The sequence below is a fragment of the Pipistrellus hanaki genome (genome assembly GCF_964339955.1).
Source record: "Pipistrellus hanaki genome assembly, chromosome: 1".
Taxonomy (NCBI): domain Eukaryota; kingdom Metazoa; phylum Chordata; class Mammalia; order Chiroptera; family Vespertilionidae; genus Pipistrellus; species Pipistrellus hanaki.
Genome location: NC_140503.1, coordinates 181,200,219 through 182,299,350, shown reverse-complemented (window position 1 = coordinate 182,299,350; position 1,099,132 = coordinate 181,200,219). Strand labels below are relative to the sequence as shown.

Below are 1,099,132 nucleotides of genomic sequence, written 5' to 3'. Positions count from 1 at the left end.
AGATCTGCTCAGGGCTCTCTGGGAGGCAGGCCCATCCTAAGCTCTTTACAGATAACTCACTCAGTCTTCCCTATAACCTCACTGTTCTCATCACACAGGCGAAAATAGCAGAGGCACAGACTGGTTACACATTTCTCTCAAGGCCGCGCAGTTCAAAAGTGAAGAGGCAAGATCTGAACCCAGGCCATCTGGCCACAGAGTCCGTACTCTCCCCACACTCCCCCGCCTCACCCCTTTTTTTAAAAAAAACAGAAAATCAAGTTTTAATCCGTGCTCACAGGGAAGTCACAGGCAGGACATTTCCCAGCTTCTTCCCTTCTACCCACCCAGCTCCGAGGCTCATGAGCGGCTCTCCAAACGGCCCTGGTCCCTATGGCTCCGTGACGGCACAGAAAATGCTATTCTTTATGCTCGGCAGGAACGCTCGTCCCACCCAAAGAAAACACACATGTTCGGGCTCCGCCGGCTGTGGTTAGAAACACTCTGGATGCGAAAGGCCTTGCTTTGGCAGCTTTGCAAAAACAGAACTGCTCCTAGTCCCCGGGGCAGTTTGGCGGGAGGGAGGGCTGCTGAACAAGGAGAAGATGCTTCTGAGCTTTGGGGGGGCTTGGTGAAGACAGTGAGGAGCTCCCCATTTTCGGAAGCAGGAGTCCTCTCTCTGCTCAACACCCTGCCGGGTCCCAGCACGAGCTCCCCAGGAAGAAGGGAGACTATAGACTGCGTATCACACTGTCATACCAAGTCCTTCTCTCTGGGACCCCATTCAGTATTGGGGTGGGTGGGGGGGGGGTGTCAGAGCTGCTTGGTTTTTATTTATCTGTTGATTTGAAAGTACATGAACTTGCCAGGACCGGTTTGGCTCAGTGGATAGAGCTTCGGCCTGCGGACTGAAAGGTCTCGGGTTCGATTCCGGGCAAGGGCATGGACCTTGGTTGCGGGCACATCCCCAGTAGGGGGGTGTGCAGGAGGCAGCTGATGGATGATTCTCTCTCATCGATGTTTCTAACTCTCTATCCCTCTCTCTTCCTCTCTGTGAAAAATCAATAAAATATATTTAAAAAAAAAAAAAGAAAGAAAGAAAGTACATGAACTTATTGTTTCTCTGATGAGCAACTGGGCCACGTGGGAACCAGCCGCCCAGATTTGGACACTTCCCTCTCCCTCCCCTAAGCTGTGGAGAACACACACTTTCCATTTCTGCTTGACCCGCTTTCACCTCATAGTTAGCGGAAGCCTCTTCGCACTGGGTTCTGAGCCACGAAATGGAAGGGGCCCAAGGAATTCACTGGCAGCTAAAACGTGACACATCATTTCCCATGACTCATTTCCTGTCCACGGACGTGGTTCTGGAAATCCTTGGTTGAAGCGAGAACTTCAGCGGAAGGCAAGGAGGAGAACCCCGACTTGGCTCCGCTTGTGTCGGGGTGCCAGGCTGTCTGGGAAGGCGGTGGGTGTGGGCTGCTGGCCGCGGGCTGGCTCTCTGGAATGAAGCTCGCCTGAAGCCACGCTGAAGGGCAGCCGCTGCAGTGTCTCGGCTTGTCCGGGCGGCGACCTCAGCCCGTGAGCCTGCTCTGCCCGGCTCCTCAGTGCAGCGGACGATCTGATACTAATCTTAAGGACACTTGAGGTTGCTGACTTGGTGCTACAAGCAACGCAATTTTTTTTCCCCCCCGTCAGAAGCAGGAAAGACAAGTCGTAGAAATGCCAACGTTACCATGAGCCAGGGCTCCCCGAACTTTAATTCTGTTTCTTGGAGAGGAGCTGATTGACATCCCCTCAGCGGGACAGATTGGGTTCTGTGTTTTTATTTATTTTTTTATTTTTTTATTTTATTGTTTTTTTACGGAGAGGAAGACAGAGGGACAGAGAGTTAGAAACATCGATGAGAGAGAAACATCGATCAGCTGCCTCTTGCACACCCCCCACCGGGGATGTGCCCGCAACCAAGGTACATGCCCTTGACCAGAATCGAACCCGGGACCTTTCAGTCCACAGGCAGACGCTCTATCCCCTGAGCCAAACCGGTTTTGGCAGTTCTGTGGTTTTGATGTGTCCCCACACTGGTGCAACAACCAACACAGTTGGGATGCTTCGCTTACTGCTCAGGACTTAGCGGTCAATAGGATTGTGTAGCTTTGAAGTCATTTTTCTCAGAGCCGCACATGGCCGTGGCTGGGAACTGCTTCCCTCGGAGAGGATTCTGATGATGCTCGGCAGTCACCTGCTGTGCTCTGACCCCCGCTCAGGTCACGCCTTCTCCTGTTTTTAATGTCCAAGAGTTTTCTCTTGTTATTGGGTGATTCTCCAGTTTATCCATTTACTGCTGAGTCATTGTTAGCTCCGTGGTTGGCAAACTGCGGCTCTCGAGCCACATGCGGCTCTTTGGCCCCTTGAGTGTGGCTCTTCCACAAAATACCACAGCCTGGGTGAGTCTGTTTGGAAGAAGTGGCGTTAGGAGAAGCTTAAGTTCAAAAAATGTGGCTCTCCAAAGAAATTTCAATCGTCGTGCTATTGATATGTGGCTCTGTTGACTAATGAGTTTGCCGACCACTGAGTTGGTTCGGCATTTTACCGCTCCATCAAATAAGTGATAATCTGCCCAAAGAGCTGCAAATTGCCAACTGTTCTGGAACCTGTCAGAGAGCTGAGACCCAAAGTCCAAGGAAGCCAGAAACATCCAAAAAGGAACGGCCGTGAGTGAGTGCTCACTCGCTTGACCAGGGAGGCTGCCTCTGCATGCCCTCCAGGGGCTGTGTGGATAGAAGTGAAGAAGCTCCTGATTTCCAGAATCACATTGACGGAAAAGAAGAATTCAACCAAGGTTTTTAATGAATTGCCGAAGGCTGAGTGTGACAAACAGAAGAGTACAAGACCCCATGGAGCCCCACAATTTGCCCCCTTTGTGGGTTCTTCCCTGGGCTCCGGGCCCTCACAGGACACACCCGGGAAGGTGAGAAGGCTGAGTCACGGCCCAGGGCACTGCGTTCAGGGACTCGCCTCTTGTACAGCAAGCCTGCTCTTGGGCTGGGGAAGGTGCTCCCTCACCCCTCAGGCTGCTCCCCACAGACACAGCCCCGACAAGTGGCCCGGAAAAGGGCCCAGAGCCTTCAGGGCGGGAACCCCAGTAGGAACTTGCAGGGACCCACATCCCCTCTCCAACAAGCTCTGAGGACCCAGCCCAGGGGTTCCTCCCTGAACAGGGGAGACCCCCTTTCTGCCCATGGACTTGAGGGCTGGAGGCTGGAACCGGTGGAAGGGGAAGGTAGGAGCCTGCCCTCCTGGTCTTGAGGGAGTGTAGGAGGGGACAGGAGGGAGCAGGGAGGGAGGCGTGTACTTGAGGTCCATGTGACAGGAGAATGCTGAGCGCATCAGGGCCTCTGGGAGGGGGTCCCCTGAGATGGTCCCTCTGCACTGCCCTGGGGCCCCCGGAGCCAGGCAGACTCCGTGGTGTGGCCCAGGTAGGAGGTGGAGCTTTCCAGAGCTGCTCTTTGCACCATGTGGAGTGGCTCAGCCCCAGGCAGCCCTGCAGTGACCCAGAAGGGGGTGAACTGGCCCCCAATTACTGCCTCTGCAGATTCCTCTGGCCACGTGCTCCTGGGCCTGCTGATGGGGCTGGTGCCAGCCACCCTGGACCTTCCCTCCTCTGCTGCTCTTGGCTCACTGCTCGTGGCACCTTGGACAATAACTGTGACGACCTGGCCGGCCTGAAGAATGCCCCCTGCCCAGGCGGTGCTGGTGGCCTCACCCCCTCACTGTCCCAGTGTGGCCCTAAGGGGACCATTGCCAGAGCCCCAGGATTTTCAAGCTCAGACGCAGGGCTCGGGATGGATTGGGCTTCTCCCAGGGTCGCCGGGAGGGACAGGGAACACGGCCCAGAAGTTCAGGAGAGGTGGTTGGCGGGGTGATGTTTGAGCAGAGACAGGAACTAGGAAGAAGTGAGCAGAAACATTTCTTATCCCCTCCCCCCCCCCCCCCCCCGCCTTCCCTCGGCCCCACCTCCCGTCTCCTGACTCTTCTGAGACTCAGTGATCCTACACAGCCTCTCAGGGTGTCCCTGTGCCCAGACACCCATCATCCCTGTGCGTCCTCGTGTATCTGCCTTCCCTCGTCCCCGGCTGCAGTTTCCTTTACCTCGGACTCCCCTGGAATCGCTCCTTCCCATCCCCCTACCCATCCTACACTGGCTTTTACATTTCACTGCAGATGGTCTTCCCAGGGGCCCAGAATCAGGCAGCAGGTATGGAGGTTAGTGGAAGGCTTGCCTGGGGGCCTTGTCAAAGAGGATCACAGAGCGGGGACAGGGCGGCCCTCGGCAGGGCTGTGGGGATGGGTGTGCAGGGGCCTCAGTCAGACCCCGGTGCTTGTGAGCCCAGGGAGGATGGGTCAGCTCGGGCGGGTCATCAAGACAAGTGACAGCCAATGGCGATGACAGTGAGCAGCCCCTGGGCAGACCGGGAGCACCTCCTGCAAAGCCCGATTTCAGGACTCCTTTCTCCCAAAGCCTCAGAGGCAGCGTGTGGCCCTCGTACACCCAGACACGCACCCGAGGAAAGGATTGGAGCTGAGACCAGAATCAGAGATGTGGAGTCATCCCAAGAAAACTCCTTAAACCAGTCCTGGTAGAATCCAGTTAATTTTCAACAGAAGAAAACCCCAACGGCAAGAAGAGCCCAGACTGGAAGAGATATAAACATTTTTCTGCTCTCCTGGGAAGAAGACCAGTTATAGTTTAAAGAAATCCCATTTGCTCTGCAAGGCTGCGTGCCTTGTGAGTGAGGGATTCTTACTGGAGGGAGAGGGGAGAGCCTTTGCCAAGATTCTAGGGACAGTCCAAGGAGCGATAGAAATAGCCCCAGATGGACGGACAGACAGCGGGAAGCACCACAGTGGCTCAGGTGGGAGCTGTGTTAAACGGGAGAATGTTTGCCCCACATCTGGGCGCCCACGGCTCCGCTGCTGCAGAGGAGAGGGCGCCATGTTCCCAGATGAGACAAATCGCTTACTCCATTCCAGGCTCACAGTAACCTGTGCTGGAGGGGCTGTCACTACCCCTGTGTTTCAGAGGAGGAAAATGACTTGAGTTGCTCAGAGTGCTAAGGCCCTGAGGTCAGTAAATTGAAGGTCGAACGAGAAAGTGGCTGAGTGGAGTTCAGACTCAGGCAATCGGACCGCGGAGCATGCCCGAGAATGACAGCACAATTCTGCTGATTGCTCATGATTGGTCAGAAGTTGAGGTTTAAAAGTATTTAAATCTCCCAATGTAAATAGTCAGGATAATTTTTGTTGTTGTCAATCCTCACCTGAGGATATATTTTCCATTGATTTTTAGAGAGAGTGAAAGGGAGAGAGGGAGGGAGAGAGAGAGATAGAGAGAGAGAGAGAGAGAGAGAGAGAGAGAGAGAGAGAGAAACATCAATGTGAAAGAGAGAGAAGCATCAATCGACTGGTTGACTCTCATACATACCCCAACTGGGGCAAGGGATCAAACCTGCAACCCAGGTATGTGCCCAGACAGGGAATGGTTTGCAGGCCGAAACTCTAACCACTGAGCCACACCTGCCAGGGCAATACCCAGAGTATTAAAGGGGAAAAAAAAGACTCTGCGAGGTGGAGAAAACCAGTGTGGTCCAAGACATGGCCTACGAGTGACTAGCTTGTGCTGGGCATTCCAAGAGAATGAGGTGACCTTGGAAAGTAGTGTTTCTGCCTCTTGTTTTATTTCCCCCAAAATATTCGTAGCAGAATTCAAACTCTCAGGTTTTCCTTCAGAAGAGTCAAGTTGGACACCTACACACTTTTACCATTGCTCAACATATTTTCGGAATTCCTCTTTTGGAATCGCCTTCAGATGGTTTGCACATCGGCTCTGTTATTTTGAGGCCACATCTCTTTTTGTTGATGACGCCAGCATTTCCCCTCGTGACGGCAGTCATCTTCACCAGATGTGGCTCTGCATCACTGCTAGTTATTTCCGGGAATCACCTCCGTTCTGAATGCATGGCGATTACTGCCTGGGGAATCATTCAAAAGAATGGGTCCAAAAATCATTAAAATACGTATATGGCCTTCAAGGTAATGGCACTTAAAAGGACACACCAATTCATCTTTTCACATTTAATATATTAGCTAAAAAGCCAGCCTCTAATATAAGGCTTCATATTATTTTACCTGAGTTGGATATTTTGATCCATGCTGGGATATAATCCCTTATAAATTCTGCCATATAAAACCAGTCCCTCCCCTCCCCCTACCCAGAATGGGGGGTTACTCTGTGCTACTCTGTGGCTTCTGATATCCATCTGCTGTCCCACTTAGATTAGGGCTTGTGGCATTGGCTTTGAGCTAGGTGATGTTATTCTGTCTGTATTGCACATGTAATAAGATCAATTTATATATATATATATATATATATATATATATATATTTTTTTTTTTTTCTTTATTAAGTTATTATTTTTGTACATATACCAATGCCCCCCCTCCCGTACATACCCTCCCTCCCCAGAGTTTTGTGTCCATTGGTTGTACTTATATGCATGTATACAAGTCCTTCAGTTGAAGATCAATTTATTTTTTTTTTCTTTTTGTTTTTTAAACACATTCTCTTCTTATCCCGAGCAGGAATTGGTGCTTTTATTGCTCTTTCCTTGTCATCCGTGCAGCATTATCCCCCTCCCCCGCCACCAGTCGCCTCCCTCTGAGTGCGACGGGCAGGCGTGGTGCCATTGCTTGGCTGTCTGGGCCTCCCTCTGCAGGGTGGTCGCTTGCTGGCCCCATACACCTGCCACAGCACTGCCAGCCAGGTAGCCTGGTCCTCCCCCTTTGGAGCCCCACAATCGATGGCCCGAGTGAGGCTCCACCCATCTGGCCAGGGCTCTGAGATCAATCACCATGCAAAGGGTGGCCAGGAGCGGGGAGGGATCACGAGAGGTTGGTTGGCCATGGGAGGGGCAATGGCAGAGTCCCCCCACCAATCACATCACACCCGCCTTGGCTGGCCTGGCCCCAGTGCGTGTCATAGCGTGGTCATCCAGAAGGTCGTCCTGATGGTCATTCTGCTGTTCGGTCGTTCAGCCGATTTGCATATTACTCTTTTATTATTATAGGTAATCCACAACATATACAGGTGGGGCAAAAGTGTGCTTACAGTTGTGAGTACACGAAACACAAAGTTTATTCTTGGGTTACTTGTTATGATTGCATTATTTTCCAAATGAACAACTGTTAACCTACTTTCCCCTACCCTGCACATATTAAAAAGGAATGAACAACATAAATGAACCTTGAGGGCACTATGCTAAGTAAGATAGGCCAGTCACAAAAAGACAAATCTGTCCAGTTCACTTATATGAGATGCTGAGAGTAGTGCATATCATAGAAACAGGTGGAGTGGAGCCTACCAGGACCTGGGGAAGAGGCGGGAAGGGAGTTGTTGAACTGGTACAGAGTTTCAGTTTTGCATGAGACAGTTCTGGGGATGTGTTACACAGCTATCTATCTATCTATCTATCTATCTATCTATCTATCTATCTATCTATCTATCTATCTAAGAGCCCAGCAACCAGAATGGCAGGATGACCAGAATGACCCATGGCTATGATGCACACTGTGGCAGCCAACCAGCCTGACCCAGGCCCCTATTGCCCCCTCCTGCCTCAGCTGTCCAGCTCCCCGATTGGCCCCCAATACCGCAATCGGGGGGCAGAGCTGACCAGCCAACCTCCTGCAGCCCTCCCCCCACTGGCCTGGCCCCGATGGGCTCCACTGGGGGCGGGCTAGCCAGACCCCACCTGTGCATGAATTCATGAACTGGGCCTCTAGTATGAATATATTAAACACTACTGAACTGCATGCTTAAAGATAAAGATGGTTAAGATGAAAAATTTTGTTATCTACTCATCTGTTGATGAACACTTGGGAATACTTCTTGTCCATAAAAAGAATGTAATCTTACCTTTTGCAACAGCATGGATGGACCTAGAGGGTATTCTTCTAAGTGACATAAGTCAGAGAAAGACAAATACCCTATGATTTCACTTACATGTGGAATCTAAAGAATGAAATAAACAAAATAGAAATAGACTCATAAATACAGAGAACAGACTGATGGTTACCAGAGGGGAAAGGGGTTGATGAGCTGGGTGTAAAAGGTAAAGGGATTAAGGAGTACAAATTGGTAGTTACAGAACAGTCATAGGAATGTAAAATACAGCATAGGGATTATAGTCAATAATATTGTAATAACTATGGGCCAGGGGGTACTTGAAATATCAGGGGGACCACTCTGTAAAGAATATGATTGTCTAACCACTATGTTGTACACTTGAAACTGATACAGAATAATACTGAATGTAAACTATAATTGAAAAAAATATGGAAAATTTTGTTACATGTTTTTCATCACAACCTATATATATAAAAGCCTAAGTGACCGTTCTAACCAAATGACTGGAACGACTGGAATGACCAGTCAACCACTCACTAAGACATGCACTGACCACCAGGGGGCAGATGCTCAACACAGGAGCTGCCTCCTGGTGGTCAGTGTGCTCCCACAGCCAACATCCCATGGCCGGCCAATCTCTCTCTGTCCCGCCCCTTCCAGCTGGCCAGCCCCCTGATAGACCTCGATTGCCGGCCAGGCTGAGGGACTCACCCGTGTAGGAATTTGTAAAAAAGTAAAATAAGAGAAGCCTTCATTCTCCTCCCCAGTGTTTCCCAACCTTCTCTCATGATGAGAATCACCTGGTGGAGTTGTTAAAACACGGATTCCTGAATCCCAACTAAGAAGTGCTAAACTAGAATTTTTGAGAACATATAGGTAAAATTGCATACCTAACTTAGTGCTCTGTATATAACATCTGTGTTAGAGCACTAGTTAAGTATACAATTTTACCTATATGTTCCCAAAAATTCTAGTTTAGCACTTCTTAGTTGGGATTCAGGAATCTGTGTTTTAACAACTCCACCAGGCGATTCTCATCATGAGAGAAGGTTGGGAAACACTGCTCCTCCCCATCAGATGGGCACTAATCCTCAGTGGCCATTTGAGAATCACTGGGCCAGGAGGCCTCATAAAGCCAGGAGGGAGGCCAGGTTGGGCTAGAACACATGTCTGTTTTTATGCCAGTGCCATAATGCTATACCTTTATAGTATATTTTGAAATCAGGAAGGGTGTGCCTCCACCTTCATTTCTTTTGCTCAAGATTGATTTGGCTATTTGGGGGTCTTCTGGTTCTGTATGGACTTTAGGACTGTTTATCTATTTCTGTGAAAAATGCCATTGGAATTTTGGTAGAAATTGCTTTGAATCTGTAGATCACTTTGGGCAGTATGGACATTTTAACAATATTAAAATACCAATTCCTAAACACAGGGTATATTTCCATTTACCTGTGTCATCTTCCATTTCTTTCATCAGTGTTCTAAGGTTTTCAGTGTACTGATATTTCACCTCCTTGACTAAATTTATTCCTAAGTATTTTATTATTGTTGATGCTGTTATAAATGGAATTGTTGTCTTAATTTCTTTTTTAAATGGTTTGTTAATTAAGAAATGCTTTTGATTTTTGTATATTGATTTTATTTATTGGTTGAGTGAGTGAGTAGTGATGGGTTAGAATGGAAGTAGCTTGGAGCTGCTACACTAGGGGATGGTAACAGGGAAGACACTGGGCACTCCGTGCCTGAGGCTTTCTGGGCATTTACATGCTTTGTCTTATTTAACTCTCACAACAACCCTCTGGTGTAGGACTGTTGTCATCCCTGTTACCTGGATGAGGAGGCAGTGATGTGCTGGTGAGTGGGTAGCCTGCAGTCTGGGGAGGGAGAGGGTTGACCATTTGTAGTGTTGGCCCATTTCCATGGTTTAAAACATCGCCATGGCTGATCTCACACTATCAACCTGGCGTTACTGAACACCCATTTGGGAAGAGGTGTGAACAATTCACTCCAGTGTGGAGCCAGCTCTTTCACGTCCCAGCTTAGAGGCGTCAAGTAACTCCCCCTCCCCCCCCCAGCACCTCCCTGCACATTAATGCAACTAGTCCTCACCCCAAAACTATCCTCTTCGCCAAACTATCCTCTTCACCTGGGTGTTATGTCACCCAGCAAGGAAAAGGGAAAGAATGAATGCTTTTCTTTTCTTTTCTTTTCTTTTCTTTTCTTTTCTTTTCTTTTCTTTTCTTTTCTTTTCTTTTCTTTTTTCTTTTTTCTTTTCTTTTCTTTTCTTTTCTTTCCTTTTCTTTCCTTTCCTTTCCTTTCCTTTCCTTTCCTTTTCTTTTCTTTTCTTTTCTTTTCTTTTCTTTTCTTTTCTTTTCTTTTCTTTTCTTTTCTTTTCTTTTCTTTTCTTTTCTTTTCTTTTCTCTTCTCTTCTCTTCCCTTCCTTTCCCTTCCCTTCCCTTCCCTTCCCTTTCCTTTCTTCTTTCTCTTTTTTTTTTTTTTCAACCCAGCAGTCTGAAAGCCAGAGCTCAAAAACCAATGACCCATTAATGTCCAGCTACTAAACGAGCACAGCACTTTGGCCTTGGCACAGTGACACACACTCTCTGTGGACGACAGACTTCCTAGGGAGCATTCAGAGGTGTCAGAGGCAGAGCTCGCCGGGAAAGAACAGAAAGAACTTTCCTGCTGAGTTGCTGGAACTCCAGGCAGGGCCGGGGCGGGACACACAGAGGTCGGGCTGCTCTGGAGGGAGTGGGCCTGAGTCAGGTTCCTAGAGGCGCGCCAAAGCCACACACGGTGGGATCGTGGTGGAGCTGAGGTCATTTCCAAATCAGTCCATATGCTTCTGTGCTGCCCGTGTAACTGCAGCTGGCTGGCTCGAGGCATGGGCTCTGGGTAGGAATTTGACGAGCACTGAGCATGGTGTGAGGGGTCGCCAGGAGAGCTGCAGGGGCTGCCAGGCCCAGCCCTGCCCCGTGGGTCTGCTGCTTGGAGCCGGTTCTTGTCACTTACAACACACAAGGCTTGGGCTTCATTCTCAGAAATCCACTCCAGTCGTAAAAGGCTGCAATTCTGTGACCCTTAGATATTTTTATTTCCTAAGTGTGATGCTTCACAAAGAAAGTTTGATGAAGCAAATCGAACTTGGGCATTGAATAACAAACATTTATACGGGACTTCTTAGTGCCAGCGGCTGTTTGAAGCGCTTTACATGTGTTAAATCATGTGACCCTTACAGCAGTCATTTGAAATCCTATCTAATAGATATACAATCCCAGGGTGTGGTGTGCAGCAGGCAGAGGATCAATGATTCTCATCATAAATTTTTTTTTTTTTTTTTTTTTTTTTTTTTTTTTTTTTTTTTTTACCTCTCTCTCTCCCTTCCTCTCTGAAATCAATAAAAACATAGTTTAAAAAATATACTTAGAGCCGAAACCAGTTTAGCTCAGCAGTAGAGCGTCGGTCTGCGGACTGAAAGGTCCCAGGTTCGATTCCGGTCAAGGGCATGTACATTGGTTGTGGGCACATCCCCGGTGGGGGGTGTGCAAGAGGCAGCTGGTCGATGTTTCTCTCTCATCGACGTTTCTAGCTCTCTATCTCTCTCCCTTCCTCTCTGTTAAAAATCAATAAAATATATTTTTAAAAAAATATACTTAGAGATGGGCTTCCTTTCACCGAAGCATTAAAAAACTGGGTCAAAGCAGCCATCTTCCAATGGTGAAAATTGTCAGAGCCAGAACCTGGTAGCTCTGTCTATTGAAATGCTGTGAAAATGTTTTACGTTTTATGGGGATGCTTTCCAGGAAACCACATGTGGCCATTATTAGAAGAGATTAAATGATTTTTTAAATTAATAATTTCTGAAAAGTGCACAGTCTGGGGCTTCTTTCCCATCACTAACAGGTGTGTCCTTTCTAATATAAGCATGTTAGAAAGGGCTGCTGCGGGTTTGTCTGGAGTGGAAATGTATTTGTCCATCAACAGATGCTGATTGAGCACCTGCTCTGTGCCAGGCACTGTCTCTGGCCCAGGGGTCTCTGCTGACCAAGACACATGAAATGTTTTCCCCCTGTTGGAAAGACAGACAATAACACAAGGAAACGTTTAAATAAACAATAATTTTATAGTTAATTTAAGAAGGTATGAAGACAGCACCAAAATGTGATAAAGAATGCTTTGGTTGGGGTGCTTGCCACTTTAAATTTTATTTTATTGTTATTATTATTATTTATAAATATATTTTATCGATTTTTTTACAGAGAAGAAGGGAGAGGAATAGAGAGCTAGAAACATTAATGAGAGAGAAACATCAACCAGCTGCCTCCTGCACACCCCTACTAGGGATGTGCCCGCAACCAAGGTACATGCCCTTGACCGGAATGGAACCTGGGACCCTTGAGTCCACAGTCCGACTCTCTATCCACTGAGCCAAACTTGAGGACATGCTGAGAGAGAGAGAGAGAGAGAGAGAGAGGGAGGGAGAGGGAGAGGGATAGAGATAGAGATAGAGATATCAGTTGGTTGCCTTCTGTATGTGCCACACCCAGGAATTGAACTTCCAACCCAGGTATGTATCCTGACCAGGAATGGAATTGGCCACCTTTCAGCATACAGGACAACACTCAGCCAACCGAGCTAGTCTGGCCGGGTGTCCTTTAGCAGGAGGAGATGAGAAGGCCCATCTGCAGAGGTGAGAGCTGAGTGGAGGTCTTGATTCCAGAGGCACAGTCACGCAGAGGAAGCAGCATTAAGAAAGGCTTGGTGGCAGGTCACGCGTGGCCTGCTCTGGTGCTGAGACAAGCCAATCAGCAGACGGGCGGGTGCGGAGGTTGAGGGGAGGGAGGTGGCGTGGGTGACACCGGGTGGCATGGGCCGAGGATGAAGCTGATTTAGGAGGTTTGCCACAGGACAGCGACGTGATCTGGCTACCAGGCAGGAACTGTGCATGTCCCCGCTATGTTGCCATGAAGAACAACAGAAGAGCAAACTATGCATTCACTATTGGTCAGGGTTCACATTTTGTTTAAAAAAGAAACAAATCATGGTTTAACGGTCATGGTATTCATTAGCATTTAGCATTGTTAGCATTTCTTTCAGGGTGTGGAATTTCGCTTACATACTGCAGTTGGTAGCATTATGGACTCAAAGACAAAATGTCCACGTACTTCCGGATTTAGACCATCCACAATGGCTGGGCCTTCATCATAAAATGTAAACTGAATCTTGCTCATGCATTTATAAATTGTATTTTTTCTCTACTGACCCACATAGGGGCTCTAGCCCATTACATTTTAGTACTTTTGGATTCAATGTAACATCCATTATTTAGATATGTGGTCTAAATAATACATTGACATTCCCTCTGGACTCCTCCATAATTACTTTATGATATGGACATTTGCATATTTGATAGGATATGCATATTTCCTGCCTCCCTAGCTTCTCACTCGTACACTCTTGCCTGCACCGTTCTCTTCCCAACCATGGAGCTGATTCCTCTGGACCCGTGGTCGACAAACTGTGGCTCTCGAGCCACATGCGGCTCTTTAGCCCCTTGAGTGTGGCTCTTCCACAAAACACCATGGCATGGGCGAGTCTATTTTGCAGAAGTGGCGTTAGAAGAAGTTTAAGTTTAAAAAATTTGGCTCTCCAAAGAAATTTCAATCGTTGTACTGTTGGTATTTGGCTCTGTTGACTAATGAGTTTGCCGACCACTGCTCTAGACAGTTTGTAGGTACCTCTGGTGTCAGAAGCTTCTCCTTGTGAGTCTTTCTCTCTGGAGTCTAAGCGCTCTGAGGGCAGGACTGTGTGCTCCCTCACACCCCACATCCCACCCTCACCCCGTAGCTGCACAGCAGTTTGGTCATGAGGCATTCAGTTCAATTCAGTGGTAAATACAAGAATGTTTCTGGGCACATACGTGTACAATCTAGCTAGCGAAAGGGGTACTTACAGTATTTTTTAAAAAGATTGTGTATTAGTTTTTTTGAGAGCGAAGCATTGCTATGAGAGCAAAACATCAATCAGCAGCCTCCTGCGAGCCCCCAGCTGGGGATCGAGCCTGAAACCCAGGCATGTGCCCTGACCAGGAATTGAACCAGCAACCTTTCAGTGCCCAGGGCCTCCAGCCAGGAGTACTTACAGGATTTTAAATGTACTACCGAGCTAACTGGAATAACTCACTCCAGGCTGCGGAGTCAGCCAACGAAAAGCTGGTGCATGCTGGAGCCGGGAGGTGGGGCCTGGGTGGGGAGTGCCTGTGAGTGGGGTGGTCACTTACAGAGCAGAAGGTTCTCAGGACCCTCTCCTTGTAACAACTCGGCTTTAGGCCATCCTCTCTCCCTACGAGGAACTCTGAGGAGCTCTGCTTCCCTGCAAAACCACTCTCGCGGCTATTTGGTCTGTCACCGTTTATTTTGCTTCTTCCTTGGCAACTGCAGGCAGGACTTGCTGTTCTGGGTGTTCTTGCCCCTGGATTTGGGTGTGAGTGAATTTCCACGTTTACTGCTTTGTAAATCATTGCCCAGGCTCTGCGGGAGGCGCGTTTGCAGGCAGGGATGGCACGTGCTGGATGCCGAATGCAGACCATGCCAGGCAGCTCGTCACTCCTCTGCCGCTGCAATTGGAGCTCAGCCATGTTTGCTCCAACGGGCCTCTCAGTCCCTGGCGTGAAGACTTTCCAGGTCATCTTAGTATTTGAACGCTAACAAGGGGCTACCAGGTGCCACACGGGTCACCAAGTTGAATCTGAATTTCAGATAAACAACAAGTAGCATTTTACTATAAATAAACGCCCAATATTGCCTGGGGCATACTTAAATATTAAGAAAGTATCTGTCGGGGGAAAAAAAAAAAGAAAAGAAAGAAAGAAAGAATTTGTTGTTTACCTGCAAGGCACACTCAGCTGGGCGCCCTGTGGTTTTATTGGCTGAATCTGGCAGCCCTGACTGAACGCACAGTGCCAGCCGGCCCCACCAGCGGGCACTCTCCCTCTGTAAACGGGGAGACGCTGAGTGGAACATTCTCTTTTCTTTAAGGTCTTGGGCTGCCCTGTTGTCCACCCCACCCCCTCACCCCAAATTCCCCTTCTGTATGGTGCTGGGAGGAGGCTGGTCTTAGAGTGAACTGGGGCCTTGCCCGCTGGGCCAGGGCTGTCCACAGCAGAACAGGTCCAGAATGAATGACACCCCAGCTGCTGAAATGTGGAAAATAATAATAATAATAATAATAATAATAATAATAATAATAATAATAAAGTAATAAATGAGGTAGGAGAAGGAATCGAGGTCGCTGGTGGTCATAGATGGCCCAGCAGCCTGGCAGCAGGCACCGAGGTGACCTGGGGGGACGGGCAGGCTTTGGGGGGGTTTGAGAGAGGGAGATGGCAGGGCGCCCCTTGGCCGGAGGGAGCGAGGGAAAGCGAGAGCGTGGAAACCCTGCCCCTCAAAGCTGGCGCCCGGAGCCCTTCGCAGATGGCAGGAAGGGGAAGTTCAGGCTGGGACGGTGGGAAGCGCGGGGCTCCAGGCAGCCAGCAGTGCCGCCCGGTCCGGAGCAGCGAGGACCACGGCTCCGCACAGGGCAGGGCGGCAAGGCATTGGCTCAGGCGGCCCGTTCTCTTGGAAAGGAGTGTCTGAAGCTGCTGTGACATCCTGGAAAGAATGTTTGCTAAATCTCCCGGGTGGCAGGGCCTCCTCATCAGACCAGCCAGCCATCCAGCCAGCCAGAGGGAGGCCAGCTGCAGGCTCTTCCTCGCTGAGCGGGCTGTGTCATGGATGTCCCAGCCTCCTGGCGGGGCATGCTGGTCCGGAACCAGGAGCTGGGTGACCCGGCCCGCCAGTGCATTAATCTGTGCTTCAGCTGCCCGTTTACAGGTCAAGGCTGGACTAGAAGGCGGGCCTTCCAGCTCGGATCTCACTGCTCTGGAAACGGCTCCCGACTGCAACATGCCTCCTCGAAGTCACTCCCGCTGTCTGTATCGTCCACGAGAGAGAGCAGAATGTCAAGTTGCGGGGAGGGAAGGAGACAGATTTGTTATGCTCTGCGTATTTGTCAGCATCATTTATCAGCATCCCGCCTCCGATGGGCGTTCTTCTCACTGATGGGTGTGTGGATGGCGTTCAGGGAATGCTATAAACATTAGTAAACTGATGCTGAAGGAAAACATAGACATATCTATAGTGATATCCACAAGGTGCGCATAAGGTCTGAAAACAGGTCACACTTTTTCTTTAAAGACCTACTTTTTCTTGGGTTGAAGATGTTGGTAACAACATTATGTATATTCACCTATGTTTCTGGATGTTATGGACACCTTGTATAGTTACCTAATTTTTTACATATAAAATTAGTACACATCAGATAAAACATTATTTACACTGTATACACACACACACACACACACACACACACATATATATATATATATATATATATATATATATAGTATATACGCATACAGGGGTGGGCAAAAGTAGTTTTACAGCTGTTCGAATGGAACGTAATAAATATAATACAAGAATAAACTGTGTTTTTTGTACTTGCAACTGTAAATCTACCACTTTTGCACACCAATGTAGCTACACATACATACACAAATGTATATATGTTTACATAGAGGGAGTGCCAAAAAGCAAACATGGCAATAATGTTAGTCAGTGACTAAAAATAGTCAAAGAAAGTGTATGTAACTCTCGGAGTTATCTAAGTCTTGGTAACTGCTATGTAAGTGGCCGAAGCATGGCATTTGAATGGGAAATGAGCTATTAAGTCACTGAGATATGAGAAATGACTGCAATATTTATACCAGTTATTAAGGACATTAGGTATTGAGAAAGACTTGATTTTTGCACAAATGCCGCTGAGGGAAGATTTTCAGTTTTGTTCATTTTAGAACTTTACATTTAATTTGGGTGGCTCAGTTGATTGGAGCATTGTCCCATCTACCAAAGACTGCAGGTTCAATCCCTGGTTAGGGTGCCTACAGGAGGCAGCCAATTGATGTTTCTCTCCCTCCCTCTCTCTCTCTAAAATCTGTAAATACATATCCTCAGGCGAGGATTAAAAAACATTTTATAATAATTTCTACAGCAGATTCTAGGTAACACTTGCAGGAGTGGGCCCCTCCTTGCAGCTACACCTATACAGAATGATTACAAAGCTCCCATGCAGAATTGGCTCTGCCAGTTCTCCTGGTTTGTTAGCTACTTGCAGCTACTTTTTAAATTAAAGCTGAGGAGTCAACTCTGTTTATTTTATTTTGATAAAATAATTCTCCACATCTGGATTATTTGAAATGTGGAGTAAGTAAGTTCTGTTCAATATTTGGAACATGAATACAGGGGTGGGAGGTATGTCAAAACATGATTCTGGCTCTCAATGAGTTTACAGATTGCATTAGTCTAAGGACAGCCTTTCTGGTTCTGAGGATAAAATGAGAAGCAGGGTTTTTTTTGTTTTGTTATTTTTTTCTGTGAAGTGCAGATCTTTATGCTCCTCCCCGAGGTATGAGCAACGTGAGCTCTGATGCCTCTCCAGCTCCTCTGGGTGGCACACATGGTGTGTCCAATGGGAGAGGGGAGAGTTGTTCTGACAGCCAGAAGTCTCCTATGGTACCCAGTGCTCGCCCCCTTGCCTGGCTCCCCTGTGGAGAAAGTCAAAAGGCCCTCCTTGTATATAGGGTTGCCACATGCTGGGTGACATTTAATGCCAGTGGTCTTGATCTGGCATCTAGAAGGGTTCAGCAATCTGGAGAAAGGGCTGTGCATAGATTAAATAAGAGTTCAGAGACAAACGATAATTTTGAAAGGCATATTGGGGGAAGCAGAGGAGCCTGGCTAAAGAAACCAAGTTCTCCTTGTCTCAGGACCCCTTGTTTTTTATTAACACAAATTGTCCTAAAGCAAGGTGGAGATATATACACTTCAAAGGGTAGGGTTTCTACAGAATCCATTGTCTGATTGGGGAATAGCCTACGGCTGTTCAGGTGTTTGGCCAATAGGAGGCAATAACAGGTAGATTAAGATGCCCTGAGCTGTCTAGCAGCAAACAATCAATTTAATGCATCCTTTTCAGGTTTGGGGAAATGCCTTTAGCCATTCCAGCAGGCGATAACATATGTGACTCAGCCCTTATTGAGTCTCCAATTTCCATCAACCTTTCTATGAAACTCTTGCAATTATGATATGCTGGAACTGGCTTCCGGCACAGGGTCAGTGGTGTAGTCCTGACCCATATCAAGAAAGGCCAGCTTTGCCAAAACTGGTTTGGCTCAGTGGATAGAGTGTTGGCCTGCGAACTGAAGGGCCCCAGGTTTGATGCCAGTCAAGGGCATGTACCTAGGTTGCGGGCACGTCCCCAGTAGGGGGTGTGCAGGAGGCAGCTGATCAATGTTTCTCTCTCATCGATGTTTCTAACTCTCTATCCCTCTCCCTTCCTCTCTGTAAAAAATCAATAATATATAAACCAGCTTCAAGGGCCAGGGCTGCCCTGGTACAATGGCCAGCCCCCACCCCTCCTCCTTCACCATCCTATTCAAAAGCTATGGCAAAAAGTCAGCCCCAGGTGTACATTTCATACATAATTTGGGGGCCTAAATTTAAGCTTCTAGCTAATAACCAGGTTTCACCAGCCAGCTCTTTGTCTCAAGACGTTTGAGGACATCCGATGCCTAAAGAAAGCAAGCGTGAAGTCTTGGTGTTTAAGGCGAAGAGCAGGCTCCCAAAGGAAACTATCCGGGACCTCTGCCAAGACACAGACAACGATGTGGTTCAAACCAGAATGAGGTAAAGGCCAAATAGAAGTCCAAGGTGAAGAGAGAGCATAGAGAGAGGAGGTGGTGGCAGCTTCTGAGCCTGGGCCTGAAGGAGGATGGATATCCCCAGGCACGTATTAGGGAGACACGGTTCCTGGACACAGAACAGCACAGCTTCCAAATACTAGATGGAATACAGATGACACCGGGAGGAAGCAAGCTGCCAGGCCCAGGATGCAGGCTACTCTGCAGGACAAGTACCCTGTCCCTTTAGCAAATCGATGGCTGGGAAAGAGGTGCTGGTGGAGGGAGGACTAGCTGGATATAAATACCCCAGTGCACCTCACGGTAACAGTTCTCTCCCTTCTCTCCCTCTCCCTCCCTTCGTTCCTTCCTTCGTGTACTTGACAAGCACTCCCTCTGTGACTGGCACTGGGTTCGCCAATCAGCATGGTGGGTCCTAACCTTGCACTGTCTCTCTGGTTGGTCCTTTCCTTTCTGTGTCCGCTCTCCCTTTTCTGGCAAAGGCCCACTTTACAGCAGCGGTCTCTGCGGGGACCTCACTCTCTCTGCTCTCAGACCTTTTCCACAAGCTGTGAAACTGATGTAGAAGTTGATCTGGAGTCAATAAAGCTCAATGAAGAGCCTGGTCAGAGGCCACCCGGTCACCGCCCCGGGTAGGAGGCCCGCTCGGTTGAGGGCATGCACACATGGGACCTGACAGACAAGGGCTCTGGGGAAGACAGCCCACCGACAAAAACGACGAGCTATGTGGTGAGGGCTCTGGGGTGACAAGGCACTTTTTATTTTGTCCTCATGGTGCTTAGCGTATAAAAAGGGGACAGAATTTAACAAAACTTCACACACATGGTTATTTAGTTTTACCCGTGAAAGCTCTCCTCTGTGAAGGAGAGAGCTTGTGTCCTGAGAGGGTTTATAATGGGGAGAGCTAACCCAGTCTGGAGTCCAGGCGACCTTCCTCTGCACAAGACAGCCACCAGCCAACCGAGCCATACCCGCCATGGCTAAATGGCCCAACTTTTAACACAACTTATTAAAAATGTTTGGAAATTCTCTGAATCCCTCCTGAAAGCTGTGCTGTTCTTTGTGCAGAATTCGGTAAAATCCGGTCAGCCGTCCCACCTGAGTGCTCCAGTCTGTCCTAAGAAGGCTACGGGCATAGCCTTCGACTTTCAAGGTGAACATCCGTCTTTGTCATCGGAGAGCCGGGCCTCACCTGGACGGCCCTCTCCCATCCGGCTGCTGTGGGTCTGCATCGGAGTACGGAAGTCAGAATCATCTTGTCCTCGTTGCAATGGATTCTCCTCTGATCCTGTGCTCCAGTCCTCGCCCTTGAAGGGCTCCTGTGTCCTTCACAAACCGGTTTTATTTGGAAGCGCTTGTGATCACGGCTCCCGGCCCCGGGAACCCTCTTCAGCGTGTTCCCCTCCGCCTCTGGCACCCTGAAGAGCTGGTTCGCCACCAGGGAACTGTAACCGTTGTGTTGGGCTCATCGCCTCCCTGGAGTCATGGCCCCTGCGGGTGCCTGTGCCCATCGGGCTGGCATGCGTGCTGCCCCCTTCAGAATCGTATTGTGGGGGACTATTGTTTTCATCCGTGTCTGATCCCGGAGTACAAGGTTCATATGCACAAACGTCTGCATCCCTCTCACCACGGGCCGTCTTACCAGGGTCCGAGGGAGCTTCAGCAGAACACGGGGGTGTTTCCACGTTGAAAATCTCGAGGTCTCTGAGCGAGCGATGCCACCCTGCTGCCTCAGACTGAGGAGCCGGGATGCAGTCAGATGTGGACGTGCCCGGGGTCGTGTCACGGGCAGCACTCTCACCCGGTGACCCGGGCCAGGTCTCCGGGTTCTCGCATTTGTGGGTGTCAGAGGCACTTTCCCGATGACTCTTGTCCACACCGGAGTCTGAACGGGAAACGAGAGGTTGTCCGAAGCGATCCTCCTCCTGGTTCTCACATTTCCCCTGAGCCTTCTGGGAGGCGGTGTCCCCAAGACTCTCGGAGGATGCAACGTTGTCCTTCCTCCCCTCTGGGTCCCCGTCCTTCGGAGGCTCACTGGTGCCAGAACTCTCCTCCCCATCCGCCTCTCCGTCACTCCCGTTCCTCGCACCCTCCGAACCCCCTGAGCTTAGAGTGAACAACGAGCCTTCATCGGAATCGGTGTCCAGCTCATCCTGTGTGTCCTCCCGCCCTCCCGTCCCCGGCGCTTCTGTGCACATTTGCATTTTAGAGAGAGCGGCTGTTATCTCTCTTGACAGTGGATGGCCTGATGCATTCGAGTCCTGATGGATGGAGCCGGAGCCAGTTGGTAAGCTGCCGGCAATCCCAGGGATGCCCATCGAGTGCCCACTGGGCACATCTTCCTGGGCCTCCGTCTCAGAATCCACTTCTCCACGGACCCCACTCCTGCAGGCGCGGTCCCGTTCTGCGAGGGGATGACCGTCAGCACCCGGCCGGCCGCGGGGAACAGAGCAGGCCGCACGGCCATTGGGGAGCACGTTGTCCGTCCTCCTTCCTGCCCCAGGCTCGGCCCCGCACTGCCCCCTGCCCTGCCGGCCGCCAGGCTCCTCTCTGCTCGGGCCCCGAGTCCTGCCGGCAGTGACAGCAGCCTGCGGGCTGGCCCGCGTCCCTGAGAAAGGGTGTCGGGGCTCCCAGAGGCTCAGGCCACGGGGAGCTTGTTGCAAATCCACTCTGGGGTGCTGGCCGTCCCCGGCAGAGTCCGTCTCATCGCAGTAGCCCTCGTTGGAATACCCGAGGTCAGACCCAGGGCTTTTCTTTCTGCACCGCTGTTGCCGCAGCCTGTCGATGTAAGGCCTCGTCCACGCCCCCAGGCAGAAGGCCACGAAGAAGGTGATGAATACGGCCAAGCAGACGGCCAGGGCGAGGTGCTGGGACGCGGCTTCGGTCCCGCCCGCAGCTTGCCTATCCTGGGTGCTCCTCACCCGCCTGGGCGGCCGTCGGTGCTGCTCAGGGGCCTCGGAGCCGGCGTGGTCCTGCTGCCCCGGCGTGGCTGAACCCACATGCATGCCTTCCTGGGGCCTCTCAGCTTTGCTCCCGATGAGGCTTCTCGTGTGACTCAGATTCGTGTGAGGAAGTTGGGCCTCCCTGGGAATCCTGCTTCTGGGTGTCCACCAGTGTGCCTCCTCAGGCCCTGAAAGGGGGGGGGGGGTAAAACACACTGACATTAGAGTCCGTGGGTTTATATTTAAAGTGCAGATTGCGCCAAAACCGGTTTGGCTCAATGGATAGAATGTTGGCCTGCGGACTGAAGGGTCCCGAGTTTGGTTCTGGTCAGGGGCATGTACCTTGGTTGCGGGCACATCCCCAGAGGCAGCTGATCAATGATTCTCTCTCATCGATGTTTCTAACTCTCTATCCCTCTCTCTTCCTCTCTGTAAAAAAAAAAAAAAAAAAAAAAAAAAATCAATAAAATATATATTTAAAAAAATAAAGTGCAGATTGCATGACGATCAGCAGCTCTCCTGACTGGCTGAGGGTTGCCTAAGGCCAGTAGTAGGCTCTGTGTGCATGCACACGCGGCTGCGGGCTCAGGAGGCTGCTCACCAGCCAGGAGTGGCGTGTTTCTTAGGCTTCTTGCCCGAGGGCTCCCTGTGGGAGGGAAAGAAGCCAGGCTGGAGGGGTAACCTCATGACTTCGCCTTCTTCCATACCCTTACCTACTGCACATCCTTGAGGACATTCCATCCGCCCCACCCATGCTCTCAGCAGCCTTTCCTCGGCGCGCCCCATGCTGGCGAGCACAGAAGCTCCCAGGGCTCTCCAGTGGCTCCTGGCATCCTGCCCTCCACACTCAGATGCCAGGGCGGCTTTGAGAGGAGACGGGACACGTGTGGCTGACAACACTGGCCTCCCTCTGACCTTCATGGTTTTCTTCTAGTCCTGGGAACCAGGGCCATGTTCCTATTTTATTTAAAAAATATATATTGTATTGAGTTTTTACAGAGAGGAAGGGAGAGAGATAGAGAGCTAGAAACATCGATGAGAGAGAAACATCGATCAGCTGCCTCTTGCACACCCTCCTACTGGGGATGTGCCCGCAACAAAGGTACATGCCCTTGACTGGAATGGGCAGGCCAACACTCTATCCACTGAGCCAAATCGGTTTCGGCCCATGTTCCTATTTTAATGTCAGTCCTGAACAGAACAGAATCCAGGACCACTAAAAAAAAATTAAAAATCTGACTTTCTTCCCTACTCCCCAGTTAGAAGTTTAAGCCATCACAATAGTGGAAAACACTTTCCAGAATGTTCAACTCCAATCACATGTTCTAGCATGCTGGGAGAGTGGCAGGGATCAAATAAAAAAAATATCTGCTTTTGAAATATGTGTGTTTGGTGTCTGTGTAGGATTATAGTTTTAGAATGGTGGCAAACATTTAAAATAATCAGGTTTCAAGTTTAAAATGTACTTTCTTTGATTATTTGTTAAGAATTGGGACTTAAAAAATATATGACACTTGTGGGGTCTTCAGGGAAAAATTCTCTCTTTATGAAATTTCTGCTTTTGACCAAATCCAGCATTTTCTGAGATGGTGAAACTAGGTTTCTTTGTCCCATGTAAAGAAAGTCATTCATGACTGAGGAAAACAGTTAGAAACCAATGACTGCTCTAAGACACAGCCCAAGGCTGCCCAAGGCCACGGGTCACCACTCTTGGCGTCATTGTTTCAAACAGGACTAAATTGGTCCTGTTTTTTTGTTCACTTGTTATATATATATTATTTTCTTTCCTTTCCTTTCCTTTCCTTTCCTTTCCTTTCCTTTCCTTTCCTTTCCTTTCCTTTCCTTTCCTTTCCTTTCCTTTCCTTTCCTTTTCTGTTCAACTGGAACCCTTTCGGAGAGAAGAGGGACTACTGACATACTTATAGACTTGTTGCAAATTACATCCCACTTTCTCCTCCAGGATTCAGAAATGACATTTTGGAAGACGGTCACACTGTCATCACACCGCCATTGGTTATGGGCCAAGTCAGCCTCCAGGTGGGGGAGTTCCAGAGCGATGGTCATCATGGGCAGGATGGTGGTCAGGGCATTGCTGCTGAGGTCCACAACCTGCTCGAGGAGAAGCAAATGGGGGGCAGTCTGTGAACAAAGACATTTAGAGACAATAAACGCGTTCCAGACATTGTTTGTGTCTATATGGAGGCCATAAGAAGTTAACACTGATTTGAGAGTCAGAGGAACCTGGGATTAAATCTCTGCTCTGTCAACAACAGTTCTGTGAGCCAAGGTTGTTGTTAGGATGAAATGCATGCAAAAGCCTTAAATATGGTGCCTACATTAGATGATCAATCATTTCCCCGTCTTTCCTATGAGCTGTGATTTGTACTATTCGATAAAACCTGGACTCCCCATTGTTATCAAGGTCTAGAATTAGTTACCAGATCTAAAATGTCTAGAAGCACAGTGTTCTCTTGAAAGTGGCAGAAGATACTGAATGATGAGGCCATACAACACAGATCTGCAGCTGACCAGAAGTAGTGAAGAGAGATCTTTTGCTTCAAGGGTAGTAGTGCATGTCACTGCATCCACACTACTTAGTATGCACAAGATGACCACAATTTTTCTAGTCTAATCAGAAATGAAGGGGAAACCAGGGAACAAAAAGGACTCAGTGACACCAGAAACTCAGAAAAGAATGAATGAATGAAATGGCAGAGTTGAAATCTGATCTGGCTTCCCTGTGTGCCTTCTATTCCACAATACACCCCCCTGGGGCCTGAGCTCCCATCAAACTGGAGTGAAGGCCCGGATGGAGGAGGCCTGCAGCATGAGGCACCGGAGTGGGATCTCGGGGCCTGGGGAGGGGCAGGTGGTTATCAGAAGAAGGAAAAACAGTGAGTCTTGCTGAAGAATAAGAAGAGGGCTATGGCTGAAAACTAGAGAGGCTGGATGCTATCTAGGTCAAATGTCTTATAAACATCACTGGAAAAGCAGCGTTGGTATCCTGGATTAAATAAATCCTTAAGAGCTGATTCAAACAGCCAATCCAGCGGCACCATCACTAAGACCACTACATGCTTAATCAGAGTTCTCCTGGGCATGAGCAATGAGGCTGACCTTTCCCATGTTGAGTAATCAAGCAGTCTTGACTCCCCAAGGAAGGTTGCCAAAAAACAGGAAGTAGGAGACTGGGATTGGGAAGGAAAAACAAAACAAAACTTTTCTTTGGCCTGGTCTTGCCAAGGATCAATAATTTTCTTTTGTAACCCTCCTCAATAACTGAGTGAAATATTCTACTGTTTCTCAGGTAGTTATTTTCTTTTTAGTGCACGTCTAGCTTTTTTTTTTTTTTTTCTAGTCTAGCAACTGTTATGACAAATCACTGACCTGAAAGCAAAACTGGAGAGAGGCCAGAAAACTAATAAGATGATGCAAGAGAAATAATTCCTGAGGAAATATTAAAACAGAATAGTTCAATGTGGCTAACAAAACAGCCAGCTACCTTCAGTGGCAGGAGTGTACATTACTGAAAGCCTGGGAGAAGCATATGTTGCTACACAAATCACTGAATCTAAGAAGAATGGAGTAAGAGTAAGAAAAAGGATGCTACTTTGAAATGCTAATGAAAACGTATTCTATCTAAACATGCTGATGAATTCATGATATGAAAACTCTATCTGGCTTCTGAGAAGATTCCAACATGGGAAGACATATTGCACTGTGTAAATGTTAAATGCATCTCCTGAAGAAAAAAACACACAAAAAACCCCCAACACAACAACCCACATACCATCTACTTTAATATGCATCTTTCTGGTACGAAATATGTTCATCCTGCTCCAAACCAGTTTTTAAGTTATTACCAAGCATGTAGAAGGAATATTAGAGAAGGAGAGATTGTATAATTCTGGGCAGTTCAGGTGAATCAAGAATTACAGATGATTTAAATCATTCTTGGGATTGTTTTTTTAGTTTGCCTGCAGCATCTATAACCTGTGAGCTGCAGAAGACTTATAAAGCACAATAAAAGTGCATAGGAAATAAAACAGACACAGGGCAATCACACACACAAATATACATATAATTAGCAGACAATACTAACTGAGGTCCCCAGGCAACCTGACTACATATTTGTGGTGAATTGGGGAGCACTGTCAAGTTATGTGGGCTTTCTCATCTGCCTTTATAATTCAGCAGATTCAGAAAGAGTCCCCAATAGTTCTGCCTCCTAGTATTCATGCCCTTGAGAAATCTCTTCCCCTTGAGTGTAGGTGGGGCCCATGACTTGGTTCTAACCATCAATCAGAGTATGGAAGAAGCAATGGGCATCCCTTTGTTGATCTCATATTCTTCTTACTAGCAGGCTCTCTCCTTTGGGCTGTGGTGCAAGCTGCCATGCCATGAGCTGCCCTTGGAGAGGCTGGCATGGCACAGAATGGAGGGCAGGCTCAGGCTGACAGCCAGCAAGGAACTGAGCCCTCGGTCAACGCCCACAAGGAACTGAATGAAGGTTTCCCCTTCCCGTCCCCGTGACCTTCACCTAGGCCTTCAGGTGAGAATCCAGTCTTGGCCAACACCTTGATTGAAGCCAGCAGCAAGTAGAGACTTGGAGTTGGGTTTAATTTCATTTAGAAAAATAATGTGCCACTTGTTGCTGCTGAGTATTATGTTTGAGCAAAATTTATTACTCAGACCACTGATTTTTAAGGCAAGAGAGAGACTTCAGCAATTTTAGAGGAACCTTAAAATAGACTTACATTTTTTTGATTAATAGTCAGTACTACTGGACACGAAGAAACTCCTAAAATATTCTTCTAATGTAATTGCCCACATGTCTATGTATTTGAAATATTATAAAAATTATCTTATAACCTGTAACTTTTTGAGGTCCTTGAAGGCTTCCGGATGAATTCTGAATATCTTGTTGCTCCTTAAATAGAGGTTCTCCAATTGCAGGCAGTGATGAAAATCAAACACACCAATTTTCAATATTCCATTGAACGATAGATCCAAACTCTGTAATGACTTCAGTTTCCACAATCCTATTAAAATTAAAAAGCAAATTAAAATATTGCCCTGGCTAGTTGTGGCTCAGTTGGTTGGATATCATCCTGTGCACAGAAAGGTTGCTGGTTCAATTCCTGGTCGGGACACATGCACCGTCTGGGTTTTGGGCTTGGTCCCAGTACGGGGCATGCAGGAGGCAGCCGATGTCACATTGACGTTTCTCTTTCTCTCTTTCCCTTCCTCTAGTTCTAAAAATATCAATGGAAATGTAGAAAAAAATCAAATGAAAATATAAGCTGGTGATATTGACTGAAGCATTGTTTGTAAGGGCGAAAGATTAGAAACAACTCAAGTGGTTTCCAATAGAGAGGTGGTTAAACAGAGCATGGTATGTCAATACTAGAAAGTACTATAAAACAGTCTTAAAAGAGAATGGAGTAGAGCAACAAGACTGCATGAGAAGGAAGATGTTAAGTTGCTGAACAATATTAAGTATAATTCCAGTGTTCTTGAAAAAAAAAAAGAGCCATTTGTACCCATATACATATATTTTGAGTGGGTAGGAAAAAAAGGTTTGGAAGAGGTGACCTAAGCTATTAGTAGTACTTACACTTAGGAGGAGAGGTGGGGTTAGAGAAGGAAGGAAACTTTATTTTAGACATCTTTGAATTCTTTCTTTCTATGAGCTAATCCTGTATAATAAAAGCCTAATATGCTAAGTATTCAGACATCTGTCTAACCAACCAAAGCATAATATGCTAATGACATACTTAAGGCTGCTCAACTGCTTGCTATGATGTGCACTGACCACCAGAGGGCAGACACTCCAACTGGTAGGTTAGCTTGCTGCTGGGGTCTGGCCAATTGGTATTGAGTGAGATGGGCTGGACACACCCTAAAGCTCTTCAGAGGTCCCTCCCTGGGTGGTCAACCTGTGTTCTCCCCCTCCCCCAGGCCCCACTTGGGTTCCTTGGCCTGGCCTGTGCCTCTCAAAATCCAGGACCCCTCGGTGGATGTCAGAGAGCTGGTTTCGGCCCCATCCCGCAGGCCTGGCTGAGGGACATCACTGGTGCATGGGCCTCTAGTTTTATGATAAAAGCATCAATTAAAAAATCTAACTTTGAAGAATAAGTAAATATTTATTTGATTGAACTATGGGTAAAACTGAATAGTTGTTTTGATGAATTATTTATATGGGTGAACTCAGAGTTTTCAAACGTTAATGACTGTTTTGTAGCTAGTTATATCCTTTCTTTTATTTAATTATTGTTGATATTACAACTATTATCTAGGCATTCTTGTATGTTTTAAAGGAAGTAAATTCTAGCTAGATTTTGTGTTCTGGCAAAATAATCTAATTGCCTTTGTATTTCACCTGATGCCAGAATCACCAGGAGGCGAATTTGGCATTGAAAAGAAAGCTGGAGAAGGAGGTGTCAGTCACAGCGTCTCCCAGATTTGATTTACCATCTGAGTCCCACAAGGGAGCCCTGCATTTTTACATTTCCTTCTGCTCTGCTCTCATGTGTAGTCTGTGTCTTTAACCAACTACCACATAAGATCAAGTTGGTTCAACTCCAGAATGATTTATTCTTTGACTACTGTCTTTGGTGCTGAGGACAAATATAGCATAGAATCCTTGTGTCTGGTTGAATGATAAAACCTAGAAAAAGTTACTAGTTATACAAAGCACTTATACCCCTCCATCCAATTATCCATAAGATGATTCAGGTCAGAGTGCATGTCTTTGTGAACTCCTCCAATGCCTGGAATATAACATGCATTCAATAAGTTAGAGGTCACAGTGTTTGGCCTGCACATAGATTTAAAAATTAATTAGCTGACAATAAAGATTCAATACAAAAATGTTGTGTATCTAGCTTCTCTTGAATTATTGGAAGTTTCAAGTTTGGCTGGAGCTAAATGAGGGCGCCTGTCTTAGATGGGCATGCACTTACCGACAAATGTGATTTTTTTCTACTCATGTCTCTATCAAAAGTAGGAAAACAAAGGATAGGCCAAGAAACCTGCATGTTTTTTAAAATGGGAGAGAACTAGAGCTGATGTTCAGCTGGCATATGCTGGTGGGAAAGACTTCGATATTGGTGGGTAAATTTGCTATTCCTGACTAAGTGCCCCAGCGTCTGTGAGCTGCTCTGCTGTCCTAGGCACTTCAACATTTCCCCTCCTGCCCCCGGAGAAAATGTTTCTTTGTGGAGCAAAGAATATTCCTACACATTTTAACATGCAAACGTATGGGTTTGTGAGGGGGAAAGGTGAAACAGAAGACACCAATCTGAAAGGAGCTATAGTTTTCTTGACATTTTTGTGATGCCTGCCTGCCCTATGCAGGGGTGAGAACTTATGGTTCCTGCAATTTCTCAGAGCTTGATTGAATTGAATATGTACACCCGGAGATCAGTGGAAGGAAGATCATGCCTAGCTTTGAGTGGAAGGAAAAAACTTATTTTTTAAGCCTCTGTTTAATTGTGTACTCTTTCTGTGCTCTGAGAATTTCACAAACAACCCATTTTAATCCTCACAAAGCCCTGGGGGTTATTACCATTTTACAAATTGCAAAACTTAGGTGCAGCAAGTTAAGAACTTGCTCCAAGTCATGGTGGGTGGAGCTGGGATTGAAATTCAGATCTTTCAACCATTCATTACCATTTAGTCATACATACACAAACACACACACACACACACACACACCAGATACACACAAACACACACACACACACACACACACACACGGTCAAGGTTTTGAAAGATAATTTGAGTTTAGAAAAGGAAAAAGAAGGCGGGGAGTAGGGCTGAGCTGTCTATGAAAGAGAATGGTATGGGCCACGGTATACATAAAATACCAAATGTACTGGGATTGTTTAGTGATTCTACTTGTATCATATAGCGAATAGGGCACTTAAGATGTTCGGTTTATCCAGCTCTGTTTATAACTTTTGATGTGAGTCAGAAAGACCACTTAAGGTCTCCATGCCTCAGTTTCCTCCCTTAAAAATTGTTTCTTGCAGGTAAAATTGAATCTAGCTTTGATCACTATGGCCAAGTATTCTGAGCTCAGTGGAAGCCAGATGTAACAGTTTAGATCATTGTTCCGCAAGCATTCTCTTTACTTCTTCACCCCATTGAGGTGCGGTTGGTCATGTGACTTGCTTTGGGCAGTGAGATGTTAGCAGACATGATGTGAGCCAAGATTTGAAATGTGATTGGGATTGCTCCCTTGGATTTTGCCAAAGGACAGTTATGAAAATAACATGCCCTGATTAGCCTGCTGACCCAAAGATAATGACCTTTTTCATTTAAAGTCTCTCAAAATGGACTTGGGGAATTTGAGAACTCTTCCCTGATACTTGGCTGACACTCTCAAGGGGGGAAAATATGTTCTTTTAAAAATTTGACATGGTGAATCGATGTTGAGGGGGTGTGTGTTCAAGTGACTAAAAGAGATTAGGAAGTGCATTAGCTGAGCTTGGACGTCAGAGGGGTAGATTCTATATTTCAAGAGAGGAGAGTCAAATGCTGGGAAGAAAAGAGGGAGGCACTTTTTTTTTGAACTGCTTTCTGATGATCTGATAAGCTGGGGAAGGCAGGAATTTGATTAACCTTTGCATTTAAGAGGCCAGAGGCAGTTTTATTACTTCTAAGAAATTATCTCAGTGTTTATTGGAAAAAAGGCCACAGAAGGTAGGTCCAGACATTACACCACCTTAAAAATATCCCTTTGGATATGAACTTCCTGAATGTTCTCCCAAGAATGATACCTAATAACACAGAACAATAATGTTCAGGGGTCATGGCTTCAGGTTCAAAGAGTACTAAGAATTAGAATAGAGTCTGGAATGGTTCTAGATAAGAGTTATTGATAAAGCCAGCCATTAATGTAGTCAAATTTATAGAGGTGAGCCAAAGACCTTGCCCTCTTAGCTTAATGACATAAATTTGTTACTACTTTGCAACCTGAACTTAATATATATATATATATATATATATATATATATATATATATATATATATATATATATATTGATTCAGAGAGGGAGGGAGAGGGAGAGAAAGATAGAAATGTCAATGATAACAGAGAATCATTGATTGGCTGCCTCCTACATGCCCCCTACTGGGGACTGAGCCTGCAACTCGGGCATGTGCCCTTGGCCAGAATTGAACCCGGGACCCTTCAGTCTGTAGGCCGGCGCTCTAGCCACTGAGCCAAATCAGCTAAAGCCAACCTGAACTTTTTGAAACCATTGGCTATTGGTATTCCCATAATCATAGCAATCAAGGTGAAATGCTTAATTTCCTACAAGTGAAAAGAATACAATATACTTTCGTTTTTACAATACATGATTTTGTGGTTGTACTTTTTTTTTTTTTTTTTTAAATTCTTCCAGTTTCAAAGTCAGGTATTATTTCATCTAATTTCTAAAACATTTATCTCTTGGGTTCTGAAACTTAGTTGTTAAATGATGTGAGGCCATCACATCTGGACTGTCAACCTAACTGGAATCCCAGGAACACGTTGGTTCTGGGAGATTTCTCGGCGCTCTATGGGCATTCCGGAAACACTGCTTGATGAAGGTGGGATAGTGTCACTGGAGACCTGTCCCCTTGCTTTAAAATTTTAAAACTGATTTTCCATGATTAACACTGTACTCCAAGAATGTGGGAGAAAGGTAGAATGGCCATGAAGGCTGAATTCATGGCTGGCTTCTGTCTTGTAAATACACTGCCTGGCACCTCCTCTGGGTATCGTCCCAACATGAAGCTTTTTATTTTTATTTTTATATATTTTATTGATTTTTTACAGAGAGGAAGGGAGAGAGATAGAGAGCTAGAAACGTCGATGAGAGAGAAACATCGACCAGCTGCCTCTTGCACACCCCCTGCTGGGGATGTGCCCGCAACCAACATACATGTCCCTGACCGGAATCGAACCTGGGACCTTTCAGTCTGCAGACCAACGCTCTACCACTGAGCCAAACCGGTTTCGGCCCAACATGAAGCTTTTTGCTGACATCACAGCTGCCTCTGAAGACAGGCGGGGCTGACAGTGGGTGAGTCACTGTGAGAGTTCACCCTCACAGAAGTGGGGTATCCTGGGTGAAAGCAACTCTTCGTTGACTTTATAAACTCAGTGCTTTAAGACCCCCGGGACATGAGTTATAGAGATACAATGTGTGCTGGAAGGCCAGTTGTTGATCGCTGCTTTCCAAGATACGTATCTCTAAGTTATTATTTCAGATAAGACCAAACACCTATATATTATATATTGTTAGACACCAATGATTCTTGGCTTATGAATTACAGTGGACTAGGAGTCCCATCTACTGCAATAGTTACTAAACTTTTTTGTTGTTGTTGTTGTTAATCCTCACCGAGGATATTTTTCCATTGGTTTTTAGAGAAGGGAGGGAGAGAGGGGTAGAGAGAGATATAGGAGAAAGAGACAGAGAGAGAAACGTCCATGTGAGAGAGACGCATTGATTGGTTACCTCCTGCATATTCCCTGATGGGAGGCAGGGGATGGCCCATGACTAGGAATTGAACCTGAGACCCTTTGGTGTGAGGGCTGAGGCTCTAACCACTGAGAAACACTGGCTAAGGCTATTTAGCATTCTAAAAGATAACTTGAGATTCTGGCAAAAACAGATTTATTATTTGTTTCTGAATAGACTGTTATTCTCATTTTGTGCCAAGAGAGTAATAATAACTAATATTTGCATACTGCTTTACAAGGTTGCAATGTACTTTTCACATATTTTAATAACATCATTTAATAACATAGTATTTGCCAAGTACTATGTTAAATTAGGTTCTTGAAAGACATTTTTATCTTTACACCTCACAGCAATTCTATGAGTAAATTCCACATTATCCAGATATTACCTTTAAAAAGGCTTAGAATAAAGGAATCGAAAAAGCACAAAGGAAATGTCAAAAATAGCATGGCAGGCAGCACCTCTCTTATCAGCTTTTCCCTCCAAAGTGGGATTTTAAAGCCAGATTCATCCAGCCATAGCCACAGAATCATAAAATGGGAAGGGATGTCAGAGCAAACTCCATCTAATAAAAACTGAAAATGCATGTGGATTTTGGAAAAATAATTCATATCACAAAATGCTATGGTTAAACAAACTCTGAATTATATCCAATTAGATTCTGGGCTTACACTAGACTTCTATCGCCCATCTGTTTCATTCATCTCTCTATGGTTTCATTTGCCACAATTCTAATATAAGACACAGGATTTGTCATTTCCCTTCTTTTTCTCCTTTGGAAGGCCAAGATTAACTCCGAAAAGGGAGATGGGCTGCATCTGCATTTTACAGGGTTATTTGGTCCTTAAATGGGATTGTGTTTGCCCTCACCTCCGAGGAGCTCCGGAAACTCCTCTGCCTTCAGGAGACACATTCGGCATTTCTCTATCTCCTCTCGTGGGGGGATAATATTTGACACATTATTTTTTTAGCTCTCTCTGTTTTCCCCTTTTCCTTTCTCTCCTCCATTCAATCAGAAAGCTGTCTGTCTGTGTTAATTGCCCCAGGGGAGGCACATTGTGAGGCACAAAGCAAAGGAGTCCACAATCTTTCTGGCTTTTGTTTTCCACAGGCCTAAAGTTTTAAAGGAAAGAAACTTCTAGAACTAGACGGAAGGATTTAAAGAAACAAAAAGGGGGAAGAATTTTTTCCAAAGTGAAAAGACTGAAAAGAAATGTTCTTTGGTTAATGGGGTTAAGGGACAGATGGACACACACACACACACACACACACACACACACACTTTGATGCCTTGTCAGGGTATAAGATTCTAGAGCTGTGGTACAAGTCTGGGAAAAGGCAGAGGAAATCTCACAAAAGACTGAGGTTAAGTACAAGTACCCTGTGCCCCCACCCACAACCTATCTTAGTAGAATTCGGGCTCAGAATCAGAAACTATGCTGAATTATCCTATATAATAAAAGGGTAATATGCAAATTGACCATCACTCCAACACACAAGATGGCTGCCCTATGTGGACACAAGATGGGCACCACAAGATGGCCAGGAGGGAGGGCAATTGTGGGCTATCAGGCCTACAATGGAGGGCAGTTGGGGGCAACCAGGCTTAGAGGGGAGGGCAGTTGGGGGCGACCAGGCCAGGGGAGGGCAATCAGGGGTGATTGGGTCAGCAGTGTAGGGAAGTTAGGGGTGACTGAACCAATAGGGGAGGACTGTTGGGAGCGACCAGGCTGGCAGGAGAGGGCAGTTAAGGGTGACCAGGCTGACAGGGGAGAGCAGTGGGGGCAACCAGGCCTTCAGGGGAGGGCAGTTGGGGTGACCAGGCCAGCAGGGGAGGGCAGTTAGGGGCAATCGGGCCAGCAGGGTAGCAGTTAGGCATCAATCAGGCTGGCAGGGGAGTGGTTAGGGAGTGACCAGGCTGGCAGTCAGAAGTGGTTAGGGGAATAAGGCAGGCAGGTAGGTGAGCAGTTGGGAGCCAACCATCCTGGATTGTGAGAGGGATATGCGACTGCCCATCAACGGGCAGTTGGACATCCCTTGAGGCGTTCCAGATTGGGGAAGGTGCAGGCTGAGCTGAGGGAAATCTCCCCCTCCCCCCATGCATGAATTTTGTGCACCAGGCCTCTAGTAGACAATAAAAGGTTATATCTCCAGTACACTTGAATTTGTGGGTTGAGATTCATATCTACCATACTAGTTAAAAAATATTATAGCATTACACTATTACATATGTTATACCATTATATCTAATTGCTTAATTATGTAAAAATATTCAAACTATTTGGTGATATGAAGATACAAGTTTTGAAATATTATAGAAAGTATATTCCAATTTGAAATAAAAATAGGTGCATAGACCTAAAGAATAAACTTAAATACTATACACTGCTTGAAGGACTTCAATTTTTCCCTTAAATTTTTTCTTCAAACCTTAATGTCCCACAAATAACAGGTATTCCTTTTATAATAAGTACAAGAAAATAAACATTGTAAAATAAGATGAGATTAGTTTACACTTTACTCTGAAAATACTGCACACTGCTTTTATGGAAAAGGTCAGGGAGAGAAGACTCCTGCCGTTCTCACACACTTCTGCTGATACGATGGCTGGAATAGTAATTCCTTCACCCCTTCAGGCTATTATTGTCAAAATGGTGCTTAAAAACCAGGCCAGATGTGGAGAAAGAGCAAAAAATAAATAAATGAAAGAAGTGAAAAATGAGAAAAACCAAATATACATCATTTGGGATGGAGAAAAATGACAACATCCTCATACTTTCCTTTTTCGTATAATGTCTTATGTAAAGTAAGGACTTAGCAAATAATGCCCAGAAACAAACAGGGAAAGGAAACGGGCTAGCATTCCTGACTATAAAAAGGACAAATGTCCCACAAATAACAGGTATTCCTTTTATAATAAGTACAAGAAAATAAACATTGTAAAATAAGATGAGATTAGTTTACACTTTACTCTGAAAATACTGCACACTGCTTTTATGGAAAAGGTCAGGGAGAGAAGACTCCTGCCGTTCTCACACACTTCTGCTGATACGATGGCTGGAATAGTAATTCCTTCACCCCTTCAGGCTATTATTGTCAAAATGGTGCTTAAAAACCAGGCCAGATGTGGAGAAAGAGCAAAAAATAAATAAATGAAAGAAGTGAAAAATGAGAAAAACCAAATATACATCATTTGGGATGGAGAAAAATGACAACATCCTCATACTTTCCTTTTTCGTATAATGTCTTATGTAAAGTAAGGACTTAGCAAATAATGCCCAGAAACAAACAGGGAAAGGAAACGGGCTAGCATTCCTGACTATAAAAAGGACAAAGGAAGCTCTGGCTAATGAACATGATACATTTTCTAAATAAAACAGTGAGGGATTAGCTGACGAACTCCAACAGGTAGATTATGTCAGAATGGATTAGAATCTATTATCATAGGAGGATATGTAGAGTATCCCTTCAGAAACCAGGATAAGCAATTTTGATTTTGACTTAGTACGACAGTTTACATTTTAATATATAAAATGAGCGTTTTTCTAGTCTACACTCAGAGGGCAACTGGATAAGTAGAATGCAAAGGTATTCCAAGAAAAAATTATAAATATGGCAGTAAATTCGAATTGTGCTACATATTAAAAGTATCTGAACTAGTTACTTCTCAGGTAATTTAAAATCATGCATTATTATTTAGCACTTAATACTTCCTATGTCTCTTAACAAATCTACATAACATTAATATAAATTATAGTGATGGAAGATTAAAAAGCATTGAGTATAATTTCCACATTTTAACTTCCTATTCCACGAAGAAACTCCTTTTATTATATTTTCTCGGATCAAATTGCTTTACTTTCAGCCATTTCCTCAAAACTGAAAGCAAGCATGGAATTCTCATTGGCATAAACCATGAATTCTCCACATACTTATGATTTCTCGGTCCAGTCCGCCTCCTAAGATTGTACTTACCCTTGGGAATGTCACTGAGTTTATTTCTCTGAAGAACTAGCAGCTTTAGATATGGGAGCCCACTTCCCAAGCTGCTTCTGTGGCGTTTCCCCCAGGAGCACCCAGGCCTGGGGAGATCCAGGGAGATGGAGCGGATGGCATTGTTGCTGAGGTTTAAGGTTTCCAAACCAGGGAAATGTGCGAGGGGGCTTAAGGTTATTTCCAACATGAGGTTGTTACTGAGGTCCAGGTGTTTGATGTTCCGTTTTCCTTCGTTTGTGGGAGGTTGGAAGAAACCCTTAAATAAAATGGAACTTGCACCCACTGTGGCTGCCGTCTGTGATATGTCCACAGGCATATCCTGCTTTCCAATAAAGGAACAATTTGTCAGACTGTATCCATTCCACTGGCACTCAGAACTGAAAAAAATACTGCTTCTCCTTGCCGGGTTTGTCATTGTTCCGGTAAAATAAAGACCCAGAACCATGGCAATGGCTCTGAAACAAAGGTTTTTCATAATGCCTGGAGAAAGGAAAATGAATTGATGTATTCATTATAACACATAAAAACTAACAGCAAATAAGCAGAAAATTTACTTTTTAAGATCAGGGCAAATTATCTTGCCTTGATGGCCAATTTAAGTGAATGTTTGCTTTCTTAGAAATTTCTTAGAAATAACAGCATTAAAGTGTAGCTACCAAAAAATGGTACAATTATAGTTTAAAACTACATTTATGTCACATTCTACTAAAAGAACTCCCCCAATTTTTCAGAAAAATACGTATTCACCTGGGCCTCACCTCTGTGCCTGCTTTTCCAGGACCATTCACGCTGCAGTCTGCTTTGGAATGAGGGAAACCTACCAAGATCAAAGGCTTCTCTGCTTCCTTGCTGGTCATTTGAACAGAGCAAAGTCTAGTATCTACAACACTAGTATCTACATAATCAGCCACGTGACTTCCTGTGTGAGTGGCAGGCCATCCAGTTACACCGAACTGTGGATCTGTTTGGGTGGAAGGTTCAACTCACAGATTTGACTGACTTCAAATCCTTTTGAAATCATTTTAGATATATATTCAACAGAAATAAATGGTTATACACATAAATTTCAACATAAATTTATGGTTATAAAAATTCAACATAAATTTATGGTTATAAAAAAGGGTGCTCTGCCTCTGAACCATGAAGATGTATCTATATATAAAAATCTGATATGCAAATAGACCGAATGGCAGAACAACTGATCAACCAACCAACCAGTCGCTATGATGTGCCCTGACCACCAAGGGGCATGCGCTAACCATGGCGGGTGTCAGCAGGTGGAAGAGTGTGGAATATGGCAGGCATTGGCTGTGGCGGGATGGTGGAGCAGGTGAGCAGAGATGCTAGACCAAGGTGGGGTGCCAGTTGCTGTTATTGGGGTGAGCCTCTGGTGGTTGCTAAATATTCTTTGCTCCCGTCTACTGTGGTCCTGCTGGGCACTCGTACCTACTGCTGGTGCTGGCCCTGCTTTCACCCACTGCCAGTGCCTGGCACCAGCCCCAATTGCTTGGCACAGGCAACGTGTGTGAGTAGCAGCTGCCACCTCTGAGTGCCCCTGAGGGGCAATCGGGGCACATCAGTGTGTGCAGGCGGGGCTGGCACCATCAGCACATGGGAGCAGCATCAGCAGGAGTGGGGCTGCCAGCAGAAAGGGGATGGGGAGCTGTGGTGGGAGGGCCTGGGAGAGGGCACGGAGGATAAGCTGAGACCTGCCCCTGTGCCTACTGCAGGCTTGTGGCCCACAGTTTCTTTTAAGGTACACGAATTTGTGCACTGGGCCCCTAGTTAAGATATAAACATCAAGGATCTTTTTCACCAAAGATTTCTAAGAAGCAATGAAAAGTTTTAAAACAAACATTTACACATCTCAATGGCTAAATATATACACAAATATTTTTAAAAGTTTTTTTATTTAATGATACTAAATTCCATGAAGCACTACATTATTCAGCATGTAGGCTTGCACAAATTGTCCCTTTCTGCTCTAATGGCACCATTTAGTTCATTACTGGTCTGAAATACTAGAATGGCTTAACTATTTCTCCTGCCACAGCCTCTTGATTTTCCTTCTGCTTGGCCCATTCAAAGGGGTATTGCCCTGTAACACTGCTTTCCTCATATCATTCCTTCATTAAAATGCTTCAAGGAGCTCCTTAGTCCCTCAGGTTGGCTTGCAGGGCTAGCTAACCTACGGACCACTCAGATGGAGCCGTTACAAGACGTGGCTGTGCTCAGCACTATATATGGACATCTCATGCTGCAATGAGCTTTCATACATTCCTAAATCCAAGCTCCATGCCTTTTCCTCTCCTCACTCCAAATCCTACGTATGGCCTGAAGACCCCTTTCCCAGCTTTAGCCTACTTTATCTTTTCAGAAATCTTTCAGTAAATACTAATGAATGGATGCATTAGTAACATTCAGTTTGACAGAATATCAATATTATCCTGCATTCCTATTTCTTTGTTTTGGGTCTGTTTTAAACTCCCTGGAAGACAGTCAGTTCCTTAAGGGCCATGTTTTCCACGTGGTTTGCTGCATATGTAAATGGCTCCCTCATGTTTTACATTTTTAATAGTCTGCAGTCTGTTGTGGGGCTATGCAGTCTGTTCGGATGAATGCATGCGTCGAATGAAATGTACCAGGCAACTTTTAAACTTTGTTTCACATAAGGTCAATTCTCCACGTTTTGAAGGGCATCTAAATTGAGAGGCAAAGGTGCCCTGCAGCATGGAGAGGTGAGTTATTTTTATGTGGCTCTTGTGCAATACCAGACATCGAATTAATTTCTAGTTGGAAAGGTATTTGTTTCTACAACGAAAGCTGCAATCGTTATATTATATGTACAACTGTATACCAAACTAATGCAATATCAGCAATAAAAAAATATAGTAATTCACAGGCATGCTACTTTCCAATATTGAGCAGAAACATTTGGTTAAAAAATACTTAAGGGGAGATAAATTAAAGATTTTCATGGATCTGGTTCTTTCTAAGTTAAAGAGGTCTATACATTGACTAATAGATTGGAGTTCAAAACAGCTAGGTAATGGTAATCTTATGTCCTAAAGTGAAAGTTATTAATATGTAAAGAAAAATGATATGTACTACACATATACTAGTAAGCTTATACATATTCGGTAAAGAACCCCTGAGAACTCTAGAAAAATTTTCTGAAGAAATGATAAGTAACTTGACAAAATATAAATCATTAAATGGACATATTCAAGCTAAAGTATGAGGAAGCAGAACTACTGGGTGTGTATGGGTGTCAGAGATCGAGAGAGATAAGGGAGGGCAGTAAAAAAAAAAAAAAAAAACAAAGTAGAAAGGAAAGAGTTCATTCTTATACAAAAGGAAGAGAAGTTAAAAACACACAACAGCAGCACTGTTTCTGGGCCATACCTTCTGATCTTCAGGTAGTTTCCAGATGGGTCTCTACCTGGATCAAGCCAGGTGGGAATTTTAGACCTGAGCCTCTGAGGCTCCACCCATCTGCCCATGGAGCCTGCCCCGTGGCAAACCTTCACCCTTTCGTCACAAGGCCTGGCCCCTTGCCACAGCACAGCACATGCCCCTGGGACACTGAGGGAATGCGCAGAGGGGGGTAGACTATCCAAGCTGCACAGCTTCTACTCTGAGCTCGAGGATCAGAGATTACACAGATACTGACAGAGCTCCACTCTCAAGCTGTATTTAAACCCATCATGTGTGTACAGTCATATGGAAACCTGATAATATTTTAACCATTAAAAAATAAACAGCCAACAGTTGACAGAATCTTTATTGTAAACAGAGGTCATTAATAGTTGTTACAAACTGAACTGAAATTCCAAGTTAGCAATCTGAATCAGATGGATAGGTTTATTTTTGTTTGGCATAACTTGTCATCTTTGCGCCCGTGGCACTTTAAAAAAGATTGCTAAAGTTATCAGCATATCAATGGTCTCCTTTATGTCACGTTTAGCACCAGAACATCCTTACCCACTTAAGAAAACTCATTCAAAACAAGGTAGAACTGCCGAAGTTATTTTATCATCAAAGTTATTACACAAGTATTGTTTTACAATGAAAAGAATACAAATAAGTATATTTTAAGTATTACAGAACATACATGGGCAGTCCCCACCTTTGTCCTTTTGTATTTTCCTACCTGCTCTAAAGTATCTTGCTTTTATGCCATGTGTCCCCCTGACCCCTGCAATCCACCTCTGAAGAACTGCACTAGCCACCTCCCCCAGCCTGCTGCTAGCGCTCAGCGTGGGGGAGGAACAGCTGGTAGGAGGAGGAACGTTAACATTTCAGTTTATAGAAAAATACCATCTGGTGGTGAGAATGGGTAGCTGAAGCTTTACTGTTATGCAAAGTAGGTCACAGGTAAAAAGGATGGTTTGTTCTTGATCTGCTCTCTGTGAACCTTCCACTCTACACTTTAGTGAAAAGGCAAGGACGACCTTCAAAGTGTCCTCAAACACTATACCTGTTACCTTAAGGATCAGTTCTGTAAAATATCAAAATATCCTCTAGTGTCAAAAGCACTCAATGGAGATGTATCAAAAACAGAAGTATTTCTCAAAGAGGAGCAAAAATAGATTTCATGAATTATATTCAATAAATAAAACATTGTTAAGTGTTTTGTAGTTTTTGTAAAAAATATTTAAAGAAATATTCAAAACAAATCTAAATAGAGCAGACAAGTGATGAATGTAAAACTTAAAAATATACTAAGCATCTAAATGAAAATTTCAATGATTTTTTTTCTTGAATATCATTCAGATGTTAATAATAGTTGCAGTGATATTCAGATACTATTTGAATATATTAAAGTAGTGTCTGAATATCACTGCAACTATTATACCCAGAGGTCAAAAATTTCATTCTCTTTCTTCTTCATCTAAAAACTGCACTCAGTATTGTATAGCAAGTCAGTTTCTATTTTCGTATACGTTAGTACACTACTCATAATCTCTAAGGCATTTGGTTGTTCTGTCAAGAACTGTAACACACTGAATGCAAATTGTTTTTGTATTGATTCTCCTATCTGCACAGCTCAAAGTGCCCATGCCAGAATGCAGGCCGGGGCCAACAATTTATCACTACTGCCTCCTTACAGCACACTACCTCAAAGTCTCTGTCCCTGATACTGTGCATGTCTTAATAATACCAGAGAGTGCCTTTCAAGTTGAATAGAAAATACATTAAAAATCACTGACTTGAGGGTTGAAAATCGTTACAGTGGGATGGTGATGTTAGAACAGAGATCAATTCTCATACTTAAAACTGACATGTATTATTTTCTGCACTGCACCCTTAGCCCAGTGCCTCCCACTGTTCTCCAAGGCGTGGCACACATGAAAAGGGGTAGTAATCATACGGTGCACACTGGGTGAGCCTACCGGCCACTGCAGGACAGCAGGACTTGCACTTCTTGCTGCACTGCACCAGGGGCTGAGGGTGGAAGTGTTTAGCGGACATGTTCAGGTGCTCCGGTGCGCATGCCCACCAGTCCGGAAACTGGGTAACCCATAACCAGCCAATTTGGCATTTGGAACTAGCTTAGGAGAGTTTAAAATCTGAAAGGATTGGCCTTTTTTTAAAAAACAAAACAAAACACTAGGCTGACTGTTTTTTTTTAACCAGATTAAGTATACCTGCTTGATTTATTTTTTTAAAGTTTACTGTCTAAAGTTGATTTGATTTTTATCTGTAAGTCTGAATTTGTCCTTGTTCATCTTTGTAGAGTTTTAAATAATTAAAACCAATGCAGTAAGTGAAAATAACAAGGTATTTGGATGCAAGTGTATCTAGGTTTGAATCCCAACTCTGCTATTTTCTTACCAATCAGTGACTGTGAGATCAGGCAAGTTTCTTCACCTTCTGATCCTCAGTTTCCTAATGGTAAAAACTGGGACAATAATGTCCATTGATGGAGCTCGCGTGAGAATTAGAGGGAGCACACACGCAACGCCTAGACAATGCTTAGGGTGTATAAGAAGCTTAGTGAATGACAACTGTCATCTAAAATTAAAGCTAGGATGGTATTTCAATTTCTACCACATGGTGAACAGTTAATATTTATTAATATTTAACAAGTAAACATCCTATTACAGAGTATTTTCTTTCTAGTGCAAACTAAGGGACCATGGTCTCTTACTGCCTCACATATGTGCAGTGAGAATGTGGCTGAAAGTTAATGCACGAAAAACCTGTCCTGCCTCTCAGAAGCCAGAAGAGAGCATGTAACCTTTACTGACAGTGCACCTTTTAAACATCTCAAGGGGGTCTCTGCCCACTAGTTACCAAAAGCTTACTTACATTGAATCTAACAGTTCTTCAGCCCTTCATCTTTTAGACAAGGAATAGTGAAGTTTTAAAAACACTTTTAAAAATTGTGGATTTTATTCACTTCTGATAATTATTTTAGAAAACGTTAACTTGAAGATCAGTGCAACTTAATGAAAGGTGTATTAAATTTAGGCTCTCTGAGACTGTTTTAAATGTGGAGATTGCATAATAGATACAGTAGTGCTCTGCAGATAAAATAATTACCAGTATCACAAACTCTGTAAAAACATAATTGCATGCATACTCTTAAAAAAAAGTCAGGCCAAGATCTGAACATGGTGAGGACCTCGCGGGCTCTTCTAGTGAGTGCTCCCACAGGGGTGGTCTGAGACCTGGCAGCCCATGTTGGGGCCCGTCACTTGCACTCTGAAGAGAGTCCCGTCGGCGCACATGCACAGCTTGTAGCGCACCCACTCCCCGGCACCGAACTGGTCCCCGCTGGAGGACGCAGGCAGGCGCGTGGTGCTGACCATCACGGACCCATTGAGGATGATGCTGTTTTCCTAGGAGGAGAACAATAACAAGACCCGTTTACCTACTTACCTTCACACAACAAGTTTAATAAACAAAACTTAACTGGAACGTTAACAAGTAAAGAAGGCAGCAAGAAAGAGGGAAGTCATGACCAAAACGACAACAAAGAAACCAAAACTAAAGTCAAGATTCAACCAGTGACCTCTTACTAATCGTTTACAACGTATACCAACACACCTGTTACACAATTTACTTCTCAACTACTAGTTAAAATCACATCAGAATTCCTAAGTGCATGACGAGGCTGATGTTGATAAGGTCTCGGACCATTTTGTTTACTTCCTGAGAGAGTTTTCCGTTACTGCTTGGTAAGTTTCTGAGGATGATAAGAATTTTCTCCTGGAGAAAATTAACTTTAATTTCCACTGTTTTTGCATCACACGGATGAAGATTCAAGCCGTGTACTCTTGAACACCAGGGCACTCCAAGGAACTGCCTGGAGGGCTCTTCCTCAGTTCCAGGAACTTTCTTGTATCATAGGCCCTTTCTGTCTCCCTTCTTTGCTCTCTGTTTCCTTTTCTTCTTTTCATTCATTCAAGTAATTACTAAATGTCTACTCTGTGTTAGACACTATTCTAGGTGCTGGGGATACAGCAGCCAACAGGCAAAGTCCAAGTTTTCCTGCAGCATTTAAATGGGGAGGGATGGACAATAAGCACATGAAGAGGGAAAGCTAATAGGACAGCATCTGAGGAAAGTCAGCCAGGGTGCGCAGAGACAGAGTGACCAGGCAGGGTTCCACTCTGCACAGGTGGTTGGGGAAGGCCTCTCTGATGAGGCCAAAGTCCAAAGGGAACTGGGTCGTGTGAAGGAGTGAGCCCGTGTTAATGGGGAAGGGCGCTCCAGGCAGAGGATGTGATACACCGAAGGAGCCCAGGAGATGTGCCTGGGGCTCAGGAACAAGTAGGCGGCCAGTGTGGCTGAAGCGGAGACTGAGGGCCACATCGGTAAGAGATGAGTCAAAGAAATAACCAGGGGCCACACTGTAAGGCCGAGGGATGGACTTTGGATCTAATTCTGAACTAGATGGGAAGCCATTGGTAGGGTTCTGAAAAGGGCAGTGGTGTGATCTTTTGAAAAGGATCACTCTGGCTGCTGTACAGAGAACTGACTCCAGGGCGAAAGAGGAGGCAGGGTCCCGTAGGAGGCTGTGAAACTGGTGGTGGTGGTGGCGCAGCCTGAAGGCTTTGCTGATGGACTGACAGGTACCACTTGGGAACCCTGAAAGAAATACATGTTTGGGGAGGGAGGGAAGATATCAAGACTTTAGTCTTGCTGTGTTTGAAATGCCAAGTAGAGAAAGTAGTTGGATATGTGAATCTTAGTTCAAAGGAAAGATTAAAGCAGGAATTTGAAAATCATCCACTTATAGAAGGTATTTAAAGCAATGAGAGAAAGTTGGATATGAAGTAATGAAAATGGCTCATTGATCAGGAAGTGATAGTATATGGACTAAAGATAGCCCAATTTTGTTCCAATGCTGCCATCGTGTGGTCATTTAATTTTATTTCCTTTAAATTGCTAGTGCAGTTATTTTTTAAAAGCCGTTTTATAAAATTCTAATTATTAGCTATACACTTAAAACTTACCACTAATATTAACTAAATTATAAAGCTAATTATCTTTTCAATATTGGCCTTTATTTCTTTAACTGTGGAAAAACAGATATGTGTGCATGTATGTTACAAATTATTTTAATAACTGTCATATTAAAAACAGGGAGAATTTCAAGGTAGAAAAAAATAAAAGACTTAAGTCACTTGCGAATGGTTAGGTACAAATCTATCACACCTATTGCTTCTTTGAGTTTTTAGTGCAGAGAACAATGGCCCCACTGTGACCATTCTTCAATACTATTTGTTTAGAGGGATGTAAAAAATACCCTGTATTGCTATTGAATTTTTGGCAAGAATCACATTTTATGTCCATCTTTTTTATTAAGAGATTGTAATAAAAAAGCTGTTTATGAAGGTGAAAGAACTTAATTTTTTAAAGTTTATTTTTTCTAAGAACTATGAGATTAAATTTAAATAAAACAAAGAATTATTTTATAAGTCCTTAGGTTTAAGTTCACTTTTGTCATTTAGTGCTTGATTAAAAAAAAAAGTTAATTAGCTTGAATTAATTATCATATAGCGGGTGCCCAAAGACATCCTATATAATAAAAGCCTAATATGCTAAGTGTCGGGTCATTCATTCAACCAATCAAAGCATAATATGCTAATGATGTGCTAAGGCCACTCAACCACTCATTATTACATGCACTGACCACCAGGAGGCAGACGCCTGACTGGTAGGTTGGCTTGCTGCTGGGGTCTGGCCGGACACACCCTGGAGCTCTCCCCTGGTCCCTCCCCGCTGGCCAACCTTCCGCAACCCTCCTAGCCCCAATTGATAGTGCACTGGTGGGGTCCCTCAGCCTGGCCTGTGCCCTCTCGCAATCCAGGACCCCTCAGGGGTTGTCAGAGAGCTGGTTTCGGCTCGATCCTGCAGGCCAGGCTGAGGGACCCCACTGGTGCATGAATTCTTGCACCAGGCCTCTAGTTTTGAATAAATATGCTTTAAGCAGAATTGTGAGCAGGTAAAATATTTTCAGACTTATTGCTCCCTTATAAAATATTTACCTATTAAAATTCAGATATAATCTGTAAAGCACAAAGAAAATCTCATATTTCCACAGCTAGAATAAAGGGAAACCTTTTCCCCTTAGAATAATGGATCCTATCTAATAAAAAAGTAATATGCAAGTTGACCATCACTCCAAGACACAAGATGGCCGCCACAAGATGGCATGCAGGGGAGGGCAGTTGTGGGCAGTTAGGGGTGACCAGGTTAGTAAGGGAGGGTAGTTGGGGGCGATCAGGGTGGCAGAGGAGGGCAGCTGGGGCAGACCAGACCAGTAAAGAAGGGCAGTTGTGGGGGCCAGGCCTGCAGGAGAGGGCAGTTATGGGTGATCAGGCCAGCAGGGAGGGCAGTTAGGAATGACTGGGCCAGCAGAGGAAGGCAGTTGGGGGAGACCAAGCCAGCAGGGAGGGCAGTTGGGGGGAGCAGGCCTGCAAGGGAGGGCAGTTGGGGGGGACCAGGCCTGCAGGGAAGGGCAGTTAGGGATGGATGACAAGGCCAGCATGGGAGGGCAATTAAGGGTGACTGCGCCAGCAGGGGAGGGCAGTTGGGGGCAACCTGGGCCTGTGTGTGGGGGGGGGGCAGTTAGGGGCAATTGAGTCAGCCAGGGAGCAGTTAGGTGTAGATCAGGCTTGCAGGGGAGTGGTTAGGGGGTGATCAGGCTGGTAGGCAGAAGTGATTAGGGGCAATCAGGCAGAGGTAGGTGAGCGGTTGGGAACCAGCAGTCCTGGATTGTGAGAGGGATGTCCAAACGCCCACTGGGATTGAGCCTAAATGGGCAGTTGGACATCCTTCAAGGGGTCCCAGATTGGAAAGGGTGCAGACTGAGCTGAGGGACAAACCCCTCCCCCCACACACAAATTTCGTGCACTGGGCCTCTAGTGTATAAATAAAAAAAAACATTATATATGTTTGCTAATTAATTTTCATGACACTGGATATAAAACACAGAAAGGGATATGAAAAATCTTTAAAAGAAACCCAACTTCAGAGAATAAATATTTAATTTGATCTTTCAGAATTCTCTTTTGTAAGTTTTTGTTGTTGGTGTTGTTTGGTTTTTGTTTTTATCTTTTAAAATAATATAGGTATCATCATATACATTTTTTAAAAAGAAAATGACAGGCAAGCAGAAATAAAATAAAAATAAAAGTCATCTGTTATCCTGCTACCCATAGCTAACTATAGTGACATTTGGCATCCCCTTGCAGATTTTATAATTATACATGTTTTGAAATGTAAAAATGAGGCATTTCACAAATTACCTTATAACTTTCACTTCATAATCCATTTTGAACATCTTTCCATGTCAAAAAATATACAACTACATTACCATTTTTAATAATTGTACACTATTCCACATGTGTATTTATATATACCCAAGAATCTTATAATTCTCTTAAATTCTTAAAAAATACTCACTGCTTTTAGCTCCATGTCACCGCCCGTGTGAAATTCAATGGTCTTGCCCATGATGAACACTCCTTCGTTTCCACGCACTATAGCACGTCCGTCAACTTTTATATTCAAATCACTAGTGGCATTGCTTGTAATCTGAAAATTTAAAAAAGCAGTGAAAACAGCTACTAAGTTAAAGTGAATATTATCAGAGACAGAGGAAAAGAGTTAACCATGAAATATGAAAGGCAAGTGTTTTCATTCATGTTTTACAGATGTTGAGGTAAAGCGGTGACTTGATAATGATCACATAAGCTAGGTAACAACAAATCTAGAATTTACCCTTTTCATTGTTCTGGAATTTCTTTCATGCCACATAAAACAGTAAAACTCCCCTCACAATTTATACCTTTAGACCAGCGATTTTCAACCAGTGTGTCACATGAATCTTTAAAACAATACCCAACTATTTAGCTAGGGGAACTAACCTCTTTTCTCTTATATTGTAAAATAAAAAAATGACTATAGCCAACACAATTAATAGCTGTCTGATGGGAATGAATCAAAATTATACCTATTTTTTGGTCAAATCGGCAGAAAACGTATTTTTTGGTGTGCTCCAGAATTTTAGTAATTAGTTTGGGTGTCATGAGATGAAAAAGGTTGAAAATCGCTGCTTTGGACAGTAACTCCCTTCCATTAATAAAACAAAGAAAATAAATCGTACCCTTTCAGTAGATGCTTTTTGAACATTCAAACTTTTCACTCCACTTGGCAAATGAAACTCATGAGTTTCATAGTCTGTGCTGAATAAAATATTTTGAGTCCTTGGATCGAAAAACTGCATACCAATGTCACTTGTAATAGAAGTTTTGTTCTTTTCCACACTAAGCTTTGTTGTTCCTTGCTGAAAAACAATCTTCAGAAAAACATCCAAAATTCATCATGAACATTATAAAGAAACTCTATAATGACAGACTAATTTCAAATATTTTAACTGTGTCTGTCGGTCCCCCCTCCCCCCACTTGGGATACTTTTGGGGTGGTGAACACACCATACAATGTACATATGACACGTTGTGGAACTGCCCACCTGAAACCTGCATAATTTTGTTAACCAGTCACCCCAATAAATTCAATTAAAAGAAAAAAAATAAACAGAAATAATTTAGAAAAAGTATAATCTCACCCCCCCAAACACACACACACACACACACACACCAAAAACAAACACAAAAACAAGGGCTTATGCATTTATTTGCTTATACTGCGCTGCACAAATACTTGGGTCTAAGCCTGTGATGGGCACAGGAGGAGGTAAGAGTACATTGAGGTTCTATGCGGTTAAAGAACCTTTGCTATAGCAGCCCCTTGGCATGGCTACCACTGACTAGATTGGCATAGTCTCGTCTAAACTCCCAGAAAGTAGAGAGTATCCTAACCAAGAAAGGTACTTAAAAAAAAAAACACACCACAAGTTCTTTCATTGATTTCAGAGAGAGGAAGGAAGAGGGAGAGAGGGATAGAAACATCAGTGGTGAGAAAGAATCATTGACTGGCTGCCTCCTGCATGCCCCCTACTGGGGATTGAGCCCACAACCTGGGCATGTGCCCTGCCAGGGAATCGATCAGTTACCTACTAGTTCATGGGTTGATACTCAATCACTGAGCAACACTAGCTGAGCAGGAAAGGTGCATTTTTTAAAGAATGGTTTTCTTGTATGGAGAAGACAGGAGTAAACTATGTATTCTTATAGTAATTATATCTATCACAGAATTTGCTACAACAGAACAAAATCTAGAACATTAAGAAAGCATTTAACATTAATAGGTTAAAGACCAACAATAGTATTAAATATATTTATGAATTTTCCTCTCATGTCCCTCAATTAAGTCTGATAACTTACAGGCTGGTTGTTGCCAGTGATGACCAGATTTTCATTTCGCCTTCCTCCTACTGTGCTCTTGTAAAGAGGGTGGATGACGCCCATGTCGGAGACTTGCTTAAATCGAAGCAGGCCACTTTCATGAAACTCCATGCTGTCACAGCCATTCGGTCCAATGCGAATCACAGACCAGATAACAAGGGTTATCTAAAACAGAAAGCAAGCCGGCTTCTAACAGGAAGCAAACACCTAACATACTTGGAAAACAAATAGAAAAGTTCATTGCCAAAGGATAAAACATCTTAAATAGAGTTTCATCAGTGAGATGAACATATCAGTTGGTTTTTCACTTATAAAAAAATCATTTAATTTCTATCAGGATATTATATGCAAATAGCTGATGGTCAAAAAGTACTAAAAGGTCTATGATAGACACAGAGCAGTTTATTTCTTCTACCCCTCCCATATCTCATCCATGGGACAACCACTTTCAACAATTTTGTCTAGAATTTATCTTCACATTTAAACATAATATTTGTGCCTTATTTCTTCTCTCATCAAGTTTAGGTTTTATCTATTGATATTCTATTTCAATAGGTGAGAATGTTAGCACATTTATATTTCTTCTCCTCCAACTTCAATCTCAAGTTCTGGTTAAATCCATGTTTAGCAGTTTCAGTATTATGATCATATAAATATTTCTCACTGCTAAGTCAAATACTATATATGGCTGCAATTCCTTTCTCGTACTTTGTGTCGCTCAGAGTTTAATACTTGTCTTCCCTTCTTTTGCTTAGTTTCTTTGAAAATCTGACTAAATCTTTCCAAACCCTCCAATATTTCTGTCAAATGTCTCTCAATAGAATGTTCTAGGAGTCCAAGCCTCCCAGAGAATTTACAAGTTCTTTTTTCCCCTCTCTCAGGAAATCTATCTGGAACCCCTATCTTCTTGCTCCAGTCTGGACTGTCACCTCTGGGCCTGCTGCACAGCTGTAAGCATGAACTTGCCCTTCATTTCATTCTGGAACTCCCTTTTGTCTTTCTCCCGTGGATACCCAGTTTCCTGGTTTTCTTCAGTTTCAAAGTGATGGCTTTGGTGTGAGTCTTTTCTATGTGTTATGCTGGACCCAGAATGGTACTTTTCAATCCATTCTAGAAACTTTTCTGGGTTAATTTATTTGAGAACATTCTCCCCAGTGTGTTTCCTCTTCTCTTTCTGAAGATATTAACTCCTATTAACAGAATAATACATATCCTGGATTAATTCTTCAATTTTGTTGAAATTTCTGGAAGAGTTCCTTTTCTTTATCTTCCAGTCTCTCTCTCTCTCTCTCTCTCTCTCTCTCTCTATCTCTATCTCTATCTCTATCTCTATCTCTATCTCTATCTCTATCACTATCTACCTACCTACCCACTCACCCATATCTATGAGTTGTCCTTATTCTTTAATTGCTCCTTTTTAATGGCATGTTATTCTTGTTCCATGGATGCAATATCTTCTCATTTCTCTGAAGATATTTTAGTTTTTTTTATTTAAGTTTTTGTCATTCATTGCACTTTCTCCATCTCCTTGAATTCCTCATTTTCCCATGGTTTGAATAGTTTTGGTCTCTAACACTTTTCAATTATAAAATTAAAAAAAAAAATACTGATCCCTGGAGGTTCAGTGTTCATATTTAACAGTGAGGCTGCAAAAAGTCCATAAAAAGTTCTGGAAGGACGTCTGGTCTAATTAGCATATTACTCTTTCATTATTACAGATATATTCATTAAAACTCAATAAGAGATAAAATACGTGTAGGGGAATAGAAAGTAAGGGGATCCTGAAAGAACTTACGGAAACAAAGTCCATTATTTCACTGAAAAACAGAGCAGAATCCCCACGGAAAAGAAAAAAAGAATGCTCACAATTAAGTTGATGACGGCCAGGATGAACAAGAGGATAATCACACAGATGGCCAGGTTGCCCTTTCTCCCTCTCAGGCCCGTCTTATGGAGCCGATCTTCATCAATCGGGATATATCCGGCTTTGAAGTTACTGTTGTGCTCTTTATTGACATTCCTCCTCTCAACGGCCTTCTCACGCATGGACTTCTTCACGGGACCATTGGAACTTTGCTAAAACAAAGCACAGCACGTTGGAACAGCTCTTGATGTATTTATTTATTAAGTGCATATTCATAACCAAAGAAAGCTAACTTGGTCAGTGATATGTTTCCCCTAATAAACTTCAAATCACACTGAGTTCCGGAGTCCAAGAAAGGACATTATTATGCTGAGAGGGGTGGCAGGTGTGACTATCTGACAACACATTTCCACTCTCTGCTTTGAATAGTCCTACTTCTAGTGAAGCTCATTTGGAGGAAGAGTTGACATATATACATTCTACAGTGGGTAATCTTTTAATTAATGATTCATAATTACTTTAAATTATATATGTTTTCGTTTATATGAAAAGAATTTGGAAAGGTTGACGACTTTGTTATTTATCAAAGCCAAAACTGGGCTAACGCTAACATTACCCTAGACCAGCAGTCTTCAAAGAAGGAGCTGGGGAGTCCTGGAGGGGTCTGGAGGCTGAAAACCATTTTTAAAATAACACTAAGATGTTGTTTTTCCTTTTTTATTCACCTCTCGTGAATGCACAGAGGAATTTTCCATAGGCTCCGTGATTATATGGGATGACATCATTGGTCCAAAAGCTAATGAAATTGTGCATTGTGTATTCCTGTGTTGAAATTTCCCCCCAGTTTTCCTAATACGGTAAATATCAATGGATATAACACACGTAGACAAAAAGCTCTCTGAGACCTTCAGTGATTTTTAAGAATATCAAGAGTACCCGAGACCAAAAGTGGAGTGGAATGGGAGGAGGCGATGGCTTGGAGTTGTCAGGGAAACCAGATGGAGTGGGTGGGTCAGATCTGGCAATTCAGGGAGAATAAAGTGGGAAAAGTAGGGCAGGCGGTGAAAGTTGTTGGACTGCTGGGTACACACTCTAGTCTTTATGCTGTTTAACTGGGAGTTATTAGAAGTTTTTGAGCATGAATGACATGTTTCAGGATGCTAAATGCGATGGTGTTTGTAGGAGAGTTAGTAAATACCACTACCAGGAAGCAGGCTGTTGGGAGATGTTGAGGAATAGAGGTTTGTGGTAATGAAGGCCTAAAGTGGAATGAAAAAAGATAGGTAAAAATATACTTTGAGAGAAAAGTTAACTGAATTTGTAGTCAGGTTAAAAAAAAAGAATCTCATGCTTACTAAATGGTGACTAGTTAAATGTGTGGAATGAAGGAGGGAGGCGATTCCACAGATGTTGCATTTGAATTCAATGAAAAATAACCACATGCCTCAAATGCAATGTTAGGACTAGAGATACAGATTTGAGAGTTCTCGGCCTCGAGGTAAGTTAAATCTATGAGACACATCAGTTCATTGTGGAAAAAATAGTATACAGAGAAGAGAACAAAGAGCTGGGAGACTTTAAGCGTGCAGGAACAATGGAAAGTAAGAAATACAGAAAATGTCAAGAAAACCCAGGATGTACAGTTGCTGAATTTGCTTTGTCAGGAAGTCCCTCCACAACCTTCAAAGATGAACTCTGTATAGCAAACGGGTAAGGAGTGAATAGTCTCGAAAAGCCAGTATGTTTACATCCATTTTCAAACCCAGAAGAAGAGAGGAAAGAAAAATTATACCTAAAGAATTATGTGCTGTCCGAGGAAAATTGTGTTTCTCCTGTTGTTCTTGTTAATACCTTTCCCCTCCCCAATCTGGGGGAGCACTTGTCTATTTGACGGCAGAGGGGAAGATGTCAAGAGAGGCAGACGTCTGAGAAGAGCAGGGTAACGTGGGAAACAAGACCCCGTGGAGGCAGGGAAGGAAGTGATACCGAGTACGGGAGAAAAGAACAGTCTTAAGGGTGGACTCGACTTCACTGAAATGCTTCACATCACTAAAGGAAATCATTCTTTTCCCCATTGATGTTCCAGGCAAGGCCATCTGGAATCTTATCATGTGTCAGGAGTAGTAGCAGGCTGGTTGGGGGCTGATGCAATAAGACAGGAATAATCACTGAGAGTAATGTGATTAAACTCCACAAAGCAGTAAGGAAGGCTCAAAAGAATATAATTCAATCTACTGAACAGATTTTTTATCACAAAACAGAATGCTGATACAGCTGTGTAGGTTGTATATCTGCATGTGGTGCAACATCTATGAGTGTGCACTGACACAGCAGACATCTTGGCCTTGAACATGCATGTTGGTAGTTTTTTCCTGAAGGTGGTTAACTACCTTAAGGGAGTGTGTGCTTTCTTCTAATTTTCAGACACCTGTGACAGTGCTGACAGGTGGGCAATTTCAGTCCTCGTCAGCGTTTGAATGATGGTCTACATAAAAGAGAGGCAGGGCAAAATGTATCCCTGCTGGGATGCATTATTTAGCCTTCTCTGCTAATTCATGTACATGATTACATTCACCGCATGCATTTAACATTTACTGAAGAGTGACTATCTGCCAGATGCTCAGACCAGCAAGATGAGCAAGACATAGCACCTACCCTCCATGAACTTACAGTCAAGTAGAGTAGATAGTCAAGGTCACTAACAATTGCAGTTCAACAAGGCAAGTGGAGCAATGCGCAGGGCACTACAGGGGTACACAAGAAGGATGAAATTCTACTCAGCAAGCAGGGGGTCAGTTGAAGGTTTTTAAGACACTTGAGGTTTCAGTTGAATCTTTTAAAAAATATGTTTTATTAGTTTTTTTTGTTTGTTTTTGTTGTTTTTTTTTTACAGAGAAGAAGGGAGAGGGATAGTTATAACATCAATGAGAGAGAAACATCGATCAGCTGCCTCCTGCATACCCCCTACTGGGGATGTGCCCCCAACCAAAGTAATGTCCTTGATTGTAATCAAACCTGGAACTCTTGAGTCCACAGGCCAATGCTCTATCCACTGAGCCAAACCGGTCAGGGTTCAGTTGAATCTTGAAGGACATACAGGAGTTCGCCAGGGAAAAGTGCAGAGAAAGGTGTTCTAGGCAGAAGGAGCAGGATGGAGATTGTGAGTTCAGATCATCTCTGGGCAGACTAGTTTTGGTAGCTTTAAGTGGGTGATGAAGAGGATAAGTACAGAAATGTGGCAAAAAAAAAAAAAAAAAAAGAGGTGAGCGATGTGGTTAGAGGCCAGTAAATCAATGGGCATAAAGTACCATGCCAAGAACGATGCACTTTATCCATAAGGTGACGGGGAACTACCAAAAATTTAAAACAAGTTAATGATAAATCAGATTTGCATTAAAGCAAAATCAACCCAGCAAGTGCTGAACTGGACTGGAAGAGCTTAGAGTTGCAGATACCCACAGCAGGTTTCTCAAACAGCCCAAATGAGGGCTCACTGAGCTGTGGCACTGGAGGTGACAGAGACTGGGCCGAGGTGTTCGAAGGTAGAACTGACAGGACCTGGCGAGTGACTGGATGTGAATGGGACAAGGTGGGGTCTACGACGACGACTCCCGGGTAGGACCTGCTACATGGTTAGAGGGACCTGCCTATTGCCTTTGGCTGGCTGTTCTGCACCTACTAGGCCAGTGGTTGGCAAACTCATTAGTCAACAGAGCCAAATATCAGCAGTACAACGATTGAAATTTCTTCTGAGAGCCAAATTTTTTAAACTTAAGCTTCTTCTAATGCCACTTCTTCAAAACAGACTCGCCCAGGCGGTGGTATTTTGTGGAAGAGCCACACTCAAGGGGCCAAAGAGCCGCATGTGGCTCGAGAGCCGCAGTTTGCCGACCACAGTACTAAGCAATTTGACTTTAAGCTCCTAGAAGCAGATTTCATGTCTTCAGTATTTTATATTCCTCAGAACGCCTCTTCTGGTGACTTATATTTATTAGGTCCCTAGAAGCAGTTAATTACCTACAAAAATCTTTCCAGAAAAAGAAAAAAAAAAAAAAAGAAAAGAAAAAAGGTTTTCTGGAAACAGAATGTTGATTACTTGATTCGTATTTATTTTTTAAACACCGTTTAAGAATGGGACTTAAAAAACACCTTATCACATCATAGTTTTTTTTTTTTTTTCTTTCCCTAAAAGGAAATAGTTAACGAAAAGAAAAAGTGACCATGAAAATGATTTTTGTTGTAAGAAATCACCCTATATACCGGTTGTCCCCAAAAAATGTATACACACTTAACAGCTGACAGCTCAATTAATGTTTCTCTCTTTTAAACTTTGTAATTAATAATTATTAATTACATTTAATATTGTAATTAATAATTATTAATTACATTTAACATTGTAATTAATAATTATTCAAAACGTGTATACATATATTTTTGGACACCCTGTATAATACAATTTACACACACCGTTTCATATGTATATCTTGCTTTTGGGGAGAAATAGCCTTCGGAGCTATTCTAAGTTCCCAGTTTACCATGCAGATCAAGAAATACTAGATAAAGCATTAGAAAAAGAAAAGAAACACCGGTCAGGAGGCAGTTCTACGCGGGTGACTAAAGCTCCAAGACCCGAAGCGGGAGGCGCAGCCGGCGCCCGCAGGTCCTATGGGGCAGCAGCTGCCGCCCTCCGGCCGCCGTCGGGCGGCAGGCGCGGCGCTGGGGCTATTTTTACCGCATCTTCGCCGGCCCTGAGCCGCCCGTCCTGGCCGGGCTCCCGGCGGCCGCGGCCTCCGGCCTCTCCCGCCGCCGAGGGCAGCCCCGCGGGCCGCGGGCAGCCTGCTCGCCCCCGGGGCTCGGGAGCCCCCGGGTCCCGCTGCCTCCGCCAGCAGCCGGCAGCGGACAGCTCCTCCCGGCCCGCCCCTCCCCGCCCCGCCCGCCGGCCCCGCCTTCCCGCCCGCGCCGGCCCCCGCCCCCCAGCCCTACGGCGGCCCCGCCGCCGGGATCCGGGCGCCCCGGCCCCTCCGGCCCTCTGGCCGCGGCGGGGGTCTCAGACCTGCTCGGCCGCCGCCGCCGCCGCTGCCGCCATCTTCCCGCCGCCGCCGCCTCCCCCGCACCCCCGCGCCCCGGAGCTGCGCATGCGCCCTGGGGACGGGGGGGGGGGTGTTAGGGGGGCGCCCGCGGGGCGGTCAGCGCGCTCCGCCGCCCCGGCCCCCGCCGCGCGTGGGGATTCCCCGCGCCCTGGGGCCTCTGGATGGTCCCCAAAGGCACGCCGCCGCCGCTCCCCGCCCCTCCGGGCCCAGCGCGCCGGGCCGGTGCCGTCCCCGGGGGACCTGCTCCTTGCGCTTCGCCGCCGGGTCTCCCCTCGGGCTGGGCTGGAAAGGGGCGCTTTCCAAAGGACACGCGGGCGGAGATGGAGTGGGGACCGGAGGTCACAAATCGCCACTAAAATCATGGAAACTTTAGCAGAGTCCTTAGGGAAGGCGATCACTTCAGGGATGCTGCCAAACTGTGGAGGCCTGCAAAGTCGGATGCTTTCCCCCCTGTGGCATTGCAAAAGCTGTTCCTCAGGTGGCTGAAACCACTTCTCCTAAGCAACTTTGGGCGCTAGGGCTGCCCGACGCAGCAGGAAGCACCAGACACTAACTGGCAAAACCTTTATTTCTCTTGGAACTAGTCAGTTTTGCTTCCTGATGTCTGGAGCCGTTATTTCACTGTTTTGCCTACTTCACATCATAGGATGGCTGGGAAGTTTAAATAGATAACCTGTTGCCCAGGGAACCTCTAATAAGCTCTTCCCTCTCTCCCCCAACTTTGGATCATGTGGTCATTTCGTAATGGATTGCCTTCAAGCTTAAAAAAAACCGCATATATTTAGAGATGACTTTGTACCTGGCAATTCCTCTTTATTTCTCCCAACAGTCTATTGAGACAGGTCATAATTCCCGCATTTTACTCTTAGAGGTTTTACTCTTTAGAAATCAAGACTCTTAGAGGTTAAACAGCTAACCAGGTGTTCAAAGAATAAAGAGCCAGGGTTGAACCTGGGTCCACCTGACTAAAGTCTTGGCTCTCTCTACCATATAAGAGTCTTTCCCTCTGCATTTCTCTTTGCCTGTGGCATATTATCAGCATTTAGAAGTGCAAACCAAGGTGACAGTACTAATCAGGTTATGAAGACAGTTAGCCCCTCATTCACTTTGTAGTGGGTTAGAATAGTAACTCCCCAAAGATATAGACAAGTCAGAATTCATGGAACAGGTAAATGGGATGATATTTGGTAACAGGGTCTTTGCATATGTAATTAAGTCAGGGATCTCAAGATAAGATCACTCTGGATTTTGGTGGGCTCTAAACTAATGACGGGTGCCCTTAAAACCGGAGGGGAGGACAGAGACACACACACAGGCGAGGATGAGGTGGAGAGAGGCAGAGGTTGGGGTGATGTGTCTACAGGGCCAGGGACGGGAAGACTGTCACCGGGAGCTGGGAGGGAGGCACAGAGCAGATTCTCCCTCAGAGCTTCCAGAGGAACTTACTCTGCTGGTTTCTAGCTTCCAGATCTGTGAGAGACTGTCTCTCTGTTGTCTGAAGCCTTCGAGTTGGTGGTCACTTGTTACAAGCAGCCCTTAAGAAATGAATGCACACTTCCAGCTCAACACGTCTACAAATTGGACTCAGAATCTCTCCCCCGCACCCTCCCCCCCCCCCTCCACATCTGCTCTTTGTGAATTCCCTTAGTGAATGGCACCACCATCCAGCCAGACTCCTCAGACTCACCCTATACTATTTCTGCTGTGCTCTTCCTAAAATACAAAGCAGATCACGTCACTCCTCACCCTGACGCTTTAAAACCCTCCAGGACCATTTGTGATAAAAATGACTCCCCTTAGATTAGCCCATAAGGTCCTTTACCCTGGTTTCCATATACTTCATTCTGGCCTCCTTTCCTGCCCCTTCTACAACTCATTTTTTTTTTTTTTAAACACACATATTTTATTGATTTTTTTACAGAGAGGAAGGGAGAGGGATACAGAGTCAGAAACATTGATGAGAGAGAAACATCTATCAGCTGCCTCCTGCACACCCCCTGTTGGGGATGTGCCCGCAACCAAGGTACATGCCCTTGACCTGAATAGAACCCGGGACCTTTCAGTCCACAGGCCGATGCTCCATCCACTGAGCCAAACAGGTTTCGGCCACAACTTATTCTTTACTCCAGCCGCATGCAGCGATTGCCATTCCCATTTATTTGCCTGGACACGTCAAGTCGTTAATGTCTCTGTGCCTTTGCAAACGTGGGTATTTCTCTTTTTCATCTAGCTATCCTCTTATTTGTCCACTAAAACAGCTCCTGGAACACGTCTTCTGGAAAGCCTTCCTGCATCTGTCTCGTCATCACACATTTCTGATTCCTGTGCCCCTGCCTGGGATCCCCAAGCATGTCTGTGTTGTCACACGTATGCTACTACACTGACAATTACGTACTTGCCCGTCTGTCTTGTCTTGGATTTATCCTTTCCCAAATTTCATTCATCTTTAAGGACTAACCTCATCTGTTCCACCTCCTCCTGACAGTAACAGCCAGTCATTGTTGCTCTCTCTTTTCACCTGCTTGTGACCTCCATTTGATACTTAATAAAACACAATCTGATATTATTTTACCTTTCACACATGCACGTATGGTTTGCTCCCAAGGGAACTGTAAACTCATTACAAAGCAGAGGCAATGTGTTCCTATTTTGGTTGCTCCAAATCCTGAACACATTTGGAGACACGCAGATAATACATACTTAGTAACTTTGATGGATGAATATTGGGCTGATTTTCTGCTATTGTGTAAAAAAAATATTACTAATACCTGAGTGTTTCCGACATGTGTCCACTCTAATGCTCACCAGGCATCACCCCAGAGAAGAACCCCATTCACTCTCATCTCTGTGTCTCCTGTGTGCTTCTGGGCCAGTCCCGGCCCCTCCAGAGTTAGCCCCTAGGACCTCCAACAGGATATGATAGAGGTACCAGAACATACTGTTTATCTATTTACAGTCCTTTGCTGCTTCCCCTACTGCCTAAAAAATAAATCTCTTTTTTTAAAAAAAATATTGACTTTAGAGAGGAAGGGAAAGGGAGAGAGAACATCAGTGATGAGAGGAAATCATTGACTGGCTGTCTTCTGCACACCCCACCCTGGGGGTTGAGCCTGCAATCTGACCAGGACGTTCATAGGTTGACACTTAACCCTGAGCCACACCAGCCAGTGAGCCTGATATATGACTCATTGTAGCTGAACTCAGAACTGTCTTTCCAGTCTTTTCTCTGACTCTGTGATCCCACAGAGCTAGCATTCACCATTCCCTGCTTCCCCGTGCGATTTCATGTCTCTTTGCTGCTGCCCATCCAGTTCCATGTTCTCTTCTTTTCCTGGGGAACCCATCTCCATCCTTCCAGAGCTGGCTTCTGTAGCTTTCCCTGATCTTCAGGGGGATGGAGGAGGAGGTAAGGGGAGAGTCAGTGTTGCCATGGGATTTTATATTTACCTCACATAATTTGTCACATTCAACTATGGTTGTGTATCTCTCACACAACCATAGTTGAATGTGACAAATTACATGCCTATAGGGTTTTCATGACTTCACATAACACTTTAATCACTCTGAGCTTCATTTTTCTGTATTTGCATAATTTTAAAAATGGACTAAATGAGTTCTAAGGTCTCTTGTAGTTGTGACATTTCTTCAATGCCAGGGTTTGTAGTTTCTAAACATACTGGTTAAGGTTCAGATTGAGCAAATCTTGCCCTTTGTTTCAGTTTTTGGTTCACGGTTCAGTTCGAGTCAAGCCTTGATTTTGAGAGCATTAGCTAATCATCAAAAGTTGAGCATCTTTCTTGAGTACAATTTATTCTCTGGAATAACCTAACCTCTAAGAAACAAACAAGGTATTTTTCCATAGCTGCACTTTAAATCAATTTACACCCAGCTCAAACTGACAAAAATCTTCCTAACTCCCCAACCCCTCAGAGCTCATCACTCTCATCTTTGCGGGTTTCCTGTCCTTATCTTTCAGAAATGTTAATACTGTTGCAGTTATCGCAGGATACTGTACTCATTTCTCTGCCTCCGATATCAGCTTGTGAGCTTCTTGATGAAAAGGAAGAGGCTTAGTTAGCTTTATTACCTTCAGCAGAGCAGCTGATATGTTCTAGAGACCCTCTACATAGTTTGATACACTAAATTTAAAAAAGGGGAGAGGGAGGGAGGAAGGAAAGAAGAAAGGAGGGAGATGATTGGCTCTTTTGTATCTGACGTCACAATCCCTTTGAGTTTGAAGAAAACAAATGTAATAGCCAGTTGGTGTTCTATGGCATCATAATTCTCTCACCCAGCCAGAAACCGTTTGTTCTAGAGAATGCAATAATGCATGGAACATCTGGATGGAATAAGCTTCTGAATGTCCTTAATTTCCATCCACTCTGAATTTTACCTTTCATTGGTCAGCAGGAGACATTTTTAATTTGGGATTTTAAGAAGCCAATGAAAGATTAACAGAATCACTCGGTGATGTGAGAGCTATGTATGTAGTTTCATGCTATACCGATCATGAATATAGGCAATAAGCCACAGAGATCGATGATGGGATTCTTATCAGATGTCCCGTTCTTTCCACTCAGGACGGTGTAGCTAAAGAATAACCTGTTCTGCTCTGGCCCGGATGCTTTTCCAGGCGCCCCCGATTCTCTTCTGTGTGTGCCGTGCCACCCGTGGCCCTCAGCTGCCTGCGTTAGGAGCTTGTTCCTTTGGGTCAGGGCCCTGCCTGCATGAAGTTTCCTTTAGAGTCAGTGTTTCCTGGTGGTATGCTAAGGCATAGCGTCTCCTTGTAGGTGGCAAAGCACTAATGTGCCCACTCAGTGTTCTGTCACCTGACAGTTCGAGGTCCTCAGTTTACCAGCTTCCTTTGGTCCTTGTTCTCTGTCACACTGGAAGGGAAACATGTTTTTAAAAACCCACCCACTGGAGAAAGAACTACAGTTGACCCTTGAGCAAAATGGGGATTAGGGGTGCTGATGCCAAGAACCAATTCCAGCATGTAGTAATTACAAGAGTTCCATCAAAAGGTTGATGGGACTTGGGTGGCTCAACAAGGCCACATAGTAGTTTACCTGTTGGAACTGGCTAAACGGCACTTCCCCAAAACCTGAATAGGATCATTGTCTGCTGCCAGACAGCTCAGGGCATTTTATTGCCTCCTGTGGGCCAAACACCTGAACAGCTGTAGGCTGTTCCCCAAACTGGTAATGCTTCTGTACCCTTTGTTACCTCACCCTTTGAAGTGCATATTTCCACCTTGCCTTAGGATAAATTGTGTTGAATAAAAGCACGGGTCCTTGGCCAAGGAGGAGTCTTCAGTTCCTTTTAGCTGAAGCTCCTATGACCCCCAATGCCTTTCAAAAATATCTTTCATCTTTGGATTCCTTTTTAATTATCTACGCACAGCCCATTTCTCCAGAATGATGACATATGTCCCAGTATTACCCCTTTGGCATCGATGGAAGGTGACTGCAAGAAACAATCACATGAGGACTGTTCCTATATTTTCTTTTAAGGTAGGGGGTTGTTAAAGAGACCTTCATCTTTGTTGTTCTAGACTCTTTGAAAAAGAATAAACATACTTTAGAAAATGAATTTACATTCAAAGAACTGATATCTATATTTTAAAAGTCACCATTCATAACTCTCATTTTCTTTTCTGCTTTGGCTTCCACAGAGCTCAGAAATAAATGTAAAATACAGCTCAATCTTACCATATAGGCTTATATTTGAGGCATATTTGCTTTTTAAAAAATATATTTTTATTGATTTCAGAGAGGAAGGGAGAGGGAGAGATAGAAACATCAGTAATGAGAGAAAATCATTAATCAGCTGCCTCCTGCGTGCTTGAGCCAGCAACCCTGGCATGTGCCCCTGACCTGGACTCAAACCATGGCATCCTGGTTGTTTGAGTTCAATCGATGTTCCATTTTGCTTTTCCATTAAAAAATAACAATGATATTTTCTACAAGTTTTTTACTGTAAACCATTTCAGATCCTTTTTTGGAAGTAGTGGGGGTAAATTATGAATATTAATTAAAACATTTTCTTTGTTTTGACTCACTGAGTGCTATGCTTCTTTGTTATTTTTTTAAAGAGTTAATTTTTAAAGATATATTTTTATTGATTTCAGAGGGGAAGGGAGAGGAAGAGATAGAAGCTTCCATGATGAGAGAGAGCAATTGATCCACTGCCTCCTGCACGTCCCACAATGGGGATCAAGCACACAACCTGGGCTTGTGCCCTGACCAGGAATTGAACTGTGACTTCCTGGTTCATAGGTTGAACATCAACCACTGAGCCACACGGGCCAGGTTATGCTTCTTAGTTATTAATAAAAAGTTTCTACTATGCACCACCACACTCCAGAGTTCTAAGGAAATCAAGAAGTACAAAATTGCTACAGACCTTAAGCGGGTTGAAACTAGTGTGGCTAGAGCACTGTAGAGATAAGTAATATCAGGTAGCATATTCTTTTTTTAAAAATATATATATTTTTTTATTGATTTTTTACAGAGAGGAAAAAAGAGGGATAAAGAGTTAGAAACATCGATGAGAGAGAATCACTGATCAGCTGCCTCTTGCACACCCCCTACTGGGGATATGCCCACAACCAAGGTACATGCCCTTGACCGGAATCGAATCTGGGACCTTTCAGTCCGCAGACCGATGCTCTATCCACTGAGCCAAACCGGTTTCAGCAGGTAGCATATTCTTAAGTGATTTCAAAGATGCATTCTATCCTAGGACTCTATAAGTTTAGTTATTAACTTAGTAATATGGACATTTGCTCAAAGCATATTCTGTTTTGATTCAGATTAAATATTCATATTTCAGCTAACATTTTTCTGAGAGTGGTTAAAATTCTTGGGTAACTTTGTTTCTGATTAAGTTTCATAAAAGCAATTTGTATTCCTGGTAGAAATTTGGAAAACGAGAAAGGTATAAAGGAGCAAATTAAAGTCACCATAGTTATACCTGGCGTTCACATTGCATAATATTACACAATATAAGTGACATTTGATATCCTGCTATTTCTACTTTGCATTATATTGTAAGAACTTTTAGATGCTAGATATTCTTTGATCATAGATTTTTATTTTGCAACATTTCATTGAATGATTGTTGAAGACAATCACTCAATGGTTGTTGCAAAATAATCATTGTTGAATCCTATTGTTGAAGATTTAGATGTTTCCCAACCTAACTATCCCCATTAAATATAATACTGTGGCCCTAGCTGGTTTGGCTCAGTGGAGAGAGCATCAGCCTGTGGACTAAAGGGTCCCAAGCTGAGACCCTCTTGTCAAGGACATATGCCCAAGTTGTGGGCTCGATCCTCAGTAGGGGCATGCAGGAGGCAGCCAATCAATGATTCCCTCTCATCATTGATGTTTCCATCTCTTGCTCCCTTCCTATCTGAAATCAATAAAAAAATAAAAATATATATAATACTGTGATCTACATTTGTAGTGGTAGTGACAGCATTTATGAAGCACTGACAGTATATGCCAAGCACTGTGCTCTAAGTAATTGACATGAATTATTTAGTATCATATAATTAAGTGAAGTAAGAACTATCATCCCTCCTTAAAGATGATGAAACCAAGAATTAGCAGTTAAAGGAAGATGATTTAATCCCTAATCTGACATAAAATATTTCAACTTGTTTTTTATGAATATGTAAATAGGACTATTGAAGATTCCAGTTGCCTACTAAAATATAAAATTGGTTCCAAATTAAGAAACTTGTAATTTTTTTCTCCATTCTTTGTCCTCCTTTATATTCTTTTCAAGGAAGAGAGTGTCTAATAAATATTTAACAGGATGTTTATGATTTTTTTATTTAGTAATTATTCTACAGCGATGAAATAATATGTGCTATATACCCTCAGAGCCTTTATTTTCGTGTTCTACAGAAAATAGTAGGAACTCTGGTCCCAGAAATGAGCCTCTCATTTTTTATTAGAGAACAATAAAACCACTGTAATGAAGAGAAATAAAAACAAGAGGTGATCAAAATTCTGAATTTTATGGTATTTGGACACATACATTTAATTTCAAGTACTTGAGGAAATGCAACTGAATTGAAGTATATAGCAAGCTGAGGCCCTGCCCTGCTCCCACTGTTTCAGTGAGTAAATGAGGATGATTTGCAGTTGATATGTCACTTGATGACATGCAAAATAAGGGCTTCTAAAGTGCTTAAGGAAGGTTGAAATGGTTCCATTTCGTAAGTAGTTCAACCTACCCACTATGGCTCACTACCTCCTTCTGAATCAGTGTCAAACCAGGTCTGAACTTCCACCAAGTCTCCATTAGAGAATTAAGAATTCAGTGAAACCTGAAAATGCCCAAGGAGTCTAAAAATACACTACCAAAGCTGAAATCGGTTTGGCTCAGTGGATATGCGGACTGAAAGGTCCCGGGTTCGATTCTGGTCAAGGGCATGTACCTTGGTTGCGGGCACATCCCCAGTAGGGGGTCTGTGAGAGGCAGCTGATCCATGATTCTCTCTCATCGATGTTTCTAACTCTCTATCCCTCTCTCTTCCTCTCTGTAAAATATCAATAAAAAATATATTTAAAAAAATACACTACCAAAATCTGGCCCAACCCTGAGGGATTAAACTGTGAACATCCTCGAACTAAAAAAATCGAATGCCTTGGGCACCCGCACCCAGGGGGCCATGGAACATTGCAAAAGACTGAAGAGGGAAGCATTGACATTTTAGTTCTTTCCAGGTAAGCCCTAGGTGTTACAGACGAAGAATGAAAAGCCTGGGAAGTGGAAGGAACACTTCGACGGGAAAGGAACCTTTGCTCTTTTCAGACAAGGGGCCTTCCTCGGGCCCCCAGCCCCCCAACCCGCACGGCGGGCCGGTCCCGCGCAGCAGCTGCCATCCAGATGTGGTCTTGGCATCCTCCAGCCCCAGCCCCAACCTGCCTGGAGGCTCAGCAGCTCAGGGCCCACTCGCCTTCCGCCAGCAGCAACAGCAGCAGCAGCAGCAGGAGGAGGAGCAGCAGGATCAGCCACATGGCTCGCCTTCGGAGGGTGTCCCGGACCCCGGGGGACAGCAGGAGGGCTGCGGGGCGGAGGGCAAGCGGGGAGGGAAGGGGGTGCAGGGGGCGCTGGGCGGCGGCCCCGGCGTTGCCTGGGCGCCCGGGGCGCGCGTCCCTAGCAACCGCCCGCCCACGTCAGGGTTTGTCCAACAATCGCCCGGGTATTTAGGGCCGCGGCTCGCGGCGGGCGGCGGGGGAGCCAGGACACCGCGCCGGGCAGCGGGTGAGGCGCGCGGAGGCTGCGGCCCAGGGCACCTCCCCCCGGCTTCCCAAACCCGGCCCGGTCACACCCGAGCGGGGGGAGATGGAAACAACATCGGCCCAACTCTGAGCCCCTCAGGAACACCACCAACACCTTCCCGCCTCGTCCCCCGATCCGTGCCCTCCAAGTCTCCATCTCCCGGAGCCGGGCCGGGCGGAAAAAAAACAACAACCAGCGATGGCGGAAAACCTGAGGAAACTGGTCTCCAACGACTTTTTACGCACCATGTACGAGAACCTGGAGCGCTGGCAGAGGGATTACAACGTGAGTGGGCGGCGAGGGAGAGCCTGGGCTGGCTGCGCCTCGGGCGCCTTACACAGCCCGCCGCCGCCGCCGCCGGGGGTTGGTGAGGCCTGACGTCAGGGGGCCGTTTTTTTGCAAAGCCCCGGTGATGGGGGTCCCTACCAGCCACGCACCCGGGACGCGGGGAAGGAAGGACCGACAGGTGTCTGCTGGCGGCGCCCTTTTCTTCCCGCGACGCGAGGTGGCGCTGCGGCTGCGCTCCGGCGTGGAGCTCTAGGGAGCGCAGTCCCGGAGTGGTAACCAAGGACGCTGGCAGCCCTAGCAACGGGGAAGGCCGGCGATCTGTCAGGGGTCTGAAGGTCAAGCCCTTCACGCTCTCTCCCGTCCCTTCCGCCAGCAATCCACCTCCCTATGGGCATCTCACCAGCAATCCACCTCCTTATCATCTCGAAAGTTTTTTTTTTAAATTTTATTATTATTATTATTATTATTATTATTATTATTTTTTACTACATTTCAACCCTGCTTCTCCGAAAGTTTCCCACTAGAAGGATACCCAGGAGTTACATCAGAATAGATTTTTCTTAAAGAACACACCCAGTATTTATTACCCAGAAGTGAGTGAAACGGTCACTTCTCAACATTGCGGTTTCACTGGTGTGTAGGTAGGCATGGCCTGTAGTCGTAGCTTCAACACCAAGGCAGACTTCAGAAGGCCTGTTGCCAGGGCAACTGTCAGAGGCCAATATCTGTCAGCAAACCCAGAGCGATCTCCAAGTCTTTACCCTCCTCTCCCCTCAATCCCCACGCGGGCTCCCATTGCCCCCTGCAGAAGGTAGAACTCCATTGCTGAATTTACTTTACATTTGGTCCGTCCGTCTTCACTAAGATTCCACTCTTAATAGCAAGTAGAACTAACTGGGAGGCAGACAGAGCTGGGGACCCGGACTCAGCACCCCTAGGTTCTAGGTCTGGTTCTGCTTGGTACTAGCTGAATGACCCGGCCGTTTATGTAACCGCCCTGGGTGCCAGTTAAAGGGGAGAGACTGGACTAGATCACACATAAAGTTCTCAGTTTGTTGAGTCTACATCCACTTGTTTATAAAATCCCACAGGAAAATGCAACTGGCTGCCATCCTGCATCCCTGGCGTTCCCACTCACGCTTTAACCAGAGCTCCCAGGGTGCGTGGGTAATCCAAGAACTACCACAGCGTTCTCCTGGGCCTGCCTTCCTAGTGTTAGCGTTTATCCCCTTTGTCCTCTTTTAAAGAACCCACACTGACGATTCCTTCTCCAAGATTGCAGGAAATGAAGATTTACCTCTTTATCACAAAGGCCTTAGCCCCCCTCTCCCTGTTCCCCCTTTAAAAGTGCCTCCTTGCTACAAAGTCTCAGAATAATTGTTAGGCCCTATGACTGGACATCTCCCTCTGAAGGTTCTGCAGACCCCCTAACCTGTCCCCACACAGCATCATCCCTATACCTCTATCTTGTTTCCAAACCTCCCAATGTCCTCCTCGGGTAATGACAGCATCAGCGGGATCTTAGTAGACCCAGGTGTGACATGAGGCTCAGAAGGACCTTTAGTGGACCTTGGCATCTCCACAGCCCTCAACATTCATCAGCCAGATGTTAGAACTGCCAGCAGACTCTCTAATCCAAACTCTAAGGAGTCTGCTTCTGCCAGGTTGATTTTTGTGAAATGCAAAGCAAATCTGACCATGTCATACCCATGCTTCTTTATTACCCTGCTAAATCTTTCAGGGATGGAATGAAGCCCAGAGGCCATGTGACAAATAGAGTCCTTTGCTATTTGGTCCCCGGACCCTGAATTCCACTTTCCCCTGTCATATACCTCGTTTCTTGCCCTGCTACCTGCTGTTTCTCCCCTTGAAATGCCCTAACCCAGTGGTCGGCAAACTCAACAGTCCACAGAGCCAAATATCAACAGTACAACGATTGACATTTCTTTGGAGAGCCAAATTTTTAAAATTTAAACTTCTTCTAATGCCACTTCTTCAAAATAGACTCGCCCATGCTGTGATATTTTGTGGAAAAGCCACCCTCAAGGGGCCAAAGAGCCACCTGTGGCTCAAGAGCTGCAGTTTGCCGACCACTGCCCTAACCTCTTACCCTTCACCCATCATCAGTGTGCGTTTTGCCTCATTCAGCAGTTCACTATCCACCCGGAACCCTTAATCAACTTGTAAGGTAATTATTTAACCCAGGTATGTTTCCCACCCTCCCTCCCGCTTCTCCAGCCCGTGAGCTCATTAACGGCAGGCATCATTTCTGAATTTTTAGTTATTTTTAATATGGTGTTGTGTCCTGAGCTGCCAGCCCAAGTCCTTCCATCCAATAGAAACTCAATGATTTCTGAAGGAAGGAATTTTGAGAGTCGGTGCTTTGGAATTAGGAGACGGAATAATTAGGTAATACATGTATTTTATTTACCTGTGTGAGTACATGTTTGGTAATGCGATCCTATTGGAACTTGAGTATCTTGGGCAATGCTTTGTGTTAGAAGTTGCGGCGAGTTGTGACAGGTCTTGAGAACAGGAACTGATGGTATGTTCTCTTCTGTTATTTAAGTTGTGCAGACAAACATTTGGCAAACATTGGGCAAGGCAAAGGAGCATCTATAATAATAAGAATGTAATATGCTAATTAGACTGGACGTCCTTCCTGACGATCTTCTGGATGAAGCTGGGGCTGTGAGGGAAGCCGGGGTCCCGGTGATGGAGGGAAGCCCGTTCCGGCAGCTGGGGGAAGGAAGGCCTACTCTTGCATGAATTCCGTGCATTGGGCCTCTAGTATAGTAATAATACCATAATAATTATTTTAATTATTGTGCATCTCCTCTATTCTGCACCTAAGTTAGCTCGTGAGGTCAACCACCTCCTAAATGCAAACAACGGCGGCTCATATTTGAAATTTATTTTCTAAGGCAGTGATCGGCAAACTCATTAGTCAACAAAGCCAAATATCAACAGTACAGCGATTGAAATTTCTTTTGAGAGCCAAAAACTGACTTCTGCTCATGGGCCACGAAGTTTCCATCGCACTGTATGTGCCCGCCCGCACGTGGTATTTTGTGGAAGAGCCACACTCAAGGTGCCAAAGAGCTGCATGTGGCTCGCTGACCACTGTTTGCCGACCACTGTTCTGAGGGGAGGTGACTAGTAAGTGGAGAACCAGATTTGAACCAATGTCTGCCTTGTTCCTAAATCCACTGCTCCTTTCAATACCACATGCCACTTCAAGGCACCAACTGTTGAACACTTCTATCTCAGGTGCTGAATATGCATTATTTTGATTTAATTCTCTTAACATTCTGCAAGGCACTACCTATCCTTATCTCTGGAGAGAAAATGGGCTCAGAGAGGGAACAGCATCACATAGAACCTGTGACAAGTGGCAAAGCTGAGATGCTCCTTCAGGTCGGCATGACCCGAGCACGTGGCATGGTCTAGCCAGGGGACTGAGAGGGGAATTGAAGGTCAGTGTTACAAGTGCAGGAGTTAAACAGCAAGAGCAGGGAGCTGCTGGTTCAACAAGGAAGGAATGGCGCTAGCTGTGTAAGCTGTGCGCTCCAAATGTTCAAATCCACTCAGTGTTAGGCTAAGTCACTCATTCATTTATTCACCCAACCATCAAATAGTGTTGGGCCCTTGGATTTGCTATGGATACTAGTGGCAAGTGATACAAACATGAGAAAGGCAAAATCATTTTTTTTTAAAAAACACATAGTCTTCTTAGGAGAAAGGGAGAGAGGATGAGACAGAGAAGCAAATGGCTAAAACAGAAATCAATGCTACAACAGAGCTCGTCACCAGCTATTATTTACCAGGCATGGAAAAGCAACCGGCAGACCCCCTAAGCCAGGGGTCCTCAAACTTTTTAAAGTGGGGGCCAGATCACGGTCCCTCAGAGAGCTGGAGGGCCGGACTATATGAACTACTAATTCCTACTGTAACACCTCGGCTGCGCTCACTGCCCAAAAAACCTGGCGGGCCGATCAGACTCCTCTGCGGGCCGCATGTGGCCCGCGGGCCGTAGTTTGAAGACCCCTGCTAAGCAATGATGAGTCCATCCTATCCAAACTCCTTGGGAGGCCCTCCAACCTCTCTGGCCTCCTGTGGTAACCTTGAGAACCAAAAAAGTTACCAAACTCCTTTTTGTTATATGGCCTTTGCCCCTGCTGTTCCCACAACCCTACACGTTCCCTCTCTAACCTCTGCATTTAGGACTTAGCTTAGGGTCTCCTCATCAGAGAGGCCTCCCCTAACCACCCTTCTCATTCCCTCTCCCTCACATCATCTAGTCCTCCCTCTACTCCCTCTAATCACCATCTAAAGGTCAATATCTGGGTGGGGGTGGGTGGAGGGGGTTGGTGGTGAGGGCATGAGTGGGGGGTGGGGAGCAATAGGAGGATAAGGACACATATATAATACCTTAATCAATAAAGAAAAAAAGAAAAAAACAATAAAAAAGGAGAAATAAAACAAAATAAAAGTATTGTTTAGTGGTTAAGAGCATAGGATCTGGAACTAGGCAGCTAAGGTACTGATCTCAGTTTTGACATTTTGTTAGCTAAATAGTCTTGGGCAAGTTATTTAACTAATATACACCTCAGTTTTCTGAAGATGTAAATAAAACAATGGTACTTCTATCTTATAGTGTACTATCATGGGGCTTAACTGAGCTTATAAATACAAGCATGAATAGTGCCTGGCACTTAGGAGGGATGTAATAAATCCAAAATGAGTGAATTGTCTTATGTTCATGCACCCATCTAATACTTACTGTGCTTGAATAAAATAGAGACTAGAGTGCAGGGCTGGAAATACAACAGTGAATGATCAGGGCAGGCACAGCCTCTGTCCACAGGGCACTTCCCTTGTGCTACCGATACATGTTTTTCTTGTCAACTTTTGGCTAGAGGTCATCTCAACTTTTCTTATTTATTCCAGTTTCTATCCTCCTCGTAACACACTTCCTGTCTCGGGGTTTATAGTGCGATTACTAGTGGCTTGAGATGACATATCAATACACCCACATGATTGGTTGGTTGCTTACAGTTGTGTCCCTTCCTTTAGTATTAGACTCACTTAGAGGTTTAGCTAGAAATAATAGCAGCTCACCAAGGCGATGACAAAGGCAGGATAATAGCGAAAAGACCTACCTCTTGGCTTCTTCGTGTTCTGCTCTTACTGCTTCGATGTTCCACAGCTACTGAACTAACCCTTTCCCCTAGTCTGCCTATTTTCTTCTCACCTAGATTATACTTCCTCTTGGAAAGTAGTCTTCTCTGACTTTTCAAGAAAATGGGCTCTTGAGTAGACCTGTGTTCACCCCCATGGTAAGACTTACTATTCCACCTCAGGATAACTGTCTATCTCACCTCAGGATAACTGTCTATCTCAGTGGTCATCGGCAAACTGCGGCTCGCGAGCCACATGTGGTTCTTTGGCCCTTTGAGTTTTTAGCAAAGGCCAGCTTAGGAGTACCCTAATTAAGTTAATAACAATGTACCTACCTATATAGTTTAAGTTTAAAAAATTTGGCTCTCTAAAGAAATTTCAATCATTGTGCTGTTGATATTTGGCTCTGATGACTAATGAGTTTGCCGACCACTGGTCTATCTCTTGTCTCCCCCACTCATCTGCAAGTGCTATATGGCCTGGCTCATCTTTTTTTGTCTTATTCTCCATTATCCTCAACCCAGCAATACCTGTTTACTGTTAACAAGTAGTGTTCTTTATGTACATACCGAACTTAGGTAGAGGACAAGAACCAATAAAACACGAGTTAGGGAGCAATGATTTGTACAGTTATAAAAGGCTTATTCACTTTATGAAAGGACTTGTTGCAGGATTCTGTTGAGTAATGAATGAGTCAGGGTTAACGATGTTAAAATAACTCTTAAACCTCAGTGGTTCAACACCCACAAATACACTTTCTCAATTATGTAACAGTCATTGTCAGTGTTCAATTAGCAGCTTCCCAAATCCTGTGGCTTTACCACCCGCTATGCTTTTGGGGTCCTCTGCAATTGGCTGGCAGATGGGGCAAGCAAAAAAGGAGAGAATGCTTCAAGAGGTTTTCTTCGGGGTCACACCCCAAAGTGGCACACATCACTTTCCTTCCCATGGACCTGAACTCACACGGTTACAGGGCCCCACAAACTAGCTGGGGGAAGCACTCTAGCCGTGTGCCCTGGAGGCATGGCAACCGTGTTTTGGTGAATGCACAGCCATGTTTGCCTCTGGGAGCATCCCAGAGCCAGGCAGCCCTGGTATGAAGTGAGACCCTTATCTACCTGCCGGGGGAGTGAGGAATTAGACTGATGCCTACTCTTTTGGCTTTGCAGACAAACTCATGTGATCAGAATCTAAGTTATTGCCTGGAATTCATCGAACAAGTTGCCAAGATGCAGGGACAACTCTTTGGAATCCTCACTACAACAGCTCAAGAAGGTGAGAACGGCCTCGGCTTTCCCATCCAGCCCCCACCCCTTTACTCTGTGTGCTCTGAGTTGGCGTGCTTGGGTTTCTCTCGCTGACCTGGTCTGTGGATTCTAGGAGGACGTTATGATGGTGTGGAAGTAATCAAATCACGCCTTTTGCCTTGGCTGGAGGCCTCCTTTACCGCTGCTTCCCTGGGAAAGCCTATTGACAGCAAGGTCCCCTCTCTACAGGTAAGGATGCTAAAGGATTCCCCTTGCTTTTCAGCACCATGGTCAGGCTCCGTGAACTCAAACATTCACAAGATACACTGTTGGGACTCAACTCTACTTAGGGAGTTGGGACGGGTATAAAAGGCGAGTTCCTGTTTATAGTAGTATGGGGCACATTAGGTTGAATTTTCTCTTAAGACAAACCTGGATTTAAATCTCAGCTTGGCCTACTTACTAGTGGTATGGCTAGGCAAATCAATGAGCCTCAGCCTCCTCAGGTATAAAAAGGGCCTGGGGATGATCTACATCTGAGACATTGCTTGGCCCACACTAGTCATTAAATAGTAACTTTTAAATGACCAATTGGTCCTCCAGACAGGGTACCAAGGGGTTCAGGAGAGAAAGAGATTATTAGATGGGGAAAGCTCAGCATTCTATTCTGAAAGAGTGAAATACAATTAATTGGAAAATTCCAAGATAAGAAGGAAGCTCAGTTCTGGTAGACTGACAAAGGGTCTCATAATTGGTGGTTGATCTTGGTGGTTTCCATGAACAGTGTCAGTGTCTTTAATGGGGGAAGATCAGACTGGAAACAGAACACATACCTTGCTTAAGGCATTGGCATTATTATATGTGGGTAAGCAAGACATTAGTGACCTTGATTTTAAATGCTTACATGGATCTCCATAAATTTCTTTCCAAAATTAAAGCATGTTGAGCAGGCTGTTCTAAGCAACAGGGCCTTATGAGGCAGTGGCTGAAGGATTCTTCTTTGGAGATCACTGGACAGAATTCTTGTCCCTCTTCTATAGTCCTGCGGAGGTTGTCTAACCTTTATTTTTTAGTGTCCACATTTGCTAAATGGGGACAATGCTTTTGCTGGCCTAATAGAGTCATTATGAGAATTAAACATGATAAGCCCGAGAAGCAATGTATATGTGGTAAGTACAATAGTCATCCTTTGTCTTTAAGCAATTCCTCCTTTTTCCCCCCACTAAGGATTTTCAAATGCTTTTGAAATTTTTACCCCATATGCATGTTATTCTGGGTATAGACATATAGGATGATATTTAAATGTCTGTTTTTAAAATCGAGGTATAACTTAACTACAGTGACATCCATAGGTTGATGAATAGTGACAAATGCATGTATCCAGGTAACTCACACTCCTATCAAGATATAAAACATTTCCATCGCTCCAGAGCATTCCTGTGCCACTTCCCAAGCTTGCCCCTCTGTGCCCCCAGGGCAACCACGCTTCTGATTTTTATCACTCCAGGTTAATTTGCCTGCAAGGGAATGGGGCATACATTATACGCTCTTTCGTGCTTGACTTCCTTTGTTCAGCATAATCCTTGTGCAATCTGTCTCTGCTGTTTCATGTATTCTGACTATTTTTTTTTTTTTGATGTGTGTATCTTTCTAGGACACATTTGAGAAGGAGAGACTGAAAGAGGTTGGTAGTCGGGAACGGGAGATGAAACAATTACAAGTGGAGCTGAGCTCAACTCATAATCAAATCAACCAGATTCAAGACGAGTAAGAGGAATGCAAGTTGTCTTTTTCTAAAAAGAATTGCTTATTCTTCATTTAATTTTTAGGTTTGAAAGGAGGATCATATAAAATGTAGACATCTGCTAATGAGTAATAAGTAATATGGTGTGTGTGTGTGTGTGTGTGTGTGTGTGTGTGTGTGTGTGTGTTGGGAGTCAGTGCCTTTGAACTTGGGGCCAGGATTTCCATATGATCCCCAAGGCCCTGGTCCCTTTGGCTCCATTCCCGAAGCCCCTTCTTTTCCATAGGCCTATTGTCAGCCCATATTTGTAAACAGAGAAAGATTGTTATATGAAAGTCTGTTTTCAGGGAGGGAAATGAGAAAAGATATGGAGGGAAACGGCTAAGGAGGGTAAATAGGAAAATTAAGAGAAGGAGAGCAAAAGCAAGATGAAGCAGGCTGCACTTATTTGTTTGTTGTACTCACTTGGGGGTGGAACTGAGAGATCAGACTTTTTAAATGATGAGTAATTCAAGATTCTGGAATAACTATTCGATACAAAAAAGTATTTTAAAAAGTTAAGCAGGGTCAGGCAGCATACCAGATGCTTGGCATGTACAAAACCAGGGCAGCAAACTCAAGGAATCACTGCAAAGAAAATTGCGAACTTTGGGTCATACTTGAGGAAGAGATAGCCATGATGTGTATGAAGCTGCATTCAACACACCTCACATGAACCCACCCATCACTAAGGTATTCCTCCTCCCACAGCATCGTTCCATTGTTAGCATACTATCTGGGACAGCAGGGGATTCTGTTTTTAACTAGTTCAGGCTTGTGATGGGATAGGAGATGGCATTCTGCCTTGTTCTCTGATGAGCTTTCCGCTAATGGAAAACATCTCTACTGATTTAGAAAATTGCCTGATTAGAAAAATACAAGTTTCTTTTTCTCAAAATGCATACAATGAATAAGAGTATAAAGATGAAAAAAAAAAAAGAGAGATGAAAATCACTTGTTATCCATCCTGGTTAATAATTTGGTATATTTTACTCCAGATCTTTTTCTGCGTGTGTGCTTGCATGCATCTCCACATCCCTTCTCCCCACATCCATTTTTCTAATTGGAGCCATCATCCATGAGCAGTTTTATAGCTGCAACAAAGTTTACAACTGTGAGGTACAAAAGGCATAATTCCTCTGAATTAAAAAAAAAAAAAAAACAACCCACCAACATTTTATTGATTTTTCACAGAGAGGAAGAGAGAGGATAGAGAGTTAGAAACATCGATGAGAGAGAATCATCACTCAGCTGCCTCTTGCACACCCCCTACCGGGGATGTGCCCGCAACCAAGGTACATGCCCTTGACCAGAATCGAACCCAGGACCCTTCAGTCCACAGACCGACGCTCTACCACTGAGCCAAACCTGTTTCGGCTCCTCTGAATTTCTGTAACTCTTTTCAACTAATGTCAGCTGATCTGGAGTGGGGTGAGGAGGATCCTTAAATGTGCCACTTCCTTTCTGGTTTATTGTAGTTCTTTTTGTGTAAATATTCAGTTAATTCCAAGTTCAGACTTTCCTTAGGGGCAGTGTTTGCTCTCTCATGGGTCTACTTTCCCTCCTCCCTCCTTAGAATGACATCTAGGGGTGAGGGATGCTTGCCTGCCCTCCTCGCACCGGAGAAGAGGGGATTTGGTCTTGCTCTGCCTGCTGGGTTCTTGTTTGCTTCTGTTCCTCCTAGACACTAGTGTCTTTTGCTGCTGGAGGCTGAGTTGTGGCTTGTCTGGTTAGGTCACCTAGGGGCATTTACTGGCCTCTGCTGCTGACGACCAGGTCTCTCCATTTGCCTATCGATGCTTGGGAGTTTGCTGATTCTCTCTTTTATCAGTAGCAATAGGAGCCAGGTTCCTACCCCTCTCTCTTGTCACTATGGCTCTGTAGTTAGCTATAAGGGGCACCACGAACTGAGAAGAAAAGGACAGTATGCATTTTTAAAACTTTTTATTTGGAAGTAATTTCAAGTACAGAACATTTGAAAGAATAGCACTAGGAACACCCATATCCCCTTTCCTATGCCCTTTCCCCTATTAGCTTGATGATGTGTGTGTTTCTCTTTATCTATAATATGTTCATGGCCCCATCCCCCACCCTTCAATTGGAGGCTGCACACTGGAGGGTGCTTGTTGCTTTTCTCTGAATTTCTTAGTTTCGTTTTTGTTATGAACTCATATGTGGCTCATATTCTACTTTTATTGAAGGCATTACATATGATGGGGGCTGTTCTCCCCTTTTGTGGGAGTCATCTTCCCCCTCCCCCACACCTTCTCTCACTCTGCCTATCTCTGTCTCTAAAGCCAGGGTGCTACCTGTGGTGGAATGAGTAGGTCTGTCCCAAGGAGGTTCCCAGGCCTGTCCTTGAGGAGACCAGTTTGGTTGTGACTCAGTTCCCAAGGTGTCGATTCCAATACAGTGCTGAGTGCAGACAGGCCTGCCCAGGTGTGATGAACTCTGGACATGGAAAGACTGCCACATGCTAATGGATTTTATGCCTGGACTCTGGTTAGGAGTCTCGCTCTCCTGCATTTCCGACACCCAGTCTATGAGAACAGAGTTGAATCTGCCTCCTAAGCATCCTACACACGTGTCCCTTTCTTTCTGTTGTACTGCCCTTGCCCTGGTTCAAGCTGCTGACCTCAATTCATTGCCTTCCAACGGGGTTCCCTGTTCCCATTCTTAATCTACTACTACAAGCCATTTCTCACATGGACAATACAGATGCATTTTTACTTTATGAAGTCATCACTCTGCTTAAAAGCTGTGAGCAGCCTTCCCAGGGCTCTCACGGCCCTGCACGGTCTGACCCTTTCTCTCGCTTCACCCTCATCTCATGCCAGACTCCCCTCACCTAGTCTACTGTCCATTTCTTCTTCACTCTGAGGCCTTTGCCCGTGCTCCTTCAGAACAATGGAAGTCTTCCGTGGGCTCTTGGTAAGGCTGGCTCTTGGTTATCTTCCGGCCTCAATTTAAATGTGACTTCCTGAGTCTGTCTGTGACCACGATACAGCAAAAGGTCTTTCTTCTTACCTTCCTTAAGTTCTTTTTCACAATGACCTAAACATAGCACTTTCCACAATTTGGAACATTTAAACACTTGTTTGCCTATTTGTGATCTGATGAGCTGCGTATTTGTATTGATGTTTTGACACTGTTGTATCTTTAGCACCCAGCATTGTGCCTGGCGCATAGTAAATTCTCAGTAATTTGATCAATGAATGAATAAGCCCATAATACAAAATTTAAAAAGCTGCTCATCAGCTTAAAAACAATTCTTGGCACATGAATATTCCTCTTTTCTCTCTGTATGTCAGCCAAGGGTACCAAATTAACATGTATCTTTGCTTATTTGTACATGTACTCACACATATATACCATGTTTTGAGAGGAAAAAAACCTACTTTAATCCTGTCCATACTCTTTCATTTCTTAGTCTATCTTGTCCTTTTAATTTTTTACAGTTTTCTCTTAATAAAATGTTCATTTTCCCATATATACTTTAAAAAAAAAACCTGTAACATATTCACATTTGAATTAGATCGCAACATTTTCCTTTCAACTTCAGTAGGCCTGGAGTTATTGCTACTATGGCTTTGTTTTAGACTTTAGACATTTTGTTCATTAATTCTCAGGGTGTTATTTTTTTGGGGTGTGTATGTGTGTGTGTATGTGTGTGTGTTTGTTTTGTTTTATTTTTAATCTACATTGTGACAGGCACTGTTTTAGGTGCTTGGGATAAAGACATGAATAAAATAAAATCTTTGCCCTCAAGTAGTTCACAATGTGTTTGTCATTAGGTTGTAAGTGTGAGCTGAGTGTGGGAGGGGCCCAGAGAAGGGGTGACAAACTTCACTTGGGAGAGTTAAGGGTGGTAGAGAGTAGCACGTGAAGGATGAGGACAACTACGAGTTTAGTTAGCAGTTGCTCTCTCTTAGCCGCAGGACTTCTGTGGTGAAAGCGATGTTCCCGGGAGGTAGGGTCAGCTAAGTCAAGAAACCTTTGTCAACCCATGATCTCTCCCTGCACTGGGGCGACTTAACTGAGGACCATTGGTCTTCATCCATCGTCATCCAGCACATTCACACTTCCTTTTAAATTTAGACAGACTTAAAGAAATAGTATAATTTACTATGACATCTACAATGGAGAGAGTCATTAAAACTAGCAGTGACTGAGCTATGCAGAAAATGCAGGAAACTTGTGCTTAGTAGGTGATGGAAGTCAGAGGCAGGAAGATATGAAATAGTTGGTAGTCATTGGTAGTCAAGTCATTGAAATAGTCATGGTAGTCAAGTATAATTGTGGAGGGCTTTATAGGTGGGCAAATAATCTTTTTTTTTAATTTAAGAAGTCTGGAAAAATTAAGTCAAATTCAGCTTTATAGTGCAAAGTAATCAGAATAGGTATTAGTATATTGCATAAAAGTGAAGATTTTATTTAGTAAGGCAACCTAGGGACTTGGTATAATTAGAACAAATGAATTAGGAGGGTGAGAAGGAGGAATTGAACAAGTATTTTTGTCCTTTACATTTTAATGTTAATAATTATTACATAGTCTTTTAGAGCATACTAGATTTATAATTTCTTTGTGTTGGACACTGAGGAAGGGTATTAGCATGCTTTTGCATATAAGCATATTACAATATTTGTAATGTCATCTGATTGAATGCAGATGTCTTATAATTTGATCTTGTTTATGTCAAATTTATATCATATGCTAAAAATTCCCAAGAGAGAAAGAACCTATGCCTTGATTTAAAAAGTCTGCCAATTTTGGAAATCTGTCTTTAGTTACTGATTTCTCTTACAGTCTGGCTGACACTCCAAAGATTACTGAAGCAACCAAGAACAGATCGGCCATATCCCTTTTGGCTGCAGAGGAGGAAATAAATCAGCTAAAAAAGCAGTAAGAAAAAAAAAAAAAAAAAAAAAAAAAAAAAAAAAAAAAAGACAGGAGCATTGCAGCCTGCTGATTAATCTTTGCATTTAGCTTTTTTGGTGTCCCATTACAGTATGAAAGAATCTGTTCACAATCAAAGAGGAAAGGGAACAATATTTTTATTAGTGTTTTAGATGTTTTTCTTACTACAAAAACATTACCTATCTAGAGAATTTCCAAAGCACAGTGTAGTATAAAGGAAACTAAAGACCCTCTCATAATTCCAGAGCCAGTTTCTGTTACCATCTGACATTTCTTCCAATTCATACATTAGAAATAGAGGTAAGACTGCAAAATAAGTGAAAGTTTACAATTTTGGACCCCATTTGTTCAGTTAATATTGTTTCCCTCCCTCTTACTAAACAAACAAACAAACAAACAAACAAACCTTCTGCATCCATGTTCAATCATTTGATGTGCTTCCTTAATATCAACTATTTACTTTGATACCAATTTTCAGCATTGGAAATAACATTGTGATGATTTCTGTGGCAAATCTTAGTTAAAATTTCTGGGTATTCTCTAAAGATAAATTTTTAGAAGGGGAAAACAAACACTGATCATTTAAGTTATATACCTTCCTTGATTTTCATTTTGATATTCCCTCCATCCCCAAAGAGCAAGTGGACATTGTATTAAAAATATTATATACATATATATGAATATATACATATTAATATACACACACACACACACACACACACATATGAATACTGTTCTGTTGCATCACACATGTTCCAATTGTTCTTATTTCTTCAGGAATCCCCCCTAAATTTTAGCTTGGAGTACTCTTCTATTTTTCACTTCAATCTCCCTTTTCATCACTTTGATCTCTTATTCCTATTTGATATACCTTCTCAAATGCATTGATCAGACCACTCAGTGACTCTGTTCTTTACTTTGAATACTGCTGTTGCATTTTTAGCTTCTCTACATCCTTCTCAATCTTACCCCTTACGCTTCCGTCTGACACCATTGTCATCTCCACCCCAGCATGTCCTCTTCTCGTGGCTTGTGCTCCCGTTTTACGATGGCCATGCCTCTTTGTATCTTTATGAGGATGCCAGTATGATTTCTGAAGCTCCGTTTGTTTCTGTAATACATTATTTTCGTAGGTCCCAACTTCCACCTAGTCTTGCAGATGTTGTTCAGTTTCCATTGTAGTCTCTCCCCATAGCTCATAATGTCTTTGCCCAGCTTCTGGACTAGGTTTTGGAGGTCAAATGCTTCTAGAATTCTGTGTGGTTCATATCAGCCCAGTCTAGAATGATATGACTATAGGCCCACCCTGCTTTTGCTGGAGGGTCTGCACAGCTATCTTTTCTTCAGAAGTATTTTCCAATGATATGATTATATCATATGCTAAAGAGGTGGAGTGGCCCCCTGACCCTGCAATCGACTCTTTGCTAATCTCTGTGTGTTCCTATGTATTTCCTTTAGGCGTGTCCAATGCAATAATGGCACACAAACTAGAGTAGCCTGTTTTAAGTATGCCAACTGTTGCTTTTTACCTTCCCTCCCTCCTTCTTTCCCTCCCTCCTTCTTTCCCTCCCTCCTTCCCTCCCTTCCCTCCCTCCCCTCCCTCCCTTCCCTCCCTCCCTTCTCTCCCTTCCCTCCCTCCCTTCTTTCTTGACTTAAAAAAATATATATATTTTTTCTCTTCAGGCTTAAATCACTTCAAGCCCTGGAAGAGTCCCGCCACTCATTGCATAGAGCCTCTGGGCGGCGTAAGAGCACAGATCGAGGTTCAGAGCGAGGTTCAGAGCGACGTTTAGAGCGAGGTTTAGAGCGAAGTTCAGAGCGAGGTTTAGAGCGAAGCTCAGAGCGAGGTTTAGAGCGAGGTGCAGAGCGAGGTGCAGAGCGAGGTGCAGAGCTGAGGACCTCGGATTTGAGGCGATCGGAGCATCGCAGCATCGACAAGCGCAGCGGCTTGGACAAGCGCGTCTCTGGCTTGGACAAGCGTGAGCGGTGCGACCCCGAAGTGATATCCGATTATGAGAAACAGGTCCGCTCGCTGAAGGACGAGATCGCAGCTCTGACGGCCGAAAACTCTGCCCTCCAAGGAAGGTCCGACACCTCCTCACAGATCTTCTCCCCTAAGCGCTTGTGTTAGTGAAACAACCAAGTAACCAATACTGTGGTTGAGAAACCAAGGAAAGTGATACCCTTGAACCCAGGCCCCAACAATATGGGAAGCTTTGCATGGTAAATTGTTCTTTTGGGCCCTTCGGAGAGAAATGACCTCCTGGATTGCCAAATCCGGGCACTCATAGATGTGGGGCTGGCGTTGTAAGGCAGGAGACTGAGCAATATGGGAAAGGGAAGCTCTTTTGGCTTGAAACCAGAGCTGAGAGGGCCCGGAAGGCAAGAGGTGGTACCCACACTGCCAGGATGTTCCATGATATGAGGCCCCTTCTCTCTCTCTCTCTGTCTCTCTCTCTTTTAAAAATATATTTTATTGTTTTTTTACAGAGAGAAAGGGAGAGAGATAGAGAGCTAGAAATGTCGATGAGAGAGAAACATTGACCAGCTGCCTCTTGCACACTCCCTACTGGGGATGTGCCTGCAACCAAGGTACATGCCCCTGACCGGAATCGAACCTGGGACCCTTCAGTCCACAGACCAATGCTCTACCACTGAGCCAAACCGGGTTTCAGCATAGGGCCCCTTCTCTTAAGGCCCAAGAGTGCTCTGTCCCTGGAGGGACCAGCTGTTGTCTTGCTGGAGGGTAGTTCCTTCTGACAATTGTTTGATGCAGATAACAGCTTCTGTGGCATCCCTTTCTGCTGATGGACAGACCTCAAGGCAGGCCTTGAATTCAAACAGTGTTGAGTGAGGACCAAGCAGGATGTTTCTCTCTGCAGTCGCTGCATGTTCCTCGTGCTTTCCACCCGCCTCCCATGCCAGCCTGATAACACGCCCTGATTCAAGTTATTCAAGCCACCCCCTGCCCGGTCCCCATGTCCCTAAATGCCACCTTAGTCTTTCACTTTGGGGAATTACTCCTTCAGAGTTGTGCTGCTGCTGGCTCATGTTGGCTCCTAAGAACATACTCTGCATTTCTTTCTTAAAAAAAAAAAAATATATATATATATATATATATATATATATATATATATATATATAATCTTTTACAGAGATAAAGGGAGAGGGATAGAGAGTTAGAAACATCGACGAGAGAGAGAAACATTGACCAGCTGCCTCTTGCCCACCCCCCACCGGGGATGTGCCCTTGACCAGGATAGAACCCAGGACCCGTCAGTCCGCAGGCCAAGGCTCTATCCACTGAGCCAAACCGGTTTCGGCCTACTCTGCATTTCTGCCTCACTCGGAGTTTAGTGACATCACACACTTTGCCCTATAGTGTCTTCCACAGCAACCTCCTTTTGGGTGGGGGCCCATTGTCGTTGGGCTAGCTAGTCTGGGAATTTCCCTTGGACTCGGTGGCCATTTACTGATATGGCGCTTTCCAATTGGCCAAGTACTTCCACAGGCATTAGCTCACCTGCTCTTCCCACCCCCCACCTCTACCCCCATCCCCAACAGAGCAAAAATGCGGTGGGTGGGAGCCTGGGCCTAAGCTTCGCAGGGGAGAGAGGATTTCAGCCGCTCCAGCTGCTGTGACGAGGTGGGAGCTACAGCACAGATCTTCCTCATTGCTCAGTGTGCATCTCATTTTACACCGCATGCTCCCCAAGGCTGGGGCACGCGGCAAAGACCATCTGGCTTCCCCTTGACCTCTGGCTTCCCAGCTGGGTTACTCCAGGCCAGCCCTCTACTTCCTTTTCTGAGCCCCCAGCTCCTCATCTGTAACGTGGCCAGCATCAGTGCTGGCCTCACGGGCTGCAGCAGGCAGGCTGCACTGAGAGTGCTTTATTTACCGAGCCTCATGCACCGTGCAAACGAGTCTCATGTCAATGCTGTGCTCACATTTGAGGCCCCGTGGAGACGCTGCCCCTTGTCAGGCCCAGGGGGAAGGGCGGCCCCGGAGGCAGCGGCTCCTGAGCATCCTTTGCAGCGGATGCGGGGAGAAGCAGAGCCCAGGAGGGACGGCATCCGAGTGTGTCCCCGCTGATCCTTGCTTCCCCGCAGGTCCACCCGGAGCCAGACTCCCAGCCCGGGCCCCCGCAGCCGCAGCCCGCCGGCCCGCAGCCGCAGCCGCAGCCGTAGCCGCAGCCGCAGCCGCAGCCGCAGCCTCAGCCACGGCCACAGCCGTCCAGGCAGCCGCAGCGGCAGCCGCAGCCGCAGCCGCAGCCGCAGCCGCAGCCGGTCGGGCAGCCCCACCAACGCGACGGTGAAGATCCGGACGCCCTCCCCGAACCGCTCCAAGCTGTCGAACGGGGCGCGCAAGGCGGCGCTCATGTCCCGGTTCAGCGACGCCTACTCGCAGGCGCGCCTGGACGCGCAGTGCCTGCTGCGCCAGTGCATCGACAGCGCCGAGAGCGTGCAGCGCATCATCTACATCGCCACCGTGGTGCGTGGCCCGGGGACGGCGGCTTGGGCAACTGAGCAGCACAGCCCCAAAGGACTTAGATCCTGAGGCCCCCGCAAGAGCCTGGGGCTTCCATGCGTCCCCATCTGGGAGGAGGCCAGATGTCAAGCTACTTTTCTCCCTCCCTCTCCCTTCTCTCCCTTCTCTCCCTTCTCTCCCTCCCTCCCTCCCTCCCTCCCTTCCTTCCTCCCTTCCTTCCTTCCTTCCCTCTTTCCTTCCTTCCCTCCTTCCTTCCCTCCTTCCCTCCTTCCCTCCTTCCTTCCCTTTCCCTCCTTCCTTTTTCCTTTTTCTTTCTTCCTTCCCTCCTTCTGTCCTTCCCTCCCTCCTTCCCTCCCTCCCTCCCACCCTCCCTCCTTTCCTCCCTTCCTTCCTTCCTCCCTTCCTTCATTTATTCCCTCCCTCCCTCCCTCCCTCCCTCCCTCCCTCCCTCCCTCCCTCCCTCCCTCCCTTCCTTCCTTCCTTCCTTCCTTCCTTCCTTCCTTCCTTCCTTCCTTCCTTCCTTTCTTTCCTCCTTCCTTTCTTCCCTCCTTCCCTCCCTCCCTCCCTCCCTCCCTCCCTCCCTCCCTCCCTCCCTCCCTCCCTCCCTCCTTCCTTCCTTCCTTCCTTCCTTCCTTCCTTCCTTCCTTCCTTCCTCCCTTCCTTCCTTCCTTCCTTCCCTGCTTCCATTGCAAGTATTTGGGATGAATCATTTTTTCTTCACAATCAGTAACTATTCATATGTATCAATATATTGATAGTGACCAGACATTTGTTGAAGGGGTTATAATAATAAGATAATCTGGAATGGGTATATACCTTAGTCCATGTGCATGGAATCTTCAAAATGGGCATAGATATACCAGTGTATATAAGCTTGCTATAATGGCTATCATTTGATTGATTGCCTTCTGTTCTTTGAAAAATCAGAAGAGTAGTTACTCACACTGGGAATATAGTTACTTGAACATGGCAGATTGCAAAGTGCTCATCTGTAATCCTTAGTTCCCAAAGCAGTTAAGGGTTGTTCCTTGGGTACTGTCTTGAGATACTGAGTTCATCGTGAGAACAATTAAATTGTAAACGAAAAAGGGCATTGGTATGAGAGCAGAAGGATCAGAATCTACTGAACTTTATCCTGTATTTATGAATTTACATCAGGAGTCAGCTAACCAGGACCTGTGGGCCATATCTGACTGTGACCTATATTTCTAAGAAAAATACCACCCGAGCTAAGATTAAAAGAATGATTTTTTTTTAAAGGGTTGTTAAAAAAAAAAGTGACAGCCTCAGTATGTGACCAGCAAAGCCTAAAATAGGTACTGTCTGGCTCTTTCCAGAAACAAGTTTGCCAGTGCCTGGTTTGAGAATTACTTACTGGGTTGGTTAAAGTTCTGTGAGCATAGAAGCCATGTCTTGCATGTATAAGTAGATTTTCTCAGGGCTGACTATATCACAGGCATTTAATAAATGTTTGTTGAATTAGTGTATGTCAGGAAACATGCCCAACACCTGATACATGTCTATGTATAATAAACACTAAATTGATCATTTTCTCTTATTTCTTGACAAGTAATATGGTGTTACTGTGGGGTCATAGATAGCATCAGCTAGCATCTGCCAAGCATTTATGTAACCACAGGTGATTTATTTCCTGCACTGTACTGTCCTGCTCTCCATGTCACCAAAACAATGGTCCGCTATCTTAAAATGAGTGAATGTGAATAGTCTTATTTGTATTTATATCCTTTTCAAAATTGAGAGATATAATTTTCTCCCAGATTAAAAATAGTTTTGACCCACTGTGTTTAGTTGTCAGAAAACCTATATGATGTTGAATTTTTGATGAATTTCTTCATTCCTTGCTTTGGACCTCTTTGCCCCCCCTGGTCTCACCAAATAAATTTGCTGCAATTTTTATGTGCAGGAGGCATTCCATGTAGCTAAAATGGCATTCAGACACTTCAAGATCCGTGTAAGGAAATCTTTGACACCGTCTTATATAGGGGCGAACGACTTTGAGGATGCCGTCATGGATTATATAATCTGTCACCTTGATCTATACGATTCCCAAAGCAGTGTCAATGTAAGTGTTGGGTCTCTTATTGGGGCTAGTTTGCTGCTAATGATATTTACACCGAATTCCAGTAACTCAGAAACCCATTCAGTGCTTCTTCGAGGTAATGGAAAAGCAGAAACGAGCAGCCTGCAAGTTACTTTGTAGAACCAGCCAATAATGGCAGTTTCTTTCTCAGACATTGTATGAAGAAAATATTTTGAGCTTGTTGGTTCTATTCTTTAAATCAGTGATTTTCAACCAGCATGCCTCGACACACTGATCGCTGCATGAGTTTTTAAAACATGAAATACCTGACTAGTTTAGTTAGGGGCACTGACCTCTTTTCCCTTAGATTGTCAGTAAAAAAAATGACAACAGTCAACACAACAATATAGCTGTCCACTGTGAATGAATCAAAATTATATCTATAGTTTTTGGTCAGGTCGGTAAAAAAATAAATTTTTTGAGTGCCACAGAATTTTAGTAATTTGTTTGTGTGCCATGAGATGAAAAAAGATGAAAAAAGAAGATGAAAATTACTTCTTTAGTTGGGCCCTTAAGATTGGAAGATAGAACATAGTTGTTCCTAAGATTTTGGGAAAGATAGGTATGGATTTGCATCCTGGCTCTGGCCACTTACTGGCTGTGTGACCTTGCACATTTACTTAACCTCTCTGTTCTGTAGTTTTCTAATCTTTAAATGGGAACAGCAAAAGTCATGACCCCATAGAGTTCTTGAGAGGCTTAAGTGAAAGAAAGCAGGTCATTTGCTTAGCACAAGACCAGGCATATAGTGAACTCTCAATAAATGCAGGCTATTATAATTATTATTATTATAGATTATGAACAAGTCAGAGTTCTGTGCAGGCATATCATATAACTTGCCCAGAATTTAAAAAAGGGGAAAGAATAAATAAAAGATACTAAGGGTTTTTTCTTTCTTTTTAAAAAAATATATTTTATTGATTTTTTTACAGAGAGGAAGGGAGAGGGATAGAGAGTCAAACATCGATGAGAGAGAAACATCGATCAGCTGCCTCCTGCACACCTCCCACTGGGCTTGTGCCCGCAACCAAGGTACATGCCCTTGACCAGAACCAAACCTGGGACCCTTCAGTCTGCAGGCCGACGCTCCATCCACTGAGCCAAACTAGTTAGGGCAGGGTTTTTCCTTTAGTTTTTTTTTCTTTCTTTTTCTTTTTTTTTTTGTTGAGACTCCTGGTTGTCAGTATGTCATTCATATTCTGCCATCTTTCCCCTCCTCCTATTCACGAGGCTTCCTCCTTTTAACACATGTACTCCTTCTCTCGTTTTTAGCTTGCTTCCCTCACACTTCCTTTCCCCACCTCCATCGGTCACAATGTCCTTGGGGTTGTCAGAGGGTCGGGCCACAGGATGGTAACAAGGGGATGCCATCTTTTTTGTTTTTCAGGACGTGATTCGAGCCATGAATGTCAATCCCAAGATTTCATTCCCTCCGGAAGTTGACTTCTGCCTCCTCAGTAACTTCATCCAGGAGATATGTTGCATTGCCTTTGCGATGCAGACGTTAGAGCCACCCCTGGATATTGCATTTGGGGCTGATGGGGAAATGTTTAATGACTTCAAGTAAGAGACATAGGAGCGGAAGCTAAGGAATAGAAATAAGGGACCTTGTCTCTATTTCCTGGGAATGACTTAAAGAACGCTGGGTGGGGAAATCAACAGCGGCTACCTGATTTCCAGGCCCTGCCACGGACTTCTCTGTTACTATAGGGCAGGGCCCTCTCCCTGGTCACTTCCCTTCTCAGTCTAATGGGCTTCAAAAAAGACTATATGATTTTCATTGATCATACTGATCTTGGGGAGAATTAGTAAGTACCTGGAGCCTGTCTGTAACATTTTAAAAGAAAGGCGCTATGTAAATACAAGCATATACTACTTTTTATTGTTTAACACTTTTTATTGAGGTATAATTAGCATATAACTCTATATTGGTTTCAGGTGTACAACATAATGATGTGATATTTTTATGAACTGCAACATCTGTCACCATACATGGTTGCATAATTTTTTCCTTGTGCTGAAAACATTTAAGATTTGCTCTTTTAGCAACTTTCAAATATGCAATACAGTATTATTAACTATAGTCACCACAGTGTACATTACATCTCCTGACTTACTTATTTTATAAATGTAGGTTTGTATCTTTTGACCCCCTTAGCTCATTTTGCCTCGGGCAACCACTAATCAATTTTTTGTATTTATGAGCTAGGTTTTTGTTTGTTTGTTTTTTAGATTCCTTGTTTGAGATCATATGGTATTTGTCTTTCTCTTCTGTCTTATATCTCTTAGCATAATGCCCTTAAGGTCCATTCATGTTGTTGCTAATGGCAAGCTTTCATTCTTTTTATGGCTGAATAATATTCCACTGTTTATGTGTATCACATCTTCTTCATCCATTCATCCATCAATGGACACTTATATTGTTTCCATATCTTTGCTATTGTAAATAATGCTGCAGTGAACATGGGGGTGCATATATCTTTTCGAATTTGTGTTTTTGTTTTCTTCAGAAGTGGAATTGCTGGATTCTACGGTAGTCCTATTTGAATTTTTTGAGGAACCTCCACACTGTTTTCCATAGTGGCTGCACAATTTATGTTCCTGCCCACACTGCACAAGAGTTCCTTTTTCTCCACATCCTTGCCAACATTTATTTCTTTCTTTTTTTTTTCTTTTTTCTTTTTTATAATAGCCATTCTAACAGGTGTGAGGTGATATCTCCTTGTGGTTTTGATTTACATTTTACTGATGATTAATGCTGTTGAGCACGTTTTCATGTACCTGATGGCCATTTGTATGCCTTCTTTGGAAAAACATTCAGATTATTGGCCTGTTTTTAAATCAGAATGTTGTTTTCTTTTATTGGTTTTTACTGCATTATTTAGACCAGGTTTCTCAAAGTATGGTGCATAGATCACCTATATTAGAATTGCTCAAGATATTTGTTAAAAATGCAGGTTCCTGGATCGCACGCCGTGATATTTTATGCAGTGGGTCTGGAGTGGGGCTTGGGGATCTGTAATTGAGCAGGCACCCAGGTATTCTCTCTGCACACTAGCATGTGACAGTGATGCTCTTGACTCTTTCATCTAGGACCATTAGGTTTCTACCAGGGGTTTCATGGTAAATATTTCCTTTATAAATGAGAAGAAATTAAGTTAATTTGGAACATTTTACTGGGATTTTATGAGGTCTTATGATATAGCTGGAGATGATCTGGGAGGAGACCAGATGTCAAGCTACCTGGGCTCCAGTCCCAGCTCCACCACTAACGAGCTATACTATATCTGTCTTTTCCGATGGTCTTTCCTGTGGGTCATGACCCACAGGTTGAGAATTGCTAACAGGGTCGCCTAAGACCATTAGAAAAGACAGATATTTACATTACGACTCATAACAGTAGCAAAATTACAGTTATGAAGTAGCAACAAAAATAATTTTATGGTCGGGGGTCACCACAACATGAGGAGCTGTATTAAAGGGTAGAGGCATTAGAAAGGTTGAGAAACACTGCTTTAGAGGATGCCTGTTCCCACTTAGAAATATTCATCTACTTGCCTGGCCAAGTGGCTCAGTTGGTTCAAGCCTCTTTCCGTATACCAAAAGGTTGTGGGTTCGATTCCTGGGTAGAGAGCAGGTATAGGACTCAGCTGATAAATGTTTCTCTCTCATCGATATTTCTCTCTCTCTCTCTCTCCCTTTTAATCTGCATGGTGGTTAAAATAAGAAACAAAAGAAAGAAGGAAGTATTCATCTATTTTGGTTTATGAGGTCTGCACATTTCCTAAACCTCTGACAGGCCTCCTGCGCAGGCAGATCTTGGAGCATCCTGTGGACTGTACTCTTGGTTGGCTGTGGGGTGGAAACTGGAGTTCCTAGTAATTGGATTTGGTTCTCCCTCTAGGACTTCACAGAACAAGCATAATTCTTAAATTAAAAAAAAAAAACCTCAAAAAACAAAAAACTCTGGCAGCCTTTCACACATTTAAAAGCAATTACTCAAATTCTCCTCCTTCTGGCCTCATGCCTTCAGGTTTTTTCCATATGTAGGGGCTGGGGGTTGAGACTTCTTGACAAAACATCTGTTTCCTTGGCCTGTGCTTCATGCTCTGCTGAGCATCCCTTGTTAAGAGAGTGTGCACACTGAATGCAGTCCCCTGGTTTGGACTGGTCAGTCTGGAGGGACCGACACACTTTCTATTCTTATTCTCTATTAATTTAGCTAATTTTAAAAGTTATTTTCTTCTTCTTTCCCCCAGACCCCCAGCCATATAACACTGTTTACTCATTTTGAGTTCAACTGAAATCTGTTATTATATTTTTACTTGGACTGTGTAAGTCATTTGTTACTTCTAACTTTGTAGTTAAATTTTTTAAAAGATTCAATTGCAGGACCCCATAGGTATCCAAACTACATGCTGTGTTCTTCAGCTTATTTTTCCCAGCCAATCAAGCAATTTCATTAAAAAAATACTATTTTATTGATTTCAGAGAGGAAGGGAGACGGAGAGAGAGATAGAAACATCAGTGATTAGAGAGAACCATTGATCAGTTGCTTCCTGCACACCCCACACTGGGGATCAAGTCTGCAACCTGGGCAGGTGCCCGGACCAGGAACTGAACCATGATCTCTTATGTTCATAGGTCAACGCTCAACCACTGAGCCAAGCTAGCCAGGGGAGCTATTTTTTGATATTGTGATCTGTGTTTTTTTTTGTTTGTTTGTTTGTTTTGTTTTTTGACCCACTCCCCACCTTTGAATGATTTTTCTATATTTTATGCAAATCATTGATGACAATGTTGATTTATCATGGGATTGAGAGAGCCCTTTGCACCTTCACTCATGTTCTTATGGGTTCATTAATTACCTCTCCTTGGATCTGATTCTTGAACCAGTTTCCAACCCATTTACTTGAGTTAATCACCCAATTACATTTCTCCTGTTTTGCCCACAAAGGTAGCATGAGAAATCTTGCAGGAAGCTTATGGGACTTCCCATGGTCTCTAGCATTTCCTTGATGTTGTTGTTTTTTTAAAATATTTTATTGATTTTTTTTACAGAGAGGAAGAGAGAGGAATAGAGAGTTAGAAACATCAATGAGAGAGAATCATCAATCAGCTGCCTCTTGCACACCCCCTACTGGGGATGTGCCCACAACCAAGGTACATACCCTTCACCGGAATCAAACCCGGGACCTTTCAGTCTGCAGGCCGACCCTCTATCCACTGAGCCAAACCGGTTTTGGCTCTAGCATTTCCTTGAGTTGCAACTCTTATACCATATTTTCTGGTGTATAAGATGGAAAATACGGTATAAGACCCCCTAATTTTACAGTTAAAACATAGGTTTAGGCCTATATTCACTGTATAAAACTACCCCCCACTTCAAAGATCTGCAGGTAATTTTTGTGCAATTTTGGTCTTTTGCCCCCGATTTTCGGTTGACTTTTTTTTCGTTTCAAAAGTCGTCTTATATGCCTGAAAATACGGGTAATCTGGAGAAAGAGAAGGGCACAATTAGCCGGATGTGACTTGTGACTAGTCCATGGGGATCCTCTAATGACTGGTTCCTATTCTAAGGGCCCGAAAGCATCTCTTCAATAACAGAAACAGAATCCGTGTTTATCTACATCTGAGCATAATCAAAATGGAAGTTTACACTGCTGTTCCCTCTCCCAGGTGTGCTACCTAATTGCTTCACTTCTCTTTCTCCTTCTTCTGTGTGTTTAAAACAGGTACCGTCGCAGCTATGACTCGGATTTCACGGCACCCTTGATCTTCTATCACGTGTGGCCTGCCCTCATGGAGAATGACCTCGTCATTATGAAGGGGGAAGCTGTCACCAAGAGAGGGGCTTTTGTACGGTGGCCTTGCATTGTGACAATTCGTCCCAAGTGTTTGATTCACAAGTTCGAGAACATTTATACACCCAGAGATTCTATAAAAGGAAGCTCATAAAGAGTTGCTTGATAAGATTTCATACAAAGGAGAGTAAAGGGATTGGCTGGGAGAGAACAGATTCTTTTCTTCTGTTCTTCCACAATTCTTCATAGCTTCTTGGCAGCAATTTCTTTGCCTGCTGCTTTATTTATAAAATAGGCAGCTAATCCTATCTGCCTCCCCTATCTTAGCAATATTAAGCCATTATAAAGGCAAAACCTTTTGAGCTCACCTTACGGGAGGCCCTTTGTAACTCTAAGCATTTAAAAGGGATACATTTTCAGGATACAGTTTGCCAAATTTTTACTGATGAGCAGCCATTTTGGGAAACAATGAATGTACCATTTATCTCTCCTTGGTATGATGTGTGGAGAGGGGAGGGACGGAGAAAGAGGGGGCAGAGGGGATGGGGAGAGAGGGACCAATCGGTTTTGGAAGATTGCTTCCTGTGTACATGTCTGTAGAATGTTTTGAGCATGTTAAATAACTGGAAAGCTTTCAGAATAGAGTCCTATTGTGACTTGGTATTGGAACTAGTGCCCACAAGTGCTGGACATGATGTGAACACGATGGAGTTTTGACCCTGCCCTTCCTAGAAAGAGTTAAGTAAAATTTGAAGTGAAGCTCCTCATCCCAGATCAAAGCCACCATCCGGGTGACTTCTGTTCTGCACCCTTTGAGCGGGAGAACAGAGAATGTGCTTCCCCCCACATAGGGGAGAAGGGGAGGAGTGCATTGTAACAGAACTCAAGACAAGGGTTTTTGCAGCGGAAGCAGCCCACTTTAGCTCACTGTATCTCAATAAAACACTTGTGCAGTGGAAGCTGAGCCCACAGGCGTTGGGTTGTGTTCTGACAACCACATATGCTATGCAATGAAAGAGCTCACAAACCATGCTTCTTGCCCCTACAATAATCACCCCCTGTTAAAAGACTCTCACTGTAGACTGTCTGCAGTACAATTTAGAAGGAAAGGAGAAGAAATAGCCACTATTAGCAGTTGCCTTTTAATTTCCTTTGCTCACATCAAGCATGGCACCAACATTTGCCCAAGCTTAAAAACTCCTCATACAAAATGAGAATACCCTAAAAGGAAGAACTTTGAGAAGAAAAGTGTTGAGTGAAGGGAAATTTTTAAGAAGGCTTTTTATTCGTAAGATCTCGCTATAGTGAATATATGTATTTTTTCTTACTGATTAATTGAATTGAAGAGTAGGGGACAACAATGGTGGTTTACTTAGTCACTCAATTCATTCCATTCAACAATAGTCGCTCTGTAGACATTTATAACACAGGTGCTGGGGTTCAGCAGTGAACAAATCAGACTCAGACCCCTCCCTCAGGGAGCTTACATTCTCCAACACGTACGTCCAAACTTAATGTACTTTGCAACTTACTCATCAAAACAGAATCCTACTAGCACAAAGGGTTTGAATATCCTAAAGTTCGGCCGTGATCGTATAGTGGTTAGTACTCTGCGTTGTGAATATCCTAAAGTTCATTGTAATGGGATTTTATTTGAGAAATACCCTAAAGTTTTTGTCAAATATTGGGCAGCTATAGTAAATGTAAGGAGTATAGGTACCTAATACAGATGATAAGTAATGGGCAAATGTAATCATATCAGCAAAAGCTCTCTACCGGTGAGATGTGCATTTTGTCATAAGCCATGAGAACGTTTATGAACCATTGACTGTTTTTCTTTCTCTTTTTAGTGGAACTCTGTGCGACCCGTAACCCAAAGTCGAAGCAGGAGTTTAAGCCCCATCTGCCCCCGTAGCCATATTGGGATAAGCTTGGTTTGTATCTAATCATTTTGCACAAAGTCATCCTATGATTGACATTTTAAAATTCAACAGCAGCCTATCAAAGGGGTGATTGTAAGTCTGTAGGTAGAAAGAGAACCTGTTGCAATAACCCCAAACTAATTTTTATTAGTTTTATATATTCCTTAATCCCTGGACTAAGGAATCGACCACCTAGAAAGAAGCAGAGGTGGTTTGTTTGTTTTAAAGAAAACGGGCTATTGGTTATCAGTTATAGAGAATGGGACACCTTAGTCAATTGATCTCAGCACAGGTCCCTGCTTCCTCTGGAACTTACTCTGTGATTTGGAGAAACTGATCAAATGGTCTGGATTTCAGTACCGTATAGAGGGCACTGCAGGCGTTCATTTTCCTCCCAGTTTCAAAGAAGGAAAAATAAGATTAGTTTCCTTTTACATGAGTTCTTGAGAGAATTACTAATACTACTGTCAAAGGAAAAAAATAGCAACAACACTTCTGAAGACGAAAAGCATTAGTATGATTCATAAATGTGTTTGTTTATTCAACAAATAATATGTAGTCTATGCCTTTTGAATACCGGGCTGGACCAAGACATGTGGACACCAGGCAGGCTAACAACATCCTGTCCCTTTAAATAATAATAAAAAAAAATGAACATGTTTGCCTCACCCTTGTTTCAGAGAGGGTGGAGGGGAAGGAGACCCACATCTACTTCCCTAAAATGATCTCTAGCAATGCAGCTCTAGCCCCAAACTTCGAACACCCTGCCCCCAGCAAAACAGAAACAAACCCTCACAGTGACAACACCCCCGAGTAACTGAGCTTGGTGAGCATCTATTGCTACTCCACCACTCCATTATGTCTGACTCCGTCTTCACGAAGCAGCCCTTCATTCCTTCGGTGTCGGGTGGATGCTAGATTTCGGGATGGGAGAATGGGACACAAAAATAACGGAAACATGGTCTTTCCCCTGGATGGGCTTCCATCTTTTATAAACAACGGAATTGAATGCGGTATACGATTTGGTTCATAAAGAGGCAGGAAGTGCTAGCGTTATTAGATGAGGTAAGATGCCTTCTGGGTTTGGTGGTGAGGAAGGGGTGCCCAGGGGAGTTTATAGTGGATTTGGCAGAATTTCACAAGCTGGGAAATTGGGGAGAAAAAATCCCGATGAAAGAAATGGCCTGAGAAGGGAAAAGGCATGATTCTGACACAGTTCTTTTGCTCTCGGAGATTTTAATATCACTTAATGGTCCTCATCCAGGAATAAGTCATACAGTAAGTAAAAGCAAAAGGATAATGCATTTAGTAAACTGACACATGAAAAGCAAATCTTGAGAGTTTTATATTGGAAGATCGCAATTCTCCCCAATCTAAGAGGAAATGACATTTCAGAAGAGAGCAAATCCGACGCCTATGTGCTGACATCCATGGCACAGGTTCCCCCTGGGCACGCACAGGAGGGCTGTCATGGACAACGATCCTCTGTAGTAAGCCCCTCCATGGTTCGACCTGCCTCCTCCTCCCGCTGTGTGCCCAGGGAGAACAAAGTCATTTAAACTTTAGGCGAGAGTAAACGATGTTCTCAAAGGTGAAACTGCTGCCAACATTCCGTCCCTGTCCAGCATCCTCTGCTTAAGCCAGCTGGGTACACCTGCAAAATAAGATGCAAATGTCTTTTTTTTAAAAAAATATATATATATATATTTATTGATTTTTTACAGAGAGGAAGAGAGAGGGATAGAGAGTTAGAAACATCGATGAGACGCTCTATCCACTGAGCCAAACTGGTTTCGGCTAGGATGCAAATGTCTTTGGTTGATCTGGTCGTGGGTTGTTTGAGGTCTTGTGTGCAGAACAGCTTTCATCTTTGGGAGTGCCTCTCTGGAGTGTTTGAAAGCTCAGAGCAAGAGGGATGCTTGTAGGCGGTTATTTCTGGGACAAAGCAGGTTTGCAAGTACGGGAGGTGGCTTTTGCTTAGTGAAAGCAAAGGTAAGATTTGAAAAACAAAAATTTTTTTTTTTCTGGCTTGCCTAGTGACTTCCCTTAATAGGGCAGTGCTTGGGACACAGGGGGCAATTCATAGGAAGGATCTGCAGACAGTATCTGACTGTTGGAGCTTTAATTCATCGATAGTCATGTTCTGGAAAGCTTTGAATTCAATATGGCCACTGAGCATTCAATCTCAAAGTACTTAGCAATCATTAAGCAGCAATAACAAAAAACAACAAGAAACGAAGACACTGAGCCCAGCTGTTAATGAATAGTATCATTTAAACTAAACTGAGTGCCCCTTTATTTTAGGAAGTGAAAAAAGGAAAGGGGGCCCTAACCGGTTTGGCTCAGTGGATAGAGAGTTGGCCTGTGGACTCAAGGGTCCCAGGTTCGAATCCGGTCAAGGGCATGTACCTTGGTTGTGGGCACATCCCCAGTGGAAGGTATGTAGGAGACAGCTGATCAATGTTTCTCTCTCATTGATATTTATAATTCTCTATTCCTCTTCCTTCCTTCCTCTATGTAAAAAAATCAATAAAATATATTAAAAAAAAAAAAAAAAAAGGAAACTGGGTGCTCAACCTGAGTGGGGAGATCATAGTTCTGCAGTGTCTCAGAGCAACTAGTTAGCTGACATTTTAGGGGGAGAAAAAAGTCAAAGGGACTCATTCATCAGGCTCCATCTACTGTGTAACTCACATTCCACTTGTCTGTTTTCCAGCTCTCTCGAAGCCGGAGTCCTTCTCCAATAAGATGTGCATTGCCAAGTACGTGGGCTTGTGTAGATGGATAGAACAATCTTCTGGCTTTTAATGCTCCTTTTAATACTCAGCCTTGTGCACAAAAGGAATGTTTTGCTTCCCAGGGAACTTCTTTTATGGCCACCCGACGCCTCTTATTTCTGGGCGGGCCTTCCCTGAGCGGGTCCCATGGTGGGGGGCGGGGGGAAGAGGAGACATAGACGGAGCCTCCAGTTGAGAGGCTTCATGGACATAGACGTAGATCAAGCACCCTGCCTCATTTAGGTCCTACCTGAAGGACACCTTCAGGAAGGGGCCACAATGAACTTCTTTCCCTCCCCAGGGTATTAAACCACCAGACGTGTTCCTCTGCCACAGCACACCACCTGCACCAGCACATCTGCACCAGCCAGCCTCCGCACCAGCACATCTGCACCAGCCAGCCTCCGCACCAGCACACCTGCAGCCAGCCAGCCTCCGCACCAGCACATCTGCAACCAGCCAGCCTCCGCACCAACACACCTGCACCGGCGCCCCCGTCAGCCCGCTGTGCCTGCCGCATCCCTCACTTAGATAATGTGAAAGGGCAACTCTGTGTATCACTGTACACAGAGAGTTAAATGTTTTGGCTTGACACATTTGTAACTTCAGATATATTGCATTTTATTTTACTTGATAGGCACCAGCCCCATGACTTTGATAAAAACGATTGCATGGGTGTTTAGGATCACATTCATTCGAAGCAGTCCACTGCCCAGGTTCAGGATTCTCACGGCAGCTGGGTGAGCACGCACAGAAAACCTTTACCGTGCTGAGTCCGAAAGACGGAGGAGGAGTCCTAGTTTGCAATTTGATCAGAAGCACGGTCACGAATAGCGTTAGCTTTAGCTTGAAAACAAAATTGGGTGTTTTACTTTGCTTCTGAGGTTTGGAAGACAGCCCTCATCTCAGATTGGGGAACCTGTGGCCGGAATGGTGACTTTAGGCTAAATACAGATGACGGTGAGTGACCAGGCTGTAGGTCACTCAGTGGCTTGCTTCTGTTTTCTTACTGTGGGTGCCCAGTTTGGCTGAGCTGAGTACTGTAGGTTGAAGCTACTGAGTTGAGAGAGTTTTCTTGCTTCATAAGTGCAGAGCAGTGATCTGGACAGAAGACAGCATTGAGATAAAAGTTTATTACATTATGCTTATCTCCTGGGAATGTTTCCTGCAGCTTTAATGTAGGTGTTAAATATAAAAGCTACCTGGGCCATGCCTTTTCCTTATTCCACCTACTTGGCTACAAATTCAGGCCTCCTATGAACTCTGTCTGACCCCAAGTACCTAAACTCAAGGCCTAAAACTTAGGAACACCATTTACGGGTTTTAAATTAAGTGTATATTCCTCAATTTCTTCACTGTGAGGTACTGTTGCAAGTTCAAGATAAAAATGGAATGTGGCTTTTCAAGATAAGTAATAGTCGTTTTAGGCTTTTTGTTTATTTTATTTTTTACTTTGACACCGGCCTTGAACACAAACCTGACAAATGATTGCTTTCGCCAAGTGTCTTTTAGACAGAAACTCTGAATTGGCCACAGCTCAGCTTGCGTCAGCTCAGGGCCAAATCCAGCACCTGATTCAAGGGAGACTGCTCAGTGCTGCCCCTGGGTCTACTGCCACCAACCCGTCCTGCAGGGTGAGCTGCCTCCCCCACGCTGAGTATTGGTGTGGTTAGCGCCTCGGGGCCATGCCGGGTGCTAGAAGGAGAACCCAGTGCTGGGCAACTTCAGTTCCGCTTGGTCATTAGCTGGCTTTGTGGCCTTGAGCAAGTTACTTCACCTCTCTGAGCCTTTGCTCCCTGTAGAGGGAGAAGGCTGGATGAGATTAGTGGTTCCCTCCACCCTCCCAGAGTCAGTGCCCCCCCCCCCCCCCGCCCTTTTTAAACAAATATGTTTTTTCCTGGCAATTCTGAAATGAAATTCAAAGTTAATAGGATCAACGTCACACACACACACACACACACACACACACACACACACACACACACATATATATATATATATATATATATATATATATATGAATAAAATACCCTAACTGTAATAGGACGCAGGTAAAAGGAAAGGCACTCTTTAATAGAATAAAATGTATTTAATAGCAAAGCTTGGGTGTGACCATCTGGAAGATAGAGTGAAGTCATCAGATGCTCTCACCCTGTGTGGAATCGCAAGCTCCCAGGGCAGATCAGTGTGTTGTTCTGGCAACATTCCACGCAGTGATGTCACTGGATGTGATTCTTTGAAGTGGTGGACGGCTCTGGGAAAGTTTTGAACACAAAATCTCACAGTTGTGCCTCGATTTACACAGTACACGCATCCCTGGAATAGTCGCTGGATAGTAAGACCATGCCAACAGTTACCTTTAGCTACACGTCGAAAGGTCCTTTCTAACATCTCACTAAGTAAAGAGGATGCTTACATACCAGGATTTTCTTTTTGGAGTTGAATGTGGAAGTTCATGCCCTGATCTGGAGAAAGGCCACCTGTATTCAGTGTGTTTGCTCCGTCCCCTGTCTGGCCACGTACCATTTCTCAGGTCTCTGATTTGAATAAAACCACAACAGGGAATGGTGAGTGGTCTAGAATAATTTTTGGAAAAAATCCACAAAACCAAAGGAGGCTGATCTATGCTCCTTTCACCTGGGTATGCTCCTTAACCTTGGTGACTTTGAAAAATGAAAAGCTCTTACTTCATAATCTGGATAAATATTAGCTTCTGTATTATTGGTTTAATAGCGAATAATAAAACTAAGGAAAAAAAAGTACTTCTGTGTCTGTAGGTTCTTTGCTAGAAAATGCTTTCCTTCCAGATTCCAAGGTCAGCCATGACTTTCACCCACCTCCATTCTGTGGGGCCCGGAGCAGGGCGGAGTTCGTTCAGTGGATAATACCTGTGTTTCCCCGAAAATAAGACATCCTCCGAAAATAAGACCTAGCGCATGGAAAGATAAGACATCCCTGAAAATAAGACCTAGTGCAACTTTGGGAGAAAAATTAATATAAGACACTGTCTTATTTTGAGGGAAACGGTATCAACTGCGCCCTGTCTGGGTTAAGGCTGTGACTGCTGCAATATTCCATGCTGTAGCTCAATTGCTGGGTTTAGTTCATGTTGCTCACAATTCATTGTTGTCATATTCAAGACACTCTCTCTGAGTAGTACTTTACCATTCTCATGCAGCTTTCACTTAGTTATTTCAGTTGCTGCTTCAAAAGAATCCAGATATCTTCAGTCTTATAAATAAGGAACCTGTTTAAGGTACCACACAAGTCTTCTTCCAAAGCCTTTTATTTTGGAATAATATTCTTACCTGTTTTCTTTTGTTCCTCCACAGCCCGTAGCATCAATTCTTTTATTTACTGATTCATTCATTCATTCATTCATTCACTCATTCATTCATTCATTCATTCATTCATATATTCACCAATACTCATTTGGTGGTACTTCCTGTGTGTCAGATACAACACATACTCTAGGGATATGGTTGTGGACAGGATTCCAGCTCCAGTGGAGCGTAATGTCATGTCCAGTTGCATTCCTTGGTGATTTCCCTGTCATAGAGAGCAGATAGGATGGAGGAAAGAAAAATGGAGTCCTACAGTAAATTTAAAAGAGAAAATGCGACATATTAACTGAAGAGATTAAATATGCTAATTTTTTGGGGGGAGTATAACTGCAATATAGAGAGCTATGCCAGGCCATGATAGAAGTGTGGTGAGCTGCACAAGAGAATGCAACTCAGTCATGTCATCCACCGTGAGTTACTCAGTCTTTTCACAAATACCTACTGAACCTATGACCCTAGGATCATCCTATATAAAAGAGGCTGATATGCAAATAGACCAAATTTCAGAATGATGGGTCACTATGACACGCACTGACTACCAGAGATGACTCGCACTGAACACCAGAGGGCAGATGCTCAATGCAGGGGCTGCCCCCTGGTGGTTGGTGTGCTCCCACAGAGGGAGCACTGCTCAGCCAGAAGCCCTGAGCCTGGCTCATGGCTGGCAAGTGCAGCCGCAGTGGCAGGAACCTCTCCTGTCTCCATGGCAACACTAAGGAAGACCAACTGCCGGCTTAGCCTGCTCCCTGCATCAGACATCCCCCGAGGGCTCCCGGACTGCGAGAAGGCATAGGCTGGGCTGAGGGGACCTCCCCACCCTCCACCCCCAAGTGCATTAATTTCATGCACCGGGCCTCTAGTCAATAATAAAATGAGTCTGGGGAGGAGAAACTCCTAAGATCAATTCCAACACTTCTCATCACCACAGCTGCCATATTCCTAAGTGACAGGACAATTTGCAGACCATTACAGTTCACTGCGAGGCACCCCACAAACCTTTCATGGGGCAGATTGCTGCCAATAACGTTCTATAAAGTTTTGATTGGAAGATTTCTTAGTAGTATGACTTTGAATAGTATCATATCTATAATGAAGGGTAAAGTGAGACAGAGTGTTTAAGAAGCTAGAATTACAAACTGCATTAGGTCACTGAAATATGAGCCCGGGAACCAACCATATGGGTGACATTTTAATACAATATTTGCCATTTAAATACCAAAGCAATGAATTTTGTTGGCCTTAGTACAGTCAGTGAACAGGCGCCTTGAAAATGAAGCTGGAACTATTTTTTTTTTTTTAAATTTAACGATAGGACAATTTCACACTTAAAAAAGAAACACTGCCCACTGGGTGCCAGCATGAGTATCATACTTTCCATAGTATCACTGGCAATAATATATCAAAACTGGGCAGCTAGCTCTCTTTTCTATTGGGTGAAAAACAAAAGAATATGATACATGGGTATGTTATAGCTTTATTTCAATATAGGTTAAGCCATAATTTTAGTGATACAACCGAAATAATGTCTTGAAATGTTCATGGGAAATATGTTCCAGAAAAGGTGTTTAGTCACTGGACAATTATCAGAAGACCTTGGGCACCATTGATGAATGGGACACATTTGTAATCGATTTCTAGCATTGCAGTGCTGGGGATGAGACACTACACTTTCTCTCTGTCGTCTTAGACCAGAGAACAAGTTTCAGAGCCACAGCTTCAGAGCATCAGACTTCAGGATTGGCCTAGCTCTGTGGGCCACAGGTTGGAGTGAGAATGGAAACATTATCTGTTCATTCACCATTTACTCATTTAAGGAGCACTTGCTTCCCAGTCGGCGTGGCTCAGTGGATGAGCATCAACCTATGAACCAGGAGGTCAGGGTTCAATTCTGGTCTGGGCACATGCCCGGATTGCAAGCTCCTTCCTGAGTAAAGGGCATATAGGAGGCAGCTGATCAATGATTCTCATTATTGATGTTTCCACCTATCTTTTCCTCTCCCTTCTTTTCTGAAATCAATAAAAAATAAAAATAAATTTTAAAAAAGAAGCATTTGCTGATGCTTGTTAACAGAGGTTCCAGGCACTGTGCTAGGCCCTGGGGATACATCAGTGAACAAGATTTTCCGTTGTGGAGAGAAGGTGCTCACACTTGGGGGCAGTGTGTGCCAAAGGGCAGTCTGTGCTCCCTCTGAAAGACAGGCGATGACTGGCAATGAGCTCCTGTTTGGGAGATAAGCTGATGTTAATTACAATATATGTGGATGGTGGCACTGTCTTCTGGAAGCCCAGACTTAGCACCAGATGATATCTGGTTCAGGGAGGTTACCCAGCTTAATGTAATATGTGGTGAGAATGGTCAGAGAAAAACATGGATGCAGCTTAAATAATGGGCAAGAAATGACAAGGAGGGGGTGGGTATAAAGGACTTGTACTGACCCTTGGATGCATTAATACAGCAAGAGGAGACACATGGCTGAGCTCAGAGAATCTACTTCCCACAGGAGTAAATTTAGGAGCCTTCCCAGGAAGGACTCTGCATTCACAGTTTCTTAGTAAGCTCTTGACATTCCACTTTTCGAGCTATGCTCAGACGTAAGATTTTGAAGAATGTTAGAGTGCAAATGTAAATGACTTGGAGCAGTAACCCGTAGTACGAATTAGATTTCAGAATATTTTCCTGAAAGTCTCATGGATAAAGGGAGAGATAAGGAGCTAGCAGTGTCCTTAGGACATGATTAGATCTGGCAAGGTATGTAATGGAAAGGTTTTTCCTTTGAATGAGATGGTCCAGGGCATGAAAACTGGGTCTCACCCGTCCTGCTGTAGTATTTGGTGTGAGCTCAGTCTTACTGGCCAGAGAAAGTTCTGTCTCCCCAAAGGCAGCTTCATTTTGTAAATGGTTGCTATGGCCCAGCTATTTGTGTCCCCCGCACATTTATATGTTGCAACTGAATCCCATTGTGATGGTACTGGGAGGTGGAGCTTTTGGGAGGTGACTAGGTCCTGAGGGTGGAGCCCCTGTGAATGAGATTAGTGCCCTTATAAAAGGGCCTCTAGAGAGCTCCCTCACCTCTTCTGCCAGGTAAGGAGACAGCAGAAGACAGTTTTCTATGAAGGAGGAAGTGGGTCCTCACTAGATACCAAATCTGCTGGCATTTGATCTTGGACTTCCCAGCCTCCAGAACTGCGAGGAATACATGTCCATTGCCTAAGCCACCCAGTCTATGGCATTCTTGTTACAGCAGCTCGAACAGACTAAGACAATGGTTATCTTTGATCCAAGACCCATTTGTATTCTTGTATATCCAGTTGCTGATGTGACACTTATTCGCTGGCCTTGACATGATGTGACTGTCTTCTAACCTTTCTTGGTTTGATTTGAAATGGTTTCACTGAAAAGAAGAGGGTAGGCATTTTTTTTTTAATTAGAAAAATATTTTTTTTCTGGGTGTTATAAATGATTTGGCATAATTTAAATTACATATACTTAATATTAATAATCTGATGGAAACTTTAAGTTTCCCAGGATATCGTCTGTAGAATACTAATAACTACCGGTAGTACTCAACATTTACTGCATGCCAGATGTTGTGGTAAGCACTTTATATTATTAAACCTATTTTATAGATGGAGGAACCAAGGCTCAAGGTCATTATTAAGGAAGCTATCCTAGTAAATGCTGGAGCAAAAGTTCAAGGCCAGGTTTTCTTATGTTGAGCTCATACTCTTTTTACTGATTCTATAGGATAATAAGATGTGGAGTGAAAAAAAAACACATTATGTGGTTATGTAGGTTTGAAAAATAAATTTAAAAAGGCTTGCCCAGGGTGGCAATGGCAGTGGGGTCGGAGTCAATTGGGGAAAAAGAAGACATATGAAAAACTTTAGACAATAAAAAAAAGTGAGTTGAACAAATCTTCTCTGCAGGACTCTGCAGAGCCTCACTGTTCTTCTGTTCGTCAATGTCATGTGCAGCATTCTAAATGTATTGCACCATGGAACCCTTTTCTTTGCATGCAGCTCTTGTAGCGGTACTGTCCTAGAAGACCTGTTTCAGGAAGTGCTTCCTTAGGACCTACTTAATTTTTGAGAATTGCAGATGCTGCTGACCATTGGGAGTTAGGTTTTATCAATTTTTACAAGTGAATGAAGAATCCTGACTCTTATCCCCTGATAAGACTTTCATGAAATAAATTAGTTAATGAAAGGCCAAAGCAAGAAATGTCTTATTTATCCCTATTCCTTATTCTTCTGCTGACCTTTTCCTTTTGTCTTATTTTCTTCAGCCTTCTACCATTTGTATCATGAAACAAAATTCCCTTTAGCCCAATAGTTGTCATTGTTGTTTTTCCAGCATTCGTGTTTTTCCTTATAAATCCCTTACCTTTGCATCTTTACTTCTGATTTATACAATGCATCAATTTTATGAAAACTTCAAATAATTATTTTTTACATTTTTGAATGGGTGGGTGATTAAAATGACAGTCGAATCTTAAATGATAAACATCCAATAAGTTAGAGCTATGCTTTTATTTACATCTTATGTCGCTTCAATGTACATGTTGACTTGTATTTCCAAATTTGTTTGGTGATGAAACTCACGTGGCATGCTTATCAGAGATACATTACCGAATTCCACTCAAATACACTGCATCAGAATCCCCAGAGGCATCTGTTAATATCAGCGGATAGTTTATGAAGCACTCGTCTAGATCTGGCTTTAATGACCCACAAACAAAATATTGAGTAAGTACTTTATTGCATATGTTTTATGTTATTTAAAATCCTCTGAGAATATTATTTGCTACACTCCAGTAACAGGCAAATTTCTAAATATTTAATACATGTATTCTTTATGCACATACATACATATAAAAATATGGTCAATCATGGGCTATGCAATTAGATTTTTAATAAATGAAAGAGATGAAAAAGAATAGCAATTTTAATTTTCTTCCCCAAAGGTTAGAATTTTCCTCTCATGTTTTGCATTTGGACAGCTTCTTTGTTGAGCTGTCACAAAATATATTTCATACTGAATTCATAAGTCATTCCCTTCCACCTTGTAGACCTGTGTTCACTGTGTATAGAGTTAGTCATGGCTGGAATAATGAGGTCTGATAGGCCATGCTTTGCCTAGTCGTGGTTGTCTGCCAGATGGAGCTAGTCACCTGGATGACTCAGAGTTAGGAACATCCTTATGAATATTCAAATGAGTCTCTAGAGAAAAATCATAAATAGAGTGAAACTGACATCCAAGTATTAGACCTCACAGGTGGCCCATCTCAACTGGAATTTTCCCAAACATTGAATGGAGGAGAGAAATTTGGCCTTTTCTGTTTACTTTGCAAAGTACTAAATGTCCCAAAGAGAAAATTGGAAATGAACATGTTTTAATATCTATTCATGAAAACTGAAGCACTTCTTTTCTTTTTAGACCCCAATAGAATCTCTCATCACTACAGTGTCTAAGTTGAAAAGCAGGTTTGGGAAAATTCCAGGAAAGAAATATTGATACAGAGAGCCACATGAATCATCAGTTCTAAATATCTAGAATTTGAAATACATGGGCTAATAGTTCTAATAGAGATGTTGGGTAGAAATAATGATAGACTTTTTTCTTAATATTTTCCTTGTCTGAATTCAACGTTTTTTCATTGAATAGCCAAAGGTGGAAATATAAAACAAAACATTTAGTATTGGAAACTAAAGTTGTAATATGTGTTAGTATGACCTCTCGTTTTCTAACTAAGATCCACAATTGCAGGAAATTCTAGGGACATGAATAAATTTCAGTCTTTAATGGTGTGGGGTTCTCTTTAAGTCAGTTTCCCTGGGAAATGTATGAACTTAGCCACCAGATGGCAATGTTGCTTAAGAAATGAGAGAATGCTAGTAGTAACAAGACAAACAGAAATAAATAGTAATGCCTCAGATAGGATCTCTAACTTAATTTTAGTTTTATTGCTCTCCAGAAATTTGGAGAATAATTTAAACTAATGGAGGCTGTACAGGCATAAAATACAGAGTATGGTAGAAAACGTAGTGTTAAATAACTATATTATTAAACCTAATAAGGGGTTTATGCATTTGATCTCCAAGGTTCAGAAAGCAATTCCTCTGCTAGAACAAAAAAAAATAATTTTTTTTTCTTTAATCCTCAACCAAAGATATGTTTATATTAGAGAGGAAGGAAGAGAGAGAGTGAGAAACATTATTGTATGAGGACCAAACCCACAACCTAGGTATGTGCCCTGACAGGGAATCAAACTTGTAACCTTTTAGTGTGTGGGGCGATGTTCCAACCAACTGAGCCACACTGGCCATGGCAAACAAAGATTTTATGTGTGTGTTAATTTTAAAATCCGTTTATGAAACCTAACACCACCACCTTGTTAACTTAGGGTTCTTATTGAGACACAATTCAGTTTGTTAGTAAATGTTTTGAACATGGCTCTTTGCTTTTAAACATAGAAGAGGAGAAACGGTGGTTTCTTTAATGGTCCTCTAAGATTTCCAAGATTTTTCAAACTGTTAGTGTTTCATGCAGCCCAAACTCCCCAGTTCCTGGTCAGGGAGCTCAGTTTCAGAAACCCATGGGCTCATTTCAAGCAAATATTTCAGTTTTTGTCTAGAAGATGGGATAACATTTCTAAGAAACTCTCTAAGAAATTGCAGGAATTCAGTAGAATAATATTGTAGGAGTGTTTGAAAAAGCCACAATTCTGTATGAAAGGGGAAAAAAAGGTTTCTGGCATTAACAAAACTATTTTCTTTAAAAAATTGTTTCCACAGATACAGAGATTTTTTCCTGTTGAACATGTAGATTTCTATTTGGTTTCCCTAAGCTTGCTCCTCCCCCTTCCATTTTATTTTTTAACAAGGTAATTTTTCAGAGAACAGCTATCTTAAAATTGACGTCTTTACAATGAATTGATCAGTTACCTATGCCTCCTGACAATGACTACGTACCTAAGTTTAAGTTAAACTCTCTGAGCAAAACTTTATAAAGGTCTTTCTATTTCCCCCATCCCTCACCGAGCCTCCAACCCCAGCTCTCCAGGCTCCGCGCCATCTAGGTCAGACTTCGTGGAAGGGGCTCAGCCTCGCGGGCATTCTTAGAGGTACTGAGGTTCTAGGATACTGCCGCTGATGGCCGAAGGCAGGGAAAGCTCTTTGGTATGAACAACAAGGAAGCTGCTGACTGATACCATAGGCACTCAGCATGCTGGAACAGCGCTAATTGGTATTGAATTTTAATAAATAGATGTTAATAAATAAGCATAGGGGTCCAGAAGTCATCCTGGGTCAGGTCTCTTGTAGCCAGAATATTGTGCTAGAACCTTTGCCTCAGAATAGTGTAGCCAGAACCCAGTGTGCTAGAACCCAGGAAACAGAAAGGAAAAGTTTCAAATGTTAAAAATGCAAACAAAAAAAAACCCCTCAAACTGCACCCAGCATGCTTAGGGACACAGTGGATATAAATTCTGATACAAGCTCCTTTTTATTTTATTTTATTATTTTTAAAAAAATATATTTTATTGATTTTTTACAGAGAGGAAGAGAGAGGGATAGAGAGTTAGAAACATCAATGAGAGAGAATCATCGATCAGCTGCCTCTTGCACACCCCCTGCTGGGGATGTGCCTGCAACCAAGGTACAAGCCCTTGACTGGAATTGAACCTGGGACCTTTCAGTCTATCCACTGAGCCAAACCGGTTTTGGCCAAGCTCCTTTTTAATGGTGGCCCTATAGCCAACAGCTGGTGGACTGGCAGTAGCGTGGAGGAGCTCTGAATAGACAGAGACGAGAACAGCATTGCTCCATCATAAGCAAGGGACCTGCGGCAGAGGAGGAGGCTTTAGTATCAGTTTGATGGCATCTTCAAAGTTCTTAGAAAGCCTCATGTAAGAAGAGATGACATTTTGGCTATTTGCCTGATGAGGGATAGAAATCATAATCTTCAAACAAAGCCTCTTCTGCCTTTCTTCTGAGGTTCTTTAGGAAGAGTATGGCCCAGAATCTGGACGAGGGTGAAGCAAGCAATGCAATTGCATTGGGTACAAAACAGTAATAAATAATATTTTAATGCAATACATATTTTAAAAAAATCAAAATTAATGATAAAATCCTTGGTGACCAAAGTGTCAGCATTTTAAATGAAGACGGAATGATACTGACAACACATTTCCCCGGATTGTCTGCAGAGTAGCGCAGTATCGCTAGTATCATGGGCTCCGACGAGAGAGCTGCCTTGTGCTCTGTATCTTTTCAGTAAATCAGATCGGAAACAGAAACAGCCCCAAGGTAGCAGTTTCTGGCATCAGTGGAATTGCATTGACCAGCAACTTTTCTCGGAAGCAAAGTGCTAGATCTAAGAAATAACGAGAACTTGCCCAATTCCAGTTTCTGTTCCAGTGACCTGTATTACACTGACCTGATTTACACACTTCCTTTTTATTTCTAGGGGTGCTTCAGGCCAGTTGGAGATAGGATGGAATGGTCAGGACATTAGTTCTGGTGGACCTAACGGCCATTCCTAATTAAGGGTGCAGTGAATAAAAATGTAAAGAGACCCAACAACACAGGAACTGTTTTATTTGGGCAAAATACACTCTCTGACATTCACGCTGAAGGAGACCGTCTCGTGTCAGTAAGGCAGGCGTTTCCCTGGGAAGCCGAAGATAATGGGAGTTTTTGTTTGTTCATTACTGGATGCAGTTCCGTCGTGCTGTCCTTGAGGGAGCTTTCTGAAAAATTTGTCTCCTGTGGTGCTAGTCTCTGTGCATTGGATAGTTGCTTAGAAAGAGTTAATTTAGTCATTTCACTATGCAGTGACTGATCTTGGCACTGAAGAACAACGAGAACTTTATAAAGCAACTTCGGAAAGATAGTCCGTTGGAGACAACCGATGTCCCACTCACTAAGCCTCCTCTCATTGAATAGCCCCTTTCCAAGAGCTGTCGATATATTTAGATGGTGTTTTGAATTTCTAAATATTCTTGATTGTGAAAACAGAATTCTGAAAACAAAATAAAGCTCGTTTACCTTTTCCTCAGGAACCTGCAGATCTGATTTCCAACCAGCAGTGACGCTCTGTTTTGACCTTTAAAGTTGGAAAAAGAGGACCAGGACCAGTCCTAGCTGCGGCTAGTCAGACTTAGCATGAACTAGGGGATCCATCACCTCCAAAATAAAACAACGTAGTGTCTGTTATTTAAACAAAAGTACTGCAAGTAGCTCTACCAAAAAATCAGGATTTTGTTGGACCTCCTTAAACTTTGGATTTAGACTGTAAAAAAACAGAATGTGGGGGTGGTGCACCATAATTTCTTCAAGGCTCAAGGTCATTGAAGGCAAAATAACACCCACAAGGGACAAAACATGAAGCCAGTCTGTCTACGGAAGGCTTTAGAGCAGTGGTTTTCAACCTTCCTAATGCCACGACCCTTTAATACAGTTGCTCGTGTTGTGGTGACCACCAACCATAAAATTATTTTTGCTACTACTTCATAACTGTAATTTTGTTACTGTTAATGAATCGTAATGTAAATATCTGTATTTTCCGATGGTCTTAGGCTCTACAACAGCAGTAATTTTGCTACTATTAATGAATTGTAATGTATATATCTGTGTTTTCCAATGGTCTTAGACTCTACATGAGCGGTTCACGACGCACTAAGAACTGAATAGCATGCTGTTTTTAACAGGAAAGGAAGCAGACATCTTAAAACACACCCTGCTTGCAATGCTATTGTTCTATTTTGAAATATTCTACACCAGTGATTTTCAACCACAGAGCCACAAGAAATTTTAAAACAGGCAATACCTATTTAGTCAGGGGCACTGACCTCTTTTGATCCCTTAGCTTGTCAGATAAAGAAATGACAACAGCCAACATAACAATAGCCATCTGGTGTGAATGCCCTGTCTTAAACCATAAATACATAGGCCAAACAATAAAGTGGCATTTTATTGGTCCTGTAGCATAATAAGGTTGCGTCTGATTGGTTAATTTTTGGTCCTAGAAATCCTTATATATAAGTGCAGGCACCTGATGTTTTAAAAAGTCACTTTGGAGCAAAAAAGGGAGGTAATTATTATTATTATTATTATTATTATTATTATTATTATTATTATTATTATTTTTGCTAACCAATCAAGATCATACCTATTTTTTTTTCTTTGCCAGATTAGCAAAAAATGTATTTTTTGGGGGGTGCCACAGAATGTTGTTCTGTCTTAGTGTATGTGTGCCATGTGGTGTAAAAGGCTGAACATCGCTGTTCCCCACGGTTCTATTAAAAAAGAGCCATTTATGAGGCCGGGGAACTTAACTGCCTCTAAAGCTCTTTGCCTAGGGCACACAGAACTGCTGAGCGCTGAAGACCAAACCCATCGCCCAAACCCATCGCCGAGTCCTTCTGCAGGGAGACCTCTGTGCAGGGCGCTCCCCTGCGTGTTGTGGTGAGGTTTCTGCCCGGCCTGGCCTGGGCTTTGATGACAGGAAGAGAGCCTCCCTTTCCTCCGGGTATGGCCAGTTCTTGCAGCCTATGGAAGCGTTTCCTAGGAGAAGTGTTTTGTCTCGTCCTAACGGAATTAAAAAAAGCTACAGGCATTATCTCTTCCTCTCTGCAGATGCAAAAGCTTAGTAGAATGTGCATGGTCTCCGCTTCAGCCCTGCTTTTCCAGGACAATATACGACAGCCAAGCGCCTCCACACGCAGTGTGTTCGGAGGGGGCTTTGGAGAACGTTGGAGAACGATGTGTTATTTTAATACTCAGTTCACTAAATCCCTTGCCTGGGCTCTCCTCGCTTTTCATAATTAAAATCTCAATTAACTCAAATACGTAAACACGGGGAAGGTGCAAGCTCGTGTTTCATTTGGAGCCCGACTTCAATGGATGGCAGACAGTTTACGGGCTCTTACTTTCTTCAGCGTGAGCCTGCAGGGGCTTATTACCCAGCCTGGGCCTCGCTGGCGGCCATATGCTTCCCTGACTGCAGCGTTAATCAAGACCAGACTCAGCTTGATGTGAAATGAGATCCAAAGGCCCCGAGAAGTCATCCTCATGAAATCCGAGCAGCTGGAACCCACAGATGGAGAGAATCTGATTTAGAAACAGTTCATCTTAAAGGGAACACAGCTCAGATCCCTGGATCCTGAAAATGTTGCATGGGATCTTGGGGCTTCTTGGGAATTTGAGCCTGGGTATGTATAGTTTAAGAAGTGAGGAATAGATATTTGGTCATCCTAAAGTTGAGTCTATGTATGGTTTTCCAGTAAACTAGGAAAGAAGGACAATGAACATTGTAAGTCCTGTATGTGAGTTTTTTTCAAGACTTGATTCTAATTAAATCAGATCCATAGGACTTGTGGGAGTTGACAAAGCTGTAAATAAATGATCCCTGGAATAAAATGAAATGAGAAAGGGGGATCTGGAGCTTTCACAGATTTCGTGGCTGCTTGGGGAGAACAGAACAGAGGCCGAGGGCAGCCAGGTAGCGTCTCTCAGACTTTGATGTGGGGGGCCTTCTCTGTGCAAAGCTGGAGAGAGAAATGTCAGTGTGTCTAGAGAGCAGTCCATTGTCCGGGAAAAGCTGGGCTTCCAGTCTTTGGTGGCGAATCTGGAGCCCTTCACATTCATCTGCTCTGGGGAAAGAACTAGCTGGAGAAACCGGAGCCTTTCCTCCAGCCCTGCCTCTTCCTAGTTTATGACCCACATCCTTTATCTCTGGCTATTTGTGCAGTGAAGGTAGTCGTGTTTCCAGAGCCACCTCAAGTGAGACTCACATGGGACAGCAGTTAAGGAATGAAGCAGAACATTTCGACCCTTGGGTTATTGAAAAGTTTAGCAGTTCTGTTGAAGTCACACATGGCCTTTCCCTAGTCTGATATGCAAAGAAAACTTCTGTGGTTATACATGACTGAGTAGCTCTGCTTCAAGAACTCCTCTCATCCTCAGGTCCTTTGGGAAGTGGGAAGGGGGTGGGTGGGAACTAATTTAGCCAACCCAATTTAAAACTGGGTCTGATTTTATGATGTAAAGCTATTCATGTGTTAGTCCAGTGTCCCAGGGAATAATTTCTTAGTGCTTCAGATCTCTTCCTTCTCTCCCCTACTCTTCCCAAGATGGTACCCATGGGCTTCCACAACCTCATGGTCTTGTAGGGCAGGGAACTTTGACCTTGTATTGGACTTGTGGTGTGCAGAACTTGTGCCCCTGAGGTATGGAATGTCCTTCTGGCATCACTGCATCTTTGTGGGTTTTATGTGGTCTAGTTTTTCTCAGACAGGTCAGAGTCTGCAAGCCCTTTGCTGCTCTCCGCCATCCTTTCTTTTGGAGTCCCTTGCATGTGTCCATCTGATTTCTGGTCTAGGCTGTCCAGCCTGCAGTAGGGGTTGTGGGTGTACTTGTTTCTCCCAAGAAGGTGGGCACATGCAGACAAGCTCGTTTCAAGCCAGCATTCATGAAACTGAATCCTCTTTGTTGCCTTTCAGGTAGCAAAAAGATTAATTTATTGGATTATCTTGTACAGTGATCTCCAGCTAGTCTCAAAAGCCCACAAGGCAAGAGGTCCTCCTGACTTAGCCACTGCACATTCTCCCCAATCAGGAGTAGGGACATGGGGCACATTTCTGACCTTCTCTCTCCCCAACCACTATCTCACTTGTCTCCCCTCAAAATCCTTGGAGGCAGATGGAGCATGTTTTTCTTTAGTTTGCCCTTCTGTCTACTTGGGCTTCCTGGTGTTAAACTGGTTTTGTGGGTTTCTCCTGCAGTCTTCTCCTCTATGCTTTTCTAAGGTTCTCTTTGATCAAATTATTCTCTATTTTCCCCTGGACTAGCTAAGAAATAAATATATCAGACATTAAGCTTTTTATGGAAGGACACTCAAGAAATGTCTAATAGTAGTAACCTCTGAGGAAAGCAATAGAGGTGAGAATGTTAATTTTCATTTTATATACACTGGGCTGTTTGAATTCCCAAGCCATGAGAAATATTCTTTTTACCTTTTCTGAAATATTAATTGGGGTAGAATAAAAGTTTTTGAGATAATTAAAAAGTGCAATATTAATCAAAGAACTGATGTGGTGCAGTTAGATTTAAAGTCGCCCTCTTTCCCAATTTTCTTAGTGGAACCTCGGTCAAAACATCCTAGTGAAAACTACATTTCCCAGTGTTCCTTGCTTTTAAGGGTAACCAAATGTCTGTGATCTGGCCAACGAGGTGTCAGTACAGGTAATGGGGAGGATTTCTGAAGCAAGCTCTTTATCTTCCTTCCTTTTCCTCCTGTCATTGCTGAGTTTCCAGCAGCCTCAGACAAAAATGGGTCTTTAAAGGCAGAAGCCACAGGCTGAGGATGGAGCAGAAGGATGATAGGTGAGGCAAGGATCCTGATGACCACATAGAATCACAATAACATTCCTGGATCACCCATCTTCAGACTTCTTTTACATGAGAGAATAAACTCTACTGTGATCAATATACTGTTTTTTGTTTTTGTTTTTTCATGTCTCAGTTTATTCAGAGATGAATATCATTCCTAACTGGTATACTGGCTTAATTAAGTTTGTACTGAAAAATGATATATGTAATTTATCAGTACTGATATCGTACTGATTAAAATGTATAGTGAAATAGTTCTTAGTGTCAAGAACTTGAGATCAAACTTACCACTAGGTCAAAAATGGCAAAATGTCCTATACTCTGAAGACATACTTTTAAAAGTAAAAATTTCAATGCAAGTTAAAGATTTAGGTATCCATACCTCATCTAGAAACCTCAAACAGATTCCATTTTCTCTTAAACAACTACTTATGCCAATCTTGAACGACAACTTCTTTAATTGCAGAGGCTGCTGGGAAAATGCACACATCACAGCCCACATATTCATTCTGTCTGGATACTCTGTCCCCTCACTGAGGTTGAATACCTGTGGTTTGCATTTGCCTGGAGCAGGAAGAATGGAACCAGATGGGAGACTTCAATGAGAAATTCTTGATGAAACACAATGGTTGTGTAACTTGGGCATCTTTGGGGTTTCCTGAATCCTTTTGATCTAGATAAGTGTGGCCTAGGCCCCCAAATAAAGTTAAATTTTATTTAATTAAATTAACTTCAATGTCTACCCAAGATTCTGAAATTCATTGTCACCTTGGGGTCTGAGTTCCTGTGTCCTCGGAAATCTTGTTTTTTACTTCGTATCTTAGAGCTGTTTCTATTTTCTCTGCTCCATAGTGCTCCAGAATTAGGCTCTTCTTCTTGGTCTTTCTCCCCAAACAATGGTAAATACACAGCTGTGGATGCTGAAGGTCTGTGGATTAGTGTGAAGGAGCTTCACACCATTACACCGCACAGCAATCAGTATAAAATTATATATTAAAAGTTTTATTCTTTAAAAGGTTTTATTGAGGTATAATTGATATATAAAAATTGCACACATTTAATAATCTGAATGGATTTGGACATATGCAATACACCTATGATATCATCACCATTACCAAAGTACTAAACATACATATGAGTCGTCTCCAAGACTTTCCTTATGTTCTTTCATGGATTTTTGATTTTCTTTTCTTTTCTTTTCTTTTTTTTTTTTTTGTAAACACTTAACATGAGATCTGTCTCAAAGTGTATAATACCATATTGTTAACTATAGGTACTGTGTTGTACAGCAAATCTCTAGAACTTATTGATCTCGCATAACGGAAACTTTGTACCCATTGAAAAATGTCTTCATTTCTCCCTTTCCTAACCCCTTCTAACTACAATTCTATTTGATGATTCTATGAGTCTGACTATTTTTTAGATACCTCATCTAAGTCATATCACACAGTATTTGTTCTTCTGTGACTGCTTATTTCACTTAGCTCCAGGTTCACCCATCTTGCTGCAAATATGGGATTTCCTCCCTACCCCACATATGCACAGCCTACCCATTATCAATATCACTCACCAGAATGGTACATTAATTTTTTTTTTTTTTTTTTTTTTTTTTTTTTTTTTTTTTTTTTTTTTTTTTTTTTACCAAGGATGAAACCCCAGTGACACATCATAAACCCCTATAGTCCATAGTCTACTTTAGGGCTCACTCTTGATTTATATTCTATAAGTTTGGACAACCATCTGTAGATATATGGTCATTATCATAATATTATACAGAGTATTTTCACTGTCATCTCCCCCCCTCTCACCCTTGGTAACCACTGATATTTTTACTGTCTCCTTAATTTTGTCTTTTCCAGAAAGTCATATAGGTGGAATCATTCAGTAGGTAGCCTTTTCAGATTTGCTCCTTTTACTTAGTAATATGCATTTAAAGTTCCTCCATGTATTTTCATAACTTGATAGCTCACTTATTTTTTTAAAATATATTTTTATTGATTTCAGAAATGGAGAGAAAGAAAGAGAGCTAGAAGGATCATTGATGAGAGAGAATCATTGATCGGCTGGCTCCTACACACCCCACATGGGGATTGAGCCCACAACCCAGGCATGTACCCTAACTGGGAATCGAACCAGGACCCCCTGGTTCATAGGTCAATGCTCAACCAGTGAGCCATGTCAGCTGGGCTTAAAGTTTTCTTCTTATCCACCCTGTTAGCTCATCCCTCATCTGTGCCTCTAGGCCTTTTTTATTAGATTTGTTTAACAATCTTGCTAGCACATTAAAAAAAAAAGCACACAACTAGCTGGAGGTTTCCATTGGAAAGTTGAACTTGACAAGAGACTTGTATTTTAATCCAGAGAGACCATTAGAATAAAAAGTTGGCTTGGCCGGTGTGGCTCAGTGGTTGAACATCCGCCTATGAAACAGGAGGTAGGTCTTAGTTCAATTCCTGGTCAGAGCACATGCCTGGGTTGTGGGTTTGATCCCTGGTTTGGGGCGTGCCGGAGACAGCCGATCTATGATTCTCTCTCATCATTGATGTTTCTATCTCTCCCTCCCTTTCCCTTCCTCTCTGAAATCAATAAAAATATTTCAAAACAAAAGAAAAAAGAATGAAAAATCACTTAAGCCGACACTCAAGTCTGCACTGGACAAACTTGGACCTTAAATGGGAAATCTTATGAAAGGACCTATAAACCTGTCATATGCCCAGTGAGCCCATGTCAGCAACTCTGATTGTGTATTATCAAGGGCAATGGTTTTTGTTGCCCAGTTACATTGGAAAAAAGAATATGGACTCCATTTACCACAGTTTACGAAGCTGCGAGACACCCGACCATGATGCGTAACCTTTGCTGGTGGAAATTAGAATAAGCGTTGCCCTGGGAACAAACATGGCACACCACACTCTGTGCTTAACTTGGCTGCAGAAGCTCAGTGACATTTCAGGGAGAAATGTTCTCACAGTTCATGCTCTGAGGGCCCTGATTTCCACCTTCTGCCCTTGGGCTGCTGTTTACTTCTGTGGACAAGCCGTGTGTAATTTCCTGGAACAGTATTTTGAAAAGCCCCAAACACCCACATTTTGGAGAAATAGGGTTGAACATTTCCCAGTTTTCTAGTTGAGTTTAGTCTTAGCCCTAAGAAAATACTTAGTCATCTTCGTTGACTCAGTACTTTAAATGCTCCCTAAACACCATTAGCAGCTGAAGGCAAGTGTTGAGTGGGCCCAGCCGCTGTGTGCAGCTGACGTCACGTGTTGTGTGTCCTCTCTTAGCCCCAGACTCTGGGAGACCCTCCGAGTGAGGCAAAGCTCTTTCTATCTCCTAGGGAAGCATTTTTCAACCGGTGTACTGCAAGAATTTTAAAACATGCAATACCTGACTATTAAAAAAAAAATGACAATAGTCGACTGGTGTGAATGCTATCTTAAACCATAAATATATAGGCCATATAATAGAGTTACATCTTTTTTTTCTTAAGGGCAGCATTGGTCCAGCTGTGTGGGATAAGACTCCAGACTTTAAAATATATATATTGATATCAGAGAGAAAGGGAGAGGGAGAGAGAGATAGAAACATCAATGATGGGAGAGAATCCTGCATGCCTCCTATTAGGGATTAAGCCTGCAACCAGGGCACATGTCCTGACCCAGAATGGAACCACGACCTCCTGGTTCATAGTTCTATGCTCAACCACTGAGCCACATCGCCCAGGCTGAGTTGCATCTTTTTGGTCACATCGCATAATATGGTTGCATCTGATTGGTTAATTCTTGGTACCAGAAATCCTTATATACAAGTATAGGCACCTGATATTTAAAAAAGACACATTGGAGAAAAAGGATAGGTAATTATTATTGTTATTTCTTTTTTTTGGGGGGGGGAGGGTGCGATATATTGAGTCTCAATAGCTCTGTCTCATGGAGATTGAGCATTCTCTTTTCCTTCGCAAAAGTGCTTTCGGAGGGCAATGCCTCATTTCAGGCAAGAGTCTCCAGGGCCAATGATTATTTGCTATGAATGATGGTAACATGCCTGGGTTAAACACACACACACACACACACACACACTCACCGTTGAAACTGATTCTCTCAAGGGTACATGTTCTCATTAAGCACCTGGGACTTCAGCACAGGAGCTTACATCATCTTAGCCAGAAAAAAACCAATGCACCATAGCCCCTATTAATTTTTGTATATCTAACACTTAGTGCAGTGTCTGCCAGGGCAAGGACTCAGTGACTGTTTGTTGAATGACTGAATTAGATCAGTGTTTTCCAAAAAAAGGTACATGACATGGTTTGGCATAGATGCAAAATTTTTCACTTAATAATTTTGTATATAAGGTGTATCAGTAAAAAAACATATGTCCTCATGATTTAATGGATATGATTGCTTAGGGCCCGGCTGACATTAAAACTTGATCTGGTATAAAGAGTAACATTAAGTAAACGAAAGAGCAATTGGTATGTGGGTATAATGAAAATCATAAAAATGGCCTCTGAATGACTGGAGTCTCAGGAAACACTCGGTTTATCATCCTTTCTGAGTCCCGGCTCTGAAGGGGGGTGGAGCAGGGAGAGGGCAGGAAGGGGCTGGTGGCTCCCTGCAGGAAAGAAGGGCCAGATTAGAGGCGCTGGGGGTTTTGTGCCATAGTTTCTGAGTGTTCTCTTCCGAAAGGATCACATCTACTGTCCCCTGATACTGGAAAGTTACACTAAGGTGACCAGACCCTGGACAAATTGTTAAAAACCGGGACTGTCCCGCCAAAAGAGGGATGTCTGGTCACCTTAGGTTACACACCACTTGAAACAAATGATCAGAAAGCAGTACCCCCTTAAATTCACTCGGTTAGCTAATGAACCATAATGCTTGGTCAAAGAACCCTGGTGCCCAGCCGCTGGAGATGCCTGCCAGCCTCTGGAGCAGGGCGGGCTCTGGGTCCCTGTGTAGGTGCTTGCTGCTGGCTTCAGGTCAGGGTAGGCGGGACTGAGTTGGGGCATGATGTCATTTTGGTAATAGTCAACAAAATAAGAGAGTTGGATCACATTGGCTACTTCCAAATTTCTTTTAAAAACCTTTTCCTTAACTGAAATCTTACTTGGAAATGCTGGGCAAATAGAAAAAAGAAAAAGAAAAAAAGATTAATGTGGATCCTATTGATGTGGTTGATGAGGGAAATGGGAATGTCGGTGGCAGAGGCAATGATATGGGGGAGTCAGAGCTGTCCCCCCTTGGCCTGATCTCACCCCTGCCTTGACCCCTGAGACCCCCAGGTGAGGGGGTTCCTGTAGATTGAAAATTCTAGTATTTAACCTCTTTGGTGCTGTGAGAATCAGTAACACCCAGAGTGCACAGGTATCACCTGGATCAGTGTTTTCCTCATATTGTTCATGGAAACATCCAATAATAGGAGAGAATCAACATGGGGCCCTACTGTGTGATGCCTGCTCGGCCTGGAGAGGTAGCCAAAAATTCACTTTTACAAGCAAGGAACTTTGAGAGCTCCCGTTTTATCCTCAAAGCCCCCAAAACAAGTCCTGCTTGTTCTTCTGGTCACTGGATAAAATAAATTATATAAATGTGGGGAACTGGGTTCAAGGGCAGAGAACCAACACTGCACATTAGGTAGGCATTGGGTCCTTTATCTACTCTCTTTTTTAAAAAAACTTTGTTTTATTGCTGACACTATTATAGATGTACTGATGTCCCCACCTTTGCCCACCTCCACCCAGCTCCCACCCCAACTTCCCTCTGGCCATCACCACACTGTTGTCTGTGACTATTTGAAGAGGGACAGAGAGTCAGAAACACAAATATATGTTCTTTAGCTAATCCCTTCATCTTCTTTCATCCGGTATTCCTCTACACCCTCCCCCTTCCCAGCTATCAGTCTGTTTCATTTTTTCTACTGCTTTGATACCAGATTTTGAAAATCCAGATTCATATGAATTAGAATATAAAAAGGCCAAATATATGTTCTCCTCTCAGATCTTTGAGTGAATTGATGCTTCAGGGAGATTTCTTATTGATACTTTATGTGCTCATGATACTTTAGGTTCTTGGGAAGTATGCATGCATTTACCTGATATTAGGTAGCATCTGTACAGTTGCTAAGGGTCACTGCATACATGGGATATTTTGTGGCATTGATCAAAGGGATGCATGTTTTCACAATGTGGCATAATTTTTAGCTTGGATTCTCAGTGGAGAGTGACTCTTGCCAACAAAGAAATTTAAATGCACCTTCCTGTTTCTATACGTTGCTGGAGGTACTCTCTTGCAGAGGGAACCCAGAGATGATGACACAGGTCAGAAGCACACTGAGTTGCAGAATCATAAAGCCATAATTGCCTTTGCTGGTTTGGCTCAGTGGATAGAGCGTCAGCCTGCAGATCAAGGGGTCCTGGGTTTGATTCTGGTCAAGGGTTCATATCTCGGTTGCAGGCCCTGATTGGGGCATGTGTGGGAGGCAACCAATTAATGTGTTTCTCTCACATCAATATTTCTCTCTGTCTTTCCTTCTCTCTTCTACTCTCTCTAAAAATCAATGGAAAAACCGTCCTCAGGTGAGGATTACAAAATAAATAAGTATATCCTATATAATAAAAGCCTAATATACTATGTCCAGTCGTCCAGATGTCTGTTCAACCAATTAAAGCATAATATGCTAAGGATGTGTTAAGGCCGCTCAACCACTCATTATGATGTGCACTGACCGCCAGGGGGCAGACAGTTGACTGGTAGTTTAACTTGCTGCTGGGCTCTGGCCTATCAGGACTGAGCAAGATGAGCCAGACATGTCCTGGAGCCCTCCCCCCAGCTAGCTCCACCCCCGATGGAACACCCATTGGGGCTGGCCAGACCCCACCTGTGCACAAATTTATGCACTGGGCCTGTAGTTTGTGTGTGTGTGGTCAATACTGTACACAGCCCAGTGGAAAGAAGCAAAGACTTTCTTCCTGAGGAGCACTAAGCAGAGAATGGACTCTGTTTGTCACTGCAAGTAAGAACTCAGAAGCCAGGCACTCATGGCCCAGTACCGATGGTTTTGTTAGCCCTTAGTTAAGAATTATAATCAGCCCTGACCAGTCTGGCTCAGTGGATAGAGCATCAACCTATGGACTCAGGAGTCCCAGGTTCGATTCCAGTCAGGGGCATGTACCTTGGTTGCGGGCACATACCCACTAGGGAGGGTGCAGGATACAGATGATCAATGTTTCTCTCTCAATGTTTCTGATTCTCTGTCCCTCTGCCTCCCTCTCTGTAGAAAATCAATAAAATATATTGATATTTTATTTTATTTTATTTAAAATACCAAATATATTGGTATTTTATTTTATTTTATTTTTTGCATTTTCAAGATGTGTCTTTAATAGGCTATGCATTTCTTTCTTTCTTTCTTTCTTTCTTTCTTTCTTTCTTTCTTTCTTTCTTTCTTTCTTCCTTCCTTCCTTCCTTCCTTCCTTCCTTCCTTCCTTCCTTCCTTTCTTTCTTTCTTTCTTTCTTTCTTTCTTTCTTTCTTTCTTTCTTTCTTTTTTTCTTTCTTTCTTTCTTTCTTCTTTCTTTCATCCTCACCTGAGGATGTTTCCATTGACTTTTAGAGAATGTAGAAGAGAAAGGGAAAGGCAGAGAGAAACATCAAAGTGAGAGGAACACTTTGATTGGTTGCCTCCTGGGCCCCAGCCAGGGAGGAGCCTGCAACCTAGGTAAATGCCCTTGATCAGAATCGAACCCAGAACCTGCTGTCTGCAGGCTAAGGCATTACCAGTGAACCAAACCGCCTAGAGCAGGATGTGACATTTCTTAGCCCTTCAGCAGCAGATCTTTGTGTTTTTTTTGTGTGTTTTTTCCCTCCAGAAGTGTGGTAGAAAAACTCTAGATCACTTTTTTGGATTCTTTTTTTTTTTTTTAATAATATATATTTTTTAATTAAATTATTATTTTTGTACATATACCAATGCCCCCCCCTTCCTGTATATACCCTCCCTCCCCAGAGTTTTGTGTCCATTGGTTGTACTTATATGCATGTATACAAGTCCTTCGGTTGATCTCTTATCTCCCCCAGATCTCCCCAACCTCCCCGCTGTAATTTGACAGTCTGCTTGTTGCTTCACTGTCTCTATATCTATCTTTTGGTTCTTCAGTTTATAATGTTCTTTATCATCCATAAATAGGTGAGGTCATGTGGTGTCTCTCTTTCATTGACTGGCTTGTTTCACTCAGCATGATGTTCTCCAATTCCATCCAGGTTGCTGTAAACGATGAGAATTTTTTCTTTTTTATGGCAGCATAATATTCCATTGTGTAAATGTATCATAGTTTTTGGATCCAATCATCTGCTGATGGGCACCTAGGCTGTTTCCAAATCCTAGCTATTGTAAATTGTGCTGCTATGAACATAGGGGTGCATATATCCTTTTCTGATTGATGTTTCTAGCTTCTTGGGATATATTCCTAGGAGTGGGATTACTGGGTCAAATGGGAGTTCCATTTTCAGTTTTTTGAGGAAGCTCCATACTGTTCTCCACAGTGGTTGCACCAAGTCTGCATTCCCACCAGCAGTGCACGAGGGTTTCTTTCTCTAAAAAAGAATTATAATCAGTTCCTCAGAGAAGGGGAATATAGAGTGCTGTGGGAACTCACTGTATGTCTTCTACAATGTTCTATATATGTGTAACTCTACTATCTCACTAGACCACAAGTGCCTCAAAGGTGGACACCCTGTTGGCTGTTTATCAGACCCTTCTCTGTATCCAGAATTTAGCAAAAAATGCTTGGCACATAGTAGGTGTTCATTTTCCATATGAGAGACCTTTGCCTAAAATGTCAGTAAATGGTAAAGTCAGGATTTAGAGCCAGGCCTTTGAGCAATAGAGCTCATAGCCACCAGGCTAAACACTTCTCCCTGTCCTTACCGGGCATATGTTGGCAAGCCTTTCTAGCACCTTCAGCCATGTTTCCTCCAAAGAGGTATTTATGCTACACCTTCTTTTATATGTTTAAGATACTTTTAAACAAATCACTTACCACATAGACATTTTGGCCTTGAGTTATTACCATGTCTCACAAAATGGGAATTCCTTTCTGCTTTCTTTGTTTTTATTCATACATGCTGACTGCCAGATTTTACTGCTTTCCCTGCCTGAAAAATATTAGTGTCCAGAAGCTGGTTTCCCCATTGCTGACAGAAGGCAAACTAATTAGAAGTCTGCAGGAGCGACTTTTATGGGGCAAAATGCATTTTTAGTTCAGCCAAGGAACTGAGCCACCTTAAATTAGAAGGAAAAAGGAAGAGTCTCCTAAATTAGCAAATAAATGAATTAGGAAATAAATCTTAACCTGCACCCCCTCCCCCTCCTTGATGTATTGAAGCAATGTGGATGCTCCCAGAAGAATTAAAATGTGATCTTTTGGTCCATAGATATACATTATGGAGCAAAGAAATGGGGGCATTCTATAAACTCTGCTAAATAAAATACTCCAGTTACCCCGACAATATCTGAAAGTGGGTGGGGGGATGGGGGAAATAGAGGTACACAACAAGATTGGATGTATGAGTTTCTGGGGGGTGGAGACTGTTATGGAAGCCATGTGATTCTGAAGGTTTCTTTAACTGCTCTCATGACTTTTAACATAGCAGGGCTGGAGTCAGGCTGTCTGGGATCTAATTCTGGCCCCTCCATTAACTGAGTGATTAATTTCATTAACCTCCCTGTTTCAATTTTCCCATCTGTAAAACGAGGCAAATAATAACACTTACCTTGTAATTTTCTCAAGGCTCAAATGAGTTAATACCAATGAAGTCCTCAGAACAGCACATAATGCCTAACAAATGTTCTCTATTATTGTTATACCCCAAAGGCCCATTATAATCTTTCACTTGAACTTTGATGGTCAATTACATAAACCGAGCAGGACCTGCTACATAATTTTGGGAGGGGGGGGGGCTGTATAAATTAAAAATGTGGGGTTCCTTGTTTAATAATTATTAAGAATTTCAAATGGTGACAACAGAGTGTTAAACCTAGCATGGGGCCCTTCCTACGGGAGAGATCTGGTGAGACGGCATGGATCACACACCCACGAAGCCAGCTTTTGAAGGAATCTACATACACTGAGTGGCCAGATTAATATCATCTCTGAATGCATAATAATCTGGCCACTCAGTGTATATCCTATATAGTAAAAGGCAAATATGCAAATTATCCCCTCGGGAGTTTGACTGGGAGACCAGAAGTTTTATTGCTTCCTATGACATGCTCTGATCACCAGGGGGTGGTGCAGAATGAAGGAAGGCCCTGGTCGGCAGCCATTGAAGGAAGGCCCCAGCTGGCAGCCAGGAGGCAGGAAAAGGGACCCCAGGTGGCAGCCAGAAGGCCCCGATTGGCCTTGATCGCCCAACCAGGCCTAGGGATCCTACCTATGCATGAATTTCATACACTGGGCCTCTAGTTAAGTTATAAAACCAGAAGGTTTTAGGAAAAATTCATGTAGAAGACAAATTGCTACTTTTTTTTTACATTTGAAAAAAAAAACAATGAATTTTTTTTTTTAAGAAAAAGGGGGAATATTTATGAAGAATTAATCCATGTAAGAAAATAAACTCAGAATTGTCCTTTTATATTTGTCATCTCAGCAGAAATGTAGCAGAATTTTTACTCACTAGATTCGCAGAGAAAATAAAAATGTAAGTGTCAATGGGAGATGATTCATCCAGGGTCCACTTTAAAATTTTCTATTACAAATGAAATGAGACTGAAAAAATGCTCTTTCTCTCAAATGCTCTTTAAGACACCAACAACCGACAAATTTAGTAATCACATTTGGTCGCTGATTGCCAGGAGATAATCCTGCCTTAAATTTTTCTGCATCATGCATGTCTTTTTAGTAAAACAGATTATGAGCCAGAGGAATAAAGAACCAAACAAACAGCACACAATAACCTTGATGAGTGGATCAAGAGAAAATCAGTGTCCTATTCATTTCTTGCCAAATCCATTCAGTGTGGGGATATGGTGAAGGACACAATTACTTGAAACTTACTAGACAGATCAAGGCAATCAAGAGGAAATTGAACCCCAGATTTAAAAAAAAAAAAAAGGATCTATGCCACTTGACTATTGGAAAACCATACATATATGTGTGTGTATCCTATATAATAAAGAGGTAATATGCTAATTGACATCACGCCCTCACAAAGATGGCAGTGCCCACAGTCAATAAGGAGTAAATATACTAATTTACAGTCACTCCCTCCAAGATGGTGGCACCCACAGCCATAAAATGGTGGCACCCAGTCCCCTCAGCCCCGCTGGGGTTATAGACATGCTTGCCTTCGGAGTCCCCCAGTCCCCTCAGCCCTCCAGTTTACCAGGACCAGCCTGAGGCACAGGCAAGCCTTGGATGGTGGCTGCCCAGCTGCCCAGGGCCACTCAAGGCTCAGGTAACCAGGGATGGCCGAGGCTTGTGCTGCCAGCAGTGGCAGCAGCAGAGGTATGATGGGGGCGTAGCCTTCCCCAGATCGCCGGGTCGCCACCCACCCTTAAGGACTCCTGGACTGTGAGAGGGGGCAGGCCTAGCTGAGGGACACCCCCCCCCCCAATTCCAGTGCATGAATTTCTAAAAAAAAAAAAAAAAAAAAAAATATATATATATATATATATATATATATATATATGTATATATATATATATATATATATATATATATATATATATATTTTTTTTTTTTTTTTTTTTTTTTTTAGAAAGCTCTACACTCACTGTTGGTCTAAAATTTGTTAAAGGCAACAACATCTGCTAACAGTGAAGTAGTCATCCATAGCAAATGTTTTTCAGTTGCATTGTGTAGATTTCATTGTACTATAAATGAAATTTAATAATTCTTTTGTGTGCATGTGTGGTGCTTTCAATATCCTTTCTTTTTTCACTTAATAAGATCAAGCCCAGTTAACCACTTATTTTCATATGAATTCTTGAAACAAGCAATTGCTGTTTGAAAAAGTAGCAATTTTTATTTCTTTATTGCCTCCCAGTGACTTTTGACATACACTGTTCAGTATCTGGCCTAAAGAAAAGGATATGAGTTGGGAATAGGGAGAGAAGAAGAGAAAGAGAAGAATATATAAACATCTTGAATAGTTTATCATTATCTGTTAGGAACACACCAATAAAAAACATTTTAATACACACTATAAACTTATTAAGTTTTAACCTATTTTACCTGACTAAAAATTCATCAGTATGTATATATATTGGAAAACTGGAACTGAAAAAAGCTTTGTGTAATTTAGCAAGAGGTCTAACAAACTAGAAGGAAAAGTCTCCAAAACAAGAATCTTTGAAGTTTAGTTACTTTACTTACTTTTCTGTTCTTGGTTAAGGGAGCTTGAGATCTTTTTCCAGATTCTTAAATACCTCTTAGAGATATCAGCAGTAATATTCCTTGTCCCCAGCACCTAGGCAGATTTTTCGCTAAAGATAAATTTTTACTTTTCTTTATCTTTTTGAGTATATTTCATAGCGATAATCATAATCATGTTATCTATAAATGAAAACAATTTTCTGTCTTCATTTTTCTATCTGGATCTTGTTTATTTCTTTTTCTTACTTAATTGCTTTGGCTCAAACCTCCAGTATAACTGTTGAATAAAAGTTGTAAGAGTGGACTTCTTTATCTTGTTCCTGATGAATAAAGGTTGTGAGAATGGACATCTTTACCTTGTTCTTGATCTTGGAGGGAAAGCAACGGTATTTTATCATTACATATGATATTAGCCATAGGTTTTTATAAATGTATTTTTTTTTCAGGTTGAGAAAATTCCCTTGCATTTCTAGTTTGCTGAAAGTTTTTATTTTTTAAATCAAGAATGTATGTTGGATTTCACCAAATGCTTTTTCTTCATTATTGAAATAGTTATATGCCTTTTCATTTTTAGTTTGTAAAAACAGTGAATTATATATCTACAGCAATATAAATGATTGGTGGTTGATTTTGAATGTCAAAACAATCTTTACTCCTGGAATAAATCCCACTTGGTTTTTATATATTATTCTTTTTTACATATATTTAGTTTAGAATTCTTAAAATAGTATATCTTTGTTCTTGAAGGACATTTGTCTGTGGTTTTATTGTTTTCTTATCCTATCTTTAGTTTTGGTAATAAAATGCTGGCCTTATAAAATGAGTTGGGGAGTATTCTCTCCCATTCTAATTTTGGAAAGAGTTTGTGTATAATTGGAATTATTTACTCCTTAAATGTTTGGTAGAGTCCTTCAGTGAAAGCCATCTGGCCCTAGATTTCTCTTCATGAAAAAAATATTTTTTAATTAAAAATTCCATTTAAAAAATAGGTACAAGGGTTTTCAGGTTGTTTCTTTTTGGAGAGCATTAGTAGTTTGTTTCAGGGAATTTGTCCATTACATCTATGTTGTTCAATTTGTTGGCACAGTGTTGTTTATAACATCCCCTTATTATTTTCTGAATAGCTATAGAACCTTTAGTGATGTCACCTCTCTCATTTTTCATAATGGAAATCTGTCTTCTCTTTTATATTCCTGGTCAGTCTGCCTATAAGTTTATCATGTCATTAGGTGCCTCAAGCCAGCTTATGGAGAGGTTGATGAGGTGAGGAACTGAATCTTCTTTCTAACTGTCAGCAAGGAATTGAGGCCTCTAACCAGCAGGCATGGAAGTGGGTCATCTTGGAGGCAGACCCTCCAGGTCTGGTCAGGCCTTCTGCTTCTGCAGCCCCAGCTGTCAGCTTGAGTACCAACTCTTGAGCAACCCTGAGCCAGAATCACCCAGCACAGCTGCTCCTGGACTCCTAACTTACAGAAACTGTGCCAGGGAGTAATAATAGCTTGTGTTTTAAGCCACTAAGTTTTGGGGGTAGTTTTTAATGCAGCAGTAGAAAGCTAATAAATTAATTAACTTACTTGGTAAACACTTTGATCCTCCTGGGGCTTGCTTTTAAGCTTGCTTTGGTGACACCAAAGCGGCATTTGGTGAAGGGCTGATTTCTCACATTCTTGAGGCAAACAAAACCCTTCAAGGTACTCTGTTTAATGCCCGTGAATTATGAGGTTTTTCCATTCTGGCTGGTAGGAACAAGAGTTATTCCTGGCCGGGTGTGATTTTTGGGGTCTGTTCATTCTCATCGTTCCAAGGTGGTTCTTTTCCTGGCTTTGGGCAGCTTCCTTACATCCAAGTCCCTGAAACTCCCCGAGGCTCAGCCTTCCCACCTGCAAGATGGGGGTTGTTGGGAGGTGGAGTGCTGAAGGTACCTGGGTCTCTGGACCAAGATGGCCGAGGCCTGGGGCGGTGGTAGAACTCAGGGATTATAGCTGCCATCATTATGAATGATGAGAGGCCAAAAGAAGGGATGAGAGGGGGGAAAAGGCCCAGAGAGGCTTTGAAGTTTTTGTATCACCTGGGCTGCCTCAGCCTAATCCTGGAGTCCTGAACCTGACAGGTGGGTAAGGGAGCTGTCTGATCCCAGGGGCCAAACTCCCAAACAGGTGAGGTTTCCTCTGACCCAGCATCCAGGAGGCCGGGCTGTCTGTGCCTTCCCCAGGCAGACAGGCCTGGCTGGACTCAGGGCTGAGGGAGGAGGGGGCTGGGGCCGGGACTCCTGGGGCCCCCGTGAGGATGGGCCAAGAGACTGATTCCTGGGTTCTCTGGGAAAGAGGAGGCTGGGGCCCAGATTCCTGGGTCCTTGCACCAAAATATATATTCACCCTAACCATCTACAGACAGACCTCTAGGGCTCTCACTTTGTATCGTTCTCTCTTCTTTAGTCCTTTGCCCTGAAACCTTACACTCTTGGGCCTTCCCAGACTCTCAACTCTGTCTTTTCAACACAGAGTGATTGCCAGGTTGTACCGGGGTTCCCAGTCCTTGCTCTGTGGTCTGGAAACTCTTCTTGGGTAGTCAGTTAGGAAAACTAAAGGGCTCAGCTCATTTGTTTCTCATCAATTAGGGAACACAGTCCTTCATTGCCTGATGTCCAATACCTTGAAAATTTTGCTTCTTATACTCTGTCTGTTTTTTTAAATTGTCCAGGCAAGAGGGTAAATCTGTTTTCTGTTAGTTCATGTTGGCTGGAAGTATTCCCCAATGGACAGCATTTATTGAGAACGATGTTCCGGACATGATGCTTGGTACTTTACATGTTCTATCCTAGTTAATCCTCCAAAATAAAACAGAATAACAATGTAAAAGCAAACAAAAAAAGAACTATGAAATAGTTATGATAAGAATTTCCTTTTTATAGATGAGAAAGTCAGGACATAGAGAGACTAAGTAGTTTCTTCAAGATTATAAGGCTAATACATGGTGCGATTGTGGTCTGCATCCAAATATGTTTGATTGCCAAAGGCAAGCTCTTAACCAGTCTCTTCCTATACCTCCTATTTCTAACTCTTGCTGCTTAAACAAAACTGTGAAAAGACTTGCCTTGTCTGATGCCCACCTCCTGCAGATACTTATTCTTCTGGATTTTTCACTTTCCCTCTAAGGAGTACCACATGGAAAACTCAAGAGGCTCCATAATATTAGAAAGTGATTTGAGATGTTCCTTTTGTACAGAATACCAGTTTATTGGGGATCCTGAGTTTTTTGTCCTTGCATACAACGGGGCAAATTTAGGTTGAGAATTTATAAATAATACATTTTTATTATAAACATAAGAGCTTTGGCCAAAGATTACAGTCTTTGAATTAAGAAGGAAAAAAAAAGAAAAGAAAAAAGAGCTCTCATTGTGAAGATATCCCTAAAATTTGAATGGAAGAAAAAGAGAGATCCAAATTTCAAGGCAGCTTCCAACCTTTCTTTATATGAGAAATGCAAGAAGACTTCTCCATTGGAAGATGTACTGATGTGTGTTTATAGTGGTTCCAGGAATTCTCAATGAAACTCCACAGAATGGAAAGACACTCAGGCCAACACAATTCACAAGAAAATAGAGACAAGTTTATTAAATATCCTTTTGGAAGGACTACTAACACATCATTAAGGGGGTGATTTCAGGGCAACTTTGAGTCTGTTGTAATTCTGAAGTGCTCAACAAATAAAACTAATAAGATTTTGGCTGAGTTTATCAGTAGTGGAGACTCATGAGCCTTGATCTTGTACTTAGTATAAACTCTCAGTTTTAGGATTTGAACTGTTTACCCCAGTTTATCTATTTTTTTTTCATGCTTGTTGAATTTTAATTACACAATGTAATCTGCTTATATTGTTGAAATATAAATAAATAGAAAAAAATCATCTGTAATCTTACCACCAATCAATAATCATAATAAACATATGGGCGACTATCTTGATGGTTTTTGCATTATGCTATAAAATCTCTCTATATAAAAGCCTACATGACCATTGCAACTGAACAGAGGATCAAACAGACTGCGTGGGGTGACCAGGCCGGCAGGGGGGTTAGTGAGGGGCGACCAAATGACTGAACAGCAGGCTGCATGGGGTGACCCAGGCCTATAGGGGGGAGCAATTGGGGGCAACCAGGCCAGCATGGGGGGCAGTTAGGGGCGACCAGGCCAAATGAGGGGCAGTTGGGGGTGACCAGGCTAGCAGGATGGTCAGTTAGGGGCGATTAGGCAGGCAGGTAGGTGAGCAGTTAGGAGCCAGTGGTCTCAGATTGTGAGAGGGATCCCAGATTGGACAGGGTGCAGGCTGGGCTAAGGGGACCTTTCCCATGCACAAAGTTTGTGCACCGGGCCTCTAGTGTGTATATATGTTTGTGTGTACATGATGTGGGGTGTGAGTGTGCAATGTATAATTATAGAGTAGTTTATAATGCCACAAGACAGAGATCCCTAATGCATTTGGGATCATGGTACAAGATGTGGAACGCCTAATATTTTAGTTTAAATCTAGGTTGGAGGTGCCCTTGCCAAGATATGGTATGCTATTTTTTTTTCTTTCAAACCTAAGTTTTTCCAACTTTTCATCTTTGAGACATCCTCAGAGATGATATGCCTGGACTGGTGATTGGAGAGTGATTCTTTGCATAATAGTCCAAAGGTGACTCAGGAATATGGCCTGGGTAGGAAACAGTCAGAACAATATTTCCCAGACCCATAGCTGTATGGCTCACAGTCCCCAGAGGCCCTTTAACTACGGCTGTGATTATAGAGAACAGCTCACTCTTCCCGGATGACATGAGTGCTAGAAAGGCTCGAGTGTTTATAAATGAGAATAAGGATGCTAGATCCAGGCAGCTAGCAGCAGAGAACGGTTTTCTTTAGACGATTCTATGCTTTTCAGTAAATTCACAGGCTCTTGAAGATTCCCCCCCCCCATTTGATATACTTAGTTGCATTCAAGAGAAATTGACTATAGCTTATTTTGAAAAAATAAAATAAAAGAACATTACTAAAAGGCAATTACTGCCATGGAGAGAGACGGGCTTAGCAGGTAGGCAGGAGAGGAATTTGATAGGCAGCGAGTGGAGGAAAGCCATGCCCCAGGAACCATCTGGTGAGCACTCGCCTGCCAATTGACTCTGGCAACAAAGACCAAGCCTTTTATTACCAATTGCAGGACCAGTGGCTAGAGTGGAGGCTCAGTACCATATGTCTAAATATTTAGAAATTAAAAGTAAGTTATAAATCAAATGAACAGTCTGTAAAATAAAATATGTTAAACCCTCCTTCCTTTACAAATATACTTTTATAATTAGCTGAAAGATCAAATTCAAATTTAGAAATTTTGACTCCTTAGAATTTCATGGGGTGAAATCCAGCCCTTGGCTCCTCTCTTCCAACCCCCCAGTGCATCCCTCTCTCTGTCCTACTTCAGTCTGAACATATAAGCACCACCCACATCTTCCGTAGAAATCCTTCCAGAATACCCTTTGGGTCCCAAAGTGTGGATAGTCTCATCTCAGGGGATGGATGCAGGGAAGAAGACTGCAGAGGTTCTGGAAATGACCTTGGAGTCATTTGGGTGGAGAATTCTGGGGACCTGGGGACTTGGAGTGCTGTGTAAAACCAAGGAAAGAGTCCAGGCTCTGAATGAGCATGCTCCATCAGAGGTGGTGATTCCTTGGTTAATGCGGAGGGGCACAGAAAAAGAAGGGTCAGTACAGGGTCCCCTAAACTGAGGCCTAGGATAGAGGTCCATTTGCCTGAATATAAGGAAAGTGCTGCCCAATGCCGTGTATACTGTGGCTGCTCTATGACCTGGACTTGGCTGCCCCACCAAGAGAACAAGCTCACCTCTATCTATGAGTGTATTGGTGGCTGAGCCAAGGTTATACACCCAGCCTTAGCCCCTGGGGGTGAGGTGGAAGTGAGGAGCAGTGGAAAACAGAATCTATTCAAAAGTGACAAATGTCCACTACCTCCAGATTCAACGAGCCACTTCTAAACATGTTCTATTGCAAGCTCTCAAACCAGAATCTGTACAATTATTTGTGAAGAAATATGAATGGGATTATCAGTGTTGAAATTAGTCAAAAAAAGAAAGCTTGGAATTATCTTCCACTGGAAACCAATGAGGAAGTTTTTGCTCCTTTTGATGTTATTTTTATTTCTAGGCCTGAGCTACCTTCCCACAGGCTGAAAAGAGAGAGAGACTTCATGTATCTTAGTCACCAGTCAGTGTAGTAGACCTTGTTGCTTTTGTCCATCCAACATCCATTGCTCTTCCTTTGTTCCACAACTTCTGTTCTTCTGGTAACAGCTTCCAGTTGGTTTGGGTGTCATTGGCCAACCCCAGGTCTCAGGGGGTAGGCATGTGAACCATTAGTCTGACCCATCAGAAGATCACACACTCCCAGCCACAGTAATTGTTTTCCAGATGGATCTTCTGGAGCACAGCTACAGATATTCCTAACCTGTAGATATTTAAGAAGGAAATATTCATGATGGGGGAACTTTTGGATGAAGGTGGGTCATTAAAAGGTCCTCCCCAGAGCACAGAACCTGCATGGGGGTCCCCTCAGCCACACCACTAAGTCAGAGCCGCAGTGCCTGGGTTCTACCTTCTAAGGACCAGAGTGCTATTGCTTCTGTGTGCTCAGATCTGTTTGGATGGTCTTCTCAGGCCATTGGACATGATTTTTCCAAGATCCTCTAGTAGCAGAGACAACTTTTGGGTAGTCAGTGTAATCCTGTGATGCAAAACACTTGAGCCTGACTCCTAGTTTCATCAGAAGCTGCATCCCTCAGTTTCCTCATTTATAAAATAGGATGATCTTTAGCCTGGATTTTCAAATGAAGTCCAAGTAGTTAAGGAGGACTCTTGATGCTCTTGGGAATTTTGTCTTTAAATGAGGTTCCCCAACTTTTTATTTTTTATTTTATTTTATTCTTTTGAGAGTCAAATTTATTTTATTTTATTTTTTAAAATTTAATAAATCTTTATTGTTCAGATTATTACAATTTTCCCGCCCCCCCATAGCTCCCCTCCAACCAGTTCTTACCCCACCCTCTGCCCTTACCACCCCACTGTCCTCATCCATAGGTGCACACTTTTTGTCCAGTCTCTTCCTGTACCCACCACACTCCTTTCCCCCCAAGAATTATCCGTCCACTCCCTTTCTATGCCCCTGATTCTATTATATTCACCAGTTTATTCTGTTCATCATATTTTTTATTCCTTTGATTTTTAGATTAACTTATTGATAGATACGTATTTGTTGTTCATAATTTTTATCTTTTTCTTCTTCTTCCTCTTCTTAAAGAATACCTTTCAGCATGTCATATACTATATTTTCCGGCATATAAGATGACCCCCTAATTTTACAGTTAAAACATAGGTTTAGGCCTATATTCGCTGTATGAGACTACCCCCCACTCCCGAGGCAACACCAGTTCTTTTTTTAATAGACCACCTCTCTGACTCTGGCCAATCTGAGCAGGCTTTTTACTTAGAACACAGTGTAGCTTCAGGTACAGAACATGTATAATTTGCATGCATAAAAAGCCTGCTCAGATTGGCCAGAGTCAGAGAGGTGGTCTATTAAAAAAAGAACTGGTGTTGCCTCGGAAGTGGGGGGTAGTCTTATACAGCGAATATAGGCCTAAACCTATGTTTTAACTGTAAAATTAGGGGTCGTCTTATACACTGGAAAATACGGGTAAATTCTGGTTTGGCAGTGATGAACTCCTTTAGCTTTTTCTTATCTGTAAAGCTCTTCATCTGACCTTTTCTGCATGCACGGGTCTCCACACCTCCACAGTTCCTCTGAGTCTGTGTCCTTTTCTCTTTCCTTCTAGTTGTAGAATTTCCACTCAGTCAGTTTTTTGGTGGTTCTGGATGATGCTCACTCTGTCTTCCAGTTGCAGTTTTAAAATTGTTGTGTGAGGCAGCAGTATAGGTGTTTACATGCCTCCATCTTGGTTTCTCCCAACTCTTTATTTAAAAAACAACAACAACACGTTTTTATTGGATTCAGAGAGGAAGGGAGAGGGAGAGGGAGGAGGGAAAGAGAGAGAGAGAGAGAGAGAGAGAGAGAGAGAGAGAGAGAGAGAGAGAGAGAGAGAGAGAGAAACATCAATGATGAGAATCATTGATCAGCTGCTTCCTGCATGCTCCTGACTGGGGATTGAGCCTGCATCCTGAGCATACCCTGACCAGGAATGAACCATGATTTCCTGGTTCATAGTTCGGTGCTCAAACCACTGAGCACAGCAGCCTGGGTTGGTCAATGACCAGGTGGTCCCCAACTCTTGCAACAAACATGGACTTGATATGAATAAAGCATGAAAAGACACTGAAAAGTAACTGGTCTGCTCCCACAGCTACACATGGAAGTCTTCCTCTGCTTTATAGTTGCACCCTGTAGGCACCTTGCAGAGTTTATTGTGCATGGTGTGTGCTCAGAAAGTAGTTAATGTTCATTAATTTTTTTTTTATTCAATTAAATTCACACAACAAATATGAGCTCTTGTGCTTGGTGCAGCAAGGCATATGTGATGACACCCTTTGCCCTGTAAAATGTGCTAGAATGAGGGCAGCCATCCTGAGTGAACCAAGGCAACACTGCTACACCACCTTCTCATTAGGGAAAATACTTGTGTGGATTTATTTTAATGGAAGTCTATAATCCTCCCTGTTTTCCCCTTGGCCAGGACCCAGATTGCTTCTGATGACAGCTCCACTGAGAATTTTTCTTTGATTTGTGAGTGAGCATCGCTCTTGGTTTGATCCATTTTATTTCCCAGCTGGGATCTGCCTGGGGTTCATGTTCCCCTATGCTCCTAAATCTCTTCCCGTGCAGTCTCAGGCGGCTCTCCTGGACCCTCGGGGGCCCTCACATTTGCCCCTGGGCAGGCAACGAGGCTCCTAAGGGACACCAAGTTAAGTCTCAAAGCCCACCGGCTGCGTGTAGCCCTATTTCTTCCTTCCTTTGATTTCTTTCCACATAGGAAAGTCAGACCTTCTACAAGGACGGAGATTTTATGGGCTAAATAAAAGAAAAGCAGATTCATTTTAAAGGATGCAGGGCTGGTACCAATATCCTCCAATCTGAGGAAAAGCCAATGTGAAGGAAAAGAAAGAGCCACAGAAGGCCCAGAGGAGCATCTATCAGACCGTCAAAACTCAGAGGGAAGGCAGGGAAGGGTGGGGGTAAAGGGGAGAGATCAATCAAAGGACTTGCATGGATGCATATAAGCCTAACCAATGGACACAGACTCCAGGGGGGTGAGAGCATGAGTGGGGAGGTTGGGGAGGGGGGCAATGGGGGAATAAGGACACATATGTAATACCATAATCAATAAAGAAAAAAGAAAGAAACTAGAGTGAAACAGAGGACAGCAAATGAAAAAGCATCATGCTCAATAACTCACTGTTGAGGCTCAAAATGTACCAACAACTGCTTGGGAGGTAAAGTTAATTAGACTTTTTTGTACTTGCATTTGAATTAAAACATCAATATTAATAAAAAATAAATAAATAAAAAGCAACCAAAGCATTCATATTCCTTAGTACAATCCAGGATCTAGTATTATGACAACCTAAGGTCAGCCCACACCAAAGACTTGCTATTTATTGAGCATGTATCCATCAATGCTTATGCAGAATGACCTGCACAGGATGCTCTGCTCAGAGTGTTTAGTTTACTTAAAGGTCTCTCAGCAGCTTGGCTAATGTCATTCATGCTCTCTGGTTCCTGTCACATGTGGGACACAAGAAGAATCACCCTTAGGAGGATCAGGTCTGCATTTAAGTACTTTATTATGATGCATCTTAGTAGAGTTTGTTTTCCCCTTGTGCTTGAGGTTCATCGAGCTTTGGAGTGATGGTTTAATAGTTTTAATTTTGGATAGTGTCTTTATGGTTACTAATATTCTCTTCTGCAATGTCTAATCTGCCATTAATCCTATCCAGTGTATTTTCCATCTCAGACATTTTCGTTGTCATCTCTACAATTTTGATTTTCTAAAATTATTTTCCATGTCTCCATATAACATATTTTGTTCTTCCTGTTGATTTATTTATTTATTTATTTATTTATTATTTTTTTCTTCCTCTGGATTTTTAAACATATGGAATACAGTTATAACTATGTTAATGTTTTTGTGTGCCAATTCATTTGTCTTAGTCTCTTCTGAGTCAGTTTTGATGGATTTTTTTTTCTCACCGTGAGTTATATTTTTCTGCCATTTTTTGCATACCAAGTAATTATATTAAATGCCAGACATTTTTAATATTAACTTGCTGGGTGCTGAATATTTTTATATTTTTATGAATATTATTGAGCTTTGTTTTGAGATTCAGTTAACTAAAAACAGTTTGATCTCTTAGGTCTTGCTTTAAGATTTGTCAGGAGGGACCAGACTATCACTTACTCCAAGGCTCATTATTTCTCACCAGTTAGGCAAGACCTTTCAGAGAACTCTACTCAGTGGTCCACGAAGGATGATGTTTTTCAATCTATATAGCTGCCAAGAAAGGGCATGACTATCACTGTTCCCTCCAATCTTTTGGGTGGTTCTTTCTCCAGCCTCAGGTAATTTCTTCAAACACATACACTAATTTGTGCTCTGCTGAATACATGATGGCGTAATCTATACATCTCTGGACTTCTCTGTGTATCTCCACCTCCCTTTTCTCGGGCCCTCTGCCCTGTCAACTCCAGCTTCCTTGGTCTCCCTGTTCTCTCACTGTTGTCTCCTTAACGCAGGTATCTCCTCTGTTCCACTTGATCCTCCCACTCTGCCCTGAAACTCTATCAAGGGAGTAATCTGGGGCAATTTGAAGGCTAACCTTCTTTGTTTCTGGTCTCTAGGGGCCACAGTCCTTTGTTACATGATGTCTTGAAAGCAATTGTTTCGAATATCTGCCTAGGTTTTTGGTTGTTTCATGTAGGAGAGTAAATGTAACACTTGTTACTCTTTTAGCTAAAAGTGGAGGTGTCACCATCAGTTTTTAAGGGCTATTTAAATATTACAAGTAGTAACCCTTTTTTCCAACCTATATGTTATATTTTTCCTCTGAATTTTAATTTTGTTTTATTTTATGATATTTTGTGTAGAGAAATTTTGCAATAAAAATTTTATATTACTAAATCCAACAATATTCATTGCTTGTCATCGATATCATACTTAAAGGTATTTCTCCAACCCAAGATTATAATTTCAGCTGCCTTTTTTTATTTTTATCATATAACTAAACTCTTGTATACTCTTTAGCTTTATATTTTGAACTGTTTATCTGTTATTTTATTCTAGAGTAGGTCTGAGCATATTTTAATTAATTGTAGTTGTTTACTATATGGAAGACAAAGGATATGATAGGCATTGCTAGTAGTCCTTCAAAACCCTTCTTACCCTCTTTCGTGTTAATAAGCCCTCAGTTTTAGGTGAACACCTTCTACCATGAATGATGACTTTCAAATACAGTTCCACATCTCCCTGGAAGTTCAGTATGATTATATGATTGTTATCTGGCCAATGGATTTTAAGTAGAAGGGGTGTGTTCAACTTCTGGAAAGAGTTCTTTAAGGACAAAAGCATGTCCTTTTCCCCTCCTCTTCCCTTTCTCCCTGCAGACACCATTGTTGGAACTTGAGCAGCCATCAGAGGTGGAGGCCAAGTGCTGGGAATGGCACAGGGACAAGAGGGAAGGAGGCACGTTCCCAGACACAAGAAGGAAAATTCCAACCCCCTACCACTCATCTCTGGGTTAGGTGTACTTAAGAGAAATGGGCTTTTACCCACTGTTATTTTGGATTTCCTATTGCTAAAACTCAACTTAATTCTGACTGATACAAACTTTAGAATTAAAAAACAAAACAAAATCCTATTGACATTTAAATGGAAAGCACATTAAATTTACATATTAATTTAACAAGAATTAACTGTGTAACACTATTGTCCCCCTGTCCAGGAACATGCACCATGCTTGCATTTATTCATTCCCTCTTTAACATTATCAGAAGCATTAAAATAAACCCAACGCCTATTTTCTTTGCTTTCCATGTCTTGTGTTTCAAGCATGTGTGACTCTTTGAATTATAAAATAAGAAATAAAGCCAAATAAATTGAAGTATTACATAATTATGCAGAAATGTAAATACAGGGTACACCTAACTAAGGGAAAAGTATCTCTGTTTAAGTTTAAGGTTTTTGTTTATTTGAAAATGTCATGGATTTCCCCCCTCTACCTGTGATTTCCAGAAAGCAAGGTGGTGGCAGCTGAACACTCCAGCGTTCCTCAAAGCAGCCCCTTTAATCACAGCTGCTTACCAGAATTACTTAGAAATTTATTTATACTGCATGCTTCTATTTGGGTGTCCTATTTCTTAATAGGATCTCCTCTGGTTACCTAAGAGTGGTGTGTGATTTTTCTGAGCTGTGTGGGCTTGTGTGGCTGTGGATGGAATGCATACGTTTTCTTCAGATGTCAGGTTTCACTGCTAAGAAGCCACCTTGGTATTTGTGATCTGAGAAGCTGGGTTGGAGATATGGGGTGAGTTACTAATAGATGGAAGACTATGGACAGGTCACTTACCATCATGGAGTCCCGGTTTCCTCATACATAACTTGGGAATAATAGATTTATTAGTTTAAACATAGTTACAACTTTGATATGAAAGCAATGATCAATGAATGTAAAAATGCTTTAAAAATGACAAAACCTAAATAAATATTAACCATAGATTGGTATCTGTAATCATAAGATATCTTATTTCTTATTGTCTGTAGCTACACTTTTTAATTCTTTTAAGAACAACAATCCCTTTTTAAGATAAAAAGATGTTCATGAATTCTCTACCTTGGTGATATTTTTATCTTTTGATTAAGGATATAAATGGGATACTCTAATACTTTAGTAACAGTTGTGAATGAATATTTTTCAATCACAACAGGACTAGAAATAATAGAAATTATATGAGTAATTAATATTACCTATCCAGTCTAAAGATAATACTGTTAAGGATGCTTTTGGCTGCAAGTAGCAGCAAAACTAAAAACATACTGGTCTAAATGTAAGGGAATTCAGTGTCTTATTAATAGCATCCACAGAAGTAAGGGATTTAGGCTTGGTTGATTGCTGTGCTTAGTGATGTCAGGACACAGTCTTTACATCTCTCCTCGACGCTGGCTTGGTCCTCCAGCAGCAAAACAATTCCAGCAGCTCCACCATTCACGTCCAGACATGGCGATTTTGCAGGAAAAGGGGAGACAATATATTTTTATTCATCTGTTTTAGGAGAAAAAAAAATCTTTTCCCATAATCACCCTTCTGTCCTGATGACCTCTGATCCAACCCTATCGGCTGGATTTAAGTTTCATGTCCATTTCTGAAATCACTGTGCCTGTACATGCAATTATTTTGTATCCATGTACCTACCTCATCCTTAAGGATGAAGGTGACTCATTCCTTGAACAATAGTTTGGGGAAGAGTGGATGTCTGGACAAAATCGGAGTTGTTTAGTGTAGCAGAGATTATTGGTACCCACCCTCACCTTCTTGTTAGGCATTATTTCTGATGCATGTTGATAGCTTCCTAGTGCAAGTCTGTTTCTCTCTCTGAGGGATTTCTCTGGGATATCCTTCTTCTGGGGGATTTCACAGGGATTTCCTTGGCTTGCCTATGGGGCAGACTGAAAAGTGCTAAGGAATTGATACGCTTCAAAGCAGCTCCTCCTCAATGATGGATAAAAATTGAGGCTGCCTCTGGGTGGGAAAACTGCAAGGAATGCCCCCTCCCCCCTCACTTAGGTCCCCAGTGGTATTGAACTTCAGTTGCCCACAGCGGTAATCAGCTCATTAATACAGTCTGTGTAGACTTTCTTCTCTTCCTGTGCCACTTCTTCCTTCGAGGGTTTCTTGGTATTCAAACAAACTACTTGCCCTCACATCCTTGCCTTGGCATCTGCTACTGGAGGAGCTCAACCTAAGTTAGTAGGAAGGAAGGAGGAGGAAAGGGTTCTGTGTAGGAAATGAAGTGTCCACTAATGGCATCCAGCAGAGAGACCAGAACCACTGTAAAGCCCTCAAAGTCTGTATTTATTGGTCTTCCAGTTTGGTCTCCCCAAAAACACTCCCAAACTAAAACCAAGTCTCAGTATGCTCAAGAATACATCTGAGCCAAAATTGGTTTGGCTCAGTGGATAGAGCATCAGCCTGTGGACTGAAAGCTCCCCAGTTCGATTCTGGTCAAGGGCATGTACCTTGGTTGCACATCCCCAGTAGGAGTTGTGCAGGAGGCAGCTGATTGATGTTTCTCTCTCATGGATGTTTCTGACTATCTCTCCCCTTCCTCTCTGTAAAAAATCAATAAAATATATTTAAAAAGAAAGAATACATCTGAAACTAAAAACTTTCAGACAAAATGCAAAATTGTAGACTTTCTGGAAACGTGACGGCTCCAATATATATAAAGATATAAAGTCTCCTGAATAAATTTCTTAGCCTTTATTAAGCTAGAAAGCTTTCAGATTGAACATTTTTGAATGTAGATTTTCTTTCTGAATGTCTGTCTTTCCCCACCTGGAAAAAAAAGGTGTTTATTTCTTGAGACATTGGGCTATTTGAGATTTGAATTATTTTACCTAAAACTGCTTCATAGTGATTTGAGGGATTGGTATTATGCGTGAAATATTTTTAAAAATAAGCTTTGTGGTTTTTTTTCAAATAGTCTTGGCTCATTGGTTTATAATATTCTTTGAGTTGTTACTTTAAAAATGAAGTTCAAAAGGCATCGATCATTCGATGAAAAATGGAAAAATTGGTTTTCCTCAACTAAAGTTGGAAGGCAAACTTTATCACTCCTGTTCTCTCAGATGTCCTGTGGCTGAAACCTTGGACACTGAGGATGTGGGTGGCTCAGCCTTTCTAAGCTTCTTACTGGAAACTGAGGAGTTTTCCTGACAGCAGTAATAAATCAAACTTCCACAGGAAGCAAGAGATCGTTGAAATGAAACATAATCTGTGCCATGTCCTCCCTGAGACTATGACGGCCCTTTCCTCAGTGGTTTCTCTCTTAGCATCTGCTAACGACATGAGTCTTCAGGAGGATGCATGAATTGGTGAGGTCAAAGTTACTTGCTTTTCTGAAAAGTTTAACTTTTCAACAGCGTACTCAGTTGAAATTAACTTAAAGAGCACACTCAACAAACTCTAGATAGCCTAATTTGTCTTAGGCTATTATAACTCTCTGGCATTTTTGACTTTCTGAATTTAAATTTTTGACCTGCTTTAATGGAAATGTCATCCAACAGGTAAAGTATGCCTTTTAAAGAAATCTACTGCAGTGCTTAAGGCATAAATGAGTATTCTGAGAATTTTTTTCCTGACAAGCTGAATGACGTATTGAAAGTTAAATATTGCTCTTGAACCAGAATTAAAGGATTCTGAGATTGCTATTTTCAGTGGCATTGCATTCATAACCAATTTCTGTTTGGTTGAAGGCTTCTGATGTATTTTAATCTGATTTTGTTGCTAACAGTAAAGCACTGATTGAGTTGGCCACATTTGGAGTGAAATATGATGAAATCATATTTTAAAATAAAGTTAATTTAGAAATATCTTATGACTTTCCACCCAATTTAGAAGCACTATTTCATTAAAAGGGAAAATTGTCTATAGTCACATAAGATTCTTTAGTTTTCTTCAAGGAAAAATTTAAAAAATGGTTTATCTTCCTTTTCCAAGACAAAAGGAGTAGCCATTGTTTCTTCATTCCTTGTTCTCAGAGCAGTCTCAAGCAGAATGAATTGAAGAGGTTGGTATCTTCATAAAATGGTAGTTGCATAGCCAATAAAAACAAAATATTTAAAAAATCAAATGGGTAGAACGATTCTCTTACTTGTGGCACATTTAAGCATGATCTAATGAGAAAATAGATTAGAATGTAGTTTTGAAAAACTATAGGTTCATTTTTGTTCACACAATTCATATATTCAAAATACATTATTGTTACTATCATTGTGCCCCTCCATATTGAGTTAAACTAAATATTGTTTCTCGAGTTTGAGGCATAAACATTATTCCACTTGTTTTGGATTCAGTGGTTTGGAGGTCGTTTTAATTTAGAGATTCCTGAATATTTTTTTACGTAATTCATTGCTATTGTTAAATAAAATCTCCTTTGATTGCACAGCTGTATGTTCCCACACTATTTCAGGACTTATTCTAGCCAAGAGGAGTATCTTATTATTTATACACTCCTGCCCCACTTGTAGAGATCTCAGCATAAAATCTAGGGGATGCTGCTGGTTGCTTATCTAGTATCCATCCTATTCTTTTCTCTCCAGTGGACCTGTGATTTTTATTAGGCATCTCTCTTTTCCTTGCACAGTTCAGAAAGCTGACCACATTCCTCACTTCAATTCTATAGCCTGATTATTTTAAGACAACTCTAGTAATCCCATTTCAATGATTCTCTCTCATCATTGGTGTTTCTATTTCTCTCTCCCTCTCCTTTTCTCTCTGAAATCAATGAAAACATGTTTTTAAAAATGATTCAATGGTGAATTTTACTTATGTATAGGTTAATACCACACACACATACACAAAGAATATGACCATGATAATGGAAATCTTGGAATTTGGAAGCTTCTGTGAGAGTTTTCTGCAGTTAAAAAAAAAAAAAAAAAAAAAAAAAAGGTGATCCTTTGTTTAGCAGAACATACTAGATTCAGGGGGTATTTGGAAATGCAAAGTTAGACCGAGAGCATAGTGTGTGTGTGTGTGTGTGTGTGCTGGGAGCAAGAGTTGAGAGAATGGTTTCAGGGGCCAGAGGGAGCCAAGAAATTGGTGACAAGCTGCAATCTAAGGGAGAGAACATGACCAGAGAAAAAGAATTCCCTATACTAGGGAATGACTAAGGGATGTGTCATACACACTTTTAACTGTTGCCTCTTAAAATGCTGTGTAGTAAATCTTCCCTTTCATTTCCCCAACTTTTAGCCAAACCCTAGGTTAGTGATTTTTTGGGGAGGGTGGGGGGAAGGGGATTTGGAGGTGTTCAACATGGTATAAATCGAGGCCATTAGAGAGGGTGACATCTGTGGAGCTGAATGTGAAGGTCAAAAAGAAGGCTGCAGCCTGGACTGGTCAAGAAAAGGAGACTCTTCCCGGCTCCCTCGTAATCCATGGCAGGGACTGTGGGGAGACTTCCCACAGCTCACAGGATGGGCTTCTAGCCATTTCATTTAGGTGTTAAAGCGTAACGCCAGAAACCTAGGGAATCTGGGGACATCAGGGTTACAAATGGAACCAGGTTCATTATAGTACGTAAATCCAAACCTATTTTTGTGGCTGTGCTGGAGTAATCCTTGTTTTTGTCTCAGTCCTTTGACCTTTTCTTCCCCAGAAAATAAACGTTTGTGGAAAAGATATGCAAATTGATAATTTGCTGCAGTCACCAGCTGAGGCTGCTGCCATATGTTGCTTATCATAGAAGCACAAAGGATCAAAGTCAAACAGAGCATTTTTGTATTTAACATGTTCCACAGAGCTGTCTTGCTGCAACTATTTTTTCCTCATTAACAATGGAGAGGAAAATAAACGGACGTCAGCCGTGGACATTGCCAAAGTAGACATTTGCTTTTTGTTAGCTGCGGCCCTCGTCTCCTGGGCTTACCCCATCTCCCGACGGGCTTCCGGGGCTACCTCTGCTTTATGTAAGGCTCCCAGAGATAAGGATGGGGGCTGCTCCTGTTCCCAGCTCAGCTGGCCCATCAGAGATCTCTCTCCTCTTCTTGTGGAACATCTGAACATCTCCAGCTGAGGTCCTTGAGCCTGTCCCCTCTTGAGATACACATTTCAGGCATGGCCGTGTGGCTCACATTTACAATACCAGCAGGGCTTGGCTTACAGCATCTTCATTTTGGAAGAAGCAATGGTTGTGTTCATCTCCAGACATGGCCGATCGGTGCTCCTGAAGGGAAGCCATGCCCCTCAGAGAAGACAAGTGGAGAAGGGATGTGCAGCTTACGGGACTGTTCGCATTCATGGAGCTGTGCATGGTCTAAGGCAGTGGCTGGCAAACTCATTAGTCAACAGAACCAACCATCAACAATACAACAATTGAATTTCTTTTGAGAGCCAAATTTTTTAAATTTAAACTTCTTTTAACGCCACTTCTTCAAGATAGACTCGCCCAGGCCGTGGTATTTTGTGGACAAGCCACACTCAAGGGGCCAAAGATCCGGATGTGGCTCACGAGCCGCAATTTGCCGACCACGAGTCTAAGGAGACCTTCTGGGGTCATCTTGAGACAGTGTCATAAATGTCTGATCAAAGTGGGATCCTGGCAGTTCCTTGAATGCAGACTTTGAGGAGAGAAGAAAGGAATTTAGTATGGGTAGGGAGAAAGAGAAGGTCTTAAGATGGTTACAATATTTTTAAGGTTCCGAGAGATCAATAGCCCTCTGGAACAGAAAGGAGTAGCTGTAGAATAAAGGGAAAACTCTTGCTTCCAAGGCCAAACATGATGTGAGCCAAATCAAACTTTTATTTTATTTTTTAATTGATTTTTTTAAAAGAGAGGAAGGGAGGTGATAGAGAGATAGAAACATCGATGAGAGAGAAACATCGATGAGAGAGAAACATCCTGCATGTGCCCTATTGGGGACAGAGCCTACAACCTAGGCATGTGCCCTGACTAGGAATGGAACCGGTTTCCTCCTAGTTCATAGATCAACCACTGAGCTACACTAGTCAGGCTAAGTCAAACTTTTACAACCTTCTAGTCGAAAGTCTAGAATGTTTTCTTTCCCAATTTTTTTCATTGTCTTTTTTTATTTGGATAAGCCTCATATGGGAGTCACCAAAGACCAAGACAAACAGCAAGAAGTATTTCTCAATCTTCCCATAATTCTGAAAACACCTCTGAGCAATTATAGTGGACATGTTTTTGAAGGTAACATCTTAGGATTGGTTAAAAATTTTCACTGTCTTAGATAAATGAGTGGTTGAGATTAGATGGTTAGATATTATAAAAAGCATCTCAACCCTAGCTATGGAGAGTTATGTGCAACTTGTTAGAAGTTCAAGGGCTTAAGGGTTTGCTTTTTGATTAAAGAGTGAAAAGGCACTGTACATAAGATGCTGGTGTGTGTCTGTGGCATTTCCTTTGATGAGCCTGCTAAAGAATAGGTACAGAATCCCACCCTTTTTCATGGCTGCAAATGCCATTGGGTTTGTAAATCCATGGAAATAGCACCAAAAGGCCTGGCTCAGGATCCTGGCTCTGCCACTTGCAACCGAATGACCCTGGAAAACACTTACACATCCCAGGTCTCTGTCCCTCATCTGTAAGAAGGGCTTCTGTGCACTTGGTTTAGGCCAGGCTTTGGTATATCTACAGACAACAACTGGCTTAGAGACCCGGTTTATCAACACCATCTGCATAATTTATCGCTTTCTTGGGTCCTATTTTTTCTCAGATGCTCAATCCTCTGTGGAATCCACAGTGCTTCCCAGAAGAATGGGTAGGCAGAGGAGGAAAGGCGTCTCATCTGGTTAAAATACTGAAAGTGAGAACTGGTGGAATGAGACATCTATACTGACTTTGGAAAGTTTCCTCTATGCTTGGCCACAGAGGAGACTACTCTCCTGCCTTTCTGCTGGCCCGTCTTTTAGACACATTGATCCAGAGTGAAGCCATAAGAAGAACACGTGGCTATTCTTGGTTTCACACCGGCTGAGGGGGGTGAAGAGCAGCTCTTTCACAACATTATTTCCTTTCACCTTTCAGCTACCGAAAAGGAGACCACAAACCAAAAGGCCATCTCAGAAACTAGAGTTGGAAATCCAGAACCTCGAAAGGAAATCCAAAGGGAAGTCAACGTGGAGGATGGCAAAGGTCCATCCCTGAGCCGGAGTCATCACGGGGACCAGGAGCATCTGTGATAACACCAGGCACAAAAGAAACAATTGTTGGAGATCGCTGAGGTCACGGACACGTGGCTCCCTCCCCAGAAGTCCGGCCCTTCCTTCAGGAGAGGCTAGGCAGAGAGAACGCTTGCTAAGTGATGGCTGCCTTCCCAGCAAAACAGCGCAGCTCTGTAGAGGGGAGAGATGTTTTTCTTTTCTGAATACCTGCTGGGGTCATCTGTGGTCCATCCAAGCCCGTGGAATCCCTTTGCCCTTCCTGTGTTGCCTGGATGGCCTGTATCGTTCTTCCTGCATCCTCCCTCAGACTGGCTCTGGGACAGCACTTGACTTTTACAACTGGACAGCAGAATCACTCCATTTCCTCCCATCTCAGGGGACAACACTCACTGAGGTGCCTTTGTGAAGTCAAAGGCCACACAAGGCGGAATGCTCTGGTTTCTGGAGGTGGCCTTTCCTATGCTTTCTCAGTGGAAGCTTCTCTGGACAGTCTGTCCGAAGGGTGTGTCTGGGAGGGCATAGCTTTGTGAAATGTTTGAGACTAGCTTGATATTTACAGAGAGGAGGATTTTTGTTTGTTTGTTTTGTTTCCTGTGAGTTGTTAGTGTGCCTTATAGCATGTGGCTCTCCATAGTTAATTTTTTACTCTAATAAGATTTTTATTGTTTCTAAATTAATATCATTTTCTTATTCAATGCTTAGTAGAGACATCTTAAGAACATTGACATTTGAAGTTGAAATATTTAATTGAACTTAATGTTTAATAAGGGTTTTGTGTGTGTCCCAAATTAGACATTTCTTATTAATATTTCCATACTTATTTCTGGAATCCCTCAAGCTTTTCCTAGGATGTATACATTGTTGGAGAACTTTGTCTAATCATGAGTTTATGCTTAGGTCAAATGTAAGCAATGTTTTATTAACTTGATATTATTTTCAGAGTTTTAGTCCAAGTTTTCATGAATAAGCTTTTGAGCACTCAGGAAGCTTTGATAAATCAACATTTTTTAGGAGTAAAATCTATAATGATAAAAGCATAATATGCTAATTAGACTGGACACCTGAACGACCTTCCGAAAGTCCTCCCGGATGACCTTCTGGACGAAGCTGGGGCTGTGAGGGCCAAGGCAAGCCACTATGGCTGCAAGGCCAGAGCCCCTTGTATGAATATCATGCATCAGGCCTCTAGTAGAATATAAGTATACAGCTTGTTTGAAAAAAGTCTTCATGGCAGATTCACCATAAACAAAGCCAGAAGAGCAAAGACGAATTTCATTTATACAACTGACTATTATGCAGCCATTAAAACGAACAAGGGAGGCATGTTTGTACTGAAATGGGGATGTTTCAAAATATACTGTGAAGTATAGAACAAAGAACAGAATAATATAAAGAGCATATATATAAAAATTGTATATATAAAATACATCCTATATAATAAAACCCTAATATGCAAATTGACTGAACAGCTCAATGCAAGTTTTCCCCTGGTGGTCAGTGCCTCATAGGGGGCGTGCCACTCAGCCAGAAGCCAAGCTCATGGTTGGCGAGCACAGAGGTGGTGGTGGGAGCCTCTCCTGACTCTGCTGCAGGTGGGTGGTAAGAAGCAAGGAGTCCCAGACTGCAAGAGCACTGGACTGAGAGAAGGATGTCTGACTGCCAGCTTAGGCCTGCACCCCCAGGCCTAAGCCTGGGGGAATCTAGATGTCAGGTGTAAACTCAGGGGAGCCATAAAAGGCAGAGGTCTGGAGGTGCGCGTGCAAGTATGTGCAGAGAGGACTGACTGCTGAGTGTGCTGCTGGTTTTCTCTAGCTTGAGGGAACCGGAAGCTTCTGACTGCACTGGACTCCAGTTCTGGGCGAGAATCTGGGAATCTAGATTCATTGTGGGGAGAAACTGGACTGTCTGGCAGCAGGTGAAACTTGAGGGCAGCTTTCTCTCAGAGATGCTTGGAGCGATTACTGAAGGACACTGAGACCCAGGGGCCTCCTAGGGCAGGGTTGACGGAAAGCCAAGACTGTCTGCTCAGCCCTGAGACTCTGCCCCATCCAAGCTGAGCACAGAGGCTTTTGTAATTTTGCAAGTCTTGTCTAATAAGGCTGTCTACAGCACAGTTCTTCCTGGCATCCTCACAGCCAACTGGCTTGGACGACAATTCCTCCCAGTGATACCAACAACAATTAAGACTTAACTACAGCAAGGCTGTACACACAGTCCACAAAGGGGTGCACCAAGAGTGTCCACCTCAGGTAACTGGGGAGGCTGACCCACTGGGCCATATAGGACACCTAGCACACAAAGCTGCCCAACCAACTTAGGGAAGCAGCGAATATACAGAAATAAAGAAACAGATTGCAAATGAAAGAAATGGAGTAAAACAAATGACTGGATATAAAGTTCAAAACCACAATTATAAGGTTTTTCAAGAATTTACTAGAAAAGGTCGATAAATTTAATGAGACCCTTGAGGATATGAAAAAGGATAAACTAGAAATTAAACATATGTTGACTGATATAAAAAATATTATACAGAGACCCAACAGCAGACTAGAGGATCGCAAGAATCAAGTCAAAGATTTGAAATACAAAGAAGCAAAAAACACTCAAAAAGAATCCAAAAAGTTGAAGATAATGTAAGAAGCCTCTGGTACAACTTTAAGTGTACCAACATCAGAATTATGGGGGTGCCAGAAGAGGAGAGAAAACAAGATACTGAAAACCTATTTGAAGAAATAATGACAGAGAACTTCCCCCACCTGATGAAAGAAATAGACTTACAAGTCTAGGAAGCACACAGAACTCCAAACGAAAGGAATCCAAAGAGGACCACATCAAGACACATCATAATTAAAATGCCAAGAGCAAAAGACAAAGAGAGAATATTAAAAGCAACAAGAGAAAAACTGTTAGTTACCTACAAGAGAGCACCCATATGATTGTCAGCTAATTTCTCAACAGAAACTATGCAGGCCAGACAGGAGTGGCAAGAATATTCAAAGTGATAAATAGCAAGAATCTACAACCAAGATTCCTCTACCCAGCAAAGTTATTCAAAATTGAAGGTCAGAGATAAGAAAAAGCTAAAGGAGTTCATCAACACCAAACCAGAATTATATGAAATGCTGAAAGGTATTCTTTAAGAAGTGGAGGAAGAAGAAAAAAGTAAAGATAAAAATTACGAACAACAAATAATTATCTATCAACAAGTGAACCTAAAAATCAAGTGAATTAAAAATCTGAGGAACAGAATAAACTTGTGAATATAATAGAATCAGGGGCATAAAAAGGGAGTGGATTGATAATTCTCAGGGAGAAAGGGGTGTGGGGTGTGTGGGAAGAGACTGGATAAAAATCGTATACCTATGGATGAGGACAGTGCGGGGGGAGGTAAGGGCAGAGTGTGGGGTGGGAACCGAGTGGAGGGGAGCTATTGGTGGGGAGGGGAGGAGAAACAATTGTAATAATCTGAACAATAAAGATTTATTAAATAAAAAAAACATAAGTCAATAAACACACCTAGCTGGTTTGGCTCAGTGGATAGAGCGTCAGGCCACAGACTGAAGGGTCCCATGTTCAATTTCAACCAAGGGCACGTATCTTGGTTGTAGGTTCCCTGGACCCTATTTTTTGGTACCTTTATGGGAGCTAAGTGAGTGAGATCAAGAAATTTAGTAAGAAATGATTTGAGAGTCTTTTGAAACACACTGTAATGCACTGTGACTGCTGCATTATAGATTCTCACCTTCAGCAATGATAAAGCAGAAAGAGGTAGGAGTAGGTGCAAAGAACTGGGAAAGAGGCTGCAGTATCATGTGTTGGGATACTTGCTGCCTTTGGCTTTTTGTAAATGTGCCCACTAATTTTTCTGTGCTAGTTGGTGGTTGTTTCCATTCTTCGGTGCCTTCATCAGTTGATGAGTACCTCTTTTGTGCAATATACCTTTCAACATTGAAAGGAATGCCACAGGGCCCTGGCCATTGTGGCACAGTTGGTTGAGCATTGTACCATGCACCGAGAGGTCACTGGTTCAATTTCCCATCAGGGTATATGCCCAGGCTGTGGGTTTGATACCCAGTAGGGGGTGTGTAGGAGGCAGCTGATCAATGTTTTGCTCTCACATTGATGTTTCTCTCTCTTTCTCTCCCTTTCTCTCTCTCTAAAAATCAATAAACATTAAAAAAAATTAAAAAATAAAGGACTGTCATAGGAAGTCCTACTGAATTCTCCAGGGTTTCTTTTTCCCTCCTAAATAAAAATAATTGATCTGAGCCTAATAGTAGTTGCATAAACATGCTGGGAATATAGGCATCAATAACTTTTCGTTTATGATTTTTACCCTTTTAAGTATACACTGACTACGGGGAGGGGACATGGGCGGTTGGTTGGCTTGCCTGCTGGTTGAACTCCTGGTCGAGAGGACAATTTGCATATTAGCCTTTTATTATATAAGATATACACTGAGTGGCCAGATTATTATTCGTTCAGAGATCACAATAATCTGGATGCTCAGAGTATATAGATGGTATATATTTTCCAACCTTCTTTCTCTCAAGATTCTAACACCTTTTTACAGTTGAATTTTCCTGAAAAGACATTAGTTCTAAACAAAATATCAGATGAGGCCCTTTAATTTGAAGTCCCAGAGAGGTCCTTTAATTTGAAGTCCCTGCACACAGGTCAATTCTGCAGCAGTTTAACCGCTTTACAAAGAGCTGTTGGCTGCTGAAGATTTTTACAGTTTTCTTTCACTGCCTGATTCCTTTAACTTTTGAAGGTACCAGCTCCAGGAACATCTTGTAAAAATACTTTTAAGATATGGGAGGTCACTGTCTGCAGATCTTGTGCTTAAGTGTTTGAATCTCAGAAACAGGACATCACTTTGTGTTGCTATGACTCTCATTCTCATCAAATTAGAATGATCATATCCTTCACATAGAAATACTGTATTCTTTGCTCTTTTATAAGAAGCTGTAAAGCTTTATCTTATCCTCAACTTCCTGCTTGCTAGCTGTGAATATTTTCAGCATTTGGGTGGCGGAGTCACGAAACAGCAAATGTTTAAGAGATAAGATATGGTGGAGAATCTATTCTGAACCCAAATCCTTCAAAGTTTTGTAAATAAGTGTTTGGGAAAATGAACATTCTCCATTGTGAGTCATTGTGATAGTGGACATTACCTAGATTTCACTAAGTAGTGAGATTGTTAGCTCACATCTATTTAGAAACATCTAGAGAATAATGTTCCTTGGGGGGGGAGGGGGATGGATTACAATGTAATTTGGTAGTTGACCTGTTTTATTCATTTTGTAAAAATTATTGGCCATTCTCTGAGTCCCATGTACTTTCCAGACTATTTTTATTCTTTTATGTTTTTGCATTAAACTGCTGCTTCTCTTCATTGCCTTTCTAACGCCTGCTCATTCTGCAAATTGAGGTTAATTACTACTTCCTGAAGGATGCTTCCCTGACTCATCGCAGGCGAGTTGCATGGCCTTTCCTAGGCTTCCACTGAGCTCCATGCAACCCTCTAACATAGTCCTGTATCATATTTTCTGGTTTCTTTGTAGCGACGTCCACAATTCCTGATAGAAAGGTACGATCTTGGAGACAGGATCTGTATTATATTCAGGTTTGTAACCCCGGCGCTTGGCAGAGTGTCTGGCACATGGCAGAAGACCAATGAATGGTTGCTGAATGAGTGGAAGCATGCATCCTGCCTTCCCTACCCGTGGCTAAGTCTGAAGAAAGATGAACTAGATTTGAGATTTTATTGCATAATTAAATTACACTGTCAAAACAATGTTTAAAGCTGAAAGGAAATTCAGGGATCAGCTCCAGGAAATTGAGGACTAAGAGAGGTGAAGAGAGTTGGCCAAGGTCATGCAGCTGTTTTGTGGCAAACTGGGACCAAAGCCCAGTCTCCTTCTGGCCAGCACTAGCCCAAATATGGGGAAGCTTAGTTATTTCCTCTGAAAAATTACCCTGGAATACAGGCAAGAAAACTTAGCAATCTAAAAACATTAAAAAGAAGATGACAAATTAAAATTACTTAGAGGAATGAATCTAACAGTAATTATTCAAGACTCTCTGGGAATGCCAAGAGGAGGTGGCTGAGATGGGCTCAAAGCTGGTTTCTTCTGACAGAGCCATTGGCCTTGAAGCCTGTGTTTGCTGGTCAAACTATGACAAGGGTGGGTAACTGAACAGGGCACATTTAGCGACCATCTCTGCCCCAGATTTGGGTTGAAAGACAAATGCCAAGTTCAAAAAAACTAGTCAATGTGTTTATATCCCTAAGTTTATTAAACAGGGGATCTGAAATGCTTCTCACTTTTAATGTTTAACAATGATGGATGTAAATAATAATAATAATAATAATAATAATAATAATAATAATTTGCTTCCTACCCTGCCAATTCAGAAAACAAGAAATTGAGGCTATTTCCAAACAAACTCCATACAGAAACAAAAATCTGATATTTGGATCCATGTTGAAATTAAGCATTGGGAAGGCTTTGTGAATATTTAGCAGGAAGAGGGCAAACTGATACTATTTATTAATTATTGTATTATTTTCCATACAAACAATTGTAAACCTACTTTTGCCACACTGCATATATAGAAAAAAGAGAGAGAGAAAGAATAAAACTAATGTATTTTTTTATGTGTATGTGTATAGAAAATCAAGGCACCATAGAACTAAAAATGACTATATTTGTATAATCAGTGACTATTTTCTTGTTTTTATTTTTGGTTACCTTTATAAATTTTAACTATAAAATATAATATTGCTACAATCAAAAGTCAAGTTACCTTAAATTTTTAGAATAATCCACCTTTTGAATTTTAGATACAAACATTGGAAGCTGTTATTCTTAGTTTGCCCAATATTTTCAGTTGCTTGAAAAGGGGGGGATCTATTGCCATAAAGTAGAGCTTTTCAAGTAGACATGATAAATGGATGAGTACACAGTCATGCCAGAAGACAGTCACTAGGTCACATTAATCTTCACAGTCTGATACAAAGTTGTTTTCTTAAGAGTGGATTTAAGAACAAAAAGAGATTCACAGAAGTTGCATGTATTTGGAGTATTTGCTATGGATAAATCTGGGAGATCTTATGAGTTAGAAATGTGATTACTCAAAAGTTTTTGCAGGAAAAGATTGCCATTCCAAGTGAACTACAAAGGAAACCATCAACAATATGAAAAGACAATCCACTGAAATAGGAGAACATATTTGCCAATAATAGATCTGATAAGGAGTTAATATCCAAAACTTACAAAGAACTTACAAAACTCAACACCAAAAACACAAACAATTCCATTTAAAAATGGGCAATGCCCCTAGCAGGTTTGACTCAGTGGATAGAACATCAGCCTGTGGACTGAAGGGTCCTGATCAATTCCAAGGGCACATATCCTGGTTGCAGGTTCCCTGGCCCTGGTCAGGGTGCATGTAGGAGGCAACTAACTGATGTTTCTCTCTCACATCAATGTTTCCCTCTGTCTCCCCCTCTCCCTTCCATTCTTTGTAAGGATTAATGGAAAATTATCCTTGGGTGAGGCTTAACAACAACAGAAAAAGGGCAATGGACCTTAATAGATACTTCTCCAAAGAGAACACACAGATGGCCAATGGACATATTAAAATATGCTCAACATCACTAATCATCAGAGAAATGCAAACTAAAACACAGATATCATCAATAAATTAACAAACAACAGGTTTTGGTGAGGATGTGGAGAAAAAGGAACCCTCATGCACTGTTGGCGGAAATGCAGATTTGTGCAGGCACTGTGGAGAACTGTATGGAATTACCTCAAAAAATTAAAAATGTAACTGCCTTATGACTTAGTGATTCCACTTCTGGGAATATACCCAAAGAAACCAGAAACACCAATTTAAAAAAAATATATGCACCCTTATGTTCATTGCAGTATTATTTACAATAGCCAAGATCTGGAAGCAGCCTAAGTGCCCAACAGTAGATGAGTGGATAAAAAAGCAGTGGTATATTAACACATGGAATATTATTTGGCCATATAAAGGAAGAAAATCTTACCCTTTGCAACCTGTAGAGCATTATACTAAGTGAAATAAGCCAGTCAGAGAAAAATAAGACTTACATGTGGAATCTAATTACCATATTTTTCTGTGTATAAGATGTTATTTTTTTCTCCCCCCAAAATTGTTACACTGAAAATCAAGAGTCAACTTATACATGGAAGTCAGCTGAGGAGAGAGCCAGCAGGGGCTTAGCTGCCCATGCCTTGTCAAACAGGCTTCTTCCAATCACAAGCCTTATTGTTCCTGACATCAGCTAATGTCATAATTGGAGGTAGAGGCGTAGAGTGCACAGATGCAACAGAGACCAGAGCATTCTGAGCCCATAAAGATGTCAAAAAATAAAAAGATAAATACCAGTAAGTGATTGTCTTACTCTGAAAAATTCAAACTGAATGTAATCAGCTTTGCAAAAGAGCATGGAAAGAGAGCTGCAGAGAGACAATTTGGACCTCCTTCCACTGAGTGTATGATCAGACAGTGGAGAAAACAGGATGAACAACTCCTTAAGATGCCAAAAAAGAAAAAGAAGAGAGAGAGAGAGAGAGAGAGAGAGAGAGAGAGAGAGAGAGAGAGAGAGAGAGAGGGAGAGAGAGAGGGCCTTAAAAGAAAAACCAGCAAAATGTTTAAAATATTGATTTCTTAATTTTGGGTTGGAAAAGTGGGGGTGTCATATACATGGAAAAATATAGTAACAAAATAAACAGACTCATAGATACAGAGAACAGATTGACAGTAGTCAGAGAGAAGAGGGGTTGGGGACTGGGTGAAAAAGGTGAAAGGATATAGAAAAAAAAAGACACCTCAATAGACATATGGTTATTACCAGTGGGAAAGGGGGTGGGCGAAGGTAGAAGAGGATAAAGGGGAAATAAATAGTGATGAAAGGAGACTTGACTTGGGGTGGTGAACACAATACAATATACAGATGATGTATTATGGAACTGTACATGTGAAACCTACATAACTTTATTAACCAATGTACCCCAATACATTCAATTTAAAAAAATATATATATTTTATTGATTTTTTGCAGAGAGGAAGGGAGAGGGATAGAGTTAGAAACATCGATGAGAGAGAGTCATCAGCTGCCTCTTGCACACCTCCTACTGGGGATGTGCCCGCAACCAAGGTACATGCCCTTGACCAGAATCGAACCTGGGACCCTTCCGTACACAGGCTGATGCTTTATCCACTGAGCCAAACCGGTTTTGGCCATTCAATTTTTTTTTTAAAGAAAAAGAGCTGGCTCAAGTGGTTGAGCACCAATCTATGAACCAGGAGATCATGGTTTGATTCCTGGTCAGGACACATGCCCAGATTATGGACTCAATCCCCAGTGTGGGGTGTGCAGGAGGCAAGTGATCAATGATTCTCTCTCATCATTGATGCTTCTCTCTCTCTCTCCCTGTCCCTTTCTCTCTGAAATCAATACAAATATATTTATAAAGAAGAAAAAGAAATGGACACCACCCCCATTAGCATGTCCCAGCAGTATCTGAACAAATGAATTTAGAAGTTGATATTTGGGCTGAGAGTAAGCTTGAAGAGATGCCAAAGTGCTTGGTCCAGTTAAAATCATGGCATCAGCAAGAAGTGAGTTTCCTATGGACTTCAGACTTGATTGACAAAGTTTCTAGACTTAAAAGGGAGATTTTTTTTGTCGTAGGAAATGGTCAGGTGATGATGAACCAACATGAGACTTGCATGATTAAGGGAACTTAAAGAAAAGTTTTAAGTTTTCCTCTCCCCACTCCCCCATCTTGGCAAATTACATAGAAATTAAATGGGGTCTAGTAAGCATTACACACTTTATAAGGGAAACAATTTTTTTTTTCAAGCTGAAGAGAAGACAATCTACTATTTTATAAAAATGTATCATTGGAATCCTACTATTTGCCTTAGTCCAAAAAAAGTTTCAGAATGTCTCAATAGATTTAAACAGAATGATACTTGTAGAACATGAAATACTGACTTTTTTTGGAGTGGGTTCTTGTAAATATCTACTGGGTCTTTTGAAAAGGAAAAGGAATGTAATATCCTATAATCACACACATTAAGGGGATGAATAAACAATGGAAAGGAGCCATCGGAGTCAAAGATTCTAAAATGCTAGGAACAACCCTACATACTGATCACCACTGTGGCATTGCACACTTGCTGGAGAACAGAATAATGTCAGAGCCAAAGCCTCCATAAGTTTGAAGCTGAACTCCTATGTGGGCAAATGACCTTAGAAATTCACCTTCCGGGACAGCTTTTTGGCAAGCTCATCAATTTTTGGGAGAAAAGCCTTTTTCTTTTTTTTCTTTTTTTCTACTTTGAGCTATCAGTCTTATTGCCGAATATGATATGTCTTGTTTAACTTGGGGGATAATGGTTTACAGACTTCTAGTAATATTTCAAGAAAGTTTTCAACATTAAACACAGACTTTTGCTGGGACCTCAAAATGTGACCCAAGGAAGAACAGTCAACACGATGAGCATTTGTGTGTGTGTGTGTGGTGTGTGTGTGTGTATGTGTGTTGTTAATGTTTATATGGGAACACGTTTCATGACACGTGTTAATGATGATGGTGATCTATGCATAAAGCGTTTTAGAATTTACAAAGAATTTGTACAGACATGATTTTACTTTTTCACACAACCAGCCTGTGAGGTGTTCAGGGCAAATTTTTAAGATCTTCAAGTTGCACCTAAGACAACTGAAGCTCAGAGGAATTGAACTCTCTGCTTGTCATAAGCAGGTGAAGGCCTGGCTCCAGGTCTCTTGACTCCACTTTCAGAACGTTTTGCACAACCGTGTTCTTAGTCTGGGACACACATCAGAATCATCTGGATAGTGTTTATATAAAAATCCTCAGGCCCTGGCTGAACCCCAGACCAACGAATTCAGGATATCTTGGCATGAGACCCAGGTAACAGCATTTCACACGGCTCCTCAGATAACACTGTTCACAGCCAGGTCTGAGAATCATGTTCTACAGCAACCTATTTCCTCCTTAAGTGGAAAGTGGCATTTAGAAGCTATCCTATATAATAAAAGAGTAATATGCAAATTGACAGTCACTCCAACACAAAGATGGCTGCCCCCATGTAGACACAAAATTGCTGCCACAAGATGGCCAGCAGGTGAGGGCAGTTGGGGGTGGGGGAGGGGACCAGGCCTGCAGGGGAGGACAATTGGGGGAAACCAGGCCTGCAGGGGAGGACAGTTGGGGGTGACCAGGCTGCAGGAGAGGGCACTTAGGGGAAATTGGACCAGCAGGGGAGCAGATCAGGCTGACAGGGGAGTTGTTAGGTGGTGATAAGGATGGCAGGCAGAAGGGGTTAGGGGCAATCAGATAGGCAGTCAGGTGAGCAGTTGGGAGCCAGCAGTCCTGGATTGTGAGAGGGATCCTAGATTGGAGAGGGATCCACCACCTCCCTGCCCCACCCCCTGCATGAATTTCATGCACCGGGCCTCTAGTAATGTATAAGAAGCTACAATGCGGCACAATAAAGATTTTAAGATATCCATTGTTTGATTCAACAGCTACTCATTGAGCATCGTCTCTGTGCCTAGTGGCACTATTTTAGAAGACACCGCAGTACAAAAGACCAAGTCCCTGGCAGTCTGGTTATATCACTGGCATGATGATCGGCTTGGCTAGGCAGGGTGCTCTTCCTTCACAGCGCGGACTCTTCCTCACTCTGGCACCATTGCTTAGTTTGGCTCTGAGCTGATCACTTTCTTCCTGCACGAGGATTTCAGGCACCACGATAGCAGGGGGAGGCATGCGCACGAAGACATCTTCCGTTACGTAAAGATGCACGTGAAAAACTCTACTCAGAGCTGGGTGTAAAGAAATAAAACCTGCTGCTGCCTGGTCTACTTGCTTTTGTTAGAGACTGCAGCCATGTATCATGGGGAGGCTTGGAACTGAGCTTTGTGTACAAGTCTGGTTGGTTTCCTCCACTGCATCTCCTCGGGCATGTTCTCCTCTGTATCTGTCAGGGTCTTGGCCCTCTTTACACTTGAGCAAGGTCATGGTGGAGAGATTAATGATGATCAGTGGAGGGCCGAGGGAAGCCAAGTTTGGGGGGCATGTCCCAGGGCTAGCTGCAGCTAGAAGCAAGCCACTCCAGCCTGGGCCTGGAGGAGAGCCGAGAGGCAGCAGCTGCTGGAACGTGGAAGGAGCTTGGAGCTATGGAGAGGGCTGCATGGCTGCAGCTGTGGGCGTGAGAGGACCACAGCCACTGCCAGTCCAATGCCCTGCAGAGAAGGAGCCTGGAGCAAACACCCACTGTCCTTCTCTTTATGCTCTTCAGTTCATCGTTAGGGATGGCCGTGGACCAAACCAGACAGAAGCCAGAGGGCAAAGGAGCCCAATGGTAAACTCATGGAAGCCAGTGTCTCAAGAAACAGCAGGTGAAGGGTGGATCCAGAGGGCGAATGGAGACTCTCCAGCACCCATCTTCCCTAGGCAATGAGCCTCACACTTGAAGTGGCTTTTAGTACAACCTTGCCTTTTATTATTTGCTCCTTCTTGTCTCATGTTTTTACATTTAAGATTAGGCTGCGTATGAAAAATAAATAGGTAAAAGTTTAGGAAAGGCAGCAAAACCCTCACATGCATCGTTTAGTGCGGTTGACAACACATAGGGAAATAAAAGCCCATCACCAGCTTCCTTCGTGTCCAGGTTCAGATTTTAGCAATTCTCGAGGGAAGTAAGCCCACACTCCCGTCTGAAGCTTGAATCCTCTCTCCTGTATCTCTCACAGTTGTCTGCTCCAGCCATATATCTTAGAACAACCAGAGGGCTGAGTTTTTTGCTGTTGTTTTTTTCTTTTTTTCTGACGGAGCTATCCATGGCTCTTTAGGGGTTTGGCTGGAATATATTACCTGTCACGTTTTTAAAACTCAGCCACAGAAGTCCAGAACTCCATGTGTGAAAACACAGAAAGGGGAGTAGAGACAGAATACCAAGAGTAAAGTTGAAATCTCTAAAAAAAACACTGAGAGTCTAAGGGAACCCACCCCTTCAGGAAGTCATTCCATTATTTATTCAGACGTGAGCTGAAGGAGTGCTTGTTCCCAAGTATGACCTGGCTTTTCCCTGGGGGAATTGTTTCCAAAAGGCTACAAAGCACAGACAAATACTCAAGGCTCCAAGTTCTATTCCGTTAACCTGAAAAACTTCTGGGAAGATGCAAATGAAACACCTGCATCAGACATGTATTTTATACTGGTAACAACACATCATAGAGCCATAAAATCATGTTTTACGTTGTTAAAAGGCCCTTACAATATACATGAGACTTTTCCAAATTAATAAAAGGCTTTTGGTAAACATTATTTTAATAGATGCATAGCGTGTGATTATATGTATTTCCTGTACCATTTCCCTCTGGAGATTTCGCTCCCACAAATAATAGTATAATGAATATCTGTGCATATAAATTTTTGCCCACATTTCTAGGTATTCTAGAATAGTTGAAGTGGAATCGCTGAGTCAAAATAAACATTTCTGATGTGCTTGAAACGTATTTCCCCTTCGTCATTTCCAATTAGGTATTTAAATGTGAATAGTATTGCAAGGACAGTGTGACTTTGGCTTTCCTCTTTGCTGTTTGAATAAGACTAAGCCTTCTTGTTCTCAAAAACAAGAAAAGCATGTGATTCATCTTGAAGGAAAAGAAATTTCACATCAAAGTCTTGAAAGAAAATTTATGAAAGTCTCTTTGAAGAGACTGCAAATGGAAAACTCTGCCACACCAATACACACAGCAAAATTTCCTAAACATCATCTCTAAACATTTCTCTTTCCCGAGAGATGCATCTTTATAGCAGCTGCTTCCCTCCCCCAAATCTCTGTCTCTTTCTTTCCAACTGCAGCTGATCTCTCCCACCTTGTGCTTCTTCCTTCCAGCCCGAGGTACACACCCATCTCATGTAATAAATGTAAACGTTCCAGTTTCTTTTCAAAAAAGTTAATTTCCAGCCCTAACTTTGATCAGTGCAACCGAAGTGCAGAAATTGCTTGAGCGAAGAATTCTCTTTGAAGGGCTTTGGAGGGGAAGCCCTGGGATCCTGGCAGAAATGCATTGCGGTTGACTTCGGCCAAAAGCTGCCACTTAGCTTTGGCTTTGGCCTCACTGTTGAAAGGCCAAATAGCCAAATGCTTCTTCAGTACCATTTCTGGCCCTCCTGAACTTGTGTAGCCTCAATGATTGCATATTGGATAATTTCCAATCACATCCCTCATATCTAATCATGTAGCAAAGTCAACAATATGAACAAAGCATGCCAGTCAACTTATTAACTTTTCAATATTCATTTCTAAATGTAGATAAACCTTGTCCATGTAACTTGGAGTAAAAAAAATTTCTATGGGTTTTATGAGTTGAAATCCTATTATTTATTTGACATATGTGCACACTTACTAATTTTAAGGATGTGATATTGCATAATTATTAATTATTGTAAAAGCCGTTTATGTACAAAAACAGTAACAATGTTTGAAGAATTAAAAAGGATAATGGATTGACTGTTAGTATGAACACTAAGAGAGTGTGTTAGCTAAACAACTTGAGAAAGGACTTCATATCCTTTTCTAGCTACAAGTGCCTATAAAATTAAAATAATATAAAGTCAAACCATAGAGATCAGTTTTATTCACAACTAGAGCCCCAGTGCACAAAGATTTGTGCAAGAGTGGGCCTTCCTTACCCCAGCTGCCAGCACTGCCTTCACTCCTGCTGGAGCCTCCTTTTTGCTCTGGCCCAGAGCCACCTTTCTGGCTTCCCACGCTGCCCAGAGGCCCGGAGTGGCCATGGCAATGATGCAAGCATCTTGCCCCCAGCCACTTGGCGCCTGCATTTGTAAATTAACCCAACATCTTTATTGGGTTAATTTGCATACTCATTCTTGATTGGCTGGTGGGCGTCACAGAGGTATAGTCAATTTGCATCTTACCCTTTTATTAGTGTAGATTAGAATATGATAACAGTGATGCTGGGGGAACTGCTTGGAGAATCCACAGATCTATTGGTCGGTCACCTTTGTGAGGCCAGAATAGCATATGCTGCATGCATTTCCTGCAGGAGGTTCAGGTGAGTCAGGTCACAGGAGTGATGTCAATGGAGCTCTGAAATAATTGTCCATCACACTGCCGAGGACTTCCTATTCCTTCCAGGAAACCCCAACTTACCACAAGTTTTAGCTCCATAAGTCAATTCTCCCAGGACCTGAGAGAGCCGGGATCAATCATACTTGGAGGTGTTTTTATTTTTATTTTTACTTAAAAAATTTTTGCCTTTTATCTCTTTTTACCCATCATGTTAGAATCTTTGTGGAATCATATTAGCATTCCTAACATTAAATTAAATAACCTTCAAGAAAGCATTTAATGTTTAGTGATTTAATCTCATTTAGGCTAGATTCATTCAAGGAAAAAACTTTTTAGACAGTGCCTGTGAATGAATGAAAAGTAAACTGCCAACTTCTCCATTTCAAAATTTTGCAAAAAACAAAACCTTCATAAACAAGTAAAACAGCATCCATAGTGAATAGTCATTGATCCAGAGAGAAGAAAAAATATATGCTATGATGAAAACAAGAACGTTCTAGAGAAAAATGAAGGATCCACACAACTTCTTCCTCCTCTTCTGCCATCAGTTTAAAGTGAGTGACTGTTTAGCAAAGCAAATGTGAAGGCGAATAATCCCAGGAGCAATCTAACAACTGACAATGCTCAGAAATTATTGCTTCACATCTTAATGTTAGATTTATAAAACTGAACTATTAAAAGGTTAAGCAATAGTTATAATAACAATAATTTAGATTTATTGTGGTTATCCCAGGAGTACGTTCTCTGATTAGGATATTTCGCTGTGGATGAATATTGATTTCTTTCTCATCCAGACATTTGCAATTGAGTCAAAACGTGTATTTGGCACATCTCTGATTCAATTTGATATTCCTCATCCTGTCAGAGCTCATTAGCAAAACCTGCTGTGGACCGCAGCAGCCAGGTTTCGGGCTGAAACCGTCTCATTAAAACATTCCCGTCTGGTGGTGAGCTTTTCATCTCTTCTCAATGAGGTGTTCCATTGGCAAAAGCAGAGCTGTTCTATTGTCTGGAAAGTTTTCTCTCCTTGAACATTCTTCCCTTCCAAATCTTCAAATACTTCAATTATTGTTGCTAATATAAAGATGGTGTTTGCTTACTAGACACCAAGGGAATTCAAGCCCCTATTTTTTTGTTGAAAAAAAAAAACAACACATAGCCGAAACCGGTTTGGCTCAATGGATAGAGCGTCGGCTTGGGGACTGAAAGGTCCCGGGTTCGATTCCGGTCAAGGGCATGTACCTTGGTTGCGGGCATATCCCCAGTAGGGGGTGTGCAAGAGGCAGCTGATTGATGACTCTCATCGATGTTTCTAACTCTCTATCTCTCTCCCTTCCTCTCTGTACAAAATCAATAAAATATATTTAAAAAAACAACACAAAAAAACCCCCCACAAAACACCTATTGATGTTCAGAAGGACAAGGGAGCTTCAAGAACCCTCACTGTGCAGATGAGGAAACAGGTTGAAGAGGTGAAGGAGGTCCAGCAGCTGATGGGGGGTCGGGGGGGGGACGTGGGGAAACTGGTGCGGAACCCAGTCGTCCCCAGTGCAGTCCTGCCATGGGTCCCGAGAAGGTTGTTGTCACCTTTTCAACCTCTTTTTTCCTCTTTCTTAGTGCCATGCACCTGACCAGAGCTAAGAAACATCTTCTTGTTTTCTTCCCAAATCAATTCTTATTTCAACCTTCAAGCACCGATGGGACAGAGCTTCTTTGATCTCTTTCTAAGTATTTCCTGAGTGTTTCAACCTGCTGCCTTGTGGGCCTAATGAGCATCACAGATGATCCACTGATGTTTCCGGCTCAGTGAACCACTCGTTATTACAGTGATTATTGCGAAATGCGTTTTGGCAAGTGCTCCTTCCCTTAATTTTGAAACCCATGTGTATTCAACAGGAAATCTAGTGCATGTGTTTTTGACTCATTTGCACCCAGGCCATTAGAATGTGGTTGGCCAGAGCTAACTAGACCCTAAGTAGTGCTCTGGGCCTTTTCATCACACATCGATGAGCTTAGCTTCTGCAAGACATAACCCACCAGATTGTGTGCAGCTAGTGTTCCGACACCAGCTCTACTACGTTGACTCTGTGACATACATACTCCCATGCACCTTTTCTTAATTGACTCCATATTTGTGATTTTTTTGTTGTTGTTGTTTTGTTTGGGTGATATCTGAGACTGACACAAATTTGAGCATATTATCTTCTAGAAAGGACACAGAAATATAACTGAGTCATTACTATGTGCCAGGCACTGTTCTAAGCACCTTATTTATATTTAATTTTCACAATCACCCAATGAAGTGTCTAGGATTATTATTTCCATTTTAAAGATTGAAAAACAGATGCCAAAGGTCACAGATAATGGGCACTGAAACCACAGATGGAACACAGTCAGTCTAGCTCCAGAGCCAGTGCTTTTGACCATTATGTAGTCAATAGAGGCCCGGTGCATGAAATTCATGCAGGGAGAGGGGGACTCCCTCAGCCTGGCCTGCACCCTCTCCAATATGGGACCTTTTTAGGCCTGATCCCTGTGGGACATCACTCTCACAATCCAGGACCGCTGGCTCCTAACCACTCACCTGCCTGCCTGCCTGATCACCCTCAACTGCCCTCCCCTGCTGCAACCTGCCTCCTCTGCCAGGACCTGCCTCTTCTATGTGAGGTGGCGGAGAAGCCAGGACCAGTTTCCATCACACTTGTGTGGAGCCGCGGGACCCCCAGGCCTCACCACATGGAGCAGCTGCTGGGCCTCACCTCCGTTATATATGCAGCCATCTTGTGATGGCCATCTTGTGACAGACATCTTGTGACGTGAGGGCATGCTGACTAATAATCTATTATTAGTATAGATTGTAGAGATTGTGACTCTGTGTCTATGATAAACTATATTTACTTATATTGCATTTGAGATACATTGGCTTCCTTAGACAGATACCTTGGGACTTATATAGGTTAAGATGTATAACAATTAAATATTATAAAATGCACATACAGATTCCTTGGCCAAGAAGAGAGGAGTTGAATTTGGATCCCTATGCTCACGGTGGATTCTTGCTGTGTAATGTGATCCCAGAGGACACTGCTCTTGTCCAGAAAACTTGACTCTACACTATTTATGTGGCCAAATGTCACCAGTGAAGCAGTCCCATGCACCTAGGAAACACACTGAATTGACTGTTGAAAACCAGAGAATAATTGGGAGATATAGGGTAAACAAGATTGCACCTTTATAGGCAATCTAGGATAAGGGCCAGTTTACCTTCAAGTTAGGACAAAGTCTTGTCCTTACAGCACCTGCCCAAAGTCTTGTCCTCATTTGCACCTTGAATTACTTTATGGAAATCTTGGTGGTGGAGACTGTTACATTTGTCATGCATAAGCTCAGCCACATCTCTGGCCTTTCTCTGAATATTCATCAAATCAAAACAGGTGTGGGGAAGAGGGACCCAGGGAACCAAGGGACAGCCACTTTCTTTGAATCCTATAGAGCCATTATTAATTCTTGATCCCATGCCTGAGGTTACGGTTTACTCTCTGCTCACATTTTAGCCACACAACCATAGGTCCCAATCTCATAATTAAAAGCCATAAAGAAATGCTTCATTAGGTTTCCCAATCAAGGGCTTAGTTAATCTACATATCCTCTTGGGTAATCTCATCCTATCATGGACCATCCATATTCTGACTCTCAAATCTCAGCCTGTAGCCCACATCTCTTTACTGCATTTAACTGCATATCCACTGATGCTAGACATCTCTATTTGGAGGTCCCACAGGACCTCATATTCAATGTCTCCAATTGAACTTTCCTTCTTCCCAGCTCCCACAATACTCTAAGTTTCTTCTCCTACCTTCTTTCCTTTTTTACCCAGTCTATCAAGTTTTCTCAACTCTACCTCTTTAAAATGTGTTGCCCTGGCCAGTGGTGCTAAGTGGTTAGAGCATTGGCACACACAAAAAGGGTCTTGTGTTCTATTCCTGGTCAAGAATACGTATCTGGGTTGCAGGTTTGATACACAGCCCTAGTCAGGGCACATAGGGGAGGCAACCAATCAATATCTTTCTCACATCTTTCTCTTTCTCTTTCTCTCTCTCTCTCTCTCTCTCCTCCTTCCTCTCTCCCTTCCATTTTCTCAAAAAATCAATAGAAAACATATGCTTGGCCCAGCTGGCATGGCTAAGGGTTGATCGTCGACCCATGAACAGTTCGATTCTCAATCAGGGCATATGCCCAGGTTTCAGGTCGATCCCTAGTGCTGGGTGTGCTGGAGGTAGCCAACCAATGATTCTCTCTCATCATTGATGTTTCTATCTCTCTCTCCCTCTCCTTTCCTCTCTGAAATCAACAAAAATTTATTAAAAAATAAAATAAAATGTTGTTAAAAAAAGAAAAGAAAAAATATCCTTGGGTGAGGATTAACAACAAAGATGTGTTAAATTAGCACACCTGATCTAACTGCTCTGTTTTCACAACTCCTCCACTGCAACCCCTTCTTCCATCAGTCTACAAATATCACTCACCTCCATTGCCACCTGTCTCAGCCTCCAATCCAGTCTCCACACTGTACTAGTACACACTGTTATGGTCTCTTCAATGACTTTCTGTTACCCCTAGGATAACATCTTAACTCCTTACTGATCTATCTTTCTCTCTAGAATGTGAGTTTTTTGGGAGAAGGGACTACAATCCAATTCATAATTAAATATTTGTTGAATAATATTTGTTGAATGAGTGAAATTGCATATACTGGTTTTATTCAATGGCAAACAAACAAAAAAACAAATCTCCTCCCTACCCCCCCTTTCCCCGATCTCTGAAAGGTGATGGGAATGAGAACTATCAGGGATGATGATCTTCGATTCTCCTGATCAAAGTCTTTCAAATGGGAAAGAAGGAGATTAACACTCAGCTACCTTGCTAAGTTCCAGTTATGTGCCACTAGGTGTTTCAAAGAGATAAATTCATTCCATCCTTGGGAGTACCCTGTGAATATTACGTCTTCATTTTACAGATGATAAAACTGGGGTCCAAAAAAGAAGATGCCTGAGCTCACAAGCTTAATAATTGACCAGGCTTAGTAATGGGCAAAATCTGGCTAACTCCAGAGCTGGGACTCCTTAGGTTCATCAACCATTTAAAATTTGGTCCAAAACTAAGTCTAATAACCTTGTACATGAATCCCATATGATCTAGGATTTCTGCCCACTATCCCCCAAATGTCCTTTGTCAACCAACTCAGTCCTCCATTCCACCCACCCACAGCCCCCCAACTAAATCCACAGGCTCCCACCGAGCTCAGAGGTTGCCAATCTGACTTAGAGACAAGCAGTATCTTACAGAACCTGTCTGATCCAATAACAGCCACTTGTTTTCCTGGAGCAGATAGGGAGCTTTACTTAAATTTTTACCTGTAATTGCTTAGCTATAAGATATTTCCCCTTTTCACAGGTTCTGCTATAAAAACACAGTGCAAAGACTACATTTCCTGGCATCGAGTTTGAAGCAATTGAACTTTGGGACCGCGTTATTCAGGCAAATGGGGCTACAGGGACACTGTAAGATTTAACACAATTTTTTGAAGAGCATACCCCTGTGAAGGAGGAAAACAATAACATGGATCCTAAGTCCAGGGAAAACCATAGAAGATTGGAGCTATTGTCCACCCCATTCATTTCAATATGACCACATTCATAAGCGTTCACCATGTACCTTGCCCTGAGTAAGAAATAAACAAGACATGGTTTCTGCTGGTGAGCTCACAGTCTAGTCTGGGAGACAGACGTCAAGACAAATAAATAGCAATTCATTGTGACAATTGTGCTCAGTACCTTCACACAACGGGAGAAAAAGCAACGAATTGTCTCAGGAGTCCTAGGGGATTTAGAATTTAGGATTCTCAGAGGAGGTGACATCTATGTGGAGTTGGAAGCACACCCAGGAGCCATCAGACTAAAAGGTGGAGGAAAGTGTTTCGGGCAGGGGGTGAAGTGCGTGCAAAATCACGGGAGCAAAAACGAACGAACAAAGCCCGTGGAGTGAGAAGGGTCTGGCGAGGGCGGCTTACAGACCGGCTGAATGCGCCTGGGGTGTGTGCACATCTGTGAATCATCAGTGTCTTCCTCCATCTTAGAATGACAGAGAGATGTTCAGGGTTAATTACCAGCAATGTTCTCCCTCTTGCATTCTTGATTTATTTCCCAAAGAACGAGTCAAGCCCGACTACGCTCTCTGTGCTGTGTATGTATGAGTATATACGGAGGAAATAATAACACGGGAGGGAAAGGGTTTTATAAATGTTACAGCACTGTCCGTTTTTATTTGATGAATGAAATATAAATTCACTGCCCCCATCGATTCCCAGAGACATTTAGCGTTAGGACCTATTTACAAGGGTGATCTGACTTTGCGCATAAAGCATTCTTATTTGCTCTGGGGGCCTTGCGATAACTGAATTATTAGGTTCGTATGGAATGGATTTGGTGGTCTAAGTCCTTGGCGGGTTGGGATATACAGCAGAACTTCAAAGCCAGCTGTGTGATTTGCCCGGGACATCAGTCAGTGTTGTCTCTGGCGGCCGCTGGCGAACGTTGGCATCCCCTCCCTGCACAGCTCATTGCTAACCAGCCAGCGCTCCTGCTTTAGGTCTCCTACGAGCCTCAGGACGGCAGGGAGATGACGGTGGATCCTGCGAAATGTTGCCACCTTTTCCTGAGGTTAAAAGGACGCCACGTTCGCCGAAAGCGGTTTGGCTCAGTGGGTAGAGGGTCGGACTGCGGACTGAAAGGTCCAGGGTTCGATTCTGTTCAAGGGCATGTACCTTGGTTGCGGGCACATCCCCAGTCTGGGGTGAACAGTGGGCAGCTGGTTGATGTTTCTCTCTCATCGACGTTTCCAACTCTCTATCCCTCTCAATTCATCTCTGTGTAAAATCAATAAAAATATACTTTTTTTTTCTTTTTTTAAAAAAAGGATGCCACGTTCCACACTGGCTGCTGTGTTTAGGAGCTGAGCTCATTTGTGATGACAGATTCCCTGGGGTGGAGTTCAGAAGCCTGGGGTCATGTCTACATTTTGCAACTGTGAGCTGGTGAGTTGGACACAAGGAAGCTTGATCGTTACTGTCCTCTTAAAACACAGTCTGCATTTGTGGAAGAGGCTGAGAGCCACTACTCATTCCCTGCTCCTTCCTTAGGAGTACTACCTGGGAGACAGTAATTCTTCCTTTCAGTCCAGAGTGGCCGGAGAGATAGAAGCCAACATTGTAGGGTGAGGCTGCAAGAGTTGGTTCTGTTGATAAAATCACCATTTTCCCCCCTTTCCCTACTCTTCCCACTTCCTGCCTGGAATCATCACGGGATGGCTGGCCCTGCAGCAGCCATCTTGGACAATGAAGCAACCCTGAGGATGGGAACCATGTGCTAAGGATGGAGGAGGAGAGAGATAGAGAGAACCTGCCTCCCTGAAAACACTGAAAGCCTGCATTCTAGCCATGGACTGCCTGCTTCTGCACTTCACATCATGTCAAAGAAAAATAAACCCCTACGTCTGGCTAAGCCTATCTTATTTGAGTTTTCTCTTACGTGCAGCTGAAGACAATTCCTAATGGGAAACAGTTGATCCTCTTCTGTCATATGTCAGTGCTCCCCAAACAGCAGGGGATGCCTCTGCCAGCAATTCCAGAGAAAATAGACAATGATTCAGAGCTGGGGCTCAGGAGGCAGACTGCCTCAGGCAGCATCCTGGCTCTTCCCCTTATGAGGTCATGACCTTGAGCAAGTTTCTTGACTGTCTTAAGGCACAGGTTCCGCTTTTTATAAACTGAACCAGAGGCCTGGTGCATGAAATCGTGCATGGGTGGGGTATGGCTGGCCCACTCTGATGGGGACCTATTGGGCCAGGCTGGTGAGGGGGAGGGGCCATGGACAGTTGGCCAGCCAGCCCCGCCCCTAATCAGGGTGTTGGGGCCAATAGGGGATCAGGGGCTGGGCTGGCTGGGGGCGGGGAGGAGGGGTGCGATTGGGGCCTGGATCAGGCCACAGTACGCATCATAGCCACCAGTTCTGCTGTTCTGGTCGCTGGACTTTTGTATATATAAATAATAATACCGCATTTTCTGGCATATAAGATAACTTTTGAAACGAAAAAAGTCAACCGAAAATCGGGGGTCGTCTTATACGCCGAGTATATCCCGAAAAACGTCTCGATATGCCACTAAACGAGTTTTCCAACTTGATCCCGAAAATCGTCTGGATATGCCGCTAAATGAATTTTCCAACTCCATTCCACACCAATCACTGCAAGGCTGCTTGGACCGCCTCTCTAACTCAGCCAATCCGAGCAGGCTTTTTATGCATACAAATTATAAATGTTCTGTACCCGAAGCTACACTGTGTTCTAGTAAAAAGCCTGCTCAGGTTGGCCAGTCAGAGAAGCAGTCTATTAAAAAAAGAACTGGTGTTGCCTCGGAAGTGGGGGGTAGTCTTATACAGCGAATATAGGCCTAAACCTATGTTTTAACTGTAAAATTAGGGGGTCGTCTTATACGCCGGAAAATATGGTAGTGCTTACCTTATAGGATGGATGTGAAGGTCAAAGTAAAAGAGATAGCCTATGTAAAGTGCTTTGAATATGCCTCACACCTAATGATCACTCAGCACATATTAGTTGCTGTTGCTGTATTATTGTTGTTGTTGTTATAATTATTATTTTCTAGCTCTGTGAACCTAGAAGGCACCTGCAGGTTGTTCCAGCTTGGGTGCAAGTTCATGTTCAGGAAGATGAAGCAGTAAACTGGCCCAGCCTGGGTCACACCCCCTCCGTGGTGGTGGTGGTGGTGGTGGTGGTGGTGGTGATGGTGGTGGGTGAGGGAGTGTGATGAGTGCTGGGAAACAAAGACCAAAGCTCCAGATGCCTCTTATTTGCCTGTTGGGGATATTGAGAAAATATGTGTCTGCAAGATTCCCTGAAACTTTTTGTACCAAATGAATAAGGAATTATCGTCAGCTCTCTTATCAGTTTGGGAGGCCTTTTTCTTACTTATCAGACTTACACCAAATGGAGGCCTCACGATTCTCTCAGTGCCCAGGCAGCTCCTGGAGGCCCTGCAAAGCTTAGACCTCCTCCCACCCATCGCCCGCTCCCACCATCGCCCGCTCCCACCACCGTGCTAGTGAGAAAACCAGTATGTGATGCTGAGACAAGGCAGCAACATCCACTGCGGTGCCAGTCACTTTCAGGGGAAAAACACATCTATGTCTAACCTGCCAAGGAAGGGTCTGTAGAAGAAGCACAAAACAATCTCAAAACTAAACAGTGGCCTGGTGTGTGGTATTGTGCTGTGACATTGCCCAGCTCTCTGCGTGTATTAATCACGCCCTTTTATTTTCTGCTCTCCAGTGATCTGACATCTTAGGGCCTTGCTGACTCTGTGGGGACTGCCCCTCCCAGCGTTAGCTACTCCTAGAGGCAGCACCATCTGGCCCAGGATCTGGTGATCCAACCACCCAGAGCCCTCACCCCCAACTGCAGTCTCTATTGGATTCCCACTCTCTGAGCCTCTATCCACCTGCCCTCACCAACGGAGACCAGGTACTTAGCCCCAGACCTGCTGAGTGTATTCAGACTAGCCGACCCTAAGCCTGCCTCACCTGTTCCTTCCCCAAAAAAACCACAATAAAGGCTCTTGCCCGCCTTGCCCGTGCGTTTTCCTCACTCCCTCTGCCTCCTGACTCACCCTGGTGCTTCCCCGTGCGGCCCTGTGTGGTGTGCCATGCCTCCTGTTTCTAGGAAACTGTGAGTACAAGACACTTCTTCCTAAATTTATGTCCCCCATGTCTTACTAGGTCTACACCCTTTGAAAACAGTGTGTTGTGCCAAAACTGGCTTGGCTCAGTGGATAGAGCGTTGGCCTGCGGACTGAAAGGTCCTGGGTTCGATTCCGGTCAAGGGCATGTACCTTGGTTGCGGGCACATTCCCAGTAGGGGATGTGCAGGAGGCAGCTGACCAATAATTCTCTCTCATTTATTTTTCTAACTCTCTATCCCTCTCTCTTCCTCTCTGTAAAAAATCAATAAAATATATTAAAAAAACATACAAACAAAAAAACTGTGTGTGTGTATGTGTGTGTGTGTGTGTGTGTGTGTGTGTAAACATATACAAGTTTGTGTAGGAAACAGAGATTTGGATTTTTTTTTTTTTTTAAGCTCCAAATTCCTTCCAGAAGGGTTATCTTTTCAATGAATCATGACATTGGTCTCTCATTTTATTTTATTGAGCTCACTCTCCTCGGAATATATTTCATGCCCCAAAGAGATAATATTTATTTAAAATATTCAATCAGCCATTTTTGTTGTTAGATCTTAATAACTAAAAATGTTTCTCAGAGTCCACGCCTCTTTCTGGTGATTTTAGCTTCTTAAACAGAAATCTACAAGGTGTGTCCACAAGTGAAGGGGGTTACCTCCACCTGGAGGACTAGGCGGCTGGCAGAGGGATGGGGAGAAGGAAGCTGACCTTTCACCAAATCCAAAAGGGGCTGGCGCTGTACCTGAGTGAAAGAGGAACGTTTGGAGTGAGATAATGCTCGTCCTTTAAAGAAGAAAAACACTGATACAATCATCGACGCGCTCATTTTTCAAGCTCTTTGTTCAGTGTTCACAAACCACCCGGATTTTTGAAGCCACAAATGCTCTTAAGGCTCTGTGCCCAGCATTGCTACCAGGAGACTTTCCAGGAGAACAGAGCTGATGGCCTTAACACGGCTCTCCTAAGGTTTCTGGGAGGCCTTATCCTGATCATGTAACGGAGAGTTTTTATGCGGAAGATTTTGTAAACCATTGTCTGCTAATGAAAGGCTTGTTGAGGGCAAGGGTCCAAGTTCCACGCAGCCAATGTGCCGAAAGGATAAGCCTGTTTATTTCTACCATAGCCCCAGCTTAGAGTTCCAGATCTAACTTAGAACAGTCCCTGACTCAAGCCTGGAGCTCAGAGCCCACGGCAGCCATCCAAAAAGCATTTCTCCTGAACTTCACCCTCTGGCCAATGGTGAGGAAAGGAAACCAGAGTTCACTAAGGGCCTGCCTTTTGCTGGGTGCTTTGCCTGTAATATCTCACAACCACCCGTGAGATAGAAATTGCTACCATTTTCAATGAAAGAGGCTAAGAAGCTGCTGAAGGTCGCACAGCTTGGTGAGTGACAGAGCCATACGCAAAGCCAGATCTGACTACAGTGCTGTACTGAATGCACTATGCCACAGGCTCTTAAAGCAAGAGCAACATTACCTGGAGCTTGTTAGAAATGCAAATGCTGGGCCCCACCCCAGATGCATAGAATCAGACGCACCTGGATTTTTAAAAAGCACTCAAGGTGATTCTGATGCTCACTAAAGTTCCAAGCATGTCAAACTCGAGGCCGTTGGGCCACATGCGTGCCTTGATTTAACAGCCTCGAGTTTGACATGCTTGCGGGCCAGCCACATTTTGTCTTCTTGTCTTTCCCTTCCAAAGCACAGGCTTTGAAGACTGGTATTCCACTTTCTGAGTAGGTGACTCTAGTCAAATTGATGTTTTGGAGTTTCCATGTACAGTTTGGCCCTTGAACAACATGGGTTTGAACTGCATGGGTCCATTTACACATGGATTTTTTTTTTCTAAAAAAATATATACAGTACTGCAAATGTTTTTTCTCTTCCTTATGATTTTCCTAATAACATTTCCTTTTCTCTTAGCTTACCTTATTTTAAGAATACAGTATATAAAAAACATAACATACAAAATATGTGTTAATCAACTGTTAAAGCTTCTGGTCAATAGTAGGCTATTAGTAATTAAGTTTTTGAGGAGTAAAAAGTTACACCCAGATTTTTTGACTGTGCAGTGCCCCTAACTACCCCTTTATTCAAGGGTCAACCATATTTACTAGTGAAGTGGGAATAATAACTATATCTCAGAGTTGTTGCTGGGATTAGTAACTAAATCTTAGTACTATACCTGGTAAAGAGAAAACAATAAAGAGTTGCTATTACTATTATTGCTATTATCTTTTTCTGCCTATTTTTTCTTTTTTGCCACACCAATGTCAAATCCAGCCACCAGAAGAAGGGAGAGCAAGAGTATTTTCTAGGTCTGTGAGCTTGGGCAAGTTATGTAAACTCTAAGCCTCAGTTTTCTTCTCCACCAGATAGGGAAAACAATACTTACCTCATTGGACTATTGTGAGAGTTAAATGAATTAACATAACTAAAGTATCTTAGACCAGAATGTGGCATGCAGTAAGTGCTCAATTAACATTAGCGGTGATGAGGATGATACTCACATTAGCCCATTTGCTCACTTTTTTTTTTTTTTTTTTTTGTAGCTTTGACGTAATTGCCAGGCAAGTGGTAGAAACAGGAGAGATTCTTGTATGAACAGTATCATCAGCATCAGGACTGCTCTGCCACACCCAAGCCGAGTAAGCCATTTCTTCCCCTTCCCACAGACCTCTGTCATGCCCGGCCGGCATGGTGCGGTGGTTGAGCATTGACCTATGAATCAGGAGATCATGGTTCAATTTCCTGTCAGAACACATGCCCAGGTTGTGGGCTCAGTCCCCAGTGTGTGGCATGCAGGAGGCCTCTGGCCAGTGATTTTCTCTCATCATTGATGTTTCTATCTCTGTCTCCCTCTCCCTTCCTCTCTGAAATAAATTTAAATATATATATATATATATATATATATATATATATATATATATATATATATATTTTTTTTTTTTTTTTTTAAAAAGATCTCCTTGGTCAGGGCCAGTGGCTCAATGGTTAGAGCATTACTGGTCAGTTCCTGGTCAAGGGCATATACCTGGGTTGCAGGTTCAATACTGGTTGGGGCTACTGTGGGTGGCAATTACTTAATGTGTCTCTCACATTGACATTTATCTCTCTCTCTCTCTCTCTCTCTCTCTCTCTCTCTCTCTCTCTCCCCACCTCTCTTGCACTCCCTAAAACTTCTCTTCAGAGAGAAGGCGGAAATGGGTGGTTGGTTGGAGAGAGATTAACCAAAGCACTTATGTGCATATATGCATAACCCTGGACACAGACAATAGTGTGGTGAAGGCTGAGAGGGAGGTGTGAGGCAGGGAGGAATGGGTGTTGGGTGGAGGGGGTTAATGGGGAAGAAAGGGGACATTTATAATACTTTCAACAATAAAGATAAAATTTAAAAAATAAATGGAAAAAAATACATTCAGGTAAGAATTGACCAAAAAACAAAACACCATGGTCTCCAATTGTAATTATATATACCTTCTATGGTAGGTGGAATAATGGCTTCCCAAAGCTGTCTACCTTTTAAGACCTGAGACCTATGAATATGTTAGGTAATAATTAACCTATGAATGTGTTAAGGTTGCAGATGGAATTAAGGTTGCTAATCAGCTGACTTTAAAATAGGGAGGTTAGCTAGGGTAATCTGGGTGCAGCCAGTGTAATCACAAGAAGACAAAATCAGGGAGATGCTGTAGGAGAAGGACCTGCCTCACTCTTGCTGGCTTTGAAGATGGGGGAAGGGGTCACAAGCCAAGGAATATGGGCAGAGTCTAGAAACTGGGAAAGGCAAGGAAACATTCTCCGCAGGACCACAACCCTGATGACACCTTGATTTTAGTCCAGTGAGACCCATTTTGGACTTCTGACCTCCAGAACTGTAAGACAATAATTTGTGTTGCTTTTAGCCACTAAGCTTGTGGTAATTTGTGACAGCTGCAATTGGAAACTATGACATCATCCTTGGCTCCATTCTTACAGCTAGGTTAGAAATGTCTACTCTTCACGATTTAGCCTGACCACCTGCCCTCTGCCCTTCCTATCAGCAGTGACACCTCTACCCAGGGAGCAGGGGCATTGCAAAAAATTTTCCACTACGATTGTTGTCTGAGAATGAATCCACAGACACATGTTGAAAAGTCTTCAACTCAAAGCCAAGGCATGTCCAGCTTCTCAGAGCCGGCACCTGAGCGCTCACCAGTGGGACTCGGGCCCTGCCTGTGCATCCTTTGAACTCAGGCTCTGGTTGCTCACCAGGGAAGGTGTGAAACAGCCCATGAGCAGAGTTAGTCCCGCAGTTGCCTCTGCAGGGGGCACCTCCTCCCCCAGCAGGCCCATCTGTCTGCATTCTGTCGGGCAGGAACCGCTCAAAAGGGGATCTGCTCTCTGCTTCATGCCAGCTCCAGGGAGAGCCAAATGTGGCTCTGTCAGCAAGTGGGAGATCAAAGAGCTACCACCCCCACCCTCAGCTGAGCTGCTGCAGCGAAGAGGCCACATTGCATACTTCTCTCCCCCTCCCTGGGGGTTCTAGCTGACCATCTCCGCACACACACCTGCTACCATGGCCTTTCAGGACTTGAGAGAGACCTTGACCACTCCATGCTTTAAAAAATTGTAGTATATACTAAACGTTTACAGCTACTATATTAACACTTTAATGAAGGAACAATGCCATGCAGTGTTGTTATTCAAAAGAAAGTCAGGGTTTCTAAAAATATTAATTCATAACATGCTACAGGCACCATAGATGGCGAATGGGGTAGACATTAAACTGACATAATAAGCATCTTCTTTGACTCTGCCCATCCATTTTTGTGGCTGTACCGCTTCCGTAGCTGTGAGATAAGGCTAAGAGTATGTGTTCGAGGCCCACTGTGGGTGTGAGGCCTCAGCCAAGTGGACCCTCAGCCCCACACCCCCTCGGCATCTGCCCCCCACCCCCCATCTACCTCCCCTCACTGTTTGAAATGGCCTCAAGCATTCCTGTCTCCACTGGGAATGACAGCGAGTAATTTAGTGGCGATCTTTCAGGATGAGATATTAGAGGCTGTGAGAAGCATACCACTCCCAGGAAAAAGGGGATCGAGGCTGGCGATGGATATATGGCCCACATGTATGCAGACTCCAAACGTAAATTCTCTCCAAGTCATTAATTTCAGGAAACAGTTTGTATTAGGAATCTGGGCTTAGAAAAACATAACTCTCAGGCAAACATGATGAAGGTTTACAGGGTAGTTTTAGTTCGGGCAGAGAGTCCCGGAGAACTCTGCAGGACTGAGGAGGAAGGAAGATCATCCCACCTATTCATGTCTCGTTGTTTTAAGAAAGTGTGAGCTTAGGGAGGTGGGTGGCATCTCTTGGCTTTTAATGACCAAGAGACACCAAGGATTCGGACAGAGCTGCGCTCTTTTTAAAGCTGACAGGAAGGTGTAGAAGTCGTCGGTGCTTCCCTAAATTGACTGACATGAAATTGAGAAATCTCTCCCTGTCCCTACCACCATGCAATTGCCTGTCAGGGAATCTTTTTATAAACGTGGGTGAGGGGGTAGTAATACCAGAAAATGATCTATCTCAGCATCGGCAGCACTGTCTGGCCTGAAATGTTTATGACTTTCTTTCCCAGTTGCATAACTTGCAGGAAACCACCTTGACACTGCTGCACAGGAGGACTGAACACATTTTTTTGTTTGTTTGTTTGTTCATAAAGAGGAAATTACACATAAAGGAAACCTAAAATTCCAAGTGTAATGAACCTATGTAATGGTCTGAAGTGGGTTTCCTTCCTTCCTCCTTCCCTCCCTCCATTCCTCTCTCCCTCCCTTCTCTCCAGCCTCTGCCATTGCTGGTTAGGCTCAGGCCATGCTCGGTCTAAGCCTCCTGAAGTCATTTGTGATAACCAGATAATAAACTATGGACATGTAGGCAAGCGCACCTTGGACTTGCCAGGAGAGCTTTAAAAATACTGCCTCATGGATCTCACCTCCAGAGAGGCTCACATAATTCATCTAGGGCAGTGTTTCCCAAAGTGTGGTACGGGTACCCCCAGGGGTACGGGAAGAGTTTGGTGGGGGTACGCGTTGCACCAGAGTTTGGTGGGGATATGCACTGCACCGTGCTTAGCTGCGCCTAATTCTACGTTCTCATGAGTACGAGGGGTACTCAGCGTTACGAAAATTATATAAGGGGTACACATATGTCAAAAGTTTGGGAAACACTGATCTAGGGAGCGGTCTGGGCACCAGGATTTACAAAGCTCCACAGCGATTCAAATGCAAAATCAAGATTAAGTAAAACCAATTTGAATTTAGCCAATCTGTTGTTTTGACTTGTTTCCCTGTTGACAAAACTGAATAAGTAAAATGATTGTGTTGGAGTTTCTGAATAGACATGGCCTAAAAGCGATAATGTTTGACTATTCACGGAGTAGCTATTGTGGCAGGATTTTATACGTTCACAATGAGGCAGGAAGGCAGAAGAAGAATCTACTGGTTTGAAATAGCAGTTTCTCTCCTGCTCCGCTCTTCAGTCTGCCAGCCTGCTTCAAGCTGGCGAAAGCAATGCAGGCAGCGCGTCATCGTGGGCCGATGAAGGTCTGGACTGAGAGAGCTGGCTGTGCAGCACAAATTCAACAATACCCCTCACACGACCACTGGCCGGCTCTCAGCCCACTGCGCAGGGTGTGAAGTCAACCCCCTGGAGAGCTTCCAGAAAATAATTTTGGCTCGGTTCTGGGATCAGCAACAGGATTCTGCCCTTGACATCTGGAACACCCATCTGAGATGCAAGCAAATAGTTTGGAAATGAAGTTAGGTCTCTTGACCAATTAAAGATGTGTGTTTGAGAGAGAAACCCTGTGCTATTCATTAACTATCCAGCTAGTTTCCAGCAGGTATGCCTTCCTAGAGACCCTGACTTACTGATGGTTGGGTGGCCAGCCTGGAAGCTGGAAGGGAATGGGGCATGAGTCTGGCTGGGGATGGTCTGATTAGGAGGAAAGTGTGGGTGACCAACCACCTGTGAGCAATCACTAGTGCTGCCTTTGGATGAAACAGAACCCAGGCCTGGCCCTACCCTTTAGTTCAACCTGAAGATGACATTTGGCTCCCTGTGTGGAGCTATAGTAGAGTGCTATTGGTTAGCACAGGACCATGGAGTTCTCCCTATAACGGGGAGAGTTCTGGACCTTCTGGATCATTCTTTGTTGTGAGGGGCTGCCCTGTGTGTTGTAGGATGGCTAGGAGCACCCTGGCTCCTACTCCCCAGAGGTCAGGAGCACTCCTCTAGTTGTGACAAAGATGTCTCCAGATATTGTCCAGTGATCCACGGAGGATAGGGTTTGGAGAGTAAAATTGCCCTGGTTGAGAACCAGTGAAAGGTTCCCCAGATTTCATAATATAAGTAACATAATTCCTACACAGATGCAGAATGATAGTTATAAGCCACCTCCTCTATGCCATTCAGTACAAATGAGCTTTCCTTGTCTTTAGTTGTCATATATAAGAACTTTGTTGTTGTTGTTGTTTTTGGGGGGCGGGGGGGGGGGGCTGGTCAGCTTTGTATGCTTAGTGGTGCTCAGTAAATTGCTCTATTCACATAGTAGGTCCTTAATAATGAGTAAGAAAAAATCCAGTCTTCCCCCACTTCCATCCACATAATCCAGGTGGGACTACTGGGAATTTAACATGTAGCCTGATCCAGACAAACCTCATTTTTCTGGACGTAGTTATAAGGTCCAGGCACATACATAACTGAAGCCAGTTTTATCAAAGCGAATCACAGGACTCACTGGAGATGTTGGGACAAACACACTCAGCTCAGCTTCTCCCCTGCCTCCCCACCTTGCTGGTTTTAAACCTGGAAGGATGTAGTCCCCCAGAAATTCTGGCAACCATCTTACTATTATAAGACCTTATAAGAGAGCCTGTTTGAGAGTCACCCGAGAGGTGGAGCAGAACTGAGAGATGAAAAGAAGAAAATCGGACTCTGAGACTATCATTTGTGCCCCTAGATGCAGTGGTATTTCTAGCCACGTCCACAAGACTTACCAATTGCTTAAGGCAATATGTTCTCACTGGCTTATTTATTTCCATTTTTATTATCTTTTGCTCAGGCCAGTTTGGGTTGGCTCTTCTATCATTTATGATCAGAAGCATCCTCATTTAGATACTGCCCTACACAAGATCTGCCCTGTGGTGTGTGTGTATCAGTGATAACACACATTGCAAATGCTGATTCATGGCGGCATATTCTTGGTACTGACAGGATCTTAGATGTAATGGTCTGGCCACCACCTAACTTGAGGGTTTCTGTATCACATCCTTTTCAGAAGAAACCCAGGCCACTGCTTGAATGTGTTGGGATGTCCAGAACTTGCCTAAATCTGTCCATTTCTCTGAGTCAGCTCTGGTTGTTAAAGAATTCATACTTAGCCGAAACCGGTTTGGCTCAGTGGATAGAGCGTCTGCCTTCGGACTGAAAGGTCCCGGGTTCGATTCCGGTCAAGGGCATGTACCTTAGTTGTGGGCACATCTCCAGTAGGGGGTGTGCAAGAGGCAGCTGATCAATGATTCTCTCTCATTGATGTTTCTAAGTATATCCCTCTCTCTTCCTCTTTGTGAAAAATCAATAAAATATATTTTAAAATAAATAAAATAAAAACAAAGAATTCATACTTATATTAAGTGAAATCTGTTTCCAAGAAATGTCCATCCTACAATAGAGGTGTGTGACTAAATAGAACAAAAATGATTTTCTGACAATGAAAACAAATGCCATGTCTTGTTTTGGTCAGCTTTCCTCTACCTCAACCATTCTTGAATGCTTCCAGCCTCTCTGAAAAGTCATTTACAAATATCTTTGAAGAGGAGAGACTTTGGCGTGAAACAGACCCAAGGTTGTAACCCAGGTTTATAGCTCTTTAGCTGGGACTTTAGGAAAGTATTTGTATTTTCATCTGTCACATGAGTCTGTGATGAACATTCCATGGGATGAGGCTTCCATAGTGTTTTTCTCCCGCTCTTTATTTAGTCCCAGACACATCTACGTGCTGTGTTCCTTCCATCATCATTATCTTTTTCATCTTGTTGCTGTCCTTGGGTTAGAACTCTAGGGTATTCATTTAAAATATGGCCTCCAAATTCAACACAGTGTTCCAGATGGGATCTGACCATCCTACTATTTTGTCATCTCAGCTTATTTTATTTAAAGCTTCTTCTCATTGCTTTAGACATCCAAATTGGCGTGGTGGCCCTAGCAATCACATTGTCAGGGTCATAAAGAGTGCAGATTACATGCAGTCATCTTTCTTGCCATGCTATGGTTAGAAATTCATGTCATTGGAAATGTGATCTTGTCCGGAGACCATCAACACAGAGGTTCAGCCTCTCAGCTCCTGGCTGCCCTGAATCATGATTGTATCTACTTAGGTCAAGAGGCCTGTTTTCCTTTCCACGGCGTAGCTTGCTGGCCTGAGGGAAGAGGATGCCGATGTTTCCATTGGCAGGTTGCAACTTCCAAAGAATAAAGCAAACCCGATTGTATGATAAGGATACATCCAGGAAAATAAGCGCAGGACAGTGCTCCATGGCCATATGGAGAATGTCAAGGGTAAAGAGAGTTCTTTAATGTCCAGCCAATGTTTGAAGTATGTGAAAGAAGCTGTTCAAAGTCTGCTGATTGGTTGTACTTTGTTCTACAAGGAAAACTTCCTTGGTCATGCATATACAGCACATGTAGCCCTTCTACAGTCAACAACAAAATCTAGCACCTGCCACATGTTAGGTGCTATTTTAACAGTAACCTCGTAGTAGAAAAAAATAATAAGAGCTACCACTTGTTGGACAACAACAACTGTAGGTTCATATTTTTCTCCCCATTTTGCAGATCAGATAATGGGGCTCAGAGAAGGACAGTCACTTGCCCCAAGGTCATATAGCTTAAGAAACAGGGTCAGGATTCAAATCTTGGTTATCCAAATCGAGAGCCCCACAGTTAATCTCCACACTCTACCATCATTTTGCTATGGTAGTTATGTGACAGACTAGGGGTGTTAGAGTTATAGGGATAATCATTTTGCAATAAAAAATACCTCGAGCCGAAACCAGTTTGGCTCAGTGGATAGAGCATCGGCCTGGGGACTGAAGGGTCCCAGGTTCGATTCCGGTCAAGGGCATATACCTTGGTTGCAGGCACATCTCCAGTGGGGGTGTGCAGGAGGCAGCTGCTTGATGTTTCTCTCTCATCGATGTTTCTAACTCTCTATTCCTCTCGCTTTCTCTCTGGAAAACTCAATAAAATATATTTTTTTAAAAAGTACATTGAACCAAAAAATTGTATACCTTACAGTCACATACCAATTAGATCTCAATAAAGCCAGGGGGAGAAGGTTGTCTGAACAGGCAACAGCTCCTCGATAGAAATTCCTCCTTCCAGACTTAGCCTGCGACAGCTCTCTCCTTTATGTTCTTGGGTCTTGGAATTCTTCTAAAGTCTATTTTCTAACCAACCTCCCTACCTGTACCTTCCCCATTCTCCGTTGAGGGCCTTCTCTTTGGGTTCCAGCCTTGGTCTCTGCCCACTCCCAGTGGTTTCGTTATTTATATCTTCCCTTGCCATTGGCTCTTCTCCCACGTAGGATAGGGATAGTGGTTCCCTTTTGCTCTGCCAGCCCTTCTTTTCCCACCTTGACCTTGCCTGCCCCCTACAAACATGCAGGCACCCTCCAAGGCCAGCTCCACCTCCTGCAACTCCAGGCAGGGAAAGCTTAGGGGAGAAGTCACCAAGGCTTTGGTCATTATGTGGCATCTGACCATTTTATTATTTTGCATCCTGAGAAGGGGAGTTAGTAGGAGAAATGAGTGTAAGGGCTACAGGACAGAAAGGAGAAGGGAGGGGAGGAAGATGAGAAAGAGGGGAAAACGGGAGATGGCAAGAGAGAAATTGAGACTGGTTCAGGTGATCTCAGTGGCATGTTAAAACAATTTGGTGGTATTTGTGAATAATTAACAATTTGTTATGGTAGGAACAAGAGAACAGGTCTGCAGGTGCTGCCTGGTTCCCTGCTGCAGAGGGAATATTGAAATATCAGTTACCGTGAGCCGAAGAGAAACAGCATGTGGAGAGAAATCCCCAGTTTGTAACGAAGCATGGGGTTTTTCCAGCCCTCCAGCTTGAATTTCTCCCCAGGGGAACTCCAATTCCCCCCAAAACTTGTAATAATAACGTGCTTGGAAGATATATTTGAATTTCCTGTCAATTAAAACATTTGTTAGTTTAAAGTAGTAAGAATTGAGGCTAAAGGAGCTATATTTTCTTGCTGAGCATTGTGGTGGTGGTGCTAGTGCTTAAAACATATTCTATTCTTTTTCAAGTGCAAGAGCGGTTGACTTGCGTACTACAATGCCCTTGACATGGCTGAGGCAGGATGGGGGATACAGAAGGAGGAAGGATGACTTGTGTCTCAGCATTTTCAGGGGAAATTTGGAAAACAAGACCAGATTCCCTCCCCCTTAATAAACAGAAAATACATGCAGCACAATCTATATTAAATGAGACAGTTCTATTTGCAGTTCCATGTGCAAACTTCCTTCATTTCTTTCTTTCTTTTTAAATATATTTTATTGATTTTTTTTTTTTTTACAGAGAGGAAAGGAGAGGGATAGAGAGCTAGAAACATTGATGAGAGAAACATCGACCAGCTGCCTCCTGCACATCCCCCACTGGGGACGTGCCCACAACCAATGTACATGCCCTTGACCAGAATCGAGCCTGGGACCCTTCAGTCTGTAGACCAACGCTCGATCCACTGAGCCAAACCCGTTTCAGCTGTCTTCATTTCTTTAGGGATGCCTTCTCTGACCCCTTAGGGTTGATCAAGCCACTGGTTTTCATAGTACCTCATAGTTTTCCTTGATAGCACTGGTCATAGCTTGTAATAATATCTATTTGTATATTGTATTATAGATAGGCATTATAATTATAGATGTTTATTTACATGGTTTTTGAAAAATTCACCCCTCTCTGGCTCAGCAAACTATAAACTCCTTAGGAAGATTGGGTTCATTGTGTTCAACCACTGTATTCGCAGCATGAGACACAAACGCCAGGTACTCAATAACTATTTTGGGATGAAAGACAAATGAACATGCGAAGAGTTTGGAAAAGGGAAAGAGATGTGTCCTGGGATGTTGAGGAAGATTCTATGGTGAAAACGGAATTTTACCAGACATCCTTTATGAGAGATATGGAAGAAGGTCTTTTCAGGTCTTAATACCAAGAGACTGGGTTTCCACCGAAACTGGTTTGGCTCAGTGGTAGAGCGTCGGTCTGCGGATTGAAGGGTCCCCGGTTCAATTCCGGTCAGGGGCATGTACATTGGTTGCAGGCACATCCCCAGTAGGGGGTGTGCAAGAGGCAGCTGGTCGATGATTCTCTCTCATCGATGTTTCTAGCTCTCTATCTCTCTCCCTTCCTCTCTGTAAAAAAATCAATAAAATATTTTTTTTTTAAAAGAGAGACTGGGTTTCCATTGAAAAAGTGGCCTGTTTTTATGTTTGTGGAATCGATGAATTTTATATATCACTATGTTATATTTTTTTTCTTTGGTTTGGCATCTAGAAGGCTTAGAGGCAAATTTCTAAACTATTTCTGGCAACTGTATATTATATTTTAATGTACCAACCTTTCCTCTGATTTCAAATATTTTCTTACCCTTAATTTTCTCTTATTAATTTTCTACATTTATTTGTTTTAATAATGTAAATTGCATTCCTTATTTTATTTTTTTAAAAATTTATCTTTATTGTTGAAAGTATTATAGATATCCCCCTCCTTTTATTTTCTTCTCATTGACCCCCTCCACCTCACACCGACCCCTCCCAGGCCTTCACCACACTATTTTCTGTGTCCATGGGATGATACATTCTTTTTTTTTTTTTTTAATAAAATTTGATGTTAAATAATGTTTAAATAATTATTAATGATCATTAATGATGGCAAAATTAATGTATGGCAAGCTTTATATAATACTGATTCTTTAAAAGGTGTATTGGCATTTTCACATTAATCTTTTATTGAAGAACCCCTCCAAAAATTGCTTCAGCTAGATGCCTAAGATAGAGCAGACCATATCTGACTGATAAAGATTCCAGGCAGGGGCAGAACTTTATATAAGATGATACTCTCTATCAGCTTGATGTGAATCCTGGGACAGTATCATAAGAAATATTTAAAACTTGCAAAAATTTTAGCCAAGAGAATTTTATTTGAGAACATTCTGCCTCCATCATGCTTTGATTTCATGCCACCAGTTCATATGCTTCCAATGGCTCTCTCATGTGTGATCCAGTTGTGGGAACGATATTGATATTATGTCTTAGTTACAATGGAATAAAATTGTTGTACTATTTCCCCAATGGAAAATTTTAAAGGAATTAATGTTAAACTATTTTCTGTTACCTCTCTTTGGGTTCAAATTAAAATAGTAATGCAAAAGCTTATGTTCACCCTAATCAAAGAACCACAATCTGTTCCCACTCTATGGTTCTATAATTTAATTAATTTGAAGGAATACAATAACATGTATTCTATAGTATTGCTTTTGTAATTTTGCTTTATTTATTAAGCCATTCCAGATGGTGGCAGAATAACATATTTTTGAAGTCTTTCATTTATTTTCTTCAGTTTAAGAGTTACATTGCACAGTCTTTAGAACATTTTTTATTGTTGTAGATTTTTAGCACTTTATCCAGTAATTGTTTACTGGAGATACTCCTAGTAATTCTATGCTGGTTAAAAGATTCAGAAAATATTAAGGTGGTACTAAGGAAGACATTAAAGATCACTTAAGTAATTACTTTGAAAATTAATTGGGGGAGAATTATGACAAGGATTGGCAATTTTCTAAATATTCACAACCATAGCCAAATTTAGTTACTTTGAAGGTAAATAAAATTTGGACTGGTCCTCTAAATAGGAAATACCCACCAATATGATAATAATGGAAGAGTTACTTATAACCTTCAAAGTCTTTGAGTTAAATACACACACACACACACACACACACACACACACACACACATATATATATATATATATATATATATATATATATATATATATATGTTCAAGTGTAGTAAGCCATAAAATTATATCCCAATGTTCACATCTCTCATGGGGTCTTTGGGACATCAGTAGGCCATCAGGGTCCTATTTGAATGAGGACCCCTTAGGCATCCTGGAAAAATATTGAAGAGATGGCATTGGCAATTTGAAAGTGATACTCTAGAGAAAATCCCCACTCCAACCAGAGACCCTTCCTGAGGTTGCTTTCCTGGTGCATGAGGAAAAAGATTTAGTGAACCATAAAATCACCTTCTGCAGCATTCCCTAGAAACATATCTCAAGGTGGGAGCTATACAAAGAAATTATTACCATTTTAAGAGCCAATTATAGACATGTTCACTGGTTTGGCTGTTCATGAGCAGATCGGCATATAATTATAGCCTAATCCTTCACAAAGAGGTCACCTACCTTCCCTCTAGTGTTATTTCCTATGATTTCCCTGACTGCACCTTCCAAGCAATCCATCTTCTCACCAATCACAGAATATTTCTTGTCCCGTTCTGTCTAGAGAAAGACACACAGAAATTCAGAAATGAGACTCACTTGGAGTCGGCGTTTGGGAGATGATGGTACAGGTTAATGCTGGTGACGGCTGACATTGATTGAGAGGCGGTGTTAGTATTTGTCAGTAAATCTTGACAGTGTGTGTCCAGACCCTGGAGACAGACTGCTGTGGCTCCGAGTCCCGACTCTGACACTTACTAGCTTTATAACCTTGGGCAAGTTATTTATCTCTTGGTTTCCTTACCTATAAAATTGGGGCAATAGCAGCGCCCACATCAGAAGTTTGTACATATCTGTAAAGCAGCACCTACACCAGAAGTTTGTACATGTCTGTAGTCCCGGGCACATAGACAGCACTACATACTTTCATGTTAAGTAACTGGAAGAATTTAGACGTGCTTTTTGGCTGTGGAGAGAAATCATGAGAAGTGTTGAAGAGCAGTCTACCAGCTACATTGACAATGACTTGAAGACAGAAGAGGTAAGAAGATATGAGAACAAATCAACCCAGGGGATCCCTACATGTGACATATTAGGGCTTATATTAAGTACAGAGGCAGCTTCAAAAAAGAAAAAATCTGCTGGACCTTGTGGGAAAAAAAACCACACACACAAAAAAATAAGCAAAACGTGATGATAGATTGGTTTGGGAGAGGTGACGTTAGAAATGAAATAGCCTAAGCTTTTAATCTTGAGGGATTATAATAGAACGATGATGGCACTGCTGACAACAGTGGAGAAATTTGGAAAGAGATGCCTGTTTCTGCAGGAAAGACAGGAAGCTTAGGCCGTGTCAATGTAGAAGAAACAAATGGACCATGGGGGTTAAGCTTATTATAGCCTGTTCCTTTGACAGATGGGCTGCAGCTGAATCAATTGTGATGCCTCATTAGAATGTATGAGGTGTATGAGATGTCCCCTGCCTCGGTCTGGTGGTTTTGCCACCCATAAACACACCCACCATTTTTGTAGCCTAGGTTGTGTTTGTTATTCTTATTTGTTCCTCCTCCCAGAGGCATGCCATGTAGTCATGTGGTCTTGAAGAACAAAAAAGATCCATTGAGCTCTAATAGATATATCTCCAAAGTACACACCAGTGGGTGCTTCCATCAGAAAGCAGAACTTTGCTGAAAGACACGATGGATTCATTTGTAAATGCGTTCTCTTAACATTATGAAAGAAGAGTTTTAGCCAACACACATAGTAATTGCCAGAGACTGTTAGTTTATACATGCTAACTCATTGAACCATCACAACCACAGTTTAGCTAGGTAATAGTATTGTCCTCCTATTAAGGAAATTAAGACACAGTGAAAGTTGGTGGTGTTTGCTTGAATTTGGTAGGATCCTGAGAAGAGGATTTATGTGCAACTGATTTATTAGGGGAGTGTTTGCTTCCCAGGGGGCACCAATAGGAAGGAGGGGAGCAGAAATGGGGAGAGGAAGAAGCCAAACAAGAGTCCAATGGAGACAGAGTCCCAAAGAAGAGAGTGTTAGCCTAATCCTGCAGGAGAACTCGGGGGTGTTACGTTATAGCCCAACATTTTCTTGATCCAAGGCAGGGGGGCTGGGCTTTCATACTCCCATGGCTGAAAGTGAAGGGCTTCCTGCTTTATGGGCTGTACCTCTTACTCTCTGCTTCTGTCACAAAGTGGCTCCAACTGGTCTAAGAAGTCCTGCGAAGAAGAGCTGCAGATACTGCCAGCAGGACACAAAATCACAGCAAAGGTGGAAGATGAGAGAGGTGCCAGGAAGTATAGGGAGGGCAGGGCATCAGATGGAGGGTGACTCTGTTGGCTTCACCAGTGCTTTGGGGGCCTGACAGTGGCCATCACACAGCTGAAGGGGCTACATCCAGCAGAATGTTGTGTTTTTAATTTGTCAATCTGACTCATCCTTGGCTATGTAGATAGATATAAGCTATGTAAATCCATGCCTGTATGCTCACAGGTACATAAGCACACGCATTTATATACACTGAGAAAATGCAAAACTGATGCAGCCCAGATGATACTAACTGTCATGTATCATAAACTGGTGACTCGCGAGTTGAAAGCCGCCTGTAGATATTTTTAGTTTGGCCCATTCTGAGTTTTTAGGCTGCATTAATAGTCAATATTTTAAAAGTTGGGAGATTTCAATGAAAACTCACGATTCCTGATATATGCTTAGATCGTCACCTCTCCTAATTAACCAGAGGCAGGTAGTAGATGGTGCTGTGCAACTTGTCAGTCTTTACCACCCTTCCATGTCATCTGTCTGGCTTTTAAAGATAGTTAAATCAGCCACTCCTGTTATATGCAATTTCTTGACCTCTACAGCTTTCATTTGTTTCTTAAGACTGACAACTCATGCCAGGTTTTCATAACTTCTTTTCTGCTTCTATTTCTAGGTTTTTTTTACTATTGTACACTCTCTCAGAGGAAGCACCGGATTAGGCCAGTTTATTCCGTGTAGACAACAACCAAACCAAGTGGTTGTTTAAGCTAGAATGACCTGGGTCGACCACTTCATTGTTGAAACTAACACAGCAATAAACAGACCCTCCCTTTGTGTATTGTGCTACCATGTTTACCCGAAAATAAGACATCCTCCGAAAATAAGACCTAGCGCATGGAAAGATAAGACATCCCCTGAAAATAAGATCTAGCGCAACTTTGGGAGAAAAAAATTAATGTAACACACTGTCTTATTTTCGGGGAAATGGGGTAAAACTTCTATGGACGCAAAAACATAAATTCTAAAAATACACTAAATTGGTAGATAATCAATTTCTAATAGTTTCTTACTCAGATAAAGATGCTGTAATAAATCTCTCAGCAGCTTCCAATATGTTCATTTTTACTGTTTTTTTAAAAATCAACTTTTTTATTGAATTTATTGGAGTTACATTGGTTAATAAAATTATATAGATTTCAGGTGTACAATTCTATAAGACATCATCTGTATATTGTATTGTGTGTTCACCATCCCAAGTCAAGTTTCCTTCCATCACCATTTATCCCCCCTTTTACCCTCTTTTTCCTCCCCCATACCCTTTTCCCTCTGGTAATCACTGTCCTGTTGTCTCTGTCTATAAATTGTTTGTTGGTTTGTTTTTGCTTAATCCCTTCACCTTTTCCACCCAGTCTTACACACTCCCCCCCTCCCCTGTGACAGCTGTCAGTATGTTCATTTTCTACATCAAAGGAAATAGATACGAAAATGAAATTCTGCACTGACTGGGGCTTCAGTAAATTATAGTAATTTTCTGACTGAGCAAATAATTATATTGTTTCTACAAATAACCATCATTTTACCTAATTTTAAAGTCGTTTCTTGTTTTTAGGATTCCAGTGAAAATATATCTTAATGGGTCAAATCTTAAAATGAAATGCCTGGAAAATATTTAAGTTCTGAATACCACCCACTCTTACCCCCTCACCTCCCCTTCCCCCACCTCTTCCCTTCAAGCCACTGACATCTTATTTTAAATTTTCTGGGGGTGTTCTTTTGGACAGTTTTTTTTTTTTTTAACCAACTTCACACAAAATGGTCAGATTTCATCATGAGCTATTTAAAAATTTTTAAATTTTTCTTCAGAGAAATTAATGTTGATTATAGGTCAGATGGAGAGCAAATGTCTGCTCTCTTTGCTTGCTCTCTAAATGACAGTCAAATGAGTTGAAATTATGTTTTGTAAAAATATATAAGGACATAGGTAATGGTCTTTCAACACTAAGAATGTTCATGCAAAGTTCATGAAGCAAATCATTATTCCCCTAGATAAACAAAGTTCTATATTCCCTCAAGTATTTTGGGCTACTTATATAAATTCACTTTTAAATGGGTTGCTATTATTAAATTTTATTCAAAGCTAGAGGCCTAGTGTACAAAATTTGTGCACAGGGTGTGTGTGTGTGTGTGGGGGGGTGTCTCCCAGCCTAGATTGCACCCTCTCCAATCTGGGACCCCTCAGGGGATGTCCAACTGCCTGTTTAGGCCCAAACCCTCTCACAATCTAGGCCCACTGGCTCTTAACTGCTCACCGGTTTGCCTGCCTGATCACCCCTAACTGCCCCCTCCATGGCCTGGTTGTCCCTCACTGCCCCCCGCCCCCATCCAGAGCCAGCCTGGTCACCCCTAACTGTCCTCCCTGCCGCCTGGTTGCCCATCATTGTCCCCCCTCCCACTGCAGCCTGGTCACCCCTAACTGCCCCCCCTCCCCCGCCAGCCTGGTCACCCTACACAGCCTGTTGTTCAATCATTTGGTCATCCCTCACTAACCCCCCTGCCGGCCTGATCACCCCACACAGCCTGTTAAGTCATCTGTTAGGTTGTTTTGGTTGTGATGGTTGCTTAGGCTTTCATATATATAGATAAGTTGACTTTATAGTACTTTAACTATGAGACCTTAAAGTTTTAAGAAGCTTTGGGAAAGGTTGAAGTCAATTCAGAAATCTGATCTTTGAAGTCAATTCAGAAATCTGATCTGGGGCTTTTGTTATCCCCAAATAAATCTGCGTGAAACCCAGAAGAAAACAGATGTCCTTTCCCATCGTTATCTTTGCTCCTTAGATGTAAAGATGGCTGTCCCCGGACAGTCATTCTTCTTGTTATTTCTTTGCTATTTTTTTCTATTTATGTGTTCTCCTGAGTCTTGTTTTTGTTTTTGTTTGTTTCCTGCTCTTGTGATTAAATGGACAAACTTAAAATGAGATGCTTGGTACCTGCCAGTAGTGTCAACTACACGGAGGAAAACCCTAAGAATCTTTTGGAATTTCTGTCTGTATAATCTTCTCTTTGTTTGAACGGGGCAGGGAGGATATTGGGTGCTTTGCAGTTCCTCCTTGGTTTTGGGCCTCCCCATTTAGGTAATTCACTCCCAACTGCCATTTGTGCTGTGGAGTTGGATTTTTCTAATCTGTGGTTTGAGAGGCGAGGGTAGCATAAACCTAGAAAGGATCCTCAACCCTGATTTACATGGGACTGAAGTGTTCCCTTCACTCATCCCCTTTCTCCAAACAAGGAGTGGCCTGCTTATCTACCTCTGAGGCTGTCCTTCAGTCCCTCTGGAGCTGGGAAGGCAGGCTGTTGATGCACAGAGGAGGTTGACAGAAGGTCTAGGATGAAAGGAGTCTTGTTTTTCTCCTGGTTCCATCTCTCACCAGAAGTATCATCCTGGGGCAATCACTCACCCTCTCTCCAGGCCTCCGTTTCCCCATTTGAGAAGTGAGATTGATAATCATTTCTCTTCTTTGCCCACGGGGTGATTGTAGAAAGAATTGAAGGAGATGTTAATTAAAAAATCCTTCAGTGAGGATGTTTAATTGCTATGGTTTCCTCGACCTCTATTGAGACATAAATATTTTACTTTTTAGTGTGCAGATAGAACAAAGGAGTGCTGCATTTTGCAGAAAATGCCGTTATGGGGCACTAGATGTCACTAGAGCACTACGGTTCAGCTGGTGCCGCTACCTGGTTGGGGTGATCTGATCTTGGAAATATTTCCAAAGCATTGTCCTGTTTTTGCTTAGTTTGCATTTCTTACCAAATGGACATAAATTCATGTGTCCTCACCCCACAGCCCCTCTCATATCCATTCCACTAAAATTCTGCTTTCCATACAATTTTCTGCTTTCTCTCTCTTCATTTTCTGGAGGAATTCGTACAGACTAATTTCCAAAAGTTTCCTTAGAAAATGTGAAAACCGAGAGAAAACATGTTTTAGAATAGACTCACAAAACGGCTTAGACTAGTTATTAAAGAAATATTCAGCGCTTTTAAAATTAAATGTCACTGCCCTAACGGGTTTGGCTCAATGGATAGAGCGTTGGTCTGTGAACTCAAGGGTCCCAGGTTCAATTCCGGGCAAGGGCATGTACCTTGGTTGTGAGCACATCCCCAGTGGGGGGTGTGCAGGAGGCAGCTGATCGATGTCTCTAACTCTTTATCCCTCTCCCTTCCTCTCTGTAAAAAAAATCAATAAAATATATTTTAAAAATTAAATGTCACTTTAAAAATCTTGTCTGCATTCCTTTTTTTCCTCACCGTCCTATTACCACGGCCACATTTCAGCATTTTAGCATTCATTCTAAAGCAGAAACTTCAGTGCGGCATTTTGCCTACCCCAGGAATGCTTAGCAGGCAAACTCTCTGTTTTTAAAAAATGCTGACTGTCTCGACAGAGAAGAAAAAAAAAATCTCTTGGAACCGTAGCTGTGCTTGCTTTCTGGAAATACCTAAAAAGCTAAAGCTAAAACATTTGGGCTTCAGAGCCATGTCCAATCTTTGGGGAGACTTGTGTCCTTTCCAATTGTGAGGCAGGCCCATGTTTTACCTGGCCTTCTCACTCACAGCGCAATTCACTAATGTAATTGCTCTCTTGACTTTCAACTGGAACATCTTTTACCAGCCCCCAAAATTAAGGAAGTGTATGATGTTTTCAGGATTGGCTTTTCATCTAGAAATGAAGGGAACTCAACGTACCCAGTGTCTGAAATTTCCCCAGATGATTTCTGTGTGACATTCAAACATAAGGGCTTGAAAAGCTAAGTTGCGTCGAAGTGAGACATGCTATTCATTTTCAAAAACCGCTTTAAAGAGGGCCAGTCCGACAGTGTTGCATTCCCTTCTGCCCCAGTTGCTGTTGCTTGGAAGGAGAATTATTCAGTGATTTTTACTATGCTTCTGTTATGAGACCGGCACTCTCCCACATAAATGTGAGCACACCCCGCCCTCTTGAAACTTACAATCGAGAGGGAAATACGCATAATAGTAAATAACCAGACAAACAAATGAGGAACCCCTTCCCTGCTTTAGTTTTCGAGTCCTCATTACCCTGTGACATTGATATTTGTCTACTGTCTGTCTCCCATCCTCGAATGGCAGCTCCATAAGAAAGACTTTGCCTGTTCTGCTCAAGGACGCATCCCTACTAACTAGAGTAGAGTCTGAGGCATGGCAGGTGCTCAGCAGATATTTGTTGAGTGAACACATTAACAGAGTAGTAGTGGGAGAGCCCGGTGTTATGAGATCATTTACGAAGTCAACCATTTTCGGGAGATCAAGAAAGACTTCCTTGCAGAAGTGATGTTGGAGTTGAGAGGAAAAGTAGGCATTGATTAGATTGAGAAGGGGTGGAAGATAAAGCAGTAAGTGCAAAGGCCCTGGGTACCTAACTCATGAAAAAGATAAATACAAAGTGAAGGCCTAAAGGACAGAGGAGGAGAGACCAAGGGAAACTGGGTTGTGAGATGAAACAGGAAAGGAAGGGAGGGCCCAGCCTTGTAGCCTGAATTCAGAAGTCAACAAGTCACTTTTATTCTAAAAATACAAAAGGCATTTGTGTATTTTAAGCAGTGACTTGATCAGACTTGAAACGGTTACTCCAACTTCAGTGCAGAGAACAGATTGGAGGAGTGTCCAGAGTGGATCCGGGAAACCCAGCTACAAGGGAAGCAGTGGTACACGAACAATGTGAATAGTTTGAACTTGAGTGCTGGTAGTGAGGATTGGGATGAATGGATGCAGAAGTAGAAGCTTCCATAACAATTTAAGAGGTAAGATCAATAATATTTGATGAAGAGTTGAATAAAAGGTGGGGGACAATGAGATGTCAAGGTTGAGCTGAAATTTATGGCGTGGGCGGGGAGATCGTGGTGCCATTTAATGAAGCAGGAACTCCTGGGAGAGGATTCGATTTGAGAGGAAAGGTGATGAGTTCAGTTTTATGTACCTCGATTTTGAGGCTCCTTTGGGCATCCAAGAGTCCATGCTAAGCTGGAGAGTCTGGAGCTGGGAAAGTCGGGGCTGGAGCTGTAAATACGTGAGTATCCCAGAGATGGTAATTAAAATCGTGGACTAGACACCAGAGTGAGAAGAGGAGAGATTTACTGTTTCACGTAAAGATGCCTGGTTTTATGTATGAGTAAAGGATGGAAATGCAGACAGAACCTGGATGTCAGCTGGTAGGCCTGGGCCATCCATGCCCATAGCTGGCATTCGATGCTCACTTGGTAGAGTGTTTAATGAGCCAGAGAGTAACCGTGTAGACCTTTCTAGATTCAAGCTAGCTGAGAATCAGCTTCCTCTTCCTCCCGATCAAGGGACAGAAGACAGAATCTCATGGTGTTTTTACCTTGATAAAGTACTATTGCCGAAGTTTTACTTTAAAACATTATTTCTTTATATGTCTACATATATTTAAAAAAAAAAGCACCAAAAATGCTATAATTTTTGAGCATATATTAATTTTGCAATTAAAATATGTTTTAACAATATACAATTTCTTGAGCACTTAAATATAGATATGCTTGTGATTTTAAATAGGCAGTTGGCCAGACATTTGAAAATTACTGTATTCTTTATAGCTCACATTCTCTGAGGCATTCCAATGAGCCACGAGCTACCAACAATGGCTTCCGTTATTCCTTCCAGAACCCAGGAGGTTGTTACTCTTGTTCCCATTTAACAGCTGAGGAAACCAGCATAGCAAGGTCAGGCCATTGGCTCAAGGTCATACAGATCATAAATGGCGGAGCCAGGATCTAAACCCGGCAATTCTTCTTCAGAGGTAATACGTGTAATTACTGTGTCAGACTACAGTAAAAGTCCACCGTGCACATTTTTAATGTTTTGTATTTTTGGTTACACTAAAAACCTTTAGTAAGACTTTTTAAGCTACCTCAGTGGTTTGCAGATTCTGATGAACATTAGAAACCAGGGCACCTAACTCCAACTCCCTTTAGGCCCTGGGATGAAACAGCCCCCAAAGCCTTCTAACCCCTGGGTCCGTTCTGGCTTGTGGAATCATGTGATGCCCTGATTGAATTTTAATATAATGTTCTGGGGCCTCTTAGTCATCGTAGAGAGATCATTTTCTTGACTCAAAACAGAGGTGTGTCCAGATGTGAGGGCACGGGGAAAATATTATATTTAGCAAAATTCCCCATAAAAAACAAAGGTGGAAGATTTGGCAGTTTGTGTCATCCGGCAGAACTTTGGGGCAATGTCACAGCCAGGGTTGAAATAATGCCCCAAATCCTAGCAACCAAAAATGAGGGCAAGCACAGCTCTATCACGCCCTCACTCTGGCTGTTCACCTGAGTCCCCCTCCATCTCCCCTCCCCCAAACCCACCATCCTCCTCTCCCTCATTCTGTCCTCGGTGCCTGCTCCCCACCGCACTCCCTCCCCTAATTAGGGCTCCCAAATCCTGCAACATCTGCCAGTCCCTCCAGCCGCAGCAGTTGGCTAGGAAACTGAAGGGGAAATTAATTTTAGTTTAGATCCAGAGCAGACTTCGTTTCTGATTTCCAGCCACCCATTGTCTGACGAATGGCAGGGGGAAATGGCTGGAGAAAGAGGAGAGGGGAGTTTCTGTGTAGTTGCTAAATTTTAAAATCAACAAAGACTCAATATGGCCCAACGATTCTGAGGCTCATTCCCAAATTTCTTGAAGTTTCCTCCCAATTCTTTCATAATAATAACTTTAAAAACGATAATGAAGGTTAATGTACATTTGGCCTGGTGCCATGTCTTGTCTGCTCCCATGATGCAGGCAGGTTTGGATGGCTCTTCCTTTGTCATTAATGGAATGTTGCTGGCACATAGTAATAAACTCCTAATGTGTGTGTCTGAATGCATGTGTGTGCGTGTGTGTGCGTGTGTGTGTGTGTGTGTGCATGGGTGTGTGTGTATGTGTGTGTGTAAGCAGATGAATGTGTATGTGTGTGTAAGCATATGTATGTGTGTGCATGTGTATGTGTGTATGCATGCATGCACGTGCGTGTGTGTGTCTAAGCAGATGAGTGTGTGTGTGTGTGTGTGTGTAAGCAGTGTGTGTGTGTATGTGTGTGTTTAAACTCATCACGCACCCCTAACCTGGCCCCAGGACATTCATTTATCAGGTGCTGACCATCTCCATTCCTGGGGCATGAGTGCACCCAGAACTTCATGGTAACAGGATCATGGCCTGGAGCCCTCCGACGTTCCATCCCTCCAACACGGCCACAGCGGCAAAGTCCACCTTCCTGCACCCAAGGTCAGCCCTTGCGGACCCTCCTCACGCTCACGCTGGGCGCTGGAGAAATGCACCTGTTTCAGAGCAGCCCGCCCGGCCTGCACCCTTTGCCCTTGCTTGGGTAGCCCGTTCCCCAGTGGAACGTGAAGCGTCTCACCCGGCGGGCGGAGCCCCGAGCACACCCACTGAGATTATAAACATCCAGAAAATTGCAGGCCTCCACCACCTAATTGGCAGTGCGTCCCCGAGTAAAAATACATCTACCCCCATGCCACGTTCGCTCCAGTTGGCACCGAATGCGAGGGGGGAGACACTCCCAGCAGCGGCCACAGCTCTGCTCCTCCCCGCGGAGGAGAAATGCGCTTCTCTGTGGCCTTGTGGCCCCCCATCCCCTCAGTAGCACCCAGGCTGCTGGGACCCACGAGGCCGTGAGTCAGAAGGGCCGGGGTCAGGCTGTGGAGTTGAAGTGCAGCCTCCAGCGTCGGGTGCCAGGAAGAGGAAAGGCCAAGTTGGACTTTGCGCTTGGCAGGAGCTCCCTGGCCCTGCGCTCGGCTTCCCGGCTTAACCTACATTTTCTCCCAGACCCTCTCTTCTCACACATCCTGCAGCTCAGATTTCAGCATCTCCCTCTTAGTTGCTACCCAGTAAAAAAATGTACCCGTGCCCTGACTGGCTTGGCTCAGTGGATAGAGCGTCGGTCTGTGGGCTGAAGGGCCCCAGGTTCGATTTCAGTCAAGGGCATGTACCTTGGTTGCGGGCACATCCCTTGTAGGGGGTGTGCAGGAGGTGGCTAATCAATGTTTCTCTCTCATCGATGTTTCTGACTCTCTATTCCCTCTCCCTTCTTCTCTGTAAAAAACCAATAAAAATATATTTTTAAAAAATGTACCCGTGCATTGACTGACAAGTGGACAGGGAAAAATGATATTCGTGATAAATTGTCAAATGAGAAAAGCAGGTTGCAGACCTTCTACAATGTATGAGCCTCGCTTTGTAAAACAACAACAGAAATACGCTGTTCCTAGCGACTGTCTCCACAGGGTGGCATGATCAGGTTTTTATTCCATCTTTTTTCCTGTATTGATTCTGGCTACATATATTTACTTCTTTGCTTTCCCTCCCTAAATGTCAAGTTCTTGGTCAGACTTTGTTTTTAAAAACACTTTAAAACAAGTCCTTGGAACCCTCCAAATTATTCGTGGTGACCTTGCAATCCCTCTGGCCATAATGTTGGGACCAGTAGGACATATAAAGACTCACCTTTGGAAGGAGAATCCAAGATGGCTGCTCGGGTAGGCACTTAGCCGCAGCCGCACGCAACAATTTCAATAAAATACAACTAAAATATAAAATGGACATTACCCAGAACTACAGGAAAGTCGACTGACTGGAAATTCTACAACGAGAAGCAAGGAGAAAACCAGAAGGAAGCGCGGAGGAGCTGTAAAAGCCTAAGGTATGGAGACACGCGGCGCGCGCAGAGAGGACGGAGCCGGAGAGGAGGGAGGCCGAGTGCCTGGCTGGCGTTCCCTAGCGGGAAGGAGATAAACACTCCGACTGTGCTGGGCCCCCAACTGCTCTGAACCCCCGTTCTAGGCCAGACCCTGGGAACCCAGGCTCACCCATAGGGAGCTGGGCTGTAAGGCGGTACCCGGGGAAGCGGCAAAAGGAGGTCCCAGAGGCGCGCACACTGCGCGCAGAGAAGGGCCGGCTGGCTGTGCCGCAGGACTGCCCTGGCGGGAAGGAGACAGGGGCTCCAGACTGCTCTGAACGCCATCTCCAACTCCACTTCCAACTGAACTGAACCCCAGTTTCGGGCCCATTGCAGGAGAGCCTACACTGTTTGGTAGCAGGCGAAAATCGAGGGCACCTTTCTCTCAGAGGTGCTTGCAACAAGTACTGAAGGACCCTGAGACTCAGGAGTCGCATAGGGCGGGGCTGACGGAAGCCAAGGCTGTAGGCTCCACCCTGAAACCCCGCCCCATCAGAAAAGCTGCCTGCGAAAATGCCTAAACCAAATAGATCACAAACAAAAGAAATGGAGGACAAAAAGCGACTGGATATAGAGTTCAAAACCACACTTACAAGGTTTTTCAAGAGTTTCCTAGAAAAGGCCGATAAAATAAATGAGACCTATGAGGATATGAAAAGGGATCAACAAGAAATAAAGAATACATTGTCTGAAATAAAAAATATTATACAGAGTCCTAAAAACAGAATAGAAGATCGCAAGAATCAAGTCAAAGATTTGAAACATAAAGAGCCAGAAGACACTCCTCTGCAGAAGCTAGAAGGCAAGAGAATCCAGAAAATTGAAGATAATGTAAGAAACCTCTGGGACAACTTCAAACGATCCAACATCAGAATCATGGGGGTCCCAGAAGATGAGAGAGAGCAAGATATCGAAAACATACTGAAAGAAATAGTGACAGAAAACTTCCCCCACCTGGGGAAAGAATTGGACTTACAAGTCCAGGAAGCACACAGAACTCCAAATAAGAGGAATCCAAAGAGGACCACACCAAGACAAATCATAATTAAGATTCCAAGAGCAAAGGACAAAGAGAGAATATTAAAAGCAGCAAGAGCTAAGCAGGTGGTTACCTATAAAGGAGCACCTATACGATTGTCAGCTGATTTCTCAACAGAAACCATGCAGGCCAGACGGGAATGGCAAGAAATATTCAAGGTGATGAATAGCAAGAACCTACAGCCAAAAATACTCTACCCAGAATAGCTATCACTCAGAATCGAAGGTCAGATAAAGAGTTTCACTAATAAAAAAAAAGCTAAAGGAGTTCATCACCACCAAACCAGAATTATATGAATTGCTGAAGGGGGTTCTTTCAGAAGAGAAAGTAAATAAAGATAAAAATTATGAACAACAAATATGTAACTATCAACAAGTGAATCTAAAAACCGAGGAAATTAAAAAAAAAAATCTGAGGAACAATATTAACTGTTGAATATAATAGAATCAGAGGTATGGAAGGGGAGTGAACTAATGATTCTTGGGGAAAAGAGGAGAGGGGAATGTGGGAAGAGACTGAACATAAACTGTGCACCTATGGATGAGGACAATGGGGAGTGGGGAAAGGGCAGAGGGTGGGTTGGGAAGGGGGGGGAAAGGAACACTTGTAATAATATGAACAATAAAAATTTATTAAAAAAAAAAAGACTCACCTTTGTTTCTGTATCTTAAATAAATGAATGGGCAAAAGAAAGAAAACTTACCACCCCTCCTGGCTAGTTTAGAATCCTACGTCTTTCCAGAAACCTTTAAGATGGCACTAGCTGCAAGGAAACTTTCCTTTATCTAAACATATAAAGTCCGGCTGGTGTGGCTCAGTGGCTTAGCGTCAATCTGTGAACCAGGAGGTCACGTTTGATTCCTGGGTCAAGGCACATGCTGGATTGCGGGCTCAATCACCAGTGTAGGGTGTGAAGGAGGAAGCTGATCAATGCTTCTTTCTCATCATTGATGTTTCTATCTCTCCCTCCCTTCTTCTCTGAAATCAATAAAATATATGTATATTTAAAATTAAAGAAATAAAAACAAGCATATATAGAAGACACACCAAACATATGTAGGATACATAGACTTGCACCTTTATAACGACCCTTATAGCCTTGCTCCTTGAATCATAGTTGTTAGTGTGGACTTGCCTTGCCCCCATAGTGGACTGCAAGCACTTTAAGAGCGGGGACTGTGTTTGAGTCCTCTGCCTCCGACAGCACCTAACACCCCACTCCACATCCTTGCCTGTGGTAGCAGCCAGCGAGTCCTTTCTGAATGGATGAGTGTGCACATCCTTGGGCTCATTCTGTGTTTCTGAGAGGTCTCATCAAAACGTAGGCTCTCAAAATGAACTATCCCAAGTCTACTTAGTGAAAAAGAAATAACTTTGTGAGATTTAAAAACTTCATACACAGCTTTTTTGCCATGGCTAACACATGCAAAAATAACACAATCAATGTCACCAAATAGAAGACGTAATGGCACACCAAAAAACAGTCAGGCTGAGAACTCAGACGTATGCAGTTTCTTGTGGTTTATTTCTGGATTTTCTTAAACCATAGATGTTGCTTTTTATTTCCCCCAGACTCCTAATTTATCCTGAGATGCTAAGAAATGTATCAAAATTCCAAAGATAAGCCAAGAAAAGGGGAACTGAAATTCAGCATGTAATCATTTTAAAAAGGAATTATGACGAGCGACTTCTTTCGTGTGTTGGCTTCAATCTAGCAAAATCCCTAGAAATAACCCCTGTTTTATGTACCATGTGCAAAATAGGATGCAGAAATCAGCCAAGGCATTTGTGTGCAGACTTAGCAGGTGGAGAGATGGGAGTAGGTCTTTGTTTTTCCTGACGGAGGAAAAGACCCCTGGACCAAATTTTGGGCAACTCAACATTCACGTGAATCTTCACTCAGCTTCATTCAGCTCCTCAGGGCCTGCTGAACCTGCAGTATCTGAAGTATCCACATCACTCCTAACCCAGCCCACCTCTTTTACTCCCACTCCAGCAGTGCCTGAAACATCTTTCTAAACACCAGGAGATTCTTGAGAAAAGCAAGGTCTGATTATTTATGTTTATTCATACACTCGGCAAAAATGAATGGAGCCCCTACTATATGCCAGGCTAGTAGCTGTGGATAAGGGGGGGTCAACAAAAGAGGCACCATGCCGGCCTTTAGAGAACTTCCTGTCCAGCAAAAGGGAAAGCAGACATGATGAAAATAAATACCCAAATAGTTGGTTCATTTTGTTTTCATGAGTTCTATAAAGGAAAATCACAGCGAAAAATGACAATGAATCATCAACATTTCTGAACCCATTGGAGGAATCAGGGCAGATCTCTCTGGGGAAGCCAGGCCCTTAGCATGAGCTCAGAGTATCCTGGGTGGAGAAGACAACACGTGTAAAGGCACTGGGGCCAGGAGTGTGGAGCATCCTGGGAACTGGAGGCTGGTGAAGTCATGCAGAGCTTTGTAGGTCTCACCAGAGCAGTTTATCTGCAAGAACAGTAGGAAGCCATGGAAGGTTCTGGAGCAGGGGAGGTCCACATTAGGCTGCATCTTTTAAAGCTCTCTCTGGCTGCCTTCTGGCAAATTCAAGAGGCAGGTTAGAAGGCAGCAGTGTGACCATGTAGGAGGTTATGATGGTTGCCTAGGTGACAGGTGATAACTGTAAGCAGCATGTGGCATAGTGGAAATAAGGTTGAAGAGGCATAAAGTGTTCAAGATATGCTTTAGAAGATGTATGCAAAACCAGAAACAACACAAACACAGACTCTGTGTGGCCATCTGTACGATGTACTGAAGTTAGCACTGGGCATAGTAAAAGATTTCAATCCAGTTCCTGTTCATTTTAATTTCATAGGTTTATGAGACCATAGACTTCATTAGACAATAAAATTATATATATATATATATATATATATATATATATATATATATATATATATATATATATATTTCCATAAGTAGTTGGTTGTTTTTCTTAAATTTCTTCTCTAAATACTCTAGGGGAACACTGTAGACCACCACTGCTAGAAGTCCTGTGTGATCAAGTTCAATCAGGGAGGCGTGGTGAGCTCCAATTATTGCAAGGCCTTCTGTAACATTATGTATATGTAGTCCTTGTCCTCAAAGGGCTTGCAGTCATTGGGAGTAAATAAGCTCTCCTTGAGATGGAAGAAAATGAATGTCAGAATCAGAATCTCCATTTCATGCCATAATTAACAAATGGGATTGGAAAGAGGAACTTGAAGAGGATCCTCAAACAGGCATTTGAAGAACCAGATATCACCATGGAAAGTGAGGAGGACAGAGCTTGAAGAAGAGATGGCTACTAGGGCTGTGGGGTGAGAAAGTTATTAGGAAGAATCTGGTGGCTTATGACAAACCCATGACAAGAGAAGAGGGAAGGCAGAAGCCAGTGCAGTGTGCTGAGACAGAGGAAAAGATGGAGAAATATGACCACAATTGTAGACTATTCTTTGATCGATTGATTAATATGTATTTTGCCTTGTTCCCAGAAAGGGTTTAAGGAGGCTTAGAGGGATTCAAATATTCAGCAGGAAAATGTAAGTTAAGAGAAGGATGAAAGAAGAAAGAAAAACATGGGTGGTGTTCTAAAATGAAGCCAGGAATGTGGCTAACTATGCATCCAGCTTTGGCCTCACCCAAATTAGGGAATTAGATGAAACAGAATGAACTCAACAGCTGCAGACGACTACACAACCCCTTTATGTAGCTCTTACTCTCTTTTCTCCATTATCTTGGGTTTTTTCCATGTCCACGTCCACACTGTACTCCAAACTGGATCAATTTGTCAATATTTATGGAGTTTCTGCTATTTGAAAGGAATCCTTAGGAATAAGAGGAACAGATTCAATGTCAACATCATTATGCAAACTCATCACTACCACTAGAAGGACCACTCAAAGCTCATGTCCCTCAGGCAGGTCATTACTATCTCCCGTGAGAATGCAGGGTGGCACATTTGGGGGCAATATGCAGTCCCTTGGTAACCAGACCTGGATGGGAAAATGGGGTTATTCCAAGTCTATGCAACAATGTGAACTTAGCCGAGGCCGGTTTGGCTCAGTGGATAGAGCGTCAGTCTGCTGACTGAAAGGTCCCAGAATTGATTCCAGTCGGGGGCATGTGCCTTAGTTGCGGGCACATCCCGAGTAGGGGGTGTGCAGGAGGCAGATGATTGATGATTCTCTCTCATCGATGTTTCTAGCTCTCTATCCCTCTCTCATTCTCTCTGTAAAAAATCAATAAAATATATTAAAAACCAAAAAACCAAAAAACAAAACAATGTGAACTTAGAGCAAAGAAGAAAGGAAGTTATGATAAGAGAAGCAGCAGCTGCAGAACACAACAATGCTTGTCGCCTGGCTCCTGGTCATTGCCCACCGCAATCAAAGCCACTCAAAAGCTTGGCCTCTCTCCACTTCCCCATGGACCTGCCTCGAGCTGGGTTCAGGGAAGGTGCTCAGTGAGTGTTTGCGGATCCATTACCCATTAGAAAGAAAAGCAGGACTTTTGGCTCCAATTGGTGTTCAAATAGTTGTGAATATTGAAACCATCATGTAACATCTCTGAGTCTCTCCTTTTCCTCATTCTTTTGCTAAATGGAGGAGCATCTTGTTCAGTGCTTTGTGGAAATCAATAGACTAATTTCAAAGACAGGGAAAAGGGCTTCTCAAGTTTTCTTCTCTGTGAAAGTAGAGCAGAGATTGGTGGTGACCATCCAACAACCTCCATCCTTCTTTGTCACAGGTGTTTCTAAAAGGAATGCTCCTCCACTCACACTTCTCTCGGGGGGTGTGACAGTCTGGTTCATTAAGCGAACTCGGGTTTAGACTCTGAAGAAGTCCCATTTAGTCCTAGAGTTGGGAAGGAGATAACCCTTGTGGCATCTCACCTGAAGGTCAGCCATGCGACCACAGCTTAACTACATACAAGTAACTAATTGCTGGCTTGGGATGGGACACTGAAGTTTGCAATCTTGTTTTCAATGACCTTGTAATGGGAGACACCTACAGAAGAGGTGGTTGTGCTTACAACATATCAAGGACTTGACATGTTCATGCAGAGACTTTGAGAAATATGTGAAAAAGTGTCGCTATTATTTTTACATCACTGCTTTAAAAGCTGTCCTTTCATACCTTTTAATGTACTTTGAAAAAATTGCAACATGTAGTGTACCCTTAACAAGTCATAAGAAAAATATATTATTTTGAAACAACATCAAAGGACTTTATAAATAACACTGATGAGTTCTGATTTTTATGAATAAGATTACCAACTATTATAGCAGAATATGTCTTTTGTCCGAGGAATGTAAGTGCTTATTCTTCCAGATCCACCAGACCAAAGGATTCACATAGCAGCCTTTAAATAACATATTGCCCTAGTGTTTATAAAATATGACTCAATATACAGAAATGAGAATTCAAGTACATATGTACCTATCACAATGTCCAACAATGAATGAATAATTCAATGTATTGTCCTAAATAACATAAGAAAACTATTTATATGCTCTATGGAAAACAATTCAGGCATATGAGAGAATTTGATCTCACATGTCTAGCTATTCAATATCAAAAACATCACCACCAATAGCATTTTCAGAACCAAGCCTTACCCCAGATTATTATATGCCCTATATAAGTCCCAAATTTCTCCTGCCAAAGTAAAAAGAATTTTCACAGTTCCAAAGGGGGAACATATCTCAAGTTCCTTACTCAAGTGGTTATCCCTCAACACAAATACACACACACTCATACACACACAACACACCCTCAACACTAGGGAACGACCAAAATCAACTTATTGTCAAAGCTAGACTGGACTCCCAGCCAGCCATTTAGGAGCTAGATAAAAGTTATCAGGCATCTGTTACATGAAACCGGGTCAGATGCCTGCAAACTGACAAGTCCCCTTAATGCTTATTCAAGACACTGTTCACTTATAGGAAAATTATTCCGTTCTGGGTAGGCTGCCGTTTTTAATGCACGCAAACAGACTCTTCAGTTTTTCCTGTTCACACCAATTTAGCACTAGCTGGTGGCGCTGCTCTGTGTAATATTCTGCTCGCCGGCCAGAGATGAAGTCATGGGACTGGCTTTATGAGCTCTTGCAGCTGCACAACCTCCCGCGAGACTCTCCCTGCCTCCTGGAGAAAGAAAATGTGTCTAGAGAGCTTTGAGGGATAGTAGCCTGTTCTTAAGGTGCCAGGGAGCAGTTTTCCTTTCCAGGGTTTCATCTCTGGGCCTCCGAGCCAGGGGGGTGGTCCAACGCCACCCCAGAGCTCTCCCTAAGGCCCCTCCCTCACTGTTGTGGAGGCAAGGTTAGAGCTTGTTCCATCTGGGTGCTATTATTTCCGTTAAGCCGGAGCCTCAGGGAGCCAAGTTCTCACTGAATAGAGCATTCGGATGAAAGTTCACATAGGTTTTAAGTTTTTGATTTCTCCTGGTCCATTATGTGCCCTCTGTTGGGAGGCAATAAAGAAGCTTATTTTCCTCTGTCTTTGAAATTAGTCAATTAAGTTCCATAAAGCACAGAACAAAATGCTCCCCTGTTACAGAAAACTGAAGAAGAACAAAGCAATACTTAGAGAGATGGAGTTACATTTATTCCGCACATGCGGGTCCAGAGGAAAATGTATCTCAAATTCTGGGCCCCAACATGCAGGAATTCTCCCAATTTATATGATTTTACCTTCTTTGTCTCCCAAATATGGCATGTTTCTGGCCCCCCTTTTGCAAGTTCTTAAAGAGCCCGTATGTACTGAGGTCTTGAGACCTCAACCAGAGGCCTGGCCTGGCACCAGCACTGATAACCTTGTCTGGGAAAGGTTTAATTTACAGAAGCCAAATAGCAGGGTTAAAAATTCAAACAGCAGTTTTCATACGAGATGGATGCTTCACCCCCATTTGGCAAAAATGAGGAAAAGAATTTATTCAACAAAAGAATAGATGAGAGGAGGGAGATGAGATGAAGATAATGGAAGAGAATGACAAAAGTCATCTTCATAACATGATGTGAAATATTATAAAATGCTTGATGGAGCAGCCACCAGTATCAGGCACCTATTAATATGCATGTATAAGTATGCCACTACTAACACTTAATTGATTATAACATACTAAGTAATTAAAATTAAATGAAGAGATTGAAATGGAATTTTAAAATATACTAACAGGATGTTGACTTTAAATATGTTGACTCATCTACATTTTATTGCCCATAATATATTAAAAGGACTGTATATTTAAAGGAATCCTTAGACGTCTTTCTGAATTCAGTGGGTTCCCTCCCTCATGCTTCTGCAGCGCCTAATTGTATGGGGCAAATCTCTGCCATCGACAACCTTCCCAGGGAGATGTGAGGCGGAGGCAGACTGGGAGGCGGTGAGCCCAGCATAAACTGGTTTGGGATTCGCTGAGTGATGTGTTGAATGGACAGGTATAGCTAATGCCCCATCACCTCCCACTTCTCATGAGTGTGGGGTACAAGGCAATGTATGAAGGAACCAACCAAGATTCATAGGAGAGCTTGCATGACCATTCCATCTCGTCCTCTAAATGATCAGTAAAATACAAAGAGGGGTGCATTTGGGAGTATTTTTTTTTTTTATCCCAAAACTCCACAAACAAGGACTTATTGTCAAACAGAGGAGTGATGCTCTGTGGTAGGTGGCAGGAACGGTTTCACTGGGGACATTGGGCTCTGGGTGAAATGGTTTCATTTTTATTTTTTTTCTCTATTGATTAAGAAGTTACATGTGTGTCCTTATTCCTTCATTATTCCCCCAGCCCCCACTCATGCCCTCACCGCCCTGGTGTCTGCCTCCATTTGGTTAGGCTTACATGCATGCATACAAGTCCTATGGTTGATCTCTCCCTCTAACCACCACCCTCCCCTACCTTCCCTCTGAGGTTTGATGGTCTCATCGATGTTTCTCTGTCTCGGGATCAGTTTTTGTTCATCAGTTTATGTTGTTCATTATATTCCATAAATGAGTGAGATCATGTGGTATTTATCGTTCTCTGACTGGCTTATTTCACTTAGCAAATTGTGTAAGTTGCTCTCTGGCGCTGGCCTCAGGGCTCAGCTGACTGCCTCTAAAGCGGCCATGAGTTTGAGGTGTAGCCCATGCTATCCCCATGTTCTTCCCGAGCTACCGGGGGACACGTGAGGAGCTTACCTCCTACAAGAGGGCAACGGGCAGCAGATGCCAGCATGGGTTTTCATCTGAACTAGAACCCGGAGCCACCAAAACATTGACCGAGGGCAGGCGGCGAGGTGGCCTGTGAATCGGCAAAGATGCAGAACAGACATCACCTTCAATGGGAGACGGGAAGTTTGTTCTCTGATGGACCGGAAGTTGTGTTAGCAGCAAACAATCTTTTTACAAGAAAAATAAACCACTTGGAGCAGTTAACTCATGCTCAGGCTGACGCGGATGAGGTAAAGTGGTAAAGGCATCTAGCTGCAATAACATGTTACGCTGGAATAATAGAAATGACACTTCAAAAACACTTAACTCCAGGCAAAACACAGGCACCCCGGCCTCACTGCTGCGGACTGTAAATTGGATGAGCCTTCCAGAGGACAGGTTGCCAATACGTGTCACACATGTTAAATGTGTGTATAACTCTTGCTCTGATGACCCCACCACGGGGAATGGCTACTACAGGAATAAACGGATGTGCCCACAAGGACATATGGGCATTGATGCACCTTGTAGTGTTATTTTTTAATTTTTAAGAAAGGCAAAACTATCCAAAAGTTTCAATAATGAAGGATGGCTTAAAAATTATGGTATACATGTACATTAACTTATTAGGCTGCTATCTTTCAAATGAATTCAATATAATCATGAAATGATTGAAATAAAAACCATTTTTAAATTATTGAAGGTAATGTAGTAGAAAAAGATGTTAGATGACATAATTCCCTTGATATTGTGCTACATTGGTAAAAGGAAGATAATGAAACAGTACATACAGTATGAACCCACTTTAAAAACCCTACATATTCATTCATTTATTGGGCACCTGAGCAGGAAGGGTAGAGAACTGAACAAGACCTACATAGGAAGTTCAATGTGATGATACCAGGTAGGAGGAAATATTTAAAGTATTAATAGTAGTCATTTCTGTGGCAGGGTATTGTTAGTGTCTTTAATTTTCTTCATTATCCTTTTTGTATTTTCCAAAATTTCCAAAAATGAACATATAGTATTTTAAAATCAGAAAACAAACCCAAGTGACAAATATTGTTTTACATTCTTTCAAGACTTCAATACACGAGAAAAGCACTACTTTAGGTTGCAGAGTCAGTTGCTCATTGACATGGGGAGACTAGTGGGGATGGGTCAGAGGGAGGAGAGAAGCCCAAGAAAATAGTATCTGTGCAGTCGGCTCCTGGTGGCTTCTGAGGAAGTCACTGGGCCAGGATTGAAGGACTCCTTGGACCTAGGTTTGAAATTTGAAGGCCTAAGAGCTTCTCCCATTCCCAATTCTGTAGCTCACATCCTCTCCCGTTTATTGGACCCCAGTTCCCTTTTTGTAATAAGGATTGGCTGATAGTCCCTCTGATCCATAAACTGAAGAGTTGCTCTCTCTAAAATACTTTGAGATGTGTCAGTAAACAGTTCAGAAGTGTATACAAGTTAGCTTGGACCTCTGGGAACAGATATCTGGGGAAAGGAGTGAGCGAGAGAACGAATTCATAGATATGCCTATCAAGAGCAGTCACTGGTAAAAGTAGAAAATGCTGAAAATACATTTAGTTTCAGAAAATCATATTTCTTCTCAGAAGGTGACAAAACACCTTAAACTTAAAACTAAAACAAAGGTTTGTGAAAGGGCAATTGCAAATAAAAAAAAAGTAAGTTCTGTAGTTCTATCAGTCTTTTATTCATCCACCCATCCATCTATTGAATTCATTCTGAGTACTTTCTCTGTGCCTGGAGCCATGCTGGAGCAATATTACCAGGGGAGATGAGGTCCTGTCCTCATACAGATGATTGTGGTCAGAGCTGTGAGCTGTCGTGGAAACTGGTAGTTTCGTGTGTTCAATCCTCATTAATCCAGAAGATTGATCTGTTGCCATATGAGCCAGGACTGTGATCAGTACAAAGGATACATACACAGTCCTTTCTCTTAATGATCCACTAGTCTGGGGATGGGGAGAGATATGAGAAAATCAATATCCACCATAAACCATGGTACCATAATAGGAAGCTCCGCTGAGCTGGGAGCGGTCCCGAAAAGCTTCTGCAATGAGGTGATGCTTGTGCTGGGCTGTGTAGGAGTCACTTGTGTGTTCATTCTTTTATTCAACAAACATGAAAGCAGCTTTACTTTGGGTCGGGCATTATACTGGGTGCTGAGGATAGAATGATGATGTGGTAAAACAGATGTGGTCCTTGACTTGCAGTCCAGTGGGAGAGAGAAATAACAAATATGTGGTGGAGAGTAACAGCAGTGGCAGCCAAGGAGAGCAGCCCACTCAAATTTCAAATGAGCGGAAGGAGGGTCAACCAAAGGCTTTCTGAGGAGGCTTTGCTTAAGCCATTTAAAGAACTAGGGAAAGAGATTCAAGGCAAAGGACCGCAAATGCAAAGGCCCTGAGGTGATGACCAGAGACAGAAAAGAGGCCAGAGTAGATGGAGCACTTGTCCTTAAGGGGAAGGGTGGACAGGTGAGCTGGGCCAGCTCATGCTGGGCCTTGTGAACCATGGTAAGGCCATTGAGGGGCAAAAGAGTGAGAGATCTGGCTTATACTTGAACAACACCCATTGGCTCCTCTCAGAACAGAGTCCTGTGAGGTGACCCCTCTTAGTTTGGTTAGACTATCATGGCATTGAGATGAAAACACATTAACAAGGAGGATTTGGGGGAAGGGCAGTGGGGAGTCTTCTGGGTAGAGGGAATAATTCATGCCAAGTGGAGAGTCAGAGTGAACAGATATCTTAGATCTTTGTAGCTTGGCTATGAAAGTAGATGGAGAAAGGTCATATTGGATAATATCTAACCTCCTTATTGTACAATTTCAATTGTACACCAGAATAAGGAGGTGAGAAATTACCCTGGGGACAATAGGAAACCAATGAAAAAATTTTATCAGGAAGGTTTTATGAAGGGTTGAGCATTAGAAAGATGCATTGAGAATGGCTTCAAGGCTTAGTGTAGGGGGCACTGGAGGTAAGCAAGACCAGGGGAGCTAAGACCAGCTAGGGGGCTATTGCCCTTAAGGATGAGACAGAGAAACCTGGCACTGGCTCTGCAGCTTACTAGACAAATTATTTAACTTCTCTGAGCTTTAGTTTGCTCAACTATACAAATGGCAATACTTACTTTGCAATTTTTTATGAGGATTACATTAAATAGGGTAAATGATAAATGCAATGAGGATTACATTAAATGTTATTGGAGAAAGTGTGGCCCATAGCAGACCCCAGGTCTTAATCTTTTTTCCTTCACAATCCCCACCCTGAGTACACAGTTCCAAAGTGCATCCTCAGATATGGAGTATTGCAGAATGATCAGCTACAGAGCCACTGTGTGATGATATCGCTATTCTATATCATTTCAATAAAGCATGCAAAGGAAAATAAATAAAAACTGTGGGGAAATGGCACTTTCTGCTTCCTCATAAACTGTAAATAAGAAGTTGACTATATTTTTATTTACCCATTAAATCATATAGAGAAAATAAATGTCAGTGGCATCTCTATAATCCCCTTGAAAGTGCTAGAAAAAATCTAGGGCCAGGAACTGCAAAGAAAATTTTACCTGGGTAAGGATGATTCTGAAATACAGGTTATGAATCCTTTGCCAGATGTGTTTCAAATTCAGAATTTTTCAGATTTAAGAAAAGGTACTGCTGTGAATATGCCATATATCACATAACACCCCTGGTCTGGGGTTATACTATTTCTGCAATGAAATATAAGACTGCTCAGACTGAGTGGGATGCATGGAAACCCATAAAGAGTTTTAACTTAGTTTAGGTAAGGTTTTTCTAATAAATGAGTTTGTGTCCAACTTAGGAAAAAAGCTTGCTTCTTCAGACTTGGGGATTTTTTAACTGTTTTTAACGGGTTGGGTTTAATGCATGTCCCCTGGATTTTGTGTCCCTTTACCACATCCCTCTCCTCCCCAGGGCTCACAGAAGGACCAGGGCTGTGGGGGGTTCAGACCCAGCTTCTTATTCCACCCAGACCCCCTGCTCCCTCTGACCTCAGGCCCTGGGGTTAAACTCAGACCAAGCACTGGAGCGGTTTGGTTGTTGTCATTTTAAAATTTTTGCCTCCACTTTAAATAACACAGCATGTGAAAGGGTTTTAACTTAATGCTTAGCATGTGCTGGATGAGAGTTCCCCCCCCATCTTCCTTCGCTGGTGTGTGGCAGGTCTTAATCTTTTTTGTTAAACTAGCAAGAATGAGAGCCTCGTCATTGTCCTGGAATTTCTTTTCTCACCATATTCGAGTTTAACATGCAATACCAAGCTCTGTTGGCTTCCAAATGTACAAGTTTACACTTCCACCAGCAAAAGCTACAAACATTACGTTTTGATGTGGAGGCTTCTTTTCACAGGATGTCCTGGAGTTGCTCCTTGAAATCCAACCTTGACTTTGACCCTGTCCCCGCCCCGTCTACCACTCCTGTCTGAACTTCAGTTCTGTGTAGCTCAAGTGGCCTCCCTCAGGACTCCCCTCGGCCAGGTAAGTATTCTGCGATGGCTAAGTGATTTTTGATCTGCCCAGCGAACCTCTGCGATGGGGTTGAGAAGTAGCTTACATCATCCGCCTACATTTTCTAATGGCAACTCCAGCGCTTCCAAGACATTTTTCCATGTAAGCTCTGGGGTGGCAAGATTTATTCAAACTACACTCAGATGTGCAAGAAAGGAAAATAGTTTCTTTATTAACTGGTGACGTGATCTGAGTTCCCTCATAAGCTCCCTCACCTGCTGGCTAGAAATGTGGGTGGAATAAATTCAGTCCAATTTGATCAACTCTTCCCATATTCTGGAAAGTCTGTTTAAGAAAAATGTTCCCTTGTGGACCTCTGTACTCAGTGTTTCAGACCTTGGCCTCATCTACTCCTTGTGTCTGAGAGAGCAATCAGAGGGTGAAGGATGCTCACTGTGGGCTTAAGACAGTGGGGTGGTGGGTCCTCAGAGCCAGGACCTGTCTGCCCTCTTGCTCCTCTGGTTTCTGCGGTGTCCTTTCTCAGCCTTTACGGTTGACATTGGTATATGTGACCTGTGGTTAGTCTCCCTCAGCTCGGTCAGGAAGAATGGGGTGTGTTGGCTGGGCTTCCTCATCTCACCTCTCTCTGAATCTGTAGACCTCTCTGGGTCAAGGGATCCAGTCCTATCCTGTGCTGTGAAAGTCACTTTACCCCTTCCCGGTGGTGCCTGATGGCACACCCATGGCCCTCCAATCACTGCCTTTAAAGACCCCTTAGAGGTTCAGGACTGTGTCTACAATACAACGTGCTGTGGACACTGCTGGTGAGTAACCAACATCTCTCTCCCACTGTTCCATAATAGTGGTAGGATTGTAGCAGGCACTTCTATTGTTATAAATGCAATTGTAACTGGTTGCCTGGGTTAAACTACATTTCCCAGCACACCTTGAGGTTAGGCTTGGTCACGTGACCAAGTTCTGGCTCTTGAAGTGGGATCGGAGGTGATGCCTGCCACTTTGGGGCATACCTACTCTACCTTCTCTTTTCCCTTCCTACCAAATGGAACCTAGACACCACAGTTGCATTCACTTATGGTCAGTGTTCTGGGCCCCAGAGCCGAGCAACACTAAGAAAAGGATCTGAGACCCTGAATGAAGTCACACCAGCCTGGGAACTCACCTAAGATTATTCTAGGAGAAAACTTTTCCATCAAATGAAAACTGCACAGTTGGTCCCCTCGTTACAGCAGTCGTGTTCTAACAGCAGCTCCAAGGCCCTCACTGCAGTTGGAGAAAGCCACGCTCAGCCTTGCACAGCTGAGACGTATTGTCTAGGGAACAGTCCTCTATCCTTGGGTTCCCCTCATCCTTTCTGAGCTCTGACCCTTCAGTAGCAAAGCTGATATTCTAGTCCAGTGGTCAGCAAACCGCGGCTCGTGAGCCACATGCGACCGACACCCCCACTTCTTCTAAAGCCACTTCTTCAAAATAGACTCGCCCAGGCGAAAGCCGACTTCCGCACATGGGCCACGAAGTTTCAATCGCACTGTACGTGCACGCCCACACGTGGTATTTTGTGGAAGAGCCACACTCAAGGGGCCAAAAAGCCTCATGTGGCTCACGAGCCGCGGTTTGCCCACCCCTGGTCTAGTCCCCCCAGGTAGAAGGAATAGCTTTTTCCCTTAGGGAAGGGGCTCTCGGATCTGAGCTGTTCAGGGTTGGCTCTTAACAGCTACAACTTTTTAAAAATCTCTCCTCTTGATAAAACTCAAGTTCACTTCCTGCAAAATCCTACTGTGTCTCCTGCACATGGAAATGTGAAGAGAAGCGCTCCTTAATAGTTCTTGAACTATTGCTTCTCATTATATATACAAAAAAGTGGGAACAAGATGGTTATAGTGTTATAACCATGACAAGATAATGTAATTTTTTAATCGTTGATTTTCTGTATTTTTCTGACTTTTCTGCAATGAACAAGACTACTTGGTTAGTTTTTGGTTTTTTTTTTAATAATGTAAGTTATTTTAAACATATGACCGTAGCATTATCAGCTGGGAAAAGGCAAATTACAGCCTCTGTGGGAACTAATTTAAAGTTGTCAGAGCAGCGAAATTAATTAGGTCTTACTGACATTTAACAGCCAGGGTGACAGGCCTGATATAACTTAGCCAGGCCTTGGAAAATTAGGGATAATAGCCTGCAGATTGTATTCCTGCAAGGCACGCTCCGTTAGGGGGGAGATAGGGCATCCAACGGGATTCCTGAAAATGCCTCTGCATTTCACTTTGCCCTTTTCCTGGAGAGAGAGGTACGGGTGAGTGATCTCAGATGGAACACAAAGCCATTTCTGTTGGCATTCCTCCTTGGTGTATGACGACAGTGAATTACTGCAGGCTGTGCTGGACTGTTTCAAGTACAGATCATTGTAAATAAATCCCGGGGCACTTTCTTCCCATAACAAAGGGGGACACAGCTGTCTTCCTCGGTAAGTAAGACTGCCTTGAAGAAATAGAAAACAGAGCTCGCTTTATAGTGTCCAGGAGGAAAGACCAACGTGAGAGGTTCCAGGAAGGTGTGAAACAAACTCCCAATCTAGAGCGAAGAGAGGGGCTTAGTTGCCTCTCAGGGGCCCTGCCTGGCCTGGCTGGGAGGGGACACAGGAGAGGGAGCCACACGCCTTGGAGAGTCGCCTGAAGAAACGTGCGACTGAACTGTCCCAAGCAAGAAACTTGGGCCTCAGCCTTCAGGGCGAAAAGAGAAGGCAATTTGCGGGAAACGCGGGACGCTGTATTTTTGTTTCACGTGGGTCTGCAGGGAGCACCTTGTCCCCTGCACACGGGAAACAGACAGAAGTGGCCCCAGGTCCAGGGCGCAAAGGAACTCACGGAGCCGTTTCCATTTTTCATGGGGGAAACCTCCACGGCCATGTCAGACACCGAATCAAAACAGAACAGAGGGGCTGCCAAACACCTCGGGGGCAGGGGTTCCTTTCTGCAGCTCCGCGCTCCCAGACTATTACCTGTCTGCTGCCTTCCAGGCCTGGCCCTAATCGCTTCCAGCTGTGCTGGCTCCCGCAGTCCCTCCAGCCCCTCCTTGTCTGGCCTCCCTGCCCTCTGCCTCTGGTGCAAGAAAAATTAAGTATCGCACTTAAATCCCCCCCTCAGGACTTGGGGATCCTGAGCAGGAGCCTCACCACAGCATCCATCTCCAGCAGCAGGGCTGGCTTGCCTCACAGAGGGGAGGCGGGAACAGGGAGGGGGAAGCGGGGCCCTCCATTCCGCCCTGCTGGCTGACCTCTTCTCCCCGCCCCCAACCACACAAAGGAGGTAAGTAGGGGCAGCCTAGCTCTCTGACAGAGAACCCTTCCATTCAAAAGCCCACCCTTCTCAGGGATTGGCTCCTTAGAGCTACACAAGCCCTCCCCAGGCTGTCATCTTTTGCCCTCATCTTTCTGCCAGGGTGGCTGATATCTCCATCACACTAATTCAACACAAAGCCTCGGTGGTTTGGGGGCTGGAAAATCTGTGGCTAGAGTGAGACTGGACAGTTGCTGACATTGTGCCACCATTACCCCTTTCCTTATGCAGGGAGATGTCACTAAGCAGACTCCCCTGCCTGATCAGCTAAGACCGAGGCTTCATCGCCCTCAGTGCAGCATGCAGGGCACACCCTGAAGCCTGCAAGGAACCCACCTCTGGTGAAATCTCGTTGCCATCTTTGGTGAGCAATGAGTCTGGGTCAATGGGCAGGGATTGCCTGGCAATGGTTCTCAAACTTGACCTTACATAAAAGTAGCCTGGAGAACTTGCAAAAATGCACATTGCTAGACCCCACTGCCAGGTTCTGGTTCCATAGGTCAAGGATAGAGGCCCAGCTCTAACCGGTTTGGCTCAGTGGAAAGAGCATCAGCCTGTGGACTGAAAGGTCCCAGGTTTGATTCCGGTCAAGGACATGTACCTTGGTTGTGGGCACATCCCCCCAGTAGGGGGTGTGCAGGAGGCAGCTGATTGATGTTTCTCTATCGCTAATGTTTCTCACTCTCTATCCCTCTCCCTTCTTCTCTGTAAAAAAATCAATTTAAAAAAAAAGGATAGAGGCCCAGGTGGGTGTAGCTGCTCCTAGTCTGGGGACCACACTTGAGAAACACCAGGTTACGTCATACCACGGGATGAAACCTATTCATCAGGCAGTGTATGGTACTTGAAGGACGTTCCTCTAGGTGGGTGGGGGTGTGAGATTGGGTTTATGCTTTTCAAGGCTCAGACTGCCCTAGCGTGCAGGAGTGCCTAGAAGGGATTGCAGCCGGGAGCAGGAAGGCTAACAGAGGCCAATGGCATAGTTTTCACTATGAGGTGTTTTGTATAATCTTACAGAATGAGATCCTGGCAGCAGGACCTGAGAGAGGCAGGAAGGTGGGAAGGATGGTTTAGAGCAGTGTTTCCCAAAGTGTGGTACGTGTACCCCCAGGGGTACGGGAAGAGTTTGGTGTGGGTACGCTTTGCACCAGAGTTTGGTGGGGATAGGCACTGCACCGTGCTTAGCTGCGCCCAATTCTACGTTCTCATGAGTACGAGGGGTACTCAGCGTTAAGAAAATTATAGAAGGGGTACACATATGTCAAAAGTTTGGGAAACACTGGTTTAGAGGAAAGCACGAAAAGGAGGTACGAAGGCCTCCAAGACAAATGTTGGCCATTCCCCAATCCTGCCAAGGTCCAGTCTGTTCCCAGGACAAGAGGCCGATCCGGAGGGGCCGGCAGAAGCCACTCCCAGGCAGGCCTGCCAAGTACACAGGGCGGCCTCGCTCCCGGCCTGCCCCCTCCCTCCCCGCGGGGAGACGGCACTGGGGGAGCCCGCTCGGAGCACAGGTGGTGATCATTACCGGGAGACCCGCAGTTTCCCTGCCTCCTCTGTCAGAGTGTCAGGAAGACTGACTTATGAGATGGTGGAGCGCGCGGAGCTTTCCTGATTTATCCAGCTCAATACTACTTGGCGGAGCCTCGTCATTCTAATTTAGTGTCTGATGTGTAATTTTGGAAGGATGTTTAAAAAATATCTGAAGTCTACGAATAGTGCTTTGCCAAGGAAGCTAGGTCTAGGGTTACTAGCATACACAGTGAGAGAGAATTCAGCATTTTACCACACATCCCAGATGTGTTCGGGAAGCTACACGAGAATCTGGACAAATGGCATAGTGATACCTACACACGGCATCGTGTCAGACCCGCCCATCAACTGTCCGTGGATCCACGTGGCTGTTGATGCCTTTGGACGCACAGGCCACAGTGTTGGTCAGACTGGCCTACTCTGATTCTGCTTTGTGAATTTTTATCGCTGGCTCTACCTAGATATTTCTCCAGCTACGAGATTCCCAACTCTCTCCTCTCTGCCTTAAGGTCTCTCTCAAATTTACCTCTTTATACCTATTCTTTGAACACACCAGCCCATCGCCATCCCTTTCCCCTCCGAAACCCTTTGGCACTTCCTGGCTGAGCACATCATTTGGTCCTTTGTATTGGCTCTCTGGTAAACGGGCATCCTGGCTCCCCAGATCAATAATAAGCTACAGTAGTCGGTCTCAGCTGAGGGGAAGTGAGCCACTCACCCAGGTTAAACTTGCATGGGCGACATGGGGATGTGCAGGCTCCATTCCTACATCTCTGGGAGAGGAGCCTGAGGGCGCCTCAGGCACACCTGGAACCAAGGGCATCTCTCTCTTGCTCTTCATGCCTTGTTTCTGAGACTTGCTCCATTTTCCCCAAATGGGATCCTCACAGTGGTGAGAACTTGGCCGTTGGCTGCTCTCAGGCTCATATTTGACAGTTAAGCCACCAGTGAGGGGATGCCTCTTTTTCAAGTTCAAAAATTCAGATTGGCTGAAACCGGTTTGGCTCAGTGGATAGAGCGTCGGCCTGCGGACTGAAGGGTCCCGGGTTCGATTCCGGTCAAGGGCATGTACCTTGGTTGCGGGCACATTCCCAGTGGGGGTGGTGCAGAAGGCAGCTGATTGATGATTCTCTCTCATTGATGTTTCTAGCTCTCTGTCCCTCTCTCTTCCTCTCTGTAAAAAAAAATCAATAATATATATATATATATATATATATATATATATATATATATAGATATAGATATAGATATAGATATATAGATATATAGATATATAGATATATAGATATATAGATATATAGATATATAGATATATAGATAGATATATAGATATATAGATATATAGATATATAGATATTTAAATTTAGATTGGCCTGGCTTATGGGCATCCCTACACTTGGACAAAGTAATTAATTGTGGTGGGGGGGAGGGCGCGGGTAAGTCCATCTCATTGTGGCGTCCTTTTTGCCAAAGAAGCCCAATTTTCTCATCTCCTCACTGAGTGGCTATGTGGTTGGGTGGGGACTTGCCCCGCTCCAGCCTTGAGGGTGGGTCCTGAATGGTCTAAGCTAGAGTTTATCAAACTTTTTCTGTAAAAGGCCAATGAGTAAGTAGTTTAAATGCTGCTGGACATATCTCTGTTGCAAACACACAACCCTGCATTATAGTGTAAAAGAGGCCATAAACGGTGTTGAATGCATGGTAGCCTGGCTGTGTTCTGATTAAACCTTAGTTATGGACATTGAAATGTAAATTTCATATCCTTTTTAAGTATCATGAAATATTCTTCTTCTTTTGATTTTCCCCCCAACCATTTAAAAACCATTCTGACACCTGATCTGTCCAATGGATGGTTTAGACTAGAACATGTGATATCATGTGGGCTAATGGGATGTGAGATGAAGTTGGCTGGGACTCTTCTGGGAAAGATTTCCACACACTTGAAAAGAGGCAGGATCTCTCTTCTGTTTCTGGACCGTGTCTAGCATGGATGTGGCTGTTGGAAATCCTAGGGCCATGTTGTTCCCCGCAGGGAGCTGGGCTGAGGGCAAAGAGACCTCATGCCAACGCTGGTCAAGCTGAAAGATGGAAAGAGCTTCGGTCCTTGGTGAAGTCTTTGAGCCATTGTACTGACCACCTTGGCGTGGCTCTCCCTACAACCAAGATATTTGATGTTCTATAATTTTGCAAATATTTCCATTGTTTCAGCAGTGGAGTTGGCGTTTCCTGTTACATTGTAGCTGAAAGCCTCATTTGAGAATCCACAATTCCTATAGTACCTCACGATTGGAGGGAGGGGGAAGCAGGACAAAGAGCAATCTAGAGCAGTGGTTCTCAACCTTTCTAATGCTGTGGCCCTGTAATACAGTTCCTCATGTTGTGGTGATTCCCCAACCATAAAATTATTTACCTGTGTTTTCCGATGGTCTTAGGTGACCCACAGGTTGAGAACTGCTGCTGTAGAGCATAAGACCATCTGAAAACACAGATATTTACAATACGATTCATTAACAGTAGCAAAATTACAGTTATGAAATAGTAAAAAATAATAATTTTATGGTTGGGGATCACCACAACATGAGAAACTGTATTAAAGGGCCACAGCATTGGAAAGGTTGAGAACCACTGATCTAGAGCCTCATTATATATTTCCTCTTACCTTGTTATACCATTTTATATTTCCTCAATATACCACTTAATTGAGTGCTCATCACTCTCCCCTTCAACCCCCAGCCCTTTGACATTCTTCTCATTGTCTAGGCCCTGCAACACCTACATTTTTTTTCCCCCTGCTGTTAACAGAAACATTCTCTGAGATTGCTCCAAACGTACATCTGAAGAACCACCAGACAGGCGCTCAGCATGACCTGGAGTCTCTCCTCAGCTCATTCACCACAGTACAGCCCAGAGCTCCCCTCTGGTGACCCAGGGCTTCCATCATCTGTCCTTCTGCCCCTCCTGATTCCAGCCTCACCGCCACAATCCATTCATTTCTTGAGAAAAACTTCTCAGGGTCCCAGTCCCCTCCACCTCACTCCTCAGGGCCACTCTCCCTAGCTTCTCCCCCGTGCACCCAGGAGCTTGAGTGTAAAGATGCTGCCCAGTGCCTGAGCACAAGAGATGGCACAGGCTCACAGGCCCAAAAAACAGCCCTCGAGTTGACCTTGGACGGCCGCCTGTGCAGGTAGGTTCAGGGCTTCTCCATCTGCATTTCAGGCAGCTATCCAGCGGGCTGCCCACATCTTCCCGCCAGCAGCTGCAAATCCCCACTTCTTCTCTTACTGGCTGCCTTTGTCTCTCTCGCTCTCCTCTTTATTTATTTTCTTTGCCTGCACACCTTGTTTTTCTTTTAGAGGACCCTTCCCCAGCCCTGCCATATGGTTCTCCTTCAAACGAAGTGTGGCGTGTGCAGAGGCGGCTGGCGGGGCCCCTGACATGCTCGCTACACATGGGCCCCTCGGAGCTGGAGCTGCTGTCTGGCAGAGAGCGGCTGAGCCCCAGCTGGGGCGGGGAGAAGGGGGAGTCCAGGAAAAGCCCAAGGCAGGCCACACACCTCATTAGTTCACTTGGATTCGTTCCTTCTATTCAGTTGTTAGAAACAGTGAACGGTGATGGATGGGGCAAGCCTGCGTGTTTTACCCCCTGAGTTATATACAGCTTGGCAAAATGAGATAAGCCACGGGGAGAGCAGACAGAGGTGATTTGTATAGAACCAGGCTGACTTGTTGGATGACATAAGATTGCCTGAAATCCACAGGCCTTTCCTCATTTTCCCTGAAAATGCTTAAGGGCTTTGACTTTGCTAGCCTTTGTTATCTTTTGGCTTCTTGTCCGTCTGTGCAATTTGTCCTTCTGTTAACCCGGGCCAAGAACTGGGGCAGCTATACACAGGCACGTGGAGCCAGGGGGACCCTGCACACAGGTGCCCCGTCCAGGGGCAGGTGGCAACTCAATGTGGCTCCAGCTCAGCTCTCCAAGGCAAGCCCAGAGGGCGGGTGTGTGGGTAATTCCTCCACCCAGAAAGCACCGTTTTGTAATTTGTTTCAGCCGAGGGGGTTGCCTTTTCTAATTAGTACAAAGGTGTCACATAGCTGAAACCGGTTTGGCTCAGTGGATAGAGCGTCGGCCTGCGGACTGAAAGGTCCAGGTTCTGGTCAAGGGCATGTACCTTGGTTGCGGGCACATCCCCAGTAGGGGGTGCACAAGAGGCAGCTGATCGATGATTCTCTCTCATTGATGTTTCTAGCTTCTCTATCCCTCTCTCTTCCTCTCTGTAAAAAATCAATAATATATATATTATTTTATTTTATTTTATTTTATTTTTAAAGGAGTCACATAGAGTAGCGGAGGATCCTGCATGGACCCTGACTCTTGGTGGATTCTCAGAGGGAACCTCCCTCACATTAGACAGAGATGCCCTCGTAAATAAACTAAAGAGCGAGGAGGTCACTTTGCACATCACACCCTTTGTCACTCTTTTGTGCAGTCTTCTTTGTCCCCATCTGCTTTCCCTGGCCAGGGGCTTAGGGTCATCCTTGATGCTTGGCTATGTCGTGGGGTCTCACCCTCCACCTTCAGGGAGTTATCCAAGTATTACTTTCAAGTAAATGCAGCGCTGCCCCTACAGTGATTAGAGGTGACGGATATTTTCTCCATCTCGATGTGTTGGTGGTGAGCCAAACCAGACAGTTCATCTTTGCTACGAGGGATGACACTGCAGGCACCACTTGGCTAACCGGCATTGGTTGTGGAAGTCAAAGCAGAAAACCACCCAACCCAGCTCCCCTCCACTAGCCCGCTCACTATTGAAACTTTCCCTGTGGAATTATATCTCTGTTTATTTTCCATATAAGAATAGTAATACTTCTGTGAGTATACTGTCCGGTTACATGTAACAGTGAAAACTTGGATTTTTCCTTTGAAGTGAAGGCTCCCTCCAATTCCTCAGGTCTGCTTGATGAGGTTCACCTGTCAGGGCACCCTCATTCTCTGCCTTCCCCCAACGAGGTGGCCGAGATTGATGCAGAGGAAGCAGGAGAGTCAGGGGCTGGGGAGATGTGTTTGCCTGGCACCCAGTAAACCGGTGTTGGTTTCTTCTGGTCCTCGCAGAAATCTAAAGCTGAGTTTTTTGACCCTGGTAGGCATTCAAATCTTTTTTTAAAATATGTTTTTATTGATTTCAGAGAAGAAGGGAGCCATAGATAGAAACATCAATGATGAGAGAATCATTGATCGACTGCCTCCTGCATGCTCCCCACTAAGGATCAAGCCTGCAACCCAGGCATGGGTCCTGACAAGGAATCAAACTGTGACTTCCTGGTTCATAGGTCAACATTCAACCACTGAGCCACACTGGCTGGGATGGGCTCTTTTTTTAAAATACATTTTTTATCAGAATCTGTTTCCATTTTGTGAGATTACTTTTTTGGAAATTACTTTTTATGTATTGCATCATATCATGTCTGGTAGTCTTTCTTTTTATGAGGTTAAGATTGGCCAGTGGGTTCAGATGTTATCAGTCTGATTCAGGCACCTGCCTTTGCCATAACAATTTTAGCAGTATATTAATGATCATTACCTAGACCCATTGTTTCATTAGAATATCACCTTTTTATGTCTACTAATGAAAAAGAATTAGTACATTCTAATTCTAATATCTATTCATCGGTCTAATTTCCTCTATCAGGGAACTTTCCCTCCTAAATTATTTGGCTACCCTGGAATACAATCTATAGAAGAAATGTAGGAAAATACTTAATTTGGCCTTTTTTTTTTTTTTTACCAGTTTCTAGAATAATGAGTTGATTCCCTATCAATCTCCAAAGATTACCAATTAAAGGATTTTTTAAGGGTTATCATTATAAACTCATAGATTTTAATATACTTGATGTCTCTCAATCCACTACATTTATTATTTTTATTGCTGTTTATAATGTCCCATCTTTGGTCTCTGGGCACCGCTTCAGGTTGGCTCAGGGGTCATTGTGATGTAATCCCAGTGGTCTTTGATACCTCCCTTTGTTTCTGATAGACAATTCTTTTGGGCCCATTTTAAAATATTTTCTGCCCCAGATCTGAACTATTTTTTCCAAAGAGCCCTGGTTAGTGGGAAACAGTATTTAGAGAACACATTTGGATACTAGGGATACTTATTATTTATTGTTTTAGTCATAATTTATATACCTTTTCATTGGTCAAGGTCAGCAGATGTGTATTTATGAAAATATTTATTTTAACTGGAAGGAAACCAGAACAATTTTTTTTTTCAGTAAAAGAATACAATGGGAAGTACCAGTGCATATCACATGTAGAAAGGGTAAATATTCTTTCATGAAACTCTATTTAGTATTTCACGTGTGTGTGAGTGAGAGAGAGAGAGAGAGAGAGAGAGAGAGAGAGAGAGAGAGAGAGAACTCATGGGTCACATCCAAGAAAAGGTTTGAAAGTGCTGGAATAGATCAGTTTGAGCCACAATAAAGAAGAACCTCATACACTGGAAGACTGCTCATCCTCTCAATTAAATGGTCATTTAGTGATGAGACTTGAAAATCAAAAAGCCTGTGTTTTTATTTTATGTTTTTATTCTATTACCAAGCATCATATTTGTAATGAGAAAAATAATAAGAGGAAAACTTTACAGAAATAAAAGAATGAGTTTAGAGCCACATCAATGTATTCTGAATGCCCCCCCTCCTCCCCCCAACCAGGCTTTTAATTTGGTCATAAAGGTGATTCACCCCATTTCTTTTTGGGGGACATTAAGAACCAACATTTCAAATGTTCTGAAAAGGTAAGAATAAGAAGGGTCCCTAGAGAGGAGGGAGGGATAAAGGGGGAGGTACCAAGCCTGCTCAGTAAGCCAACAACCAGTGACTTGGCTGTCCTGGCTACTTTATTTGCCTTCCACATTGGAAATAGTTTGCCTGTTAACCCACTTTTAACTTGATTGAAGTTTTAAAAAAGAGAATTACACGGAATGCAGTGAAAAGTAGAGTGCCCTTTGCTACTACCAAGGAGAGGAAAGATAGGAGAGTGTGGGGTCAGCTTGAAACAGGGAAGTAATTCAATGGGGCTTGCTGTTCCCGTTTGCTGACAGTGTGGACAGCAAGCAGTGGGCCCAGGGCTGTTTCCTCTTAGTGCTAATGTGTATCGCAGGTGCACGGATCAGAAGATAATGAAACTCTAAAAGCCACACCGGATTGGCTGCCTAACAGAATTCAAAATTGGGGTAAGAACTATAAAACTGACGGGCATCGTTTTTAGACAGAAAGTTTAAGAGAAACACGACTGCTATCCATTTCAGAAGCAGTGTGTGAGACGTCACAGACAGCTTTCAGTAAGGCACCGCAGGAAATGTGCTATAAAACTCAAACTGCACAGGAGTGTGCACCGACCACCCCTTCTCCCCTTACTCTACACCAGTCCTCCAGCCACCTGCACTCTAAAATAGCCCCGGGGATGCTGCTCACCAGACAGGGGAAGTGCATTTAAGAACGGGGTCTCTATCTCTCTGGTGTTCACTTACATACACGTCACTTCAGCCTTCCACTCCTGCGCCCTCACTTGCTCTCTCTGCTCCCCTGGGCAGACACGGGGGGCGGGGGAGGAGGAAGAACTCAGCACCTCTTTGAGTGCCACCCCCCACCCCCCCCCCCCAAAGAATCCACTCACATGAGAGCTCCAGTGAGTAAGGCAGCCTTGGCTAAATGCTTTGAATGGGAGAGGGAGGAGAGGGAGTTTCTGCTGTCATCCTACAACAAGCAACTTAAAACATTCCTTTGAGATGTTTATGTTCTACAAAGCCCCATCCCATGTCACCCCACCCTGAGTGATCTCCTCCCCCTCTGCTTCTTCTACCCGAAGTGCCAGCCTACTCATCCTCTTTTCTCCCACCCCTGTCCCTCCAGGACTGCCCCAGGAAGCTCAGATTCCTCCCCTCTCTAGTAGGCAGGTCAATTTAGCTGCCTCTGTCTCTGCCCCTAAACTGGGGGATGTTATTGCAAGGACTCAGCGAAATAAAAGATTCTCCAGGTAAGAGAACCTGTACTCCTTAGAAAGCAGATTCCATAATTTAAATTCACCCATTCAACAAATAATTGGTATATGGGTGTCTGCCATGTACCAAAAATTGTTCTAGGAGGTGAGAAGGGGTATTATCTAAACAATGCATAACCTTGAAGCACAAGTTTTTCCCTATAAATAACTTGTCCTAAATCTGTGCAAATTAAAATACTGATAGAAACTTCACTCATTAAATAAAAACAATATATACATAAGTATAGGTATATATGTATATGTGTGTATGTATTGTGTAGGTTTCTTTTTAAAATATTTCTATTGATTTCAGAGAGAAAGAGCGATGGAGAGATAGAAACATCAATGATGAGAGAGAGTCATTGATTGGTTGCCTCCTGCACCCCCCCCCCCCCCCCCCCCCGGGAATTGAGCCCACAACCTGGGCATGTGCCCTCACCTGGAATCAAATCCTGACCTCCTGGTTCATAGGTCGACGCTTAAGCACTGAACCATGCTGGATGGGTGATAGGCTTCTTTATTCTACCTTTCTGTTTTGTTTTGTTTTTCAAAATTTCCATAATGAACTTGCATTATTTTCATAAGAAAATAATTCAGCAATCTTAGTTCATGAAAGAAATCCTGTCTCTAACGCTCCTTCTTGCACAAAATGTTTGTTGGTAATTTCATCCTTTTACTTTTATGGTTTTCTGCTAATTCCATAACTCTCCCTGCACTTTCACATTGATTTTCATTTGTTTGTGAATATTCACTGTGTGTGTTTAAAAACTGTCCTCCCTCTTAGAGTGAAAGCTCTTCAAGAGGAAGAGTCAGTCTCCAGTTTCCTCTGCATTTTGTTGTCTCCCTACATAACTGCTACTTGTGAGTAACTGCTCTGATTGCATCTCATTAAGTCAGCATTTCTCAAATTGTGTGCCCTGGGTCTCTACTTCCTGGAGAAGCTCTACAAGTGAAGTTTCTAAACAAATAACGTTAGGAAAACGGAATGCTTTATGTCCCCTTGACTATTCATAATGCATATTAGTATTGGGTCGGCAGCTAAGTAATTGCGGGTTTCACACATATATGGCTTCAGTTGAATTTTTAGGTTTGCAGACGTAGTACAAATGTAAAACACATTTTGTTATTTGATAGTTGGCTATTCAGCTGTTAATCAGTAAAAAAAGTTTTTTGATCTGTTTTGTAGTTTTCGTTTGGCGTTCGTTGAAAAATGGAAAATCAAAAGGAACATTTTCGTCATAATTTGCTTTTTTATTTCCTCAAAGGGAAAAACGCATCGCAAGCTCATAAAAAGTTATGTGCTGTTTATGGTGACGAAGCCTTAAAAGAACAGCAGTGTCAAAATTGGTTTGCCAAATTTCGTTCTGGTGATTTTTCACTCAAAGATGAAAAATGCTCTGGTAGTCCAGTTGAAGTTGATGACACCCTAATCAAAGCAATAATCAATTTGGACTGTCACAGTACAACACGTGAGATTGCAGAGAAGCTTCATGTATCACATACATGCATTGAAAATCACTTAAAACAACTTGGCTATGTTCAAAAACTCGATACATGGGTTCCTCACGAACTGAAAGAATCACAGTTAACGCAACGCATTAGCAGCTGCGATTTGCTAAAGAAACGTAATGAAAATGATCCATTTTTAAAATGACTGATAACTGGCGATGAAAAATGGGTTGTTTACAACAATATCAAGCGGAAAAGATCGTGGAGCAGGCCAGGTGAACCAACTCAAACAACATCAAAAGCTGATATTCATCAAAAGAAGGTTTTGTTATCAGTTTGGTGGGATTACAAAGGAATTGTCTACTTTGAACTCTTACCACCCAACCAAAGGATCAATTCTGATGTCTACATTGAACAACTAATGAAATTAAACAATGCAGTTGAAGAAAAGCGGCCCGAATTGACAAATCGAAAAGGTGTTGTATTCCATCATGACAATGCAAGGCCACACACATTTTAGGTCACTCGGCAAAAATTAATGGAGCTTGGTTGGGATGTTTTGCCACATCCACCATATAGTCCTGACCTTGCACCATCTGATTACTTTTTGTTTCGATCTTTACAAAACTCCTTGAATGGTAAAAATTTCAATAATGATGATGATGTCAAATCGTACCTGATTCAGTTTTTTGCTAATAAAAACCAGAAGTTTTTTGAACGTGGGATTATGATGCTGCCTGAAAGATGGCAAAAGGTCATTGATAAAAATGGGCAATACATTACAGAATAAAGTTATTTAGTTCCATGAAAAAATTGTCTTTGATTTTCTTTTAAAAATCCGCAATTACTTAGTTGCCGACCCAATATATTTAAGGCTCTGAAAAGCCCTGTAGTCTATGTACCTGCTTAACTTACTGTAACTCAGCACTTCCCAAACATATTTAATTTGAGTACCTTAAAAAATGATACCTATTGACATTGGGTGTTTCCCAGGACACTTTAGGGAAAATAAATTATTAAACCCTATAAGACAGGGATAGCCAAAACCAGTTTGGCTCAGTGGATAGAGCGTTGGTCTGCAGACTGAAAGGTCCCAGGTTCGATTCCAGTCACCAGCATGTACATTGGTTTTGGGCACATCCCCAGTAGGGGTGTGCAAGAGGCAGCTGGTTGATGTTTCTCTCTCATCTATGTTTCTAGCTCTCTATCCCTCTCCCTTCCTCTCTGTAAAAAAAAATCAATAATATATATATATATATATATATATTTTAAAGACAGGGATAGAAATTATATCTTATTTGTCTATGTACTTAACACATTATAATGTTGTCTGAGGTAATAGTGTTGGACACAATAGATGTTTTTGTGTGAATGATGAAGCACCTGAAGGTGAGCTTTTGTGCACAAACCTGTGTGATGTCTAGTTAAATAACTGTAGGCTAAGGGGGAGATTGATCAGGCTTTATAAATACATTCCAGAAGTTTTTAAACCTGAATTCATATGAAATTGATCACAAGAATAATATATGAAAATGCCCAAATCCCAGGACAAAGACTAAATTATTGACCTGGAAGATTTGCTAAGGCTCTCATGGCTTGTATGCCATGAACCTTGTAGACTCAGAACATCCGGTGTGCTTGATGGTTAGAGTGTCAGCCTACACACTGAAGGGTTTCAGATTCAATCCCTGGCCCCAGTCAGGGTGCATGCAGGAGGCAACCAACTGATGTATCTCTCTCACATCAATGTTTTCTTTCTCCCCTTCCTCTCTTCCCCCCTTCCCTACCATTCTCTCTAAGAATCAATGGAAAAATATTCATGGGTAAGGATTAACAAAGCAATAACAATAACAACAAATCATCTAGTTTAATTCTTCTCAAGCTTTTTCATGGACACACCCCCATTGGCCAAGGAGGGTGAGCTCACACTTTGAGGGAGGTCTGTGGGAGAAGTATAACTGGCCAAAGGCAAGCAAAATTTTTTTTTGAGGTTTTATAGTTTATCTTAAAAGGAAAATGTCAGTTCCACAGTTGCTTTACAATATTCCTGAGTTTATTCTAATACAAGAGTAATGCTTTGCCTTTTTTAGGTATAGTTCTTCCACCTGAGAGGCAAGGACCTATTCCAACTCTCCCATTTGACCGTGAGAAAACTCACATACAGAGAGAGAAAGTGATTTGTTCGAGACCACACAGCAAATCTCTGGCAAACCTGAGTTTGGAAATGGCCCAAGATGGCCAGGCCCATGCTCTTTCCTGACCAGAGGTAGCCCTCAACCTCACACTACACCCATAAAGTGCCCTTGGCTCCAGTAACCCCACTTTGAAGAATCAATCCTAAAGAAATAATTAGAGATACAAAGATGTTATTTATATTAGCATTAAACTAGAAACAATCCAAATCTTTAAAAATGGGAAAATGGCTAAATGAAGCCCATATGACAGACTATTTTGTAGCCATTAAAAATGGTACTTATGAGGAATTATATAATATTAAATAATAAAACAAAATCAGGGTTATCTACTCTGTCAAAATAACATACAGATTATCTATAATATATTTTCCTATCTCAAATGCAATACACCAAAATATCAAGTGTGGTTGTCCCCAGTGCCTTAAGGGGCCTATGCAAGCAAGGGCCCCAAGGCCTCACCTCAGAGAGCTTCACAGTGAATGTACCTTAGCTCAATTGTTCCTCACAATCCCTGTGTTAGAGTTCCCTGACTGCAAGCAACAGAAACAACTCCGAGTATTTTTATTAGCAGCATATTCAGTCCTCCCAGAACTGAAGGAAAAGCTGAACAATCATTTCATGGAAAGCAGCTCTGGGATCCAGAAAACAGAAATAGATAATTTTTTCAGAGCCTCCCTGTTAGTATAAATGGAATTCAAATGTTTTTCAGCCTTTGCTTTAATAGCTCAAAAATGTAATAACAGAGACATAATGACTGATTGGATTATCAGGGCCCACCTATTAGCCAGGGGAGAGCTATGCATCTTGATTGACATTTCCACCAAGACTGGGTCCAATGAGAGGCCGAGTTACCCAAGGCTGAATTGGATGCTGCTATCAGAATAAGGGGGAAATGGCACTGGGCAAATGCTCTCTACATTCTCTCCTATGGGCTCCTATCAGACTTTGTGTACACTTAGCACATTATATTGTAAATGTGTGTGTGTATGTGTGTGTGTGTGTGTGTGTGTGTGTGTGTGTGTGTGTTTCTAATTCTCACAAATTCCTATATCACACTGTACATAGCAGGTATATTAAATATACATGTGTATTAAATGAATGAGTATTGTGATTGAAGCAGTGGGCAGGTATTACTACTCCAATGTTACTTCTTACTCAGTTGTGGTCTAGAGAAGGCTCACTAACCTTCCCAGAGCTCATGGTTAGAGAACATGCCAGGGATAGGACCAGAGAACAGATCTGGTATGCCGAAGGAGTTGCCTATATTCTCTTCCTGTTGGGGTTTGAACCTGGACCCATTAGAAAATGTCTGGAAACAGAATGCTCTCATGAAAGGAAAGTCACAGGCTCAGCAAACTTCCAAACCTCTCTACTCGGTTTCTGCTTGAACTGCATCCCCTGAGGACCTTCCAGGTAGAGAGAGTACACCATGTGGCAGGGCCAGGGAACCTGACACCAGCCTCTCACCAGGGAGAGCTGAGCCCACCTGCTGCTTGGCTGCGAGAAGCCCATCATCCCAATGCTTAATCAAAACTGAATGTGTGCCATCTGGTGGCATTGCTACTCCCTCCCCTCCCCTCCCCCGGTGCTTCTCAGAGAGGCGTCTTATAACAGGAGGTCTAGGTCTTAATGACATTTGCTTTCTGCAGCTAGAGGTTGCCTCAACTCCTCAAAGCATGGAAGATTTAGCAGGGTAATTCTTGGGATGAAAGTATTGCCAAGAGCCCCCACAGCTAGGGCCAACCTATGCTTACTCCAAGTGCAGTGTGACAAGATCTGAATTGTGACTATTGTTTAGTCAGCAGTTCTCAACATACCGCATGGGTTTGAGTCAAATGCACACATTGCTGGGTCCCACAAATTTAACAGGTCTGGAGTGGGGCCCTAGTCTTTGTATTTCTAACAAGTTCCCAGGGGATGCTGATGCTGTTGGTCTGAAAACCACGCATTGACAACTACAGGAGTCTCCCTCTATCCAAGGGACATACATCCCAAGACCCCTAAAGGATGCCTAAAACTTTGGATAGTACCAACCCTATATATTATGTTTTTCCCTATGCATACATACCTTTTCACTGAAAGGAAGTACTTTATGGCTTCTCTTTGGCAAGTCCAAATTGCCAGCATCAGTACCTACACTTGAGCTTTGGGCCATTATTAAGTGAAATAAGAGTTATTTGAACACAAGTAACATGATACAGTGACAAGTTTATCCTAGAGAGTATTTAATGCCAAAGCCTATATGAAGACAAAACAAAAACAGACTCACAGAAACAAAGATCAAACTAATGGTTGCTAGAGCAGAGGAGGTGGGGATAGGTGAAAAAGATGAAGGGGAATACAGTTAACTAGAGACCCAGTGCACAAAATTCATGCAGTGGTGGCAGGGGTTCCCTTTAGCCCAGCCTGCACCCTCTCCAATCTGGGACTCCTTGGAGGATGTCCAACTGCCAGTTTAGGCTTGATCCTATCAGGCCTAAACCAGCAGTCAGACATCCCTCTCACAATCTGGGACCACTGGCTCCTAACTGCTCACCTGCCTGTCTGCCTGATTATACCTAATGCTCCCCCTGCAACTGGCCTGGTCACTTCCAACTGCCCCCCCTTGTAGGCCTAGTCACCCCCAACTGCTTCCCCCCCCACAACGTGGATGCCCCTCACTGCCCCCCCCCTGCTGGTCTGGTCACCCCCAACTGCCCCCTCCCCCCCCATGGGCCTGGTTGCCCCACCCAGCCTGTTTGGTCATCAGTTTGATTGTTTGGGATGTGATGGTCACTTAGCCATATATATATATATATATTGATACAAGTTTGCAATGACAGATGATTATTGGACTTAGTGAGGTGATCATATTGGAAGGTATACAAATGTTGAGTCACTTTATTGTACACCTGAAACTAACATAATATTGTATACTTAAATAAAATTAGAATTCCTCCTGGCAGAGAGTCCAGTGGGTAGCAGAAATTGAGGATCCAGGTGTCTCTATGTGTAGACAATACATTGCTACTTCCCACCATAATTACCAACTTGCACTCCACTGCAATTTGTCCTTCTGGGTAGTTTGAGGCGAGTCCTTAGGCAAAGACCAAGCCTTGGGAGCTACAGCTATCTGTGGGAAGTATCACCTTAGTTTAGTCTTCCTGCCTATCTGACTTCCTTGTCAGACAGCAATATGCACTTGAGTTTGAGCAAATAACATGCAAAGAAACTTTAAATAAGGACCAAACCAGGAAATTAAGAAGGAAGCCTTGTAAAATACACATATGGAAACCAATCATAGCCTTTGCATTTTTATATGATCACTAGTGGCCTGGAAATGGGTTCATGCACATTGAAAGAAAATTAATTAGGAGAAATATTTTAATATTGCTATTCGCCTTTTCTCTATAACGTAAGTGTCAACCAAATTCACAATCAACAATGACAGATTAAAACACATGCGTGTGATTGGTGCCAGAAAGAGCTTTATATGTATCACACACGCACTAGTCAAGTTAGCCTTTTTTAGATATAGAATAAACTTGCTTAATTAGACCTGATTTCTGATTTAGTTAAACTTTTTCTAGCCCAGTGAAGCACCCCAAATTTTCCTTTCAGGTAATTGTCAGAAACACAGCAGTAAATATCAACACAAAGCAGATTATTATTATTGACCATACAGGGAGAACAAAGGGTAAAATATTTAACTGCAGCAGTATTTGATTATATTCTGTTCAGTGAGAAAACCTGAAGTCATTTTCAAGGTTAACCATTTCTTAGTTATTTTCACTCAGGTCAAGTTTCTAAACTTTTTAAATCTCTGTTTTCCAACTAAGAAAAAGAAGATAGACTGAGTCTCGTATCTACCTACTCCAGGACTTCTGTGAGAATCAAATGAGATGAGGCACGGGAAAACCTTTACAGACATTTGGTTAAAGTGTAAAATGTTTGCACCTGGTTATAAAGCAAATCGTGTTTCTGGGCTGGGCTGGGCTGGGCTGAGGGCCACATTTTGCACCATGGGGTCACAGCAGCGTGGGCTTTGATTTGGTGGGCTGTTGCTCTGGGAAAGTAGCAGGGCCTGTGTCCTACTTGCAGGAAGCCGAGTGTTGCTTTTTTGGCACCAGGTTTGCACTGCTGTTTCTCTGCAAATGGCAAGTGTGTGTCATGGCAGTCCTGCTTTGAGCATCTGCCCCTTGGTGGTCAGTGCACATCATAGCGACTGGTCAGACAGTGGGAGAAACACTTAGCATATTAGCCATATATATATATATATATATATATATATATATATATATATATATATATATATATATATATATATATATAGACTGGAGGCCCAGTGCACAGTTCATGCACTGGTGGGGTCTGTTGACCTGGCCTGCTGGGATAGGGCCGAAACTGGCTTTGTGCCATCCCCTGAGGGGTCCTGGATTGCAAGAGAGTGGTGCTCAGGTGACACACTCCAGAATTGGGCTCCCTCCTCTCTTCTCCCAATATTGTGTCACTTTTCTCTCTGTATCTGTATCACTTCTTTCATCTCACTTTACCCTAAGTTTGGCAGTAACTGACAACTTGTGGGCATTTAGCTGCAAAATGCCAATTATTTAGCAAACAGATTTACTTAGCCTGGAATCTAGTTGGCCTAGGACAGGACCCTGCTCAATGTCAGGCTCCCACCCAGGCCCTTCCGCCCAGGTGGAGTCCCTTGGTGGAGGGAACCTCCTTCTTCCCACCTGAGCTGCTCCTTCACCTCCTTTCCTCCCCAGAGGTTTCCCATGGGTGTTACTTTCCACCCAGAAGGAGGAAATCCACGGCCAGTCTCCCAGACGAGAGTGGTAGCAGGGAAATTAGGCAGATGGGCCAGTGTGAGTGCCAGACATCGGGGCTGTAGCCAGTAGGTCCTGTACATCTCATCGTTTAGATAATCAAGTTGAAAATTTCTGTAAGGGACAGACCCATGACTTCTGCAATGAGCTAGAGGTCCAGTGGGAAACCAGACCGAAGTGGGGAGCCAATGGGCTAGAGGCCCAGTGCATGGATTCATGCACCAGTGGGGTTCCTTGGCCTGGCCTGCGGGGATTGCGCTGAAACTGGCTCTCTGACATCCCCCAAGGGGTCCTGGATTGTGAGAGGATGGTTCTTGGTGATGCACCCCAGAATCGGGCTCCCTCCTCTCTGGTTCTGGGTGTGTCATCTGAGAACTGCAGCTGCCAAGTCACCACAGCTCAGCAGCTCCTGCATTGAGCATCTGCTCCCTGGTGGTCATTGCAGGTCATAGCTACCGGTTGGATGGTTGCTTAGGCTTTTATATATAAAGATTTTGAAAGTGTCCCTGTTAAAAGAATTGTGTGTATGTGTGTGGTTTGTGTATATGTGTGTGTATGTGTGTGTGTGTGTGTGTGCATTTGTGTGTTGAAGGATTATTACAAAGGTGGAGTGAGACTTACTGGTGAGACTGATGAATGAGATTTGTGCACAATTTTCAAAGCTGGTTGCTGTTTATGTCTCTTGACTGTTGGGCTCAAGAAAAGCTTTCAATATGAAGCTAAAATGGGAGGGTTTCTGAATAAGCTGAGAGAGAGAGAGAGAGAGAGAGAGAGAGAGAGAGAGAGAGAGAGAGAGAGAGAGAGAGAAAGAGAGAGAGAGAGAGAGAGAGAGAGAGAGAGAGAGAGAGAGAGAGAAAGGGAGGGAGGGAGAGAGAGAGAGAATGATATCAAAACAGAACTCTCAGCTGGAAAGATCCCCATAAGCCTAGAGTAACCCAGTAATGAAAGAGCTTGGATTCTCCCCTGAGGTGACTCTGTCTCAATGTTCCAGCTTGCTGTCGCAGGCGCCGGTGAGGCCCGGCAGATGGAATTACAAAAATAATCACCGGGACAGGATGTGGCAGTGAGTTCATGTTGTGACTGTACTTGCCAGAGTGATTTTACCATCCAAACACCATGAAGTGACTCGAATGGCTCCCGCTCAGCTCTGTATGGCCCCTCGATGTTCATATTCCCCAAGGTGGGCTTCTCTTTGGTTATCCTTCTTTCTGTGAAATTTATTAAGGGGAAGAAAGGAAGAGATGATGAAAGCAAACCCTTACTTACCTGTGTCCGGCTTAGGTTTTTCACTAGCACATCTTTGACCATACCATCTATAAAATAAGAGCTTCTTGAACTAACATTGTATGATGTATTTTCTTCTAGATATCTTGTGTTTCTATTAATACATTTGAAAAAAGTTGTGTAATATGTATAAATACCTCAAGTCATTAACAATATCATTGGAAATGTTCAAATAATTGAGGCAAGAGGTTAAGGGTATTGGGTTACCAATTTTAGCAGTTTCTAGCTGTAAGATCTAGCCCCAGTTAACCAAACTAATAATGCCTTCATTCATTCATGTACTCTTTCATTTATTCATTCAACAAACATTTATTGGATTCCTACTATGTGCTGGAGACATAGTGATAAAAAAAAGAAAGACGAATTCTTTCATGCATTTGACATTTCAGATGTGCTATAGAGATAATTAAAATATAAAAAATAATACCAGTTACTGAATGATTCTAATATCTCTTTGTTGTTATTCAGACCACGGTTGAAATGTCACCCCCATAGGAAACCTGCCTATTCATTTAATATGTCCCTTAGTATTTGATCTAAACACAGTTGATCTAAATACAAATGGAAGGACTGAATGACAAGCCAGAGCCAGGCATGCACATATTGGCAGTCGAGCACTTGAAATCGATGGAATGGAAAATATGAAAATATGAAGTCACTTAGGTGAGAGAGAGCCTGGTGAGTTCAAGGATGAAAGAATGCAGCAGGGCTAGAGCTCAGAGATGTGAGAGGAGGGCGGTCCATGGTAAAGAATTAGATGGTATTCTGAATGTGATGGGAAGTATGTTCTCTCTGCTGTGTAGCAAATTATGGAGTGCTGCAATAGATTTGTTTGATGTTCACCTCAAACTATTTCTTAATCTTATTCTTTGCCATAAGAAAGCTGAGAATTTTCAATATGTATCCTTAGGTCCAGGCTTCTTTTGTTTAGCAATCCTTCATGATCATATCTCTTTCCTCTTGTATTTAAATAGAAGTGAGAAGAAGAAACCAGGAGGCACCCGAAACTCTGCCTGGAAAGCTCCTTACCTAGGCCCCCCAGTTCACTGGTCATCTTTTCTATTTCCCACTTTATCAGTTTACCGATGCTAAACTTTCTGCCACGTGTGACAAGGATCCACTTCTTCTGGTTTCCAATGCTGTTTTCTTTCTTCCCTTTATGTTTCCCTTTATGTTATGGCCTCCGCCCCCCCCCCACACACACACGCACACACATACACAGGGAAAGTCAATGGGGAGAAATAGATTTCCATTTTTTTGCTGACTGCATCCCTGCATCTTGAATGCTCCCCATTTTAATGATGAAGCTTTTCACTGGAGATTCTTCAAGGCACTCAAGACAATGGCCATACAATTTCTCCTCCTAGAAATGGAGTTCCACCCAACATGTAAGATGAACTCAAGAAGAAACCAAAGTTTTCCTTAGGATTGCCAGGTGCAAGTTCTAACAGTAGGCGCCAATACAAAAAATCTGACGTGTCAGGAGAATAATTGCAACTGCAATTATCCTTACAAAAATATTAGCACAGGCACTCCTCTCTGCACGCCAAGTGTTTCTAATTACCTCACTCATTCAGACCGTGCATAATTCTTTGTTACAAAGACAATAGTAATAACACCCACAATATATAATAACACCCACACCTAATGCTTTGGATTGGCCACTTTCTTCTACTAATTACTGAATTGTTCACTAAGCCCTGAAATCTTAACAGGAGACTGGGACATTTATTGAGTGTTTACTGTATGCAGACAGGGTGCTGGGTTAAGCACAGAAGAAGGAAATCTCAAAGAATTTAAACATCTCAACAGTAAATGTAGTGTTTTGGGGAGATGGTACGCTGGAGGGTGAACTGGACACATACCTTCCTCACACTACAAAAAGGAAAAAGTTTTGCAACACAGAAGTGCAATAAAACATCCGAAGCACATTAAATCTTCTGTATGTGCTGGCATAGACGGGTTTTATTTGTTTTTTCAACTGTGTAAAAGTAAAAATTACTCTGTGGAGATAGAAAGAGAAAGCAAGGAAAACATAGTTGCGCTTTGCTAGGACCACAGATAATGAAACTTCTACTGAGACATGTAGTTTAGATAACTATCATCTCAACTTTCAACATGTATGTGTATGACCCCCAGTTCTCTTGTCTCCTTCCCCAGTTCCCACACATTCCGATCTCTCTTGCCTAGGATGGCATCTGAGGAGGATACACAGGCCTGGGAGAAGCTATTCACAGGGCAGATCCTTGCTCCACATCAGTGACATGGCATGGATGCCAGGTTCTGCATTTTGAAGCATTAACATGTTGATGCCAGTGGTCCCAGGACCTCACGTTGAGTAACATGGACTCACAGAGGCCCTGCTCTGTGCAAGGCATAATATTTGTGCTGCAGGAGCTTAACATGTATCTGGACCATCAAAACACAGAGGCAAAACAAACTCCAAAAACAGAGATAGCAACACTTATTCACTCAACAGAATGCATTGAGTGTCTGCAAGCCTGTCGATTTACCAGAGAAATAGCACAGTGTTAAAATCGGATTCTTATTGGGTCTCAGAAGAACTGGTGGCCCAGAAAGAAACTCACTACAGGCTGATTCATATGCCTTTCAGCATAACGATTATTGCTTGTCTCATTTTTTTATTCTTATATTTCCAGTAGGACATGATCTCACTCATCTAGGAGAAATGGTGAACAACACAGACTGATGAACAAGAACAGACCCAGAGATAAGGAGCCATGGGTCAGACTGTTGGACTTCAAAGGGAGGGTGGGGATAAAAGGGAGAGATCAACCAAAGGACTTATGTGCACATATATGAGCCTAACCAGTGGTCAAGGACAATAGGGGTTGGGGGCATGAGTGGGAGGTGGGAGTTGTGGATTGGAATGGGGGGTTGAGGACAAATATGTGATACCTTAATCAATAAAGACATTAATTTAAAAGAAATCGGATTCTTCTTGCCTCGGTTTCCCTGAGGTGTCAAGCTAGAGATGCCACATTCCAACGTGAGAGGCGAGACCGCGAGGCAGGACTTGCAGCAGGAGGTTGTGGAAAATGGATTTTGTCTTAACTGACCACCGCTCTCCAGCCTTTGAGGCCGAGGGAAGCTGGAGGTATGAGAAGGACTGTCAGAGAGAATTGCTACGGTGCAGGGAGTCCTGCCCACCCTCACTTCCAGGAAGGGGTGGTGCTTCCCCCGTTACCTGAAGTCAGAAGAGAGGGGCTCTGAGGCAAGTGGGTGTGGGACACTGCAGCTGGGAGTGGGGTGCGGGTGGGAGTGGGGGTGGGTGTGGGTAACGAGGCAGATAAGGCAGCCTGGGTTCTGGTGAAGTCCCAGGAAGGGAAAGGCTGGTTTGCTGGTGGGCTTTCCCTGCCACATGGCTCTTCCTTTTCTGCCAAAGGGGGTTCTCTCTCCTGCCTGGGTCTCGGGCACTTTCCAACCAAGGGCCGCAAAGTGATTAATTGTTGAATTCCTCAATGCCCTGGTGAGGTCCTTAAGTATCATTACCCCGATGTCCAGCTGAACAAACAGAGGAGGTTTGGCTGCATTGGCCTGACTCCCAGGGGGAGCAGGTTTGGGAAGAGAGATGGGCTGGAACCCCCAACAGTCAGAGTGGGAGCTTTGGTCCCGCCTCGGGGAGAAGAGGCCTGGGGACCGGGCCAAGCCCTGGAGCAGGCCTCCTTCAAGTGCAATGGCTCACAGGGTGGTTCGTCATGGTCGTGGTGTGTGAGCTGTGAGCAGCTGTGTGATGAAATCAGAGGGAGGGAACTTTCTAAAGTATCCTGTTTCCAATTTGCACCTGGTTGGCAGTCAGAGATGAAGAAAATTGTGCTTCCTTAATTAGCGAGGGAGCTGTGCACACAAGAGACGGAGGTTTTCTGGCTGTGTTTTCATTTTTCAATGAGCAAGATAAATATATGTTAGAAGGATGCTTATACACCTTCGCTTGCACACCTCTGACAGCAGCAAACTGTCCCCAGAGCGATCTAAAAACGCTTCCCTGTGCAATGGCGTGCTTAATAACTACAGAACAATTCAGCAAACTTGTGTCTCCTAATGACAGTGATCGGCAAACTCTTTAGTCAACAGAGCCGCAGTTTGCCTACCACTGTCTTAAATGATGAGATACACACTTTCGTCCTTTACTGCTTGAACAGTAGAGCTGAACAGACAGAGGTCAGGAGCCAATTGCAAAAATCTTACATTCAAATTGCACATTGCATGATTTTATGTATTTCTCATAAGTGATCATTTGCTTGAATTACTACATATGGTTTCTTACAAAAATCCTTTTCCTAGTACAAGTATGACTAATTGGGGTTGAGCTCATTAAAATTTTCAAGTAGTTATCCCATTTATAACTAGTGGCCCAGTGCATGAAATTTGTGCACATTAAAAGGGGTTTAATTAGAGGAAATATTTTAATGTTGCTATTTGCCCTTTCTCTGTAATAGAAGTGTCAGAGATGAAAGAAAATTAGTAAAATGTATATGAAAATCTTCCTCCTGTCAGAGTCTGGGGTGTGCTGCAGGACCAGAATCAAGTCCCCACCCATCCACAGCACCTCAAAATCATGTGAGACCCAGACCCAGCTGGACCCACCCCCATTAGGCGAGATCGAGACCTGGCTGGCCCCACCCTTGTCAAGCCCTGCCAGGCAGGGGGCTCAGCCTCAGGTTCCCCAGCACATCCTCAAATTTCCTGGCCAGGCACTGGGGCGGGGGGTGTGGCCTGAGGTCCTCTGGCCTGGCACTGGGGTGGGGGTACACCTTGAGGTCCCCCATCAAACCCTGCCAGATGGGGGACACGGCCTGAGGTCCCTGTCAAGCACCACCAGGCAGGGGGTGCAGGCTCAGGTCCCTGCTGATTGCTCCTTACAGGAACTTGGCCTCCTCTGTGGGTGCTGCCATCTTTGTGACAGTGTGATGGTCAATTTGCATACTCCCTCTTTATTAGATAGGGTAGGTATTCTTCTCTGTTGGAAGCCGCCTATTGCCTTCACTAGCAGAGAGGTGTGGACAAGGAACCTGGAAGGCTGGTCAACCTTGAAGCTCTGAAAGGTCAGAGCCAACCACCCACTGTTTAGTTGAGACAATGGTAGCTAAAGCAACTTCCTTTTCGTTTTATGTAAATTCTTGCTGATTGGCTATTATTGGAATTGCTGGCCTACAGGCTATGAGTGTATTCCATAGTCTTAATAAAAGGGATAGCAAGGCCAGAGCAGGGCGAAGTCCTTCCCCTTGAGTTGGGCTCCTGCCTGGCTCCCAATATTTCCAAATCAATATTTTCTAATCTCTTTTATTTGTGTGCGGCCTCCTCCAGAGCCCAAAGCCTGAACCTGAACCCTGAACCACGCGGGACGTGGGGGGCGCCCTCTCAACTGGCAGCCCAACGTGGGGCACTCACACTTCTCCATCAGGTTAGCCTGCGAGGGATACAAAAATAAATATAATAGCATCCCTACCCTCCTGAAGCTTACAACCTAGGTCATGGTAAATATAACAGAGTTTCACCTTAACTGGGGCTAGGTTCTATAATCAGTGAGTAAATAGAAAATCTCATTTAATCAAAATTACCTTTGAAACATGATTTATTGGGTCGGCAGCTAAGTAATTGCGGGTTTCACACATATATGGCTTCAGTTGAATTTTTAGTTTGCAGACGTAGTACAAATGTAAAACACATTTTGTTATTTGATAGTTGGCTATTCAGCTGTTAATCAGTAAAAAAAGTTTTTTGATCTGTTTTGTAGTTTTCGTTTGGCGTTCGTTGAAAAATGGAAAATCAAAAGGAACATTTTCGTCATATTTTGCTTTTTTATTTCCGCAAAGGGAAAACGCATCGCAAGCTCATAAAAAGTTATGTGCTGTTTATGGTGACGAAGCCTTAAAAGAACGGCAGTGTCAAAATTGGTTTGCCAAATTTCGTTCTGGTGATTTTTCACTCAAAGATGAAAAACGCTCTGGTCGTCCAGTTGAAGTTGATGACGCCCTAATCAAAGCAATAATCAATTCGGACTGTCACAGTACAACACGTGAGATTGCAGAGAAGCTTCATGTATCACATACATGCATTGAAAATCACTTAAAACAACTTAGCTATGTTCAAAAACTCGATACATGGGTTCCTCACGAACTGAAAGAATCACAGTTAGCGCAACGCATTAGCAGCTGCAATTTGCTAAAGAAACGTAATGAAAATGATCCATTTTTAAAACGACTGATAACTGGCGATGAAAAATGGGTTGTTTACAACAATATCAAGCGGAAAAGATCGTGGAGCAGGCCAGGTGAACCAACTCAAACAACATCAAAAGCTGATATTCATCAAAAGGTTTTGTTATCAGTTTGGTGGGATTACAAAGGAATTGTCTACTTTGAACTCTTACCACCCAACCGAATGATCAATTCTGATGTCTACATTGAACAACTAACGAAATTAAACAATGCAGTTGAAGAAAAGCGGCCCGAATTAACAAATCGAAAAGGTGTTGTATTCCATCATGACAATGCAAGGCCACACACATCTTTGGTCACTCGGCAAAAATTAATGGAGCTTGGTTGGGATGTTTTGCCACATCCACCATATAGTCCTGACCTTGCACCATCTGATTACTTTTTGTTTCGATCTTTACAAAACTCCTTGAATGGTAAAAATTTCAATAATGATGATGATGTCAAATCGTACCTGATTCAGTTTTTTGCTAATAAAAACCAGAAGTTTTTTGAACGTGGGATTATGATGCTGCCTGAAAGATGGCAAAAGGTCATTGATCAAAATGGGCAATACATTACAGAATAAAGTTATTTAGTTCCATGAAAAAATTGTCTTTGATTTTCTTTAAAAAATCCGCAATTACTTAGCTGCCGACCCAATAACTTGTCCATAAACCATTGCCTACATGAGTTTTTTGTTTGTTTGTTTGTTTGTTTGTTTTGTTTTTTTGTGTTTTTTTAAAATATATTTTATTGATTTTGTACAGAGAGGAAGGGAGAGAGATAGAGAGTTAGAAACATCGATGAGAGAGAAACATCAATCAGCTGCCTCTTGCACACCCCCCGCTGGGGATGTGCCCACAACCAAGGTACATGCCCTTGACCGGAATCGAACCCGGAACCCTTCAGTCCGCAGGCCGACGCTCTATCCACTGAGCCAGACTGGTTTCGGCGCCTACATGAGTTTCATATTCAAATCTGTGTAATGATTCTAATGCCCTTCAAAGTTTAAGAAACCATGGGAGTGGTGATGTGAGGAACAAAAGAAAGGTCATGGTTTGTCAGTACATTCAAACTTGCCTACCCCCAGGACCACTCTCAAAGACCTAGCTGTGAGTGGGGGATGGAGTGTAACATCATCTGCTGAGATTTGCTGCATAACAAACCACCCCAAAACTCAGTGGCTTAAAATAGCCCTCATTTATTCTCAGGAGCTGCTGGTCAGTTGCGCGTCAGTTCTCTTGCCAGTGCTTGGCCAGCACAGCTCAGCTTCATCCCAGTTCCTCCTTCTTTCCTTGATACTAGTGAGCTCGTCTAGATATGTTTTCTCCAAGGCAGGGACAGAGGCTCAAAATCACAGACGGTAGACTCATAGGAATAGATCAGACAGAAGTACCAGGAAAAAAAAAATGCCTTTAGTTAGAATGAAAATAGGTGAGCTTGCCTCTAGTCTGCAATTGCCTGGAAGTCAAGAAACTTATGTCCGCCAGCATTGGAGTCTTACCCTTTCCCACCTTGCTCTTGGTAGGTGCCCATAAATAGCTGTTGACTGATGAAGGTTCATTAGCCTCTTTGGACCTCTCAGACACAATTCATGTTGTTCATGAGGGCGGGATGGAATAACACACTGGTGCCATCTGCTCAAGCTGGGTGGGAGCAGGCCCGACCGGCAGGAAGCTTAGATCTCAAAGGATCTTGTAGTTCCTGTGACATTTTTTGAGACAAATTATTGTCAGATTCTTCATTATTGTAAGACTTTTCCAGAGACTAGAACAAACCTTACAGGGGACCTAGACATTTACTTCTATAACTAGGTGCCTGGTGCACGAATTCATGCATGGGTGGGGTCTGGCTGGCCTGCCCCAGTAGCTAATTGGGGCCCAGCCAGCCAGGGTGGGGGCTGCAGGAGGTCGGCCAGCATCACCCCTAAGGTGAGGGCAGATCAGGGGCGGGGCTGGTCAGGGGGAGGGGCCGCAGGCAGTTGGCTGGCTGACCCCACCCCAATCGTGGGCCGAGTCAGCTGTGGGAGGGGCCATGGGAAGTTGGCAGGGCTGATCAGGACCTTCATTGGGCTGGTTGGCCACCGCAGTGTGCATCATAGCAACCAGTCATTCCAGTCATTTCGGTTGTTCCAGTTGTTCAGCCATTCTTGTAGCTTGGCTTTTATATATGTGGATTATCCGTAACCCTGAGTGACTGGGGTCAAAGTTGCATGAAGAACAGAATGCTCAAGGAGCAAGAGCATTCAGGCTCATCTTCCCTAAAGACTTCAGTACAGAGTGGAATTACTTGGAGAGGTTTTGGAGAGAGTGCAGGCTTCCTCTTCTTGTCGAACAGCAAGTCTTTGTTCTCTGCAAAAATATCTGCAGCTCGCTCTCAGTTACTTCCATAGATAGAAAGTGATCGCTTTAAAAACCCTCGGCAAGGAAACAGAGAGGACTGCCTGCCTGTGGATCAAGTCTCATTGGACCTGCAAGTGGGCAGAGCTCCACGCCACCGAGGCCTCCTCTCGCAAGCACAGTCCCCGGGCCCCGGGCAGCCTCTCCTGCTGGGACTGGGCAAGTGGAGCTGACGTCACTGCACTTCCCTCGCACTGCGGGGACACAGCCTGGCTTCCAGGGTTTCCTCTTCTGTCACAGATTGTCAAGAGCCACGGGCTTGACCATAGTTTCTGGGGAGACACTTGACATCTCTTCCTTCAGATCAGGAAGCAGCTTCAGGATTGTAAGTTGCTTTCCAATTCACAGTATTTTATAGAGAAACTAGAGTTTAAACCTTGAAGTCTGTCGCATCTATTTATTTGTTTACCTATCTATTTTGAAGTCCATGGAATTTAAAGATAGAATTTAAACAACAACAAAAGAGAGGAGAGACTGGCTCCGAAGGATGAAATAGCCAGAACAAAAGGATTCAAATGGACAAGTGGTGAAAATGAGTAGGTAGGGGAGGGGCATGCTGAGGAGCAAGGACTTAGCATGGGATCTGTTCAAGGTTTTTGTAAAGGGAGACTGTAAATTCTGTGGAGGTTTAAACTGTGTTTGTTTTGGTCATTGTTGTTTCCTTAATACTTTATACATTATAACAGAAGAATGAAGATAGGTAGATAGATAATAAATATAAATATAGACATATACATACATTCATATTCAAAGTGCAAAATCTTGTGGGAGGATCCAGGCATTAAAGACATTAATCTAAGGTCCATGTTCCAGATCAGTGAGCCCAAATCGACTTTCCCAAACCTGCCAGGAAGGGGAACCCTACTATTTTGGAAATCTCTTGTGCTTTGTAATTAAAACTAATTATTATTTTCTGTTTCTATTTAAAAAAAAATTTTATTGACTTGAGAGGAGGGGGGAGGAGAGAAAAAGGAGGGGGAATTGTCGACTTATGTATGCATGCATTGGTTGCTTCTTCTATGTGCCCTGACCAAAGATTTAACCCACAGACTGGTGTATTGAGATGATGCTCTAACCAACTGAGCTACCTGGCCAGCCTCCAGTGTTTTTAAATCCTAGTGAGTATAGCATGTGGGAGCATGCTCACATATGTGTTTACCACATATGCTTTATTTTGGTTTGAGATTTCCCCCCCCCCCCCCCAGACTATATGGTATATCACATGAATCAAGAACACTGCTGCTTGAACTAGAAAAGAAAACTTCTCTATTTCTAGCTAGGATTTTAATCCTGAAATGTCTATACAGACTTATCAGAATTAATTACTATGCTAATAGGAGAATTAAAATTGAGTTGAAATGTTCTCTTTTTCTCTTTCAAATACTTCAAACTTAAGTAGTCTTTCATCAGTGTTAAATGGATTCTGCCTAAATATGAACACAGAGTTAAAGAAAACTAATAACTGTGAAAGAATTAAATAAAAAACCCATAAAATTTCTAAGCATCTAAGTCAATCCAAATAAAAACAATAAACACAATTAGAGAGTTTTTCAGAGAAGTATAATTTAGAAATATAGGAAATGGAATAAAAATAAAACAACCTTTTTCTGTCTCACTTTTGGAAAAGATTTCTAATTGTTAAAATAATTCCTCTTTAAAAGGCATTAGAACCAGTTGGTTCTACAGATGACATTTAAAAAAATAGCTCCAAGAATGCGTAATTCCCACATTACAAAAATTGTCTTAGAATATGAAAGAGAAAGAGAACATTTCAACTTAATTTTAAAGCTAGCCTAATTCTGATTCCAAACCCAGACTCTAATGCCATTGTTTCTCTTCAGATAAAATAAATCTTTTGCCTTTTACCAAAACTAGACACAGAAAGAAAGTAGCAAATTACTAACATTCTCTAAGTCACATTTTCTTGGCCTGCCAAGTAATGATAATAAGGCCCGTCGTTTAGGATGTGGTGGATGTTAAGTGAGAAGATATATGCATTTCCAGGATCGGGCTGAGACTGCTCAGTCCCTAATTCAAGGTGGCCACATGGCTACTCTGTGACGTCCCCAAGTGTGTCTATGGGGCACTGTCACTGCAAGGCGTGCCCGAGTCAGGGACTCCAAGGTCAAAACTCTTTGGGAAACTCTTCACATTACATTTCCTTCTTGGGGACTCAGGACAACATTAGGGTGTAAATGGCACTGAGAACTTCAGTTAACATTTTTGTTTTGTTTGTCTTAATTTTTATGTAAATCAGTGTTTTCCAGCCCTAGCCAGTTTGGCTCAGGGGAAAGAGCATTGGCCTTAGGACTGAAGGATCCCAGGTTTGATTCTGGACAAGGGCACATATTTAGGTTGCAGGCTGGATCCCCTTGGTGGGGGCATGTGTGAAGGCAACCAACTACTGTGTCTCTCTCATATCATTGTTTCTCTCTCCCACTTACACACACTCTCTCTCTCTCTCTCAAAAAAAAAAAAAAAAAAAAAAAAGAAAAGAAAAGAAAAAAGAAAAAAAAAGAAAGAAAGAAAAAAAAAGAAAGAAAGAAAAAAGAAAAATAGCCTCAGGTAAGAATTAAAAATAGAATGAATGAATGAATGAATGAATGAATGAATCCTTGTTTTCCAGATTTGGAGTGTGAGACACTGGCCTGCAGCGTCCCAGCATCCTGGCCCGGGGGCGGGGGCGGAGAGTGAGGCTGCACAGGGAGTGCCTGAACCTTGTGGGAAGGGCCACTCCTCTTGTCCTTAGCTTCTCGGTATGTGAGGAGGGTGAGGTGTGACAGCAGCACCTTCTCCTCGCTGGGCCTTATGGCAAACCGTTGGGGGGTGGGGAGCTCGGGGCGGGAGATGATGCAAAGCTGCACCTGATGTGAGGCCACCCAGCAAAGCTTTGCACTCTACCGAGGGGGACCCACTGAATGGTTGAAAAGCTAATCCTGGGATACTTACAGCTGGAAAACCCTGGGAATTTTTGAAGACCCCCTACAAAACAAACCAATTTTTTTGATAACTATATATATATATTTTCTAGCTACTGCTAATGACCCAACAGTTTCAGCCAAAGCGACATGCTCTGTGCCCTGTTTGGCCGGGAAGACACTGCTAACAAGAGCCCCACCACTAGTCCCATTGGCCGGTAGGCACTCGGCATCCAAAGGCTAAATATAGATGGTGTCATGCCTGGAACTTGTTTTTATGACCTGTTTGCACACTTAAAGAGCTTTACCAGGAAGGGGACACGCCCTCCCTGCTCTGGGTTACGGATCTGGGAAGAAGACATGGGCCAGACAGGCTGAGCAGAGGCTAAGAGGAGCCTGAATTATCCCTGGCAGTGGGGCCCCTGGCCCGTCCGCTGGGTGTGACCTCAAAGGAGGCAGACAGACCTTCCAACTCGAAGACAGCACGTCTCCAGGCAGGAAGGAGAGCAACAGGCCCGCCGCCCAGAGCTGGCAGCGATGCCGGCAAGCGTAGCTCCTTCCCAGAAAGGAGGGCTCCCCCAGCCCCATGTTTCTTCTCCACGTGTTAGTCTTTCCTAAGCACGGCCGAGAGGGAGAGTGTGGAACGGGTGGATGGGGACCTGTGCCAGGTATGGAAACTGGAGTAGGTGGCTATCCTCTCTAAGGGCGGTAAGGGTATCCCCTTCTGAGGTTGTCAGACCAGATAAGATTAAATCTAGAATCTTAGCCTGGTACCTGGCGTAGGGGAGGGGCAACGCTAATGTTGCACACCATTGCGATTGGAGAGTAGGACATGTAACGGTTGGTCCCAGGTCATATGCTGATCACGTTTAGCCTGCTTTTCCCAGGAGGACCGGGGTCCCGGCAGGCACTGGGCTGAAGCATGAAAGTGAATCTAAGGTCTGGTCGTGCTGTGTGAGGAATAATTGATATGCAGGGACTGAACCAGGCTTTGGGAATCAAACATCTGGTTTGGAAGGCGGCCTTGTAGGCCAGCCCCCTGTAGACCCGAGCAGGAGAGGAAAACAGGAAGTTGGATTCATCTTACTTTCTTGATTTTTTCAAGTGACAGTCTCCAGCTGTTTACATCAACTTTGTTTTTCCTGAAGAAAAGAAAGGAGAGGGAGAGAGAGAGCCACACTAAATCTCCACCGGGCAGAAGCTCTCCCTGAAGTGGCCCTTTGTGGGAAATCAGAGTGCTCTTTTACTCAGCTCGCTCATCTTTCACTTTTCTTTTCTTCTCCCAAAGCAACTATATCCTCCCTGGTTTGTTTTCAGGCCTACATAAGTTGTGGAGAACAGGAGAGAAAGGGACTTGAAGGAGGAGAAGGGGAGGAGGAGGCAGGAATAGGAGGAAAGCCCTGGAGAGGAGGGAAGGAGGAAAGGGGTCATGCCTCTGAAACTGAAGATGTGTCCGAAGTCAAAGGACAGCCCCCAGGTGACCCTGAGGGCAGCGGGGCCCACAGGTGCGGGCCATAGTCCTCGGGGCTGAAGAGGAACAAGGGGAAAGTAACCCTCAAGGCAAAAGCAGAGTAAGGACTTAAAAATAAATGATACTTAAGTTATTGCCCCAAAGTTAGACAAACATCCTTGGGAACATTGAAAGCAGCATTTCCTGATCTGCCTGACGCTCTCACCCTTCTAGAGCGGGGGCACATCCAATGGTTTCTGGCCCTCAACTGCGGGGGCTGAAACCCCAGCGGGGCTACTTGCAAGCTAGGTGACCTTGGATGAGCCGCTTAACTCTCTGGGTCTCTGTTTCCCCATTTGTAAAATGGGGGCGATGATGATGATGTACATCTCTTCCATTTGGCTGTCCCTCTGTTGTAGCTTTATAATAAACAGATACTAGTAAGTACAGCACTGTCCTGAGCTCTGTACACTGTTCTAACAAGTGATCAAACCCCAGGAGGAGGCTGGGGGAACCCCCAATTTATAGCCAGTCGGTCAGAAGTCTAGGAGACAACCTAGACTTGTTGACATCTAAAGTGGGAGGCAGTCTATGGGACTGAGCCCTTGACCTGTGCGGGTCTGCACTAACTCCTAGCGGTGAGTGTCATAACTGAACTGCAGGTCACCCATTGGTGTCCGGAGAGTTGGAGAATGGGCTCAGGTGGCAAACACCCACACATTTGGTGTTGGAAGTGTGGAGAGGAAGAGGCACAGGGGTTTTTCTTCTATATATATAGTTGGCATTCTATGATGAACCTTTGGAGCCCATATTAACATTGGCCTTTTAGGGACTTGCAACGTAGTAAGCAAGACTAGATACATAGACATGTTGCTGATGAAAATATGAAAATGACTGGTGCCACGTTAGAGCGGCTGGTCTAGTTTGGCCAGTGCTCTTCAAAGATGTAGTCGGGGATGACATCAGTGCTCGAACAGCTCATTTTTGAAAAGGTGGAGCCCGGAGTTTGAAAGAGCAAAGGTTTATTTTCCATGGGAGGCGTTCACTTTTGCTTTGACTCCCCCATGGGAGCTGACTCAGTATTTTTCTTGTATCCCTCCCTCCTTGTATATAACGTTTCAGTAAAGGGTCAAACTCTGGCCCCACTTCCCCCGCCCCCCGACGCCAATGAAGGAAAGAACAAGGGAAAAACTTGGGCCCGGAGGAGTCCAGGGAGAGCCCATGTAACAATGTGCCATTTGCGTTTATTTATTTTACGGTTGGTTTTGAATTCTTCAAGATCCTCAAGGACTTGGGTTTGGCAGACTCGGGCGCATGGAGAGGACGTTGACATGGTCCGGCGTTCGGTCGTCGACCCCTCCTGGATCTCCGCTTTGCTCCCCTTCCTGAGACGGGCTTCGTGTTGTAGACAGACACAAGTGGACATTCGGGAATGGGGCGTTAGGATGGATTCCAGGAACTAGGTGAAAGTTAAAAATGGACAAAACATTTTGAAAAGATGAGCTATTAGTCTTGATGGCAGGCACACGCCTCATTAAAGAAGAAAATATTTAACATATAAAACTTCGCCAATAGGAAGGAAGGTACAGTGCCTAAAGATGAAATTAAATAAACGCAAAGCACAATTACTTAAAATGGTTTTTATAAAAATGAGAAAGTTGTTGGAAGTGTTTTCTAAGTGAAGGACATGCTGCGATGGTTAGCATCAGCCATGGAACCAGAGGATTTGTTGTGTCTACAGACGCTTCTCTCCTCCTCCCGACCATTTGCACGCTGTCACTATGTGAATCTTCTGGAAAGTTTACTTCCACCTTGAAGTGCCAGAAAATATTTGCTCCAATGATCTCGTTTTGGGCTTGAGAAACCACAACGAAGAAAGGTGATTTGGCCAAGGCACACCACTTCTTCGTGAACTGGAGCCCAGATCAGCTCATTTCCAAGTGAAACAATACACTTCCTGAAGACAGAGACATCGAGAGGGAGCGAGGAGAGGAGAATGGCGGTGGAGAGCAGCTCGGAACCAAGAGTCCTGAGTTACCACCCAGGTCCTGCCATTCCTTAGCTGCATCTTGAGGAAAGTCTACCATCCTTAGCCTGGCAATCCATTCCCACCCGCCTCCCAGTCAGCTCTGAAGTCAAGGGGGTCTAATCTCAACCCCCTTTCCCCACCCGCCTCCCAGTCAGCTCTGAAGTCAAGCAAGGCCTAGCTATTGATTGTCCCACAGGTCCTCTCTCTTGTCCCTCTCCGTGATTTTGCTTGTTCAGTTCTCCCTACATTTTGCCTTTTCCATCTTCCCGGTCCCTCATCCCCTGAGACCCAACTCAAGTGCTCCATGTCTAGTTTGTGCTCTCCCCCACCCCACCCCCACCCCCCTGCCACCAGGGCACCCAAAGCTCTAACTGCCACCGCATGTTAGTAGAGGACAGAATGGACGCCATGCCAATTTCTCACCTGGTCTGCATCGATCTCCTGGCCTTCAGCAACCTTGGAGGAAGCTTATTGCTGCCGAACGTCTGGGAGGGTGTTCGTTGTTCTCTGTTCACTCTATGCAGAGGGACAAGCAGGATTATTCAAGAAATAGTGTGCAGTGGAAGTGTGTTCTTTACGTGTGCAACTTGTCAGAAAGCGGTGGGAAGGTTCTAGCCCGCCTCAGGTGGGCTGGCTCCTGGCCTTGGCTAGAGAGAGTTATCTCTTTTTCTAGGGCGCATCAGCTTACTCCATGTTCCAAATATGGCTAGTCATGAACTCTTCTTGCTGGGTTTTTGTTTGTTTGATTCCAAAGCCCATTTTTTAAAATTATGTAATATCAACTTTTCCCCTAATGTTCAGAGTTAATAACATTTAAACTCACACTCAATATGTATCCCTCAGCAATATAGCGTTCACCATGTTTGTGCTTAAAGATTACATAAAATGCAGAGGTTGCAGGAAAGATGATATGCAATGTAAACTATACAGGACTAGGGCTTTAAATTGTCCATAAGGGAAATCACAAGAGCTGTGTTCTCACTGGATGCGGCTTAAATAGCCTGTAAAGTACGGCATGGAAATGTGACCCTCAAACATAGTAACCACAGATACAGCACAGGGGAAGGGACATCCTGGCTGTAAATGCCTAAGGGGGTGCAGTCATACGTTTGTGTGCCTGTGCACCTCTGCATGGTGCAGGGTCACAGGGCACATGGGTGGCTCTCCATTGAGAAGAAGCCCTCCTCCCCCAAGGAACACCGGGCAAAGTTGTTGTATTGTCACCACTGGGGGGTAGGGCTGCCACTAGCATCTAACGGGTAGAACCCACAGATACTGCTAAGCACCCTACAATGCACAGAACCCCCTTCAACAAAGAATCACCTGGTCCAGAATATCAGTAGTGCTGTGGTTGAGAGCCCCCTGGTATATATGGTAGTGATGTTATTGCATAAATGTGCCATGTTTACAATCTGTAATAATAACAGCATAATATGCAAATCAACTGAATGGCCGGACAGTGAAACAACCGTCCGGATGACCACGCTATGACACCCACTGGCACCAGGCCAGCCAAGGCAGGTGCAATGCGTTTGGTTAGGGGCCCAGCCATTGCCCCATGATCGCCCCATAGAGTGAGGTCCAGGCCACTCATTGGCGGGGCAATCAATCGGGGGCTCCCAGACTGTGAGAGGGTACAGGCTGGGCTGAGGGACCCCTTCCATGAGTGCACAAATTTCATGTAACAGGCCTCTAGCAATATACAATTGAAAAACTCTTTAAACACATAGCCAGATGCACAAGCTCTGTGCAAGGTCTTTGAGGATATACATAAAAAACCTCAATGGTTGTTTTTGTTTTTTTTTTAACATTTGCTCATGAAGCTGTTTGCACTCCCAGACTTTCCCAGGTGTGTGCTTACTCTTACAGGTTCTTTGTTCAGCCACAGAGGAAAAGGTTCTTAAATCATAAGCCCTTAATGACGGAAATTTTGAATGAATTGACAACGGTAAAATGAACTTCTCCCAAAAAAAAAAAACCTTTAATAATCACAGTAATATATCATAATTATGGCAAACTTGGATAATAGAGAAAAATCGAAAACAAACAAAACAAAAAGCAGCCCATAATGCCATCCCCCAGGGAGTATAGCAGTTAGTTTCCCCTCTCTATGCTTTTGTTTTGTTTCCAGCTTTGGTGAGACGTAGTTGACAAATAACACTGTGTAAGTTTAAGTGTATAACATGATTTGAAACTCATATGCCCTGTATATGGTAGAATGATTCCCACAACCAAGTTAGCTAACCCACTCATCCCCTCACATAGTTACGTTTATTGTGTGGTGAGAACATTCAGAATTTACTGTCTTAGAAACTTTCAAGTGTGCAATACAGTATTATAAACTACACTCACCGTGCTGTATCCCTTTAAGGCAGTGGTTCTCAATCTTTCTAATGCCGCGACCTTTTAATACAGTTCCTCATGTTGTGGTGACCCCCCGACCATAAAATTACTTTCGTTGCTACATCGTAACTGTCATTTTGCTACTGTTAATGAATCGTAATGTAAATATCTGTGTTTCCCCGATGGTCTTAGGCTCTACAGCAGCAGTTCTCAACCTGTGGGTCACGACATAGGGGAAATGCATGGATATTTTCCTCGGCCTGAGATCAGATTATAGTTTGACTTTTGCCTCTTAACTTTATGAACTGCTAATGACTGTACCATTAAATCATGTGGGTTATAACTTACTTTACTTATTTCTTTTGTGTGGAAAAATTGTGCTGTATAAATTTATATGAATTGTACTATAGTCAAGATTTTTGGGCATGACCTTTTTTCTACATTTTTTTAAAATAGATTTCCAGAAATTTACTTATTGGAACAAAGATTACGCACCTATTTAAAACTATGAATATATATGTCAAAAGTCCTTTTGTGAAAAGATATATTCCGTTTATACTCACGAAAGTAGTATAAAAGAGCCACCACCTCATCCTTCTCTCCAGTGTCAATAGTATCCATTGATGTTTGAAAGCTTTGCCACTTGGGTGTTGAAAAATGGATTGTTGTTGTCGTCTTAATTTGCATTTTTTAAAATCTCCAGTGAGGTCCTCATTTTTAAATATGTGTATTGGGCCATTGTTTTTGTTTTCAATGTTCCCTGAATGGTTTCCCCCTGTCCTTTAGGGTTGGTTTGTCAGGCTTTTTATCTGATGTTTGTACTTCATGATTCTGAAAAACTAAACATTTCTTAAGTCTGCAAGAAATTAGTCCACCGTTTTTTTAGAAATAAGTTTAATCATCTTGAAGAGTGGCCGGGGAGAAGGATGGCAGCTTTTCCTTTTGTCTGTACACTGACCTGGGACTATGCGTTAGGGGTTCCAAACTTGTCCTCGGACAGGAAACACCTGAAGGTCATGTGATATTTATGGAACAACATAAAACATTGATATATTCATCTTAAAAATAAAATAAGTTAGTGCTTGATCAGTTGCCCTCTTTCTTTATAATCTAGTATTGAAGCTTTAAGAAAAATTTGGGTAGCCAAAACCGGTTTGGCTCAGTGGACAGAGCGTCTACCTGTGGACCAAAAGGTCCCAGGTTCGATTCCGGTCAAGGGCATGTATCTTGATTGCGGGCACATTCCCAGTAGGGGTTGTGCAAGAGGCAGCTGATCAATGAATCTCTCTCGTTGATGTTTCTAACTCTCTATCCCTCTCTCTTCCTCTCTGTAAAAAATCAATAAAATATATATTTTTTAAATTGGGTAAAATCTTTGACATTGAGAAAGCACATCCTATTAATTCACTTTATCCATGAACTAGGCCAAAACCTCGCTTAAGCACTTGTTTTTAATGAGAGAAAAAAAACTGTTCTAAAATACAAACATCCAAAAACAAAACAAAACTAATTTCCAGTAAATATTTATTGGACAATTAAATTCTGCCTCCTTCCGGAGAAATGTGCTGTTTTGGAAAGAGCAGGGTCTTGGAGGGTATGCATAACCTTTGTAGAAATCAGGTCGGTGCCCTGAGCCCTCACCGACTCTGATAGTCACAGGGACAACTGCTAAGTACCCAGGACTCCATACCTGCTTTTCCTCAGTCTCCGAGCTAAGAAGGACCAGGGCTCCCTCGGGTTTCTGAGAAAGGTTGCTTGCTCTCTGCATCAGCAGTCTTTCATGAAGAAGAAAATGTTTGCCATGTAAAACATGGGGTATTTTGTTTTCCTCCCAATTTGAGTACAGTCCCTTGCAAATTCTCAAACTGTTTGTATTGGACCAAAGTTTTTTGGCTTTTACTTTTTTTTTAAATATATTTTATTGATTTTTTTACAGAGAGGAAGGGAGAGAGATAAAGAGCTAGAAACATCTATGAGAGAGAATCATCGACCAGCTGCCTCCTGCACACCCCCTACCGGGGATGTGCCCGCAACCAAAGTACATGCCGCTGACCGAAATCGAACCCGGGACCTTTCAATCCGCAGACCGGTGCTCTACCACTGAGCCAAACTGGTTTCAGTAGGTTTTTACTTTTTATCATCACAGACCAATACTTTTTTCAAAATACAATGAACATGAATTGCTAGCAAGATTAAATTAGAAAACAAAATATATGGCCAAATTTTTTATTATTAGAGTCAACAGAGATAAAATTTCAATTCAATAACTGTAGTCAGAACAAACAATGTAGGGGGAAATCACAAAAACTGTGTATGTTGTTTATTGAAAGAGTAGGTATCGGTAATTAAACAGAATTGCAAAATCATTTGTAAATTTCTGTTTTCTGTGATCATAATAGAGAATCCATGGTGTAATAACTCATATTAGACATCTATATAATCACTTAGAACAAACCCCAAGTGTGTCAATTATTAAAGTTTTAAAGAGAGCAAATGAGCTTTCCTGTTGCTGAATAATGTATGTCATCTAGGCAGCATTGATGGCAAACGATCCTCATAGAACTATGTCTATCTAAATAGTTCATATATTTTGTTTTCATAACACCTATACTGGGGAAAGTAATCTCACAGAGGCATGTTAAAATGGAAAAGGAGATTTTAAAAACAATTTCAGCAAGCTCAAAATATTTTCTTTTATATTTAATCAAAATTAAGCAAGTAGGACTATAATTTTAAAACTTTCATCAGTAACCAGTTCCTCTCTCTCTCTCTCTCTCTCTCTCTCTCTCTCTCTCTCACACACACACACACACACACACACACACACAAACACACACACACACACACACACATATCTTGGCTGTCTGCTTCAGACCTCTCCCACCCCTCAGTCTAGCAGAACAAATACTCGGATTCATAAAGGATCCTGAGTTGTGGAAAATGTACAGAGTTATATTTCTTTTACGCTGGAGTTTATGAAACAAGATTCATACCCATTTACTACTTCATATATCAAAAAAGTGACTCAACGGTATATTGAGAAACAAAATCCACCAAAGACTATCAGTGAGCACAACCCCTCTGAAATGTAGCATCTTCAAAGACAGTCGGCGTGGGTCCAATGCCTTCCTTTAATTGGACCTCCTTTTTGTCTATTTAATGTAAAGAAGAAACATATGTTCCAGAGAAAGATAGATTTTATAAGGCGTTAGGCTGGGTGCACAGCCAAAGGGAGCAGGGCGAGACACAGCACGTGTGGCGGCGAACGGGAAGGGGCCTGCCGGTCTGCCCGGTCACTCAGAGCGCCTTCCGCCGGCTCTGTGCAAAGCCCAGATGAAACCCAAGTGCCCAGCGTTGGGGGGAAAAGGGAAACACCATCCCGTGTTTCCATCCTCTTTGGCTACAACGGTGCTCACTGAGCTGAGCACGGAAAAGGAAAGTGGATGAGGTTTGCTCTTTTGTAGAGCTGGCATGGCTATTGCGATCTCTCCTCAGACAATCGCAGAGGCAATCGGGCCCATCGTGGATTTGATTCTGTTCAGTGACATTTTCTTGAAGGAGCCCCAAGTTTAATAAAGTGAAGAAACAATTCTTCCAGTCGACATAACGCTTTGCGCCTGTAAGTCATAAGCTCTAGAGGAAAACACCTCTAATACCGAGTCCAAAGTTGCTGTTTTCCCCCAAGGCGGTTGCTTACCAAACACACGGAGCTAACAATACAAGTCAACGGCAGGCCCACCAACAAGAGAAAACTTGTGGCTGCATCTGCCGTGAAGAGTCATTAGCAGCGACACTGTGGGACCGGGAGGGGAACAACGCACTAACGTTCTCTGGGTTTGCTTCAAGGAATGTGCACGTTCAAGTGCATTTCACTGGAGAGTCTGCGCCCTCCGCATCTGTTTCATGATCCGCTAGGAACCCGCGCAGATACCTTGGCTAACCTCTCCCTTGTCTGCCGGGGTAATCGTGCCAAAATCGGGGTGGGTTTGGCTAAGAATGAAGCATTCTCCACTCCATCATGCTTTTTTTTCTTTCTTTCTTTCTTTGTCATGGGGGAGCACTCAACCGGTATTCCAAAGGCACACGTGCAGAACGGAATGGCCTCTGCCTGGTCCTGGGGACGCTCCCTGCCTCCCAGCCCTTTCACAGAGCCCGTCTCTCCCTGCGGGACGTGGGTGATGTATGACTCTGGAGAGAAGCTCACACTTCATCTCACTGGGTGGTCGACAGTTGGGCTCGATGTTGAAATTTTTTTTTTTCTTTCTTGCTGTCCTTGTAAACGGAACAAGTGTAGTTGATTTGGATGTACGTGGGCTTTAATTTTTATCCATCTATATACCTTGCAGCTTAAATGCAAAAGCAATGTGGCCAGAAGAAGACGCTTACTGTCTTGATTCTTGTAAGCTCCTTAAGGGCATGATCTCATTTCATTAAACTTTGTACCTCCCGTGCAGAGACACATGCATGCACACAATTCCACGAGGTGCAATAGGAAATGAAGTGAATACTGCCGGCCCTGGTACCCCTCCTGGAAATAGGGGGCGGGAAGAAGTTGGTGGCTGTCCAGAGAGGCCAGCCTGAGATACTGCGCTGCTTGGCGTGAGGTGAGGGAAGGTTACCCGGTGATCTCTTCCGGGTCACAGATTAGATTTCCCTTCCAAGCCAGCTTCTGCCACTTACCAGCAGCGAAACAAGAACAACAGTTTTGACCCATGAGTAACAAGTGCCATCAATAAGTGGCTTCATGGCTGTGAATTTTATTATTGCTCTCGTCATCCTCATCATGGCCGCGGGCGGCTGGAGTGCTTCCAAACAATCACCCACTCGAGACTCGCAAGCCCAGAGAAGCAGCTCCTCCTCAGACCTGTTTTTCTCTCCAATCCCGAAAAGAGAGCCTTCGGGGAAGCCGGAAAGACTCGAGAGATTGGACAAATGTTGATCACAAGGCCCGCTCCCCAGCCTCCAAAACAAAACAGAGCATCCGGGTTCCAGGAAATCACATAAGAAAGTGAGCAGTTGCAGAAACTGGTTTGGCTCAGTGGATAGGGCGTCGGCCTGTGGACTGAAGGGTCCCAGGTTCGATTCCGGTTGGGGGCATGTATCTTGGTTGCGGGCACATCCCCAGTGGGGGGTGTGCAGGAGGCAGCTGATCAATGTTTCTCTCTCATCGATATTTCTAGCTCTCTATCCCTCTCCCTTCCTCTCTTTGAAAAATCAATAAAATATATATTTTTTTTAAAAAAAAAAGAAAAAAGAAAGTGAGCAGTTGATTTAAGAATGCTGTTCGATACCTGCCCTCTACATACTGTGCTCATCCTAGCTGTTTTTAAGATAGCACAGTGGTGAGATTATGATCTAATAACACAAACACTCCTCCGTGAAGGGTCTCTTACAGACCAGCAGGAAAAAGAGGGGAGATGTTTATCCCATGTCTTGTGCAGAGGAAGCTGTAGCAGCTTAGAAATGAAGGGAGCAGGACACCCGGGGTCTCAGAAGCAATGGCTAGCAATCACAGCCAACACGAGTTACACAACTTAATGCAAATGAAGCGTTCACCCTCAGGCTCTGCCTCATTTTACCCAGGTCCAGTCAGGAGCCCCACGTTACAGAGGGAAACTGGGGCACAGAGAGCTTAAATAAAAAGTCGCACAACGGGCAGATGTCTAGATTTGAACCTAAGTTTGCCACACTTGACCTCCAAAGAGTAAACGGTGACTACCTCCCCCCCCCCCCCCGTGCCCTCCCCGCCCCTCCCATTAAGACCTCTGGAATCCTGCCCACCGCTGCTCCAAAGACACCATCGTCTTTATTGCCTAGTGATGTGACAAGTCATGTCTTGTTTGGGTGGATATAATGTGGGTAAGGAAGGCATGGACCCATCCTCGAGTGGGCACTCGGAAAAGTAATTACCGGAAGCTCTGATCTGTGTCATTCTGGGGCTTTGTACCGGGAGTCCCAGCTGCTGAGACCAGAAGGAGGTTCTGCTGACCGCTGAGTGGGAAGAGGATCCCACACAGGAGCAGCCTGGCCCAGGGCCTGGCGTCTGGAAAGCACGGGCCTTTAGCAAGATGTCAGAGGTCCATGGGGCTGGAATGCAGGTCCAGGCCCTTATTAGTTTCCTTAGAGACTTTTGACTTGACCCTGACAGCTCATTGATGGGTCTTAAAAAGGGAAGGATCTGGCCTGGCCGGCATGGCTCAGTGGTTGAGCTTTGACCTATGAACCGGGAGGTCACAGTTCTATTCCTGGTCAGGGCCTGATCCCCAGTAGGGGGCTGCAGGAGGCAGCCGACCAATGAGTCTCTCTTATTGTTGATGTTTCTATCTCTCTCCCCTCTCCCATGCTCTCTGAAATCAATAATATATATATATATATATATATATATATATATATATATATATATATATTTTTTTTTTTTTTTTTCCCTAAAAAGGGAAAGGGTCTGGATGAGATTTGAGTTTTTTAGATTGTTCTGACTGCAGCATAAAAAAATGTGCTGGGTTCAGGTCGTTGCATTGATACCATCAACATATGTTTTTTTGCATGCTTCTTCTGTGCCAATCACCGTGGACCATTGGGTTTTGTGACACAGGAGACCGCCAGCACCGCACCCTCCTTGAACGCACATCCGGATGTCGGGAGGAAATGGATAAGAGCATATCTCCACACACACAGAGGCCAGGGTAACCTCCCTCCGGGCGAGAGGCAGCGGTCATCACCCCAATGCTCCTCTACGTACCTGGAGTGAAGGATTGAATTTCCCTTCCCAATTCTCTTCCCAGACTGATACGTGATCCTAATGGCAGATTAGTGCACCTTCACACCACATGGGACCCAACACTCCAGCCCTTATTCCACTGCAGGAGACAAGCCCATTGATTCTGCACGGAGATGTGTGGGCCATGTGAAATTGCCATGAAGGTTTTTAAAGCCTCACTCTTAATCACTCACACTGGTTGTGGGGGAAGGTGGGGAGGGGGGTGGTTTATGAGATAGAAGCCGTTCCTTGTTAGAGATATTGATTATAGGAGTACCTGGTACAATACAAGAGATGACTGGGCAAATAGGAATGTGAGCTTGAAATTATTTTAATACTCACCTGAGGATGTGTTTTCATTGATTTTGAGAAATGGAAGGGAGAGAGAAACAGCCAGGACATCGATGTGAGAGAGGTACATCGATCGGTTGCCTCTCCTACACACCCGACCGGGGAATGAACCCACCGCCTAGGTACGTGCCCTGACCGGGAATCGGACCTGCAACATTTGATGTATGGCTCCAACCCACCGAGCACCCTGGCTGGGGCTCTGGGCTTGAATTTTAATCCACAAACTCAGGTGGCAGGACTAAATGTGGTGTTGTTTCCATGAATTCCTTAAAAGTCACTTAAATCTGCATCTGACTCACTGTCCCAGCATCCTGGATCCTCTGGCTCACGGACAAAAAGAAACATAGTGTTGTTCACGGAATTGCGTGTGGGAGCCTGCTGAGGGAGCCTGTGGCAGGGAAGGGAAACCAGGGTGGAACCGACGGAGAAGCAGCAAGATCCTGAGTGCATGCAGCCTGGCGAGCCAGCCCCCCGCTGGGAGGAAATGCATTTTCCCAAGAGGGCGAGGTTCATGGTCTGAAACCTGAACAGAAAACCCTCGTCTCTCAGCTGCGAGGAGCAGAGTCCGGCCCCAGCTTTCTCATGCCGGGCACCAGCACTGGACACTTGTCTCAGTGGCCTTCCTTCTGCTCTTACAGCCAAGTGCTGGGGTCAGGGCTTGGCTTCAGGGTCTTCTGAAGGCCTTCAGCCCTGGGGCAGCACCTGGGGGTAATGGTCATCCCAGCGAAGCTCTAAACGGGCACTTCAGAGGCCTTCCTGCCCCAAGAGAACTCTCCGAACAAAGATGGTGCCCGAGGGGACATGCACACACCGGTCGCCATGGGTGGTGGAGGCGCTGGGAAGAGTGGCCAGGCCAAATCACCAGCAGTGTACTTTGAACTGGTACATGCCCAGATAGAATTATTCGGTGGAAGCACATTTGCAGTACGTTATATTTGCGTGTGTTTAAACATACCAGTCAGCTAAACATAAACGTGTGTTCAATATCACCATTTCCATTTCTTTTACTTAAAAAAAAATGAACAGAGCTTCAAATAATGGAAATTGTTTGGTCCTCTTTGTCTAAGACACGGCTTCTCCGTCACCCATCCACACCATAGGAACCTGTCCATTAGTTTAAAAAAAGCGAAAGGAAAGGGGGAAAAAAAAAAAAAAAGCAATGATTTGCCCAGCAGGGGGCAGCAAGAGACAAAGAATATGATGTTCCATTGGCTTCCCCAGCCCCCAACTTGGTCTGAAATCCTGTGTTAGAAACGTTTAAAGTGGGAGGAGGGGTGCGGGCGGGAGGCACAGGGATGGAATCCAAACCACAGAACCCTGATTCATAAAGTTAAGTGGATGCAGAACTCGCTGGAACAAGGTTTACCGAGCAGGACAGCCAGACTGCCATTTTTTGGAGCTCTGTTGAAGAAGGCCCCCGTGGCCTGTTTAAAGAACTCGGGCTCTCGGTGGTGACGCCCGCGGACTTGGTGATATGAGTAAAATCCCACAACCTGTATTCACACAGCGACCTGGACACGGGTCTGGCGGGTCGGGAGAACCTGGACCACTGGGACGGGTGGCACCTACACTGGGCATCTTCGGCAGGACTCGCCTGGTCAGCTGAGAAGAACAGCGGGCTTCTGGACAGGGGGTGGGCGGTAGGCTTGCTAGTCTCTCCATGACCCTTGAAGTGTGTAAAAGTGTGAACTCTGATAACACAAACAAACAAAGCACCGGACCTGAAGGAAGCGTGTGACGGGCCACAGAGGAGGACGTGGTGGTGGTGGGAGGGTCCTGTTTGGCCAGTGTTTGTTCAGGGCGCTAGGCTGTACATGGCGCTATGAAAGGTCAGGCAACAAGAGCGTGGGGCACATGGGCTTGTGTCCCTTTCAGGGGATTGATACTAGTGTCCTAGAGCTGCCATGACAAAGGGCCACCAATGGAGTGCTCCAGCAAGTATAAATTTATCCCTGCCAAAACCGGTTTGGCTCAGTGGATAGAGCGTCGGCCTGTGGACTGAGAGGTCCCAGGTTCGATTCTGGGTCAAGGGCATGTACCTTGTACAAGAGGCAGCTGATTGATGATTCTCTCTCATCATTGTTTCTAGCTCTCTATCCCTCTCTCTTCCTCTCTGTAAAAAATCAATAAAATATATTTAATTTAAAAAATTAATTTATCCTCTCCTGGTTCCTGAGCCTCCATGTCCTAAATCAGATGCTGGCAGGGCTGCCTTCGCCCAGGTCTCTAGGGAGGAACCCTTTCTCTCCTCTCCCTCCTGCAGGCGGCTCCCACCCACCTGGGAGAGCCTGGGTCTACAGCAGCATGCTCCAAACCTACTCCTTCTCCCTGCGGGCTGTGAGCTGTCTGAAGCTCCCTCTTTGCTCTCCAGTCACTAAATTGCGAGCCACTCTCATCCAGTAGCACCTCATTTTAACAGAATTATATCTGTAAGACCCTATTCCCAAATATAGCCACATTCTGAGTTTTCTGGGCAGACTTGAATTTTGGGGGTGCACACAATAGCAGTACACACCTTAAATAATAGTCATGTTGAGGCAATAAAGCTAGACAATGCTGCTCTCAGTCCTGGCTCGGCCGCCTCCTCCTGTGCCTCAGTCTCCCTAACCCTTGGCTTTCTCATCTGTAAAATGGCAAAAGAATTCCTAATCAGACTGTGGTCCTGTCCCAGGTGATGTGCCTCCTACAGCTGGTGCAGGTGGAGGGAGGGAGAGGCTGGCAGAGCTGGGAGCAGCTCCTCCCCTTCACAGGCAACCCCGGGGGACCGCATCTCCCCAACTTCTCTGTCCCCAAACTTCCCCCTCAGAAGTCTGGCTTATGAGATTTCAGCTTGGCATCTGATATATTGATCCTAATTTAGGAGTTGGTGTATATCTCCTCCCAGGTGAGATACATTTAAAGGGCTATCTCCTACACAATCTAGATAACTGTAGCTTATAAATCAAGTAGACTGATTTCTCCCTCTTTGTTCTTTTATTAAAAAATAGTTTTAGTGCCCTGGCGGTTCAGTTGGTTGAGCATCGTCTAGTAGTGCAGCAAAGCGGAGTGCAGGAGGCAGCTGATTGATGTTTTGTTCTCACATTTCTCTCCCTCTCTCTCTCTCTCTCTCTCTCTCTCTCTCTCTCTCTTTCTCTCAATAATCTTCCACTTTTCTATACCCAGAAATAACAATTCTTAACATTTTATTATATATTTTTATATACATGTAAATTTTTGCAACAAAGGGGTTATGCTACACAGATTATTTATTAAATCTTTTTTATATATCATGAATATTTTTCCATAACAAGAAATATATTCTATACTAATATTTAATGAGTAGATAGTATTCTATTGCAAACCATAATTTAACTAGTCATTTCTCTAATGATGGCATTTAGGCTTATTTTATTTCTTTATTTTTTTGTGAAAACATTTCCAGAGTACCATTCTGAAAAGTTTTACTATTTGTACTATTAACCTTGTAAAAAAAAAAACAAAAACACAAACAAACAAAAAAAAAGTACAACAACAACAAAAACAACTTCCCCATGTACTACAGAAATTTGGAAAATATAAAATCTTTTCCTGATATACCTTTAAACAGAAATTTCATAAACTTATGTTGAATTTCAAAGAAAGTCAATGAAAACATTTTTTAAATGGTTTTAGCTATTGCAGATTTCTTGCTTTTCCCTATAAATTTTAGAATACTGTTGCTGGCATTTTGATAGGAAGTGCATTAAATCTGTACATCAATTGAGGAGGATTGACATATTTGAGTCTTACAATCTATGATAGTGCAGCTCTCCATTTATCTTTGATTTCTTTCATCAGCATTCTGTAATTTTCAGCATACAAGTCATGAACATGTTTTGTTTGATTTATAGCTATTTCTCCCTTTCTATCTCTTTCTCTCTAATTATAGATGGTGGTGTATTTTTAATTTTAGTGTACATATTCTATGTTCTATGAATTTTATTTTCTAATATTTTGCTGAGAATTATTCAAATCTATTGATATATGTTAATGAGAAATAGTGGCCCATATTTTTCTTTTTATACATTTGTGAGGTTTTGTTATCAGAGTAATACTAGCTTCAGGAAATGAATTGGAAGTATTCCTTCCTCTTCTATTCACTAGAGGAGCTTGTGTAGAATTGGTGTTAAATTTTTTTTTTAATGGTTGATAGAATTCTTGAGTGAAACCATTTGTGCCTGGATATTTCTTTGGGGGGAATTTTAAAATCACAAGTTACATTTCCTTAACAGTTATAGAGCTATTCAAATTTTCCATTTTTATATTGGGTGAGTTATGATGGTTTGTGTTTTTTAAGAAATTGGTCAATTTCATCTAAGTTTATCAACTTAATATCAACATAGCATCAAGTTTGTTATCAACAAACATCAGATTTTTATGTAGAGATATCAAGAGTATTCCCTTTCTATCCTTTTGATGTTGGCAGAGTCAGTAGTGAGCATCTGTTTCATTCCTCCTTTTGGGAATTTGTGCCTCTGTGTCTTTTTTCTTGGTCCACCTTGCTAAAGATTTGTCCATTTTATTTATCTTTTTAAGATTCAGCTTTCTCATTGATTTTTTCTATTGTTTTCCACTTTCATTGAGTATTGCTCTTACCTTTATTATTTTCTCCTGCTAACTATGGGTTTAGTTTGCCCTCCTCTTCCTAGGATCTTGAAGTGACACTTGTATTATTTTATTCGACTCTTTCTTCTTCTCTAATGTATGCATTTAGTGCTAAACATTTCCCTCTGAGCACTGCTTATCTGTGTTCCACAATTTTTTTCCAGTTTTACTGAGGTGCAATTGACAAATGTTGATGGTATTTATCTAATGTGCACAACTTGATGTTTTGATGTATGCATACATTGTGGCATTGTGGAATAATCACCACCATCAAGATACTTAGCATATCTGCATCACCTCCCATCATTACCATTTCTATTCTTTCTTTCTTTCTTTCTTTCTTTTTTTTTTTTTTTTTGACATATAGTTTGATTTCTTTGTGGTCAGAGAACACACTCTATATAGTTTCAATTCTTTAAACTTATACAGGTCTATTTCCCAGAAGATGGTCTATTTTGGTATATATTCTATGGGCACTTGAAAAGAATGGACACTGCTGTTCTTGGGTGGAGTTTTCTATAAAATTCAATTAGATCATGTTGGTTGTTGTTGAGTTCTATATCTTTGCTGATTTTATTCTATTCTGTCAATTTTTGAGAGGGCATCTAATTCATTATCATTGTGAGTTTGTCTATTTCTCATTTTAGTTCATCAGTTTGCTTTATATATTTGGTACCTCTGTTGCATGTACATTTAGGATAACTGTGTATTCTTGGTGGATTGGCCCTTTTATCATTCTAGATGTTCCTCTCTGTCTCTGGTAATTTTCTTTGCTCTTAAGTCTACTTATCTAACATTAAAGCATCCACACCCACTTTCCTTCGATTAATGTTTTCATGATGTAACTTTTTCCATTCTGTTGTTTTCCACTGGCCTATCTCATTATATTTGAAGCAAATTTCTTACAGCGAGCATGTAGCTGAGTACTGTTATTTAACCCACTCTGCCAATCTCTGCCTTCTAATTAGTGTGTTTGGATGATTTCCATTTAATGTCATTGACCTTAGTGCATAAAAGAGCCATTTAATTTTTGATTCGTCATCTCTGTTTTTCATTTCTCTCTTTTCATTTTCATTCTTCTCTATGAATTATTTAAACATTTTGTAGCATTAATTTTTATTTACTTACAATATTTTTAGTGTATCTTAATTAATGTTTTTTAGTGATAGCTCTATCATTTTATATATACTTATAACAACACAATCTACTGGTGGTTGCCATTTTATCTGTTTAAATAAAACATAGGAAACTTGCCTTCCTTGTGTTCCCTTCCCCTTTCCCATTTATAATGTGACTAGAGGCCCGATGCATGAAATTCGTGCACAGGGGGGCGGGTCCCCTCAGTCCAGCCTGCACCCTCTCCAATCTGGGACTCTCAGGGGATGTCTGACTGCTGGTTTGGGCCTAAACCAGCAGTTTAACATCCCTCTAACAATCCTTGACTCCTGGCTCACCTATCTGCCTACCTGGTTGCCCCTAACTGCCCCCTCCCAGCCTGATCTCCCCTAATTGCCCCCACCTGCTGTCCTGGTTGCTTCATGCAGTCTGCTTGATCAGTTGTTCGGTCATGCCTCACTAACCCCCCTGCCAGCCTGGTCACCCCACACAGCCTGTTTGTTCAGTTGTTTGGTCATCCCTCACTAACGCCCCTGCCAGCCTGGTCATAGGCAGCCATCTTGTGAGGGTGTGAGGGTCAATTTGCATATTATATAGGATGATTATAAACATTCTCTCTGTTTCCATTTAGGACCACAGCAAACAGGGTCTTTTGTGGTTCTACCATCAAAGCCCTTTAAGTCCTTTTCCAGCCCCATCCTCTTTTTTCTGTCTTCCTAGGACTCTGCTGCCATGAATGCTACATCCATTATTACATCTGGACCATCTTTAGTCTGAGAGACATCATTCTGATGAATTGCAGGGATGCAGTTTACCATTTTCCTTCCAGGCAGCACTAGGCACTGCCTCTGGCATGTACATAAACAAAATTCATGCCATTGTGCATCGCTCCCCTCACCCTGCAGCCACCTTCCCGACTGGCCCACCTCTCTCCCTTTGTTAGAGGCAGGTTGGGACTGGAGAGCATTTAATGGCCTTTATATCTCTTACAGAAAATTTTATAAAGGCGATGTAAACAAGACAAGAATAGTGGAAATATTTGCTAGAGGAAAAGATACAAGTGGGAAAAATATTGAACTATAATGCTTTTTTTAAAAGGCTGGCTCTAACCCTAGCCAATTTGGCTCGGTGGATAGAGCATCGGGCTGCAGACTGAAGGGTCCTGGGTTCAATTCCAATCAAGGGCACATGCCTGGGTTATGGGCTTGATGCCCAGTAGGGTGTGTGCAGGGAGCAGCCAATCAATGCTTCTTTTTTTTCATTGATGTTTCTCTTTCTCCCTTCCTCTCTGAATTCAATAAAAATATATTTCTTTAAAAAAGGCTGGCTCTAAACAGAATGCCCCCTCAAAGAGGTTTGAAGAGAAAGAAATGGTTCTCAGAAGTCTGATAGCAGCCTTCAAAACAGAGATTTCCACCTGATTCACCGCTAGGGAAGTAGTTTCAGTCTCCACTATTGAAGGCCGGTGCTTGCAGCTAAACGGTTTATCCATGTTTATAAAGATGACCAAGCCCATCGCTGGTGTACTGTCTGGTCCCCTCATCTGTGGTCTCACCCCTTGGCTGCCCAGCCAGCCTAAGTTCTGCCTGACTGACAGATGCAGTCTAATGTTAGAACAGCCTCCCTGTTCCCGACCAGGTCGGCGAGTCACATGAGGACTTACACCTGCTATTTTCTGGCAATAAACCACGATGATAGGGCTGAGGGAGAGGGCAGTGGATCAGTGGCTGAGCAAATAATGCCTGCTGCCCAAGGCAAGGCAAGAAGTGTTAAGATTCCTAAACAACCTTTCATGAGCTTCCGGGAAGAAATGGTGTGATTCCAACAGAGGCGGGAACATAGTGATGGAGACTGGGCATCATCTGGAAAGTCTGTCTATGGCTTGGGCTCACCAGCTCAGCCCCTTGGTGGGGAGGAGGTGACAATAGCAGTGACTCCTCCGGACCCATGACCCCAGTATCCCTGCCTGAGTGCTGGGCTCTGAACCCCTGCCCTTCCCAACCCTCGGGACCTGAACTGCTGCCTTTATTTCAGGAGACCTCCCACCATCCAGCACCCCTGTTAGGAGGTTTTTCTCACCTCACCTTCTGACAAGTACTCAAATAGACTGGGATTTCAACACCAGCCACTACCCGCTCTATGGCAGTGCACTTCTCTTATGCTCTCAAGCCTCCATTTCCTGATCTATAAAATGGGCATTAGTAGCACCTCCCTCTCAGCATCACTTATGTGCATTCAATGAGACTTAGCACTGAACTTGTCACATGGTGAGTGCTCCTGGGATGGCAGAGATGAAGAAGAAGAAGAAGAAGAAGAAGAAGAAGAAGAAGAAGAAGAAGAAGGAGGAGGAGGAGGAGGAGGAGGAGGAGGAGGAGGAGGAGGAGGAGGAGGAGGAGGAGGAGGAAGGGAAATTGATTTGCCCACCATCTTATATTTCATCCTGCTTGGTCATCAAGCTGGCTATTGTCTCTTGCGGTCTACAAAAAGATAAAATGAGACTCAATTTGCTTTTGTAGTTTAGAAATTGGATACGAATGCAATTCCTTAAGGGTTTCCTATGTTTGGCAATGACATAGGACGTTCCTATGGGAAGATGGCCCTTCTCTGCATGTAAGAATTCCAGTGTTTATTAAACGCCAGCCTCTGGTTTTCTAGTCACACTGGGATGTGTGAGATGCAACACTCAGGAGGAGGGAAACGAAAACCCTCTATTCCAATATGAGAGTTCACAGTCCCAGAGCAAAATGGTTTTGCTTCAGAAAATCTAATCAAGGCAACCTCGGTGTTAATGTCTCCCACGCATGCCCCCCACAGGGCTACCTCTAACAAGTGCCTTTTCATTCTTTTCAGGAGATGCTGCACCCACCCATTGTCTAGCGTCTCCCCCTGAGGACCTGTCTGCAGGGTTCATAGCCCGGCATCCTCCACAGGCTCCGCTCCGGTTCTCCAAATTAGCAGAAGGGCTTCTGCAACTGGCCATGTGTTATTTACCAGAGGCCACAAACGTCAGAAGTGCTGCTCCTGAGAATGTATCCTGAGGAAAGATTCATCAGAAAGCAAAAATGCAGCCGAAACCAGTTTGGCTCAGTGGTAGAGCGTCGATCTGTGGACTGAAAGGTCCCGGGTTCGATTCCAGTCAAGGGCATGTACCTTGGTTGCGGGCACATCCCGGGTAGGGGGTGTGCAAGAGGCAGCTGGTCGATGTTTCTCTCTCATCGACGTTGCTAGCTCTCTATCCCTCTCTCCTCCTCTCTGTAAAAAATCAATAAAATATATTTTAAAAAAAAAAAGAAAGCAAAAATGCAGATGCAAGAAGACAGTAAAAATATGAGTGGTGAACTCATTGTGCACTAATGTAGGCATCGTTTAATGATTTAGAAAATATCGTACAGGCATTAAAATTTTAAATATGAAGCCTCCGGGAACAGAGAACACGTTTTTGATGTAATGTTAGGCGAAATGGCAGAATAGAAAATAGAAATTTCTTTGAGGTTGCAGGGGTAGGAAATGCATGCGTGGATGAGCCTGGGTAGACACGTAACGGGCAAAATGAGACATGACTTGAAGGTGCCAGAAATAGAATTCGTCTTCTCACATGTTAGTTGATGCTGTTGCTATGACAACTTTTTAGAGAGAAAAGGAAAAAAGAAAAAAGAAAAAAAGACGTTTAAAATAATTAAGTCAACCAAAGGCACCAGAGACTTGGACTCCCTAAGGCAGAACGAGATGATACGCTGCTCACAGGAGAAAATTCCTGTTCTGTTGCTTAGGCACTGGCCACAGCTCACCTGCTGCTGGTAAAGCTTCCACATGCGACTCTCAGACATCAAAGCCCCCAAACCTTCCCAGTCAGAGCAAGACACACCCGGAGCTTTACAATGACTGGTTTCCCATCCAGAGGGAGAAGAGGCTTGACTCATATGCCTTTCCCTATAGGAACCGTACGGCCCATGCTTTTGAATAGATAGTCCTTTAAGCCAGGCGAGGCTTGTGAATACATTCGTGTTTCCTGCCCTATAGGAATCCATTCATTCGTTTGTTCACTCACCAGGCCTTTATGCAACAGCTTTCATGTGCCCAGCCTTTGCTCGGCATCAAGGATGAAAATGCCTAAGAAACTCATCAAGGAGCTCATCATCTAAGTGGGAAAGCCAGGCCCATCTTCAGTGTTCTGCAGGGAGGGAGGAATTCCCGCCTCACACAGTGGAGACAGGATGTGGGGAGGTGCCTCAGGAAGAAGCGTCCAGGAAATAAGTGACTAGAGGCCCGGTGCATGAAATTCGTGCACAGGGGGGCGAATTATAATGTGAGAATAAAAGAAAATGTTCATTTCCTTCCTATTGACATTGCGGGTTGGACTGTCGTTGTCACCATGAAGACAGAAGAGAGTTCCTGGGGTTTGGTGATGAGAGGCTGCGGGGGGTGGGGGAGATGTCTCCAGGAAGAAGGGAAGGTGAAAGGGGGCAGGACCGGTCCAGGGGAAAAGAGCTGGGGGCACAGGCATGGAGGGCTGGGACCGTGCCACGCGTGCCCCTCCCAAGTATTCCCTTGTACACTTGACTCGTTTTTATTTTTTAATTAGGTTACATGACTTTCAACATACTGTGGCAACGAACGGAGACCAACTGAGAGCGAGCAAAGGCCTTGCAGTGGGAGCTCGTGATAGGAAGGGCGTCAGCACTTCCTTCTGGCGGAGACGCAGCAGGCAGAGGAGTGGGAGGATGGGGTGCTCCAGGGGCGCCCCGATTCGAGGCTGCAGGTGTGGGGAGCTGCAGGCGGGCTGACTTGAAGTGGGGCGTCCTATGGGATTGCGTGGGGGAGCACATGGCTTTCTCTGCTTGGTCCTCAGTTGGAAGTGGGGACAAAAATGAGGGAAGCTGTCAGTTGTTAAGTCCTGGCCATTTGGGGCCGATCGTTACAGAGGTTCTGCTTCCTGGACGGTCACTAAGAGATAACCCTCTGACTCCCTCCAAGTCTGACTCAGAGCGGGCTGCTCCCTGGGCTGGTTATTCTACATAAGGAGGGCAGCTTGCTGCAGGCTGCGGGTCTGATTTCTATGTCATTATCTGCTCTGATGTTGCTTATCTGTATATTCGGTCTCTTATTTGAAATAAAATGTCCTAAGTTCCCCATGTCTCTCTCGCCCTCTCCCCTCTGGGATTCACCCAAGGGTGGGCTTGTGTCCAAAGGATTAATTCTGAAGACATGGACAATGCCCCACCCCACCCCAGACCCCAAGCACACAGTGTCCCGGGAATCCTGACGGTCTCAGAAGCCCGGGCCCTCCCCTCTGACCATGCCTGGCCCTGGCCCGGGCACCTGCCCATGTTCTGACCGCAGGCACATTCAGGCTTTTTCTGCCTCACTCCCGGAGCCAGAACTCAGTTCACTCTCAGGAAACAGGATTAGAATTGGCAGCAACTCTAACTATGATTCTGTAAAAGACAGATTTTCCACACAGATGGATATTTCTTATATTTCCCTCTATCAAAAAAAAGAAAAAAAAGAAAAGAAAAGCAAAATTACAACTTTTCCCCCAACCAAAAGCCCTCCTGTGAAAAGCTTGAATAATAGAGCTCAGACCTGCCATTACTCTACTGATCTGACTTTGACCATGGAGAGAAGTTAGAAAACGAGGAGCGATGGAAAGTTCATATGCCATTTCTCTCTCTCTCTCTCTCTCTCTCTCTCTCTCTCTCTCTCTCTCTCTCTCTCTCTGAAAATCAGATGTCTCCATCACACTCTTGGCAAATGCTGAACTGCAATCAGTTCTTGGATGAGTTCTCTGACAGGTGCTCACAGGGATGATATTCCGGCTGCTGATTAAAGAAGGATCCATACATTTTAGGTGCCAGATGTGTAGGCAGCAAAGTCAAAAGTTAGTTGAGAGAATGTAGAAGGAGCCTGACTGATATTTTCCCAGATGGACTGCAAGTGAGTGAAGTGTTATTTTTTTAGGGGTTTGCCCGAAAAGCATGAAAGAGGTCATTCTGGTTAAAAGAAAGAGAAGAAGGAGGAGAAGGGGGAGGAGGAGGAGAAGGGGGAGAGAAAGAAAGAAAGAAAGAAAGAAAGAAAGAAAGAAAGAAAGAAAGAAAGAAAGAAAGAAAGAAAGAAAGAGAAAGAAAGAGAAGAAAGAAAAGGAAGAAAAAAAGAAAGAAAAGGAAAGAAGGGAGGAAGGAAGGAAGGAAGGAAGGAAGGAAGGAAGGAAGGAAGGAAGGAAGGAAGGAAGGAAGGAAGGAAAGAAAGAAGGAAAGAAGGAAGGAAGGAAGGAAGGAAGGAAGGAAGGAAGGAGGAAAGGAGGGAAGGAAGGAAGGAAGGAAGGAAGGAAGGAAGGAAGGAAGGAAGAAGGAAGGAAGGAGAAGAAGAAAATAAAGAAGAAAAAGGGGCATTCAAAAATCATTTTTAATCTGCTTGGAGCTCAATCATTTTATTTTTAAAAGGTAACTTCTCTTTAAGAAAATGATTGTAATTGAATACTTGCTAGGCTAGCTTTCAATTTACTGTGAGAGACGACATTTCAAAGGTGAGCGCAGGATAAAGGAGAGTGTAACTATGTGTGTTGATGCTCCTCATGACACTACTGTTAGCCGAGGCGGGCGGGTGGCTAAGAAAATAAGGCACTTTGGCTCAAAAGGGATCTGTCCTCAAATTACCCATTGCCCTGCTATAAGCAAAACACTGTCCTTAATTCTATGGTAGATGATAAAAGAATCTGACGTCTATCCAAAGCAGTTCTCAACCAGTCCATTCTGCCTCCCAGGGGACATGTGGCAATGTCTAAGGAGACATCTTCACTAATTACAATCTAGTGGGTTGAGGTCCGGGGTGCTGCTAAATATCCTCCAGTAGGACGGTCTCCCCACCAAAGAAGGAGGTGGCCCCAAAGTCAGTAGCCCTGGTCTTGGGCTAGCTGTCTGCTCCGTTCACTGAGGAAGCTCTGGGATGTATTGGCTAGAAGGGGGAGGCAAAGTTCTAGGAAAAAGTGGGTTATGGGCAAACAATTGCTCCCATCCTCTTCCTCACTGTCACCTCGCCTTTCCAGCTTGGCCTCCTGGGGTGCCTCATGTAGCAGCCAGTCACTTTCTAGGCAACGCATGCCTCCTGTTCCTTTCCCCCTGGAGACTTCTTAACTATCCTTCAGGATCTTATTCAAATGCTGGACACCTGCTTTGTGACACCTCTGACCCCTCCTCCTAGCCCACTCTGCCCTCTAGGCAGAGAAAGTCTCCCCCACCCCCCAACCCCAGGCTCCCCCTGTGGCACTCATCATTTGTACTGCGATTGTTTCTTCTCATTCTAGAGAACACTGAGTTCCTGGGAATCAGTCCCTGAAACCTGGCAGCATGTCTGCCACTTAGTAGGTGAGCAATAATTATCTGCCACCTTATTCCTTTAGAAAAGATCCCCAAGTGTTATGTCTTTCCTACAGGCAAATTCAAATTTCACAAAAAGAAACAGCTTTTGTTGTGTCTCAGGGAGAACACAGGTTGTCTGGGTTGTGTGGAAATCGCCCAGCACAATGCCTGACACATAGATTTTATTGAATAAGTGTGTGCAGGTGTGAAGGCATCACACCCCAAAGCTATTATAAAGACCAATGATTGCCATTGAGCAAAGTGTAATTCTGCCTAATTCTCATCATTGCCTCTCACTTCCATTCACGCCCTGCCCATGTGTAGCCAGGAGACCAGAGGTACCAGCAGATCCATGCTTTTCTTTATCATAAAGGGGTGCAACTGTGAAGGGAGTGCCTACTTAAGGACTGCCTTATCCAATCTCCTTGAAGCTAACTGGGTACAGAACTAGCTCCCCAATGGAATGGGTGCAGATATGGCCTGTGAGTGCTGGAGGCTTGAAGCTTTTAAGATACAGGCATGCCTGGGGGGAAGGTGAAATGGTACAGCCACTAGGGAAAATAGTGGGTCCTCAAAAATTTCAAACTAGAGCTACCATAAAACCTAGCAATCTCTCTTCTGGGTATCTACCTGAACATTTTGAAAACACTGAATAGTAAAGATATATGCACCTCTATGCTCATTACAGCATTATTCACCGTGGCCAAGACATGGAAGCAACTGAAGTGTCCCTTCAATAGAGGACTGGAAGAAAAAGAGGTGGTACATGTATACAAGGAAATACTGCTCAGCCCTAAGAAGGGATGAAACGCTGCCATTGTGACAACATGGATGGATTTGGAGAACATTACGCTAAGTGAAAGAAGTCAGACAGAAAAAGCTAAGATCCATATGATTTCACTCCTGTGTGGGATATAAAACATAAAGCAGCAAACAAGAAAACAAAGGAGCTCATAGACCCAGGCAACAGTGTGGTGGTTACCAGGGGGACGGGGGAGAGGTAGTAAAGGGTAAAGGGGGTCAAATATTGTATATGATGATGGATGGAGACTAGACTTTGGGTGGTAAGCACACAATACAATATACAGATGGTATATTATATAATAGTTAACTAGAGGCCTGGTGCACAAATTCATGCACCAGTGGGGTTCCTCAGCCTGGCCTGTGGGATCAGACCCAAACCAGCTCTCTGACATCCCCCGAGGGGCCCTGGATTGCAAGAGAGATGCAGGAGGTTGGCCAGCTGGGGAGTTACTGTGGGAGGGCTCCAGGGCATGTCTGGCCCATCTCGCTCAGTCCCGATCAATCAGACCCCAGCAGCAAGCTATCCTACCGGTTGGAGCATCTGCCCCCTAGTGGTCAGTGCATGTTATAGTGATTAATCAACAGGTTGACTATCTGCCCCTAATGGTCAGTGCACATCCTAGTGAGCAGTTGAGTGGCCTTAGCATATCATTAGCATATTATGGTTTGATTGGTTGAATAGACAACCAAACACAGCATATTAGACTTGTATCGTATAAGATTGTATACTTGAAACTTATGTAATGTTGTTAACCACTGTGACCTCGATAATTTTAATTTTTGAAATAAAAGCAGCAGCAGCATCAGTCATGCCTCCTCCACACTGCTTTCCTCTTCTCTGGCCAGGCACAGACGCCAGGGAAGCCCCAGGGACGGCAAAACCGCAGGAAAGAAAGCCTGGGTCCCCACATCACTGCAGTAAGGAGAGCCGCCACCAGGAACCTCGGACTCCGATACCAGTGAGACGTGCACTCCGATTACATAGAACATGCTTTAGGATCAATTTGTCACAGCAGTTTAGCCTAACATAATAACACATCATGTTTTTATAATTAAAACAAATGAAGCTGAAAGACAGAACATAATGGTTACCTCCTCTCTCTCCCATGATCGAATTAAAACAACACTAGGGAGCCCTGGCTATACATTTCAGTGGTTAGAGCGCTGGCCCAAAGATCAAAGGATTGCAGATTCAATTCCTGGTCAAGGTCACGTACCTCGGTTTCAGGTTTGATCCCCAGCCCCAGTCAGGGCACAAGTGGAAAGGAGCAAGTCTCTCTCTCTCTCTCTCTCTCTCTCTCTCTCTCTCTCTCTCTCTCTCTTCCAATTCCCCCTCCCTTCCACTCTCTCCATAAATCCATGGAAAATATATCCTCAGGTGAGGATAAAATAAATAAATAAAATGCCACAGGGGATAACAGCCAGGACAGGAGGGGGGTGACCAGCGTAGTGGACATTAGCAAGTCCCCAGGGGACAGGACGCAGATGGAAGAATGTGACGGATGAAGCAGAGGAGACAGCTCAGCATCGAGCCCAGGCGGGTCATGCCGCTGGGGCGTCCTCAGGATGCATTCTGCCTGCTACAGTCCCAAGGACACCTCAGCCTGGGAAACTGCTACCTGCAGGAGGGAGAGGGGAGGTCGAAAATAAAAGTATCATTTAATGGTCAGACTGTGGAACAAAATGCCCAGTGACACTCCCTTCCCTGCCCACCCATCCCCCCCCCCCCCCCAATTCTGTGCTCAGAACTGCCAGCAGCCGGCATGTAGCTCCCAACCCCGACAAATGTAAAGAGGGTTCTCTTCTTCTCCAACAAGGCCCATAGGCCAGCTAGGAATACGCAGGGCAGCCGCTGGGAGTGCCGGTGTCTCAGATGAATCCCTCCGCATCCTGGTGTTGCGGGGTGAGGGGGTGGGGGGGGGGGGCTGGGTGAGAGACAGCTCACTCCTCACACTGAAGTGAAACCTGTTCGCCAACCAGCTCTGCTCCCATAGGCACAGCGCTGAGCCCTCCTGTGTGTCACCTTTATCTGAATGTAAACAAATAACCAAAGAGCTCCAGAAAGGAAAAGAAACTGAAATGGCAGAGACAGACGAAAAGAAGCAAACTCCCCAGGAAACAGAGAAATTCAGAGAACTAATGAGGCCCTTCCTGCCAATACTTGTAATGCTGTGGTCAGAAACACTAGAGAAGACACAGCACACGTGCCCCAGCCAGGCAGCTGAGTTGGCCATGCACCAGAAGGTTGTGGGTTCGGTTCCTGGTCAAGACACATACCCAGGTTTTGGATTAGATTCCCAGATCGGGAGTGCACGGGAGGCAACCGATCCACGTTTCCCTCTCACATAGATATTTCTCTCTCTAAAATCAATAAAAACATATCCTCAGGAAAGGATTTTAAAAAGAAGATATAGCGCACACATAAATGGGATGCTGTGAGAAAAGGACAATATGAGAGCATGAGTGGGGTTGGGGAAATTAACCATGTGGTGACTGGGGAGCAGAGACGTATCTCCTCCAGGGGTCCTCAAACTTTTTAAAGTGGGGGCCAGATCATGGTCCCTCAGAGAGCTGGAGGGCCGGACTATATGAACTACTAATTCCTACTGTAACACCTTCGCTGCGCTCACTGCCCAAAAAACCTGGCGGGCAGGATCAGACTCCCCTGGGGGCTGCATGTGGCCCGCGGGCCGTAGTTTGAAGACCCCTGTGACTACACAAAAGGTTTCCACATGATTCATGTAGATACTCCACGTTCCAGGCGGGGGGCGGTGCATGGTGACTTCCTTCCTAAGAGCAGAGTGTGGAGAGGGGAGAGGGGGGCAAGTGGAGGAACGTGACAGGCTCTACTGCATCCCGGCGAGCAAGGCCAACACCAACAGTCATGTGTCACATTGAGAGAATGTGCCCTTGGTAGTGACGTGATGAAAGTGACACGCTACCTCTGCCGTCTTCCGCCCAGTAATCACTAACCCGGTTTTATCATGAGGAAAGTATGAGACAAATTCCAGTGGTGGGAAAGGAGCCAAAAGAGACAGGACAGTGAAATGTATGTGGTGTTCTAGATGGGACACAGGGATCTAAGAAGGACATTAGATAAAGAGCTAAGGGAACCTAAATAAACTAGGAACATTAGTTAACAGTAATGTATGAGTTCATTTAGTGTAACCGATGCACCACATTAATATAAGGTCTTAGCTGAAACCAGTTTGGCTCAGTGGATAGAGCTATGGCCTGCGGACTGAAAGGTCCCAGGTTTGATTCCGGTCAAGGGCATGTACATTGATTGCGGGCACATCCCCAGTAGGGGGTGTGCTGCAGGAGGCAGCTGGTCGATGTTTCTCTCTCATCGATGTTTTTAACTGTCTATCCCTCTCCCTTCCTCTCTGTAAAAAATTAATAAAATATTTATATATATATATATATATATATATATATATATATATATGATCTTAATAGAGGGGAAACTGGGTGTGGGGTATATGAGAACTCTCTATACTGTCTCTCTAACGTTCCTGTAAATCTGACACTGCTGAAGAAACAAAGTCTGTTTTTGAATTGTAGCTACAGAATTTAAAAAGCCAATAGACAAGTTGATAGGGAAAGCTGAAAAGTGTTTTCAAACTGTGAAACAAAACTACAAAAAAAAAATGGGAGATAGTTGTAACAAGGTAAGAGATTGAAATGATTCAGTTCTATTCTAGATAGAGAAAATAAGGAAAAATGGAGGAAAGAATTATCAAAGAAAGAATACAAGAACATTTATAAAATAAAACATGAGTCTTTAAAATAAAGTACCTACAAAACTCTAGCTGAATAAAAAAATGAAAAAAAGACTGTTGACTACAATGTTCAGTTGCTACATTATTCAAAAATACGCAATTTGCTACAGGAGAAAATAAGTGGGGTGGATGAACTCAGCTCACATATCTTAAGTACTTATAAGCAGTAGAGGAAAATGTGTGTGTTAAACATAGAAGAAATGGAAGAACCAAAAGATGATTAATATTCACAAGCTGCTAGTATATATAAAGCACCTGGATACTAAATATTTATGATATAGTGAATAGAATAGGCACTAAAAACTTAGAATTCACTGAATATACATTAGACATGAACACTCGTATGCAGATGTCTAATCCACTCACCCGTTAGTGATGTCCTTTCTGGCTCCGTGGGTTCTCTGCTCAAGAAACAATAAAACCCATGGCCCCTGAGCAGGGTCATTGGTGGCTGTGGCGTGTCCTGCATCTCTCCAACAGAACAAGTCTGTGCCATTGGCCTAGGGCAGCTTCCATCTGTGAGCCCCTCTGTTTGAACAGCAGCCCACTCTGCTCCTACTAACCTACCATCAATACCACCCAACTCTGGTCCTACTAACCTACCATCAATACCACCCAACTCTGGTCCTACTAACCTACCATCAATACCACCCATCTGGTCCTACTAACCTACCATCAATGCCACCAACTCTGCTCCTACTAACCTACCATCAGCACCACCCAACTCTGCTCCTACTAACCTACCATCCACACCACCCAACTCTGCTCCTACTAACCTACCATCAATACCACCAACTCTGGTCCTACTAACCTGCCATCAATACCACCCAACTCTGCTCCTGCTAACCTGCCATCAACACCACCCAACTCTTGTCCTACTAACCTACCATCAGCACCACCCAACTCTGCTCCTACTAACCTACCATCAACACCACCCAACTCTGCTCCTACTAACCTACCATCAACACCACCCAACTCTGCTCCTACTAACCTACCATCAGCACCACCCAACTCTTGTCCTACTAACCTACCATCAATGCCACCAACTCTGGTCCTACTAACCTACCATCAGCACCACCCAACTCTGGTTCTACTAACCTACCATCAGCACCACCCAGCTCTGGTTCTACTAACCTACCATCAGCACCACCCAACTCTGGTTCTACTAACCTGCCATCAATGCCACCAACTCTGGTTCTATTAACCTGCCATCAGCACCACCCAACTCTGGTCCTACTAACCTACCCTCAGCACCACCCAACTCTGGTCCTACTAACCTGCCATCAACACCACCCAACTCTGGTCCTACTAACCTGCCATCAGCACCACCCAATTCTGGTCCTACTAACTTACCCTCAGCGGGGAAGTTGAAGGGTGGCTTGGCAGAGAGGAAGAGAGAGAGAAAGAGAAGACACCTGTGCATTCTGTCCCCAAGGACCAGCAGTGGCTCCCCATTAGCTGTTCCTTACCTTCGGGCCTCATGTTTTAACTGGAGTTAATGAACTGTGCACTTGAACATTTTAATTTCTTCTGTGACCTCTGGAGTAGTATGCTAGTACTACCTCTGCCCGAAAGTGTATATGGAAGCTACATGGCATTTAGATGGTTTTCTATATAACAATATCCAGACACATCATCGTGAAATTTCAGAACATTAAGGATGAAGAAAATGTAAATGTTTTCAGAATGACAAAAGAGTTCACTTACAAAGAAACAAGAATGACGCAAAGGACTTCTCATTGACAAAAACTGAGACTAGAAGACAAATGACTTAATTCTCTAATGAACTGAAAGAAAGTTATTTTTTTAAGTAAAGTCTATACACTACCAAAATATCAGTAAAGTGTAGAGACATAATAACATTATTGTCAGCTAGGCAAGGGAACTAAAAGCTTACTTTCCCCACACCCTTTGAAGATACTTGAGGTTGTGACCCGGCGAAATGAAGGAGTAAAACAAAAATCAGGAAGACGTGGGATATAGAAAACTGGCATGAGGCTTAACATGCAATAAAGACAAAAGCAAGAAAAAAAAATAAAGATATTTGGAAACAACAGGGGGGAAAAATAAATCTATGTAAGACAGAAAATGTGATCAAAGCAAACCATTTGACCCCGCATGAACAATCTTTATGTTATTATACTGTAACTACCATTAGCCAACTTTATAGAGTTATAATTAATCTGTGGATACACCTTAATTACACTTCCAGAAAAGAAGCTAAAAATTTCAACCACAATGATGTAAAGGTGAAGCTACAAATGGCAAAAGTTGGGATAAAATGAGAGATAAAAACTGCAATAAAGGGCAAGGAGACTAATATTTCCATCTGATAAAGAGGAAAGTTGAGAGATAACCTTTGTATTTGATAATACAAGAAATAATGGTGTAAATATTCTGTTTGAATTTTCAGAAGTAAATATATAAGAGCTAGGAGGAGTATTGAAACTATTTGGAAATGAATAGCAGAGGAACTGTTTTAGCTGGGCCAGTTCCTTATCTCTAAGAATTTAATAGATGATTTCTAAACCTGGCAACAATATAATCGTATACCATTGACACAGAAGAAACATCAGAAGAATTAAAAACAGAAATATTAAACAAATTGCAAATAATCATCTCTGGAGAAATGATCTTGGGCAGATGTTGGCCAGAGACCATGGCTTTAGGTTCTAAGTCCTTCCTATCATTTTTATAAAACCACACACTCCCATTGCATTAGTAAATGTGTGTATGGCCCTCACTCTAGACTGGCACCAGGCAGCTGGCTCAGCATCTTCCCTTTGAAACCTGCCACAAGGACTGGAGCTGAGCTACTGAGCAAGCCTTGGTTAAATTTGAAGGCACAACACAGAGTAATTTTACAGCAATCAGTGTCATTTGCAGTTATGAGTTCAGTCCACACATTGTAAAACATTGGTTTCTGCTGTGGCAAGATGTCAAAAGAATAAAAAATAAAATAAAATAAAATAGAAAACTTTGATCTTTCTTACCAACCTCTACCATCTCCGCTGCCACACACACACACACACACACACACACACACACTCTTGATGAGTGTGCTCACCCCTTTGAGGTTTTCCATATTGTCTCCCCACTCCTGAATGGCTTTTTATTCCCACACTCACCACCTCCTCTCTCTCTCTCTCTCCACACACACACACACACACACACACACACACCTGAAAAACTCCTAGTCATCTTTCAATCATTCTTATGGCACCTGGCCCATGGTAGGGTCTCAAAAAAAAATATTTATTGATTAATGAACGTGTCAGAGTATGTGAGTGTCAATTCCCTGCTATGATTGATCTTCTTCTAAGCAGGGACCACACCTTTTCAGCCATGACTCCACAGCAGTGATTTAAGGCTTAATAAGCAATGAATGGAATTTCAAAAGTACATTTATTAAATTGAAAAATAGTCAATATTAAAGTCAATTATGTAAATCAAATTTTTATAGTTCAACGGAAAGTCTATAGATGTCACCTTTTTGATGAAATGAAATAGTGCATATGTTAGTCTCTTAGGCTGCCATGCAGAGCACCACAGAATGGACAACTTGAACAAGAGAAATGATTTTCCCACAGTTCTAGAGACTGGAAGACACAAACATTCTCTGTGGAGACACAAACACTCAGTTCACGACAGTACATACAAGGCAGTTAGCAGACTACCTGGCGTACATGGGCAATCCTGTTAATTTTTGTGAACCACTTTCTGTTTTGACAAGAAGAATCACACTGGACCTCTCAGGTTTCAATCCAAAAATGTTGTATGTCTCATTCGTTGCTGGCTTAAATCAAGATGTCAGCAGAGCTGGTGTCCAGTGAGAACTCTCCCCTGGAGTTTCAGATGGCCGCCTCCTTACAACGTGCTTGTATGACCTTTCCTCAATGCATGTGTTTGGCAGGAGAGTGTGAGGGTGTATGAGCTTCTAGTGTCTTTTTTTATAAGGACACTAATTCTATTGGATCAGGGCCCCGCCCTTGTGACCTAATTCGACCTTCATTACTCCTGAGAAGCTCCATTTTCAAATATAGCCACATTGGAAGTCAAGACTCCAACTTATGAATCTTGGGGAGATTCAAACATTCAGTTCATAACAGTGCAAGCAAAACAGTTAGCAGACTACCTGGTATACATACGCAATCATAGTAACTGTTTTGTAAGCCACTTTCTGTTTACAAGAATTACGCTGGACCTCCCACAAATATTTACCTTATGCCTCATCCTGTTGCTGAGTTAAATTTGACTCAGAGTCTGGACAAAAATATTAGAAGTTAAAGCAAAGAGGTGAGTATAAACCTGGCAAGATGTTAATGGTGAGAGAAAACCAGGAGCCAGGGACCACAATGAGGCAGCAGGTCAGAGCAAAGAAGAGAATTTGAAAATAGAGAGAGAAGGAAAAGAAAGAGAAGGAGGTAGATTGATGACTATCTGTTGACTCAGTAAAGCTCTAAGAGCACCCTTATAGGGGGTCTTTCCATTATTCATCGGCTTGGCTCAGCTGTACAGACTCAGAATTTTGAATTTTGTGTTCACAAACGAATGGGCCACCTTTTTGGAAATCAACTCCTAATAAATTAGTCCATCAAAATAAAAAGTTTAGTTTTATAATCCACATGTTTATTTTTAATAATAGATGTTTCTTCCCAAAGTCATAAATGCCAGACACTGCTCCCTGGTACCTATTATTGATAAACTTGAGAAATAAAATTAGCAATCAGAGACTTGCTCTTGGTAAGCAAAGCATCAGCTCAAAGAATGGTCTAGAAGTGTATTTCACAAGGAATAGACTAATCCTCCCTTGCTTCCAGCATATCCAAAATGCTCATCCAGGCAAAAGAACTAAAGCTGAGAGAACTGATGGCATTGAAAATCTGCTCCATCTCCTGAAGGTAGGACCAGACAGGCATCTAGAATAACCAAACTCCAAGCTACAGGTTTGGAAGAGAACAGAAGGAATCAACATAGATGTGCATACATACCCCTGTTTCCCCGAAAATAAGACAGTGTCTTATATTAATTTTTTCTCCCAAAGTTGCGCTAGGTCTTATTTTCAGGGGATGTCTTATCTTTCCATGCGTCAGGTCTTATTTTTGGAGGATGTCTTATTTTTGGGGAAACACGGTACTACCCTCAGAGTGGGCATTTGAAATAGTTCGTGATATTTAATCCTGGAGATAACATCTTACCATCCTCTAATTTTCAGATAAGAACACGCAGGCAAGGGACGTCGCTAATGACCTAGGTAAGATCACACTCCTGGTTAGACTTTGAAAGCTGGCCCATGAAACATAATTGTTGGAGATTCCTGGACACCAAGATTGCAAATATGAAGAGTCCACTGCCATCATGAGGAGAGCTCAGTGGTTGGAGATAGTATAAATGGAATAAAACTGTCCACATGCTAACACATTTGAGCAATCAATGGTAATCAACAAGTACTTAGCGTGGCCCTGAGGTTTCTTATACTTAGGCTCTGACATGGAATGATAACCTTATGATTTGTCATAAGGCAAAGGGCAGTTATGATCTAAAGCTTATGAATAATGTGGGCTGTGTCCCTAGGCTGAGGCCGAAAAGAGCCCAGCTGATTCAAAATAGATGTCTTCTAATGAAAAGCAAATGCAACTCTGACAAACATGATTAGTACAAGCTACACTCGATAGAGGGAAAGATACCCTGAGAGTGTGTGATGGCAAACATCTGGATTTGGGGGGGATGGGTGACGACTGAATTGAACTGCACGTGTTTGGACAGCTGGATTATATCATATTTAGGGCAGTGTCTTCTCACCACCCTTGCCCCAGCTTCCCACCCAAGGAAAATAAGTTACTTCGCCAAACCAGTCCCAGGTCTTGTTTCTAATCTCCACTGGGGCGCCGCCGATGGTTGGGGCTGGCGGCCTTCACTTCATCAAGCGGCTGACCTGCAGCCCGAGGCTCAGGGGTCATGCAGGAAGCTGAGAGCCTTCCAAGCATAATCTTAGCACTCGGGAGGCTTAGGGAATGAATCTCTCTCTTGTTTCTGAAAGGGCAAAGCCGTGTCATCTTGTTGCTGTTCCGTTTCTTTGCTCTCTGCTCAGAAAAGGAAACAAGGTCAGCAGATCCAAAGGCTTTTTTTTTTTTTTTTTTTTTTTCCTTCCCCAGCAGTTCAAGGTCCCTGTTCAAAGTGACATTTTAGAATGTCCTTGTTTTCCCATAGGTTTCACGTGATCAGGGACTGTTTGTTTAGCTTCCTGCAAACGAAGGAAGTAAGGAAGAGATCAAAGGTGTGAGTCCGGCTTCTGAACGGGAATTTTCATTGAGGCGGTGCTCCCTGGAATGAAACAATGCAACAGCCATGCTGGCCAACACAAAGGGGCTGGCTGAGTAGATGGTGGGACATTCATGGCTGCACACTCCGGAGCTATTAAAATCCTGCTTTTACACCAACACGTTATGGCGCAGAGCAGAGGTTTTCAGCCTTTTCCATCACAGGGCACACAGAGACTAATTACTAGAATTCTGTGGCACACCAAAAATATATATATATTTTTGCCAATCTGACAAAAAAAAAAAAAAAAAATAGGTACAATTTTGATTCATTCACACCAGGTGGCTATTGTTGTGTTGGCTGTTTTTGTTTTGATTGTTTGTTTGTTTGTAAAAATCTAAGGGAAAAGAGGTCAGTGTCCCTAACTAAATAATCAGGTATTGTATGTTTTAAAAATTCTTGCGGCACACCAGTTGAAAATCACTGGCATAAAAAATGTTTACAATAAAACATATTAACAGTTAAAAGAAAAAAAGTCATCCTCAGTTTTGTTTAAGAAACATTATTAAAGATAATAATGAAAGGATCTGTCCCCAAACTGTTAACAGGAATGTGGGTGGTGTCCATATAATTTATCATCCAACAGAAACATTCTTTAAAATAAAGTAAAAATGAAAAGAGGTACTAAAAAGAATTAAAATTATATGATATTTGAAATAGTTACTTATTAACTGACCCATGTTTTTATTATATTGGTAAATCTAAAAGTATACCTATTAAAAATCATCTTCAAAATGTTAAGAAATTGCTTAAAAACTAAAAATAATATCTCTGTATATTAAAACCACAAAAGGAAATTCTTTATATTGATTATTTGATCATTAAAATATACCATCAACAGCCCGGCTGGTGTGAATCAGTAGTTGAGATTCAACCTATGAACCAGGAGTTCATGGTTCTATTCCCAGTTAGGACTATGCCCAGGTTGTGGCTCAATTCCTAGTGTGGGGCGTGCAGGAGGCAACCAATCAATGATTCTCTCTCATCATTGATGTTTCTATCTCTCTCACTCCCTCTTCCTTCCTCTCTGAAATCAATAAAATATATGTATATGTGTGTGTGTGTGTGTGTGTGTGTGTGTGTGTGTATATATATATATATACACATATACACACATATATATAAGTACCATAAACAATTATTATTTGGGCAATATTCACATCGTTTAGTACATATTGATGTACTTTAATCCATCTCTTAGTGAATCTGACTAATACCATATCACTGAATGTATTTATTCCAATATGGCATTGAATTTTTCAAACATTGCCTGAAATCTTTTTCAAATATAAACGCATTTTAAGGTTGTGATAGATTGCAAAACAGCTCCAGTTTGCCACCCTCCCTGTATCCACACCCTCTCCCAGGTAACTTTGCTGTTCCCCCCATACCCCCTGCCCCACTCTGACCCTAGGCCTAGCCATGTGACTTGCTTATGTGATACAAATGTGATAACAAGTGTGATACAAGCAAAGTCTGGAACAGCTATTCTCATGAGATCGTACCCCAGCTGCCTGCTGAGAATAAGGACAGGGAGCAGAGTGGAGGCTCCCCTGAGCCAGCCTAGGCCAGTGAACAGCCAGCTCATACCCCCATAAGGAAGCAAGCCCAGCCAGGGTCAGCAGGGCCCCTCCCGGCCCAGCCCAGAAATGTGGGCACAGCAAAGGCACGGAAAGATGGGGCCAGGTGGCTGATACATACATATACCTTTGGCTCAGTGGATAGAGCGTCGGCCTGCGGACTGAAAGGTCCCGGGTTCGATTCCGGTCAAAGGCATGTACCTTGGTTGTGGGCACATCCCCGGTAGGGGGTGTGCAAGAGGCAGCTGATCGATGATTCTCTCTCATCGATGTTTCTAATTCGCTCTCCTTCTCTCTTCCTCTCTGTGAAAATCAATAAAATATATATATAAAAAAAATTAAAAAAATTAAAAATAAAAACATCATTAGCAAGAAAGAAACCATAAATAATCCAGCAATAACTTCATGGTCAAGAAGGCGAGGAACTGAGAGAAAGAAATTTGTAAAATGCCTACGAACAAACGAGTTGAGGCAGGCAAGCTCCCCAAACACCATGTGGGTAGTAATGGCAGGGCTGAGGAGTCACCGTCTGATGGCTGAGGAGTCACCGTCTGAGGAAGCATGAGTGTGCATTTCTTTTCTATTTGGAGTGGGGGAAAAGCAGACCTTGACATATGTATGTCTTGCAATTTATGCAGCTGATTTTTTACACTTCCAAGGGTCTCGCCGTGTCCCCACAGTAAGAAAACTCTTTCTTTGGGAAGGTGATGGAGGAGGTGGCACAGACCTCTGTGTCTTCCGGACACGCCACAGATGTTTACATAAATATTACTATTTTATCCTCACAATAGCCCTGATGGTAGAGATCTGAAGCTCATAGTGTAAGGTGACCAGACGTCCCGCTTTTGGAGGGACAGTTCTGATTTTTAACAATTTGTCCCGCGTCCCGCAGCATTTTTAAAAAGTCCCGATTTTTGGAAAGAATGCACGACAAGCTAAGGAACAGCGGGAGAACGGGAAGGGAATATACGGTTTTCGGCGGCCATGTGGCTATTTAGCCAGGATATGAGTTTCATATTATTTTTGTTAATTTTATAATGCTAAATTTAATAATAAATAATTGTTGAGAAATTATTATGGAGAACTGCTTATCAAAGTTCGCATTGTTGATCAGTTGTTAGAATTCGACCACCATTGTTTGGACTTAATGAACAATGGCGTTTTAGGGGGATTGGCAACAACGAAAACATTTTGTAACTGTCTCTCAGACAATGCACATCGTACTGCGTGCTAGTAAGCTAGATATAGACCAAATTTTTAATCAAGAATCCCTCCTCCCCCATCAATGGTGTCCCGCTTTACCAATGTTAAAATCTGGTCACCTTATCATACTGGCAAAGTAAGTAACACAGAGGGTGAGAGGCAGATCTGAAATTTATCCCAAATCTATGCCTTTGCCACCACCCCCGCTGCTCCCAGGCAAAGTGAGCGAACTTCGGTGATTTTTTTTTTTTTAATTTTCCCCTTCGTTGGTGCTCACAGGACTTCTATTCTTTGCTCAGCATTCCCATTCGATGACAAAGAGCAGCCCTCAGCAAGTGGGTGGTTATTCCGAAGCCAGTTATTAAGCTGCCTTAGACTCTGGTCAGCACACAGACATCTCAAATAAGTGGGCGGAAAGCACAAGCCCAGCACTGGCTCCGAGTTATATCCAGAAAGCCCCGAGTCGTTGGACCCTTAAGACGGGGGTGTTCACAGTCAGCATCTATACTTTTCTTTAAAGGGGGTTGTTATTCAGGAACTGGGGAACGTCTTTCCGTTTGAAGAGCAGGTATTCGCATCCGCCTGTAACATTTAGCAAATGCCCACACAAGCATGTGGAGACCGGAATTCCACTTGGTATGCGTCTGTATTAATTTGTGTTTAAATGTTAATAGCAAGTATCTGAGGAGCACCTCAGAAAGGATTGCCAAGTAAGCGTCTGAAGCCAGCTGGATGAGAAGTCCTGTGATTATAATCAGCTCTGAGGCGCGGAGCTGCTTCCTGTGTTCTGGGATCATTTTTCACTCTCCCACAGGCACTCTGTAACACACCCCGCAAGCCCGTGGAAGGCCACAGAGTGGAGCGCCTTCTGTCTATCCAGAGGCCCCAACGAGGAGGCTTCTCTTCCCGCCTCTGAAGGCACCACACAGCCTGAGGGCACATCAGGGATGGCCCGGTCGGTCGGTCGGTGAGACCGTGTGTAGGGGCTGTTCGTGTGCCCAGATCTGCTTTCACAGAGCTCCCCGTTTTTGCTGAACCAGTAGATGATCACAGGAAATTGGTTATTCAGGGTGGTATGTGGATGGGGATCAAGACGATGGACTTCTTTTTCCGTTTTTGCTCATTACTGAGGCTTGCGAATTGTGTCATAATCACCTCTTAAGATGAGAAACGGATAGGAGTCTCTCTAGTTCCGAAACAAAGAATAAATACGCCACATCCCGGAGTTTGAATGTTGAAATAGAGAATCTGTAAAGTACCGTGTTTCTCAGTGTGTGCTGCCATAGCAAAGCAGAAATGGTAAGGAGGCTTTGTGATTCATTGGATCTACGAGTGCTGGAGGAATGTCACCCTCCCCATATGGTCATTCCTGTGTGACTAGGGGATTCAGAAAAAGAGGAAGAAGTAAGTTGCAGGCTCCTCCCAGGAACCTGGCCCCGCCCCCTGCACCCTTGTCTCCCCTTGGCTGTCTTTTATGAGCTGATTTGTGCACTGAGTTTACAAGTGACCCATGGGAACACGGGTTCTTTTGTAAATTGATGCTGCCTCCTGTCCAAGCAGAATTTGAAAATGTGGAAACGTGTTTTCTCGGATGAGCCTATGCCTCAGCCCACAGTGTCCACCGCCACGGTTACCTTGGACACCAAGATTAGCTCTACCTCCATGTCAAATATGTGAGGAAGGAACGGTGTTTGTTAGAATTAGGTTTGGCTGAATGGAACAGTAAATCCAGAAAAATATCGGCTATAACAAGTTGAAAGTTGACTTCTCTTTCAGGTAAATGTAGACTATTCGTGTGCAGAAAAGTTAACATAGCACGCTCCTTAGAAAGGTCTGCTTGCAGGGTCCGCCGTTAGCTAGCATCTGAACTTGGTTCTCATGGTGCTGAGTCAACAATGAGCCATCTAATTTTGCTTACTGGTATAAACGACCAGCAATCCCTGCCACAGAATGAGAGAAAATAGTGGGGATCACGTTTAGAAATTGAGATCAAGGATCTTATCCCACTAAGCACTGTACCTAGTGAGGATTTTAGCAGAGAGTGCCTAACATGGGGGCTCCAAACTGGGCGCTGAGCTCTCATGGGCTTCCCCGTGTAGAAACATCACTCAGGCTGCTGCATTTTCATTGCTGGGGGAAGAGTGCGTTCGGTGTGACTCCTCCCAGGAGGCAGAGCGCACAAGGAAGTCTGCACCTGGATTCCTCCAGGCTCCACCCTGGAGGAATAGAGAACTCTAAAATGCTGGCTAGACACGTGACTGCCTAGAATAAAGACATTTCCCAGCAGCCTTTGCAGCTGGGTGTGCCCTTTTCTCCTCTGACCCGGTTGTGTGTCCTCACTGCATGCCCGTAACAAATCTTAGCCGTGAGCACAGCCATCCGCTGAGTCCTCTGTGTCCTTCTCACAAGTCTCCGAACGTGGGGGTGGTCTTGGGGAACATGAAACAGTTCAGGGCCAGGGGGCCAGCTCCACAGTGATAGGGGCCTGGGTTCCCGCTGCCTTTGGTTTGCCTTCCTCAACTGCATCTGGACCTTGTGGTCCCGGGTGGCTCTTCCTTATGTCTGCATTTCAACCTTCAGGAAAAAGGAAAGGAACAAGAGAAGACCAGCGGCCCCCTCCCCCCCATCCTCCCTCCGCCCAGTAATTAATTACAGTTCTAACTATTATACAAATCAATTACATTCCATTGCCCAGAATTTAGTCAGAGAGCCACACCCCGCTGCAAAGGCTGCTGGGAAATGTCTTTATTCTAGGCAGTCATGTGTCTAGCCAGCATTTTAGAGTTCTCTATTGAGGAAGAGAGAATGGATATTGGGAAGCAAGTCTCTGCTACAGAAAGCATGAAAACAGTGGGATATTTTTTTTTAATTGAAATCAAGTTAAGAATCTTTATACCAATAAGCAAAATTAGACAGCTCAAAGTATTATCTCAATTTTAGGCTGGATCTTCTAAACAGTGAAAAAGAGGCAGGCTTCCTGCCTATAGAAAGATTTATTCTGGGACCAGTGAACAGATGCTAAGCCATTTACAAGCTATTAAATGATTTACATATGGAAAGAACTGAGAATTCCTGGACATTGACTCCCTACCACTTTCCTCACTCTTAATCTCTCACTTCATTAAATATATATATATATATATATATATATATATATATATATATATATATATTTCTAAAAATAATGTATTTCGACTGGAAATCTTTAAACCAAATGGAAAAAAATCAAGCCCATGGTATTTGGTTCTCTATACCCGTACATCTCATAAAACACCTACTCCAGAGGACTTCACAAAGCCAATATATTTTAACTCTTGTCCTCAAGGGATTTCCAGTACAACGCCTGGTAATATTGAACAAAGTGCTATATTTTCATGCCAATATTCTACCACCAACCTACCACAGATGCATGGCTTATGACCCTAGACATTTATGGATGGTCTCCATGGAGGTCTATGGACAGCCCTGATATGTGCCAAGTTATGTATGGAAATGTGCACTTTTCTGTCCATTTCACCAGCTGATCAAAGGAGTCTAATGCCCCATGATTACAAAATTCCGTTCATGGTTTAATTTCTCCTTACATAGATGATAGATATGCTGTGACCCACTCAGGGCTACTTTCCTGGCGGCCTGGAGACAAGAAGCAGAGCAATGTAGCAGGTCGTAGGGGTTTAGAACTTAGAAGTTGGGTTGCAACTAGAGAATAACTCCACCAAACACCTTTCCTCACTCCTAAATGATATGTCTGCCTGTCATTCAGGATAGCTTTGTGTCTCCTGGAGCACCAGTTAGTGCCAATCCAGGCACCTCCATTTTCCATGTCAGTCCCATGCCAGGAAGCTGTGTGCTCTGAGGACTCTGTTGAGGGGTGGAAGGAGTCAGTTCTATTGCTAGCAGGAAGAGAAGGGAATGAATTGTGGGTTAAGGATCTGTCTCTATCACAGTGTGGACTCTCTTTTACAGAAACACTCAGAGGCAGGAGAGTGTGATAAAAAGAGTAGGACTTTTGAGTGAAACGCACACCTTGGAATCCTGTGTCTCTCACTTTACATCTGTGTGATTTTGACCATGTCAATTTACTTCCATGAACCTCAGTTCCCTTCACTATAAAATTGAAATCATAATGCCAATTGAAATCATAATCATCACAGACATAGGAAGATTGAAGATTATATGTTTATAGTGCTTGGTACATAGAAAAGGTGTGTGTGTGTTGGGGGCGGGGGGGGGGGGTGTGCTGTGTATATCTATGTGTATATCCATATCTGTATATATTTTACCAAGTTCCGCAAGAAGGAAGATACAGCAAATGTAAGTTATCAGGTTGCATTGACCTTGCAAACAGAAATGAGATGCGTTTCCCTTGCAAAAGTTCCATTTATTCTGTGCCCTTGACTAGAGGGCACACTCATTTTTGAGAAGGGAAAGAGGCAAAATTCTTCCCTTATGTTAATGGACCAGCAGAGTTAGAGTCTAAGACGCTGTCAAATAATGGATTGAGAGCATCCACATTGGGTTATCTTCACCAGGAACATTACCAGTTTGAACTGAATATTTTATCCTTCCCTGTGATATACTTATCTTCTCTGGTTTTCAGAATACTGTTTTTTCAAGACTGTTTACCTGCTAACCCTACCTCAAACCTTTCCCCAGTTTCTCACGGGCAGGACAAACTGCTTCCTTCACTCTAGTTCCAAAACTAGGACTTCTGCCCCATTCATGCCTGGGTGGTTGCTGGGGTCACATGTCTGCATAAAATAAAAGACCACAAGCAACTCGAGGGCAAAGACCGAATTTTATAGTTTATTTATCACTGTCTCCCTCCCTCTCTGGCCTTTAGTCCAAAACTTCACACATAACACATGCAAAATGATCAATGGTGGCTAAATGAATAAAGAAATCCCTCCTTGGCCACTCCAGCTCAAACATTCCAGTGACTCTATATTCTGACTCTATATTCTAAAAAATGAACCGGTTTGGCTCAGTGGATAGAGCGTCAGCCTTTGGACTGAAAGGTCCCAGGTTCTATTCCGGTCAAGGGTATGTACCTTGGTTGCGGACACATTCCCAGTAGGGGGTGTGCAGGAGGCAGCTGTTCGATGTTTCTAGCTCTCTATTCTCTTCCCTTCCTCTCTGTAAAAAAAAAAAAAAAAAAAAAAAAAAAAAAAAAAATTAATAAAATATATTTTTTTTAAATGAAGACTTCTTATCTGATAAAGGAACATATTGGGGATAAAGAACAGATTGTTTTACATGTTAAACATATTCTGAGGAAGATCTGAAACATTTCACTATGTTCAAAAGTCATGCATCTCTCAGTAACTAAATATAGCTCTCAGTGTTGTTTATCTTAAGTCGCTTAACCTCTCCAACTTCTCCTTCCTCTTGGCCCGATGCTGGTAATAATACTTGACCAGCCTACCACACAAGACTACTGTGATGAGAAGCAAATGAAATCAGGATGTGGGTGAAATCTCTTTGGGAAACTCTAAATCACTGGAAGATCTGAGGTCACGGTTCCAGAAGTGGCTTCCCATTTTATGGAACATGAAAGTTAAGCCCCCCATTTTGACCTTCTGGCCCAAGAGCTCCATAATCTTCCACGGCATCGGTTGCTTTTTCTTCTTGGTTTGAGCAGTGACCTCTCATCTCCCATAGCTACCCCATTTCAAGACGTGGGGGTCACTTGATAGAGAGTTCCGAGTGAATCCTGCGAATCAACACACTCCATGATCTGATCCAACCTTTCATTTTACCCCATAAGAGCTCAAACCTGCTATTTCCTCTTCCTACCAGCGATGGACTTCCTCTCGCTTTCTGCCCCGGAATGGACAATAATCTACCATCTTGAAAGGAAATTTTGCAAAAACAAATTTTCACTGAAGTGATGGATGAAGGCCACCCTCACTGTAAAGATGCTGAGCTTTCACAAAAAAAAAAACAGAGCAGACTGTAAATTTGTACCTTAGCATCCATCTAAGATTATGGTCTGGTTTCCTAAGGCTACAATCTACTACAGTTACAAAGAGAGTTTGATTATGGACTCAGTGATATGGTTTTAGAATTATGCTGGAGAGGAGGGGAAAAGAGTGCAAAATCTTCCAGGAAACAGGAAAAGGCCTGGAAGATCAAAAGGCTCTTGTCCCCAAAGTAAGCTCTCATTATTCATACAATCCTTTTTAAACGCCGAGCAGGGCCCAGAGGAAGCACAGCAGATAAGTGATATCCAGAGTGCAAGAGGCCTCCTCTTGGGTCTGAGCAATACAGAATATAAAAGAGTAATTCAGCAGAAGGGGATAGGATTGCTGCTGGGGGGCAGGGGGGTGCTACCATGCTATGGATGCCTTGGATGTGAAGCATTTTTAATAGTTTTATTTTTTTAGAGGAGGGTTTCTCAACTTTGGCATGACTGATACTTTAGACCAGATAATTCTTTGTTGTAGGGGCTGTCCTGCACATTGTAGGGTGTTAGTAGTCTCCCAGCCTCTATCCACTAGATGCCAGTAGCATCCCCCAGTTGTAACAACCGAAAAGGCTCCCTAGGGGGCAAAACAGCCAACCTCTTTTGAATGTTTAAGAACTTTCCGTTGAAAACCATTGTTCTGGAGCCCGTAAGTATTGGGAGGTATAGGCGTCAGCTCCTAGCTCCCCACTCTCATGCTCATTTCAAAGCATGAAATAGGTTCAAAGTGTGGTTTAAGAATGTAATACTGCCCTCTGGTTTTACTCAGACAGAAACAAAGTAGGCGAAGCTGGTGTGAAGGCATGGACGTGGGAGGAGGGCAGGACTGTTCTGAAAGGAACTGAAGGTATGGTAGGTTAAGGAATATAATTCTGGGGCAAGGAGGTCCAACTGGTAATACTGCAAGGAAGTTCTATACAGGGGAGATTGCTTAGGCCCATTCACTCAGGTAGGAAGAATCTGATCTATACCACAGGCCAAGGAGAGCAAGATTCAAGAGTCCAGAGGGTGAGAGACCCAACACCAGTACCAGCAACAGCCAGTGAAACTGATTTCTGGCCGGAATTGGCACTAGAACTGGGTCTCCGGCCTGTAAGACGGATGCACTTTTCACTGACTCAGCTTCAAAATTGTACCTTCACTATGTACAAAAGGTTCTATGTTGTGGTGTTGCCTTGGGATGCTCTGAGCTAAATTTATTCAGAACCCAATTTAAATGGGCTTAAACAGCAAGAGCATTTACTATCTCAGATTATAAGAAGACCAGAGGTGAAATATCTTTGGGTTTGGATTATTTCGTGGCTAAACAATGTCATTGAGTACCCAGATTCTTCTCGCCTTTCTACTCAGTGGGTTAGCTTGTCCTTAGCCAATTCCCTTCATGGCTTCCAACATCATAACCTAGAGGCAATGGCAGAAGAAATCATTTCCTGGATATCTCTGGGAAAAGGGAGAGACTTCACTTTAATTGGCCTCCTTGGGCCTGGAGATGGAGCTCAACTACCTTGAGCCAATGGTGCTGCAGATCCAGACAATATGGTGATTCATCAGCAAGGGAGAAATAGAGAGCTGCTACTGAGCAGACATCCAAGGGCATCTACTACACATGGATGACATAACTTAAATAAACTTCACTGCAATTCTGTGAGGGAGATACTGCTATTAATTTGGTTTTACAGATGAGGAATTTAGTAAAGTGGAAGCTTTGCCCAAATGATGGGTTAAGGTTTCAAACAGGTGGTCAGAGTCATTCCATGCTGCACTAATGTGTCCCGACCACACACACACACACACACACACACACACACACACAAAACCTTATATGGACTGAACTGGATTACTGCTAGTACCCTGCTCCATTAGTTTCCAGAAGTAGATCACACTTGCAAGATCTTATCTGAAGAATTAGTAGGCTTTTTCGAGTGTGTGTGTGTGTGTGTGTGTGTGTGTGTGTGTGTGTACAGAACAGCTAATTAGAGAGTTTTCCTTTTTTTTCTCTTTCATTCTTCCCTCTTTCCCTGCATCTCTCCTGACTTACTCTTTCACTCTCTTTATACACCTAAGTCAATAAACATAGACTTTTTGAAGCTACCACCCCCATTGCCACCACTGCTTTCAGAAGTAAGCTTCATCTAAAAACTTCAGGGGGCGCCTGTAAAATTGCCTTGGATCAGGCAACTTGAAGTGTCCCATTTTGGCCAAGATCTGGCTACATCTCTGCCCACCAGGTGAGGACTCTGTGGGTCAAGAGGATGTGTTCCAGGAGCCTGTGCCCCCAAGGACAGACCTCATCCAGAGTGTTTGCACCTCTAGACCTGAGTAACAACCACGGAGCAGTAGTGTGTGTGGCTGGAGTGAGGATAGAAAGGGCAGGGTGTATGGAGGGTGACTGGGGGCGGGAGGGAGAGGCACAGCCTGCAGCCTGATACAGGAAATCGATCTTCCATGCTGCCGAGTTCAAGCTCAGATCTTTGAGGAGTCCAGGAGGTCTGGACCAAACCTGGCCTCCCAGGTCTCTATAAAGGTATCATTGTCAAGGCAGAGAATAAAGCATCTTATCTAACATTCTGTTAAGTTGATTATAACTTCTAAATGTCTAGATGTAAGGCATATAGAACTTCCATTTGTACCATGACCTGGGCCCTGCAAACCTTCAGGGCCTCTAGCAAGAGACGGAAACTTTCTGGATGCCCTTTCTGTCTCTCCACCATTGTTTCAGCTGCTCCTCCTTAGATCCCCTGCCTATGGAGACAGTGGTTAGCAATGGCCCCAAGACCTCCCTTTCTTTCTTTCTTTCTTTCTTTCTTTCTTTCTTTCTTTCTTTCTTTCTTTCTTTCTTCCTTCCTTTTTTTCTTTCTTTCTTTCTTTCTTTCTTTCTTTCTTTCTTTCTTTCTTCATTCATTTATTCATTCATTTATTCATTCATTTATTCATTTATTTTATTTCAGAGAGAAAGGGAGAGGAAGAGAGAGAATAGAAACTTCAATGATGAGAGAGAATCATTGATTGGCTGCATCCTACAGGCCCCACACTGGGGAGCGAGCCCACAACCCGGGCATGTGCCCTGACCAATAGGAATCAAACCATGACCTCCTGGTTCATAGGTCATGCTCAACCACTGAGCCACGCTGGCCAGGCAGACCTCACGTTGTGGACACTATTTCAGATACAAAGAGTCCCTCTCTCAGGTCCCTCAGAGCTACAGCAAGCCCCTATCCCTCCTTAACCCTGTCTTCATCGGTAGCTACAATCCTCATCTCGGCAGTGGGACTAACTAGGAGAGATGGGAGGCGGTGGGAGGCCACTTCAATGAAACCCCGGAGGCAGAGACCACTGTTTTGAATCCTCAGCTTCTAGGAGAGCTCCTGGCGAAGTTCAGGGGCCAAATGGAGACCTTCTGTCTTACCTGGACACAAGCCAGGAAAAGGTAAGATCTTATTTTTAGAAATCAAACACCAATTGGGAAGGGAAAATTTTATGAAACTATCTTCAACAGTAAACAGAGATGGTCACAGCTCACAGCTAAATTTCATTTAGAAATGAAAATTGTATTTCCGTGAAATTCATTCAATGTTAAATCCACTGAGAAAATTCTATGCATGCAGTTAGGTCAGACTCCAGATTAGCAAAACTGACAGCAAGATGATTTGCCTTTTGGCATCCTCAAAGCTTATTAAATATTTTCTCACAAACGCAGACTGGTCCTGATGTGTTTAGAATACAGAGAGCAGATCAACAAATTCCTTATCATGTGGCCACTTCTCCATAACAGTTTGGTAGTGCAAAGATGAAGAACTCTAATTTCTCTGGCACTGGATCTCTAGAAATTACCAGAAGTAGGAGTCTGCAGCAGCCTCTCACTTGGGAATTAATTGGCTGATTAGTAGACTATCCAGAAATCTGAAACAACAGGCAGGCCAGCTGATGATATTCTGATTTTGCACACAGAAAATTCTATTTGTCCACTTTTATCAGGGTTTGGCTGAACTTGAGAGAGAGAGAGAGAGAGAGAGAGAGAGAGAGAGAGAGAGAGAGAGAAAACACACCTGTCTTGCGGGATGAATGACTTTAGAAGCCCACTTTCTACTAGAATAAGTTTAAGGGTTTAGATTTTATTTTACCATCATCATAAGCTATGTCACCAATTTTTCTCTGTTTTCCCGAGTTTTAGCTGAGAAATTCATTCATGTCCAAATTGTAACATTATCATTTTTTAAAATATATTTTATTGATTTTTTTACTGAGAGGAAGTGAGAGGGATAGAGAGTTAGAAACATCGAAGAGAGAGAAACATCAATCAGCCACCTACTGGGGATGTGCCCTCAACCAAGGTACATGCCCTTGACCAGAATGGAACCCGGGACCTTTCAGTCTGCAGGCTGACGCTCTATCCACTGAGTCAAACTGATTTCAGCACATTATCATTTTTTTTCAAGGATCCAAGGATTTTATTTTCCTCTCCAGACAATGTGATTTTTAACTCTTTTGCTATTAAAGGATTCCCCCAGCCGAAACCGGTTTGGCTCAGTGGTAGAGTGTCAGTCTGCAGACTGAAAGGTCCCAGGTTCGATTCCGGTCAAGGGCATGTACCTTGGTTGCAGGCACATCCCCGGTAGGGGGTGTGCAGGAGGCAGCTGGTCGATGTTTCTCTCTCATCGACGTTTCTAGCTCTCTATCCCTCTCCCTTCCTCTCTGTAAAATATCAATAAAATTATATTTAAAAAAAAAAAAGGATTCCCCCAGTTCTAGTTAATGTTATACATGCGGGCGTACTTGAGGGTAGAATACTAATGTCTGCAACTAATGAAATGCATCAAAAAAGCAAGATGGATTAATGAATGGATAGGGGATTGACTAGATGAATAGAAATATGGTTAATATCATATAGTTAAATGTTAATTGTAGAATCTAAGTGGTAAATAAGCTGAAACAGTGGGGAATTGCTATTAAAATTCTTTCACGTTTCTGTACTTTTAAAACTTTCATAACAAAGTGTTAAGTGAAATAAAAATGACTTTCACAAACTCCCTGCTTATGAATAGTCTAATCATTCCCTCAGTCAAATCATTTGAGCTATTATCAAATCCAGGTTCCATTGTACAAGTAACAAGAAAAAAAAAATCCCAAAAGATGTGCACATTTGTGTCTGGGTTAAGAAAATAAAGAGAAGACATTTTCATTAGTTGTTTTTTTTTTTTTAAGTGACATTAGAACACTCATTTTATAAAGCCAGAGTGGATGATAATTTCACACCCTTGAATGATATCCTCAAAGTTATAGTATCATGTAATATCTTTAAAAAGCAAGAATTACTGTAGCAGAAAGGGTTCATATTCTATGCATAATTGTCTGGTATTAAATAAACAGTATATATTTCCAAGATGATAGTTTCAATAATACAAACCCAGAGAAGTAGATTCATTACTTCATTAATTTCTTTTTTATATTTGGCTGGCTTTTAATATTTTAAGCTTACTTATAAATTAGTCTTTGTGGTCCTTTTTAATTTCCTTTATTCAAATTTAAACATTACATTTCCATAAAATGAAAGATGAAGATGTTTTATTCAATCAATCTAGCCACTATGTATTTTTTATCTCATTAGAATTATTTTATCACCTCTCTCAACCTTAACTGTTCATAAAAACCTCATTTCACTGAGACATATAAAAGAAAATTATTTTCAGTTTGCCACACACTTTCCAAGTAAAGCATAGACACATAAAACTAGATAACATACCTCCCAAAATAAATTTCTATTTTGTTAAATATACAATTACTTGATAATTTTCCCCTTAAGATGGTCTTACACAAATATAATTGTCTAAAGTTTGATTTAAATAAAACGCACAAGAAAACAGGCTCTTAAAAATATAAAAGAATACATTTACTTTAACTTGAGATCCTCAAGATATAATTGATGTATTTTTTTTAAATAGCAAAAGACATTTTTGTCCTCCATTTTTTACAAGTTTCTGTTGCTCATTGAAAGACAGATTCAGATTTGACAATTTTGTCTGGTGGAGAGAAAAACACACTTGTTTAAATATCTAATTCAATTAATTTATCCAAGAAAAATTAATCAACTAAAACAACACAATCTTGCTCAGAGCAACTGTACCTTTCATTAAGTGAGCAGCTTTATAACACTGAGCGGTTTGAAAACACTTCATCTGAGGATGGAATCAAATCCAGCAATATTCACATACGTAATTCCATGTGTATCCCCGGTTGCCACATGCATCCTGAGAAAGGGAGACACACAGTGCAAAGGAGTTATGGTACTAATAATATTAACCTGTTGTGATGATACAACCTCTGATTACATAAAAATGTATAAAAATCATACAGCAAGGATATTTTTTGCATAATGCTCACTATTTTGATAGCATGAAAGCTATTTAATCCACTATTTATTTTGCAGTAATTCTCATCAATGATTTAGAATTGCAATAAAAATTACCTGCATTTGTTTTCATCATTCAATTGGTTCCAACAGATATTCTGCATGAATTCGGTTTCTATGTCTATATATATATATATATATATATATATATATATATATATATATATATATATTGATTTCAGAGAGGAAGGGAGAGGGAGAGAAAAAGACATCAATGATGAGAGAGAGTCATTGATCAGTTGCTTCCTGCATGTCCCCTACTGGGGATCGAACCTGCAACCAGAAATCGAACCATGACCTCTTGGTTCATGGGTCAATGCTCAACCACTGAGCAACACTGGCTGGGCCGGTCTCTCTGTCTTTGCCATTCACTACACAGTGCAGATCTCATTTGCTTTTCACATTGGCCTTGTATTTTACTCAAAAAGAATAGATGAAGCTGAAATTGATTTGGTTCAGTGGATAGAGCATCAGCCTATGGACTGAAAGGTTCCAGGTTCGATTCCGGTCAAGGGCATGTACCTTGGTTGTGGGCATATCCTCAGTAGGGAGTGTACAGGAGGCAGCTGGTCTATGTTTCTCTCTCATCGATATTTCTAACTCTTTATCCCTCTCTCTTCCTCTCTGTAAAAAAATCAATAAAATATATTTAAAAAAAGAATAGATGAGGACCTTGAGGAACATAGCTAGTCTTCTGTTGATCGGAAACAGGTCTTCAAATGGAAGGGGCATTTGGAGAGAGAATGATCTGAGAGTCATGCCCCCCAAGATGACACTTGGGTAGTTCCTCCAAGTAAAAGGCCAAGAACGGTTGACCTCCGGGGTTCAGGCACTGTGCACGTGGCCCCTCCAGATCAGATGAGGCTAAACCCACCCCAGTGACTTCCGTGAAGCCTCAAGAAAGCAGACCACACTGGTCCTTACATGTGCGGAACCTTCTCAGGAGAGTGTGGATAATGCTGCAGGCCTGGGCTGCAGCTGGAGGCGGCTCCTTACCTCTGCACCGGCTGGAATGGGGGTCGTGCTGGCGGGAGTGATTCTGTGTGTGAGGAATTTCAAGTTCAGCTGCTCTGGCCCCACAGTGACTGCAGCCATTTTCTTCCCGTTTCATTGCTATGCGCAGTCACATCCCCAGTAGCTTTTTCTTAAAAATTGCATCCTGGGTTCATTTATGTCTTTGTTCCCTGAAATATCCCAAGACCAATTTTTTCCCCCTTCTATTCATCAGTCCTCATTGTAAGTTCAAAAGCTTGTCACTGCCTCGAATTTCTTTGTTGCAACTGAACCAAGTTTCAGCCTTTTTTTTTTTTTTTTTTTTTTTGTTTTGTTAATATTTCAGCCATTTGGGAGCCTCCATTTGCTAATTAATGATCATAACTGTTCTTTTCCTTTTCTTTCTGATTCTCCACAGCCTTCCTCCTCTCTGGCAGGTAATAGCTTGTCTCGGCATTTGCTTCTTGATGTGGTTTTCTTCTTGTGAGTTCTTTTGTTTGTGAGCGTCTAATGCTTGCCTGGGACGTTTTAATTGCACTTTATTTGAACACAAAGGTCCTCTGCGCTTTGAATTCTCCACATTTCTGCAACAATAGGTAACAATAAAGCCAAATTTAAGGAAAGAAGAAGAATATCGAAAGTTCCCTGGAGCAGAACACGGCATTTCATTAGTTTTCAATAATGCAGCATTTCATTAGTTTTTCAACACCCACACTGTGAATCTCGCTTGCTGATCATTCTTTGCCATTCCGTAGCAGTTTCTCCTGCATCCGCAATTATTTCAGAAGTGCCAAAAACAAAGCAATGGTTCTTTCCACAGGGAAATGTAGGGCTGAAAATGAGCTGACTGCTAATAAAGGAAAAGTTACCAGTTATGCAGAATATTGAGATCCCACATCAACCAAGAACCAAGTGTCTATTGTCTGTATACATATGCATTATATACCTAGCAATATACAAAAATAAAAATTTGGCCCTGCCCATGTGGCTCAGTGGTTGAGTGTCAACCTATGAACCAGCAGGTCACGGTTTGGTTCCAGATCAGGGACACATGCCTGGGTTGTGAGTTCGATCCCCAGTGGGGGTATGCAAGAGGTATCCAATCAGTGATTCTTATCATTGGCATTTCTGTCTTTCTTTCTCTCTCCCTTCCTTTCTGAGATCAGTAAAAATAAATTTAAAAATAAAAATAAAACTTTGTCTAAAGCTCCTCTCTTCTCTACATCATCTCCTGCTTCCTTTCACTCGAACCAATCAATTTTCATCCCAAATATTCTTTCTTGAAAAGATATGAATCTTAAAAGCTTCCCAGGATTGACTTCCCAGCCCACCGAAATGTGGAGGTAGAAAATACCCTAGGCCCCAGCAGGTTTGGTTCAGTGGTTAGAGCGCGGCCTGTGGACTACAGGGTCTGGGCTTCCATTCCAATCAAGGGCACACACCTCCGTTGCAGGCTCCTCCCCGGGCAGGGCCCTGGGCAGGGCACATGCAGGGCAGGCAATCAATCATTGTGTTCCTCTCACATTGATGCTTCTCTCTGTCTTTCCCTCTCTCTTTCATTCTCTCTAAAAACCAATGGAAAAATATCCTCAGGCAAGGATGAACAACAACAACAAAAAAAAGCCCACAAAAAAGAAAATACCCAGATAGCCCGAGGAGTGGCCACCAGAGCCCCCCATGGCCACTTGGAGTGCCACGCAGGCATGTGGGGGTTCTCACTGAGACAGCCCAGGAGCAGAACTGGGTTGTGAAGACAATGTCAGGGAGCCCTTCAGTTTGGGCTGAGGAGTCTGGAAATCTGCCATAAAACTTGTTTATGTGGCTCATTTTATTTTTATAAAAAGAAGGATATTATCGTGATGGTAGGGGGAGGAGTGGACATCTAAAAAGAGACCTTCATTAGCAGGACATTCTGAGCTGTCATCTGGCCTTATTGCTGCCTTTTGTATTTCCAAGATCTTTAAGCTTTTGTAGTCAGCTAAGGAAAAAAACACCTTAAAGTGACAATGCTGTGTCAAAAATAAATCCCCAGAAAAAACAATGAAAATGATGTCTATGAAACTGGCTGCCAAAGGCCAAACGAGATTCCTTTTCTTCCCAACGTGATGGGGTGATTGGTCTCAAACCAGCTCTTCTGTCAAAAACAACAATAAAACTGGAAAAGCATAATTGCTTGGACTAGTGGAAGAGCAGAACTGGGATCCTTGAGTGAAGGGAAGCGAATAAGATGAGCCTACAACCAGCCCCACATTTTTTGGACTATGGTGAGGGGCAGGGCACTAATGGAGACTGGCCATCTCAGAGAAATGCAGTCCTTGGTTAGAATTGAGATATCAAGTTGGCTAGCATTGATGGGCCTACCTGGGTTGCAGAGTACTGCCCCACTCATTGTCATGGCCTTCTTGAAGCAACTTGCAAGGCCAGGTCTACAGGCCAGCCCTGAAACTCCCATGAGTAATCCTGCTCCAGAGCTCCCTGCCTGCCCGATTAGACAAGGCTTGTTGGGCCCTCATTGAAATTTAACTTCTGCCTTTAACACATTACATATGTGCTTTATGTAAAAAACATAAAGCACATATGTACATTTCTCTCTCCCAATGAAGATGTTGAGAACTATTAGACATTGTTCAACCTCAGACTCCATCTCAGCATTTGCTTATAGAGAATCCACCTGCTACACTGGTGGATTCTAACCTTTAACAAGGAAATAATAACACACTCAGAAAATAGAAAATACTCATAATCTATATTATATAACCAGCATAACCTGAAGTCAAAATCTTATAGTTATTATAAGAAAAGTAAGGTCTATATCACTCATAAACATATATGTAAAAATTCTTACCAAAATATTATCAAACAATCTGTGGGGGGAAAATACTTCATAATAAGTTGGGTTTATAAAGGGAATGCAAGATAGAATTAACACCTGAAATCAAATTTAATTTACTATATTAACAAAAGAATTCAATCATATGACCATCACAATAGATGCAGAAAAAAACTTTTGACAAAAATCAACATGATTTCATTGTTTAAAATGCTCAAGAAAACAAAAATAGAAAGGAATATCCTCAATCCAATAAAGAACATCTATGAAAAATTGACAGGTAATATGATATTTAATGGTGAAAGAATGAATTACTTCCTTCTAAGTTCAGAAACAAAGCATGGATGCCTAACCCAATTGCCTCTATTTGACATCATACTAGAAATTCTAGCCAGTGCAAAAAGGCAACAAAAGGAAATAAAGGGGAAAAATCTAGAAAGTAAGAAGTGTAACTATATTTATAGACAACATGATTGAGTATGTACAAAAATTATAATAAACGTACATAATGTTAAAACAATTAAGTAAATTTAATAAGATTATATGATACAAGGTCAATATACTAAAATTAGATACAGTAGGTCCTCAGGTTATGTCAGAAATCCCTTTCTACAGTGCGATTTTTGTCTTAAGTTAGAACCCACCTACATGAGTACCTACGTCACTCACATGAAACACATACACAGCAGTAATGAAGTGAAACAGTAAAAAAAAAAAAAAAAAAAATTAAAAGAAAGATAACAATTCCTGACCTTTACTTCTGGTAAATAAATAATCTTGCCTAATAAAAGAGAAACATGCAAATTAACCATCACTCTGCTACACCCACTGCTAATCAGAGTGAGTATGCAAATTAACCCAACAAAGATGGTTAGCATATGCACTCGCAGAGCCATGTGAAGCCTGCTATGAGGAGAAAGAGGGAGGTGGAGGGAGCTACTAGAGTAGTGCCCCAAACAAAAGCGAGGACTTGCCAGCTCTGGGAGGCCCAGGAGCGGGGATGTGTCAGCTCCCAGGAGGCTGGGGAGTGGGGATTTGCTGGCTCCCAGAGGCTGGGAGTGAAGCCAGGGGCCTATTGCATGAATATCGGGCAACAGGCCTCTAGTAAAAAACATAAAGCACATATGTACATACGTTGAAATGATGGAACTTTTTTTAATATATAAATAAATGGGAGATGGCAATGTAACCACAAAACGATGTATGTTGAGTCCAACATAACCTGAGCACTGCCTGTGTTTATACTAGCAACAAAAAAAAATGGAAAATACGTTTTAAAACTGTACCATTTATAATAATAAAAATACTAAAGTAGCTGAAGATAAATGTAATGAAAAACACACATTATCTCAGTATTGGAATCTGAGAAATAAAAAATGAAATTACTAAAGAGTAATTCTATATTCATGGATTGGAAGACTTGATTTTATTAAGACCTCATTTCTACCCAATTTAATCTATAGATCAAAAGCAATCCAATCAGAATCCCAACAGGCATTTTTGTAGAATTTAATAAACTTATTCTAAAATTTATATAGAAATGCTAAGGCATAGAATATATTGCAAATATTATCAAAGTTTGATAGCTTATTCTACTTGAAGTCACAAGTGTAAAGTGTAAAGCTATAGAAACAAAACAGTATGGCATTGGTGAAAGGCTAGACACATAGTCAGTGAAGATCAATTAGTATAGAGTCCAGAAATAGAAATATGTGACAATTGATTTTGAGTAGGCAGCCAAAGAAATTCAGTGAGGAAATGATAACAGATAGTGTTGTAATGAGATATCATAGAGAGGAGATGGGAAAGATCTCAACTTTTAATCCATATCTTATAGAAAAATTAACTTGAAATGCATTATAAATCTATACATAAAAGCTAAAAGTCTAAAACTTCTGAAAAAAGTATGTAAGAAAGTTTTTACAACCTTGGAATAGAAAAAGTTTTATAGACAGGACACCAAAAACACAAACCATAACAGAAAAAATTTCTGATTAATTAGACTTGCATCAAAACTAAATTTCTCTCCTCTTTGAAAGACAACATTAATTTAAAAAAAAAAAAAAAAAAAAAGAAGAAGAAGAAGAAGAAGAAGTTACACACTGGGAAAAATAAGTGCAATACATATACCTGACAAATAACTTATTTCAATAACTCAGTTATTAAAAAGACAATGAAATATTTTAAAAGGGAAAAATACTTGAGCATAAAGATAGAAAATGGCCAGAAAGCAAATGAAAAAAAATGCTCAACATCATTCAATTGTTAGGAAAGTGCAATCAAACCATGAGATACCACTTCACACATATAAGAATCCTAAATAATATAGAGGTAATATGCAAATTAACCATCACATCCTCACACAAGATGGCTACCCCCATGAGGTCACAAGATGGCTGCCACAGGATGGCTGGCAGGGGAAAGCAGTTGTGGGTGACCAGGTTAGCAGGGGAGGGCAGTTGGGGGCAACCAGGCCTGCAGGAAAGGGAGAGAAGTTGTGGGGGACCAGGCCTGCAGGGGATGGCAGTTGGGAGCAACTGGGCTTGTAGGGGAAGGCAGTTGGGGGGACCATGCCTGCAGGGGAGGGCAGTTGGGGGTGACCATGCCTGCAGGGGAGAGCAGTTAGGGGCATCAAGCATGCAGGCAGAGTGATTAAAGGTGATCAGGCAAGCAGGGAGAGTGGTTAGGGGAGATCAGGCAGGCAGGCAGGTGAGGGATTAGGAGCTAGCAGTCCCAAATTGTGAGAGTGATATTCAACTGCCTGGTCACCCCTAACTTCCCTCCCCTGCAGGCCTGGTGCCCCCAAACTGTCCTCCCCTGCCGGCCCGGTCACCCTCTCCCAAAGGGTCCCAGATTAGAGAGGGTGCAGGCTGGGTGAAGGACCCCCACCTGTTTCTTCACCCCCTCCTCCCCAAGTGCATGAATTTCATGTACCAAGCCTCTAATTTCACTATAAAAAGGATTGAAATTCTGATACATGCTACAATGTGGATGAACCTTGAAAGCATTACCCTATATTAAGTGATAGAAGCCAGACACAAAAGGCCACATATTGTAAGATTTAATTTCTATGAAATATTCAGAATAGGCAAATCCATATAGACAGAAAGTAGATTGGTGATTTTCAGGGCATAGAGAAGGAAGTGGGAAGTCACTTCTAATAGGTAAGGTGATGAAGGTGCTCTGGAATTAGTGGTAATGCTAAACACATGTGAATATACTAAAACCACTGAATTATACACTTAGGTAAAGTTTATGCGATACATGTCTCCAAAAAAATCCGGACCTTTTAATAGTATCCTATGTAATAAAAGAGTAATATGTAAATTAGCCATCATTCCGCGACAAAAATGGCGGCACCCATAGCAGACACTGGTGGCATCTGCTCCTTGGCTGCAGAGGGAGAGGAGGGGTCTCTGGCCAGAGGACTGGGAGCATCCGAGCCATGGCCATGTGGTGGGAGGGAAGGGGCCTGTGGGGCTCGAGCCCAGAGTCCACACCATGGCTGTGCGGGAGAGGGAAGGGGCCTCTGGGGTCCTGAGCTCAGTGTCCCCTAGGCAGGGAGGAACCAGAAAAATGGATCTTTCCAGTTCCTGATGCTGACAGAGGCCTATGCGTGCTGGGGTCCTCCACCTGCAGCCCTCAGTGGCAGACCGGAAGCCCCCTGCCAGCAGTCCAGACAGACCAGCATGGCGCCGAGGGTTGGGGGGAGAGGAGGACAGGAGAGTTGTCCGGTGGGCATGTTACAGACATCAAATCACTACCATCAAGGCCACCCCCACCACACACACTCGCAAGTAGTATGGTCCAAGAGGGCGACTCCTAAGGCAAGGCTCCATGGCAGCTGATGCTTACCATGCCAGGTGAGGAAGCCAGACCTGAAAGCCCACGCCCCTGAGTACCTGAGCTGCAGGGTGTCGTGGGCCAGGCCCTGAAGAGGCCCCAGGACAAGAATCTTCCCAGAGGCTGTGCGGAAGGAGGGGATGAACCTCTGGCTAGAGGCCAGGGTGATGGTTGCTGGTGTCTTTGCAGGCCAAGACCAGGCTGAGGGACACCCCCTCCCCCAACCCCTGTGCACAAATTTCATGCACAGGGCCTCTAGTCTATATATATAAAAGCCTAAGCGACCGGTATGATGGAATGACCAGAATGACTGGAACAATTGGTTGACTAGACACTATGATGTGCACTGACCACCAGGGGACGGACAGTCAAGGGGGGAGCTGCCCCCTGGTGGTCAGTGTGCTCCCACAGGGGGAGTGCCACTCAGCCAGAAGCCGAGCTCACTGCTGCAAGCACAGCTGCAGCGGCGGGAGCCTCTCCTGACTCCACGGCAGCACTACCGAGCAGCGGCAGCCCGTGCAATGGGCTGGGATGAGCAGGAGTGGCATGGCGTTCAGCCCCAGTTCTGGCTCCTCCCTGGCCACCTGCCACTTGGCACACTGCTACTGGATGTGCCCGCAACCAAGATACATGCCCTTGGGGATGTCCAAGTGCCTGTTTAGGCCTGATCCCCGTAGGTCAGGCTGGGATCCGGCCTAACCTGGCAGTGGGACATCCCCCAAGGGGTCCCAGATTGCAAGAGGGCACAGGCTGGGCTGAGGGACAACCCCCTCCCCCCAGTACACAAATTTCATGTACTGGACCTCTAGTAGAAATATAATAATGGACACAAATTTCCAGAATACCTCAGGCATTATCAAATTAGAGTTTCCATTAAGTCCTTCCTGAAAGCCATTGCTGACATGACCTAGTTTTGGGTACAGAAAATATTGCCATTGTTTGCATAGAAATTATGATCCTCCCCAGTGTCTGTTCTGGAGAGACTAACAGTTTTCTCTTTTCAGCCACACACAAAAGGAGAATGGGGCATGGTGTTATTTATATAAACTGCCCAGCCAGCAGTTAATTATTTCTGAGCTTTGACAAGTCAAGCCTGAACTCTAGTCTCCTTAATGAAGAGCGTATCTCTAATACTCGTGTTTTCACGCTGGTGATGTTGGCCTTTGCTTGTGGAATTCAATCACCAATTCAGCTCCCAGACAGATTTGAAAGGATGTTCTGTTCCAGGGATGACCATTAAAATAGCTAAAGAGTGTTTGTTTCCCACATCATTTTAGCCTCAGAAAACCTTCATTTAAAAAGTGAATTTTTACTTTACAGTTTCTATGGAGATTGTTCAAATAATAGGGAACACAACATCAACTGTACTTGGGAAGCAGTATGTGAATATGCCTTTTAGTAAGACACAGTGTATTTTCTTTTTTAAAAAATGTTTTTACTAATTTGAGAGCGAGGGGAAGGCGGAGGCAGGGAGAAACATTGATGTGAGAGAGAAACTTAAATCGGTTGTCTCCCAAATGCATCCTGACTAGGGACCAAACCTGCAACCAGGGCATGAGCCCTGACCAGGAATCAAATCGGGAACCTTGCAAGACACGAACGACACTCAATCGACTGAGCCACACCGGCCAGGGCAAAAACAGTGTACTTTCATCTGCAATGTGACCTGATAGACAAGAAAACACTCTGTGGAAGCCCAACGAGAGTGTCGACCTGTGGACTGAAAGGTTCCAGGTTCAACTCCGGTCAAGGGCATGTATCTTGGTTACGGGCACATCCCCAGTGAGGTGTGTGCAGGAGGCAGATGATTGAAGTTTCTCTCTCATCGATGTTTCTAACTCTCTGTCCCTCTCCCTTCCTCTCTGTTAAAAATCAATAAAATATATTTTTAAAAATGGCTGATTCCAGGTATTTTTTAAAAAAAGAAAAAGAAAACACTCTGGAGAAAAAATGTGGCAGATTGTTAGAAGACTAGATCTAGTCCTGGATTTGTGACCCTGTACATGTGTGTGAGAAACAAACACTATTTCATATATGCCGCTGCTATTTTGTGTCTCTGTTACATGGAGTTGAATTTATATCCCATCAGAAAGAATGAATCTATCAGAACTTCTCTACGGGGGGAATAACATATTGTGTTTCGAAGGAATAATTTAAGTAGAGAAGTGAGGTCCTTAATAAAGAGCATGCTTGCTGGACACATTTTATGTCTGCGAGGTGGGAACATCGGGTCAGTGCAAGACTGCTTGGTTCCAAAGAGAAAAGCTTGATGATGACTATTAGTCATCCACCTTCCCACACACTGGATGGGGCTTGGTTTCTTCTCTAAATAAATTTAAACAAATTTTTAAAAATATCAATGTGGAAAGGAACTGCTTGTGTGTCCAAAGTGACTATGTGAACCCATCCAATCCTGTCCTCAGGGACAGCTCTATGGATTCTGTCAGAACTCTTAAAAGTAACTAGAGGAGCCCAGCTGGTGTGGCTCAGTGGTTGAGCATCGACCTATGACCCAGGAGGTCATAGTTCCATTCCCGGTCAAAGCACATGCTCAGGTTGCGAGCTCAATCCCTGTTGCGGGGTTTGCAGGAGGCAGCCAATCAATGATTCTCTCTATCTCGCTCTCCCTCTCACTTCCTCTCTGAAATCAATATTTTATATATATGTGTACACACACACACACACACACACACACACACACACTCAAATTTGGGTCTTTTTTTCCGGGGGGTTGGGGGGAGGTTGTTAATATTATGGCCACATTAGCCTCATGACTATTCCTTGACTAAGCCAAGCTCTTTAATTGCCTTTGCTCACACTCTTTAGTGCAAATGTCACTTCTTCAAGGACTCCTTCCTGGCAGTCCTGTCACTCCTCGACCTTTATTCCGCATTATTTTTGCATAAGATTTTTCACCACTTAACATTATATTATACACTTATTGTTTGTTTTCTGTTGTCTTTCTCACTAAAATTCAAACTCCATAAAAAAGGACTTTATCTCGTGCATCTTTATGTCATCCATAACAATGCCCGACAAGCTGTAAGCATTCGACAAACATCAGTGGCCTGTTGTTTAATACCGCAAAACAAACCAGCTCTCTCAGTGATCTAGCATATATGATGGTTTCCTCCTAAATCAGGTTCCTGGGGAGATAAATTTCTGTGTGATGCAAATTCCCAGGGGCTCTCCATGGTGAAAGATGGAAACATCTTTGTAATACTGATGGCTTCTTTGACTGTGATCTTTAAAACTTTTCTATTACCTTGGAAAAGAAAATTTGCCAGTGATAAGAAAGCTAGGAAAGTCTACTCAGAAAAAAAAATTGTATAGGTGATATATTCATGCCTGCCCCCATTAATACACTCAGGAGTCTATGAGCCAATCAAGTAGAGAGAGAAAAAATAGTTCCAGGAGATTATGCATCCATGTTCAGGGCCTGGTTGGCTTGCAACTTCTATTCTATCACAGAGACAGCCATGATGAAATGGGTTTCAAGAATGAAGGTGCCGCTGAAACCGGTTTGGCTCAATGGATAGAGCGTTGGTCTGCGGACTGAAGGTCCCAGGTTCGGTTCCGGTCAAGGGCATGTACGTTGGTTGGGGGCACATCCTCTGTGGGGGGTGTGCAGGAGGCAGCTGGTCGATGTTTCTCTCTCATTGACATTTCTAGCTCTCTATCCCTCTTCCTTCCTCTCTGTGGAAAATCAATAAAATATATTTAAAAAGAAAGAAAAAAGAAAGAAAAAGAAAAAGAATGAAGGTGCCACTGTTTGAGAAATAAGGCCATGAATTCCCCCATTCTCTCCTCCAGAGAAAAAGAGGGAACTTTTGGATAACTGAAATCAGTTCAACTCAATGCAATGCAAAAAATGAAACAAACAAACAAACAAAACAGCACTCCTTGAGCAGCCACTATGTAATGTGTGCCATGAAAGAGGAAGGAAAAACATGAACGTCTATTTCATGGACCCCAACTAGAGTAGTGTCACCGTCGTCTCGACTACCCTACTGTAAGCTAGCCGGGTGTAAATAGGAAGCACATTTCTTTTCAACTCTCCTGAGCTCCTCATTATGTTGAATGGAGAACAGACTCTTTCCCCTATATGGTGATGTTTTGCTACTTTCAAAACAAGCTTAAATGAAATGCATTTCTTTTCACGTTGGCAGAATAGATCACAACAGCTCTTCTGGCGTTATTAGAGTCTATTATCCGCTTGTGATTGCTCTGTACAAACATGCTTTGCTTCTCTTGGGGACATGCAGGAAAAGCCTACGGAATTTCAGCCGCATTGATCTATGCGTAATGTGGCTGTCGACTTCAATAGAGTTTGTTTGTTGTCTTGGTCACGGTAATTATGGGAAAATAGCTCTCCACAATCCTAGTAGAGGTGGTGTCTTGCTTTGACCTTCTTGTTTCTGCCTGCTTCTTCACTGATAACAAAGACAAATTGGGTTTACAGTTGAGCCAGGGCTCTGCTTCATTTGGAAACATTACATACCCCAATCCAACTAAGGGCCTGGTGTTCAATTGCAGAGCTAAGAAGCCAAAGTGCCTGCCATTCTAGTTTCCAACCTTCCTTTTCTCTTACCCTGCCGCCGCCCCTCCTCCCACAATAAGCCAAGATCATCAAAACCCTGAAACCTTGACCTCTCTCTAAAAATGGTCAGTTGACAGAAGCAAGCATGGGTTTCCTTTCAAATTTGACAACTGGTTGTAAACATTCCATGCACCAAAGTGGTAATGGTAGTCCATCGAACTGAAAAATGCTTCACTATTTATTCCGAAGAAGTAAAAGCCAAAAGAGGAGAAGAAGGGCTAGAGAGAGGTAGAAGAAAAAGGAAAAGAAAGAGGAGAAACAGGTGCCCATCCCACACCATTAGTAGTGTGCCCAACACCCGTGGATGCCTGGTGTGAGGGCACAAAGAGGCAGCACTGGTGGCAGTTTCTGTCCAGAATATAGAGGAGTCCAGAAGAACCTAGTCCCCTCATATGTGATGGAAATCCCTGGGAGACTTTCGGACCTCCACATGCCATGGAGTGGTTGTGTTCAAGTAAATCTCATGTAGGTCTCAAGGAATGGGGAGTTCTTATATGCCATCTGAGATGAGGCTGGTGAATAAATGGAATGAATGAGGGAATAAATAAATAAGAGAGTAAGTGTTAAGAGTTGGAAGTATCAAGTCATGCAGAGCTATACGGGGGGGGGGGGGGGGGGGGCGGGGATTTTAGCATTTGATGGACTTTGACATCATACAGTAGTGTAGAGAGTGATGTCTGATTATTAAATATTCCAAAGTCTATCCATTTGACTAGAAATACCTCCTGATAATACTTCTAGTTACTTTAGTCCTAAATTTCTAGTTATTATGAGCCTGGAACTTTAAGGTCGACCTTGTCTTCTCTCTTCCTCTCATCATCCACACCCAAGCTGTCAGTAGATCCTAATGAGTTTACCTTCAACATATATCTTGAATCCAACCACTTCTCAACAATCCAGTGTTACTTTCCCAGTCCTGGCCACCGTTATCTCCTGCCTGGATTGTTGCAGTAGCCTCTTCACTGGTCTCCCTGCTTCCACGCTTGTCTCCCTTGGAATTGTTCTCAACTTCTTGCAGCGTTGTTAGGTCATGCCACTCCTGCGCAAAACCCTCACCAGTGGTTACCTTGGCTGTTGTGAATAATGCTACAATGAACATGGGAGTCTAGATATCTTTTTGAGATAAGGATTTTGTTTCCTTTGGGCATATACTGTATGTAGAAGTGGGATTGCTGGATCATGCTAGTGCTACTTGTAATTTCTTGAGGAATCTCCAGATTGCTTTGTATAATGGCTTGTATCAGTTAACGTTGATGGATGAGTTCACTAACTCCATGGGGGGGAAAGTATATGTATATCAAATCATCACGTTGTACCTTCAAATATCTTATGGTTTTATTTGTCATTTATGCCTCAATAAACCTAGAGGGGGGAAAGCCCCTCCCCAGCTTCTCATTTGTCTCAAGGTCAAAGTGACTGTCCTTTCTGGCCTGCAAAGCCCTGCCAGCTCACCTTGTCGTCCACTCTCGTCCTGCTGCTTTCTCCTTGTCAGCCCCCTGACTCCCTTGCTTTTCCTACATGCATCTCAGGGCTCTGCACTCACCATTCCCTCCGCCCGGAACATTCTTCAGCCAAATAACTGCATGGCTTGCTCCCTCACTTTCTTTTTTAAAAATTAAAAATTTTTAATGTTGACACTATTGTAAATGTCTCCTGTGCCCCCTCTCTTTACCCACCACCTCCCATCCCACTCCCTTCGCCATCATCACACTATTGTTCATGTCCATGGGTTATGCATGTATATGTTCTTTAGCTAATTCCTTCATCTCTTTATCCTTCGGACACCTACCATGTATCCATGCTTCGGCTCCCTCAGCTTCTTTATTTTATTTATTTATTTTTAAAATATATTTTATTGATTTTTTTTACAGAGAGGAAGAGAGAGGGATAGAGAGTTAGAAACATCGATGATGAGAGAGAATCATCGATCAGCTGCCTCCTGCACACCGCCTACCGGGGATGTGCCCACAACCAAGGTACATGCCCTTGACCGGAATCGAACCTGGGACCTTTCAGTCCACAGGCTGATGCTCTATCCATTGAGCCAAACCAGTTACAGCTCTCTGCTTCTTTAAGACTCTGCTCAAATGTCATTCTCTCCATGAGGCCTTCTCTGGCCACTCTTTTCACTGCAACACTGCTCACCACCTAGGACACTTCCCTTCCTGCTTCATTTTTCTCTAAATGTCTGTCACCATCTGACACAAGATGTGTTTCATGTAAGTACTTCTATTTATTGTCTGTCTCTGCCCCTTAGAGTAAAAGGCCCTTGGGAGCAGGGATTTTTGATTATTTGCCAGAAGTGTGTCCCTTCCTCCACTAACAATAACTGACACTGTAGTAGGTGCTCAGTAAATAAATGGACACATTTCTATCTCTGAATGGAGGCCATTGCTCCTTGCAAAGTTCAGTTTATTTACAACTCTCCTAGCACCCACTCTCTGCTGGAAGCTGAGAGTGACAGGCAAAGTAAATAGCGCCGAGCAAAACAGTCCATCATCAGAAGCCCTGGAGGCACTGCTAGGACAGCAGAGATTATGTTTGAGCCGGTTTGCACTCAACTGTTTCCTCTCGTCATTCATAAATCTGGGGCAGAGATTGGCAGAGAACACGTTGGCTCGGGCTGCACAGCAGTTAGAAGGAAACCTTTGACAGTTCCCCCTCAAGAAGTCCAGTGACCCTGTCCGAGAACCAGCTGGACGCTGGCACAATCCCCAGAATTCTGGGAAGCGATGCCTCAGCACAGGAAGTTAATCATCCTCTCCTGGTCTTGCTGGCTGGCCATTCCGCACAGAAAAGTTTTTCTCCATAAAACAACCACCGTTACGCCAACGCCAACAACCGGGCCAATGCCCCCTCACTGCTTTGGTTATTCATGTGCCTCACCTACCCGCTGGTTTTGAGATTAAAGCCATGGTATCTTGGATTGGCTGTGCCTCTGTCCAGAAGACATTATAATTATAAGTGGCTTTTTCATAAAACTTTAAGAATGGTCTCTGTGAGGGGACACTCTACCTCGCCTGCCCAGTCTGGGGTGCTCACGTTGGGTGGGCCAATCCAATACCTGGCAACTCTTCTTCACCAAAACAGCAGGAAGATTAGCCAAGAACACTTGCAGCCTTATCCAGACAGATTTACCACCTAGCATGGGCTGAATTGTAGCACCTCAGAACTCATATGTTTAAGTCCCCACCCCAGTATCTCAGAGTGTAACTGTGTTTGGACACAGAGTCTTTAAAGAGTGATTAAGCTAAAAGGAGGCCATTCGGGGGGCTCCCTAATCCAACATGACTGATATCCTCGTAAGAAGGGACTGCACTGCCCAAGCCCCTGGTGGAAAGGGACAGAAGCCCCATTTGGACTGACCTCTAGAGTCTACCTCTCCTGGCTTAGCAGGCACCTTCTCGCAGCCCGTGGTCTCCGTGAGCCTGGAGCCCTGAGGGGGCAGCTCCTGCGTTTACATCCTGGCAGCTTCACCAGCTCAGACCGCAGACACCCTTAGAGTGAGCGTGGTAACCAGACGGGGGCCGTCAGTTCCTGTTTGCATCAAACAGTAGACCCCTGGCAAGGGGTGTGGGGCAGACTGGACGAGCCCACCAGACGAACTGCCGGGACACACACACACACACACACACACACACACACACACACACGCGCGCGCGCGCTGTGTCTGCTGCCTGGGCTGCTGGCCTCACTCTCAGCTGGGACCAGCACCGCCTGCCTGTGCAGACACTGAGGGCCTGTGGCTCCCCTCCAGCCCAGTAGGAGGCAGCATTGCCCCTCTCTGCCTGCCCTCTCCACAGGCTGACTCCAGGCTTTCATCTCTGCAGGACTAGAATTGAAAAAAAGATTTTATCTTTGGAAAACTCCCATCACGCTTCAAATGTCAAGATGCTGTAAGATTAATCTAGATTTTTCTCCTCCTTTCTAAAAGCCAAAACTTTAAAACAGAATCATAAAATTCTAAAGCCAGAAGGAGGCTCTGGGATTAGATCATTCCCAACACTCCGGTTTAAGATATAGAAATAGCCCTCACTGGTATGACTCAGTGGATGGAGCATCATCCCCAGGCACTGAAGGGTCTCAGGTTCAATCTCCAGTCAAGGACATGAACCTGGGTTGCAGGTTCAATCCTCAGCCCTGGGGTGCATGCAGAAGGCAACCAATCAATGTGTCTCTTTCATTCTCTCTCTCTCTCTCTCTCTCTCTCTCTCTCTCTCTCTCTCTCTCTCTTTCTCTCCCCCCCCCCCATCAATTCCTTCCTCCCTCTCTTCCACTCTCTCTCTAAAAAAAAAAAAAGAAAAGAAAACAATGGAGAAATATCTTTAGGTGAAGATTAACAAAGCAAAACAAAAATAATTAGACTAAAATATATATTTCAATATTTGGTAGCAAATTACTAAATCAAGCATAAAAAGCAGTCAAGGAGAGACAATGCATCTGAGTGAGGTGTTGGTTATCACTTGTTGGTTATCACTTTTAATAGGCAAATAACTTATCAGAATACCCAGTAACCTTTGTAAGAAACAGTGTAGAGATGATTTGAACAAGCACTGAGCAATCCTATCTAATAAAAGGGTAGTATGCAAATTAACCATCTCTCCATCACAAAGATGGCAGCGCCCATAGCCATAAGATGGCGGCACCCAGTCCTCTCAGCCCCTCCGGAGTCCCCCAGGCCTAGGGGCAGGGGGCAGCCACTGAGAGTGGGCAGTGTGAGTGGCCTGGTGGAATGGTTGCCTCATTGCCATGGCGATGAGGCAACCATTCCACACTTAGCTACGGATGGGCCTCTAAGCAGGGGGCACAGACAGCCAGGCCCCACAGAGAGCTATTGGTGCACAGATTCGTGCACAGGGCTGCTAGTAGAATACATAATGTGAGCCCCAAAAGTATAATGTAAAAATGGCTACAGAAATTTCTCAAAAGGTGAAAAGCAGCAGGTGAAATCTATTTAAATAGTACTTTCATATTTCACCCATGTATCAAAAATATCATTTCACTGTGCAATCACCTCACTGATGGGCACGTTGGATGGCGCAGAGCTGAACAAGGGGTTCATCTGGACCTTGCAAAGTCAAGTCTGCAGGGCACCCTGCGCAGACACCCCACCCACACTCACCCCGAGTCCACTGAAGATTTGTCCTGTAGAACTAATACGGGCTGAGACAATTGGATCAAAAAGAGCTTCCTGTTTCAAAATAGCCTGTTTTTAACTTTACCTTCCCTCCTCAGGTAAACTCCAAAAGAACCCATAATAATCATATTGTTATGATTCTTTTTTTTTAAATATATTTTATTGATTTTTTTTTTTTTTTAGAGAGACGAAGGGAGAGGGAGAGAGAGCCAGAAATGTCGATGAGAGAGAAACATCGACCAGCCGCCTCTTGCACACCCCCCACCTGGGATGTGCCTGCAACCAATGTACATGCTCCTGACCAGAATTGAACCCGGGACCCCTCAGTCTGCAGACCAACGCTCTACCACTGAGCCAAAACGGTTTTGGCGTCATTGTTATGATTCTTAAATAAGAAGCTAACGTGGACACGGTCAGCCAATGCCCACGGAAGTTTGGTGGGAAAGGCTGCCCTGCTCCCTCCCACAGGGGCTTGCAGTCCATGACCAGGTGGATTTCTTCAGCTGTCAGCCCGCCTGCAGAGAAAAATGGGCATTCTCCCCCTGCCCCCTCAGTGCTGAAACACTGTGGACAGTGTTCGCACCCCCCCTTCTCTGTGAGAGGAGCCGGTGGGGAAGCAGGCTGGCATCACAGCGTGCTGAGGACACGGCGCTCAGGACAATGGCTCCCTCTGAACAACAACGGCCAAGAAGAGCAAAATCGCACCCAGGATTTCGAGTCACTTGTAAACAATCTGGAAAAGCCCGGCCCTGAGCGTTAGCCTATGAACCAGGAGGTCATGGTTCAATTCCCAGTCAGGGCACATCCCTAGCATGGGGCTTGATCCCCAGTGTGGGGTGTGCAGGAAGCAGCCCATCAATGGTTCTCTCTCATCATTGATGTTAGTTACTATCTCCCTCTCCCTTCCCCTTCCTCTCTGAAATCAATAAAAATATACATATTTTTAAATGATCTGGTGAAGACAGCGTTTTCGAACTTGGCATCACAGTGGCTGGCAGTCCAGGCCAAGCCCACACAGCAAGGAGTGGGGGCGTGCCCAGTCCCTGCTTCCAGCGAAGGTGGAGGCGCACCTCCGTGGCCCACTGGGGAGGGGTGTTTTCCCCCTGCTCTCCCAGCAGCCTTTGAGATTTGTCACTGTTGCCTGGCACATAGTCACAGGGCCAACACCCGTGCTACACCCAGTGGCTACTGCCCCTCTATCTTCTTTTCAGCCCCACGGTCTGAGGTTGAGGGTTTCTCACCAACAGTGAGCAGAGCTGCGGACAAACTTTGACCCAGTCTCCTGGCGACTGCATGAAAGGTCGAATAAGCCACCACCCTACCCCAAGGCAAGTCTCCCCTTTATTTATGGATGTGTCATTGTAGGGAAGAATCTGGAACCAGGATATTTATCATGCGGAGCCTCCGAGTCATTTGTCCTAAAAATAATGTCTGGCATTCACGGACCACTTCCTCGATTCCCCCCCTAGTTCCCTATAGTCACTCATTTAATGTCCTTTCTAATAATAGTCATTCCAACTCCCCTTCTAAATGCTTTACTCACTGGAACGGTTTCCTAGGGCAGCTGGGACAAAAACCGCAGACGGGGTGGATTGCACAACCCACAGTATTTTCTCACAGTTCTGGAGGCCAGACGGATGTCTGAGATCAAGGACAAGTCTGCTATACCACCCTGAGAGGCAACTGAACTTACCCATCTGAACTTACACCTGAAGAAATGAAAACATACAGGGCCACAAAACCCTAGGGCTGCACAGCTAGTCATTGGTAGAACTCAAAGTTGAATTCACTGCTATTTGGCTCCAGTACCCAAACCATCCAACTTCTCTAAAATAAAATCATTCTTACCCAAATTCAGGGAAGGCTAGTTTGCCATTCCATGCTTCCCAGGCCTGCATAATTGTCTGGTGCTGTTGATTAAGTATCTATCATCTTAGCCCTTGGAAGGCAGTGGTTCTGACCATTTGCACCAGTGGAGCCAGGTGAGCACCAGGAATGGGCAAAGGGACCTAGGAGGTTAGCAGGCACCTGAGCCCCTGCCCAGCACTGCCCTTAACCACCATGGGCTCTGCAGGGAGCCAGGAAGAGATGGACAGGGCCATTCTGCACAGCTTTTGTTAAAAAAGGACAGGGAGCCGAAACCGGTTTGGCTCAGTGGATAGAGCATTGGCCTGTGGACTGAAGGGTCCCAGGTTCGATTCTGATCAAGGGCATGTACCAATGGGGAATGTGCAGGAGGCAGCTGGTCGATGATTCTCTCTCATCGATGTTTCTAACTCTCTATCCCTCTCTCTTCCTCTCTGTAAAAAATCAATAAAATATATTATAAAAAAAAAAAAAAAAAAAAAAAAAAAAAAAAAGGACAGGGAGTGAAAGGATTAGGATTGTTGAAAGGAGGCCAGCAGATCCCACCTTATCCCTTCTTCATGATTGGAAGAAAAGTGGGTGTCACCTTACTCTCTCTTGAGGAACTGGGAGAGCCAGCTCCTAAGCACTCAGGCCAGTCTTGCTTTGACTCATAGTGGAATGATCTTTCTCTAAAAAATGCAAATGGAGAGACACAAAGACTGGGAGTTGGGAGTTGAATCTAGTTATTAATGCCACAGCTGGCCCACAGGGTCCTCAGGGTTGGCTGTTCAGCTCCCCCAGTTCTGAGAAAATCCCACTGAATCCCCCTCTCCCACCCAGTTGTTACTCGCTAATATTGTTGGTGAGAGAGCTTGCGTTCTTTTTCCCACTTAGTTTGAGTCCTGCACATTCATACAAGTAGCATTGCTATTTTTAATTCATTAATTCTAAAAGATCTTCTCCCCCTATTTGCCCAATTTAGTGAGGTTTCCTTTACTTCGTTGTCAAAAAGTAGGCACCATACTCTATAAGATGTGTCTATAAGATGTAAATCAGTTTCATTTACACTGATAGGGTAAAGGTAGCCACTTCTTCTGTTTTGTTCACTCCTGTATTCTGAACACCTAGAAAAATGCCCATTACACAGCAGTACTCACCAATGGAATGAACAAACAGCCATGTACTAGTATGAATGTTTTCTCCCATGTTATACACATGCTGACTTGCTATACATGACACTGTCTGTTTTTAACCTCTTCATGTGCTTTGGAGACTGTCAATAGTTAGCGGGGCAATGGGCAGTACTCTCGGTTATGTAAAGAGTTCCCAGCAGAAGAAAGCCACTTTCGGCCCATGTGTTCACGTACTGATCCCAGGAAGCAGCGGTCACCAGCACGAATTAAACTGCTGTGCAGGGCCCCTGTGCCATGGAGCCCTCTCTTTGTTCTGTCAACTCTTTAAAAGTCTAAAACTTAGTCTTCCCAATAGGCCTCTGAGACAGGCTCTTTGATCATTTATCCTATTTGCAGGGGAGGGCACCTGAGGCACAGAGAGAAGAAAATTTTAATCTTCCAGCTGAATTTTTAAGTTGATTTTGCCCCATAGACTCCTTTTATCTCCTATCAAGCGAAGCGTGAGTACTTACATGTTAAAGGCATTTAAATGGGGGTGAGTTAAAAGTTAAGGTGTACTAAAAGTAAGTTATATTAATTTTTTTAAGTCAAGGTGATTAAAATATTGAGATACCATGACACCTCTAATAGAATGGCCAAAATCCAGAACACGGACACCAGCACATGACATGCCGGAGAAGGTATGGAGAAATCACTCGCTGCTTATGGGGATGCAGACGCTTGGGAACATGGTTTGGCAGTTTCTTATAAAACTAAAGATACTCTTACCGTACAATCCAGCAATCATGCTCCTTGGTACTTACCCCCCAAAACTGAAAATATATGTCCTTACGAAAACCTGCACACTGTATGATACAATAATGGTGGGTACAAGTTTTATTCATAATTGCCAAAGCTTAGAAACAACCAAGCTGTCCTTCAGTGGGTGAATAGAAATATAAACCATGGTGCATCCAGACCATGGAATATTATTCAGTGCTAAAAAATAAATGAGCTATCAAACCACGAAAAGGCATTGAGGAACCTTAAATGCATATGCCTAAGTGAAAGAAGCCAGTTTACAAAGACTATATGCTGTTTGATTCCAACTATATGACATTCTGGAAAAGGCAAAGCTATGGAGACAGTAAAAGGATCAGTGGTTGTCAGGGGTTTCGGGGAAGGGGTGGGTGGGAGGACGAATAGGCAGAGCACAGAGGAATTTTAGGGCAGTAAAACTACTCTGCATGATACTATAATGGTGGGTACGTGTCATTATACATTTGTGCAAATCCATAGAATGTACAACTATGGATTTAGAGTGCTAGTATGTGTCTGTATAGGTTCACCCAGTATAACAAATGTGCCACTCCGGTGAGGGGTGTTGATAATGGGGGAGGGTGTGTATGTGTGGGGACAGATGGTACTTGGGAAATCTCTACACCTTCCACTCACTTTTACTATGAACATACGGTAAGTTGCTGTAAAAAAAAAGAAAATTTTTAATAGATATATTTTAATTTTTTAAATAACCTTGGGGTTAACATAATTGGCTACATGTAAAATCATTAGGTGCCTTGTCTCTGGTGCCTCTCCATTCATCCCCTTCATGACCTAGGGCCAAGTTTTTCCATCTGCTTTTGGGTGTGTGCCACTTCTGTAAGAATCAGCTAAGTCAAGAGTTTCATTCCCAGTTTTGCATGGTTAAAGTTTTTATGGCCAAGGACATTTTAGTTGCTTCCAAGTTTGGGCAATTACGGCACTGTAAGATAAAAGGTGAGATATAGGCAGAAGACTTAGAATCTAGACATTGTCACCGTGTGAAATGAATGGGTCGTCAGAGATCAAAGAGAACTACTATTATTATAGACTTTATTCTTCAAAACGCATCATCCCTGGAAATTATCATAAGAACGTTAGTTTGTTTACTTATTTATTCTCCCTCTCCGCCCATGGAATGTATGTTTCATGAGAGCGGGGCCTTACCGGTCTCGGTCACATCTCTATCTCCAGTGCCTGAAGGAGTTTCTGGCACGTGGCAGATGCTCAATAATTATTTGTTGAACACATAATGAACAAAAGAGAAGGAGGAAGGTGACTTATGGCTTCATACCATTCCTGGTGCTTAGGATTCATTCTTTTGGAAAGCCTTCTGGAAATTCGCTAAGGAAGCTTTTATCCAATCAAACATGGGGGCCATGGAGAAAGGAGCAGCATCTGGAGTTAAGCAGAAATTTTTCTTTTAAAATGTAAGGTTACAACCCAGTGTCAGCGAGGCTTGACTTCAGGTGTCTCCAATATTATTTAGTTGTTCACTAACACTGTTCTCAAAGTCCTTCTGTCCACTACCCCATTTCAAAAGCACACCCCGTTATCAGGATTTTCTCATGGTGGCTCTCCCCTCTTCCAGGTAACAACATCTGGATTGGTTATTGGTTATCAATTACTGAGTAAAACACTACCTCAGAGTTTGTTTTGGCTTGAAACAATTGTGATGTAATAGGAAACACATATGTTTAGTCTTTGTCCCCAGTTTCTGGCACACAGCTCCTAAAACCCTTGGAATCTCCAGAGGGATCAGAATGTCTTTTATATGCTGACTAGAGGCCCAGTGCACAAAATTCATGTACTGGGGGGGGGGGGGGGGGGCGTTCCTCAGCCTGGCCTGTGCCCTCTCTCAGACTGGGAGCCCTCAGGGGATGTCGGACATCCTTAGCACTGCTGTGGAGGCAGGAGAGGCTCCTGCCACCACAGCTGCACTTTCCACCAGGGGGCAGCTCCTGCATTGAGTGTCTGCGCTCTGGTGGTCAGTGCATGTCATAGCGACCAGTCATTTCACCATTCAGGCCGAAACCAGCTCTCTGACCTCCCCCGAGGGGTCCCAGATTGCGAGAGGGTGTAAGCCTGGCTGAGGGACCCCACCAGTGCATAATCTGGGCCAGGGAGGACACCAGAGGTTAACCAACTGGGGAGGGACTGCAGGAGGGCTCCGGGGTAAATCTGGCCCACCTCACTAAGTCCTGATTGGCCGGACCCCAGCAGCAAGCTAACCTACTGGTCAGAGCATCTGTCCCTGGTGGTCAATACATGTCATAGCAAGCAGTTGAGCAGCCTTAGCATATTATTAGCATATTACACTTTGATTGGTAGAACAGCTGGCTGGATGACTGGACACTTATCATATTAGGCTTTTATTATATAGGATGAGATGGCTGGTGGCTGGGGACCCCTAGCTGGCTTCAGGATGGGGACTGGTCACCAGAAAGACCAAAGCATATTTAGAGGGTTGGAAATTTCAAACTCTCCCACCTACAGCCCTCATTCAATCCTTACCTCATACCATTCTCCCAAATGATCCAACCTGAGGAGGGTGGGTGGGAATCTCCCATTTCTGGCCGATGGGTCAGAACCTGTGACTGGCATTTGAAATGCAGGCAGTCTTGTGGGGCTCACCTGTGGGTCTACCCTAACGCCAGGTAGCTGGTGCCAGAATGGAATCAAATTGTTCAACACCAAGATGGTACCCAGAGGATCAGAACATTGGCGGTTGGTCTTGGAAGTGTGGTGAGTAAAAGCAAGTCAACTGTAAACATGTATCTCATAGTTTTGGTGGGTAAGGAATTAGAAAGCAGCTTCCCTGGGTGGCTCTGGATTGGAGTCTTCCTGTGAGGTCGCAATCAAGGCGTCGGTCCAGGCATCAGCCCAGGTGTTGGCATAGCATCGGCCCCGGCATCGGCCCAGGTGTCCACCCAGGCTGCAGCCGCCTGAAGGCTTGCCTGGGCCTGGAAGATTCACTTCCAAAATGGCCCACTGCCCGGGTGGCCAAGCTGGTGCTGGCTGTTGGCGAGTGGCCCCAGTTCCCGCCACTCTGACCTCTCCAGGGGGCTGCTTAGGACAGGGTGGCTTCTCCCATGGCTAGTGCTGCAGGAAAGCAAGATGGCAGTTACAGTGTGCTTTATTTTTTTTAATTATTTTTTAAATATATTTTATTTATTTTTTTACAGAGAGGAAGAGAGAGGGATAGAGAGTTAGAAACATGGATGAAAGAGAAACACTGATCAGCTGCCTCCTGCACACCCTCCACTGGGGATGTGCCTGCAACTCAATGTACATGCCCTTGACCAGAATCAAACCCAGGACCCTTCAGTCTAAAAGCTGACGCTCTATCCACTGAGCCAAACCAGTTTCGGCTAGTGTGCTTTATGTCCTAGCCCAGTGGTCGGCAAACTCATTAGTCAACAGAGCCAAATATCAACAGTACAATGATTGAAATTTCTTTTGAGAGCCAACTTTTTTAAACTTAAACTATATAGGTAGGTACATTGTTATTAACTTAATCAGGGTACTCCTAAGCTGGCCTTTGCTAAAAACATCCTCAATCTGATTGAGGCATGTGGCTCGCGAGCCGCAGTTTGCCGGCAACTGTCCTAGCCTCGGGGGTCCCATCCTGTTACCCCCACAGCGTCCTGCTGGTGAGCCAGGCAGCCCGGTGACTGCAGAGGGGAGCTGCCACACGACAACATAAGTAGCAGGAGGCAAGGATCTCCGGCAGCCGCCTGGGAAGCTCCAACGCAGCACTCAAATATATTTTTCAAAGAAATGAATGAACCATTTAATCAAGTCCAAGTCCGCTCTGCTCAGTCCATTTGGATCCGGCGTTAAGCATGAGAGCACAGGCCTCTGGCGGCGTGAGAATGCTTATTGGCTTCCGTGTTCTCACTCCGGAGGAGCCAGACAAATGATCTGCTCTCCTTGTGCCTCCAGTCTCGAAACGCGAGGTGTGAGCTCACCATGAAATTAAATCATTTCTGAGCCAGAAAGAATGTGGATTACGCCTTCCCTCCCACAGGACCAGCCCCGGGCCAAACCAGCAACTGGGGGACCTTGGCTTCTCGATCCCAGTTCTGCAAGTCCCCACAGTCCTTCCCCCGCCGCGTCCCCTCACATAGGCCGCATGCAGCTTGACAGGCAGACATGTGTGTTGCAGGGTTGGCTTCCTCATACCTTGAAAAGGTACCAGTTAGACATAATGATACCGTTTTTATAAATGCACATCTCAGGACGTTCAGTGAGGCAGATGTTTCCTCTGGCTTTGAAACACATCACTAAGTCTGCATGGAGCACCGGATGACATTGCTGGCTTGCCACGAGGAGCGGAGGCGCATGGGGATTTCTAACTGGGAATGTGTGCTGTGGAGAGAGAATCGAACATCACAGTCTCCCTGGGGGATAGCAGAATCCCACACCCCACCTCACGGCCGCCTGAAGAATACAGGATTGGACGGAAGGAGAGACAGCGCTTACTTACTGATTTGTTCAACAGCTCTTTCTGAGCCAGGCATTGTTCTAGGTGCCCATCTACCCACACTTCAGTGTGGGTAGATGGGCACATGTCGCTCACATAGCACTGACATGTCACCTAGCCTGGCCTCTGTGTTTAAAATTGCCATGTAAGCTGAAAACGGTTTGGCTCAGTGGATAGAGCGTTGGACTGCGGACTGAAGGGTCCAGGGTTCGATTCCGGTCAAGGACATGTACCTTGGTTGTGGGCACATCCCCAGTAGGGGACATGCAGGAGGCAGCTGATCGATGATTCTCTCTCATCAGTGTTTCTAACTCTCTATCCCTCTCCCTTCCTCTCTGTAAAAAAATCAATAAAATATATTTTAATAAATTTTTAAAATAAAATTGCCATTTAAATTGCAATCTTCCCATCTCCCTCATCTGCTCATAGCTTGCTTGTTTCATAGCCTGTCTACTAACATACTATAATTAATTCACTTTTTTTTCATCTTTATTGTTGAAAGTATTACATTATGTCCCCTTTCTCCACCACCACCACCACCACCACCACCCCCCCCCCCCCCCCCCGCCCCCGCCGACACACACCTCCCATTAATCTCTATCCCACCCCTGCCTCAGGCCTTCACCACTCTACTGTCTGTGTTCATGCTTATAAGTTCTTTGGTTAATCTCTTCCCACCCACTCTCCCCCCTTCCCTCTATAATTTACTTCTTTATTGCTTTTTATTTTTGTCTTTCTCCCTCACTCCCACTTCATGCCAGAAGGTCATCACCATGGTAGGAATTTTGCTCTGTTTTGTTGGTTAATTAACTGAATGAGTGCCGGTGGTACAAAAATGAATAAAAGTCTTCTCTCTCTCTCTCTCTCTCTCTCTCTCTCTCTCTCTCTCTCTCCCTCCCTCCCTCCCTCCCTCTCTCTCGCTCTGTCTCTTTCTCCCTCCCCCCTCCCTCTCTTTCCATCCATGCTTACAGTTACCATTGACTGGGTTGAGTCAGCTATAATGCTATTAGCTCACCATCCTGATTTCCAATTGTTTCCTGAGATGCTCCAGACAATCTGTGGCTTCTCCTTTCCAGAGCAGCTGTAACCAAACCTGGATCCCAGGGCACTCCACAGTCCAATTATACACTTGTTCTTATGAAAATTAAGTTTGGCCCTGACCAGTCTGGCTCAGTGGTTGGAGTGTTGGCCTACACACTGGAAGGTCATTGGTTTGATTCCAGGTCAAGGGCACATAACTGGGTTGCAGGTTCAACCCGAGCCCCTGGTCAAGGTGCATGTAGGTAGCAACTAATCAATGTGTCTCTCTCACATCAATGTTCCCCTCTCTCTCTCTCTCTCTCTCTCTCTCTCTCTCTCTCTCTCTCTCTCCCTCTCACTTTCTCTCTCCCTCTCTCCCCTCCCTTCCACTCTCTCTAAAAATCAATGAAGAAAAAAATATATTCTCACTCCTTGGGTGAAGATTTTAAAAAATAAGAAGAAGAAAGAGAATAAAGTTTGCCCTTCAAATGCAAATACTCCAGAGCCACAGTCATGCTCCCTAAACTCTCTGTGTGGCAGAACCTCTGGGCTTAGGGAAGAAAACATGTTTGTTTTTATTCTCAAATTGTTCAAAAGCTATACACTTTTTTTAATCCTCACCTGAGGACATGTTTTTATTTATTTTAGAGAGAGAAAGAGAGAAACATTGACTAGTTACCTCCCATATGCACCCTGACTGGAGATCGAACCCAAAACCTTTTTGGTGCACAGGACATTCCAACCAACTGAGCCACACGGCCTGCCCCAAAGCTACACACTTTGGTCCATAAATGTAAGATGACTACCTTCCTCTTCCAAACCAAAAGACAGTGCTCGTTACCCTGAAAAAGCCGCATTAAAAAGCAAAAACACTGCAATGACAGTTTAATAGAAAACAGGACATGCCAAAAGGAAGCACATAGAGAATGACAACTCGAATTAAACAAGGCCTGGAAAGACCAGATTAAAGGTTCTCAGTGAGCACAATCCAAAACAAGAATGTTTAAAGGCGGGTTCAATTAAAGTGCATGGAAGTGGTAACTGGCTTAGGTAACATCAACAACCCTTCAGCGCGGATAATTACGTTAGTGTGTGTGCTATGGATTAGACATGAGGAAGTATTTTTCCAGGTTGAAAACAAAATGGGGACAAAAAGCATTTATAATGTTGAGGCTAACAGGGCAAATGATGGGAAAAGTAAAGAGAAAATTTGACTAAAGGGAAAAGTTGCTGAAATCGGCAACCAAGAGTTGTCTCGGGAATTTAAAAGGAGTGTTTGTTGGGAGGGATTGTGGGGGGGGGATGTGGGGGGAGGACATGAAAAACCTTTGTGGCCTTTGTTTCTGTGGCTGAGGAAAGAATGGCCAGTGGTGTTTTCAATAGTGAAAATATGCAATCAACCCTCTGTGTCCATTGAAGGATGAATGGATCAAGAAAATGTGATATAAGAGTGTTTGTATGTGTGTGTGTGTGTTTACACATACATACACAATAGAATATCATTTGTCCATAAAAAAAAATCATGCCGTTTGCGACAACATGGATATACCTTAAGGGTATTACGCTAAGTTAAATAAATTAGACAGAAAAAGAAAATATCATATAATCTTTCTATTTAAAGAATTAATCCCTGTCATCACTTTAACCTTCTTTAGAGACCTAAGGGATTGGTGCGTTAGTGCCAAAAGCCATGACAAAATCATCCCAAGAGGTATCTTCCTCGGCTGCTACGAGAACGGAAATGTGTGTGCTAGGCGCAGAGTGACAGGCCCATCCGGGTGACTTCAGTTCAGACAAAGCCAATTGGATTCTGCTGAGACACCCCCAGGACAGACACGACATCTACAAAAGTGGAGTCCAGATGAAGATTCCATGGAAACCATCACCAGGGGGCAAGGGGATATAGTGAGAGAGAAGAGAATGGAGAGCAAATGCTTGGCTTTCACCTTGTGGATATGGCAAAGTGGGACTGCCCGTCTCCTTTTCGGAGTTGGCTCTTGAGAGAGTGAGCCAACTTAATGGCCCGTCCTTAGCAAGTGTGAGTTTTGTTTTAGGCATAGTCTCTTTGCTGACACCATTTATGTCTCAACTTCATAGGTTCTCATAAATTAGGAACAAAGTGATAAACACACACACACAAAAAAAAAAACAAAAAAAACACACACTATGTGCAGAGGACTGTTGACTATGTGCACTGGTGGGATATTGGGCTAGAGGTCACTAATTCTTTGCATGATCAGGCTAAATATTATTATTCTTTTCTCTTGGGCTGATTTTCCCAGAGAGGACTCCTGCTAGGATGGAGAGAGAGATAGAGCTTCATGTCCTGTCTGCATGCGTTTTCAGAACCCAGCAGGGAAAGGAGACTGGGGAGGTGGGATGCATTGTTCAGTTGGTGTCCTACTGTGATCTTGCCTTTAGCTGTCCCTGTACTAGAGATTGGTGATGGTGGGGGGTGGGGGGTGGACTGAGGTAAGCCTGTGTTTCCAACCTGCCTGGATTAATTGCACAGGAGGAGTGGCCCCTGGTAAGGGCCTGCATGATTGGGAATGTCATGTGGCCACACGATCTGGGAACGCTCAACTGAACGTTCCCTATGGAAAACGAAGCCATTATTCGTCGGCTTCCCTATGGGTCCTTGGATGTATTAGCCTAGTGTTTCCTTAGAGGATTTAAAGGATTCATCACTGAGAATTCCAGAAAGGGCCGTACACTGTGCCTGACATTTAAGGTCTAAGCCCCTCCCAATCCCTAGGGGCTCCCCAGTCTTTGGTACCACTGCTGCAGGAGGAATGGGTACATGCCAGGACAGGCCTGGTCCACTTCCTCAAAGGGGCTGCTTCAGATTAGATGGCAGGTTAGGGGCTCCTCGGGGGGATTTGTCTCTGTGATTATTGTCTCCGGAGAACCCTTCCAGTGTGCTCAGAGAGCGACAGTCCTCCAGGTGACCACAAGCAGATTCAAACCCAGGAAGGCGTGGGATCTTGGGGGTTGGGGAAGGCTGCCCATTTTGTGCCAGGCACCATTCTCACATACCACGGATACAATAAGATTAAAAACAAAATAAGGATCTCTGCCTTCATGGAGTTTATAGTTCGGTGGGAATTCAATGGAGCTTACATGTAAAGGCAGCAAGACCAATTTTAGGAAAAAACCTACCCAGGCATTCTAATTTGGTAAGAAAAATAAGCATGCGGCCTATGCAGGCTCCTAAACCTTCAGAAATGAGAGATCTTGATAAACTCTAAAGAGTGGAGGCGAGCTGTGGGTCAGTCAAGAGTCAGCAGCTCCCAGCCCCAGTAAGGTCTGGACTGCAGGTCCCTGCCCCACCCCTGGGAGGCTGCTAGCCTAACTTTCTGGTTTTTAATGAAGCGTTTTCTTTATTTGACACAAATGCATGTATAGTGCTGAGCACAGTGCTCAGCAGGGAGGTGCTAATGTTACAGCTGCTAAAGTAAGCAGTCCGCCTTCTTCCCCTTGTTGTCAAGCTGGCAGTGTACCCGCATGTGCCCAGACATCCCTCTTGTCTAAAACTTTGTTGGGGGGGGGGGGGGAGGAACAGAGACAATTATAATAATCTGAAAATAAAGATTTATTAAATTAAAAAAATAGCCAAACCGGTTTGGCTCAGTGGATAGAGCATCGGCCTGTGGACTGAAGGGTCCAAGGGCATGTGCCTTGGTTGCAGGCACATCCCCAGTGGGGGGTGTGCAGAAGGCAGCTGATCGATGTTTCTCTCTCATCGATGTTTCTGGCTTTATATCCCTCTCCCTTCCTCTCTGTAAAAAATCAATAAAATATATATTTTTAAATAATAAAACTTTGTTCCCTCAAAGATGAGATTGACACTCTAGATAAAATTTCTCATGCAGCCCTGAGAAAAACAACAATGTATCCTCAATGGGTCTTCTTTCACTATTTAGGGAATTAAAGATTTTTTTTTTCCTTCCTATCTTAATGTAGGGCCTAGATGTGAGCAGGCCTGGTGATGGAGATTTGTTGATTTGGGGTCATCCAGCATCCATTCTCCATACTACTCCCAGTAACAGGCCCTGTTCTCATTTCGTTTAGAATCCACCTCCTGTGTTCTTACACCACATGACTCCGCTAGCACCCCTCCCTTTCTCCCCTCCCCATCACACCCCAGAGCACAGAGGAGGAAGCATGGGCCTCGGCCAGGCAGCTCATTAATCTCCCCACCCGTGGTGACTGGCCTGAGGTATCAACATGTTCTCATCAGAGCCAGGAAAACGCAGCGAGGCCATCTGTGGAAATGCTAGGATAGAAGCAAGCACTCTTTCCTGGTGACCTTGAACCTCAGATACTGGGCCAGGTGAGCACTGAGAAGAGAGCTAAACTTGAGGGGATAGAGCTGGAAGGGTGAGAGCAAAAAGGAGGGACAACGGATATAGGAGGGATGTGGGAAGAGAGACTGGATCCTGAATCAGACTCCGCTTGAAGCTGGAGGTAGACCCTAGTCTTTGCAATTATTGAAGCAATAATGTCCTACTTCCACTGAGGCCAGATTGCATTACGTTTATCACTGCTTGCAAAGAAAGCTTAGTTCCATGGCATGCGGACGACTACCTGCTTGCTGTGTCCTCACATGGCAGAGAAAGGAAGCTCTGGTGTCCCCCTCCTCTTCTCTTCTGGATCCCGATCCCCCTCAAGACCTCATCTAAGCCTAATTACCTCCCTCGGGCTCTGTCTCCTAATTATCAACCCACTGAGCGTTAGGGCTTCAACCTATGAACTTGAGAGTGTCGGGGAGGGTCAGGGGCCACACCCATTCAGCCCATCAGCACCACAGACATGCAGAGACCTCTGACATGTTGCAGCAAACGCCTTCTGGCTTTTCAGAGACTGCTGTGGCAATTTAAATATATATATTATTGAATTCAGAGAAGAAGGGAGAGGGAGCAAGACAGAAAAACATCAATGATGAGAGAGAATCATTGACTGGCTAGTTCCTGCATGCCTCCTATTAGGGATCAAGCCTGCAACTTGGGCATGTGCCCTGATCAGGAATGGAACCAGGACCTCCTCCTGGTTCATAGGTCGATGCTCAACCACTGAGCCACAGCAGCTTGGCTGCTGTGCCTTTTCGATAGTTGAAATTCCGGACCCTCCGTTCTGGCCGAGCACCCAACCCCGTGTGGAGGGGCCGGTCTCACCCTTCCCCTTCCCGTTCAGGCCTGGCTCCTTGGGCTGCGGATCGTGGTGGCCGAGAGGGGCTGAGCCACGAGAGTAATCTCCGTTCCTATGAAAGACTCCCGCTGCAGAAGCTCCTCTGAAACCACATTCCACACACCATGGCCCCGGGAGCGACCTCTGTTCAAAGGAGATGATTGCACTTTCCAGCTTTTAAGTGGAGCTCAAGCTCCTGTAAGCTTCATCGGGGATTCTTCACGGATAATGAGATTTGGGGGAAGGATTAATACCAGGGAATGTATCCCCAAGGTTTCAAAGAACTACTATTCTTTAAATCCTGTTTTTCAATTTTTTAGAAAATGAAGTTAAAGGAAGGGACAGTAAATTCCTCGTTGGCTTGTTTGCCAACTTAAACAATATGGAAGAGAATGCCATCTTGGGTCAGCTTCAGCAACGTATTCTCTACCCACTGATGTACTCTCAGATCCCAGGGTGTAGTTTCCATGTGGTCTGAACAAAAAAGTAAAATAAAACTAAAGAGAAGAAAGTTAAGCAAATATTCTCATCTTCTCTATGAGGGTACATTCACTATTGCAACAAATAGCCCCAATCTCAGTGACCTTGCGTGAGACAGTTTTATTTCTCACTCGTGCAAAGCTCAGACGGCCCTTGGGCAGGCTGTCTGGTGGGTCACTGTCTTCCGGCAGAGCCCTGGGATGGGCTGTCACGTGGCCCTTGCAGCTGGCCAGCAGATGAGGCAGGGAGGGAGAGCCAAGAGCATGCATGACGATCTAGGTTAGTTGTCGCAAACTGTGGCTTACAAGCCAAAAGGACTGGTCATTGGATCCAGGGCCCGCTCTACCTATAGGACAATCTCATCTTGAGAGCCTTAGTTCTATCTGCTCAGACCCAATAAATTCACATTCCCAGGGACCAGAAGGTTAGAATTTGGACCTATCTTTTTGGGAGACACAATTCAACCCACTACATAGGACTAACTGTTCATATCAGAAAATATAATTGCAGAAAACAGATTTAATGAGATTTTTGTGTTTTAAGAATTTATATAGAAACACCCGTTTTTGTCTTTGTTGCTAACAGTGAATTGCTGTAGCCTTTTTTCTTCACTAAATGCCTGGAGGAGGGCAGAAGTTTTAGTAGTTACATCCCACAGTTTATGTATCAACAGAGAAAACAAAGCATGCGTTTCACTGTGCCTGTCTTTGGAGATATATACAAATCCTTTCAAGCTGGGACTAATTGTTTAGTTTAAAGGTTAATAATTTATTTGCCAGAGAGTCAGGAAATAACTAGAGATTAGAGAACAGCTGTGGATGAATTAATTTTGTCCCCAATCACGTGAATGAGAGTTGGAAATGTACCAGGAGGAAAAGCAAACAAACGAATAAAAATCCTAGCCATGTATATCCAACTTAAGCTGATGATGTTCAACCTATTCCCCACTGCAGAGATAATAACAGCTTAAAATACTACTTTGTGCTTGCCAACCACTATCCAAAACTGTCTACATGTATTATGTCACGTGAGCCCCACAACAACCCTCTAACGATTATTACCCCCATATTGCAGAAGAGCAATTTTATTTTATTTATTTTTTTGTTAATCCTTGCCTGGGGATATTTTTTCCATCGATTTTTAGAAAGAGTGGAAGGGAGGGAAGGAGGGAGTGGGGGGGGGGAGAAGGGGAGGGAGAGGGAGGAGGGAGTGGGGGGGGGAGAAGGGGAGGGAAAGGGAGGAGGGAGTGGGGGGGGGAGAAGGGGAGGGAGAGGGAGGAGGGAGGAGAGAGAGAGAGAGAGAGAGAGAGAGAGAGAGAGAGAGAGAGAGAAACATTGATGTGAAAGAGACACATTGATTTGTTATGTCCTACATGTACCCCAACCAGGGTTTTAGATTGACCTGCAACCCAGGTATGTGCATGCCTTTGACTGGGAATAGAACACGAGATTCTTAGGTGCTTGGGATGACGCTCTACCACTGAGCCACACCAGCCAGGGCACAGAAGAGCGTATTGATGCACCAAGAAGGTAAGGTCACAAAACCACGAAGCAGCAGTGGGTCAGGATTTGAACTCAGGCACACATCAGAGCACTTCCTTTCACTCAATATGCAATTTCTAAAGCCTTCTTTATTTCAAAAATTTATTTCAAAACCATATATTAAATCATGGTTATTTTTCTGCTAAAGGTAAAATACTGGTAGTCTCTACCAAGCACCCACACTTCTATTTGCCCTTCATCTTCCTACCTTCCAAAATAATCATTTGACTGTATTCAAAGTTTTTCTTTAAAAAAAAAAAAAAAATGACAGGGGTGAGAAAGATTTGAGGCAGGCAGTCTCTATTTGTATATCTAGCCAGTATATAAGGAACTCTCAGCTTTGAGCAAGCTAACAGCCTGCAAGATTAAACCCAATAAAATCCAGGTTGTAGATTTTGTAAGGAAAGAAAAAAAAGATGAGAAGAAACCCGTAGGTTAAAAAAGTCTTAAAACACATACTCTTGCCGAAACTGGTTTGGCTCAGTGGATAAAGCGTCGGTCTGCGGACTGAAAGTTCCCAGGTTTGATTCCGGTCAAGGGCATGTACATTGGTTGCCGGCACATCCCCGGTAGGGGGTGTGCAGGAGGCAGCTGGTTGATGTTTCTCTCTCATCGACATTTCTAGCTCCCTATCCCCTCTCCCTTCCTTTCTGTAAAAAATCAATAAAATATATTTTTTTAAAAACAAACACATACTCTTATTTATTTTATTTTTTTTCATGATCAAGACTAAACAAACCATAGTGCCCAAGAATGCACACCGGGTAATGAAACTATTTTTAAAACACAAGAGAGTGACAGCAGGGAGGCTCAGCGGAGCGGTAGCACCTGGGGAAGGAGGGTGGAGGGCAGGACAGGGCGTCAGGGTTCGCACAAAGTCCTCCTTCTTGCCTTGGGTGCTGGCAACAAGGTGTTCGGCTCACAATTTCCCCCTAAACCATTCTCTGGCTTTGTGTGGTGCTCTGTGAGTGCTTTATTTTACCTTAAACACATTTTTAAATTTAAGAATAATTTAAGCATATAATTTGCAAACACCAGAAATGGCTACAACTGGCGAGGGGGACTACCTCTGGGGGATCACATGGCTTAAGGGGAATGAACACTGATATGTCCCTGCAGATCTTTTGATGCAGAGTTTTTCTGATAGAAATAAACTAATTTTTAAAATAAAATGGCACAGGGACGGTGAAAAAATTCCTTGCATGAGGACAGCCAAGAGGATTTAACGATAAATACAGAGCACTTAGCTCATCACAGGCACCCAGCAAGCGATTAGATTCATTCTCCCACTCCAAGCTGCAGGGTGGAGAAATACGTCCTTGGAGCCCGCACTGCTGGGCACGCAGGACCCACTCAGTAACTATCTACTGATGTTTACATGAATGTCAGGGATTCTTCATGAATTTCAAAATCTTTTCAATGTAATACTTCCTAGCAACTCCCTGCTCTTCTGGCTGTGAACCAGCTAGGAAACGCCACGTCATATCAAAGCCTTTGCAGTCTGTGTTAGAGACAGATGGGAACAAGGTCTGATTGAGACATTTTAATATATATATATTTATTTTTTACAGAGAGGAAGAGAGAGAAAGAGGGACAGAGAGTTAGAAACATCGATGAGAGAGAAATATCGACCAGCTGCTTCCTGCACACCCCCTACTGGGGATGTACCCACAACCAATGTACATGCCCTTGACCGGAATCGAACCTGGGACCCTTCAGTCCACAGACCGACTCTATCCACTGAGCCAAACCGGTTTCGGCTGATTGAGACATCTTAAAGAAATATAGCCTCTCTACCCCAGAAGCAGCTGAAAAGAAAAACAATATTAAACTCTAAATCTCAAAACTAATATATTTACTAAATTTCTTAAAGCAGGCTCTTGCCCCCAGCTGTGGGCTGGACTTAGTGACTTCTTTCCCAAGGACAAACTGCGGCGTGGGAAACGCAGTAATGTTACCGTGGCCGAGTCTGCAGATGCCGCCGTAGCCGAGGGACCAGCAGCCACAAGGCCTGCGGACAGTGTGCACCTGCCGGCGGGACGCAGGAGAAGGCACCTCGCCGCTGTGGGGTTCTTTCCAAAAACTCATATGCGCAAGCCAATCACGAGCAAATCATGAGGCAAACTGACAGGGAAGGAATTCTATAAGAGAGCTGACCAGTAGCCGAAACTAGTTTGGCTCAGTGGATAGAGTGTCAGCCTGCAGACTGAAAGGTCCCAGGTTCGATTCCGGTCAAGGGCACATCTCTGGTAGTGGGTGTGCAGGAGGCAGCTGGTAGATGTTTCTCTCTCATCGATGCTTCTATCTCTCTATCCCTCTCTGTAAAAAATCAATAAAATATATTTTAAAAGATAATAAATAAATAAATAAATAGATAAATACGAGCTGACCAGTATTCCTCAAAACTGGCAAGATCTTGAAAAACAGGGCAATTCATTTAATTGTGGTAATCATTTCACAATGCATATATATAGTAAGCTACCATATTTGACATCTTTTTTAAAAAAATACATTTGTCAATGAAAAACAAGAATGCAAAACTGTCCCAGATCCCAGAGCAGAATAGACTATGGAGACGTGACAACTAACCGTGACATAGCATCCTGCACTGGATCCTGGGGCAGAAAGGGAGCAGTAGTGGAAAAACTAGGAAAATCTGAATAGAGCCTCAAGTTCACTTAAGAATGTACCAATCTGCCCTGACCGGTCTGGCTCAGTGGATAGATTGTCAGCCTCAGACTGAAGGATCCCAGGTTCGATTCCGATCAAGGGCATATACCTTGGTTGTGGGCACATCCCCAGTAGGGGGTGTGCAGGAGGCAGTTGAATTGATGTTTCTAACTCTCTATCCTTTTCCCTTCCTCTCTGTAAAAAAATCAATGAAATACATATTTTTTAAAATGTACCAATCTGGGTGTCTCAGTTTGACAACTCTTGCAAGGTCAAGGAAGAAGTGAGGGGTTACATAGGAACTCTGTCATATTTTTGTAACTTTCCTGTATATCTAAGTTATTCTAAAATCAGAAGTTTACTTTTTAAATGCTAACTTTTAAAATTCCTTACAGCAAAAATCTTTAAAGGATAAAAACAAGCCCTAACCTGTCACGTGGTGGAGGGGTTGTGTCAAGCGCCAGAGGTGGCTTACCTTGACTTCTGAATGGTCCAGCATTAAAAGGAATAAATACAGTGAAGAACACACAAGGGAGGTAACATGTTTTTAATAAAAATCGCCTTGTCGTGATTCCATTTCAAGCTGACGGCAATTCCTTATTCTATCTCTCCTCCATAGCTGAACTCCTGGAATGTACAGATCAACCAACTGCAAGAGGAACCCGAATGGAATGTTAGCCCTGAAAATGAGTGAACTCTGCCCTGGCTGGGCAACTCCGTTTGTGGGAGCTTTGTCCCGTAAGGCAAAAAGTTGGGAGTTGGATTCCCGATCAGGGCACATACCTAGGTTGCAGGTTTGATCCCCGTCAGGGCACATGCAGGAGGCAACCAATCAATGTTTCTCTCACATCGATATCTTCCCCCATCTCTCTCCTTTTTCTCTCCCTCTCTCTAAAAAATAAAAATAAAAATAAAAATAAAAATAAAAATATATCCTGTGAATTTCTACAAAATGATTAAAATCTTACCATTTGCAACAACGTAGATGGACCTGGAGGATATAATACTTAGTTCGCTATGTGAACTAAGTCAGACAGACAAAGACAAATACCATATGATTTCACTTATGTGTGGAATCTATAAAACAAAACACACACAAAACAAATGAATAATCAAAACAGAAACAGACTCAAGGATACAAAGAACAAACTGTGGTTGCCAGAGGGGAGAGTGGGAGGGTAAATAAGTGAAAACCAGTGAAGGGGATTAAGAGGTTCAAATTTCCAGTTATAAAACGACGAAGCTGCCGAAACCGGTTTGGCTCAGTGGATAGAGCGTCGGTCTGCAGACTGAAGGGTCCCGTGTTCGATTCCGGTCAAGGGCATGTACCTTGGTTGCTGGCACATCCCCAGTATGGGGTGTGCAGGAGGCGGCTGATCGATGTCTCTCTCTCTTCGATGTTTCTAACTCTCTATCCCTCTACCTTCCTCTCTGTAAAAAAAAATCAATAAAATATATATATTTTTTAAAAGATAAGCAGTCTTAAAAAAAAAAAACACGACGATGCTTCAGGAATACAATGCCCAGCACGGGGAACATGGTCAGTAACAGCACAGCAACTCTGTACAGTGACAGATGATTAGGAGACTTGCCATGGTGATCACTTCCTGAGGTACATAAATGGTGAGTAACTGCGTTGCACCGCTGAAACTAATATACTATTATATGTCAAGTGTGCTTGGAGGAGGATGAGAAAGAGAAGGAGGGGAGAGGCAGTGGGAGAGACAGCTTCCGGAGAGATGATTTGACTGGCTGGAGGGAAGAGCAGAGAAGGGGGCAGGAGACACACAGGAGAGAAGCAGGGCCCCACTGCGCGGCCTGTTGGCTGGTGCGGAGCCATCGGCTCCCGGAGAGCCGGGAACACTGACACAGCCAGCGGAAGCGCGGCCTGATCCCGGGGTTAGAAATGCCCCCCACCCGGACGGATGCTCTGAGAAGGACCCTACAAAAGTGAGTCACCTGTGCTTCCGCGTGAGGAAAGCTCAGATGAATTCAAAGGGAGTGGGGGGAGTGCTACAGATGACAGCTCTGCGCTCCCAAAACCCTCATGTTATGTTAGCAAAGACAAAGGAAGTCTGCAAGGCAACTAGATGTCTGTTAGGGACGGGCTCCTGGAAGAAAAAAATAATAATTTATAAAGGACGTTTTGGGAGTGATAGATCCTCCCTTTCCCCAGCTGATCTGATGGACGGAGAATGACGTAAACTCCACCTGCAGTCCGAACATTCCTGAGCACCTAACCAGGCACCTTATATGGACTGTACACATTGAACCGCCAATCATCATCTGCCAAATACTCTAAGCCCCCGATTCCTAAGTCCCTAATCATGTGCCTTACATGAAACCACCAATCAGTGTGTGCCGAGTGCCCTAAGCCCCGTCCCTTCCCTTTCCTCCCCTCAAAAGGTGCCCTCATCCCTGCACGTGTACTCTCTCCCCTCTGGAAGGCAGCCCGGCAGGGCCTTCTCCACCAATAGAGCCTGTGTCCTGGCCGCCTGCTCTCCTCCCCTCTGTTTCATCTTTCAGGGAGCAATGGGCAGAATGCAACTATGGACTGCATATTAAATAATAGTATTGAATCCATGTCTCGATCCTTGTAGGGTGGCTGCTGTGTAAAAGAATGCTGTTGTTTTTAGAAGACACGGACTGAAATATTTTGACGTGAAGGGCCGCGATGTCTCCAGTATTCCTATAAGTGGGTCAGCCAAAGCAGTTACAACAGCCGTGCTCATGACGTACCCACATATATATACAGAGAAATAACGCAGGTGTAGCAAAATATCACAACCGGTAACTCGAGGTCAAGGTTGTACAGGTGCCTGTTCTGTTCTGGCGAAGTGTCTGCAGGTTTGAAACTTTTCAGAATCAAAAGGCAAAAGAAACCCCTCAGGTTGCTGGGCACGAAGGGGTTGGAGGGAGCAGTAAAGAAGGCCGGTCCAAGCAAGGTGGAGAAGTGGCTTGGACAAGGCAGTTGGCCATGAACATGAAGAGATGCTGGAGGGTTGACACCGGTCCTGCAGATGAAGGAAGGGAAAGCAGGGTGCTGAGACCCAGGAAACCATTGCTGAAAGCTTCCCTCAGTTCTGCCGCTTGGCTGGGGTTGGCAAACCACCGCTCTGGGCTGTGTGGGGTCTGGGTTCCAGTCTCCGCCCCCGAGGCAGCATTTGGCCTCTCTCAGCATCTCAGAGCAAACCTACCCCCAGGTAGAGTGGGTTTGGGAACCACTGTCCCAGGGACTGTCTGACCGACACACAAGATCATTTCCGAGAACTTGGGGGCGAGGGGGTGTGACGGCATCGTTTTCATCAAGGACTTTGTTTGAAATGGCAGCTTCTCAAGGGCTCCTTCCAAGTCCCCCCCTTCAGCTTTCAGGCTTCTGAATTTTATCTCAAGAACAACAGAACCAGAGTGCCTTTTGGGGCATTTACAATTTAAATCATGCGCCTTTGGCAACGATTACAAAATGACCCTAAATCAAGGGGAAACCTTTCAGTGAGAAGTTTCACAATTGGAAACGCTAGGCCCGGCCGAAAGGGCAGCAGTGGAAAAACACACACAGCAACTTCCAAGCCTCTCATGGCGCCAGGACGCTCACCCCAAAGACCAGATGAGGACAGCAACCTTAAAATCAGGCCTCCAGCAATTGCCCTGGGTGAGGGTCCTGGGGTCCTTATACATTAAGTAACTATGGACTTTTGGCATCCATGACGCCAAACAGCTCTGCGGGCAGGGTTACCTCTTGTCTGGAAGATGTAGCGAGCCCCTCTGATTCCCCCAAGTACTTTCCCTGGACTAAGCCCACACTTGCATGCAGATATGGCTAAGCCTTTTGAACCTTAGTGTAAAACCCTTCCTGCCTAAGGCGTAGCATTTTAAATTTTAAAATGCTCTATGCACAGAACTATCTGTACAAGGGTACACAGTGCAAAGTTGCTTGTAATAGAAAAAAAAAAAAAAGAACAACAACAACAACAAAAAAGAACCTAAATGTTTTTTTAAATAAGTTATGGGAAAGCCCAGCCAGTGTGACTCAGTGGCTGAGCATGGACCTATGGACCAGGAGGTCACAGTTGGATTCCTGGTCAGGGCACACGCCTGGGTTGTGGGCTTGATCCAAGATTCTCTCTCATCATTGATGTTTCTAATTTTTCTTCCCTCTCCCTTCCCCTCTGAAATCAATAAAAATATATTTTTAAAAAGTAAGTAAGATATGGTACATACAGAATTGCATACATTTTTTTTGTTTTTTGTTTTTAAATATATTTTATTGATTTTGTACAGAGAGGAAGAGAGAGAGATAGAGAGCTAGAAACGTCGATGAGAGAGAAACATCAACCAGCCGCCTCCTGCACACCCCCCACCGGGGATATGCCCGCAACCAAGGTACATGCCCTTGACCAGAATCGAACCCGGGTCCCCTCAGTCCCCAAGCCGACGCTCTATCCATTGAGCCAAACCGGTCTCGGCTTTTTTTGTTTTTTTAATGAAGGCGCTTTAGGGTAGAAAGAGCTTCAAGACTATAAAGTTGGGAATAAAAAGCAAGTTACATCATAATATTTAATAACATTTTTTAAAATCAAAACTAAGTGTGTGTGTATGTGTGTTTAGATAATGGGTGTGTGTGTGTGTGTGTGTGTGTGCGTGTGTGTGTGTGCGTGTTTGCAAAAATAGGTCTGGAGGTGCCTCCTACAAACTTTCACTAGTTGTTACTTTTGGGGAAGGAAGTGGAGTTGGGAGAAAGCAAAGGAGAACTTTCCATTGTTACTCCATTTAACTGGATATTTTGGGATTTTTAACAATAATCATGATGTGTGCATTACCTTTAATTTAGTAAACATATGTGTGGAAGTCCAATGTACCCCCCGCCTCCCAGCACCGCCCCCCCGCCCCCCAATAAAATGGCAAAAAAGCATTCTGAAGATTCTTCTTTTCCTACTATGTTTTCCTAACATGGACAATGACCATTTACTCCTCTTATTTTTACGGTCATACAGGGTGTTTTTAAAAAGAAAAGATGAATGTGTTGTCTTACTCCTAGGGTAGTGGTAGGCAAACTGAGGCTCCCGAGCCACATTCGGCTCTCTGGCCCCTTGAGTGTGGCTCTTCCACAAAATACCATGGCCTGGGCGAGCCTATTTGAAGAAGTGGCTTTAGAAGAAGTTTTAAAAATTTCAATCGTCGTACTGTTGATATTTGGCTCTGGTGACTAATGAGTTTGCCGACCACTGTCCTCGGGAAATTAAGAGCATTTCTGAATGAAAGAGCCCAGTTGGCATTCCCTAACGGCTCAGGAAAGGGCTTGTGGAATGGCTGTGAAGTTGGCGCAGTTGGTATGCTGAGCCAGCCTTCACCAGAGCCCTCAGCTGCCCCTTCGGGCCCCGGAGACACTGAGCCTCTGTGAGTGGGGCCCCGCCAGCACAGGTGGCCCTTGCTGAGCCCCACAGTGTGCGTCCCAGGAAGGCCTGCAAGCAGCAGCCGCGTCCTTGAGCAAGTGCAGAAAATGCTGACAGACACCAGCGGCCGGCACAGCTCTGCGGGCAACACTTCTCGCAAAGCTACTTCTAGAAGCTGCTCAAAGGGCAAGACTGACGACTTGCTGCCAGCTTCCTGCTCTCTCCCCCACCGGCCACAATAGCATCCGCGATGCCCGAGACCCCAGTCTGCGGATGCTTTGCCCTAAAGGAGAAGAAGACATAAAAAGCCAACTTCAGAACGAGGCCACGGCGGAGACTGAGCATGAGCTGGTGTCTCGTGGACAGGCAGTCAGACCTCCAAAGTATAAAAAAAAAATAAGCTAAATGGTGTTTGCACGGTCTCACCTCTTTTCTCAAATTAACCCAGGCAACTTCACTTAGTCCTATTTTAAATATGTACTTAAGGAGATTTGCTTGGGACCGCTGTGTTCAGCCAGTCCAGGTCTCTTAATGAATGAATAATGGCAAAATAGCGGCTAATCCATTCTGAACACTTACATTCCAACAGCAAAAGCACTGAGTGCACTGAACACAGTGGCAAGCGTTGTGTGATGCGCCTGACATTTAATCCTCAGGACAGCACTTAGACAGGGGTACTTTTATTTTCATCTCCATTTCACAGGTGAGCAAACTGAGACGGACCCAGAATACACAGCTAGGAGGTGGCAGCGTCTACATTCTCGTTTACGTTCCTTCCATTTCAAAGTCTGTGCTCTTATGTCTGTGTACACGGGGAAAGACCAAATGAACAAAAGTTTCGTATTTCAGTGTCCATGATACAGATTACATCTATCCCAACCATTAAACCTCTGCACTACAAAAACGTTTCTGATGTTTATGAGGAAACCTTTCAAGTCAGAGGAATGGCACACGATTTCAAGTAAATGACAGAACAAGTGGAGAGTCCCTTAGAGCTGGTTGTTAATCTAAAGTGTGCCAACACCTCACGCCTTTACCCTTTGGGTGTTTCCGCCCCTGAAGGTGACTATCTGAAAAGTCTCTCCGTCTAAAACAAGGCTGGCCACCGTGAGCTGTGGAAGCAGAGTCGTGGGTGGATGGAGGTTCAGTATTCTCTATTCTACTTTTGTGCGTGCTTACCATTTCCCATAATAAAGTTTTTAAAATATATTTTATTGACATTTTACAGAGAAGAAGGGAGAACCACAGAGAGTTAGAAACATTGATGAGAAACATCAATCAGCTGCCTCCTGCACAGCCCCCCACTGGGGATGTGCCCACAACCAAGGTACATGCCCTTGCCTGGAATCAAACCTGGGACCTTTCGGTCCGCAGGCTGACGCTCTATCCACTGAGCCAAACCGGTTAGGGCCATAATAAAGTTTTTAAAAATAAAATATACCTGCCTTCCATGAAATCCATTTTAAAAGAGAAGCTTTCAGTCAGCTTCACCTAAAGCTGAGGGTGACAGAAATCACACACCAGCCAGCCATGCCTAAGAACAACGCGGCATTTCCCCCATTCCCTCCAGCTAGCCTGGGCCATTTTTCTTTATTGAATGTTCATCTTACCCGTCCATCCCTCGCTTATTGTGGGATGTTACAACAGACTTCCTGCCCCACACTTCACCCCCCCCCCCCCCTGCCATGTACAAATGGAGCAGAGAAAAAGAGCCACACTCAAGGGGCCAGGGTAATTGAAGTTCTGTTGTATATCCTAAAGTTTGAGGTCAACAGACAAAATTACAAATAAAGGACTGCAGAAAAAAATAATGTAAAACTGCTCCAAAATGCAAGATATTGTACTTTTCCAGTAATTCTAAACCAATGAGTCTCTAAACTGTATCACTTTTGGGGAGCTCTTAATCTTTGTGCCCCCCAAAATCAATAGCTTACTAAGAATTTTCACCAAAACACGAGTAACAGAAACAAAACAGCGTATTTGCCCTTGGGTGGGACTATGGGGAATAAAATGCGGCCCTGCCACCTCAGCTGGCTCGCTGCCTGGCACTGACCCTAACCCTCCCCCAATGAGAAAGTGGCTCTCAGACCTTTGACTTAAACCCTTCCGTCCGCTTCTCAAAGGTGCTGTGTTTCCTCCCTTCCTCCCTGCCCTTTCTTCCTTTCCTCTTTGTAGCAGGAAAAAGAGGAGCAGGAACAGGGACCAGCTGTCCTCAACTGACCGAGGGCCCTCCATCCAGCCGGCCTGACAGCAGGCCCTGGGCTTCACTCAGCCCCCCCTTCCAAGCAAAACCTTCAGAGTGTTGTCAGGGAGGCGTATTCTTCTCTCCTGCGACTCTGGGATCCTGTGTTCACTGCATCTTCCCTGTTTAATTTAGGCCGTGGTTTGACTTCAAGATAACTGTAAGGTATTGGATTTTTTAGCAAAACCCATGGGCAGATTACACACACACACACACACACACACACACACACACACACGAGGCCTGGTGCACACAATTCATGCACTGGGGTGGGGGCATGTCCCTCAGCCCAGCCTGCACCCTCTCCAATCTGGGACCCCATAGGGATCAGGCCTATATCAGCAGTCGGACATCCCTCTGACAATCCAGGACTGCTGGCTCCCAACCGCTCGCATGCCTGCCTTCCTGATTGCCCCTAACCACTCCTGCCTGCCAGCCTGATCACCCCCTAACCACTCCCCTGCCAGCCTGATTGATGCCTAATTGCTCTCCTGCTGGCCCAATTGCCCCCAAGTGCCCTTCCCTGCAGGTCTGGTCGCCGGCAACTGCCCTCCCCTATAGGCCCAGTCACTCACAACTGCCCTCCCCTGCAGGCCATCTTGTGGTAGCCATCATGTGACCACATGCGGGTGGCCATCTTGTGTGAGGGTGTGATGATCAATTTGCATATTATCTCTTTATTATATAGAATATTATCTAGGCTATATAGAGGGAAATGTGTGCAGCAATTGAGAAAAATTGGGGGCTATTTTTAAGCTATTCCCACTAGAGGGCACTAGACTCTGCACCATGTCCCCAATCATCCCTCTGACCCTCCGCCTTCACCCCTCTCCCACCCTCCCTCCACCCCCAGCCCTATGATTCTAAAAAATCTCACATGTTACCAGACCCAGAGAGAACTGGAACCCTCTCTGTGGGAGAACACTGGAATTCTCAAAGCAGACTCTGTACCCTCGCGACAGGTGGAGCTCAGGCCCCATCCCCGACTACGGTCCCTGCCTCGAGGTGTGACCCCCCCGAGAACTCCCGGGCTCCAGAGACAGGCACACCTGGGCCTGAGAGAATCCAAGGGCAGGTGCAGAGGTGCCAGGGATCCACACATAAAGAACACAGCTTGTTGGTCTCACCACATCCCGCTCACCATCACCTCGTTCTATACCTGTCAAGCTTTCCAGGAGTTTCTATACATCACAACTGCACTCACACTGCATCTGACAGATCAGGGACAACTGAGGTCCAGATGTGTCAAGTGACCTGTAAGATGCTTCTCTTGGCATCCAGACCGAACACCGGTCTGGGCAGGAGTTACTGAGAATCAACCAGACGACGGCGGGGCAGCAGCCCAGGCTGACGGCGGGAAGTGGCGTCTCTGTCGGGTTAGCACACTCCTCTGTCCATCCTCTCCCGCCAGACCCCCAGGCACACAACTGTGGCTGAATGCACCCTGTAACCCTCACAGCAGTGAGGCCACACACCGTGGGGAAGCTGAGGAAGAGAAAGAACTCATGGGATTGGGATTCTAGTTTGCTTCTTTAGGGGAAGGCTCAAGAAAAAGGGGGTCCCATCTGGACTGGGTGTGGTCAAGCAGTGGGGATAATGGACTGTGTGTCTGAAACCTCATCTAGGACCGATGAGAGCGAACACTGCCCTGGGTGAAGCCGACTCCGATTTGGGGGGAGGAGACGTTTGTTTTGTGGTTTGCAGTGGCCTTGTTTTTGTCTCTGCTTAGAATTATGAAGTTGTCCTATTCCTTTTTGTTTCACTTCATCATGGCCTCAGCATGCCCTTGTCTGAGGCTGGTGTCTGTGAGATCACGTCCAGCCAGAAAAGACCTCGACCCAGCAGCTGTGGGTGCCGGGCAGCCCCTACCAACATCCAAGGCGCAGCTGTTTCAGGCCGCTGCCTGGCTGTCAGGGGCTGCTGCCTCTCTCACCTCTCTTCAGACTCGCCTTTGTGCCTGGAGAACGTTGTGGGGATTAGATGAAATGGAACAGGAGAGCATAGTACTAGCCCAGAACGCTGTTCACATAACTAGCTGGTCTATGCTTTCCATTGTTTTGACAGTTGTCTCTTTGAGAACCCAGAGAAGAGCCCCACTTCCAAACACCATGCATTAGCACCGTAACCCCAACAAATTAGGTCGCACAAACCTCGAACTTCATGGAACCAGGAAGCCACAGTCAGGACTTGAACTCTTATGCCTCATTTGGGATCCTCTATTCCCCCAAATGCTGACGATGGCACCAGCTGGCGACCAGCCCACAACAGAACCTGGATGAAATCCAGTAGAGCTTTTTCAGGCTACTATTGAATCGGATCTAAAAATCCTCCCATCAGAGATCAAGGTCGGAGCAACAGCAAAGAGCACAGAATCTGTAGGTTGGATATCCATCAGCTAAAGGCATTTGTGGGGAGCCCTGGAGTTCCATCTAACCCTGCAGGGCCAAGTGCACAGAGTGGGGCAGTGGGAGGGACCAAGGCTGGACGCTAAGAAGTAATGCTAGAAGAATCTTAACTTCATTCCCCTGCTCTTGCTCCTGAGATCCACACCCCTCATTTTTCTACATCCCATACAAATTCCCACCTAAGGACAGAGTCTGCAGTGAGGGTGTTCCTCATAAATCTTCACAACTCCTCAGATGACAAAGTTTAAAGACCCCGGGGCTATCAATGAACATCTGGGAGAGAGGGCTTCTCTCCATTCCACAACCTTCACCCCAACTTCTAACAAAGCCTTCTAAGTCCAAGGGGGACATATAACATACCTAGGCTAGCGATTTATTTGTATTCTCTAGGTTTGGGGGTTGCAGAAATAGAATATGCAGAAGTAACTTCTTTTCAAAGACTTTTCAAACAGTTTTCCTACGTCCTTACAAAAAAAAAGTCTTTCTATCCTTTCGCTTGGGAAACGGGCGAATAAAACTCAGCTTGGAGATGAGCTTTAGAGTGAAGAGGCTTTGCTTGCTCAGGAGGTGTGATGGCTCACTTTTAAAATGTCTCGTGTTTATTTTCAGTTGTCTCAGCACAGAATGTTCTGTCAGGCAAGGTCAATTAAGAGAGACGCCAAAATAAAATTACAGCTGAATTGGAGCAAAGGACTTGGTTAAATATCGAGAGATGGTGGCTTCAACCATCAAATTATTTTGCTTCCAGCCAAGTCAAATCTGTAAGTCTCAGTTTTGTTCTGAAAACTCAGGACTTTGCTGAGGAGGTAAGAAAAAAATATAATTTCAACCCGCAACGTAAGTGCCCAACCTCCCCACGAAGGGTTTTGTGGGATTCCACACCACCCTGATGCAGCCTGCGCCCTCACGCAAACATGGTCTGTGCAACTGAGGTGAATACAATACCCAAGGCTGTTAATAAATACTTTATTATGAATGGCCGTGTGGGAAATGAGGACAAAGTTAGGAATACTTATTAGAAAATCTCATATCATTTCTGATTGTGGTACCTCATAACCAACATGAAGTTATCTTTCATTTTTTTGTAAATTCCTAAGGTGGTTTGTTCCAAGCACTGTTGCATCATAAGGGAACTATAAAAAAGGAAACACTGGTTAATAAACCAATAAAATGGTCACACAGCTTAAAAACTCTCATACCCTGAATGACTGTTTTCTAATTACTTGGTAACTAGAGGCCAGGTGAACAAAAATTTGGGTTCCCTCAGCCCAGCCTACACCCCCTTGCAGTCCGGGACCCCTCAGGGGATATCTACCTGCCTGCTTAGGCCTGCTCCCTAGGGGGACTGGGCCTAAGCTGGCAGTCAGACATTCCCTCTGCCAGCCCAGAAGCCCTCAGGGGATGTCCGACTGACAGCTTAGGCCCATTCCCCCGGGCCTAAGCAGCAGCTGGACATCCTTAGCGCTGCCCAGGAGGCGGGAGACTTGCTTACAGCTGTCAGCCTGGCTTGTGGCTGAGCAGAGCTCCCCATGTGGGAGCACAATGACCACCAGGGGGCAGCTCTTATGTTGAGCGTCTGGCCCCTGGTGATCAGTACACGTTATAGGGACTAGTTGTTCCTTGGTAGTTCTGCCCTTAGGGTCAATTTGCATATCACCTTTTTATTATATAGGATAATGTTAAAAAAAAAAAAAAAAGTGTTTAGATATTTGATTCATAAAATCCAGTGTTAAAGACTTTCAACACGCTGGCTCTTTTTAACATGAGAATGAAAAGGCAAGATGCCCAAGTCCTTTGATGCAATGTAGTGGTTTTATGTTTTTGAAAAACTGTGTGCTTCCCAGAAGGAGCTGACAGGCAAGCTCAGGCAACACTGAGAGCAAGCAGGGAGAAGCCAGATACTGATGGGATCTCAGAGCTGCAGCCACTTCCTTTTGGGGAAATAAATCTTTTATTTCGCAACTAGTAGATTTAATATGAAAAGTCCCTAGCTAAGCCATTCTTGGTGATGCGTAATTACCAATCCTTAATTTTTTCCCCCCACCGATATGCTCAATTTGCCGTTCTCCAGATACAGATTTTAGGATTAATTCTGTTGGCCTGTTCATTAAAAAATAGTAAGTTACCTCCAGAATGTGACTTTATCAACCTTGACAGCAGCATTGCCTCCATCTATTACAATGACCAGAATGTTCTTTACATTTCCACTGCTAAGAAATTAAGTCCAGAATAACTACCTAGATATGAGACTTAACAATGACCCACATTTTTATAACATAATGTATATAACATTACCCAGATATAATTCTCTAGGAAGAGAATTCCTATTTTTTTAAATTTATTTATTTTCTGCAAACAATTTTAGAGGCAGGGTGTTAAACTGATTAAAATTTCACAAGATTGACATTATTGCTTAAAGTGCTTGAATTTGTTACATTTTAAAAAATTAAGGTACAGATTATTTTAAATGAAAACTAATTGTTTTTCGTTTTGTTTGTTTTTAGCAACAAAGTCATATGAATGCCACACACACAGAGTAACTATTTTGGTTACACAGTAATGGAAGCCAAAAATAAATTAATGTAATACTGGAAAACAGAAACTTACTTAGGCAGAAAAGTAGGAAACCCTTCTCCCTGACCCATGCCATCTACAGAGTGAATCATAACAGTGCTGATAAAGGCCTGACCACAGGAGAACAAAACATTTAGTGCACAATATTTTAATACACGGGACTATACAAAGTTGATCAAAATGCAATGTTTAAAGATAAAATCCATCTGTAATAAAGCTACACTCCAATATCGAAAATAAGCCCTCGGCTCCAGGGAGAGCATGGTTCATTGTTAGGCATGAACATGAAATTAGGGGCTCCCAGGAAAATAAACGCCGAGGGCCATTTCTGTCATTTCTTTCCCCATTTCATCTGAAATCCAAAATATACCAGGCTATACAACCAGCCGGCTTCCTACTCCAGCCAGCACCCTCCTGTGCTGCTCCCTGGCTGCCTCGGACCAGGCTGCTTCGTGAAGCCTCGGAACAGAAAACGCACCGACGTGTGGGACTAATGTCAGCATTTTACCAAAATTCACCTTTTCGGCACATTGCACCACTAGATGCTAAACTAGTCAGTAGCCAATAAAGCAAATATTTCTTCTTGTGTCAAGTGTAAAACACTGTAATTCATTTTAAAACACCCAGCAGTTAAAAAAAAAAAAAAAAAGAAAAGAAAAAGAAAGAGCCGAAGCCGGTTTGGCTCAGTGGTAGAGCGTCGGTCTGCAGACTGAAAGGTCCCAGGTTCGATTCCAGTCAAGGGCATGTACATTGGTTGCGGGCACATCCACAGTAGGGGGTATGCAAGAAGCAGCTGGTCGATGTTTCTCTCATCGACGTTTCTAGCTCTCTATCTCTCTCCCTTCCTCTCTGTAAAAAATCAATAAAATATATTTAAAAAAAAAAAAAAGAAAAAAAAAGAAAAGAAATACAGCAGGCCTTCCTCCTGCCGAAAACGACACGTAAAGACCCTGGCCGCGCCAGGGGCACTGCTGGGTTTTGTGCTAACCTTGGCCTTCGAATGGTCCAGCGTTTCCCCCACAATCTCTGCTCTGGGGGATGAATGAGGGATGAAAAAGAAAAGTGTGTGCATGCTGCTGTCTTTATCGGACGTGGAGTGACCCGGGGGAATGTAGCTGCCTAGTGCATGTTTCATTAATTGGAGAGAAGGGAGAAATTACCAGAGAGCTCTAAAGTTTAAAAACCTGATGGTGTATTGGAGGATAAATGCATTTTCCCAATCTTTTCCTGCATCACACGACCATTTCCATATCTTTGCATTATTCCCCATTCTTGTTTTTTTATCCCCAAAATCTATCCATGAGTACTGAATTTTAACTGATCCTTTCTATGATAAGGAATTATTTCAGTTAAGTCAATGGAAAAAAATCTCTTTATACATTTAAGAAAAAAAAAAAAAAAAGAAAAAAAAGCCACCAAAAAGCATCCTGAATCTATGATTTTTCATTTAGATATTACTTATACAGGCTTCCAAATGAAACTTTTTTTTTCTAATAAATTAGCTTCAAGAGTCATTTCAAAGACAATTTTAATAGTTTTCCTTATGAATCAGTTCCAAATATATTAGATATCAACCATCATTTTCTTAAACTTTGCAACCTGCAGTCAAATATATGGGTTATATATAGTACAAACAGTTCCCTACAGCAATCACCTTCAATTGGAAAGTGTCTCTCCTTAATAACAGAATAAAAACTCACCTTCCCGGTAAGTGATCACTGCATATGTTTCATGGAGGAAAAAACAGACAAAATACTCATAAATATGAATTTGCCTTTAAACAAGGCAAGGTATACTTCTGTCACTCGTATAAAACAATAACGTGAAGATCACCCTGTTTTGTCTTCTCCAGTGAAAAGTAAAACATTTCACTTCAAGCATGAACAAATGAAGTGTCGGCATGCTTATTTAAGTTCTGAGCAATAAACAGTTCACGATATTTCAAAGATAAGAAATCCAGTTTTCATCTAGATAAAGTGCTATGCTCTTACTTGTTGCAAAATGGCCACTAACATCTTCAATTTCAATTTTAGCTCACATTATGCCAAACGCTTGCATGTTCGTTTGCTGATTTATTAGGTAACAAGATCATGTGTTCACAGTATATTATAGTGTATGGAGGTCAACCGACTTCCCAAAGGAAGGTCTGTGACTCATAGCATTTGTAGGAAACCAAAAACCAGCTCATCGGCAAAACACCACATCAACCCTTTTAATAAAAGGTACCAATACTCAAATGATCTAATAAATACATATATAACAAAAGTGAAAAAAAAAAGAAAAAAAAAACTAGGGTGAGATGAGGTTCTTCCCAAAAACTCTGTCTTGTCACGCATTCTAGGAGCCTGAGTCAAAGAAACGCTGCTGTTTGGCTCCTCCCTCCACCCACCCCCTGACACTTTCCTCGACCCACCTTCACGCCACTAGCTCCAGTCTTCCCTCCAGGGAAGGTTCCGTGTTGTTCTGGGCTGCCACTGCCTCAGCACGCGGGCCGAGCTGCCTCGGAGAGGGCAGGGCCCAGCGCGCGGACGGTCCTAACGGGCAGCGCCCGCATTCTCCCGGGCACAGAATGCCGTGGGTCTGGCTGCTCGGGAGAGCTGCGCTGGAGGCAGCCACCGGGTCCCAGCCCTGCAGCCACGGACTGCGAAAGGCCAGCGCCGGGGCTGGAAGGGCGCCCTGGAAGCTTAGCAGTGCCAGAGGAGAGAGAGAGCACACGGGACCTTACAGAAGAAAGTGGCACTGGAAACACACAGCAGGGAGTTATTTTCCTGAAATGCGGTTTGGGAGAAAGATAAGAAAAGCAACTTTTCTCTCCCCATGAAAGCTTCCTCCTCCTGGCTTTGCCTGCTCTGACCTTCCCACCCTCTTTGCCTGGGGAATTCTAGCTCGAGGTGAGCGCAGTCTGGGCACACGCTGGCACCTCGGACAGCTCTTCACCCTGTCCCACCTGGAGGATGGTGTCAGCATCTGAGGTTACTCACTTTTAAACAACTTCACCTGCACACACTTAAAGCTATAGCTGCAGCCCTAAAGGTGAACATCTACCCAATTCTGTCCTTTGAGGCAAAGAAGCTAAACATGGGTAGCAACGTTTCCAGGGACCCGTTAAAGGAATGCATTGAAAGGAGACCCTGGAACCACTTAGGAAGCTCAGCAAAGACCCCCAAACAGACTGAAGACATTCTAGGACATGTCATTCTAATCCAGTCAGAAACAGCCAGTGGCATAATGTTTACCCAACCCTAAAATTAGCAACTGTTATTCATATAAATCTTACTACAATCTGATTGCAGTTAACTTCTACCTCAGACTAAAATAAGACCACGAATAGTGCTGCATGTAAAAAAAAAACAGAGAGAGAGAGAGTCTAACACAGCCAGATCATTGAGACTCGGAGTAATACATTGGTGGGCTGCAGGGAGAAGCAAGTCCCCAGAGAACCCAGGTAACAGTGCTTTGAACACTCCCCCTCTTGAGTTAGTCCCAGTCCTTTTTACATTATTCTCGTGACTGATAGAATAAAATATATCCAGATTCCGAATTTTTTGATATATCTGATGTCAGGCCATAGAATTCTTCAATAGCTTGGGCATCAATTTTCTGCAATAAAAGAGAAATAAAACAATATATTTGTATAACATGACGACTGGGAGAAGGACCGGAGAACTAATGAAACACACGAGGAAAATGTCAGAAACAATGTTGGCTATAAAATCACAACTGGGAACGTCCGATAGCAGACGGTAATTCCACAGACTTGGCAGAGGACACGACTGCATGAACTGCACATCTCTGGGGAGAAAGCCACCCTCTAATCCATCAGCAGCCACATGTGGGCATGCTGAAGGAGCCAGGCCTTCTGTCTATCAAATGGCAAACTGAGGCATCCAGCTACTATGCCTCTACAACAAAATCAACATTTGGAATACTTTGGTGTAATATAAAGATTTTCCAGGTCCAACAGACTGAAAAATAAAGTTTTTAAAACCAATACAAGAAAAATTTGGTATAATGAGAGAATTTTAATAGAATTTTGAAGTGCATGATTTGGTCTTTTCATGAGGCAGCAGAACTCATCCTAATATATAAAAACCCTGGGTCTGTCACAACTGGAGGCTTGACCAACCGGAAGTCAGTCCTGCAGTCAGTGCTAGGTTGCCATGGTGACCCAGCACTGACTGCTGAGGGGGCTGTGAATCAGGCCCAGAGAGAGGCCTGAAGAGAGAAATAGGGTCTGATATGTAGCCTGTGTGGCAGCTGTTGATCAGCACTTGCCTCTCTCTTTCTCTCCGGGCCAAGCCAGCAGCTGCACCTCCATTTCTCTCCAGGCTTCCACCAGGGCTGCTGAGCACCCCTGCCTTTCTGATCAGGTCCTGTTGATAGGCCCAGAAACACTGACTGGCACAGAAACCGCCCAATCAGAACCAAATCTGGGTGAAATGTAAGGACCCAATGGCTGCCTAGGAGGCAGACCTTTTGACACTGACTGACATAGAAACTGGCCAATCAGAACCAAATTAGCCAGCAGAGGAGGGCAGTTGGAGGCGAGATCAGGCCAGTATGGGAGAGCAGTTAGGGGCGATTAGACAGGCAGGCAGATCAGGAGGCAGGCAGGCAGGTGAGTGGTTAGGAGCCAGCAATCCCAGATTGCAAGAGGGATGTCCAACTGCTGGTTTAGGACAGGGATTAGGCCTAAACCAGCAGCCAGACATCCCACAAGGGGTCCCCGATTGGAGAGGGTGCAGGCTGGGCTGAGGAAAACCCCACTCTCTGCACAAATTTCGTGCACTGGGCCACTAGTGTATAAATATGACTGATGGTGGCATAAAGCTCCCATGTCCATGGCTGATCAGTTAACAAGAACATAGTATTAAGTAGGCCATGAACACACCCCTTCTCCTTCTCCACAGAGAATGGGAAGCAGCAGGGTTTCATTTTGAGAGAAATGTATGTTGTTTTAAGGTCAGATGGTAGGAAAACAGGCCTCTTCTAAAAAACATCCACACCTAAACATTCCCAAAAATGCGACCCCCACCCCACCCCTGCCGCAGAGCACTCTGCATACCCACCTCTACGATGTCGTCATCAAACAAAAGCCAGAAGCCGTGACTTTTCACAATAGTGATATAATGCCCACGATTAGGACCGCTGGAAAGGCAGAAAAAGACAGTAGCCCTGTTAACATTTACGTCTTTATAAGCAGCGACTCACTAGAGAAAGCTAGCGTCAGGGCAGAGCGTGGCCTGACCGGTTCACAAAGGAGCACCAGGTGCTGGTGCTCTGCTCGGCACAGAGAGTGCAGAGAGGAGTAGACATCTAGCGCCTAAGGACTCACAATCCAGGGGAAAACAGACATTCAGATTCGACACATATAGCGAATAACCACTGTATGCATACCTACTATGTGCCAGATCCTATTGTGGCTGTTGGGGGAAAACGCAGTGAACAAAACCAAGTCCCACTTTTGGGGGGACAGGGGCTGAATGGGGAATAAACAAACTAGAATGTAGATGTCTCTGCAGTGGTGGTAAAGAGGAATAGAGCCGATGGGTGGCATAAGGAGTGGAGAGGGACGGATATAAAGGAAGGGAAGGGCCTGATAATATGAGATGTGAGCAGAAGAAATTCCCTGAAGGTAAGGCCTGAGGGACACGCCATGGAGCATTAGATGGAAGCGTGGGGAACAGGGAGTAGCAAGTGCAGAGGTGTTGGGGGACCCGGAAGAGCAGGGAGGCCGGAGCTGAGAGAGGCAGGGGCAGCCAGAGCCGGAGGGGGAGGGCTTTCCTGGCTAAGGTTCTGGACTTTGCTGTGAGTGAGCCGTGAAGGTCCTGGGAAATTCTGAGGAGCTGATTTAAGTTTCAGAAAGATGTTACTAAACCACAATGTATACTACACCAAGCATGAAAACAAAAAGATATATTACACAACAAGGAAACAAGTAGAAAGAACTATTAAACAGCTATCATTCTATAGTTAGATTTGCACAAATGAGATTGCAATCCTAAATTTAGAGTTTTGTTTTGTGCAGTGCACCACTAGAACTGAAAAGCTATATTTCCCTGTGGTTCCTTTCTTCAAATACAAGATGACCCACCCGAACTGGTCCAGCCTCTCTCCAACCTCCGCCGCCTCCCTGAGCCCCAGGCCCCTGCTCTCCTCAGCTTCCACCGATCGCCCCTCACACGCCGGCCTTCCGCCCGCTGCAGCTGCCCAAAACGGCCCTCCCCCGTGTTTGCACTCTTGGCCTGTGTTATCCTGAGGTCTCAGCTACAAGGTCGCCTGGGCAGATAAATCTCTGCCATCACCTCCCCTCGCTCTCACCGCACGGTTGGCTCATTCCTCATAGTATGAATCAAAACCATAAAGTGTTCTGCCATGGTCCGTTCATTTGGGCGGTGGCAGGCTGCAGTGTTTCCTTGTTAGCTACCTTTCCCACTAGATCCTTGGCTTCCTGAGGGCAGGGCCCGTGTGTCTTGCTCACTGCTGTTCCTTCAGATCCTGCCTGGAGACCCAGGAAACAAGGGTTCAAAAGTGCTTGCAGCAGATATCGGTGAGCGAGGCTATAAACCCACTGCCACCGCGAGCCAGGAGGCCCTGGCGCAGAGAAGGCTCAGCTCCCCAACCTCAGAGCTCCCGGTGCTCTGCGTGTCAGAACGTGCTCTCGTGGGAAGAATGTAAAGAATCCCAGTGAGCAGCATGCGTGACGCAGCACCCACTCACCCTTGCTGCCAAGGCTGCTCTGACCTCCTGCACCCCTCACAGAGGCCGACTGTCCCAGTCTCCCGCTCGTCCTGTCTCCTCAATGGTCTCTGCTGTGCCCTCCCCAGGGCTCCCAGGATCAGAGCTGGCACTCACAGAGACCCAGACTGAACACCCAGGCGTACCCTACAAATCTGAGTGCTTCCATTTCCCCATCACACCGCCCGCCTCGGCCACAATGCCCTCCAGGTACCAGGCTCTGCATCCCCAAACCTCCACTTCCCAACCCCAGCCGGGGGCCCACCCAGTGTTCCTGGCTGGCTTCCAGATCACTGGGCCCTGGGTTCTTCAAAGGGGCCCGTTAGAACTATTCCTCAGGGAAAACACAAAGCCGGCTGGTAACTGCCTGGTCAATATAACCAAGAACAGAAAATACCCAGTGACTTGAAGTTGTTTAATGTGTGCAGGACAAAACGGTGCTTCAGATGTGACATTACAGCTCGGGATACCATCCACCCAACACAGGGTTAAACACTCATCAATCCACTCCTTCTCGTGGAGCTGCGCACCTCCTGTGCACGCCCCGGGCAGATGCAGAGGAAAAGACACCTGCACTGCGGCTTGTCACCATCTAGAACCCGAATCTAGAACCCGCAAGGCAGGAAAAGCCGTGCCCACCCGGGGAGAGGGCACACACCGACCGTGAGTAAAGGAAAAAAAGAGGTGAAGTCTCAATGCTCAGACATGCTCAGACATCTCCAAAATATGAAAAATATTTAATTATCAGAAATATTTAATCAAAGGACTTTCAGCAAAACAATGCTCTTCTGTATCTAAGGGCCTTCTCTCTCTTCTTCCTGATTATGTGCTTTTTTAAAGAAGACTTTGCTCTGTTATGTGTTTTTTTTTTAAATAATTTATTTTTTTTTTTTGAGGGAGAAGACAGGAGAATGAGAAAGAGAGAGAGAGAGAGAGAGAGAGAGAGAGAGCGCGCACGCGCGAGAGGAACATCGATGTGAAAGTGCAACCCTGCTGGGCTGCCTCCTGCACGCCTCTTACTGGGGACCGGAAACCTCTTGGTTTACAAGTGAAAGCCTAACCCAACTAAGTCACACCAGCCAGGGCCTGATTATGTACTTCTCATGGAATGTTGGGCAAAGACTGAGAAATACATAAATAATATTTTTAAGAGTACATTTTCAATCATTCAAAAAGCCAGAACACTAAACTCTGACCTACTGCTTCCAGTCTTTATTCATACATCTTAAAACACTTTCAAAATCCCATAACCTGTAACCTGGCTTTTAAAAATTAAAATCCTAGCATAAGCATTTATGCATTCATGTTATTTCAAACTCTTTCCAAGCATCATGTATAACCAAAGGAGATTTATTATTTCCCTTGTGATAAAACATTTAGATTATCTTATCATAATGCAGTTTATTTTACTTTATGTGTGTATGCAGACACGTTTGTATTTGTTTTAGATGATACATAAACAAGAGCTTGGAAGAGATTCCACAAACAACTCCATTATTACTGAGACTCACAGCCCAGGAAAGGCCCAGCTGGAGCTGCTTCGGCACAGGGATCACCCACAGGTCCCCCGTGCCCCCCGGGCCCTGCCACCGCCCGTACCTGCCACAGTGCACCACCACGGCCACCAGGTCGTACATGCGGTCCAGGTTCACGGCGTCGCTGGAGGTGTTGAAGAGCCGCAGCTCCAGCGGGAAGACCACGCGGTAGGAGAGCTTGGTGTACCTGTGCAGCTGCTCCATGTACTTGAACCGCTTCAGGTGCAGGGCCAAGATCATGGGCAGCTTCTTTACTCTCATCCTACGGAACCGAGAAACAGAACATCAGTGAATCCGACCCGTTCGGGCAACAGACTCCACTGCTGCCCGCACAGATGGAGAGCAGCTCTGACCAACTGCAAACGACCCACCACTCATAAAGTCTGCTCGCTCGTGTAGAGCTGACTTCTCCCACATCCTCAGCTAACTGAGCACAGAGAAAAGCGCAGCCTAGGTCTCTGTTTGGTCAGAGGAGACATTCCAGAACATCTGTGCCAATAAAAACAGGGAGTGCGATCGCTCTGTCACTGCCCTCGCCTGCCAGGGAGGAGAGCACTCGGGCAATCCTCCAGCCCCTTCCTGAGATCCTGGGCAGGAGGGTGACAGCTCCAGGGCAAGGACAAGCATGAGGGTGTGGTCTGGACTTCCAGGTCCCGAGGACCAGCGGGGATGTGCCGACACCGCCGGCCGCTGGCATCAGGAAACCAAACATGCCAAGCTCACTCCCACTCCCTTTGTGCTCTTGGGCACGTCACTTCCCTTCTCTGGCTCTGTTTCCTCATTCGGGGGTTGGCTCAGGGCTCCATTTCCCAAACTGACCTCCTCGGCGCCCTGGGGACACTAACAGGGGGTGGGGTTTCTGCGGTGTTTGGACAATGCCACTGTTTGAAGCTCCTCCCTGCACCTTAGCCAGTGGTTTTGAGAAAACCACACTCAAGGAACGGTTTCCTATTGTTTGATGCAGCATTCCCCAAACTTACATAAACACAGAAAGCTTTTTCACCCGAGGGCCATTAATATTCCTTGGCAGAAAGTCACAAAGACAACAGCCTCAGTAGTGAGCACTGCTGGGAGAGAGAGTCCTCCCGGCACCTTGCAGGGCCCCGCCTACGAATGTCCTGAATTCGTGTACATTCTGCTCGGCTTGTGTACACAGTGATGCATATTCTTTGAAAGGGACAAATTTTAAGAGAATACTATTTAGGAATGTATTAAGGTAAAACCCTGTTCATAAAAAATTACTAAGCAAAATAACATCAGCAGAAACATATGAATTATGGGGAACCCCCTGTTTTATAGAAGCACGTGACATTTTAATGTGTGAGACCTCTGGAAATCACCTATTGAAAACCTGGGCTGGCCTAGGCTGACTTAGAGCATACGGATGGGAGCAGAGGCGAGCTTCCCTGACCACTAAGGAGGGCGAAGTGCCTCCCGCCCACGCTCCGCCTGCCACGGTGACTAACCTTCTCTCTGTAAGTTTAGATCAGCAGGGAAAGATGAGAGGGCCGGGAGGCTGGGCAGAGGAATTATTTCATCCTCGGCTTCAGGCCCCGGAGGGTTTGGATGGCGGTAATGAGCATCTATGAGTTACCGAGAACATTCCACAACCAGGGGCCGGGTAAGTTTAACTCACAGAGAGGCTTCACAGGATAATTAAATTGTCAAGTTTCTTGGCTTCTGGGGGAAAATATCACTGAAGCACTGGTTCTCTCACATTGCCCAAGAGCTGTGACTGGTGACTGGTGGTGGGAAAGGGACGGGCAATCTGGGTCCTACATCAATTCAGAATGTGACAACTCTCTTAGCAGCTACCATGCAGTTGATGTGCTACTGATTTCCTCATCATTCCTTATGACCTCATATCTTCTAAATAAGCAGCTCTGCCCTCGCTGGGTGGCTCAGTTGGTTGGAGCGTCATCTGTACACCAAGAGGTTGTGGTTTCAATTCCTGGTCAGCGCACGTACTTAGGTTGCAGGTTCGATCCCTAGTCAGGGCGTGTACAGGAGGCAGGATGAATGTTTCTCTCTCTCACAGATATTTCTACCTCTCTCTCTCCCTCCCCTCCACTCTCTCTGAAATCAATAAACGTATCCTCGGGTGAGAATTAAAATAAAAAGAAGTTCCAATGTTTGGGCAATGCTAACCATGTTACTGGGTGACAACTATATGTCACGTGCTCTACTGGGTCCTTTTAATAGTTTGCCTTTAACCCCAAGACAACAGTGACTGTATCTGATGACCGTTTATTAGCCAGGGCGCATAGGAACACTCAATCAATATTTGTGGAAGCAATGCATGAAAGACCAAATGAACAAACAATCACACGAATGGACAACTCTCTAAGGCAGGCATTCTTACCCTACTTACCCTACTTTACCCGGGACAAAGGTAAATGACTTCTCCAAAGCTCCTTGGCTATAAGCCCATGGAACTGGGACTCAAAATCAGATCTGGCCAGCTTCCCAGGCTGGGTCCCCCTCCAGACACAAAGCCACCCTCTTGAGCTAAATCCTTTACGCACCTTTTCTGGGCCTCCTGTTTGCTGCAGCACGTTTCACAATAATATTTCTGTTCACTACACAGAGTTTCTGTGTTGCTGAAGTCTCTGCAGAGAAAAATATTTACAGCTTAAGAAGAAGACCAAACTGTGCTTGGTGTGCCGCATTTTTAACCCTCTGTCACCCACAGGGTGATCTGTGAACGTAGGGAGTGAAGTGATGAGAAAAGACCCTTCTTACAGGTATGATGCCATTAGAGTGTGTCTACTGGGCTGGACTGTGATTCCACCAGGAGAGATGTTCAACTACAGCTTTATTAATTGGACACAGACAGATGTTTCCAACCAATTCGGGGGGAAAAGTGTTTAACAAAGAATATCTGTAAATTAGAGATACAAATTATAATATAAAAATATTAACTATAGCAAAGTTGAGTCCAAAAACATCAATCCCATAAAAATTACTGGGATTATTGTACTGTAATGATAAACGGCACATCTCAGGTGGTCTGTATTTCCTAAGAGCTTGAAAATGAAGACAAGGACATGTAAACCATATTCAACTGCCCTTATATTTTTAATCGAAATATAAATAAAAATATATTTTTAATTAAAATGCTATTATTCACATGTGAAAGACTCAACCACTTAAACAAGAAAGTCCCAATGATCAGCAGATGACAGCTTCCTTCCAACCCCTGCTCCTCGTCTCCCACCCCCTGGATGACAGGAACGTTAGCCTCCCTCCCTTTGAGGACAAATGCCATTGTGGTGCTATGTCACTATTTGACTTATAGCCTACTGATAGATTCATTTTTAAATGTCATGGCTTTTCATTCTGTCTGGTCCCTGAGATTCTACTTAACATTCCTGTGATACTACTTCAAAGGCGGAAAGAACATCCAGAATATAATAACACCCCACAGTCTTAAAAAGGTCCGTGACATTTCCTTATGCACGGGGAGTGTCCCAGAACCAGAACGCTCACGTTTTACTAAATTGAAAATGTTAGCTGAGCCAGCGTGGTTGAACATTGACCTATGAACAAGGAGGTCACAGTTCAATTCCCATTCCGGGCACATGCCCGGGTTGCAGGCTCGATCCCCAGTAGGGGGCGTGCAGGAGGCAGCAGATTGATGATCCTCATCATTGATGATTCTATCTCTTACTCCCTCGCCTATCCTGTCTGAAATCTGTAAAAATATATATTTGTAGAATCAAAAATGCTATTATTCACATGTGAAAGACTCAACAATTAAACAAAGCTTATCAAGAGAAAACAGGGATTGTTCATTAAATTCCCAAATGTTTACCAACAGTACTTGGGACAGAGATTCGCAGAGTCCCTGCCCTCACACAGCTCAGCCTAGAGAGAGATGCACAGTGAGTCACAAACATTTAGTGCTCAGTGTAGATCCACCAATCACTTCACACGGCTGATTCCCCTAAAACTCGCCAACAGCTTATCAGTGCAGCTGTGAATAAAATCCAAGCTCCCTGCCATGGGGCAGGCCAGCAGTCTTCAGATCTGACTGCTCTTCTGACCTCATCTCCCACCTTGCCCTTGCCCTTCACTCTGCTCCAGCCACACGGGCCAGCCTTCTCCTGTAGCGCAAGTTCAATGCTCTCCCTGCCTCCGGGCACTTGCAGGTGCTCCTTTCCAGATGCTTCCATGCTGGCTTCACCCAATCGGAGCTCAGTGTAAATGTCACCTCCTGCCAGGAGACTTCCCTGTCCACTTGCTCCAAACCCACCCCTCCCAGGCCTAATTCACTGCTGTCTGGTTTTCTCTGGAGCACTCGGCGCTCTCTGAAACCATCCTCTCATTCATTAGTACGTGTCTCCCCTCTTTGTGGGCACTGATCCCGTCTGTCTCGCTGCGATAGCCTAGCACGGAGAACAGGCCCAGTGCTCACGGCACTCCATAATGCGGCCCACTGAACGAATGCAGAGGAGTGTGCACAGAGTCCAGGGAAAGCACGGGAGGAGACATGAACTTGAACTGGGGTAATTCAGGACATTTCCCCGGGGGCGATGCCCGAGTCGGGCTGTCGGAGGGAAAAAGTGCTGGGGGGACAGGAGTCCAGCACTGCAGACAGAGGGAACGCCAACAGAGGCGCGGGGACATGGCGAGCATGCTGCTTAGAAGCTGGCGTGGACCCTGCGGCTCGGGAGCCCCACGAACCAGTCTCAGCAAGGAGAAGACATGATCAGACAGTGCTTCCTACAAATACCACTGCTGGCAGCACCACGGAGGAAGAACCGGAGGGGGTCAAAGGCAAGGAAACAATTTCGAAGGCAATTACACTCCATCCCGGATTTCAAGTGCGTGGTGCATAATACAGTCTCAAAGGCAGCTGAATGAATACAGGCGACTCTTCAGAGAAGGAATGGGTGGGAAAGCAGTTTTTGGCCTGCACAGGTCTATCGGGTGTAGGAGGTGGGGCTGGGAGAGGGAGAGGTGTGAATGGCTGGCAGTGGAGATGCACACCCCGGATAAATCTATTATACCACAGAAAAACCTCTGTATCCAGCTCAAGAACAGTAAAACCAAGGCAAGCAGAGCAATGGACAGGGATTTCTACTTACTGTATTTCTCAAAGGCACTTTCCTGAAGTATTTTAGACCCAGATAGTAGAAATACAGCAGAAGTTAGTACCTAGTTTAAGGGCCCACTTTACAAATAACCACCAGCCTACCCGGCCCAAACTGGCTGGAAGCTTGTTGCCACGAAGACAGGGTAATGCTTTTAGGGGGCCTGTGAGTTGAGAAGTGGGAAGTGAGGTGAGGAAAGGGGGTGAACAGCAAGAAACCCTGAGGCAGACCAGGCCTGCCAGCTGCTATTGTATAACTGCTGGAACAAAAGCGGGCAACAGAGGTGAGGAAACTGTGCAACAAGGAAGTCAGAGGGGAAGGAAAGAGCAGACCTTTTCCAAGAGCAGATTAATTACTAAGCAGAGATGAGGTTAGAAAAAAAGCACAAAACTCTTTGTATTTCTTTCAAAAGAGTCAATGAAAGTAAAACATTATTTAAATATGTACTTTGAGCCAAAACCAGTGTGGCACAGTGGATAGAGCAGTGATTCCCAAAGTGGTCTATATCGATCCCCAGGGGTCTATGACAACCTGCAAGGGGTCTACGTCAGCGGAAAAAAAATTTGGGGGTCCATGAAATGAAAATGGGGGTCCACGATAGTGGATCTCAACATACACTGATAGTACCTATTTACTTACATCATATTATCTTATAATATAAAAACATATAAATTATTTATAAAAGTACCTATGAAGTAAAAAATTTATTATATATGTTTATAAAATTGTGTAAGCTGTAGGATAAAAACCTGCACATAATGATATACCAGTATCATCTTGTTACAAGCATACGCGCAGTAAACATTCTTGCCAATTTTTGTCTCAAAGCTTCGCGAACTTGCACTGACTTGTTCAATTCGTCACTCTATAAATATGAATGTGAGAAAAATACGTTCATTCGTTTCCTGAATCTTGAATAGGAAAGTGCTGAGAAAATATTTAAAAAAATATAAACTGGTAGTTTATCATACAAATTATAGTGAATCAGTGTTATTTTGTTTGAGAATGCCAGAGAAAAGTAGGTACATTATTTTTTATTAAATTTTAACACTAAACTTCACTACAGTTAGAAATTTACAAAAAAATCAATATCAGGTAAGTAGGGGGTCTACCCAAAACCGAAAAACATGGCAAGGGGTCTACAGCACAAACAAGTTTGGGAACCTCTGGGATAGAGCGTCGTTCTGTGGACTGAAAGGATTCCGGTCAGGGACATGTACATTGGTTGCCGGCACATCCCTGCTAGGGGGTGAGCAGGAGGCATCTGGTCGATGTTTCTCCCTCATCAATGTTTCTAGCTCTCTGTCCCTCTACTTTCCTCTCTGTAAAAAAAATCAATAAAATATATTTAATAAAAAAAAAAAAGCCAAGACCGGTTTGGCTCAATGGATAGAGCGTCGGCTTGGGGACTGAAGGATCCCGGGTTCGATTCCGGTCAAGGGCATGTACCTTGGTTGCGGGCATATCCCCAGTAGGGGTTGTGCAAGAGGCAGCTGATCGATGACTCTCTCTCGTCGATGTTTCTAACTATCTCTCTCCCTTCTTCTCTGTACTAAATTAATAAAATATATTTAAAAAAATAAAAATAAAAATATATATATATATATACACACACACACACACACACACACACACATATATATACACACACACACACACACACACACACATACAGACTTTGGGGCCCGACCAGTGTGGCCCAGTGGTTGAGCGTTGACCTACAAACCAGGAGGTCAGTTTGATTCCTGGCCAGGGCACATGCCCAGGTTGCAAGCTCGATTCCCCAGTAGAGGGCCTGCAGGAGGTAGACAATCAATGCTTCTCTCTCATCATTGATGTTTCTCCCTCCCTCTCTGAAGTCAATAAAAATATATTTATATACACACACACACACACACACACACACACACAATTTGGGAACAAATCTAATATAAAATGCACACCTTTGTAAATAAAAAAAAAAACTATATAATCTATGGAAATGTATACAGAAAAAGAAGAGGAAAAAAGGAGAAAGACTATGTTCATGGATGGGAATGTTATATAGTGTAAAGATAGCTATCATGTCCAAGGTAATGTCTACATTTGATATTTTTTCATTAAAATCTTAACTTTCCCACTCAACACAATAGCTCAAAAATGGTTTTTAAAAAATTCTCAAGCAATGCTTCCAGATAGCACTCATGGCATGGTGCACACAGAACATAATACTACACAGCAAGAAGCTGTGGTAACCTGATGCGGCTGCTCCTGTGGCTCTGCTCAGCCTCTAAGGAGCGGAGGGCATGACACACACCTGCGACCCATTTACCATGGCACACCAACTGGGAAGCTTTATTCTGGAACCTACAGCAGTGTTTCTCCTGGCTGTTCCTTAGAATCACCTGGGGAACTTTAAAAACAATCTCAATCTCCATTTCAGCCCTCTCACCTGCCCCCCATTAATTACATCAGAATCTCTCCTGGTAGAACCCAGGCATTGTTCTTAAAGTGACCCAGGTGGCTCCAACGAACTGCTCTGCAAACATTCACATATGTTTGAATCTCTTGGAGATTTTGTCCAAATGCAGGTTCTGATTCCTTCGCTCTCTTGGGGGAGACCTGAGATGCTGTGGTTTTAATGTGATGTCAGGTGACAACAATGGTACTAGTCCACGAATCCGTATGAGGGGCAAAGATCTAGAGCAGTGGTTCTTAAACTTCGGTGGTATCAGAATCACCAGGAAATTAATTAAAAATAGAGGTGTAGGCTCGCCAAAGTTGAATATGGCCTGGGCCTCAATTTTTACCAACCTTCCCAGGTGAATCTGACACAACGAAGTTCGAAAACCACTGACTAGAACTTTTAAAAAAGATTAAAGCCGAAACTGGTTTGGCTCAGTGGATAGAGCGTCGGTCTGCAGACTGGGGGGTCCCAGGTTCGATTCTGGTCAAAGGCATGTGCATTGGTTGTGGGAACATCCCCGGTGGGGGTGTGCAGGAGGCAGTTGGTCAATGTTTCTAACTCTCTATCCCTCTCCTTTCCTCTCTGTAAAAAATCAATAAAATATATATTTTTTTAAAAGATTAAAAATAGAGCCGAAGCCGGTTTGGCTTAGTGGACAGAGCGTCGGCCTGCGGACTGGAGGGTCCCGGGTTCGATTCCGGTCAAGGGCATGTACCTTGGTTGCGGGCATACCCCCAATGGGGGGTGTGCAAGAGGCAGCTAATCGATGACTCTCTCTCATCGATGTTTCTAACTCTATCCCTCTCTCTTCCTCTCTGTAAAAAAATCAATAAAAATATATATTTTTTTTAAAAATAGAAAGCTATGAGAAAAAGTTATGTGTCAGATATTAGAAAACACCATATAACAACAATCAAAACTGAAACACAGGACAGTGAAACTGAGAGAGAGATAAGTGTGTGGCTGGCAAAGGAAGTGAGGTGGGGCTTATATGAACTTAGTACATGAAAGAAATTTCTCAAAATAAGTAGAAAAGGAATTTTTAAAAATTAAGATTAACTTTTAAAATAGGGTTTTTGTAGTGTTAAAAGGCTCCTTTCCTTCTGGCTGACCTCCCTGGAGAAGGGGAATTTAAATGAGAGGAAGACGGAGGGAGAGGAAGGTAATCTCAGAACCGGGAGCACTGAGGACCAAGGTACATTTCTGTGAAGGAGGAGCCACAGGGAGGGACTAAGGCACAGAAGGAGAAAAGGCCACGTAAGGGTAACTGAAATGAACTTCACGCACTTTAAGGTTTTGCCTGAGGCCATCCCTTAACTTTTCAAAAGGATAAAAAATTTCCTTGGTATCCTCCTAGGGTAAAGAGGGCTCACCTCGCCTAAGACACAACTGAGGTTTGAAATATCAGAATTATAGCTCAGCGACAATATGGATCTGTATTCTGAACTTAACTCCATTTTATATCAGCATTTCTCTGGGGCAAAAGTTCACTGACATGATGTTAAAGGAAAAAAAAACTTCAGGATTCTAATTTTAAAAACAAGTCTTCAAGAATGTAAACCAGCCAAAATTGGTTTGGCTCAGTGGATAGAGCGTCGCCTGCAGACTGAAGGGTCCCGGGTTCGATTCTGGTCAAGGGCATGTACCATGGTTGCGGGAACATCCCCAGTGGGGGGTGTGCAGGAGGCAGCTGATCGATGTTTCTCTCTATCCCTCTCTCTTCCTCTGTGAAAAAAATCAATAAAATATATGTTTTTAAAATGCAAACCAAATGAAACCATGTAAAGGGCCAAAAGTAGGTCAAAATCATTCCTCATCGTTTGTCTCAGATGGAAAAAGCTGGCCTTCCTCCTGCACATCCATCTCAGAGCTCTCGGTGATGAATGACAACACCTGGCAGGTGTTGGGAGGTGAGGTGTTAGGTGTAGATGAGGGCAGGTATAGCTAAGTCAGTCAAGGTCTAGTTTAAGAAGGATGTACAATGAGGATGGGCAGGCATTTCAGGAATATCAGCCTGCACAGTCCCATCAAATGAGAATCTCATGTTGGATGAAAGTTTTTCCTAGGCTATTTTGTACACACCCATCCCAGCTTTATCATCTCCAAATGCCTCTAGCCTGCCCTCCTCGGATATGCATGGCCAATATTCTGTATACATTTTTCTAGGAAAAAAACTAAACACATAAATCTGGATTCCCAAAGGTTAAATTTTCTTTTAAGATTTTTATTGATTTCAAAGAGAGAGAGAAGGAGGGAGGGAGGGAGGGAGAGAGAGAGAGAAAGAGAGGGAGGAACATCAATGATGAGAATCATTGATTAGCTGCCTCCTGCACACCCCCTACTGAGGGGTAGGGGGCTGGGGATCGAGCCCGCAACCCAGGAATGCGCTTTTGGCCCGAATCAAACCGGGGACCGTTTAGTCCACAGGCCAATGCGCTATCCACTGAGCCAAACTGGCTAGGGCCAAAGGTTGAAATTTTAACTAACCATTGGCCCTTTACCTGGTTGGCCTCAAAGCTAAGGCCACTGCCGTCTGCCTTTTGGAACAGTCCAGATCATGCTAAAAAGGGGAGCAGTCAACCCCCCTAACTCCCCTTCTCAAAGGAGGGACATGGACAATACCCTTCCTCCCATCCCCTCATCTGTGACTAATGTCAGCACAACCTCCATTGCTTCTATATTCCCTGAGATCGTAACACCTTGGGAAAATAAAAAAATGGCTTATTTTCACAGGAAGATTACGAACCCATGTCATAAATGGAACCATTCGGAAGAAAAAGAGGCCATCCTTCTCTTTGCAAAGAGGTAAACGTTTCCTAGACCCCAGACCTAAGGCATTTGGAGACAAGCTGACATGCCAAACCAACAGGAAGCGCTCAGTTGTGGGGGGTGGGGCATGCAGCGGCATCAGGCTCCTGGGAGATGGGAGAGCAACCCCCCCCACCCAGCTCACACAATACCTATCCTCCAGACGAACCAAGCTCTTCCACATCAGATGACTTTCTTACAGTCAACCGCCACAGCAGCCCCTTTAATCCGCATCTTCTAAAATGTTCCAAGTCACCCACATCCTGAAAGAACAAGCCCGCCACCCAATTCCTACTGCCGTGTGACACCTTAAAGCGCTCTGAGCTGCAGCACCTGAGCAATGGCCACACAGTCCACACAGCTCCCTCACTCCTCAGACCTGTTTCATTTCCTTCAAAGCACCTACCACCGTCTTTAGATCCCGCTGCATATAAGTGCTGTGAGAGGCGTATCTGGCGCTCATTCCTCTATTTCCAGTGTCCAGACAGGGCCTGGCTCACTGTGAGCACTCACCACCTCTTGTTGGAAAGAGGAGAGTGAGGAGGGGGAAAGGAAGAGCTATGTCTATGGCAACTCGGAGCACAGTTTAAGTGTGCAATCCCGATGGTGATCTTGCGCACGTACTGTTCTTACACTCCGGCTCCTTACCTCCACTCAACCCTAATGAGGAGCCACTTCCCCCATGAATGATCTCCGTACAATGCTGGAAGCTGGAGGAAAAGGCAATTTCCACATTGGTTCTCAGCTCGAAAGTGCATGATTTTTAAAATAAGAGAATAGATTAGCTTTGAAAAATAAAGGAGAGAGAGAGGGGAGGGGGGAAAGCCCTTTAATATATATCTATATTAAAGATTAAAGGCTTAATGACTAACAGCTTCCACTTGACCCTCTCTCTTCTCAGTAGGACTCTTCTCCAGACCACATACACTTGTTTTTAATCTCTCTTGGAAAAGAAGAAATAGAAAATAGTATTGTATGGGTTTAACAGAAAGGAAGATTATTTCCTAAAGAAATACAGAATGTTTCCCCCACTAATTCACTAGCCTGATCAAAAGCTCAGACCACACTCAGAATTCATGAGGTTACCTCAGGCAGTGGGTAATGGATGTATTCTGCTCCACATCGACAGAAAGATCAAGAAAATCTTCATCTTTGCTACTAACCTGAAGCAAAAAGGAAAAAAAAGAAAAAGAAAAAAAAAGTCTTAGGCACAAAATACACAGCAGACATAGTATCTTGAACACTTTCAGTGGTAACTGAAAACCATAACTGCAGTAAAAGTGGTGTGTGGCTTTGTATATTCACTGACAAGCATGTACCTTGAAACCCCAATCTGCAGAAAATCCCACATTTTCAATTTAATCATACCTCTATCCCAGCTTTGATTCAGAAGTTTTTATTTTTTAATGTTTTTATTAAGAGAGAGGGAGAGAGATAGAAACATAGATGAGAGAGAAAATCAATTGGCTGCCTCCTACACACCAACCTCAATTGCTCCATCATCTCAACTGGAGATGGAGCCAACAACACAGGCACGTGTCCTGACCGGGAATGAAACCAGCAACCGCTTGCTGTGTAGGACAACACTCGATCCACTGAGCCACATGGGGCTGGCTAGAATTCTTAGGTAATGAAATTACCTAAATCTACCAAATTTCTCTTCCTCTCCATTCATTTCCTCCACTGTTCCAAAGTAGGAAGTATCAGACAGGTGGCCATGTAGCTCAAACTGGCAGAATGATTAAAACGAAAATGAAAAAAGGACAAGAGACGTAGAAGACCTACTAATTGGGGGTCAGCCCTGCATTAAGTTGTCTGCACTTCCTGCCAGTCCCTTGAAATCACCCTCTTCTTCCCGTCTGGTCATTCCAACCGCATGAGGGGCCACGGAGCCTAATGCGCGAGAGGCTGGAGAGTCACACCAGCTCCAGCAGTTGTCCTTTGATACAGGACATGGCCATCATTTGCAGAGCCTGCGTTGTCCGTGATGACAACTGGACCCGGAGCTGGCTCGGAGCTGCCTGAGGCCGGGTCTCGCACAGGCCTGCCCGCCACTCTGGCCGGCTCTCAGGCGGACTTGGCTCATTGGCCCGGGCTAGTTCTCAGCCCTTCACAGATCCAATTCTGGGCCTGCTTACTGAAGCTCACAGAGGAAGTGTGTATATATTCCGGCAGTTCACCAGCATTTTACCACCTTGGAGTGGGAGGGACCAATTATTCCTGCAACAGCCCTGAGGTGCTCAGTCAAGTGGCAACAAAATGAAAATACTCCTTTACATGTGACCACTACCTTGTGACCCAATACCCCACTGCTAGGACATCACCTAAAGAATTATTCAGAGATCTGAACACATCTTTTATACTTGTGTAAGTCTACAGAAGTCGGTGTGTTGAGACAGACTGCCCAGCGCCATACCCTATCTCTGCCCCTGATTAAAGTGGAGGACTTATGACCAGGTTCTTAGCCTCTCTGCACCTCAGTTCCTCATCTGTAAAGTGGGGACAGTAAGAGCATCTATTTCATAAGGCTGTTCTAAAGATGACATAAATAATGCATGTTAAGTGCTTTAAGAAGTAAACATTCAACAAATTATGAGAAGTAGAAAATGTTAAAAGGCCTAAAATGGTCAAGAAGTTGGAAACAGTTTACATACATTATGGGTATCATCATAGTAAGTGAAAAAGTTGGCTATCTAATTATGTGAATTAATTCCAATTTTATATTTAAAAGGCCTATATCTAGTGGTGGACAAAAGTAGGTTTTTAATTTTGAATACAAAAAAAACACAGGGTTAATTCTTGTATTATTATTTATTAATTATTGTATTATTTTCCATATGAACAATTGTAAACCTACTTTCACCCCCCTGTATATTTACACACACACACACACACACACACGTCTCTATCATCCTAATTTAATTTTTTATGGCACTTATTACTGCCATGGTAGAATGCATGAAAGGCCCCAGATCCTCACCATTGCCTATACTAGCCTCTTTGCCACATGACTTTACAGATCTCTCATCAAGGGGTATATTCCCCAACCCTTGATTCTGCGTTCAGCCATGTGACATGCTTTGACCAGTGGAATGTTAGAAGACACGGTACAAGAAGGGGCTTAAATAAGCACTTGTGAAACTGCTCTCTCGCCCTCATCAACACGAGGGCCGGCCCACTGTGCCCAGGAGACGAGACCCATGAAGCAGAGCTGTTCTCACATGGGTGCCCAGCCAAGCCCAGCCTCGAGTCAAGCCCCAAGCTGGCCTGCAGACACACGGGTGAGCCAGATGAAATACAAACACACAAGTTCAGCCAAGTCCACAGCTGCATGAATTATACTAATAAATCATAGTTGCTTTAGATCAGACTTTTAAGGTGGTTCATAACAAAGCAACAGATAGCCAGTACAACTACAGCAGGTCCTTGAATAATGTGGTTTTATTCAAGGTCATTTTGTTATGACACTGATGAGATGCCATAGGAACTTAACTCTTATTTATATCCATTAGCCAATGGTAAAATTGGTTTCCTTATACACGAGAGGCCCAGTGCAGGGATTCGTGCACTGGTGGGGTCCCTGGGCCTGGCCTGCAGGAATTGGGCCGAAACCGGCCGGGTGCACGGATTCATCCAGGGTATGTTGGGCCAGTCTCACCCAGTCCCTATCAGCCAGACCCCAGCAGCATATTAACCTTTTATTAAATAAGATGTCCAACAACTGCAAAATATACATTCTTTTCAACTCAGCAAGGGAAACAGCCTTCCAGGGGTCTTCAGGCAATGCTGGGAGACACTGTTGTCTCACCTTGGGGGATGCTACTGGCCTCCAGCAGGTAGAAGCCAGAGATGCTGCTAAACAACCTATAATGCACAGGGCAGCACCTCACAACAAAGAATCGTCTCATCTTAAATGTTAAGTTCCAAGGTTGAGAGAACCTGTTTTCAAGTACATTTAAGAAGTCAGACCATGTGTTAGGATTCGAAATATGTCAAAATAAAATTAGAAAGACTGAAACCATACTGAAGATATTCCCTAACCAAAATGGAATTAAATTCTAAAACAATAATATTAAAATATCTAGAAAAATCCCAAACGTTTGAAAATTAAACAGCATACTGCTAGGTAATGTATGAATCAAAGAAAAAAATCACAAGAGAAAATTAGAAAATATTTTGAACGAATGACAACACAAAAAGTTGTGGGATGTAGCTAAAGCAGCGCTTAAAGTTTATAGTTTTAAAATGCATATATTAATAAACAGTAGAGCAGGGCCTATCTTTTCTGTATGGTCTAATTACTATAGCCCTAATTCCTAAAATAATTTTCAGCATTTAGTAGGTACCCAATAAATATTTACTAAATGAATGAATAAATAACAAAAGAATGAACAAGTAAAAATGTATCTAAATTCCAACAGAGACATCTGGGTGACAGAATTATGAATGATTTTCTTTTTATACATTCTGTTTTCTTTCTTTTTCTTTTTCTTTTAATCCTCATCTGAGGATATTGTTTTTTATTGATTCTAGAGAGTAAAGGAGACAGACATCAATCTGCTGCCTCCTGTACACACTCCAACCAGGGATCAAATCCACAACCTAGGTATGTGCCCTGAATGGGAATCAAACCAGTAACCTTTTTGGTATACAGCATGATGCTCCACCAACTGACCAACCCGGGCAGGCTATATTCTGTTTTCTTAAAATAATCCACAGGTGTTATTTTTTTTAATTAACAAAACTTTTTCTAGAACCAAATGGCCCTTCTCGTGGGGCTGGGGGGAGGGAGAGGTTTATAGCCAACTGAAATCACACATAATTTAGATAGCTAGGATCAGGTTTAACTAAAAATCTTACAGCTGGAAGGGAGCAAAAACAAAGAAACATTTGCTCCTGTTAGGCAAAAATCTTTTTCTCTACTCAGTTGTTTTAGGAGCTGGGGGGGGGGGGGGGGGGTGTAAAAATCTAATTAACTAACTGGGTAAAGTTACTGCAACTTTCTCAATTCCCAGTGCAAACTGCTCCCAGGATTAAGACTGTGAGAAAGCACTGCTGAGGTGGATCAGCCCGCTGGGAATATCAAAATATGGCATAAGCCCTCCCACTTGGATTTCTCTCTCTCCCTGCCCAGATTGACACAGTCAAAAGCACCAAGTAATCAAGCAATCTTTTCTCCTTTTTCTCTTCCCAGAAAGCTACCAGAAAAGAAAACCATTTTCTTCCCACACACAAGGATCTCATTCTGGTCTAAATGAAAATACAGCTTGTCTCCACGGAAACATATATATCACTAAGACTCGAACACTCTCAGCAAGTACAGGCTACATCTAATGCTCCTTTCTTCCCCCCAACTGGGTTCTCCAAAAACTCTAGCTTAAGAAGGGTGGAAGAGACTTGCTCTTCTTTAAACTAATTATTACAAATTAATAGAACAAATTAATTTATAGGGTATAAATATAAATCATGAGCTTTGCTACGTTTCTGAGCCATAAAAATCATATTCAATGTGCTTCTAAATTCAGAGACTCCTTTCCTGGGCTTATTAGAAAAGGTGACCAGGCAGGAGCCCCAGGCTGTCCAGCCAGGACCTGAAAATGCGCTGCCTTGGAGCGGTGCCAAGACAGTGGACTTGGGACAGGTGGCAACTACAGCCCACCTGGTCCCAGGGACTCAATCACACCTGGCCACACCACCCACCCCACTCCTCTTCGGGGAAGGGCTCAGAAGCTCCACTGGGTCAATTTTTTAAAAATATGTTTTTATTGATTTCAGAGAGAGAGGAAGGGAAAGGGGAAGAGAGAGAAACATCAACGATGAGAAAGAATCACTGATAGGCTGCCTCCTGCATGCCCCCAACTGGGGATCAAGCTCTGACAGAGAAGCAAATGGTGACCTCCTGGTTCTTGGGTCGATGCTCAACCACTGAGCAACACCAACCAGGCTCCGGATCCATTTTAATCCCTGCAAACAAAGCAAGAAGGAGCTGCACTGTCGGTAGTTAATAAAGCGATTCTGTAGACAATCTTTGAGTCCAGTAACAGACAGAAATGTGTCTTAGAGCCACTGAGAAGCACTGAAAGCCACCAGTTTGCAGAGCAAAGACTCTGTGTTAAGGGAAAGGAAGAAAATTAACAACAATAAAATTGAGCTCCAATGGGCCCTGCAAATGTTGTGAACCAAGCACAGAACCGCCACGGAGCGCTGAGGCTGCTCGGTAAACCCCCACGCCTCCATCCGGAAGAGCCGAGCTCCAGGTTACCCAGGGAAGCCAGCACTGAATTACCCCCTTAAAATAGTCTCTCCAGGACCGCTGCAGAATGAAACTGTCTCCATAAATCGGCAGTTGACATTTGTACAGCAATCACAAGCAACATTTACAAAGGGCGAGACCCAGAAAAAAAATATATTGTTTTCTGAAAGCACGGAGGCTCCCACAAAGGGTTTTCCACAATTGGAGGAACCCGCAGCCGGGCAGCTACCATGGCAGGCTTCCCCGGGGGCTAATTTGCTGCATGCGAGATTTCACTCGCGAGGGGCCTGGCGATTCTGACTGAAGCGCCGTCTGCAGGCTGCCTGCCCTGAGCAGAGGACCTTGCTCAGAGGGGGCCTGCGTTTCTCCTCCAGGGCAGGAAAGCTTCAACGCTAAGTGTGCTTTTACTCCAAGTCCTCAACATTTCACAGTGCAAAAAAAAAAAAAAAAAAAAAAAAAAAAGCCTGCCTGCAGGTTATGTATTTTCTTAGAAAGTACAGAGCTTTCTAACAATTAGAGCTTTCTAAAAATTGAATGCATCTCCTCAGGAGATTGAGTTCCCTGTCTCTGGACAGGGTCCAGGGGATGACCAACTGGCTAGGACGACACAGGAGGGACTGGGGCCCAGGGCGAGGAAGGATTAGATGACTCCTGGGATCCTGTTCTGTGAAAGCACCTAAGAAAATGGGAGTGATTATCCCAGGAAATCCAGGGAGAAACCACTTTCACCTCAAATCATCTAGTACTCATTTCAGGTCGGAATAAATGTAAGAATCCATCTGAATGCCCCAGAAAGTCATCCCCACACACTCTCCTTCACTCCCACAAACCAACTATAAATGACCGGGATCCCACTATCACAAACTCGACAGGATCATCCAAAATCTTTGGAGAAATCTTTGGGCTCAGGTTTCTCCTCTATGGTAGCCCTGCAGAAATAACAGACCTGTTCAAAGACAATAAAGAAACTACAAGTAAAACTGAGCCTCCCAGCTGAGCCTTCCTGAAAATCCAGGCACTGGAAGATGAATTTAATAATGTGTTTATTTCAAAGATTAAAAAAAAAAAATTAAACCATTTCATTGATCCAAAAGCAGGCAAGAGAGAAAACGAAATATAAAATAGGTGTGTTAAATAAAAACAAAGAGTAGGATAATAAAAACATACTGCCACTTACTAAGCATTTTAAACACCACCATAGGTGTTTCCAGAATGTGGGAAATTCTACGGGACAAATAACCTGATTTCTTCAACAAATAAACCGAAAGGAAAAAAAATGGTGGGTGGGGTACCTATAGATTAAGACAGAGACTGACCAAGTGCAATGTGTGGACGATGTATGAATCCTGATTTGAATTAAGCAACTGCTAAAAAATATACATGAAATAAAAAAGTTCTAGAGCAACTGAGTGAATAATGGTTTAAAGAAATTATTTTTAAAAGTAATTGTACTTACGTTTAAAATAAAAAGATTTCTTTCCTTTTGGAGATACAGAACAAAGTAATGAAGAAACTACAAGTAAAATGATATGTTATTTGAAATTTGCTTAAAAATAGACCAGTTAGATGACGAGGGAGGGTAAATGGAATTAGAGATGAACAAGATAAATTGGGCCAATGTGTTAGCAATCACTGATCCCAAGTGATACACACATGGGATTATTATACTATTCTAATGCTGTATCCATATGAGTTTTACTGGAATGTAAAATACAAAGGAACGAAAGGAGAAAGGGAAGAAACATAGATATCTAGATAGATAAGTATGTGTAGAAAATGTTCTGGCAGGATATATTTCAAAATGTTCCATTGTTACCTCTGGCTAATGTGGGCATCTCTGAGTGGGGAGATTACTTTAGTCTCTTTTTGCTTAGCTATGTTTTCTTTCTTTCTTTCTTTCTTTTTTTTTTTACAATGAACAAATCAGAATGTTAATTCCAAAATTGTTTAAAAGGACAGAAGGACTGTCAGAAAAAACAAAGAGTATTCCTTTTAAATCCACATTCTTGACTACTTCTGTGTAGAAATGTTTTGGCAGGGGTTGCAGCCCCTTTACAAAATCTGATAAAAGCTGCTATCTCTCAGAGAAAATGCACAATCCTACAAAATTTTTTCATGCAAAGTCAAGAAACTCGAAGGTCCCTAAGGAACCCATAGACTTCCTACACTATTAGTAATTATTATAAGTAATAATATCTAACATTTTTTGCATACTTCCTATGTGCCAAGCATGGTTCCAAGTGTTTTACAAATGTTAACTCACTTAATCCTCCAGCAACCCTATGAGATAGGCACTGTCATCATCCCCAATTTACAGATGAGGAGAGAAGCCAGAGAGGTGGAATAATTTGCACAGGGCCTCACAGCTACCGAGTCTGTGCCAATATTCAACTTGGATGCCTGGCTGTAGAGCTGGGTTCAACCTACCATATTTTGCTCCACATACAGACTTAAATCAAGTATACCAAGCAAACGTAACATCCTGAATCATATTCTGGAGATCACAGCTTCAGATCCAACTAACACCAAGTGCCTACATACCACGTGCCAAGCTCATCCAAGCACTAAGCTCACCCAGCCCTCACAACTGCAATGTAAGGGACTTGGAGAAGTCTCCTGACCTCAAGTTCACCATATCACACAGCTGATTTCCTTCAAGTCAGAGAGATTGTCTAAGTCACACATGACCTCCTTGCAACCAAAATCCTTTCAAGATAACCAGTACAACAGTTTAATCTGTGGGCCCCAAAATTTACCCAGGATGCAAAGCAACCCAGTTGTTAAGAGTGCCCTAGTCACTCTACTTTAGCCAGTTCAGACATCTTAGATGGAGACGTGCTTGCAAAAGTTTGCATCTGAGGTTCATATACATAAGTAGAAGTGTCTGCATGTACTAAAGACAAATGTTGATACTATGATACCACACTGCACTCACACGCAACCTGGCCTCTACAAATACAAGCATTATTACATGCGAAACCAACCAATGCTTACAGTTTCACAGTTCAAGCATCGAGTTTCATTGGTGAGCGTTCCCTGAAAAATCTCATGGACCCAAGTGAGTTCTGGTTTATTGTTCTCTGCAGGCTCATTCATGTTGCCATTTTTTAATTTCCCATTTTGTTTCTCCTGTTTCTTCTCTTCCTGCAGGATGTCGGCAATAGTGTTTAGCAAATAGTTTAAAAATTCGTGAGCATCCTGCTGCATGTAGTTATCAAAGAGATCTGGAAAAGAGAGGGCCATTATTTTAGTCTCTGGTCCTTAAAAAGCAAACAAAAATGCTCAATTTTACAGGCGACACTTCAGTTTTTATAGTGAAAGGGGGAACAAGTATGCAATGTATTCATCTCTATTTGGCAACTTCATTAGGTTAAGTTTGAAAAGAATTTTTGGTCATGTTCGGTTTTTACTGCCTACCAAGAACTGAATTTCATATATGTCCTTAAAGTCATCAGGTAAGTAAAAACCTAGCAAAATTTCTTTACAAAAAAATAGTAGAAATTACTTGATAAGTTCCCTGATAAAATATCAATATTTAGCCGGAACTGGTTTGGCTCAGTGGATAGAGCATCAGCCTGCGGACCGAAGGGTCCCAGGTTCGATTCCGGTCAAGGGCATATACCTTGGTTGCAGGCACATCCTCAGTAGGGGGTGTGCAGGAGGCAGATGATGGATGATTCTCTCTTATCGATGTTTCTAACTCTCTATCCCTGTCTCTTCCTCTCTGTAAAAAAATCAATAAAATATATTTTAAAAATATATATATCAATATTTAATATGATGTGACCACCAATGATCAATTATTCATTCTGTAATTTATTCAGAGCAACCGGAGTCTCTCCCCAAAGATTACACTGAACCCTGGACCAGCCTGGAAGCAGCTTCATCGAGCCCATCCGGGAGACGAGAGATGCATGTGAGAATGTGTCTACCTGATATTGTCTGAAACCAAACACAAATGCTTCCAGCAGCCGATTGCTGGTTCCTGCCGTACGGACAAACAATCTAGAGATGAGTGCAGCTGTGAGACTTCATTATTAATCATGTTCACAACGAGACTCAGGCAGGCTCTACTTCCTTCTCAGGCTACTTTTATTCTGGTGCATATAAACTGCAACACCTTTAAGAGGCAGCAATCAAATTGAACGAGACTTTATAAAACAAACATCTGATTAACTCTGCAAATCTGTTGGAGTAAGGCTGAAATCTAGGATAAACACAAGTTGCCATATCAAATATTTCCACAGTCATAAAAATTACCAACGCAAAACTTCTGGAATAAACTAGTGTCTACCACCACTCGCCCGTCTTCCCAAAATGATAGAAAAAGCAGAAAAAGATCAGGCGACAGCAGGACATTTTTATCATATAAAGATACCAATTTAATACCCTTTGTCTCAGGTAAATAAAAATGACAGGTATTATTTTTTAAATAGGAGAGGCCCTGATTAGGTAATATGCATTTACTTTAATCACTTATAACAAGTTTATAAGATAGTACTAGATATTTCCTTCAATTATTGCATCAATCTATTTCTTCCAATCAGTGTCCTGCTTAGAAGGATGTCTTGGGCAAATTTTCCTCTTACAATGATCAGACCTTACAAATATGAAACAAAAAGACCATTCCAAAGTGAAATGACAAATCTGAATTTTTTAAGCATATTTTTAATCTAGTTTTATTTTATGTATACTAGGTAGGAAAGAAGAAATATATCTTCTTTAAAAAACAGTATTTTTAAATACTATTTCCCCCTGGGGAGACTGAAGGATCCGTTCTGAGGATGCACAGAACTGTCCATTCTCCTTACTTCAGACCCGACACACATTCATGTCCTCACTACTCACCATTCTCTTTTCTCAGCCTCGAAATGAACTTCTTTGGTGGGATCACGCCAACCTTCTTCTTCTGCGTGGCAATGCTGTGGAAAAGGTCTGCCAAGCACGTCAGCAAGTTTTCCTTCTTTTTTTGCTGGGCCTTGTATGCCAGCACATTCTCACGGAACGGCCGGCAGAAGTACAAGGCCTGGAGCACAGAGTTACAGTAGCACGTGTTCCCGAACTGCCAAAGGACAACAGGTCTGGTTCAGATCACGGCCCGGGACACGCCACCTCTGGGAGGGGTCGGGAGAGGGAGAAGGCCACCCTCCAGGAACCAACCGGCGGCAGTCCCTGAGTCAGAGTGCTGCTCGCCATGTCAGAAAACCAGTCACCACCGGTGACCAGCTGGCCAGCAGGGAATGAACAGTCTACACAGCCTGCTGCCTCTCTAGCCCATCAGCATCTCTAAAAAGGCAAGAAGCACTCTGCCTGGATTAAAAAAAAAAAAAAACTCTAATGAGACCTTCTGGTGCTTAAAAAAAAAAACAAACAGAAAATAATAACACTTGACATAATACAGAGACCCAGAAAGGCAGCTGGCTAAATAAGAGATACTAAAAAAATAAATAAATAAAAAATAAATTTTAAAAAAGGGAAAATAAAATTAAAATTGATGTTTTTAAATAATTAAATACATACCTACATACATACATACATACATACATACGAGATACTACACGGCAGCACATCAAAACTCCTCTGACAGCAAAAATAAAACCCCGAACACAAAGAAACCCGGGCACTAGGAACCCCTTGCTCAGATGAAACAGCCTTAACTGAATGGAACTGACTTCAATGTTTCTCTCTCAAGATTTTAGCAGCCTGCCCACTGGCTTCAGACCACATTTCCTCGCTTCCTACAGAGCCCAGGAGGCAAGGAGGTGCCTCCTCCTTCATCCCACAGCCTCCTCCCTCGTAACTCCCGAGTTACCCTCGTAACTCCCGAGTTACCCTCGCTCTCGTTTCTGCCGAGATGGCGATACCACAGCCCTCAGCTCCTGTCTCCTGCATCAGATCGGGGCCTGCAGGAGGATGTGGTGCCTCTCAAATCCACAGACACTCAGACGATGACTAAAGAGGGAAAAAGTCCTCATCTCGCTGGCTTTACAGACTGGAAAACCAACTCTGTAAGCGCACAGCAAAGACATCACTTCAGACTTTTTCCTACACTTACAATGAAAAGGGGGAAAACTAAGGAAATAAGATTAAAACCACTGAGAGCAAAACGCTGTGTAAGACTGAAATAGAACACGAGCATCTTCCCAGGACTGGCTGTTGGCTTGTGTGCCGTTTACCCAGCAGCCAGACAGATGCCCCGCCATGCTTACGGTGACATTTCTACGTATGCTAAGATAGAACAGCTCCTATTTTTACATATTTTAATCCACTTGGACACAATTATGGAATAGGAGGCAAACCTCCCTCTCTCTCTCTCTCTCTCTCTCTCTCTCTCTGTCTCCCTTTCTCCTTCCCTCTCTCTGTCTCCCTCTCTCCTTCCCTCTCTCTCTCTCTCTCTTTTTGTTATTGTTAATCCTCTCAAGGAAATTTTATCCATTGAGTTTTAGAGAGTGGAAAAGAGTGGAGAGGAGGGATATGAGAGGGGGAGAGAGAGAGGATGGAGAATGAAATATCACCGTGAGAAAGACACACCAATTGGTTGCCTCCCACATGCACCCCAACCAGGCCAGGGAGGGAACCTGCAAACCCAGGTGCATGCCCTTAATCGGAATCAAACCTGTGACCCTCTGGTGCACAGGCCGATGCTCTAACCACTGAGAACACCAGCCAGAGTGAGACAAACCCCTTTTTAACGAAATGCTGGACTCTCCATGAATTACCTTTCAAAGTGAACAGATAGCTATTAATGAATTTAGGTCTCACAGTGCTCCCACAACCTAAGCCTTACTTCTTTCTTCCCCATAGCCTGCACTTGTATTTTCCTTAGCCAGGCAGAATTCCCACAACTCGGATATCTTCAGAGAGCATGTGCACAATGGCTAAACAATAAATTGTATTAAAATGAGAAGTCAGCATTTCATCAACACAATGCCCTCTATCCCAGTACTTCCTCCTTCCATTCTTTTCTCTTTACACAATGGGTTGTCTTTACCCAAATACCCTTATCACACTTGGTCTCGATCCAATGGACAAGTCCTAGAGAAGAAAAGGAGCTGAGTTCACCAGGTGTCCACAATGCAACGCAGCCTCCAGTCAAGCCTTCAATAGGAGCTCTGACGGGCCCTTCCACTATAAACCAAGGGGTAGAAACGACTGGTTTCCACCATACAGATGGGGAAGGAGGCTCAGAGAGGTCACATGACTTGCCCAAGATCAGACAACTAGCGAAAGGCATAGGCAGAGCTCAGACTTGGGCCTGTATTACGTTGAAGCCAATATCCATTCTTTCTATTATAATCATAGGCAGCATTCACTTCCAGAGAATACGTCCAGCCTCCTCCATGGGAATTACTACCTATCCCACCTGGTACTGACTGTGCTCGAAGCAGTTGTTCCAGAAAACCGGGTGCTTGTGAATTAACACCGGATGTCACATAAAGCCCCACCGCAGAGGGAAGCGCACGAGGAGGGTGGTGGGTGATGCTGCCTTACCACTTGGTCATAATCAGCTCATCCAGGAAGCAGAGCCTGTAAGTCTGGCCACAAACAAGGGAGCAGTGCTGAGCACAGACGAAATGAAGACAAGGAATTCTGAGATAAACTGGCCCCCCACTCCCCGCCCGTGCTTTGGGTACCACCACCAAGTTATTCTGTTAAACACTTACTGGTGATGAGTTGGACTTTTTTTTTTTATTTTTTATTTCATTTTATTGTTTAAAGTATTACAAATAGTAGTACATATGTTTCCTTTTTTCCCCCCATTGGCCTTCCCTCACCTCTCCAACCCCCCAGCACATGCCCTCAACGCCCCACCCTCCACCCCCGGTGTTTTGTGTTCATTGCAGAGAAAAAGGAACCCTCATGCACTGCTGGTGGGAATTCAGACTGGTGCAGCCACTGTGGAAAACAGTGTAGAATTTCCTCAAAAACCTAAAAATGGGACTCCCATTTGACCCACATTTAAGACTATATCCCAAGAAACTAGAAACACCAATCAGAAAGAATATATGCACCCCTATGTTCATAGCAGCACGATTTACCATAGCTAAGATTTGGAAACAGCCTAAGTGCCCATCAGCAGATGAGTGGATTAAAATACTGTGGTACATCTACACAATGGAATACTATGCTGTGGTAAAAAAAAAAGATGGCAACACTTTTAAACTCTGTACTGATGTATCTGAAACAAAGACTACCTGAGGAGTCTAAACGTCCAGAGGATAAAGGGGAAGCATGTGAAAACACATTTCGGGACAGGAGATAATAAAATCCCCTCTCAAAGGTATGGGTACAATGGAAATCCTTTAAAACAGCGGTCACCAACCAATGGTGATCCACGAGGTCCAAAAGGTTGGCGCCCCTTCTTTAAAATACAGGTAGGAAAAATGAGAACCTGACACATAGTGTGGTAGTTAAACCCTTCTTTCTGAGATAACTCACATTTTCAAAAATTTCTCCCTCCCCAACATTTGCCACTTCTGGTAACTAAAGAGCATGAACAACTGTCTAAAAATTTTTTATGAAAATGGCAGTGGAGCCCTGGCTGGTTTGCTCAGTGGTTAGAGTGTCTTCCCTCAGACGAAAAGGACTAAAGTTCAATTCTTGAGTCCTTTTAAATTATTTTTAAAAAAAGAAAAAGGCAGCCAAAACCGGTTTGGCTCAGCGGTAGAGCGTCGGTCTGCGGACTGGAAGGTCCCACGTTCGATTCCGGTCAAGGGCATGTACATTGGTTGCGGGCACATCCCCAGTAGAGGGTGTGCAAGAGGCAGCTGGTTGATGTTTCTCTCTCATCGACGTTTCTGGCTCTCTTTCTCTCTCCCTTCCTCTCTGTAAAAAATCAATAAAATATATTTAAAAAAGAAAATGGCAGTGAAATTGCTTCAAAAAATCCATACCTCTCTTCCACACATCTCCCCCAGGTCCCACCCTTTCTCTCACCTCTCCTTCATAGCTATCTGTTCTCAAACACTGACAACTGAATCAGATGGTATCTAAAGTTTGCTTCAAATGATCCAATGGCAAAGCGGGAGGTCAGGGATGGTATATTGTGCTCAAGTATTATCGCCCCGTAATTGCCTACACCTCTGCTGGCCTGATCTCCCCTAACTGCTTGCTCCCCTGCCAGCCTGGTCGCTCCTAACTTCTTGCTCTCTTGCCAAGGTCAAGGGCAACCAACATACCTTGGTTGCAGGTTCAACATACCTGGCCCCAACTAGGCATGAGCAGGAAGCAACTAATCCATATGTCAATCCATGTGTATCTCTCACATCAATGCGTTTCTCTACCTTTCCCTCTCCTTCTCTCTCTCTCTCTTTTTCTCTCCATTCCACTCTCTCTAAAAAATATCCACACTCCTGGGGTGAGGATTTAAAAAAAAAAAGAATCAGAGAAAACAAGTATCACATGATCGCACTCATATGTGAAATCTAAGTAACAAAATAAACTGATGAACAAAGTGGATCCAGAGACACAGACACATAGAACAGAGTGCAGACTCTCAGAGGGAATTCAGGGGCGGTTGGGTGGGTGGGAGATTATCAACCAGAGGCCTTGTATGCATATATGTGTAACCCAGGGACACAGACAATAGGGTGCTGAAGGCTTGGGGCAAGGGGCTGGGCTGTGCGGGAGAGCTGGAGGGGGTCAATGAGGGTGAAAGAATTATTTTTAAAAAAGAAAAGGGCAGTGAAATTGCTTCAAGTATTCTAAAATATTTGATAAAAATAATACATTTTAATAGTTTCAACAATAAAGATAAATTAAAAATTAAGTAATAATGCATTTTTAAATACTTACATTGACCAATCCGAAGTAGTGCTCATTGATGGGAAACTGCTCTGGGCCGATGTCTTTTTCCAGAGCAGAGGCATTGGTGCCCTACAAGAGAGAAAGAACGAGAGCTCTGTTCCATGTACAAGAACAAGAAGGTAAAATGATACTTGAGAGGCCACTTGAGACAAGAATCTCCCCTGGTTGCCCCGGTGTTCAATGCTCATGCTGAAAGAAAAGGGGTCAGAAGTAAAGCAGCCGTAAATCCTCTCCTCGTCTAACTTAATCGTCCCTCAGATCTGTTCCTCCCGACTTCAATTATCTTCTACTCAGAAAGGAGGTTCACAACAAGCAAATGAGCAAACTGTCGCTAGGAGCTTCTGAACAGCCTGGCTGGTGTGGCTCAGTGGTTGAGCGTCAACCCATGAACCAGAACACGGTTCGATTCCCAGTCAGGGCACATGCCCCAGTTGTGGCTCAACCCTCAGTGGAGGGCGTGCAGGAGACAGCCGAATGATGATTCTCTCTTATCATTGATATTTCTAACTTCCCCTCCCTTCCTCTGAATCCATAAAAACATTTTTTTAAAGGGCTGCTGAGTAGAACATTCTAAGCTCAGATAGCGTCAGCCGCTTTAATAATCTTTAGTGGTGTACAGAATCACACCATCACTTTCAGAGTCAATTTCTTCATTCTGCTAGATGTACCACATACCCACAGATCGGCACCATTCTAGGCTCTCACAACGGAACAGTGAGCAAAGTGGACATGGGTGCACGCTCTCATGCAGCTCATTTCAGTGGGTGAAGACAGAAGAAGCAAATACACTGGTCAGAGGTGGTAAGCACAGTGGAGATAAACCTAGGAAACAAGGGTAGGGGGCCAGGGAGGATGGGGTGAAGGAGAGGCATGGTGGAGTGGGCGGTAGAAGGCGGACTGCTGCAGCTTTAAATAGGGGGGCCAGGGAAGGCCTTACCAAGAAAGTGAAATGTCCAAGGGATATTGTGGATAATGGAGGAATACAATTTAAAAACTAACAATTCCCAAATACATCCAATTGGTAAGTCACACAATGACAGTAATAGTTCCTGGGAACTCCCACCATGTGCCAGGGATTGCGCTACTTATTCTCACAACAATCCTATACGTACTACCATAATCTGCATTTAACAGACGGAGACACATAGCTCAGAAGGGTTAAAAACCTATCGGAGGACCACAGTGGCAGAGCTGGGACTTGAACTGGAAGTCAGATTTAGGAGCCCGAGATCTTAACCAAATGCTATGCAGAGCAATCCTATTACTAAACACCACCATTTACTGAGCCCCACTAAGCGCCAGGGGGCACCAGCATCACCACTTAGTTCTCATTCCTCCCGGGCCTGGGTGAGTGCTGGGATTCCGGAACGTGAGCAAAGCTCAGTGCCACGAGCTGAGGAGTGTGAGGGTGGTGGGCAGGTCAGCTCCCTGAGCACGGCGGCTCCATCCTACAGCCGTCTCACGTTCTCAGGCTGTCATGAGGCCCCGGGTTCACAGAATCTCAGACTGAGGAGGTAGGTATTTTAAAAAGGAAAAGAAAAAGAGACTTATGTTTTATTTAAAAAGTAAATCTGCTGCTGCTACTTATTCTGGACTAATATAATTATCACTTCCTGTCATAGGAAGAAGTGGTCAAAAAGTGGGCTGAACACCAGTCAAAATGGTCACATGTCAATAAACACCATTAGCCCTAACTGGTTTGGCTCAGTAGATAGAGTGTCGGCCTGTGGACTGAAGGGTCCTGGGTTCAGTTCAGTCAAGGGCATGTACATTGGTTGCGGGCACATCCCCAAATGGGGGGTGTGCAGGAGGCAGCTGATTGATGTTTCTCTCTCATCAGTGTTTCTAACTCTATCCCTCTCCCTTCTTCTCTGTAAAAAAAATCAATAAAATATATTTAAAAATAAATGAACACCATTAAATGCAAAATAACCCAATTCTAGGCAAAGAGAAGAGCAGCAGAAATAGCACATTCCAACCCCTTGTCATAACGTTCTGTTTTCAGGGTCACATGCTGCTCCACGATCCACATTCCCGTCCCTTCAACTGAGACGGAATTCTCTGGTCATCTGTGTGCACGGCAGTTTCACTACTGCCGTGTGTGCATGCGCATGAGCACACGTGGGGTTTTTGCTGCCTTCCCAATAATGCAACCCCAAATACAAGGCTAGATTTTTTAAATAATACTTATAAAATAACTAGAGGCCCTCTTACAGTCTGGGAACCCTCAGGGGATGTCGGAGAGCTGGTTTCGGCCTGATCCCCACAGACCAGGCAGGCCAGGCAGGCCAGGCGTAGGGACCCCACTGGTTCAGGAATGCACCGGGCCCCTAGGATGCATATAAGATCTTTGGTTAATCTCTCCAGCCCTCCTCCCTCCCCTCTTCCCTCAGAGATTCATCAGTCTGTCCCATGTTTCCATGCCTGTGGTTTCTGATCCTGCATTGAGTGTCTGCCCACTACTGGTGGTCAGTGCATGTCATAGCTACTGGCCATAGAGGTCCGGTGCATGAAATTCGTGCATGGGGAAGGGAGGTGTCCCTCAGCCCAGCCTGCACCCTCTCCAATCTGGGACATCCTTCTCAAAATTCGGGACCGCTGGCTCCTAACCGCTGGCCTGCCTGCATGATTGCCCCCTAACTGTTCCCCTGCTAGCCTGATCACCCCCAACTGCCCTCCCTGCTGGCCTGATCACCCCCAACTGCCCTCCCTCGCCAGCCTCATCTCCCCTAACTGCTTGCTCCCCTGCCAGCCTGATTGCTCCTAACTCCTTGCTCCCTTGCCAGCCTGATTACCCCTAACAGCCTCTGCCTCGGCCCCCACCACTGTGGCTTTGTGGCTGGGAACTTCTAGAAGGTTCGACGTCCGGAAGATGTCCAGTCGACCAGGTCTAATTAGCATATTACCCTTTTATTAGTATAGATACTTATATTACAGCAAGATTTTATAGAATAGACAAAAATCACTAAAATTTTTAATAAAGCTACATCTCAATCATAAATCAATGTAAATAATGTATTTTAAATACATCCACAGCTGCTTTGAAGCAACATGAGTAGACGTGGCTTAGAGCCCAGAAGGAATGTCAGATATACATGTATAGCACATGGAGACAGATCTCATTAAATCTTTCTTTAGGAGCTAGCCATATATTATTCGAGTTAACCCTTGAGTCTGCTTTTTTCTACCTATCTTAACACATTGCACACCAGTAGTTTTATTGCTAGCTTTACCCAGTGGCCAGATAAGTTTCTACTGAATGAGTACAAAAAACGTTTTACAAAGTACCACACTTCAAAAAGATATTAGCTTATAAGAACATATAATAAATAACTTCAAAATGCAATGGCTATTGAATTTTAAGGCGTACCTTTAACATTTATGTAAAACACTGTGTAATATGAAAACATAAAAATGCTCCTGATCCACCCGCAGTGTGTTAATACTCTCCCATCGGAGAGGGACGAGGAGGAGGGAGGGTGAAGGCGCACACTAAGGACAGTGATCAGGGCGGTGTTTAAGAGAAACATCAGGTCAAAACATCTGCCCTCCTGCTGCCTGTGCTTACCAGCACTGGGCAAACTCCTTCCTTTCTCCTCTTCTTGGTTCAACATTCACAGAAGGCTTACCTTTGCACCCCATCTCCTGCCAGCATCCTGGGAGGTCCCCATACCCATGTGGAGGAGTCTCCCACACCCTGCTCTCTCACCAACTGGATGTCCGCTTTCCTGCTCTCTTCCATTCCACTCCCCTTCAGCTCCCACTCCCACAGACTGCCTGGATCCGGGGACCCCTAAAGCCCCCCCAGCTCAGCTCCACCGCTGACTTCCTAAAGCCCTCCCCTCCCCAGCTACTAATACACACGTCACACCAGAACCACTTACTCCTCTACTTTCTCACTCAGCTGAGCGTCCATGATCATGATTTCAACTGTCTTATAAACAGCCTTTACCCTGTGCTGTGGCCACACCACCTGGCAAAAAAACCCACAGTAAGAACCAAATTATCCACCTTGTCTAATATACATCCAGATGATATACAAAGTCACACACTCAGCTCACTGGATTCACCAAATTCAAGTGGCCCTGAACACACCCCACCTCCCAGCAACGGTCTCCAGTGCACACAGTCTCCACTCCACAATGACAGTTTCCAACTTCCTTCAAGCCCCTGAGACCATCAACATCCCCTCTGCCCTTCTCACTGGCCTCCCACTAAACAGAAAAGAAATTTTTTTAAACCAGCGGAGAGCTCCTTTAATTCTGCATTCCCAAACCTTCAAACCTGTGTGCCTCCCCTGTTAATGACAGAGATCTCCCTCTGTCCAAGACCAATCTCTCCTCTACTATTAAATCCTTCCTATCAGAACTGAACATGCTTAAGTGTCTCTCCTATTAAAAATCCATACCTTCTCTTCCACACATCTCCCCCAGGTCCCACCCTTTCTCTCACCTCTCCTTCATAGCTATCTGTTCTCAAACACTGACAACTCAATCAGATGGTTTCTAAGGTTTGCTTCAAACGATCCAATGGCGAAGCGGGAGGTCAGGGATGGAGGTAAAACTGTGTCGTTGAAGCTGAGTGATAAGCAGCTGGGACTCAATATACTGTTCTGTTTATACTTTTACATAGATGTATACAGGCAGAATAATGCTCTCCCCAAGAGGTCCATGTCCTAATCCCCAGAACTTGTGCAGATATGACCCTCCAAGGCAAAGGGAAATTTAGGTTATTGATGGGCTCCATTTGCTAATCAACTGACGTTGAAATAGGGGAGAAGTCCTGGGTTATCTGTGTCCTCCCAAGCATCCTTAAAAGTGGGGGGACAGTAACAGAACAATACATCGGAGTGGTGCAGTGTGTGAAGGGCTAACCGCCTTTGCTAATTCTGAAGCTGGAGGAAGGGGGCCAGGAGCCTGCAGGAGCTACGGCACGCAGGCAGTCCCGGGAAGCACACGGCCATGCACCTCCTTCATTTTGCTCAGGGAGACCCACTCAGATTTCTAACCTCTAGAACTGTGGGATAATAAATTTGTAGTTTATGGGATGAAGCTAATGGTATTTGTTACAGCAGCAATAGGAAATTAATACTACCCTGTTTCCCTGAAAATAAGACAGTGTCTTATATTAATTTTTTCTCCCAAAGATGCGCTAGGTCTTATTTTCAGGGGATGTCTTATTTTTCCATGAAGAAGAATACGGTACACATTTATTGTTAAATGAAAATAAAGGAAATTTATTACCTGTATACAGTACCTTAGTACGGTAGTTGTCAACACAAACCAAACAAGCTGTGAATCCTACAGTATCAAGAATTTACTCATTTATTCAGTGACAATCATGTCATCATCTTCTGGAATATCATCATAACAATCCATTTCCTGGTGAATTTCTTGTGACTCCATTTCTTTCAGAATCAGTGGACCAAATCTCTCATGTTTAGCAATAGCATTCTGAGACAGAGCGGGTGTGTGTGTGTGTGTGTGTGTGTGTGTGGCCTTATTTTCGGGGGGGGATGCCTTATATTTCACTCAGAAGGAAACTTGTAAGTAGAAACACGGGGAAACACGGTATATATTTGAAGTTGTCCATACTATACTTTAGGACTTGTCTCTATTTCCTCACCTCCACATCTCCATTCAAAACAGCCCCTTCTGGATTCTATCCTGACTCCATGCCTGATGAACTCCACACAGTGTCCCTCCAGGGGGTGCCTGTAGCTGTTGGCTTTCTCCAAGCTTGTCCAAGGCACTCCTCCCTCTCCCCACGCCTCCCGGTGGGGTCCAGGCATTAACCATCTCCATAGTTTCACTCAGCGGCCAAGTGCCAACCATTTCCAACTCTGTACCTCCATTCCAGAAACCTCACTTCTAAGCTCATTCCGACTGGATGAATACTGACATTTCCACTTGCTTGTCTCATAAGCAGTCAAAATCAATCTATCCAAAACGAGAGCTTGCATTTTTCCTTCCCCCTAATTCCAATCTTTTCCTGGTGTTTTCCCACTTAGTAAATGACAATGCCACCCTCCTCCTGGCTAGAAACCTTGGGGTCCCTTGGGGTCGTGCCTGACATCCCCCTCTGCACTCTGCACCCATCCATCACACTGTCATTGATTCACTCCCCTTAAGTCTCCCAAGTCCACTTGCTTCCTTTTGTTCTCCAGGCTTCCAGCATCTCTCCTCTGAATTACAACAGCTTCCTAAGTGGCCTCCAGCATCCACTTTACTCACCTCTAACCTCGCTGTCAACACAGCAGCAAAAGTGCTTTTAAATACAAATCTGCCTTTAAATCCTCCAGTGACTTTCACCACCGGCCATCACTGGCTCCTACACTGGGCCTGTCACAATGGCCGTCATTCTGTCCCTCAAATATCTCCAGTTCCCTCCCACCCATCAGCGGCGGCTCTTCCCTGCTTCCTCAGCCTATCATCCTCTGGAGTTCTTCCCTGATCAATCCTAGATTTGGGTCGCCTAACCTGTAACAGACAGAATCATGGCCCCTCAAAAATATCCACACCCTAATCTCTGGAACCTGTGATTATGTTACCTTGCATGGCAAAGGGGTCTTTGCAGGTATGATTAACATAAGGATCTTGAGATGGGGAGATTGCCCTGGTTCATGTGGGTGGCATTGTGAGAGGTAGGACAAAGGTCCTTGTAAGAGGTAGGCAAGAGCATCAGTCAGTGAGATGTGACATCTGAGGCAGAGTTCAGAGAAAGAGATGAAGATATTACACTGCTGGCCCTGAAGATGGAGGAAGGGGCCATGAGCCAAAGAATGCAGGGAGCCCCTAGAACCGGAAGACAAGGAAACACATTCTCTCCTGGAGCCTGGGGAAGGTGTGCAACCCTGCTGACCTCCAGAGCTAAGAAAACCAATCTGTTTTATTTTAAGCTGCAAAGTTTGTGGTAATTTTTTACAGCAGCAATAGGAAACTAATGCACCCTCCACACACACACACACACACACACACACACACACACTATTACCTACTGGTAGCATCTTTCATGTCTTCCTTATAGTATTTATTCCAATTGTTATTTATATAATTATTTTTTAAATAAGTTTTTATTGATTTCAAAGAGGAAGGGAGAGAAAGATAGAAACATCAATGATGAGAGAGAACCGTTAATCAGCTGCCTTCCTGCCCAAATCAAGCCCACAACCCGGGCATGTACCCTGATTGGAAATTGAACTGTGACCTCTTGATTTATAGGTCAACACTCAACCACTGAGCCACACTGGCGGGGCAAAGGCCTTTTTCTTTTCTCAACTGTTTGCATTTTTACTATGAGGATACTTTATTTTTGTCATGAAAATTTTAATAAAAAGTTAGCAAAGTAATATCCTACAGACCAGTTATCTAAGGCCCACCGCAAACACCTCAGAGCTGGCCTGGCCTTTTCTTTTTTCTCCCCAGTATGAATTTGCCTTTGATTTCCGTCACTTTCTCTCTTGTCCTTCGTTTCTTAGCTGAGGCCTGTTGCTGATATCCAGCCTGCCTACCTGTCGGGGTGGCAGAGAGAATCAAGAAAAACAGGGATGATGTAAATTGTAAGATGCATTATAAATCCAAGAGCTGACCTTCCACTGCTAGCACCCAGCACCATGACACAAAAGGCAAATGAGAGACATTGAAAATAACTGTTACATGACCAGATGCTGAACAAAAGACCATCTATGGCAGTAAATCACAGGGTGTGCGGGTCTAAGTAACAGAATTCTTATTTCCATCAATAAAAAATCTGGTAACCTTTGAAAAACAATGCACCACACTTTATTAAAAATAGAATCTGGGCTGGGACAAGTTCCAACAAGAAGACGGTAATGCTGGCTCTTCAAAGCACTTCTGAAAGCAATTCTGCGGCTGCCTGGGGGTGCTACAAAAACACAAACAAACAACAACTCGGGAAGGATGAATCATAAATGCATGAGATGGGTATAGAAAGGCATTTCTTTGCAAAGCAATGTTTTTATCCTCACCCGAGGATAAGTTTTTGTTGATTTTAGAAAGGAGGAGAGAAAGAAAGAAAGAGACAGAGAAACATCCATGTGAGAAACATTGATTAGTTGCCTCCTGCACATGCCCTGAAACCTAGGTTATCAAACCCGCAACCTTTTTGAGTATGGGACGACACTCCAACCAACTGAGCCACCTGGCCAGGATAAAGCAATTTTAAAAGCAATTTATGAGAAAAAGACGTTAGAATGTCTTCCTTGGGGGTGAAAAAGTGAGACAGACCCTTCCCCAGCGGGAGGATATGACACTGCAAGGTCTACAAAAACTGGGGACAACACTGTCATCATATGGGGAGCCCAAACCAAACCCAGAGACCAGGCAGGGTCCCTGGAGATCATTTCACAGATGAAAGAAAACCCTGTGGTTGAACATGGACCTATGAACCAGGAGGTCACTCCTCAATTCCTGGTCAGGGCATATGTCCTGGATGCGGGCTTAGTCCTCAATATGAGGTATGCAGGAAGGGGCCCATCAATGATTCTTTTTCATCATTGATGTTTCTCTCTCTTTCTCCCTTCCTCTCTGAAATCAATGAAAATATATATATATATATATATATATATATATATATATATATATATATATATATATATATTTTGTTTTATTTTTTTTTTAAAGACTAGTTTTCAAAAGGAATAGTATTCTCAGACTTCTGGTAACAAAAGTTCATTCCTGCAGCCTTACAGAGAAAGTAAAGCAAAGATGAACTGATGGAGGCCACAAACTCAGGATGAGTCAGAAGTTACTGGACTGAATTCAGGATGGTTACGAAGAAATTATGGACACTGATTTCCCAGATGTAATTAGCAATAATCATAATAGATAATCCATAAATAGCATTATTGTGTACAGCCACTGCTCTAAGACTTGATGTGTGTTTCATTCATGTGCATCCTCAGAATCATCCTATGAGGTGGGAGTCATTCTTCTCCTCACTTTAAAAATAAGAAAACTGCCCTAGCTGGTTTGGCTCAGTGGGTAGAGCATTGGCCTGCGGACTGAAGCGTCTCAGGTTCAATTCCGGTCAAGGGCACATGCCCAGGTTGTGAGCTTGATCCCTGGTAGGGAGCATGCAGGAGGCAGCCGATCAGTGATTCTCATCACTGATGTTTCCCTTTCTCTCACCTTCTCTCTTCCTTTCTGAAATCAATAAAAAATATATATTTAAAAAATAAAATAAAGATAAGAAAACTGAGACACAAGGAGGGCAAGTAACTATCCAAGCTCACACACAGCTCTCAGGTAGCAGGAGTGGGTTTGCATTCACAGTGTGCCTCCAACGTGTGTGCTCCCAACCACTACCTGACACTGACTGCCAGGGAGGCAGGACCGGAACCACAGAACTGCAGGACCGAAGAATTGACGTACTCGCCGAAACCGGTTTGGCTCAATGGATAGAGCGTCGGCTTGGGGACTGAAGGACCCGGGTTCGATTCCGGTCAAGGGCATGTACCTTGGTTGCGGGCACGTCCCCAGTAGGGGGTGTGCAAGAGGCAGCTGATCGATGATTCTCTCTCATCGATGTTTCTAACTCTCTATCCCTCTCTCTTCCTCTCTGTGAAAAATCAATAAAATATATTTAAAAAAAAAAAAAAAAAAAAAAAGAATTGACGTACTCAAAGGGCTCACAACTTTACAGGTGACCCACAACCACTGAGGCATGCCTCAAAACATTCTAGAATGAGGAACACACAAGTCCTCTTCTGTAAAATCCCCACAAAATACTACAACCTGGTGAAATAAATCATAAAACTGAGGTTGAAAGTCAGGAGAAACACAACATATCAAGGGGAAAACAAATATTTATTTCAAAATGGTTTCAAGAACTGCAGATCTTTGTCCTGTGAGCCAAATAGAAAAAGAAAATAATATAAAGTTAAAAAAAACAGAAAGAGAAAACTGTATCAAGTAGAAATGAGCTCTAAAAAGTAAATCATTTTATACCTAACTAGAGACCCAGTGCACGAAATTGTGCATGGGTGGGGTCCCTAGGCCTGGCTGGAGATCAGGGTCGATCTGTGGGGCAACTGGTGAGGTGATCGGGGACCCCTGCTCACACTCAACTTGGCCAGCCTGGCACCGCCTGCTCACTGGCCGCCCACTGCCGTTGGTCACCTCCCTCTGCGGGGTGACCAGCAGAGCCTCTCGCATTGCCTTGGCTGGCCTGGGGCTTGTGGGCTGGGGGCCACTCCTGCATTGAATGTCTGCCCCCTGGTGGTCATTGCTCATCACAGTGACTGGTCATTCAGCAGGTCATTCCACAGTTTGGTCGATTTGCATATTATTATATAGAATAATGGAATAATGAACATGCATTCTTGCTGCCCTAACTTCTGACATGTAATATAGATCGTGGTAACAAACACAATGAGCAGAGAGAAAAGGAGCCTATCGTCGGTATGCTGAACAAAATATGTTAATATATTAACACAGCTCATCTCAGTGCTGGGAGTATGGGGGGAGTAGAGGACTGGCATGAATTATATATCAGAGAAAAAATTACTATGTTTTCATTTGTTTGTTTGGTTTTTTGTGTTTTGGGGTTGTTTTGGTTTTTTTTTAATCCTCATCTTAGGATGTGTTTTTACTAATTTCAGAAAGAGGAAGGGAGAGAGAGAAACATCGATCCATTGTTTCTGCATACACTCTGACCCGGAATTGAACCCACAACCTTTTGATGTACAAGACAACACTCCAACCAAGCCACCTGGCCAGAGCACCATTATGTTTTTATCCAAAGAAAGCTGTAAAATACCTACAGTGTCTTTAAAAGACAGAAATGCAGGTTGCCATTCTGAGCCTCTTGGCTCAGACCTAGTGTGGCCAGTTCTCTGGCCCTTCACAGGGCTCCCCCTCTCCTCTCCTCCTCCTGCCCCACCTCATCATTTGGCTTCAATATCACTTCTTCAAAGCTATCTTCCCTGACCCTTCCCTCTCACAGAATACTATGAGTTTCATGGCACTTACCATAATTTGTACTTAGGTATTTGTGATTATTCAACATCTGTCTTCCCACTGGACCATGGGTTTGCAGATGAGTTCATGGGACAAATCTGGCCCACCGACTGTTTCTGTAAATAAAGACTTATTGGAGCATGGCCACTATCATTCATTTAGTTACTGTAGCCACTTTCACAACAGCAGAAGTGAGAATTGATGGCTCAGAAAGCCTAATGCTAGCCAACCCTACACTAGAGCAAACATGAGGGCAGGGATTCCCTCTGGCTGGCTTGCCAGGACCTAGCAGACCACATGGCACGGAAAAGGCATTTAATAAGTTTGGTGATTAAGAAACCTGGGAAATGGGAAGGGTAAGTAGTATGTGCTACTGGTTCAAGAGATCTCCACATCTAGGCATTCATTTAATCCCGTCCACCAACCCAAGGTCAATCACACTTGTTATCCCCGTTCTACTCATCAACCGGAGGGAGCCTGCCAAGGCTCACTCGGCCCGTAAAGGCCGGGCCAGGTCTCAATGCTAGGCCACTCCGTTCCGGAGCCTGAGCTCCCGACCACAGCCAGGCACGATGATCTTCTCATTCATATTTTAGCAATTCCTCAGCTGCAGATGTACGACTGGGCAGAGAGCCAGCTGTTTCTCAGCATGTCCTCCTGGGCTGCCGGCAGGCACACGCTAGCCAACCGCCAGGCGCGCCACCTCGGAGCGGCTGCGAATGCCCGTCCTGCTTAGGCAGCAGACAAGTCTCCCAGGCCCACTCTCCCTCCCGATAAGTCACCAACTAGCCCCACCTCACAGGTGAGAGGAAGAAGGTTAACAGGTGAAGTAACCCGCCAAGGTCAAGTGTTAGTCTGAAGCAGAGGTCAGTGGTGAGCCCGCAACCTTAATACCATGATGCTACAAGCCCCATTTCCTGCTTCCACCGTGCTCATCGCCTCCCCTTCCTTTCCCGGCGTCCACGGGAGCCAGACATCCACAGGAAGGCAGTAACGAGCATTCTCATTCTGCGCGTGGAACCGTGTCATCTCCATGCCATCTAGAGAGTGGGTGGGGAGAAATAACTCTGCACAAGACCTCGACATGACTTCATTAAATGATCATAACCCAGATGCAAAAACATCTGTTAATGAAGACAGATGACCCTGGGACACACAGTGATCCCAAGTCATAAGGAAGGGACAGTACAGAGCAGCTGGGCTCTGGCTTGTAAAACAACTCTCCACGTGTCTAGAGGCAGCGTAACCGAGTTCTCATGCAAAGATCAAATTTCAGCTCAAAAGCAGGACAATCAGCACTGGGTCTGTCTCTGTCTTCCAGCTGAAGGTGGAGGAGGAGGAAACAGTGACGCCCGGTCACTGACCTCGGTGAGCTACAAACACAAACCTCATTCCCAACCCAATGTTCTGCGAAGCCACCGGTGAGGCCGCCTTGATGACAGGTCTCGTAAGCACCTACGTTACCCTCCCCACCACTTCCCGGAAAAGCAGCATGGGTGGCATGGGATCCTGGCAAAGCCCAAGCCAGAGGCCAACTCTGCAAGCAAAGTTGACTAATGGGGTATTTCGAGCATTCCTCCCTCAACCCTTTCTCTCTAGTTCAAGCTCAAGGTCTTCATCGTGAAAAACCAGGACACCAGTGTCCCCGCCGCCTCACGGCATGGGAGAACTGCCCGACGTGTTTATGGGACATCCCTCCCCCTGGGAACCCAGCCTTCTGCACCATCAGAGATCTTCTACTTTAACGCAACAAAAACATCCTGTCATGTACTGACTGCGAAACACAAAACATAAATTCTGGGCTCTCTGCTCCCATCCCCAAGCGGGGTGGAATCCAGGGAAAAGAGATGGAGCAGGTTCTGCAGAGCAGTCTCACTCTGTGTTACCAGGTTCGGAAACTGAAAACATGTATAATGAATGAGTAATTTTGTATCTGGTGAGATTAGTAATAAAAAATTGGGGCTTGTGTTTTATGTATCGTTGGGGTTTTTATTCCACTTTGCTCATAATGCTTTTTTATTGTAGTTTACAGAAGTATCAGTCTACAACAGATTGAAAATAAAAATAAAGCACGTCCTTCCCTACAGACTTTGAAAATAATTGCCAACAGCAAAGCAGTTAAATGAAATTGAGCTTGTTTCTCACACGTGTGAATAAGCTGCTCAAACTCACGCCTAGGAAGAGAAACGCAAACTAAAAATACACTGAGACACCATTTCCCCCAGCCTGGCAGAGAGGAAGGGGATCCTGCAGAGCTCGCTGCTTGGCGAGGCTGTGGGCAACAAGTCACACGTGCAACGGAGAGAGGGCAACGGGCAAAACCCACCAGTTCCAAATGGAAACCCATGTCTAGGGAGTCAGCTGACAGGCATCCCCCACTTCCGTGAAATGATGGATGGACCAGGTTGTTCCCTGCAGCCTTGTTTGTAAACACCAAGGACTGGAAAACTACCGTGGCGCCCATTACTGGGGGGCTGGTTAAGTGAATTCAATACAGTGAAGCAACTGAATACTCTGCAGCCATAAAAAAAGAATGAGAAGGCTCTTCACATGCTAGTACAGATCCGCCTCTAAGATACAAAACGCAAGGGATAGATATGGATGGATCAGTATATGCTGTAAGTATTGTGTTTTCAAAAACTGGCCAGTGTGCTAAGTGGTTAGCATGTCAGCCTACTCATTAAAGGGTCTTGGGTTCAATTCCCAGTCGGAGGCACATACCTGAGTTGCAGGTTCAATCCGCAGCCCTGATCAGGGAGCATGCGGGAGACAACCAATCAATGCGTCTCTCTCAAAAAAAAGGGGGGGGGAGGGGAGAAATATAAACAAATATGCTGGTACATGCATACAACGCCATTGAGTGGAAACAGAAGACACTGCAAATATTGACTGATGCCAGAGACAAGAACTGGATGGTGGGCATATTTTCAACATATATCCTTTTATACAATCTTAAATTCTACCATGTGAACTCATATGACATTTTCAAAAACTTTAAATTTTTTATTCACAAAAATAAAACTGATTTGCAACAGCATGAATAGACCTAGAGGGCATTATGCTAAGTAAAATAAGTCAGTTAGAGAAAGACAAATATCATATGAGTTCACTTATTCGTGGAATCTAAAAAACAATATGAATGAACAAACTAAATTGAAACGGACTCATAAAGATTGATAGTTGCCAAAAGGGAGGGGAGTTGGGGAACTGGGTGAAAATGTGAGGGATTAAGAAGTACAAATTATAGTTGCAACAGTCACATGGATGGTAACATACAGCATAAGAAATATAGTCAGTAATATGTAATAACTATGTGTGGTGCCAGGTAGATACTGAAAATATCAGGGGACCACTCTGTAAAGTATACAATTGTCTAACCACTATGCTGCACACCTGAAACTGATACAAAACAATCCCATATAATAAAGATGTAATATGCAAATGGTCGTTACACAGTGACCAACCGGATCACAGATCAGCAGGAGGGTGGGGAGAGCTACAGCGGGCAGTGGAGAGCTACAGGAGGGGGCAGGGCAGCAAGTTGGGGGAAGGGGGGGAGGTTACAGGAGGGTGGGGCAGTGGGAGGAGAGCTACAGGAGGGCAGCAGGGAGTTACTGGTGGATTCATGCTCAGGGCTACTAGTATTGAATATAAACTGTAATTGAAAAAAAAATAAAAGATAGAAACTGAGCTTAGCTACTGTGTGTATTTCTCAATAGAAATACCTGTGTTTACCAAATTTTAAAAAGGGTATGTTATTCGCTTATTAGATGACTAAAAATCTTTTACTAAACGATGTGCCCTCATTATCAGGAAAAGGAAAAACATTGAACCCTGAGTGATGAATATTAAGGCTTTGCCACACACCACCAGCTCCCCGCCTTCCACCAGCACCCCACCTTCCAGCACCGCCTCCCACCAGCTCCCCGCCCTCCACCTGCACCCGCCCTCCACTGGCACCCCGCCCTCCACCTGCACCGCCTTCCACCTGGACCCGCCCTCCACCAGCACCTCCTTCCACCAGCTCCCCGCCTTCCACCAGCACTGTGTCTTCAGAGACCTCTCAGGAGGAAATCACAGCTTCTTCCCCCTGGTGTCCACTCCCAGCACTTTCCCTCGGGTCTGCTCTTTGATTGGAAGCTAGATTACAAGGTGCCCCTGCACCCCATCTCCTTCTCAGCACTGCTCACCAGCAGGAACGGTTCTTAACGTCCTACAGACCCAGAGAGGCCTCAGTCACCTGCCCAGGGTCCCAAACGCCACAAAGTACCAGGGTCAAGATGGAACTGGGTCCCCAGTTCAGGGCTTTTCCAGTGACATCATTCGGACTCCTTTGCTGGTGGGAAGAGAGGAGCTCTGGATAAAACAGTAATAAAATGGCCGGGCTCTGGGCTGAGCACTAGACATAACTGACTCCATTTAAGTCTTGCAACCCCTCGGGAGGTAGTTCTCCCATCACCTACAGGCTATGGATGAGAAACCAGGTCTCTGAGCGGGTAAACAATAGCAATTAGCACTGAGGCGTTATTCTGAGCACCCGTTCCCTCACTTAGACAGGGCCTCTCTTGGAGAATAAATCCAGCGTCTCCCTCCTATCCTACCCTGACCTGCTCCGGTGCAGAGCTGACCAGGAGACAGCTGTGGGCCTCTCTCTAACCCCAGTCCTCCCACCCCCCCATACCACAGAAACAGGGAGAAGGGACCCCCCATTTCACCAGCACCAGTCAGACCAATCCATCTGGTGCTTTTTGGCTCTGCTCCTGCCCAACGCCCTTCCCCCATCCCACTCCTCCCCAAATGCCCACTGAATGTGGACAGCAGGTCAAAATAAAAGCAGGATTCCACTGGACCCTACGACACCAACAGCTCTGAGCTTTGGAACATTAACTCACAGGCAGAATGAGAATAACTGTGAAAAGCAACATGCTCCGGGCATCACGGCTCACAGAATGCTACCCGGCAGGACCTCCTTGGATTCTCCATAAACAGCTGTGAGTGAGGAAGGTATTTCTGCCTCTGCCTCTCTGTGGTAAAGAGATGAGGAAACATACCCGAGATTCACCAAGCCCTGAGACCCCAAACCCCAAACCCCAAACCCCAAACTCCTCCTCTCGAGAGCCGCAGGGAAGAGGGCACTGTTTTCCTCTTATTCCCGAGGCCAGCCGAGGGCTGTGCTGCTGTGCATGTGGCCACCAGAGAGGTGGTTAGAAATGCCAATTTCACTGCAGACCCACTGAATCCAAATCTGCATTTTAACAAGTTCCCAAGTGGTTCCTGGGCCCTGCTTTCCTGAAATTTTGGCGATTCTCCCACTCTACGAGCTACCCCTCCCCAGTCATTACCCAAGAATTATTTACTGAGTGTGCCAGGCTCTCTGCTGAATGCTGGAAACCCATCGATCCATCCTGCCTGTAGAGTTAGCTGCCAGTCTAACACAGGTTTCTCAACCTTGTCTACTCATCAGAACAAACTGTGGCAATTTACACACAAAAAAAAAGGGGGGGGGCAGGTGCCTGAAAAATCCACCCAGACAGACCTACACCCACGTACACTCAGAAACTCCGAGAGTGGGGCCCTAGGAGCTTCATATCAAAAAGCGGAGTGGTGCGACCGCTCTGGGGAGCAGCCTGGCAATGCCTAAGAGAAACGCCAACGGGCACAGCACTTCCACTCCCAGGACTGTGTCCTGGAGGAATGAAGGCAGAAACAGGAGCATTCACTGTGGCACTGTTTTCAGAGAGAATATTATGGAAACTGCCCAACTGTCCCTAAATAAGGTGATGAGTCAGTCAAAGAATACTGCTACCGAGCAGTGAGAATGAATATACTAGAACTATATGTGTCAACATAATTTCAAATATAATTGTTGAGTGAAAAAGCTGCAAAAGACACACAAACATTGATAGACTGCTTATGGGCTCGTAAATATGAGCTATAAAGATATACACAGTAAACATACCAACTTCAGGAAAATGGTTAGTTCTGGAGGAAGGGAGAGGAAAGAGATAGGGGTGGTTAGAGATTTCCTTAAAGATTTTATGTCTAATAAAAATCTCAACCAAGTATGATTAAATAATAAAGAGGGAATATACAAATTGGCTGTCACACCATCACAAAGATGGTAGCACCCACAGCCACAAGATGATGGTGCCCAGTCTCCTCAGCCCTGCCGGGGGCGTGGCAGGCGTATGGTGTGGCTGGACCCGCCCTCAGGCCCCCCCCAGGGTCGGCCTCAGATTATCGGCTGCCCTGTGCCTAGGGCAGGCCCAAGGTACAGGCAAGCCTTGGATGGCAGATGCCCAGCCACCCAGGGCCAGCCCGAGGCACAGGTAACCGGGGCTGGTCGAGGCTGCACTGCCGGCAGTGGCAGCAGCAGAGGTGTGATGGGGCGTCACCTCCCCCTGATCGCCAGGTCGCCTCCCACTCCTGAGAGCTCCCAGACTGTGAGAGGGGGCAGGCAGGGCTGAGGGACCCTCCCTCCAGTGCATGAATTTTCATGCACCGGGCCCCTAGTTTGAATATAAATATATTAAAATATTCATTTTTCCATACTCTTCTAGGTGCTAAGACTTTACAGTTTTTTATAAGTTTCTCATGTGATGTGACACATAGCCAGGGTTGGGAATCCCTGTCCTAAGAGCGGAAAGGAGTAAAAACCGGGCTACATAATATCAAGAAATACAACTACAGAATGGCAATGATCTATAGCTCCTGAAAGTTTACTACCTTAAAATTTTTACATAAATTTTAAAAAACTTTAACACAGCAGATAATTCCTATAAGCAATATGTTTTTCGGAGGCCAAGGTAAGCAATTATTTCTCAAAATGTGGCTGTCAGCTCACCTGTAAGAGAATGAGGAGGGAGTGGGGAGAAGGGAATACTTATTTTAGAATGCAGATTCCAGGGCTTTACCATGGGCCTATCTAGAGTCTGAATTTATTTTTTTAATATATTTTTATTGATTTCAGAGAGAAAGGGAGAGAGACAGATGGAAACATCAATGATGAGACAGAATCACTGACCGGCTGCCTCCTACACGCCTCTAACTGGAGATCAAGTCCACAACCCAGACATGTGCCCTTGACTGGAATCAAACCCGGACCCCTCAGTCCACAGGCCGACATTCTATCCACTGAGCCAAACCAGCTTGGCCAGAGTCTGAATTTTTAAGGAGAGAATGCATGTGGGCACAATTCCTTGGTACACCAAAAAAACCACTGAAGTGTAATATATTTTTAAAGCTACTGTCAGTCGTATTTTTAAAACCATACATGTCTGTGTTCAATAAGATGACATTTGTCATACTCTAAAAATCAAAATAAAGTGCAGGGACAGTTTTCTAAATACCTGAGACAGTAATTCCACAAGTTCCTCAAGCACAGCCCGATGAAAGCTGGTTTCCGGAACAGTGCACCACCTCACCTGAGGGACACAGAATGTCCTGGAGGAAGGACATAACCCCACATTGTCTTTCTAGCAGGACTTCAAAAAGCAACTGGGTGAACAGGAAAACTCCACCAGCCCAGCCTTCCTGTTGTTCTCCCTGGAAAAGGCCCTAGACATGATTTTCACCAACGCCAACTTCAATTAAACAACACGTGAAAACACGTGACTTGAACTGAGAGGCCTGGCCAGCGCCGTAATGTACCTGGAATTTACTCTCAGCGCTCAAGGTATCTTCTAGTCGATGGTCTTTATGCTACAAGGACTCACCCATTTCATCTTATCATTCCCCTATTCTGTCCTGTTCCTATCTTTCTTGATTTTTTTTTGTCTTCCTGATCTTCCCCTTCATTACCCTTTTCCCTATTTTCTCACAAAACCACCGCTGCAACCCTGGCTTACAAACCCTGTAAAAACTGCTCCAAAGCCTCTGGATTAAAAACAACCCCAGTGCCTTAAACACATAAAAAGATGTTCAGCCTCACTTGTCAACAGGAAAGTGCAAATTTTAAATCACGAAGATACCATTTCACGCCCATGAGACTGGCAAAACCTCAAGTCTGACCATGCCGGGTGTGTCTATAAGCCTGTGGAGCAACTGGAACTCCCCACCGCTGCTGGGTGCAATGCAAATTGGCACAACTGCTTCAGAGAGCAAGCTGGCAATATGTGAGGGGCAAAGATGCCCGGCTCCTGTGACCCAGCGATTTCCCTTTTAGGTAGAGACCACAGAGAAACTCTAAACACATGCACGGGGAGACAAGTTCAAAACTGCTCATCGCTCTAAAAGGGCACACACAAGAAACTGTACACCCAAGTGCTGATCAACAATAAAATATAATGCAACATGTTCATGAAATGTATTATACAGCAGTTAAAACAGCCTAGAATTCGTGTATCTTTTTTAAAAATACATTGTTATTGATTTCAGAGATGAAGAAAAGGGAGACAAACATCACTGAGGAGAATCATTGATCAGCTACCTCCTACACGCCCCACCGTGGGGATCGAGCCCACAACCCAGGCGTGTGCCCTGACCAGGAATTGAACCGTAACCTCCTGGTTCATAGGATGATGCTCAACTAATGAGCTACACCGGCTGGATGAAATCATGTGCCTTAATGGATAAATCTTATCATTGTAATGTAAACAAAAGCAAACTGAGAAGTTGTTCAGTATTGCAGCTTGTTTAAAACATGAGGAAACTACTATCTGGTTTATGAACACATACAGATCCAGTAAAAGTATAAAAACACATGGTAAGTACCAAATTCAGAACTGTGGTCACTGTCTGAAGGGAAGGGGAATAAGGTGGGGAAAGGTTCACTCGTACTCATAATATTTTATTTCTTCACGTGGAGGTAGATACGTGGGTACTCACTCTGTTATTCTCCATATTTCTCCGTACGCCTGAAATTTACCACCAGAAAAAGAGTCCCAAGAAAAATAGTCCCAAATCTGAGCTACTATAAAGCATTTGCAGATTCTGATAGCAATATCAGAATTTGTAGGTTGGACCTACAAGTGGAAAGTGAAGCGTTAGAAACCAACAGGGTTTCCTCTGCACACACTCCATCCATAGCAAATAATCCTCGGAATTATAGTGAAATTCCAGGCAGAGGACTTAAGACATCCCCAAAATTCTCAGCAGCAATCCCAGAACACAAACCTTCCAAAATGTTGGCTGAGGTTGGTTGCTAATATAGAATTTATTTGCCTCAAGAAAGTCTTTACTGGTTCATTTTCTGTGGCCTTCTCTCTTAAAAAATCAGCAAGGCCTTTCAAACCCTTAGGTGAACATTTGGTTTCAGCACAACTGAAGGTTTATTATGTAAAAGTGCATTAAAACATTTAGGCCAGAAGGGTTAACTAGACTAAAAGGTACCATCTTTTACCGCTCTTTCTGTCAGTTTGCCTTGGGCTGGCTCCATGGGTAGCCTAGAGATAAAACTAAGATATACCTTTCTGATGGTGCCACAAAACTACACATCATCTTTTTTTTTTTAATGTATTTTTATTGATTTCAGAGAGGAAGGGAGAGGAAAAGATAGAAACATCAATGACAATGACGAAAGAGAATCGTGGTTCAGCTGCCTCCTGCACTACTGGGGATCAAGCCTGGCCATGTGCTCTTGACCAGAATGGAACCTAGGACCCTTCAGTCCACAGGCCAACACTCTATCCACTGAGCCGTACTGGCTAGGGCTAAACACCATCTTAAAACCTCGACTCAGTCAAACTAAATTAGACCAGGCTGGGGGGAAGGAAGAGGAGAACATATGAACAAGAAATTTTTCTCTTAATTGCTAAGAGAATCAAAATGGAAAATTACTTTCAATACAACCCCAACATACCAAAATTCCATATTAATAAAAAATAGGTTGTACTGTAGGGGTGAACTGGAACACAAAGTTGGTTTCCAGCAAATGATAATCTTGATTTCTAACTAAATATTGAGATTCAACTTTGTTTGCATCGTAGAATTCCAAGAAAAAAACTGAAAAATAAGTAGAATTAATTGTTTGGACCTGACCCAACACAAGTGCCTACTTTAGATCCAAGAGGCCAGAAGAGGATTTTCCTTTAAGTATTAACCCATTTTACCCAACAATTTCTAAAAGCTGACAACTATCAGAGAAGACCCTCATACGAGATTGTAACAGCACCCAGCTGATAAGTCTCCAATTATCTCTGATAATTGGAAGCATGAGAAACAGAGGAAGAGGCAAGCTATCTCTTCTCCCAAATTATGTGATTTTTAATGTTTTTTAACAAGGATTCTTCTAATGATTCTCAAAATACGTGCCTCAGGTCAGTAACTGACTTATCAAAATAAAATGATCTCTATAAAAAAAAAAACCCGCTAGCTTTGTTTCAAATTTTTACTAATTGTACTTTCCCTACTTATTAAGGTGATTTCACTAATTTAAAAGAATTCAAATCTGGCACTCACAAAGGTGTTCACTAATATACTGGGGATGTTCATGGATGCTAAAACGCCAACATCTGGCAAATTCAACACAGTTTAAACAAGGTAGTTGAGTACTCAGGTAGTTACTAACCAATTAAGAGACGTAGATTTTTATAAAGACTCTAAGAGACACTACTCACTAAAGAAGCTTTTGACAACAACAGCAACAACAAAAATCAGTTTTAAAAGCTGAGAAAAACTAAGGTTGTAGAAAATGCAATTTGTTCAAAGGCACCATTAGACTCATGCTTAGCTGGAGGGGCACTCAGTGGTCTAAATCCCAGTTCTAATTACAGTTACATTGACTAGAATCACATCTTCACATAAAAAACAGTCCAACTTTGCTCAAATGCAAATATACTAAAGAAACATCCTACTGTGTTCATCAGCCTTTCCACTGTAGTGCCGCTGAGATTCTATTCAACCTTTCCACACGGATACACTAAAATTTTCATCTCTATCAATGTTATGCCCACAAGATAAGAAACCCTGAGCTCCTTGGAGATAAGAACTCACCTCCTTCATTTATTTAGCACCTGCACATGGTACATGCCAACACGGACCCAGCAGGTCCTCAGCCAATGGCCATTTATGGAAACAGAAATGTTATCTCCTTTCCACATGACATTTCCTCTGTGGTGCATCTCACAGCACCAGTAACAAGTAAAATTAAGATGAGATGAGTTAGGCCAATTTGCATCAGTCCAAGGCGAATTTCTAGAGGGCACTTTTGTTGTCTCCTAATACATGCTTCCTCTTTAGGAAATTCCTCAAGTTCTTCAAACAGAAAACGGTAGGGCCAAAAGAATACATAGGAAGTTAAGTCCATTGGTCTGGACAAAAATCAGAGGATTATCAACAAGGGAGATTTCCTCATACTTGGTAGCAGCCAGAGCATTTTTAAAATTACAACACACCAGCCAAACAAGCTTTATTATCTGTGACCCAGACACGCTGTGTGGCTAAGCTGACAAGCCCTGAGCAAGTTGATCAAGAATCACTGTGGCAGGAATTCACATGGAAGTAAAATTAAAACAAAGGGGAACTAGCATTAAATTTCCAGTGCACAGTAAGACTTCAGTGGGGAAGGGGACAGTGGAGGGATGTGAATATTTCCCAAGGCCCCTGTATCTAAAACTGGCACAGGAAGTTTGAGAAGGGGAAAGAAAAAAAAAAAAAGGTGTTTATTTCTCAATCACATGAAGGATTTGGTACAAGTTTTGTTTCCGCTCTGCTGGGTCCTTTCTTGTCTGGTGACAAAATAAATCCACTTTTCAATACTAGGTCTTGGTTCGTTCAAGGCCTACCTGGAAGGATGACATGAACACCCTTTCTGGAAAAACATCGATGTGTTTTAAAAGGCAATCTTCACTTGCTCTCTCTACCACTACTCCAACCAGTTCCCACCAAACAGGGTTAAAAGGAAGGACCAATAGGAGCCCCAGAGAGAAGCCGAACAGCGAGAAGAGACCCCCAGAAGACCTACCTGGAAGCAATTCATCACCGAGAGACGAGTCTAAAGAGGAGTCCAATGAAAATGTGTGTCAGATCAGGTGGAGGCAGCCGTCTGCTCAGCACCAAGCCTTCTCTGTGGGAAGTGAGGCCGGGAGGGACAGGGTGACCCGGGCAGCCTTTTATAAGGGGCGGGGTTAAGGATTCCCATCCCAGCCCTAGTACACTGCCTTTCGGCTTGCTTTACATAAATGAACACGTGAGCTGTTTATAGTAGTGGCTCCTTCCATCAGGTCCAAGGAGGCCTAATCTCCTTTGTCCTTGAAACAACTGAAGGTGACATGAGCCGATACACTGAGTACCTCGCCTCTAAGTACTAGGCCCAGTAACTCACTTAATGCAACTGTCCTAGGAGGTGGGCACCGCTATCATCCCGTTTCTCCAGATAAGGAAAGACAAAGCGCAGCCTGTTCAAGGACAAAAAGCTGGACTGTGTTGGATCCAGGGCTTGAACCCAGGAAGTCTAACGTGAGAGCACAAACTCTTCATCCCTTGCTCGAGACACAGTGTCCAAAGAGGAACAGAAAACTCCCAACGCACGAAGTACTGGCTCCTCACCTCCCCGGGGCGATGACCCCAAAGGTGGCACTGCTTTAAAGATTCCACACGAGGTTGTCAACTCTCCAGGCACAGCTCTAGCCTGCTCCTCTCATGCCCTCCCTGCAGCCCGCCTCCCTGTTTTCACTGGAAACAGGTAGTGACATTCTGCCCTGCAGTGCCAAGAAGCCCCAGCTGCCTGAAGGTGGAAAAAAAAAAACAAAAAAAAAAAAGCTGGAGGCTGGCTTCCTCTTGGGACACACTAGCTCTCGGGTTCCCAAGCTGCTTTAGTACAGAGAGGTGTCACCGCACACACGCAGGACAGGAGCACCGCCCAGGGCTGGGGCTGCACCTGCCACACACACACACACACACACACACACCCCGCAGGCCTGAGGCCACCCCAGCGAGCCTGAAAGAAGAGCACTGGTGAGCTGCTCCGGTTTCACAGGTCCCCTCGGACCTCGGCTTGGCTTAGAGGGACACCGGGCAGACTGGCATCACCTCCTGCTGCACCGAGCGACACTAATGCCACTCGACGGGAAGGAGCAGGAGGCCGTCCCTGCGTGGAGGAGGAAGAAGAGGAGAGGACACCGAGATGCTCCGGGAGCCACCCACCTCCTCCCGCTGGCCCTGCGCCAAGCCCTTGGCAGCTACCGCCCTGGGCCCCCCCCCCCCCCCCCCCCCCCCGCCCGCATTTGTTCTGCTGACCACTGGGGCGGTGACCGCATCCAACGGTGCTAGAAACCGAAGCCAGCACCAGTGGGTCTCAATGCCACTCCTGAGCTGCCACACGGCTCCTCAGGGCTCCTCTGCCATGTGTTAATCTTGCAACAAAATGTGGGACAGAAGATGTAAAAGGCTGCGTGAGGGGGGAAGGGCAGTCAGATCACCTTACCTTCCAGACTTCTCCATCAAGCCTCCTCAGATCCCCTACTGTAGGGGCCTGTATTACTAGCCTGTATCACAGGGAGGTGCTCCCCAACCTGGCATTGAAAGAGCACGGGTTCCAGCCGGAGATAGGGACGCTTTGATGGTGGTATGTTGGGGGGAGGGGGGGATACCCTTCCTTAGAAGGAAGGCAAGGCACACACTCTCTCACCCTGCACCGGAGGGAATGTCTTACTCCAGAGAGCAAACTGTGCACCCTATTGGGGGGTGGAGGAGAGGGGGGACAGCAGGGTGCACCCTGAGGACCCAAGGGCTAGAAGCTGCTCCTGCAGGAAAGCAAGATAACTGAAAGGCAAGGGGAAGCAATGGGAGACACCCAAGTTCAAGTCACCAACCACCACACCAGGGAACCTGTCCCCATCAGAGCCTAATGATGTCCCCTTGCTGGGTCCACGCCCACACCAGCCTCCCCTGGGTCTGCGGCGCACCCGGCAGGATAACCCTGAGGACCTCCCCTGGCCCGGCCCGTCCTCCCCCCACAGGCCTTCCGTGTTACTGCACAGAGCCTTGTGCCCCTTTCACAGATGGGGAAACTGAGGCTTTCCCAAACCAGGTGGAAGTTCACTTCCCTGAACACATTTTTGCACTTTTTTTTTTTTTACAGCTCGATGACATTTACAGCATAAATGCCTCCAGATAACACCGACTGCCTCTGCAAAGTGAATTTGAAATAACAGTTTAAGGAGTGAACTCAAAATGAGAGGAGGGTGGTCAGGGAGGCTGCCGGGAGGGCTTCTTCTACCTCAAGGGCAGGATTATACCCGCCGCCCCCAACCCCCATCCGCTTGTCCCCCCAAATCCTTCCCCCGGGACGTCCGGGTTCGGCCTGCCCCCCACACACACACACCTCCCCCAGGCAATGCCACCGCAACCCGAGGGCGGAGGCACCGGCGCGGCCAGGGGCTGGCGGGCGCGCGGGCTCCCGGGTCCCCAGGCAGAGAGGGGGGCCGAGGGCTGGGGACCCCTCCCCGGGCTCCAGGGGCCGCGGCGGCCGACCCGCCCAGCCCGGGGCCGGCAACTTGCAGCGGCGCCGCGGCCCCGCCGCCCTCGCCCCCACCCCCACCCGCCGCCGCCGCCGGGGAGCGTGCGGCTCGGGTTTCCCTTTCTTCGCCGCCCGCGCCTCGGGCGCGACCCCCCGGCGGCGGCGGCGGCGGCGGCGGCGGCCGCGGCGGCCACTCACCATATTACAGATGGAGGCGATGTTTCGGACAGTCATTAGTCTAAAGGTTGCAGCGATCCCGCACCGCCATCTTTACGAGGTGAAAACAGGACTGTCCATGGTGGAGCGCCTGCAGGGAGGCCGGGCGGCGGGCGGCGGCGGGCGGCGGCAGCGGCCTGGGGTCCGGCTTTCAGTTTGGCTGGAGAGGAGGCCGGGAGGGAGGAGGCGGGGGCGGGGCCCGGGGCAGGGCCAGAGCTGAGGGCGGGGATTGGCGGAGCGGAGGGCGGGGATTGGCGGAGCGGAGGGCGGGGATTGGTGGAGCGGGGAAGCCTGGGCCGCGGGCGGCGGCGCGGGAGGAAGGGCGGCCCGAGCGCCGCGTGCTCCCCGCGCTGTGCGCCCCCGCCGTGCGCCCGGCTCGGGCTCGGCCCCGCGGCCCTCCTGCGCTCGACCGCCCGCGCCCCGGCCCCGGGCTCGGCCTTTTTCTTTTCCGTTTTATTTCCTGCTTCCGTGTGTGTGGGCTGAAACGCGGGGGCAGGCCCGCGGGGCTGCGGCAACCGCACCGCGCGGGTCCCCGGGCAGACCCATTTGCGGCGGCGGCTGCCTCCTCAGGGCTCTTGGGGAGGCGCCGTGGGGGACCCGGGGACAGCGCTGGGCACCGCCCCGCGGAAGGTCCCACCTCCGCCCGTCCGCAGCTGAGGCTGGGGCGGAGCGGGGGCGGGGGTGGGGGTGCGCCCCGTCCCGGGCCCCGACGCCGCTGGGTGGGGGGGGGGTGGCAAGGACGCGGGCCCTTTTCCGCCTTCACTTTCTCTCTCCTGCCTCTCGGCTCCCGGTAACCCTGGGTCTGCATAGTGTGTCCGGTAGAGTACGAGGAGGGGTGGGGGTGACTGAGGGCAACGTTTACTTTTTCCCTTGGGGCGGCAGCCAGATGGCACCGGTGGGGCCCCAGGAGTAAATGGGGTCAGGACGTGGGAGGGTCCGAAAGCCCTCGCCTGCGCGGGCCGGCCGCCGGGCCGGGCGCCCGGAGGGGAGAGGAATCCGGGTCCGGGCGGAGGCCAGAGCGACGCGCTCCGGCCGGGGTGGTGGTAGCAGGTGGAAGGACAAGTCTCCGTTCTGGGCAGGGCACTGTTTATAAGGAGCAATGTGAGTCCAAAAAAAGGAGAACCAAAGGAACGCCCCTGAAGGAAGAACACACCGCTCTCTGGGGCACCAGTCTCTCTAGGTGTTGAGATTGGAGCTGTATTTGGCTTAGACACATTTCCTGCCCACAAAGGTCGTGGCTTCTGACTCAAAGGAGCAAATCTGCACCGCTTAGCAGAGATGTTCGCGGGAAGTGCAGGAGCCCATGTTCAAACGTGTGAAACGAGTCTACATAGCAGGTAGCAATTCAATGTTTTCTGCAGAAAAGTTGCACAGGTGGAAAACACGTGGTAATTCTTAAACTAATACATTTCATGACAATTGAATGAGAAAAGAAGTTAATATCAAGAGAAACACCACATGACCTCACTCATTTATGGATAATAAAGAACATTATAAACTGATGAACAAAAAGATAGGTACAGAGAGAGTAAGCAACAAACAGTCTGTCAAATTACAGTGGGGAGGGCAGGGAGATATGGGGGAGATAAGAGATCAACAGAAGGTCTTGTATGCATGCATTTAAGCAAAACCAATGGACGAAAAACTCGGGGGAGGGGGGTGGGGCAATGGAAAGATATGTACACACAATACCTTAATAAGAAAAAGATTAAAAAATGAAAAAGGAAAAAATAGTTAATATCATTGAAGATAGCTTTTATCTAACCGAGGGGAAAAGATCACACTTCCAATTCTCCATGATCTATTTAATGTTATACACTGAGATTTGAGAACCATTGATTGCTAACAGTCCACGTTTTGTGGGGTCATATATAGGTTCCATATATTTTAATAGATTTAAGGAGTAAATTCCCGCTTGTGGTAAGCCACTCTGCCTACATTGTATTTCCAAACAGATTCCTATTATAGTGATTGCTAACTTCGATTTCTTATTGTGAGTCATGATGTTCTTCCATGATCTTCAACCACCACCATAAGTGTCGGTAATAAAAGCTACTTTTACCACCTTTTGCAGATCAGTAAAATCAGGCTGGGTCATGTTACCCAGATATTACAAAGGAAGCTGGTGCCATAACCCGGCTGACACCTTGGAAGAAGAAGAAAAGCAGAACACCCAAACAATAGCCAGTTGGGTAACTGAGGCCTAGAGAGGCTTAAAGACTTGAGAAGAGTCACAAAACCAGTTCAGGAGGATCCGCAAGGCGAACACTCAAGCCCTGGGACTCGATTTCATAGGCATTCCACCATAAATGCATTAATCCAAAGCCGTAAATGAAATGGACGTCTTATACCATAACAGGGTTCAGTATTTCTGCTGGCAATGGACTGCAAAGTCCACAGGATTGAAACACCGTTGGCATAATGAAAACTGAACATCATCTAATTCTGAGCGGCAGATCCGCAACTTAAAAGGATCTTTTTTAACAGCACAGAGCCTAGAAGTGGTCAACATAGACCAACATCCAGATTGAAACTCAGACAGTGAATTACATACACAACAAATCAATTGAACACAGCAGATCTTGTCAGGCTTCTGAATAATTAAATACATTTTTACACCACTACCAGGTTGGTATTCACAGATGTAAATTGGAAAAGGCATCAGTGGAAGAAGAATTATCATAAATTTAGCTTTACTCAGTAAAGAAACATTATTTGCAAGAGCTAAAATCATGAGAACGTTGCCAAGCTAATGAGAGAACTTAGAGGGAAAGTATTTTTCATGTATAGGAACTAGCCAGTGTGAAAGTATACAGTTAGAACTGGGAAAGCAGGAAACGGAAGGATGGACTGTAGGCTAGCACTAAATGGCCTAAATCAGTGGTCGGCAAACTCATAAGTCCACAGAGCCAAATATCAGCAGTACAACGATTGAAATTTCTTTTGAGAGCCAAATTTTTTAAACTTAAGCTTCTTCTAACGCCACTTCTTCAAAATAGACTCGCCCAGGCCATAGTATTTTGTGGAAGAGCCACACTCAAGGGGCCAAAGAGCCACATATGGCTTGCAAGCCGAAGTTTGCGGACCACTGGCCTAAATGAATTTGAGGGAGGCAGTCTGGCACTCAAAAGGTGGTCCATGAGCTGGGACCGGTTTGGCTCAGTCGATAGAGCCTTAGCCTGCGGACTGAAAGGTCCCAGGTTCGATTCCGGTCAAGGGCATGTACCTTGGTTGCGGGCACATCCCCAGTAGGGTGTGTGCAAGAGGCAGCTGATCGATGATTCTCTCTCATCGATGTTTCTAACTCTCTATCCCTCTCTCTTCCTCTCTGTGAAAAATCAATAAAATATAAAATTTTTTTAAAAAAAAGGTGAACCATGAAACAGCAGCATTGGCCTCACTGGGGAGCCTGTTAGAAAAGCAGATATGCCCACTTCAGACCTGCCAAAGGAGAATTTGCTTATAAAACCTGAGGAGCACTGCTCCAGCCAAGCACTTGTGGTGGCATTCTCTGTGTTTCCCTGCCTGCCTCCCAGATTCTGCTTTGGGGATTTATTTTGGCTCATTCTCAGAACTTAAAGTTCAGGTGCATCTGACTCTGCCCCCCTGGCTCCAGAGTAAGGCCCATGATCCACGCTGAGCCAATGAGAGTCAGACCTGGGTGTTTTGGGCAAGGAAGTACACCCCTTCCTGAGTTTGCTGAGCTGAGTGGATAAAATCTAGAGCTACCATATTTCCACTGCCTGAGCATGAAGCCAACATAGAAAAATGAAGCTAAGAATGGAATAGATCCACTTGCCGCTGGAGTCTTTACATCTTTTTCTTTAGCCAATTCAAATTGAGTTATCTGTTGTTCACCACTGGAAGAATCCTAATAACCAGTGTCCCTATTCCCCAAAATTCATTAGGTTCATTCCAAATTCATGATGTAAACCAATCGCGGGGGGAGGGGAGGAGCGGGGATTCTTCCTCTTCCAGATCTGTCTCTTCCATAATTTTTTCCGGGTTGGTCTCCCCTACCACCACCACCACCACCAGTGAACTCCCATGTCCCGGTGGTCCCATACTCTCCCCTGTGTTGTTACCAGTTTTCTGTCTGGCTCGTTCCTACTTCCCCTCTTTGCTTAGTTAACACCACACTCAGCCTTCCAATGATGCAAGACAAGAAGAGATGCCCTTGTTGTATGTTCTTATAGAACCATTCATCTTCCCTTCATAGACCTTATATTTATAAACCAGAGGCCCATGCATGACATTCATGTTCTGGGGGGTGGTCCCTCAGCCCAGCCTGCACCCTCTTGCAGTCCAGGACCTCTCAGGGGATGTCGGCCTACCGGCAGTCAGACATCCCTCTCGCAATCCAGTGCTATCACAGTCTGGTACCCCTCGCTCCTTATTGCCTGCCTGCAGTGGAGGCGGGAGAGACTCCCACCACCACTGCTGCACTCACCAGCCATGAGCCCGGCTTCTGGCTGAGCAGTGCTCCCCCTGTGGGAGCACACTGACCACCAGGGGCAGCTCCTACGTTGAGTATCTGCCCCCCTGGTGGTCAGTGCACACCATAGCAACCTGGTCATTCCGCCGGTCATTTGGCCGTTTGTTGATTTGCATATTAGGGTTTTATTATATAGGATGTTTATGCTATATGGCACATGTCATAGAGGCAATAGAGTGGGTGGTTAAAAATGAACTCTGGATGCAGACTGCCTGTCTAGATTATGACCTCAAGCAAATTTAACCCCCCTATGCCATAATTTCTTTTTTTTTTTTTTTAAATACATTTTATTGATTTTTTACAGAGAGGACGGGAGAGGGATAGAGAGAAACATTGATGAGAGAGAAACATAAATCAGCCTCCTCCTGCACAACCCCCACTGGGTATGTGCCCCCAACCAAGGTACATGCCCTTGACCAGAATCAAACCTGGGACCTTTCAGTCCACAAGCCAATACTCTATCCACTGAGCCAAACCAGTTAGGGCTGCCACAATTTTTCTGTCTATAAAAGGAAGATAAGAAGAGTACCCATCTGAGATTATGGTTGCATTAGTATATGTAAAATACTAAAAATATGCATGGCTCATATTAACCACTATATGTGATAGCTGGTCTTATTGTGCATGTGACTTTTAGATTAATGTTTATTTCCTAACCCTCATCAGACATGAAGAGACAAGTTTTACTCATTGACACATAAAGAAAAACACAGTGCCTTGTCCATAACAGGAGCCAAGAAATCAAGCATTAAATATCTGGACAACTGCCTCTCTCCAAGTGGCCTGGAAGCTCCTGGGGCAAAGGAACCTTGTCTAGTGAACTTGTTAAAATCTCACATAGTCTCAGGCACGGTACTTGGCATATCCAATCCTTCCCCTTTTTCCTCATTGCCAAAGAGTTTATTGCAGCTGATTTGATATGGAAATGTTAGTGGGGGAAATAAAATGTTCTGTGGGGAAATATTTTGCTGACTTTGAAACTAGCCTGGCTTCTCTGAATTATATTTGAATTCTGTGAGGAACTTTATGACAGCCTTTTTTCTTTTTGCATCATGCATCGAACACAAACTTATTAAAGACAAACTGTGTGCTAGACACTGTGTGAGGCTCTGGTGACCCTGAGATAAAAGAAGGCAGGGCCCTTGCATGGCTGTTTCATCGGCAGTGCTCGTTGGCATTGTTTAGGAATGTCTTGCTACTTTTTCATGCAATTAGTATAGAATAAGGATAAACTTTGAAGTGAGCATCAAATTAGAGTTCCTATAATAGGAAAACTACATCTAAAATCATGAGTATATAATCTTAGGTGGTTAAGATTCCCTAAGTCTTTGGAACAACTGGTTTATTTTGAAGTACCGATTGAAATGCCACTGAAGAATTTTTAAGCTAGGTTGGAACATGATTAGATTACTCATCCATCTTGATTAACTGAAAGAAGAGATTACTCTAGCTGGCTACCACCTGTGGAAAGAGAGTAGAAGGAGAGCAAAAGCAGGCTAGTGAGGCCATAGTTGTAAGTAGCCTAGGTTTTAAGTAAGGAGGCAATGGAAAAAAAAGAAGACAAAGAAAGAGGAGAAGGAGAAAGAGGAAGAGTGGGAAGAGGGAAAGGAGGAGGAGGAGGAGGAGGAGGAGGAGGAGGAGGAGGAGACAACAAATTGAAGACTTTCTTTTGGAGATAGTCAGCTAAATCTGGTGATTGACTGGGATGAGGGACAAGAGAGCATCAAAGATAAGTCCCAAGGTTCTGACTGGAATGAAAAAGAATTTATTGTTTATTATTAAATATTTATTTATTTCTTTTACAATAGGGAATCTGAAGGAACACATTCAGTGTAGGTGTTTGTAAAGAAGTGAGTTTGGTTTCAGAGGTGTTGAGATTAACATGAAGCACTTGAATACTTATATCAAGTACAAGTCTGGGGCTCAAAAGAAATGTCTGGAGATAAATCTAAGAGTAAGAAAGATAGAGAAGACAACGGATGACATGCACTTATGGATGAAATTGCCTAGGGAGAGTGTATAGAATGAGAATTGACAAGGGGATAGTCAAGAAGAGGTCCACCATGGAAAGATCAGGTGGAAGATGAGGAGCCAAAGAACAATGCAAAGCATATGAAGTGTGGAAGAAACAAGGAAACATGCAGCATCACAAAGGCCAAGGAGTGTTTCAAGATGGCGTGAATAGTCACATGTATCACACACAGCTAAGACATCAAGAAAGAAATACTAATAATAGCAGCATTCAGTTCTTGAGCAAGGCTTTTAAATGCATTTAATCCTTCTGACAACCCTATGAGGAAGACAATGGTTGCCCATTTTAGAGCAAAGATAACTGAGGCTCAGAGTTTAATTTGCTTCAGTTTATGTATTATCTCACCAGAACCTATTAACTCGAGATTCGTTTGAATTCTCTCAAGGGCAGCTTGTGTGGAATGGTTAGGGTAGAATATATATTGGAATGGGTTGTAAATGAAAGGTAAGTGAGAAAACAAGACTAAAGATGTTTGGCTTTGACAGGGAACAGAGATTGGGTAGTAAACAAAAAACTCAAAAGTATTTCCAGTGAGGAGCTCTCTGCTTGGTTTTCAAGGTACCCCTGCCCCCTCCCTAATTAGGCTCATCAAAGTTCTTTTTTGTTGAATGGGGGTGTTTATCGGAAGAACTCTAAGTATAGACTCTCTGGGGTATAGTGGTTTTAATAGTCTGGTCAGAGTCAGAACATGCTTCTTTGGGGGCATTTAGATTCCTTCCATGTCCATAAACACTATCTATAATCCTAATATATAAAAACCCTGGGTCGTAACGACCAGTAATGACCAAGTCTCTACCAACTGGAAGTCAGTCCTGCAGTCAGCTGTGGCAACCCAGCACTGACTGCTTCCACTGCAGGTGTGGTGCCCCAGTACTGACTGCTGAGGGGGCTGTGAATCTGGGCCAGAGAGAGGCCTGAAGAGAGAAGCAGGGACTGATCCGTTGCCTCTGTGGCAGCTTTTGATCAGCACTTGCTTCTCTCTTTCTCTCCCAGTCTGGCCAGCAGCTGTGCATCCATTTCTCTCCAGGCCTCCATCAGGTATGCTAATCAGTCCCACCTTTCTGGTCAGGCCCCGTTGATAGGCCCAGAGATGCTGACTGGCATAGGAACTGACCAATCAGAACCAAATTGGCCAGCAGAGGAGGGCAGTTGGGGACAGATCAGGCCAACAGGGGAGGGCAGTTGAGGGCAACCAGGCTGGCAGGGGAGGGCAGTTAGGGATGATCAGGCAGGCAGGTAGTTGAGTGGTTAGGAGCCAGCAGTCCCAGATTGCAAGAGGGATGTCCAGCAGTCGAACATCCCCCAAGGGGTCCCTAATTGGAGAGGGTGCAGGCTGGGCTGAGGGACCCCTCCTCCATGCACAAATTTTGTGCACTGGGCCTCTAGAAATCTATAATAATAAAAGCATAATATGCTAATTAGACCCAATAGCCGAATAACCTTTCAGATGAAGCTGAGGTAGTTGGGGCTACGGCAGAGGTGGTTAGGGGCAATCAGGCAGGCAGGCAGGCAGTCTAGCGGTTAGGAGCCAGTGGTCCGGGATTATAAAAGGGTGCAGGCTGGGCTGAGAGACCCCCCACCTCGTGTATGAATTTTGTGCCCCAGGCCTCTAGATTACAATAAAGGAAGAATTATGTTTCTTGCTCCCAGTGCAGGGTGATTACTTCCATAGCTTTAACAACCTCACTGTCACCAGTGCCACCTGGGCAAGGATTCACAAGTGGCACCTGGGATAAGACTTCCTTCTGGAGGAAGCACCTATGATTCTCCTCTTTGGTCCTGCCCTTCTAGAAAGCTGGCAATCATATGGTCCATTGAAAGTAAAACAAGACAACCTGGCAGGTGTGGCTCAGTGAATGAGCATTGACCTATGAACCGGATGTCACGTTCAATTCCTGGTAGGGGCATGTGCCTGGGTTGCAGGTTTGGTCCCCACTGTAGGGCATGCAGGAGGCAGCCGATCAATGATTCTCATCATTGATGTTTTTGTCTCTCCCCTTCTCCCTTCCTATCTCTGAATCAATAAAAATACGTGTTTTATTTATTTTTTTTTTTAAAGATATGACAGTACTAGACCCTCTCCCTGTACAGCTTTGTCCCCAATTAGGATTTAGGGTTCTACTTCATTTCTCCTCAGAAAATGAGATCAAATGGCCAGATGAAGGGTGACAGTGACAAGGATTAGCACCCTTCTAGTGGTGGTCGTGGTGCTATGTACCTTGTAAAGCACTACTCACATCATCCTAGTCATCACTTACTGTCACCAGGGGCCAGACTGAGGCAGGCTGTGAGGAACTGACTCAGAATGCTAGACTCACTTGATAAACCTTTCAAGATCCACATGAACTAGGTGAACAGGTTCAAAGTTTCTAGCTGATTCAAATGAATACAAATAGTTTGCACTGTTGATAGAATTCTGGTTCAACTGGAACCTTTGAAACAATAATACTGATGATGTTGCCATTTTAGGCACCCTGTACTTGCTGGTTGGACTTTTTTTTTTTTTTTTTTTTTAATCAGAAGGGCAAGGAGATAGCTTATCTTTTGGGAAGGGAGTTGGTAATTATGAGTTAGTGTTAAAAAAATGATTCATTTTAGCAATAGCTATTGCTGATTCCTATAGATTATTACAACTTTTAAAAAGAGGTATTGTTATGTCTAAACAGAAAACATCAACTTTTTTCTGTTTTTACTATTTTGAAAACATACATTCAGAAACATGTATAAATCTGAAGTGATTGATCACAAAACAGACACGCCTATTAAACCCCCTCTTCGTGAAGAAACAGAATGTTGCCAGCATCCCTGAAGCCTTCCCTTCCCCTGTTCACTGTCCTCTTCCCCAGGTAACCCCATCCTGACTTCTAACACCACAGCTTAGTTTTGCCTGGATTGTGTGTGTTCACATAAATAAAATCATGCAGTGTGTAATTCTTTTTTGCCCTTTTTTAAATTTATTTTTAAAATATATTTTTATTAATTTTCACAGAGAGGAAGGGAGAGGGATAGAGAGCTAGAAACATCAATGAGAGAGACACATCGACCAGCTGCCTCCTGCACACCCCCCACCAGGGATGTGCCCACAACCAATGTACATGCCCTTGACCGGAATCGAACCTGAGACCTTTCAGTCCGAAGACCGACACTCTATCTACTGAGCCAATCCGGTTTCAGCGCCCTTTTTCTTCTTAATATTATCTTTATGAAATTCAGCTGTGTTGCTCAGAAAATCAGTGGTTTGTCAGTTCTTGTTGCTGTATAGTATTCCACTGTAAGGAGCTGTCGCAATTTATTTACACATTCAACACTCACAGGCACTTGGATTACTTCTAGCTGGAGGCTATTGACAAAAAATGCTTTTTTTTTTCTTGTGACATGTCCTTTGGTGAACATATGGGCACATTTCCACTGAGAATAAACGTAGGCATAGCTTGCTGGGTCACAGGGTATGCATATGTTCAACCTGGGGACAATGCCCACAGGTTAAGTGGCCATGCTAATGGACACTCCCACCAGCAAAACGTCAAAGCTCCAGTCGCTCTACCACTTCCCCATTTTTATTTTTTTTTAATATATTTTATTGATTTTTTACAGAGAGGAAGGGAGAGAGATAGAGAGCTAGAAACATCGATGAGAGAGAAACATGGACCAGCTGCCTCTTGCACACCCCCCACTGGGGATGTGCCCGCAACCAAGGTACATGCCCTTGACCGGAATCGAACCTGGGACCTTTCAGTCCGCAGACCAACGCTCTACCACTGAGCCAAACCGGCTTCGGCCACTTCCCCATTTTTAGTATTATCAGGCTTTTTAACTTCAGCCATTATGTGTACAGTGGTACTTCACTGTGGTGTTAAAATACTGTATTTTAATTAACAACTAATTGTGTTTCCTTTTATAGCAGAACAGAGAGAACCAACCATATATGACTGTATAATACTCATTAAAATATTTTTGGTAATCAGTCCACATCATCGATAATCAATCCATGTCCCAACTAATACAAAAACAATAGCATAGACACGTGACAGGTCCCTCTAAAACATGTAGCAAACAGAAGAATTCCCCTAATATCACCTCAATACAAAACAAATAGAGAAATGAACAAAGAGTAAAGGATGATAACAGAAAAATAATCAGCTTAAAACAAATAAAAAGTGTAAGTTGTAAAATAATGGAATATAACGATTAGTCTAATTCAACCAACTTGGAGCCAGGAAAGGTTAAATGATGACGATCCATAGCAGATGCAGACAGAGCCAGAGCTAGAACTGTAGTCCATACACACTTAGGCTTTTATAGGATACAGAATTTTATTTATTTTTTCTTTTTTTTTATTAAATTATTATCGGTGTACATATTTTACATCTCAGAATTTTATTCAACGTACTTTCTTACGTCAAAACTTTCTCCTTAAAGACGATTTCATTCCCAAAGTTCAGGTGAATTTGCAGGTGCACTTAGTTAAGCATGAAGTGTCACTATGTCCGTCGTGTGCTGTAATTACATAGCCAGGCGTCTCCCCCTGACTAATTAGAAGACAACTTGACACTGAAATCCAACCCCAGCAGAACAGGCTACCCATCTATCGCTCTTCCAAAAGGCAAAGGCAGTCCGTCTAAATTCCCACCACCTCTCCCAGAAAGTCAGGGTTAGAGTTTTATAAGACGATACATGGAAATACTTGGCTTTGTTTTCCTCTGAGAATTGGGGGCGAGTGTGGGGGGGAGGTAGAAGTTGGGGGTGAGGGTGGGGGGTGGGAGCTAGCTCTGTAATGTGAGAGCTTCCTTATAGGAAGGTGTCACCACTGCCCACAATCAACAGATCACGGACTCGGAGTTATGCCTCTGCCCTGTACGCATTCATCCAGAGCATCTAGGTGACCGATGGCACACAACTACAAACGTCTAACCTCTGGCTACAGAACATAGCTAGTCTATCCCTGTACGGTTTATGGCTTCAGTCTCTGCTAACAGCATCAACAAACCAGCTGTGGACTCTCAACTTCCACTCCTTTTGATCTGGAAAATACACGTTCCCTTCTCTTTCATTGTGGTATTAAAGTACTGTATCCCCTCAATCACAAGCCCCAAAACAGTGGCCCCCAGACACTGAATGGAATCGTGGCTGTATTTAAAATCCATTTGAATTACTGTCGACATCTGATGTCTAGAGAGCTCACATCAAGTTCAGATCATTAGCATCTCATAAAACTTCAAAAGCCCCAGCTCTTCAGGGTCCATAGTCCTGGTAAAGGCCAGAAGCTGAGTGGGGGTGGCCCCCTTCGGTGGGAATGTGTCTCCCTAACTCACCAGTCTTTTCACTCCAAGCTTCTTCACGCCTCTGTGCTGTCTTCCTGGCCCCATAGGCAGAGGTCATGACCCCTGCCCTAGCCCAAGTCTGAAGGCCAGGTTTCTGCTGAAGGCAACAGTGTTAGAATCTCAAAAGGCAACTTGAAGAATCTCAAAACAGGCAGCCTGGAGTTCTGGTCCCCTGAGGGTCCTGCTGGAGGGCCCAGCCCTGACCTGGCCAGGCCCTTTCTATGGGCTGGATATTGGCACAGCACAGACTGGACTGGCATATGACGTGGCTGCATCCATCCAGAGATCGGGGACTTCCGTTACGCCCCAGGAACCTGATTTCCATCCTCTCTTATGCTGAGAGAAGTAGTTTAGCTTTTCCTAATCTGCAAAATAATTCAATGGACAAGATCTGCAAGTTTGGTTCTTTTTTTTAAGCATCTATATTTCTTCCTGTGAGTCAGTGTATTCAACAATGCTACTTAAAATTCAATAAATAACGGCAAATGAAATTGCAAAAATGGATCATCACTTTTATGGAAAATCATCTAAACAAATGTTTTGCTCAAAATGTCAAGCATTAGAGGATTTTTAATAAAACTCTGAGAGTGAGTTCCCTAAAGGAAATGAGCAATTCAAAAATAGGAGTAACAGCACTAATTGATACTTCAAATGCAAATGGCTCTCCACGTCTTAAATGGAGGTGGAACTGGGTTACCTGAAGTGGCATAGTCATGCAGTGGGAACCTCTGGGCCCAGTAGACAGCAGCTGTGCTGGATCTGAAGCTATGGGTGAGGGAATCCACAAGAGAGATTAATGCAATGCCCAGTGGAGCCTTGTACAGAATTCACTGTTGTAAAAGTTTCCCAGAGTTCCAGTGACAATGGGGGGTAGCCAGAACCTAGATTGTCTCAACCAGGGCACAGTGCTGCAAGGTGCCAGCACTGCATGGCGCCACGTAGGCCCTTCTTAAAGGAGCTAGTGTATCCACTCTCCCTTCTCGGGAGTTTCGGTGGTTAATTTCTTTGGAGTAACTGCTCAGGTGTGTGCCCACTTGGTGCCTTCTCCCCAGGCTCTGAGGACGTTGTCCCATAAAAGTGTTCATTCCAGCCCTATTTTGGCTCAATGATAGAGCATCAGCCTGCGGACTGAAGGGTCCCAGGTTCAATTCCAGTCAAGGGCATATACCTTGGTTATGGTCACATCCCCAGTGGAAGGTGTGCAGGAGGCAGCTGATCAATGTTTCTCTCTCATCGATGTTTCTAACTCTCTACCCCCCTCCCTTCCTCTCTGTTAAAAATCAATAAAATATGTATTTTTAAAAAAGAAATGCACATCCCAGGGCTTACTCCCAAAGACTCACCCAGCAGGTCCTGGTGGGGACCAGGAGTTTACAAACCATTGCTCTGGGGGAGGTTCTGACATATACATGGTTTGTGGCCAGACTTTGAGAAACACTGACTCACAAAGAGGATGCCAACATTTCATGATTCCATCTCCAGCACCAATTTTAAAAACATACTTCTGAAGAAATGTAGGCCATATAAAAATCTGAATTCATAATATGAAACTTCCCCATCCTGATTGGAGATTACATTACTCTGAAATTTGATAAGGAAAGGAAAGGAAGAATCTATCCTGCCTTCCCTGTATAAACATTTATGGAGTAACCGAATAGTCTATGAGGGAGAGTTGTTCCTTGTGGAAATCCAGCTAATAGATGAAGGAATGATTCCTAAATTTAATTACTTTTTTACAGCTACTAGTGAAATAAAGAGTGTAAGGAATGAACCCAATGGAAGGCAGACACTCAGTGAAAGGGTGATGGCTAACGTTGAAATGGAGACATCAGACCAACACCCCCTGAGCCACTAGTGCAGCCTAGAAAGATGGGAGGATTGTGCCTCTTTGTGCCTGGTGATATGATGCACTGGGAAGCCAGCTTCTAAGAAATGAAGAAACAAGTAAAATACACTAAAGGGAAGCAAAAAGACAAACACAAAATGTGGGCCATTTTACATGACAAGTCACCCAATTTCTACAACAAACCAGTGTCCAGATATAGTAAAGGAGGATTATTACAAAATATGAGGCTTAAAGACATAACCAAGTACTATGTGTAGATCTTGCTTGGATTCGGATTAGAAGACCATCGGGAAAATCTGAACATGGACCAGGTTTTGAATGATCATACAAAAATATAGTTACCCTGGTTCGGTTCGTCTTGATACGCCAACGTTGTGGATTTGATCTCATCTGGACACATACCAGTAGCAACCAGTGAATACATAAATAAGTAGAACAGCAAATGGATGTTTTCTCTCCCTCTCTCTCTCTCTCAAAAAAAAAAAAAAAAAAAAAAAATCAATAAAAATTAAAAAAATATATATATTAGGTGTGATGATGACATATAGTCATGTCTTAAAATGTTTTCAATTAGAAATACAAACGAAAAAAATACAAACGAAAACTTTTTACAGGTGAAATGACACAATGCCTGAAATTTCCTTGAAAATGATCAGAAATAAAGGTAAGTGGTCAGATGAATGAGGTGGTAAGCTACTGCTAATTGCTGAAGCTCCATACTGTACATGGAGCTTGTCTTCTCTTCATTTGGGCGTATGCTTGAAATTTTACCCAATAATATAATACACTGTTGCTATAAGCACTCACCCCTTACAAGTCAGGCTAATGAGTTCAAGAAGTTGAGGTTACGTCTCAAGAATTCAAGATTCCCTTCCATTGACAGCTCCCCTATGAACGCCATTGGAAAGGCATTTGAACGTCAAAACTGTTTTCATATATTAAAATCTTCCTTTTCTCCCTCAAAGCCGGAAAAAGCACTGGTGGTGTTTTTTTTTTTTTTTTTCCTTCGGCTACATTACCCTCTTCTGTAATGGCTTAATGAGCCACACAGAGTAAATGGAACTCCATTTGCTGCTCCGGCTGCTCTGACACCATTAAAAGACCCTTAAAAGCATCACTCATCTATTAAGTGAAAGCAAATTCTTGTCATTAAATTAAGGGAAAACAACTCTTTCTACTCAGGAGTTCTTGGTGTTGTAAAGTACTCTATTTAGATAATGGAAAATATAATGAAAAAGTGTTGAAGCAAAAATGGTTGTACTTTCGTTGTAGCATATTTCTAGAGTAAAAGGATTGCTCTCTTCGAGTATCTGCAACTTAACTTTGTTCTTGGTCCCCTAAAAGAAAATGGCTTCAGGTTAAGAATTAAGATTTCCCCAACCCAAAAGTACTGTAATTAATTAATCTGAGTGCATTTGTAAACGCTGAGGTCAATACTGTAAAAGATCTATCTGTGCAGTAATTCAATTCATGGAGGCTACTTAGCTTCGTTACCTCTAAAGCTACATTTTGACTACTTCACTCACTCCTGGGTGACTAAGCAGCCTCCACCACACAATTCTCTTGCCCATCATTCCTTCTTTTTAAACATTTTTATTTATTGATTCCAGAGAAATCGGTTTGTTGCATTCATTGACTCTTGCCCTTGACATGGAATCGAACCCAAGATCTTGGTGTCTCCAGACGAAGCTCTAACCAACTGAGCTACCTGACAAAGGCAACCCATCATTCCTTCTATTGTCTGTCTCCACCCAGAAGAAATCACCCATTACCTGAGGCCCCTTTCAGCAATCCTATGAGCTACCGGACAAAGGCAACCCATCATTCCTTCTATTGTCTGTCTCCACCCAGAAGAAATCACCCATTACCTGAGGCCCCTTTCAGCAATCCTATAAGCAATATTCCTAACAAGCCTCAGGCAATGGCCGGGTTACCCACTGCTTGTCTGGCTTTCCTACGAAATGTTAAGTGCCAATAAAATCCACGTTTAAAGACAGAGTTTCTTGCCGAAACTGGTTTGGCTCAGTGGTAGAGCGTCGGTCTGTGGACTGAAGGGTCCCAGGTTCGATTCCAGTCAGGGGCATGTACATTGGTTGCTGGCACATCCCCGGTGGGGGGTGTGCGGGAGGTGGCTGTTCGATGTCTCTCTCATCGACGTTTCTAGCTCTCTCTCTCTCCTTTCCTCTCTGTAAAAAGTCAATAAAATATATTTTTAAAAAAAGTTTCTCAAAACTCCTCTCGGAATACCTACATCAACATTAACTCATGTGTTGAAAAGATTCCTGGGCCTCCTCTTGAGTCTACTACATCAAACTTGCCACTGATGGAGCCTCAAATCCTGCATCCTTAGCAAGCGTGCCAGGTAATTCTTCTACACCCTCAAGTTTGACAAACAAGTTTTCAAGAATTGGGGGGGAGAGGGGAAATTTCCTATCAAGTCTGTGATAATAGAGAAACAAATGAAACAGCATCAGAAGTAAGCAGTCAGCCAACAGATATATTCTTTAAAAAAAAAAAAATCGAATACCCACCGAGTAAATAAAATTCAGCATATCCAATCAATGAAATATTCTGCAGGCATGCAAAGGAATGACACCCCAGCCTTGCATAGTACTACTCTTGTTTTGTTTGGCATTGAAATTACCATGCTGTTTAAAAGCAGGCTGGCCAACGGTCAGGGCACATGCCCAGGTTGCGGGCCAGCAGATGAATAATTTTCATCATTGATGTTTCTCTCTCCCTTTCCTTTCCTCTCTGAAATCAATAAAAGTATCTTATTTGAATCTTGATTCACACTGTAAAATAGTAATATATATATTTTTATAATGGGAGAAGCCGAGTATCCATTTAAAATTATTTTCTTAGCCATCCTGATATTGTTGCCAGGTATGATTGTCTTTTCTATTGACATGAAGACTGAAACATTTAGTGGTGAAAAGGTGGTTTTTTAAAAAAAAAAAAATAATATATATATATATATATATATATTTTATTGATTTTTTACAGAGGAAGAGAGTAGGATAGACTTAGAAACATTGATGAGAATCATTGATCAGCTGCCTCCTTGCACACTGCCCATTGGGGATGTGCCCACAACCAAGATACATGCCCTTGACTGGAATCAAACCTGGGACCTTTCAGTCCGCAGGCCGATGCTCTATCCACTGAGCCAAACTGGTTTTGGCTCTTGGTGTTTTTTAATACTTAATGGCAGTTGGATGGAACACGTATTCAAAACAAATGTTTTTGGTTGATAGTAAATGAAAGATACACACACAGGGCTTTATTGAATTTTATCTTCATGCATACTTGGTAATTTCCCTAAGTTCTAAGAATAAAGAAGTTTAAGGTTTCTTGATTACGTATCTTAATTTGTTTCGATTCCAAAAATTTGTCGTAGCTGGTGTTATGGTAGATTAAAGGTCAAGTGTTATAGTGGACAGAGTAAAAAGGCACTGGGCTCAATGTTTATCTTTTCCCCCTCAATCATTGGAGCATACCATCTGTGTGCAGTCAGGTTCAGCATTACAGTCAAGCGCGGGCCAGTCTGCTTCATAACCAGAACTGTTTTCTCCCGGATGTCACATGTCCATACTGATAAGCCTCTTGCCACGTAATTAGGACTAGAGGAAAAATTGAGTTTTAGCATGCTAAATCACCTTGGCTAAGAAGTATTCTGCATGGACACGTGGAAGTTTAAAATGAAGATCCAAAGGAAATTTCAAAATTTTTCTTTTGGGTGTCTCATTTCCATTTCTGATTTTTGCATCGACTGTTGGGCAGCTCAGCAAAACTTCTGACTTAGCAATACACAGAGCCTAATGGACTATAATTTTGTGTACTTTGGGGGGACTTTTGGACTTTATCATTTGGCTGCCTCCCACATGCACCCCGCTGTTTTGGTGTACAGAACAATGCTCAAATGGAGCCACACCGGCTGTATTTCCCCAATACTACAATTTCCTGGTTTTAGAATCTCATTGGAATATATTCTTATAAACTACAAATTCTTTGTGAACTAAAATAGGGTATAAGCAATGAACAAACAATAAATTACAAATATAAGGCTGGATTTTATAGAACATGGAAAAATCAAAATGAAATTTAGAAAAACGCATTCTGAAATAAAGCACGGACTCCAAAGTGATTACGGATATGCCTTTATTAGAGATTTCAAGCACAGAGTTTGACATTAAGCTGGGCACCAGAAAGCTCTTCTAGCACACATGTTGCAGTCACATTTCTTCCCTTGTGACAACTTTCCCTATCACCGCCAGTACTTTCCTATTCTGTTTAGCACCACTGTCTGTTATATCCCTTCTTATGCCATTCATTTTTTAAAATGCTGACATTTGCCCCATTTGGGCCAAATTTTGGAGCTTCTCTAGATTCAATGTAAATGTTGTAAAGAGCTTAATTCTTGATAGCTGCACTGCGGTCCTCCTCCCCCTCCCCCCTTCAGCTGGCCTAATCTGTTTCAGTGTGTTACACTAAATCTCAAGAAAATGAATTTCCAGGTCATGTAGCAAAAAAGTTGCATATAAGGTTTCCTGTTCAGGGCTACACATTGGTGATGGGGGCTCGAGCACTACCTAACCTTTGGACCCGCACCAAGATCTGGTTATCAGAATTTGCCCACTGGTGGTCGGCCTCAGGGACTGCTTACTGCAGGCAACCCAGAGAGGCGGACCAAGGCCACTCATGTCTACGTTCCTACCTAATATTCTCACCCCTTCCCAAGTTATGGGAACCCAATTCTTTGGGGTCTTCTGGGTAAAGACTGCTCTGGCTGCTTCAAGCTGATTGGGGTCATTGTGGGGCTTTGGGTCCCTGTACCTGCTGTTCCCTCAGGGATGTGGGTGTGGATGGCAGAGGGAAGGAGAAGCTCTGCTCATCCATTTAGGTGAAGGAAAGGAGACAGTTATTCCAAGCTATGGAGTGATCTTGTAGACAGAGGGATGACGTAGCCTAGAGAGCTGATACCTCTCCATCCCGCAGACAAAGCCAGACAGGCACAGGACCCCCAAATCCAGGAAATGCCCTCGGATGGGGAAGTTCCTCAGTTAATTGATGTCGTAGTAAGAATACCTTCCCCAGAGGCATGGCTTCCCCTTCCTCTGGGAGTCCCGAGGCTGCTAATGTGGCTGCAGCTAGGGAGTCAATTAGAGGGGTTCTGGAGATTTTTAAATGAATTGTTTCAATAGGGCCCCCCTTTGGGAATTCAAATGTAGGGTGTTTTGAGAATCACAGATAAGTGACCCAACTGCCCTTTGTAAAAGGTTACACCGGTAAGGGGATTCCCTTAGCAATATCAGGATTTGGGGAGGCTCTCCTTGGACTAGCTCCACAGTAAGTGCCCCCCAATTCCAAAGAGATACTGGTTTTATAGATCCCCAGCAGGTGGTATTGTATTGTAAAGTAATGGCAGTAAGGTTGGGTAATTGATAAGCGCTATTGGAATTAGGAGATAATACAAGAGACTGCTGAGCCTTATCTGGAATATTAGAAGCATTCTGGGGTTTTTTGTTTTGTTTTGGCAAAAAAGGTGTAAGCCAGATCCAGAGGAGGTGGGTCCTCAGGCTGAATCTAGGGTTTGACCCTAGTATGGTGGGTCTAATGGCATTCCCTGGAACTTTATCATATAAAAAAACTGGGCGAGGTCCTTCCAATCCCTAAGACTTGTGTCCCTGGTGAATATAGGGGTGGCCCAGAGTCCTTATAGGACTGGTGGGGGGATTTAATGTTGCTCTATCTTCACATAGTTGTGAGAATTAAATGAAAAGATGAAAACCACGAGGTGCCCGCTGCACTGCTCTTTCACCACCAGCTTCTGCATGTGGACACGTGGCTGCTACAACTTACATAACCATGTCTGACCTCGCTATGCGCACTTAGCCTGAAAGTTGGTTTGGAGTCCGTTAAAATATCAGCATCACAGCATTCCAGCACCAACGGCTTGTACCTGTAGTTTTTAACCTATAAAAAAAAAAAAAGTCATTGAATGACTCAACAGTTAAACTTTTGAGATATGTCTCAAATGTTCAGAAAAAGCCTTGTGTACATGAGGTTCTACCATCTGGATTTCTTCCGCCTTCAAAGACAACCAAAGTACCCAAATTCCCATATCTATTCGAAAACACTAGATGGTACCCCCAGAGTTTTAAAAGCAGGCCTGATGGTATCCCCACGGCTAAGATGCAATGTATCACTCTGCTCATGGCTGTGGAAAAATAACAAAAGGCGCTCAAACCGAAAGGGAATTTCCTGGTTTCAGCTGTGACTCCAGACAGGATCCAGAGAGGAGTTTTGCCACCTCTTCTCTGGGTTTTATGGAGACTTGCTTCATGTACCCTTCTGTGTTAGCCTCTTAAGGCACTCAGTCAACCTTAAAAGGGCACTGGAAAGGGCGACGTGGGGTTTCCCTACGGCTTCCTGCAGGCGTCTCCCCAGTACCCCGAGATCGCGGCGGCTTCTTGAACAATCCGACTCCATCCGATGCAGCTGTTCTGCCCCGCGGAGCCGCGAAGGTAAACGCCCTTAACGCCAGGCGGGCAGATTCTGGCCTTTGCGCCAAAACGGCGCCCGGCACCCTCTGGTCGCCATTAGCCACGTGCTCCGGGCCTGGGTCATTGCATTTCAAAAAAGGGACATACCTGCGCTTAGTACTCAGGCCGGGCATCCGCAGGCGCTGGAGACAATCTCCCGGGGCCCACGGTCGCTCAGGGACCCGCTCTCGCCCCCGCAGACAATGTGGGCCGGGACCCAGACCCGCTACAATGTAGCGGCGGCTGCGCCTGGGGAAGCAAAGCGCAGACCTGTCACCGCGCCGGCCCGCCCGCGGGGACCCTCCAGGCGGCTCCGTGCGGTGTCTGTGCCTCGCGCGGCGCCGGGACGGGCACGGCCGCCCGCCCCCCGGGCCGCCAAGGGCTGCTCTACCCCTCGGTTCTGGCCGCCGGGAGCAGAGGGGCTCCGGGCGGGCAAAGCTTGAGGGGATCCGGGACGAGACCCCGGCCCGAACCCCCCCGCACCCACTCTCCTCCACCCCAGCCCGGCCGCTGGGGGGCCGCCCTGCCGCCCGCACCGGGAGCAGAGGGCACTCACCGCACACGCCGCCGGCTGCACGGGACTGAGAGGCCGGCGCCCGGCGCGCACCGCGGAGGCCGGCTCTGCAGCGCGGGGCGGGGCGGGGCGGGGGCGGCGCCGGGCAGCCAATCCCCATCCCCGGGAGGCCCGGCGGGGCGGGGCGAGCCGGCCATTGGAGCCCGCGGTGCCCCGCGCCCTGGCTCCGGGCTCTTTGGAGGCGGGAGAGCGAGCCGAGCCTGCGCGGAGCCTCCTCCCGGAACCGGAGTCCCGGCGCCTCCCCAGGCCTTGGCCCCCGGGATCAGGTTCTCTAAGGCCCACGTGCCTCTCTCCAGAGGATGCCCAGCCTTACCCTAGGGCCGGGCCACGACCCAGAGAGGTCCTTTCCTGCAGCTCCACCAGCCCATTGTGTGGTTGGAGCTGTTCTGCGAAGCCATGAGCTTAAAGGGAAACCGGGTCACGTCCCTTTCATTTAAAAAAAAACAAACATATTTTATTGCGAGGGACAGAGACCTAGAAACGTGGATGAGAGAGAAACACCGATCAGCTGCCCCTACACAACCCGCACCGGGGATGTGCCCGCAACCAATGTACATGCCCTTGACCGGAATTGAACCCGGGACCTTTCAGTCCGCAGACCCAAGCTCTACCCACTGAGCCAAACCGGTTTTGGCAAGGGCCATGTCCCTTTCAACAAGCGCCCCCGGGGCCCCTCCTAGGCCTTGGAGGGCCAGCCTCCTGCCTCATGCTCTGTTCGCTGAGTGTAGATGAGTAGGCTGCAATCAGCCAGGGTGGGCCGCTATGCCTTTTCCTAGAGACACTCAAACGGCCAAACAAGTAAGTGGGATACAACTGGATACGCTAACAAGAAAAGTTTGATTACTGTTTCAAGACTTTACCATCTGTAAACAAATTTAATCCTCAAGATACCTTTTGTTATCGCCCTGGCCTGTGTGGCGTGGTTGGTTGTCTGCGCACTGAAAGGTTGCCGGTTAGATTCCCAGTCAGGGCGCATGCTGGGTTGTGGGATCCATTCCTGGTGGGGGCGTGCAGGAGTCAGCCTTTCCGTGGTTCACTCCCATATAGATGTTTCTCTCTCCCTCTTCCTTTCTCTAAAAATAAGAAAAGAAATATTTTAAAATTCCTTTTATCATCTCCATATTTTTTTTTTGGGCGGGGGGGGGGGTAGTAAGACTTAAATCCGCATCATTAACTGGTAATAATCTGCATTATTAACCGGTAATAACTAATCCTCTAGAAACGGGCTGGGACCACAGGAGCTGACCATTGAAGTAAGGCAGGCAATCCCTCTATGCAGCCTGTCACACAGCACACTGCGTGCATTAGGAAGTGTGTTAACTATAGAACAAGTTCCCCCACTATTTTTAATTCAAATGTCCCATTCAAGGTTGCAAACCCTTCAACACAAGACGCGTGAGCATTAGAATCTGGCAGGGCCTAATCGGGTCCTGCGTTAGCACACAGTTCCTTCTGCCAATGGCAGCAGGGCCGCTCTGCCAAAACCTCCGCACCGTTAGCGAAGGCAGGTGAGTGAGGGAAAGCCAGCAGCGAAGGCAGGTAGGGGAAAATCGGGCTCAGAGCTGGCCGCCCGGCCACACCCCACCTTGGCCTCCAGCTCCGTGGGGTCAGGGCTTCTGAGAAAGGGAGCTCCTTCCTGTGCATCCTCAAACTCCCAGGCCGCCTCATCGCCCCTCAACGCCCCTCCGGTCAGGGTCAGAATAGGTCAAGGTCAGGAATCGGTGGAGGCCTCCAGGTGTCCAGGCAACCAATGTAGGGAACTTCCTCTAGCAGCCGACCCAGTGACCCAGGGCCTGAGGGAGACCTGCACCCTCCCCTGCAGCCAGGAGAACCCTGGGAGACCCCGTCTGCCCATCACTGGATGAGCGCACCTGATTGGTTCAACACGGGGAAGCTCGCGTGGCCGCACATCCCTGCTAAGAGGGTGGGGAGGAGCAGAGACCTGAGACCCCTGCAGGGAATGAGTCCTAAGCTCCAGACAGGTACTGTCATTCCTACTCTGGGCCTCCCACCCAGTGCCCTACACTGATGCAGTCCACGATGCTGAGGCTTCTAGGTGAAACAGGAATTTTAGAGGTAAAATAGGACAGGTTTAGGAAATTTTAGAAATTTTGGAAATTAAGGAGACTATGAAGGAAGCACAGGGCTTCAGAACAGCAGTAGGAGTATTTCCCTAGAATAGGGAAGCTGAAAAGCTGCAACAGGTACATTTCCATAGAATGAGGGAGCTAGGAACAGCAAAAGGTCTATGTTTATAAAATAAAGAGGAGGAAGCTCAAAGGGAAAAGGAAAAACAATAAGGAAGGAAGAGGAAAGAACCTCACATGTCCCAGGTGAGGTTTGACCTTTGAGCCCAGGAGTTACTATAGTAACCAGTCTAAGGGGAATAGTGACCAATCAGAGGGGATAGCAAGGCACCAGAATCTGCAGCCTTTATAAACCATAGGAAAAAAAAATTTGTGCACGGGGCCTCCAGTTCTTGAATAAATTTCTACCTTTTCTACACCACTTTCTGTCTGTGGATTCATTCTTCAATTCAGGCAGACAAAGAATCTGGGTTCCAGTCCAAAAATTCCATTTCGTAGGGACCTTGCCAAATTAAGGTATTTCTCTTTAAGCTTTCTAATCGCAACACCTTCTGTCTTGCTCAGCATAGTATGCAGTGAGAACTGTTGTTGTTGTTTTTTTTAACTTCATTAACTTCCCTGTGCTTCATTAAGTCATCAAAATAATCATCAATGAAGTGGGCACTGTTAATATTTTTTTCAAGTTAAGAACTAGAAGAAGGGAATTTAGTGACCTGCCCCAAATTCTGAGTTTTCTCTCTACATATCAACTATAGCCTATACTTCCCATTTCTCTTGCTCTACTTGGATTCGGGCCTTCACTACTGCTTGCCCAGACTACTCCTAGAATGGGCCCTTAATTCCTCTCATAGTCGTGCACAAAGCCAAGAATTAATCTTCCTAATGCAAAGCTGATCGTGTCTCTCAAATCCTTCTCAAGTCTCTCAAATGTCAAATCCTTCTGCGGCCTCATTCCCTGGAGGCTCTGGCAGTGGGTGCTATGCATTAGAGTCTTCACCTATGGAGCAGTACACAAACCACAAGTGAACAGCCTGCTAAGTTTCACAATCACATCACACCAACAATGAAATAAAAACAAAAACAAAAAACAAAAAAACCCCAACAATACCATAATCAGCATCCTAGACATGTGTACTCCCTTCCACACAGGGCCTTTCTGCCATCCTGACAAAGAAGAGCACATAGTCAGTCTAGAGTAGCATTCTTGTTTGTACGTTATATAAATGGAACAATTACCGTGCACACTGTTTTGTGCCTGGTTTCTTTAAGTCCATCCGTATGTTGACTATAGTTAGAGTTTGTTCACGAAAATGTGAAGCATAGTAATCCCTCCTTTGGAAAAACTGCTGTTAGAAACTCTGTTATTCTTGGTCTCTTATTCTGTAGATCACCTCTGTTATTTATTTATTTATTTATTTATTTATTTATTTATTGTTGTTAAAATTCCTGGAACTCACCTCTGTTATTTTTTTTTTTTAAATATATTTTATTGATTTTGTACAGAGAGGAAGGGAGAGAGATAGAGAGTTAAAAACATCGATGAGAGAGAGTCATCGATCAGCTGCCTCTTGCACACCCCCTACTAGGGATATGCCCGCAACCAAGGTACATGCCCTTGACTGGAATCGAACCCGGGACCTTTCATTCCCCAAGCCGACACTCTATCCATTGAGCCAAACCGGTTTTGGCTCACCTCTATTATTTTTAGACTGTAAAATAACCTTGTTTTTCACTTGAATAGTAGAAAATATAAACTTAACTGTCTGACCTTGCAAGCTAGCCATCTAAAGGGGCTGATACACTGATACTAATAATAATTACCATATTCTGCCAAGTGTTTGTTCATCCAAGGTTAGAGGTGTCTATATAGATATGATATGTACTCAAAGTTAAAGTTGTCTGTATAGATACGACAGGTGTTTGTTAGATATATATACTCAAGGTTACAAGCTGTCTTACACAAAGAACTAGAAGGATATAAAAGGAAATACTCCTACTTGTGTTTGTTCAGAATTCGACAGAAGTAATCTGCTCTGAACCTGCACGCAATAGAGATAACTCCTAACCAATTGGATCATTAGGCGTCTTGTCCAGCGCACTGATTTGTGATACAACAAATGTAGATTTGGGGAGAGAATTGAGAGTTCAGGTTTGGCCATGCTCTATGGCCAAATGAGATGCCTATGAAATGTCCAGTTGGAGGTGACAAGTACAAATACAAGACTTTAAAGTCGAGTGGAGAAACCAGGGTTGGCGACACAGATTTGGGAATCACTGACACATAAATGCTATTTAAAGACACAGGGGCTGCATTCGAATGCTGGTGGGGGCTGTTACGCAGATAAAATAGAGCAGGGGGCCTAGACCAGCCCCAGAACACGATCACATTAGAGATGGGGCCGAAGAGGAGCTGGCCAAGGAGTAGCTAGTGGAGCAGGAGAAAAACCAAGAGAGTCTGTGTATTAGTCAGGGTTCTCCAGAGAAATGGAACCATTATTATAAGGAGTTGGCTCACATGAATACAAGATTTGAAGGGTGAATCAGCAAACTGAAGACCCAGGAGAGCTGATGGTGTCATTTTCATCTGAGGGCCAGCAGGCTCAAGTCCCTGGTGTTTCAGTTCACATCTGAAAGCAGGAAAAAGGCAAAAATCACCCATATTTTCCTGCAACAATTATTTATTATAATTTTTTAAGGCCATCAGATAGGGAAAACTCTCTTAATTAAGGGAGGGTGGCCTTTTTGTCACAATTAGACCTTCAAGTGATTAGATGAGCCCTCCCACATGAGGGAGAGAAATCTGTTTTACTCAGCCTACAGGTTTAAATGCTAATCTTATCCAAAACACCCTCACAGAAACTCTCAGAGTGTTTGACCAAATACTTGGGCACCCCACGTCTCTGTCAACCTGGCACACACAATTAACCATCCCAGGGTGACTGAGGGGAGGCGTTTGGAAAGAGGGAGTGTCCAACAGCTAAGAATGGCACTGAGAAATCTAAGAAACTAGCGGGACAATTTATTTGGCAAAGGGTCAGTCGTCAGTGTCCTCTCTGGTGGACAGGAGAGGACTGAGGGAAATGGAGGTGCAGACAGTGACAAGTTCAAGCGCACAGCATCAAAGCAGAGGGAAGGCCGAAAGCAGTTTGGCTCAGTGGATAGAGCGTCGGTCTGCAGACTGAAGGGTCCCGGATTCTATTCCGTTCAAGGTCATGTACACATCCGGTGGGGGATGTGCAGGAGGCGGCTGGTTGATGTCTCTCTCATCAATGTTTCTAGCTCTCTATCCCTCTCCCTTCCTTTCTGTGAAAAATCAATAAAATAAAATAAAAAAAATAAAAAAACCAGAGGGAAGTCAGGGTGTAGGGATGAGCTGGGGTAGAAAAAGGAAAAGTATGTGTGATATAGTCAGAGAATAGAATCTATAGAATTGTCAGGCAATGCTAAGTGTCAATTTCAACTTGTGATTGTGAACTTAGGTTGGATCTGGTAGCAACATCAGGTGTTAAATTCCAGCAATGCTCTAGTGCAGGTGCAAGCCAGGAGGTGGGGGACTGGAGGGCAACCAGGGTTGGTACTTGGCCATGTAAGCATATACAGTATAGTGAAGGGAAAGAAGGTAAGAGATTTTTCTTAAAGGTTAGCAATATCGAATTTTATTCTGCTACGATTCTGTGAACATCTTTGTGGAAATTCTTTATTAGGAAGACAGAAGGCATGACAAAGGGTAGTGCGGTTTCTTAAGATACACTCGGAGTGAAACTACTCAGCCAAAGAGAATGAAGTTTTAAATGTCCTATCATACATGGCCCAGCTGCTTCAACTTTTCTGAAGGACAGGTGAATGTGACTGCAATACAGAAAAAATACATTTAAAAAAGACAGTATCAAGGCATTCTGTTGTAGGAGCATAACAGCCTTAGTGGTAAGGAAATATTCATTGGAAAAAATAATCCCCAAATGCCAGTCAGTATGGCAGGATAGGTGAACTCTGTTCTTGTCTCTTCCCACAATCACATCGAAATTACAACAAAGTTATAGGACAATCGTCATTTTATTTAAATGTTTTTTATTTTATTTTATGTTAATGATTACTCATTTATTTCAGCCCTTTGTATTCAGCATGTCTATATCTAAATAAACCTACATTTCTATGAAAATTGAAGCTTTTGTTTCTTTTGCAACCCACATAAAATTAAACCTTTGAATTTGACATGCTTGACCTAAGTTAATACAACTTTGAAAAGCCAAAGTAATCCTCCTTTCCATACCCCGTGGAGGCATAACCACCCTTCTGTGAGGGTATAATCTTCTTAACCATCCTCAAATCCAAGTTCCACCTCACTTTCTCCCACCTTCATTTAATCTTCCTTATTTCCCTCCTTAAGTCCAAGAGAGAAGGTGAGGGTGGGTGGATGGGAAGAGATTAACCAAAGAATTTATATGCATACGAGCCAAGCCTTCTGCTTGCTCTGTGGCAGCAGCCATTTCTGTTGGGATTTATTTATCTTCTATAATTGAAACTTTGTAGCCTTAGAAGGCCTGGGCCGGCCAGGGTGTGTGGAAAGCTTGGCTTCCTCTATTGCCAGGGAAACCCAAGCCTCCTTTCTGCTCTCTCTATGGCTGTAGCTATCTTGGTTGGGTTAATTTGCATACTCGCTCCTGATTGGCTGGTGGGCGTGATTTTGGGGAGTGACTTGTGGGTGTGGTGGAATGATGGTTAATTTGTATATTACTATTTTATTAGATAGGATATTAATAACCCATAGACGCAGACAATAGTGTGGTGAAGGGGCTGTGGGCTCCTGCAGGTTAGAGGAAGTCAATGGGAAAAAAAAAAAAAAAGGGGACATCTGTAATACTTTCAACAATAAAAAAAATACACAGGCTATCACCTAGGAAACCCCATTGTTCCCAAATACCTAAACTAGGTCACAAGCTGCGCTTCCAGGAACCAAAGTGAGCTGCTGATGGTTAACACGCTTGCAGACAGCGCAAGCACAGAACCAGTGGCATATGACCCCTCCAAGATGGTGGGCAGACCCTTCACCACCCAGACCTCTGGTGAATTTGCCTTCATTAATGTACTAAAACTGTCCTTGCTGATTTGGCTCCGTGGATAGATCAAGCCTGAAACCCAGGCCTGTGCCCTTGAAGGGGAATTGAACCCTTGACTGTTCAGTCTGCAGCCCTATGCTCTAGCCACTGAGCCAAACCGGCTAGGGGAATAATAAAGTTTTTGCTTGTCTTTACGAAACTGGTTCTACTGGAGCCAACAGCACTGGGCAGGAGGACCAAGGTTTGGGTCCCTTAACCAAAAGGATCTGGTAATACAAATGCATAAAGCGACTGCAAAAGCATTTTTCTTAGTCTGCTGCGATCTTACATTGCTTGGCTCAAATCATTTTATAAATTTCTGTCTGGGCTGGGACGTTCTTAAGTGGATCTCAGCATTTTTTTTTTTTTTTTTTTAACAAGTCCAAAAGCCCGTTAGAAGCAGCAGTCCTGCCCAGGGGAGCTGGGGATATAGGCCTCCGTTACATTGAAGAAAAAAGCTTTTGCACCAAACCTGCGCCAGGAGCCCTCTGGCTGGCCATTTGCCACGTGCTCTGGGCCTGGGTCATTTCTTTTAAGGATGGGGACATACCTGCGCCCAGAAGGCAGGCCGCTAGCGGCACCCCCACAGACACTCTCCCCAGGCCCGAGGTCTCTCTGGGACCCGCTCTAGTCCCTGCAGACGCAGACGAGAATGGATGGGAACCCCAACCCGCTACAAAGTAGCCGAAGCTGCGCCCTGGGGAAGCAAAGCGCAAACTTGCCAGCGGGGACCCTCCAGGCGGCTCCGCTGTGTCTGTGCCTCCACCACCACCACCTCCACTCCCTGCGGAAACCTCCCCTCCCCGGTCGCCAAGGGTTGCTCTACCCCTTGGTTCTTGCCGCGGGGAGCAGAGGAGCTCTGAGCTGGCAAACCTGGAGAGGACCAGGGGCGAGCCCACCGACCCCGGCCCGCGGGCTCTCTGGCTGAGGACATCTGCTATGATGGGGCGCCTGGCTGACTGCGCCAAGAGCCTTTTGGGTCCTCGGGGAGCCCTGGAGTTGGATGGGGACTTATCTGTCGTGTCCCCGGCCACAAGGACCCTCCTGGTGAGGCCTCCTGACCCTCCCCAGCTCAGCGCCTGGGCCAGGGCTCTGGGTCACGCAGCCTCTTACAATGCGAAGCTGCTTTCTCCTGCGCCACCCTTCCCACTTCTGAGCGCCTGGCAAGGGCCACGCCGCCTTCTATCCTTACATGGACGAAGCATAGGTGCCTGTGACCTTTCAGCGGAGAATGGAAATTCAAGATGTAGGTAGAAAATACCATGTCTTGGGGTGCTCACTGCTGAGGAGGAAAACCTAAGAACTGCCATTTGAGAAACTAAAAATAGCAAATAGTCTTTCCTTTGAACAAACACCCCTCTGGACAGTAAGGAACAGAAATGCAGAACTCACCAGGACTGGGATTCCCGTGCTGCTTTGGAGACTATATTTCACTCCTATGACTAAATATGATGAAACACCCCATCCACCGGGAGGGATGGCTGGCTGGGCCCTGCTTCCTGAGTACGGTCCTATTTTGGTCCCTATTTGGTAATGCGGAGACCAAGGTGCCAGATGGACAAGGACCGCTGCCCGGGGTGCAGAACACACGGTCCACAGTCCTGATGGGGGTCTACAGGGCTATCCACAGAGAAGACTAATGTCACGGGGATGAGATAGTGTTTTGGAATCCTTCAGCTCCCTTCAGCTCCCCAGGCCCTCCTCCCCCAGCCCCCAAATGGGCCTGCAGCTGCTTTATCCGTCCCACGGCCCTGCCTGCTGCAGGTGCACCTCGGGGCTGTGCTCCAGGCCCCCCGCCTCCACAGCCCTCCCCAGGCCATTCTTTAGGGTTTTTTTTTGTTTGTTTTGTTTTGTTTTGTTTTTTAAAAATATATTTTATTGATTTTTTACAGAGAGGAAGAGAGAGGGACACAGAGTTAGAAACATCAATGAGAGAGAATCATCGATGAGCTGCCTCTTGCACACCCGCTACTGGGGATGTGCCTGCAACCAAGACCGGAATCGAACCTGGGACCTTTCAGTCTGCAGACCGACGCTCTATCCACTGAGCCAAACCGTTTTCGGCCGTTCTTTAGTTTTGTCTCCTGCCTCCTCACTGACTTCTTCTCACTGTGTTTCCTCTTCTGTCTGGCTCCAGAATGGGACGTAACCACCACTCCTCCTGCCCCTGGCTCATGTTCTCTCACCGCCCATTTCTAATCGTTTACTTCATTGCTTTCTCCTCCCCTCTCTCTCCCTTGTTAGTTAGATTTACATCTTCATCCCCCCACGCTATTTTCACCTCGTGTATATGTGTGTTTTCACAGGATCATTGAAAAAGTTGCAGTGTAAGGAGGACTGTGATTATGAAATAAAGTGGGAGGAGAGAAATGCTCAGGCCCTGAGAGCAATAGCCTCGTGCCGGGCTGTGTTCGTTCACGCACAGAACCCATGTCATCGAGCACCTGCCACAGGCCAAGTGCTGTGGCAGACCCGGAGGTGCACAGGGAGTGAGAGGACAAAACCCATCACATGGCATTGCTCTCGGAGGACTTTTAGTCCGGTGGGTAAAAGAGGCGTTAATACAAGAATCACATTTACACATGTCAGGTTACCGCTTAACAAGAGAGTAAGTGGAAGCCCCTGACTCTGGTATGAGGTTGAGGAAGGAATGATTGCGCAGAAAGTAAAAGATGCATATTTTAAAAAATATATATATTTTATTGATTTTTTTTTTTACAGAGAGGAAAGGAGAGAGATAGAGAGCTAGAAACATCCATGAGAGAGAACATCAACCAGCTGCCTCCTGTATACCCCCTACCGGGGATGTGCCCGTAACCAATGTACATGCCCTGGACCGAAATCGAACCTGGGACCCTTCAGTCCGCAGACTGATGTTCTATCCACTGAGCCAAACCAGTTTTGGCTAAAAGATGCGTTTCTAAGGCAAAGGAGAGATAGCCTGGGGTACAGTTCCAGGTAGGAGGGAAGAGCAGAATGCGTGTTTAGGACAGAGCTCAATGCTTGCATGGGAACGAGGAGGGCTGCTGCGACTTCTGCACAAAACGCCCAGAGGTGCCGAAACCGGTTTGGCTCAGTGGATAAAGCGTCGGTCTGCGGACTAAAGGGTCCCAGGTTCGATTCCCGTCAAGGGCATGTACATTGGTTATGGGCACATCCCCAGTAGGGGGTGTGCAGGAGGCAGCTGGTCGATGTTTCTCTCTCATCAATGTTTCTAGCTCTCTATCTCTCTCCCTTCCTCTCTGTAAAAAAATCAATAAAATATATTAAAAAACAAAAACAAAAACAAAAACAAGAGGTGGGCTGGAGGGAGGTGTAGGATGATTCAGGATGTAGACCTGCTGCAGGAGTGGGGTGGGGCCTGTGTGGGGAGATGCCGGGGGCCTCCAAACTACCCCCCACATTCTAGACCATCTCAAAAACACCCAGAAATGATGCCCATGAGTAATGTATTGCATAAATGCATGCCAAAAAGATGTTTGCAAGGCTGGCATGTGTTCAAGGCAGTGTGTTAAAGATAATAGAGCTAATTGTTCTTTTTAAATTGAATTTATTGGGGTGACATTGGTTAATAAAATTATGTAGGTTTCAATTATACGTTTCTGCAATACATGTATTGTGTATTTACCAGCCCAAGTTTAGTCTCTTTCCACCACTATTTATCCACTCTTTACACTCTTCTACCTCCCACCGACCCCCTTTTCCTCTGGCAATCACCATATTATTGTCTGTGTCCATGAGTCTGTCTTTGTTTTTTTTTTGTTTTTTTTTTTTAATTTTGCTTAATTCTTTCACCCATCTCACCCAGCTCCCACGCTCCACCCATGATAGCTGTCAGTCTGTTCTCTGTATCCATGAGTCTGTCTCCATTATTTTAGTTTACAGTAAATTGTTCCTTCGATTCCACATATAAATTAAATTATATGGTACTTGTCTTTCTCTGATTTTTCTTTCTCTGACCGGCTAATTTTACTCAGCATAATAATTTCCAGGTTTATTTTTGCTGTCACAAAAGGTAAGACTTTTTCCTCCTCCCCCTTCTCCTCTTCCTCCTCCTCCTCTTCCTCCTCCTCCTCCTCCTCCTTCTTCCAGCTGACTAGTATTCCATTGTTTGGTGTACCAGTTTTTTTGACCACTCATTTACTGATGGACACGGGCATTTCCAAAGCTTGGTTGTTGTAAATAACACTGCAGTGAACATCGATGTGCATATATTCTTTCAAATTAGTGTTTTAGGTTTCTTCAGGTAAATCCCTAGAAGTGGAATCACCGGCCCATAAGGAAGTTTAATTTTTATTTTTTTGAGGAAACTCCATACTGTTTCCCCAGTGGCCACACTAGTCTGCATTCCCATCAACAGTGCACAAGGGTTCCCTTTTCTCCACATTCTCCCAGCACTTGTTTGTTGGCTTATAGATGGTAGCCATTCTGACAGGTGTGAGGGGATATCTCGCGTGTTTTTAATTTGCATTTCTCTGATGATCAGTGACGTTGAGTATCTTTTCATATGTCGTCCACCTATATGTCCAACAAGGCCTAATCTTTATTGCACACTTACTACGTGCTCTTCACTCCTTTAACCCTCTGTGTGTCTCATCACACGTAATCTTCTCAGATACGTACTAGATACAGCGGGAATAATTCCTCACTTCGTACTTGAGGACCATACATTGTTAATATTCTGTTAGAGCTGTTCTATTCCTAGTCTAACAGAATAGATGGCAGGTGAACATAGTAGGTACTCTCAGCACTTCCAAACAGCAGAGCAGCAAGGGGTAAGTTTTACCCCAGCACTTGTACACAAGTACACCGGCTTAGAAGAGAAAACTGAAACCAGAGCTGCAATGGCCAGAGGGTGGACACAGGATGGCAGCATGGAATTCTCCATTTCTGTAACTTTGAAGTTGCTTTCCCATAAAGATGACTGTGGGATTTAATTTAGATCCCCTTTAAGACCAAAAATATATTCTAGGTTTATGTTGACTGGCTGGGCCTAAATGATAGTGCTTGTTGTCATAATAGTGTTGGATTATAGTGGGATTTATTTTTTTAATTAATTTCTTTTCCAATCACAGTTCGCATACAATACCGTATTAGTTTCAGGTGTACCACACAGTGATTAGATGTTATATACCTTACGGAGGGATCCCAGGATAAGTCTAGTGTCCATCTGACATCATAACTATTACTATATTATTGACTATGTTCACTATGCTATACTGTACATCTCAATGGCTACTTTTAAAACTGCCAATTGGTACTTCTTTTTTTTTTTTTTTTTTTTTTTTACCATACCCACTTTTATTTTTTTATTTTTTATTTTTTATTGTATTCATATTTTATTTATTTATTTATTTATTTATTTTTGCATTTTATTTTATTTTTTATTTTATTTTTTAAATAAGTTTTTATTTATCATATTATTACAAATGTTCCTTTTCCCCACCACCACCATTGCTCTCCTCCACCAGGTTCCCACCCCACCCTCTGCCCTTTCCCCTCTCCCCATTGTCCTCATCCATAGGTGCACAGTTTATGTTCAGTCTCTTCCCACGCCCCCCTCTCCCCTTTTCCCCAAGAATCGTCAGTTCACTCCCCTTCCATACCTCTGATTCTATTATATTCAACAGTTAATATTATTCATCAGATTTTTTTAATTTCCTTGGTTTTTAGATTCACTTGTTGATAATTACGTATTTGTTGTTCATAATTTTTATCTTTGTTTACTTTCTCTTCTGAAAGAACCCCCTTCAGCAATTCATATAATTCTGGTTTGGTGGTGATGAACTCCTTTAGCTTTTTTTTATTAGTGAAGCTCTTTATCTGGCCTTCGATTCTGAGTGATAGCTTTGCTGGGTAGATTATTTTTGGCTGTAGGTTCTTGCTATTCATCACCTTGAATATTTCTTGCCATTCCCTTCTGGCCTGCATGGTTTCTGTTGAGAAATCAGCTCACAATCGTATAGGTGCTCCTTTATAAGTTACTACCTTCTTTGCTCTTGCTTCTTTTAATATTCTCTCTTTGTCTTTTGCTCTTGGAATTTTAATAATGATGTGTCTCGGTGTGGTCCTCTTTGGATTCCTTTTGTTTGGAGTTCTGTGCGCTTCCTGGACTTGTAAGTCTAATTCTTTCACCAGGTGGGGGAAGTTTTCTGTCACTATTTCTTTCAGTATGTTTTCGATATCTTGCTCTCTCTCATCTTCTGGGACCCCCATAATTCTGATGTTGGTTCGCTTGAAGTTGTCCCAGAGGTTTCTTACATTATCTTCAATTTTCTGGATTCTCTTGCCTTCTAGCTTCTGTGGAGGAGTGTCTTCTGGCTCTTTATGTTCCAAATCTTTGACTTGATTCTTGCGATCTTCCCTTCTGTTTTTAGGACTCTGTAAAATATTTTTTATTTCAGACAATGTATTCTTGATTTCTTGTTGATCCCTTATCATTTCTTGTTGACTCCTTATTAATTCTAGTTGATCTCTTTTCATATCCTCATAGGCCTTATCCATCTTTTCTAGGAAATTCTTGAAAAACCTTATAAGCATAGATTTGAACTCTATATCCAGACGCTTTTTGTCCTCCATTTCTTTCGTTTGTGATCTATTTTGTTGTCGCATTTCGCAGTTACAGACGGGACGGGGTTTCAGGGTGGAGCCTGCAGCTTTGGCTTCCGTCAGCCCCGCCCTATGCGGGTCCTTCAGTGCTCGCTGCCGGCGCCTCTGAGAGGAAGGTGCCCTCGATTTTCGCCTGCTGCCAAACAGTCTATGCTCTCCCACAATGAGCCTGGTATTGGGGTTCAGTTCAGTTGGAAGTGGAGTTGGAGGTGGCGTTCAGAGCAGTCTGGAGCCCCAGTCTCCTTCCCGTCAGGACAATCCCGCGGCACAGCCGACCGTCCCTTCTCTGGGGGCAGTGTGCGCGCCTCCGGGACCTCCTTTCTCTGCTACCCCGGGTTCCGACTTACAGCCCAGCTCCCTATGGCTGAGCCTGAGTCCCCGGGGTCTGGCCCAGAACGGGGGTTCAGAGCAGTCAGGGGCCCAGCACAGTCGGAGTTTTATCTCCTTTCCGCTAGGGAATGCCCGCCAGGCACTCGGCCTCCCTCCTCTCCGGCTCCGTCCTCTCCATGCGCGCTGCCTGTCTCCGTACCTTGGGCTTTTCCAGCTCCTCCGCGCCTCCTTCTGGTTTTCTCCTTGCTTCTCGCTGTAGAATTTCCAGTCAGTCAACCTTCCTGTGGTTCTGGGCAATGTCCGTTTTATATTTTAGTTGTATTTTATTGAAATTGTTGTGTGAGGCTCCGGCTAGGTGTTCACCTGGGCGCAGCCATCTTGTCGGCCCAATTGGTACTTCTTAATCCCATCACCTTTTGACCCATCCTCCCCAACTCACTCCCATTTGGCAATCACCAATTCATTCTCTGTATCTACAAATTTGTTTCTGTTTTGATTGTTCATTTATTTTTAATTTTTAGATAAAACACACATACCGGTAAGTAAAATCACATGGAATTTGTCTTTCTCTGGCTTATTTCCCTAAGCATAATATGCTCTAGGTCCTACATACTGTCACAATGGCAACATTTCATTTTTTATGGCTGATTAAAATCCCCTATATTAGCAGGGGTTGATAAAAGGTAGGTTTAGAGTTGTATGTGAAACACAGAGTTTATTCTTGTTTTATTATTTACGAACTATTGTATTATTTTCCATAAGAACAAATGTAAACCCACTTTTGCCACACCCTGTCTGTACCACATCTTCTTTATCCATTTGTCTATTGATGGACACTTAGGTTGCTTCCATATCTTGGCTATTGTATCGATAAACAAGGCCGCGGTGAGCATAGGGATGCATATATCTCTTGGAATTAGTGGTTTTGATTTCTTCAGATAAATACACAGAAGTGGAATTGCTGGGTCACATGGTAATTCTGTTTTTATTTTTTTGAGGAAACTCAGTATTGGTTCCCGTAGTGGCTGCACCAATTTACAGCCCCATCAACAGCAACCAAGAGTTCCCTTTTCTCCACATCCTAGCCAATACTAGTTGTTTGTTGATTTGTTAATGATAAACATATCTCATTTTCTAAATTTTTGTTGAATTTATTGGGTTGACATTGGTTAATAAAATTATGCCCTGGATGGTGTGCTCAATGGTTAGAGCCTTGGCCATCATACCACTGGGTCTCGGGTTCAATTACCAGTCAAGGGCATGTACCTGGTTTGTGGGTTCACTCCCCACCCCTGACTGGGGCACATTCAGGAAGCAACCAATTGATGCATCTCTCTCTCATCGATGTTTCTTTCTCTCTCTCTCCCTCCCACCCTTTCTACCACTTTGTCTAAAAATCAATGGAAAAAATATACTCTGGTGAGGACTAACAAAAAAAATTAGATAGGTTTCAAATGTAGAAATCTATAATACATCATCTGTATACTGGACTGTGTGTTCACCACCCCAAATTAATTCCTCCTATCCATGAGCACAGTATGGTCTTCCATTTATTTGTATCTTTAAATTCTTACTTCAATGTCTCATAGTTTTCTGAGTACAGATATCTTAACTCCTTGGTTAAATTTATTCCTAGGTATTTCTTTTTTTAAATATATATTTTATTGATATTTTACAGAGAGGAAGAGAGAGGGATAGAAAGTTAGAACACCGATGAGAGAGAATCATCCATCAGCTGCCTCTTGCACACCCCCCACTGGGGATGTGCCCGCAACCAACATACATTCCCCTGACTGGAATCAAACCTGGACTGTTCAGTCCGCAGGCCGACGCTCTATCCCTTGAGCCAAACTGGTTTCAGTGTAGGTATTTCTTCTTCTTCTTCTTCTTCTTTTTTTTTTTTTTATGCAATTGGAAATGGGATTGTTTTCTTAATGCTCTTTCTGGTAGTTTATTATCTATAACAGTGTTTCCCAAACTTCTCTCATGATGAGAATCACCTGGTGGAGTTGTTAAAACACAGATTCCTGAATCCCAACTAAGAAGTGCTAAACTAGAATTTTTGGGAACATATAGGTAAAATTGTATACTTAACTAGTGCTCTAAGACAGATTTTATATACAGAGCACTAAGTTAGGTATGCAATTTTACCTATATGTTCTCAAAAATTCTAGTTTAGCACTTCTTAGTTGGGATTCAGGAATCTGTGTTTTAACAACTCCACCAGGTGATTCTCATCATGAGAGAAGTTTGGGAAACACTGATCTATAATATCATAAGGGTAATAGGCTAATTAGACCAGACACCTTCAGGATGTCATTCCAGATCTCCTTCCTGATGAAGCTGGGGCTGGAGGGTAGCCAGCCCGGGTCCTGGTGCTGCAGGTGAGCGGAGGGGGAAAGCTGGGGTCCCAGGTGCCGGCCCATGAACTGAAGCGGGCACTCCTGTGGAGGAGCCAGTTGAGCACATTAGGTGGGGCAGGGTCTCAGGGACTCACTTGGCTGGGTGAACTATTTTAGCAAAGGAGGGAAACCGGGGTCCTGGGTGCCAGAGGGAAGCTGGTGGCGGCAGCTGGGAGGAGGAGGGCCTACTCTTGCATGAATTTTCATGCATCAGGCCTCTAGTTGGTGTATAAAAATGCAACAGGCCCAAGCCAGTTTGGCTTAGTGGATAGAGAGTGTATGGGACTCCTCTGCCTGAAGCCTCCTGTTTTGGGTCTGGAGCCTCTTGGGAGGGACTCCAGTGCAGGCCAAAGTCAGCCAGCTCTTGTTCAGGGCTTGGATTCACTACAAAATGATGTGTGGTTCATTGCAGTATTTGTACATCTTCTTTTAAAAAATATATATATTTTATTGATTTTTTTTTTACTGAGAGGAAGGGAGAAGGAGAGAGAGTTAGAAACATTGATCAGCTGCCTCCCACACACACCCCCTACTGGGGAATGTGCCCACAACCAAGACCCTTGACCGGAATCGAACCTGGGACCCTTGAGTCCGCAGGCCTATGAGTACATCCACTAAGCCAAACCGGTCAGGGCTGAGTACATCTTCTGTCTCTGCCAGTATCTAGCACAGTAGCACAGTCTCCCTGATTACCTGCGGTGGGTGCTCCAGGGGTGTCCCCTGTGTGGGTAGGTGGGCCTCAATTACCACTGGCATGTCAGCGAATGGGACTGACCCTCAGGCTGACTTGCCGTGAGGGGTGGTCATGACTACAGTGGCTGAGCTGATGTGCGGGAGCTCCCCCCATGGAGTGAGAGGCACTTTACCAGGGTTTGGGGGGCAGCAGAGTTCATTCTTTGGGTGTGTCAGTTGTGGAGTGGGATTCTGGGTAGGCCTGAAGCCTCCTGTTTTGGGTCTGGAGCCTCTTGGGAGGGACTCCAGTGCAGGCCAAAGTCAGCCAGCTCTTGCGCAGGGCTTGGGTCCACTTGGTAGGAGCTACAAAGGGATGTGTGGGTCATTGCAGTTTGTGCTGGGCCTTGGAGGTGCTTGAGGGAGGCTACATTGTGAACGGAGGGTAGTAGCCACTTGTGCCTGGCTTGGGACTCTTTGGTAGGCACTATGATGTGAGCTGAAGTCAGACAGCACTTGTGTTGGGCCAGTTAGTGGGGGCTACATTCTAGGCTAAGACTGGCCATCACTTACATCGGATTTGGGTCACCTGATGGGAGTTACAATGTAAAGCTGGGTGCCGCTTGTGCTGAGCTTGGGGCCTCTTGGCAGGGCCTACAATGTATGCCGAGGCTGGCAGCTCCTTGTGTGGGGCTTGCGGACCTTTGAGAGGTTGTAGCATGAGCTGAGGTGAGATTTGCAGTCCTTTGAGGATGTCTGCAGCCTAAGCCTAGGGCAGCTACCACCTGTGGGGTGTGGGCCTCTGAATCTGCAGCATGAACTGAACAGGCACTCCTGTGGAGGAGCCAGCTGAGCACGTTGGGTGTGGCAGAGTCTCAGGGACTCACTGGGCTGGGTGAACTATTTCAGCCAGGTTAGTGGAGAGTCCAGATCTGGTGCCCTCTGGCTGGGTTGAGAGGAAACATCAGCAAAGGAACAATGGCGCTTTCCTGTGCTTCTGCCCAGTCCCTGCTCCTCCAACCCTTGCTCTGATATGCGGCAACTTACTTTCTCCTTGTATGTTCTCCAGCTGCTGCCCTGCATGGGAGCTGAGTGAAGGAGTTTGTGTGGGGCCCTTTAAGAGAAGCCTGCCTCTGTCTGTGTCTTGGTGCAGTCTCTGCTGCTTTGCACAGCCAGGTGTACGGGACTCTGCCCAGCACTGGGGCCCAGCACTGAGGTGTCGGTGTGGGGCAGGGGCCTCTTGCTCCTCAGGGGACGTCTGCAGCTGAGATGACCCTCCCAGCCTTTAATCACCACACTGTGGGTGTGGAACTTGCCCTTTTCTCATCACCACCCCTCCTGCCAGTCCCAAGGTGGCTTCTTCTTTATATGCTTAGTCATAGGAGTTCTGTTTGCTAGTCTTCAGGTGGCTCCTGAGGGCGATTGCTCTAGAATTTAGTTCTAATTTTGATGTGGTCGTGGGAGGAGGCGATCTCAGTTTACCTACTCTGCCATCTTGAGGGAAAGTCTCCTCAACTCTATATTGGATTTGTTTTTCTTTTGACTTAAAAAAATATATATTTTATTGATTTTTTACAGAGAGGAAGGGAGAGGGATAGAGAGTTAGAAACATCACTGAGAGAGAAACATGGATCAGCTGCCTACTGCACACCCCCTACTGGGAATGTGCCCACAACCCAGGTATGTCCCTGACCAGAATCGAACCTGGGATCCTTCAGTCCACAGCCCGACACTCTATCCACTAAGCCAAACCAGTTCTGGCTGATTTGTTTGTTTTTATATAGGATTTTAAACATTGCTTTTTCTTTTCTCTTTAATATATTTTTACTGATTTCAGAGAGGACGGGAGAGGGAGAGAGACATCAATGATGAGAGAGAATAATCGATGATCAAGTCTGAAACCCTGGCATAAGCTCTGACCAGGAATTGAACGGTGACCTTTTGGTTCCTAGGTTGATACTCAGCCCACTGAGCTACATCCAGCTGGACAAATATTGCTTTTTCTTTTAAAAACGTTATTGAAGTGGTTTTATGTCTTATATTATGCTGAGCATTATATCCAATGTATCCTATGAAATTACTGAATGAATTATATTTGGTTGGTCAGTTAAGTTAATTAGTGTAAGGTATCCAACTGAAAATACAACCAAAATGAGTTATTTAATTCTATAAAATAAATTGAGTCAAGGGAGAGACTTGCTTTCTCTGTGGCACAATTTTATTTATTTATTTTTTAAAATATATTTTATTGATTTTGTACAGAGAGGAAGGGAGAGAGAGATAGAGTCAGAAACATCGATGAGAGAGAGTCATTGATCAGCTGCCTCCTGCACACCCCCTACTGGGGATATGCCCGCAACCAAGGTACATGCCCTTGACCGGAATCGAACCCGGGTCCCTTCAGTCCCCAAGCCGACACTCTATTCATTGAGCCAAACCGGTCTCGGAATCTGTGGCACAATTTTAATGACTCTGCTTTAGTTGAGTCCTGTTTTGCATAAAAAAAAGCACAAATTCCTCTGGGTTCTACTTCAGGCTCTATCACAGGCCTTGCTACTGTACCCAGAGCAAGACGGAACCTGCCCCTTTTTTCCATCTGCAAAATGTAGGCGGTGCTTTCAGCCCTCTTCCCGGGAGTGGCAGGATTGATGAGCACCAGAGATGGCCTTGGCCTGTTCTGTAAATGTTAAATGCATTTTTGTTGCCATATTTTTATGAAAAATGAAAATCTACTAGGTGTGTGTGTGTGTGTGTGTGTGTGTGTGTGTGTGTGTGTGTGTGTTTCCCCCTGAGGAGTTCATATTAGGCTAGAAATTGCAAGTCTGGAATATGTATAATACTTTACCAGCTGCACTTTAAAATTCCAATTTCCAAATTTAAACAAGAGGAGACTAAGATAAATCTTTTAAGTGATAATAAAAACAGCAGGAAGGAAGTGAAAGAATTGCCTAATGAATCGAGGTCTATTTGTTTTTTCAGAATTGCACTCTTTATTTTCAGTAAGATCAGTGAGAGTCTGTGCCGAATGGAGTTGGCTTGCTGGAAAAAATAATGTCTAAGGAAGTTGGTGTGCTGAGATGTGGTATCCATGTGTGAAAGAAAAGAGCCACAAGCTAACCTGACAAGCTCAGGAAGGCCTGTGTGGCAGTCTTGCAAACCCAGAGACCTAAGATAACCACAAAAGATGGTTTGACAATTAAATATCTAACAGGTTATAGTAGGTAGTCATGTCCCAGATATTTCACCTGACAAAGATCAACTTTGATCTTTTACTGAGCCCCTCTGCCTTCCAGCATCTAAGATAACACATCTGTGAGATGTCTGGGTAACTTGTAACTTCCTTTTTACCCCGGACCCCTCAGGGCACAACCAATGGCCTCAAGACATTCCTCGTTGTTATTTTAACCTTTTACCCTATCCCAGAGGTTTCCCTGCTTAGCTTTGTCCCGCCTCCCTAATCTATCACCAATGAATTTCATGTAACTCACCTACGTCCCTTTCCTTTGATTGCAATGTGTAAATATAGAAATGTAACCCGCCGTTCTCCAGAGCATTATCTCAATCCGTTGAGGTTCTGCTTCCCAGCACGTGTCGACAGTAAAGCTCAAATAAACTCACAAAAAAATTCTTTACAGGTTTCAATGGTTTTTTCGTTAACACATGGGAGCTCACATGTCAAGCCAGCCGAGGAGTTTGTGACACTGTGTGTTAGAGTGACTGCTGAGCACTTGAGACCTGGCCATCGATCCCAGTACTGATGCTGTGGGCCTGGGATTGATGGCACATGGGTAATTAACTTTAGTGATTTTTTTTGCATGACTCCAGCTAGTCAGGAGTTTCTCTCTCCATCCTAGGTGACTGTGTGAAGCGTAGTCCTTGTTTCAGAATTTAGGTCAGACACACACTTTGATTCGCTTGTTTTTTGGAAGACAGAATCCAGGTCAGAATCACAAGAAATGAAATCAACTGCAGGACTTTGGAATATGGGGCTGGTTGGGGACAAGTGCTGAAGCCTCCACTTCTACGGATCCAGTGGAGGGGCTTCCCGTAGGACCCGGGCCAGCTGGCTGGGCTCCCCTCCTCGCTCTTCCTCGGGGAGGCCGAGCTGCTTCTCTCCTGAGGAGTCTGAAGGCGGAGCTGAACAGGGAATGGCAGCCTGGGAGACCTGCTGGGGCGCCTGTAAAGTCTGTTTTCTGCACCTGAGTCCATCTAACACAGCTGCTTCTGCTTCCGGCCATGCTGTTATTAATGTACGTCGTCTGGACTCTGAGATGAATTCTGTATAAAGAATGAAGACAATCCCTATTCAAAACAGAGGCATGGATACATGCCAGAAAGGAGGAATTGAGTAAAAACAAACAAACATAAATACTTCGCACATAGACACAGACACTAGTGTGCTGATGGCCAGAGGGGAAGGCGGGTGGAGGCAGGTGGAGGTGGGGAAAGTGCGGAACAGAAGGATGGAAAGAGACTTTGCTTAGGGCGATGGGTGCACGGTATAGTATGCAGAGGATGTTTTATTGAGCTGTACACTTGAAGCTTGTATGGTTTCGTGAACCAATGTCAGCCAGTAAATTTAATAAAACAAACAACCCCTATTCATAAAATTCCCCCAAATCAACTTTCACCCCATTTCAGTAGCTCAGAAGAGAAATAACCCTTTTAATAAATGTTGCAATTGAGATAACATTGGAAATAATGGATCTTCTGTCTTTTGCTCTTGCTCACATCCTTTTGTATTATACTAGAGGCCTGGTCCATGAAATTCGTGCTGGGTGGGGGTGGTCCCTCAGTCTGGCCTGAACCCTCTCTAATCCAGGACCCCTTGGGGGATGTCTGACTGCCGGACATCCCTCTCATAATCTGGGACCGCTGACTCCTAACTGCTCACCAGCCTGCCTTCCTGCCTGATCGCCCCTAACCCTTCTGCCTGCCAGCCTGATCGCCCTCAACCGCCCTCCCCTGCCAGTCTGATCACCCCTAACCACCTCTGCCTTGGCCCCTGCCACCGTGGCTTTGTCTGGAAGGAGGACTGGAGGACTGGAAGATGTCCAGTTGACCCAGTCTACTTAGCATATTACCCTTTGTTAGCATATATATTATAAAAGGAGCCCTAGCTGGTTTGGCTCAGTGGATAGAGCATTGCACTGTGGACTGAAGGGTCCCAGCTTTGATGCCAGTCAAGGGCACATGCCTTGGTTGCATGCTCAATACCCAGTAGGGGGGGTGTGCAGGTGGTAACCAATCAATGATTCTCTCCCATCATTGATGTTTCTATCGCTGTCTCTTCCTCTCTGAAATATCACATACTCCAACTGCTATTTCCCCCTCCAGTTGACCTACCTTTAAGTGTTACCCTTCCCCTGCCCCAGGTTCCTGGAGACTCTCGCTTTCAGCCACCTGAGTGGAGCGTGGTCTGCACTCCCATACATGTACTTACCAGTCATTGGACCACAGGCACTACTTGGGCACCCACTGTGTGTTGGGCACCGGGCTGTGTGCCTGGGCCACAAAGATGATGCAAACACGGTCCCAGCTTTCTAAGAGCCCATGGATGATGGTTGCACTGTAAGTGATGTGGTCCAGGCAGCACCGGGCACTGTGGGAAACAGGTGTGAGGCATCAACCCAGGCTGGGCAGTGTGCCAGGAGCAGGGCCTCCTTCCTCGGGTGCCCTGTCCCAGAAGAGATGGAGCTGGAGCTGGAGCTGGAGCTGGAGGGGGAAATTGAGAATTTTGAAGACGCCCCAGCCCCAGCCCGAAAGGCTTTGTGCTGCTGTGTGTGCTCAAGGTGAGATAGACATGGGCTCTGGAGAGGAAGACAAGGGGAGTCTAGACATTACAGATAATGCCAGGTGTTAGGTTCGGGGGCCTAGAAACAGTTCCTCTGTGATGGAACTTTGGTGGCACCCTTTAAAAATCAATGTTAGAGAATCAGGGCTACGGGATCAGAAGGTCCTGTTTAATAAAACTCTCTTTTACTAGTAATATATTGGGGGGAGGGGATCGTGTGTGTGTGTGTGTGTGTGTGTGTGTGTGTGTGTATGCGTGTGCTGTAGGTATTTTTTTACCGCTATTTTAGAGGAGGCTTATGGTTTCCTACAAGCTTTCCTCATTATCATCACACACATACTTGCATAAACAAGTTGAGGAAGAAGCCTGACTGACATCAATTTCAAAGGTGTTGCTGGAAGGTTTTTTGGTTTGGTTGCCTTTGAAGTGAAGATCAGAGGTGATTCTTTGTTACCCACGAAACTTTGATGTTTCCTACTGCTCCCAGCCCGGATGTAAACACCAACACACACAGGCAGCATCTACAGTCATCTCCTGAGGAGCTGAGGAACTTGTTAAGGAAAATATGATTTGTTACTGCTCCGGGTGGCTTTGAAATGTTCCCCGGGCATCCTGGAGGGAGAGCCATGCTAGAACAGCTGCGTTAACACCCATTCACAAAGTCAGCGCAAGAGCCGGTTCAACTGACTGCCAAAGCATGTACCGAAGTGCCAATGGCAGGACCTGCCGTAATGCGGCCACGTGGGAGGCGAGTGGGCGGCAGGCTGGCTGCTGGGAGCACGGACTGAGATGGAGGCTGTGGAGCTGAATTCAGGCTCGGCTTTGAATCCTGGCTCTGTTGTTTACTGTGTGCCTCCACACAGAGTATATCCTCTGAGCTTCCGGGACAATTACATTGTCGTTAGGATTCAGTGCAGCTACATAGGTGAGGCGCCTTATACGTAAGTTCATGCTCAAAATGGTAAATACATTGATCTGGATCAAAATAGTCATTTCACAAATGTTAACAATAAAGTCTCAAAGGATAATGGCCTGAGGTATGTTTTTTTAAGAAATATATTTTATTGATTATTTTACATAGAGGAAAGGAGAGAGATAGAGTGTTAGAAACATCGATCAGCTGCATCCTACACACCTTGTACTGGGGGTGTGGCTGCAACCCAGGTACATGCCCTTGACCCGAATCGAACCCGGGACCCTTCAGTCCAAAGGCTGATGCTCTATCCACTGAGCCAAACCGGTTAATGCATGGCCTGAGTTTTAAATGTCTGAACTGCCCCCAAATGCCTGCCCTGCCCAGCTCCTCATTGCACCAGAAGGCTGAAGATGCTGGACATGACTTAGGATGGGGATGAGACCTGGTGGAGAACCTGAGAACCAATATATTCACACACGCAACTACAATTATTTCATGTGCTAGCAAAGGTATAGATGATTTCTGCTTACTTCTGGCTCTGTCTTATAAATATTATCCTCTCTTTAATGCATAACCATATATATATATATATATATATATATATATATATATATATATATATATATGAAGGTGAAACTGGTACTTATACCTTAATTAACAGACTAATCCTCCAATCTCTGAGAAAGTCCTACTGGTTCTGAAAGCTTCAGGAGAAAAGAATAGAGGACTGGAAAAGGAAAGAACCCCCTGCCTGGCCCACCAGAACAACCAAATTCATCCTTGCGTCCATCCATTCGTCCGTCCATGCATCCAACCGAGCACTACCATGTTTTAAGCAATAGGAACACAATGCTAAACAATCGACAACCCTCATAGAGCTTACAGTCTATGAATCACTGGGGTGGTTGATTTGCCAGCCAGTTTGCCCTCACATCAGCGTAAAAGAAGATTTGCTCTTTCTACGAAATTTGGAAAATACATAAATAAGTGAAGAAAATAATAACCACTTTAATCTATTCCCTAGAGCTAATCAGTATTTCTATTTTGGTGCATTTCCTTGAGGCCCTCTGTGCTGATATGTGTGTCTAGCAACAGTGATGTCAGGCAGTACAAAATTTTATGTCCCGTTTTATTATTCACTCAATATCAGATCATGAGCAATTTCCTATGCTATTAAAAATCTTTACAAATATGACTTTTAGTAGTTACTTGATGATCCATTCTATGCATTGATTAAATTAACTTTGCTAGACATTTAGTTTTTTCTCCTTATGTTTTGCTATTATAATGAATACTAAATAATATTTTCAAACAAATAATTAAAACTCAAATTTCCTCAGGATTTTTACTTAGATCTCTACAAGTGCTATTTCTGGTTCAATGGTTGTGCAAGTTTTGTGGCTTTTGTCAAATTGCTTTCCAGAATAGAAACGATTCCATTCTAAAACATCCAGAAATTTAAAACAATAATTAAAGCTTGATGCTTTGCTCTCATGCATATCAACCACGATGACACATCTGCCTGAATGATGGTATCTTTTAACAGGTCAATGTTTGGAGATGGCTTTATTTTATTTAAAATTTTTTTTTATTGATTTTAGAGAGAAGAAGGGAGAGAAAGAAAAGGAGAAACATGGATTGGATGACCCACCAGGCCTGAACCTGCACCTTGGGTATGTGCCCTGACGGAGAAGCACACCCGCCTCCTTTTGGTGTAGGGAGGAGACGACACTCCAACTAATGGAGCCACACCGGCCAGAGCTGGAGACGGCTTTTCAGACTGTAGGCTTCAAGAGAGTGACTCTGAGTGAGCCACGCTGAAAACATCAACTTTTTTTTTTTTTGCCATTTTCCTCCTTCCCCCCTTTTCTTTCATCTCACTTTCCCCATTCCCTCTCCTATCCTTCCTACTCGGCATTTCAAATGCCCCAACCTTGCTTCATAGCTTCCCCTACGCTGGTAACCCATGGTAACAACCTGGTACATGGCCTTGCATGCTCTGTCATCAGATACCTATTTATGTGCACACACACGCACACCTAGTCTATTATTGTGCAGAAATGATATTTTATTATATTCACTCCCACATGGAAGGAAGGAAGGAAGGAAGGAAGGAAGGAAGGAAGGAAGGAAGGAAGGAAGGAAGGAAGGAAGGAAGGCGAGCTCTGATGGTGAGCTCAGCGTGGCTTTCTGGGATTGGCTATTGGAGATCCAGCTTAAAATCAACTGCTCTAGGCCCCCCCCCCCCCCCCCCCGCCTCCCCACCATTTTTTTTTTTAAATCCTCACCTGATAATATTTTTCCATTAACTGTGAGAGAGTGGAAGGGAGAGGGAGAGACAGAGAGGGAAACTTCGATGTGAGAGAGACACATATATTGGTTGCCTCCCCTGGTGCCCTGACTAGGGTCAGGGATCAAGTCTACAACTAAAGTACATGTTCTTGACCAGGCTGATGGTCTATCCACTGAGCCAAACTGGCTGGGGCTAGCCCTTTCAATAATAGGTATTTTTCAAGCACCTAACTCCTGGTATTAAACTCTTTTCTAATTAAAACAGCTGGGGTGATTTCTCTTTTCTTTTTTTTTTTCTTTTTTATATATTTTATTGATTTTTTACAGAGAGGAAGGAAGAGGGACAGAGAGTCAGAAACATCGATGAGAGAGAAACATCAATCAGCTGCCTCCTGCACACCCACCACTGGAGATGTGCCCGAAACCAAGGTACATGCCCTTGACCGGAATCGAACCTGGGATCTTTCAGGCCACAGGCCGATGCTCTATCCACTGAGCCAAACCGGTTTCTGCATGATTTCTCTTTTCTTCACCTAAATCCTGAATTTATCAGCACCTCCCACAAAAAAAAACACACAAAAACAAACAAACAAACAAACAAACAAAACCACAAAAAACTCCACCACAAACATGTCATTGCTCTTTAAAATTCTTGCCAGTATGATGATGGGTATAGAGTTATATCTCAGTGCTGTTTTTTTAAAAAATATATATTTTATTGATTTTTCACAAAGAGGAAGAGAGAGGGATAGAGAGAAACATCGATGAGAGAAAATCATCTATCAGCTGCCTCTTGCACACCTCCTTCTAGGGATGTGCCCGCAACCAAGGTACATGCCCTTGACCGGAATCGAACCTAGAACCTTTCAGTCCACAGGCTGACACTCTATCCACTGAGCTAAACCGGTCCCGGCTCTCAGTGCTGTTTAATTTTGGATAGGAGTCCAAGAAAAAATTTTTAAAAATCTTCACCCTTGGTGTGAATTGCCTGTTCACAGCCTTTGCTGTTTTTTGTTTTTTTTCCCCAAGTTCTTTTATTTTTTAATTTTTTTTATTTTTTATAAATCTTTATTGATCATATTATTATAGATGTTCCTCTTTTTTCCCCCCCTCCATTGCTCCCTTCCACCAGGTTCCCACCCCACCTTCTGCCCTTTTCCCACCCCTCATTGTCCTCATCCATAGGTGCACAGTTTATGTTCAGTCTCTTCCCACACCCCCGGCTACCCTTTTCCCCGAGAATCATCAGTTCACTCCCCTTCCATACCTCTGATTCTATTATATTCAACAGTTAATATTGTTCATCAGATTTTTAAAAAAATTTTTTGGTTTTTAGATTCACTTGTTGATAGTTATGTATTTGTTGTTCATAGTTTTTATCTTTATTTACTTTCTCTTCCAAAAGAACCCCCTTCAACAATTCATATAATTCTGGTTTGGTGGTGATGAACTCCTTTAGCTTTTTTTTTTATTGGTGAAGATCTTTATCTGGCCTTCGATTCTGAGTGATAGCTTTGCTGGGTAGATTATTTTTGGCTGTAGGTTCTTGCTATTCATCACCTTGAATATTTCTTGCCATTCCCATCTGGCCTGCATGGTTTCTGTTGAGAAATCAGCTCACAATCGTATAGGTGCTCCTTTATAGGTAACTACCTGCTTTGCTCTTGCTGCTTTTAATATTCTCTCTTTGTCTTTTGCTCTTGGAATTTTAATTATGATTTGTCTTGGTGTGGTCTCCTTTGGATTCCTTTTGTTTGGAGTTCTGTGCACTTCCTGGACTTGTAAGTCTAATTCTTTCACCAGGTGGGGGAAGTTTTCTGTCACTATTTCTTTCAGTATGTTTTTGATATCTTGCTCTCTCTCATCTTCTGGGACCCCCATAATTCTGATGTTTTTTCGCTTGAAGTTGTTCCAGAGGTTTCTTACATTATCTTCAACTTTCTGGATTCTCTTGCCTTCTTGCTTCTGCAGAGGAGTGTCTTCTGGCTCTTTATGTTCCAAATCTTTGACTTGATTCTTGTGATCTTCCATTCTGTTTTTAGGACTCTGTATAATATTTTTTATTTCAGACAATGTATTCTTTATTTCTTGTTGATCCCTTATTATTTCTTGTCGATCCCTTATTATTTCTAGTTGATCCCTTTTCATATCTTTATAGGTCTCATTTATTTTATCGTTTTTTTCTAGGAGATTCTTGAACAACCTTATAAGTGTGGTTTTGAACTCTATATCCAGTCGCTTTTTGTCCTCTATTTCTTTTGTTTGTGATCTATTTCCTTATCTCAGCATTTTCACAGCTTCCCTGAGTTGGTAGCCTTAAAAGTCTCTCGCCTTTGCTGTTTTTGTTTTGGGTGTTTTACCGTTTCCATCAGCCATCTTTGAGAGCTATTAATGATTTAAAGTGGTAAGTCTTTGTCATCAGTGATTTCCACACTCAGCCCCCACACGCAGTGCTTTTTAATGGACTGTGTTCCCTGGACGGAGTCTGGTCACTGGATGTTCCCATCTGCATACTTTCCTGATGGCAGGGGCTGGGAAGAGCAAACACACATTTTTCAGATTCCCTTGTAGCACGTGGACCAAGATGCACCAGCAAGATGCACTCATGTAAAACCTGGGAGATTGAAGTGAGATGGCAGCCACTTTCTGCTGTTTGGGCTGGAAAGCAGGTTTGGAGGGACATGGATATTGTGATCTCACTTTGCATTGCAGTGTCTGGAAGAGGCTCCGTGGTTGTAGAGTAAAGTGACCAGATGTCCCGCTTTTGGCGGGACAGTCCCAATTGCTAAAAATCAGGACTGTCCCACCAAAAGCGGGACGTCTGGTCACCTTATTGTAGAGCTGAGGAGGCAGTAGCAGCAGCAGCAACAACCTCTGGTACCTGGATTGCAATGGTGTCGGCGTGCTCTTGAAATTGGTTACGTAAGGTCAGCACGTTCCTGCCAATGGTCCCCTAGCCCCTCCCAGGACTTTCCCGAACACCTAATTCCCTGTGCTGAAATCCTTTCTTCTTAAAAAAGCCAGGGTGCTTCATGCTTCCTGCACTCCATTCTGCCTGGTACACCTTGTTTAAAATATCTTTTAGCTTGTAAAGTTCACATGTTTTAGGTAGCCACTATTTTATAGTTTTTATGAGATTCCTGATTCTTGATTAAGAAGCATCCATGACCCTAGGTTACATGGAATCTCCTGGATTATTATTTAAGATTTTGATGATTTATGTTTAAGTCTTTTATTCTGTAAGGGTCAGTTTTTACTTTTTGAGGAGCTGTTAGGGATTGAACTGTGTCCACCCCCAATTCAAATGCTGAAGCCCTAGCCCCCGGTGTGGCTGTGTTTGGAAATAGGGCCTTTAAAAAGGCAACGAAGGTAAAATGAAATGCAAGTGTCCTTACAAGAAGAGGAAGAAACTGCAGGGACCTGAGTGCTCAGAGGAACGTCCGTGTGAGGACACAGGGAGAGGATTGCTGGCTGGAAGCTAAGGATGGAGGCCTCGGGAGAGGTCAAACCTGCCGGCGTCTTGATCTTGGACTTCCAGTCCCAGACCTGAGGAAATAAGCTTCTGATGTGTAAGCCACTTGGCCTGCCCAAGCAGACGGACACAGGTGGACAGGCAATTGTATCAGCAGTATTTACTACTTAATCACTTTTCCCTCGTTGAGTTCAAATACTACTTTATCATGTATAAATTTAATATATGTGTAGGGACCAACTTATGGGTTCTAGTCTCTTCTGTTGGTTCATTGTTATGTCTATACCACAATGACCCTATATAATAAAAGGTCAATATGCAAATTGACTGACCCTAACAGCAAAACAACCAGAACCACTGGTTGCTATGATGTGCACTGACCACCAGGGGGCAGACTCTCAACACAGGAGCTGCCCCCTGGTGGTCAGTGCACTTCCACAGGGGGAGCTCTGCTCAGCCACAAGCCAGGCTGATGGCTGCGAGTGCAGCGGTGGTGGCAGGAGCCTCTCCCGCCTCCTCGGCAGCACTAAGATGCCCTACTGGGCCTTAGGCCTACTCCTTCTACTTAGGCCTAGGGAGTGGGCCTAAGCCGGCAGGTGGACATCCCCTGAGGGGTCCCGGACTGTGAGAGGGTACAAGCCAGGCTGAGGGACCCCCCTGAGTGCATGAATTTTCATGCACTGGGCCTCTAGTTAGATTATATTAGTTTTAGGATATGCTCTGACATTTGGTAAGGCAAATTGCCTCTCTCTGGTGGTCTTTTTTCCCCATGAGTTCTATATACACGGTTTGGAAAACCAAATAGTAAAGCTTCTAACTAAAAAAAAAGGGAGGCCCTATTCTACCCCCAGTGCTATATTGGTAAATATTTAGCAATGACTCTCTGGGAAAAAAATCCCTGATTTATAGTGCTTCTGTTTCAGAAGGTGTAAACACTCCCTCCCGGCTGATCTCAGACCCCATGAGCTGTCACTGAGCAGGGACTTGGGGAGAGATGTGCCCAACAGGTGAGCTGTAGCACCGCTGCCCACCCCCTGCTCCTCGTGTAGGAGTCTCCTTGGCTGTTTCTCTGGTGCTTAGATCCATATCTTTAAACAGCACGCTTACATTACCATTTTCTGGTATACACCGTTTAGGCATTATCTATTGCTATTCTACAGTGGATGAGAGGATATCATCAAATACCTTTTCTATCCCTGTGCCCCCACTTCCTCTCCCAGTAAAGTTCTATCATCGTTTTTGTTTAAAGAAATATTCAATGTTTATTTTATTATGATTACCTATTTATATATCTAATTACATGCCCAATTATAATGTGATTATTATGATTATCCTAGAGCAGCGTTTTTTAACCGCTGTTCCGCAGCACACTAGTGTGCCGCGAGATGTTGCCTGGTGTGCCGTAGGTGCAGACAAGACAAGAATTTTATAATTTTTCACTATTTTGTTTACTTAATATTTCATAATAAAGTAATTATAAAATACTTTCTTTGTGTTTATTTGATTCCTATTCAAGAGAATTACTTTATATATAGTCAATATAGGCACAGAGTTAAATTTTTTAACATTTTCTAATGGTGGTGTGCCTCGTGATTTTTTTCATGAAACAAGTGTGCCTTTGCCCAAAAAAGGTTGAAAACACTGTCCTAGAGGCCTGATGCACAAAATTTGTGCAAGAATAGGCTTTCCTTCCCCTGGCTGCCGGCCCCAGCTTCCCTCTGGCACCAGAGACCCGGGCTTCCCTCACAGCCCTGGCTTGATCCGGAAGGTTGTCTGGAAGGACATCTGGTCTAATTAGCATATTACACTTTTATTATTATAGATCCTTCTGGATGAGCCAAGCAGGATACAATCATAATAATTTTATTCACCATGATAAAACTTTCTCTACTGATGGCTAAATTTCTCAAGTCTCTATCCTGTTTCTCTTAAACTTGCCAAGAGAGAAACCCGTGGTAAAGCTGGGGCCCTCCATGGCTCAAGTTGAGTGGTAATGTGGACGAATCTATTGCTGCTGGTATGTGAGTCTATGAGGAAAGCCACTTGTTTCTATCACTGGTTTGGGTAGAAAAAGTTAAAAACTATCTTACATTAAAATTTACAATAGCCTGCTTTAGCTGGCTTGGCTCAGTAGATAGAGTGTCGGTCTGCAGATTGAAGGGTCCTGGCTTTGATCCCAGTTAAGGGCACATGCTGGGGTTGCAGGCTCAAACCCCAGTAGGGGGCATACAGGAGGCAGCCACTCAATGATTTTCTCTCATTGATGTTTCTCTCTTTCTCTCCCTCTCCCTTTCTCTCTAAAATCAATAAAAATATATTTTAAAAAATTTACAATACCCAGGACCAAACCAGAGATGGTTGGACCTGCAACACCACCATTTGTCCACCAACCAGAACTGATATATCATTGCTGACATGTACACGTAAGGAGCTGTTTGACATTGAAATTGGGACTCAAAAGAACTGTTGGCCCAGAAAGGAACTCACTACAGACAGATTCATTTGTCACTCAGCATAATCATTATGGCTTGTCTCATTTTCAGTTCTTATAAGTGTATTTCTTGTATCACATGATCTCACACATCTAGGGGAAATAATGAACAACACAGACTGATGAACATAAACAGATCCGAAGACAGGGAAGCATTGATCAGACTGTCAAACCTCAGAAGGAAGGTAGGGGAGGGTGTGGGTAAGGGGGAGAGATCAACCAAAAGACTTGTGTGCATGCATATAAGCCTAACCAATGGACACAGACAACAGAGGGGTGGGGGCATACGTGGGGAGGGGTTTGGGATGGGAATGGGAGGATGAGGACAAATATGTGATACCTTAATCACTAAAAGAATGCTGTTATGTCTGTAACCTGTCAGGGGCAAATTGAGTAGAAAATTATGCAGTGCCCTGGTAGAACCAAATGTTAATATGGAAATTCTCACTAAAAGCCCTAAGAAGCTAAAAAAATAAAATGTACACTAGCCCCACAGGCTGTGGCATGTGATTGTGTGTTGCCCCTGCAATCAGGGAAAACCCAAGCTCAGAACTTCCCTGCTCACAGTCTGCAAATGCCTCCTGGTATGCAAATGCCTCCAAGACACCTGCAAAGTCTCTCTGGAGGAAGGCCCTGACCATTGTCTCAGGCCCTTCAGGGCTTCCCTAGAGATCAAGTTAACCCAACAGAGGCTCACAACGAAACACTGCCAGCACACGCCATGACTCTTCATGCATGGAGCCAGCGATGGACTGCACATGGGATGCTGGTCCCACAAGAGCATCAGGGAGCTAAACGTTCCTATTGCCTGGTGACATCATGGCCATCTGAATGTCAAATTGAAATGCGTTGCTCATGTGTTGGTGTAAACACACCCTCTGTGTTCCTGGTCACATAGAGAGATATCTAAGATTCAGGAGCCAGCTACTGAAAAGTTTGCTTTTCCTGGAGTTGAGTGGCATTTTTTTTTTTTTAAATCCTCACCCGAGGATATTTTCCCATTGACTTTTATTTATTTATTTTAAAATATATATTTTATTGATTTTTACAGAGAGGAGGAGAGAGGAATAGAGAGCTAGAAACGTCAATGAGAGAAACATCGACCAGCTGCCTCTTGCACACTCCCTACCGGGGATGTGCCTGCAACCAAGGTACATGCCCTTGACCGGAATCGAACCTGGGACCTTTCAGTCCACAGACTGACGCTCTACCACTGAACCAAACCGGTTTCGGCTCCCATTGATTTTTAGAGAGAGTGGAAGAGAGAGGGAAAGACAGAAACAGACTGAGGAAGAGCCTGCAACTGAGGTACATGCCCTTGACCAGAATTGAACCTGGGACTCTTTGTTTGCAGGCTGCTGCTCTATCCACTGAGCCAAATTGGCTAGGGCTGAGTGGCATTTTATACACAATAAGTACGTATAATAAAAGGACAACAGATTGCAGAGTACTCTTAAGGGCACAAAGAAGAATGGATAAAAGATTTACCTGTCCTTTATCATGATACCTTGTATAAATAAAAGAAGCTGAATTTAATACCCAATTGACTGCAAAGAGCCACAGGTTTTTGGAAAGCTGAACCGTGCCTTGGATTTAATTACCACTCAGTGAGGCTGCAGCATCTTATCCAGCGACTCACAATGAATCGCAGTAACATGATCCAACGGCAATAAAAGCGAAGCTGATTTAACCATGAAGCTGATAAGAATCCTGAGGAGCACACACATTGGCCGAAATGTGGAAGGGTTTTAATAGACCTGAGATTTCATCAAATTCTAAAAAGAAGACGAAGGAAAGGTTTGTAATTGCTTGAGGTAACAGAAGAAATTGAAATAGTGTAATAGCTTAGAGTGAGAAAGCACAACGTGAAAATTTGTTGAGGCACTTTAGATCCAAATAGAAGGAAATGCTTATGTTCATGGACAATTCAAGCTCAACCGGCACTGACATTCATTGCTTGTGGTTCCGTGATTCCTGAGTGAGGGTTTCCATGAGGCTGGAAACATTCTTCCAAAGCCTGTGTAGACAGAGGCTTGATGTCAGACAGACCATTCACACTGCCTGGCTATGTCCACCCAAAACCCAAATATCTAGATAAGGTGTCTAGACAACAAAACTGTGTCCTGGCTGGTTTGACTCAATGGATAGAGCGTTGGCTTGCAGACTGAAGGGTCCTGGATTCATTTCCGGCCAAGGGCACATACCTGGGTTACAGGCTTGATCCCCAGTAAGGGGTGTGCAGGAGGCAGCCAATGATTCTCTCTCATCATTTATGTTTCTATCTCTCCCTCTCCTTTCCTCTCTAAAATCAATAAAATATATTAGGAAAAAAAAGAAAAATGCCCAATGATGCCAAGGTTTCTGATGTTTCCAAATATCCTAGTGTTGGTGTAGATGTTTCCAAATAAGTAGACAGAGCTGCTGGCAGTTTAGTTGACAAAATTCAGATAAGTGCTGGGACTTTAATTTTAGCACAACTATTTTTAGCGGGAGGTTCTCTCCGTGGTTAGTAATGGAAGACGGGGTAACTGCTTCCAGTTCTTGACCCCGGGAAGAGCCCCCCTATTCGGGGAGGACATTGGAAAGACACTTCCCCAGGCTCCTCTTGGCACCATAACTACTGTCCCTTGATGTCCGGTAAGTCTCCTAAACATTCCTGAGTTACTCCACACAGGCCAAGGCTTGCCTGAGATGTGGAGAACCTCGGGGGCAGCCTGGTGCTGGACGCCCAGGGGCTGCTCCACAAATACATGGCTCTCAGAAGGCAAGGTCCACCCACTCCCTTTGCCACATCCGCCCACTGACCAGCACCTGAAGCTCCATCTTCATACAGACGGATTGCCAATGCTGCTTTCTACAACCCACTCTCCCAGTTAAGACCAGAGTCCATCTGCTTTTGCCTTCTCACAGAGTCCCCACACTTCTCTATCCTACAGCAGAAAGTTCTCTCTTCAGGGCTCTTCCCACAAGTGTACACACATGTCATTATTTCCTATTTGCTCCTCCCTTTACCTCTCTCTCTCTCTTTCTCTCCTTTTTTTTTTTTTTAAATATATTTTATTGATTTTTTACAGAGAGGAAGAAAGAGGGATAGAGAGTTAGAAACATCGATGAGAGAGAATCATTGATCGGCTGCAACCAAGGTACATGCCCTTGACCGGAATCGAACCTGTGACCTTTCAGTCCACAGGCTGACGCTCTATCCATTGAGCCAAACCAGTTTCGGTGTCTCTCTCTCTCCTTTTATTTATTTATTTAAATATATTTTATTGATTTTACACAGAGAGGAATTGAGAGGGACAGAGAGTTAGAAACGTGGATGAGAAAGAAACATCGACCAGCTGCTTCTTGCACACCCCTCCACTGGGGATGTGCCCGCAACCAAGGTACATGCCCTTAACCGGAATCGAACCCGGGAACTTTCAGTCCGCAGGCCGAATGATTCTGTCTCATCTGAGCCAAACCAGTTTCAGCGTCTCTCTCTCCTTTTAATTGTATTTCCTCAGCTAGTTACTGTCTGCCACATTTACTTTAGAGCAAAGGGATTCCCCAAAGAATGGTCTATCCCCACCGTTTCCAAGTTTTCTCTCAATTTTTTTTCTTACTCCTGCTCTGATGGGGCTCTTTGTTCTGCCCACCCCATCACATCTGCTCTCATCAGGCGAGGCTGCCGAATCTATATTAACCAATCCTTGCTCGGGATGCATCTTAACTTGACCTCTTAGTAGCATTGGGCCTATTGGACCACTCCTTCCTTGATCCTCTTTCTTTTCCACGAGGAGCCCAGGACATCAGCCTCTCCTAGTTGTATCTACCTACCAGGTTCAGTCATGGTCCCTTGTCCCTAAGTGCATTTTTCTGCGACATGGTATTGAATCTTGTAGCTTTAGAAAATCCCATGCCTATGCCAACATATTTCTTCATTCCAGATCACTCTCCCAAACTCCAGCTCTCTCTCCCAAACTCTCTCATCCCACTGCCTTCTCAGTACCTCCACTGGATTCTCTTAGACTCCCCAAACTTACTAGCACTTTCCAAGCTCAACTCCTGATCCCCGTTACAGGCAACTCCATCCTCCCAGGCATTTGGGCCAAAGGCTATGGACTAAGCCCCTGACTCCTGCTCCTTCCAGACCTCACGTGCAACTCACCCCACATCTTCATGGCAGACTCGGGCCCTCTAGGTCTCCTCTACTCCTCCCACCCCAGCCAGGGCCACCGTGGCTTCTCACTACAGAGGCCCCTGAGCAGGCTGGCTGGTTTCCCCCTGGGCCCTTAGAGTCTCTTCTCAACAGGGCAGCACGAGTGATTTTTACAAAATGTAAGTCACATCATGTCACCCTTCTGCTCAGAAATGGCCCCATGCGAACTGCTCCCTGACCCCCTGCTGCTCCTCCCCACCCCCTCGCACCCTCGGCTCCACCATGCCGCCCCTTGCCCCTTCCCAGGCCCCAGGCGTGTTCCTGCTTAGAGCCACTCTCCTTTATCTGCCTGTCTAACGCTCTCACCCCGTCCAGTCTTTGCTCAACTGTCACCTTCTCACTGGCGCCTATTGTGATTACCCTTCTTAAAATTCCAACCCGAGCCCCTGGATTCCTGAACATCCTGACTCTGCTCTGCCTTTTCTTCCCACAGAACTCATCACCTGCTCATATACTGTACCGCTACCTGCTTGTCATGTCTGTAATTTATGTCTGTCTCCTCCCTCTCGCTACAAGAAGACGACCTCCATAAGGACAAGGGCCGTCGTCCGTTTTGTTCACCGATACATGCCAGAGCCTGGCGCTTGGAGGACACGCGACTGATACCTGCTGGGCACTCCGCGCCCGAGTGGAAGGAAGCATCAGGCGGTAAGGCTCTCCTGGGTGATGAGGTGCCATTTGTGGGGCTAAGCACTATCTCATTTAACCCCCCAAACAGCCAGGTGGCATAGATACATTTATTCCCCCACCTTCAGATGGGATGTCCGAGGCACAGAACAACATTCCTGTGATTTGCGCAAGACCGCGGGACTGAGGGAAGCAGAGCTGAGATTTGAACCCAGGGTGCCCACGCTCAGCTAGATTTTCCAAGGTTTAATGAGGTTTTTTTCTTTCCTCTGGAGATATCCCCCAGTAGGCGCAATGTTCCGTTTCTCTTTGGAGCTCTTGGATATGTTAACTCTGAGAGAAGAATCTCATTTCATGGCACAAATTACCTTGATAAGTTGTTTCAAGATCATTGTGGATAAAACGTATCCAGACTGTGTCATCACATTCAGCAATTATTGTGTAAAGCTCATCCCTAAGCAATTAATTACGTGTACATTTTCTCTTTTAACTCTGTTCCTGCAGAATTGTCTTCTTTAAAGCCCATCTTGAAAAACATCACTTTTTCCCTCCTGATTACAAGTCTTTTAAGAGCTGTCAGAGGCAGTTAGGGGCGATCAGGTCAGCAGGGGAGCACAGTTGGGGATGATCAGGTTGGCAGGGGGGGCAGGTGGGGGCAATCAGGCCAGCAGGGGGCAGTTGGGGGTGTGCAGGCCAGCATATGGGGGCAGTTGGGGGTGATCAGGCTGGCAGGGGGGCAGGTGGGGGCAATAAGGTCTGTGGGGGGGTGGGGAGGACAGGAGGAGCATTTGGGGGTGATCAGGCTGGCAGGGGAGTAGTTAAAGGTGAGCAGGCCAGCAGGGGCGGGCAGTTGGGGGCAAGTAGGCAGGCAGAGTGAGCAGTTAGCAGCCAGTGGTTCCAGATTGCAAGAGGGATGCCAGGAACAGGCCTAAACCAGCAGTCAGACATCCCCCGAGGAGTCCTAGATTGGAGAGGGTGCAAGCCAGGCTGAGGGACTTCCCTACCCCCTGCACAAATTTCGTGCACTGAGCCACTAGTCTTACTATATTGTTAGATGGAGGGAGCTTCTCAGAACAAGAACAAATAAACTCCAGTTCTCGTGTGAGCATGCCTGCTTTCCCAGAAACAACCTTCTGGGCACTCACGGCAGCATCCGAGCTCCGCTGCCAAAGGCTGTGACTGCGCTCAGGGAGCCGGTCAGTTTAACCTGGCGTTCACCAGGAAGCTGACGGCACCCGCTTCGTCTGTCTACTCGGGGACAGCAGACAGCGTCCCACTTGTGTGCACTCGAGGACCTCCTCCTGGTTGCTGGGTTACAGAGTGAGCACCGGGAAAACGGAGTGTTGTGTATTTCCTCGGTGCTTCCAAATTTTGAAACAGTTCACAGATTGGGTATTTCTCAAAAGCAACATCCTCCCTAAAAATGTTGCTCACTCCCGCCCCCTGCTAAGCCCTGGCCTACATCATCACCATCATACTAGTTCACCCGAGCTTTTGCGGAGGGAGGGGCAGGAGAGCCTACCTTTTGCCGATGAGGAATTGAAGGCCCACGGACGTTCAGGGAGTGCTCAAGGTCACCCAGAGGGCAGTGGTGTGTGTGGGAGGAGCACTGTGGAACTCAGGAACCCTGATAATGAAACCAACGTCCTGTTTTATAACAGGTTGGGCAATGGAGGAAATATTCCCTCAAAACCTTTCAGTACTAAAGTAGAGACTGCTGTTTTTCCATTCTTCCCTTCACCTTTAGTAATAAAACATCCAATGTTTAACCAGGTACATGGGCAACTGGAGTAGAGACTCCATTCCCCAGCCACCCTAGCAGAGGGGTGTGGCTACACAATTAAGTTCTGGCCAATGAGAGTCAAGAGAAACGATGTGTGTCCTCAAAGGGATAGAGCATGTTCTCTTGCCCTCTAGGTGTTTCTATCTCTCTCTTCTTCTTTGAAATCATATAAATATATATAGGATTGAAATATATATATTTAAATTAAACAAACATGTTCTCCTTCCTTCTTTCTGCTGACTGCCATGCAAATGTGATGGCTGGAGCTCCAGCAGCCATTTTGAACCATGAGATAGGGGTAAGTTGTGTTCTAAGGAAGATAATGAAATACAGATTACGCGAGTTCCCTCATATTAGGAACAGGCATCCTAGCCTCTGATGGATTACACAAAATGTAGTGCATGTGATGGGGAGGCACATTTCTGCCTTGTTCAATAGTTATTTTGAGTTCTGTGACTTGCAGCTGAGACTAAGTGAAATCAACAAGCGTTTTTTTGCTGCAGGGAGAGGAAAATTCTAGGTTCTCAGTGAAGGCGCCCAGGCCCTGCACGACCGAGCCTTGGCTTACTCTCTCACCCTCATCCTGCTTCCATCTCCCTCTTGCTCCCTACACTTTAACCCACCCTCCTCTTCCTCACATGCCCTTCCTTCTGCGTGGAGTGCTGCTCACCAGGATAACTCCTGCTCACCACCGAGCTCTGCTGTGGGCTCCATTTTCTGAGAGGCATTCCTTGACCAAGCTCCTTTCATTCTTTTCCTTTCTAGCACCGGGTTTTTAAAAAATATGTTTTTATTGATTTCAGAGAGGAAAGGAGAGGGGGAGAGAAAGAAATGTCAACGATGAGAGAGAATCATCGGTCGGCTGCCTCCTGCACGCCCCCCCTGGGGAGTGAGCCAGGAACCCACCATGTGCCCCGATGGGGAATCCAACTGGGACCTCCTGGTTCATGGGTCAATGCTCAACCACTGAGCCACACTGGCCAGACAGCAGCACCCAGCTTTTCAATGTGGAAATATATATCTTTCACTTCATGGTTATTTGTTCCATGTCTATCATGCCTACTCGATGTGAGCTCTAAGAACTGAGGGGCCCTCAGCACTGTATGCTCTGGGCCCACCTGTGGCAGATTGAGTTTTCATAGATGTTAGCAACAGTATTCCCCATGCCTCATCCGTTTCTGCAGTGTGACTGCCACTCTCCCATCAGGAGGTGGGGGCGGAGTTTATTTCTCCATCTCCTTCAATCCTGGCAGGCCCTGTGACAGCTATCACCCACGGAATGTGACAGGAGTGACGCCGTACCTGTGCCAGGTGTGGCCCTTCACTGGGCTGGCACTTCTGCCTCTTACCTTTGGAAGCCAGTTGTCATGTAAGAATGCCAGCGCCCTGCAGCCACACGCTCTGCGGAGGCCAAGCCACGTGGAGAAGCCGGGAGGGAAGTCATGGAGTAGCTGATACCCAGGCTCCTGCCACACAAGGGAGCATCCCAGGTGTCCGGCCCAGGCGAGCCTTTGGATAATGCCAGGCCCAGCCAGGACAGGACCTCAACCACATGAGACCTAAAGCGAGAACCTACCAGCTGAGCCCGGCCAAACGACAGAAGTGCAAGAAGTCCCAGTAAACAGTGGTTGGAAGCCGAGTTGTTTTTGAGTGGTTTGTTATGCAGCAACAGATGATGTGAGCACTGGCACAGAGCAGGCAGCTCATAAATGTTTGTGAGACGAATGGTGGACAGAGTTTCTTCTTTTCACTCTTTGATGGCTGGAAACTGAAGTTCCACAGTAATTCTGAGACAGACCTAGACCAGAATATCTTCAAGGACGGTGCTTACTAAGGTGACCAGATGTCCCGCTTTTGGCGGGACAGTCCCAATTTTTAACAATTTGTTCCACATCCCACGGCATTTTAAAAAAGTTCAAAAGATTTAAAAGAATCTTTCCAAAAATTGGGACTTTTTTAAAAACGCCACGGGACGTGGGACAAATTGTTAAAAATCAGGACTGTCCCGCCAAAAGCGGGACATCTGGTCACCTTAGACCCTGGGCCTGTGGTTGAATCGCTGCAGGACTAATGGAAGAAGACAGCTTCTCCGGCAGGAGGGGAGGTGTGAGCTGAGGGTGCAATGTGGGAGAAAAGTCTGGGGAGTCAGCCCCTTGTCCCTGGCCTCTTTGCTTGCGGTGGCACATGCCATCTTTTCATCGCCACAAACACAGCTCGCACGTCAGAACCAGAGTCAAATGGGCAGGAAGTGAGGCAGTTCCTCTATAATAATAAAGGTGTCATATGCTAATTAGACCGGACTGCCGAACGACCTTCCAGATGTCCTTCTGGATGACCTTTTGGATGCAGCCGGGGCTGCGAGGACCAAGGCAGAGGCAGCTGTGTGGCTGCCAGGGCCCAGCCCCTTGCACGAATTTTGTGCATCGGGCCTCTAGTGAGATATAAAAACATGGAGGTGAGACACCGGGTGAATGATGGCCCCGCCCCGGCTGTCTCTGGGCAGTGGGGTTACGGGCAATTTGAAAGCCTTTCTTCCTTTTGCTCATGCACATTTTCTAATTACCTTTCAAACATATATTTGCTGTTTTATAAAAAACAAGAAATAGATTTTTATTTAAAGACTTTAGGGATGCTGTGAACTCCGCAGAAGGCAACGACAACCAAACCCAACTGAGATTGCACAAAACAGCCGAGCGAAAACCGAGCTCCAGAACTGCATTCTCAGCAGCCAATTATTATTATTATTTTAGTCTTAAAGGCCATTGTTTCAGAAAATAAAGAAATGAGCACAGCCACAGGTGGCTGCTAAAGGACGAGTGGGAGTGGGCCTCAGAGCGAGGGTCAGCGGAGGCAGCCGCCCGGCACAGAGCACGCTCCTGTCTTCCTCTGTGCAGGAAAGACATGGTGTGCTCAGCCTGGCCCATCCTGCCCCCGCTAGCAGCCTCCTGGGCTGATCAAGCCCTCTGACTCACAATTATCCAGCGTGGGGCTGCTCTTTGGAAACTATTTTTGGTCATTCTGCTCATTGGCATGATTAATTGTACCTTAATAAGAGGCCAGGTTACAATCTCCCAACGTGGAACCTTTTCTAATTTGGGGAGGCATTTCCAGCTCAGACAGCTCAGAAACCACTCAGCACTGAATCACCAGAAATTCACAGCTTCCAAAGCGGACAGTTCGGGATTTGGAAATCAGGGGGAAAAACTGAAACTGGAAAGAGTCGTTTGGGAAGGGACTCGCTCTGCCCCTCTGATCTCCAAGGGGTCTCGTGAGGACAGGTTCACGTGTTTCAGTGCCATTCTGTTCAGCAGGCTTTATGGACTCCTGCTAGTATGCCAGAGCTCTGAGCTGTGAGCCATATGGCTCCCTATAACATGTGGCATTCATGCCTCCATTCCGTAAGGATTTGGTGAGCTCTTACTATGTGCCAAGCACTGTTCTGGGCCTAGATTCCTATGTTATACCAATGAACAAAACAGACATAAATCCCTGCCCTGGTTATGCTTACATTCTAGTGGAAGGGGAGAATAACAATAAACCTTATAAGTAAGCAAACAATATAGTTTGTTAGGAGATGGAAAGAACTATCCTAATATATAAAAATCCAGGGGCCAAAACTGGATGGACAACTGAACAGCAGGCTGTATGGGGTGACCAGGTCAGCAAGGGAGCTAGTAAGGGACAACCAAATGATTGAACAACAGGCTGCGTGGGGTGACCAGGCCGGCAGGGGGGCAGTTAAAGGTGACCAGGCCAGCAGAGGGGGGCAGTTGGGAGTGACCAGGTCAGTAGGGGAGGCAGTTGGGGGCGACCAGGCAGGCGGGGGGGGGGGGCAGTTGGAGGTGACAGGCTAGCAGGCAGAGGTGGTTAGGGGTGGTCAGGCTGGCAGGGGGGAGGGGAGGAAGGAGGCAGTTAGGGGTGACCTTTAAGCAGTTGGGAACCAGCAGTCCTGGATTGTGAGAGGGATGTCTGACTGCCAGGATTAGGCCTAAACTGGCAGTTGGACATCCCCCGAAGGATCCTGGATTGAAGAGGGTGTAGGCCAGGCAGAATTTCGTGCACTGAGCCCCTAGTGGGAAGTAAAAAAATAGAAGCAGGGTAAGGGACATCAGAGGACAGTTTTACAGTTCTACCTCTCATACTATTTTGAAGCAAATCCCAGATATATCATTTCATTAATATACACTTCAGTGTGCCTCTCTAAAAGCTAATGACCCTTTCAAAAGTTCAATCATAATATCATGAGGTCACTTAAAAATAATTCCTTAATATCATTGAATCAGTGTTCAAACTCTCACTAATCATATTTTTACATTGGTTATATTGTGCATGTATTTTTTAGTTAGCAATGTAGTCATTGAAGAACTTTTGCAAAACATGAAGAAGCACACAGAATAAAATTTAGACTCACCCATCATCTCCGGGGCTGGTGCCAGTCTATATGGTGCCAGGAAAGGATGGGCCTTCCCTGGAGGCTCAGCCCTGGGCGAGATGCCAGCCACTGCTTGTTCTCCCAAGCGATGTCCTGTGCCTTTCACAGGTTGGGCCACTGCATGTTCACGGCCCTGAGTGTTTCATCAGTGCTTACACTTTGGAGTATAGCCTTCCGGATTTTCTATGGGGATATGTATATGTATATGTATATGTATATACACACACACACACACACACATATATATATAAAATTTCAGAATTGTTTTCTTATGTACATTCTGTTTTGTACACGGCTCTTTTCTTCTTCTTTTTTTTTTTTTTTTAAATATATTTTATTGATTTTGTACAGAGAGGAAAGGAGATACAGAGTTAGAAACATCGATGAGAGAGAGTCATCGATCAGCTGCCTCTTGCACCCCCCCCACTGGGGATGTGCCCGCAACCAAGGTACGTGCCCTTGACCGGAATCGAACCCGGGACCCTTCAGTCCCCAAGCCGACGCTCTATCCATTGAGCCAAACCGGTTTCGGCATGGCTCTTTTCTTTTCAACAATTTCCCACGAAATGAAATTTGCTTCCAAAGCATGACTCTCTGTGGGTGCATTGGATGGCGGTGCCATAATTGGTGTAAGCAATAGCCGATTGTTTTTAGACCTGTCACCCTTGGAGTGGGGTGCTTGTCTTTGGTAGACAAAATACAAGCACGGACATGATGTCCTTCTTGAAAGGAACATGAAAACACACAGGGGAGTGTCTGCACACGCAATGCTATTATCATGACGTTTTAAATTGGTTGCACCAGCTGGTTTAGGAAGACAGCTAAGGTATGTTTGCCCTTAGTTGCACTCTCGCCTTGTAGGGCAGGGAGAACTGTCCCTTGATGTGTTTAGATTACTAGCAATTCCACAGTAAACAAGAAACTTCAGTGAAGACAGTGAGGCAGGAAAGTAGAACACATTTTTTAGGATCATTCCTACCGTGTAATGCCACCAGGAGAGCTGGAATTGGCAACTAGTCACAGCCAGCGTGTGAGGCTGACAGGAGGCAGTGGGTGAGGGAGCCCTTGGTTCAGGGCTGCTGGTTGCGAGGGCATGAACACAGCCATCACTACACAAACCACCCACGGATGCCTTGTAAGCAACATCGTCACAGACTCAAGAAGTTGGCCAATGGATTCCTGAAAAATTGCCAGCTCATAATATTCATCTCATGAGAGTTAGGATAAAACAAAGGTTAATTGCAAAGCATCCATTTGCCTGAACCCACAGCCTACCTTCAGCCCTAACCCTGAGCCTCAGTATTTTCTATTCCAGCTTTTATCTTCTTTACTGAGTCCACTCAACCAAATGACTCAGTTTAATGGAGTCATTGGGAAAGGGTGAGGCCAGAAGGCAGCTGTAAACCAGGAATTTAAAAAAAATTATTATTATTATTTTTGTTAATCCTTACCTGAGGATATTTTTTTCCATCAATTTTTAGAGTGTGTAGATGGGAGGGTGGGAAGGGGGTAGAGAGAAACATTGATGTGAGAGAGACACATCGATCGGTTGCCTCCTGCAGGCGCCCTGACAAAGGCCCAGGATTGAACCTACAATCCAGGTATATGCCCTTGACCAGGAATCAAACCTGTGACCCTTTGGTGTGCAGGACAATGCTCTAACCATTGAACACATTGGTCAAAGCATATTTTTTTTAAAACATATATTTTATTGTTTTTTTACAGAGAGGAAGGGAGAGGGATAGAGAGTTAGAAACATCGATGAGAAAGAAACATCCACCAGCTGCCTCCTGCACACCCCCCACAACCAAGGTACATGCCCTTGACCGGAATCGAATCCGGGACCCTTGAGTTCGCTGGCTGAGCCAAACCGGTTTCGGCCAAAGCATATTTTTAAAAAAATTACTTTTAAAATATGTTTTTATTGATTGATTGAGAGAGAGAGAGAGAGAGAGAGAGAGAGAGACATAGAGAATAACATCAGTCAGCTGCCTCCTGCACGCCCCCTTACTGGGGATTGAGCCCCAAACCCGGATATGTTCTCTGACCAGGAATTGAACTGGTGACCTCCCAGTGCATGGGAGAATGTTCAACCACACCGGCCAGAGTAACCTGGTAGGACTGTAATGTCCCAACCCATAACCAGTCATTTCTTATTGCTTCTACAAAACTGCATTTTCATTCAGAATGTTATCCAGTTCTTGCATAAGAAATGCTATTGGAAATGCTGGTTTCCCAGGGCTGCTGTGTGAACCGACGTCTACAAACAACAGGAATTTGTCTTCTCACAGCTCTGGAGCTTGCACGTCTGAAACCAGGGTGTTGGCAGGGCCACACCCCCTCTGCAGGCTCTGAGGGGGGCCCGAGCTGCCTCCTCTAGCGTCTGGCGGCTGCATCCAGGTGCCCCTTGGCTTGTGACGGGGAACTCTAATCTCTGCCTTATCTTCACAGGGCTGTCTTTCCGCCGTGTGCGTGTGTGTGTGTCTTTGCCCGCATTCCTCTCCTCTTATAGGAAGCCAGCCATCTTGGGGTAGGGTCCAACCTAAGCACCTCCTCTCAACCTGATTGCACCTGCAAAGGTTCTGCTTCCACATCACGCTGTATTTGCATGCACCAGGGAGGAGGGCTGTGGCATCTCTTTTTGGGTCACAACTCAGCCCAGGAGACAAGGGAAGTCAGAGGCCTGGGATTACAGATCCCATTTCACCGCCAACTGCGGTGTGATCCTGAGCAAAATCACTCGCCATCTCTGGCCGCAGGCATCCTCGCCTGTCCCCACAGGCACCCTGTGGCCCGAGACCCAGCGCAGCTCGAAGAGGAGCCTCGTGGTGTCAGAGGAGTCGGAGAGAACAGGCTCTCCGTGGACGGCGGTGCGGGGGGAGCAGCATCACCGCGCGGAGAGGCTACTGACAGATCCTCCCTTCCCCCAACGAGCGGGCGGGGCATGACATCACCTGTGTACCTAGCCAGGCACCTCATACGGACTATACATTGAGCCACCCATCAGCACCTGCAAAATGCCCTAAGCTCTTGGTCCTGTATGGACCATACATCAAGCCACCAGTCTTCTCGGGCCGAGTACACTAAGCCCCCGTTCCTTCCCATTCCTCCCCTCAAAAGGCATGTTCAGCCGAAACCGGTGTGGCTCAGTGGATAGAGCATCAGCCTGTGGCCTGAAAGGTCCCGGGTTCGATTCTGGTCAAGGGCATGTGCCTTGGTTGCGGGCACATCCCCAGTGGGGGGTGTGCAAGAGGCAGCTGGTCGATGTTTTTCTCTCGTCCATGTTTCTAACTATCCCTCTCTCTTCCTCTGTGTAAAAAAAAAAAATCAATAAAAAATATTTTTAAAAATAAATAAAAACTAAAGAGCAGTCAGCCAAGCTGTCATGCTCCTTCCCCCAGGCACCCCGCCTGTGACAGCACCAGGGCGCACAGGCAGCGCTCCTGGCTTTCCCAGCTCATCGTGGAACCAGCAGGTGAGGCCCGCTCGGCCCAAACCACTCCGTGTAATCAGCTGCCGCTAACGAGGCCTCCCGGCAGCCCGGCTTAAATATTTAGACAGCCAGGCGCACGTGTGCTCCAAATGCACCGGCTGAGTGGGTGAGAGGGCCTTCGCTCTGAGTGAGACTGAAGGGACCTGACATGTTATTGCACCGAGGGCCGCAGAAGGTGAGGCCGGGCAGCCACGCATCCCAGGAATGCGGATGCCGCGCTCCGTGTGTATCTGAGGCTGACAGGGTCTGACAGCCTCCATCTGGGAACAATAACCCGGCAGCAGCAGGCCGGCCGGCCCCTCTTCTTTCCCTCCGAGAGAGAGATGGTGGGGGAGTGGATGTCCCTCCGCTCTGCTGCCCGGGCTGCAGGCCTGGGGGCCGGCCCGCCCCCGCCCCCCGCCCCCAGCTCCCGAATGCTTGCCATTCCGGGAGCAGCAGGCCGAGGACAGAATCCGGCCCCCCTCCGGGAGACCTGGGTGGAATGCCATGTGGGGAGGGCAGTTTGGGATGCCAACTGATCACCCAGCCGGCGGGGCTGCGTCAGGCGAGGCCAGGGGGGTGGCAATGTGTTCCTGTCACGGTCTGATCTCTCGGGCTTTCTTTGTGTGAATGCGGGAGGAGGCTTTCATCTGGGAAGTTCAAAGCCCCGTTCACAAGCTTTTCCTCTGCTAATCCCCACTCTGATCTGAACTTCGCTGTGTAACTAAACTGATTACAAGAATTGGGTGAGTCGCGGAGCGGGGCTGGGCCCCTCGGATAGAGTCCCTCGTGCTCTGCCCCCTGCCCGGCTCTGCCTGGGCCCAGCCCTGGGACGAGGTGGGGAGGGCGCAGGGAAGCTGGCTTGTGGCACGGAGAAGGCTGGAGCAGGAAGGAGCCTCAGGCCCCCCCTTCCTCCCCCGCAGCCCAGCACAGCCCTGACGGATGCATGCCAGGGAGGGTAGCGACTGCGGGAAGACACAGGTAGGCGTCCTTTTCCTGCACCCGAGAAGGACAACTCGGCCGACACCTGGTTCTCTCCACGGGCCCTTCAAACACACCGGGCCCAGAACGAAGCTCAGTATCTACCCACCCTGCTCTCTCCCTGCAGTGCTGTCCTCTGTGCAGGGCAGGCTTTGGCCACAGGTCCTGACCTGTCCCCGTGTTGTCCAGCCCCAAGACACATTAGGATCTAGAGCTTCTGAAGCCACAGACCCAACATCATGTTTGAATTCCTCCTCCCATCCAAACAGATCCCCTTTGTCCACCCACCATCACGTTCTCAAGACCACCTCCGGAATGGCGCTTGGCTGTCTCCCCGTCATGCCATCCAAACTGCCCTGCTTTGCTTCTGCTCACCTGGATGCCGCAATGGCCCCATCCCTGACCTCCCTGCCCCCGTGCCTGCCCCTCCCCACCTCGTTCTCTGCACTGTGGCCAGAAGGACCCATCATCCCTGATCCTGCGACTCTTTGCTAGTCACAGTCTGCATGACCTCTGCGACCTCCAGCTCTGGCCTCACTCCGTGAGAGGGTTAAGGATCCCGCCAGGGAACTTCCGGGAGCCTCACGCGTGGCCCCTCGGCACCTCCCCAGCAGGCACTGTAAGTGCCGGTGAGTTTTCTGTAAGCCCCACCGGACTGTGAGCCCGGGGAGGGCAGTGACACTGCCTGTGTTGGCTCCCGAGACAACAATATCGAGCACAGTGTCCGGGGCAGGTTCGCTGGTGAACAAATACTTGTGGATGAATAAAGGCCTGGGGCCTAGGTTTTTAGTCAGACGCAGATCTACCAGGGCACCTGCCAGGCAAATGCTCAGACCACCCGTGTTTGAAGAGAGTGTAAACATTGCTGTGAAGCTAAAAGCATCCTTGGGAATGTACCAACATGGAGCAAACTCTCTTACTGGAATTCCTCTAAGGAGAGGATACCATAACATGCTTGGGAAAAAGTCTTTAGACATTCTCTGTGGAATATCTGAGTAACGTAAACACGGTGCGGTACGTAGGAAGGGCTTGGTTGCCAGGTGGGTGTGCACGTTTGGGGCAGAGCACAATTGCTCAGGACGGTAAAACGGAGGCCACGCAGCTACACACAGTCCTCCTCACTCTTCCCTTTTCCTCAAACCAAGGCCAGGGTCTCCATAAGTAACAGCCTCCTCTGCAGTCACTTAAAGGCGGGCGGAGTTACCGTATGGGGCTTCTGGGAAGGCTCTGAAGAGGTGGAGGTGTGAGTGGAATGGCTGGAACTCCCAGCAGCCATGTTGGATCATGAGGCAGACTCGGAGGGTGAAAGCAATGACATAGGATGGTGGAGCACAAAGCTACAAGGAGTGGGGTCCCTAATACGTTTGGGGAGCCACTATAGAAGCCCACTAGACTTCTTTTAGGCGAGAGAGGAATAAGCCTTTTATTGAAGGTAACAGTCAGAGCTCTGATATTAGCAACTAAACACTATTGCTGATCCAGTCAGAGGCCACATGATTAGCCTGCCCAGGTGCACGCTGCCTCTGTTGCATCTGCTCCTGGCCCTTAGCCCAGGACTCTCCCTCCTCCTTCCTCCTCCTCCCTCCCCCAGTGTTGATTTCTCCCGCCCACTTGGCGAGGTGCATCCAGGGTCAGGTAATGCATCGGCGCGCTGCGGGAGACGAGTGCCAAAACAGTCATCAGGAAGGGAAAGTGAAACATAAGCAAGACCTTTCAAACATTGTAAACAGAGAGCCTCTTTCTCAGAAGTTTGGGCCTTTTTGTTTATCACGGAAGCTGTTTCCTGGAAGAAATGGATGAAAGTGATTGCTTTCTGGAACTGCAGATAGGAACATCACCTGGATAGGCTGTTCGGAGCACTCTGTGCAGCTCTTCCAGGGATCCGGGGTGCAGAGGAGTGTGTGGGGTGGTGGTGAAGAGTGGGCGAGGGTTGGGCGAGACGGTGCTCCTCAGTGGGAAAGGGTGACAGGGAGCAGGAGGTGCCCCCAGCAGACCAGCGGTTCCCCTCCCTCCCATCCCACGCAGACCATCCCTTCTGATGTGCCCTCGTGTTTCCTGCCTCATCAGATGCTATGCCCACCGGCGGGGCAGCTGGGCACTTCCAGGTGTGGGGTGCTGCTCACCCGCTTCTGTGGGACACAGGAGCCCCATGGAGCCCAGGAGGCCAAGGGCATTGAGACGTGAACCGACTTGCCCAAGGTCACCAAGTGAATTGGCTCAGAGTCCATTCAGCGGTGAAGGAAGGGGCTCTGTAATAAGGAAGGCAAATGCAGGGACTGGCAGTCTCCTCACAGGGCGATCTGATCAGAAGCTCCTACCTGGGCAGGTCACGGTGTGCAGCCACACCCCGGGCACGGAACGTCTCCAGTGAAGGGTTCGTCTCTGCATTAAGCAGGACCTGCCCACTGTTTCTGCATGTAGGTTAGCACACCTTGGACATGCCTCTTCTTTAGACCCCTCGAAAGCGTAATCTGAGAGCACATCACCTTGATAACTGTCCCACAATCCAGTCCTGGCCTTGCTTCCTCTCGCCTTCATATAATCTGCCCTACGTTCCCTTCTTGATTCCAAATGCACAAAACAAACTGCAAATTGTTGTTCTGGGAAGCATATCGCTGTCCGTTGAGATCTTGCTTTCAGGATGTCCTGTTTGCCTCAGATAAACTCAGACTCTTCTAGAAATTTTCTACAGGTAGGCCCTAGCCGGTTGCTCAGTGGTTAAAGCATTGGCCTGAGGACTGAAGGGTCGAGGGTTCAATTCCAATCAATGGCTTGTACCTCGCTTGCAGGCTCCATCCTTGGCCCTGGTCCGGGTGCTTGCAGGAGGCAACCAATCAATGTGTCTCTCTCGCACTGATGTTTCTCTATCTCTGTTTCTCCCCCTCCCTCCCACTCTTTTTCTAAAAAAAAAAAAAAAATCAATGGATGCCCCAGCATGCTCAGGTGAAATAAAAAAATCAATGAAAAAAAAAATGTCCTTGGATAAAGCTTAACAAAAACAATATTTTTCTCTAGTTTCAATGTTCTTAAATCAACATCATCATAATAGCAACTAAGATCTATATTACTACTAACATAACAACAAATAAAATCTAATAATGTATGACTGACATGCAGGTTAAACACACTCCCCCTGTCACCCACTGGTTCATGGCGGAATGTGAACGGAGGCCCCTCACCCCAGTGTTCTTCCTCCACCGCCCGGTGCGTTTGAAAAGGTCTCCAAGTTGGAATACGTTTTGAAAGGCACTTTTACTTTAGTGACTTCCTCGGATGGCGTGCCTCCACCTGCAGGGACCAGAGAGAGGAGTCAGTGCTAGGCTGGAGTCGCACGCGGGAGGTATTGGGTGGGAGGGGGAAGGAGGCAGAGGGGGCGGGTATTCCTCCCTCCCCACTCGGTCCTTGATGGGCAGCTTGGCAAGTGACACCCCCAAGGGCCGATCTGAGCAGATGCCCTCAGAGTAGCTACACCTGGAGGCAGGAAAACCCTTAAACAGACGCACAGATAAAAAGGAGGCGCTGTATTTTTACAGACAGGATCCTGTTTGACATACAAGAGGGGGCGGTGTGTGTGTGAAGCTTGATTAATAGCAGGTCTGTGGTGACTCATTTACGAAACCTATTATCAGCGATCAGCCCCCTTACTTTATCTCTCTTGAAACTCCTGGAGGTTTGGGATGTATGGCTTAGATTTGAAAACCGCTGCGTGTAGGCTTCTGACTCATAACTGAATGCTCCAAGGCTAGGGCTTCTGGGTTAGACACTCCCTGGGACATCACCACAGGGAAGCGCGCTGGGGACATAGCAGTGGGTCTGCCCGGGGCATGAGGGAGACACCAGTGTCCGCTGGGAGGCCCAAGCTCAGCAGTGCTTTGCGATTTCTCTTATTATCGCTACTCACTCCCTGTGGGTGGCTACAGCTTTGAGTGACATCGTTTCACTATATCTCCCACATTCATATCCAGCTGCTTCCTCACGTGCCATTTCCACCTGGGTGTTCGACGACATCACGAACTCCACACGGCCACGCTGAACTTCCGGTCATGCTCTTGAAAATGCCCTGCCCACAGCTTCTCCGGCTCAGAAAGTCCCATTGGTGCGACTTCCACGAAATTTCCAGAGTTTGACCACTCTCACCAGCCTCGCTGCCTCTACCCTGGTTCAAGTCATTCTTCTCTCACTTGAGTGATTGCAACGATTTCCTAATTGGCCGCTCAGCTTCCACTTTTGGCCCCTTGTGTCTCCTCTCAACACGGCAACCAGAATGAATTTGTTAAAATAAAAGTGAGATCATGCCAGTCCTCTGCTCAAAACACTCCAGGGGCTTTTAATCCCACAGAAGAAAGCCATAGGCCTTCTAGGAACCACAAGGGTCCCTATGACTGCCTCTCTCCCTCCCCATGACAGGACAGACCTCATCATCGGCTCCCACCCCCACCCACAACCTCATCTTCTGCTCCCTCTCCCACAATGCTCTGCTCCAGCCTCCTTGCTTTGCCTTTAGCACCAGGACCACCACCAGACAGAGCCCTGGCATCGGCATTCCTCTTCCTCAAACCCTCCCCTACCTGCTCACCCCCTCCCACCCCTCACCCTCCACCAGCTCCCTCACTTCCTTTGGTGCCTCCTGGCAGTGCACCCACCCCAAGCTGCTGTGAATGTAGCTGCTCGTGGCTCTTGGAGGTCCCGCTTCTCTGGAGAACTGCCCGAAACTCACTTCAGAACCTCCAGGACCCGAGCCGCTCCCGGGCGGGCTGAGTCCGTACCTCCAGGCCTTCCGTCACTCCTGGCTGATAACGGTGCAGCCTTGTCTGGCCACAGGCCGAAGACACCCCGGTTAAGCTGTGCCAGAACTAACCTTTAGAGTGAGTTAGGCAATGGCTCTCCGCTTGCTTTGGCAGGGTTTCAACTCCGAAAAAAGGAGCTTTTCCCTTTGCCTGTGGCCATTTCCATCACTATCACATATTCCATCGCTCTCCCCAACGAGGAAGAACAGCCACAGCTGGATGCCTTCCACCTCTTACCTCATCCACCTGGTTTTCAAATCATTCCTGGACGTGGATGAATAGATGTCTCTGGCATGCCTAATCAGGCGACTGAGACCGGAGTGGGCAAGCGGTGGGAGGTAGGTAGTCCCAAGAGGAGCTGAGAGACGCCTTTGGATGAGCAAACAAGTGGTCTGGGTTACTGGGAACCCCGAGGACAGAAAGAGCAGGCCACGGGGACCTTGGATAGGCTGGAGAAAACAGCTGGGAAGTGGGCAGGGTGTGTGGGCATCGGCAGTTTCTGAGACTCACAGCCTGACAACAAGGTCAGGGTATGTGCAAGCCCCGGGACTCATCAAGGTATGGGCTCACTCATTCTTTCAACCCAAGTTTATTGAGCACCTACTACACACAGCGCTGTTCCAGCTACTGAGGATGCAGCGGCGGACAAAGCAGACAGAGTGAAGAAAGAAAGAAAAAGAACAGAAAACTCTTAGGTAGGGTTCTCTAGGAGCAGGGCCTGAGACAAGGATTTGGAGCAGGTGGGTTTTTTGAGGTTAGAGCGGGAGAGAAGCTCTTAAATGAAAGGGAGTGAAGGAAGCAGGCAGCGAATAAAAAATGTAAAGTTAGAATGTAATGGCAAGTTTGATCCACAAGAGCCTGGAGTGTTCACTGCAGAACTGCCCAACCTTGAGGCTTTGTGTCCCCATTAACAGTCATTGAACGGGGGCTGTGCTGGGATGGGTGAGAAAGAGGCATCGCAGCTTCCCAACCAAGGCAGCGCCTGGCAGTCCAGGGCAGTCTCCAGAGATCAGGAGGCACGGGTGGCCGGCATTCAGGGCAGCGTGAGGTGGGTGCACGGCCCAGGAAGGAGTCTGGGTTGGGCACCAATGTGTCCACCTCAGGGGGAGGGGGAGGACCAGGGTCGGTGGAGGTAAGAGTCTAGGTAGAATGGTCAGGAGACCTTACTGTAAAGTTCCTGCAGAAGGAGAGGGGCCGGTGGTGGGGCCAGCGGGAGGCTGTCAGCGGAGAGAGAGGCTCCGGGAAGGTCAGGCAAGGGCTCTGGTGTGGCAGTGGCCCTGGGTGCGGAACGTAACGCCAGGAGGCCAGGAGGCCTGAGCAGAGCAGCACAGAGGCTGGGGCGGTAGATGAGGTCCACGCTCTGAGCGGGAGGGAGGGAGGGACAAATCAAAGGGCACAGGGCATCCCAGCAAGGCCTATGGCTTCTTCCTGGGACTTGAAGCCCCTGGCGCCTGGTTCTACTGGCTTTCCACCAGCTCCGTGAGCACCCAATAGCCTTTAATACGTTTCCTTTTGCTTCAGTTAGTTTTTCCTCCCGTGTGAGAAAATTCCCAACCCCACCGGCGGCTAGTTGCGCAATCTTGGGCAAGTTGCTTAAGCGCTCTGGACCTGTATCTCACCCTGTGAGAATGTGCACAGTAAGAGGACATTCTGGGAGGATTAAATGAAATGATATATATATATCACTCTACCATTTTTAAAATCGATTTCAAAGAGGAAGGGAGAGGGCGAGAGAAATAGAAACATCGAAGATGAGAGGGAATTATTGATCGGCTCCCTCCTGCACACCCCACACTGGGGATTGAGCCCACCACGTGGGCATGTGCCCTGACTCGGGCATGCTCCATGACCTCCCAGTTCGTAGGTTCACACTCAACCACTGGACCACGCCGGCCAGGCCACTCTATCATTTTTAACAAATATTTTAAAGAATCGACTGTGAATCACTAACTGTGCTGGGTCTTGCGGCTGCAGCGACTAGGCCTGACTCCATGCCTGCCCGCGTGGAGCTCAGAGTTTGCAGGGCTGGGCGTGTAGTGGGGGAAGGCGGAAGGGATATGAAACGAATAATTCCACAAATATTTCACGCGGTGGCTTTGTGGTTGTGGCAGAGGGAAGAGCACTGGGTGCTGGGAATGTCTGACAGAACGTCTGACCCTCTTACTCTGCCCCGGCTCGCCCCGCCCTGCCCTCCTCTGCTCGGGGTGGCAACAGGCTTGCCCTGCAGGCTGCATCCCAGGAGGAGGTTGCAGGGTGGGGAGACAGGGACTGTCTGCTCCCTCCTCTCCCCTCCTGGGCAGTGTCTTCTCCGTGGCCCTCGCGCCCACCAGACAGGCTGGCCTTGGTGATGGCTCCTGTTGGTCTCCTGCCTTGGCTCTGGTTGTACCATCTCCTCCCTTTGTCTCCCCCGCCTTCTGGTGGGAGCATCTTCCTGCTGTTGGCAAGGTCAGGATTGTCTCACCATCCCGCTTGGCTTCTCAGCCTGTTCCGTCACACATGTAACAAATAAATGCCTTGGGATACAGTCCCTGCTTTAAATCCAGAGTGGTTTTTCTTTGCCTAGGCCAGTGGTCGGCAAACTCATTAGTCAACAGAGCCAAATATCAACAGTACAACGATTGAAATTTCTCTTGAGAGCCAAATTTTTTTTTAACTTAAACTTCTTCTAACGCCACCTCTTCAAAATAAACTCACCCAGGCCGTGGTATTTTGTGGAAGAGCCACACTCAAGGGGCCGAAGAGCCGCATGTGGCTTGAGAGCCACAGTTTGCTGACCACGGGCCTAGGCGGCCATAAACTGATGTAAGTAGCCTTTGTATCTTCCATCCGAATTACAGCGTCTGCTGTATTTGCCTACTCCCGACATGGAGCTGGGCTCTGACGGTCTCATAAGTGGTGCCTGGCTCTACCCTGTCTTAGGTCCCTACAAAAATGCACAGCCCCAGGCGGGGGTGGTGATGACTGACAGCACTGCGTACAAAGCACAGCGCAGGGACAGCGATATTCATTTCCTTGCTTTTTAGATGAGGAACCGGCCCTAGAACCTCAAGTTTCCTGACTCCGAGTCCATTTCCGTTCAGAACTTGCTTGCGGCCCCAGAGCCCATTGCCCAGGCCTGTGAGCCACTCCCCACTCACCCGCCGATCGCTGTCTGCCCACCCGCAGGCCACGACCCCCTCCCTGGCAGGGCGGTGGTTTCTGGGGTGTCCTGGGCGGGTGACGGGACCAAAGGCGGAGGTCCCCAGCCCAAGGGGCCAGCTAGTGGCATGGAGAGAGGGAAGTAGAAGATAAAGGGCAGGAAGGAGGTGATGCAGAACTGCTCCTACAGCCGAGATTCTCTCTTGTCTCAGCCCCGCACACTCTTCCCGCCCCCCGCCCCCCCCTCAGCTAATTGCCCACCGCTCCAATCGCAGCAGATTTAAACCTAACAGTCTCCTGGGCTGGGACTGGCAGCGGGAGCCCCAGGGAGGATGAGGGCCAGTCAGCATCTTCTGCGGGAGACGCGTGTTTCTCTCATCCAGCTCTTTGCGCAGAAAGCCTGACCTCCTCAGACAGGGCAGCCGGCAGACCCCGCACTCTCATAATCCTACAATTTCCCCACTAATCAGATGTCTAGACGAGAATGGTCTCTGCCCCCTTTCCTGTGTGCAAATCTGCCTCGACAAGCCGTAGCCTCCTGGCAAGACCATTAAAACGTTCTTTATTTGCTCGGCGGGCCTTCGGAGACCCGGCTCCTGGAAATACTATCAGTTTCTGAATCAGCTCGCTTCTCTTGAAATCACGCTCTGATATTCCTCTGCTTGAATTTCACTCCCTCGAGAGGACTCTGTTAACAAGGCAATTAACGCTGCTCGGAGCAGAAGGAGAGCACTGTGGGGTTTGTGGCCAGATGGCCCGGGAGCCAACCCTGACTTGGGGGTCACGGTGACTGAGGAGGGAAGGCCCTTCTCACTGCGGCCCAGAGCGGCTCAGACAGCACAATGCGCTTCTTTAATGCCGCGAGGAAAACGGCGGGAGAGAGGGTTCGGTTTCCGTCCGTCCATTTAAGACCCTGCTAGGCCCTCGCTTAAATTCTCCCCCTTGGTGTGCTAACATGAGGGAGGCTCAAAACAAGATCTAATTTATATGTTTTAAAATTAGCGATAAGATCACGGGGATTGAGGGCTGCCAGAGAATGGAATCCCCAGCGTTTTATTTCACCAACTGGGAGACCTACCTGGGCACTGGGTTCAGGTCCTCACCTTCCCCACCTCCCTCCACACCCCGCCCCTGACTCACTGGGAACCACAGCTGTCAATCATGGACCCAGCATGGTTCCCCCTCAAGGTCAGAGGTGGCTTCGTTATTCTTTAAAAGCAGGGCACGCGCAAGATCCTGGGAGCCTCTCTACCTGGGCTCAGATGCCAGCTTTTAACCGCTTACTAAGGGTGCAAACTCTCAGTGCCTCAGTTTTCTCATCTGCAAAATGGTCACAACAATAGTTCCCACTTCGAGGGTGTGGGATGGAGTAAATGAGTTTATACAAGGGAAATGCGATTTGTACTAAGTCAGTGTCCGTTATGGTGAAAATAAGTTGTTGAAGGTTTTGGAACTCAAACACTATAGATGGGCATATAGTGAATATATTTTTCAATTCAATTCATTTAATTCAATAGTTTTATGACCTCTGATCTTTAGGCTCCTAGTTTTCCTCTTTAGAAAGAACCCCTGTTGCCAGTTCATTAGCAACCAATCAAGAGATATTGAAAGTACAATATATTCATGTATAGATATTCATGTTAGATATAGATATTTACAGGTACACACACTGGGGAGAGAGGAAGCTGTAGATACCGGGAACTCCCAATTAAAAAAAATATATAAATTTTATTGATTTTTTACAGAGAGGAAGGGAGAGAGATAGAGAGCCAGAAACGTCGATGAGAGAGAAACATCGACCAGCCGCCTCCCGCACCCCCCCCACCGGGGATGTACCCGCAACCAACGTACATGCCCTTGACCTGAATCGAACCTGGGACCCTTCAGTCCGCAGACCGACGCTCTACCACCGAGCCAAACCAGTTTCAGCGAGAACTCCCAGTTTTTAAAAAAGTAGTTATTATATATACTGGTGTGCACTTTTACCAAGTGTTCAGAAAAGGATCTGTTGTAAATTTAAAAAACAATCGAGATTGTCACTTACTAATCCCTGCAGGTCCAGCTCATTCTGGACAGCTACTCACCCGGCCCCTTTGCCTGGGGTGCGGACCCTTCCGCCAGGCTCCTGCCAAAGGCCATCTGGGTGGCTGCACGCCTTCGCTTTGGTCGCTCTGGCCCCTGCCTGCTGCTCCTTCCTTCCCTCCCCCCAGTCCCTGGGAGGCCTCCGGGAGTCTTTGCATCAGGAAGGGAAGCAGCCTCCCGTGTCCCCAGAGATGACAGGACTCGCTTTAACTCCACGGTGAGCCAGGCGGCGGCGGGAGGGGCTCCATCACAGGCTGCCATCCCCTGAGCCCGTGAAAAGGAAATTCAGAACACCTGGGTTTCGTCAGACTTTCAAAAGTGTCTCCAGCCGAAACCGGTTTGGCTCAGTGGATAGAGCGTCGGCCTGTGGACTGAAGGGTCCCAGGTTCGATTCTGGTCAAGGGCATGTACCTTGGTTGCGGGCACATCCCCAGTAGGGAGTGTGCAGGAGGCAGCTGATCGATGATTCTCTCTCATCGATGTTTCTAACTCTCTATCCCTCTCTCTTCCTCTCTGTGAAAAAATCAATAAAATATATTTTAAAAAAACCACACACACAAAAACAAAAAAACAAAAACAAAAGTGTGCCCAGCCTTTAAATTAATTTAAATTAATCTCGCCCCAAGAAGATGCGCTTGGATGTGTAACTGACGGCAGATGGCAGTCCCTGTGTGTCTGCGCTGTGTCTGCACACCCGCCTGTTTCACGCCTGTTTCGCTGACCTTTGGGAACCGAAGAGCTAACCTTCACACTCTCGCCCCCGTGTATCTCACTTTCGGATCTAGTTCTTCCCAGTTGCTCTAAAAGAATTTAATTTTAGCATCGCGATCGTGACAGCGCTGTGCAATAGACTCCCTCCCACCCCACAGGCTGTGAAATACAGTCACCTCGGGTATAAATCACAAGGGGGGTGCTAGAGCATTGCCCAAAGATGCATAAAGTGTGAGGGGGGGGGGGGACTGCTCTCAGCTTCTCTGTGGAGTGGGAAATGTCTTTTTCTGAAAGCGAATTCTCGAGGCAGAGCTTCGAACGTTGGTCAGTTTGTTTGGAAAAACCGAAAGGTCACCTGGGAGCCGCTCTGTGATAACGAGAGGTCAAGGTTTCGGCCAGATGGGCCTGCACTGGAGCCCCAGCTGGCAGCCCTGCCACGGCCCGGCTGTGTGACCTTGGATCCCGGACCTCCGCTCTGAGATGGGAATGAGGTATATATACCCTCAGGATCAAGCGAGAGAAGGGAGACCCCTGTGAGTAAGCCGGGCAGGTAGCAAGCACTCGGTCCATAGCCGCACGTCAACGCGCCTGATAGCAATCTGCTTCTACGCTCTCGGAAGCCAAGACGACAGGAGAGAGACAGGCGGCCCTGCCTCTCGCTCTTTCCCGTTTAATTCTGTCTCTGCGCCTTGGGAACCGGGGGGCCGGGCCCCCGACCTCACAAAGGGCCAGTGTCTGGGCTCCTGAGGTCTGGGAGGCCCATTAGGCTGCTGCGGGCCCTGCCAAGTGTTCGTATGGTTTTCCTATCAGGGGCTTGTTTTGACTTCGGCGGTGAGCGTTCTGGCCACAATCCCTCCGTGACGGCGGGGGAGGGGGGAAGAAGCGCGGGCAACCTGGAGCGAGGGCTGCCCAGGCAGAGGCGGCCTGGGGGCCTGGGGTTCAGGGACAGGGCACCGCCGCCCGGGCCGTGCAGAACTCCCGAGAGCGGTCCCCTCCAGTGCCCGTCTCCTCACGTTCCTTCCCAGGCTCCTGGCCTCTGGCGAGAGCTGGCATCCGCAGGACTCAGTCATGTCTGCTTTCTCCCCAGAGGAGGCGGGTGGGGGGTCTGGGCGGGGGGATTTGGCAGGCGAACAAAACCCGTTACAGCGTCTGGGCTGGCTGAGACGCTGTCTTTGGGCTCTTGTGAGGCCAGCGCTGGGCTGCTCCCTCCATCTGCCTCCCTCTGACAACTGCTCCCCAGCTCAGTTCCCAGTCAGGCAAGTGGTCACCCAGCAAGGCAGAGGGGTCAGGCAGAGCAGGCCCTTCCGAGGTGCTGCCTGAATACACTGGATGGAACTGGGGAGTTCCATGTGTCAAAGACAATACTAATGATAATAATAATGCATGCTACAGGCATTTACTGAGCTCCAACTGTGTACCTGACTCCTGAAAAAAAAAACCACAAACTAATAATAGCTAAGGTTTATTGTCAGCACTCTTTTTTCCATATTATCTTAATTAGTCGCTCATTAACCTCATGAAGTAGATACTGTGATCAGTCCCATTCTTCAGATGGAGACATTGAGCCTCAGAAAGATAAAGAAACTTGCCCAAAGTAGCATCATTAGAATGGAAACCATAGCTAGGGTAGTGGACAAAACAAACAAACAAATAAAAAAAACAACAACCCAGGACCCTGACAATTGTCTCCATGACTGTCCACTGTGGACCACCTGACATGCCCACCCCAAGACTCCAGCTTTGTGCAGCAGCACGTAACCTTAGCCGATGCTCTGTGAAGTCCCTTCCAGCCCTGAAATCCTGGCTACAACAGTCCCCCTTTATCCACCTGGTGACCAATACATTCCAAGACCCCTGGTGGATGCCTGTACCCACAGATAATCCGGAACTATCCTATATAATAAAAGGCTAATGCAAATAGACCGAACAGCAGAACAACTGGAACAAACGAACAACCAAACAACTGGTTGCTATGTTGTGCTCTAACCACCAGGGGGTGTGTACTAAACATGGTGGGCATTGGCGGCAGCGGGATAGTGGAGCAGGTGAGCGGAGGCGCCAGATCAAGGTGGGCCGCTGATCACTGTCGTGGGGGCGAGCCTCTGGTGGTTACTGAAAATCCTTTGCTCCTGCATGCTGTGGTCCCACCCGGGGCTCGCACCCACAGCTAGTGTTGGAGCTGCTGCTTGCCCCTCCTGCTGGTGCCCAGCGCTGGTCCTGATCACTCAGTGCCATCAGCGGGTGTGAGCAGCCCTGATTGCCCTGAGGGCTTCTCCACACCCCCACCCTGCTTCACACCGCCCCCCCCCCGGATCAGGGCAGCAGCCATTGCTTGTACCTGCTGCTGGCACTGGCCCCAATCGCTCTGTACTATCAGCGGGTGCAAGTGGCGCTGGCACTGTGCATGGGAGCGGTGGCAGTGGGAGCAGGGCTGCTGGCAGACAGGGGATCAGGGGCTGCTGCAGGAGTGCCTGGGCGGGGGCGCGGAGGATGGACTGAGATCCGCCCCTATGCCTACTGTAGCCTACAGTTCCTTTCAAGATGCACAAATTCATGCACTGGACCCCTAGTCCTATATAATAAAAGTCTAATATGCAAATTGACCAAACAGCAGAATGACTGGCACTGACCACCAGGGGGCAGACACTCAATGCAGGAGCTGTCCCCAGCCACAGGCCCTAAGCCTCAGGGGGTGCCAGCGCACCCCCGCCCCCCCAATTGCCCCACTAGTCGCCCCACAGATCGGCCCTGATCACTGGCCAGGCCTAGGGACCCTACCCATGCACGAATTTTGTGCATCAGGCCTCTAGTACATACATATATACCTATGATAAAGTTTAATTTATAAATTAGGCCATTTCACAGATAGGAGATTTATTCTTACCATAGATATTAACAACCTCAGCATATGGTTATTTTTTTCTTTTCTTCTTGAGCAAATCACCGTCTCATTTAAAGGAAGCAATTTGTGGCTTCTCTGTGGCATATCCAAATTGGCAGCGTCACTCTGCTGGTGCCCTTTGCGGCCACTGTGAAGTAAAATAAGGGTTAGGTGAGCACAAGCACTGTGAGGCCCACCGTCACCGTGAGCACCGAGGTGGCTACTGAGAGGCTGACTGGTGGAGAGAGTCTGTAGGGTGGAGACACTGGATAAAGAGATGATTCTTGTCAGGGAAGGACAGAGCGAGGTTTCATCATGCGACTCAGAACAGCGCACAGTTTAAACGTTCAAATTGTTTGTTTTCTGAATTTCCATTTGATATTTTTGACCACAGTTGACCATGGGTAACTTAAACCACAGACAGTGAAGGATGGGTCAGGGGACCACCCTATAAACAATGCCCGGCTTGACCCTCAGCTTCTCACCTCTAACCTCGACAGCCAGGCTCAGCTTCCCTGGCTCCTCTGTTTTTACCTCCACCAAAAACTGGGGTTCTCCTCAGGCCGAGCAAGGAGAAGGCTCTCAGCCCGGAGGACACCCCCGCCGTCCCTGAGAGCCTGGTTCCCCCTGACCTCTCAGCCACTTTTAACCCTCACCTTGTTCTGAGACTAGGCTTCCATTTCCACAGTGACCCCCTGTCCCCGAAGGTCCTTCTCACCATGGTCCTGGGCACTGCTCTCTGGTGCTGGATCCCTCCTGAGCCAGGCTCCTGCTGGTGGTTTTACTAGTAGGGATAGGTGTGGTGTGTGTGTGTGTGTGTGTGTGTGTGTGTGTGTGTGTGCTGTAGGGGGTTTGGTAGTAGGGATAGGGGTGGGGGGTTGCAGGGAGTTTGGTAATAGGGATGGGAGAGGGGGTTGCAGGGAGTTTGCTAATAGGGATAGGGGAGGGGGGTTGCAAGGAGATGGCTAGTAGAGATGGGGGAGGAGGGTTGAAGCTCTGCTACAGGGAGAAAAGCTTCCACTTGACAGCTCAAATGGGTCCTTTTCGTGGGACGTGGAAGGCAGGCACCTTTGGCGTGGGTTTCGGGCCTTCGGTTTGGTTATCTAAGGGAGGGGAGAATAATCTCTTGACCCAATCCTACCCTGGACACGACATCCTTATCATAATCTGGTCATGACCAACAACCGCACCTCTTTCTGCACCTCAATCTCAAGCAGCCCCTCTGAGCACCGCCTCCCACTCCCCCACCCCTTTCCCTGGCAGCTCAGCCAGACTGCCTTCAGCCCGGCGGGAGAGGACTGCCTTGGTCTACAGGCGCTTGACTGCCTCACCTCTCTCCTTTCTCAGTCCCTCAGATCCAGCTTAGTGTCCACGGTCCATGTTTATGGTCACTTTCTTGCAAAGCCTGCCAACCCCTTTCCTTTCCCTTTTTTGTTAACCCTCACCCGAGGATACTCATTCCACTGATATTTTCAGAGAAAATGGAAGGGAGGGGGAGAAACAGAGAGAGAAACATCGATGCAGAGAAACAAATCAACTGGTTGCCTCCTGCACACACCTGGACTGGGGATGAGAGGGTGGGGGGTGGATGGGAGAGGGGGGAAGGGGGAGTCAGGGATCAAGCCTGCAGCTGAGGTATTGAACTCTCGACTCTTTAGTCCATAGACTGACTCTCTTTCTGCTATCCGCTGAGCCAAACCGGCTAGCCGCTAGGACAATATCTTTCCTTTTCTCTCTTTTTATGACATTTTTTTCCTGGCAAACACAAACCCTATGCAAATCCTAGTCCATGCCCGCATGTGGGTGAACGAACAGGCTGGAGGAAAACATTCCTCCCTGCTGGCTGGTCTCACTCCACTTCTTGACCACGAACCTCAGTTTTGAGTCTGTCCAACAATCCTAGTGTCTCTAGTTTACTTATCTTCTGCCACCCCCACCCCACCACACCCCCCTTGACTGATTCACATCTTCTCCTCCCTCCTCAACATCCCAGCACTTCCTTCCCCGTCCTCACTCTCAGGGGACGGCCGAGCTCTCCACTTCCCTGCAAGGATGGAGCAATAGGAAGACATGCCAGCCCGCCCGGTGCTCCCTCAGCCTCCACTCTCCTGCCTGCTTCCCTCATCTCACACGTTGACCTCCTCCAGCTGCACCAAAGCAGAGGGTTTTCCTGAAACTCAACACACTTCCACTTCTTCTATGTCGTGGGCCAGAGCTGTGCCACCTCCTCCTTGCCGCGGAGGAGACAGAAATGAGAGTTTGGCCTTTTCCGCTTCTATAGGCGATGTGGCCAGAGGGTGGGGATTCGCTGTTGGATGACAGGCAAGAGCATCTGCCACAAACACAGTCTGATTCCCTGAGACTCGTTTATGGCAGCAAAGAGGTTTGCTGTCTCTTCTGATGTTCTCCTGCGGGCTCCCTCCGTCATCCACGTGTGGGGCCCTCTTAGACCCCGTCGTCCTCGCTGAAGGATCTGTGCCAGGCAGGCTACGAGGGAGGGTACAGCTCACTCAGGCCTCCTGGCTTCCTAATTCCATCTTTTAATCTTGATCAACATTTACTGCAGCAATTCCTTAGGCGAGCCTGTGTGAGATCACAAGGGAAGCAGGTGGTAGGGCTGGAACTCAGACCTGGAGACAGAAACACCCCCGCTGCCTCCCACCTCCCGTAGAGTGTTGATTGTCCAGTGTATGTGGGCCGGCCGTTGGAGATAAAGGCCTGGCAGGAAGGCCATCTAAGTTTCATTTTTCTCTCTTCCCGAGAGACACAGGAAATGCAAGCTGGAGAAGCCAGAAGCCCAGGGGCTCCGGGGGCAGTGCACACTCTGGCCTAGGCAGGCTTCGTTCTATTTCAATATCATGGGCCGGGCCCCCTGAGTCATAACCCCAGAACAGGTTGTTCACTTACACATGGAGGGGACCATGAGTTGGTGATCTGCTCCTTTACCGGCCTGGCATGCGTTTCCCATTTATAGCCAATCTGTTCTCCTCCTGGTCCAAGCCATTCAGCGGGCCTGACCTCACCCGGTCTGCTCCAGGGATGGGCACGGGAGCTAGGCCTGGCGAGCAGCATTTTCTCTTCTCTTGGCCAAGATGACTGCCTCTGTGTTGGGCATGTAACCCAGGCCAGGCCAAGGAGACTCGATTCGGGGACTTTTGCTGGAGGGACTGGGAAACTGATCTCTTCCGGCTGAGAATCAGTGGCCAGCTGTGTGGCTGATATAAGCCGGGAGCTTCCAGGGACACCCGCCTGGCCAGGGCCTGCCTGAGAGGGAAGGCAGGCGGGAGAGGAGAAGCAGGCCTGAGGCCGATGCATGTTGTTGAGCCTGTAAACCCACCCAGCCACACGTGGACCCACCAAACCCACCTTTGGATTTCCTAGTTGCAGAAGCCCAGAAATTCCATTTTGATCCTAAGCCAATTTGAATTGAGTTTCTGTCATTTTTTTTTTTTTTTCTCTGCAGGATGTATTCTGACTAATTTAAAAAGACAGGTCCTTTTCCTCTCCTCCCCAGATAAAACAAAAACCACTTCAGCCTGCCTAGGTCCCTCTGCTCCTTAGATGAGACCGGTCCTGCTGTCTTAGCTCAAGGATCACGGATTATTCTCCAGCATCAAAGGCTGACACCGTGACTGACCCCGTCTCCCACAATGCTCCGAGGCTGAGGGATTTCACAGTGTGAGTGGGAGGGAGGCACAGGCTTTCTACTGCTTTTGCTGACTCGAGCTTTCTATGGAACTCTCTTTTCACGGTTTTAAGCAATTAGACATCTGCTGTGACATTGCAGCCAGCTTATTGCTATATCAGCCATTGACATGACGTTGGTGCAGACTTCCCCAGAGCATCCCTGCGCTCATCGGGTACCGGGCTTGTGACGGTTAGCTCGGGTTCAGTAAATCACGCAGCCAATGAGAACGAGAAGTTGAAGTTGTGCAGAAATGAGGGCAAGACAGTCCATAAATTTTTACTGACGCTGCTGCCTTTCTCACTCAAGTAAGTGTTTAATAAGGTGGAGAGAAAGGTGTCATCGCAGGTTTGAAATTATTCCCCACCGCCAGCCTTCCAGAGGGAGTAGAGCCATTTGTCTGTCTACACTGTGGGCTTGAGGACCAAGCTCGTTCGGGTTTCCGTATGTCTGCAGAGGGCTGACCCGGTGTGTTCTCAGGCGGACCTTTCATCACAGAAGGAAGGCAACCCACTCGGGGAATTTGCAGAGGACACTTTATAAATCTAGCACCTGTCTATAAACGTGCTTTCATTCTCACCTCTCTCTACAGCACCTCTCTGCCTTCAGCCTTCTTCACATCTGTTCGACGTGGGAGGACCAGAATGGGTGGGCAGGGACATGAGCTGATCCCTGGGTCTGGCAGGAACTGCTCTGGGGCCTTCTGCGTGCTCGTCTCGCTCTTTTGTCTTCCTAGGCTCTTCTGGCCTCCAAGCGTGGCTGGTTGTCTGGTTCCTATTCTTGGACCTGTCCCTGAACTTGTGTTCATCGACACCGACACCAGTGCCTGGCACACGGTAGGCATGCAATGCAGGCCACCCTGCCGCACAGTTCCAAACGCACCCTTCATATTTACACGGTGCTCTAGGTGCTATTTATATGGAGCACCGTGAGTAGGGTCCCTGGAATTGGGCAACTCAAAATATTTTGTTGATGCCTACACATTAGTGAATAAATGAATGAATTAGTGAATAAATGAATGAAGTCCTGACCAGACAGGCTTTGGCTTCTCCCTTTGAACTTGGGGTTCTTTTTTCCACTTAAATGCTCTAGCTTGCCTTTTCCTAATACACATCTGACATGGAATCAGCCTCCAGGTTAATTCTGTTCCCATGTCTATCTACTTTCCATTTGGGCAATTTGACTGCTTATTTCAGCTTCAGAACAAGTTCTGCTCAAGCAGCCAATTCTTTAGGTTCCTGGCCCTCACTGTCCTCCTTCTCCAGATTTGGACTACCTTTGGCCCCTCCCCTTTCTCTTTTACGCTTGCTTGATCCCACACATGGACTTCTGCCTCTGAATGCTAAGGCACCAGGATCAGTGGCAATAGCTTCTTTATTTCTCATGGACAAACAAATGCCAGAAATGGACAGTAATTCGAGTCAACCATTGAATTGTGATCTACTTCTGACATCAGCTATGGTCACAATGCTTCTTATTTGGTAATCCACACCCTTTGGTTTTAGCAAATTTTGGAGTGTGTCTCTCTTGCCAATGGGCTCCAGAAGGGGTAGCTGGCTACTGTGAGAGCCCTTCGTGCATGTTGGAGCCTCGGTTCCCCACTGAGTCTGGGCACTAACAAGGTCAAAGACTCAAGTCTAAATGCCCTGCCTTCCAGCTTCCAGATCCTTCCATAAACTGGTAACATCTACTTATCCAATCAAGTGCCCACTACATCCTAACAACATTCCTTCTGTCAGCGCAGCCTCTGCCACCCTCTTGATGATGCCACATTCCTTCCTCCTCCAAATGCACTCTCCTCCAAATCTCACCCATCCTTCAAGGTGAGCTCAATGTCCAGCTACCAGCACTCCTGCTCTGTTGATCTTTCTCTGTCTCAGGTACAATTATGCACAGTTTTATGCATCACATATATTATCCATCCTTTCATCTGTAGAGTTTGACTTCCTAACGAGACACTACATAATTCTTAGAGGGCAGGAATCATGTCAAAGTATTTCAGGGACCGCTGAAACCGGTTTGGCTCAGTGGATAGAGCATCAGCCTGCGGACTGAAGGGTCCCGGGTTCAATTCTAGCAAGGGCATGTACCTTGGTTGCGGGCATATCCCCAGTAGAGGGTGTGCAAGAGGCAGCTGATCGATGATTCTCTCTCATCGATGTTTCTAACTCTCTATCCCTCTCTGTAAAAAAATCAATAAAATATATTAAAAGAAAAAAAAAAAGTATTTCAGGGACCTTCACATGGCCTCACACACGTAGGGTGATATAACAAACTTGATTGATGCTACTTCAGAGTTAGATCCCTAGTATTTCTAGAGTGTTTTCTTTCTGTTTGAACATTGGGAAAAGCACCAACTTTTTAAACTCTTCAGCATCACGTCGATGAGGACAATTGAAGGTAAGCTTGTTTGCTGAGGAAGTAGAACAAACTTTCTGTCCGAGACAGAAATAGAATCCTTTCCTCCAAACCCCTGCTGGAGCCTGCCATCTAACTATAATGGCCACATGGGCAGACCATACGGAGCAATCGAAGGCTCTGGGGATGATTAATGCCCAGGAGGAGCTGTGGCATTTGTCAACAGTGACTAGCATTCAGCAAATGTGCTGCTGGCCCCTGAGCATGAACCCGCGGTGCGGCATTATCCCGCTCTGAATGGGATGGCATTATGTAACAGGAGGACAGGAGGTGAAAAAAGCAAAACACCAAGGAATAGGTGAATGCCACTTTTCCTTTTTATGAAGCACATTGCAGAGCAAGTTGCTTATGATTGGAGTTAAATTCCACTCCACAGACTCAATCCTGAGTAGTTTTCCAGGCCTTGAGATTCATGGGCAGAATGAAGAGGTGCTTGAACTGAAGGCTTACGTTAAAGAAGTGATACTCTGCCCCATTCCCTGCTGGGGATAAACGGAAAGTATTGGGTTTGGTGGTGCTTTTCCAGGTGACCAGTCCCAAATTTCCTATGCTCTGACCCTAAGTCAACACAGGTGACATCCTGGTCAAATTATTGTCCTGTGGCTGTGACCCACACAACGGTAGGGGAAGTGCTCTTACCCTCAGGAGTTATATGAGAAGTCACTTTTAACAACCACAGCCCCACTTCCCTCACTGCCGCCCGCCCCCCCCCCCCAACCCACCCCCCACAGCCTGGGCCTCCAGCCTTCTTTCCAGCCTGCTGCCTCCCTCTTCATCCTTGCATTTCACACATTCCATTCCAAGTACAAACGTCCTCCACCTGCAAGTTGCATAAAAGATCAAAAGGTGAGATAAAGGCTGAGAATAAAGGGGACTTTGCCCTGGGTAGCTAGACAGTAGAGCCTACTGAGAAGCGGGCAGCACCTTGTGAATTGTGGGGCGGGAAGCACCTTGTGAATTGTGGGGCGCTGGGGCTGAAGCCTGGGTTCCCAAATTGCTTTTCCTACTTCCTAGCTGGGTCAGTCTGAGCAAACTGCCCAGCTTTCCTGGGCCTCAGTTACACTTCTTCCCACAGGGATGACAACAACAGTGTTAGCCTTGTCTTGTTTGTTGCAGCACATACATGAGTCAATATGCATGCAGCACTTGGGGCAGTGCCAGGGACATGGGATGTAATATGCCCAATAGGTGTTATTAGTATTATAGAGGAAGGCATGCAAGTCCCCTAAGGGCCATGGTAAGACCTATAGGAGACAGTGCCAGTTCTTGCACGTAATCTGTTCTGTCCATTTATTTCAGTCAGCAACTTTATTGAGACCTACTATGTGCCAGGCACTTCCTAGGTGCAGAGAAAACAGAGGTGGAAAAATCGTTCAGTCCTTGCCTTTGTGAGCTTACAGTCTAACCTGTATGTCCGTTCGTGGGCTGTTCACCTCGAAGTCACCTCAGGCTGTGGGACGCCCAGCCACTCCGCCCTGGGTGTGCAGCACAGTGGCTGGCCCGTAGGAGGCTTCGGGAATGATCTGCCACTGTCCTCGCTGCCGGTAGGCTCCTCACAGACATCCTTCACTCCCTTCCCACTTGGACTCCAGAATCAGCCGTTCACCTAAATCCTAGGTGAAATCACCAGCTAGGCTTAGTGGTTGAGGGTTGACCTGTGAACCAGGAGGTCATGGTTCGATTCCCAGTCGGGGCACATGCCCAGGTTTTGGGCTCGATCCCCAGTAGAGGGCACGTAGGAGGCAGCCAATCAATGATTCTCTCTCATCATTGATGTTTCTATCCCTCTCTCCCTCTCTCTTCTCTCTGAAATTATATAGTATCATATATATATATATATATATATATATATATATATATATATATATATATATATATTTTTTTTTTTTAAATTACTTACCTGGCTTTCTAAGCCAGTGTTTTTCAACCTTTTTTGGGCAAAGGCACACTTGTTTCATGAAAAAAATCACGAGGCACACCACCATTAGAAAATGTTAAAAAATTTAACTCTGTGCCTATATTGACTATATATAAAGTAATTCTCTTGAATAGGAATCAAATAAGCACAAAGAAAGTATTTTATAATTACTTTATTATGAAATATTAAGTAAACAAAATAGTGAAAAATTATAAAATTCTTGTCTTGTCTGCACCTACGGCACACCAGGCAACATCTCGCGGCACACTAGCGTGCCGCGGAACAGCGGTTGAAAAACACTGTTCTAAGCTACCACCTCATCTCTCTGTCTCTGCTTCTGCTTCCCAGTATAGAATGTTGCTGTCTGAGTCACGCTGACTAGGCTGCCCCAGTCCAAGCCCACCGTGGGGGTGGGGAGTGGAGGATTCCCCTCATGCCAATAAACAATTCTTGTGAACTTGCAGTCCAGCCGTACGTCCCTAGCAGGGTGTTCAAGAATTCAACTCAATTCTGATAGCATCAGATTCCACAGGCTAAGCGTTCAGTCCTACAAGACTGCTCCCCCCACCCCCCCACCCCCCAGACGTCAGCCCAGCCACAAAGGCCAGGCTCTTCCCTGTGCTCCTGACCAGGAGGTTCCAAGGACCACCTCCTTGGGGGGTCTATGAATATGAGAATGGCTCACAGAACTGGCGGAAACCAGTTTACCGACTATGCTATCCGTTGATTACAAAGAATATTAAAGGGTAAGAATCAATATCAGAGCAAGGGATACATTGGGTGAGACCCTGAGCAAAGGAGGTTCTGTCTTTGAGGAGCTTGGGGCCCAGTCGGTGGAACAAGAAAATGTTCTGGTTCCCCAGTGAGGAAGCTCTCCAAAAACAAGGCCCATAAAGAGCTGTCCTCCTGGGCTTTTATGGAGGCTTCATATCCAATCATGATTGGCCACTGGCAATTGCACTCAATCTTCAACCCCTCTTCCTGCCCAGAAGTGTGTGGTGGGGGTGGGGCTGAAAGTTCCAAGCCTCTTATCACTTGGTTGGTTGTCCTGGCAAACAGCCTCCACTTTTGAGTGGGGTACAAAAGCCACCTCATGCCGAAACCGGTTTGGCTCAGCGGTAGAGCTTTGGTCTGCGGACTGAAAGGTCCCGGGTTTGATTCCAGTCAAGGGCATGTACATTGGCGCATCCCCAGTGGGGGTGTGCAAGAGGCAGCTGGTCAATGTTTCTCTCTCATCGATGTTTCTAGCTCTCTATCTCTCTCCCTTCCTCTCTGTAAAAAAATCAATAAAATATATACATATATACACACACACACACACACACACACACATATATATATATATATATATATATATATATATATATATATATAAGCCACCTCACTAACATACAAAAGATACCTCGCTCACTCTCAACACTTAAGAACTTCCAAGGAATTTGGGGAGCTGTGAGCCAGGAACTATGGATGGATTCCAAATACTTGATGCATCACAATGTTCACACACACTCCGTATTTCTGTTCTTTCGTTTCGGTTGGTCCTTGGGTTCTCCAAAGCATCGTTCTCCTCAAGCCTTCCCCACCACTACCTTGCCATTTCCTACTCTGTCTCCCCCTTCTGAGCCACTGACCTTATTCTACTTCCCTGAGACCCGAGTTGGCCATCGCTAGCACTCTCTCCATCTTCTCCACCTCAAAATCACCTCCGGCCGCAAACCCATCCTCTTTGTCGGCCCACTGGCATCAGTGGAAGGAGCGAGCCAAGACTGAGCAGTGACTGGAGCAGCTTGTCTCAGCCCTAAAGCCAGTCTCTATCTGTGATCTCATCCCTACCCTTCTCCACTTCTCCAGGCCTGACTCCCCGAGGCACCCCCTTCCACCATTCTAGCTTCCCTGGGCTCTTGTCACTGCCTCCTTTCTCAAAGCATATAAATGCACAGATTCAGTCACTCTTTTTCCACAAACACCAGTTGAGTGTTAAAATGTGCTATGAGCTAAACACTCTTCTAGGATCTAGAGCACATGTGTCAAACACAAGGCCCGCGGGCCAAATCCGGCTGGCCAGGCCTTGCAATGTGGCCCGCACCGCGCTGTCATCACTGCACTCCGCTGTCAGTTTATGACATTGTCAGTTTATGACTGTTCAGTAAACCATTCGGCCCGCGATTTAGGCTGGATTTTAGATTTTGGCCCCTTCTCTGATTGAGTTCGACACCCCTAATCTAGAGCTAGGGCAGTGCAGAAAATAAAAATCTCAACTCTCTGTCCACCAACCAGATCTGAAATATCATGGCTGACATGTACACATGAGGAACTGTTTGGCATTGAAATTGGGACTCAAAAGAACTGTTGGCCCAGAAAGGAACTCACTACAGACTGATTCATTTGCCTCTCAGCATAACCATTATGGCTTGTCTCAGTTTCGGTTCTTACAAGGGTATTTCTTGGATCGCATGATCTCACACATCAAGAGGAAATAATGAAAACATAAACTGATGAACAAAAACAGACCCAGAGAGAGAGAAGCAGCGATCAGACTCTCAAACCTCAGAGAGAAAGTAGGGGAGGGTGGGGATAAAGGAGAGAGACCAACCAAAGGACTTGTGTACATGCAAATAGGCCTAGCCAGTGGCCATGGACAGCAAGGGGGCGGGAGCATATGATGGGAATGGGGGGATGAGGACAATTATGTGATACCATAATCAATAAAATTTTTTAAAAAGATATATTAAAAACATAAATAAATAAAATAAAATCTCTACTCTCATGGAGCTTACGCTCTAGTGTGGAGCATTGGCCAATGAACAGACAGATAATGTAGCGTGTCAAATGAAGAAGACTGCAAGCTGAAAGCCATTGGCAATTGAACTCAAAGGGCGCTGGGCATGCTGTGAGCTGCAGAGGAAGGATGGAGGGCCACAGAGAGGCAGTCCATGCCATAGAGGGGCCTGCTGTGGGTGAGGTCGCTTTATAGTGGTGGAGGAGAAGCTGCTATGGGCCTACAGTCTTGCTGATTTGTTGAGAAGCTTCTGGATTCTGATGTGGCACAGTACAATGGTCTGGATAATGTTCCCACCACGTTCTTGAACCTGGCGCGTGCTGTAACGGCAAGAAGGCTACCCCTTCCTGCCCTAAAATCCCAGTGGGTCTGGTCAATAATGGAGTGCGAGAGCTTGTCCAAGACAAACAATTCCCTCTCTTGCCTGTGGATGGGGAGTAGGGGAATGCATCGGCTCTTGCTCTAGTGCGTGTTTTGGCAAACGAACATAATAACGACTTCCGTGTGGTCCTCCTGGCCTATCTCCTCATCTAGGCCCAGATAGAGAGGAATTGGGAAGAGGGTTTGACTGAATTATAAATATAATACTTCCCAAGAACTGATTACGGAACCACCAGGCTGGAAAAATGACTCTTTGGTTCATTCTCATAAAAAATATATAAAAGTATTAAACTTTTATTATTTATAGGGTACTTTCGTATGCCTAATCTTATTGAACATTCAACATGCCATATGACACAAAAATCTGTTATAATTTATTTATCATTGAGCTAAACATATTTTCCAGTTAGCATGGGAATACACATTCTTCACACACACACACACACACACACACACACACACACACAGTTGTATTTTCATTGCTATTTGTGTTTAGAGTCCGCTAAGCATTGTCTCAAATTACAGGAGAGACTTCCTATCTTGACCACTTAGGGTCCTGGAGTGGATAGCTTTACATTCCACATGAATTAATAATGGTCTTCCTCCCGCACTCCCAGCAGATGCCCCAGCATACCAATCTCCATGTTCCTCATGCTTGGAATGTGCAATTCCTCCTTGAGCTACATTCTGCTCTGGGCAACTTCTATTTTGAGACTAAATTGTTTCTTTATTTAGAAACCAGTACCTTTGTCAAACCAAGTGAGTACATGAGTCATTTGTGTATTTCCTAAAAACCATCACATCACATTTTTCTCATCTGCTCTCCATTTTCTTTCTTAATCAGGAGGCAAGGCATTAACAATGCAAATGTCTTGGTGAAATGCTTTCATAGACCACTGCTAAGATGAAAATGCTTTCTGGTGGTATGCTGAATTTCACACTTGTTGAAAGAATGACCACATCACCATTTGCATTTTTAACCAACCAAGTAACTATATGCCTCTGCTAACTTGGGGCTCTAGTTCTATAACTCACATTATGGCCCTTTAGATAACACTGGATGGTCTGGTGCTGATTAGGGTATTTAAATGGTGACTATAATTCTGACAGCATTTTCCCAGAGATTTGAGGAATGAGAGGAGGAGAGTGAAGCTTGTTCTTCCCTCATATCCTAAGTGGCTATATGTGACGAGATTTTCTTTCTTGTTAGCTTAGTACATTATGCTAAGGAACTGAGGCTATGGGGAGAGGCTTTGCTTTCTGTGCAAAAACAAATATGGATGCCTTAGGATCACCTAAGGCTGGGCTAGCGTGCTCAGTGGTTGAGCGTAGACTCACAACCAGGAGATCACGTTTCAACTCCCAATCAGGGCACATGACCAGGTTGTGGGCTCCATTCCCAGTAGGGGGGCACTCAGAAGGCATCCGATAAATGATTCTCATCATTGATGTTTCTGTCCATATCTCTCCCTTTCCCTTCTGCTCTGAAATCAATAAAAATATCCATATATATTTTTAAAAAGTGTCACCTAAGGATTTTTCAGGCATCCCCAGAAGAAATTAGAGGGCAAATGCCGTGTTTCCCCGAAAATAAGACATTCTCCGAAAATAAGACCTACTTACAGGTTTCCTTCTGAGTGAAATATAAGGCATCCCCCCGAAAATAAGCCCTGCCCTACGCTAAACATGAGAGATTTGGTCCACTGATTCTGAAAGAAATGGAGTCACAAGAAATTCACCAGGAAATTCAGGAATTGGATTGTTATTATGATGTTCCAGAAGATGATGACATGATTGTCATTGAATAAATGAGTAAATTCTTGATACTGTAGGATTCACAGTTTGTCTGGTTTGTGTTGACAACTACCGTACTACCGTACCGTATACAGGTAATAAATTTCCTTTATTTTCATTTAACAATAAATGTGTACCGTATTCTTCTTCATGGAAAAATAAGACATCCCCTGAAAATAAGACCTAGCACATCTTTGGGAGCAAAAATTAATATAAGACACTGTCTTATTTTCGGGGAAACAGGGTAGTAGCTGTGTCCAATCTTCTAAGGAGTTTGAGGCCAAAGGGTTCCGTCAAACAATAGACTCAATTGTCTGAACCTTTCTAAACCTTTTCTAGTTGGGCCTTATCTCCTGATCACGGTATCATGAGAACACTCATTCCTGGGGGACCAAGCCTGATATTCATTTCTCTCTGCACCTTTGTCTTCTGTACAACTGATGGGTTAGAGAGAGAAGGGGCAGGTGAACATGCTTGCTGGATTCTTCTCACTGGAGAAAAGAAGAAAAGAACTAAAAGATCTAAAAGAACATTAGTACTGCTTAGCTGCAATATTGTTAGACCTTTCATTGAACTAAGGGAACTTCTGACAATATCTTTGTGAATAAAGCAGTAATGTTAGTTCCTAATATTCTAACAGGCTTTGGGAAAATGGGCACTGTAAGTTTTCCTACTCCCACTGAAAACACAGTGGAAATTCAGTAGTTGTTCCAAGTAATGTTTTCATAAAGTATGTTTTTATTGAATTTGAGAGAGAGAGAAAGAGAGAGAGAGAGAGAGAGAGGAAAACAAAACAAAAACACCACATCGATGTGAGAGAGAAACATAGATCAGTTGCCTCCCACACCCACCGAACTGGAATGGAACCTGAAATCTGGGCATGTGTCCTGACCAGGAGTTGAAATGGTGACCTTTCAGTGCACAGAACAATAATCAACCAACTGAGCCACACTGGCCAGGGCCCAAGTAATGTTTAAAACGTGAAATTATTGTCATCAGATTGCTTATCAAATAGGTGTTCTATGTTCCTAGAAAAATGACTTGGGGTATTAAGACTCAAATCATTTGAGAGAAGAAGAAAGTCTCAGATTTGCCCTGAATGAAAAAGAGAATTATTTTCACCGTTTCTTTTATATATTACATTGAAATAGAGAAAGAGGGTGGAGGAAACCTTCCAGAATAAGGGAGACAAAACCTGATAGAGCAAGCCAGGTCATATAATTATAGAACACTATTACTTCTTTCTCTGTAGTGTAGAAGGGCGAAATGTGGGCCATTTGCTACCATAGAAACCAACCAAGGTATGTGGGAGGGGGAGGGAAGGCCCATTGCAGGGACATAAAGGTCTTACTTTTTTTCTAAGTTAAAGTTAAAGTGTTCTCCAGTCAATAAGTGATCCTTCTCTTGGCCAAAGGCGGATAGGTGTGTGTGTGTGTATCCTTTTTACTGAAATCGGTTCCAATCTGCCTTCCCTATGACTTTGCCTTTAGAACCTGGAGTTTCTGTCTCTCAGTCCAGTGTTTCCTTAAAGGAAGGTTGACAAAAGAAGAAGGATCATGGAGCACCCAGTGCACCAGGCAGAGCTCTCCGTAGTGGAGTGCACAGCCTGTGAGACAGCTAACACACACCGCATAGAGCCCTGGATGAAAACGCTCTATTACACGAAGTTTCGTCTGTCCCTATTTCCACTCTCAGAGATCTCTTAGAAAATGAGCAGCGCAGAATGGATTCCTTCCCTTCTCTAATTCAACAGCTGAGCCCAAATCATGGTTCCTTTTAATTTTTCAAAATTGAAAAAGATTATTACAAACGGATGAAGGGGGCACACTTCCTGTTTCCTGTTCCTTTACAATCCCCACCTTTTCCTTACCGGTTCCTCAGTCCTCTCCAAACTACCACGAAAGGCAAAGGAGCAATGGACCAGGTGTTTGCAAGCTGCAGACCACACCAAAGTCTGTCCTTCTGGAAAGAGGCTGCAGGAGAAAAGATACCAGCTCAGCATAAGTGTGCTGCTGTGGATGGTAGGGAGTTCCCACTACATAAAAGCAACGAAAATAGTGGTCTTGAACGGAAGTCTCAAAGCAATCAATTGCAAAAAGAACTTCATTATATTCTTACAATTGCAGATTAGATGTCTTGTGGGCCCGATCTCTCCTTCTCTGGGACTCTATGTTCTTTGGGATGCGAGAGAAGTGCAGCGGAAACGGTGGATTCACCCTCTGCTTCCTTTCCGTTTCTAGTGTGTCTTCATGTATGGCTGAGCCTAGAAAGCTGAACACATTTCCCAGATTCCCTTGCAGCTAGGGTCGCGAGTACAAAACAGCTGCATTAACCAGCGTGTTCAAGTAAGAGTTAGAGGGAGGAGGCCACCTCTCTGTGGCTGGGTGCTTTCTGCTGCCAGGCTCCCCTGTGGGGACACGGGCCCTTTTTACACGTCTGGCCTCTACCTTTGTGGGTCTGGAAAGACAGCAGCAGGGGAGCCAGTGCTATCTTCTGATCCCCCCTCTTCTGGATTATGGAAGCGCGCCCTGGGCAGGCCAGCTCTGCAGCGCTGGGAACCATTTCTGCAGACCCAGCCCAGAGCCCGTCATTCTAGCCCTTCTGACAACACCGACTGCAGGTGATTCCCTGTTTAAGAGTAATCTTCTGTTTAAAGGAGCTGAAAGGGTGTCTGCTTACTAGACCTAAACAGTCAGGGTTGACAAAGATCAAGAAAAAAAAAAAAGTCTAGTTGTTGACCAAGGCCTAGATGCTCAAGGGAGGGGGCTGATCTGGGAGGAAGTCTTGGTGACACAAGCAGAGGGGAGCTCATTGGGTTCTGTGGGGCATGGTCTCAGCAGGGAGGACCACACAACTTCGGGGGATTGTTTCGTGGATGTGTGTGTCCCTCCTTGGAATCACCAGCACTCTTCCCTCTGTCCACTCATTAGGAACGATTCTGTTCCTCGAAATCTCTGAGGCCTTTGCTTTCATTAATAGTCCGCAAGCACTTACTGAGCACCTACTGTCTTCTGACAAATGCTAGATTTTCTGCAAACCAACCATCTCTCCCCTCCCCCTCCGAGGCTCTGCTTCAGGCTCCCACAGATACACAAAACACAAACTTTTCAACTACTCACACTTTTACACATTCTTCCTTGACTCCCACAACCCAGGCTTTTAGTCCAGCCTTGTAATCCTATAGCTCCCGAATTTCCCCTATCAAAGCATTTCCTCACAGGGCATTGAAATCGCTCATTCATTTCTTTGTCCCCTGTGATAAACGATAACTGCAGTGCTGGCAGAGTCTGTCCTGTCTGCCAGTGTAGACGTGGGACCCAGCCTAGTGCCGGCTATGCCCATGGCTCAGACATCCCATAGACAGTTACTGAATTTATATCCTAGTATTCTAAGGGATTTCAGAAACTGGATAATCTCTGAAAGCTCTCAGATCTAAAACCAGCTGCACAGATCAAAGGAGGTGATCAAAACTCTGGGTGCTGAGGCAAAATCAGAAGTTGGCAAAATATTTCTTTCCTAGTTTTTCATATTTTAGCACCTTCTCCACCATTTCTTTTCTTTTCTTTTTTTTTTTAAATATATATTTTATTGATTTTTCACAGAGAGGAAGAGAGAGGGATAGAGAGCTAGAAACATCGACCAGCTGCCTCCCACACAACCCGCAACCAATGTACATTGACCGGAATTGAACTCGGGACCCCTCAGTCCGCAGACTGACACTCTATCCACTGAGCCAAACCAGTTTCGGCTCACCACCATTTCTTTTAGCTTAAATGACAAAAAGTGGGGAAGGGAGCAAGAGGGAGAGGAGAGCAGTTCAAACCACTTTGAACATCCTCCCTATGCTACGCTATTTATTCTTTTCAGATTTTGGCTCTGTCCCTTATAGCAGTGTTTTTCAACCTTTTTTGGGCAAAGGCACACTTGTTTCATGAAAAAAATCACGAGGCACACCACCATTAGAAAATGTTAAAAAATTTAACTCTGTGCCTATATTGACTATATATAAAGTAATTCTCTTGAATAGGAATCAAATAAACACAAAGAAAGTATTTTATAATTACTTTATTATGAAATATTAAGTAAACAAAATAGTGAAAAATTATAAAATTCTTGTCTTGTCTGCACCTACGGCACACCAGGCAACATCTCGCGGCACACTAGTGTGCCGCGGAACAGCGGTTGAAAAACGCTGCCTTATAGGATATTTGACCTTGGAGGAATTTTTAACCGGAGACTTTGTTTTTTCATTTATAAAATGGCCACAAAGTCTTTGACGCTGTTCCTACCTGAAGGTGTGATCTACGTCCCTGCCACCTGCCCTTTACCTCGGGTGGGCTCTGTGACAGGTGGATCATATCACACAGCCGAAGGGATGCTGCACCAACTTCCATGCAGGAGCCTTCACAGATGGGCAGCTTCCGGTTCCTCTCTTAGAATGCTCAATCGAAGGGAAGTCGCCCGTCAGGCTATGAAGGAGCCTGAGCTGCCACTGCAGAGGCTGGCTAGTCCCAGCTGTCCTGGCATTCCAGCTGAAATGCAGAAGAAGCCATCTTAGTGTCCAGCCCAGGTGAGGATTCGGATGACTCCATCGCAGCTGCCATCTGACAGCAACTACACGAGAGGCCCCACGCGAGAACTGCCCAGCTGAGCACAGTCAACCCACAGGACTGGGAGCCACTGGAGGCTCAGGGTGGTTTACTAAGCAGCAGCAGATGACCAGCTGGAAGGGATGGCGACAGGATTGCCACGAAGGTGAGATTTTTGGTACGCTAGATCCCTGGAATAAATGAAGCCTTCAATATACACCAAGTTTCCTGCCCCTCCCCCTTCCTCTCTATTAATTCTATGAACTTCCAAGACAGGGTTACTCTCAGTATCATCATTTGAAGGTAGGGTGAGCTGGAGCTGGGCTCTTTGCCAGATGCTTGGAATTTGAACAGCTCCCCTTTCTTCTCTCCATCTTCCTCTTGTTTTCTGTGCTCTTTAAAGCCCAGACAGATCATTTAGACCTAAAATAAGAATACCGAATCCAGCCTTTGTGTTTCAGACAGAAAAATCACAGGCTTGGTACAGGCTCATGGTAATAAAAATCAAGCCCCCGAAGCATTTTAGAGTCAAAGCAGAATTCTCCTTGGCAACTTTTGTCATGTCTGCATGTGAGTGTGTGTATAAAAAGCAGTTACACAAAAATTTCAGACTTCATAATTATTTCACTATGTAAAGATGGCTTTTGGAGGGTGGGGGTTAAAAAAGTACATGTTTACCTATAACCACAGTCTTGCTACATTTGATTTTATAGCACATCAGAATTAAAATTTGAGTTAAACCCTGTAGAAAGACATGGTACATATTCTAAATGCCTCCCCCCTCCCCCGCCCCCGCCCTCCTTACTCAAATGGCTGAGTTTATTTCCTTCTTGTGATCTCCACAAAAGTCAACCTTTTATTATGTTGGTTGCTAAGGTGATGCATCTTGCCAATCATGCTGCCTATCCTAGAAAACTTGCTATCAAGGCAGTTTGAGATTACCTTTCCTCGGCCTTGAATTCCTGAGAACACCTAAACCGAGATAGGCAGGAGAGTTCAGTCTGAATTGGGTCAGCATCATAAATTCCATCAAATACCTGGTCAATTAACTTGAGGGTGGAAGAGGGACTCAAACTAGATGTCTGACATGTGTAGATAAGAGAACTGGTTTATACTTTTATTTTTAAAATATATTTTATTGATTTTTACAGAGAGGAAGGGAGAGAGATAGAGAGTTAGAAACATTGATCAGCTGCCCTCTGCACACCCTCCACTGGGGATGTGCTCGCTGCCAAGGTACATGCCCTTGACCAGAATTGAACCGGGGACCCTTTTAGTCTCCAGATGCTCTATCCACTGAGCCAAACCTGTTAGGGCTGGTTTATACTTTTACACATCAACCTTTAATATGGCTGAAGATACAAAGTTACAATGTTTATCCCCAGGATAGAAGCCTCTGGAACTTTTGGGGGCCCACAAGGTTAAAAAGGCGGGGTTAGGGGTGGAGTAGGGGGTGGGATGGAGGTGGTCAGCCTGTGTGTCTGGTGACATTCCACAGTCAGTTTCAGCTACAGAATACTTAGATGGGAAACCTAGTCTTCTATCGAAGATGTCTTTCCTTCCCTGATGAGAATGCAAGGGGCTGGAGCTTGGGATTTTCTGAGTGCAGCAAGCACACGTCCTCCTTGGCATCGTCATTTTACTAAGCTTGCCATCCCTCGTTTCCAGAGACAAGTGCGGACCCTCTGGTCTCTGTGTCCCGTGTAGTCGGTATGCGGACACAGCTGGGGCAACTGTTTCTTTCCACCCCTCAGCTCCAGCCGGAGGTGTGACAGCGTGCGGCGCCAGAAAGCTTGTTGGATAATTACTTCTTGATTTGCCTGTGGGAGTGCCAGTGCACCGACCTGTGTGCGCTCACGTGAGCTTGTCGGAGGGTGAGCGATCCGCCGTCCGGTCGAGAGCCAGAGAGTGTAGGTCTACAGGCAAATGGGTGACATTATGTTGCCCCCAAATAAAAAGTCACATGTCAGGAGAGTGGTCACGGGGTCTTTGCTCCTGAATGCCATTGTGGCCAAATCGGTAATCCGAGATGCCACCCCAGATGCCCCCACGTCAGTGCAATCGTGCCCCTCCCAAATGAGGCAGGCGCGAGGCCGGTAGCAGGGCGGGCTCCACACCCGGCGAGCTCGCACCCGCAGGGGCCCCGCCTCCCCAGCGCAGGTTCCCGGGTCCCGGAGGGCTGGGGCCCAGAAGTCAGTGGCTGCAGGGAATGGGCGGCTGGGTGGGTGGGTGGGGCCCGAGAAGCGCTCTAGGGAGACCCGCTAACCGGCACCCGAGTCGCCCCCAGCGCCCCAGCCCCTCAGCCACAGCACCTGCCCCGTGCGGGCGCAGCGGGACCCCGGTCAGCGCCCCGGCCTGCCCTCCCCGAGCCCGCCATTGGCGGAGCCCTCGGCTCCAGCCCACACGTGCCCCCCACACACGGTTGGCCCGCCTCGGGCCCGCCGCCCCATCTGACCTGCTCTGCACGGGGCCCAGCGCCGGCTCCCGGCGCCCCCCGGGGAGCGGCGCCCGCAGGTCGGCGCCGGGGGCGGGGCTTCGCTCAAGGCGCCCGGGGATTGGCCTCGGGGTAGCGGGGGCGGGGCCTCGCGCAGGGCGCCTGGGGATTGGCCGCGGGGGGCGGGGGGCGGGGCCGGCGGCGGAGAAAACAGCGCGCGCTGCCCGGGCGCCGTCCCCGCCGTAGACTGAGGCTGCCCGCTCCGCGCTCCGCCCGCGCTCGCTCTCCGCGGCTGCAGCCTTCCTCCCGCGGAGCCTCGGCCGGGCCCCCGCCCGCCCGCCCGCTCCCGCGCAGCGCCAGCTCCTCCGGCCCGCAGCTCCCGGCCCGCGCGGAGCAGCCCGGCCGGCGCGGCGATGCGCCTCATCCAGAACATGTGCACCATCGCCGAGTACCCCGCCGCGGGCAGCGCCGCGGCCGCCGACTACTGCCTGCGGGCGGCGGGCCGCCGGCTGGTCAAGATCGCCGTGCTGGGGGCCAGCGGCGTGGGCAAGACCGGTGAGTCCTCGCGCCCGGGCGGTACCCCGCTTGTCCCCGGGGCTGGACGGGGCCGGGCGAGGTGGGAGCGCTGGCTTCGCGGCCCTCCCGCCGTCTCCTATGGACCCGCTGCCCCTCCGGGGGACCCGAGCCAACCTCGCTCCCCATCCCTCCTGCTCCAGAGGAGGGGAACTGGGACCCCGAGTGGCCGGGCGACCGTCCCGGCGCCACCGACACAACCGGGACCAGAGCTTTGGGGTTCTTGAGCGTCCGGGGGTGCCTGGCACAAAGGGGGGCTTGGGGAGCGCAGCCGCTCCTCGGGGGCGTCCAGGTTAGGAACGAGGTGTCTGCAGGCAGGCCTTCCAGCTGCACCGAGCGGTTACTCCCCAATTCCCGACCTCCCCCCCCTCCCAGCTCCCCAGCTCCCCAGCTCCCCAACTCCCCATGCCTTGTACCCGTCCGGTGTCTGGAAGGAGAGTGAAGGAGCTGGGGGGCGGGGTGGGGAGCGGGGAAGGGCTGTAGGGGGTGGGAATTTCCTAGGTGGCGGCAGGCTTTCCCTAGGAGAGCTGATTTCCAAACCGGGAGTGAAGAAGACGGATCTAACTTCAGCGCCAGGGTTAAGCCTCTGTCCTCTCTCTTTTCTGACCTGCAGCTCTGGTGGTCCGGTTCCTGACCAAGCGATTCATCGGTGACTACGAAAGAAATGCAGGTGAGGGAGCACTTGTGCAGTTTTGCAGGAAACGCCATCCACTTGCACCAGTGCTGCTGGTCTCATTTTCAGTGTCTCCCAGGCAGGTTCCTTCAGAGTAGTGACAGTCAGCATCAGGGTCTGCCACATCCAACTCTGCCTGCCCCCCCACCCCCCCACCTTCCCTGTGCTCCCCCTCCCGTAACTGCCATCTGGCCTCCTTCCACTCCAGGCCCATTCATCACTTTATCGAGTGCCTGAAAGTATTCCCCTTGGTATGCTTCAACTGATGGGGACCCCAGTTGGAAGCACCCTTTGTTCTGAAGAGCCTCTCTCCCTTCAAAACACTCCTGCCAAAGTCATAAAAAAAAAAAAAAATGTTGGCCAGCTCCTCTCCCACCCCCATCCCTCTCTGCTGGCTGCCTTTCAGAGGTGGCCTTTTAAAGCAAAGGCCAGGGGAGGGCCGCTGTAAACCCAACGTTCTCTTTTCTTAACAAAGAAAAAGGACGGCACGCTAGAATTTTAGGAGAGTTCCTGAATAAATGCGAGGGCACTGTTTCAATCCCTGTGATTAAGACTGGCCATTGGGGAGGCTTAAGGGCTTTCCACCCAGGTTCTGTTAACAAATTGTTTCATTTCTTAGACCATCTGAAGTACCTACAGGGATTATTTGAAATGCGCTCTATAAACCGTCCCAAGATAAGGCATGGCAGCCTTCTGCTTTGATGTAGGGTTGGCTATTGCCGTGTCACATTTTTATTTCGGTTGGTAATGTTGGCTCCGCGTTTGCTGACAGTGTTTGCCTACCCAGCCATTGTATCTGATAGCTGAAGTATAAATACATGTCTGAGTGATAAAGTGCTATAATAAAATAGAAACCACACACACGCTGAGCAAGGGGGATACTCTAAATATGGAAGCTCTGTTTAAAACTACCCAAATCAGTTTCCAAAAATGTGCAAACTTTGCCCTGGTTTTCACAAATCAACTCGTAGGGAGTCAAAATTACAGTTGTCTCCAAAAAAATAAAATTTGAATTAAGCCTATTAACTATAGCTTATTTTTGTGCATTGGTTCAGGTTATACTTTCTAAGTTAAAAAAAAAAAAATCCCATAATGTTTTCAAGTTGCACAAGAAGGATGAACATACTTTTTCTTTATCTTTTGCCTGATAGGTAATCTCTACACCAGACAAGTCCAGATAGAAGGTGAAACCCTGGCTATTCAGGTTCAAGACACTCCGGGTATCCAGGTGAGAAGCTCTGAGATGCGTGCCTAGGTCGATGGGGAGGTGGCTTGACTGTCAAACTAGTTCTCCAAGTACGAAGGAGGGGAATTCGGGGAAGTCGAGGCTTTTACATGTGTGACACTTCAGTGCCATCTGGCTTCTGATCAGTCTTAGCCTGCCTTCATTTGGGAGATTTGGCTGAGGGGCAGAAATCTCAGGAGTCTACCCAGCAGGAAAGACCAAACCAAACACACCGGGAATAGGCAGTTTCCAACTGTGATTAAAAAGGTCACTTTTTACATCTGTGTCTTGCCATTCAAAAATCAAAATCTAGGAATAGTCTCCAAAGACTCAGAGTCACTTTTTATTGTGGAAAGTTCCTCTGTAGACCAAAGAGCCATGCTAGTGTGTGTGTGTGTGTAGTTTCCCTCTTGAGCTGGGCAGTTATCCAGGTTTAAATGCTTCCAGCTCCTATCTTTACTTCTCCAGACTTACTGTCTAGCCAGTTAATTTCCCATTTTATGCGACTACAAAGTCTCTCTGCGTGGAGTTCTCTGCAGGTCAATTTTCCACTTGAGTGTGGTGAGCTGCACTGTTATTTATTCCAACTCTGTGCAGCTGGGTCAACATATTGTCAAGAAAGCTGACTGTGTGGGGATAGAACTTGTTTATGGCCTGCGACCTGGCCTTACTGTCCAGGGCTCTTTTGAATTCTCTATCCAGCCACGCCAGGGCCCTCTCCTGTCCTCACCATTCACCTTGCCATCCCTTCCCCCCACCCCCCCTCAGGTCCACGAGAACAGCTTGAGCTGCAACGAGCAGCTGAGCAGGTGCATCCGCTGGGCCGACGCCGTGGTCATCGTTTTCTCCATCACCGACTACAAGAGCTACGAACTCATTGGCCAGCTCCACCAGCAGGTCCAGCAGCTGCACCTGGGCGCGCGGCTGCCCGTGGTGGTCGTGGCCAACAAAGCCGACCTGCTGCACATCAAGCAGGTGGACCCTCAGCTTGGACTGCAGCTGGCCGGCGTGCTGGGCTGCTCCTTCTACGAAGTGTCCGTCAGCGAGAACTACAACGACGTCTACAACGCCTTCCACGTCCTGTGCAAGGAGGTGAGCCACAAACAGCCGCCGAGCAGCACGCCCGAGAAGCGGAGGACCTCCCTTATCCCCAGGCCCAAGTCGCCCAACATGCAGGACCTGAAGCGGAGGTTCAAGCAAGCCCTCTCCGCCAAAGTGAGGACTGTCACCTCCGTCTGAAGCAGAGGCACGTGGCGGCGTGGTCTTCCCAGGAGGAGAGTCTGAGGCTCTGCAGGTGCAGGAACGTTGAATGCTGGGAGTGATGCGTGGTTCCAGAAAGGGCCAGAGCGGGGAGGCCCTGGAACTGGTGCGGAGAAGGAGGCATTGCTCCGAGCAGGGGACAGAACCGTGAGGCTCGGTGCCCACCAGGCCGCTCTCTGAATATGTGACATGGACTCCCCGTCCTGTCCTGTGGAGGGGAAGGGGGCATAATGGCTTTGGATTATTTTGTCCTTAATCCCTTGTAAATGATGCTCGGTGGTAGACTCACCAAATGTATCGATGTGATTTACAGTGGGGGTGACATGGACTCAGCTCTCACGGGCTCTCCTTTTTCTTCCTTCTCTTTGCCTCCACCCGTATCCCCCAAGGAAGAACTGCTTTTCTCTTACAAGCAGGAGCTGTGTCTCTGGAACCCCATTCCTGACAGAATGCCTTTCTAATAGGAAGGGAATCCGGTTTCTTAGGACAAAGAGGAAAATATCTCCCCATTGTGGAGTTTATGGGCCAAAATGTGTACCCAGACATCTGTAAGCGTGTATATGGCCTGGCACGGGAGGCTGGTTGGTTGGGCCTGTGATCAGTGGTTGAGAACAAACTCTTCAGCCCCAAACTTTGAGTGGTCGTGAGACTGTCTAATTAAAACAACAACAACAACTGTTGCATCAGATACAGAAAGATAATGTGTCCATTGAATTGGGTGTGATTTGTGTAACTGGCTCATGGCGATGATGTTGGGCTGCTTCCCAGGCCTGGCTGAGTCATGGCTGAATCACCAACACACTATCTTACAGCGAGTTAACAGATGCACAAATCCCCTACACAGATGCACTTTAAAGCCACCCGAGCTTTGGCTTAAATTGTAATTAATTTATTTTATGTACAATAAATTTCGTTTTAAAAGAATAGACATCTGGCTTCATCTTTATTGAAACACTCACCTTTTGTCCTTCAAAGAATTACTTAGTATCTTGGGTATGTTGAGTTAGGCATGATGCCTTCCAAAGGCTATGTCTTTTAAAAAATATATATTTATTGATTTCAGAGAGGAATGGGGAGAGAGAAGCATCAGTGTTGAGAGAGAGCCATTAATCAGGAGCTATGAGGGCCTCCTGAACACCCCCCACTGGGGATTGAGCTTGCAACCCAGGCGTGTGCCCTGACCTGGAATGGAACTGTGACCCTCCTAGTTCATAGGTTGACACTCAACCACTGAGCCATGTCAGCTGGGTCAAGGGTCATGTCTTAAATGTCCCAACCAAAGACATGCATTCAACTGTTATTCCCACTTTGCAGAGGAGGAAACAGGCTTACAAACAAGTTGCATATCTTGTCAAGGGCCACAGCCTGAGGGTTATAAGTTGTAATTTGCCGCTTTATAGTCAAGAGTAGCATATCTCCTATCCATTTCCTTCATGATCCTCCAGGTAAACCAGACACGTCTGGCTGGCTGTTTTATGCTGTGAAGACATCTTAGCCAAGCCTTGAAGAAACTAATGCTCCTACCCAAGATGACTGCTCCCCCATACATGCTCCCTTTGGCAAACCTTTTTGGGTTTGCTGCTTTCAGAAAGTGCGCTTTGTTCTCGTGGTGGAAGCTCGGAGCCATTGAGCTGGGCCGTGAAGGAGCTCGTAGAGCTCCTGTCACAGGAGTATGTGCTACAACTGCCAGGCCCTTCATCTGTGTCCATCGGGGCCAGAGAGACGCTCATACAAGCCAAGTGACCACCATCTTTGCGGGCCAGTGATCACACCTTCTGAGTAGTGCTTTCACATACCTGATCTCATTCATTCCTCCAGGGAACCCTGTGAGGAGGGTGCAGGAAGAAACACTATCCTACAGATGAGAAAAACAGGCTCTGAGCTTCGAGGGATGTCCTCCAGTTCCCACAGAGGACCCGAATCAACGTCTTCGGACTAAATCGTAAACTTAAAAATAAGGCCTTTTAAATTGAAAGGCAAACAAGTGTTTATGTCCGCTATTTAGGAATAACTAATGCTTCAGTTAGGAGACAAAGGCAATGGGTCTTGATGAGAAAGGGAAGGGGAACAGTGAGTTACAGCCCTAGAGGAAGGCATTTCTATTGGTGCGGCTAACATAATCCAGTGATGTTAATTCTGAACACTTCTTTAATTTTCAGCCCTGTCATCACCCGTCCAGTAGTCACCTGGCTATCTTTGCAGATAGTTCCTTGGGAAACAAGGTTGCTTAGGCCCAGTCCAGAGGTCACTCATGTTGTCCTGTTTTTAACATTCTAAGGTTTGAGGTAAAAGACATGCAAGGCAATTCCTTGGGCATGGCAGCTCCAGCTCCATTTTTTTTTTTTTTAAATATATTTTATTGATTTTTTTACAGAGAGGAAGGGAGAGAGAGAGATAGAAACGTCGATGAGAGAGAAACATCGTCCAGCTGCCTCTTGCACACCCCCTACCGGGGATGTGCCTGCAATGAAGGTACATGCCCTTGACCGGAATCGAACCTGGGACCTTTCAGTCCGCAGACCGACGCTCTACCAGTAAGCCAAACCGGCTTCGGCTGCAGCTCCATTTTTAAAGTGGCTCTGTTCCTATTATTGTTCACAATATTCAGCGTTCGTATCTCCTTGTGAGATGTCACATTATGAGATGCTGTTGCAAAAGCAGGGCCATGGAACCAAGGGGAGCAGCCAAAATGAATAGCTACGGAGGACCTGCTATGGTATGGTGCCAGACTTTAAATCTGTTTTATTCCTGCCTGCTCTTGACAGGGCTTTTGGTGATGCCCCAAACCTTACCTTATATGGAGAGCAATTTTTTAATACTTCACGCCTATCTTAACCCTGGAGAAGGGGATGTGTGTGTTGGGGGCAGGGAGGGAAATAGTGCTAACATGAGAGTCTATAAACATTTCCACTCGAACGCAGTGACAAGTACCTCCCCCTAGCTTCTGCTCACTTTTATTTCTGTTCATCCTATGCGGTGGCATTAATAATGTTAGTGAGTGAGAGGTTACTCTTCGTATGCTTAGCAACGGTCTGCAACCCACGCCCTGGAACTAAAGGTGGAGAATTTCCCTGCGGGCTTTATCTGCCAAGGTGCTGAGCGGCGCTGCATTCGTGTACTCCTGCAGCAGCTCACACCCTCTCCTTCCCGTTGTGTGAGTGTGCAGACCCCGCAGACCCGGCAGCCTCTCCTGCTCCCGTGCGCTTCCCACTGCGCGGGACTCAGTTTCTCACACTGCCCCCGAGGAGTTCAGGCGGGAAGGGGTCTGGAAGCTCTATTCCATTACTCTGTCCAGAGAGACAGAGTGCTTTGTTCAAGGCGAGAGAGAGAGAGAGAGAGAGAGAGAGAGAGAGGGCTGGAAACCACCCAAGTCCCAGCCTGTCCACTGTCCCAGGCAGACATGACTATTTATAGTTCTAGAATGTGCCATGTTTCCTTCTCTTCTCATGAATTTTAGCTTCATGTTTCATGACCTTGGCTCCTCTCATTATTAGTATCTCTCAATGCCTGTTTGTCTGTTTTAAATTTCTTTTTTCAGTTTTTTCTTTCTTTCTTTCTTTCTTACTTTTTAAGATTCCTTTTATAGGTCACCTACTCTAAGCATTTTACAGACATAATTCTTTGAAAAAATATATTTTTATTGATTTCAGAGAGAGGAAGGGAGAGGAAGATAGAAACATCAACCATAGAAACATCAACATCAATCATTTAAATAATATATATATATATTTATTGATTTCAGAGAGGGAAAGATAGAAACATCAGTGATGAGAGAGAATCATTGATGGGCTGCCTCCTACATGCCCCCCACTGGGGATCGAGCCCACAACCCGGGCATGTGCCCTTGACCAGAATCGAACCTGGGACCCTTCACCCCTTAGGCAGACGCTCTATCCACTGAGCCAAACCAGCGAAGACCAGACATAATCCTTACAATAGACTATCAGGTGGGTGTCATTTCTCCCATTTTACAGAAAGGGCAAGTGAGGGCCACCATCCCGTGGCCAGAAATGGCTGGGGGCGGTTTGGCGCAGCGTTGCTCTAGCCTGCGTTCTGCAGCCTCCCGTGGCACACAGCAAACACTCAGAGTGGTTTCATGCAAGTGTCCGAACGAACACGGTGACCACCGGGCCGTGGGACACCCCTCCCGCCTGGGAGGGGAACCCCTGCTTTGCCATGTGGGTGAGGGAAGGCAGGGAGGGAGGTGCGTGTGCGTGGAGGTGGGAGGCAGGGGAGTGGAGAAAGGAAAGGAATTAGAATTGATTGAGCACTTACCATGGACCAGCTTATACATGATCTCCTTTGATCATTTGAAGAATCTTGTGAGGAAGGTAATGCAACCACTTCCATTTAAATATATATATATATCTTATTGATTTTTTACAGAGAGGTAAGGAGAGGGATAGTTAGAAACATCGATGAGAGAGAATCATCGATCAGCTGCCTCTTGCACACCCCCTACTGGGGATATGCCTGCAACCAAGGTACGTGACCTTGACCGGAATCAAACCCAGGACCTTTCGATCCACAGGCCGACGCTCTATCCACTGAGCCAAACCGGTTTTGGCTACCACTTCCGTTTTAAGGATGAGAAAAGGGAGGCAGGGAGAGATGACGTTGCCTGCTTAGGACCACAGCGGTATAACATGACTGCTTCTCCGTACTGAAGACCGTGTGCCGGGCACTGTATGCGGTGTTTCTCCACACCAGCCCCGCACTCGGTCCTCAGTCCCTCCGCAGACGCGGGGCGGGAGGCTCCGAAGAACTCAGAAGCTGGTGCAGCGTGAAGTGGGAGACCTGCACGGACTCCCCCAGGTCTGTCTGAGGCCATGGCCTGGACCCAGGCAGGGCCCCCAGGACCCCAGCTCTGCTCCCTCAGCAGTGTCCCCCTCCCCCCCACCCCAGCTCTCCTGTCCTCCACCCGCGGCCTCCCTGCCCCAGCCCACACGCTCTGTCCTGCTTTTCTCAGTCTCCCCGCTGCTCCCCAGCCCGTGGTCCGCCCTGGCAGAGGCCGCCCAGCTGCCCGGCTGCCACAGCCACATCTGCTGCTGCCATCAGCCGCTGCTCCCGGCCTCCCGTCCCAGCTCGGCAATAAAGACGTCTGGGCTGCTGTGGGGCCCAGCCCACCGCCGTCTGCTTCAGAGCCAGATCCCTGTCTGTCCCCATGTCTGGCTTTCGCGTTTTCTCCCCGCTGCAAATCAAAACCACGCGGAGCCTCTGCAGCCGGCGGCGTGGCATGTCCTCCCCTCGCCCGCCTGGGTGCGCCCACCCTGCCAGCCTGCAGCGATGGCCCGTTTAAGGGGAGCCCTTTGTCCTGGTGAAAAACGGGATTTCAACGTCCATCTCACGTTCCAAAGAGGGAGAGACCGATGTGTTTCCCAGACAAGGGAACAAGCTTGTGGCAACTCCCTCAGGACAGAGGGGTGGGCGAGGGGGCCGTGGGCCTGCCCCCGCACCCCGAGGGAACGGGGCTGTGTGGAGCCCCGGCTCCCGGGATGGCCCAGAGGGAACCACGAGGCTTCCCTTATTCCAGGAAGCCACCCAGGAACACGGTGTTTTCTGTACTCCAGGCTCTAAAGAGAGACGTTTCCAGAACGTTCTTCTTGTTCTCACTCTTCTCACTTGGTGAGAAGAGAACAGGAGTAGGTTTATTACTGATGGTGGCAAGACCCCAGCCAAACTCCCCTTCCCCCTCCCCACCCCGCCTCCAGGCTCCCTTGCCCAATACCCTCCCATCATCTGGTTCTGTCTTTTAAAATTCCTTTTAAAATAGAGAGGGAGTTTCTGCACGCTCCGTGGGCAGGGACAGCAGGCAGCGTTCGGAATCTGAGGTTATTTGTTGCTGAGGCTCTGTTCCTGGTAACCGGGCTAACATAAATAAAGTGGTCTGGGGAGGCCGGGAGGAATTCTTTGTTATTGGGATGACGCGGTAATGGAGGGGCCTGGGGTAAACAGAGCCATTTCCCTCGGCCGTGGCCCCTGGGACGACCTCGGCTGACGCAGCTCCTGCACCTCCATGGTGCTGGGCCCATGTGTGCTGGGGAGCGGGCTCCAGGAGGCAGGGGGTCACAAAGGCCACAGAGGCTGGCGCCTATTGCTGCAGGGTGTTCACACCCGGGCTGTAGGGTGTTCACACCTGGACTCCTGTTTACAGACCAGCCCCGCAGGTCCTTGCAGAAGGTTTGCATTTGCTTGTGCTTACCTTGGCCTTGGCCAGCCAGAGGCGAGGCCCCAGAGGAGAAACCAGCATGACCACTGGGACCAGTCCTCGAGGCCACCCGTAGGTGGGCTGGCTCCTGGGAGGCGCAGCTGGATGAGGGACATTGGGATGAGGTGCAAAGGCTACGTCAGGGTGCCAGGCTGGAATCCACACAGCTACTTCATGGGTAACATCGGTGATGGAGACACAGGCACGAGCAGGTATCTGGCACTGACCACAATAACGGCAACTCTGGCATGGGCACAGCCAGCTTGCCACGTGCCATGGCCTAAGTGCTTTCCAGACTTAATTCGTTTAATTCTCACAATGACCAACCTGCTACGGCAGATCCTATGGAGACAGGCCGGTAAGCCAGGACAGGCGGAACAGGCAAAATGAGACAGAGAGTTAAACAGCAGTTTGCAGCCATCTGGTAAATCTTATATTCCCTAAGTCAAGGACATTTATGAGAAAATGGTTTGAACTTCTCCTCCCCACCCAGAGGGTAAGGAGCTTAAATCACCCTCCTCAGGGAGACAGAGAGCAGAAATCCCATCCGTGTCATTTGCCAACCTCACACAAGGACAGAGGAAGTTAAGAGAATAAACTTCATTTTGGTACATTAGCATAAAGCTGGTCAATCTTTTATTGAGATCCTCCTCTAAACACCTTTAAAAACCCTCAAAACGAAGGTCTAGTGCAAGCATGTCAAACTGAAGGCTAACATGGCCAAATAAACGAGGCCCTCGGCCCTCAGGCCCCTAGTGTGACGTACTTGGTCTAGTGAGTGCTTTCCCTCCCGGGAGCACGCCCCTGCCTTCTGCCCCACCTCCCCCTCTTTTCCCCCCATGAGGCTTGCAGCCAGGGCAGCGGTGGGCAGCAGCAGTTCCTCCCAGGTGGACGCCCCGGGCCTGACCCCCAGCCCCTCTCCTCTGACTTCTGGGTGAGCCAAAGCAGACCAGCCTAGGCTTACTTCCCCAGCCCTTTCTTGCTCAGCTGTCCCAGCGTTAATAAATGTCCTCTAAATGTCACCTGTTCTCCAGTTGGGAAATCTTTCCTGCACGAAGTCAGAAACCCACACACTACCCGCGGGCCCCAGGCAGACCCATTCCGGCCAGGTCCCCTTCTGGTAACACTATCATCGTCCGGTTTCACAGTCAGCTGAGACGGGAGGAGGGAACTACTGTGTGGAGAGGTGAGACTGGACCCACGGCCTCGGGGCGGTGCTCTCTGGGGAGTAGATGGGACTAGTGCGTTCTTCCTCTGTTTTCTCATGTGGAGCCGATGGCGCCTCGGGTCTTCTCTGCCTTATCCTCCTGCGGAGACTTACCTTGTGGGAGGCTCTTCCCGGTGTCCTCGGCAGGAGGTGCCCGCACTCCTTGGTGCTGCGTGCTGGCCGCTGCGTTAGGGATGGCTCCCCTCTCCAGCAGCCTCCTCATGCGGGAGGCACCCTCATCATCCCCTGGATTTCACAGGAGACACTGAGGCCTGGAGGACGCACAGCGTCATGAGTTTACCCCAGGCCCCTCCATTACAACATCAGAGCTGAGACTGAAACCCAGAGAAGACCCTGGAGCTCAGTTCTAACCACGGCTCCCTCGCAGGGGCCCAGAGCACGCCCACGTCGCCCCCACCTCCTGCCCTCGGGGCAGGGAGCACGAGAAGGCTCAGGAGGCAGGGCCAGAGAGCCAGGTGCTGTCGCCTGGGCCCCCGTATCTGGTGAAAGTTTCTTTTTGAGACCTATACCAAGTTTCTGTTATATGCCTGCTGTTTATTTAATATGTTTAATCTCACCCAAGGGTATGTTTTTATTGACAGAGAGAGACAGAGAGAGAGAGAAAGAGAGAAACATTGATGTAAGAGAAAACTATCAATTGGTACACCCCCCGAGTGGGGATCGAACCCATAACCTTCTGGTATATAGGACAACACTCCAACTGAGCTAGCTGGCAGGGGCCACTATGTTCCTGCTTTAATTGAAGAATCTGTGCTCTGGCCTGTGTCTCCTACCTTCTTACTCAAACCAAACTCTGGTCACCACAAGCTCCTTCCCTCTCACCTCTTGTCCAAAGCCTGCCGCGCACTGCCTGCTGGCCCGCCTCGTGCAGTTCCTGTGGAACCAGCGACCACAGAGACGGGAAAACGGGATTCTACACCAAACGTCCGACATCTCCCTCCACCACTCAGAAACCGCCTTTGGCCACAATTAATATAGTTCCGAGAGTATTACGGGGACACAGTAACTGCTTAATGGTAACATTCACCATCAGGAACTTCCACCTTTTATCTCAGATTAGGAGCTTTTGAATGATCATTTTTAAAAGAAAAAAAAATAAGTTGTAAACATACATCACAGGCACAAAAGCAATACACAAACACACGTCTGCTGTGAAAAAAATTCAAACAACACAGAAGTATGTCAAGGGCAAGACCCCCCAATGTCGACGGCAGTTTGACACATAAACAGCTAAAAGGCTGGAAACAACCCAGATGTTCCAGAGGTAAATGGATAAACAAAATGTCCTGTACCTGTACAGTGGAACACCATTAATCAATACAAGAAGGAAAGGAGAAAATTACTGATAGAGAACAGCATGGATAGACCTCAAAAACATTTTACCGAGCAAAAAAGGTCAAATACAAGACAAACTGTAGGATTCCATTTTTATGCAATTCTAGAAAGCAAACCCGTGTGTGCCTGGGGCTGGAGGCAGAGGAGGAAAACTGACTGTGAAAGGGGACCTTCGAGGGGGGGGAAATGCTCGATTTCTTGATTGTGTTGACAGTTACCTAGGATACACATTTATTAAAACTCAATGACCTGTGCATTTCAAATAAGACCATGCTTGTTGAATGAAAATTATACTGGGTAGATTAAAAAAAATATTTTTTGTCCAAACAAAAACTCAGACTACAGGATTATGCGCTTTGGAGTAGACTGGAATTAAATAAATAGCTATTAAATAGGAATATTTAAATGTATGAACAATAACAGAAAAAACAAGACTCTCCCTTCTCTTAGCTCTCTTAGTCTATACTCCTTCCCAGAGGAAGCCACTGTTAGCAGTTTGTTGTTGTTATTGTTGTATATTTTTATTTATTTCAGAGAGAGAGAGATAGAAACATCAATGATAGAGGGAATTATTGATTGGCTGCCTCCTGCATGTTGGACCAAGCCCGCAACCCAGGCATGTGCCCTTGATTGGAATTGAACCTGAGACCCTTTGGTCCACAGGCCGATGCTCTATCCACTGAGCCAAACCAGCTATTTTTGGGCAGCAGTTTGGTTTCATGTTCTCGGAGTTTCCTTTGCAGATAGACATATGGTTTAAAAGCTAACCCTGAGCAGACACTCACACAGGGCCCGGCCATCAGGAGAAGCACCAGCAGCTCATTCGTGAGAGCCGCTGGGTCAGGACACGTGGGCTCATTCACCACCAGTATCACCTGATATCTGGGAATGAATGGAATGACTGGTGAGTGAAGGATTTGAGACACACCGCAGGCTCCTTCTTAATTTTTTAAATTTTATTTTAGAAAATAGTGACTTCTGCCATTTTCTTATTCCGATTCAAACATCTATAATAAAAGCATCTGAGGTCTCCAATATTGAGCATCATTAAAGAACTGGTATGAGGCGGACAACATACTTGGACAGAAAAAACAAAAACAAAACACCCACAAAAAAGAATGTCTAGTGCCTATAAAACCTGGTTTGATTTTGCCTCGGAATGATTTCCCACTTCAAAGATTTTCACAAAATGACAGCGTTTTGTCGAGAACTAAAACTGAGATGTGTTTCAATTTATGTTATAGTTCCTCTACACTAGACACCATGTTTCAGCTTCATCTCTGTATGACAAGCACCTTTTAGAGATGCTAGAAACATCCACCAACCACATGCCTACAAATGTCTGGGTTAATTTCAGCCAGAATTCTTGTACAATTTCACTAGGTGGGTCTAGGGTTTGCTGCGACGGCCAGAAGGAAAATTTAGACTCAAGGAAAGATAGCTTTCTATTTCAATAGAGACTAAGTCACAAAAGTCTCAGGGGTTGAGGCCGTGTGTACTCCCTGGGATCAGATGTCTTTATGGGGCCTTCCTTAGGGAGGGAACCTTTTCCAGGCACAGTCCGCCCGCCAATCAACCTCTCTCCCATGGGTCCCCGGAGGCAGGCGGGCGGCCCCGCCCCGAGTGTGCAGGCCTGGACAAGGCGACCCTTTGAGAGCAGCCCTGGCCCATCCCCCACCCTGCCTTCCCTCTGCAAAAATGTCTCAGATCAAGACAGAAACAAAGCTTCACATGCTCCCCGCAATGTTCCCGCCTCAGGAATAGAATCTCAGGAGAGAAAACACACACACACACACACACACATTCCTCACGTTTATAATTCTAAAGCTTGCCTCACTTCTTTCTGAGTGACTGCTGATCAAAGGGCTTGCCTTCCACACTCACAATGGGCACTTATTTAAAGGGGTTGACCGTGCAGGTGGAATCAGGAGGATCACACGGAGAGGATGAAGAATACCTGGGAATTATTACGAATGAGGCCAGCCAAAGAGCAGTTGGACACCTTTAGGAGAACGAAAATAATTTAAAAAGAGAATCACAGGGATCCAAGCCAACGACGACTTCACTGGGTGGTTCTCTGGACTGTTGGACAGAACTCAGTCACACGGGACACCTGGTGCCAGGGACGCAGGCTCCGGGGGCTCATCTGGAACGGCGGCAGGTGACGGACCAGCATCTCCATCCTGGGAGGCTGCATCCTCTCAGGAGGTGCTCAGAGGCCCAGGCCTGGGTGCAGCCGGTCGGTGGCGAAGAGCAGCTCGGGCACGGCGAGGGGCTTCAGCAGGCGCGTGGACAGCACGATCACCTAGCGGGAGGCAAACACCGCAGGCCGTGAGGGGAGACAACCTCAGGTTATGACGATGAGAAAGAAAAGGCAACATGTTTCTTTGAGGGGAGGCAGGGGTGGGCACTGCGGAGAACAGGCAGAAGGTGGCAGCTTGAATGTCTACGAGTGCTGCTGGCCTGGATGGGAGGATGGCCGGCGGGTCAGCGTGGCTGTGCCTACTGAACTCTTAAGCACTGAGAATGGCCGCGCTCAGCCCCTCCTTGCTGCTGAACTGAATCTGATCATATGTCACTTTGCAATTCAGTACTTTGACCTTTTTTTAAAAAAAATAAAAAAATATTTATTGATTTTTCAGAGAGGAAGAGAGATAGTTAGAAACATCGATGAGAGAGAAACATCAATCAGCTGCCTCCTGCACATCCCACACATGCCCTTGACCAGAATCGAACCCAGGACCCTTCAGTCCACAGGCTGCTCTATCCACTGAGCCAAACCGGTTTCGGCAATACTTTGACCGTGATGTAGAGGGTTCTCCTTCCCTCAGGGAGCAGGAGAAGGTACACCCCAGAGGTAAGTGCCGCTGTGGGTGATGATGATGATGATGACTGTATTGACTTCCTAGAATCACAAACTGGTTGGCTTAACCAACAGAAATTCACTGTCTCATCCTTCTGGAGGCCAGAAGCCCAAGCCCAAGGTGTTGGCATGATTGGTATGAGGTGGACAACATCCCTGGACAGAAAAGAACGTCTAGTGCCTATAAAACCTGGTTTGGTTACGTCTCAGAATGACTTCCCACGTCACAGCTCCTCCAAAGGTTCTGAGGGAGGCTGCCCCCGTGCTTCCTTCCGCTTAGCTTCCTCATGTCTTCACATCGCCTCCCCCTCCGTACGTCTGTCTCCGTGCCCAGCTCCCCCTCTCTATTAGGACACAGTCATGGAGTCACCCTAATGACCTCATCACCATTTAATAATCTACAAAGACCCATTTCCAAACAAGGTCACCTTCATGGGTACTAGGGGTTCAAACTTCAACATCTTTTGGGAAATGGATACAATTCCACCCGTAATAACGAGGGTAATGATGAGGCCAGCTAATAGTTATCAGTTCCCCTGATGTGCCAGCACTGAGGATGATCTCATTTAATGGTCACCTAACCTTATAACAACCCAGGCACATACAATATTCTTATTGTGCAGGAAAGAAAAATAAAGTACAGAAACGTTAAGAAACTTGCCCGAAGACACACAGAGAGTAGTCAAGCCAGGGTTCCAGCCCAGGCAGGCTGGCTCCAGCATCCAGGTCATTTCCCCAAGGTCAGCGCTCTGGGCTAAGGCTGCTTCCCTCCCCCGGTCCACATGGACCTTTGGCCTCTCTGGCCTGTCACTGCAAAGGTGACTCTCCCTGCTTCCTTCACCGGGGCCTTTCCTCGGGGGCAGGCCTGCCTCGGCAGCATGGGCGAGCATAGAATGTGCTAGAACCTGTGCTCATTTCTCCCAGGTCCCAGGGCTGGGCGGGGCCGTGACGTGCTTGGAAAGAACTGGTGAGGTCTTGCACAGGCAGGCACTGAACGCCCCCGGGGTGAGAAGGTGACCATGGGAAATGGGGAAGGAGGTTCTAGAACCAGAATCCCACAGCCTAGCACCTGAGCGAAGACAACGGCAAGGCTGGTGGCAGGACCGAGCTCCGCCTGGCCACACTGCCAGGCTCTGCCTCTGGGGGGAGAGCAGGTGGGCATCGCACACTCACTGTGTCCCCTCCTGCCCCTCTCCTGTCCCAGGTGCAATCAAACCTATGAATGAACCAGCTCCCACTTCCCAGCTCACTGTTCAAAACCAGAGTCCACATGCCCCATTGTGGAGGAAAAGCAGATGGGGACGAAGCCAGGGCTGGAAAGGGAGAAAGAAGCACTTCATAATTTCTTGTTGAGTTAATAAAACAAAACACAAAGGCTATTAAAATTTTCCTTCTTAAAATAAAAAGTAGAAGCAGCTATTTCACTTTTCCTTGAAAGGGAATACATTTAATATATCCTATCTAATAAAGAGGGAATATGTTAATTGACCATCATGTCCTCACAAAGATGGCGGTGCCCACAGCCAAGAAGGAGGAAACATGCGAATTGACTCTTATGCCCTCAAAGATGGCAGCGCCCACAGCCACAAGATGACAGTGCCCAGTCCACTCAGTGCTGCCGGGGCGGCAGCTGCGCAGCACGGCCAGGCCTGCCACCAGGAGGGCCTGGCCGCTCTGCATGCCTGTCTCCGGAGTCCCCCAATCCTCTTAGCCCCCCAGCCACCCTGGGCTGGTGGCATGAGGTGCAGACAAGCCACAGATGGTGGCTGCCCAGCCATCCAGGGCCACCCGAGGCTCAGGTAATCAGGGCCGGCCGAGGCTTGTGCTGCCAGCAGTGGCAGCAGCAGAGGTGTGATGGGACATCGTCTTCCCCTGATCACTGGGTCACCTCCCACTCCTGAGGGCTCCCAGACTGTGAGAGGGGGCAGGCCTGGCTAAGGGACCTCCTCCAATACGTGAATTTTTATGCACTGGGCCTCTAGTATATAAATATATAAATATATAAATATATAAATATATAAATATATAAATATATGAACTTAATTAAATATAAATATATATAGTTAAGTTCAGCTCAGTTATGCTTCTGTCAGAAAAGAATGCGCTAGAATCTATGCTCATTTCTCCTTGAACAGCACATGATGAGAGCTTGAGGGCAGGAGTGAGTCTGAGCACTGACCACCCACAGGCAGTGTAGACGCCACAGGAAAACGTGGCTCTGGGGTCTCTACTCACTCCTCAGGGTCCTCAGGTTAAGAATGGTGGCCCCGCAGCAGACCCCGCACCCAGCGCATGCTGACGGCTGTGCCCTGGGAAAGCCACTGCTCTGCAGCCTGGCCTCTCTGTCCCAAAGGCAGACAACAGCCCCGAGCCGGCAGCGTGTGCAAAGCTCACATAAGGTCAAGTGTGCAGAGCAGGGAGGCGCGCAGCAGTCCTGAGCCGCCACTTCATTGTGTCCTGTGAGTGGGTCATGGTCCTCCTGAATCGTAGGAGCGCTGAGAACTATAGGAAAATATGCATGCTCGTACACACAGGATCCCGAACACGGTTTCAGGTGAGGTTCGGGGACAACTAGGTTTCAAGTTAAGAAACACTTCTGCCCTGTGACTTCCAGGCCCCACCTCCCTGCCGGCCACCGCCCCCCTCCCCCAGGTCCCAGGCCCTCAGAGCCAGTGCCCCGATGGCAGGCCCTTCCTGGCGGAGGGGAGGCAGCAAAGGCTGGAGCGCGTCTCTCAGGATGCTTGCTGGAAGGATTGAGGGACTTGGAGAGAGAAGGCTACTGACTTCGTGGACATTGACCGCTCGGAGCAGCGCTGACTGAGCTGAGGGAAGCCACACCTGGGGCTGTGTGCTGGCCTCCAGCCACGCTGACAGGGACTGGGGTCTGTCCCCTCCATGGAGCTGAACCAAAGACCGGGCCCCTCCCACCTAAACAGGCAGGCAGTCACATGGCGTGTGGGGTGGACCAGAGCGCGCCTGGGGCCTGCCCCGTGGAGGCAGAGGGAACAGGAGGAACACAGGCAGCGTGGGGAGTGAGGTGGGGGTCTCGGAGGAGGGAGAAAGCCGCTGAGACCCCGGGCTCCTGCCGCTGAGCCAGTGGCTAAGAGCTCAGGCTTAGGAGCGGCCGTGCTGAGCGGGCCCACAGGCCACTTGCCAAACAGATGATTCTGGAGAAGTCACTGTCTGACTCTGAGACTCAACGCCCTCGTCTGTAAGGTGGGAATAGTGATATATCCACATCCCATGATTCCATGAGGGTGGAATGTGAACATGGATGTAAAATATTTAGCCCACTGACAGGCCCTAGAGGGGCTTAAAATGGTAGCTGCTGTCGCTGTCCTCATCCTCATCACCACCTCACTCTCCCACCCTCTGTTCGGCGCGTAGGCGTCATTGGGGCTCAGGCGAGGGACACAGCCGTCCTCCCGAGTGTCACTCTGATCCTGTTACTCAGGGGCTTAAAATCCTTATGCCTCCTCCCTACCTTCTGATAAGCCCAGCCCTCTCAGAGAGCATCTCAGGAGTGGAGACTGATGGCTGCTCCGCACTCCCTGCCCAGCCCCTTCCCACCAACCCTGCACCCTCAGCTCTGCATTCTCTCTGTCCTCACAGTGGGAAACTCTGGAGATGCTTCTCTATCTGCAACGTGAGTTCCCTCATTCTTTGTCTGAAGACTGGCCAGTCTGCTCAGGTGTCACCATCTCCAGGAAGCCTTCCCAGCTGCCCTGCCCCTGAAGGCTGACTGTGTTCCCAGGGCCGTGGGCATGACCCTTCCTTCCCCGCTTTCTTAACCGGTTCTTTTCATTGATTCTTAGCACAGGGCTCAGGACCTTGGAATGAGTCAGTGAACGACTGAATGGATGAACAGCTCATAACAACCCTATGACATAGGTGCATACGTTATTCTAACTCTGCAGGGAAGGAGAATAAAGCACAAAAAGGTTCAGACACAATTTTACCAACGAGCCCACGTATTATTATAAAGGTTGACTGTGTCCTAATAAAAGACAATGAAGGAGGCAGTGCGTTTGGCGGCTGTTGGCAGGAAGTTTCTCTAGGAAAAGACAGCTCAGACAGCTCTGGGTAAATTTGTTTCATATCAATTCAACTAAAAGCCTATTTGTCTAAAATTCCCATTTTGAAGAACACGCAGGATTGCACTGCTAACATTTCATTTTCAGCAGAACCGCTGATGGGCCTTAAGCATTTTCATATCTTAGGCATCTTTTGGTCTTCCGATTGCTTTTCAGCATTTTCAGGTTTTTTTGTTTTGTTTTGTTTCTTTTTTGTCCATTTAACTAATGGCAGTTCTGCATGACTTGGCTAAAATAGCCCTTAAAATTCAAAAAAAATAAGGCAAATGGGGGGAAAATATCAAAAACGATAAGGGAAAAGCTTGAGTCTGAACCGAGCCTGTGAGGTAGGAGGCGCACATTTTACAAACGCAGTCATCAAATGTGCGACATCAGGCAAATTGATGCTAGAGAATTTCCTCCAGAGAATCGGCTTTTTCCAGGCGCCCGAGGGACCCTCTGTGAGGTGGGGGCACCAGGGTTCCCGAGAGCCGCAGCCGTGGGCTCCAGAAAGGCCAGACTGCGGCGGGAAGAGGGATGCTTCCGCCTTGGTTCTCAGCCTGCCCTGGGCTCCGGGGGAGCAGCCAGCGCTGGGAGAGAACCCTTCTCTTCACGCCCCACTTCCGCGGGCCATCACTACGATTTGCAGGTGCCAGCAGCCTCCAGTTCTATTTCCTCAAAACAGCGGAAACAGGGCAGTGCAGGACGTAGATCCCACACCCCTCTCATTTCTCACGTTGTGAGTGGAAAGGAGGAGGGGATACAATTTTTCTTTCTCGGTTTCCTTTTAAACTTGGGAGACTCTTCCCAGGAAAAGTACCCAGAGGAAGCACAGGCGCTGGCATTCGCATTCACCCAGGTGATGGATTGGTTTTGGGCACATCTCAAATTCAAGGTCCTGCACATATTTACACACTCACACGCAAGTGAGAGCTCTGAGGAGGCCGATTTGGATGTGTCTAGAGGAAGCAGAACAGTCATAACAATGAAGCCCGTGAGATGCAAGGATAAGGTGACCAGACATCCCACTTTTGGCGGGACAGTCCCGATTTTTAACAATTTATCCCTCATCCCGCAGTGTTTTAAAAAAGTCCCAATTTTTGGAAAGATTCTTTTAAATCTTTTGGACTTCTGGTCACCTTATCAAGGAGGCTGCCTGCCGTAGGAGGGACAGATCCTCGTCACTGGGGCGCTCCAGCGGAATTAGGAGGCTGGATATTAAATACAGAGGGTGTTAGACACGCATATTGTCACTGTGTTTCGCAGGTCGATCCCAATCACCCTCTTGGTGGCCAGGCATGTCTCTGAGAGCCTGCGGTGCACAGACTCGGTGTGGCTCACACGCGCTCCCAGGCAGTGAGTCCGGGCAGAGGCCGCTCCAGCCTGCACGCGCCTGTGTGCAGCTGGGCAGCCAGGCCTGGCTCTGCCCTCCCAGCAGCGGGGAGCTGCTCATGCCCGGATCGGGCAGAGTCAGCGGTGGTGGGGCCTGTGCAGCTGTGAGCCCATCCAGCACTGAGAAAGGGAGCGCTGCCTCCACAGGTGTCACCCAGCAAACACCCAGGGGCCCGCCTCCTTTCAACCACCTGGAGAGGAGGCCGGTGATTGAGGACTCCTTGCTGGAGTCTTCCTTCGCCTGTGAACTCTTTGGGGAGCTTCGCACACAGGACAAGTGGCGGTGAGGCCACTCCGAGGCCCAACGTTCCCGAGAGCTCGCTGTGTAGATGACCAGGCCCAGGGTCGGAGGCAGCAAAGCCACCGTGGACTCTGGTCGCCGTTGTCAACCTCAGGCCCCTCGGCTCTGACACGCCTGCACTTGATCCCTTTGGAGAGGGATTAGCATGCCTGTCAGGCTGCCACAATGCATGGCCGCTCTGAAGAGCTAGGAATGTGGTTCACCGTGTGAGGGGCAGCGAGACGCGTGCTTTCTGATGAAAATAAAAGGCATGCTGAAGATAATCGCTCGCTAAGCAGATCCTCAACCCTGCTGCTGACAGAGGGGGGGTTACAGGAGGCAGAACCTACCACGTTATCAGAAACATCACCAGCTCTGCCCATGACAGGGATAGTAACAGCAGAGATGGTCACAGCCGATGACCGGTCACTCCTCTGCTCAAGAACCTGCTGTGGCTCCCTAGATACCTGGTCTCCTTTCTCAGCTGGAGTTTGGTATGGAGACTTGTCTGGAGGCCAAGAGGGACCAGGTCTTCTCTGCCTCACCAGGTGGCCCATGCCAGCACCACCGATCCGGTCTTCCTGCAGCCAATCGTGTCATCAGACCACAGGGCCTATGGGGCTCCTGACACCTGCTCAGGCCTGGAGGCACAGCCTGTGTCCTCAGCCTAGTGGTTGATAATAGCTGCAGCCACCATTCACCCAGGGTGATGTCCCAGGCCCTCCCACTTATCTGACTCACAGCCACCTCATTTTCCTAAAGGAGAAAACTGAGGGCCCCTCTCTCCTGGATCACCTGGCTAGTGAAAGGCAGAGGTTAGATCCAAACTCAGGCCTGTACAACCAAGAGGTCTGTGTTCTTAACCACCCGCCACTTATTTGGAGGGTAGGATGGGACCCGACAGGAGGCTGTACTCATTGTTGTCCTGACAATGCACCTTCCCAGCTCCTCCAGCCGGGCCCTGAGGCTGCCATGGAGGCAGCGGTCCTGGGAGTTACCCTCACTCGTCTGGGGCCTGGAAAACTCAGCGCTGGCAGACACCGGAGGACACATGCAGGAACTGGGGATAGGATAACAGCGTGTCGGCCCTTGGAGCCCAGAGGCAGAAAACTCCCACAGGGAGGCTGGCTGGCAGAGGAGGAGGACATGGGAGAGAGCAGGTGGGAGAGAAGCGGGGATGACGATGGGAATGCTGGGAAGTCTGATGAAGGGCCCACGTCCCCCTTCCCACTCCTGCCCCAGGACTCATAACACCGAGTACTCCGACTGGTACCTGGGTTCCTGGCTTCAGGGTCGGCACAAGGTCTTTGATCATTTTGGCTTCAGAGACTGTGACTCCGCCCACCACAAAGAGGATCAGGAGAGGGTGGTCGCTGGGATGAGGCCGGCTCACCTGCAAAACAGACACCACCCGTTAGTGATCAGAGCGATCAGAGAGTTAGAGGCTGGTGAACCCAGGGACCAGCAAATGCGCATATCCCCTTATTACATCCCTCCAAGTATTTTTAAAAATATATATTTTATTAATTTTCTACAGAGAGGAAGGGAGAGGGATAGAGAGTTAGAAACATTGATGAGAGAGAAACATCGATCAGCTGCCTCCTACACACCCTCTGTTGGGGATGTGCCCACAACCAAGGCACATGCCCTTGACCAGAATCAAACCTGGGACCTTTCAATCCACATTGACGCTCTATCCACTGAGCTAAACCGGTTTCAGCTCCAAATATTTTATTGAAAGAAAATTTCAAGGAGTGGGGGCTCTTAAATAAGAAGAGAAGACGGAGGGGCACCTCATTCCTTCCTTATCGGTCTCCCGCTCTCAGCATACACGTGCCCCTTCTTTGTTACACAGGTCTGTTTACTTCCTAGGAAGCACCTGCCACAGTCTGGGGGTCACCTGTTTGTGGCTGTCTCCTCTAGTAGAACAGAAACTCCACAAGACAGGGACCTTGCCTGCCATTCCAGTTAAATTTCCAGCTTAGTGCAATTTCCGGCACACAGTAAGTGCTCAATAACTATCGATGGAATTCAAGAGTAGTCAAAGCCCTAAGTAGGTGTTGGTGTGAAAAGATGAAAGAGATTGGCATCCACCCTTCAGGAGTAACATACGGTCTAGTACAGATTTCACACCCTTATCTCCTGCACACCAGCCTCAGCTGAGGACTGACTCTACACCACGCATGTCAAACTCGCGGCCTTGGGCCGCATGCTTCGTTTATTTGGCCCGTGTTAGCCTTTGAGTTTGACATGCTTGCTCTACCTGGACCACTCCACCAGAGGCTGTGGAGAATTCCTCCTAATGCCTTCCAGTTTCACCAATGAGCCAGTGTTATTATAAACTAAAACGCAAGTGACTCACAGCAACCTCTCAGGAAATGCAAAATGAACAACAGGTTGACTTAGTGACTAACTGAAGGAACAGTACGTTTGAGCCCCATCTGGAAGCCAGAGTTGGTTGGCTGAGGAATGGCAGGAGAAGGGGAAGGGGTGTGAGCTGAGTTTCAGAGGCGAGCAGTCACCCGCTGGGTGGAGCAGGCGGAGGCCCAGCCAGGACTCGGGGAGCAGGGCATCCCCACAGGAAGGATGCTGCTGACTGCGCACATGGCCACGGAAGCCAGAGGTGGGAGAAACAGGCTTCGGCCCCAGGGGTGGAGAGTGCATTCACTCATTCACACTGGCTAATGCGCAAGCCCCGCTGGGGCCATTGGACAGTCCCCAGGAGCAGTGGGCAGGGCAGGCTGACAGGGAGCCCTTTCTCTTATCCCTGCTCCAACCCCTTTCTCTGTTGGGTTCTTCTGGCTACCTTCCCTGAATATACTCATTTTTCAACATTGTATTTTAAAAACACAAAGAGAATACGCTAAGTGCTTTCCATTATGAAGACTACTCCTTGGCTTCTGGAGAGGAAATTCAGACTGGAAAAGAAGGAAGGAAGGAAGGGAAGGAGGGACGAGGCAGGGAGAGTGCAAAGCCATATCTCTAATCTTTCAAAGTGGGTGGTGGTGAATCAATGCTGAGAAAATTAGGAAACCCTCTGATCTTTAGAGAAAGATTGTCACTCCTCTCCCCTGGCTTCCTGCCCATAGACCTCCTTCCTCTTGACTGCACTTGTTGATTTCTTTTTTCTAACCCACGCCCCATACACGTGACAGTCCTGCTGTGTCCCTGCCCCTGGACTGCTCTCCGTGAAGTCACCAATGTCCATCATACGTAGGAATCAATGGACACTTCGTCTTCATATCACTGGCCATTTCTGTGCCATTTGTTACAGATGACATCTTTCTTGGCCACCACAATACCACCCTCCCAGCTGTTCCTTCTACCTTTGTAATGGTTTCTTCTCAAATGTCTTCATAAGTTCAATTTTTTTGGCCTGCCCCACTAAATGTTGATGTTTCTTGGGGTCCACCTCTGGCCCCTTGCTCTTTTCACTTATATGTCATCCCTGAAGGACTTCATCTACTCCTATGCCTTCCACAATCTTTTATGTATTTCCCAAATCTCTGTCTTTATCAATAAACATCTCTATTGAGTTTCTGGAAGACTCCAGGATCCCTCAACTTAACAGGTCTCACGTTTGATGCACGGTCCCCCCTTGGTCTATTCCTCCTCCTCACTCCCTAACAGCATCACCTCCTTACAGTCACCGGAATCAGATACCCGAGAGTCAGCATAGACTTGCTGTCTCTTTCATGTCCCAGATCAAGTCCTGTCCATTCTGCCCCCTCACATTTAACCGTCTCTCCTTGATTCACACTGTCCCTATCCTGGTCAGGCTCTCATTCCTTCCTCACTAGGTCACTGCCAGCATAACTCATCTCTGTCCCTGGCCTGGCTTCACCATCCATTCTCCTCATTCCTGCTTGAGGAAGCTTTCTAAAATGCAAATATTTATTACTGAATATAGTGCCTACCATACTAACCATTTTTGTGTATGGTCTTATTCAATTCTCAAAACATCCGTAGGAAGCAGACAAAATCGCTGGTGTATTTTTTGGGTGAAGGGCTTGACGTTTCACACAGTGACGCTGTGACTAAATCGTGGGACCAGAGGCCAAAGTCCAGAAGTCACAGCCTGACGCCCCTCAGCTCTAACGCATACTCACATCCTCTCCAAACAGTCTCAGAGTTCTGAGGCTGAAGTTCAGACTCCTCACTTTAGTATTTAATAAGGTTGTTATGACACAGCTTTGCTTTATGTTTCTATTTTTATCTCCTCCACACACGCTAATTGCTAGAGCTATTCACAATAAACTGAGATTTGCCTAAATGCATGGTATTTGCTTGTTTATCTGTTTTGGAACATTTTGTCAAACATATGACACTTCACTCAACATTTGTACTGAAAAGAGCATTTAACGCAAGTGTTCAAGTCAATTTATTTCACAAAGCAAACCAACTGGTGTGATCAGCACCCAGATCCCGAAACAGAAAGCCAGAGCCCTGGAGACTCTCTATGGCCCCTCCTGTCATTCCCTCACGAGGGAACCAATATCTCGACTCATAACAATTCAACACTGTACCTTGCCTTTTTCACTCTACTACACCCTGAGAGTTTCCTGTATTAATAGGAAAGACCTGCCTCCCATAGGCATTGGTTGGGACCATTGGTGGGTCTTGGCCTCTCTCTGCACCCCTGATGGCCCAGCTATTAAAGACTTGGAACATCACCTGCATCATATTGTTTTATGTAGCAGACATAGTTTCCTCTGGGTAAACTATTCTCACCTCCTCTTCTTAACCTCCTTCCCACATACTCTCTTTAAAAAGCACCTTCTCCCTACCCATTTCTCAACTCCTGTCCCAGCATCTAACTCTAAGGTACCTCTCTGCCTTAGCCATGTCCACTGGACTGCTTTCTACCTGGATATACTTGCTGTCTCCGCTCCTAGATTGTAAGATGCTAGAGTAGGGACTGATCATAGTTACCTTGGTATTTTTGGCTTTGAGCATAGACCTAGTTTATGGTAACCTTCCCCCGCCCCAATATATTTTTAGTGATTTTTTTTACAGAGAGGAAGGGAGAGGGATAGAGAGTTAGAAACATCGATGAGAGAGAAACATTGATCAGCTGCCTCCTATACACCCCTTACTAGGGATGTGCCTGCAACCAAGGTACATGCCCTGGACCTGAATCGAACCTGGGACCCTTCAGGTCTATCCACTGAGCCACACTGGTTAGGGCACATGTGTCAAACACAAGGCCCCCAGGCCAAATCCAGCCCGCCAGGCCTTGCAATGTGGCCCGCACCGCGCTGTCATCACTGCACTCCGCTGTCAGTTTATGACATTGTCAGTTTATGACTGTTCAGTAAACCATTCGGCCCGCGATTTAGGCTGGATTTTAGATTTTGGCCCCTTCTCTGATTGAGTTCGACACCCCTAGGTTAGGGCTATGGTAAGTTTCAACAAATGTTGCATAAACAAAGCCAATGCATGCATGAATGAGACCCATGGGCTAACCGGAGATGACCCTCTTCTCTTAGAGATCTTTTAGAGACTCTCTTTGCCTTATGTGTGGTTCTTCCCGGCTCACTGACCCGAAGTTCCGTCCAGCCCTACAAACAATTGCTGTTTCTCCTTAACCCTGGGACAGAAATAAAGTGAACAGCATGTTCCCAAAGACATGTGCTTTCCATGAGCGAGTCTGGATGCTGGAAGCACATACACTGCTTGAAGGATGCATTGAGAGATGAAAAGGAAAAGAATAAATGAACAGCAACAACAAAGAACAATACCCCGGGGCCAGGGGGAGGAGAGAGTGTGGATTTTGGTACAAAGAGACGGGTCTGATTAATGCATGTTGCTGTTTGCTATTTTGGTTTCTGTTTAGATTTATGTTTTGATAACAGACTTTCCTTTTAGAACACGTCAAGTCAGCAGGCGATTGGGCGGTGGAGTCTCTTCCATCAAAATAGCACGTTTTATGATGCGCCACGCACGGCTGGGTCCCCTTCTTTGGAGATGAAAGATTTCAGCATCGTTACTGCCACTGCAAAGGCACAGATTAATCAAGCCAGTCAGGCCCTCTGCTCTTTTTATTATTATTATTATTTTTTTCATCTTCCAAACTTGCGTTGGCTGTGACTTTAAGACCTTGGTTCTGGTCAGATAAGACCATTTCTTCCCACCATCCATGCCAGCCTTTGAAGCAGAGGCCGCTGAAACCGCTGCAGCTGTGGGCCCGCAGGCACCCTTTGATGTCCCTGTTGGTTTTCATGAGAAGGGTTTCTGCTGCTTCTGCGTCTGAGCTCTCGAGGAGTTGTGGGATTCCTGCTTTCAATTCTCTCCCGCTCGGTTTCTCTTCGTGAGTGACTCCCTCGTTTCTAGCGCGGGCAAGTGTCCTCAACAGTGGGCAGGACCGTGCACCAGAGCTTGGGCATGAGGGGCACCAGGCCCCAAGGACAGCCGTGCTGACGTTGAACGTGGCTTGGGAATGGCTTTTCTCCCAACAGGAGTTATCAGGGCACGGCCACAGCCACCCAACACTTCATGTCCGCGCTGTGCTTCTCCCTCCCTCATTCACTGAGCCATCCCACAGCTGTTCATTGAGCAACTACTACGAGCCAGCCACTTGTCTAGACACCAGGGAGTCAGCAGTGAACACACCAGAGAGGAGTCACGCTGTCGTAGGACTTACATTCCAGTTGGGGGAGAAGGACAAAGCCAGTAAGTACCCGGGGAAAAGAAAGGTGGTAAGTGCTGTGGAAGGCAATAATGCAGGGGGTGGGCAAGCATGACCCTACACCAGCCTTAGCACCTATGAAGTAGGCAGAGGCTCCATTTTACAGTGGAGGCAGAGTGAGGCGTGACGAGATGAAGAACCTGGTCCTCTCGTTTGCTCCCACAGCCATGAGCGCCCGGCCCTGTGGGGTCCAGCAGCGCTTCATCTCCCTGAGTGCCCGCCCATCTCTCCGTCCCTCTCCAGCCCGATGTCAGGGTGGCCTCGTGCCCCCTCTCATTGCTGCCAGGGTGATCTGTACAAAATACACACTGGTGACATACGTCTACCACGTTTAGTGGTGCCGCACTGTTTTTGGTCAAATTTCTATCGTTATAGCTCCTGCTTCTCTCTCTGTCTTCATAATGAGAACTACCTGTAGTTCCTCCGTGTACCATGGTGTTTCGTCACTTTGTTCCTAAACGCCTACTGGTCTGACACACTCAACTCCTGGGAACCTCCTCTGATGTGGGACTGAGCGCCCCCTTCTCTGCACCCACACGCCCCCTCCGGTGCACACACATCTCTCCTGCAATCCGCAGTCTTCCTGCCCTTCTCCCTACCACGCCGCGAGCTCCAGGGGGTAATCTATGCCACAGCAGGGAGGATATCTTGTTTGTCTATATCTTCTTTATGCACCACGGCGATGAGTGCACAAACCAGGCTCTGCGTGACTGCTCACCAGCAAAGTTCATAGACTTTTCAAGTGTTTGTTGTCGTTGTATGATTTCTACCAAAGCCCATCTCACTAGAACTTATGGATCCTAAGGTTAGACAAAAAACAACCCCGACCTCATAGCATGGAGTACAATTAAGAAGAGGAAACTATAAACAATGGTTATAGATAGTGTTGCAAATGGAAATTCTAGAGCCTGTACTTATTTAGTCAACAAACACCCACCGCTGAGATGTTTTCCTCTGGTCAGAAAGACCATGAAGTGTAATTGGCCGAAGCCAACAGTTCATCTCTCTGAGGCTTGTTTTTCTTGTGACAACAGTGAGGGGCGGACTGGTGACCTCCAGGCATGTCCGGCTCTCACAGGCGGTCCAAGGATCTGACGTCACATGATTTTTGCCCTTCACCCCCACAGCGTACTTCACCGTTGCTGTGGGTGCTTCTGCAGGTCTTTCAAACAGATGTGGACAGTCTCCCGATCCCCATGGTTATGGGTGGGCCACTGGCAGCCAGGAAGTTAGAGCGAGCGTGATCCTGCCCCTCAACCACGGTTGAATAATGGTCCAAGAACGAATCTCTGACCCAGGCAGGGCCAATCTAGATCCTTTTTTGGGAATCAAGACTTGACCCTAAGAAAGACAAGACTAGCCAAAACCAGTTTGGCTCAGTGGACAGAGCGTCGGTCTACAGACTGAAAGGTCCCAGGTTTGATTCCGGTCAAGGGCATGTACCTTGGTTGCGGGCACATCCCCAGTGGGGGGTGTGCAAGAGGTGGCTGATCAATGATTCTCTCTCATTGATGTTTCTAACTCTCTATCTCCCTTCCTCTCTGTAAAAATCAATAAAATATATATTTTAAAAAATGTTGTGTTTTTTTTTTTTTAAGGAAGAAAGACAAGGCTGAATCAAAGCTTAGCTTGTAAGAACCAAAAGCTGTGGACTAGCTCTCCAGTTGTTCATTCAACTAATACCGAGGCAGCATGCCGGCCTGTTCTAGCGTCTCCTGCAGGCTGCAGCAGGTCTCAGAGGACCGCCTGGTTTCCCGCCGGCTTCCCAGTTCCCAGCCCCAGGCTTCCTGAGGCCGCCACACCTGAGGCTGCCCTCAGGTTCCCCGAGACATTCTTGGTCCTCACAGCAAACGATCCTTTCTCTGATTACGTTAGTGCAATTTGTTGGCATTTTAATTGCAACGAGAGAGTTTCAGCTCCCACCTCCCTCTCCACCACCAGCTTCTCGGGGCCTCTGAGCAGTTGTTCTGTGTTTCCTTGTGGCCTTTTCCTAGTGCCACCAAGACAAGGATGCTCTCAGACGAGCTCAGACGAAGGGCCCAGAGCTGCCTGGGACCTCTTGGACTCTTTTTCAGAAATCTTTTTTACTTTTTCCCCCCAATTAAGCATGGCCACATAAGAAGTGGAACAACAAAACAAAAACCTTCTTAAAAATACACATAAAAAGAAATAAAAAGGCCTTATGCAATTTTCAGATAAAACCACCCTCCTCGCGCCAAGTCCGGCGGAGGAAACATCTTGACAAATCATGTCCGTTAGTCAAAACAAGCTGGGGTCCAAACACATGGAGTAGATATAAAATCTATTATTTTCAGGAGACTGAAACCCAAACCACAAATTCCAGAAACGCATTTTGAAAGTGCTGCCCATTAGACACGCTAGTTTTAAATTAAATTAACGTCGCAGTGAGGGGGAAGGTATGCTTCGGTTTATTTATTAGATCACTATCGAGCTTTCCTGTAAGGAGATCAAGGTGCTCCGGGAACGGGTGTCTGCAGAGAAGACTGGTGTTTGAAGACCGCCAGGTTCTGCCAGAGCGGCTTCTCCCCGGCTTGGCTCCCCCTCCCCCCAGGGCACTGCCCTTTGAGCCCCGGCTTTCTGTGGCTAACCACAGTCCTTCGGGCTGAGGAGTGCATTTGGCTGGCTTGAAACGCTTTCTTAGAGAAGCATGAAGAATGGTCTCATGGGCAGGCTCACTCTTTTCCCCTGCGTTACCTTACAGGGCTCCGTGGAGTGAGCTGGGGAGAGGAAGGGCCTGCAGCTCAGTCTCTTATTTCCTTCCTTCCTTCCTTCCTTCCTTCCTTCCTTCCTTCCTTCCTTCCTTCCTTCCTTCCTTCTTCCTCCTTCCTACCTTCTTCTTCCTTCTTTCTTACCTTCCTTCCTTCTTTCCTACCTACCTTCCTTCCTTCCTCCTCCTCCTCCTCTTCCTCCTCCTCCTCTTCCTCCTCCTCCTCCTCCTCCTCTTCCTCCTCCTCCTTCTTCTTCTTTCTCTCTCTCTCTCTCTCTCTCTCTCTCTCTCTCTCTCTCCCTTTCTTTGTGGAGATTATATTATTTAAAAAAATATTATGGACAAAGAGCAGACAGGCCTTTCATTATCAAAGCCTTTGGGACTCGCCTTAAAACCAGGTCTGAAGTGTAAGTGAACTTTCCATCCTCTAGGTTGTAGGGAAAACTCTGAGACTCCACCAAACACCTTCCTTGCTGAGCTGGATGGTCAAACGTATATTAGGTGGAATATATACTGTATTTCCCAAAAGTGGCCACAAGAATATTTTCTGCTTCTCATGCTCTTGCTCTCTTCTCAAAGGAAAGAGTGTGTCCCCTCCCCTCGACCCTGTGTGCGCACTGGTGTCTGCCTGCACATATGGAGTCTGTGAGAGAGATGCTGTGTGGCTGCTGAGAATTCTCCCTGGCATGTTCTCTCAGGAGTCTGGCCTTGCTGGTCTCTAGCCCCGTCTTTGGGCACAGCTGCCATGCTGAGAGGAAGCTCAGGCCACATGCGGAGGCCTGCGTAGGAGGAACTGAGTCCCTTAGCGGCCAGGCTGGGCTGGGCTACCCGCCCACAGTCAGCATCAACTTGTGAATGCGCCATCTTGGAGGTGAATCCCTCCCTGTTGAGCTCTGCCCAGAGTACTGGTACAGCTTCCTGAACAGAATAAATGATCAATATTATTTTAAGTGTCTGGAGACGGCTTCTCTGCAGCAATAGAAAACCAGAACGGGGGATGAAGGACTTCTCTGGACAGTCTGATGCATGGAGAAGCACATGCCAGGGGTCTTCAAACTACGGCCCGCGGGCCACATGCGGCCCGCAGAGGAGTCTGATCCGGCCCGCCAGGTTTTTTGGGCAGTGAGCGCAGCCGAGGTGTTACAGTAGGAATTAGTAGTTCATATAGTCCGGCCCTCCAGCTCTCTGAGGAACCGTGATCTGGCCCCCACTTTAAAAAGTTTGAGGACCCCTGTGCTAAAGCAATACAGAGAGCGATTTTAGCAAGTTGCAGTATGATGCAAACACGGTTCTGACGTTAGTAAGGGCAGAATCCAGCTGCTCTGACTTCCCTCTCCCGGAGGATTTACTTGATGCAGAAAATCTCAGATTCACAGGCATTTTTCTTGACTTTCAGTGGCTGCAGACATTTACACGAATGAGATGGACGTCTGTGAGCCACTTCCCAGTGCCTGGGATGAAGCGCGGAGGCTGTGAGGAGGGCCGAGCACGTGCTCTCTCCCAGCACACAAGACCATGCTTCCGGAGTGTTCCAGGTGGAGTCTGTGTCCTGCCTGGCCAGGGTCTGGCCCTGCTGGCTTCTATCCCCTTGAACCGTCTTGTCACGGTCCATGCACGGAATTTCAGCTCCCTACAGCTGGCCCCAGGAGGCACAGGTTATATCCCCCGAGACCGGGGGTATCAACAGGTTGGACACACGGTGGAGAAGAAGGGGTCTGTCTGGAGAAACACATCACAGCCTTACAAACATGGTTCCCACCAGCCCAACAAAAAGGACATTAGATGCCATATCTCTCTGGCAACAGCACATCAATAGTGAAACCTGAAACCCTTGGGCATCTGTTCTCTGCTATTTAAGTCACTTGTCCACTCGGCAGTTGGTCTGTATGCACCAAGGGCCTACGCACTGCCTCTGCACAGGGGCACAAAGTTACTCAAGGTGGACTTTTCTCTAGAGTCACAGACTGGCCAGGGTCACAAACTCATAAAAACGGGAGTAGGAAATACTTAACCAGCACGTACTGTAGGCCAAGCACTGTCTTCAGTGCTCTAGATGCATAAACTCATTTAATTCTCAGAACAACCTACACAGTGGGTACTATTATCATCCCCATTTCACAGATGAGGAAATGGAGGCCCAGAGAAGTTAAGGGAGGCACCCAAGTCACACAGCTAGTTCTAAGCCAGACAGTCTGACGCGGACGTGTTACCACTACTCTCTATTGCCTCCTGTAAACAGACGAAGCGATAGAATGAAGTGACTGCTGTTAGGCAGCGTATACTGGTTGGTCTTCTATTATTTACAAAACCAGACAAAATCATGACAGATGTTAAGTAGAAAAGAGGCCCCCAAACCTCCCCCCGGAACACTCATCCTGCTGCCTAACCACCTGTAAGGACGTCTCTCCTCTCCACTCCTCAGAGCTCTCACACGACAGAACCAGCCCTCCGCCTCTCTCTGTTCCTTAGAGACAAAGAGGCCGGAGGAGGGGTCTGAGCCACACCATGTGCGCGGTCAGGAGCAGAAACTGAAGGTTTCCTTGATGGAGGTGGAGTCAGGCGTCCGTCGCCCCCACGCACCTGGCAGCAGGGTGGTGAGTGGGAGCGAGTGGCCGCTGCCTCTCTGGGGTTACATAAGGACAAGACAATGACCAGCTTCGCCTAGTTTAGCAGCTGGAGAGGAGGGTCAGGGATTCCTTTGAGGGTCACTGGAGTTGACAGATCTATCCCCTGTGAAGTTGTTGAAATACGGCTTTTGCTTAACACATTGGGGACGAATCGCGAGAATCTGCCAGCTTTGTGTAGTTCCACTCCATATTACACAGTGTTTTACAGAGTATCATACTTTAAAAAGATCGTAGCTTGGAAGGACGTGTAATAAATAACTGCAAAATGCAATGGTATTTAATTTTAAAGCGTGCCTTTAGCATTTATGTAAAAACGTTTTTGTACTGGTTCAATAGAAACTTATCTGGCCACGGGGTAAAGCTAGCGATTAAACTCCTGGTCCGCAATGTGTTAAGGGCAGAAAGTCGGAACAAGGAGCCAATGACTCTAGCTGACCACTGGGCCACCCTCCAGACCTTCAGCGAGCGCCTGCTGTGAGTAAAGCCATGGGGACTTGGCCTGCGTTTCGAGGAAGCAGAAATTAATGGACCCAGACCAGCCCTCCATCCTCCCAGCCACAGCTTTCACGTTCTTTTCACTGCGGCCTACAGCGAGAGATACATTTAAATCATATGCGTGTATGCAGGCACTGGATTGGTCTGTTTCACCTTGCTAGTCTGTTCTTTTATTATTATTATTTTTTTTAAAAAGTGATTGCAATCCAATGAATTGGTATCTTTTGTTGTTGTTAATCCTCATCTGAGGATATTTTTTCCATTGATTTTTAGAGAGTAGAAGAGAGGGGGAGAGACACACAGAGAGAAACATTGATGTGAGCGACACATCATTGGTTGCCTCCCCCATGTGCCCCAACCAGGGCCGGAGATCAAGCTTGCAGCTGAAATAGAACCCGAGACCATTCAGTCCTCCTGTCCTCTGGCCTATGCTCTAACTACTGAGCAAAACTGGCCAGGGCCAATGAATTGATATCTTGATCCCTACTGTGCAGTGGATCAAGTTGTGCAGCTAGAAAACACTGGGCAAAGATACCCAACGTGTATCGTTGTAAAACAATGTGTAAACGAAGCCACAGAGGTGTGTGTGAAAGGTACGGAGTGAAGAAGACGTGGGCTAGGGGCCTGGGAACCCTCTCCCGTGTTCTTTCTGTGACCTGTGGTGAAGCGCCTGCAGCTCACCTGTGGGAAAGTCTGCCGGCCCCACTTCCTGACCTAGCACATCTCTCACCAGCTTCTCCATGGCCCTCAGCCACACCGGATCTACAGATACTGCCCCTGGGCGACGTGAACTAACGTCATCTGTGACACCAGCGGGGAGTCCAGGGCAGGGTAGCCAGCTCTAGGGCTCTCTGAAGTTCCCTGCGCACAAGGATCCCAGAGGGACGCCTGCCTTTCACCGGGCTCTGTCTTTGCTTCTCTCAGGCTCAGCACCCATTCAGTGAGTCCTGAGTGGGAGATGGGGGGCGGAGTAGGCCCTGGAGGGGGAGTGGGCCAGCAAGTGGCAAGAGAGCCATGACTGTTGATGCAGAGGTGTGACGTGAAGAGGCAGCTCAGTGCCAAACACAGATTTCCTCTCCTGGCAGAGGTTGGGTGGGGTGGGGGGTGGGGCTGCGCTCTGCCAGTGAGCGGTGGGGCCAAGTCCCAGGAAAGCAGACAGGGTACCAGCAGATGCCCTGGGAGATGTCCCTCATACTGGCTGCCTCCATGGCCAGTGTAGGAATGGAATTAATTCATGAGCTGCACCGACACGGGGGAGGGAAAATATCTGTGCTAACGAGTCATCATGAAGAAAAGGATTAATGACATAGGAATATTTAACTTCCAAGGAAACGCCAGAAGCATCCTGGAGCCAGAGCATGTGGTGAGGAGCAGGGGCTTGGGAGGAAGACTGGCCGGAGCCAGATCCTGGTGTCCCATCTCCTTGGTGCTCTCCTGGAAGACATCTGAGGACAGAGAAGAGTACGAGTTCACGCCTCCTGCTTACCCTTTCAGGGCTCAGTTTCCCCAGTGGGAAAGCAGGGGTACCGATAGAACCTACCTAGTGAGGTTTACATACGAGAATGGCTGGCCCCAGGATACATACTGAGCACAGGCTGGCTGCATAACATTGGGCTGTAAGTGAGAAAGAGTGGAAAGCAGGACCAGGGGGCTGGTAAGAAGCCACAGCTACCCGCCTCCTGCATCTCCTCTCCACTGGCCTCAATGCAGAGTCACTCTAGTGAGGGCATCACCTTCACCTCAAAGAGGAAGCCACAGTTAGTTCCTCAAAGCCCTATTGGCTATTCCTCTCTCTGTTTGTCCCAATTTTGTTGAAACCCTGAATACACGGGCCAGAGATAACTTTCCTTGCCAAGTTCCATGGAATAGTGGGAAGAGCCAGCATCCCACTGAACACTGGGACGGGAGGGGTCTTCGGCCAGCCCTCTGAGACTCTCCCACCCTCTGTAGGCAGATGAGGCGCCCCTGGCAATGGAGAGCAGAGGTCCAGCAGCTGGGGGCTGGTGGTCGAGGACCCGGATGGATCCCGACAGCTGCTGGGAGAACACACATTCTTTCCCCTTAAAACCCATGACTGGGGAGCCTCCTGTGAGATGGGTCTTGGTGTGCAGGAGGGTTTCTTTATGACCCCAACTGTGGAGGCCTGGAGGGGAGGAGCACAGCGGTCTGGGGCCCAGGAGGATTCTGCCGTCTTCCTAAGCAAAGCCCACCCTGGGACCGTGACGTGTCTGACCACGGGGAGAGCGGCAGGAACACTCCGCAGCACTTAAACGGGTGACTTCCAAAGGTGGCATCTCGTGGTTCAGGAAACAGCTACGGAAACCAGCAGGGGACGGTCCTCCTACCTGGGCCTGCAGTGCTGCGCAGTCCCTGTGCACATTAAGGCACTGGGAAGCTCAGTGGCAAACGTTTTGCCTTGATTTGCTGTTTAACCCAGTGTTTCTGAAACATACTTGGTCGCCGGCCCTTTTGCTAAGGAACAAGTTCTTCTGTGGAACATTGCTGGACAAAGAGCGAGTCAGGGCCTTCTCCCATACACACTGGCCTCTCTACAAACGAGAAACTCGTGTGGCGAGCAGGGTGCAGGCGGTCCGAGCTCCAGGTGTGCTGTTGGCCAGACCTGCCTGGGAAAGGACACACACAGCCCCCGGGGCCAGCCTCAGACCTCACTGACCAGGCCTGAAGGTCCAGGCTGGTTACTGCAGTCTCTCTTCAGGGTGAGGGCCAAGCTTCTGAGGGAGGAATAGGTCAGAGGCCGTGTATAGCCTGGAAGTTTCTGTATGAACCAGCCGTCATGAAGGGCCACTGAACAACCCTGGGCTATTCTCAACACCGGAGAGCCCAAGACAGGAGCCTCAGAACAACGTTGGGAAGTTGATCTGCGCTGCATTATTTCACACACACACACACACACACACACACACACACACACACGTCACCAGCACTCATTGCTGCAGAAGTTGCTGCTCATGGGGAACAGCAGGAAGGAGATGGGCACGTCCATTCCGGCCATGAACTGCGCGGATCAGAGTCTGACTGTCTGGCTTCTGTCCTCTGGCTTTGGGGTGGACCCGTTTTCCTGGCAGATGCATATATGAACTCTATGTAGATTAATTCATGATTTTCAAAGATGCTTTGAAGCTGGCAAAACATTCTGTTATTTCCAAGAGTTATTACAACTGAAATCCTGGCACAGACTGGGAGGTCAGCCTGTAATCTTATTTAGATCCTTTTAAATTCAGAAACTTTACAGTGGGTTAAAAATAGATCGCATCTGTGTACTTCTGCTCCTTTCATCGCCACTGCAAAGGCTGTGCAGTGATTTTTGACCCGCCCTCACTATTAGCCAGAGCAATCCTAGCACTTGTCAACTGGGAATGTGTGAGCCCAAACAAGTCATTTTTAAACGCAGATTGAAGCAGCCACTGTGGAAAAAGCAGTATGAAGTTACCTCAAAAAATTGAAAATGGAATTGCCTTATGACCCAGCTATTCCACTTCTGGGAATATGTCTGAAGAAACTGAAACAACTAATTCGAAAGAATATATGCACCACTGTGTTCACTGCAACTTTACATACAGCAGCTGAGACTTGGAAGCAGCCCCAGCTGGTTTGGCTCAGTGGATAGAGTGTTGGCCCGCGGACTGAAGGGTCCCAGGTTCGATTCTGGTCAAGGGCATGTACACTGGTTTCAGGCTCGATTCCTGGCCCTGATCAGGGCATGAGAAGGCAACCAATCCATGTGTCTTCCTCACATCAATGTTTCCCCCCCTCTCTGTTTCTCTCCCTTCTTTCCACTCTCTCTAAAAATCATAGGAAAAATACCCTTGGGTGAGGATTAACAACAACAAAAATAAAAAACAAACAAACGAACAACAACAACAAAAATGATTTGGAGGCAGCCCAAGTGCCCATCAGTAGGCGAATAAATAAAAAAGCTATGGTACATTTACACAATGGAATACTACTCAGTCATAAAAAAGAAGGAAGTCTTACCTTTTGTGACAGCATGGATGGACCTGGAGGTTATTACGCTAAGTGAAATAAGCCAGTCAGAGAAAGACAAATATCATATGATTTCACTTACATGTGGAATCTAACAAACAAAATAAACTGTCAAACAACATGTAAACAGACTCATAGATACAGATAACAGACTGACTGACAACTGTCAGAGGGGATGGAGGTTGAAGGACTGGGTGAAAAAGGTGAAAAGTCTTTAGAAAGTGGGTTTTGGGGAGATGCCAACCATATGATTGAGCAAAGTTACTCATTATCCTGCATAATAAGCTCTAGAACTATTAACAGCAGACTATCACCAATCAAGAACAGGAGAATGGTACATGGATTCGTGTGTCATGGGAATGTGGCCAGGGAGGAGAACGTTTTTAGCAGTGCTACCCTGCCCTGAAGGGCTGTGCCTTCACAGGAAACATCCCAGTGCGTACATCAAAAGAAACTGGAGGAGGCTGGAAGGGCAGGCTGCTCTTCACCAACAGTTAAGTGAAGATTGCACCTGGTTTCAGAAGAGTCAAAACACTGCACGGTATCTTATGGGGCAGCGGGCGGGTGAAGGGCATGCCAGCATTTTCATGCCGGCAAAGATAGCATTCCATTCAGGATGACCTCTCCGTGGCGGCTTTACCTTCATGAACATGCTAAATCCAGTCTTGAGGAGGTCGGTGAGGCCTGACGACATGTGCTCGATATCAACAGGATCTGGCCTTTCGGGATCAAATATTTCCTCCACAACCTGCTTCAGCAACGGCTTGTAGGATGCCTGGAAGGGTAAAATATTGCGCTGTGAGCAACAGGGTTTGTCTGGTTTGTCTGGAGAGAGGATGGCTTTATCTGCACCCAAGGAAACAAAACAAGGTTATTTTGATACTGAGCCAAGGCTATGGTTTTGTGTGTGAAAAGGCAATTATAACAACACTGGATTTTTTTGGTAAATTTTCACCCCAGTACCTCAGCACTGTTGCTTCTCGTATTCCTTATAGAAGCAACTCTCTCATCCCTAGAACTGTAATCACAGAATGGTTAGTTTTCCAATTATGATTGAAAGTGATGATTTTATGCATGAAGTACACTGGAAAACGAAGTATTGTCATTTGGTATACACATATAGATGGTATCCAGTTTTTTCCTAAACATTGTTAGAACTATGCTCCTTTGCTAGGAACTCAAATGTTTACTTTCTTTCTTTTTAAAAATGTCTTTATTTATTTTAGTGAGAGGAAGGGAGCAGAGAAGAGAGATAGAAATGTTGATCAGCTGCCTCCCGCACACTCTCTACCTGGGATTGAGCCCACAACCCAGACATGTGTCCTGACTGGGAATAAAACGGGTAACCTCTTGATTCATGGGTTGACGCTCACACCAGCTGAGCCATACCAGCAGGCGGAAAAAATGTTTTCGTACAATGTTTTGTTGTCTTCCAAGCCCAAGGCATTCCCTCCTTCCTCTACAGAGCTCAGCTCCAAGTAGGACTTGGACGGAGAAAGCAGCCAAGGTGCCAAAAAGGAATCCGACCAAGGTCAGGGCTGAAGAGAGGCAGGCCGCGTGGTACTATAAACATTTCAGTAGAATTTAGTTGAACTTTTGATAAATAATGCTAAATGCTTTCCTTTTCCGTGACCTGAATAGCCTATCCACACTTAGTAATACTTGGAGGCAGCTGGTCTAACTGAGCATGCTCCCCACCTCTTTCCTTGGTTCTCCTTTCTACCAAGCTCCTCCTCTCATCTCCTCCCATCAGCGGGATCACCTTCCTCCCAGTCCTGTGGCTGCCGCTGCTGTTCCAGTTCCGCAGGGCACCCAGTGTGAGCATAAAGGATAAAGGGAGAAAGAATGACTTCCCTCAATGCATTCTCTCAGTCTCTTCTATCTCTACCATGTCTGTTACAGGCTCAGAACAGCCAGGCTCCAGGAGGACTGGTGAGACGTCTTGAACTCCTGTTTCTCTCTTTGCATTGGCCAAAACTGTGAGCTGCCTTTAGTAAGTATCCAGGATATTTGGTGCATCGACATCATCTCTGATTTCATCTTGCTTTTCTCACTTGCAATTATTTTTTACTCTTATTTTCCCTTTATTCCTATTTTCTTACCTAAAATATCTTAAAAATAAAGCAGGGCATATACTATCAAAATCATAAACTATCATTTTGCTAGAATGCAACTGGTGCATTTGTCAGGGATGAGATGCAGGGAGAAATGGCAACTGCTCAGTTGTAGCCTGCTTATGTTTATTGGTCATGTAGACCATTGCATGCCCAGAGATCTCACAGGTTAATGCTTTTGAAAGTAAAGCACTGGGCAGGAACACTGTTAAGACAGAAAATAACACACACACACACACACACACACACACACACACACATACACACACACACATCAACCTTGCTCATTATAAAGCTATATCCAGAGAAATTTTAAAAATTTACCATACATGCAAAAATCTATAGGTTTGAAAACACACTTTTGATGAGGCAATCATGAATTGAAACTCTCATATATGGCTGTTGGAAGGGTACATTGCTACAATTAGTGTGGAGAGCCTATCGATATTACAATTACATTTGACCTAGCTATTCCACTTGTAGGATATGTTAATACATTAAATATGTTGATATATGTAAATGATGCTCATAAAGAGTTGTTTATTGTTTGTAATAGCAAAAGATTGGAAACAACTCAAGGGCCTATCATTAGGGAGCTGTTTAATAAAGGGATGCATCCACAGTAGGGGACGCTACGAAAGTGAAGATGGTCCTGGAATTGTCTACTCAGCCAGAAGCTACCCACTTCTGAGAAAGGACCACAGGGAAGGTGGTGATGGGGGACAGGATGTCTTCCGCAGCGCCCTGCTCAAAGTTTCCCTCGCACGCTAAGAAAGGGCCGGAGGGGAGATGAGCCGTGTAGTTTGTCTCAACATTAACAGGGCTAACCATAGTAATTTAATTTTCCTAATCAAGCATTCCCTGCCAGTTCTCCTTTATTGGGGGGTGGGAAGAGGAGAGGAATTAGACACAGACGTTTTCATCCTTCCCTGATCTTGCTGGTCATTTATCCCTTGCTTACACCACATCCAGAGTGTGTTGGCAGTAGGGGTCGGTGCCCACCTCAGTCACTCAAACACCAGGTTCCTCCTCCTTCAGGCCCGAGGTCCCCACCGCAGCCCTTGTAGCTCATCATCAATGAAGTAAGAGAGTATGAAGGGTTTCCAGAGAGATTTCAGGAGCTCTGCCCGAAAGTGATCTGTATCGCTCCCACCACAATTCATTGGCCAGAATTAGTCATAAACCTACATTTCCCTGCAAGGGACTCTGGAAAAGGTGGCCTCTCTGTGCCAGGGGGGAAAGCAGTGGAGTTTGGGGTCCACATACATTGTCTCTGCTGCAGACATATTGTAAAGTCGGATGGAAACATGCACATAATTAATCCCTTAACAACTGACAAATTGCATGTTGTAGGCGAAGTACTATTAAACCTTTTCCCTTCTGCATAAGAATTTGACCTTTGGTTAACTTTTTAGCTGTTTCCCTGGAAACCTGATAAGGGAAGAATGTCAAACGCTAGCCAGGCAAGATTGCTTAGGATAAAAGTGACCCCTAGTTGGTTAACTGCATTAGACTGGGAGGTCTATAAATATTGGAGAGAAGGCAGACCTTTGGGCTTCTCTGAGTCTGATGACTCTTGCACGACTGGCATAACGGGGCACGTGCCTTGGAGGGACGCCGGAAGCTATACTGTGCAGTTGTTCCAGAGAAATTGGCTCCTATGGGAGACCAGGGCTTTAAGGCAGGGAACTGTTCCCCCCCAAGACCCCGTCCCCCAACCCCGGCCCCCAAAGTGAGTCTAGTTCTCGCACTCCTGAGCTGTCCCCTCAGGACCAAACTGAGTAATGGTGGTCACAGGGAAGGGGAATGCCCACTGTTTCGCAATGGTGAGCTGTGTCCCGGCCTTGGGCAGACTGGTGTCAAGAGGGGGCTATGACCACAGAGCCGACTTACCCGCCAGGCACACAACACACAGAGTCTGCGTAGGACCCGGGAGACCTTTAGGGACCCATGAAAATGCAGTAATTTCTTGTAAAATTAGAAGGGAAAAGTGAATTTTTAGGTCAAAGAAAATGTTTTGATATATACTATTTATATACTTGTCTCTACACCAATACAACGGCATAATAAAATGTTTGGTATTTTTTATTTTTATAAAAAAAGGGGGCCACAAACTCAAAGCAGCATAGGGCCATGAAATTCCTATTACCCTGTATGACAGTGTCCTGAGGCTGCCTGGAGGTTTGTTAGAGCTCAAAAAGACCCTCGATGGGAATTACATATGAAATAATTACACTTACAAAAAGTGATCTTACACCAGAAACTCTTTTTCTTTAAATGGCCAGTATGTCTTCTAGAACAAACTGCCCTTTTAAAAATGCCATATTTAATTAAATTATGAAAAATAAAATATTTATGTCTGTGTCCTTTTCTTTTGTGATGGAGACAATGTGTGATTATGTCTAGAAGACTTTTATTGACCCAATAAAAGTATTGACATAGCAGGAGTTTCTGCCAGGATACACGTCAGAGATAATTTTAAGAAACTAGCTTAACTCCAGTGTCTTCTTGAATTTGGTGCACATTAAAGGTGGCCCAGGATTAGTTTCCAAGAAAATCTGAGTTGTTGCCACAGCCACATCCCATGGGTTAGGGCTGCTGACCTCGCTTTGCCGGTTGGTGACGGTGCAGCGAGGGACTGAGTCCTGCTCCTGCAGATGCTTCTGCCTTTTCTGCCAAATTGACTCTCAACAACCAATGCCTTGGGAAAACGTGTAGATGTGTAGAGACAATATTCATTCTGTTTCAGTCCAAGACTGCTCAAAACATCTGTTCAAATCTGCTCATGGTTTGACTATTCTATGGTTTATTTATTTTTATTTTTTGCTATACTAAGATATTTCCTCCTTTCATCTTTTACTTAAAGAAAGTGGTTTGCTCATCCATCCATCCATCCATCCATCCATCCATCCATCCATCCTTCCATTCATCCATCCTTCAAAGGAGAAGCAGATGATGCACTTACAATGTTTTTGAGTGCAGCCCCTTCCATTTCAATGTGAGGACACCGACGCCCAGAGTTAGCACTAGGATGCGCGAGTTCACAGAGACATTCAGAAGCAGTGAAGGAGGGCAGCTTTCCCAGACCCCAGTTTACTCCTGGCTCCTCTGCTTCTTTCAGAAAGGACACTAGCAGGTCTGGGTTCGGGGGCAGAGTCAGGACGAAGAACAGAGTGCAGCGCTTGGAAAAGAGCACTTGGTGGCCAGGGCAGGGGTGTGACCGAGACGGGCCAACAGACTGTGCAGGGAGCCCCATTTCACCAGGCACAGGATGAAACAAGCCTCCTTGGGCACGGCTGCTTCGCATTGCCCTTGTTCAACATGCCAGAGGCACGGAAGACGGCTCGCATCTGTGGAAAGTTTTCCCCGACACAGCACGGCGCTGCGAAACCTCTGCCAAGGCAAGTCGTGCAAGAGCCATATGGCATTTCTTTCCGAAGGGGCTCGCCAGCTCCTGGCCCTGAGACATGCCCGATACTCCCTGCTGCTGCTGCTGAGGAGCGCAGCCCACTGAGGACTGGCACTGGGGAGGAGGTGGAACCTCCCGTTAAACTGGAACAGTTGAAACGAAAGGCATAAGACTCGCTGCATCAGCAAAACTGGGGCTTAGGTTTCTAGCCAACAGTGTCTGCGAACAAACAGGACCTTTCCAGTCACACTGGTGTCACAATGAACCCCTTCCTCGCACAGCAGCCAGCAGGACAGTCGGCTTGAGGGTCACACTGTCTGTGTAGCCCATCTCCTTAGCAAAGGGAAAGGCGAAATGCTACAAAAGAGGACAAGGAGAAGGCCTACTTTGTCCTTTACAGCAAATGTTACATAGTGCTGTCTACGTGTCGGCTCCTGTCCCGAGAGCTTTATGTAAATGAACTCACCTAATCCTTCAGTGTGGTACGTGTACCCCCAGGGGTACGGGAAGAGTTTGGTGGGGGTATGCATTGCACCGGAGTTTGGTGGGGATATGCACTGCACCGTGCTTAGCTGCGCCTAATTCTTCGTTCTCATGAGTACGAGGGGTACCCAGCGTTAAGAAAATTATAGAAGGGGTACACATATGTCAAAAGTTTGGGAAACACTGCCTTAGGGCATCTGTATAGGGAGCAACTGTTATTAGCTCCTTCCTGCAGAGGAAGAGCCGGGCACAGAGAGGGGAAGCAACGTGCCTAAGGTAACAGCTCGTAGGGGGCAAAGGTGGGCTATGGATCCGAAAGCTCAGGGTCTCAGACTGTTCTGTTAACCTCTGTGCTAACCTCCCTCCTGCTAACTATGGAGAACATAAGAAATACCATCCATGCTGGAGAAGACCCCCCGTCCAGGATCCACCCACCCACTGGTCCACTGGGTGGCAAGCACTGAGCGCAGCTCTGCCTCCAGCTTCGGTGGTGTGCTCCTCCAGCCAGGCACTCCCACGGCAGCCTCTTGGCCCCCCTCACCCCTCTCCTGACTGCGCCAGGGGAGGGCCAGGTCTGTGCTGATGTCTGGGACTCGTTTCTGGAAGCCCAGAGATTTTTACATGTACTTAATTCTTTGTATGAAACCAGTCTCCTTAAAACAAGGAGAGGGATGTCTGCTTTCCGTATTTGAGCTGTGACGGACACTTTTTCCTAAAGGGCTAAATGATGACGTTAAGCCAGAGGTGTCTCTAGTATAAACAAAAGACACAGGAGTGAGTGGCTATGAGCAGCCGCTCGTGCAGGCTGCACTGGGAGGGAGGGGCTGGCAGGGCCTGGAGATCCAGGGAGAGCCCAGATCTGCAGTGCTGCTCAGAGCTGGACCGGAATCCAGGGCCGGACCAGGCCCGGAGCCCTCCCAGGTGTCCTGGGGATGCCTAGGCATCTCAACGGGCCAGACAGAAAGCAAACATTTTTCCTGGAGCCACAGGGCTGAGGACCAGACTGGGAGGAGAAATGGACGGAAGTTGCTCAGCCAAGACCTGTCTTTAAAACTAGACACAAACTGGACTCTGATTCTGGTCTGAACATTTGTCTTTTTATAATTACATGCACTTTGTGTCCCATCAAATCTTCTGATATGTAATGAAGATATGTGCATTGCATACAAGATAAACCCAACAAATATTTATTAAACATCTATTATGTGCAAGATACCACTCTAGTCACTAAGGGTATGGCAGTGAACAAACCAGATCAAAATCTGTATTAAAGCCTCTTTAAATTGGAAAAATATTAAAAAACCAAAATAGGTAAAATTTACCCATAATCACATCCAAACAGTTTTCTCTAAATATGCAAATACAGAGTAATATATAAATTACAGAGTCATCACAGGCCCTCCTTGTCCATCCAACCCTTCCCATCCCTCACAAAGTAAACATTATAATTTTTTCCAAAAAATTTAAAGACTGACTAAATATACATACCCATATACTTTTTATCATTATATGTTTTAACCAAAATAGAAAGATGCTTTGTGGAATGATCTACAACATGTATTTTTTTCACCAAATAGATCATGCACCTCTGTTTTAGTTAGAATTTTCTGAGAAGCAGAGCCTGAGACATGGGTTCAAGTATAGTTTCTACTTAGGACACTTAGATCCATCCCATTCATTGTCATGGTTGCACAGCACTCCACTGTCTCTCTATCATTATTTATTTAATCCCCTTGATGTATACACACACACACTGCCCCCCACCCTTTGTCCCCATGTTTCATTGGGGACAACTCATCTTCCAGGGCTCTGAGGTCTGGAGAAATGAGAGTGTTGGCATCAGGGAGATGTAGTCTAGGAAGCTTATCATTGTCCTTACCATGATCCAGATTTATAGCGAATGCATACTTATGTGAAATTGGCCAAATCAGTCACCATGATGATCATAACAGTGAACAGACCTCATTAATTTAGTGGTCTGTTTTCCCCTTTGCCAACTCTAGTATATATTCACATCTTGACATTCTTTGGTCTAAATTTCATCAGTTCTATCATGTCTTGTGGAACTAGTCTATACCACAGTATTTAAGATTGCTATTTTTAAAAAATATTTTTATTGATTTCAGAGAGGAAGGAAAAGGGAGAGAGAAATAGAAACATCCATGATGAGAGAGAATCATGGACTGGCTGCCTCCTGCAAGTCCCCGACTGGGGATCAAGCCCACAACCTGGGCATGTGCCCTTGACCAGAATCAAACCTGGGACCTTTCAGTTCACAGGCCAATGCTCTATTCACTGAGCCAAACTGGCTAGGGCAAGATTGCTTTTTTTAAAAATAGCAAAATGGCATATAATTAATTATCTGAGTGACTGCACCTGTGTTGGAAGAGATGTTTTAGATCACTGAATGAAGGATGGGAACTTGTGTTTCTAAATTGAGTGCCAGTTTCTAAGGTCTTTTATATCTTTTTTTTTTTTTTTTTTTTTTTTAATAAGTTTTTATTTTTCATATTATTACAAATGTTCCTTCCCCCCGCCCCCCACCATTGCTCTCCTCCACCAGGTTCCCACCCCACCCTCTGCCCTTTCCCCTCTCCCCATTGTCCTCATCCATAGGTGCACAGTTTATGTTCAGTCTCTTCCCACGCCCCCCTCTCCCCTTTTCCCCAAGAATCGTCAGTTCACTCCCCTTCCATACCTCTGATTCTATTATATTCAACAGTTAATATTGTTCATCAGATTTTTTTAATTTCCTTGGTTTTTAGATTCACTTGTTGATAATTACGTATTTGCTGTTCATAATTTTTATCTTTGTTTACTTTCTCTTCTGAAAGAACCCCCTTCAGCAATTCATATAATTCTGGTTTGGTGGTGATGAACTCCTTTAGCTTTTTTTTATTAGTGAAGCTCTTTATCTGGCCTTCGATTCTGAGTGATAGCTTTGCTGGGTAGCTTATTTTTGGCTGTAGGTTCTTGCTATTCATCACCTTGAATATTTCTTGCCATTCCCTTCTGGCCTGCATGGTTTCTGTTGAGAAGTCAGCTGACAATCGTATAGGTGCTCCTTTATAAGTTACTACCTTCTTTGCTCTTGCTTCTTTTAATATTCTCTCTTTATCTTTTGCTCTTGGAATTTTAATAATGATGTGTCTCGGTGTGGTCCTCTTTGGATTCCTTTTGTTTGGAGTTCTGTGCGCTTCCTGGACTTGTAAGTCCAATTCTTTCACCAGGTGGGGGAAGTTTTCTGTCACTATTTCTTTCAGTATGTTTTCGATATCTTGCTCTCTCTCATCTTCTGGAACCCCCATAATTCTGATGTTGGTTCGCTTGAAGTTGTCCCAGAGGTTTCTTACATTATCTTCAATTTTCTGGATTCTCTTGCCTTCTAGCTTCTGTGGAGGAGTGTCTTCTGGCTCTTTATGTTCCAAATCTTTGACTTGATTCTTGCGATCTTCCCTTTTGTTTTTAGGACTCTGTAAAATATGTTTTATTTCAGACAATGTATTCTTTATTTCTTGTTGTTCCCTTATCATTTCTTGATGGTCTCTTTTCATATCCTCATAGGTCTTATCCATCTTTTCTAGGAAATTCTTGAAAAACCTTATAAGCGTAGATTTGAACTCTATATCCAGACGCTTTTTGTCCTCCATTTCTTTCGTTTGTGATCTATTTTGTTGTCGCATTTCGCAGTTACAGATGGGACGGGGTTTCAGGGTGGAGCCTGCAGCTTTGGCTTCCGTCAGCCCCGCCCTATGCGGGTCCTTCAGCTGCCGGAGCCTCTGAGAGAAAGGTGCCCTCGATTTTCGCCTGCTGCCAAACAGTCTATGCTCTCCCACAATGAGCCCGGTATTGGGGTTCAGTTCAGTTGGAAGTGGAGTTGGAGGTGGCGTTCAGAGCAGTCTGGAGCCCCAGTCTCCTTCCCGTCAGGGCAATCCCGCGGCACAGCCGACTGTCCCTTCTCTGGGGGCAGTGTGCGCGCCTCTGGGACCTCCTTTCTCCGCTACCCCGGGGTTCCGACTTACAGCCCAGCTCCCTATGGCTGAGCCTGGGTCCCCGGGGTCTGGCCCAGAACTGGAGTTCAGAGCAGTCAGGGGCCCAGCACAGTCGGAGTTTTATCTCCTTTCCGCTAGGGAACGCCCGCCAGGCACTCGGCCTCCCTCCTCTCCGGCTCCGTCCTCTCCGCGCGCCGCGTGTCTCCGTACCTTGGGCTTTTACAGCTCCTCCGCGCTTCCTTCTGGTTTTCTCCTTGCTTCTCGTTGTAGGATTTCCAGTCAGTCGACTTTCCTGTAGTTCTGGGTATTGTCCATTTTATATTTTAGTTGTATTTTATTAAAATTGTTGTGTGCGGCTGCGGCTAGTTGCCTACCCGAGCAGCCATCTTGGATTCTCCCAGGTCTTTTATATCTTAAAGGGTGATATAAAAGATGGTGATGCCCATCAGCACCACCAATGAATATTTCTGTAGCCTCCATGAGAACCACAGTACAGTAAGGGAGGAGATTTTGTATTGGCAGTGAAGTCCTGGCATCTGGCTGGCCTGGTCACCTGTGTGCCTGTGGCAGGTCCCCTGGCCTTCCTAGATCTGGATAACGGCATGTCTCTGGCTTACTTGTCGTGAGAATGAAGGAAACATGGAAGGCAGGAGTGCTCTTTCAGTGTCAGCTGCTCCATGAACGTATGGTGGGAAGACTGCTTTGCTGGGCTGCAGTGGGTCACCGTGGCTCTCATGTACACACCTGCCTTAAAGCCAGCATCCTGAACTTTTCAGTCTTCACTGACAAAACATTTCACTCTTAGCAACTAGAGTGGGTTTCCATGGAGATTTCATGGGAGATGGAGGAGAAGGCTCCTTCACACGCACAAGCAAAGCTCAATGACCTGTCCCATCAGAGACACCTGCTCTTCCTTGAAAGCTCATTGTGGCCACCAGGAGCCTGGCTTCTGTCTCCTTCCTGGGCTCCTGTCTTCCTTCACTCCTGAAGCTTCCCTTTGGCTTTCTATAGCTCCCCCCTGCTGGGTTTTTAGAGAGCAATTACTCCTTCATTCATGGATTCCTTACTTCCTACTCACCAAACACTCCCCCTCCTCCTTAGAGAGCAGTGAGGGGCTTTCAAGAAACAAATGCTTTTGCTATCACCAATGTGGTTTTTTTCCCCCCCCATTGCCATAATACTATTAGGCAATTTTATTATTCTAATTGTTCAGAATGTTATGGACTGCTTAGATCCAGAAAATTGGGAATCACTAACGGCCAGCCCCTCATGTGGCATCTGTAGAAATTAGAGACAAAGAAGGGAAGAGACTTGCCTAAGGTTACAGAGGAAGGCTGTGACAGCTATAGTTATAAAGTGGCTACTGTCCCAAACCATCGCTCACATCACTACACCAAGCCTGCTGTACAAATGCATTGGGATGCTTTTTTATTTTTTATTTTTTTAAAGGACATCAGGCCTAACATAGCCTGTATATTTATTTTTAAAATGTATTATTAATTTTAGTGGGAGATAGAAACATCAATGATGAGAAAGAATCATTGATCAACTGCCTCTTGCATGCCCCCTACTGGGGATCAAGCGCACAACCCTGGCCTGTGCCCTGACAGGGAACTGAACCATGACATCCTGGTTCATAGGTCAATGCCCAACCACAGAGCCACATCTGCAGGGCTTGGAATGCATTGAGATGCAGGGGAACCCAGAACTCTGAATGGGAAAGGGACCTGGAGTTCATCTAGGACGGACCCCTCATTTTAGAGAGGTTAACATGGAAATGTTTCTTATACTCTTTGAATCCTAAAGATGCCACACAGATTACATGGTTCCTTTGTAATGTATGTACTAGTACTTGCCTGGTGGGTATGGTTTCCAGGGACATACACAGACTTGAACTGCTTCATGAGACTCCGAGCTCCGGCAATGTCCCGGAGAGACGTGAAGAGTGCATCCACGGCAGCTTTGGATCGGTGAAATGTCAGGTGAATCGAAGCGTCGCAGCCTGAAACAACGCAGAGGCATTTTCTTGGGTGAACAAATATTGAAATTAAGTTTCAGTCAATGCAGCCTGAGCTCGATGTAACACAACTGGCATGTTTTTTAAACCCTAGTTCCCCCAGCGGTTCACTCAGTGGGCTGCTTCAGTCACCCACGAGCCATGAAATGTTGACTATGAATGTCTTTGACAGAAGCAGAACTCAGCAGTGCCTGGGACCGCAGCTGCTGGCTTCAATCCCCAGACTGCAGACGTTCCACAGAGAGGAGGCTCCCCAGGGTCTACTGTCCTCAGAACACAGTCTGGGAAAACCGGAGGAGACATGGGAAAACACAAGAGCGCTGCGATAAGCCTCTCTTGCTTGAATGCCGCCAACAGTTTCCATGAAGCAGGACGGCAAGACTGAGAAAGATGACAGAGCTCTCCGATCGCAGAGCATGCTGGGACAGGCATCTTTCTCCCGTGCTGACAACACAGATGGCGCATTTCAAAAGGCAGCCATTCAAAGTCAATACAACTCAAAGGGGGCCTTATAAGAAGACCCCTCTCAGTGACGATTCTATTTCTTTAGAAACATATAATAGATGAATGCATTCTCTATCTTGTTAGAAGCTCATGCAGAGGAGGATGATGGTGGGTAAGTCAGAAGTTAAAAAAAAAAAGATTAGAGGTGAGCATGTTTGACTTTCTTCAATACTGAGTTAACGCATTAATCCTCACATCACTCATATGAGATTGGAGCTATTATCTCCCCCAGTGCAGGGATGAGGACTAAGTAGCGCTCCTGTCAGCAGGTACTGCCAATGCTCTGCCTGCGCCTGCTCAGTCACGCTGGACGGTGCCCGTAGGTTTGGGGAACTGTTCCCATGTACCCTGACTGCTTCTTACCTCAAGTAGTTGATCTCTCTCTCTCTCTCTCTCTCTCTCTCTCTCTCTCTCTCTCTCTCTCTCTCTTTCTTTCTCCTCTCTCTTTCTCCTCTCTCTCTCTTCCCCTCTCTCTGTTTCTTTGTTTCTGTGTCTCTCAAAGGCTTTCTCCAATTGTGGGAAAATGTTTGGCCTCTATGCGGAGCAGACTGGGGAGTCAGCACTCACAGGAACAGCCCAGCTTGCTCAACCCGTGGGAGAGCGATTCTGCAGTCAAATGCTCTACCACTGAGCTATACTCCCTCTGGGAGAGCGATTCTGAACTGTGGTCTCCACAGCGTTCCCAGGGGTCCCAGCAGCACGGAGTCCCAGTTGCCCACAGCTGTTAGTCACTCAGTGAGGGCCCCCTTTCGGCTTCCCTCCTTCCCTGTCTCACTTCTCTACTTCCCGACTGCGTCCTGGGATACTTTTCCAAATGCAGTGCTTTCACCCAACCTTGTCTCAGGGCCCCGGAGCTTCTGCAGCCACTTGAACACAGCAGCCTGGATCCAAAGCCTGCATTCCTGGGTTCTTTTGGGGGAACAGTTTTAAGATAGTACTCATATATGATACTGTTAACCTGTTTAAAGTTTACAACTCAATAGCTATAAGTATATTCACATCATTGTATAGCTGTATAATCATCATCATCACAATCAATATTAGAACATTTTTATCACTCCAATAAGAAACTCATTTGCCCATTAACTGTCATTCCCCATTTCCCTGTAAACTGCCCCCCCCCCCCCATGACCTTTCCCCCATCCATACTTTCTCTCTCCATGGATTTACCTACTTTGGACATTTCATATACATGGAAGCATAAAACATGATTTTCTGTGACGGCTTCTTTCACCTAGCATCCTAGTTGTAGAATTTTTTTTTTTTTTTTTTGGTATTTCATTGTTTTTCTTATTGCTAATATTCATTTATGGATATACCACATTTTACATATCCGTTCATCAGTTGATGGACAGCTGAGTTATTTTCACATTTTGGCTATTATGGATATGCTAGTCTTACTTTTGAGTGGACATACATTTTCGATTCTATTGGGTGTGTATCTAGTAGAAGAATTGCTGAGTCATATAGAAACTCGGTGTGTAGCCTTTGGGGGAACTGCAGACTGCCTCCCGAAGTGTCTGCACCACTTTATATTCCCCCCGCAGGCAAGAGCGTTCTGATTTCCCCGAATCCTCAACAATGCTTATCATCTGTCTTCAGGATTGTAGCTATCCCGATGGGTGTGCACTGAGGAGACACTGGTTGATCTTGATAAAGAGAAATCATTGTTAGGGAGTTCAGCCAGATCCAAACAAGTGTAAACTAGAAAGGAGTGCTTGGAAAGTGCCTAGGAGCATCCAAGGAACCCAGCGGCAGCGGATTCGGGGAGGTGGATGTGAGTAGCTGAGGCCCTCCTCATAATTACTGTGGACACTGTATATAACTCTTAAAGCATGGGCATAATTAGGAACTGTTTTTATGCACATTTCTGACACCCAGTGCATGTTTGTTCATCCACACCAACCGATTCTCTGACTCTGCAGACACCAGCTGAGTGCCCTACAATTCCGTTCAGTTCTGACACTGACCGAGAGAGGTTAGTGCAGACGCCTCAGTTTAAGGGCTCAGTCCCACAAGGCCTGGAAATTGTGGATTTATACATTGAAATCAAGCAAAGGCTACATGATTGCAAAGAGTTAGGTCACTTGTGGCACAGGCTGTTGGGCAAAAATGTTTAGAGATTACTGGCAATGAACAAAATGAAACCAACAGAAAAATAAGACTGCCAAAGGAATTGTTGGAAGGAAAAGAAAAAGTCCTAAATTCGCCGATAAAGTAAAACTTTCCTGAAAAACAGCCAATTACCTACTGTAGGAGGGCAAATTCTGCCCAAACCATCAACCTTTTAGCGTGACTGGCATCCTTAAAGGGATACACACACACTCGCACGCACGCATGCACGCATGCACGCACGCATGCACACAGTTTAGAAATGTGGATCAGGGAGGACAACGGCTTGTGCAATATCACATCCCTATCCCTTGCAAAGTCAGAGTTCAAAATGGACCTTTGATTACAGACGTGAGCTCTTCCATTCAGAATATCCTCTGTGAATGCAGCTCATTCCAAATCCATGCTGTGGTTAATAGCGTAGAGATGATGTGGACAGAAAAGCTATGGAAGGGGATGAAGTCTTTTCTATGAAAAGAGTGATCATTACAATCACTTACATTATGCACATGACGAGTAAGACGTTATGCATATTAGTTCATTTAGTCTCCTCAGAAGCCCGGTGAGGTAGGAACTATTATTATTCCCATTTTGTAGATAGGGAAACTGACCCAAAGACAAGTTAAATTACACAGTCACTCAACTACTCGGTAGAAAAGCTAAGAATCAAACCCTCGCGGTATAACTAGAGTTAGTCCTGTTAAACAACTGCTTTCTTTTTAAGATCAATAAAACTCTTAATTCACTCTAAAGATGGGAGAAATTCATCTTTCAAAACGGAGTGAGTGCCTTCTTTCTAGGGATGACCTGGGCCTGTCCCTGGTGGTGGACACTCACCGTGGGGCTTGCAGCTGGGCCTCAGGCTTGTCTTTTGAGCCACACAAGGCCTGAGGTGCCCCGGGCCTGGCCGCACACTCTCCTTTGGATCTCTGCTCCCAAAGGTGCTGTACTCGTTACTTCTAATAAACCCCTGACAGCTGGTCCCATTAAACCAGCTTCTGAGATAACAGTGTTTGGTAAGGGACTCCACATGGACAGCGCCAGTCAATTCTCACTGAATCCACTGGTTACACAGAGAATAAACCTGAAGCTGACCCCAGACTTCAGCCAGGCATGCACTGTGTGCTTCAGGGGCCTATTTCTTGATAAGGGAGGCCCCCAATCCCTGTGTTCTTTCTTCTAAAATAGGGATGACTCATGCCCCTGCGATTTCTTTCTCTGCGGGGATCGGGGATCCCCTGGGTAGGGGTCCAGTTACTCCTCAGAGCAACCAAATTGGGCTCTTGTGTTGGTGCCTGCCCTTCTCCCTTCCCTCTCACCCGTCTCCCCTTACTGAAGTCCCTCCGCTTCGGCGGAGTGAGAACAGTGGTTTCCATGGTTTTGTGCACTGCGGTGACGCACACTTTCAGCAACAATAAAGCTGAGACGGAGAGAAGGCTGAACAGCTAAATGATCCTCCTGGGATGGCTGAAATGAAGCTGGGCTCCTTATTTGTCTGGTTCCATCAGTTTGCCTGTATTTCTTAGGTAGCAAGGAAAAGAAAGCATCTCATCTCAGGAGGCTGCTGTGTCTGGGTTGAAACTGAAGTAGCCATCATGGAAGGCCTTCCAACACACATACACATGCACACACATGCACACACCCACACACACATGCATGCACGCGCGCACACACACACACACACACACACACAAAGTACACACATAGCACACACAAAGGGGCAGGACAAACATAAAGCATGCCACTTCTATAGCTGATTAAGCTGAGGGCATGACTAAAATAGGATTTGAAATGTGTTCTCCTCATAGCTCTGAAAGTCCCTCCCATCTGACTGATAAGAACTAGGACCCAAAACTGTTTGAGCCTGGTCAAGAGGTCCTTCTGTCATCTGGACCCAAGTTACCAAGGCTGGCCTCCGCATCCTTGGACGGGCCTGAGGTTGAAAAAGCCAGGCCCATTTCCCAGTTTGCATCCTGCCTTCCTGCCTCTCAGGAACCCCCTGGTGGCAGGGCCCCACCTCCAGGGGCAGTGAGAGAAAAGGTCAGCCTGGAGTGGGACTCCACCAGAAAGGGCAGAGCACCAGGAGGTCATGACCTCACTCATCCATCTAGCTGTCTGACATCGCCTTTTCTCTCTTTTCAAACCACTGTTTCAAAGACGGAGTCTTTTCTCATGGTTCTCCATAAATTCTTGGTAAACAAACACACACACACACACACACACACACACACACAAAATAAAAAACCAAATAAGCCCCAGCAAGTGCCATCCCTCTGAGAGCTTGTAGGGAGGCTGATGCATAAACCACTCCTGAGCAGGCAGTGCAGGTCAATGGTAAGTAAAGCTACAATAGAAGCCCTCTTTGTCAAACATGCTTGGGGCCATTTAAAGATGGGGATCATGAACATCAATCTCTCACAGACATATATGTGTAGAAATAAAACATTTTATTTAAAATTAAAACATAAATGTCCATTTTTCACTAATCTTTTGAGGAAATGCCAAGGTCTTTTCTTTGAGTATTGTTTGTTGATAAGAGTTCTGTCTTTTTTAAAAAAAACAAAAACAAAGCCATTATGTACTGTGTAGAGTTTCTAATTTTAGTTCATTGAAAGTGGACAAGATGTTAAAGACATCTGCAGCACAATCTGAGAACAGAATTATCTTAGATGTAACGTGTTTTTTCCTACAACCTTTTATAACCACCTTCTCACACCTCATTCAAAAGCACTTTTAAAATGCTTTACCGAGTCTTTCAAAAGCTTTCAATTTGGTTTTCACTGAAACAGTTTTCTTTTTGAATGCATATTTAATCAGTGTGTAAGAACATTTAATTATGGTTTAAACTTAATAACAAGTATGACTGTCATACACTGGTTTGGAAATAAACCCCAAAGTCTTGGGAATCATACAACTCAGCCCGAGAGGACACATGTGCCGGACACATGGAGGCTGCCCGTGAGCCATGAGGGCTCAGAGTTTCTGTGTTAGGCATTTTTCTTCATAGAGGGATTGTGCCTGGCTAGTGTTGCTCAGTGGTTGAGCAGGGACCTATGAACCAAAAGGTCATATCAATAGTTCAATTTCTGGTCAGGGCACATGACCGGGCTATGGGGCATGCAGGAGGCAGCTATTTGATGTTTCTATCACCATTGATGTTTCTCTTTCCCTCTCCCTCCTATGTGAAATCAATAAAAGAAAATATTTAAAAATCTACTCACAGAGGATTGTCAGTTATTCTGGTAAATGGCTCATGTGGAGGCTGGTTGAGAACATATAATACATAACAATATAATTATTATATTATATTACATATAAATAAATATACGTATATGAGGTCTCATATTTATACTACACAGGCAACTTGTATCTGTGTCAGTAATCTAATGTTTAATGACCTAGTGTGACTTTTTAAAAGATCATTTTTACTTTTCAATTATAGTTGACACACCATACAAAGTTATTAGAGTACTAGAGGCCTAGTGCATGAAATTTGTGCACTGGTAGGGTCCTAGCAGCTGCTGGCTGCCAGCTGTGGCCTCCCTCCCTTCCTTCCCCCAGCCGGCCCTGCCCCCTGGTTGAACTCCCAGACAACTCCCTGTCGAGGGGACAATTTGCATACTACGCTTTTATTATATAGGATTATTGACTATATTCCCCATGCTGTGCTTTGCCTCCCCATGACTATTCTGTAGTGTGACGTTTACATCCCTCTAATCTAAAAGAATCACATCTCAAAGGTCAGAGTGCAGGTTTACAGGGCTCATGTCCTCGGTCATTGCAGAGCCCTGATCTATACCTCATGGCAGGGCCCTCAGCAGGTGCGGAGGCAATGACATGTGCTTGGATGAGGGTGTGAGCGAAGCTGGCCCAACAGATAAATCAGAGCCAGAGATATCCAAGTGATGCCGCCAAGGCCCGGAGATGGCCCACAAAGCCTGACCACGCCTGTAGTCCCTCCCGAAGTCTCCCCCAGGCTCCTCCCACACACAGATTCTTGCTCCACTGTCTCCTGCTCAGTGTCTTGAAATGTTCTAGCCTGTGGCCTACAGTTGCTGCTCAATTGACGAGGAAGGAAGTGGAGGCGGGATGGCAATCAGCTCAGCAGGCAGGGGCTCTCCTTGGTTCATTGCCAACCCCCAACCCAGAGCCTGGCTCACAGGAGGCACCCACTACATAACCCTTAGACCAGTGAGTGGGGAAGACAGAGGGGTGACAGGGAAAAGGGTTGAGCCAGACCAGCATGTGGTAAAGCAACAGCACTGCTTCTCGCGGAGCTGATAAACTACCTCTGCAGGAAATTTCAAACAAAGAGCTCCCAGATGGCGCTGAGCAGTCGCAGCTGTATGCTAAGCGGTCGCCTCCCAACGGCTTCTTAAGAAGCGCAACCTCAGCTGGCCGCGTAAATTCTGTTTTTTCTTTAACAAGCAAAATGAAACTCGGCGTGGTTAAAGTATGCATGGATATGAGGTAAAACTGTCTTAAACAGGAAGAGAATGATAAACACAAGCTTCAGGAAGTGATTACCTCTGGGTGGCGGTGGGTGGGTAAGCCACCCTTTGGGATAGGGTGATAGGTTCATGGGTGTTTATGATGTAACTAGAGGCCCGGTGCACGAAATTTATGCACAGGTAGGGTTCCTAGGCCTGGTCGGTGATCAGGGCAGATCAGGGCCTTCCTTTCCCAGCTGCTAACCGGGGCCTTCCTTTGTTCTACACCGCCCCCTGGTGGTTAGTGCACATCATAGCGAGCGGTTGAACTTCTGAGGGGACACTTTGCATATTAGCCTTTTATACAATATATAAAGATTATGCTTTAGAACACATATGTATCACATTACCTTTTAAATGCATCATCTATTATCAAAAAAAATGTAACAAAACAGAAACCGGCCACACTCCTTTTTAAGCTTCAGTGAATTCAGCTCTCTGAACCAGCTGAACGAAAGATGGATGACAGCTGAGGTCTCTTATTATTAGGCAGGTTTGGGACATGTGGTGGACGGGAAAGGCTTGTTCAGTCTCGAGAAAATGTCACTTCCCAGAATTGGAGCCCAAGCCCTGAGGCTTTTGTGAGAGAACATGTTGGGACACCTGAAGGAAGGAACAGGCTTCGGAACTGGCATGCCCAATGGCAGGGTGCAGGCCGGGTTAGTAGGGAAACCCGGGGAGTGGGATGCAGAATCAGGCAGCGGGGGGAGCATCCCCTTGAACCTGACCGTCTGCGCTGTTTCAGGAGATGCTGAGGCAGCAAAAAGGACAACACTGGATCATCCAGAAGGAAACAGCCCATCTATTTCAAAACAGTTCTCTCAAAGTAGCCTTTCTGATCATCCTGACTATATGAACGAAGTTCCTTTATCTTAACCTTTTCTGTGGTTAAATACGGGAGCCCTTAAGGACTTTGTAAAACATATGATACTGTAGTATCACGTTAAATAATACAATTTTATATGTTGGTTATTAAATTAACCTAAATCACCTTAGACAAGGAGATCTGGACGTTCAGCATTCTGAATAACTGAAATACCATGTTTGGGGCTATTTCTTTAAAAAGGTAGGCATCCATTTGTGACTGGTTACATAATCTCCTATTATGGGGCTGCCCCACCAGGGGACAATCAGATCTCTCTCCTATCATTTCAACTCTGGGTCCCCCTTTCTAGGAATGAAACCTGCTACAGGTGGGAGAACTGCCCACACCGCCACGTATGCCAGCGATCATGCTCACAAACTTTCCCATTCTCCTGCCCACGGAGGTGGCATACAGCTCCTGGCCACAATCACAGACAAGCTCTCAAAGGCAGCACAACCTGCTATGAGCGCTTCCTAACAGGCTGACTGTCTTTATTCTGTTGAATTAATGCTATTGAATTACAAACTTGCCATTGGTACTACGGTCCCCTTTCAAAGTGTGCTGACATTGCTGGTGGTTCTGAATAGCTTGGCTGGATGACATCTCGGAGCTGACTTGAGAGATTACCTGCATCTGGTTGTTTGCAAAAGCTGGCAGGTTGGCAGAGCCCCTGGGAGCCACGCTGCACCTCCTAGGATGCTGCGCAAATTTTCCATTTGATCTCACTTTCTGAGCGAGGGGAGAGGAAAGCTGTATTATGTGCATGGAAAGGCATCAGCAACCATGGCCATGAGTTAAGTGCAGTTGGCAGTTTGTACATTATTATTTGCTTGCTTCTTGTTTGTCCTTTTTTTGTGGTGCTACGAAAGCTGAAGCAGTGACAAAGATAAAAACACACAAAATGGGTATAAACATATGGTGGGGGGAAACTGATCTGCTTACACTATTTTTCTTTTTCTTTAAAAAAATATTTTATTTATTTATTTATTTATTTATTTATTTATTTTTTACAGAGAGGAAGGGAGAGGGATAGAAAGTCAGAAACATCATCGATGATACTCCCTACTGGGGATATGTCCACAGCCAAGGTACATGCCCTTGACCGGAATTGAACATGAGACCCTTCAGTCTGCACTATTTTTCTTTACCTTGCACAATCACTGTCATCATTTGACTTTATCAGTTTCAGAAACAACGAGCCAGTCTGGCATTTCAGAGAGATGGAAACGAAGCCCAGATGCCCCTTCCCCAGAGAGCCCTTCCAAGACCTGCTGGAGGCTGATTCCTGTCCTCCGGGAAGTGTGGCTGATGGGCCAGCACCAGCAACCAGCCCTGCACCTCCCAATGTCCAGTGCAGGATGCAGGGAGGGGCGGCTCTATCTGATGCAGCTGCAGCAGAGGCCCCGGGCCACTCCTCTCCCCCTGCCCCCCCAAACTGAAGAACACCTGGAAGGCTTCCTGGAGGTGCCAGCAAGAAAGAAAGCTGTGAAGGAGCACATCAAGATGCGGTACTTCTGCTCCTGTCTGAATCTCAGTCCAGGTCTTGTTGCTGGTTTTAAGAACAGTATCATAGGACTTGTAAGAGATAAGGTACTTTGAGACATGCCATGAAAATTGAGTGTGGGAATAATAGGTAGGTGTCATTTCTGGCCGTGATCTGTCGCTGGGAAGTGCTTTCTTATCCAAGCAACAATGAATACGTCACTCAAGGTTTGGCTTGTCTGCTGATTGCACAAACCTGTGCTGCAGCTAACTGTCCACTTGCAGAGAAGGATGACCTCAGAAGGCCCAGTCTCAGCACATTTCCAAGCCTGGCCCTCTCCGCCTCTTGTTCTCACTCTCACTTAGAGGAGTTTTTAAAAGAGTCTAACAATCTTTTTCCTTTATGTTCCTTGATCCCCAGCTGCAGTGAGCTTGCTATCATGAGCTTTCTAAGTATGGAGGGACAGTCTTGTCTTTTCATTTAATTTTGGCAAAGGCTAGGTGGTGAATAACATGGAATCATTTTCTGATCTATTTGAGAAAAAGGAAGAACAAAAGGGAAGCTTACTGGCCTAAAGTTCCTTTCACCCCCTTTGTTTCTTAAAAGAACAGAAGAGCAAATGGAGTTTATTTTTCTTCCAGTAGCAGACAGATCAAATGAGAGCCCCCCTTCCCCGCTCCCAACACTCACAAAAACCCCCTCTGCCTCCGTGTAAGGTTCCACTGCACCTGCTGCTGTAAATCTCCATTGAACCGAGCCAGCCTCGCTACGCCTGAAATATAAGCTCCCGCTCAATGAGGCCTCTTATCTACCACTTTTCTGTATTTGCCTTCGGAGGCAGCGTGGATTAGTGTGTGGGTGAGCCGTGCCTGATTCAGAGATGGGATGAGGTCCAGCGAGGGCTGCCAGTCGGACCGTGGCATGGGGGAGAAGGGCGAAAATGCACCCCTCCCCTCGCTTCTTTTCAAGGCAAAGAAGGGCCTTGAGGGTGGACCCTGCTGACCAAGGCAGAGGACCAGGAAAGCTTGCAGGCGGATGCGTTCCTCCTGCAGCTCAGAGTCTAGAAGGGGCAGAAGAGAAGGCAGCTGGTCTCCCGGCACCTTGACCCCGAGGATGGGGCCAGCTTCCTGCTGGGGTGGAGAGAGCTGCCACCTGCAGCCTCCTAGGAGCTTACTGCCCACCCCAGTCCAGTCTTACGCTCCATCTCCTTCAGCCTTTGATGGAGGCAGCTAAGGGTGGTTTGAACTGTCAATGGAGAGGAACTATCGCAAAGTGTTAAGGTTTCCAGGCTTTCATGTGCTCTGGGCAGGGACGTCCTTAAGCCCAGAGCTGTTTTCACAGTTACTCCATGTCCACCACGTGTCCTGGAGGGTCTGGGGGGCCTGGACTCAGAGTCCAAACTCTTCTCCCTGAAGAGTGGGAATGGGGAGGGGCTGAAGAACCGGTGAGCTACAGCCAGCTCATCATTCGGTTACCACATGTAACCCCGGAGCAAAGTCAGAGCTTCTTGTTTCACTGAAAGGGCATGGAGCTGAGAGTAACTTTAGAAATCAAAACTCCAGAGTGGTTAGGAGTCCTTTTAGGTCTCCACCAGGGAAAGAAAAATGATCAACCCAGATCGTCCAGGGTGCTAATTGGAATTCTCTCTTCACACACCAGCCAACATCTGCCTTCATTTCTGCACCGAGTGCTTGCCTCCCGCCAGGTGAGAACATCGCGCAGTGAGCTCAGGACTAGGATGTCCCAGAGGTTTCACACAAAACGAGACAATTCTCAGAACAACAAGGGGCGTGGCACCTTCTTTGAGACCAGGCATTCAGAAGGTGGCCAGGAAATAGAACGTGTGGCTGGATTCAAGATGTGTCCTTCTTCTGAAAACAAAAAGCAAAAACCAAACACCCCCCAAACCCATGGAGAACGCTGGCGGTGGGCCGGGGCTGTTTCCAGAAGCAGGCTATGCTGTCGGCTCTGTTGGCCGTGAGAAGCCTCAGGGACTGATCTAGGCAGGAAGCCTCTGAAGCAGCAGCTCCTTGAAACGGCCCCTCCAGGCCACAGTAATGCCTCACACAGTCACACACACACCAGCATGCACGGGCTCTTGCCATGTGCTCAGCGCCCTACATGCGCCATCTCAGTCCACTTTGCAGAATATATATTAGGAAAGGGTTGGAGAAATGTGTAAGGACGTAGGTTCCAAGGGCAGTCACATTTATATTGTTTATAATAGTGAAAAACTGGAATTAAATTAAACACCCATCAATATGAGGGCAAAAATTTATGTGTGACCTACTATATATTGACAAAAGAAGATGCCTGTGAAGGACTGTTAAGCAACAAGAGTAGATGGAACAGTAGGTATAGTACACAAGCTATACAGTATACATGCCATTCTATACTTTATTTTATTATTATTTTTTAAAATGTATTTTTATTGATTTCAGAGAGGAAGGGAGAGGGGAAAGAGATAGAAACAACAATGATAAGAGAGAATCATTGACTGGCTACTTCCTGTACAACCCCTACTTGGAATCGAGCTCGCAACCTGGGAATATGCCCTTGACCAGAATCGAACCTGGACCCTTCAGCCTGCAGGCTGACACTCTATCCAGTGAGCCAATCCAGGTAGGGCCATGCCATTATATATTTTAAACACATACACATGTGCGTACATACGTGGCTAGTGTGACTGAGGAATCTCAATTTTAAATTGCATTTAGTTGAATCTACTAGTCATATGTACCTAATGCATTAGACATTATAGCTCTAGAAGGTAAACTAAGTGAAGACCAAAATCTTTGTTTTAATTATTGATGTATTTGAACCTCCTAAAGTAGTGTTTGTGTCTGGCACACAGAGAGGGTGCTCAATAATTAGCTATTGAATGAAATAATACCTATCGAAGGTTATCTCTGGAATTATGGGAGACACCTTTTACTTTGTGTACTTCTGTTTCGTTTGATTATTTTTTAAAGCACAACATTTCAGTCTTAAATTAGCAGAACAATAAAGATATTCCAGTTCTGAAAAGCTATACACATCACTCTCTTCCTTTTCCTTTTCCTAGCTGCCCAAAGCACCACCCCCTTTGGCCGGTGGAGAGAAAGGCTGGCCCTGGGCAGGTGGGTAATTAATTCCTGGCTACCTGGACTGACCTTCCCCAAATGAACATGCCTGAACGCCACCGTTCCACCTACCTACCCTTGCCACCTTATCCCTTATTCATGGCAGAAATCAGATGCTCAGTTTCTTTTTTTCACCCTTCAATGAGGTCTCTGAGCAAGTCAAGAGCAGAGTCTATATTTCCAGCGGAGAAGAAAACCTGATGGGAAAGACTGACTCCACCGTTAAACTTCAGGTAGTCTACTCTGCTATTTACAGGGTCAGCCCCAGCCCTGAGTTACACAACCTTTCTAGGTTACAGCATGTCTTCAAATAAGACCCCAAGATGCCTCTTCTCTTCTCCCGGCACTCTCCAGTCTGTTTGCTTTTCCGAGTCCTGCCAACACCCACTCAACTCTCTCCACAAGCTTTGGTGAGTGCCACCGCCTGGCTTCAGACGTCAGGCTGGCCCCCCCAGCCCCTGCCCCAGCCGCTCAGGCCCCGTCACTCTCTGCCTTCCTCAGCTCAGTGTTGGCTAAATCCATCTTCCTGAATTTCAGCCCTTGCTTTGTCACTTTCACTCCTGTTCCTTCTGTGTTCAGCCTGTTCCATTATTTACTCAGTCTCTTCCTGTCAGTTAACTTTGAATCAACTCCTGTATTTATTAGTTCTATGTAAGCTGATCCAATGGGCTAATATTTACTTATTTTAGCATGCACCAGAAAATGTATAGCTGTGAAAATAGAAAATTCAAGGTTGGTCAAGGCAGCTTTTAAGAGAAGGAAGTTCTCTTATTATTCCAAGAAAGGGGTCAAGGGTTAGGCTGGATTTTAAATTTCATGAGGGTAGAGCCCATTCATTGATTCACTCAACAAAAATGTACTGAGTACCTGACATGTGTACCGTTCTAAGCATGGGATACAACAGCAAACAAAACATTTCTTCCTGCATCCAACGCCCTTTGCATTTCCCTATGCCTAAAAATGACGATAATGGCCAACCTTTATTGAGCACTTACGATGCAAAAAGTACCAGTCTAATTACTTTACATGCATTAATTCATTTACTCTGCAGAACTAGCCTATGAGGTAGGCGCTACCACCAATCCCATTTCACAGAGGAGAGAAATGAGGTGCAGAGAGGTTGAGTCACTTGCCCAAGGCCACACAGCCAATTAATGGCAGAACCATAACTTGAACCCAGGCAGTCAGGACCCAGAGCCCAGACTCTTTAATGTTACATTTTCACCACAGCAGGCAATCAATAAACCACTGAGTGATGATGATAAGAAGTACAGCATGAACACAGTAAAACAGCCCAAATGTAAGCAAAGAGCCAGGAGAAGGGTCCGTTTAAATTATGGCAAGCTTAAACTCTAGGTTAGTTTTGGATAGAAATGTACTTTTATTACCTTCAAGGGCACATCCTAGGGCTAATCTAGTCACATGAAATCTACTCACAAGCAGAGGGCTCTGCTGCCTGTTGTACGGACTAATGAAGACCGGTCTGCAACTCAAGAGCCTATCGCTACTAACACTTAATGTCATTCAAGCCATTTCTTCTCTGGAGAAGGCTACACACTCACAATCTTATTGATTGTACTCAGTTGTTCCACAGCCTTCACTCCAAATTTAGGTCAAAGCAACTTCAGATTTCATAGCACTTTAACGTCAACTCATCTGAAGTATTGCTGGGGTGGTCATTGGTGCTCAACAACACCCCAATTCTTCTCATCCTGCCGTGTGGTAGGATCACACACTTTCATGAGGTGGGTTTCCTGTGGGTCGTGAACTATGTCAGTGATATGTGCCACCTGTGAGTGGAAGCCTTTAAAATCTGATACGCAATTTACGGCTTCCGTCCACCTGCCTCAGTCATCAGGAAAAGTTCTATGGAGAGGAACCTCGGGGTGCCTGGCAGAGGCCCCACGACCGGAGGGGGACACAAAGCTCAGAGAAGAAACTACACATTGCTGTTTGAAGCTGCTGAGGTTCTGGTGGTGGTGGTTTTTAGTCCAACCTAACTGATAGAAACACCAAACCCTCCAAATCCCGGATGAAAAAGAGGCAAATGCATGAAGACTCTATATAGCCAATTTGGAGAGACATTACAACACACATTTACATGCCAACACACCTAATCTTCTGGGCAGGACTGAGAAGTAGGTATTACATCCATTATGCAGACGTGAAAACTGAAGTTGGGAGAGGGAAGAGGCTTTCGCTAAGGTTAGATAGCTAGTCAGTGACAGAGGTGAGCTTCAAGTCTGTCTGAAACCTGTGATGATGCTATACTTCCTACAGAAATCATGTGCAACTGGGTTACACGCAGGGCCAAACACAGGAGCATTAGGTGGGAAAGGCATTCCGTCATTCCGCAAACATACAGCATGTGTCCTTACGATGCGTCAGGCATTGCGAAAGGGCCTCAGGGTGAATGACCTCTGGCCTCTGTGCTTGAGGAGCTGACAGTCTAGCAGAGGCTACAGACAAGTAGAGTGGCCATTTCAATACGGATCAATGAACTATTTGGCTAGGCAAGGGGAAGTGGGGGAGTATACTAAAAGCTATGGAAGGAAAAAAAAATTAGAAGGAAAAACTAGGAAAGCAAATGAGGAATGATGGCCAAATAAAGACGTGTCATTCACGTAATTCTTACCCTGCTCAGATTTGAACACATTTGGTAGGAATATGCCATTTGCCTCACCATGGCAAATAGTCCTATGATGGCATGCGGCCATTGGCTGATGACATCAAAGACACCCGAAAAAGCCAAAAGTGGCAGCTCTACCCTGCTGGTAACAGCAGCCTCCAGTCCAGCTGGCTCAGGAATTCAAACCCAAACAGGGAGCACACATTCCTCAGGTAACTGCCACCCCAGTTCACAAGTACTGGGCATTTTGCTTGCTGGTCTTCCATATATATACTAGAGGCCCAGTGCATGAAATTAGTACATGGGGGTGGGAGGGGTGTGTTCCTCAGCCTGGCCTGTGCCCTCCCACAATCCGGGACCCCTCGGGTAGGGTCCCTAGGCCTGGCTGGCGATCAGGGCCTATCAGGGATTTCCTTCCCCCAGCTGCCAGCAGCTGGTCCCACCCTGGCCACTGCCACTGCTTGCCATCTGTGCAGAATTGCCCTCTTTCCCCCACTACCAGTCGCCTCCCTCTGCAGGTGACAGGCATGGGGTGCAATTGCTTGGCTGGCCTGGGCCTCCCTTTGCAGGGCTATCACTGGCCAGTCCGCACACCCGCCACAGCATTACTGACCGGTGGCCTGGGCCTCCCTCTTTGGGGCAATCGATCGCAGAATCCCCCATCGATTGCCCCGCAGAGGGTAGCCTGGGCGTCCCTCTGCGGGTGATCGTGTGGTGATGGCGGGCCCCCCGGACCAATTGCATCGCACCTGCCTTGGCTGGCCTGGCACCAGTGTGTGTCATAGTGTGGTTGTCTGGAAGGTTGTCTGGACAGTCATTCTGCTGTTCAGTTGTTCAGTCAATTTGCATATTATGCTTATATATAATTTTATACATATATATGTATGTATAAAATTATTGTTTTAGAAAGAGAGAGGAAGGTAGAGAGAGAAAAACACTGATGTGAGAGTGAAACAGACTGACTGCCTCCTACACATCCCCTACTTGGAGATCAAGCCTGAAACCTGGGCATGTGCCCTGACCAGGAATCCAATCAGAAATCTTTTGGTACACAGAATGGTGTCCAACTCATGGAGCCACACTGATCATGGCTTTTCTACTCATTCTAGACTTTTTGACATATTCATCAGAACTTGTACAATGCCTGACATACAAAAGTCAATCCATGTTGACTGGTCACCATACAGAGAATGAACAGAAGCCATGAACATTAGGTAGGAAGAATACTCAGGCTATCAGAGAATGAACAGAAGGACAGGGATTGCAGAAGACTTGTCAAAGAAGCACCAAAAGGTCTGAGGCCCTTGGCAACTGGTATTGGACTTCAGAATGAGTTAGGCTTCTTTTGATTATACTCAGCCATGCAGGTCTGAATTCTGAGCTTCAGAAGGGGATCCCTCTCCTTTGGAAATTAAGAAATGAATGGTTCTCTTGGGTAGAAATATTTTAGGACAACATCCAGACCCATGAGGTCTGGGGAGAAACATAAATCCTACTTTGGAAGTTACTGCCATAGTCTTGATCTTTGGGCAATTTAACAACCTAACTATAGAAGGGTGAACACATTGAGGAGGAGATCTGAAGATGATCTGGGAGGATTCCTGAAACCTGGAGATTCCAATGGCAGCTAGAGAAAGGCACACAGGTGAAATAACAGGAAACATAAAGTTCTGCTCCCATGAGTTTAAATTTCAGAAGGGCTCTTAGTATCCCTAAGCCATCTGGTCTCCGAGGGCTTAAATTGGGTGCATCTGTGCTTGGCAATGGGCAAGGGGCCTCTTGTCACGGGACAAAGAACTAGGGAGGAGAAGACACAGACAGATAGAAAGTTGGGGAGGGAAGGGCATTTCAAGCAGTGGAAAGAGACCAGGCTGCTCTCTTGGGTAGAAATGAACATGTTCTATGGTGCAGGCATGGCCCTCCCTCTGTGAGAAACGTCCTCTGGATCCTGTACCTGGGAAACTCTTCTTTTCCTTGACAAACCAGGTCAGAAGATACCTTTCCCAAGCAATCTGCCTTGGTTTCCCCAGGCTCTGGTTAGCAGCTTGGAAGCCAGGGTGCTGAGACTCTCCAAGTCCATGAACAACATAGCTAAGTCCTGACCATCAGCCTCACACCCCTTCTTAGCACAGTTCTAGAAAGCTGATGAATTAAAACATATTGATTAAGTACCTACTACACACTGGCTACAGTTTCTATGAGATGCATCTACAAGCAAGCACAGCACTCCTGCTTCAGGGCACTTACATTCTGGTTGAGGAGACAACAATAAACAAATAGACATATAAGAAAACAGACCACGGCAGATCAGGTGGCAGCTTTCCCGATACCTCTTTTAGCTTCCTGTGGCAGGTCTTTCTGAACAGCAGAGCCTAGGAAATGAAACTTTTCACTTCTTGGTTTCTTGCCCAGTAGTTTAAATGCTCCCTTGCCATTGTCTCAAAGATCCCAGAAATACTGTGTTGGAGCATCATCCCATTTGTTGAACCTGCCTCCATCATTGGACCAGGAGCTTCTTTAAGTCAGATGCTCACATGGGTTCACTTGTCTGGCTCACACAAGGCACACACCACATGCTTGCTGCGGGAAGGCTCCCTTGGAAACAGACTGCCTTGCTTGAACAGAAGGCCTGCCCTGAGAGGGGTGAGGGACATTCAGGAAGTTAGGTCGATGGGACAAGTTACCGACAGGATGTGAATGCTAGGCCATGCTAATACTAGCTAGCAGGTAAAGAGAAGCCACTGCAGGTATTTTAGCAGGGGGAGTTTGCTGCAAACAATATGGAGAGGAAACATGTTTTGAGCATCTATATGTGGAAGGACTAGAGAAAGTGGAGGTGAAGGGTTAAGTCATGACTGAATGGTAGAAAAGTGGTAGCCAAAGCAACAGGAAAGGGAAGGGCAGGAGCTGTAGAAGATTTGGCACAAGACTGGCGCCTGGAATGTCTCAGTAAGGGACAGGGAGCATGGTGGAGGGCGTGGGCATGGTGGAGGGGCTGGGAAGTGCCTGTTAATTTGAAAGAAGGTCAGAGTCCTGATTCCAGGGCCGATGTTCCGTGAGAGGAGTTGGGAGCTGATCTGTAGGTGTGAGCATCTTGGCTGATAACACTGACTTAGGAGAGAGAGAATCATGTGGCCGAAGGAGCATGGGCTCCTGGGCTAGGGAGACGGGCGTGAGTTCTGAATCTGCCAAGTACTAGCTGTGTGGGCCTAGACAAGTTACCTACCTTTCCTGGGCTTCATCAGTTAAGTATGGGTAACAATCACACCTCTTTCAGAAGGTTGCTGAGGGGAGTAATGAATTGATACATGGAAAGGCTTGAAACAGCCCGGCACTCAGTGAAAGATAGCTATTGCTCCTGTCTTCAGGTGGGACTCTCACTGAGCAACATCTCCGGGTGAGGAGTATGGAAGGGAGAGGGGCTGAGGCCCACGGAGAAGGCATTTCCCTCTAGAAATACTACCCAACACCAGTGGGCCAGTGGCTTGGCCTTGCAAATAGTTTAGCTTTCTTGAGCATTTTGATATGAGAATAGTCCTCATCAAAATGGGATTTGCCAATGTGTACAACATAGCTTAAGATAGCTAAGGAGATGACCCATATAAATATATAATACTATGGAAGCCAAAACTGGTTTGGCTCAGTGGATAGAGCACCGGTCTGTGGACTGAAAGGTCCCAGGTTTGATTCTGATCAAGGGCATGTACCTTGGTTGCAGGCACATCCCCAGTAGGGGGTGTGCAAGAGGCAGCTGATCGATGATTCTCTCTCATTGATGTTTCTAACTCTCTATCCCTCTCTCTTCCTCTCTGTAAAAAAAAAAAAAAAAAATCAATAAAATAAAAATAAATAAATAAATAAACAAACTACAGAAGGCAAAATTTTTTTAAAAAGCATTAAGCAGTATGGAATTTGGTATTATTTGAATTTGACATTATCCTCCTGCTGCTAAAAAATATCTAAACTGGTAAAAAGAATGAAAACAAAACAAAGGTGTGGGAATAGCCCATTGATTCGGGATGGTGTGTCTCACACTGGAAGGCATACTGCTGCCCCCAGCCCCTCTGGTGGTAGTGGCCAGGAGCATGCCTCACGGAATGTGCTGAATTCCAAACATTTCATCAAAGAACCCAGGTTAGTCACTCGGTTATTTTTAGTCCCTGTTGCAGATAGGCACTGAGCTTATCCATGATGTAAACCGAAACCTAGGATAGCAGGGTGGCATGAAGAAGAGACCCTAGCCCCCACTGCTTGGCTCTGTGTGACCCAGGAGGGCTTCTTCATTCCTTCCCAGCCCTGAATACGCCCAAAATAGAACTAGAAGGGAGGGGTAAATCCAGACAGGGGACACCTTTATTTTTAGCCCACTGAGGACATTTCATTTACCAAACAATATAATGAAATGAGAACTTAAACATAAAAGCTCCAGGCTGTCAAAATGTCAATGGTGCAGACAATTGTTCAGCAGATAAATCATTAGAAACGGACAAGAATAACATGCACTAAAAATATTCCCAATGGACTTTATTTAGCAATAGATAACACGTCCATGATTTTAAGCACATTCTGTCTCTTTTAGCTGTGTCTGGATTAATATAATTAAGCATAAGACCTCTGAATACTTATTTTATGTCAATTTACATCAAGACTGAAAACCTTTTTTTTTTCTCCTTCCAACTACTGTTGACATTCAACATTATATTAGTTTCACGTGTTTATATAGTGGTTAGACGTTTATATAACTTACCAAGTGGTCTCCCCCAATAAGTTTACTACCCATCTGACACCATACAGTTATCACACGATTGACTATATTCCCTATGCTGTAATTTACATCCCTGTGACTATTTTGTAACTGCCAATTCATACTTCTTAATTCCTTCACCTTTTTCTCCCAGTGTCCCACCCCCCCTATATCTGGCAACCAGCAGCTTGTTCTCTGGATCTATGAAAAATGAGGAATCTTTTCTTTATTAATACAAATGGCATATTACTACTTGTCTCACTTTTAAAAGATTTCCATGTTGCAATGGTGTTATTGAATTCAATACCCAGATGCTCAATGGTTGGGGAGAGGATATTGAAAATGATACTACTTTATTACAAGCATGTCTTGCAAATGTTAAGCTCCCTCTCCCGTCCCCAATGTCTCGGGTTTAAGAATAGCACCTTGACAAATCGGGTTAAATCCTAGAGTAAAAGACCATAAGGCAAAAAGAAAAAAATGATCACACTATTTCAGTCCAGTCCTCTAGTACAATCCAACACCGTAAAGAGAGAGAGATGTGATAACCTTTCCATAAAAGAAAATCTAACTGCCAAATCTGTGGTTGTAAGTACACATTTGTCACCTAAACGTGGCTCTCAATGACATCACTGGCTGACGGAATCACAGATAAGCGAGTGCAGCTTTCTAATCTGGTTTTAAATCCATTTTAGCCGATTGGCTGGGCACTGTCGCCGAATGCTTGATTAGGCACATTCCTCTGAGCAGAGCTATAGGTGGTGAGTGACCTCCAGCCAGTGGGTGGCTGGGGGAAGGCGGCCTCCACTGAAGTCCCTCCGCAGTTACTCAATGTCTTGGCGCTATCCAAAGGGAATCAATTACACCTTCTTGAGTCACACTAGCTGCAGATAATCCTTGGCCACTTCCTTTTACCTGAATTCCAGCTCGCTCAAGGTCCTGTGGATTATGGTCAACTAGCTAATCTCATTAAATAATCAAGAGCGTTGGGGCCAAAGGCACTGTGGTGTCATCCAGGGCTCTCCTGACATAGGCTGACTTCTTGCTGCTAGTGAAGGTCTCTAGGTAAAGGGTCAGTGCTTATCTTATGGAGATCTGTTTTCCTAAAGAGCATTTCCAGGCATCAATTCACGCCAGGAGGAAGGGTGTTTTCCACAAGCTACTGTCACCTTGCCTCCCATCATATCCTATTCACCTGGTTCCCCCCAGCATCTAGCACAAAGCTGGTTGCCATAGTAGCCACTGATTCTGTCTTTAAATTGGGCTCTGGGGGCAGTTGTGACTTGTGGCTATAACAGTTATTTACAATCAATCTAACCACGGGCATATGGACAGAGGGTTCCTCTGTGTATGTATATGAATTTATTAGATAGCATTCTTAAAAGCCTTTCAAAATAAACCTCATTAAATCAAAATATAATGTAGTTTTTTTTCTCTTCACCATAAATTGCAAATATTTTAAATGTTGATAATATCAAGCCTTGGTGGTAATGCACAGGGGTGGGGGACATGTAGATTAGCAAAGTCATTTTGGAGGGCAGTAAGGTGGCATCTGATAAAATTACAAATATGCAGGCCCTGTAGTCCAGCAACTCCACTTTTAGGAACCTACCCTTGAAATAATCTTACTTGGGTACAAAGAAGTATGTTGAAAGGTGCATAATTTGCATAATTTGTAATAGTGAATAATTAGAAATAATTATTTAATATGCACATCCATAGATAAAAATTAAAATAATAACATGAAATATTATGCAGCCATTACAAGTCTATTTGTGGTGACCTGGAAAAATCTCTAAGACCTATTAAGTGGAAAAATCAGGAAGCAGAACAATATGCAGACTGTGATATTATATATACTTAAAAAAAAACTAGATACTCCTAGGCATGGCTTTGCCCATACATTTCTACAGGAATACTTAGAAAAGAGTGTGGAAGATTATATACACACTGATGACGAAGTTTATTTATGAAAAGGAGTGGAATTAGAAAAGGGGAGACATCAAGAGGAACTCAAACTTTTCTCTATATTGTTTCAATTTTATTCAGTGAGACTATATTCATACAAGTATTATGAGATTTATTTAATTATAAATTGAACTTACCTTTCCTTAGTTAACTAGAGGCTTAGCCTTTTCATTTCTATAACCTGAGCCTTCACTGAAACTTTTCATCTGGGGAACTTAGGCAACATTATACTATATCCTTGTCATAGAAATAAATATGAGGATACAATACTGACCTTTTCATAAATGTTTCTTCCTTTCTTTTTTTAGAATTAGTTCTAAGTGTTTTAATCCATGGGAAAATGAGTTGTGCTTCTGCTAAAGCCAAGGGCAAAAACTTCAATCCAAAAACACCACCACAAATAAACCAAGGGGACAGAATTCCTCATCAACAGAAAGTTACAGCTCCCTCTAGACTGAGGCCTTCTCACCGACCTGTTATCAGAGATTCCTGGGCATGCTTTCCAAGAAATGTAAAACAACACAAGTTTCAAATGGAATGCACCTTTGACCTACTTTAAATTTAATTCTCCTTTTCTTCCTCCAACTTTCCATTTATGGAAAGACTCATGAGAATTGTAATACTCTCTTCTCTTATTTTAAAGTACAGAATAATGAGTTAGGGATTTGTGCATTGAACATATTTTTTGGTCTTATTTTAAAAAAAAACATATTTTTTATTGATTTTAGAGGGAGAGGAAGGGGGAGGGAGAGAGATAGAAATATCAATGATGAGAGAGAATCATCGGTGGGCTGCCTCCTGCACATCCCCAATGGGGATCGAGCCCACAACCTGGGGATGTGCCCTGACCAAGAATCAAACCAGTGACCTCTGGTTAATGGGTCAGTGCTCAACCACTGAGCCATACTGGGCTATCTTATTCTTAAATTAACTGGATTTTAAAAGCAAATGTTGCATCCTTTGAAATCATCTTCTAGATCTTCCAAATTAAGGAGAAAATAAGAGCTTGTGAATTTGGAGTGATTAATTATAGTGGAAAATGAAATAGGTTACTTGTAAAAAGTTGAGAGAAGAAGATGCCTGCTTCAAAAGCCTGGAAGACTGTCACGGGTGGTTAATACAGGGTCTCTGGGAGTGGTACCTTGGCGTTTGCACTTTTAATGCCAGAGTTTGTTCTGATGCTCAGACAAGTATGTTTTCCTTCTTGGTACAAAATGCACCTTCAGAGGAATGATTAACATCTATGGATATCAGAGGTTTGTCTAGAAAGATCCCAAAGATATTCTCAAAATCTCATAGCAAAATATTTAAAACTAGAGGCCTGGTGCACAGCATTTATGCACTGTGTGTGTGTGGGGGGGGTGTCCCTCAGCCCAGCCTTTGTCCTCTCGCAGTCTGGGACCCTGCAGTAAGTGGGCCTAGGTCGGCAGGTGGGCATCCCCCAAGGGGTCCTTAGCATTGCCACGGAACTTGCCACCACCATGGAACTTGCCAGCCATGAGCCAGGCTTCTGGCTGAGCAGTGCTCCCCCCCGTGAAAACACACCACCAGGGGCAACTCCTGCATTGAGTGCTTGCTTGCCCCCTGGTGGTCAGTGCACATCATAGTGACCGAATGGGATGCATAAATTGATTGTTTGCTGCCAGACAACTAAGGGCCTCTTAATCTACATGTTATTGCCTCCTACTGGCCAAACACCTAAACAGCCATAGTCTATTCCCCATTCTGACAATGGACTCTGTAGACGAAACCCTACCTTTTGAAGTGTGTATCTCCACCTTGCCTCAGGAAAATTTGTGTTAATAAAAAGCAAGGGGTCCTGAGATAAGGAGAACTTGGTTTCTCTAGCCAGGCTCCTCTGACTCCCAATGCCTTTCAAAATTATTTTTCCTCTCTGGATGCTTATTTAATCTATACATAGCCCTTTCTCCAGATTCCAGAACCCTTTTAGATACCAGATCAAGACCCACCAGCGTTAAATGGCGCACAACATCTGGTATTAATTGGCGCCCGAAATATGAACAATTTGGAAATGAAGTATTCACCTGAGTGGATAAAATAGCACAAGTGATGGTGGTAAGATTAACTGTGCGTAGAGCCCATGTCAGCTTTGGAAGCCTACAGATCCTCAAGTGCAAGGGTGATACTTTATATTTAAGTTAATAATTGGAACTATAAATGATTTACCGTGATAATGATTAAAGTTATGAGCAATCATGTTAGTTTCTTACTAAAAAATATTATGTTTATTTCTGTCATTTAATATAACACAGTCACTTAATTTATTTTCTTGAAATCTTAAGAATTAAAAACAATAGACTCTCATCCTTTTAAAAAATCCTCATTAACAGTATCAAAGCCTTCCAGAATGTAGAATTATCATTATTACTGTTTTGAATTCAGGGATTGTTTTTCCTCAAATCTTAGCAGTTATGGTAGAAAAGCAGAGAGGAAGAGGCAAACCCTCATCAGAGGGGAAGGCTAGTAGTTTTGGGAATGAAATTGGCCAGGAATAAAAGTCACAGACTTAAAGACACAATTCTTGTGTTCTCATTATTCTGTTTTGAGTCTCTTTGCTGGCTGCAGAGTTTCCAGCCTGCGAAGGCTGTCTGCTATGCCCTGGTGTGAGAGTCTCTCTTCCAGGCTGTCCCGGGAATCCAGCTGACTTGGCCTTTACACTGTCCTTACATGTTCTCGCCTCTCTAATTGCATATACTTGATCACTCAGCTGGAAAAAAAGTCTTGGCAAATTACACTACAATCATTTTTTCCCACCTTGGCTCACCATCGAGAAAAAGATCTGTTGTCATACAGCAAAGTTCATCAAGAATGGCCCTTGGAGAGGACTCTCCACCCACAGGGGAGCTGGCAGACAGAAGCCCAACATCATTTCATTATTCCAAGTGTGATCTGGCCTCCATTCACCTGTGACAGATGTTCCCACACTCAAGCACCATTAGGAATTAAGACTGTGAAAATGTCAATCATCTCTGAATGAATCTATAAATTCAGTGAAAATCACAGAAGTGAGGTGTATGTGTGTGTGTGTGTGTGTGTAATTTACAATTCTAAAACTTTTATGGGAGAGCAAAAGGTTAAAAGAACCAAGACAAATTTGAAGACAAACAGTGGGGTCTTGGCACAGGGATAGACAGAGGAATAAAACAGAGTCCATTAACAGTCCCACACATGCATGGAAACAGTGTGAAACCAAGATGACCCTGAAATTCAGGGGTGAAGAATAAACTACTCAACAAGTACCAGGCGTCCCAAAAAATGTATACTCACTTTAACAGCTGATAGCTCAACTGATGTTTCTTTCTTTTCAGATTTAACCCATTGGAATTAATCATTATTCAAAGTATGTGTACATTTTTTTTTTGGGGGGGGGGGAAACACCCTGTAGCATTTGGACATAACCAATATAAAATTTATTCCCTATTTCATAAATTATATGAAAAAACATTCCAGGGTATTGGAGACCTAAATGTGAAAGTCCAACAACTAAAAACTTTTAGAAAAATTGAACTATACCATAAACAAAGTGAAAAGACAAGCCTAAAGTTAAGAATATTTGTAACGTATAAAACCAACAAAGGATGATATAGACAATGAAGAAACCATTAGGAAAGTCAATAGTGAAAAGACAAAAAACAGACCAAAAATATGAAGTAGAAAAACAGACCAAAAATATGAAGAGACAAATCACAGAAGAAATCATGTGAAAAATACGCAACTTTACACACAATCAGGGAAATGAGAAGGACCCTAATTTAAAAGTCTGAAGAGGGATAAACAGGCCGGGATCCATAGGTGAAAGAGTGAGATTAAAGGGCAGAGTGCCTGGAACACAGCAAGTGCTCTATGGATGTGCTTCTCCTCCCTCTTCTGCCTCACTGAGCTGGGTTCTCACAGCAGAGTCAGGGCCTCCCCAGCACCCTCACAAGGCTCAGGGTCCCTCAAAGACAGAAATCACAGCGGAGGCAGCTGCAGTGCCACGGAAGAAACGAGGAATTTTGAGTCAGAAAACTTTGATTTACTGTGGACTTTTAGACAGACTCTTTAACTCTGAATCTCAGTTTCCTCTTCTGCAAAGAGAGAGGACTATGACTTTCATATGAGCTTGAAGATGCCATTGAGCTACGAAAGCACCGCTCGACATAAAGTAGGTGCTGATGTCCCACTGCTAATGGTGATCTGCCAAGGGACTTCACAAGTGGCTCACACGTGGAAATACTATCATCATTTCCAACTCTTACTATATGTATGAAGTCATGACCCCAAAGATGCAGCCAGTAGAATAAGTAACCAATAAGAGAAAATGCTGGATCCATTCTTTAAAAAAAAAAAAAAAAAAAAAAAAAAAATATATATATATATATATATATATATATATATATATATATAATTGATTTATATATATATATATATATATATATATATATATATATATATATATATATAATTGATTTTTTAATAGAGAGGAAGAGAGATGGATAGAGAGTTAGAAACATCCATGAGAGAGAATCATTGATCAGCTGCCTCTTGCACACCCCCTACTGGGGATGTGCCGGCAACCAAGGTACGTTTCCTTGACCGGAATCAAACCCAGGACCCTTCAGTCTGCAGGCTGACGCTCTATCCACTGAGCCAAACCAGTTTTGGCTGGATCCATTCTTTTTCCTGCCAGTATGCAACCTTCATGGGGGTGGACGGGCTGGGTTTAAAACAATGGGCGCGCTGATTCTTTCCATGGGTCTATTTCCAGGGTTGTAATGTACATTCTCTGTCTCCCACATCCTGCCTTCTATTTTCTTCTCTCTACACAGGCCCTTTTAATACCAGTTTATTAAAAGCAGGCAGCTTAAGATAGGGCATAAAAGGACTCTCTTGCATCATTAGGCCACGTTAAAATTCTGAACATAAAGGCTCCTGGAGGAGAAACACAGGATGAGCAGCCAGAAGATCTGACTTTGATAGATGACGCTGAGCCCTCAACTCTCTGGGGGACCCCAGGCAAAGCCACATGACCTCTTTGGGGCTCCATGTTCTCATCATAAATTCTTATAGGGAACTAAAATACCCTCAGACACCACTTTACTATATATACACACACACACTTATTTTTAAAGTTCATACTTATATATTTATATTGTAATGGTGGGATCTTTTCCAATTTGTACATTATGAAAATCTGGTGCAGGGTTCCGAGCCAAGGCCCCCGGGACCGCGCAGGGCTGCTCTTTGCGGGTGCATTGCATTTCGCCTCCAGCTGCCGTTTGTGGCTTCAGCTGCTTCTGGGAGCAGCCACTTTCCCTTTTGATGTCTGAGGCCCATTACTTTCATTTCTGACTTAAACCAACAGGTGTTCCCAGACTTTTCTTTACGGGCTGTCTTCCCTCAGGGTTTCGGGCAGACAGTGCTTCCTGTAAACTTGCTGAGAAGCACAGAGGAATAAATTTCCCCTCGTCCACTGGCTCCACGGTTGGCACGAAAGTCTTCGGTGGCCTCGTGAAGTCTCGACCTTTCCCAGTTCTGGGGGGATTCAGAAAGACGTGGGGAAACACGAGGGCCAGGCCTGCGTGCTCCATGGAAACAGTGGCAGCACAGCCTTTCATCCTGCAATTTAGGGCCTAATTAGGGTTGGCCTGTGCCACCCAAATGCCAGGATGGGTGAGATTTCTTGGAACCTTGAATCCCGGAAAGTCCCACTTCCTGGGAGAGAGTCTCGTGCTGGCAGTGGAGCCTGGCATTGCAGCGTGCATCCCCAATATGCCATGTCAAGCTGAATGTGAGTTTGCTCCGGGCAGAAATACACATGCACATCCAACAGGATGGCAGACACTAGGGGGCAGGGTATGGGACAAGATGGAAGAGGCCCTTAGATTATATCTGGGGACAAGAGAAGAAGCAGGTTATTCTGAAAGGGCGAATAGTGTCACAAGATAATATTTTAAAATATTAAAGGATTGCGCAAGGACCGGTTTGGCTCAGTGGATAGAGCGTCGGCCTTTGGACTCAAGGGTCCCAGGTTTGATTCCTGTCAAGGGCATGTACCTTGGTTGCAGGCATGTCCCCAGTAGGGGGTGTGCAAGAGGCAGCTGATCGATGTTTCTCTCTCATCGATGTTTCTAACTTTCTCTTCCTCTCTGTAAAAAGTCAATAAAATATATATATATTTTTTAAATATTAAAGGATTGCATACACAAACATGAAATTGTATTTCTTTTGATCCTATAACCCATTTCCCCTCAGTCAGCTAGGGAAGGAGTTCTGAAAGTTCGGCCCTGAGGACACTCAGGGGATTGAAAGAGGCAGAGTTGGGCTTCTTGCCCCCAAGACCAGAGAAAGGTCCCTGAGTCGAAGATGTTCTTGGGGAGAGCGAGGGGACTCTTAGACATGCTTGTCGGTTTACAGAACAAAGGGCTCCTCTGCTTCACCTCTTGAATCCGCACAGGCATGTGGTAGGCCCCAAGCAGAATGGCTGTGTCAGTGTCAGATGGGGCCACCGAGTTTTCCATGGCTCAGCACTCCGTGTGGCTCAGAGTAGCAAGGCCATAGATGAAGTTTCACACTGACCCCGAGTTCCCAGGCCTGCTGGCTCATGAGCAGCAAGCTTCTTTGCACTCATGGGGTTCAGAGACTCAGAGAGATGGAGTGTGTTGGGCCCAAAGCCAAGCAGCGCCCACCAGGGCTGTGGATTGACAGCAGAGGACCGTGGGATGCAGGATGCAGCTGGGATGCCTGCAGGAACAGAGAGCACTTGGGGAACAGGTACCAGCTCCTCGTAGCCTTGTCCCCCAGAACTTAGACACGGTCTGCAAAGGGGACCTGCAGCTGCCAGCCAGTATGCTCCCCCAACCCAGGGAAGAGGAGCACAATGCACAAATTAAGAGAGTTAGAGGGGAAAAAAAATTAAAGTGGCATCTGTTCCATCCCTAAGCACCTGCCCTGAGTCTGGTGCCCATCACACTGGTAAAAATCAACCCTTCATAGATGAGTCTGGTTTGTGACTAACCCATACCAGGGAGTATGATATCTGTACATAGAGATGGGCCTAGACATAGTTCAGAAGCCAGGTTGGTAAAGAGGAGAATGAACTGGGGGCAGAAGACAGGATGAAAGTAGGAAAGGCACATTTCTGCTTCCTGTGTGTTTATCTGAGTAATGGCCAAAAGCTACTCCCTACCCCTGCTCTCTCTCCCCACCAGCTGGGCAACTCTACGTGGGCCCACGCAACAACACCCCACGGTCACAGATCTCTCCAGGGGACACACTAAGTGTCGCTGCTCCCCTCTCTGCAGCCCTGGAGGTACGGCCAGGGAACAAAGAGCTTCAGACGGGGCACCTTTGAAAGGGTAGCGACTTCCATGAGAGAAATAAAGCAAGTAAGTTAAGCAGGGCGGGTTTACGTTTACTTGGGAATCAAGTTTATCTACTCCCCGTCCCAATTCTAAACAAAGACTTTAAAATATTTCCATTAGTGCAACAGCCGGTTTTAAAATATCGTTTGAAGTAAGTATTAACCACATATGGGAAGATGGAGGTGACCCGGGCACCAGGGAGCTGCCACACAGATTGCTGACAGCATATTTTCTTCGCTGGTAGGTAACTCATGATGGAGAGCGGAAGAGGGAGGTTTACAGCTTTACAGTCTGTTCCTGATACCGGGAACAGATACATGTTGGAGACAGGTTCATTAGGAAAAATGACAATCACTTCATTCCCTAAAATTCTGCTTCACTTCTCCCCCGCTTTTTCCCAGATAAAAATAGACATTTTCATGAGACGTTTCCAATAGACTTTCCTTGGGAAAGTCACCAGACAGCAGGGGACCCATGAGAAATAGCAACTGGCATCTCGGAATCTAGTAAAAGTAGGTGGCCACAGAATAGGAGGAAAGTGTTTACAGCTTTATGATGTCTACAGGACTTGCTGGCCAGGCTGGAGATAAAGACCTATTGGAAAAGCAACGGCACCACAGGTCATGGCCACAAACAACAAATAAGAGCGGCAACAACAGCTACATTATTGGAGGCTAGTAAAGCTGCAGGCCTGAGCTCCACCCATGGCGCCGTGTTATAACGGTCCCCGTGGGGCCAATGAGAAACTCTAAAACAGTGGTTCTCAACCTTCCTAAAGCTGCGACCCTTTAATACAGCTCCTCATGTTGTGGTGACCCCCAACTATAAAGTTATTTTCGTTGCTACTTCATAACTGAAGTTTTGCTACTGTTAAGAATTGTAATGTAAATATCTGTGTTTTCCGATGGTCTTAGGTGACCCTGCTAGCGGTTCTCAACCGGTGGGTCGCGACAGGAAAACACAGATATTTACATTACGATTCATTAACAGCAGCAAAATTACAGTTATGAAGTAGCAACGAAAACAATTTTATGGTTGGGGGTCACCACAACATGAGGAACTGTATTAAAGGGTCATGGCATGAGAAAGGTTGAGAACCACTGCTCAAAAAGCAGTCATTTCATGACAATAGTTTTCAATGATAATGCAGTAAAGAATGTGCACGTAGCTTAGTTTACACCCCTAGACCTGGTGACAGTTTATGCCAATGATCGCCAGCCTAGAGCACAACAAAAAGGAAAAGAAGGAAACCTCTAGTATGTCTGCTATAAAGTTCACAGACAGCATTTAGACACCAATCCTGCCAGGTGTAAGTGCCGCCAGTCTAAAAAGAAAGGAGCAGAAGCCCGGGGAGGCCAGACCTTCTAGCAGTTATACAGCCCAAAGACGTGGGGCGAGGGTCACAGCCGTCCTTACCTCACCCAGGGAGTCCTGGGGACAGCCTCCAGCCACGTGCTTGTCTATGGGCGAGAATCCCCGGTGAGACCTGGCAAAGACCTTTGTCCACTGTCAGAGCATCGGTTTCCTCATCCAGGAGGCAGGGATGGTAAGGGATGGGTGAGCAGAGGAACATGGGAAAGCTTGGTGGAGTCTCGGGAGCTGGGCACACGTTAGGAAGTGAATGGAGGGGTGGTGATAAAATACTAAATAAAAATAAAATCCTCAAGTAGGCAATTACCAATGGAATTATATTAGGGTTTATCTGGAAAAACTACTTCAGCCAAGCCAACAATAATACCAGGATAGCCAACAACGGCAAAGGCAGGGCAGGAATAGTCGATGGGTGATGACAGCAATGGTCCACAGCAATGTACAGATGGGCACTGTTGACCACTCCTTGTTTGGTCAAATGTTTTGGAGCCGAGCGGTGGAGACCCACCTACTTGTGAGCCAGGCTGTCTGCGTTCGAATCTTAGTTCTGCCATGACTGGCTGTTTGACCGTGGGTGAGCCCCCTGGCCTCTCTCCCTCAGCCCAGCTGGGGACACTCCGCGTGCTGTGCTGTGGGCCGGTGTGAGGAGAATGACAGGGACCATGGGCAGGGCCTGTACAGAAAGGTGCTGACGAGGTGTGAGCTGCTCTCAGGTCCCCTCTCACTCTCACCAGCTTCTATCACCTCAGGCTACAACTCAGGGCAGGTGGCTAAGGTGCCACTCCTCTGGAAACTTAGTTATAACCTAAATTTGAAAAAAAATGCAGTTGAGGCATATGAAATGACTGTTTTGGCAGGTCAAATCTGAGGGGGGGGAGGGGGAAATCAGCAATTTCACATACATATGGGCAAACAGACACAACACTAAAAAACAGCACAACAATAATAATAATAAAAAAAAATAATCCCCAAACCCCAGCAGCCTAGCAAACATTATACAGGAAGAGTCTGAGGAAACATAAATAAAATAACCAGGGCTTACACAGCATTAGTGTCAGAGAAGAGCATAAATTAGGTCCAGGATCTAATCGTGTCTATTAAGCACACACATGAGCTTGAGGAGCCGATGGGTTTGCAGACGCACATGTCTGACTGAGAAGTGGAAAGGCCAGGGCTTATTTTAGGGCCATCGACAGGGAAGGGGCTCCCTTCTCCCACAAGCAGCCAGCTCCTATCTGCGGGGTGCACACTCCTCTTTCAGCTGCTGCTTTTCTTCTCTGCTCCTTTTGATCCACAAAAGAGAATCTCAGCCTACCCTCTTCCCCTCTCCCTCTCCCTCCCGCTCCCGCTCCCACACAGAGCCTCTGCTCCAGACTTCCTCTGTCCATCTGTCCGCCACTTTCGGCCCACGCTCACCTCCACCCCCTCTCCCACACAGGCAGCCCTGCTCAGGGGGGAGCGGAGAGCAGATGTGCGCCCGGTTTCCCACAGGGGCAGTGGGCGTGCAGGACTCTCCCTCTGCACATGCTCTGGAGAGGTGGGCCTAGGGTGGTGGGCTTCAGGGTTGCTCTCTGTTCAGCGCTACAGGCAGGAGGTCCCACCAGCATCATTCTTGTCCTGCGCCCCACTGGTCTTCCTCCTGCCAGTCTTCCAAGTGCCATTTCCCCGAAGCAGCGTATACAGTATACACCATAAGGTAAGACACCAGATCCACAGCTCCATGCGAAACAGCTATTATTATTATTATTATTATTATTATTGCTAATATTTATTAAAAGTTTACTGATGTGATGAACCTCTGCTAAGCCCTTTATGTCTTTGAGAACATTTCCTGCTCACAATGGCCCTATAACACGGGTGTTATCAGTATCCTTGTTTTCCGTAGGTGAGGACTACACTGTAGAGGGGTGGAGTGATTTGCTTAGGGAGCCACCATCAGTCGTGGACAGAGCTGCGATGCCAAGCAGGCAGCTGCACTGCAGGGCCCCTGCTCTAGGTTCTTCTCGACAAACCACTGAGCGCCGCTCTTCTCTGTGCAGTCAGCCTAGTGCTCCCACAGGCCGGGGTCTTCCATGAAGCACGGAGCTGTGGCCGCCAGCAGCTCCCACAAGCCTCACCTCTAGATCTTCCCAGCGTCACCACTAGAAGGTAGGCCCTTCCTTTCACTTCAATTAGTAACGTTCTAGACAAGCAATCCCATTTGGTGGCTAACAGGGAGAGGGACTGTGATAGGTAATTCTCACAAACACCGAGTACAGGAAGCGGAAGAACAGTTCCCCATGAAGGATTCTCAGCAGGAGGCCTGGTGCAGGGCAGGCAGAACCACAGACGTCCCGCAGCCCCGGGCGCCCAGGCTCTGCAGTGCTGGCTGGGACCTGGCCCAGCGTGAGCAGCCAGAGGGTGGCTGAGGACGAAGCAACAACGGGTTGGAGTTGCTGAGATCTTAGCATCCCAGCACAACAGGACTGGAGGTCAGAATGAAACACTCTTCATAATCTAGGTCTTCGGCATTGCGGGGGGACTCACCGAAGTCACATGAGGGAGGAGGGCAAGGCGATGAGAGCTACCCACCATTCCAGGAACCACCTGGGCTTCAAGTGCAAATGCCAGCCTTCCAGAGGCGTGGGATGTGCCCTAGGAGGGTTGGGAAACATAAGGGGCCCGGTGTGGGCTCAGTACGTCCACCTGTACAGGGCAGAGGCCTCTCAGACGGCCAGCCGGTGAAACAGGCCACCTGGTTTGCACCCGCTGGGTGTGTGATTCTACTGACGTGAGCAAGCCTGGCACGCTGTCTGAACTCAGATGGACATGAAAGCGGCAACATCTGGAGGGCTGTCACCATCTGCCCTCGGAGAGGAGCACGGAGAGTCAGCGGGCAGGAGTGGCTTGGGGCCCGATTTAAAACAGGAGGTGCTGGCAGCTGCTACCAGCTCTGTTGCTGAGCATAGCAGCGGTTCTCCCTGACCGGGCAGTTTATGGGCCCTCACTAATCCTGCTGACCCCTCACAAAGACTCCGATGGTCCTCGCTCACCAAGCACGCTGACAAGCCTTTGTTCCTGTCTCTCCTGCATCCTCACAATGGCAGGCCCACACCAGGCCCACACTCAGAGAAACAGAGCGAAGAGGTTGTTCAGGGAAATCTCAGCAAAAGTGCCCTCCTAGCACTTGCCTTCTTAGACTCAGTCCCCATTTGATTGTGTCCTCTAAATTAAGGTGACCAGACGTCCCGATTTTTAACAATTTGTCCCGCGGCGTTTAAAAAAAAGTCCCGATTTTTCTTTTAAAAAATCGGGACTTTTTTAAAACGCCGTGGGATGCGACAAATGGTTAAAAATCAGGGCTGTCCCGCCAAAAGCGGGACGCCTGGTCACCTTACTCTAAATCAGTGTTTCCCAAACTTCTCTCATGATGAGAATCACCTGGTGGAGTTGTTAAAACACAGATTCCTGAATCCCAACTAAGAAGTGCTAAACTAGAATTTTTGGGAACATATAGGTAAAATTGTATACTTAACTAGTACTCTAAGACAGATTTTATATACAGAGCACTAAGTTAGGTATGCAATTTTACCTATATGTTCTCAAAAATTCTAGTTTAGCACTTCTTAGTTGGGATTCAGGAATCTGTGTTTTAACAACTCCACCAGGTGATTCTCATCATGAGAGAAGGTTGGGAAACACTGCTCTAAATGCTAGGCCAGGCGCCCCTGGTGTGGCCGAAAACCCAAACTGGGGAGAGGAAGGGGGAGGGAGGTACACGCTTCCATTAGACCGAGGTTATACCTCCGTTTTCATTTGTTAATAGAAGTCTAAGTTAAACGGGCCGAGCAGGGCCAGGCGACGGCTGTTTTTGTTACCAGGCCAGTGGCTGCTGTTTTAGAGAGAGAACCATTAAACCTGACAGACGGCCTCCTTGTGTCGCTGAACAGTAAACGCGATTGTTACGATCCCAGTGGCCATCGAGGGCGCTCCTCAGAACACAGGTTCTTTGTACGCGAGGACCAGAGTCAGACACAAAGGAATAAGGGTTCATTTTCTCCCATTGCATCCAAAACTGCTCCCGTAGACTAAGCAGGGCCGGTTCTGCTCCCCGAGGTGGAGAGGGGAACAATGACACTCAGTGCAATTAGAAGCACACCCAGGCGTGCGCATTTGATCACCGTCTTCATGACGAGGTCGAGAACTGGTGCTTACATATTAAAACCTCGCTGCGCTGTGAGGCCCTTTTGTGAGCGCCCCGTGGCAGGTACGACGTGTTTGTTTATTTCTGGTCGGGAAGGGAATTAACGGCGCTGGGCTGTCCTCCTCGCTCTGCCTCCACCCAGGCGCTTTTCGCACTTATTACGTGAGGAGGGGAAGGTGCTGGGCGCTGGCGGGGCGTTTGCCGAGGTTCCTTTCAGCACAAACATTCGGCAGTGACATGTGTTATGTGCAGGGGACGTTCTTCCATAAGAGGTTCACCCCCACCCTCAACACCTGACTTTCGTCTGCTTGCCATCAAGTCCAACATCCCGGCGTCCAAGACAGACCTCTTCTCTCACAGCCACGCAGGACACAGGGAAAGTCCCTGGTGGGCAGGCCTAGCCAGGGGACAGCCGAGGCCCGTGTCTCTCACCCGCTGTCTGCACCGCCCGCCCGAGGAAATGAGGCTGGGAAAGGAAAGGTTCCGAAGACGCTCTCGCTCCCCACAGACACCTTGCCAGTCCATCCCAAATGGCGCTTGCCCCTCTGGCAAGCTCCACAGGTAAATACCATTCAAGCGGGGCAACCACTGACCATAAAATAGGAAGCTGATAATAACCGTTAAGCACCCACTGGATCGTGTTATGTATAAGGCATTAGACAACGTGCTTTACATGTGTGGTTGTACAGAATTCTCCCAATCACTCTTGGAAATGATGGCCCGGTCACTGCTGCTCCCTGAGTGAGGAGCTTAGAGAGGAAAAGTCTGTAAGGGCAGTGTGATGCCCAGCGGGGCACTTCACAACTCCTGGCTGAAGTGTCTTCACGAGCAGGGGGCTGGCCTGCATCGGTATCTCCCTAAGTGGGGCATCACCAGTCACCAGGGTGCTGACTAAAATGCAGGCTCCTGATTCACCCCAGATCCACAAAATCAGAATCCCTGGGGTAAGGCCCAGGAATCCCTCTATGTAACAAGAACCCCAAGAGATTTTTAAAGCATATTAAAAATCTGGGTATATGAATCCCAAATCTCACCCAGCTCTGTTACAATGGCCTGTGGTTCTGCTTTACTAGAGACTTCAGAAATGCAAGCTTTTCTCTTCCACTGGCCTCAGAGTTAACCCCAGATATCTTCTTTAGATCGGCTTTATACAACACAAGATCTTGTTTCATAAATGACACAGGCGAATTCTTCATTCTCTAAAATGTTTCAATCATACCACATTCCTCCCATGTAGGAGGAACGTGAAAACAAGATGACATGACCTCAGCTAGAGGAATTTTCTTCAGGTTATTTTACAAATAGAAGTCAACAGACACATGGAACCAGTTACTGAGAAAAGGGTCACTGGATCAGATACCACTGATGGGAGAGAGAGGGAGGGACGGACGAAGCGAGGGAGGAACGCACACACAGGAGAAAACAGGTAAAAGTGGGCTGCTAGTGAAGAGTCTGAGAACAATCAGGCCTTGTTTTCAGTAAGAACAAGTAGATCTTATCACCTCTGGCCGGGGTCTTGGCTTTTTCTTCTAATTTTTATCTTTATTTCCCCTAAAAAATGCGCCTCCTGCCTCTTTGTTTTCATGCTTTCCTCTAATTTGTTTATTTGGTCTGTTTATTTTTGTCCTTTCCTGCTGAAACTGAGGTCAGCGTGACAAAAAGTCTGCACTCAGTGCACCTCGTAATGTCATCCCCCTCCTGCCCAGCAGTAAGGACACAAGGCCCTTCGCTGAGGTCTCACCCCTGGCGACCACGGTGGCCAAATGCCTGCACCCATCATACAGCCAGCAGGTCCAGGGACACACATCTGCTTTTCCCATGCACCTCATCCCTCCTTCCAACACACACACACACACTTTCCCCACTATTAGCAAAAGTCATCCACAACAATAACATTTATTATGTATCATCAGTTATGAGAAGCATAACAGTCCTAGTGCAATGAAGGAAACGAAGACATAGAGATGCTAAGGTGTGGCCTCTGCCTTCAAGGACCTTAACAGTGAGTTAAAAAAGACCTGGGATGCTCCAGAAAGCAAGATTGGTAGGAGTTCAGGGGTCGTGATGGGTCGGCTATTTACAAAACACTTCCTGAGGAACGTGGAGCCTGCCAGGCCTTGGAGAAGCTGAGGAAGGTTGGCAGAGCGGTTCCCATTCCCACCTTTTATGACAACAGCACCCTGATTTCCCTTAAACTTACCCTTTATTCTGGTGATTTGTTTGCGTGGGGCTGAACTTGACCTTTTTAACCAAAGCATCTTCTCCATCTGGTCACTGTGAGGACTCAGAATGGAGCCAGGGTCCAGGCCAGTCCAATGAGACATGATCCTGAGGCGTGGGCAGGAACCACGAGCAAAGAGCAGCTCCCCTTTCTCATGACTGTCTGCTCAGAGGATGGAATTCTGGGTTCTGGTGGCTCTTTACCCTCCAGGGAGAGTAGTGATCAGAGAGTGAAACCAACAGGACAGATTCCTGAGGGCAACAATTGAGGAAACTATCCCTGGACTTTTTACTTAATTGGAGCTGAGTGTTTGTTTAAGCTAGTTAGGTTGATTAGCTGCCATTAGTAACTAGGAGGCAGAAAGGTGTACGTGCATTCATGGAATAATGGGAAAAGCAGCCTGCCTGTGTGATGCTGGTGAAGACCATCTGGAAAGGTAAATTAGGGCCAGACCTGGCAGGAGGAGATGGGAGGGGAGGCATGAATGCAAACCCAGGGAATAAGAACTTATAGGCAAGAGAAGCCATAGGTAGCTTCTGAGAAAGGAAATGCTGATGAGAGAGAACATGTTTTGGTGAGGGGTCCAAGTATGAAATTGGAGGAACAAGGTGAATTCTCTGGTTTCTTCCAGCCTTGAGGTTGTGTGCAGGTGGTAGTAGCAAGGAGAGAGTCTGCAGCATGGCTTAGAGAGGATGGTGGGTCTCAGACACTCACAAGGCTGTGGTGGACAGGCTGGAGCAATACTGCAGGGTGGTGGTGGAATGAGGACAGCAAGGAGAAGGCAGATGAGCCTGGAGCCTGCACCTCTGACGGGGAGGATGGTGATTTCACTGGTGGCAGGTAGAGGTGGAGCTGGTTTGAAAGGGGGGATGAGATCTCCCCCTGAGACTTCAGGGGACAGCAACTGAAAAAGTGGGTCCTGAGCTCTAAGTGGGACATGGTACTACTTCCTTTACCTCTCGTACAGGTTGGGTAAAATGGCCTCTGAGGTCATAGCCAACTCTACAGCTCCCTGATTCCAGGAGGGATATCAGGGTTGCAAAGTCAGAGCTCATAGGCATTTAGCTCACATTCCAAAGCAGAGCTCTCCTTTCTGGATATCCTGACAGGTGGCCATTCAACCTTGTTTAACATAAAATGTTAAGTCCTATATAATAAAGAGGTAATATGCAAATTGACCATCACTCCAACACACAAGATGGCTGCCCCCATGTGGTCAAAGATGGTTGCCCCCATGTGGACACAAGATGGCTGCCATAAGATGGCCAGCAGGGGAAGGCAGTTGGGGGTGACTGGGCCAGCAGAGAAGGGCAGTTGGGGGCAACCAGACTGGCAGAGAAGGGCAGTTGGGGGCAACCAGGCTGTCAGGGAAGGGCATTTTAGGGGCAATTGGGCTGTCAGGGGAGGGCAGTTAGGGGCAACCAGGCTGGCAAGGGAGGGAAGTTAGGGGTGTCTAGGCCAGCAGGAGAAGGCAGTTGGGGGCAACCAGGTCTGCAGGGGGGAGGGCGGGCAATTAGGGGTAACAAGGCCAGCAGGGGAGGACAGTTAGGGGCGACTAGGCTGGGCAAGAAAGAGCAGCTAGGGGTGACCAGGCCTGCAGGAGAGGATAGTTAGGGACATCCAGGCTGGTAGGGGAGGGCAGTTAGTGGTGACCAGGCTGGCAGGGAAGGCAGTTAGGGGCAATTGGGCTGGCAGGGGAGTGGTTAGAAGGTGATCAGATTGGCAGGCAGAAGTGGTTAGAGCACATGTGTCAAACACAAGGCCCGCGGGCCAAATCCAGCCCGCCAGGCCTTGCAATGTGGCCCGCACCGCGCTGTCATCACTGCACTCCGCTGTCAGTTTATGACATTGTCAGTTTATGACTGTTCAGTAAACCATTCGGCCCGTGATTTAGGCTGGATTTTAGATTTTGGCCCCTTCTCTGATTGAGTTCGACACCCCTAGGTTAGAGGCAATCAGGCAGGCAGGCAAGCAGTTGGGAGCCAGCAGTCCTGAATTGTGAGAGGGATGTCCCAGATTGGAGAGGGTGCAGGCTGGGTTGAGGGCTACACCCCTCCCCTGTGCATGAATTTCATGCACAGAGCCTCTAGTATTAACATAAAATGTCAAAATGTGACATAATATGAAAAATGTTTAACATGATTCCTTTTATTGGGCTAAATGGTCTTGCCTATATATTCAATCCATAGGTTGTAGTATTTCCTCTGGAAGGTGACACAGTTAAGAGGAGCACAGCTGGGCTTGACAGTGGGGTGGCGGAAGACAAAAGTTGTCTTCTCGCCTCCTCCTCCCTTTCCTCGAATCAGTGGCAGGACACTAGCCTCGTCCCCAGGCTGGCTTCCAGATGATGGAGTGTGGCTGTCTCTGAAATGATGTCTGATCTCTTGTAACCAGAACAGCCTATTCAACTTTGTCCTAGCATGGTCTTTGTAAATCTTTCTTTTCCAAATTAATTGTCTCCAGGGATGACACTGCTGGGCTTGGATGGCATCCCAAAAAAAGAGGGAATAGAAAGGAGGGCTGAGGCTTCAAACTCACATGAAAGTAATGTGTTTAGATAAAAGCTCATTGCTTTCCTTCTTTCTCCTCCCCCAGCAAAACACACACAAATGCTGGCTTTGTTTAAATCAAGAAGTTACTAAATAAACACGGGTTTGACCAAGTTTAAGTTTCCAAAAGTACTCCATTGGCTACTAAAGCATTTTAATTACCCTTTATTAAGAAAACAAACAAATGCGATTTCCTAAATTTGCAACTTATTATCAGAAATGCCCTCGTCAACATTATATATATATGGGATCATTTGGATTCATCTGCTTTCTGATTGAAAAAAAGAAAACAGTTTTCTTTGTCATCTTTATTTTTGCTGTTTTCTTCTGATGCAACATGAAGTCAGAGGAGCATGGGGAATATTTGGGTTCACTCGCCCGAGGGCTTTAAAATGTTTACATAGGCTGAATTCTTCTGCAGTAAGAATTTTCTGTAAGGTCCTTGAACTGCTTCTCTCCCCCACCATTTGAAGCCAGGTTCTAAAAGGCACTCTCTCTTCCTGAGAGCACCCATGACCTTGACTTGACGTTTGGCTTTCGTGAGCCCCCTTCCCCCCCCAACGTTCTTTATCCTAAGTTGAACTACTTCAGTTATAAGTATCTAAGGTACAGTTACAAACTCAATGGTGTTTAAAAGTTTCTCCATCAGATAAACTCAAGTTCCCTCTCTTCTAGCCAGGATTATCCATTTGGTTTTCTTAGGAAGAGGGGAAAAGAGCTTTCCTGAGACAGATAAGTCTTCTGTAAACCCATCAAGCAGCAGTGTATGGTTCTCTCTCGACCTCAGTCCTGCCCACCACAGACATCATTCTGATAAGAACAGAAGTGATGGGAGGAGAAAAAGTAACTTTCTGATTTCACATATTGGCCAAGACAAGAAGCAATAGTTATGAAACTTGAAAAGTTTCTCCTTGTGTAGTTATCTGAATGGTTAATCAGATACATGGAAATCAAAAGATGTATAAGAAAAACTAGACATTGAAGTGAAGGATTAGTTATACATTTGTTCTTCCCCAATTACACTATTCTCTTGGGATTAATTGGGAGAGAGAGAGTAATACAAATGTTTTATTTATTTATTTATTTCCACTGAAAAGCTCAACAATGGATTAACTAAAACTAACACATCTTTCCAAAAAGCAAGCCACTTATCAATGTTCTGGGCACTCACTTTATTTTATTATTTTATTTTAGTTTTCATTGAATTTATTGTGGCAACATTGATTAATAACATTATATAGGTTTCAAGGGTATAATTATATAATACATCATCTGTATATTGTATCTGTATATTGGTTTTTTATTTTTTATTTTGTTCGTTGGTTTGTTTTGGTCATTAGATTCCACATATAAGTGAATCAAGTCAAGTCTCCTTCCATTGCCATTTATCCCTCCTTTATTTTCTTCTATCTCCTCCCATATTCTTTCCCTCTGATAACCACCATGCTGTTGTCTATGTCTATTAGGTTTTTCCCCCCTTAATACCTTCACCTTTTTCACCCAACACCTCTGAGAGCTGTCAGTCTGTTCTCTGTATCTATGTGTCTATCTCCACTTTGTTAGTTTATTTTGTTCATTAGATTCCACATATAAGTGAAATAATATGGTATTTGTGGGACTCTGTCTGGCTTATTTTACTTAGCACAATACCCTTCAGGTCCATCCAAGCTGTTGCAGAGGCACGATTTCCTTCTTTTCTACAGCCAGCAGTGTTCCATTGTCTAAATGTACCACAGCTTTCTTACCCACTCATCTTGCTTATTGTAAATACTGTTACGATGAACATGGGTGCACATAGTTTTTTAAATTAGTGTTTTGGGTGTCTTTGCCCAGAAGTGGAATTGCTGAATCATAAGGCAGTTCCATTTTTAATTTTTTGAGGGGTTGGGTGCTACTTGAGGTAGGTGCTCAAATTTATGTTTCACAATTACAGCTTTCAAGGAAAACCAGCTGAATTGGCCCTAAGATGGAAGTAACTGCAAAAGCAAATATGAGAGCAACTTATCTCTTCTTGACTAAGTCCCCCCGTAACAGCACGGATGGGTCAGGAGAGCACCACAGCAAGTGAAATGAGTCAGCCAGAGAAAGACAAGTACCACCCAACTCCCCTCATATGTGGAACCTAATGAACAAAATTTAAAAAACAAAAAACAACTAGCCTCTTTCCATTTGAGACCATATTGAACACCCCCGCCCCGCCTTTATTATTATTACTAGTGGCCCAGTGCACAAAATTTGTGCACTAGGGGAGGGGGTATTCCTCAGCCCAGCCTGCACCCTCTCCAATCTGGGACTCCGATTGCAGCCTCTCACAATAGTAACTGCCTCTTGCCATAGTGCCAGGCTGGGTGGCTGCCTCTCTTGATAGTTTCTGCTTCTCTCTCAAGAGTGTCTGACAATAGTAAGTAGTTGCCTCTTGTGATATTGCCTGGCCAGATAGCTGCCTGTCACCCCATCTCCTGCTTCCCTCCACCCCCATTTCCCTTGGGTAATGACCACTGTTGTCTGTCTACGAGGTGGTGTGTGTGTGTGTGTGTGTGTGTGTGTGTGTGTGTGTGTGTATGTGGGTGTTTTGCTTAATCCCTTCACCTTTTTCACCTAGCCTCTCTATCCCCTACCCCATGACAGCTATGAGTATGTTTCTATTTTGTTTGTTAGTTTATGCTGTCCATTAGACCCACATATAAGGGAAATCACATGGCACCCGCCCCCCTCAGCCTGGCCCACCCCACCCAGCACAATACTCTCCGGGTCCAACCACGCCACTGCAAACGGCAAGATTTCCTTTTCCTCCCGCGGCCCAGCAGCACCCATTTCAGAAGTGGAAAGCTTCCAAGTTGCTGTGTCCCAAGACTTTTCAGTTAATTAGTGCAGAGAGAATATTGGTATCTATGCATCTCATAAAGATTAAAAAAACTAGGTCAAGGATGTTTATGCCAATCACTAGTTGCAGGAGTTCTGAGCTGGCTGAGGCACGCGCTGTAAGCAGAGGGTGCAGATATATATCTCACCAGGTCGGATCGGAGCCAGCGCTAAGTCATTAGAGGTGACTGCTAATCGCTTTAGCTTACAGTTCAAAAATTTCAAAATATTAAAGAGACACTTCGATATATTAAGAGAGTCCTCATACTTTCCAGAAATCAATCTCTTTTTAGTGGCCTTTGTAGCACTTCTCCATCCATGTTCCCAGGCACATCCTATAAGAGCCGCAGGCTGAGTGGCTTGAGTTTTCATTTCCCCGAATCAATGGTTTGCAATGTGAAGACAATGTACTCAACAGCTACAATCTGTCCTTTTCTCAGAGCCATACTGAACATACCCCAATACATGTAACGAACTGTGAAAGCTAAATGAATGGGGGTCTAACATTGACATTTTAAATAGCATAATGCTGACTTTTAGAGGTTTCTTCACGAGTGGCGTTTTACTGGTTTCCTGCCTCAGCCCAGGCCCCCAGATCCTCTGGCAGCCCCACGCCGAAGCCCACTTTCTCCTAGGGGCTGAGTGCGTGTTCCCTCTATTCTTTCCCCACCACACAGGTCATACCATGTCCTTGTCATCTGTGCACACTACGACATGGGTTCCTGCATCCCCCATGGTTTCCTCACCCTCTCCCCATGTCGGCTGGTCAGAGTCCATGCATGCTGAATTTCTATAGCAGTGCGCACAGACTCAAAATGAGGCCAACAGTGCTGACCACTTGGCACGTGGCAGGGGTGGAGAAGGGCTCACATTTGTAAAAAGGGCTGTTCTGTGCCCACGTCTTACCTTCAGTGCCTCCTCTAGCACCTCCTCTATAGCCATGGCGTCTGGATGGGTCTGGCTTTTAGGAAAACACCTCACCACCGTACATGATATGATTCCATTTGGCTTGACAGTTATCATAGGAGCTTAGAAACTCACAATTCATTCTTTCATTGTTATGGTTAGAAGATCATAGTTTGATTCCTTCTTCTACCACTTATTACTCAAATGACTTGATTCTAGTTTCTTCATATGATACTTTATGGCAATGATACTACTAGTTATTATGAGAATTAAACAACATGGATAAACATGCCAAATACAGAATTTCATGGGTGCTAGAAATGTGTTGAATTTGGATCTGATTCATAAAGACTTTCTAGGGACTTTTAGGGACAGGAATGTAAAATGGTACAATCTTATAAAAAAAAATGACATCTGACATATAGCTCACTCCTGGCGTGTTTAGGTACCCAAATCCACTTAGACCACCAGATCACCGCTCTGCCTTAGGTCCTGCTCTGTACCAGCTAGTCCATTCCTGATTGTCTTTTTGTTTTGCTTTAAGGAAATGTCCAAAAATTCTGGTTAGTAATCTTCCCTATAGGACTTCCTCCCACACCTGTGCAAAGCGGGATCAGTGTCAATGGGCATCTGTCCACCCACCACAGCAACTAATCTGATTCCATAAGTCTCTTTTCTCCTTACCACCTTACCTTCCCAACCACTTTACAATCCCTGTTTTCAGCTTCATGATGATTTTTCCAGCAATCACAACTATCCCTTACTCTAGCCAAACCAGTTTTTAACCTGGTTCTTCCAGTTTCCATAGCTTTTTTTTTTTTTTTTTTTTTTTTTTTTTTTTAAGTAAACTTTATTTTGTGGAATAGTTTTAGATAGACAAAGAAACTGGGAAGATGGTACTGAGATTCCTCATATATCCCTGACTTAATTTCCTCTATTACTGGCATTTTACATTAATATGATACATTTGTTACCACTAATAAATCAAAATTGACACTTAAGTCCATATTTTATAAAACTCCCTAGTTTTTTAGAAATTGTGGTAAATGCCCATAAGAATCACTGGCAAATATCATTCTACTTGTGCCTCTATGAACCTGACCACGCGAGGTATGTCCTGTAAGTGTAATGCTGTGGTATTTGTCCTTTGGTGACTGGTTTATTTCACTTAGCATAATGTCTTCAAGGTTTGTCCAGGCTGTCCGTCTTCTGCATCGGCAACCTGCCTTAATAAGGCACGATCCTGTGCATTCTCAGTCTTCCTACTGTGGCTTCATTCGACTTCCTGACTCTCCACTGTGGGGTTGGCCCTCTTCTACAGTGAACGCCAGCTTGTCCTAAATCCCAGCTAGCACCTGGGACCCAAGAAACCCACCTTTGCACTAACATTTTAAAAGTACTTACTACATGGCAGTCTTTGTTATGAGCAATATATACACAGTATATGATATGTACAATATAATATACATATAACATCCTATCTAATAAAGATAGAATATGCAAATTGACCGTAACTCTGTGACAAAGATGGTGGTGCCCACAGCAAATAAGGAGGGAATATGCAAATTGATGTGACAAGGCAAGACGCAGAAAGCGGCTCCGGGACGGAGTGAAGGCAGTGTCTACAGCCAGGAGAAGGAAGGCCTATTCCTGCATGAATCTCCGTGCACCGGGCCTCTAGTAGATATATAATAAGTACAATATGCTATCCACCTATCTTGTTTAATCTTCACAACGTTCCCATGAGGTAGATACTATTATTAATACAATATTATAGATTAGGAAATGCAAGCCTAGGGAGGCTAAGCAATACTTGCCAAGGAAACACAGTTAACAGATGGCAGTCCCAGACTGGAACTAAGGCAGGCACAACATCCTATAATGCCTCTTAGCTCCAGCCAGTCCTGGCCTTCCTTCCTTGGGAAACTGGTTCAGTTTTCTGCACCTTTTTGGGGGGTTTGTTTTGTTAATCCTCACCTGAGGATATTTTTTCTATTGATTTTTAGAGAGAGTGGCAGGGAGAAGAGGAGGGAGGGAGCAAGAAAGAAAGAGAAACATTGATGTGAGAGAGACACATTGATTGGTCGCCTCCTGCACAGACCCTAACTGGGGCAGGATGTAACCTGCAAGCTAGTACGTGCCCTTGACCAGGAATAGAACCTGAGACCCTTAGGTGCTGGGAGGCACTCTAACCACTGAGTAACCTGGCCAGGGCTCTGCACTTTTAATATGTCCACACACTGACACATTCCTCATCATGCTAGAGCTACTGCTGCCTCCTGGTGGTCCCAGTGCTTCCCTGAGCCTGGTCTGAGCGTCCACAGCCCTGGTCCCTGCTCTGCAGACCATCTGGGCTCCGGGTGGTACTGCCATTTCCCTCCTTATCTCCCTCCCAGCAGCGTTTAGCTCCTTCCTGGATCCATTATACCTGGATCCTCTCAGGAACTGCTTTTTTAGATAACTGTAATTTTTATAACTGGGAAATGCCTGTGCCTTCACAGACACAGCACAACTTCCATCTCATCCTCATTTCATTTTTAAAACCATCTCAGTTCTCCTTTGGACATGAGGATGGAGCGCCAGGCCCTACCCCAGGGTCGAATGTACCCGCTCCCATCACACAGCTGTGCAGAGACACCTGAAGTGATGGTGTCTTAGAAAAAGGCCCAACATCCAAGGCTGACATAGGGAAGAGCCGAGGTGCCTGTGACAGCAACCGAGTTTAAATGGGAGCAAATCAGAACTTGCAGGCACATTTAGTTGCATTGCTGAGCTTTGCTTTGTTGGTGTCTAATCTTCCAATCTGTGGCCCATAGGGCAAACAGGTGATCAGGTGTGTGTGTGTGTGTGTGTGTGTGTGTGTGTGTGACAGAGAGAGAGAGAGAGGGAGAGAGAGAGAGAGAGATCAGCATTTGTGCAGAATATAGCCGGCAGGCATGGGAGATAGATACTGTGATAAATTCTTAACTGCAAAAGAGGGTAGTCAAAAACATAGCCACAGAAAAGTGGGTGCAACAAGATTTCTGATTTATACTTATTACTGCAAGATAAGTTGGCAGCTGCTGGTGTGGGTATTAATAGCAGACTGTGTGTGTGTGTGTGTGTGTGTGTGTGTGTGTGTGTGTGTGTGTGTACAGGGGAGCTCACACAGGGCAGTCAAATGTTATTTGGGAGTAGTGCCATCAAACATTCAAATATACATCCTAAAATCATATATAAACTCTTTGCTTCTGGCCTAAGTAGTCAACTGTAAGAAAACAGCGTAGTCCATTATGGTTGATGGGAGAACATAACAGCCATAGAGCAGGCAGAAGCTGTTTCCCATTTCTGGCCCTTCCAGGCACACTAAAGCTGGCGTGGCTGCGGCACACGGGCCGGTGGGGAGAAGGTGAGATAATGGTGCTATTTCCAGGCCGAGTGTGAAGAGCCTGCCTGCAAACACTGTTTCTTCTTCCCCCGCCTCAATGATCCTGGAAGCGTGTGCCATGCCAGGCCCAATCCCCGGGGTCTACTCCTGAGTGACTATGACAAGCAGAGCCCTCTGCTGGCCAAGGTAGAGATGCAGGGTGAGACGTGACTGCGGTCCCAGGAAAGCCCTGAGATTTTGGGGCTGTTTTACTGGAGCTACTCCATTGACTCATAAGAGCTGCAAGTGGAAAACATTAATAGTTTGTGCCTATGTTTTTCCCTATAAGATGTTTAAGAAAGGATAGAAAGCTCAAGGAATACTATATAATAAAAGCCTAATATGCAAATCGACCAAACTGTGGAACGACTGGTTGCTATGGTGCACACTGACCACCAGGAGGCAGACCCTCAACATAAGAGTTGCCCCCAGCCTGCAGACCCCATGCCAGTCAAGGGTAGTGTCAGCAATCTCTCCACCCCCAATCACCCTGTGGGTCACCCCACAAATTGACCCTGATCTCCGGCCAGGCCTAGGGACCCTACTGGTGCACGATTTTCATGCACCAGGCCTCTAGTATGAAATGAAATAATTGATTGTTTGTAAGATTCTATTCTCAAACTAATTTGGATTTCTAGCTGAAGGTTTTACAGAAGAAAGCACTAGGAAGAAATTCCAGTTACTCTGTGGAAGAGTGCTATTGTATTTAAATTAGGAACTTGATTTAAATAGCAGCTTTAATAAACTGCAATCCATTAGGGGAGGCATTTTCCTTGTTTTCCGGAGTCAAACAGAAAATCATTTCTTCCTTCAAAGTCACTGAAAATTGTTGCTTCCCTCACCCACCCCAGCTTTCTCTTTAAGTAATATCATCTCCAAACTCAGATATCTCCCCCCGAAATACTGAGAAGCCTGGGGTTAGGGATGCTTCAGCACCAACTACAAACACAAAGCTCAATGAACCATAGAGGAAGGGGCTCTGTGCCCTCAGAGTGCCAGCAGGCCCCTGGCACTGACGGGGCTCACAGACCTAAGGTCCCAGACACCTCTGACTGCGACACTGCCCCTTCCCTGAGGCATGGGTTTGAGTGGCATGGCTGATGGCAGGTGTGGGACCTCCGCTCACAGAGGGTGAGCCCAGCCAACCACCCAGCACCTACAGCTCCCCACAGTGTCTTAGCTCTGAGAGGTTTCAGAATGAGATGCTGGCACTAACGTGGGACAGGCAGCCTGGAATTGAATCCTCATTCCACCGCTGACCAGCCAGGAAACTTGGGCGCCTTAGTCCCCCCTCTCTATGCATTAATTTTCTCATCCAAACAGTGGCTAAAATAACAGCACCTATCTCAAAGGTGGGTGGAGGATGAGAAGAGCCGTATGTGCACAGCTCTCGGCTTAGGGACTCTGCAGGTGAGAGCTATACCAGTTATTCCAGTCTCTCACTCAAAGCCACTGCAGCCCCCCCTGCGGTGGCCACTCCTACTTCTGACAACTGCCTCACAGCAGAGCCACCTCCTTGTACTGCCGCTGGGAATGGAGACAAGCAGAGGCGTTGTGGCTGAATGACAATTCTTTGAAGAAATTCACATAATTTTGTACAATATTGTTAGCATTATTAAGATCCCGAAGGGGCCGCTTACAGTTGGCTGCACTGTATGGGAGACATGTGCTATGAGAGCATTACTTATGAATGTGAACATTGGCTGAGGATCAGGACCAGCTCCTAAGAGATGAGGGTCTATGCTGTCCCCCCTGATGGTAGGGGGTGGGTCGCAGTTGGACCCCTCCCTTCCCAAGGTTGGGGAGGTGAGAGCTTTGTGAGAGTGGCAGGACAGTCTGATCAGAAGATGAGTCCGCCAGCAGGGGTGCCTGCCCAGCTCATGGGCCAGAGGAAAGAGCTAGGCATGTGGCAATAACTGACTAAAGAGAGGGAGCATCCGGTTTCTCCTAGATCAGTGGTTGGCAAACTGCGGCTTGCGAGCCACATGCAGCTTGCAAGCCACGGTTTGCCGCTCTGTTGACTAATGAGTGTGCCGACCACTGTCATACACTACCCTTTACCTCTTTGCCACAAAATATGCCACAGTTGCCTAATCCTCACAGCTTCCAACTACACAGTAACATTTAGTCCAGTCCAGTGATCGGCAATCTCATTAGTCAACAGAGCTGCAGTTTGCCGATCATTGTCTTAGATGGTTCCATCCAGTTGAACATGGAAATGATATGAAGAAGACATTTGGTTCAGGACTAAAGACTGTATGACTGGCTAGTGTCTCTTGCCTTGTAGCCACTGGGAGGCTGAACACATAGGAAAGAGGAAAACGGTTATAGGGTTCCTAGGCCTGCATGCACAGCTGTCTTCCTGATTCGGGCTGGGAGTGGGGGACTGGGGCTCACCACCCCAGCGGTGAGCTCTGACAGCCTACGGGAGAGAGCAGACTGCCTGTGGTGGAGGAGAAAGGTTCCCGGGAGGGTTTTTTGTGTTTGTTTTTTTAAATATATTTTATTGATTTTTTACAGAGAGGAAGGGAGAGGGATAGAGAGATAGAAACATCGATGAGAGAGAAACATCGACCAGCTGCCTCCTGCACACCCCCTACTGGGGGTGTGCCAGCAACCAATGTACATGCCCTTGACTGGAATCGAACCTGGGACCTTTCAGTCTGCAGACCAATGCTCTATCCACTGAGCCAAACCGGTTTTGGCTTGGGAGGGTTTTTGATGTGTGGCTGCTCAGAAGCCTGGAGTGGTGGATTAGACTGAAAAAGGGTGTGATTTCAAAGTAGGATTCAGAGCGACTTCTTTCCTTGTTTGTTTTCTGTCTGTGTCCAGTAAAATTAAGTCCCACAGAACAGAGGTCCACACAAAATGGTTGGTTCTGTTCACTGCTGTGCTCTGGTCCTCAGAACAGTGCGTGGGACACAGAAAGGGCTCAATGGTCCCTTGTAGAGAGGAGAATGGAGGAATGAAAGGACCACTGTGGAGGGAGGGCACAGGTAAGGCAAATGGCATCACAACTGAGGAGGAATGACTGTGGGCACAAGGTCAACAGGCCCCCACAGGGGGGCCAGGGAGTGTGCCCGTGGGCCCAGACAGCAGTTTGCCAATGCCTGGCTACCTTCCCTGGCATTTTTCCTACTCTCAGCTGGCCCACAGGCATTTCTGACAAATGTCCTAATCAGTGTCTGGGAGTGAGGCTTAGGTTATGATCTCAGAGTCTAGCCTTCTCGTGTGTAAATAGACATAATACGGCTGTCAGGGTGGTTGTGAGATTGGATACAATAATACATATACAATAGCACAGCACTTCTATGAGAGCAGGACTTGGCAAATGGTACTTGTCATTATTATTATTATTAGGACAATACAAATGTCAAATTATATAGATAGCTGTTTCTTTAAAGTTTATATTTTTTTCCTAATTGTTGGATGTTTATTATGATTAGTTGATTTGAAAACCAAAAGGGGAGGCTGGCTGGCATGGCTCAGTGGTTGAGCATCAAATTATGAACTAGGAGGTCACGGTTTTATTCCCAGTTAGGGCACGTGCCCAGGTTGTGGGCTCAATCCCGATTCTGGAGGGTGCAGGAGGCAACTGATGAATGATTCTCTCTCATCATTGATGTTGCTGTCTCTCCCTTTCTCTCTAAAATCAATTTTTTAAAAAAGAAAGAAAAATAAAAGGCGGAATTTTGTTTTAAAACAAACAAACAAACAAGAAAGGAAGGATCAGTGAGTGAGGGATAAAGCAGTGTGATATCAATCTCAGGTAAATGTGTGCTTACAGAGTGGACCTAGAAATAGAATCAGGGCATCAACAGCTTGCTGGCTCTGGTCTTGCAGGAGTAAAGCACTTAAAATGAAGCATATTTGGCCTGGTTGGTGTGGTTCAGTGGTTGAACGCTGACCTATAAACCAGGAGGTCATAGTTCGATTCCTGGTCAAGGCACATGCTCAATCCCCAGTAATGGGCGTGGAGAAGGCAGCCAAACAATGATTCTTTCTCATCATTGATGTTTCTATCCCTCTCTCCCCTGTCCCTTCCTCTCTGAAATCAATAAAAATATACATTTTTTAATGGGGCATATTTGGTAAGCATCACAGTTACACAAGGCAGGGACAAAAATACCCTCCCCCCAAATGTGTCCCAGCCAATGTGAGCTACACTGTTTTTCTTGGAGAGCAAGGTAAAGTATAAAACATATTTTGGGACGCAAAATGGGGTAGGGGACTCACCCTGCCACCCTACCTGCCAGTTCCCGGGCAGGAGGCCTGATGTGAGAGGCACGCCCTGCGCACAGGCTTGCCGGGGGCGGAGGCAAGGGCGTCTGTGCGCTCTTCTGTCTCTTCTCATTTCAGGATATTCTGAGGTTGTCTCTACAAACGGATACACTAAAGATTTTTTTTTTTTTTAATCCTGCCTCATGAAGACTTCACACTCACATGCCCTGTGAAGAGGCACCGGGAACGTGTCCTAACAAAGGGAGGAGCTTTCCCACAACTACCACCGGCTTCACTGGGAGGGACCACATTTTGCTTCAACAATGCCTTGGGGACCGAAATCCTGAATTCAGAACTAACATGGCCAGTCCTTCCAGTCAGAAGGCCACTGTAAGAGAAAACCAGAGCAGGATTCTGACATTTGTCCTGGCACTGAACCTCACTGGGGTATGTTCTTAGCAGCATGGTCTACCCCGATTATTTATACTGGTAAGAGAAAGAGACACACTTAGAAAGAAAATTGCTAATCTAAAATCACGTTTCTTTTCCCTTTGGAAAGAAGTGAGAGACAAAGAAACATATAATAATCCACAGGCCACGCCTCCCTTCAGCACACCCACCCAGGCCAACCCGGCAGGTGACACCAGTTCCTAAATATCTATTGCAGCCCTTCCTCTCCGCTTCCCCCACTCAGGTTCTCACCACCTTTATTCACTTATTTTCCAAATATTTTTATTGATTCAGAGAGGAAGGGAGAGGGTGAGAGAGAGAAACAATAATGAGAAAGAACCATTGATGGGATGCCTCCTGCACACGCCTACAACCCAGGCGTGTGCCCTTGGCTGGAATCAAACCCAGGACCCTTCAGTCTGCAGGCCCATGCTCTATCCACTGAGCAAAACCAGCTAGGGTCTTACCACCTTTGGATTGCTCCCCTCTTGCTCCTCTAGGACAGAGCTGGGGAACGTCAACCCGCGGGCCATATAAGGCCCACATTTGGTCTGGCCCTGCCAAGGCATTAGGGCTGAGTTAATTAAAAGTTTGACCAAATATATAGCAGGCTAACTTTTAAGTTGACAATTTTCTATGACCTACGAATGATGTTATAAATAACCCAAGGGCCCTGGGCAGAAAAAGGCTCCCTTCCTATCCCTGCCCTAGGAGATGTTCCACAGCCCAGGTCCAAGGGGCACGTTTATATTGACTACAGAGTGAATGGTGCCCCCTAGAGTCAGCAAAATGCAGCCCTGACCCAGCCTACCTCCACAGGACCCCTTACACACCTTTTAAAATGCAAATGTGGTTATGTTATTCCATTTCTTAAAAATCGTAAAAGTTAATTATAATGTTGAAGATGAGGATAACATCAGGTACATTCCATGGGCAAGGCGCAGTGCTAACCAAACACGGTACATGTTTCAGCTCGTTTAGTTCTCATAACAACCCGATTATTGCCATTTGACGGATGATGAAATGAGGCTCAGAGGAACTGGGTAACTTGCCCAGGGTCGCACAGTGTTTGTCTCCTTCTCTCTTGGAGGTAGAACAACCTGGTGTTCCATAACAGGGCAGGAGAGATGGCGGGCCTGGCCTGGCATCTCAGCTCGGAGAATTACACGAGTTACTTCATGTAAAGTGGCACTTAGTGAAGTCTCGATGTTAGTAGTATTTCAGGATACACTTCAAACTTTAAGGAGAGCATATGGGGCACTCCAGGCCCTTCACAACCCCCCCTTAGTATCTGCTACAGGGAATGGAAGAGAGGAAATTTGGCTCAAAATTCTGGTTTGGGTGTCTGACCACCTGAAATTGAAAAGCTGACAATGCTGTGCCACTGACGAGAACAGTATAAACCTGGAAAATGCACTTAAATATATATATAATTGACTTTTTTATAGAGTGGAAGGGAGAGGGATAGAGAGATAGAAACATTGATGAGAAAGAAGCATCGATCAGCTGCCTCCTGCACACCCCCTACTGGAGATGTGCCAGCAAACAAGGTTCATGCCCTTGACCTAAATAGAACCCAGGACCCTTCAGTTCCCAGGCCGAGGCTCTATCCACTGAGCCAAACAGGTTAGGGCTGGAAAATGTACTTTTAATAAAGATGGTTAGGATCCCCACATGTAACTGGTACATTTAGATAGAAGCTCGTGAGAGAGCAGTAAATTTACTTTCTAAGGATTAAGCCTCCTACCCTGCTGTAATCTTAGGCTTTAAGGAGTCTCGGATGGTATAAACATCCCTCTATTAACCGAAAACATGGTTGGTTAACATATACATATCAATTTCAAAGCGTTTTTGTGTTCCTGTACTATACTTGGAAAATATTTTCCAATGGACATGTGACTCATATTATTTCAGGCCCAGTGCTGGGTGGAGGGTTGTTAAAGATACCTCCTAGAGAACATCTGTCTCTTTAAAGGGAACAAGAAGGTCACTGCTGGAAGAGGACTGAGCCCCTTCCTGTACAGAGGAGAAAGTCAAAGCCTAGAAGGTGGAGTGACTTCCCCAAATCACAGAGCCTTCAGGCACAGGCCACGTCGTATGGGAAAGTCCTGGGTCAGAAAGGACACGGAGAGGGTGCAGGGACGGGGTGTGTGTGTGTGTGTGTGTGTGTGTGTGTGAGGGCTTAGTGGCTGCTGTAAGGGTTTGGGTTGCATTCCAAGGTCAGCAGGCAGCAGGAGAAAGACCACACAGCTGTTGGGAGAAGAAGGACCGGCTTGCGGGGGGGGGGGGGGGGTGGGGGGGGGGTGGGGGGGAGAGTCTTGCAAACGCACAGGTGTGAGAAGATGGAGGCCCAGGAGAGGATGTGACAGTGGAGTTGGAAAGAAGGGAATGGGTTTGAGATACCTTTTGAATTGGAATCAAGATAACTTGTGGGAAGTAAGGATGACTCTCGCTTGGGTGGATGGGGTGCTATTTATGAGACAGGAAGAAATAAGGACTAGGAACCACATGTTCCGTTTTGGACATGTGCTAAAGTGTGGCTTGGAATAAAAGCAGCCCTAGGTGTGTGCTGCGCTGTGGTGGGCCCAGAGCAGTGTGGTGTTGGTTGGTGATGGTGTTGTTTTATACCTGCCGTTCTTACTAGCACCCCAGCGAGGTCACCAAGGCCAGGGGGCAATAGATCAGATTACGGTGTAGTTTGTACAAGGTTACTTCGACTACACTGTGAGTGACAAACACATTGGCTGGTTGATGCGACTGTCTCGAACTGGCATCCACAGAGACGCCAGGGATCTGGGTGACTCTCCCGGGTGGCTGGTCAGAGGCCTGCTTTGGGCTATGGCTCTCAATGATGAGGAAGCTTACTGAATTCTTCCACTACTCCAAAGTGAACAGCTTTAACTTACAATAAACAACCAGCTTACCAGTATAAACACTGGCATTCCTGTGTGACAGCTTTTGTTTGGATGTTATTAATGAATTTTCTATAAATGGATACACGTACAACATAGTTTAAATGTGTCCTTCACTGTCAGGAGCAACTGAACGCGGGAGAACATGCCTGCTTCTGCTTTCCAGCCCCTCGACTTCGCCAGCGGGCACTCCGACACTCCTCTGCTGCTCTCTGCTGTCCAAACGGTCCCACGGCCGGCTAAGCGTGCTCACAGCGACCACTGGGAGAGTGGTAGCAACTTTACCCGCTCTCTACTTCACCCCAATTTATTTTAGGGAGATTTACATGACAGGAAGATTAGAAATAACGATCCATGTGGAGCAACAATTTTTTTAAAAAAATCCATTTTCGCAGATTCTCATGGGGCTGTGTTTATGGTCACGATTCCCTACTCTCTCCGAGAGAAGGCATTTTTATTGAGTCCCAGTGTAAATCGCCTGATCCCCGAGCCATTACAAAGGCTTCTGACAATGTTGTGGTCCAACCTACACAAGGTATTGTTTCAATGCCTTTCACATAAGACCTGGATCCTTGCCAATCAAGAGTCTACAAAAGCTCACAAGTAAAGGAACAAAGGGCGGGATAATGCTGTCTAGACACAGATCCTAGAAAACCCCACTCAAATGTTAAATATATGCATTTGTCATTTTTAATACCTATGGAACTGGATCTAAAGGTAGATACAACTACAACCACAACACAACAGAGATTTGTAATAAATACTATTTATGACTCTTTTGCGTTAAATGCACTAAAGGGGGAAAAAAGCTATCTTTTAAAGCAGCCAAAATAATTTAAAAACCATAGTTGTATCTATGTGTCTGTGCGTGTGCAAATATGTTCAAAGGAGACATAATTGCATTAGCTTCATGGAGACTTATCCCAAATGCCAAGATCTAATTTAAACTGCTTGAGCAACCTACGTTTTCTAGACAGCTGTTTGTTTGTTTTTTAATCCATAGAACAGAGTGGCCTGTAAAAGGTCTGCTCTCAGTTCCAGAGACTGAGGACTCAGTTTCCAATGTCCTTTCAGCGTGTTGAATCTAATTTACAGAACCATCTAGGTCAGGAAAACCATGACCTCTGCTGGGAAAAATCAGGAGGTACAGGAGTCAAACATTCCCCCCCACCCCACGCCACCCACCCCACCCCCAGCCCATCACCTCCCTTTATTTTATTTTTTTCCCCTGGTTTGGCTCCATTACCTGGAAGATGGAAAAAGAAACATGCACATTTGCTTCGGGAATAAATCTTGTATCTGAGCCAATAAACGGGCCCTCAATGAGACGTCACTTCATCTGAGCTCATCGACTCTGTTTCCTAAGAGAAAGCCTCACTCCAAATACTGTCTCCGCACCCTTTGCTGGAGTGGCTCCCGTGCGTGGAGGGCGTGGGGTGTCCTGACATCCCCAACTGCAGGGCTCAGGCCCGCTCACTGCTGCTCTGCCAGCTCCCCAAGCAGGAAGTAAGGGGAACAGGTTGTAATTATGACCCCCGTTGATGAATTACGCCAAAGGCACTTTTGTAAAATCCAAACTTTGTGAGGGGCAGAGGTTGGCCTGGATATATTCATATTGAAGCAAAAGGAGGAACACGTAATTCTAAAAATCACTGACGCAACAAGTTGGGGATTTGGAGGGGTGGCTTGTGCTGCTCCATAAAATGATGACGGGACACTGTCACAAAGACACAGTGTCAAAGTGGCCCAGCAAGCCCTGCTACCAGGATCCCGCCGCTTTGGATTCTTTATCAGGGAAACAAAAGGCCCACAAGGTTACTGACTCTGGAAGCCGACGCTTTCCAGCGGGACCAGGGTACCAGACTCTGAAACGAGCTTAGAAAGGTTTCAGTTGCTCTGAAACTGGGGTCTTTGTGGGGCACATCTGAGCTAAGAAAGACCACTCTGATAAAATGGATGATGGAAAACTGCTTATAAACTATGAATCCCAAACAGGTCTAAGCAGTTCTTGTTGAATCATCAATGACAAACCCTTAGGTCAGCAGAGGCCCAAAACTGTCCATCATCCTCATGGAGAGAGAGGGGCACCAAGCCACAACTAAAGTCTAACCCCAGGTCCACATACTGAACCTGAGTCCCCTCTCCTCATGGGCTGTCCTGGACTCTCCAGACTTGCTTCAGTGGAATGCAGCCGGATCCTGTGCCCTTCCCAACCTCGCAGAAGACGGGGAAAATGATTCTGCCCACTTGCCTACACCTTTTATTAGGCTGAAGTGTGAATGAACTATCAAAACCTCCTGAAACCTATTAAGCTGAATTCTGTCGCCAGTAACACATTTTACAGCTTAAAAAAAAAAAAAAAAAAAAAAAAAAAGCAGCTAGGAGGAATTTTCAGCAGGATGCGGGTATTTAAAAACACACTCCACTCATTTAATTGGGAGCCACACAGCTAAGCCTCAGATAATTGAAGTTTTACAACTTCTCTTGAGATTTTTAAAGGCATTGATCACAAAATGCTTATTTAATATTGTTTGACTGTGTGACTGCTCCCGTAGGTTCCAGAAAGCTGGAGAAAATAGTCAGCACGTGTTTGTGAAGACACACAAACACAGTGTTCTTCTGAGTGGTTTTAGGGCCTCTCCACTGCAGCAAAGTCCTTTCAGCTATTTCCAATAAATATTTCTTTCATTTGGCACGGTGCTTAGCTCCATATTTTATTAATTAGCTTTATGTTTCATCCTAAATACTAAAATAGAAGCCATTCAAGTTACCAGGGATGCCAAATGTATCTCTAATGAAATGCTAATATAATATCATCTCTGACTCTGGGGACTTGTTGTTGTTTAATTTTTGGGTGTTCTGCAGCGGTGTCTATGCCTCATAGCAGGATCCTACAAAACGATGGCAGTTTTATTCTATTAGGAAATCACACCCACAAAGGGGTCTGGAAATTTTCCGTTAGAAGATTTCAAAATGCCAGACGCAAATATTTTCATATTTAAAAAAACTACCGTAGTTCAGGAACACAAATATTCCATGTTTATGGTTTTAGAAGACCCACGTCTCTTTCTGGAATTCTGGGTCAGAGAGAACAGGTTAGTGTCGAGTTAGGTTTTAAAAAAATGTCTCAAAATATGTAACAGATGACACTCTGCAATTCCAGCTATGTTCACCCATTCTAGAACAAAGCCCTAAACACACTGGGGAATTTCCGATTTGATCAAAAAAACACCAGAGAGATGAGTGAGAGAGAGAGAGAGAGAGAGGGAGAGAGAGAAGGGGGCTGGGATTTTTAAAAATGCAGAGTGGGCCGAAGTGGTACAAATCTTCTCAGTATTCTGGTTTTGGTCTCGTCTCTGCCTGACATCAAGCTGTCTTGTTTTAGCTGCTGCCCTTGGATTTGGAAGGTACCTGAGGCTGGAGGCCAAACCCAGTCTCCTCCCTCCACGCCTGACTCTCTGCATCCTGGAGTAGATACTGCTGTTCTCTCGTCCTCTCCCTTCCTTGCGCAATTTAGAGGGAGAAATTATAACGTTTTTGTAAAGCTGTCAATTATATGTAAGGTTTTTAAACTTCCTGTTTCAAGGGAAAACTCAATGGTTAGAGTAAAATTCTGCAACCTTTGAGTTCAAGCATGATTCTGAGTGTGTGTTATGAGTTAATAAATATTCTCTCAGCAACTACTGTGTGCTGGGCACTGCGGGGATGGCAAAGATTAGAAAGTCACTCGCCCTCATCTCAGGAAGCTCGGGACCTAATCCTGGGGTTATAAAAACACCTAACTTAAATGGTAAAATTTCTAAAACACAGAGGCAGAATCCAGCATGAGTGATGACAGGTAAAAGCCTCCTAATTTATAAAATGAGAATTTCACAAGGCTCAACCTAATTTGTGAAAATGTACAGCTTGATGCACACTTGTTTTGAAACAGTTGCAAACCCACAATAGCTTGAAAGGGTTTTGAAAGGAAGGATTATGTACTCATCCCCTTTCCACGCATGATGATTTTTCTAAAATACAAAGTCTCATTTTCAAATAGCCATCCTTTCTTCACAAACCTTCCTCTTCAAGCCACCATTTTCCTCGATCTTGCTTTCCTTTGTCTCGAACTCTCCAGGGCACGGGTTTCTATAGTTTCTCTTTAAATACGGCTCACAGGAGGCTAAGATGTCACACCTGAAGAGGGGGACCTCCCACAGCCAGGGCTGGGCAGTCTGCCGTGACCATCCGTCTCTTGTAAACCAGAATCACCGATAAGTTCTTCCCCAAACTAACTTAATGAACAATCTGGAGTAACAGTGAGCGACAACATGAGGTCCCTTTATGATTTGGTCTCCTGGGCCATGCCTGTCCGTCATGCTAGTGACATATTTGAGAATGCCTATATGTCCCAGGGCTCTAGGAAAGGTTTAAATTTAGGCACTCAAGTCCGGGAGGGAATGAATATTTACAAAAAAAAATCAAAAAAAATCAGGCTTTAACCTATGTAACACGTGTTTTTATAGAGTCACGTGCCCCTCAACATCTGGGATATGTTCTGAGAAATGCGTCGTTAGGCCATTTCACAACCAATGTGTGAATGTCATAGAGTGCCCAGACCTCCGTGGCGCAACCTACCACACACCTAGGCTATCACATATATAGCCTATAGCTCCCAGCCTACAGACCTGTACGCATGAAACAACCTGAGATTAATTCAAGCACAAGAGCCATGACACAATCAAGAGATGTGGTAAACCTGAGATGTATGAGACTGCTGCTTTACAGCAAACTTTTTTAATAGGTAGAAAGAGTACACTCTAAGATAATGATAAAAGTACAACCTAGTAAGCATATAATCCAGAACACGGTTATTTATTATGGTTATCAGTACAATGTACTGTACATAACTGTATCCTGCGGTAGGCATATTTATACCAGCCTCACTACAAACACCTGAGCAGTACATTGCATTATAATATGATGATGGCTATGACATCACGAAGGGATAGGAATTTTTCAGCTTCATGGAAACCTTCAGGGACCACTATCATATATCGTCCATTGTTGACCTAAACCTCGTTATGCAGAGCAGGACTGTAGTTTGGATTTACTTATTTCATTACTTTAATCTTAGGGTACAGATTAAGATGTCTTCTGTGGGATGCTAAACCCCCATTTCAATAGCATTTCACAAAGTTTGTGGCTGAATTTGGTCCATTTCTGTACTTATTTCCACTTAGTTACCGACCAGAGGCAATAAGAGAACACATCTTATGATACTTTGCTGAAAATAAATTGACTCCAGAATGCTTTTCCATGTGATTATTTTCCTTTTCTTCCTTGACTTAATCTTGCAGCCTCACATTATTTCTAATACAATGGTACTTTTTCTTGATTTCAAAGATGATTATTACTATTTTCTGATGCATGAAGATAATAATAATTATAATTGATGACCAACTACTTGTCCCCATGCTTTATATGTCTTATCTAATAGTTGCAATAATCATGGGGAAATGGAACTTAGGCCAAGTTAGGCCCTCCAGTTCCTAAAGTTAACTTGTTGAGGGGTCCAGATTTTCACTGAGAACCCAATTCCCAGATCCATCTGTTTCTTAAGGATCAACAGAGTGGGCAGTCAAAGAATGGAACGAGAAACGTGGGTGGTGTTTCTAGTTCTGCGGATGACATGGATTATTTAGCTAGTCCTTTAATCTCATTTGGTGAAATAAAAACCACGCTACACCATCTATTTATCCTAAAGGGATATCACAAGACAGATGCATACTATTGATTAAGCACACTTAGGAGAAGTGATGTGAATAGTCTAGTTAAGAGTCTCACTTTGGTTTTGTCTTTATCCGTACTCTAATTTCCTTTATAGCATTACACATCATATCATAGTATAGTATATTACTTCAGCATTTGAAATACATAATTTTGGAAATCAGCGTATGGTAAAATACTCTGTGAATTTACCCAGTGTGTCCATTTAAATGTAATGCAAAAAGAGACTGCAGAGGAGCTAAACAATCTCTATCGGGAACTTTTGCTCCTCTGTTTCCATGAAGCAGACACAATGTACCGTGTGTTTTCCACTTCTGCGGTGGATTATATTCATCCTAAGTTTCTTTCTCTATTTCTTTTATTCCATTTCCTTCCAGTTTGCCTGATGCATTGTGTTTGTCCAAGCTCCGGCCTTTCTGTGGGTTGACTAATGACGTCTCTTTCTCCACATCCTCCTCTCCCTTATCCTCCTGACGTCCCTTCCGCCCACTCTGCCTGCCCGTTTCCCGTCCAGCTGCTCGTGCCCCTTATGTTTTCCCTCTCTGGCTGTCCTCCTCCGTCCTCACTGTCAGCACTCTGGCACCCTATCCCCACCCTCCCTCTCTCCCTCTCATCCTCCTGCCTCCTTCCCCCTTCCCTCGTTATTGCTGCATTTATAAATAGCCCCAAGCAATCTATCATTGACGCATTGCACATTCGGTAGCTAACTGCAGCAGGAAAATTTACCACGCTCATTTATTATCCTCTTGGGAGGAGTGCTGAGCAGGGGTCAGAACTGCAAGAGACATGTTTCCCGATTCGGCGGCTCCTGAAGGAGGAGCTGGCGAGAGTTAATAAGAAAGCTGTCTTCTCGTGTCTAAGGTTGACTGCAAATATGTTTCTAAAGACACAAAGCTGTGGCGAGAATATATCAGGTGCTGAATGACAGCAATCCCTGCATGCCCGGGGCGCGCCACGCCTTGTTTTAGCGTTGCACTCGGTAACAATTTAGCGCCCTGCCTTTACGACGCACACACAGGCCCTGTGGTAACTCTTTAAAGCAGATTATGTAATTCAGGGCTCTTCCCACAGTCCGGCAGTTTGTGTGCTGCCGAGAGGGCAGAGCTGGGGCTGCCTGTCAAACTGTGGGAAGAAGCCAGCGCGAGCCCATTGTTCACACAAAGAAAATGAGGCACAGGAGAGTTAAGTAACTTGCCCGAGTGGGAGAACCAAGTAAATGACAAGTTTAAAATGGGCATTTTATACATTTTGACAAACGTACACTCTTTTACCCTGTGTATACCCTTCCCTCACTAAACCGCAAGCAGGTTGAGGACAAGCACACGTCTACCTTGTTCAATCTTGTGGCTACCGTTTGTTTTGAAATGAATGAGCAAATAAAGGGTTAAAGTCATGGAGCACAGAAAGGGTTGGTTTTCCCACCAAAAGAGACACACAGTGATCCTGAAGAAGATGCACTCGTGGCTTCCATCTTCACTTCCATCAGAGCAGGGCGGAGTGGGGAAGAGGAGGAGGGTCTGGATTTGGAGGCTGAGCTGCAGGAAAACAATGCAAGGCAGACGGCATCAGCACAGCCTGCTGATGGGGGACCTCTAGGAGGGATGCGGGGGGAGGGGGTGGGCAGCCCGGGGGCTGAGCAGACCTGGCCTGCAGGAAGCTTGTGTACAGGAAGGCAAGGAGACACGGGAGTCCAGTGTGCTTGGGAAAAGGTAAGTTTAACAGCATTAAATACGCATGTGTCAGGCTCTGTGTATTAAATACTAACGTGTCGGGCCCTGTGTATTGTAGGTGTGACCTCGCTCGGTCCTCACCAAAACCTCTGGGATTAGGACTAATCCTCCTCCCATTTCAAGATTTAAAAAAATGAAGCTAAGTAAGTGGTCATGGTTTTAAGGACAGTAAAAGGCAGACTCTGGATTCACTCCCAGGACTGCTGATTTCAAAGTTCCCATTCTTGACATTCTAGCTTGGGAGGCGAGATTTGGGTTCAAGCAGGGGACCCTCTGGGGAGGAACTCCTACCAGCAAGAGGACTGGGGGAGAGAGGCGGCTGCTGAGCCTGGGGGTCAGGAAGGTCACACAGGAATGGACTCAGCCTTGGGGAACGAGACCACCACCCAGAGACTGGGGTCGGGGAGAGGATTTGGTCTCTGGCACAGATAAGAACCTGGTTCGTGGTGTCCAGGTTCTTCTGGTCTACGTGTCAGAACAGCGCCAGCTGCAGGCGACTTGGCGTGGCTGCACCCACTGCCACAGGATGGAGCCCCGCTCAGGCCTCTGGTTCTGGAAGCCGGGGTGGAGGGAGGCTGTGGGAAGGGGAACTGAATCCTGTGCAGGCAGGCGGCTTGCTGGCATCACACTGTGGAGCTCAGACAGCTCCGTCTGCCAGTATCTGCCCCGATGCGATCTCGGATACGCGTGGAATGAGGAGGGGCAGCAACAAAAATGTGCTTTCCCCGAGCGGCCTTCTGAAGCATGTGTGTGTCTTCCTTCCGTTCCTCTTCAGGGGGACCCTTTATTCACGGGCTGCAGCTAAACCAGCACAGGGCGCTCAGTGGCTCGCTGGGATGCTTGCCTAAAAGCAGCTCCATGTTTTGGCCTCAAGTGTGTCCGTGTAATTTTTTACATGTGCTGTTTCTGTCCTCAAAACGACTGCTTCAGGGAAACCGAAGGAACAGGCGCAGCGGCCAGGGGCTGGCACACGGCTGTTTGGTGGAAACCAAGGCCAACTGCGTGGCCGGGAGAGCAAGCACGATGGCTGGACTCCTGCCCGGGTCCCAGCTGCGATGATGAAAGCGGCAGTAAGGGTCACCTGAACTTTAAAAAAATCCATCATGGTAATTTGCCTTTTAATGGCTTTGTGTTTGACGGCAAAGACCCTCCGAAGAAGAGCTGGACGCAGAAGGGCAGAGGGAGATGACTGGGGTTTGCAAAGCGATGGCTGGCGGCCGAGCTGCCTCCCGCTGGCAGTGCCGAGTGAGGGGAATGCGGGCACACGTGCCTGGCCCCCCACCGGCCTCCCTGGCCCGGCCCGTGGGTTTGGAGTAAGCAGCACCGGAGGCCAATCCAGGTCACAGGGACACCTGCAGGCATGGCTCCCCGGAGTGGTTGGGGGAGGGATGACACCCCGAGGGCTGTGGATCACAGCAGGGCGTGCTGAGGGAGCCCAGGCATTCTGGACACATTCTGGATGGACTCTGACACAGTTAGAGGCTCCCATGGTTTTCCTTCACATTGCCTTCTTACTGTCCTGCCTGGGAAGCCCTAACATTCCACCTTTCCACCTCTTCCCTCTTTCCACCCTCCCCCCCAACCCCCCTCCCCCTCCCCCAGCTGCTGCCTCTGACCACCCTGAAAGGACGAGAGGGAAAGAGGAAAGAACAGGCAGAACCGACTCCATTCCTGGCTCGGCCAGTACTGACCTTGGGCGAGTTACTAAACTCTGTTCCAGCGTCCTTATCTGTCCCAGGTGGAGGGAGGACGGCCAGAACCAGTGTCCAGTGAGGCTCAGGGACCTTGTCTGGCCCATTCTCACAGGGACCTCTGGAGAGAGGAGCAAGCTGAGGCATCTGACAGCCACACGCTGCCTGCAGTCTTGGGGGGGGGGGGGACCTGCACTCCCTCCCCAGAACTCTCCCCTTCCTCCGCCCCATTCTACATGTGCAGCACCCCACTGTCACCCAGCGAGTCCTGCCCACCCGTGAGAGCGATGAGGACACATGTTTCTGCCGTCACTGTGGACACCGACGAGCTCACGTACCGACACCAGGGAGAAGGAGAGGATCCGCATCGCACCATGGAGTGTGTTATCACCCTCACCGTTACCAACAACACCACGTTATAAAACACTCCCGTGGCAGTGATACCACAACATGATCCTGGAAAAGAGGCTTATTTACCTCTGAGTAACGTCCAGTGTAAGAAGAAAAGCAAACCATCCCATCGAGTAACCATTGTGTTTACCTGTGTCTCCCCTTCTGGATTTAGTTTTTTAACAGCAAGAACTGAGTCATTCGTTTGCGCAGAACTTAGCATGATGCCTGGTTCCAGTAAAACAGACAGAGAAAGGAAGGTCACAGATAGGCCAAACCTTTGATCTCCTGGCAAAGCTCTTCCAACAAAACTTGGTTGAAAGCTGCTAAGTCCTGCCTGCTTTGAGGAGCTAACACCTCTCTATTTCCAACGAAAGGGCAAAGAGAGAGCCAGCGAGAAAGTGGGGAGTGAGGGGCGGGAAAGACTGGAAGCCTGAAGTGGGGAGGCTGTGTGTCACTGTTCCCTGTGCTTTCACTGCTGTGTGGCCTCACACAGGCTGTCTGAGGCTCCAGAATCCAGGGAGGCGGGAGAGTGGGTATCTACTACGGGGCCCTCTTGGTGGCAGAGAGGAAGACTGCTGACGGCAGTAAAGAGACAGACGAGCTTGGGTGGCACTCTGGTCCCTGAGCCTACACATGACACAGATGACAGAAGTCTTGGTGCTGTCCTTTGAGTCACTTCCTTCCCTGATCTCTGGTTAAAAGAGAGTAAATCCCAAGCAAAGAGTCACTTTGGATCTCAAGAGTGCTTGTTCATGCATTTACATGTCTGATACGGGTGGGGACCAGGTTTATTATTTCAGGTTTAGATGCTAAAAGAGACAGAGGTACGCACAAGGTCACGCCAACGTCCTAAACGCTCTAGGCTTTGGGGCCCACTGTCTCCAGGGCCCGAGCGGAAAGATCCCGGGGATCCGCCGTGCGGATGGCCGACAGCAGAGCAGTGATAAAAGCCCCCCAGCTGGCGCTGGCTCCCCCGAACGTCGCTGGAGCCTTCACCCCGTTTCCTGTGCGGCCCATATTGGAAGCACATTGGAGTTATTTTCCCTTTTCAAAACGTTGTTTTATGTTTCAGCTTTCAAGATGTCCTAGTTTCTGCATCCCAGCATCTTCACATACCAACCCAATGTGTTTCGTGTTCGTTGGGAGAGGCTCTCCCTCCTCCCCCTTTCCTCCCTTCCCCTCCGGAGGCATAAAAGGGACGCTGCTGGCTTAGGGGCAAGCAGCCCTGGGGTGTCTGGGGTTTGGGGGTGAGAGGAGGGAGAACAAAATGAAATTCTGAGTTGGCCCATCTCATCTCGGAGCACCAGAGCCCTATGAATTATTTATGATCCTCCCGACCCCCACAGCAGTGCAGATCGGGGTCCTTGCCAGGAACAAATTAAGATGTCTGCACATGTTATCTCTCCCGGTCAAGCAAACCTCCGTGTGTGAGGAAGGGAAAAGGTCAGCAGCCATGGATACAGGATCAGCCCAGGAGGCTCCAACGCTCTATTGGGAAAGCTACTCACTGGAAACACAGTCAGATCTCTCTTCATAAACCATAACAAGTACTTGGTTGTATCCGTGCATCTAAAAACCTTAGAATAGCAGTGTCATCAGGCCGCACTTCAGATGCCTGACTTTCGGCTGCTTTGGGGCAGGCATGACTGCAGGCCGGCTATAACGTAGGCGTGGCTCAGGGGACCATGACCTTTGTCCCCTTACCAAGGCCCCTCTCCATGCTGCAGTGCTGGAGACACTGAGCACTGGATCCCTCGGAGCCCACTCTGGCAGGAACTCCCCCTCCTCCCCCCACCCCCAAGTCCAGGCCTCTATACCACACGTTGTTACTGTTGGCTCCACATGGAGTTGGAAGAGGGGGTCCAGGCTCCCTGTCTTCCCCTAAGGAAGGGCCCTCTGGAGTTGGGTCAAGGAGGAAGAGAGCTTTGGGAAAACACGGGTGACTGGAACTTTCCGTGGCAGGAGTACAGGTGAGAAGCCTTTGGTTCTCTGTCCTTCCCAGGAGCAGGTGAGCGAGACAGGCCTCTTGCCTACGTGGAGTTCACCTGGCATGGAACCGGGGGAAGGAGTTCTGGGTGGATGACACGGGCCAGCGCCAGGGTAGCCTTCAGAGAGAGGCTCTCAGAGATTACCTGCTCATATTGCCCACCCTTCCTCCCATCCACAGAAAGGAGACAGATGCTCGATTGTTGTTGACGTGGAGTTACAGAGGCACAGTGTGCCGTGCATTTATCTTTGATTCTGCAATAAATGAACATCTAGAGTGATATTTCAAAATGCTATTTGAAATGTTTTGAGTAATACTACTACTACTAATAATAATAATACCCTGTTTCTCCGAAAATAAGACAGTGTCTTATATTAATTTTTTCTCCCAAAGTTGCTAAACATGAGAGATTTGGCCCATTGATTCTGAGAGAAATGGAGTCACAAGAAATTCACCAGGAAATTCAGGAACTGGATTGTTATGATGATGTTCCAGAAGATGATGACATGATTGTCATTGAATAAATGAGTAAATTCTTGATACTGTAGGATTCACAGTTTGTCTGGTCTGTGTTGACAACTACCGTACTAGCGTACCGTATACAGGTAATAAATTTCCTGTATTTTCATTTAACAATAAATGTGTATCGTATTCTTCTTCATGGAAAAATAAGACATCCCCTGAAAATAAGACCCAGCGCATCTTTGGGAGCAAAAATTAATATAAGACGCTGTCTTATTTTCGGGGAAACAGGGTAATAACATAGGATGCTACTAAAAACTGTTTAGCCTAAACACATTCTGGGCATTATAACTCATTCCAACAGTCCCTGAGTCATAATGCTGGAGCAAAAGGTGTCAGGAAAATACAGCCTCACCTGGGGCAAAAATTACCTATCCTCTTCTGCAAATTCAACCACATGCATACTTTTTACAACTTCCTCTGAAATTTAATTTTCGGGCAGCTTGAATTACCAATGAAGAGATAATCACAGAATCAATTTTTAAGAAACTGAATGATTATTAGTTTCAAGAACATAAGATGACCCTTCAAAGTTGACAAGAGTATTGGCAAATAAGACCCTGGGGACCTGCTTTAATGAACTGACAAGGACTGCACATAATTAGCATCTCAATCACTTGTGCCCTGAGACCTGTTCACAGTGTTTGTTTTGATTCCCTTATTTCACAGAACAAAGGAAAATCCAGCCCATTACTAGCATGAATTACCACAATTCCAAAATTAATAGGGTATAAATTAATCCATTTGTATTCCATTTAATAACACTCACCGGGTTGCAGATTAATTCTATTCCTCTGCCCAGAGGCAGAGCATTAATGAACTGGCTCAATGGGGGGTGTGGGGAAAGGCAGGGGGGGGAGGAGGATGGGGGGGGGCGCAAAGAGTGACAACAATATGAAAGAATTGTGGGAGGCCATTACTTTTCTTTGTTTTGGTTTCTACCTTGATGCGATGTTTGTAAAAACAAATAGAACTAAGACTTCCATTCTGTACTTAACACAGCTGACTTCTGTGTTAAACAAATATAGACATTGCCTGACAGTCACAGTGTTTTACTTTCCGGACTTGGCACTGGGGGAGCTTCATGCTATAATACAATGTGGAAGAGGCTGTTTCCCTGTCAGGCTTTACCATGCACTGTAGCCTGTGCCCTGGTCCTATTCAAAGGGAGGGGGGAAGCCTTGGGTAACCCTCAAATGGCTTATGTAAGCCCTTCGGGATCTGTCCCTTGCTTACCCGAGTGGTTTTACCTCCCAATATGCTCTGATTTGCATCCAAGCTGTGGCCACTTCCCAGTGTTCTCTCCTCAGAGAGCCTTTGCATATGCTATCGCCATCACCCAGAACAATTCTTTAGCTCTCCTCTTCCTCTGGCTAACTCCTACTTAACCATAGAGTTCAGTTTAGAACTTATTTCTCCCAGGAAACCTTCCATGGGCCTTAAATCTTAGTAAGTTTTGAACAGAGCTGAACTCATTGGAAAGATCTTAACTGAAGTTTATACCAACTGCTCCCACATACACTGTCCCCCTCCCCCCACTCTCATCTTCTTAAACGCCAGGGCTTGGCATCCTGCTTAGCCCATAGCAGGAATTTAATACATATTAATTGTATAAATAAACTTAAAGACCAATGTCATTAAGGTTCTAAGAATAACAGAAAAAATGGAAACAACTCTCCATCTTTTATTATCTACTAGGGCCCAGTGCACAAATTCGTGCACCTTGAAAAGAACTATAGGCGGTGAGCCTATGGTGGGCACAGGGGTGTGTCTCAGCCCATCCTCTACGCCCCTGCCTGGCCCCTCCCACCACAGCCTCCCTCCCCCCCCTCCCCCCCCCCGCCCAGTCCCCTATCTGCCAGCAGCCCCACTCCTGCTGCCACTGCTCCCACATGCTGACAGTGCCAGCCTGCTTATACCCGCTGATGGTGCAGAACTATTGAGGCCGACACCAGCAAACGGGGCCAGTGCTGTCAGTGGGTGCCAGTGGCAACTGCTGCCCAGATCACCCCTCTGGAGCAGGGAGAGGTGGAGAAGCCCTGCGGGGTGATCAGAGCCAGCAGCCACCTCTCATACCCACTGACGGCCCTAAGTAAACAGGGCCGGCACCAGGCACTGGCAGCAGGTGCAAGTGGCAGGCAGGATCTCAGCACACGGGAGCAAAGGATTTTCAGTAACCACCAGAGGCTCACCCTGATGACAGTGACCCCACTCACCCGCTCCACCATCCCGCTGCGGCTGACACCTGCCATATTCCACATGCATCCCCTAGCGACTGGTTGTTTGGTTGTTCGGTTGTTCCACCATTCAGTCTATTTGAATATTAGGGATTTATATATACAGATGCCTGTGAACTGATGCTAGCTGTTAAACTGTATTTTAGTCCCAAGACTGAAGTTGCCCAATAACCAACATGTGTCAATTAAAAATAACATAAAAGGGTCTTCAGGTGAGTTATACTAATTTTCACACATACTGAACAAATACAATTGCAAAGGTTCATGTAGTTAGTAACTATAATATAGTATCACAGACACCTGTACTATGAGAGATTATATGTAGTAGAACACTCACACTCCCTGCCTACTCACTTGAGAGATGAGGAAACTGAAGCCTCAAAAACCAGTCCAAGGTCAGACCATTAGTTGATGGCAGACCTGAAGCTAGAATCAAGCCCATCTAGCATTGGCCTAGAAGGATCTAGAATTCTCCTAGCATTGCAGTATTTAATGAAGAACAATGCATTATGTGTTATGGTAAATGCTATGGCATTGGCTGCTTTCTTTGTAAAAATAAATAAATAAATAAAACAAAAAAAAAAACAACACTGGAATTTTTCATATTCTCTAAATATAATCTTGTAATAGAGTAATCAAAACTAACTGCCATTGTGTAACACAGTACATCTGCCTTCTGAAGGACTGTCCATGCTTACCCGAGTGGCTTTACCTCCCAACATGCTCTGATTTGCATCTAAGCTATGGCCCTAAGTTTGCCAAAGCATGGCTTAGAGTTCATGATCTTTTGGGGGAGTGGGAGCACAAGGGAGCCGTGGAGAACCACAGACTCCCCCTCAAAGGGCTGGTCTACAGGGATTGGCTTTGTGTGTAAATTGTTGCCCTTCCTACCAGGACAGCCAAAAGAGGACTGAGGAACTGGGAAGAACCCTAATTACCCTGATGAGTTTACACTAAAAGCATCCCAATTTCCTGTCTTCTACTGAATTGTTTTTTCCATTATTTTATTCCTCTTTCTCTGTTTATTTGGCTTAACTAGGCAGTTTGCTTGATTTGCAATGGAGAAACAGATGAAAATTGACTTTTATTTACTTGTAAAGAGGTTTCCACTATGCTGCACTGAGAACTTGCTTATCTTTATTATAATAATTGAAACAAACTGTCTCTTCAGATGAAGGGTAAATTAGTTATATTTTTAGTTATTTAACATTTTAATAGAAAAATAGGTGTGTAGGACAATACATAAAGGTGAAGTGTAATTAAAACTTGAACACCCCAAGCTGACTTTAAATTCAGAGGCCTTTGTGTGTTTAGGAAAAGGTCTACTCACATAAGGAAGAGAGCTTACAATCGCTGAGCACCAGGCCTGGTGCTAGATGCTTTATATACAATGTCTCAATCTTAAATTTCAGAGAAATGCATGACTATGTCATTTTACAGATGAGAAAACTAAAGTTCTAAGAGTTTTGTAATTGGCCCAAGTTCACGTAAATAGTAGGCTACAAAGCTAACATTTGAAGGAGCCTGACCTTGAAGCCAAAGTTCTTTCTTGCCAGTGAGGGGTCTTGCAGTCAATGAGCCCAGGGAATAATATGACGGCTCAGTCATGGCTTTCCAGAGGGAAGGGCAGGAGGAAGGCCAGAGGGATGTGGCACAACAAAGGAGGGAGGCACCAAGAGAGGCCGTTTGTGAGAAATCCAGGGCTAAGGAGAAATGAGAGGGGAACATGAGGGTAGTAATCATGAAGAATTATTTCTCTCCCCCTTTCTCTCCATAAAGGATTTACATATTGCATGGCTGAATTTCTAAGTCAAGCAGGGAGCCAAAGGTGAGGCTGTGTCAGAGAAGGCAGATTCGCCTGCAGGACTCAGAGGCCTGGGGGAGATGCGACTGCTTGACTGACAGAGCACCGGATGGTGGTGCTCTCCTCCTGCTGCCAGCAGCAACCACCACTATGGCAACTACCACAGGCCTTTGATTCAATCCAACTTGCATTTCCTGAGCAACCCCCATGGCCTTGCTATGGTTCTTGACAATGGGTCTAAGGGTACGGGCAAAGGGAAGTCCCTGCCTTCCAGACTTAAAGACCTGTAAACAAATATATAAACAACAGGTCCCTATTCTCTCTTAAACTCTACAAGGGCAGAGACCTTGTCTCTGTCCCACCTTCCCTCCTCTCTTCACCCCTCATTCTCTTCTCTCTTTCACACCAAGTGCCAGGCATTGTTCTTGGTGCTGGGAGTACAGCGACAATCCCAAGAGAAAGGTCTCTGTCCTTATGAAGCATATGTTCTAGAGCTATGCCATTCCATACAGTAGTCCCCAGCCACAAGACACTATTGGATGTAAATTTAAATTAATAAAATTACACAACTGGCTCCTCAGTTGCACCAGCCACATTTCAGGTGCTCATATCCACAAATATGGACACGGTAGACACAAGATTTTCCATCCCCACGATGGAATGGAAAATCCTGTCACACAGCACTGCTCTGCAGGCTCATTTATGGTTAGATTGTTGGAGTCTGCTTGTGTCTGGCACATAGTAGGCGCTATTCAATAATCATTAAAGGTTACAGTAATGTGATAAGTACAAAAATGATGGTATGTCCTGGTACAGAAATAGTACAGAGGAGGCAACGTTTGATGTAGCAGGATGGAGGTCAAGGACCATCACCCAGAGGCGAGAGGAATCGGAGGTAGGATTTGAAATGTATTAAAAGTTTCCATATGCATTTAGTCAACAAAGGCAGACTACTATTCTAAGGGGAGAGTGGAAGAGGATTCTTTCAAAGTTAAGTGAGAGCTTTAACTGCAGCACTCACCGCTCAGCAGCTTGGACGGGTGGGCTGAGATGTGGGGGAAGACGGAAAGGGCACAATAACAGCTCTCAAACTTCCCAGGAATTCTCATTAGGAGGAAGTAAACAAAAAGCATGCCCTCCCTAGTTTGGCCTGAAATAGTCCTGATTCCTAACTATTACTATACATTGCAAATGAACGCTCTGCGAGGCCTCCCTTTTAATCAGCAGATGTGCTGGTAGAGCCTTCCATAAAAAGAAGCAGTACTTAGGTGTCCATTCCTTAGCCACAAAGGGAAACTGAATAACAGCATACACACGACATGCGGTCCGTGAGGGAGGCCTCTGGGTCTGATTCAGCATCGCTCTGGTCTGGCGCTGTCCGACCCAGTGGGCAGCTCGGCTCTGGGAGAACCAGCAGATTGGAGAGCGTGGAGAGGAAACGTAAACAAGTGCTACGTGGGGGCCAGATCAGGACGCCTTCAATGACCCATGTCTGCTTGCCAGAGAAGCACAGAGACAAACCTGGGTATATCTTGCATAAAGGCGACCTGGTGGTCGGCCAGACACCCCTCTCCTTGCTCACTGTCACCACAGTAAGTCCTATAGCTAACACTTAGCTAGTCCTGACTACACACCAGACATTGTTTAATTCACTGAATTCCTACAGCGACCCTACAAGATGTGTACTATTAAAGTTCTTTTTGACAGACAAAGCTTTCCAGGGCGAGTCCCCTGCCTGACACCCTGGGGACAGGTGGTGCACCACCAGATTCGAGGAGAGCAGAGAATCAGGGAAACCGGTCACCACTGGGTCTTTCCCCCTAAAAGTTCACTGTTTTGGGGAGAGAAGGAGATTACAACACAACTTTCATCATGTCTCCCCTCCCCAAATCGGTGGAGGCCAAGGCAATAGAAGTTGACAAGTTCTGCAAATTCTGTATTTTTCCCTGAAGTCTCACGGGGAGTGACCCAACACAGCTGGTCTCTGCTGACGGAAAAGTCCCTGGCTTGCCTGCTGGAGGTCAGGCATCTGCCTCTGGTCAGCAAGGCCCAAGAGCCCAAGTCTTGGGCACCTCTGCATCCCAACCACCTCTATTTTTTTCTACACACGAGGAAGAGTTTGTATGTTAAACCAGAGAGGCAGGGAGACAGCAGCAAGTACTATAAGCTCTGCATATTCCTATACCTATAGGTATGCCAATTACACCGTTACAAGTGCAGCAGCCTCTGTCTTAGAAAAGATTATTCATTTTCTTCAGTTAGCATCTATTTCTTGAAGTCCATTGGCCCTACAAAGATAGATCAAACTACAATAAGATGGAAAAATAAAACTTGCAATCAAAGAGTGTTACATTGGAAAAAAATAAGACTTATGTGTTCTTAACACGACTGGAGCAAGCTTCTTAGTTGTGTTACTAGAGTAACATCCAAATTCTATTGAAAGCTTCCAATTTTGTGTGCATTCACAACTGTAATAGGTTGTCATCCCTAACAGGGCTGCGCGCTGCACAGTGACACATTCCTTTGAACGAGCACTACTGTATGTGATGTATTTCACCCCACACTCCAGGAGAAAACAGGAGTGAAGAGGAACTCAAGCTCTACATGCCCCTGGAAAATCCTTTCCCTTCACCCATCCCTGTCTCTTCTTAACACTTCCAGTCTCAGCATCACAATCTGCCTTGGAGGCTATCAGGACAAACCCCAACATGTCCTGCTCCCCTCAAGGCTCCAGGTCTTCCCTCCTCACTCCTGCTCCCGATATGACTCTGAGCATCCCTTCTCTGCCTCCATTTCCCCCTGCCAAACTTCTAAATCTCTGTGGCTTCTTGAACTCATGTCCATCAGCAACAAGATCCTCCATATCCGCAAGTACTTTGACATTTCACTTCGCCTTCTCGTTCCGCCCAAAAGGAGACTCCCCACTCTCTGCTCTCCTCCTGAAATCTCCAGCCTGTGCCCCGTGTCAGCCTCACCCAACCAGAAGCCACAGGGCAAGGGAGCCCACTGGTACTGTCCCTGCAGAAGATCCCTCCCCCTGCCTCTTCCTCCCTGCCCCTGCACCACGCGGAGTGGACAAGAGTGGGCAGGGCAGAGTGTCCAGCACAAACTGGAAAGATGAAGCTAGAGGAAGAGAGACTAAGGTGTGTCAAAGAGCAAGAAAGCTATATCAAGCCTTTATTTTTCAATCTACCATATTAATTTTCTCTCCCTAGAATCCAATAAATCACAGAAAAACACTACAATGTTGGAAGGACACTATGGCTATATACATAGGCTCAGTGAGGCAGGAGAGTGAGAGAAAAGAGGAAGAGTTAGCTAGTGGCTCAGGGGATGGAGAGTTACTTGTATAAAACACTTTTCAAAATAGAGAAAGGTTTCTAGATCACACACACACACACACACACACACACACACACACACACACGTCTATAAAACTGCTGAGGGTGAATGCTTAACCAGATTTTCCTACACAAGTTATATGAAGCAGCGAAAATTGTCCTAATGGACATGAACTCAAACTGTAAATAATGGGATGTGACTGGCCAAAAAGTCCAAGAGAAGTGTATTCCAATTGTCTGTAATTTTACTATGCTGCAGATCTACCTGCTTGATTCAGCCAAAACTTAAACAAGCTGCCTCTATGCGCTCTCTCTGTTGGTGGTGCATATTCGTTCCTGATGGAACAACCTGAGCTCTGGTGTGGAGACCTTGGTCTCACAGCAGCTCCTGCAAGCACTGTTCAGATGACGGTGGATGTCTTCACTATGGTTTGTGAGTCTCACCTCCCAATTTCCTTGGTCAATCTGCCATCGTCCATAGGTAGCTCTAAACTCCTTTTTGCAAACTGATTTTCTTCCTAATCAACTCTAAAAATAGCAAGTTTCGCATCATCAGGGACCACCTTCTCTTTCTAAGACCATCTTCCTTCCAGGGACCTTAGAGATCTTGGAGTCCAGTCTTCCCTTAAGCGTTTTCAAGAGTTTTCAGAAGCACCATGAAGTGACCAAAGAATTCCAAGGTCAAGCAACTTTGGGAAATACTAATTGGGATCCACAAAAGTTAAATAGATATTCCCTTAAGGATGAACTTCTGAGAACTTTTAATACCAATGGCAAAAGGCGAATCTCCACAAGGAAGATGCGGTATGCAGAGATTTTCAAATTTATTTAGCTAAAGAATACCTTTTCTTCCAGCAAGTGGTTTGCAGGACAGGTATGCTGCTGAAACCTTAGAATCTACATTACAAAAGAAGAAACTGGAATCCAAAGAAGGGAAAAATGGCTTGTGCAAGGCTTCCCAACCGATATGGGCTCTTCCCCCGCTTCTGGGAATACTGAGATTTCGTGTTGACCTTACATGTAACCTTTTATAGACATAACCAGTCTCGACCTCCATTTCTACAGACCAAAGGAATCGACTATTTTGTTTTTTCCCCTAATATGGCATGTGTCCTTTTCCACCCATGCTCCCCTTTATCATTTTAATTGCATTTCTCTGAACCTTGACCAATTCTAAATTATCTTTCTTGAGGATCAAGGCCGGGAACAGCATAGACATTCCAGGTAGGAACACAGGGTGGCCTTCACGTTTTCAGTCTAGTTTTCTATAACTTCCCCAAGGACTCACCATTTCTTGGGCCCCCTGGCCCACCGGAGCGCAGAACTCACAGTCTTTTCTAGGGCTGCCCTGATAGCTTGAAGCACATCAGCTTCTGGTCAAGAGCTTATGTTTCATTTCCTGCCTGAGATTAAGCTGGAAACCATCTATTCCGCCACATATCTCCCAGTGTCCAATCTCCCACATGACGACGGAATCCTAGATAGTCTTGTGTTTGCTTTGCTGAGTTGCTATTTTAGAAGTTTCTTCCCTAATTATTATCCTGCTCTGGCCCCAAAGAAAACACTACATTTCTGTAGCTTTGCAGACTCTTGATGTTTATTTCTGATAGTTAACTTTAGAATTATGGGCAAATTTTCAGGTACTTCCTTTTAAATTAAAATATTTTCCATATACTGTTTCTTAGGACCTTAAACTGTTTCTTCTAGCTATGACAGAGAGTTATATCTAACTAGAAGGTTGCCTTTAAAACGAATGATGGCTTTTACACAATAGTAAGGATGCTGGCAATTCACAGAACAACAGCCACACAAACAGGTTTGTGCTTTTAGATTCAGATGTGTTGAGTTCTGCTGAATGTCAAGGCTGAACTGGGGAATCCAGCCATTTGTTACACTATAGCCCTAAGGTCAGGACAGTCTTGGCAGGAAGCCCTGTCCTTGAGGGCAAGTTGCCTTTAAATTAGACCTCCCAGTACCTGGCATGGTTCTGGGCGCAGAGTAGATGCTCAATAAACATTTCTTAAAGGAGTATATGATTGAATAAAGGTATGAACAGGTGAACAAAGAAACAATCTGGAAAAGAAATGTCTTAGATGTGGTATTGGTCTCAGCTCCCAAGCAAGATTTTTGTTTTTAAATATATTTTTATTGATTTCAGAAGGGAGAAGGAGAGACATAGAAACATCAATTATGAGATAGAATCATTGATTGGCTGCCTTCTGCATGCCCCCTCCTGGGGACCAAGCCCACAACCCTGGCATGTGCTCTTGACGGAATCAAACCCAGGACCCTTCAGTCCGCAGGCTGATGCTCTATCCACTGAGCCAAACCAGCCAGGGCCAAGCAAAGGTTTTTAGTTCTCTTTGTTCCTTTTCCTATTCCTTGGAATCCAACCCCATCCAACTCATTCTTTGTACTCTGAAGACCTGCCTTAGACCCCGAAACAGCAGGAGACAGTCTAGTCACCATATCTTCATGTAATGAAAATTTGAAATTTCCCCACTTCTTTTGTTCTAAGGAGAATTAAGGCCTTAAAACATAAGTGGAAAACCTTTCAAAATGCCTTTAGGAAACAAAGATAATATTTGTTTCTACAGAATATCTTGAAAGAACATTCCATTCAAACACTGTTCTAAAGCTCCAAATATGTCTGATTTTATATATTGGGACTCTATTTTGCCCTCTAAAAAAAAAAAGAGCAAAAAATGCCAATTGATGGAACAATTGTTACTGTGCTGTATCAACTTCTATGAGGATATTGTTATGGAGCAGTGCTCATAATAGAACCTTCATTCTAAATCTCTGTGCACTTAATGAATTTCACTCCATTTTTGCTCTCTCCCCCTTCACTGCCCCTCACCACCCCCAGAAGTCACCAAGGTTCTTTTAATAATGCCAGTAAATGGCTCCAGCCTTCCACAGCTGCAGAGGTTGACTGTCCCGGGAGATTTTCATCATTACTGCTCATGCTTCCAATCAAAACAGTGACAGAGTTGACATGATTTACCGAAGAGAAGGGCTTGATTGGGGACCAACACACGACCCAGCAAATATTAAACAACTACAGAGGATTTTTAATATGCAGAGCTCTTTCACAACAAAAACAAGCCAAAAATAATTTCCTGTGCTGCAGCGAAGTGAAATAGAAGCTTTTTTTCAAGGTCCCTTGTTGTGTGCTGTACACATTTCAGGAAAGCAGCCTTCACCTAGGAGAGGCCCTGGCTTCTTAAACAACCTCGTCCTTCTCCTGTCAATGGAAACCAGCTGTACTAGTAAACTGTAACAAGAACACCTATCCAGGAGGTCAAAACGGGGCTGGAAGACATTCACTGTGAAATGCATCAAGCCTCCTCACTGGAGTTCAAGTTTGTCTGCCGTGAATTGTCAGGGACAACCTGTGGCCCAGAATTCAAACTCTTGATGCTTTCAGAGCATTATTATTTCTTCCTCTCTGGAGGAAGCACATAATAGACTATGAATTGGGGGCTGAAACAGGCGTTCATACTGGAAGAGAAAAGAAGATTCTGGAAGGACAGATCTGAATATCTTCCATCTGGAATAGTAATTTCTGAAAAACCAGCTTTAGACCTTTTTTATTTTTCCCTTTAATGGCTTAATTCCTTCTCTGGAATAATTTGAGAATACCCCTTGACTCCACCTTCTGCCCCAAATTTCCAAAACCAGCAAAATAAATAAATAAATAAAGGTCCTGGCAGAAGTCAAAAGGTCAATGGATCCTAAATAGCTTTCAGGCTCAAGTATGCACTATCAATGAGAACAGTCCAACTGTGTTGTAATGAGTGAACTCTGACAAGAGGTTCCAAACCGTAAAATTGAACAACCACATATAGCACTATGAGCTGCATGACTTACAAGTCTCGAGGCGGGTACGTTTGAAACTGGGAAAGGCTGGGACATCTTATTAGCAAAAACTCTCTCTCTCTCGGGAGCTAGACTCAGAGACTGCATGCACTAAGAGACATGTTCTGCTGTCTTCTGTGATGTCCTCTAAATTCTGGAAAAACCAGGGCTCTCTGTGTGGCCTGGGAGCCACTCTGGACTTATTGATAAGAGTTCTTAAAAGAAGGTTAAAGAAAGAATATCCTCTCAGTCTCTCTGTGCGTCTTTGTGCCTTTGTTCATGTGGGATGAGCTGTGTGTCCCTGTCCCACTGTACTTCCGGAGCTTTGCAGGAGACCCGGCCGCTGCCTTCTTGGTGCTGCTCCCCAGCATGTTCCTGCCAGTTGGCAAAAACACCCATCTGCAGTTATGGAGTTAATTGACATCTATTAATTTGCTCAGCTTCTGGCTCCTCCTTTCACCTCCATGTCCCTTGCTTTTTTTTAAGAGAGAAAGCTAATGAAAACCATGTTTATGTGCTCAAAGGCACAGAGGAAATTCATTACTCTGAGGAATAGCACACTCCACAAGTGAAATGAAAGTAATCTTATTTATGACAGGAAGGGGCCCTCGCTAGACTGAACTCCGCCACACTTAGGCCAGTGCATAGAGAAGACACTTGGAGCTCCGGACCAGCTCTAAATGGCGGCCTCGCTGACAACACACACATTTGCAGTTCTGTGTTGGAAAAGCGGGAAAGCCCCAGAAAACAGCCCCGTAACAGAGACGAGGCGATTAAGAACGGTCCATTCTTTCTTCACAGCTTCCAGTACTTTCCTGAGACTCTCTGTCACTCAATTTCAAAAAGACACTTCCTCAAATCATCAGTTCATGACATTCATCCGGTACAGGCCTGTAAATGCAGCTACGTTAGTATATTCTCGTATTGGAAGGATTTTTCACTGGAGATTCACGAGCAATTTCCCATGTAAAAAAAATAATGGGACTGTTTAAATAACACGTTTTCACGGTGAATGTCCACTGTGCCCTTGCAGACAATTCTTTTCCTTCCCGAAAGTCCCATTAACAGTAAGTATATTGCCCATTTAACTATGGGGTTGTTTTTTTTGTTTGTTTTTTTGTTTTGCTTCTAACAATTTAATCAACAAAAATCACTTAGGTCTTGTGTGCTAGAGGCTAATAGGGAGATAAATAGTTTCTTCACTTTTTTCTGAATTATTCATAAGCACTCTACAAAATCTTAACAAACATCATGTGGAATTTTGGCAGTAATAAGGAGGCTTTATAATGTTTATGACATGGCTTCCTAGAACAACTTTTGCTGGAAGGTTCTCTCATAGGCCCACCTCCTTATTTACAGATGAGGAAACAAGCTCTGGGGCAGATCCTAGGCTGTATCTCCTCCTTATTTTAAACAATATACTTTCCTCTGCTCCAAGAAACTCCCCAGGTGTGCCACTGATGGAAAGCATATTGCTTGGGTTCCATGCAGTGAGGCCCTTATAGTCCCCTCATCTGTATGAGAAGGGCTTGTCTGTTCTTCCAGGGGGAAAAAAAAAGGGTCAACTAAGAAATATCTGGCCACCTGGCCAGTTTCCCCAGTGGTTAGCATATCAGCCTGCCAACAAAACAGTCACAGATTCGAATCTGGTCAAAGGCACGTAACCTCATTGGAAACTCCATCCAGTTAGGGTGTGAGTGGGAGATAACTGATCAATGTGTCTCTCTCACACCAATGTTTCTCTCTCTCCCCCTCTGTCTAAAAAATTCAATGGAGAAAATATCTTCTGGTGAGGATTATATCCGGCCTTCGGAAGTCACATACCGAGACACCACACTAGAGAGCCATTGGGAATGAATTAGTTATCTACTTTAATCAACACATCTCTTTTAAAAAACATATATTTTTATTGATTTCAGTGAAGAAGGGAGAGGAAGAGATAGAAACATCAATGATGAGAGGGAATCATTGATTGGCTGCCTCCTGCATGCCCCCTACTGGGGATTAAGCCTGAAACCCAGGCATGTGCCTTTGACTGAAATTGAACCCGGGACCCTTCAGTCCACAGGCTGATACTCTAGCCACTGAGCCAAACCAGCCAGGGCAACGCATCTCTTTTTAAGATGTAAGGTGCCACGCGTCTGCTAAGCCCTGGCGTGACAGACACGCACCCTTTCCCATGTAGCTGGCAGTCCTGCAGGGGAGACAGGCAGGTAACAGGTGGACTGTTACATCATGCCCTAGTAGGCCCTGTGATGGGGAAGCACAGAGTGCTGAGGGGGGCATCTCCAGGATGAAGGGAGGGCTTGGGCTGGAGACAGAGTGACAGTGACCAGTCCAGGCAGAAGGAACAATTTTTGTAAAAGTCTGGAGAGGAAAGTTTCTGAGTTTTTGGAAAGTCTGTCAGTGGTCTGCCCTGGTGGTGAGGGAGGGGGTAAGAAAGCCAGAGTCTCTGATTTTCACTGGCCACACTCAACAGCCAAGCATTCCTTCTTTGCCTTGCCCAAAATAAATGTTTTAAGTGTGATATGTAGCATTATTTACCTGACTATTCTCTCTTGTAAGCCAGACACTGTTCTCAATTTGGCTTTACAACACACAAAGGTGTTTCCACTTATCTTAAAAATGCCTTGCATTCAATTCTTCCAGTATTTATGAAGCATTTCACAGGCACTGTTCTCTCCACTGTGCTACCTCACCCTCTGTGTGTACACACACATCACACTGCATCAGGGCTCCCTCCGCCTCCCATGAGGTCCAGGGAGGTCTGTCTTCTTATGCTTCTGTAATCCTAGCACAATGCCCGACACGCAGTAGGAGATCGATAAATGTTTGTTGGATGATACATGTGTTTGGTGGAATATAGCTCAATTCTCAAAATATAGTTAAATGTACCTTTAAAAAAAAGTGTTTCCTACATAGCATGTTCAATACAGATGGAGAGTGACAATCAAAAAATGGTTAGGAGGTCCCCATGCTCTGAAAACTAGCATAACTCAGCATTCCCTGCTATTAGGGTCCATGGGCTATTTTACTCTGAATTTATAGAAAATTTTACTAGTGTAGCACTGGGCAGCAGATGTTTTGAATAAAAAGTAGACATTACAAGCTAATGATTTAGCAAAACAAACCAAGAGCCAACAAAGTCAGGAGGGAGAAGAGGAACTATGTCAAAATGTCCAGCTTTATTACAGGACCTACTATTTGCTACCTCAGTTTCTCATTAGGCAAAGCTCACTATATTTAAGGCAATTTCCAGTTAGTAAATACAGAAAAACACAGTAATAAAGACTAACCATATACTCGGGTGGTCAGGGCACCGGCCAAAATTATACATTTTATACCTCTGATCCACCACAGTTGGTCCTTAAACGCCTATCATTCACCTAGCACTTAATGAGGACCTGCTATGTGCAAGACACTGTGCTGACCATTGTGAATACAGAGGCGAAGAACAAAACAGCCCTGCTTGAAGGAATTTCTACCTAGTAAGATATACAGAAAAGTAAAATAATAATAATAATAATTAATTAATAACAATTAATCCAACCTTTTGAGTAAGCATAGGCAGGGCAGGCTCTCAAATGCATGTTGTTAATACTGGGCAGTTCACAGAAGGCTTTGAAAACTGATCAGTGCTTGTCTTCCATCACTATCCGGAAAACACCTCAAATAGAGTGCCCCGCACAGTGGCTTATCTTCCAGGATGGTGACAAAACTCTGTGTGCTCTCAAAGGTCTGTGGTCATACAGCATCATCCAATAATATATTTGTGAAAGTATATTTTTGCCTTTAACAACCTCATGAGTTTAGGGAGGGGGAATGGAGAGCAAACTGGTAAACAGTTTAGACAGTCTTCTTCCTGTAGTAACTTGCTCAGGCCACAAAGAGGCACTCTGGGTTAAAGAATCAATGGATTTCTTGTTCTACACTCTTCTCTCAGAGCAGTGGCTTTATCCAACATCAGGAGGGCCAGCAGCTCTAGTTAGGGAGGCAGATGTTTGTCCAGCACAAAGTACAGATGTTTCTGACTAAAGTTCCAAAATAACTCATTTATGCAGGAAGATTTAAATGAAGGCGGAGACAGCTTAAAAGAGGGGGTTACTATTACTAAAAATAACCATTTTTGTACCCTATCACCTCTGGGGGAAGAGAGGGATAAGTAAATAAACCAAACAACAACAAAAACAAAACATTAAACAAAAACAATAAAAAATAACAAAAACCCTCACAAAATAAAACAAAGCTCTCAGCATAATGAGAACATTTTTTGAAAAGGACACGCTGTTGGAAGCAGCTCTGATAATATTCCCCTCGGTGTTGATTTTGGATGATCATGTTCAAATAAGAATCTTGCTTAGCAGTTCTCCTGAACCAGTCAATAACCCAATGTTTGTAACATTACGGTCCGTTGCCATGGAAATAAATCTGATGTTACAAATTCTGCTTTTTGGTTGCCGTCCTGGACAGTATAGGAGCAGAAAGCAAGAATATCTGTCCTAAGCTAACATTTTTTTTTTTTTAGAAGCAAAGCAAATTAAGAAATATAATTAAGAGATTATACTGTTAAAATATAAATCTCATAAAAGTCTTCAAAATCTTTAGGCAGATGTTCAAAACTCCAGTGCTCATTGTACAACATTTTTATCTAGTGAGAACTCAAGCTCATTAGCCATGGGTGAATATTCTAAACATCCTCTGTACTAGACAAAAATCAATGAATCATGTTAGAGATGAGTAAGAGGTCCCAATTAGTAGACAGATGAAAGAAAATATATACTTGTCACTTTTTGGAACATTTCGTTTTAAGCAGGGCTTGTATGTTGTTTCTTAAGTCTCTTAGGGAACCTGAAAAACCATGAATCTTTCCTAAGATGGTATTTCGTGACATTCAAAACTCATCAAAACATTTTCCTCCCTCCTGCCTCCATCTCCATTCCCTTCCGTGAAAGAGAGAAGCACAAGTTCTTACATAAGCCTTGTGTTTGGGTGGGCACCGTGGACTACAACACAATAGGCTATTTTCTGCTTCCTAAAAATAAGGAGGGCAGTTATCCAGGGGTAGGGTGGTTACACAATGGGACCACATGGACCACACTTCACCCACTGGAAATAAGTGTGGAAAACATCTCAATCACATATATACTGTATATTAAAAAACAACACCAGGGAGAGAGAGGATGAATAATACACATTAAATAAAAACATGCTGTGTGAAATAGTGAAGTAACCGCCCAAATTTCTGATGACAGTGATGATGTTTTATATCAGGGGTCCTCAAACTTTTTAAAGTGGGGGCCAGATCACGGTCCCTCAGAGAGCTGGAGGGCCGGACTATATGAACTACTAATTCCTACTGTAACACCTCGGCTGCGCTCACTGCCCAAAAAACCTGGCGGGCCGGATCAGACTCCTCTGCGGGCCACATGTGGCCCGCGGGCCGTAGTTTGAAGACCCCTGTATATCTATGCTAGTGACCCGGTGCACAAAATTTGTGCACATTAAAAGGGAATTAATTAGAAAAAATATTTTAATATTGCTATTTGCCCTTTCTCTATAATAGAAGTGTCAGAGAGGAAAGAAAATTAGTAAAATGTATATGAAAATCTTCCTCCTGTCAGAGTCTGGGGCACACCATAAGAGTCAGAGTCAAGTCTCAGCCCACTCACTTGTGGCTCAAAATCTCGGGAGACCCAGCCCCAGCCAGCCCCATCCCCATTGGACTAGGTCCATACCCATCTGGCCCCAAACACGTCAAGCACCGCCAGGTCGGGGGCATGGCCTCAGGTTGCCTGGTGCTGGGGCAAGGTGCATGGCCTAGGGTCCCCGGGCCCAGGCCAGCGCAGGGGGCATGCCTTGAGGTCCTCATCAAGCCCTATTGGGCAGGGAGCATGGCCTGAGGTCCCTTTCAAGCCACCAGGTGGGGGAAGGGGAGCACTGCCTCAGGTCCCATGGCCCAGCACCAGAGTGTGGGGTGCAGCCTCAGGTCCCCTGGCCCAGTGCCAGGGCAGGGGGCGTGGCCTCAGGTTTCCCACCCCTGAGGTCCCCCTGCCTGGTGCCGGGGCGGGGGTGCAACCTCAGGTCCCCATCAAGCCTTTTCAGGCTGGGGGCACTGGGGCTAGGGTATGGCCTGAGGTCTCCTGTCAAGCCCCAGTAAGCAGGGGGCACAGCCTCAGTTCCCCTGCCCCAGCCCAGCGCCACGCAGCCTCAGGTCCCTGCTGATTGGTCGTTAAGGCTCATTACAGGAACTTGGCCTCTGCTGTGGGCACATTCATCTTGTGTTATGGGATCCTTGCCTCTGCTGTGGGCACAGCCACCTTGTTATGATGTGATGGTCAATTTGCTTATTCCCTCTTTATCAGATAGGATGTGTGACATGAAAGATGAGATAGTAGGTGATATATGGGTTTTACAAACCTCAATACAGTTTAAAAAAAAAGTATTTTCCCAACTTTCAGGTATAAATTAAACCTGTTAGATCCCATCTAAATAGGAACTTAAAAATAACCAACTTTCAATTAAGTTCTTTTAAAATTGAAAGCAATGTGTTATCCTATAAAGAGCCCTGGGTTGGGACTCAGGGGACAGAATTTGAGGTCAGCTCTACAACCTGTGAGTTCTGTGCTCTGGGCTAGTGACTCCACCTCACTGGTGGGTTCATGTCTCTTACCTATAAAATGAAGGGATGGAGCCACAGGATTCCTAAGGCCCTTTCCAGTGCTATTTGCCCAGGATTTTAGTCCTCATACAGGGTGGGACAAAAGTGAGTTTACAGTTGAGAGTCCACAAAACACAGTTTATTCTTCTACTATTATTTATTAATTATTGTATTATTTTCCATACAAACAACTGTAAACCTTGGTTTTCCCAACCCTGTCACAAAACTCCTGGAGTTATAATGAGTCAAGACTGGCAAAGTACATCGGCCAAGCACTATTTTGAAGGCTGCCGAGGCAGCTGGCTAGAGGACGACTGGAAAACAATTTCAAAAATAAATTGTATACAATTGATCCTTTATTCAAGTGATCTATAATCATGTCATTCAGGCCATATGCATTCTTATTTCTCCATTCAGCCACCCATCCTCCCAGACCATTACTTCATACCCTCTCCTCAAGCCTCCACAGCCTCCTCCCGCACCCTCACTGCAGGCTGGGCCGGGGTTCCCACTTCACCAAGCAGAGCCATCCATGAGGCCTTCCCTGTGGTCCCACCTCCCATCTACCAAGCTCTGCACCTAAGCCCAAGTACTCTCACTTTTCTTCTGTTTTGGCCACTTCTGCTACCAAGGAAATCCGAGGTCCAATCATGTCACTTCTCCAATCTTACCCCACAGTCTCTCTGAACACCAACCAGGGTGTACCTGCTCTGTACCCTGCCATCTCTCCTCCCACCTGACCCGCTCATTCTGTCTCCTGACATAGACCAAGCCACCACATCAGGGCCTTTGCATTTGCTGTTTCCTCTACCTGGGACATCATTTCCCCAATATCCAAAGGGTTCACTGCCTCACTCTCTTCCAGTCTGTTCATAAATATCTCTTATTCCTGACCATCCCAAATAAAATAGCACACTCATTTTTCATGCTGTACCCTCCCCAACCCACCTCTGCTCTGGTTTTTCTCCAAAGCTCTTATCAATATGGGAGGTACTACACATTTGTTTATTGTCTTCCCACACCAGCAAACAAGTTCAATGATGGCAGAGATTAGCTGGACTTATCACTGTTCTAACTCCAGGGCCTGTGATAGGGCCAGACAAATTTACTAGTATTAAATTATTTCATTGATTCCAATGACACTGTTAAGCATTTAGGAAAAAGTTGGTGAAATTTTTATATTGTTATCAAATAAACCAAGCATTAGAAACTATTATAAATCTATTGTTTATAACTACTAAAATGGAAGAGGAAATAAACAGGACAGGTAGTCATAGAGACAGATCTATACCTTATCTCTCTCTAATATTGCTCCTAATGACATGAGATCTGAAATAAGGCAAAAATGCAACGTTCCTGACAAGCATTGCTTCTGACGGCAATAATCCAATGTCCTCACACTTCAGAGGCCAATTTCCTTCTGGTGACTTCTCCTGGATTCATCCTGAGCGGAGAAGTCAGAGTGATTTACATTCAGTCAATCAATTCTCTGCCAGCAGGAAAACTCCACGGGGCCCATGATGGGTAGTTTTCAAGCTTGGAGTTTCCTCTTTGGCTGGACAGACATTTCTAGGGAAGAGACTCAGCATATCAACTCCGGAGACCAAAGACAACCCTCCCAAAGGATGCTTAGGACATACAGATTTAACAGAACTCCCACCAGCCTGACTTTGCTAAGTAAGAACTATGCCATGCATGTCCTCATCCTGGACACACCTTAGATGGGCCATGTCCAATCTTATTAGCCTTTAGCCAGGGGTGGGGAAACTTTTTTTCTGCCAAGGGCCATTTGAATATTTATAACATTGTTTGATGGCCATACGAAATTATCAACTTAAAAATTAGCCTGCAATATTTGGTCAAACATTGCCTAATGCCTTGGCAGGACCAGACCAAATTATTTTGTGGGCCTTATATGGCCCACAGGCCAGATATTCCCCACCCCTGCTTTAGACCAAAGGAAGCCATAGTTTTTATTTTATTTTATTTTTTTAATATATATTTTATTGATTTTTTACAGAGAGGAAGAGAGAGGGATAGAGAGTTAGAAACATCGATGAGAGAGAATCATTGATCAGCTGCCTCTTGCACACCCCTTGCTGGGGATGTGCCCCCAACCAAGGTACATGCCCTTGACCGGAATCGAACCTGGGACCTTTCAGTCTGCAGGCCAACGTTCTGTTTACTGAGCCAAACCGGTTTCGGCCAAAGGAAGCCTTAGTAAGGTCTGCTGAAATAGCCTTTTATCAGATTGTACTCGAGATGGCCAGTTATTCTGTAGATCAGTCTATAAAGCTAGAGAAGTGATGGCCCAGTTTGAATGTTCCAACTCTGACTTGAGTAGAGTAATTCTCAGTGCTGAAATGATGTTGGTCAGACAGGCTCTCTCTTACTCAGATGATAGGAATAAACTTCAGCAAATTTCCTGGGGTGCAATGTGACTCATTCATCAGGAACCTTAAAAGGACTGTAGCCTTTGGCCTAGTAATGCCATTTCCATGACTTTATCTTAAGGAAGTAATCAAAGATAAAGACAAGAATTTATGTACGAAGATGTTCAAAATATGGAAACAACTGAAATGTCCAAAAGTAGGAACTGCTTGAATAAATAATAGTAGATCTTAGAATATAATGCAACTGTCTAAGGTAAATTTTTGAAAATAACTTGGGAAGTACCCCTAATATAAGATTCATTTGTATTTAAGACATATATATTTATATATACACATGCCTATGGATTGAAAAAACCTACCAAAAAAGTCATTTTCTCTAAGTGATTTAAAAAATTTAACTTCATAATTTTCTACCATAAACAGATATTATTTAATTTTGAAAAATACCATTGGCCTGAATTTTTAAAAAGATATGTATTACTTCATCATAAGGAGAAGAAATAAGGAGTAAAAAAACCACTTGAATTTAAAGGGATTGGAGAATGTGGCCCTTGATAAGCTGAAATTCTCTCATATCACTGAAATTCTCTCATTCTGTCTATCTTATACATCACTTTTATTTAAAAATTCACCTCTGAACAGACTTCTAAATAAATGATGTACAAAGGTATATAGCTGTGCTATGTCATTTCCCACCCCCATCCTCTCAGCTAGTTTTCTCCTGATCACTCGGTGATTTAATTTAGATTAATACGGTAGGTCTTAGGTGGCTACTCTGCTCTGCATCCTGAGCAATGCTAATTATTATCGCAAAGGACAAACAACTCAGGAGGTTTAAAGTTCAGGCGCAAAGACCGCCGTCTACATTTCTGCCATTTGGCTCACCAAATTACAACAGTCTGGTGAGTCAATATGAAAGATTCCAAACACAAAGGTCAACGCTGGGCTACTGACCTGCCTGACCCCTCCTCCGAGCCAAGAATTGCAGTGCAGTTGTTCCTCCCACGCCAAAGCCATTAGCAGCCAGCCTGTCTTGGTTGAATCTTTTCTAACTATTTTTGAATAGATAATAGTTCTTCCGGTGCCCACACACTAAATTACAATAGCATGTCATTTCATGACTTTTCTTCATTTAAGGCCTTGAATGTATTTATAATGGTACTGTACTTGCTATGCTAATTCACATTAATTAGACGATACTCTCTTTCAAATCAGACTGTGATCTCTCTAAAGACTCAAATGGTCTAGAGTGGATGTGAAAAGCCAGTTTGTATGCCTCTCGTGAGTTAATGGGTCACTGTATCAGAACAACTTTGCAACAGACCAACTATTCAGAGCCTTTTCCAGTTGCTTTACAGGAATAATTTTCACAGAGCCTAAAAGGGACAGACACAGGGAGAGGTTAGGAAACTGTCAGTACTGTTCTTGTTTTTCTACTTCCTCACCCAGCCAGTCACTCTGTCCTGCTAGTTCCCATCCAAGTAGCTCTGTTTGTATCACACAGCCCACTCCCTCTGCTCTATGTGTGAAACCAGGTTTCCTAAGAAATGAGTGCAAATCTCAGAGAATAGATCGTCATGCCCAGAGTGCTTTTGTCTTCTGCTGGGCACCTGGCTCGCCCTTGTTTCCAGCCTCCCCTGTAGGTAGAAATGGCCTCGTGACTCACTGTGGGCATAAGTGATGCGTTCGACTGCCATGCCAGGCCCATAAAGACCTCCCAGATGTGGTCATAGTAAACATGCACTGAAAGATGGCGCCTGGGTGTGAAGGTTACTGCTCAGATCACAGCCAATCAAGAATATCGGTCTCTGCCCTTTGATGAAAAGTTGGTGTGGAGAGTCTGAATGCCAGAGTAGACGGTTGGGCATTTGTTTGAGTTAAAATTTTGTCCCAGACATTCCTTCTTTCAGAATTGCTGCTATAGCTCCTCATCACCTTTCCCTAAACTGTGCAAGCCAGCGTCAATGTGATACATTTAGAAAGATTTTATATTCTTTTAGAAATGCTTTTTTTTTTTTTTTAATCCTCAACTGAAGATACTTTTTTCATTGATTTTTAGACAAAATGGATGGGAGGGGGAGAAACACAGAGAGAGAGAAACATTGATGTGGGAGAGACATGTAGATTGGTTGCCTTCTACATGCTGGGGCTGGGTTTCGAATCTGCAACCAAATTATATGCCCTTGACCAGGACCTACCCTGGACCCTTAAGTCCACAGGTTGAGACTCCAACCACTGAGCCAAACTGGCTAGGGCAGAAATAATTTCAACCATGACTAGCATATATATTACTTAGATGATGAAATGCTAATAATGCGACAATTTCAGTTAAAGCAGAAACCCAATTTAGAACCACAAGCATAAATTTACTGGATCATCTTATTGATGATGGAGCTGTCAAATGTATGAGATCAATTTTAAATTATATTTAATAGATTCAAATATCCTTTGGTTTTCAACAGTAAAATATTTCAGTTGGGGTTTTTTTTTTAATTGTCTGTAAAAAGATATCCGAAAGTCCCAACACTGAACTTCTTACTCTTAACTTTTTATAAAAGGGAAAAAGTTTTTTAACCAAATCATTTTTTTTTTATAATGACAACTTTCAATATATTTTTTTCCTGCAGGTTTTGTTTAAAAGAGATTACCTTTTTGTTCTTTTTCTTCTAAACTGGCAAATCATTGCCTGAGCAGAAATATACCGTATGGCATGAACTTTAAAAGATACGATGCCTGTCTTTGAAGAGTTTGGTGGGAAAGGGAGAAATACAAATAAATAATGGTGATACGACGCAGTACGGAATGAGTTCTCCAGGGCACAGGGAGGGGTGAGGGCATTGGGAAAAGGTCCTTAGAGAAGGTGACATTTGAGATCTGTCAGAATTGGAAGATGTGGGGGAGAGGAGAGGAAGAGAGATGGTGGGTTAAAGCATTTTCAGGCCCTTTTGACCAGGCTTTTCTTTTCCAGTAAAATTCTCTTATATACTTCAGCAAAACCTTGTTTTGTTCACATAAAGTAAACAGTGCTGACAGATGAATCAGGTAGTTGTTCTTCTGCAGGGCCTCTAGCCCTGGCCCCGGAGACCTTAAGACAGAACCCAGGTGACTCTCTCTGATGACTGGTGCCAAGCCAGCAGATGGAAAACATTACCGGGCCAATCCTTCCCCCTGCCTGGATGCCAGCACCGCACGTGAAAAATGAGGAGGGACCACAGGTCCATGTATCACAGAGCGTGATGGCTAATGCCACTGGGGGTGCTGTCAAGTGATTTGTGGTGGTGTCAGAACGCTCTCCCACTATAATTTCTTATTCTTTAGGTTTAGGCAGTAGAAAAAATATTATCTCTGGTAGTTGAGAAAGGAAGTTGAACTGGAAAAGGATGCTGAATGTAAGTTAAGTTTTGAGAAATACATATACTAGTAAAAGGGAACAGACAGTGAAAAGTGTTCTTTTCTCTTACTTGGGGCCTGAATTTTTTAAATTGCTAGAGACAAGGAATAAAAATGCAGTGTCTTTCTGTTTTCTCTACCCATGAGGTAGCCCTGAAAATATCCCTGAAACATGGCCAGGGCACAAGCATGTCAAACTGTTGGCCAGCGGACCGCTTACCTCATTTAAATAAGGCTTGAGGTTGATATTATATGATGACCCTCCCTCTTTGCCTGGTTTTCTGAGAAATCTGTGTGGCTGTATCTAGTGTTGCAAAACAGCTGCTTATCTTTTTCCATCTACCAAACTGGAGGTGTGAAAATACATAAGTTGGAGAATGGTATCATAGAGAATGGTTAGGCCTAAGAGCTCATGAGACCTGGTTTTGAAGCCCAGCTCTATGTGACCTTGGCAAGTTTAAACTTTTTCCTTGTCTCTAAAAAGGCGATTCACTCCTGCCAAACTTCCTCACGGGGTAATTTAGAGATCAAGATAGAAATGAGATAATACTTCAGAGACTGATTGGTCAGCTAGGAAAAAAAAATGCAAGGAGAGTTAAGTTTTTCTTACAATTAAGTAACAACAGCAAAATAATAATTATAAACTGTATATGTATAGAGATTTTGACATTTTTATTCACTGCTTTATCTCAGTGCCTGGCACAGTGCCTGGCACAAAATTGGAGTGCAAGAATTATTTATTGTACAGACGAATGAATGGGGCCAGGTGAATCTATAGATTAAGCAGTGCTTCCACAGGTTTTTTGAATGCTATCCAAAAGGCTAAAGAAAGACCCATAAACCTCTTTAGTACATCACAGGCAATTGATTTGATTTATGGTACATATGGGTAGTTGTATCTTCTTGAGGCCTTTTTGCATAGAAAGGCCAATAAATATTTAGACTCATGACTACAGGAGTCTAAATGTAGATCTAGACATCTAGACTCCAGGGAGAAAAAAAATTCTTGTGATATTACATATAATTCTGAACTCCTAGTTTACTTCCCCACTTCTCATTCATTCCTTTTGAGTTGAATTTGCTCCTTAAAAGATGAGTGTTGCTAAGATGGGAAGTTGAAATCTGCAATTGTGACTCCAATTCAATGAACTCTCCAACACTGAACTTGGGGAAATTGGGACACCAGCTTCCCAAGCCACATTTTGGGAAAAGGAATTGTGGACCCATGTGAACTTGGTCCTAAAAATACTGGTGTGGCTGCAGGAATTTTCAAGAACCCAGGAAACTTAGCCCTACTTAGAAGGTAAAGTCTGGGTGGGCAGAATGCTATAACATCAGATTCTAACTAATCTTAGTTCTCTTTTTTCTTTGGCTGCCAGGAAGCTCTGTGCCAAATCCAATCTCAACTACATAGGACCCTCTCTGGTTTTTGTATTTTACACCTATGATTTTTCTTCTTTTCTTTTTGCCCTGGTATTTTCACTTGCTTTTATATTATGTTTCTCTGTAAATAACTTTGGATCTCTTTTGGTATCCTATTAATAAAAGCCTATGTGGTAGTCACGCCCTCACGCCACAAGTGATCACCAGAAGGCTGTGTGTGCAAAAGGGCACACATAGGTGGACAGGGCTGCATGTGTGTGTGGGTGCGCGGGGGGCTTGACGCTGCATACATAGAGGTTGGGCTCGTGGCTCTACGCAGTGAAGCCTGGGGGTCCTGTGGCTCCAGCTTACCTCTTTGGGCCAATCCATCGAGGAGTCCGAGATGGGTGGGCGGGGCCTACCTCTTTGGGGCGATCCATCATGGGGCTCCTGCACTGTGAGGCCAGGCTGGGGGAGGTGTGCACAAATTTTGTGCACCGGGCCTCTAGTAATAATTACAAATGGTGACTCAGAGGCATTAATGCAGCTTCTAAATCCCTCCCCTACCCCTGATCCTCCAGAACATCAGCTTAAATCCTGACTACCGGTACATTTTCCCCACTGGTAATACTGTACCTTATCTACTCATGGCTGAACAGGGCATGTGTGACTGATCCTACCTATAAGCATTTCACAACCCTGCTGTGTTGCTCTGCTGAAAGCTTCTATTGTCATAGTTAGGGATTAAAAAAAAAAAAAAAAAAAAAAAAAAAAAAAGGAATGAAAAGGAGAAAGGAGGTTGGAATAGAAAGGAAGGTGACTTAGCCCTTCTGGGTGGCCACCTCTTAAATAGAAATCTACACTAGTGCATATAAATACCAGACAAAGTTTTCCAAATTCTCAAGTCATATTTATACACTTAAAAATATCTTTATTTCCAAGTTGTCATGAATGGAGCACAGATGGGATATCCATTTTACACCAAAATTAGAAAATCAACACCAAAGCAAATATTTCTCTTAATCCACAAAAACATTTTTTAGTTTAATGATGTCAAACATCATTGATACTTCCAAACCAAGAAATACATTGGAGAAAACAAAATATTCTTTGTGCCGTGAATAAAGAATGCCTCATAAGTAAAACTCACAGATCACGTTTACAGGAGGGGGTCAGCTCTGTCCCAATCTCCCACAATTTAGTCAAAGCACAAGTTTTCTGCAGTTGTCTTAGCATATTCTATTGTGATATCACACCTCCCACCCACCTCTTCCCAATGATCAAGGGCATCATATTTCCCTTATGAATACTAAAGACTGGAGTTTAAAAGATAATATTTTTTTAAAAAAACTGCTCAGTTCATGAGCTCTTTGAAGACAAGGACCATGCTGCATTCACCTCTGGTGGCCCATGCAGTCTGCTGCTGTGCGCCCCTCAGGAGACAGAACAGTTATTAAAGTGTTTTATTATTGAGTTGATGGGTTTAATTTTTAAACAAAAGTTTGTCAATATCTAACTTATTGTTAAATACATTTATAGAACTAACTTGATTTTCCAAGGATGATTTCATATATTAAAAGTTTCAAAAGAATCTTTTATGTAAACTGAATTATGTTCTTAACATTCTTGAATTAACATGAATGGTATAAATGACTGAAAGCTTTCTATTTCTTCTTTCCTCTTCTCAAGAAAATTCCATACAATGTTCTAGAACAAGGGAAGTTATCATCACACACACAAAAAAAGAGTAAAACAAAACAAACTTTCAAAATTCTTTGTGCTAATTTGTTTCATTAGCAACCCCCTCCATACTAAGTTGCCCTCAGTTCCCCCCTGTAATAGCAGGAACTCTCTGCTTTCAAGACTAGAAAATTCCAGTTGTTCAGAACCTTTCAAGCACAGGCCCTTCATTTACAGAAAAGGAAAACTTGCCCAGAGCTCACTGCTAATTAGAGACATTACTGCAGCTCCACAAGGGCAGAAACTTGGGTTCCCAATGTCTGGCACACAGTAGACATTCGATAGATATTTACTGGATAAACAGATGACTTCACAAGAACTAAAAGTGTCCCGCCTTTGCGTTCCTGATCCAGTCCTTCTCCAGCCTGTTGACCGAGCCACAAGACAGAGTGCTGCAATGATGCAGTAAATGGGAAATAAGGATATCAGGCCCATGCTTGGAGACAGGCATCTCCAGAGCTAAATTTATCTCCTACCCATTGTGCATATCAGGACGAAGTTACAGCGAGAGCCCTACACACCCATCTGTACTGGCTTGCCACCATATTATTTCCTCACCGCTAGTATTTACGGCATCACTCTGGAGGCCTCTGGATGTCTGAACCACTCCAAGACTTTTAGGCAAACAGAGTAACAGCAACTGCTACTTCAAGGTCACTGGGACAGGGTGTGGTCGGGGCGCTAGAAGAAACTGAATGATATGTAAACTTTCAAACTTATGTATATGGAAAATCAGGGAATGAAGAATGACAAATTCTGAAGTTGAAAATGGTAACTAAGGTAACTAAACTCTCCCAGACTTTCCATACTAGTAAAAGTGTGAAGTTACAGAACGAGATGTGCATGTTTTATTCTTTTGACACGGCAATGTATTCACTGTCACCCCAATGACCTGAGAGAATTAATAGACACCAATATAATAGAGTCCCCTAGGTTCCTAACTGGCCGCGAGCAGTGAGACAACCTCTCTCTAAGTGAGCCAGCCTCACTTGCTACCCAGAGTGCTCCAAGCTCCACAGCTCTGCAAACACATCCTCTCCCCTGCCTACCCCATTCCCTCCATCTTTCAGGCCTGGTTGTCTCCTTCTGGAGCCTGTTCAGTCACTCGGGGCCACACACCCTTCCTTTTTGAGACAATCCTAAGTACTCTTTAAGCAGGAAGAACTGGCTCAGCTGAAGTGTCCCAGGCAGCCACCTGGGTAAGCGCTAACCTGCCCAGCGATGGTTTCCTGTCAGGCTTGGGTAAGGTGATTAGAGAGGTCCCTCCCAGCCCTGGGGTCTATAATTTCATGATTGCTTTGCTATTGTTGCTTTGGCAGTTCTTTAAATTCTTCACTTGGAAATCTGGGTGTGATATGTAGAAGAGGATGAACAATTGATATACACGTTATTTAATAAAATGTAAATGTTTCTGCTAATTCTGATTATTATTATTTTTTCTTTCTTTCTTTCTGGAATAGGCTAGTGGAGCAAGTGTGAAAGTTTGAAGAAAAAACATGAGAGAATATGCTTGAAATTTTACCCATTAACTTGGCTGTTTTTGGAAAATTAGACAAAAGGTTGTGTCAATTATATATATCAGTGCACCTTGGTAAAACTTGGTTTTGTAGGATTCTTTGTGAATCGTACTATGGTATTAATTAAATGTTCTGTATATATGTGTTCTCTGTTCAACTAAATTATCACGGAGGGACTATGTCATAATTTCTTCATACTATGGCTCAATGATATAAAAAAGGAGGAGAGAGGAAGAAAAGAAAAGAAGTAAAAGAAAGAAAGATCTTCCCCAGGGTTCTAAGTTTTCCCCGGTCAAGCATTTTATGGGTTAAATACAAAGGAGGGAGCACCTGCCTGGCTCTTCTCAGGTTTGCTGAATTCCTCTCCCACAGAGGTGATTCACTTACTGATGGAATGTCACCAGGGCTTTTGGGGGTTAGGTAGGCCAGTATATACTAAGCCAGCAAACTAGAGATGAGAGACTGGTAAGAGGGGGGTTATTTTTTGAACCATTTCATTGATAAATGCATGTTACACATATTTTATATCTTGCTTTGGGATCCTGTTGATTGATATAAACAACAACAACAAAAAGGCAGTTTCTATTATAATACTCTGTTCCAATATAAGAAAAAGGCAAGTTTTTCTGTGTGTTTTTGTTTTGTTTTGTTTTGTTTTGTTTTGTTTCATTGTTACTCTTCACCTGAGTATATTTTTCCATTGATTTTTAGGGAGAATGGGTGAGAAAGGGAAAGACAGAGATAAACATCAATTGGGAAGAAACACATCGATTGGTTGCCTCCTGCATAAGCCTTTACCAGAACCCAGGCCCGGGCCTGGAAGGAGCCCACGACTGAGGTACATGCCCTTGACCAGAATCAAACCCTTTAGTCTGCAGGCCGATGCTGTAGTCACTGAGCCAAACTGGCTAGGGCAAAAGTCAAGTTTTTAGTAATAAAAATATTCTATTATTTTAGGCTTGAACAAACATGAAATGCTTTTGAGCTATAAAATTTTCTTCTGATGGGTGGTATGTATGTACATGTGATGTGTGGTGTTTGTGTGCGTGTGATGTGTGGTGTATGTGTGCATGTGGGTGTGTGATGTGTAGTGTATACGTGCATGTGTGTTTCAGTGCAAGGGGTACTTACTGTGTAATTTTACACTTTCCTTATTAAGAAGAATCTGGAAAAGTTTAACACCAATCTTCATCTATGGAAAAATCCTACCAAAAATACTTAAACCAAAGAATGTATTGTTTTTCATTAACTTTATTCTTCCCACTGCCCAACTCTGCCTCAAATAATGCAAGTTTTTTATCACCCAAGTTTAACTATAAAATGCTTTCACTTTGACTTCAATAAACTATAAACAAATGCATGGTCTACATGAAATTTGGTAGTGTCATTTCTTAGGATGAACTTAACAGCAATATGTTAGATCTTTAAAATTCATAACTCTGGAATAGAATAAAGTATCTAGAAATATATCCACACACATATAATCAATTCATTTTCATAAATGTGCAATGACAGATCAATGGACAAAGGACAATCTTTTCATTGAAAGGTTTTGAAACTTTTCACAAGTGAAAATATGAACCTCAACCAATACTGTGCATATTATATGAAAACTAACTCTAAATGAACCACAGATCTCAATATCAGAACTAAAACTATAAAACTTCTAGAAGAAAACATAAGAGAAAATGGTTGAGGTCTTAGGTTAGGCAAAGATTTAGATGACAACAAAATCATCACCCATTTAAAAATGATGAATTGGACATCATCAAAATTTAAAGCTTCTGATCTGTAAAGACACAGTCTGAAAAGACAAACACGGCCTGGGAAAAATATTTGCAAAACAACATGAGGTAAAGAACTTGCAACCAGAAAATACAAAAAAAAAATCTCAAAATTTAATAAGAAAATAATCCAATAAAAATGGGGAAAGACTTGGACACTTTACCTAAAAAGACATATGAGTGGCAAATAAGCACATCAACAAACACTCAGCAGTTAGTCACTAGAAAAATGCAAATTAAAACCATAATGAAATACTGCTACACACCTATCAGAATGGTTTAAACACACACACACACACACACACACACACACACACACAAAAAAAAAAAAAAAAAAAAAAAAAAAAAACAAAAAAAAAAACACCACCTGACAATACCAAGTGCTAGTTACTTAAAACTGGAGCCCTCACACCTTGCTGGTGGAAATGCAAAATGGTACAGGTACTTTGGAAGCAATCTAGTAGTTTCTTATAAAATTAAACATATACTATGTGACCTCGTAAGCTTACATTAACACAGAAACCTGTACATAAATATTTAAGGGGTTTTATTCATAATTTCAAAACCTGTAAACAACCCAGATGTCCTTCAACTGGCAAGCAGATACTAGTAAACAAACTGGCACCCCCACACAATGGTAGACTACTCAGCAATAAATATAGATAAACTACTGATATATACAGGAACATTGATGAATCTCAGACAAATTACGCTAAGAGGAAGAAGCCATATTCGTAAGGTTATATCCTCCATGATTCAGTCTTTATGATATTCTGGAAATGGCAAGACTATAGAAATAGGAAATAGATCAGTGATGGCCAAGGTGGGGAAAGGAATTGATGATAAACAGGCAGTGTGGGGGAAAATTCAATAATAATATAACAGTTCTGTACCTTAATTGTGGTGGTGGTTAGATGACTGTATTTGTTCCTCAAAACTCCTAGTACTTTAAACTAAAAATAGTAAATTTTTCTGACTATAAATTAAAAAGTGAATAAATACCACATCATGTTAATGTCCATAATAGGATTGTCCAAATAAATTATGGGCCACCTCACAAAGGAATGAAGTATTCCTGTCAGAAAAGAATATAGTAGGCTCATATACTAGCAAAAGGTATCTAAGAGAGAAAAGCAAGTTGTAGAATGTAGGTATATGGTGATTCCACTTTAATGAATATTGCACATATATATATATCATGGCCAACTCTATAGAAAACAAACTATAGAGAAACATTCCCCAAAATAGTTGGATGGTAAAGAACTCTCATTTTCTATGATATCTATATTCAAATAATATAAAAAGTTTTTAAAAATATATGTTTTCATAATACAAAATCATAGAAATATAAATCTTATGTCTTGAGCTATAGACATGCATGTATTTCCCCATAAAAGCACAGAATTTAAGTGATCTCTTTCTAGGCACTTAAAAAGAGGTCTTAGCAATCATTTGAAATGGAAGCTTAATTCTGAGTTTAGAGTTAGATTTAAAGGTAAGATTGACAATTTCCCCTTGAGCCAGTATTTGTGTTGTCAATCACAATGCCTGTCAGGTTTAAAAGAACATTTTAGGTAACCAATGAAAAAGGCAAACCAATATGACACATATCCTATAAGCTCAGGTGCATGTAAAAGCAAATCTTTCTACAGCTTCCAAATCCTAAGTCTTTTAAACACTTAAATTCTCTCAGATCTAAAGTTGCCTTTTCACAGAAAAATGTCTAATTGCTTTACAAACATGTATATCTGTATAGGCAAGAGAACTCATCATGGCCAACCAAAGCCAAAATAAATCTATGATAAACATGACAATAATCCAACAATGAAGATATTGTCACAGTTCAACCTAACCCTGCTAAATCTTAGATATTTTCTTGGAACATTCCACTTACATGTTAAGACAGAGCATGGAAGTTTTCTTTTTTTATTAAAATTGCATTCAGTGCAAGTAAAATGGTGGTGTTATGGATTTTTAAAGGTATTGGCCAATGTTAGGCTTTAAATGTAACATTTTTAAAAAAATTAATTGGAAACCCAAATTGACTCTTCCAGTCACATGGTTCCCAGAATTTCCCTTAATCAGGGCAGCATGTTGAAAAGATACTTCCGAAAAGAAAAATGAATGCCAGTCTAAAAAGAATTCCTGTTTTCTCATTTACAGACCTATTTACTGGCACTCACTGAAATCCAATAAGAGCACTCGGTAGTTGTAGTTGTGGTTGTGGTTGCTCCACTTGTAGCCACTGGGGTTGGCAAATCTTTTCATGAGTCTGAAGAAGGTCCCATAGACCAGGGAGTTTGCCAAAATGAGTTTGTCTTTCTTTGGCCCATCTTCAACGGTAAAGGAAACTAGATATCTTTTTATACAATTCTTCAGATTGATAATTTGGCTTCTGTACATTTCCTTACAGATGTTCTCATGTTCACAGAAGAGCTTATTTTAAATAGCTATCATTTTAAAACAGTCAGGTTCTAATGAACATGAGTCTGGAAGGAAAGTTTGATGTAGCAATAATGCCTTATGTCTGAAGGCTCAGTCTTCTCCACTATGAGTTTTACTCTAAGTACAAAAGGATAGAAGAAAAGAGCACAGAAAACACCAGGTGTCCCTTCACACAGAACTTGCATCCTAAGGTTTCCTTCTACCAGCACCATAAATTCTCTCGCATTCTATCAGAGAAGATAATCTGGTTGCCCTAGCCTGGGCCCTTCAGAATTTTACACTTTCATTCTCCATTTTGCTAAAGAGGAAGAGAGGCTGATTGATTCCTCCTGAGTGGGAACCACATTTGGAATGAGAAACTGGTTTTCAGGCCATGGTATAAAACATATACCACAGGGATTCAGTAAATGTTCACTCTTTCTTATCGTTTGCTCTTGACTCTCATTTCCAATTTAGGTTGCATATCCAATTATCATCCTATATAATAAAAGGCTAATATGCAAACTGACCAAAGGGCAGCATAGCTGGCTGCTATGATACACACTGACCACCAGGGGGCGGACGATCAATGCAGGAGCTGCCCCCTGGTGGTCAATGCACTCCCACAGGGGGAGCACCAGTCAGCCAGAAGCCAGGCTCACGGCTGGGGAGTGCAGTGGCAGTGGCAGGAGCCTCTTGGCAACTCTAAGGATGTCTGACTGCTGAATTAGGCCTGCTCCTTGAGGGCTCCTGGACTGTGAGAGGGCGCAGGCTGGGCTGAGAGAACTCCCTCCCCCGAGAGGCCACGAATCTCATGCACCAGGCCTCTAGTGTCAGAATAAGAGTCTTAAAACACCAATTTCGTCAGGTAATTTCCTTTCTCAAAATCGTCCAAATGGCTCCCAGCTGCCTAAAGAATAGTTAGAGTTTCTCTTAATGGCATTCAAGGCCCTCTGTAATCTGACTCCAATATACTTCAAAGTTTTCTAGCACATTCTTAAGACTAATTTCTAGTGGGCCAGTTTTCTCACTAATTTCTGTGTTTAAATGGCAGCCCTGAGCAAGTTCAAGTACATATACATGAGAACTGGCTGCCCCACTCCTGCCTCTGCTAGATCAAAATAGCCACAGTTATAGATAACATGTAATAGTGGCTCTTACACATCATGTACTTCCCAAACATTATCTCATTCCATCATTATAACAACTTGTAAGGAGGGCATTTTGATTCCACTTTACAGATAAGGAAATTGGAGCTCAGTGACATTAAGTGACTTAAGACCATATTGTTGATATAAAATGGTCAATAAGAGTCTCTTCAGGACTATCTAACCCTAGAGCCACTGCTCTTTCCCTATCTCTCTGCTGCTTTCATCTATCTCTTCTGCTCTGAACCGTGTCCAGATTTATCTTTGGCATCGCTTATTTGACACCTAATCTCATTCTGTCTTGGACAGCTAATTATATGTACACTTGTGCTTACCTTCTCAATGTGGCAGTTAGAGGACAGCGACTTCACACTGCTAACACACCTCCACCAGCGTCCAGCACAGTGATGTGGACATAGCAAAGTCACCATGGGGGAGTGTGGCCTGAAAACCTACGTATATATGCCTTTTTGTACTAGATTTTCCCACTGGCTTCCTATTTCTGTGAATAGCACCATTACTCTTTGCTGAGTTAATGTTATCAAATCAAGTAATATATAGTTTTTAAAAATTTAACTTTATTGTTGAAAGTATTACAGATGTCCTCTTTTTCTCTCCATTTACTACCTCTACCCCTATACCCCCAAGTAACAATCAGAGAGAGGATTCATAAAGGATGTGAAAAAGGAGGTGAGCTTGATTCTAAAATCAGTTGTCTAGAATCAATAAAATATTGAATGAGTGAAGTTAATTATCCAAAGAAGGTTCTTTATTTATTAACAATACATATTGGGGGGGGGGGGGGGGAAGAAAAAGAAAAGAAAAAAAATACATATTGGATTTTATGTTACCACACCTGTTTCATAAAATGGGTTCATTCAAATCAAAATTTAATTTCCTACAATGCAATAAAAATGAAATAATTTGAGATTCTATAATGCTTCATTATAGAATATTGCTGGTGTGAAAAATGGAAAGCATGTAGCTATATTTAAAATAAATATTTTGCTCCAATTACTTTGGCTGAAAATTTAAAATGCTCTATACAGCAGAATCACACACAAAAAAAATAATGAAATCTTGCCATTCGCAACAACATGAATGGACCTAGATGGTGTTATGCTAAATGAAATCAGACAGAGAAAGACAAATTCCATATGATTTCACTTACATGTGGAATCTAAAAAACACACAAACACAAAATAAATGAACAAAAGAAAACAAAACAGAACTATGGATACAGAGAACAAATGGATGGTTCCTAGATGGGAGGGGGTTTGGGGAGAAATGGGAAGGGATTAAGTTGTACAAATTGCCATTATGAAAATAATCACAAGGATGTAGGTACAGCATAGGGAATGTAGTCAATAATATTGTGCTAACTATGTATGATAGGTACTAGACTTCTCAGGGTGACCACTTTATAAATTATATAAATGTCTAATCACTATGCTGTACACCTGAAGCTAGTATAGTATTGTGTGCCAACTGCAATTGAAAAATTAAAAAATAAAGAAATATGATAAATATTTCTGTCCTTTGAGCTTCCTATCTTTTCTGCAAACCACAGACACATTACATTCTTTCAATGCATACTCCTCACTCATTTCCTCTTAGCAGCAGGTTCATTATGGAACTTGCAGCATTATCAATAAACACTGCACTTTTTTAACAACTCATGCCTTACTGATGAATTTTGTAAAGGATCTTTACCAAGAGTGAAAATGATAACTAATTTTGAAAACAGAGGTTAAAAGACTTTAAACCTGTTGATACAGGTTTTTTTTGTTTGTTTGTTGTTGTTTTTTTCTTTATTTTTATTGATTTTATACAGAGAGGAAGGGAGAGAGATAGAGAGTTAGAAACATCGATGAGAGAGAGTCATCGATCAGCTGCCTCCTGCACACCCCCCATTGGGGATATGCCCGCAACCAAGGTACATGCCCCTGACTGGAATCGAACCCGGGACCTTCAGTCCCCAAGCCGACGCTCTATCCATTGAGCCAAACCAGTCCCGGCTGTTGATACAGTTTTTTGTGAATGAGAGAAAACCCTTGCCAAACCTAAACAATTGCTCAAGCTTGCAATGTTTATTCAATTCCCTTATTTGGTGTTGGGGGCAGGGAAAAGGCAACCACAGGGTCTACTCAATCTATAAATCTGCTACTAGACATACACTGCGTGCCTTTTCATAAAGACTTTATGCGGTCCTTAAGCAGCTGGGTGGAGTGGAATATAAAACACATCTCTCAGAAGAAACTATTATTGGGTCAAAAACATGCTAATTAAATGGACATGTGCAACCATCTGTGGGACCCCCGATGGCAGAGGCTTGTCTCTAGGACACTCAGTGCTGCTGCACCTTATGTTGTCTGTATGAGTTGTATGGATGCCTGAGACACTCATTGATGATGATGTGAACAACGGTGACGGTGAACATGGTAGATCCATAAGTTATGTTTCATATTGAACAGGGATGTACAAGCATTACACATACTTAGTAGGTTTAAAGATTTCCTATGGGGTCAAGGTGCTCTAATGACAATTCTATGCAGAAAATATCAACATCACATTACACCTACTTATTTATAATGCTTGTGCAGATCAAAACAGCATTTAAATCAGGAGATGAGGTGATCCAGCGTGAGTAAGTGAGTAACCATAAATCCCAGTCCAATTCTTACAATTTGGGAAGTGCAAGAATTTACTTTTCCACTATTAAGTGAAGAAGAGAGGAACAAAGAGCCTCTAGCTTTGAAAATGGAAAATGTGGTTTGGAGTTGGTTTGATGTAGCTCTTAAGAAATGCACAAATCTTTGCCTCAAAAACTGTGCTTCACTATTTCAATGGTGATAAAATTACTTGGAAATGTCAAGATACTTGAGTTTTATCTGGTCAAGTATTCCACAGCACAGTTCTATTTCCCAGGCCTCACTCAGCTCTTCATTTCTATCACATGCTGCCCTCAGGAGTTTCCTTATTTCTGTATTTGTCCTCTTTTCAATATGACGGCATGGCACACTAAACTCTCCACTTTGGTAAGCTGAGGGAGACATAGGCTATGTCGAAAAGATAAAACAGGTCTCAAATATACTTAGAGCAAAGACCTCCTGAATCTAATGAAGGCAGAGCTGGACAGTGCTTCCGATGACTCCTGGGCTCTTTGGTAATTGATAGCCCTGATGTGGTTCACAAAGCTGATCTTGGTTGGGACGGCTACATGATTTTTCTCTCATTTTCTATACTCCATGTTGGTATTATATAATTGCCATAGATTTCCCAACCCAAATCTGGAAGTGCATAAAATCACTGCTGTGCTTTCAACAACTTTTATTATTACAGACATTTATTGCCATAGATAGTAAAACACTTCTCCAAAAACTAACCAAGATCTGAGATCACTGGGCTCTCATTCCCACACTGCCACAATCAGCTGGAGTTGAGCAAGTGCATCCAGTCCTTATGGCAAGACTCAGGTCCCCTTGTCACATTTCTATTATCTGTCTGGTCCCTGCAAGTATCTCAGTTTGCAATCTCTGTAGAATTTAGAGTAATGTCCACTGCACAAGGCCTTTAATACTCTTATGCTTTCCATATTTGTATAAATGAAACCAAACCTGGCTTTTACCAAGATATATGACTCATTTTAGGATGCCACTGGATGCATAAATGTGTGTGAGAATTAATGGGGGTAGAGCAGAGGAAAAATCAAGTTCTTGTCTTGGTTCCTTTGGTCTCATTTTTAGGCCTCAGTTTTCAGAAAGTCTACAAGTGTCTGATTTATATCATTATAAAATATAATAATAAGTTCCAGAAAAATTAAAATGCATCCTTATATGTTAATTGCATTTATCAAAGTACCAATATATGTCATATAGATAACAGAGTCCTAATATTTTGTTGAAGAGTATTCTTATATTCAAGAAGTACCATTTAAAAATTAACCATTTGCTTACCTATGTGTTTCAGTGTTTTGGCAATATTTTGCAATTTTAGCAGACTTGTTGCTGCTCAACAATATCGACAAACTCCTTTATGTTTCCCAGCATCCCTTGAGTTAGGGTGGCCACATGATTAATTCTGACCAATATGAGTGAATGTTATTTGTGTACTTTTGAGGCTAGCCTGGTTAAGTGTATATCTTCCTTCTTCTTTTCTTCCTGCTCTCTCTGCCTCATTGGCTTGCTTCAAGTAGAAGTTGGCAGGGCCTCAAGATGGAGGCACTTGGGTCTCTATAAGGGGGTTGCCTGACCCATGTCAGATTTTAATGTGAATGACAAATAAACTTCTGTTATATTAAGCCACTGTAATTTCAGGATCTATTTGTTATCACAGTGTAACTGAGCTTGTAATGTTATAACCAACACAAGATAGCAAATAAATCAGATGCCAAAGCTGATATAAAATTGCAACTGTCATCGATAATCCCCAATTTCAAATTTATGTATTTACCAAAATGCGTTAATTCATTATATCATATTACGCTTACATTAAATTTATAAATTTTAAAAAGTCCTCATTGCTGTTACTGATTATTTTTATATATTCTGTTTTAGAAATTAAGGCTCCATAAAATATTTATGTGGAATAAAAAGGATTTCATTCTGAAAGTGTTGGAAAATCACTAAAATAAGTGATATCACAAGTTCCATAATAATAAAAAGTTCTATAATAAGACTCAATAACAATAAGTTCAGTACTTCCCTTTACATAACAAAACCAAGCCACTGTATTGAACTGCAGACCAAAGGGTCCCGGGTTCGATTCTGGTCAAGGGCACATACCTCAGTTGCAAGCTCATCCCTGACTCGGCTTGTGCAGGGGCAACTAACCAGTGTGTTTCTCTCACATCTATATTTCTGTCTTTCCCTCTCTCTAAAAATCAATAGAAAAATATCCTCAGGTGAGAAGTAAAAAATAAATAAGTAAACAAACAAATACAAAAAGCTCTGCTTTTAAATACTGAAGGCAACTGCAGATCAGAAGAACCAGGACAGGCACTGGGGGAATCAGATGAAGCCCACACCAGTGAACAGTGAAGTCAGAGTGATGGCTTTGAGCCAGAAAGAGGCTGGAAACAGATGGCAGCAAAATGAAAGCATCTGATTAGGCTGGAGGTCGTAGGTGGCTGTCAACTAACAAATATAAATGAATTAGGGAGATTTTTGACATATAAGAAACAGTGTTGAGAAAAGAAAACAGTCCTGCTTAACTCTAAATAATCATTGACCATGTTGCTATGAAATTTCATGCATTTGTAAATAAATATTAAATTGAAAAAATCTATAGTGAAAAAGTAATAATTGTCTTTTAAAAAGTCTAGAGAATTGTAACAAAACATGGAGGTTAGAGTGGGGAAAGATGTTAAAGGCATCATCTTGTTGAGTAAAAATATGCAATTTGTAAAACAGTATGACTTTTAATAAGTATTACTTTTAATACTGTTCTACTTTTGTATATACAAAACATACAAATATATATGGCATAGAAAAAGCTTTGTTAGGATGCACACCAGATTTTTGAAGTGGTAACTAAGGTGACATTTGTGCACTTCTGTGTTATTTAAAATTTTTTAGAAATAAACTTCTTTTGCCCTGTCTGCTGTTGCTCAGTGGTTGGAGCCTTGCCCTCTGCACCAAAGGGTCCTAGATTCAATTCCTGGTCAGGGAACATGCCTAGGCTGCAGTGTGAGTGTGAGGCAACCAATCGACATTTCTCTCCTCTTCTCTCTCTATAGTCAATGAAAAAACACATCCTCAGGTGTGTATGTGGACTAGTGATCCCTGACTGTGGTCCATGCTTTCAGCCAGGGCTTCTGGGGCAAGGTGGCTTGAAATTACTCTGATTAAATAGTCTCATTAAAACTTAGTGGTTCACTTTAACTTTTGTGGTATTGTCTTGACAAAAAAAAAAAAAAAGTAAAAGTAAACCAGCATATCATGGGGACCACTTTTAGCTTGCAGAGTGATCCAAATGAGCAGTTAAGTGAAAATTAGAAAACAAGTTCCAGAGAATGAGACCAACAGAGTAGCATTCCTGCTTCTAACCCAGTTCAGTTTATATAACCCAAGACTGTTTCTTTCCATATGAGAAGGGACTTTCCTGCTTGAAAAAAAAAATCACCTTTTGTGAGTCTTGGAATTTACCAGTGAGGGCAAAAGCACATCTACGAGGTCAAAAGTGTCTGCCCAGCATTGCCATCAGAAATCTTGTGCACGGAACTCTATCCGGCACACTCCTAATCTTAATGTGGGTGGATGAGGGATGTACCGTGACCCAGGTATGGATTACTAGCAATAATAGTAACAACAGCAATAGCAACAAACACTTGCAGAGTTCATGCTTTGTGCCACAATGTGTTGTGCACTTTTCCTTTCCTGTATTAACTTATTACATCATCATGGCAGCCCAAAGTGGTAGGTTTACAGAGCTTACGTAAGCAAGCTCACACAGGGTAACTGGGACTCAAATCCAGTCAGTCTGACTTCCTGGTACAGTGGAACCTTGCTTTTTGAATTTAACTTGTTCCAGCAAGCTGTTCGAGAAGCAATTTGTTCAAAACTGGACCATGTTTTCCCATTAGAAAGAATGTAAATTGAACCAATCCATTCTAAACTCCCAAATGATTCCCTGTCTTAACTTTTCTTTTATATAGTACATGTCTGACATACTATTTAATCTACAAACACTTTAAAAACAGAAAGGGACATGACATGGAAATTTAACAAAAAAGAAATGAAATTGTACATTAAAAAAATATATAAAATCCTAAGCGACCATTATAACCAAAGGACCAGACCAGAACGACAAGAGCAATCGGTGGACCAGTTGCTATGATGTGCACTGATATCAGGAGGCAGATGCTCAGTGCAGGAGCTGCACCCTGATGGTGAGTGCACTCCCCCAGTTCCTCCCTCCGGATGGCCCTGATGGGGGGCCAGCTGGCCAACCTCCCATGGTTCCACCCCCAGGCTGGCCAGCTCTCCCCATACCCTTTCCCCCGTCTAGCCCCCCCTGCAGCCCCTTCCCCAGCTGGCTGGCTACCTCATCAGCCCCAATAGGGGGAGGGTGGCCAGCCCACCTCCACAGCCCCTTCCCCCGGCTGGCCAACTTCCCAGGGTTCCTCCCCACTGCCAGCCGGCCCCCTCCCCGATAGGCCCCGATCGATGGCCAGGCTGAGGGACCCCACCTGTGTATAAATTTGTGCACCAGGCCTCTAGTTGAAAAATGAAACTTTACAGACACATTAGACCTTACCTTTAATGTTGAGAGCTATTGATGACTGAACATGGAGAGGAAGGGTAGAGGGATGTTACTGTTTGGAGTGGAGTCAGGTTCTGGGGTTCTTTCTCTCTTTTGTCTCTCTGCTCCACTAAAACCTGCTTCAGACTCATTGGGCCTCTGTCTCACTAAAAACCTTCCAGTGATGTTTCTTTTTGCCTGTGTTTTAACACTGGCCTAAGTGAACCACTGCACTGTCACTGAACTAGTTTATCGCACGGTTTGCTACTTCTTTGTCAATGGATATTTCTGAATAAATACTCACAGCACAATTTCCTGACATGTTAACTAACGACTTGAGATTTAGAGGTAAATTCTCTCCTTTGTTTGTGGCCTGAGAGACTCGTGACTGATCATACAGGTATCAGCATGAAAGGGTTGTCATTTTAATTTTCTCCTTTTGGTTTTTCAGCATATTAAGATTTCTTCGATGAACAGATATTCATTTATATGTTAAATGACTCAGCCAACAAATATTGATTAACTTCTGCTATAGACCAGCCACCATATTAATATTAACACGGTAAGTGCCCAGCCTGTTTTGTCTTCCGGAGGGAAAGTATAGTATTAGTCACCAGTGACTGACATGGCGCTTAATGTGAAGGTTAAAAAGAAAAGACAATGGAATATATTTTATATAAGTGCAAGTCTACAAACACACTGATTGATATGCAAAAGTAAAAATCATTATATAATGGAGGGAGGAATTGTCTCCTTGAAAACTCTACCTTGAATATTGTTTCTATGCCCACTTTTAAAATCAGAAAGTAAAAAAAGTTTTTATTTTTTTATTTTTTATTTTTAATGTATTTTTATTGATTTTTTACAGAGAGGAAGGGAGAGAGATAGAGAGCTAGAAATGTCAATGAGAGAGAAACATCAACCAGCTGCCTCTTCCACACCCCCTACCAGGGATATGCCCGCAACCAACGTACATGCCCTTGAGCGGAATCGAACCTGGGACTGACGCTCTACCGCTGAGCCAAACCGGTTTCAGCTAAAAAAAAGTTTTTAAAAGCACCTCAGTACTTAAGAGAAACAAGAGTCTATGTGGGATAGCTTATCTGCTAGTACTGCTGGACAAATGAGGTGCTGATTAGGCATTTTCAAAATGGCAGCTAGGGCACTGCTTTCAGATTAAGTGGCAGCAAATCTTGCTAGAAACAGTCTGGCTAAATAGCTAATGTGATTAATGGAATCAAGATAGATAGTAGAGGCCATGGGGAATATTTCACAATGACAGAGAGCTCTGAATTGGATTAAATTATTGTTCTTCGATAATATGGATAACATCTTCATGTCTGGAACTTAAAATGATAGTCCTTCCATCAGATCCTAGCAGTTTTACATACAGTGGTGGGAAGCTATGAAGGAAGAACAGAAACCGGGAAAAACCACATAGGTAATGCTGGCACCATCCCTAGCCTCACTCCAATCCATTTTCCACACCAAGGCCAGTGTTTTATACAATAGATATGGTTATGTTACTCCTAGGCTGAAAATCCTTCAATGGCTCCCCACTGCTTTAGTTCCCAAATGTTTTCCTTTCACGGCCCACAGCCTATGGATCGTCTGACTCCTGTCTCTCCATTCTCCATGGACTTCAGCCATGCTTTCTTCAGATCCTTAGATTCCTTCTTGCTCCCTCCAAGAGCTGTCTCTCCCCTCCCTGCCACCTGTCAGATGGCAGCTTACCCAACTCTTCCTTAGAGAGGCCCTCCTAGACACTTCCAACGAGGTCAGTCTCCGGGTATGTGCTCTCTCCTAGCATCAAGCTTTTTTCCTTTAGCCCTATTACAATCTTATGGTTAAATATCCATTTGTGTGATTGCTTTATTCTGACTGTCTCTTATTCAAACTACAAGCTCCCTGGGGCAGAAACCACATTTATTTATCGTGCTCCCCACTGTACCTCAATTTTCTATGTAAGACACACAAGCTCTAACGTGATTGGGTCACTGCATATACCTCCAACTCCAGCTCTGCCTCCTTTCCTTCTTCATTCCAAATACACCAATGTTCTTTTAGTTTCTGGAACTTCGAGGGTTTCCTCCCACATTAGGGCCTTTGCACTTTCAGAAACTTTAGGTCAACAATTACAAAATGAACAAACCAGTGGTCACAAGTGACCATACAGTAAAAACTATGCAGCATTCAAAAAGGAACAGATATCCTAGTTGGTTTGGCTCAGTGGATAGAGTGTCGACCTGCAGACTGAAGAGTCCCAGGTTTGATTCTGGTCAAGGGCACACGTCCGGGTTGCGGGTCAGTCCCCAGTGAGAAGTGTGCAGGAGGCAACCAGTCATTCTCTCTCATCATTGATGTTTCTGTTTCTCTCTTCCTTACTCTCTGAAATCAATAAAAATATTTTTTTTGGGAAAAAAAGGAACAGGTGACTGCTACATGCAGCAACATGGATGGCCTCACAGGCAAAATGTTGACCAAAACAAGCTAGACACAAAAGAGCACACACTGCACAAAACCAGTTATATAAAACTGGCAAAACTAACATATGGTTACAGAGGTCAGAATGGTGGCTACTTCTAGGAGGACGGATGACAGGATGTGCAGGGAGCTGCTGGTAGTATCCCATATACACCCAGGTGCATATAAGTGAAAAGTTCATTAGGTCACAGACTTATCACTTATGCACTTTACTCTATGTAAGTGGTACTTCAATGAAAAAAAAACACACAAAACAGGTACTCCACTGCTGAAAGGCCTGCAATGGCTCTATCACAGTCCACAGGATCAAGTCTCAATTTCTCAAGTATGACTACAAAGCGTTTTGTAACCTAGCCCCTCCGGACTCCCTCATCTCAGCCCCTAGTGCCCACACTTGTACATTAGGCTCCGGGCTCTTGGTTCTCTAGACACGCCATTCCCTTATTGACCTCCATGCCTTTGCATCTGCTCCTCCCTCTGCCTGGAGAGGAGTGAGCCTGCTGACTGCCTGACACCTCTCTTCCCCAGGGCATGCTCCCTTTTGCCCCTTGAAGACCCCCTGGCCTCTCTGGGGCAGAGTCAGGAACATCTTCTTCTTGGTCCCCCATGTATTTTCCATCTCTTCTATCATTTATGACAAGTATTACTGTTTTAGTTGACTCTTTACATGTCTGCCATGAAGGCTCCTCAATGGCAAGAATCATGTATTCATCAGCTCTGTATCCTTAGCTCCTAGCATGGTACCTAGCACACAGAAAGTGCTTGATAAATATTTGCTGAGCTTGAATTAAAAAATACACAGGAAAACATATAATAAGAGGATATCTTAACCAGTGTTTAGTTTAAAGAAACTAAAACCTTTTAGAGTATAAGAAGCCAGGGATGCAGTAAAGAATCAAAACGAATAGCTTAGTATTCAAAATAAAAGTTAAAAAAAAAAACTTCAACTTTAACGAGATAAATTTCACAGATTAAGGGGAGAGAAGTGGCAATGACAATAATTTGGAGTTTGTGTTTGTGGGTTGCAGGGCATGAGTTAGATCAGGATTTTCAGAGTAATAGCAGTAATAAGAGCTGATTGCAATATCTAACATTCATTGAATGCTTACTATCTACTAGGCAATTTGCATCCATTATCTGATTTAATCTTCAAAGCAATCTCTTGAAGGTCTGCTATTAATTTCTGTTTTACTTAGTAGGAAACTGGGGCTCCGAGAGGGTAAGTAGCTTGCTGGAGGTCACTCAGACAGGATGCGGAGGGTTCAGACTCTAATCCAGGCCTGGGGGACTCCAGATTGTGAGGCTCAGAAGCCCATATGGTAGGGTGAGAGGCAGAAGAGTGACACAGCCTCTCTCCCCTTGTCCACTTGTAGCATTTAAACGTCCACAGCTGGAGACTTACCCTTGGGACGGAATGGCTGGGAGTCCCAGAGGTATGGAAAGTAGCCTAAAAATAGGCCCGTTATAAAGCCACATGTGAAGCTGCCTGGCGAATTCCTATAAGGTATTCATCTCAGTACCAGCTAGGATAAAACAGAACCACCCTAGAGGAACCCACAAGAAGACAGATCTGAAGAAATGGCTACCAACGGTCACATTCCAAAAAGAAAAAAAAAGGAGTAGAGAAAAAAGAAAACACCAGGACTCCCCAGAATCGTATGACGAACTCATGGGTCCTGCAACAACCCACAACGAACATTATACTACACGCCCTGGCGAGCTGAATGCCACCTGGTTTATTTTGGGCAAACCTTGGACACAGTATAGTTAGCGTGGCTTCCCAGGGTTCTGGGTATTGGAACATGTGCCCATTTGCTTGGCCTCTCTCCCACTGGCTGCAGTGAAAATGCCCTCTCTGGCCACAGCAGACCACCGTCAGACTCTTGGAGACTCTTTCTGTGGTTCCCTCCTAGTCCCAGTACTTAACCGAAAAGGAAGGGTAATAAGAGTGCCCCAAATGAGCATGTGTATCCCTGGCATCTTTACCAAATTATGTTGCCAGATTTTTTTTAATATAGGTTATTCCTCAAGGTACCTTCCAAAACCAACATTTCTAAGGTGTTCTGCTACCCTATAATAGAGCCTGAACATTTTTTTTTTTAGGTCATAGAGGAAGGCAAACAGACACATTTTTTATACCGACAGGCCCAGAAAAATAACAATGCATGGCCTGTATTACACAATGGGGCCTTGTGCTTGCACAGCTAAGCTGCATTCAAATACAGCCAGTGGACCTAGAGTAAATCAATTTAATGACCTCAGGTGACGACGCAAGGGATGTCCATTCTTCCAGCAAATCCCCGCCACTCAGCCTCGGCCACAGTGCAGCTTTATCAACATCTCTGAAATGTTCATGTGAGCTGTATAGCTTGGCCTCTAAGAAATGACAGCTCCTGGACATGAGGAAAAGGAACAGATTTCACAGGAAAGTGCTGTTTTTGTTTTACCCAGAATAAAGGGGTTTACAGCTAATATTTTTTTCTAAATATTATTCAATTAAATTGCAGAATCAAACGTGAAATACAATTTGAACAATAACAAGTAGTGTGAACTCTCGTGACTCCCTCCTAGAGACAGGATTTTCCGTAATATATTGTGTGTTTCTAATTGTTCAGCATCTCTAGTAGAGGACCACTTTCAGCCACTAATCACTCATGTTTCTAGACTTGCCTCCATCTCCTTCAGGTTTGGATTCGAGTGTATTTTGGAACACAGGGATGAAAGGTGAAGACTATGGGTACAGAGCCGGGATACTGAAAGATGGAGAAGGAAGGGAATTAATGAGGACATGAAAGGAGACTCTGGGGAAAGAAGGAAAGTGAGGTAGAGCTGATAAAGACAAAAATATCCGGCACCTGGAGTTCTCTCATTAAGGCACGGAGAAGGTATGTGCCATTCCAGGCTGGGAGGGAGGGCAGCGAGAGGCCTCTCATTAGTGTTCCAATGCGATGGGCATAAGAATGAAGTCACAGATACCTCGTGCAGTGTTAGCAGCCCCAAAGTCAAGTTATCAACACGAGCATTGAACAGCTGAAGGCATCAGTGACTAACAGACACTTGACTCCAGCTTACAGAGTGAAGACAGCTGAGGGCAGAAAGCACTCAGCTCTGTCAGTATAAGCCATTGGAGCAAGAGAACCTCCCACCATCCTCAGCGCTCACTTCCCAGCACACCCGATGTTAGGAGATACAATCTGATTTTTAAGAGGCATTTGAATTTATTACCAACTTAGTTCATTACACATCTGATTACAAGTATGATTAATTTTAACTATCTACTTTAAATAACAATGCTAAGACAGAGAGATGGTCATTTTAGTATTCCATGCTATTAAATAGATTATTTAAATAATATAAGTCCTATTTTATTTATAGGTAATATAAAACTTTGTTTCTATGTAACTGTGTGAGGGGCAGAACAGGAGATTCATTTATCTTTAAAAAGATCTGAATGAATGTTATATTTAGTAAAACAAAAATGATACATGTTTTCTTTCTTTTTTTCTTTTTTAAATATATTTTATTGATTTTTTACAGAGAGGAAGAGAGAGGGATAGAGAGTTAGAAACACCGATGACAGAGAATCATCGATCAGCTGCCTCTTGCACACCCCCTACTGGGGATGTGCCCGCAACCAAGGTACATGCCCTTGACCGGAATCGAACCTGGGACCTTTCAGTTTGCAGGCTGACGCTCTACCACAGAGCCAAACCCGTTTCAGCATAATACACATTTTCAATATACAAGTCAGTCAGTCAACTACAAAGATAGTTGACTGTATCTTTGGTTCAAATATACATAATGTCCAAGGGAAATGGCTATTTTGAATGTATGCAGAATTTCAGGACACAGTCCATAGAGCAGTGGACTGGCTGTACAATGGAGTCACCTGAAAAGCTTTAAAAATTGTTATTCTCAGGCCACACCTCTGGCCAATGACATCAGAATCTCTGGAGGCGGGATCAGGCACCAACAGTTTGAAAACTCCTCAAGTGATTCTAATTTGCAGTCTTAAGTTCAAAACGATTATCAAAAAGGAAAGCAACATGCTGCTCTTAACTGAGTCTTTTGGCTTGGATCTTTGTCCAATTAGGTCAGAATGCTGAAAAACGAGGGCCCCAGCTAATTTCACTTCCTCTATGAAAGAGACTGTGCTCTGGATTATTTCAAAGTTATCCCAGGACTGTTGGGGAGGGCCTATGGGCCAGCCTCTGATCCACGAAGGGCTTCAAAATCTAGATATGTGGCATGATATATTATTTGTCTTTTTCATTCTCATTCTCTCATGAGTAAGCAGTGGCTACCTGACATGTGATGAGAATCCACCTGTCTTCTATTGAGCGAGACATTAAAGAAATACGCAAATCTTTCAAACAATGTCACTCACTACACATGTAACTTCTGTGGAACGGCTGGCTATTTCTTATAAAGATATGTTACCATGTTAATATGTAATGGATTATTATCATGTTTAATTTGTAATAGATAAACAGTTAGAGATACATGAATTGATGAACAAAGCCCTTTGGGATTTCGCAATTATTTTTAAGACTGTAAAAGAGGTCCTAAATACCATCATGTTCAAAAACTGCTGCTTTACTGGGTCAAAGCACCTACAGAGAGCTGTGGATTCTGAATTTATCTTGTAATTATTTTGAGAGTAGCAAAAATACATTGCATTATATTTTTAATGAAAATAATTGACCAAATGCCTTTATATAAATAGTTTTATATAGTAAAACTAGAGGCCCAATGCACAAAGAATTGTGCAAGAATGGGCCTTCCTTCCCCTGGCTGTCAGCACCGCCTTCACTCCAGCCGGAGCTGCCTTCCATGCTATTATAAATATTAAATTGTAGAATCAAACGTGAAATACAATTTGAACAATAACAAGTAGTGTGAACTCTCGTGACTCCCTCCTAGAGACAGGATTTTCCATAATATATTGTGTGTTTCTAATTGTTCAGCATCTCTAGTAGAGGACCACTTTCAGCCACTAATCACTCATGTTTCTAGACTTGCCTCCATCTCCTTCAGGTTTGGATTCGAGTGCATTTTGGAACACAGGGATGAAAGGTAAAGAAGCAGGGATATGGGTACAGAGCAGGGATACGGAAAGGTGGAGAAGGGAATTAATGAGGACATGAAGCAGCTGGGGCAGTGCAGAGGCCTGGAGCGGCTGGGGCAGTGCGGAATGGCTGCGCGGTTGTCATGAGGGCAATGTCCTGCCCTGCCCTCCCTCTCCCTCCCCACTGATGTTTGACACCTGCGTATGCAAATCAACCGCCATCTGTGTTTGGTTAATTTGCATACTCACTCCTGATTGGCTGGTGGGCATCTTACTCTTTTATAGTGTAGATATATCATTTAGAGAAATGTAGATATTTAAAATATGCCATAATTTTTATGAGCCTCTTTTGACATTTCTCTATTTTAAGTGAGCTAAGAAAGAGCTTAAAAAAGATTAGGCCTTTCTTGAGTTGTGAACATCCTTTAGAGAAGAAAACATAAAATTGAACACTTACATTTTGGTATCACCAATAGGCTAATATTTATTGAGCTCTTACTCTGTGCCAGGCCCATTTCTAAGTGCTTTCCGCTTATGATGGGATGTGGATGAGAGTCCTTGTGTCTACCTTCTGTTGCCTTTACATTGTGGGTTACTTCAGGGAAGAAGTCTGCTTACTGCAGTTGTGTTATTTATTCATTTGGAAAATAACACCCTCTGTGCTTCGGGGCTGTGAGATCAGATAGTTGTTTTTAAGGACTCCCCCGCCCCCCCCCCCCCCCCCCCCGGGGAAGTGCATCACAGGAAATTCTCATAAAGATAATATGTCCCTCTGTTCCCATTATGCAAATATGATTGCCTTAGTCCTTCTTCACTTTAAAAGGAAGTGTGATGCTAGTATACAAGTTGATACAAGAGGAACAATAAGTCACTCTCCTCAATCCCACATCTGGACAGAGGGGTGAGAGAGGCAGTTGGCCAGATGTTATCACATCCAGATGTGGCACTAGCCTTTAGTCCAGGGAGGTAGCAATATGCTATTAGGTGATTAAAAAATATATCATTACTAGTGTAATTCTAAAATATAATATGTAAGATAGTGATAATATTTAATAACTACGACTATTGATAGTAGTCCTTGATTCTCATGAAAGAGTTATCTTTGCTCTCCGTAGACAACTGCTGATTTGGAAATTTTCATCTGCATTTCTCTTCAAACCCAAACTCTAGTTACCAGAGAAACAAACAAAGAATTCCAGGTATTCTTCCTTCAGTATCATAATATATATATATACCTAGAAGCAAAAATACTATTTCTAGACAATAGAAACTAGGAGCTATTACTACCTGAATTCTTAAAATTTGATCAAACATCACAACATTTATCCCATTATGATATAAGTATAATACCAGGGTAAAATGATGACTCAGTGGCTACACAGAAAAAGAATGTATTTTCAGGTCAAGTGAGAGGAGAATCATATGTGATTAGACAGAAGGAAAGTTGCTTTGAGCATCTTCCAGGGATTTAGTCTCCTAACAGCTGGCATCAGTACATGGAACCCGTATAATTTAATAGGATAGGAGTACAGTACTATCAAAACATTATAACAAATGTGAAACTACCTTGGCTTACAAAAAAAGAAAAAAAAAAAGAATCATTCATTCGTCTACTAATTTCCGGAGTTCTTTTCACACTGAGATGACAAAATGGAAGCTTAACTTATAAAAATATATGTTCTTACTTGGGATCTTAACATATGTTCATTAATTATTAGAGGCCTGTTGCATGAAATTTGTGCCGGGGTAGGGTCCCTAAGCCTTGCTGGCGATCTATGGGGTGATCTATGGGGTGACTGGTGGGGCAATCGGGGTGGGGAGGGGGGCCCCCGCTGTCACCGCCTTGGCTGGCCTCCTTTGAGCATCTGCCCCTGGTTGTCAGTGGCATCATAGTAACTGGTCATTCCACAGGTCATTCAGCACTTCAGTCAATTTGCATATTAGGGTTTTATTATATAGGATAGCAAGGTGATGATTAAATTAAGCCATTTCACCTTCACAATTTAAAAATAGTATTTGGAACAGTGTTTGTGCTAGATTTTACTGATAATTTATTTGTGAATACTGAATTTATGACTTTCAACTTTAAACATATAAAACTGTATAATCAATCTTTATAAGTCCTAATAAAAAAAAACCAGAGCAATTATTCTGCATTTAATTTATCACCCAATGTAATAATTCTCCAAAGCTAATAAGAGAGGCATAGTTGTTTTTGTTTGTTTGTTTGTTTGTTTTTAATATATTTTATTGATTTTTTTTTACAGAGAGGAAGGGAGAGGGATAGAAACATCAATGAGAGAGAAACATCGACCAGCTGCCTCCTGCACATGCCCTACTGGGTATGTGCCCGCAACCAAGTTACATGCCCTTGACCGGAACCCAACCTGGGACCTTTCAGTCCACAGGCTGATGCTCTATCCACTGAGCCAAACCGGTTTTGGCAAAGAGGCATAGTTTTTAAAAGAAAAGGTACCAGCTCAGCCAGTGTGGCTCAGTGTTTGAGCTTTGTCCTATGATAGTTCAATTCCTAGAGGTCTCAGTTCAAATCCTGGACAGAGCACATGCCCAAGTTGCGGACTCAATCCCCCAGTGTGGGCCATGCAGGAAGCAGCCGATCAATGAGTCTCTCTCATCATTGATGTTTCTATTTCTCTCTCCCTCTCCCATCTTCTCTGAAATCAATAAAAAAAATATTAAAAAGAATTTAAAGAAAATACTACATAATACATCAAAAATGATAATTGCCATTTTATAAAGAGATAAAAAGGAAAGGAAGGAGAAGGCTCTGATTTTTTTAAAATATATTTTTTATTGATTTTTCACAGAGAGGAAGAGAGAGGGATAGAGAGCCAGAAACATCGATGAGAGAGAATCACCGATCAGCTGCCTCTTGCACACCCCCTACTGGGGATGTGCCCGCAACCAAGGTACATGCCCTTGATCGGAATCAAACCCGGGACCTTTCAGTCCGCAGGCCGACACTCTATCCACTGAGCCAAACCGGTCCCGGCTGATTTTAATTTTATAAATTAAATGAATGACCCTAAAGAACAAATACTATTATCCCCTTTAGCAGGTAAGGAAAGTGAAGCTCTGAAAGGTGAAGGTACTTGTCCAAAGTCTCAAACCTGATAAACAGGGAAGTTAGGCTTCAAACTGAAACCTCTAGGACAATGCTTACCTCTCATTATATGAGAAAAGTGAAAGACCATAACATAACTTAAATAAGATTCACTATTATTTGATTAAGGTGCCCAGAATTTATTCAAGGTCTCTTCGTGTCAAATAACTTCCTTAATCACTAAAATTAGATTTACTTGATTCAATTAACTCTCTAGGACCTCCCCAGATGAACATAATCAGCTCTTGCAAAAGGGCTCCTGTGGCAAATTCTCTGCTTATCAGAATTTCATTCTAGCTAAGCTCAAGGCACCAGCTGTCTATCTTGGATTTTCTATCATTTGAAGCTAACCTTGAGGCAAACTGCAGTCTCATACTCCCTTTTCCTTCCTTTCTTATGAAGTTTGAAGCACTCAAGTTTACCTTCATTTTCAATCAGACACTTGAACGCAGTGGCAAAGCTGCTATTGAAGATATTTCTAACAATATCCTGGTAATGCAAATGAACTTGTGGAAACTGTTCACAAGTTCAGGGGGGAGGGATTTATTACTTGGGCATATGCCCTGAAGATAATAGAATCCACTTTATGCCCCCTTTCCAAAACTATAAGCGACATCATTTATTTTCTATACCAATCTCAGGAAACTCCTGAGGATGAGTCAGGAGGAAGTCTTCGATCACTGAAGCTCTTTGAAAGCAGACATGAGACATTAAGGTGTGATAACTGAAGGTGAAGTCTCTGTTATTGAATAAGCTCACTTTCAGAAGATACCCTAATGTAATAAAGTGCGCCATTATTTATGTTGAAAAAGAAACAACCATAGTCTTAAAATATGTCTTATATGAAGTTTGAATTTTAACTTCACCACTTACTATTTGAGAACGTGGACCAGTATCTTAATTGAGCTCCATTTCCTCATTTGAACAATAGGCATAAGAAAGACACTGATTTTATAGGATTTAATGAGATAATCCATGTAAAATAGTTACCTTAGTGTCTGGCACATAGAAAGTCCTAAAAATTATAGTTTACAATTTAAAATATTATTAATATTTTGGGGGGCATCTATAATTTTCCACTGGGATAAATGCTCATAGAAGTTTACTTATGGGAACATATTTCTTTTAAAAAACAACCAACAATGAGTTTTTCTAATAATTCCAAAATGCAAAAAAGGGTGAGAAACCCACTAGAACAACATAGAGAAAGGGAGGACAGAGAACTCCAGTCATGGCAGCAGAGACCTTGGGAGTGGCAGCAAAACTTGGCACAGAAGATTGTCTCAGTGGGTTAATTATTACACAGATGACAGGCATGCAGCTAGCAGTGGCCATAGATGGCTTATTCCAGTTAGCACAATCAATTCCATATGGCTCTATGAGTTCAGAATATTTATACTCAATATAAATTAATTCAAGGATATAGACCAGGAAAGTAACCTGGGGAAAAGGAAAACAGAGACAAACTTTGGTCTAAATATAAAAGGGAAATCCGAAAAAAGAAAAATGAATACTTCTACTGTAAGAACATTGACAACACAATTGATAAGCCAATGTCAGGTTAGGAGAAAGCATGAAAAATCTCTGCAGTCTTACTGAGAAACTATCCCAGTAATCCATAAAATAGATTTTATTATTTTCCTAGAACTACATTGTCAGATTTAAAGATATGAAAGTTATTCTGCTTTTATATCAATAATATCACACTTCAAAGTATGTTACAATATCTTTTAGGTCAACATTATTAAAAAACATTACCATTCTAATCTAAAATTTTTCAAAAAATTTTGTATAATTTTCTCTCTTTCCATTTGGTTTCGGTTACCACATCTTATATAGAGTTTGTTTTCTTTCTAAGTAACATACACAATGCCTGTTGCCATCCTACTACAATACTATATGTTTGACCCTTTTTCAAAAGTTTTAACACAGGCAGAATACAATCCTACCTATACATTGAAGAAATGAATAAGGTTGCTGACTGAAGGTTTAAAAAGAAAATGATTGTATGAATTCCTCAGGGAAAGGGGTGTGGGGGAGGTAGAAGAGGGAAAAGGGGAGGAAGGAGACTTGACTTGGGATGGTGAACACACAGTACAGTATACAGATGATGTATTATAGACTTGTACACCTGAAACCTGTATAATTTTATTAACCAATGGCATCCCAATAAATTCAATAAAAATGAAAAAAAAAAAGGTCAGCCAAGCCCTTGAATAGAACACCATATGTTTTTCATCCATATTCTTGCTACTGTATTCATCGAACAACTCTTACAAGAATAAAACCTTAAGGAAAGTGAGCTTGTGGCAAGACCAGACAGAATATTTTGGAGCTATGCTTTGAAGTAAAATCATTCCCTTAACATCGGGAGATTTAATACTACCATTTCACCATAAAAATAATCACAGATGAATGTTCAGACCAGGACTAATTGTCTTTGAAGTTCTCTAAACTCAAACATTAAAACCAGTGCTTGACAAAACTCTTTACCTTATCAAAAAATTACAAAGAAAACAACTTGCGGGCAAAGCACAATCTAATTTGGTTTGTATCTGAAACCAAGGCTGTAACCTTAAGCAAAATTAAGACGTGAATGAGCATCATGTTGTTAAGACAATCTAAATTTGAGAGCCTGACCTTTGGTGCTTATTTTACAGTTATCAAGGGGATGAAAGAGCTGCTGGGTGACAGCGGCCATTTAGCAATCAAAACCAGAACAATTAATACGGGTACTCTCTCCTTGGGATTGTTTTACGATACGTATTCCAATTCTGTACCAGAAAGTACAGCTGTAAAAACAGATTCTGTAGCTGAAGCAAAACACACACAAAAAATGAGTTTCAGGGTTTCAGAAGAACACTCAAAGGCACCCGGACGAGTCCTGTGGGGTGTTTGGGAATTAAGTCATTAAACACTGAGGGTTTTTCTCTGTGCTCTAGCAGCCCACTTCCAAACAACATTAGGTAGAGCTTTAGCACATGCTGTTCCTTCTGTCAGGAAAACCACCCACTCTTTCTTCCTGGTTCACTCAACTCATCCTTCATAGTTCAGCTGAAATGTTACTTCTGTGCAGATCTAACTTCCCAGATTCAACCCTGCCCTAGTAATACTAGAGGCCCAATGCACAAAATCCGTGCAAAGGGCTCGGCCCCCACCACCATGGCTTCATCCAGAAGGACATCCGGTCTAATTAGCATATTATGCCTTCATTATTATAGACTAGAGGCCCGGTGCATGAAATTCATGCATTGGGATGGGGGAGGGACGGTCCCTCAGCCTGGCCTGCACCCTCTCTAATCCGGGACCACTCAGGGGATGTCCAACTGCCGGTTTAGGCCCAATCCCACAGGGATTCACTGTCAGACATCTCCCTCACAATCTGGGACCACTGGCTCCTAACCGCTCACCTACCTGATCCCCCTAATTGCTCCCCTGCCAGCCTGATCACCCCAAACTGCCCTCCCCTGCTGGCCTGATTATCCCCAACTGCCCTCTCCTAACTACTTCTGCTTCCACCCCAGCCACTGTGAATTTGTCCAGAAGGATGTCCGGAAGATGCCCAGTCTAATTAGCATATTACCCTTTTATCAGTATAGATGATACATAGTAGTGTGTGTGCTGTAATAATAATATAATCTCTATATATAAAAGCCAAGGGACTGAAACAGCAGAACGACCAGAATGACCAATTGCTATGACATGCACTGCGATGGCCAACTGGCCTCATGGGTATCCCCAATCAGCCCCCCCACCAACCGCTTACTGCCCTCTCCCCAGCTGGCCTGGCCCCAATCGGCTCCCATTGGGGTTCTGGTTGGCTGGACCCCACCCATGCACGAATTCATGCACCGGGCCTGTAGTGTTTAATAAAATATGACATAACCTCTCCTCCCTAGCTATCATCACAGCTGCAACTTTGCATTTTATGTGTAGTAGTTATTTGATCAGTTCTCTCCCATCAGACTTTAAGCCTCATGAGGAAAAAAGGTCATGGATGCTTGTGCTCACCAGAATCTAGCATAAGCCAGGCACAGAGTGTATGTTTAAGGAATGATGAAAAGGAAAGGAAGAAGTAGAGGAGAAGTTAGTTGGTAAGGTACTCACTACTGGTTAGATAAAAATGATGACTAGAATTCTACCCCACGCCAAGCCCAGGATAGTGGGAGCTCCCTCACCAGTCTTCTTGGTTCCCTTTTTCTCTCTTCCTTCTCCCTTAGGCCTCATGCCATAGGAAACATGGAGCAAGACATACAGGACGGAGTTGGAGCTCAGTCCCACGCACCTCCGCCTTCTAGCTGCTGTACTCATCTCCAACATTCTTTACTCATCCTGGACCTCACCCCTTGCTTTTTCTCAATAAGGTAAATTCTCATACTTACATTTCAATAAGAGCTTCCTGGAGGCAGGATAATAAACTACAGTGGCTAGTAATGGCAACCTTGCGGAACCAGTGTGTGCACTGAGTGGATTTCACAGCAAAGACACTGGACAGGAGTCATAACAACTTGTATGGGATCCAGGGGGTAACTATTCTGCTTTGGTCTATGACTAGGAGGGGGAGAGGGATGATGGACTCTGAGGTCCAAGAAGCCAGGAGGAGTTAGCCAGAGGGAGATTCACAATAACAGGTCCTAAAGTCTTCAGAGCACTCTGCGAGCCTTTACTGCTTTCCAGACTAGAACCAGGTCATCTTGCTTGTAAGCACAGCCCTAGGGCTTATTAAAACTCAAGTATTAATATAACACGTGCTGACTGGCATACCTTTTGTAAGAAAACAAAAGGTAGCCCAGTAACAAGAGTGTAAAGGGGCTTTTACAATTTTAATTAATAGACTTTTTTTTAGAAAAGTTTTATGTTTAGATAAAAAACAAGCAGAAAGTACAGTTTGTGTATTACTCCCTCTACACACCTCCCTTTTCTAAAGTGTCTTTTTAAAAAATATAAATTTAACTGCCAGAAATAAAATACTCTAAAATTTGTCCCCTTTGTTTCATGTTAACTGGCAAATTTTTTATTTTAGATAAGAATCAAGCTAATTAACTTGTTTTAAATGACTTCATTTTTATTTTATTTCAAAGTAGAAAAATTAATAGATGCTGATAAAAAAAAGAAATAAAAAAGAAGAGGAAGAGAGGGAGGAAAATTCAAACATAATCCTTTCACTTGAAAATAACTACAAAAAATATATATATAGAAGCATATATTTCTGTACTTTTCCCTATATATATATATATATATATATATATATATATATATATATATTTAATTTTAAAAACAAAAACTGGGATGATATTCTGCATACTATTTTGGTTTAAAGATGATGGTCACCCATACAATAGAATACCCTGGTCTTCTCTACACTTGATTAAATATTTGTCAACATGATTTTTAATGGTAATATAATATTCCATTTTATGAATAACCATCACTTATTTAAACAATGCCTCCTAGCTCTGGGTATTTAATACTTATTTGTGAAACTGCAAGCTTCTATTTCTCCGTATTCATTCTCTTATACATCTTTAAGGAATGGCAGTTTGTAGGATGGGAGAACCAGGGCAGTGAGACACTAGACAATTTATTTTAATCCTTATACAAGATACTAGTGTTGCAAGGCAGGAGAGAAGAGAAGCTCTTCCTATGACCCTTTTCAACTTTAAATGGATGCGCACAGTTCAAGGCCAACAAAGTGATAAATAGGTTTTGGCAACCCATTCTCCCTACCTTGAGTAGAATTACAGTGTGTCATTGGAGTGGGTCATTTAGAACAGGAAGCCAAGGACACTATGTGGTGTTCTCCCAGGAAAAATTCACAGATATCTCATAGAAGGCTTTGGCAAGATACTCAGTGTGCACAGAGAGGCATAGAAAGTGGCTTTATTTTTAAGGCTCAGATTCAGCTGAAGGATCCGCTAGGGAATCCAAAGAAGGGCAAGCCGGGGCTTTGGTTAAAATAGCTGGCTTATTCTTGCTTTCACAGTGCACAAAAGCTTTACTGATTTCCCAGCAGTCACCTGCTAATCTCACACCTTGTGATAAGTAACTTACACACATCCTCATTAAGTCAGCGACTCTAAAGGAAGGATATCCAGGAGACCGCATTTCTAATTCACACTGAGTGACTGTATTTTCATATCTCATTGCAATTCTGTGTAGCTATCAGCCCAACACAGGCAAGGCAAAGAAGCTTCTTCAACAAAAGCAGCAATAAATCAAATTTCCTGCAAGATTTCCCATATGCTATGCTTCAAAATCACAGTAGTCAATATATAATTTTACCTCCTAAGTGACATGGTTATTTTTAAAGATAGAACTCTGTTGTGTTAAAAAAAAAAAAATACTACCTTGGTTTATCCATTTTATAAGTAACTTTTCTCCAAAATGGAAAAATCTGAGTTTTCCCATTTTGGAGAATATATATATATATATATATATATATATATATATATATATATATATATATATATTTTTTTTTTTTTGCAAAAAATATATATAAATATATATATTTTTCCCCCAAATGGGAATATATATACATATATATATATATTTTTTTTTTCCTGGTAATAAAAGTAATGCAAATAATATTATAAAAATCCATACAATATAGAAAAAATTACTCTAGAAAGTAAAAATCATCTTTAATCTCATGATTCAAATATAGATGCTATTAGACAGATTGTTAGCAATTGTTTTCTCCCTGACACTTAAATATTTTTAATAACATTTTAGACACACTAGCTTCGTAACCTTCTTTTCCACTTTAATAATATAAATATACATCTTTCTGTGTCAGTAAGAATGGACTTTTTAATAGCTGTATAATTAACTATTTTTAATACTTTGCAAAATCCTCACATAGTTTCACTCTGACAGTTAAATTAGTAGCACTGTTTTTTAGGTCATGTGTTTAATGTTGACATCTGACTTGTTTCTAAAGAGAAAAACTTCTTAGTAGACATTAATTAAAATAAATAACCTAACCATTTATAGCTACAGATTTCTGCATCAACAAGGACTATGCACAATAAAAACAAAATAAAACCATTAAAATGTCTAAAAACTGTTTACTTTATTAGTTTTATAAGTTGTTTACATTTGAAATGAATTAAATTAGAATTTTTGAAATCTTATGTGTTGTTCAACTTGTGTTACTTAAAATGGGGTAAAAACAAAAAGATCAGATGATTTGCACAAAGCAAAAACATTAAAGGCAAAAATTCAATTAAACTAAGAAAGATACTAGACTTTTTTAAATTGAAATTTAATTATGGAAAGCAAAAGTCAATGAATTCTCAAAAATAATCTGGGTTAGTATCCAAAATGATGAGAGAAGAAAAGGGTATAGATAAAAGTTTAAACTGCTTAAGAATTACACTTCATAAGCAGAGGCATACAAAAGAAGTCTCAGACATAATATGTAAAGTGATTGATTTAAGGGTGTAAATTAAAATAATAAACTATCATTATCAAATGGTACCTATCTATATAATAAATGCCTAAGCGACTGTTATGGTGGAACAACCAAAACGACCGGTCACTATGATGGCACTGACCACCAGGAGGCAGACTATCAATGCAGGAGCTGTACTTTCATGGTCAGTGTGCTTCCACAGGGGGAGCACCACTCAGCCAGAAGCCAGGTTCATGGCTAGCGAATGCAGCAGTGGTGGTGAGAGCCTCTCCCACCTTTTCGGCAGCGCTAAGGAGCAGTAAGCCCAGTGGTAAGGGGCTAGCAGGCAGGCGGTAAGGAGTGAGGGGTCCCGGACTGCGATAGGACACAGGCTGGGCTGAGGACCCCTCCTCTCCTCCCCCCAGTGCATGAATTTCGTGCCTCCAGTGCTGTGTATAAAACAGCACAGATCCATGTCTAAGGATTGACTGATTACTTCCTACTCTCCTGCTCACAGCACAGAGAAAAGATCTAGAAAGATGCTCATACTGTACCAGTTCACATAATGAAATGGCTGATTCCATTTTGGAACAGTGGTAGGTTTTTTTTTTTTTAATGCTTATAAATTTTAATAAATCTCTTTTAAGATTCTAATGAAAACTGTAGGTTGAAATGTGTACCTGTTTTATTGCAGACACATGAGATTCCTCCATTAGGCTCTCTCCCTTCTTGCTTAGTAAGGGAATGCCCCAAATAGGGACTGCATTTCTTAGTTGCTCTTTCACCTAGGTGTGGCTGTGACCAAGTTCTGGTCAATGAGACACAAGTCCGAGTGTCATGTTCAACTTCTCGGAAATGTTCTTAAAGATAGGGATCACTGCTTTCTACTGGTTCCCCTCCACACCACCTCCTCTCATCTAGGTTGCTGGCCTGAATTCTGTAGCTGTCATTTGGACCAAGATGAAAACCAGAGGCTCAGCAAAGCCAAACAACAACAGGGAAGAGCCTGGGCCGCTGATGATTCGGGAACTGCCATGCTTGTCCTGGATGGCTTATCTGTGGCGTTTGTATAGTTTTAGAGGGAAATGAACTTATGTTTTTGTTAAGCCACAGTTTCTTGGTGTTCTCTCTCAGCTGACCCTACTATTGACTGATACAGGTATAAGCGCATATGAGTTTATATATAATTTGAGGGGTGGTTATCCCAAATTAAGAATATCACTTTAGAAAATACTATTATACTATGTATCACTTTAGTCATGGTCCCTGACTAATGATGGTCCAACTTAAAAATTTTTGACTTTTGGATGGTTCCAAAAAAAAAAGTAATACATCATAAGCAGAGGCATAAAAAGAAATTATACTTCAGTAGAAATCATACTTAAAATGTTGACTTTTTTCTGGGTTAGCAAATGTTTGATGCAATCGTTTCTCATGATGCTGAACAGTGGCAGTGAGCCACAGCTCCCACTCAGCCAGGCAACATAGAGGTAAACAACCAACATTTGACAATGTAGTATTAAATGCATCTTCAATTTATAAAATATTCAACTTCTGATGTTAGTACTCTGTAATTAGCAAATTTTTTTGTACCCTTATCTTTCTCAATATTCACAAACACCCTGTGAAGTATATATTGTTCTTAATCTTATCAGTTTATAGATTACAAAGCAATCATGAACCCCATAAAGTTGATTCAAAAGCAAGAGCAAACAAACAAAAGGCACAGGGTCTATCTCTTGCTCAAAGTTAATAATAGAGTGAAAGCCATTACGAAGGGGAATGACTTCAACCCCCATGCCCTCAACACTGTTCTAATGACTGTAATGCATGGACAGGCACCCCCAACTTTTATTTAAAAAAAAAAAAATCTTAAAAACACGTAAGGGGCCCTGGCTGGGTTGCTCAGGGTTAGAGCATCAGCCATCAGACCAAAGGGTCTTGGGTCTCATACCCAGTCAAGGGCATGTACCTCGATTGCAGGTTTGGGGCCATGTGCAGGAGGCAACCAATTAATGTGTCTCACATCGATGTCTATCTCTCTCTCTCTCCCTCTCTCTCTCTCTATCTCTTCCTCTCCCCCTCCCCACTTCTCTCTCTTTTACTTGCTCTAAAAAAAAGTCAATGAAAAAAATATTCTTGTGTCAGGATCAAAAAAAATTTTTTTTTAATACATAGGAAGTTAAGTACATACAGAGTTATGCTCTAAAAGGGGGATTCTATTCTTATATAACTAAAATATTCCGACATTATAAAGTCAATTACATTAAAATAATGTCTACTTTTTAAAGCACCAAATAGTAATGCAATTTGCATATGATTATTTAAAATATAAGAGGAAAAAAAAACCAAAGCTTTGTTTCCCGTGTAATGCTTCACTGACAACACGGCCTGCCTGTCTTCTGGCGACAGATCTTTTCCTTAGTGGTGCATGATCCCAGCAGGACTCAAGTTCTTAAAGAAAACCTTTTGCACAGTAGAAGATCATCATCTACACATCAGAAGAGGCCAAGGCAAGAGACAGGGGTGGGGAGGAAGAGAGAGAATCCTGCCAGCAATCCAGACCCTGGTTTTAGTCCTGACATGTCCAGGCTGCCCTGGCTTCCACAGTCTTTGATCAGACTTCTACTCCTCCTAATAAAACCACCTTCTTCAAGAGATTGGTCTGAGTTCGGTTTCTGTTACTTGCCACCTAAAGAATGCTGACTCATGCAAACATTAAACATAATAATGTAAATTAAATTCCTAAGCTTTCATTCACTCCTGCACTCATTTAACATTTATTAGGCACCCACTATGTGCCAGGTACTAACTAGACTAGGAGCTGCGAATACTGTGGTAAGCCAGACAGACATAGTGCCTGACTAGATGAAGATAAGTAGATTCAAGGACAAAATAAGCACAAACAAACTCACAAAAGAACAATTTTAACATTGAAAATGAGGACTTGCTGATGGCAATTTAGTGGTGCTACCTCTGATGATCTTAACCTTCTCAAAATTTTTGTAACCAAAATGTTGAGCCAGCTTTTCTGGCAAAGGATTTTATAGGTTGCCATCTCTCTATCAACATGCCGTGATTCTGTGTACTTCTTTCAGCATTTAAAATACTAGAGCGATATTTTCATCCATAATTTGGGAGCCCCTTCACTCACTATATCACTGTATCTTCAATGGCATCTTTCTAGCATTTTGTGTCTCTTATTTAATTTTTTCCTTTTCTTTAACAAATGAACACTCACATGATCAATTTAAGAATAGTCTAATTGAGCCTATTTTTAGTGCTTCTAATCATTTCTAATTTGTCTCAATAAAAATTCATTTATTGATTTTTTTTTCATTCATTCAACAAATACATGTGGAGAGCCTATTATGTCATACTCTTTTAGGTGTCAGAAATAAAGCAGGGGAAAAAAGAGACAAAATTCCTACTTCTCAGGGATTTTTACATTTTATTGAATTTTAGTAGCAGTCTCACTAACAGCAAAAATTTCATTTTTTCCATTGCTCATTAATTTCCTCCCAGTTTTATTGAAAATAATGGACAACATCACTGTGAATGTTTAAGGTGTACCAAATGATGGTTTGATTTACATATACTGTGAAATGATGACAACCATGGATTTAGCTAACCTTCTATCATCTCATAAAGATATAATTAATAAACAGAAATTTTTCCTTAAAGTAAGATACATTTATGTGTCTACTACAGACATGACAGAAATAGATATTACTTATCTCTCTGGAAATATACAAAGCTTTGAAACTTGTTCACTTTCCATTGCTTAATTTTATGGATCCAATAAGGTTGATTGGGTCCCTATAATTTACCTGAGGCACTGTTGGCCCCCCGCAGTAAATACCATCCGAATGAGGCTAGCATACCAAGCATTCCAATCACTGCTCACCCTGTGAACACTGCATTGGGCTTGTCCCTTTGAAAATTAAATCAAGATGCTGGGGGGGGGGGGCGGGGAGGCAGACGACATTATTTTTCCTGCCAAAAGATTTGCAGGCATGAGTGGGCAAAATGACATATATGCACTGGGATTGTTTACAAAAAAAATAAGGGAAAGCAGTTTTACAGCAAAAGGTATAATTTCTTAATGGCAGTTAATGAAACCGGAGCCTAGAAAAGGTTGTTCTCCCCACTCTCCATTTCCATGCAATACAAGAAAAAGCCCCTTTCACAGTGTCAACTTTTCACTTGGACATCTGGCTGGTTACTCCACCCCCTTTTAATCTTTTTCAAAGAAGCCTTTTATACACAAAAAACATTCACTTATTTCCTTTTGGCTAAAAACACACACACACACACACACACACACAAAAAAAAAAAAAAAAAAAAAAAAAACAACAACAAAAAGACCCAAAAAAACAATCTTATAAAGTAGGTGTTCTTCACAGCAGCCAGGTTGATGAAAACCATACCCTTGAACAGGAAGTTCAAAGACAGAATGGCAGACAAGAGCAGACCCATCTGCGAAGGAAACATGTTACCATCCTTCCAGGGCCAAAACCACTGACAAGAGCCACCATTATTTATGAAGAGCCTCTGCTCCTGGCTCTGGTCAGCCTCGCTCCTAAGCTGCTGCTGGGCGGAGCGAGCCGCTGATATCTGGCTGGCGTGGAGTCCTCATAACTGTCGGGAGCAGACGTGCTAGTGAAATATTAAGAGGAAAATGATGTGGTTGGGCCAATCAGTGGGGAAAGGAGCAATTTAAAAAGCTGTGAGGAAAAGAAGGATCTGCTAACATTTAAATCTAATTCTCCATCACACTTGATGAATCTTTAAATGGTGACCAAGAAGGGCTCCTCCACAGCATTTCTCTGCGCTGGCCCAGAGCAGGTTGCTGGCACGTTTGGATTTATCCAGTGGGCCTTCTTTTCCCAATTTGCCTTTTTTTTTTTTTTTAAGATTTTAAATTTATTTTTAGAGAAAGAGAATGGGACAAGGAGAGAAACATCGATGTGAGAGTAATGCAAGAGCAAGACGTCAATTGGCTGTCTCCCAGGGAGCCCACAACCCCTGGCATGTGCCTGACCGGAAATCAAACCTGCACCCAACCAACTGAGCCACATTGGTCAGGGCCCGATTTGCCCTTATTTTATTTTTATTTTTTCATTCGGCAGCAGAGAAGAACCTTGAGACAATAAGCTTAGTATCACCCTAATATACTAAATGCACTAGACGAGATTTTGTATAACGCTCAAACTTTGCCATGACAAAGCTTCAGAATACAATTCAGCTATAAGATGCATATCGTTCTAGCATCCGATAGCATCATCACAGAGCTGACACTGTATTTTCTTCCTATAAAGAAGAATTTCCTCTGTTCTTCTAAGGAAATACAGCATCGAGGAGTACAGTTTATATAATCCTATATAATAAGAGAGGAATATGCTAATTATCCATTACCCCAAGAGGCATAACGACCGACGAGGTAACAACAGGATCACAGATCTGTAGGAGGGCGGGGCAGCGAACTACAATACAAGTGGGGGGCAGAGAGCTAAAGGAGAGGGCAGGGCAGCAAGCTATGAGGGGGTGGGTATAGGGGGGAGCTGCAGGAGGTGGAGCAGCAGACAGAGAGCTACAGGAGGGGGCAGGACACAAGATATGAAGGGGTATAGAGGAGATATAGGAGGGCGACAGCAAGCTAGTGGCACAAAGATTCATGTGCAGGGCTTCTATTATGTATATAATTGGCCTCAATGTGATCACATATAAGATCTCACAGTATGACTGTAAAAATAACAACATAAAAATAAAAGTTTTTGCCTTGGCAGGTTGGCTCAGTGGATAGAGCATTAGCCTGTGGACTGAAGGATCCCAGGTTCAATTCCGGTCAAGGGCTCATGCTCAGGTTGTGGGCTCAATCCCCAGTGGGGGGTGTTCAGGAAGCAGCCGATCAATTAGTCTCTCTCATCATTGATGTTTCTAGCTCTCTCTCCCTCTTCCTTCCTCTCTGAAATCAATAAAAATATATTTTTTTTAAATAGAAGTTTTCCACATGTATAATAGTTATTTCAATATTCAATCAGTGCTTTCAAAACTTTATAAATGATCAACTGTGTTTAATAGGTCAAATGTCAGTTTTAAGATCTAATGTTCATTCCTCCCTTTCTCATATACTAGTTTTCTGGACAAATTGTGGCAAATTCCAGTAATATTTATATCCTAGATTGACAAGTGCACAATCATCTCTATGGTATTAAAAGTTTGTCTAGCCCTAACGGGTTTGGCTCAGTTGCTAGAACGTCAGCCTGTGGACCAAAGGGTCTGGGTTCATTTTCTGACAAGGGCCCCTACCTTGGTTGCAGGCTCCTTCTCTGGTTGGGGATCCTGTAGGAGGCAACCAATCAATGGGTTTCCCTCACATCGCTGCTTCTCTTAGTCTTTCCCTATCTTTTCCACTCTCTCTAAAAATCAATGGAAAAATATCCTCGGGTGAGGATTAACAAACAAACAAACAAAAACTTGTCTATCTTTCCTGAACTCATAAACATTTATTTCTCAAAAATTATCTAGTCCAAGCATCCCATATCAGGAATGAGGCATAGAACAATGAAGTAACTTGCACAAGGTCATCTAATTAGCTGTTATTGGTTTACTGGATTTTACACCTAAAATATATACCAGTTTTCTTTGTGATTACTTGAAGTCTTCCTTTTCAGGCCAAAATTCTACATGACAGCTAGCTAATGACAGGTTCTGCCAGGTGATTATTGTTAAGCTCTAGCAGGGTTAGGAACATCATGAGATCAAGATCATCACCACTAGAATCATCAAAGACACTGTTAATTTTTGTAAATCCGTTGCATGGTTAGTAGGAACTAGTTATTGGTTTAACCATAGCAGTTCTTTGGTTTAACCACAGGGGCACCATCATTTGTCTTCAAATGCCTTATTAGTTTTATTTTACAAACAAGGAACTGAGGCTCAGAGAAGTGAAACACTTACGTGGGATCACAGAATAGTAAGTGGTAGAATGAAATTTTTCAATCAGGTCTTCATATGTCCCAAGCTCATAGTCTTTCTACTATACTGAATTGCCTTTAGTCTCAATGCACTTTTTTTTTTTTGGTAGCAAAAAATTCAAATTACTAAAGAATTCATAGATCAAAAATCTATTTTAATTTTAGAAATAAAAAGAGAACAGCCAGAATTAATTAACGATTTGTGGCAAAATTCAATTTGAAAGGTTTTACTTTGACAGAGACAACTGATAATTTTTTTTATTTGGATGCAAAAATATCCCCAAGGTTTTAATGTTCTATTTTATACATTATGTGGTCTCCAAACAATAGGTCTAAAATAGAAGTCCTAAGTTCCATTGAAAATCAAGTAGCATTTCTTTGGGCACTTAACTCTATGTGCTGGTAATACTGTAATGGTCCACATATATAATTTCACTTAATTATGATATTTCTATATGGCAGGTGGTATTGCTAGCCCCACATTACAGGTAAAAATCCTAAGGTACAGAGAGCTAATAATTTGCCCAAAGTCACACAGCTAATGCACAATGGAATCAGAATATGAACCCATGTAATCTGATTCCAGTATTTGTGGTCCTGTCCATAATGCTGTATTGACTAATATAATAAAACAATCATCAAATGGCTACAACCCATTTTTTTTTAATCCACACTTAGCAGAATCATGTGTAAATCAAACAAGAACGCTCACTGCGTTATCTTGGGTCTGACATGAACTTTTCATGGAACATCCTGCAATGTGGGCAAGATGCCTAGGCAGGGGAAGCGAGGTAGCTACAGTACTGAGGATTTGTTGACCTCTTATGGCTACTCTCTTCAATCTATTCCCCTTTCACCAGGAGGGGTCTGAAAGTGCTGGAAACATGGTGAGAGAAGAGACTGATCAGTGCATGTGCTTATCCAAGCACCTAGAGGATTTTCTTAAACAACAATAAGAATCCAAACTGAAAAGAGTATGCAAAGCACTCAATAATTAACATTAAATGGTTCCTGGAAAATGATATGATTTAGGCTCTTACTAAATGCTTCCCTTCCCTTCCCTTGACATTGTGCTTTATTACTGGACTTATTATCCAATTCAAGTCTTCAACCAAGAGCATGAGACAGTCACTCTCTCCACTACAAATCACCACTGAACTATGCCCCTAGGGGTGATTGATGGCCAGATGGCATATAAGACACATGTATTAGAAGATATATATTCATTTGGATATATACATGAAGGAATTCCTTTTTTCACTGAGGAATACAGTTAGGTATTCCTGTTGTGTGGCATAGACAGATGACAGGATTAATATATTTGTTTAAAGGTAATGCCAGTAAAAACCTTGCCTTTGTAGACGGGAACCACCACGCAGAACCAAGTGTGCTAATAATGAGAAGGCCCCCTTCTATTCTACTCCGCGTGGCAACCGCTTTGTAGCCTAGGAATGCTGAGTTTCCATCTCATGTTTACATTTTTAAGAAGGATAGCCATTTATAATTACCAGGTTCACTTTGTGTTTAGGGGTAAAACAAACATTTTGTAAACTATGGATTAATAATATCCTTCCAATCTGCACTCAAGAATCTAAGACCTTCTAGGTCCTAAGGCCTTACAGAAGATATAGGGTGACTATCTATGTGGTCTTGTAGGATTTTTCTGACATCTTTAAAATAAGTTATAGCTGTTTTTTTTTTTAAAAAAAAATTAAATTATGGTCTGCAATAGAAATATTGTGAACTTTATACTCAAAGTTTTAAGTCAAAATATCATATGTATATCGAAATAGGATTCATAAAATGCCTAATTATTTCAACTTCCACCTACTTCTTCAAATGGTCCAGTATAACAGAAGGGAATAAGAAGGTAGGGCAACTTGAGAAGTCTTTTCTCCCTCTATTCCAGAAAGAGAGAAACCATTCATAGCACTTACAGTACAAAAGGCAGGAGGGGTGTGGGAAGCTTTCATTTAACCTCTGAGAACTATTTGTATGCAATTAGGAGATATGTCAACAATTGGGTTTCAAAGCCTCAAAATAAACAAACTGCTGGGGTGCTCTGGCAATGATATTTAAATATAAGCAGCCCTTTAGAGAATGGCAAGGTTAATCTTGTACAGCCAACCATCCTAGAAAGGCAGGCAAACACACAGTACAAAACTGCCATAGTTCACAAAAATGCAAGACACCATCAAGTATAAAATGCATCCAAAAGATGTTAAAATTGGGGTTGGGGACGGAAATGTGCAGGTTAGAATAGATAAATACAATGAAAGTATGTGATGGTTCCAGCCACAGGGGTTAGTCATTACATTATTTCAGTTAGTTTTTGCAAACTATAGTCTACCTCCTAATCCCTGTAAATGCAACACATGGTTAAATTCACTCTTGACCGCACTTGAAGTAGAATTTCAGGCAATTATCTCAGTGTGTGGGTTCAGGAAGTCTAGGTGATTTCTGTATAATCTATCCTCCACATCCTGGGGGGAATATTTGCTGTCACAAACTACCTTTATAATAAGACCTCAAGGAGAACATTACAACCCTGGATGATTTTCATATTAAGATGATTCTTAATTTAATTAATTTTCTATAGGTTTTCTGTGCAGTTTTTTAAAAGGTGAAACATAGTTCACATACCATAAAATTCACCATTTTAAAGGATTAAATTCAGTGAATTTTAGTATATTCACAAGGTTGTACAACTGACAGATGTTTTAATTCTGGAACATTTTTATCATTCCATCAAAAAACCCAGACTTATAAGCACTCATCCCTTATCTTCTCTCCTCTCCAGCCCCTGGCAACCACTAATCTAATTTTTATCTTTATAGATTTGCCTATTTTGGATATTTCACACAATTGGAATAATACAATATGTGGCCTTTTGTGTCGGACTTAATTTGTTAGGACAATGTTTCCAAGGTTTACCTGGGTCTAGGTTATAGCATGTGTCAGTACTTCTATTTTTATGACTGAATACTATTCCATTGCATGGATATACTGCACTTTATTAAACCACTCATCAGCTGATGAACATTTAGGTTGTTTTTACTTTGGGGCTATTGTGAAAAAATACTACTAAAACTTTCACATACAGCCCTAGCTGGTTTTCTCAGTGGTTAGAGTGCCGGCCCCCAGACTGAAGGGTCTTGGGTTTGATTCTGATCAAGGGCACATGACTCGGTTGCAGGCTCGATGCCCAGTGTCATTTGGGGTGTGTGCAGGAGGCAACCAATAATTATGGCTCTCTCAAATTAATGTTTCTCTCTGTGTGTCTCTCCTCCTCCCTTCCACTCTCTAAAAATCAATGGAAAAAATATCCTCAGGTGAGGTTAACAAAAAAAGACATTCACATAAGTTTTTGTATGAGCATACATCCTTAATCTCTTGGATGTAAGAGTGGAATTACTGGTTCATAGGGTAACTTTATGTTTAACTTTCTGAGGAATCATCAAGTATTTTCCAAACTGGTTGCACCATTTTACATTCCCACCAGCAGTGTATGAAGGTTCCAATTTTTCCACAATGTCACCAACATTTGTTATTGTACTTTTTAAAAAATATACTCATTCTCATGGGTGTGAATGGTATCTCGTGGTTTTGATTTGCATTTTTCTAATGACTAATAAAGCTGAGAATCTTTTCATATATTTACTGGTCATTTTCTTTGCAGAAATGTCTATTCAAGTCCTCTGCCCATTTTCAATTGGGTTACTTGTCTTTTTATTGAAGAGTTGTAAGAGTTCTTTATAATTCCTGAATACTAACTATTACCAAATACATAATTTTTAAATATTCTCTCTAATTCTGTGAATTCTTTTTACTTTCTTAATAGTACCCTTTGGGGGGAAAAGTTTTTAATTTTGATGAAGTTCATTGTGCTGGATATATGAAATTAGGAGATATGTCAACAACCATGTTTCTGATTTGTCTATCTGCTAAATATAGAAATATTTACAAAAAAATAATATCTGCCGAAACCGGTTTGGCTCAGTGGATAGATCGCTGGCCTGAGGACTGAGGGGTCCTGGGTTCAATTCCGGTCAAGGGCATGTACCTGAGTTGTGGGCACATCCCCAGTGGGGGGTGTGCAAGAGGCAGCTGATCGATGTTTCTCTCTCATCGATGTTTCTAACTCTCTGTCCCTCTCTCTTCCTCTCTGTAAAAAATCAATAAAATATATTATGATGATAATAATAATAATAATAATAATATCTATGAAATAAACAAATTAAAAGTTGCATAGTCAGAATACACCAAATGCATTATAAAACATTTATAATGCACTAATTGTTTTCCTATACAAGTCAGGGAAAAAATTGTTTGACAAGACATCAAAATGAATCTGAGCATTTTTTGACAATGGATACAATGGAGGTCTATCTCTAGATGGCCCATCTGCTTGGAAAATTTCTGTATTTTTACATGTTTTGGAATCTACATCTGAACTAAATGCTAATATCATTAATTCAAAAAGCATCTTTGCTTGCCAACATTTCTAAAGATGAGAAGTTATACAAACATATTTCCTCTGTAACATTTCAAAACATGCTCAACCATTAAAGGCAAATTAACTTTAACGACATCTGTGCCACTGTGTATGATATATTTACTTCTTCTGCAGAGAGCTGCAATGGCCAGAACTCCTCATTGGTAAATATAAAAGATGCTATGGTGACTTCTAAGCACTAGTCTAGCTTTGCAATGGAAAACAAGCTGGAGAAGCTTTGAAGGCCTGTCAGAAACTGCAACATCTGGGTGGCAAGTGGGATTGCACGAGGCCCGAGGGACATTGCGAAACCCTCTTCCCAGCCATCTGTTGCTTTGTATCTGGAATTCTGCTGGAAGCCAGTCAAAAAGAGGATAACAAGTGAAAACTATTTTGGCAATAAAACAAAAAATAAGAAACCCAAAATAAACATCTTCCCACAAGCAGTTAGATTTTGGGTTGTATTCTAAGCATACGTGGCAATAATTTCAGAAAATGCATGTGCTATGCTCACTGAAATGCGGACAGAGATTGAATGAAAAATGGGAGGGAAGCAGGAGGGGATACCTTTTCAGAAAGCAACTTGTCTGTTTAGTTGTGTTTCCTTACAAGAAAGATGCTCCTTGGACTAGACTTTGAGTGGGGCACACAACGCAATATATAGATGATGTACTATAAATTTGAAACTTATCTAATGTTATTAACCAACGTTGTCCCAATACATTTAACTTTTTTTTTTTTAATATTTTTTTTTAAATATATTTTATTGATTTTTTTTTTTTGCCCCCCACCCTCCCTCCCACACATCCCCTCCCTCCCCAGAGTTTTGTGTCCATTGGTTATACTTATATGCATGTATAAAAGTCCTTCGGTTGATCTATTATCTCCCCCAGATCTTCCTCCCCTCCCCGCTGTAATTTGACAGTCTACTTGTTGATTTACTGTCTCTATATCTATCTTTTGGTTCATCAGTTTATAATGCTCTTTGTTATCCACAAATGAGTGAGGTCATGTGGTGTTTCTCTTTCATTGATTGGCTTATTTCACTCAGCATGATGTTCTCCAGTTCCATCCAGTTTGCTGCAAATGATGAGAATTCCTTATTTTTTATGGCCGCATAGTATTCCATTGTGTAGATGTACCAAAGTTTTTGGATCCAATCATCTGCTGACGGACACTTAGGCTGTTTCCAAATTCTGGCTATTGTAGATTGTGCTGCTATGAACATAGGGGTGCATATATCCTTTCTGATTGGTGTTTCTAGTTTCTTGGGATATATTCCTAGAAGTGGGATTACTGGGTCAAATGGGAGTTCCATTTTCAGTTTTTTGAGGAAACTCCACACTGTTCTCCACAGTGGTTGCACCAGTCTACATTCCCACCAGCAGTGCACGAGGGTTCCTTTTTCTCCGCAACCTCGCCAACACTTGTCGTTTGTTGATTTGTTGATGTTGGCCATTCTGACAGGTGTGAGATGGTACCGCATTGTTGTTTTGATTTGCATCTCTCGGACAATTAGTGACTTTGAGCATGTTTTCATGTGCCTTTTGGCCTTCCTTCTGTCTTCTTTTGAAAATGTTCTATTTAGGTCCATTGCCCATTTTTTAATTGGATTATTTATCTTCCTTTTATTTAGTTGTATAAGCTGATTGTAGATGTTGGAGATTAAACCTTTATCAGTGGTATCATTTGCAAATATGTTCTCCCACACTGTGGGCTTTCTTGTTGTTTTGTTGATGGTTTCTTTTGCTGTAAAAAAGCTTTTTATTTTGCTGTAGTCCCATTTGTTTATTTTCTCTTTAGCTTCCATTGCCCTAGGGGTAGTATCAGTGAAGAAGTTCTTTTGGCATACGTCTGAGATTTTGCTGCCTGTGGATGCTTCTAGTATTTTTATGGTTTCCCGTCTGATGTTTAAGTCCTGTATCCATTTTGAGTTTATTTTTGTGAATGGTGTAAGTTGGTGATCTAGTTTCATTCTTTTGCATGTGTCTGTCCAATTTTCCCAACACCATTTATTGAAGAAACTGTCTTGACTCCATTGTATATTCGTGCCTCCTTTGTCAAATATTAGTTGAGCATAGTGATTTGGGTTGATATCTGGGTTCTCAATTCGATTCCATTGATCTATATGTCTGTTCTTGTGCCAGTACCAGGCTGTTTTGAGAACAGTGGCTTTGTAATATAGTTTGAAGTCTGGTATTGAGATCCCTCCTACTTTACTCTTCTTTCTCAGGATTGCTGTGGCTATTCGGGGTCTTTTATTGTTCCAAATGAACTTTTGGAGAGTTCTTTCTAGGTCGGTGAAATATGTCGTTGGTATTTTAATGGGGAGTGCATTGAACCTATAGATTGCTTTAGGAAGTATGGACATTTTGATGATGTTGATCCTACCAATCCATGAACATGGTATGTTCTTCCATCTCCTTACATCTTCCTCTATCTCTTTTTTCAGTGTCGTGTAGTTTTCCCCATATAGGTCCTTTACTTCCTTAGTTAAAGTTATTCCTAGATATCTTAATTTTTTTGGTGCGATGGTAAATGGAATTGCTTTTTTAGTCTCTGTTTCTGCAGTTTCTCTGTTGGTGTATAGAAAAGCCATGGATTTCTTGGCATTAATTTTGTATCCTGCTACATTACCAAATTCATTTATTAAGTCAATTAGTTTTTTAATGGAGTCTTTTGGGTTTTTTATGTACAATATCATGTCATCGGCAAATAAGGATAACTTTACTTCTTCTTTTCCAATTTGGATGCCTTTTATTTCCTCCTCTTGTCTAATTGCAATGGCTAGTACTTCCAGTCCTATGTCAAACAGGAGTGGCGAGAGTGGGCATCCCTGTCTTGTTCCTGTTCTTAGAGGGAATGGTTTTAGTTTTTGCCCATTGAGTATAATGTTGGCTGTGGGTTTATCATATATAGCTTTTATTATGTTGAGGTATGATCCTTGTACTCCCACCTTGTTAAGAGTTTTTATCAGAAAAGGGTGTTGGATTTTATCGAATGCTTTTTCTGCATCAATTGATATGACTATATGATTTTTATCTTTCAATTTGTTTATGTGATGTATCACGTTTATTGATTTGCGGATATTGTACCATCCTTGCATTCCTGGAATAAATCCTACTTGGTCGTGGTGTATGATCTTTGTGATGCTCTTCTGGAGTCGATTTGCTAGAATTTTGTTGAGGATTTTAGCATCTATGTTCATGAGGGATATTGGTCTGTAATTCTCTTTCATTGAGTTGTCTTTATCTGGTTTTGGTATTAGGGTGATGCTGGCTTCATAGAAGGAATTTGGAAGTGTTCCTTCCTCTTGGATTTTTTGGAATAGTCTGAGGAGGATAGTTTTTAGTTCTTCCTTGAATGTTTGGTAAAACTCTCCTGTGAAGCCATCTGGCCCTGGGCTTTTGTTTGCTGGAAGCTTTTTGATGACTGTTTCAATTTCTTCCCAAGTCACTGGTTTATTGAGATTTTTAGATTCTTCCTGATTGAGTTTTGGAAGATTATATTTTTCTAGGAATATGTCCATTTCCTCCAGGTTGTTCAGTTTGTTGGAGTAGAGTTGTTCATAGTATTTTGTAACAATCCGTTGTATTTCGGTGGGGTCTGTTGTTATTTCACCTCTTTCATTTCTGATTTTGTTTATTTGGGTCCTCTCTCTTTGTTTCTTGGTTAGTCTGGCTAGAGGTCCATCTATCTTGTTTATCCTTTCAAAGAACCAGCTCTTGGTTTTGTTGATCTTATGTATTGTTTCTTTGGTCTCTATGTCGTTTATCTGTGCTCTGATTTTTGTTATTTCCTTCCTTCTACTTACACTGGGCTTTTCTTGTTGCTCTTTTTCTAACTCTTTGAGTTGTAGAGTTAGATCATTTGTTACACTTTTTTCTAGTTTTTTGCAATAGGCTTGTAAGGATATGAACTTCCCTCTCAAAACTGCTTTTGCTGTGTCCCATAGATTTTGGATTGTTGTGTTTTCATTGTCATTTGTTTCCAGGATGTTTTTAATTTCTTCCTTGATTTCTCTGGTAACCCAGTCCTTGTTTAATAGCATGCTGTTTAGTCTCCATGTGTTTGATTTCTTTGGATTATTTTTATTGTAGTTAATTTCCAGTTTTATGCCATTATGGTCTGAGAAGATGCTTGATATGATTTCTATCTTCTTGAATTTGAAGAGACTTTGCCTATGTCCCAAAATGTGGTCTATCTTTGAGAATGTCCCATGTGCATTTGAGAAGAATGTATATTCTGTGGCTTTGGGGTGGAATGTTCTGAAGATGTCAATTAATTCCATCTGGTCTAGTGAGTCATTTAGGATTGATATTTCTTTGCTGATTTTTTGTTTGGATGATTTGTCGAAGGGTGACAGTGGGGTATTAAAATCTCCTACTATGATTGTATTGCTGTTAATCTCTCCCTTAATGTCCTCCAGCTGTTTTTTTATGTATTTGGGTGCTCCCGTATTGGGTGCATATATATTTACCAGGGTTATTTCTTCTTGTTTGATTGCTCCCTTTAGTATTATGAAGTGGCCTTCATTGTCTCTTGTTATGTCCTTCACTCTGAGATCTAATTTGTCAGATATAAGTATTGCTACCCCAGCTTTCTTTTCATTTCCATTTGCCTGGAAAACCTTTTTCCATCCCTTCACCCTCAGTCTGTGTGCATCTCTTTTTCTGAGGTGGGTTTCTTGTAGACAGCAGATGTATGGGTCTTGTTTTCTTATCCAATCTGTTACCCTATGTCTTTTGATTGGAGCATTTAAACCATTTACATTTAATGTTATTAATGATAGGTACTCATTTGATGCCATTTTTATTCTATACCCCTGTGTTCCTTCTTCGCTTCCTATTTATTTATTTTTACAGTAGACCTTTGAGCATTTCTTGCATTGCTGGTTTGGAGGAGATAAATTCCTTTAGTCTTTTTTTGTCTGTGAAGCTCCTGATTTCCCCTTCAATTTTGATTGATAGTCTTGCTGGGTACAGTATTCTTGGATTCAGACCCTTTCTTTGCATGACTTTGTATATTTCATCCCATTCCCTTCTGGCCTGATAAGTTTCTGTTGAGAAATCAGTTGTTAGTCTGATGGGGGTTCCTTTATATGTAACTTTCTGTCTCTCTCTGGCTGCTTTTAAGATTCTAACTTTGTCATTGGTGTTTGCCAATTTAATTATAATATGTCTTGGCGTCGGTCTTCTGGGATCCATTTTGCTTGGGACTCTGCGAGCATCTTGGATTTGTGTGGGTTTTTTCTTCTCTATCTCAGGAAAATTTTCTGTCATTATTTCTTGAAATACATTTTCCATGTCTACCTCGGTTTTCTTTCCTTCCGGAACCCCTATTATTCGAATATTGTTTTGTTTTGCATTGTCCCAAAGCTCCCGTAGGCTCTCCTCCTGCTTTTTAATTTTTTTTTCTAGAAGCTGCTCTAATTGGGTATTTTTTTCCATCTTGTCTTCTAGCTCACTGATGCGATCCTCTGCTTCTTCTAGTCTGCTCTTGATGCTATCTATTGAGTTCTTCATAGTAGCGATGTCATTTTTCATTTCATCTTGAGTCATCTTCATTTCCTCTTGGGGTTTTTTCATTTCCTCTTGGGTCTTACTCAAATTGTCAAATTTGTCTTCCATTCTTTTTAGCCATCTTAAGATTGTTACTCTGAATTCTTGCTCTGGTAGGTTGCTTGCCTCTATATCGTTTACTTCCTTTTCTGGTGAAGCCTGCTTTTCTTTCATATGCGGGCTGTTTTTTGGTCTCCCCATGATCTATGATGTCTGGTTGTGTAGTTCTCTCTCTCCTGCTTTGATTTAAAGGCACAAAATACAACACAACCAGGTACAACACACAAGGCACTGAATCGAAATGTGTTTGCGATATTAATAACCACCAATAAGGGTGACTAGAACCCAGCTAACAAAAACATGCAATCAAACAAAAAGCATAGGCAAATCAATCTTATAAAAGAAAAGCATACAACTTCAGTAAAGTTAACATTCAACATACAACTTCAGAGTTAGAGAGTAAGACTGTTTTTTTTTTGTTTGTTTTTTTGTTTTTGTTTTTAGGACAACTGCAAGGGAGGTGTGAATGGGTTTGGAGCAGGTAGTTGGAAATTAGATATATACAAGTAGGGTGAAATTTTAGGAGGGGGTAGACAGATGGAATGGGGGAAATCTAGAGCAGGAAAGGGTTAAGATAAACAGGGTATCAAAGGAAAAGATTGGAAAGAGGGTGAGGGCATAAAGGTAGGGTTGAGATAGAATAAAGCGTTGGAGAAAGAAGGATAGATAAAGACTGTAGAACAGTAATCCTTTTCGCTGAGCAGTGGGGCAATCCTGTGAGGGCAAGTGTTCGCGCCGCTTGGGATCCGCGTTCTGGGGGTCACAGATGCTTGGTGGTCGCTGCGGCTGTGGATATTCAGGCCTCTGACACGATCCTATCTTCCTCTCAAGATGGCGAGGTTTCCCCGTCCAAGCCGGTAGGTGGCTCCGGGCAGGGACACAGCCCGCGTGGGTGCTTCCCTGTGAGGGGCACCTCTGTCAGCAGCCCCCCAGCAGTTTCTTCTGGTGTTCGCTGTCTCCCAGCTTGCCAATAAACACTCACAGCACAAGACCCTCAGTTGCTCTCTCTTTCTGCTTCGGGAGAGGGCTCAGAATCCGCCCATCTATTCTTCCGCCATCTTACCTCCTCCTGGGTGAAGAAATGCCTTGATCAGGAAGGTGCTTCTCCCATGACCAGGTTTAACTCTTGTACTCTGTAGAAATGACTTCCTCTGTTTCTCCAAATATGAGAAAAGCAGCTGCTGAGCGCCCTGAGCGCCGCTGTCTCGCCTCCCCAGGTGGTGGGTGCGTGCCTCTTGCGCCCCAGCTCCACGGCTTTTCGTCCTGGTTTTTCAGGCTTTATGGGAGCATTTCTTTGTCTGGACTGGGTCTTGAACCTGGCCGGACTCCGACCGGACTTTGGCAACTGGGCTGGGTCCAATACATTTAACTTTTTAAAAAAGACAATCTTCTTTTAAAGAAGGGCAGAGACCAATTTTTCTTCACTGTGTGTTCCTAAAATTTTAGTGCTAAGTAACTATGTTAAGAGAGGGTATAGGAAAGAATGATAAGATATGAATAAGAAATAAAGGACCTTAAATGAAATTACTTATAGGATGTGCTCTAAGATGAGGAAAGAATACTGACCATGGTATTCCTGAATGAGGTCTTTAATAACCATTCACTTATTTAGCAAATATTTATGGAGAACCTACCATGGGTACTGTCCTAGGTGCTGGGGATACAGCTATGGATAAAACTAGAGGCCCCGGTGCACAAATTCGTGCAGGATGGGGTCCAGCCAGCCCACCCCAGTCAAGGCTGATCAGGGACAGGCCGGCTGCGGGGAAGGGCCACAGAAGGTTGGCCAACCAGCCCTGCCCCTGATAGGGCCAGTTGGCCGGCCGCGGTAAACAGCATAGTGACCAGTGGTTATGAATAAAACTAGAGGTCCGGCAAACAAAATTCATGCGTGTGTGTGGGGGGGAGTGCCCCTCAGCCCAGCCTGCACCCTCTCCAATCCAGGACCCCTTGGGGGATGTCTGACTGCCAGTTTAGGCCCTATCCTGGGGATCGGGCCTAAACTGGCAGTCAGATATCCCTCTCACAATCCAAAACTGCTGGCTCCTAACTGCTCGCCTACCTGCCTGCCTGATTATTCCTAACAGCCTCCCTTGCCAGCCTGGTTGCTCTCAACTTCCCCCCACCAGCCTGGTCGCCCCCACCTGCCCCCCTCCCAGCCTGGTCACCCCATACTGCCCCCTCCTGCCAGCTTGGTTGCCCCCAACTGCTCCCCTCTGCCAGCCTGGCCACCCCTAACTGCCCCCATCCCTCTGCTGGCCTGGTCACCTACATAGCCTGCTGTTCAGTCATTTGGTCGTCCCTCACTAGCCCACCTGCTGGCCCACCAGCTACTCTGAATTTGCATTATGATTTGTCTGATAATAATGACCCCATGCAGCCTGCTGTTCGGTCATCCGTCCGGGGTGACATGTTTCAGTCATGACAGCCCCTGGCTTTTTATATATTAGAATGGACCAAACCTCTGCCCTCACGGAGCTTATAATTAAAAGCTACATATGGAGCACTGAAGTGTGCCACGCTTGTTTTCAGAGCTTCATGTGAATTATCTCCTTTGATCTTCACATGAATCTTGTGGGTGAGCCACTATTATTCTCAATTCACAGTTGAGACAATTGAGGTTTAGGTTAAGGGACTTGGCTAGGTCCAGGAATCAGGGACTCAAGCACAGGGCTTCCTAGTCACTGAACTGCTAATCTTCATAGCTGCACATCCATCACAGATTTGTCACGGGCCTCTAAGGCCACAGTTTTATAGCTGCTGTGTCATGTTGTTTAATGTTGCACGGCAATTATACAAGTGAGTGTTATATCATCTTGTTCTACATTATACCATTATAGCCATTCACAGAGAAAGCCGGAGATTTGTAACATTGAAATCCATGGGCTCCAAAAAGGAAGCCGTGTGTCTCTCATGGTTGTGGAGAGGAGAGGAGTGAGTTAGAAGATACAAAGTTTAAAGAGATGTTCGCATGAGAGGGAATAATGCTATGAGTTTTTCTAACATGGAAGAGTGCTATCTCTCATGGGGGAATAGAGGAAACCATGTAAAAGAAGAAATAGCACCTGGGAAAAGAGGAAACCATGTAAAAGAAGAAATCTGGCAAACTGCCCTATGACGGGCAGTGATTGAGAATAAAAAAAAAAAGTGATTGAGAATAAAAAAAAAACCAAAAAACACCACTAGAGAATATATTATCTCTAATGGTCTTTCAGTAATTCAGACTCTGGAAAATACATGACATTAACATAATTCTCCTGGGATATCAACATAAATCTGATTGCTCAATAAAAGTTACTTCTGAATTATTGTTCCATAAAATGTCAGTCTAGTACAACATTCAACAGCTCAAATTTAAAAAACCTAACGTCCCTCTTGAGTCCCTGGCTACAACTTTCATAAAAACTGCTTAGGTGCCCTGTGACACAACACAGGCACTCTTGAGGACTTCTGGGAGAAAAGACACATTCTGATGTATATGGCCGTAGAGTCTGGTCCTTTCTAATCCATCTTAGCAATATCATCACATCTTCACTCTAAAGATACAGTAGGTCATGCTCTTTTCCCAATTTTAATAACTTGTTGCTTTTCTCTTTAAAGTAATCCTTTCGTTTATATTCTGCTGGGCTAAGGAAGCTCATGGAAGATGCAGTGATTCAATAATTAAAGAAAAAGAAATCATCCAGAGACAAAATGAACATCACTGCCTGTTTTTAGGAGGTTATGACATAAAAAGGAGCCATCAAAATTACATCAGAATATTATGCAGGCAAGGTAATCCCAGTGAATCAAAGCTCAATCAGAGATTGCCACAGAGGCCATGTGTAGCCCATATCTGTGCTTAATTTCATTCAACAAATACTAGTTTTTTCTGAGTACAAGATGCCAGGATCTGTGCTACTAGCATATATACAAAGGCAGAAGGGCACAGTCCCAGACTTTGCTGAATGTACATTACGATTTGTCTGATAAAATACAGAATATAATACATAATAAAAAGCCCTTATATTTTTTCAACATCTTAAAAAAAGGAAATGGTCTTACAGTGCTAAAGTGAATGTAAAATGGTCCAGCTACTCTGGGAAAAACTGGTCAATTTCTTTTCTTTTTCTTTTTTTTTTTTTTCTTCTTGTTAATCCTCTCCTGGGGATATTTTTTCCATTGATTTTTTAAGAATAGTGAAAGAGAGAGGTAAAAACAGAGAGAAACATTGATGTGAGAGAAACACATTGACTGGTTGCCTTCTGCATATGCCCCAACCAAGGCCTGGGCTGGGGAGGAGCCTGCAACTGAGATGTGCCCTTAGCCAGAATCAAACCTGGGACCCTCTGGTCCTCAGACCAACGCTCAACCACTGAGCCAAACTGGCTAGGGCTGGACAGTTTCTTTAAAATCCAAATGTATAGTTACTATACAATTCAGCCATTGTACTCTTAGTTATTTGTCCTAGAGAAATGAAGGTTCACACCTCCACAAAAAAACTGTACATGATTGCTCATAGGATTTTTATTAGTAACAGCCGGATTGGAAACAACCACATGTCCACAGGGTGAATAGTTAAACTGTGGAACACATAACCAAGGAAATTGCTCAGCAGTAAAAATAAATGAACTGTTACAACAACTTAGATGTCAAGGCCATCTGAGTAAAAAAAAAAAAGCCACTCTCATAAAGTTACTTACTGTAAGGTTACTTACTATATGATTCCACTTAAATAACAACCTTGAAATGATGAAATTATAGAGGTGGAAAACATAAAATGATTGACATGAGGTAGGATGATAAAAGTAAAAATACAGTGTGTCAGATGATAAATGCTATAGAGGGAAAAATAAAGCAGAAGGCCATTTTGAGAAGGGGTTAGTAGTCAGAAAGGCTGCTCTGAAGGAAGTCAGGGTGAGCCGGCTGGGTATCTGAGGAGGAGAGGAAAGGAGATCAAGTCAGGAGCATGCTCAGTGTCTTTAAATAACAGCAAGGGGGTCGGTGCAGCTGCACAGAGACACAAGGATAACAGCACTCTCTAAGCTGTCCCATCAGGAACCCCAACTCCTAGGCTTCAGCTATGCTAAGTTGTGAATTCTATGGTGGTTAAAGGCCCAGGAATTAAATTATCAATACTTACTACCTGGGTGAGTTTGGGAAAGTTATTTAACTTGCCTCAGTTTCTTCATTTGTTCAATGCAGGATAATAGCAACCACTTAATAGGGTTGCTATGAAGAATAAATACAGTTTTGAATTGACTCTGGTATAGAAGTGTGAAATAAATATTGTCTATTCTTCTTCATTATAGTCCAAAAATATCAGCATTCCTGGTGATGGCCCTCTGGTTATTAAGAATCAGAAACATTATCACAGTGGTAAAAGACTAAATAAAGTATACAAATAAATAACAATTAAAAGTGTGTGCAGAGAATTAAATTTATGTCAATAGAAATTAAAATGGTTTATTCTGATAATTTAATTGGTCATGATAATCATTTTCTATCCAAGCTACACAGCAAAATGTAATTGGTTTCATTACATTAGGTGTTGAAAGGTCATTAAGACTACATTACAAAATCCTATTATCAAAAAGATGCTTTAATAGGCTTTCTGAAAAAATATCCTGTGAGAATAAGACTTAGATGAGGGATGAATAGATGGGGATGAATGAACAAACACACGAAGTTCCCTGTGGAATCATACAGGATTTCAGCCCAAACCCAGCAAGTATCAATAGATTATAGAAATTTAACTTAAGGTTTTATTTCAGCATTATTCTGGGTCCTGAAAACTTGCTTTAACTAGAAAAAGTTAATGTAAAGTATACCCATGCTGAAAGTAATTTGTAAAAAAAAATTGTAAGTTTCCATTAAAATCTCATGATTTTGTAAATTTTCAGAACTTTAGCATAAATAATCACCACCGCTCCAACTGTCTTGCAGAATGAATCACACAAACCCACAGCTGTGAGATTAAGTACAGGGAAACAGATCTCCAGTCTGGCACAACTTCAAATGCCTCAGCAGAGACAGAAAAATGTCAAACACAAAGTTTACACTGAAGCATTGTGGCTCCCCTGCTCGGGGAAGAACCACCGATAAGTTCTATGTGATAAAATACATAACACACAGCACCCTCATGCATTATAAAAGGACTGACTTGCATACACGCAGAGTGGGTGAGTTTATGGGTTGTTCTAGTCACTCCATACTGTACAGAAACCCAGCAATAAGCTGTGCTTCCAAAAGCTGATCTTCCCTGAAGATTTGGTGCTGATCTCTCTCTGGCCCTGCTCCATTCCTTGACTGTGGTTACAATATTCCTGTTGCACTAATCCAAAGAGCAACTCACAATGTTTCCAGAATGATGTTCTCCTTTTCATAATAGCTGCTCTTCTGAATTCTAGATGGTGAAGATTCCAGTGGATTCTAGTCTACAGTACATGTGTAAAGTTTTACACTTATCTGCTGGCATGAGGAAGTTACTTACTCATGGAGGAATTATCTTTGATGCATAGCAAAGTTTGGCTGAGATAACTGTTTGAAATGAAAAAAACAACCACGCACAAATGCCTTAAGCAATGCTTTTAAAGAGAAAATTTAAAAACACTGGTTGAAGTTAAAAGATGTAATGGTAGAAAAAATCCCGTTTACAATAACAATAAAAAAATAAAATAGCCAAAACCAGTTTGGCTCAGTAGATAGAGCGAAGGTCTGCGGACTGAAAGTCCCGGGTTCCATTCTGGTCAAGGGCATGTACATTAGTTGAGGGCACATCCTCAGTAGGGGGTGTGCAGGAGGCAGCTGGTCTATGTTTTTCTCTGATCGATGTTTCTAGCTCTCTATCCTTCTCCCTTCCTCTCTGTAAAAAAAATCAATAAAACATTTTTTAAAAAGATAAAATATTTATAAATAAGTTTAAAAAGAAAAAAAATTTATACTTATATGAAAAGCACTGCTCTAAAACACTCCTATAAAATAAAACTGCAGACTTGAACAAATAAAAAGACATCTTTGGTTCTTCGCTATAATATTTTAACATTATCAAAAAATACCTGTGCTAAGTCACTTTATTAATTTTGTGAAATCCCAATAAGAATACCAATCGCCTTTGTTTCTGGAAATAAACTATCTTACTAAATACTAAAGTTCAAATTTAAAAAAAATACAACCCAAGGTTACCTAAGGAAAACAATGTAAGAGCTATGAGAGAGGAATAGCCAAACGAAATATTGAAATTTACTACAAAGACTCTGTAAATAAAAGGGTGTGGTATTGGAGCACAAATAGAAAGACCAATGAAACAGAACAGCAAATCCAGAAAGTGGCCTGATCCACAGATGGAAATTTAAATATGATGCAGATGCATCTCAAAATTTGAGATGGGCTTTTTAATATATGATGTTGGAACCATGGATAATCATTTTAAAATGATATACTTTGATCTACTCTTCATGCTATCTGTAAATGCAAACTCCAAACTGATCCGATATTTTAAAAGTCAAATTATGCAATTAATTTTTTAAATGTGTGGAATTCCTCTATCATTCTTCTATAACATGAAAATTTTAAAAAGTTTCCTAAATATGACCCAAAATCCAGATGCAATAAAAAAAGATTGACATATTTGACTATCTAAAAAAAATGCAAGGCAAAAACACTGTATGCAAAGTCAAAAGACCATAAATTAGAAGGAAATATTTGCAAATATATGCAAAATAAAAACCTAATAAAGAATTCTAAAAATTCTTTATTAGGTTTTTAGAGACAAAAACCTAAAAGAGACAAAAAAAAAAAAAAAAAAAAAAAAAACCAAAAAACAACAACAACAAAAAAAACCACTATAGAAAAATTTGTAAATTTCTTTGAATAAAAAATTCCCATAAAAATTAAAATAAAATACTAAAAAATGTTTAAACCAAAAGAAGGAAGAAAAGTAAAAACAGAATAAAAAAACACAAAGAACCGAAAACAAATAATAAAATGTTAGACCTAATAATTATAGACTTCAATAATTATAATAAATGTAAATGGTCTAAACACATTTAAATAATTCAATAATTACAATAAATGTAAAGGGTCTAAACACAATTAAAAGACTGAAATTATCGAATAGATTAAAAAATAAAAGGAAAACAGATGAGTAGACAAATTGGAGCATAAGAATAAGAAAATAGTCTATATAGTTATTCTTAGAAGCATGTCATTCAAGGAAAAGCTAGAAAAGATGGTAAGATTAACTTGAAGAAGAAAAGATTGGAACAGGGAATCTTTAAATTTTTAAAAATATATATTTTATTGATTTTTTACAGAGAGGAAGGAAGAGGGATAGAGAGTTAGAAACATCGATCAGAGAGAAATATCAACCAGTTGCCTCCTGCACATCCCCCCCTACTGGGGATGTGCCCGCAACCAATGTACATGCCCTTGACCAGAATCAAACCTGGGACCTTTCAGTCCACAGACCAATGCGCTATCCACTGAGCCAAACCAGTTTCGGCTGGGAATCTTTAAATTAAAAAAAAAAAAAATACACTGTGAACCTGTTCTTTTACTGCAGGTCTATGCTATGATTTCCCACATACATGGTAGTGGTATAAGGTTTACTTTCATCTGATTCCCAGAGGGCAGATTAATGAATGTCAATCAGAGATAGAGAGATCATCAATCATTATAAGAAGCCAAAGAGAAAGCAGACATGTACTCTCATCGCAGTATCTTTACTAAAGCTAGACTAATACTGAAGTTGGGGGTGGAGGGGTACTATGAAAGGAAGTTAAGAAAAGGAAAGGCAGTTACATTAATATTTTCATCTTTTATTTTATTACTGGCACCTGAATATGAGACTGACAGTTCAAGAGCAAGTCCACCAACTCTGGTTTGTATTTCTGTTAAACCTCTTTTAACAAAACAAACACCACAGCTAATTTTTTATAAATGGGATCACAGCGAAGGGCTTCTTCAAACAGCAAGAAGGCAGTAATCAGCTAGATGTATTTTTCCGTCCAACCAGACTGATGGAGATTGTTAACAAATAACCCATAAAGACAAGGTGGCTCTTTCATGGAAAAACCTTAAATTATTATTTTTTTTTTCTTTAAAGGAAACTTCTCAGAAAGGGCACATTGGACTTTTGTTTCAGTAAGTTCCACTCAGTTCACCAAACTGCCTGATATTTATTGAGTACTTACTGCATGCCAGGTACCATGCAGGATGAATGGGGCATAAGCATGAATAGGAATGATGCTGCCACTGAAACACAAGCTCTTGCAGGGAGGGGCTTTCGGATGTTTGCCACTGTACCCCAGAACCACTCCTGCTGGGACATACCAGGCACTCAGTCAACAAGGGGTGACTGATGACATGAACAGCTGGAGCAGCTCACGGTCCACCAGGGTTAAAACCAAATAATATGACTCATATCAGTGACTGCCTCTCTCCATCTGTGGAGTGTAGTTATTGATTAGATAGACCAAGATGTTTGGTGATCAGTAAAATCTGAAATGAGATGCGATCCCAAAGAGAGAGCTAATTCAAATATTTCTATCAGAAAAGAAGTGATTCCAAATGCTTTGAAGACATGAGATCTCATAACTCGAATCAGTAGAATTTTCTCCCAGGTTCGGTTAGAGGAAGGCATGTTAATAGTAACAGTAATAAGGATCGCATACTATTTACTGAGTGCTCCCTATGGGCAGGCCAGGCATTCATCCTCCCAGCTCCATGTAAGGCTGGTACTGTGATTCCCTTTTCCAAAGGAAGAAACTGACAGGAAAGAACAGCCAAGGTCACAGGCCTCACTGGCAAGAACACTTTCTTTTCTTTTTCTTTTTCTTTTTCTTTTTTTAATATATTTGATTTTTCACAGAGAGGAAAGGAGAGGAATAGAGAGCTAGAAACATCAATGAGAGAGAAACATCGACCAGTTGCCTCCTGCACAACCCCCACCGGGGATGTGCCCGCAACCAAGGTACATGTCCTTGACCAGAATTGAACCTGGGACCTTTCAGTCTGCAGACCGACGCTCTATCCACTGAGCCAAACCGGTTTTGGCGGCAAGAACACTTTCAATCCAGACTCTCAGAGTCTTCCTTCCACACCTCCCTCAGCTCTCTTTTCACCAGCACACTGCACTTTTTCCTTATAATCTGCAAGGCATTCTTTTTCTCCCCCCCTGATGGAAGGCTTTTGTTTCAATGGCATCCATATCAAAAGCTAACTGTGACAGAGATGCACTTTCTCCTGGTGTAGACCTGAAAGGAAACTTTAAGTAACTGGGAAGAAATGGCACAACTCAAGCATTTAGTTTACATCGCCCCCTGAAACTGAGGTTCTGTCCAAAGAAAGGGGATGGACTACAAGGAGAGACTTGTAGGCAATTTAAAAGTCCTGTGGTTTGATGGCTAACGGAAAAAAATAGTTCCTTCAGGTTAACATGCACTGTTAATCTGGTGAGGACTGCCAGTGTTTGGGACAGGCATGTCTTACCAATGAAGTGTGCTTTCATTTCAGATTTTTCCAACCCCCTGAGGAGTGCCGTAATTCCCTGTGGAAAACAGATAAATTGAGGGATTGCAACAACCCAGATGAAACCCAGACCCAGGGCCCAATCGGCAGTGACATCACACCACATTCCAAAGCTGGCCTTCCCTGTGAGGAGAGCACGCAGAAACCAGTCTTGCGTTCCTTCCATCGTTGTCAGAGTGAGAGAAAAGTGGGTTTTACAGAACAGTAATTTCTATGGGGAGATAATGGCCTCCCCTCACAGAGGCCTCATGTTTTTGTGACCAGGGAAGCCATGGGCCCCTTGTAAGTATAACCGAAAGGTTCTTGTTTAATCAAATCAAGCTTGATCCTACATAAAGAGGGGAAAAAGTATCCAATCATTTTACAGTCTTATAGAAAGAAGAAAAAAAAAAGACCTTGTAATTCTCAACTATTAAACTATAAAACTAAATCACAAAAATGTTCTTAATGGCTATATTCTACCTTCCCCCGCTTTTTTTTTTTTTTTTGTGGCTATATTTATAATTTAAAACGGGTATTACTGCCTCTATAACTACCACCACCAACACAGCAGCCATCAGTACTGAGCACTCACAATGTGCCAGCCACTGTCCTAGCAATGCTATGGTGTAGGTGCTACCAGGATATCCATTTTCAGCTGAGAAAATTGAGATACAGAAATGATAGCAAACTTGCAGGGCTATCCAATGAACATGTATCAGAAGTAGGATTCCGACCCAGGTAGTCTGTAGAACCCCAGTCCTAAACCCCTGAGATGGGGCACTAATAACTTGCATTTGGCCTGGTAGGCAGAGGCGGGTGCTATGAACAAAATAAGGGGTCGTGGTTAACACCCAAGGTCTCTGGGTCCCAGAGAGCCAGGGGTGACAGGGACTTGAAATGCAGCCCCTGTGTCATAGCTCCACACTGGGACAAATAGCCAGTATCAGTTTAGAGAGACTGTCAAATCCAATCCAGCCCAAGAGGATTTTTTGCATAAATGAGAACAAAAATAATTTGTTGAAATTTTATAAGGTCACTAAAGTGTAATGTCTCCCAAAGGGCTTCAGTATTAAGTGGCCAAGGTATCTCATCACAAAATAAAAATAAAGTCCAATATTTTATGAAAACTGAAAAATGTCTACCTATCATCCAATCTCTGCATGTATTTAAAGAGTGCCATTAATATTCCCAAACTGGCCAAAACTGGTTTGGCTCAGTGGATAGAGTGTCACCCTGCGGACTGGAGGGTCCCAGGTTCGATTCCGGTCAAGGGCATGTACCTTGGTTGCGGGCACATCCCCGGTGGGGGGGGTGCAGGAGGCAGCTGGTCGGTGTTTCTCTCTCATCGATGTTTCTAGCTCTCTGTCTCTCTCCCTTCCTCTCTGTAAAAAAATCAATAAAATATATATTTTTTAAAAATATTTCCAAACTGCCCCATGATGTCTCTTCTTCCAGCCAAACAAATGACCCCAAGTCCCCAAGCACCTGGGACTCCTAGTCACAGATTCTATCATTTAGCAGATGTCTTCCAAGTGGCTACTACACGCCACAGCCTGCCCTGGATACATTTCTGGATCTCTAAGGACACATAAATGTGTGGATCTCAACTTCCTGTTTATAAAAAAGTGGCACAATGATAAGTGGACCATTTCCGAGTTGATCAGAATTGCTGCCTGTTCTGTTCTGTTTTTAATGGCAGTAGTTATTGAGCTCTTTTTTTCCTCTTTTAAAAATTTTTTATTTAAATTACAGTTGATGTAATTTAACTATTAGTTTAATGATAACTAATATAACAGTTTCAGGTTGTTATATTAGGTTGAGGTAAAGGAAGAACATGGGAGAATCCAAGATGGCTGCTCGGGTAGGCAACTAGCCGCAGCCCCACTCAACAATTTTAATAAAATACAACTAAAATATAAAATGGACATTACCCAGAACTACAGGAAAGTCGACTGACTGGAAATCCTACAACAAGAAGCAAGGAGAAAACCAGAAGGAAGCACGGAGGAGCTGTAAAAGCCTAAGGTACGGAGACACGCGGCGCGCGCGGAGAGGACGGAGCCGGAGAGGAGGGAGGCCGAGTGCCTGGCGGGCGTTCCCTAGCGGAAAGGAGATAAAACTCCGACTGTGCTGGGCCCCTGACTGCTCTGAACCCCAGTTCTGGGCCAGACCCCGGGGACTCAGGCTCAGCCATAGGGAGCTGGGCTGTAAGTCGGAACCCGGGGAAGCGGAGAAAGGAGGTCCGGGAGGCGCACACACTGCCCCCAGAGAAGGGACAGTCGGCTGTGCCGCGGGATTGCCCTGACGGGAAGGAGACTGGGGCTCCAGACTGCTCTGAACGCCACCTCCAACTCCACTTCCAACTGAACTGAACCCCAATACCGGGCTCATTGTGGGAGAGCATAGACTGTTTGGCAGCAGGCGAAAATCGAGGGCACCTTTCTCTCAGAGGCGCCGGCAGCGAGCACTGGAGGACCCGCATAGGGCGGGGCTGACGGAAGCCAAAGCTGCAGGCTCCACCCTGAAACCCCGTCCCATCTGTAACTGCGAAATGCGACAACAAAATAGATCACAAACGAAAGAAATGGAGGACAAAAAGCGTCTGGATATAGAGTTCAAATCTACGCTTATAAGGTTTTTCAAGAATTTCCTAGAAAAGATGGATAAGGCCTATGAGGATATGAAAAGAGATCAACTAGAATTAATAAGGAGTCAACAAGAAATGATAAGGGATCAACAAGAAATAAAGAATACATTGTCTGAAATAAAAAATATTCTACAGAGTCCTAAAAACAGAAGGGAAGATCGCAAGAATCAAGTCAAAGATTTGGAACATAAAGAGCCAGAAGACACTCCTCCACAGAAGCTAGAAGGCAAGAGAATCCAGAAAATTGAAGATAATGTAAGAAACCTCTGGGACAACTTCAAGCGAACCAACATCAGAATTATGGGGGTCCCAGAAGATGAGAGAGAGCAAGATATCGAAAACATACTGAAAGAAATAGTGACAGAAAACTTCCCCCACCTGGTGAAAGAATTTGACTTACAAGTCCAGGAAGCGCACAGAACTCCAAACAAAAGGAATCCAAAGAGGACCACACCGAGACACATCATTATTAAAATTCCAAGAGCAAAAGATAAAGAGAGAATATTAAAAGAAGCAAGAGCAAAGAAGGTAGTAACTTATAAAGGAGCACCTATACGATTGTCAGCTGACTTCTCAACAGAAACCATGCAGGCCAGAAGGGAATGGCAAGAAATATTCAAGGTGATGAATAGCAAGAACCTACAGCCAAAAATAAGCTACCCAGCAAAGCTATCACTCAGAATCGAAGGCCAGATAAAGAGCTTCACTAATAAAAAAAAGCTAAAGGAGTTCATCACCACCAAACCAGAATTATATGAATTGCTGAAGGGGGTTCTTTCAGAAGAGAAAGTAAACAAAGATAAAAATTATGAACAACAAATACGTAATTATCAACAAGTGAATCTAAAAACCAAGGAAATTAAAAAAATCTGATGAACAATATTAACTGTTGAATATAATAGAATCAGAGGTATGGAAGGGGAGTGAACTGACGATTCTTGGGGAAAAGGGGAGAGGGGGGCGTGGGAAGAGACTGAACATAAACTGTGCACCTATGGATGAGGACAATGGGGAGAGGGGAAAGGGCAGAGGGTGGGGTGGGAACCTGGTGGAGGAGAGCAATGGGGGGGGAGGGGGGAGGAACATTTGTAATAATATGAAAAATAAAAACTTATTAAAAAAAAAAAAAAAAAAAGGAAGAACATGGCGGTGAGGGTAGGGCAGAGGCCACAGCGGCCTGCACCTGGGCCTCAGGTAATACAAAAGGAGGAAGTGAGGGCTAGATGCTGGGGCTGGCTGGAGAGCATGGCCCCTTCTGAGGGGCAGCTGCCACTCAGCGCCAATCAATTTCTTCACATTTTTCTTGGAAAAAACTCATCTGTTTACGGGAAGTCTCTCTATTCTGCTTGGCTTACAATGGAAAGTTTTCACAAACAATGTGTAGGCAAACAAAACAGGACCACGGAACAGCGAAGGCTTGCTGGGATAAGTCTGCAATCCAGTGTGCCTCCAAGGAGTTGTAGGAAAGAGGCAGCCTGGCCTGGGAGAAGGCTGTCATGGGTAGCTCCTTTGGGTCCCTAGCACGTCCACAGGGAACCGACTCTGTGAACTGCTGGCAGAGCTGACTGAGCGCTATGCTGTGACCTGGTCACAATCAGAATAGTGTCCTGCAAAAGCTAGGTAGAGACAGACGCGGCAAGGCCTGTAATCTTGACTCCTTTCGTGGAAGAAAGTGACATTCCAGCCAGCCCTGCCTGCACACTGTTTCATATTACATAAACACAGCTAATTGGTTATGACTGCTACAGTGATTAGAGATGCATTAGCAATTTGACTTTTTTAAAAGGAGGCATTAATCAAGACCACTAATATAAGCAGCTACCAAGATTGCTCTCATTTTTCTTGTCTTCTTTTCCAAAGTGTGTTGTGGCTTTTAGTATTGCAGCTGCTATCATCACATCATATTCTTTGCCTAATGGGATAACCTAAGGAATAACTTCCCAAGACTCAGTTACTTTGGTGCCAAAAAAAAAAAAAAAAAAAAAAAAAAAATCTAAAGGGATGAAATCTAATGGGGGAAAGTGATTAACAGGAGAAGTTATATGTTTATATGTATAGCCCAAGGACACAAGCAATAGAGTGGAGAAGGCCTGGGAGGAGCAGGAGCGGGGTGGAGGAGGTCAATGGAAAAAAACAAACACAAACAAAGAAATAAATAAAGGGGACATCTGTAATACTTTCAACAAGAAAGCTAAGTTTTTAAAAATCTAAAGGGGGAAAAAAATCCTGGATTCTGACTTCTGAAGCATGACATGCTGACAAGCTCCAGCTCACTCGCCGAGAAAGAGTCCTCTACGAACCCTATTCTGGCAAGAACTTCAGCCACTAAATGGAACAGCTGTGTCACAACAAACAATGAGAAACAGACAGAATAAGTAGGTGGGAGGAGTAGGTAGAGCTGCTCAGTCCAGAATTAATACCCAACACCATGCAGAGATGAAGAACGCTGGCTTTGGCCTCAGATGGGCCTCAGTTTGAATTCTAGCTCCTGTACTTAATAGGTGAGTGATGGGCAGTGACAGACATGGCCAGCAAGTCGCCAGCTGAGCGCCTGTAAGAGACGATGCTCATTGATACCTAAGACTCTGCCAACTGACCCACTCCAAGTGGACAACTCCTATCCCATTCCATGGCCCGGGACCTTGGTGAAGTGTTCCAGAAGAGAGGATGAGGTCTGGGTACCTCAAGTGGGGTGAGGTCTCCAGGGAAAGCCCCTCCTATGCCTGACCAAGGGGGCCCCAGATAGAATACACTACTCCAGTTCCATATGGATACCCAGACCTGACCCCTCAACGTTCTGATCTGGTAGGTCTGGGTAGAACCTGCAAAGCTGTATGCTACAGCTGGCTTGCAGAACGGTTGTTGGAAACCACTGTAGGAAAGAACCCAAAAGACACATCTGTAGTAACCCGAACCCTAAAAATCCCCCTCCTGCCTTTCAATGGGTCAAGCTGAACCTCTCAGAACTTGAATACATGGGCTATATTATCATAATTTGTTAAAAATTTATTTTTCTGAGTCATGCTCAACCATACTAAATGTCATACTCAGTCATATGAATAACTTTTTAAGGGTTTAGTAATAAAAATATTTTCATACCACCTAATACTTTTTAATATTTTATAAAGTTGTAAAATGTGCAAGTGATTCTCCTTTATTTACTTTTGCTTCTTAAAGGCAGAGAGGTGAACATCTAAACTGTATTTTATGACCTGTATTTTTATGTTTATACTTTTTTTATGTTTACACATTCTTGATTTCCTAATTATATTTTATTTGTATGGCTTAAAATGCTCTGTGAAATAAATAAAAGGTATACTAAGTTAAGTTAAATGCTTGGTACTGCAGTTCAATGTAAAATGTTAAATTACTGAAATGTTAAACAAAAACTTTGGTAACTGGATTGTAGAGTGGATGGGAAGTACAATGAAATCCTATTTTTAATATGGCTTTGAATACATTTTAAAAATGCAGTTAAGAAATTAAAAATAAAAAAAATAAGAATCCCCATCATGGGAGCTGGAGACCAAAGGCTCCGTGCACCCAGTGATGAGCTTATTGGAACAGAACATTGCCAGGGAAGGCTTCGTCCTATTAAAGGGCCCAACATGTTTCCATGTCATTTAGGCTATGAGGCTAGTGAGCTACATCATCTTACAAGATGGTTTAGATGCTGTGTCCAGGTATTTCTGGCAAACAATAAATATTAAATCTATTAGTGACAGGCAGTGTGCTGGGAGCATGGCGCTAGTATTTGAGAAAGAGAGAGAACAAGTCTATCAGGGCTCTTCTTGCCATGTAGGCAAATGCACTGACATCTGACAACCCAACTTCCCATGGCTGGACCAACGAAAGCTGCGGGTCAGGTGATAACCCAACTCAACCCAACCTATAAGATCTTCTTCAGAGAAAAGAAATATAAGAAAGTAAGTTCATCTCACGTATGCATAGCTTAAATGTCCTTTTCTAATGAAGTTAAAAATATATTTCCATTCCAGATATGTATGTGTGAAAGAAAAATGAGAGTGTCAATGCCTAGATTTATTTTCTAAGTGGGACTGGGGAAGAACATCTAGATGTACTGCCTAGGCAACGGTGTCTTATTTGTAGCATTTGGCTTATCAGGAGTAGAAGAAATAGTTTTCTGCAATACAGCAAATAGTTTCATAAAGTAAGAAGATTTTACAGAAAATAGTAATCATGATCAAATTCTTCTTTCACCATGTAAACATCTCAGAACTAGTTCCAGACCCCCAAAAGGGTGAATTGTCTATCTAACCTCCATTCAACAAAGTCTAGGAATAGAGAAAAGTGAAGAACATCATGAAAATGTCAAAACCCACTATTTATCCCTACCTTCATTCAGCACCACAATTTTAAACTGAAATCCAGGAATACTAAAGTGAATAATAAATAGTTGCTGCCCACAGGAGTTTAATGTAATAGAAGAGGTAACAAACAACAGTAGTAGCTATGCACAGCTAAGTGCTATATAGGGCAATCTCCTGAGCTAGTTACTATTATCTCCCCTTTTTAAAGATGGAGTAGTGGAGGTAAAGAGAGATTAAGTAACTTGCCCAAAATCACCAGCTAGGGAGAACACACATGTACAAATATTTAGCATATAAGACAACACAAATACTACGTAGGTGCCCAAGATTTTTACAAATCAATACTGAGGCACAGGGTTCACTTTGGGTTGGGATAATTAGAGAGGGAATAAGAAAGGCAGTGACATTTGACTTGCATCCTAATGAACAGGTGAGAGTTTTACAGGTAAGAATGGGGGGGAAAGGGAGGAGCAAGGAATGTATATTAAGAATAAAAATAGTATTATTGGAAAATACTTTATTGTAGAGATGAAAGTTAAATTATTTAAGCTCTGAGGAGAAAAACAGAAGGGTTCTTAAACGTATTATTTACCTGGATTTAAAGCCTTTTTCATTCGCCTTTTTCTTCGCTAACAGTATACAATTTTCTCATTCATTTTAGGCCAAAAAAGATTACTCTGGTAAAGCTGCAACATATTTGCCGTGTTGCAGTGTCATATTGAACACTGAAGCGGAGTTGGAACATTCTGATTCTCTCATTCACTCAATAAATACTTATCAAGAGCCTTCCATGTGCCCCCAAGCATGAGCAGGGCTTGAGAAGCAATGGTGAGCAAAACTCACGGAGTTTATGGTCTGGGAGGGAAGGCAGAGACTAATCAAATTATCACACAAATACACAATGAATTGTTCACTTTCTGCACCTGATGGGCATGGAGGGAACTGAGCTAGTATGGAGAGTCGGAGGAGGCCAACCCCAGGATGTGTGGTCTGAACCGAGCTCCAAAGGGAGTTATTGTGCGGGGTGGGGAGTTCGCTGGACAGAACTACTTGTGCAAGGACCTCGAGTGTGGTGGGAGTATACGGTATTTAAGGAACTGAAAAGCCTGTGGCTTGAACAAAGGACATGAGAGAATAAAAAGGCCTCCAGAGTGAGAAGGTGAGCATAGAAACATGACACTGTTCACGCCTGTGCAGTCCAGTGCAGAGGGTGCTTCGTTTTGTCCAGACAGGACGTGTGGGTGTAGCACACTATTTGGCAATGGCTTCTAGTTCCTCCCACCCTGGAGAGGAATGGCCCAGATTTTTTTCAGCCTGATCATGTCCATTTTTGCTATTCTATTATTTTAAGCAAAATACTGTTTTTCATTGCCCAACTGCAAAACAAGAGCCATGGATGTCCTTTAAAGAAACACACAATTGCCGAAACCGGTTTGGCTCAATGGATAGAGCATCGGCTTGGGGACTGAAGGACCCGGGTTCGATTCCGGTCAAGGGCATGTACCTTGGTTGCGGGCATATCCACAGTAGGGGGTGGGCAAGAGGCAGCTGATCGATGACTCTCTCTCATCGATGTTTCTAACTCTCTATCTCTCTCCCTTCCTCTCTGTACAAAATCAATATAATATATTAAAAAGAAAAAAAAAAAGAAAAAAGAAACACACAATAAAAAGCCAGTAAGTGAACCTATATTCCCAGAATTTTCCCCTGATTTTTTATATATTAAATCTGAATTTAAAATACATGTAGGCATAAATTGGCTCAAGAAAGAACTATAAAGATAACAACAATAAGGAAGTAATTAGGAATTCGACATTTTCCTTTTTGTTTGTACTACCCTACAAAAAGCTTCAACAAATACACCCTGGTGGTTTTTGTTCTGTTCTAGGCTCTGTGTGGAGCTGCCTGGATATAGAACAGCTTCAACACTTCCATTCTAATATCTGGAAGGGCTGCTGCTCTGAAATGCTATAATCACTCTAAAGTCAAAAGTCATTAATATCCCTCTCTAAAATAAAAGGCTGGACTCATCTCCGGTGATGTCATTTTTGTCTGGGCTTCTGCATTCTCAGGGAGAACAACTTGAAATAATCAAGAATATGGTGTGCAACTCCCAAGGTGACTGGTTTTCTCACTGAAGTGTGAGATTAGGAGTGAGGAAGGAGGAAGGAGAGAGGGGGAAAGCAAGCTAGAGATGAAAGTTTACAAAAAATATCAAAGATACAATTACAGAATAAATTGACGTTGTGTGATTTGTTTCTAAGAATAACATTTCAAGTGTTCTAACTTCTTTTGATAGAGGAAAGCATGTACTCCACGTCTGGTACATCAAAGAGCTGACCAAAACACTGGGAACTATGACTAGCGTTATTGTTTGCTTGGCGCATTGTGCCTCTACTTTGACAGAAAGGGTGTGTATTCCCAGTTTAAAAAGTATCCAATCACATTTTAACCTGGAAAAAAAGCCTTTCTTGGCCAAAGACTGAATTCTTTGCAAGGTGGTGATTTGTACCAAATAGAAACGCTGAATCTGACATCACTGCGTTAAAAAAACAAAAAACAAAAAACAGATCAGATTTAACTGTTTTTTTCTTAACCACCACAACAAAAATAAGGAAATAAAGAGTCCAATTATTTCAGAGTAGAGTTTGGACAAAACCACAGCTTCTAAAATTAAAACCGTAGCCATGTTGCATGCTGGAAAATATAAACTGTTCACGAACACTGCACCATATCAGTTTCTACTCCAGATGGTTCTCTGTCGGGTTGGCAACAACTCAAGAGCCTGACGAAAAGGTGCAGGCATATGTCTTGTGTTTAAAATGAAAAAAGAAACAAAAAAAAAAGAAGGGGGGCTTCATTTTATAAACAGTTTGGTGAAAATTACAATTTCGTTTGGGACCAATTCAGTCCAGGTGCTAAGAACAGAATAAACAGGCACTACACGAAGGCAGACATGTCAGGCTTCTGTGGGAATTACATCCTTGGTTACCTTTAGAACTGCATTTTAAAATACACAGAGATATCACTGTTGTTGTGCACATATGTTCTCCTTCTGGCTTTTTAAATGTTAATCTTCTATTCTCACATAATAAAATAATGCAAGTCAAAGCCTAGGGCCCTTTGTGTCTCTTTTTAATTTTCTTCGGCTGCAATTTTAGTACCTGCACTGCTTATCCCTAAATGTTTTTCCTCCTACCCGAGGTCCTAATGGCCCTCCTTTTAGCCTTAGCAGATCCTGCTTTATATTCTGATTTTTCTTTTGAGGATAATGTCTCCCAGTTCCTGGAACACGGATTCAGCACTAACATGCTCAACAACTTCCTTTCCAATATTAGCTTTAAAACCCTGATGAAGACAATACACCTGCGCCTCTTTATTCTAGCACTATAACCTTACTAGAGAAACTGTGGACACGTTTAACACAAAATCCCACCTGAAACCTTTGCTTGGGAAGAATACATGGGATCCAAGTTTCTACTTATCAGTAAGTAGATCATCAAATATACATCAAAATCCCACCTGAAACCTTTGCTTGGGAAGCATACATGGGATCCAAGTTTCTACTTATCAGTAAGTAGATCATCAAATATACATCAAAATACTAACAGTAGTTTTCCCTGGGTGGTGGGCTCATAGGTAATTTTTTTTTTTTCTGTGTTGTTAAAGAGCAAAAAGGTCTTTCAAGTATTCTACAATATGCAAGTAAAATTTCTGTAATCAGGGAAAATCTGACTAAAAATATTTTAAGGAACATATAAACACGGATGGAGCTTTAAAATCCACCCAAATGACAGTCCCTGCCCTTTTAAAGCTTATAGTCAAAGGATTATATATAACTAGAGGCCCGATGCATGAAATTCATGCAAGGGGCTCTGAGGGCCGAGGAAGCAGCCCCAACAGTCGCTCTGGCCCTTACAGCAGCAATTCCGGAAGGATGTCCAGTCTAATTAGCATATTACCCTTTTATTATTATAGATTACACAGTTCTGCCTGACAGGCACAGTTACTGCTACTTGAGTGTTGAGGGGCATCCACATGGTGACAGCAGCTTTAGTTTTAAGGATTACTTTAATGGACAGTTGCTCTGAAGCTGTTTTCTAACATTCGTGAAAATTCCAGACAGTTATTTTAGGCCTAACCATACCTGCTCTTGAAGCAGTTACTCAGGTATCAATGACATCTTCATCCATTCACAGGTATAATATTAAACTGAAGAAAGGAAAGATGTATTTTCTTAATGTTAAAATATAAAACTGGCCAAAACTGGTTTGGCTCAGTGGATAGAGCGTCGGTCTGTGGACTGAAAAATCCCAAGTTCGATTCCGGTCAAGGGCATGTACGTTGGTTGCAGGCACATCCCCGGTAGGGAGTGTGCAGGAGGCAGCTGGTTGATGTTTCTCTCTCATCGACATTTCTAGCTCTCTATCCCTCTCCCTTCCTCTCTGTGGAAAATCAATAAAATAATATATATATAACTGGTTGATTAGTGAATGTTCTCATGGTGGACATATCTCGCTTTTGTATGCTAGTATCCCTTCCATTGTGGAATCACTCCTACCCCTATTCTAAGTGGCAATGATGGCTGTCAGTCACAGCCCACTGCCCATTGCTTCAGATCACTGCCCCACACCTTCCTGCCTCCTGCCACACAACAAACAGCAGGGGGCTCATGATTCATCCTTTAAAAAATTAGTTTATTTATTTTAGATTTTATTGAACTTATGGGGTGATATTAGTTAATACATTTATATATGTTCTAGTGTTATAATACATCATCTGTATATCTGCATAAAGGGGATCAAACAGTATATGATGACTATGATGACGAAAGGAGACTTGACCTTGAGTGGTGAACACTCATGACTCTTCTTGGTCAAAGGGACCTTCATTTCTCCTGGCAACAGTGACTGAAAGTCAGCTTCATTTCCTAGGATTGATCTACAACCCCTAGAAGAAAAAAGATTATTTTTTCCCCTGGGTTGCTAATCTGGAATGACATAAGCCAGGAATGGCCTGGAAAGATGAGAGGTCACACAGAGGCAGCTGTGATAAGAGAGAATGAGGTCATACTTAGAAGGCAGAAAATCTGGGATGCAGAGTCCTGATCACACTGTTGGAGGCCTTGCCCCTGCTCTCCTAAATACAGCTGTGTCTCTGACCTTCCCTATATGAGCAAATATGAAAGGCAAATGCCAACGTGGAAAACATCAGCAGAATATATGGCTAAGTATTAATCACCTTAATAATCCAAGTGCTCTGATTTCAAATTATTAAGAATAAAATAAATAATTTGGTAGAAAGAAAAAAAAAGACCACCAGTAGCATATATCTGTTTTTCACAGGTACTCAATAAAATGAAATTTATATATGGCCTCTACACTTCCAAATTTTTTACAATGAGAATACATGATTGTAATAGTGGAGGAAAATCCTTAAAGTATAAGGAAATAGCATATTAAATTTAAGAATGTTTGGCTGGCATCCATCAGTAGGCAGGATGAATGAGTGGGTAGGTGTGGAGTCAGGGATGCTGAGAGAAGTCCACAGGCCAGTGTGTGCCTGAGAATAAAGAAGCGTCTTTGGGGAGATGTAAACAGAATCTCCAAGGGAATACCAGTAGGGCTGGGCTATAGGGGGTGAAGTTGAGTCAATGACTTCATGGCATCCTGAAAAAGACAGAGGGGTATTGAGGAAGAGCTGACTTAGAAATAGGGAAGAAAGGAAGTATACTGACTCAGGTTAGTATACTAGGACCATAGAATGGAAGAGAAAAAAGGGACCTTAGATTCACCTAAAATTCTATTTTATGTGGAGGATCCTGAGACAAGCAAGCTAAGTGACTTACATTCAGGTTACATATCTAGGGGCATATTTAGGAGTAGAAATAAGGTCCCCTCCCCACTTTTCAACCAGACCCCATCTCTCCTATCTGGCCTATAGCTATGCAGTTAAAAAACTACCCTGCCGAAACTGGTTTGGCTCAGTGGATAGAGCAATGGCCTGCGGACTGAAAGGTCCCAGGTTTAATTCCGGTCAAGGGCATGTACCTTGGTTGTGGGCACATCCCCAGTAGGGGGTGTGCAAGAGCCAGCTGATCGATGATTCTCTCTCATCAATGTTTCTAACTCTCTATCCCTTTCTCTTCCTCTCTGAAAAATCAATAAAATATATATTTTAAAAAAAGAAAAAGAAAACTACCCTGTATTTTATGCAATCCATTTCTTCTTTTTCTTGACTGAGACATTTATATAACATCTAATATGCAGTTAAGAATCAGCAATAATTATGCCGAAACCGGTTTGGCTCAGTGGTAGAACGTCGGTCTGCGGACTGAAAGGTCCCAGGTTCGATTCCGGTCAAGGGCATGTACGTTGGTTGCGGGCACATCCCCGGTAGGGGGTGTGCAAGAGGCAGCTGGTCGATGCTTCTCTCTCATCGACGTTTCTAGCTCACTATCTCTCTCCCTTCCTCTCTGTAAAAAATCAATAAAATATATTTTTTTAAAAAAAGAATCAGCAATAATTAATCTCTGTCACCCACATAATTATGATTATTGGCATCATGTGTAGACACAAAATTAAGTGATATAGATAATCTTTCTTATGCATTTTGCACATAAAAATATCAGTGCAAGAAAATCCATTCCAGTGTCTTAGTTAAGAATGACATTCTAATGATATGGCATGGAAAAATTAAGTACTTGAGAAAGTAATTTGTAGTGACCCCTTAATATGTTAGCAAAATTACTTAACTAGTTTGCCACCATAATAGGCAGCTCTAAATATCTGTCTTCACAGTTTGTGATATATTTTAAATATGAACTAAATATTTTAAACTTCACTTGATATGGCTTTTTGTAATATGTGCTGTGGTGAACTCTTTTAATATGCTGGACAGTAAAACTAAATGTAACAGTTCCAACATTTCTCACGGGAGTGATTTAGGGCAGACATATGTTCTTCATCAGAGTTTCCAGCAGAAATCTTAGAAATCTAGAGGGTAAAAAAATACACCCTATTTATACCGAACAGTGTTGCAAACCATAATGAAAAACAACACTATGGATTTTGTTTTGTTTTGCTTTGCTTTGGCAGCCCTGGAACAATAAATCTGAGATGTGAAGTGAAGGTGTATTCCTAATAAAAAGTCTAATACTGAATGCTGCAATAACTGAAAGCCCATAAATTAGAACCAAGAGATGAGACAGACTCCCTTCTGAAATGAATTTTCCCTACATCCTGAAGTCCTCCTTCAGCCAAGTGTGTAGATTCTACAGTCATGATTATGTACACTGTCACTTACTATAAGGAGCTAAAACTTTTGTTCAAGTGTGGGTAACATGAAGACTGGTGATGCACTTTTAGGATCACTCTTCCACTTACCACATCACCAGCCAATAGGAATGTTCCAGGTCTAAAGAACAACTTCTCGAGGGAAAGATTTGTGAAATCTTGAAAACCGTTTTTCAGCCGGAATAGTGCCCTTAGGAGCAAAAATCTGCAAAAGTGCATATTCTGAATTTGATGAATTACTGAGGAAAAGCTGTGAGATGAGGAAAGAATGCAGAGGTGATGGAGTGAAGGAAACATACAAGGAGAAATTCGTATTAGCTCCTCATCTTTTACAATTTTCTATTTGGAAGTACTTCATACTTTACTAAGAACACTAACTTTCTATAAGGCTAGGAAAAGTACTTGGCCAACTATGAAAAAAGCTTTGTTTGAAAAACATACCTCTACTAACATAATAAACAAAATGTCTATGTCTTGTGCTAATGGAGATGCAAGTTTTTATAATAAAGAGGCAGCCACGAAGAGCAAGAATAATTTATATGGTCTATGATTACTTGATCTTTTCAAAAGAAGAAAGCTGTCATAAACAAATTATTGCAATAGATTTTTATCCTTGGCTACAGAATGTGGCTTTGTTTTATATGGATAAGGGTGCATGCATGTTTTCCATTGTAAAGCAGAACTTAAAATATCATGAGCTAGCTGCCTTGCACAACCTATTGAAAACAAATGCTCAACTCCTTCCTCATTTGAAATTGATAAAGAGACTTTCGTCTGTTAGACATCTATTTGGGAATGCAAGTGAACTCCAGCTGAGAGCTCACCAGACTATGCTTTCCTTCCCCGTGTCTTTAAGAATGGTACTTTCCACAAGGGACCTGCCTTTCCTCATTGTTATATGAGGTTAATGTGGGCAGGGCACAGGGCAATGGCCACATGAGAAGGAATAGAGAAGTAAAGCTTAGGAAACAAAATGGCTCAAAATCAATATTTTAAAAACGGAAATATGATTTTTAAAATCATGGCAATTTATATATTTTATCTAAATCAGTGTGTGATATTCTGATTATTCCAGTGAGAGTAACAAGAATCCGGCCATTATTTTAAGCCAAAGTTTTAGGAATTACACAAATAAGGAAGCACAGCTATAGATCTAGCTAGAAAAATACCATCCAGAATTTGAGGAGAACTTATGTACCACCCCTTCCTCAAAATTTAACTCTTCACATTTCAGTGCCAATGCCTTAGTCCCAGTGTCTGCTCCTGGTGGTGGGAAGCTCCTCGCGGGGGTGAGTTGGGCTTTTTGGCTGGCTTTATTTTCCTGAGACGTCTTCCTTTTATTAAACTCAAACTGCCTCCTAGGACTTTCTGTCCAATAGAGTTCTGTGAGAAGTCTCCTTCCACTTAGATGGTATCTTTACAGAATCTATTTGGAAAGAAAGCCTATGCTGCCTCACCAGTAAATTTATGCCAGATTAGCTTTTAAACAAAAGTGATATTTTTCCTTAAGTTAAAAGAAGTCAAAAAAGGAGGTCACTAGGTCCCTTCCTTTGGCTTCTGATAAAACTGTACAGTATCATTTAATCCACCTGGAGATCTTTCAGATTTCTAGGAAGTCCTAGAGTAGAAATTCAAAGGCTTCCCTTTGTAATCAATACCTGAGGCAGTATCTCATATAAAAATTACAACCTGGAAACCCACGGGCTGCATTCTGGCCTTCAGTAACATTTTTGACTCATACAGTGTTTTAGAAAAATGAGCCAATTTTTTAAAATTAATTTTAAATTTAAAAAATTCAGATTTCTGATTTCTCTCTCTTTCATCTGCTGACTATGGGTGCCCTGGTTGGAAATCAAACCATCAACCTTTTTGTGTATGGTATGATGCCCAACCAACAAAGCCACACTGGCCAGGATTTGATTTATTGATAGAGTGGCAACCTCAGATTCATGTTCTCCTGGCAACAATTAGAGAATTCCCAGTTTGACACAGTCCCCACCACTCCCTATTGCCTCCTTCTTTAAGACTAAATATCCTTTGCTAATTATTATTGTACTAGAGGCCAGGTGCACGAATTCGTGCATGGGTGGGGATCCTTAGGGTGTCCTGTGGGGATCGGGCTGAAACCCATAGTCCAACACCACCTGCCGCTGCCACTCATCCTGGCCCCACTGCACCTCCTGCAGGCTCACGCCCAATTAGTACTGATCAGGAGAGGCTCGTGCTGCCACAGCAGCACTCACCAGCCATGAGCCCTGCGTCTGGTGCCCTCCCAAGGGGCCTGGCCAGTGGAATCAGGCCAAAACAAGCTCTCTGGCATCTCCCAAGGGATCTTGGATTATGAGAGGGCCCAGGCCAGGCCAAGGGACCCCGCTGGTTGCACGACTGGGGCTGGAAAGGGACCGAGGGAGGGCTCTAGGGCATGTCCAGTCAATCTTGCTCAGTCCCAATCAGCCAGACCCCAGCAGCAAGCTAACCTACCAGCCAGAGCGTCTGCCCCCTCATGGTCAGTGCATGTCATAGCAAGCGGTTGAGCAGCCATAGCATATCATTAGCATATTATGCTTTGATTGGTTGAACAGTTGACTGGTCACCTGACGACTGGACACTTAGGATATTAGGCTTTTATTATATAGAATTTTCACAGTTGTTTTTCTAAAACCTAACCCATTTTACTTATTTATATTACTTGCTGGTCCTTATATGCACTTGAATTTGAAACTCCTATTGTAACCCATTGTTTCAAACATTTGTAAAGTATGGGGATACCATGTAATTATGCTTTTGGTATCTGTCAATTGAAAGATACAAAGGAAAAATTCTATAACCTCAGCAATACCTTTAAATGAATTTATATATTATAAATCACAATAGCACCACAGATATTTGCATATTCATATGTGACAAATAATACTTAAGTGTATGGGTGATGTATAAAGCACACATGGAGCAGTGAACCTTTTGCTCTAAGTCTTATATTTTCCCATATATCTAACCCCTATTGACCTTTTCTTTAAAGATAATATAAAAATTCGGGAAAATAAATCCATGAGTAATATAAAAATTGTTTACCAAAAAGAAATTTTTCTCAAATAGTTTGGGATATTAAAGTCCATATGCAAGTTTTGTTTGTCTTTGCTTCTGATTCCAGAGCCTTCTGACCAACCAATCTTAGCACACTGATTTGCCCCTAATAGGTTCCAGGTGTGTGTGGCAAACTGTTGCTTCACTTGAGTTCACAGGTCAACTGGGTAGGGCCTAGAGTGGCCAGAGCCCCCAGGGCTAGTTGCCTCTGTCCACAAGAGTCCTGCCTATTTGCCTCAGTATGCTATGCAAACATTCTCACTGCCTGTGTGCATCACAATGCACTGCCCTATATGACAACTAGATGCTATCAAAATAATAACATCAAGGGGGGAAATGACCTATTAACAATACTACATGGATCAAAAATTAGCTCACACTCATAACATTGTTTTGTTCTCGAAAAACTCATGAGTGGCACTCATGTTTATTATTATCAAAGATGGGTGATTTGTCCCATAACACACACTGCTAGGAAATGGCAGGGCCAGGACTTCTGAATCAAGGATTTCTGCCTCTGAGCCCTATGCGTTCTGTAAGATGCCATTCCAAGTCTGTACAGATCTTGAAAATTAGCATTTTGAGTTCATTCTCTGAAAAGAGTTCAAATGGTTTTCCTTTGTTTTCTCTTACGGTTGCCATGCAAACACTAATGTATATGGTAACTGATTCCCTTTTTGAACTTAGCAAGACTCAGAAAGAACGACATTAAAGGACATATTTAGGCCACACCAATTTTCTTTCTTCAGCTCCCTTTGCTGTCACCCAGAGAGCCAACCCTTATTATTTTGTGTAAGGAGAAAAAGAGAGTTTTTGCCTACCACTCTCCCAAAAAGTAACTATTAAAAGAAAGTAGTAGGTTGCCATTGATCATGCTGAAGTTTTGTTTTGATTTGCCAATTACAATTTTTCATTGTCCTTTCCATAAAGGGCAGAATAAGGAGAAAGAAAATAAATTGTCAAAATTAAATTACATATTTAACATACAAAAGGAAATATGAATTTTACATACAAAGCAATTATTGTCAAGAGATATTATTGAAATAACAAAATTTAAGTTTGCTTAGTCCTGTCTTAGTAAAGTTAGACAACTAATAGATTTCAATGACTAGAAATGATAATTTAATTTCTTTATAGCAATGCAGAAATAAAGAGGATACATGCATTAAAATAGGAAGGTATACAGAAACATCTATAAGTAGCTATTATAGACAGATTCAAGTGCACAACCAATATCTAAAATATTAACCAAATGTTAATTCACTGTTCAGAAAACAAGAACATGGTGGAATGGTGGAGCATGCATGGCATAACACAATAAGTGTAAGCAAGTCTAAGTGAGAGAATATAATAAATGCAGATGTTAAGGAAGTGAGATCGCAGCAGGTGTAGAATTTTGTATTTAAACACGTGGACTCTAGATCCTGAACAGCAGGATTCAAATCCTGGCTCTATCACTCAGCAATTGGGTGATGTTAACCTGCTTAGGTTTTTAAGTGCAGAAACAGTGTCGCTCTCTTGATCTTATCAACAGTTAAAGGTAGTAAAATTATAGCATTTTATAAAAAAGTAGAATTCTTATATTGATTTATTGCTTATTTTCAATAATACTTTTTAACCAACTCTTCATCAACCACAACATGTGCACAAGGGATAAAATAAATTCTGCCACCCAGTAACAAAGCCTAGACCACATGTGTCAAACACAAGGCCAGCGGGCCAAATCCAGCCCGCCAGGCCTTGCAATGTGGCCCGCACCGCGCTGTCATCACTGCACTCCGCTGTCAGTTTATGACATTGTCAGTTTATGACTGTTCAGTAAACCATTCGGCCCGCGATTTAGGCTGGATTTTAGATTTTGGCCCCTTCTCTGATTGAGTTCGACACCCCTAGCCTAAACTAAGTTAGAATAAGCACAACCCTGTGGGCATGTTCATGGTAAAAAGCCAGGTTAACCTAGTTCCACAATAAGCACATTTGAAAGCAATTTGATTCTTCCAGTTCATAGTGGGTATCCCATCCTGTTCCTCAAGACTAAGTCACGACACCTGCAACACTACCCTATTACCTGTTATCATGTGGTACAGATTAAACATTCTCCTCAGCAATAGCTGCAAACATGAACCCTACTTCTCAGGACACGACTGTACCACCTACTTAACGAGGGGCTGTCTAACCGGCAAAGTCAAAGTCTATCTTCAGAAGTCCAATCCTTTTGGTGTGCACAGAGATTGATTAGTGCATGTGTGTTTCACTGGTAAGTTCACTGGAGTCAAATTTAAGTACCATATCTTATCCATCCAGTTTAAGCTGTACATGCAAAGTTAATCCAGGGAGAAATGTATACTCAGTATTACAAAATATGGTGTCTCTAAAAATTTTAAATATACTAAAATTCCACAAATTCTTAATTCTTCAACTGCTACACATACAAGTTTTCCTAATACAAACATGCATGTAAAGAAGTGTTTTAAAATGTGAAATCACAGTTAAAAGCAAGCAAAGGCAATATCCTGAGCAATCATAAATATAGAAAGTAATAAAGAATGAAATGCTAGGTCAATAAACACCTCGAGCAAATATTAAATGAATACTTGTACAGCATGACTTCAATTCCCAAACTAATAAAGGAACTACTAAGGTTACAGAAAAGCTATCCAAATAGCCTCAGCTAAAACACACCATCTTTGTTGTCTATTTCTGAAATTACACATTTGAAGAATAACCTCCAATTAAATTCTCATAGCATTCAATTTTACTCTTAATCAATCACTGTTCTTAGCACTGTATAAGCCATATTAAAGCTTCATTACTCGTCTACAGCCAAACACAAGTAATCACATCTAATGCTGTACCTAAATGAAATGGGAACAAATTCCACACGTTTTCCTTAAATAGATTTTAAGTTGGCAAACAGGTTCTACACTAAGCAAGGAAACGGCTCATTTCTGTGGAAACTTGATTGGGTTTCCATCGCATCAGAGTTTCATTTTCCACAACCACACATAGGAAAGGTCAGCAGTGGGCAAGAAGGAGCACACATATGCGTGGGAGCAACATGGATGCCCCCAAGGAGGAGCAACAGGGGACAGAATGAAAAGCTGGCAGATACACTGCTGCCTCAGCAGAGCCTTCCTGAATGGAGAGGTCTACACACACCTATACACACATCCATTAGCGAATGGAAACTCGCCATGTTTTTAAAGCATTTAAGTTTTATGGGTAAGTTTTAATAACATCTGACTTTCAAACAGAACCAGGCTCAGTCCATATTAATTTCTGTAAATGATACTGGAGTTTAAAGAAAATAAAAATAAAAATATTGAATTTGATACAGAATAAAACAAATGAATGTCTCTCTGGGAGATATCACTTTTCTTACGAGAAGTGAAAAGTTAGATTTTATATTTAATTTTATATTTCTCCCCAATTAACATATTCTACTAGGATGTTTGGGTACTGATTAATTAATTCCGATTCAAAATGAAATATGAGAAATCAAAATGGGAAACCACTCTGGAATATGGCAACTTTTTAATCCTATAGATTGTATAATATCTTAAAAAAAACATTTTTTTAAAGTTTTAAATGACAATACCAAAGAGAATAAGTCAACAAAAACACTTTGAGTAGGATTCACCACATTTTATATTCTCTTTTAAGATATTAGGCCCTATGAGTATTTTGCTAATTTAACAAGGATAAGGCTCTAAGGAATATGAATTCTGACAAGTAACTTGAAGCCATTTCACTTGCACAACTGGGGAAAAAATATGCTGCGGTGAGAACCTCTGATCCTAAAGGCTAGCTAGCATCCATCAGATCTTATGAAATTCCAAACCATTCCAAAGAACATGGCTACATCCTCTTTCTGAAATGGCTATTACTATTTTTATTTTATTATTGATTTTAGAGAGAAGAAGGGAGAAAGAGAGAGTGAGAAACATCGATGTGAAAGAGAAATATCCCCTGCAACCTGGGTATGTGCCCTGACCGGGAATCAAACCTGCCACCTCTTCGTATAGGGACGACACTACAACCAACTAGCCACACCAGCCAGGGCTGAGATGGATTTTTTTTTAAAAACCTGTTTTCTGTATCACTGATGTTTATGTCTTATATCTTTGTCAAGCACTCACCTGTGATTTTTTGCAGCAAAGGCGACAACTCAGACTCCTTACATAAGACTTGAGCCAGTGCTTTCTTCACTTTTTCTTCTGTTTCAGCCAGGTCTTTGTCCTCTGTGAACTCTCCAGTGACCGAATAAATGTATATGAAGAGGACCAATAGCTCTTCTGGGCTGTAGTCATCATTGGTCCTTTGATTTGAAGGCTTAATCAGGGGCAGCAGCTGATTTAGCACAACAGGCATCGTCGACTCCCCAATGCTCTGAAATAAAAGGTGGTAATGTGAAAATATCAATATGTCAAGCTGTACAAAGATGTAATTTATGCACTACATCATATAGGATGCAAACAATGCTTAGATGTTCGCTCTCTAGATTGCTTCTTATTTGTTTGTCTCGCCCTGGAGAGAATACTGCATGAAGTCTGGCATTAGAGTTGTTGTTTTGAAAGGTCTATTTTTGTTTGTTTTTTGTTAATCCTCACCCAAGGTTATTTTTTCCATTGATTTTTAGAGAGGGTGGAAGAGAGGGGAAGAGACACAGAGAGAGAAACAAGTGTTTCAGCAATCGGTTTGCCTCCCACCCATGGGGATTGAGCCTACAACTGAGGAGGTAGGTGCCTTTGACCGGAATAGAACCTGGGACCTTTCAGTCTGCAGGCAAATGTTCTATTTGCTGAGCCAAACTGGCTAGGGTGAAAGATCTATTTTATAAAACAGCTAGTCTAGTTGTAGACCCTTTTGTATTATCTTACATATTGCTTAAACAGAGTCCACTAGTCTCAAAATTAAAAATTCAAGTACTTCAGATACCAGAAATTTAAAATAAAACTAATGTATTTGTAAAGTAAATGATTACAAATAAATATCTACATATCCAAATGAGTATTGATACTCCTTCAAAATAATGACTTCAGCTTTTGCAGCATATTCTTTTTAACATTCTCTATATTGGTAAATATCAGTCTGAATAGTAGGTGTTGTTGTTTTAATATAATAATGTGAAAGGCCATTTTCTCCTAATTCTGGTGACTAGAATAAGGGATCAAGGTGGGTAATGTCACTTGGGGTTCAAAATACCTTTGGGTTAGTATGAAGGTAATTCACCTAATACCTTGAAAACATTTTTGCTTTTAGCTTTTCCACCAATTTTTTGAGTGGTAGTTAGCAGACAATTTCAAAATTCCTTGCATGTGAAAATAGTATTGCATTACTACAGTAACTGCATAACTTACAAAGCACTATGCATATTTATAGTACAGATTCTGAGGTTTTGTGTGAATAGATAAATCCCCATTCTAAATAGTATATTAATTTCATCTATAATATAAAATAAAACTCTATAAAATGAAACTTAATTATTTGTATTTATATTAAAACCAGGGGACAAATGATTGATCAACACTTGCAACTTTCACATTATCCATTCAGAAGTATTCATTGAGCATCTACTCTATCTCAGGTAATATTCTAGGTCTGCGGGTACAGCAGTGAACAAAACAAATCCCCTGCTCTCATAGAGCTTATAGTCTAGTTGGGGGAAACAGACCATTAAAAAGCTAAAGAAGTAGAATATATTAGAATATATTAGATGATGGTAGAATAGAGAATAATAAGGCAGAAAAGGAAAATGGGACTTCAGGGTGTATGTTTATGGCAGGAAAAGCCATGTGACTATGGGAGTGTTGCAATAAAGAAAGATCTATGAAACTCTCCCTCCTTCTGAATGAAGTTGGCAGCAAGCAGAGGAATGTGACTCTGTATTGGGATGACTACCCCAAACAAGCTTTTCTTGTCAAGTCACTTTTATACCTGGAAAATTTTGTATATATCATGTCAAGGTTATGGTTCACAATTATATTATTTGGTACACAAAAAACAGCTGTTGCCATTTATTTCCACTAAAAATCTTGGATGTTCACAATGTACACACAAAATATTCAATCTTTGGAATGAATAAAGTACACATGAATAAAGAACAGAACAGATTTTTACTGTTACATGGTGACAAGACATGATTCATCAAGTATAAAGACACCCACTTCTCAAAGGAAACACTGAAAGTTTTGAAGCCATCCTAGAATTGTTCTATAGCTTCAGGATTCTCTTGAGAGGAATCTTCAAGTATTCTTTCTTTGCATTACAAGCTTCCAAAAGCAATTTAAAACAAAGAAGCCATGTTGTTGGCTTGTTAAAAGAGGGGTTGTGGGATTTGTGATATTTTGTGAATTTTTATATCACAAATTTTTATATTTGTGATTTTGTGATATATTGTGAAAGCTTTCTTCTTCTTTCACAATATATCACAAAGAAAGAAAGCTTTCTTCTTCTTCTCCTTCTCCTTCTCCTTCTCCTTCTTCTTCTTTCTTCTTATTTTTTACTCTATCTCCAACTCCTTGGATGACATGAAGCAGATTACTTCATTGTTTTATAACCCATTTCTAAATGTATATATCAAGTGTATACATCAAGTATTTTTCCAACAGAAGGCTTATGAATCTCTCCCAGAACAAAAAGATTTTTTTAAGAGATAGTTCTAAAAAGAAAATCATAGTAGGACAATCATCATAATCATTTGAAAGGACTCACTCACTCACATCTGTCCATCAGAGCATCACTCCCAAATTGTAAATCTAAGATATGTTTTACTAGAGAGTGAAATCCCTTATAGTGTCACTCCAGCAGACTTCCATTGGTTAGGTAATTCCTAAGCACACCAATTTCTAAAATTTCATTTTCATCTGCTCACTGCATTCCAAGAAGTTAATTATGGAGATGAATACAAAGCCAGAAGGGGTCAGTCACAAAGAGGCATGCGATGCAGAGGAAGTAAGAGGCTACATCTCAAACAGCCTGAGTCCAATCCTGACTGTTCCTCTATCTAGTTCCTTAGCCTCTAATAATCTCTTTATCTCTAAAAGGACATGATGGATGAGCTTTTAAATTACAATATATTTTTGTCAAGTGCTCCATTTTCACTTTCTCCCCCCAGTAGAAGACAGCAAATCATGTTCTTACTGTTGGTTACACAACAAAATATAAGAGCAAAAGGAAAAAAAAAAAAAAAGAAAAGCTTTATTGTGGAAGCAAATGTAGATACAGAAATACTGCAGACATGTATACAACATGGACTGCTATACATAACGCATTTCCTAACTCTGTCCACTAGCAGGTTCTAGAAGAAGTGATACCCCAGTAGCAATGAGCACACCCAGTGGTCAGATCTAAGTTTCTAATATCCTATATAATAAAAGCCTGATATGACCACCAGGGGGCAGACGTTCCTACCAGTAGTTTAGCTTGCTGCTGGCGTCCAGCAGATGGGGACTGAGTGAGAAGGGTTGGACATGCCCTGGGGTCCTCCTGTGGACCCTCCCCAGCCCCAATCATACACCAGTGGGGTCCCTAGGCCTGGCCTGCTCCCTCTCATAATCTGAGACCCCTTGGGGGATGTCAAAGAGCCAGTTCAGCCCAACCCCCACAGGCCAGCCAAGGGACCCCACTGGTGCATGAATCCATGAACAGGGCCTCTAATTCTAAAACAAATGGAAACAGGGGTCCTTGGAGAAATGGCTAATTCTAGAGATGGGTCAGGAAAAATACAAGAGGAACCTGGGAGATCTTATAGTGCCCGAAAGTAAAGGAAGTCCTGAAACAACAACAAACAAACAAACACAAAAGAATGGTGGCAAGTCAAAAGGAGACAGGAGATAATTGGAACACCTCCCAGCAGCCAAAGCTGAAACAATTTCAGCAAGAAAATTGTTGTAATGGATTGTAATCCAAAGTATAGAATAAATGTGCATCATGCCATACTGATATAAATAAGTGAGTGCATTAATTAATAAATATAGGAGAAGAGAAAAATCTTCCTTACAGAAAAGTCCCAATAGCTAACATCTGGACATCTGGAGGTAGAGCTCAATATCCCCACATCATGAGTGTGGGCTGCACATGATGACTTGTTTCTCAAAAAATCATGGATAAAAAGGGGAGGGAGGAGTAATTGACCATAGCCAGAAGATCAAGGTTAATATTACCAGTGATAAGTCATAATGATATTGTGTCCCTACTATGATGTGATGAGAATGACATTCATTTTTGTATTCTCCCAAACCCAAAACCACACGACAAAGCATCAGATAAATCCTGAGAAACATTCTACAAAATGCCTAGCTAATACTCTTCAAAACTGTCAAGGTCATGAAAAGCAAGGCTGAAAAACTATCATACGCCAGATGCGACTAAGGAAACAAAATGACTAAATGTAATTTGGGATCGTGGAACAGAGAAAGGACATTAGAGGAAAACTAGTGAAATCAGAATAAAGTCTGGAGTTTATACTTAACCACAATGGACCAATGTTGGTTTCTTAGTTTTGACAAATGTACCACAGTAATGTAAGTTGTTAACAATACACTGAGGGATATATAGAAAAATTTCTGTATTATCTTGGCAACTTTCCTATACATCTAAAACTATTCTGAAATAAAACATTTATTGGGAAGGAAAGAGGAAGGAGAGGGAAGGAGAGAAGAGATCAGATGAGACAAACATAGGTAAATGTTGGTCCCCTTTCTGTTAGACAATTTCAGCTCCATATGAGGGAGAACTCCTACCACTAGCACCAAGGTAAGAGACCAACAAGGGACATAGTAAACTTTCCACCAATGGCAAAGGGAGGCAGTGTGATCACCTGGCAAGGATGTAACCGAGGGAATCCCATGCTACCATGCTTGGAAGGTAAACTAGAGCTTTCTAATGCTATCCATAAAAGCATGGCTCCAGATTGGATAGATATTCATCTTCTGGTTTTCTCTGCTCTTAGAATGAAATACCAAGAAGGAAAGAAAAAAATCAGTGATCCCCAAGATTGAAACCTTTTTATTTTTTTATTTTTTTAAATATATTTTATTGATTTTTTACAGAGAGGAAGGGGGAGAGAGAGAGAGCTAGAAACGTCGATGAGAGAGAAACATCGACCAGCTGCCTCTTGCACACCCCCTACCAGGGATGTGCCCACAACCAAGGTACATGCCCTTGACCGGAATCTAACCTGGGACCTTATAGTCCGCAGACCGACGCTCTACCACCGAGCTAAACTGGTTTCGGCTGAAACCTTTTTAAATGTGAAAGAAAGACTCTGAGGAGGATTAATAATGAGGATATGGAAGTAAGATTACATGTCTTGGTTTGAATCCTGGCTGTACCAGTTATTAGCTGTGTGATTTGGGGCAAGTTATTTAACTTCGCCAAGTCTCAGTTTCCATATCTATAAAATGAATATAATACCACAAATCTTTGAATATTAATCAATCCCAACCCACAGGGCCCTATTTTCATAATTCTGAATTATGTAATTAAGTAACTCTGACGATTACTTAAACTACTTTGAGGTGAAAATGGAGTAATCCCCACCATAGGGCAGGCTTTTTCAGGACTCAAACATAAGGGGACACCCTCTGTTCTGAGGACCAATTTTGGGGGAAACACTTTCCCCTATATCTGAGGATAGACAATAATAGCTTCTGCTTCTTAAAGTTGCTTTAAAGAGTAAATAAGAGAAGTAAATTATGACGAAATCGGTTTGTCTCAGTGGATAGAGCATCGGCCTGTGGACTGAAAGGTCCCAGGTTCAATTCCGGTCAAGGGCATGTACCTTGGTTGCGGGCACATCCCCAGTAGGGTGTGTGCAAGAGGCAGCTGGTCGATGTTTCTCTCTCATCGATGTTTCTAACTCTCTATCCCTCTCTCTTCCTCTCTATAAAAAAAAAAATCAATAAAATATATTTTTAAAAAATAAAAAAGCAGTAAATCACATATCCTTGCCTAAATATTAACTATTACTCCAACCACTATCGCCTGGACTGCTTCCTTCCCCAGCAGAAGTGATGGAGATGAACGAAATGCTTTCTAGGAATAGGAGATAGCAGTCTCAAAGAAGGGAGCAGTAGCCTGCAAACACTGGACGTGAAACCGCATCTTGGAGCTTAGCTGCAAAGTTAGTCAAAGGTGAAAGGCAATATAAACATTATTAAACATTGCCATTAAAAAAGCACACACGGGGCAAACCACAACCGAAGCAAAAAATAAAAAGACTTCTTTATGAAATGCCAGGGATTAAATTTCTTATTCATTTGCTATAAATGGGCCTACTGGTAGGAGGTGGAAGACTGGAGCTGTGTAGAGAGTGACAAAACTATTCTGTAGACTGGGGCTCCTGTTATTTTTGAATGAGTCCCCAGTAACTCCATACAAAAGGCCCTCTGTTGAATGCATATTGTCTTTAGAAAATCCAACTTTTGGACTGAATTAAAACATCTCTGCAAGGTCAGAGTCCATCTCTGTGCTGGCTACCTCTGCAGGCACGAGGAGCAAAAGGCTATATTCTGTGTAGCTGCAGAGCAGGCTGGCTGGCTTCACACCTGCTCCTCCATGCTGCAGGTCCCGCAGACTCAGTGAAACTCTAAGCCACCCTAAGGTGCTGCAATTCCTCCAAGCTCCTGCTCGGTCCTAGGCACGCTGCCAGAGAGCCTGAAGGAGTGCCTAAGGCCCTACTACCCCACAGCATCATTTGCCATCCTTGCGTTAAGACTTGCCACTAGGCCTTAAATTCCCATAACACGCCATTCTGCTTCTTTACATGTCCCAGGCAAAACGCAAATCTTGGTATGTGTAAGGATAACTCATTGATGTACTTATGAATGCTTTACTGTGTACATACAATGTGCCAGGTACTGTGATATACTCTGAGCATACAAAGAACAAAGGAAGATACATGATTCAAGAGCTTACAGGAGAGTGGGAGTAGGAGTAAACAGTAGTGAGGATTCAATAATCATTGCTTTAGTAGAGCTATTTGTTCACTTCAGAAAGACAGCAAAAGAACACCTAAATCCTGGAAGAGGTGGCACCTAATATAAGGAAGAAGCAAAGCTCTGAGCAATAAGCAATGAGATAGGATCCTTTCTCCATTACTTTAACAAATTTTTAATGCACACTTACTAAAATTGTGTGCTAGGTTGAAAAATGGCCCCCCAAAGTAGCCCAAACTCTAGTTCCCAGAATTGTAAATATGTTACCTTATATGGCAAATGGGATTTTGCAGCTGTTTAAGTTACAGACCCTGAGACGGGGAGACTAGCCTGCATTACTGGGTGACCCCATCTAATTACATGAATCCTTAAAGTAGAGGGCCTTTCCCGTGGTTAGAGGGAGATGCAATGATGAAGGGTCAGAAAGAAGCAACACTGCTGGCGTTGGAGGTGGAGGAAGCGGGACAGGAGCCAAAGAATGCTGGGGCCTCTAGAAGTTGGAAACGACAAGGAAACAGATGCTCCCCTAGAGCCTCCAGGAAGAGATGCAGCACAGCCAACACCTTGATTTGAGTTCAGCGAGGCCAGTGTCAAACTTCTGACCTCCACACCTGTAAGATAGTAAATGTATGCTGTTTTATGCCACTAGGCTTGTGGTGATCTGCTGTATCAGGAATAGGAAACTAATATGAACAGTTTGTGTAAGGAAGGGCATAAGAAGCTCCACATCAGGGCCCAGGAACCAAAGAAACTGATACATAGCAGAGTTCCATAAATAATTGTCAAATAACCAAACGAACAAGAAGAACAAGCACAAAGGTGCCTGGGTGGTCACTTTCTTTTCCATCTGTACCACTAGGGGCCTAGTGAGTGCCTTCAGGAATGTCACAGAAAGAGGAGGCATGGAGACACACCAAATTTAAAATTTGCTACCTATCAGTTTCACCTAAAACTAGTTAATTCAAAATCAAGTAATCTTAATCAGACCTAGCATAGTCATGTAGGACAGATATTTTTTAAAGTGTGGTCCAGCCGAAACTGGTTTAGCTCAGTGGATGGAGCGTCGGCCTGCAGACTGAAAGGTCCCAGGTTCGATTCTGGTCAAGGGCATGTACCTTGGTTGCGGGCACATCCCCAGTAATGGTGTGCAGGAGGCAGCTGATCAATAATTCTTTCTCATCGATGTTTCTAACTCTCTATCCCTCTCCCTTCTTCTCTGTAAAAAATCAATAAAAACATATTTTAAAAAATAAAATAAATAAAATAAAGTGTGGTCCATACACTTGAAATACCAGAGATCTTTTCAAAACATTCACAAGGTCAAAACTGGTTTTATAATAATACTAGACATTCTTTGTCCTTTTCATTGTGTTGACATTTACGCTAATAGTGCAAAAATAATGGGGGTAAGATTGCTGGAACCTTAACACAGATCAAGGAGAGTGGCTACAAACTGTGCTAACAGGCATTGTAGTCTTTATCACTATGCTATGTACTCAGAGTTAGATTTTTTTAAAAGCCAATTTCACTTAAGAATGCTCTTGATTAAGCAGTAAAAATTAATCTTACAAAATGTCAACCCTTAAAGGTCTCTTTAATATTCTGTGTAGTAAAATAGGAACTATGCATGAAGCACTTCTGATATACACTAAGTGCAATAGTTATCTGGAGGAAAAGTGCTTACGTCATTATTTGAGTTGTGAACTGAACTAATGGTTTCTCTCATGCAATAGCATTGTTAATTGAAAGAATTTCAGATAGAGAAATTATGATTATTAAGACATGGGCATGTGCCAAACATTTTCTCGAAAATGAACAAAGTGACCTTGTTCCTTCAAGAAAAACAGCTGATATATTTATTGCCAATGATAAAATTTTGCCTTTTAAGCAAAAACTCAAACTTTGGAAACTTGTATTTGCCAGACTCTCTATACTTAAAAACTTTCTGTTGAGATTAATGGCGACATTAAAAATGTCATTTTTTTTAAATCGCATAATAAAATGTATCAACATTTGGAAGATCTGCATAATTCAGTGAGCCAATATATTCCACATGACCAAAGTATGATGTAAGAAAATCAGTCATAGGTAAAAGATCCATCCAAAATAAAATATAAATGAGTGAATTTTAATGCTAAATATTACAAAAAGCTCATTGATATGGTTTCCAATCCCATATTACAACTTCCCTTTAAGGAATGAATACTTTTATCTGCAAACATCTGAAAAGGCTATCAAAATATGCCTCCTTTCACAATCACGCATCTGCAAGAGGCTGTATGTTCTTCAAATAGTTCAAACAACATATGGCAGCAAATTAAATGAGAAGGCAAATATGAGAATCCAGTTGTTTTATATTCAATGAGACATTAAAGAGATTTGCACAAATATAAACCAATGACATTCTCACTTATTTTTTACTCTATTTCCCCCTCCCCTTTTTTATTTTTTTAATCCTCACCTGAGGATATTTTCCATTGATTTTTAGAGAGAGTAGAAGAGAGAGGGAAAGACAGAGAAATATCGATGTGAGAGAAACACATCGATTGGTTGCCTCTTGCACATACCCCAACCAGAGCCCAGGCCAGGAAGGAGCCGCAACTGAGGTACGTTCCCTTGATCAGAATCAAACCCAGGGCCCTTTGGACCGCAAGCCGATGCTCTACCCACTGAGCAAAACTGGCAAGGGCTCTTTTCCCCTTTTTATGGCTAAAATGCAGATGAAGTGACAGTAGGCACTATCTTCTTTGAGAGGAAAGCAAAGCAATATACGTTACTTAAATCAGAGCTTCTCAAAATGTAATGTGAATTACTTGGTGCTCTTGTTAAATGCAAATGCTGATTCTTTAGGTCTGGGATGGGCCTGAAGATTCTGAACTTCTACTAAGTTCTCATGTGATCCCAATGCTGCTGGCCCATGGACCATGTTTGGAGTGGCATCTGGACTGAACCATCCAACAACTTCTAGACTGCAATGCGGCATCTGGACTAAACCACCCAACAACTTCTAGACTGCAATGTGTATGAAAAATAAACTATCCTGTCTGAGTCACTGTATTTGTGGAATTCTTTGATACCTCACCTTATCCTGAATACCAACATAACTCATCAATCTATATCTCTAGCCAAATTTCTCTCCTTGCTCCCTACTCATACAATCAGCTGCCATTGGACTTCTCTACTCATACAACTCATCTGCAACTTAACTCAATACATCTAAAACTGAAACCCAGATTTTTTTACCCCCAAATCTGCTTCTCAGTCTGCATACCTTGTATGATATCATCATGGACCAAGACAGAAACTTGGACTCTACTTCAGTTTCCCCTTTCCCTGCCACATTGAGGAAAATGTAAGCCTCCAACTCCTCATAATTTTATATAACCATGTCCTCCTCCCTATCCCTTCCTTTACCACCTAAGTTGTAACTACCATTATCTCCAGCCATGATTTATCTCATTCTAAACCAAATATTTGATCTCCTAGACATTATTTCATGGTTTCCACTGCCTTCAAGAGGAAGCCTTTATATAACATATACATTTCATGAGTAATGGCATAGCAAGAAAGTTGTACAAAGGCATTAAAAAGACTCAAAAGGATAAAATGTAAAGGAACACAGAGAGGCTACTCCCAAAGTATGAACATGTTTCCCAAAAATGTATCCCTCTAAGGGGCACTTGGAATGAGCTGGCATTCTGTATCTGTGCAGGAAATGATTCCCTGGCACTGAGAAATGGCAAAGTCCTCAGTTGAAGTGAAAACAGATTCTACAAACTTTTTCTCCCACTAAAAATAGCATTAGAGAAAAATTGTGGTATAGTCAGTGACACAATGGAATACTACACAGCAATGAGAATGATCTATAATTTCATAAAACAGCAATACGGATGAATCTCACAAATACAATGTTGAATGAAAAATCCATAAAAAGAAATGTATTATATGATTCCATTGACATAAAATAAAATAAAAAAATAAAATAAATAAAAAAAAAACAACAACAGGGAAAACGAATCTGCTTTTAGAATTGCCTGCCCCTGGAAGAAGGAGTAATGGGGAGTCTCCCAGGGTTACCGGTAATATTCTATTTCTTGATCTGGGTGCTGATTACACAGATGTCTTCAGTTAGTAAAAATTCATGGAACTGTATTTTTCTATGTTATATTTTACTTCAATAAAAGCTTTTTAAAACGCCATTATACCAGGCCACGTTTCCTGTGTCCTGGGAAGAACAGAGCTATCTACTTTGAGTTCTTATTACACATTAGCATGGATCCAAACAAGAGCAAGAAGATAGAAGAAGCTTACAGGAGTTATCAAAGAATCTAATTCTGCTGCACTTACCTTTGGCCAAAGATGGAAAGAACAACTTTTAATGGCTGTTCAGCTTAAAACACACATATGTTTTAGGGGGTAGAAACTGTTTTTGTAACATTTTTCCCCATCTCTCGGGAAAAGATGCTACACTGTGCTTCAAACAAAACTGCCAAGCTTAAGAGGCTGTTTTCTGTAAACAGGCCAGCTGGGCCATAAGTTGCATGACACGAGGGACAAGCTACTTCTTCAGAGGGCAGAACAGAGCACCACAGAGAGTTGGGAACCCTGCATCCAACAAAATCTCCAGCCATTTGTCTTTATCTGGCCACTTTAACGATTTAAGAGCTCTCTTTGCCGTGTTATCATCAATCAATTACAATGATTGAGCAGCCGCTAAAATCTGGAGTTTTTAAAATGCAACTATCCGTGACCTAAATTTCCTGCTTGTTCTGTTGGCCCCAAGTTAGGACAGTTTGTCAAGGGAGCCAATAAAAATAATAAAAACAGGTCAACACTGGGCTTCTTTCTGAAGTCCATGTAAAAATATTCACGCTCCTCCAGTCAGTGCCAACTCAATGTGTCCACTCTTGGCTTAAACTCTTCATAAATTCTGCTTCTCACAACAAAATATTCCATAGAATATACACATTATCTAGCCCCCCCCCCCTTCCTTTTTTCCTTCCTTGCTTGCTTTCTTTTTAACCTGACTAAGCAACAGTTTCCCAACTCCTAGCAGGCAACTAAAATGATGCCATTTTGCTGACCTAGCAAAGGAGTTACATTTTGGCAAACTGGAGAATTGGAGAATATATGAGAAAATGAAAACATAAATCTTAGTTACATAAATGGAGAAGGTGATACTGCTCTCCTAAGCCCATGATGAAATTTAAATTCTAGGGCCACAGAGCAAAGACTACTGAATGGGGAGGAGGAAGAAAAAGGTGGTGGAAGCACCAGTAAAAGAGGCCAGCTTAGAGGTTGTCTGTGAAAACAAGAACAGTTGCTCTGGCTGGTTGCTCAGTGGTTAGAGTGTCCACCTGCAGCGTGAAGGGTCACGGTCAAGGGCACCAACCTCAGTTGCGGGCTCAATTCCCAGCCTTGGTGAGGGGCGCCTGTGAGAGATAACCAATCAATGAGTCTCTCACGTGGATGTTTCTCTCTGTCTCTCCCCTTCCCTTCCACTTTCTTTAACAATTAATAGGGGGGAAAATATTGTCAAGTGGCAATTAACAAAAAACAAAACAAAACTAGAACAGTTATCTTAAGTACTATTTCAACACATTTCATATCACTTGACAAGAAGGAAGGAGAAGAGCGCTGCACTGTCCAAGGCGCCAAGCCCCCTCATGAGAGGTACAAGGAACAACGCACCTTCCCCACATCCCTGACGTGCCCACTGAAACCTGCAGCTCGGCGAGCTGAGACAGGCCCCAGAGCCCACTCTCCTAAAGGCACCCCAGCCAGAATCTCAGAATAAGACTGGGCCATCTTTTTCAGAAGCCATTCAGGAATATTCTCTGCTCCAGAGGGAACATTTGGACAAACTCCAGAACAGGCCTACGTGCCGGAATGGGGACCTAAAGGCCCAATCGTGAAGGCAGCATAGTTGTTCTCAGGCATTCCCAGATGCTCCTTGTCAGCTACTCGATACCTTATAATCCGGTTAGTGAACCAAGACAATTGATTTGGGATTTTATTTAAAAGCCATGTAAAAATAACTGGTAACCTAGGATAAAGACGTTGCCAAATGCTAAGGTTTTACATCGATTATACTGTCTACCAAAACCAAGAGGAGAGATTTAGTTCTCTCCCCATATGGGACAAATTTCTGTAACTTGCAATGTTGCTCCCTGCTATTCAAATTTTCCAACATTAATGTTTTCTTTTAACAACACAGATTTTGGCAGGGCATACTTAAAGGTGAACTGCCGTGTCCTGGAATAATTCTAGGCTAGATACTATAAGCCCTCTTGCTATGATAATATACTACACGATACAAACATATATAATTGATAATGATCTTGCTTTTCAATTCATTGCTGGTTTATAAGAAAGTTAAAAAAATCTGTGCTGGCAAAGAAAAGACAAAAGACCATACACCAGTCATTGAGCTGAAACCAGATGCCAGAAGACCAGCCAAAGGAAAGCCAGTGTTGTCTTGGGGAAACATTGGCTTCTGCACAGAGTCCAGAAATTTGGCCCTTGGGCGCCGTTTAAGGTGGGAGAGTTGACCCTTCGATTCCTATGTTAATTCAGGACACTGGAGAGATTAAAGCAGTTGCAGATTGCTAGTATCCCTAGTGGCCAAATCTCCCTGAAGGAATGAACCCCTCAAGTAGGCCTGCAGAATCACCAAAGATTATTCTACTGGATATGAGCTTGCAACCAACAACTTCAAAACACACAAGGAGCCAAAACCAGTTTGGCTCAGTGGATAGAGTGTCGGTCTGCAGACTGAAGGGTCCCAGGTTCGATTCAGTCAAGGGCATGTACATTGATTGCGGGCACATCCCCAAAAGAGGGTGTGCAGGAGGCAGCTGGTCGATGTTTCTCTCTCATCAACCTTTCTAGCTCTCTATCCCTCTCCCTTCCTCTCTGTGGAAAATCAATAAAATATATTTAAATACACACACACACACACACACACAAGGAAGCAAACCATGGATGACTCAGTAGACACATCATACAGCAGCTACAATCCCAGTGACTTCAAGAGTGCAATTATCAACTGAAGAATATAAACTGCTTATATAAGAAACTAGAGACGTGGTGTACGGGATTCATGCACCGGTGGGGGGGCGTGGCCTGTGGGGATTGGCCTGCTGTGGGAGCACTGCTCATCCAGGTCAGCCAAGCAGCTATGGAACCGCCCTCTGAGTGGCTGCTCTCTGGTCGGGCATCTTACGTGGAGCCAGAGCATTCGCCTCTCCAGGGGACCTGGTCAGGTCCAAGCCCAGGAACAACAGAAGGGTGGCAGAGTAGGCCTCAGCCCAGTGGCAGCCATAAACCTGCCTCCCAGCCTCTGGGGTCAGCTCTGCAAGCCCTGTGGCAGCACTGTGCAGTCTGCAGGTGTCCGAAGGAGGAGGCAGGGAATGAAGAGGAGGAACTTGGGGCAAGAAGACAACGAGCACAGCCTGGGTTCCTGCCCATCAGCCCAGGGTTCTCAGCAGGAGCAGCTGCTCATCCCGATCTGTAGAGTGATGCTCCAACTTTGTTAGCACAATGACCACCAGGGGGCAGGTCCTGCATTGGGGGTCTGCCCCCTTGAGGTTTAACAAAAGAAAAAAATGAAAATGAAGAAATTAAGACAGAAATAATATACTATCATACTATAAAAAATAACCTGAAGTGCCCTGGCCGGTGTCGGCTCAGTTGGTTGGGTGTCATCACGTGCACCAAAGGGTTGCTGGTTTGATTCCTAATCAGGACACATGCCTGGGTTGTGGGCAGCCTATCAATATTGCACTCTTGTGTGGATGTTTCTCTCTCTTCCTTTCTCTCTCTCTTTCTCTCTCTCTCTCTCTCTCTCTCTCTCTCAATCAATCAATCAATCAATCAAAATATTTTTTAAATAACCTGAAGTATTTTTAAAAAACAAAATTTTTTAAAGTGGAAAGCATAATATTTGAAATTAAAAACTCAAATATTGACTTCAAATACTAAAGAGAAAAATAGGGAAATAGAGGATAAATCTGAAGATATCATTAAAACTAGGGCAAAGAAAGAAAAGATGAACAATACAAAAAGAATATTGAATGAGAAGATATAAAACATGTTTGACTGGAGTCCCAGAATGAAAAGGGGGGAGGGGGCACATAATACTAGGAAAAAAATCATATATAAGAATTTTTGAGAACTAAAGAAAAACATAAATATATAGGATAGGAAATACAATGTATACCAAGATGGACAAATGTAAATAAACCCAGAATTAGCTGAAACCGGTTTGGCTCAGTGGTAGAGCGTTGGTCTGTGGACTGAAAGGTTCCAGGTTCGATTCGGGCCAAGGGCATGTACATTGGTTGCAGGCACATCCCCGGTAGGGGGTGTGCAAGAGGCAGCTGGTCGATGTTTCTCTCTCATCGACGTTTCTAGCTCTCTATCCCTCTCTCCTCCTCTCTGCAAAAAATCAATAAAATATATTTAAAAAAAGAAAAAAGAAAAAAAAAAGAAACGAAGAATTAGACATTTTGACATTATAATTAAATTGTAAAACACACACACACACATACACACACACACACACACACACCTGAAAAGCAGCCAAATGGAACACAGCAAAAGGAACTGACATTACCATGACTGCATACGTCTCAATATCAACAATAGAAGCTGGATATAATTGGCAAAGTCTTGAGTGTTAATCATCTTTGCATGCTTAACTCCTATTATAGTGCCAAGGACATCCTAAAGTGTTCAGAAAATGCTGGTTGAATATATCAACTCTATTCTCTACCTCTACTGTGATTAAATAATTAAATTAGTCACTAGGAAGAATAAAATGAGAATCACAGTAATGAAATCAAAAATTGGCTTGTTTCCTCATTTTGTTAACAGTCTTGGGGTGGCAAAATGCAACACTAAATTCACCGAAATACGAAAAGCATCTGCTAATATGAAACAGGGAGTCCCTAGACCCCTACATCTCACCCTTGTTCTCAGTCAAAAGAAATGTGTTTTATTCAGTGCACGTGGCATGCATTGTTTTCATTTATAATAAAGATCCAAATCATTCATGCAAATGTTGCTGCTTATGCCCTGCAGCATAGACAAATGATTTGCATGTTTGTGACAGTCTGCTGTACCATATTGACTAGAGAAAGTCTTTATCAGCTCCAATTTCAGTTTTCTCTAGGGTTTCATATTCTGCTGACTGCAGATAAAATTTGCTTCCTCAACAATGGCTGCATATATGTAGCCATCCCCATAGAATTCCACAGAAATTTTAATCGAAATTCAGGAATTCAGAAGGTACCTAGTAAATAGCTAAAATTTCAAATTATTTTTAGAGTTAATAACTTTTTCACTTAAGTAAAAAGCAATTATTATTACTTTCAGAAAAAAAAATTATTTCTTAAAACAAGGGCATGTAATGTGATATATTTTAGCTTGGTTTGGATTTTCTGAATTTAGAGACTAGGATATTGGATATGCAAATTCACTTGAGACACAATTGTAATATTTTCCAAATTATTCAAATATAAACAAAAAATCCTACTAAGTTTAAAATTTCAATTGCACATGGAGTAAGACTAAGTAATTGTTCTTAATCTGCAAGTAATTAAATGAGTCTATATAATAACTATGTTGTTCTGCAATCTTTCCATTTTCTTTAGCATTCATTGTAGACTAAAATTAACTCCTAAGTTAATTAAAATATAACAAGAATCAGATTTATATTGCTGTTATTTTATTTATCCATGCCTTCTCTTTTTTTTTTCCCCCAGACATAGATTTAAAGTGAAAAAAGAGCAGTGACTAATTTAGAATGCTTGGTGTCTTCAAATTTGTCTCCATGAGATATTTCATCAGTATTTATAAAGCTGTGACTTTATAACCATAGTGAAGGCTGCCCATCCAATTCTTCCTATCTCTATTCCTTCCACATAATAGCCTAGTTTCAATTATTTTTATCTATTTAACTATTTTATCACTTAATTTTATAGAGCAGGCACATTAAATTGGGAAAGAGCTCTCAATGTTGAAGTAAATAATGGAATATCCTATATAATAAAAGGCTAATATGTAAATTGTCCCCTCAATTGGGAGTTCAACCAGGGTGTGGGGCAGCTGGTCAACTGCCCGCAGCCCCTCCCCCTGGCTGACCCCACCATTGATGGCCCCCCGCCCCCCATTGGTCCCCTTACTCCCCCGATTGGGGGCAAGGCCGACCAGATCCCAACTGTGCATGAATTTGTGCACTGGACTTCTAGTACCATAATAAAAATGTATCATTGAATACTGAGATCTAAATTAAATAACATAGTCAAAGTAAAAACATGTCTACCTACAAAACAATTTCTTCTTTAAACCATCTACAACTTAAAGCATAAATAGAATACATGTTGGCAAATCTAAAAATACTAGATAGATTTTTAAATCAGCAATGCTTGAAATTATCGATAACATCCAAAGGAAGCTTATTTTTGTGAACTGGTAGAGTATAATATAAGTGGAAAAAAATTATTCAGCAGACCAGTGAGCCAAGACAGAAATGCTCTCATGCCCACCACATTCTCTTTCACCTCTGCTCCCTACCATTGGCTTAGAGGAGGGACCTGAATAAGAAAAAAGAAACAACTATTATGATAAGCAAAGCATCCGAGGGACAAAACCGTCTAGACCACTATTCTGTCAGCTCCATGATGAGGCTTACAGCTGGGAGGGTCAGATAGAAACAGTTTTAAAGCATGTTGACATAAATGAAATAAAATGTACTTTCTTCTTGTCTATTTCTCCTTTCCTTTTTGTTAGCATCGCCTCCCTCCTCTTCATCCATTCATTCTTACATTTATTTAACAAATATGTGTCCAGACACCGTGTATTAGCTAGAAGGGAGAAGTTGGTAAATGAACAAGGTCCATCCTTTTATATAGCTTGGAGTTTAGTGGTTGATGGTAACATATGAACAGACAATCACAAAACAGATGGATGGTCAGACGGCAAATAGCATTTCTGGTCTTAGAGTAGAATACATTTGAGGCAGCCAACCCAGAATTGGGAGGTCAGGTTAAGTTCCCTGGAAGAAGAGAAATAAAAAGAAATGAAGTTCTGATACATGTTACAACATGGATGGACCTTGAAAACATACCAAGTGGAAGAAACTAGTAATAAAAGACCACACGGTGTCTTTTTCCATTTATATGGAATGTCTGGAATAGGAAAATCCATAGATATGGAAAATAGGTTAGTAATCTCTTAAGGTTATGGGTGCTGGTGGGATGGGCGAAGGGTGATGGGGTGAGGGAGATGTTGGAGTGAAACAGGGAGAATTTCTAATGGGTATACGTTTTTTGTTAAGGTGATAAAAATAGTCTAAAATAGATGTGGTGATGGATGCATAACTCGTACACTTTAAATGGGTGAATTATATGGTATGTGAATTATATCTTAATAAAGCTGTATTTAAGAAAAGAAATTAAAATGAATACTAATAGGATTATAAATAAAATTGTGCCCAAACTTTGGGACTCTTAGGAAATTTTCAATTTGCCTTGTATTTAGCTTATTAGGATGATGGAGACTCCATAGTAGGTATAAAATGGCCCTTTCAAAGATAAAGTTGTACTAGTTTCCATTCCTACATCTCAGGTGGCCTGAGAGTACAACAGGCTGTATGCTCTTGGCTTAATATCTACATGACATTGACACATCGAACAGCTAATCCTAGCAAGTACAACAGTTAATCCAAGCAAGAACAATGACGTAGTCTAGTCTATTAGCATTACCTGGTAGAACAAATGCCTTCCAAAGGTTATTAAATAAATGAGGTAGATTAAGCTACTCCAAAGAAATGTCCCATCGGAATATGTAACTCATTTCACTGCCTTTCAGTACTGTAACTATTGGGTCGGCAGCTAAGTAATTGCGGGTTTCACACATATATGCTTCAGTTGAATTTTTAGGTTTGCAGACGTAGTACAAATGTAAAACACATTTTGTTATTTGATAGTTGGCTATTCAGCTGTTAATCAGTAAAAAAAGTTTTTTGATCTGTTTTGTAGTTTTCGTTTGGCGTTCGTTGAAAAATGGAAAATCAAAAGGAACATTTTCGTCATATTTTGCTTTTTTATTTCCGCGAAGGGAAAACGCATCGCAAGCTCATAAAAAGTTATGTGCTGTTTATGGTGACGAAGCCTTAAAAGAACAGCAGTGTCAAAATTGGTTTGCCAAATTTCGTTCTGGTGATTTTTCACTCAAAGATGAAAAACGCTCTGGTCGTCCAGTTGAAGTTGATGACGCCCTAATCAAAGCAATAATCAATTCAGACTGTCACAGTACAACACGTGAGATTGCAGAGAAGCTTCATGTATCACATACATGCATTGAAAATCACTTAAAACAACTTGGCTATGTTCAAAAACTTGATACATGGGTTCCTCACGAACTGAAAGAATCACAGTTAACGCAACGCATTAGCAGCTGCGATTTGCTAAAGAAACGTAATGAAAATGATCCATTTTTAAAACGACTGATAACTGGCGATGAAAAATGGGTTGTTTACAACAATATCAAGCGGAAAAGATCGTGGAGCAGGCCAGGTGAACCAACTCAAACAACATCAAAAGCTGATATTCATCAAAAGAAGGTTTTGTTATCAGTTTGGTGGGATTACAAAGGAATTGTCTACTTTGAACTCTTACCACCCAACCGAACGATCAATTCTGATGTCTACATTGAACAACTAACGAAATTAAACAATGCAGTTGAAGAAAAGCGGCCCGAATTGACAAATCGAAAAGGTGTTGCATTCCATCATGACAATGCAAGGCCACACACATCTTTGGTCACTCGGCAAAAATTAATGGAGCTTGGTTGGGATGTTTTGCCACATCCACCATATAGTCCTGACCTTGCACCATCTGATTACTTTTTGTTTCGATCTTTACAAAACTCCTTGAATGGTAAAAATTTCAATAATGATGATGATGTCAAATCGTACCTGATTCAGTTTTTTGCTAATAAAAACCAGAAGTTTTTTGAACGTGGGATTATGATGCTGCCTGAAAGATGGCAAAAGGTCATTGATCAAAATGGGCAATACATTACAGAATAAAGTTATTTAGTTCCATGAAAAAATTGTCTTTGATTTTCTTTTAAAAATCCGCAATTACCTAGTTGCCGACCCAATAATAGTAAGAGCCATTTAAGCAAAGCTTCTCACTTGTGCCCCAATATCCTATTTCCTAACTTTATTTAGTAACAAGACCACCCAATTAGCATGATAAATAGCCAACCAAAAAGAGACTACATTTTCCAGCACCTCTTGCACCAGCTATGGCAATGGAACCAATGGCATGGTGAGGTGTAATGACAGGTAGCACTTCTGGGAAATGACTTTAAAGGGATCATGTTGCACCCACCACTTCCTCTATATCCCTATTTCTTATCTGTGGAATAAGGAAATCTTTCAAGAGATAGCAGCTATTTGAAACTGCAACAAGGAAGTATGTACAGCAAAACAACCACATCGAGGTGTCTGGGCCTTCACACCAAGAAGCTGCCTTAAGGCCTAGGCCACTGAGAGAGATTTTTACACGAGAGTGAAGGAAATTTCTACCATGCTTGTGTCTACTATATTTTGGGATATTTGCTATAGCCTAAGATGTATCCTAACTAAATGAACCACCATCTGCTCTGTATATCCACAGGCCTTTCCAGATGGCTGGTATACCATCCCTAAGCAATAGGATCTCACTTATCAACGCCTCACTTTGTACTTATTATTTGCTTCATGTCAAACGGCAACAGTGCTAAGCAGGAAGAACATTTGTTTGTTGTTATCATGAGTCCTTGCAGAAGCTTGGGAACTTACTTGCTTGGATATATGCTTGGATATACCCTGGCTGCCCATGAAACAATCCTGCTAGCAGCTATAAGAGATTAACGTTCCTGAGGAGCAAGCATTCTCTTTGTGGATGGATTTATTGCGATGATTTTATTTCACCTCTTGCTGGGGGAGAGGGGGGGAGGAAGGAGGGAGGAAGAGAGAGGGCTTTTCAAACAAATGAAATGAAATGTAAAAATGCACTCCCCAAACCAGGAGCCAGTGAACATCACCAATAGCTAATTATCTCATACACACTAGAGAAGGATAAAAGAGGAAAAACTTCTTCACTTACTTCAGGCTACAGGAGCTAACTAGGTGGAACATATAATCCAAAGGGAAATATGAAGAGTAATAAAATTCTCTGGAAATAAAAATCTTTTGCAATATTAAGTTTAGGACAAGAACCTATAAAGGAACCAAAACACAAATCATCTTATCTTACTCCCTTAAGTAGTAGTGAGCTATGGCAATTTTTTTCATAGAATTATATTTTGCCTGGCATTCTTGAAAATACTGCTCTGAATAGCTAACTAAAATTTTAACTATATTACAGAAGTAATTCACAACTATTTTAAATTCTAATATACTATATCCTTATTTTTTTTATTTAAGTGGTACTTCATTATGCAAAGTGCTTTCATATATTATAAATGTTTGAGATTTTAAAATTTTAGTTGATCTGGTAGAGAAGAGAAAGAAAAAACTTGCCAGGAATATGCAAGGATTGTGCTAGACTCTGTGGATATCAAGATGTCAATAGCTCCAGTCTGAAATAGTTCAAAGTCTAATGGGGGGACAGAGAGATAGACCTTCAAGCCCAACCACAATGTTATGTGGTATTTGCTTGAAGAGATATCAATATAAGGTGCTCTGTGGGAGCACAGCTGAGGGGTCAATTCTTCAAGGCTTGGGGATTGGCTTCTGTTTTCAAAGTAAAATAGAGATGGGTTTAGCAGTCCTTACTTATTTGATCTAGTCCTGGTGCCAGGTTTCTGACTGTTACCCGTTGCTGTCCCAAGATTTCATTCTGGGCTTCAAGCTTCTGGCTCTCTAATCTCTGCTATTGTTCCTAATAATGCTATTGTTCCCTGGCAGGAGACTACATTCCTCCAGGGGGGGCATCCTCCAAGCACCCAAGTCCCCCAGACAAAGGTATAGAACATGGTTTTTGAAACTCTAGTCATTGTCTGAATTATACTTGAATTATTCAATATGTTATTTTAAGCTACTATTTATTACTAACAGTAATATACAGCATGTGTGAGCATACATGCTCACATTACAAAAGATATCCTATATAATAAAAGCCTAATATGCAAATTGACCAAATGGTAAAACCACCAGTGGAACAACCAGTCACTATGACATGCACTGACCACTAGGGAGCAGACACTCAACATAGGATCTGCTCCCAGCCCGTAGGCCGCAGGCCAGCCAAGGTGGGTGCCAGTGCCTCCCTCCCATCACCCGACAGGTCAACCCACAGATCGGCCCTGATCACTGGCCAGCCATAGGGACCCTACCCATGCACAAATTTCATGCACTGGGCCTCTAGTATAAATATAAATGTGATTATAATCTATGAGTGAGACCATCAGACTCTCTTAATTAAATGGAAGTCTAAGGTTAATTAATAGCAAGTGAAGCTTTCAAAATAAAGCATGATACATAAAAGTTAATAAAACTGGCTCCAAGTTAATTAAATTTATTCTTCTTCAGAAATATTCTGCCCTCCTCCACATGCAACATGAACAGCTTTGTGAAAGCAAGGTAGAAAGTCATGAAACATAGAAACCAGCAACTACTAACCCCAAATATGAGGAGGGATACTCTCTATATAAATAAAAATAAACAAGGTGGGTCGTATTATTCTTTAGTCAGCATTTTTCAGGATTCTGCTCAAGCCATGATCTTGAAGACAATGCTTCATATTGACTCAGCTCTGGAGAGCATGCCAGGCGCTGTTCCGCTCACTTTGTATGTATTTATTCGTTTGATCTTCAGGACATCCCTGCGAGATGGTTCTATTATCATCCTCATTTTATAGTCAGAGTCTTTCCCATCCTTCAATTGAATTTGTTCTTAATTACACCTACCTTCCTCACCCATTCAAATTATTTTCTACCTTCCTCTTTTCCACTATTTTATATCTCTCTGTTTTAGAGAACTTATAGTTCATGTTAAAGTTATTTATGTTTCTCTTTCTCTCCATGACATCACAAGTTTCTGGAGAGGTAGGCTTGGTTCATTTTGCATGCCCAGCAAATGTTTGTGGAACGAACAATGGCATTAATAAGAGAGGAAAGAAAAAAGGAATTTAGCAGCAGCTTTAAAAACAATGAGTCATGAGTAAAAAGCAACAAGCAATTATTCTCTGTGCCTGCAGATGAGAGAACAAAAGAGACCCGAGAGTATGGGATAAAACATTAAATTAAATAATAGGTAGGCATTAAACTATAATTATACTGAAAAAATATTAGTAAATGTTTACATAATCTTAAGAAGTGAAAAGTATCTCTAAACACGACACCAGAAACAAAAACCAAGCAAGAGAGGAACTGAATAAATAGTCCAGAGAGATGCCCTGAGCCAGGCTGCGAGGATTCTCTAGTACCATGTGTGGAGTCAACTTCTCCACTGTAAAACGGCGTGACAATGCTAACCCCCATCTCATGTGGTTCATGGGGTGGAATGACTGAGATAATGATTGCAGAGTTCTTACTACAAAGCCAGACACAAAGTCTTCTATGAATGTTTAAAGAGAAATCAATGGAAAAAAAAATAAAGTAAACTGCATAAAAACAGCCTTTGTATTCTCTCTCTCTCTCTCTCTCTCTCTCTCTCTCTGTATGTATGTATGTATATATATATATATATATATATATATATATATATATATATATATAATTTTTTATTTTTTTATTTTTTACAGAGAGGAAGGGAGAGGGAAAGAGAGTTAGAAACATCGATGAGAGAGAAACACCAATCAGCTGCCTCCTGCACACCTCCTATTGGGGATGTGCCCAGAAGCAAAGTATATGCCCATGACCGGAATCAAACCTGAGACCTTTTAGTCCGCAGGCTAACACTCTATCCATTGAGCCAAATCAGTTAGGACCAGCCTTTGTATTCTTTAAAAAAAAAAAAAAAAAAAAACAGGTGGAAAAAAGGTGGCTACCTAAATACATAAAGATCTTATACAAATTAAGAAGATGAAAACCCCCATAAAAATAAACAGGAAAGCACAATTGAGCATTTCACAAAATATAAATATATACAATGAAATAACCAAGCATAAAAACATTTACTTCAATAAATAATTAGAAGGTATTAGTTAAAATGAGATATTAAATTTTTCTCTTTAAATTAGTGATATTGATGATGGTATGAAGCAGAGTGCTCAGGTACAGAGCTTTGTGGGAAGTTTAAATTGGCACATTTCTGGATGGTGTTTTGCCAGTAAATATGTACATACCTTTGACCTAGTAACTCTAGGTATTTATGCCAAGGAAATTATTGATATGTACAAATATATAAACTGCAGTCTTGTTTATAAAGGTATAAAAATGAACATAACATAATGATCCAAACAACACAATGCTTTTACAACACTGTGACTACTGCAACTTCATGTAAGGCATTTAATACCATGAATAAACAAAACAAAGAGACAATAGCATCATTACATGATTCCACTTTCATTAAAAACAACAGCAGCAGCCTGACTGGTTTGGCTCAGTGGCTAGAGCGTTGGCCTGCGGACTGAGGGGTCTCAGGTTCGATTCCGGTCAGGAGCATGTGCCTTGGTTGTGGCACATCCCCAGCGGGGGATGTGCAGGAGGCACCTGATGGGTATTTCTCTCTCATTGATATTTCTGTCCCTCTCCCTTCCTCTCTGTAAAAAATCAATAAAATATATTTTAAAAAACACACAACAACAACAGCAGAGTATATGTGTGTATGTTTGGGTATACACACACATTAAAAAGATCTGAAAAGAAATATACCAAATGCTAACATTATCTCTAGATAATAAAATTATAGGTGTCTTTGGAAAACTATATCATATTCTAAATTTTTTTTATAATAAATATATTTTTAAATTAAAAAATTCTAAAAATTATCTTTCAAAAATAAAAAATAAAATCATTAGCAGATAGTCCTGCCCATCACTCAGCTGGCCTGAAATTAGACTATATCTTCAGTGTGTCTGTACTGTGCTCCTCAGAAGAGGCATACAGTAATGATCATCAGCCCCCAGGTTCTGTGGGTATATGAGCAGTTCAAGTGGTGTAATGGAAAAGTTCAAGTAAATGCCAAAACCACCATGGGGACCATCTCATGCTCAAGGGTTAAATGGCATTAGGCAAAAGCACAACAACTGAGCAGTACTAGATAAAGCTAAAACCTTAATCTCATGCTTACTCAGCAGCAAAAAGAAAAAACAAACATTAATTATGAAAGATTTAGTGATCTTATGGTTACAGTTCTAGAAATACTCCTAGTGTGTGTTTATCTACACTATAACTCATTGCTTTCTGCAAACTTAAAGGAGCCTCTTGGCTGACAGTTCAAATGTTTAGTCAGAGCTAAAGGGAAAAATCAGTTCAACCACTTTGGAAATAGGCAAAAGGAGACAAAGTCCTCATGCTTCAAAAAGGGTGTGTGTGGCCCTAGCCAGTTTCACTCAGAGGCTAGAGGGTCGCTCTGCAGACTGAAGGAGCACAGGTTCAATTCCTGTCAGAGAATGTACCTCAGAGGCAACCAGTCAGATGTTTCTCTCCTTCTGTCTTACCCTTTCCCCTCCAATCTTTCTAAAAATCTACACACACAAAAAAAATATCCTTGGATGAGGATTTTTAAAAAACAAATGGTGTGTGTATGTGTGGTGTGTGTGTGTATATATATGTATTTCCAGCTTCATAATAAACCTAAGAAAGGCCCATCATTCAGAATGAATCCAGTCTGCATGCAAATACATTCAGCCCATCTTCCTCATATGACACAAGGGAGCAGGTACAGCACTGTGTCACTAGACTGTACATCAATTCCTTATTATGACTATTGCTGAACAAAAGTCCCAAGAGTTAAGAGTAGACATATGGTATAGGGAGCAGTCCACTGACATGTGCCTTTTTATTTTTTTAAAGTCTAACCACTATGTTTATTTTTTGTATAAGTATTACAGAATTATAATAATTTTTTAAAATATGTTTTTATTGATTTCAGAGAGAGGAAGGGAGAAGGGGAGAGAGATAAAAAACATCAATGATAATTGCTCCTCAGCCTTTTGGCTCAGATCAAGTGTAGAAACATCAATGATGAGAGAGAATCACAGATCAGCTGCCTCTTGCATGTCCCCTACTCGGGATTGAGCCTGCAACCCAGGCATATGCCCTGACTGAGAATTGAACCGTGACCTCCTGGTTCATCTACTGAGTCACATCAGCATGTCTTGATTTGTGCCTTTTAAAACTAATGAGATAATAGATCCAACTGAAGATTCTTGATTTCATCCAGTAAAACAAACCAAATAATTGCCTATATTGCTATTTATTGTCTATTTCAGTTAGAGTGGTCACTGTTTTTGTTTATTTTTCCCACCCATCACCTCTTTTCTGGTTAAGAGCACCCAGTTCTCCTTTGGGGGACTACTGCTCATATTCTGAATCATACAGTGGCATTGACCTCATTTTCTAACTTCAGGAACTGACAGGTAACCCAGGAATAGTCATGCAATATATTCATTCTCCTCAACAGAAAGAATATGCAACAGCTACGTGGTCTAAGCCAGGCCCATTTGGGGCAAGAATCATCAGACTTGGAATTTTTTTTTAAGCTCTTGGAAAAGAAGCACATTCTTTCTTCTCCACTTCCATGCTGAGGGGATATGAGCCTTATTGGTGCTGAGGGGATCTTTCCATCACCTGGAGCCTACCTAAAAAAGAAAGTAATAAAGAAGAGAGTAGAACCAATAGGTAGAGATAAAACAGAGTCCTAAGGAAATGTTCTTAAAAGCTGGATCCAACCATGCCTGAAGTCATTCCTCACCATTTGATGTGGATTTCTGTCACATAAAACCAACAGAAGGCAATAAATACGGGACAGAGAGGTTAGAGAGTTGTCTCCTCCCTCCACAATGGATCTACCTGCCTTAGTCAGCTGGGCTGCTTTAAAGAAATACCATAGAGTGGGTGGCTGTAGCAGGTTGTATCTATTTTTTCTGCCCAGTATCCATTGCCCCTTCTCTGTTTAGAGCATCCACTTTCAATGCCTCCTGAAGTTGAAACCAGAGTTGCTAAGAATAAGTCTCTGGCCATTATAGAAATTAATACATAAAATTATTTAATAACCAAACAGTTATTCTGCTATTACAGAATAACTGCTGTGATAATCAAAAAGTATAGGGTTTGCATTTACTTTGCTTCAGATCTAGAACAATATTGAGTATAAAAGCTGAGCAATATTTGCTAGCACAAAAATCACGTTTGAGCCCTAGCCGGTTTGCCTCAGTGGATAGAGCATCAGCCTGCGGACTGAAAGGTCCCAGGTCCAATTCCAGTCAGGGGCATGTACCTTGGTTGCACATCCTCACTAGGAGGTATGTAGGGGGCAACTGATCAATGTTTTTCTCTCATCGATGTTTCTAACTCTCTATCCCTCTCCCTTCCTCTCTATAAAAAAAAAATCAATAAACTTTTTTAAAAATCATGTTTGAGAATATTCATAAATTATTTTTTCCTAGACATATCAAATATGACAAGATTAGGTGGCCTCTTAACAGAAATAAATAGGGTACTATCATAGAAAGTAAGAGAGAAACACTTTGTAACTGCAGAAATGTTTTTCTCTATGAAAATCAGAAAACATCTATTAGCAAGGGATTTCCTGGATGCAAAGAAGTCCCATGTCTACTGTCTGTAAGCTACTGTGTCCCAGAAGTCCCCTGTCCTGGTGTCCTTTCCAGTTGAAACCACTCCTGCTGGACGGATGGATGGTGGACGAAAAGATGGGCTCAACCCCTGGGGTGACCTCAGCCCTGGCTGCCCCTAAGTGCCTAAACAGAGGAACAGTAATCATTACGTGAGGGGTCCCAAGTGTAAGCCCTGGGAGAAAAATATATTGTTTAGCAAATTAGGAAATTTCCCATAAAAAATTCACACTTTCAACTTCTCTTAAAACTCTAAAAGTTCAAGCAACACTGAGGCTAAACTGCCTGCTTCCAGGGTCACACTGTCTCTGCCACTCCCTCCTGTCTACCACCTGGTCTCCATTACCAGCCTGGCTGCCAATGAGGAGGAAAGCCCTGCTCTCCTAGTCCAACACACTTGCTTATTGCTTGTAGGTATAAACCCTGATTTCAATCCAGCTGCAGAGGAACATGAACTCTGCGAGAGCACTGAGTCACTGTCACTCTACCACTAGCTGTGGGATTGCATACAAGTCACTTCTCTCTCCACCCAGGCTGTGAAGTTGGGATAGTTCCTCCCACCTCTCACAGGGATGCTGTGATGAGTAAATGGGATAAGGGATGTAAAAGCGCTCTACAGAGAAGACATGTCACCACACAATAGCATTAACCTTTGGATAGGACAACACATTTTAAAAATATATATAAAGCATTAGCATCTTATATGAAAATTTAAGGATAGTACATTGAAAAAAGCCTGATTTTTGTATTTATGGTTAATGGTACAAAAGAAATATTAAGCCTAAGTCTACATACTCAGGAAATATATATATATACATATATATACATATATATATATATATATATATATATATATATATATATATATATATATATATATATATATAGAGAGAGAGAGAGAGAGAGAGAGAGAGAGAGAGAGAGAGAGAGAGAGAGATTACACTGAAAACTATTGCCTTATTTTAAAACCATAAGCATAAATAACATCTAACTTGACAGATTGCTAAACTGGGAAATGACTAAATTTCCTGAGAACTACAGATAAGTTTAAGGTCAAATAAGTTCAGTCAAATAAGGAACAATACATACAACCAAAAAAGTCAATTTAGAAATGATGTAAAAAACAAGCACAAATCTTCTGCAAAGGCAGCTAAGACAAATGCTGATATTAAAAATATGCATTGAGCTGGGATTATCTACCACCTCCAAAGAGAACGTAACAGAATTTCATAAGTGGTTAACCAGCTTTAAGATTCCAGACAGTCAAGGTTGCTGCGATTATCTGTTACAGAGAAACTGACCTATAGAATACAAATAGATTCCGGCAACGGTATCGAAAAGGCAAAGATAATCTAAGAAGTCCTTGAGGCACCTTGTCACTACATCCATCACTTAAATCTATGGGCCTCAGTAATTTGGGAATGAAATTAATCAAAATGGTCCACAGGTCATTGGTCAGGTTTATTTAGTCATCAAAAAAGCTGGCCTAATTAACCAAACATTATGAAAAATGTCTTCTCTGGAAACCTTCACTTTGCCAACAAAGGGAACTTTTGAGACTAAACAAAACCAACAGCAGTTACTTAAACGCTGCATTCTACTTAACTTTTCAGATCCTCCTGAAGGAAGAAAAAAAAAAGTTTAATGGAATTCATGATGAGTTTTTTGTTAAAGGAGAACTTGAATATTCTTTTGTTTCTATCACTGTTGTGTGTGTGTGTTTTTTTTTAATTTTTATTCTTACCAAAGTAAACATGAATATGGTTCAGAAAATTCTATTCGAATAGTTCAGAAGGATTTGTAATGGAAAGACAGAGCCTCCTGCCTCAGCCCTTCATGGCCCATTCCTACTTCTCAGAGAAATCACTTTTGGTTTATTTGGGAGTTTGGTTTCTCTGGGGATCACCATCAAGTCATTAAATAGTTTGTTATAATTATATCGCTTTTATAAATCACATTTTTTTTTACATTATCTATTGACTTCCTACCAGAATTCATCTCACTTTCATCCCTTCCCACATTCCCACAAATACAACTGCTTATAGACATCATCTGTTTATATCACAACTCTGCTTTATCTATCAATTACCTTCTTCATTTTAAATACTGTAAATACAATAGTTACATCTTTGTTTCTTCTTCTACCAAATGTACTTTTTATCCCACAGGTATACATACCAAGAAGAGTAGGGCTTTCTCCTTTCCTCCTTTTCCCCCTCTCACTACTACCACTATGTTAGTTTATTCCATTGGGGTTTTTCTCTCTTTTGGTCAGCATTACGCTGATTATATAAAGTAAGGAAGAAATTCACTATTGTCTATCACAACCTCATTAGAGCCTATAATTGTATGTTATTGCTGGTGATGTATTTGTGTCATACTTTTGAAGACTTACTGCTATTCATTATGAAAATCCATTTTAATAACATGCACTTTGTTCTTTGTTACAGATAAACTTAAGTCAAATTTCTTAAAAAACAACTTTTTACTCAACCAAGGAAGTATGAATTGTAAATGAATAAGAATTCTGCTGCCTTCAACTTTAGATCAATTTATGTTTGAAGCCAGAGGTCTTCCATAGTGGATTTCTAACTATCATTAGAAATATTACAGATTTCCGATAACTTAATTGTTTGGGCACATCACAGACTAAGAGCAGATTAACAAGAATCATGTTTTATTTTAATCCTTCTGTACAGAGTACCAGGTTCTCTTGACCAAACAGTTCTTTCCATCACTACCTGACAACCTCTGGTACAAGTCATCCTGCATCCCTTCTGTCTCCATTCTAGTTCACAACACCATATTTAGTTGACAATAAAAAGTCCATGGATCTGGACAGGGCTTGGTATTAACAAGATTACAAATTAGAGATATGATATGGAAACCCCGAGTGTCTTTAGGAACAGAGAAAAGCAACATGTATCATGTAATGCTGGAGCAAGCTAAGAGCATGGCTCTAGAGTCGCAATGCCAGGTTTTAGCAACCAACACCACCAGCGATGTGACTTGAGCATGTAACCCAAACGTCTGCACCCTTCATTTAAGAAACTGAGTTGTTGCAAAGATGAAAAATAATTATATACATAAGGCATTTAGTAGGCCATATGGCATATAATAAGAGTTTAACAAATGAGACTCGCTAAAATTATTACTATCATTATTATGATGTTATTGGTGAGAGAGCCTTGACTGGATCATGGTTTTATGTTGGACCTAATTATATCTTTCACTCCTACACACCTGCAAGTCAAATAGATGTCCTTCCTTTTCAAAAACCTGCCATTGCTTCTCATTGCAGTCATTGAGAACAGGGTTGGCGGGCAAAGAACTCAAGCTGGCCCTCCTCGGCTGAGCTTCTTGAGATGTTAGCCCCACACTCTTGCAGGTCCTGGTTTCATGTTATGTCCTTCAAATGCTTTCATCGTGTCACTTCTTAGAGTCAGCCCTAATTTTTTAAGGTACATTTGAATAACTTTACATTTGGGACCAACTAAGAATGCAAAAAACAGATGTGCTCTCTTTCAGAAAGACTGAAGAAATCCTAAGAAAGACTGATTCAGTACTACCTGGGATTATGAGAAAGTCCATCACATAGAAGCTACTGTTAACAAAAGCAAAAAATAATAATAATAAGATAATTTGGTCCTAGTTTCCTATTAGACTTATTTGGGGCAAAGCAAAGCACATTTCTATGGGATTTTCAAAATATTAAAAGTGAGATAAAAACAAAGTAAGAAGAGCTAAAGAAATTTAGTTCATGGACCTAAAACTTACGAGTGAAATAGCAAACAAATAGCTACAGTAATCTCTGATTGTAATCTTTCCTTGCAGCATTTCTCATTTTATTGGACCAAATATTTCAAGCCTCATCTGTGTTCTATTATAATCCTAAAGACAACATGATATCTAAGATAGTGTTTACATACAAAAATCATACTAAATCAGGAGATGATATAAACTGGCATCCAGATTCTCTTTACCCCAAGATTTTATATAATTAAGTTGTCTTTTTCCAAACGACAACAACAACAACCCTGAAATGACAATTTTCTCCTTTGGCACAGAGTGTTTTTGGCTCCACTCAGATGCCAGCATAGTCTCATCATGAAAATAAATTAAAAGTAGGTGGTCTGGTTAGTCTTCACAATGCTACATTTTAATCAGGCAAAGCAGTGAAAAAGATGATTGTTGAATTGTTGGCATGTCTTCAAACAACAGTGCAAGCTGTCCATTTTGCTCACAATGAAAAAGCTCTTCAAGAGATTTCGATAAAGGTTTCCCTCCTACTTGCAGTCCACATTTGTAATGTTTATATAAGTGGGGGATATAAATCTTGCTCCAATGAACCCCATGGTTTTTAAAGCAGACTTCTTGTTATAAACTGCCTGTTTCCGTTTTGCCTGCCTAAGCAAGCCAGGCAGAGCCCATTCGCGAGAGACTGGAACTAATTTAATGTGCTCCAGGTTGAAGCCCCAGCCGCTGCGCCTTCACAGGGAGATTTTACACAGTGGATTACTGCTGACTTTAACAATGATTCATACGATAAGTGGCTTTTGATTTGTTTTTTAATGTCAGAAAATATGCATTGGCGAAAGAAATGTCATTAAAACCATTTTGTTAAAACGGTACCATAAAAATAGAAAAAAATGTTCAACTTTTCAAAAAAGAAAAAAGGGGGGAAAAATGGGAGGGGGGCAGTCTAAATCTTACTCTTGCCAAAGGCTTATTCACATGAATTTGTAATTTTACTCAATGCAAAAGAACCCAAAGTTGTTTACAGAGAGTTAGATTTAAGACTGGATGAATTCCAAGATTACAACTAGCTGCATTGATATACCTTGCTATAAGACTCGTTTTCATTACTAAAAATACCAAAGTCACACTGCACACAGACAAAAACATCATTCTTCATCCAGCCTCAAAGATATCCTGTACGGTTTTTTTCAAAGATGCAAAATTCCTTGAAACCAACACTAATTAAAACAAAAACACATTCACAAAGCCCAGGGTAAGATCCATCATCCAAATTATGTCAGCGGAGGAAAGTCTCCGCTGTTTAACTCAAAGGAACAGAGCAGCTGAGACATTAATTCAAAAGAAAACAAACTGAGAAACAAAAGTCTATATTGTACTATTATTCTAGATTTCTGCATTTCAGGGGCCTGAACCGCTCATCAGAATATGCTTTTTAAATGCTAAATGTAATAAGATATACTTGTCCTAGTCATCTGTTAGTTTCTCCTTTTTTTTTTTTTTTTTTTTTTCTCAACCTTCCTTTGAAAGGGCCAAGCAAAGTCTAACAGTAGGGGGCAGTGTTGTAACATCATGCTCAGTCTTGAAACAAGAGCTGACTGAAGGAGAAAAAAAAAGAACCATTATTCTTCATTAAGATTACACCATGTTGGCATAATTATCCTAATTTATTACAAAATTTTAGTTCTTTCCCCTGACTCCAACTTGCTTTTTCATTCCCCATGTACAATATTAAGGTGTCTTAAATGATATAAAAAAATGCTTTTTATAAAAACCTACCCAAATATCTGAGACATGTTGATTGCTACTTAGCAGTACAAAAAGAACTATTTATTGAATGTCATATTTCATGAGCATGAAGACTTCTCCAATTGCAAATAACCAGATGTTCTTTATTATAAACTAGAGGCCCAATGCACAAAAATTCGTGCAAGGGTAGGCCTTCCTTCCCCCGGCTGCCTACACCAGCTTCCCTCCGGCACCCAGGACCCAGGCTTCCCTCCTCTGGCCGCCCGCAGGCACCTGGGACCCAGGATGGCTTCCCTCCCCAGGCTTCGTCCGGAAGACGTTGTCTAATTAGCATATTACCCTTTTATTGTTATAGATAAACTATCGCATTGGGAGATGATTAAAAAAAGAGAGAGAATAAATATTTCATCTTGGTTAAAATGAAATGCAGAGCTGGTGTATAAGTACAAGCCAAGGTGACCAATGCTAATTGATGTTAATTTTAAAAATATGAGGTAAGAAAATATTTACAAGCACAAGAATGTATTTGTACTTTCAGAAATAAACTTTTTCTTTCCATTTGCCTAGAATGGTTCTTGGCTGGCCTGCTAGAAAATATGGAAATTGAAACTGTTTGTACTAAATGCTTGGCTTCCAATGACTTACAATGCTTTGGGAGTTTGCAGAGGAAAAAGCAAACTTTTTTGCCAGGTTCCAAGAATAAAACCTATAGATACATAAGGAGATATTTTAAAAACCATACATAATGGTAATCCATGTGGCTTTCTCTAAATTCCATAAATTTGAGTGATTAAAACTTTTATTTAATGCTTGAAAGCCTTAAGGTCACTAACTAAAACAAAAACTAATTATTTGACTTTAAAACAATCAAGCCTCATGCAGTCTTAACAGTGTTTATGCTTATCTTTGTCTTTAGTTTCAATTCAAAGATTGTTGGCTTGCTTGTTTTAAGAGTGGGGTGTTACAGATTCAAACAACGATTTCCCCCCCAATCTAATAATTCTACTGAAAAATTCAATATTAAAGCTATTCCTTTCTAGACATATGAGTCAATGTATTTAAGTGTACAAAAAGAGATCCTATAAAAGCAAAAACATTATTGAGACAAATAAGAAGCCATCAAGAATCATTCAATCATGTATAAGCAATATAAATTCTAAATTTCATTACTTCAAGTTATGTTAAGTTTATTCCTTACTTTTCTCTACTTCTCCATTTCTGTTTAAGTCGTTTAAAAATCAGAGCTTCTTTGGTTTTATGTTGTGTATGAGTGTATGTATGCGCATGTGTGTGTGTGTGTGTATGTGTATGTGCGCGCGCGCGCGAGCGCACGCACGTGCTTTTATGATCCTACAGGACTCTGCCATGTATGCTTCTTGGAGTGGTCTGCCCCACAGCCTTTTCATCAAGGTCTTCTCAATTGTGATGGTTTCCTTTTTCAAGACTTAACAGAAAAACTGGACCTATAATTACCACCAAATTTTCCCTCAAAGTGAGCTCAACAACATATATTTGAGTTGCCAGTTGAGATATAATTCTTCATAATTATTGTAACAAAAGAGCCCGTGACAGTTGCAACAAAGTAACTGACTAATGGAAGAGCACCAGGTATGCATTTCCAGAAACATCTGTTTGAAGCTCTCAGTCATTTGAAGAGTATGTAAAATGGTCCCATCTTCTAATTAGTTTCTCACCAGCCCAAACAGCACTGCCAAAGTGGTTTTAAGTAGTAGGCAAGGGGCCAAGGTTCTTCTGTAGCAAAGCTGATGTAACCATTCGGTTCCTCCAAAAACAAGCATTGTTTCATCTCCAATTGCTGGCATTTGTGACAGAGAAGGGGGCAGCATTTTTCTTCTAACAAAAACATGTTTTCCTTATGATCTTAACATCTCTCTGTCACCTAAAATCATCCTAACAAACCTCATAAATGTTTACTCACTCTCTTGCCTCCCTTCCTTCGTATAGGAGGAGTGACCCAGAAACACCAGGATATGAGCTTTGAGTTATGTGTTACATAATAGGAAATATATTTGACCTTTGTGTAAGGTTCCTGGCACACAGCTCCTAACTCTCTTGGAATTACCTGTATGACAAGACTGTTTTTCATTATTCATAACAAGCCCCTTTTGATGATCTCACCTGTGTTTATGCTTAGGAGGTGACTTAGGGTGGGGTCCTTAGGTAACCTCGGATGGGAATGGTCACATAAAGGCTGAGTGATTAGAGGGTTGAAACCTTCTGCTCCACCTACAGTCCCATAGGGCAAAGAGGAGGGCTGGAGACTGACCTCTACAAAAGCTCTTGAACAGGAGATTTAATGGGGTTCCAGATTGGTGAACAGATTGCTAGCAGAGTGGCACCAGAGAGGGCTAGAAGTTCCATATCCTGCCAACTTCTATACTTGCCCTATTCATCTCTTCCATTTGACTGTTCCTGAGTGGTATCCTTTAAAATAAATCGGCAAATGTAAAGCAAGTGTTTTTTGCTGAGTTCTATAAGCCATTCTAGCAAATTACTGAACCTAAGGAGGGGATCATAGGAACCTCTACTTTATAGCTACTCAGTGAGGAGTACCAGTGGTCAAACTTACAACTGGCATCTGAAGTGGGAATGGTCTTTTGGGAGAGAGCCCCTTTAACCTGGGGGACCTGATGCTAGCTTCAGGTGGATAGTGTCAGAATTGAATTGAATTATTGCACACCCAGTTGGTGTGTAACGAATTAAAGAAATGGTTGGTGTGAGAAAACATCCTCAGTTATAGTTCCATAGTACAGATGGGTTGAAGCCAGGAGCCTCTCATTTGACCAATGACAGAATTTCCAAGTGCATTATCAGCTTGGGCTACAATAGATTGCATTGCTTAAACAAGAGAAAATTTTTCCCTCACAGTTCTTTTTTTTTTTTTTTTTTTTTTTAATAAATTTTTATTGTTCATATTATTACAAGTGTTCCTTTCCCCCCCCTTCCCACCCCACCCTCTGCCCTTTCCCCACTCCCCATTGTCCTCATCCATAGGTGCACAGTTTATGTTCAGTCTCTTCCCACATTCCCCTCTCCCCTTTTCCCCAAGAATCATCAGTTCACTCCCCTTCCATACCTCTGATTCTATTATATTCAACAGTTAATATTGTTCATCAGATTTTTTTTTTAATTTCCTTGGTTTTTAGATTCACTTGTTGATAGTTACGTATTTGTTGTTCATAATTTTTATCTTTATTTACTTTCTCTTCTGAAAGAACCCCCTTCAGCAATTCATATAATTCTGGTTTGGTGGTGATGAACTCCTTTAGCTTTTTTTTATTAGTGAAGCTCTTTATCTGACCTTCGATTCTGAGTGATAGCTTTGCTGGGTAGAGTATTTTTGGCTGTAGGTTCTTGCTATTCATCACCTTGAATATTTCTTGCCCTTCCCGTCTGGCCTGCATGGTTTCTGTTGAGAAATCAGCTGACAATCGTATAGGTGCTCCTTTATAGGTAACCACCTGCTTAGCTCTTGCTGCTTTTAATATTCTCTCTTTGTCCTTTGCTCTTGGAATCTTAATTATGATTTGTCTTGGTGTGGTCCTCTTTGGATTCCTCTTATTTGGAGTTCTGTGTGCTTCCTGGACTTGTAAGTCCAATTCTTTCCCCAGGTGGGGGAAGTTTTCTGTCACTATTTCTTTCAGTATGTTTTCGATATCTTGCTCTCTCTCATCTTCTGGGACCCCCATGATTCTGATGTTGGATCGTTTGAAGTTGTCCCAGAGGTTTCTTACATTATCTTCAATTTTCTGGATTCTCTTGCCTTCTAGCTTCTGCAGAGGAGTGTCTTCTGGCTCTTTATGTTCCAAATCTTTGACTTGATTCTTGCGATCTTCTATTCTGTTTTTAGGACTCTGTAGAATATTTTTTATTTCAGACAATGTATTCTTTATTTCTTGTTGATCCCTTAGCATTTCTTGTTGATCCCTTTTCATATCCTCATAGGTCTCATTTATTTTATCGGCCTTTTCTAGGAGTCTCTTGAAAAACCCCATAAGTGTGGTTTTGAACTCTATATCCAGTCGCTTTTTGTCCTCCATTTCTTTCGTTTGTGATCTATTTGGTTTAGGCATTTTCGCAGGCAGCTTTTCTGATGGGGCGGGGTTTCAGGGTGGAGCCTACAGCCTTGGCTTCCGTCAGCCCTGCCCTATGCGACTCCTGAGACTCAGGGTCTTTCAGTACTTGTTGCAAGCGCCTCTGAGAGAAAGGTGCCCTCGATTTTCGCCTGCTACCAAACAGTGTAAGCTCTCCCGCAATGGGCCCGAAACTGGGGTTCAGTTCAGTTGGAAGTGGAGTTGGAGGTGGCGTTCAGAGCAGTCTGGAGCCTGTCTCCTTCCCGCCAGGGCAGTTCTACGGCACAGCCGGCCGGCCCTTCTCTGCGCGCTGTGTGCGCGCCTCTGGGACCTCCTTATGCCGCTTCCCCGAGTACCGCCTTACAGCCCAGCTCCCTCTGGATGAGCCTGGGTCCCCGGGGTCTGGCCTAGAACGGGGGTTCAGAGCAGTTGGGGGCCCAGCACAGTCGGAGTGTTTATCTCCTTCCCGCTAGGGAACGCCCGCCAGGCACTCGGCCTCCCTCCTCTCCGGCTCCGTCCTCTCCGCGCGCGCCGCGTGTCTCCGTACCTTGGGCTTTTACAGCTCCTCCGCGCTTCCTTCTGGTTTTCTCCTTGCTTCTCGTTGTAGAATTTCCAGTCAGTTGACTTTCCTGTAGTTCTGGGTAATGTCCATTTTATATTTTAGTTGTATTTTATTGAAATTGTTGCGTGCGGCTGCGGCTAGGTGCCTACCCGAGCAGCCATCTTGGATTCTCTCTTCCCTCACAGTTCTTAAGGCTGGAAGTCCAAGATCAGAGGGCCAGCGTGGTTGGGTTTTGGTGAGGGCTCTCTTTCTGGCTTTCAAGGAACCGCCAGACGAAGGAACCGCTGAGCTAAAGCCAGCCCTCTTTCTGGCTTTCAGATGGCTGCCTTCTTACTCTGTCTTCACATGACAGAGAGAAAGCAAGCAAGGTGTCTATTCTTGTAATGTCTATTCTACTCACTAATCCCATTGGGAGGGCTCTACCCTCCCACTCTCATCTAAACCTAATTATCTCCCAAAGGCTCCATCTCCAAATATCATCACATTGGGGTTAGAGGGCTTCAACATACAAATTAAGGAGGATACAATTCAGTCCACGGCACTAAGATTGTTGGTCAAAATCAGAAATACAGCTTGGAGCCATATAATAATATTCCTTTCTATGGGTGGGTAACTGTATTGCACCTGAACCCGTAAAACTAGGATATAAGCAACTGAGTCAACCTAGAGTCAGTGTAATAGAAGTCCATCTTAATTCCTACCTAGCAGCCTCTCCTGCTCTCCTTCCCACCCGTCCACCTCCAAACTCACCCTCAACAACAAAAAACTCACTGTAGGAAATAAGAAGTATTATGAATGTGAACCTCTGAAAATGTTGAACTGTTAAAGTATATTAGAAATGAAAGAAATTACTTGAGCATCCTGATATAATGAGATTTAAATGCAAAATATAAGCACTGTCTCTGCAACTAATCACAGAGTTTTTCTCTACTTAAGGTGAAAGTAAAAAATCAGTTTCTAGATAAAAGATTGGGGCTTCCTGTTTGGAAAGTTAGGAGATAGGACAAGTGTTCTCCTAATAACTGAAAGAAGTTTTCATCCATCAAGGGAAGTCTCTGGTTTCAGCAAAATATGTTCAGATCAAATCCTGACTATATATTTACTGTTGAAGGGTAAATGCAGAGAAAAGTATATTGTTTTAAGGGCATAAATTTAATCATCATTATGACCTGTGTAACATCTAATAGACTCAATCTCATCACACACATACACTGAATTCACTCTATGCATCTGGGATCTATAAATCTGTCCTCAAAATAAAAATTTTAGCAGTTTGAGTTCTTGCTGGAAAATATAGTTAATATTATCATTTCTATATATAAAAGCGAAAGTGACTGGCCGCCCAGCCAACTGATAGCTATGACACACACTGACCACCAAGAGGCAGATGCTCAATGCAGGAGCTTGCAAGCTACAGTTTGCCAACCACTGGACTAAGACACCAACCACCCATTCTTCTATGTGGCTCTCAGAAGATACATTTAGACCTTTCCCATTCTATGCAGAAAAATGGAGGGCACTCTTTGGGGAAACACTTATAGCTCAAGAGAAAAGACCTATTACCGCCTCTAATGGTTCACCAGCCAACAACTTACTAATTACCAATAATAAACCTCAAATCCACAAACCTACCATAGGTTCAGTATATCCAATGAGCTTTTTAGACAACTACTCTAATCCTTACAACCAGCAATTATACAACATCTTTTTAAAAAAGTTTCTAACACAATGGAATTCTATGCTGCCATAAAAAAGAAGGAATTCTTATCATTTGCAGCAACCTGGATGGAATTGGAGGACATTATGCTGAATGAAATAAGCCAGTCAATGAAAGAAAAACACAACATGATCTCACTCATTTATGGATAATAAACAACATTATAAACTGATGAACAAAAAGATAGATACAGAGACAGTAAAGCAACAAACAGACAGTCAAATTACAGTGGGAAGGGTAGGGAGATATGGGGGAGATAAGAGATCAACCAAAGGACTTGTATGCATGCATATAAGCATAACCCAATGGACGGAAAACTCTGGGGAGGGAGGGCATATATAGGAGGGAGGAGGGGGCAATGGTAAGATATGTACACATATAATACCTTAATAAAAAAAACATTTAAAAAATAATAAATAATAAAGTTTCTAACATAGAAGATAAAGAAGAAAACAACCTAAAAAAATTAAAATGGCAATGTGGAAAAACCATCAGAGAGAAGATAATAAAAATACATCAAAAATAAAAAGCTGAGCCGAAACCGGTTTGGCTCAGTGGTAGAGCGTCGGTCTGAGGACTGAAAGGTCCCGGGTTCGATTCCGGTCAAGGGCATGTACTTTGGTTGCGGGCGCATCCCCAGTAGGGGGTGTGCAAGAGGCAGCTGGTCGATGTTTCTCTCTCATCAACGTTTCTAGCTCTCTATCTCTCTCCCTTCTTCTCTGTAAAAAAAATCAATAAAATATATTTAAAAAAAAAAAAAAAAGCTGAGTAAAAAGCTTAGAAGACAAAGTTGAGAGTATCTCCCAGAAAAAAAAAAAAAAAAAAAAAAAAAAGAGCAATAAAAAGGATATAGATATATATATATATATATATATATATATATATATATATATATATATATATTAAGGTATTACATATGTGTTATACTTTATATATTTTAAATAAAAATATGTTGGTGTGCAAATGTATCTACTTTCATGATTCTCTCTTTGAAACTGCTTTTTAAAATTAACCAATCATGTTCTGGCCCTGATCACGGTAGATGAGACTTTAACTATAGATTTAATTTCAGAACCTGAGTTCCTTTGTTCTCAATGAACTCTTGTTATGTTCATGATATGTTGAGTTGAACTTTTCATGATAGCACTGAGTAGATTCTACTTGACTTGAACACTTAAGATTCTGCTCTCCAAACTATAGGCAGCTAGGATAATAGGTGGGTGGGGGTGGGGAGAACAGGCTGAAGTGTTGATAGTAAGAGGCTGCTTGGGGGATTGACACAAGAGTGTGACTGGAAAGATTTGTTTAGCCCAATATTTCTCAATCTGTGGTCAGGGGACCTTGGGGAACCTTTTCAGGGGATCCACAAGGTCAAAATTATTTTCATAATAATACTAAGACACTATTTGCCTTTTTTCATTCTTATTCTCTGAGGAGCACATAGTGAAGCTTTCCAGAAGCTATGAAACATGTGATATGACAACAGATTGAATGCAGAAGCAGATAGGAAAATCCAGCTGTCTCTTATTAAGGGAGACATTTTTAAAAGATTTGCAAGATACAAAAAAAATGCTACTCTTCTCATTAAAATATTTCTGTTTTAAAAAATATAGTTATTGTTGCATGTTCATATGCAATAGGTTTATTATTATTATTTTAATCTATTAATAAGTTTTTTTAATTTCTCAGTATTATATATATATGTTTTTTAATATTTTTATTTATTTTAGAGAGGAAGGGAGAGGGATTGAGAGATAGAAATATTAATGATGAGAATCATTGATTAGTTGCCTCCTGCTCACCCCCCACTGGGGATGGAGCCCGCAATCAGGCATGTGCCCTTGGCCAAAACTGAACCTGGGACCCTTCAGTCCACAGGCCGATGCCCTATCCACTAAGCCACGCCAGCTAGGGCTATGTATATATTTTAAATACACACACACACACACACACACACACACACACACACACACATATTGTTGTTTTTTTCCAGAGAGGAAGGGAGAGGTAGAGAGAAATAGAAACATCAATGATGAGAGAGAATCATTAACCAACTGCCTCCTGCCCACCCCACACTAGGAATTAAGCCTGCAAACCAGGCAAATGCCCCGCCCTGACCAGAAATCAAACCATGACCTTCTGTTTCATAGGTTAATGCTCAACCACTGAAACATGCCGGCCGGGCTCTCGTAATATTTTTTTAAGATGGTTAAAATCAATAGCTATAATCCACATAAACAAAAGTTCTTTGGGATCCATAATAATGTTCAATAAGTTTGAGGGCCACTGGTTTAAACTATATACTGAAAGGTCAAAGATGCTAACTAAGCCCTGGTCAGTGTGACTCAGTTGGTTGAACATCATCCCATGCACTGAACTGTCACTGGCTCGATTCCTGGTCAGAGCATATGCCCAGGTTGCAGGCTCGACCTCCAACAGGAGGCACACAAGAGGCAGCTGATTCATGTTTCTCTCTCACTTCGATGTTTCTCTCTCTCTCTCTCTAAAATAAATAAAAACTTTTTTTTTTTTTATGCCAACTAAGGAGTTTGAACTTTAGGTTTAATGAGGCTATTTCCTACGTTCTAGTTTACTACTTCACCTTCACTTTTCCTTCCTTTCTTGGGTTGCCTCCTACTATTAGATGGGTGGTGTACTTCCAAACTAAGTTTCCTCCAGCTGAATTTTAAATTACACAGGCAAGGTACTTCTGTTCCTCCTGCTGGGAAAAATCTAGAACTTAGAGAATTCACAGTAGGAAAAACATTCTCCTCTCCTCTCCTCTAAACCAAAAGCTCCTTTCTCTCTCCAAAGTTGGTAAAGTTAACCACTATTAAAAAGACCAGGATTGCCGAAACCAGTTTGGCTCAGGGGTAGGGCGTCGGTCTGCAGACTGAAAGGTCCCAGGTTCGATTCCTGTCAAGGGCATGTACGTGGGTTGCGGGCACATCCCCGGTGGGGGGTGTACAAGAGGCAGCTGGTCGATGTTTCTCTCTCATCGACGTTTCTAGCTCTCTATCTCTCTCCCTTCCTCTCTGTAAAAAATCAATAAAATATATTTTAAAAAATCAATGAAATAATCAATAAAATATATTAAAAAAAAAAAAAAGACCAGGATTTACAAGAGCCAAAACAATACAAAATGGGGAAGTACCAGCATGTTTAAGTTGGTGTATGCAGTACACTCAAGTTGACACAACCACGACGAAGACTTGTCAGCAAGTATCTGCCCATCTCACTTCCTAAGCCAACAACAAATTCCAGAACAGGCTGGGAAAAGTATTCAAGTCAAAAGAAAGCAAACCCTTTTTGCACATGAACAGAGACAAACACAATAAAGTAGTAAGGGGATGATGAGTGTGGGTATCATTGTTACACAATTGCTGCATGGGATCATGTGTTTCTTGAAATGATGGCAGCTTTTTAAAGGAAACCAATGGAACAGTCAAATTCTGCTTCACAAGTGAACCTTAACTCATTTGTAGTGATTACACCAATACTTTTTTTTAAACCAGCACATTCTAAGTTTTCTATCTTGCTTACAAATACAGTTGATTAAAAGCAAACCTCTATTCATAGCTAGGTGCAGGGAGACCGTGGACTGAGGAAAATATGTATCAGTATGGCTATTCCAACTATTAAAATATTGAAACACTTGTGTAATAATGATAAATAAAGGGTGTTAAAACACATATGGTATATATAAAAAACTTTCTAGCAATGATGATTATACTAGAATTATTTCATAGGCTTGGTGTAAAAAGCACTACCTTTTTACAAAGTTTACTGTCTAAAGAAAACCAACTATATATAAGATTTTAGACATAAAGAGATGATGAGTAAAAATAGAACTCCAGATCACATCTTTTTATGTTTTATTGCTGCAGGTGTATAGAAAAAAATTCCTCTTGGAGATGCACAATGCCAAAGCAAAAACTCCAAAACCTTCTTTGGAATAGAATAAGAAAAACCTGTCTCTGATTTAATTTATTTCTCTTCTGACTTTTGATACACAGAGGGGTCTGAAATTAAAACCAGAGTGACCCCCCAGAGTCTATCCGCTTTCAATCAGGCTCTATAAAAAACTTCTTTTGTCACAACTCTTAAGGGCTCATACATAAAAACTTCATGCCAGTTTAAACTAAAAGAAAATTCAAGAATCAGATGTACAAGCAAATTACACAGCATGTAAGAATACCAGTGGAATTCTGCTTCAAATAGTTCTTAAAATTTTTACATTCATCTAACTAATAATGCCATATGTGGGGTTTTTTTCAATGTTTAACATAATGTTAAGACATACTAATATTGTAACCGAACAATCAATGGGTCCATGCTGCCTGTCACTACTTGAGCCAATTCAGCAGAGACAGGGCTGCATCATTTATTCCAATACCACCGGCAGTATTGAGAGCGCAGCTGGTCATCCACAGAAATCTGCTCTGCCCCCCACCATAAGTCAGCTGCTCATATTGGGTAGAAGGACAAAGATTGCATGGGATACAGGCAAAAGGGTATGCCAATGGGCAGTTAACAGGTAATGAGGGCTAGAGATTTGCAAAGGCCTGTGGTTATGCAAAGGCTGAGAGTCTTCAAAGGGCTGGTGATATGCAAAGGGCTGGGGGTATTCAAAGAGCCCGTGGCTCTGGTTTCCGCAACAAAGCTGTTAATCTTTCCATAATAGACAGCTCTCTGATGGTGAGGATGGGCTGCATTTCCAAGTGAGCTCCCAGGTCCCACATGCAATTCCCAGCCAACTTAAATGTGCCTTCTTTCATCAGAATAAAACAATCATGGCTAACAGAGCATGATTACTATTTCTTACAATTATAGCTAGTCCCGAATATTATATTTCTGCCCCTATCAAGATCAAAATACCCAATACCAATAAAAATAGTTACTCCCACCACCATTACTATTAGAGCCTAAGGGACCTCAAATCTAAGCCCAAACCCGCCCCCCCTACCCCCACCACCACTACCTAACACTCACACACAGCAGTGGACTCCAACCTGTCTCAGGGGTATTTAAGCTTCCAGATGCCTCTGCCTAGAACATTCTCTCCCTAGGTGACCTCATGGTTGACTTCCTCTCTTCATTCTGGCCTCTACTCAAATGTCATTTCTTCAGAATTTCCAACCCTAACCAGATGGCATAAAAGAGCTTCCGCAGCCCCATTGGCTTATTATCCCCATGACCCAGATTTATTTTTCAGCATAGCACTTATCACCACTAGTGATACTGAAATTATTTGAGAGCCAGTACAGCAAGGGCAACAATCAATTAAACAGTCTATAAACAACCTGATCAGTTTATAAGCTCATTATATACATGTTTTACATATTTGTTTGTTTATATATTTGTTTGTTTACTGTCTGTTTCCTTATTTAGAATGTAAGTTTTATTAGGGAATTAGAGACATTTTTTATTAGAGACTCTGTAGTATTCCCTTCTCTAATGGAACATGACTATTAGTCACATAGTAGGCACTCAATAATTATTTGTTGAAATAAGTAATTGAGTACTATGTGTCTGTGTTAGCATATTCTAATAATTTATTAGAAATACAGAGGATATTCTTTTATGACATGTGGTCAGGTATTGAGTTATTCAAAGACCATACAAATATATACACATGAATAATTTAACATTAGATACAATAAAGCAATTAATAATAGCATTCTACTAACCATAACTAAGTATCTTTGAAGATTCAGGGTCAGTTGCAAGGGTTTACATACATAACAAGAGTCCCAAAGACTCCATCCAATTGTTATTGACTCTACCGTTGAGGGTTGAGGAGAGAGCAAATCTAAGAAAATATACCTGACTGAAATAAAAATTTTGAAACTCTTATTTTTTTCTTTATTAAGGTATTACATATGTGTCCTTATTCCCCCATTGTCTCCCCCCGCCCACACACACACACACACTCATGCCCTCATCCCCTGGTGTCTGTGCCCAGGGGTTAGGCTTATATGCATGTATACAAGTCCTTTGTTGATCTCTTCCCTTTACCCCCGCCCTCCCTTACCTTCCCTCTCAAGTTTGGCAGTCTGATTGATACTTCTTTGTCTCTTGATCTGTTTTTCTTCATCAGTTTATGTTGTTCATTAAATTCCACAAATGAGTGAGATCATGTGATATTTTTCTTTCTCTGGCTGGCTTATTTTGCTTAGCATAATGCTCTCCAGTTCCATTCTGTTGCAAATGGTAAGAATTCCTTCTTTTTTTTTTTTTTTTTTTACCACAGCATAGTATTCTATAGTGTAGATGTACCACAGTTTTTGAAACTCTAATTTAAATTACATTCAGGGGTATCTGAAATGCTATCTTCTCATTCCTTTCAAAAAAGTGAAACAAATTTTTCATAAGACAGTAGTATAAATGAATCTCAACATATCATGGTTCTTATAGTTAAGTCATAGAAAGAACTAGTATTGATCAAGTACTGGCAAATAAGGAGGTAATAGTAGTAGCAGTGACAGCAGCAGAGGAGGAGCAGGAGCAGCAGGAGTAACTGCAGTGGTCAGATTTATCTTTGAGTACCCAGGAGTTAGCAGGCACCCTGCCTACTGCAGTGTATACATTATTTCTAATGCACAGAACCACGCAAAAGCCACCCCAGTTAAACAAATGAGGAAAGGGGGACTTAGGAAGATCAAGCAACTGTTCTTGGAGCTTTCAGAGTAAAGTAATATTGATCATTACTAAATCTCAAGGGAAGGAGAGAAGAAAATATCCTCGTTTGGTTGATGAAGAAACTAAGAAGAAAAGGATTTAAAAACTGAAAACAGGTCTCCTGACTCCCAGACACAGGAGTCTTTGTCTATTGAGACTAAATTATCCTGTGCTTTCTTAATGTTGCCAATACCTCGCCTCATAACAAAAATTGTAAAATTAAATTAAAACCCCACTGAATAGAAATCTTTATGAATTAAAAAGACCTTGCTAGAAACTATCTATTCTTACAATACTACCACAATTTGGAATGTTTGTACCTCACCACCTCTTACTTGTTCTTAACGACATGAATTCCCATCTAGTGAATATCGCCCAGATTTTGAATACAATTCTTAGAATATAATTGCATTAATTGTTTGCTTGTTACTTTTTTGCTTATTACTCATAAGAACTTCAAGTCAAGACTATTGTACTAGAAAATAATAAACTGATTAAAATGGCATCGCCAGGAGACAAAGTAGGGGAAGGCAGGACAAGATTAATATTTCTGGAAGATGGCACAGAAGCCGAGGAATAGGGAGACCCATAGGTCCAGTCCTTGAACAGGCAGCAGAGGAACAAAACAAAACAAAACAAAGCGAAATAAAAAACATGTTTAGCAGCACATGGGACTGGTTCTGTTCATTGTGTCCTTTTGTTCCTGGTACCTGACATTACTTTAAAAGAGTCAGATTTCAGTATCACAGAGTTTCCCGACCATACTGTTTTCCCATTAGGCTTATTACTAAAACAGCTTTTCACAACATCAGTTAACACTTTGGAAATCTGTTCCTATACAACAACCTTATCTGGATTATATCTTCCTCCTCCTCCCCCACTTTGTTTCCTTAACACAAGAAAGAAAAACAGTACAAATTTTAATCATGTTCTAAAACGGGGAGAGAAGCAACAATGACTCAGTGAGTTAAAAAGAGAATAAAATCCTTGGTGTTGAAACACAAAATCTTGATTATGTCACCAACACAGCATTGCACATGTATGCGCTCCAGCATTCTTCTCAAAGCTTTGATGGAAGAAATTATTTTTAAATGACTGCAAAGCATATCAATATGAGTGGTTGCCAGAAAGCTTAATTGTTATTTCTATCCACGGAGCAGTGGATATCTGTCTATAATAAAGTTTTAAAATATTAGGTGATAAACATTTGCTAATAATATCTTGAACTTACTTTTCTATTTGAAGTTTTTATTTGGTTTAATAACTTATTGAGATAACTACTTTAATGACAGCTCTTGGGGGAGGGGGGAAGAGACTTGGAACTTCAACACAAATTAAATTAATTACAATTAAAAGAGCTTTTCCAAACAGCATTTTTCCCCCCTATAATATTGATTCCAAATGACTTGCTCAGTACAATAAGTCAGTACTAGCTCTGGTTACCATATTTAATCATGATTTCAGAGATATGTCAAAACATCAAAGGGCTATCATCACAAGTACAATAATATGCTGGAAGAAAAGAACTAGTTCCAAAAAGCTTAAAGCTCTAATTTGTATTGTGTCTCATTTAATTATTGTTATCTTTGAAAAGTAATATAATTTCAGCTTTATGCATTTAATTTTGGACCCAGATATTTGTAGACATGGGCAGTAGCAGATTCTACAGAAATATATTTGTAATACCTCAAAGACAATCTCCGCCCCCTCCCCCCCACCACCAAAAAAAGAGCATGGACTGGTGACCAGATGTGGAGGCCATATGGCACATGTACACGAGAGCTTTGGGACAATAAGAACGAAGCCAATAAGCCCAATAGGAAGAAGCAATCACTCTGAGATGATGGACAAATGCTTGGTTCTGTTGACTTTCTGGAAAAAAATATATACTTATATAAATATAGATCACTTTATTTTTAAACCTAGAAATACAGCTCAGCTAGTCATTTTCTCCAACTCTTTATTGTTTTGGCTTGAAAGGAAATTTACCCATGTGTAGTTTATTACTTGATCTGAATTCTGTCCTTTTCACATACAATCCATGTTGAAGTTAAAGGAAAGAAAACTGAATTAGGAACAGCTAGTAAGACAGCTTTAAGTAAACAAATAAAATTTTGGTTGCTATAACTCTCAAGAAACTGTGACAGCTAATGAGTCACTAAAACAGGTATGTTCTGTTTATGGATTATCTCTTGAATTTAATCCTTCCCTCCGCAAGCCTATGTCCTTTCTCCACAATGTGCATCTTATGTGGGAACCCTGCCATGCTATAAGATCCTGCAGCGTGCCATGCACTATCTGAACTATTTGAAGATGCAGCTCCTACTACTCTGAGTGCCTTTCCTACCCTTCCCTGACTGGTAAGTTTCCTTTCGGCCTTTAACAACTGCTTGTGAAACCTGTTTGGCTTGCCCAGACAAAATTACATCTTTAATGCCTTTTTTAATGAGCCACTATAAATAAACCCATCAATATGTTTCTATTCTAATGAGAAAGGAATAAAGATAATCCTGATGGCAGCTGACACTTATAGAGGGCTCTATTTATGCCAGACACATAAGTACTTTATGCGAATTGCCTCATTCAAGGTTATGAACTTAATATAGATGATAAAGATGAACAAAAACAAACCAACAAGCAGAAACAGTCCCTTCTGCCACCAAAAACCAATCCACCTACAAAAACCCCTCTAACACTTACAAGATTATTTTTAACACTCCTATTATAGTTGTCAGGAGATTACAATTTTTTTTCTGTAGTCAACAGGCATTAGAAACAAGAGAGCACCAATGAAAGTACATTCTAGAGATCTCCTACCCATGTTTCCCCGAAAATAAGACATCCTCCGAAAATAAGACCTAGCGCATGGAAAGATAAGATATCCCCTGAAAATAAGACCTAGCGCAACTTTGGGAGAAAAAATTAATATAAGACACTGTCTTATTTTCAGGAAAACAGGGTAGCTGTTAAAGATGTCCTGGATCTTTTCATGCCTTTTTGCCATTTTGTGTTCCTCAGGAAGAAGATGGAGCACGCAGCCACCAGAATGGAAGACTGCTGGTATGGATGACATCTGTGACTGTCTCTTCTGGCCTCTTGTCAAAATAAAGTCCACTTTGAGAAAAGATTCACTGTATCTCTAAGAGATATCAATATAAAATTTTAATAAGCAGGCTGGGTTTTTTTTAAAGCAAATTGCTGATTGACTTTATTATGCTGCACTGCAAAGCTAACAATAAAATTGGTCTGTGTGCACAATGTTTAGAAAGAAAATCTAGGTCTTAAACAGACTTGCAAACACTGTCTCTAGAGAGGATTTGCCATAGAGCAGATTCTTACAAAGATGACTGTTAAAGCAATTCCCATCAATGAGAATCCATTATTGGTACATACAAAGAGGGCTGAGTTTTCTGAGGTAAATGCAAACAATAATACAAAGTCTTTACAAGAACTCAAAAACTGTGTGCTGTTTGGATCAAACCTCACTGCACTAGAACATCCAATGGAGTTCTCACTGGGGAGCTAAACCCTCTCTATTCTGTTGTTTACTGATCATCATGGCTGAAAGAGTGGTAAATAAATAAATTTGATATACTGGAGGGGCTTGCTCCTTAAAAAAATTCTAAGGTGCAGTATTTATTCACTAGAGGCCTGGTGCATGAAATTCATGCACAGGGGTATGTGTCTCTCAGCCCTGCCTGCACCCTCTCCAATCTGGGATCCCTTGGGGAATGTTGCCTGCTGGATTAGACCCACTCCTAGGGATTGGTCTAAGCGGGTAGATAGACATCCCTTATACAGTCCAGGACCCCTCGCTCCTTACCACCTGCCAGCTTCCTGTTCCTTAGTGCTGCTGTGGAGGCGAGTGAGGCTCCCACCACTGCCACTGCTCTTGCCAGCCATTATCCAGGCTTCTGGCTGAGTGGTGCTCCCCTGTGGGTGTGCACTTACCACCAGGGAGCAGCTCCTGATTTGAATATCTGCCCCCTGGTGGTCAGTGCACATCATAGCAGCTGGTTATCCTGGTTATTCTGCCATAATGGTCGCTTAGGCTTTTATTATACAAATAAAGCAAAAATTCATCATTGGGGGGGAAATCATGAGCCTAAATGTCTATTTCCTAGAAAACTGATGTACAGATGATTTTTTTATAAATAGGCAGAGCTGTCCTTTCTATACTAGTTATGTAGCTTAATAATGACATACACTTGACTTCTATTTTCAAATAAGCCCTTCAAGGCAATGCAGTATAATTGCTGAGAGCACAGATTTTGTGATCAGGCAGAGCCAGATAGAATCCAGGCTCTCCCACTTATGTGTAACCTTAGGCAGACACTTAACTTTGTTTCCTCATCTGTACAATAGCTCCCAGAATTATAAGGGCTGAGTAAGACAATGCATGTAAAGTACTTCAACCTTGTTCCTGGCATTTAGCAAGAGCTCAGTGGTGGTGGATGGGGTGGTAGTAAGAATCAAATTATCTTACAACTTCAGTACAAACATCTTGTAAAAACATCACAAAGTGTGAAAGGCGAAAGTGGGAGTGGTTTGGAAAAAGAAAGATAATAAACGTTTTGGGCAAGATTTATAGATTTGATAAAAGTAGATCAAGTTGTAGACATGATCAGCTGTATCCTCCTCCTTTATGACCTTTCACAACAAAAGAGGGAAATTTTATGTCAAATTCATGTTCTGAAAGCAGATTTGGCTATGACCCATGATTCTGTCACCTATGCACCAAAACATATATATTCTGTCTGCTCATAAAAAGTTACTTAAACGCTTTCATTTTTTTGTTGCTTCAACCATAATTATAGAGGCTTGGTGAAGATCAATTTGAGATAAAATCAGATAAAAACGTCTCACTAACTGTAAAGTACTAAACATTCATTGAACTAATATGTACTGTGTGCTTCTTATATATCAGGCACATTCCAAGTGAAGGAAAGAATGGGTAAGTTGTAAGATACTGGCCTGTCAGTATCTGGGTAGTGGCAGGAGATTGACGCAAATAACTATGAGACATGCTGCAATTGATAGGTATTATGGATGTATGTATAAGAGTCTATGGGCATAGTAAAAAAGAAACCATTCATGTGTTAAGACATAAAACCTTTATCAATTAAAAAGTAGTTTCTACAAAACTCTTCCAACCATTTAATGAGTACTTCACACCCAACTGTTGCTCATACTGTGTGCTGACTATAGTCCTTATTATTTAACACTCAAGAGCTTGACTCTATTCACTATATAATGTAAGCTCCACAATAGCAAAGACCTTACTTTTCTTGTTTACTTATGTAGCCTCAGTGCCAAAGAATGATGTCAAGTGTCTAGTCGGTGCTCAGTAAACATCTGTTGGTTGGAGGGATGGATTTTATCTTCTGGTGACATAAGAAATCACCATTTCATTCACACTCTTACAAAAGTAAAATGTCTTTGCTTCTAAACTTTGGTCTACATTTACCTTTTCTTTTTACTTTATTCTTTTGTTTTGCTAAGCAGAAACACACTGAAATAGTCCCTCTTCCAATCAGTGTATGAATTGTTTGTAAGGAGAATTTAAATCAGGTGGGTTCCGTTAGGAACTATCCTGGGTCAGTACCAAGAAGTGCTGATTATGTATGCCTGGTTAGTGTGTTTATCATACTTAAATAGACAGCCTTCCTCTAGAGAGAGATGTTTATGGGTTATTGCTAATATGTCTTTTTTATTAGACTATGTTTTGTTCTTTTTAAAATCCCTACAGAGCTAAAGAAAACAATTTTATCAAATGAAAGTTACCTTAAAAATAAATTAGTGCCCTGGCCAGAGTGGCTCAGTGGTTGAGCGTCAACTTATAAACCAGGAGGTCATGGTTCAATTCCTGGTCAGTGCACATGCCTGGGATCCTCAGTGTGGGATGTGCAGGAGGCAACCAACCAATGATTCATTATCATCATTGATGTTTCTATCCCTCTCTCCCTCTCCCTTCCTCTCTGAAGTCAGTAATAAAAATATATTTTAAAAAATTAATTAATGAACTAAAAATATTACATCTATGTGAAAGTTTTGTGTAATCTTCATTCTACTCCCAACAAACCCCCAATTTTTTTAATTTCATTTCTTCATTTTTTTCTATTTAAAAAGTACAAATCTAAGATGTTGCAAAGGAAACAAACTTCAAACAGTTAGTAATATATCAAACAAAACAACAACACAAAAGAACTTACTTAAAAAATATTATACCCACTTTACATGGACTGAGTAAAAAAGGAATCTTTTGGAGTCTTGTGTTAAACCACAATAAAGATTTTTTTAAATCGCATGAATAGATAATAATAGAAAAAGCTCCATGTGGCAGTGTGGTAATCCATCAATTTTTAACTCATATTTTCCACTGCAGTAGGCTTTTTGGCAATTCTGCTTTGTTCATTTGCTACTTTTTTTTTTATTTAAGAACTCAAAATCAGGAGATTAAAAATATTAAGATGTGTTCCTGCATACCAAAGGACTTGTATGCATGCATATAAGCATAACCAATGGACACAGACACCAGGGGGGTGAGGGCATGAATGGGGGGTAGGGAGAGGAAGGGCAATGAGGGGATAAGGACACGTATGTAATACCTTAATCAATAAAAAATAAAAAAAAAAGGGAAGAATCCTTTTAAAAACAGTTGGTACAACAATATGGAATATCTCAGCAGTGGATTTTTTTTTTTCCTGCACAGATAAAAAATGACATAAATTACTCTAGAATAAGTATTTCCATAATGTTTATAAAATGACACAAATTATTTTTTTTAAAACTCTTCCTACCTGCACATTATACACTAGCATTGCCCCTCCTGGGAAACATTGATAAAAGAGTGCTGAGTGCCACACTGCATTGCCCTTAAAGACTGTACGTCTTTAGATATGTTTCACTCCACATTCATCACTTCCAGTGCCAACACATTCTGGACTAAAAGAAACAGACATCTGATCAAGCACTATTCCACTTCCGCTTTGGATCCCTTAACCCAGAAGTAAAGATGGGACTACCCGAGGCAGGGGCCAAGGCACAGACATTCAGACAATGTGCTCAGGCAAACCAGGCTTGGCCTGTTGCTCACAGTGTCCTTCGCTAGAAAGATACTTGAGATCCTGAACATATATTTCTCTTACTTTTGAGGATTAGCAGCCTCTAGCAAGCAAAACAAAATAAATAAAAAACCCTCAATAAATAGTTCGTCCTGTAGAGGCCTCTGAGAGTGATAAAATATAGAAAATGGAGGAGAAATCCACAGCCAGGCTTGGCTTACGCCTGCTGTCTAGTCTCAGGTACCCACCAATGTCAAGCTAACCTCTTGGACCTTCAGATCCTAAATCAGAAGTGAGGTGATGAGGTCCTCTAGATGGTCAGCTGGCCTAGGCCTAGGCCTAGGCTTCCTTCAGAGACACCTGCCTGTGAATGGGCAAGACTTGGTTTCTCCATGGTTAACTAACACTAAAGAAGAAGGAGGAGGAAGAGGGGGAGAAAGAAATATGAATTAGACAATGTTATTTCCTTTCTGTAGGCACTCAGATGCTTAAAAAAGAAAAAAAAAAAAAATGAATGCCAGCAACCATTGGGAAGGCCAGCATAGCACAAACAGCTAGAGGGAGTGGCTCAGGGCAGAAGATTCGATCAGGTCAGGGAAGCACAAACCATTATTTCTTCCCCTTTTGGTGAAGCAAACCAGAGTGGTTGTGACCTTTTTGTTTTTCACAACGTGAAGACCCACCCAGATGTATCGTCAGCCACTGGCATAAAGTCTGTATTTGAAACTTATTTGGTAGACCCACAAAATGCAAAGAACCAAAATTGTTAGCCTTGAACTAACTTACTTTGTCTGATTACTGACTCTGGCTTCCAGCTGGAATAACATATGATATCACTGCTTCTAAGGGAGGCTCAGTTTTAAAGCAATCGTTCACTTAGCATATATATATTTAACTCTCACTTTCTAATCAGATGTTTGGCACAAATTCACCTAACTCCAAAACCCTGGCACTGTGCCTTGCCTGGGCAAAGGAACAAGACATTCGTGGGTATTATTTTCTATTTTCCATTTGTCTCTCTCATTTATTATTCAAAAATACAATGCCATAATGTGATAGGGGAGAAGAACAGCACATAATAAAATATTCTGCATGAGAAAAGTTAAATTGAAATAATGTATCCTTGTGGAGAAATATGTCTTATAAGGTTTCAAATAAAATAAAAGGCTTGCTGAGGAATAAGACTCGAGATGGAAATCTAACCTGGATGCCAAATTTATAGATTTACCGAGAAAATACATATTAGTAGAAAATGTATTTTAATGATCACAGTCCTCATAAAGTTGTCAACTTAACTGCATATAAACTGAAATTTGCATTAATGGGTTATAGACACTATTGTGTTTTTAAAACTTTTTTATCTTAATGCATGAGAACAAGTATGAGTGGAATATAAGAGAAAATAGCCAACTGTCATTTTGATGCCTTGCCCCAGGACAAATATTCCAGCAATAAATAATAGTGAAGGGCATTGCCTTCAGTATCCAACAGACCTGGATTTTAACCTGGCTTTGACACTTACTAGCAGGACCATGGTCAGGTTCATAACTTGTCTAACCTCTGCTATACAGTCCTTGAGTCTGAATCAGTAATTCAAAAAATATATTTATAAATGGGTTGGTGAACATCTAGAACTTATTTTTCTCACAGGGACAGTACTATAAGTATATTCAAGTACTTAGACCATCCTAAATTTTTTTTTTAATGGCACAAAGAGTACTAATGTATTAATATCAAATTCATATTACAAAATAAACTCTATGTACATCCAAGAAACCATATTGTTTCAGTCTATAACTTCACATCCAGCAGACAGCAAGCACTCAATAGACTGTTATGGCATGGAACAAAATACCTGCTTTTGAAAAAAGCTTTTCAGTCTTTTCCCTCCACTATTTGGAAATGACACTTCTATTGGCAAAGAATTAGAGGGCAAAGACTTCTCTGGAGAAAGTAAAGATAACTTAAATTTCTGAGAATCAGTCAAGTTTTCTCTCTATATAGGTGAGACAGTGTCTCTCCCAGGTGATCTAAACTGTGGGCAGACGTCTTTTGAATTAATAAAAGAGTCTAATCACAAGAGCCCCTAACAGACTATCGTGTTAGCCTGTTTGTGTCTCTTTCTTTTTTTAATCCTCATCCAAGGATAGTTTTCCATTGATTTTTAGGGAGAGTGGATGAGAGAGGGAAAGAGAGGGAAATATCTATGTGAGAGAAACATATCAATTGGTTGCCTCCTGCATAACTAGGACCAGGGCCAGGGAGGAGCCTGCAACTGAGGTACATGCCCTTGACCAGAATCAAACCTGGGACCCTTCGGTCTGCAGGCCAACATTCTATCCACTGAGTCAAAGTGACTAGGGCTTAAGTGGCTTTATAATTCATTATTTTATTTAAAAATAATTTTCCAAGTTGGATGTTTTAATTTAGAAATGCCAGTTCTGCCTAAATAAATAACTGGAGATAGATAATACATATATATTTCTAAATTCTGTTTTTTAAGAATTACAAATGCCAATTCTGCTTCTTCTACATCCTTTGCTATCATTTTAAAACCACAATAAATTATGGTAAATAAAAGTTTTATCTTTGTGACAATTAGCATACATTGTAGAAACAATGGAATTTAAATCTAGATTTAAAGAAAAATACTATTAAACATTATCAAACAGTAAATGTAAAAAGACAGTAAGATTTTGCAAAGTAACAGTCTCATTTTCCTTAATAGATTTTAATTTAGACCAAAAAAAAATAACCTAGGTGAGAATATATTAAAGGTATTACTCACATAAAATGCATTGGCATTTTTCACTCAGCTAAAAGAATAACAATTATTACTATTTGTTGAGCACTTACTATATGCAAAGCACTGTACTTAGTGATGTACACAGAATATAATTGCATTCAATCCTGACAATACCACTATGAGGTAGGCACTTTACTTCTACTTAGATGAGGAAGCTAAATCAAACTTTCTTATTACACCATAAAAATAGGTTATTCATAGTCTACCACCAAGTTAAGTAAATCCATACTTTGATTTTAAAAAAGCCAAGCTACTTTTACAAGTGATTACATTTAGTAATAAAATAATAACACTATCTATGTTCAGGTTAAACTTATTTTTTCTACATTTGAAACAGAAATAAAATTATTTGTTGACTTGCACACATGTATTGAATGCTTAAAAGGCTACGGTATTAGGCCTTGGAGATAAGAAAGAGAAAAAGGAATTGAGAAGATGTGTTATCTCCTTTGAATTTTTTCCAACAATCCTCAAAATTTTCTCTTTTGAGTACAAAAGATTACCCTTCTGCCACTTTCAGAAGACTGAGTCCAACACAGTAGTATGACTGACTGGCAAGCAGATCTGCTGCTGATTAGTCATGAAGTCAGCAAAACCACTGAGCCAAGCGATGGCAGTATGTAGAAGAAATGCAGTAAGTTATATTTAATTATAGATTTCTAGGACCAATTTATTTTTCTTAACTAAGGTGGTCTATAACGTAACTTAGGCCATAAAGACAACATTGAGGTTCTAAAGGAAGGGCCTCGTAGAAAGTGGTGGAAATGACCCCCTAAGAAATAAACTCTCAACACTGGTTGAGATTGCATTTAGATTGTTGTCAACCCCAATAGAAAAGCTAAGCCCTACCTGGTTTGGCTCAGTGGAAAGAGCTTTGGCCTGTGGACTGAAGGGTCCCAGGTTCGATTCCAGTCAAGGGCACATGCCCAGGTTGCAGGCTCGATCCCCAACAGGGGGCGTTCAGGAGGCAGCTGATAAATGATTCTCTCTCATCATTGATGTTTTTATCTCCCTTTTCCTTCCTCTCTGAAATCAATAAAAAAAAATTTTTTCCAATGGTTATTCCTTTAAAAAAAAAAAAAAGAAAAGAAAAGAAAAAGAAAAGAAAAGCTAAAAGTTGCCCTCATGCTCAAAATAAACTCAAATGCTCTACTTTCAAACCAAAGGCTATAAAAGGAACAGCTCACCTTATGTTAGAACTTGTTACACTAATGGATGATTGAATACTATATAAAATAGCATGTCCATAAACAAAGAGCAATTAGGATAGTTTATAAGCTCACCTATGCGGAACTACTAACTTGTAAAGACCCAGAAATCACTGAGAATGTAGTGCTAGTCAGCACAATGAGCAATTATGATAAAAGTAAGGTTTTGGCATTTCAAATGCTTACTTATTTTCCCAGTCCTTTTATTCCTTTTCACTTCCTGAAAGAATCACACCAAGTACCATGGTCACATATGACCAGGATTCTAAAAATTAATTATAAATATGAGATGGCTTAGAATTAATACTGTGTCAAGTTTCTTTAGAAATCTCTACTGAGTTGAAAATTAATATTCTTGGGAGAACACCACTGTGCCTTGTTTTGAAACACCTTTGTTAGATTTTGGAGCCAGAGATTTACTTCAAAGGATATCAGTGGTAGGCAGTTGCAAGGTGAGGAGGATGTCCATGTGATAGTGCAGGAGGCAGGGAAAGAGGTGGTAGCAGTGGCTCAGAGCAGGTTATCAGAGGCCAAGAGAGTGAAAAGTGTGTCCATGGCAGGGGCAATGGCAGCCCAGTGCAGGTGTCAGAGTCAAATGTGGGTGAAAAGGGCATCCTCGCATAGTGGTTGGTGGAGCTTGGCATGGGCTATTAGAACCCAAGAGGATAGAAAAGATATCTATGTGGAAGCTGGAAGCAGTGAAAGCCCAAGGTGCGGGGTAAGGGGTGCCCAAATGCCTAACAAGGCCCCTTGAGGAGAGGTGAGGGGTTCTGAGCAGCAGCACTACATGGGTTATCAGAACCAAAGGAGGTGAGAAAGGCATGCATATGGAGGTTGGGTGACAGTAATATCCCATGTCAGTATCAGAACCTGAGCAGGGAAGTGAGAAGATTCAAGCAGGGGAATGGCAATGTCAGTATTCCAGCACAGGATGTGATCAGGTCGTTTTTAAGAAGAAGGAAGAGGAGGAGAAGGAGGAGGAGGAGAGGAAAGAGGAGGAGGGAGAGAGGGGAAGGAAAAGAGGGAGGGGGGAAGGAGATGATGAGGAGGAGGAGGAAGAAAAGATAAAATATATGAATAATAAATTTTCAATAAATACATATTTATCAATAATTATTTTAAGTGCTAATGGATTAAATGCTCCAATCAAAAGATATATAGAGGCTAAATGTACTAGAATCTACATATATAAAAGCCTAAGTGACTGAACTACCAGTTGGCCAGTCATTATGAAGCACACTGACCACCAAGGGACAGATGTTCAACACAGTATCGGCTCCCTCCTGTCTGGATCAGGCCTGCAGGGATTGGGCTACCTCTTGTATGGATCAGGGCTGCAAGGATTGGCCCAACACCGGCTATCTGACATACCCTGAGGGGGTCCCAGATTGCGAGAGGGCACAGGCCAACCTGAGGGACCCCCCAGTGCACAAATCCATAACAAAATAATACCCTTACACATGCTGTCTTCAAGAGACTCACTTCAGATCAAAAGATACACACAGACTGAAAGCAAAAGCATGGGAAAATATATTTCATGAAAATGGAAACAAACAAATAAAAAGCTGGCACAGCAATACTTACACCAGACAAAATAGACTTTAAAGCAAAGAGTATATAACAGGAGACAAAGGAGGACCCAGCAACTCCATTTATCCAAAAGAAGCCCAAAACACTAAATAAAAAGAACATATTTATTCATATGTTCATTGCAGCATTACTTACAATTACCAAGAAGCAACCTAAGTTTCCATCAATAGATTAATGGATAGAGTACATGCCCTAACTGATTTGGCTCAGTCAATAGAGCGTTGGCCTGCGGACACCAGGTTCAATTCTGGTGAAGGGCATGCAACTTGCTTTTGGGCACATCCCCAGTAGGGGGTGTGCAGGAGGCAGCTGATTGATGTTCCTCTCACATCGATGTTTCTAACTCTCTATCCCTTTCCCTTCCTCTCTGTAATAAATCAATAATTTCTTTTAAAAAGAAGTGGTACATATATACAATTATTAGAGGCATAAAAAATAATGAAATCTTGCCATCTGCAACAACATGCATGAACATAGCGGGTATTGTGCTGAGTGAAATGAGTCAGACAGAGGAAGATAAATACTGTCAGACTTCATTTAAATGTGGAATCTAAAAAAACAAAATAAACAGACAAGCAAAACAGAATCATAGGGACAGAGAACATCTTGATGGCTGCCAGATGGGAATGAGGTTGGGAGGAAGGGTGGAAAATGGTAAAGGAAAGAAGTACAAATATGGGATGTAAAGTACAATACAGGGAATGTAGTCAATAATACTGCAATAATACTATGTATGGTGTCAGATGGATACTAGATTTATATAACATAAGTTATATAATGTTTAATCACTAGGTTGTACACCTGAAACTAATATAATATTGTATGTCAACTTCAATTAAAAAATAAAAAATAAACCGGACCAAGCCAGTTTGGCTCAGTGGATAGAGGGTCGGCTTGTGAACTGAAACGTCCTGGGTTCGATTCCAGTCAAGGGCATATGACCGGGTTGTGGGCTCAATCCCCAGTAGGGGGCTTGCAAGAGGCAGTAAATCAGTGACTCTCTCTTGTCAATGATGTTTCTGTCTCTCTCCCCCTCTCCCTTCCTCTCTGAAATCAATATATATATATATATATATATATATATATATATATATATATATACACATACACACACACACACACACACACATATTTTGAAAAGGCGCTTTGGATTGTTACTGCTATTTTTAAAAATATTTAAAGTAAAAAAATAAAAATAAAGAAAATAAAAAGAGCATTTCTACACACCAGCAATAAAGTATTAGAACATTTTAAAAATTCAATTCACAACTTGGCCTGGTATCTCAGTTGGTTAGAGCATCATCCTGATATGCTAAGGTTGTAGGTTTGATCAGGGTCAGGGCACATACAAGAATCAACCAATGAATGCATAGATAAGTAGAACAAAATCAATTTCTCTCTCTCTCACTCTCTCTCATCAATAAATGTTTAAAAATTCAATTCACAATGGCATCAAATTTTTTTAAATACCCATGAATGAATCTAATAAGTTTCTTTTACAGAGAAAAACATAAAATGGACATATTAATTTTAAAATGTTGTAGTACTAATTTTGTGACAAGCTGAACACTGAAATACTGGAAACTGAGAAATAAACCTTTATATGAAATCTTAATATATTACATATCAGTAGGAAAAGGATGAATATTTTTGGCTGCAAATAACAGAGAACTAAAATGGCAAAAACAATGAGAAAAATTATCATCTCATAAAATCAAGTCTTTTGAGGTTAGGCTCAAGTATCATTTAGGATTCAGGTTCTATTTTGTCTTCCTCAGGATATCAGTAAGCTCTTCATTATCACAAAATGTTCAGTGTCACAAACATACATCAAGAGAATTATAAAGGAGTTTGTATCTTCATTATGTATCCATCAGGGCAAAAGAAAATCTTTCCTAGAATTACCTTCGGCAAACTTCCCTCTACCTCTCTTTAGCAAGACCGACTAAACCAATCACTAAGTGGGAAATGAGAATACCAATATAGCCTGAGACCAATTAGGATTTGCCTAAATCGTGTGGGAACAGAATAGACATGGAACAAAACTGGTGTTTTGCCACCAAAAGAAAGAGAAAAATGACTGTTGGGTAAGTAATCAACAGTACAATGGGATATTTCATAAATGGTGCAGGGGAAACAGACTATCCATATGGAAGAAAAGAAAATTAGATCCTAATAATATCATAAACAAAATTAAGTTCCAGGTGGATTAAAAATTCAAATGTCAAAAGTAAAGATTAATTTTTAGTAGAAAATATATTTAGAAATTAGGGGTAAAAAAGGATTTCTAATATGAAATACAAATAAGCACCAACCATGAAGGATAATATTAATGAAATAGACTAAATCAAAATTTAAAACTTTCATACAATAAAATACACAGGAGTTAAAGTTAAAAGATAAAACTTAGTCTGGGAGAAGTATTTGCATGATGTAAAACAGTTTTTGCTTTTACCCAAAAGAGGGGGGGGGAAATGGCAAAGTATAAGCAATTGATAGAAAAAAAAATTGAATAGCCAATAAATATTATAAAACTTCATAGAAGTCAGAAAATCGCAAATTTACACAAAGAGATAGCTCTGACCCACTAAAAAAATATTTACGCTTAATAATCCTGAGTACTGGATACTATGTGGGGGAAAAACTGTCATCCATTCCTAGCAGAAGGGTCAACTAGTTCAACTTCTTTGGTGATCTATTTGATGATAGTAAACTCAACAACATGCATGGTCAACAATCTAACAATCCATTCCAAGGTATATATCCTAGAGAATTCTTTTACATGTGTATCCAAGGGCCTATTTAGGATATTCATCTCATGCATCTCTCTCCCTCTCTCTCTCTCTCTCTCTCTCTCTCTCTCTCTCTCTCTCTCTCTCTCTCTCTCTCTCTCTCTCTCACACACACACACACTCACACACACACACACAGAACAGCCTCACTATACATCAATATGAATTGGATAAATTGTTGTATATCTTTACAATCAAACAGTATGTTATAGTTTAAACAAATACACTAGATCTAGACATGTCAATGTGGATTATCTTAAAAACAGAATGTTGAAAAAGCAAGTTGTTTACGAATATTGATAGTGCGGTGTCACTTACATAAAAAATAAAGCCCATAACATTAATCTGTATTATTTATGAAAAAACAAATATATAGCCGGGACAGGTTTGGCTCAGTGGATAGAGCGTCGGCCTGCAGACTGAAAGGTCCCGGGTTCGATTCCAGTCAAGGGCATGTACCTTGGTTGCGGGCACATCCCCTGTGGGGGGTGTGCAAGAGGCAGCTGGTCGATGTTTCTCTCTCATCGACGTTTCTAACTCTCTGTCCCTCTCAATTCCTCTCTGTGTAAAATCAATAAAATATATTTAAAAAAACAAACAAACAAACAAAAAACACAAATATATAATAAAAATAAAGAAACAAATAACACAGCTTACGATTACTTCTGGGAAAGGGACAGGAGAATCAGGGAATGCCAAAGAAGGGTATGGTATCAGGAAATACATAGATACTTGTCATATTACTCTATGTAAGTTTGAAATACTTTACAATTGTTAAAAATACATCTTTTTACAAAAGTCTTCCATTAAAATATTTCATCGATCATGAAAAGGTCCTACCCCACATACAAGTGTTTACCTCCCTTCATCTTTTATTAAGAACCTTTTTAAAAATATATATATATTTTATTGATTTTTTTTTACAGAGAGGAAGAGAGAGGGATAGAGAGTTAGAAACATCAATGAAAGAGAATCATCAATCAGCTGCCTTCTGCACACCCCCTACTGGGGATGTGCCCACAACCAAGGTACATGCCCTTGACCGGAATAGAACCCGGGACCTTTCAGTCCACAGGCCGACACTCTATCCACTGTGCCTAACGGATTTCGGCTTAAGCGCCTTTTTAAACCACACCCTCTTCTACAGGAAAGATAGTAAGAACTGAATAAAGATGCCATGAAGATAAAGAAAGGTCCAAGTGGCATCAAACTGAAAAGGGGTTTACAAAGGTTAGTCAAAAGCTCAAGAAACATTCTTAGTATTGAGTGGGAAGCCAAAGATGTCAAAATAAGTAAAAAGTGTCTGGAAAAAGTTTCTATGTAGATTTTAATTTGATGTTCCAAGGAGAATATGATAGAGGGCATATGTCGACAATATGATTTATTACCAAGACTACAATAAATATCAGTGTTTTTCTCTGGACGTGAAAATTTTAATTACTACTATCCCAAGAAGCTCCCACAGCAACATACCTGGAGAAGGAGCCTCTCAAAAGCCAGAAAGTTGTCCCACTTGGCAGTCTGCGGGTGCTTCAGAGTTTGAACCGTGGCCAGCCCAAGCTGCAGGAGTCCACAGTGACTCACTAGAGCTTTGAGGTTGTTCTTGAAGAGCTGAATATAGGATGTGAGCTGCGCCGGAGTGACTCTCCCTGGAGAAACATAATAATTTATCAGTGAACCCTCTTCGGGGAGTGGTAAAAATAATGAGAAGAGTGCCATTAATAACATTAACTGCCTTATATTGGCATAGAGCTTCAGAGCTGACTGCAAGCTTTGCTAAGCTGTTATGATTCTTACAACAACATGGTGACAACAGTGAAATTGAAATTATTACCTGCATCTTACAAGTGGGGAAACAGATGTTAGGTGATGTGGATTGCTAGTAGAATTCATTTTCTAATTCTGCAATACCCCGTAAATAAGTTCTCAGATAAAGTCACACAAATAGTTGAGCTCAACATGAAGTACCTCTCTCTAAGACATAAGAGTTAGCAATCTAAGATGCCAAAAGGCAAAATTTCTAATTATGTGTGTACATATAGAAAATAAAAGGAGAAATATGTTATGACTATAGCTAAAAATATATCACTGGTATCAGTGGGTTATGATAATAAAACAGTAAAAGGTGACTATTACACAAAATAAAAATGTGTGGAAAACCAGAGTGGCAAAAACAGCAGAAGATAAGATACCAGAAGAAACAGTTTGGTATGGGTGACAAAGCACATTTGCTACAACGATCACCTAGGTTTGGTACACGAAAACCCACATCATAAAAAACTATGATGAGCTGTACAAAAACAAAAACAAATAAACAAAGCGCATGTTGAAGATTGACTCCTTCAGAGCCTCTAAGTTCCACTTTTCCTATAGCAGTCCTTCGACTGAGTCACTTTCCACTCTCCAATCCATCAAATTCAATTTCTGCCATGAACCAGTGCTGAGCACAAAACTCCTAAATACCACATATTCTCCCCATTGGGCAAAGAGAAGGCAACTGGGCCAAACACAGATACAAGTCAAGTAAATATTGCCTAAACATCTTACCCATGCCATTTGTTGGTTGCTCTCCGATGCCCAAAATCCAAGTTTGTTTGTTATGCTGAGGTTTGTTAATACTTGGCAATGAAACCACCTGTCTTGATTTAGCACTTGGTAGTTTACACAGAGCAACCATGCCCTCTTTGGATTCTCATAGCAACTCTATGAGGTAGCACACAGCATGTGCTGCATCACTTAGCCCAGCTGAGGCCCTGTGGGTTCATTGCCTTACACAGTGCGAAATGGCAGGTATCACTTAATAAACGGTTTTTGCTACTCATGATACACAAAATATAAAAACCTTGACAGAAGAAATTTATAAGCCTGAGACATATGCTTTCTTTTCATTACATTTTTAAGAGATTAAGAATTTTGAAGCTCCTTCTTACCAGTTTATCAGGGTAAGCAATCTAAAGAGTAATAATAGTAGGAATGATAAGTAGGGAGTTGAATCCCACTAGTTTCTTTGATCCCTCGGTAAAGCATGAGTTCATTCCTGATTCTCAATGCAGCAAGCTAATGATTTGCTCACTTAATTAGAATAGAGAACAGCCTCATGAATTCTGGTTTTGAGTCAGGTTTATTAAGGTATAATTTTCACATAAAACTGGTTCAAATTTAAGATCACTGGGAGCTCCATTTGTTTATCATTGAACTGCAGGTGATGGCAGTGTGGTTCCTGGACACAGAGTTTTGCCTATCAAGAGAGAGATTCATAAAATAATTATAAAAATAAGTATTTAATCTTTATTATGATAAGTACTGCTAAGGAAAAAATTCCAAATGTCTTGAAAGTGTGAATGGCTCTGTCTGACACGAAACTCCCTACCTCTCCAATGCTCTCTCCTCACCTGAAGGAGCAAGAATTAGGCTCAAAATACATGCACTCTATTCATAGTATAATTGTCTATGAATTAGAGAGACTGCAAGAAATGGAAATCAGGCCGAAACCAGTTTGGCTCAGTGGATAGAGCATCGGCCTGCGGAATGAAAGGACCCGGGTTCGATTCCAGTCAAGAGCATGTACCTTGGTTGCAGGCACATCTCCAGTGGGGGGTGTGCAGGAGGCAGCTGATCTATGATTCTCTCTCATCGATGTTTCTAACTCTCTATCCCTCTCTCTCCCTCTCTGCAAAAAAATTGATAAAATATTTTTTTTTTAAAGAAAGAAATGGAAATCATCAGAAATAGTCATGAAAGGGTCTGTTTAGATTTCGATTGTAATAATCATATGCTCAGTTTAAAGTTAAGAATGTCTTTGATTCAAAAATATAGTTGAACTTTTTATTCAGTTAGCAATTCCTAGCTCAGACTCAGACCCAGTCACCATATTTACCTAATGCCATCTTCCCAAAGGAGCAAATGGTTATCTATATACATAAGAGCCTAAGCGACCATTATGATCGGTTGACTGAATGACCAGTCAACCAGTCTCTATGACAAACACTGACCACCAGAGAGCAGATGCTCAATGCAGGAGTTGCCACTTGGTGGTCAGTGCACGCCCACAGCCAACCTCCCACTGACCCTCCTCCCTGGCCAGCCAACATCCCACATTCCCTACTCCCAGCCGGCTGGCCCCGAACCTTCCACGGTCCTCCTCCCTCCCCACTCCCCGGACTGGGTGAGACGGCCCCAATGGCCCTGATCACCCAGATCACCAGCCAGGTTGAGGGACCCCACCCGTGCACAAATCATGCACCGGGCCTCTAGTAATTCATAAAGGAAATGCCAATAGAACACTACATTGTAAATTCAGCAATTATTCACCTTGCTCTATTCTGTTCCCCTCTGTATATCCCTTTCTTACACACACAAGCCATTAACACTTCATAAGATACATCATGAAAGCAGACTTTTTGGTAAAAATCCATAATGTGCTAATTATAATTTAGTAAAAGAGTGCCACACACAAATGTTTTAAAATAGAGGCTAGTACAATATAGGCTAGTAACCTTTTCAAAATCTTGAACTCAATCACAGCCTTATACAAAACAAGTTGAAATCAACTCACTGACACAAAAAATGCTATAGTGAAATTAATGACTTGAGAAAGCGCCTCAGTCTGTGTCAACTAAAACAGCAAGCAACTAGAACCAGGTGTTGAAAAAGCCATAGACAGAACATTTATTCATACCTCACATTACAAAAAAAAAAAAAAAAAAAAAAAAACACTTGTCAGGCAGATTTACATGGTGATTTTAAAATGTCAACTCAGAAGGCTTTGGAAAAAGTTTTTTAAAACCATAGAAACAAGGGCTATTTTATATCAAGACTTCATAACATATAGCAACTTTGTGAAAACTGACCATTTGAAATCTGAAAATGGTCTTCAAGTAAGAAAAGCTATTAGGCTTTATTTTTCTTTTTGATAGAGTTCTAAGAAAGAGAAACAGGTTTCCGATTTCAACTTAGCTAGAAGAAAAACACATAACTTTATTAACTACCAATTGTATACTCATATTTTTAAAAACTCATTAAAATATAATTATCTTTTGGGGGAAAGGGGGCAGATTTGGAAAACAAAATGATTTAATATAGTCTGTGATTCTTTAAAAATTAAATTGAATTGAATTCAAATGCATAATGGAGCCTATTTTTCTACTTAGAGTCACTCAATAAATTATAACTCTCAAGTTGTTTTGTGACTTGTTCAAATATATTGCAAGTAACTACACATAGATGGTTCTTTGTTGATATTCTTAAAGAATATTAAGTGCCAAGTTTGATTTAATCGTAAAACTGTGTTTTAATGGTAGAACACAATCACCATCAGAAAATTTGTCTAAAATAGCATATTTAGTACTACATGTTATTTTAAAAAACCCTTACTATAAGAAATAATAATATTTTCATTGCATGTATTTATTCATTTTCTTGAAAGCATGAAGGAAAACCCAATGGGTGAAATTTGAATAAACAAACATGTATTTTAAGACTTGCATTCCCAGAAATCGTCATTTCATTTTATCCTTTTCAATCCTTTTTCAAATATAATAAAGGCAGAGTACATTATTATATTAAATGGAATGTGTTGTGCTAAAACTCTAGTTTATAAATATTAACTCACACCCAAATGACATATGGGAATAATTTCAATATTACACAAAAGTCACAGCTATTCATTTGTTATTTTTTCTCATTATTTTAACATTTTATGTCACCAAGTATCAGCTGAGGATTTCAAAACAAAGAACATAGGTAAATGCTACAACCCACAAGGGCACAGGCTGAAGTAAATTTCTCAGAAAAGGTGTGTAGAAAGCAAAGTTCTTTAATGTCTGAAAAGGCTTTTTCTTGCCCTCATAGTTTATCTGGGTCTAAAATTCTTGGTTATAATACCTTGATTCATTATCTTCTGGGTTTCAGGCCTGCTGCTGAGGAATGTGTGCTACTCTCATTCTTGTTCCTTTCTAGTTGAGCTTCCCTTTTCCATCTTGTGGCTCTTAGGGTCCTTTCATTTTCTTATACTCAGGATTCAAGTTATTATGTCTAGTGTAGAGGGTTTTTAATTCTTTCTACTTATTTTTCAGTAAGCCTATTCAATTTGATTATGCTTTCTTCACATCTGGGAAAGTATTACATTCTTCCTTTGCTAATTTCCTATTATTTCCTATTTCCTATAATTTCCTATTTGCTTCCTAAAATTTCCTATTTGCTTTCTCTCTTTTATCTTTTCTATCTTTTCAATGTCTTGTTCTTTCTACATTTTAGGAAATTTTCTTAATTTATATTTAAACTTGGGCTGAATTTTATTTGCACAACAATATCCGTATTTCCAAGAGCCCTTTTTAAAATAGCAACTTTACTGAGATATAATGCAAAAAAAAAAAAAAAGTAAAATTCGCCCTTAAAGTGTACAATTCGGTGGTTTTTAGTACATTCAGAGTTGTGCAATCACCATCATTATATAATTTGAGAACATTTTCATCTCCCAAGACAAAACCATAACCTAATTTCCTCAGCTATGAAAAAGATATTCAACTATAAAGCCTTATAAATTATAATGTAACCTGAATGAAATTTCAATTTGGAGACATAACTGTATTTAGCTATATCAGGAAACTGAGAAACAACAGAAATGAGAACATTCTAGTAACTACAACTGAACTCTAACTTTTTAAATATAATAATACTGTCGTATTTAAATTTTTAATAGAAGTATTAAAAATACTTCTATTAAATTTTATAAAATTTTATCGTATTTAAATTTTATCGTATTTAAATTTTTAATAGAAGTATAAGTCCATCAACGGTAAAAGAAGAATAGAAGAGTACTAAATGATGGAACAAAACAAACAATAAAAATAAATCTCTTATTTTCAGCTACCCAAAAAGGCTTTGTTTAGAATAAATGAAAGAAAAGGCACCACAGCAAAGAGAGAGCCACCTGCCAGGATGTAGGGGTAACTCTAGACTCAGAAGCCTCAGGTATAATGGAAGTGAAAAGTAAAACATATAGCATGCAAATCGTAAATGTACAGTTCAATTAATAGTTGACACATGTATCTATTTATGTAACCACCACCCAGCTCAATGTATAGAATATGTCTAGAAGAGTCCTTTGTGTTCTTATCCAGTCTATAATCCCAGAAAGGTACATTACTACTCTTATCTCCATCACCACAGATCATTTTGTCTGCTTTTGAACACTATGTATATGGAATTGTACATATAGTATACTCTTTTGTGTCTAGCTTATTTTGTTAACATTATCTAAAATCTCAATATTTCTTTACTGTATTTTATCGCTCTAGTTTCTTTATCCTTTCTGCTTTGACTTTGATGAACTTGTAGCATAAATAATGATGCTATGAACATTCTAATACATGCCTTTTGTTAGACATAAGCATTCATTTGTATTGAAGTAATGCCCAGGTGTGAAACTGCTGGGTGGTGGGTACATACTTAGCTTTAGTTGATCTGTCAGTTTTCCATAGTTGTATCAATGTCTTCAGACATTTTAAATTTGATTACATTTAACAATTTAACATAATTTTTAGACTATACAAGTAATGTTTAAAATGAGGCACAACTGTATGATTATTTTCTTCAAGGTATTTTATGCTGCATAGCAAAAACTCTCATAAGAGTAAAAGAAAACAAATTATAATAGAAACTATATTACCATACTATTAGTACGTACCTTTATTTTTTTCTTATTATTTATTTACTAGTACATGCTTAGTTACCTACTTTCTTACCTAATTACAGAGAGAAAGGCCTGGAAAACAAGATTCTAATTTAGAAACAAAGATTGTACTGAAGAGCAAGATGGTGGGGAGGAGGAAAGGTACTTTAAATTTTCATTTTACAGATGTTATCACTGGAATTTTCTAGTAGCATGTGCTAATATTACTTTTTAAATATTCTCTTGATTCTGAAAAAAAATCATGTATGCCTCATATATTGGGTCGGCAGCTAAGTAATTGCGGGTTTCACACATATATGGCTTCAGTTGAATTTTTAGGTTTGCAGACGTAGTACAAATGTAAAACACATTTTGTTATTTGATAGTTGGCTATTCAGCTGTTAATCAGTAAAAAAAGTTTTTTGATCTGTTTTGTAGTTTTCGTTTGGCGTTCGTTGAAAAATGGAAAATCAAAAGGAACATTTTCATCATATTTTGCTTTTTTATTTCCGCAAAGGGAAAACGCATCGCAAGCTCATAAAAAGTTATGTGCTGTTTATGGTGACGAAGCCTTAAAAGAACGGCAGTGTCAAAACTGGTTTGCCAAATTTTGTTCTGGTGATTTTTCACTCAAAGATGAAAAACGCTCTGGTCGTCCAGTTGAAGTTGATGACGCCCTAATCAAAGCAATAATCAATTCGGACTGTCACAGTACAACACGTGAGATTGCAGAGAAGCTTCATGTATCACATACATGCATTGAAAATCACTTAAAACAACTTGGCTATGTTCAAAAACTTGATACATGGGTTCCTCACGAAATTAAAGAATCACAGTTAACGCAACGCATTAGCAGCTGCGATTTGCTAAAGAAACGTAATGAAAATGATCCATTTTTAAAACGACTGATAACTGGCGATGAAAAATGGGTTGTTTACAACAATATCAAGCGGAAAAGATCATGGAGCAGGCCAGGTGAACCAACTCAAACAACATCAAAAGCTGATATTCATCAAAAGAAGGTTTTGTTATCAGTTTGGTGGGATTACAAAGGAATTGTCTACTTTGAACTCTTACCACCCAACCGAACGATCAATTCTGATGTCTACATTGAACAACTAACGAAATTAAACAATGCAGTTGAAGAAAAGCGGCCCGAATTGACAAATCGAAGAGGTGTTGTATTCCATCATGACAATGCAAGGCCACACACATCTTTGGTCACTCGGCAAAAATTAATGGAGCTTGGTTGGGATGTTTTGCCACATCCACCATATAGTCCTGACCTTGCACCATCTGATTACTTTTTGTTTCGATCTTTACAAAACTCCTTGAATGGTAAAAATTTCAATAATGATGATGATGTCAAATCGTACCTGATTCAGTTTTTTGCTAATAAAAACCAGAAGTTTTTTGAACGTGGGATTATGATGCTGCCTGAAAGATGGCAAAAGGTCATTGATCAAAATGGGCAATACATTACAGAATAAAGTTATTTAGTTCCATGAAAAAATTGTCTTTGATTTTTTTTAAATCCGCAATTACTTAGTTGCCGACCCAATAGAATGAACAGACATGTATTCTTCTCTAGAAATTTTGAGTTTATTACTCACTGACTTATACAATAGATGAAGCATTATTATTCAACAGATAAAGCAATAGAAGAAGAATAACTGCCTGCTTCCCACCACTATTGAGACCACGGGGCAAAGAAATCTGGTTAACATGCAGGTGGAAAGATTTAAGTCAGACATGAGAAAAAAAATTTTCAAGATCGGGATGACCAATACACACAGAAACAAGTTATTAAAGGAATAAGAGGGAAGACATTACCAATCTTCTCCCATAAGGATTTGAAGGTCAGTGTATACAGCCATCTGTATAGTGAAACTTGGATAAAGCCCAGCTGCGAATGGATGTCCACTTTTATAACACCATAAATACTGAAGACGGTTTTCTGGGATATCCTTTAAACAGTATACATTTCTTGTAGCACAGATTTTTATCTCTACAGTATTACCAAGAGAGAATAAGAAACTAACATAAAAGAGCATTTTATTTATAAGAATCAATTCAATCAAATGGGCCCAAAGTTCAGAAATCTATGGCAAGACATGTTTTCAGGATAGTACAGAATAAAGTATAATTGCTACATGACCAGGGGTCACAAATAGAAAATATATAGCTCTCCCTGAAAGTTATACAACACAATAAAATATAAAACCACCAGAAATACTTATGGCTTGGCTTTCTTTGGAAATGGAGCCTTCCTGAAGTGACTTAGACATTGCATTAACGTATATACACTCAGCAGAGAGCATGGAAAGAGACAAAGGGATTACCCCTGTTATCCAGGGGCCAGACTTCCAGGCTGCCAGAGAAGGAGCATTTCCTGGGTGGGTCTACTTTGACTTGGAAATAAATGCCTGTTCTCAGGAGAGCCTCTACATAAGGAAACTTCCATCCTGCAGCCGACAGTCTTCTAATCACATCATTCTGTTGGGTTTTATAAGTTCCTTGCCCATATTATCATGTTAAGGATCCCTTAAGTTGAGAAAACATAAATTATAAACATTAATAAGAGGAAGAGGAGGATGAAGAAGAGGAGAGAAAAAGAAGAAAATGAAGATGTACCAATTTAAGGTAAAAAAAAAAATATAGAGCCACAGGTAGATGCTTGAAGAGGGGACACTAGAATTCCCATTTTGCAGATGAGGAACAAGAGAAACAGAAGCAATTAACTCTGTTTTAGGAAATAAAGTATAAAAGCAAATCATTTGTTTAGTGACTTTAACACTTTCATGGATAATTATTTATTAATTCGATGAAAAACTCTATCTCTTTCTCTAGATTATCTTCTTCTTCATACCCAAAATGGATGTATCCCTTAAGGCTCTGCCTCCACCCCTCTTCTCACTCATTCTACCTTCTCTTTCTGAATGATCAATCTTATATTTCCTTTAGAAATATTTCTATATTCCTTATATTATATTTCCTTTAGGAAATTATGTTTTCTTTAGATTAAAGCTTCAACATAACCACTAAGGTAACTAAATCCCAAATCTCTACTTTCACTTCTGGAAACCATTACTCTAGTCACATATTTCCCACTGAGATGATCAGGGAACAAATCCTACAGAGAGTAATTCCACCCCTAGATCTGGTAGAGTATTCTTTATATACAATTACATGACCATTGGTAATTACTTTCATAATGTGCTTTATCTGCCCAGAAGGCAATAACTAATTTCATTAGGCTATACACTCCTTTTACAGAACACCTTAAATTTCACAAACACTATGTTTCATATATGTAACCATTTCATCTAATTGTATAAGGTCTAGAATCCCCATTTTGCAGACAGAAAAACAGATTCAGCAAATTTAAATAGCTTGTTCATTTGCAAACAAGATAATATTTTGTTTCCTATCAACAAGGATCTAGTAATTGTCTATTTCTTCTACATCTGGATATGTCCAGAAAAAATTTCCATGAGGTTTCTCCTCTTCTATTTTCACATCTAACTATGATTCCAATGATCTCCAGGAAACTGCCAATGTTCCACTGCAGATACTGTGGCACCCTTTTTTAAGTTCTCAACTCTTTGCACTCCGCTGTCCCCTCTCAGGGGACATCGGAATTCTAGCATATCACTGGGATGTCCCCTCTCAGGGGACATTGCAGTTTATTAGTGATTACGGGGAATTGAGTTATTTCAAAGCAACTTTTTGAGACATGCATGTTTCCCTGAAGTTTTATCTTGAAATGGCACAAGAAATTAAATCAAAATATCGTAAAATTACTAAGATATATACAAGAAATGTCAGCGGGTTTTGTGTCGGACAAGAACGTGAGATGCGTGCTCACGACAGTCCGAGCACTTCGCGACGCCACTTGAAAAGAGCGATAAGGGGAGTTTGTAGAAAGGTCGGTTTTCGAACATAGCGCGCACTGTATAGTGAGATATATAATTACAAATAAACAAGTCTACATCTGGAGGAAAAGATTTTCAAAGCTGAGCTCATTTTGGTTTGAAGCTTCGAGCAGTGCACATAGATCTAACGAGTGAGAAAATCGGAAAAGTGATTCTTTTCTTAGTGAATAAATTGGTGAAAGCTATTTTGGTAAATATCATCTTGTCAGTTAGTAATAACAATTAGAAACTTATCATACTGTACAAAATTATAAACAATAAAATATTGGGGTTTTTTGCAAATATACATTCCTCGATGTCACCCAATTCATATAAGTCCAATATCATTATAATACGTTACTTGGTTCCAAAATTATACTAAATAATACGAGGGTCTGTAAATGCACGTTTCCGCCGCAAAGTAGCGTCGAGAGTAGCTGGTAGCCAATGTCCAGAATGGTTCAGAGTGCAAAGGGTCAAAGATGTTCCACAGACCCCGGGTCCCTGAGGCACTTTTAGAGAGTCAGAAAAATCAAAACTATTTTCAGATTAGGAAATACTAAGATGTTACCTGAATTTGTTACTCTGCTGTATTTGCACTGATGGTACAAAAACAATGGTGGGCAAAGTGCTGGTGCCTTGGTGTCAATCAAGGCAGTGGCACCAAATTAAATAAACAGACAATTTCACTTCAGAACGGCCATGATGAAACTGTGTTATTAATTTTAATAAATCTGAACCCTTAAGCAAATGTCAATATTCTGTGTTAAGAAATGAGAAATATACAAAAAGTACTTCTGGTGCATACCAAAATACAATGATTGCCTTGAGCAAAAACACTGGTATGACTGAATTGTGAACTGTTCACACTATTTTATGGCACAAATTTTTTACTAGAAGACAACTGAAAAACTGGTTCTTCACACATTTTCCAAAAAAAAAAAAAAAAATGAATGAAATGAGTCTATCACTTCAAGGAAAACAACTGACAGTTTGTATTGTCAATGACTAAAGTCAAATTTTCGTGTGAAAATCATAATTCTTGGAGACTTGTATTTGTCCCCATATCTTTACATTCCCAATACTTAAAGATTTTCTAAAGATATCAATGGGGATCATAACAAGTGTGGTTTGTTATATTGTATAATATGTGCCAACATCTGGAGAATGTGCATAATTTAGAGAACCATTATTTTCCAAGTGTCACAGGACATGTCTGTCCTTTCAAAGTGCAAGAGAAACCAATGTATTTTAATATAACAAAGTATAGAGAATTTAATTATATGGATTCATATTCTACTTTGCAATTAATCTATAATAAATTTCAGTCGTATTCCTTGTCATATGAAAAGCCTTAGACAACTTAATTTTTCTCTATTCAAGTTTCCTTACCTGAAAAATAGAATAGTAACCGTACCTATCTCACCAGAATTACTGTGAGAATTAAATAAGATAAATACATGTAAAGAATTAGAAGAATACCTGACACATTGTAAATACTCAGTAAATGTTATTTTCACTTTTATTATCATCTTTATGTTCCTTAAAGCTCTCATATATATACAGTAATCAGCTAAGATACTAGAAGTCGTGATTTTTTTTCTTTCATATTTCCTTCTAGGAATCTAGGTTCATCTGCATTCCTTTATTTCCAAAACTTTGTTCTTCCATTTCAACTTGAGAGTTTGATTTTTAAACTCATAAATAATTAAGAATTTGGGCTAGGAATCTCATAGGCTGCAGGTACTGAAGCAGGTTGCACAGCTAGGAAAGTTTTTAATTCCTTCCAGTAAAATGTACTAATATTTACTACTAGATATCTAAGAGCAGATTATAAGAAAACATTTTTAAAATATAGAAATAAAGTTTCCAGAAATAAATTCTACCTATTAACCAGATTCACTATCTATACTCCATATTAATAGAATTATTTAATAAAAAAAAAAAAAGGTAAAACACCAAATTCCTTTTCTAAAATAAAAACATTAGTTCTCTGACTTTTTAATCAAAAGAAAATAGCTATGCCATCCATAGCTGGTTTGGCCCAGTGGATAGAGCATTGGCCTGCAGACTAAAGGATCCCCGGTTCAGTTCCGGTCAGGGGCACATGCCTGGGTTGCAGGTTCAATTCACAGTAGGGAACGTGCAGGTGATCAGTGATTCTTTCTCATCATTGATGTTTCTATTTCTCTCTCTCCCTTTCCCTTCCTCTCTGAAATCAATAAAAATATATACTTAAAATAAAAGAAAAAAAAAACTATTTAAAACTTAAATTTCATTCAGCCAGATTCTTCTAAGACTGAAGACAAAGCTGAATGTGGTGAAAAATGAAAATGGGAAAAATGAGATGTGTAATACCCTGGTGAGGAAAGGATAACATTTATGTGACTCGACAATTAGCAGATCATTCTAAAGGTGAGAGGTCAGGCCAAAGCATGTCTGTCTGCTCAACTGTTTTGCCAGCACAATAGTTTATTCATTAATTCAAAACCACTAAAAGAGTTTTCATCCACATTAAGAAGGCAGGGAGGTCTCTCATGTGCCCCATGCCAGAGCAAGCTGCAGCCCTGAACCATTGCCTGGCCTCTGCTCATAGGCTGCAGGTACTGAAGCAGGTTGCACAGTGGGGGGAAGGGGGGGAGGTAGGGAGGATTTTTAAAAGGGAGGTGGGAATGTATGGGTGAAACAGAATGAAGGTAGGGTGGTCCAAACCAATTTTGATAGTTTTAGATCAACTAAAGACACTAAAAGAATTATTATTTGTATACAAGGACTCTCCTAGAATTCCAAAAATTGAGTCTAAGAAAAGGGGTCATTGTTGAGCCCCAAAAGTAGTCTGTACGTATCCCCTCCCTACTCTTAATACTTTTATCTACATGCCGTGCTGGCTAAGCTGGCTCACCGATTAGAACAGGCTTATATGAACTCCCTCAGAGCCTGCAGTCACTGTCTGTCCTGGGTGAAGTGGATACACTTACCCATACTCATCTTGATTGGCAGGTTTTCTCTGCTTGCTGCTTCCACTAGATGTCTCCGGACTTCCATCACTGCCTCTTTGTGCTTGGCATTCAGTAAGGCTTCCCACAGGGCTTTGGCTGCGGTATCACTGCAATAAAACCACAAAGAGCTTTAGAATAAATTTCTACCAACTAATGGAAAAGGCTGAAAGCAAAATAATTTCTAAAATATCTTCTTTGAGCACTAAAGTAGTCTTTCCTACTGATAGATTCTAGGCATGGGATTAAATGAAGACCATCTAACCCATTTTAAACAGCACAAAATATTGAGAAATTAGGGAGATTAAACCAAGCCAAAAAAAAAAAAGATGAATAAAAGCTATATTGTGTTTTGATAAGTGGGGGGAAATTACATGATATTTTTTAGGTATGATACTTTTTTTTAGATTTTGCATTTTAAAGTATTTCAGAGTACAGTTCAAATTGCTTCAGTAATATATAAATGCTATATAAGCCAAAATTAATACATGTTCAAAAAATGATTTATCAGTGATTATAAGCATAACAATTTGAGATAACTTACTTGTATGGAAAGCACAGAACAATTAGCAATGAGAATTCCTGTTAAGAAACTATACAATAGAATTCTTAATGAGTAGATTTTCTATTGAATGAAAATAAAGAATTAGGCTAAGTAACCAAGGTCTACTTTCGGCCTTAGGTTGGAAGGATGGCACATCCTTCACCATTAACTATGATAACAGAAAGAAGGCCTGCATTGTGCAGGGTCTCATCTGGGCTCACTTGTCCAACAGCCCTCTGTCTCACCCACCACGCCATGTTTAAATTATAAATGAGCACAGTGTTCTTCCCGGAAGACCGCTACATCAGCCAAGTATACACATTTGTAGTAACGTTTCAAAACCTGAATATAAAGAAACAAAGATGACTTCTGTCCCTTTCCAAGGACTTTTTCCTTCACTTAAAACTCTACCAATGCCGAAACCGGTTTGGCTCAGTGGATAGAGTGTTGGCCTGTGGACTGAAAGGTCCCGGGTTCGATTCCGGTCAAGGGCATGTACCTTGGTTGTGGGCACATCCCCAATAGAGGGTGTGCAAGAGGCAACTGATCAATGATTCTCTCTCATTGATGTTTCTAACACTCTATTTCTCTCTCTTCCTCTCTGTAAAAAAAATCAATAAAATATATTTTTTTAAAAACAAAAAACTCTACTAACATCTCTTACTATCCAGTTAGCTAATAGTGTGAAAATGAATGAATTTTTAAAGTTTGGTTTTAAAAGTTATATCTAATTAGATATTAATTTAGTTTTAAAGTTATACCTAATAATATATATCTTTTAAGTTCAAATTTGATTGGGAATAATGGAATGATGTATTTCAGTGCTGAGTTTAATGTCTGGCACATACTAATGTTTCATTAAAGAATTAGTTGTATTAACATCTATTGTTTTTTTCTGAGTAAACTAACATCACTGCTCAACTTATGCTACTTGTTTAGATCTAATCAAAACTGTCATTATAACTCTGCACCCAATAGTCTATGTTTAATTTAAATAAGCAGGTAAACTACAAGCCAAGCCCATTTCCATGGCTGAGATACAGATAAATACAAAGCCAAAGCTTTCAATGACTTAAAGGAAGAAGAAGCAGAGATACAAACAGAGAAATTATCCTTCAAAGAAGTGTGATAAGAGGCGTGATCAATGCTGGCACAGATGTAGCTCGTAGCTCAGAGGAGGGCTCTAATCCTGGCTTGGAGGGCAGAGGCTCAGAGATTGGTTTCTATGGGAAAAATGAGCAAGTACACAGATACATGAATTCCAAAAACAGCCAAGGGAAGAAGTTAAAACTGAATCTAGGAAGGAGAATGGTAAAGATCCACATATTTTAAGAATATATAAAATCCTTATTACAAAACAAGAGGAAGGAGGATGTATCAGTATGTGCAGATTCCTAGTACACAACACAAATTTCGAGGACTGTTTTGTTCCATGCTAAAGGGCCAGGGGAGGGGCCCCTGCATTACTTTCCAAGGCTTGTCAACTTCAGTCTGTAGGTAACAGGTCACCAATGAGCATGTGCTTGATTTCACATTCTGAGAAGAGTACCATAGCTTAGCAGTTGTGAACTCAGTCTTAGTCATCATTCAAAACTAGGTCTATTTCCTGTGGGATTTTGGGAAAGTTACTAAACTTCTCCAAAGCTCTGAAGGCAATGGAAAACCACTGCAAAATTCTGAGCAGGGGAGTTACAGTCCCAGTTTCCCCAATTTATAGTACATAATCTTTCCCAACTTTCATTCTCCAAAGCACCTCTCTGCAAAGCACAGGGATTTCCCACATACTATCAACTCTGTACATAGAACTTCTAGAGTATTTACTGCCCTCCTCTATTCCATGAGTATAATACAGAGTGTCTTCAAGATCACATAGGTTAGGCAATACTGTGGTTGCCCCAGCAGATTAGTGTGGTGATTGAAATGTGGGCTCTGGGGTCAGATAAATCCGTGTTCAAACTGGCCATGCACTCTTCACCCACAGTAGTTACATGGCCTATTTAGTCTTCCTCAGGCACTCCATGCTGAGGCAGGCACCCCTTTGCCAGTAATTCTCTTCCTACAAATATCCCCTCTCTCTTCAGGTGCCTGCTATAATGTCACCTTATCAGAGAAGTCCTCCTTACTGCCCACTGCCCTATCAATGATTCTCTCTCATCATTCATGTTTCTATCTCTCTGGCTCCCTCTCCCTTCCTCTCTGAAATCAATAAAAATATTTTTTAAATTAAAAAAAATCGAAGTTCAGCATTTCCTCATAAGATATAGGAGGAGACCTGTTTCAGAAGCACATTAGTCATTTTCATCAACTTGTATACTCATATGGATAACCACTGCCAGTAGATTTGGGTTTTTTAATGCAGAATTCATTTTGATATCAATTGAAAGACTAAAAACTTCAGTTTAAGCAATTCCTTTATAATGGCAAGTTGCTGTAAAGACCTTTGATGTAGATTAGAAACTCAGAGCTATAGTAAGTCAATTTAATGAAGATTTTTAAGCAGTGACTTCTGGGCCAGCTTCCTGCCGTATTTATTAATTACACTGAAATTCTGTAGACTGAACCAACAGGATATTTTAAAACTAGTTTTGCTCTGCTGATGTGGCTCAGTGGTTGAGCGACAACTTATGAACCAGGAAGTCACAGTTCTCCCATTTAGGGCACGTGCTTGGGTTGCAGGCTCGGTCTCCAGTGAGGAGCATGTGGAAGGCAGTAAATCAATGAATCTCTCTTCATTGATGTTTCTGTCCCTCTCTCCCTCTTCTTTCCACTTTGAAATCAATAAAATTATATTTTTTAAACTAAAACTAGAATTGTTACTTTTATGAGAAGTTCAATCCATAAATATTTCCAGACTGACTTAAAAAGTAGGTGCACAATTTTTGTGGTAATGTGAACATTAGAGGTAATGTTAAATTAATCATCCTTACATCTGCAGCAGGACACTACCTAACCCAACACAGATGAAAACCTATTTTGAATTTTTGAAGGCATCCAAAGAAAGTTTTATAATATGCCTGAGAAAAACAGTACTATTTTAAACAAATCAAACTACTATTAGATTCTATTTATACCTAATCTAAACCCTTTTTGCTCTACTGTAAACCTTAGTCTTACTTAGGGTTAGTCTCTCTTAAGTTTAAGAACAGCTGGATAACATCTTTTTAACAATCAGGCCCACCCAAAAATAGTGTTCTTCTTTTTCACATGAGTAATTTAAGATTTTTGAAAGGTAAATAAAATGTAATACTAAAAAATAATTTTAAATACCATCACTACATTCTATTTTAGAAGCATTTCAGGATTTACAATACAACTTCTTATAACTCATTTAATCCTAACTTCATGAACTAAACTAGTATCCCTGACCCAATTTAAAGACCCTCAGAGAGCCGAAACAAGTTTGGCTCAGTGGATAGAGCATCGGCCTGCGGACTGAAAGGTCCCAGGTTTGATTCTGATCAACAGCATGTACCTTGGTTGCGGGTACATCCCCAGAAGGGGGTGTGCAAGAGGCAGCTGATCGATGATTCTCTCTCATCGATGTTTCTAATTCTCTATCCCTCTCTCTTCCTCTCTGTAAAAAATAAATAAAAAATTTTTTTAAAAATAAATAAAAAAATAAAGACCCTCAGAGAAGCCAACTGTTTTACTTAAGTATACCCAAATGGCAAAACCAGAACTCATATCCAGGTAAATGGCTTCTGAGCCCAATGACCTTTCTACTACATTATGCCATGCTTATATTATGCAAATCATAAAAAAGCATCAATTATATAGAATGTCAATTATTTTCAACTTTTCATGATGATTTTCTTTTCAAATCCTTAATGCATCCTCTATCTTCCCCTTAAGTTTACAAGTGGGCCCCATGTAAGACAATGTAATAGGGTGAATAGTGAAACAAATCCATAGTAACTCATGAAGCAGGTAAAACTTGCTCTCATAATTTTAAACACTTTCTGTTTTAAACAGTATCATACTATTCCCCTTGTAGGTAACTATAGCCATTGACAGTCACTTTGCAATACAATGCCAATCACTTTTATTCAACTCCCTTCTTTAAATGTTTCTCTCTAAGAAGACTTTGCAAATTTTAAATCATTCTGCACGTATATCAATTAAACAACTGAAAAGGCAAAAAAACAAACAAACAAACAAAAAAACTAAATTTCCCTGAGGTATTATTTCCAATCTAGATTTTATTTGATATTCATTATATTCTTGGGAAAGAAAGAAGGAGAAATAACCTCTAATGATTTACCATTGGTAAAACTGAGAAAAATGTTCTACCTTTATATTGTACTAGAGGCCCGATGCACAAATTTGGTGGAACATTTTTCTCAGTTTTACCAATGGTAAATCATTCCTCACTAACCCCCCTGCTGGCCTGGTCGCCCCATGCACCTGCTGTTCAATCGTTACTGTTAATGTGATGATGGCCGGGGCAATTTGCATATCCCTCTATTATTAGTATATATGTTTCAAGAAATCCATTGAAACAAATAATAGAATAGAATATTTGTCCTATTAAAATATCCATTTTGTTACTATGAAATGGAATTAGTTTCAACATGGTCAGTAACTACATGTCAAATACATATTAAATGTATGTACTTTTGGGATAAACAGATGATCTTATATCCTTAAAAATCAAACTATTATAGCAACTGTCCAGTTTGAAGACTACAGGCCAAGAATATAAACACAATAACCTGCTGCAATAAACTTTTTTAAAGTGTCAAAGGACTTCTGTATATGAAGATATGGTTCTCCCAGTTAATTCTTGGCTCTTTAGTCACCAGAATTACTCAATTATGAATGAAGTCGTCACCAAATAAAATATAAATGAGACAGCATTAACTTTCAAAATGTGGCTGAATGTTGAATCCTGGTGATACTTCAATCAAATGAAAGGCATGTAATTAAGAAACTGAGGGTGAAATGTGAATGAATAGCATTATCTTGTGACTAAACTCAGAGAAATGGTTTTTTCAAGGCACGCTCAGGAAGTAAAGTTTACTCACAGGATTTGTAAGAGCAGTAACAGTATTTCAACAGAAATACAATGATCTATAATAATAAAAGCATAATGTGCTAATTAGACCGGATGTCTTTCCAGATGTCCTTCCTTCCAGACAAAGCCAAGCAGGCAGGGGCCGTGGCAGAGGCGGCAGAGGCCCCCCGGCCATGCCACAGCAGCAGCTGGTGGAGGCCAGGGTCAAGGCCTTTGCATGAGTTTTGTAACAAAATAAAAAACAAACATTTTCAGCTAATTTTAAACAGATAGCAATCTGAGTCATAGTGTTCCCCAGCAGGAAATAATGGCTTCCATCAGTGGTGAGCTTAATGAGCTCTAAATGTAGGTTTGTTCATCAAATTATTCATAGAGGTTTCAAAGGTCATCTTTCCTCTTGACTACTTTTTAAAACAATTACCTCATCTTTAATAAAATTATCTGTTAACTTCATTTCAATAGGAGACAAAGCAGCTAAACACAAAAGGACAGTAAAGTAGACCCGTGGCACTGGAAAGGCAGTGGGGGGAACTTAACCAAAGAATTTATATTCATATATGCATAAACCATGGACAAAGACAATAGTGTGGTAAAGGCCTGGGAATGGGGGAGGGGACCAATGGGGAAAAAAGGGGGACATCTATTATACTTTCAATAATAAAGATAAATTAAAACAATAAATATAGTTAATATATATTATGTTCATTTCAGGTGTATAACATAATTATTCGACATTAATATACATAATAAAATGATTATCATAAGTCTAGTAACCATCTACCATTGTATAAGGCTAGTATGATATTATTGATTATATTCCCTATGCTGTACATTATAGCTCTGTGACCTATTGACTTTATAAATGGAAATTTGCATCTCTTATTTCCCTTCAATTTTTATCCCTACCCTTACTCTCCTTCCCCTCTGGCAACCAACCGTTTGTTCTCTGTATCTGTGGGTCTGTTTCTGTTTTGTATTGCTTTGTTTTTTAGATTTCACATGTAAATGAAATCATACTGTATTTCTCATCTGTCTGACTTATTTCACTTAGCATATTATTTTCTCTAGGTTTGTTCATTCTTTCATAATATGAGCACTTCCTATGTATTGGGCACTCAGTGAGGTGCTACAACCATGGCTGTGAGCAACCTCCACTGACCTGCCCTTAGGGAGCTAAAAATTTAGCAGGGGAGCTGAAACTGAGCATGCTCCTACAGAGGCAACAAAAGCAAAGAATGGGAGCTTTGAGAGAGTAAAATACCTAACCTGGTCTGGGTGTGTGAATGGAAGTCAGAGAGAAGCTGAGAATGTGACAGTGAGTCCTGAAAATGAGTGGAAAGTAGCCAGTGGAAGAATAGAGTAAGAGCAGTCTAGGCAGGAGTAGCATCATGGGTAGATGTCATGAGAAGAGAACTTGCTACCTTTGCAAGGAAAAGAAACCAAGTATGAATGGAATATGAAGATCTAATATGACACTGCCCTGAGCTCATGACAAATCATGCAAGGCCTGGTAACTCACATTAGCGATTATACACTTCTTTCCAAAGGCAACTAAAGGGTCTTCAGCAACAGACTGCCTTAATCAGGTTTACATTAAAAGATCACTCTGGCCTCAAAGTAGAGAATGGATCTCAGGTCTGAGTGAGAAGCTACCACATAGCCCAAGCAAGAATTAATGATAGCTTAACCTATAGTGACTTCCTAAAGCTATCAGAGTATATTATTCCCCTGTTCAAAACCATTCCATACTTCCTACTAATATTACAGTAACATCTAAGCTCTTTATTTTTATACTAGACACCCAGTGCATAAAAATTAATGCACTGGAGGGGGGTTCCTCATCTCAGCCTGCCCCCTCTCACAGTCTGGGATCCCTCAGGAGTGGGAGGCAACCTAGTGGCCAGGGGGAGACAACACCCCATCACACTTATGCTGCTGCCATTGCTGGCAGTGAAAGCCTTGAGCCTCGAGCAGCCCTGGGCAGCTGGGAAGCCACCATCCAAGGATTGCCTGCACATTGGGCCAGCCCTGGGCAGCTGGGGGACTGAGGGGTCTGGGGGACTCCAGAAGCAGGCATGCGGGGTGGGCCAGGCCTTGCCACGCACCTGCCTCCTGGTGGGGCTAAGGGGACTGGATGCCACCATCTTGTGGCTGTGGGCGCCACCATTTTTAGGGCGTGGCAGTCAGTTAGCATATTCCCTCCTTATTGGCTTTGGGTACTACCATCTTTGAGGGCAGGACAGTCAATTAGCATACTCCCTTCTCATTGGCTCTGGGCACCACCATCTTTGCAATGGCATAAGGGTCAATTAGCATATTCCCTCTTTATTAGATAGGATTATATCTACAATTTTATCTCTTGCCTTCTCAGCTTCATCTATTAGGCCTCACCCACGCTGGCCTGATTTCTGCCTCTTCAATGGGATTAAGTACAATACAATCCCAACTCAGGGCTTTTGTATTTGCTATGCTCTTTGCCTAGAACCCTCTTCCTCCAGATGTTCACTGATTAGGCCTCATTCATTCAACAAATGTTAACTGAGCCCCTATCAAATGCCAGTTCTATACTAGGTAGAGCTCAAGGTTTACCACTCTGACCACTCAAGTTAATTTGGCACTCCTTATCCAAATTCCACTTGTTTTATTTTACTTTATTTATAACATTTGTCACTAATTCAAATTATATGTCATTAAATAACATTTATTTTATTGACTTGAGAGTGGAACTTATTAGAGGGCATTAAAGACTGAAGCTTTCTGGCTTTACTATAATGTCAGTATCCCTGGGCCCATGGGCAGCAGTGCACTCAGGCCACCAATACACCATGGCCCTCGGCTGTGCCAGTCACTGTTGGTGCAACAGTGTATAAAGGTGAACAAGTCAGAGACAGATCTCTCAGCAAGCTTCCAAAGTCTGGCTGGAGAGAATAGACACTAAACTAGTAATCCTATATAATAAAAGGTTAATATGTAAATTGACAGAATGGCAGAATGACAGATCACTATGACGTGCACTGACCACCAGAGGGCAGATGCTCAGTGCAGGAGCTGCCCCCGGTGGTCAGTGCACTCCCACAGGGAGAACGCCACTCAACCAGAAGCCAGGCTCATGGCTGGTGAGCGCAGCAGTGGTGGCGGGAGCCTTTCCCACCTCTGTAGCAGTGCTAAGGACCCCTTAGGGCACATGTGTCAAACACAAGGCCCGCGGGCCAAATCCAGCCCGCCAGGCCTTGCAATGTGGGCCGCACCGCGCTGTCATCACTGCACTCCGCTGTCAGTTTATGACATTGTCAGTTTATGACTGTTCAGAAAACCATTCGGCCCGCGATTTAGGCTGGATTTTAGATTTTGGCCCCTTCTCTGATTGAGTTCGACACCCCTACCTTAGGGAATGTCCAGCCAAACCTAAGCCAGCAGTCGGACATTTCCCAATGGGTTCCAGACTGTAAGAGGGTGCAGGCCGGGCTGAGGAACCCCCTTCCCTAATGTTGTGCACCAGGCCTCTAATCTTATCTAGTAAAAGAGTAATATGTAAATTGGCCATACCTCTGCTACACCCACATACCACGCCCACCAGCCACGCCCACCAGCCAATCAGAGCGAGTGTACAAATTAACCCCAACCAAGATGGCTGCGGCCATGGAGAGCAGGAGAGAGGCTTGGGTTTCTCTGGCAATGGAAGAAGCAGAGCTTTCCGCCTGCCCTTGCCAGCCTAAGCCTCCACTCAAGGCTACAAAGTTTCAATTATAGAAGGTAAACAATCCAAACAGAAATGGCAGCAGCCATGGAGCAAGCTGAAGGCTTGGCTCTGCTCCAGGCTACAAAGTTTCAATTGTAGAAGGTAAATAAATTCCAGATGCCAGGGCTTCCCCTTGGGTCACCGGGGGGCGTGGTTGGCCTGCAAACCACCACAGGCCCCTTGCCCAGGCAGCCCCACACCCGAAGGGAACCCTATCCTGATCCAGGACACCCTTCAGGGCAAACCAGCTGGCCCCCACTTGTGCGCCAGACCTCTATCCTATCTAATAAAAGAGTAATATGCAGATTGACCATCACTCCAACACACATGATCAAGATAGCTGCCTCCATGTGGACACAAGATGGCCACCACAAGATGGTCAGCAGGGGAGGGCAGTTGGGAGGGACCAGGCTTGCAAGGGAGAGCAGTTGTGGGTGATCAGGCAAGCAAGGGAGGGCAGTTGGGAGGCACCAAGCCTGCAAGGGAGGGCAGTTGAGAGAGACCAAGACTGCAGGGGAGGGGAGTTAGGGGTGACCAGGCTGGCAAAGGAGGGAAGTTGGGGGCAAACAGGCTGGCAGGGGAGCAGTTAGACATCAATCAGGCTGGCATGGGAGTGGTTAGGGGGTGATCAGGCTGGCAGGCAGAAGCGATTAGGGGCAATCAGGAAGGCAGGCAGGTAAGCAGTTGGGAGCCAACAGTCCTGGATTGTGAGAGGAATGTCCCAGATTGGAGAGGGTGCAGGCTGGGCTGAGGGACACCAACACCTTCCCTCCATCCCCGTACACGAATTTCGTGCACCGGGCCTCTAGTTATAATATTAATACAATGCACTATGAATTACATTAAGAAATAAAGAATGCTATCTATGGAAGCAAAAACAAAGATAGAAGTGGAAGGAAGGAAGAAAGGAAGGAAGGAAGGAAGGAAGGAAGGAAGGAAGGAAGGAAGGAAGGAAGGAAGAGAGGGAGGGAGAGAGGGAGGGAAGAAGGGAAGAGAGAATGAAGGAAAGAGCAACATGTAGGATGACCAAAAGGTAGGAAAACATTGAGGACCTGAAATAAATTTAATATAGCTATAGTTAAGAGTGTCAACATGAAGGGGCAGGGGAATTAGGGAGCAGGCAGGAAAGGAGGAAAAACTAGAGAAGACAAAGGCTGAAAAAATAAGCAGGGAGCAGATCTAAGAAGGTTTTCTAAAACAAGTCAAAATTTTTAGTCTTTACTCAAAGGGCAATGGAAACCCACTAATTTTACCCAGGGAGGGTTAGAAGCAGATTTACTATTACTTGCACAGCTGAATAAATAGGTGTATAAAAAGCCAGTCATTAAATGTACTTTAAAATTATAATCTTTTCAAAGTCTTGCAGATAAAATTTAACTTTTAAATATTACCAAACTATGAGAATATAATCCATCCATTTCTTTTTATTAAAGGTCCTTATATTGTATTTTTGTTTATTCAACAAATATGAGTGCCCACTATACACCAGGCCCTGTTCTTCGGGCTAGGGATACAGTCATGAATTAAACAAATATAAAACCACTTTCCTATATAATTCATGTTCTGGAATTTATTATCTGAACACAGAACACAGAAATCATGAAGTAAGAGAAATTACAATCAAAGTTTCCTTACAAATCATCCAGTGTGCTTCACTCTTACAGAGAAGAAAACTGTGACCATGAGAAATTAAATACCTGTTCAAGGTCATAACGTTTTGGTGGAAAAGCCACTATACTACAGTAATGACTAGAAAATAAAAACTGCACAGGAGCTAGTAAGGACACCAAATAATCACATCAATGAAAGGAGGAAATTGTCTTAAGGTTCAACAAATGAAAGGAGGAAATTGTCTTAAGGAGTATTTTTTTATACACAGTCATATTTGTTAAAGAACGTTCCCATAACTTTGTAATACATTGTCGGGAAAGATAAGATCACTTCAAAAATGTTAAACTAAAATATCACATTGGAGTACATTTTGGGGAGGAAGCAGAGTAGAATGGAAAAAAATATAAACCCTGGTGCAACTTGTTCTGTGAGCAAGTCACTGGTATCTACCCTTCAAGTCTCATAAACATGATATATTTCTTGCACTACAGAAAAGTGACTTTCATTAATTTGTTCAACAAGAATAAAGCACCATATAAATTTAACTTGTTTTATTCTACTGGAGCAAAGGCTATCATTTTAAATGTATTTTCCTATATAATAAAGAGGTAACATGCAAATTTAGCCACCCCATATGGTCAAAGAAGGCAGTTAGGGGTGACCAGGTCGATAGGGGAGAGCAGTTAGAAGCAATCGGATCAGCAGGGGAGCAGTTAGGTGTAGATCAGGCTGGCAAGGGAGTGGTTAAGGGGTGATCGGGCTGGCAGGCAGAAGCAGTTAGGGGCAATCAGGCAGGCAGGTAGGCAAGCGGTTGGGAGCCAGCAGTCCTGGATTATGAAACGAGCAGTCAGACATCCCTCAAGAGGTGCCAATTGTAGAGGGTGCAGGCTGGGCTGAAGGACACCCCTCCCCCCTGGTGAATTTCATCCACCAGGCCTCTAGTTTGTTATAAATTATTTATCAGCATAATAATATTGTGTATTATATACTTTCAGTTTTGTATTCAAAAAACAAAAAATGTCCCCCCAAAATGCATGATCCTTCTGTATCAATCTGTAGCTACTACAAAATATATATGTGTGACTGGTTCCAGATTATAAATATATTAGAATGTCTTTAACAGACCAGAAATCATAACCATGTGTTAATAAAAGTAAATAAAAATCCCCAATAAAACACTATTTAATTCCAGGATAAACAATTGCACACTAGATTTATAATGTTCAAAGTAATAAAAGGATACTCTCCAACTGATATGTAATCAAGGTTTCATCTCTTAGTTTATCATTTCTTCCTTTAAGATACCCTCATTCAGCACTGCCACTGGCCCATGAAACCTCTTTTAAAATGGACCAAAAGCCTGTTTAACCATTATATAAAATAATTCAGGGTAATTAAACTTCATCACAATACAGATAAACATTTTTTATTCCTACTTTCTACCAGCTCATTGATGACAATACCATAATCAACACAAACTTTAATAATTTCCTCCCAGCAAACAATAAAGCACAGGAGAGACTTTTTCATATGAATCCCTAATGCATAAAACAGATGAACTCAATATGAGAATTTTAAATCACTAACACCATTAGGTTACTTAAAAAAAACAAACACACATCCCTCTGTGCACATTTTTCTTACTCTGAAAGATATACTTTGAGTTCCTGTAAGTTACTTTCATGACCCATTCCAAAGGCCAGGACTTGCTCCACCGGGAAACTCCACTTTAGGCTGGATTACATCTGTGTGTTTTGGCTTGAATTCAAGACTTAGATAGTTAAGGATTAGTTCATGTGTCAAGAAACTCTAAGAGAAAGGGTTAGTGACAGCTTTATAAAGGCTCGTAGAAGCAAACTCATCTGTTCACTTTATCCCTTCTGTCATTTCACTCAATGAAGAAGGGTCATTTCAAAATCAGTATAACTTATTATTCTATAGTGATTCTAGATTTTTATTCATCTATTCACCATGGGTGACACCATTGTACCAATATACACATATGTGTAAAGTTCCAAATATACAAAATTGGGAAAACTTTGATTTGTTAAAATGATTTACAGTCCTGTTTTATTCTTCACTAGTTTTGGGTTGGATTTTGGTTCAAGTAGAATATGAATTTATGATATTTCTATCATTTTCTATATTAACACCTATATATTTTGTTAAGGTATTTCGTACTATCTGTCTTGGCACCTTAGAAATATAAAACAGTGTGAAGTGTTATCGCAGATACAACTCTGAGATGAGAACATATAATAATTACCTGACTGGTTTGGCTCAGTGGATAGAACATTGGCCTGCGGACTGAAGGGTCCCAGGTTCGATTCCAGTCAACGGCATGTACCCTGGTTGTGGGCACATCCCCAGTAGGGGGTGTGCAGGAGGCAGCTGATCAATATTTCTTTCTCATTGATGTTTCTAACTCTCTATTCCTCTCCCTTCCTCTCTGTAAAAAGTCAATAAAATATATATTTTTTAAAATAACATAATAATTATATCAATAAGAGAGGTTTGTTTAAGGGTCATAATCTGTTTAGGGGGCAGAAAAGAGAATGTATTTTGAAGATGCATTTGCACAGCAAGCACACTATTTTTACTTATAATGAGGATGAGGTAGAGTCTCTCATAAAGCAACACTAATCAATTTGAAGTGTTTTCAAGGTTGTAAGATAATTAATCTTCTATGAGTGTGCTGTGTGGCAAAACTAGAGGACCTCATTTGACTAATAATAAAAAATAGGGAACTTTGCCCTGGACAGTGTGGCTCAGTTGGTTGGAGTGTCAGCCTGTGCTAAGAAGGTTGTGAGTTCGGTTCCCGGTAGGGGCGCATGAGAAGAGCAACCAATTGATGTCTTTCTCTCACATCAATGTTTCCCTCCTCTTCCTCCCTCTCTAAATTAAAATATAATACAACACAACACAACACAAGGAGCTTTATATCAATGTTTAATTTCTCTGCCCCATGAAATCCAAAAATCTGGGAACCACTTCTCAAAGCACTAGACCTAAGGTACAGAGTAAAAAAGAACCTTTAAGTTTCCTTCCAAATTTCTGCAACCAAAATTACTCTATCAGTAAAGGAGACAGGAACTCAAATAAAAACTTAAAATGAAGAGGTAACAAGTTCATGTCCGGAACATCCTCTATAAGGAACAGTATAGTAAGGAAGGCCCCAAACAACCATCATTCACATTTAACCTCCTGGCCTGGAAGCACACTGCATCCTAATAAATGTCATCAATACTGTTTTGAAATATATCCGGAATTTGTTGTGTAAGCATGGAAACATGCATAGTTGAAAATGACTGTCACAAAGGAAGAATTTTTTATACTCACAGATTCCTAAAAATAGGAGCCATGGCACACCACACAGGGCCACATGAAGAGGAACAAGGGTCGGTCAGGAGACAGAGGAAGCAAGGGGAAAACATGAGCATGAGGCCTGGTTGTAGTTTTCATGGAAACGAATGGGTAAGGAGGGGTAAACAGGCTAAGCAGGCTTAGGATTGACTAGTTTATAATTTCAGTGTTCTAAAGGCACTATGCAAGGCAATTAACTTATTTTTACCTCATTTGATCCTTACAACTGTAAGTGGTAGTCACTGTTATAACCCAATTTTCAGATGAGGAGACTGAGGTTCAGAGAGCATAGGAAACAGCAATACTTCAGTATCAAAACTATATGTCAAGAGTATTGTTTAAGCCAGTCCAGTTCCTTTCAGAATACTGAAGGGACGTGACTTCTAAATCTCCCCAAAATCAAACCTGATGGAACTAAAGAAAAAAAACACCAAGATATGAAAAAAACCTATGAGAGAATAATAAACCATGACAAAGCTGAGTTTATGCCAACTATGCTAGAATGACTCAGTATCTATCATTGCAATTTGTCACATTAACAGATGAAAAGAAAGAAACCATATGATCTTAATAGATTCAGGAAAGGCATTTTACAGACTTCAACACCTGCTCATGATTTCAAAAAAACAAAACAAAACAATTCTTAGTAAATTAGGAACAGAAAAGAAACTCCCTTAACCCAATAAAGATATCTACAAAAAACCGATGGTGAACATTATTCTAAATGGGCAAACATTAGAAATATTCCCTTTAAAATCAGTACTAAGACAAGAATGGGCATCATCACCACTCACATTCAACACCGAATGCAATAAGCAAGAAAGAGAAAGTATACTCTCATTCCTAGAAGATATGCAGTCTTGCTATCAGTTTTGTCAAGTACAACACAATAAGCAGAAACAGATCCATAGATATAGAGAACAAACTGATTATTGCCAAAGGGTAAGAGTTAGGGGGATCGAAATAAAAAGAAATTCTAATTCACCCAGAGACACCAGAATGATTTAGTTTGCTTATCCACACCAGGGCTAGGAGATGCTTGATAGCAATTCTAAATTGTATGCACATAACAGAGCTAAAAAACATAAGAAGTAAAACCTAATAGAACTAAAATAAAACAATAGACAAGTTCACAAATATAATTAGAGATTTTACACCCTTCTCCTAATATTTGATAGAAATAATAGACCAAATCAACAACAATACATAAGAACTCAACAACACCATCAACCAACATGATATAATCAACACTTATAAAACACTCCAGCCAACAATCGCATTATACACATTCTTTTCAAATGCCTGTGGAATATATATATCAAGATAAATCATATCTTAGGCCATAAAAAAAACCCTCAATAAATTTAAAATAATTGAAATCATATGAAATGCATTTTCCAATGACAATCGAAACTAAAAAATAAATAACAGAAATGTAACATGAAAAATCTCCAAACACTTGAAAACTAAACAAAGTACCTCTAAATAATCCACATGAAATAGAAAGTCTCAAGGGAAATCATAAAATAAATGAAAAATCATCAAAATAAAAATAGAATATGCCTGGCTGGCATGGCTTAGCAATTGAGTGTCGACCCAAGAACCAAGAGGTCACCGGTTCAATTCCTGGTCAGAGCATATGTCTGGGTTGCAGGCTCAATCCCCAGTAAAGGACATACAGGGAGCAGCCAATGGATGATTCTGTCTCATCATATATTTGTAAAAGGCTAAGTGAGTGAACGTATGTCCCTCCAACCATCCAACTGACCGACCGGCCAGCACATATGATGTACATTGGCAATTTAAAAATAAACTTTGACTCGTGCATGCACGATACATATAAAGTTCTCATTGGCGCCAATCGCACACATGTGCTTCAATCTGTCATTGTTGATTGTGAATTTGCTAGTATTACCATGAATATGGATGCAAAAATCTTTAACAAAATATTAGCAAATAGAACACAATACATAAAACATTAGCAAATAGAATTCAACAATACAGAAAAAGAATTATACTCCATAACCAAGGGGAGTTTATTCATGAATCAAGGCTTGTTTAATATTTAAAAATCAATCAGTGCAGCCCTGGCCGGTTTGCTCCTTCATTCTGCCTCACCACGCCAACTATCAGATCTGAACCTTTCTGCGAGGGACTGGACCTCGTGGGATGCCAGGTATTTGACGACGAAGAGGCCATGAGAAGTTGTAGGTATATAAGAGAGTATTGTAGAAGCCAGCGACCAAGTAGCAATTGCTAACAAGGAGCCACTAGGCAAAACAGTTCTTCAAAGCAAAGTCCCATATAGCAGGTAGCTGCACACCATTTAGGTAACAATACATCTTTCCTACATAGTAGCCTCCAACATAGGAGATATACAAGAGTCATACTTAGAGCTATAGCCTCTCTAAGCAGCAGCACCTGCTGATCAGTAATACATCTTCCCTATAATGCAGCCTTGTACTGGCTGATCAGTAACAATTTTATACTACTTAGACAAGAGGCTTCTTTCCAAATAGTGACCTCGGTCTTTTGAGTTATAGAAGGGCACACTGCTCAGTGTACATACAGATTACTGTGGCCTTGCTCTTGCACCTGTGTGTAGTTCTTGGACACCATGATTAAGATTCTGACCCTCAGGGTGGCCTTGAGCATCTGGCTAACTCTGCATTGGGCCCCCCACACTGAACATCATCAAAGTTAAAAAAAAAAAAAATTACCTTGTGCAAAGACCCTGTTAAGAAGATGGAAAGAGCCGAAACCGGTTTGGCTCAGTGGTAGAGCGTCGGTCTGTGGACTGAAAGGTCCCAGGTTCGATTCCGGTCAAGGGCATGTACATTGGTTGTGGGCACATCCCCGGTAGGGGGTGTGCAAGAGGCAGCTGGTCGATATTTCTCTCTCATTGATATTTCTAGCTCTCTATCTCTCTCTCCCTTCCTCTCTGCAAAATATCAATAAAATATATTTTTTAAAAAAAAAGATGGAAAGAGAAGCTACAGAATAGAAAAAATATTTGACAAAGACTTATATAAACTCAATAATAAAAATCATCCAATTAGTTAATTGGCAAAAGAGTGAAAAGATAAATTATCTAAGAGGCTATTCATATGGAAAGCAAATAGAGGAAAAGATGTTCAACATCATTAGCCATTAGGGAAGCTCAAATTTATACCACAAGTTATCTTTGAACTAGTTCTTTTCCCAAGCTGGGATGTTCTAGCCTGTGATTCAGCTTCACAGAGGTCTTTGTTTGAAAGACATTTCCTGAGAAATGCCTTTTCTACCTCCCCCATATATTTTTTCACCACCCGAAATCCCTGGTCATTCTTGGTTCCCTTAATTTTTAACTCATTCATCACACTTATCCCTGGCTGTCATAATATATATTTGTTTGTTGTCTGTGTCCCCCATTAGAATAAGTTTCATGAAAGTAAAGATCTTGTCTTCATCAAGTGTCTGACACAGAGCAGTCAATAAATACATATTTTGTTGTTTGTTTGTTTAATCCTCACCCAAGGATATTTTTCCATTGATTTTTAGAGAGAGGAAAAGGCAGAAATATGGATATGAGATAAATACATCAATTGGTTGCCTCTTGCTCATGCCCCAAGTAGGGACTGGGCTGGGGAGGAGCCTGCAACCAAGGTACATGCCCTCAACCAGAATCAAACCCGGGATTCTTCGGTCCGCAGGCCGAGGCTCTATCCACTGAGCAAACTGGTTAGGGTAATATTTTGGATAAATTATAACACACATTTACATGCTCAAAAGGTTTACTTTCATATTCTTACCCATGACATTTTACCCAAATAGACTTCAGGATTTCAGACCTCCCCTGCCTCAGGCCCCCAAAATGTTTATTTCAAGGCTAAAACCATAGTATTGTTTGTAGTTCTTCCTTTATACTCCTTCCAGTTCTGCTAGAAGGACACCTACCACCACTCTGTTGATCTCAGCTATCCCTCCACCAGTCATTATCCCACACAGTTATAAAAAGTCAGAAGGCTGAGTAAAAGCACAGAAAAGGGTCCTCAGGCAAGAATAGCAGCAGGTGTTAGAAAAGAGAAACTAATCAGAGCTGTGGGACAATCCTGGTGTGCTGTTCAATACCCTCTGGCCTATTGGTATTGGCCTATAACATAAGACTCAGAAGCTCCCCAATGAAGGTTGTGGTTGATTAACCCAATAGGAGTTAAAATTTTTTGGATTTGTTGACTTTTGCTTGGCAATGAACATCAATTTAATTATGAACTTGTCACTCAAGTGTAATAACTCTTTCCATTCTTTTTCATTTAGCTAACTTCAGAGGGCTCTTGGCTTTGTTTAAAGGAGCCATAGTTTCCATTTAAATTATGTATCCCAAAGCCACAATGACCCAGAGTTCAGTCTTCTTACAACACAGACCACAAACCATTTAAAATGTTTCAATGTGAAAAAGATTCTAGGGGTGGCCTGCACATTCTCTAACTAACCCCATAACTGAGTTGCAATACATGAGAAATTATAGTACAAGAATTTCTACCTTCAAACCTTCTTTTCTCAATATACATTTCAATCCTTTTGAACACAATTAACTATTAAACATATTCTTTTAAAATTAAAAAGAATATTAAAAAACATAATTTAAATGTCTCTGCATACTAAATTATTTAACTACTCCTAGTGGACACGACACTTATCCCCTCATTTTTAGAAAAGAACTCTGCTTTACTTCTTCCCACAAATTACTCATTAATTCTGTTTTTTAATCCTGTAACTGAGACCAGATGATATTTAGACTGCCTCAAAAATGTTAAATATAGCAGCTATATGCTGAGAAGAGGTAGGCTTTCTACTTAATTTGTAATTTTTAACTAAAAAGTAAAAAACAAAAAACAAAAAACAAAAGGTCAACTTTTATAAGGTGGTCCAAGTGGGGAAGAGGAGATGCCCATTGCCAGCAAGGTCATTCATAACACACTATGTGGCGACACAGCCTCTCAGGTGCTGGCTCTCCACTTCAAACCCTAAACTACACATTCAGTTACTTAATGTTTTCATCCAAGTTCAGGAATTCTTTTGTAGGTAAATTTTTTTCTTATTTTTTTAAATTTCTTTATTGATTAAGGTACTACATATGTGTACTTATCCTCCCATTGACACCACCACCACCCAACTCATGCCCTCACCCCTCTGTTGTCTGTGTCCATTGGTTAAGCCAATGGTCGGCAAACTGTGACTCGCAAGCCACATGTGGCTCTTTGGCCCCTTGAATATGGCTCTTCCACAAAATATCATGGCCTGGCCAAGTCTATTTTGAAGAAGTGGTGGTAAAAGAAGTTTAAGTTTAAAAAATTTGACTCACAAGAGAAATTTCCTTAAAAAGACTTTGAGAATGTTTTCATATGTCTCTTGGCCTTCCTTCTGTCCTCCTTCAAAAAGTATCTATTTAGGTCCACTGCCCATTTTTTTGTTGGATCATTTATCTTCCTTTTGTTAAGGTGAAATGAGATCCCTGTAAATGTTGGAGATTAACCTTTACCGGTGATAACATTGGCAAATACGTTCTCCCAGGCATTGGGCTTTCTTGTTGCTTTGTTGATGGTTTCTTTTGCTGTGCAAAAGCTTTTTGTTTTGATGTAGTCCCATTTGCTTATTTTTTCTTTAGCTTCCATTGCCCTAGGTAGGGTAGGCTGATCATAAGTTTGCTGCTCCTCAGACAGGGGCGGCTGCTCACATGGCTGATGCTCCTTGGACTAGGGCAGACTGCTCCTTGGATGGGGGCAGGCTGTTCGCAGGGCTGCTGCTCCTTGGACAGCAGGAGTGGGCTGCTCATGTGCCTGCTGCTCATTCTAACTGCTCCAGAACAAGGCTCAGGACACATCGGTCTATTCTGCAATCATTTTGTCCTCCTCCCATCAGTAAATTTAAAACCAAAGTAGTACCTCTGATTCTGTCTATGAAAAATTACCTTTCTTTTCTTGAAAATGTTATTGTCTCTTTAATAGTAATATTTAATTGTTATTGGGAAACCAAGAAAAATTTATCATTATTCAGAGGTGATTTAAGAGATGATTTAAGAATTTTTTACTTTTAGGATACAGTAGATGATTCAATATACACGAGTATCAGGTTGCTTAACAGTGTGAACATTAACAAAAATTGGCTCATAGGTGTTTAGTTGTAACCACTGCTACTTTTTTTTTTTTTTTTGTACAGAGAGGAAGGGCTAGGGATAGAGAGCTAGAAACATCAGTGAGAGAGAGACATCAACCAGCTACCTCCTGCACACCCCCTACTGGGGATGTGCCCACAACCAATGCATATGCCCTTGACTGGAATCGAACCTGGGACGTTCAGACAGATGCTCTATCCACTGAGTCAAACCGGTTTCGGCACCACTGCTACTTCTGTTTCTTATAAGATCTACTCTGTTTAGTCCATTGCTCTATAATCTAGGCGGGGGGAGAATGTCCACCTCTAACATGAAAACTTGGCTTAAAATATTGTTTTTTATAAGCCAGGGTCACACAATTTATAAATTCATTGGTTTACTTATACATTCACTCAACTAAGTAAGTGTCAGAGAGTTGGTATGGTAAAATAGCAATGTGCCTTAAAATTTTAAAAAATAACTTTTTAAAACCAAGTTCATAGATTCAAGGAACAGATTGATGGTTGCTAGAGTGGGTGGGGAGTGAAGGAGAGAAATGGGTGAAATAAGTCAAAAAGTACAAACTTTGTTAAAGAAGTCACAGGGATATAATCTTCAGCCTGGTGACTATGTTAATAGTACTGTAGCCAGAGCTAGGGGCACCAAACACAGACATAGTAAATACAGGCAGAGAATCAGGCTAAGGGTACTAAAGAAACTGAAAGAGCAATCGGTTAAAGAGAATGGAGATGGGCCAGAGAATGAAACCCATTTAAAAAGAAGGAATCATAGCTGGTTTGACTCAGTGGATAGAGTGTCAGCCTGTGGACTGAAGGGTCTCAAGTTTGATTCCAGTCAAGGGCACATGCCTGGGTTGTGGGCTCAATACCCAGTAGGGGAATAGGGGGAGTGCAGGAAACTGTCGATCAATGATTCTTTCTCATCATTGATGTTTCTAACTCTCACTCCCTTTCCCTTCCTCTCTGAAATCAGTTATATATATATATTTTTTATTTATTTTTTTATTTTTTTAAACAGAAGGAAAACATAAGAACAGAAAAGATTCTGCCTCCTTCTCAAATAAAATATTCCATATAATTCTGTGACCAGTGGACAGGGACTGGGAAGCCATGTGATAATGCATTTAAGTTATCCATTTCTCATTTGCATTGGCAGTACCTTCTATGGCTATAATTACAAACAAACTTCTATAAGATTATTTTAGAAATAAATATTTTGAATCTAACTTAGAGAGAGGAAGGGAGGAAGAGAGAGAGGCAAACATCAATGTGAGAGAGAAACATCATCGGTTGCCTCCAGCATGCACCCCGATTGGGAATCAAACCCACAACCTGGGTATGTGCCCTGACCAGGAATCAAACTCACTTCCTTCTGGTGTATGGAATGACACTCCAACCAACTGAGCCACACTGGCCAGGGCAGGAATCAGTTTTTATTATCAAGGCTGATGTCACAGATAGAGATTTGCTTTTTAAACATTATTCCACTGCAGGACATTATTTATTGCCAAGCATCCATCTGTTTTGCATTTTAGTACTAACTTTTTATCCTCACACTCATTTCACTGAGAAGTTTCCAGGGGTGGTATTGGAGGCAGTAGCATTGGTTGTTATTTTGATAGAGGTACATTATATACTAGGAAAGCTGAATTTATTTCAATTTCTCTTTTGCAAAGCAATTAATCAGTGCAATCCCCTCAGTTTCCAATCAATTGTAAAAATAAAAATTGTAAAAACTACCATTTTCTCTCAATTATTGTTTTTTTCCTAAGTAACTTATCATTTTATTTATTTGAGTAGCAAGCATACAGTATCATATTAGTTGCAGGTGTGCAACAGTGACTCGACATTTATATATCTTACGAGGGGATCAGCACACTAAATCTAGTCACCATCTGTTCACCATGCAAAGTTATCACAATATTATTGACTATATTCCCCTTCACTTTTTTCATCCATGCCCCAACTGCCTCCCTCCCCCAGCAACTATCAGTTTGCTCTCTGTTTTAGACCTTTATTTGCTTATAATTTTTTCACCATCCATCTCTTTATCTTCTGCAACCTGACTTCTAATCTATTTCACCAACCTGCTCTCATTAAAGCTTTCTTCTTTATTCAGATCCTTCTAGAACCCATCACCACCTTTGACATTTATGAACATACTCTCATACTTGGGTGGCACTTAAAGCTCATATTCCATGACAAACACTCAAAGTCTGAGCAGAAAAGGCATCCGCTGTAAACCAAGAGCTAGAGGAGAAAATGTATATGAAAGAATTAAGCTGTAAGTGCTCAGAGGCAAAGCTGAGGCACAAATGGGGCACAGTTAGGAAGAATTTTTATTTTAAATCCAAGAGCCTTAGAAGTCATTTAGGCCTATACCTTCATTTTATAGATGAAATAATGAGGCATAGAAAATGTATCAAATAGGATGCCTTTAGTTACAAGTAATAGAAAACAGCAACGCAATTTGACTTAAATAATAAGTAACTATCGATATATTATGCTAGCGGCCCAGTGCACAAAATTCATGCACTGGGGCCCCTCAGCTGGCCTGTGCCCTCTCGCAGTACAGGAGCCCTCGGGGGCTGTTCGCCTGCCAGCTTAGGATCGGGCCTAACCCAGTAGTCGGGCATCCCTCTCACAGTCCAGGACCCCTCGCCCCTTACCGCCCACCTGCTCACTGCTCCTTAGTGCTGCCACAGAGGTGGGAGAGGCTCCTGCCACCACCACTACACTAGCCAGCCGTGAGCCCAGCTTCTGGCTGAGCGGTGCTCCTCCAGTAGGAGTGTACTGACCACCAGGAAGCAGCTCCTGCATTGAGCGTCTTCCCCCTGGTGGCCAGTGAGCATCATAGCAACCGGTTGTTCTGGTAAGTTCTGCCGTAATGGTCGCTTAGGCTTTTATTATATAGATGACAGTGGTCCAGACACATTAACCCCATGGCTGCTCTTCTCTGTGGCTCCCTTGGCCACTCCACCTTCCAAGTGTTAGCTTCAACTTCTGGATGTGAGCAAGTTGGCCTAGCAGTTTCAGGATTTACATCAGAGTCCTGGCCATTGAGGGAGGAAGATAAGGGGAAAGTGTGTCTTTTGTTTGAGTCTCTTTTCAGAAGCAAAGAAATCTGACCAAGAAGACTCTCTTGTTACCTCCCCTTTTCTAAAGGAATCACTGGAAAGGGGAATGGGATTCTAAGACTGGTTTAGTTTAAGCTTATGACTAAGCTTGGGGAAGAATGAGGACTGAAGAGTTAAAGTTATTCAATAGGCCATAATCAAAATGTCACTTGTAGATCTAAGCCATATCTTGATTCTTACATTTGTTTCACCACACTTCTCAGAATTCACTTGCTTCTCCTCCTGTTCATTAACAATGGATTCTACTCTTCTCTTTTTTTAAATTTCTCTCTGGGAAGTCACATATTCTTTTTGTAATCATGTTAGGGATGTTATGAGAATTAAAATAAAACTATACATATAAAAGGCTAATATGCAAAGTGTCCCCTCAGGAGTTCAACCAGGAAAAAGAGAGTTCGACTGCTCACTATGATGTGCACTGACACCCAGGGGGCGGCAAAGAACATGGCGGGCAACCAGCAGCAGCAGCGAGGCGCTGAGGGAATGAGAAGGTGGGGAGGCGAGGAGGCAGGGAACCTGATTGGCCCTGATCTCCAGGCCTAGGGAACCTACCTGTACATGAATTTTGTGCTTTGGGCCTCTAGTTACTATATATAAAGTGATCAGGACAATGCCTATTACACAATAAGTGCTCTAAGTGTGTGGTATTATTATTAAGGGATATATACTGGTTTTAGCGGACCAGCATCCCTTCCCCTTCTTTTGTCAAATGTTTCAGTTTTCCTTTGAAGAACTTCCGCTCCACCACACCATACAATCTTGTCACAATTCCAAGTCACTATAAATTGGTCCTAACCCCCACTGAGCAAATGGTCGGCACAAGGCCCAAATCAGGCTAATCTTACCTTTCCCCTGGAACATGAATCTTAAGGAGAATGACTCAGATAGAATGTACCGTATTTTTCGGACCATAAGACGCACCGGACCATAAGACGCACCAGTTTTTAGAGAAGGGAAATGAAGAAAAAAAGATTCTGAAACAAATAGTGTCCTAAAATATTTTATGTGCATTAAAACCCAACATCACAGTCATAAACACATGTAATCAACCCTGTAAAGTAAACAGCAGCATTTAGAACCATTTTAGAGCCGGGCAAGCACACAGAGACCACACAGAGCCGGGCAAGTAAAAAAACTTTTTTTTACAGTATATGTGTAGGCTATATTTGGACCATAAGACGCAGGGACTTTTTCCCCTCACTTCTGGGGGGAAAAAAGTGCGTCTTATGGTCCGAAAAATACGGTAGTTAAAATTCAGTCTCTCTAGGATAAGGCCTTGAGCAGGCTTTTCCCATGTTTTTGCCCTCTAGACCCCTGAAACTGGTTGTTCTTTCCAAAATCTGATTAATAGTTCTTCCTTTGATTCCATTACCTATCTAATCTCCACTGGGATCGAGCCTAAATGGGCCATCGGACATCCCTCTCACATCCAGGACTGCTGGCTCCCAACTGCTCACCTGCCTGCCTTTCTGATTGCCCCTAACCTAAGGTGACCAGACGTCCTGCTTTTGGTGGGACAGTCCCGATTTTTAACAATTTGTCCAGCGTCCCATGGCGTTTTAAAAAAGTCCTGATTTTTGGAAAGCAGGACACCTGGTCACCTACCCTAACCGCTTCTGCCTGCCAGCCTGATCATCCCCTTAACCACTCCCATGCCAGCCTGATTAATGTCTGTTCCCCTGCCAGCCTGTTTGCCCCCAACTTCCCTCCTCTGCCAGCCTGGTCACCCCCAACTGCCCTCCCTTGCAGGCCTGGTCCCTCTCAACTGCCCTCCCTTGCAGGCCTGGTGCCTCCCAACTGCCCTCCCCTGCTGACCATCTTGTGGTGGCCATCTTGTGACCACATGGGGGCAGCCATATTGTGTGTTGGATTGATGGTCAATCTGCATATTGCTCTTTTATTAGATAGGATAGAGACCTGGAAAGCAGTGGGTTTGCCCTGAAGGGTGTCCGGATCAAGGTGGGGGTTCCCTTGGGGTATGGGGTGGCCTAGACAAGGGGCCTGTGGTGATTTGCAGGCCAGCCACACCCCCTGGTGACCCAAGAAGAGGCCCTGGTATCTGGAATTTATTTACCTTCTACAATTGAAACTTAGTAGCCTGGAGAGGAGCCAAGTCTCCTGCTCGCTCTGTGGCCATGCCAGCAGCCATTTCTTTTGGGGTTGTGTATCTTCTATAATAGAAACTTTGTGGCCTTAAGTGGAAGCATGGGCTGGCCAGGGTGTGCGGAAAGCTTTGCATCTTCCATTGCCAGGGGCAACCCAAGCCTCCCGCTCTTTCCAGTTTTGTGGCTGCCCCATTTCTGTTTGGATTTGTTTACCTTCTATAATTGAAACTTTGTAGCCTTGAGTGGACGCTTTGGCCAACAAGGGCAGGAGGGAAGCTTGGCTTCCTCCATTGCCTGGGAAACCCAAGCCTCCCTCCTGCTCTCTGTGGCTGTAACCATCTTGGTTGGGTTTATTTGCAAACTCTCTCTGATTGGCCAGTGGGCGTGGCTGGTGGGTGTGGCAGAGTGCTGGTTAATTTGCACATTACTCTTTTATTAGATAGGATATATAGATATATAGATATATTTATAGATATATAGATATATAGATATATATACAGGTATAGATATATAGATATAGATAGATTGTACCTATATGTAAATCATGACTACCCCAACAAAAAAAGTGTTCCTGGAGGTCAAAATTTTATTTTATACTAGAGGCCCAGTGCATGAATTCATGTACAAGTGGGGTCTGGCTGACCCGGCCCCAATCAGGGTGGATCAGGGCCAGGTCTGTTGGAAGAGATGGCGGGAGATTGGCCGACTGGCCTGCCTGATCAGGGTCTGATCAGGGCCGAGCTGGCTGGGGGAGGAGCAGAGGGTGATTAGCTGGCAGGCCCTGCCCCCAATTGGGTGGGGAGCCTATTGGGAACAGGGCTGGTTATGTGGAAGGGCTGTGAATGGTGGGCCGGCCAGCCTCACCCCCAAATGTGGTGGGAAGGGCCGATCGGGGGTCTGTGGCCAGGGGAGGGACCATGGGTGGTTGGCTGGCTGGCCTTGCCCCTGATAAGAGTGGGGGGAGGGGGGGCCTGATCAGGGGCAGAGCTGACTGGAGGAGGAGCTGCAGGCTGATCAGTTTGGTGGGGGCACATCAGGGGCGGGGCCAGATGGGGGAAGGGGCTGGCCCTGCCCTTGATCAGGATGGGGGGCTGATCTGGGATGGAGCTAGCAGGAGAGGCTCTAGGTCGGCTGGCCAGCCCTGCCCCCTATTAGGGTATGGGTTGTGATCAGGGGTGGAGCTGGCTGCCGGGACGGGTCATGGGAAGTTGTTCCCAGGCTGCTCCTTGATCAGGGTGGTGGGGGCCCATCCGGCATGGGGCAGGACAGAGGGAGGGGCTTCAGGAGGTTGGCTGGCCAGCCCCACCCCAATATGGGTGGGGGAGTGATCAGAGGCAGGGCTGGCTGGGGGGAAGGACTGCAGGCTGGTCAGGATGTGGTGGGTCAGGAGTGGGGGTTGGAGGAAGGACCACAGGGGAGTTGGCGGTCCAGCCGCACCCCCTGATCAGGCCGGTTCCCTGGCCATAGTGGGCATCATAGAGACAGGTCGTTACAGTCATTATGGCATTCTGGTTGCTGGCTTTTCATATATATAGATTCTTTTATGTTCTTCATAGTACTTAGTCCAGAGTAAGGCTCAGCAAGTCCTTAGTAATTAACTTTTGAATGGCCCTCTGAACAGCTAAGTGTATGTGCTGCTGAAGTGAGCACACGGCTGATTTTTTTTACCGTTGTATAAGCTTACAAAAAAGATAGGCTACAGAACTTCCAGGTTTTTCCCCATAGTGGATTATACACACTCAGCATCCAATTTTATTAATCTACAAAAAAGTTGAAAACTTCAGGAGCTGAAAATTAATTCCAAATATGATAGGAAATTCCAAATGTATCCTTTAAGGTTGATATTTGAATCTTTGGTGCTGAAAGGTTTTGTTTTGTATAAAAACTAAAAACATGAAGATAAGGGGAACAGATACTCAGACACTTGCCCCATTCTGATGCTTTTCCTCATAGAATTGTTGATGAAGGTCAAAGTAGAAAAGGTAACTATTGTATCTTTTCATTGTCCTGTTTCTGAAGAAATGTTCTTTTATTTTTGAAACTCTGAATAATATAAAGTACACCATCTTTGTTCTCTAATTTCCCTAAGCATGTGAAAAAATATACACAGAAATAAAAACTTAATGCCCAGAGCATACTATTTACATATATACAATGGCACTGTTTCATAGCTACATGGGCAGTTTTCTAATCATGTGGAATAGTCAACTGAGAAAGAGAAATGGAAAAAGCATAGACTCAATTCCATGTGAAGCTGTCTGTGAAATGGAGATGCATAAATTGACTTTTAACTGATCCTGGGAACAAGTTTATATTACATCTAAATTACACCTCTAGAAAATTCCATACTTGTTGGCTTATTGTTGTTTACTGGATATGGTTATTCTGGTTAGAAAAAAAAAAAATGTGTGTGTGTGTTTTTTTTAATGCTATCCACTACGAATTTTTCAACCAGACTAACTCTTTATTGTTTTCTTTTTTTAAAAAAATATATATTTTTTATTGATTTTGTACAGAGAGGAAGGGAGGGAGATAGAGAGTTAGAAACATCGATGAGAGAGAATCATCGATCAGCTGCCTCTTGCACACCCCCTACTGGGGATATGCCTGCAACCAAGGTACATGCCCTTGACCAGAATCGAACCCGGAACCCTTCAGTCCCCAAGCCGAAGCTCTATCCATTGAGCCAAACCGGCCTCGGCTTAATTGTTTTTCTTTCTACAGAACATTTTAGGAGAGAGAAAAAAAGGGAAGAGTAGGAGGAGAGGGAGAAAAAATCTACTTATCCTACTTGGATTGTGCAAGACAGCCTGGTGCAACCATATTCTGATTCTCCTCTTCATTCTGCAGTGCAGTGAGCTCTACCATGTTAACCATCACATCATTGGTGTGGCCAGGGAGCTGGGGAAGCACTGAAATGATCTTCTCTACCAAGTTGTCTCCATGATGTCCAACTGCTCCTGTTTAAGCAGACAGAAATTATGAACTCACAAAATGGGAGGAATAAGAAGCTGAATTAACGTTTTAATGATATGGTGGGCATCAATAAAAACTGAATGGATAAATAATCAGCCTATAGTCACCCAGGTAAATGGTGTCATAGGATGATACTATATTGAAATTTGAGAGCCAAATTTTACTGATGAAGATCCTAAGACCCTGAAGGACCTGCAGACCTGACAAGGAATAGCAGATCGCCCCTCTGCTAGATCCATATCTTCATAATGGCAACTGTTTGTCTAATTCACCCTATATTCACCACATCTGGTAGGCAACTTGGCAGCTAGTAGGTTCTCACTAAATATTTGCCAGGTAGAGAAAAGAATAAATAACTGAATGGTAACAGTTTACAATGGTAGAGGTATTTATAGGCATTCTGTGCACCAGGGACTGTTCTAGGTGCTTTATATGTATTAACTCTTCTAATAACAAATGACTAAATGAATCAAATTGAAATTCAAGACCAATGACACAGTTTAATACTTTTCCCATGAAACCAAGTTATCTTTCCAAAAGTCATTGTTGCTTCAAAGACCTCACTCCAACAATGGGTGGGACTTGAAACATTTAATTGTTTTACTCACTGTAAGCCAATTAATATTTGCTTCCTTAATGCCTCTCTGTCCTCTTATCTCTATCTTTATCTCTGTCTTTCTATTGTTTTTTGCCATGTCATATTATTTGGACAGAAAAACTACATAGAAAAGACGAAACCAGGAATTCAAGAAATCATCTTAATTACCATCAGGATCTTTATCACAATAGCTAACATTTAGTTAGAGCTTCTGATGTTTGAGGTATATTAAGTTCCATACTACATCTATTATCCACTTAACTCTTACAACTTTTAATTGGTAGGTGTTAATATGCTCATTTACAGAGTAGAAGACTCAGTTTAAATAACTTGCTCAAGCTTACACAACTTTTAATATTTTTTTATTGATTTCAGAGACAAAGGGAGAGGAAGAGATAGAAACATCACTGATGAGGGAGAATCATTGATCGGCTGCCTCCTGCATGCCCCTAACTGGGGATCAGACCTGCAACCCAGGCATGCACCCTGACCATGCCTTGACTGAAATCAAACCGTGACCTCCTGGTTCATAGGTCAACACTCTACCACTGAGCCACGCCAGCTGGGCAAGCTTACACAATATCTGTGTTTTCCGATGGTCTTAGGTGACCCTGCTAGCGGTTCTCAACCTGTGGGTCGCCACCTACATACAGGTTGAGAACCGCTGCTGTAGAGCCCAAGACCATCGGAAAACACAGATATTTACATTACGATTCATAACAGCAAAATTACAGTTATGAAGTAGCAACGAAAATAATTTTATAATTAGGGGTCACCACAACATGAGGAACTGTATTAAAGAATCGTGGCATTAGAAAGGTTGAGAACCACTGTACTAGGAGGGTCATCTATTAACACCTCTACAACAAAATAGCGCCATCCTATAAAGAATTGTTAATATTGGCATCTGTAGACAATGTCAGCATAATTACTTTTTTCCAATCTCTTGAGCTAGATACAGCTGTTGTTGTTTAACAAGGCAGTGCATGATGAAGATGTATTTACCCATCACAGCATTTAGAAAATTCAGTGCAATTGCTAATTTGCTTGTTTTATCTCCCTCTAGACCAGTGTTTCCCAAAGTGTGGTACGGGTACCCCCAGGGGTACGGGAAGAGTTTGGTGGGGGTACACGTTGCAATGGAGTTTGGTGGGGATATGCACTGCACCGTGCTTAGCTGCGCCTAATTCTACGTTCTCATGAGTACGAGGGGTACTCAGCGAAACAAAAATTATAGAAGGGGTACACATATGTCAAAAGTTTGGGAAACACTGCTAGACTATAAACTCTGTGAGATCAGAGACTGTGTCCATCTAGTTCACATGTGTCAAACACAAGGCCCGCGGGCCAAATCCAGCCCGCCAGGCCTTGCAATGTGGCCCGCACCGCGCTGTCATCACTGCACTCCGCTGTCAGTTTATGACATTGTCAGTTTATGACTGTTCAGTAAACCATTCGGCCCGCGATTTAGGCTGGATTTTAGATTTTGGCCCCTTCTCTGATTGAGTTCGACACCCCTAATCTAGTTCATCTTTGTATCCTCAACTTGACCAACAATAAGAGGTCAATAAAATATATGCTGAATCAGTGGAAGTCCCAGAACTTTGGAGAGTGCTTATGAAGACCTGCACAATCCCATTTACCTGTGAGATCCAGAGTTCTGTCCACAAAGACCACTGAGGCCCTGCCCGTAGAAGTCTTCCTCCTGTTCTTGGCAGGGGCATAATTGGCCAGATCTGCAGCTATGATCCGACTGAAGAAACCTACAGCAAAACATTCCTCCCGTACTCCCAGATGCTCACACAGAGCACTGAGGCCTGACACCAGGCATCTGATCTGCAATAGCAGCTCTGGGGGCAGGGCAGTGGCGTCCACCTCACCCAGGCTCCCCAGCCTCCTCTTGTCTGGTCGGGCACTATTGAGAAGATGCACATCCTGGGGTAGCAGTGGGAAAAGGGAGGCAAAGGCCGGAGTCAAGGCAAGATGGGGGGCAGCAGGAGCTAGCAACAGCGGGACGTGCAGCACCTTGGCGGTGTAGTTCATGTTGCCCATCCACTCACACAGCTTCTCCTCCAGCTGCTCGAAGACGGGCTGCTGCCCCTCCAGCTCGGCCGCCGCCGCCGGCGGCACGTGATTAGCCGTAAGGTGGACAGCGTGGCTCACGGCGGTGACCACCACACAGTACTGAAAGTGACTGCGGCGGATGATGTCCCGCAGGGTCTCCACGGCTCGGCCTTTCAGAAGGCAGCTCAGCACAAACACCGCCTTGGGCTGGTCAGCTTCGCCGCCAGCTGCGTCGGGCTCGAACTCGCGCAGGTGACACACAGGAGCCCCCACCGCCTCCAGGAGCCGGGAGGACCCGCAGCCCCAGTGCAGGCTCTCGGCGCAGGCGGCGTCCACGTAGACCAGAGCCCGCTTCACTTTGGCCAGCACCTGCTCCCAGCCCTGCTGGGTGAAGGACTGCACGCCCGGGGCGCTCATCGTGGGGGATTCGCAGACTCAGGGTCAAAAAACTTTCCTCGGAACTCACAGCTTCCGGGAACGGGGCTCTGGGAGACTTTGACAGTCAACTCGGTACACGCGCCGCCGCGTCCTACTCGCCCAGAGGCGGCGCGCGGAGATGACGTCACGCGGCGTGATTGGCAGGTGGGGACGCCCGCTCCCGTCAGAAGGCTGCGGGCTGGAGAGAGGTGGGCGGGGCTCCGGGACTCCGGGATTCCTGGGAAGTGGAGGGAGAGGAGAAGGCTGCCTAAGGAATAGCTAAACTGTGTTCTTTACTTTCTTCCTTTTGTAAAAAATATATTTTATTGATTTTTTTTTACAGAGAGAAAGGGAGAGGGATAAAGAGCTAGAAACATCGATCAGCTTCCTCCTGCACATCCCCCCACTGAGGATTTGCCTCCAACCAAGGCCAGAATGGAACCTGGGACCCTTGAGTCCGCAAGCTGATGCTCTATCCACTGAGCCAAACCGGTTGCAGCATCTTTTCATCTCTCTGTCTGCTCAGATTACCTTTCCCTGAGAATCCAAAGGATGATATTTCACTAGAGATGAGCACATCTCTTTAAAAGTACAGCCCCTTTCTCCATCTAAACTCAAAGCAGCTAGCTGCCTTGCTGGAGTAGCTCAGTGAGTGAGCTGTGACCTATGAACCTGGAGGTCCCATTGGATTACCTGTCAGGGCACAGGCCCGGGTTGAGGGCTTGACCCCCAGTGTGGGGCATGCAGGAGGCAGCTGATTCTCCCTCATCATGGATGTTTCTGTCTCTTTTCCTTCCTCTGTGAAGACAATAAAAATATATTTTAAAAATAAATGAATGAATAAACTGAGAGCAGCCTGAGCTAAAACAACGAATGTAATGTTTTGATATTTATAGATGTTGTCACATACATTGTTGCACACAGGCCTCCTAAAACACCTCCTGGTCTCATTTCCTCTTTCTCCATCTTTCCTCTCTCATCGCATTGTCAATAAGTCTGAGTCTGCTTCAACAATATGAAAATCCAGCCCCTTCTCCTCATCCGTGCTGTCACTGCCTTAATTCACCATTACCACTCACCTGGACAATGCAGGGATCTCTGATCATTTCCCAGCTTTCCTTCTCTTCTCCCTGAAATTCAGTTTTCTTCATAGTAAGCTAAACTGGTCCTACCGTTTTCCTGCTTAAAAGCCTCTGCTAGCTCAGCTGCTTAGAAAATACAGCCAGTCTTCTTAAAATGGCACCAAAATCCTTCGTGATTTCTCAGTTTCTCTCCAGCTACTCCCAGCCTGGAACTTTATATACTTGCACAATTATGTCAACACTTTGAGCCCAGAGGTTTCATGGGTTCAACTCATTGAATTTGTATTGATTAAGCACTCACAAAGTATAATTACTGTACTAGATTCCAAAGATACAATGATTAATAAAGTACATTTTCTAATCCACAAAAAATTTACACCAGGCAAACTCCTAACAAAAATAATCAATGTGATGAATGTACCTTCCAAGTGAGGATATTCTTAAGTCACCACCAATATTATCATCATCCTATCTTCCTTCTCAGCCTTCCAATACAAAACATACAGTTGATATCTCTGATAAGTACTTATCATATCATGGGCTGAGGTTTCATTTTAATATTTTATTGATTTTAGAGGAAGGGAGAGGGAGAGATAGATAAAAGGGGGGAAAAATCAATTGAGAGAGAATTGAGCGGCTACCTCCTGCATGGCCTCTACTTGGGATTGAGCCCACAACCTGGGCTTGTACCCTTGACTGAAATAAAACCCAAGACCCTTCAGTCTGCAGGCCAACGTTCTATCCACTGAGGCAAACTGCTAAGACTCATGGGTGAGTTTTAACATGGTTGTTTTCTTTAACATACCTATTCTGCTACAATATAATAGGTGTTCAATAAATGTTTGTAGAATAATGTTCAATTCATACCCATAGCATAAATAATATAGCCTACCAACTTTTAGTGGACTTGTACAGAATTCCAGACACTGTGTTGGACTTTGGGGATATAAAAAGAAGTAAGCCACAGTGCCTCTACATTGTGACAGGATAATAAGAAGCTAAGAAAATTCCTGGGGATAGAATAGGGAATCTGAGACAAGAAAATTTAACAAGGATAAACAATTTGAACAATTTAAAGCTAGCTTGTGAAAGACAAAAATTAATCTTCTCCAATCATGGACACTTGAAAGCAAATGGTTGATACCTCCCCTCTGTAACCAGAGAATACAAAGCTTAAAACACCCTGGTCTGGGAAATAGAGAGCAGAGACCCAATTAATGTCAATTGTGTCAGCTAAACCCAAAGACAAATGACATTAGGGGAACAAATAACAAAAGCACCATTAAAGCCAGACAGAGGCAAGATAAAAGTAAAGCAGGAAAGCAGACCAAAGAATAATCCCCAATTCCCTATCCCCTCATTTTGATGCATTTGCACATTAAAAATGCACCTGGAAAGCTGGTGAATATTCTGCTGAAACCCCCCCCTAAGATTCTTGTCCTTGGGAGGTGGGGGTAGAGGGTTGGGGAGAGACATCCTTGCCTTCAAAAGCACCTGAATTAAAAGAACTCACACACAGAAGCATGGAATAGATTGGGAAATCTCAGGGGGAACGCTGGGGAGGGTGGGTGGATGGGTGGGAAGAGATCAACCAAATAGCTTATATGCATAACCATGGACACAGACAATAGGGCAGCAAAGGCCTGGGGGTGGGGTAGTGGGGTGGGGAAATGGGTGAAGGTGTGTTTAGATGAGGTCAAAGTGAGGGGGGAATGGGACATATGTAATACTTTCAACAATAAATATTTTTTCTAAACAAGAACTCATACATGTAAAGCAAGCAAGTGCAATAAAATGTTACAAAAGTGATGATTTTTTTTTTAAATGCTTAAGCATGACAAAGTGGGGGGAATAAATTCTGACTGGGTGAAGTAAAAAAGGGAAGTGGTCAGAAGTTTCATGTAGAAAATGAGTTTTCAGTTGCCTTCAAAGAAAACCAGGTGTTCACCAGGTGGACAGGATGGAGAGGAGCATTCCTGGCAGTGCAGGCAGAAAATGCAGCACGAACAAAGCGAGTCGTGAAACCATAAAACATGTTCTTTGCAACTACAAATAGCTTAGTACAGCTGGAGTGAATTGTATAAAGAGAGACTCAAGAAGAAATAGGAGCTAGGAACTAGAAAAGAAGGGACTAGGTTATTTTTTATTCTAAATAGTAGCAGCTAAGGGGAAACTATTAAAGTATTTTTAGGAGTGGAAATAATTTGTTCACATTTGGAGTGCAGAAAAAAATTTAGTAAGACATGGACAATTATTTGAATGCAGTAACATTTTGAGCTGAGTGCAGTTAGGAAACAGTAACAGCAACCACTCAGGCTAGAGTAGATAAGTACAGGTGATGGAGTAGGATAGTAAGAAGCTAGGAAAATCCTGTGCAAGTGGAATGAAAAAGCTGAGACAAGAAAATTAAACAAGACCAAATAGTTTGGGCAACTTACAGCCAGCTTGTGAATTGCAAGACCTTATCTTCCCTAACCAAGGACACCTGAGAGCAAATGGTTTACACCACATGTGTCAAACACAAGGCCCGCGGGCCAAATCCAGCCCGCCAGGCCTTGCAATGTGGCCCGCACCGCACTGTCATCACTGCACTCCGCTGTCAGTTTATGACATTGTCAGTTTATGACTGTTCAGTAAACCATTCGGCCCGCGATTTAGGCTGGATTTTAGATTTTGGCCCCTTCTCTGATTGAGTTCGACACCCCTAGTTTACACCCTTTTCCCTAACCAGAAAATACAGAGCTTAAAGTACTCTGGCCTGGGGAAATAGAGATCAAAGACCCAATGGATGCCATTTGTGCCAGCTAAACTCAAGGACAGATGAAGTTGGGGTACAAATAAGAAATACCCCCTTAAAGCCAGACAGACCTAAGATAAAAGCAAAACAGTAAAATAGACCAAAGAATAATTCAGAATTCCCCTATACACTAATTTTGATGTATCAACATATAAAAAATGCACCTGGAGAGCTGATGAATATTCTCTGAAAACCCTTTCTGTGATTTTCTCACCTGCAGAAGAAAAGAAGAAGAAGGAAAAGGAGAAGGAGAAGGAGAAGGAGAAGGAGAAGGAGAAGGAGAAGGAGAAGGAGAAGGAGAAGGAGACGGAGACGGAGACGGAGACGGAGACGGAGACGGAGACGGAGACGGAGACGGAGACGGAGACGGAGACGGAGAAGGAGAAGGAGGAGAAGGAGAAGGAGGAGAAGGAGAAGGAGAAGGAGAAGGCAGCGGCCTCAGGCCCTATCCAGTTTGGCTCAGTGACTAGAGCTTTGGCCTGTGGACTCAAGGGTCCCAGGTTTGATTCCAGTGAACGGCAGGTATCTTGATTGCAGGTACATTCCCAGTAGGGAGTGTGCAGGAGGCAGCTGGTCGATGTTTCTCTCTCATCGATGTTTCTAACTCTCTATCCCTCTCTCTTCCTCTCTGTGAAAAATCAATAAAATATATATATATATATTTTTTAAAAAGTCCTCAGGACCAAAACTCAATGTGGGCTCACTCTTGGGCACACCCATGCCCCTACCCAAGCACGAACTTTTTATTTATAAGGGTCCCCATGAGATCTGCCTCCAGGAAAACAGTGGGCAGCTGCAGTGCCACGGGTCTCACCCTGGACCCTCTGCAGGCCAGGCCCCCTTTTCTCAGACTTCCCAGTGAGCTATAACAGCCCCTCCTTGGCTCACTTCTTTCTATATAACATTTCTAGAGAGCCAAGGCAGAGCACCGCCTGGCTTCTCCCCAGTTGTTTCTTACCCCTCGTTTCTTCCTTTGTTACTCTGTCCTCATTGTTAATAAACATACCTTCAACCCCATCTGGACTCCTGTTGTGAAATCTTTCCTACACAAAGTCTGGAACCTAGGCACTCCAGGCAGGCCTGAGGCAGACCTGCTCAGGGCAGGTCCCTGTCTGGTAACAGTGATAGACATTGAGGGGAGTCTAAGAAATGTTAAGGAGACAGGGCCAGAAAGCCTGGTGGCGGGGTTGACAAAATCAGTGAAGCAGAGGGAGGGAACATTTTGGATTAATGCTCACTTAAGTGGTCCTCACTGAGACCACTTGGGAAATCAAAAGAGAAGCAGTTTGGGGAATAAATGTACTGAGTTTGGTTGGGACATGTTTTTGTTTATTTGTCTGATTGTTTTAATTGTAACAAAATGCATGTAACATAAAATGTACCACCTTAACCATTTTTAAGTGTACAGTTCAGTAGTGTTAAGTATTTTCACATTGCTCTGTGAAGAATCTCCAGAGCTTTTAAATTCTATGCAGTCTATCCATTAAACAATTATTCCCTATGTCCCCCTCCCATGCCCCTGCAACCATCATCCTATTTTGTGGTCCTTATAAGTGAACTCTATTTACCTCATAAATGGAATCATATAATATTTTTCTTTCTGTGACTGGCTTATTTCACTTAGCATAATATCCTCAAGGTTCATCTGTAGTATAATATGTGTCAGGATTTTCTTCCTTCCATTTTTTGCTCTCAGATGTTATGGCAGAGAAAATGAATTCCTGCTAAAATTACATGCTTAAGATTATAATATTTACCTTATTTAAATGTGGCTTGTATTTCACTAAAAATAGCCAGCAATTATTTTCCATGCCTCATAAAATCAAGCATATCTCCCTTTACCTTATTTCTAAGTCCTGCATATGAATCATCAATTTAAGAATTTACAAACCACTTTCCATGTGGTTGACATTGTAAGAGAGGATCAGCTGACTACGGGGGAAAAAAACCACCAAACTTTCTCAAAATTAAAGAATTTATTTTAATAGATTGATTTCCTGATGAGAAAACTGAAGAACACTGAGATTTAAGCAACATTAAAAAAATGTGCAGGTTATATAACAGTTAGATGTAATAGATGATTTAATTTTCCAAAAAACAACTGGAAATGTAAAATTTAGTGTTGAAATACATAAGGATATAGAAGAAGATGGGTAATTGGGGCTTAATTGCTCATGGAATATCTAAAGAGAAAGAAAACCTGTGCACATGTGCAGTTATATTCAGGCTGTTTAAAGGACAAAAGATAGGAACCAATATTATACCACCTGCTTGCCACTAAATTGTTAAATCCTTTCACATTCTAAGCCTCATTTTAGCTTTGTTATCCTCCCAATTAGAGAGTGTAAAATGTATTTTAATAAATTGATTTTCTGATGAGTAAACTGAAGAACACTGAGATTCAAGCAACATATTTAAAGTTGGCAGGAAATAGCACAGTTGGGCCTACATGACATTCATTTAAAGCACATTTATGAGTACTTGCTATCTACTAGATACCTAGCAAAGCACTTTTATTGGATCTTCAACTCTTGTACTCTTGTCATCATTTTAATTATCTACTAAGCATTTCCTTTCAGTGATTCTCAGAGCTAGCCAATTAAGACTGACGCTTCATTGTTATTGTTTTGCCAAGAACCAACCAATCACAAAAAGTAATAAAAGGGAAAATAAATATAATCAGAATATATGGAGTATTGTAATTTGATAAGGTCTTAATTTTATACATCTTCAAGCTACCTGTCTTTGAAGTCTTTCTCAAGGAGTAGGAAGAAAAAGACACTTTTAACTAAGGAAGCATATCCAGACAAGGAACTCAATTTGAAAGCAAGCAGGAAGAGGACTTTTGAGACTGGCTATTAGTGATTTATGGGCTTCCCTGCTTGTGGGAATCTTCCATTCAAAGCGTAGCTCAAATGCTACCTCCATGAAGGCAATTCTGATGCATCAGTTATTATTATCTAGTAATTCTTCAGTTTAACTAATGCCTTGAAAGACAAGCTCATTTCAGGCAACTGAAAGGAAAAAAGGCTCCTCAGCAAAAAGAAATTGTTCTACGAAATCACTAAAGTTCATTATATGCTCATGGAATCAATATATATAAAAGACTAAGTGTCTGACCATCTGTCCAGCAGATAGTCCGACTAACCAACCGGCAGGTACATATGACGCTCACTGGCAATTTTAAAATAAATGTTGACTCGCACATGTACGAGTCAATTGCATGCATGTGTTTCTGTCATTGTTGATCATGAATTGTTTCCTCATCTATAAAGTGGGAAAACTAAATTAAATGATCTCTAAATCCCTTTTTGTTGACACTTCTATTATAGAGAAAGCGCGAATAGTGATATTAAAATATTTATTCTAATTAATTTCCTTTCCATGTGCATGAATCTGTGCACTGAGCCACTAGTGATAAATAAACAGAACTATAAATGATTGCCTTATGATACTCCCAAGCAGAATGTAAAATCTTCACTCCGTTACTGTCAGTAAAGGGCAAGATATTGTACATTTAGGTTTTTTTGCTATCCGCTCATCAGAATGAAAGCTTCACTAGGGGAAGACTTTGTTTTTCTCCCTGCTGAATCTACATAGCCAAGAAGAGTCCCTGGCACTTGGTAGACCCTACATAAGTATTTATTGAATAAATTAAAAAATGGGAGGAAATAAAGTGGAATTTTAGGAAAGATTTCACAAAGTTGATTATATCTCAACAGGTTTCAGAAGGATGCAGAGATTATCCTAAACAGGTAAGGGAGACTGGGAATAGTAGATAAAAGAGAGTTCAAAAGTAAGGGGGATTAAAACCACATGACTTATTTAAATTAGACAAAATGGTGTTGTATTGTTAGGATGTAAACACTTTGTGTGTGTGTGGTTTTTATTTATTTATTTATTTATTTATTTATTTATTTATTTTTTAATAGCATATCCACTTTTTCTCCTCTAGGAGAACTAATTGCTTACCACCTTTTCCGAATAGAGAGTTCTTTAAGAATGGGGACTATGTTTTATTTTTATTTTTTAAAATATATTTTATTGATTTTTTACAGAGAGGAAGGGAGAGAGATAGAGAGCTAGAAACGTCGATAAGAGAGAAACATCAACCAGCTGCCTCTTGCACACCCCCTACAGGGGATGTGCCTGCAACCAATGTACATGCCCTTGACTGGAATCGAACCAGGGACCTTTCAGTCCCCCACAGACCAAAGCTCTACCGCTGAGCCAAACTGGTTTCGGCTTGGGGACTATGTTTTAGTTATATCTTTATTTTCAAATTTCTTAAAAGGCAAGTATTCAGTAACTGTTAAATAAACGGAAAATGGTGTTTATTGGTTTGAAATTGATGTTTATTGGGTATGAAAATGGATTTCTTTGTGTTGAAAAGTGTCCTGTTTGAAAACTTTATAAGAAAAAGGGATTTAGAGATCATCTAATTCAGTTTTCCCACTTTATAGATGAGAAAGCAAGCATAGAAATGGTGATTACCTGGGGTCAGGTAGTTACAATTAAGAACTAGAACACCAGTTTTAACCAATGATGCATCATCGTGAAAGATGTGCTCTCAAAAGTGGCCTGAAAATTTGGCATTATCTACTAAAATAAAAACTGGGCATACTTTATGATCTCTCTTGGAGAAAGACTTGTACCAATCTGCAAGAAGTCATTGACAAGGATCTTCATTGTAGGTTTTTTGTGTGTGTTAAAGTGAAAAGTTGAAATCAATCTAAATGACATGAACAGAGATATAGTCATATTTACTTTATGAAAGCCATGCTATGCAATATTATGAAACACTTAAAAATGGAATAGTTTGATATATGTACTAACATGAAAGGATCTTGAAGATATTGCTGAGTTGTTGTTTTTTTAAAGCAATTCACAGAAAGATACATTCTGTGCTATACCCTGCAAGCCTAGGGTTCTCCCAATAAAAGAATACAATTCACCTGAAGTAAATGTGTGGAAAATTTCAGGATGATTCACCGCAAACAAACAAGTCCTTTGGGAAGGACTCCTGAATGAGGGGTTTTTGACTTTAACTGTAATGTTTTGTTTTAACAAGGAGAATGCATTATTCATATATACATATTAATTTTGCTTTTGTTTGCTGTGAAAATAAAGTTTTTCAAGAAATTAGACATGAATTATGATTACTTATTTAATAAGAAACAGGGCTGAAAGGTAATTATTCTGTGTAAAGGCTGCCACAACATATGAAGAATAAAATAAGGCCTTTCGGAAGATTAAAAAAAGACAGATGAGAAGGTTGAGAAGAGAGAGCCTCAAGAATGGGACAATGGATTACTGGCAGGCAAAGCAACATGGGTGATGGGAGGAACCGGAGGGGGAGGGGGATCCCTGGTGTGCGCAGGAAGCCACGCTAGAAATCAGAGTTAAAGCGGCGAAGTGGGATCCCACGGGGGCGGGGCTACCGTGGTGCGCACGCGCAACGAGGTCCAGGTGGGCCGCCGCGGCGGAAGAAAGCCACCTACCGACGCTGCGCCCTCGGGCTGCCGCTGCGCATGCGCAGGCGCGCCGGGGCCCGTGTCTCCTTCGCGGCCTCCGCAGCAGCCGCGTCCAGTGGATTTGAGTCTCGCGCTCTCCTCCTTCGCTCGCTGGCGGGTTCGCGCCTCTCTCACGTCCTCGGGCAGCGAGGCTGGGGAAAGAGGTTGGAGGGGGCTGTTGACCGCTGCCTTTAAGTGGTGCTCGGGGCGGCCATGTCGGCCGGCGAGGTCGAGCGCCTAGTGTCGGAGCTGAGCGGCGGGACCGGAGGGGATGAGGAGGAAGAGTGGCTCTATGGCGGTACGGAACTTCCTGTCCTTTCTCCCTCCCCCGGACTCTCTCCGGCCTCCCCTCCCGGCGCGCAAACGGCCGTCCTCCCTGGCCCCGCTCGGCCGCGCCGGGGGCCTCCGGTACGGAACCTGGTTCGGCCTAACGCGGGCCGGGCGCGGGGTGCGTGCTCCTCACCGGCCGCGGCCTTCTTCCGCCCAGCCCACACCCCCAAACACGCTCGCACCCCGCGGCGGTAGCGGCGGCTCTGGGGTTGGGGGCCCCGGACCCTCGCCCTCCGCCTCACTGGGACTGCTGGGCCACCTCGCCTCCGCGCTTTTTATTTTTTACTTAAAAAACAAAAACAAAAACAAAAAACACCCCAAACGATTCTGAGCGGTGCTGGTGTGTCTCTCCCAGCCCCTGGGCCGTAGGATGCCCTTCCTGTCCCTGTAAGCAGCAGTTGTTGTGAAGTGGCTCAATAAAGTTGATGCTTTGAAACTAACGTCTTGTTTCTTGATGGTCAGTGTGTATGGAATGCACCTGCAAGGGTACCTCCCTGTCTGAAAGTCGTGCTTTAAAAATAACTAAGAGAGAAAGAAAGAAAGAGATGGAATACACAATGGCCCATAAAGAAATCCCCGTGTGTCTCCTGTGTGTATCAAGGTGAAGTTTTCTTCTCTAAGAGACTGCACTTGAGCTCACAACATGGCAGTAACATGCCCCTTTAGGCTTATAGTTTTCAGTCATCTCATGTATTCGTTTTTCTCTAAATAAATGTAATACGTCATGGCACTTCCGTTTTGAAAAGCACTTTAGACATTTGCTTTTTAACTGTTATTAAGTCACAGCCCCTTCTTGTTTGTTATAGATAGATTTGAAAATTAATATTTGTTCCTTGCCAGAAATGTATATCCTTGATTGTCTTTAGAATAGTATAGTGGAAGTATAGGTTTGAGCACCACGATGATGTGACTTTGACAAACTTTGATTTTGATAAACTTGTAAAATAAAATAATTTGTCTTTGGTGGCAAGATTTAGCAATAGTAATACTCTTTGACATGTAAATGTGTGGGATTTTTTTAACGAATATTTTTAACGAATATTTACCACTTTAAGTTTATTTTTATGGGAGTAAAGTCTGATTTTATTTTATTTTTTCATAAAAAGACATGTCTTGTTAAGTCATTATAAGGTGATCTAACTTTGGATGTGCTTATAGGCCCATGGGACGTGCATGTGCACAGTGATTTGGCAAAGGACCTAGGTTAGTGCTTGTGATGATCACTTCAGATTTTCATACTACTAGTTTCTTTAAGAGTAGTTTGTTAATTTTATTTACTTATTTATGTTTTTTTGTTTTTTTTTGGTAGATGAAAATGAAGTTGAAAGGCCAGAAGAAGAAAATGCCAGGTTAGTGAAATTTCTTCTGGATACTTAACACAGATATTGTGATACAGTGGTTCTGTCAACAAGTTGTTAAAATTATTTCATTGTAATCCTGGGTTTGATTACATTTTGACTAAAGGTTGGAAGACACCGAATCCTTGGGAGTTTATTCCTGTTTCAGGATATAATCTTATACTAGTCTGTTTATTTGCTAGTAGCTGAGGGGAAATAGATTTTAAATACTTTTCAGTAAGGGTTTAAATACTTTTCAGTGTTTAGTAACTTTTTATTCTTTTTTTATTTTTTTAATGTATTTTATTGATTTTTCACAGAGAGGAAGGGAGAGGGATAGATAGTTAGAAACATCGATGAGAGAGAATCATCGACTAGCTGCCTCCCTGCACAACCCCCATTGGGGATGTGCCCGCAACCAAGGCACATGCCCTTGACCGGAATTGAACCTGGGACTTTTCAGTCCGCAGACCGACGCTCTATCCACTGAGCCAAACCGGTTTCGGCAAGTAACTTTTTATTCTTAAGTGGAGTATACAGTATATCCATTAAGACTATTAAGAAAAAACTTAATTTTAAAAATACATAATCTTAAGTTACAATCAATATTTATGATGGTGTAATGCACTTTGGTTATAATTTCAGCATTTTGTATTTAAATGCAAAGTATAATTAATGAACCTGACACAAGAGTAGTTCCCTTTTTTAGGTGACTGGAAAAGTGTAAGTATCATTTATAGAACATGTACAGGGAGCCAGAAACTGAATTCTAAATTTCAGAAAAGCTTCTGTATACAAGTTAGTGGATATGCTGACATTACTCTGACCAGAGGCCTTAGAGTTCTATAATGAATGGGGGAGGGGTGGTTAAAAACAAACGACTTTTAGAGAATATTTGGTTTTAATAAATGGGGGAAATAGTACTTCACAACCACTAGGATGGCTGTAATAAAGACAGCAACAAGGTGTTGGTGAGGATATGGAGAAATTGGTACCCTCATGCACTGATGTTGGGATTGTAAAATGGTGCAGCTACTTTGGGAAACAGACTGGAGTTTCTTAAAAAGATTAAACACAGAGTCATGATATGATTTAGGATTGCCAATCCTTGTTCTATACTTTAAGAGAAATGAAAACATATATCTACGAAAAAACTTGTTAGGTTCTGTTCTGCAGATTTATGTGAAACTACCTTTAACGAGACCTATTCTGCCATACGTCATTTGGTATAAACAAAGTTATGTTCCTAAGCATCTCATAAGAAAGTGGTGTTCAGGAAAGGATGGTATTCGGGCACCTTCTGTACAGGAGTATTCATAGCATTATTCATTGTAGCCAAAAAAATGGAAATAACCAGTGTTCATCAAGTAATGGATAGATAAATGTAGTATATTTATACAGTGGAATACTATTTGACAGTAGAAGGAAATGAATTATTTGTGTGTTGCAAAATGGGTGAACCTTGAAAACATGCTAAGTGAAATAAGCCAGTCACAAAGGACTGCATATTGTATAATTTTATTTATATTAAATCGACAGAATATGTACATTCATAGAGATACAAGTACTTAGTGTTGCCCTGACTGAGTACAGGGCAAAATTGGAGTGATTAATATATACAAGATTTTTTTGGGGGGTGGGGGGGTTGGTGAAAATGTTCTGGGATTAGATACTACACTTGATCTTAGCCAAAAGGCCAAGAAGCGATGTTCTGGGATTAGATAGTTGTTATTGAACTATTCTATAAATATACTAAAAACCATTGAGTTGCGCATTTGAGATGAGTGGATAGTGTGGTGTATGAATTATATCTCAAAGCTGTTATTTGAATACAAGTGAAGGGAGAGACAAAGTAAGAAGTATAAATAGCTTTGGGGATGCTGAAATTAGCCTATTCTTCCTCAAAATTATTCCTTATGTAGAAAGACATTTAAAAAACAAACTACTCATTGCTATATTTGAAATTTTATCACCTGGCTTTTAAATGTATGTATTCAACCTAGTTTCTAATACTAATCTTAGCCATAAGGTGAGGATTTGTGTAATTTATAATTTCGAAAGTAATTAAATATTTCTTTATACCCTGTTTTACAGTTAGTTAAGAAATTAATTGATAACAAGGTCCAGAATCACAACTAAATACACCTTTTTGTAAGCTAATTTTTATTTCATTCATTTTTGTTAATACCAGTTTTTGGTTATAATTCTTGAAGCTTATTTCTGATTAAACATTATTTAATTTTAATTCCACAATACACAGCTCAATTAAATTTATTGGAGAGGTGACTTTTGCCTTGCCTAAGTACTACCAAAAATGTCTTTATATTCCTTAATAAAACTTTATTTGGTGAGCTATTAAATTTATTTAATCTTATGGGAAAGATCTACCCTTCAGATTTTATTTTTCTAGAAAATGTTTATAATTTTATAATGTTTTTAGCATTTTAATGGTGATAGAGAATTAAAACTCCTAAAAGTTTATTGGGGAAGAGAGCAACAAACCAGAGTTCTAGTATCCATGTTGGTACAAAATTGCATTTCCCCAAGTGAGCTGAGTCCTTGTTAGAATTTCCTCCAGCTTCTTTGTGACTGGTTCATTATTAAAACCGATGCTCTTCTTAACCATTTCATTTTACCATCTCCAATTCTCTCATGTTTTATGGCTAACCATATTGTTTTTTGACATAAGTTGAACTTCTTTCTGGCTACCTGGAAGCTTATTTAAGCAGGAGTAAATGTACCAAAGAAATATAGTTGCAGGTTTGTTTTCTTGAGTCAAGTAGTAGAACAGTGAAAATATAACAGATAAACTATAGTTTTTATTTTTCATTCTACTCTATTTGGAGATTGTATTATAAAATGCCAAGGTAGAAAGGTTAAATTGATTTATATAGAAACTGCTTGATACAGAATGAAGTTTAGAAGATAGCAGAAATCTAATGAGGTCTTTGACCTAAGTAATTGTTAGTTGCTTTGTACTTGCATTTCCTTTTCTATAAATGAGGTTAATGGTTAATTCCCACTATGAAAATTATAATTATTAAAAAAAATAAGAAACCAATTAACGCTATAGTACTAGAAGTTGTATTTGATTGTTAATGGCCAAATGTTTGTGATAAGACATTTGTGAAAAAGATATAAGAGAATAAGAGTATTTTACTATTGTGTCAATTTTTTTATAACGGCAAATTCAAGATAACTGGCCTTAAAAAAAAGTTTTTTATTGCATCAAAAGTTATCTGCAGCTATCATTAGTGTCAAATTGGAAAGCAGTCTTAAATGAAGATAAACTTTTTTATCTTAAAATTTATTTTCTATACAACAAGGAACATACTAGTACATCCAATAAAGTGATGAAACAGAAAGCCAGGAAAAAGAATGTATGTTAACTGAATACTAAAAGAGATAATGTGATCATATTACAAATCTGAAAATAGGAAACTTACATAGTCCTTGACAATTACATTTAGTTGTGGCACACACACACACACAGGATGTTTGATAAAAATTTAGGATAAGTATAAATGTGATGCATATTTTTACAATGTAAAAAAACAAACCTTAAATTATATTCCACCATTAAATTGCAAATTTGACACCATTAACAAATTTGGAGGGAGTTCCATTCTATTTCTAATGTTGAGCAAAGCATGAGAAATACAGAGTAGGTAGTTTTTACTAGTGGAGACAATTTTAGGAAACTATCAGGCATAGCTTAAAAATACTATAGAATATCTTATCCGTACTTCTCAGAAGTAATACTGACCACATGCACTTATTTTTGTTGTTTGTAGTGCCAATAATCCTCCATCTGGAAATGAAGATGAAACTGCTGAGAATGGTGTACCTAAACCGGTAACATAAGGATTTGAAATCTCTACTTCTCTGTTTAAAATCTTTATCAATAGTTTTACCTTACTTAGGAATAAAGCCAAAATTCAATATGACTTTCATTATCCTGCTTGATCTGGTTCCCTCTTAACATCACTTACCTCATCTCGTGCCATCAAAAGCATAACGAAGAGAAGTAGTGGCAAGATTTCAGATGAAATAGGGCATGTGCATAGGCTTGATGTTTATTTCAAGGAACTGGTTATAGATCATCTACATAGATTATACCCTGATTTTCAAAGCAGACATTTGAGTCTTAAATCCTAAGTTTGATTGCCATGTTTTGTTTTGTTTTTTTAGCAAAAAGTTTTTTTTGTATAAGTGATAGTATTTGACCTCATTGAAAGTGATGTTTTTTGGGGTGTGTGTGAACATATTATGGGTCCTATTATATGACTATTTTTAACATTTTATTCCCATCCCCATAGTTATTCTACAAATTTGTATCAAAGATTATTTTGCCTAATTTTTCTACTTTTAAAATTGACTATTTTGTGACAAAGCACAAAATAGCCTTTTAGAGCCACAACAAACGCTTGTAATTGACCTTTCTTTTACTTATAGAAACAAAGTATGCCCTCAACCATTTGCATGCAGGGCCTCTTATAGGTGTAAATGAATTCCAGGAATAAGTGAGGTGCTCTCTAACTATTTGGTGCTTTTAAAAAAAATTTTTTTTAATATATTTTATTGATTTTTTTACAGAGAGGAAGAGAGAGGGATAGAGCCAGAAACATCGATGAGAGAGAAACATCGACCAGCTGCCTGCTGCACACTCCCTCTGGGATGTGCCCGCAACCAATGTACATGCCCTTGACCGGAATCGAACCTGGGACCTTTCAGTCCACAGACCGATGCTCTATCCACTGAGCCAAACTGGTTTCGGCTAAAAATTTTTTTAATCTTCACCTAAGGATATTTTTCCCATTGATTTTTTTAGAGCAAGTGGGCGGGGATTTGAGGGGAAGAGAAACATTAAATTGGTTTCTTCTCACACACGCCCTTACTAGGCCAATAAGGACCCTGCTGCCCAGGAATTCGCCCTTGACTGGAAATCACACGCACGAGCTTTAGGTTCTCTGGCCAATGCTCTACCACTGAGCAACATTGGCCAGGGCTGTTTGGTGGTTTTAACCTTGACACTGACTGTTAAAATTGTTTTCCTCTTAACTTTATATATTCTTTTCACCAAGAACTTCTCAAATACTTTTTAATAATTTTATCTTCTCTATATATTAGTAAATTGCGTTAGATTCTTTTTGCAAAAGGAGCAGTTATAAATGATAAAATGATGACGGTAAAAGAGGTTTTCACATTCTTATCCTTTTTACCATGTAAATCATTGAAGTTATAAATGAATTGAAATAAGGATCAGTTCTGTGAGCTTTTAACTTTTTTTTTTTGTAAATCTGTAGCTTAATGCAAAATGGTTATTTTTTTTCATTTATTCATATCAAATATTGAATTGGATTATTGAATGTATTTCATAATTGTTTATGTTGGTATAGAAAGTGACTGAGACTGAAGATGATAGTGATAGTGACAGTGATGATGATGAGGATGATGTCCATGTCACTATAGGAGACATTAAAACGGGAGCACCACAGTATGGGTAAGTTATTTTTAAGTAACAATTGTGTGACTAAATCAAAGATAGTATGCTTTTTCCAAGCCATTAGTGGTTGATTTAATTGAAACACATTGCATCATGTTGTATACCTGAAATTACTATTATTATTTGATTTCAAAGAGGGAGAGGTAGAGATAGAAACGCCTGTGATAAAAGAGAATAATTGATTGGCTGCCTCATGTATGCCCTCTATTGGGGATTAAGCCCTGCAACGTGGGCACAGTATATGTTAGATTTTAATTGCAGCCTATGATAAAAGGAATTTCACCATGACAATATTTCTTTTCTAAAGATAATTAGGTAAAGTTACATGGGAGTAGCAGTATTTTTGATTCCTGAAATTAAAGTTTTTATAAATGAATTGAATACAACAAATTCTTTAGTTGGAATTAGAAAACCTTAATTTGCAGTTTGCATTTGTATTGTTTTGTGATTTTATTACTTATCCAAAGCTGAGTTTAGGTTTTTAATTTTTTTGTCTAGTAAAACAATATCAACAATATTGCTTTTTGATTATCACAGTGTTTTTTAAAATTATTAATTATCCTGTAGACTTTTTTCAGTAAAATTCTGAATCAAGTGAATGACTCATTAAGTATGTATAAAATCTTTCGGAAATATTGGAAGGGAATATATTAAAGTACAGGTTGTGATTTTGTTTTGGTGTTAGCATAATAGTCAAGGTTGTATTCTGTGTTTTTTAGATTGGATGTACAATGTAGTTGTCCATTGGGCACATAAAATATAGTTTATTAACCTGTTAACCGAGCGGGACCTATAAATACGTCAAACATAAACAATATCGGGAACGGATAAGACGTATGAATACGTCCTTGAAATATATGTTGCGCCCCAAGAGGGACGGTATATATTTTTTGTAATCTTTTTTTTTTTTTTTTAATATTTTATTGATTTTTTACAGAGAGGAAGAGGAGGGATAGAGTGTTAGAAATATTGATGAGATGAGAGAGAAACATTGATCAGCTGCCTCTTGCACAGCCCCCACTGGGGATGTGCCGGCAACCAAGGTACATGCCCTTGACCGGAATCGAACCCGGGACCTTTAGGTCCGAAGGCCGACGCTCTATCCTAGGGGTGTCGAACTCAATCAGAGAAGGGGCCAAAATCTAAAATCCAGCCTAAATCGCGGGCCGAATGGTTTACTGAACAGTCATAAACTGACAATGTCATAAACTGACAGCGGAGTGCAGTGATGACAGCGCGGTGCGGGCCACATTGCAACGCCTGGCGGGCTGGATTTGGCCCGCGAGCCTTGTGTTTGACACATGTGCTCTATCCCCTGAGCCAAACCGGTTTCGGCTATTTTTTGTAATCTTTATCATTGTTTGTAACATTTATAATTTTTTAATTCGACGTGTCCATTTTTTTTTTTGTCGGTATTTTCTTTTTTTTGTAATTTTGTATTTTCCTTTGTGCTTTATATATAAATAAACGAAAATATATATATATTTCATTTATCTTCATTAAGTATAATAAAAAAAATAATATGAAATTATGTCCTCCGGGCGTGACGTACTGACACGTACTAGTGAAAGAGTACGCGCCCGTTACAGGTTGCGTCATTAAAAAGGGAACTCCCCGGTTAACAGGTTAAGCAGCCTTATCTGGAATCAACCAATATATATATACAATACACATCAGTACATTTGAAGATGTGTGGGCAAAAGTAGGTTAATAATGATGATGCTGATGAGGATATAATTAGTAATAAATAATAATATAAAAATACATTGTTTACTATATTCACAACTGTAAATCTACTTTTCCCACCCCTACATTTTATCTCTTCAGTAGAGCCTTTGTTTGCAAAAGTTTTTTATTTCAGAAACTCACTTTATTGTTCAGATTATTACAATTGTTCCTCTTTCCCCCCCATAGTTCCTCTTTTCCCTCTCCACCTGGTTCCCATCCCACCCTCTTCCCTTACCTCCCCTCCACCACTGTCCTCATCCATAGTTGTACGATTTTCGTCCAGTCCCTTCCCGCACCCCCCACATCATTTTCCCCCTGAGATTTGTCAGTCTACTCCCTTTCTATGCCCCTGATTCTATTATGTTCACCAGTTTATTCTGTACATCAGATTTTTGATTCACTTGTTGATAGATATGTATTTGTTGTTCATAATTTATATCTTTACCTTTTTCTTCTTCTTCTCCGTAAAGAATACCTTTCAGCATTCATATAATACTGGTTTGGTGTTGATGAACTCCTTTAACTTTTTCTTATTTTTGAAGCTCTTTAGCTGACCTTCAATTCTGAATGTCAGTTTGGCTGGGTAGAGTACTCTTGGTTGTAGGCTGTTGCTAATCATCACTTTGATTATTTCTTGCCACTCCCATCTGGCCTGCATAGTTTCTGTTGAGAAATCAGCTGACAATCATATGGGTGCTCCCTTGTAGGTAATTAACTGTTTTTCTCTTGCTGCTTTTAATATTCTCTCTCTGTCTTTTCTCTTGGCATTTTAATTATGATGTGTCATGGTGTGGTCCTTTTTGGATTCCTTTTGTTTGGGGTTCTTTGTGCTTCCTGGACTTGTAAGTTTATTTCTTTCACCAGGTGGGGGAAGTTTTCAGTCATTTCTTCCAATAGGTTTTCAGTATTTTGATCTCTCTTCTTCTGGCACCCCCATAATTCTGATGCTGGTACACTTGAAGTTGTCCCAGAGGCTTCTTACACTGTTTTCAAATTTTTGGATTATTTTTTCTTTTAGCTTTTTCAGTTGAGTGATTTTTGCTTCTTTGTATTTCAAATCTTTGACTTGATTCTTGAGTTCCTCTAGTTTGCTGTTGGGTATCTCTATAATATTTTTTATTTCAGTCAGTGTATGTTTAATTTCTGGTTGGTCCTTTTCCATATCCTCGAGGTCTCTCTGATATCCTCGAGGGTCTCGCTAAATTTATTGGCCTTGTCTAGGAAATTCTTGAAAAACCTTATAACCATGGTTTTGAACTCTATCTCCAGTTCTTTATTTTCCTCCATTTCTTTCATTTGTGATCTGTTTCTTTGTCTCCGCATTTTCATTGCTTCCCTGAGTTGGTAGAGTAGCTTTTTGTGCTAGGTGTCCTATATGGGCCAGTCCCTAGTTACCTGAGGTGGACACTTGTTGCACCTCTTTGTGGACTGTGTGTACAGCCTTGTTGTAATTAAGTCTTGATTGTTGTTGGTATCAGTGGGAGGATTTGACTTCCAGGCCAATTGGCTGTGAGGATTAGCTGTGTTTATGCCAGGTGACAGCCTTATTTGATTAGGCTTGCAAAATTGCAGAAGCCTCTGTGCTCAGCTTGGATGGGGCAGAGTTTCAGGGTACAGCCTACAGCCTTGGCTTCCTGTCAGCCCTGCCCTATGGCTGCATGCACCTCTGAGAGAAAGGTGCCCTCACGTTTTTCCCGCTGCCAGACGGTTTAGTCTCTCCCCCAATGAATCTGGATTCCCAGATTCAAACCAGGAACTGGGGTTCACAGCAGTCAGAACTGGGGTTCAGTGCAGTCCGGAGCTTTTGTCTCCTTCCTGCTAGGACAATCCAGTGGCACAGTCAACAGTCCGTCCTCTGTGCTCATTCATGTGCGTGCCTCCGGAGCTTTGCCTTTCGCCGCTCCCCTGAGTTTCCGCCTTACAGCAGCCCAGATTCTCCCCATATGAGCCTGGGTCCCTAGGGTCTTTCCTGGAACTGGGGTTCAGTGCATTCGGAACTGGGGTTCAGCCCAGTCTGAGCTTTTATCTCCTTCCCACTAGAGAACGCCAGCCAGGCACTAAGCCGCCCTGTCCTCTCCAGCTCCATCCTGTCTGCGTGCGCCTGTGTCTCTGTACCTCAGTCTTTTACAGTTCCTCTGATTTTCCTTGTGGTTTTCTCTTTCCTTCTACCCTGTTTCCCCGAAAATAAGACAGTGTCTTATATTAATTTTTGCTCCCAAAGATGAGCTAGATCTTATTTTCAGGGGATGTCTTATTTTTCCATGAAAAAGAATACGGTACACATTTATTGTTAAATGAAAATAAAGGAAATTTATTACCTGTATACGGTACGGTAGTACGGTAGTTGTCAACACAAACCAGACAAACTGTGAATCCTACAGTATCAAGAATTTATTCATTTATTCAATGACAATCATCTTCTGGAACATCATCATAACAATCCAATTCCTGAATTTCCTGGTGAATTTCTTGTGACTCCTTTTCTTTCAGAATCAGTGGGCCAAATCTCTCATGTTTAGCAATAGCACTGTCTTTAAATGAGTACTTCTTGTCAAGGTAGCCTGCTGGCAGTGCATTTGCAATGCAACTGTCAGTGATTTTCTCCCATGAATTCTTCACCCAAGTCACAACTTCTTGCAGTTTAGGTTTCACAAAGTTTCTGAGTCAGAGCTTGTGGGGGAGGGGGCACTTACTTTTGGTGGGGTGCCTTATATTTCACTCAAAAGGAAACCTGTAAGTAGGTCTTATTTTCGGAGGATGTCTTATTTTCGGGGAAACACGGTAGTTGTAGAATTTCCAGTCAGTCAGCTTTCCTGTGGTTCTGGATAATGTCTGTTTTGTCTTTTAGTTGTATTTTTGAAAATTGTTGTTTGAGTCTGCAGTTTAGGTTTTTACCCATGCTGCCATCTTGGTTTCTCCTCTCCATGGGTATTTGAAAGAGGATTTATCAACAAGAGAAGGTGCAGGAAGGAGTAAAGGGAGGTCACTGTATTTGGGAATAAGGTAGAGAAATTTTATTCTTGCAGATTGCTGTGTATGTTGCATCAACTAGGAGATGAGGAATGAGGAAAAAGCATATAAACTATTTTCTTCCCAGCCAAATTTTCTGTGAAGTGTGCTATAGTGGGATATTGAGTTAGTGGCAGGTAGGTTTCTGAGATGGGAAAACAAGTCAGACTTTTAAATAATATTTTTATCTTTTATTGAGGAAATGACAGACTCTGAAATTAGTTTAAAACATTTTCTAAAATGTGAGAGTCATTGTCAGTTTATTCAGTTACTATGTGATTGTATAATTTGTATAATTAAATGTATTGCTATTTCTGTTTAAGTTTCTCAGGATAATTTTTATTTTGGTTTTAGGAGTTATGGTACAGCACCTGTAAATCTTAACATCAAGACAGGAGGAAGAGTTTATGGATCTACAGGTAAACTTTTTATTTGCAGCTGTATCAATAGGAAAATAAGACATATATCTGAGTAGGTGATAGGTTGTAATAGGTCAATTAAAAATGCCAGTTTTGACCATATAGCATAGGTTAGGTAATAAATATTTTAGGCTATATGGGCCATATAGGATTCCTGCCAGATGTTTTGCTTGTTTATTTAACTTGTTTGTGATACAATTATTTAAAAGGTAAAAGCATTTCTTATCTCACAGACTGTACAAAAAGTGATATAAAACATGCAAGTTAGCAATTTCATAGTGGTACAGGAATTCCTTATTGTAAAGAACAAGTCCCTAATCTCTTTATCCATTTTATGTTATATTGTAGCTATACCATAAAGTTTAACTTTTATTTACCAGTATGGTAAACATTACTCCAGTGCTTTGTTTTGGAACCTTAGCCATATTGAGTGCTAGTAAAAAGGTGTCAGTATATCTCTTAGCCTCTTGCTAATGTAGCTTCTTCACCATTTTGTAATTTTATAAAATAGGATCAAAAGTCAAAGGAGTAGACCTTGATGCACCTGGAAGCATTAATGGAGTTCCACTCTCGGAGGTAGATTTGGATTCTTTTGAAGATAAACCATGGCGTAAACCTGGTAAGTTTATGGTGGATTATATCGGTTTCAAAAGATTTATAGTATAAACAGTCATTAGAAAGTATTTTTCAATATCAATTTAGGATATTATTGTTTTAATGTAATTTTTGTAGTCGAGCTCAGGTGAATAATAATGAATTAATGTAATAATCAATTAATCATTAATAATGAATTTATTAAATCTTGCTGTGAGCCTAGCATTATAGTAAAGTAGACTTGCATATTTTATTATAATGCATTTCTAAAGGAAATAATTCTGAGAAAAAGTTCTTAAAATTCTGTTGCTTTATGGTAATTGGGAGAGCTGGTAAAATTAGAGTGATAAGACTAATAGAACTCTATATTTTACAGATTATTAAATTTTATATGCTGCAAAACAATAGACTTGAAACATTTGTATACTAAAAGTGTGTTTTATCTTTAGGTGCTGATCTTTCTGATTATTTTAATTATGGGTTTAATGAAGATACCTGGAAAGCTTACTGTGAAAAACAAAAGAGGATACGAATGGGACTTGAAGTTATACCAGTTACCTCTACTACAAATAAAATTACGGTAATTAATAAAATGTTCCAAAATACCCCACCATTTTCTACTATTTCAATATTACTTCTAAATAAATCTTTTTCCTTTAAATGTGGTTAAAAGCCATACGATAGTTTAAAAATTCTGTTGTTGTTACCATGTTGGGTTTTTCCCCTTTCAGTTTCATATTAATGATTTTCTGATTATCTTTGTTTAAGTCTCAGATTAGCCACAGCTAGTTTGTCTTTATATGGCCTATCAATTAAAGATTATGTGGTATCTTAATGGGGAATATGCAATTTAACTTAGGCCGAAGACTGTACTATGGAAGGTACACCAGGTGCAGAGATCCAAGATGGCAGATTCAGTCTTTTTAAGGTGAATTTTAGTAAATTGTCCTTGATTGCTCTCATTATTTTGTTCTTGAGTCTGCTTCCATACCACTACTTAAGGACAATAATAAAGTGGAATAACTCCTTTTTCCCAAACCTTCAGCTTCTTGGTGACTTACAAAGTTGCTGATGTTTTATTTCCACTTTTGCAAGCATTTGAATTAGTATATGTTTGTAGGAGATTTTAGTTCACACCAGTAGGTTAAGCTCATTGTGGATCACACTATAATCTTTATCAGATTTAGGGATTTATTTTACCTAATTTTATTTTTAAAAATGGTAAGGAAGATGGCTTATTATCAGCTTGACAACCGAAATTATTGGTGTAAAGATAGATCAGGAATCTTCCTTATTCTTTGAGAGTCTCTTAAGAGATAAAATAGGATTAAATAGGATAAAACCATTAACTTTTAAATTAATACTAAAAGAGGAGTAGGTTTAGTGAGGGACTTGCATGCTGATACTATTACCACTTGGGTGTCAGGTCTTGACTTTTGGCTTCTTCATTTCATATAATCACAGACCTAATCCAAAGAATAATATATTTTCATACTTCTGCAATACATAGCAACCTACTCTTCTCAAAACCTGTTTGTGTACTGCTTTCTTGACCTTAATTCTTAATTATTGATACTTGTATTGAATGACACTGGGATGAAGATTGGGAGTGGCTTTTAGATTGATTTGTATATTTAGGGAAATTTTTGGACAGGAACTTTTTTGTGCTTTTGGGACTGCAGCTCTGTCCACTGAAATAGAGCCTTATACATGTGCTGTATCCACAGATGTAGCTACTCTGCTGGAACACAGTTCTGTGTAGAGAATTTAACTTGTAATTTACATTCTATTTTGGGTATTTGCTGCTTGTTCTGTGGTTACTATTTTGAAAGTGTGTGATGCTGTTTTTCATACTTTAAGTGGTCATCAGGTTCTTTTTGGTGATATCTGCTTATTTAGACATTTATCTATAATAATAAAAGCGTGATATGCTAATTAGACTGGACAACCTTCCTGATGAAGCCGGGGCTATGAGGGAAGCAGGTGTCTGCAGGCAGGGGAAGGAAGGCCTACTCTTTCATGCATCAGGCCTCTAATTGTTATATATGATTACTGTGAATAGATAAAACAGTTGTTTTGATGATGAAATAGTTCATTTGCAGTATTGCTTTGTATTTTCTTCTAACAGAAATGAGAAGTTCCTTTGTAAACTGCCAGCTTCTATATACTTGGTCTTTTTGCAGTGAACTTCATAAACTAAAAAATAAAAAAGAAACTCCTAGGGACTGGTCTCATATTGAAGGTAGCCATTGTGAGTGAGTTTTTTAATATTCATACTGTTCATTGAAAAATTATTTTTGAAGTTTCTTTAGGTTATATGAGAGGAAGTCATTGTTTCATTCTGATTTATTAGATTCTGAATTAATAAGGGCATGAATTTGATCGGTGTAGTCTAAGGACTTTTCCTGTCTCAATAATGTGGTTAAATATCACCTATTAAAAATCAATAGGTTATGTATTTTAATATATGTGGCACACATTTTTTTCTTTATGTATATTGAGGTTTTTAGGATATGTTTAATTGATAATGGTCAATCTGCAACTAATGGTGTGTGGGAGTGTTTGGCATTTTAGGCTATAATTTGATTTACATTCAATTTCAGAAAAGTTTCTGTCACATTAAGTTTAAGAAATATCCTTGTTCAGATTTCTGTGGGATTCTTCTCTTTTATTATCTATTCTGAAACTATAGAGTATAAAAAATTTAAGATATAATTGGTATTTCAAATATGCAGGGACAAATTTCTTACATATTTAGTGCTAAAATGTATATTAGACAAAATGCTATAGAAATTGGAGAAATGAGAGTTAGAAAGTATTGTACTTTGGGATTAGAAATTGCATTGGTTTATTCTATTTCTGGTGTGTGTTTGTGTGTCTGTGGGTGTGTATGTTTTAAGATTAAAGTCTGCTTTAATGGTAGAGAAATATATGCAATCTTAAAGCCTTGAGAGTATGGAGAAGAGAAGAAAACATTGGAGATTTAGGAAATGGCTTGGACAAAGAAACGTCTTAAATGAGTAGAATTAAATGAGAGAATTATTTAAATAATTAGTATTATTGGATCAGAGAATTCTTTTTGGAAAGGAGAAGAGAGATCGGTTTGTGGAATGTGGTTGAATTCTAGAAAGCCTAGAAACAAAGACTATGAGTTAGAGAAGTTACAGCCTATTGTGAACAGGAGAGTGATTTAATAAGTTAAACTATTCTGACCTCATTTTGTATTGTGTTTGGATAAAGAAAGTCCAAGCTCTGACCCATTTATCTACCATTTGAACTGGAATTATTAGGATTGGTGAGCAAGAGAAGAAAAATACCTTCCCCAACTTTCCTGTTATATGAGCATTTCCAGTGTATCTAGCATTGTGTTAGATGTTACAGAAAGAGTTTCTATGTTCAAGGAGCTCATGATGAGTGCCATGCACATAAGGGGCTCATGATTTGAGTGAATGAAGTGTCCGTATGTAGAAGTCACGATATATTGTGACAAATGTTATGTTGATGGCTTTGACAAAGTACAGTAGGGAGTTCAGAGGAGAGAGTGAGTTATCCTACATTGTGAAGTCAAGCAAGATAAGAGAGGTCATAATTGAAAGATGAGAGTTTTTATTAGGAGAGAAGGAATATAGAACATTATTCTCAGAGAGCAGCATGAACAAAACCAGATAGTGCATGAAAGGACAATGGAGGAGGGTGAGAGAAACTCTAGAATAGCCTGAAAATGGTAGAATTAGGGCCATGATGAGAAAGACCTTAATCTTAAACTAGCCTACCAGACATTTGTGTAAGGGATAGGAAGCTATTTGAAAATTCTTGAGTAGAATAGCATGGGCAAATCTGGTTGGTTTATACAAAGAGAAAGAGAGAGAGAGAGAGAGGGAGGGAGGGAGGGAGGGAGGGAGGGAGGGAGGGAGAGAGAGAAATGGCGAGAGAGAGAGAGAGAGAGAGAGAGAGAGAGAGAGAGAGAGAGAGAGAGAGAGAGAGAGAAATGGCGAGAGAGAGAGAGAGAGAGAGAGAGAGAGAGAGAGCGCGAGCGAGCGTGTGCGAGAGCGAGAAAGAAAGAAAGAGAAAGAAAGAAAGAAAGAAAGAAAGAAAGAAAGAAAGAAAGAAAGAAATGGCTCCAGAGTAAGTTTTATACTGTAAGGCGGAGAGAAGGGAGTCAGAAACCAGGTAGGAAATTGTAATAGTACTGTGAGAACGGAATGAACTAGGACCCAAACTTAATTCTGCTGAATAGACAAAGCAACAGATTGAGGAATCTTTAAATTTTTTTTAACTTTTCATTAAGTAAATTTTCAAACATACTAACAAGATGAGAGAAATATTACAAATAACCCTCCATGTGTTTACTAAAGTGCTTCATGATGATAAACATTTGACATTCATTAAAGTCTTTTATATACTTCACAAATAGGTTTTATTGTTTTGGTTTTGTTAGTAAAACTGATGAAGATGAAGTTTAATAAGTATAAAAATAGTCAATTGACAAAAAAAATTGTGTAATTATATAATTTGGAGCAAGGGGCAAGAGAGGAGTGACTGGTGGGTAACATGTATGTGTAAGAAAAAATTGAACACATCCTTCTCTTAAAATATTTTATGTCCATGAGTGTACATACATAATTTTTCTCTATGAAAGTATTTAAGGGCTTTTTCACCATTATTCTCAAATTGCATAACTTTGTGTCTTGGTCTATTATCATCTGTTGTTCCAGGCATTCATTTGTACCCTCTTAATCTGGAATATTCTGGAACATACCCTTCACTTCTGGAATATTCTCTTCTATTATTTTTTAAGTTTCTTTCTACTTCTGCCTTCTGGACCCCCTGTTCAAATATTAGACCTCTTATGTTGGTCTTTTCATTTTTTATCTTTTCTCCCTTATATCTGTCTTCCATATTTTGGGAGATACTTTTAGCCTTATAACCCTAATATGTGCTTTTTCATTTCTGCTGTTATACTGTTAACTAGAGTCCTGAAGCCCAAAATTCGTGCAAGGGCTTAGCCCCTGCCCGCCATGGCTTTGTCCAAAAGGATGTCCGGTTTAATTAGCATATTGCACTTTTATTACTATAGCCAAGAAGATTGTCTTCAATTTTAACTGTAGCATCCTGTTTTTGTTCCTGCATGTAGTGATGCAATATTTATTCCCCCCTTTGTCTTTCAAAATAATATTAATGATAGGTTTATTTTCCCTGCATACTGTTTTCTTAAAGTAGATTTTTTTTTTATTTCTCACCTGAGGATATGACTTTATTGATTTTAGAAAGAGAGGGAGGGAGGGAGGGAGGGAGGGAGGGAGGGAGGGAGGGAGAGAGAGAGAGAGAGAGAGAGAGAGAGAGAGAGAGAGAGAGAAACACTGATCTGAGAAATATTGATTGGTTACCTTCCCTGTGCATCCTGATAAGGGATGGAACCTGAAACCTAATTTTGTCCTCTCTGGGAATGAAACTCACAACCTGGACATGAAACCCACAACCTGGATGACACTCAACTAACTGAACCAACCATCTGGACAGGGCTTCAAGTTTATGTTTTAAGTTGATTTTTAGCTTTTGACTTTTCTCAAATGTTTCTTGAACCTTGGCCATTCAGCCATGAGAGAGTTGACCACCAAAAAAGTGGTTGGAAGCTCTGTGCATATTAATATAACTTGTGATTGTAGGCCTTATTTTAGGGTAATGATGGGCATTGTACAGCCCTCAGGGCGTATAAGGCCTGATAAGTCATTTGGTTTAGTTCTGACAACATTAGGGGTGAGTTAATGAAAAGTTTAACCAAATATAGCAGTCTAATTTTTAAGTTGATAATTTTGTATGGCCCAAGAATGATGTAATAAATATTCAGAAGGCCCTTGACAGAAAAAAGGTTCCCCACCCCTGTAGTAGGGCCAAGTTTTTCTCTCAGCCCCTGATGTCAGTATCTAGGTGGTTTTACTTTTTCTTTTTTTGTGGTAATCTCATTTTTTCAGAGAAGAAATTCCAGTATTCTACCCAGAGGATTTACACTTGGGTAAAATTCCTGAACCTTTTGGGTTCCTGCCATGAAAATTAATTGTCTTTGCTTTGTCATTGCTTATATAGGATTCAGTTTTCTTTCAGTCTGCTAAATAAGTTACTGTTTTTTCATCCGCTCTCAGAAGTCCTAAGTTTTGTTGCTCTCTCAATCTTTTTGTTCTTGTGGGTTGAAACAAAATTACGATAATTAAGTTATGTGGTTCCTTCCCTTCCCCTTACCTCCCTTCTTTCCTTCCTTCCTTCACTCAGCCTCTGCTCCTCTTTCCCTCCTTCTGGATATTGCCATACTGTTGTCTGTGTGCATATGCTATGCTATATGTTCTTTGGCTAATATCTTCACCTTCATTTATCTAGTCCCTTCTATTCCCCTTCCCTCTGATTGCTTTCAGTCTGTTTTCATGTATCCATGCCTCTGACTCTATCTTGTTTATCAGTTTATTTTGTTTATTAGATTCCACAAATACCACAGATGGTATTTGTCTTTCTCTGTCTGGCTTATTTCGCTTAGTATAATAATTTCCAGGTACATCTGTGCTGTTGAAAAAGGTAAGACTTCCTTCTTTTTTGCAGCTACATAGTATTCCCTTGTATAAACTTACCACAACTTTTTTTATCCATTCCTCTGTTGATGGGCATTTGGGCACTTTCCAGATCTTGACTATTATAAACCAGAGGCCTGGTGCACAAAATTTGTGCACGGGGTGGGGGTGGGGGGATGTCCCTCAGTCCAGCCTGCAACCACTCCAATCAGGAACCCCTCAAGGGATGTCCGACTGTCTTCCGGGATCATGCCTACACAGGCAGTCGGACATCCCTCTCACAATCTAGGACTGCTGGCTCCCGACTGCTCACCTGCATGCCTTTCTGATTGCCCCTAACTGCTTCCCTGCCAGCTTGATTGCCCCTAACTGCCCTTTCCTGGATGCCTGGTCCCCCCCAACTGCTCTCCCCTGCAGACCTTGGTCCCCTCAAACTGCCCTACCCTGCAGGCCCAATATCCCCCAACTTCCCTACTTGGCAACCAGGTCACCTCTAACTGCCCTTCCCTGAAGGTTTGATTGCCCCCAACTGCCTTCTCTTGCAGGCTTGGTGCCTACCAACTGCCCTCCCCTGCAGGCATGATTGCCTACAACTGCTGCTGCCTGCTGGCCTGATCCCTCCCAACTGCCCTCCCCTGCTGGCCATCTTGTGTGTGTTGGAGTGATGCTCAATTTGCATATTACTGTTTTATTAGATAGGATAACACTGCTATGAACAGACACGTATATATTCTTTCTGACTGGTATTTCCCAGAAGTGGTATCACTGGGTCAAAAGGCAATTTCATTTTTAATTTTTTAAGGAAACTCTATACTGTTTTCTACAGTGGCTGCACTAGTCTGCATTCCCACCAAAAATGTAAGAGGGTTCCCTTTTCTCTATGCTCTTGCCAGTACTTGTTTGCTGATTTATGATGGTAGCCATTCTGGCATGTATGAAGTGATAGGTTATTGTGATTTTAATTTGCATTTCTTTGATAATTAGTGACATTGAACATTTTTTTCATATACTTATTTCCATCTGTATGGAGAAGTATTTATTCAGGTCCTTTGCCCATTTTTAATTGCTTATCTTCCTGGTGTTCAGTTTTAAGTTCTTTGTATATTTTAGAAATTAACCCTTAATCAGATGTTGCATTGCCTTTTTTTCTTTATACCATTGTTCTCTATCTTTTTCTTAAAGCAGACCCTTTTACATTTCTTGCAATGATGGTTTGGTGATCATGAACTCATTTATTAGTGTTTTTTTTTTTTTAATGTCTGGGAAGCTCTTTATTTCAAATTTTAAATGATAGCTTTTTGGATAGAGTAGTTTTGGATGCAGGTCCTTGTTTTTCATTGGTTTGAATACTTCATGCTAATCTCATCTGGCCTGAAGTTTTTCTTGAGAAATCAGCTGCCAGCCTTATGGGAACTCACTTGTAGATAATTAACTATCCCTCTTGCTGCCTTTAAGATTCTCTCTTTGTCTTTAACCTTTGCCATTTTAATTATGATATATATATGTCTTGGTATGGGTCTCTTTGGGTTCATCTTGATTGGGATTCTGTGTGTTTCCTGAACTTGTGTGACTTTTTGCCTCACCAAGGTAGAGAAGTTTTCTGTCATTTCTTCAAACATGTTATCTGTCCCTTGCTCACTTCTCTTTCTGGCACCCTTTTGATGCTAATGTTTTTATATTTCATGTTGTCCTAACTTGCCCTTAAACTATCCTTACTCTAATTAATTATTTTTCTTTTTTCTGCTGTTTGAATGTTTGTTTTCTATCTTGTCTTCTAAATTGCTAATTCATTCCTCTGCTTCATCCAACTACTTTATTCCTTTCAGTATGCTCCTTTTTTTTTTTTTTTTTTTTTTTTTGCCACTTGGGTGTCATTTCAGGAAAATATCTATTTAGTTCTTTGGTCTAGTTTTTAATCATATTTTTTAAAATCCTCACCTGAGGACATGCTTAGAGAGAGGAAGAGGGGTAGAGAGAAAGAGAGGACATCAGTTACCTTCCATGCATATCCTGACCAGGGATCCAACCTGCAAATCAAGTATGTGCCATGACTGGGAATCTTTTTGTGCAGAGGATGATGCTCAACCATTCCAGCTGGGCCCTTGCAGTGTATTCTTGATGTCATTTTTCATTTCTGACTGGTTATTTTTTATTGTTTGTATATCCTTTTTCAAGTGTTGTAGTTTTCACTAAGTTTTTTTTTGAACATACTTATAATCATTACTTTAAGCTCTGTATCTGATAAATTTCTTGCCTCCATTTCATTTACCTCTTTTTTTTTTTTTTTTTTTTTTTGAGATTCCTCCTGTTCTTTCAATTGGGGCCTGTTTCTTTGTCTCCCCATATGACTGTCTCTCTTTGTTTGTTTCTATGATTGAACCACTATTACTCCCCATCTTCATGGTGTGGCCTTAATTTTAGTAGGTGTCCTTTGGGACCCAGCGGTACAGTCTCCTTGATCTCCTGAGCTGTGTGCTATGTGGGCTCTCTTTTTGTAATTGGGCCTTGATTGCTGTTGGCTTGTTCATTGTTGGAATCTACCCTCAGGCTGCCTGACTATGAGGCTGAACCCCAGCCACAGCGTGCACCATGCTGTACAGGTGTAGTCTCTTGGTGGTTTCTTCTGCCAGTCTTTCATTATAAGTCTCCTTTTCAGATAGGCTTTAGTTGGTAATTCAAGATGATTGTTTCCCTATTTAGTTTTTATTTCCACTTAGTTCTGAGTGGAGGTATGAGCGAGATTCACCTACTCTGTTGCCATCTTGAAACCTTTGCATTGGGCCTCTAGTTTTGTTTATAATGTAAAACTTTTATAAATAATATTATCTAGGGCAAGTGAAGGAAATTTCAAAAAATAATTTAAATTTTGGTCCAGTGGTAGAATAATTTAGGTAAATATTTAACTTCTCAAGGTTACAGACTTTAGCCAACTTTTGTTTGGATATGTAAGCTCTGACATGAATTTGTTTTTAGAAAATCAGTCATGGTATCTTACAATCATATGGTAAAATATTAGATCATGTGAAAAAATAGTAGGTTCTGATTAAACAAATTTTGAGTGTGCATAATCCTGAGTGCAGTCCTAAAGACAAGCAAGTAGATAATGATAATTGAAGTAGATTAGGAGGGTTGCCAAAATGGTGGTTTTCAGAATTGTTTAATAGAAGAAATGTACTATGAAGAAATTAAAAAGAAAAGAAAACTGAGGAAACACAAGCAATTTTTACATGTTTTAAAATGTATCTTTCTGCTACATTTTCTTACTGTTCTTTTTACTTATGCTCTCTTCCCTTTTCTTTTTTTGCTTTTCCAACCCTTTCTCCTCCCCCACTCCAATTTTTAATTGAGCATCAACTGTGCCAGGAAGTATCTCATGTTGGGTACTGAGGGGAGGTAGAACATTTTAGGCATACATAGATCCTGTATCTTAGAGTTTATCTGACTTCATAGGTAATTTAGGTATTAATTAGGTAATGCCAAAAATTATTGAGTTGTAAACTCTGTGTCCTTTGAAAAACTTTGAAGAACTGCCATTTAAGCTGAGTCCCCAAGTTAGTCAAATGACATATAATATATTAAGCACTTATTTCATGCATGGCATTGTTTTGCAGTACTTGGGATATAGATTTGAACTGAACGTCGTCCATGTTTTCAAAGATTCTATGTTGAAGTGTCAGCTAACAGACTATAACCATACAACAGTAAATAATTCAACTTCAGATAACGATACTAATGAGAAATTCTATGAAGAAAATACAAAATATAGTAGGTAAGAGATTATTAGGAATGATTGGAGAAGGCCACGCCAAGGAGACATTTGAACAATAGTTGAATGATTAGAAAGAGATAATCCATGAGACAGACTGGGGAGTGAATATTCCAAGTAAAAAGAATATCTAGTGCAAAAGCTGTTACAAAGAAGAATTTATATACTAAAAAATTTTAAAAGGCCATTATGACTAGACATAGTAAAGATAAGTTGGGCAGGAATTGAGGAAAAGAAGATGGAGAGGTTTCCAAGGCCCATGCCATGTAAACCATTGAAGTTTAGCTTTTACTCTTTTTGAAGTGGGAAACTATTAGAGAATTTTGAGCAGGGAGAGACATGAATTCATTTATACTTTAATAAGATTGCTTTGACTGTGTATAGAGGATGGAATTTAGACAGGTGAGACCAAAACAGAAATATAGGTTAATTTAGTAAAATGGTTGAGATGTGTCAGTGGGTTTGACCTGGCTTTTAGGAGTGGACATAGTCATGAATGCTTGAGTTTGGTATTTATACTAATAAAAGGAACGGTGGCCCTTGTGCCCCTGCATCATCACAAAGTGGCCACCACAAGATGGCTGGCAGGGGAGGGCAGTTGTGGGCAATCAGGCCAGCAGGGGAGGGCAGTTGGGGCAACCAGGCCAGCAGGGGAGGGCAGTTGGGGTGACCAGGCTGGCAGGGGAGGGCAGTAGGGGGCGATTGGGCTGGCAGGGGAGCAGTTAGACATCAGTCTGTCTGGCAGGGGAGTGGTTAGGGGGTGATCAGGCTGGTAGGCAGAAGCGATTAGGGGCAATCAGTCAGTCAGGCACATGAGTGGTTAGCAGCCAGAAGTCCCGGATTGTGAGAGGGTGCAGGCTGGACTGAGGAGATCTCCCTCCCCCCATTGCACGAATTTTGTGCACCAGACCTCTAATATATTATAAGGTAAAGTTAACATTGGATGTTCATATGTATTGGATAATTGCTTTTTTTTTTTTTTTTGTCTTGAGCAGCTCAGAAAGTGATGGTGCCATTTACTTGAGTGATAAAGACTTAGAATCAGATTGGAGGATAGTGAGAAATCAGTAGTTTTGTTTTGACCATATTAAGTTTTTAGATACTCGTCAGGCATGTAAGAAGTTGGATATAAATTACTGGAGCTCAGGGGAACAGTTTGAGACCATAGTGTCTGACATTCCGTGGAAGAGTAATGCACTTCTTTTTTCTATGTTCTCATAGCATCTTTTATCTCATAGATTCTTTTTTCATAGCATTTATTGTATTGCTCTCATTGTTTTTATGTCTGTCTTTTCCCACAGTCTGGAGTTTTGTTGTATTTTTTGTGCGGTCTCAGCTTCTGGTACAAATAGATATTTAGTAAATGTGTGATGAATGAGTTATGTTTAGTTCCCATCACTACATTCTTTCAATTTTACCTCTCAAATATCTATCAAATCCATTTTTTTTTTTTTCTGATCTTCATCACTCCTCATTAGGTTCAGTGCCTTTTAAATGGACTCTTTTTTTTTTTTTTTTTTTTTTTTTTTTTAGCAGTAGAACTCTTTTTTCAAATAAAATGCTAATGTAAAACCCTAATTATATGGGGCACCAATTAGGGATTGCATTCAGAAGTATTAATAAGAGATCTTACTATAACGGCTCAAATATATAAGTAAAGGTTTCTTTTTCTCAGAATGATTATTTGAGAGGTAGATGGTTTTTGGAATTGAAGCAATGGTTTGACTGACTTGTCTGAGGTTTGAGATTGTCTTGGCCTTTGCCTCATGAGGAAAGGAGAGTAATGCTGAATTTAGTCTGAACAGGACCAGTAGAATACAAATAGGCACAGGGTATGGTGTGATGTTATTCAAGTGTAGGGCAACTTGAACTTATATTGTTTAAATATAATAATTACAGTTTTAAGATAGGAAGGTGGGTATAAAAGCAAGAGTTCATAAAAGAGATTCATTTCACCATTGTAAAGGAGAACAACTGGTTCATACTTAAAGGATCTGATAGGAACAGAAAAGGTGAGCAAATCTGGGAGAAGTTGTGGAATAAATATATTGAGAAAATGTAATAAGGAGACAGCTGACTGACTTCAGCTTGCCAGTGTATAGAACTGGCAGGATATTGATAATGGTGGGAAAATGTGAGGAGTGGTTTAGAATTGCAGGAGTAGATCATTAATATTTGTATTGCAACAAATCACAGTGTGAATAGAAAATGATCAGAATGGCTAAAATGGCCACTGGTGATTTTCTTAGCTAAAGGGTAGTGAATATAGAAGGGAAATATTGTTCAAAGCTTTTCTTGAATTCTGAAACATGGAGTGGTAAAGTGGTAATCTAAGGGAATTAAGGAAAGTCCTAAAGAACTATAGCTTAGTGGACTTTTAAGTGGAATTAGTGTGAAATTTTTAATCATTAGGAACACTTGAATCCCATAATCTATCTTTGGTGTCTTTCATCTAATACTATTCTAAAATAGGTAAATGTTATTAAATATCAAGCAATAAAACATTTAATTTCAAATCATAAATCATATGTCATACATTTATTTGAACACCTTCAGTTGTATTATTTTTGAGTTTTTCATTAAATTAAACAACTTAATAACTTGTTTTTTTTTTGTTTGTTTGTTTTTTAGGTACAGCAGGGAAGAACTGGAAATTCTGAGAAGGAAGCAGCACTTCCATCTACAAAAGCTGAGTTTACTTCTCCTCCTTCTTTGTTTAAGAGTGGACTCCCACCAAGCAGGTTAGTGAGATTATTATAATTCAGTTTATTGAAGGCATTGGTATCTTCTCCTTGTGTTAGTCCTATCTTACCTAATAAAAGAATAATATGCAAATTAACCATCACTCCGCTATGCCCACCAGCCAATCAGAGCGAGTATGCACATAAACCCAACCAAGATGGCTACAGCCACAGAGAGCAGGAGGGAGGCTTGGGTTTCCCAGGCAACGGAGGAAGCCAAGCTTTCCGCCTGCCCTTGCAGGCCTAAGCCTCCACTCAAGGCTACAAAGTTTCAATTATAGAAGGTAAACAAATTCCAACAGAAATGGCTGTAGCCACAGAGGGAGAGGGAGGTTTGGCTTTGCTCCAGGCTACAAAGTTTCAATTGTAGAAGGTAAATAAATTCCAGATACCGGGGCCTCTGATTGGGTCGCCAGGGGCCGTGGCCAGCCTGCAAACCACCACAGGCCCCTCGCTCAGGCCGCCCCACGCCTCAAGGGAACCCCCACCCTGATCTGGAACACCCTTCAGGGCAAACCAGCCAATCCCCACCTGTGCACCAGGCCTCTATTCTATCTAATAAAAGAGTAATATGCAGATTGACCATCACTCCAACACACAAGATGGCTGCCCCCATGTGGACACAAGCTGGCCAACGGGAGGGCAGTTGGGAGGCACCAGGCCTACAAGGGAGGGCAGTTGAGAGGGACCAGGCCTGCAAGGGAGGGCAGTTAGAGGCGATCAACCCTTCAGGGCAGTTAGGGGTGACCAGGCCAGCAGAGGAGGGAAGTTGGGGGCAAACAGGCTAGCAGGGGAGCAGTTAGATATCAATCAGGCTGGCATGGGAGTGGTTAGGGGTGATCAGGCTGGCAGGCAGAAGTGGTTAGGGGCAATTAGGAAGGCAGGTAGGTGAGCAGTTGGGAGCCAGCAGTCCTGGATTGTGAGAGGGATGTCCCAGATTGGAGAGGGTGCAGACTGGGCTGAGGGACACATACCCCTTCCCCTGCCCCGTGCACGAATGTCATGTACCGGGCCTTTAGTATGAAAGATAAAAGCTCTGAATGTGCTACCAAAGAACTGAAAGCATTCTACTTTGTCTTAGTACAAAATGAATTCTTTGAAAAACTTATCTGGGTGCTGGTCCATCTAAAAAAATATAAGTAAGTGAGAAATGAAGTATAGTACTATAGTTATCTGTGTGTACACAGACAATTTCACATTCAGGAGAGGTGGTGCTTAGTATCTATACTAATAAAAGGGTAATATGCTAATTAGACCAGACATCCATCTGGATGTCCTTCCGGACAAAGCCACAGTGGTGGAGGCCAAGGTAGAGGTGGTTAGTGGCAATCAGGCTAGCAGGGGAGAGCAGTTAGGGGCGACTAGGCCAGCAGGAGAGAGCAGTTAGGGACCACCAGGCCAGCAGGGGAGAACAGTTAAGGTCCACCAGGCCAGCAGTTAAGGGCAACCAGGCCAGTATGGGAGAGCAGTTAGGGACCACCAGGCCAGCAGTTAGGGGCAACTGGGTCAACAGGGGAGACAATTAGAGGGATCAGGTCAGCAGGAGAGAGCAGTTGGGGGGATCAGGCAGGCAGGTAGAGAGGTTAGGGTTCAGGTAGGCAGAGGTGGTTAGAGGCAATCAGACAAGCAGGCAGGTGAGTGGTTACAACCAGTCGTCCCAAATTGTGAGAGAGATGTCTGACTGCCCCTGAGGGGTCCTGGATTAGAGAGGGTGCTGAGGGATTCCCTTTCTCCCGTGTGCACGTATTTCGTGTACCAGGCCTCTAATTCTTATATAAAGAATTATTAGACTACCTTAAATCCAGATCTGTTTTCCTAAAGGCATTTTACTGATTTTACAATAGTAACAGATTGTAGAAATTTCAGTCTGGGAGATCCTTCATATTAAAAACATGTTCTTTCTTTGGTTTGTTGTGATAATATCTAACTTTGGCTGAAGTCCCTCAAGATATCAGTTGTGAGAGGTAAATATGCTGGAAGATGTCCTTTTAATTTAAACATATAAATAGCTAGCCTGTTAGCAGGAAAATAGTAAAGGATTAGATAAGACCAAGGAAGTTCTATCTTAGCAGTTTAATATGTTAGATAAACTTAAATCTATTGTTTCTCTGAACCTGAAAATTAGTTAATAACCCAATTATTATTAGTTTTTAGCCAGATCATTTATCCTTTGTGCTACTTGCTTGTATTTATTTTTATAGTTCTCTGTTTTGTTATTCTGCAATTATGAATGGCTGTAAGAAATTACATTTTATAATACACAAATGCAGAAAGAGGCCTTATGTAGTTTAGCCCTCAAATAGAGTTTCTTGAAACTTTTAGCTAAAATTAAATGTCACAAAGCCATTGGAATTCAACTATCTCTTCTCATCTTAACAATTACTAGTCATAGGCATTTCCAAATATGGTTATTTATACTAAATACAGTTTCATAAAATGTTTGGCTAAGAACTTATGGTAGCTGAGATATATCGATTCTTTTAATATGTGGTATTTTGTTGTTTTTCATATTTTAAAAGAAGTCAACCTTCATTCATTGAATTTATGGTGTTCTACTGTGTAGAGTGATGTGAAGAGCTTGGATTCTAGAGCCCAACTTTAAATTCTGCCTCTGTTTACTTACTAGTGTCCTTGGGCAGATCTCCTAATCTTGCTCTTTCATTTTCTGATCCATAAAATGTAGTAGTAATACTTCCCTTATAGGGTAGTTATGTATATTGAATAGATTAATTTATGTAAAGTATTTTAAAACAGTGGTACATACATACATAGTTAATAAATACTCTATGGATATAAATATGCTACTATTATAATTAAACTATTTAAAAATCAATAGCAGTTTTTCTATACTTTGCCTACCTCCCCCCCTTTTAAAAAAAACACAAAAAAACTTGGGCCAGATTATGTAGAGCATTATAAGGGCTTTGGCTTTCCTATAAGTGAAATGAATGGGGAGTCACCGGCAGATTTTGAGCAGAGGAATGAAATAATCTCCTTTAGGTTTTTAAAGTCTCAACTACTATATTAAGATCAGACTACAGATATATTAAAGGCAGAATCTGGAAGGCTGGTTAGAAGGTTGTAACGATTATCTATACAAGAGATAATGGTAAATTGGACCAAAGTAATAATGGTGCAGGTGATGAGAAATAGCCAGATATTGGATACATTTCAAGAGGTATAAAAGATCATGTACATCTTTTATACTGAGATGGAAATGATTACAGGAGGGGTAACTTTTGCATGGAGAAGACTGAAAGTTCAGTTTAGGACAGTAAAATTGATATTCCTATTAGATATGTAAGTGGAAATTTTACATATAAGTACATTATATGGATCTAGAGTGGAGACGAAAGGTATGATGGGCTAAAGATGCAAATTTGGGAGTGACCAGTGTTTAAATAATATAAGATGAAACTGAATCAGATTACAGAATGGGTAAATATAGAAGGCAGGGCTTTGAGGTACTCTGAGGTCAGAAAAATAAGGATGAGCCAGAAAGAGGAAGACAGTAGAGAAGAATAATTAGTGAAGTTGGAAGCAAACCCACTGTATATCTTGAAAAGAGTCCATTTCCGAGTAGGCGGAGTGATTAACCATTAAATAATACTTACTGACTAAGAAGAAGAATACTGAAAATGGCCGAAGCCGGTTTGGCTCAGTGGTGGAACATCGGTCTGCGGACTGAAGGGCCCCAGGTTCGATTCGGTCAAGGGCATGTACTTTGGTTGCGGGCACATCCCTTGTGGGGGGTGTGCAAGAGGCAGCTGGTCGATATTTCTCTCATCGACATTTCTAGCTCTCTATCTCTCTCCCTTTCTCTCTGTTAAAAATCAATAAAATATATTAAAAAAAGAATACTGAAAATGACTTTTGGATTTTAAAGTCCAAGGGTCATTAGTGATCCTGCCCAAAATAATATATTCTGTTTATAAATTTTAAATATACAATCATGTTTTTTTTCAGTATTTGACACTACAGGTTTCTACTTTTCTTTTTCTTTTTTTTTTAAATATATTTTATTGATTTTACACAGAGAGAAATTGAGAGGGATAGAGAGTTAGAAACGTCGATGAGAGAAACATCGACCAGCTGCCTCCTGCACACCCCCCACTGGGGATGTGCCCACAACCAATGTACATGCCCTTGACCAGAATCGAACCCGGGACCCTTCAGTCCCCAGGCCGATGCTCTTCCACTGAGCCAAACCGGCTTCGGTACTTTTCTTTTTCTATTGCATTTCCCTTTTCCTGCAGTGAAAACCTAGTTTCCAACTTCAAGATTTCTCATTTGCTTCATTTTATAATACACACAAAACAAATTTGAACATCTACACCTAACATTACAAAACTAAGAGTTCAAGATATCTTTGCAACTCTTTTTTTAGATTAAGGGTATTTAGTCAAAATACTGTGTTCCAAAGTTACCTTCAGAGTGATTATATTAATCATTAAAAAATATAATTTGTTCTATTGTTTCTGTTTGTATTCAGTATTAGCATTTCTTTTCCTTCATGCTTATTGACATGCTTCCTTTTTACATACATAAGACATTTAATGTAATTTCAAAGCAAGGCTATTCAAAGTATACTCAGGTTTGTCACTCTACTATTTCTTTCACGTCTGTCAATAATCAGTTTCATTTCATTTTTCTGGTTTATTCTTTGTGTTGTTTTTATAAATAAACATACATAAATGTATATATTTTTGAATCTTTGTAAGAATAAATGACTTTGAAATGAATTTTTATGAAATATTTATTTAGTGTAGGTTTTTATGAAACATATCAGTATTACTGTTAACTGGTTACTCTAACAATACTTATTATACCTTATTAAAAAATATAGGAGGGGAAGAATATGGGGAAAGAAATACCAAAATTTTGAATAAGATTTTGTGAAACTGCATATATTAATGTTATCTGTAACTAGAGACCCATTGCACGAAGAGATTCGTGCAATAGGCCTTCCTTCTCTTGGCCTCTAGCACTGGTTTTCCTCTGGCACCCGGGACCCAGACCTTTGCTCCAGCTGGAGTCTGTCTCCTTCACTGCAGACTCCTGTTTCCATCTTTGCTGCAGACTCAGGCAGGAGTCTGCCATCTTCCATCTTTGTCTTCCCTGCAGACTCTGGAGTCTGCAGTCTTTGTCTTTGCTGCTGCTGGAGTGCCACTCCTGTAGATCCCTTCACCCCCTGCCCTCCCTCTCATGGCAGGCATCCTGCCCCACCCAGCCACTCCTTGCCTGGAGCAGCTGGGCGGTCTCTATCTTTGTCATCCTAATTTGCATATTCCCTCCTGATTGGCTGGTGGGCGTGGTGGAGTGATGGTCAATTTGCATGTTTCTCTTTTATTAGAGTAGGTAATAAAAGCATAATATGCTAATTAGACTGGACAGCTGAACGACCTTCCAGGTTTCATTTTGGATGAAGCTACCTTGGTGGGGGCTGAGGAAGAGACAGAGGCGGTCAGGCAGGCAGGCAGGCAGGTGAGCAGTTAGGGAGGGAGGCAAGTGGTTAGGGGAGAGTAGACAGGCAGGCAGGGAGGCAAGTGGTTAGGGGAGAGTAGACAGGCAGGCAGAGGTGCTTAGGGGTAATCAGGCAGGCAGGCAGGCAGGCAGGCAGGCAGGCAGGCAGGCGGAGTGGTTTAGGGGCAATCAGGCAGGCAGGTGAGCAGTTAGGGGCCAGTGGTCCCAGATTGCTAGAGGGATGACTGACTGGTGGTTTAGGCCTGATCTGCAGTGGGATCAGGCCTAAACTGGCTGTTGGACATCTCCTGAGGGGTCCTGGATTGCAAGAGGGTGCAGGCTGGGCTGAGGAAACCTGCCCCTGGGCACGAATTTTGTGCACGGAGCCTCTAGTTTAATTCATAAAAGCTCGGAAATAAATTTTACATGTTACAACCTGAAGAAAGCATAGGTTCTTTTCTGCATTTTCACATGGTACCATCTATATTAAATATTTTTAAAATATTCTAGAATTAATAAAATGTTGGTAACATGTCTATATTTAAACACCATTAGTTGTCTTACCACAGAAAATATTTTATGTGACTTGAAGAGAATCATACTATAGGAACATAATTAAGGATTTTAGAAAAATCGTGTTTGGGGCGGGTGGGGGATGGAACCAGGGAGAGATCAGAGGCAACAATATATTAAAAAAAAAATTTATCTCACCAGAAACAGCAACTCTTCTCAGTCTCAGACAAGTTCTGCCTCCAGAAAAGCCAATTCAAGCGTTGGGAAATGGCAGGATCGATATGGGAGGTCCGAATCACCTGATCTAAGGTAAGGCTATTTATAAACATTGGATACTCTCTGATGTTTAGATCATCAGTGTGATCTTATTGATACGATGATAAATTTCTATTAGACTGTGCCATATTTTTACTCCCTGAGTTTTGATTTTTTAGCAATTAAAACTTATTTATAAAGCAGTTTAATAGGGCTTAAATTGCTTTATAAATAGGGCCTTACCACCTCATGTAATACTTCTCATTTCTCCAGCCTTTTAAAAAAATTATCTTAATTGTTGAAAATATTATAAATATCCCTTTTTCCCCTTCATGGATCCTCTCCTCTCCACATCTCTCCCTTGCACTCCCACTACCCTCCTCTCTTTCCCCCTACTCCCCCACCTGCCCAGGCTTTCATCACACTATTTCCTTTGTCCATGGGTTATGCATATATGCATATAAATCCTAGAGTTATTTTTCCCCGTGGAACCATGCTAATGGGTGCTCAATAAATGTTTTTCTCCCCCTTGCTAAAGGTTTAATTCTTCTTTCTCAAAAATCCCTGGGTGCTTTTCACTGTTTGTTGGAGAAAATTCACTTTCTGAGTCGGTATTTAGGAGCTATAAAATTGGACTCCACTGACTCTTTCCAACCTTTATATTGCAACTGCAGTGCATAAATCTGCTAATAGGAAGTGGTCTAAATGCTATTTCCCTTATTGTCGTTATGCTTTTACTCGTGATCCACCCATTATAAAATTTTGGTTTGTGTTCTAAATCTTACATTTATAGAGTCTACAGCCCTGGATGGTATTGTAAACTCTCTGAGCCTGTAAAATGGGAATAATGATGTCTATCCTAAGGGACATAGTGAGAAGCAAATATGTTAGGGTATGAAAGTGCAGTGCTAACAGTAATAAGTCTGAGCAATTAAACTCGACTTAGAAATATAGACTAAGATACCTTCCTAATTTGCCATTTAAAGTCTTAAACAATGATGGTATATTGGGGGATGGGGAAAATATTATGTTCTTGTTATAGAATTTTAAGCTTTCTTCCTGGGCAGGTTGATATTATGTGCTTCCCCCCCACCCCCTTCTTTTCCTTCTTTTTAAATAAATCTTTATTGTTCAGATTATTACAATTGTTCCTCTTTTTATGTGCTTTTAATTATTTTCATTTACAGACTTTAAAAATGTAAATTATGATTAAATATTTTTTATTATAATATCTAAAAGAAAAGTAGAGAAAGAAAAATTAAAATTTTATTTTATTTTTCTGTGGGGACTTCATTATATATTCCTCATGAGTAATAGGAATTTCTAATCAACTTTTTTTGATAGAATTTCTTGTTAGGAGAAAATAAGCTTAGACATTCTCAAAAGTGGATATTTGTGTCAAGGTAAAAAATATTTTCAACTTTTTAAAGGTATCTAAACTATAAGTATAGTAGTTTGTGCAGATAGAAATATACAGGGTGGGGTAAAAGTAGGTTTACAATTGTGAGTATACAAAACTGACAACTTATTCTTATTATTAATTATTATTATGTTAATTTCATACCAGCAACTATAAACCTACTTTTGTCCCATCCTTATTATCTATATTCTTAGAAATTTTGTTTTCTGGCTAGTGTTGCTTTAACAGGTTATAGAATGAAAACTTGTATCTCTTACTATTATAATATTTTAAAAGTACCAATTGACACTTGTTCAGATATATTATATATGGTATTGATTAGTCTTAGTTTTTATGTTTTATATTTTATATTTTTTTTTGTTGATTGATTTTTAGACGGAGAGAGAGAAAAAACAAACAAACATTGCTTCATTGTTCCACTTATTTATGCATTCATTGGATGTTTCTTGTATGTGTCCTGACCAGGGATCTAACCCATAACCTCAGTGTATCAGGATGATTGTCTAACCAACTGAGTTAGCTGGGCAGGGTCTTCATCTTAGTTTTTAAGACTAAAATTCTTGAAGAAACAATGGAAATTTCAAGTTATTTTAAACAAAGAAAAGTTAGATCTAACAAGTGTGGAGTGGAGTATATAGTCTATGCATCTTTCCACCTTTAGTATTTCTGTGGAACCCAAAAATTTAATAGCAGTGCTTATAGTGTAATTTCTATATATAATAACTAATACATTATTATAGCACAGAGCACATAACGAAACACTGGATTTACATTTAATCTGTTCAATGTTGTGGAAAAGCAATTTACTGATCTGAAAAAGGCCAGACAATAAGAGCTTTCATTTTCATCATGCTACTATTGGTAATGAATTAGGTATTTTTTTTGTATGTAAAAAATAACTATCTTCTTAAACTTATAGCTGTTTCATGACATAAAACAGATTTGGATATTAGTCTGATTTTGTGTACATGTGAATTAAGGACAGTTCTCTAAAATTGCTAGGCCTCTGTTTCTACATTTGCAAAATGATAAGAGCTCTAGGTTGTGCTATCTGGAAGGCCTTATTAATCCTGAAATTTTGTTTTCTGGCTAGTCCCTCGTTTATATTGAAAATGAGATCTGAGAGATTAGGGAATTTAGCCAAATTTATGGCTAATTAAGAGGCAAAGTCAGGGCTAGAGTCTATGTTTTCGGCCTTTAATATCCGCAATTCAGGCAAGTTGACTCATAAGCAGAGACATAGAAATACTTTAAAAATCCATTATTTTTCATGTAATTTTAAACTCCACATTTGTTTCTTTTGCTAATATTATTTTAACATCTGGAAATCCTTTTTTATCAATCATTTCGCTTGGAATTTTTTACTTAAAATAGTTGCTTTTGATAACAGATTTTTCTTCAAATAAGATAATTTACAGAGGAAATATTCTCAGATCTAAAAGTGATACATTGAAGTACTTACACTATATAATCCACCTCCTACCCAACATAAAAAAGACACTTTGGAAACAAAACTTCATTCTGATTTTGTGATTAGTCTCAGGGAATATAGGTAGTAATAAATTTATTGAAAGTTAAAAATAAAACCTCTAGGTAAAAGGTAATTTTCTTTTTTTAAATGGTACCACACACACTTTCTTATGAGATAGAAAATGAGATTTCAGCTTTTAATTAATGTGGAGTATTTTTTTTTTTGAAGTATTGCTTAAGTCTCTTTATAAAGAGCAATGAAATAATGGTTGAGATCCTTTTCATAAGTTACTATACAGTAAAAACTTGATATAATGGACTAATTTGTTAATCAGCTTAACAATAACCCACAACCTTCGGACCAACTTAATGGACTAATTTTGATGAGAGGTGTTGTTAAAGCTGAAGTCATAAAGTAGGTTTTCCAAACATGTATGTTAAAAAATTGACAAATTAGTTTGTTTTTACTTATGTAGACATATTTGTGTTATTGAAACTAAGTATGTATGAAAAATTGAGTTTTACAGAAAAGTTTTCTGTATGTATTATTGTAATGTTAAATTTATACTGAATAGGTCTAGTAAATGCGTACATTCACCAGTCACCGTGAGTAAACAAATGCACACAGCTGAGGCATGGCTTCGTGCAAAACTGCTGTAGAAAGTCATGCCACGTGACAACTGAACCATCACCACACAAGATAAGGTGTGATCACATGCTAATCATTCTCCAAACATTGTTTCCGAGCGGTTACTCTTGGATTTAAATATGTAGACTAGTTGAAGACATGTACTATTTATGTCAGCAAAATTGCTACAGTGTTTTTTCTAACATATGGCAAATTTGCTAAAATTTGTTAAAAATAATGAATTAATAACAAAAAAATAACCTGTTAATTTAATTACTAACATAAACAAATCTTGCTTAAAAGCATTTTAAAATGAACTGGGTGTTAATTTTAACATATAACATATGAACTAGAAATTTTGTTAAATCCAAAGTATATTAAATGGAGGTCTGCAAAAATCACGGTTTACTGTGCTTGGTGTCTTGGGCTTATGTCATTCTTATTCTTGTATAAAACAGTATTTTTCAAACTTTGTTTATTAGTGTTCTGCAAGCTAACTACGTGTACATAACAATGGCCTTTTATTGGTGCAACTCTGTTATAAATTCAGATTTGTAATTTGTAAAGCCAATTAATAAGAATGAAACCGTTTTAGTGAACACAATATGAAATTGGCAATATGAATGATTACTTATCCTAATGTTTAGTTTATTTCTTTGTCTTGTTTTCATTTTATAATACCAAATTCTGATCCTCTTAGGTAATTAGTTACAGATCCAACATTGTTTTGTTAAGTTTGTTTATCAATGTCAGTGCTTTTTAACTGATCTGGAAAGAGGAATAGTAAAATTGTTTTTGATGTAGAACCACTCAACTATTTAAATGTGCTTGCATTCTTATAATAGACAAACATTAAACTTATAGTAATAAAACTAGATGTTAAATAAACATTATATTTAAGAGAGACCTTTACACCAGTTACTATTATGTCTTAATGAAATAATGTACTGAAGAGATGCACCTGTACCTTTACAGCATTTGATTTATCTCTCTGTATATTGCAATATTGTGCAGCTTATAAGATTTTATGTGATGAGACATATGAAGGCCTTGTTTTTTTAAACATTTCACTGCAGAATATCTTTTCCTATCAAGGATACATTAAAATGAAATTAAGCATAAATATGGTAGATAAAGCTTTATTCCATACTCTGTACACAAATGAGCACACTTGACTACCCAGTGAGCACATTTGCGTCTTCCAGTGAGTTAAATTTTAGCATCTTTCACCTTAAGGCATTTACAATTTTTTGTTTGTTTTTAATATAGCTTAAAAAGGAAACATTCAATAAATTCAGGCCCCAGAAATTAGCATAGAAAATACTTATTGTTGAAGAAAGGAAAAGTTTTGGAGTTCTTATCTGAGCCTAAATCCTGGTGCTGGTACTTTACTGAACAAAAGAGCCCTTTTCCATATCTGTAAAAGTGAAACTAATTGGATGCATATCTTACTTGCAACCTACTAGTGGATTAAATACAGTGGAAACTTGGTTCTTGAACTTAACTACTTCTGGAAGGCTGTTCAAGAAGTGATTTGTTCAAAAACTGAATCATCTTTTTCCATTGAAAATAATGTAAAGTGGATTAATTCCAGATCCCTAAATGATTCCCTGTTTAATCTTTCTTATATACTGTACACGTCTTATCTTCCTTTCGCTGTTTGTCATTTAAAATTTCTGTTTTATCTCTGTAAGCTGCTCTTATATACCCTTTCTGGTGCATCACAATTACCAAAACACTAGAGCCCCTATGCATGAAATTCATGTGTGGGTAGGGTCCCTAGGCCTGGCTGGCGATAAGGGCCAATCTGTGGGGCAACTGGCGGGCCGGCACAGGTCCACTCCCCAGCTGGCCCCCACCTTGGTCACCTTCTGCAGAGTGATTGGGGGGGAGACGGTACTTGCTTTGGTTGGCGTGGGGCCTGCGGGCTGGGGGCAGCTTCTGCATTGAGTGTCTGCCCCCTGGTGGTCAGTGCACATCATAACGACCGGTTGTTAACCAGTCATTTCACCATTTGTTCGATTTGTATATTAGGTTTTTATTATGTAGGATATCATTTTAATTTAATTATATTATAGCATCAGAGATATTTTCATTTTCATCTGTGCCAGAAGGAAAGGTAGAGTCTCTTGAGAGCATTCACTGCCTATATTACACTGTAGATTAATGAACTAGATCTCATGTAATTTGTCTCTTTCATATTTGTGTACTGTATGATTGAGTCCTGTATAAGGAAAGATAATCTTGATAGCTACATTAGCTGTCTTCCCTACTGATCAAATTTTTAAGCTCAGTTAAACTTGTGTTGTGTGGAAATCCAAGTTATGGAAGATTCTCATTATGAAGCTTTACTACAAAATGTCCTACAAAACTTATAGAATGATACGGTTGAATACTTTTTTCCAATAATATCAGAATAACATTGAATTGTTTAATTACTCATCTGTATTACTATGTACTCTACTTAGTACATGCTTATCTATCTTTCATAAAATGCTTCCAAACAAAATGGTAACCTTCACATTTCTGATTAAGGTAAAGAGAATTATTCTTGATTGGAATAAATTTAAAAAGATGGAGAGGGGGAGAATCCAGAAATTGAGAGTAAAAAGGTATGAAATGAAGATTTTACATTGAAGTTTATGTAGCAATAAATTGTTAGAGAAATCCTGGCCTCAGAATATACACCTTTATTGTTAGGATGTGTGAATGTGAGTTGTGTGCATTCATGCTAGGTTAGTTTCCCAGCTTATTTAAGTATATAAGTTAAGTAAAATCATTCTTGGTCTTTGAGTTCATGAGGGTACCTAGGAAATCAATGACAAAGGCATAAAACCAGAAAGGCTTGAACTTTTAAAATAATTTTATTAAAAGTATAGAGAATAGATGTTAAGTGGGCAAATGGTAAGTAGGAGTTGACTGTGTAGTTGAAGACATTTCAAATGTCATTATACACTTTCTATAGGGCTATTTTGTTCTTGTGAACATAAAATTATGGGGCTTTCCAAGCTTTACTTGAGACAAATTTATACCAATTCTTGATTTTCCAGAAGTCTTATATTTCTCAAAGGCCAATTATCTTTCTGGAAGGCATCATGACTCAAGGGAAGGGTTTGTCTATATGCTTTGGAATCAGACACAAGTTTGAAATGTTAGTTTTGCCATTTAAATGTTACGGGAGTCAGTGACATTACTCTGGGCCCTAGCTTTATAATATCTAACAAGAATACAGTAGTTTTTAAAGTTAAGGATTATTGTGAAGTTTAGGCAAAATAAATACCCTTCAACAAATGGTAGCTGTTGTTTTTAGTCATTTTAAGAACCTAACTCTGGTTATTGTTGAAGGATATATGGTACTTTGGTGGGTCTAACTTTATAAGTTTCTTTTTTTTTTTCTTTTTGATTAACCCTCACCCGATGTATTTTTCCATTGATTTTTATTTTTATTTATTTTTGAAAAATATATTTTATTGATTTTTTGCAGAGAAGAAGAGAGAGGGATAGGGAGTTAGAAACATCAATGAGAGAGAATCATCGATCAGCTGCCTGTTGCACACCCCCTACTGGGGATGTGCCTGCAACCAAGGTACATGCCCTTGACCGGAATTGAACCCGGGACCCTTCAGTCCATAGGTCAACGCTCTATATCCACTGAGACAAACTGGTTTCATGTCCATTGATTTTTAGAGAGAGTAGAAGGGAATAGAAGAGACAGAGAAGCATCAATGTGAGAGGGACACATCTATTGGTTGTCTTTGTATGCTCCTCGGCCAGGGTCTGGGGCTGGAGCCTGCAACCAAGGTATGTGTCCTTGACTGGAACCAAACCCAGAACCCTTTAGTTTGCAGGCCGATGCTCTACCTGCTGAGCAACACCAGCAAGACCTACTTTTATAAACTTTTTTTTTTTTTTAAATATATTTTATTGATTTTGTACAGAGAGGAAGGGAGAGAGATAGAGAGCTAGAAACATCGATGAGAGAGAGTCATCGATCAGCTGCCTCTTGCACACCCCCTACTGGGGATATGCCCACAGTCAAGGTACATGCCCTGACTGGAATCGAACCCGGGTCCCTTCAGTCCCCAAGCCGACGCTCTATCCATTGAGCCAAACCGGTCTCGGCTACTTTTATAAACTTTTAAAGGTAGAATTGTTTATAACAAATACAGATGAAGAGAAATTCATCTAATTTGCATTGATTTTCATTGCCTATCCCTACAAGTTATTTATTTTTTTTTAAAAATATATTTTATTGATTTTTATACAGAGAGGAAGGGAGAGAGACAGAGAGTTAGAAACATCGATGAGAGAGTCATTGATCAGCTGCCTCTTGCACACCCCCTACTGGGGATATACCCGCAACCAAGGTACATGCCCTTGACCGGAATCGAACCCGGGACCCTTCAGTCTCCAAGCCGACGCTCTATCCATTGAGCCAAACCTGTCCCGGCCCTACAAGTTATTTCTGTATCTGAAGCATATATTCTTCTATGAAGTCCTTAATTATAGTAATTGGCTTTTAACATTAAAAGTTTTTTTTTTTAACTTACTAGATTTACCTGTTGAATTTGCAGCATTTCCCCCCCCCTCATTTTAAAAATTAAGTTATTATATGTGTACATACCTTACCAATCCCCACCCCACCCCCACTCCCATACATGCCCTCCCTCCCCAGAGTTTTTCGTCCTTTGGTTATGCTTATATGCATGCATACAAGTCCTTCGGTTGATCTCTTATCTCCCCCATATCTCCCTACCCTCCCCGCTGTAATTTGACAGTCTGTTTCTTTTACTGTCTCTGTATCCTTTTGTTCATCAGTTTATAATGTTCCTTATTATCCATAAATGAGTGAGATCATGTGGTATTTTTCTTTCGTTGACTGGCTTATTTCACTCAGCATAATGTTCTCCAATTCCATCCAGGTTGCTGCAATGAATTTGCAGCATTTTATGGTAGACAATTTTCCGTCTATTCATATACTTTAATGAATTGTAAATACAATTGGAGTTGTGACGGACATGAATTTTTCTATCTAAAGACAAGTTATCAGAAATGTAAAACTGGTTCCCTTTTTGTGCTTTCTAATGCTTGGAATAAGTAACTGAGGAAGATATCCTGTGTGTATCAAAATAAGTATTTTCAGGCCCTTTTGGGGAATTTTTAAAAGTTTCTGAATAGAACTGTGTTATGTGTTATAATTATAGTGGCACAAAATTTTTGTTTACATTTGTTTAGCATTTATTACCTGATTCAATTCCACAAGGATAAATTCAGTTGGATACAATTAAAAAATAGTGCATTTAGAAGAAAACCTATAAAAATATTTAAATCTGACATCATTGTATGTGCTGCATAGGTTTATTAATAGGATTTTGTGTTTATGACAGCAGATTAGGGAAATCTAATTCAGTGAAGTGTGTTCAGTGTGTATTATTAGCTGATTTTAAAGTACATTGCAAAGGGTTTTAGATTTATTTCTCACTTGATATTTGGTTATTTTTAACCATCTAATTAGGTGAAAGTGAACTGATTGAATTTTTATGTTACAGGAGATTACCTGGGTCAATTGATGTTATTGGTCAGACTATAACCATCAGCCGAGTTGAAGGGAGGCGACGGGCAAATGAAAACAGCAACATACAGGTTTAGTACTTTATTATATTTTTAGATGAAAAATTATATGCATATTCTAATTTAATTTATACTATATAATAAAGAGGTAATATGCAAGTTGACCATCACGATCTTGCACAAGTTGGCCACCCCATGTGGTCACAAGATGGTCATCCCAATGTGGTCACAAGATGACTGCCACAAGATGGCCATCAGGGGAGGGCAGTTGTGGGTGGCTGGGCCGGCAGAGGAGAGCAGTTAGGGGCGACCGGGCCAGCAGGGGAGGGCAGTTAGGGGCAACTGAGCCTGCAGGGAGGGCAGTTAGGGGTGACTGGGCCTGTAGGGGAGGGCAGTTAGAGGGATGACTGGGCCTACAAGTGAGGGAGGGCAGTTAGGGGTGACCAGGACTGCAGGGGAGGGCACTTGGGGGAGGAGTATGCCTTCAGGGGAGAGCAGTTGTGGTGACTGGGCCTGCAAGGGAGGGAGGGCAGTTAGGGGTGACTGGGCTGGCAGGAGAGGGCAGTTAGGGGTGACAGGGCCAGCAGGGGAGGGCAGTTAGGGGCAACTGAGCCTGCAGGGAGGGCAGTTAGGGGTGACTGGGCCTGTAGGGGAGGGCAATTAGAGGGGTGACCGGGCCTGCAGGGGAGGGCACTTGGGGGAGGGGTAAGCCTTCAGGGGAGAGCAGTTGTGGTGACTGGGCCTGCAAGGGAGGGAGGGCAGTTAGGGGTGACTGGGCTGGCAGGAGAGGGCAGTTAGGGGTGACAGGGCCTGCAGGAGAGGGAGGGCAATTTGGGGGGGGACTGGGCTGGCAGGGGAGGCAGTTAGAGGTTACCAGGCCGGCAGAGGAGGGCAGTTAGGGGCAACCAGGCCAGCAGGGGAGGGAAGTTGGAGTGACCAGGTCGCCAGGGGGGAGCAGGTGGGGGTAACTAGGCCAGCAGGGGAGGCAGTTTGGGGTGATCAGGCTGGTGACCAGGCCGATTGGGAGGGGGGGTGCATTTAGGGATGAATAGGCCATCAGAGGGGGGCAGTTGGGGGTGACCAGCCTGGCAGGGTGAGGGGGGGTAATTAGGGGCGATTAGGCAGGCAGGCAGGTGAGCAGTTAAGAGCAAGTGGTCCCGGATTATGAGAGGGATGTCCGAGCAGCAGTCGGAGATCCCTGAGGGGTCCTAGATTGGAGAGGGAGCAGACTGGGCTGAGGGGCCCCCCTCCCATTACAAATTTTGTGCACTGGGCCTCTAGTCTTTAATAAATTAATCATGAAAAATGTTCTTTTTAGCATCTTGAAAAGGGGCACAAAGAGATTTCTAAAATGAAGATAGTCCTTGCTTTCTCCCATCAAAATGCTATAATCTCTTAAAATATCTTTTCTTCATTAAAAAATAACATCAGTATATGTCTTAAAAAAATTACTGTACATAAATGGAGGAAAAGTTAACGTAAGGAAGGATTATATGTTTAAGTTATATGCTTTAACTAGTAAGGATTTGATAAGTATAAGCTAAATATGTATAATGTTGCCTGTTTTTGCTGTTTCCTAAACTTCTTTGTGAATTATAATTTCTTTGGGAGCTTGTCAAAAATCCAAATTCCTTGGTGCAAATCTCCTTAAATTTGCTGCCTGTTCTTTACCTGTTTATGCATATCAGTATTTTATAATCACTTTTACTTTTCAGGTATTAACCTTTGTTCTTAAAGTTACAAGGGTCACATCAAAAAGTCATTTACATATTTGGTTGCCTCTTGCATCTTGTTGATGCATGCTTTACAGTCTCTTACTTTCCAACCTGGTGATGATAGGACTTATTGCAATGAATATCTGGTTCTGCTGCCATGTTACTGTTATTTATTTATTCTTTTTAATCTTCACTGTTGAATTACAGATGTCCCCCTTCCTTCCCCACTGTTCCATTCCACCCCCCTTTCTTTCCCTCCTCCCTTCCCCACCTACTAAACTATACTTTAACTTTTTGAATACTTTTCTTAACTTGGTTGGGTAACAAAGATAATCTTTATTACATTATATTTATAAAGTACTTAATTGTCTCTTGTTTAGAATGCTTTATCAATTATGTTGTATTCAGAAGTTTTTTTTTGTAATGATGTCAGTTGTTTTTCCTGGGCTTTAAGTATGTGTGTGAAAGTGTATACTGACATCTGTGTATATACATACAGAAAATTACTCTCCTCAAAATACGTGTATGAGAATAAAGCTTTTTTCTTTGATTCTTAGATTAAATGAAATTAACTTGCTTGAGTTTAATTGCAGATAAGAATGTTTATTTATTTTTTAAAAATAAACTATGCTCTAATTTTAGGTCCTTTCTGAAAGATCTGCTTCTGAAGTAGACAACAATTTTAGCAAACCACCTCCATTTTTCCCTCCAGGAGCTCCTCCTACCCACCTCCCACCTCCTCCATTTCTTCCACCTCCTCCAACTGTCAGCACTGCTCCACCTCTGATTCCACCACCAGGTAAATAGTACATAAAATATTTGGTTTTGAAAAAAAACCAAAAAAACCCATGAATGTTTTTTATTTTGAATTTAACAATTAAAATATATATATTTGAAAATAACATTTTCATTGACTGCATTACATTAAAAGTAATAGATTATGAAATGATATTGTCTTCAGTAGATTTACATTGAAACAGATATATACGTGTCTTGCTATTTCAGCATAGCGGAGACACTATACAGAAATTGAGAAGAATGTAGAGATACTAAAATGATCCAAAAAGATCATATTCCCCAAACTAAAGCTACTAATTATATATTTATAAACCCATATTGAATTATAAACAATGTTAAGTTGTTTAAAAAAATTTTTTTTAAGATGCTTTTAGAATTGGAATAGGTTAGAAGAAAAATTATATACCATGAAGAGATTTTTGAATTGAAAATCTCAGTCTGGTTGTCGTCTTTATACTGGCTTCCTTTTAGGAGACTATTTCTGGATGCCAGGTACCTGGTATTTCTTTTAAGTGAGGCAGAAAATTAATGTAAATTTTTATTATACTTGTAGCTACTTTTGATTATTTATTAAAAACTAGATTAATGTCAATAGAAAATATTACAACTAATCCCCAAAATTTATACTTTCAACCTTTCATTCGGTGGCCTTTATTTCCAATAAGCTTTTAATATTTACCCCCTTAACCAATTTTTAATGAAACTAACAAGATAGATTTAGATAATAATTATTTTTTTTCTATGGAGAATGCCTAGGAAAATGGTAAATATTAGTATTGGTCCTAATTAGAATGTATAGTATACGTTAAGATTGTAATATATGTCAGTTTATATTTAAGAGCTGTGACCACTTACTTCACATTTACAAGAGAGCTGTCTTTGTTTTAAGGTGCCAGTTATGATCAGATTATGGTAATCCTAAGTCTCTAAATGTTATCACATCTGCCCTGAAGCCAAAATACCTTTGGTTTCCTTCATTGTCACCTCTACCTTCAAAGGATTAAAAATTATGAAAAATTACTCTGGCTATAGAGAATTTTGTTTTCTTAAAATAAAGGAGAAAACTGAATAAGGATAGCGGTCCTTACACCAGGCAACATTATTTGTGATGTTCAGTTAATTCTTGGTCCAATAAGAATTTTTGTTCTGAAACATAAGCCATAAATTGTGATTGGACCCATGATTCTTGTGTCTTTAATATGGTGAGAATTAACTAAATAAAAAAGGTAATGACTTAATGATTCATAAATGATTTCTTTGTTCTCTGAAAAAAGATAAAATATATAGTCAATTTTGAACATTTTTGATTTAATGAGACTAAAAGATGATTAATATGTATATGTAATAATAGACCGTATGCTAGATTGCTTTATAATTGTATTTATACTTTACTAGGTACTAAATTTAGAAGTATTTTCTTATTTACTAGCTAAATAGTATATTCCCATTTTATATAGTTCAGTACTAGCTGTTTATTAAGGTGAGAGTGGTGATATGTATTAGTGATGAAAAAAATAAATATCTAATTGGTATAAGAATATTTAGTAGCTTTGAGAGATATTGCTGATAGGCACTGGCATTATCTGAAATAGGCTTTTTTCAAAATGATACTTCCATTATTTGTAATATAATCTATTTAAAGGACAATAAATCTTTTAATAATGTTCACATCTGTAGAATTCTGTAACAGGTTATTTTTTGTTGCATAAATTATATTTAAGGTTAATTTTCAGGTACATGTTTTTCATATTTTAAATGCCTGTCCTGATTTCCTTTAATGCTTATTTTTAGATTATACTTCCATAAGGTCCTATCACATTTAAGGAATACAAATATAGATTAATTCTTTCTTCCAAGGCCTACCAAGTCTTCAGAATGCTTTTCTGTTAGCAGTATGGTTCTAGCACAGTTATTCTCAGTCCTTGTGGTCACAGACTCCTTTACATTTTTTAAAATACTGCAAACCCCAAAGTGCTTTTATTTATGCGTGTTACATCTATTTTTTTGTACTAGATATTAACTGAGGAATTAAGGTATTATAATTAAAATACTTATTTTAAAAAACAGAATACACCTATTATGTATTAATATTAAGAATATATTTTCTTAAAAAATAATTATTTTTTTTCAGAGCAACAAAAAAACATTTAGTGCAAAGAGTGGCATTGTTTTATACTTCTGCAGTCTCTTTACTCTGTGCCTTAATAGAAAACTAGATTCTCCTGTTTGTTCCTGCATTGAATCTATTGTGATTTCACATGTCACATACATATCCTCTGGAAAATGTCATTGTATAGCTGTAAGAATGGGGGTGAAAATGGCAAATGTTATCTTAGTATTTTTATGAAAGTAGTTTTGGCCTTGCAAATATTTTGAAGGGACTTAGCGATCCCCAGGAATCTCCAAGGTACGCTTTGAGAACTGCTACTTTGGCAGAAGATTGGCCTATATTGGATGAGTATTATTAGCATCTTTGAGGAAGTACAATTTTTGTCTCTTTAATTGATAAGCCATTTAATGAATATAACATTAATTAAGCTGTTACAGTTCCATGAAAGTTTTTAGTTTTACACAGCAAATCTACTTATTAATTGATGCTATTTGTCAAAAATGTAGGCATTTCAACAATGTCTTTTATAGAAGTACTTTGCAAAAGAATTCTTTGACGTTTTTGAGAGCTGTACTCATTTTCTCTTATGTTTTGTATTTATGTGTTAAAGAAATTTAACAGTCTGTGTTTTTAATATACTGAAAATAGGGACTAATGCCAATTAACTATAATAAGTAGTATATTCTGGGACAATTAAAAATTAACTTAAATGTAAGTTTAATAGAATTAAAAGCTTCTTCTGAATGGTGATTTTTAGGATGTTGATTTTTGAATGTCTTCTTTGCCCATGGATGTTGCCTTTATAATTGTATTATAACATAGATGCTGCATTTTATATAATTTAATATTGGTCTCTTATCTGTTTGATTCTTCCAATCATTTTGTGATTATATCTGAGCTAATAGAGATCAGTTCCTTTACAAGATTTTTTGTAAAAATATTGAAGTTTTCTATCAGAGATATTTTTGTTTAACAGAATTTTAATTTTTTTGAAGCCTGTAGATTATTTTATAAACTGGGGGATTAAGAGATCTTAATAAGGATAAAATAATTCATTTCATTTATAGTTACCATAAATCATCATCTTTATCTCTTAGGTATAAAGTATTCTAGTAACTTTGTTACTTTAAGTTTTATAATCATAGCACCTTTTAACACATTTTTTTCTTTAAAATTATTTTCATTGTTTTTATCTTACAATTAATTGTTTCACCTTAATTATTAAAAAATAGTTTTACAGTATTCAGTATCCTATACTTGTTTTATAAAGAATAAATGATAGATGATATATGGGTATATAATTTTTAAAATATTGGTATATAGGAAGAAAAAAGTATGTTGTGGAAGGTGATATTTAATGATTTTTACAAATCTTGACTTTATACTCAATTTCTATGTAGAGATATATGTATGGGCTTGATGAATTTGAAGTAGGAAATCATTGAGACTTAAGGGAAGTCATCATGTTTTTTTTATTCGTAACTTAATAGTGCTGTTGAAGTTCGGAAATTATCTGAGAAATAGGAACTACAAATTTGGAAGTTACCAGTGAAGACCTTTCACATAATTTTGCCATTTTTAAAAAAATTTGAACTTAATAGAGAAAAATAATAATTAGTTATTATATATTATATAACCAATATAGTAGCTGTATTGGTTAGCTATTGCTGCATAATAAATTATTCCAGAACATAGTGGCTTAAAATAATGATATATTTATTATTGAACAGCCTTTTTGGTGTTAAGAATGCAGGGACAGCTTAGCTGGGTCCTCTCTTCAAGGTCTCTTACAGACTTTGAGATGGTTATTTGATAGGCTTGGTTGACATAGGATTCATCTCCAAGCTCACTAACCACTTGGTTGAAAAGATTTATTTTCTCTCCAACTTGGTAGCTTGTTTCATCAAAGCATGAATGCCCAGAAATCATTGGAGGATACCAGCAAAGTGGAAGTCACTGTCTTTTGAACTGTAGTCATGGAAGTGACATCCCTTTATTTTTTGCTGTATTTTGTTAGAAACAGGTTATTATATCCAACCAGGACTCAAGGGGAAGGTATAGATACCAAAGGTATAAAAGGCATAAATACCAGGAGGCACAGGGATCATTGGAAGACATGTCCCGTAACTCTTGCCTTAGTTATCTATATATGTAAAAGCCAAAGCAACCATTACGTCTGAACGACCAGAATGCCTGTTCGACCAGTCACTGTGACGCGCACTGACCACCAGAGGGTAGATACTCAACACAGGAGCTGACCCCTGGTGGTCAGTGCGCTCCCACAGCCAACCTCCTGTGGGCAGTGTTCGGTGGCTATTCTTTCTGCACCTGGCCTGGTGACCCGCCTCCTCTCCTGACCCTGCCTGGGCCAAGGCTGGGACAGGGAACTGGGGGTGGGTGGTGGCAGACATGGCCTCCCAGCCCCTTTCCTAGGGGAGGCCCAGGGCTGGCTCACTCCTCGGGACTGGTGGCCAACCTCCTGCACCCAGTCCTTTCCCCTGGCCAGCAGGCCCTGATTGGCCCAGCCCTGATTGCTGCAGGCGAGGCCTAGAGATCCCACACGTGCATGAATTCGTGTACCGGGCCTATAGTACAAAATAATCATGAGCAACATTGAGAATGAGTTTATAGATATTTTTTATTAGTTTTTTTTCCGGCTGTTGTTGAATGTGAAGCCTCTTAATTTTATGAGAATTTTTAAAAAATTATTTTTAATATATTTTGCAGGTATGCTATCTTTGTATTTCTTTGCTCTAGTTTTTGTCTCCCAAGTAGGATTTCAGGTTCCCCTACAGTCACACTTTACATTTAAGAGTGTGTGTTACATACCAGAAAAGTTAAATTCTCTCCTTTTTCTTTTGATGATGTAGAATCTAGATAGTATATTATAGATAGTATATAGGCTGTCATTTATTTTGCCTGTATTGAATATTGAAGTATTCAGTAGTGCAAATGAGAAACTTAATCTAGTGTTTCTCACAGTGTGGTCTTTGGTCAGCAACATCATGATCTCCCCTTTGTTAGGAATGCAAATTCTCTGGCTCCACTCCAAACTTCTGAATCAGACATTTTGGGGAGGCTCGGCAATCTGTGTTTTAACAAACTCCAGAAGGTTCTTATGATTGCTGAAGTTCCAAAACTAATCTGTTCAGGTCCTTAGAATTTGGATACTACTTTTCTAAAAGCTTTGGCCAGAAATCTTACTTTTACTACCATTATAAAACACTTTCCAGGAAAATAAATATTTTCCCCTACTTACTTTACAAATAAAGGATACAGAAAAGAAATACAGTACTTGCCTTGTGTGTTTCAAGTCTGTTGGCTAGGCAGCACATGTGTTGGCCAATATGGTGGGAGTGTTAAGAGCATGGGATTTTTGAGATTAAATTTTTCTCTCCTTACACTATTTCTATTTTGTTAACAAAAGTCAGATGCTAACGAGCGATTTGTAGATGGAGGATTATGTTGGCCTAACATATCACATGTTAAACTTTCTTAGTTGAATTGAAAATATATTTGATAATTGTCAAATAATTGATTATATAGTGTTTACTCAACTTTATAGTTATGTTTCAGTGATCATTTACCAATAAAGAGCTGCATTGAAATATCTTAGGTAGAATAGAGGCCTCATAAAAAGGTCCCTTTCTAGCTGTCATGCCAACTTTTTGATGTGTAGATACCAATTGGAAAGGCATCTATATAGACAGCATGATTTTTCTTTGTGTTCTTAATTCCTTTCAGTTGATTTTTTTAAAAAAACCTGTCCTATGATACTATTGTTGTATGATTCAAATTAAAAGCAGACTATACTTAACAATTTAATTATATGTCTTATCACTGTTTTGTAAAAGTTTGACAACTTAATTGTTTTTGAGGACTAAATTTTGAGAGGTCTGATTAGTAATTTCTTAGTTATTTTGTATGAATTCACATTTTAGTAAGCTGTAGTGAATGTGAGCGTTAGCTGAAATGATACATTCTGCTCATGTGTTCATTTAGGTAAAGTTGTTAGGATTACGGAGTGGATTGCTGAATTTGATATGGTTCTTTGTCTTATTCATGTAAAAATATTGTCAGGTGTTTAAATATAAAAATTAGGTTATCTAGTGAAGTTTCATAGTGCTAGACAAAGCCTAGACTGTTCTAAAGAAAATCGGGTAATAGTGGATATTAAGAATATTGAATATGCTCTGCCTTTTTCCATTCAGTTAGGTGTCTGGGATTCTGTTGGCTTGTATTGTTTGCTGGATTCTTTTAGCTTAGCAATTTAGAAAGCCGCAAGATAACCACAGGGATGGATGAGAATCGCCTTTAAGTGCAGATTAGTTTATGTAGACTTATGAAGGCATAATGATTTTTGAAAGATGATAGCTGCTTTATATATCTTCTTCAGTCCTATTAGTTTTATAAGTTTATCATACTCTTTATTTCATGGTGGTTAAATCAGGTTAGCATTCTCCATTTTAAGGCTACTTGCTGCCTTAAGATCTTTTATATAAACCTATTCTGGTAAGACTTAGAGAAAGTTTTAAAATAAATTATTAGCAGATTTTCCATTGACAAGAAAACTTTTGAAAGTGATTCCTTTTCATTATTTTTCCCCATGCATTTAGTTAATGAAATAATTATTTTCCCTCTTTGGACTAATTTTGATAAGGTAGAATTTTGGCTCTGTTGAAGTTATGGTATAAAATTTTTATGAAGTGATTTTTTTCTATTTTCCTACTTAGTAATGCTATTTTTCTTCAAACAAAAAGTAGTTACAGTGTGCTTGCTGCATAAGTTTTACGTTAGAATTTAAGGGCACATTTGACTTTAAGGGCACATTTGACTAGTATAAACTTTGAATGTGTGTACATAGTTGGAAATTTCTTAAAGCTTATAATGTGTGCAAATGAATGAGAGTCATTCAATGTATTCTGACTCGTGTAGAAGTAAATTGTCTACATTAACTTGCCCTGTGGGTATATACATAGGAATTGGCCATCCCCCTTTCTCTTCTCCCACAGATCAAGGGAAGTAATCTCCCCCCTCCTTCAACAACAGTAAAAACAATACAGATAAACACTTGAATGTCCCACTTAGTTTTACGAAGTGAATACCATCCTCTTCAGAGTTACTTTGCAGTGTCTACAACATTAAAGAGCCCATTGATCAATTTCCCTATTAAAATGTTAAAATAACAAGATCAGATGTTGATCAAACTTAGTGTTATTTTCATAGAGTTGGATATTTGTGTATGCACAATTGTGCTCTTTTTTTAACTGTTGTCTAACTTTGTGATTAGAACTTGTGGGGGAAACCTATCATCTATTATAGTTGTTAGACTGGGTTTTTCATCAGGAAGTCAGATGTTATACTCGAATCCTTGGTCCTCTGTAAGAAAATAGAATGCTTCTCTTGAGTAAATAAGCCAGGAAAATGAGGCGAGGGGTTTTAATTCAAAGGTGTTTTTTGGTGATGGCATAAATACATTACAGATTATAAAATCCAATTACTATATTAAATTTCATCACTTGTTTTTTAGGTATTCCAATAACTGTACCACCTCCAGGTAAAACTTTTTCCATGTTTTCTCCATCATTGTTAATAAACATGAAATTTCAAGCCTATAGTTACAGGAGGGACAGTGTTGATACGATTAGAATATGGAATAGGCTATTGGGATTTCAAGGTCCTATTTTCAGCTCTGCCTTTGCTTCATTCCAGTTTTAAGATAATTAGTTTTCTTATACCTGTCTTACCCATTTCTGTAGAAATAGAGATTCTGAGAAAATTGTCAGGTTTTCACCATGTCAGTTGGTTGAAGAAAACTGAGTATAGGATAAAAAATTTTTTTTATTAAAAATACCAAGGAATTTTTTATATGATAAAGTGACTGTAAGAGATAAGAAAGATCATTTATCTTGATTTTTTTTTTTTTTTTTTTCCCTGCTGGCATAACTCAGTATTATGAGAATGTATGTTCTGAGCCACATTGTTAGGTAGATTGATAACTGGACAGATGGTTGCTCTCTGAGTGGTTAAATTGTTCATTGTTATAATGGTATGATCAATAGTTATATGTGGCCCAGTGTATGATCAATATTATATGTGACCCAGTGTTATTTAAAAAAAAAAATTTAGAGCTTTTTGGTAGTGTGATAAAAACGTGGCAGCAAGTGTGTTAAACTTAGTTCAGCATTAAAAGCCTAGGAGCATGAAGAGAATGAGCAGTGAAAGTTCTTGGAAGGGTGGATCTAAAATCAAAATGACCTTGATAAACAAACAGTGGAGTTTAGATAGCATAGGTGAGTATATACGTAGTTAGATATGAGATAGTCATTGATTGTCTATGAATGTGGCTGAAAAAGACTTACCAGGAGAAGTTATAAAGGAATCATTGGTGTATCTTTTTAGTTTTAAAAGAAATGTGATTTTAAAAACTGTATAAAGCAGGATTGTGGACTCTTGAGTACTAATGTGGTAGATGCTAAATTGTATACTTCTAAGATGTTCAGTAGAGGATTTATAAATCCCAAAACTGGATACAGGGAAGATGAGCATGGTGAATTTGAAACAGCTTGTAAAAGGGCCAAACAGATTTAATTGGACTTTTGAGAAGGGTTAAGAGAACTGAGATTCGTTTTTACTTAGAATACTAAAAAGAAGGTCTAGTGGAATTGTTTTTAATATGTAGAATGTGTTAGAGAATAGGACAATGGATTGTTTCTTGCCCTCATTCAGGATAGCATATGTGTTGCAGTGTGAGAAATTTAAATAATATACTTTAATGCATTTCCCAGTAGTGAGAGTTGTTAAAATTAGGAAGCAATTGGTATCATAAGTTGTAGAATCTTAGTCTTTGTTGAGATTCTTTTTGCCTATTTGAATTGGAAAGTGTAGAATAGATTAAAGGTCCCATTTAGCCACATTCCATGGTATTACATTTAGGTATTGTGAATTATTGAGAATGCAGACCTCATAATATCAAAGTGCAAATTATTTTCTTTCCAGACTAATGCAAAACTATAATTATATGCCTTTATTTGTAAAGTAGTTTTTTAGGGTTGTGCTATTAAAACATATTTTATGATGGATATTCTTAGCCTTAAGCAGTTATTATATCTACTGGTAAGATTTTATTTATATAGTACACATTTTAAGGAAATTTCTACACACCTAAAACTAAAAAAAAATTTAAAAGAGGTAAACGTTATCTTATTTGCTTTTCTATCAATACTAAAATATTTCAAGTATAATATATCTGGTGGCAACACTACTGTTTTATATGGAAAAGGTAAGGCATTGAAATTAACTTTCTCATACTCACAAAATGGGCTGTGTGTGGTGCTGAAAATAAGACCGAGTGTCCTGACTCCCAATTTGTGCTCTATGTATTAGATAAGACTGTTCATTTAAAATTTTATTACTCTTAATATCTGTTTGTAAGCTTAAGCTCCATTTTTTTCCTGTCCATTATAACATAGAGAAGCATGTTATATCCCCAGAAAAATTTAGTGATATGTAGCAACTTTGTTTCTCTCTTGCCATTAAATATACACTCTCTTAACTTTTTTTCCTTATGATTGATTTTGTTTCAGGTTTTCCTCCTCCACCAGGTGCTCCACCTCCATCTCTTATACCAACAATAGAAAGGTAAAGAATTGTGTATACTGTAAAATTTTTGTCATTGATAGGCTTTTGACAGAAGAATCATACATATTTTGGTAATATTTTCAAAGATTTGATTTTATAAACAGTAGTACCTGCCTTTTAATGAGTAAGTTTAGATCTGTGTTAGTTACTTTGATATAAGATTTGGACCTGTATAGCTCAATAACAAAACACAAAAATAACTAAATGATAGTATTTTGAAGTATCTTCCCTTGATTTATACACACTAATTAAACTCCTAAATTAATTTTGAAAATTGACAGTAGTCAATTTTGTGGAAAATACAAAAAGATGACTGGTAATCATGAATAAAGCATGTCTGTCTTAGGATTGGGTAAGGACAACTGTTGTCAGGGACCATAATAAAAGCTGCCTTATTCCTTGCTACTCTGCTGCAACTCAGCTTCCACAATGGAGGATTGGATCCATTCTTCATGGGAAAAGCCTTATTTTCATACCCTGCATTTATGGTTTTTGTTAGTTGGAATGCTGTACTAAATAATTTTTACCTCATGGGTGGCAATATGGTGTTTAACAGGAGAGACTTTGGAATAAAAAAGAACTGGTTCACATTTTGCCATCATAATTTATCAGCTTTGTGTTGCTATGTAAAGTTTATGACTACTCTTTGAGACTTAGCTTCTTCTTTTACCAAGTGGGATTGATAGAATTGTGAAGATTAAAACAGATAGTGAATATAAAGCATCAACATAATTCTTGATAGATAGGAATCATTAATGGTAGCTATAATTATTTCTACCATTAATCATTAATGGTAGCTATAATTATTTCTGCTTAATAAACTCTACAAAATTAGCGTATTTTTTAAAAAGTTATTTAAATGATATAAGAAGACAAAAATTGTGATAACCGTAATATCAATAGTATTAAAACCATGCATATGATTTTCAAAGAACATGATAAAACTCAGTGAAGTGTGACTTGTGAGAACATAAAGATTTATTAAGTCCTTCTTAAATATATATTTGTTTTCTCAATCAAAATGTTAACTATTATTTGCTGTTCCTGTCAGTAGAGCTAAATTTCTGATTGATAACAGACCAGCTTTTTTAAAGATAAATTTAAAAAAATATATTTTTTAATTGATTTCAGAGAGGAAGAGAGAGGGAGAGGGAGAGATAGAAACATCAGTGATGTGAGAGAATCATCAATTGGCTGCCTCCTGCCCGCCCCCTACTGAGGATCGAGCCTGCAACCGAGGCCCTTGACTGGAATCAAACCTGGGACCTTTCAGTCTGCAGGCTCATGCTCTATTCACTGAGCCAAACCAGCTAGGGCTTAAGACTAAATTTTAATTAAGTTTTAAATATTGTTAGCTTCAAAGTTTCTGTTATCTTGTGAGTTAAGATGAATTCATTGGATTATTCATGTTATACTAGTAAGCTATAATTTTTTTACATCTGGGTATTAGGTTTAATATATTTGGAGGTAAAATAATCCTGTGTTTTTACTATTAAAATTTAAATTATAGAATTAAAGCTTATTGTTGTTGTTAAAGAAGTCATAATTCTGCCTTTATGTTTTGTACCAAATTATTAAAATTTAGAACTTATTTGAACACATAAAAATACATTTTTTCTTCAACAGTGGACATTCCTCTGGTTATGATAGTCGTTCTGCACGTGCTTTTCCATATGGCAATGGTAAGTGTTTTTAATCGCCACATTCAGTTTGAATTAATAAAGGTTAGCAGCCTTATGCAGGCAGGCTTAGGGAGCTACTCTCTTCTATCCCGAGATCTGGGCTCTGCAGCCTTCTTCTTTGTTTCTTTTCTTTTTTCTTTTTTCTTCTTTTTTTTTTTAATAATATATTTTATTGATTTTTTACAGAGAGGAAGGGAGAGAGATAGAGAGTTAGAAACATTGATGAGAGAGAGACATCGACCAGCTGCCTCCTGCACACCCCCTACTGGGGATGTGCCCACAACCAACATACATGCCCTTGATCAGAATTGAATCTGGGACCTTTCAGTCTGCAGGCAGACGCTCTATCCACTGAGCCAAACCAGTTTCAGCTTTTATTTATTTATTTATTTATTTATTTATTACATTTTTATAATTTTTGTTTTACTGTTGAGTTTTTGATAGAATTCTACATCAGATTAAGGAAAATTTTTTCTAATTTTCCAAGTGCTTTTGAACTATATAAATATTGATTTTATCAGCTGCTTTATGAGATGATCATACTGTTTTTCTTTAGTGTATTAATGTGGCAGATTTATCATATTTTTCTAGTATTAGGCATTGTTTATTTGCTGACATACATCTAACTGGGTCATGATTAATTACTTTAAAAAACACGGATTTGTCTAGGATTTTGACTTCTAAGTTTATATGTAAGATTGGCCTGTGATTTTCCTTTATTTGTACTATCCTTAACTGGTTTTGGTATTGAGGCTATACAAGCCACATGAGATAAGTTAGAGAAGGGTCTTTTTTGCCTTTTCTCTGGAAGTTTGTGTAATACTAGAATGGTCTATAATTTATAAGCTCATAAAAACTCAGCTATAAAACAATCTGGTTTTGTGGGAAGGTTTTAAATTACTGATTTAATATCTTTAATAGTTATAGGATGGTTAAGATTTCTTTTTATTCTTAATCACTTTTCTTTGGTAATTTATTTTTAAGAAGTAGACTGAGCTAAGTTTATTAATGTGTTGATATCAAGTGTATAATAGTTTATGTATTGTTTAATCTCTGTTGGATCTGTAGTTGTGGTCCCTTTTTGGTTCTAATATTATTTATGTGGCCTCTTTTTGTAATCTTTTTTTTTTTTTTTTAAAGGTTTTATCCTTTTTTTTTTTAAATATGTTTTTATTGATTTTTTTATAGAGAGGAAGGAAGAGGGATAGAGAGCTAGAAACATCGATGAGAGAGAAACAATAACCAGCTGCCTCCTGCACGCCCCCTATCGGGGATATGCCCACAACAATGTATATGCCCTTGACCAGAATCAAACCTGGCACCTTCCAGTCCGCAGATGGACGCTCTATCCACTGAGCCAAACCGGTTTCGGCTCTTTTTTGTAATCTTGTCAGAGATTGTCGTGTTTTATTTGTCTAGTATTCAAAAACCAACTTTCTGCTTTTTTAATGTGTGGAAGTTTTCTGTTTATTTGATTTCTACTTTTTATTATCTCCCTTCTGTTAGATCTGTGCTTTTCTAAGTTCTTATCATATTAATTTTCCATATTTTCTTTTTTTTAAGGTTTACTTTCATTATTGACAGTACTATAAATGTCCCTCTTTTTCTCCTTTCTTTGCTCAACCTGTTTCCTGCCCACCTTTAGCACACTGTTCTATGTGACCATGGATTATGCACCATCTTTTCTGATGTCGTTTTTTTAAAGATTAAATTTCCCTTCAGGACAGTTTGCATCTCTTTGAAAAAAAAAAAAAAAAATATATATATATATATATATATATATATATATATATATATATATATTTTATTGATTATGGGAAGGGAGAAGGAGACAGAGAGATAGAAACATCAGTGATGACAGAGAATCATTGATTGGCTGCCTCCTGGCACTCCCCACTCTGGGGACTGAGCCACAATCCATGTATGTGCCTGACCAGGAATTGAACCTTTAATATTTTTTTTCTTTTTTTTCCCTTTGCTATTAACCATTTCTTGTTTTTATGTCTTACGTTCAGAATATAATAGGAATTATTCAAAGTCCAAATCAAAAATCTCTCTTATATAACTGATGAATTCAGTGCCTTTTATATTGTGCTGATTTTTGAGCTAATAAACTTAGTCTACCCAACCCCTGTATTTTCCAAATCTTTTTGAATTGGCAGATTTTAAAATATTCTGTTTTTCCCTATATTGTTTTGAAATTATACATTCGTGTGTGTGTGTGTGTGTGTGTGTGTGTGTGTGTGTGTGCGCGCGTGTTTACCCTTAAAATGCATTGTACCTCTATCTTTTGGTGAACTCATAACATTTGTTGTTTTTGTTTATCTATGAATGCCTTTTTTTTCCTCTAATTATTTTATTTATTTATTTTTTTAATTTAATATATTTTATTGATATTTCTACAGAGAGGAGGAAGGGAGAGAGATAGAGAGCTAGAAACGTCGATGAGAAAGAAACATCGACCAGCTGCCTCTTGCACACCCCCCACCGGGGATGTGCCCGCAACCAATGTACATGCCCCTGACCGGAATCGAACCCGGGATCCTTCAGTCCGCAGACGGACGCTCCACCACTGAGCCAAACCGGTTTCGGCTCCTCTAATTATTTTAAAAATATAATTTGTTGACTACATGTTCCTAGGTTGACTACCATTTTCTCTCAATACTTTGAAGATGTCCTAATTTATTCTAGTTTACATTTTTTTATAAGGGGAATTTTGTGGTGTATCTATTTCTGGTTCCTGTTCACCTTGCAAAATGATTGTTAAGTCTTTAAGGTTTATTTCTCTATATTCCTCCAATCAGGGTATTCTCGCTATGTCATTTATCTTTTCTAGTTATAAAATAAGTTTGCATTATAATCTTATGAGGCACTTTTGGTGGAAGTTTTGTCTTTATTTTCTAGTATTTTTTTTTCTTTCATGTTTTTAAGTACCAAAACTTTTGTTTTTAATCTTTATGTTTTGTTGTTTTGTGTGTGTTTTCTTTAGTTGCCTTTCCCCACCTTCCTGGTTCTGCTCCTTCATGGCCTAGTCTTGTTGACACCAGCAAGCAATGGGACTATTACTCAAGAAGAGAGAAAGACCGAGACAGAGACCGAGACAGGGACAGAGACCGAGACCGAGATCGTGATCGAGACAGAGAAAGAGAGCGCACCAGAGAGAGGGAGCGAGAGCGTGACCATAGTCCTACACCAAGTGTTTTCAACAGGTTTGTATACATAGATTTAATGTGTACTTGACGGTTTGTATTTGATTGTAGGAGGGAAAATCCAATTTAGTTGGGAAAGCATTGCTCAAAGAGTATTTAGGATAACCATTATAAAAGCATTAAGGATATTTAATTCATAGGGATTCTCATTACCTAAAGCAATAGTCTTCAAATTTGTTTGTTCTCTCCTAAAAGAATTTTGAAAACTTTGTACCCCCTCACATATCTTGCCATCTAAAACATTTTTTTCTTTCTTTTTTAAAATATATTTTTATTGATTTCAGATAGGAAGGAAGAGGGAGAGAGAGATAGAAACATCAATGATGGGAGAGATTCATGGATTGGCTGCCTCTTGAAAGCCCCCCACTGGGGACTGAGCCCACAACCACTAGTGTGAGTGTATGTTTTGTGTTTCTGTGGTGGGACATGTACTGTTAACTTGAGCAATGTAGGTCAACATGATTCTGTTAAATTCAAGAGCATTACTTTCCAGAAAAGTTAAATAGTTTCTAATGTAGTTAAAATACTTGAGATAGCACTGTTATCTCTAGAATGTCCATACTCACAAGTTAAGGAGCTTAATGCAAAACCTGATAGGAAAGGAAACAAAAGAAATGGCTTTGCTAGAGCTTATAAGTTTTCTTTAAGTAAACATAAAATAATACAGTTTATAGAATATTTGAGACTAAATTACCTGATTAAATTTTAAATACAGGCGTTACTTAATTTTTATTGAAACTAAAGTGCTAATGGTTAAACCACATTTAATTTTTAGGTTGCTGTGCTTTAGGCCATCAGAAGTCAGTGTTTACCTAACTCTGACTAAAAAGTTCAAGGCAAAAGGTGGAGGAATTTTGTGTTGTTCTGAATTATCCGAGGACTAAAGTATTCTCTGGAAAATCCAAGTGAAGTATAAGTCAAGATCCCCCCATTCCACCTTTTTTTTTTTTTTTTTAAGACATTTTAGTGATACGGCATGTAGTATGTGTTGTGTCACAAATTACAGGGTCATTGGTTTGAAAATTACAGACCAGTTTCAACATCTGGTCTTTAGGCCACTTAATTGTGGGCTAGAATAAAGTCTGTTCATTCAAGGGTATTTGAATGAACTCGAATGATTTCCAGACCCAGAGAAACTTGTGCAGCAGCTGCTTTTCAAAGAAGGGACTAGAAGAAGGGATGTTTGTATTTCATGTATGAGACCAAATCTTTTGTCATCTGTAGAAAGTTTCCCATCATATGGCTGCCTTTAGAATCTAAAAAGGCCTCAAAGCTGTCAGGAATTGGTGTTAGGGTGAGAAGGTTACAGATGACAAATTATGAGATAATAGACTCTGTTTTAATGTAAATCCAGTTGGAATCATTACAAAGACAGCCTCATTTTTATAGAGGATAATATTGTTTTTAACCACCATATTCATTTGTCCTGGTGTGGGCTAATTATTCTGCTTCAGAAAAAAATTAATTAGGATAGGATCGTTCACCTTTACAAAAAAGGTTCTATTTCTGAAAATTTTAGCATTAAATTTACTGAAGATGGTGAGCCTATATATAAGCTGCCATTTATTGAGGGCCTTCTCTTGTACCAAGTACTTACAAATGCTATTGCCAGTTCTTCAACAGCCCTGAAAGAGATTGTTGCCAATTTTATAGATGAGAAAACAGATGGATGCCTAGGGAGGTTGGTTAACTTACCGTAGGCCTCACATTTAGTAAGTAGTAGAATCAGGATGTGATCCTGGCCTACTCTGCTTGTACTCCTCCCACTACTCTACACTGTCATGGCACACTGCCTTTTAGGTGACATGCTTCCACTTTCCAAATATAAAGTGGATATTTATGGTTAGGAAAAGAAGCATAAATACACACACACACACACACACACACACACACACACACAAATATTTTCTTGTTTGGAGCAGGGCCAGCCTGGAGATGGTTAATGGGGGAAAATGAGGACATATGTAATACTTCAACAATAAAGATTAAATAAACAAAATGGTTTAAAAATGTAATGTATAGAAGCAATAACAGCTTGGTCAGCAACATCTCTTGCATTAGGCAGACTCATTACTTTTGCTAAGAAACTACAGACTGATTTGTACTTTTATATGTCTTATATGATCATCTTATTCTGTCTCCTATTGCTCCTACTACAGACAGACTCATTACTTTTGCTAAGAAACCCCAGACTGATTTGTTCTTTTTTTAAAAATTAATTTTTCTTTTAAAAAATATTTTATTGATTTTTTTTTACAGAGAGGAAGAGAGAGGGATAGAGAGTTAGAAACATCGATGAGAGAGAATTATCGATCAGCTGCTTCTTGTACACCCCCTCCTGGGGATGTACCCACAACCAAGGTACATGCCCTTGACCGGAATCAAACCTGGGACCTTTCAGTCCACAGGCCAGCGCTCTATTCACTGAGCCAAACCTGTTTAGGCTAATTTGTTCTTTTATATGGCTTATATGTTAATCTTATTCTGTCTCCTATTGCTCCTACTCAGATCATTCAACTCCTTGATGCTTTAAACATTAATAATTTGTATATAATTCTAGAAACCAAGGCTCTTTAGCACACAGAGCTCTAGAAGATATTTTTATTCCTTCTAAGTGAGTTTACTGATATTAGGTTGTGGAAAGTATGGACTTCTGTGCTAAACAAAGAAAAAAAAAAAAAGACAAAGGATTAGGAGGATGGAGAGAAGAATGTGAGTGAAGGGACATGAAGAGAAGATTGCACTAGGGAGGTAAAGTAAAACTAGCCATCAGTCTGTTTTACCAGTACATTCTATCAGAGTCAGAAAATGGAGGTGCAGCTTTAAGTTTATGCATTTGCAGTTAACCATGTGACTCTCTTCTCACCACACACATATGTAGTATTAAGTAATGGGGATGTCAGAATGCAAGTATGTCTACAAGTAGCTTATTTGCCTGCGTTTTGTGTGGATATTGTAGAAGTTGCTTCCCATATGCACCCTGATGGGATCAAACCTAAAACCTGGGTATGTGCCCTGAGCAGGAATCGAACCTATGATCTTTCAGTGTGATCTTTCAGTGTATGGGATGAATCTCCACCCAACTGAGCCACTGGCTAGGGCTGTTCTTCATGTGTATACCTCTTTACTAGATGAATATACTCTTTATGTAGTTAAAGAACCTTTACTTTCTACTCTGTAGTCATTGTGAACCTGATATTTTTAGAATCCTTACTCTGTGCCCAAGATTTTATAAGTAATATAAGAATATTGCTTTGAGATCTGAAATAGACGAACATGCTTTTAACTCTAAAAGGAGGAAAAGAAAAATGATTAAAATGTAAATGAGTTGCAGCTCCCAATTTTCTCAAGAAGAACAGCATTGTTTTATAAAATTTCTACCTTATAACAATTATGAAAGCACAGAACAAAACTGGTCCCTTATAATATGATGTGCAATTTTATATTTTGTGTTCTTATATTAGATCTAATACTAATTTGGGAATGGCATTATTTCCCTCTCAGTTCAAACATTTTGCATCTATTCTCTATAAGATGCTAACATAGGGACTTCTGTTTTGGACTCAGGTCACATCTCTTCTTTTACAGTTAAAATCGTATGAACAGTCCAGTTAATAAAAGTTGTTTCTATTCCAATTTCAGTGACGAAGAACGATACAGATACAGGGAGTATGCAGAAAGAGGCTATGAGCGTCATAGAGCAAGTCGAGAGAAAGAAGAACGACATAGAGAAAGACGACACAGAGAGAAAGAGGAAACCAGACACAAATCATCTCGAAGGTCTGTTCTTTAATAGTGAACCACTTTGAAGTTGAGAAATTGATTTGACTTCAGAAAGTAAGAGCAAACATTTCCCAATAACTAGTAGAGCAGGGGTCTTCAAACTTTTTAAAGTGGGGGCCAGATTACGGTCCCTCAGAGAGCTGGAGGGCCGGACTATATGAACTACTAATTCCTACTGTAACACCTCGGCTGCGTTCACTGCCCAAAAAACCTGGCGGGCCGGATCAGACTCCTCTGCGGGCCGCATGTGGCCCGCGGGCCATAGTTTGAAGACCCCTGTAGTAGAGCATATATATTCCTAATTGGAAGATTAAGAATAATCTTTTGAAATAGTTGGTTCCTTTTACGCTTCAACAAAGATTTTTAAATCTAACAAGTCTGTATTTAATACTAGTAAACTAAAATTATCATGGAATATAAGAGAATTCACCTTATTAACAATTATCTTGTTGGGAGGGGGGAATTTGGCATATGAATCAGTCTTTAATAGTAAATATTATTAAAGCAGTTGAATCGAAGAAAATTCAGGGCCTTATAGTTTTAAAAAAACAACAGTAGCACACACATATGTTAAATTTCGGTGTCTATTACTTACCTAAAACCAACCTTAGAAACTTTTTCTGATTTAGTTTCTCATTTATAATTTGGCTTTCAGAATCCTATCTAATAAAAGGGTAATATGTAAATTGACCATCATGCCAACACACAAGATGGCTGGCAGGGGAGGGCAGTTGTAGGTGGTCAGGCCTGCAGGAGAGGGAAGTTAGGGGTGACCAGGCCTGTAGGGGAGGACAGTTGGGGGCAATCAGGCCAGCAGGGGAGCAGTTAGGTGTCAGGCTGGCAGGGGAGTGGTTAGGGGGTGATCAGGCTGGAAGGCAGAAGTGGTTAGGGGCAATCAGGCAGGCAGGTGAGTGGTTGGGAGCCAGCAGTCCTGGATTGTGAGAGGGATCGTGGATAGTCGGACATCCCTTGAAGGATCCCAGATTGGAGAGGGTGCAGGCTGGGCTGAGGGACACTTTAACCCCGCCCCCCATGCACGAATATCGTTCACTGGGCCTCTAGTAAAGTATATGGGCCCTGGGAATCTGGGATGATGTTGGTGAAGATCAGCTTATAATGTAAATATAATCTCAGCATAAAAGTCACCCCCAGAAAAACAAACAAACTGGCTAATGGGTTAAATCTTTTAACACCCAGCATTGAGAATTTACCTAGGCAAGTAGATTAATTTTTTGTCATTATTTGTGTACTTAATTAAAAAAACAAAACAAAACAAAAAAAACACGATGTGTTCTTAATTTTTTTTTTTAGTAATAGTAGACGTCGCCATGAAAGTGAAGAAGGAGACAGTCACAGGAGACACAAGCACAAAAAATCAAAAAGAAGCAAAGAAGGAAAAGAAGCTGGCAGTGAGCCTGCCCCTGAACAGGAGAGCACCGAAGCTGCACCTGCAGAATAGGCCTGGTATAACCTTTTGTGTATATTAATCCCAGAAATAGATACTACAAATCTTGTTTATTTTTCTGGATAATGTTTAAGAAATTTACCTTTAATCTTCTGTTAGTATAAAAGCTTTTTTCCCCAAAATAAAAGAGTGAATTTTTCATGTTAAGTTAAAATCTTTGTTTTGTAATATTTAAAAAATAAGATTACAATGATTTTATATCCAAGAAAGTATGTGAGTGAGGCACTCATCAGGGAATTTAAAGAATGGTGTTTAGCTGTGTACATACCAGTATCTGATAAAGGCCAAATTCTACCTTGGCCAACATTTCCTTGAGTTAATCACATATTAGTCTCTCCACGTTTCTCTGCAAAAGGCATCAAAAGGCACTCTGAGTTTTGAGAGTAGTCTTTTATTGTTACTGCTGTAGCACTGTGGGTTAGCATATTAAAGAACTCAGTTTTGATACCATAACTTTTGATAGCAAGTGTTCATGGTGAAATTGGGGAAATTTTATATGTAAACAAATGAATCTAATGGTATTTGGGAGGCCTCTGAAATAATTTAAGTGTAGTTTGTAGCAGGCACTGGACACTCATCACAATTTTGAATTCCTTCATGGCCGTCTATATGAGGCTTGTTTGGCTTTTCTTGATGATTTTCTCAAGGCTCATTGGTTGAACAGCATGCCGATTTTTTTTTTATATAGTGAATAAAAAAGTGACAAGAGCTTTAGTTATTTCCTATTAAATCTAAGAAAAAAAACAAGTTTTAATCCTCTGAATAGTCATAATAGAAATGAATTTAGTGTCACATACTTAAAGACAACTATAATTTTAAAAAATATTTATTTCTTATTTGATGAAAAACATTTTCCAGTAATGCACTTTTAAAATCATTTGGCTGTAAGTTATTTTTAAAATACTCAAATTTTTAATTTTATGATTCTAATTCATTTGAGGACATACAAACCATTTCAGCTGTTTAAGAGCTTTTTATTAAATAGAAAAATATAAACGTAAACGTAGAGTGATGCAAAATCCTCCACACTGAATAAAAACTATTAGTAATGTTTTGAGAATTATATTTTCTGAGGTGCAGTTGGCTTTCATTAGATCATAATTTTGCTGATATTATAGTTCACATTTGTATAATGTATCCCTTAAATACAAAAAATGACAAGATAAATATATTGTTTCAACTTTTATGATTTTCTATGACCCAACAATTCTATAAAAATGTGCCAGGCCAAGAAACGATAGTGAGAGTGATTTTCCCTTTAAGTTCTTTTAGCATCCTTGCCAAGCAAGCATGTATCATTCCAGATGTACTTTTACCATTGACAGCAAGAAGAATGTCACCACATCTAAAAAAATAAAACAAGGCATATGATTAATATTTTGATCCATAGCTGAAGTTAATTTAAGTTTAATTGGAGGTCCTAATTTTTGCTATATCTGTCAATTCTAATTAAAGTACTTCTCTCCTCCTCACTTTAAATGCAAACTCTCTAAATTCAGCTTGCATTAGAAGGGATTCATAAGCAAGTTGCTATATGGGACTAAGTAACTATAATCATTTTGGATTTCTTAGAAATTGCATGCTACATAAATGTGTTCAATTTTTTAAACCAACAAGTAAGCAAATGTGTTTCTGACCAATATGAAAGTTATAATACATGCCTTTTTTCAAGAAGGGCCATGCTTTTTTTAATGCACAAAAATCCATAAAACAAAATATTTGAATATAAATGTTATAAATTTTTTTTGTTAAAATAGTTGTTGTTACCTAATTCTTCCATCATTATATGCTGGTGTTCCTTCAACAATGGATTTGATAAAAAAAGGTTTGTTCCCATTGTATTCTTCATAACCTCCTACAATGCAGAAGCCCAGACTTCCAGCTGTGTTTCTTCGTAATACAACATCTTTGCAGTTATACAGGTACCTGCAATAGAATGTAATCAATATGTAAGCAGTTTAGTTGAACTTAGTTGAACTCAGATAATAATTACTGTGATTTATCTTCCATTTCCTTTTCTGACAATTTTTAGAATAAATAGCACTAGATGGGTCTCACTCAAAATTGACCTTTGTACTGTTCGCTTGCTTTTTCTTATTGAACTTCTGTTTTCCATTGTTAAACACACTTTAACAAATGACACCATCTATTTATGTTTTGTTTATATGTCTACTGGGAAAGATAATCATTAATTTAATGCCTTAATTTATATTAAAAAGTTGGGATATGCATAAATCCTTATTGGTGAACCAAATTCAAACATACTTATTATGGATGCCATTTTTACTTGTAGGTTTAAAAATTTTTCTTTTTAAATTGATCTCAGAAAGAGAGAGGAGAATCATCAATTGGTTCCCAACTGCATGCTTCCTCACTGGGGATTGAACCCACAACCTGGGTATGTGCTCTGACTGGGAATCTAACCCACCACCTTCTGGTGTACAGGACAGTGCTCCAACCTGGTGTACAGGACAGTGCTCCAACCAGCTGAACCACAGGCAAAAGTCTTTGAATAAATTATTCTCAATTAAAAAAAAAATTTAAACCTACCCTAATTAATGCATTTGTTGAAATTTGGAGTTTTGAAAAGTATTAGTTTATATGTATGTAGTTCTACGTGTTTAATAAAGATTAGAGACACAAGCAAGCATAAAGTGAATGGAAAATGTATATTTAAAGACTAAGTATGATTCATATTGGAGTATAGAAAACTGGCAGTAAATGGAATAGCAAGTTATAAAAGGAATGGGAAGGGAGGAAGAGACCAGAGGTCTTCTGTAAATGAATAGAATTTTCAGCTAAAATAGAAATATAGGTTGAAGACACTATTTCTTTATTCTGTGGTAGTTGGATGAGTGTTAACATAGGTGCAGGCTAATGTGCAAACTGTATTACAATTAGGATAGAAGGTCTATGTCAGGAGCTGGATTTGACTCGAAAATCCCTGAATCCAGAAACGTTTGAAAAAATGAATATTTTCATTTTGACAAAAAAGAAAAAAAAAGATATTGGTTTGTTTATAAGTTGTACCTTAAGATATTAACTGCTTTTTGAAAAACCAATAAAACATCTCTTGTGAAATGTTTTGTTAAGTGATGATGACATTGGTCAGTAACATTTGTTAAATTAATTTTAAATGAGCTTTTCCTATTTTGAACTCATTCAAGGCTTAATTGAAGAGTTCGCAAAGTATAAACAGTAGCAAGGAGTTTAGTAATTTTTCTAAAGAAAATTATGGTTACCTTAAATAATTTAGACTGTTAAAAGGAGTTGATAAATACAGTGAAGTTGGTTGCTACTATTTTTTTGTTCTTTCACTAGCTATTCTTTCAAGGATTCCACTTTTCAGTGGATCTCAATATTTCACTGAACCCCTATTATTACTAAAGTGTGGTTTCCAAAATATGTGCCTTTCAGGGTCTAGAGGCAAAACATTTTTGTCATAATAGCATGATCTTTGCCTTTTCACTCATTTTCTTGAACACATGATAGGTGATCTGGCAACAGAGAGAGTGCAGAAGTAGATATGAGTCCACTTATCTTCTGTTAAGCCAAATATTAAAGAGGTTTGCAAAAAAATACACAATGTCGGTCTTCTCACTAACTTTTTAACATAATGTCTTATGAGGAAAGCAGTATATTAACATAATGGAGTATATTATTTTAAATAAGTAAAAAATTCTTCCTATTAATTCCTAAGGTAAATATCATTAGACATAAGCTATATAAACAAAAGTTCTTTAGCATCATCAACTTTTACATTTGTATAGGGGTCTTAAGACAAAAAACTTCGGAAATTTCTGCTCTAGATGTATTTATCAAACTTGGAAGTCCCATTGGTATCTCAGACTCAACATGTTCGAAACAAATAATATTTCCTCATTCTTCCTTAATGTGATAAAATAATTGCATTGATGTCCACAAGTGGCTACCCTACCGTGGTGTACCCAGTTGTATAACTGTGGTGTCTTCCTGTTCTGATTCTGGACTCAGCCATAAGAGCAACAGTGGAATTTTTGCCACCACCAGTCAAATCTTAGGTACATAAGTATGACCAACCAAGATCAACCAAGCCTAGCCTGAATCCGCTGAGCCCCAACAGACTTGGGAACTAAATATTACATATGGTTACTTGTTAACTGAGGTTTTGCAGCGTGACTGTGACAATACATAATCGATATGCCTACTCCTAATTTAGTTGTATCCCTTCTGCTTTTAAAAAGTTACTAAAGAAGCAATTAGGAAACTTAAAAATATAAATGCAAATTCCATCTTAAAATTCAGTCACTATATATGAAAGAGAACTTCCAAAGGCAGTGAGAGTCATGGAGGGATGATGGAATGCCCATAGCTGAAGAGTGCAGTCCAAGCTGGTAAGAGTCCTAGGGGCCATAATGAGAGGTTCACTGATAGCAAAACACGCATCCACTGGGAACACCAGAAGTAGGCAGGTTGACTGTTAGCAGAGTGTTCCCTGGGCCCAGTGTGGCAGGGGAAAAGGGCATGGGTGAGGTAATAACCCAAACAGACAACCCATATGGACAGGAAGTAGCTTGCCAATGCGGTAGGGTAAAGAATCAGCGGAGACATGCTACAAAAGTGGGAAGGTAACAGTAAGAATAGTAACAGACAAAACCCACTCACCAGAAAAATGCTGTAGAAAAATGAAGTTTTAACCACATTACTGTGAATTTAAACTACTTCTGAAATAATAAGAAATCAAGGAAGATATGAGAGAATAAACTGACCAAGAAGAAGTGAAGAAATACAAAAATAAAGATATACTATTGAAAAACAAGGGATATGAAGGACAGATTAAAATAAGCAAAGAAAACAATGGAAATTAACAGTTGAAAAGAATTCAAGGGAAAATGAAACACGATACATCAAATACATATTTGGGTTTTCTGAAAAGAAGAACCCAAATAAGTTATTTTGAACATTAGGTGAAAAGACCAAGCCACACACATGGGAAGAAATGAGATCACACTTCTCTGCCCCACAGTTAGTTAAACCTGTTAACTGGGGAGTTCCCTTTTTAATGACGCAACCTGTAACGGGCGCGTACTCTTTCACTAGGACGTGTCAGTACATCATGCCCGGAGGACGTAATTTCATATTTTTATTTATTTATACTTAATGAAAATAAATGAAATTATATATATATATATATATATATATATATATATATATATATATATATATATATTCGTTTATTTATAAGGAAAATACAAAATTACAAAAAAAAAATAGAATACCGACAAAAAAAATGGACACGTCGAATTAAAAAATTATAAATTTTACAAACAATGATAAAGATTACAAAAAATAGCCGAAACCAGTTTGGCTCAGTGGATAGAGTGTCGGCCTTCGGACCTAAAGGTCCCGGGTTCGATTCCAGTCAAGGGCATGTACCTTGGTTGCCGGCACATCCCCAGTGGGGGGTGTGCAAGAGGCAGCTGATCGATGTTTCTCTCTCATCTCATCGATATTTCTAACTATCCCTCCCATTTCCTTCCTCTCTGTAAAAAATCAATAAAATATATATTTTTTAAATTACAAAAAATATATACCGTCCCTCTCGGGACGCAACATATATTTCAAGGACGTATTCATATGTCCTACCCGTTCCCGATATTGTTTACATTTGACGTATTTACAGGTCCCGCTCGGTTAACAGGTTAACAGTGATGTGGTGCTTGCAAAGAGTGTGATCGATAATATATCTAGGCAAACTGCCACCTGGTTGTACAAACGCATTTTACTAGTACCAGTTCCTATAGTAGGTGCTGTCACTGTACAGTCTGAATTTTTATTGTATTATTTTTGATATCTACTGATACGATACCTAGGGTATAAGATTTTAAAAAATCGGTACATAATAGTGTGTATGATACTACTACGTATGTGTACAGAGATACTGCTTTTGCAAATAAATAACCATGCCCATTCATTTACATTTTGTCCATGGCTACTTTCATGCTAACACAGGACTGAATAGTTGCAACAGAGACAGTATGACCCACAAAACCTAAACTCTGACCCTTTTCAGAAAAAGTTTGCCATCCCCTGACACAGATACTCCCTGGACAAATACACAGGAATTGGTGACAGAGATGATGATCTGAGGGGACTGGGGTGGGAGATTCAACCTTTCATTCTATATCCATTGGTGCCCTCTGGGGTTTGTACTGTGTTTATTAAATTACTACTAGGTGAGAAGAGAGATGGAGGAAGACAAGCATTGCCAGGGTGACTGAAAACCAGTGGTGTCTACTGGCACTATTTTCACAGTGCCCTTCTACTCTTTTCAAGGAAATGAGCAAAATCCACACTAATCTAGGAAGAGCATACAGGTGCCTGCCCACGGCCACGTAAAAGGGGGAAAAGAAAGCCATTCACTCGGTCATATTTGGAGTAAAAAGTTTCTCACATTTGTCCTATCTTACCTGAATCTTGATTACATAACAGAATAGCTTTGAAGCACAAAATGATTTATAATAGAATGCAGTTTCAAAAGATTTTTTAAAATAGAAGTAATATCCTCTTCCACTTAGGTTCAATTCTAAATGTTTAAAGTTTTTAAGGTGCCTCAATGCTCAGCTGTTTAAAAAAGTACTCATTTAAAATTTATCAATTACTGAAGGCTCAAATCAGAATTGAGGACAGTTTGTATTTGAGTCAGGGATGTTTTATAAACCTCATTAAAAAAAAAAAAAAAAAAAAAAAAGACCTATCTCCACCCTCAAGAAAAATGTACTGAAACCAAACATCCTGCTCTCATTTATTTAATTCTAGCCAGCATATCATCTTCAGTAACTCCAATATTTAATGTTTAAATCATGCATTTGGAATTCGTAAGAATCTTCTGAAGGCCAAGAGTTAATGTTGGTGATGCAGATGAATAAAACCCAATTTATCTGCCCTCTGGGTATTTGTTTACAGCCACTTAGCAAGTCTACCCCCAAATCCTTTCCTGAAGTGTTTGAGCCAAAACAGCCATATACTGTAAGATTCTAGTTGCAGCTCATTAAGTTAATGTGCAAGAACTCACAAGAGTAGGTACTAAGGAGAGAAGATGAGAGATGCGTTCTCAACACATGCATAAGCATAGGTGAAGGCAAAGTGTTCTGCGTCGCTTTAGGTTTAGCCTGGGCCATGACGGGTTGAGGCAAAACCATAGATGGGAGTTATCCTCCATGCAAGATCCTAGGGCTGCCCCTACTTGAGTGAACACCCTGGATTTCAGCATCCTTTCCCTATCAGCTGAGCTCCCTGTTGCAAGAAGACGAACGACTCTACGTGGCAGACCTGTGAACGCCTCATGATGAATTCCTAATGTTTCCACATGCAGGCTTTTGCCCCTGCCCTATGATTTCTGCAATGCATTTTCAGTTACAATTATTTCAAATAACCCCACAACCAAGCCAGGGATTCATTAAGATGCTAGTGCCATGAGTCAGCCCAAGAGAGGGAAAGAATGGTAAAAAAATATATAGTTATTTCCTCCCACACCTCCCCAAGGATGTCACATTGGGACTCACCATGGTAATTCCAGCCACATGACCCAGGAGGGGGACCAGTCACTGGGTGGGGCCATGTTGTGGTTGGAGTCCAGAGCTGTTGGGCTGTTGCATTCTTCCTGGGAATCACATTGTTTGACTTCCAAAGCTTTAAGAACCATCGAGGAGGATGTGCTTTTCAATAATGCAACTGCCTTGTTCCGGCTGACCTCTGTTAGTTCAACCCCATTCACATTCAACAAAATGTCACCTGGTGGTCAGAGAAGCAGAAGCCATCCTTAGTGCAATAGGACCTTCTCTTACAGTGCAAAGGAGCAGGGACTGACGGATGGATGTGGTGAAGTAGGGAGGGTGGGACACATGTCGGCCTCTTGCATTGACATGAAGCTGAATTCTCATATAGAAAATGGTGAATTGTGTGCATTCTGCAAGGCACTGGTAAGTCGTGTTTAGAGGTTTCTAAAGCATACCCATTGGTGTTAGGCTCTTGTCATTAAAAAAAACAAAAAGGAGGAATAGCCTCATGTACCATTTAATCAAAATCTACATTTTCACTCCTTTTTTGTTTCATGTTTTTAGCACAGAGGAAGAGCACTTGGCAAAGGCTTTCAGCACCTGCACAGAGCCTAGTGTATGATAGGCATCTAATACACATGATATCAATGAATAAGGAACTACCCCTGAGAGTATCTGGCATGGGGTCTACAGCAGTTAAGAAAAATGGGCCCTGGAACTGTTTTCTCAAAGAGGTGGAAAGAAGAATTAACATTTCTATTGATTGCACAGGTGCTAAGAACTAGCATTGGTTAAGCACCTACTGTGTGCTGGACCATTTCCATACATATCCTCTAATCTGCTCGTGTTCAATCACTTCCTGGTTGGCCTCATTATTCTGCACCCAGGTGCTTGGATAAAAGTGAAAAGCAAGAGAAACTAAGATACATACCTTCCCTGCCTTCATTTTCTGTTCTTTTATTTCCTGATCTTTCTGCCTCCTTTAATTTTTTCTTTTTTTTTTTTTTTAAATATAGAATAACCACAGCAAGAGTGAAAAATAGGGGAAAGGTAGGAAAGGCCTTGAGTCCTTCCTGACCCAAAGTATACATCGTTAGGTTGGCTGACTAAATCCCTTAATATGCCATCCCCCTTGGCTCCATAGACTGAGCAACTGTACTTCAGAAACTTTACATTTTATCTCTTGAATCTGAATCCTTAAGTATCATAATTGCCCAATCATTTGAGTTACCCCTTCATGTGAATTGACGATATTATTAAGGATACACATTTGACATCTTCATTTCCGAAGTCCAGGACACACAAGATTAGAGTAACAAAACACTTTCCACCAGTGGGAAGTACCTATGGCATGGTACTTTCACTTAATATTCAATCAGAGTATCCAATTATTTTTCCTATACAGCTCATAAAATTGAGTAATTCGTGAGTAGTTTCATCACCAGATAAATCCAGCAAAGGATCACTTAGAATAAACGGAACAAAATTATGCCATTTAACCAAGGCAACTTGCTCGGAACTAACATTTTCCTATTAATTCTTGGCATAGTTTGCAGTACTTGCTTCACTAGCAAGCAAGGTGGCGCCCACATCAATCCACTTGAACTAAGGAGGGTTGAAACCCAGTCTGGCAACTACACTCAGACTATTCATGGTCAATGGGTAACAGATGTCCCGGTCAGATCACCCTCACATTTGCTTGTTAAATCTGGAAACAGTTACCTAACCTAGCAAGCTGCTAATTCATCTCAACACTGCTGCCCCAGAACCTTAAGTTTCTTTGATTTTTACCTGTTTTTATTCTTCCATCTCTGCTTATGACTCCTCCGGGTTCAACACTGATGACGTGGATAGGCAAATCCCACTCACTTTGCGATGCTCCCCCTGAAACAGTCATCCCAAGAGATTCGCTGGGGTCTTTTCGGATACTAACCACCTTCTCATGACAAGTGACTGCAAGAGGGAGGTGCTAAGGGCACAGACAGAAAAACATGGGTTTGCATTTCCTACATACAACATAGCACAAACATATGACAGTGGTGTTTGGTCTCACAGAGAAAGACATATAGAGAGAACCCTTGTTTTGCCACCCTCTCCCCCAGCCCCTAGGGTAGAGTGATATATTGTCCCAAATTCTATAGGCCGATTCAGAAGAACTTTACATTTCAGTAAAAATTGACCATTAAAAATCGAAGGAACTGTATCCCAAATTTTTCAAGTGATTCATTCCTGATAGTCGAGTAGCTTTTTGGAAATAACACTCATTTCATTCATGAATATCAGGATTTTTTTCTAAGTTACAAAAGCAACCATATTTTAAATAATAGCGCCAGTTAACTTTATGCAGGTAATCAATTATAGAAATTCTAAAAAAAGAAAAAAATGGATTTCATATATATGACTCTTAAAAATTCACCAATATCTAGGTTTCTCCTAATTAGCATCTTTACGCTTAGTATTTCTAAATATGCAGTCAGTTGTACTTCATTTTATTACATAAAATATATATAAATATAAAACTATAGTATACACAATTGTATAGTATACACTGGATAAACTTTTGAAAAACAAATTAAGAGAACTTATTTTGATTTACTAGCACTAGATGAAAACCATGCAAAGCTATATGCAGCATTATCGTGAAAGCAATATGTAGAGAAGGTCAAGGGCACTGCTTATCAGTGAATACATATCAATGTATTACTTTTTCAAAAATGTATTCTCCTCCCTGCTGGTGCAGTGATCTAAGCAGCAGTCACCAACCGGTGGCCCGTGAGATCTGAAAGGTTGGCAACCGCTGAATTCTAAGAGAATAAGACTGTGGACATGTGCACTGCAAATAAATATAATACTTGGTTAAACCTCAAAGAAGCATCTGGCTCAAAGCATAGCTATAGTTGTACTTAAGGAAGGAACCTTTTTGTACATACATATATAAAGGTACAAAAAAAGTGTGCTAGCTCTTTAACAAAAAAAAGAAAAATTATTATCTGTATTACTATTTGCATTTCTGTAAAGAAACTGGGAGAAAATTTGGTTTCTTGGGGGTAGGTGGAACAGGGACTTCTTAAAAATCTTTTCCATTTGAAATATAATATCTATATCTATATCTATATATCTATATATCTCCTATTCAACAAATCATATAAATTCTAATTAAACGTCTACAAATTGGATGGATGACATTATATCTATTTTACCTGCAAGCACAGGGTCAATTTTTAAAAAATATATTTTATTAATTTTTTACAGAGAGGAAGAGAGAGAGAGATAGAGAGCTAGAAACATCGATGAGAGAGAAACATCGACCAGCTGCCTCTTGCACACCCCCTACCGGGGATGTACCTGCAACCAATGTACAAGCCCTTGACCGGAATCGAACCCGGGACCTATCAGTCCGCAGGCCAACACTCTATCCACTGAGCCAAACCGGCTTCGGCATAGGGTCAATTTTAAATGCCTCATTAGGAAACAAGATAAGCCTAGGCTTTTGTGTGCATTTATTATCTTATGATTTCCTGCAGTTTTAAGTTAGCCATGTCTCTTTTAATGGCCTATTACTGTAGCCCTCGCATTGACCATAGTAGCATTTAGCACATTGAAGATGGTTTTAAGTACATGTTTGCTGAATAAATGGATGAATACATTGCAAATTGCCACAAATCGTTTTTGGTAATAATAGAATAATAGATCAGAAATTGAATAATTATGGCAAGGTATATATTATAATTAGTACTTGTAAAGTCTGGATTGTGTTTATATAAACCCCAGAGCCTTGAAGATAATGGTTATCAGATGAGGGTTATAAAACTGAAATAAGACTTTCTTTAGATAAAAGTTTCAAAATAAGCACTAGTAATAGTCCTAGCACTCTGGCTAAGGCCAATGAGTAACTTAGAGGGGCTCTCGAGATCCATTCTCAGCACATGACCTTTCCCTTCTGAAAAGCAATTAGATGTGGGATGTCTCTTCCTTTAATTAGAAGCATCTCTCAAAAGAAACCCACTTGGAGATGCAGGCAGTTCTGAAATGCCTCCAATGTGGCAAGAATTCTAAACCCAGAGACTCCCACTGGCTGCCCTGCTGCTTCAGCTCATTCCTGGGGATATTCATAAAGCATTTACTCCTGATGCTCACAAAGAAGGGCTTCAGTTCATTATTTCCACATGTGGGACCAGGGGTATCGTAAGGGTAGCTGATCAGTCTCCCAAGGTGATGTCTAAAACACAGTCTGGAATATTCTGAAAAACAAGGATCTCTCACACACACATACCTCACACACTATCTCATCCTTGAACAGCTGCCTAATACTTCGTGTGGATGTGTTATATTCCCCACTGATGACAGGTTGTTTGCAGTCTTCTGCAAAATTAAACAGGGACACTGCAAATATCTTAGACTCACAGTATCTTGTGCCCTTGTGTAACTATTTCCTTATGCTAATGTCCTCGTATTACAATGGAGAAATCAAAGAGCCTGGGCATTTTACATTTCAATAGATTTTGATAAATTACCTTTGAAATGGTTTCTATAATTTATTATCTCTACAAGACATTGTGGAAATACTGATTTCTCACAATTGTGCCAATACTAGGTTTTATCCATATTAACCAATATTTTCCCAGGTGAAAACTAAGATTCTAATAATGTAATTGCCTTTCTTTGTAGTAAGTTTGAACATCTTTTATTGATATTTGGGTTTCTAATAAGCTTATAAGATTTGTGATAATGTGATCACTCAAGCTCCTTCTAGCTTCATCTATGAAATGGGTAAGAAAGCCCATGTACAGCAAACATGTGGCTAAAAGTAATATAACCTAATGGAAAATAGAACTTTTGTTTTTTCTTTAAAAAAAAGGTGTTATAAAATTCATTTGAAAGTAGCAAAATTCCAAATCTTATGAAATACTCCCAGAAGTTACATCAGCTTCTCTTCTGCCACTCCAGCTAACAGGAATTCATGAGGCTTTAATATTTGTTGTGAATAAATATTGCTGGAATAACAGATTGGCCAGCTACACCTTTGGGAAAAGGAAGAAAATCGATCTTTGTTTCATATTTAGGCAGGTCCAGGCAGGCAAGCTAAGATTTAATATTTTAAAAAACCAAGTAAGTGAAACAGGTGTCAGGAAGAAAATTGGGACCTGCAACCCAGGATGTCTGATTCTAAATCCATGCTCCTCACTATCCCGTTTTGCAGAGGGAACACTGAAAGGCATGGTCTAAATTAACTTATCAATGTTCAGGCATCTGTCAGAAAAACACATTGAAGAACTAATCACCCAATTTTTCCAGAGGGAGTTTAACTAGTTCATTGACTACAGAACTCAGCCCAAATCAAATTGTGTCAAATAAATCACATGACACATGTTTTGGTTGTGGAAAGCTACGTTTTCCCGGCTGCAGAGGTGTCATTTGTGTTTTTACACGCAAGTTCCTGGAGATCAGAACCTCCTTTCACTTCTTCGATGCTTCTCAAATGGCCTTTCTGCACTGAGCAACTACAGGCTAAACAGACATGACTATACTCCCTGAGATAAGAAATGTGTCCATGTGTCCTGTGTCTCCTACATACTGCTTTACCCACAGGAGAGACACGCATGTGTTAGGAATGGAAAAGCCCATACCCTCCGTACCCAGACTTGGCTAACTGTGGTGGGTAGAGGAGAGTTAAATACAACAGAGATCTTCTTCTCCTCCCGTTTCTACTTTGGAGACTTGTTGGTGCTTCCTAATGTTTAAAACATGATTTATGATAAAACTGTTTAAGTTGATTAAAACATGTCAGGGCCACCAGTGTACTATCACTCAGCTATAAAATTACATGATAGAATATTTGCTTTGGGTTTTTGAAAAAGCATTTTAGACATATTAAAAATGCATAAAGATGAACATAACTTGCCTATATACCTTGCAACCCAGGGTCAGACACACATGTCCCATGTACAGCTGAGGTGCCTCTCTGACTTCCCTGGTCACATTCCCTTTCCTCTCTCTGAGGCAACCACACTCCTCAACTGGATGCCTATTTGTTCTTTAACTTTTGAATTCATTAACAACTTTTCTGTCTCACTAATCTCGGTTTGTCTTCTTTGGTATTTCTTTGGGTAATTTCACTTCCTGCTTTCAAAAAGCCACGTTGTTTTCCTAAACAAAATACAACTTCAGTAGGATCATAAAAAATGAAACCATCAAAGAGCCATCTATGTCTTCATTGCATTTTTAAATATGGCCCTTTTAATGTGTGTGTGAGAGCATTTCAGAAGGCAAAGGGAACTATAAATTAAAATGAAAATAATTACAATTTCTACTGGGCCCAGTTTGTTATGCATGTTTTCCAGGAATTGAACATGAGGGAAGGTTTCAGCAAAAATTTGATCAGGGCCTCCTGGCTCTTTCCATGATTCATTATGGTTAGGTAAAGGGGCTATAAAACCACAGGGCTGGTGGAAGCTTCATTCTTAGTGGTTTAGTGAGCTAGGATATAATATGGTCTTGCTAACTCAATTATAATTAGTTAACTAGATTAAAACTTTAATGAAAAGAATGAACTAATTTTCTATTAATAGCATTAAATTTACTTAAACTAATGGTATTTACTACTGAAAAGACACCAGGGAGTGCTTATCCATAAAATGTTTTAGCAAGGAAGTACTTGGACTGTTGAGATTGCTTATTGTAAATAAACCTGGAATTTTTTATGGATTTATGGGGCATAGCTGGCTGGTGGGCTGGAGAAAGGGGAGAGGGAGTATCCTTGTAGGCTATGGAATTAACAGCATACGAAGCAAAGATGTTCCAAAATCAAAATTTTGATTGTAGTTTCTACATACATTGCTCAAAAATTCAAACTTGTGAATTATTCCAAACCAAAATCTAGCCTGATGTGGCATGTAGACATTCCCTAATCTGATGCAGGAAGAATGGGCTATCTATAAGATTTTTTAGTTACAAGTAATTTTTTAAATTACTTTTTTATTGTCTAAAGTTTTACATGTCTTCTTTTCCCCCAATGGACCCCTCCCCTAGTCACAAGTAATTTAATGAAACGGGATCTCAAAAGTAATGGCAGCCAGAAATTCATCACCATCACAATAGGATGCGAAGTGGAGGCTATTGGACTCATTTGGTCTAAGCAAGGTGTGTGTTGCTTAGACACCCAACCAAATGGAGACGTTATGGCGCTGCCTCTAACATTGGCCACAGGCAGAAGTAGGAACTGGGCTGAGGCACCTCATTGAAAGAGGGGCTCCCGCACATGGCTTCCCTGCAGATACATGCTGCTTCATCCCCCGTTTTTAAAAATGTTTCTGAATTTGAATTCCATAAGACAGGACATGTGCTCTTTGGATTGCCCAATCCCCACCACTTGCTAGTGTTACATGAACTTCAAGTGTTTATCAGGGGTCCTCAAACTTTTTAAAGTGGGGGCCAGATCACGGTCCCTCAGAGAGCTGGAGGGCTGGACTATATGAACTACTAATTCCTACTGTAACACCTCGGCTGCGCTCACTGCCCAAAAAACCTGGCGGGCCGGATCAGACTCCTCTGCGGGCCACATGGGCCGTAGTTTGAAGACCCCTGGTTTATATTATCTTTCTGGGTCCTTCTGCAAAAAACAAACACCCTAAAAAATAGCAGGAGGATTGCTCCTTTTCAGGCAGACTGGGAACTTCAAAACCCTGAAGCCAAGCAAACCTCTTGCTTCATTTCAAAGCGAATGAAAAAACAGTCCTTAAACAAAATGAGTTGAAATAACATGACATCTATTTGGCTTAGACCAGAAATTATGAGGTCTGCGAGATCACTTTTCAAAACTCTCGTGCATCTTCCTCGCTCCTGCTGGGGTGGGAGACACCTGCTATCCCTCCAGGTCTTGAAGATGGGACTCTGGGCTTTCACTGTGACAAGATAAGTCACATAGTGTTTAAGTGATGAAATCCAGAGATGACACTCAGACATGTTAATGGGTGCAGCCTTCCCCAAGAAACAGCTCACCGCAGAAGCAGTGGACATACCCTGCTGGGCCTCACCTTGGGGTTGTGGCTCCTGTCCCCTGGCCCCGAGGACCGGCTGCCGTTGCTGCTCCAGCCGGCTTCCTGAAAGATGTCAGGACTCTGCTGACGGGCCTGGCGGGACACGACGAGGTGGATGCGCCTTTCACTGGCCTGGGTGATAAGACACAGGCGTTAGCACCGTCAGCTTCCGTCCCAAGCATCCAGGCACCAGGGTTACCGAGATGTGCGAGTTGGGTTTTACCTTTTTTTCTTTTATGGAAAAAAAGTGGTTTCTGGTATTTTTCATGGCAGTGCCCACTTTGTAGTTTGAAAAGAACACAAGTCATTTCCTTTACCCCTTACCCAATGGGCTCAACCGTACACAACCTGAAATGTTTGAGAAACTTTCCAGATAGAATAGGGCCGTGGTCAGCAAACTGCGGCTTGAGAGCCACATGCGGCTCTTTGGCCCCTTGAGCGTGGCTCTTCCACAAAATACCACGGCCTGGGCAAGTCTATTTTGAAGAAGTGGTGTTAGAAGAAGTTTACGTTTAAAAAATGTGGCTCTCAAAAGAAATTTCAATCGTTGTACTGTTGATATTTGGCTCTGTTGACTAATGAGTTCGCCGACCACTGGAGCCCTGTCAAACTCCAGACCAAGGGTCAGCGGTAAAGAAAAAGCAGTAGAGTTATTGGCAGGAGTGTTACTGCCGCAGGAAGAGAAATTCTGCGTCTGACGGTTTCAAACATCCGGGTACTGGAAACAATGAGCACTTCAGAACTACAGGGGTGACCCAGTGGCCCTAACACAGCCCGATCAAAGGCCTTTGCCTCAACCCTTTGCTTTTCACCTGAATATCATTAATTCTGACTACTAGTCTAATACCCTGTTTCCCTGAAAATAAGACAGTGTCTTAATATTAATTTTTTCTCCCAAAGTTGCACTAGGTCTTATTTTCAGGGGATGTCTTATTTTCGGGGAAACACGGTAGCTGTGTAAGCTGATACTTGGACAGAGTGTTCCAAATAGCAAATACATTCCTGATTGGTAAGGTCACCATAAATGCGCAAGTTGGCTTTCTGCCACCGAGGAGTTTCACGTGTGCTTGAGAGCATGAAAGCTGCTGGTTGCTAAGGCTTCAGCTCTTCAAGGCAGTGAGTCAAGACCTAGGGCCTGTGAAACATACATGAACAGGGCTTCCTGATGGCCCGGTGAAGTAGCCCCTTGAGCTGAACCATCACTCTAGTAAAAGCCAACAGTGCCTGAGGCATGGCTAGATTTGATTAGAAAAGTCCCCTTCAAAATACTAAATTTGGGGACAAGAAAGGTAGAGAAGAGTAAGTTCTAGGGGTTCCCATCTTCATCCCACCTCCTGACCACTCACAACCACCGCAGGCCTGACATCGGCCTGCTTGCCTTCTTCCGCTGCAGGCATGGTCATCAGACCACAGGAAAGTCAGGCCACGAAAGGAGCCACGGAAAGCCTTGCTTCATTTCTGGATTTGAATTCCGTAAGACAGGAATTCAAAGGAGCTCAGAAAGTGGGAACTAAGCTATCTGCTTCCTGCCTCTTCTCTGCATCCGTCCTTCCCACAGAAAATAGCTCCCTCCCACTCTCAGGAACTAGGACCTTGTTTGTGAAACCTGAAGCAGTAAGTACCCACCAATGACAGCAGATCCCCACTGTGGTCCAGCACAGACCAGCCCAAACCTTCACAACTCTGAATCCTTCTACTGATAAACATCTCTCCTCAGGGCTTCCTGAAAACCTAGGGGTCAATGGGGTGGTTGTACATTAGATGAACTTTTAAGAACAACTGCTGAAACACCATAAGGGTGTCTATTGTAAACGTCATGGTAGATGGTGGGCCAGTCAAATAAATTCGTTTCATATAAAGTTAGCAAATTCTGTCAAAAAGGACTCAAAAGGGAAGTTCAAGTCCTTCGCTCATATTCACTTCTGAGGGTCTACCCGGCACTTGCCCTTTCTCTGTTCCTTCACCCATTTCCACTCCCCTGGTGTTTTTCATCACATCTAAAGCCCGTGTCAGAACAGAACAAAAATAACAAGCCCAGGAAACAATAATGAGCAGGCTGACATGAAGAACTGAATTCAATTCTTGGAAGAGTATTTTGTAATCACTGTCTCTTTCTTAATACTGTAAGCCTCACTTATCTCAATGAGGTTATCTTTGTGAGCTTTCTGAAGCAAAAATTATTAATTGATAAGGAGTGGCAAACATTCAAGTCAAAACTTCAATGGCTGAGCCCAGATTCACTTATCTTTAGGGAAACTCCGATGTTTCGAAGGCTCTGGGCAGCAGGTCTGTCTCTAGGCCAGCATACTGTGCTGCATCCACTCTGGACCAGGAACGTGACCTGACCACCTCATAAAAGCTTAGAAAACCCAAGACTTACATGTCGGATCAGCTTGCCAGGCAAAATCCAAAATGGCAAGGCACAGCCTTCAAGAGCTATTTAATTCACATTGCGAGCACGAATTTCTCACTGGATTTGCAAATGCTGACTTTTATTAAGTTGTTGGCAGGAAGAACACTCCAATAAATAACCCTGGTATCGATTTACGTGGAAATAAATTCCCTGCAAGGCTGGATCTGTGGCTCTCACCAGCCACCTTATAAATTGCTCACAGCAAGACTCTATCTGATGCACTTTCTTTCTTTAGCTTTTGAAGTCGAAGGTGGAAAATGGGCTAATGTGTTTGTCCTGGCTCCTACTCCCAGGAACAGCTGGATTCAGTGCCGAGAAACAGGCCTTAGCATCAGTCTTTCTTTCCACGGAGATGAATCTGGCGTGAATGTGGAGCAAGGGGGAGAAGGTGGGCGAGGGGGAGACACAGACTGAATGAAAGAGAGAATGGCGGAAACTTATTTCATACAGACATAAACATGTGCCAGAGAGATGGGCGCGGCAGACCCGTCGTTGAAATAAACGCTCGAAGGAAGAACATGCTACAGGTCGGAGGCAGGGCAGCTTCCCTCTTGCATCACTTGGGTGCTGCAGTCTGGAGGAGAGGACTGTTGAACAACTGTGTCTGGCTCAAGCAGTAGACAAGGTAAGAGCTAGATTCTCTCACTTGAAGTGTCCTCTCCTCTCTCCGTAAGCATCCTCAGTGTTGCTCTAGACCAGTGTTTCCCAAACTTTTGACATATTTGTACCCCTTCTATAATTTTCGTAACGCTGAGTAACCCTCGTACTCATGAGAACGTAGAATTAGGCGCAGCTAAGCACAGTGCAGTGCCTATCCCCACCAAACTCCGGTGCAACGTGTACCCCCACCAAACTCTTCCCGTACCCCTGGGGGTACGCATACCAACCACACTTTGGGAAACACTGTTCTAGACAAACTCTGGGCACAGTGGTCACAAGTTGCATAGCCCAATGGCTGTGCTGAATACTCTTTTCTCTTCCAAGAAAGATCCACGCATTAAACTCCCTCTCTCCTTTCAGGTTAGAGGAAAGGGATTCTGATGACATCCACATTCTCCACTGTGCACCTCAGCTTGTTGGCAGCCATTCTCTCCCCGCAGCTGGCGTACGCCGGCTCTGGGCCAGGCACTTCACCAAGAGCCTTGGGGACATGCTCCTGCCCTCAGGGCCCTTGTCCTGCTTCAGGGACAGTCAGAAGCAGGTGCCACGAGAGAGATGTGGTTAACACATAGAGTTTCAGAGGCAGAGCAAATTACTTCCATTTAAAATGATAGGAAAATCCTAACGTTTAGAGAAAGCCAGAGGATTAAGACTGAGTATTATTTCTCATGGAAAAGCTTGTTTTGGGTTGTTCTGTGTAATGGCTATTTTTCTCTAAGCATTTAAAAACTGCCAATAATAATTATATGATGGGAGCAAGCAGAGGCCACAGCAGGGAACCAGAGTCCAGCAGCCTCATTTATAGGTAGCCCATGTAAAAATAAGAAACTTCATCTCTGGTAGTCAGAAGGAGTCTGAGAGTATCTGGTTTCATCATGTTCAGCCTGGGAATGGCTCTTTCCCCCAAAAAACTCACTATGACCAAGAAACTGCTCATATTGTCAGGAGGCAACATGGGCCAGAACAGAACGATGACAATCAAAGATGCTACCTCACAAGGAGCCAGCAGAGGCATTTTGCAGAGCCAGTTGTTGGAGGAGAGGGGTCTTTCTACCATCCTGGCATTACAGGAGTCCATGAAGTCACACACACACACACACACACACACACACACAGAGAGAGAGAGAGAGAGAGAGAGAGAGAGAGAGAGAGAGAGAGAGAGAAAGAGAGAGAGAGAGAGAGAGAGGGAGAGATAGGGTCAGCCACAAATAAAGGCAGAGCAAGAGAGCATGGAGCACTTGTACTCATCTAGCCAAAGGCTTCACATATTCATCTGGAAAGGAGGATTGGAGTTAAACCAAATGGTCTATAGAATTTGCTGCTTTCAAATATGCATATACCGGTATATATTTCAAATATGCATATTTGAAAGCAGCAAATTTTATATATATATATATATATATATATATATATATATATATATATATATATATTATATATGTATATAATCCTCTCTGAAGATAACTCTCATTGCCTTCACAGGAGATACAGGAGATTCCTGTTTGACTGGGTGGCTGTCTTGTTATAGAGATGAGTAAGAGGTATAGTTGGATTTATAATAATACTAGAGGCCTGGTGCATGAAATTTGTGCACAGGGGCATGGGGGGGGGTCCCTTAGCCTAGCCTGAAAAGATGCAAGAGTTCTACACCTGGCCTGGCCAGAGGCCCTCCACAGCCGGGCACAGATGCTTGCCTCATCACTGGGGCGATGAGGTAAGTGTTCCCCCCATTCCGGCTGCAGAGGGCCTCCCAAGGCTGGAGTGGAATGTTTGCCTCATCGCCGTGGTGACAAAGCAAGCATTCTGCCAGGCTGCTCACACTGCTCGCTCTCAGCAGCCCCCCCACCCTGCCCCGGGACTGGGGGACTCAGGGGACGCCGAGAGGACTGGGAGCCACCATCTTGTGGCTTTGGGCACTGCCATCTTTGGAGTGACAGTCAATTTGCATATTCCCTCTTTATTAGATAGAGAAAAACTCTATAAACAGCTTATCCTATTTAGCATTTCATCCATTTAATATCACAGGTCTTAATAACTATTTCTTTAAAAACAACATCATTCTGCATCTACATACCTAACAGGTTTCTTTTCCAAGGAACCCAGAGTGAGACAATCTAGCTTTCACTGATTCTCAGTGTGCACCTATGAGGATAGCTCTTTTTTTTTTTTAATAGATATATTTTATTAATTTTTTACATAGAGGAAGGAAGAGGGAAAGAAAATTAGAAACATCGATGAGAGAGAAACATCAATCAGCTGCCTCCTGCACACCCCCCACTGGGGATGTGCTTGCAACTGAGATACATGTCCTTGACCGGAATCGAAACTGGGGCCTTTCAGTCCACAGGCCGATGCTCTATTCACTGAGCCAAACCGGTTTCAGCATCTTTCTAAGCCTTCTGGAGTTTGCCCCACACTCCAGCTTCCCTCCCAGCAGCTGCTCAAGTGTTGTTCTCAGTTCATCCACCCTGTGCTCCCACAGCCCGGGGACTATGGAGAACTGGCTCCATACAGCTAGAAAGTCACAGACATGGAAGAGATGTCAGACCTCATTAAACCCAGATTTTTCTCTGTAGCCCATGCTTCAAGTCCCCTGTAAAATCCTTGCCATGTTGTTATCAGCTCATGCCTCCCATGACAGTGAACTTGCTGTGTCCCAGGGCAGTCAGGCCGTTTTTAGATTTGCACTGATGAGCAAGTTTGTCCTCGGGTTGAGCTTACATTTGCCATTCTCTTGCCTGCCCATTGGTTCTGGCCACGTCCTCCAGGGTAACCCAGAATCAATTTCCACGTGACAACCCTCTCTGAAGATAACTCTCATTGCCCTCGCTTAGCTCTTCTCCTTTCCAGGAAAAGTATTGCTAGTTTCTTCAATATTTAGTATATTTTCAAGTCATCTAAAAAACTTGAACTGTGTACTCATTCTAATAACTGTGTGTATATGTGTGTGTGTGTTTGCGTGTGTGTGTTTGCATGTGTGTGTACACAGAACAGCTCTGGAGCTAGAAAGTGAGTTCTAGTCTAACCATCACAGGCTGTGTGTGTGTGTGTGTGTGTGTGTTTTCTGGTGGACCAGTTACACCCAGAACCTCATTAAATGGAGTTCCCATTTTGTTATTTCATACATGTTTGCATGTATGTGTACACAGAACAGATCTGGAGCTAGAAAATGAGTTCTAGTCTAACCATTACAGGCTGTGTGTGTGTGTGTGTGTGTGTGTGTGTGTGTATGTGTGTGTTTGCTGGTGGACCAGTTACACCCAGAACCTCATTGAATGGAGTTCCCATTTTGTCATTTCACTCATGCATAGGGGACTGTATGTTTTTTGAAGCCAAGAATTCCATGGATGTCTGCCTTCATCATTACTGATCAATTAAAAAATGCCAGTGAGGTTTCAGAACCCAGATATGGAACACACAACAGCCTTCCAGCCTGGCTCTGAGATCATGCATGGCACACAGACCCTTCATGGCAATGCAGACAGCAGGAGGCATCAGAACAGGGCTGCTGATTGCTATGCTAGAAAAATACCAAAGCTGTGAGTTATTCCTAGTGACATGGTAACATCCTACACAACAAGCTACAGAAACAAAGTCCTTGTCCTAAGCCTCCCTCCAGTGAGCAAGAGAACTTCTGAGAAACTAAAGTACCTCTCACTGAGCAAAAGCTAGGGGGCTCCAGAAACATACATCCAGATGAGCTAATGGTGCACGGTAAGCTGATATTCCCCCTATGAGCTCCATGAAAGCAAATCTGGTGTGTGTCAATTTGTTTACTATTGAAATGTTAGCACCTAGCATAGTGCCTGGTACATTTAAAAAAAAAATTGTGAATACCTTCTGCTGAGAGGCCACAGCTGCAGAGAAACCAAAGTCTGGCCACGGAGAAAGGAAATCAAGGAGGCTGTGAGGAAAGATGACTAGGAACCTTAGGATTTGACCAGGATGGGAAACAAGATTTGACATAGCAATTTGGTGTATTTTCCCCACTAGATTCTAGCTCCATATTCATTCTTACATTCGAAGAAGCTCATATCTTTTAGGGACTAAGAAATTAATGATGATGGTGGTGACAGATACAGGGTCATGCAGATGTCAGTGACAAAGTCAAAATCAGAATTTAGTTTTTGAGTCCCTAATCTGCTGATCACCGAGTCAGCAGAAAGACCCCACTCCTTTGCCTCAAACAACTTTTTTTTTTTTTTTTTTTTTTTTTATGGTATCTGGAAACACATGCATGTGAGGTAAGTTGGAGAAAAGAAGTGAAGTTTCAATTTCCTATAATATTTGCAACATGTAGCTGTGATGTCACTCCTAAATTCTAAGCTGTACAGCTTACCAAGTCATGCTTTATCATGAATGTATGAAATTTAGAGCTTTATGTAAAAACTAGAGGCTTGGTGCATGAAATTTGTGCAAGTGCGGGGGGGGGAGGGTGTCCCTCAGCCCAGCCTGCAACCTCTCCAATCTGGGACATCCCTCTCACATCCAGGACTGCTGGCTCCCAACTGCTCACCTGCCTGCCTTCCAGATTGCCCCCAACTACTTCTACCTGCCAGCCTGATCACCCCCTAACCACTCCCCTGCCAGCCTGATTGTTCCTAACTGCCCTCCCCTGCAGGCCTGGTCACTCCCAACTTCCCTCCTCTGCCAGCCTGGTCACTCCTAACTTCCCTCCACTGCACCTTCCATCGCCCCCAACTGCCCTCCCTTGCAGGCCTGGTCCCTCCCAAATGCCCTCCCCTGCTGGCCATCTTGTGGTGGCCATCTCGTGTTCACATGGGGGCAGCCATCTTGTGTGTGGAGTGGCGGTCAATTTGCATATTACTCTTTTATTAGATAGGATTATTTGGACTGTAAGAATTCAGAATTCAGTTCAGAAGAATGTTTTTAAACCTATATAGTAACCCAGGAGCATTACATTTACCACAATCCCATGCTAAGAATATTTCTTTAAATAGGATTTGATGCTCTATTTGCTGTGCTCATCTATGAAAAGCACCCAGGTGTAGCAAGTCTCATCTCACTGACTCCAGGGACAAAAGTGTTGCCTTTCCCCAATTATGTAGTAGAACTCATGAGCTGGAATTGCATATTTAGAACAAGTAGGTAACGTGTGCTATTTGCTTTCTGGCTCTGTTAAAAGGCCAGATACCTTCTTTTTAAAAGTTTGAAGAGCATGGTTGCCAGTTGTTCTTTAAAGAAATAACTTTTCATTTAAATAGTAATTCATGCAAAAAAGGGGGGAATCACACATATGTCAGTATTAATGAAAACCCAACTTCAGTCTCTTCAATAAATGGTGTTGGGAAAATTGGACAGATACATGCAAAAGAATGAAACTAGATCACCAACTTACACCATACACAAAAATAAACTCAAAATGGATACAGGACTTAAACATCAGACGGGAAACCATAAAAATACTTGAAGCATCCACAGGCAACAAAATCTCAGACGTATGCCAAAAAAACTTCTTCACTGATACTACCCCTAGTGCAATGGAAGCTAAAGAGAAAATAAATAAATGGGACTACATCAAAATAAAAAGCTTTTTTACAGCAAAAGAAACCATCATCAAAACAAGAAAGCCCACTGTGTGGGAGAACATATTTGCAAATGTTACCACTGATAAAGGTTTAATCTCCAACATCTACAAACAGCTTATACAACTAAATAAAAGGAAGATGAATGATCCAATTAAAAAATGGGCAATGGACCTAAATAGAATATTTTCAAAAGAAGATAGAAGGAAGGCCAAAAAGCACATGAAAACATGCTCAAAGTCACTAATTATCCGAGAGATGCAAATCAAAACAACAATGCGGTACCATCTCACACCTGTCAGAATGGCCAACATCAACAAATCAACAAACGACAAGTGTTGGCGAGGTTGCGGAGAAAAAGAAACCCTCGTGCACTGCTGGTGGGAATGTAGACTGGTGCAACCACTGTGGAGAACAGTGTGGAGTTTCCTCAAAAAACTGAAAATGGAACTCCCATTTGACCCAGTAATCCCACTTCTAGGAATATATCCCAAGAAACTAGAAACACCAATCAGAAAGGATATATGCACCCCTATGTTCATAGAAGCACAATCTACAATAGCCAGAATTTGGAAACAGCCTAAGTGTCCGTCAGCAGATGATTGGATCCAAAAACTATGGTACACCTACACAATGGAATACTATGCTGCCATAAAAAAGAAGGATTTCTCATCATTTGCAGCATCCTGGATGGAATTGGAGAACATCATGCTGAGTGAAATAAGCCAATCAATGAAAGAGAAACACCACATGACCTCACTCATTTGTGGATAATAAAGAACATTATAAACTGATGAACCATAAGATAGATATAGAGACAGTATATCAACAAGTAGACTGTCAAGTTACAGCGGGGACGGGAGGAAGATCTGGGGGAGATAATAGATCAACCGAAGGACTTGTATACATGCATATAAGTGCAACCAATGGACACAAAACTCTGGGGAGGGAGGGGATGTGTGGGAGGGAGGGAGGGGGTAAAAAAAAATCAACAAAATATATTTAAAAAAAAATAATAATAATAAAAAAAAGAAAACCCAACTTATCACCATCTCTACAACTAGCTTTGCATTTAAAAAAATATATATTTTTTTCAGCTTCTGCATTGAGTCTGAAAGTTGCCTGGGGTAAAAAGGCACAAGGAGGATACTAAAATCTGAAATTCATGATTATTTTCTTTATTTATTAAATGCATATATTTGAACTCCTAAGTAAATAGGCACCCACTGATCCAGAATTACAGATACAAGAGAACACCTCAAAATAGGCATAACTCTCAGAATAAATCATTGTCATGTGGGACACTGATAGATATAAAAGCTGAGTTACCAAGGTATCGAATGTTCAGATGTCTTTTTGCCTTTAGGCTCTCAAATCTTTGGTCCATATTTCTTTGTTCTCTCATGTTAGGTTATGACACCAGGCAGTTCCACAAAGCTGTCTCTTTCACAGTTATTCTAGCCATGGTGCTCAAAAATCTTAAGTCAACACGGAGAAAAATAAAGTTGTACTAAGTTCTAAATCAGTCCACTGCCCACAGTTTAAGCTTCTATCTCCTCACATCTCCCCTCCTCAGGAGCCTGACTCTCTCTTTCTCTAACTCTGGAGTCTGGCACCCAGGCTGCTGCTGAGTAAGCTGAGGTTAGGATTCCACATATGTAAAGTTGGTCGAATTTAAAACAGTTGTGGTTTCCCTGTAATAACTTTTCCCTGAAATAATGTGGAGAGAGGCAGAAGCGTGGTACTGTGGGAGAAAACATGACCAGAAGACGTGTTGCCTGGGAACTTCTTTGTCAGGCAAATATGAGTCATGGAGTAGGTATAAGGCCAATGCTGCCACGGGTTGGCTGGAAATCTGAGTTTTAACCTTTGAAGGGTATTTAGTTGAAGGCCCACAGCTTGGTGTGTGTTACAAGTATCGCATAAATAGGTAAAATCCACTCTTGTGATTGCTTAACTGGGTTTTCCCAACATTCTATTTTTTCCCCATTTCTTTTCCAACTATCTTTGCCCAGTTTTTTTTTTTTTTTTTTAAATTTATCCTCCCTTGCTTATAAAGCACATTGGCTTTGTTTAGTAAGCAGAAGAATCTTTTAGGAAGTTCCACTATTAGGCAAGATTTCATAAATTAACGTTCTCAGGGGAAAAAATGTTTTTCTCTTCTGTTACTAATCTACAAAAGTAGCATGCCATATGTAATCATATGTAGGATGCCAAATTTTTCCAAATGACACAAGTAGGGGAGGTTTTGTTTTGCTTATTGCAAAGTATAAGTTGGCAGACGATATCCAGAATGAATACAAGTTGCACTGGTTGACCTGCAGAGGGTGCTAACAAGTGCAACACAAAAAGTCTAGTTATTACAGAGAAAAAAAAATTAATGCTTAGAGTGCAGTTTCTTTATGAAGAAAAACAACAAGGAATCTTTTCTTTTCAAGGGTTAATGTCTTCATAAACACTGTCTATTTTCTCTCTCGTTTGTTCTCACAAACAGATAAGAATCCTCAGCTTAATAATGACCTGACTGTATGTGAGATTAGAGACATGAATATATTCCAAGCTCTACAAGGTCAAGAACTATGTCAGTCTTGTTCCCCATTGTACCACCCACCTCTTGACACATAGGAGGTGCTCAGCCAAAAACAACTGAACAAATTCAAGTGGACAAAAATCAAGATTCTAGCCCAGGCCAGCATGGTTCAGTTGGTTGAGTCATCATATGCACCAAAAGGTTGCTGGTGTGAGTACCAGTCAGGGCATAAGCCCACGTTGTGGGTTCAGTCCCCAACTGGGTTGTGTATGGGAGGCAACTGATTGATGTTTCTCTCTTTTCCTCTCTCCCTCTCTTCCACTCTCTCCAAAATCAATAAAAAATATTTTTTAAAATAGAGATTTTTATCTTGGGAACAAAGATTTGGTGCTTGTGCTTTGGTAAGTGGTTTGATAAAAAATCCCTAGAAATGGAATGTGTAAATTATATTTTATTTTTATTTACATTTTTATAATTTGACTCAATTTATTCATTCAACAAATATGTATTGAGTATTTACCATTGCCAGGCATTTCTCTAAGTGCTTGAGATAAGATACTCTAACATATTGTATTTTACTAAATTGGCAGGGAATAACTAGTTGATAGAAAAACAACATAAAGCAGATTAGAGGATATAGAATTGTGAGTAGTAAGTACTATTTTAAATGGGATTGTCAGAGTGACATTTGAGAAGAGACCTGAAGGGTGGGAGTGAGTTTTACAGGTACTTGGAAGAGTCTTCCAGTCAGAAGGATAGCAAATGTCCCACGTGACTGAGCTGGGTAAGCAAAGTGAAGTTGGACACATAAGTAAAAGCCAGATCATGTATGGCTCTACGGGCCAGTGTTAGGTTTGGAATTTTTAATATAAGTGTCTTGGGAAGCACCAGAGAACTGAGCGCAAGAGAGGGAGATGATGGCCTTGACTTTGTAAAGTGGGCATTCTCACATCTGTGTGAAGAGCAGAGGCAGAGGACTGAACATGGAAGCAAGGAGACCAGGTAAGAGGTTTTTACGGTGGCCAAACCAAAGCTGATGGCCTGGCTGAAGGAAAGTGGTGACAAATGGATTGTAGAAAGGGGATATTATGAAGAGTAAAGATTCTTTTTGGCTCCAATAACTGGATAAATGGTGGCACCATTTTTAGAGACTGGGAAAGACCAGGGGAAGAGCAGGTATGAAAAGGGTGGAGTGGAAGAAAGACAAGGATTTAGTTTTGGACATTAAATTTGATATGCCTTTTAGACATCCACATGGAGAAACCAAGCGGGCAGTTGAATATGAGTTGTGGTCTTCAGAGGAGTTGAGGCTAGGCCTGTGAACTTGGGAACAGATGGCATAAACTCCAGAAGGGAAATGCTTCTTGTAACTCTGCTTCTATTTACTGTCTGCATAACCTCACACCCTGCTGGGAAGATCCATTAGGCTGAGAATCACCTTGGAATTAGGACATCACTGAGAGCCACAGTTCAGGAGTGAAGGCACAACGTGTCCTTCCTATTCTGGTGGATGGAGCAAGCAGGGTAAGGCCCCTTGTCCCCCTTGCTCAAGTTGTCCACATTTAAAATGACAGTATTCTTCACCATTTGGTTCTCCTCCAAGAACAGGGATAAGACACACATGATATTGGAAAGTGTTGCCAACACCAGGAACTCCATGGCTGGAACCCAAGGTGGGAAGATTTATTAGGACTTTGATAATTGAGCCCTTAGGGCAGGCTCTGCTATGTCAAGCCCCCCATGGTTCTAGGTATAAGATTCAGTCAACTACTGATGCAAACTCACTGTTGAAGTCATTTCAGTTGCTAAGTGGAAGCTGACATGATGGGCTGGAGAATGGCAGATATCCTTAAGGCACCCTGCTCCAGGTATTAACCACTTCCCTAACAGGCTTTAGCAACATGTTCTTTTGTGTTGTATCTCCTTAGAATGAGCCTCCCTGCCTCGTTCACCCAGAGAATTTCTGACTTCTCAAAGCCCCGGTTCAAGATCTTCCTCCTCTGGAGAGTTCCTAGGCCCATCTAAGCAAGAATCTCGCCTTTACCTGTGCAGCACAGTGCTTAATGTCTCCATACCAGGACTGTCACACCACGTGGCAGCCATTTAGAAAAAACCCACCTGCCCTATTGGATTGTGGGCTCCTTTGGGAAGACAGCCAGAGTGTCATCATTTCTCTGTTCTCTGCACCTCACCCAGGGATAGTCAAGCAGCAGAAACGTAATTCATACAGAACTGAGTGAGTTAAGTGAATGAATGGGTTAGAATTAAAAAACGAAACAAAACAAAACAAAACACACACACACACACACACACACACACAAAACCAGAAGAAAGCCTATTCTTCTATGAATAATCTGGAAGCTCAGTGAACTTTGGAAAAACTAATGCTAAATTCATCTGGGGGGAAAAAAAAGGAGACCCTGAATAGCCACAGTAATCCAGAGGAAGAAAAATAAAGTAGATGGGAATCTCAATACCAGATATCAAGCTGTATTACAAAGCCATTGTTCTCAAAACTGCCTGGTACTGGCACAAGAACAGATATATAGACCAATGGAATAGAATAGAGAATCCAGATATCAACCCAAACCACTATACTCAATTAATATTTGACAAAGGAGGTATGAACATACAATGGAGTCAAGATAGTCTGTTCAATATGTTGAGAAATGGTGTTGAGAAAATTGGATAGGTACATGCAAAAAAATGAAACTAGATCACCAACTTACTCCATACACAAAAATAAACTCAAAATGAATACAGGACTTAAACATAAGACGGGAAACCATAAAAATACTAGAGGAATCCACAGGCAGCAAAATCTCAGACATATGCCGAAAGAACTTCTTCACTGATACTGCCCCTAGGGCAATGGGAGTTAAAGAGAAAATAAACAAATGGGACTACATCAAAATAAAAAGCTTTTTCTCACAGCAAAAGAAACCATCAACAAAACAACAAGAAAGTCCACTGTATGGGAGAACATATTTGCAAATGTTATCACTGATAAAGGTTTAATCTCCAATATCTATAGGCAACTCATACAACTTAATAAAAGGAAGATAAATGATCCAATAAAAAAAATGGGCAATGGATCTAAATATAATAGAATCTTTTCAAAAAAAGACAGAAGGAAGGTCAAGAGACATATGAAAACATGCTCAAAGTCACTAATTATGCAAGAGATGCAAATTAAAACAACAATGCGGTACCATCTCACACCTGTCAGAATGGCTATCATCAACAAATCAACAAATGACAAGTGTTGGCGAGGATGTGGAGAAAAAGGAACCTTCGTGCACTGCTGGTGGGAATGCAGACTGGTGTAGCCACTGTGGATAACAGTATGGATTTTCTTCACAAAACTAAAAATGGAACTCCCATTTGACCCAGTAATCCCACTCCTAGGAATATATCCTAAGAAACTAGAACACCAATCAGAAAGGATATATGCACCCCTATGTTCATAGCAGCACAATTTACGATAGCTAAGATTTGGAAACAGCCTAGGTGCCCATCAGCAGATGACTGGATCAGAAAACTATGGTATATCTACGCAATGGAATACTATGCTGCCATAAAGAAGAAGGAATTCTTACCATTTGTAGCAACCTGGATGGAACTGGAGAGCATTATGCTAAGTGAAATAAGCCAGTCAATGAAAGAAAAATACCAATGATCTCTCTCACTTGTGGATAATAAAGAACATTATAAACCGATGAACAAAAAGATAGATATAGAGACAGTAAAGCATCAAACAGACTGTCAAATTATAGTGGGAAGGTTAGGGAGAGGTGGGGGAGATAAGAGATCAACCGAAGGACTCGTATGCATGAATATAAGCATAACCAATGGATGCAAAACACTGGGGGGTGAGGGCATGTATGGGAGTGGGGTGGGGAGGGGGGCAATGGTGAGATATGTACACATATAATACCTTAATAAAAAAATGAAAAAAAAACAAAAACAAAACAAACACCTAATGGTGACTCAGCTCAAGTCAACAAGGTGCATGCTGGGGGTTGATGACATCACGCTGGTTAGAAAGTGAATTATTCTGAACCAGTGTTGCGCTATTGGGAACTCTATTTGCCTGAATGATCTATCATTTCTTTCTCTCTCTCTTATTAAGGAATTTCCTCCAAAGTTTATACTTGAGTTTCTGTGGGCTTTCCAGGGGGGGGGCTGGATGTAGCCAGAGAGACGAGGCTTAGCCTTAGCCAGTCCTATAGTGGCTCTGTCCAGAGGATCGCTGGAGGGTGCATAGTCCCACTTCTACGGCAGTTAGTGCAGTGGGATGGCTTGAATGTGTCCAGCATGTATCTGAATGACCCCTGGGTCTGCACCTCACATACGGGAACAGGAACGACACAGCCCTGCTGACCCTGAGTGATCTTACCTGGTGAGCTGACAGCACACAGCCCAATGTGTTTACCTGCATCAGACTGATGGCTGGCTGGCCAAGCCTGAGGAATGTCCAGGGCCCCAAACCACATTATTTATTTGCTCCTCGCATGGGAGGCACTGCATGTCACCTTGGTGGTCACAGGACACACGGTCAGGGTGGTGGAGTTTTCCACCCGGATCTAGGAAGGACCTGGGACCCACCTGGATGAGATGAGCCGCGCTCTCGGGGCTGCCGTATCGGAGGTCATGTCCATTGATGGCTAGCACGCGGTCGTTCTCCTCCAGCTGGCCGTCTCGGTCCGCCACCCCGCCGTCCAGCACGTTGAAAATGAACACCCCGGGCTCGTCCACCCTGCGCACCAGTTTTATGCCGAGCTGCTCCTCGGGGCTGCTCTTGTGGAGAACCACGTGGAAGCTGTCGTCGCGGGGCCCGTGGCTGTGGCTGTCCGGCGCCGGCCCGCTGCTCCTGCTCCGGAACTTCTGCTCCCGCAGCACCGTGAGCCACAGCACCCGGCAGGGCTGCCGCAGCAGGCGCACGGCGTAGCTGTGGCGGACGTTGCTGATGTCCATCCCATTGACCTGCGGGAGGGGTCCCAGCTGTCAGTTCCATCTGTGACGCCCCTTCCCAAGATGCCCAGGCCCATAGAATCACCGGGGCAGGTCCCCAGAGCTGCTCTGCTCTGCCCAATATCCCCGTCTTCCCACATTCCTTCCCACAGGACTCCACATGACTGGCTGTGAGGTCCCCTGTACCACCTTCTCAGGTCTCAGTGGAGACCATCTTTCTGCTACCTCCCCCTGACACAAGCCCCCACATTTATTTATGCAACCCAAACTCATTTTTTCATTTTTTTTTTGGGGGGGGGAGGGGAGGAATCAAAGTAGGAAAAGGCAAATGAGAATAGAAAACATTCCAATGATAATAGTAAACTGCTGCTCAATTCAAACCGAGGTGATATCCCTCCCCCCCCCCCCCCCCCCCAAAGCCTCCAAATGAGTTTTTCTCCCTGGGTCACCCATACTGAAGGTCAATCCCCACTACGTGTGTGTGTGTGTGTGTGTGTGTGTGTGTGAGAGAGAGAGAGAGAGAGAGAGAGAGAAGGAGAGAGAGGGAGAGAGAGGGAGAGAGGGAGAAAGGGGGAGAGAGAGAGAGAGAGAGAGAGAGAGAGAGAGAGAGAGAGAGAGAGAGAGAAGGAGAGAGAGGGAGAGGGAGAGGGAGAGAGAGAGAGGGAGAGAGAAGGGAGAGAGTCAGGTCTGCAAGGTCTTTTGCCCATGTTCTCAACAAAAAAGGAAAAAAAAATCTCTGCAGTTTCAAACAAACTGATGTGATAAGAAGTCTCTAGGCTCTTTTATGGAAAGGCTGGGTCACTTTATGATGCTACTTAAAGGTCCTGAAGCTCAGCCCTCTCGTTGGTGCCTCTTTAAAGACCTGCCTCCGGAGGCCTGGTGGCGCTGTCTGGGTTTGATTACCCGCCGAGCAGGCGCAGGCGCGGCCCCAGTGGTAGGCGCTGCTCTGGAGGAGAAGGCTCACACCGCGCTCTGTGCGTAAGGAGCGGCCCCACCGGAGAGAAACAATCTTCTTGAATTTCTATGGTTTGGTAAGAAACCGTGGGCTCGCAGCCAGCGACTGGAGGAGCTTCTCAGTGAGGCTGTAAAAGCCCTTCCTGCGGCGTCCAGTCGCCAGTTTTCTGCTGAGTCTCCGGGGTGAAGGGGGGCTCCCTCTGCACAGACAAGGCCCGCCTCTCTGTCCGAGCCCAGGTGAGCTTCAAGACCGGCTCTGCCTGGCTGCCTTCTCCTGCGTCTGGTTTCCCCCATCGTCCAGGCCAAGAGAAGGTCAGGGTCGCCTGCTAGCAGCTCCTGGCAGCTCTTTTGCCTGCAAGTGCCAGTTGAAGGCCGTAAGAATCACAATGTTTTATTATGCAACCCTCCCAGGCAGCATCGTTTCCGCCAGCACTGGGAGGACGCCATGCGGAGAATCGCAGATTGCACACGCTGACTGTCCCTCCGGGTTGATGGGCCCTGCCTTGTACTCCACCCTCGAAAGCCGATTGGAATTTCAGCTTTTTCTATGATAAGTGCTTTCAATTTTCTCCTGTTCCAAGGAATAAGAACTCCTGGCCAAAGAAGCTGCTCACGATGTGTCAGGAGCTGGCCCCTCCGCAGCCTGGAAGGGGTGGGCTGAAACTGTCATCTGAGTATCAGACAGGAAATATACGACCGGGGAGAAATTCCTTGTCCCTTTCGGCACATGCTTGACTTCTGCCTGACAAACAACTCTTCCTTGATCCTTTCTCTTCTGAAAGCGACTCCCTGATGTCCTTCCCCACAGGACGGTAATGCCCAGAGCTTTCTGCCTCCCACCTGTCTCCCTGGAATGTCTGTGGGTTGGCAGGAGTAATTTAGGAATGACATTTTTTTTTTTTTTTTTTTTTTTCATGGAGGGCCATTAAGCAACAGGAAATTTAGAGTCGTGTGTGAGTGCAAGTGATTAGATAAAGTGTCCCATTAGACTACTTTAAAAAATAACTTCAGAAGACATATGCTCCAGTTTTGTATTATTTTATATTACATAAAGTAGGAAGGATGGTAGGAAGAAGGAGAGAAAGGAAGAGGAGAAGGAAGAGAGGGAAGGTAGAGGAAGGGAAGAAGCTAGAGGGTAAAGAAAGAAGAAGGGGGAGCTAGACAAAATGACAGAGATAGAAATATTTATATAAAGAGAGGAAGGAGAATGAAAGAATGAGAAAGAAAGAGAGAAACAAAGACCTATCTCAATTAAATTGTAAATCTCATATTAAGAATATATTAACATAGTAACTATGAAAAGTAATTGCTCCATATTTATTTTAAGATTACATCCATCCATCCACCCACCCAGTTAATTGCTCTGAGGTGGTTTTTATTAAGCTCCTTTTCATGGCCTTGCAGCCACGGTCTCTACCTTTAGTATGATGTCTCCTGGCAGCAGCCGGCCGTCTCTGGCAATCACCCCATCACGATAGATGTGCTGGATAATGATATGGACCAGCGGGGTTTCACTGCCTCCCACAAGCCTAACGGAGAGGCTTTCACTGGGATCCACTCGATTAATCTTGATGCTGGTAATTTCACCGTCTGGAATCAGGTGATACAACCTTGGAAAGACTAAAATGGACAAATACAGTGTTTACTTTAAGACGCCCACCCAACGGACATTTCCAACCACTCTTCCTCTCGCCAAACTTTGGTTTCAGCCAAACTAAACTATGCATACATGTTTTCCATTTTCCTCCCTGCGTGCCAGCATAAGTTTCTTTGCCTGGAATGTTTTTTTTTTTTTATTCTAGGCCTGAACCCAAGTCTTCCTTCAAGGCCTGCATAAAATGATCCTTTCCAATTAAACTCTACCCTCATTCCCCATCCCCTGTTCTCTCTAAACATCCCATTTCCCACAAAACTCTCTTCATTTCTCATAGCATTCAACCTTCTGTTATTTTTCATGCCCATTTCTTTTTAAAAAATGTTTTATTGATTTTTTTAGAGAGATGGAAAAGGAGAGGGGGAGAGAGAGAAATGATGAGAGAGAAACATTGATTGGCTGCCTTCTGCATGCTCCCTACTGGGGACTGAGCCCACAACCTGGGCATGTACTCTGACAGGGAATCAAACCAGTGGCCTCTTGGTTCATGGGTTGACACTCAACCACTGAGCCACACTGGCCTGGCTCATGCCAATTCCTTATATCTCCCACTGAACTCTAAGATACTTGAGGACAATTTCTGACTCCTCCGGAGTTCTGTTCACAGATCTCTGCACACAGAGACTGCAGCCAATGCTTGGGTGAACAGAAATGAATGAACGAATGAATGAATGACTCGCCCTATGGAGTGGACTGCCATTTCCTCACTTACTTATCAAGGAACAAAACAGAACAAATCTGCTCTTACACTCTCTCAGATCATTTTGAAGATTTCTTCCAGAAAGTCCCCACTTTTCAGGCTTAGGGGCTCACCGGTCCTCTCAACCAGACACGTTTGCCAACAAAGAAAGTCCAACATCCTGATTCACAATTAGGAAAAGAGCCCCAGCCTCAGGTGGTAGCTTTAAGAGGGTTGGCCACCGACCTGCCACAATCATAATTCAGAGCTGGGAGACTCAGAGATCATCAGGGCTGGCGTTTGCAAACTTGATATTTGAACTGAGGACTCTCCTTTCCCATGAAATACGTCCTGCACCCACCCCACCCCACTGTGCCCACACACAGATCTGCTCTAGTTCCTGTGCAGCTAGATAGCAAGTCAAGCCTTTATTTTTCCAGTGAGGACATTTGAGCTCAGAGGGGGGAAATGATGTGACTGGCTGGAGGCCATGACACTTACTTAGGTGGCCTCAGAGCCAGGCCAGAATCCAGGGCTCCTGATGACCACCCTTCCCATCACCTGCCTCAGGTGTCCCTGGAGTCAGGGGTTCCCAGCCAGGTGACAGTCCCCCGGGGGGCTTTCCCTATAGATCTGTAAGCCAGCAGCGCCATTGGCATGGCTCTCCACCTGGGTTGGGAGAGAAGTGTGCAGAGGGGATGCCGAAAGTGCCGGCCAGGCTACACCGAGTGGGTGGAGGAAGGACTTCTGTCGAGTTGCTTGAGGCCTGAGTTTGGATGAGGAGGGCAGAGATGCTTCTGTCTCCTGTAGCCGCTGACAGCTGCCTCTGCCCCAAATTCTCCCTTAATTAAGTCATCTGGGAAGATCAAGACTGCACGCCTAGTTCCGCAAAGTACACTCTTTGTGACTATTATCAAAACCCACGGCCCTAGTCCATGTTCCCTAATTAACTCTGAGTTCACTAATGAGCCCTCAACTCTCTAGGAACAATACGGAAGAATTCAAGTTATTTCTAAGTATTGTAGAACATGAGAAACAAAGCAATTTAGCGGCCAGAAAGCGCCAGAGACATTGTAAATGCGGGTCCTAACCTCCATGGGGATTTAATTTCCAGAGAGTGATTGGCTTCGCTGTGAGGCTGTGGGCAGCCGTCTTAATCTGCCAGTTCCTGGTGCTAACAGCACGGGGGTGACCGGGTTCAATTAATGTTTAAGCTACTCCAGTTACATGAAGTAGATACACCACAAGCATTTGTTGGAACAGGTTTGGTGACAAGGGAGTGGAAATTTAAAAAAAAATGATTTTGAGCAAAGAAAGATTTAGAAAGAGTCAAAGCTGCCAACTTTTCCCTCTCCTCCCCCGCTCCCAGCAGATTTACAAAAACCATGCATCCAAACCTAGTTGTGATTTGATAATCCGAGAGGACACACCCAATCACACTCGTAAATGATGCTAATTAGAGCCACCCCAGTGAATTTAAAGAGTTAAAGTTTTAAACTGCCAAACTCATGTTGGTCTAGGACCATGGTCGGCAAACGGCGGCTCTCGAGCCACATGCGGCCCTTTAGCCCCTTGAGTGTGGCTCTTCCACAAAATACCACGTGTGGGTGAGCATATACATGGCGATGGAAACTTTGTGGCCCGTGCACAGAAGTCTGTTTTCGGCTCTCCAAAGAAATTTCAATCGTTGTACTATTGATATTTGGCTCTGTTGACTAATGAGTTTGCCAATCACTGGTCAAGGACAAAACAGACTTGTTCAATATTCTGTCTTCCCTCATGGACTAAGGAATGTAATGTTATTTACTTAGAGTTTAATATAGGCTCAGCATTGAGCTAAGTGATTGGCACGCAGTTTTTTTTTGTTTTTTTTTTATTTTTTTTTGTCCTAACAATCCTATGAAATAGACAATTATCATCTCTGCTTTTTTAGATGGCGAAACACTGAAACTTAGAGAAGTTAAGTAACCTGGCCAGGGTCATGCAGCCAATAAGTAGTAGAGACAGTCTCTTTCCGGATATAAAGGTATGGCTAACCCATACCACGAGAGTTCACCAGTATCACTACCAGCCCACCCGGGTCCTCATACCTCACCTATTCCAAAGCAATGGCTTCCCGGAGCATCTCTCCCACTCTAGGTCCCCTGACACAGAACTTGACTGCCACCCTCAGCTTTCTGAAACATGGCTCCAATCCTATAACAATCCCACCCACGTTTTCAGGTGGATAAAAGACCAGACTCTGAATGGCATCCAGAACCCTCTCTGATCTGACCTAAGCAATCTCCCACTACTTTCCAACACGACCCGGAACCACTCCTTAAACAGGGACAACACTGCCCTGCTCAGAACTGACGCTGCCCTCCCTGTGGCTGCCATTGTCATTCATGTTCACCTCACTCTATGGCATTCTATTTTCTTTTAGTCTTGAACGAACCTCTTGAAGCTAGGAACTGGATTTTATATGCTTCATAAAAAATTACAGAGCCTTGGCTAGTGCCTTAGACATAGAAACCTCTTATTAAAAACCTTTCTGCAATAAACATGCAATCAGATCTTATTCATGCAGGAGAAAACTTTATATAGAGTGTCATTAAGGAGCCTTTAATAAGAAAGGAAGACTGGCAGAAAGGAAGTTCTAATCATGTCATGTATTCGTTGCACACACATTCAGCGAACACCATCATGCACCAGATCCTGTGTTTGGCTTTGAGAGTACAAAAGCTCAGAAGAAGAACCCTTGCCCTTATAGGTACAGCTATAAGGAAAGATGGTCGTTGCCATAGTAGAGATCCAGGTGCTTTAAGAATACAAACGAAGTGGGACTGAGGAAATCTGAGGGGGCTTCAAGGAGGAGGCAAAGCCCATGCTGGTAGGAGGCATTAGAATATCAGATGAAGGAGAGTGGATGTGCAGGCTGGACAACAGCATGGAAGTGAGCAAAAGAGTATTTACAGGACTGGGATAGTAAATTTGGGATAGTTAATGCAAGCAGTGTGTGTGTGTGTGTGTGTGTGTGTGAGCATGTGCATGCATGTGTATATGAGTGAGCATGTGCGTACAGGGTGAGAGGTGATAAGTGAGCAAGAAGGGGTGTTATAACACTGCTTACTAAGTCTCTCAAGGCAGTGGTTTGGGCTCTACCAACCAAACCCAGAGAGAAGGGTACTTAACCAGTAGTTAAGAGAGTGGGTTCTGGAGCCGGAGACCTGGTTTAAAATCCTAAGTGCGCCATATTCTAGCCGGGTGACTTTGGGCTAGTGACTTAGTGTCTCCGGGCCTTTTTCCTCACCTGTAACATGAGCGTGATAATCTCTTCATGTAGTGATATCTAAATGCCTTAGAACACTACTTAGCACGCAGAAAAGCTCATTTTTTTAAGCTAATATTATTACTACCTTACAGTTCTAATATAAAATGAAGGAAACAGGACAGTATTTCCTCAGCTCCATTTATGTTTGAGAAAACACATAGGATCTAAGATCCAATAACAACTTTGCGTGGATTCTAGAGCCACCTTACCGGCGTTCAACATTTAGTAACGTGCTTTGGGTAAGCTAAGGAACCTCCCTATGCCTCAGTTTCCTCATCTGTCAAACAGCTACTTTCTAGGGTTGTTGTGTGGATTACATGAGCAAATGCATGGAAAACACTCAGAACCATGTTATCATATCCAGTTGTAATAAAGAACCACCAGTAGTTACACAGCATTTCCCAGGCACTGTTCTCCCTCCTTTTCACTTATCAACTATGATTATTCTTTGTATGTGCTAAGCTAGTACCTGAAGGTAAGGGTTCTCACCACGTTCCCCTCAGCCTATGGAAAAAGACAACAATGATTTCTGCTTGCAATGACTTATGTGAGAACCAGGCTAATTGGGATAAGACATATTTTATTCCCTTGGGGAGAGAGTTGTCACAGACAGTGAGTGGCGGTCAGGCTGTCATCACCCAGACATCATTCTAGAAGGCCAGCCCAGTCCCGGCCTGTGGGGAGTCCATTTACCTTCAGGGGGAGTGGTGCTTTCAGAGTTTTCTCCACCCTCGTCAGCTTGATTGGCAACCACGCTTCCACTCTTTGTCCTTCGCAGAACACTCAAAGCTCGGTTTATTTTTTTAAACGATCTGCTTCTGATGGAGGACCGCTCGAAGGGCCGTGCTGAGGGAAGGAGAGGGGAACAGTGGGCATGCAGTCACAGACACCCTCCCTGAGGCACGTCTGGTAAGGCGTGCGCGGGAAAGCACCACGGTGATCGCTGCTAGGTGGCAGGGCGATAGAATTCACTTAGAAATGTTTCCTAAGTTTTTCTACAAGGAAATTGCATGGCTTGTTTTAAATCAGCTCTTCTCTTTTTTCCTGGACTGGACTGAACAGACCAGCATCTCTCTCTCTCTCCTTTCTTTCTTTCTTTCTTTCTTTCTTTCTTTCTTTCTTTCTTTCTTTCTTTCTTTCTTTTTTTCTTTTTTTTAAAATATATTTTATTGATTTTCTTACAGAGAGGAAGGGAGAGAGATAGAGAGATAGAAACGTCGAAGAGAGAGAAACATCGACCAGCTGCCTCTTGCACACCCCTACCGGGGATGTACCCGCAACCAAGGTACATGCTCTTGGCCGGAATCGAACCTGGGACCCTTCAGTCCGCAGACCGACAACACTCTACCGCTGAGCCAAACTGGTTTCGGCAGACCAGCACCTTTCTTGAGCAGCATGGATGGGCTGATGAATCATTAGGCCTGGCTATAACTCCTTTCACCAATTCAAGATTACACACTTTTTTTTTAAATTGATTTTTTTTTTTTTTATTGTTTGAAGGATTACAAATAGTAGTACATATGTCTCCCTTTTTCCCCCTTGATCTCCCCCCAGCCTCCCCTACCCCCCCTGCATATGCCTTCACCTGCCCCCGCTGCCTCCCCCCTCCCCCCGCCAGGTCTTGAATCCATTGGTTATGTTTATATGCATGCATATAAGTCCTTCGGTTGATCTCTTACAGCCCGCCCCCCCAACCTCCCGTGCCTTCTCGCTATAGTTTGACAGTCTGTTCAATGGTTTTTTATCTCTATAACTATTTTCCCCCCATTTCTTTTCTTTGAAAAATCTTGCAACTGCAGACTAGAAATAAACATATAATAACAAAAAACGTTCGAGTCCCAATTTCAGTGTCCAACAGTTCTGAAACCCAGTTTCAATGTCAAATAGTTCCTCATGTGTACGTGCTAGCAATGATATCTGGATGATGGACAGATGGTGGTAATGCAGGTCCAACCCTCTCTGGTTTGGTCCTGGGCAACCTGCAGCAATGCACGGCTGCTGACATTAATTTTTTTTTACAGAGATAGAGAGTTAGAAACATTGATGAGAGAGAAACACCAATCAGCTGCCTCCTGCACACATCCCACTGGGGATGTGCCTGCAACTCAGGTACATGCCCTTGACCAGAATCGAACCTGGGACCCTTCAGTCCACAGGCCAACACTCTATCCACTGAGCCAAACCATCCAGGGCCAGATTACACACATTTTTCAGGATCTGAGGGGCTTGTGATTCTATTTCACTTTGGAGAATTGGACACTGCATTGCTACCAGAATAACTTCTCTTTAAAGAAAGAAATTTTTTTTTTCGGGGGATGGGGGGAATGATATGTACACAGATAATAATTTAATAAAAAAATAAATAAATAAAAAATTTCCCCCCGAGAACTTTCTACTGTGACTATTCCACGGAGGGCCACCCCAAGGCAGGGAGCCCATTCCCGGACAACCACCCATTTGACTCACCCCTCGTTCGGTTGCTCCGGCCAAAGTCCGATGGGCTGTCTGCTGGCGGCCCATCCTCTGCCGCGGACACGTAGGCAGGGTTGTCCAGGCCAGGCTCGTCTGTCATTAAGGCGATGGTGGCAGCTGCCGAAACCTCTGGGAAGAGTGTCGTGGCCTCGAGGCTCGCACAGCCGTCCGCACAGCCATCCTGGGAGCGCCTCTTCCTGTCCTTGGTCAGGCCATAGTGGGAGGCGCCTTTGCAGCTGCAAGAAAACCAGGAGAAGTGGCTCCGGCTTTGCTCCTTACCCACCAGCCTCTACTGGAGAGTGAGTAGCAAGCCTGATTCGCTCACCCCTAGATCTGTGTCCCTTTTCCCACTCAGCATACCTTTGCCAACAAAATGAACTGATAACTTGAGATACATTTTGAAAGATGCTCCTTCCCTGCTCCTAAAGCCATCTCTATACTGGCCTCTGGAATGCACATGTATGAAAGTTGTCAGGGTGTCTTTGAGACTAGGGCTTGAGGCTGGTGATCTTCAGCTATCTGGATGGTAATTCCCTCTTGCTGGTGTTTATTTTGACCGCCAAAGTGCTTAGTCACATTCTCAGTCCTGTCTTTTGGGTTTAGCTCCCAGAGCTCTGAACATAAATACCAAGTTCCTCCCAGATTCCATATTTAACTGCCCATGGCAACAGAGTCGCCCCCACCACAAGGCCACAGGAATTTACTCCGCACTGCTGTTCTTGAGAGGTGGGCTTGCTAGCTTCCCTTCTCTACGTCTGGGCTATCTCAGGGAGGCTCCCAGGCACTGAAACATTTCATTCATTGTCATGTCTTCTAACATTGGGAGAGAAAAACAACATCCATAATCTTAAAAAAAAAAAAAAAGACATAAAACGCAATTGTCTATACCCATTTACCATCCATGTTAAACAGCCGGCCCATGGGCTAGGGCCGTGGTTGGCAAACTGCGGCTTGCGAGTCACATGCGGCTCTTTGGCCCCTTGAGTGTGGCTCTTCCACAAAATACCACAGCCTGGGCGAGTCTATTTTGAAGAAGCGGTGTGAGAAGAAGTTTAAGTTTAAAACATTTGGCTCTCAAAAGAAATTTCAATCGTTGTGCTGTTGATAATTTGGCTCTGTTGACTAATGAGTTTGCCGACCACTGGGCTAGGGGACCAAGGTTTGAGTTGATCTAGGCCCATATTTTGCTGCGAATGTACTTCTGTGTGCCATTGGACAACAGCTCTCAGGTAGGGTTTTGGACAGAAAATGGTGATGACTGAACTATCTCATTGCACAGTTGTGAGGAATTAGCCACAGACAGCCACATCAGCTTCTACAGTTGTTGTGAGGGCAGAAATTATATCTGTGAGCCCTTTTAAGAAGTGGCCATTTGCATATAATGGACGTGCTAATTAGTATTTTTTTTTTTTTAAATCAACTCATTACACAAAACCTTATATGGCTGAGCCATTTTACACACTTAATCTTAGCCCAAAGAACAAGAAGCGATGAGCTATTTTAAATAACCCAGTTGGAGAGCCTACTTGGAATGATGCTTTATGTAAGATGCTTGAAAGTAAACAGAACCAAATGGCAGTCTACAGTCAACATGCAGACAAGGATTCATAGGAATTCTGTTTGCGGGTGAGGAGCAGGGCCTATTGTCCCAGTCAGAATTCTTGCTTTCAAGTTTACCAAGCTGTGTGATCTGGGGCAATTTCGTTAACCTTGTTAAACTTTCTGATCTGCACATACACCTTGGGTGGCTGTGAGGTCTGGCTGACATTAAGTCTTGCTGAGAGTTTAGAACCTGACCAGATAGATAGATGGTTTTTCAGTAGACTGTAGCTGCTTGCACAATCTATCCATGCTAAGGTGCTCCTTTTTTTCTCACTCTCACATCTCTGAGGATCTCACATCTCTGAGGATGGCTCATACAGCTTCTGTTGCAAGCCGAAGCCATGCTGCAGATGCCACTGCCCCAGCATGGCAACCATGGCACAGCTGTCCCTCTTGTCACCCCTACTGAGTCACATCCACTCTCGGAACCACAACATTGAGTTTAATTGCCATTAAATGTCTTAGAAGGAGTTACATTATGATTCAGGATTGAAATGAAAAGCTACTGTATATTTAGAAAGTCTCAAAAAACAGCAGTGGCAGGCACATTTGGTATCGTAAAGCAAATATTCCTTGTTAGAAGGAGGGCAGAAATTCCGCATTTTCTTGCCAGGAGACAAGCGAACACTTTATTTGCTTAGAAAGATACCCCCCAAGGAGATGAAAAGTAGTGTTACATTTTGTTACTGAGATCATGCAAAAGGATTGGCCCGTTTTTATGCCAAACAACACAACTAGAGGGCAGGAGAAGTCACCAATTCATCTCCATGGATTTCAAAGCCCCAAGAGTCTGATGTGACCAGTCCACACATCACAGGGTTATCTGTGAAGGTGTTCTGAGATAATGCAACCAGTGGCAGGTTTTTACATTTTCTTTTCTTGTTGATATATGAAATAGAATGTTTCTTGTAATCAGTGGCATCTTAGATCGGAGGAATGTGGTTTTGCTATTGGTAGAAAGGGACTTTGATTATATAACCCTTCACCCTTATCTTATCGAAGTAAAAACAGGCCTCCAGCTTCCAATGCTCATCTTTCTGAAAGCATTCAAGCTCCCTGTTTGAATTGATGAGGTTTTACTCTTCTGATGAGCTATTCTGGCTTGGAATTGTTCTGCTTAAAAATAGCAAAGCGGCTGATATGGGAAACTGAAAAATTGGAAGAAACGCTGTGTGATGGAAAAAATAAAAGGCAGCGTGCATTTGAGCAACTCCAAAGTCATAAACGCACGAGTGGAACACTTCCATGTAAGCCAGCAGTGTTTGGTTAGCAATGCATGGGAAGGAAGTTTCTAGACTATTTAGTTGGACTGGAAAGAGTCTCTTTTCTTGGGCAGCAATGCCCTTGCCCTTAGCCATGTGCCCTGCCAGAGCAGGAAATGAATTTTCCTATTGGACAAATGGCTGGCAAAGGGACCAGCCATGGCTTTCGGGAGTGGAGGTGGGAGGGAGGGCATAGCACAACCCAATGGAAAAAACGGTGGCATCCTATTCTGCTGCCTCATTTGTGTGGAGGTTAAAGATTTTTAAAAGTAGCCAAAACCGATTTGGATCAGTGGATAGAGCGTCGGCCTGCAGACTGAAAGGTTCCAGGTTTGATTCTGGTCAAGGGCATGTACCTTGGTTGCGGGCACATCTCCAGTGGGGGGTGTGCAGGAGGTAGCTGATCAATGTTTCTCTCTCATCGATGTTTCTAACTCTCTGTCAAAAATCAATAATATATATATATATATATATATATATATATATATAAATATAAACATATATAAAAATATTAATATATAAATACTTTATTTATATATATATATAAATAAAGTATTCCAAGGCCATAGCATTAAGAAACCATTGCTGTTTCACACCCTTGGAATTCCAAAGACACATTTGAGTCCAGAAAAGGAAAACTTCATAACATGGGTAAATAAGCCTTCCCCGTGGCCTCATATCACAGCTATCCTTACGATGGCCGGAGAGGTACAGAATCTAGTCTTAATATACCATTCTGGTTCATAAGCCTTGGTAAACAGTTCTGCTAAAGCAACTCATGCTTGTGCAGTGTTGCCTACTCCAGTTCCTTGGCTTAGCTTGAATCTGAGGCACAGAGTGATCTATGAAGGTAGCAGCTTGTACTTAGTAATTATCTTTTTTGTGTTGACTAATACTGGGGCCGCTTGATTTACAAGCACAAAAGAGGGGAGGACAGAGGAAGAGCTGATTAGCATTGGCCAGTGCAGGAACATACGGTGAACCCTGGGCTGTGTTCAAAGCAAGCAGGATTTATTCTCCCTTTAATTTATCCTGAGCACTAAGTACTCTCAGGTGGTGATGGGCGATGGCCATGAACTTGAAGGATGAACATAAGGAACATGGAAAACCATTTTTCAAACAAACCATGCACTTCTGATATGCTCTCTGTTCAGCACAGCAACTCTGAAAGTCATTTATTATTATTATTATTTTTGCTGTTGTTAATAATGTAGTTAGGATCTTGAGCTCTTATATCAAAGTGAGCTGGATGCAAGTTAGTCTTACTATAATACTGCTGACTCTGGTGTACTGTGGAATATTGTCCTTTTTGAAAGGATGGGGAGCAAGAAGAGAAAAATGAAGCCCCTTCTTGTAAAAATTCCTGAGCCCATGGTTTCAAGCAGGATGGACCCAGGCATAATTCACAGAGGCTCTGATGGGGTGTCCTCCACTGAGTATAGCACACCGGGCAACACAAGCTGGCTTGTAAGGGAGGGCTAGCTTCTGAGGGTGAGCTATCCATTATTACAAAAGAATAAAAGCTGTCAACAAGAAAGGGAGTCTCAATACTCTCATCACAACAGTCTGGGTAACTCTACAATCTCCCTTTGATCTAACTTTCCTTACATTCTTTCTCTCTTGGTTCACTTCTGAATTAGGTAAACATTGGGGCTGCTCTTCATGTTGAGTTCATTAATTGCCCAGACTTGTCCTTCTTGAAGCGAGGCTTGCAAACTCATATGCTAGTCAGGTGAGGAAATGAGGGAGGTTGAGCTGGGAGGGGAAGACCATGGTGAGCAGTGTTTCAAAAAATGCAGCAGCCTATACAGCCTACAGACTTTGCTGAGCATTGCCTCAAGAAGACCAGCTCAAGAGCAATTAAGGAAAAAAGAAAAAAAGACATCTAAATTAGAAAGCAAGAAGTAGAGCTGTCATGATTTATAGGTGACATAATATTATATATAGAAAACCCTAAAGACTCCACCAAAAAAAACTGGTAGAACTAACAAATTCAGTAAAGTTGGAGGATACCAAGTCAATAGGTTGCATTTCTATATACTAATAATTATCTGTCAGAAAAAGAGTATAGAAAAGGGAACCCTTGTACAAGATTGGTAGGAAAGTAAAATGGTGAAGCCATTATGGAAAACAGTATGGAGGTGCCTCAAAAAATTAAAAATAGAACTACCATAGGATCCAGCAATTCCACTTTTGGGTATTTATCCAAGGACATAGAAAATACTAATTTGAAAGACATCTACACTCCTATTGTAGCTCTTCTATAGTAGCTAAAATATGGGAGCAATCTAAGTGTCCATCAATAGATGAATGGATAAAGGAAAGGTGACATATATATATACTAGAGGCCCAGTGCATGAATTTGTGCATGGGTGGGATCACTGGGTGGCCTGCAGGGATCAGGCTGAAACCCGCAGTCCAGTGCTGCATATATTATAGCTCCTACCTGCTGTTCTCCTCATCCTCGCCCTACTGTGCTTGCCATGGGTTTGCACCCAATCAGTCCTGATCGGGAGAGGCTCATGCTGCCACAGCAGTGCTCACCAGCTATGAGCCCTGCGTCTGGTGCCCTCCAAGAAGAGTGGCCTGTGGGATCGGGCTGAAATGGGCTCTCTGACATCCCCCCTGAGTGGTCCCAGATTGTGAGAGGGCCAGACCAGGCTGAGGGACCCCACTGGTGCACGATCAGGCCAGGGCAGGACCACAGGAGGGATCAAGGACATGTCTAGACCATCTTGTCAGACCCGATAGGCCAGACCCGAGCAGCAAACTAACCTACTGCCCCCAGTGGTCAGTGCACGTCTTAGTGACTGGTCAGCCAGTTGACTGTCTGTCCACTGGTGATCAGTACATGTTATTGTGAGTGGTTGAGCAGCCTTAGCATATCATTAGCATATTATGCTTTGATTGGTTGTTCGGTTATTCTGCCATTTGGTCTATTTGCATATTACCCTTTTAGTATATAGAGTAAATCACACACATAATGGAATATTATTCAATCATAAAAATGTAATGAAATTTTGTCATTTGTGACAATATGGATGGACCTTGAAGGCATTATGCTAAGTGAAATAAGTCAGAGAAAGGCAAATATCATATAACCTCATATGTAAAATCTTAAAAAATAAATAAATAAAAACCAAGCTCATAGAAACAGAACAAATTGGTGGTTACCAGTGGTGGGGTAGGGGTATTGGTGAAATGGGTGAAGGGGTCAAATGGCATAAACTTCCACTTATAAAATAAGTCATGGACATATAATGTACAAAAATGGTGACTATAGTTGATAATGCTGTATTGCATTTTTGAAAGTTGCTAAGAGAGTGAATCTTAAACGTTCTCATTGCTAAATTGTATAATTATGTATGATGATGATGTTAACTAGACATATTGTGATAATTTTCAACATATATACATAAAGAATCATTATGTTGTACATCTGAAACTAATTTGTTATATGTCAATTATTCTTCCATTTAAAAAAGATCATGGTACACCATATAAACAAAATGAAAGATAAAAATCACATGATCATATCAATAAATGCAGAAAAAGAATTTGATAAAATCCAACACCCATTATGATTAAAAAATCTCAGCAAAGTGGGAAGAGAGGGAACATACCTCAATGTAATAAAAGCCATATATGCAAACCTACAGCCAACATCATACTCAATGAGCATAATCTACAAGTGTTTCCCTTAAGATTGGTAACAAGATAGGGATGTCTGTTTCCACCACTCAACATAGTTCTGAAGTCCTAGCCAAAACAGTGAGACAAGAGAAGAAATTAAAGACATCCAAATTGAAAATGAAGAAATAAAACTGTTGTTATTTGCAGATAACATGAAAACCCTGACTAGAAGTGATAAATGCATTCAGCAAAGTAGCTGGATATAAAGTAAATATCCAGAAATCAGTGCATTTCTATATACTAATAATTGAGTCTCAGTAAAGGAAACTAAGAAAACAACTCCATTTACAATTGCATCAAAAGTAATAAAATACCTAGGAATAAACTTAACCAAAGATATAAAAGATCTGTACTCAGAAGATTATAAAGACACTGAAGAAAGAAATTGAAGATAAAATAAGTAGAAGCATGTACTGTTCATGGGTAGGAAGAATTAACATCATTAGAATGTCTATACTACCCAAAGCAATCTATAGATTCAATGCAATTCATATCAAGAGACCAATGGCATAATTCACAGAACTAAAGCAAATATTCCCAAAATTTATGTAGAAGCACAAAAGACCCTGAATAGCCACAACAATCTTGAGAAAGAAGAACGAAGTTGGAGGAATTACACGATGTGATATTGAACTATATTATAAAGCCATAGTAATCAAATAGCAACGTGTATAGATGAATGGAATAGGATAGAGAGCCCAGAAATAAACCCATGCCTTTATGGTCAATTAATATATTTAAAAAAATATATATATTTTATTGATTTTGTACAGAGAGGAAGGGAGAGAGATAGAGAGTTAGAAACATCGATGAGAGAGAGTATCGATCATCTGCCTCTTGCACACCCCCTACTGGGGATATGCCCACAACCAAGGTACATGCCCTTGACGGGAATCGAACCCGGGTCCCTTCAGTCCCCAAGCCGACGCTCTATCCATTGAGCCAAACCGGTCTCGGCTATGGTCAATTAATATTTGATAAAGAAGGCAAAAACATACAATGGGCGTAAGGACAGACTATTCAGTAAATAATGTTGGGAAAATTGGACAGATACATACATACAAAAAAAAAAAAAAAAAAAAAAAAAGGAAAATAAAAAGAAAAGTAGACCATTTTCTTACACCATACACCAAAATAAACTCAAAGTGGATTAAAGACTTAAATGCTAGAGTGGAAACCATAAAAATACTTAGAAGAAAACATAGGGAGTAAAATCTCAGACATTTCTGGTAGCAATATTTTTTTTTATATATCTCCTTGGGCAAGGGCTATATAAAAAAACACACACAAACAAATGGGACTACATCAATCTAAAGAGATTTTGCATAGCAAAGGAAACCATCAACAAAATGAAAAGACAAACTAGTGAATGGGAGAATGTATTTGCCAATGATACATCTGATAATGGATTAATATCTAAAATTTATAAAGAACTTACACAATTCAACACCAAGAAAACAACCTAGTTAAAAAAAATAGGCAAAGGATCTGAATAGACACTTTTCTAAAGGGGACATCAGATAGCTAATGACATATGAAAAGATGTTTAATGTCACTAATCATCATATGAAAATAAAACCATAATGAGATAGCACCTCACACCTGTCAGAATGGCTATCATCAACAGTCAATTAATGATTGGTGAGATGTGGAGAAAAGGTAACCCTAGTACACTGTAGATTAGTATAGCCACTGTGGAAAGCAGAATGGCATTACCTTGAAAAATTGAAAAATGGAACTGCCTCATTGACCCAGCAATTCTACTTCTGGGGATACCTCCAAAGAAACCCAAAACACTAATCTGACACTAATTTGAAAGAATATATGTACCCCTATGTTCACTGTAGCATTATTTATGATAGCCAAGATTTGGAAGCAGTCCAAGATCCCATCAATAGAGGAGTGAATAAAAAAGCTGTGGTATATTGACACACTGGAATACTACTTGATGTCACAAAGAAGGAAATGTTACCCTTTGTGACAGCAAGGATGGACCTGGAGAGCATTATGCTAAGTGAAAGAAGCCAGTCAGAGAAAAGACAAGTGCTATATGATTTCACTTATATGTGGAATTTAATAAAAATAAGAACTCACAACTAAAATAGAAACAGACAGAGAACAGACTGACAACTGCCAGAGGGGATGGGGGTTGAGGGACTGGGTGAAAAAGGTAAAGGATTTATGCAAAAAAAAAAACTAAAAAATTAGAAAATTTCAGAAAAGATCAGCCCAGTGTTGCTGAAGCAAGCGATTTGGAAGCTGAAACCCCCAGTTCTTAACATGAAATCTCTTGATTTTAAAAGTTGGCAACAAGTTCAAAATTTTTAAGAACATCATGTTGGCCAAACAAAACACATCTGTAGGCCAGATCTATCTCAAGGGATGACAAATTGCAACTTCTGGGAATAAAATAAAACTGCCAATGTGGGTGAGTCAGTCTGATTTCTCTCTCTTCAGTCCTCCAGGAAGCAACACTAGCATTGTCTCGCTCTCCCCCCCGCCCCCCCTCTGCAACTTCTCTCCCCACTTGTGTGTGCATGCATGCACAGGGGAAATGGCCCGAAAGGGGGTTCTCTTTCGTTATTTGTCCCAGCCCCATTTCTGATCCAAGTCAGAGACTAAGATTGAATTCTCAACTGTTTCTCTTGCACTCCTGGGAGAGCTAATCGCTTGCCCAAAGCTATTATATAATGGGGGTATTCGCTGTCAGGCAGAGAACCAAGATAAGGGGATCTGGAGAAAGCAAGTTTCCCTGCCGATGGCTTCAGCTGTTCTGCTGAACAGAACGAGTGACTCAGACTTTGCTCAAAGTGGGCACCCAGGAGCCAGGCTGATGCAGGAGAGGAGATGGTCTCTGTGAGAGAGCAACAGGCTCTCCTTTGCGTTCTGGAGACAGGCAGCTGGGAGACAGGATCCTGGGAGCCTCAGGAGCTATTGTGCTCCAATCCACAGAAAGTCTGTCACCATGCTAGCGACCTCCAGAGGCTCAGGTGGGCCTTAGTCATGCATGCTTGGCTCCCAACTCCAGCTCCAGAGCCATCACCCTGTTCTCCTGACACCGTGCCTCCATGGCTTTGCAATATGTCCTACCTAGCCTTCCTCCCCACTCCCCATCCAACCCATCCTGACCACTCCCACACCTGCTTTTTACTGATGTTCCAGGACTTTCTTGGACTGTGCTGATCATGACCTTACCGCAGGCATGCAATACATTCTACATCACTATAGTCTGGCAATCCAGAAGAGTTTGGGAAGAGGACAGCTAATGACTATTGATCTACTATGTGCTGTGTGTTATGCTGTACTTATGTGGTTTTTGTTTTGCCCTCCTAACCAGCCTGTGCTGTTTGTGAAACCACCTCCACTTTACAGATGAGGATACGAAAGCTAGAAGGGAAGAAAGCCTGGTCCAGGTTCCCAGAGGGCAGCTGGGGTTGAAATCCAAGCTGGGGGGTTCCGTGGCTTCTCCTTGCCATGTCCTGGCCTCCGGCCTGGAGCCTCCCCTGCACTCCAGACTCAGACATCGAACTGCTCACCCCATGTCGTCATGTACATGCCTCAGGCATCTGGAGCTTCATGCATCCAGACACCCTGACTTCCCCTGCCAAAACAGCTCATCCCGCATCTTCCCCATTTTATTAAATAGCGCCTTATATCTGTCCTGTCATGCAGGCCCCAAACCTCCGAGTTATCCCTGCTTCCTTTTCTTCTCTCAACACCCCAAATAGAAGCCAGCAAGCTCTCTCTAGGATCCAACTACTTCTCATCACTCCCACTGCCACCATCCTGGCCCAAGACACCATCCATGCCCAGATGACTGCAATAGCCTCCTGAGAGGTTTTCCTGTTTCCACATTCACTCCCCTTCCCCGTCTGTTCTCAACAGAGCAGCCAAAGGACGTTTTTACAATAGACCACCATCTTACTAAACCATACAACCTTACAAGGGCCTGTACTTTCTGTCCCGTTCCTTCTGCTCTCACCTCCACCCCTCATCATTCAGCCCCTGCTGGTCTTCACACTGGCCCAGCACTGTCTGTATAGCATTTTCATTTGTGCGTTGGTCCCTCCTTCAGATCCTGAACCCTAGCTGTGCAGGTCAAGGCGGGCATTGAGAAGTCTGACACCAACACAGAAGAGGGTCAGCGGGAGCAGGAAGGATGAAGTTGACAATGGAAGGCTCAAAGTCACCTCCTAACATAGATTCCACGACCATCAGTCTAAAGCGGACCACCACTCCCAGCCTACCAGTCACCACTGTCACTTCCTTAGCACTTAAATGTTTGGAAGTTATTTTGTATGTTTATTTGCTTTTCTTTTAAATAACTGTCTCAGTCCACCCCAAAGCATACAGCTTCCGTAAGAGTAAATGTTCACACTTGTCTGCTTCACAACACTGTGCAAACAGCACTCATGGGCCGAGTCAGCCGCGTGTATCAGAGCAGCCTGAGAGATTCTGGGAGCCTCTATGTTTTTCTTACCCTTTTATTGGATGTTTTCTGTTTATGCTTTTACTTGTTCTGATCCAGATAGTTTTTTAAAAATATATTTTATTGATTTTTTTACAGAGAGGAAGGGAAAGGGATAGAAAGTTAGAAACATCGATGAGAGAGAAACATCGATCAGCTGCCTCCTGCCCACCTCCTACTGGGGATGTGCCGCAACCAGAGTACATGCCCTTGACCTGAATCGAACCTGGGACCTTTCAGTCCACAGGCCGATGCTCTATCCACTAAGCTACACCGGTTTTGGCCAGATAGGTTTTAATCATTGCAGACGTCCTTGATTCTTGTTTTGAAAGAATGTAGGTTATGTCTTTTAAATGCATCACTAATATTTCATGACCCTTTTAATGCAAAGCACTAGAATTCTTTTATTGTAAGATAAAAATAAATGCATCAGTCATCCTCTTCCAAAACAGTCCCATTTGAGCTCGCTGAGCCCACCCTCGAGCAGGACCCAGTCTTGTTAATTAAGTCTTGATCATGTTACTTGGAAAAGACTCAAGTGACAGCAATCCAGCATCTATGAATACCACTCCTCCGGTTTTCACAGCATGGTCCTGAGCACGGGATCCATTCCAGAAACTTGCTGAATTCTGATTGGATCATTATTTTCTATTATTTACTTGCTTTACCTGCATCTTCTTAAATAATACCTCTTTGGTCTAAAAGCGTTAGGTAAGGTCATTATTCCTTATTTGGATTACTTTTTCCTCCCCAAGTTGAAACCCTTATTCCCTGAGGTCATATTACATGGCCACTCACTTAGCTAGCAGAAACCATATGTGAAAAAAAATCATTAGCACGTTTGTGTAGTCATGGATGAAATAAACATCAGTTAGTAAGTAAAAGAGGTCAGAGTTTGGGCAAGCCCTCCCCTCTGGGAGTCAGCTGAGGCTCTTGAGGATGAACTTGAACCCTAAAGGTCCTGACCCTGGAGCATCCAAGGACTGCTTACAACACCACCAACCACACACTTCTTGCTCTCATTAGCTCCCATCTTCTGCTTCCAAACCGCTGGGGAAAATGTCCCCAGCAATTCCAACCACCCCTGCCTCACTTGCTAATGAATACCAGAAAGAGAAGATTCAAAACAAACTGGAAAACGACATGAAAATGCAGGCCAGGCTGTAGGCAGCCAGAACCCTAGTCCCTTGACTTGGGTGAGGCAGAGAGGTGCCGGATGCTCTTAAAGTAGAATCAGCTCAGGAAACAAATGGTCCAATGCCAATCTAAGCAAGCACACCTGACTCAGTTTACCAAACATGCCGACATGTTCCTATGGAGCAGATCCACCGTGCTGTGCAGGATTGAGAAATGTTTGGCTCATCTGTGCGGTGTCCATTTTTATTCTGGGGGAAAGCAGGGAAGAAGTGGCTATTCTTTTACCTAATGTTAATGGCTCTCCTTTTCTATTTTTTCTATTAGTTTTACAGACTTAATCGTGTAAGACGATCTGTAGCTACATCCTTTTGTCCTTCTCAACACTAATGAATAACTTACAATTCCAGCCAAAACAGTACACTTACTCTGGACCAGACACTATTCTATGTGCTTTGTCCACATTAACACATGCAGTCCTCACATCATCCCAATGAGGAAGAGCCCCTATCACCATTTTGCTAATGAGAAATTAAGGCACAGAGAGACTAAGTAACTTTCCCAAAGCCACACAGCTGGTAATTGGAGGGGCTGGGATTTGAACCTAAGGCAGATAGACTTTTAGTTAAGGTATGAACCTTAGGGTGCAATGTACCTTAGTGCCTGGTGATTCTGAGGTGACTGCGATGTGAGAGACAGAGAAAAAGCACGAAAAAATTGAAAACAGGTTACTTAGAACTGTATTCTCTCTTTTTAAAAAAAAATATATATTTTATTGATTTTTCTACAGAGAGTAAAGGAGAGGGATAGAAAGCCAGAAACATCGATGAGAGAGAAACATCGACCAGCTGCCTCCTCCACACCCTCTACCGGGGATGTGCCCGCAACCAATGTACATGCCCTTGACCAGAATCGAACCCGGGACCTTTCAATCCGCAGACCGACGCTCTATCCACTGAGCCAAACTGGCTTCACAGAACTGTATTCTCTTTACTATAAATATTTTTTCACTGCCAGTTTAGTGGCTGCTCTGTGGACTGCATACAGCATGGGCTGGCGGGTGTGGCCTGTTCTGACCAAGTGGGTGGCATCTTCAGGCTGCAATCGACAAGCATGAGCTGTGAGCTTCCAGCTGCCTGTGCCTTTGCATCTGCTCTGACAACAGGGCCTTTGTGAGTGCTGCTTGCTTGGTGGGTTTGTGGGCGGGGAGGCAGCTGCAGTGGTCCTCACATGCCCTCGGGCTTGCTATCTTCCGGCTGTTCTTCCTCCCTGAAAATAACCTGATTATCTTTCAGAATGGTGTGGCCCCAAGCATCCTAGGTGGCAGAAGCTTAAAATGATCCTGTCTGGGTGTGTGGGGATTTACTTATTCCTCCTCTAGAGGGAGCCCTTCAGTCCAGGCATTCACGTTCAAGTACTCAGTATAAAGACCCAGCAATCAGGGCAAAGCAGGATTTATCAGGAGAAAAGAGGTTTACTTGTCATTTGCTCAGTGCTTGGTCTTTATCTCTAGGCATGGCAGTGGGGTTTATCTTGTTCATCTCTGTCCCAGCTGGGTTAGATTATCCCCATTTTACAGATGGGAAAAATGATGCTCAGAGGCATTAAGTAATTTGTCCAAGAGGACACTGCACTAAAGCAAAGGAGCTGAAAGTGGATCATACCTGTCTGGGATTTTGTTGTTGATTTAAACCCTGTGTATCACTGTCAAGGTTTCTTATAATAGTAGAGGCCTGGTGCACGAATTTGTGCATGGGTGAGGACTGGCTGGCCTGCCCCATTTGGGGCCTATCAGGCCAGGCCAGCTGGTGGGGGGAGGGGCCGTAGGTGGTTGGCTGGCCTGCCCTGCCCACTGATGAAATTCCAGGGACAATTTGCATGTTAGCCTTTTATTGTGTAGGATGAATAACTAACACACGTGGTTCTTAACATGGGTCAGATGGTTCTAAGCACTTTATTCACTTAATCTTAACAAGAACCTAATGAGGTAAATGTGATTATTATCCCCATTTTGCAGATGTGGAAATGTAATACAAAGCTTCACTTGCTCGAGGCACACAGAATCTAGGGTGACCAAACACCCCCGTTTGCGTAGAGCAGACTGGGGTCTTGGGATGTAAAATTTTCGGTTTCCAAATGGGGCCAGTCCCAGTCAAACCAGGACGAGCTGGTCACCCCTTAAGTGGCAGAGATTGAGCTTAAGGTCAGAGTTGCAACTCTGAATAATATGCTCTTCACCATGGTATTCTGCCATGTTATTTTAATTTTTTTTTTTTCCCTTTCCCTATGTTTTGCCCAAAGATTTAATAGAAACAGAAGCAAGTTGGGTGGGGGCGTTTGTGGTTTCAGGTCCACCCAGCGGGTGCTCACACGACAGCTTTTTAGAAGGGCTTCCAGAGGGCCACCCCAGACTGCTGCCTCAGCACATCTCTCCCAGCAGCCCTTGCAGGCCCAAACTTCGTGAAATCCCAGGGCACTCAGAACTAGAGGAATCCACTCCACTGTTGAGCCAAGAAGAGCCCAGCCCATAGGCAGGAGGGCCTGATAAATACCAGCGCTGCTCCCTGGGGTGACACCTAAGGATTCCAGCCCCGAAACAGATGTGGAATTGACAGCTGTACATGAGGGATGGCTCGGGGCTCGGGCCCAGTCCGCATGCCAGGTCAATTCTTCACAGAGACGTCAGGAAGGTTTACCCACTCCGAGTCTCCGGCATCTTCGGAGTCACGGAGACTTTCCCCTGGGCACTTGGGGGAGGAAGAGCAGACACTCTTCCTACTACAGATGATTTGAGTTTTTCTTCAACTGCCCATGAATTAGGGGGGGTGTGGTGGTCATGCCAATGGTGGTGGCTGGAGGAGGGGGGCATCTCCTTGAGGGTTAACATTTGGTCCCTGCAATTCTTGGCTTCCATTCAGAATTATCTTCTTTACTTTTTAAAGCGCTTAGGAACCACCAAAGTCTAGCTTTTCATTTCTGAGAAGCCGGGCTATGGACCAACTGTTCTTTCTATTTCAGGACTGACTAGGAAATGTTTTCAGGACAACTGGGAAGGGGTGGGCTGCATGGCGGCCAGGGTTTCTAAATATCGGAACTGGCTGCCCAGTGAGGTTTTCTGAATGGCTTTGGAAGCAGCAGCCTCGCTTTCCCACTGTCTGGGATGCGTCTTACTTGAGCGCCTTGAGTTTTTGTGAAGTCTGCACACCACAGGGGCTGCCCGGGTTCTCACAGCTCAGTGTGGCGATGGAGTGTCGGGGGCCGGAGAAGGTGGTATGGCATTCGAGTGGAAATCATTCCCAGACGGTGCTGCGAAGCATTTCCTTCATTCCTCAAAGCACATTCCACTCCACTTAGGAGAAGTCTGCAATGTTTGGGTTTCTCCAGGCCCTTTCTGAGCTGGGTATCAGGAGCCCTCCTGGGTCCACTACTGGACACTCAGATACCGAGAAAGTGTGTTCTCCCTCACTCAGTTTGGGAATGGGTCATGTGGAGATACTTGACTCTTTTTTTTTTTTTGCCAAGTCTTTGTGCATGAAACAAATTCAAAATTCCCAGCCAGTTTCTATTTGTGAATGAGCTTCCTCATTTAACCTTACTCTTTTGTGACTATTTAATTCCCCAGAACTCTGTCATGCAAATAGGGGAAGGAGTGGATTCTTCTATTTGCAGGAAATGCTGACTTCTATTCACTTCATTGAATAATTAAAAACCTCTTCATTCACCCGGCCTGCATGGTTCAGTGGTTGAGTGTCGACCTATGAACCAGGAGGTCATGGTTCGAATCCCTGAGGGGGTTGCAGGCTCCATCCCCAGTGGAGGGTGTGCAGGAGGCAGCTGGTCAATGATTCTCTCATCATTGATGTTTCTATCTCTCTCTCCCTTCCTCTCTGAAATCAATAAAAGTATATATATATATATATATATATATATATATATATATATATATATTACAAACCCTATTTTTTCTCCCTCCCTCCTGCTAGGCTACCTTTTGGCTATTGCTCTGCTCAATTTCTTTGGCTTGGCAAAAACTAGTCACTACACCAGACAAGGCATTTTGCAATAAAGCACATCTACAAACTCATCACACCCACCTCCACCACAGTTCTCATCCAAGCTGGTCTCTCACCTGGAGTAGCTGCTGTTTGAACAAATCCAGCTCATTTTATCCAAAGCCTGCCTCTGCTCTCATCATCTCTACTGAAGTTCATAGTAATCTTTCTTCTCTCTGAGCTCATTCATCCAGTTGTTCCACAAATATTTGAGTGACTACTAACGTCTAACAAATGTAAGGCATGAGGCTAGGTGATCCTAAGACTTGGCCCTGTAGTGAGTAATCCAGCACCGAAGACAGAAAGCACAGTTTGAGCCACACTTGCTTTACCCAGGACTCAGTTTCATTCCATAATGACATGGAGGGCTGACGGACGTTGGATGGGTCTCTTCAACTAGAGTGTGAACTCCCTGAGACTGTGTCTTTTGTATTCTCCACCTTTCTACATGGTTCATAACATGACAGATACCTATGATTTTTTAAAATACAGAAAAATAAAAAGGAAACAACTCATAACTCTATCCCCAAAGAAAACGCCTGCTACTTTGTTAGTATATATTCTCCAAATCTCTTTTTTCAATGCATAGACACACAGATACATGTTTATTTTTTTGTATTGTTTTTCCATAACTAGACCAAATGACACGCACATTTTTATAGCTTCTAAAATATACTGCCGAGTAACTCAGTTATTACTGTATCAACATGCCTGTTCTCCCATCTTAACCTTGGCTAAACAATAGAATCCCCTGGGAAGATTTTTAAAAATCTAGCCTTTCAGGTACTTCAGACCAATTAAATCAGAATCTCTGGGTGGGTCTACTAATACATGTGTTGTTATAAGGCTCCCAGATGATCCTAATGTGTACCCATGGTCAAGAACCACTATCCCAATCCTTTCCATCTCACTGATTATTTTAATTGAATGAATTACCCAATCTGCTTAGAACTGACAGCCCACTGACCAATCATTTCTGCCTGAATTCTTGAAATCTTGCATCTCAGTGTTGATGTCTGGGTAAACAGGTGTCCTTGCTTCCAGGATAACTATTCACTAATTTCCCTCCCTGAAGGCTATGCTGGGAACCATCTCTGGCTAAGGTCTGAGGTGGTGGGACTCAGTTGTGTAGTTCCCTCAGGGAAAAAGAGGGAGAATAGGGTTTCCTTTGCTGTTACATTTGGACTTGGGAAAAGAGAGAATTAAGTCTCACTGCCATCCTCTTCACTGAAGAGTGTCCACTTACCCTGACCTTCCACATGTGCTTGTATGTATATATGTATGTATGTATGTGTGGGGGGTACCACAATGTAAAAGCACAAATCAGTAGTTCATCTAAAACACTAGGAGTTGAATTCTTACAGTTTTATTTTTTGCACAATATATTTAATATATAATCAGGTAAACAACTCACCAAGGATGGCCAATATGGTCAGAAAACATAGTTCAAAGGGTAAATTGAAAGGCCATTTTAGCAAACATACTGCTGGATTCCTATGGTTTAAAATAAGCCACATCAAAGTTTTCCCCATTATTTTTAAATCCATGGTCGGCAAACTGCAGCTCTCAAGCCACATGCGGCTCTTTGGCCCCTTGAGTGTGGCTCTTCCACAAAATACCACGGCCTGGGCGAGTCTATTTTGAAGAAATGGCATTAGAAGAAGTTTAAGTTTAAAAAATTTGGTTCTCAAAAGAAATTTCAATCGTTGTACTGTTGATATTGGGCTCTGATCACTAAAAAGTTTGCCGACCATTGTCTTAAATGACTAAAACCTTTAAATAGAATTTATTGAATTCTCTTTCAGCTCTAACTATGAGCCTAAAACAATAAAACCCTATTGGGAGCCACACTGAGTGCTTGGTATATTGATATATTAAACTTATTGAATGATGATGCAGGAATATTTCAATAATAGATTCTTGTTTCCAACTATCTATCTAAAAATGTCTATTTCTGGTTCAATACCCTCATATAAGAATCAAAATACCTTTAATACCACCCCCTACTTTCTCACACCCCATTTATTTCTACACCCACTTCTCCAAACACACACACACACACACACACACACACACACACACACACACGCGTGGGCGCGCACACAGCTTTAAAACCCTTGAGGTGAGTAAATATCTTAAGGTACTACTTGCCCACTATATGTTCTTGGTGAATGATTTTCAATAAACAGATTTAGGATTTGCCTGCATGTTCAAGGCTCTGTCTCTACTATTGATCCTTCAACACTCCAGTGTCTAGTTTTGACTGCTGTTGCCGACTGAATCCTGAGCATGGCTTTAGCTCCTACTTCCTGTCACTTGTAGGCTGACGGTGCCTTTTGGGTTTCAGTGCATCTGATCTCCCCCCCCCCCCCTTTTACTTCTTTAGAAATTTTATGATCTCTGGGGAAGGGAGAGCAAAGAAAAGGAAATAGAAACACACACACATAAGCAAAACCTAAACTTTGGCCACTTGCCAACCATCCAATTTATCACTCAACCTGTTCATGACTAAATTCTATCATCAAAGAACTAAACTGAAATCAATGGGGTCAAACATTTCAATCTGTCCAATTATTCCAGTGGGAATAAACAGAGTCCCAAGATTTATTAGGGCAAAGTGGACTTCCAAGTTGTTCAAACCAAGCTTTTACCCATCTGCCAGCAATGGACGCTGGGAAAGGAGGAAGTAAAGCTGCAGAGCATTATCACAAACAGCAATAATTCATGTCTCTATATGATGGAATCTGGTGCAAACATACTTCAGATCTGAACTCTTAGATACACTAAATTTTTGTTAATATATTAGGCATTTCATCGATTGAGTTGTTAATATTATAAATACAGATGAATAATTGCATATACCTCCAACTAGATTAAACAACAAGCATCTTCCAAGGAAAGACCAACCTGGGTATGGGTTTATGTTCCCGGCCAAGAGTACATAAAGGATTTTTATAGACAAAGGTTATATTTTGAACTTTGAAAATGATTATCTCAAGCTGTATAATGTGTTTTCAAGTATAAATATGCAACTCTCACATAAAATCAGACAGTGGTCTGCTGTAAGGAAACCCTACATTTTCTGCTTTATAAGTGAACTTGAAAGTTTAGTTTTGGCCTTTCTAGTGAGGAGGGACCCAGTTACATTGCAGAAATCACTCTGGATTCGGGTAGTTTCAGACACTTGAAACAATGAGTAGCTCTCTTACTTTGCCAAAATATGCTCTGTTCCCCTCCTCCTGCCTGCCTGGCAGTGACGAGGATTTAGTTAATTATAGTAGAGGCTTTTGTTAATCACGATATGGGAACTGGTCTTCCGAAGACAACTTTTCTATTAACTTAATTGTAGTCTGGCTGGTCAGCCTGTTCTTAAATTGACCATCACTTGGATTATATAAAACTGACGGTTTTGTATAAGGGTCTTTGTTCTTCCAGAAAACCAGGAGATTTGGCTCAGTATATCTGCTCTCTTAATGTTAATAGTATTAATGTGTTTGGGGAAAAGATGGATAAGAAACAGACCTATGGTTTAAATCAAAGTGTGTTTTCCCTCTGTTTTAAAATTATAGTCAACAAGGCTTTCATCGGATCTTGGTAGCAGAATGATCATTATCTCATTGAAATGTGATTTGATGATTTAGTCCTGGAGAGAGGAGGTTTTCTGTTCTGGGAACAACCCATGAGCCAGGTTTGGAGGCGGCAGAGGAAGTACTGTTTAGGGGAACAAACATTAATTGAGCCTTACTCTACCCTTTCTTATATGGTGTCTTTCACCTTTAATAGTAACCACCAACTGTGGGGACAAACGTGTTGTTTTTCTCCATTGCAAAGTCAAGGAAACAGATTCAGAGATGTTAAGTCACCCATCCAAGATCACAGCAGAAGGCCAAGATGACTTTCCTTGAAGTCATTCAATTCTAACACAACTAGTAAATGGCAGAACAAGAAATGGAAAATGGGTCTATAAGACTTGAAGACTGTATCTTTCTACCCAGTAAATGTTACCTCTAGGACTAATCCAATTTCTGGAAAGTTCATTGGGTTTCTGAAGAGACCACACATAAGGTTTAGGGGAAATAAACATAGATGGGCAGTTTGGTCCTGAGTACAGGTGTGCAACTGAGGGGTTTAGCGGGCTGACACACAGCTAGTGTACCTCTTTCCAAACAACATCCCCGCAGAGGATGCATCTGCCAAAAGAAAGGGGCTTTTTCTTTCAAAAAAAAAAAAAAAAAAAAAAAAAAAAGCTCTGTCCACTTGCCAAGGTAGTGCTTTCCTCTAATTTACACATGATCTGAAGGAGGCCTCAGGTGGAGGGAATCTTAGAGTATATAGGAGGAAAGCTTCTAGAAAGCTCTCATGCATTGTCCAAGTAGTAGTAACCTACATTTTATAGCCCTTTGCAGCACAAGGCCTTAACATGCCCTGACTCTTCTCATCAGTCTCATTTTGAACCCCCAAATTTAATAGGCTGATCATCCAGACTACAGTTCATTTAGAACCCTCATAGGCACTCCATGTGGACTACAATATGATTCCCCCTCATTACAGATTTAAAAGCTCAGCCACTTGCCCAAAGTCATACAGCTGGTAAACCAAGAAGATTCAAGCATAAGTCTCCCCCTGCACCCCCCCATCTCCGCCCGCCACTTACTTCTATTTTTGCAGTTCTATGCTTTTAGTCTAATCTAGCTTAATCTAGCTAACCACACACAAAGTTGCTTGGCTGCCTGATGGCAACCTCAGCTCAGCAAATCTAAAAAATGTTTGTCCTTTAGACAAAAAGTTCACAGGCCAACCCTGTCATGGGGAGAGAGTGGTCAGTTAGGATGGCGAATGGAAATAGCTCAAGCCTTCAGAACTTCCTCAAGGTGGGCTCAGTCACTGAACGTTCTTGGATCAAAACCACAGCAGGCAATGTGATTATCCTGTGGCTGAAACAGCCCTTCCCTCTCAGGAATAGTTGTCTGAAGGCCAGGAAAGGGGGAGTATCAGGAGGAAGGCACTGGCAAGCTGGGCTGATGATTAAAATAATAAGGTTCTTTGTTAGCTGGGTCACATTTTTAGGAAATACCACCTGGTCAGTAGGTGCATTTTAGGAAATGCACCCTGTCATTTAATAAAATGGGAAAAGGGGTAATTTGCAAATTGGACTTTGCAAATTGCCAGTATCTATCTAATTATTGTTTAATCAAAAATAATCACTTGGTTATTGGAATTCCATTCTTAAAAATACAGGCCATTTGTTCGGAAGCTGCCTAAAGGAAAAGGATTACAACAAATTTGGGGGCTTTTTAGAAAAGAAAATATTCAAGATTCCATGATAAATCTCTCCTAATCAATGGTGATATGAATAACAAAATAACCCCCAATTACTGGGCACATTCTTAATTGTCCATCTCAATGTATGTATCAGAAATTCAATTTGGGGGATTTACAAATATTGATGTAAAAGCATGAGTACTGGTTACTATGTGAGAGACAATAGCTACTTCCAAACTATTTCCATAATTCTGAACTCTTGTGTCTGAATTACCACCCAGCCAACCCACGAACCCCTGGCATTAAGTGGGGGAACCCAACAAACCATTCTTCATATCAAAATGACCACTATAATGGGGACAGGACAGAGCTAGCTCTTTTAAACCCTTCTCTCCATATCCTGGCTCCTGGGTAATTCCTCCTTCCAAATAAGCAAGCTAGGACAATGATGCTCTCTTCCTTAGACTGCTCTGCTGAATACTGACAACACCAAGTTCAAATATACCAGGTCCTGCCAGATAACAATATGAAGTCCTAACGGTCAAAGTAGTCAGTCAGATAGAAGCCTCAGCTTCTCTCCCTTTCATTTTTCTTCTCTTTCTCCACCAATCTCCTGCAAAGGTCCTGACATGATTATGCTTCCCTGACAGGCCTCTGAGCGACCTCTTGTTCAGGTTCACATTTTTCCTCCCTCTTTCTTTCTCTGCTGCCCTCTCTCCTTTTGTACAAAAGTGTGCATGCACATGTACTGTATGGACTGAATTGTGCACCCCCCCCCCCCACCATTCATATATTAAAATCCTAGCCATAGTACTTCAGAATATGACTCTCTTTGGAGATAGGATCTTTCAAGAGGTAAAGTTAAAGTCACTAGGGAGGCCCTAATCCACTATGTGTGCTAGTCCTTATAAAAAGAGAAAATTAGGACTCAGAAAGATCGAGAGGGAAGATCCTGGGAAGTCACGGGGAGGAGACGGCCATCCACAAGCCAAGGAGAAAGGCCTGAACAATCTTCCCTCACGGCCCTCAGAGGGAACTGACCCTGCTGACACCTTGATCTTGCACGGACCTCCAGCCTCCAGAACTGGGAGGAAGTAAGTTCCTGTTACTGAAGCTACATGGCCTTTGGCATTTTGTTCTGGCAGTCCGAGCAGACTAATACACACTGCTTCAGCCTTCTTACTCTCTTTCTCCCAGTGAGCTGAACTCAGCTGGCACTGGCTGAGAACTTTCTCTACTTTCCTCTAGCCAGGAAGTGCTGTGGATATGAGGTAGGGACAGAACACTTGATGGGCAACAGAATTGTGTGTTTTGCAGAAAACTGGGTCAGAAATTATAAAGAGATACCACCTGTCCTTTTCCTACACCAACTCATTGTGTTTTTAAGCAAACCACTTACATTTTTAGGGCATCTTCTCATCCGTAAAGTGAGAGGCTTGAGTTAGATGATTTCAAATGCTCCTCACAATCTTAAAATTCTGTGGCTTGGCCCGGCTCAGACACAGGGCCCATCTCGCATTCTACACCCCCAACTCCCTGGATGAAGCTCACAGAAACAGGCAGTGCTCAGGACAATATTTAGTTTTTAAAATGTTTTTATTTAATATAAATTATTTTAGCTTGAAGCTAGTTGTTTGGGTTTGCCTACTCTGATGCTTTCCCGCCATGTAAACATATAAGCTTGGGGGGGATATAAAGGGAGGTGAATGAACTCATAACCCTTGTGTAAACTGTGAGAGAGGGTTAACATGAGGCTGAAATGCCCCACATTTGTGATACATTTGAGCCAAGCTGCGGGTTCCGCACTTCATTTTTCTTGATGTTGGACCGTAACAAATGCTTGGAGTTCTAAGAGGGATCTTGGAACAAGTCCTTCAGATGAGGATGTTGTTGCTCTTTGTTCCCTCTCAGCAACATCCTGGCGATGCACTAATTTCTCTCTCTTCACCCATGTTTAGGGGACAGACCCAGAGGGGCTTCCTTGAGGACTGGAAACCACTTTCTGCCTCAGTTGCTCTTTTTGCTATTTATTTTTGGGGCTGCTACAGACATAGACAAGCTACAGCTGACACCCCAAACACCTATTCATGTCTTCCAATGAAAAACAAAGGCAATACCACCTCCAAATATAACTGTGCAATGGCATACATCCTTGAGAAAGAGATGGACCAAGAATACAAATATCATCAATATATTCAGTGTCTCCTTCCAGAAGGCACCTGTTGACATAAGGCAGGAGTCTTCAAACTACGGCCCGCGGGCCACATGCAGCCCCCAGGGGAGTCTGATCCTGCCCGCCAGGTTTTTTGGGCAGTGAGCGCAGCCAAGGTGTTACAGTAGGAATTAGTAGTTCATATAGTCCGGCCCTCCAGCTCTCTGAGGGACCGTGATCTGGCCCCCACTTTAAAAAGTTTGAGGACCCCTGATAAGGCATCAGCTACAAAAGTTGAATGCCCAAAGGGACCCCTGGTGCTGCCAGGCTACAATAGTCTTGTTTTTAAATAAGATGTCTGGTTTTCACACAGATCCCACAGAAGGCCTTTCCCCTTTCCACAGCACTCAGTCCCCAAAGGAAGCTCTGCTCATGCTAGTTGGAAAATAACAGCCCCAGTTTGACCGTTAAGGGAGGAAGTTCCAACCACAGGAGACAGACTAAACGAATTCCTGAAAGCGTCCACATCGTTCATGCTACAAAATAGGCGTCTGGATTGGCTTTGCTGGTGTCCAGTGTGCGCTGGACTGTGGGCTGATGGGTCTCTGCTGAGGACGCCTCCCTTCCGGGCCAATCAGGGCCAGCCTCCCCTCAGGAAAAGGTCCAGGCTGCCCGGAAGTGGCTGCCAGGCATTCCCTGCTCCAGACATCCCCTCTCTGGGAGTCTGCGACATAGAGGCTCTCTTCCTTTTGGGTCTAAGGATCCCATCAGGGGAGCCTCTTTATTGTTTTCCTGGGTTATACAACAGCAGGAACATTCCCTCCAAAAGGACTGCTATTAAGCACAGATGCTCCCTAGAGGCAGAGAGGCCACTCACAAGCACAGAGCACGATTTTGTTTATTTAGTTAGTTAATTGCCTTCTGGACTACACAGTGGTCCTGGCCTGGGAAGAGAACTGAGCTTTACCCATAACACTTCTGTAAGCCTCTAGGGGGCGCTGGAAGCAGGGGCTGAAGGACACAGGGTGCTGAAAGGGAAGAAGAGTTCCAATAGGGCACACACAGGAAATAGATTTGCCTGAGATGCTTCTTAAAAATATAATCCTGGGCCCCACTCTCTCATTAGAGCTAAGACAGCAGTTCTCATCAGGAGCAATGTTGTCCCCCAAGAGACAGTAGACAGTGGCTGAAGACATTTGTGATTGTCACAATTGGGGAGGTTGCTACTGGCATCTAGTGGGTAAGGGCCAAGAATACTGCAGAATCCTACAATGCACAGGACAGCCCCTTCCATAACAAAGAATGACTGATCCCACTGTCAATAGTGCTAAGATTAAGAAACTTGGCTCTAAGGATTAGAGGGGATGCCAAGTACCTGTGTTTTCTTTCTATTTATTTATTTAGGTATTACATATGTGTCCTTATCTCCCCATTGCCCCTCACCCCCCCACCTCGCTTGTGCCCTCAACCCCCTAGTGTCTGTGTTCATTGGTTAGGCTTGCATACAAGTCCTTTGGTTGATCTCTCCCCTTTCCCCCCACCCTCCTCTGCCTTCCCTCTGTGGTTTGATGGTCTTGATCGATGCTTCTCTGGCTCTGGATCTGTTTTTGTTCATTACTTTATGTTGTTCATTATATTCCACTAATAAGTGAGAGCATGTGATATTTATCTTTTCTCTGACTGACTTATTTTGCTTTGCACAATTCTCTCCAGGTCCATCAATGTTGTTGCAAATGGTAGAAGTCCCTTCTTTTTTACAGCAGCATAGTATTCCAATGTGTAGACATACCAGAGTTTTCTAATCCACTCATCTGCTGATGGGCACTTAGACTGTTTCCAAATCTTAGCTATTGTAAATTTTGCTACTATGAACATAGGGGTGCATATATCCTTTTTGGTGTTTCTAGTTTTTTTGGATATATTCCTAGAAGTGGGATCATTGGGTCAAATGGGAGTTCCATTTTTAGTTTTTTGAGGGAACTCCATGTTGTTCTCAACAATTGCTGCACCAGTCTGCACTCCAACCAGCAGTGCTGGTGTTCAGTGCGTGCTGGACTATGGGCTGATGGGTCTCTGCTGAGGATTCCTTTTTCTCTGCATCCTCGCCAGCACTTATCATTTGATTTATTTTATTTTTAATATATTTTATTGATTTTTTTACAGAGGAAGGGTGAGGAATAGAAAGCTAGAAATATTGATGAGAGAGAAACATTGATCAGCTGCCTCCTGCACACCCTCCACTGGGGATGTGCCCGCAACCAAGGTACATGCCCTTGACTGGAATCGAACCCAGGACCTTTCAGTCCGCAGGTCGATGCTCTATCCACTGAGCCAAACCGGTTTTGGCATTTGTTGATTTATTGATGGAGGCCATTCTGACAGGTGTGAGATGGTACCTCATTGTCGTTTTGATTTGCATCTCTCGGATGATTAGTGATTTTGAGCATGTTTTCAATGTGTCTCTTGGCCTTCCTTATGTCCTTTTTTGAAAAATATGTATTTAGGTCTTTTGCCCATTTTTTTTTGATTGGATTGTTTATCTTCCTTTTGTTAAGTTGTATGAGTTCCCTGCAAATGTTGGAGTTTAAACCCTTATTGGAGATAACATTGGCAAATATGTTCTCCCATGTAGTGGGCTTTCTTGTTTTGTTGATGGTTTCTTTTGCTGTGCAGCTTTTTATTTTGATGTAGTTCCATTTGTTTATTTTTTCTTTAGTTTCCATTGCCCTAAGAGCTGTATCAGTGAAGATATTGCTTTGGCATATGTCTTGAGATTTTGCTGCCTGTGGGTTTCTCTAAGATTTTTATGGTTTCCCATTTTACGTTAAGTGCTTTGTCCATTTTGAGTTTATTTTTGTGTATGGTGTAAGTTGGTGGTCTAGTTTCATTTTTTTTGCATGTATCTGTTCAATTTTCCCAACACCATTTATTGAAGAGACTGTCTTGACTCTGTGCTTTTAATAAGTTCTCTAGGTGATTCCAATGCACACTGAGGTTTGAGTCCCTGCAGATGCCTTGGCAGTTGACAACATCAGGTTGCCAGGGCAGTGAGGACGGATAGAGACAGGAATCCAAGTACATGGAATATGCCCAAATCAGGATCAATGGAGCAATAATTGCCTAATTCACAAATTTACTCTAAGACAGACCCTTGGAAGACTTTAATAATATGTTTTATATGGGACTGTAGACATGAGTAAGTGCAGGTCCAGGTACCCAGGCAGAAAATCAAGGGTTTATTGAGCATCTGTGTCTTCTAAATATCAACCTCACTGCCAATTTTCCATCATTACTTTTACAGATTTAATTATGTAAGAGCATTTGCAAGCCCTCTCTCAAGTGCACTATGTTGCTGGATAGGGCCCTATCTTCAACGTTAAGTGTTATAAGTTGACAATGGGGAGAACAGAAGTTAATTCTATTAACATATCTTATATCTTAGCCATTTGGTGTGCAATAGGAGGCTAAGAGAATCTATCTTTGGGGAAAGATGTGAAAAAGTTAAGAAACATCTTGACTATCTTCTTATGCTCAAAACAGTACCATATCGAGAGTCAAATGACTTGTGTTCTACTTTTTCTCTCTATTCAGCAGTCATATACTTTGACCAAGCTGCTCTCTGGGGGCATCAGTGTCCTTGTCCATGATGATGCTGGACCTGTCTAACTCACTGAATTTCTATAAGGATCCCCAGGAGAATGACTGGGAAAGGGCCTTTTAAAAAGTTACAATGGAAAGAAATGATTGCACCTGTAGGTGAAAGGAAAGAAACCAGTAACGTTAACCTGATATGAATAAAAATGTTTTTCTATTAAGTCATGGAGTTAATGAAGGTATCTGTCATTTTCTTGGTATAATAATGAATCCTCATGGCTGTAAAGAATCAGAAGAGAAACCGAAGTATACTTTTTTTTTTTCTCCTTGCACCATAATTTAAAGGTTTAGAATTTTCTTAAAGGAACACAAAGGATATAATCAAAGTCATATGAGACCTACCAATATATCCGTTTCCATTACAAACTAAGCCTGTTTAATTAGGTCATGTAGACCCCATAAACAACCGGAGACCTGGCTTTGTTGTTTTGGTTACTGAAGGCATGCCTCTTTGCCAATTCTATGGCAATCATTGTCTTTCTCCTGAAATGTTACTATTTCCATGATATAAAACCTGCATCTTGATGTGACCATAAGTTAACTATTTCCCTGATCATCCAAAATAACAAACTTTATTTTACTCTGGTTACCTACAAGGGCAATAACATTAATTGACTCATGAAACTGAACACTATTTTTATGACCATTTTTACCATCCTATTCAAGTATGCTTTAAGACACCATGTTAATGTTTTCAGAGAAAAACATTACTATTATGTGAACAAACAAAAAAACCTCACCAAACAACAGCTAAAACAAGGCAATCTCTTGATATGGATTGGAATGAGATGTGGGATGGGAAGAGCCAGGAAATACGGGTTAACTCAATTGTCAGTCTCAGATGCCTCAATCAGCTCCCCACTGCTAACACTGTAGGTACACTCAGTCAATTCCCATCTCTTGGCACCACCTCCCCCACCCCATTTCATCTATTTTTTCTCATTCATCTATTGACTCAGCTCATGGATTATCTTTACTTTTATGTTTGGTATTATCTTTACTTTTATGTTTGGTATAGTGCCTGATAACTGTAGACAAAGGCACCATCTCTCTCATTTTACAGTTGGGAAAACTCAAGTACCAAACTATTAGACTTAGTGAAGGTCAGTACTTCTCAGAGGTTTTTAGGGAATAAACCATTGTAAGCCTTGTGGGTTAATCACTTGACCCTGACCCAACCTTTCCACCTACTTTTACTAAGCATTTAAAAACACCTTGTAATTGTCTTACCATTGTTTTATCAGTTATTCCACCTTACACAGTAGCATGCTTTTTCTTATTTAACCACAAAGAAATAGGTAGTGAATTGCTAAGGTTGTTTGACATAAATGAGATGTGCTCTCTGAACTACTTCTATAGGCTCAGGTTCAAGTCAAACAAAAGCTCATGGCAATGTCATGGGAAATACCTGCTGAAGCCATCCATCACCCAGCGAAGATGGAGATTCTCACTAAGGGCTTAACTATCAAAAGAGTCTTCTGAGGCACACTGACCATAAAGATAAGCACAAAAAGTGTCACAGTCGAGTGTCTAGAAATGTTACCAGGTAGAACATTGCCTAGACCATGAACAACTCATGATTTTAAAAGGCTTTACCTCTGTCCTAGAACATAGAATGTTCCATAAATGTGCCTTTTAAAAATATGTTCAGCAGTCCTGCTGTGCCAACTCTGGATTAGAGCTCAGAGCCACGGCGCTTCTAGTCTAGTGCTATTCTCATGTCACTTTTTCTTCCAATATTTTTTTAAAAATTCATTTACAGTTGACATTCAATATTATTTTATATTAGTTTCAGGTGTACAGCACAGTGGTTAGACTTTTATATGATTTACAAAGTGATATTCCTGACAGGTCTACTACCCACCTAGCATCATACAGAGTTACTACAATATTATTGACTATATTTCCTATGCTGCGCTTACATCCCCCGTGACTATTTTGTGACTACCAATTTGTACTTCTTAATCCCTTCACCTTTGTCATCTAATCCTCCAACCCTCCCATCTGGCAACCATAAGTCTGTTCTCTGTATCTATGAGTCTGTTTTGCACCATCACTTCTTTGCAAAGAATTTTATACACACCAGTGTGACACAGCTTCCTGGAAAGAATGCTTTAAATGCCTCTGGAGAGCCTTTGATTACCCCGAGGAAGCACAAAATGTTCATGAGAGGTTGCTCCTTTGTCTTCCTATAATTAGCTGGTTTTCTTCCTCTTCTTGATTCTACATGTGATGACGCATTGACTTGGCTAAACAACAATGACAACAAAAGTAGAGACTACACTCATTACCCTATGATATAAATACCAGTGTCAATGTGAGATTTCTGCTCCAACCTCAGAATCATTACTTTCTCTGTTGGTAGCAAAAAATGTGTCTCTAATATGGCTTTCACAGTGATCATTTCCTAATTACTTAGGAAAAGCTACCTTTTTGGATACTGCTTTATTTATTAGCTCATCCCAGTCATTACCCTGGCATGACACTAGGTGAAAAGTCTCACCTCTAGGTCTTTTTCTTTGCATTTCAGATCAGTAGCGGGGAAAATACTGAATTTTTTTTTTGGTCAAAAGTCATTTGTCTTAAAACACATGAAAAAGATACATGTGTATAATTTTATCAAGGTTGCCAACTTGCATGAACACCTGGCACTTTTCATGGCATCAAACACCCAGCAAATTATAAAGGAATTATGAGAATGACTGTAAATGCTTCGAAATGGTAAACACCCTTCAGTTCTTCTATGTATAATAGCCTGAGGTCCACCCTTTCTTAACTGACTGAAATCTTCTGTCTGAGGGCCAAGTTCTAGTTCTTTTTATGTCTAGCCTTGTTCCTGGGTGGAGAAGGAAGAGAAACTGGTGTTTCTATCAACATGTAGCCAGATGCTGGTTCTTTCCAAAGCACTGATTAGTTTAGTTTTCCTTTTGTAGTAACACACACACACACACACACACACACACACACACACACAGAGAGAGAGAGAGAGAGAGAGAGAGAGAGAGAGAGAGAGAGAGAGAGAGAGAGAAACAGCAGTTACACAAGATTGCGATATGGCCACTGTTAAGGTTCCTTAGTATTCTCTCACACCCTCCATCCCTCCATTGATTCTTGGCCAACTTTGCACCAGACATGAGGCTCTGCTGTCAGCCTCACATACCCCCTCACAGGTGGGCAGCCTGGGTACTTTCCTTTCACTGTTCCCACCTGACAGGGGTTTAGCCATACCCTCTTACAGAGCCAAGGAAGAGAACATCTTTGTTACTGAAAACTAAAAGAGGAAGTTTCAAATAAACAGCATTCCTTCCTCCTCATAAAATACACAACCTGGTCCATCCAGTTCCTTCTTTTCAGGTGATGGTGTGGGAAGTCAGTGACCAGGGTGAGCTGGGACAGGCTGTCCTAAGGCCTGATGGGGCTTGGCTACTCTCAGTACTGCTTCTCCAGTTATTCTCATTCAGAATGTGAACTATTAGGGGACACAAAGCATGTGACAGAATTTGCATAGCAATTTGTTTCAGTCAGCTAATGATTAAATATGTGTTTCAGACCCCGCCCCCCCCCCTTTTACAAAAACCAATTGCAACCCCCCACCCCCACCCCCCTCCACCAGTCTGGCACCCAGAACACACAGGGCCGGCTGGGTGGGTGTCTGGATCTCACTCCTGGGGTGGAATACCATGGCATCTGGGTTTCACCTGCACCCCTCTCTTTAGCCTGGCCACAAACCATTGTGTGCATGAGAGCTTTCTTCAAGCCTGAGTCAGGAGCAGCAGTGACAGAAAAACACCCCTGTCAGCATTGCCTTTTGCTACCTAGACCAGCTTCTCCTTATGGTTTGGTTGCACTGGGGGCTCCTACTAACCCAGGAGCAATGCAGGAAGGAGGCACACAGGTAACTGGAGGTGAGCCATGAGATCAGAACCCCTATGCTGCTTCTCTGAATGGACCAGGTTCCTCTCTGGAAAAGCACTAAATTGCAATTGAGGCCCCACTATTCAGCACGAGTTTAATTTTAGAGAAGTCAGAGTCTATCCACTTGTTCTGCCAGATGGCTTGAGTCTAGCATCATGGTATGTATTTGGATAAGAGCTTTCCCCATGTCTCGCTTGATTTGACTGTGATTCAAAGGCTGTGATGGAAAGAGCCTTCAAACTCGCAGGTGTGCAGCTCACCGGGGACACCACACAAACATTCAAAGCGCAGCAGCCACGAGTGTCCAGGCTCCAGGAAAGGCCAAACACGAGCACATGGGAACAAGGGCCCTTGGAGGCAGAGAGAAAAGAGAAGGTAACTGAAGACCCTCAATAGGGTCAGCATGTTCCTCAACTTCTGGAAGTAATCAGAGGGAGCAAGCCAAAGAGCAGATTAACATTCATGCACAGACTTAACTGGCCACGTCCAGGGATTCGACTGGTTGAAGGGGATCCAGAAACAGGTCCCACTGAAAGTGGAGTCAGTTTCAAGAGCTATCTGCTTTGAGTTGTGTGTTTTCTTAAACTTTAAATAAGGTAGATTTCCTCACTAAAATCAGATTGGCAGTGTAACCATTCCACCACATCAAAGGCATTCTCTATGGAAACCACACGGGTCAAGGGCTCCCTGTGCTACAAACAGGGCCAGAAGGGGAACTACCAGATGCTGGAGGTACTGATGCCCCAGGCCATGGACTAGAGAAATGCCTGTTGTCCGTTTCCCAGAAGGTCCCCAACAATGCTGTCTCCTCTTCTGGTCCTCTAAGTGTCTCAAGCAGTAGGGGAATCATGCTGCCCACCGTCCACAAAGAGTATATAGTGTTTCCTTACTGAGCTAGGTCTGGGATGGTACAATGCTCAGATGTCCCCTATTTCCTCCTTTATTCATTTATTTAAAAATATTTTTATTGATTTCAGAAAGGAAAGGAGAGGAAGAGAGAGATAGAAACATCAATGAGGCGACAGAATTACTGGCTGGTTGCCTCCTACATGCCACCCGCGCCCCCCCCCCCCCCCCCCCCCCCCCGGGGATCGAGCCTGCAACCTAGGCATGTGCCCTGATGGGGAATTGAATCATGACCTCCTGATTCATAGGCTGCTGCTTGACCATTGAGCCATACTGGCTAGGCACCAATGATTCATTATTAAGTACTATAAAAGTTTAGAACTTCGAAATTTCTCCCCTTGTAGTATAAGCATTATCTTACAAACAATCTTTTGTTTGCAGAAAATGATTCAGTTCCAACTTGTTTGGTTTAACCTCTGCTCTGATGTCTTCAAAGTGTATGTGTACAGAGGCCGCCCAATACCAGGACTGCTGTTACCTAAATGAACACCATCAGAGACGTTGCTCACTACATGTGTTAAGAGAAAAAATAGGCTCTCAGAGGACAGCGACAACAGTTTCTCCTAAGAGTCCACTGCAGCAAGGCTGCTCCCACTTAGCCACCAGCTGTAAAGGGTATTTAATACCCAAGATCCTTCCATGGGGCATCTGTGACAAAGGGTGATTTGGCAACGTGCTTAAACATGGAAGCAGTATTTTCGGTTGCTCTGGTTATTTTTGCGCAGGCTACTCTAATGAGTATCAAATGTAATGCCATTTAAATAAACAAACAAACTAAAAAAAAAGGCACAGCAACTTCACTCTTCCTGCTATCAGCCCCAAAGGACAATGGGGCTTCATTTGAATGTACTCCAACCCCAACCGCAGAGCCAAGGGCCACACCAGCTTGTAAAGCCTGTTAAGAACAGGGTTAAAGCAATGCAAACAGTGTCTTCTGTTGGAGTAGCCATTGGCATGGAGTGGTTACAGATTTAAGTGTCCTTGCTTATTGAGGTCAAACATTTGTCTTTAGTAAAATAAAGGCATTGGACTACTTTCTAAAAATAAATGCCAGAAATGTGTTCGATGACTTCAGGATTCTCCAGTGGGTGGGTGGAGGCAAACACTGAGTCAGGATACAGATAGCAATTGAATCAACTTCGGCAAAATGCTCTCTAAAATCATGTTGTCTTGGCAAGGTCATGTTAAAGAAAGAAGTTAGGTTGAATACAATGATTTCTCTAAGGAAAAGAGTGAATAATTAGTCCCAAACTATCTGTAGAGTGGAAAGTTCTACATTTTGGGAAGATGAGCGAGGTTCCCAAGAAGCTGATCAGCATATTCTATTGCTATTTTTTTTCCCCTGAAAGAAATTTAAAATTTGGGATTCTTTTATTCCAGTTTCTAACAATTTATATCAAATAGGAAAAGTAGACACCTCTTCAGTCATGTGCCAGAAATCAGGATCACTGAATAGCTCTGAGGATGAATTCTGGATGCAAGAACAATAAGATGCCCAGACAATGAATTGTATGAATTAAGCTCATCAGAGAAAAATACATGAGTTGAATCAGAACTTCATACTTAGCAAAAGCATTAACATCTGTAAATTTACCCTGAGTCATAAAAAAGTAGGCCATGAAGCTTTAAAACACACAGATCTAGTAAGTTTTTAAAAGAGGCAAACACTGAAATAAAAATGTTAAAACATGACATGCTAAACTCCTTTAAAATTATTTATAATTAAAATTTGGGAATCAGAAACATAGATAAGTTTGACAAAAAAAAAAAAAAAAAAAGGTTCAGGAATACTTGGCAAAGACAAACACATAAATCAGCTGTTCCAGATGACACATGTCCTTGGGGAGTGAGAGATTTTGACTAATATGCTTACTGAACACTGGTGCAGTAAAGATGAATAATTAGTTCTGAAAAATTACCTTGTACACAGGGGATGTCAGGAGACTGGAAAGAGACCAACCACATGTGATAGTGATGCAGCAAGAAAGCAGAAGAAAAGAGTAGTGAAAAATTAGTGTAAGATACATGAAATTGTTGGTTTAACAAAATGTGGAATGAATATCAGGGAAGCAAAATCTAAAGGTTTCTTTAGGATGAATAAACAAAGAACAATCTGCATTTAAATGACCACAGAAGAGTTTATGAGATTATTTTAAAGACTTTAATATGGTTTGTGTTGTAGTTAAGAATGTAAAGGGATATAGGGGGTAGGGGTGGGGGGGGGGGGGCTTTGAGCTGACCGCACAGTGTCTTCAGAATAGCTGCAGCAATCTTGAGAAAGAAGAAGAAATTTGGAGAGATCACAATACCAGATATCAAGCTATATTACAAAGCCACTGTTCTCAAAACTGACTGGTCCTGGCACAAGAATAGACATATAGACCAATGGAACAGAACAGAGAACCCAGAAATTGACCCAAGCCGTTATGCTCAATTAATTGACAAAGAAGGCAAGAGCATACAATGGAGTCAAGACAGTCTCTTCAATAAATGGTGTTTGGAAAATTGGACAGATACATGCAAAAAACTGAAACTAGACCACCAACTTACACCATACACAAAAATAAACTTAAAATGGGTAAAGGACTTAAATGTAAGATGGGAAACCATAAGAATCTTAGAAGAATCCAAAGGCAGCAAAATAGCAGACATATGTCGTAGCAATATCTTTACCAATATAGCTCCTAGGACAATGGAAACTAATGTAATGGGACTACATAAAAATTATCTATAATAATAAAGAAGTAATATGCTAATTAGACTGGATGTCTTCTGGGTGTCATTCTAGATGTCTTTCCTGACGATGCCAGGGTGGAAGGAACCCAGTCTGAGTCCCTGGTGTCTGCCAGCAGCCGGAGGAGGGAAGCCCAGGTCCTGGGTGCCAGAGGGAAGCTGGTACCAGCAGACGGGAGAAGGCAGGCCTACTCTTGCACGAATTTTCATGATTAGTCTGAAGATTCAAAATGGGGGCTGAAAATGGACAGAGATCATAAACAAGTGTGGTAGTAAACTCATGGTGGGAGGTGTTTCAGAGCGTGTCTAAACACTCTGCCATCACATCAACCTGACTCAACACCTACCAATGACCTGGGACAGGGTGTCACGGAACATATTACCCAAACATTCAGTTTTGATGTGCCACAGAAGATGTGATTCAGGAGGAAGAAGAACAACAAAAATGAAGAACTATATTAGACACATCTACAATTGAAGAGAATCCACCAAAGCATAGATATGAATAAGCTGGAAAAATTTAGGAAGCAACACAATTTAGGGATAAGAAGATGAAACATGAATTCACACTGAGCAAGAATGGGGGTAGTGTGGAGAGGGAGGCCATTAGTATTTGAGATTCCATGCTAAATTATATTCAGAGCATGTGACCCAGCATGATGTTTAACCAGGTAAAAACCCAGCAAAGGTAAAAGCAGAAGTAGCAGGATCTCCCATCCACCCAGCTGGCCCAGGTGCCAGCTCCTTTTCCATGGGCCCCGCTGACTGCTCACAGGAATCCTGGGCTGTAGGGGTCACCATTCCCATTTTACAGATGCCACAACTGAGGTCTAGAGTGGTCAAGCCCACGTAAAGACACACAGAGCTAGTAAGTGTCAGGTCTAGGGCTTACAAACACAACAGCCAGTCTCCAAAATCACAATCTCAAATGCCCTCTCAGCTCCATCCCTCACTTCCTTTTGGTTTCTGCTCCAATGTCACTTTCTTAGAAAAGCCTTCTTATAAAAATAAACTGGGAGAAAAAGACACTTTCACTTCATACTACTTATTTCTGATTGACATACTATATTTACTTATTGCTCTCTTACTGGAATATGGTATACTGCAGAATTCTTAGAGTCTAGACCAAGCATGTTAAACTCAAAGGCTAACACAGGCCAAATAAATGAGGCATACGGCCCATGGACTGTGAGTTTGACATGCTTGGCCTAGACCATGCCTGGTATTTCATAGGTACCCGATTAATATTTGTTGTTATTAAATTACATGCTTCCTTTTCACCAACTGTAAACACAATTCATCCATCAGCAGGTTACCTAGTTTGAAAAATCATACTTATAAGACAAAATACTGAACAGAGAATAAGAACTTTTAATAAGTAGGAAATGTCTTGCTATATATTTTTAGAACATTAATTTACTTTATTGGACAAAGCATCAATCCAAAAATGTAAAGTTCTGTTTTTTATCAATATAAATTCCCTGCCTTTGTTAAATGTTAAACAAATAAAGAATGTGAAGGAGGACCAAGCCACTGGACTTCTTTGGGGTTCACATGCCTCCATCCAACCCCGTCAACCACACCAAGAAAATAAGAGGAGATGAAGATATACACACACAGAAAACAACTGAAAGCTGAAAGTGAATCACTCCCAATGCTTTCCTTAGTGAGACTGAGCAAGTGAACAGGGAGCTTAAAAAGCACAGCAAATTGGCCACATTTCCCACAGAATAACCTAGGCTGCCTGGTTATTTTGTAATTGAGAAAACAATGCCTCGTTATAGGGAACACTGTTTTTCTCACTTTCCTTCATTCTTCCCACTCCTATAGGTGAGCCCTACACACCCTTCCTGTCTAGTGGCCATTTGGACTTAACCTCTCTGAAGCAGACTAAATGTTTGGGGGTTTTAATGGAGAATCAGCACCTCTCAGGTGTTAAATCATTCCTTTGTGATGTTAAAGGAATTATGCTTCCCTGATGAGGGTGGATAGAACTCAAAGAAGCTGAAAGAGGGGAAGCCTTAGTCACTAGACACCAACACCACTGCCCAGTGCTCATGGGTGTCTCTCAGAGAGAGAAAAAGACATACAGGAAGCAAGAGAGGGACTGGCCTGTGGAGTAGTGAAGTCAAAAACATTAAACTAGCTAATGCTCCTCACTGATGCTCATGTGCCAGGCACAGTACTGGGGTTGCATATGCATGACCTCATTTACTCCTGACCCCACAAGGCTGACCTGAAGCAGCTGCCTGAAGACACACAGTAGTGAGTGACAGAGCCAGTGACTGTTGGGCTCTGGCATCCAGTCAGGATCATAATGCTCCATGACCCACACTCCCTGATGATACTCAGACCTTCACAGGGTTTCTATCATGAGGGCAGCAGCGGGCAGGGGGTCTCCTACTTTTGATGGTGCCCAGGTGTTGTTCTATAAAAACAGAAGCAAAATTGGCAGAAAGGGTTGTTCCAGATGCCTTTACAACTGATCCCTTTGATCTTCTTTAATCTATCAGCAATTAGCTCATGAGGCCAAGAACATTTTTGGCTGACCACTTGAAAGACGTTTTTGGGACCACTTGTAGTCGGTCCCCTTATGCCTACTTCAGTGGAAAAAATAATTGTACATGCTAGAAAGCTCCATCTTCAGCATAATTTTAGCTGGCCAGAGAAACTACCCAAATATTTCACCAAGAAAAGTTTCATCTATAAAGCAATTTATGTTTCTGAATCCATCTCTGTCCCCAAACTGGCACTAGTGAACTGCAAAGGCCAGCACTCCCCCAACCCTCCCCCCCCCCTCCAGCAATGCCATCTCCATGGCAGCAAAGGGAGTTGCAGGGGGGCAGAACCCTGGTTCTAGAATCAAGATGCCTGTGTTCCAGGTTGGCTGGACCATTAAGGGAGTTTCCTTAAACTCAGTGAACCTTGGTTTGTCATCAGTAGGATGGGGACTCACTGCATTTGCTGAGTGCACATGAGGCCATTTATCATCCCCACATCTGTTTACACTGCTCTGACAATGCTCCAGGCATCCCTAAGTGCTTCATGTGCATTGCATCTAATTCTTACCCCGTGACTTAGGTACTATCATTAAGTGCCTAAGATGAGAAACTTGAGGCCCAGATGAAGTTAAGTAATGAAACTAGCTGAGGTTACACAGCTGGTAACTAATGCCAGCAGCATTTGAACTCAGATCCAAACGACTTCAGAGGCCATATTTTTAATCAGAAGCTAATTCATGATTGGGCTCTGCCCTGCCTTTCTGCTGCCATCCTTTATGCATGAAACCTTTGGAATTATGTGCAAGTCCCTGGAATGCCATAGTCAGATGTTAAGCTTCATTACTGTCAAATGGGCCCAGGTTGTATTTTGTACAAAATTGGGCAAGGACATCCCATGACAGCATTCTCTGAGCATGCCCAGATGGTCAGACACTAAGAGGATATTAAGTTCCTAATGTGTGACATGCACAGTTACATGCATTATTATAATATATCATATCAAACTAACAGCTTTGGGCAAAGCGATAGGATAAACATTTTAACAACTAACTCCGGTTTTATTATTTCCTGAAAACACATTAAAATAATGCATTATCATTGTTTTCCCCAAAAAATGTCATGATTTTATTCAGGGTCATAGAGCTTGTTTGTTGCAGTCAGGGCTGAATCATCTGGGTAAATTACTATGCCTAAGTTTCTTCTTCTATAAAATGGAGAGATTGGGCCATCTCTGTGGCCTCCTTTGGCTCTAAAGTCTAGGGTTCTGGGTCAGACTCCATTAGCCAAATGCCATGCCAGAGCCAGCCTTCCTCTTCAGATTGGGGAAGGGAGACAAGGAGTAGGGAAGAGAAAGGAATAGGAGGTAACAAGGAAAGAAAGGGAGTTGCTGAACAATGAGGAGTGGGAGATGGAAAGTCAAGGGAGAAGGGGAACGTGGTGGAGAAGAGGCCACTGGTGGAAGTGGAACTGCGTGGGAGGTGTGGTCCGGTCCACTAACAAATGACTCAGACTTCACTCCAAGCTGCTAGTTGAATCTTTTTCAGCTCAGGTCAGTCACTAACCTGGCTCTGGAAGGAGGGAAGGAGAGTGGAAGGAAGGGAAGGAAAAGAAGAAAGAGAAGGAAGGGACACAGACACACACTGGTACTTTATGCTCACACAGGAAGGGGGTTACCGTAAGACTGATGACTGTACCTCAAGGCATGCACGAGCCCTTCCAAGAGCCTGACCAAGGACCTAGCAAATAGGAATTTATAACTGTCTTTTTTTTTTTTTTTTTTTTTTAAGACTCCTCAAATTCAGAATACTTCCAGTTTCACAACCCTGGTCCCTCCCTAGCACCACTTTTGGTGTTTATGAATGCAGGTGTGGTTGAAGGTAGAGGAAGTGGAAGAGAGTGGGGTCCACACTAAGGAAGGGGTGGTGATCAAAAAAGGAAACATGACTATGAGAAAAGATGTCTGGTTCTTTAGCCTCAGAGTTTTTGTTGGCCTGCAGAAATGGGTCATTTCCTGCCCTATTCCTTCCAAGGCCAGTCCCACAGACTGGCAGTGGGTAGTCTCCTCTGTTGACTTTGAAGGGGTTGTGTTCTGATGCCAATGAGTACTGACAGCCTGTTTCTCCGTGGTGGTCTCCAAAGTGATGCCCACGAGGAACATGGGAAATTATAATAGAACTCTTGCCCTTTAAGAACATTGTGTTTTATAATGGACATAATAACACAGTAATACATGTGTATAATGTATAAATAGATAACTATACATATAATTGGCACATGGATAAATTTATTTATTAATATAGGTCTGTATCAAAAAAGTTGGGGGGTTATTGCCCTGGGGAGAAGATATTCCTCTATTCTCTTAAAGTTCCCCTCTTTTTGGGTGACAAGGCCATCAAACACACTCACCTTGGCTATACTTGGTTGAATGCTTTGAATCTTGCCTCCTTTACATTTCCCTTGTTTTGATAGTCAATCAAAATAATTGCTTTATTTTTCTCTTTTTCAGCTACTAGCCCAGTATTTTGAGTTTGCCTAAGCTATATTCTTCAAAATGTATCTCAAGAATGCCTTTGCATCAATGGAGTGCGCATGGGGACTTGAGAGATATGGCAACCAATAGCAAGGTATAGACCTTATTTAGTTCACAATTCAAACAAACTGTTAAAAGGAAAGTTATGAGATAACAGGGAAAATTTTAACTGACCTCATATTTGATAATAAGGAACTAGGCTTACTTATTTTTGGTGTGACATTAATGTTACGATATTTCTTGATCAACCTTTATTCTTTATAAGTAAATACTGAAACATTTGCAGGTGAAATATGATGCTTGAGATCTGCTTCAAAACAATTCAAGGAAGATATAGATGAAATAAGATATCTATGAATTGTTAATTATTAAAGATGGGTAATAATGTATATGGGGCTTCATTATAGTCTTCTACTTTTGAATTGAGATTTTTTCATTATAAAAAGATAAAATAAATCAAACTAACATGAATAAATCAGTGATATCTTAAAGAAATCCCCATTTTTCCTTTCATCTGCTAACTTTTTTTTGGCATGTGACCCAAAGAAAGGCCCACACAATTTGCCAAGCACTGGAGTGGTAACTTGAAATGCCTGAGTTTTGCATTTTAGACCAGAAAGCAAAGTGTCTGGGACTGAAGTTGCTTTACTGTCAGGTAAAAGAGAATTTGCTGACTCCAAAGGAGAAAAAAAAATAAGATCATTAAACAGGACCACTATGCTCTTTGAACATCAAAGAATCATTACAAAGCAACATGGTGATGAGTTAAATATAAATGAATCAGGAACATGCGGCTTCAATTTCCTTCCAAATACACACATTTGTCGATTTAAGGGGAAAATGCCCTATTAAACATGTGCGGAACTGCAATCCTTTGAAAGATGGGAAGAGAATCACTGAACCCGAATGGGCCCTGACTTTGCTCCCTGAGGCTGGACCTTTGGAATATGATTTTACCACCTCACCCCATTTCCTCTGCAAACTCTACCTCCTTCCTTTCAGGGCCTAATCCAAATTCTACTTCAAGTCCTCAGAACATACGACTTAAAAAAATGTCCAGAGATCAGCAACATTTGTTTTCTTTTCAATTTTTGATGAGAAAGAAACAAATTCTTGGAGACTCAGCTTAGAAAGCGCTTACTGGCAAATCCATAAGCCCTGTTGGTTTAAACTTGGAAAGTAGAGATGAAAAGGGGGCCACATACTAAACCTGACAAGCTCAATGGAGGCCTGCATGGCTGGCCTTACAAGCTCAGAGACCAAAAGTAACCACATAGGACAGTCTGAACATAATTCTAAAGTAAAAGCCAGTCATAGAGGGTAGCTACATCCTGGGGCTATGGCTTCCTTAACAAAGGTTAATCTTTGCCTTCATTGAGTCTATTGTCTTTTTGATTCTTAGATCACATGCCCTTGGAATCTCAGACTGATCTCCTTTTCCAGGCCCCTTAGGGAAACCTCACCGCACCAGAGTGGGGCCACAGAACCCCACATTGTTATCTTGTTCCCCGAAGACCATCTCTATGTACCCACCAGTGTAAAAGATGTATGTATTTCTCCGTTTTATTTCTTACCCAATCTCAGAGATTTCCCTTCCTTGCTTTCTATCTCAATGTACTGCCAATGGATTTCCTGTAACCCTCCCTATGTCTCATCTTTTGATTCTAATCTATAAAATATGCTGCAAAACTGCCATTCTCCAGAGCATTTTCTCAATCTGTTGGATTTTGCTTCCTGGCAATGGTCATCTGTTTGGCTCAAATAAACTCATAAAAATTCTCTACAGGTTTGGACACTTATGTCGACAAAAGTAATGGGAGTAGTTAACACAGTGAAAATGAAGTGAGGAGGAAATGGATGCCGAGGTAGCCCCACTGTCTTCTCACTCATCCCCCCTCTCTCCTCAGTTTCCCAAAAAGAATTCAACTGCAACAATCTGGACCTGTCTGGGTGGGTCTCTGATTAGTATAAAGCTGTTTAAAAAGATGCTTCCCAGCTTAGGCAGTTTCTGGCCCAACTCTGCCTGAAGTCAGCAGGGGGAAAGTGAAGTTTCTTAGGCTAGGCCTTGACTTAGGGGAGGAAAATGGAGACGTCGGACCAGGGCCTGAAGAGCGAGCTACAAAAGCAAGGCAAGCAGTCCTCTCTCTTGAAGTCCCGAATGCCCGGCGGTGTGAGGAGAGGCACTCTCTGGCCTATGGGCCCCGGAGCGAATGTTCTCGCTGTGTCATGACAGTGCAGTTTGTCAGGGGGTGTTGTGCAGGTTGGTCTGAGAGAGTTCTGCCAGGGAGGTGGGGGTTGGACTCCTGGGCCTAAGATTGCGTCTCTGACTTCTGCGTTCCGTCCCCAACAACCCAGGAAGGAGCACCCAGGGCTGCCTCCTAACTCCTATGCTCTCGGCGGCTCCTCCACGAGACCTGGTTCTTTTACAGGCCTGAGGAATTCAAGTTGCAAAACCAGAGTCACTCATCTTCATTTTCCCAGCACAAAACTCCAGTGGGAATAAACCTTCCCCGTTTAAAACTCCTCTCTCTATAGGGGTCGGGAACTGGTGTAATCTTCTCTCCAGATACTGGCACAAATACTGTTCCTAGTGATGACATTTACTGACCAAAACTATTTGCCTGTAAGCTAGAAAGAGAGCCAGCATTTCCTGACTTTCTGAGAAGCCACACAGCTATGGCAGCAGCACTAGCTTCAGGGACCCGTCATCCTTCAGCGACCCTGCCTGGCTGTCTTCTTGATAACTGGATCCCTAAAACAAAGGACAGATTCTACTTTGAAAGGAAGGGCTCCCACTTACTATGCACCCACTCAAAACTCAGTCACACTGTATGCCGTGGGCATAAACACAGTAGCCACCAGAATACAACCCAAAAGTAAGAAGTATTTCCAAGGGTGCCGGAGCTAGCAATCTCAAAGGTGGGGGAAAGAGGAAAAGTCTTTTCAATTTTCTGTAAATGCCTTTTGAGAGTTGAGTGTGTTCCATAAAATGCAGCTCACCACCCACCAAACGCTAAGGTTTTCTCCGGAATTCTTACTGAACAAAAGATTGAAAGAGCTCGTTGCCCAGAGAAACCATCTCAGGCACTTGAACACGGTGCTGCTTTTCCCCAGCACCTGAGAGGAGGCTGGCTTGCACATTATCCCACAATAACAGTCCTTTCCACAGTATCTGAACCAGGATGCTCTTGACTACCGCTTGCAACGTTTAGAAATTGGCCAAGATAAGAGGCAAATTCATTTCACTCAGTTCACCTTAAGTCTGAACGGTGCAGAGTGGGGTGTACAGATGTTAGCATTCCCAACCTCTCCCCACAAGGACTGACCTGGTGGAGAGACCAGCAGGAAGGCCGCTGGTGACACAGCACAGAGGAGGCGCAGAGAGTGAGAGTGGCTGCTCCACAGGGAACGGCAGGCTGAATGGCGGCCGAGATGTTGCAGCTAAGGGTTCTTAAGCTGCAGTGCCCACGAGGATCACCTGGGAGCTTGTTAAGAATGAAAATGGGATAGGCCCCATAAGGATCACCTGGGGAGCTTAAAAAGAAACATGGATGCCGCCACCAAGGTTTCTGTTTTGTTTTGATTTAGAGTAAGGTGACCAGACGTCCCGCTTTTGGCAGGACAGTCCCGATTTCTAACAAATTTTCCCGTGTCCCTTGGCATTTTAAAAAGTCCCGATTTTTGGAAAGAATCTTTTAAATCTTTTGGACTTTTTTAAAATGCCGTGGAACGCGGGACAAATTGTTAAAAATTGGGACTGTCCCACCAAAAGCGGGACGTCTGGTCACCTTAATTTAGAGCCAAGCACCTGTAATTTAGAAACCCAATTTAGCCAGGCCAGTGAGGCTCAGTAGTTGAGCACTGACCTATAAACCAGGAGGTCAGGATTTGATTCCAGGTCAGGGCACATACCTGGGTTGTGGGCTCAATCCCTGGTAGGGGATATGCAGGAGGCAGTCAATCCGTGATTCTCTCTCCTCATTGATGTTTCTATCTCCCCCTTTCCCTTCATCTCTGAAATCAATATATATTCAAATATCTCTCTATATATAAAAGTCTAAGGGACTCACAACCAAAACAACTGGACAACGCAACAGGTTGTGTGGAGTGACAGGTCGGCAGGGGGGTTAGTGAGGGCCAACCAAATGGCTGAGCAGCAGGCCGCATGGGGTGACCAGGCCAACAGGTGTCTTAGTGAGGGATGAATAAACAACTGAGCAGTAGGCTGCAGGGGGTGACCAGGCCAGCAGGGGGGCAGTAAGGGGTGATCAGGCTGGCAAGGGGGCACTTGAGGGCAACCAGGTTGGTGGGGGGGGGGGGCAGTAAGGGGTGACCAAACCAGCAGGGGGTGAGGCAGTTTGGGACAACCAGGCCATTGGGGGAGGGGCAGGTAGGGGTGATCAGGCAGGCACACAGTAAACAGTTAGGACATCCCCTGAAGGGTCCCAGATTGGAGAGGGTGCAGGCTGGGCTGAGGGGACCCCCTCCCCATGCACCAATTTCATGCACCTGGCCTCTAGAATATATATAATATACTAGTGGCCTGGTACATGAATTCATGCATATTGAAAATAAATTAATTAGAAGAAATATTTTAATATCACTATTCGTCCTTCCTCTATAATAGAAGTATCAACCAAATTCATGATCGATAATGATACATGGAAACACATGCGTGTGACTGGTGCCAGTGAGAGCTTTATATATATCGTGCATGTATGAATCAATTTAACCTTTTATTGATATAGAATAAACTTGCTTAATTAGACCCACTTTCTGATGCAGCTAAACTTTTTCCAGCCCAGTGAAACACCCCAACTTCTCTTTCAGGTAATCGTCAGCAACACAGCAGTAAATATCAATACAAGGCAGATTATTATTGTAGATCACACAGGGAGAACAAAGGGTAAAATATTTACTGCAGCAGTGTCTGACTATATTCTGCGCAGTGAGAAAACCTGAAGTCATTTTCATGGTCCACCATTTCTTCTTTTCAGTTGGGTCAAGTTTCTAAGCTTTCTAAATCTCCACTTTCCGGCTAATGAAAAGAAAATAGGATTCCACCAAGTCTCCTATCTACCTACTCCAGAACTTTCGTGAGGATCAAATGAGATGAGGTATGGGAAAATGCTTCACAGACATTTGGTTACAGTGTAAAATGTTTCTACCTGGGCTGAAGAAACTGCAAGGAGGCTAGAAGCCAGGGAGAGAAAGCTGGGCATTGCTATGTGATGTCATTACCTGGACGGTTGGACATTTAGCATAGTGGCCTTTTATCTATCTATCTATCTATCTATCTATCGATAGATAGATAGATAGATAGATAAAAATATATATTCAAAAAAATAAAAACCAAACCTGGCCCTCAGTTCTTATCTAGGTTCTCCTCCTAATCCAAGCTGCTCAAATGACTTCACCCAAAAGTTTTATCATATTTGGGGCTGTAAATAGGACCAGAAAGATGAGAAGGTGGTATCTGGGCTCATGCCCATAAGAGTGAAAACCTATTTACTAAATTTGCTGAGGGGTCTAGAAAACTGAGAAAGAGTTTGAGGGTCTGTAGGGGAAGACACACTGCCCTTTTTCCCATGGCATGCTCTTTGCAGCTCCTGAGAGCAGCCCTAGATCCCTGCCCCCTGACCTGTGGGTTGGGACTGCACACCAAATATTCTTGTTTTTGGCTTGTCCTGTGGAAGTCACTCTCCTCTGGATCATGGCAACAGGTGGCAATGGGCATGTTTCGAGAAGAACTGCCTGGGGTTATACACTCAAGGCCAAAGTTGGATTGGACAAGGTGTTTTTCTTTTATTCTGTGTTAAATTGAATTTGAATGCCTTAAGACACTATAAACAGGATGTCCCCCAAAATGTATACACACTTTGAATATAACTATAAAGGCAGTGCTTATTAAAATACATTTCCTTTTTATGTAACAGCTATCAGCTGTTAAGGCATGTGCAACATGTTTATACATGTTTTTGGAACACCCCATATATACAGGCATGAGCAAAGTAGGTTTACAGTTGTGAGTACTCAAAACACAGTTTATTCTTATATTATTGTTTATTTATGAATTATTGTATTATTTATTATTATTACCTACTTTTGCCCACCCCTGAATCTACTATGTCCTCTGCAGTTGACCAGAAAGGCTACCACTTCCTTTTGTTTGATACTCAAATGATGCACATGTTTAAATAGTTCCTGCCTGGTTCCTGGACAGCAAGCATGTTAAACTCATGGCCCACGGACCACATGCAGCCCACAGCGAATATTTTTGCCAATATAACGGTACATAAGAAACATTTTAATAAAAATTTCATAACTTAATTTTTAAAATATCCTGTTATACATAATTATTAATAACTAATTACAATGTTCACTAATGACTGATTACTATAATCGTGTTGTATTCATTTTCCTTATGCACCTTACACATGCAGGCGCACTGTTTCTCTCCACTAATACTAGCAGCGGATATTTTTGTAGCTGATTGCCACATCATTAGTCTTGTTTGGTGTGCGCAACAGGAAATATTTCAGAGAACAAGAAAAATATATTTATTTACATTATGCTTACTAATTTTGCAGTTATTCAGTGTCTGGTGAGTTAATGTTCAAGAAAAATATTAATTTTTATTAAAATGTTCTATAATTTTATGTTAATGATTACTCATTTATTTCAGCCCTTTGTATTCAGCATGTCTCTACTGAAATAAACCTATGTTTCTATGAAAATTGAAGCTTTTGTGTTTTTTTGCGGCCCACATAAACTTAAACCTTTATTTGGCCCGTGTTCGCCTTTGAGTTTGACATGCTTGCTGTAGGCATTTAACAACCTTTCCCTCCCTACTATCTCCAACCCCCAAACACACACACACACACACACACACACACACACACACACACACGCTTAAATGTATTAGCTTCAGATTTTCAGCTGGGTCCTTGAGGGGACAGGACAGAGTGAGACAATCCCACTCAGATGACAGTGGCAGGAGGAAGGCAGGCTTCCTGGAGCCTCTCAGAGCCTCCACCCAGTCCCCTGCCTCCGAGACCCCAGCAGCCCACGGTGGTGAGAGAGAGTCTCCATCTCAGGCCACATAGCCACCCCCCAGTAGCCCTCTCCCCAGACTGCCAAACGGGCCCAGCAGCCCCACTCACTGCTCTTCACTGCCCTTTCCCAAAGTGGGGTACCAACTCACAGCCTGTTTGCCTGTGCTATTTCCCTCACCTGAAATGCTTGCTCTTTCCTTCCCTGACTTTGCCTACTTCCTAATTACATCCAGATCCAGCTCAAACCCCCAACTTCTCTAGCAGCATTCCATGACTAATTTAACTGAAGTGGACCTTCAGTTAAATTAGTCACCTCTTCTCAGTGTATTACCTACCCTTCTTTTCAAAGACTTTTTTTTTAATGTATTTTATTGATTGTTTACAGGGAGGAAGGGATAGGGATAGAGAGTTAGAAACATTGATGAAAGCAGAACATCCATCAGCTGCCTCCTGCACAACCCCCTACCGGGGATGTGCCCGCAACCAAGGTACATGCCCTTGACGGGAATCGAACCTAGGACCTTTCAGTCCATAGGCTGACACTCTATCCACAGAGCCAAACCGGTTAGGGCTTTAGAGACTTTTTTATATCATTTGTGCGTATTCATTTTATCTTTTCAATTAGACTATCAGCTCCATGTGGGTGAGTACTGTGCCTAATTTCTTACTGCTGTATTCCTTACAGCACCTGCCACAGCACGTGAAATGCATCCTTAACTCACCGGTTAGTTCACTGTCACCAGTAGCATCAGGTAAAAACTGCACAAACGTCTCTCCTAAAGCATCCCAGCTGCTCAGAAAGTTCTATGAAATTAGTTTGGGAACGATGTCCTGGTGATTTCCTGGCACTGCGCTTCCTGGATCTCTTCACATTTTGGAAAGAACGGCCTGCTTGCATCCACTCAACTATTCAACAGAAACGTTGCCTTTGAGCCACGAACTTGTAGCAAAGAAAACCTCCCTTCAAGGAGGCTTTAAAACTGAAAGCACTTCACTGGACAGGCTCCTCAGTAGCACCTGCAGTGGGTCGAATGGTCACCCCCAATGGAAATTGAAAAAGATAGGTCTATCCACCCGGAACCTGTGATGTGATCTTATTTGAAAAAAGGTCCTTAACAATTAAGCTAAAGAGCTCTAGATGAGATCATCCTGGATTATCCAGGTGGGCCTTAAACCCGTTGACCAATGTCCTTATAAGAAGAGAGGGGACACAGACAGAATTGGAGAAGATACAGAGAAGAAGGTGGTGTGGAGGCAGAAGTTGGAATGAGGTGGCCACAAACTGAGGAGCGCCCGGAACCACCAGAAAATGAAGAGGCAGGGTAGGGACCCTCCCTGGAGCCTTCATAGGAACCTTGCTGACATCTTAATTTTAAGCTTCTGGCCTCCTGAACTTTAGGCCACCAATGGTGGGTGTTTTGTTATAGCAGCCAACCGGGACATAGGTGGGGAAGGGGCAATGGGGTTGGGGGAGGAGAGGCTTTGGCCCTAGCTTTCAGAGACACCAACTTCAGCATTCATCAAGAGAGAGGAAGGGGCCTTAACTGGTTTGACTATCCAACAGTGGATACACGCAGGGGTCTTCAAACTACGGCCCGTGGGCCACATGCGGCCCGCAGAGGAGACTGATCCGGCCCGCCAGGTTTTTTGGGCAGTGAGCGCAGCCGAGGTGTTACAGTAGGAATTAGTAGTTCATATAGTCCGGCCCTCCAGCTCTCTGAGGGACCGTGATCTGGCTCCCACTTTAAAAAGTTTGAGGACCCCTGGCATTGGCCTGAAGACTGAAGGGTCCCAGGTTCGATTCAGGTCAAGGGCATGTACCTTGGTTGAGGGCACATCCCCAGTAGGGGGTGTGCAGGAGGCAGCTGATTGATGTTTCTCTCTCATGGATGTTTTTCACTCTCTATCCCTCTCCCTCCCTCTCTGTAAAAAAATCAATAAAATATATATTTTTTTTTAAAGAGAGAGAGAGAGAGAGAGGAAGAGGACTTTCACAACCCTAGTTAGTTCTGCCATTGTATATTTTTCTAGAAAAGCTTCCACGAGATCCTTATTTCCCCAGAGGCACTCACTATTCAGGCTTACTCCAGATACTCACTATCCAGATACTTTCTCTTTGAACCTGCTTATCTAAGGTGGAGTGGAGTTACACTCCCATGAGGAAGGACCAGATAATCCTGAAATGTAGATCCTCAGAATGAATGGCCTTTCTCCAAGGTCCTAGGTAATCCTCTGCTTAGCCAGCGTTCACTGAGCATCTACTGTGCTGACCAAATTGGTGAGTCTGGCTGATGACACAGGAGGCCTGGTGGTCACCACAGTGTGGGGATGGAGGCGTCTCTAGCTAAATGTGACCAGCCTCGCTTTTCCAGTCTGGGCTCGAGGAACCCTTGTCAGAGTCCCTCTGTTCGTTTGCCCACTGACTCTAATTTACAGTAAGAAATACATTTTTGCAAACGCTCCAAACACTGAGGCACACCCGGCAGCGCTTTTTATACGATTGCTAGAAGCTGTTCACATCCTTCTGCAACCCTCTTTCCACGCTTATTACCAGGAGGAGCCAGAAAAATACCATCGTAGAGGTTGGGGACATGAGTCACTTCCTCTTATAAAACAGACACGGGCCATAGAAGAGTGTCTTTCTTCCTCAGAGACGCACAGGGAAGGACTCAGAGGTGAAATGTTATGATGACTGCAAATTACTCCAAACCACTTCAGTAAAGAATACTATATAAATGAGGCAAAGGTGGTAACATGTTAATCATTAAATCTGGGTGACAGGAATACCGGTGCTCACTACACAGCTCTTTCTGCTTTTCCATTTGTTTAAAGATTACCCCAAATAAAAATGGGATGGATATGTGTTTTTTTTACATATAGGGCTACTTTTACCCTGTGCTGACACAATGTGTGTCTCCGGTTTGGAGACCAAGGGTCTCAGAAAGAGATGATATCTGTTTCCATGAGAAGTGCCCGAGAGAGGCTGCAGATCTGTGCGTGCATGCTCTGCTCTTGGGTTCTATTTATGGAAGGAAAAGAAGACACATCTATTGAGAAAAAGCGGAGTGCAGAAAAGAGCAGCGTTGGCATAGAAGCAGGAAAAAAAAATGCCTCGTTGGGAAAGCACCGCATCAGAAAGACGTGTTTTTCTGGGAAGTCACAGACAGCTGAGCATCGCTTTACACGGCTGGCAGGGCGATCTGTCTGAGCGCATCCAGGGCATGTGGCATTTATTCCTCTCAACAAGCATACCAGCCGGGAACTGCTTCAGGTCCCATCCCCAACCTCCCCGCCACACCAGCCCGGGCAGACACAGTGACCGGGGGACTCACAGTTCCGAGTACAGGAAGTGCAGGTGGCCCACATTGTCAATGTAGTTGGCAGGGCTGAGCCACGGCAGGACCAGCAACAGAAGCGCCTTCATTTTCTGAGCAGTGTGCTGCTTTCTTCCCGGCCACCTTCTCTGCCGGCTGCAGGGGTCCAGCCCAGCCCAGCCCAGCCCCTTTACACAGACCTTGCCATGTCCCCACAATCAGTAGACCATAAGGAGTCTTAGAGCTCCTCAACTGAGCCCCGCTGATAAATAAATCATGGGCCTGTAAGAGGACTGCACCCTCTGGTTCTCAGACGGGGAAACAGGAGTACAGAGGGTCCCACCATGGTTGGCGAGAAGGCTCAGACTGAGAGCGAGCAGGCTGATGCCCGGGAAGGGGACCTGCCCCTCCTGCAGGATGCCGACTGGCTCTTGAGGAGCAGCTGGTACATTTACATCACTGGCAGGGAGCAGATGGGCTGGAAGCTGAACGGTGCTGGGAGAGGGCAGAGGCATGGCATGCTCAGGCCCACGGCATGAATGAGCAAACAACCAAGGCTGCCCGCCAGCTTGCAGAGGAAGACACTAGGAGTGAGCTACTTGGGAACAGCAGCTGGGGATCTGAGCTCACAGTGAGCCTGCAGATACTGCGATGCAGAAGTATGATATACGAACCCACTCCGCCTCTGAATGTATATTTAGAACATGCATTGAAGGTATGTTACCTCCCCCTGCCCTGACTGCTCTGACAGACATGAGAGAAGGGGTGACTTCCTTACTAATTAAAAAAAAAATACATTTAAAAAATTTTTTTACAGAGAGTAAGGGAGAGGGATAGAGAGCTGGAAACATCGATGAGAGAGAAACATCGATCAGCTGCCTCCTGCACACCCCCTACTGGGAATGTGCCCGCAACCAAGGTACATGCCCTTGACCGGAATCGAACCTGGAACCCTTGAGTCTGCAGGCTGACGTTCTATCACTTAGCCAAATTGGTTAGGGCTTCCTTGCTAACTTTTGAAAATTATTCTTTTTGAGGAAAACAAAGAGTTTTGATAGATATGAAGTTCTGTCCAAACAATGCTCAGGCTTCTGTTCTGTGAGGAAAACAGCCTCCACTCCCCGCTCTCTGCTGAGTGACTAAAATAAGCTCTGGCACTAGCTGTAGGACCCAGGCATTTCAGTTAAGCTCCTGAGCCTCAGTCATCCCATCTTTGAAATGGAACTAATAATGCCTCACTTGCTTGGTCCAGCGTGGGCCACATCATCCCTTCCAGCTTTCAGATCTGTGATTCCAGACTATACTATCAAGTTGACAGTAGGACATCTAAGCAGGCCTAAGCTCTGGAATGCCACAGAAGCCCGAGGAGTCCTCTCCTTCAACTCCATAGTCAAGAAGATTAAAAATCCATTTTGCCAACTCAGGGCCTGAATCTTAATAGAAGTGGCTCAAAGAGATAATTTCATTAATGACAACCAAGCAATCACAGCAAACTGCACTTGCTGGGGAGACCAGAGAAAAATCGATGGGATGAGACCAACTGCTATAAACCGTGTAGGAAGTAGAATTTGGCATCGGCGATCTGCATTTTTCCCAAGGGGGGCCTAAACTAGATTAAATACAGTGGGCTCTTAGAATGTGCAGATTTAATTTCTACAGTTTAAATCCAAGATAAGCAACCTTGATAAAGCATGACATGAATTAATGTTGTTGAGGCACTACTTTGAATTCCATTCCCTTTAAGTCTGGTATGCAAGAGTGAGTCAGAGCTGGTGAGGAGCAGCAAAACGGAAGTAAAATTTGGTATTTAGATGCTGGAGCCAAACAGGCTTGAGTTTGAACCTGAACTCTCCCACATACTAGCTGTGTGACACTGAGCATGTTGTTCAACCTCTATGAACTTCCATTTCCTCCATGGTGAACGAAAGACAATAATAATAGGGCTTCATTCAAAGTATGGTTATGAAGGTAGAATTAGATAATGCCTATGAAGAACAAAGGGCTCAATGAGTGTTTGCTATTGTTACAAATATTGTTAATAATAATTACTAATGATAGTGGATGAGTCTAGCTGGCAGCTCAGCACCTATCTCCAAAAGGCTTTGTTATTCTCGTCTGTCCTTTCTTTCCTCCTGTACATGAGGAACATGACATCAGAGTCCTGAGACATGCTCTACTGCATAGCTCATAACCCAGAGGCAGCATTGTATATAAGGAAGCGTGTGTGTTTCATATTATATTGGATTGCATTTCCGATCAACTTGAACATGTCAGGTTGTCTCTCAAAGTCTCTGTGAAAAAAATAAGAATTTACTCTTTGCATTTCAAGAGGATAAAATTCACTAATGGATATGAATGCAATATAAGTGAAGGTATTAGTTTTCGTTGTTATTACGTCACTGTTGCAAAAACTGCCATTTGCCTATCCAATATCTAATCTCCTCTTTTTCCTTTTTTTTTTTTTTTAAAAAAAAAATTACTTTATTGATTTTTTTACAGAGAGGAAGGGAGAGGGATAGAGAGTTAGAAACATTGATGAGAGAGAAACATTGATCAGCTGCCTCCTGCACACTTCCAACTGGGGATGTGCCTGCAACCAAGGCATACACACCTGACCAGAATCGAACCTGGGACCTTTCAGTCCACAGGCCTATGCTCTATTCACTGAGCCAAATTGATCAGGGCATTCTCTTCTTCCTTTAACAGAACCCACGTTTTGTTCATGGTGAGAACACACATAACATTTCTCACAGATGAGTAGCCATGTAATACAATATTGGTCAATGAGGTATAAGCAGAAATAACTGGATGAAGCATCCAAGAATGCTCTTTAAGGAATGGTGTCTGTACATTGTATTTTCCCCTTCCTGTTTTGTTTTTCCTACCTGGTTCTTTCTACCTGGAAGTTGGATGTGATGCTGGAGTCTGAGCAGCCATATTGAGAGCATGAGGTGGCAAACTCAAGAATGAAAACTAATCTGAAAAGCAGCAGGACACTAGATTTCTGATGGCACCAATGACAACATCATAGACTTCCTACCCCCAGAATTTGTGGTAAGTCAGAAAAAGAAAAATTTTAATAGTGAAAGCAATATAACTTGAATTTTCATTACCTGCCATCCGATATAATCCTAACTAATACAATCCCTTGGGAATGAAAATTCCACCTTTAAATCGTCACGAATTTCTCTGTGGCTTACTTCTCAGTAAACAGTTCTAACCCTAATCCTTGACTGTCTACATCCTATTTATCCTTTAAATGTCATCTCAGGTATTACCTACCACCTCCTATTTTTTGGTCTCTTTTATCTTCATTAATCAGGGAAATCCTTGAAGAAGGAGTTCTACTGATCATGTTCTTCATCATATCCTCACCATAGTACCTGGAACGCAGTAGATACTCAATAAATATTTGTAGAACCAAAAAGAATTTGGCTCAGAGTCAACCTTTTTGGATTAGCTTTCTTGATCATAGACAAGTTAACAAAACAGGACTTCAAACTTATAAGAGCCATGGTAGGGGGAAAGCATTATACAGATGGATAATAAATGTCCAGGAAAAAAAAAAAAAAAAGGTAAGGAAGATTTCTGGGAATGAGTACCCAGGAGAATGTTATTTATTTAAATAATTGTTTGGAGCATAGTCTGATGGAGATTCAATGGTTCTGTCAAAAGTAATGCAGAAAAACTGTCTCATTTCTTCCATGCCCACGAACGTCAAATTAGTGGCTCTCAGCTAGGTAAGGCCAGGAAAATGTTGGGTTCATGGCAGGAAAGTTAAATGAAGGATATATGTCAAGGTTACAGGGAGATGTTGAGCCAGGCAGTAATGATCAACCAGACTTGTAACTTACCTGCCTCCCCTAGGGTAACAATCCCCCAGACCTCAGTCCAGCAGTAAAAACTTCTCTGCACTGTACACAGCTAGCTGAGCTTGTGTTGGACTGAACACACACCAGAAAAGGGCCCCTGATAGAAGTAAAGGTCAATAGAGGTTCCAGGGTAGGTCTTTGGAGAAGAAACCTCCAGGACACTGGGCACAAAGTCAATCAACAAATAACACCAGAGAGCCTTCAGTCAGGTGTGCCAATTGTATTGGATTTTCAATCAGGGCTGATTTCAAAACAGTGAACAAAGATCTCTTTATTCATGCTAGTAAATACTTAAGAACGGACAGCTTTATTATCTCCCATTTCTATTAGGAGTCTGATATGCAAATTGTCCCCTCAGGTGGTCATTCAATTGGGAGTTTGACCAGGAGACTGGGAGTTCGACCACTCACTATGATGTGCGCTGACCACCAGGGGGTGGCATGGAACATGGCAGGTGTTGGCAATGCGGCAGTGGCAGTGGGCAACAGTGGAGGCACTGTTGGCTCTGATGGGCCTGATAAGAGTGGAATGGTGGAGCAAGTGAGCAGGTAGTGCCAGGCAAGGCGGGTGCGAGTGAGGGATGGGGTTGGAGGGGTTGGGGGTCCAATTGCTGCATAGACAGGGACCAGCGGTGTTGGCAGGGAGTGGGGCCACCTCCTGGCTCCCAGGCACTGAGGGAGCCAGGCAGTCCCCGGCCCCAACCAATCTCATCCTGCAGGTGGGATGGTGGAGCAGGTAAGGGGACATCACCAGGCCACATTGTGGTGTCAGGCGGGGCTGTGGGGCTGCAGGGTTGTGAGGCTGGGGGCATGAGCTGAAGCCTGGTCCCTCTAGGCCACCCCAAGAGATCCCACCCATGCACAAATTTGTGCACCAGGCCTCTAATCTTCCATAAGAACGAAACCAAAGGGCAAAGTGACTTGTCCTATGGAACAATTCAGTGTGGGTGTGCTTTCAACTTCTCTTTTACCTTTAAAATGTCATTTCCTCAGAGGCAGCTATCATGGCTCTTATAGATTTTTCTTCTTCCAGAGCGTGGCCTATTGTGGATCTTGATAAATATTACAGACGCAGATGATGATATTACACAATAAAGTTGTCGTCTTGAGCCTAAGATCACTCCCGCTCGCAATCAAGGAAGTGAAAGCTTTGCCTCCTCCATACACCCCCTGATGGTCTGGGCCAAGAGGAATGCACTGAACTGGCCCTCTGTGGCGCCCTGGCTATGTCTGCTGGCAATGCCCTTCGGTTAGGAAGGCTGCCATTTGATTCGACAAGCCCATCAGCCTCGTGGGAATTCTTTGCAGAAGACCCAGGTGAGGGTGCCTGCAAGCATCTAAGAGGGCAGAATCCAATAGAATTAGCCAGAGGATTTCAAACATTAGTTCTCATGCTCAGATTTACTCCCGTAGAAAAGCTCTCTAGTCTGAAGTCAGAAACAGCTGACCAAGGAGTTATTGATCCAGCAGGCCATGCATACCCACAGCCAGTCCTAAATGTTTTCCTTAAAAGTTTATGTTCAACTAAGGATCTGAAGTGCTTAGATAACAATGTTTATAAATGACACAAATTCTGGGGAAGACAGGCAGCATTTGTTTACAGATGAGATGCCATCTGCCTGCATCCCTGACTTAAGTGGGCAGCTATTATTAGCACGATCCTATGGACAGGTCATAAACCGAGACCTTGGCTGATGGAGAAAACATTTCTCTCTACCGGATGGTCTTTTCCAGAGAATGAAACCATTCCTGATGTGGTTATTTCTGCAAGATCTTATCATGAAGGAGCCGATTCTCATTTTACAGGTAGACAAGCCTAAGTATGGAGTTTCCCGTGGCGCTCAGGACTAAGCTCTCCTGGACACACTGGGAGGGAGGGTGTGGGTTCCTCTGAGTCGCACGGTGGTTTTCAACCAGAATTAATGCTGAGTTCTCCATAGTAGGTAGATTCTGCCTGCAAAGTTTACATTCCTATAGTGCCACAAGCCAAAGAATATTTTTTTAAAAAAAACTCATTACATCTAAATCCTGAAACCAAGATGCAAAACTGATAAACAAAGCTATTTTCTAGGACAAACCTGTGACAACACCCCCCTGCAGGCAGCCACCAACCTGGAGGCCTCACACAGAAATGTAAGGAAACACTTGCCTCTTCATTTTCCCAGTTCGAGGATAACTATTTAATCTTAATGTCCCTTCTCAGAGGAGAAAGGGGCAGTCTACTGGCTCTGGCCCAGGCCCAAGGCCCAAGAGGGCTCTGGACTCAGGGTCTGGATTAGCTCCAAATCCTTCATCCTTGCCAACAAAATGCCTGGGGGCTGGCAGGAGAGGAAGTGTATATTAAGCATTTGATGACTAACAGGCACCATATTTTTGGAAACGTTGGTTTCAACCTACTTAGGAAATTGAAGTGTGGAGAGGATCCAGAGCGCGTGCTGAGGCCCCGCGCCTCCTCCCGTGGGAGTTTTCCCTCCCGAGAGCTGCTGACAGGCACCTGTGAAGGGCTCCAAGGCCACAGCTCATAGAAGTGATTTTAATGAGTTTTGCACTTTCCCCCTCACTCTTGTGCATGCCATTCTCAGCTGAGGGTTCATTAAGCTTTTATCCCAGGGTTCCTTGAGGTGTGTGGGCCACACAACCTGCATGGGCGGTGAATGAATTTCCCACTTGGGACAGCTAGGTGGGCTTGTGGCATCTCCCTCCTGGAACCCCTCCTCCCCCTGCCCCCAAGACCTCAATATCCTCTTCCCAGTCCTCCCCCTGCCCCACTTCTGCCCTCGCCTTGCCCTTAGGTCCATGTGCCATCTTATCCCGATTTTTTAAAAAGGATATTCTGGGCCCCAAATCAGTTCTAGGTGAGGGGGTGTAAGGGACCTGCTGGGTTTTCACTTTCTCTCCAGAGAGCAAGCACTTCCATGGATTTCCTTCTCCCTCTTTCCTCTTTCTCCCTTTTCCTGAAAAACTCCTGTGGTGGGCAAAATAATGAGCACCCCAAGATATCCACCTCCTAATCCTCAAAACCTGTGAATCTGTTACCTTACAGGGCCAAAGGGATTTGCAGGTGTGGCCAAGGTGAGGCTCTTGAGATGAGGAGAGGATCCTGGATTATCCAGGTGGATGCAATGAGTGCCCTCATGAGAGGGACGCAGTCGGGTCAGAGTCACAGAAGGAGATGTGATGAGAGAGAGAGAGAGAGAGAGAGAGAGAGAGAGAGAGAGAGAGAGAGAGAGAGAGAGACTCTATGCTGCTGGCCTTGAAGATAGAGAAAGAGGCCACAAGCCGAGGAAGGCAGATGGCCTCCAGAACCTAGAAAAGGCAGGTAAATCAATTCTCTCCATTCAGCCCTCTCAACACCTTGATGTTAGAACCTTGAGACCCAGGTTGGACTTAGAACCCTCAGAACTGTAAGATAACAAATTTTTGTGCTTTTAAGCCATTACGTTTGTGATTAATTGCCACAGCAGCAAATGGAAACCCAAACACAAATGTGCAAATTGCAACAACCCAGGAACATAGGAATGTGATGTGTGGAGGGAGCTAGACCAGGGCCTTCTCCTCAGTTCCAGTCTTGGCCCCGGTTCTGTACCAGCATCTGCAGCTCTTAGGTCACCTCTGACCCAAGGCCTATTTCCCTTCAGACAATACCTCCCCTACCTGGGTAAGACTTTTAGCAAAGGTCACAAATAGATTCCCTATCTCCTTCTCCTCTGGCCATACCTCCTTCCATTCAATCAGAGAAGAGGAGCACCCTAGCTTAAATACCAACAATAACATAGGGTCAGAGGCAACCCAGGCACCTGAGTTTGATGCATTTGGTTCTACATGGTGGGGGAGAAAAATGAGTTCACCGACATAACTGGTATGGAACCATGTGGGAAGCATCCCACCCAGGCCATTGTTTTGGAGGCGAACCTCGTGTTAGAGAATCGGCATGTCCCCAAAGACAAAGACAGATTCATGACCTAAGGAATGTGACCTTTAGAAAAAATATCTGCTCACCTGCCTCTGGTCATGACAGAAACCAAGATATACACCAGTTTCCAAATTTCCTCTTACAAAAGAATTGTGGGGTTTGTTGTTTACTCTTTGCTAAACACCTTAACTGTCCTAAGAGAGGACCTCATGCGGAACAAGAGCCAGTGCCGCCCCGAGGAACGCCCAGAACGTGAGAATGCAGGCGGACAAAATCAGAGGCGGGCAGGGGGTGCAGGCGACAGTGCCCACCAGCAGGGCCGGCCACACCATCGGTCTGCTGCCAGTGTGTGCCCTTGGCTGGAAAGTTCATAGAACAATTGGCTTAAAGGACAAATGTTTTCTAAATTTCTCATTTTATTCCTTAGTTGAAAATATCTTATATCTCTTCAAAGAACAGTGGGCTTTGTCAATTCCTGTACAGAGGAAGTTCTAATAATTGTGGGTCATGTTAGGAGACTTTTTTTTTTTTTCCCTTACACGAAAAGACAAGCAATGCCTGCCTGGAAATCTTATTGGGGACCATGCACCTCAGAGAAAGCTGCTCCCGGATCTTTCCGGTATCTTTCGCATTTCAAAATGCACGCCTATGAAATGAGCCAGCCACAAGAAGGCAAACACCGAATGATTCCTCTTTTCTAGTTTCCTAGAATAGTCAAGTTCATACAGACAGAAAGTCGAATCATGATACCAATTCTGGAGGGGGCGCAGGGCAGGGGGTGTTTGTTGAACGGAAACCAAGTGTTAGTTCTGGAAGATGAAAAATGTTCTGAGGATGGGTGATGGCGAGGGATGATGCACAACAATGTGAGTGCACTGAAGGCCACTGAACTGTACACTTAAAAATCACTAAAATGGTAACTTATATGTTATGTCTATTTTACCACCAAAAAAAAAAAAAAAAAAAAAAAGGAAAGGAAAAGGAAAAGCCCTGTAAACACATACATAACACAACTTGACCATATGCCATTTCCTTACGTTGAACCCTGACTATAACACCTACCATGTTACTTATTTTGAATGAGTCCTTTCATTGGTTGCAAAAAAGAAGACAAACTAAGCTTCTCACTGAGCGACCAGGACCTGGGAGACAGCCCCGCCCTCAGGAACTGGTGAGTCCCAGCTGCCCCTGGAGGGCGGGGCTTCTCAGGATCTGCCCAGGAAGAGGCCCTACCTGGTTTGGAAGTGATGCTCCAGATCACAGCGCTGCAACACCTCAGCGCAGTGCTCTGCGAACGGGCAGGTCACCGTGAGCTTGTTGAGCAGCTTGTGGACCAGGATGCTGGACTTCTTGCAGTGCTGGAGAACCAGGGGCTTGCGGTCCAGGGGGCAGAAGTCCTGACTCACCAGGAAGTTGGTGAGGCAGAGAGTGCAGTAGGTGTGTCCACAGGGAGTGTCCAGAGGGTCCAGCAAGGCTTGCAGGCAGATGTGGCATATGAGGTCATCGTCCACATCGTCTGTGTAGGTGTAGAAGTGATTTTCCTCGGGGGAGTGGGCTTGGCCGCACACCACACATAGGGGCTCGGGGCTGGGATCCGGGTCATCGGCAGAGTCTGACTGGCTCATGGTTAACTGCGGGACAGGATGACAGGAAACTAATCCAGCAAAACGATATTTCCTCAGGAGCCAATTAAGACCTTCTAGGAGCCATCCACAAACCTAAAAGGGAACAAGAGGACATCTTTGTTTTCAATGCAAATGGAAGACCCTGTGCTACAGACAGGAAGCCATGCTGCCTGTAGACAGAGAACCGGCCTCTGATGCAGAAGGCCAGTGATACGTGACTGTGGGGAAACCACTTTGCCTCACTATGCCTGTTTCACCATCTTTCCAGAGGGAATAATGTTTACCTTTAACCTTCTCATGGTTAAAATCATTTGGGTACTATCTGCATAGGCAATACTGCATGGTATATAAAAAGTGCTCAATAAATATTCATTAGTATTCTTGCATGTATTGCTATCGAATTCATTCTGTCTACAGTCTAGCTCAATTGGCCTAGAAACTGAAATCTATCACTCCTATAAGGGGTATTTTGGCTTTGTTCTAATAGTACTCTTATTCAATTATATATATATATTTAAACCCAGTAGAATTCTATCATATTATGTCTTTTCCTTTGGTATAGGATTCCAAAATAATGGAGTTATCAATGTACCTATTAAAATCTATGAATTCTCTTGGAAATTCAGTCAATAAATATTTGTTTTTTATTTTTATTTATTAATTTTAGAGATTGAGAGAGAAAGTGGGGAGAGAGGGAGGGGGAGAGAGGGAGAAAAGGAGAGAGGGAGAGGGAGAGAAGGGGAGAGAGAGAGAGAGAGAGAGAGAGAGAGAGAGAGAGAGAGAGAAGCATTGATTTGTTGTTCCCCTTATTTATGCATTCATTGGTTGATTCTTGTATGTGCCCTGACAGCGAATGGAACCTACAGCCTTGGCATATCAGGACGAGGCTCTAATCAAGGGAACTACCTGACCCGGGCAATAAATAATATTTCTGGCACCACCCCTGACCTAGGGAGTGAGTTGGGTATAGAGACCTCACAGAGATCTTTAAAGGCCATGTCCCTGCTCTCATGGAGTCTCCAGTCCAGGGGAGTGGGCATGAACACAACTCATTAGCAGCCCAGGTAAGTGGTGCAAGCAGAGGTATGCGCCAGAGAAACTGGGTCAGCTCTCAAGACGATTAGGAATCCCACACCCACACTACCCCCAACTCAACTTTGTTCTTTTCTGAAAGTAAATGAAAAGACTTAAAGCGTTTCACAAGAACATCAAGACACACGAATAACCCAACAGGAAATTAGCCACGTTTGGAAATAGCATGCAGTCATAAATTGTGTTATATCTTTTTTCTTATCCAAATAAAGTCCAAGGCTGTTTGTACAAACATCGCCTTATCTCAAAAAGAAAATATACTGACTTCAAACTTCTATTGGGTCAGCTTCGTGTTTATATTTCTGTGCTGTGCTAATATGCCAGGAAGAACACTCTGGTCAGGAGGTTGAAGTAAAACACCCCAGAATAGGAAAACATTTAGGAATCAGAGCATTTTCTTTAGCATCAAAAGGGACTACAGAAGGCTAAGGTAGAGGGTGCAGGAGAAAATGAAGTTGTTTCTACTCAAATTTTACGGAAATCTACCCAATTGCAATTTGTCATCAAGGCTGCTAGAAGGTTCTAGAATCACACAGGGAAAAAATTAAATGGCATGAGAAACAGTTGAAAGATAAACATAAAAATGGAAATGGGCCACCCAAAAAAGGTTATCCTCTACCACAGAAAAAATAAGGTTCACATATTTTGAACTAAAGCTCTAGAGTTTGACATGTTTGCTCTAGATTTTTTAAAAGTTTCTCTGTAAGAATTTGGTCAACTACTCTCTCACATGTTTTGGCCTATCTATTCTCTTCCATGGTCTGTACCAGAAAACAACAGGAATGTGACTCTGGTTGTACCACTGACAAGACAACCTCACATTCCGGGCCATTCCCTCTTTGGTGAAATGGTGGAGCAGGCAGGTTTTTGGATTTCACACTCTGCTCTGGGAGGTGTCAGATGCCTTAGCGCCGTGGTTGGCAAACTGCGGCTTGAGAGCCACATGCGGCTCTTTGGCCCCTTGAGTGTGGCTTTTCCACAAAATACCACGGCCTGGGTGAGTCTATTTTGAATAAGTGGCATTAGAAGAAGTTTAAATTTAAAAAATTTGGCTCTCAAAAGAAATTTCAATCATTGTAATGTTGATATTTGGCTCTGTTGTCCAATGAGTTTGCCGACCACTGCAGCGTCTTTCAGTGGAGGAGGGATGAAGAAGGAGCCCTGGCTGCTTTGCCCCGCCCAGTCTCAGCTCCAATTGGTTGCTTTGACCCATCAGCTTATAATATTCTGTTTGAAGAATACTGGTTTAAAAACAAACAAACAGCTGAAGCCGGTTTGGCTCAGTGGTAGAGCATCGGTCTGCGGACTGAAGGGTCCGGGGTTCGATTCCGGTCAAGGGCATGTACTTTGGTTGCAGGTACATCCCCGGTGGCGGGGTGTGTGTGTGTGTGTGTGTGTGTGTGTGTGTGCAAGAGGCAGCTGGTCGATGTTTCTCTCTCATCGACATTTCTAGTTCTCTCTCTCCCTTCCTTTCTGTAAAAAATCAATAAAATATGTGGAAAAAAAACCAACAATGAACAAACAAACAAACAACCACTGGACTAGGTACTTAAGGTCCCTTCCAGAAATAGATTTCCGCGATTCTATGCTGATAAATTGGAGGTGTTTTATATTGTTTTAAGTGATTAGCTCTTTGGGAAAATCCCCCCCCCCCCCTTGGTTTTCTAGCAGTTTTTTGAGCTTGACCATGTGCCAGGCACTGTGCTAGGGACCTGACATATTATGCTATGTAATCCTCACAATACCCAGGGTCTTTTGTTTGCTTTTCATTTAATAGATAAGGAAACGGAAGAGTAACATGTAAGTAAGTTGCTAGCCACACAAAAAGAGAAACAAGACCCAGAAGGGACTCCTAGCTTCAGTTTCTGCATCAATTTTGCTGCTTGTCTCCCAGCATCTTTCCTGATTGTGACTAGTCAGAATCCCAATAACATAACTAACCAAATACAAGAGCCATGGGAAATGAGAAGTGTTAAAATCTCATTATGTCCCCCTGCACATAGCTTGATTTCTCCAAGCTCTCTGAATCAAAAGTGACTTGACTTTATTGAGGCCTAAAATGCTTGAGATAGAATTAATAGTATGGGGCAAGCAAAAATGGAAGGTTTTAGACCCAACTCCAACCAGCCTTTCTTCCTTCCCTTCCTCCCTCCCTCTCTCCCACCTCTTTTTTTCTCCCTTTCCCTCTTCCTCTCCCCTCTCCCTCTGCCTCTGAGAGCAATTTGAATTCCCTGGAACTTAAGTATGTGCATAAACCAGATTCTTCATATACTATTAATGTAAACACTGCTGTATATATTTTCTAACTTTGCTTTAGACTAAATAAAGCCTATAAGAATAAACACAGATTATGAGAGAACTGACTGAACAAGCAGTTTTGGCTCTAAAGAAAGAACTAGTGAGACTTTAAAAACATTTTAAGGACATTTACCTGACATCTCTTATTTCCAGTTTACGTGTTATAAACATGTAAGATCTATCATGCTTTTAGACATAGATGTGCCTCACTGCTGGACTGAGAAGAAATGATAAAAAATCATTAAGTTTTAAACAGGAAACTATTTTCTTCCCCCAAAATGAATGAGAGGGCCTGTCAGCTTTGGGCTCCTTTATGTGTCAGCACTTCGGGGCCCGGCAGAGGCAGAGAACGCTGTGATCAGGCTTCCTTCCTTCCTTCCTTCCTTCCTTCCTTCCTTCCTTCCTTTCCCTCCCTCCCTCCCTCCCTCCCTCCCTCCTCTCTTCCCTTCCCTTCCCTTCCCTTCCCTTCCCTTCCCTTCCCTTCCTTTCCCTCCCTCCCTCCCTCTTCCCTCCCTCCCTCTTCCCTTCCCTTCCCTTTCCTTCCCTTCTCTTCCCTTCCCTTCCCTTCCCTTCCCTTCCCTTCCCTTCCCTTCCTTTCCCTCCCTCCCTCCCTCTTCCCTCCCTCCCTCTTCCCTCCCTCCCTCTTCCCTTCCCTTCCCTCCCCTTCCCTTCCCTCCCCTTCCCTTCCCTCCCCTTCCCTTCCCTTCCCTTCCCTTCCCTTCCCTTCCCTTCCCTTCCCTTCCCTTCCCTTCCCTTCCCTTCCTCTCTCTCTCTCTCTCTCTCTCTCTCTCTCTCTCTCTCTCTCTCTCTCTTTCTAGTTGAAGAAAGAGCATAGAAGTGGATTCCCTCCTTGGAAGTGTATATGGGGGTTGGGAGAGGTACAACCCTACTGTGGCTTGGGAGCCATTTTTTTTTCTTTTCTCCTCCACCTCTGATTTGGGGTAGACTAGAAGCCTGAGGTTTTTAGAGATGTGTGGCTCAGTGGTTGAACCAGGAGGACAGGGTTCCATTCCTGATCAGGGCACAGGCCTGGGTTGCAGGCCCCATCCCCAGTAAGGGGCATGTAGGAGGCAACTGATCAGTGATCAGTTTTCTGTCATCATTGATGTTTCTTTCTATCTTTCCCTATCTCTGCCTCTTTTAAATAAGTAAAATATATATTTTTAAAAATCCATTGGAAAAATAAAACAGCCTTTGGAGTACAGCCTGTTTGGAGGTAGAATTTTTTTTTTTTTTTTTTCAGAGATGATATCCCAGAACAATGGAGTCCCTGGTGTGCTATGGTCCCTCTGACTCTCCTTTAAATGCTCACTGGCATTACAGACAATGGTTATCTGATGAAGACACTGGAGTAAAACAGATACTCACTAGAAAGGCTATGGAGAAACTTATCGTTTGGCCTGCTGCACTGACAATTTCCTTCTACTAAAAGGACAAAACGTAACTTTACAGCATCCTTTCAATAGCTGCATTAGTCATGGTTTTCCAACAATACTAATGGGACATCATATTATGAAAAAGAATTCATCCTAAACAACCCAAATGCCCATCAATAGACAAGTGGATAAAAAACAAAACAAAACAACAAAACAAAACAAAACAAAACAAAACCATAGTACATATATACAATGGAATATTACTTTGGAAATAAAAAAGAACGAAATCTTACCCTTTGTGACAGTATGGATGGACCTAGTATGTATTATGCTAAGTCAAATAAATCAGACAGAGAAAGACAAATGCCATATTATTTTACTTACATATGGAATCTAAAGAACAAAATAAATGAATAATAATAATAAAAAGAAACAGACTCATAAACACAGAAAACAGACTGATGGTCTGAGGGGAGAGGGTTGGGGACTGGAGAAAGAGGTGAAGGGACCGACAAGGAGGCGGATAGTTACCATACAGTCCTGGGGATGCAAAGTGCATCAGGAATGTGGTCAATAATATTACGGTAACTACCATTTGGTATGTGTGGTGCCGGGAGGGTACTGGAACTATCGGGAGAATCACTTTGGAAAGTATGTGATTGTCTAACCACTATGCTCTGTACCTGAAAGCAATACAAAATAATATTAAAAGTAAACTGTAAATGAAAAACTTAAAAGAAAGAAAGAAAAAAAAAAAGAATCCATCTTTATAGTCAAAGGGCATCTTGTCTTTCATTGGTACTTTAACCTCAATGTAACCTTGTAGCCATTGATCCTACAGGTTGAACGGGGGCTTTGAGAGATGGTCCTTAAATGCGACAGGCCCCTTTTCCTTTATAAAACAGAACATTCTGCCTCTGGAAAACATTAACTACTAGAGAGGGCGAGTCCATATATTGAGCAAAAAATTTGCCTCTCTAGAACTCACCCAGCCCTCGATAGGTGCCAGCATTATCCTAGGAGCGATTTAGAATATGTGTCGCTCATTAAGCTCCCTAATTATTTGAAGACAGAACCCATGTTCTCCCCCAGGTTCAGCAGCCTTAGGTTTACCTGGCATTCCTTCAGGTTTCAAGCCTCTAGAATAGGGGTGTCGAACTCAATCAGAGAAGGGGCCAAAATCTAAAATCCAGCCTAAATCGCGGGCCGAATGGTTTACTGAACAGTCATAAACTGACAATGTCATAAACTGACAGCGGAGTGCAGTGATGACAGCGCGGTGCGGGCCACATTGCAAGGCCTGGCGGGCTGGATTTGGCCCGCGGGCCTTGTGTTTGACACATGTGCTCTAGAAGCCCGTCCACTCTCCTCTGCAAGCTCCCTGATCTATCAGTGTCCCTCCTACAATGCGTGGAGAGAATGAACCCCAAACTCCAGAATAGAGTGGAACTAACCACTCCCAGAGCCTAAGACTGTATCTGTTTTCTTGGGGGCGGAGGCAGACTGAGCAGGAGACTCTGTCCTGATGGAAAGTTATTAGCAATCTTGGCTGCAGAGAGGATAGAAAAATCAAGGTTAAGCAAGTAGAAAACTAGGACTCTTACGAGCAAAACGAAGGGCTACGAACACCATTTAGAAAATGCAAAGGTATTTAGTGGCTTTGGGTGGATTTATGCAAACAGAAGAAAGTCCCCATTGGCCAAACAGCTCCATGCTAGAATCCCTAGTCTACAACCTGATCCCCAGAACAAATGGTATTTGGGGAATCCGGGGCTTTCCGTTTGTTTGTAAGCACTCCTTTAATTTGATAAATCGTGTTGTCCTAAAATTCACCAACACAATAAATAACACAGGAGAAATGGAAACCATTTAAACAAATGGCAAGTCAGGGATACTTTCTCCTACCCAGAGTTCAAACACTGATTAATGTTCACTGAAACTCATGAAAAAGTTAAACTAGAGGCAGGCCAAGGGCAGCTAATGAAGGGACCACAGAATGAACTGGAAGCTCTGCAGCTCCAGATGCTCCTTTTCCCTCCCCTTCCCAACCTGCCCCCCCACCCCCCCAAGAAGATGCACAAGTGCCCGAGAGGGAAAGTGTTGGAGGGGACTGGTCACCTTGGACTTCTCCCCTCATCCAGGGGAGGGCCATCTACTCGAAAGCCATGCCTACGGGACACTCCTGCTTGGCCTACAACAAATATGTTCACAAAAATCCTCTGAAGACATTTCTAAGTAACATACATTTTCCACACTAGTGCTATGCTGACTCATGTTGCGGCCTGAGGCAAAAGGAAAAGTGTGTCTCCTGATACATGTGTTTTTGTGCATTTTTTCATGGTTTCATGAAGGGAGTGGAAAAAATTTGGAAAACGTGAAATGTAAGCATATTAAAAAATCACAACATCATTTTAAATTTAAATATCTTATTTATACAAAAAGCAGAGTTTTAAGAAATAGTTCCACTTTCCTGGCTTTAAAGGAAATAATCTCAACTATATTTTCAAAAACTACCTCTTTTATTATCTTATTTTGAATTGAGGACATTGACAATTTCTCCTGACTGATAAACGTCAATAATTTTTAAATAACTTTAGCTTCCTGATCCTGTCTTTATTTCAATTCAATTTGATCTTTTGTTCACCATAGATTTTTTTTTGCACTAATTTTGCTTTTTTAAAATAATCATTAAAATATTACTTATTGTGGTTCCTGAGATTTTTGGTGCCGTTCAATTTTGTTCACTTTTGCACAGGAAGGTGAGTTCCTCATTTGTCTCACCTTAATCATGACCTTGCTGTTAATATTTTTGAAACCCAAGTGGAGAGAGTGGGTCTGTCAAGACTGTGGTTTGAATGTGATTCTGCTACCAACAACCGCTCTGGGCCTCAGTATTTCCCTCCAGCCTAACCTGGTTCCCAGCCACACAATGCAGAACGGAGAGATACAACCTTGTCACAGGTGTGCCGCTAAAATTTAACCAAGGTCTTATTTGATTGTTGCTCCAGCTGGTTATTATATTTATTAGAGATGCCAGGGAAGCAGTTTGCTTAAGGATTTATGAGGAAAGAGGAAGAAAAGAAAGAACTTGCCTCAAATAAGTGTAATCTAAAGCCAGGTCCTCCCATAGTTCACAAATGTTTGTCTGTATAAGGAAGTTCAGTCAAATGGTGGAAAAGTTCTCTCTGGCAAAGACACTGTGTGGACTGTGATGTTTTAGAAGCTGTTGGGTCTCTGCCCTACTGTATTTGTGTTTGCTTCACAATTTTTGCTGGCTTTCTTAATGTTGTTCGAAGTCTTTTAATCCCTTCAACCAAACCTAATGTTTTATGGCATGTCTCAAACACAGAAAGTCTAAGAAGTCCTGAACCAAATGATCTCCAAGGTAATTGTTTGCTGCAAGAAACTGAACTTGATTTTTTGTTGTTGTTGACGATGCTGTAAAACGTAAATGAAGCTATGTGGGGTGGAATGGCTGCAGTTCGGTTTCAAGCTGGTCATTGGGGCCAACCCTCAGGGCAGAGATCACAGTCACAGTCAGAAGCTCCATCCTGAAAACCAGAAGCACACCCAGGAGGAACAGAGAGGCCCAGTTCCACTACCTTGGCGGCCTTGCCTCTCTTTCTAAAATAAGTACCCAGCAGGCATGGCTGCCTAACCACTGCCCTGGCCCTGGCTGGAACTCATAAGTTGGATTGTGGGGAGGAAAGTAATTGGCAAAACTGGGGCAAACTCTATCTTCTATTAAACAAAATACATTTATAATTACATTTTAGATTATGGATAAATGTGTCAATCATCAAAATCAACTAGGTACAATAGATGCTAAAAATAAGTATCAGTTGTGAGCTAATATACATAAGAGGCTGGGCAAATGGCCTATTCCTTAGCTTAAAGACACACGTGTAATAGGAAGAAATTAGGGGCTTTAGTGATCTGAATAAAAAGTCATACATGGGATAAACAATGTTCTTGAGCCAAGAGCCAGAGTAGGATGCAGAGGTCCGGGGGGTAGGGTGACATGGGGTGGTGCCATATACTTTGCCAAGGAAAGGGAGAGGGAGAGGAGGGATGGCAGGTGCTTATGGGCTGTTGCAAAGGCCAGGGTTAGCTCTACTCCTAATTAAGATCTAAATCTATGGTCTCCAAGAGAGAGTAGGCAATTCATTCATGCAATCAGTGAATGATACTAGCTTGCATAGCATTGCCAACACTAGAAAGGACAGAAAGGACAGAAAAAAAACCCATATAAACGGCCTTTAAAGAGGTCAAAATATGGCCAGGAAATTAGAGGAGAATTGAATTAAAAGAAAGCAGGGAAATACATCTGAAGTCAATAGCGAAAAGCACAGATATTCAGAAAGTGGGGGAAAACAAGGGTGGTAGTTATGTGAGAAGAGTCCCAAGAACTAGTAGCTGGTCAATTAGATGCAAGTTGAAGAAGCCAGGGTTTTCACCAGCTGGTTGGAGAGGAGCTTTGCCTTCCCAGACAGGTTTTATCAACTTTCCCCTGGGCGTGATGGCATACCTTGCATATTTGGGCTTGCTTGTAAGAACTCTGTCCCAGAAAAGATGTCCTCCCATTTCCTTGTCTATCGACAAGGTCACATAGAGCTGGCCTTCTACCGACAACTAAAATGAAGGCCCAGTACTTTGTACTGACCTAGGGCACACCGTTGTCATAGGGACCTGGGAAGGCTGATGTCAGAGGAGAAGCAGAGTGTTCTTCCACCCAAAGCTAAAAGAAGGATCTCAGGAAGTGCTTAATGGTGTTTGTTTTTAAACAGATAATCTTTTATGGAGAGAAGAACAAGAGGAAGGTATTTGCACTATCAACATTCTTCATTTGTGTTTCAATTCTACTGGTATTCATTGATCACCTGTTACATGCAGGCACTGGTCTTAAGTTCTGTGAGCATCCCACAGGGAATTCAATTCATCTTCAATGAATTTAAGTCTAATTAGGAAAATAGAGTATACATATAGGAAAAAAGATGTTAAACTATTGCAAGAGGATACAAAGTAAGTATGGAATGAGTATGGTCTTCTAAAATAAGAGCCAAAGACAAGGTTGGAGGGAAAGGGACGAGAGAGCAGTGGAGTTTGGCCCAGAACAGTCAAGGAAAGTCCTCGGAAAACACTGAGAAGGATAAATGGGATTTGGGCACGTGGGAAGAAATCCAGGTTTGGGGAAAGAGCCTGAGCAAATTTCTCAATCAAGGAAGAGGAACACACACAGTGGTGTTTGTTGTTCCCACGTGATAGTCTGTAATTGAAATTTTAAAATGATTTCTTTAGAAGTCACAAGAGTTTCAGTTGGGCAAGGATCTTAGATTCTCACCAAGTGCAGGAATCCTCTTTGCAGCATCCCTGAGGGATGACCTAGCAGCTTCCGCTTGAAACACCTCCAGGGATGGGGAGCTCATCAGTTTGCCAACAGCTGTGACCTTTGGCCTTTGGCCTGCCTTTCAGTGTAACAAAGATCACATTCGCTTTCTCAAAACACGACAGCCTTCCCACCTCCAAATTAAAGACACCATTGGTGGTGGTTTCTCTCATTTTTTTCTTTTTGTCTCTAGTTATGCCAGTTGCCTGTCTTCCTGGGTATCCCAGGTGGTAGTAAATGGTCCTTTCAAAACAGGGCACCTGGAAGTGAACACTTATCTAGTTGTGGATTAATGGGCTCAAGATTCTGTGGAATAAGCACTAATCCCGTTCTTAACCAGGACTGTGTATTAAAGCAACCTAAGGTGGCCTTTACTGATTTGCTTTTGTAGATACACCACACTGTTGACTGCAATACTCAGTAGGTTGTTAGAACATAAAGCACTACTGTGCCTTGAACATAGAAATAAATAATGATAGTGGCAAAGGCTGTCTATATATATATATATATATATTTTTTTTTATTATTGATTAAGGTATTACATATGTGTCCTATCCCCCCATTGCCCCTCCCACCACCCTGCTCATGCCCTCACCATCCTAGTGTCTGTGTCCATTGGTTATGTTTATATGCATACATACAAGTCCTTTGGTTGATCTCTCCCTCTTACCCTCACTCTCCCCTGCCTTCCCTTTGAGGTTTGATTGATTCTTCTCTCTCTCTCTGGATCTGTTTTTTGTTCATCAGTTTATGTTGTTCATTATATTCCACACATGAGATCATGTGATATTTATCTTTTTCCAACTGACTTATTTAGCTTAGCATAATGCTCTCCAGGCCCATCCAGGCTACTGCAAATGGTAGGAGTTCCTTCCTTTTTACAGCAATGGCTGCCTATAATTTCCTGGGGCCTGTGCGTATGCATGTCAATCCAGGTATGTAGGAAGTAGAATGATGGCTCCCCTCCCCAAAGATATATCCATGTCCCAAACCCCAGAACCTGTGAATGTGACCTTATTAGAAAAATAATCTTTGAAGAGGTAATTAAGAATTTTGAGAAGAGATCATCCTGGATTATCTGTTTGATCCTAAATCCAATGGCAAGTGTCTTTCTAAGAAACAGAAGAAGAGAAGACACAGATGAGAGGAGAAGATGATGTGCGGGCAGGTTGGAGGTATGCAGCCACAGCGAGGGAGCATCTGGAGGCACCGGAAGCTGGAAGAGGCGAGGAAGGATTCTCTTCTGGAGGCTTCGGAGGAAGCAAGGCCCTGCCAACACCGTGATTTCTGGCCTCCGGGGCTGTGTGAGAATAAATCTGTGCTGTTTAAAGCCACCAAGCTTATGGTAATTTGTTGCAGCATCCCTAGGAAAATAATACAGGGGCTATGTATTTCCAGGGGACTCCCCCAGAAGTGGGGTGAACATCCCAGTGAGGCACTCCAGCACTTCTCCACACGGCTCAGGAATCCAGAAGGATGTTGGGATGGCAGCTGCCTAGGCTGCTACATACTTAGGGATAGCAGTTTTGGCCTAGTATAAAAATGTAGTAATTTCCTTTAAATCCATTACTAAATTAGAATACAGATATCTTCAAGGATAACTGTTAATCCACATTTGCAAGGACCCCAAGTGAAAAAGAGGCCAAAGGTAGAATGGCCGAGGGTGTGCAAATTGTTGAAGACATATTACAAGCATAACAATAGTACTTAATGAGGACTATGAAAACATTAGGTGACTCATGTATTATGGGAGTGTGCAGGAACCTAAACATGCAGTGTTCTATTCAAAATAGGCCACGTGACTGACCCAGCATCATCAACAAGTTATGCAAATCATCCCAACAGATAGCAACGGCATTTTTAGACTGCACCATCATGCATGTGCTGTTGCCATGCACGGTGCCAAGAGGCCATTAAAGAGAATTCCTGGAGAGCTTCCACTCTGCTGTTGGTGGACTCTTTGGTGTCCCTGTGACAAATGCATCAAACACAAGAAGCAAATAAGAGTCACTGGGAAATAATGGTGGAATTTAAGTCCACGCATTCCAAGTCACAAGTGAGCGATACATGAAAAATGGCCCTGGTTAATTGGGACAGAATTCCTGCCAGTGGTAGAAGTGTACTAGTCAGTCTACCGTGTCAAGTCAGGTGACTCCCTAGAGCAGGGGGTGCGGGTTTTCTAGAAAAGCAGAGGATGAAGGGAAGGGGTGAAGAGAATTGGAATAAAGAGACTCTCATAAAAATGGCAAATTTCTTGTCAAATCTCTCCTTGAAGCTGGAGTTCATTCTCCTCCCTTCTTTTTTTAGAATATAATGTAAAATAAAATAATATAATCATTACTATTTGATAAGCAGTCTACTAGGATACCATGCTAGATGTTTTACATGTGTTTTCTTAATTAATCTTTAAAATGATTCTATGAGGTCAGTGAGAGAATCTTTATTTACAGATGAGTGTATGTGTTTCTAAAGAAACACGAATCCTCTGTGGGTTTCATGCATTCACGCATTCAAAAAACAAATACCAGGAGCTAAATATACCAAAAAACACTCATCCTCAGTGACAGGGAACTCAGTTCCTCAAAGGCAACCTACGGGGGTTGGGGACAACTCTAATTCTTAGAAAATCCTTCCTTATTGTTGCTCTGAACTGTGTCTCTGGGTAAGTAAACAGTAAGTCACTGTGTGTCCTCGAGTCACTTAGAACAAAATGAGACACGAGGAAATGGCAAATGCAAGAGACGTACAGGAGGCAGCTAACATTTGCTGTTTCTGATTTCAGTTCAGTGACGTGTTTGTTCTTAGAAACTTGCATGGTTTTCATGTTCTCTCTTACTCTTTGGGGATGGTAAATAGTTAAATTCCACTGGCCTAGAAGAGTGATGTAGCCTTCCTACCAAATAGTTTTCAGAAGCCCTCAATACTTTGGACACACTGTCAGAGGACAATAAATTTGCCACCCACATGAGAGGGAGACTGTGATGCGGGCACATAAATATCAGGAATAGTTGTAACCACCGGAAGTCTGTGATGCTATGGCAGTGAGGAGCCTCCCTCATAGTCCTCTCTCAGCAGCATCTTACAGAATGGCCTTGTAAGTGGTCAGGATCCTTGCAGACCAGGTTTTCTCCACTCTAAGAGAGGAGTTCAAATCTAAAAAGGAGTCAGGAAGCCAGGAATCACTACTCCAAAAGAATCCACTGTTTGTTTATATCAGAGTGCTCCTGCCCACAGTTCTGCACACACCAGGCATGGCACTGGCAGCTCCCCTGCCCTGGAACTCCAACATAAACAAGATAATCTTTATTAACGGGTTTTCCTTCTGGGCCTTTGGGGACCTTTCGGGAAATCTGTTTTGCTCAGAGTCTTTGCCCCTCAACGTACTACTGTTTCTATCATTATTATATCCAGACTAAGCATGACCTAAGATGCCTAACTCTAACCAATAGAAAAATGTTTTCTATAATAATCTATACTAATAAAAGGGTAATATGCTAATTAGGCTGGATATCTTCCAGGTGACCTTCTGGACGTCCTTCCAGACGAAGCCATGGTGGCAGGGCCAAGACAGAGGTGGTTAGGGGTGATCAGGCCCGCAGGGGAGAGCAGTTAGGGGGATCAGGCTGGCAGACAGGTGAACTGTTAGGAGCCAGTGGTCCTGGATTGTGAGTTGGTTATCTCCAGAGGGGTCCTGGATTGTAGAGGGTGCATGTCGGGCTGAGGGATCCATCCCCACCCCTCAGTGCATGAATTTCATGCACTGGGCCTCTAGTATATAATAATAGTTAAAATGTATTGCGCACTTACTATATACTTGGCATTTACATAAAATCATTTCAATTATTCTTCACAAAAAACACTGGGTTTGGTACCTATTCCATTTTCCAGATGATAAACCTGAGACAAAGAGATACTAATAAACTTATTTAGCTTAATAGTTTACATGGCAGAACCAGCCTCAAATCCAGATTTGTCTGATTCTACCCACCATGCTTTCCTTTCTAGAAATTTATACTAGTAATAGCTATCAGTATGCCAGCTACTACTCCAAGAACTTCACATATTTTAACTCATTTCATCTTCACAATAACTGTTTTATAGATGTTGTAAAGAGGGGTTAAATAGCCTATCCCAGGTCACATAGCTAGTATGTATAGAGTTGGATTTTGAACCCAGGCAGACTGATGCCAGAGACCAGGCCATTATTCTAAGCAGACTGATGCCAGAGACCAGGCCAGAGACCAGGCCATTATTCCACCTAGAAATGAATAAATAAGATTATTATGTCCTAGTGAGGCATTGCCCATTCCTCAGCTGTCAGTCTGAACTCCGTCCCCCACCCCCATCCCCAGGTGTACAGCCATGTAGCTTCTGTGAGAGGACAGTGGTGGTTTGTGAAGTACACCATTTCAGATTCTCTCTATTAGGAAAAGGTAGACAAAGAAACTGATGGGCAGGGAGGTTGAGGTTCTTCTCCAGGGTCTCCTAAGCAAGCTAGTAGTAGGCTCAAGGTTATAAAACCCTGTCCTCAATCAACTAGGCCAGTGGTCGGCAAACTCATTAGTCAACAGAGCCAAATATCAGCAGTACAACGATTGAAATTTCTTTTGAGAGCCAAATTTTTTAAACTTAAACTTCTTCCAAGGCCACTTCTTCAAAATAGACTTGCCCAGACCATGGTATTTTGTGGAAGAGCCACACTCACAGGTCCAAAGAGCCGCATGTGGCTCTTGAGCCGCAGTTTGCCTATCAGGGAACTAGGCTGTTACCTTGCTCTTGAATGATGAAAGCTTGCCTTATTTTCCAGGATAAGGTGAGACCTACAGAAGGTCCAGGGACCTGGGAACACAGCGGCTTTTATGCAATGACTCAAGGTCATCGAAAGGCAGGGGATACACCATGATGGGGACAATCCTACTCAAAGGATTCACAAGTTCCCCTTTCACAGGGCAGTGCAGGCTCCAGACCAGCTGCCTCTTCTCCCAGTGACTAGGCAGGCAGCTCACCCAAACTGCAGCGAGGGGTGTTTGCCTACAAGCCTGGAGGAGATTAAGCACCCACCCCATCTGCTGTGGAAATACCACAAATGAAAGCAGAAAGGCAATCTGCAAGTCCCTTTACAGCCAACGCAAGAGGATACATCCCCCGAAGACCTGTGGGGACCACATATTACAGGTCTGTCATGGGATGAGAGCCCTGAGCGGGGAAGGTCGGGGGACAGCAGTGGCCTGCGAGGCTGGCAGAGACCAGTCTGCATGGCTGTTTAATGACACAGTTAAAGCATTCTCCTGGCTGTTTTCTTTCTCTGATCTGTTAACATCGACATTAATTACTTACAATTAATAGCCATAACCCTGTTTTCTTTCTCTGATCTGTTAACATCGACGTCAATTACTTACAATTAATAACCATAACCCTGTTTTCTTTCTCTGATCTGTTAACATTGATGTTAATTACTTACAATTAATAAATTAATAACCATAACAAGAATGATCAGGGTTCCTAATAATTGTAAACACAAGAGGTCTTTTGTCTCCATACGGTCAGACAATCTCCTCTGAACAGGCCAACCCCGGAAGATGCCTTCAAGGAGGAGGGACTTGCCTTCATCTGGCTCCCGCCTAGCACAGACCTTTCCGCTCCCCGCTCCACGTCGCCTCATTTATATACTTCTGACGACTACATTATCATCATAGGGATCATTATCCCCCGTTTTACTGAAGAAGAGACTGGGGGTCAGAGAAGTAACTTGCTCAAGGACGTGAACGGAAGAGACTGTACATGCTTTCAGTCAGGCCCTATTGCCTCTTGAACCAAGGGATGGGGTTACTGCAGGCAGCGAGCCACGGTGGCTCTTATGTGCCAGTTCTCCAAGAGATCTACTGCATCCTAAGTAACCTGACCCTGAATCCTACTTTCTGTCATCGTTTCCTTTTTATATCTGGGGACCTGGTAGCCATAGCTTTGTTCCTTTAGTAGATGGAGACACCAACATGTAGTGATGAAATGATTTGTTCAATCCTAAATTAATTACTGTGCAAAGAACCAAGAACCATGGTCATCTTGTGGGAGTGGTTTGTGACTTTAAAGAAATGTTTTATCCAAAAGTTTTGGGATCCATGAGATTTTTTTCCCTCTCTACTGTCAAAACTCTGGAGAACACCAGCAAGGGACAAGCAGAGGCCACCACCCAACACACTGGCTCAGGGGAAAAGAGCAGATACAAAGGTCAGAAAGAACAATCCACGCCTCCGAGGAGTAAGAGGGAAATTGGCAACCAGCACAGGACGGATTCTCAGTGGCGAGAAGCAACTGAGAAAAAATCAAAACAACAAAACAAAAACAAAACAAACTTCTCATCTTGATTCAATTTATACTTTTGAAGAACTGAGATGCACTTTGAGTTTCTGGGTGGTTGAAAAGGAGCATAATTCCTCACTGGTTATTCTTTTGCAAACATACACTGAGTGGCCAGATTATTATGATCTCTGAACACATAATAATTCTGCCACTCAGTGTATATCTTATATAATAGAAAGCTAATATGCAAATTGTCCCCTCAACCAGGAGTTCGACCAGCAGGCAGGCCGCCAACTGCCCATGTCCCCTCCCCCATGTACCCTCCCCTTGGCCAGGCTGGCCAGACCCCACCCATGCACGAATTCATGCACAGAGCCAGATTATTATGCATTCAAAGATCATAATAATCTGGCCACTCAGTGAATTTGTTAACTGAAATCTCAGAAAAATAACCAATGAATGAAATGCCTCCCTAGCAGGTGGACTTCTCTCCCAAGTTTCCAGCTCATCACCGGAGGGAACTGTGTTGGGAGGTGGTTGCTTTCTTTCTCTAACCACCATCGTGCAGCCAGTGGACTGTGGAGAACAGAAGTAGTAACGGCTGTGTGCTCAGGACTAGGAAAACCAAAATGGATCCTAGAGGTAAAATTACTTGTAAAAAAGTCAGGTCCCCGCAGAACAATTTCCCCAGTATATCTGCGACTAAAAGAGAGAAAGAGAAAAAGTGGACGAGTGCCAGAAAATTAAATGTCAGACCTGTAGTTGCATTCTTGTAAGCAAAGAGGAACTAGTCTTTACTTTAACCGAAGTGAAGTGAAGGGTCAGGGACAGCCAGTCTTGAGGTGAATGTAAACAATTCCAACCAGATAGCAAAGTGGTTTTAAACAGGGTGTTTAGCAAAGAACAAAGAAAACAGTAGACTTTTCAAAAGAGAGGTAGAGGGAGGGAAACTGGAGTACAGGGCGCCCGAGTGGGGAACAAAATTTACCTGTTTGAGGAAAAATTTCGGCGAGGGGGGGAGCAATTAAGGACGTTGAGCAGGTTTCGGTTGAAATTGCCTCTGGTGTGATGAATGCAGAAAGTACAGCAACATAAAGCAAACACAGCCATTCTGAAATCAGCGGGTGCTAGCCTCCCAACCCCCTTTAGACTGGCTGAATTGGTCTGTACCTTTAAGTTTCAAAAGTCTCTATTCCATTCCAGGGTTAAAAAAAAAAAAAAAAAAAAAATCAGATCAACTTCCCAGACAAGCAGAGGCTGGATTAATGATTAAGAGAAGCAGAAAGGATTAACTATCTGGCCCGGGAGGACTTGCCTGTGCAACCAAAATGGCAAAGGCATCCCTCTGCGCTTCTCTCTCAAAAGAGCTTCTCCCTGTGGGACAAACACCCGAGGCTTGTGGTTTTCATTCCAATTCCTCAGTCGGATCCCTTGGGGCCAGGGGTCTAAACGTCAAGAGAGACAAACGGCCGGGTTTCAGCTCACCTTTGTAAGTGTCCCCCGGAGCTCTCAAAGCAGCAGCCGTGCAGGTGAGTCCAGCAGCTCCCTGGCAGCCGAGCTGTGACCAGCCCGAGCTGTGACCAGCCTGAGCCTCGGCGACCAGGTGCCTAGAGGAAGGAGGAGGGCATTGGCTGGTGGAGAGCAGGAAATGTGTGACATCACAGGGAGCCTGGACAGATAAAACATTGCTGGGACCTTAGCTATTGAGACAGTCAGTAGGTCCCGCCCACCTGTCATTTACCTGAATACCTGCAAGCAGGTAGGTGGCGTCTCTGCGTGGACAAATGAATCAGTTAGAGCAATTTGCTGCGTGGAATGTACTTTCTTTCCTGGGCATGGCACGTGACCAGCCCCATGGAAGGATCTGAATTTAAACACCTGGTAGCACCCCTAACCCCTTCCTACCAATCCCTCCCCCATAGCTGCCTACAGAAGAATTCAAAAGGGAAGTTTAAACACCAAAAGGAGGAGGTAATTTAGGGGGCATTAAAAAGGAAGAGTGTGAAGACGGATTGCTTGGGAAATAGCTGAGATCCACCCCAAATGCCCTTTGGAATGGCATTTATTTGAACCCCCAAGTACTTCTGTTTTTAAACATGGTAACAAATTGGAGGTGACATTTCAAATTCATTAAAAAACAACGCCTAAACACGGCACTGGTCAGCAGTCTCAAACTTGAGCTTGCAAACACTTCTCCCAGCCCCCCCCCCCCCAGCATTTTAATTCCATATTCAGGAGTCTGTCATCCCCACCTCAGCTCGGTGGCAGTTAGAGTCACAGGGCTACAGTCCACTGTAGGCCTGCAATTAGGAGCAATTTACATGATTCAGATTCGAATGATAGCACAGTAATAAGGCAGCGTTGTCTGCTGCTCAGAGCCAGGAGGGAGGAGTCGGAACTATTTCTGTCTGGAGCTTGGAGTATGACCCTGGGCCAGTCACGGTGTTGCTTCAGCTTTTCCAGCGGGGAAGGCGGGGAAGGTGCCGCCCAGCCAGCACCGCAGCTGCGCGCTATTAGCCCGCCTGTTAAACCCTTTGGCATCTTCCAGAGGATTGTAAACAACTCCTGTCGCTGGATGTAAACGCTGTGTATTCCCGTGGCCCCGTCTAGCATCTCTGGACAATTTGTTACCTGGGGAAACGGTGGGCTTGCTCAGAGATATTTATCCACCCTTCATCCCCCTTAAAGAAAAAGAGGTTGAAAAGGAGTTGTGTGCATGCGTATGAGCCTAACTAGTGGTCACGGACAACAGGGAGGTGGGGGCAAGCGTGGGGAGGGGTTTGGGATGGGAATGGGGGAATGAGGACAAATATGTGATACCTTAATCAATAAATAATTTTTTTAAAAAAGGTTGAATTCCCATTTCCCCCTTATTCTGTCTCCTTCTGTCCCTTTTCCCTCTCCCACAGATACTGGAAATGCGTTCATTCCACAGCTTCTAACATTTTACTACTTCAGAGGGTTTCAGACCAGCGGGTTGGTTGATTGGTGGTGTGGTTTGGAGGAGGGGTGGAGGGAGGGTGAATGGGAAGGGGGAGAGGAGAGGAGCAGCAAGGAGAGGGGAGGACTGAAGGTCTTGATTCGTTCCCCTTGGCCTTGACATTGACTGGATGCAGGCAGTCATTCGATACCTTGTAAAACAACCAGGGAGCAAGGAGGGACATTCTAGTCAAGGTCGCGGGGTGCGGGGCACAGGCTCGTACCTCACCTGCAGGAGAGCTGGCTCCTCTCCCAGCTATCGAGCCTCTGCAGACTGCGCAAGCTCCCTTCCCCACCTGAGCTGGGTGCGCTTTGCAGAGAGTCAGAAGCTTAAAATAAAAATCCTCCATTCATGTCTTACCCAGTGGAAAGTTAGGTGGGGCCACTCCTTTATTTTTAAAAACAATGACAGCAAAGATGAAGGCAGCAAAAACTTTTATACGCAGGTCTTTCAGGAAAAGGTACCATTTCTCCAATTTGATACTGGATTAAGAAACATCAGCAAAACAAAGCCTCCTCCTTCTCTGGCAGGGTTTCCCCCGGACCGGAGGAGGGGCAGGGGAGTCTGCCAACCGGATGAATCATCTAGAAGACTGCCCTCCAGCAGCCTGCGCCACAGCCTGCCCTCCCTGTGTGTCAGTCATGCCTCACCTCTTCCCGAGGGCCCCGGGTCCTACCTGGGAGAGGAGAATCACAGACAGGTTTGTGTTTTTGGAAGCGGGGAGGGTTGGAGAGGAAAAGAATTTGTGGGAAGTGATAGTGCATAATGCTTCATCCAAAGGCCTCAGAGCTGTGGGGCTTCACTTCCTATATTCACATCCGCGCAGACATCTGCACATATGGTCTATGAATCAAAACTCAGAACAAGAATTGAACAAGGAGTAGAGTTCACTCCCAGGTACTGTGTATAAAGAAGTGAGAAAAAAACACCACAAACAAACAAAACCAAACCAAAAGTATTTCACACATTAGCTATCCCAGGTGAGATGGGTCTTGGTATTCCTGGAGTTAGAATACTCTTTAAAGATTTTTAAAAAAATCAATAAGAGCCTCAGTATTCTATTAGGGCTGTGGCATTCTTATGGAAATGAAATTTCTGAAGTCCTGGTAAAAAGATATATAAAAAAAAAATCCTAAAGAACTAACACCGAATAAGTGCTTAGCAGGTGTTTCTTGCTGTTCTAAGCACTCTTCACAAGACCCGGTAGGTTAGGGACTGTTACTAGTTGCATTTACAGCTGGGGAAACCAAGGCACAGAGAGGCTGACAATTTGCTTCATGACAGCACAGGCAGCGAGTGGCAGGGCCAGTTTCAGCCTCTGGAAAGAAAGGGAAGGAAGGCTCTGATGTCATGCTCTGTGGGCAACTTCCTGGACACTCTGAAGCTCCCTCCCTGGCCTCTGTTCGGAAGGAAGCGCCTTGGAGAGGCGGCCCTGGGAGTGTAATTTCTGGGAAGAAATGTCTCCAATTGCAAATGAGTTAGTGATCTGGTTTATACATTGAGTATATGTGTATAGAACATAGAGACATATGGATACACTTATATGCATATTCATGAGGAAAAAAACACCAGGAAGTCCATCACCCCAAAGGCATATTCGAAATCATCTTTTTGAGGCCTACCAAGCCGACCCAGGAAGGGAGGGCCAACTGGAGGGGCCCTCTCCAGAACGATCGGTTGTAATTCTCTGTGGCATCTTTTATAGAACACGGAACTCCATGCAACTGGATGACAGGAGACAATGTAACCGTAAGTTCCAATAGGAACCACTGCCAAGGCGGTTGGCAAATACTAAACACACATGACTCCATTCCCACCTCCCCTATCCTTCTCACTGTTATTGCCAAAAGGGCATGTGCCCTTGAGCTCAGAGGCAACCTCAAGATGTCAGTCCAAGCACAGTGCAATTTTTATCCTTCGTTTGACAGGAGGTGGGAGGGGTGATCAGGAAAGGAGAAGACTGGTATTGGCTGGTGCCATTAGAGAAGACGTCACAGAGCAGGGAGCAGGAATGGGACGTGGGAGGATCTGGAGAGGTGGTGACAAGGGCAAACACAGTCCAGGCAGGGCAGCACTATAGGTGGAGGCAGGGGTGATCATAGCCTTTGTGTGTAAGGGAGGAAGCTGTGTGGTGTGGGGAGAGGGGGAAGACCAGACAATGAAGTGTTCATCCTGCTTGGGTGAAGAGGATCATGGTTAAGGCGACCAGACGTCCCACTTTTGGCGGGACAGTCCCGATTTTTAACAATTTGTCCTGCATCCTGTGGCATTTTAAAAAAGTCCCGATTTTGCACTGAAACCGGTTTGGCTCAGTGAATAGAGTGTTGGTCTGCGAACTGAGAGGTCCCAGATTTGATTCCTGTCAAGGGCATGTACCTTGGTTGCGGGCACATCCCTGGTAGGGGGTGTGCAAGAGGCAGCTGATCGATGATTTGCTCTCATCGATGTTTTTAACTTTCTATCCCTCTCTCTTCCTCTCTGTAAAAAAATCAATAAAATATATTAAAAAAAAAAAGTCCCGATTTTTGGAAAGAATCGGGACTTTTTTGAAACGCTGTGGGATATGGGACAAATTGTTAAAAAATCGGAACTGTCCCACCAAAAGCGAGACGTCTGGTCACCTTAATCATGGTACATTTGGTTGGTAAGGTGGGACCAGATTATAAAGAGCCTCAAGGACTGACTGCCTTAGGTCTTTGTAGTACTGCTGGCTGCTTCTCTCGTGATGATTAAACAGTTTTTAAAACATGTAAGAAACCCAGTATCTCGGGCATGGGGTGGTTTATTAAGAGTGACAGTGTGCTCAACGTCGAGCTAAAATTCCATGATATGCCATTTCGGCTGCCATAGGAACGTCGTTCTCTTTAGAAGCAAGTCTCTCTTGCAGTCGCTGTATCCTGCAAACTTTGCTTCTTGGGGAGACAAGTGGAATGCATTAGAAAGCTCTCTGAACTCAAGGTTGAGCCTGTCCTAGTTATCCAGCCAGCTCACTTAGGCTTTTTGATTAGTTTGAGTTCTTTTATGCGTCTTGACAGGGAAACCTAAGGGGGGAAAGGAGGTCTGTTTTCAAAGCTCTTCCCTTCTAAATCACCACAATGAAGGTTGGCGTTCTCAAGGACCCCCCTGGCAATGAACGCATTGCTAAGCCCATGCCTCCTGATTCGTCAGAATTATTTTTTTGGAAGCCCTGTTTGCTTTCCTCCTATGCCTTATTTGCAGAATTGTCTAAGAAGACCGAATGCCACAACAAAAGTGCACATATGCCATACGCTTTCAATAAAAGGCATCTCTGGAAGTTTATTTGGCTGAAAGTATTTAGCATTATGAGAATAGAATTACAGTATACATTCCATTATACTGGCCCCAGTTTCTCAGTGTTGTTATTTTTAAAACTAGCTTAGCTCCAAATCTTTCATTGGCTCATTACAAGTATTTAACATGATGCAAAGAAGCAGATCCCTGAAGGGCAATTATGGAAAATGGTAATAATCACAAATATCAGCTGATGTGATAGATGCCATCTGGTTCTATGTATGGGGAAGAGATTGCATTTCTCCCACCAACTCACAGCCTGTGTGTTGCCTGGTTTGCAGGTGAGCTTCTAGGACAGTCTTTGGATGGCCGGTGTAGGAGCAGATATTCCTCTGCTTTGTGTACTTTGTGGGCAGAGGGAGTACCTCAGTTATGAGAGATGGCTCACAGTATGTGAGGGTTTACTACATGCATTTTTGGCCAGCACACTTTTCTATCATAGGAATAAAAAACACTTCACTGTTGCTGTCTCTATCATTGTCTATACTCCACAGCTGTAAATATATTTATGTTTCTACGACTCCATTCTTATACAAACCATTGTCAATATTTTGTCAATATTTTGGTGATGGTTGTAGCTATTTTGGGGGTTGTCATATCTTTGTTTATATATATTATATATATAAATTATATATAAATTATAATTGACCCAATACCATCTTCCTTGTTAACTTTGGCCCCATCTTGAGGGCTTCCATGTCCTTCTAGATGACCCATCCAGCAACCTTCACCTCCTCAACTCCAAGGACATTTACTTCTATTCCTCTTGAGCTGCCCATTCTCAGGGCCACCTCTTGGATCTTTTTATCATCCAAAAATTTTCCATTTCAAAAGAATCTGAGAATACTACTCTCTACCGTATTCTCTCAGCTATCCAGGTTTCTCACCCCTCTACTCAGACTTCGCCTTGTTTTCCAAATTGATTGTGACCCCTGGCTCCTGGACTCCTGGAGGTGCCCTAGAATAGCCATTCTCTACTGTTGTCACTTCAGGCCTATCAGGCACAGACCCTACTTCTTTGCCAGCTTCCTCAACTTCCTAATGATCTGGAGGAGCCATGGCCTGGCCCTCTCTCTCTCTATAGGCACAACAACCAGTGTCACTAGGCCTGCTCTGCATTACCAGCTGCACTTGCCACCCTCCTTGGCAATCCAGCTAGTGCCTCTTCCTTTCCTCTCAGCAGGCATCCCACCTTCAGTTCATTTGTGTTGCTCCTGACTGCCTATCAAACCTCACAGACATCTCCGTATCCTTACTATTGACACAATATCACCCTGAGCCCCCATGTCCTAGTAACACTGTGTTAAACGAGAGCACTCTCCACACCTACACTTCCATAGGAAAGTAGTTTCAAAAGCAAGGTCTGACCATGCCCCACCCTTTACTCACTCTGCCCTAGGAGTCCCTGATGAAAAGTGGGAAAGAACAACTGGGAAAGCTCACATTTGCTCCTCCCTTTTCTGCGGAAAAGAGTGAGCCAGCCTTTCCCTAAGCTGCTCCACGCTAAATCTTTGCTGGGCGGGTTTCTGTGTGAGAAGTTGCTGTGCCCAGTCTGTGCCTTCAAGCTCTGCTTTTCCGTGTTCTCCAAGTTAGCCATTACCATTTAAAAGTGATACTTTGGCCTTCAGGATTATTCTTTTGAATTTTCTCAAACTATCTCAAACCCATGTGGGAGAGAGAGGTGCTGTTTATTGGAACCCCACCTTGGGTAACGCCCAGAATCTGACTATTTTTGGTTCCCATGATAACCAGGGCATCTCCCTTCTGGCTCTTCCTCATGTAACACCATCCTAATGCTTATTATTTTCCTTTCCCTGGATTGGTGTTGTGCATTTCATCTATGTTCTCGTACAGAATCCTGGCAGAAACCCCAGGAGAAACTACTTAACAAATGAAAGAACAGAGTCACTGACAGGTAAAGTAACCTGTCCAACATGACCAGCTGGTCACAGCCAGACCTGAGACTCAGGTATTGCTCCCTCAGCCTGGAAACTCCTACTCCCCATTCAGAACCTTCCTGACTTCCCAACATAGGCATCTGTGTCTGCTCTGTGCTCTCTACACTCACTGCTTCACAGTTACTTTACTGACTGTATTTTTTATAAAAGATTGTCTCCTCTGCTGACAGCCACAGAACATGGCTTTTCATAGATTCTCAGGACCTGACCCAATTTTCACAATAATACTACTATCTAGACATCCACAATTCATTCATTCATTCATTCACTCGCTTAGTCTACAATTTTATTAAGCACCGTTAATATCCTAGTCAATGTCAAAGGTGAGAAGAATCTGTTTTCAGACATTCATAGTCAATAGAGAGGCAGAGGTCAAGACCAAGGATTAAAGCACAGAATGGAAATCACCACAATAAAGAAGTGATGCAGTGCAGTTGCATAAAGGAAGGAAGTGAGCTTGTACCTTCTCATTTAAAGGTTCTAATTTGTTAAAAAGTACTTGCTTGCTGGGCTGACATGGTTCAGTGGTTGAGTGTGACCTATGAACTAGGAGGTTATGGTTCTATTTCCGGTCAGGGCACATGCCCAGGTTGCAGGCTCCATCCTCAGTGTGGGCTGTGCAGGAGGCAGCCCATCAATACTTCTCTCTCATCATTGATGTTTCTAGCTCTCTCTCTCTCTCTCTCCATTCTTCTTTCTGGGGGAAAAAAAAAGAAAAAAAAAGAAAAGGAAAAAAGTACTTGCTCAAGTTTGCCAGCTCGTAAATGATGGAGCCAACATTGGAGCGTAGTTCCTGACTTTAGAGCCTATCTTCCCAGTGGCCCTCACAGCCTCATCTTGGTCCTCAGATGTGGAGGCCAGGCAGAGAAGAAGGCCCATGGGAACAAGGACCTAACCTGCTCTAGGTTATGTGCATGTCAACCCAGGGAAGCTGAGGCCTCTGACAGCTTTACAATTTTCACAGTGTAAGAACGGGTTCTCTGAGCAGGTAGAAAGACTACCTTTTAGGGTTTTGTGCCTACACCAAGAATGGTTGGCACCTTGACAGAACAACTTGAAAAAGACCTGTGCTCTCAGGTGACAGCAACATATGTATTTAGATGAATTGAAATTCCTTTAAATTGGAGTTGGCAATGTTAGTACATCTTTTTTTTTGGTAAAGATCTTCACCTCAAACCTCATAAGCTTTTTAAGTGGTGTGTGATCTAAATCCCACTTAATTTTATATTTTGTGCCTTCAGTCCTCAGTGAATAAGGATGAATTACCATTTTCCTCACAACAACCCTCCACATACTTGCTATTTAGCAGAGTGTGGTGTCCAGGTCTAAGAGCACAACTTCTTCAAACTTTTCCTGAGAGAGTTGACAATTTATAATAACTAATAACATAAAGTGACTCACAAAAAAGTGTCCCAATAAGGGAAGGAGTGGAAAAGGCAAAAGCAAGAGGAGGATCATGTTGCTGGCCTCCTTGGTGTGAGAAGCACAGAAGAAGCCAATTTTCTAGGTGGGGAACTTTCGCTTCCATCCAAGAACGGGCAGGTCCTCAAAAACAGGGATACTGCCAAGAAGCCGTCCTTCCGTTTTCCTTAGACCAAAGAGAACTAAAGAAAGAGAATGTCAGGAAAACCACTCACATTAATGGGGAGTCAGCCCCTTGGTCAGATTCTGGCTAACGGAGTCTCAGCAAAAGAAAGTTCATTAGCGCAGCCAGCATGGCTCAATGGTTGAGCATCGACCTATGAGCCAGAGAAGGTCATAGTTCAATAAACCCGGATTCTGGGTCAGGGCACATATCTGAGTTGTGGGCTCGATCCCCACAGTGGGGAGTGTGCAGGATGCAACCGATCAATGGTTCTCTCTCATCATTAATATTTCTCTCTCTTTCTCTTTCCCTCTCTCTCTCTCTCTCTCTCTCTCTCTCTCTCTCTCTCTCTCTCTCTCTCCTATCTATCTATCTATCTATCTATCTATCTATCTATCTATCTATCTATCTCTCCTCTTTTCCTCTCTGAAATCAACTTAAAAATATGTATTTTTTTTTAAAGTTCGTTTAATTTTTCTCACATCATGAGCAGAGGAAGATGCTCCTTTTCAAGTTGGACAATGAATCTGATTGGGTGTCTTCTTTTTTAGCCCTCTTTAGAGGTGAATTCATCATGAGCGCCTGCCCCTAACCCATGCTGAGGTGCCTGAAGTAAACGGTAGAATTCCTGGTGGCCATGAGGCCAGCGAGGTGGAGCAGTGAACATGGGTCAGACGATGTGGAGGGAGGGCTTCTCCATGTCCAGGTCTGGTAACTTGGACCCCAGGAGCAGTCATCTCCTCCCAAGCTCAGCATGGAAGCTGTACTTTCAGCTCACAGTTTAGATGATCACAGAGGAATACATACTGTGCCCTCCTGCTACCCTTGGTGAATGATGAGATCATGGGGTTTCCATCCTCATGGCCTTTCCTGGAGTCCCCATCACTGAGTAGCTCCACTAATCCTGAGTTGGAGATGCTTATTTCAATGCAACCCAGGACCCAGGGAACAGGTGAGACTGCAGGAACTCATGCCCCCTGGATAGGAGCAGGCCTGAGGAGAGGCCTGCATTTTATTTTCAATCCAGCTCAAGTCAATGAACCTTCATGAAGAGCTAAGAGCAATGTTATTACTGGTCTGAGGAACAGAGGCCCCAGATCTCCAGGTTCCCTGTTTGTCTTGTCTTAATATGGGGCTTTGTCAATATCAGTGCCAGCCATCAGCCCAGGGCGGCCGGGCTGGTTCTTCCAGTTCAGGTCATACCCCTAAAGAGGCACAGTCCCTGTGGCCAGACGAGAGGCTGCCTTTCCGGTCCTCTCCCACTTTCTCTGAGTCGCCCCTGGAAGTGGACTGGAAGGGCAGCTTTGGCAAGTCCCGCCACAGGCATGCACACACTGCCATGTTGGAGACTCACTAAAGTGTCTCCCCAGGGTAGCCAGTTCTTTTAAATGGTTCTGCTGCACCTGGATTAACACTGTTCCTGCTACATCCACCTACCCATAAACCCGCAGCTGCAACTATGGTGTGAGTGGGCAGCAAGCCAGCTGCATCCACCATGCATGTTTTCTCTTCAGTGTCATGTGGCTGTGGGTTTGGGCAGAGGGGACAGCAGTTGTGTTAGCTATGTTCCTTCCTCATCGCTGCTCCTAGGGACTGCACACACCTTTGAACTTGAAGTTGGAACATCTATGAGGTTCCTGGTTGATCCTCAACCCATCTCAAGGTGGCATCTCTTTAAAATAAAGGAACCAGGAACCATGTGCCAGGGGTCACCATTAGGCCAGTCCCAAGTGCAAGTCCTCTCAAAGCGAACTCTCCAAACTGATTACCGTCACTTCTCCCTGTCCCTCAACCCCCTGGTACAAATCTTCCCATTCTACAAAATCCATACTAGTACAGCACCCACTGTCTTTATTCCTGCTTAAATGGCTGTTTTCTGTAAGCACCATGGTCCACCCCTGGAATGATCACGTGAGATTTCATAAAAAAGCAAAAGTGGATTCTCATCAGGAAACCTTAGGATTCCACTGGTCTGATGGAAAGAGGGACAGAGTGAGAAACAGAAATCAGGGTCTGTCAATACACATGCCCAAAGTCATGACAACGAAGTTACTCTCTGTGGTGACACAGGGATGGATCCAAATGTAACAAGTGAGCTGTGCTGTCATTTTGACATCATCACTAGGGGTTAGTGTGGATCCTACCAGAAACAGATGCTGAGATGAGATTAAACATGACTTTTATCAGAGAAAATGCCTACGTGAGTGACATTGGGAAAGGAAGTGAGAAGGATTGGGAGAACCCATGAAGAAGCTCAATAACGCCTTTGTTGAACAAATGCACGAGGGAATAAAGTACAGTTTGGAAAGGGAAAGAGACAAATTTGGGTACAAATGCAGCGTTGCTATGGGGTTACAGGCAGGTTAGCTATTCAGCTGGTGTCCATGCTGCGACTGTACTAGGTCTCTACTCCTGACATCTGTTCTGATTGGTCAGGCCTATTCTGATTGGTTGATGCCTGTGCTGTAATGATGATTAAATATTTTAAAAATCACTCCCCAATACACAGATTGTCATAGTGCTGAAATTTTTGATGATGGTTTCACAAATAGAAAACGACTTATTTCTGATGGCCCCTGCACTGAAACCTAGGGCCACCATTCATACTAACAGTTCTTATGGATCTCTGGTAGTGTGCAGGAAACAGAGGAGCTGACAAAGCCCACTTGTTCTGTGAATTTGATGGAGGGAGGTTTACCAAATTGATGGTTTGTCCTTTTGGAGCTGCTGCTGAGCTGCTGATTTTTGTTTTACCCTTCCTAGAAAAGGATTCATATCAATCATTTTCCATGGCTCCACTGAAAACACACTAACAACTAATGCTGGTGCTCTCCTTACTTGTTCTCTCATCCTGGGCACAGTACGTACTCCTTAAACTGAAGAATGAGAAAAAAGTGAACTGGGGCCAATGAAAAGTGAACTTGTGCCAAAGTCCTTATGCTCACAGAATGCTTGAAGTCAAAGGGATGTTTGGGAAGACTGCTGAAACGTCTATGCTTAAAAGCCAAGTGGACAAGAAGTGGAACTGGCAGAGGCCATGCGGATGTGGGAGTGTGGAGGCAGGGAGAAGCAGAGAAAGTGACCCAGGAACTCACAGAGGTCGTACTGAGGCCTCTGAATTCCCATGGGCAGGGGTATGGGGTTTCAGGTCAAGTGGCACTAGATCTCCAAAGGTTGTGCAAGGGGGCATTCCTGATCTCTGTAATATATCTGTAATGTTCTTAGGCTGGCTAGATGTGTTTGTTTGTTTCTTCCTTTCTTTCTGTTAATCCTCACCAGAGGATATTTTCTCCATTGATTTTTACCCAGAGTTCAAGGGAGGGAGAGAAGGAGTGAGAGAGAGAGAGGGAGAGAGAGAGAGAAAAACACTGATGTGAGAGAAACACATCGTTTAGTGACCTCCTGCATGAAACCCAACCAGGGAAATATTAAACCTGCAACCCTGCCCTTGACTGGGACTTGAACCTGTGACCCTTTGGAGTGAGACCGACACTCTAACCACTGAGCACATGGGCCAGAGCTGGATTTGTTTATTTCTTGCAACCAAAAGTAAATTATAAACATCAGTCCAAAGTCAGAGACAGACTAATTTGTCTTTTATCTGATAAACTGGAAGGTAAATTCTCCAAGATTAAGGATTTTTCCTCACGTCTGGGATGGAGATGAATCTCTTCAGTAGGGATGGCAGGTATCACAGGTCACTTTTTTCAAGGAAAGAATGGTAACAATCACAAAACTGGAAAAGCTGATGCTTAGAGAAGTAGAGAATTCTAGGGGAAGTGATATGGTATATTATGCACATTTAAATTCCCTTCCATATTAATGAAGTGATTGATTTCCTGACACAGGGCACATGCTCTTTCAGAGTTCTCGTCATTTCTTCTCTTCTCCTGCGTGATAATAGCTCCATCCATCCCATCAAACACACACTCTCACTGGAACCAAGGATTGTACTACCCCTGTGCTCACTTTTGGGAAAAACCTCTTTAGTTAGCTCTTTCTATGTCCTAATTGGACAACGGCACCTGCTTCCTGTTCAGACGGACACATTGGCCAACAGCACACAGGGCTCTCTCCTTTCCTCTGTGTCCAGGGCCTGCAGGAAAGAAGAGCTAAAAATACCTGCCGCTTTGTATGCCAGGCAAAGGTGGAAATGAGATTAGGGCTGGACAGCAGAAAACTCAAGGAATTCAGCCTGAAGATAGCCTGCCTCAGGAATGATCAAACTTGTGAAAACCAAGTAAAAGGAAGTGCAAAAACTAAAGCCAAACCAATAATAACCAAATTAGGGAGGGAAAAAAAGAGAATTAAGGATATTCACCATCATGCCAAGTGAGGAAAACGGCACTTCCCGCCCACTCCATCAAAACTGTGCATCTCAACTGGTTTAACAATGACATCCCTGTAGCCAAATCCATGATGATTCTCAGTTCTAATCTACTGCTTTCTCCTTAGCACCAGACTCCAGCTATACTGGCTGCCTTACTTTTTCTTTTCTTTTAAAAAAAATATATTTTATTGATTTTACAGAGAGGGGTAGAGAGTTAGAAACATCAATTAGCTGCCTCCTGCATGCCCCCTACTGGGGATGTGCCCACAACCAAGGTACGTGCCCTTGACTGGAATTGAACCTGGGACCCTTCAGTCCGCAGGAGGACGCTCCATTCACTGAGCCAAACCGGTGCCTTACTTTTTCTTGCACACACCAGGCATACCTCCACCATATGATTTGTATTGTCTGTTCCTTTTACCTGAAACGAACACTTTTCCTCCAGATGTCCACATGGTCAGCTCCATCCCTCCTTTAATCTTAATTCAAATGTCATCTTCCCACTGGACCACCCTATTTACAATCTCAACCTCCCAGTTCTATACATCTCACTATATTCTCCCCTTCCCCAACACACACACACACAGCATTTAGCACTTCTACATACTATTAATTACTTACTTGTTAAGTGCATTATAGATTGTCTCCTCTTATAGAATTTTTGAGGTTAGGATCTTATTTTATATACTAATGCTGAAAATAGAGTATCAGACAGAGTAGGTGCTCAGTCAATATTTGCTGGATATATAAATAGCAGGGACTTTCAGACACAAAATTCACCTAAATGCCAATGTGATGAATAAGAGGGAAAAGAGATAAATATAAAAGTAAAAATGTCTGAAGGAAAATGTTAACATCATCAAAGATGGAATTCAAGTTTAAAATGATTAAACAGGATAAAAAAGAACATTCTTTCATAATAGACACTTTTTATAATTTTTCCGAAAGATATCTAATTATAGATACTTTCTGCTGACAGAATACCAGATAGAATAAATTCCTACCTCTCCATCCCACAAAAAACAATATACTCTTAGATACATCTAAAAAGAAAATTATGAAGGAAGACAGATGAAAGAAGGCACATTATGATCAGAGGAACAACAGCAAATGACAGCAGACTTCTCATAAGAAATCATAATTAGCCAAACAACTATGGAGGAACATCTTAAAGTACTGAAAGGTAGAAAAAACTGTCAACCCAGAATTCTAAACCCAGAGAAAAGTTCTCTTAAATATAAAGGGAATTAAGACTTTTTTAGATCATTAAAAAAAAACAACAAAAAAACAAACAAAAAAAGACTGAGATCATTTATTGACCAACAGACCTATAAGAAATCTCATTAATAAGAAATCTCAAAGGAATTTCTTTAGGCAGAAGGAGTCTGATGTAAGACAGAAACTTGGATCTACAAAAAATGATGAAGAGCTCTGGAAATGGCAAAAATGAATGACCTGTGGCACTCAGTACACTTAACACCATTTTGGGAGCATGCCTCTAATCCAATCCGATTACACAGGCCACCTTGTCTTCCCTGAACTGCTCTGAAGGAAGCTAACATTCTACAGTATAACAAGAATGGTTATTTATATACTACCTGGTATAGAAAGCAAATTAGTGAAGGAAGAATGAGGTTGGGACCAAGTTTATTAAGGGCAAAGAACTTTTAGTTTTGTGTGGTCATTTGTAAAAAATAAGCAACGAAGATAAGAAAAATTCAAGGAAGTAAGATGAGGATTGAAAATCTAAAGAAAAGAAAAGGCAAGGAAATACTGCATTTCAAATGTTATCACTTTAATAGTTTAAAATGTAATTAAAACTCATACCAGAATAATGTTTTAACCCACAAGCCAGCCTCAAAAATACCAAAAAATGTATATTAATTCAATATATCTCTTTGGACCACGTTGGACAATTTGTAGAAAAACAGAAATCAGGACAGATGAAGTGGATAATTTTTTTCAAACTGATATAACAATTAATTATGTAGCATTCATATAGGCTAATTTCTACTCTAAATACTTTATGAGTATTCAATAATTTAATATTCACATTGTAATTCAAGATTTGAAGGCAGATATGTTTCCTCTGAAGTCTTTGCTTTTAACTTCTGTAGCATGCTGCTCCCCAACACAATAGTGAACAAAACCCTATGTTCCTGATATAAAGACTTTTTATTACGTTTCATAGGTCTACAGAATATTTATGAAGACTGATCGTACTGGCTGCAAAGAAAACTTCAGCAAATTCAAAGGGTAAGATTTTATAGGTTATATGATTTGGTCCTAATTTAATAAATAAAAAGAATTATTAAAAGATGACCTCAAAAGTGACTACTTAAAAATTAAGCAACACTTAGAGAAAATATTTGGCTCAAAATAAAAATCAAAAGGGAAATTAATGACCATCTTGAAGGCTATGAAAAGGAGAACTTTATAATGTATTCTATGACTGTGAAAATTGTCAGAAAATTTTTACAGCTAAAATGCCTTCTTGTGAGAAGATGATGAGAAGCTAAATGCACTACCTAAAAAATTACAAAAAGAACAATAGTGATTAGTAATGGAAATTTTAAAAACTTAAATTAATAAAATAGAAGGAAAAACAAGTAATGAAATATATAAGTAGATTTAACATCTTATTATATTAAAAATCTATACATTTGATAAACAGGTTTGATTTTTTTTTTTTAAAAAGAAAACAATTATAAAAGTTTAGGAAACAGAAATAACAGACATTAAAATGACTAAAGGTATTAAAAGAGATATAATATGGCAATAAATTTGAAAACTGGAAAAATGATAAAGAGGAAGAAAAATGATCTGCTTCTTAAGATGATATGATTGTAAACCTAGAAAACATGAAGCAATTTAGTAAAAATCTCCAAGATTTAAAAAAAAATCTCCTAGAATCGGTACAGCAAATGGATTAAAAAATATGCAAAAAATCATTAGCTTTTTTCTACTCTCGAAATAAGAATAGGAATAATAATAATAATAATAAAAAAGCCCACACAAACAAAGAATAGAAATGAAAAAAAATTCATTTAAAATAGTGGAAAAAAAACCCCCTATGAAATACTTACAAATATATATAACACAAAAAAGGGGGGGGGGTAATAAACAACTAAGTCCTTCTAAAATATATAAATAATGAGAAATGAAGGTATGGAAAGACATAACATATCCTTGGATGAGAAGACTTAATACCATAAAAATATTAAATTTCCCCAAATTGTGTGCATTTTACTAATACTCATAAGGTGGATATCTCTAGTTTGTTTTTGACATTTGGATAAAGTGATCTCAAAGTTTCTAGAGAAACATAAATATCAAAGAAAAAGGCAAGTAATTTTGGAAAAATAGAGAGGGAGCAGGGGACTTCCCCACCAGTTATTAGAACCCTCTTTAAAGCCAATATATTCAAATTTGGATCCTGTTGAATCCCAATATTATTGCACATCCAGGGATATATTACAAATATATACACAAAAAATGTAAAAGGTAAAGTATAGTAAAGCTCTTGCAAGAAAATCCAGTGGATTATGTCTACTATATGGTGCAGGAAAATATTTCTTATCAAAACTGAGAAGTCAAAATCTCTGAGAGAAAGAACAGATATATTTAATAGTAAAATTTTAACTTTTAAGGCAGAAGTATTATAAAAATACTAGAGGCCTGGTGCATGAATTTGTGTAACAGTGGGATCCCTCGGCCTGGCATGGGGGTTTGGGCCAAAACCAACTCTCCAATATCCCCCAAGGGGTCCTGGATTATAAGAGGGTGCAGGCCAGGCTGAGGAACCCCAATGGTGTACAATTGGGGCCAGGGAGGGACACGGGAGGTTGACCAGCTGGGGAGAGACTGCAGGAGGGCTCCAGGGTGTGTCTGGTCCATCTTGGTCAGTCCCGATTAGCCAGACCCCAATAGCAAGCTAACCTACCAGTCAGCGCATCTGCCCCCTGGTGGTTAGCACACATCATAAAGAGTGATTGAGTATCCTTAGCATATCATTAGCATATTATACTTTGATTGGTTGAACGACCAACTGGACAACCAAACACTTAGCATATAGGTTTTATTATATAGGATTAGAGGCCCGATGCATGAAATTTTTGCAAGAGTAGGCCTTTCTTCCCCCAGTTTTCCTCTAGCACCCAGGATCCAGGCTTTCCTCTGGCCACCAGCAGGTACCCGGAACCCAGGCTTCCCTTGCAGCCTCAGATGGAAGGTCATCTGGTCAAATTAGCATATTACATTTTTATTATAGACTATAGGCCTGGTGCACAAAATTCGTGCAAGGGTAGGGCCCTAGACCTGGTTGGTGATCAGGGCAACCGGCGGGGTGATCAGGGGGCTCCCACTGGCACCCACCTTGGCTGACCCGGAGCCTGTGGGGTGGGGGAAGCTCCTGCATTGAGCATCTGACCCCTGGTGGTCAGTGCGCATCATAACAACCAGTCATTCCACCAGTTGTTCCCCAGTTGAGTTGATTTGCATATTAGGCTTTTATTATATAGGACAATAGACTGTGGTAGATTTTAAGAAACATATACAATAAATATAATATAGTTAGTCTTTATAATATACAGAGATATACTATAATCGACAAGGGAAGTAAGAACAAACCAATAGGAAAGAGGGCAAAAGATATGAATGGACAATATGCAGAAAAACAAATCCAAATGACCAAGATACATGAAAACATCCTCAAATTCACCAGAAATGAGAAAGATGCAAATTAAACTAATGAGGTATTTTATACCTACCCGATTGCCTAACATTTAAACAATCCATAAAACATTGCTGGCAGGGTTGTAGGAAAGAGAGTACTTCCAGGTAGCATGGCAGGATTGGAAATGCTACAGCTTCTTGGGGGAAGCAGTATGGCAATAGCTATTAAAATTTAAAAATACATACACGTTTCAGCCAGCAATCCTTTTCCTGAGAACCTCTCCAATGGAAATAAGTCATCAAGACATAAGGATTTATATACAGGTATTATGTTTTTTTTTTGGAGGGAGGGAATTTGCAAATGTGAAAGCTACAATGTGTTTCCAATAATGGGGATTGGCCCAATAAACTATGGCATATCCTGATGAAGGAACAAGACAGCCTTTAAGAAGAATGAATCAGAGTTGCGCTGGTTGACAGAGAAATCCAGAATGTATTATTGACTGAGCAAAGCACAAGTCAGAAAAAAGATGTGTAGTATGGTTCTATTTTTGTAAAACAGACAATGATTAAAAAAAAAAAAAAAGAAAAGGCAGGTGTGTGTGTGTGTGTGTATGTGTGATTATAAAGTCATGGGTAAAAATAGGAAAGATACATACTAGATTATTAACATGAATTATCTGAATACATGGGTAGATTGGGAAGTGGTATGTGTGGAAAAGAAGAGGCACCAAGCCAACAAAGGAAAAACAGACAAAAAGGCCACCCACACATGACCACACACATGTACCGATGCTTGAATTGATCATGTCTGTGCATTTGTAAAAATGCATGAATGCATGCTGTTCAGACATAAAGAACTCACCCCGCCCGACCTGTCTCTCAGATAATTCACTCTCTTTCCTCTGTCCCCCTGCACCAACACATTCTCCGGGAAAGAATTTCTCTCTCTGGGATTCCCTTACTCATTTTAAGATGTCTCCTCCCAGGACATTGTGCTTCATCTCAGAAATAGCACTCACAAAGGCTCTGAAATTCTTCTGGAAATGGTTTCCTTGGGGGTTTCTGCCTTTATCTCTTCGTGTTCAGATCTCCTTTTTTGCAATGACTCCCAGGTTAACCTTACTAAAGAGAGCACACAGTGCCATTGTGAGTACGCTCCCTAGGGCTGTTAGGCCATGGTTCTTCTCACAGCAGAGAAGCCAGAAGGTGAGGGTGCTGCAGAGAGTACCTGGGGAAATGACCAATTGCTCCTTAGGACACACATCTGAGGATTTCAGAGTTGTCTAACTTGTGAACATCACCAGGGTCAAATCTGAAGTGAGATGTAACCAGGCAAGAACACGAAATGGAGATGTTTTTGGCCAGCTCCGCTGTTTACTGCCCACAAGCCCGTCTCCCCTTGATGTTTACAGAATTTTTACACGCTTCACATTCCACGCTCACATCTGTCTGCCGCCCTCAGCCTCCTTGTGGCGGAGCCATTTCCTTCACTTGAAAGGAAGCTCCAGGTGCAGAGAGGACTCCAGGGGTGTGGCCCAGCCCGGAATCTGGCTCCTTTTCTTTACTAAAACAGGGAATCGCTTCATCGGATCCCAAGCGGACTTTTGGAGCCATTTCTGAGTTCATTCATCTGCTTTAGCACTGAGAGCGAGAGAGAAATGAAGTTTTCCTATTTCCTCAAATCACTGACCCTTGTTGGGTCATGACACTTCAAATGTACTACCTGCAGAAAGAAGCAGGAGGGTAAACGTGCACTAGAGAGAAAATGCCACAAGTGAATGAATGAGTAAATAGGCTGTGGGCGATGAATACCATGATGGCCTGCCGTGAATCATGGAGGAATTAAAAATTGTGGTTTCATGCCGAAACCGGTTTGGCTCAGTGGTAGAGCGTCGGTCTGTGGACTGAAAGGTCCCGGGTTCGATTCCGGTCAAGGGCATGTACATTGGTTGGGGGCACATCCCCGGTAGGGGGTGTGCAAGAGGCAGCTGGTCGATGTTTCTCTCTCATAGACATTTCTAGCTCTCTATCTCTCTCCCTTCCTCCTCTCTGTAAAATATCAATAAAATATATTAAAATAAATAAATAAATAAAATAAAAATTGTGGTTCAAGCCATTTACTTTTGGGGTGGTTTGTAAGCAGCAGTAGTTCATGGATTCTGTGTCCAACCCCTCTGGAGTGTGATACGCTTCTCCCAATAGGACTAGGCAACTTTTTCTCCACCCCCTTGAATTGGCCTGGCCTGGCCTGGCCATGGACAAGTGGGAGGTCCAGGGGAGGCATTGAGAGCTTTGCAGCGTCCACTCCTGCCCTGCTGTGAAGAACTCAGACTAGGTGTGTGTGTGTGTGTGTGTGTGTGTGTGTGTGTGTGTACACGCACACATCTGTATATGATTCTATAGCCACAGGTAAAAATAGGAAAGATACATACTAGATTATTAACATGGATTACCTGAGTACATGGGTGGTTTGGGAACTGGTATGTGTGGAAGAGAAGAGGAGGCACCAAGCCAGGTGAATGAGAGGCCTTAGGAAGAAAACCCAGGCTCTTGTCAATGGCCACGTCCCAGATATTTGAATGAGGCCATCTTGGACCTTCCAGCGGAAGGCAACCTCACACATGATCACAGGCAACACCTGCAGAGGAGTAGCTCAGACACCACCAGAATGGTGAGAGAGAATACGTGGCTGTTGGTTGAATTCCTACATTTTAAGGTGGTTTCTCATGAATACAGAGACTTGGACATTTTAATCCAATTTAATCTTGTCTTTCTTTTTTTCCCCCTAGGGTTTTGTATATAATAAGGCTCCTTTCCTATTTTTCTTCCCAGAAATCTAGAAAACATTCCCTGCATGAACACAAATAACTCTTAGGTGCTGTCCGCTTAAAAGTCTGCAAAAGCAGCCCCTGGCTCTTATGTCCACTCTTGAGCATCCTGCACCCAGCACAGCACCGCATGGCCAGTGGGAGGTCAGCATATGCTGACCAAATCAAGTATCTCATGGGACACCTGTTGCCACTTTCATCCCATTTTCTTAGTGCTTGCATGTGTCACAAAATGAATGGTCTGGCTGATGGGGCTAACCTGGCCAGCTCTCCAGATGTTTCCTTGTGGCCTCACTTTTCATCTTCGATAGCTCCCAGATCTCTCCAGTTGGTGGAGGACTGAGCTCATTGGTCAATAGTGTGGTGATTGTAGTAAGACCTGTGGCGGGAGCAGCAGCTACCTTATCAATATGAAAACCATTATACCATGCATTTTACATGAATTAACTTAGTTATTTATCATTTCCATAAAGGAACTGAGGCACCAAGGGGTTAATTGATCTGCTGAAGCTAACTAATTAAATGGCAGAGCCTTAGCTCTTAGCCAATACTCTGGCTCTAAATACAGTAATTGTATAGTTACAGCTGGGAGGTTTAAAATAAGAAATATTAAACATAGTCATTTATAAAAGTTACCTAACGTGAAGTTGCCTGTAAGTTACAATCTCCAAAACTTTTAAATATCACTATACTTCACATTAATCAAGAAACAAGTATTACTGAGAACATAATATATGTCTGTGCTTGTACAGAAAAAGTTATTATACATTTAAACCAATGTAATAAATAACATCATATAAGAATCTTGGCTCTAAAGGAACTTACACTATTTTGAAGAAACCAGGCTTATATGATGAAATAACCAAATAGGAAGACTAGATACAAAAAAAGAAAGAAAGAAAGAAAGGAAGAAAGAAAGAAAGAAAGAAAGAAAGAAAGAAAGGAAGGAAGGAAGAAAGAAAGAAAGAAAGAAAGAGAAAAGAGCAAAGGAGTTCTGAGACCTCACCTCTTGCAGCGAAGAATCTGAGCCAAATTTCAAATCTCTCTTTCTTCGTGGAGCAAAACCACAGCTTTCCTTTGGGGATGTCACAGCACTAAAAGATGGTTCAATAGGCGAGGCTAACCTGTGTTGGCAACTAGAATAATCTCCAGAAAAGAACATTTACTTTGGGATTTAAGATAATCAAAACTGATTACTTCTCAAGGGGCTTAGGAACCCAAAGCTGTAAACACAGCTGGGGAAACACTTAAATGTGGGTCCATAAAAACTCCATTGAATAATCCATCCTCCTGCCTCATGACGTGGACACTACACCATGTACAGGAGCCTATAGGAAAGCAGTAAATATTTTTATACAACCTTGTTGGTGAAGAGAAAAGAAAAATCTATAAAGACATGCCCACCCCCATCTTCTATGTGTGTTATGTAAATATCTTTTTTGTTTTATTGAAGGAAAGGCTAAAAGATTACATTTAGCTCAACCACTAAATTATAACTCAGGGGTGTTATATAACCAAATCTATAAAAATTGAATTTATCCTCTCAAAATGTAGAGTGCCTATTTTTGATTGAGTGAAAAATAAATGTCACTCAACTGTCTAGTCAACAATAGAATTTTGGCCAATTTTCTCTATAGACAATAATTTTAACTTATCAAGACCCGTTTCCCCCCACACCCCATTGGAAAGATAGGCATCTATCTATTAACAATGATTATCTTGTTTTTTGGTGATTTTGAAAAATTTCAGAATTCATAACATTATTTTTTATAATTAAAAGATAATTTTTCAATATTTAAAACTGTTTATTAATGTTTTTATTGTCACCACACTTAAAATATATGATTTTTAAAAAGCAATCAAACTAAACTTCTTTACTGATAGAAATTTCTACACTCTTTAAATAATTTGCCCTTAGCTATTTTACCTACTAAGTAAATCCTTGTCTTCAGCACAATTAAAAACAATTCTCTCTTCCAGGAGAATTCTTACAATCAATGCTCACTGATATCTAGAAATACATGTCAAGGCTAAGAATATTTTGACTCGAGTCTTGGCAAAAAGTTACTCTGAGGAGGAAAAAAAAATGCCTTAAAAATTTCTTTTTCAGATGACTTGCTGTGTTGCTCATTAGCAAGAGACACAAAAAGTAGTTTCTAAAATAATCATAGCCCAGAACCTTGCTCTTTGAGATAACAAGGTTCTGTTTTTGCAGGTGGCTTTCCACTCAAAGAACAAAAACTGGAAACATCCATTGAGTTGCCGTGTTTACATGTGTTGAATCATGCTAATGTCACGGAGCTAATCAAGCCCTGGGTACAAAGCCCTTTATGTCAAGGCAAAGGACCAGCCTCCGATTCACTAGCCCAGGTGCAAACACTTTCATGTGACTCCACAAAGACAGAACCCACTGGGGAGGACCTCCAAGGCAGAGCTGGCCCATAGAAAGATAATGGGAGCCACCAGAGTTTTACATTTTCTAATAGCCACATTTTAAAAAGTGAAAATAAGTAGGCTACGTTACTTTTAACATTATATTTTGTTTATCTAAATATATCCCAAATAGTATCATTTCAATCTTTAAAATGTATTTAGATATGTACACTTCTTACTAAATTTAAACTAAGTCTTTGAATTCCAGTGTGGATTTTACACTTACAGCACTAGTCACCAGTCACCCTGGACTTGCCACATTTCAAGAGCTCACAGTGGCTGCCTTATTGGACATGCAACTCTAAGATGAAAATGTTATTCCCACTAAGTAGGATTATAAAGTCATACATTCTTTTACTTTGAGATATAATTCACATACTATGAAATTCACACTTTTAAGCATACAATGCAGTGTTTTTTTTTGTTTTTGTTTTTTTTTTTTAGCATATTCACAAGATTGTGCAATCATGACTGCAAATTCCAGAATATTTTCATCATTCAAAAAAGCAATTCCATACCATTATCACCCACTCCCCTTTCCCTTCTTTCTCTAGCCCTGGCAACCACTAATCTGCTTTCTGTCTCTATGAATTTGCCCATTCTGGACATTTTCTATAAATCGAGTCATGCAATATGTGGCCTTTTGTATCAGCTTTCTTTCACTTAGCATAATGTTTTCAAGTTTCAGTTATGACGTAGCATGTATCAGTACTTCATTTCTTTTTATAATTGAACTAGAGGCCTGATACATGAAATTCATGCAAGAGTAGGCCTTCCTTCCCCTGGCTGCTGGCATTGGCACCAACTTCCCTCTGGCACCCAGGACCTGGGCTTCCCTCAAAGCCCTGGCTTCATCCGAAGGTCACCCGGAAGGATGTCTAGTCTAATTAGAATATTACGCTTTTATTATTTTAGATGCTATTCCATTGTATGGATATGCCACATTTTGTTTAGCTATTCATTGATTGATGGGTCTTTGGGTTTTGGCTACTATGAACAATGCTGAGATGAACATTCATTTAAACATTTTCATGAGAACATATGTTTCCAATTCCATTGGGTATGTACTTAGGAATAGAATTGCTGGGTCATATCATAACTCTTTTGAGGAACCGCTAGATTATTTTCCAAAGTACTTGCACCATTTTACATTCCCACCAGCAGTGTAGGAGGTTCCAATTTCTCCATCATTTGATATTATCTGCTTTTTTAAAAAAAAAAAAAATATATATATATATATATATATATATATATTTTATAGATTTTTTACAGAGAGGAAGGAAGAGGGATAGAGAGCTAGAAACATTGATGAGAGAGAAACATGGACCAGCTGCCTCCTGCACACCCCCTACCGGGGATGTGCCAGCAACCAATGTATATGCCCTTGACTGGAATTGAACCTGGGACCTTTCAGTCCACAGACCGACGCTCTATCCATTGAGCCCTTAGAGTCATGACCCCTTTATGATAGCATGCTGATTGTGAGTTGTTTATTTATCTGATTATCTTCAGTTCTAGACTGGGAGCTTCTCAAGGGCAGGAGACTGTTATTTTTCTCTGTAATTTGCAGAGATTGCTGCCTTGCATATAATGGATGCTCAGTCAATGTTCATTTGATGAAATAATGTGTGGATGAATGAGACGTGGCAAATACCCAATGAAATACTACATGAATTTTGTCAAAGGATTTATATTCCACTTTTCCTAGTCACATAATTCTAATCACTTGTCAGATTTGTAGCGTCAAGAGAACCAGACAGGAAGTTAGGGCAAGAGGAGGCTGGAAGTGCTAAGGGTTAAAAAGAAAATCTAGTTTCTACTTTTGAAGAGTTAACATTATGACTTCCCATTATGTTTTGATTTCCCAGATCCCGCCTCAAAAGACAGAGGCAGTGACATGAACTGGGATGAGCACCGGGTTGAGAGCTGGGTTCTAAATACAGTGCCGATCAGCAGTTAGTAGCTTTGGGCCTTTCATTTCACCTCCGTGGGCTCTGTCTCCTCGTTACTACATGAGGGAGTTGGAGTATGCAATCCCAAAGGTCCCCTCCTATCCCACCATAGATCTTTTAAACCCTAAAGTTCTAACATTTGTGTTATGTAGGCGACTTTTGGAAATTAAGGGTTTATTTGAACAGGCTTCTGGGGATAATAATTCGTTTTCAGAATCTCTTTTATAGGCAAGGTACACCAACTTATATGTTTCCCCTATTTCCCTAGATATCTTTTAAAAACGTTATTTATTGCACATTTGTTTTTCCATGAGAAGGAAACTATTGAACAGGCTCTGCCTCAGAAAGATTGTAGGTACGTCCTAAGCCAGGAAGCACAGGTTTTGATCAAGAGAGTTGGCGTTTGCAAGTCCGACTTTGTTCTCAGTGATTACGTTCTTTAGCAAACCTACCCACATTGCAAAGAGTGCTCAGATTAGAAAGTACTGATGAATTTCAAAACAGCAGCCTTGCATTTTAATGCCACGGTGTCGTGGGAGGGAACAGTAAACTACTGTTGGCTCACACTGGGCCCCTCTCACACATGAAGTATGTGGACCTGACCGGCCTGGAGAGACTACAGCTCTCCTTGTTTCCTCTGTCACTCCCCGGCCCAAGGGCTAGCAATGGGCCATTATCTCTTGTTCTGACATCTGAGGAGAGAATCTGAATGCCAGGAAGGAAGTTTTCCAAATCAGTATAAAAACAAAATCCTCTTATTACAACAGGATACAGTAAAGCAAACAAAAAAGGGAGCTCATGAGAGGGAAAAGGCTTAAAAGAGTAAACAAAAAACATTGTGGAAAAGGAAAAACAAGATATCCCTAACACAGTGCAGTTACTTGTATTTACTGGGAAAACCCAGTGGTGCAGGAGAGACCAGAGTATGGTAGAGGCACTGACGTAGATATTGCCAGAAAGACTGCTCACTGTCTGTGTCACTGGATTTTGCAATCTAACTTATGTAACTGAAAGCCAACAGCATTTTCCTTCACAATGTTGTTTCTCTGAGAAGTAAAATATTATTCTTTGGGAGGGGAATTTTAATGAATTTTGCCCAGAGTGAATGCGGTTGCACAAGAAAGGTAGAAATGGCTTATTTTTTCATTTCCCAGAGATTAGGGAAAATGTTATATAGCAATACGCAATCTTAATGAACTTTAGTAACTTATCCTTGCTTAGGGCTGGAAGAAATTTCAAAATGGGGTGCTGATGGCATCACCCAGGATGCACTGTACACCTGGTGCTGCGTGCATTGTGTGGCCAAACTAGATCCGAGTTAGCCAATGTAAGCTGCTTGTCTAAAACGTGAGCTAGCTTCATCTCATCTCAGTTATACCAGAGCTTCGGAGGGGAAAAGACTGGACTCTGTATAGCATGAATGACGACGTGTGCACTTCTCAGATATTTGTCAAGAGTATTGTGACAAAGTGGTAGGAAGAGAGTTTTGATGGAATAAAATAACATTTCAACTGATTTAATTCTTAGTTGAAGTCACATGGATGTGTTTAATTTTTGTTAGAGCTACTGAGATTTTGTTTATTTAATTCTCACTCAAGAAATGTTTTCTCTATTGATTTTATTGAGAGGGAGTGGGGAACAGAGAAGAGAGAAGAAGAGGAGAGTGGGAGGCAGAGGGGGAGCGAGAGGGGGAGGGAGAAGGAGAAGTTTGCCTTCCATATGTGCCCAGATTAGGGACAAAGTTCCAACCTATTGAACACCTGGCTAGGCAGAGCTACTGAGAATTTATAACTATCAAGAATTTTATATGTAGAACTCATATAATCCTCACACAAAAGGTAGGTCTAATTTTGTCACTATTTTGTAGAAGAGAAAACTGCAGAGTTAAATTGTGTGCCCAAGGATACACAGCTAACAAATAGCAAAGCCAGAATTTAAACCCATGTCTGACTGCACCTTAAGGTTAAGTTCTAGGTTTTGAACTTCTTTTAGCTTAAATTACAATTGTGAATTTAAAGATCTTAATGTAGGTAGTTATTCCTCAAAGGAATATAGGTTTTTCTACTTTACAAATTACTGGGTAACTTATGCTCTTTTCTGATGGTTTTTGACAACTGGGCTTTTAATTCCTTCTTTTCTTGAGTTCCTTCAGGCTCTCCTCACTAGCTATCTCTTCTCAACACACACATGCATATGGCACAGTTTTTTACTTGACTCTTTTGTACCTTTTAATAATAATCCCATTTCAGTCCTTTACACAACAAACAGTCTCATTAGCTGCAACATCATGGCTCTCACTGCTTGTCCTCCCACTCTGCTTAAGTTAGGCTCTCACAGGGCACAAGTGAGCTCTACCCACCAAACCAGAAGGCCTCTCTTGGGTTGCCCTTCACTTTGACCTTCTGCAGCATTTGGTTCTGCAAACCATCTATTTCTTGGAAAGCTTCATGTGCATATTAGACATGTAAAGATTTATTAAATGATTGGTTAAATAAAATATCCAAACACTTTCTGGATTCTTAAATATGATGTATATATGGCTAAACACCAGAAAAAAATTCTACCTTATAAAAGAGTGATATGCAAATTAACCATCATTCTGCAAAAGCCACACCCACCAGCCAATCAGAGTGAGTATGTAAATTAACCCCAGCCAAGATGGCTGCAGCCACAGAAAGCAGTTGAGAGAGGCTTGGGTTTCCCCAGCAACGAAAGCCAAGCTTTCCACACACCCTGGCTGGCCTAGGCCTCCACTCAAGGTTACAAAGTTTCAATTATAGAAGATACATGAACCCCAACAGAAATGGCAGCAGCCTCTGAGCGAGCAGGGGGCTTGGCTCTGCTCCAGGCCTCAAAGTTTCAATTGTAAAAGGTAAATAAATTCCAGATACCAGGGCCCCAGTTTGGGTCACCAGAGGGTGTGGCTGACCTGCAAACCACCACAGGCCCCTCGCCCAGGCCTCCCCACACCCCAAGGGAACCCCCATTTTGGTCCAGGACACCCTTCAGGGCAAACCAGCTGTCCTCCACCCATGCACCAGGCCTCTATCCTATCTAATAAAAGAGTTATGTGCAGATTGACCATCACTCCAACACATAAGCTGGCTGCCCCCATGTGGTCAAAGATCCTGTCCCCATGTGGATACAAGATGGCCACCACAAGATGGCTAGCAGGGGAGGGCAGTTGGGAGGCACCAGGCCTGCAAGGGAGGGCAATTGAGAGGGACCAGGTCTGCAAGAGAGGGCAGTTGGAGGCAGTCAAGCCTACAGGGGAGGGCAGTTAGAGTTGACCAGGCTGGCAGAGGAGGGAAGTTGGGGGCAAACAGGCTGGCAGGGGAGCAGTTAGACATCAATCAGGCTGGCATGAGAGTGGTTAGGGGGTGATCAGGCTGGCAGGCAGAAGTGGTTAAGGGCAATCAGGAAGGCAGGCAGGTGAGCAGTTGGGAGCCAGCAGCCTTGGATTGTGAGAGAGATGTCTGACTGCCCATTTAGACCTGATCCCGGTGGGTCTAAATGGGCAGTTTAACATCCCTCAAGGTGTCCCAGATTGGAGAGGGTGCAGGCTGGGCTGAGGAACACTCCCTTACCCTGTGCACAAATTTCGTGCACCGGGCCTCTAGTTTACATATAAGCATCCTTATATATTTTTAAATAATTCATAAAAAAAGATACTAATTAAGGATATTGCTCAACATTGTAACAATAGCCCTCTTTTTCAGAGTAAGGAATCAATTTAATTGTGTTTTTTTTTAAAGATTGATATATTTTAGGTTAATATTTTTTTAAGTGTTGGTATAGCATATATTAAAGTTGACTCAAAATGGACTACTGGCAAGGTGACTATAGTTAACAATACTGTATTGTACCAGTATATTTGGAAGTTGCTAAGAGTATATTTTAAAAGTTCTCATCACAAGAAAAAATACTTTTGTAACTGTGTGTAGTAATGGATATCCTTAAAATTTATTCTAGTAATCATTTTCTAATACATATGTATACCAAATTATTATGTTGTACACCTAAAACTAATGCAATGTTATATGTTATATCTCAATATAAAAAAGAGTCATTGGTCTCAATGCAAGAGCAAAAGCTATAAAACCCTTAGAAGAAAACATGAGTCAATCTTCATGACTTTGAATTAGACAATGGTTTCTTAGTTCTGACATCAAAGCAAAAACAACAAAAGATGTTTTATATTACAATATTTTGAACCTATGAAATGTGAGAAAATATTTGCAAATCATATATCACACAAGGGATTTCGATTACAAACATATAAAGAACTCTTACAACTCAACAATAAAAAGACAACATGCCAAGTAAAAACTGAACAAATAATCCAAATAGATGGTTCACAAAGGAAGTGTACCAATGGTCAATAGCACATGAAAAGATTCTCAACATCATTAATTATTATAAAAATGCAAATCAAAATTGTAATATACTACCCATTTGGATAGATAAGATAAAAAAGATAGATAATACAAATGTTGATCCACAATGAGATATCACTTCACACCTATTAGTATGGCTATTATTAAAGAAAAAAAGAAAAGGATTGGCCAGGATGCGGAGAAATTAGAATCCTTGTGTATTGCAAATGGGAATATAAAGTGGTGGACCTACTGCTCAGTACAGTATGCCAACTCCTCAAAAATTAAACATTGGATTACCATGTAATCCAGTAATTCCACTTTGGGGTAAATAGTCAAACAAAATTGAAAGCAGGGATCCAAACAAATATTTGCACACCCATATAGCAGCATTATTTCCAACTAGTAACCCTGTGCACAAATCTGTGTGCCAGTAGCTCGCCAGTAGCTCACTGCTGCCCACCAGTAGCTCTCTGCCTGCTGCCCCGACCTCCTGTAGCTCCCTCTGCACTCCCATTTCCTCTCATAGCTTGCTGCCCTGCCCCCTCTGTAGCTCTCTGCTGCCTGCTTGTAGCTCGCTGCCCCATCCTCCTGTTGATCCATGATCCTTGGTCTTAGCCGTGAGACAAAGACTAGGTACAAAGTTTGAACTTCCCATGCCACAGCCCCATTATGCATGCGGTAGGTCGTCACGAGGTCAGTCATTACGCTTCATGGTGTAATGACCATTTGCATATTACATCTTTGTTATATAGGATAGCCACAGGTGGAAACTACCCAAGTGTCCATCAATGTATGAATTGATTAACAAAATGTGGTATACTCACATAATGGAATATTATTTACCAATAAAAAATAAATGAAGTATTGATGTATGCTACCACCTAGATGAATCTTGAAAACGTGTTAAGTGAAAGATATATGACACAACAGGCCTCATATCATATGGTCCCGTTTAAAAGAAATGTCTGGAATAAGCAAATCCATAAATATTAAAAAAAAGTGTAGTAGTTTTCAGGGGCTGAGCAGAGGTCGGGTGGAGAGGGACTATGACTGGGTCTGGGCTTTTTCTTGGGATGAAGATATTCTGAAATTTTTATAATGGTGATGGTTGTACAACCTTATAAATATACTAAAACCACCAAACTGTACACTTTAAAAGGATAAATTTTATGGCATGTGAATTATTACTTGTGTGGTATATAAACTATAACTCAATAAAGCTTTCGAAAAATAAGTAGGTATTAGTTACCTGCAAGCTAGTATTCATTTTCTCAGTCATTCATTTACCAAATCTTTGTGGAGAATGGTTTGAGCCAGGAACTGTGTTATGTGCTGGGCATAAACAGCAATTTTGAAAAGATCAGTGTGGAGACTAGATTGGAAGGGTGCCAGGAGCCATATGGACAGTTGACAAAATTGGGAGCTAGCCAATACAGAGGATCATATCTCTTCTCTGTCAAAAGTCATTTCTTTACATTCTTTTCACCATAAATGGGCAAACCAAAGAAAGGAAACAAGCTCTTCTTCAGCTCTTTTATGATCCAAAAAGCTCTGATGTTTCTTAGGGGCTCCAGAAAAGAGCTTTATAACCATAAAAACCAAAGACTCGAGTATTAATTTTACTTTTGAAATCTAATAAAAAACATACCATGCATCTACCTTTGCCAAAAGTCTGAAATGGAAAGTGAAGCTAGGAGCCTAGCAAGCAGTCGGGAATATGGAACCTTATGTAAAGACTGTCTGAGGATTCCCGGGACAGCTTGGTGGGACAAGCGTGGCCTGTGGGAGCACCGCATGCTCCATTCAGTCTTATTTGCCCCAGTTCTACTCACTGAGTTTTAATGGAGCTGTGGCATGGGAAATTCAAACTTTGTTCCTGGCCTTTGTCTCAAAAGCTAATAGTTTCTTCGGGGAGAAGTCAAGCTTAGGTAGCTACTGAAATAAGACACTCCAAGATGCTGTGAAGGTTCAGAGTTTTTGATTACCTATGAGCTTTCCCATCCTCTTAGCTCTTATCATGGTCCTTCAGGTACAGAGTGGGCTTCAGGATATAGCTGTCATGTGAACTGCTCATTAACATGTATAAGAAAAGACCAATCAAGTGTAGTTAAACGGAGTCTAACAAAGTTGAGCAATCTTGTTGAAAGTTTAACTTCCTTCCAAATAATTTTGGGTGATACACTGAAAGTAACCCAACCACAGATCAACAAAACAAGATTTTCTGTTTTAAATGGATGCCCCCGACTCTTATAAAATGAAATAATGCTGGCTGAATTCTCTCAACCTAAAGAAAAGAAAATTTAAGTATTTTTAAAGATCACATAATTGTTGAATGAATGCATGGAAGTGAAGTAATATTATTTCACTTCTTTAAATGTGCTTATAGCTGCGTCAGTCTTGAGTCAGCATACATCGGAAGATGGATGCTGTAACCTGTTCATGTTCAGTGCTCTGAGCTGAACCCAAACCCCGTGAGCCTCTACTGCTGTTGCTGCTCCTCTGAAGGATCTGGAAGTGCATCCTCATTATCAGCCAGTCCTCCTGCACCTCCCATGGGGGGATTTCAGGATGGTGGTCAGAGGCAGTGCTCAGCTCTGGGTCAAGTGGACCTGGGTACATAATTCTGACTTCACAAGTCTCTTAGGAAGCCACCAAAGGATAAAATCATGGGTGTCAGTTTACAACACTCAACACTGAAGGCTTTTTTCTGTAGTGCCTCTTCACGTTTCCCAGTGAGAGTAGAAAGTAAATTCACTAGAAACAGAGTCATCTCCAGGATTTCTGTTAGGCAAAGCATGGAGGCAGCCATTTGGTGGGAAGGATGGGACAAGTAGACGTGTCCACATGCAGGCACACAGGTTTAGGGTGTTTGTTTGGGCTAACTAGGGGGTGAGGGGATATGAGTGGGGTGGAAAGCTCCATCCTCTTGCTTCCTGCTATCCCTTGATGCATCCAGAAATGGATACAGTCCTGGAAACTGCCCCTACAGACACCAGAATAATGGCTGCAAGGTCCTCGCCACCTGCAACAGACCAAGTTCATGGTGACTTAAGCAAAGGGGCAGTGTCAGTGCTAAGAACTCACTCTGATACCTTCTGCCCTGTGCTGGCCCATCCTTTAAAAAACATCCAAGGCAGCGCCGAAGCGTGACTTCATCCCAAGACCTGGAAGGAAAGTGTATTGTAAAGGACACAGTCTGCCTTCCAAACGGCCAGTCTGCACACAGACCGAAGCCCTGCCAGGGGCTGCTCTGAACCAGCGGATGCAGCAACAGAGCTGAAGCAGAGGTGAAGGGACAATCGCAGACCTGGGAGATGGAAACACACTCTTCAAGTTTGCTCAGTCTTTGCAGTCAGGATGGTGGTGCTTAGTCTGTGCCTCAGCCAACCAGGGCTCAGCTGGTCACACCGACGCCAACATCCCCGGCTTAGAAAGAACCTTTTGTTTCGTTTTTACATGACAGGCAAACCTTGGTTTGATTTTTTTAAATGGATGATACCATTTCAAGAAAGAAAATTTAAATAAATCTCTGTTTATTTACAATAAAGACCACAAGTATGTCTAGTTTTCTCATTACTCCAAAACACTGTTCCAGTGAAAAGCCCAATATACCTACATTATTTTTCCATTATTTCATTGGTCCTGAAAAAAAATCTTCAATAATCTTTGGAAATATGAATATTTTATCATAAAAATAATTTCTTGGTAAAAAGAAAAAGAAGGGCAACAATACTGTAGGAGTGTTTTCTTCATCTGAGTTATAAAGCATTTTAGGAGCTCTTGCTTAAAACAGAGGCCTTTTAAATTAATAGTGAGGCATTCAATATCTTGTCATGAAGAACTGGATGCTTATACAGTCGATCCCCACTTTGTGAATCCATGTACTTGCTCCCTGAAATTTATTTGCAACCCTGAAATCAATACTGTGGTGCTTTCATGGTCATCAGTGGACATGCTCAGATACATCTGTCTTCTTGTCTCAGCTCTGGGTCCTTTTCATGTTCTATTTATTTAGGGCCATGATTTTTACATTTTTGTGTTTGCTACTGATGATTTCACTGATTGAATCAGCCCCTAGGCACTGTGCTGAATGTGTTCCGAATGTACAAGAACGCTGTGTTACGCTCACAGAGGATATAGGTGAGTTGGATAAGGCACGACTTACAGTGCTGTTGTTAGTAAGCTCAATGTGAATGTAGAGTATCCCCGAAAGTGTGTACACACACTCTGCATAATGATAAAAGCAGTGTTTATTAAATACATTTCATTTAAAAAATGAACTATTAGCTTTCAAAGTGTGTATATATATATTTGGGGACACCAGTATATTAAATAAATTTTTTTAAAAAAAAATATATATGAAATAAGGTTACATATTGATTGGTTGCTGAAAATGTATCCAAACGCTTACAGGAAGTTAACTTATATCTCTTAGGAGCAATGGTTCAGTATTTGCTATTTCAGTGTTTGCGGTGACTTTATAGAATGTAACTACAGGGAATTCTGAGAATCGAGTATACAGCTTTTAGAATTTGGAAGGGCAAATCAGAATAGAGCATGAGGACCATCGACCAGGTGGTCAGGGCTTACCTGGCTATAGAGGCCATTCGGGCAAGACAGTCCAGGTGAGTTATCAGGGGAACTAATGAGAACTCTGCAGTAAGGCCCACTGGGCTAGAAGTGTAGTCCTATGGAGCATGATGTTGATGATGATGATGATGACAATGACATGTGTGTGTGCTGGGTGGGGAAAGAGGACAGAGGCCATAAATGAGGGGAATGTAGCTACTGAGAAATAATTTCAGTCCCCAATGGCAGATTTTCATGGAGCCTGCGTACCTGGTAGAGGTGAGGGTCAGGAATGGGGTGGGATAATGCCTGTTATCAGGGTTCTCTCTAGCAAGACTTCTGTTAATTATTCAGGAAGCTGGAGAATAGCAAAGAGGAGAGAGTAGAGAAAGAGCCAGTGATAAATATATGAATGTGGTGAAGGTGGAGGTCAAAGATCTGGGGGTCCTCTGATTCTGCTGATACATTGAATCTTGACCTGAAGGGGAGGCAGTTGAGCCCTGGAGGAGAGATGGGTGGTTTAGGGGGATATCTAGGGTTACATTATCACAGGAGCTGCCCCAGTATGAGGTCTTCTGATTGGCTGTGAGATTGGCTGCTGCAGGGACCAGGCCATTGTAACTGATCTTGGCAGTCAGATGGGCTGTTCAGTGACCACTGGGGCAGTGGTTCCTTCTCCTGGCCTCCCCTCCTCCCCTCCCTTGCATGGTAAGAGAAGGGTAGCAGATTGCAGAGAAGATGCTGTTGCCTGGCACAGATCACCTTTCCTGGGCTGGCGCACCCATCCCCCAGCTGCTGTGGCTGCTAACAGCTTACAGCTGCCTTGCCTCCTTCTCCAGAGACCTGCCTTCTGCTAAACAGCCATTCCCCTGCGGTGTTACACCCCCCACAGCCCTCTCCACCCTGGCCAAGAGGGGCTGGCCATAGACAATGACTGACTGGCAGGAGTACCAAAGCCTGATTCCTTGCCTCAAAGCGAGGTGAATTCCAAAGGATAATTCATATTCACTGTTGGATCAGAATACAGCTACAGTAACTGAGCCTATATCCTTGCTTAGAAATGTCCCCTGCCCTATCCTGTATCCCTTATTCCCCTTCTCCCAAGAGCACTTCCTCAAGAAATCCATTCATACAAGAACCGTTGTCTTAGACTCTGCTTCTAGATGACCCACCCTAAAACAAGTACTGATGAGGTAGTCCATGGGTGATTGGGGGCTCAGAAAGTATATGAACTTGGGAGTCAGAAATACATACATCTGGTTACGCCCCAACATCATCACTTCTTACTTGCATGACTCCATTAAGTTACTGGATTATCCCGTTTCCTTCTCTATCTAATATGGGGTGGCCACATATCCCCTGCAAGCATGTCACGATGATGACATGAAGTGCAACAGGAGAATGGATGTGTAAGTCCAGGGCACATCTTAGGAATTCATAATGTCAGCGTCCCTTACCTCCCGAGACCTTCACACCGCCTCCTTCGAAACTTGGTTCTCCACTATTCTCCTTGGTTCCACGTGCACTGTGATTTTCTTAGTCTCTCCCCATTCTCTTTCTCCTTTTTCTTTTTATATCTTCCTTTTCCTATCTCCTCTTCCTAGTGTTTCTGCACCTTGTTTGCTGTAATGCTTACCACGTCCCCCAGCCATGATAAACTAAGAGAGATGCACAGCAATACCTACAAGTACAGCGAGAGTCTTGTTCAGTGGGCCATGGTCAGGGAAGCTGGAGTGAGGTTATCAGTTTTTGCCAGCTCAGCAGAGTTATGTTGGGTTCAGTTTTGTAAATAGGACTCAGGGGCCTAGTTTGTGGCTTTTTCTGAAATAGTGTTTAGCCAGGGAAGGATATACTATTTTCCTTGTAACATGAAAATAAAGGCCATTAAAAACCAATCACACTAGTGCTTGACATAAGAACCCTCATTAACATCAATCTTTTTCATCTGGGCCAAGTGGTGGAGCAGAAGGGAGCTGATCCCCACAGTCAGGACGTAAGACAAGAGTTTACTGGCTCGGCCACAAACTGGCTGAGGGACTTTGGGGAGATTGCATAACCTCCTTCGAGCCCAGTTTCTCCATCCCCAGAAAGGCTCTCGAGCAAAATAATGCGCCAGCGACTTCACACAGGACTGCCTAGGATTCATAAAATATTATTCGGGAAGCTCTGGAACTCTGTGCAGAAACTGATTGTGAACAGTGTCTTTGGTTACTAATATCCTTGTTAAAAACACTACGAAACCATTGCAAATCAACTCACTAGGTCATGGGGTAAACTGTGAATCATCTCTGTCCTGGTAACGTTCTACATTAAAGGTGGTGCGAAATCTGAAAGCCACACATTAGCCCTGCGCTCTCCATAGGAACTGCTGAACTGCATCTTTATAATAATTATTATGATCATAAGCCTAGTGGGACAGGCTGCCCAGCTCATTTTTCTATCGTCTCTGGCATTGGGAGTCCCTTTCTTTTGGGGCACCCCTTCTCTACTCCCTGGTCCTTGGTGGGGCTGCAAACATAGGGTGTCACTGCCCAGTCAGCTCACTGACACCCTGCAGGAAGAGTGGTCACTAACCATTGTCCATTCCTCTCTGGTCACAGGGATTGGTCCAAGAGGTGGTGGATTCATCAAGTCAATAAAAATTGTTTCCCAGCGTTTTGGAAGAGGAGTGAGAAGGGAAGCATCCTCCGTCTTTCTGAAAGCAAAAAGTTAGGATGAGGCCCACCACCTAGATGGATGTTCTTCCTCCAGTATCTGATATTAAAGAATACATGTGATTAGGATAGGATGAGTCTGCTTAGTGTTAATATATTACAATCATTTCACTGTTACGATAAAGAGAAATAGAAGTGATACTTTGGTGTAAGTTTGATATGATTTAATAGAAAACATGTCTATTGGGAAATAGGGCATGATTTGATTAATAGTCTATCCAATGCATTAGAAACAAACTATCTTATAGTGGACATTTGCTACTTTCCCCAAAATAGGATGTTTTAAAGCACCAAGCTTGGGAAAGTTGCTGCACAATGAACATATTCCTCATCTTTTCCATCAGTGCACTGCTCAGTGGCCACAGACTGTACGTCCTTTGTCCAGGTTGTACTCTCTGCCCAGAGCATTAAGGACCAAGCAAGACAACGAAAAGGACAGGGGAGGACCAAATCTTGGGTTTCCCAGATTTAGTCTAGGACTTTAGGATTGGGTTTTGTGCCCCTTTAATTCAAGCTTATATTTCTCACATCTGTTTTACGTGCGAATGCATATATTTAAAAGTACTTCTTGTCCTAACTGCAGCTGGGAAGATATTTAAAGCTGTAAATATTTACAAAGTGTACATAAAACAGCAGTGTGGGCTGATACAGCCAAAGCGGGGAATTAGAGCACTGGGCCCCGCTCCTGGCTCCATCACTAATGCCTGTGTGACCTTGGGCAGGCCAATTAAAATCTCTGTGTCCCAGCGCTACATGTAAGAAAAGGAGATACTGATCTTTATTGACCGGCATTCCAAAAGTAATAACTCTTGAGTACAATACCTGCTATTCAGAACAGAAATCAATTTGGAACCTTATTGAGACCTCACATTTATTACTTTCTTAAAAAAAAAAAATTGTATTGATTTCAGAGAGAAAGAGAGAGGGAGAGAGAGAGATAGAAACATCAGTGATGAGAGACAATCATTGATAGGCTGCCTCTTGCACACCCCACACTGGGGGTGGAGCCTGCAACCCGGCATTTGCCCTGACCAGGAATCGAACCATGATCTCCAGGTTCATAGATTGATGCACAACCACTGAGCCACACTAACTGGGCTTATTACTTTCTTTTTTTAGGGGAGAAAGTGGTGGCCTGCAAGGGACATATCCTTACTTGGATAATTTGCTGTCTCAACAAATTAGCACCTGCTTATGCACATCCCTCCCTGGGCCTGGTGGGGCTGTAACACGGGTGTACTCTCACTGTGTAAGAAGGCAACAATGTGAACCAAGTAGCCAGAAGTGAAATACCCTCAAAGAAGGAAAGTGGGTGGCAAAGAATTGTAGCAGCACTTCTGGGACCTCGTTGCTCTGGTTTCCCCTTCGAATAGAAAGAGCAGGACTTGGGTGTGAGGATGATTCTGTTTCTTACTCCTGCAACCTTAAGCAAATCGTTTCACCTTCGAGTGTCAGGCTTTGACAATGGTAAAGTGGAAATGAAAAGGCCCATATTTTAGGTTGAAAGAAGTATACACAAGCACCTAACAAAATGGCACACAGAAGCAGCCTGATGAGTCCTGGTTTTCTAGCACCTTCCATGTATTCATTGACTTTGATAGTAACTTGGCAATAGGACAGCAGATAAAGCGGTCTCCATATTTTGCTACCAGGGAGCAAACCCTTAATAGGCATTCAGCCCTACATACCCAATAGCTGATCCTATCACTGCCCATATTTAGACTTGAGAGGAATTTCTTGCATTTATAGTGCCCCGTCACATCGAGAAGCAAACATATACAAGGAAACATGTAGTACCTTCACTCATGTGAAGATACTAAGCATCTATTTGGAGTGAAGATACTACAAGCTTTCTCTTGTACACAGACTCTAAGTAGCCACCCTCCTCCTAAAAAAGAGCAATTGAGGTGATGAACTAGATGACATAGAAGAATCTTGGGTTATAGTAATAATTTAGGACAGAACTATTGCCTCAATTGTTTTATTTCCCTTTTACTACCGAGAGGACAGAACATAAGCAAAAGCAGTTTTATGAGAGGAAATTCAATTTACACTGGCCAAGGATCTCAATGCAAATAAGTGAACACCACTAATCAGATCACATGCAACCTCACAGTTGCAACATCAGAGGCAAGAAGAAAGAACAACTCTGGCTCCCAAGAAACTTGTGTTTTCCTCAAAGCAGTAGTTCTCAAACTCCTTTTGAAATCTATTTCTAATAACAAAATATTTTATGACCCACTGTCGCATAAAAATATAGTTACAGTGGTCGAGGGTCATGGTGCAAATTTTATGAAATTTCTTGAGGAACTTCAAAATAAAAGATTGATCGATCCCAGGAGCAAGAAAATACTCCCAGTCATGATAATAATCCCTTCATTTGAAAGTGCTTGGTATTGTACACATCCTTTCTCATGTTATTTATTTTTCCACAACATCCCTGGGAAGTTGTAGCATTGCTCAGTCCTCACAATCCCACCCTGTAGGTATCCTTATCACTGCATCTCATCATTTCTGAGATACCAAAGGGTAGAATATGCACCTTTATTTTATGTACCACCCAGAAAGAAAGCAGAATGTAGACAATAAAACCAGGACACATCATCAATTGGAAAATAATAAAACAAAAAGACCAAGCAATTTCAGATATGTTAAAATGTGAAAGCATGAGCATCTTATAAACTCTGGACCTTCCCTTTTAAAGATGAAAAACTGCCTGCCTTGCTCCTGGTCAGGCTGTTGATAGAGACTGAAGCTGGAAGCACTGCCCAAACGCAGACCTTCCGACCAACATGGAGGAACTTTCCTATTTATATGTTTTTACCTTATTTGTCTCCCAAATGTGGGGTGTTTCCGGCCCTCTTTGCAAGTTCTTAAAGAGCCCCTATGTGCTGGGGCCTTGAGACCTCACTCAGAGGTTTGGCCTGGTGCCAGCACTGATAACTTCGTCTGGGGAAGGTTTAATGGCTTCTCTGAAGTGGGAGTAGTCTTATTTTCCTTATTATTTAAGCAAGCAAGCATTTACAGAAGCCAAAGAGCAGGGTTGAAATTTCAAACAGCAGTGTTTATATAAGATGGATGCTTCATGACTTCAACCCAAATGGAACCCACTCAGCCAGACCCAGCAGTTGTGGAGATGACCTTGGAAGATGGGAGGCTCCACCAGGGATTCCTGAAATCACTACTCCGGAAGGAAATGATTTACACCAATAGGTGGCAGCCATCAGGTAGCATTTTTTTTTAAATAGAAAAATAAATAAATTGTTTTCAAAGGGAAATAGGAATGGCTATCCACCTCTTATCTTTACAACGTAAGGCATTAATACAATACAGGTATAGTCAATCCTCATTATTCATGGATTCCATAATGAAAATGTGCCTACTCACTAACATTTGTTTATAACCCCCTACTCAATATCACGCACTTTCGCAGAGCAGTGAAAATTGTAAGTCACCTGACATGCAAATTCCCAGCTGAGGTCAAACAAGATGACACGCTGGCTTCTTGATTTGCTCTCACATTGTTAACAAGTATTCTTTGCATAGTCTATTGACTGTCACATTTTTTGGCATTTTTGTTCTTTTAGTTGCTTGAGATTTAGCAACTCAGTTTTCACTATTTTAAATGGCCCCTAATATAGCATGGTGACTATAGTTAATAATAGTGTTGCATACTTGAAAGTTACTACGAAAAAAATTTACTAGACTTATTGTGGTGATCACTGTGCAATATATACAAATATTGAATCATTGTGTTGTACACCTGAAACTAATATAATGTTATGTGTCAATTTAAAAATTCATGGCCCCCAACGTGGTTCTGAAGTGCTGACCAGTGTTTCTAAGCACAAGAAGGCTGGGATGCACCCTCCAGAGAAAATACCCGTGTTAGATGAGCTCCATTCAGGCATGTACAATAGTGCTGTTGTCCGGGAATTCAATAATGAATCAATAATATATTTCAAATAAAGTGTCTGTAAACAGAAATACACCTGAAACTAGGCGAACTAGGCTGTAATCACTCGGTGAGTCTGTTGTAACCAGAAGCTCACAGGAACCGAACTCTGTATCTCTCAGGAGCAGTTAGTATTCACTAGTGAAAAATGATTGTTTTTGGATGTTTAACTGTCAAAAGGACTATTTCTTCATTGCTAACGTACCAGCTATTCATATGTCATGACTGACAACCCAGTGCAGAAGTCAAGTCAGAGGAGTAATCAGGACACACACACACACACACACACACACACACACACACCCCAGTGACGAGGTCTGGAGAGAAACACAGAAAATAGTGGGATAGGAGTCACAGAAACATAGTTTTTAAAATTCCTTTGTTAACATTTCTAATTGTTGGCACTTCTTTGGAGATTTTGTTATGAAAAACTATCAGGATTAACAGGCAGTCCAGGAAGCAGCCGTCACAGAGAGGCTGCTGGTGGCAGAGCTGCCCAGAGAGCCCACGGGGGGTGGACCCACCTGCATCGGGGCCCTTTCCCCCTAGATGCTTCCTTGGCTGAGGGACAAGCTTCTGGACCTTACTAGCCTTCTCTTTCAAAGTATAAGTCAATAAAAGAAACACGAGGAGGGAGAGAGTAGGAGGAGGGGTGGAGAAATGGGTCAGTGGTCTTAGTATTTTTCTGCTGAGCAGAGTATAGGCAAGAACAGCAATCACATGTCTCCTTGCTAAAGAATAATATCAGAGGCGTTTTTAAGTCTTCCTGTGATATGACTGATAAAGAACCACCGGTAACAGAGGGACCACCCTGCACGCATAGCCCTGAAAAGTACATCGGTTTGTGGGGAGCTGTTGTCAATGGTGGACACCACCAACACGACTGCACTGCTATAGAAATACTGTGCCTCACCGGTTTGCAAAAGGCAAGTCCCCACAAGTCATTTATGGAGGAAGTGGAGAGCCTTGACCAGGGAGGTGTTCCCTTGTGGCCAGGGACTGATTTCCCACGGAACTGAGCACTGGCTAATTCTCACAGGAGGTTTGGAAAATGAAGCTAGGGTTTCGGGTTGGACTCACAGGCGCTGCTTTTCTCTGGACAGGCTTTGTTCCCCCGCAGTCTGGTCGGCAGTCCTTCCGGGGCCTTCCTCCCTCCCCTTTGGGGGCTGAGGCCTACCCCTTGTTCAGGATGAAGAGGGATTGGAAGGCCGGCTGCTCTAATTGGAGCTTGCACCTGCAGCTCCCGGCCTCGGGGGCCACTGGTGCGGCGAGTGCGTGCCTGTGTGTGTGTTCCTGTGCGTGTGTGCTTGCGTGTGTGTGTGTGTGTGTTGATTTCCTCAATGAACACTGAGACACTACACAGTTTTCTGGCTCGAATATGCTGGAAGGGATCCAAGCTGCTTGGCCACTTTCTTCTTTCTGGAGAGGAGGCACCCCTTTACTCGCTAAGAAGGGGGGATTTTTAGCCATGCAGATATATCCAGTATATTTTGATATAATCTCTTCTGGCCCCAAGAGGATTTACCCAGATAAAGGGCACCTTCAGGTAGCATGAGAAGGTGCCACAGCAGGGCTTCCACCCACCCGTAAGCTGCTGCATTTTTTATGTGTTTCTCACACTTCAGCAACACTATCCAGGCAGCACTGAAGAGCGAGGGCTGCACCTCTGTGCTCAGCCCAGGAGAGGGAAATGGAGAGCTCGCCCAGGTGTAACTCATTAATTAATGACTGTGACCCTGTCCCCTCACAGCACCCCGGGCCCCATCCTAATGCACATCTCTGATGTGTATAATCCCATTGGTTCTGGTATACACTACCCACACACCCGTGAAATCTTCACCACAATCAAGATGCTGAACAAGTTTGTCACCCCCCAAAGTTTCCCTAAAATGCCGTTCTCACTCCTTGCTCCACCACATTGCCCCCCAGGCAACCAGTAATCTGCATTCTATGAATATAGATTATTTGCATTTTCTAGAATTCTATATAAACGAAACCAGACAGCATGTATTCTCTTTTTGTCTGGCCTTTTTTTCCACTCAGCATAATTCTGAGATTCATTCATATCATGTGAGTCAACAGTTCATTCCTTTTTTTATTGCTAAACTAGTAGCCCTGCACACGAATCCGTGCACCAGTAGCTCTCTGTGGGGCCTGGCCACTTCGCGCCCACTGCCTATAGGCTCTCCATGGTCCACAGGCCCATCCACACCCCAGCCTGGCCAGAGGCCCCTCTGCAGCCTGGCATGGAATGCTTGCCTTGTCACCGCTCTCGGCAGCTGCTCCCTCCTCCGCCGGTACTGGGGGACTCCGCAGGGCTGAGAGGATTGGGCGCCACCATCTTGTGGCTATGGGCACCGCCATCTTTGTGATGGAGTGATGGTTAATTTTCATATCACCCTTTTATTAGATAGGATAATAATCCATTGTATGGGCATACCAGTTTGTCTATTTGTTCCCCTGTTCATGGGCATTTGGGTTGTTTCCAGCTGCCATGAATATATGTATACAAGTCTTTGTATGGATAGAAGATTCCATTTCTCTTGGCTAAATACTTAGGAGTACAAGGCTGGATCATATGGCAGGTGTACACTTAACTTTCCAAGACACTGCCAAACTGTTTCCAAAGTGGCTGTGCTATTTTACTTCCCCACCAGCAGTTCTGGTTCCTACATATCTTACCAACATTTGGTATGGTCAGTCTTTGTAGATTTCGCCATTCAAAATGCAATGGTATCTCATTCTGGTTGTAATTTGCTTTTTCCTAATGACTAATGATGTTGAGTATCTTTTCAATGTGCTGATTTGTTATCTGTATATCATCTTTTGGCAACATGACTGTTCAAATCTTTTGACCATTTCTTAAACTGGCTTGTCTATTTTCTCATGATTGAGTTTTGAGAGGTCATGATACATTCTCCCAGGGATATTTTTTATTTAAAGAATTATCCTACAATGCATGATGCTGCATAGAAAGTTTTTGTGAAATTTTCAGCTTTAATTGGAGCATGTTGGAGACCCTTTGGGAGCCCAGGGTCTCTAGCACCTGGAGATACACCTCCTGTGTGCCACCCTCTGCCTGGGGACGATGACAGAGGGCCATGCTAACGTCAAAACAGACCTAGGCCACACTCACTTTTTGAGGCGCTTTGGACATCCCAAATGAAAGAAATTCCAAAACAAACACATGAAAATCATGAGATACCTTACATGTGTATACTGGACAAGTTTGTGCTTTTGATCATATGTAAAAAGTCAGCATATATGTAACTTGGAAGATGTTGTCAAGATTTTAGATTTGAGGCTCTATGTGGGACATGGGGCTCTCGTGGCCATTGCTCATCTTGTGATAGGCAGGAGAGGCCAGCACCAGCTCAGGCACTTCTCACATGCCTCCTGTACCCCTGGTTAGTCTTTAACTGCCTATGCTTGGGCTCAAATGCATGGTACACATATTGCTATGGAAAAAATGACCATTTCCCAGGTACACACCAATGTCCAGTCAGAATGGTGACTCTGGGAAGGCCAATCACTGCCCTTGGGCCTCTTGGAAGGACCCCTGCTCCATATACCGGCAAGCCTGTGGGGCTGAGGCTGCCTTCGGGCTAGTGTTTTGGCTTTTTCCACTTAGTTTGAGGTCCGAATGGTGCTGTGGAGTTGCTTCACTGGATGAATTCCCAGACACCGCCCAGCCTTACCCACAGAAGCGGTTGCCCTCTGGAGACTTTCATCACTGCCTCTGTGGAACTTTAATCTCCTTTTACCTGTGGCTGTGTCCAGAGCAGTGGTTCTACAGATGTCCAGCGGGACTTCTGGTATTGGCTGGAGGCATTTTGACTGTCATAGCTGGGGAGGTGTTACTGGTACTTAGTGGGTGGAAGCCAGGGATGCTGCTAAATATCCTAGGGTGCACAAAGCAGCCCAAAAAACCAAGAGCCACCCAGCCCAAAATGCCAGTGTTGGCGAGACTGGGAAAATTTGATCTCCATGATTGAATCACGTGTCAACTAGAATGGACAGAGAGGGTAACGGATTTAGATTCTGAAAAAGCAGTTCTTCATTCATTAATTAGACAAGCACCACAGTAGGAATGCGGAGAGGTAGTCAGCAAGCTTGCGGGGCTGTGAAGAGCTGGCTGCCCAAGGCTGCTCATCCTCTCACTTTGCCTTTCTCTCTCTTTCCTCCTCCTCTTTCTGCTAAGAGATGTGGAGTGTGGCAGACATGGTTTCAAACCCAGGTCCTGCTGCTTGGTGCCCTTGGGCAAGTTACTTAAGCTCTTGAAACCACCGGAAAATGGAAATAACACTAGTACTCTTCAGAACTATGAGAATTGAACAAGGTAAACCACGCCATGTAAAGACTTGGACAATTTCCGGCACAGGAGAACGCAGTAGTGACCATCATCATGATTATTCCACGAACTGAGCGCCTGGGTTCTTCCCAGAGCACCTTGCCAGGATGCTTCCCAGCTGCTGAGGGCCAGGTGTTGACACGTTTTCATTCATCTATGAAAAACGTTACTAACATTAACCCTCACCCCTCAGAAATAAAACTCATGGGTATGTTGCACTCACTATGTTGTGCTTTACGCTAGTGATAAAAGTTATGAATGGGGTGATTTAAGTTAAAACAATATATCACATATTGAGGTATTAATGTACATGTTGAGATATATGTCTACAATTTGTTTACGGTCCATGATAAGAAACTTACACCGCGAAGTTTGTCAGAAAATGCAGCACGAACTGGGATTCTCGTAGCAAGTCCTCGAGATGTCCATGCCAGCACTGAGCTCGATGCCATGCCAAGTGACGGGGATGACAGCTCAGGTGGGGGAGGTAACTCCAGCACCAGAAAGCTCTTCCTGCCAGATGAACAAGCAGGGCCTGCAAGGCTGTGCCCAGGGGAGCTCAGGGAGTTTCTGGAAGGTCAGTGTTGCAAACCCAGAGAACCAGTTCTGTGAGGCGTGGGAATAGGATATTCAGAGTAACAGAGGGGAGTGGTAACGGAGTGGAGGAAGTCTGGGTAAGGGTTACAACCAGTGCAGGCAAAGTGCTCTTCTCCATTTTCAAAAGAGCGAGGGAGAAGCAAGGCTTGGGCATCAGACAATGCCTGGACTCTTGCCAACTGCAAAAGAGTGAGCCCCCTGGTCCCGCCAGGGAGCCGAAAGATAATCCAGGTGATAAGGGCTCAGCCACACAGCATCCTGGCCAAAAAGTAAGAACAGAAATTTGGCTTAACTATGTTTCTGCCTGAGCGGTTCCTTGTGGGACAGGAGACACATTTAAAGGCATAGCCATGCTCTGCACCTGGGCCTACACAAGGGGCCGACACAAATGAAGCGTCCCTTGGGCTCCTTTGGCAAGGGAACTCGCATGAGGCTTTGGACACTGGAGCCATGAAAGAGCTCCCGAGGAACATTCTAGAAGACATGTTGATTTCCTGGCCTTTTGTCACCGGCCCGGGAGTATGACAGAGTCCTCTTGGGCGGGGAGTGGGGTGTGTGAATGATTAGGCTTAGGAATTTTCTTCCCTTGGGTGGGTCCTTCTCAGCATTAAGGAGTTGGGGTGCATAACTGTGGCTGTCTCCCCACTGGACTATTCCAGAAAAGGGAGGATATTTAACTACTGAAATCAGAAAGTTCAAGGACCACAGAAGCTGCCTTTTAGTAAGGGAAAAGGCTGTTATTAAAAAATGTGACAAAGGACTGTTAATTCTACTCTCCACTTTCTGTCGCATGGATAGAAGATAGATTTATGGGAGGGAGATAGTTTGAGTGACAGGCACTCTGTCCATTCTTCTAAGTTCTTTGTAAATCGAGATCAGCAGGAGCAAGGGGGTCTGCATTACACTGTCTTAGTCTGTCACGTAACAGCCTTTGCCAAGTTTAGTGTAGGTGAGGTACCCTCTCATCTGTTATCTATAGACTGACGCCAGAAAACAACAAAAAACAACAGGCATGTTTGCATGTCCAGTGCTTATGTTAGTGTCTCCGTAAGCATTTTGCATGAATGACTGGAACAGTGGGAAACCTGTTCTGCGTGTGTTGGTGAGGATACCGTTCACTGTATCCTCAGAGTTTCCTGTATGAAGCCTGGTGGGGTCAATCCTTCTCCAAGTTCAGGAGAGGGAAGCTTTGCACCAATTTAGGAATGGCTTCCTTTCTCCCTTTTGGAAAATGAGAATGATGCCATTGGACAGATCTCCACTTTGCTATGGTTGCCAGGAAGCTCGGGGTTAATTTGACACCAACTGTGCCAATCACAAAGGCTCTCATGCAGCTGAATTTGGTCTTATTTCCTCTGGTTTGGTCATCCTGTTCTGATTTCTATTTCCCCTGTTCCTAATTTAAATTTTTGGGTCATATTTCAGAGCTCACAACATTTGCCAGGTAGCAGTAAATGACGAAAGTGCATGGTGTAATAGGGTGTGGTGTGGACTGTGGCAAATTGAGAGAGGTCTTTCCAGGCCACCGTACTAAAACAGCATCATCCCCTCAACCCATTGTCAATCTACCCCTAACCCTGCTTCATTCGTCGCATTTATCACTTTCTGTGATTTTCTTGTTTACTTGTTTGCTTGATGATAGCATATCTTACCTCTGTTATGCCCTCTGTAGCTAGAGCAGAACCATCACCCAGTCTGCTGAGTGAATGACTTGACGATGAGTATGGGACCGGTGTGGCCAGGTTTTCCTACGTTTTAACAGGATTTGAAATTTGGATTTCTATATGAAATCTGGTTTCTAGATGTTGGTGGCTAATATTAAAAAAATAAAATAAAAACACTGTCTTGGGTAGCACCAGGCCATGTTAGTGTGTGACCAGTGTCTTTTCTATTCTCCAGTGGTAGCCACACAGCAGTCTCTGTGGAACGAAGCAGTAGGCACATCAATAAAATCCCACGTCTGCTTTATGGTTTATGAAGCACCGTTGTCCAACAGTATTTTATTTTTGTTCCAATTTTACATAGAAGTAAATTCAGAACCCCGAGGAGATGAAGTGAACTTGTGGGTGGAGGAAGCCTCAAAGGACAGACCCGCCCTGCAGTCGGAGCTGCCTCGGGTCAGGCTCAGGAAAGGAGGAGGAAAAGCCCTTCTTGCTCCATTTCCTCTCCTTGTCCCAGAGCCCAAGGTAGGCGGATGCTTCACCTGGCACAGGCTGTGGCCTTGAATTCAGATTCAGCCTCAGGCTTGCTCTGTTTCTCCACCTTTCAATGCAGAAGGAGATGACCTTTACAATCCTCTCACATGCCACCCTTGGCTCAGAAACCTTAGGCTTAACATGTGTTAGTAGCACACACAAATGAATAAGGAAACATATTGCATAGTGTCCCTCTCATTTATGTATCTTCAGTATGATGTCCAGCTTATTGTTTTAGGAATAATCTCTTTACATCTCTATCAGAGTGGTAGGTTGTCATGAGTTAGCAGAGAATATCTCAGCCAGTCTTTGCAAACATGACCAAGTTCCGACCAAAACTTAGTTTCTTATGGGTTAATTTTCCCAGAGAAAAGCTTTGTAATAAAATTTAAGTATTGAAATTTAGGTCTCGAACATTTCCAGAAAACGTTGAGAATTGAAAAATTTCTCTATAAACTGTAGAATTGTTTCCCCTTCTATAGTTCTCCTATTTTTCCCAGAATCAGTGGTCCTTCTTATTAAGCAAAAAATCTAGGCTTTATCGGCATTAAAAAAAATTTATTAAATTTTTTGAGAGGGTTAGGGAGAGACATCAATATGAGAGAGAAACATTGATCATTTGCCTCCTGCACATGCCCTGAGAGGGTGTGTGTGTGTGGAGGATCCAACCTACAACCTGGGTATGTGTCCTGACCGGAAATCAACCCCAAAAACCTTTTGGTGCATGGGATGATGCTCTAGCCAATTGAGCCACACAGGCCAGTGTGATGTTTTTTAGTTGTTATTTTTAATTGTGGTAAAATACACGTGACAAAATTTTAGTTTTAACCATTTTAAGTGTAATGTACTTCATGCTCAATGGCATGAAGTACATTGGCATTGTTGTGCAACTACCACTACCATCCATCTCCAGAACTCTTGCCTCTAGTAAAACTGAGCCTCTGTAGCATTCAGCAGAACTTCCCATTCCTTTCTCCTCCAGTCCCTGGCAACTTCCATTCTCTCCTCAGTCTTCAGTCTCTTTGAATTTGACTTCTGATATAAATAGAATCATCCAGGCTTTGTCTTTGTGACTGGCTTGTTTCACTTGACATCATATCCTCAAGTTTCTTCTGTATTACAGCATGTCAGAATTTTAATCCTTTTTATGGCTGAGTAATATTCCACTGTGCTTATTTGCCATTGGTATATCTTCTTTTGAGAAATGTTTATTTTACTCATTTTTAAATGTGTGTTGTTGTTTTTTTTTAACATTGAATTGCAGGAGTTCTTTATATATTCTGGATATTAAGACCTCAGCAGGTTATAGTTTGCAAATAGCACCTCCCATTCTGCAGGCTACTTTCACTATGTTGACTGTATCCTCTGGTGCACAGACTTTTTGGTTTTGATGCACAATTAGTATTTCTGAGCTTCTATTTTTGGTGTCCTTGGCTCTCTGGGCACATGGATTGTGAGTAAGGAGGACTGCCTCACAGCTCCAACGACAGAGGGCTGGGAGGCCTTTGCCGACAGGCTGCCAACTCCTATTTCAAATAGACTTCTAGGATGGTCTCAGGGATACCCCGTTTTCTTCCCTTCACCCCTCCCCTCCACAGTCAGGGTGTAGAACTGCTTTACTGATAATAGACTTCAAGCTTTGGGTAGGTTTGGTTGGTGCTGGGTCTGTCAGAACAATCATGACAATGACTATTGGCCTAGGACTCAATGAGTGAATACAATAGCTGCTCCTATGGATCTCAGTGAATGAGAAACCAGCAGAAGAGAGGAGGTCTCTATAGCATGTCTCTTCTGTAACATGGGAACCTTTAAAGGCCAAAACAATGACAAGGTTATGGTGGCCTCCCACCCCAAAAGTACAAGTATGTCAAAAGAAAAACAACAGTTAAGCCACAAAGTAAGCTTACATAAATGCAGCAAAGTTCTGATTTTGCTCAGATAATGACTTCGATGTCTTTTCTAAATTGAGACACAATTTACATATGACATTATTTTAGTTTCAGGTGTACAGCACAATGATGTGGTATTCATGTATATTGCAAAATAATCACCACAATGTCTAATTAACATCCATTATCTCACACAGTCACACTTTTTTTTTCTAGTGATGAGAGAGTGTTACATGGAATTGCTCAAATCTATTCTTTTAAATTTCCCTCTTTTAATGAATGATTTTTAAAAATTCTCTGCTTTGCTAGTGCCCTAATCCCTTTTGAGTCACCTATTTGGAAATAATAATCTCCACTAATGTGCTTTTTATATGCACATTCTGTGTACTATGTAAAAGAACAAATTTAATCATATCAATCCCATGAGGTAAGTACTATTACAAATCTCCAGTTTATAGTCGAGAGCAATAACTTGCCTAAGATCACACAGCTAGTGAGTGGTAGAGCCAGGATTTGAACCCAAAAAATGTGGCTCCAGAGTCCCTTGTTCTGAAGTCTAGGTTCCAGCCCCATTGGCCTGGCATGCAAGTGACCCACCTCAACCAGCCTGTACCTGCCTTGCCAGTCCCTCCCTTTACCTTTGGCACTTCACCAACACCACTCCCTTTGCCTCCCTTCCAGCCCTTCCTGACCTTGTTCATCCACCCACCCTGGATATTAAGACCTCAGCAGGTTATAGTTTGCATCTTTCTCCTCTCTGCCTGTGTCATCAGGGTTAGGTGTCTTCCCAAGAATCGAGACAGCGATTCTTGCACTTTCCCGCACGGAATTGTACCTCTTGTCGGCTTCCCACAGCAGCCTGAGAGTTCCTTGAGGGTGGAGAACAGGTTTTAAATCTCTATGTCACAACCTAGCCAAGCTCCTGGTACCTAGAAAGTGCTTAGTATCTGGCTTTGAGTACATAAATGAGGGGGTGCCTAGATTAGGACTTAGAGTAGTAAAAGCAGTGCCCAAATACAGTGGGCTTTCTTATTGTTTTGTTGATGGTTTCTTTTGCTGTAAAAAAGCTTTTTATTTTGATGTAGTCCCATTTGTTTATTTTCCCTAGGGGCAGTATCAGTGAAGAAGTTCTTTTGGCATATGTCTGAGATTTTGCTTCCTGTGGATGCCTCTAGTATTTTTATGGTTTCCCATCTTATGTTTAAGTCCTATATCCATTTTGAGTTTATTTTTGTGTATGGTGTAAGTTGCTGATCTAGTTTCATTCTTTTCAAAATCTGTCCAATTTTCCCAACACCATTTATTGAAGAGACTGTCTTGACTGGAGAACATTATGCTGAGTGAAATAAGCCAGTCAATGAAAGAAAACACCACATGATCTCACTCATTTGTGGATAATAAAGAATATTAAAAACTGATGAACAAAAAGATAGATACAGAGACAGTAAAGCAAAAAACAAACTGTCAAATTACAGCGGAGAGGGTAGGGGAAAAAAATAAAAGGAGTGCCCAAATAGTAGTTTCCCCTGGAAATGTTGTTGGCACCCTGAGCAGACAGTGAGAGACCCGTCCATATCGATCAGAGCAGTGCTGAATGGAACAGAATCAGTGGTGTGAACCCCACTCCCTGTGTCCTAACTGAACAGAGGAGACTGTTCTGCTCCCCACAAATCAAAGACAGTGACAACACACATACATGCACAAATGTGATCATGGATCCCAGTGACTTTTGAGTTTAAAAAAAAGTCACGATTAAATAAATATCTTTTCCCTCTTCCCTTCTGTTCTTAAATAATTCAGTCCTTAAAGCCACTATGTGGGGCCAAGTAAGGCAGTCACTGATGTGGGTGGGGGTTGGGGGTAGTATGGTGGCCCAGACAGAGTAGGTTGGCCACCGAAAAAGGGCAGCCCAGCACAGGGGCCAGGGCCTGGGTGGGCAGAGGAAGGGGTCCCTGTGGGGGACAGCCCAGAGCACCGGGATCCAGGCGTGATGAGGAGGTCATCTGTGTGGTGCGTGATGATTGCAGTTGGTTACATTCAGAGGATGGATCAAAGAAGCAAGTCTGTAAGGACTAGAGGCCAAGTGCATGAAATTCGTACATGGGTAGGGTCCCTAGGTCTAGCCAACGATCAGGGTCCATAGGGGCCTTCCTTCCCCTGCTGCCAGCCAGGGCCTTCCTTTTTCTGTGCCACCCCCTGGTGGTCAGTGCACATCATAGCAAGCGATCGAGCTCCCGGTCTCCTGGTCAAATTCCCAAGGAAACACTTTGCATATTAGCCTTTTACATATATAGATAGATGATGGGAGCCAGGACCCATTAGTGTTGAGAAGGCCTTACAGGTATGGAAAGGGAGGAAGCTAGAACAGACCCCGTGGTGTTGGATTGGAATTGGAAGTACCAGTGTGAATGTGTGGATTTATGTTTTTCAAATACATATAGATCAATCTAGAACTGAATTTAGATGAGACACACACACAGGCCCTAATTCTTCCACTGAGGCAGGTAACAGTTATACCCCAATTAGCAACTAACACACCCTGGGGTTAGATTTTGAATTCTAAATAATTCTCCACTAAAAGGAACTAGAACTCTTTAGGGGAAATAGCTGATGTAAAGGCTGTAACATCTTGCTGCACCAAGAAGTATTCAGAGGATGAGGGGAACATTTCCAAAGGGCATATTAAAATTATGATTAGAAATGAGCTATTTATGTACTTTTAATGTACTTCTCTGCAGAACACTTACTCATTGAAAAAGGAAGAAGAGCAATTTACAGCGGAGCAGCCTGGCCGACACCATCTTAATCACGTGATCTCGGTGAAATTTAAAATCTTTTGCCACCCGGTAGGTTGCAATGAGGAGAGCAAGCATTATTTCTCTGCTATTCTTGCCAAACTTGTGTAACTTGCATCTAAGCATGAGGAAACTCAGACAAGCCCAAATTGAGAAACATTCGACAGAATACCTGGACTCTATTTTTAGTGTCAAGGTTATGAGAGTGAAGGAAATACCAAGGAAAGGTATCATCCTGGAACAGACTGAGGAGATGTGACAACTAAACGCACAACTAAACACCTAGTTCTGAAATACTTGCTGTGAAGAATATTATTGGGACAACTGGCAAAAACTTGGCTTGGCCTGAAGGTTCAATAACACCTGAAAACACCCTGGGGCTGAGGATTGCATAGCACTAATGTATCAATGTCAACGTCCCGAATTTGTGGTTGTGTAGGAGAATGTCCTTGTCCATTGGAAATGCACAGTACCGTATTTAGGTAAGATGAGACATGGCTTTGGCAGCTTACTCTCAAAGGGTTCAGAACAATAAAGTACAAAATTCTTTGCACCATACTGCCCATGCATCTCCTCTGTAAGTTTTAGATTTCTCAAAACAATACTTGTATATACATATACTACACACACACACACACACACACACACACACACATATATATATATATATATATACACACACACACACACACACAAACTCACATTTGTATATTTTATGTCTACAATATACATGTAATGAATATGTCAGGTTTAAATTATAATGTGTGTGTGTCTCATCTATATTTAGTTCTAGATTGATCTATATGTATTTGAAAAACATCTCCATATTTGCTAGGACACGGGTACCCAGAGGCTACTTTGGTAGAAAATATACTTTGGGTGTACCTGCTGCATATTGGTTCTCTGCTGAGGTGCAGGAGATGGGCATTCTCACCCCACTCATTTAACAAAGAATGAACAGATTCTGGAACAACTAGAAAGAGATAACACTGTATCTGCAGGGCTGAGTGTGCCCTGGATATGACTTATCTGAAGATGGACTCATCTGCCAGAACCAAATAATAGAAGCACCGAGGGCTCCTTTCATCTCTAGGGAAGTTTATGGAGTAACTAGGGGCCAGTTCTTCAGAGCTGGTCTGGAATGTGAATTACACAGGGAACTGACCTCATGTTCATGTGCGACTTGGCCCACAGTACCAATGATAACCATTGCCTATCTGGCACCTTCTGTGGGCCAGAAAATGGGATATGCATTTTGTGTTCCTTTTATAGTCATTACTAGAGGCCCGGTGCATGAAAATTCATGCACTCAAGGGGGTCTCTCAACTCAGCCTGCACTCTATCACAATCTGGGACCCCTTGGGTAGGGTCCCTAGGCCTGGCCTGAGATCAGGGCCTATCAGGACTTTCCTTCCCTCGGCTGCAGGCAGCTGGCCTCACCCCCATGGCTGCCACTACTTGCCATCTGTGCAGCCCTGTGGGCCCCCCCTCTCTACCTCCCGCCATGGTTGTTCTAGTCTCTGGTCATTCAGTCATTATGCTTATGGTGGCTGGCTTTTTATTACGTAGGATAAGGGTTCTCCTTATTAAATATGGTTCCCAGTCTATATAGAAGGAAATGAAGCTCAGCAAGGTTTAGAATGTTCATTTGTTGAAGCCCAGTATCTCAAAATGTGACTGGATTTGGATATAGAGCCTTTACAGAAGTGATTACGTTGAACCAAAGGTCATCAGAGTGAGCCTTAGTCCAATCTGACTGGAGTCCTCATAAAAAGAAAAAATTCAAACACTCATGGAGTCACCGGGTCAATGTGGGCAGGGAGGACCCATGAGGACACAGCAGGAAGGCACCGTCTGCAGGCCCAGGAGAGTGGCCTAGAAGGCACTGCACCTGCTGACCCCTTGACTTGGGTCTTCTAGCCTCTATAACTTAGAGAAAGTAAATCTACTGTTGTCGTGACTCAGGATATGTATTTTGTCATGATAGCCTTAGCAACTAAGGTAGTTATGCTATGTAGCTGGCAGAGGATAGAATTGGGATTCAAAATAAAATTCATGCATTCTCACCATCCTATGCCACCTCCCTCCACACATGTCTGCTGTGAAACCTCTCCCAACAGGCTTCCCAGGGCCCTCCCTGCTAATCTCACAGACTTAGCAGATCCCTCCTCCATCATCCCAGAGCATTATCACACTGCAGGTCATCAGCCGATTCAAATACCTCACCATGTCCTGACCAGACTGAGAATAGGGCTCCTCCTATCTGCATCCCCAGCATGTCCCCTGGAGCCAAGCGCATACGATAGTATTTACTGAGCCCTCATGTGCAGCAAAGGTCTCACAGGTATTATCTCAGTTAAATCTTAAGACAACTCCATGAAGTAGGTATTCCCATTTTCCCCTTTTACAAGTCAGAACTCTGAGGTCAAGGGGGTTAACTAAATTACCCCAGGGTGAATAGGTGGTGAGACCAGGAATCAAGTCCAGATGGTCTAGTTCCCAGCCTGTGCTCTGAGCACAGACCTGCGTGGGAAGTGGTGGGGAACTGGGGCGCTTCCCGAGTCCCAGCCCCCACCCTCTGCTAAGCCCAAGTGTGGAGCTCACCTGCTGTGGAGAGTGCTCTCACACAGGACTTCCGCCCCAGCCCCCTCTGCAGGCCGCCAGCACTCCTGGAGCACAGAGTTCGCACCACAGCCTGATACATCACCCAGTGCTGAGCGCAGGGGACATGGTTTATCAATGTTTGTTAAACTGCATTGGATGCCCAGGGATGGACGTAAACAGGGATAAGTAATCAGATTGCACTGGACTCTGATGGTTTCTTTCTAGATTTCCCAGGAGAGTTCCAGTTTGTAAAATTTCACCCTCTCACCAGGTCACCTGCCAGAGTACCTGGCAGAGAATATAGCCAGGGTTTGGTTTAAAAACTAGACTCACCATTCCACTGAAAAGAGGCAGAATAGAGACAAATATACTGTCTGTCACTGACCTACCTGATTGCTGTGGGGCAAGTCACAGTTTCTTTGGACTTGACACTGTGAGTGAACAGCAATGGCACTGCCTATTGTCGGGATGAACACAACATGAGACTGCGCTTGAATACTGATGAACATAAACCCAGTGCTTATATTTTACTAACCTGTTTGGCCAATTAAAAAAAAATTACAGGAAGGAGCAGTTTTATTTTTGAAAGTAAGGGGAAGAAGGTTTCCAGGAAGACCAGTGCAGAGAAAAATCAGACATACGGACAGCAAATGTCCTGAGGCCTTCCCCGAGTTCCAGGTGTTGAGAAAAAAATATAACTAGACATTTCTATCTTCTAGGTCAGGGGTCCTCAAACTTTTTAAAGTGGGGGCCAGATCACGGTCCCTCAGAGAGCTGGAGGGCCGGACTATATGAACTACTAATTCCTACTGTAACACCTCGGCTGCGCTCACTGCCCAAAAAACCTGGCAGGCCGGATCAGACTCCTCTGTGGGCCGCATGTGGCCCGTGGGCTGTAGTTTGAAGACACCTGTTCTAGGTTCTCCTCCACAACTGTGTGTGTGTGTGTGTGTGTGTGTGTGTGTGTTAGGGATGGGGAGGGAGGCTGGGCCCGGATAGTCAAGGAGCAAAGTTTTCTCAAATGGAATGAGACGCCATCTAGTGCAGGAACCAGGCTCTTACCTTTGCTGCATTGTGCGTCAGTTCCCAGGGGTGTGAGGCCTTGGGGGGAGGGGGAACAGTCCACCTGGGAGCTGAGCTGTCTGACTCAGCAGTAGCCCAGGAAAATGTTCTCTTTCATCTGTCCTGCCTTGTAGACATGCACGGAAACCGCTCCACTTTGTACCCTCGGGGTTAATCAGCTCCACCCGTTTCTTCTGCCAGGCTCGCCATGATCCCAGTGCATGTGAGTTAGTTGCACAGAACGAACGTCCAGGGTCACAGACAGAGCTGATCATAAACCTGAGCGCCGCATAGCAGGCTGTCATTAGCACCAGTGACGACTCTATTCTGGTTTGGATGGGACTGAGGCCGCTTTGAACTTCCTTTTGCTCTTGCCAAAAGCCAGGATCCTTTTGTCCACCTTTGGGACTGCCAAGTCAGGCCTACCACATCCCTGCTGATGTTTTCCTGCAGGCAATGGGACAGAGAGCTTGGAGCTGGAGAAAGGAAGTCCAACACGGGGACCCCCCACCCCCACCCCCCCGCACCTCCAGGTCATCATGAGCCCTAGGACATCAGCAAGCTGGGATCTGGATTGGTCTCAGGATCCTGGGCACCGTTTTACTTTTAAATATGCAAAGAAGCGTGCACTGGAATCCATACCGGACAAATCAAGCAATTCTGACTTGTTCCAGTGCCTTGCCAAGACTTTCAAAGATTTTCCATAGGCGGTGCCTCTCGTAATCAAACATCAGCTAATGTTTGTAGGCAAAGAGACTGAGCAAGTTTATGGCTGGTGCTAGTTAAGACTATTATCTCTACAGAGACAGGATTGTTGGTTAAGTAGCATTTTTTCTACTTTCTCTTCAATGTCGTCGTCAGCAGCAGCAGCAGCAGCATCTTTGCTGATTTTTGTTGCATGCTTACTGTCTGCTGGGGCCTGTGCTTATCACCTGGCCTGCATTATTTCACTTAATTCTCAGCATAATCCTATAATTCTCATTCCCATTTTATAGATGCAGAAATCGAGGATTAGAGAGATTAAGCCACTCCTGCAAAGGAACCCGGCTAAATTTTAAAAATGTAAAGACTGCCTTTCTGGAACTGTGTTTTTCTGCATCTCACTTTTCCTGCTGGTCAGCTTCAGCTTCAGCACCCCTGTGGGCTGACAGCTCTGGCGATGGTCAAAGGGGCGGCTTGAGTAAACTCTTAGATCTGGGAAGAGCGCTCTGGATGGGCACATGGGTCACTGGTTAGTTAGGCAGTCTCTCCGCAGAATGTGAATCAGTGCTATCTTTATGTCACTGGTACACAGAACACACTCCTAGCCTGGTGCCCACTCTCCTCTCGAATCCAGTCTAATCTAGTCTGATTGACCAAAAGGAACTGCACTGTGAACCTCTGGTCATGGCCTGATGGCGAGTTTGTCCTTTAGACTTTGGGAGCCCAGCGGTGCTGAGCGTCTTTTCATCAATCATCTATAGAATGAATGACACTCAGTTCCCAGCCCGAAAACTTCTGCTCGGTGAGGGGAATTCAGCACATGTGTTTTCAGTCCTCAGGTCATTGTGCAACGTTTATTGTTGCTTATTGTGTTCATCTTTACCTCAGTGGTTAGCCATGAGCTCTCCTGGGCAGCGGCCATTACCCAGGGCAGCGGGCCGCTGGACAAAGGAAAATAAAACCACTAATTAGGAGACAAGGAGATGCCTCCCAGCAGGGTCCACTTGTCTGTTTCTGTAAACAGCCACGTTGCAACATCAGGGCAGTTGCTCATCCTGGTTACCCTTGGATTTGGGCAGCTTTCGGGTGTTTTGCTCTGGGGCCACATGAGCCTTTAAACTTGAGGCCGGTCAGCTTTTGGTTTTTAACAGAGACTATAGATTTATTGGAATGACGGCAATAAAGAAAGATTAGAAAGGGGCTGGGCGTTTAGTTTAGATATCGTTTCATTTTTCTTTTTTGGTGGTTTACAATGAAACACAGTGTCCAAGCATGTTTATTGACTCTGGCCTTGGCTTCTTTGATGAGGAAAGGCGATTTATAAGAGTCAAATGGGCCTTTTCAACCTTATCATGTGGAACCAAGACCACATGGGAAGGAGCTGATGTCACGGAGGCTCTCGTGTTCATCTGCCTCGCAGCTTTCCGCCACCGGCAGACAAAGACAGCAGGTCTGGGGGCTGTGGGGAGCACGGGGCGTTTTCATTCAGAAAGGTGAGGGATGTGGACTTGCTTCCCCCGTCCTCCCCCGTGAGCATCTGGATCGGTACTGATTAAATTGGAGCTGAGAGCTGAATCCGTCGTGGGGCTGACAATAAACACACACAGCTCCAAAAATACTTTTTGCATGGTCATGTAACCAAGGCCGCTGACTGTTTAAAACTGGAAACAGAGGGAAGTCAGGGATGGAAACCAGGACGGATTAATTTAGCTTTACAAATGTGCCCTTTGCAGAGCCAGAATTACTCACTCCCTGGCAGCGCGAGGGGTGCAGGCCTGGGTCGGCTCAAACTCTGTGGCTTGTGAGTGTCCTTTGCATCTGGTGCGGGACGTCCCAGGTGAGTGACAGGCTCCACCTCGGCGGAAATGTCCAGAGGCCAGCAGATCGTATCATTACGAGGAAGTGGGCATAGCTTCACCACACCAGGGAAAATGGCCCGTTTTTTTGGAGATCCCCCGAAAAGCATCATGCCCACTTCTATGCAGAGAGCATCTCCTCGTTTCTGGTGCATTCCACGGCGGGGGTATTGAATGTGTAAGATTACAGAGGGGTCGGTTAGGGTTCTGCAGAACCTGGGCTGGCTTTGTCTTGGGCCCATTTTCACTCTTGCAAGATGCTCAGGGTAGAAATGGATTTGTCATCACAGGAGGCAGAAATGGCTTCTTTGAAAATGACTACTGTCCTTTTCCTCCTCTAAGCACGTAAGTGATGCTCTGACCACCTGGACTACAAATGGAGAAACAGCTAGGAGCCCAGAGCCCTACCCGAGGCCTTAATACCATCTCTGAGCCAATAATTCCTGTGTTTGTATCTCTGGCTCAGACCTTTCTTCTGCTTTTCCAACCGCGTCCTCAGTGCCTCATGGCCATCTCCAAGTTCACACATCCAAAGCCAGCCCTCCATCTCTTCTCACCCCTCTTCCCGCTTCCATCTCAGCAAATGGCCCTTTCTCCCGTCCAGGGCTCCGCCTGAGTCCGTGTTCCTCAGCCTCTCCCACTCCTCCCCCAACGCCCCCGTCCCACATGCAATCCCTGTGGCTGCCCTGTCCATTCCACCCCAAGTTACATCCACAGCACAGGGCGCCTTCACCTCCACCTGCACAACTGCAGGCCCAGCGCTCACCACTCACAGGGTCCCTGCAGGAGGCTCCCAGCGGGGCTTCCTGCTTCCAGATCATTAAAAAAAAAAAAGTCATTCCAAGGATGCCATTAGCCTATCCTAAGGCCTCGAAGCTTTCCACTGCGCTAAAGAAGAAACACAAAGCTCCTGACTTGGCTGGCAGGGTTTGGTATGATTTGGTCCCATACACCTCTCCATGGTTACCTTGGTGACAGCCCCCTCCCCCTTGAGCACACTCCAGCCCCACGCACTTGCCGTCAGTCTCTTGAATACAAGCTTTTCTCCATCTCACAGCTTTACTCTTCCTCCTCCGTAAAAAGACGCACAAACCTCCCCACCCCATAACTCATCTTTCAGGTCTCAGTTCTGATGCCATTTCCTAGAGAACCCCTTTCCCCATTTCCCCTGCAGTGCTTGATTCCATTTGTGAGGCTATTATTTATTGACTCATTTGCTTCATGTATAGTTCACCCTGCTATACCCACCCCTCCTCCGACAACAAGGTTGCCTTCTAGGAAGGCGGGGACCATGTTTGAGGCCTGGTATATAACAGGTTCCAAATTTTTTTTTTAAACAGTTGAATGAAGGGATGAGTAATGAAATGAGGAAAACTCTTTCCTCTCAGTTCACATCTCTTAAGGAAGAATTTCTTAACCAGCCGCTGAGAGGTATTTGTGCTTGTTCAGAGGCAGACCCAGCTTCCCCCTGTGCACACGTAGAGAGCTGGCAAATACCCACGGTCTCAGAGAACTGAACCAGCCCCTTCCCGAGGTCCCACTCTCCATGGCTTTTGGGGGTGCGCCACAGCCCAGGGATACCAGATGGGGGACCTAGGGGGTGGCTGGTGTGGACCCAGGACTAGTGTGTTTCTGGCTTTCCATGTTAGATTTTGTAATTCGTTCCCTGGGAAAACAATGCAGCAGAGTGGAAACTGTACTGTTATAAAAATGTTGGTGAGCTAGCTTTGGGAAACCAAACACCGTTTCCATTTAGAACATCAGTCTATGGGAGGAAAATGTGTTCCAGATTCAAACAACCAGCCTTACCCCCCAAAAAGCCTCTTAGAACAAAAACTCTTTCAAGTAGGGGTTGCCTGTTTTGGGTTTCATATGAATTTTCAAATATATGATGACTCATCACCAGCCACACCTTCCCTGACCCCTCATCTTAATCCGTGTCCCGGTGAGGACAAATTGGGCATGCCTACCAGATAATTTATTCACATGGGGGCTGTATTTATTTGTGTTGAGGCAGAGCCAGGAAATGTTTGTTTTTTCTGTCCATATTTTGGGAGCCACATCTGATGCATTCCCCAGGAGAGAGCACTATGGAACTGGCTTCCAGCCCCCTCCTCGAACCCCTCCCTATAGGAGGAGCAAGGACCCATCTGATTGGAAAGACAGGGAGAGCATGACCTTCCTTGGGCCCCCTTACTCTATGGACTGGGCTGCTGCATTGAAAAGCAAGAGCCTCTTGGCCCGGCCAGTGTGCCTCAGTGGTTGAGTGTCTACCTATGAACCAGGAGGTCATGGTTCAATTCCTGGTCAGGGCACTTGCTGAGTTGTGGGCTCAATCCCCAGTAGGGGGCATGCAGGGGTCAGCTGATCAATGATTCTCTCTCATCATTGATGTTTCTATCTCTCTCTCTTTCCCCTCTCCCTTCCACTCTGAAATAAATATAAATATATTTAAAACAAAAAGAAAAAGAAAAAGAAAAGCAAGGACCTCTTTCCCTCTTCTCTTGGATTTTGTGTGCCCAGATGAGTTGGCCGGAGGGGTGGCTGTGCAGCCTCTATTCCCCTGTCCGTGGTGGCCCCTGCAGGACTGCAGGCCAGTTGAGGCAGGTCTCTGATTCTAGAGTCCTTTTCCTTCCCTCCCACTGGTTGGAGGACTCACTGTGGAACTCCTGGCTCAGAGAAGGCAGCAGAAACTTCTCAGCCGAGCTCCTTAAGGTGGATGCTATATTAAGATTTTTTAAAATCTTTATTTCTTTCCTCAACTAGAAGGACACCCCTTCCCCTTAACTTCAGTAATTTGTGATATATATATATATATATTATTGATTTTTTTACAGAGAGGAAGGGAGAGGGATAGAGAATTAGAAACATCGATGGGAGAGAAACATCGATCAGCTGCCTCCTGCACTGGGGGATGTGCCCGCAACCAAGGTACATGCCCTTGACTGGAATCAAACCTGGGACCCTTCAGTCTGCAGGTCAACGCTCTATTCACTGAGCCAAACCAGTTAGGGCAATTTGTGTTATATTTTAATTGTTTTTTTTTCATCAAGAGCTTTTTTTATACCTGTGTGTAAATGCATGTAAAAATAACTTTCACACAGGAATTAGAAAGTGTGCAAATTAGGTACTTTGTCTCCAAAATCAGCATTAAAATAAAATCTTCTATATCCTAGATTTTTCAACAAAACCTAGGTAAACTCCCTGTGGAATGTCATATTAAATGATTTTACCCTGAATCAACCCAATCAAATGCTCAGCATGCATTCCATCTCCAGATCTAGGATTTCTGGTCTACACTTCTGTCATCCATGTACTAGTTTTGCAATGTTTTGCTCACAAATAAATGTCCTGTCTTAAATATTCTAATATGCCTAAAAGGATGGAGGGGGCCTGCTCAAAACCATAGTGAGTCTTGGAGCTGGGCATACACATCAGATATCCAGCCCTCAACCTGCACCCTATACATTTCAAGTTACCGAGCAGTAGCTGCCCTTCCTCCTGCTGCTGTCAGGAAAACTCAGTTGGCAAAGTCTAGGAGAATGTGGCTATGTTTAAAAAATATATATATTCCTACCTCTAAGATGCCCCAGACTACAATATAGAGGGGAGTTGGGGGCAAAGGTTGCTCCAAAAGCAATAAGGACAAATAAAATGAATTGTTACATCAAGAAAAATCCCATTTACTTACAATATCTCTAAATTTTTAATCCAAGTGGGAAGAACACAGATCAAAAATCTTCTGCTAAGTCACAAGTATTAGGAATTCTGAGCAGTGTGGGTACACCTCATGGTTGGGAAGATGTCATCTTTACAATTTCTTCATTTCATGCCTTTAAAAAAAATTAGTGTTGTTTCCGTTGGAGGTGAAACTGCCTCATCCAGGGCTCTGTGCCATTCCCTGAGACTAAGTTTTGTACATTTGGGAACAGTCATGGAGATGAGAACAAACTGTTATCTAATAGGCAAGGACCCTAGTATACTCTAGGATTTTGTTTCCAGCCCTGAGGATACGGTCAACACTTAATACATAAATAAAACAGCAATAATAAATGCGACTGGAAAGAACAATGTGAGGGACATTCCATATTTCTTACAATCCAGGAAAAAATTTATGGAGTTATCTCAGATTTAAAAAAAAAAAAAATCCCAAGATACTATGACACCTATTTTTATTTTTATTGTTAGAGGACAAAATGCTTTAGATTCCTCCTTGTGAAAAGGCCTCGTTAATTACACTGATTAATTGACTGGGTCAGTTGATTTTTAAAACCGCACCTCAGTGAAAAAGCAACTGGAAAATATAGAAGCATTTTGTGTTTAAATGTGGAATTCTCTAAACTGGTTCAGACAGCTGGGCCCCATTTTGTGTTTGTTTTTTCAAACAGATTCTCAATGTTCTAAACCAGCTCCAGCTGTACTAATTATATTTCAGTGACTGGTTGGATGCTGTCTCTTCTGGGAATTCTCATGTAAAAGGAAAACGGATGCTTAAATCTCATTGCCGTTGCTTATTGCTGTGGCCTCGGTGCTGTGCTGGTCTGAGACCCGTCATCTCCACACTTGGAGCCTTGCTGATGTTCTGGGGTATGTTGGACGGTTGCTAGACCTTAAGTATCCAGAACCATCATGCAGGTGGCCTCTAAAGACTCTCAAATGGGTGCCTCTTTCCCCGCCCAGTTGCTCAAGCATAATGCACATACAAATGCTTTAAAATATGAAAAGAAATTCTGTTTTGCTTTAAAAATTGTGTAAGTAAGACACTCAGTGAAAAAACTCAAACAAGCATGAAGAAAAAAGTGCCTCAAGTAAAAACTGTAAGCCTGCCTGTCCCTTAGTGCCCAACATCACACACATACACACACACACACACACACACACACACACTCAGACATGCGCGCACACATACTTAGACATGCACACATATATACCCTGCTACTAACCTGTAGGGATAATCTTTGATATCTATCTATCATCTATCTATCATCTATCATCTATTTATCTATCTACTTACCTATCTGCCTATCTATCTATCATCTATCTACCTATCCATCCATACACAGAGGTAACAAATTATTTGCATTCATTATCTAATGTTGCAGAGTAAATAACTCTAAAACCGAGTAGCTTAAAACAACGCTAATCATTTACTGTCTGTCACAGTTTCTCTGGATCAGGAATCATGGAGTGGCTGGGCTAAGTGGTTCTGGGACTGGGGTGGAGGGAGGGTTAGGGCCCTCTTGAGGTTGCAGTCAGATGTTGGCTGGGCCTGCAGTCATTTGAAGATTTGACTGGGACTGGAGGATTCGCCTCCAAGGTGGCTCACTCTCACGCTGACATACTGCTGCTGACTGTTGGCAGGAGGCCTCAGTTCCTCTCCATCAGAGCCCCTCCCTGGGCTGCTTGAATTTCCTCAGGGAATGGCACCTGACTTCCCCATAGAGGGTGGGCCAAGGGAGCAAAGTGGGAGTCTACCCACCATCACTGCTGCCACCCTCTGTTGGCCACACAGGTCCGCTGGGTTCAGAGTGGGAGGGACTATGCAAAGTGAGGATGGTGGGGAGCATTTTGGATGACAGCAATGACAGCAACCTCTACTACCCGATGGAGTCTATTTTCCACTCCTTGATTCTGCTCTAGCCTTGCAACTTGTGTTCCCTAATAGGAAAGAGCAGAAATGACACTGTGGAGATCCTAAGTCAAGGCTGCAGGAATAGCCTTTTCTGCTGTCACCCTCTCAGAATGCTGCTGGACGAGGCTTCTTGAGGCTATGAGATGAGGTAGAGGGAGAGGCCAGGTGGAGAGACCTGTCCCCAGTTTAGGCCTCAAATATACGACAGGGCCGCATATAGCAAGACAAGAGCCCAACCCAAATGGCCAAACCACAAAATCATGAATAAATAAATGATTGTTGTTTGAAGGCACTAAAGTTTTTGGAATGGCGTGTTACGCAGCAATATGAAACTGATATGATAAGCAATGGTCTATACAGTGGTGCCTCGCATAAAGAACGCCTCGCACAGCGAACGCTGCACACAACGAACTTCATTTCATGATTAATACAACGAACTTCGTTTCACACAACGAAGTCGCCCGAGCTTCCACGACCGCTTTGCCTGAGCTTCCACGACTGCTTCGCCCGAGCTTCCACGATCGCTGCCGATGTATTGCATCCTTCCGCGCAGGCACTGCAGGCAGTCGTTAGTCACTGCGCTTAACTTAAGCACGTATCGCGGCAATCGTTCTTAAAATTAAAAAAATCGTGTCTTAAAATTAAAAAAATGTGTTTTTTTTAAAAAAAATTATGTTTTTAGATGTATCTAAATAAAAATAATAACAAAAAATTTATCTTTTTTTATGTCATCTTAGCATATTTTATGCTACAGAACGAATTATTTTTTTTAACATGTATTATTATGGGAAAACGCGTTTCACATAACGAACTTTTCGCATAACAAACTTGCTCCTGGAACGAATTAAGTTCGTTGTGTGAGGCACCACTGTATTTTGTTTTTAAACTCAAATTTAAAATGAGTGAAAATATATTTTGGGCATCCTTTCATGTCAATATCTACAGGTCTTCCATGTGTTTTAGAATATTCCAATATGGAAGTTTCATGATATGAAAAGGCATAATTATTTAATATATGAACTATGAATGGACACAGGTTGTTAACGAATTTTTTTGCTAATACAAGCAATGTTTTATAAGCTTTACTCTAGCACTTACACTTAGAAAAGTAGCATTGCTGGGTTAAGGGAATTTTGCATTTAAATATTTGATGTCTCAAATTGCACTTCAGAATGGTTGTGCCGATTTCCATCCCACTAAACTTATCAAATTTTTTTATATATTTTATTGATTTTTCACGGAGAGGAAAAGAGAGAGATAGAGAGTTAGAAACATCAATGAGAGAGAAACATTTATCAGCTGCCTCTTGCACACCTCCTACTGGGGATGTGCCCGCAACCAAGGTACATGCCCTTGACCGGAATCAAACCTGGAACCTTTCAGTCCGCAGGCTGATGCTCTATTCATTCAGCCAAACTGGTTTCAGCAAAACTTATCAAATTTTAAAGGGAAAATCTTCATAGCTGTTTCTGCCCACTTCCTACATTTGCCAGAGTATTGGGAAACAGAGCTGAGAGGAGGCACGGGACTGTGGGAGCTTTCTCTTAGGCTGCAGTGAGAAAAGAGCGAGGAACATGATGTAAAGACAGCACGAGTGAGGACCTGAGAGAGGAGCAGATGAGATCTTGGAGGCTGGCTCCTCCCACGTTTCTCTAGCTGAGAGCTTTTTTTAGAAAAAAAGTTTAATAGACAAGGCTGCCAACTAAGAGCTTTTTAAAAAATAATGACAACAATAAGCATTAAATCTGAAGTATTAAAGATAACAATAGTGATTATGGTCCTATAAAAACTTAACATTAAGGCAACTTAAATCTAACCTGTCAGTCATTTTTTCTTTACCAGAGCATGTGGAGGAGCTCCAGGAGACCTCCTGTGATTCTAAATGTGCAAATAATAATGATGTTTAACACTCACCATGTGGCACTACATACTGTATATTGTTGCATCTAATTCATACCGGGGAGGAAGAAACTAAGGCATGGAGTAACTTGCTCAAATTTACAGTGTTATGTAGTAAGTAGGGGGGCCTAGTCCCTCTTCCTGGAAGAGGCTGGGGATGTATCCCCTTCCCAGAAGCCCTTGCACCAAGAACATGACCAATAGGACCTTCAGAGGAGTTAGCTGGGGGAGAGGTGAAAAGAACCTCTATCCTTAATGATGTGCCAATCTGCTGATCCGACCCCAGCCTTGCCTGCTCACTCCTCAAATCCCGTTTTTTGTGAGACTATGAACTTCCTTTTTGTTTAAGACCACTTGTTTGTTTGTTTGCTTGTTAATCCTCACTGGAGGATTTTTTTTTTTTTTTTTTTTTTTTTTTTTTTTTTTTTTTACCATTGATTTTTAGAGAGAGTGGGAGGTTGGGGGAGAGAAACACAGAGAGAAACATCTCTCATTGGTTGCCTCCCACATGCAGCCCAGTACCCGTCCCGGGGACTGAGCCTGCAACCGAGGTGAGGTCTGTGTCCTTGCCAGGAAATGAACCCACAACCCTTCATTCTGCCCACCTGACGCTAGGGTAAGACCACTTTTAATGGAGGTGTTCATGTAGCTGAAAACAACCTAACTAAAACACTCCTATTGTTATGCTGCCTCCCAGTACATTTAATTAATGGTAACCTGGGTATTTTCAAATTGTATTTTTAGGCAAAACTAAGAAATTCTGAAAGAAGAATCCAGAGCACAAATTCTATATATGTAAAATAATCAGACTCCTGCTTGATGCTACTCTTTTAACCACAAACACCGAAAGTTATTAATGACAAGTTTCTTCATTTTAAAACAACTTACTAAAAGAAAAGTGCAAGGAGAAAAAGCTAATTCTTATTTTAAGTGAGGGGAGTCCTAATTTTAAAAATTTCTCTCCAACTTGCCTGGCTGTGGAAAGGCTTAGTATTAACGGTAGACATGGGGGAGAATCCGAACTAGGAATTGGAACTTTCCCCCAATATGAATCAGGAAACTTACAGTCTTCTCTGACCTTTTACCAAGACTAGTTTCCAAATTTTATTTCTCACAGAAATGGTCATCCATTCCTCCTTCTTGGATATTTCCAGAAAGAACATAATTTAAGGGGGAGAAATCTTAAAGGCAGTTTTGTGGAAAATAAATATGTATTTGCTTCAGATTAAACTGCCCTAAGTAGTAATCTCTCTAAGGATGGGCAAACCCCACACTGTTGGGAGATCTGCAAACACCTGTGAGATGACGGTATTAGGTGAGGGTTTAGATTGGACAGCGCTGAAGGAAGAGGAGACCTGCCCTGAATCCCACTACAGCTACCGTGTTTCCCCGGAAATAAGACATCCTCCGAAAATAAGACCTACTTACAGGTTTCCTTTTGAGTGAAATATAAGGCATCCCCCCCGAAAATAAGGCCCCTCCCTAGGCTAAACATGAGAGATTTGGTCCACTGATTCTGAAATTGAGTCACAAGATATTCAGGAAATTCAGGAATTGGATTGTTATGATGATATTCCAGAAGATGATGACATGATTGTCATTGAATAAATGAGTAAATTCTTGATACTATAGGATTCACAGTTTGTCTGGTTTGTGTTGACAACTACCGTACTACCATATACAGGTAATAAATTTCCTTTATTTTCATTTAATAATAAATGTGTACCGTATTCTTCTTCATGGAAAAATAAGACATCCCCTGAAAATAAGACCTAGTGCATCTTTGGGAGCAAAAATTAATATAAGACACTGTCTTATTTTCGGGGAAACGGTATATGAACCATAGTTTATTTTACTAATTCCCTCTTCCTGGTTTCTCCTCAGGAGGAGAAGCCATGGGAGATGTGGGGGGCTCTTCCCTAAACCAGAGTAGAGACGGGAACTGTGTGGTATAAGGGATGAACAGTGGTGAACATAGAGGTTCATGTTATGGGTTCACGGTGTCCCCCCAAATTCATATGTTAAAGTCCTAATTCCCAGAATATCAGAATGTGGCTATCTTTGGAGATAGGGACTTTACAAAGGTAATTCAGTTCAAATCAGGTCATTATCCAAAGTGGGCCCTAATCCAACATGACTAGTGTCCTTACAAAAAGGGGAAATTCATGCACAAACGTGTACAGAGGAAAGATGATGTGAGAACATAGGAAGAAGGTGACCATCTATAACCCAAGGGGAGAGTCCTAACAGGTCCTTCCTTCTGGGCCCTCAGAGAAAACCAACCCTGCTGGCACCTTGATCTTGGACCTCTAGCCTC

General features: G+C 43.1%; 9 protein-coding genes and 1 long non-coding RNA gene across 21 annotated transcripts; 3 read left to right on the top strand and 7 right to left on the bottom strand.

Annotated features, from left to right (window-relative positions):
* Nucleotides 1-17,137: 17,137 nt before the first annotated feature.
* Nucleotides 17,138-37,043, bottom strand: LRRC66 (leucine rich repeat containing 66). The gene is made up of 5 exons (XM_084899912.1): nucleotides 36,956-37,043; nucleotides 36,177-36,677; nucleotides 26,554-26,723; nucleotides 23,601-23,790; nucleotides 17,138-21,869 (listed from the first exon to the last, which is right to left on the bottom strand). The coding sequence occupies exons 2-5, from the start codon at nucleotides 36,670-36,672 to the stop codon at nucleotides 20,101-20,103; spliced, it is 2,625 nt and encodes an 874-aa protein (XP_084756038.1). The 5' UTR covers nucleotides 36,673-36,677; nucleotides 36,956-37,043; the 3' UTR covers nucleotides 17,138-20,100.
* Nucleotides 37,044-39,963: 2,920 nt separating this feature from the next.
* Nucleotides 39,964-56,007, bottom strand: SGCB (sarcoglycan beta). Of its 2 annotated transcripts, XR_014796445.1 has the most exons (7): nucleotides 55,942-56,007; nucleotides 50,891-51,100; nucleotides 49,004-49,189; nucleotides 47,824-48,015; nucleotides 47,121-47,252; nucleotides 41,056-43,045; nucleotides 39,964-41,005 (listed from the first exon to the last, which is right to left on the bottom strand). XR_014796445.1 is itself a non-coding variant. In XM_084900121.1 (6 exons), exons 1-6 carry the CDS (start codon nucleotides 55,972-55,974, stop codon nucleotides 42,842-42,844), a joined length of 957 nt encoding a protein of 318 aa, XP_084756247.1. In that variant the 5' UTR covers nucleotides 55,975-56,007; the 3' UTR covers nucleotides 39,964-42,841. The 2 variants fall into 2 exon arrangements, 1 of the variants encoding a protein (XP_084756247.1); XM_084900121.1 differs by having other exon boundaries at nucleotides 39,964-43,045.
* A 9,222-nt stretch (nucleotides 56,008-65,229) lies between these two features.
* On the top strand, nucleotides 65,230-93,035 carry SPATA18 (spermatogenesis associated 18; the record flags this gene model as incomplete). The annotated part of the gene is made up of 11 exons (XM_084865857.1): nucleotides 65,230-65,563; nucleotides 71,917-72,022; nucleotides 72,128-72,243; nucleotides 73,649-73,761; nucleotides 78,585-78,680; nucleotides 80,379-80,780; nucleotides 82,806-83,187; nucleotides 85,109-85,267; nucleotides 86,673-86,848; nucleotides 91,021-91,144; nucleotides 92,940-93,035. Exons 1-11 carry the CDS (start codon nucleotides 65,477-65,479, stop codon nucleotides 93,033-93,035), a joined length of 1,857 nt encoding a protein of 618 aa, XP_084721983.1. The 5' UTR covers nucleotides 65,230-65,476.
* A 203,609-nt stretch (nucleotides 93,036-296,644) lies between these two features.
* Nucleotides 296,645-405,611, bottom strand: USP46 (ubiquitin specific peptidase 46). 3 transcript variants are annotated; one of them, XM_084900083.1, is made up of 9 exons: nucleotides 405,416-405,611; nucleotides 379,829-379,909; nucleotides 374,882-375,095; nucleotides 373,028-373,257; nucleotides 364,867-364,943; nucleotides 355,956-356,039; nucleotides 353,495-353,692; nucleotides 350,227-350,305; nucleotides 346,669-348,757 (listed from the first exon to the last, which is right to left on the bottom strand). In XM_084900083.1, the coding sequence occupies exons 1-9, from the start codon at nucleotides 405,449-405,451 to the stop codon at nucleotides 348,656-348,658; spliced, it is 1,101 nt and encodes a 366-aa protein (XP_084756209.1). In that variant the 5' UTR covers nucleotides 405,452-405,611; the 3' UTR covers nucleotides 346,669-348,655. The 3 variants fall into 3 exon arrangements, with proteins under 3 accessions (XP_084756208.1, XP_084756209.1, XP_084756210.1); XM_084900082.1 differs by lacking the exons at nucleotides 346,669-348,757; nucleotides 350,227-350,305 and adding an exon at nucleotides 296,645-297,554; XM_084900084.1 differs by lacking the exon at nucleotides 350,227-350,305.
* Nucleotides 405,612-423,272: 17,661 nt separating this feature from the next.
* On the bottom strand, nucleotides 423,273-426,335 carry LOC311629439. The gene is made up of 3 exons (XR_014796199.1): nucleotides 426,229-426,335; nucleotides 425,781-425,921; nucleotides 423,273-425,103 (listed from the first exon to the last, which is right to left on the bottom strand). It is a non-coding gene; the product is annotated as an uncharacterized lncRNA (long non-coding RNA).
* An 81,395-nt stretch (nucleotides 426,336-507,730) lies between these two features.
* Nucleotides 507,731-512,152, top strand: RASL11B (RAS like family 11 member B). Its single transcript, XM_084895677.1, has 4 exons — nucleotides 507,731-508,052; nucleotides 508,684-508,740; nucleotides 509,895-509,971; nucleotides 510,737-512,152. The coding sequence occupies exons 1-4, from the start codon at nucleotides 507,911-507,913 to the stop codon at nucleotides 511,205-511,207; spliced, it is 747 nt and encodes a 248-aa protein (XP_084751803.1). The 5' UTR covers nucleotides 507,731-507,910; the 3' UTR covers nucleotides 511,208-512,152.
* An 8,782-nt stretch (nucleotides 512,153-520,934) lies between these two features.
* SCFD2 (sec1 family domain containing 2) lies at nucleotides 520,935-839,729 on the bottom strand. 4 transcript variants are annotated; one of them, XM_084899934.1, is made up of 9 exons: nucleotides 838,759-839,729; nucleotides 836,333-836,501; nucleotides 807,858-807,985; nucleotides 794,767-794,942; nucleotides 731,673-731,922; nucleotides 557,005-557,150; nucleotides 545,791-545,925; nucleotides 529,881-530,000; nucleotides 520,935-522,304 (listed from the first exon to the last, which is right to left on the bottom strand). In XM_084899934.1, the coding sequence occupies exons 1-9, from the start codon at nucleotides 839,594-839,596 to the stop codon at nucleotides 522,212-522,214; spliced, it is 2,055 nt and encodes a 684-aa protein (XP_084756060.1). In that variant the 5' UTR covers nucleotides 839,597-839,729; the 3' UTR covers nucleotides 520,935-522,211. The 4 variants fall into 4 exon arrangements, with proteins under 4 accessions (XP_084756060.1, XP_084756063.1, XP_084756061.1 ...); XM_084899936.1 differs by lacking the exons at nucleotides 520,935-522,304; nucleotides 529,881-530,000; nucleotides 545,791-545,925; nucleotides 557,005-557,150 and adding exons at nucleotides 709,509-709,920; nucleotides 710,156-710,213 and having other exon boundaries at nucleotides 838,759-839,718; XM_084899937.1 differs by lacking the exons at nucleotides 520,935-522,304; nucleotides 529,881-530,000; nucleotides 545,791-545,925; nucleotides 557,005-557,150 and adding an exon at nucleotides 661,937-662,413 and having other exon boundaries at nucleotides 838,759-839,718.
* Nucleotides 839,730-848,957: 9,228 nt separating this feature from the next.
* FIP1L1 (factor interacting with PAPOLA and CPSF1) lies at nucleotides 848,958-912,852 on the top strand. 4 transcript variants are annotated; one of them, XM_084900037.1, is made up of 18 exons: nucleotides 848,958-849,286; nucleotides 850,477-850,521; nucleotides 850,628-850,667; nucleotides 854,450-854,510; nucleotides 856,055-856,158; nucleotides 861,253-861,317; nucleotides 861,829-861,936; nucleotides 862,361-862,491; nucleotides 874,866-874,975; nucleotides 881,153-881,260; nucleotides 890,274-890,367; nucleotides 892,653-892,809; nucleotides 900,449-900,475; nucleotides 902,505-902,559; nucleotides 904,186-904,241; nucleotides 907,231-907,450; nucleotides 911,093-911,230; nucleotides 912,545-912,852. In XM_084900037.1, the coding sequence occupies exons 1-18, from the start codon at nucleotides 849,202-849,204 to the stop codon at nucleotides 912,690-912,692; spliced, it is 1,752 nt and encodes a 583-aa protein (XP_084756163.1). In that variant the 5' UTR covers nucleotides 848,958-849,201; the 3' UTR covers nucleotides 912,693-912,852. The 4 variants fall into 4 exon arrangements, with proteins under 4 accessions (XP_084756163.1, XP_084756164.1, XP_084756165.1 ...); XM_084900038.1 differs by lacking the exon at nucleotides 900,449-900,475 and having other exon boundaries at nucleotides 848,985-849,286; XM_084900039.1 differs by lacking the exon at nucleotides 850,477-850,521 and having other exon boundaries at nucleotides 848,986-849,286.
* A 656-nt stretch (nucleotides 912,853-913,508) lies between these two features.
* LOC311630676 (E3 ubiquitin-protein ligase LNX) lies at nucleotides 913,509-1,004,063 on the bottom strand. 2 transcript variants are annotated; one of them, XM_084899996.1, is made up of 10 exons: nucleotides 1,003,719-1,004,063; nucleotides 953,462-953,703; nucleotides 951,689-951,841; nucleotides 946,767-946,969; nucleotides 944,030-944,407; nucleotides 928,270-928,404; nucleotides 922,028-922,205; nucleotides 920,243-920,471; nucleotides 914,466-914,624; nucleotides 913,509-914,043 (listed from the first exon to the last, which is right to left on the bottom strand). In XM_084899996.1, the coding sequence occupies exons 1-10, from the start codon at nucleotides 1,003,808-1,003,810 to the stop codon at nucleotides 913,908-913,910; spliced, it is 1,905 nt and encodes a 634-aa protein (XP_084756122.1). In that variant the 5' UTR covers nucleotides 1,003,811-1,004,063; the 3' UTR covers nucleotides 913,509-913,907. The 2 variants fall into 2 exon arrangements, with proteins under 2 accessions (XP_084756122.1, XP_084756123.1); XM_084899997.1 differs by lacking the exon at nucleotides 1,003,719-1,004,063 and adding an exon at nucleotides 953,793-954,013.
* Nucleotides 1,004,064-1,011,397: 7,334 nt separating this feature from the next.
* LOC311630797 (E3 ubiquitin-protein ligase LNX-like) lies at nucleotides 1,011,398-1,072,489 on the bottom strand. Of its 2 annotated transcripts, none has more exons than XM_084900210.1 (2): nucleotides 1,072,314-1,072,489; nucleotides 1,011,398-1,013,202 (listed from the first exon to the last, which is right to left on the bottom strand). In XM_084900210.1, exon 2 carries the CDS (start codon nucleotides 1,013,107-1,013,109, stop codon nucleotides 1,012,714-1,012,716), a length of 396 nt encoding a protein of 131 aa, XP_084756336.1. In that variant the 5' UTR covers nucleotides 1,013,110-1,013,202; nucleotides 1,072,314-1,072,489; the 3' UTR covers nucleotides 1,011,398-1,012,713. The 2 variants fall into 2 exon arrangements, with proteins under 2 accessions (XP_084756336.1, XP_084756335.1); XM_084900209.1 differs by lacking the exon at nucleotides 1,072,314-1,072,489 and adding an exon at nucleotides 1,031,047-1,031,139.
* Between the last annotated feature and the right edge of the window lie 26,643 nt (nucleotides 1,072,490-1,099,132).

Coding starts and splice junctions, on each gene's coding strand:
- LOC311630797 (XM_084900210.1), bottom strand. CDS start 1,013,109: ATGAGCCAGTCAGACTCTGCCGATGACCCGGATCCCAGCCCCGAGCCC.
- SGCB (XM_084900121.1), bottom strand. CDS start 55,974: ATGGCGGCAGCGGCGGCGGCGGCGGCCGAGCAG. Junction 48,016..49,003: donor TCACTGGCAACAACCAGCCT/GTAAGTTATCAG, acceptor GTTTTTCTGAAG/ATTGTTTTTCAGCAAGGAAC. Junction 43,046..47,120: donor GTGACATGGAGCTAAAAGCA/GTGAGTATTTTT, acceptor TTCTCCTCCTAG/GAAAACAGCATCATCCTCAA.
- FIP1L1 (XM_084900037.1), top strand. CDS start 849,202: ATGTCGGCCGGCGAGGTCGAGCGCCTAGTGTCGGAGCTGAGCGGCGGG. Junction 849,287..850,476: donor GGAAGAGTGGCTCTATGGCG/GTACGGAACTTC, acceptor ATGTGCTTATAG/GCCCATGGGACGTGCATGTG. Junction 900,476..902,504: donor AATAACTGTACCACCTCCAG/GTAAAACTTTTT, acceptor ATTTTGTTTCAG/GTTTTCCTCCTCCACCAGGT.
- USP46 (XM_084900082.1), bottom strand. CDS start 405,451: ATGACTGTCCGAAACATCGCCTCCATCTGTAATATG. Junction 375,096..379,828: donor ACTACTTCGGATTGGTCAAT/GTAAGTATTTAA, acceptor GTCCTTTGGCAG/TTCGGGAACACGTGCTACTG. Junction 297,555..353,494: donor GTGGTGGTGCACTGTGGCAG/GTACGGGCGGTG, acceptor CTATTGTTGCAG/AAATGTGGAGAATTCAAAGC.
- LRRC66 (XM_084899912.1), bottom strand. CDS start 36,672: ATGAAAAACCTTTGTTTCAGAGCCATTGCCATGGTTCTGGGTCTTTAT. Junction 26,724..36,176: donor ACTCAGTGACATTCCCAAGG/GTAAGTACAATC, acceptor TAATTTTAATAG/GATTGTGGAAACTGAAGTCA. Junction 23,791..26,553: donor AGGACCTCAAAAAGTTACAG/GTTATAAGATAA, acceptor CTCCTCGAGCAG/GTTGTGGACCTCAGCAGCAA.
- RASL11B (XM_084895677.1), top strand. CDS start 507,911: ATGCGCCTCATCCAGAACATGTGCACCATCGCCGAGTACCCCGCCGCG. Junction 508,741..509,894: donor TGACTACGAAAGAAATGCAG/GTGAGGGAGCAC, acceptor TTTGCCTGATAG/GTAATCTCTACACCAGACAA. Junction 509,972..510,736: donor AAGACACTCCGGGTATCCAG/GTGAGAAGCTCT, acceptor ACCCCCCCTCAG/GTCCACGAGAACAGCTTGAG.
- LOC311630676 (XM_084899996.1), bottom strand. CDS start 1,003,810: ATGAAGGCGCTTCTGTTGCTGGTCCTGCCGTGGCTCAGCCCTGCCAAC. Junction 951,842..953,461: donor CCGGAGCAACCGAACGAGGG/GTGAGTCAAATG, acceptor TCCTTCCCTCAG/CACGGCCCTTCGAGCGGTCC. Junction 914,044..914,465: donor TATAATGATGGAAGAATTAG/GTAACAACAACT, acceptor TTATTTTTTTAG/ATGTGGTGACATTCTTCTTG.
- SCFD2 (XM_084899934.1), bottom strand. CDS start 839,596: ATGAGCGCCCCGGGCGTGCAGTCCTTCACCCAGCAGGGCTGGGAGCAG. Junction 836,502..838,758: donor CAGAACTCTGGATCTCACAG/GTAAATGGGATT, acceptor CTGCTTAAACAG/GAGCAGTTGGACATCATGGA. Junction 530,001..545,790: donor GATTTAGCATGTTCATGAAG/GTAAAGCCGCCA, acceptor TCTGTTTTGCAG/GTGAGCCGGCCTCATCCCAG.